At 40.9% G+C, this 1,153,433-nt stretch overlaps 5 protein-coding genes and 1 long non-coding RNA gene across 24 annotated transcripts; 4 read left to right on the top strand and 2 right to left on the bottom strand.

The window, feature by feature from the left end:
• The first annotated feature begins 1,572 nt into the window (after positions 1-1,572).
• Positions 1,573-90,678, top strand: ACTN2 (actinin alpha 2). 14 transcript variants are annotated; one of them, XM_073338211.2, is made up of 22 exons: positions 1,588-1,701; positions 31,870-31,984; positions 34,345-34,464; positions 41,961-42,047; positions 43,024-43,111; positions 44,372-44,450; positions 49,157-49,238; positions 51,477-51,562; positions 54,819-54,911; positions 56,330-56,560; positions 58,029-58,196; positions 58,259-58,262; positions 60,708-60,858; positions 66,690-66,798; positions 67,699-67,839; positions 69,278-69,460; positions 73,571-73,705; positions 74,266-74,445; positions 76,006-76,152; positions 83,915-83,992; positions 86,799-86,957; positions 90,284-90,678. In XM_073338211.2, the coding sequence occupies exons 1-22, from the start codon at positions 1,597-1,599 to the stop codon at positions 90,440-90,442; spliced, it is 2,700 nt and encodes an 899-aa protein (XP_073194312.1). In that variant the 5' UTR covers positions 1,588-1,596; the 3' UTR covers positions 90,443-90,678. The 14 variants fall into 14 exon arrangements, with proteins under 14 accessions (XP_073194321.1, XP_073194309.1, XP_073194312.1 ...); XM_073338209.2 differs by lacking the exon at positions 83,915-83,992 and adding an exon at positions 85,064-85,129; XM_073338207.2 differs by lacking the exon at positions 58,259-58,262 and adding an exon at positions 85,064-85,129 and having other exon boundaries at positions 58,029-58,176.
• LOC140909280 (uncharacterized) lies at positions 89,701-114,880 on the bottom strand. 2 transcript variants are annotated; one of them, XR_012158162.1, is made up of 4 exons: positions 114,535-114,880; positions 112,484-112,575; positions 107,532-107,661; positions 95,901-95,932 (listed from the first exon to the last, which is right to left on the bottom strand). It is a non-coding gene; the product is annotated as an uncharacterized LOC140909280 (long non-coding RNA). The 2 variants fall into 2 exon arrangements; XR_012158161.1 differs by lacking the exons at positions 95,901-95,932; positions 107,532-107,661 and adding an exon at positions 89,701-91,505.
• Positions 98,709-100,274, bottom strand: LOC144930368 (uncharacterized). Its single transcript, XM_078851926.1, has 2 exons — positions 99,817-100,274; positions 98,709-99,229 (listed from the first exon to the last, which is right to left on the bottom strand). Exons 1-2 carry the CDS (start codon positions 100,220-100,222, stop codon positions 98,709-98,711), a joined length of 927 nt encoding a protein of 308 aa, XP_078708052.1. The 5' UTR covers positions 100,223-100,274.
• LOC140908296 (myb/SANT-like DNA-binding domain-containing protein 7) lies at positions 102,430-104,015 on the top strand. Its single transcript, XM_073335255.2, has 2 exons — positions 102,430-103,359; positions 103,948-104,015. The coding sequence occupies exons 1-2, from the start codon at positions 102,777-102,779 to the stop codon at positions 104,013-104,015; spliced, it is 651 nt and encodes a 216-aa protein (XP_073191356.1). The 5' UTR covers positions 102,430-102,776.
• On the top strand, positions 113,998-191,757 carry MTR (5-methyltetrahydrofolate-homocysteine methyltransferase). 5 transcript variants are annotated; one of them, XM_073338202.2, is made up of 33 exons: positions 113,998-114,207; positions 117,993-118,207; positions 121,418-121,507; positions 122,562-122,631; positions 123,647-123,739; positions 123,842-123,948; positions 124,506-124,565; positions 125,361-125,455; positions 142,715-142,815; positions 143,967-144,028; positions 145,436-145,503; positions 146,975-147,054; positions 148,993-149,105; positions 152,985-153,125; positions 153,967-154,152; positions 155,037-155,216; positions 158,078-158,194; positions 158,291-158,431; positions 162,711-162,800; positions 164,737-164,889; positions 165,544-165,651; positions 168,552-168,652; positions 170,348-170,415; positions 172,444-172,564; positions 175,736-175,817; positions 181,693-181,791; positions 182,896-182,971; positions 184,542-184,697; positions 186,042-186,238; positions 187,797-187,997; positions 188,998-189,190; positions 189,990-190,102; positions 190,247-191,757. In XM_073338202.2, exons 1-33 carry the CDS (start codon positions 114,171-114,173, stop codon positions 190,331-190,333), a joined length of 3,801 nt encoding a protein of 1,266 aa, XP_073194303.1. In that variant the 5' UTR covers positions 113,998-114,170; the 3' UTR covers positions 190,334-191,757. The 5 variants fall into 5 exon arrangements, with proteins under 5 accessions (XP_073194303.1, XP_073194305.1, XP_073194304.1 ...); XM_073338204.2 differs by lacking the exon at positions 155,037-155,216; XM_073338203.2 differs by lacking the exon at positions 152,985-153,125.
• Positions 191,758-245,282: 53,525 nt separating this feature from the next.
• Positions 245,283-964,667, top strand: RYR2 (ryanodine receptor 2). Its single transcript, XM_073338199.2, has 104 exons — positions 245,283-245,522; positions 419,322-419,441; positions 452,545-452,649; positions 497,226-497,240; positions 503,337-503,411; positions 504,226-504,304; positions 506,038-506,150; positions 519,754-519,853; positions 523,703-523,799; positions 549,062-549,136; positions 553,983-554,139; positions 566,093-566,257; positions 568,245-568,366; positions 572,930-573,113; positions 574,147-574,282; positions 579,076-579,171; positions 615,427-615,545; positions 615,752-615,885; positions 617,608-617,849; positions 624,963-625,155; positions 627,285-627,501; positions 630,965-631,069; positions 636,444-636,547; positions 642,977-643,060; positions 658,806-658,965; positions 670,135-670,282; positions 677,844-678,052; positions 680,590-680,764; positions 692,563-692,771; positions 694,478-694,830; positions 696,877-696,991; positions 697,827-697,987; positions 699,602-699,761; positions 700,032-700,118; positions 702,461-702,687; positions 705,000-705,801; positions 707,735-707,935; positions 708,984-709,089; positions 712,039-712,182; positions 712,904-713,177; positions 721,438-721,552; positions 722,363-722,495; positions 724,342-724,445; positions 726,476-726,611; positions 727,616-727,802; positions 728,762-728,864; positions 730,773-730,893; positions 736,433-736,602; positions 738,661-738,881; positions 740,648-740,738; positions 747,256-747,396; positions 748,859-749,022; positions 753,075-753,153; positions 753,926-754,015; positions 754,989-755,126; positions 761,604-761,681; positions 765,309-765,384; positions 770,178-770,304; positions 772,281-772,396; positions 777,922-777,986; positions 779,263-779,384; positions 782,619-782,668; positions 792,860-792,920; positions 794,569-794,807; positions 797,189-797,270; positions 801,477-801,607; positions 803,272-803,592; positions 805,342-805,582; positions 812,033-812,120; positions 820,396-820,488; positions 823,377-823,547; positions 825,537-825,596; positions 831,132-831,266; positions 840,235-840,347; positions 841,822-841,918; positions 850,030-850,133; positions 850,870-850,921; positions 851,069-851,122; positions 851,900-851,923; positions 863,611-863,710; positions 865,178-865,257; positions 872,805-872,881; positions 877,415-877,488; positions 890,046-890,126; positions 891,110-891,198; positions 891,889-892,017; positions 894,951-895,055; positions 897,245-897,326; positions 898,823-900,126; positions 901,116-901,183; positions 904,232-904,379; positions 906,901-906,987; positions 907,949-908,167; positions 913,747-913,877; positions 920,773-920,815; positions 922,684-922,817; positions 936,291-936,351; positions 938,405-938,551; positions 943,169-943,303; positions 947,797-947,953; positions 956,858-956,922; positions 958,348-958,448; positions 960,219-960,270; positions 963,361-964,667. Exons 1-104 carry the CDS (start codon positions 245,475-245,477, stop codon positions 963,454-963,456), a joined length of 14,874 nt encoding a protein of 4,957 aa, XP_073194300.1. The 5' UTR covers positions 245,283-245,474; the 3' UTR covers positions 963,457-964,667.
• The last annotated feature ends 188,766 nt before the right edge of the window (positions 964,668-1,153,433 follow it).

The following is a 1,153,433-nucleotide window of genomic DNA, read 5'->3' on the forward strand; positions in this document are numbered from 1 at the left end:
CATCTCAAGGGACACCTACCACTTAATACAGTGGCCGCAAATCTGACCTTGTTTGTTTGGGGGTCAATTTTGCTGAGCATTCTGTCTTTGACAAAAGGCTTTGACAAAGCCCTGGCTGGGATGAGTTAGTTGGGGATGGGTCCTGCTTTGAGCAGGGGGTGGGACTAGATGACTCCTGAGGTCCCTTCCAGCCCTGATCTTCTGTGATCCTGTGGTTTGTAGATGAGGAGAGGTTTGTGTCCAATACAAGCACTAGCACAGGGATGACCTTCCCTGGCAATGCTTGGGTGAGTGTTTAATAATAGACTAGATGAAGAACAAAGTAAACCTGCCTGCCAGTTCCCAAGAGAAATGTTCTCCCTAGGAAAATTAAAATGTTATGACATGGGAAGCATGGGATGTGCTTGTCTGAATTGTGTTTTCATTGTTCACAAGGCACCATAAAGAGAACAAAAAGTTTCCCCACTGAATTTTCCAAAAAACTTTTCCTAAATTATTGCCTTAGCAGTCATTAATTTATAATTCTCTCATTCTAACCAGGGGGGCAGATTCTGCAAACTGCTGAACATCCTCTGCATCCCATTGATTTCAGTGGGAGCTGAGAGTGCTCAGAACTTTGCTAGATCTGGCTTTTTTTCTCTCTGGTTTATATTCCAGTTCTGATATATTTAGTCATTTTGTTTTCTCTTGGTAAATGCTTTTCTATAGTGACTCATGAGAACCTTTTCAAAAAGGGAGATGGGGTGAAGTGAGTCAAGGGCCTTGAAGCTTTGGACCAACAGTAAGTAACATGTTGGTTTTATATGTGTGTGTGTGTGTGTATATAATATATCTTGATTCTGTTTTTTAATTTATAAATTGTAATCAGCTCTCCAAACTACAGATGCATGCACCAAACATAAAAAGATGAAACTTCAACAGTTTCTGAGTGCTATTAAAAGAAAAAAGACAGTAATGCAAATCACAGAAAATGTTCAGAGCCACTGAACAGAGAATGTATACAGAGGTGAATTTCCTTGATTAGACTTCCCTCCTGCAGATAAATCATTGCTCTTCTCTGCACAGTAAATACCTACATGTATTTGTGTAACAGTTTAATAACACTTAATAGCAAATGCAAAATTGCATAGTCTTCTATATACCAACAGATCATTCTGCTTCTGCTGATCAGGCTGAAGGTCTGCCTTGCAACTTGTAAACGAGAGACTGAAAAAGGTGGGGGCTAGTCCAGGCTGCTGAGCCACGTGACACAGTGGGGATAATAAGCAGCAGCAGTGAGCTGGAGCTGGGGCTTCTCTGGAGATTCAGCCACAGGGACCTGCAGCAGCAGCAGAGTGGGAGGGAGGGAAGTGAAGGTCATCACAGTTCAGCTCATACCTGTATCCTGACAGCTTCAACCTGTCCTGCCAGCAAGACTCATCAATATTAACACCCTCTCACCTTGAAAAAAGAAAAAAAGAAAGAAGGAAGCAGGGAAAAAACACCACTGCCTGAAATCAAAGAAAAAAGTAAAAAATAAAAATCAAGTAATAAAAGCCACAGCAAGTGTAGAGTTGAATCTGGTCCTTGAGCAATATGAACCAGATAGAAACAAGTATGCAGTACAGCTATGAATATGAAGATGATGAGTATATGATCCAAGAGGAAGAATGGGATAGGGACATGCTCCTGGACCCAGCATGGGAGAAACAGCAAAGGAAGGTCAGGAAAGAAAATAAACTGTGTGTCTGTCGATGTGTGTCTGTGGAATAATAATCACCGCCTTATTATAACACTTTATCTTGTAGCTGTAAATGAATGTGCACTAGTGAATTCAAGTGCTATAATTTTTGCAAAGGAATCTATGATCAGTTTTACTTTTTATATAAACATTTTTAGCTATGTTGTTATATATAGCTTATGAAATAGTCCTTCACTTTCACTTTTAGAATTCTTATATATAAATGGAGACTGTATATGAAATTAAATGAATATCATGAAAGTTTTTTGATACACTTTGATTCAATATTTTTCATGCTCACATTGGCTGTTGGCAGAGATTTTAACCATTCCTAAAATCACTTTCTGGGCCATATTTTCAAAAAGTGGCCTCTGAATTTGTGTAAATTCACCTGATTGCCTGTAAAAATAAGATAATTGAAAGTGTAAATGAGAAGCTATGCCTGCAATTACCCAAAATGCACTTGCAACTGCATATTTCCAGGAACAAACTGAGAGACCACTTTTGAAATTAAGGTCCTCTGAGTTGACTCGTATTAGAATTTACTGTCAAATCCAGTGGAACAGTCTTGTTAAGAAACTATAGTCTTGGGAAATGTTCAGGCTGAGGTTTAAAAAGTCTCTTTATTTACTGAGTTAGGGACTGAAAGGTACCCAGCTGTCGTCCTACCAACTTACAGGGACAACTCTGTAAACGCCCTGAGCATCCTACTGTGGAGGAAATGCTTCTTACCTTCTGAATTTTGAAAAACAGTTGTACCAGCATAGAGGCTGATGATGCTCGGTTGCTGAGTACAGGTGGTATTTATAATCTTATCAGCAACTTGATTAACAGTTTTGATACTCCACTAGATAATCACTAATACGGCTTCATTAAAACATGACAAAGTAGAAATCACCTAAGCTGTTGCATAAGCAGCACATGGGAAAGGGATGATCACATCCGATGAAGTGAGCTGTAGCTCACGAAAGCTTATGCCAAATAAATTTGTTAGTCTCTAAGGTGCCACAAGTCCTCCTTTTCTTTTTGCAAATACAGACTAACAAGGCTGCTACTCTGAAACCTGTGAAATATTTCTGTTATTTCCTAAAGTAACAGATAATGTTGAAATTTATAGCTGTAAGATCTGGAGTTATGAGGTCATCTGCTAATTGCAGAAATAAAATATGTGGTATCCATCAGGCAATTGGGCCAAATTCTGTCCTTTGCTATGTGTGAAGAGCTCCCATTGAAAATTTCAGTGGAAGTTGCATATGTGTATCTGAAGGTAGAATTCAGCCTATTGAACACCTACCCTCTGTATATAACCTCTTTCTCAATGTAAGAGCAATTAGTTGCTTTTAGCAGGAAACTAAGGGTGAAATCCTGACCATAGGTCAATGAGTCTTTTTTCCCCATTAAATTCAATAGGGCAAGGATTTCACCCTAAATTTCTACTTCTAGCAAAATTGCAAACCTTTCTCCTCCCTTTATTTTTTGTTTTTGTGTGTTTAGTTTTCAGGACCTGGCATGGTAGCATCTGTTCAGATACTACTGTGTGTAGGTAATGTGCACTCTGTGGGATGTCTTGAATACTGGTCTTTATATCTGTTATTTCAATTGTATCCTCTGGACCAGTAATAAAACTACAGCAGTCATCACTTAGATTTATTTTAGTTGGACTTTATTTTTTTATCTGGTGAGCAAGTGATTCTGATGCACTGTAACCTATGTGGCAATTAAAGTATGGAAGGCTTTTCAGTATTAGAAAATTGACGTTGTTCATTTTGTAAAGTATGGTACTTATAGTTTCTCTAAGGACCTAATACAGTTTCTTATGCAGCAAAAAACCACATTGTATAACAACTGCAGTTTTGTACAACAGTTTTGTATTTCCAAGTAGCATCAGGTAGATTTACTTTTCTTGAAAATATTGAATTCATAAGACTGCAGCATCCAGGATAAAATTGATCCTGTGTCCCATTTGAGTCTATGTTCTTGGCAGAGTGGGCAGATGCACAGAATGCTGTGGTAAAGAAGACAAAGTACTGAGGGGTTTTTAATAGTGTGGCAGTTGAATAACTCTTGGACAGTCCAGAAGAGTTTTCCTACAGTGAAAACCAGATATGCAGAGAATCTGGGTTTATTTTTGTTAGCAGTTAATCTGTTGCACATTTTTAACATTTGTTTGGGGTGGTGGAGGGAGTAGGACAGGGAAACGCTCATGTGAATCACAAACTGTGGACTCAGCATTTCTATCTCTTGTTCTATACCAGTTTGATTTTTCACTCCAGTTCGACAATGCTTCCGTGGAAAGTTAGCAGTTTAGAGCACATCAATAGATTAGCTATATTGTGGTTTTGTTTCTTTTCTGCCATGTGCATTTAAAACAAATGCCAAAGTGATGCATACATTTAAAAATGACTAAGAGAGGGCATTCTTATTCCTTGGTTTAGAAAGGAGTCTGATAGTATATTTTCCCCTGGATTAATAATATCTCAGTAGATGGCCTGATGGATCTGAAGTGATCTAAGGGTGTCAAAATCATTTTTTCAGGGTGCTAAAATAAGTTCCGGAAAGTACATTCCCCATTCCCATATTTACTGGAGAAGGCTGTATATGCTTGGGTGGGCACAAAGCTTTGTTCAAATATAATAATGAATAGTGATCTCAGTGCAACCCTGGCAGTTGGCAGCATATATGTTCTATGAGACAATCTTGGAAGAGGACAAAAATAAATGCCACTGTTTCTATTGTTGGCTGCCCTCTCCAGACTTGCCATTTCACTGATATGCATGGTATGAGATCTGTCAACAGATGCTGGTAACACACGATGACGTCCATAGGATTACAATGGATATGACGCTAATTATAACCACAGCTCATAGGGTATTGAGTCTGCAGTAATCCAGGCTCTTGCTGTGGAATTCTTTGTTGCAGAAGTCTCAGTTAAATATGATGTACATTGTACAAAAGGAAGCTGGGGAGTAGCTTTGCTGTATCTGTTGTGAACGTGAACTGCAAATTGAAAGCTTCAGTTGGCGCAAAGTTTCAGAGTAACAGTTTAATCTGTGTAAAAGGACACCACTAAAGTGCAGCAGTTGGCAGTATACAATATTAGATGCTAATGGTGCAAAACATAATTGGGGATTGTAGGGTTTGAATTTCAAACAGAGGTTTGAAAGGATTAAATTATGAGATTATTAGTATGTCTTCATTATGCCGTGTGTAGAGATGCTTCCAATACATGCTGATCAGAAAAGTTCAATTTTTGTGTCTTGTTTTCATCTTCGGGAGAAAGTGAACAGAGTAAATTAGTACTTTGGAAGTTTACTGCTTAATAAAAACACAGTGCTTTGCCATTGTCAATATGCACTTTGCTTGCTTGGTTGTTTAAAAAATATTCTGCAAGTGATGTGGATGTAGACACTTGTTCATTTGAACCTAAAAGGAAGCCATCAAGCACAGTTTATATTGGGCCACTTACTAGTCATGGGAGATAATACCTTTCAGTCACTGCCAAGCTGGGCTGGATATGAACTGAAAGCCATACTTGCTGACAATGGAAAATTTAAAAGCCTAAGATTTCCCTTCTGATTTCTGCTGTTTCAAAACAAAAACCTGATATCTAATACATTTCAATAAAATATTTCAGTAATAATTCAATAGGGAAAAGACTATCAATTTACTTTAGGCAAATTGGGGCAATGGTAAACTCAAGAACTGAAGTCCTGTATTCTTTGCTGCCTGCCCCTTCGGTTTTAATGAATGTCATCTTTACAACTGGCATCTGATCCTGTGACACCGATGGCTGTGGCATTACCAAATGTCTTGAGATTCTGGAGTCAGTCTCAAAGGCTTTTGGAGTATTCTCAGGCTGAGGCTTGGGTGAAAAGACTGAGTATCAGCATGTATGTTGAAGACATTGACGTGAAAGGCATTACATCCCTTGAGCCCAGGTTTCCCCACAAAGGGCATGACATTGATATTTCAGGGTCATCAATTGGATTAAAATTATAGGTGGCTTTTTCAAATAAATTCTGTTGCCTTTTATTATTTGTGTCATATATAGAAACAAGTGCTCTCGAATTTTTAGACATAGGTAGGAAGACAAAGGTCAATCTTTCGGTTCTGTGTTTGTACAGTGCCTAGCCCAGTGGAGTTCTGGTCCTTGACCAGGGCTCATAGGCACTATCACAATGTAAATAATAATTATTAATAAGATTCCTGCCTCAAGAAACCTACAGTCCTAACACTGATGGGGCTGTGTCTTGGTGCTGAGGGTTCAAGGGGTAGTAATTTACAGGGGAAGTATTTTGTTACTCTAGTAAATTTGTTTTCACTTGTACGAAGCTATATCACTATTTCTTCATTTATTCCTTTTTTAGCTAACTTGCTTGTTTGTTTCCCACTAGCGCTCTCTAATGCCAACTACTTAACACTGTGCTTGCAGTCGTCTATTTTTCATTTGTTTAATCCCAGTTAAAATATTTCACATAAAGTGGGATTTTCAAAAGCACACTTTTTGACTTAACTTTTACTCCCCTTGAAATCAATGGTAAAAATGGGTGCATGGCTGTCATTGACCCAGCTGTGCTGTACAGTCCATTTGGGCAAGACCCTTACATCTGTGCAGAGTCCCATTGGAGTCAGTGTGTTTCTGCACGGATGCAGCAGTTCACCCACACAGATCAGAGTGAAGGAGGGGTGCTCTTACGAATAACAGCTTCAAATGTTATGGAAAATTCAATGCTTACCTTTTATCTTAACAAAGCAAGAGTATGCTGTTGAGAATAGTATTTGCAATTCTAAATCGGGGGGGTTGCCACTCAGGGAGGTATATTAAGCTGGCTTTTTAAAATACTGAGGGCATACATTTTTGTCCTGCGATGCCCCTGTAACTCCTATTTAATATTAATGGGAGTTATACATATGAATTGAGAGCAGACTGTAATTCCAAGTATGCAAACCTCTATTGAATAATTAGGTTCATCCATATTATTTTAACCTTTAACATACATGGAATTTAAATACTTAATTTCATATAGTTAAACATTGCTTGTATTACAGCTGATTTCTGGGCCCCAGAGACATTGTTTATTTAAAGGAATATATGGATATGTATTAAATACTATGAGTTAAGATATTCAACATTAGCAAGTCAGGAGATCCAAAAGGTAATCCTACAGCCCCGTTTGCTGTAACCCTGCTTTTAAAATATGTGGTTGTAATTGTTTTCCATTGGGAAAAGTTTCTTTTTCTTCCCTGTATTCTCACTATAAAGACAATATGTCAGAAGGGATTTTGCTCAAACTTAAAAACAAATTATCTTTGACCAGAGACCAAGAATAGATAACTTCTTAAAGGATGAATGTTTTGGAAAAGTTATGAGAGTAGAAAAATGGAATGACCATAATGGACACTGCTTTGGTCACACTGATGATTTTTCATATTGTGTATTAATAGGAGAAATGCTGGTCTTTTCTGCTTTTATTAACCAGATATAAAGATGTATTTGGTTAAAACGCCAAACCTGGCAGAAAGTATATATTGACTTCAGATACATTTAAGTAAGAAAACAGACTGTTTTATTGAATATTCTTATCCTGTGTTTACAGAATTATAATAGTTCATGGGGTAATAAGCTGTTATTGATACTTTATGTATTGGAATTTTTATTATGTTAACCTGTTCAATGTGATATTAAAATACAATGAGTTATAACCTCAAGCCTGTTTTTACTGTATTTTCTGTGTCAAGGAGAACAGAATGCTGCATTCTAGAGACTATCTCAGACGTGGGTGATAAGTGTGTGACTCTGGGGGGCTCGTATGCAGAGCCACCTTTACATCAGTGCCCCTAGTGGGAGTGCAGGGCTGAGAGTGGGATGTCTGTTTTGGCAGTGACAGATAAACAAGAGGACCTGAAATATAGGGAAGAGGGAGAAGTTGCGTGCTGGGAGCCCATCTAGAAATCTTTGTGCTCCTGATCTAGTGGCTACCTAGGCAGATAGATGCATGGAAGCTCATGATTCTTTTGAGTAGAAACATTGCCACCTTTTAAGTAAAGGACAGAAAGATTTATCTGATGCCTAAGTTTTATTTTTAGACAGCTTTTGTCATATAATGATTTATTGCTATGGGTTTTTTTAAACCTTGACATAAAACATTCTTGTTTGTTATTAAAGGAAATCATAAGCCTTTGGGATAAAGAAAAGATCTGAAGGTTGTGGACAGGTGCAATTCACTCTTCAGGATATCTGAACTAAAAGGGAATTTGCAGACTAGGGCAGTGTGTATGCTAGAAATCTTTGTCTCATACCATCCTTTGGAGTACTTCAGGCATGATTGTCTATCGTTGTCCTATAAATTAATAGAAAGTGTACTGGAACAAGATTTCTGGCCTTAGTTATACTATTATAGACAAAGCCAGCACAAGAAGTCTTAATCTTATTTACACTGGTGGTATAAAGGGTTCTTTTAAGGTGGGTTCTTTTAATTTCTGCTTAATTTAAGGCCTTTTTACACTGCTAGAGTAGCACCAAAGGGCCTTAATGTAAACAAGAATAAAATCTCAAAGTATTTATTTAGGCTAAATCCTGTACTCCTCTTGCATGAAAAACTCCTTTTGATTTCACTGGGAAGTATGCACATGTGAAGACTGCCAGAACAGAACAGGCTTGTCAGGAAAAAAACACATTGTTTTGTATCCTACTAAATATCCAATCTTTGGCAATATACAGATTAATTTTTCCTTTATGATGTATTAATTTGGCATGTAAATCCTGTAATTACAGCCTCCATCATACTAGAAAATAAGAAAAGTTTGCATTTTAGAAGTATAGGCACAGAAGACTCTCTTAGGAAAGACTAGTCACCATTATGGACCAAATTATCCATCTAGTTAAACGTGTGCAACTTAATTGAGTTCAGTGGCATTGCACTGATGAACAGGAATTAAGAGAAATTGACTCTATAAATCTGTAGGCAACATCTGTAAATAGTTACAGTAAATTTCACTCCAGAGTCCATGCTGGCTTCCATCAGTGTAGCCTCAGTAGAAATACCCCTCCTTCTTGAAAAGTCTGACAGGGTGAGGAGAAGTTTAAAGTGATGGAAGGCAGCAGCCCCATTCCTCACCTCTGGGATAAAAGAGGTGATCAAGCCTGGGTTGCACACACTGTGGATAAAATAGGAAAAAGAAATTAAATGGGTGCCAGGACTGGTTGGAGATCACTAGGAAAATTAGGAAATGTAGAAATATTACTGTTATACTTAAGGGTGCCCCAGGACACCACTGTTGTTATTTGGAGTATAATAGTATCCACAGATTGTGATAGGCACCTTCCAATTGCAGGTCGACTTTGCATTGAGAGATGGGTAGGCAGACCTGTGCCTGTGCAGAGCCCCATTGAAATAAATGGCTCTATGTATCTGCAGAGGTCTGCTCATGAAGATTCACGGACATATAGTATATGAAGACAATCTCTGCCCCGAAGAGTTTCTAGCAATGTGATACAGACAGCAGGGTCTCCTTATGCCCACATGGAATCCCATTGAATTTAATGGGGCTCTATACAGGCACCTGTAGGGCAGGGCCTAAGTAAACAAGTAGTGTTTGAAGGGTAAGGGAGAGGGATGAAAACACAGTCTTTAAAAATAAATAAATATCAACATTCCCGCTACTTCACTACCTAGCCAATATTAATTGGCAATTTTTTGTCGGCATTACAGTAGATGTGTGTCTCTAGATAAGTGGCTTTACAGACTAACTTAGGGAAGGGATTCCGTTTGTAAGGAGTGCCATGGAGGGAAGTACAAAGACAGTTGTGGGAGATCATATCTCATGTGACCCGCAGAGTCCTAAAATGCAACTCCCAGCCATCCTCTCCCTGTATCCTCTGGGTGAGAACACAGTTGATAAACTGCCAAGTTTTTAATTACTGGTGAATTAAAGCAGCAAAAAGCAAACAATTTATATTTATCAGGTTTATTTATCAACAGGTTCAAGTGAATATCATGGTTGTGTGCATTTAAAAAAAGGAATGATGTGCCTATAATATGAAAATTAGGTGCAGCCGCTGGGCTCGGGGCAAGCATCCAACATGGATCTTAGCATCGCAAACTTTCCGCACCCCGAGGCTAAGTGTTTTTCTCAAGTTGGTCAGGGTTTTCCTCTTTTAAACAGAAGAGAATGTTGATTGTTGAGAAGTTATTATATATTAACTATTTTCTAGTATTATGCCTTATATTGTAGATTCTGATCCTACAAAGGGACCCACAAACAGAGAGCCCTACTCTTGTGCAGCATCCTGCGGAAAGTAGTAGGGCTCCATGTAGGAGTCAGGGCTGTGTACGTGGATTGTTTTGCAGGATTAGGCCCTTAGAGATTGGTTTTAAGTTAAAATCGTAACATGCTGAATTCCTTTTGCTAATGTGACTTGTGTGGAATTGTGTCTGAGAGGAGGACACTGAAGCAGTGGCAGAGTGACCATATTTTGTTAGCGTGTTTGATATTTTATCTAAATATTATCAATAAACTCTACTCTGAGAGAGAAATAAATGAAAATTGTGGCCATATGTACCCAGAATATAAAAGAAAATTAAACAGAGCTTTTATGAAACTATCTCAACCAGCAATATTTCATGGTGGCAGAAGTTTATAGTTCTATTGGGAAATCCTTTTAAAAAACCCAAACAAAACACCATTTTATTTTAAGAAATAAGTGCATCGGTGCAGTACCAATATTTATTCATTTATTTTATTCCTTTCAATTTATAGTCATCCTCTAATCTGAATGTAGCACTTTTGCTTTCTAATGGGCAAATTCTGTATTACACTATGCAGTTCTACTGAATTCATTACAGTGGGACGGAACAACTGGATTTTAAAAATACTCAGTGTCCTTTATAACACAGCTGGCTACATTTAAGCATTCTAGAACTGAACTTGGTTACAGAGGAATATGTTAGATTATTAATTTCTCTGGCATGTATATATGATATACTCCAGAGAGAAGAATTTATATGAAGTAGAATTGCCTAAAATGCTTCCTGATAAGGAACATAACTTTGTGGACATCACAGTCAAGTTAATATTGTTCAAAAATTAATTTTCTGGTTTTTTTAAGTTAATTTAAATATATTGAAAAATATACCTTTTTCATCATAGTTGGTTTCTAGGAAGTATATGCACCTCAGGCTGTTGTAATAAGACACTGGTAATATTTGCATTTGCAAACAGACTTGCATGTATACCAGCTTGGGCCAACCAAGGTTGTTGTTAATGCACTGGAGCTCTCTAAAAGAAAAAGCATTGATGGATTTTAGTATACATCGAACTGAGACCATTGGGCAGAGCCATTCACAATGTCATCAGGCACTGTGCAATGGTCCCTTTTCAGTTTATAAAATCAGGCATGAATTTAAGAAGATTACCTATTCCACATTATTTAACAGGAAAATACAACTGAATGATCACCTTCTGTGACTGTGCTTCTGTTCCTATACAGTAACTTTTCCCTGTGGTACTGGAAGCAACTGTTTTTTAAACTAACTAGGGTGGCGTGATTCTAATAATTCTCAAACTACTGGTGGGAAAGAATTACTGTGTAGGACCCGAGGTTCAGTTGCTGTCAGTGGTGATTTTCCTCTGTTGCTGGGGATGTTGGAACAGGAGAGAGAGCCTGAATAATCAGGTGAAGGAGAGGGAAGGAGAGCAAAATGAAAAGAGAGAGAATTGAGAGGGAGGGAGATTGAAACTAAGGACAGATACCAAACAGCTGAAGGGAGATTAGAAACCAGAGACCAGCCATGCCTGCTGATAGTGTGTGTGGGGAGGGGGGGAGGAGCCGGCTTCAGCAGTTTTACTGATCGTGCTCAGTCTGTATGACCATGCTCAATACAAGCCAAGTACCAAATCTGGAGGGGCATGTGACCCTGCATGCGCCCCACTCCCCATGGGTCACCTCTGCTAGAAACACACACAACCTGAGAAGTGTAAGAAAGAAATGTAGGGATATAATAAGAGACATGGTGGATAGGGCAATATCTTTTATTGAACCAACTTCTCTGTTGGTGAAAGAGACAAGCTTTAGAGCTACACAGAGCTCTTCAGCAGGTCAGGGAAAGGCACTCAGAGTGTCACAGCCAAATACAAGGTAGAACAGATTGTTTAGTATAAGTAGCTAACACATATTTTAAGAGACCATTCAAGGTAAAGTGACCTGTTAACACCTCTCCAGTCATAGGACAAAAAAGTGGGATTAGTGGATTACAAATTGCTGTAATAAAAGACATAAAGCCAGCGTCTTTATTAAGACCATGATTTTTAGTGTCTAGCAAAGTTATGAATTTGAGCACCCAGGCTCGTCTTTTGAAGGTTTTGTGCAGGTTTCCTTTGAGGATGATGACTGATAGATCATTTTGTGATGTGTTCACCCACAGGTGATATGTTTTTTGTCATTTATCATTTTTCTGTTTGAAAAATACCTAGCACTTTCATACTTTTGATCAAATATTTTGCACGCACATAACCGAAAAACAACTGGCGCTAGAAAGACCAAACATTAAATCTAGGTCTTTAAAGATAAAAACCACTGTGCCAACAACTCCATGGTATTGCCCTTGCCCTATAATGCAAATTCATTCTTCCTTTTCCATCAGATTTTTCCTTCCAACCTTTTTAGCTACCATACCACATTACAGAAAAAGATCAAAGATGATAAAGCTTGAATTAGTGGTGAGAAACATTCTTCAGTGTTTATCATTAAAAGAGAAGGTGGAGTGTGAATAGTTCACCCTCCATTGGCTAACTCAAGCAGTTCTTCCAAAAACCCAAACTTTTTAATACTTCAAATTGCAAAGTTACGTAGTAGGCAGAACACTGTCACGAAAATTTCACAACAAAATCTACTTGCTTGCCCATTTTACCATGATAATTGATAATCATTAAAAGAATAATATTTTACTTTAAAAAATTTTTCTCGAGGGTGAGTGGGTAAGTAGAATTTTAGAAAATTACAATAGGAGTTAAAGACTGACAATATTTTTCATAGCTCTATGATAAATCCTTGCTATTGTTTTTGGAGTCACACTTACTAATACCTCTGATTTGGGGCTGTCTACATAGGCAATTTGACCTTGTTGTGGGATTATGTTGTTGTTTATTATTTGTATTACTGTAGCAACTAGAAGCCCTAGGCATGGCCTAGGATCCCATTGTGCTCGGTGCTATATAAACACAGAACAAAAAGACAGTACCTGTCCCAAAGATTTTACCCGTTTTGGTTCTGCCTGTGTAGATGGAACCAAACCATATTTTAGCCACATTACTGAATCGTGTTACAGTCCTATCACTAATGCATTCTAACACAACAGGGGCAACTGGATGTAATTTGATGGCTTGTGTTGCATAGGTGAGAAGGGATCTAATGGTCTCTTGGGCCTTAAAAATCTATTACTCTGACATGATTAGATGACAACTGTGTTAAAATATGATACTTGACATAGTAAATGTCCCACAGTGGTGTGTTTTTATTTGTTTTTTTAAAGAGTAGTACAATATGCTTAAGTCAATGTAAGCTGAGGATACATTAGAGGACAAATGAACAGTTATCCAGAAAACCAGGCCAAATTTCAACCCCATTTTCAGAAATAGCTGCCTAAAAATTAGGCTCTCAGTTCTTGTTTAGGGTCTCGGTTCAGGAAAAGACTTCCACATGTGCTTAAATCCATCCCTACATGGGCCAAGCACATGCCTACAGTTAAGTATGTGTTTAAGTGCTGCCCTGGATGAGGATGCTTTCCTAAACTGGTACCTAAATAAGTGCCCTGATTTTTCAAAAGTATTGAACACCCAGACTCATCAGTTCCCACTGAATTCAATAGGAACTGCAGGCTATGCAGCACTTCTGAAAATCAGGGCACTTATTTAGGAACCTAAACAAGGGTTTAGGAGCCTATCTTTGGGCAAACTTTTTTGAAAATCTTGGTCCCAGCATAGCTTTCTGGTGCTGGAAAGGCTAATAATTTGCACATTTGTATGTGAGACGACAAGGAACTTACTGTTTGTAGAAAACCAATAATCACCTGCATGGCGTGAGCAAAGAAAACATAAATGCTGGTGCAGCTTTGAGGGATTTTTTAAGCTATGGGTCTTTCTTCAGGCTGTGGAAAACCTGTAGGGTCAAATTTCAATCCCATCTGTAGCTAGATAAACTTCAGTGGAGTTACGTCAGGAATCAGTTTGGCCCTATCTATTCTATTTAATGTCTTTATCTACACATATAGTGTATTATACATCTGTCACCAGGGTTTTGGCAAGCTACTAGAATTATTAAAAACAAACAAACAAAACACCATACAAATAGTCTGAAGATTGTACTTCCTGCCTTTGCCTTGTGGCCTGTGTTTCCATGACGCAAAGCGGCCCCATAGTCAAAATGTTTTATGACCAGAAAACATGCACTTTAACAAAGAACTTCTATGTTTACTTGACAAAGGATTTGCTCATTACAAATTCAGCGCTCGCTCTAAAAACAGATGTTCCTGCTCCCTGCATTTGAGCTGTCGCTGTTTATTATTTTTTTTCTATTGATTCTGGTTAGGTTCTTAAGCAAAAACAAGTTAGTTAATACCATTTTGTGTGCATATATAATGATGATATCTATTTATAGTCTCTGAGTAAGATATTTAAAAGCACCTTTGTGGCTTTGGCACACAAGTCCCATTTTCAAAAATGACTTAGGTATTTTAGTCCTATTGAAAGTCAATGGGACTTGGTGGCCGAAATACATTGGTGCTTTTGAAAATTTTACTCTCTGTCTACTTTGTCACAGAGCAATTGTGTTACTGAGGTTAAAAAATAACCAAGCACAATACATTTTAAATGCACCTCCTATATTTATGCCGTTGTATTCTAATAATAATAAAAAAGACAAAACCTTTAAAGTATTAAATCTAAAACGAATATTTTTTTTTATTTCTCAGTCAGCAACTGTGACTCGGCAGAGAAATTAACTTTCACTAGCTGAAGTATATGCTTTGTGTGCTGAGAAATACTGCATTTAATACACACAAGCGGGTTAGGTTACACAGTGAGCTAATGCAGAAGGCTTTTACTTCTGAGAAAGGGACCTCAGTTGAAATCTTGGTTTAGAGAAACTGAATTAGGTAGGCTTGAAATCTGTTATCTAACAGAGTACATATGCATTAATTCACTGTTCAAAAATACTCTGATGTCTGACCATAAATATATCTTCTTATGATCACTTACTAGTAAAAGGATATTAAAACACCAAATGGTCTTCAGATTGCATTGTCTCTTCTGAGTCTCTTCTCACTTTATCGGTGTGGAGGACATGATCTTACACTCGTGAACATTTTAAAAGCATGTTGATAAACTAAATTATGAAAACTTTTCTATCTACCCTATTAGTGGCTGAATCATACACTGGGGGAGGGGGGAGCAGGGGCGTGGCAATGTCACATATAATTAACAAGAAAAGATAGCACTGTGAAGAAAAAGCCTCATAGAAAGCAGGGGAGACAGTTGGAAATCCAGTCTACTAAACCTTGGATTAGCCTACTTCAATTAATCCTACTATCTGGAGGGTATACCCTCCGTTTCACCCACACTATCATTTGGATGTAATTGTTTCCATCACATAACCTTAAATAGCCAAGGATCATTTAAAAATATGTCTGTATGGCATCTTCCAACTTATCTGTATATATATATATATATATATATATATATATATATATATATATATATATATATATATATATACACATCTTCTTACTATATGTTCCATTCTATGCATCCGATGAAGTGAGCTGTAGCCCACGAAAGCTTATGCTCTAATAAATTTGTTAGTCTCTAAGGTGCCACAAGTACTCCTGTTCTTTTTGTAGGGAAAAAAGTCAACCAGCACCTACACTGATGGTTCAGGAGGCAATGAGATGCCGGAAGGAGGGTGTTGGGGATCAGATGCCGCTGTTGATGATGGAAGAGCAGTGAGTGGGCCCTGAGACTGGAAAAGGGAACCAGAAATAAAATTCAGTGATATGAATGTTCATGTGCTGATGATGGGGCATTGGTCATGTTGATTCCCTCTGCTGAACTGACTTGGTGGAGAACTTTATCCAGTGCAGAGGGCATGTGCTCCACCTCAGAGTCCACGTGTGTAATACAGGTGTAGAAGTGCCTCTGCCGAACCATCAGAATAGCTAAGGAGAAGCTTCCTCTGGCACCTCCTCTTTCATCCTGTCTCAATTCTCCCTTTTCTCAATTCTAGAGGCAGTGACAGACATAGCAGAGCTTATGCAGTTTTTTCTACAAGTGGCTTGCCATAGGAGACTGGCCATGCAGCTGGAATAGACCCTACATGTAAGGTGCAGTACACAGAAAACGGAATGACATCTCCTTTCAGTTAGATCTCTACGTTCACACCCTTCATCATCACTCTGCCAAGCTACACATCTTCAATTGCCCCTAGCCCCTTTAACACTGTGTAGTTCCTTTTCTTGGAATAGCCTCCAGCTTGTTGATATCCTTCTGTTATGAAGGTGGCCAGACCTGAATATAATATTCCAGACATGATTTCACTTGAACTGTATAGAGGACCGATTACTTCCCTCCTTTGTGACTTGATGCCTTTGCATAGCAACTCAAAATCTCACTGGATTTGTTTGCTCTCATAGTACATACTATTTTTTGGTCTACCTCGCTATTTCACAGTTTTGCAGGAGTTGAACCTCAAAGGCTTCCCCACATCCTGCTGTTTACTCCAGTGCGGCGTAAATCTGTTTGGGGGCATAGAGATACCTCAGACATCACCATGCTCTACGGTGATCCAAAAAGCACCAGTACACTGTGCTTGCTAAAATATATCTGACACAAAGCTAGGTGACCCTGATAGAAGGAAATGTTTTCTTCAGCAGCACAAATGCCAGATTCTGTCCTTGATCCTGCAAGGTGGTGAGTATTGACTGAGAACTGCTGAGTACCATCAATCCTATTTATATCATTGGGAGTTAAGGGTACAACACCTTGCAGGTTTGGGCCCCCAGATGCATGCATGGTTTCCATTTACTTAAATGGGATTCACATATACAGTCAGAATTTGGCATTGTACTATATGTAAAACAAAGCACTGTAATGTCTTAATTGTTAAATTATTAAATGCTAGAACAACGTGGCTTACTGGAAGAGATCAGTGTGTTAATGAACCTTTGGTCCAAGGGGAAATACAAAATTAACCTTTGTAAGAATAAAAGACATCAAAGGCCGTAGTGTCAAAAACACAGCATTCAAGCCTAGGTATTATAGTTCTGTTCCATCAGTCCTTTTTTCCTATTTCTCTCCTCCCTCTCTCCCCCCCTGCCCAAAATTTTAACCTAATTTAGCAACTTTAGGTCTGGATCTGCTCTTCTCACAAGTTATGTGTGTCAAGCGGTCGTTTTTCACTCAATAGTACTTTCAGCATGAGAACACTTGTAAATTTAATAAATTATCCAGTTTCATTCACTTTTTGTAACATATTTTATATTTACAGAACCAACATTTTTAAGTGGCACAAAAGGGTCCTTAATTTACCTATTTTAGATACTTAAGTGGCCTCTATCACCATGGTATCTGAGGATATCACAATCTTTAATATATTTATCCTCACAGCACTCCAGTGAGGTAAGGAAGTAGTCTATGGATGGGAACTGAGGTATAGAGAGACTAAGAGTATGTCTGCATAACAAAGAAAAACCCGCATCTGGCCCATGCCAGCTGACTCAAGCTGTGGGGCTGTTTCATTGCTGTGTAGACTTCCAGGCTCAGGCTGGAGTCAGAGTTCTGGGACCCTTCCATCCAGGCTCCAACCTGACCCCAGAAGTCTACACAGCAATGAAACAGGTCTGCAGCTTGAGCCCCATGAGCCCGCGTCAGCTGGCACAGACCAGTTTTGGGTTTTTCTTTGCTGTGTAGATGTATCCTCAGGAACTTGCCCGATCCTACAAGAAGTCTGTAGTGTAGTAGGGACTCGAAACCATGGCTCCCAAGTCTCAAGTTAGCACCCTAACCACTGGATCATGCTTCCTTTCTGATCGGTATAGCAATTTAATTTGGGGGCTAATGTATGTGGGAAATTTGTTAGTATTATAGATACTGTATATTGGCATAAGAGATAATATTTATTTAACTGTTATAGTGCTAATGTTATACCCTAAGCAGTTAACACAGATTAAAAGAACAGTCTTCAATACTAAAAAAAAATAAAGATCTTAATATTGTTATGGTGGGAGTCATTGGAGGATGTTGTTACACAAAGTATTACCAGTTTGTTTTCTTGGCACGCAAACAGTGTTCGGTCTTTGAAGATATACATATTGTTGTAAGTTTTGTGATGTATAGTCCTTTTGGGAGAGCTGTTGCCAACAGCTGGAGAGTTTGCTCTCAGCTTTACCTTGTCTAGCTAGAGTCAATTCTTTGTGCAGAGTTGCTTCCTGAGGCAGGGCATTGGTGTTGGATTGAGGTTTCTGAAAGCGGGAATTACCTGTATGCCATTTATGACCAACTCTGTTCAAAGATGATTGTGTATAGTATATGTAAACAAGCTATACTATGAAAATACCCAGACTGATGTCTTCTCCAACAGGAAACCAACCTGCAAGACCCAGAAATCTACTACCAATCAGCAGGGTAGTGACCATATTAAGGAACTGAACTCCCTATTTCAATATTAACAAAAGCCTGGAGATTAATTTGTATACTGGGGATTGGATAGCTCAGGATACTGGAGATATGAAGCCTTTCAGTTTTAGAACACAGTTTCCTGGTGCCCTACGCAGCCGCCTGCTGCCTGCCTGCTGCTCCAGCCCCTGCTTCGCCTCTTTCCCATGGCCCCCAGCCCCGCCCCCACCCCACCCCGCCCCTGCTCTGCCCCAGGCAGATTTTTTTGATATTGCATAAAAGTTGAGAACTCCACTGGTTGTGATGGGTTGCCTCGTTGCCTGCTGCAATCAAACTTGTCTTGTAACAAGGCCTGTGCCATCAGTGGTAATGAAACTTTCTGCATGAGAGAGGGCACTTGGAATATTATACCTGCTGTTCATCTGAAGTTGTAGGTCTCTATGGTGTAATCAGAGAGTCAGATTAACTTGTGAAGGATGCAGTGCCATAGGAATGTGAGCAGCCAATGGACCATCTCTGAGCACCAGGTATGGTTGATGGAGCCAGGATTTCCAGATGACCATGTCTAAACTGCTGCTGTCCATCCTGAGGTGACAAGCAGTCCTGCGCTGCTGCAGCTTTATTTACTAACTCTGAGACCATGTAAATCTATTATTTTTGTTTGCTAGAACAGGGCTTGTTGGTGTGAGAGAGCGAGAGCTAATGAACTATAATGGAGTTGGCACATTGCTTTGGCTCTCACAGCAAAAGCCCCTGTAGAAATTGGTGAAAGGAATGAAATTCTGTACACTGGTCATCTTTTTCAAGCTACGTTGACAGTATGTTGAACTGTATTCTGTGGCCTTACGTGCAAATTCACACGTTTAGGTTGTTGATTTTTACAATAGTAGGACCTATGAAATGCCACTAAGCAGTTCCATCCAGTAGAGGGTAATACTGTACACAAACACGAGACTGCACGTTACAGTAGGAATTTAGGCAGCTGTGTCATTTCTGGGTTTGTTCCCTTGTGTCTCTAGCTGCAGCATCCTTTGTCTCTGGCTGCAGCACCAATCGTCTCGTCTTGCTACAGGTAACCAGGCTGACCATATGGCTTCCTTGTTTTTCATTATTTTATATTTCAAGTTGTAGTATCTATATTATTTAAAATGTTTAATAGTGCTCTAACTGGATGGTATCGCCCTTGTCATCGCAGTGGAGTTTATATTAGGAGTTAATGCTGACAGTTGCAGTATTAACTCTCGCTCCTGCCTTCTTCCAAATCTGAGGCCTGATCCAAAGCCCATTAAGTCAATGGAAAAACACCTATTGCTTTCAATTGGCTTTGGATCAGGGCTTGGAGTAGGGATAGTTTGGAGATCTAGGAGGGGAGCCAGTATCAGTGCGGCTTCCAGAGTTCAGAATGAATCGTGCAGGCTCTTTGCAGGATTTCCCCGTGGATCTATTGGAATATCCACATTTTAATGGTAGTCTTATCCCTTCTACAGTCTCATAGACTTTAAGGTCAGAAGGGACTATCATGATCATCTAGTCTGACTTCCTGCACATTGCACGCCACAGAACCTCACCCACCCATTCCTGTAATAGTCCTGAGACCCTTCCCTCACAAGATGACAATGAGTTGGGAACAGTGTATGCAGTGATCCACATGCAATTTCCCCTGGAACGTCTCTGCCTGATGGGTTTTTACAATGCAACCCTTTTTCTGTTGACTCCACTAAAAGAAATCACTAATGGAACTGTAACAAAATGCTTGATGATCTTCTTGACATTTGCCAGTGTCCAGCCTTGGTGGTGATCTCCTAAAGTTATTCTTAAAGTGATATTTAAATGCTTTAGAATCTTCAGCTTTTTTTTTTTGGCAATAATCAGGCCTGTGAAATGGACATGTAGTCACACAGTGATGGGAGTTGCGTATTTTCCAGGAAACCTTATCCTCACATAGGATTAGACCACCTGCTTTGTAAGGGCTAAAGCCTTCCCTGGCTGTTCTGTGTGCGTAGAATTCCCATTAATGCTATTGGAGCTTACATTGTGTTTACTGAGTGGGGAATGTGCCTCTTTAATTATACACCTCATGAATAATAGGGTTGTGGGAATCAGTGATGAAAAAGACCTTTCAGTTTATGGAGTTGATCTCCTAGTAGGGTGGACTGTTCACTACTAGAAAAGGAGTACTTGTGGCACCTTAGAGACTAACCGATTTATTTGAGCATGAGCTTTTGTGAGCTACAGCTCACTTCATATTTGAGCATAAGCTTTTGTGAGCTACAGCTCACTTCATATCCGATGAAGTGAGCTGTAGCTCACAAAAGCTTATGCTGAAATAAATCGGTTAGTCTCTAAGGTGCCACAAGTACTCCTTTTCTTTTTGCGAATACAGACTAACATGGCTGTTACTCTGAAACCTGTTTACTACTATGATCCAGTGTGGTATCAATTTAATCTCTGATATGATCACTACTGCACTTTCAGACAGAAGAGCTTAGTAGGGCTTTTCCATCTCTGAATTCTAAGACCTTGTGATTCTTTATTTTCTAGTGCCTTTTCTAGTTTTTCTGGTTCTGCAGTTTAAATTACCTCACTGTCAGGAATTTTTCCGTGATATTTAGCCTAGATTTTCCTTTTCTTGATTTCTTTGAATGACTCCTACGTATGGTACATAATCCCTTGAACCATCCCAGATAGTTCACCCACTTCAAATATTTACATCCTTTACATAACCAAATTCAGTTAGCAAGTTGCTGTGCTAAACATTAACATTTCACTTGGCCAGTAGAAGACTTCCTGTCACTCAGTGATTGAATAACATTAAGTTCCTGTAAAAATGACACTTCCAGAAGAGGTAGCATTTAAGGCTCCAGAACTGTAGGTCACCCTAGTTATTTTATGAAATTGTACCAGGTGCATTTTGGCTTTTGTTTTGGGGTGGAAAAAAGGAAAAGGGGTAAAATCCAAACTCGAGTTCAAACAACTGAAAAAAAAAATCGAATCCTTTATTTATTATTTCTAGTTCATACCAACTCAGTTAATGGTGCAGCCATTTCTACACATTTGTAGAAACTCCCCCACACGTCAATTAATAGCCATAAGGGTACATTTAAAACTGAAACTTAAATAAAATGGTGCCAGGCAGTTCCACTGCACTTGCAGCATATTACCACATGGTTGAAAAGGGTTGGTTTATTTTCTGTCATTTATTCCTGGCTCTGCCACTGACCTGCTGTGTGTCTTCGGGCAAATATCTTCACCTCTGTTGTCCCTTTCACCCTTCGTGTGTCTTGTTCAGGTAGCCTGCAAACTCTTTTTCTGAGGCAAGGACCTTCTCTCACTATGTGTTTGTACGGTGCCTGGCACACTAGGGCCTCTAGGTGCTACTGTAGTACAAGCAGCCAACAGTAATAGCTGCTGTTGTTTTACCCAGCAGCAAACGACAGAGCAGCAGAAGCAAGATATTATGTCCAATGATGATACAAGCTGTACTTCGTATCAAATGGTAAAAATAGTGTAGATAGGTCACTTCAGCAACTGCCAAGAGGAAAATGAGAAGTCACAGTAAAGGAAGTTCCAATTTGAAAGGTTTCCTTCCCACAATGGAGAAAATTGTGTCAATTTATGGCAATAAATTCCTCAGTTATTGTAGCTTCCTCTGTGCAGGGCTTCCAGCTGGGTCTCTTTGCTGTTTGCGACTTGTGCAGAAGTCAGTAGAGTGCCTGTTCACAGGGAGGAGTAATATGATCATATTATTCCAACTTAGCAATGACTGCCTATAAAGAGGCTGGTCTTTTTGGCTTTTTGGGCTCTTAATGGAGAGGAGCCTGGATATATTGAGACCTGCTCCTTAAGTCTTGTTCTGGTGGGTATTTGCATTCTGAGGGCTTGCAGCTCCCACTGGCTTCAGCTGGAAGTAGCATAGGTGTTCAGCACCTCTGGAAATCAGTCGCCCTTCTACAGTTCCACTATCACACTTTAAGTCAGTGGGTGACAAAGCGTTTGTTCCAGTGGCCCCTACACTGTGGAACTCTCTTGCTAGTTTAAATATTGTCACTTTGGCTTTTCAGCATTTTTCCTACTGTTTTACACTTCCACAGTTAAAATCAAAAAGGCGAAAAATGCAGACGTCAGCGTTCAATGATATCAACTTGTCTGTGTTTCATCTCCTATATGTTTGCATGGTATTCATTTTACAACATAAATAGTAAGCTATTAAATAATATTACTGCATACTTACCTGGGAAAACAAAATAGAAAATAGTAATATATATGCCATGTGGCTGAGTTAATCTTGCTATACATAAGAGTGAATTGCGATAGCAGAGTATATCAATGATCATTCCAATCCAGTATACTGTCTCTGACAAGGGTGAATACCAGATGCTTCAGAGCAAGATGGAAGAAACCCCAGGGTGGAAAATTATGGAATAACCTGATAAAAAACAGTGAAAACCTGACCTCATTAAATTCAATGGTAGTTTTGCCATTGACTTGAGTGGGAACAGGATTTCCTCCACAGTGTGTTCCTTTTTAACCCATTTTTCCTTCCTCCTCATCCCACATATACACTTGGCCTGGGCTATTGTCTGGCTTGAGACAATTTTCTGCAAGACAGTTTAACAGGGTAACTGCTCTGTTACGAGGGATAAATCTTAGCAGTGAAAAACACTTACTTTTGATTTTTTTTTAAAAGACAGCTTAGAATTTGCAAAATATTATATAGTGCTGCAAAAATTGCTGAGAGTTGTTTCTGAGCTCTTAATGATCTCCTCACTCTAAGCCATAAGACCATTCTACCCCATTTGTGTTTTTTCCATCATCTTGTGCCCCTTGGTGGGGGTCAAGACTTCATTGATAAATAAAATTATTATTACAAATTATTGTGGCAAGCAATCACCACTACATTAAAAAAAACAGACTCCACAGTACGGTATGTCTGACTGTAAACTGAAATGAATCAACACTTTAATTTCTTATTCCATCCTAATTGATAAGAATCCTATTAATTCCCATATACATTTGTTAAAGGAAGCCCAGATCACGTAGTTTGCTGAGTGTACGTGTATGTTTTTTTGAATTTATACTTTAGTAATGAGGTTTTGTTTAGAGCCATGTAAGAGGCTTATAACTAGGAGTAACAGGACCAGAGAGAGAAAATGAGAATTTAAGTTAAATATTAGGGGGGAAGGAGGAATTTCCTAAAAGTGAGATTTCTTAGACTGTTCAATTGTCCTCCAGGGAGAGTGACAGGAACACCATCTTTTGTCACAGCTAGAATGGGTTTAGCAGATACTGTGTAGGGAGTCTTTCTGCACTGGCAGGTGGATGAATCAAGTGACCTAATTGTTTGTGTTTTCTATCTCTGATTTCTACATTCTTACTCAGATATGATAACAGTAATGGGCTAGATTCATCCCTGGGATAATAGTGCAGCTTCATTGACCTGCCTACAATACCTCTGAATTTGGCCCAATGGGTGTGTTGTATCACATCTATGCAACAAGTGTAAGTTGTGCCAATGGGGAAACTGTTCTCTCACTCTTGCTCTGTCTCTCTCTCTCTTTTAAACTAAAAATAATGGTAAAGTTTCTTTGTTACATGCATACAGCTAGCATGCAGATTGTGTTCCAAGCGGAGAGAAAGGCCCTGATGCTGAAGTCCCATGGACACAGGAGTCCATGCTAGCAGGTCGCATTGCAGGATCAGGGCTTACATTTTGAAATATGGATAATAGGCAGAAGCTGGCTGTGCTTCAAAGAGAGACTTCAGTCTCCTCTAGTAGGAATGTTCTGGCTTTCTCTCTGCAGCACTCTTGCCATGTACTCAGAGCACAGTAAAATACCACATATAGCTACAGAGCGAGTCATTGCATCCCATTTAGGCTTGAAGTAATGAACAATCCCAATTGCCACCATTTGAGAGAGCGGGGATATATCAGGATCAGTGCTGTGAAGCAAAATAATTGTCAGTTTTAAGCAGTTGTCCCTTTGAAGTAAATAGCAGGAGTCACCCAAGTGTGTGTATTAACACATAAATGCACATCCTTTTAGGAAACACTGCCAGCTTATATTTTCCACTTCTCTGAAGACCTGAAGATCTAGTTATAAAGATCACTTTATCTGAGCTTGCTCCCCTGTCCCCAGTTCAGTACACTGCAAGGTCCACAAGGCAGTTGTGCTGCGTCACAAAACAGAAATCTAAAGTATTAAGTTTTTTACTCGTGTTGCACTGTGTATATGTATGTGTATTTTGATCTATCATTGCTCGATTGCCATTGAGCACTGTATATTTTTATCTTATGGAATAATCATGGGTAGGGTTAGAAACAAAAAGAAATGATTCAGGAAGGCCAGTAGCTGTTTTGAGAGAGAAAACAAGAACTCTTTTAAAATCAGTTTGAATTTTAAATAGGTGGTGTAATTAGTATAGGAAACATAAAAAAGTTATTGCGACCCATCTTTCTTTGGTTCCATTGAATCAGTCAAAGAGAGCATTAGCCTTTTTGTGAAATGTGAGTACTAGCTAGTGGGAAACCATTGGAATTTCTCAATTAAATATCTCAAACGTTACATCAGGATCAAAGGCTCATAATTACAGTAGTGTTCTCCTTTTATAATTCTGGGGCAGCATCAAAAGAAAGTTAAATTTTTATCAGTACTCTAACATATGCAACATATGTGGGCTTTCCTATTACTGTAGGACCCTTTCTGCCTTCATACATGTTGTTTATTCAATCAGAAATACTATGTCCTTCAATTTGCATCCTTACAAAGGTACACATAGTTTTGGGGAGTTACTTGCACTAGGACTGCAAGTTGGAGTTACCCCAGTGACTGCAAATTCACATGTTCATGGTGATTCAGTTGCCTACGTGAAATCAATTTGGTCTTCTCAGTCCAGTTTTCAGTGAACATATTTTTACATCACAAATGACACAGACAATCCTTTTGGTGGTGATTGCAGAGAGGCCAAGCACTGCCTGCATAAAACCTGAATTACTCTGTCATCCCTCAACATAGGCTTTCCAAATCAGGATTGACACGATTGGTGGTGTGTTTTGGGAAAGTTTCCTACAGGGGTCAGAGAGTAGTTCAAATTCCTTGCCCTTTCGTTCATGGCTCTCTCTGCTTAGAGTGATAACACAGGTTTTCTTCTACTGGTAGCTTTTGTGATGGGCATTTAAAAAAAAAAATTTAGAGTTTGCTTTTTGCAAATAAATTCAAACCCCAAAGGCCAATGCTCCAGGCATTTAATTGCACCTATTTTAGCATATACTATTGCTCTGTGATGTCAGTTCCACCCTGCTCATCATGGCAGTCTGCTACTCTTATATGCTCCCAACAGGTCAGCAGTGAAAATAATTTGCTTTTCCTAATTCTTCCTTTCAATCCCAGAGGATTTAAGATTTGCGGAATATAGTGTTATATGCTGGTTGTGTTTTGATCTCCAGGACCTGAGCTTTTTTGAATTGCTGCTTACTGACTTTTTATAGAGCTATTTGTCAGAGCCGGAGTAATGCCAATTTATGCTCTCAACAAATGGGATCACAATGAGAGAGTGAAAGAATGAGGATTAAACAAGATGTGAACTGTGGAAGGCGTCGCAAGGCTAGGTGTGTAGTGAGTTTTGTTTGGCAACTTCTTATCTGTGGCATTACTGAAGTCAGTAATAGTCTCTCTTTTGACATTAAATGATGTCTATATAGCTGTGTTTAGTTCTAGGCAAACAAGACAGGTTTTTGCAGCCACTGGATTATACAGTCACATGCAGATAGTCTGCTGGAATGTACATGAGCTGTGCTTTCAAGGAGGCACAAGGCAACCGAAATACAGATAACGGCATTTCATGAACAAAGGACTCGCACTGGAAAAAAACGCTGCGATGAGAAGCTGCAGTTGTCTCTTGCTGCACTTGACCAATCAGAACAAACTGAGACCTGGTGTAAGCGGGTGTCATACCATAAAAAGGAATCGTGCTTCAACAGAACTTCGTTTAGCCCACTGTGTAGGTTTTGTGGGTTGTAATCAGATCATTTTTTTAAGTTTACCATTTTTGAGAGACTACAGGTGTGAGTCCATGTCTTATGTTGGTAATTTTCAGTTTGTGGATCAATTTTGATTTAATGTTCAGACATGTAAAAATGTAATAAAAAGGACAGCAAAAATCAGCACAGAAAAGGCTTTGTGGGACAGTCTATAAAAGTGAAGATGAACTGATCCCTTGTCAGTCTGCTCATCTAAAACAGTTTGATTGGGCCAAAGTAGCATCTTTGATTTCTTTATGGAGTAGCAACATCAGCTGCTCAGTATCTTCAAAATCTTTATAAAATGAACAATAACATCAGCAAAAAGAGAAGGTAGGTAGAGCAGAAGAGATGAGAGGGAATGAAGAGGAAGTGTGATCTAGTGGTTAGATCACAGGGCTGAGTGCTAGAACATCTAGCTTCTATGTCTAGCTTTGCCACCGAGTTACTGTGAGCAAGTCATATAACAGCTCTATGGCTCAGTTTATCCATCTGTAAACTTAGTATAATAAAAAGTACCTATCTCTAAGGGCAGGTTTCAGAGTAGCAGCCGTGTTAGTCTGTATTCGCAAAAAGGAAAGGAGTACTTGTGGCACCTTAGAGACTAACCAATTTATTTGAGCATAAGCTTTCATGAACTACAGCTCACTTAATCAGATGCATTCAGTGGAAAATACAGCGAGGAGATTTATATACACACAGAACATGAAAAAAACACCCATTTTTTCATGTTCTGTGTGTATATAAATCTCCTCACTGTATTTTCCACTGAACGCATCTGATGAAGTGAGCTGTAGCTCACAAAAGTTTATGGTCAAATAAATTGGTTAGTCTCTAAGGTGCCGCAAGTACTCCTTTCCTTTTATCTCTAAGGGATGTTTGAATAAGTTAGTTTTCAAACCTCTTTGGGACCCTGCGATGCAACCATATTTTAGAATATTCTGTTGAGGTTCTTATACTGTGCTGATCATTGTGGTATTTAAACACTATGTAAGTACAAAGTAGAGAGGCCAACAGAGAAATTAGAGGTGGGAAATATTTTAATTTGCTTGGTTGATGAACCCAAGTATCAGATTAATCTTTGCTCAACAGCAAAAAAGAAATCAACATAACCCTCAATACAGTCCTGTGTTGAGATGGGTGAGATCACGAAAATAGCACTGTGACCTGTCTGTTCCCAGTTTTGATGGATCTATTTTTACCATCTGCTTGGCTGTTCAGACCTAGCCTAGTCCTGTGTCCCCAAAACAGTTCTGCAAAATACAATAGCATCTGAAAGTAAATGGATAGCCATCATTTTGGTGAGTGTGAAAGGCTCAGACATTTATTGGTTAGCTTTTCTAATGGGTGTGCCGGGTTTCCATGTAACAAGTTTTTGTGCATTTTATCTTTGGGTGCTTTAAGCTGTGTCTTCTACATTACTCTAATATCTCTCTGTCATAGGAGGAGTACTATAATTTCTGGTATTTGCAAATGTGTGCTACTGACCCACGAATACTGATTACACATGCTCAGAGATGCTAGAGGCAGACAAAAGCTGTAACAAGCTAGATTCTGGCAGTATTTGATTATGCCAGGTACCACCATAGGGCTTCATTGTGTGCAACCCTGTGCAGGTTCACATGTGCAGAGAGGGTGCTTTTTATCCTGGGGTTGGGGCCTGGTACAATCTGGTCCTTGCACTCCTGTGGGCTCAAGGACTCGGTGAGGCTAGTACCAAAAAGCAAAGCAAGCCAAAGTGAGAGGGCCCAGGTGGGTATGGGACCGTGGCCTTGCTCCCTCACAAGCAGCATATAGGGCTTCACATAACATGGAGAGCACACAGCACTTTTGTGGAAGGTGAAGCAGTGGCGATCGGGGGTGGGGTGGGGCGGGGGGCACTGTGTCTGAATCTGATAGGACAGCCTTTGACAGCCCTCGTTTGTGTAGTGTAGTACACTGCTCCCAGTGCAGAGCTCTGCCTGAAAGCCATAATATAGCTCTTAAGGCTTGTCAACACTAGCATTTGGGTGTTGCAGCACCCTACCAGGCCTGTAAAACACCTTGTGTCTCTTTCATATGCTGGGTAATAACACCCAAGATTCCATGCTTGTAAAATTCAACTGGCTCTTTATTAAGAGAACTATGTACATAGATGCTACAGCTAACATTCTAGCCATATGCACATAGACTGACTTCCTGGTGCTTTCTCCAGACTCTTCTCCTCTGCAACCTGGGCTCCTTCCTCCAAGTCCATACAAGTTGCTACAATGTTCCCCCCCCAACCCGACACATTTTTCCAACAATGCACAGGCACGCACACCACAGTCCCGTCTGCACTTGCTCAGTGCCAGTCTAGGCACAGTTGCATCCACAGTCATGTTTTTCTGCACTGCTGCCGTGCCACTGTGTGTAGGAACTGCAAATGCTGCAGCTGCAATGGTAAAGTTAGTCCCTGCAGTGCAATTCATATATAGAGTCATAGACTTCAAGGTCAGAAGGGACCATTATGATCATATAGTCTGACCTCCTGCACAAGGCAGGTCACAGAATCTCACCCACCCACTCCTGTAACAAACCCTAACCTATGTCTGAGCTATTGAAGTCCTCAAATCACAGTTTAAAGACTTCAAGGTGCAGAGAATCCTCCAGCAAGTGACCCGTGCCCCACGCTGCAGAGAAAGGCGAAAACCCCCCAGGGCCTCTGCCAATCTGCCCTGGAGGAAAATTCCTTCCCGACCCCAAATATGGCAATCAGCTAAACCCTGAGCATGTGGGCAAGACTCACCAGCCAGACAGCCAGGAAAGAATTCTCTGTAGTAACTCAGATCCCACTCCATCTAACATCCCATCACAGGCCATTGGGAATATTTACTGCTAATAGTCAAAGACCAATTAATTGCCAAAATTAGGCTATCCCATCATACCATCCCCTCCATAAACTTATCAAGCTCAGTCTTGAAGCCAGACAGGTCTTTTGCCCCCACTGCTCCCCTTGGAAGGCTGTTCCAGAACTTCACTCCTCTGATGGTTAGAAACCTTCGTCTAATTTCAAGTCTAAACTTCCTGGTGGCCAGTTTATATCCATTTGTCCTTGTGTCCACATTGGTACTGAGCTTAAATAATTCCTCTCCCTCGCTGGTATTATCCCTCTGATATATTTACAGAGAGCAATCCTATCTCCCCTCAGCCTTCTTTTGGTTAGGCTACACAAGCCAAGCTTTCAGAAGACAGGTTTTCCATTCCTCAGATCATCCTAGTAGCCCTTCTCTGTACCTGTTCCAGTTTGAATTCATCCTTCCTAAACATGGGAGACCAGAACTGCACACAGCCCACAGCCCTGGTTTTGTCACCTCACAAGCCACTTACCTGTTGGCTGCATGCAGGGCTGAAAGCAGCAGAGGCAATTCTTGGCTGCTCTTGGCTCATCCCAGTCACCCCACTCATCCTGACACCTCAAGGGCCACAGTAGCATTCTAGGATGTAAAAATAGAACCGCAACTCAGATTTTATTAAACAATTTTAAACATTCAAATAGGCTTTTTTTTGGTCTCACAGAGAGTCCCCTGAAAATACAAGAACAAACATTAATGATGAGTCAATTCTGCGCCCACAGGCCCAAAATGCAAAAGGCTAGATCTGCCTCCATGGGCTGAATGAAAAGTCTGAAGAGGTATTTTTGTTTGTGCATAATTTACATAAAATTTACATATTTCTAAAGTGGGCATTTGATTGCACAGATCCCCCAAATCCATCACCTCTGCCCCATAGCCATCGCCAGTGATTTCAGTAGCTGGACACAGAAGGGGAGCAGAGTGCCCATTTAATTAGCCATGGAGTAGGAGCTTCAGAGAATCACTGCTTCCTCAAGCCGGGGGAGGAGGAGCGCTCCGGTCTGCTTTTACCACAGGAGGCAGAGAGCTGCGCTCCCACATGTTCTCCTCTCCCCCTTACTTTAACTCCGGACACATCTGTTTCCATACACTCCCTCATTTCTAGGGCCCTACCAAATTTGCGGCCGTGAAAATTGCGTCATGGACTGTGAAATCTAGTCTTTTGTGTACTTCTACCCTGTGCTATACCGATTTCGCGGAGGAGACCAGTGGCTCTCAAACTGGAGGTCCCAGCCAAAAAGGGGGTCAGAAAGTAATTGTAGGGGGGTCTCAGTATTGCTATCCTTACTTCTGCACTGCTCCCTTCAGAGCTGGATGGCCAGAGAGTGGCAGCTGCTGACCAAGGGCCCAGCTCTGAAGGGAGCAGCGCAGAAGTAAGGGTGGCAATACCATACCATGCCACCCTTACTTCTGCGCTGCTGCTGGCAGCGGCTCTGCCTTCAGAGCTGGGTGCTTGGCCAGAGGCCACCGCTCTCCGGCCACCCAGCTGTGAAGGAAGCACCGCTGCCAGCAGCAGCACAGAAGTAAGGGTGGCAGTACCGCAACCCCCCCTACAATAACCTGGTCACCCCCCCACAACCTCCTTTTGGGTCAGGACCCCTATAGTTACAACCTCATTCAAATTTAAATAGCTGAAATCATGAAAATTTACAATTTTTAAAATCCTATGACTGTGAAATGGACTGTAAATATAGTAGGGCCCTACTTGTTTCCCCCAGGGAAGCCACCGGTTTGTCTCCACCCGCTCATCAGCTCTCACTCACCCTGTCCTGCCATGCCACAAGTACCTCAGAGTCTTTTCTTTTCAGCAGCTGCCATGGCTTCACCAGTGGCTGAGTCCCTGCCTCCTCCTTTCTCCCCCCACCCCCCCGCCAAGAGTGCTCCTTCCTCTCAAGTCCTTTCTGACTGGAGCAGGAGGGAGGAGCAGGAGGGAGGGGCTGAGGGAAGGGAGGGTGCTTGCTGAAATGTTGGAAAAGAAAGGAACATTGTTTCAGCCACTGGCCCAACCCACCCTGGTAGCTGTCCAAGGACTGAAACCCCTGCTGAGACCATGCTGAAGGTAGGCTCAACAGCATTTCTCAAAACTGGGGGTTAGTAAGGTCTGGTCTAGGCTGGCGCTGCCTTAGCAATGAGAACTGGACAAAATAATCAGGCTCAGTGGTTTTACAGAGAGAAAGAGAAAAAGAAAGATACTCTTGTTGTATGTTGTCTTTTATGATAAATTTAACCATGAAAACTTCCATCTCTGCACTTGGGTGTTTCACCAAGTTGTGGTCACAATCTGGAAGTTCATACAAGGAGGAAACCAAATTAAAAAAAAATCCATGAAGGATCAGGTCATATTGAAATACAGACGTCGTGCAGATTCTGTAATGACTGTGCATGGCTCATTGTAAAGCTTCCAAGAGACTGGGCTGTATTTCTTTTTCAAAAAGTCTGTGTTTAAAAAGGCATTTTGTTTCTTATCAATATTACTAGAAGTCCCAGGCAGCCTTGACAATCTCATCTGCATTGTTTGCTCACTCAGATGGTTCAGCAGTTGCTTTGAAAGATGCCATGGTGACAAGTATTTTGTTTTCCTTCTGCTGTTATAGACCTTTACAGCTTGGTGCAATTCCCACCTCAGGAAAGCAGGCACACAGATTGAGAACATCGAAGATGACTTCAGGAATGGCCTTAAACTGATGCTCCTCTTGGAAGTCATTTCAGGTTTGTTAGAAACAAAATGTCTAATGCATTTAGTAAACACCACCCCTGACTTTAGAACCTCGTAGAGATTTTGTAGTGCAAAACTATAACAGAAGTTAATCCTCGACCTTGAGGAGGGTTAGGAGCAATCTTGTTTTCCAGTTGCATGGGACAGCAAAACTCCAGTCCAACAAGTGATCTGTTCACTGTCCATTGGAGGAGCTGCTGACCTGTATTTAAGAATCCTGAGCAAATTGATGGACCATTGCATCTGATCTGAGGCTGAAAATAAAAAGTGGTCTCTCACCTCAGTTTCTTTGTAAATATTTTTGAATAGTAAAGGAAATGGATGATTTGTCCACCAAGCACTTACTGCTTTGCTAAATTCCTTTTCTGCCTCCATTCCTCTAGTTCTGAATCCCACTGCACACAATTGGGAATTGTGTGCACATTTGTGTCCCCCTCCTGCATATTCCTACTGGAAATTGTGTACCTGCCTAGTTCCCACAGAACAAAACCAGAAAATGAATAAATAAAAACCTTTGAAATAACCACAGCTTCTTGTTGAACAACCAGATCTGAGATCCTGGTTATCCTTGGACTGGGCAATTAAAAAAAAAAAAGTTTTTTTCTTAGCCTGCCTCAGGGTGTCATCAGTAGGAAAAAAATGAGTGAAATACTCTCTTAAAAGAATGAAAACTGTTAAAGATCGGCAGTGCATGAGTGAGCTTAAAGAGTTACAGATGAATACATTTTAAAATAAAGGTTCTGTGCTTCTGAGCTGATGATGTCCCAAAGCCATACTATGACTGCAGCTGTCTGAACCATTTGGCTTTGGGTGATATCACAAACTGCTGTTGGAGAGACATAAAACCTGCAGGGTCCTTAGGCCCTGCAACTAAGAGTTTACTTTTCCTCTGCATGTGGAGGTCACAAATTTATTTTTTAACAATTTTAGTCAGTTTTTAACCCCTTAGTATGAGTACTCCAAACTTTTTCTTTTCTTTTTTTAATTATTAAGCAAGCTTTTCAAAAGTTGGTGCCTAAAATCAGGCTCAGAAATCCATATTTAGAGACCTTAAATCAGGGGTCGGCAACCTTTCAGAAGTGGTGTGCCGAGTCTTCATTTTATTCACTCTAATTTCATGTTTCGCATGCCAGTAATACATTGTAATGTTTTTAGAAGGTCTCTTTCTATAAGTCTATAATATATAACTAAACTATTGTTCTATGTAAAGTAAATAAGGTTTTTAAAATATTTAAGAAGTTTCATTTAAAATTAAATTAAAATGCAGAGCCCGCCGGACTGGTGGCCAGGACCCAGGCAGTGTGAGTGCCACTGAAAATCAGCTGGTGGGCCACCTTTGGCACACGTGCCATAGGTTGCCTACCCCTGCCTTAAATAATTAGTGGTCTGATCTTCAAAACTTCTGAGCACTGAACAGCTCCTATTGACTTATTTATGCAAACCAGCTAAATCATCTATTTCCTCTGCCATTCAAAGGTGGGGAGCAGTCACCAGCAGACTGTGATTACCTGACGATGCCCCTGTGAAGAGGGATGGTTATGAGGGGCATATTGGATGATAAAGGGAAAGGATCAAGGGAAGGAGCATTTCTAAGTCATGTTTTTTTGTGGAACGCTTTGAATTTGTGTAGGGGGGATTTATTCACATATAGTTACTCTCTTGACCATTTGAGAAGACATAGTCATGCAGCCCTTGGTACCAGACGGTGGCAGCATGGCTCTGACAGTGATGGATGAGGTTGGGATAAGTCCAGAGGTGGCAGGGATGCCCACAGGGTCCTGACGTCTGGGATTTGTTCCCATTTAACCACACCGATTCTCAGATTCTGCATTTTTTCCAGGATACTCCTCTTCCCTCTTGTGCATCTCTGCCAATCCTACTGTCCGACAGCAGCTCTTCAAATGCCATGGGTTTGGGGAGATTTTACACAGAAAGGGATGACATGGCTGTCTGATTTATATGATTTCCTTCCCTTGTAATCAGGAAGGAAAGGATGATGAGCTATGAGGAAGGGCCTGTTCACTTCCTTTTTACTTTCTTTCAACTATAAAGCAGACACTAACAGCACAATAAAATATGAAAAGTGTATCCATTTATATACCTCTTATGTTTGGGCAAACATCAAATTTTATTCAGGTTTCACTGCTGTACCGGAAGATCAAGGTAAGAAACTTCTTTGCTTTTTTGTGGGTTTGTTCAAAGGCACTTGACATTCTTTCAGAAAAATACCTCCAGAATAACTGTTAGCTTTTAGAAAATGTACTGCATACATTCTATCTGAGTTTTCTAGTCACTGGTGTGTCTGTTGCCAGGTGCCTGTAAGAATAATTGCATTCAACTTGTTGTACTACAGGGGAAAGACTACCAAAACCAGACAGAGGAAAAATGCGCTTCCATAAAATTGCTAATGTCAACAAAGCCCTGGATTATATTGCCAGCAAAGGAGTGAAACTTGTGTCAATTGGTGCAGAAGGTATGTGGAAACACTTGACAATAGGCCTTGGTCTATAGGCATACATATCCCAAAGAAGCTAGACAGCAGAGATCAGGGGCCAAATTTGTCCTGGTGCCTCCTTGGCCATGGAAGGCCAAGGCCCCTGATGCATCTTGATGGCTTCTCTGCAGATGTGGGAAGACAAGAATTGGAAAGATTTTGGGTGTGGGGAGATGTGGGTTGTGGAAGGGCTTGATGATTCTAGAATTTGCTTCTCTACATAGTTAGGTTTAATGGTCTATAATTTCTTGGCATTTGCCCATTCCTTTTCTTAAAGATTAGGACAACATTTGGTTCTTTCAGTGCCTTCTTTTATTCCAACATGCTATTAAAAACCAGTAACTTTAGAAATCAGATAGGAGTCTAGAATGTACCTCATACAGCCCTGGGTCTTTGTTTATCTCTTTAGTGAGTATAATGTATAGCGGACTTCTTTTGATAAAATTGCTTGGGAGTTGAGACCTATTCCCAATTGTTACTACGGTGACTGTACACGGTTACTACATTTTTAAGACCAAGGTTCAACATTCTAGATGCAGTTAAAAGAGTGGACAATGGAAAAAGTGGTGGCTGGAGCTGGTTGGATACTGAACCCAAAATGAAGTGGAACTAGATGTGACATGATTATTTTGTTGTTCTGCTCCAAATAGTCACTGTAGTTACATTAAAATACGTGATTGGCTGGTTGGATTTTGAGAAACATAATTTGATGGTTGAAATATGCAGGATCTCACAGCAGATGGGATTTGCCAAATGCAGCTTCCCATGGAGCTTCCCATTCAGCATCTAGACATTACAGTGATTTGTGCTATCTAAATTAGATTGTTTCATGGTTCCCACCCTTGATCTAATTGCCCCATCCCCATGTTTTTATCCTTACTCCAGCCTCCAACCCTTAACCTCAGGGGGCTGAGTGAGAGGGGGAGGGTAACTGGATTAGAGGGAGGAAGGATATTTAGGTAGGAGTGAGTGGGAGAACAACCTTCATGGCTTCAGAGGCAATAGTGCCACTTAGGTGAAGTTTGTGGGGGGCAAATGTTTCCCCTAAGGTTTTTGCACTTGCTCAAAGTTCCATAGGGCCATGTAGCTGGTGGGGGGTGAGCTATGGCCTGACCACTTTTAAGCCATGGTCCTATACTAAATCGGTATGGCTGCTGCTGGAGCATTATTCAGATTTGGTCCAGCCGCCCCTCCATTTATATGGAGGAGCAGCTGGGCCAAATGGTATTGCAACTGGGTATATAGGGAAACTGTTCCTGTACGACAGAGCCCCGGAGAGTCCATCAAGAACTTGACTCATGGTGGCACTGGCTCATACACTATGTGGGTCAGAGACAAGGACACCTGGGGTCCCTGTCGGGGGGGAAGGGAGATAAGCAGGGACTGGAAAGCGGTCCCTGCCAGTGTGTGTGTGTATGTGTGTGTGGGACACTGGAATTCCTCCCCCACCAAAGAAATATCTGAATTGGTGCCACTGTTCACAGGTATAGTTAAGGTTTGGGTTGGTGTTTCAGAGCTGCGGGTGTTCATTTAGTCCGTTATAAACAGGTATCATTTGCCAAATTCAGATCCAGATCTAGGTTCAGATTTCCAGCATCACCAGAGAACAGATGTGTCAAAGCTGAGTTTTTGGTGGACTCTACTCTGACTTAGATTAGACTGAACTGCCTGGGTGCTTACGTGTGTGTGTAGCTGTCTTTAAAATATTGATTTTAATTGTTCGTCTTTGGGTATTTGTGGTTTGCGCAGTCTCTCCCAAAATCAAAGCTAATATCAAAGTGCTGCTTTAATTAATGTTTTGCTGTTCTTCAGCTACTGAATAGAACAAGGAGAGCAAGGCGGACAAACTATGTAGCAGAAATAAAAAAAAAAAGTGCTCCCCCTTCCCCCCTCCGGTATACTTTATACTTGTGCTATTCTGAGAGCAATATTGTATTCTATGGACAGCAGAGGGCATTGAAGAGCCAATTTACATGTGGAAATAGAAATCAAGTGTAAGGCAGACTGTTTGCAGAGCTGGTATAGAAATACTGAACCAACTGGCCAAAATTAGAATTAAAATGGATTAAACAAATGGTCTGGTGAGTAGTGCTTTTCACTGTCACATGGGAATCTTAAATTCACTGGCTGAGGTGAAGAGCTCTGCTGACGGTTGCTTACTCTACCTGATAATATTTTATACATACTGACCAAGATTTTCTAGGTGCTTAATGTTAGGCTCCTAAATCCATAATTAGGCACTTAAAGAAGCCCCCAGGGATCTCTCATTGATTTGTGGGAGCTGCTGGGTGCACAACACTTCTGAAAATCAGGTCACTTATTGAGGTCTCTAAGTATGGACTTAACGCTAGGCTCCTAAGTACCCATTTTTAAAGATATTGGCCCCTGTATATACTGTTTTCCACATGAAGATCTCAAACATGAATGAATGAATGAATTTATCCTTACAAGACCCCTGTGAGGTAAAGTATCAGCCCTGTTTTACAGATGGGAAAACTGAAGCACAGAAAGGTTAATTGGGCCTTAATGTAAATGAGAAGCAGGTCCGGGCTGAGGAGTCAAGAGTTCTAGGTTTCGTTCCCAGCTTTGTCGCAGACTTCTTGTGTAACGTTGGGCAAGTCGCTTAACTTTTGTGCTTCACATTCCTCATCTGTAAAATTGGAGATAATAGTTACAAAGCTTGATTCATTAATGTTTGGAAGCTTTTTAGATTATTGGGTGGAAGGTACAAAAGAAAAGCCAAGTATTATCATTATCATTATTATTTATTATAATAATAATAATAATATAATATTTATTTTGACACAAAGAGGAACATATAAATTAAAACAGGCCAAATGGTGTTTCAGCTGTGGCTACTGGTGGCTATAAATCACCTAATCTTTCATAAACATTTTTGGGATATGTTTTAATTTCCAAAATGTGAAGTCATTGTCTCTACATCTGTTGAGGATCATGTGTAATTTTCTGACACTGAGCAATGAAGAGTCTGTAGTGAACCTAGTGCCACCAACTGTGATTTAAACCAGAGGCCCAGAATAAAGATTAAACCACTAGTCCTGTGCAGCTCTAGTGCAAAATTCTATTTAATGTATTTATGAGTTGTCTCTATTCAGTAAATGTGTGGTGTTCATAGCCCAGGAAATGGCCAATCACTGGTTTTTGTTAGTTTTTTTTGTTTGTTTGTTTTTTGGGTGGGTGTGACCAGGGTCCTTGTGGGGAGCCAGCTCTGGTCACTCAATTAGGGTGACCTGAAAAGAATGGGGCAGCCAAACCCCAAAAAGCTGGTGAATATTCCAATACTTAGATTTACCAAGCCAGCATAAAACAGCTTCTTTATTACCTTACTGGTTACTCAGAAGTCCAAACAATACAGTTCCCTTAAAGTGATCCAGCCTCAGGCCTCCATCTAGGTATCCATGTCAAATATGATGAAAATTTCTGTAAATCTTATTTCATCATGTAAAAGAAAAGGTTCTACCAATCCCAAAGGTTTACCTCCCAGGTTACCACATTACCTCCCAGGTTAATGAAAGTTTCAGACCTTACCGAAATACACACTATAGCAAATTTTTATTAAACTAAACTAAACTTTGTTAAAAAACAAAAGAGAGAGAGTGTGGTTAAAAGATCAATATACATACAGACATGAGTTCAATTCACTGAGGTGCAGATTCATAGCATAGATGGTGAGCTTTGTAGTTGCAAAGAGTTCTTTCAGAAATAGTTCATAGGTTATAGTCCAATGTCCAAATGTCATATTCAGGGCATACCAGCATAACTGGGACCTCAGTCTTGCAACTCAAACGTCCCCTGATGAAGCATACACAGATCGAGATGACAGAATCAGGACCCAAGGATCTTTTATACATTTTCATGTCTTTTGACAAGTTGGGAGTTCAAAAGGTAATTAGCATGACTTTGAAAGAGGTCCATCACCGGTACTTCGCTATACAAATTAACATAAGGCCATTTGCTTGTTCCTCCACCATTCACAGTATATTTCAAAGTGAGATGAATACCGAGATATCATAGAATCATAGAATATCAGGGTCGGAAGGGACCTCAGGAGGTCATCTAGTCCAACCCCCTGCTTAAAGCAGGACCAATCCCCAATTTCTTTCTTTCTTTCTTTCTTTCTTTCTTTTTTTTTGTCCCAGATCTCTAAATGGCCCCCTCAAGGATTGAACTCACAACCCTGGATTTAGCGGTGATAGGATATTCTTTTCACCTCTGAATTATCAGAATACAGCATAGACAGGGACTGCATGGTCCACCCTACTCATACATATGTAAATACACAAAAACACAATCATGTTCTCCCCACGTCTTATGAGGGTTATTTATTTTGCAGGATGTTTTAACGCTTTCTAGCCATGCGTCACAGTGGGTTTAAAGAAAAAAAAAATCAAATAAATTGAAGGTGCTTTTTTTTGTATCCTGGGTTGAATAAACTGAGAAATTGAGGAGACTGGTAGTACAGAAGATCATTAATAGGAAGGACCTCCAAGGAGTTGTTTGTTAGATGAGAAGAAAAAAATTTCAAAAAACAAAGTGGGCTGCTGAATCTGCTGAAAGACAAACAACTAAGTAAAATAGGAAAACAACAAAAAAACATTTTGGGCCTTCAGTCAACCTCCTCCCGCCCCCCAAATTTTTATCCCTTCTCCATCTTCTTCTCCCCAGAATAATTGTGGATGTAGTTTAGCTTATGATGGGTTTTGAGTGAATTGAAAGGTAGGGGCTGCAGTTCTCTCAAAGCAAACAGGCAATGAAAACACAGATATGCATCTGAAGAAGTGAGGTTTTTACCTACGAAAGCTTATGCTCAAATAAATCTGTTAGTCTTTAAGGTGCCACCGGACTCCTTGTTACAGATATGAGAGTTATTCTGGGGATAATATCCCTGATGGCCTGTAGAGGAGGGAGAAAGGAATGAATCAAAGTATGCTTTAATTACTTTCAGCAGTTTAGCAGTTTTGTTCTCCTTGCTTTTTGGTATTTTTTCTATGTATGTCAGATATGTTTTGGCTCTTTCATACAATGTTTTGGCTAAGGAGACTGAGGAACTGACACATCTACTTTATTGCTGACAAATAATTTGAAAGTTCTGTCTGGAGCCCTGGGAACAGCGGGATTGTAGTAGCCAGTCAGAATAGAAAGATTTGTATATTTGTCGTGTAGCTGTTATGAAATAATCACACAGGCCCAGAGCCACAAAATTGTTTATAGGCTCCTGACTTCCATTGGTTTCAATGGAAGTTAGGAGCCTAAATACTTTTGCAGATCTGGGACGCAGCGATTATGCAAATACACTAATTGGCTGACAGTCAGCATGCTCCATGAGTATTGCAATCCAGCTATTGTACAGTTTGAGAAATGACTGTATAGTGATTCGTACATCAACATCCACAACCAATCAAAGTGCAAGGAAATGCGTATGTGAGGAAAAAACAACTGAGATATGCACCAGTTACGATTCAATCGCCTCTGATTGATTAAGAAAGTTCAGTTTTGGTATAATTCATGGTAAACTTCAGGAGGGCCATGATCCTCCAAGGCCTATACAACGGTGGTAGCAGTGGCACATGGAGTCCTGAGAAGAGGGATGTAAATCTTGGAAAAATTAGTTGGAACCCCCTAAGAGTGAAGAGGAAAAATAAAAAAACAGTTATCTTTTTAACACTGATTATTGCACTATAAAAATAAATGTTACAATGAAGGGGCACCAGAACAGGGGAATCTAGGGGCCCACGGCCTCCCCTCTTTTAAAAGTGGGAGGGCGGTGCTCTTTCACTTTTTACTGGCCGCAAGGGCGAGGGACGCGGGGGAGGGGTCGGAGAGGAGTGAGTGGAGGGCGGGGCCTCCAGGAGAAGGGACGGCACAAGGCTGGGGCCTTGGTTCGGGCGCTGGTGATCCCCCCACTATTGAGGACCTTCTGCTGCTCCTGTTACAATGTCACTGTGCTGGGGTTTCCAGTACCTTGGGAGTTACTTCCACAAACTCCATGGAAAGGGGGAGAAAATCCTGATTGGGTTGCAAATAGAATTGGTGTCTTGAATCACTTTCAAACCACAGGGATAAAAAATGCCATTCAAATTACTTATGTGCATGCGGGCATTGTCAGTATATATTTAGAAGAATATGACTTAAAAGATAGCTGAACGTTTATCATTAGTAACACATCAGTGTACATACACAAAGTACTTTTAAAAAAATTCCTTGTAACTTGGCCAAATCAAATTGAATTTTCATCAGACAACCAAAAGGTGCACATGTAACCTATGGCCAAGTGCTCAGCAACAAACAGCTTTCATTGTCCTCAGTGGGTGCTGCTGGCTGTTGACCAGTTTTGAAAATCTGACCCTACCTAAGGACAATGGGTAAAATTTTCAAACCTGTCTAAAACTTAGGAATTGAAGTCCCATTTCCAGAAGGGACTTAGGCACTAGGGTGCCTAAGTCTTATTGAAACATCTATGGAACTTAGGCTCCAAAATGCCAAAGTCATGTTTGAAAATGGAACTTCGGCTCCTAAGTCATTTAGGCACTTAAAGAAATTTACCCCCCTCTCTAAATCAGATTTCAAGTTTGTACACCACTAATGCATGAGAGCTGTTAAAAATTTGCAAAAAATTGTTTGTTCACTTGCTTTGTATTTGAAAACAGCAAGACTGATTTTGCTCAAACTTTAGTGCTTATCTACCTCGATAGCTATTCTGCAATAGCTATTCCTGATTAACTCCATGTGTGGATGCTCTTATTCTGGAGTAAGAGTGCAGAATAAGGCCTTGTCTACACTACTGCAGTAAGTTGACCCAAGTTATGCTACTCCAGTTACGTGAATAACGTAACTGGAGTCGATGTAGCTTAGGTCAACTTACTGCAGTGTCTGCACCGTGCTGCGTTGATGGAAGACGCTCTCCCGTCAACTTACCTTACTCTTTCTGGTGGAGTACTGGAGTTGACTACAGAGCTCTCTGCCATCAATTTAGCGGGTCTTCACTAGACCTGCTAAATTGACACCCTTGCAGCAGCGCCGATCTATGGGTAAGTGTAGACACATGGCCTAAGAGTGTGAACACATGGAGTTACTCGGGAACAGTTAATCCTCTTTAAATTCACACACTAATTTATTCCAGATTAATTGTTAAGTGTAGACAAGCCTTCAGAGAAATATTTTTTCCTTAGGTAGCGACTAAACAGAGAAAAGTCAGTCTGAATGGTGAAAATTTGAGAAAATCAGAATCAATTGAATAAAGCACTTTAGTATGGAAGTGGTGACCTTAGCTGTAAGTAATTTTCAAGCTTAATTAGCCTGAGCAGAACCATGAGCTTGTTGAAAATCCAACTAGAAGAAATTCTGTATAGGTTAAGAATTACGAAACTTGCAGTATAACAGATGTGCAGGATGAAAGTAAGAGGACACATTGCAAACTGTACTTTGTGAATTCTGGTTTCCCTTTTTTACCCTAGAAATTGTTGATGGCAATGTGAAAATGACCCTGGGTATGATATGGACCATCATCCTTCGCTTTGCTATTCAGGACATTTCAGTAGAAGGTAAGAATATACCCCTGGCTATCTTAAAATAGTTAGGGCAAAGCACGTCAATTTGAGTTGACGTTAAAATTAAGTAAAAAATCTATTTTTGTCAGATTACTGGATCACTGTGTAGTGGTACAACATACGATTTACAAGATTGTCTGCCTGAGCTTGCTGATCTGCTAGCTTCCATATGCAATCCAGGCCTGGTCTACACTACAGTGTTAGGTCGAATTCTGCTGTTTCCACACATCAAGCCATAGCTTAATCTTTGCCTCTTCACTGTACACTTTCGCCAGCTCTCTGAACTTCCTGCTTTCTGGAGCAAGCATCCTGTATCTGTCCACTTCTCCACCTCTTTGCAAATCTGATCTGAGTACATATGTTTTTTTCTTTCTCTGTACCTCTTAATTTCTTCTACTGCTTTAGTGTTTTTTTGTTTTGTTTTACTGTCCCTAAGTAATTGTATTCAACTCTGGAAGGTGTCTTGCAGTTTGTATGAAGGACATTTTCACGTGTTGGCTGTACTGTATTGTTGGTCAAATGCCTCTCTACTTAAATCAGTTTTAAATTGTGAAAAGTGTCACTGACAATTCTAGAAACTAATCTCTAGTTTCCACAGGAAGGATGTAATGTATAAGCAGTGGTAGTGCAAGCTTCCCACACTGCCCTGCCAGGAGTGTCATGATAGACCTGGAGGAACCACCTCTAGTGTTGAGATGAAGATCAGTCTCTAGGGTCTATTTAGTCCTTGATTTATGTGTTGAGACTGCCAACAAGGGGGCCAGTTGTGGTGGTGGTGGTGGCAATTTTGTGACATTGACAGCTAACCCCGGGGAAACGAACTGAGACCATCAACATCTATTGCACAGTCCCCCCCCCCCCCCAGCAGATAGTAACAAGTTCCAGCTTGTGAATGTTATTTAAAATAATAGGGAGTAGTCTACCTGAGCTCCTTTTCATTCTTTCTTTTTCTCTCTGATGTCCTTTACAGAGACTTCAGCCAAAGAAGGTCTGCTGCTGTGGTGTCAAAGGAAAACTGCTCCTTACAGAAATGTGAACATTCAGAACTTCCATCTTAGGTAAGATCACATTATTTCAAGGGATAAAATACAAGTGTTTTGCATCAGATTCTGCTCCCAGTTGTGTACATGTAACTAAGAGCATTATTTGGCCCTTAATGTTTAAACTGGTATATACTGGCTCATTCAATGTATGGGAAAAAAAGTTTTTACCGGCAGAACCCTGGCATAAGTTCAAGTTTATATTCAAAGTATAGATTATGCTATCTTCAGTTCTTGGTTTACGGAGTATGTTCCAGACTATTTTATTATTGCATGTATCTTTGGTTAGGGAAAATGTTTTCTTAAAATAATAGATGCTTATATTGTTTGAATTTTACCTTTTGGATGACAGAAGTTTTTATGTGTAACACTTGTATTGAATCTTTATCTGGGAATTGTCTTTGCTTGTACATTTTGAAGTCAGGTTAACAGAACCTCTTAAAGCTTTTAGTATTACAAATGTCTTGTGTAGTATCCAATCCTACAAATTGCTGTACACAAGTTGATCCTTGTGCCCATGCAGAGTCCAATTGGTCCATCAGAATGGAGTATCTTGCAGGATCAGGGCCTATGTCTGTAAATTAGTTTTGACATGATCCCTAAATGGATGTAAGTGATGGCTCCATTATTGTCTCCAGGATCATTGTTATAAGGTCTGATCCTGAGAAGTACTGAGCATCTGAAACTTCCACTGAAGACAGGGGGAAGTGCAGGTGCTCAGCAACATTCAGAATGAGACCCATAATACATAGAAAGTGTTTAAATAAATTAAGCTTTTTTTTCTGCTGCCACTGTATGTTCCGTTGAGAAAAGCCCAGTTGTGGTGTTATAATTGCATGATATAAGTGACATTGAAAAAGACTCTTGGACAAGCATGTTCTGTTAGCCGAATCTTCAGGGGTTCATTTGGCCCTTGATATGCGTGTGACCATAAATATATTTGGAGGGTTATGCACATGCATTGAAAGCAGAACCTGTATCCTTTTGTGTCCTGGAGCATCACAGAAGCTAACCAGTTTCTACTCAGGACGCATTTTACATAACATACACTGTGTAAAGACCCCTGTAGGGCGATCAGGAATATATGGATTATAGAAGAGTGAGTACACAGTCTACTAACAGAACCACACAGTGAGGGTGGACCCATGAGATTTAATTATCTGGATGCAACATGGGCCTTCATGCATATAGCAAAACATTAAGTGAGGGTCAAACTGTCCAATGTAATGATTGTATTAACTTATTTTTCCATTTTATTTTCTATTGTTTGTTGTAAAGCTGGAAAGACGGCCTTGCACTCTGTGCACTTATCCACAGACACCGACCTGATCTTATTGACTACTCCAAGCTAAATAAGGTCATCAGTCTGGGTGCCACAGCATGCTGATCTGCAGTGATCTGGTTCACTTCCTATTTGCTTAGCATGTTTCCTTAAGGATGAGCTGAGAAGTGCTTACTAACTCTGACTGGTTTGCCAGGCTCCTGACAAAACTGATTCTGAGGAAGAAGGACACTCCCTCCTTTTCCTCCCCCCTTCCACCTCCCCCTGCCCCACTTCAGCAGCTAACATTACATACGCTTGGCCTGATTCTCCACTGCTTTGCATCTTGGGAACTCATTTATACCAGTGCAAAGTGGGTGTGAAATCCTAATAGAACCGAATTCCCCCCTCATGCTGGTGGCGGTGTTTACACCCACTTTGCATAGGTGTAAATGTAAGCGCAAAGCAGTAGCGCAGGGGTTCTCAACCTTTTTCTTTCTGAGCCTCCCTCCAACATGCTAGAAAAATTCCACGGCCCACCTGTGCCACAACACCTGTTTTCCTGCATATAAAAGCCAGGGCCAGCGTTAGGGGGGTAGCAAGCAGGGCAATTGCCAGGGGCCCCATGCCACAGGGGGTCCTGCAAAGCTAATTTGCTCTGCCCTTGGGTCTGGGTAATAAATTACCTCTAGCAGGAAATAACAAGACTTACAAATTAAAGTTCACAAAGAAAATATTAATTTCTTGTTACTTTGTTTTTAACAGAATTCCACCAATGTCCCCTACAAGCATAAACCTAATGGTGCCCTAACGTCACTAGGTTACAGACAAGGGGAGTACGTTATTCTCACAATGGGTCTGATCGTAGCAGAACAGAGGGCGCAAATGGGGTCTGACTGTGTTGCTGTTGAAATTGGTGGCTTTACTAGTTTAGAAAGTCTTCAAAAGAAAAAACATTAAAAATCTCATCTATCGGGGTCATGAATAACTATTTTAGGGGGTGTGAGGATGAGGGGCAAGCACATACCTCAGATTTGCCAGATTGTAACAGATGAACAATGCTAGAAAAGAAAGAGGAATAGAGTTGTTTCATCCCAGTTTTGGGGATTTACAGTTAATTTCCTGTGCTCTAAAATGAGAATACAGCTAAAAGTCTCCTTCAGTGCCAGCCAGGGAGAAGACTTCATGGGCATGTGTGCAGTGCTCCAAAAGATCCATGACATGTTTGCGGCTGGCCTGGATCAGCTGGGTTGGACTGCAGGGCTAAAAATTGCAGTGTTAGCCCCGCAACCTGAGCCCTGAGAGCCCAAGTCAATTCATCCAGGCTCTGAGACTTGGTGTAGTGGGTTCTTTATTGGAGTGTAAACATACCCCATCATTGTCTTAACTTGCTAGATGCTACCAAACACTTCTCATTTGTGAAAGAGATTGTTAAGTCATAGATCGGATTCTTCATTCCCTGCTCCCCATAGTAAATAGATTCTACAAAGGAATTGGCTGTTATGGGAAAGCGCTTTGAAGAAAAAAAGAACTAAAATGAAATGATTTATAAAGCTGGTTCTGTTTTATAAGTATTAAAAAGTTATGCTGGGGCCTGCGAGGCACATAATAATAAATAGTCAATCGATTTATAATGCTAACTTAAACTCATAAAGTATTAATCTGAACACTAAGGCATTTGGAAAGTATTAATTTTGAGCTCAGTCCTACTCTTCTTACTTAAGGTGAGTAAGAGGATTTAGCATTTCATCTTACTTTTGGTTAATGATTTTCAACAGCAGTTTGCCCCCCATTTGTTCTTTACACTGCTCCTAAAACAATTCTATCCCAATTACAAATCTAAACCAAAATGTCAAAATTGTCAGCTAGCACCAGCATGGTCTCCAGTTTTACGCACACACCATTTTCTGCACAAACATACCTACTAGGTAAACAGACAACCTGTTTGTGCATTTAAAGGTACTTATGCATAACAGATGCTAACTTTCTGGAAGGCCTGCTGAAACCTTGACCACAGTGTACAAAACTTCCATAGTAAAACCATTTTATTTTTGTGTGTGCGGTGGGAAGATAGAACAGAACTCAAACAAATGTGCCTTGATGAGACTGCCGTGTCAATCATGTGCAGAATGATCGTAACATTGGGCTTTTTTCCTGTCCTGGCTGTGTTTGACTGGCTACTTGTTGGGTGTCTTAACAACTGTCTTGGTGTTTTTTCTTTTGGTATGATATCTGTTTCTCCTGCATGCCTTCTTTTCTTTTCTCATCTATGCATCTTGTGTGGACTTATCGTAGCTGGAAGGATGGCCTTGCTCTCAGTGCCCTTATCCATAGACACAGGCCTGATCTTCTTGACTATGACAAGTTAGATGAGGTATTTCTGTAGCCGCAACAGAGATTTTTAATTACTGTGGTTTGTAGCTTTATTTTATGGTATGGGTGATGGATATCTCCCAGCATCTCAGGCTTCACTATAATTTTAAACAAATCTTCTCCCAAATCTTCAGAGCTTTGATCAATCATTGATTATACAACGAACATACCAGTGGGGGGTGTCTATCACTCATCTATAAGAAAAGTATCTCAAATTAGTCAATAGGTTTCACTTAGATTTAGTCTAGTTTTTATACATATTTCATATCTGTAACATAGTTTTTGTACATGCCATTAACCCATGTTGTATATACATGGTGTTGCATGTACATAAATATATATATCCACAAATAAAGTTCCATAGATTTTAAATATTGGCCAAATTTTAAATGCCTTTTAATTGAAATGATGCAGCTGATATAACCTACTATATGAAATACACTTGATAGTAAAGTTAGAAAATGCAGCTATTGTGTATAATATACAAATGAGCCAAAATCTTTAGGCCAGGCAAAAGCCTTCATAACATATAATTTTTCAAATTGAGTGATGAGTATGATATATATTTGCTCGAAAGAGGTACCACTGGGAACATTACTTACGTTTTGGAAACACATGCATAATATGCAGAAAATTAAATACTTCATACTCAGAAGATGTGTGAAGTACAGACTTCTATGAAACTTGGAATAATCACTGTGAGTTAAATCTCACTATTTTCACTGATGTAACCAAAAAAAAAAAAAAAAGCCCACTTGAGACATCATGACCCTTCTCTAGGATAGCACTTTTATGCCAGCGCAAGACCCGGATGCTGCCTGCAAGGAACAGATCTATCTACTGGGAGAACCTGTGTCTCTTCTACCCAAGACAAGGTCTTCCACCAGTAGTGGCATTTTCAGAAACCAAGACCTCTCACAAAGAGTGTTTTCACCCTAATGTGAAACACTGAGGGTATGTCTCCAAAGTAAAACCTGCAGCACTGAGTCACAGAGGCTGGGTCAATTGACTTGGTCTCACAGGGCTTGGGCAGCAGGGCTAAAAATAGACATTCTTGCTTGGGCTGGAGCCAGGGCTCTGAAACCTGGTGAGGGGGAGGGTCTCAGAGCCCATGCTCCAGCCCATGTGGGAACATCTAGACTGCTATTTTTAGCCCCGCAGTCCGAGCCCCATTAACCCGAGCCAGGTTCTGAGGCTTGGTGCCACCAGTTTTTCTTTGCAGTGTAGGCATACCCTAAGACTCCAATATGAGATATCAGGGCAGCCTAAGGAGCATATTCCCTTGCCTAATTTTGAGACACTAAGCCCAACAGTAATCATCCTCTATAATTTGAGACATTGAACGTATACTTCTGATTTGGGGTTCACTTATTGTTCCCCTTCCTTTTTCTTCAAAAAACAAAAAGGAAACCATTGGCTTGATCCATAGGAGCTATAGGTTCTCAGCACCTCTGAAAGCCATGTTATATGTACATGCACAATAAAAACAAGTCACATCCAAACCAAGATCTAAAGGTGTTACTCATTCTGAACAGTAGCTTAGATTTCAGTAGGTTCCTATGCCTGAAGCGGCTTCTCTGTGCATTTCTGAGACTAGTTGTTCTTGTTTTTCTGTGCTTGTTCATCATTATATGTGAGCTTGACCAGTAGTCAGCTTATGAGCTTGCTAGAATTCACATCTCTGTACTATTCTGCATATATATATGTTGGATTTTCATCATAGTATATGGGTATATTAAATACATAATGTTTGTGTCCCCGCAGAACAAATTAACAATGGATACCTAATCATATCTCATAGCTTATTAATGTTTTCTCTTGAAAAGATAGAAACGCATTATATATATATACACGTGCGTGTGTACACACGCACAGACTCACTCACTCACTCTGTATCAGGGGTTCTCAAACTTCATTGCATTGTGACCCCCTTCTGACAAGAAAAATTACTATATGACCCTAAGAGGAGGGACCAAAGCCTGAACCTGCCTGTGTCCCACCACCCCTGGTGGGTGATGGCAAAGCCCGAGTCCCACCGCCCTGGGCGGGGGATTGGGGGTGGGAAAGCCATAGACGCAGGGCTTCAGCCCAAGGCAGGGGGCCTGTAACCTGAGTTCCAACACTTTGGCCCTGGGCAGTGGGATTCGGGCTTTAGCCCCAGTCCCCAGCAAGTGTAAGCCAGCCCTGGCATCCCCATTAAAAGGGGGTCCTGACCCACTTTGGGGTCCCGACCTACAGTTTGAGAACTGCTGCTCTATATCTATGAGCTCAGCTTTTTGGAAAACACTAATTATGACTCATTTCCAGTGAGGAAAATCTATGTCTTGGATCAGGCGGAATAACCTTCAATATACATACTGTGTATATTTCTTCTTGCTATGAGAAAAATGTCTGGTGTTTAACTGGTTCTCATTTTTGCTTTCATGCAGGATGATCCTCTAAGAAATATTAATCTGGCAATGGAAATTGCAGAAAAACATCTGGATATTCCAAAAATGCTGGATGCAGAAGGTGGGAGCTAAAATTTTATTATGTGCCTTGAATAAGAAGTACGCAGTAAAATCTGTCACCTTGTACATACATTTTTTTTAAGAATGCTTATACGTGAATCACCACAATGATGCCTCTTTATTATGGTTCCTTTTCAAATTATTCCTCCTTTTTTATTTCTTGTGTGCTGGATAATTTCACACTTTTTTGTTTAGTTAAATATTATTTATTATTTGTATTGCAGTAGCACTGAGGGTCCCAATCATAGATCAGGACCCCATTGTGGTAGGAGCTATATAAACAGAACAAAAAGACAGTCTTTGCCCCAAAGAGCTTAAAATCTACCTGTAACACAAGATGGTGCACAGATGTTAACAGTTTAAAAACACATGAACATTGTATACTGCTGAAATCAAGACTTTAAAAAGAGACCTATAGCTAATATAGTCCTTCCCAAATATACAGCTAGTAACATGTGCCACCCATGCTGGAAGCTGAAGTTGAGGAATTACTGTTTAAAAAAACAACAACAAAAAAACCTGTATTTGTATTTTTTCCAAATGATCAGTTTTAATGAGTAGTCCCATATTTGAACCCTTGAAAAAGACTTCAGAGTCTTTCTATAAATAATATGATGTTAAAGTACCTCTTTACTAACTAATGTTCTGTAGTTTGGGCATGCATGGAGACAAAATATGAACATTTGCTACTTTAAATATATTAATTCTGATCTGGTCTCTTGCCAGTTGACTGGTCTCAAAGGGTAGAATGTTCCCAAGCACTCAGTCTTAGCCTGCCTGCTCCCATTGAAATAAATGGCAGTAGAGTTAGTACTGGGTGCTTTTGAAAACCCCACCCAAATAACTCAGTGGTTTCTAGCATTGATTTCATGCTTCAGAATTCATTCTCTCTTTGTTCCTGGAAATCTGAGTCCTGTTTTAAGCAACACCTTGTCCTTCTTACTGTAAACTAAGATGCAAGGTAATTATTTAACACATCTACTATCTCCTTATTCATAGATATGAACGTCCATTACCATTTTTCTTTTTCGTCAGCTTCCTTAAATATTGTATTCCATATCCTGGCGTTTTACACCTTAAAAGAAAAAAGACGCTTTATTAGAGTCATCATTAATATGTGAAATCATCCAAATATGTGCTGTCAGCTTTTATTTCAATTTTCAGATTCTTTTAATGTATCCTTTTCAAAAGTTCGTTCTTAACCCCTGTAAAATAAAAGAAACTGATGCTGAATTATGAAATATATTGGTTCTTATGGTATAAAATCCCACAGCTAACTTTAGAAATTTTATCTGCTTTCCCTGGTCATCTCCCCAACCCTACTCCGGCTGCGTGTGAAATGGGCATTTTTGCATTGGTGCTAATGCCATTCAAAAAGCCTCTTCACTGATAATCAGTATGAAGTGCTTGGTCACTTTCTGTCTTTATCTGTTGCAGAGTGTTAAAGGGACCATCACTGTCAATGTGCCCAAACTTCAGTCATATCCTGTCATTTTAGTTATTTCCTCCCATAATGATGCAAAACCCATCAGCCTTCCAAAATAAGGGGCTGAACTCTGTTATGATTTATGTTGAGGTTAACTGAAAATAGAATCTGGCTCAAAGGCTGCAAAACTGTTAAAAATCAAAGCTTTTCTGAGTGCTAGATTTATTCTGGATCACAGTAGCACATGTATACCTGTTTTGCAGGTTTTGGATACAGATCAATACTCTGATATGTGAGAACGTAGAGCAGGGCAGGCAGAATATAGAGACACTGTTTTAACGTGCTTCACATGCACTTCTACATCCATAACTAAGTTACTAGGCCAAACTCTACTTACATTCACACATAGTTAACTCTGGAGTAAGTCTAGTGACTTAAATGAAGTTACTCTGGATTTATGTAAGTGTAAATGAAAGCAGAATTGATCCCAGGAGGTCTGCATCTGCCAGCCTTCCCCAATAGCTCTTGAAAATTGGGTCTTGTACAAAACAGTGCAATGTGGCAATGCTATTTCTGTACATCCTAGATATTCGGATATTTTTAACATTTCAATTGAGCAATTGATAATTCCTTCATTTATTGATTCCTAAAGTCTGATCAGCATTGATATGAGTGGATGAAAGCAAGAGGAATGACCTTGGTTTTTTTTTTTTTTTTTTTAAATCCTTGCAGCATGTGAGGTGGAATCATCATCAGATGGAAGTATATTGCCATTAGACTATCTGAGCAGTTAACCTTCTTCTTTCTACACAGATGTAGTAAACACTGCCAGCCCTGATGAAAGAGCCATTATGACTTATGTTTCCTGTTACTACCATGCATTTGCGGGTGCTCAGAAGGTGAGGTTGTAAAAGATGGATCAGATCTCACCCTTCACCTTCTGTGGGGTTTTTTTTAGCAGTTTTTCTCTTCTGATCTTTCCCCCCACTAGTTACTAGAGGAGCATCCTAGAGCTGGGCAAGACCTCATTTCCTAATTTTCTCTCTGCACTCCTGTCTCTGTATAGTCAATAGAAGTTTAGCCATTTGTTTGTTCTCCAGAAACATATTTTTCTGTCTCACTATTCTGTATCTTTACTAGTAATATCAAGTAGATCTCAACAGTTGGTTACTGACCTGGATAGCAGACATACTTCCCTCTATTTGAAACCTCTGTGCATTGACTTGAATCAACATTTAAAGAGCAAGATGAAAATAACAAACTCACATGGAAAAAAGAGATCCCAACAGCAGTCATATTATCTCCACCACCATGCCAGAGACCCTGGATATTATTCATGCTGTAAATGTAAAAAATATAGCACAATCTCAGAAAATATACACCAGTTTTGTTTTCAGGATTTTTTTAAGTGTTAGCATTTTAATGTATGTACAAATGCATAGCAGCATAAGACATTTATTATATGTGATGCAGACACAAATATCATATACAGACATCTAGGTAGAAATCTGGAATTGTATCTCAGCAAATATAAGCAAAAAATAATTACTGTAGAATCTCAGATTTCAGAGTAGCCGTGTTAGTCTGTATCAGCAAAAACAATGAGGAGGCCTTGTGGCACCTTAGAGACTAACACATTTATTTGGGCATAAGCTTTCATGGCCTAAAATCCACTTCATCAGATGCATGGAGTGGAACATACACTAGGGAGGTATAAATACACAGCATATGAAAAGATGGGAGTTGCCTTACCAAGTGGGGGGTCAGTGCTAATGAGCTAATTCAATTAAAGTGGAAGTGGGCTATTCTCAACAGTTGACAAGAAGGGGTGGAATCAGTTTTGTAGTGCAAATGAGGCCAATGTGAACAAGGTGGCCCACTTCAAACAGTTGAGTTACAAACACCAGAGTTACAAACTGACTGGTCAATCACACACCTCATTTGCAACTGGAAGTATGCAATCAGACAGCAGAAACAAAAAAATCAAAAATCAAATACTGTACAGTACTGTGTTAAATGTAAACTACTAAAAAATAAAGGGAAATTTAAAAAAAAAAGATTTGACGAGGTAAGGAAACTATTTCTGTGTTTGTTTCATTCCAATTAAGATGGTTAAAAGCAGAATTTTTCTTCTGCATAGTAAAGTTTCAAAGCTGTATTAAGTCACTGTTCAGTTGTAAACTTTTGAAAGAACCACCATAATGATTTGTTCAGAGTTATGACTATTTCAGAGTTACGAACATCCTCCATTCCCAAGGTGTTCGTAACCCTGAGGTTCTACTGTAAAGAGAAACTCAGAATTGGACACAGTTCAAGTGTCACTAATAGGAAAATGCTCACTCTAGGGATACTGATATATAGTATTAAATAGCTAACAGATACTTTTGCAAGCTTGAGCTACTCTTCTGTAGAGAGGTCCTTCCCAGGTTAAAACAGCTAAAATTCCGTGAGTTATGTAGCCTGTCTTTTACATATCTAAGGGCTTGTCTACACTACTGCGTGGGGGTCGATTTAAGATACGCAACTTCAGCTACCTGAATAGCGTAGCTGAAGTCGACGTACTTAAATCTACTTACTGCAGTGTCTTCACTATGGTAAGTCGACAGCTGACGCTCTCCCATCGACTCTGCTTGCACTCCCTGTTCTGGTGGAGTACCAGAGTCGACAGGAGAGCGCTCAGCGGTCGATTTATCGCGTCTATACTAGATGACAGATTTTAAATTGTTAAATTTGAGCCCAATCCTGCAGCCTTTACTGTTGTGAGTAATCCTTATGCATGCAGGTGGTCTCACTGAAGTTAATGGGTTTACTCCTGTGAGTTACAGTGCATGAATAAGGGTGCAAGATCCAGCCTTCTGCAAAGAAAAATAATTTCACTTCATTGTCCTGCAAGACCTCAGTCTGAGTTTCAGCATATTGATTTTTTTTTTCTGTCAGCACCAATAAATCTCACACACAGTTTATTCCAGCTTTGTCTCCAGAGTACAGAGCTGTGGGCCAGCACCTGCTTAGCATACAGAAATCAAGGCAGGGTAACAACCATTTTGTGCTTCTCTTTGTTCAGCCTGTTTTCTACTCCTCTATTTTTTTTTTGTTTTTTTGTTCTTTCCTTTCCTTCCCCCGCTTCCTTCTGTAGATATTGTGAACACTCCCAAACCTGATGAAAGAGCTATCATGACTTATGTTTCCTGCTTCTACCATGCTTTTGCTGGAGCAGAGCAGGTATTAATCAATGGTCCCTTTGAGTTGCTGTGCTTTTTGGTTGGTTGTTTCACATTTCCATGAGATTTTTTCACCTGAATATAGATCTTTGAGGTTTTAATCAACGTTCCCAGGTATTATTTGAATGTGAATGCTTTTTTTAACTAACTTCTAATCTTGATTCAGTTAAAAGCCCTGTAGCAAATTGGATTTTTTTTTTTGGTTCCAAAAGGTATTACCACTGATTTTGAGGGTCCTTAGTGGTTATAAAAGGCTATTTTCAGGAAAAGTAAGTTTAAAGAGACCTTGTTTTGCATATGGACCTCAGGCTGTGTTGATGCACAACTTTCCTTGCAGGAGCAGCTCTCAGGTGCACAATCAGAAAAAATATGCAACATTCAATTGACCCGATTAGAATTACCCCAGATTTACACTTGTATAGAAGAGCAGACTTTGACCAGTTGTGCACATTCTAGCAGTTATAAATGCAAATGACTTGTACAAACTGTGTGAACTGGGCTCTTAATTTGCTTGGGTCTTCTTTTGCATGTTCCTAACAAACCTAATAGATTTCTAGTATGATTTTTTTAACCTAATACCATAACCTGAACAATAGTCTAAGTCACTTTCAAAGTAAAGATTTATTAAATGACCCTGACATTAGTGTGAAACTACCTCCTATATAATAAGGCTTTAACATTTAACAGAATGAATTCTATGTTGATTTATATGCTATGCAGCACACTGAAGTTAGTAGAGTTTTACAGGGAGACTCACTGCAGAATTTGTCCCAATAACTCTGAGAAGGGCGAACTTACATATGAGTCATGAGCACTAACCAACAGTGATAAGAGCAATTTTTATTTTCAGCAGTCACATTCAGCTTACTTAAAGTTTGTATCTGCTTGTGAACATGATGACAGCTATGTCCTGTTTGTTTTCTGTATTTTACAGGCTGAGACTGCAGCTAACAGGATATGTAAAGTGCTTGCTGTGAATCAAGAAAATGAAAAGTTGATGGAAGACTATGAAAGGCTAGCAAGTGAGGTAAAGGCTAGCAAGTGATGATGATAAATTCAGTGCATTATTTACAATGAAAACAGAGCAAAATTAAAGTCACATACAGCTGACAGTCATCTTTATCAGAGGGGAAGGATGGTTCAGTGTTTGGAGCATTCGCTTAGAACTTGGAGGAGCCAGGCTCAATTCCCTGCTCCATTACAGGCTTCCTGAGTGACAACGAACAAGTCACATAGACTCTCTCAGCCTCAGTTCCTCATCTGGAAATTGAGGATAATAGCACAGGGGTGTTGTGAGGACAGACATAGTAGGAATTGTGAGGCACTCAGATATTGCAGTAATGGAGGCCATTTAAGTAATGGAGAGAGAGATCTTTGAGGGTTTATATGTTATAACTGCTTGCACAAATAAGGAATCTTAAATTCACTTACTGTTTTCCATAATTCTAGTTTAAAAAAAGCTTCTTTCCCCTCAGCCAAAAATTGTAACATGATAGATAAATACAAACATACCTTTAAGTGATAAAAATAAGATGTTTAAGTATAAAGTGGTCCATAAGGATTTTATTTCAAATTGAAATATGAGGGTATAAGGTATGAGATATTTCACAGGTAGGCCAGAAAAAGGTATTTTTCAAGGTGTATCATAATGCATCCCTGCATCTGTGGAAGGGCTGAGACTCAGGAGAACAGTGTTTTCAACTCTGCCACATGCTTTGTGTGTGATCTGAGACAAGTCCCTCAGTTCCCCATTTGGAAAAGGGGGATAATGATCCTTTGCTGGATAAATTCAATAATATTGTGAGGCTCTCAGAATCTGCAGTGAAATTACCTACCTAGAAAGAGAAACAGATTAAAACTGTGCCCTGAATTTGGAACATGAACTTTTATCATATAAACCAGTAGTTCTCAAAGCTGGTCTGCCGCTTGTTCAGGGAAAGCCCCTGGCGTGCCGGACCGGTTTGTTTACTTGCCGCGTCTGCAGGTTCGGCCGATCGCGGCTCCCACTGGCTGTGGTTTGTTGCTCCAAGCCAATGGGGGCTGCAGGAAGGGCGGCCAGCACGTCCCTCAGCCCACGCTGCTTCCTGCAGCCCCCATTGGCCTGGATTTTTAAAAGTAGCTGGGGATTTGGGATAACTCAGGTTTTGGGTACTCATCTTGAAATACCTTGAAGGGACCTGATTTTCAAAAAGCCAAGTGCTCAACACCTTCAGAAAATCAGGGCCCTTTAGGATGTCTCAAATTAGGCATAAATTGAGGTAACCAAAATTACTAGTCATTTTTGAAAATCTTGTGCTTAGTTGTCACTAAGTCATTGACTTTGGCAATGACTCTCTTGTTAAAGAAAAGACACTGGAGTCTGTACATTGAGGATTATCGTTTCTTTTTTTTTGGTTCCATTTTCCATTGCTTTGAGTTTTAATTGTTTGTGTCTGTATGTGATAGCTTTTAGAATGGATTCGTCGCACAATCCCTTGGCTGGAAGACAAAACTCCCGAGAAAACAATGCAGGCCATGCAGAAGAAGCTAGAGGACTTCCGAGACTACCGCCGCAAGCACAAGCCTCCCAAAGTCCAGGAAAAATGTCAACTGGAGATCAATTTCAATACCTTGCAGACAAAACTGAGGATCAGCAATAGGCCAGCTTTCATGCCATCAGAAGGGAAAATGGTTTCAGTGAGTAAAATACGGGTCCAGTCTCTTTTCTCCTTTCACCTGAAATGCTCAGTAATATGTGAATAGATGGGATCCAATTACTATTCCAAAACATCTTCACTCATTTCAACTTGCAACATCTAGTTCTCAAGTACCAGCAGTGCTAAATCAACAAGACTTATTTTATTCAGTACTTCATTCTAGGACCATTTCTCCCTACCGGGGGCCCTGTCTCTTTTTAAGGCTGCCTCCACTTCAGTCATTCTTCTCCCGCCATGAGAGTGGGAGACAAATCCCCCTTTTGGAACATGATCAGTACTGCTTTGTTGAAGGAGCTAAATTGTGTGATTCTGTTTGAAGCAAAGCTACCATTGATTTCATTTGGAGTTTTCTTCAATGCAGGACCTCAGAATTTGGCCCAGGATTGGCCCTGGCACAGTTTCAGTACCCTTTTCAGCCTCAGTTTGCAATAGATTGCTTTAATTGAATGGAGCCTTATAATCTGTGAAGACAAACAATAGTTCCTCCAAATTAACTCTCAGCTCTTGATAAGAGTTTTGGAGTTGAGAGCTTTGAGTGTTTTAGGTGTTGAATATAGCCAACAAATGTCTCTACTGTGCTGTAATCTTGTGTTTAAGCTATTCAGGTTTTATAAACAGGCAGTACTGTTAGCTGAAAAATCTATCTGGCTCACAAAATATCATAGAGACTGGCAGCCCTGGCTATAAATGGTGCATTTGCGCATCTGCAAAAGCTCGAAATATTCTGCAAAGACCACACAACAGGAATCAAGCTTTTTTTATTTCTCAGCCTTCTACATAGGCCAGAAAGCTTAGTGACTTTGTGTACCAGCGAAAGTGCACATTGGATTGCTTTTGCTATTAGCTGTTCCATCACGGTCAGCTTCTAAAGACCAAAACATTTTTATTTTGATAGTGGATGCACAAAACAGTACACTTTAAGGATATTCGCAAAAAGAAAAGGAGTACTTGTGGCACCTTAGAGACTAACCCATTTATTTGAGCATGAGCTTTCGTGAGCTACAGCTCACTTCATCGGATGCATACTGTGGCTGTAGCTCATGAAAGCTTATGCTCAAATAAATGGGTTAGTCTCTAAGGTGCCACAAGTACTCCTTTTCTTTTTGCGAATACCGACTAACATGGCTGCTACTCTGAAACCTTTAAGGATATTATAAATCACCTTCACTGAAATTACAAGATATAAAATATGCACGGAGGCAGTGGATAGATAACTGCTTTGCATGGACAATCACATTTTGTACACATTGTTTCCATTTTGCATTCACCTACACACATTTTGTCTGGTGTAGTTTAGGTGACTGTTCCTGAAAAATTTGGACCTAAATTTCCATTTTTGGAGCAAGATTGTAAATTCTTGCAGAGTTCACAAATTTGGGCAAAGTCAGAGGAGATACAGAGTAATGATTAAAATCTCATTCCCTTACTCATCCCCAAATTTCTCACAGGATATTGCTGGTGCTTGGCAGAGACTTGAACAAGCTGAGAAGGGCTATGAAGAGTGGTTGCTGAATGAAATACGAAGACTGGAACGACTTGAACACCTGGCTGAGAAATTTAGACAGAAGGCTTCTACTCATGAAACCTGGGCATATGGTAAGCAGACCTTGCTTAGAGTGTTTCAGGTAAATCTATCCAGCATTTTTGCGAAGATCGCATCATGGTTTTATCTGCATAGCCAGGTCTTGTGACCAACCAGTCAGAGCTCCATTAAATCCAGGAAAGAATCTAGGGAAAAGGCAGATATCAGCAGAGTGTGATTTACTGAACAGCAGCACAGACAAAAGCATCCTTCCACTTTAAGGGTGACACATAAATACAACCAGGATTTGTTCCAGCCAAGTCCCAAAACTAAAGTTATATTAAATGGTGGCTTTCTTTAGCCAAGGTCAACAAGCAACGTCCTACAGTTTAGCTTACCTCCCCAGAATTTCAGGGAGAAGATGGGAATGAAAAACCTGGCTTTCTTTGATGTGGACACAGCAGCGAAATGAGGACAGACACTTGCATGGAATTAAGTGGCAGGCTACAGCTTTTATTAAACTTTAGCACAGGGGAGGGGGTGCTATTGCTAGTCCAACCCCATCATAAGTTAGAACAGCTAGCTGAGGGGCTCCTCTCGCACACAGCACTGCGATAAGGTCTCTTTCAGGACCTTACCACAGTAGAGAATCTATGTAATGCAGCTCTACCCCACCATGCCCCTCACACTCCCACCACAGCCCCTGTGCTGGCCATTTCAAACCAGAGTCCAGCCCATAGTGAGCTTGTTCGAAGCACCCAAATCAGTAAATGGCTGCCAAGTGAATGCCAGAAGTGAAGCTGTGATCATTCTGAAAGCCTCTTTACTGAGCATGTGCTATTCTGACCATGTGTCGTAGCTCTGACATGGGGAAATTACACATGACAGATACAGGAGAATATATAGCAAGAGAAATAATGGTCCCCTGTGGCCTTAAAATCTAGGAAATAGTATGTGGTGAACTGAAGCTGAAGTGGCTGTCTTTGAATTCAGTTGTCTCTCCTAACGATAAGAGTTGCTGATGAGTGAGAGATAATCTTTCAGTTTCCGATTTTATTTGCTTGCTTTTGTAATTTGGAAAGGGTCATAAGGATTTGGCATTTTCAGTTTAAAAACAAAGAGTGTTTGAAAAGACGGCCACATATCTCAGCCTTTATGGAGGTTTTGGGCGTGAGGCCAAAGTGAATAATGGATTGAAGGCAGAATTTCAAAGAAGATAATATATCTTTAACATAACTTACACTGAACATAGTGATCTGATTGCTGGCTACATAAGCCAGGTCTTCACTGGAAAAGGTTTGCCAATATAGCTATGCCAGCCACCCCACCCAGTGCTGGCATAAAATTGCTTTTCGCAATATAATTTATACCACTTCCCTGAGCAAAATAAGATATGCCAGCAAAAGGACTTTTATGTTGGTATACCTTATCTATAGTAGGGCTCAAAAAATTATACCCCTAGCCAACATTGCTATATTGGCAAAAGTTCTGAGTGTGGGTCAGAATTGTGTGAGGTTTGTGAGGGCATAATCATAGTTTTTATTTCCACCCTTTTTTCCCTTGGTGGTTTTTAAAAAAGAAATTAAGCAAAATTATTGGCCTTTTTAGGGGAATGGTTGTGTTTTGCCCCCATTCCTTTCTTCTTTGGTGTCCTTTCCTTACACTCTTTTTTTCCCCCCCTTCTACTCTCCTCCTCTTTCAACAGCAACAAGACCAAAAGTTTCAAAATTCATACACCTCCACAGACAGTGAGAATAAATTGCAGTTCAGTGCTAGCTGTGAAAAAGGCCATTGAAGTGCTTGTCAGTAACTGAAAGATACAGAACCAAAAAACAGAGTTACCAGGCCTGTCTTAAACCATCACAAATAGTGGTTCACTGAGCCAAGAATCGTACCAGCAACCTGGATGTTTCTGCTTTATTACATCTTTGGGTTTATAAATTACATGTTAACGAAGGGCCAGGTTTGAGAATCCTTTTACACAGATTGGGAAGGAGTCACTCACCCAAGTAGTCCCACAGAAGTTAATAACTACTCAGTTAAGTAACTCTTCACCAGTGCAGGTAGGGAGTTGACAATCTGGTCCTATTCTGGAATGAGCCTGAATTACCTTGCTACTTATTCCATGTTATACAACAATGTGTCTGTGTGAAACAGGCTGATTCCCATGTGGAAAAATCCTTTAGAAATGAACAGAAAGTAATCTTTAGACAGGCTCATGAATGATTCCGTGGAACATAATAGAGAATCACATCCCAGTTATAGAATTCTATAGGATTGTTTCAGCAACCTACAGAAAATATCTTAATATGTTTTACAGGTTTATAAAATGATTTATATGTAATATTTATTATTTCACCCTATTAAATTTCATATGACTTTTCCAGTGAGTTGTTAATAAAGGCTTTACACAAGGGGTGAAATCTTAGCCCTATTGAAGTAAATTAATGGGAGTTTTGTCATTGATTTCAGTGGGGCCAGATTTCACACTGGGTGTATGATACTGATCAAAGCACCACAAAACTGGGCCCCAATTTAAATGACTGACTTGAGGGTAATTAATGAATTAGTAATGAATTATTGATATTTTTGTTTTTATTTTCAGGCAAAGAGCAGATCTTACTCCAGAAGGATTATGAATCTGCTTCTCTGACCGAAGTCCGCGCTATGTTGAGGAAACATGAAGCTTTTGAGAGTGACTTGGCTGCCCACCAGGACAGAGTAGAACAGATCGCAGCCATTGCCCAGGAGCTGAAGTATGTTCCATTTAGAGGCATGCAGCTGCTGACATTTAGCTGATAAACTCTTTCCAATGAATTCAATAGTGTCATAGGTACAATGTAAGAATTCCACAGATAGCTTCGTAAGGATATTATCTGAGCTGGTCATTGACACCTTTCCTTTCCTTTTTTTTTTAATTGAACTAAATATAGACATGCAACTGAATACAGTTGTTTGAGGGCAAACATTTCAAAATTGACTTAACAGTAAGCTTTTGTTTCTGTAGATCTGCTGGTGGGTAAATTGTGTATGTGGTGGGGGTGTATGTGGAATTAGTTTACCAGTTCATGTGTTCTGCTACAAGAAGCGAGATGTAAAACCATTCTCATAAAAATTATTTATTTCATTTTACCCACGTGTGTATAATATAGATCAAATATTGCAAGCTGATATTAAAATAATGTCTTACATTTGCATCGCGTCTCCCATCCCACAGTACTTTATATACTTTAAAAACTAATTCCTATTCCTTCTCTGTATAGCATGTGTGTCTCGGTTTGTCTAAGGTGCTTGTCAGGCCCCCATTACCATAGTGTGTGAGGACCTCACAATCTTTAATGTATTTATCCCCACAAGCCGCCCTGTGAGGTGAGGAAGTGTTGTTAGCCTCATTTTACAGAGTGGGAACTGAGGCACACAGAGACTTGCCCAAGGTCACACGGGAAATCTGTGGCAGGGTAGGGACTTGAAACCAAGTCGACCAAGATCAATGCCATAACCACTGGACCAGCACACACACACAGACACACATGCATGTGTGCACACACTCAGAGAGAGAATACAAATTAGTTTAAGGGTCCAGTTCAGCAATACACATAAACACATCCTTAATTTTAAGAGTGTGGATAGTCCCATTGAATTTAATGTTGTTATACTGGAAATCAGTGGTACTACTCCCATGCTTAATAGCATGTGCATTGCTGAATTGCAGTATAAATTTATGACGCTAACAGAAGACAGTGTGGACTAGTGGTTAAAACAGATGTATGTCTGGGAGTCGGGGCATTAAAGCACGGTTCCCAACCCTGTCTCTGACTCTGTGTCACCTGTGGCAAATCTCTGTCTCCACAGACTCCTACCACTGGCCCATGCCAGCCAACTCATGCTTGCTGGGCTGTTTCATTGCTGTGTAGACTTCTGGGCTTGGGCTTCAGCCTGGGCTTTAGAACTCCCCCATCTCGCAGGGTCCTAGAGCCTGGGCTCCAGCCTGAGCCCCGAAAGCCTGAGTCAGCTGGCACGGGCCAGCTCTGGGTGTCTAGTTGCTGTATAGACATACCCTTTATTACCTTTCCATGTTTTAGTTTCTTCATTTCTTTGATGGGTTAAATACCTACTGCAAAAGAATATTGTGCAAACTTTTTTGAAAAGGACTACAACTCAGAAACACCTGGGTCTTAATTCTCCACTAGCTCCAGTTGTGTCTCTGTGATCCTGTACTGCCTGGCCTCAGTCTAGAGCATCTGGGAGTCTACCCTAACGTATGTCTCTGGAGGAGGGACCTTACAGCTTTGCCATGAGCCTTCCATTCTTGTGCGGGGGTAGAGTGTGGCTAGCACAGGCACCAGTTCTATCACCTCATCCAGTGGAAGTCTCCCCTGTTTAGAAACAAATCCAAACAAATCCATCATCAAGTTAGAAATTGCACCTTCTGAAAATGTTTTGCCTACTATTGTTAGCAGTGACACCTAAGATTACTTTAACTGGAAGAGATTAGAGAAAAAGGTCTATTTTTTTTCCAGTTTATTTAAAAGAGAATGTATATATTTGGAGGAAAAAAAGACGAAGTAATTAGTTAGTGCCAAAAAGCATGAAACTTAAAAGGATGCACATATCAGTGAATTCTTCAGTTGATAAAACACTTGCCTTTCTTTTCATCCGAACCTGTATGGTAATAATGACTTTCTATTGTGTAATTGTTTGTAGAGAAGCTCTCAATGGCTCTCTCTAGAGATAATTTCTGAAAATGTCTAACACTGGTTCAGCTCCACCAATATTAGCAGCATTGAGAGCAGAGTGCGGACAGCCTGGCAATTGCCACCATTGTTTTAGACGTGTCATTGATCTCTGCTCAGATCAGGCTAATGAACGCAATGCTTAAAAGGCTGGTTGGCCATCTACACTAGGGCTCCAAACACTTAACATCAATGAAGTTGGACTGGTGTTAGCAAGAAAGTGAGATTTTTGAAATAACATTCTTAATGCAGGCAGGGTTGGTGCTACATCCTCTAAGTCTGTGTTTTGCCAGCTTGAAGGGAACATAGCCAGGTGGTTAGAATGGGGCTGGATGGGAGAGAGAACTCTGCCACTGACTTGCTGTGTCATGTTGGACAAGCTACTTGTGGCTTGATTTTCAGAGGTGATGAATCATAGAACTGTAGGATTGGAAGGGACCTTGAGAGGCTAAGGAGAACAATTTTTGAACACCCTACTGACTTCAGAGGTGCTCTGCATTAACCTCCATGTGCTTACCTGTAAAATGGAGAAATCTCTGCCCAGTTGCTTAGGGGGGTTGTGAGGCTCAATTAGTCTTAAAACCCTTGGAGGACATTGAATGAAGGGTGCTATATATACATGCCAAGTATTAGTAGCTGCAAGCAAATGGGCAGCTTCCTTTGTATATTGATTTCAATAATTTTACCAACAGTTCCTCACAAAATTTTAGAAATTAGAGGTGAAAAGTCCTAGTTCCTCTTGACAGTGATATTTTTTAGGATTGTGTAAAAATTTTCATGCTAAGAAAGGTGCAATTGGAGCCTGAACTAAAGCTCATTGAAATAAATAAGGATCTTTCTCTTGACTTCTTTGGCCATTAGATCAGGCCCTTAAAAAGACCATCATTGACTGTGCTTCAGGTCAGCATGCCCTATATTTTTGGTAGCCATCTCTTGGCTGCCTGCAGTTGCTATTTTGAAGGAGAACAATTGCTGTGTGACCTTGAGCTGCACTGGTTACAGTTCAGTGTCAGCGATGATATTTTCTGCTACAGCAGCTGAGCCCACTAAGAGCATAAAGGTTAAAGTTGTTAAAAGCTTGTTGATTGATGGTGTCTGGATAAAGGATTTGTGTGTGTGTGAGCAGGATCATTCTAGTTTGGAAGCTGTTATGCTGTCACTGTGTGCCAGATTGTGAGACATTGTAAATCTTGGATGGGGCACTATTTAAACCTGGGGAAAAAAATCAGGGATTTCCCATTTAATACACTGTAAATGCTAAAAAGAATTAGACAAAATTGTGCTCTAAGGTGTATACTCATTTATGGTCCTATGCACTAATTCCAAGATTTTCACTAATCAGGATCAAAATTTCTGAATGTATTTTTTAAAATATTTATCTTACCTTGTGTAAAAACTTATATTCAGCCAGGCAAACAGTTATATTAATCTCCAGCATAGATGGACTAGAAAGCCTTTTGCTTCTGCATACCTGGGTTCAAATTGTGTTTATGGGCACAGTTACAAAGACGCCAGCCCTGATCCAGGAATTACTTAAGTACATGCTTAACTTGGCTTCTGTGGAACTACTCGTGCTTAAAGTTAAGCACATGCTTAAATGCTTTGCTGGATCAAAGCTACTGTCAGGTCAAATTTGGCCCATCTGTGAGCCAAAATCGATGAAAGTAAGATTTCATGAAATCTAAAACCAGATTAGGATTAAGAAAAAAAGAAATACCTTTATGACTGTTTTAAATTCTAAAGATCATGGCATTTAAAAAAAACCAAACCATTTCACTGGTGGAATTCTCAACCATGTGCTGCAGCATTGTGTGTGCATGAAAAGCTAAAAGTTAAATTGACTAGAAACTCACTTTAAAAAAAAGAAAAGAAAAGTGAAAGCTACTCTATTTTTACTTATAATGGTGAGAGAATCACAAAAAGTAAACAGCGCAAGTAGTGCAAAAGTAAACTAGGTATTTACATTTCTTTCCTTTTTAATAATGCCTGTAAAATGTGACTTTTTTTTAAAGGAAATTTGTTTCTTAGAAGTTTATGGTGCCAGCTCCTCATGTGAGGTAGATTGGCATAGCTCCACTGAAGTCATTGGAGTCACACTGAGTTATACCAGCTGAGGATCCGGCCTATTATTTTTAAACTGTAGGTACCCTTTTAAAATTAGCATTGATAATCTCATTCTCTTCCCTATTTATCCACATCCAAACATGCAACACAAACTATCTATGCTTAATAAAATAGGATAGCAGGGATATTGCAGGTCATGACTGAGGTATGTTGGCAGAGCTGTTTGGCGAAGTTAGTACAGTATCTCCCAGCACTGACGGGTAGCCAGGACAATTAGTCCCTCACTTTCACAAAAGTGACATGTGCCCTTATCCTAAAAAAATGAGACAACTGGAGATCAATGATCCATTGGGCTAAAAATAAAATTTGCAATAGTCTCAGAGGTGCCACTTGGAAAATCTTCAAAAACACTTTTTATTTATTTAGACTTATGGTGCAAAAAGATACTGATACAGAAGCTCTTGGTGCCCTGACAATTTACTAAACTCACAATCCATGTATGAACATCATCTATCAGTAGGAGTATAACATAAAAAATAATTAACTTGCAGCCAGTACATCAAAACAGCAAAATTATGTCCCATCTCACTCCACCCACAGCCCCATACCCTCAGACCTCCCCAAAAGTGTTATTAATTAGATAGCTTTTACTGCATACTCTGAAGGTCAACAAATCTGGAATGGTCTAGAGCAGAGTGCGGAGCAGTTCCAGAATCAAAGGGCCCTCATGGAGAATGCCTTGCTCCTTTTTATAAATAATGTGTTTAGATGTCATATGGTTTCTCTCTAACCTTTTGCTGATCAGGGAACTTTTATCAAAAAAGCTCTTAGTTTCCAACAGTTCATTGGTTCTTGCTGCAGAGCCACTGAAGAGTCATTCTCTTACACACATACACTCTCTGTGTCTCAATGACTATAAGTATTTATCCACAGTGGAACAGTCATTGGGCCACAGAGAGAGTGAAAATGACCCAGTCATTAGGGCACCTACCTGGTAGGTTGGAGACCCTGGGTCCAATCCCCTTACACCAGTCACTCTTTCATTATTTATCCACAGTGCAACAGCTTCAACAGGAGAGATTGAGGATGCCCCACATCTGAATATCCCATAACTCAGTGGTTAGAACATTCTCCTGAGACATGGGAGTCTCCTGTTCAAATCCTTTTGCCGCCCCCCCCATCTTAGACGAGTGCTCTAACCATTGGGCTAAAATTTACAAGGTGAGCACCACCACCTCAGGCCGGATTTTGAATGGGACCCAATCCAGTAGGCAGCCTCTGAGCATGCCTATCGATCAAGCCCACATGTGGCTTAGGTAGCTGAACATGTCTTTCCTTGAGGTTCATGAATCACTCTGGGTCTTAGTTGGGAGATAGCTATACAGATGCATAGAGGGAGGCTGCAGCGCGCATGCCAAGAAGTGGAAACATAGGTGCTGAGGGAACCTTTACATTGGAAACTTATGTGCCGAGTGAATTTAGAGGACTACGAGGTTCGGCGGGAGTTTTGTAGATCACAGTGGAACCAAAATGGGAATGTAGGCACCTAAATCTGGGGTTTAAGCACCTAGGTACCTCTGTGGATCCCGCCCTTAGTGCCTAGATCCCACACATAATAACACTACACTGCCTAACTGATTGCAAGCTGACTTTTTTAGCAAGAGGAGGAAAAAGAAGAGGAGGCATAGTTACTGAGAGCCAGTGCAACATGTTCACAGGTGCAGAATGTACAGTGTTTTCCTGTCTATTTGTTTAGAAAGCTATAGCTCTTTCTCTTCACTCTTTCCTAGCGAACTGGATTTTTACGATGCTGCAAGTGTCAATGACCGATGCCAGAAGATATGTGACCAATGGGACAAACTGGGAACACTTACGCAGAAAAGGAGAGAGGCTCTGGAGGTAAAATTGATATCAATAAGCAACTCCATTTAAAAAAATGAATCCTTCGGGATTTATAAAGATGTTGTTGCGTGTTAATTCCTGGAATCCAGACTGCAATAACCCTTTCCTCAGCTCTCCATTTCAGTTTGCAATAGAGGTTGAATTGCTCAGTAATAGACTTGATGGTGCTTTGTTTCTTAGAAGTTTATGGTGCAGTTAGAAGTTATAAAGCAGCAGCAGAATGAATTTGGTCACCAACAGGTGACTTGTAATTTCACCCTTTGGGGATTTGATGCATAGCAGTGATATAATTAGGCAGCTCTCTTGTCATATTCCCTACAGCAAAACTCCATTTGAGCAGTAGGCCAGTGTCCAGGCTCTCTGGTGATGGAGGTTCCAAAACAGTGAGATCCAATTTACTAAAAGCCCTAAGATGTGTCTTCATGGCTTCCCATGAGATCAGTGGAAGCCACCTACGTACATCTCTGGGTTCAAATGTGACATGTATATGTTACTGCTCCATTTCAGACACGAAAGAAATGACTAAAGCAGGCCATTCATTTCCAACTGATGCAATTTAATTTGTTCATTTTATAGATCAGATTATCAGAAAATATTTAAAATGCAATAAATGGCAATAAAATCATTTAGGCCCTGATCCTACAAAGTCTTATGCACATACTTAAGTTTACATAAGTTTAACATGAAAATAATTTTAATGTCAGTAGTCTCACTGACTTCAGTGGCATCTTTTAAGATATCTCAGGTTGGGGAGCCAGGAAATGAGGCATCCAAAATCATCAGTCACTTTTGAAAATGTATGCCCAAGGTAACTTGGACACTACTTGTATGTACATAAAATTAGCTTTCACCTTGGTAACAATTAATTTGTTTGTGTGCATTTATTGGACTTAACAGAGGACAGAGAAATTGCTGGAAACAATTGATCAGCTTCACCTGGAGTTTGCCAAGAGAGCTGCTCCATTCAACAACTGGATGGAAGGTGCTATGGAAGACCTACAGGACATGTTTATTGTTCATAGCATAGAGGAAATCCAGGTAAATTGGTAGTATGTTTTTGGTTTGCAATCCTCAGGAAGTCAAGAAAGGGAAGCTTTCCCTCTCACTGAATGGACATTGTCAACATGTGTAGGTGAAAACATATCCTGCCTTTAAGCTATCTTTCTGACAGAGAATGTCCTTTCCCACTCATCTGTGAGCATAAAGTGATAACCTATAAGCAGACATGGCCTTTTAAGGCAACTGGCTGCAGTACTTCTCCCCTTGGAAGGAGTCCTTAGCCAGAGATAAGAAGGCAGGCAAACCATGTGGACAGCAGAACTTGGGAACACGGTGTCTCTTTGCATTTCTCATTATATGGCCCTTGGCAGTTGTTTGGGGCTCTAAGACACTAGCTATGTGGGACTGGTGGCCTTGAGTAGTCACAGTATATGGGATTTGGCCCAGAACAGTCATATCTGACTGCACTAATGTTAACCTAATAATAAAGGCAACGTTGTGGAACCTAACGCTTTACTTCTGTGTCTCATTAAAGGAAAGGCATAATTTACCTTTCCACCCATTTTAAGACCACTTTATATTACCAGATAAGTATACAAGTTTCTTAGTATAAATGAGAATTGGGCTGTTCATTGTGCATAGTTGGCTTGTTGTGAAAGTAATTAAAGGCATTAATTTGTCATTTATTCAGTTGCACTCAACATTAGTGGTACATTTGTGCAGCTGTATTTAAAGGTATGGTCTCAAGTATTTAGGCCCAGATGCTGCATCATGATCTGCTAGGGAAGACCGCTTTGCCTATGCGGAGTCACACTATTTCATTGAGACTCCATATGGACACAGGGCTTCAAGTGAGAGGATTCCAAAGAAGTGTCAGGGCTCTAATTAATTTTTTCTTTTAAACAGGGCAAGGTTAGGGTGAGTAGAAAACTTGTTATGTTTTTTTAAACTTGGTGGGGAAAAGGAAAGGGGATAATAGTCACTTGCAGTATTGGAAACCCAAATAGCACAGTATTGCAAAACATCAAAGGTAGCATGAAAAATGAAGTGAAACTTATCTGTCTGGCTTTACTATTCAGAGTGCGTGAAGTGCAACAAAGTATGACAGTGAAATTAGTTTTTTTCATTTGCATTCTAAATATCATATGTTTTTAGAAACACAGGTAAAGAAACATTTTTCAGAAATGCATCATTTTCATCTTCACAGTGTCTCTTAAATACTTAAAAAACAGCAAAATATGGTCTGCTACCCCAAAGACCACCTTATTGCAAGTTCTGTCTTTTTTGAGGTGATCCTATAGGTGAAATTTTGTCTCCACTGGAATTTTGCCATTGACTTCCATAGGGTCAGGGTTTCATCCCTTGTGTACAATGTATTTGGGGAAGAAATACAATTATTTATATCAGGCCCTCAAGATCATAGAACTGACATTACAACAAAAATCCTCATACTTTCCCCCTTTGTTTCTGATTCCAGAGTTTAATCACTGCCCATGAACAGTTTAAAGCCACTCTGCCAGAGGCAGATGGTGAGAGACAGGCTATCCTGTCGATCCAGAATGAAGTTGAGAAGGTTATTCAGAGTTACAACATCAGAATAAGTGCAAGCAATCCTTACAGCACTGTCACTATGGATGAAATCCGTGCCAAGTGGGATAAGGTATTGTATGGTAAAGGTGAAAATGACATTGCAGGAATAATGTTTTTTTGGTTGTAAGAATAATAAGAACAGAGACCTACACTAACTCTCAAGAAGTTGTCATGAATTACCAAAAAGAAAAAAAAAGTCTAATATCTGGGCTGATCCAACAGCATTCACTCAGGCAAAACTCTCTCTGCAATCAATGGGTAAAAACAGGAACAGCCCCATAATGAAAGGTCTTCCTTAAAAATCTTGGCTAGTTTGGACAGCAGAAAGTATGTCAACATAAAATTAGGCTATTGGCTAGAAGAAGCTTGGTTGTCATTATGGCTGCTGAAGAAAAGAAGCCTACCTATGTATTATGGAGAAACGTAGTACGGACGGATATTGAAAAAAATATATGAGTTACAGCCATATTTAACATTTTAAACAGGTTTCAACTCAATATTTAGTAGGTCAGTGGGGTAACTGATGTAGAACTGCAAGGAAAATTAGTTTTTATTATATAAAATATATTTAAAACGTTTTAAATGTTTTACATGGGATTATATTAATTTTAATTATACAATAGCATTACAGTTCCCTGAATTGCAACTGGGTTCCCCAGTCACGTGACTATATCATTAATGACTGAAGTACACAGGCCAGGGAACCAGTTCTGCTCCCATTGAAGTTAAGTAGGAGTTGGATCAGAATCCAGATCTGCATTGTGGAACTCTCTTTTTAAAAACACACACATTCACACAGAGGACCAATGCACACCACCAAATACACAAACATATAGTGCAAACCACAAGAATGTGATCCCAACAAGTAACAAGAACCAAACTCACAGTTTCACCATAACAACCTTGTAGGGTAGGCAAAGTATCAAGTGCAAGTATCAAGAGTCTACCTTCATGGCTTTGCTTGAATGTAATGTTGTGTGTCAATTACTGTTTAAAGCTAAGTGAGACTAATGGGGAAGTGAATATGCTTAAAATAGCCTGTTTTTTTCCAACAGGAAAAACAGGGTAGTAACTAGACCAGGGTTAAAAAGTCTTAAACTTAAATCTAGCCAGAAATTAGATTTTCTTTTCCTTAGAAGTCAGTCTTTCTGGTCACACTTCCAGCCTGACTGGTTTCAAAATGCTCAAGAGTATGCCCAGAAAGATATTGGAGCAAATAATTAAGCAATCAGTTAGCAAGAACAAATCATAAGTTCATAGATTCATAGATATTAAGGTCAGAAGGGACCATCTAGTCTGACCTCCTGCACAATGCAGGCCACAGAATCTCACCCACCCACTCCTGCGAAAAACCTCTTGCCTATGTCTGAGCTATTGAAGTCCTCATATCATGGTTTAAAGACTTCAAGGAGCAGAGAATCCTCCAGCAAGTGACCCGTGCTCCATGCTTCCAGAAGAAGTGAAAAACTTCCAGGGCCTCTTCCAATCTGCCCTGGAGGAAAATTCCTTCCCAACCCCAAATATGGCGATCAGCTGAACCCTGAGCATATGGGCAAGATTCACCAGCCAGATACTCAGGAAAGAATTCTCTGTAGTAACTCAGATCCCACCCCATCTAGCATTCCATCACAGGCCATTGGGCCTATTTACCATGAATAGTTGAAGATCAATTAATTGCTAAAATTATGTTATCCCATCATACCATCTCCTCCATAAACTTATTGAGTTTAATCTTAAAGCCAGATAGGTCTTTTGCCCCCACGGCTTCCCTTGGAAGGCTATTCCAAAACCTCACTCCTCGGATGGTTAGAAACCCTCATCTAATTTCAAGTCTAAAACTTCCCAATGACCAGTTTATATCCATTTGTTCTTGTGTCCACATTGGTGCTGAGCTTAAATAATTCCTCTCCCTCCCTAGTTTTTATCCCTCTGATATATTTAGAGAGAGCAATCAAACCAACCTCATAGCTTGCTTTTAACAGGGCAAAAAGCCTTGTGGAAGAGGGGAAGCAGTAGATGTGGTATATCTTGACTTTACACTTTTGCTACTGTCTTGCATGACCATCTCATAAATAAACTAGGAAAATACAACCTAGATGGAGCTACTATAAGGTGGGTGCATACCTGGTTGGAAGACCATTCCCAGAGAATAGTTATCAGTGATTCACAGTCAAGCTGGAAGGGCATATCGAGTGGGGTCCCACAGGGATCAGTTTTGGGTCCAGTTCTGTTAAATATCTTTGTCAATTATTTAGATAATGGCAGAGGGAGTACACTTATCAAGTTTGTGGATGATGCCAAACTGGGAGGGGTTGCAAGTACTTTGGAGGATAGGATTAAAATTCAAAATGATCCAGACAAACCGGAGAAATAGCCTGAAGGAAATAGGATGAAATTCAATAAGGACAAATGCAAAGTACTCCACTTTGGAAGGAACAACCAATTGCACACATGCAAAATGGGAAATGACTGCCTAGGAAGGAGCACCGTGGAAAGGGATCTTGGGGTTATAGTGGATCACAAGCTAAATGTGAGTCAGCAGTGTAACACTTGCAAAAAAAAGCAAACATCATTCTGGGAGGTATCTGGAGGAGTGTTGTAAGCAAAACACAAGAAGTAATTCGTCCTCTCTACTCTACACTGAAAAGGCCTCAACTAGAGTATTGTGTCCAATTCTGGGTGCCACATTTCAGGAAAGATGGGGATAAATTGGAAAACGTCCAGAGGAGAAAAACAAAAATGATTAAAGGTCTAGAAAACGTGACCTATGAGGAAAGATTGAAAAAATTTGGTTTAGTGTGGAGAAGAGAAGCGTGAGAGGGGACATGATAAGTTTCCAAGTACACAAAAGGTTGTTACAAGGAGAGGGGGAAAAATTATTCTCCTTAATCTCTGAGGATAGGACAAGAAGCAATGGTCTTATATTGAAACAAGGGTGGTTTAGGTTGGACATTAGGAAAAACCTCCTAACTGTCAGAGTGGTTAAGCATTGGAATAAATTGCCCGGGGAGATGGTTTAAATTAATCACAAGAGCCAGCCAAATATTTAACTTGAAAAATCAATAATTATTTGATTAAATGTTTTAAATTCAGCATTATATTTAGTCATTGAATTAAAGTATATAATAAAATGCCTTGAATTTTAAAAAAAATTACTGATAGCGGTACAAAGGTCCACTTGAAAGAATGAGTAATTTTTCTGTTTTATAAAAGTTTATCTGAAAAATAAGTTAATGTTTTGTCATTAAAACTTTAGAATAACTTGGGTCTGTTTTTCTCGTAAACTTAATAATAATTTAAAAAAAAAAACATTCTCAAACTGACTGTTTTTGTTCTTCTTTCTCGTTTTCCATCTTCCACGAAGACCCCAATTAAACAGAGCATATCTGTTCAGGACAGCACTTACACATGAGCCTACATGCTCTTGTAAACAGGGATGCAACTTAGGCACATGTTTAAATGCTTTCCTGAATTAGGGCCAGAGCGCTTACTACCTTCAGTAGTTTCATTTCCATCTCGAGGGAGTAAACACTAAGCTCAGTAGAAAGTGGCTGCAGGACCGTGCTGTAATATTTTATAACTACAATGAGTTCTTCCAGGGTGTTTGTTGTGGTCTAATGATATGCCTTGCCGGTTAACAGCTAACAACCACCAACACAGATCTTTATTAAACCATAATTGACAACTCCCTGTCATGCTTTATTGATTCATCCTGTTCCGTCCAGGAATAAAATAAAAAATTAGTTTCACTGCAGTGAATTTTCTGTTTCCTCACATGGGTCCACCTCAGTCAGTATTTACCTCATTGGTCAATAATGCTTAATATTCACTAAAAAAGAGAAGTCAGTACCTGTTGTTTCCTTGTACAGCACATCTCTTCCTTTCAATAGTTCTAGTACCTAAAGAACCGTACACAAATTCAAGTAAGAAATACACAATAGGCCACATGTAAACATTAGCTGAAACAGTCAAAAACTTCACAAAGTTTGCTCATGATTGAAAGCAAACAAGCATTTCAGGTAATGAAATAAACCTGCTCGCTAAATAGCTGTAGGGGGTGACCGAGGAAGGGGGAAACCTGAGGTGAGGAAACCATCAATCTATGTGCTACATTATTTTTACACGTATGATCTAATCTTATCTATTCACATCACCCCCCATTTCTTTTGTGCATGGGCAGGTGAAACAACTTGTGCCCGGGAGGGATCAATGTTTGCAGGAGGAGCTAGCCCATCAGCATGCTAATGAACGTCTGCGCCGCCAATTTGCTGCTCAGGCCAATGTCGTTGGGCCATGGATCCAGACCAAGATGGAGGCGAGTATCACTGAGGCATCAAGAGGACGCTGCTGAATAGAACACACATCATTTTTCTCAGAATACTCCCTGCTGTACACACACACAGAACATCAGTGGCTTTCAGTGCCCTGCACCAGCGCTCAAACATTCATGTAACCAAGTCTTTTAAAGAAGGGTTCTAAAATAGTCAGAGCTTATCAAAGCAAATAAAAACCGGTCTAAGAAGATGAAATCATTTTGGAATAGTTTTTTGAGAAGTGAATGGGGACATTAGAGAGGTGATTTTCAAAGGCACACAGAACAGATAGGCACCCAACCACATTAACAGTCCATGGGAGCTGGACCTTCGAAGTCCTCTCCTAGATTATGATTATTAGTTTGGCTGTGTTCTTTCTATGTAAATACCATTGTCTGAATGTTGTCCTGAGATATGAGTGTGCAACAGAGGACGTTCTCTAGTTTGGAGGGAGTTTTGATTGCCACTGATTCTTAGTGTAAAAAGGTTACATTTTCCACGTAAATGTGTGGCAAACTAACAAACCTGGAGTTTAGATTTTTTGTTTCTTTTTGTGTGACAGGAAATTGCCCGCAGCTCTATTGAGTTGACAGGGACCTTGGAGGACCAGATGAATCAACTGAAGCAGCATGAACACAATATCATCAACTACAAAACCAATATTGACAAATTGGAAGGAGACCATCAGCTTATACAAGAAGCCCTGGTGTTTGATAACAAGCACACCAGTTATACTATGGAGGTAGTTATTAATTCAGTTCTGTGCTCTTAGGTTCATGTATCCACTTCCCCCAGTCTGAGGGAGTTCCTAGTTTATTTGCAGCAGAAGATATACATTACTAAGGCTCCATTTGTCTCGGCCATAAATTCCTGTGACAAAACCATGACTTTTGGTCTTTTTTATGAAGCCTATGGTCTTTGTCACCTGATCAGCTGCTCCTGAGAAAGACCCCGGTCCTGGATGGAGCTGATTGCAAGATCAGAGCATAAGACTCCTTTATACATTTTACATTGTGGACTTTCTATATGTTCGTGGAGGGTGGAACATGGATTGTTATATGGGTATGAACTGTTAAATATTATTGTTTTAATTGGAACATAAAAGATTTATTTGACTTTCCTCTTAATTTCCCATGACAAAAAACTGTATTCTTTAAAATATAGTTTGTCACAATTTTTCCTTTTTTTATGTCTGTTGTAGCATTTTTGTCATGATAAAGCCATGTCTTTTCCCACATGTTTGCCATGACAGATTACCAGCCAAGACCCTGGTCCTGTTGACACATATATATAAGTCACTTTACACACAGGAGTAGTCCCATTGAACTAAATGAGACTGCTCACATGTATAAAGTAACTCATGATTTTAAGTGTTCAAAGAGTTGGAGCCCAAGGTGGGAAAGTGACTATAACTGGAAAGCTTGGGAACCATGTTGGGTCAGCCAAATACTGTCCAGAATTAAACTGATGCTCAAAAATACAACAGCTCTTGAATCCAAGTGTTGCCATCTAAGCCAACATCAGACTTCATGGCTAACATGAACACTATGATCAAGAACCAATAGAGGGTATGAACAAGTATCAGTTTAGGAACTAATTTAATATTTTTTGCATGTCTGTTATACATGGGCAGCGGGTGAGCATGCCCTTGGGAGAGGCTAACCCCCAGCCCCTCCCCCGCCGGAGCCCGGAGCACATCTCCCCCCATGGCCACTGGCCCCCCGCCTGCCCTTAGCCCCAGTGCTGGGCAGGCGGCATGGCTGTATCGCATTCTGCCCCAACACTGGGTGGGCGGCACAGCCATATCGCATCCAACCCCAGCGCTGGGCGGGTGGGCAGGCGGTGCGGTTGGAGCACCCCCAGCTCCAGCTCTGTGCAGGCAGGCAGAGTGGTCAGAGTGCCCCCCAGCCCCGGCACTGGGCGTGCAGGTGGCGTGACCGGAGCACCCCCAGCCCCAGCGTTGCCCCAGTCCGGGAGTCTTGTGCACACCACGGCCCTCAGCCTGCCTGCTGCAGCCTCTTGGCCACAGAAGGGAACAGCAGGCAGAAGGGGACCTGGAGGCATAGCATGGGTGGGGCCAAGCCAGGCAGTTTGGGGAGGCACAGCCTCCCCTGCCTACAATACCCACTGCCCATGCTGTTATATTTCTAGTGTACCCATAATCGTAGCACGCAGGAAGTGGCACCAAACAACAATCTATATAAATAATTTCAGATTGTGTTGTTGGTTTCTCTCTCACTGTCTTTTTTATCATGCTAGGTTTTCATTACCAGCCTAAAGAATCCATGTTTTCTCTCCTTAGCATGTCCGCGTTGGATGGGAACTCTTACTGACCACCATTGCCCGAACTATCAATGAGATTGAGACACAGATCCTTACAAGAGATGCCAAGGGTATCACCCAAGAACAAATGAATGAATTCAGAGCATCGTTCAATCACTTTGATAGGGTACAGTACTCCAACTTCTTTCTCATCTAACAGTTCTCCAACAGCAAGTCAGTATAACATTGTTTCCTTGCATTCCAAATATCAGTCTCTCTTTAAAACAAAATAAGATGCACTAAAAAATGGATAATTTTTCTGAAGTAAAAATGCTAAAATAAAAAGAAAAGGAGTACTTGTGGCACCTTAGAGACTAAGAGACTAACCACAAGTACTCCTTTTCTTTTTGCAAATACAGACTAACACGGCTGCTACTCTGAAACCTGTCAAAATAAAAAGAGGAGGCATATTCTCTTAAACTATAGCATTTATTATGCAGATGATTTAAAGATTAATTTCTGCTCTTCAATTTTGCTGTGGAATTAAAATTCAGAGAGATTGACAGCTAATTGAGTGTTTGTAACAACCTGTTAAAATAATGGAGGGGACTGACTGGATATTTTTGTATATGCTACAAAGTGATGTGGTCCCTTACCTTAAAGCAGGGGCCTGTTACATGCTCTCACCTGTAGTTGCTGTCACATATTAAGGCTTGATTTCGCCTGCATTATAACAAAAAGAAAAAAAGGAAAAAATAAATAACTTTTCCCCCTAGAAATATTCTGTTCAAGGAAGCAACTCAGCAGGGGCAGCGATTGTTTTCAAAGAAAATCCTTTTATGCACAGGGATTGTGTGTTTCAGTTCCTTAGTTAGAAATTAATAAAGTAGGAAAGAAAATACCCTTGTGGATGAATGTAACACACTGTACTGGTGATTCTCAGTGCAATCAAAGAAATGAAAGAAGTAATCAAAATGCACATGTAAGAGGTAAATAAAGAGATAGGTATGGATGCAGTAACAAAGCAAAACTATTTAATGCAAACAGTTATTTTCATACATAAGAATAGGGATGTGAGTGACATTCCCAGTTGGAAAACTATATTCACACACAATTTTGCTGTGTAGATGCTCATACAAATCTGTCTTCAAAATCCAATGCAAATCTCAAACACTGAAAATGACTGCTGTAATATAGCACCAGCCTGCTCCCTTCCTCCTTCTCCTCTGGCTTCTTTCTGTCATGAGGCTGTACAGAATTCCTCACTTTCTCCCTCTTACCACCTGGATTCCCTGAAAACTATCCTTGGTTCCAGAGAGCTTCACCCACTCGCAGCCTGACTCTGTCCACCCCATGGCCAATGCTAGCTCCTCCCTTTCATCTCCATCCTGATATTCCATTTCTTAGCTCCCCAGCTCCGAAGTGGCTACATGTATCTAGATTTGTAGCTGATGTGTATTGGATCCTGATAGTCAACATTTGGTATCTGGCACTTCAGACAAAAAGTAGAATTTTCAAATATCTACAATAGAAGCAAGGAGAGGGTAGATCCACAGGAGTCAGTGACAGATGTACTTCATTTTATGGAGACGCTAAGTGTAATTGTAGTGGTGTATAATTCCTCTTTGTATTCACTAAGGACGGAGAAGACAATATCACAGAGACAGAGATACATTTCCCAGGGTGAGAAAAAAGTAACATGCTGAAAGGCTTTCCCAATGCACTGGAGCAGATAATTGAGCAATTAGAGCTATTAAAAGCAGACGGAGCATCAGGCCCAGATAAATTACAACTTACAGTTTAGAAGAATCCATTGTGGGGAAGCAGGAACTCTGTGTAAAGATTTGGGAGCTCCCTAAAGAGCATATGCTTCCCTCACACCGCGTGGAGAAGGTTTGGAAGAGGTATGGTATGTAAGGGATAAAGGTGGCTATGCCATAGTACAACTCACACTGTGTAGCCATTTCCAGCACTTCCATAACTTTTATTGAATCCTTCAGAGCAGGAATGTCCGCTCTGTGCCTTTAACTTTCCATGGAGTGGGTATTGTTGCTAGGTGGTGGCAGCCCAGCAGAATGGACTGTCAAGCTTCTGGTGCTGCAGAAGGCCTAGATATGCACAAGTTAAGATCTATGGCAACTGGCCATGTTCTGATGGACCTGCAGCCTTTCCATGAACTGGCAGAGACACCTCCAGGTCCCAGAGGAAACAGTGCAGCAGAGCTGCAGCATAGAAAAGCCTATATAACAGGGTGTAGGAGAGAGGTGGTGCTTCCACACAATTTTAGGCAGGGTGGAGAGCATATGACCCTAAGAAAGAGGGTAAGGCCGAAGGCCTGGAGAGTAGTTAACATTCTGCAGTGTACAAATATAAGAAAAGGAGGCAAAATTTGAAAACACAGCTACTAAGCCAGGCTTCCTGTGTGCAACAAATAGTGCTAAAAGGGAAGCTGTTTCAAAGCACACTGAGGGCTTGGCTACACTTCCATTTTATAGCGCTCTTATAGTGAAAAATCACCCCCCTGAGCGCAGCAAGTCAGAGCACTTTAAAGTGCTAGTGTAAACAGGCTTCGAGCACTGGGAGCTAATCCCCTCGTGGAGGTGAATTACCAGGAGCGCTGGGAGAGCTCTCTCCCAGCGCTCACGCACGACCACACTCGCACTTCAAAGCGCTGCCGTGGGAGGGCTCCCACAACAGCACTTTGAAGTTTCCAGTGTAGCCATGCCCTAAAGAATTGTTAATGCACAGTAGCAGGGTCCACACAGATAGTTAGGGTGCAGTAGGCTAATTCAGGCTACATTCACACCTCAGCTTGGTGTGAATTAAATGTTAGTGTAGACCAGTCCTAATTAAGGTATAATATAGTGGGCAAATGTGATTCAATCTACACAGACTAGAAGAAGGCAAATCTTTTTCATTAAACAAACACATTTGAAAGACTGAAGCTTCTTTTTCAATTTTACACTTTCCGTTCATCCTCCCAAACTTACACATTCAATGTCAAAGGATAAAATGTATCAACTCTGCTTCAGAGTTTCTTCAAGTACACACAATTATCAGTCCTCTAAACTGGCTGTTTACAGAGGTAAGGCAGATGTGGACTCAGCTATGAAATCTGGAATTGGGGTGAATGAAATTGGATCATCCAAATGTAGTTCTGTAACATGAAAGGCATCACATTTCCCTTATGAAGCAGAGAGCAGAAATGGGTGTAGAGATTTTCAATATAAACATTATGTTCTGAGGTTTGCTGACATATTTTCTTTAGCTTCTAAATCTTTAAAACACATGCATATCTGAAACAGGTACTGCCAGTATTTTCCTTCCCGTTAAGGAAGATTATATAGTATAGAATTGTTAGCTTTATAGCTAATCGACTATTGTTGCTAATCGTGGTACTGAATGGATAAGGTATTTAGAAAAATAAATAGAATTGAAGAGTGCAATTCAGTGATGAACAATCAGCAAGAATCCAAAAACTGAAAACCATTCCTGACCAGTAGACTTTAACTATTTAAACAGGGTCAGTTATGGATGCCTAAGTTCTGGGTTTCCTGGTACTTTTCCAGTTTAAATAAGATCTTAATGTTTAGAACTTTGCATGTGTGTGTGAATATTACAGAGTATTAATGTGCAGAGTCACTAAAAGCTCCATTTTTAATAGTTCATTTTGATCTGCATGAAACTAAACAGTTTATAGACAACTGCCAAGAATGGCTTCAATGAGATATAAATATGAGAGGGGAACTCCTTTTTTTTTCTCCAGGAGAAAAAAAAAAGGGCAAATATTCAAAATCATAATGATCTTACCATTCAAACTCCGTTACTGTTACAGAACCTGAGTCTCCAATCTTGATCTGTTTGAGGAAGGGCATGAGGATGAGGCTCATGTTATTTTAAGCGGCCTCTGTATGTCTTGACTGTTGGAAAGATAAAACTCCATACTATTTAAAATGGAAAGGATGAGATTTTGGCTTGGACTACGGGCCCACACAGGGGAGTTAGGAGGAGTGAGTTACCCCTTTAGACCTCTGCATGGAATAGTTGAGCTTTGGGTCTGGGTGTGCTGGAGTAAGGTGTGCTGCATGCACCTGAAGCAAAGGGGCAGAGAGAGTTTCCGTCTCTCCCCAGTGCATCAACCAGCACAGCTGAACCAAACAGCTGATGTCGTAAATTCCCTTAGCTATAGGCCAAGAGTAAATTATGACCTCCCCTGTAGCAAGGGGGAAGCAGGGAGGAAATTATGTCTCAGACAGGTGTTGTTGTGGCCTGGTACCTCCTGGGGCTCCTGAGAAGGTGCACCACTCCTTGCTCAGGGCTGTGACTAAAGGCACAATCAAGCTCCAAGTATAAATAGGAATCTGCTGCCAAACTGTTATATTCCTTGTACTGCAATAGAAAGGCATAAAGGAGATATGGGGTACAATTTATTTGAAATATAACAAGATTTTTTGGGATGCTCCAAATGGTGTCTAATTGATTTATCATACACAGGTGACATGTGTATGTTGGCAATCAGTGCTTCTCAATCCCTTTATGGTTTCCACATGTAATGCTAAGAACAGAGTCTTTTTTCAGATTCAATATGTTTTAATAAACCCTAATTGCAAAGCATATGATAAAATATCTACTGCAGCTACACCTGCAATATCATAAATATTGAATTGGCTGATTTTCCACGTTAATGTCAGTAAATGTGGGCCATATTCTACTTTTGATTTTTGCGAAACCATTGATTTCAAATGGGAGCTCTGCATGGAAAACAGTAGCAAGGTATGATTGTATATGTTTATCTAACAGTAAAAACAACAGCTCCCTATAAAAGGATTTGCATCAACAAGCTTATGTAGATAAACTAACATTCAGGATACTTTTCAGAGTAACAGCCGTGTTAGTCTGTCTTCGCAAAAAGAAAAGGAGGACTTGTGGCACCTTAGAGACAAACCAATTTATTTGAGCATGAGCTTTCGTGAGCTACAGCTCACGTCATCGGATTTATATAAAGTCTGCTACAGTTTCCACGGCATGCATCCGATGAAGTGAGCTGTAGCTCACGAAAGCTCATGCTCAAATAAATTGGTTCGTCTCTAAGGTGCCACAAGTCCTCCTTTTCTTTTTGCGAATACAGACTAACACGGCTGTTACTCTGAAATTTGTGTGTGTGGTTTTTGGAGGGGGGTGAGGGGGTGAGAAAACCTGGATTTGTGCTGGAAATGGCCCACCTTGATTATCATACACATTTTAAAGAGAGTGGTCACTTTGGATGGGCTATTACCAGCAGGAGAGTGAGTTTGTGGGGGGTGGAGGGTGAGAAAACCTGGATTTGTGCTGGAAATGGCCCAACTTGATGATCACTTTAGATAAGCTATTACCAGCAGGACAGTGGGGTTGGAGGAGGTATTGTTTCATGGTCTCTGTGTGTATATAATGTCTTCTGCAGTTTCCACAGTATGCATCCGATGAAGTGAGCTGTGGCTCACGAAAGCTCATGCGCAAATAAATGGGTTAGTCTCTAAGGTGCCACAAGTCCTCCTGTTCTTTATTCAGGATACTGAAGCACACATTTGAGAATGCATTACTGTGGCTTGGACGTTTGTATTTGTGTAAAGCGGTGTGTAAATTACAGAGGGAAAAGGACAAGTTTCAGGGGGCTAGTAGTGAAACTAGATGGGAAATGTCAGTGTTTTTTTCTGGTTTGGCCAAAAAGGATGAACAAGTAAGGTTATTTTATATCCTTTTAAAACCATAATTAAATGTTTAATGTTGTCCCATAACAAAAGTATAAATAATACAAAGAACTATTTCTCTGTGACTAACCCCTTGCACTTTATTTTAAAACAAAAAGGCAATATAAAGAAATCTGTGACTTAATTGTAAAGTATCTTCATATCCCGTGCAGTTATGGGGCTTTGGTGTATGGCAGAGGCAGAGATGTCTTTCCCGAACCAGGACTGATGCATATTACAAAATTCACTAAGCCTCAGATCCTGCCCCAATACATGGCACAAGCAACTGGGCCGTACACTGGGGAATCCCACTCAGTTGATGAAGTGGATACTGGCTCCTAGACAACCTTCTCCCTGTCCTCTGCAGAAGGAATGATTGATAGATACATGTAGCAGTGGATCCACTAGCCTCACACTTCCCCTCCCTAAGTCTGCCCCCAAACAGCTGCTGCACAGCAACAGCTGGATTGTACACCATGCAGGAATGCATGCACAAATTTTGTCCCCCACCAAACCACGTGTGGTTGAATGGCCCTGTTCCGCCACTGTCCAGATTCTTTATGCTTGCAGAGAGAGGGACAGGAGTTGGCCGTTTATTCCTATTTTTCATATTGTTTTAAGGAACAGGGTGATTTGTGGCCTTATAAATAAATGAGCTCAGCTCCCCTGGTATAACTTGGCCCTGGAGCTGACCTGGGGTGAGTCTGGAGAGTTATGAGCCAGCACTGATTGATGTGCTAAGAGAAATGCTGTGTTAAATTGTTTGAAATATGATTCTGTCCAGCAAATACTAGCCCATAAAATCTGACTGAAATTAAGGGAAGCATTTGCTGGTAATTACTAGTTTCAACAAACCCCACTTGAAATTTTCATCCCGCTTTATCTCTGGTTATTGGCATTGTACTGCTCCTTCTCACAGTGGAGCTGTGGGAGGTTGACAGCAGAGAGAGCCAACATAATTGCCTATTTATCTCCTTTAAAATGTTGGTGGTCAGGAACTGATTATGGCACCAAATTATTTATTTAATTTATAAAATGCACCCAGTACATCTCTTAATAGCATGTACGATTAACAAAATACATAACTATACAAGAGTCAGAAAAAGAAAAGGCTTACCTCCTGCCTTTTAAATTACTCATCAGCTGACCAAGATCCTCTCTCTTGTGTAGAAGTCACAGAAAAAAGTTGGATCTTGATCTGTGACCTAAAGTTGTACAAACTCTGGCTTTGTTAGACCAGTAGGGGAAAAAATTTCCAGATTTTAGGGACAGACCTTAATTGCATGCACCTGAATTAAATCTATAATATGCCTCAACTGGGTCAGGGTTATGAGTGTGGTCTGAACAGGAAGGGAAGAAAACAGTCTGGTTTTGAGAATGCTGGGTGAGTTTGCGGGGTTGGTAATTAAAGAAACAAAACATACTTGGGAAAAAATGAGCAAATTTGATCTGGCGTCACTGGGAGACAATAAATGTGGGATCCCATGGTTCTACTTTTATAATAAATTTTCAGAGCAGATCCTCATCTTAATGGGTCATAAGAAGACAAATGGTTAAAACAAGTTATGTCATTGGTCAGGGTTTTCTTTTTGATCTAGGCCAGGAATTAATGAGTATATAATTATTTTCTCTTTTATCCAAGCAATTCTTACTCAAATTTTTAAGAATATTATCAGATCAAGGGAGAAGAAGCAATCCTAATCCAGTGGGAAAAACAGTTTTGTCTAGGTCAAGTTATCCATTGACTATCTCTCACAAATTGTATGGCGACAGAAAATGAAGGATGAAAATGGTAGAGTACAGAACAAAAATCCCTCTTCAGAGAAAATGCAGAAAAAAGAAAAATGGTATTTGTATAAAAGCAACAGTTCAACACTGTAGTTGGAGTAAAAAAAAAAAAATTATCCCAAAACTCATGAAACCAATAATATACCAATAAACAAGCACACAGTGGATCTGATCCAAAGTTCATTAAAGTCAAATGGGAGTCTTTCAATTGACTTCAATAAGCTATGGATCAAGTCACATAATATCAACAGCTAAGATCTTCTGAAAAAAGTAAACATGAAAATGGATCCTCCTTATTTATATTAGTCAGATTCCATCTTAACAACTCATTATTGATATGACTTTGCAGAGTTCTTTAATAACCAACTAACCCACTTTATGACTTTTCCCTTCTCCTTGCACGTTCTGCATGCATGATCCATGATGTGCTACTAGGACGAATCTGGCGATCTGCAGCCTGATGCATTTAAAGCCTGCCTCATCAGTCTAGGACAGGTTGGAAATGACCTGCAGGTAGAGAAAACTGACGTATTATTATTTTCAAATAGACTTGTATAATACCAGCCTAAAGAAACCTGGGTTTAAACTCAAATGTAGCTGATTTTAAAAATGTTTGCATTTTGCTGCTTTTGTGTGATCCAAGGTAGTCTACTTGGATTCTAATGAGCTGCAGTGGGTCACTGCTGCCTTTCCCATCACACACTCATGTTGCCCATTGTCCCCTGCTCATACTTCCAAGAGCAGGAGCCCTCCCTCTCCCTCAAGGAGGACCCATGACACCAGGATTCTGCACTGGCTATTTGGGTGTTCTTAGTACACATAGACCTTTGCCGACCTCTTCTACCAAGACCCCATTTTAATGTCCACTCTGTGCAATTAGCCATGAATGTTCCACTCACCCCGCTGCTGAAAAAACAGGCGCCTTCCTTTAATAAGAGATCTGCCATTGACCAACTTCTGTTGGATACAAAACAATACACTTTTCCTCCATCAACCCCACTGGCTCATATCTCTATTGTACTCAGAGTCCCATTAGCTAGAGATCAGAGGAGAGAGAATTCTTGAATTCACTTCCCATGTGGCAGCACACAGGCAGTTGGCTCTGGAGTACAGTATTTTCAAAAAGCAAAGATTTCTAGACTGCTAGTCACTAAAAAGTATTGCAATTCCTAATAAACCTTCCAACATTGAAACCGAAAAAGTATGGTGTCTCACAATGAACCAGCCTGCCTTTCCTGACTTTGGCTAGTTCAGTGACAAACTTTTCTCCTTGCCTCTCTCTCCTTTCTGGTTGTGCTCTGTATGTTCATATGTTGTACTCAACCCACCCCTTTTCTGGTATCGTTCTCTGTGGTGTGTCTGTTTCATGTGCGTTATGTGTTAGCTACTTCTTCCTCCTTTAAATTGATGGTGTTCCTCATGACCTGCTTTGGCAATACCTCCAATGAACATCCTCTTGTTCCATGGATCCAATCTTCTGGTGATGCACATTTGTCATCTGTACGAAAATGGTGATGATCTCCTGCCTGTCTTTGATATCTCAAACCTTCCCTCATATATTCCTTATGCTACTTGGATCAATAGAAGAAGAATGGGCTGATGGACCATGATGATTTCAGAGCTTGCTTAATTTCAATGGGTTATGATTTGGTATGAATTTTAAGATACAATGAAATTTGTTTTGCATATCGGTAATCATGCTAACCACGTCAGCATTAAAGGTTACCATAGTTTGAACATATTACTAACAATAATATTTACACTTTGGCTATCAATTCCAATTTTTTCTATACTTTAAAAATGTAAAAAAAACATTAAAAGTAAAAATATACCCCCTGAAGACACCTATTTTATGGTTTGTTGCATTTAGCTTTGATTTATGAAATATATTCCATGAAATGTACATTGTATCAAATAAATATACAATTAAGTTCTTTCAGTTTATAGATCTATAAATTAGCTTTTTGTCTGCATAAAAAAGAATTATTTTGAGGCTTTAATACTCCTAATTCTTGAAAGGAAACTGTAGGGTTGAGATTTATTTATTTAAAATCTCTACATTTTTTCATTCTCTTGTAACTGAAAAAAAATCTTAGGAATAAATGTAATTGTTGCCATGTATTAGGGAGATTTTAATAATTGTTTCTGCCAAATGTAGATACCATAATAACAAAGTGTATGTTAATTGCTAAGAAAAGCCTCAGTCCTGCAAGCTGCTCTGTGTGGGTCAACCCTCTTTAATGTCACTGTGGTACCACACTGATGCAAGGGTCCATCTGTGCAGAGTTAATTTTTATTCATATACTTCAATGGGAGCAAGAACAGATTTAGAAGAGATGATGGTATCAAGTTAATCTTTGAATAGAATAGAGAAACCAGTATGACATTGAGCAGAACTGAACATGCATTGAATGCTTTGCATTAAAGTAACAGCTCAATTTAGGCCCCAAATTTAGATTCTGTTTGGAAAAAAATGTGTGTGTGTGTGGGGGGGGCACTTTCCAAGCTTCATAAGAATCAAAATGTTTTCATTACTTTTGAATATGTTTAACCAGTCCTCTTCAATGTTGTCCCAAATACAACATAACAGCTTTGTTGTGGTAGTGCAGAAAGTGATACTAATTATAAAGAGCAAGTGAAACCTCTGGAGACTAGTTATACTGTACAAAGGAAGAGAAACGGAAAAGATAAACAAACTTGTCACTCCATTTGTAACAAGGGAGACGCTGGTGTATGAATATGTACCATATACCCATGCAGCTTCACTTACCCTGGTCAAGGCCAAGGACTCAGTGCATCTTAAGTTCAGCACATGCTGATTAAGTGCTTTGCTGGACTGAAGCGAGAGTGCTCAGCTCTTTTCAGGACCGAGCCTGTGGTAGCAGAGAAACTTGATAGAGTGCTAAAAACAGAGAGAATATATTTTTTAATAAAGGATTAAGTCAAAACTCTATCATGCCACTATTTTAAAAAAAGATGGAAATTAATGATCCATTATAAATGATTTAGATTTAGTGTAGAAAATATTTCAGGAAGCAGAAAGTTAATTGAAGGGCACATACAATGCTTTTAGGACATTTTCAAAAGTGCCTAAATCCCATTTTCAAGAGTGATGTAGGCACTTTTGCTCCTAAGTCCTATTGACTTTCAGTCACATTTAGGCTCCTAAGTCATTTTTGACAATGAGACTTAGGCTTCTGAGTCACTTAAGTATTTTTATAATTTTTACCCAGAGCCTCTAGTAGTATGTCATAAAGATACATTATGTTGAAATTTGGTTTTACAGTTACTATCTTTTTCTTTCTGAATTTCGTCAAAGGGTGAGGCAGAGTTTGCCCGAATTATGTCCCTGGTTGATCCCAATGGGCAGGGAACCGTCTCTTTCCAGTCCTTCATTGACTTCATGACCAGAGAGACTGCAGACACAGACACGGCTGAGCAAGTCATCGCTTCTTTCAGAATCCTAGCTTCAGATAAGGTCAGTCCTTTTGCTCCTAGCTGTAAGGAATTCCCTGTATTTCAACAGCAGTGTTGTTTAACCTTCCTTTGATGAAAGTCTTGAACAAACTGTCTAGTATATCTAGGGTCTGGTTTTCATTAAGAAGACTAAAGTGCTCACCGTTCATTCTTGTGGTACTGGTTTGTACTTCGACCCAAGCATCTAACAGGAGTGCAAGTGGAATTCAAAGCTGGGTCCTTATTCCTTCACATCACAAAGAACTAACATAACATGTAGATAATGGCACAGAGAGTACACTTATAAAGTTTGTGGATGATACCAAGCTGGAAGGGGGTTGTAAGTGCTTTGGAGAATAGGATTAAAATTCAAAATGACCTGGACAAACTGGAGAAATGGTCTGAAGGAAATAGGATGAAATTCAATAAGAACAAATGCAAAGTACTCCACTTAGGAAGGTTTCAGAGTAGCAGCCGTGTTAGTGACTGCCTTGGAAGGAGCACCATGGAAAGAGATCTGGGGGTCATAGTAGATCACAAAGCTAAATAGGAGTCAACAGTGTAATACTATTGCAATAAAGTGAACGTCATTCAGGGATGTATTACTTAGCAGGAGCATTGTAAGGAAGACACAAGAAGTAATTCTTCTGCTCTACCTCACACTGATAAGGCCTCAGCTGGAGCACTGTGTCCAGTTCTGGGCGCCACATTTCAGGAAAGATGTGGACAAATTGGAGAAAGTCCAGAGAAGAGCAACAAAAATGATTAGAAGTCTAGAAAACATGACCTATGAGGAAAGATTGAAAAAATTGGGTTTGTTTAGTCTGGAAAAGAGAAGACAGAGAGGGGACATGATAACAGTTTAAGTACATAAAAGGTTGTTACAAGGAGGAGGGATAAAAATTGTTTTCATTAACCTCTGAGGATAGAACAAGAAGCAATGGTCATAAATTGAAGCCAGGAGGTTTAGGTTGGATATTAGGAAAAACTTCCTAATTGTCAGGGTGGTTAAGCACTGGAACAAATTGCCTGGGGAGATTGTAGAATCTCCATCATTGGAGATTTTTAAGAACAGGTTAGACAAACACCTGTCAGGGATGGTCTAGTTATTATGTAGTCCTGCCTTGTGTGCAGGGGACTGGACTAGATGACCCACTGAGGTCCCTTCTAGTCCTACACTTCTATGGTTCTCTGATAAGATAAGATGCACTGAATAGTTTTTGCTCAGTGACACAGCTGCATATACAGTGGTCATGCTCTGCTTTCATGCATGTCCATGGAACAGTATTGTTTAAGGGGGTAAAATCCTCTTTATAATCTCTTTTCTGACTTCTGTGGCTTTGCCTGGGTGTGGCTGAGATGAGAATTTTGGCTGAGCAAAATACCATGGGGTGGTATGGAGCTGCCTGTCCCAGGAGAGCTTTGGGAAGCATTATCCTTCCTCCAGACGCTGGGCACACACAGGGAATGAAACTGCTGCACATCTCCCAAGGAAAGCAGAGCATGTTCTCCTCTCCACAGCCAGCTCTGCTGGCCAAGGCAATGCAGGAGTAGGAGTTGAGGAACATGCAATAGAGACGAACAGTGGTTTCATAACTGTTAGCCGATGGCCAAGGATGTTTGGTGAGGTGCCAGCTATGCCCGTTTATACCATCCGTGACTTTAACCGCTAGGACGCACTGTCCCTTCGCGGTGGGCAGCCCGGGCTAGGCTGACGGATGCCCCAATGGCAGCACTAAGAGCCTCTCCACACCCGTGACTTTAACTGCTAGAGCTCAGAGCTCCTTCGCAGCGGGCAGCCAGGATTGACTGACAGGTGCCCCAAGAGTTTGCCCCGTGGAGGCGGCACAACTCAACGCTAGGCTCTTAGTACTCTCACCTAATGGCCAGGCTTTAGAGCCAAAACGGCTGAGGTTCTTTAATTGTGTTGGCTGCTTTACAGTAAACCAGAGAAAACAAGTCAGGCTTATGCATAAATGGTTACCAAAATTTATTAAGCTAGATTCTAATCATGTGGTTACAAAATTGCTAGTGCCTACTTATTTAAATGTAGAGATGTTACACACACAAACAAGTTACAAAACTGAAGCCACAATCCCAAAGAAAGAAAACAAAGTATAGAGCTCTATTTCAAAATATGTGTACACTAAAGATAGGAGATCAGGTGTGGGTGCTTCTTACCCTCCTTGCATCTCTCGATTCCAGCGGTGCCAAGCCAGGATCAGTCACTCAATTCCGCGGAAAGACGAATAAGGGACAAGGCGTAGGGACCCTCTTAGCTGCAGAAGCCTTGGGAGGCTGTCACTTATCTGACCAGCAGATAGATAGTGAAAAGCACTCAAAAATCATGGTGCTGTAGGTCCCCTACTTATACCTCTGTACTCCTTTATTCTCTTTCTCCTTTCTTATGCCAAATTGAGGCTGGTCTGTCGGGGTGACGCCAGCTTTTGCAAGAGTAGTTTACACTTGCAAGGGAGAGAAACAATAAGTTTCAACTACTGGACATTTCTTTTATCAGGGTAAATATTTTCCCACCTAGGATGTTGGTGTGTGTGCATCACGCTATTTAGTAGGGGCTAAGAGCCATGTCTGTCACAGGGCCTCTGCCTGCTGTGAGCTTAATCCTTGTATCTGCTCCCAGAGGCACATTGTAGCAGCACACCTGTGCTTTCACAGCTTCAAAGGCTGTGCTGGAATATATGTTAAGTGCCCTGTTCCTGCTTCCTCCTGTGTTTCCAGCAATGCTGGTCTGGGGGGGGGGGGGGGGGGCTGACTGTCTGGCTACAATAACTCACTCCCCTTTTGGAGTAGTCTGTGACTGTGTCCCAGAGAGTGCTGCCAGCAAGCTGTTCTGTGCTCAGACTAGAACAGGACTGCAATGCCACCAGGCAGACTCAGTCTGGCCCCTGATATTGATTTTGTGATCTCGACTAAGAAGGACTAGACTTTGAATTCCAAACACATTTCAAATAGGAGTTTGTGCTGAAGATCACACTGAGTTCCCAAGAAAGTGAGATTTGAACGTTTTGCTGTTATTTTAAATAATGTCACAGGTATCCAGAGTGGCATTCCTAGGTCATTCTAAATTGAAAGCAGTAATTATTGTAATAAAAATGTTTATCTAAAAACTTATTATAATATTGAAGTCAACAGTATATAACTAAGGCTAGACTTTGACCCTGTCTATTTGCTGAGAGGATTATTCCTACCAGCTCATGGTTGAAGTTACGACTCAGGAGGAGAAATATTCTTGATCTTGCAAAAACAGGCAGGAAGTCCTAGTTTATTAATATTAGTTAAATAATCTGTTCTGTATCTGGGTTTTTTAAAAATAACTTTTTTTTTCAGCCTTATATTCTCGCAGACGAGCTGCGGCGAGAACTGCCTTCTGAACAAGCTCAGTATTGTATCAGAAGAATGCCTACCTACTCTGGTCCAGGTGCCGTTCCTGGAGCTCTGGATTATACCTCATTTTCATCAGCATTGTATGGAGAAAGTGACCTGTAATTCAGGAATTGGTGGTATTCATTGTATGTGCTGGAAAAAACAACTACCCTGATTTCCCAGTTTGCTTCTTGAAAGCTTTGACAAAATGATTAAAAAATTATTTTTACAAATATAGTAGGTACATTCAGTGTCAAATATTAGAAATGCAAATAACTAGCATATATTTCAGTGTGCAGCACTAGTAGGTATCTGCATTGATGGTATTAGTTTATCTGGCCTATATATTATTAAAATGTATTTTAAAGAAAAGGTAAATAACTAATTTTAAAAAAATATATTAAATTTGAGACCTATTCAGATAAAAAAAAATTAAAGCTTGTGAAAATAAAAACTATTCAGACTAACAAAATATTTTGCCATTTTCAAACATTCTTCATCCCATATATGATGCTTTTACTATGTTCATAGAGCTACATGTTAGAAGTCATACTTTTTTCTTTCATATAAAAATATTACTTTACAGATTTTATGGTTTTGTATGCTTCTACTGGTGGAGTTTAAGAAAATAAAAAATGCAACTTTTCAGAGAAGAAAAATACCCATCAAGTAAAATACTTAACCACTAAAATAATCCCAAACTGTATTTTTATATCTTTTAAAGGTGGTTTTCTATTAACACAGAGCTGTAACATCAGAAGCATAATCTTGCAAACTCATAATAATTATTATCTTAATATCTTGTAATAAATCAACAAGCAGTACTTTTCCTTTTAAGCCTTTTACTTTGCAGCTGAGAGAGCACAACTTTCACAATCAGGAAATAGTAAGGAAGCTAATTCATGTAAATTGTATTATTTTGAAACTCTCAGTCATGTCTATTTTGAATAGATTCTTTGTTTCCTACTGTGTGAAACCCAGTTCTTTGTTTTTTTGGTGAACAACCTGCATCATCCCATGTGATGCAAAATCCTATCTGAACTAGCTTGAGTATGGTTGTGTTGCAGTTTTAACTGTATGTCACATACAGAATTCAGATTATAGTTTGTCTTCACTTCTGTTGAATGGCAGTTCTGCTACCATATGCTAGTTTGTTTTATCGGAGTCATGCTTCCATCTTGACAACCTGTAGAGAAATAAAGCAATCACTTTTTTTACTTGAATCCTAACAGACACTGAAAAATGCAATGTAACCAAACAAAACATTCACAAATGGTGAAGTTGTGAACTGTACAATCCAGTGCTACTAAAGCAATGATGTGCCTACTAAATAAACTCTGCTTTTCAAAACTTTATGAAGATTCAGTCATTGAGATTCATCTCGTGTTTCGTCTAAAGAACCAGAAATATTTCTACACATTAAAATAGGTTTAGATTTCTCTATTTGCTTAAAAGAATAAACATTCCATGCATTATCCTAGTGGTCTAAGGCCAGGGCTGAGATTGAATAGAACTGGGTTCTGTTCCCTACTCTCTGCCTTGGGCAAGTTCCTTAACCTCTCTGTACCGTTATTTTTTTCTCACTTATAAAAGGTAGATGACGCTTATCCACTTTGATGAATTGCTTTGAAACCTATAGATGAGAAGCACTACCTAAGTGCTAAGAATGATCATGTCTTTATTTGATTTTAATACTTGGATTAATATGGAATTTCCCCGACTGCTATCCAAATGAATGCTCAGGAGGCTGTACAGCTGAATCCTGTTGAAAAGATTTGTTAAGAGTATATCCCATGTTCACTGTTGTGTGTGAATGAATGTGTGTCTGTAAACCAGTGAGCTTCCAAATTAGGCACAGGCATGGAAACAAAATCTGTTTTACGGAAACAAAGAGTTATACTGAACATTAATGCAAAGGCAGTTCAGTGTGGTTATAACTGGCACTTCCACAAGCTACAAAATTTTTTACATGCAGCTGAGTGCTGCTTCAAAAAGCATGAAATTCTTCCCTATCTTTGAAAGCACTGAAACATTCGTTCTTTCATCTGAATGTTCCACTGATCAGGATAAGCGAGGAACAAAGCCATCAGCACCAGTAGGAAATAGCATTTGTAAAATAATGTTTGATCCATGGAACAAGTCTGTGGTGTCCAAAAAAAACCAGCAAGCAGAACTAGCCTTAAAGCACACAGTAACCTACACAAGAAGAGATTTAATCCCCCATCCAAACCTACCTAAAGATTTTATATTGTACTTGTCATCTGGCTGTTCCTTACACTTAAAAAAAAATTAATATAAAGTTTCCCTCCCTCTCCATATATTTGTTTGTTTGTTTACAGAAACCGAAGTTAAATAATTGAGTTTTGTTCTGAAGGGGGAGAAATTCATGGTCTTTCTGATATTTTCTGGGAGTGAGTTCCGGAGTTGTGGGACAGCCAGTGAGCACGCACTGTCCATTGTGCTCACAAGCATTCGCCTTTGTGCCTGACAATTGCATTGTTCTACTGAACCACTTTGTTTACATTTGGGGCTGGTGGCTGAATTGGCATTTGCTGGCTATGATGCTCTGATTAGATCCATCCCAGACTCCTAGGTGTAATGACCTGCAATATCCTAGAAGTCATGGATCATTATGGCCAAAATGGGGGCAAACATCCTAATGAGTTTTAAGATAGATCTTGTTAAATTTATGAATGGGATTAGGTGACGGGATTGCCTGTGACAGCAGGGGACTGGAGTCAGTGGCCCAGGAGGTCCCTTCCAGTCCTATGTTCCTACATTAAAGTGGGATACGATAGAACAGAACCAGTATTCCAGTCAGTAGTAGGTGCTAGAGGATGTTTTTAACACCCATGGATATTGTGAGTTAGTGAGGAGTCGAGGAAGACTCCAAGGCTGTAGACTGTCTTAACGATTGTAGGGCTGAGTCTCTCGATGGAGGTGATGTTATGGGCATGGCCAGTTATTTGAAGCACATCCCTCTTCCAACAGCATTGCCTCCATTTGTCCTGGTTCATTTTCAGCCAACTATTCTTCAGCCAGGTGCTGACAGCACCCAGGCACTGGGGTATCTAGGAGACCGTAATGTCAGCTTTGTTGTTAACAAAATGCAGAGCTGATGTTGTCTGCCTATCGCCTTTAATAGAGATTCCAAAAGCTCTTGTTTTCTTATTCATTAGTCACAAAAGGGCTGGATCAGAGATGCCAGTAGTAGTTAGTGGCTTCTATTTCAGTTAGAATTTCCAGGACTTCATGCTGTTCCAAACCTTTGGCAGGATCATGCTGTGTTATTGATTACACACTCAGCTTGCTCCTGGTGTCTGCGCAGACCATCCCATGTACAGGTGATGTAATGAAGAAGGGAGACAATTCCTCAGAGCAGTTGATTTCAGATGCTAGGTGGAGGCATTCTGGAATATCACAAAGTTTGTGGTTCGGAATAATTCTGTGGGACACGACTTTGCCGCTGCTACTATGGAATCAACTGTATAAGCATATGCACGTATGAGCTCACTTCCCACGTTGGTGACAATGCTTCTCCATGTATTTTAAAGATCAGCCCTGACAATAAGTGGACTTAATAGATAAGGGACATCCCTAAAGGAAGAAGAGCTCTGTGTGTCTTGAAAACTTGTCTCTCTCACCGGCAGAAGTTGGTCCAATAAAATATATATTTCCTCACCCACCTTGTCTCTCTACTGTCTTTTAAGAATGACCCACAGAAGAACAGATCCCTGTCCAGGCTGCTAGGGGTAATTCATTCTATTCTCCTCTAACCTGTAAGGTAGAGGATCTGTTTTTCTTTTCTTCCCAATCCCATTTTTCTCTCAGCTCAGCCTCCACTGTCTGTTGCCTCCTCACTCTCTTGGTTTACCCCTACCCCAATTGCCTGTCCTACCCAACTTCACATACATGAGGCAGCTTTTGCTTCAAAACAGTTGGAAGTAACAGGAGATAGTGGCCATTAAGGAGTGAAGAAAACCCTCCACACAATCACTACAGCCATTTCTGTGCTCATGAACAATTTTCAAGAAGAGTTTAAAATGAGGAGACCTGGCACATTAAGCTTTAGAACAAGCCAAATGAACTGTATTAGCTCAAAATCTTCATAAAGGAAAGGAAGACTTCTATAAAACACTCTTTCCCAATATACTACTCTATAAGATATAGTCAGGGGTGAAAGTAACTTAAAGGCCTTGCCGGCATGCAGGGCAGCCAGGGTCCTGGGCAAGGTCAGCAGGGCCTTGGGCAGAAGGGGCATGGCTGGGGCCAGACTCCCCCAGCCAGCCCTTCAGCGCTGTCCGGCTCACGCCTCCTGAGGCTCCGGCAGTGATTTAAAGGGCCCAGGGCTCCGGCTGCTGGCAGGAGCCCCGGGCCCTTTTAAATCGCCAGGCCCCGAGGCATCTACCCCTTCTGCCTCGCCCCCCATCAGCAACCCTGCCGGTACGGTGTTTAATGTCGGCCCGTACCAGCTTACTTTTGCCTCTGGATATCATTCAGGATTGCACATCTGTGGAACACAAGGACACAAAGGAAGAAATCAAAATAAGGCCCTGGTCTTGCAAGATGTTCCACACAAGCTGATGCCTTCTTCCCATGCAGAACAGGTTACAGGGTCTGGTCTAAAAACTGCTGATCAGTCAAGGAAAATCATGTTAATTGAGAAGATAGTGTGGTCTAATGTACAAGGCACTGGACTGAGAGTGAGGGGAAACTCCATTCTGAGCCCACAACTGCCACTAACATGCTGTGTGACCGTGGGCAAGTCCCTTCACCTTTCTGTGCCTCTGTTTCCCTCTGCCTTGTCTAGTCATATTGTAAGATGTTCAGGGCAGGTATTGTGAGTCTCTCACTTTGAGTTTGTTTAGTGCCTAGCCCAAAGGGGTTCCAATCTCAGCTGGCTTCTAAATGCTACTGTAGTACAAATGTATAAATAACAAACTGGACCCCAAACAGTGTCAGTGGTGCCAACTCTTGTGATGTTTGCTGTGTTCTTTAAAAAAAATATGCAGCTTCTGGAACCATGGAATTATCAGAGAATTTCAGCTTTCATAAAACACAAAACACACACAAACAACAAACCCAAAATAAGATTCTAGCCTTCATGGTTGCAGAGAAAAGCCTGAAAACATGAAGCCTAAATGCCCACAAAAAAACAATTAAAAAGACAAAAGCAAACAAAATACCCTCATAACTTTTAAGCCAATATTTGTTTGATTTATTATTTTGGAATGCTTGGGGCTGACAAATCAGAACACTTCAGTATTTAATCCAGTTCTTCATGTCCTGTGTCAGAAGCTGCCTAGTAAAATTTATTCTAGTCAATAGAGGGTATTAGTACGTACAAACTAGTCATCAATACATGTTTGATGATTTCTTTTCCTTAAATAGATTTTCCTCAGAAATAGTTACATTTGCCTTTTTTTTTAACAAAATAGTCTCACCTCCACCGATGTTGTTGTTCCTCTCAACAAGAATGTTTGTAAATTCAAAAGACAAATTCCAAGCAGAAAAGAAAATGGAAATCTAGCAGGTTTTAACAAACATCTGTCCTGACTTTCAGTGGTGCTGAGTATTTGTTGCTCCCATTAACTTCATGGATGCTCAGCGCTTCTGAAAATCAGGCAATTAGACCTCATTTTAAAAACTGGGTGTGACAAAGTTAGGCCGGATGGCTGCAGGAAAACAGGTATGTTAGTCCTAGAATGCTAAAGGCCCTTTTTCCTGCAAGCTGGGAAGGGCTTACTTCAGGTCAATTAGGGACATCTGAGTCCAATTAAGGGCTGCCTAAACCTGTTAAAATCTCTCTCCTGCAAGGCTGGAGGTAGCAGGGAGACTGGTTTCTAGTGTGAGATGTTGTGCCCCTTCCCATAGGGAAGACACCCAAAGCCCAGTACCTGTTCTGGGGAAGGACTGACACCCTGGGGCCAGTGACAGGACCACACCTGTCCCAGTGAGGGGGCTAAGGAAAGGTATTTTCCTTTTGTTTTGGTGTGTTATAGACTTATTCCCTTTGTTTGGCAGAGGAGCACTTCTCAGGCCTGCCCTGAGGCCAACCAGAAAAACTCTGAGGGTATGTCTACACTACGAAATTAGGTCGAATTTATAGAAGTCGGTTTTTTTTAAATCGGTTTTATATATTCGAGTGTGTGTGTCCCCACAGAAAATGCTCTAAGTGCATTAAGTGCATTAACTCGGCGGAGCGCTTCCACAGTACCGAGGCAAGCGTTGACTTCCGGAGCGTTGCACTGTGGGTAGCTATCCCACAGTTCCCGCAGTCTCCGCTGCCCATTGGAATTCTGGGTTGATATCCCAATGCCTGATGGGGCTAAAACATTGTCGCGGGTGGTTCTGGGTACATATCGTCAGGACCCCGTTCCCACCCTCCCTCCCCCCGTGAAAGCAAGGGCAGACAATCATTTCGCGCCTTTTTTGTCTGCTGCCAGCCAAAGATGTAAAGGATAGATGGAGTGGGTCAGAACAAGAAATAGACCAGATTTGTTTTGTACTCATTTTCCTCCTCCCCTGTCTAGATCACACTGCAGTCAGTCACAGAGAAGGCGCAGCGAGGTTAATCTAGCCATGTATCAATCAGAGGCCAGGCTAACCTCCTTGTTCCAATAACAACGATAACTTTGGTGCACCATTTCTTATTGGAACCCTCCGTGCAGTCCTGCCTGAAATACTCCTTGATGTACAGGCACACCCTTTGTTGATTTTAGCTCCCTGAAGCCAACCCTGTAAGCCGTGTCGTCAGTCGCCCCTCCCTCCGTCAGAGCAACGGCAGACAATCGTTCCGCGCCTTTTTTCTGTGCGGACGCCATACCAAGGCAAGCATGGAGGCCGCTGAGCTCATTTTGGCAATTAGGAGCACATCAACCACCACACGCATTATCCAGCAGTATATGCAGCACCAGAACATGGCAACGCGATACCGGGCGAGGAGGCGACGTCAGCACGGTCCCGTGAGTGATCAGGACATGGACACAGATTTCTCTGAAAGCATGGGCCCTGCCAATGCATGCATCATGGTGCTAATGGGGCAGGTTCATGCTGTGGAACGCCGATTCTGGGCTCGGGAAACAAGCACAGACTGGTGGGACCCCATAGTGTTGCAGGTCTGGGACGATTCCCAGTGGCTGCGAAACTTTCGCATGCGTAAGGGCACTTTCATGGAACTTTGTGACTTGCTTTCCCCTGCCCTGAAGCGCATGAATACCAGGATGAGAGCAGCCCTCACAGTTGAGAAGCGAGTGGCGATAGCCCTGTGGAAGCTTGCAACGCCAGACAGCTACCGGTCAGTTGGGAATCAATTTGGAGTGGGCAAATCTACTGTGGGGGCTGCTGTGATGCAAGTAGCTCACGCAATCAAAGATCTGCTGATATCAAGGGTAGTGACCCTGGGAAATGTGCAGGTCATAGTGGATGGCTTTGCTGCAATGGGATTCCCTAACTGTGGTGGGGCTATAGACGGAACCCATATCCCTATCTTGGCACCAGAGCACCAAGCCGGCGAGTACATAAACCGCAAGGGGTACTTTTTCGATAGTGCTGCAAGCTCTGGTGGATCACAAGGGACGTTTCACCAACATCAACGTGGGATGGCCGGGAAAGGTGCATGATGCTCGCATCTTCAGGAACTCTGGTCTGTTTCAAAAGCTGCAGGAAGGGACTTTCTTCCCAGACCAGAAAATAACTGTTGGGGATGTTGAAATGCCTATATGTATCCTTGGGGACCCAGCCTACCCCTTAATGCCATGGCTCATGAAGCCGTACACAGGCAGCCTGGACAGTGGTCAGGAGCTGTTCAACTACAGGCTGAGCAAGTGCAGAATGGTGGTAGAATGTGCATTTGGACGTTTAAAGGCGCGCTGGCGCAGTTTACTGACTCGCTTAGACCTCAGCGAAACCAATATTCCCACTGTTATTACTGCTTGCTGTGTGCTCCACAATATCTGTGAGAGTAAGGGGGAGACGTTTATGGCGGGGTGGGAGGCTGAGGCAAATCGCCTAGCTGCTGGTTACGCGCAGCCAGACACCAGGGCGGTTAGAAGAGCTCAGGAGGGCGCGGTACGCATCAGAGAAGCTTTGAAAACCAGTTTCATGACTGGCCAGGCTACAGTGTGAAAGTTCTGTTTGTTTCTCCTTGATGAAACCCCCCGCCCCTTGGTTCACTCTACTTCCCTGTAAGCTAACCACCCTCCCCTCCTCCCTTTAATCACCGCTTGCAGAGGCAATAAAGTCATTGCTGCTTCACAGTCATGCATTCGTTATTCATTCATCACACAAATAGGGAGATGACTACCAAGGTATCCCAGGAGGGGTGGTGGAGGAGGGAAGGAAAATGCCACACAGCACTTTAAGCACAGCACTTTAAAAGTTTACAACTTTAAAATTTATAGAATGGCAGCCTTCTTTTTTTTGGGCAATCCTCTGTTGTGGAGTGGCTGGTTGGCCGGAGGCCCCCCCACCGCGTTCTTGGGCGTCTGGGTGTGGAGGCTATGGAACTTGGGGAGGAGGGCGGTTGGTTACAGAGGGGCAGCAGTGGCAGTCTGTGCTCCAGCTGCCTTTGCTGCAGCTCAACCATACACTGGAGCATTCTGGTTTGGTCCTGCAGCAGCCTCAGCATTGAATCCTGCCTCCTCTCATCACGCTGCCGCCACATTTGAGCTTCAGCCCTGTCTTCAGCCCGCCACTTACTCTCTTCAGCCCGCCACCTCTCCTCCCGGTCATTTTGTGCTTTCCTGCACTCTGACATTATTTGCCTCCACGCATTCGTCTGTGCTCTGTCAGTGTGGGAGGACAGCATGAGCTCGGAGAACATTTCATCGCGAGTGCGTTTTTTTTTCTTTCTAAGCTTCACTAGCCTCTGGGAAGGAGAAGATCCTGTGATCATTGAAACACATGCAGCTGGTGGAGAAAAAAAAAGGGACAGCGGTATTTAAAAAGACACATTTTATAAAACAGTCGCTACACTCTTTCAGGGTAAACCTTGCTGTTAACATTACATACATAGCACATGTGCTTTCGTTACAAGGTCGCATTTTGCCTCCTCCCACCGCGTGACTACCCCCTCAACCTTCCCCCCTCCCTGTGGCTAACAGCGGGGAACATTTCTGTTCAGCCACAGGCAAACAGCCCAGCAGGAATGGGCTATACTGAGTGTCCCTGAAGAAAAGCACCCTATTTCAACCAGGTGACCATGAATTATATCTCACTCTCCTGAGGATAACACAGAGAGAGAAAGAACGGATTTTGGTTGAATGCCAGCAAACATACACTGCAATGCTTTGTTCTACAGTGATTCCCGAGTATGTGTTACTGGCCTGGAGTGATAAAGTGTCCTACCATGAAGGACGAAATAAGGCTGCCCTCCCCAGAAACCTTTTGCAAAGGCTTTAGGACTACATCTAGGAGAACCGCAAATGCCAGGGCAAAGTAATCCTTTCACATGCTTGCTTTTAAACCATGTATAGCATTTTAAAAGGTACACTCACCAGAGGTCCCTTCTCCGCCTGCTGGGTCCAGGAGGCAGCCTTGGGTGGGTTCGGGGGGTACTGGCTCCAGGTCTAGGGTGAGAAACAGTTCCTGGCTGTCGGGAAAACCGGTTTCTCCGCTTGCTTGCTGTGAGCTATCTACAACCTCCTCCTCCCCATCATCTTCTTCGTCCCCAAAACCTGCTTCCGTATTGCCTCCATCTCCATTGAAGGAGTCAAACAACACGGCTGGGGTAGTGGTGGCTGAACCCCCTAAAATGGCATGCAGCTCATCATAGAAGCGGCATGTTTGGGGCTCTGACCCAGAGCGGCTGTTCGCCTCTCTGGTTTTCTGGTAGGCTTGCCTCAGCTCCTTCAGTTTCATGCGGCACTGCTTCGGGTCCCTGTTATGGCCTCTGTCCTTCATGCCCTGGGAGATTTTGACAAAGGTTTTGGCATTTCGAAAACTGGAACGGAGTTCTGATAGCACGGATTCCTCTCCCCAAACAGCGATCAGATCCCGTACCTCCCGTTCGGTCCATGCTGGAGCTCTTTTGCGATTCTGGGACTCCATCATGGTCACCTGTGCTGATGAGCTCTGCATGGTCACCTGCAGCTTGCCACGCTGGCCAAACAGGAAATGAGATTCAAAAGTTCGCGGTTCTTTTCCTGTCTACCTGGCCAGTGCATCTGAGTTGAGAGTGCTGTCCAGAGCGGTCATAATGGAGCACTCTGGGATAGCTCCCGGAGGCCAATACCATCGAATTGTGTCCACAGTACCCCAAATTCGAGCTGGGAACGTCGATTTAAGCGCTAATCCACTTGTCAGGGGTGGAGTAAGGAAATCGATTTTAAGAGCCCTTTAAGTCGAAATAAAGGGCTTCACTGTGTGGACGGGTGCAGGTTTAAATCGATTTAACGTTGCTAAATTCGACCTAAAGTCCTAGTGTAGACCAGGGCTGAGAAACAAACCCCAAAGAGGGAGTACAGACATGTTCCAGAGTGGAGGGGTTGATTTTCCCCAGGCCCAGTCCTTGCCAGAGGAGGGAGCACTAAGTCTGGTGAGATAGAAGGGGTACCTTGCCACACTGGGGTTCAGGCTTCTAACTTCCATTAATTTCAATAGGAGTTAAGTGCCTCAATAACTTTGTGGATCTGGGCTTACATGTCCAATTTTATACCCTATACATACAGATTTGGGCACCTAAATCAGCAGTCGGAATAGGAAGTATTTATCCTCTGTAGACCCGTCATTGAGCTAGAGAGTGAGTGTGAGAACAACTCTGTAGCTCAGTGGTTCGGACACACAACTGGGAAGTAGAAGACCCTGGGTCTAGGCCCCCTGCTCCAATAACCCTTTCAGTATTTATCCACAGTAGACCAGCTTTACCAGGAGAGACTGAGACAGCCCTATGCCAGAATAGCTCAGTGGTAAGAGCAGGCTGGTGAGAGACTGTCTATTCAGATCCGTACTCCCCTTCTGAAAGAGAAGGGGGAATTGAAGCTGGGTCTCCCACATCCCAGGCAAGTGCTCTAAACTCTGGCCTAAAAGGTATGAAGTGGATGCTGGCAGTGGCACTTCCTTCTCTGGCTGTTTTGTGTGGAGTGAGGCAGGCACCTAACTCATTCCCTCACAAAGATGTTTAGGTGCCTAACTTGCCTTACTCCAGGCAACAGGTTCCTGTTCATGGCTCACTAAGATGACATAGGCACCTCCCTGCAGCTGGGACATAGGCACCTATTTCAGAGAGCGGGGAGGGGCTTAGCACATTGGCTAGTTTAGGTGGCTTCCCTCCTAGCATGTTGGCTTTTGTAGTTTCTGTTGTTAGGTGCCTCAGTCTTTCCCCATTTATTGTATAGGGAGCCTAACTCAGGCTTTGTGGATTGCAGTGTTGTTCATGTGATTTTGTAGGTGCCTAAAAGTTAGGCATTGTGACATTTGGTGTTGCAATGCCTAAGTCCCTTTGTAGATCCCACCCAATGTGTTTCTGCCAATGTCAGTCTTGGAATAGAAAATGTTAATGTCTTAGCCATCACAGTTCCATTCATGTCAATTTAATATTTTTCACTTAAAATTATTTTTAATTTAATATTTTATTGTTTCACTTTCACAACTATGAAGACTAAAAATTTTAATTCTTAAATAAAACTGAAATTCTGCACACAGGGCCTATGCTGTGTACAAAGGGCAAGCATAACAATCATTAACAGGGAAAGAATCCATACTCAATAAAACTGTACAAATCACTGCTAACCCGTACAAAACAGTGTGCCAAAATCTGGGGGTCAGAAATCAGATTAGTTTTTTGTTCTTCTCTGAGAACTCAAGCTGTATGTTTTTGAAAGCATTAATAGGGGTGCAATCCTGCAACACTGATGAAATAAAGATTCACATTGTTCTTGCTTGAATAAAGATTACTCATATGAATAAAAGTAGTGGAAATTGAGTCTCATATGAATTAAGATTGATCACACAAGAGATGAAAGTAGTTTTGTAATGGATATAATAGAATTGGCTAATGGATAGGCTCAACTGCTCAAAGTTCACTTTCTAATATATTTGGCTCGATTCCCTACTCTCTTACATCAACATAAGAGAATTAGGCGTATGTACTATGCCTTTAAGCCCTGGTCTACACTAGGACTTTAGGTCGAATTTAGCAGCGTTAAATCGATGTAAACCTGCACCCGTCCACACAGTGAAGCCCTTTATTTCGACTTAAAGGGCTCTTAAAATCGATTTCCTTACTCCACCCCTGACAAGTGGATTAGCGCTTAAATCGACGTTCCCAGCTCGAATTTGGGGTACTGTGGACACAATTCGATGGTATTGGCCTCCAGGAGCTATCCCAGAGTGCTCCATTATGACCGCTCTGGACAGCACTCTCAACTCAGATGCACTGGCCAGGTAGACAGGAAAAGAACCGCAAACTTTTGAATCTCATTTCCTGTTTGGCCAGCGTGGCAAGCTGCAGGTGACCATGCAGAGCTCATCAGCACAGGTGACCATGATGGAGTCCCAGAATTGCAAAAGAGCTCCAGCATGGACCGAACGGGAGGTACGGGATCTGATCGCTGTCTGGGGAGAGGAATCCGTGCTATCAGAACTCCGTTCCAGTTTTCGAAATGCCAAAACCTTTGTCAAAATCTCCCAGGGCATGAAGGACAGAGGCCATAACAGGGACCCGAAGCAGTGCCGCGTGAAACTGAAGGAGCTGAGGCAAGCCTACCAGAAAACCAGAGAGGCGAACAGCCGCTCTGGGTCAGAGCCCCAAACATGCCGCTTCTATGATGAGCTGCATGCCATTTTAGGGGGTTCAGCCACCACTACCCCAGCCGTGTTGTTTGACTCCTTCAATGGAGATGGAGGCAATACGGAAGCAGGTTTTGGGGACGAAGAAGATGATGGGGAGGAGGAGGTTGTAGATAGCTCACAGCAAGCAAGCGGAGAAACCGGTTTTCCCGACAGCCAGGAACTGTTTCTCACCCTAGACCTGGAGCCAGTACCCCCCGAACCCACCCAAGGCTGCCTCCTGGACCCAGCAGGCGGAGAAGGGACCTCTGGTGAGTGTACCTTTTAAAATGCTATACATGGTTTAAAAGCAAGCATGTGAAAGGATTACTTTGCCCTGGCATTTGCGGTTCTCCTAGATGTAGTCCTAAAGCCTTTGCAAAAGGTTTCTGGGGAGGGCAGCCTTATTGCATCCTTCATGGTACGACACTTTACCACTCCAGGCCAGTAACACGTACTCGGGAATCATTGTAGAACAAAGCATTGCAGTGTATGTTTGCTGGCATTCAAACAACATCCGTTCTTTATCTCTCTGTGTTATCCTCAGGAGAGTGAGATATAATTCATGGTCACCTGGTTGAAATAGAGTGCTTTTCTTCAGGGGACACTCAGAGGAGCCCATTCCTGCTGGGCTGTTTGCCTGTGGCTAAACAGAAATGTTCCCCGCTGTTAGCCACAGGGAGGGGGGAAGGTTGAGGGGGTAGTCACGCGGTGGGAGGAGGCAAAATGCGACCTTGTAACGAAAGCACATGTGCTATGTATGTAATGTTAACAGCAAGGTTTACCTTGAAAGAGTGTAGCGACTGTTTTATAAAATGTGTCTTTTTAAATACCGCTGTCCCTTTTTTTTTCTCCACCAGCTGCATGTGTTTCAATGATCACAGGATCTTCTCCTTCCCAGAGGCTAGTGAAGCTTAGAAAGAAATAAAAAAAAACGCACTCGCGATGAAATGTTCTCCGAGCTCATGCTGTCCTCCCACACTGACAGAGCACAGACGAATGCGTGGAGGCAAATAATGTCAGAGTGCAGGAAAGCACAAAATGACCGGGAGGAGAGGTGGCGGGCTGAAGAGAGTAAGTGGCGGGCTGAAGACAGGGCTGAAGCTCAAATGTGGCGGCAGCGTGATGAGAGGAGGCAGGATTCAATGCTGAGGCTGCTGCAGGACCAAACCAGTATGCTCCAGTGTATGGTTGAGCTGCAGCAAAGGCAGCTGGAGCACAGACTGCCACTGCTGCCCCTCTGTAACCAACCGCCCTCCTCCCCAAGTTCCATAGCCTCCACACCCAGACGCCCAAGAACGCGGGGGGGGGGCCTCCGGCCAACCAGCCACTCCACCACAGAGGATTGCCCCAAAAAAAGAAGGCTGTCATTCAATAAATTTTAAAGTTGTAAACTTTTAAAGTGCTGTGCTTAAAGTGCTGTGTGGCATTTTCCTTCCCTCCTCCACCACCCCTCCTGGGCTACCTTGGTAGTCATCCCCCTATTTGTGTGATGAATGAATAAAGAATGCATGAATGTGAAGCAACAATGACTTTATTGCCTCTGCAAGCGGTGATTGAAGGGAGGAGGGGCAGGTGGTTAGCTTACAGGGAAGTAGAGTGAACCAAGGGGTGGGGGGTTTCATCAAGGAGAAACAAACAGAACTTTCACACCGTAGCCTGGCCAGTCATGAAACTGGTTTTCAAAGCTTCTCTGATGCGTGCCGCGCCCTCCTGAGCTCTTCTAACCACCCTGGTGTCTGGCTGCGCGTAACCAGCAGCCAGGCGATTTCCCTCAACCTCCCACCCCGCCATAAACGTCTCCCCCTTACTCTCACAGATATTGTGGAGCACACAGCAAGCAGTAATAACAGTGGGAATATTGGTTTCGCTGAGGTCTAAGCAAGTCCTTAAACTGCGCCAGCGCGCCTTTAAACGTCCAAATGCACATTCTACCACCATTCTGCACTTGTTCAGCCTGTAGTTGAACAGCTCCTGACTACTGTCCAGGCTGCCTGTGTACGGCTTCATGAGCCATGGCATTAAGGGGTAGGCTGGGTCCCCAAGGATACATATAGGCATTTCAACATCCCCAACAGTTATTTTCTGGTCTGGGAGTAAAGTCCCTTCCTGCAGCTTTTGAAACAGACCAGAGTTCCTGAAGATGTGAGCATCATGCACCTTTCCCGGCCATCCCACGTTGATGTTGGTGAAACGTCCCTTGTGATCCACCAGAGCTTGCAACACTATCGAAAAGTACCCCTTGCGGTTTATGTACTTGGTGGCTTGGTGCTCCGGTGCCAAGATAGGGATATGGGTTCCGTCTATAGACCCACCACAGTTAGGGAATCCCATTGCAGCAAAGCCATCCACTATCAGCAGATCTTTGATTGCGTGGGCTACTTGCATCACAGCAGCCCCAACAGTAGATTTGCCCACTCCAAATTGATTTCCAACTGACCGGTAGCTGTCTGGCGTTGCAAGCTTCCACAGGGCTATCGCCACTCGCTTCTCAACTGTGAGGGCTGCTCTCATCTTGGTATTCATGCGCCTCAGGGCAGGGGAAAACAAGTCACAAAGTTCCATGAAAGTGCCCTTACGCATGCGAAAGTTTCGCAGCCACTGGGAATCGTCCCAGACCTGCAACACTATGCGGTCCCACCAGTCTGTGCTTGTTTCCCGAGCCCAGAATCGGCATTCCACAGCATGAACCTGCCCCATTAGCACCATGATGCATGCATTGGCAGGGCCCATGCTTTCAGAGAAATCTGTGTCCATGTCCTGATCACTCACGTGACCGCGCTGACATCGCCTCCTCACCCGGTATCGCGTTGCCATGTTCTGGTGCTGCATATACTGCTGGATAATGCGTGTGGTGTTTAATGTGCTCCTAATTGCCAAAGTGAGCTGAGCGGCCTCCATGCTTGCCTTGGTATGGCGTCCGCACAGAAAAAAGGCACGGAACGATTGTCTGCCGTTGCTCTGACGGAGGAAGAGGCGACTGACGACACGGCTTACAGGGTTGGCTTCAGGGAGCTAAAATCAACAAATGGGGTGCCTGTACATCAAGGAGTATTTCAGGCAGGACTTCACGGAGGGTTCCAATAAGAAATGGTGCACCTAAGTTATCGTTCTTATTGGAACAAGTAGGTTAGCCTGGCCTCTGATTGATACATGTCTAGATTTACCTCGCTGAACCTTCTCTGTGAGTGACTGAAGTGTGACCTAGAGGAATGAGTCCCCTAGACAGGGGAGGAGGCAAATGAGTCCAAAACAAATCTGGTCTATTTCTTGTTTTGACCCACTCCATCTACCTTTTACATCTTTGGCTGGCAGCAGACGGTGCAGAAGGACTGCATGCCATCCACATCTCATGGCTGCTCGGCAGAAGATGGTACAGTACGACTGCTAGCCATCCTCATCTCTTGCCTGCCTGGCAGAAGATGGTACAGTACGACTGCTAGCAGTCCGTATCGCCTGCCCGCTCACCATAAGACAGTTCAATAGGACTGACTGCAGGACTAAAGAGAATGACCTGGTCAAGTCACTCCAAATTTAGTCCCTGCGCCCATGTCTGCCCAGGTGCTCCCGGCCGACGTGGCCAGGAGCACCTCGGACACGACGATGACGGCTACCAGTCGTACTGTACCGTCTGCTGCCACAAGGCAAGGGGTTGCTGCTACTGTGTAGCAATGCCGTACCGCGTCTGCCAGCACCCAGGAGACATAGGGTGACGGTTACCTGAGCGGGCTCCATGCTTGCAGTGGTATGGCGTCTGCACAGGTAACTCAGGAAAAAAGGCGCGAAATGATTGTCTGCCCTTGCTTTCACGGAGGGAGGGAGGGAACGGGGGCCTGACGATATGTACCCAGAACCACCCGCGACAATGTTTTAGCCCCATCAGGCATTGGGATATCAACCCAGAATTCCAATGGGCAGCGGAGACTGCGGGAACTGTGGGATAGCTACCCACAGTGCAACGCTCCGGAAGTCGACTCTAGCCTCGGTACTGTGGAAGCGCTCCGCCGAGTTAATGCACTTAATGCACTTAGAGCATTTTCTGTGGGGACACACACACTCGAATATATAAAACCGATTTCTAAAAAAACGACTTCTATAAATTTGACCTTATTCCGTAGTGTAGACATACCCTAAGAGCAGAGGACACATTAGAGGGAGCTGGACTGGGGCTAAAGAGAACCAGCTGGAAGCAGTCCAGCATCAGCTTCACCAGATATACAGCTAAGAGCGCACGGCTCTCCCTGTTTTAGGTAACTCTATTTTAATTCTAATAAAGTCTTACTTCTAAGAGTCCAGCCTGTGCGGCCTCCTTATGAATCCACAAGACAACACAAAGAGGTGTACTGTAACTCAAAGGAGTTACATTCAGTGTAAAGTAACATGACTAGAGGATCATGCACTCTACCAAACCAAACCAGAAAAGTTTGGGCTTGTCTACACTTACCGGGTGATTGACACGTGGTGCTCGATGCATCTAGTGAAGACCCACTAAATTGACTGCAGATCGCTCTCCCATCGACTCCTGTACTCCACTGGATCGAGAAGAATAATGGGGGTTGACAGGAGAGCATCTCCTGTCAACATCGCATAGTGTGGACCCTGCAGTAGTAGATCTAAGCTATGTTGACTTGAGTTACACTATTCACGTAACTCAAATTGCGTAGTTTAGATCAACTTTTCCCAGTAGTGTAGACAAGGCCTTCGTTCGCTTCAAAGACTGACTTTAAATTTTTTCCTTGTTAAAGCTAAGCTGTTTCTGGAAGGGGAAAAAGCCGAAACCAGGCCCAAACATATTTGAAATACTAGAACTCAAATTGATTTAAATTATTTTAATCCTTTGGTAGCTAAAATACTTATTTGGATTTAAAGTGCCATCTTGATGCAATTAGAAAGAGGTTAGTTTTTCAGTCTCACAAAATTTCCAGTCTCCTGCAGAAACCAGGGTGCTGTGAATGCTGAGAGAGACCTGCACCAATGTTATAAAACCATATGTAGAACAGATACTGATTTAAATAACATTTCCTACTGGTGCTGTATTTGCCCTTCTTTCTATCCCAGTTGACCTTTTGTCCTAAAGATCATGTAAGAAATTATTTCTTTGGAAGTTTATAGAAGGTTGCAGCTTTTTGGGTGCTTACTGGTAGGTGGTAGGGAATATAACAGCTTGTCACAGCGTTAATTAGAGATTGCTGTTGAGTTTGATGGGCATTGGATCAGGCTATTTCTGCTGACTTTGACAGGTATTATGTTGGGACCATAGTATAATTCTGCCTTTGGACTGAGTAGCATGAAAGACATTTTGCATGCACATGTCTGGAGAAAGTGATGTCTGTGGAATCTGCATGTGGTCAGCTGGATGCAGAAGTGAAACAAAGTCAGCCCAAACTGACCATTATTATTTGATGTTGCTGCTATTTCTAGAACTCTGGTGACTGCCTCAATGTCACTAGCTAGAGAATATTTTTTGCTTTATTGAATTATAACTTACATTGGCTCTTAACTTGTATAAACTCTTCAAGACGGAGATAATTTTTTGTTATTTATTTATTTGTATAGTGCCTAGCACAATGGGGCTCTAAGCCATGACTAGGGTCCCTCAGTGCTATCAGAGTGCAAATAATATTGCCCCTCTTGTGCTGAAATATTTCACAATGTTTCACCTGTTTTACAGATTATATACTGATATCCACCCCCCCCCAACTCTGAGATGGGTACATGAGAGCTATTATAAAAAAGTTTTATGGTATTTTTGTACACTAGAGGTTTGTCTGTATGTTAGACCAGGGGTTCTCAAAATTCATTGCACCACGACTCGCTTCTGACAACAAAAATTACTACATGACCCCGCGGGGAATGGACGGGGACTGAAACCTGAGCCTGCCTGAGCCCCGTAGTCCCGGGTGGGGCGGGCCAAAGCCTGCGTGTAGGGAGGCCAAAGGGCTTCAGCCCAAGACAGGGGGCCTGTAAACTGAGCCCTGTTGACCAGGGCTGAAGCCCTTGGGCTTCCGCTTTGGCCCTGGGCAGTGGGGCTCATGATTCGGCCACAGTCCCCAGTAAGTCTAAGCCTGTCCTGGTGACCCCATTAAAATGGGGTTACGACCCACTTTGGAGTCCCGACCCACAGTGTGAGAACTGCTGTGTTAGACAAACCAGAGTGCCATTAATAAACAATTACCAAATATATAACATTACATTTCTTCTTGAATGTATTTAGGTTTCAAAGTCAAACTCTCTAAAGTAGAGACCAGATTTATGGTTGCCTATGCAACCTTCTATTCAGTCCCCTTGTTTGTCCCATCTGTGTACTGGATGAGTGAGGACTCCTATGGTAAAAATAGCATGTAATGATGTAATTAAAGACTGTGTATCCTAATGGATACACATAAGGGGGCAAAATTAGGGTTTCATTTCCCCCCACCAGAGTTGGGAGTCCCATCCCTGCCCTGCCCCCAGAGCGGTTGGGATAGGACAGGACAGTGGGTTTATGTGCAAGATCTGGTGTGAGATAGTCTGGCTCTTCCCTCACTGCTCTAGCAGCTCCCAATTGTTCCCAGTGCAGAGCTGATGCTAGTTTGAAAGCAACAGAAAGGCAATGATCTTTTAATGCTCTAATGTAGTTAAATCTGAACTGAATTTCATGGGACTGAGACTAGGTATTTCTCTAGCTTGAGGCCATCCTCACTGCTGAATTTCAAAGATCTGCTGTAAACAATGGAGATGTTAGAAGTCTTAGCAGAAAAAGTTCCAATAATCCTTTATAATGGAAAGTATAAATATAAGGATAGTTACCAATTACCTCTGTAATATTCAGCAAAAATAAAGAAACCAAGGAATGGAACCCCAGATCCCCTAATCTGTAACAATTAAGAATCTCTTGTCTTGTGCTCAAATACAAATTCAATCCTAATGATAAATGTATATTTAAATTAATTGTAGCTGAACAATATGACACCATATTGCGTGTATGCACCTACATAGGGCTCTCTCAATCTCCCCTGTTGAAGCTGTTCCACTGTGGATAAATAGTGAGAGAGTGATTGAGGACCCTGTCTCTCCCAACTATTTGGGGTGCCCTAACCACTGGAGTACAGAGTCATTCTCATTCACTGTGTCTTTTTGGCCTGATCACTATTCTACTGTGAACAAACACTTAAATGTAGTCCACTGGTTAAGGCATCCATGTGGGAGGTGGGAAACCCAGGGTCCAGTCCCTCTATTACAATCACTTTTTCATTTATCCACAGTGAAACAATTTCAACAGGAGAGACTGAGGAAGCCCTACATCAGAATATCCCACATCTCAGTGGTTAGAGTCCCCTGTTCAAATCCTTTCTTTGCTTCTAGCAAAGAGGTGAGGGGGCGGGGAGGAGGGATTGAACCTGGGTCTCCCACATGCTAGGCAAGTATTCTAATCATCAGGCTAAAAACTGCTCTCCTTGGATTTGGACTAGGATTTGATTTTGTAGGTGACCTCTGAGGCCACCTACCAGATCAGGCCTTGCATGTGACTTGGGTGGATAAATTGAATGCCCATCTTCCCCTGGTTTGTGAATCTGGGACTTAAGGCGATAGGTGTCCAGACACCCACAGTGAGGTGTGTTGTAATAATTGGGCTTAGAAATTTACCCTAATTGTGAGCTCAGCTGTAAAAAGTATGTGAATGTTCATAAAATGTCACAATCACCTATAACAACAAATGTTGATGGGAAAAGGTATGAAAGGGAATCAATAGGCTTCTTTGAATTAGTACAAACAAAGGGGCTTACTGACATAACTCAAGAACTGTGTTAAGATCATGCATTGTAAACAAGAAAATGTGGACTGGAAATTAACGAACCAAAATTGGTGTCCCAGATATTAGACCTAATTGAAGGACAAAATAAAGAGGAGATGGGCTGTTTCACCCACCACTCCCTTTTTGGTCCTTAAAGAGAGAGACTTTCGGGGGGGATTGGCTACTGGGGCAAGTTTCACTGTCATGGCTGCCACTCCTACCATTTCCTGGGATCCTGGACCTTCTTCATTCTAATCTTGAGAGATGTCCTGACGGGACCGGGCCAGAGAGAGGGAGCCAGATGACATTGCCACCTCTACCAGCTAAATCCTGAATACCACTTGGGATGTGAGACTGTCTGTCTCCCTTTCTCTCTCATGTGTCCTTTTTCTTATTACTACCATATTTCTTCACTTGCCTAATAAGAGTCTGGCTTAGCATATTTTGTAACACTGCTGAAAGCCTGTGACCAGAAAGAGGCAACTAAATGCAATACCCTAAACAGCCCATATTTATATGAGTTTACTAGGTCTTGGAGTAGCTGATCAGACTGTGTGCTGGGCCTGTGTTTCTCCAGACAGCAGTGAGGCTACATTTGAGAATCAACACTAGAGACAGAAGTTTCATTTTCTCTCCTTGCTGTTCTTTCCTCTCCCCTCTTGTGTGTGTCTTGCTTTGTCTTCTTAGGAAATGGGATAGCACTTTAACAACAACAGCAGTAACAACAACTCCAGCCCAGATCAACAAATTTCTCTTTTCCCCAAAAGAATGGTTATTAACGTCTTTGATACCATCTAAAAGACAGTCAAAAAGGGGTTTTTTTCCTTCTAAAAACTCTCTCCAGCTAAAGGGAAAGGGCAGAAGGGATGCTGTTAAAAAGGAAGTCTTACTTAATACCTTGCATTTCAAATGCTTGACTGTTTTTCCTTCCTTTCTGTATCTTTAATAAAAGGTTTAAAGGATTTTTAATGGTATGTTTGCCAGGCTGAGGTCACTTTATACTAAACCCTGAACCTTGTTTAAAACTGTTTAATGTTGGATGATGATTGGCTTATGCTAACGCCTTTGGCTCATCTAAATCACTACAACAGAATGCTGTGCACAAACTCGGAGGCAGAAACTTAAGTGCTTACAGAGTTCAGTGAGAGTTTTGTGGATCACAGTGCCTAAATCTGAGGTTTAGGTGCCAAGTACCTTTGTGGATTGGGGCCTGAGTAACTTCCACGCAAAACTAATAGCAATAGCAAAGTGGACTGCCCTCATGGAGTCTTTGGCACTTCTCCTTTATCTGGTTAAAATCTCTGCATAGGGTAGTGTGTGTTTTTAATTTTTGCTCTCTACTGTTATGGTTTTTACAGTTGATTTATTTCAGGGGTTTTATGTTGGTTGGCTTTTTGGGGGTAGATGGAGGTGTCATCTTACCAACGGTTGTGATAAATTCTCCAAAGTGATGAGGTCTTTACTTCAAGAGGGGATGTCTTTTTAAAAGGTATGCTCTAGTTCAATTACCAGTTATAAAGCTTGTTGTAGGAATTACTGAGTAAAATGCTATGGCCTTTGTTTATGCATGAAGTCAGACTACAGATGTATATAATGGTTCCTTCTAGCATAAATCTATTTACCTGATATAATGTATTTTGTGATCTCTTCTGATTCTTCTTTGTGACATACTGTAGCTTCCTCCACCATAGCAGCTTTCATCACGTCAGGGCTCCTAGATTTAATTCACTGTGTAACTTTCATCTGTCTGAAGCATATTTCATTTAGCGGCAAGTTCTAAGGATACACATTCAGGTTTACAATACACTATAACTGTTGAAATCAGCTCCTTGACAATAGCTAAGGTACATAAATAAACTGTAATTTTTTTCAGCCATATCTTGCAATCTTTATTATATTAGACCAGAATCTTTGAGTATGATACGTTAAAGTACCTGTACTAGATGCCATTCACAGAGAAAACTTTGACTTCTCATGTTATTCATTTTAAATGGGCTAATGCGTGTAATATTCCACTTAAGTTACATAACAGAAATATGTGCAAATATTTGTATTAATGGAATTTTTTTCCCTTTCATATATGGAAAGAGTTCATTCTACCTGATGATACATCTTGTTCCTGCTCTCCTCCACTACATTTATAAGGGAAAAACAGATTCTTCATCGGGTTTAATGTAAGCTTTATAAATACTAATATGAGCTAATGACCACATTAGTCTCTGTTCTTTTTAACAAATGTCAATTTTATATTGCTATTTGTCTAGTTATAAGTTTAAATTTCTTACTTGTATATACTAGCATAATTAATTTGTCAAATTGTATTTCTTCACTGTGAATAATCCCTTTTCTTGACTCATGAAGTTGATTTTGTGATACTTATTAGCAGCACTAAGTTATCTGGGTTTCTAGGTCTTTTTTGTCCCACAGAGGGTTTGTAACCAGTGCTGTGTTGGCTAATTACAAATATTTAAGTACCTTAAACCAAAAACTGGCAGTAAGCTTTTGGCATATTGCAAATGTCAGCACACTGGTATATTATAGAACCACGGTTTGTGCTAGCTTCTTGGGGGCCACTTGGATCAGACGGACCTCTCCCAGAGACAGCAGTAATGCAAGAATAGCTCTATCTTGTCAAAGGTGGATCAGCCATTTCAACTGACTTTTTTTTCCCCCCTTTCAGTCTACTGCAGCCTCTCCAGAAGGGTGGAAACAACCAGTGCTGGGAGGGAGGCAGTGGGAAGAACACAAACACCCCTGGCTCTGGGCATCCCAAAGCCTCCGACTGCCAGCCCCTGGGATGGATCATTAGCTAACTACCCTATTGTGTTCATTCCCTCTGAAGCATCTGGCACTGATCCCTGTCAGAAGACAGGCTACGGGGCTAGATGGGCCACTGGTCTGACCCAGCACGGCCATTCTTATATTCCTGTACTTGCCCCCAGCAGCGCAGGATATGCAGGGCTATGGAGCTGGGTCTGTCACAGGACAAAAGGGGAATGAATTCACGGCCCAGTACTCTCTGGTTTTTAGAGGTGGGTCCCTCCCTAGGCCCAGGCCTAGGCCCAGGCCCTGCTGCTCTGAGATCCCGGCGGCAGCTGCCGGCTCATCCCCTCACTGAGGCGCTCCCCCTGCCGCACGGCGGCAACCCCCGCCCAGAGCCGCCGGGCCCGGCTGCTGTGTCACGCGCTCGGGGAGCGGCCCAGGTGGCGGCTCGGGCCCAGGCTCGCTTCCCCGGCCCGGCCCCGCCCCGCCCCGCCCCGCCGCTGCCGGAGGAAGAGGAGCAGCAGCGGGCGGCCCTGCAGCTGCGGCATGTCGCCCGCCGGCTACAAGTTCCCCCAGCGGCCGGGTAACTACGGGGCCGAGCGTGGCGTTCCCCGGCGGCTCCCCTGGGCTTGGGGGGCGGCGCGTGGGACGCGGGGCTGCCTCGCCCTTGGCTCTGCGGGGAGCCGAGCGCCGGGGGCCGCCCGCCCGGGCGGGGGGGCTCTGCGTGTCGCCCTCTGCCAAGACCCTGGGGTCGGGGGGAGCGGCTGCAATCCTCGTGCAACCGGAGAGCAGCGCCTCTGCTGTCCGCCCGGCGAGCGTGCTCGGGCTGCGTGTGCTCCCGGGCTCAGAGGAGCAATTCGCTGCTCTGGGTTTCCCGGCGGGGAGGCTCCTGCCTCATTTTCTCCGTTACCTGGAAAACCGAGGCGCGCTGTCCCGTTTTACCGTGAAATGTATTTGTTCCACCCGCTGATGATCCTCGTGCGTAACTTTTTTTTTTTTTTAAGGAGCGCCTGAAATTTAGAAACCTGCCTCTGACTCATCGGCCTGCCTGTACCTGGCAGGGTCCCGTGCCCCCGGGTTAAACAAACTTTGTAAATGATGCAAGTCGCCCTGCTGGTTAACTCATCCGCTAGTGAGCGGAAACTGGAAATGCCCAGGATTCGGATGATCTTGTATTTGACCTCAAATGCCCATTACCTATTTAAACATAGTTTTTCGGTTGTTAACAGTGTCGATTAGAGTGCCCTGTCTCCCCCCCCGCCATCTCGCTTTCATAGCCCCCTGGCTATAGCAGACAAATGGCTTAGACCCCCCCCCCCCAGGGGTTCGTTGTAACAAAGGTGCATTGTATTTTTGTGCGTGCATTTTGCATGCAGGTAAAGTGGAATTTTCAGCCGGAAATGGTCTCAGAAAAAAGGCCAGGGGTGGCAGATTATCACTAAAGTTTCAAAAACCATATAGGAGATTGAAGAAATGCTCCCCCCCCCCCTTTTTTTTTGTAAAAAAGTTTCATAAATTCGAAACTCATCCATTATTTGGGTGGTGTGGAGGATAGGAGTGATTAGTGGGGTATTTGAACTTTTAGGTTTGGAAGTACTACGCAGATTTTTTTCATCATGTTGGTGAATATGTGAATCCAGTATTGATTGAAATAAAAATAGTACTAGTGGTAGTCACACTACCCACGAACACAGCATTCCCATATAATTTGCTTGTTTTGGTTTTCTCTCTCAACCTTCTTGCTCTTAGCAACTAAGCTATTTCCTGTTTATGTTTGAAGAAGCTTTTTGCAGGTGTCTGTCACAGTGTATCTTGCCTTTTGCTCATTGACTGTACAAAAGCATGTGCTTTTACTTTTTTTTTATATAAAGCAACAGATTATTTTATTCGCCAGTCTTTAAGGCCTGGTACTGTAGGGAGATGCATGTATGTGGACATATACAAAGCTCTGTTGAAGTTGGAAGGACCCTTCCCATAATCATTGCAGAATGAGGGTCCAAATAGACAGTTGCAGTTGATCAGATGGCTAGAGAGACTGTTAATATAGCAGGTTGTTTGTGTGTTTTGTTTTTAACTTTTGTGATCCGGAGAACCATGTTTAGATGATTCAGATGGAAAGAATGTTTTAAAATGTACTCAATTTTTCACTATTTACTGTTAGCTTATTTTTTGCATTTTTCTCAGTGTAGACGTTGAAGTGGTTAGGTCCACTTACTGTTTATTAAGTACACTCGGTGGAGAAAAGTAATTCAGTTTTGTAGAAAGAAAAGGAGTACTAGTGGCACCTTAGAGACTAACCAATTTATTTGAGCATAAGCTTTCATGAGCTACAGCTCACTTCATCGGATGCATTCAGTGGAAAATACAGTGGGGCGATTTATATACACACACAACATGAAAAAATGGGTGTTATCATACACACTGTAAGGAGAGGTTTCAGAGAAACAGCTGTCTTAGTCTGTATTCGCAAAAAGAAAAGGAATACTTGTGGCACCTTAGAGACGAACCAATTTATTTGAGCATAAGCTTTCGTGAGCTACAGCTCACTTCATCGGATGCATGCTGTGGAAAGTGTGGAAGATCTTTTTATATACACACAAAGCATGAAAAAATACCTCCTCCCACCCCACTCTCCTGCTGGTAATAGCTTATCTAAAGTGACCACTCTCCTTACAATGTGTATGATAATCAAGGTGGGCCATTTGCAGCACAAATTCAGGGTTTAACAAGAACGTCTTGGGGGGGGGGGTAGGAAAAAACAAGGGGAAATAGGTTACCTTGTATAATATTTATTTGAGAGTGATCACTTAAGTTGACAGGTTTCAGAGTAACAGCCGTGTTAGTCTGTATTCGCAAAAAGAAAAGGAGTACTTGTGGCACCTTAGAGACTAACCAATTTATTTGAGCATGAGCTGAAGTGAGCTGTAGCTCACGAAAGCTCATGCTCAAATAAATTGGTTAGTCTCTAAGGTGCCACAAGTACTCCTTTTCTTTTCACTTAAGTTGAGCTATCACCAGCGGGGGGAGGATTTCCATATTTCCAAAACTGGTTTCATTCCCATTTACAATAACATTCCCCCCTTTCCCCCGCCAATCAAAATTCTCTGCAAAACGTTATGAAGCCTTGATTCTGAGGTGGGTGGCCTTGGAGACACACATCATGGAGTCCCCAGCAGCTCACCAGGTGGGCAGGTTGGGAGGAAACCAATGGTCTCTCTGCTAAATGATGTGATTTGGCAATCGGCAAATCCTGACAAAAAGTATTTCATCAGAGTTTTTTCTGACCAGCTCTATTAGTTTTTTTTCCTCACACTAGCACAATGCTTGTGGTTTGCTTTCTAACACCACAAGGCAGTGTTTGTGGATCTCTAAAAAATATTATTGATATTCACTTAAAAGTCAGGACACAGTTCTATTCATTTTAAGTTCTGAATCCCCCCTCCCCTCTTTTCTTTCTAAACAAAACCCAAATTTTGGACCTAAGGTCCTTATCCAAAGTGTGTTGAAGTAAATGTGAATCTTTCTGTGGTCTTCAACAATGAGCTTCGGAACAAACCTTAATTGTTTTGTGTTTCTTTTTATGCATGAATGTCTATTGTCCAAGCATCACTAACAACTGTGTTATATTTGTATTTGGGTAGTAGATGAATTCTTCACTGCTAAAGCATGTTTCCTTTGCATAAGGAAACTTTAAAAGGTGTTCACTTAGCCCTGAAAAGAATCAGGCAGCCTTTTTCACTGGAGCACGGTAATTGTCCGATCAAATAAATCTATAACTGAAAATCAAGTTCAGATGAGATACTTGGGTGTGTCCCAGACCTTTACCAAGGAAATAAAGTCTGTAAGGCTGGAGCTGACTCTGTAGTCCTTACTCAGGTGAAACTCCCACTTAGTTCAGTAGGAGTCTTGCTTGTGTAAAGACTGCAGGAGTAGGGCCCTGAGAGACCATGTACAAAGAGAGATACAAAATTTGCAGTGAAAAAGTGCTGATATAATGGAAGGGATAGGTCAACATCTATATGCCTAGTTGCTTATGGAAATGGTTACTTAGGCCCCACTTCTGCAGCTGACTCCATACAGGTGAATCTGCATTTACTCAAGTGAGGCTCCTGCGGCAGGGTTCTGCTCAGACAGATGTAGGGTCAGAGACCTATAACATATTATTTGCTCATGTTAAAATATCACAACTTCAGGTGCAGTACCATAACTGATCATTATTTTATAATAAAATAAATAACTCTTGTTTGAAATTAACTTTGAAAATTCAAGGTACTTATACTTAAAAAATTATGTATTTTGTGGGTGGGGGGAGGGATAAAGGAATTTCAAAGTTTCTTTCTTTTGTTTTAACTGTAATTTTTTTAATAGTGAATACCAAGAAGAGCTTGAAAGATGAAATTGACTCTATTTTGCGGGAGCGGATTATGGTTTTGGATGGAGGCATGGGGACCATGATCCAGCAGCATGCACTATCAGAAGAGGACTTTCGAGGGCAAGAATTTAAGGATCATCCAAAATATCTGAAAGGCAACAATGACCTTTTGAGTATAACTCAGCCTGATATAATCTACAAAATTCACAAGGTATTGAGTCGCTTGACTTCTGAGTGTTCTGATTTTAAAAAAAACCCTGACTCTTCTGAATGATTTCTATGTGCAACCTTAACTGTTAATGGTGTTTTTTTAATTTCTGAATTTCCCTCATCTTCTACTTAATCTTTTTAAGTATACCCTGTATTAGCTGAATCACCCTTGTTCACATGCTTGTTGACCCATCAAAGAATTCTAATAGATTGCTGAGGCATGTTTTTCCTCTACAAAAGCTGCTTTGACACTTCCTCAACAAATCGTGTTGATCTATGTATAGGATAATTCTGTTCTTTACTGCAGTTTCAACCAGTTTGTCTGGTACTCAAATTAGGCTTACCGGCCCATAATTGCTATGTTTGCCTCTGGAGCCTTTTAAAAAATTGATGTCACATTAGTTATCCTCCAGTCATCTGGTACAGAAAGTGATTTAAGTGATAGTTTACATACCATAGTTAGTAGTTCTGCAATTTCATATTTGAATCCCTTCAGAACTCTTGGGTGAGGACCATCTGGTCCTGGTTATTTATTACTGTTTAATTTATCAATTTGTTCTAAAAACCTCTGGCGCTTCAATCTGGGACTGTTCCTCAGATTTGTCGTCTAAGAAGAATGGCTCAGGTTTGGAGATCTCTCCGATCCTCTACAGAGAAGACTGTTACAAGTAATTCATTTAGCTTCTCAATGGCCTTGTCTTCCTTTAGTGCTCCGTTAGCCCGTGTCTTCCAGTGGCCCCACTGATTGTTTAGCAGACTTCCTGCTTCTGATGTTCTTACATTTTTTTTTGCTAGTTGTTCTTCAAATTCTTTTTTGGCCTGCCTAGTTACACTTGACTTGCTAGAATTTATTCTCCTTTTTATTTTCCTTAGTAGGATTTGACTTCCAGTTTTTAAAGGATGTCTTTTTGCATAGTAACTGCTTCTTTTGTTTAGCCATGGTGGCATTTTTTTGGTCCTCTGTTTTTTTTTAATTTGAGCCTCTATTATGGTGTTTTGAAAAAGTTTCCACACAGCTTACAGGCATTTCACTCTTGTGACTGTTTCTTTTAATTTCTGTTTAACTAGCTTCCTCTTTTCTGTGTGGTTCCCCTTCTTGAAGTTAAATGCTACAATTATGATCTTTCTTGGTATTCTCTCTCACCCCCACCCCTGGATGTTAAATTTAATTACATTATGGTTGCTTTACCAAGCAGTTCAGCTATATTCACCCCTTGGACCAGACTCTCTGTGTTCCACTTAGAACTAAATCAAGAATTGCCTTGTCTCTTGTGGGTTCCAGAACTAGCTGCTCCAAGAAGCAGTCATTAATGGTGTCTAGAAATTTTATCTCTGCCATCCAAACTGGAGGTGACATGCACCCAGTCAGTATGGGAATAGTTGAAATCCCCCATTATTACTGAGTTTTATATTTTTATAGCTCTCTTAATCTCCTTGAGCATTTCACAATCACCATTATTTTAATATTTTTACTGTGAAATATTAAAATTTAGTATAAAGAGAGTAATCTAACATTTTACTGTAATCCTCATAATCTTTAAAGAACAAAAATGAAAAAGAAGCTGTGACTTAAATGCCCTATAGAGATTTAAGGGGAAAAAGCTCTATAGCGGTGTCTGCTCAGTGACCCAGTTGTGTCAACCAAACTGGATTGACTTTGAACTTTGGAAATTCTGCAGGCTGGAGCTCCAGAGTTTGTCATCTCCTTCCTCCCAACTAATTCATCTGATGAAGTTTACAGGTGTGGAAAGACCTATGTTTGAGCTCTTCAGAATTCTTGGAGGTTCAAGTATTTATAGAAAATAACCCTAAAACTGCCCCTCCAACTTCCTTAAATTTTAAATATGGTGGACTGGGCACAGAAGCGCCCCGTGCCTTTAAATAGCTTTTACGTGTCCTTCAACTGATAAGTAAGCTCCAACAGGAAGAGATGGTGAGTAGTCTATTTTCAAAAGTCAAAGTGGATTTCCCAGTTCAAGTGCATTGTTACCTACTAATATACTGTGTTCAGTAATGTTCTGTGCCTGATAAAATGACAAGAGCTTGAAGGGTCAAAATTGTTGTCATTTAATAAATGATTTTGGAGGTGAAAGTGAAACTCAAGTGTGTAAAAGATATCATAAATGTCATTGTGCCCTTTGGATCTGCACAACTGTGTGTGTGTGTGTACGTGCGTGTGCCCAGAATAGGGAGTAGAGAGGAGAACTATCAGTTTTCTGTTAGTTAATTTTAAAATTAATATTGTCTTTAACATTAGATATGTTCCTATTCCACCATCTGTTTGATTGAAATTTTATTTGCCTTAATTACCATTAAATTCATTTTTCTTCATTTAGAAAAATCCCAATGGTGTATACTCAATAGTGTAATCACATCAGTACTTTTATGACCCAAATATAAAAATCATCATGTAATTTTCCTTTAGCATTTGAAGTGTGTTCATCTTCTCACGCACCGTTAAGAAAATCCACACAATAGTGAACCCTAATGATATTTGTATTGGAGTAATATTTTGTTTATCTCAGAAACCTTTCTTCATTTCTAAGCCTTTCTGATCAGACCTAATAGGTGAAAGCTTATTATGCTTCAGGAGTGTTGAAATGGAATTACAGTGATTGTTCATTTGCATTTTGCTGAAAAGCCTAACATACAGCTGATTTCCCCCCTTCCTTCAGTGGTGCCAGAATTTCAACCCCAGCCTACAAACATGGTCATAATTTATTAAGGGTACATTTATACATAGTTTATAAAGAGTTAATAACATCTGTTAATTCCATTTTAATAAATGCTTCAGTAGGTTGATTGCAGCCATCTATAACATACGCTACTCATGCCTGTTATGTGTTTATAACATCTATTAGACCTTGATTCTTGATGGTTGTCTAACTTGAAGCATATCAGTGAGATTATTTACACGCTTAAAGTTAAGTTAATCCATCTTGAATTGGAACCTTGATAGTTTATAAAGGGTTAAAAACGATTTATAAATATAACCTTAAACACTAAAACTCTGAGTAACCTCAAATGTGTTTAAACACTATTTCAAAGCAACAGGAGTAAGAACTGTAGGATTTGGTCTTCTGTGAATTGGGAGGCAATTATCCTTTGTCTTCAGCTGAAAATCACAAAATGTTAGAATCCGCTGACTCCCTTCTTTTCCATCCCCTGATCTGAAATCATTAGTTCTCAATTGTTTTTTTTATTGTTGCAGGAATACTTGCTCTCTGGGGCTGATATAATTGAAACAAACACTTTCAGCAGCACCAAAGTTGCACAAGCTGACTATGACCTTGAGCATCTGGTAAGAATTTTAAGCCACTTACATGTTAAGATATTCAAGATTTGTTGTCCCAGCAGCCAATATTAACCTAGTCCCCAGAGACCACAAGATTTATGTTTATTGCTAACTGCACACTGTCTCTGGGCACACAGGTGAGATTGGTTGGGTCTCTGGTGCTCAGCAGAGAAATATCCCATTTACTTATAACACATTTCCATTATTACGGTAATATTAGGATGAAAATTATACTTGTGATAGGACAGTTGTCAATGAAGGCACAGACAGTAATAATTTGTATTGGGCTTCATCAGTTGAGTATTCGCAGAAGAGTCTCATTCTGTGAACAAGAACATTCTGCTTCAGTGCTTCCAGTTTCACAAGATGGTGCCACACTGGAAATGTGTTTTGTCTCTTAACGTTGTATGTATATTTTATTCTTTGGCACAGAGGTCTGTCTTGCTTGCAGTAAGAGTTTTGCTGCAGTGCTTAGAACTCTCTTAAGCTCAGGTTTGTGCTGCCTATCGGTCACATCATTTTAAAATGATATCTCAGCAGATGGCATGACAATACCTGGAAACATGCCATCTAAATCAGAGTTGCTGTTCCCAATAAGCTGCACTTACCTTCATAGGGCCCCTTCCTTCAAGGTGACAACTCCCGCTAACTTCGGTATCTTACAGAACTGGCCATTAGTCCCTTTGCCATCATTTAATTTTACAATATCCGTTTTAGACACAGACGTAGTAGATATGGTATCCGTCATATAATCGCATCACTACAGTTTGCTTTCTGAGATTGATGGAACAAAGCAATTCCCCATGCTGGGGGTATCCCAGAGGTGTGTGTGTGTGGTGGGTTTTTTTATTATTTTTTATTTTTTTAAAGTTTTGCCATAATGCTTTCATGTGTTTGTCTGGCCTATAGTATAGAGCATTTAGAATGCACTGCATGCTGCCACAGAAGAGGGTGACTGACTCTTGTAAGTTTCTTAGTTAGTTTTCTTCATAGAAGAGACATAATGTACAGAATTAGCCTTTTCTGTTAGCACACAGTAATTTGGCTGTCATTGTTCCAGGTTTATCAGTTAAACAAAGTCTCAGCACAGGTGGCCAGAAAAGCAGCTGATGATGTGACCGCTCAGACAGGTGAATGGTGGTTTGTTTGCTTTTTTGTTTTTTTTTTCCTCTTTGTATTCAAACATTCCCTTCTACATGTTCTATCGTCTCATTACAAGCTTTGAAATGTTGTGACTTGGGTTGGTGCAGTTGGTTGCATCTGGGAGCAATGATGCTGCAAATTGGCTTCCAAGAGGAGCCTAATGCATGAGTGACTCATAAGCTATTTAGATATGCAAAATGTTACTCTGGTTCTTTCACAAGGTGCTGAGTGCTTCTTGGGAGTCCACAACTCCCACTGAAATCCACCTTCCATTATTTCACCCAGCATCTGCCAGGAGGTACTCAATAGCTCACAGCATCAGCCCTAAATGGGCAGTCGTTCCTAAAAATGACTTCATCTACATTTCTGTTAGTAGAGACCTACCGATCTAACAAGAACACTTGATAAAGGGATAACGTAATTTAGAAGTCTTCACGTTTTCTCTCTCATTCTAACACCAAGCTGCATTTTCTGTTTATAAACCTGTCATTAGATTGTCCAGACAATACCTCCCTGATTTGGTTCTTTAAAAAAAAAATGTGCCTTAATTTTATATTTTTATTATATTTAAGTGGTTCACTGTTCTTTGTAACTAAATGTAGCGATTTGAATATCTGTTATATTGCACTGCAGTATTTCTTTATGGCGCTGTGCTGTGCATTTAAAAATGATCAGGCAACTTAAAGTACTCTTTGTTGCCTGAAGTTGCCTGATGATTTTTTTTAAATGCACAGCACAGCGCCATAAAGCTTGGACTGAATTGATGGCTTGCAATGGCATTGTTTGTAAATACTGCTGACCCTTATTGGATAGAATCAGAACTACTCAACTATCCAAAGCTAATTTAGATTCTCCTCTATCCCAAGTGGTGGGGACTTGTGCTTTTGGAACAGGACACTCTGAGTTAAATCTACATTGTTGCCATGCTGTCTTAAGCAATGGTTACAATATTATGACTGTAGGTGGCTAGAGTTGATGAGTGACATTTCTTCCCTTGTCTAGAGAGTAGACGATTTGTTGCTGGTGCTATGGGTCCTACAAACAAAACGCTCTCTGTGTCTCCCTCAGTGGAAAGATCAGACTATAGGAACATCAGTAAGTATTTGTAATTTAATTCTATTCTACCTTTTATGATACGTTACAAGAAGATGTCTTTAGATATGAGACAAACCACTTTAAACTAATTTTTATTTACAGCTTTTGATGAGCTGGTTGAAGCATACCAAGAACAAGCCAGAGGACTCTTAGATGGAGGGGTTGATATCTTGTTAGTAGAAACCATATTTGATACAGCCAATGCCAAGGTGAGACTTTTGGGAAAACTTGGAAGTGGTTTGAACCTTTTATTAAATGCCTAAATAAAAAATTCTGGTGTGGGAGCTAAGGCAAGAATTTTCCCTATATATTACTGATCCATCTTATGTTGAAATTCTGTGGAAACTATTGTGGACTAAATGGATTCATATGTAGGGGTTATGCATTGAGAATATATGCAACTGTATGAAACACATTAAATTCACACTCTGGATGTATATAGTAGATGTATGTAACAAACACACAGAGACTTTAAAAGCTTGGTTATCCTACATGCTGTAAATGTGAGTGACGAATAACAGTGTACAAATCTTAGCAAGTGCATTGGTGTGATTTTTTTGGGTCTAAAAGAGCCTCGGGCTGCCTAGCTGCTGGATACCACCACAATATGTGAGAGAACCTAGAGGTTTCTGGGCGTGAAGGAATGCCCTTGAATGTAGTAAATTCTTCCAGAATCTCTAGCAATATTGTATGGTAAGTTTTTTGTGTAAAAGGCTATTCAAGCCTTAACTTGAATTAACTTGTTGTAACCTTTATTTTTAAACAGGCAGCTCTCTTTGCTCTCAAGAAACTGTTTGAGGAAGAGTATGATCCCAGACCAATATTTGTAAGCACAAAACATTTTACTAACTTTAACTAAAATGATCTAATGTTTTTATGTGTGGTTCCCTAACAAGACTGAGGTGGCAGCTCAGCTGGTGATGGCATGGGTCCATTTTTTAAAAACAAAACACACACAGTATAACATGCAAAAAGTCAGTATGTTTTCTAGAATTGCTTTTTTTGTATTGTTATCCTTAGGACAGTGGGAAAACATTACTCTCTGTATTTTATAGGAGAATTTGAGGTCAAAGCATTATTATTTATAAAGCTTCATACTTTCTCATGGCCCTTCACAGATGAGTTTTTGAAAAGAAACTCCGGTACCTTCCCCAGAAAGCTTACAATCTAATGCGTCCAATTCTTCTCTGTATTGTGACTTCAGGGAGATTCCATGTGGGCCCAAGGATCTGCTTGTGCATTGTACAGTGCAGGATTGGGCTTAAATAATAACAAATATAGAAGTTATGGATGGTGAGGGAAGGAGGCGGGCTCTGATTGCAGTTAGGATCCTTAGCTGTTAACATCAACCAACAAACTGTACATCCCAAGAGATTTTATTTATTTATTGAAAATAAAGGTTAGCAAAGTGACCTTCTGAAGCTCTTTGGTCAGAAGTTTCTTTCTACTTGCTAGAACGTTTCGGGAGGTTGCACAGAAAAAAATATTCTGATTTCCTGCATGGGTTGCCTGTCATCACTTGGAACCAAACACTCTTCATCTTGCTTTGGCTTTTGAGAGGGCAGTATTAATAACATATGTTCTTATCCCCACCCCAACCCCAATCCCTTTTGTATTTTAGGTTTCTGGAACTATTGTAGATAAGAGTGGACGCACTCTCTCTGGCCAGACAGGAGAAGCATTTGTCATTAGTGTATCCCACAGTGAGCCACTTTGGTAAGAGAATGTGCTTTCTTGAGTCCATTATTCTAAGACCAGACAGTAATGGTAAGTTTTTTATAAGGCCCCGTCAACAGGAGATTGCTATCTGCAACCATATTTAACCGTGTATGTCGCTAGTATAGTGTAGTTTCCCTGTCCAGTGTAACCAGGAATTATTTTTCCTGAGAACCATGGTGTAGCATACCCCTCTTTTATGAGTCCTTATTACTGTTATGCAGCTTAATAAAGTTCCTGTCCATGGTGATAAGGGAAATGGTGCTAGAATCCTGCAACTAACAACTGGCCATGAGCACAGTAATTTTCAAATGCTAGTGGTGTGGTTCTGAACCCAGTGTAGCCAGGACCTAAGTGAGTCCCATGATATCTGTCTTCAAAAGTAGGCAGAAGGTGAAATAACTGCTTTCTCATGTAGAGAGATGAAGCTGCTTTTCCATTGTCTCTCTGAAGAGAGTCACTTCTCTACCTTCTTCGCCCCTAATAATGTGTGAACTGAGGCCTGATCCACATTGGACTGTGAACCATATTGGAAAATGGAGTTTGACTGATATAGACAAGACCAAACTGTTTTAAAATTAATGTCAGAAGCTGTGCTTGGATTTGAAGCCCAGACTTTCAAATTTACTTTGCAAACAGTTAATATCTGGGGTAGACTGGGCCTAGATAGATTTGGTGAAGGAAACAAATAATAGTTACAAAAAAGGGGGGAAGCAAGTAAAGAAAAGATTCCAGTGTCAGATCATAGGGCCAGGTCATGAGATGTCGTTGCAGCATCCTTTTCCCTGATTTTTTCCAAAATTCCAAATGTTCACTAAATTTTTTTCTCAAAAAGGTGTAATTGTTCTGAAAAACACTTGACACTTCTAGGTGATTATTTAATAAAAATATATTCTTCTCCATGCAAACATAAATGCTAAAAATTTTTTTATATGAAAGCTTAGATTCTGTAAAATTTGGCCGCTGCATAAGACAGAGCCCTGCATGTAACCATGCTTTCCCCTTTTTTCCCCCCATCCTTGTGCTTTTCTGTATTCTTTTCTCCCTGTTTCTCTGGTTACTTTTTTTTAAATCTTTATGTATTTGCCTGTAGTTAGCAAAATTTTCCTGCAGTGTTAAATATTTTCATTTGCTATTAGACATGTACTCGGTGTATGTCGTGACAAGCCATTCTTTGGTTTTTTTACAACAAAATCCCAGTTAAAAATAGTCTGTCATCTCCGTGATGCAGAAGTGTGAGACTGCACTAACATACAATGAACCCAGCTTTTCTGACATGTCGCGCCCCACCCCCCCCTTGAAGAGCCACTTTCCCAGACCAGACTGTGCTGCAGAAGTAACATATGGAGTCGCTTGGAACAGGGTGCTGCTTGATTCGTTCACTATCACAGCATAGAGATCTATGCTTGGCACAGATCTCAGCCTCAGACAAGGTACTCATGACTCTAATGTCTCTAGGGAGGATAGAAGGAGCACTGGAGCAGAAACTAGGACTGTATTAAACAACATTTAATACAGTACTCTGGGCCTGATTCCGATTTATGCTAATGCCACTTTACACTGCCATGGCAGACGAAGCATTAAAATGAGAGTGAGTTACACTTAACCCCACTTTAAGGTCTCTTTACGTTACCAAAGTGGTGTAAATGAGTCTGGCTGTCTGTGTCTAGTTGTGCTCCCTACAGGGAGTACATTATACCTGTTCTTGGACATCTGCACATGCTTTCAGTTTGCTCCTGAACATGATTTGGGATAATGAGTTTGATCTGTAAGTCACTGTTTTGATTTTGATTAAGGATCTTATACACACTCACTCTGTGCACGATCAGCATAGCTGATATTGGCTGAGGAACTGCTGGTTACAGTTCTTACAATTGAGCGTCTGAGGACAGGTGGCAGGGTATTCTCCTTGAACAGCCCTCAGATGTGGGATTAGCTTCCTCCCTTGGTCTGACAGAGTCCTGTTTGTTTGTATGTATGTACTGTGGTCATATCTAGAAGCCACATTCGGGGAAGCAAGGCTCTCATGAGCTAACTGCTTTACACGCAGAGATTTCCTGCCCCAAAGAGCTTTACAACCATTGCCAATGACAAGAGACAACTGGTGGCTACAACAAACAAATGGGGGAAGAGAAGAGATGGCCACAGTAATGGTGCACTGTAACTGCTGCTTATTATACTAACCGCAGTAATTTCACCAAGTTCTGGCCTAAGGTTGTTGGCCTTTGGGGCATGGTGAAAGGGTCATTTAATTTTCTCAGACTTTTTTGCCTGAGACGGGGGAGGGGGCTGATATTGGTTAGGAAGTACAACGTTTTGCCTTTAAATTGGGTAAGCATGCTCCAGGTTTCCAATAGGCGTACTTTCAAAATCAAAACATTACATGGTGCCAGCCTCATGTCAGCTCCTGCTGTGAGAGTAAATCATAGAATATCAAGGTTGGAAGGGACCTCAGGAGGTCATCTAGTCCAACCCCCTGCTCAAAGCAGGACCGATCCCCAATTAAATCATCCCAGCCAGGGCTTTGTCAAGCCTGACCTTAAAAACCTCTAAGGAAGGAGATTCCACCACCTCCCTAGGTAACACATTCCAGTGTTTCACCACCCTCCTAGTGAAAAAGTTTTTCCTAACATCCAACCTAAATCTCCCCCACTGCAACTTGAGACCATTACTCCTTGTTCTGTCATCCACTACCACTGAGAATAGTCTAGATCCATCCTCTTTGGAACCCCCTTTCAGGTAGTTGAAAGCAGCTATCAAATCTCCCCTCATTCTTCTCTTCTCTTCTCAGTTCCCTCAGCCTCTCCTCATAAGTCATGTGTTCCGGTCCCCTAATCATTTTTGTTGCCCTCCACTGGACTCTCTCCAATTTTTCCACATCCTTCTTGTAGTGTGGGGCCCAAAACTGGACACAGTACTCCAGATGAGGCCTCACCAATGCTGAATAGAGGGGAACGATCACATCCCTCGATCTGCTGGCAATGCCCCTACTTATACATCCCAAAATGCCATTGGCCTTCTTGGCAACAAGGGCACACTGTTGACTCATATCCAGCTTCTCGTCCACTGTCACCCCTAGGTCCTTTTCTGCTGCCGAGCCATTCGGTCCCTAGTCTGTAGCGGTGCATTGGATTCTTCCGTCCTAAGTGCAGGACTCTGCACTTGTCCTTGTTGAACCTCATCAGATTTCTTTTGGCCCAATCCTCCAATTTGTCTAGGTCCCTCTGTATCCTATCCCTACCCTCCAGCATATCTACCACTCCTCCCAGTTTAGTGTCTGCAAACTTGCTGAGGGTGCAATCCACACCATCCTCCAGATCATTAATGAAGATATTGAACAAAACCAGCCCCAGGACTGACCCTTGGGGCACTCCGCTTGATACTGGCTGCCAACTAGACATGGAGCCATTGATCACTACCCGTTGAGCCTGACAATCTAGCCAATTTTCTACCCACCTTATAGTGCATTCATCCAGCCCATACTTCTTTAACTTGCTGACAAGAATACTGTGGGAGACTGTGTCAAAAGCTTTGCTAAAGTCAAGGAACACCACGTCCACTGCTTTCCCTTCATCCACAGAGCCAGTTATCTCGTCATAGAGGGCAATTAGATTAGTCAGGCATGACTTGCCCTTGGTGAATCCATGCTGACTGTTCCTGATCACTTTCCTCTCATGTAAGTGCTTCAGGATTGATTCTTGGAGGACCTGCTCCATGATTTTTCCGGGGACTGAGGTGAGGCTGACTGGCCTCTAGTTCCCAGGATCCTCCTCCTTCGCTTTTTTAAAGATGGGCACTACATTAGCCTTTTTCCAGTCGTCCAGGACTTCCCCCGATCGCCATGAGTTTTCAAAGATAATGGCCAATGGCTCTGCAATCAGAGCCGCCAACTCCTTTAGCACTCTCGGGTGCAACGCATCCGGCCCCATGGACTTGTGCATGTCCAGCTTTTCTAAATAGTCCCAAACCACTTCTTTCTTCACAGAGGGCTGGTCACCTCCTCCTCGTGCTGTGCTGCCCAGTGTAGTAGTCTGGGAGCTGACCTTGTTCGTGAAGACAGAGGCAAAAAAAGCATTGAGTACATTAGCTTTTTCCACATCCTCTGTCACTAGGTTGCCTCCCTCATTCAGTAAGGGGCCCACACTTTCCTTGACTGTCGTCTTGTTGCCAGCATACCTGAAGAAACCCTTCTTGTTTCTCTTAACATCGCTTGCTAGCTGCAACTCCAGGTGTGATTTGGCCCTCCTGATTTCATTCCTACATGCCCAAGCAATATTTTTATACTCTTCCCTGGTCATCTGTCCAATCTTCCACTTCTTGTAAGCTTTTTTATATTTAAGATCTGCAAGGATTTCACCGTTAAGCCAAGCTGGTCGCCTGCCATATTTACTATTCTTTCTACACATCGGGATGGTTTGTCTCTGTAACCTCAATAAGGATTCTTTAAAATACAGCCAGCTCTCCTGGACTCCTTTCCCCCTCATGTTATCTTCCCAGGGGATCTTGCCCATCAGTTCCCTGAGGGAGTCAAAATCTGCTTTTCTGAAGTCCAGGGTCCGTATTCTGCTGCTTTCCTTTCCTCCTTGTGTCAGGATCCTGAACTCGACCATCTCATGGTCACTGTCTCCCAGGTTCCCATCCACTTTAGCTTCTGTTAGGGGGCTTATTCCTTCACCCACTTACTTCCCTGGTCCTTCTCACATGAACAGAGAGCAACAATACCCGAAGTCCAAAGGTGCAAACAATTCGATGTTTATTGGGGTGAACTTCCAGCAAGCATGATTCCAGTTTCCTTCCTTAGTGTCCTCCTTCCCAGCTCTGACACCACAGAGCCTTAGACCTGTGTCCCTGTTCCCATTCCTACCCTTAGCCAAACATGATCCCAACTTCCTTACTCCCATTCCCTGTTCCCATTTCCCCCTTTAGCAAAACATGATTCCAATTTTCTTACCCCCATTCCCTGTTCCCATCTCACACACCCCCATGCCCACCCCCACCCACACCCCAGTCACTTCCTCATTGACTACAGATTATATAGTAAAACTTGAGTTCTGCTTAGCTATACCTTAACCAATCATTTTCCTGAAATTTAACTAACCAATCCTAACATATTGTAACATGATTATGTAACCAATTATATCCCACCACCTCAATTAGTTTACACCCAGCAAAATTAATTATACAGCAGACAGGAACAATCACAGAACCAGACAGAGATTATACAGACAAACAATAGCAAAGTGGGAACTACAATGACAAAACAATACAGAAGTGAGGATTTCACATCCCAGCTATTGATAAGTGAGTTCTTGCCAGACAGGATGCTATCAAACTAAGGGTATGTCTACACTACGAAATTAGGTCGAATTTATAGAAGTCGGTTTTTTTGAAATCGGTTTTATATATTCGAGTGTGTGTGTCCCCACAGAAAATGCTCTAAGTGCATTAAGTGCATTAACTCGGCGGAGCGCTTCCACAGTACCGAGGCAAGCGTCGACTTCCGGAGCGTTGCATTGTGGGTAGCTATCCCACAGTTCCCGCAGTCTCCGCTGCCCATTGGAATTCTGGGTTGATATCCCAATGCCTGATGGGGCTAAAACATTGTCGCGGGTGGTTCTGGGTACATATCGTCAGGACCCCGTTCCCACCCTCCCTTCCCCCGTGAAAGCAAGGGCAGACAATTATTTCGCACCTTTTTTCCTGAGTTACCTGTGCAGACGCCATACCACGGCAAGCATGGAGCCCGCTCAGGTAACCGTCACCCTATGTCTCCTGGGTGCTGGCAGACGCGGTACGGCTTTGCTGCACAGTAGCAGCAACCCATTGCCTTCTGGCAGCAGACGGTGCAATACGACTGGTAGTCGTCCTCGTCGTGTCCGAGGTGCTCCTGGCCACGTCGGCTGGGAGCGCCTGGGCAGACATGGGCGCAGGGACTAAATTTGGAGTGACTTGACCAGGTCATTCTCTTTAGTCCTGCAGTCCTATTGAACCGTCTTATGGTGAGCGGGCAGGCGATACGGACTGCTAGCAGTCGTACTGTACCATCTTCTGCCAGGCAGGCAAGAGATGAGGATGGCTAGCAGTCGTATTGTACCATCTTATGCCAGGCAGGCAAGAGATGAAGATGGCTAGCAGTCGTACTGTACCATCTTCTGCCAAGCAGCCATGAGATGTGGATGGCATGCAGTCCTTCTGCACCGTCTGCTGCCAGCCAAAGATGTAAAAGATAGATGGAGTGGGTCAGAACAAGAAATAGACCAGATTTGTTTTGGACTCATTTTCCTCCTCCCCTGTCTAGATCACACTGCAGTCACTCACAGAGAAGGTGCAGCGAGGTAAATCTAGCCATGTATCAATCAGAGGCCAGGCTAACCTCCTTGTTCCAATAACAACGATAACTTAGGTGCACCATTTCTTATTGGAACCCTCCGTGCAGTCCTGCCTGAAATACTCCTTGATGTACAGGCACACCCTTTGTTGATTTTAGCTCCCTGAAGCCAACCCTGTAAGCCGTGTCGTCAGTCGCCCCTCCCTCCGTCAGAGCAACGGCAGACAATCGTTCCGCGCCTTTTTTCTGTGCGGACGCCATACCAAGGCAAGCATGGAGGCCGCTGAGCTCATTTTGGCAATTAGGAGCACATCAACCACCACACGCATTATCCAGCAGTATATGCAGCACCAGAACATGGCAACGCGATACCGGGCGAGGAGGCGACGTCAGCGCGGTCCCGTGAGTGATCAGGACATGGACACAGATTTCTCTGAAAGCATGGGCCCTGCCAATGCATGCATCATGGTGCTAATGGGGCAGGTTCATGCTGTGGAACGCCGATTCTGGGCTCGGGAAACAAGCACAGACTGGTGGGACCGCATAGTGTTGCAGGTCTGGGACGATTCCCAGTGGCTGCGAAACTTTCGCATGCGTAAGGGCACTTTCATGGAACTTTGTGACTTGCTTTCCCCTGCCCTGAAGCGCATGAATACCAGGATGAGAGCAGCCCTCACAGTTGAGAAGCGAGTGGCGATAGCCCTGTGGAAGCTTGCAACGCCAGACAGCTACCGGTCAGTTGGGAATCAATTTGGAGTGGGCAAATCTACTGTGGGGGCTGCTGTGATGCAAGTAGCTCACGCAATCAAAGATCTGCTGATATCAAGGGTAGTGACCCTGGGAAATGTGCAGGTCATAGTGGATGGCTTTGCTGCAATGGGATTCCCTAACTGTGGTGGGGCTATAGACGGAACCCATATCCCTATCTTGGCACCAGAGCACCAAGCCGGCGAGTACATAAACCGCAAGGGGTACTTTTCGATAGTGCTGCAAGCTCTGGTGGATCACAAGGGATGTTTCACCAACATCAATGTGGGATGGCCGGGAAAGGTGCATGACGCTCGCATCTTCAGGAACTCTGGTCTGTTTCAAAAGCTGCAGGAAGGGACTTTCTTCCCAGACCAGAAAATAACTGTTGGGGATGTTGAAATGCCTATATGTATCCTTGGGGACCCAGCCTACCCCTTAATGCCATGGCTCATGAAGCCGTACACAGGCAGCCTGGACAGTGGTCAGGAGCTGTTCAACTAAAGGCTGAGCAAGTGCAGAATGGTGGTAGAATGTGCATTTGGACGTTTAAAGGCGCGCTGGCGCAGTTTACTGACTCGCTTAGACCTCAGCGAAACCAATATTCCCACTGTTATTACTGCTTGCTGTGTGCTCCACAATATCTGTGAGAGTAAGGGGGAGACGTTTATGGCGGGGTGGGAGATTGAGGCAAATCGCCTGGCTGCTGGTTACGCGCAGCCAGACACCAGGGCGGTTAGAAGAGCTCAGGAGGGCGCGGTACGCATCAGAGAAGCTTTGAAAACCAGTTTCATGACTGGCCAGGCTACAGTGTGAAAGTTCTGTTTGTTTCTCCTTGATGAAACCCCCCGCCCCTTGGTTCACTCTACTTCCCTGTAAGCTAACCACCCTCCCCTCCTCCCTTTAATCACCGCTTGCAGAGGCAATAAAGTCATTGCTGCTTCACAGTCATGCATTCGTTATTCATTCATCACACAAATAGGGAGATGACTACCAAGGTATCCCAGGAGGGGTGGTGGAGGAGGGAAGGAAAATGCCACACAGCACTTTAAGCACAGCACTTTAAAAGTTTACAACTTTAAAATTTATTGAATGACAGCCTTCTTTTTTTTGGGCAATCCTCTGTGGTTGAGTGGCTGGTTGGCCGGAGGCCCCCCCACCGCGTTCTTGGGCGTCTGGGTGTGGAGGCTATGGAACTTGGGGAGGAGGGCGGTTGGTTACAGAGGGGCAGCAGTGGCAGTCTCTGCTCCAGCTGCCTTTGCTGCAGCTCAACCATACACTGGAGCATTCTGGTTTGGTCCTGCAGCAGCCTCAGCATTGAATCCTGCCTCCTCTCATCACGCTGCCGCCACATTTGAGCTTCAGCCCGCCACTTACTCTCTTCAGCCCTCCACCTCTCCTCCCGGTCATTTTGTGCTTTCCTGCACTCTGACATTATTTGCCTCCACGCATTCGTCTGTGCTCTGTCAGTGTGGGAGGACAGCATGAGCTCAGAGAACATTTCATCGCGAGTGCGTTTTTTTTTCTTTCTAAGCTTCACTAGCCTCTGGGAAGGAGAAGATCCTGTGATCATTGAAACACATGCAGCTGGTGGAGAAAAAAAAAGGGACAGCGGTATTTAAAAAGACACATTTTATAAAACAGTCGCTACACTCTTTCAGGGTAAACCTTGCTGTTAACATTACATACATAGCACATGTGCTTTCGTTACAAGGTCGCATTTTGCCTCCTCCCACCGCGTGACTACCCCCTCAACCTTCCCCCCTCCCTGTGGCTAACAGCGGGGAACATTTCTGTTCAGCCACAGGCAAACAGCCCAGCAGGAATGGGCTATACTGAGTGTCCCTGAAGAAAAGCACTCTATTTCAACCAGGTGACCATGAATTATATCTCACTCTCCTGAGGATAACACAGAGAGATAAAGAACGGATTTTGGTTGAATGCCAGCAAACATACACTGCAATGCTTTGTTCTACAGTGATTCCCGAGTATGTGTTACTGGCCTGGAGTGATAAAGTGTCCTACCATGAAGGACGAAATAAGGCTGCCCTCCCCAGAAACCTTTTGCAAAGGCTTTAGGACTACATCTAGGAGAACCGCAAATGCCAGGGCAAAGTAATCCTTTCACATGCTTGCTTTTAAACCATGTATAGCATTTTAAAAGGTACACTCACCAGAGGTCCCTTCTCCGCCTGCTGGGTCCAGGAGGCAGCCTTGGGTGGGTTCGGGGGGTACTGGCTCTAGGTCTAGGGTGAGAAACAGTTCCTGGCTGTCGGGAAAACCGGTTTCTCCGCTTGCTTCCTGTGAGCTATCTACAACCTCCTCCTCATCATCATCTTCTTCATCCCCAAAACCTGCTTCCGAATTGCCTCCATCTCCATTGAAGGAGTCAAACAACACGGCTGGGGTAGTGGTGGCTGAACCCCCTAAAATGGCATGCAGCTCATCATAGAAGCGGCATGTTTGGGGCTCTGACCCAGAGCGGCTGTTCGCCTCTCTGGTTTTCTGGTAGGCTTGCCTCAGCTCCTTCAGTTTCACGCGGCACTGCTTCGGGTCCCTGTTATGGCCTCTGTCCTTCATGCCCTGGGAGATTTTGACAAAGGTTTTGGCATTTCGAAAACTGAAACGGAGTTCTGATAGCACGGATTCCTCTCCCCAAACAGCGATCAGATCCCGTACCTCCCGTTCGGTCCATGCTGGAGCTCTTTTGCAATTCTGGGACTCCATCATGGTCACCTGTGCTGATGAGCTCTGCATGGTCACCTGCAGCTTGCCACGCTGGCCAAACAGGAAATGAGATTCAAAAGTTTGCGGTTCTTTTCCTGTCTACCTGGCCAGTGCATCTGAGTTGAGAGTGCTGTCCAGAGCGGTCAGAATGGAGCACTCTGGGATAGCTCCCGGAGGCCAATACCATCGAATTGTGTCCACAGTACCCCAAATTCGAGCTGGGAACGTCGATTTAAGCGCTAATCCACTTGTCAGGAGTGGAGTAAGGAAATCGATTTTAAGAGCCCTTCAAGTCGAAATAAAGGGCTTCACTGTGTGGACGGGTGCAGGTTTAAATCGATTTAACGTTGCTAAATTCGACCTAAAGTCCTAGTGTAGACCAGGGCTTTGTTTCTTTTTACATTTTCTAGGCACTTCCCTTTCTCTGGAGGTGATAGGAATACAATCCTGTCCTGATAGTGCCTAACAGCCCAATAGCACCTTATTTCAATGTGACTAGTTTGGAATATGAGGATGTGACCGGTCGCTTCCCAGCTTATGGCTGCCTCTGCTGCTTAGCCAAAGGCCCTAGCCTAAGAACAGGGCCTCAAACTGTCACAGTAAGAGAAGGCCCTTACACCAGCAGACAGTGATTTTGATTCTTTCTTTTATACCTCTATCACTAGCCAAGTGATAAGAATACACCTAAATTCTTAGAGTACAGGCCTTTGCAGACAGGCCTGAATATCTATATCCTAACAGCTTCCCCTACTAATTCTTCCCGGTTTGTGAGCAGCAGGTCAAGAAGAGCCCTGCCCCTAGTTTGGTTCCTCCAGCACTTGCACCAGGAAATTGTCCCCTACATTTTCCAAAAACTTCCTGGATTGTCTGTGCACTGCTGTATTGCTCTCCCAGCAGATATCGGGGTGATTGAAGTCTCCCATGAGAACCCGGGCGTGCGATCTAGTAGCTTCTGCGAGTTGCCGGAAGAAAGCCTCGTCCTCCTCATCCCCCGGTCCGGTGGTCTATAGCAGACTCCCACCACGACATCACCCTTGTTGCTCACACTTCTAAACTTAATCCAGAGACTCTCAGGTTTTTCTGCAGTTTCATACTTGAGCTTTGAGCAGTCATACTGCTCTCTTACATACAGTGCAACTCCGCCACCTTTTCTGCCCGACCTGTCCTTCCTGAACAGCTTATATCCATCGATGACAGTACTCCAGTCATGGGAGTTATCCCACCAAGTCTCTGTTATTCCAATCACATCATAATTCCTTGACTTTGCCAGGACTTCCAGTTCTCCCTGCTTGTTTCCCAGGCTTTGTGCATTCGTGTATAGGCACTTGAGATAACCCACTGACCGCCCCTCCTTCAGAATGTCTGAAGAAATGGTTTTGGTACCTGATACGTGGTAAATCCAGTGAGAGTGTCAAAATATTTTCATTCATCGATTACGCTACTTGCCGCTAAAATATCTCCCCATTGAGGTGGGGCAAAGAGAGAACGACAGATGAGCCTGTGTTGAGAGAGACAGATGGAGCTGGGATAAGGCAGAGGGAAATGCAGCTGGTTACTAAGAAGAGACAACCTGAAAAAAAACAACAAAAAAACCCCTGAACTGCCAGTTTATAAATCGAACATGACATAAATGCAATTGCATCTACACTGTTATCTACATTTGGCATGGATGGCCTCATTAACTATCCTTATCTTTACTTTGCTTCAGCTATCCTGACTGAGCCCTTCCTTATATCATGAAAATAAATGGTCTTCCCATCTTTGTAATGACACATTTCCTGCTCCATAGTGCATGATGTGTGTGTCTGGGGGTCCATATAAGTGACTTATCTGTGTGTAACCTGTACGTGCTTAAACACAGAAATCAGTGGGGGGTGGTAAAATGATTCCCTTGAAATCTATGGTATATTTAAATAGAATGCTCCAAGCCAAACAGAGTTCAGAAAAGCTATAAAGTTACGTACTTAACTCTTATGCCACAACCTGTTAGAGTAAGGGGAGTTGCATGTTCAATTATGGAAAAATAATTGGACAGTATGCAGATCCCCACTCTCTGGCTATTAGAAGCCAACTGGAGCCCAGGGGTTTGTATACTGCCTGTATAGTTACTTCTCAGTAATCACACAGTCAGCATGCAAATTCTTTTGCTCTGATTCAGTTACCTGCATAATTCCCACCCAGGTACATGTAAGAAACATACAGTAGTTGATTTGACTTCTTTCCTACCCACCCCAGTCCCGAGCTGAGCTGCCCCTGAACTGTGGGAAGTTCCATGGGAGTATAACACTGTACCATCCCTACAGCCCTCTCTGTGGCAGGCTACTTCAGCTGGCTATTGGCCATGGTCTTGTCCCAGCACCCCCCTGTCTCCGTCCCATCCCGTTGGGGTAGCTTTTATCCCTCTTCAGCCACTAGGAGTTGCTGCTGATATGCCTGGTTAGGGGAAGGCTCCTTTCACCTTTATCCCTCAGAAGCAATGTAAGAGCCAGTCAGTTTAGCACTCTGACTTTTTCAATGACAAGGGGTGACTTGGAGTCCATTAGAAGCATGGCTTGTTGTGAATGGGAGATCAGGGAACAAAGTATGTTAAAGGTCTTATTCTGTATGCCTGGAGCATTACCTTGGACATCAGTGTAGGAATGTTGGCTTTATTTGGATTCAGGAGAGGGCCCTAAGAGTGGCACTTGCCTATCTGATGTTGAAAGAAAATGTGTTTGTGCCTCATGCTGGTGAAATTGTTCAAGAAGCTTATGCATGTGAAAGATCTCTGCTGTAATGTCTAAAGGAGCACTCAAGGACGATAAGGCCATTGCAGAGAAACTAAATTAATTCTTTGCATCGGTCTTCATGGCTGAGGATGTGAGGGAGATTTCTAAACTTGAGCCATTCTTTTTGGGTGACAGATCTGAGGAACTGTCCCAGATTGAGGTGTCATTAGAGGAGGTTTTAGAACAAATAGATAAACAATAATAAGTCACCAGGGCCAGATGGTATTCAAGAGTTCTGAAGGAACTCAAATGTGATATTGCAGAACTACTAACTGTGGTTTGTAACCTATCATTTAAATCGGCTTCTGTACCAAATGACTGGAGAATAGTTAATGTGATGCCAATTTTTTTAAAAAGGCTCCAGAGGTGATCCTGGCAATTATAGGTGAGTGAGCCTCACGTCAGTACCAGGCAAACTGTTTGAAACTATAGTAAAGAACAGAATTGTCCAGCTCATAGATGAACATAATTTGTTGGAGGAAGAGTCAACATGGTTTTTGTAAAGGGAAATCCTACCTCACCAATCTACTAGAATTCTTTGAGGGGGTCAATAAGCATGTGGACAAGGGGTATCCAGTTGATATATTGTACTTAGATTTTCAGAAAGCCTTTGACAAGGTCCCTCATCAAAGGCTCTTAGACAAAGTAAGCTGTCATGGGATAAGAGGGAAGGTCCTCCCATGGATGGGTAACTGGTTAAAAGATGGGAAACAAAGGATAGGAATAAATGGTCAGTTTTCATAATGGAGAGAGGTAAATAGTGGTGTCCCCGGGGGTCTGTACTGGGACCAATATTATTCAGCATGTTCATAAATGATCTGGAAAAAGGCTTAAACAGTGAGGTGGCAAAATTTGCAGATGATAAATTTAAATCCAAAGCAGACTGCAAAGAGCTACAAAGGGATCTCATAAAACTGGGTGACTGGGCAACAAAATGGCAGATGAAATTCAATGTTGATAAATGCAAAGTAATGCACATTGGAAAACATCATCCCAACTATACATATAAAAAGATGGGATCTAAATTAGCTGTTACCACTCGAGAGAGATCTTGGAGTCATTGTGGATAGTTCTGAGAACACCCACTCGATGTGCAGCGGCAGTGGAAAAAAAGCAAACAGAATGTTGGGAATCCTTAAGAAAGGGATAGATAAGACAGAAAATATAATGTTGTCTCTATATAAATCCATGATACGCCCACATTTTGAGTACTGCGTGCAGATGTGGTCCCCCTCATCTCAAAAAAGATGTATTGGAAAAGGTTCAGTAAAGGGCAACAAAAATGATTAGGGGTATGGAACAGCTTCCGTATAAGGAGAGATTAAAAAATCTGGGACTTTTCAGCTTGGAAAAGAGACAATTAAGGGGGGATATGATAGAGGTCTATAAAATCATGACTGTTGTGGAGAAAGTGAATATGGAAGTGTTATTTTCTCCTTCTCATAACACAAAAAACTAGCGGTCACCAAATGAAATTAATAGGTAGCATGTTTAAAATGAACATGGGAAGTATTTCTTCACACAACGCACAGTCAACCTGTGGAACTCTTTGCCAGAGGATGTTGTGAAGGCCAAGACTCTAAAAGGGTTAAAAAAAAAAGAACTAAATAAATTCATGGAGGATAGGTCCATAAATGGCTATTAGCCAGGATGAGCAGGGATGGTGTCCCTAGCTTCTCTTTGCCAGAAGCTGGGAATGGCGACAGAGGATGGATCACTTGATTGCCTGTTCTGTTCATTCCCTCTGGGGCACCGAGCATTGGCTACTGTTGGAAGACAGGATACTGGATTGGATGGGTCTTTGGTCTGACCCAGTATGGCCATTCTTACGTTCTTATGTCTAAATCAATGAGGCATAGGATCTATCTGGTGAGTAAATTCAGTTGTACAAGCTTAATGCTGTCACTAGACAACTTAACTGATGCACGCAGTTTCTTCCAAATTTTAAAAATGTTTTAGCAAGGAAAAATGTTTCCAAACTGGATGGGTTGAGGCAGTTCTTTGATCTTTGTCGTCTCCATTTTTTCCTGTAGCAGAAGGCAGTGCCTCTTTCTCATTAAATCCTAGCATTTTGGATCTGCTTGTACTTTCACACCTACAGTGTAGAAAGCAGTAGGCACAAATGTTGCCAGGATATATGGTCACTTTCCAGTTGCACTTTGATTTCAAACCTTGCTTTACCATTCCCAGTGTTGCAGCAGGCTTGTGCCTCAGTACGCTAGTATTCTAGAAGAGCAAAATTAAGATGTTCCCATGGGATGTTGCAAACATAATGAAGCTTTTACATACTTCCCTGAGGAAAGTGGGCGGTACTTACTGTATATACTCATTCATTAGCCCGTTTGTTTATAAGCTGACCCCCCACCCCCAAGATGGATAGGTAAAAACTGCGTGACTCTTTCATAAGCCGACCCTATATTTCAGGGGTTGGCAAACTTTGGCTGCCGGCCCATCAGAGTAAGCCGCAGGTGGGTCGGGACGTTTTGTTTACCTGGAGCATTCACAGGCACAGAGCCCTTCAGCTCCCTGTGGCCACGGTTTGCTGTTACCAGCCAGTGGGAACTTCCCGCAGCTCCCATTGGCTGGGAACGGCGAACCACAGCCACAGGGAACTGAGGGACTCCATGCCTGCAGACGCTCCAGTATTACAATATATTAGATATTCAATTCAATGATTTCATAGAGTTTAAAATCATCAAATTTTGGTGTAGACCTCTTTATAAGCCGACCCCTGCTCTTTGATGCATCACCTTTTTACCAAAAATACTCGGCTTATGAACGAGTATATACAGTAATTGGAGCAGGTTGCTAGATAGCATGAGGAAAGTAATATATATTGTGAGTTCTGCAGGGGTAGCTCTAGCCTCTTCCCAGTGGGAGAGCTGAGGTGGGCTAGACTGAGGTGGGGGGAGCTGCGCTATGCATCTTGTGGGCACACTTTTTTTTTTTTTAACAATATGCACTTAAACGTGTGTTTTATCTGTTATCCTTAAAAGAAGAATAAAAATATATACGGATCGGTTTTAAACTTCATCTGTATCAGCTCACTGGTGCAACATTTATTCACAGAAAATCAACAGGAAAAAACTTAAGCCAATAAATAAACAAACTAATAATAACAATAAACAACTGCAAACTTCTGGGGAAAAATTACTATTTAAAGAATATGAATGGTTAATGACTTTAAATCTGAGCGTGTACTGTCTGAAGGAAATAGGATGAAATTCAATCAGGACAAATGGAAAGTACTCCACTTAGGAAGGAACAATCAGTTGCATGCATGCAAAATGACTGCCTAAGAAGGAGTACAGCGGAAAGGGATCTGAGGGTCATAGTGGACCATAAGCTAAATAAGAGTCAACGGTGTGACGCTGTTGCAAAAAAAGTGAACATGATTCTGGGATGTATTAGCAGGAGTGTTGTAAGAAAGACATGAGAAGTAATTCTTCTGCTCTACGCTGGGCTATTTAGGCCTCAACTGGAGTACTGCATCCAGTTCTGGGCACCATATTTCAGGAAAGATGTGGACAAATTGGAGAAAGTCCAGAGAAGAGCAATAAAAATAATTAAAGGTCTAGAAAACATGACCTGTGAGGGAAGATTGAAAAAATTGTTTGTTTAGTCTGGAAAAGAAGACTGAGAGGGGACATGACGATAGTTTTCAAGAACATAAAAGATTGTTACAAGGAGGAGGAAGAAAAATTGTTGTTCTTAACCTTTGAGGATAGGACAAGAAGCAATGGGCTTAAATTGCAACAAGGGAGGTTTAGGTTGGACATTAGGAAAAACTTCCTAATGGTCAGGGTAGTTAAGCACTGGAATAAATTGCCTAGGGAGGTTGTGGAGATTTTTAAGAGCAGGTTAGACAAACACCTGTCAGGAATGGTCCAGATAATACTTATCCTGCCATGAGTGCAGGGGACTGGACTAGATGACTTCTCCAGGTTCCCTTCCAGTCCTAAGTTTCTGTGATTATATTTTAAATTTAGCCATTTGCACATGGCAAAGTCAGCTATTTGGAAGTTTTGGAGACTCAGAGCTATAATACAACAACTCTCACTGTGGTCAGTCTGGAGCAGGGGACCTCAGTGCTAGAGAGGGTTAATTGAGCCACAGGTACTGTAGGAGGTATCACCCAAAACCTTTGGGTTCTGTCCTTAGCAGCAGCTGGAGGAGGGAATGGGGATGAATGTTGGTTCTCTGCAGCTCCTGAGCCCCAACCAGTTTGCAAACCTTAGTATGGTCTGCCTGGGCCAGAGTACGTGCAGCTGCAGCAGGCACGTGGCAGAGAGCCGCACTCTGTAGATGTGAACCAGGCAGGGAGGCAGTAGGGGAGCCATTTCAGATTTTGGTAGGGGAGGGCAAGTTTAACTGTGGTTTCAGGGGCTACTTAGGCACCTGAAAACTGTTTTTTTTTTTTAAGTAGATAATAACTAAGAAATTAGCTGTCAGGAGCACTGTATCTAATTTCTGTATAAAGAAGTTTTTTATATAATACACGCATCAATCAAAAACACATTTGGTACTTTGTACACTGTCTTACATAGAGAGAGATAAAATCTGCTTCCTTTCTTTAACAGACATGCTGTTATTAGTGGGAGAGTAGTACCATTGTTGCCAGTGTTTCTTTGTTGTGGTGTTTTTGTTTTGGCTTTAAACCAGGAATAAATGCAATTTTTATTTTTTCAGTGTTGGCTTAAACTGTGCATTAGGGGCAGTGGAAATGAGGCCCTTCATTGAAACAATTGGGAAATGTACGACGGCCTACATCATCTGTTATCCCAATGCAGGTGTGTGTTGTGTGCGTGTGTGTACACACAAAGGGAACTAGTCCAGCCTTTCCATACCACTAGAATTAATACACCAGGTAGATAATTTACAGGTCAGTCACAGCGTACACAATGTAGTAGCTCATCATCTTCACTCCATTTTTTTGTTATATTTCAGCACCCCAAAAAAGCTGCTATTGACCTAGAAGCTTGTCTAGTGTGAGTTATTTGATCATTCTCATTAAAGGGTGTATCTCGAAGTTTAATTGAGCAGCTGTACCTATCCACTTCAGTCAGAGCAGTTTCAGGTGAATGGTGGATAATTTAAATCTTTTTGGGGCTCAATCTTGCAACCTTTACTCTTCTGAGTAGTCCCAATGAAGTCATTCAAGCTACTTGTTTTAGTAAGGGCTACTTATGTGAATAAAGTTTGAAGGATCAGGCTCTTTTATTGCCCCAAGCAGCTTTAAGCAAACATTTTCTGTGAAAGAGAAGTAGGGATGGATGGGAAATAAACCTCTGTTACCCAAAACTCCTTTGGTAACACATATGTAAACTGATTTTATTTTCTAGCAGCTCAAGTATCTGATATTCTAGCAGTTTGCTCCAAAACTTTTCTTTATTCTTTTACTATCCAAAATTTTATTTCCCGCTTAGAGACAGGATTTGATGCCTGGAAAAGAAAATAATTACTCTGAAAAGCAAGTAGTTTAAGGCCAGGTCAGACTACTACTCCCAACTCTGTAATTAAGAAAAGACTAATACATTTTTTATTTATTAGAAGTGTAGCAACTGCTCAGTTGAAAGGAAATAATGGCACTTTAACAGCACTCAGTAGCTATAGCAGCATAGGTGTTAGGTTAAAGGAAATAATTCCTTTAAAAACAACCCCCAAAACTTTCTTCCTACCTTACTGCATTCCACTTTCCAACTATTTAGGAAATAAATGTCATGACTACTGTGAGTTAGAAAAACATTTAGAATTTAACATTTTAAAAAAAAATTAGTTGTAATGAGGAATCACAAGTGAAGTCACCTTCAGGAGCAACTAATAACTCATTGAATGATCACAAGTGCAATAAGGCATTTTAGTTCTACATGTGCAGCTGCTTTAAATGTCTCCTCTTTGTGCGGTTTAAGCACATTGTAATACTCTAAAAATATTTCTCAAGGTCTCCCCAATGCCTTTGGAGGTTACGACGAAACCCCTGAAGTGACTGCCAAGCATATAAAGGTAGGGAATATTTCTCATGAATAGGTTTTACCTGTCACAGTAATAGTAACATGGTTGTCTCTGCATTTACTTTATGCGGTCTTACTGTAGCACTTTGTTAATTGGTTCTCAGGCAAGTATCACCTGGGTATTTAGCTGGGGTCTCTTTTGTATGTTAGAAACACCACTTTTCTCCAGCAGTTTGTAACCAGTTTGTTCAATAGTGGCACTTGCTGACTCAGATCAGGAGAAACTTCTGTTTAATGAATTTTGAAACCCTAAGTCATTCTTGCTTTTTTTCCCGCCCATTAAGTAGCAGGAAGGTTGCTTAGCTTGTGAGATCTGCAAGCATTTGCACTCTTTCACTCTCTCACTCCCTCTCTTTTTGGAAATAGCTTACCCTCTTTTGTGATTAACTGTGAACATAAATCTCAGTGGGTGGGTGGGTTTTTTTTTTTTTCCGAGTTTCTGTGCAGGAAACCTGCAGTGGGAAAAGAAGCTCACTTAGGTAACACTAACCTACATTGATGATTTCCAGCCTTTTCCATCCTGGGACAACCCTCCCATCTAACAAAGATCTTATAGAGCAATAAAGGAAGGGCAGGGTGGTTACAACCCCCTGACAATTGATCATGACCCCCAGGTTGAGAAACCCTGGCCTGAGTTGGCAGGCAACACAAATTACAACAGTTGGAAATTTGGTTTCCAAGAGGATTTTCCCACTGATGGAGGAGGAAGCTAGCTACTGACTGTTAACTGTCAAGTAATCAAAATAAAAGTGAATTGAGTTTTGTATATTATCTTGTAATATACAAGTGCTTCAAAACATTTTGTAAAATAGGGAGTTAAGTACTGTGCATGCAAACTGAGCAGCCTTTGTGCACTTGGCACTATCTTGCACAGTCATAGCCATTATAACCACTTTTGGGAGAGGAAGAGTTGTCCAGGACACCGGTTTTTCCATTGATTACTCTGCAAAGTGGTATTTGACCTTTGCTGTCCACCTGAGAATAGCAGAAGGGTGTGGGCTTTAAAGTGTCATCAGGAGGGCAGCATCTGAAGCAATGTGGAACATTTGGCCTTGTGTGTTGATTTACACTCACATTTGCAAATTTGGTCCACAGCTTTTAGGCCAGAGACAAGAGGGTTGCCATACTAGCAGCTGGGAGTGAATAAAGAGGAAGGAATAATAAATGTTACGGGGAAGTAATGATACTGAAAACCAGAGGGGTAAAATTCAATGGACTACTTTGAGTTGGGTTTAATTCAGTAACATTGCTTCATTTCGGTTTTTTTAGGGAGCTTTAGCTTGCTTGATATTTAGAGAATATAGATTTTTTTTTTTTTTTTTACCTTCGTTTTTGTGAATTGCCTGTTGTTGGATGCAGTTATCAACTTGAAACTAAATAGTCTTTTCCTTGCACACAGAGTTTTGCTTTGGATGGTTTGGTCAACATAGTTGGAGGTTGCTGTGGTACCACTCCAGCACATATCGGGTAACTTCACAGGTCATGTTAGTCTATTCAAATGCACAGGAAAGGAAAATGTCCCTGTTCCTCCAAACTGGAGTTCCATGATTTGGGTTAAGACCTCTTCACAAAAAGAATAGAGAACCCACTTGAGATCGAGCTGCTGTAGCCTGTGGGCTAGACAGTGTTGTGCTCCTGCATTAGTAGCCTGTTGTTGCAGGGGCTGGAGGGTGGTAAAAACAAGTGTAATACACCTGGTCCCCTGTCTTGACTAAAACTGTTGCAGAATAAAACCCTGTGTTCTCCTTTTCCTTCCTCTGCTGTGCTGCTCCTATAGCTTTTGTGGGATAATACTACAAAGCTGCTTTAAAGGGAAAAGGAAGAAAGAGACAAAGCCATGGCAAGGATCTGAGAGGGTTAAAATGACAGTCCCATCTGGTCGGGAGAAATGTTTCAGTACAGCCTCACTAGAAATAGTAATTTGGAAGACATCCTTCCTGCATTTATTCCTTCAGTGTTCACAAGAGGCAGACCCCCCTCTCCCACAGGGATAGGGAAAAGCTAACCCTTCTGAGCCATCATTGCTCTGATGCCCTGTGTAAGTGTAGGAGGCATGGCACGTTACCCTTAGTTGATTGTGAAGCCAAGAGAGGGAAGACGGCCATGCTGTCATATTAGTTGTGTTCATCCTGGGTTGCCTCAGGGCCATTAGGAGAAGCATCCCAGCTCAGAGAGTTAGTGAAATCCATCCCTTATTGCTGCTACACAATAATCCATGTTCGAGAAGTCAGGATTTTGGATGGGAACCTCTGGGGCTGAGCAGTAGTGTGGAGAATCTCTCTGTCCACCCATAAGTAAGGCTAAGATTTTTGTTCTGGTTATTTGTAGTAAAAGTCACTGACAGGTCATGGGCAATAAATAAAATTTCATGGAAGCCATGACCTGTCTGTGACTTTTGTTGGTGCAGCTCCATGGTTTCTTCTGCCACCATGGTGGCTGGGAGCTGTGGAGTTCCCCCTCTCCCCCTGCGAGGCTGTTGCCAGAATCCTGAGGAGAGCCACCTGAGGAGTCTGTTGCCCATTGATGTAACCGTGCCGGGGACCCGCTGGCTGCCAGCTCTAGTCCCTTGGCCCCAGGGGCTGAAGCAGAAAATGTCATGGAGGTCTGTGGAAGTCACTGATTTGGTGACCTCCATGACATAAGCGTAGCCTTACCCATAAGTAAATGAGGGGGTGGTGATCTTCCATTTTGTATCTGATAGAAGTCTTTAGCTCCATACACTTACTACAATTTGGATATAACATATTTCTGAAGAACATTTATTTTTGCTTTTGGCTGCACAAAATGAAATGTGTTACCCTTTGGCAGGGCTGAATTACAGAGGAGAGGGGTGTCTCTTTCTAGTACATTTCATTTGAATATTACACAGAGGATTTTGATTTTAATTAAATTATATTCTTAACTCCGGAGCTTTTTCTTGCCTCCTTCTGTTATTCAGGGAGATTGCTGAAGCAGTAAAAACATGTAAACCTCGCATTCCCCCCTCCTTCGTTTCAGAAGGATATATGCTGCTGTCAGGTAAGAGAGAGCATAACAGCTTGAGACTTTCATCTTGTGACATGTACTGAGTTACTGCTCTCTAGAGACCAGAAAGGATGGGTGCGATCCCAACTCCATAGCCAAATACACTGGCTTCTGAAAGTTGTGTATGCAGATCCAAAGTTCACAGCTTGGGCCCATCTCGAGTTACAGCTAAATAATTAGTGAAACTATCAACTTCATAATCAGTAGAAATGTCTCTTAGACCCGACCTACACTGGCCTCAGTCTTGTTTAATAATAGCCTATGTATTTTTCACCAATGGATCTCAAAGCACTTCGCACAAAAGGATAAGTATGCTTATCCCCTTGTGCAAATGGAGAAATTTAGACACAGAGAGGTGAGCTGATGTGCTGCAGGTCATGTGGGAGGTGAGTGGCAGAGCCAGGAATAGAAGCCAGGTCTCCTGATCCTAGGGAAATGCCCCGTTACTGTATCATGCTGCTGGTTCAGGTTTGTAACACCGCTTGACTGGTGCGGATGGAATTAACCCATGGTAAATCTGAATCTAGAATGTGGGTTTTGAACCCAGTTTGCCTCTATACACACCAGCTAGCCAAAACCCTCTATAAGCCTCTGGGCCGGCTCTCTAGCCAGGGGACCATATAACATTCGCAACAGTAGCAAGATTTCAGTCCTGTCTCTTCAGGGTTGGGTTTGATTTCTCCAAACCAAAGCAATTCAGCATACATTAAACAAATTGGGTCTTGGCTTAGGGTCTGCAGGAGGAGCCTAACTGGTCCCTGTAGGTCTTACTCTCAACTGAGCTGCTGCTGCTTGTCCTTTTATCAAAGACCTGCAGGATACTGCCTGATCTCTGGGTTCAGACCCATATCTTGGGATGTAGCTAATTAGTCACAGACAGAGAGCAGACTCTTAAAGGGCCATACCACCTTATGTTTCCTGTGTAATGGGAACCTTGTTTGATATATTTCTTAAATCCAGCTGTAAGGCCAATATACAGTATTTGCGGACAAAAGCTTCTAAATATTTTTTTAATGAATTGGGAAATTTTTAATTAGACAAATTAGCCATTGCCCTTAAGAGTCAGTTAGTAAGTTACTCATCATCCTTGTTGGGCACATTTCCAAAGTGGTAGCAGAAGGATTTAATGTCACAGTATGAAGTCACATGAAGGTATTTGCATGTTTGGAAATAAGCCCTGTCTTCAGCATTATTAATTAATCTTCTTGAGGAATTAATATTATATGCCATTTATCATTATTTTAACTTGTGGTGCTCATAAATTGGGATAGTGTTTTCAAGCTTGGATACAGTTAGTAGCTTAATTTTCAGAGGTGTTGAGCACCTTCTGGTTCCATTGACATGTTTCCATGTAAGCTGCATTTGATCGCTGTCTCTGAAACTCAAGCCAGTTACTCAGGTGCCTAAAGTTAGGCACCTAAGTTTGAAAATTACAGCTAGGGCTGGTTTATTACGTATGGTGTATAGTGCAACTACAAAGTTCTAAGGACCAACCTTGCAGCCATTCCACATGCAAAGCCCCATTGGTGTTGATGGGGAGGGATGTGCCCAGAAGAACTACAAGATCAGGATGCTAGAGATACCTGAGGGTGTGGCTGTGTAGAGTTTCTTTCTTCTAGAGGCTGTCTCCTATCAGCATACTCGTGTGATGGCCCACCTACACCAGTATTTTCTGACCCTTTGTAAAGGAGATACAGCTGCTAGAGCCTGCAATTAAAAATTTTGCTGTTGAAAAAGATTTTGTCCATTGCCATGACAATTTTGCGGACGAAATGATGTATTTCCAGTTTCAGCTTGATAAATTGAGGGATCCACATTCCCACAGATAAACCTGGTCTTATCTCTTGGACTGACAATAAATTGCTTATTCTCTACAATGTTTCCATTTTTTCTCTGCATTTTTACAAATTTTTTCTAAAATGTCTCTTTAAGGTCTTGAGCCCTTCAGGATTGGCCCATACACCAACTTCGTTAACATTGGTGAACGTTGCAATGTGGCAGGATCAAAGAAGTTTGCTAAGCTCATCATGGCAGGCAACTATGAAGTGAGCATCCCATTTAAGTTAGGCTTCTAACACTACTTTTTCTAAACAATTATATGGTTACAGTATTTTTCCATTGCATTGTATTACTAGTTACTTATTAGGTCTACATATAGCCCTCCTCCCACGCCAGCTATAGGAAGGTAAAATCTCCTCTTTAGTTTTCCTGGTTTTTTCTCATTGCTCTTCCTTACTTAGGTTCCTGGCTGAGCATAATAGCTGTTGATGAATCCACAGTTAGGGTTTTGCCAAGTTCTTTGTTAGCTAGTGTTATTGAAAGAGCTGTTTCTCCTTTAATACTAGCTATATAGCCAGGGAGAAAATAGAAAGAAAATAAATATTTATTGATTTGTGCTGTATCTTCAGCAGTCTGGAGCTAGAGATTGAAAGGGGGAGGGGGAGCAGAAGGGGCGGGATGGGGCGGTTTATAGGAAAGGTGCCCAAGAAAAGTTGGTCACTACAACTTAGAACAGTGCCAGCTCAAAATGAAAAGACAGAATGGCAGATCCTCAGCTGGTGTAAATGTCATAGCTCCATTGAGGCAAATGGCAGTATGGTACTTTATACCACCTGAAGATTTGCCCCCAAAGTAAGTTGTTCTATTTCATACCATTGAGATAAGAGCTTTGGTTGGAGTGAGACCTCCTAAAATGTAGCAGCTGAGTCTGGCATGAGATGAGGAAAACTGAACCACAGTTTGTTGGGGCTGCAAGCAATAGAAAGGTGGTTTGGTTCTCTGCCCCCCAGATCAATCAAGTGACAAAAACAAAGCAAACAGACATAAGCATTCAAATAACGGAAGAAGGACTCTAATATTCTCCTCCTAACACACACATTGTTTTGCAGCTTAATAAACAAGAGAACAGCCTCCAATAATGAAGTACATACGGTATGTCTACACGGCTGGCCTGCTCGAGCTTGTGGGGCTCAGACTGTGGAGCTGTTTCATTGCTGTGTAGGCTTCTGGGCTTGGGCTGGAGTCTGAGCTCTGGGACCCTCCCACCCTGAAGTGTTCTAGTGACCAGGCTCCAGCCCGAGCCCAGAAGTCTACACAGCAAAGAAACATCCTCTCAGCCTGAGCCCCGTGAGCCCGAGCCAGCTGGCACAGACCAGCTGCGGGTTTTTCTTTGCTGTGTAGATCTACCGTAAGAGGCTAAGAAGATTTTAGTTTGTGACTTACAGGTCCTTACTGTAGTCCATTCCAGGAGGCTATTTTCCAGTAATCATTTGCAATTAAAATTGATTGTGACCATGTAAAGTTTTCAGTAAAACCCATTGCTAACTGTGTTTAAAATTGAAGGCACTAATAGGCCATTGTGACTAAATCATCACATTTTTGCAGACCAAATGACAACAGCTTTGCAGTACTAATGATTTCTGGGTAGGTATATTCATAGATTCCCAGGCCAGAAGGGACCATCGTGATCATCTAGTCTGACCTCCTGTATAACACAGGTCATAGAACTTCCCCAAAATAATGCCTAGAGAATCTCTCTTTTAGAAAAATATCCAATCTTGGTTTAAAAATTGTCAGTGATGGAGAATCCATCATGACTCTAAATTGTTCTGATAGTTAAAATTTAAGCCTTATTTCCGGTCTGAATTTGTCTAGCTCCAACTTCTAGCCATTGGATTGGTTAGACCTTTCTCTGCTAGATTGAAGAGCCCATTATTATGTATTTGTTCCCCATCTACATACTTACACTGTAATCAAGTCACCCCTTAACCTTCTCTTTTTGTTCAGATAAATAGATTGAGCTCTGAGTCTGTCACTATAAGTCATGTTTTCTATTCCTTTAATTCTTGTGGCTCTCCTCTGAACATTCTCCAGTTTATCAACATCCTTCTTGAACTGTGGACGCCAGAGCAGGACACAGCATTCTAGCAGCATTCACACTCATGCCAAGTATAGAGGTAAAACAACCTCTCTACTCCTTGAGATTCTCCTGTTTTTTGCATCCCCGGATTACATTAGCTCTTTTGGCCACAGCTGATCACACTGACAGCTCATGCTCAGCTGATTATCCACTCTCCCCAAAATCTTTTTCAGTTTCCCTGCTTCTTAGGATAGTCTCTCATCCTGTAAGTATGACCTACGTTCTTTGTTCCCAGATGTATACATTTACATTTAGCTGTGTTGAAATGTATATTGCTTGCTTGCGTCCAGTTTACCAAGTGATCCAAATTGCACTGAATCTGTGACCTGTATTTTTCATTATTTACCACTCCCCAAATTTTTGTGTCATAGAATCATAGGATTGGAAGGGACCTTGGGAGGTCATCTAGCCCAGTCCCCTGCACTCATGGCAGGACTAAGTATTATCTAAACTTTTCCTGACCTGCTCTTAAAAATCTCCAATGATGGCGATTCCACAACCTCCCTAGGCAATTTATTCCAGTGCTTAACCACCCTGGCAGTTAGGAAGTTTTTCCTAATGTCCAACCTAAACCTCTCTTGTTGCAATTTAAGCCCATTGCTTCTTGTCCTATCCTCAGAGGATAAGAACAACAATTTTTCACCCTCCTCCTTGCAATAACCTTTTAAGTACTTGAAAACTGTTAAGTCCCCTGTCAGTCTTCTCTTTTCCAGACTAAGCAAACCCAATTTTTTCAATCTTCTCTCATAGGTCATGTTTTCTAGACCTTTAATCATTTTTGTTGCTCTTTGGACTCTCTCCAATTTGTCCCCATCTTTCCTGAAATGTGGCGCCCAGAACTGGACACAGTACTTGAGTTTAGGCCTAATCAGCGCAGAGTAGAATGGAAGAATTAACTTCTCGTGTCTTGCTTACAACACTCCTGCTAATACATCCCAGAATGATGTTCTCTTTTTTTGTGACAGCATTACACTGTTGACTCATATTTAGCTTGTAGTCCACTATGACCCCCAGATCCCTTTCTGCAGTACTCCTTCCTAGGCAGTCATTTCCCATTTTGTGTGTGTGCAACTGATTTGTTCCTTCCTAAACGGAGTACGCTTCCACTTGCTGGATCTTGAGAGGTATCTTCCACAGTTTCCAAATGGAGGACCTGGTATTCATATGAAACTTAAGCTTGTGTGGAATTTCTTCTGGTCCTCTTTTCTCTGGTGGCCACAGGCTGCCTATTCTCATCTATCTCCAGCAATGTGGAATGCCACTGAGCTCTTGCCTCTGGTGGTTATGAACTGCCAGGACTCCTCACTGACTTTCTCTCCAATTCTTTGGTGGCCAGTTCTATTCTTCTTTGATCCATTCTTCTTTCCCAAACCTGGCTATCTAGGAACTGCTCACCTTCTCCGATTCCCAGGAGCATTTCAACTTGCCCCACCAAACTGCAAATCTTTTCTTCCAGCGCAGTCACCAACTTGCATTTAATGCACAGGAAATCTCTTTTGGCTTCAGGCAGAAAAGAGCATGTGGCCACACCTCCACCACTCTTCCATGTCTGGCCTCCTTAATATTGCATGTAGAGTTGGAAGGAAAGCCTTTCTCACTCCCACTCTTAACTGCCTCTGAAATGCCTCTGTTTGTGGCTCTCAGGTTTGCCTAGCAAGTGACTTTTTATACAAAGTCTGCCGGTGTAGCTTAGCTCAGCTACATCCCTCACCCGTGAGAGCAATTAACCTCTGAGACTTCGGACAGCTGGGCTTCTCAAAGATCCAAGAGTTAGAGCCTCATGACCTTTTACAACACACTGATTGAAGCTCCAAGGATATGTGGGAGGACACCTACTTATGTCGACAAAGGAACCTTTATAAAACTAATCAGAGAAGGAGACGCTCTCATTTTGATAATCTACAACATAGGGTGAATTCAGAGAGCTTTGTTTGGGAAAGTGAAATAATGTCTCCATCATGACTAACTCATTTGTTCCGCTTATTCATTTTAAATCTCTCCATAGGAAGCTCTGAGTGTAGCCAAGGCCCAAGTTGAGATGGGAGCCCAGATTTTGGATATCAATATGGATGATGGAATGCTGGATGGGCCAAGTGCTATGGCCAGATTTTGTAACTTCATTGCTTCAGAACCTGACATTGCTAAGGTTGTACTTGATTCATCCCACAGCACATTCAATCAGATTTCTGTTGATATGTGAATCATATTTTGGTAAAATGTTGATACAGACTGTCATGTTTAGTAAACAGGAAGTGTGTGCATTCAGTTATCCTGCACTAGTTTTGTGATGGGAAAGCCACAGGCAACAGAATTTTGGGTTCTTTCCTTCCCTTTAGAATAGTGTCACATGTGCTAAGTGGCGTGCAGCAGAATGGCCTCCCACAGAAACACAGATTTTAAGCACACTCCTTCTGAGCTGCATTGTCTTTTATTGCCAACTCAAAGGCATGCTGCATTTTTCCTTTGGTTGGCAGAGCAGAATATCAAGTCCTTTTTAAAACCACTATGCACAATATAAACTAGCAGTAGAGTGCTGTGCTTAGCAGTGTTCTCATACGTAAATCTCATCTGTCTGCAGAACAAGGGTCCAGAGTTCACTGTAGATATAGGAAGGTTCTCCCACATGATACTGAAACCTGCTGATGCCAAGGAATTTGGCTTTCTAAAAACCAATACTTGCATGCTGGAAGATAAGCAGGGGAGGAGAGCAGGGAAGAGAGAGATCTCTGTATAATGTGCATGTTATGGAGGCACCATAGCAGCTCTGTATTTAGAGTTGCATTGAGATTTGCACTGAAAGCAAGTATTCTGGGTGCTATTTTGTTGGTAGATTTCTCCTGTTTTTTATTCCTATCCTTAAGCAGGCTTGAAAACCTGATGAATTTTGTGTTTGCTTTTCCAGCCTTTTGTTTAAGTTGGTGGATGGTTCTCAGGGAAAATTTGCTGCTAATTTGCACGTCCCCTCTTTATCTTTCTGCTGGATACAGGTGCCGTTATGCATCGATTCTTCAAATTTCTCTGTGATTGAAGCTGGCTTGAAGTGTTGCCAAGGGAAATGCATTGTGAACAGCATCAGCCTGAAAGAAGGTGAAGATGATTTCCTGGAAAAAGCAAGAAGGATTAAGTTGTATGGGGCAGCTGTGGTGGTCATGGCTTTTGATGAAGTGGGTCAAGTGAGTGTCACTTTCTTATTATGTGACAGATTTCACTTTTTGAGATGACCGGCACCCTATTCCCATAGGAGGAGGAAGAGGTGGTAAAGTGCCGGTGTAGTTAGGGTCAAATACGATTAGAGGCCTATACAATCTTAGTAACACTTTCTTCGTCCCCCGCCCACCCAATCTAGAGACATTTTTGACCTGTTGGCCTGATTGTGTTGAGATAGACTACCCACATGGATATGGTGCTATTTGAAACAACGGGATTGATTGAATTGAATATACCATTCCTATAAGACTGAGAGTGACAGAATCAGACCTGAGCCATATAGAGCAGCCCCGGGCCCCATCATAAGAGGCCAAGGTCTGCCAGTAGTAGCAGCGGTATTGGTGTGCCACAAGGCTATGCCATCTGTACTAAATGACGATTGTGGCAGTGGGGTAGACAGGAATTTTATAGCAGAGATAAAATTTCTGTTTAAATTCTATAGTTCTTTTCCACTTCAGGTTTCTAGTTCAGAAACTGATTGGCATATGGATCAGAGAGAGAACTAAGCTCAGATCTATTTGTGAATTAGTTTTGTTCTTGCCAGAGCTGTCTTAAGTTTTGCTGCAATGCTGGAAATGGGGCCCATACCGGAACCGTGGAGTGTCTCTCTCAATCTAACCTACTTCCTTTCTCTAATGGACTAAACCAAGACCCCTCAGCTCTGAACATGCCTAAACTTGGACTTTATAAACTCAAAATCTCATCTTTTCCCAAGTTCATGGTGTTCGAATTGGTAACTCTGATTCATGAGAGACCTGCCAACTTAGCTCTGGAGCTTTGGTTCCATCCTGTCTCTTGTGTTACACAGCAGAAATGCTTTCTTTTCATACCCCTTCTTTTATTTTTCCAGGCCACAGAAACGGAAACTAAAATTGCAGTGTGCACCAGAGCTTACCACCTCCTTGTGAAGAAAGTGGGCTTCAATCCAAACGATATAATTTTTGACCCCAATATTCTGACCATAGGGACTGGAATGGAAGAACATAACCTGTATGCAATTAACTTCATCAGTGCAGCTAAAACCATAAAAGTGAGGGGTTTTTTGGCTGTTGCTGTTTTTTTGTTTGTTTTTTGTTTTTTTATTATAACTTCATGCAGATCTACTTAAAAAATCCCCAGTGCTTCACAATAATTTACTTCTTAAATTAATAATAGTGGACTACTCCTGTGAACTGCAGTAGTTTCTCAACACTGCTATGCTTCCAATAGGAAACATTATACATTATGTAGTGCTTCCAATTTAGCTCAGTCCATAAACTGTACCATAAATATATTGGTATTAATGAAATGAAGTAACATTCATAAAATGTCAGCGCACTGGCCAAAAGGCCCCTCTCAAGACATGTGAAAGCTGACTTGTTTAATTAAGTTCAATTATTGTGGCTGGATTAGGTCAGGTTTTTGTCTATGCTCTAATGTAAGACTTTCTTTACTTTTTGTTTAGTCACAGTACACCTGTTGGGACACCCAGAAATAAAGGGCATCACTTGTATAAAGGCATGTCACCCATTCTACCGTTATATTTGAGGGGGCAATGTGATGGGTTCTATTTGTTGCCAGCCCTTGCAAACAGATTCTATTTAAGATATTTTCTGGGAGATGAGCAGGCAACACCCTGTCCTATCTCTGTCCAGGATCAGTTGAACTCAGAAAGCCTTTCCAGTCACCAGATGAGATTTTTGGATTCCAAGCTAGCCCAGGGTATTCCTGTGGCATGACTCTAGCGTTGCGTGTTAAGGCACTTTTGGCAGCGGAAGCACTGAGAATGGAGGAGCTCTTCCAGGTCTGGTTGTTACAGGATGTAGAGGTGGATTAGTTGTCCACCTTTCCAGAAGAGGGCTGTCAGCTGCTCCCTAAAAAACACAATTCAAGTTAAGTGTGTGTGTGTATGAAGTGGGGACACAGGCCTGCTGAGAGAAGGCAGGCAGATGCTGGGTATGTAAGTAGCAGGGCAATGATTGATTCCCTTTGGGAAGACAATGATTTGGAGGGTCCTTTATTTCTACACTCCCATAGTCTGAGCTGTTCAGAACCACAGTTGCCCAAAACCTGACCCAGATATTTAACAATCACAAAATAATTCCAAAACCAGGGATAACCTTGGAAGTGTTGGCAATCAACAGATGTGCGTGTTCTGGGCGATGGGTGACTTGCAGGTTTAAACTAGAAAAAATTGTGGATTCTTTGTATTTTGAAGTCTTTAAATTATGATTTGAGGTCTTCAGTAACTCAGTCAGAGGTTAGGGGTCTATTGCAGGAGTGCGTGGATGAGGTTCTGTGGCCTGCAATGTGCAGGAGGTCAGACTAGATGATCATGCTGGTCCCTTCTGGCCTTAGTCTGAGAGTTTCTCAGTTTTAAGGAATTAATGAATTCATCCGTATCAGAGATGCATGGTAATTGCCCCCAAAATGCTATTTGACCCATTAACTTTTTGTCCTAAGTGCTAATCCCATAAACATCAAAGTTCTGATTTCAGGGAACTACAGAGGAGTTCTCTGAGGTAGAGTGGGAAGAGATCTCCATTGCATTCACTACAGTCAGGTGTTGATTGCTAGTAGGGCTTGTTGAGGAGTAGTATGGATGTGACTCACCGTACCTCCGCAAAGCAGTCTATTCACAGATCCACTGGCCATGTCACTATCTTCCTCCTTCTCCTCTAGTAAACTGTGGAAGCCTCCCACAGAGATTTCTCTGCAATGAGCAGAGGAGGCAGAATCCTCCTGCACAGGATGTCTGCTGCTTTTAGCCTCCCTGCTGCAAACCTTCAGCTTTGCAGCTACTTTTGGCCCTAGACCTTGGGCCTTATTAATAGGGCTGCAGGTTTGTCATGGTGGTAAGTGTCATTGATACTGTGGGTTCCCCCCGCCCCCACACCTAGTTGTCTATTACTTTTTATTGTGGACAGGATTTTTCTGTGTGTCTGGGATTTTCTAGGGCAGGAGTAGCAGGGAACCTGGGCCATGGTATGGCCACTTTTCCAGCCACAACCCAGTTTGGGGCAAGCGATCTGGTGGTGCTAGGGCTGGAGTGGGGGCATTGTAGGAAACAGGCCCTGCTTGCATGCTATGACGAGAGCCAACAGACCAGAGGGCAGAGCTGGACCAGCCCCGCAGGATAGGAGCCACCACTGCCGGGTGAGTGTGGGGTGGGCTTGTTCTGCAACGTCTTACCCTCTGGGGGCAGGACTCCACCCACTTTAAATAGTGCTCCTGTGACTTTACGCTCCATTTACCCTCACCTTGTGACTTTTACTAAATTTACCCTGGCTGCTCTGTGAGTTTTGACTAAAAAATGCAGTGACAGCCCTTCTTCTTAATAAAAAAATCTAACAAACAGGATCTAGTTAATATTGGATGACAGATAATTAATTTACAGTTTTTGTTGAGAAAGATAATCTATGAGTTGTTACTATGTTGGATCCCTTTTCTTCCTGGTTTCTTTGCTCAGTTTAAGGAAAAGTGAACATGTTAGTTGTTGTAGAAAGCAGAAGTTGTCAGACTTTCATAGTGTGGAACACATCTTGAGAGAGCAGCTCCCCTCCTGTTTACTATTATGTGGAACACCCCTCCCAGTCATGATCCCATTCATGATAGCCCGTCATCCCTTTGGGAACCACACAAGTTGCTTATGTATTGCTAGGTTGGTTCTTCCTTTTTCTGTTTCCAGCTTCTTCTACAGATATTCAAGTTCTTCTCTGCAAGGAAGAGCCTGGATAACTGTAGAAGCAGTTGGAACCAAGGAGAGGAAGGGAGGCGCTATCATCATATGACTTGCCAACACCGCACAGACCTGGAACAAGTTCTTTGTGGATCATTAGATCCTCTCCAACACCTCTTTAGGAATCATTTCTGTAAAGTTTGACCATGCTGATATTTTGATCCTGTTGCTAGGAAACACTGCCAGGAGCTAAAATAAGTGGAGGCCTTTCCAATCTGTCCTTCTCCTTCCGGGGGATGGAAGCCATTCGAGAAGCAATGCACGGAGTTTTCCTGTATCATGCAATTAAGGTATGATGTGCTTTCCGAGTACATTATTTGTGCTCCACAGATATGTGGTGTGAGGTTTTATGGATATTGCTGATGATCTTTTTTCTGTACTCTCAGTACGGCATGGACATGGGGATAGTGAATGCAGGGAATCTTCCAGTGTATGATGATATTCACAAGGAACTTCTACAGCTGTGTGAGAATCTGATTTGGAATAAAGACCCAGATGCAACAGAGAAGCTTTTACATTATGCCCAGGTAACTTTCAGTGTTATGTCATTGTTAACCTTTTTACAGAACCTAGGCTGTTGCATCTAAGTGCTGACACACCAGGTAAGATTAAAACACACATTTATGTAGCCTCTGACAGGGAGTAGTAGAAGGTGCCCAGTTGGTGTAAGCAGCTCCGTTATTAAAAGCAAATGGGGAAAAAAACTGAACCAAATTGAATACGCTTACATCATGCCCTGAAGGTGCCTACCAAATCAGAGTCCTTCTGACTCCTAAGGAGAGCATGTGGCAAACGTACCTTCTGTTGAGACTGTTTTGCCTCTGGAGCAGAATTTCATATTGCGCTAGGGGCTGGGATCATCCCAGGAAGTGAAGAGGGCTCTTTCTTTTGCAACTCCAGCCCCTACATGTCTTTTTGGAGGACAGAGAGCATTTTGTGTGTGCCTGAAAGGTGATCCGGTGGTAAAGGCATTCTAGTGGGACTCAGATTTGCATTCAGGTGCCAGCTGTGCCAGAGTTCCTGTGTGTTCTTGGACACGTCATTTAATCTCCCTCTCTTTCTCATCTCCCCATCTGTAAAAGGCAGCTAAAACTATCCGACCCCACAGGGGTGTTATGTTAATCGATGCATTTGTGAGAGACTGGTGATAGGGACCATGTAAGTACCTATCTAAAGGAATATGAAAGGTGCCAGATTAACAACCCTATAGACTTAAAGTGAAATTCTGGTCCCATTGAAACTGGTGTCAACCCTCCTGTGGATTTCCAAGTAAGTTACTAGGCACATTGTAGAATAATCGTAAACCAGACTGAAGAGCTATTTCGAATGACTGCAGGCCACACCCCTTATTAAAGATGAGGGGGACTATAGGATGTGTTATTGAAATGCATGGATTGTGTTTGGCCTGTAGGACACAACTATGTCCATGCCTGTATAATAACAAGGGCAGTAAATTTAAAATAAATAACAGGAAAACTTTTTTCTATCCATGTCATCCCTCGTCCTCATAGCACACACTTTATGTAAGACTTAATACTATTACTAAGGTTGTTTTGTACAATGCTTTTATTCTTTTAATACCAGTTGATTTACAAGTTCTTTCCTGGATGTGATGGTAAACTGTGGATATTTATGGTATCTGCAGTTGCAGGGAGGAATAAAAAAACAACTAGAGCATTACAGTGAAATAGAAGAGCCAAAGGGTGTGAAAAATAAAATAGTTTAAAAGCCAGGTTAACAAAGATATTCTGGAACCTAAAAATTCAAATAGATGCTTTGGAAAATCTCACTAAGCACCTACGTGAGTTAGACATCTAAATACCTTTTGTAAATTTGGCCCGAAGTGGTGGTGGTGGAAGAACCAAAGGGGATTATTTTAAACCAGAAATATCTCTGTCCAGTAGGCTAAATGTCTTAATTTATGGTGGTGTCCCTTAATGTTAAAGGGAATTAATAGCCCAGTCAATCCTATTCAACAGCCCTCAAGAGGGACCACGTAAGTGTTTCTGCAAGAGGCAGACTTTGAATGCAAATAGAGCGTGAAAAGCAGTAACATGGTTGGGTAAAGCAGATGAGCTCTTTCTTCTGGTAAATCTTAAGAGCATGGAAAAATACAGTCTCAGTATGTGAATTGTTACTGTATCAGATATTGGACTCTCTACCCAGTTCTCAGGGTAGATGTTTTTATTGCAGAAGTTGGAACAGTCCCATGCTCTTTACCAAAAAGAGAGAATTTATCTATTCAGCACATCCCTAAAACCTGAATGAAAATTTAACATAAAATTCCAGTAGGGGATCTGTAGAAAATCCACAACTGACAGCTTTGAAATGTGGCCTGCACTGGAGATAGGAACTTTGGCTTGGGGGTTTTGTATGGCACTTTCTTAGAGCTTTGTATTGTGCTTCAGTAAAGCTTTTGGGTGAGATCAGTCTTATGCAGGGGAACCATGCAGGACTGTGTGTACTATACCACTAAAGCCCTTCCCTGAGTCTTCAGTGGTATATAAGGCCTTGTGCAGGCCCTGTGCATTGGAATGAATTTCACCCTTCAAAAATGTATTTCATATGTGTGTTTCACTGATTTGGTGTGGCATGTGTAATTGCTTTGATTTCTGCTCTGCAGAGAGTATTTAACTGTTACTGGATGCTGCACCCTGTAAGCCTACATATTTTCTTTATTCCTTCATGTCAACTGTAGAAATCCTTACAGTGCTAACATGCAGTGAGCATGGAAACTGCAACACCAGATCAGACTAAGTCCATCTTTGGTATCCTGCCTCCAACAGCGCTTCAGAGTGAGGCAGCCTCCCTCCACCTCCCCTGCCTGTAGCAATGCACCTTGCCAGTCGTCCAGTGCTGCACACTGGGGGTGTGTAGGGGGGGTGGAGATTTCCTCTTTGTCAGTCCCACCTCCCCTGCGGGATCAGGTTGCACCTGAAACATGAGATTCATTCATCTCTTGCATAGCTGCAATATTCTTAGGGTGAAATCTTGGCTCCATTGAAGTCAATGGGAGTGTTTCCATCCTTAGTGAAGATGGTTTTCCATCCTTTGTGTCCAGAATTATCCTACTGTAAAAATCCATTCATAGTGTGGGCTCCCCCCCCCCCCCCCCGCGCAGCAGCAAATTCTATACATTAATTACATGCTACATAATTGTGAGTAAAATTGATCCCATTACTGAAATGCATGGCCAGAGGCCCAGCACAAGATTATTACTTTTTTTCTCCTTTTTCATCCATCCAACCCCATTTCTCCTTCTACTGTTTAAACTCTCTCTAGTTTACCACTTCCCTTTCAAAAATCTTATCCACCCTGCCTCCCTCTTTTATTTGACTTCTTGTTAATGTCTCTTCTGCCAAGTTTCTCTGTACTGGGGATTTCAGGGTGAGTGATGGCCTCCATGATGTACTCATCCTCTCTGTGCTTGACTCCCATAGCCTTCACCAATCTATAATCATTGTTGCCTGTATCCTGGATCTCATTTACAGCAACATGTGATTTTCTATTCTCCTCTTACTCTGACTTACACTGGCCACTGGTTATTTAAACGTTCTCTTCTCTGTTTCATCCCTCTGCAAATTGGAGTCTCGCTTCCCTCAAGCACCTTTATATCCATATAAATGTGCCATCCTCATCTGGCCTCTCAGTTATCTCTGTTTTTGACCCAGCTACTGTGCTATCTGCAGGGGAAGTTGACACAGAGAGAACACCTGCTTGCTGTGTACATTACAGCTACCACTGTAGGTAACACTGGGGCAGAAAAATGCTTCCAAGTTTCTGGTGTAGACAAGGCATTAAGGAGAACACTTTGGCTCCAGCTGACTTTATTCTTTCTATAGATGAGATCCAATCTAGTTTCCTCTGTGGATCATCCAAAAGGGTTGAGGGCCATTTCATGAAGAGGGTAGAACAAGATCAGAAGGTTTATGGGAGAAGAGAATAAAGTGGTGTAAGGCTTGGTAGCTCTGCAGAAACTTTAAAGTCAGTTGAGCTCAATACAAATACATGGTCCTACCTTTAAAAGGCTGATAATAAACATCCAAAGCAATGGGATGAGACAATCAGAAGTCAATGAAATGTGGGAGTGTTTAGGGCAATTTTTCTCTTTCAAAATGCACCATGGGAACAGTTTGCAGAAAGCAAACTGACTTGAACCAAATGCACTGATGGATGTAATGATCTTCTGTTTCCTCAACCATGTACCTTTCTGGTGGATATTTGTGTATTTAAGAACAAATCCTGCTATGGGACTAAAGCCTGAAATGAGAGAAAGAAAGTGTATGTTGGCTATTTTGTACTGATGAAACTTCCCAGCATGAAATAGTTCTGGATGTCTTTTAATTCAAAAGTAATCCGGAATGTGGCGTAACATAAACTCTACTCCAGCAGAACTGAACTAATGCCAAATTAATTATTTAGGATTTTAAAATGAATTGTGCAGTGGGCTGGCCTGGGATCCATTTAAATTACATTCCGAAGTAGAAACCTAAAGTTGAGTACTTTCAGCATGTCTTATTAGTGGTGGTAGTGTTAAAGTCTTTTTTTTGTGTCTACATCTTCATTACAACATGCTTTTCAGAGGGTGTCAGTTTTATTTATCAGTAGAGCATCAGACGCATAGTGCTTTGTGTACTTGTATAAACAATACTACTTTCAAAGGCCTAAAAACGTTTAGTGTGGGATGTGTGTGAAGTTTTAAATTCTGATTCCTAGAAAAATAAAAGACCAGATTCTGAGGTTATGACTGTGTCCTGTACCCAGTCAAATTCCCACTGACTCCAATTCTCTCTCAATCCATTTTAGACTCATGCCCAAGGAGGAAAGAAAATGGTACAGACTGATGAATGGCGGGATAGCACCGTGGAGGAAAGGCTGGAATACTCACTTGTCAAGGTGAATTTATATAAAGTTACTTTACGTAGTCAAAGTATGCAGATATCATACCTGTGGCCCACCTGCTGTTACCAAGATATAGTCCTTAAGAAGGCCACTGTTGGCTTAAAATTCATAATCTTTCTTGCCTATGTTACTAATAACACAAGTAATTTCAAACAAATAATCATGTTTAGTTTTCACTGCTTAGACTCTTTCACTTGCAATTTACTCAACTAGGTGAATGGGAATTGACTGGTCAGCTTCACTTCTAATGTTCTGTTTCTACTCCATTTCACTTTCCGTTTAAAAAGATGCTGGTATGTTTGGGATGCAAATGCGATGAAGAGCAGCGTTCATGTAATCATAAACTGGTTTCCATTGAAACTCTTTAAAAAGATTTGTTTATGTTGGGAGTTAGCACAAAATATAATTATGTAACTTCATGATTAGTCAGTGTTTGGATAGATGCTTGTTGTAGACAGTTTACTAATTGCATACAAAATAAAGAATAGTGAATTGCATAGAGAAAGTGAATAAGGAAGTGTTATTTACCCCTTCACATAACACAATCTAGGGGTCACCCAATAAATTTAATAGGCAGCAGATTTAAAACCTATACAAGGAAGTATTTCATTCAGTGCACAGTCAATCTGTGGAACTCATTGCTTGGGTATGTTGTGAATGTCAAAAGTATAACTGGGTTAAAAAAAATTAAATAAGTTCATGGAGAATAGGTCTATTAGTAGCTATTAGCCAAGTAGGTTAGCGATGCCACCCCATGCTCTGGGTGTCCCTAAACCTTGGAGAGCCAGAAACTGGGACTGAATGACAGGGGATGGATCACTCTATAAATTGCCCTGTTCATTCCCACTGAAGCATCTGGCACTGGCCACTATCAGAAGACAGAATACTGGTCTAGATGGACCATTGATCTGATCCAGTATGGCAATTCTTATGTTCTTATTACTTCTGGGGGGATTCTGTGTGACTGCACACCCACAGAAAATGCATCCCCACCCTGCAGAATTCCTGTGCTTCCCTGCAGAAAACTGTAGGGAAGCCGGGGGTGGGTGGGTGGGGTGGGGAGGTGGGGGAATGACCCTGGGTGCAGGGTTTTGGGCGGGGGGGGGCACCGAAGATTGCCCCCCTCCAAACAGAGGTGAATCATGGGGGGGACAGACGGGTTTACGTGCCACTGTCCCCCTCCCCGTAGAGTCTCATTGCCCCTGCACCCCCTGCACGAGCCCCTATATATCCAGATCTCCCACTGAGCCACTTTCCCACATATTGCCCCACGCAGAAACGTCTCTGGGACTGAAACGTCTCTGTCTCAGGAAACACCTGGATTCCCACACTCCAAGCCCCACCACACTTGGATTCTGCTGGATTGAGCCTCCCTGCCCATAACTGGCGCAGAGGGGCAGGGCCAGCCCTTGCACTGAGTCAGGGTCAGGTGCAGCCTCACTGCTTTGTGTCTGTACTGGGGGAGGTGCAGGCTTCAGGGTGATCTCCCACCTCAACGTAGTCAGTGGCCTTTGCTCCCCACTGCCTGCTGGAGCCACATTTATTTATTGACAAATACAATTTGCAGAATTTTATAGAATTTTAAAATATTGTGTGCATAATTTTTAATTTTTTTGGCACAGAACTTTTAAGTTTGGCACAGAATTCCCTCAGGCGTATCTTATGCATATTTTAATGAGAGCAAGGCTGTCCAAGAAAAAGTAATTGAAAGATAGTTATGATGCATTCTTGAAGATAAGCAGTCTAAAGTTGATCAATTTTTGATTTTGTGATTTTTTTTAAAAGGACTCTGAAAATTATGGGGAGAACACCGACACGAGCGAACACACACACACACACACACACACATATACACGCACAGAGTGTGTGTGTATATATGTGTGGATTTTTATTTTATTTATATATATAAATTTTGTAAATTTTTTTTCAGGGCATTGAAAAATTCGTCATTGAGGACACAGAAGAGGCAAGATTAAACTATGAAAAATATCCCAGAACTCTGAACATAATTGAAGGGCCCCTGATGAATGGCATGAAAGTTGTTGGTGATCTTTTTGGTGCTGGAAAGATGTTTCTGCCTCAGGTAAAGACTAGAATAATCCCTGTCTCTTGTATTTCCACAAGTTTAGCCTAGCCTCTCTATTATCTATCCAGTTGTTGCTTATAATCAGTGTCCATAAGTGGTTCTATCCAGCTTCCCTTTCCAAAGGAAGTGGAATGTTTAAATGCTAAAAAAGTAGATGTAGCTATTAAGATGATGATGTTTTTTGTTCTTTCATTGCACATGACCCTTCTTTGTAGGTGGGGTTTTGTTGGGTTTTCTGTTTTGTTTCCTTCCCTTTCTTTTCAATTCCCCATCTCTTTTCCATGCTGCTTGGTGGGCACCTCTTTGACCATTGCATTGTAATTTCATCTTTAGTGGATTTTACTTAAGGGCCTGATCCTGAAAAGAGGTGAGCTCCTTCAACTCACATTGAGCTATTTATGTTTGGTGGTTACTAAGCACTTGTCAGGATTGGGCCACACAGCCCTGCTCCTACAGTGAGCTCCAGGCACTCAGTGGGGCTTTGCATGGAGCAGTAGTTGGACAGCATGGAGCTCACCGCAAGAGTGGGATCTGTGTTTGCAAATGTGTATTTTGGTTTGCAGGTTTTCTGTGACTGGTTAGAAAAACAGGCTGTTGAAGGGCTGTAGTTTCTCTGTGTCTGACACTCCTTTCCTCCATTTGTCAATTCAGGTGATAAAGTCTGCTCGAGTTATGAAGAAGGCAGTTGGCCACCTCATTCCCTTCATGGAAAAGGAAAGAGAGGAAAAGAGAGCTAAATCCGTCAGCATTGAAGAAGAGGTAAGTTGTGCTCTCTTGTGCTGTAACTCTGTAAAACTATCTTTCACTGAAGCTGGGCTATAGATCTATATGAATTGTTTGTTTTAAAAACCTGAAATCTAGGCCAGGCACACCTCAGTGTGTGAACTTAGGCGTGGTTCCAAGTGGATCTTGTACGAATTAGGGCTAGGAGTCCAAATCACGTGGCACGCTCAGGCTCCGCATGGCTGTGACCTGAAGCCAAACACCAGAACTTCTGTGGTTGGGTCTGAAATGTCGTATATGTTTTTAGTTTGAACTTCAGAATTTGTGAAATAACGCTGGTAAACTGAAAATGACAAATCCCATATGGCTTTGCCAATTATCGGGGGCCTGGATGCGATGTCAGATCCAAATTCTGCAGCAAGATCTGCTTTCTGCGGTTTGTCAGCAGCAGATGTTGTGGCAAATGGAAACTTCTGCAGCAGCATAATGTAAAAGAATTTTAAAAAATCAGGAGAAATCCAGAGAAATGGTAAACCTAAAATTTGTAAGTTTTCTTGGGCTTTTCCTTAGATGAATACTTTTCAATGGATTTATAGTTTTGTGCTGCGGACATCAAGGCCTCTTGATATAGAATTTATTTTCCATTTGCTATCCATTCTTTACATGGTTATGCCTTTCATGAAATAATGGTTAAACATTTTTTTTTTTTTTAAATGCTGGAAAGAAGGACTTTAATAGAAAAAAATTCCGTATAATTTAACGGGAGAGAGAGAGCATGTCTTTTTTTCTCTTTCTCCTCCCTTAGCCATCTCTCATGGATTTTTCTCTCTCCTGCTGGAGAATGATTTTGCAGACTTTTTTTCCCTTCCCTTCCATTCGCAGCAGCAACATATTCTTTGCTTCTGCTGCTCTCTGTTCCGAACCAACTCCTGTCTATTTTAAGTTGTGTGCACCCTAGTATTCCTCCTTAGGGTGACTGTCTGTATCTGATCCAGTGCCAATAAGAATCTGGACTGGGCCCCGTGTGAGCTTTGTGACCTCTGTGGCATTTGGTGAACTCTGTGTCACCAAAGAGGGAAGCTAACAGAGTTTGAGGGATTTTAAGAAAGAGTCAGCTCCTGCTCAATGTAAGACTGCTGCTCTGATGGGGAAGGTGGGAGAAAAATGAGCAAGACTGAGCAGTCCCTCCTGCAGCGTCTGCTCGGTGAGAGCTATAGAGTCTTCCCCTGGAAATACTGCTCCTGGAGATAGCTGTTGAGCAGGAGGAGAATGCCTTGCAGCCTCCATCTGAAAGCACGTTTGCACACTTGACAGACTTCACTTTTTCATGGTTCCTTCCAGGACCATTTCAGTCACTGAGAGGACAAAAGGTCTGCAACCACAGCCAGTAGCAGAATAAAAAGAGTAATTTGGGTCCGTAGCCATTACTGGAGCACTCCACCTCATTTGCAGCAATCAAAATGACCATGTTTAAATAGAGTACATCTAAAATAAAGTACTTGTCTAGTATAGATTTTATTTCTTCCTTTCCCCTTAATGTCTTTATTTCCTTAGAGCTTTCATCACTGGCTAAGTCTATAGTGGTTACTAGGTCATCATACTTTCATATAGTTTTCCCCCGCCACTCACTTGATTAAATAGATTTTTAAATTTATTTTTATGTATTCCAACAGAAAACGCTCCGCAAAATTCATCACTGTAGTTCCTCTAAGATGTTTCCTAGTGAACCATCATTAGGTGTGGTGTTCTCAAATGCCCTCTCTCCTAAAAGAGAGAAGTACTGTTAAGAGATTAGCCATTTTAGTAAACAGCAATATCCTTGAGGAGCTAAGGATTTGTAGATGATCAGAGATGCAAGCACTTCACAAAAAGACTTATTAGTGAGAGCAGCAGTGATTGCTGAAAGAACACTTCATTAGTAGGCACGCTGAGATTTATGGAGATGCATAATGGAAAGTGTTCTAGCAAGCCCAGAAAAGGCACCGGAGGCTCCAAGGAGGAGATCTGGTGACTGTTCCTGGATCCGTATAGGAGAGAAGATACTCAAAATGTATATTTCTAGTTGTATTTTAATATGCAATATTCTCCCCTCTGCCTGGGCTCTGCTTGATGCAGGGAAGCGGGGAGCCATCATGGAGCCTATGACTGCTCCCTGTCCTGCACCAGTCCAGACATGGAATTATAGCATCCTATGGACTGCTCTAAGGTATGCCACTGACATACGGTTCTTGAGGGAGAATCACTATAGGGGACTCTACTTTTGCCACATCACTGGCAGTGCCCTCTGTGCCAGCATTGGGGGTGCATCTGGCGCTGAAGCTCCCTCGTCTAGGTTTACACCCTTGGTAGGTTCTGATCTTTAAGGGGAATTCTCTGCTGGCCATTGATGTCCCGAATCTGGCCAATTTGTGCAGCTTGAGTCATATAAAATAGCCAGGTTGGACTAGAGAGTCTGGCCCGTTATTACTGAGTTGTAGAAGATTCGAACTCTTTTGGTGTGTGTGAAACTTTACTCCTCAATTCCTTTCCATCCATAATTCACTTCCCTTTCAGTACAACATTCAAATAGATCAAAATTATCCTCGAGGCACAAACGTGCACTTGGTTCTGAGCAGTCGTTCTCCGTTCTAAATATTTTATCTAATTAAACTAGAATATTAGTGCAATTGTTATATTTTAGAGCAGCGGTACTACACAAGTTCAAGTCTGTGTAACCCTGAACAAAATAGGGTTCAGCTCTAAAACAGTTTTACCAGTTAAATCGGTCTCAGAAATCAGTTACTTTTCAGTTAATAATTGTCATTTAATATTGATTTGTGTTGCAGTAGCACTAGGAACCCCACTCGTGGACTAAGACCCCATTATGCTGGGTGCGGTACAAACAAATTGAGCCTTCCTCACAGTTATAAATACTGAGATGTTTGTTCATCTTGCAGGACCCTTACCATGGCACAATAGTGCTAGCTACTGTAAAAGGAGACGTACATGATATTGGCAAGAATATCGTGGGAGTGGTACTAGGCTGCAACAATTTCAGGTAATGAGCTTAGCTGTTTGTCCCTGTTTTCTTTACAGTATAATATTCTCTTCTAAATTATAATAAAAATTGTTGTCAGAAGAAACTAGAATAGGGCAAAAAGCAAGGGGCAGGATTGCTAGTCCTATGAGTTAAAAACAGCAACAAAAAGAACCAGGAAACTGACTTAAACCCACAAGGTTTTAGAAGAAAAATAAACGGGTTACTTTTATGTGCCATTTGCTTTTGAACCTTTAAGGTCCTTTTTTTCAACTTTTTCTTCACAGCCACAAGCCCTTGAAACTTGAAGGTCTTTGAGAAGGTTGATAATTTCTTTTTTTTTAAAATTTAAACTGAGAGGCTCACCTAGCACTGAGGCCCCACCATCAAAATCCAGGGGAAGTACCCACATGACCCAGCTTCCTGCTATCAGTTGCTGGGAAGAAGGAAAAGCGAGGATTTCAGACAGGGTACTGTCCCAGGATACTGCTTGGGGCAGGGACCTGTATTTCATATCAGCCTCTGGCTAATAGGCATCTTATAAATCTAAAATTCTTCCCTTTTCTAGCTACTGGAAAGAAGATTAAACTTCCTTTTTTTTTTTTTTTTTGTCCCTTATGCAGAACATCCTAGCTGTTGCAAGGGGTGTGGAGGTCAGCAGCAAGCAGAGTACTTGGATACTTGGCTCCTCCCTCCCCCTTTGTTTGGCTTCTTTTCCCCATGAATAACTCCTTGTCTGCCAAAGCAGCATGGAACTGACATGATTCTTGTTGCTTTTCCTGCTGCCCACATGGTTGTGAATAGCAGCTTGTGGAACTGACCAGAGGCTTGTCAGCCTTGCTCTACTGCTGCTTTGCACAGTTATGAGCAGTAACAGAGGCACTTGAGTTACCTGTGCAGATTCAGAAAGGTGACACTGTATTGGTTTACTGTAAGTGTGTTTGGAAAGTTATTTACACAGTCATAAGGAATAGAAAGTTAATTTTCTTGTAAAGGAAAACATAAGTTCTACGTAAGTTTATGGTACAGGTTGCCTCAATTGCCCAAAGCAAGTGGATTTTTTGAGCCCTGATGTTAGTTTTTTGTATTTGTTTATTCTGTTCCTCTCTTCACACTTAAAATTTACCACCGTAATGTTTTACCATCAGTAACTTATTGCTTACTACTTTTTAAAAGCCTTCACTACATTAGTGTTTGAACAAAAGTTCAACAAATTTGAACAAAAAAAATGGAAGAATGAGTGAAGTTAAATACTGTCAAAATCATAGTTTAAAATACATTTGTTTGCCACCAAAATTGTTATGTGAAAACAGCACTGCTTTCCATATTATTTGTGTTTAGTTTGTTCACATCTCTTCCCCCTCCATCCCTGTTTATTACATAAATAAAAATAATGTGGAAATTTTTTAAAAAAAAGTCGGACTGTGCAATTTCTCAGTCCTCTCCTCTCCCCAATACTTTATCCTCTGAAATCCGTTCAGGAGCTGAAAGTCCTCCAGGGTCACCAGTATTTCCAGAATAATAAACCTGCAAAAAGGGACCACCTCCCCCTTCCCCCCCACCACCTTTGCCTTCAGATTTCTGTGGTCTTCCTCTATAATACAATGCTGCAGTACTGGACCAGTGGTTTATAATGAAGTGTTTTGATCTTCATTCAGAAATGCTCTGTTTTTGTTAACTTTAGGAAGTCTTGTACCATTACATTTCTTTTTACAGAGTTATCGATTTAGGAGTCATGACTCCGTGTGATAAGATATTGAGAGCTGCTATTGAAAACAAAGCAGGTACAGAGATTTCATTTGTACTTTTCAGCTGTTTGATTTTAAACACATTTGAATTATATTGCTGATGAGGCATACTTCTAAAGTTTGAGAAACTTATGAATAGCATGGCAGTGTAAAGATTTTACCATAGATAAGTAAGAATTTAAGTACTTATTCTTTTTTTATTGTTGTTGCTACTTGTATCTGGTATTTACTTGACACCTTTTATCCAGGAATTTCAAAACACTTGGCAAAATAATACCTATGTGAAATGGTAAATCCTATTATACCCATTGCACAGATGGATAAACTGAGGCTTGGAGAGGTTAAGTGATTTCTCCAATATGTCACAAGTCAGAAAAAGAGTTAGGAATAGAACTCTTGGCCTCTAGAACCATTCTGAACTTGTAAACCAGTGCATGTTAAAACCAGAATTCATCTTTCTAGGACAATAAAGAACTACTTGTCTGGACCAAGTCCCAGTTGCTCTCAAATTATGTGTTGTGGCTTGGAGGATGTGAACTATGCAGGAATACAGATGGGGGTTTGAAAGCACCAGTATGGTAGATGAGGGTCCCCAAGGGCTGTGTGTATAGTAATCCAACTCCTTATGCCTTTTTGAAAGGGCGCACTCACCACTAGTGTGTCCTCTCATGGCTAGGCATGGTGTAGCAGGTTCTGTCACCTCTAAAGCTCCCGGCCAACAATCACTTTGGCCTGGTGGTGCTCTCTTTTCCTGGAACTCAGCCCTCTGCCCAGGTCATGATTTAAGTCCACCTCTTCCATGGTAACAAGAAGTGCAGCAAACCAAAGTCCAAAACCTTGTATCAGGTCCTCAGCCCTAACTCTGGGCCCTCTGGTCCTCACATCTTTCTCTCAGGGGCTTCACTCCACCTTCTCCAGTGGCTGGTAAGGGAACCTAGGCCCTCTCACTCCTCTGGGTTCCAGCCCAGGGTCCTGTAGCGAACAGACAAGGTCTGTCTATTCAAATCCAACCCTGCTCCCTCTCTGGGCTTCTTCCAACCATAGCCTTTTATTGAGGCCTTATTCTCACACTCTTCTCTAAGGGCCAGGGATTTGCAGGACTCTCCCCTGGAATCTCCCAATCAAATTCCAAAGTAAAAGTACAAAAGAAAAGCCCACTTCTGCCGCCTTTGAGCTTGTTCGTTCATCCCTCTCTGGTGCTCTGTTTTGTTCCTCAGCTGAGCACTTTCCAGACTTTCTCCTTGGAAGTATAGGTTCTGCACTTTTATCAGAGCTCACCACTGGAGCGTGCTTCACCCTGGTGGCTGCTCCATGTGTCTCCTGGCCTCTTGACAGACTTTTCTACTTAATGGAGGATCCCAGGGCCAAATCTCACTTTGGTCTCTCTCCTCACAACTGCTCTAGTCCCAGAAAGTGACTGCAGAGTTCCTGCCTCTCCTCCCTGCAGTGCCTTTCTGCTCCAGATGCTCTGCCTTTAAACTATAACCTCTCAGCTGGGACTCATCTTTAACTGAGCCTGTTCCACACTCCAGCTACAGCCAGGCCTCTCAGGCCCACAGTAACTCTTTCAGTGTGTGTGTGCGGTATACACCCCATCACAGCCTTATTTAAATTTTGAGACTGTGGTACTTTGACCAAAATTTGAAGTGGTTTCTGCCATCTGGTTCTTCCATCTTGAATGCCTAACTTGAGATACCTTAGGTCTCAAGGTGGTTGGGAGATGCCACTGGTGGGCACCTCCCAACTCCATCTGGAGTCAATGGGAGCTGCGTATACTCAATACTCTGAGAACGAGGCCCAATATGTCTAAAGTTGGGCAATCAAAATCATTTGCCTCTTCTGAAAATTTTGTATCTTCCAGTTAGGTCAAAACTACCACCCAGTGCTTCTGAAATACTATCTTTTATTAATAACTGCTGTGTTTTTACAGTACACTTTCTCTCTTTGGTGTCTGAAGCACAAAGCTGATTTTAAAATTTTTCATCTGTAGCTAAACTTCGTATTGTGCAATACTACTTTCCTAAGTAAATTTTTTTTAACCCATTTTTGTTTAATCTGTAATAGATATAATTGGCCTGTCTGGTCTGATCACACCTTCTTTGGATGAAATGATTTTTGTTGCCAAGGAAATGGAGAGATTAGAGATCAAGATTCCTTTGTTGATTGGAGGAGCAACTACATCTAAGTAAGAAAGATATTTTGAGGATATTTTTAAAATACCATCAAATATAAGATTTTTTTTTTTTAACAATACATAGAAGGGTAACTCTTCTCTCCGCCATGTACTGCTGCTGTTATAATTTTCATCTCGAGGAACCCAAAACTCTTTTACCACCATGGACCAGATCCCCACCCTCACAACACCTTCATGGAAGGAGCTGAGCAATTTGGCTCTGATCCAGCAAAGCACTTCTGAGTGTACTTAACTTTAATCGTATCATGATGATGCTGTCATCATCATCATGGCAAGTCCCTTTGCAGATCAGTCACCATGCAGATTCACCTTTAGCTAGGCTTTAAGCAGATGATGATTCCATTGACTTCAGTGGGCTTGTTGACATGCTTAAAGTTTAAGCCTATTTTTAAGTGCTTTGCTGGATCAGGATCAGTGTGTGCAGCAGCTTGGGGATTGAACTCCGGGTCCCCTTGAAGCAGGCTAAGAAAGACACATTCTGGCCACTTGCACACATGCCACTAAATACTGAATTTGGTAGTCTGTTTTGGGACTGTGATCTCATTCTCTTGCATACATTAAAATGAAATGGTGTTACTGTTACGATTTTCTAAAAAACAATGTTGACACCTGACATCTAATATTAACCTTCTCAATAGATGTAAGCAGGTGACAACTCTGGAGATGGCAGAGGTCAGTTCTTGACCCTGTGGAAGCATTAGTATTGCTTCTTTCTTTACCAGCAGCTTGTGCATATTCTGATCAGTGGTCCCATTAGTCCTGGACCAAGTGGCCTTGGCAAGATGGTTCAGTAACATTACAGGAACTGACTAGATTAAGAAGACCATTGTGATGTAAACTTTAAAATACAGCAACCTTTAAATCTATGAAATAACCTTTTTACTTGCATGGGTCTCATTCATTGCCTATAATGTTGAGATTTCAAATATTGAGACTTTCAGCCAAGCAATTTTGTCCTAATTAGTGGAGGGCTACCTGCCTCCAACCCTAAATGTTAGTCATTTGTGGGTCCCAATGCACAGTCATTTTGAAACAGCCTTGCACAGTTCATTCATATGAAGATGAAGTAAACTACAAGGATGTAAGCTTCATTTCAGATTTTGGAGAGTAATTTACATATGTACAGTTTGTTATACGTTGTAGTTTTGTGTATATGCAGGTGTGCAGACACAGACTACAATGCATGTAAAATGTATGTGGACTTTTAAATCAAAGGCACGTGCTTCATCACAGATTTTGGAGAATGAGGCATTTTCTTTATTACTCTTCAAAGTAAGATAACACATTTACTTTTACATTCAGACAAATACACTTCAAAGGCTGTTTATGAAGAGCCATCTGCACTCACCCTGTGGAGTCCAAGTTGCACCCATTCTAGTTCCTTTCCATAGATGAATGTCAATATTACAAACACAGTCATTGCTTGGGTGTGGGGAAAATAAGTTTTGCTGAGGGAGAAGGGGATGCATAGATCCACAGACAGGATATACATAGTTGGGCGTCTTTATTTTGAGAAGCACATACTTCCATTATTACTAAAATGTCTCTTAGTAATTGCAAACATAGTGGCAATGTATTACACTTGATGATTTTATGAAAGATAATTTTAAAAATATTAAAAAGATGCATTCTCACTGTATAACGGTGCCATGTATCTGTCCATTCAGGTTTTTTCCCACCTTTGCATATTAAAATAAAGGTCGGGAGAGGTTTGGACCTTAAGCAAATATTATTCCTTGATGACTGAAATCCCAGACATGGTTATCAAAAGAAACCAAACTAAGATCCAAAAGAGGTAGCTTTCACAATTTATACTGCAGAGTTATCAGTAATACATACATCACCCACCTTGTGTCTCTCTTATCCTGGGACCAGCAGTACTACAACATTACTGCATATAAAGATTAATATGACAACTCATATTATGGGCTATATTTTTTACATTGCATTGTTAAATGCACAACTCAAGACTTCAGCACGGAGAATTGAAGGTGCAAAAATGTGGAATTATTTTCACTTTATTTACACAAGGCTAGTGCCCAAACCACTGACCCATCCTTTTGCCCTTTGTTCTCCTGTTTTGGTGTGCAATACATTTTGCACATCTACATGTTACAATTATGTGTGTAATTCATTTTTTAATTACTGCAGTACTGGACACAACTGTCAAAACTAAGTACCACAGGTAGCCAAGTGTGCAGTTTGGTGGTACTGGAAGCAAGAGTTTAAGGGTGTTGGAAGCCCTAGAGCAGTTGCAAGCAAGATATGATGTGTGAGTGTGTGAGAGAGAGACCATGTCTCCCTCTAGTGACTGGTCCTAGCAAGGACCTTGCTCAGACAGCTTGCCTAATGTGCGCATTACAAAGTTCCTCCTTCAGTTCAGGTGAGTGGGTGCTTGTGCTTTTGGTTCTAACGGCTGTGGGTTTGTTACATGTACCTACAATAGAATGCCTTATGTACTGTCAATCTCAGTACATCAGTTGTCTGTGTTAGCGGAACACTGTTAAAGGACAAGAGGCCTACTTAAACAGAAAAAAGAAAAGGAGTACTTGTGGCACCTTAGAGACTAACCAATTTATTTGAGCATAAACTTTCGAAAGCTTATGCTCAAATAAATTGGTTAGCCTCTAAGGTGCCACAAGTCCTCTTTTTCTTTTTGTGGATACAGACTAACACTGCTGCTACTCTGAAACCTACTTAAACAGAAGTACTTGTAAGATGTACGGAAGGAACTATAATATTTTTTTCTAGTGGATTTAGCCTTAAACGTCAACCTCATGGGGTATTATGAGGCTCAATTAATTGATGAGCACAATTCTGTTCTGTATTGCAACCTTTTGAAAGTCAATGAGGTTGTGTAGGGGAAGCTGGCACAGAATTTGGTTCAATATTTGTAAAGAATTTTGATACCCTTGGAAAGTGCCATTATACATATAAATTATATCTGTGTTTTTATTGATCAATTTACAGCACATGAATGGATTAATTTCATCTTCTGTTCTAGTTGTAAATTTACGATTTCATTGTCTGCCAGAAGAAATCTTGGCTTTTTAAAGTCTTTATAAAAAGCACAACCTTGAAAGTGTCTCGGTGCATCATGGTTTTGAAAAGACTTGTACCTTGGTTTGCAACACTTACTTTTGTTCTGTTTTCCCATTTCAGAACACATACAGCTGTGAAAATTGCCCCACGGTACAGCGCACCGGTCATTCATGTCCTTGATGCATCCAAGAGTGTGGTGGTTGTAAGTTCTGGATCGCGGTTCTCCCGCTCAGACACACCCACCCCACCCCTTCCCATAGTGCTGTATATTTTATATGAAGTGGCCTGATCCTGCAAGTTCACCTGTGGGTAAAAGTCACCCTGTTCATTGGGCCAGATCAAGGCCTGTGCACTAGTGAAATCCCACTGAAGCCTATTTTGAGAGCCTAAGTGGGAATGAAGAGGTGCCTAAGTCTTGAGCCGGCCCTTAGCAAAGGGTGCATGTGCAGACCAACCATTCAGGTCCCTTTGGTTAGCTTTTAACTTTTAAGAATGTCACCAATAAGCCTCTTCCTGCTTTTTAAAAGCTAACTCCTACAGACCGGGTCTGCCTGGTAGTACTCATCATGACACTGTCACCAAGAGGAGGGAAACCCATGGTCAGGGATACCCCCTATCTTCTACGCTGGGTTGAGTTCATTGCCAAGCAGGGTTGTTTTCAGAGTGTGTCAGCGAGTGAAGCAGTGCTTCAGGTTTTTGTCAGGCCAGTTCATGAGCTGGACATCAGGCAACTTCCGCTTGGAAGTAACATTCCACATTATGAGGGTGTGGCCAATATATGGATGAAATGAAGGATTAAAAAGTTATTCCATAGGAACTCACCGGTTTATCAGTTGGAATCATCTCTCACATTGAGAGCTGGCCCCATGGTGATACGAAGTAAGATTTGTTCCCTAGACCCAGCACTGCTGTACATTGTTGAAGCTGGTCATCACCTTAAGGCATATTGTTTTAATCCATATCAATTGCCAGTATAATATCTACATAAATAAACACAATGCACACAAGGAAATCCAAATGTGATGAAAAATAAATATCTGCAACTCCCCCACACTGTCACTCTATCAGATTTGTATGGTGTTATGCTGCTTTTGAATGCAAAAAGCAGTCATGGACAAAATTAAATATTTTAAGAACAGAAAAATATCGTAGTGCTACTATGTAAGTCCATGGCATGCCCACACCTGGAATACCATGTGCTGTTTTGGTGACCCCGTCTCAAAGAAGATATATTAGAATTGGAAGAAGTACAAAGAAGGGCAACAAAAACGGTTAGATGTATGGAACAGCTTCTATATAAGGAGAGATTAAAAAGACTGGCACTGCTCATCTTGGAGAAGAGATGACTGGAGCACAGGGGATATGATAGGTCTATACAGTTGTGAATTTGTGGAGAAAGTATATAGGGAATTATTATTTACCCCTTCACACGAACCAGGGGTCACCCAATGAAATTAATAGGCAGCAGGTTTAAAACTAACATAAGGAACTATTTCTTTGCACAATGCAATCAACCTGTGGAGCTCATTGGTAGGGGATGCTGTGAAGGCCAAAAGTATAACGGTTAAAACAAGAATTAAGTAAGTTCATGGAGGATAGGTCCATCAGTGACTATTAGCCAGGGTGGTCAGGGTCACAACCCATACTGGACACAGAAAAAGCCCTAGGAGTCTGTTTATGAAGGAAGGGGTTCACCCAGAGGAGTTGTGGAGAAGAAAACCTGTGGAAGGCGGAGTAGAAAGAAACAGAGGGAAAGAGTAGTGAGTGGGTGTCTGTAAACTTCTGACTGCTAGAATCTGTGTCTGGACAACAGGGGATGGATCATTTGATAAATTGCTCTGTTCTGTTCTGTTCATTCCCTCTGAACCATGTGGTCCTGTCCACTGTTAGAAGACAGGATACTGGGTTAGGTGGACCATTGGTCTGACCGAGTATGGCCGTTCTTATGTTCACATGTAAATTGTGATATGAATCATAGAAATCTCAAATTACATGCTTTTGCTCGTAAATATATTATCCTGGGGTTGGCTTATGCTTTTTTCAAACTTCGTTTCTTCACATTGAGTAATTTCTTTTTGGGAAACACCTACAGTACTGTATCTTATAGATCTGCCCCCTTGACTCCATAAAAATATCATTTTCGTACTCCACGATGGATGCGTAAAAGCAAAGTATACGTTAACTTTATGGACTCTCTGTTTTTTCAGTAAGCCAGAAGTTTGAAGAAGCTTTGAGAATTTCAAATGTTAAGTCTTAGTTTTAAAACGATCATGTCGTCTAGAGTTCATGTTAAGTGATGAGTTTTTTCCTAACATGTTCTGTCATTAAAGACTGCATGCTTTAAATTTTAAAGGAAAGTAAAGACTTAAAGTACTGCCATTGAAAATGACTGATGATAGAGAAGACAGTTGCTCAAAGGACCTAATAATCTCCTCCTGGGGTAAAGGAAATAAAAACCTTGAGGATGGGGGGGGGGGGGAGGAGTGTCATCATTTCTCTTCCATATCCTCCAAACCTCAGGGAAACTTCTCTGTAGGCCTCAGGATCTACTTTTGGGAAGGGGATCTGCCAAGTGTTGGCAGAGACAGAGGACAGCTGCACTTCGTGGTGGTGTTTCTCCTGTCCCTTTCCCACAGAGATTTCCCCACTGGAGTTAATGCTGATGGGGGTCTGCATTATCTTACTGGATTCCCTCTTCTGAAACACCCTCTGATGGGATATTCCCAGGGGAAGCAGCTCCTGGCATCAAAGATAAACCCTGTGCCTCTGCAGTGCCTTTATGTGTATGTCCCTGGACTAAAGCAGATCCAATGAGACATAAGGTTTCTGTGCATCAGTGTCCCTGCCTGTTCTGTGGGAAGAAAATGCTTGTTATGGACAAAATCCGAGCAGCATTGTGAAAAAAGTTTCTTTAATATACTGTTGAATTGCCTGAGTTTGGGGTTGCAGCTGAGAACTGAAAAAAGATGCTAACACAGACCCCAATCTCCTAATTGCAGTTTGCTCACTTGAGATGTTCTTACGATTTCCTGATTGACTTTGGCTGACTTGTTTCTCAATTACTATGATTGTCTAGCCCATTATATTTAACTGCCCGTTTCCACAACTACAGTGACATAAGGAATCATTTAAGAGACCTTGATTATAATTCAAGGCATTTTGCAGTGACAAGCTATTGAATTGGGTGAGGCTAGTTGCTGATTCATTGTCTTCTGTTCTGTAACTATTCTAGAAGATAGCAGTGTGGTGCTAAGATGGATGCTGGTGCATTCAAACTGCCGACCAAGGGAGTTATGGGGTATGTGCTGTTCCTCAGAACAGGAAAATTGCTCATAGAAAAGAATGTGGAATCCTCTGGCTGAGCCTTGGCCTGGTTCCTGGGCCTGCTCAGAGTCTGTTAGCAGTCTCCTCCTCTCAGCACTTTCCTTGGCCAGGCTGAACTCTCATACTGTCGTACAGGCATTGTGTCTTTTTGGTAACATGGACAAAAAAGAACATGTCCTAATCATGTTAAGGACTCAAGGAGCCACATCCTAACTCCAGTAGATACACAGTCAAAACATGCTTTATAACACCCACTTCTTTCTTTCCTTCCTATCTCCAGCAAATTGACCCTGTATGAGGTGAGGTTCATTCACTTCTTGGCCATCCCCTTGTGGCTGGATCTGGGGATCGCTCTCGTCTGGTCCGGCACCCACTTCTGTCAGTCACTCTGTCTCGACAGTGGTCTCTCCTCCCGTACTTCACAGCAGTCCCTCTTCATGACTCAGTCCTCTGGCAAGGTCAATGTGTAGTCTTCCCCTTCTGTGGTATCAGAGTTCCTCCAGACCAACAGTCTGTGCACCGTCCCAGGCAGTGCTTTGTGCCAATTCCCAGACTGTGCCACTTCCCCAGAGGTTGGTAGGGGAAGCTGGACCCATCTACTACTCCACATTGCAGCCCAGGGACCCTGTCAGCAGCCACCAAGGTCTACGCAGTCTCAACACTCGCTGCTCTTTCCCTCTGTTTCTTCCTACTCTGCTTTCCACAGGGTTTCTTCCCCACAACTCCTTTGGTTGAACCCCTTCCATCAGGGCTAGGCTCCCAGGGCTTTTCCTATATCCAGAGAGTGAATGCAGACCCTCTCCCTCAAGCCCTCTTCTGTTCTCAACTCCCTGGCTTTATACAAGCCCAGCCTGCTCCTGCCTTAGCTAGACCGCATCTTCTGTTAATGCATGTCATTGAAGCCTGACTCTCCCCTTCCCCGCCAGCCACCCCCCAGTGCGGCCTATATGGTTAATGGGACCCTTCTGAGGCCCTTAACCGCTTCAAGGCTGGTGTGGGATGAACTCGCTATCACACAGTGCCTCTGCCCTCTCCCCACATGCATACTGTGCCTTCTCTCCCTGTACCCTCCCCAACAAATGTGTGTTGTGCATCCTCCAGTTTCTTTGCAGGCATCTTTCCTCATTGGGGAGAGAAAGGATTGGGTCTCTTTTCTTATCCTCTGAGCCTCCCTGGGTGGCTGTCACTCTGTCAGATGCTGCCCTTCTCATCTGGCGGTGAAGACAGTGGGTTACAGCACCCCTTGCCACCTCCCCATAGTGCGGTTTAACTCAATCTTTACTCCGTGTATGAAGTATTGGCCATTTTAAATTGGTTCCTTTCCCTTATGCTAGCCATTAACTAATGACTAACATTTAGCTAATTCCTGGGATGATGCTATCTGGGCATTAACTAATGTCCTGGGCTTTATTTTGACTTTATAGTAGGGGGTGGCTGCTGGCAAATGGGGACATATCTAGAATCATGCCTGCAGGGAGTCCCCACCCCGTCCTTCCATCTGCAAGTGGTTTCCAACAGCTCTTTCAGGCCAGGAACAAAAGGGGTGCAGGTAGTGGGGAGCAAAGCACGAGTAGGGTTGGTCCCATCTGAGGGAGTCTTGACAGCAAGGGAGAGGGAGGCAGGGTGAATCAGACTCTGTGCCTTTATGGGGATTGTTTCTTTCGGCACTCTCAGAAAGGCCAGAGAGCTGACAATGGATGACAATGGCGGGGCTAGAGGTATAGCCTGGCTGCACCAGTCAGTGTTAGTTTGAAGTATTGTTTTAATATGTTTGACTTAGTCTCTCATCTACAATATGATGATTTACTAGCTCACTGGTACGTTAGTGATGGGATTGGGCTCTTCATTATCATCCTGATCTAGATAAGAACTGTCACAGTTCAGGGCAACCGCACCTGTATTCCCCCTCGGAGCTCCACCAAAGGCACCTGCTCTAGGCTCCTGGCTCCTTACCCATCACCTCTCTTGATCACACACCCATGTCTCCCTTCCCTCCTGACTGTGACTGCCAGCAGTCACAAGTTATCACACAGCTCTTTCCCAAAAAAACATTTATTCTTAAGGTGGAAGCATTACAGGGAAAACATTAAAACAACAAAAGACTCTACAGACATGCTAATAAGCTTACCCCAGAGATCACCCCAACTCCAACAAGGGCTCTGGCAGGGAGTCAGGCCTTCAAACCCCATAAAGGGGGTTTTCTGTGGTTACAAGTTCATAATACCCATGAATAGGTCAGTATTTCCTTAATTCAGCTTGAGCCTTTGATGTTGAGACTTCAGGAACAGAAAGTAAGCAGACGGTGGTCCCCTCCTCAGGCTATAGCTTCCCACAACTGGGGTTTTGCATAAATGGAGGTGGGTAATTTGTATTCACCTTTCAGTAGAGATTCCCCAGGCAAACCATTTGACACTGTTTGTCCCAAAAGTCCATTCTTGTCCGGCACATTGTTCAGTATAGTTCTTTGAAGTTCATAACGCTTCCCAGGGTTCACATCCTGTCCCCTCCCAGAGAGAGGTTATGTACAACCCTGGTCCACAATAATACACAACCCATTAATTTAATATACTGGGCCCCAAATGTACTAAAACTTAATTCAATAAGGCCTCCCAAAGATATTTTAGGAAATTGCTATGTCAGTCACAAGACCCACAGAAGCTACAATATGAAAGGCTGATGACTCACTTTGAAGTTCAAACTTGTCCATGCTGCAGCAGCTTTCCTACTGCTAAAACTCCCTTTTACTTTCTCAGTGCTCTCAGCTACTAGATGAAAACCTGAAAGATGATTTCTTTGAAGAAATAATAGAGGAGTATGAAGATATTAGACAGGACCACTATGAGTCTCTCAAGGTAAATAAAACTGCATTGTGTATTATATAAATTCTTTCCCTTCTAAAATGACCAGGGATGAGTATAAAAATATTGCTCGGGCATGCAGGAGTGAAATCAGGAAGGCCAATTCACACCTGGAGTTGCAGCTAGCAAGAGATGTTAAGAGTAACAAGAAGAGTTTCTTCAGGTATGTTGGTAACAAGAAGAAAGTCAAGGAGAGTGTAGGCCCCTTACTGAATGAGGGAGGCAACCTAGTGACAGAGGATGTGGAAAAAGCTAATGTACTCAATGCTTCTTGTGCCTCTGCACGGTAATTGAGATGAAGGCCTGGACAAGAGTTTTAGCTCTCTGGACAGAAAGCCACTGTTGAGTTTTATAAATGTTGGGAGAGAGAAAATTGATTTGGAGACAAACTGACTATGAGGGATGAGAGTATGGAATGCACTAAAGACAACTCCTAGGTCCTCTGTCTGAGAAGGCAGACAAAGAAGCATTCTCGAAGGTCAACCAGCTCTGACTTTGGCCTCTTTGCAAGTGAAGTTGATTTCAAAACTTAGGGTCCTCTGCTGGGAGCACCTTGCTTAAAGTTTCCCATAATTGCACTACCACTGGTGCAGCAACTCCTGGAACTATCGTGTAGACCAGGGGTGAATTCCTGACCCCATTGAAGTCAATGGCAAAATTTGTATGGACTTCACTGGGCCAGGATTTCATCCTGTGTACCGGGAACCACTGGTGGTCTTTATGGCTGTCGTCTAGACTTGCTCTGAGCAAGGTTAGACAACAGAGATAAAATGCAGCACCTTCCTATGCATCTGTACTCTTTTTTTTTTTTTTAAACTAATAAAGGAACTTAAATTTATGTGGGGAAATTAATGCTTGATAATCTTATAGGCTAAATCAACTAGAAATGTCTGTCAGTTAAGAGTAGTACAGTAAATTGATGAGCTCATTGTAAAGTACGTTTTATTTTAGTCTTACCAAGGTACTTGCTAGATGATGAGGATACATCTGAGGACAGATTTAATTTCAACGAAATCATTTCAGACTGTAACAAGGCCATTGAAGTTACTTTGCTCAAAGCTGAGAGGTTGTATAAATGTATCTTTTATTTCCATACAGGAAAGAAGATATTTGTCATTAGAGCAAGCTAGGAGAAAAGGTTTCCATAATGACTGGCTGTCAGACTATAAACCTGGTCAGTTTGCTTCTTTTTTTTTTTTTTTTTAATTGAATGCTTAATACTTGATAACCTCACTGGATATAGCTGTGTGGTTCCTGTCAGAGGGAGCATCATGACTTGAAAATAAATTGGTATCTGTTGAATTTGAAGGGATTGTTGTTGCACAAATGGGAGATCAGTGGCCTAAAATGAAGTGTTTTCTTTCTCTTGCTTGCAGATGTTTGGTCCCATTACATTTATTTTTGTTTCTTCTGATTTCCAACTTGTGAAAAACATAGCCATTTAAATATTTTATTTTTTTTATACATTGCCAAAAAGTGAGTGTTGTACATCATTTTAAAACCAAAGATCCATTATAGTACATACAATCAAATCATAAAAATGTAGGACTGGAAGGTACCTCAATATGTCATCCTGTCCAGTGCCCTACACTCAAGGCAGGACTAAGTAATAACTGGACCATTCTTGACAGGTGTTTGTCTAACCTGTTCTTAAAAACCTCCAATGCTGGAAATTCCACAGCTTCTCTAGGTATGCACTCAGTAGTGCCTACTTTCACAGAGCCAAAATGCAGCACTCAGTTTCTAGTAACTAATCTTTATAAAGGTCCCTACTAAGGTATCAGAGAAGGTGGGAAGGTGCAAATGCTGGACCAATAGCTACACCATACCACTGCACATGTACCTTCACCATCTCCATCCTAGTGGATGTGTGGGAGTTGCAAAAGCTCCCGTAGCTTCCCGACTAGCTGTTGTGTGGAACTCCACAGCATACAATGCTGGTGAACTGGGCTGTGTCTGAGTAGAAGAGTTGTATATAAAGCATCAATATAGAAAGCATTTAGTGGAAGGTTGTCTATGCATCTGCCCACTTCTGACATATTCTAAGCCCTATGATCAACAAAATAACTTCATGAGTCCAACACAATTAAGTACCAATCAATATTGATTTGGATAAACTAATGAAGGAACTTTAAATTTCATATGTCAAGACTAATGCCTGAGAATCTTCTAGGCTGGTGTATCAGATAATAGTGATGTTATAGTTAGATTTACTTCAGTTTATTGTGACAGTCTTCATCAGGATGACCACTTTAAATACTTCATTGTGGCGCACACATGCTGATAACGGTTCAAAAGCATTGGGAACGAGAAAACTAAGTTATAAATGGTAGTGATGATTTTTGTTTCCTTGCTGTATTGTGTACGGTAGGACCTTAGAGTTATGAACCCCTCAGGAATGGAGTTTATTCATAGCTCTGAAATGTTTGTAACTCTGAACAAAACATTATGGTTGTTCTTCCAAAAGATTACCAACTGAACATTTGACTTAATACAGCTGTGAAACTTTACGATGCAGAAGAAAAATGCTATTTTACCTTTAGTTTTTTTAGTAGTTTATGTTTAACACAGTACTGTATTTGCTTTTATTTTTCTCTCTGTTGCTGCCTAATTGCATATTTCCAGTTCCAAATGAGGTGTGTGTGGTTGACTGGTCAGCTCGTAACTCTTAAGTTCTACTGTCTGTAAAAGATTCAGCAATATGTGGTATTTCCCTAATGACAAACTACTTTAAAATCCTACAGTTAAACCTAAATTCTTTGGCACTCAAGTCTTTGAAGATTATAACCTGGACAGGCTGGTGGAATACATTGACTGGAAGCCTTTTTTTGATGTCTGGCAACTTCGGGGCAAATATCCCAACCGAGGATTTCCTAAAATTTTTAATGATAAAGCAGTGGGTGAGTATTGAAATAGCATTTCTTGTATGAAGGCAATGCAGACAGATCAGTTATTTAAAATATATACGGTATTCTGATTGTTCACAAATACACATGAGCAACTTCAATTGAATTAGAAAGTATTTTAATAAAATGTTGGTACAAAAGATTAATAATGAAAAGTGAGTGGGAAATATTTAGGCCCCAACTGTAAAGAGTTCGCTTGTATGTCAAAACAAAGGAAAATATTTTGATGAAGAAAATTAGAGGGCTTGATATGTCTATATTCATTGTTGGATGACATCACTAGAAGCCCTGGGTCCCATTATGTATAATCTGAAAAGTACTTTTAAAAGAAGACCATTGGAACATATGTAATAAAGCTGCAATTGTATCCAAACCTCTAAAAATTAGTGTTCTTTCTACTATGCTATATTTAGAGCCCTGCAAATCTGTAGATATCTGCTTTATATCGGTGGATATCTGCTTTATATCGGCGGATATCTGTATCCGCACATGCGGATAGCTGTGGACCATGTTTGTGGATCACAGATGGGATGCGGATACAAATTTGGTATCCACACAGGGCTCTGACTATATTGGGAAGCCAGATAATTTGGTATGTAACGTACATGAAGTATGTAATATACAGTAGCAGAGTTTGTAAATAGCTCCCAATTTCACTGGAACCAAGGAATGGATACTATCGACGAGAGGATGGTTTATGTCAAGTGTTCTCAAACTGGGTTGTGAGCTGTCCGCCTCCACCCCAAACACCGCTTTCCATCCAGCGTTTCTAATGGTGTTAAATATATTTTTAAAAGTGTTTTTAATTTATAAGGGGGGTCGCACTCAGAGTCTTGCTATGTGAAAGGGGTCACCAGTACAAAAGTTTGAGAACTACTGGTTTATGTGGTCTTGTATGTTTGGATAAGAAGACACACTTGGGCTCACTCTTTTAAAGCAGTATGGCATGGTTACCGGTAACAGTTTACAGCACAGTGTCTGTGAGGTGTTTGGGTTTAAGGGGGTCCCAACCACAATCTGATTTCTGGGGTATTTTAGGTACTTTCATGTACAGTCTGCCCACCTCACTTATTCTGCTCCACCTTTTTTACTGTACTAGAATTCTGCTGGCTGAAGTATTTGTGCAGAAGGTGTACTGTTACAACTGTGTAACCATGACCGCACTGACACCTTCTCTGTTAGCAACAGCTAAAATGCTACAGTAGTAACCAATAAGAAAAATGACTGAGGAAATAGCAGCAGGATTATCCAGAAAGTGTATTTATTTAAAAAGTGGGGAGGGGGAAGCTGGAAAGCTGGTTAAAGTTATGTCTTTTTTTTTTTTTTTTTTTTTAATAGGAGAAGAAGCTAAAAGAGTTTATAATGATGCTCAAACCCTACTAAAAACTTTGATTAGCCAAAAGAAATTGCAAGCCAGGGGCCTGGTTGGGTTCTGGCCAGCGCAGAGTGTTCAAGATGATATTCATTTATACGCAACAGAAGAAGCATTGCAATCTTCAGAACCAATAGCTAAATTTTACGGTTTAAGGCAACAGGTAGGAAGATGGAGTATTTGCTGACCTACTATAAAGTTCTTTTGCGTTGGCTTGTGAAGTTGGAACAAAGGGATTATGTTAAAATTCATGCTGAAAATGAAGTTAGCTATAATCTGAGAGCAAGCTACAAAGGAAGAGTCATCTCCTGATCCCCTTTCTGCCTTTTTCAAAAATTATTATTAATTAATAACATAAGATCTGTGAATGGTGAAACAGTGTATTACAGAACACTCCTTAGATTTCATCTTTTCAGATTCATTTTCTGTTTTTTCTTCTAATATTTTAGCAGCCATAAAGCACCATTGTGCATCTATGGTGCTGCATAACTTCATAATCAAGACCCTGTGTACCCGACCTAAATTTTGCACCAAGATCCTCCATCGAACTGGAAATTCTATGGGAGCTTAATTTATACTAAAAATGAGATTTTTTGAATGAATTAAGTCTGAACATTAATAATGTCTTTCCTGCAGTTATCTGCAGTCTTTATTTTTGTTTAATTCTCACCTGGGGAAGCAGTTCAGAATAAACACATTTATTAGCCATTTCTGTTAACAGATTAGTAGCAAAATAGTTAATTATTGACATTTTAAATGGTCATCTTTCGGTTTGCATTAACACCCCATTCAGGTGAATGGAGAAGTTTGGATTTCTCAGAGTTACTGTTTCAAGCTATCCCAGGAAAATAATGTTGGTTCAGTTTATGCTTAGTTCATATTTTCAGAGTTACCTGTATGATCTTTAGAAACCGAATTAAAAAAAATATGAAAACTGAATTTCTGGAGCACAGTTTTGTGTACAGGTGTGGATTCTGTGAGACATGCGGCGGGATTTTGTCAAAGATAACAGCATTGTTAGATGATCACTGTCAGTTTACAAACCACATTTCCATCTGAAATTTTTTTTACTGCTGTTGTTACAAGAAAACCTTAAGATTACTAGAACTGAGAGAGATTAGGGGGGAAAGTTCCCCAACCCCCCCACGCTTTGTTTTGTGTGTTTGACAGCATTTTTTTTTTTTATAGCCTGTTTTACTAATCCTCTTATTCGGTCTGACAGTTTCCTCTGTTCGTGTCAAACAGTGTTAAAGATGGAAAAGGCCTCTCCATTGACCTGCTGTATCCCCCAGTGGCCAGTGTTATATTGTTCCTTATTAATTTGCTAGTCGCAAAAAATCAAGGTCAAAATTCTCTTCAGCTCTGCCTGACATCTCTTCCTTCCCATAGCCTGTCCTCCTTTAATGTGCGGACAATACCAGTATCTGATTTGTGGAACAACCGCACAGAACTGAAGGGAGAGCGTTGTCTCTGATTCAGACCAGACAGAAGGCATCATGCATCTAGGCCTGGCCTATAGTACTTGCTTCCTGATATTGATAAGAATATCTTGTATCTAGAAGTCCTTCTGGTTTAAAAACAACTTCTCTCCTGTTGAGGGAAAATAGATGGACCCATTTCTAGGCCTGCCTGAGCAATGTGCTTTTTTTAAAAAAAAAAAAAAACAACACACCCCGAGTTTTCTTTGTTGATGCAACTTTTGTTGTTCTTTTTAATTTTAGGCCGAAAAAGACTCCTCCTGCACAGACCCATATTACTGCCTCTCTGATTTTATAGCCCCCGGGGATTCTGGTGTTCGTGACTATTTAGGCCTGTTCGCTGTGGCCTGCTTCGGGGTAGACAAGCTGTGCAAGGAATATGAGAAACAGTGTGATGACTACAACAGCATAATGGTGAAAGCACTGGGAGATCGTATAGCAGAGGTAACAAATTTTATTACAGATTGGACGGCCGCTTATACTTCCCTTGAACTCTCCACTGGGCTCACTTGACAGCCACCTCTTCACCTTCTTAGATAAAAGTGGGTGTTGTGTGACACAGTGCGTCCTGTTCATTAAATCTGAAATGGAAGATTTCTTGCCACTGAATGTGTCTTGAGGAGAGAGAGGATAGTCAGCATGAGCAACAAGGGAATCTGAGACTCAGTGCAGCTTTCCAGACTTTTTTCCATCATGAGAGAGTTTTAGGGTCAAGTCTCAAAAAAAGCAAGTAGCTTTAAACAGGTTGTAAACTGGGCCTCTTTTTTAAAAGTATCTCTAACTCCCTCAGATAATTTTTTGGACCCTAAAATGACCTAATAGTTCTACCATTGGATACAAATGCAGGGATTCCATTGGCTTTAATGGTAACCGCACAAGTATATCCAAAAGAAGAATTTGACCCACTATGTCTAAGAACTTCTCTACAGTGGGTGTTTGTCCTGATTCCAGTCATGTGCCAGATTCTGGTGCAAACTTCTAGTGAAAACAAGGAAAGCTGGAATTTGCATCAGTCGAACTTCTCCAGTTTCAAACAGAGCTAAGCTCTTCTGACACAAGTAGCAGCTTTGTGTGTCTGTACTAGAAGTCTGTGATGGTGCAGCTACGCCACTGGCTCGAACCAGGGCAAATGGTACAGGGTAGGCAAGGTCTAAACATCTTCTCTACAGCTCGGCCCTGTATTGTCATCCGGTTACCAGCCATCTCCTTCCCATCTCCAGTACACAGGCTTGTCAAGCACCACCAAAAAAACCCAGGATTGGTGAAAGAAGTGCTTTGTGTGTGTTTCAGTAGAATCAGTTTGCTTGTATGATGCTTATTTACCCATGGTGAGAGTCCCTACAAAGAAGTAAATGAAATCTGACCATGTCATTTCTGGCCTGGACTAAATTGCTGCTGTTGGCAATCTCTGCAAATTAAAAGAATACTTACTCTTTGTTCCCAGGCATTTGCAGAGGAGCTCCATGAAAGGGTCCGAAAAGAATTCTGGGCTTATTGCAACAGTGAACAGTTGGATATTTCAGACTTGCGCAGGATCAGATATGATGGAATCCGTCCAGCTCCTGGGTACCCGAGCCAGCCCGACCACACTGAAAAACTCACCATGTGGAAACTTGCAAACATTGAGGAGGCAACAGGTCCCTGCAACCTTTTTTATTTCCCCTTTATAAGGGGAAACCTGAATAAGGAGTTAAAACTCTGTGACAAAGTGTTCAATGCAGAGCTGCATAAAAACAAAAATCAAAACAATTAATTACAGTTGGAAAATCTCTTTCCCCTCTCCTCCCCCACTCCTCCTGCCCCTGTTCCTTTGCTGCAGCCAGGGGGTTTTTTTTTATGGAACAGTGTCATCTTAGTGTGTTCTTGTGTATTAGAGAATTTTGTAGGAGAATCTAGTTTGCATTTAAAAAAACATTTCTAATGTCCTTATGGCCGCAAGCAAACCTTCCAAAGGTGAACAGAGTGTAGATCAATGTAGTGCTGTGTTCCTCAGTCTGCAGAGAGCCTCAAACAGGACCTCTTAGAAAGTGTGAACTGCCCTGTTCCTCTCGTGTTGCTGTTTTAAAGGTCAGCTATTTCACTGCTAATCCCAAACTACCTTCCTAGGTGCCAAAAACCCCTAATGCTCCCTTCCCAGATGCCAAAATGTCTAGTTTATCCCTGAGAACTTCTACATTGCAGACCTGCATTGCTGATACAAAAATATGCAGCATATTGAAAACAGAAAATGTAGTGCCCAAGGAAAATTTTTTGTTTAATAAAAATAACACAAGGAATATTGAACTACTGTTTATTTATCTGTTTAGTTCATTAAAAATCTGCATTTTTGAATTTGCCTAATGTTGTCACAGAATTTTCAGTTTGCCAAACAGTACATCTCCCGAACTTACGCCTGTTACTATCAGTTACTAAACAAAATGTTGTTTTTTCTTTCAGGTATTCAGTTAACTGAATCACTAGCAATGACACCTGCCTCCGCAGTTTCAGGTCTCTACTTCTCCAACCCCAAATCCAAATACTTTGCTGTTGGTAAAATATGTAAGGATCAGGTAACTTGAATTCCATGATCTAGTTGAGCTTCAAATAAACTGATTGAATAGTTGAAACAAGCAGTTTTCTGAGTATTTTGGAAACACTGAATCATGGAGACTTACTAATCAATGTGTTAAAATCTTTCTCCGGTTTCTTTGCAGGTTGAAGATTATGCCCTGAGGAAAAACTTGCCAGTGGCTGAGGTTGAGAAATGGCTGGGGCCCATCCTGGCATATGATTCGGAATAACTGTTTGTGGGATGGCAGGGGAAAGTCTCTGCCTTGCTCTTTCCCATTTCTTCTCCAGAAACAGAACAGAGCTGGACTTAGAATCTTGTCGTTTGCATCTATTGACAGAACCTCTCAGTGGGCTTTGGAGGCTGTTCACTTTGTAGTATCACCTGCTGACACACAAAAAAAACCCCACCACATATTTGTCTAATTCTTTGTTAATTTTTGGCAAAGTAGTTGAAATCTTCTACAGACCTCACAATCATAATTGTGCATTTCTGTGCCCAAATACTATAACTGGGCTAGATGTAGAGATCACAGGGTTTTCTTTTCCATTGTGGAGGTTTTGAGAACTGGCTCACACCTTAATAATCTTGGGACAAACGTTTGCACTGAAGCAAATGACTGGGTAAAATAATGCGGAATTTTGTTTCTGGTCTTTAAATGGTGTGTGTATCAGCAAGTCAAAAGACACGGACATTGAATAAAAGAATTCCTCATAAGTAATGGGGAGGTTATTTAGTGGGTAGGGAACAACCTGGGATCTATTCTCCCCCCTCACTGTACCGATGCTTCTCCTGTATTCAGGAGAACACCAGACCCCATGCTCGTATAGCAATCTTGCTATATCAGAAAGAAGGTTGTATCACTAAGGCTATTTTGATTATTTTTGTTGTTGTAACCACCAAAGATATGTGGTGGTCTGAAACAATCCCAGTTGAAACAATCCCAGTAATGCTGTATTATCCTAAAGAATTAAATAGTGTGACTGAGCACAGAATTGAAAGCCTGGAATACTCCAAGCTCTGACAGGTCTTCTCTGGCTTTGGGCAAACCATGCTATCTCTCTGACTCTCACTGTCTGTAGTGGTAAAATGGGGATAATATTTCCTACCTCACTGGTATGTATTGTGAAATTTACTTTGCAGATGAAAAGAGCTACTGACTTTAATATGTTACTTGCAGGTAAGTCTTTGGGTGCCTGAATATTCAAGCTGTGGTTGCAATACCTTTGCTTACTGATAATGAAGAAAAGGCCTTTGGAAATATCTGCTATGTGTTTTCATACAATTACTACTTTTTAAGCAAAAACGTGTTGGAAAAACTGTTACATGACAAAACTTTTGCATCAAATTACTGTGCTTAGTCATCTGATCTGAATGTAAGCAATAGATAATGCTACAAGTTTAGTCTCTAAATATTTAATTTTGAATAAATTCACTGTTTATAAATGTTTTTTTAATAATCTCTGCAGTAGGGACTAGTCTAGCTCAGAGCTATGTATTTAATAACTTTTAGGAAACACTGAGGAGAAAGTCCTGCTTTCTAAGTCTGGTATCTGTCAAAAACAATGATCTGTGTTGTAAAGAGACCCCCCCCTTCTAAGTATATTGTTAGTAATCAATTGGTATTTAAATATTGCCTTACAATATTAACCTTCATCTGACTTTTGAAATGTACTAAAAAAAATGCATATATGACTCCTTTAACAATAAATATTACTCTATGGGTAGTCGCAAAAAGAAAAGGAGTACTTGTGGCACCTTAAAGACTAACCAATTTATTTGAGCTTAAGCTTTTGTGAGCTACAGTTCACTTCATTGGCATCCAATGAAGTGAGCTGTAGCTCACGAAAGCTTAAGCTCAAATAAATTGGTTAGTCTCTAAGGTGCCACAAGTACTCCTTTTCTTTTTGCGAATACAGACTAACATGGCTGTTACTCTGAAACCTGTCTATGGGTAGTGCTATCCTTGTCAAACCTCAGTTTAAAGTAGATCATTGACATAAAATATGCAATAAAATCTGACCTACTTTGTAGTTAATATACACTTTGCCCTATGATTCTGTGTTTAAGTCTTTGGATGGGATTTTCCCAAGCACGAAAGTGAGTTTGCTCTGAACTCATTTAAGTGCTTTGGAAAATTCCCCACTTAATCACCTAGAGATTATTTTTGTAAATAGAAACTACATAGAGCAAGAGACTGAAAGGCTTGATTCTCATTCACACTCGGGTCCCTTCACAATGCGAGGCCCCTGTACACTGCCACAGTGACATCAGAGGGCTTTAGTACAAATGAAAATCCAGTCCTAAAATGTCTCTCTTTCCCTATGAAAGTTAATCTTTAATGGCTGGAATCTTTAATTTTTCTGGCTCAGAATTTATAGTTGGGCCTTTTCTAGGTGCTAATAACTGGCATATCTTTTTTCCCCCCCTTGCTGGTAGATGGAAGAAGAAGGCCAGATTCTGATCTTGCTTGTATTGGCACATCTCCAAAGTAACTGCATTGAAGTCAGTAGGATTACTCTGGAGTTATGTTGGTATAAATGAGATCAGAATCTGGCTCCTACATCTTGATCTTCCACTGATAACAGTAACACAACTACCAGTAACTTCAGTGGAAGCAGGATCAGGCTGACTACTCTGAGTGTTACAAGAAAATGAAAAGATATAGTGGATATGACAATGTTGTGTTGGTACTTACCACTAGGAAATCCCAAGAGCCCAACCTTCAAAGGCTCATGCAAGTGCTTTGTCCATAAAAATGTACACAGAGTCATCGCTCCCACAAAAATCTCCATTTCCACATGCAACGTGTAATTTTGCATGTATAAAAGCCAGTTAGGCAGAGATTCATTTTTTCATGTGTAAATAGGGTTTAGAGGGGTAATGAGTGCTAATACATTTCTGTGGGCTCACGAACTGTGGCCTCCTTTAAAAGCTTGGTCCTAAATGTCAGTTGACTTAACTGATGAGACACAAATTTGATCCCTTTTCTGACTCTAATTTGATCCCTTCAAAAGAATCACAGCAGGTTCTGAGAGAAAAGACCGTCCTTTGGATAGTTTTACCTTGTGAGCAAATCGATGATTTTTTAAAAGCAAACTTTGTTTACTTTCCTTGGGGATTCCTTTTATTAAAAAGACGTTAAGTTCAAATATGAAAGGAATATACTGCTTTGAAATTTGAGACAGCGGTGGTTAAAGTTGTCTCCTAAGTCTTTCCTGAAAACATTGTCCTTTTTCAGATCTCTCAAGATGGGACTTGAAATCTGCTCTCCCTGGTGCTTTATTTTAACTTGAAGGCAGGGCTTTAATTTTTAATCATTTAGCCATTTCCTCTTCCCTGCTGCACACACAGTTGGGCCTGCCACAGAGGCCATTCCTCTACCAAATTTCAAGTCTCCGCTCTAAAGCATTGGATGTTAGAACTTCAAAGAAAAGGTCGCCAGAATTTTTTAAACATTTCAGAAGAATGTTTTTTTCCTTAGCCATGTTCTCAGAAAGAGTGGAACCATTTTAGCTGAAAATTTTCAAAGTAACTCAGTCTATTGCAGTTTGGCAAAGTTATAAGCTATTGAAAACAGGATCTTATAATGGGAAGGAACAGGTAACCTTAATAATAGGCAGTACTACTAACTCTGCCTATAATGGTGCTGTTCTCGGGTGCTTATCTGACCCTCAATGTGATTTTTGTATTTAATTTCCTGAACTGTTTTGTATGGTTGGGTTGGATAAGAGGAGTTATGACTACTATTAATTAGAATTGCGTTCAGTATAAAAGTTTATTACACAGTAGTAAGATGGAGTACACATCTTAATAAAGAGTGACCATAGTTAATGTACAGTTTAGTAACATGGAGTTTAATTCCACAATAATGTTAAATTATGCAGTTTAACAAAATACAGTAACAAGCCTTAAGGATGCTGAGCACCAGAGTAAAATCCACCATTTAACCTTTGCTGTTTGTGCAAAGTAAGCAGTGTTACAAAACCACTCTCAGCCATTTCAGGATGATTGTTTTTAGAGTTAGTCATGAAGGCCTCAGTTCATGTTAGTGTCATTGTCAAGGCTTATAGACACAAAATCGAGCCTGCTCCCACACTTACCCATTTGCTAAGTCAATGCAGCATCTTGTGAGTACTTTTGTAAACAAATGCCTCAGATCTTTTATGCAGCAAAACACTTAAGTATGTGCTTAATTCCTATTGAAGTCAGTTGGATTTAAGCATATGCCTAAAGTTAATCATATATTTAAATGCTTTGTTGCATTGCAACTTCAATCTGTTGGCCCTTTTAACTAAATGGGGGCACATACTAATGCTAATGCACATACTGGATCTAATGCTGCCCAGACGTACGCACTTTACAGCCATGAGTAGTCAGATTCAATTCTGGTGACAGCATCTCCGTTCTGTATAAGGCATGGATTGTACCCTGATTGGTCGACCTCAAAGATTTCTGAAAGTGAAACTAGTCAATGGGCTGCCTAAATAATTAAATAAAGTAAGCATCACAGCTTGAGCATATCAGTTTCCACAAGCTCAGACCCTTGGAACAGGAGGAGAGATCTAGAACTGTATCTCTGGCTGGCAGTTGAAGACCCCTCCTACTGTTTAGAGCCAAGATTTATCACAAATACGTGCCTGCTGTCTCTTTCTTTGAGGCTCCCATTGGAAGTGCATAGTGATTCCAGCAGTCTACAGCTGCAATACTGCCTTAAACTGACATTTTTAATGTCTTGAGAGACCATCCATTGTGACCTCAAACTGAACTGGAGAATTTAGTGTGCATTAGTTTGATAAGTAACCAACACTTTTAAACGTATCTCTTTACACAGATGATTGGATTATTCTAAGATGAAAATTTCTCAAGTTATAAAAAGATGGTGAAATCTGTTTTGAACTACATCGTGTCATGTGTAAAGTATAAATGTTGGTTCATTCTGAAAAGGTGAATTTGTGGCTGATAGATTCCTTCTGCATTTCTGTACCCTGACCTTGTGAGAACAAACGTTCGGATGTTTCTGTAGATTAGCAAAGTGGTTTTTCAGAAAGCAGACAGATGAAAAGCTGCATTGGACAGGCAAAGGACTAATTTAACAAACTGCTCTTTAGAGATATGTTGGTAAAATTTATACTTGATTTATTGCCATAAATCATGCTGTTTTTTAAACACATGCCTCAATCTTGTCTGTGCTCAGCTGGTTTGATTTCAGAAAATAAGTGCTCCTGAGATGCAGTGCTTCTCAAATACAATACAAACAGCAACCCCCACTCTTCACCCAATCAGGAGTTTATAATTTACTGTTCTGCAGTGGCTTTCAATTAAGTTTTGGCTTTTTCTGATAGTCTCTCTAAACAGACAGTTCCAGTTAGATGAATATGAAGAATAGACATATTCTTCTTTGAGTGCTTGCTCATGTCCATTCCATATTAGGGGTGTGTGCTTGCCACATGCACCAGCGCTGGAAGTTTTTCCCTGGGCGGTATCCGTAGGGGACTGGCTCTGGTGCCCTCTGGAGTGGCACCTGCATGGCGCAGTATAAGGGTCGCCACTGGCTTCCCCCCCCCACCCTCAGTTCCTTCTTTCCGCCAGTGATGATGCTGGAACGTCTGCTGCTTCGGCTAGCATTGATTCCTTCTCTTTTCTTGCAAACTTTGAAATCCTGTAAACTAATTATATGTAATTAGTAGTTTTCTTAGTTACCCTTAGTAGTAGTTCTCAAACACTTTGTTAGTCCCAAATGGGACGCAGGAGAGGGTTGGGGTATGCCTCTGTCCCCAGGCTTTAAGCCCTGCGATCGCTGCAAATGGCCTATGCCCGTCAGCAATCCACATACCCAGCTGCCTAAGGTGCTTAGGCATCTAATGAGGTATTTGCAAGTCCTTCAAACCTAGTACAAAGGAAGAGCGCGATATCCTTCAAGCAGCTCAGTAGTTCCTGATGCTCCCTGTGCCATCCTCACCTGCAGGGAAAACATGGGAAAACCCACGTTGGGACCTATGCGTGTCCCCGCATCAGTGGTACCATTCATCATAGAGAGGGATGTCCTGCCAGCGTTCGCCCGCCCACAGCCATCATGCCTCAGGATGGGAGAGGCAGGATCAGCGGAGCCCTCTTTGGTCCCCACACTGGGGGCACTGATTGAGGGACTTAAGGTATACCTCGCCAGTAGATTGGCACAGATCCTCTGAGGCATGTGTCACTCGGCAAGAACTCCAGGATCGGTCCTGACCATCTTCAAGGACCTGGTACCGATCGGGCACCAAAGACCGCCGATCGCCAGGCCGTCATTGCCCATCTTCAAAATGAAGGTCGCCCTACTCAGGACGATCCTCCCAGCAACTGGCTCATAGTTACTCCCAGTCCCATTCAACATCCCGATACTGGTTGAATAGCATGAGGCGTGGATTGCCAGGTATCCAACGCAGATCCACCGAACACCATCGGTCCCCGAGAGCCTGACCAAGGCAGTCTCACTCGGACAGGTTGGCTTTGAGATGCAGTGACTGGCACTGGTTGGACAAGAGCCACCGCTCAGCCCGATCCTGGTCGCCCAGGACCAACCACTCTGCTGGTAACTCCAGCTCACAGCGAGGTTCCCTGACTGAGGGACAAGCCCCGGTACCGACGTTGCTGACTACATTACCAAAACATGTCCCATGGCCCCAAAAGCAGTGGCCAGTGCCATGGTACCCGTGGAACCCTGGGGGGTTCACCCAGCCTTCCCAGGCTGCCTGATCAGTGTCGGGAGCCTCGTAGAGGCCAGCGGTCTCAGTATCCTGTCCCACTCCGGTGTTGGAGACTTTGGGGGGTAAGATCCCACAGGTCCAGGAGGACCCAGGGGAGCAAGCTGCTGGACCACGAGTGGACGTGGAGGTTCCCATAGCACCGGTACTGTCACCAGAGGAGGCTATCACAGGGCCCCCTCGCCCAGTTCCTCAGGATGATGCCAAAGTGCATCAGGAACTTTTGAAGAGGGTCGCTTCTAACCTGGGGCTTCAGGCAGAGGAATTGGAAGAGCCCTCAGAGATTCTGTTTGATGTCCTCTGCTCCTGGGCTCCTGCCAGGGTGGTTCTACCCCTTCATGAAGGGGTTTCTCAGATCACTAATGCCCTGTGGCAGATCCCCTCTTCCCTGGCCCTTATCTCTAAAAGGACTGTGAAGGCAAGTACTTCTTGCTATCCAAAGGGCATGAGTACTTATACTCCCACCCAGCCCCCAATTCCCTTGTGGTCGAGGCAGTTAACCACAAGGAAAGGCAAGGACAACCCAAAAATAAAGACTCGAGGAGGCTGAATCTTTTGGGATGAAAGGTTTATTCATCTTCCAGCCTTCAGCTGAGAGTGACCAACCACCAAGCCCTCCTTGGATGATATGACTTCAATATGTGGCAAGCCATGGCCAAGTTCGAAGGGTCACTCCCTGAAGCTTCCAAGAAGGAGTTCCGAGCGATCCTTGATGAGGGCACGACTGTGGCCAGGGCGGCCCTCGAGGCAATGGTGGACACTGCTGCCCACACATGGCTTCTGCTATCTCCATGCGGCGAGCCTCTTGGCTGCTCCTCTCTGGGTTAAATCTGAAATTTCATGGTGGTGTAATTGTAAGGGTCCTCACCCAAAAAGGAGTTGTGTGTGTGTGGGGGGGGTGGTTTGCAAGGTTATTGTAGGGGGTTGCGATACTGCTACGCTTACGTTTGCACTGCTGGTGGTGGTGGCACTGCCTTCAGAGATGGGTGGCTAGAGAACGGCAGCTGCTGCGGGCCAGGAGCCCAGCTCCGAAGGCAGAGCCACTGACAGTAGCGCAGAAGTAAGGATGGCATAGTATGGTATTGCCACCCTTACTTCTGCGCTGCTGCCTTCAGAACAGCTGCCACCCAGCTCTGAAGGCAGCATAGAAGTAAGAGTGGCAATACCACAACCCCCGTAAAATAATCTTGCGAACCCCCCACCACCTTTTGTGCCAGGACCCCATTTGGGAAACCCTGGGAAATCTGTATAGTATAGGGTAAGAGCACACAAGACCAGATTTCACGGGGGGAGACCAGATTTCATGGTCCATGACGCATTTTTCATGACCATGAATTTGGTATGGCCCTCTTTATGACCCAAGTACAATTCTAAGTATTATGATTATCAGTTAGCTTTAATCTGCCCTTCCCCATATAAAACTCCCAAAGAAAGACGACGACACGCTGGTTGTTGGCTTGCGAATTCACCATTGATTTTGTTCCTTTCACTCAGTTTATTTAATCTCTTTAGGTTCTGGCCAGAGGCGTGCCCAAGGGGTGTGGGGGCAAGCAGAGGCATACCCCGCCAATAATCAGTGGGGACACAGAACTTCTCCAGCTCCGGGGCCATGGCAGGGAGAGCGAGCTCCTCCAGCCCCCCTGGGCCACGGCGAGATCACAGAACATGCCCCTTCCAAAGTGGTCAAATTTTTTTTATTCCTGCTCACGCCCCTGGTTCTGGCATATGCTAAATACACAACCAAGATATCCAAGTGCAACTACTATAGAGAGCTTTTGTCCCTTTTGGAATTCTTGGGGTCCCAGCAGATCTCTAGCTTGTAAAGAATGCTGCTCTAAAAAGCTTGGTAAAAGTATTCAATGCTTTGTATTTTCCCAATACTTCTAATCCCTTCTCATGTGGTGGAGGTAGAGGCTAGGCACAGGTTTCACACTTACTTCACACGTAGTTGGGGATTGGTCCTGCTTTGAGCAGGGGGTTGGACTAGATGACCTCCTGAGGTCCCTTCCAACCCTGATATTCTATGATTCTATGATTAAAAGAAGCAGTATGCTTTGGGTCTAGATAATAGAAGTCTGAGTCTTTAATTATAAACCTCCATTCCTTTGGCTGGCTGTAGTTACTGTCTAACTGTTCTTTTAACATAGTCCTCACTGTGCTCTGAATGAAAGGATATCTGGTTTGCCTACCTGAGACCCTGAATCTTGAATACTGCCAGCAGCTAGTGTCACAACTGCCAAACATGCCTACAGGAGTAGAGACAAAGATATAAGGGCAAAATCTAGAAAGAAAACGCTGATTATTTTGACTTCAAAGCAAATATACGTCCTATCAACTGTTTGTTTCTATGTCAGTTTCAAGATAAATTATTTAGTCCTCAGGTGTCAGACAAGAAGTTCCAAGAATCTTGCTTTGCAATTACTATGAGCTTCCCCATTCTACCAGCCATCAGTACTGACTACATCCCTCAGACAGCTATCAACCTGAATACATTAAAGGCTGAATTGAGAGAGATAAATCTAAAGAACAAAGGCCCAGATTCACAAATCCATTTAGGCTCCTAACTTCAATTCATTTTAATAGAAGTTAGGAGCCTAAATAGCTTTATGGATCTGGGCCAAAGCCCATAATGAGGCCTAGAAATGACATCAGAAGGAGACTCTCACATTCTTGCTCACAGTGGATTTTATCACTAGTAATGAAAAGAGATCAATACAGTTCCTTTTCCCCCCTCTGTAAGTGATATTTTTCATTTCTTGTTCTAAACTATTGTGTAATATTGCTATGTACTGTTAACAGATGCGCCATTCTATCTCAGGGGTGTTTACACTTCAGTGGGAATGTGATTCTTATGTATGTAAGATTGAGACAGAGCTGACCAAATAATTCACAATTATTTACTTTAATTTATTCATCGGTGAAATATTGATGGTACTTTTTTTTAAATTAACTCTATAGAGTGCATAAATGATCACCAAATTCAAATACAGAAAGGAGGCATGAAAATGACAAACACAAATTCACCTAAAAATCTGAGCAAATCTTTCAGAGTACTCACCCAGTCCTATCATTCTATTCTTTTTCAAAGAAAAAAGGAGTTAAGTGTACTGGAGTTACAGTGCCTTGGTTATCTAGAAATTATTCAATAAGTATTTGAATGATCATTTATGACCAGACATATGAAACCTTTTACTTAAGATTGCAGATGCTAGTGTAATACTAAACAGCAGACACCTACGCATTTTTCTTGCCAGAGGAATGATTATTGACATGACATAAAATTGTAGCGGTCCTTCTTGTGTGGTACATTTTTGTTGAATAATCCATTAACATTAGCTATTATACCTGTATGGCCTTGCTGGACACAAAACATAGCTTAACACCTCTAATTTCTTTAAAGGCATGATAATTAGTAATAACCCAGTAGTAGCAAAAACATGTCTGAGCATAAAATGTCTCCTACAGTTCAAAAGACTAAAGCTACCAGTCATCGTTCACATAAGCAAACCAGATGTATGTCAAGATGCATACAAACATTTACAGTGCTATGATAACTGGGCAGCATTAAAAAAGAAAAACTTTAATTTTTATGTGTAGTTTGGGGTACAATGCGGTAGCTTTGAACATAACAGCACAGAAGGGGAATGAGTTGATGGAAGCTGTTGGCTAATCAGAAGGCAGCTGCTATTAGAATAGCAGCTTAGAAAAAATAGGCTTTTGTAGTTTGATAACCCCATAGTTGCTTAGTACAGTCAATATTGCTTGGATAATAGGGTGTGTCTGCTTAACGTAGACAGCCAGGATGGAACTTATTTCATAAATATCTGTTTAACATGCATGCCATTTTATAAGCAAACCTTTGTGCTTTGTAAGAGAGATGGCAGAATAATTAATGACAATGCTCTTTCAAAGTGAATGCTGCTCAGCATAAATATTCTTTCACATGCATAGAGAAAATGGATTTTAAACTTTAAAGTGCATAGCTTTTACATGCTATGCCCTTTGTGCATAGATAATACAGTTTGTAAATCTTTACATGCTTTATTAGGATTTTATCCTTCACTATAGTTCCTACATGGTCTGTAAAACATCAGAGAGTACCCGCTTCTGTTATAACAGAAATTTTGTTAATTAGGATGATTTGTTGTTCCACTGAGGTGTGGATTAAATTCTACTAAGTCTGATTGTATGAAAGATCCTAATACCGTATAAATAAGGGATTCATGGGAGTTATTCACAAGGGGACAATAATTTAGCTTGGTTGACATCTTAATCATCGAGGTTCTTATTGAACAGTTTTTATCCTCTTTCCATTTAAAATGTTTTTTTACTTGGAAGAAACTTCCAATTTTTTCTGTACCTAGGTGCTTTATTTTTGCACTTCTTAGATTTGCAGTGAGCATTACAAAACCCATGTGAGTCTATAGGATTACTCCAGCCTCTGTAAAGTACCCCCCATTTTCCCAGGGCGGTCCTGGGGGTAGGACAAGCAAATTTCCTGCCCCTGGCCTTTCTTAGCGCCTTCATAATAGCCTCAAAGTAGGGATCTTCCCCGCCAAAAATGGGGGCATTAGTCATCAGGAGCAGGAATCCTAAGGAGGGGTTCTTCCTTGGGCGCACCCCAATCTAACAGTGCCCCCCATCTCATTCACTGGGGTCCTCCTTCCCCCAGAAAGTTGGATTATGAAAGTTCAACTGCAGGAAAGATCATGTTAGGTTTTAGGGGTGATCCCTGCACTGGGGACCATTGTACTGGAGGGGAGGTGGAATACTACAGTAGATCCAGGGAGAGGCAATATGTGACATTTGCAGTCCCCCACAGGATTGGGTCCCCCCTTTTCTTGCCCTCCTTACAGGTGAGCCTACCCCTCACCCTTCACCACGCCAAAATCCAGGTGGTTAAAATTAAGAAATATATGGTTCTGATGCCTCACATTGGAAATGGAAGAGGGGAAATACACTTTCCCATTGCATAAAAGTCACTTTGCTTGAGAGTGAAACAAAAGATAATGTTCTTCTCTTCAATACCTGCATCTTATTTGTTTGTTTTACTGTTTGGCATGGACAGGAATTAGCTGTCCACTAGAGACTGAATCGTATTTTTTCCATTCCTTGTAATGGCCTGTTGCTTTGATTTGTTTTTAGGATAGTAGAAGTGAGAGGTGATCTCTCTGTGACTGCTTCTTTGTGATGAATTATGGCTATGCATCTTCTCACTGTTTTCCCATAAAGAGCTTTCTCGGGTTGCCCAAATTGGCCACTGTTTCCATAGGCTTGTGAGGGATAAGTCCTTTTTGTAAGTATGATAAAATACCTAACTAGTAATGGTCAGTGAAAGCAGACAGAAAGGAAGGTCCTCTGAGGTAACTAACAATGTCAGTGTAAAGGAAATCTTTAGTGTAATATCAAAAATATCCTAGGCTCAAGATCCTGCTCCCATGAAGGCAATAGCAGCAGGAACGGGTTGCTAATTTGTCTAACTACATAGAAGAATAAATCACTAAAATGTTTCTAAAATTGTCTAAAATAAAATAAAAATGAATAATTACCAATCAGTTTGGAAGGCGTTTGTTTCCTACACGGTGGAATTGAAAGAATTGGCTTCAGCATTTGTAAGTGTTATGCCCTATCTGATGCTCATCATGCTATCTTACAAACAGTAAAATTAGAAATGTCAGGAAAACTGTAAAGGCACTGGAAATTGGGAAGCATTGGAGTTATAAATTAAGATCTATAATTGAAAAGAAAATGGCTGATTTTAAATCAAATGCTAAATTAAACAATTTAGAATTGATTTAAATCGCTTTCTAATGGTGCTGCTGTGTCTCAATCCTACTGTACTTCGAATTACATTGAATCCTTGCTTTGAAGTGTCATCTAAATGGCATCTCCTCCTGAGCAAGAACAGACCCATTCACTAAATATGCATACTGAAATTAGAGATGGATACTGAACCAAAACCCTGAATTGGAACAACCCAAACAAGTTCAGATCTGGATCTAAACTTTGTGGCCCAGGCCCCTCGCTAAACTAAAACAGGTATAAGTGTTCCTAAGAACTGTGGTGCATATTCCTTTCTAAAATACGAAAGCAGGTAAGTGTCATAGTTAAGGTTGCGAAGCATTTTCCCCAAGTCCGCAGACTCTGGGAAAACAAGGCTGTCTCGCTCGTTTGCGCTCAGTTTGCCTTGAGTATATAGAGTCTGCCAAGGCTTCTCCTCAGGCTGTCTTAACTTCTCTCTCTTTCCTCATTGGTCCTTCTGGTCAGGTGCCAGCTAGGTTATTTGAACTGCTTTTAACCCTGTACTGGTAAGGCAATCTAGTACAGCTGCCAAGGAGGGATTTTATGCTACTGAATGGGCTGGCATACATAAAGGTTGCTACCCTTCCCCCTATATTCATGACAGTGTCCATCCTCTTACTTAGGTGGGTGATTATGTCTTTGAGCAGTATGACCTCCCTGTAATGAGGGTTCAGGTCGGCCCTTTTGGTCTCTTGGTATTCTGCTCTTCTAGTGAGAGTAACTACCCTGTATTGAGGGTACAAGTCACGTGGCTGCAGCTTATGAGGGATATTGAGCGTATTAGAACCCTGAGTGATTTAATTTAGGGTAAGGTCTTTGCTGTGTTGCCCTTCTGGCATTATGCCCTGTTGGCAGTCTAGTCAGCATGATAATCCTGTAATAAGGGTGCATGTCACAAGCCTCTCTCTCTTTTATGGGACAGATTGAGGCATTTGGTACCTTGAGCTATGTGGCCTGCCTGTAATTCAGGAGAAACTGCCCTTTAGGCTCTTGGCATTAGGCCCCTGTAGCTGGTTAATTGGAACGGACCGCCCTGTAATTGATGTGCAGGTTGAATCCCTCTCGTTTAGAAGGGATTAGGGCTATTTTAGTGCCATTGGTACTGATACCTGCCTGTAATTTGGGTTTAGGTCTCTGCCCTTTTGGCATTGTGGCCCATTGGCAGTCTAGCCAGTGTGACCACCCTGTAACTGGGGTGTAGGCCCCATCTCTCCTGAGAGCCAGTTTTGTACCATGGCCCATGTGACCCCCTCTGTAACCAGAGTTCAGATCTCTTCCCTTTTGTCTCTTGCAATTATGCTCTTTTCTTCAGCTAGTTTGAGTGACTACCCTATAATTAGGCTAAGAGTTGCTATCCTCTTTCTTAGGCAGGGAACATATCTTTGAGCTGTGAGACCGCCCTGTGAACAGGGCTCAGGTTGACCCTTTTGGCCTTTTTATGATGCCCTTGTGGCTGGCTAGTGAGAGCGACTACCCTGTAATAAGGCTGTAAGTCACGTGGCCCTGGCTCATGGGGGATATTGTGTGCTTTAGAACCCTGAGCAGTGTGGCCTCCCTGTAATGAGGCTCAGGTCTCTGTGGGCGATCTAGTCAGCGTGGAAACCCTATAATTAGGGTGCATGTCACAAGCCTCTCTCTTTTATGGGACGTATTGGGGCACTTGCTACCTCTACCAGCGTGACCTTCCTGTAGTTGAGGGAAAGGTCTCTGCCCCCCTCTCACTTGGCATTAATGCACCATAAGTTGGCAAATTTGACTGACCACCCTGTAACTCAGGGTCTAGGTTGTATCCCTTCTTGATCTATGTGAGGGATTAGAAGCATTTTAGTAATTTGGGCAGGATGACCTCCCTGTAACTAGGGATCGAGTCCCCACCCTTTAGTCTCTTAACATGCTACTGTGACTGCTGGTCACTGCTGTAAGTAGGGTACAAGTTTAATCAATCACTATTTGTTGTGCGCCTGAGAAACTCTGTCCAGAGTCCCGGCCCATCACCCTCCCTTCCCAGCTTGCCTGGAATTCTGCAGCCAAGCCTCATGGCTTCTACCCGCCTCACTGCTGGAGATGAGACATTCTGCAGCAGTTGCTGGTAAATTCCAAAAGAGAGGTTTCTTTGGCAGTTTTGGAATTCTGTACTTTTGAGGTTAAGTACATGCTGAGAGAAGAGAGTAATTGGACATCCCCATAATTATGAGGTGTTTCCAACATAAATTATACCATAATCTCACATAGTGAATTAAATTTAAACTGAATTCTTTAATCACGTTTCTAGAGCAATGTTAAATATTCCTTTTGTACCACATAATAAATATTGTTGTAGAAAACTTTTTTTTTGTTCTCTTCAGGTTTATAACCATGTCCATCACCCAATCATCTAAATTCATTGGAAGGATAAAGTCAACAAAGTGACTAGCATCTCTCTCCTATTAAATGCAGTTAAATGCAGAAGTATATAACAAACTGAATTTTAATTTATTAGTTGTATTAAAAGAAAATTGTTGATGAACCACAACACCAATGATTGAACAGTTTCCTGCTGCATCCTTTCACTGTTTCTATAACTCCTTTAGCAACATGAGGGAACACTGATAATACATCTTATCTAACAGCATGTATGGTCTCCCAAGAAAAGGTCTTAGTAGTCAGCCTAGAAAGTATGCTTTGTGCATCATATGTTCACATTCCAGTAAAAAAGCAAGACAGGGCTTTTGGGTTTAATTTATGAAACTTTACCTTTTATAATTCCTTCATAGCCATTTTAATATTTTTATTTAGGAATCTGGGATTATTAGTACGTAATCATTTTCACATTCTTAGTCTGTCTACAGCGAGTTGTTCAAAATTCAAGAACCATTTGGAAAGGATATAAGAAAGAACCGAGATGCCTGTGGTCACCCTAAAAAGGCCCCTGAAGAACCTATTTACACTTTATTTACACATTATTTACACCTCTCCCTTCTCTCAACCCTTAAGAAAACCCTCTTTTAATACCTGAACAGTGTCCGTTATGTGATGTAGAATTGAACTAAATTTCTACCTATTTTGAGTTGCTGCCCAATTACAAATAGTCAAAAGAACTGAAGAATTTCCATCTAAATGTTGATTTCAACTTCATAAGTTACAAAATATCTCAAATGTGTTTTTACCTGCTTTTAGATTAAACAAATAATCATTGTTAGAAAATGTGTTCTGAATACTTGATTTAAAACATTAGTTGCCCAACTCTATAATGTGTGCTTCTGTTTTTGCTAACAGGTTACTCACTATGTATAGAGGAATAATTGGGACTCCATGAAGCAAAAACCTTAAATACAATGGTGTATGATCATAGTTTACTATTCCTGATAAAATACTATTTCCGACTAGGAGTGCAAAGATGTAACTGGAAGGAATGTATGTATTTGTATTACACACAAAAAAAACTCTGAGATAGTTTAAAGTTGCAAGGTTTGTTAATGCTTACTCCAGGTAACGCCTCAAGTAATTTAAAGCTCCCTATCATACTTGTAAAAAGAAGCAAACAAAACTAAATGTTTGTTTGGAAATTAGTAGGTAGGGTATCCCCATATTTTGCAACTTTCAAGTACCTACTCTGCTTCAACTGTCACACCAACCAAATTACACTGCATATTCAATTTGCCCCCATTGTGTTAGGGTACTTTTTGATAGTTGAGCATATTGATATAAGTGGCAGTAGTGATATTTATCTGTTTTGTTTTTTTTATAGTGTATTAAATGAAAGCCATGGGATGATGATGTGGAAGGTTTATTTAGGAATTTCTGTCAAATGTTAGCTATCAATACTGTTAGTGTAGAAGTGCAGTTTTGTGATTACCATTTTTGAAGTCTGGTATGAAAAAGGAGTGTGACTTGTTGAAAATTTATAGATGGTTTTGTATGTGTATATTATTAGATGTAGTTTAGAGGGCAAGCTGAGGTGGTTTGTGGGGTGCTGTTTGGATGGTGTGAAAGTTAACATAAGGTATGTGTTTGAAAGTGGCAAAGTTTTAATTTTAAGATAAATAGGGAGCCGGGCTTACTCACTCTTCCTCTTGACTAATTCCAAAGTGGGATGAAGAGGACTCTGCAGAATTTATATTCACAGGGATCTTCAAGAGTTGAGCATCTCCACAGACCCCTGAGCACTTTAGGGATCCCCTGAAGCTTTAAAAAGCTCAGAATGTAATAACTGCAGAAAACAGTTCAGTCTATTAAGTGTTGAACAGAGATCTGTAATAAAAGATTCTTCACTTTTGTAATTCTATTCTGTACTGAAAATATTTTGCTAAAATCACCACTTTGTGATAAGAATTTGTGAAATGATTTAACAAGGTTTGATTATTGCTGCTTGATAAAACTTTAAATATTCCATGTTAAGATCTTAGGTTTAACTTCAGCTGTCATAACCATCTTGCTTTATTTTACTTTCTGTAACTTTTTATCTATTAATGTCATTTACTTAATAAAGTTTATTGGAATCCAGAGACAGAGTACATTGAGACTAATCCTGATTTTATAAAGTTGCTATGATTTCCTTTAATTTAATTTTGCTTTTTATTTCTTATTTTTATGTCCTTTGGAATTAGCTGACCTGTAATGGTGCACAAGTTTCATTTTTCTCTTGCTCTCTCTGATCACTTTTTTGCGTGTGTGCGCACGCGCGCAGACTGCAGTGGGATTTGAAACGAGGATGCAGAGCATACCACCACATTGATGTACACAATTTTTCTTGAGTTTCCGAGGTTCACACGAGTGGGACTTTCTTTGGTCCCTGCATGTCACTTTATTTACTGTCCACAGGCCTCTAGTCAGCTGTAGGTTTTCCACTCTTGTGGATCTCCTGAGTTCTGCAGAAGCAGAGACCTGCACATTTGTTATGCAAGGCCCCAATGTTTTATATTGTAAGAGTGGCATAAAACAGGTGAGGACCCTCTAATTTTCTGCAGCTTTCTAGCACAGGAAAATTCAAAAGTAGTTAAGTAAATTAAATATGGGGTCTAATACTACATTAATCTGCACTTAATGTTCAGAAATTAATTTATTTTATGGTATTACATTTTCAATACACTTCAGGTTTTTGTACATAAATGAGAAACTGCATGTGGGTAAGACAGCCGGAGAAAAAAGTGTTAAGTATCATACTTCGTTCTGATGCTGTGATCAAAATTTTAATTAATTGTCCACCAAGAAAGTTGTTTTCCCTTTGCCATTTGATAATTCCTTTATATTGCACCAGATGCTTTTTATTCTATTGAAATACATGGGGATGTGTTAGGGTGGCACTTCTGTTTTACTACTCTACTCCTATGACCTAATATTCAAATATAAGCAATTTGGAAAGCACATAATTTAATACTACATAATAGATCATCCACCTGCTGTATGGAAAGCAGAAACTGAAGGAAGAGAGGTAGGATTAAAGGGAAAAAAACAATTTTACCCAACACAATTTGACAGAGGACACAGATGGAAAATTTATACGCACACTGACTGATTTGCATGGAGAGAAAGAGGTCTGAAGCAACTTCATCTTCCCAGTGAAGTTGAATCAGTGTGAATCTCAATACTTACAGCTTCTTAATAGGTCTGCTGTCAGCAGTTTATGTTTATGGACTGGTGTGGTGTTGGGTAATAGAATGTCTTAGGTACCCACTATTACCAAATTTTGCAAGTGAGGGGTTAGAGACTATCTCATGATGAAGGGGGAAGCTGCAGCTTTGAAATTTGCTAGAGTTGGGGGGATGGGGGAGGGCCGGGAAAGAGCGTCTCTGCTTGGCTGCTTGTACCCTTGGGCTGAGAAACCAATCAGAGCTACAGGAAGAGCTCTCTGCCCTCCCCCCCCTACCCCCAAACCCAAAGCCATTCTCTCAGGAGAGAAGGAGCTAAAGATCTCAGAGTATAGGGTGTCTTCCCTCACTCCCTATGAGTAATGGAACAACTCCCTGCTCTTCTTCTGTTGCGCCAAGCCAAGGAGAAGGGGTGGACTGGCCCATGAACAGCATGAAAGGGGAGACCCTGCCACCCACCCAAGGCCTGGAAGGAGGGGGATGAAACAGCCCCAGGAGGAGCAGAGATGAGGCTGAGGTGGCAGTGTTCAGTTGATGGTGCTAGGACTTCCAGAGAGCACAGCCCTTGGAATTTTAGATTGCTAACACTAGTTAAAGTTTAAAAACACACCTTTTTTTACTCCCCAAATATAGACAGATGCCATGTCTCTCTGTCTGTCTCTGTCTGTCTCTCTCTCTCTCTCTCTCTCTCCAAGTGATGCCAAAGTGGGAAAAGAGAGAGGCTGCTCTGTGAGAACTAACTAAAATCTGTCTCTGCCCCTCTTCCTCCCACTCTTCTCTCCCACCTTCCAGGGTTTTATTCAGTTTTTCTTCATCACTTCCTCAATCATTTATCATTCCTGCTAACCTGAGTTCATGTATCACATACTCACATTTTGGACAGTAGAGTAGAAAGTATCCTATGCTCCAGTCTCTCAGTGATTTCGTAGTTACATCTCTAATTGGACTGTGGTTTTGGTTTCCCAGATTTTTCTAGTTCATGGTCCCTGCTCTTATTTGGTGAGAGTCAGGTTGAGTTTTGGGCTCTTCAATCTAGCAGAGAAAGGTACAACATGATCCAGTGACTGGAAGTTGAAGCTAGACAGATGCAGACTAGAAATAAGGCTACATTTGACATAGAGAAAGTAATTAACCATTGAAACAATTTACCAAGGGTCATGGTGGATTCTCCATCCCTGACAACTTAATACAATCTTGAGTTTAAAATTTATTTTACTTAAAGATATGTGCTTGGAGTTATTTTCAGCTTGTATTATAGAGGAAGTCAGACTAGGTGATTGCAATGGTCCTTTTGGCCTGGGAATTTATGAAGAGAGAGATCTAGCCAGACAAACAATGGGAAACAATTTTGTGGATATTTCAACATGTCAACTTTGTTTCCATGTCACAGAAGTCAAAATGGATCAGTTGTCGTCCTCCTTGAGGTTGGGTGCTAGCTAAGTTGAGGAGGTAAGTGCGCCACCGACAGCATAGCCAATGGGTGGATGAAGAACTGGCTAAAACAACACGAATAAATAGGTCCCAACTCCTTGTGTGCTCCTCGGTACGCTCTACAATGTTGGTGGGGAGTTCAGTCGACAGGAGGCTGTTAAGAATCTCAGGGACCAGAAAAAGATTGCCCTCTCAGTGTGCACCTATAACTGCAGGACACTGACAAGAGATGATTTGCTCAACCATCTAATGGAGGAGAAGGCAAGGACAGCCTGTGACATCCTTGGTCTCTGCGAAACATAACCAAGAAAGGAGATGAAAGTGAAGTGGAGAAATGAAAGTACTACCATGTTGGGAAAAGGAGAAGGTGCAAGGACCGTTGGAGGAATCAGCTTCATCAACAAGGAATGGTCTTCAAAAATCATCTCCTACAAATTCAAGTCATTATGCATTGGAGTGCTACACCTCCATCTGAACAAGAACACCACCCTCAATATTATTAAGATCCCACAAGCACAAGCAAAGATGATGATGTGGAAGAATGTATCAGGAGCTTGAGGAAAACCTTGCTCAAAAATCCACGTATATGATCATGATGGGAGATTTCAATGCTAAACTTGGAAGTGGGAAAGGAGGTGAAAAGTTCATTGGAAGGTATGGTATCAGCGAATGGAATTCACAAGGTGAGTGACTGGCAACTCTGGCAGAGATGAAATAAATGTTTATTGGTAACACCTGGTTTAAGAAGGCCAAGAGGAAGTGAACATGGATTGTGCTCAATGCGAAGAACATAATATAGTCAATCTCATTCTTGATCAATAAGCGGCACATTGTACAAGACATCCCAATAGTACCATCATTTAACACCGGTAGTGACTATCGCTTGCTCAGAGCATGGCTCAACTTCATCGAAAAGGTGGAGAAGAAAGCGCTACAGATGGCAAATCAGAGACAGCTGCCAAAAATATTCGATAAGGCAATCTTGAAAGCAAACATTTCTAAGGAAGACTGGAGTCTTATAGATAACTGCAATGAGGATGATAAAAACTTCACTGATAAATTGAGGCAATGTGTGAAATTATCTGAGAAAGAAAAACCAAAACGAGCAAAGGGAAGAATCTCCAAGGAAATGTGGAACTTGCTAGAGAAGCAGAGGAATGTGAAACAAAATGATGGTGAAAAACTTGAGTACTCCTGCCTCTGCAAGTTGATAAAAAGAAGACGACTAAAGGAGGACTTTGAGAAATACCGAAATGAAAGGCTCTTAAAGATGGCTGAAGATCGCAGACGCCTCAAAAAATGCAAGAGGGAATTGACGTTGTACAGGTCAACAATAATGGTGCTGAAGAACAGGGATGGAAAACCAGTAGTTGACAGAACAGGGATGGAAGTGATCTGCAAAGATTTCAAGCCAAACTGTTCGCGTCTCAGATATATGTCCCTGTACCAACACTTCAACAGACCAATGACGTACTTTCAGTCCTCGTCAGTGAAGTTTGACATGCAGTTCACCAAATTAAGGAAGGAAAAGTCCCAGGTAGAGATGGGCAATCGAAATAAGAGCTGGAAGCCAAGACTTCTGGGAAACCCTTGCTCAGAGGTTTAGCAGTTACTTGGAAATGCAGAAGATACCATCTAGCTGGAAGGAGTCTAACACCATCCTGCTGTACAAGAAGGGCAATTGTGAAGATCTAAAGAATGGAAATATGCCTGCTCTCACATGTCTACAAGCTATTCACTAAAATAATAACAAATTGACTCTCTGCGTCTGGACAAGCAACAGCTGAGGGGGCAGGCAGGTTTTCAAAGTAATTTCAGCACAATGGACCATATTTTCACTATAAACCAGCTATTGGAACACACAAGGGAACACAAATTCCCTTTAGGTATTGCCTTCATCAACTATGGAAAAAGGGTTCAAAGTGTAGAGATCAATGCAGTGTTGAAAGCTCTTGCAGAGCAGAACATCGACACAAACTATATCAAACCATTAAAAGAAGCAAATTCTGACTGCGCTACAGATATAACTTTATTTGATACCTCCCTTCGCATCCCAGTTAAGAAAGGTGTGAAACAAGGAGACGTGTATAGGGGGGTAGCTGTGTTAGTCTGTATCCACAAAAACAACAAGGAGTCCGGTGGCACCTTAAAGACTAAGATTTATTTGGGCATAAGCTTTTGTGGGTAAAAAACTCAAAACTCTTCACAGCCTGCCTTGAATTGGTAATGAGGCGGATGAATTGGAAGGGTGGAATCAACGTCAACGGAGAGCAGTTAAACCATCTCAGATTCATGGATGATATTGTGTTGATCGCCAAAAATACTGTTAAGCTACAGAAAATGTTGTGAGAACTCAACACAAAAAGCAGTCAAGTCGGACTGAAAATTAACTGTTCCAAAATTAAATGTATGTGGTCTGATACCTTGCCAAAAGCCCAAATAACAATCAAAGGAGAACAAATAGAATGGGGGAGGTCTAGGCTGCATATTAGGAAAAACTATTTCACTAGGAGGGTGGTGAAGCACTGGAATAGGTTACCTAGGGAGGTGGTGGAAACGCCATCCTTAGAGGTTTTTAAGACCCGGCTTTCCAAAGCCCTGGCTGGGATGATTTAGTTGGGATTGATCCTGTTTTGAGCAGGGGGGGTGGACTAGATGCCCTCCTGCAGTCTCTTCCAACTCTGATACTCTGATTCTATGATTAATATGTCTATTTGGGCCAAGAAATTAACATGTGCCACGATCAGGAGGGTGAACTCTCACGAAGAAAGAAAGCAGGTTGGTGTGCATTGAGTTCTATCAAGGATGTCCTCCAAGGAAAAATCAACAAGGCAACGCACGCCAGTCTCTTCAACTCAGCAGTACTGCCAGCAAAGTTGTACAGCAGCAAAACATGGGTGCTGATGAAGACAGAGAAGCAGCAACTGTCTGTCATGGAGAGGGTGATGGAAAGAAGAATTCAGGGAATTTCAATCCGTGACTGAGTCCCTAATGAAGTGATCAGACAGCGGAGTGGAGTTCAGGATGTCGTCATTGACAGCAGGCATAGTAAAATGCAATTGGGCCTGGCATATAGCGAGGCTCACTGACAATCGATGGACTGCAGCTGTCGCTGAGTGGTACGCACGGGAACTGAAATGACCACTCGGCCAACCTCCAAAGAGATGGGAAGATTTTATGGTGAAAAGACATGGCCGCACATGGAGAAGGAAGGCCAGGTTATGAAAAGAATGGAAGATGTGTTGTGATTGGTGCAATCTATACGAGGGCTGAAGGACTGATCTATCAAGGTGATTATCAAAATTGTTTTAATTTCATTTACCAACAGTCCAGTTTTCCCTCAAGAAAACAAACTTGTCAGTAACCATATTTATGATAAAATATTATGGAAAATTTATGAACAGCCGGTCTAATGTTGACAATTTTTATGAAAATGTTTTTTGAAATTTTTCATACAAAATTTTTTCGTTGGAAAAATGGCCTTTTTGCCCCAAATCAGCACCACTCAGTGACTATGACAGATCCCTATGACATGCAAATACTTTGGAATTACAAGGTGTTGTATCAGCAGGAGGAACAGTCTACATTTTATAGAAAAGCAAACTTAGATCCAAAATGGATGGATTGCCCATTAAGGTCCTGATTGGGGCTGATTCTTATTTACATTAGGGCATCTTTATGCTGCTCCGGCAGTGTAAAGAAAACTTAAAGTAGGCTCAAACTTACACTTCCAAAGTGGTGTTAAACAGTCTTTGAGAATCAGACCATATACCTCTATACACTGAGATTTTATTTTACAACAGAGGCTATCACACTTCTTAATGTTAAAAAGAATGTCATTTTGACTCCTCCTCTGTCATTGATGATGGCACACTGCATGAGTAAACAATTGGGGTTTTTTAATATTTAAAACCTGTTTTTAATATTTAAATACAAGTTAGGTTTATTAAAATTAATTGCCAATTAAATTTGAAATTGGCAATGTATATTAAGGTCTAAACTTTTTTAAAAAGTATTTAATGATTTTAATAAGTATTAAGCAATATCTGTTTGCTGCCACAGTGTTAAAGAAAGTAAGCCACTGAAAGGTTGGAAGTCATTGACTAAGTACCTGGAATGAGAGTTTGAAGTGCTAAACAAGGTGGTGGGTTTTTTGTTTGTTTTAAACAACTGTGGCATCTCTGCAGGTTCAGAGAAAATATTCTCTTCAGTTTATTCAACTAGTTCATTTGAAATTAAGAAATCAGTTAGGAGCTGGTTTCAGAGGAACAGCCGTGTTAGTCTGTATTCGCAAAAAGAAAAGGAGTACTTGTGGCACCTTAGAGACTAACCAATTTATTTGAGCATGAGCTTTCGTGAGCTACAGCTCACTTCATCAGATGTTTACCGTGGAAACTGCAGCAGACTTTATATACACACAGAAATCATGAAACAATACCTCCTCCCACCCCACTGTCCTGCTGGTAATAGCTTATCTAAAGTGATCAACAGGTGGGCCATTTCCAGCACAAATCCAGGTTTTCTCACCCTCCACCCCCCCACACAAATTCACTCTCCTGCTGGTGCTAGCCCATCCAAAGTGACAACTCTTTACATAATCAAGTCGGGCTATTTCCTGCATAGATCAAGGTTTTCTCACATCCCCCCCACCCCCATACACACACAAACTCACTCTCCTGCTGGTAATAGCTCATCTAAACTGACCATTCTCCAGGTTTAAATCCAAGTTAAACCAGAACATCTGGGGGGGGGGGGTAGGAAAAAACAAGAGGAAACAGGCTACCTTGCATAATGACTTAGCCACTCCCAGTCTCTATTTAAGCCTAAATTAATAGTATCCAATTTGCAAATGAATTCCAATTCAGCAGTTTCTCGCTGGAGTCTGGATTTGAAGTTTTTTTGTTTTAAGATAGCGACCTTCATGTCTGTGATTGCGTGACCAGAGAGATTGAAGTGTTCTCCGACTGGTTTATGAATGTTATAATTCTTGACATCTGATTTGTGTCCATTTATTCTTTTACGTAGAGACTGTCCAGTTTGACCAATGTACATGGCAGAGGGGCATTGCTGGCACATGATGGCATAGATCACATTGGTGGATGTGCAGGTGAACGAGCCTCTGATAGTGTGGCTGATGTTATTAGGCCCTGTGATGGTGTCCCCTGAATAGATATGTGGGCACAATTGGCAACGGGCTTTGTTGCAAGGATAAGTTCCTGGGTTAGTGGTTCTGTTGTGTGGTATGTGGTTGTTGGTGAGTATTTGCTTCAGGTTGCGGGGCTGTCTGTAGGCAAGGACTGGCCTGTCTCCCAAGACTTGTGAGAGTGTTGGGTCATCCTTTAGGATAGGTTGTAGATCCTTAATAATGCGTTGGAGGGGTTTTAGTTGGTGGCTGAAGGTGACGGCTAGTGGCGTTCTGTTATTTTCTTTGTTAGGCCTGTCCTGTAGTAGGTAACTTCTGGGAACTCTTCTGGCTCTATCAATCTGTTTCTTTACTTCTGCAGGTGGGTATTGTAGTTGTAAGAAAGCTTGACAGAGATCTTGTAGGTGTTTGTCTCTGTCTGAGGGGTTGGAGCAAATGCGGTTGTATCGCAGAGCTTGGCTGTAGACGATGGATCGTGTGGTGTGGTCAGGGTGAAAGCTGGAGGCATGCAGGTAGGAATAGCGGTCAGTAGGTTTACGGTATAGGGTGGTGTTTATGTGGCCATTGTTTATTAGCACTGTAGTGTCCAGGAAGTGGATCTCTTGTGTGGACTGGACCAGGCTGAGGTTGGTGGTGGGATGGAAATTGTTGAAATCATGGTGGAATTCCTCAAGGGCTTCTTTTCCATGGGTCCAGATGATGAAGATGTCATCAATATAGCGCAAGTAGAGTAGGGGCTTTAGGGGACGAGAGTTGAGGAAGCGTTGTTCTAAATCAGCCATAAAAATGTTGGCATACTGTGGGGCCATGCGGGTACCCATAGCAGTGCCGCTGATCTGAAGGTATACATTGTCCCCAAATGTGAAATAGTTATGGGTAAGGACAAAGTCACAAAGTTCAGCCACCAGGTTAGCCGTGACATTATCGGGGATAGTGTTCTTGACGGCTTGTAGTCCATCTTTGTGTGGAATGTTGGTGTAGAGGGCTTCTACATCCATAGTAGCCAGGATGGTGTTATCAGGAAGATCACCGATGGATTGAAGTTTCCTCAGGAAGTCAGTGGTGTCTCGAAGGTAGCTGGGAGTGCTGGTAGCGTAGGGCCTGAGGAGGGAGTCTACATAGCCAGACAATCCTGCTGTCAGGGTGCCAATGCCTGAGATGATGGGGCGCCCAGGATTTCCAGGTTTATGGATCTTGGGTAGTAGATAGAATATCCCAGGTCGGGGTTCCAGGGGTGTGTCTGTGCGGATTTGATCTTGTGCTTTTTCAGGAAGTTTCTTGAGCAAATGCTGTAGTTGCTTTTGGTAACTCTCAGTGGGATCATAGGGTAATGGCTTGTAGAAACTGGTGTTGGAGAGCTGCCGAGCAGCCTCTTGTTCATATTCCGACCTATTCATGATGACAACAGCACCTCCTTTGTCAGCCTTTTTGATTATGATGTCAGAGTTGTTTCTGAGGCTGTGGATGGCATTGCGTTCCGCATGGCTGAGGTTATGGGGCAAGTGATGCTGCTTTTCCACAATTTCAGCCCGTGCACGTCGGCGGAAGCACTCTATGTAGAAGTCCAGTCTGCTGTTTCGACCTTCAGGAGGAGTCCATCTAGAATCCCTCTTTCTGTAGTGTTGGCAGGGAGACCTCTGTGGATTAGTATGTTGTTCAGAGGTATTTTGGAAATATTCCTTGAGACGGAGACATCGAAAATAGGATTCTAGGTCACCACAGAACTGTATCATGTTCGTGGGGGTGGAGGGGCAGAAGGAGAGGCCCCGAGATAGAACAGCTGCTTCTGCTGGGCTGAGAGTATAGTTGGATAGGTTAACAATATTGCTAGGTGGGGTGAGGGAACCATTGCTGTGGCCCCTTGTAGCATGTAGTAGTTTAGAAAGTTTAGTGTCTTTTTTCTTTTGTAGAGAAGCAAAGTGTGCGTTGTAAATGGCTTGTCTAGTTTTAGTAAAATCCAGCCACGAGGAAGTTTGTGTGGAAGGTTGGTTCTTTATGAGAGTATCCATTTTTGAGAGCTCATTCTTAATCTTTCCCTGTTTGCTGTAGAGGATCTTGATCAGGTGATTCCGCAGTTTCTTTGAGAGCGTGAGGCACAAGCTGTCAGCATAGTCTGTGTGGTATGTAGATTGTAATGGATTTTTGACCTTCAGTCCTTTTGGTACGATGTCCATCTGTTTGCATTTGGAAAGGAAGATGATGTCTGTCTGTATCTGTACAAGTTTCTTCATGCAGTTGATAGATTTCCACTCCATACGGCTAAATGCAGTGCCTTGCATAATGACAGGTTTCAGAGGAACAGCCGTGTTAGTCTGTATTCGCAAAAAGAAAAGGAGTACTTGTGGCACCTTAGAGACTAACCAATTTATTTGAGCATGAGCTTTCGTGAGCTACAGCTCACTTCATCAGATGTTTACCGTGGAAACTGCAGCAGACTTTATATACACACAGAAATCATGAAACAATACCTCCTCCCACCCCACTGTCCTGCTGGTAATAGCTTATCTAAAGTGATCAACAGGTGGGCCATTTCCAGCACAAATCCAGGTTTTCTCACCCTCCACCCCCCCACACAAATTCACTCTCCTGCTGGTGCTAGCCCATCCAAAGTGACAACTCTTTACATAATCAAGTCGGGCTATTTCCTGCATAGATCAAGGTTTTCTCACATCCCCCCCACCCCCATACACACACAAACTCACTCTCCTGCTGGTAATAGCTCATCTAAACTGACCATTCTCCAGGTTTAAATCCAAGTTAAACCAGAACATCTGGGGGGGGGGTAGGAAAAAACAAGAGGAAACAGGCTACCTTGCATAATGACTTAGCCACAGTTAGGAGCTGAAAAAGCAGAAAAGCTTGTTTTCATCTTCCAATCTAGGAATAAAAACAGACTATGAGAGGATGAGATCTACTAGTTCTAAAAATTGTGATGGACACTGTAACCTGAACAATCAGTTCAATACACGAACTACAGATAATGTGGCCTTTATTTAATAAGTCAGTTTTAAATGCAAAATGTTGTGATGAGAAAAAAAGGTGGTAACAAGCACATTTAAGGTAGTTTTTAAAAAACTAAAAATGAATGCTCTTTGTTTTTATTGAATTTTTATTTTTTATCCAAATAGAGATTGACACAAATTACAAGTAAAAAATTCATCTAGTAAATAAGAAATGCATCATTCACCATTTTAACATAAAAATATAAAAAAGTAAGTATCTGAATAAATGTAAATTAAGCTACATAATTTCTTAATTTGTTGCTGCTATATTTACACACATTTTAGTGCAGTGCTTCTCAAACATTTGTAGTGGTGACCCCTTTCACATAGCAAGTCTCTGACTGTGACACCCCTTATAAATTAAAAACAGTTTTTTGTATATTTAACACTATTATAAGTGCTGCAGGCAAAGCAGGGTTTGGGGTGGAGGCTGACAGCTCATGACCCCCCAATGTAATAACCTTGTGACTTCCTGAGGGGTCCAACCCCCAGTTTGAGAACCCCTGTTTTAGTGTAAAGGCTATGCAGTAGTTTGTGTGCAGAATACACCCTATATCCCACATAAGAGACTTTTGACATGTTCTGCTTTGATTTTGGAAACTTAAATTCAGTCTAGGCCTGTTGGAAGTTCTTAACCTCTGTGAAAAGACAGTATCATTCCATAATTCCATTAGGAATTTCTCCAAGCAGAGCAGTAACTGTAATGTTACTAGACAAACTGCTCAATAAAGAACATTGGGGGGAAATTTTTTAGTTTCACAAAATATTGTAATTTAAGGCAGTGATAACATGTGATGGAAACTTTGTATGATTTAAAAAAGCAACAAAATTATTACTGTTTATTTTAACAAACACTTTTAAATGTTTTGAAAAGTTACAACAAAAAAATAAGAAAGGCAAAGATTTTCCAAAACCGCATTATGCCTGATGTTTGTTTATAATTTATTTTAATCCTATAATTTAAAAATATTATTTCTAATTTTGGGATTACAAATGTCTCTTATTGTGCTTTGTCCATGGCTGGGTTGTAAATTACCTTGCTTGGAATATTTCAACAAGGTAAGTGTTTCCATAAAGGAAAATTCTGTCATGCTTATTTTTGATAATTTAATTCTTGCACGGTGCCTTCTCTCACTCTTTTAAATTCACCTTCATATGCTGTCCATGTAGTTGCTCCAGAAAAGACCCTGCTCATAAAATTCCTTGATACCATCAAGGCCATGCTCAGGAGGGAAGTTGGAAACTGTTTGAACAAGGCTACAATTATGATCTGAGAAAAAATATATTTAACATCATGGGTTTATTATTGAGATTTTAATACACTCTTTTGTGTAAGTCCAGATACCCTGTGTCTTGTTTAACAGGCTCAAGCAGTGCAGAACTAATTAGTTGACATCAGAGTAATGTATAAAGTTCTTTGGTAGTTTATAAAGATGACGTGAGCTACCTGAACAGAAACCTTAGGTCTGATGATCTAATTCTGGGAACTAAGCAGGCATGACTGAGGGTGAGTGTGATAGGATCTCTGAGGTGCAACCTCAAACTGTGGGACCAGTGTCCCCTAAACTCTCCACCGTTGGCTGTCTCACAATGCTTTGCCAGTGACAAGAAGCAAACCCTCCACGTGCAGTTATCACTCAGCCACCAGTATACAGAGAGACAGCCAGTTAAATTGCATGAAGACACTCATGAACTATACAAATGGAGACACCAGCAAATCCCCCCCAGCCACAGCATTGCACCCCAGAACTGTACCGTCTTTCATTGCTCAACAACACCTGTTGAACAATGCAAGCTCATTAATTAGGTTGCTACTTCGTCAAAGGGTAGTGGACGTGCACCAGCCTTTGTAATCTGAGCAGATCCCCCCAGGCACTTTAGACACACTCACTGAAAAGATGATATATTCAAATAAGTTTATTAACTACAGAAAGATTTTAAGTGATTATAAGTGGTAGGCAAAAAGTCAGAGATAGTTACGCAAGAAAATAAAAAGTAAACATGCCTTCTAAATCCTAACCTCTATTAGATTAAGCAAGATTTGGATCAAACAGCTTTTCTCACCCCACTGGATGATGCAGGCAGGTTACAGTTTTTAATACACCAGCTGAATTTCCCTCTTAGCCTGGAACCAATCTCCTCAGTTCTAAGTCTTTGTCTTCCCATCACTATTGTTGCCTTCAGCATAAGTGGGGGAGGAGAGAGGTGGTCTCATGATGCCACTGTCCTTTATTTTATACGTTAATTTATGTCCCAGGGAAGATGCTGGCCCAGACGTTTTTTGGTGGGCCCTGCTGAGTCACAGAGTTGAGCAATTCCCATTATCTGGTGCTTGCACAACTGTCTCTTACAGAATTGTAAGTCTCTTGTTTACATTTCCCTTGCTGGTCAATGGTCGCTTCATGTCCGTTCGGGTGTGGGGCACCTTCTTTGTTGCCACTGGAGAGCTAGCTGTGGGCGTCTCCCAGACACACAACATATTTCAATATGAACCATATAGCAGAATATCATAATTCCATATATAATGATGATACACACATTGTGACAGAACAATGAATTTCAGCAGATCATAACCTTTCATATGATACCTTGCAAGGCATGCCTTGTATGAAATATCACAACCATTACCAGTTAGAAATATGAGGGTTACAGGGTGCTACTTTGAGGTACAACACATCACATTCGCTTGTATTTTGTTTGCCTTGTCTATTTAGATTGCCAGCTCTTCAAGGAAGGGACTGTGTTTTATCTATGTTCACCTTTTAGTGTATTTTGGGGAATTCACTGATCACCCATTGCAAATTTGCTTTTTTCAGATGGCTTTTTTCAAAGGGCAGGTGGAGTAGTGTTATGTCATGCCAGTACAGTATGGGGAGGAGAGAGGAAGGACAAGAAGTTTCTCTTTTCTCTAAGTCTTAGGCTCAGCAGTCTTCAAAAACTTCTGGGCAGGATTCCTATTTAGCATTCAAGAGAGCGCTAGGTGGAGGGATGTGGCTGCCATATCTGAGCAGGTGTCATTTGCCCTGAGCTAGCCAACACACCTGTTTTTCTTCACAATGTGGATACCAGGAGTTTAGCTCTAACTGGGAGAGGCTGCCGTGTGCTGCAAACTCTGCAATTTCTAAAGAGAGAGGGCCAAAATGTGGCCATGTGTAAGAAGGTGCAAATCCTTTGACTTCAATGGAGGAACAGTCTTTTGACAATGATGGATTTGACCTAAGGTTTCTATCTATGGCCCAGCTCCTGCTTCATTGGTACTGAGACACTTTGAACTTTTCATAGTTATTTAACAAGGTAAAATGGGAGCATAAAATACCATCTGATCTATTAAATCCCATCAACCTGACACATGTAAAATATCAGCTTTGTTAACATAAAGAAGAAAATCAGATGCCATAGATGGAAGGTTAACAGGCTCCAGCTGGTTAAATCATTAAGTGCTGCCACTGACTAGCAACTGGGAAGATGAATACAGTGAAAGGAAAGATACAAAATGTTGTCATTAACTTTAGGGTTCACTAGAGAAGAGCAAAAACTAAGCTGAAAAATATCAGCTGCAGTCAAAGACTTCACTGTCTCATGGGCATTGCTGTGTTCTACTCACAGCCCAAAGCTAATCAGGTTCTGACTCCTTGAGTTTACCCTTCAGCATGAAGAGGAAAATCATACTCTGCTAGAAAGGAACCTACACTCCATCTGACGGGCTACAGAAGACTTGTATAATCACCAGCACCCAAGAGCAGTGGAGGATTAATAATTCTGCTGCCCGTAGGCCCTGAAATAATTGCCGCCCCCACCCCCAGCAGCTACCCGCCCCAGCTCACCTCTGTTCTGCCTCCTCCCCTGAGAGGGCCCCTGGGTCCTGCTTCTCCCCGCTCCCTGCCAGTGCTTGGGCGGGAAACAGGTTCATGAAGGAGGAGGGAAGAGGGGGAATGGGGTGTGCTCAAGAGAGGAGGCGGGGCCGGTGCAGGGATTTGGGGAAGGGGACCAATAGGGGCAGGGAGGGGGCGGGAAAGGGGCGCAGGGAAGGGGGCAGAGGCCACGAACCAGTGCTGGGGGAAGTAAATTTGCTGCCTCTGCAATTTTGCTGCCCTAGGCCTTGTTGGCCTAGGCGTTAATATGCCTCTGCCCAAGAGGTTACCTCCCTTCTTAGTTCTCACTCAGGTGTAAAGGCTGGACTAAGAAGGCAGGGTTGGAGGCCTAAACACCCAACTGAGCACACAGATGAAACCTAGGAAACTTTGCAAAAAGTTACCTAGAAAATAGTGAATACAGAAGGCTTCTGGCAAGAGTGCTCCACGCAGTTCCCAGAGGGCTAGATTATAACTTAAGTTATGTGTTTGTTTTCTTTTTGATTTTGTTTGTGTAAACCCCCTTTTCTTTGCTGAAATCATCATAAGTGATTACAATAACGTATGTACAATTTATGAACTCCTGAGGGATTTTAAAGAAAATTGCTGTATCCTTGAATACTCAGTGAATATTGAATCAGCTATCTGCTACCAGGGCTGATGTCAAGCATCTCCCAGACCTGGATCAATGAAGAGTGCTTAACCTGAATTCCATTCAAATGGGAGCACCTTAGAATAATGGGATGTTTGCAGCCTAGGGAAAACCAGTTTGCCCCAACTTGTCTGCAGTGGGTGGGTTGGAGCAATGGAAATTTCCCAGCAGGAGAACGAAAACTGAGGTATTAGAACTGGTTCTTAAAAACTCAAGCTGGGAAATTCAGGAAATATAAAGTGGCAAGCTATCTGAGCTGGGGAATCTTTTGACTGCCTGATCAGCTCAAGCTGCAGAGAGCTTGCTGCAGAAGAGAATCTATGATCAGGAAGAGAAGACTGAGTCAGAGGAGTGATGTCTGGGGGACCCTGGGACTCCTGAAAGGCCCGGCATGGTGAGGATAAGAGAGGGACAGTTTTTGCATGCAGGGTTTGTTGTTTTAGCATGGATCTGTAAGTCTCTATGCCTTCTCTATGAATAAAGTGTATGTGTTTAAGAAGGTTTCAGAGTAACAGCCGTGTTAGTCTGTATTCGCAAAAAGAAAAGGAGTACTTGTGGCACCTTAGAGACTAACCAATTTATCTGAGCATAAGAGCTGTAGCTCACGAAAGCTTATGCTCAAATAAATTGGTTAGTCTCTAAGGTGCCACAAGTACTCCTTTTCTTTTTGTGTTTAAGAAGTTACTTTGTACAGTCTCTGAGTGCATTTCTGTTCCTGTCGTATTCTGGAAGGTTTAAACCCTAAATCTGACTGCCCAAGTGGCTGGAGCTCTGGGGAGTTTTGCTTAGTCTACTGGGGAGACTTGGAGGGGGATGGGTTCAGGACTGGGCTTGAATGATGAGATCCCACTTCCAAGAAGGTGTACCAGACAGGCAGTCTGCATCCCAAGAGTAAACCTGAGAGACCAGGACCAGACAGAGTCATTCTCAGTGGACTAAGCACTCAGAATCCTGTAGTTGAATCCAATTTGGAGAGTGTCAGTTCCACCCATTAAAGCCCTGTCTCCACCACACATATAACCAGATTGGGAACATGGTTCCGACAGGACTGTCCCCAAATCATGTTACAAATATGGTTCCAATTTGTAGTGGAGATAGGACCTTTAACATGTTTTGTAACCTGATTAAATGGTCTGTTCTAACTACAATTTGTGACAGTGTAAAATTAACCATGCTTCAGAGAACCAAAGATGGATTTATAATTTGCAGACCTTTGATCTAAAAAGAGGAGGCAAACTGCTTGGTGCCCTGCTGTTTCTTTGGAAAGTGGCTGCTCAGAACTTGAGGAGAGAGCAATATCAGCCCGTGTCACAATCTGGATTTGAACTTCCTCAAACTTTGAACTTGCTCAAAGGCTATTGTTTTGTACCATTACAGAGGCTGGGGTCAAGCACACAGATTTATTGAGGATCTTGAACATGTCAGTAAAATAGTGGATAAAGGGAAAACAATTGACATAATTCATTTAGACTTCCCAAAGGCCTTTGGCAAGGTCCCTCACAAGAAGTAGCTAAAGAAACTATGTAATCATGAGTAAGAGGCAAAATATTGTCATGGATCAAAAACTGGCTAGGAGACAGAAATCAAGGATTAAGATTAAATGCCAATTTTCATCATGACAAAAAGGGTTATAGTTGGTTGCCTCTACCATATGTGACACTGTGTTGTTTAATACTTATGAATGGTCTAGAAAGGGTGTGTGTAATATAGTAGAAAAATTTGCAGATGACAAAATCATTTAGGTTAGTTAGGATCAGAGGGGACTTGAGGAACTTCAGAGAAACCTAAATAAGCTATGCAAATGGGCAACATGATGGCAAATGAAATTCAGTGTTGATAAATGCAAAGTAAATTGCATTTGAGGCAAATACCTAAACTCTTCATACACCTTACATAGCTCTAAATTAACAGTCTCATCTCAGGAAAGGGATCTGACTGCGGTCCAAAAGGCAAACAAGATTATTAGGATGCATAAGGAATGAGACTATAAATAAGATGGAAAATATTATCTCATTATATAACTGAATAGTGTGCCCTCAACTGGACTACTGTGAAGTGATCCCATCTCAGAAAGGATGCAGAACTAAAGGAGATTCAGATGAGGGCATAAAAATGATTAGGGGACTGGAAAAAGTCTCATATGAAGAGAGATTGAAAAGAGTGAAATTATTTATCTGAGAAAGGAGACAAATAAGAGGGGACACAATAGACAAACGTAAAATAATGAATGGTAGATTAAGAATTCCTGTTCTTCTTGTCTCATGCAACAAGAACAAGGGGGACATTCAATAACATTAAAAGGTGCCAAATTCTAAACCCTTAAAAAGAAATATTCTCCTACACAATGCAAAGTTAGATTGTGGAACTCATTGCCACAAGAAGTCATTGAGGTCAAGGACGAAGGATTAAAAAAGGGATCTTTATATAGATAACAAGGATATCCAGAATTGTTATAACTAATGATAAACATTTTGGAAGGGATATTAAACCTCCTATTTCAGTGCTTAAACCAATCTCTAACTATTAGAAACCAGGATGTGACCTAATATGGGTTAGGGAGGAGGAGGAAATTGATTACCTCACATCTGCCTACTGTGGGATTCTTATACCTTCCTCTGAAGCATCTGGGGCTGGCCACTGACAGAGGCAGGCTATTGGACTAGTTGGGACTAAGTTCTAATCCAGTCTGGCAATTCCTGTGTTGCTAAGACCTTTCCCAGTTTTCTGGGACTTCTAGAGTGTGAAGCGGTAGGATTTGGCTTTAGGACCATCTGTACTTCCTCCCCCCACCCCCAGTACTTCTTGTTGTTAGGTAAACATTCACTTTCAGGCCAAGTACCAGAGGTGAAGTGTATATTATTAATTTTAGAGGATGAAAGCGCAATTAATAAAACGTTAACATATTTGTGGCATATAGTTTCCTCAGAAGCCTTCAGAAAAGAGGTTTCTATTTAATTGCAGAAAGGACTGAAATATAGTAACTATAAATATGATGTTCCAGTAAGAGTGCCTGAAGTTCTGACAGAGCTGTTTGCTTTCCTGCAGTGCTTGATATTGGACTCCAATTAAGGAATTAGCCTAAGGACAATCACTTATATTAGTCACTATTTTTCCAATAGCTTAATCTATTTGCCTTTTGGTTCTATAGTTTTGTTTAATGCTTTAAGTTATTTTAAAACATTACTGAAAGAAGCAATAATATTCAGATTATTTATTAATTCTATGTCATTGTCCAGATACTGTATCTATAATAATAATAATTTAGAGCTCTATTTCAACGGGAATGAAATCTCTGTGACTTTTGTTGTGTTATCTCTGTGGGGCTTTTACTACGTTATTGCTGCAAAGCTTAATCATAATTTAGGAGTCATTTTTTCCCCTGTATTACTCCAGCAGTGTTTAGATTCACAACTTTTAGTGTCAAGTGGAAATTAAAGCTCACATATGCCTTTAGAAAGAAGGTAACCGACAGCAAGGTTATCAGAATGACTTGGACAAAAAATGCAATTTAGGTTTTGGAATCAATCTAATTATAAAAAAAAGTAAATCATCTGTTTAATTGTTTGAAATATAATAAAAATAAAAATAATTAACAATGAAACTTGGGGAGCTACCTTCTTATTTGTCTAGTGAATTAGTTGTGATAAAATAAATAGCGGAATGCTTTATTTTTTCATGCAAATATTTTGAGAATGTCTGGCTGTTTTTCACGCGGATATCTGTATTGGCACACAGACAGTTATTTGTGTCCACACAGGGTATTTGTTGCTTGCTCCTCTGATATTTGTCATCCAGGAAGCAGAAACAATCCCATGTGACTTAGGTAAACACCACAATAACAAATAATGAATAACCTAAGACAGAATACAAATGAATAATCCTCAAAATTGTGCCTGAAATATTTTTGTATAACATATCTGAATAACTATGAATATCAAATACATTAGTAAAACAGTCTATTTGCAGATCACTTTCTAACTGAAAAAAGGCTAAATTAAAATCTGTTTGCTCTGAATAGTTTGCCCAGTTCCAGTGACAATTTTGCGCTTGTCATCACTATAGGTATTAAAATGAGTGAGATATTTGCATGGTAAATAATGATGGATCCAAAATCTAAATTTCAGTTCTCCACACTCCACTCACCTAGTGCTCTAAGGTTTGTGGGGTGTTTGGATCACAGGCAGTGACGGATTAGCCACTGGGCCCATGCCCAGGGGCCCCAACCAACTGGGGGGCCCCCGGCTTCCACCACCTGGCAGATGTGGGGGTAAGCCCCTGCAGCACCCTCACTCCCAGCAGAAACTATGGGATGGGGGAAGCCCCCCACCCGCCGCAACCCCTGACCCCAGCAGAAGCTGTGGAACAGGGGAAGCCCCCTCAGTGATCCCCTGACCTTGTCCCTGGCAGATGCTGTGGGGCAGCAGGGGAAGCCCCAGCACCCAGACCCCTGCTGCGGCCCTGGGAATGGAGGAGCTCTCACTCCCCACTACAGCCCTGGGATTGTGGCGTGGGGACAGAGCTTCTCCGGTGTTAGGGCCACGGTGCGGGGGAGGCAGAAAGGAGCAAACGGGTTGTGGGGTGGGCAGACTGGGTGGGGACCCTGGGTGGAACAGGGTGAGGCCCCAGGGGAAGGCGCAGAAAGGGGTGGGGCTGTGAGCGGGGCCGGAGGTGGAAGGGGTGGAACAGGGGCGGGACTGCAGGCAGAAGGGATGGGGAGGAGCTCCTCCACTTGTCATGGCCCAGGGCCCCAGGAAACCTTAAGTGCTCTCTGATCACAGGCTTCGGGTTCAGGCTCATTTGTAGGATCAAACAGGAAACTAGGCTGGCAAACTTTTGTAAAGAAGCAATATCTGGCATTAGCAAATGTGTATTTAAAAAGACAATAGATTTAGATTTATGTAAACATTGGTCAGGTTTCAAAACATTCAAAAAGGGTCCTAAAATAGGTTATACCTACTCTTAGTCTCCCATTCTGCCTTCTGCTCACGGCTGATGTCAGCCATTGCCCTCAGTGTTGGTATGCTCAGAGACAGCACCATCATGATGTATGAGTATTCAGAATGGTTTGGTGCTGAGACGGTCAGCAGAAATTTTTGCAAAGGACAGTGGAGTTATAACTAGCAACATGATGGCATATTTGACGTATTTCACATTCTTCTGTTTCAGGGTTCAATCAAAAGGAGGAGCAGGGCCGTCCCTAGGGGGTGTGGGGCCTGGGGTAGAAGTGACATCACTTCTGGGACCAACTGTGTGGGGGTGGGTAGGGAAGGCTGGGGGAGGTGGTGCCAGGTGTGTCTTTGCCCACACTCTACACCCTCAGGGCCCCGCTTCGGCGGTGCCCTCCTTCCTGGGCCTGGGGAGCTGCGGCGGCACCGTGCCCTCTCGCTCCAGGGCATGCGCTCCCCCTTGGGCAGGGCTGGGGGGTAGCCTCCCCCAATCAGCGGTTCACCCTTTGCCCATGCAGCGCTGGCCCGTGGGATCCCCAAAGCATGGGGTCCGGCCCCAATTCACCGTCCCCTAGGGATGGCTCTGAGGAGGAGATGGAGGTAAAGTTAGGGTACATGTACACAGCCTGCGGCAGTGAGCCTCCTCGACAGGGCTGGCAGACTTGGGCTGGCAGGGCTCATGTTAACACTCTAAAAATAGCTCTGTCAATAGACAGTGCTTTGAAGTTGCAGCTTGGCCTACGAAGACCACCCCACACCCTGGGCGCCAGAGCCTGAGCTTCAGCCTAAGCCACAACTCAAAGAACAGAGTACACAGCTATTTTTAGAGCACTATGCGAGCCCCACAAGCCCAAGTTTGTCCACTCATGTTGGGAAGCTCGCTGCCGTGGGTGGTGTAGAGGTACCCTAAATGGCCCAAATTCTCGATTTCAGCTGAACTACACTTGGCATAGGCACAAGATGGGACCAAAACTGGCTTTAAGCCACCTTTGTGCTTTTCTTATTGTAGTGCTCACTCCTGGTGTAAGTTAGGTTATGTCCACACTGCAATTAAAAACCTGTGGCTGGCCTGATCCAGCTGATTTGGGCTTTCAGGGCTTGGGCTAAGGGGCTGTTTAAATGCAGTGCAGATGTCTGGGCTTAAAACTCGCCCCCCCCCCGTCCTTGCCAAGTTAATTAACTGAAGCGATAGTGGGGGGTTACCATGGAGATGGGGTACTGAGTTTGGAGGGGGAATACGTAGGAAAGATGCAAACAGTTAGATTACAGAGAGAGAAACAGAAGCTCTTCATCTTCATTTTAATGGGATAAGTGTATTGACACCTAGTATAATTTAGGGGTTAAGACTAGTAATTACGGATATTTTAAGTGGTGCAAAATTGAAGTGTTTTATGGAGCAGGGTGTGTTTATTCCCAATTCCACTACCTTTTGGTTCTTGTCTTATTTTACCCCAAAGTTTTATGTGTTCCTCTAGTGATCATTGAATGGCTCCCATGCTTGTTTCCACACCTTCTCTTCCTAGGACTGGAGAGTACTTCCTGACTCAGCATGCCATGCCTCCTCCCTTCTCAAACCCCACTTCTTCAAAGAGGTGGATAAACCTTTGCCTTTGATAGATGGAAAAAATTATTATTATTTGACATTAAAAAAAAACAGAAAAAAGTCACTCCCTTTAGGACACGCGCACTAGCCTCCTAAATGACGGCACAATCACAGTGTCCTTCTTCTTGCCTATGTGTGATCTTCTGTTTGTTCTCATCATAATTCAGATGCAAACTCTTTGGAGTAAGGGCATCTATGTATAATCTGTATTACATTCTGACGCTAGACACAGCTCTGCAGCTCTTCATTAGAAGCAAGGCCCCATGTGCTAACTGCACCTCAGTTCAGAAGCAAAGCCCTCTGTTTCTGCTACACTCCAGTATGGCAGACTGGCAATGAAGCAACAGCTTCAGGTAGATTCCAGAAGGAAGACTTTTATTGAACTTAATATAAAAATGTATAATGTAATCAGTACAGTGGCACTTATTTATTCTGATGTATCAGAGTCATTTTATTTCAGTCTGCCACTCAGTTTTCAATGTGCCAATGTGTGTGGGTATTGACAATGCACATCTTCACTGTAGAAATTATCATGGCAAGATGAAGGCAATGGGGATAGTGAGGATTCTGTCACCTGGGGAGGCATGGCATGTGGTTTGGGATTATGTGACAGCACATTAACTGAATATTCCTGCTGAAATGATCAGCAGTGAAGTAGTTAACAATGTTGAGGTTTATATTATCATCATTAGACTTCAGAATCAACCAGTCACTTTGATAATTGGAGCAGTTTACACCTGTCTCAGACTTACTGTTTTGGTTGCCTGAAGGTGGGATAAGCCAACAGTGCATCAGCTTAAGCTTGATTCACATTCAGAGGACTTGATTCCCTATGGTTATAAAATTGGAATGATGCAGTGGTAAATCAGTTCCAGAAGTTTTCTTTGCAACCATAAGAAATCTAAATATACCAGCTATTTAAAATGAAAGTTTCAGTTTTATAGAACAGTTGTGCACCACAGAATTGAAGAATACCCAAAAAAAAGCCCAGATTTTTTTAAACAGTCAATATTCTTTGAAGCTAGCTATTTTTTTTAACTTGAGGAAGAAGATGTCTGTTAGTATTGTCAAGTGAGCTGTAGCTCATGAAAGCTTATGCTCTAATAAATTTGTTAGTCTCTAAGGTGCCACAAGTCCTCCTTTTCTTTTTTTGTTAGTATTGTGTGTGTTCAGAAATCATTGTCAGCTAATAGTGAAGTTCTTTTAAAACTAAATGTAACAAGCTGAACTCCAGAGTAGCCAGTCACTGTCAAATTTGGTGTGTACACAGGGGAAAAAATATTAAATCACTCTTAGGCTTGTGGCTAATGTGAGAGGAGAACTTCCCTCATTTTTCCACAATGCGTAAGTAACTGAAACTAACAGTTTAAAGAGAAATACCATGTCAACCTTCCCTAAAATATTGCCAGCACAACACTATAATAGTAAGTAACTAAAAAATCACAATAAAGAACCTAAGCACTGACTTTAGAGAAACAACTGCAAAAGGACAGCTGCTTTCTATTGTTCTAATGGGCTTAGCAACACCATGATCTCTCTAAATGATTTAATATAAAATTACATCATGTACAGTCATAGATTTATAATCTAGCAAATCTTGCACAACTAAAACTCGTATTGATTGCAATGGGAAATTCTGGGTACCATAAGGAATGCATTATCAAGCCTAGAGGATGTATGAAACAGTTTAGAAAGATAACATTTTAAGACAGTGTTAAACATAAAATAAAAATCATCTGGGGATCAGCTTTCACATTTATGTATCTTCTGTGTAATCCATCTAACATTTTTAGCCTAAAATGGTGATCACAGTCAGCAACAAACTACTTTCAAAGAGACCCATTGAAGTCTATGGCAAAACTCCCACTCATTTAAATTTCAACCAACACTCATTATTTCAGCTTCTCCAGACAATTTTTTGAATATTGACAAAGGCATCTCCCAGAGAGTCTGTAAAAAAAGTAAATTTCAACCAACTGCATGAAGAATATTTTTGTAAATGGTCAAACCAATTGCAGGCTGGCTACTCCAGCTGACTTCCACTGGGCCATATTTTGGACAGAAATGAAGTTTTACTGGCTTTATGTGGCACTTAGATACTATGGCATAGGTAGAATGGAAACCAGATTGATTCATAAAAATCACAGGTTGAATTCTTCCCAATTTCTTTTCTAGACCTAGCAATTGATTTGCTTGGGTGTAATAGAAGTAGAATTTGGTCCGTGTCTAGGAACTGAAGGATACAATCATTCAGAGTACACCAGGATTATTAAAAATATAGCTGCTTATTGAAAACATCAAAGACCTGATTCTGATCTCACTTACAAAAATTGTATGCCATTGCAACTCCTTAGACTTTAAAGAAATTACTCCTGATTTTCACCAACTGTTAGGGAAATTGGAATCAGCTCCCAAGACTGAATTATAATGATTTTCCCAAACAAACAGGAATGTGACTTGAATTTAAAGGTAAGTAAAGTGAGTGGAACAAAGACACATGCATGTGACAATAAAGTTGCCCATGAGGATTCAGGGTATTGTTTTAGTAAGTTATATAAATCTCCTAGCAGAGCATAAACCCACAGACGCAAGGATATTCGGAGTTAAGGCTGAAATTTCACCTTTAGCATTCCACTTTTAATGTATATTGTATATGCATTAAGAAATAGGGCATCTAAAAATAAACTATTTTTTTCAGAGCCTAGAACTCAAAGGCATCTGGGGGTTTTAACAGAAAACAACTTTAAAAAAATCTAAAAGGGCAACATAAACTCCAAAGCTAAAAGAATGTAGGAAAAAAGAATCTCATTCTCCCTTCATGCCAATTAATATTGCCACACACTGACACTGAAAAGGGAAATGAAAAGCTTTGAGCTTTGCTCTGAAGAACACCTTGTGGTTTCTATATAGGGGGAAAGAAATGCCATCCACCTGCCTCAGTGGGTGGGGGAACTCGATGGGACTGGAGGTGAAAGGGGAAAGTCCTAGCAGCCAGGTAGCTCCCACCCCCTTGAAGTCTCTGGCAACCATTGGCCAGCTGGAGGGGAGGAAGCTGATTGGCCAGCATTCCCCAGCTCCCAGGATTTAACTTGGAATGGGGCCAAGTGAAGCTTCTTTTGGCTCCATTCCAGCAGCCCCACCAAAATTAGGAATGGGACTCTGGGCTGACAGATGCTGTGAGTCTAGCCAATTGCCTTTTGGGGGGTCGAGAAAGATTTTTTTCTGCCAGGAGCTAATTGGCAGAAGACTTGGGAGTTTTTTGCCTTCCTCACAGCACCTTCAAGCCACAGAATGTTAAGTAGGAACGTGCTTGGTACCTAACTGAGGTACTTGGGTTGAGAGGGATAGCTCAGTGGTTTGAGCATTAGCCTGCTAAACCCAGGGTTGTGAGTTCAATCCCTGAGGGGGCCATTTGGGATCTGGGGCAAAAATTGGGGATTGGTCCTGCTTTGAGCAGGGGGTTGGACTAGATGACCTCCTGAGGTCCCTTCCAACCCTGATATTCTATGATTCTATGAAAATTGTTAATTCATCACAATTTGCAGCTGGTTTCCAGTGTGCTTAAAAGGAAAAAATGAATAGTTCCCAGAGGTAAAAGACCTGGAATTTTGGTGATGGACCTTGGGCTCACAGGATAGGATGAGATCTTGTGGTCTTTGTGGGTCAAGGGCTCCAGCCTTTTGCACCCTCTGTCCTTCTGTGGTGGGTGGGTAGGGTGGTAGAACTCAGAGTGAGCTGAGTTTTGGAGGGTAGGCTGAGGAGAACCAACCCCAAGTTACATGGTAGGACCCTCACATTGGAGCCAATTGAATGCTGATGTAGCCTTTTTAAAAAAACTGAATTGATTGATAGCCCTGTGATAAACTATAATGTCCGTACAGCTCCTGTGCAGCCATAGTTTCAGATCAATAGTGTGAAAGTTACCCTTTAAGATTCTCTTAGACTGGGAGACTCTTAGGAGCACACGAAGAACAAATACAGTGACCACAACCACAGTTACAAATAAAAAATCTTGTTTGTATTATAAGTTATGCTCATATACACATCTACACAACCTGAGAGAGCCCAAGTAATAGCCAATGCCACATTCATACTCACATACCCAAAGATGTTACAGAGTCTCTCAACAGGTGGTCATCAATAAAGGGGTGGTTCCTGCTGGGATCTTCCCTATGACGTCTTTCCTCAGGGTATTCCCACTTTAGCCCCACCAGGGAACCTCTTTTATATTTTTGTTCTTACGAGGCCTAACATGTTATGCATATGCATAAGAGCAGTATTTTCGCCAAAACTTGAAACTAGGGAGTGCATTCAAATTTACAGGGGTGGTGGGTGAGGGCCAAGGGATGAGACCATGAGGGCAAAGGTGGCGTGTATGGCCCTATAGTAAAAACTGGAAAATGTCTCATGCCAATTTTATTAGATTTAACTCATGTTTTAAAGGCATCACACGAATTATATTTGGCTACTCAAGCCTTCTATGAAGCACTACATCTATATCCTTCTTGGTTTCTTGTTGTAATTTTGCACAACTCTGTTAATGAACTTCTCGAATGCAGTGCATTCATTTTTGGTGGCTTCTCATGTGCATTGTAATTCCAGTCCTTCTACAGATATGCACATTACTTCAGTCCCATGATCAGGCAGAAGGTGATTTCTTTCAGAACATAAAATTTTATTCAATGATGAAAAAGAATGCTCAGCTGTTGCTGTCATGACTGGGAGTAGCAAAATATGAATTCCTACTTCTTTCATCACAGGAAACATAGCACAAAGATCGGGTCGAGCCACTAGTGATGATAAAAAAGAAGTTGAAGTCAAATCTTCATTCATTTGTCATATGACATTCCACTTTGTGTTCAGATTCTCGATTCTTCCTGGTCACACAGCAGCCCCATTGCTGGTAGTGACTCATTCTATTCAACTGTTTGCGTTTTATAAGACAGGCATCTGTAAAAGCTACGTAGAGATTGAGTAGAATCCAGAAGTTGCTGTTGTAGATTTGTAAAAATCAAGTCTGTGTACTCTTTCAGCTGGTTAAACAAACACTTCTTTCCTCTTCACTTAAGGATTCAATATAACTGTCTTCATTAGTCAAGTTCTGGATTGAAGTCTTAGCTTCTCCCATTCCCTTTTCAATGGATATCTCTCTGACTGATCCAAGTTTAGCTTAAATTGCTGGACAAAGATCTACTACTGTTGTAGCAGATGCCTGGATGGCATTGTTTAATGACCCAAGTGGTTTCAGCAGTAGACTTACAAGACAGAGAATGGTGATTGTCTTCTCTGAATGTAGTAGGAAAAGTAGTTCACCAGCCTATTTAGATCTGTCCCATCTTGGTAGATACTTTCCAAAGCCAGTAATAACGGTTGGAGTAATTTTAAGACAAGAGCGCAGAATTGCTCATGAGAAAACCAGACAGTTTTTCCAGGTTGGACTAATTTGAACTTCAGTCCCAGAGCATCTTCTATTTTTTCCAAGATGTTCAGTCTTTTTGGACTCTTGCTGAAAAAAAAGAGTATAATGACGACATTAAATTTGTGGCTTTTTAAATGTTTTTTGAACATTCTGCAGCTCATACTTGTGCTAGGTGAGTAGATCATAGAATCGTGGAAGGGATCTTGAGAGGTCTTCTAGTCCAGTGCCCTGCACTTAAGGCAGGACTAAGTATTATCTAGACCATCCCTGACAGGCATAGGTGCCAACTTCTGCTCACGCCGGTGGGGGCTCAACCCCCCTCTTCCCTCAGCCCCACCCCGACTCCACCCCTGCCCTGCCCCCTTCTGCCCCCATTCCAAACCCTTCCCCAAAGTCCCCATTGCAACCCTGCCCCTATTCTGACTCCTTCCCCAAATCTCTGTTCCTCTCCCACCTCCTCCACACTGGGAGGGAGGCAGAGAAGTTGGGATGCGGCATGCTCAGGGGAGGGGGAGGAGGCGGAGGCGAGCTGGACCGTGGGGGAGTGGAGGGGAGCTTGGCTGCCGGTGGGTGCAGAGCACCCACTAATTTTTCCCCGTGTGTGCTTCAGCCCTGGAGCACCCATGAAGTAGGTGTGAAGTAGGCTCTTAAAATCTCTGCTCTTAAAAACCTCCATTGATGGAGATTCCACAATCTCCCTAGGCAATTTATTCCAGTGCTTAAATACCCTAGTAGTTAGGAAGTTTTTCCTAATGTCCAATCTAAACTTCCCTTGCTGCAATTTACATCTATTGCTTCTTGTCTTATCCTCAGAGATTAACAAGAACAATTTTTCTCCCTCTTCCTTGTAACAACCTTTTATGTACTTGAAAATTGTTATCATATCTCCCTTCAGTCTTCTCTTCTCCAGTCTAAACAAACCCAATTTTTTCAATCTTCTCTCATAGGTCATGTTTTCTAGACCTTTAATAATTTGTTGCTCTTCTCTGGACTTTCTTCCAATTTGTCCACATCTTTCCTGAAATGTGGTGCCCAGAACTGGACACAATACTCCAGTTGAGGCCTCGTAAGCATGGAGTAGAGCAGAAGAATTACTTCTTGTGTCTTGCTTACAATACTCCTGCTAATACATCCCAGAATGATATTTGCCTTTTTTGCAACAGCATTACATTGTTGACTCATATTTAGCTTGTGATCCATGATGACCCTAGATCCCTTTTTGCAGTACTCCTTGCTAGGCAGTCATTTTCCATTTGTATATATGCAATTGATTGTTCCTTCCTAAGTGGAGTACTTTGCATTTGTCCTTATTGAATTTCATCCTATTTCCTTCTGACCATTTCTCTAGTTTGTCCAGATCATTTTGAATTTTAATCCTATCCTCAAAAGCACTTACAACCCCTCTCAGTTTGGTATTGTCCACTAACTTTATAAGTGTACTCGCTATACCACACCTACCACTTCCCATCCCCCCATCCACAAGGCTTGTTACCCTATCAAAGAAAGCTAATAGGCTCGTTTGAAACACTTTGTTCTTGACAAATCCATGCTGACTGTTACTTATCACCTTATTATCTTCTAGGTATTTGCAAATTGATTGCTTAATCATCTGCTCCATTATCTTTTTGGGTATTGAAGTTAAAATGGCCTCTGGAGTGTGTATAGGAGAGATTAGAGTTACAATTTTCTCAAAGCAAAGCTTGCACTCCACAATGTCTAGAGAAGTTTTCAGCTCCATTAAATGTTTGGTGTCCAATTTATAAGCATTTAACTCTTCTAAAATGTGGGTTGTCACAGATCATAGAATCATAGAATATCAGGGTTGGAAGGGACCTCAGGAGGTCATCTAGTCCAACCCCCTGCTCAAAGCAGGACCAATCCCCAATTAAATCATCCCAGCCAGGGCTTTGTCAAGCCTGACCTTAAAAACTTCTAAGGAAGGAGATTCTACCACCTCCCTAGGTAACGCATCCAGTGTTTCACCACCCTCCTAGTGAAAAAGTTTTCCCTAATATCCAACCTAAACCTCCCCCACTGCAACTTGAGACCATTACTCCTTGTCCTGTCCTCTTCTACCACTGAGAATAATCTAGAACCATCCTCTCTGGAACCACCTCTCAGGTAGTTGAAAGCAGCTATCAAATCCCCCCTCATTCTTCTCTTCTGCAGACTAAACAATCCCAGTTCCCTCAGCCTCTCCTCCTAAGTCATGTGTTCCAGACCCCTAATCATTTTTGTTGCTCTTCGCTGGACTCTCTCCAATTTATCCACATCCTTCTTGTAGTGCGGGGCCCAAAACTGGACACAGTACTCCAGATGAGGCCTCACCAATGTTGAATAGAGGGGAACGATCACGTCCCTCGATCAGCTCGCTATGCCCCTACTTATACATCCCAAAATGCCATTGGCCTTCTTGGCAACAAGGGCACACTGCTGACTCATATCCAGCTTCTTGTCCACTATCACCCTTAGGTCCTTTTCCGCAGAACTGCTGCCTAGCCATTCGGTCCCTAGTCTGCAGCTGTGCATTGGGTTCTTCCGTCCTAAGTGCAGGACCCTGCACTTAACCTTATTGAACCTCATCAGATTTCTTTTGGCCCAATCCTCCAATTTGTCTAGGTCCCTCTGTATCCTATCCCTGCCCTCCAGCGTATCTACCACTCCTCCTAGTTTAGTATCATCCGCAAATTTTCTGAGAGTGCAATCCACACCATCCTCCAGATCATTTATGAAGATATTGAACAAAACCGGCCCCAGGACCGACCCCTGGGGCACTCCACTTGACACCGGCTGCCAACTAGACATGGAGCCATTGATCACTACCCGTTGAGCCTGACAATCTAGCCAACTTTCTACCCACCTTATAGTGCATTTATCCAGCCCATACTTCTTTAACTTGCTGACAAGAATACTGTGTTTCAGAGTAACAGCCGTGTTAGTCTGTATTCGCAAAAAGAAAAGGAGTACTTGTGGCACCTTAGAGACTAACCAATTTATTTGAGCATGAGCTTTCGTGAGCATCCGATGAAGTGAGCTGTAGCTCATGAAAGCTCATGCTCAAATAAATTGGTTAGTCTCTAAGGTGCCACAAGTACTCCTTTTCTTTTTAAGAATACTGTGGGAGACCGTGTCAAAAGCTTTGCTAAAGTCAAGAAACAATACATCCACTGCTTTCCCTTCATCCACAGAACCAGTAAACTCATCATAGAAGGCAATTCAATTAGTCAGGCATGACCTTCCCTTGGAGAATCCATGCTGACTGTTCCTGATCACTTTCCTCTCATGTAAGTGCTTCAACCAGAACCAGTGTCCAACTTTAGGGTTAATAAGTGGCAATGCACTTAACATTGGCCTCCAGTTTGTAGTGTGTGGTATCTCTTGCTTAAAGTATGATGCAACAGTCAAGTTGGTTCACATAAACTGTGTTATATCTCCAGCATTCTTCACAGCCTCATTAAGTACTTCTAAAACTGGCTTTGACAATGACTGGCTTATAAGGCTTTCTGAATGTCGATGCAGTCTGGAGGCTTGGTGTTTTGCAGCCTTTTCACGTAGTTTGTCAGCATTGGCTTTGCTGATTGGACTGGCACACCAAGTTCCTCCAGTTTTACCAATCGCGGCAGTGGGAAACTTTCCTTCTTCGTAAGCTTTTTGCAAGAGGTGCACCAGTAGTCGTCTTTTGTAACTTCAGTAAATGGGAAAAGTTTGACTGACAAACATCAGGAATTGCCTTAGTTTGTGGAAACGCTGGTTCTTCAGTAGGTAGTTGTATTTGTGCTTTGGGATGTTTGGATGTAGATACACCACTTGAACCTTCAGATGACATGTTGGTTCTTGGTATGTTCTTCATCTTGGTTGGTATGACCACTGGGGTGTGTGTGATGGGAGAGTTTGTGGTTTGTGTAGGGCTGCATGAAGGTTCCAAACCTCCTTTTCCTTATGCATACTTCCCCACCCCATAAATTTTGGGGTGCTTCACATTTCATAGGGTGTTTTCTTAGTTCCCTTTTTTCTTATTAGTGTCTTATTAACATTTATGTACACATTCCCATGGTAACCTGCGGTCAGAACAGAACTTCCCGTGATGTTACGATCAGGTGTCTTGTGAGCTAGATGGGTACATTGCAGTCTATTTTTCTGTAACATCATCTATTGGCATTTCCTTTGTAGTAATCTTCTGGGTTTATTGGCATAGGGCCAGTCTTAGGTCACCCTCTCATTAAGACAGCAGCCTAATGTGGCTAAGCTGAAATATTATAGGTCTTAGCCTGTAGGCCTTGAATTATGGCTTTACATTTTATATACCTAACACAGACTTGTCACTCCTAACTATTTGTCCTAACTATACCTCTATAATCCTATCCTACTTATTCATCACACATTGATTCTATATGACATAAAATATGAATTAATCACAACAATAACACAATTAAATTATAAAAATGAACGAAGTGGCTACACTGGTACAGGATGGTATGGGTGATGGGGGGGATGGCACCTCCCCCTGTGTTTACCATTCGTGTGTCTGTCCTCATTTCAGCAGTCTATCCACATCAATTGTAGAGTTTCAGGCACTGCCTCAGGTGCACTCCACATTATACCTTGCAACAGACTCACCAGCTTCATTTGTCACAATAGGAAGCAGGATCCCTCTAACCCACTGCTACACATTGTACAACACATAGTACTGGGAGATATTGCCTGTAATTAGGCATACTACAGTGGGCTAAGAGTGCATTTTCAATCTTGATTCTGTACTACTTTGCTTTTGTGTGAGTTAAAGTCTTTAAACCACGATCTGGGGACTTCAATAGCTCAGACATAGGTGAGAGGTTTTTCGCAGGAGTGGGTGGGTGAAATTCTGTGGCCTGCACTGTGCAGGAGGTCAGACTAGATGATCATAAGGTCCCTTCTGACCTTAGTATCTATGAATCTATCTACGAACATCAGAATCCCCATAAAAAAAGAAAAGAACCTCACTTTTATTTTTTTGAGATGATAACATACAAAAGTAAATATACTTGTGTGTATGTGTCGTATATCTGGAGCCTTGCACCTGTACATATAACATTTAAACAATAGTGTAATATTATTATATAGTGCTTTACATTTTCATGATGCTGTACAAACACACTAACAAAACAAAAATGCAATACATTATTAAATCTGACTAGGTAAACAGGCATATTACTTTGTTTGCTCTAGGTACCTAATCATCCCCAGTCTTTAACCGTTGCTAATCTGAAATGAAATCCTATTTTAAATTTATTTGGAAAAGAGTTTGATCCTCTCATTCTATTCCCTAGTCACCATTTGTCCACAGGACAAAAGAGTCAGGGTCTGATTTTGATCTTACTGGCACAGATTTTATACTCCATTGACTTCTGATTTGTAATGGTGTAAGTGGGTGGAAAAACAATCCCTCACTGTCTTACACAATTCATCTTAACTGGTTCTCTGCTCAGGGTTTATCAGAACTGTTGTCAGCCAGCTCTGAGGTATGTTGACAGAGCAGTGTGAGAAGGTCTGGACTGTGTCTGTTTGTACTGTCTCATGCATACTAGTACTGTTTGATTCCTTACCTTTAAGAACATGAAATTAATATAGGTGTAAACACACAGAACTCAAAAAAAAAAAATCAGTGGTTCTGTACTGTGATAGCCATTGTAGCATAAGCATTTTTCAGGCTTGTATTAGTTTCAATAGTAAAGATGGATGTATTTTTGGTTGTATCAGAATTATTTAGATTGGATAATTTTATAACTCTGTCCTCAAGTTATTTTACCCTTTTGCTGAGAGAAAAAGAAAATATTTATATTTTATTTTGTGCATATAGTAGATTATGCCACTAGAGACAGGAAGTGAAGAAAAACTTGTGAATTTCTTATAGGCTGTATTGTCAACAGGGTCTGCACAATGCCTTTGACCAATACTGTAGGCAGAAACTCTGTGGTGGCTCCCCTGCACTGGGACATTTGTTTTAGAGAGATAGACATATCTATGCCCGTACTCAAAAGACTTATGTTAATATAATATTAAGGTTATGAGTTCATATGCTCAAAATCCAGGAAATGAAAATGTTACGGTTCTCACAGTAATGTTAACTTGGCCACATTGCACATTTAACAACATACACTAACAGTATAATGGGTCTCTACACTGATGTATCTCAACAGAGACACTGTTGCTTGGGTGCTGAGGTCTTGGATGTTCAGCACACCAAGCAGCAGCTGTTCAGTGCGAGCAAGGGCCTGTCTTTCACGCATTGGCGTACCAAGGGCTCTCTATAGTTCTGCTGTCTCAGTGTATCAAGGTAGCAGCATCAGGAAGCATTTCATACACTGATGCTCCTTTTCTCACTCAAGTTGTGGAAGAAGGGGAAGTGTTGCAGCTGAATTGCTTCAGGAGTAAAGGTAGCAACTCTATTCCTGAGCCACTTTCTCCTTTTAGGAAACTTGATGTGATTTGGCAAAGGAAAGTTTCAGGTGGAGAGACCTGACTTCCTACCACATTCAGCTTTTAAACAATGATATGTATTAATGTTGGTGATGCATGTTCATGTCTGAATGTAGGAGGGGAATAGGGTGGCATGGTCATGATTGGGAATGTTGGGTGAGAGAGAAACATATTTTGGAATGGGCTATGGGGGAAAACATTAAGAATAGGGCTGTGAAGGGACCAGTTGGGGGGGTGGTGATGTGGATCATATATGGGGAGGCAAAATCAGGGCTCTGAGGCAGGACATGGGGAAGAGTGCTGCTGTGTGGGGGTCTAGTAGGAGGAACAGAGCTATATATGACAAACAGATTATAAGACCTCCATTTTGATAGCTGCCCAATGTGAGTAACTATCAGCACTGACATAGACTAGAGCTGGTCAGGAAATTACTTTTCCTATGAAAAAGTTTTACTAAAAGGAATTCCCTCCTCCCCCACTTTTGTTGAATTTTTAAAAATCTTTTGGATTTTTGTAAAAACAAAACAAAACCCCAAAACAAAAAACCCACAAACGTCCAAAACTGATAATTTTTTTCTGTTTTTTTTTTTAATAAACAAAAACTGTTTTGAGGTGCCAACAAGAAAAAAAATGGTATTCAGGTTTTTGGTTTTTCAATTAAAATCCATTTTTTTTATAAACTCCATTTTCAGATAAAAAATTATATTTTTGTTACGCCATTTTCCATGGAAAAAATGTTTTGATGGAAACTTGTCAATTAAACTTGTAATGACATTGGAGACATAAAATCAAAACACAACAAACTTTTAAAAAAGCCACCCCCATAAACATTAAAAGTCAGGAACTCACTACTTAACTCCTCATCCCAACCTTGCAACTGACAGCCAGGATTTTGCTTTTGCTACATCACCTCACCTTCACCCACCATCTATAAATACCAGTGTTGTCACTCTCTTGATTTCATCACCACTAATGGGCTTTTTGGGCTTCTGCTGGAGCCAGTCTGGGGATGACATGAGAAACTCCAGCCTTCAGAGATCTTTAGTTCTGCCCAGAAGCTTTTTTGGCTCTCTTTCTCCCTCCTTTCTGGCTGCTTTTCCCTCTTCCCTACCTCTTGGGGATGGGCATCCAATCAGAATAAAAGGTGGATTCTCTGTAACTTGAAGTCTTTTAAATCAAGATTTGAGGACTCTAGTAACTCAGACAGAGGTTATGGGCCTATTAGGGGAGTGGGTGGGTGAGGTTCTGTGGCTTGCGATGTGCGGGAAGGCTGACCAAACGCTGATGATAGTCTTTTCTGGTCTTAAAATTTATGAGTCTATGAGGGCTGCTCCAGGAGACAGATGGAGCTCTCTACCCCATAGGAGCTAACAGAAGTTTTAGGCTAGGGTAGAGGGAGCAGCCAACACTGTTCTCACAGGACAGAAGTGTGGAGTTGAAGAGACCCTGCAGCTGATTCCCTTCATTTCTTGGAGATGGGGATAAAGAGCACCTGGAACTGCCCCCCCAGCAAGGTCTGGGATGGCAGTGTGTCAAGAGCCCCTGGAGCTGCTCCCCATGCACACCAGGGAGAGCAGGACTGAAGCACCTTGACAGCTGTAGGAGGAACACACATGTGTGGGTGTGTTCCAGCTCCACACATAACATGCAGCCTTACTGACACCCACAAATGTCAATTACTAACAAAGTTTGGTATTGCATGTGTGTTTTTTTCCCATTACCTCACCTAAATAGCACTGCTACAGACATTACAGTAACTTCCTAACACGATCACAAGTTATTTCCACTTAGCAAATAATTCCCTCTCTTAATCTTCCAACACAACACAATTGACTAAAACCTTACACAATACACACTAATCTCCTGCTTCAACACAACACCAGTGCAACATTTTAAACAATTTGAAAACAATTCTAACCTTTCTACTCAGTTGGAGTCAAAGGTGGCAAATTTTGTGAAGAGAGGAGGGGTGTGTGTGTGTATGTGTGAGAGAGGGGAAATAATATGGAGAAGACAAAACTATGGTGGTTGAGGACTTTAGTGATTTCAGGGTTTTTTATGTTTGTGTTGATGATATACTGTATGCACTTGAGCAGCCTTAATAAGTTTTTGTTTTGGGTACATATGTTATACACATATGCAGTGTATTTGTGTGTGTGTGTGTACAGTGCTGCTTTGTGAATGATTCATGAAACAGTATTTTCAATTACAGTTAATCTTTCTTTCCCCACAGTTATTCAGAAAAATCTTTGCTATTAGCTACTGTCATAAATATAAAGGGAAGGGTAAACCCCTTTGAAATCCCTCCTGGCCAGGGGAAAGCTCCTCTCACCTGTAAAGGGTTAAGAAGCTAAAGGTAACCTCGCTGGCACCTGACCAAAATGACCAATGAGGAGACAAGATACTTTCAAAAGCTGGGAGGAGGGAGAGAAACAAAGGGTCTGTGTCTGTCTGTAGTCGTCTTGGCCAGGGATAGACCAGGAATGGAGTCTTAGAACTTTTAGTAAGTAATCTAGCTAGGTATGTGTTAGATTATGATTTCGTTAAATGGCTGAGAAAAGAATTGTGCTGAATAGAATAACTATTTCTGTCTGTGTATCTTTTTTGTAACTTAAGGTTTTGCCTAGAGGGGTTCTCTATGTTTTTGAATCTAATTACCCTGTAAGATATATACCATCCTGATTTTACAGGGGGGATTTCTTTATTTCTATTTACTTCTATTTTTTATTAAAAGTCTTCTTGTAAAACACTGAATGCTTTTTCATTGTTCTCAGATCCAAGGGTTTGGGTTTGTGGTCACCTATGCAAATTGGTGAGGCTTTTTATCCAACATTTCCCAGGAAAGGGGGGGGTGCAAGTGTTGGGAGGATTGTTCATTGTTCTTAAGATCCAAGGGTCTGGGTCTGTAGTCACCTAGACAAATTGGTGAGGCTTTTTACCAAACCTTGTCCAGGAAGTGGGGTGCAAGGTTTTGGGAAGTATTTTGGGGGGAAGGACGCGTCCAAACAGCTCTTCCCCAGTAACCAGTATTAGTTTGGTGGTGGTAGCGGCCATTCCAAGGATAACGGGGGTAATATTTTGTACCTTGGGAAAGTTTTGACCTAAGCTGGTAAAGATAAGCTTAGGAGGTTTTTCATGCAGGTCCCCACATCTGTACCCTAGAGTTCAGAGTGGGGGAGGAACCTTGACAGCTACTTTGTACATTTCCTGATGATGTTTTGCTGAAAATTATACAAAACATTTCAGCCTTTTGATGGTTCTGTGAGCTGTTTATATAATTTCCATTTTTTTCTTATCGTGCTCTTCTCACATGTGCCGTAAGTGTAGCACTTTCCCCATTAGCTGCTCACCTTAAAAGATACAAAGGAAAGTTGTATATGTACTACAATCTAGCCATGGCCCTAATCCTGGAAATATTTACACATGAGAAGAACTTTACAAACATGGGTAGTCCCATTGAGTTCAATATGGCTGTTTATGTGTATATTTGGAGGATTGGGTCCTTAGTCAACGGCCCCAATTACAATATAGTTAAAACAGAAGACCCGGTTGCAATATGGTTAAAATTTGTAGCAAGGAAATCTAATCATATTTTTATCATTAGTCTAAAGTGTGTTTAAAAAATCATTTCAATTCAGTGCATGTGCATGAAGTGTGATTTGCAAAAACTCAAAACTCATCTGAATCACAAGCCACCTCTATTAAATGAGTACTTCTTGACCAATTTCAACTTTCCACAGTGAGAGCAGTTTTGTACCTAGAGCTGTTTCAAAAAAGTTCAAAAGAATTTTTAAAAAAATTAAAACAATAGGGAAAATGTATTTTTTGACTATCCTCCTACTCTAATGCCTAAAGAATTTTTTGATCATAATTATAAAAAAAATTGTCAATCAGAGATGAAGACTAAAAAATATCAGCATGAAAGTTTCTTAAAGTTATGAAACAACTGAAAACAGGAGGTTAGAATGGAAACTCAACTATAGTGGTCACTAGTCCCACAACCCCTAAGCCTACACACACAAAAGACCCTCCATTTTCTGTGCATGTTATACGTACAGAAAAATATGTAAACCTTATGTAAATACGCATGCACGGGTCCCAGTTGCTAAAGTAGCCACTATTTCCGGGTGCTTCAGTTTTGGGTGTGCAACTTGAGACAGGCAGGGCCTAATGTTTCAGAGGCTCCTAAATGGAGCTGTGGGTTTTCAGCACCTTTGCAAATCGGGTCCCTGCGGGGGAGGTCGGGGAGTTCCGAAGTGGGGCGCCCACAGCTAGTGGCCATTTGAAAACGCTGCCCACCGTCTGCAGCACGCCCCCCCCCCCCCCCCGCCCCGCAACGTCCAGTGTGGTACACCAGCAGTGTGACACTGTCTGTGGGCCCGGTGTGCAGCCACAGGCTATCTGTCGAGTAGCCAGTAAGGGGCGCTGGGCCGCAGGTTTGCGTTGCAGAGGGAGCCGGCTGCGGATCACCTGCAGCAGCGGGGGAGCCGAGCAGCTCCGCCCTCCCCCCCCCCCCCCCCCCCAGCAGTGAATCACATCCCTCCTCTTCCAGGCACTGGCACTGAGGAGATCGGGCAGCGCCGTCAACCCGCTGCGGAGAGAGAGCGAGACCGGCACAGCGGGGCTGGGGCTGCTGGCTCCGGGGCGCTCCCACTTCCCCCAGTCCGGCGCGGGGCCGCGCGTGAGCTTCTCCCCCCCCCCCCCCCGCTGCAGCCCCGCCAGCCCGGGCACCGCCGCCGGGCGAGAGGGGGAGCCATGGCCGAAGGGGGCGAGGGCGAGGACGAGATACAGTTCCTGCGAACTGTAAGCACCGCGCGCTCCGGGGAGCTGTGGGGCGCGCGGGGGAGGGGGATAGGTGTGGTGGTGGGGGGGGGCAGCCAAGGGGGAGCGTGCGCCTTGCACTGGTTTGAGGGGGGCTCCCTGAGCCGTGCCTATGCGGGGGCCGAGGGGTGCCTGGCGCGCGTGGGAAGGGTGGGGAAGAACCTGGCATGCCCGGAGCTGGGGGGGACTGGGGGGAGCTTGTGTCCTGCAAGCGTCGTGCCTATGCGGGGGCTGAGGGGGAGCTTGAGCCTTGTGTCCACGGTGCTGGGGAAGCCCCACTCCCCGGGGGGAGTTGAGGGAGGGGGGGGGCTGGGAGAGCCTTGCCGGGAATTCCCCTTCTGCCCCATCTCTCGCCGGCTCTCCCAGGCGCGCACACGCGCCGCGGCAGAAAACCAGAACGCGTCGCCGTGCACCGAGCGGTGTCGGGGTGCATGTGTGTGGGGGCAGCGGAGGGCTCGCTCCGGGGAGCCGCGGCCCGCCTTGCGTGGTGGTTGGAAGGAGAGAAGTGTTGGGGCTGGGCTGGGTGGCTGGCCGGGTGCCTGCGTGGGAATGCAGCGCGAGGGAGCAGCCATGGCTCTCAGCTGTGCGTTAGCGATGCGGTGACAATTAAAAGTAACGTGCGCGGTGGCTTTGGCTCGCCTGTGGTTACTCCTGGATTGACCCCCGAGGCAGGGCAGGCTCTTGCTAGCGGACAATTGGAGAATGAGTGGTGCCGGGCAAGGCAGCATCACAGGCTCGGCAGCAACACCGTTTCCCCCAAGTATCTTTCAGCGCTCCCCTTCCACCCTCTGACTTGTTCTGTACACTGCAGATACTAACCAAGCAGCAGTGCTCAGCCTCACAGCTGCAACTGTAGTGCCTATTGCAAAAACAAAATGAAAAGCAAAAACACCCCCTGCTCACAAAAAACCCCAACAACTGCAGGCATTATCATCACTGAAGGTGGATTAGTACTTACATCTTTTCACAAACATCTTTTTTTTCTTCTTTTGCTTTTTAAATGCAGTACATTTTAAAGTGCCCAAGCATTTCTTCCCTCAGTTTGGCTCTGTATTATGAGTGCTGATTATGCTCATTTTGGACTATTTCTCATCAGCCACTGCCTTTATTCACCTCATGCACCATCTCCCAAGTGCTATTTATACAGGAAGTCCTAGCAAGTTTTACAAATAGGTGTTTTTGAATATTGCTATACACAAATATTTAGGTAGTTTTGAGAGCAGTGTAGACTTTGCATATGTGGAGACATTGAAACTGTATGGTGTAGCTTAAACTTCATTTTTCTTTTTATTTAGCACAGTCACATTTTGAAAACATTTTTGATTTGTGACAAGTAATGAGAAAAAGGTGCGTGGGAAAAAAGGAGAAACAACTCAAGTAGCTGGTATATGGCAGAGCATGTTTGTATCATTTTTCAACATTGTGAAGGCTGGTTTGGATAATTCTCTTATTACATTGTCTGCTTCAAACTGGATTCATTAAAGGAATAATCTACTCTAAATATTTTTTGAATCCATCAAAACATCCGGTCTTGTTGCGAGTACAATTGTTATGCAATGTTGAAAAAGGGAACACAAAACTGTCCACTTTTTTTCTTGTTAATATTATGTGGCATGTACTGCAGTCCTGGCAAATAGATTTGAGTTTGCTTTTCAGCTTTCTCTGAAAGAAGATATGGCTTCACAGTCTGTGAGAGTTTGGTTGTTGTTTCCTGGTGCTAAAATTGGTACAAATATTTTGGAAGAGCTGTGCACTTACAGGTTTACTGCAGGTTTAAATGTTAAGTTTAGCTCATGGAGGTGTTATCTGAAATGCTAAATGGGGAAACTGAAGCAATGTGCATGCTAATGTCACACTATGTACATATAGGGTAATGTTAAAAACTACAGACCCTGACAGGAGCAGCTCATTACGTAAAAGAACTCTTCTGATAACGGATGTCCTGCTGTCAATAAAGAGGCAATCCTAGCCTGGGATTATCCTTTAAAAATTCTTAGAATGTTGGCCTGGTAAGAAAATGACCTTGAAGAAGGTGGCAATTTGGAGAAGTGGGAAGTTTTTTGATGGAGGGATTTAGACATACAGATAAAAAGGGCATTAGACATTTCCTTTTTTTGTGAAGTTTTGAATTACCAATCTAAAATTGTTTCTATATGGTGACCTGCCTTAATCCTCAACCTACCCCTTTCCCTCCCCTGTACACTTGCGCTGGGAACATTTGTATGAAAAGAGATGGAAAACTCATTTGTTTTTTAAATATTAAACAGGCTTCACCCTAATGTCTTAGTTAATTGTTTGCAATTTTTGACTAACCTCCCAGGGCTCAATATTTCATTTGTAATACTTTCTACATGGCATTGATAAAATATTTAGTTTGCAAACTGAATATTTCCTGATAATGAATGCAATTTGGGTGTCTTTATTTTTAATCAATTGGTTATTAGGGATAGAGGGGTGTATTAATAGTTTGGTAGATAAAACATACCATGAAGGACCTAGTTTGTGATCCTCTGTAAAATGCTTTTCTGTGTTCAGGTAATTCCATAGCGGATAATAATCTATAAACCCCACTACACTTCAGTTAGCATTCTTTGCACACTGCTGTATACAATCACTGCTGCATTTTTAAAAGTCACTTTTTAGATGAAATTGGAAAGGTTCTGCAGCATAAATGAAGTTTTGCATTGGAATGTCAGTATCATATGTTAGACATTTTATATTTAAAGAGAGAAAATTGGGGTTTTAGTCTTTACAAGTACAGTTTTCCCATTGATTTTTTTTAAAAACTATTTTTTTACATTCAACTAAATGTAAATTGAGTTTGTGTGTGTCCCCTATATTGGTCTATATTTTTGTGTTCCTTTCCTCTCTAGTCTCTCCTACTTCGTCTAATCTCCCTGTTTTTCTTTGTTTGCTACCTCTTCTTTGGACAAGATGGCTGCATGCATGGCTCCCTGCAAAACTTCTGCTGGTGTGGATTCTTGATTCCTTTTGCAACAAGTCTGATACATCCCATTTAGAGAGGAGAATGTAACCTTTTATTGCCTTGAGTCGCTGGAAGAGCAATGCTAAAATTGCTTTAGAATCCTTGAGACATGGACTAGAATGCTGCTTCTGTATCATTAGGCTAGTCCTCAGGGAAATGTTTTTTAGCCCTATGAATTTCACACCTCAGCATGGACGGTGTTCAGACTCATAACTTTGTTTAACATTCCATTTGGTAATAATCTTATAGTAGATATATAATTTTCAGCCAGAAACAAACTCCTCTTTTCTGGCTCCCCTCATCAAATGCATGCATGCAGTTGGGAGGGACTCGGGGGGAGCTTGTGCCCCGCATGGATTTGATGGGAGGGGGGAGAGCCCCCATCTGTATTAATCCTTGTTAATGTTAAGAAACAAAAGAACATGCATAGTACAAAATAAACATCCACATGTCAGTCTCTACATTCAAGAATATAAACTGTTTATAGCTCATAACAGTTAGAAATAACATGAAATTCTTTACCAGAATGTATAATTTGTCTGAAATAAAAGCAATTCAGACTTCCAGGGAAGAAGAACAGGAAATCTTTTCATATTAACAATCAGACTCCTTCCATAATACATATGTGAAAAGGCTGATCTTCTTGGTACAAACCTGGACTAGAGTTGCCAGTTTTGGTTGGAGGTATTCCTGGAGGTTTTATCACATGACAAGCTTTAATTAAAGATTAATCTTTAATTCCTGGAGACTCCAGGACACTCCTGGAGGGTTGACAACCCTAACCTGGACTCTCTAAAACCATCATAGGAAAGACCTATGGAACAGAGCTATAAACTATCACTGGAACCAAGCTAATCTTAAACTTTCAAGAGGGCGCTAGGTAACTGTATCCTTTGTATTGGATAAAGATGCTTTCAGGCTTTCCAACGCCATCACCTCCTGAATTTGATTTAACCTGTGATGTAAACGAAGTTTGGGAGCAATCATATGTCTAAAGTAGGGGGTAATTATGTTGTAATTTAAATGTGCCCAAGGAGCCTCCCCAAAAGCAATAGGGATGACTTTGGTGGGATATCAATTTCTGTAGCATTTTTTAAAGTTTGAGCTAGATTCTTCTTTCAGATATTTGTAACAGGACACAATTACAACACATGGAAACAAAACCAGCAGTGCTGCAACCCCTCTCAACAGGCTGCAAGGCAGCTAAGATCAATATGCTTGTAATAACGGTGATACCTAAAAGAAAAAGATAACAACCCGAGCAAATCTCCTTTCTCAAGATCAAACGGAATCATCTCTTTGAAGAATTGCAGGGTTATGAACTTAGTGAGGGCATTTGTGCCACAATGTTTAAGCCGTAACATCTCTTTTCCTTCCAAGCACGTGCCCGGGGTGGATAATGGCATAGCGGATGGCCTGTCTTGTTTTCAGTTCAACAGATTGCGGAGGGCTTGTACCAGGCAGGAGCTAGTGACAAACTTGAGTAGATCCTGCTGGTGCTATGGAACCTTGGCATATCAGATTGGCGGTGGCATGCAGATCCTTGGCTCTGGGTACATGGCTCAGCTATGAAGAAAGTTGTAAAAAGTTCTTCCAATTTCAGGATCTGGAATGCTGGTCACTTATATGGCCCATCAGGAAGGGGTGGGTGCTGCAGTACATGGCATTTGCAACCCAGTTGTAGGAGTCCTCAATGATCCTTGCATAGTGCAAGGGGCAACTGAGTTCATTTGGGAGAATGGGGGTTCACCTATCAAACTTGGTGTGGGGGGGCAGGTCATGTTTTGGGCTGCTATACAAAAGGCTATTGGAAGATGTTTGTTCTGACTGGGTTGTGGGGGAGGTGGCCAAGGTAATTGCTGGCACCTCCTTGTGGCGGATGTCCAGTGCAAGTACTCCATAGGGAAGGCATCCAGTGACCGGATAAATGGCCTGGTAAAGGACTTAAAAAGGAGGTGCTGGTTAAAGGAATGGAACAGTGGGGGGTTTGGGGTTCCTATGGTTGGAACGGCAGGGAGCCAACCCCCTTTTCTTATAGCCCACCTTATAGCTATGAGTTGGGGGTGGATGGTAAGGTCCCGGCAATGGATTTTTCTGGAGGGACCGGGATGGAAAAATGAGGGGAAGATGGTGGAAGCCCCCTGGGTAATTACAGAATAAATAGGGGGTTACCTACATTGTACATGTTTATCTGCCAGGTAGTACCAGACATCTAATAATGAAGTTGCGGCCTGATTAAATCCATATCAAGTGTCTCCTGTCCTTCTTTCGGTATAGTTGGTCAATGGAATCTGTGTGTTCCACTCAGTGTTCCACTTTTTACTTAGCCTTTCTTCATTTTGTTGAAAGGGTAATTAGAAATGAAGTAGTATGTTTGTCTTTTAAAAAAAATAAATCTGTTGCTTCTCATTTCCCACCTGAATTTATAGTTCTCCAGTATAGCTCTCAATCTGCCAGTGCCAAAATGTGAAATAGGCCCTTAAAAAGTGTGACAGGGATGCAAAATCAGAGATACAGTTTAAAAAGTACTTCAACAGGAAGAGTGAAATTATGCAGGATTCACTTTTTAAGCATGAATAAAGTACTTTATTACTTCACTGTCAAAATTTAACAATTTGTAACATCATGACAGTAGGAGACCACTAGGTTTTCTGTGGATTTAAGTTTGAGTCTAAATGAGTGCCATGCCCAGTAACATTTGAGGGCTACAAGACCAAGTATTTCAAGATCACATTGGCCTCTATTCAGGAAAGCATTCCTTTCCAGGACAGCAATTAAATGAGATTTAAAGTGAAGCACATACTTAAGTTATGTACTAAAGTGCTGTCCTGAATTGAGGTCTTTCTTTCACAGTAACCACTGTGGAAATACAGGGAAGATAAACAACAGGAGCTGATGCGATCTTCAAGATCTTGTCTTCATGCAAATTGTTACAGATAATAAAAAGGAAAATAAACATGAGCTGAATTTCTTCTAGGTGTATCCTAGAGTGGAAAGCAGTAGTACTGCATTATTTTTCTATAGTGCTTTTCATATACCAGGTATCTTCAAGTGGTTTATGATGATGACTTAGATTCTGGTCGTTGCAGTGACCATGTGTAAAAACACAGCCACATATATACACTCAGCAAACCTTTCAAAAACAGCCTTGGGTGTTCGAACCAGTTTTATTGAGAGAGTACATTGAACAGAACACTCTTGTCAATTTTTAAAAGGTACCATTTATGACTCACAATATGTGACTCCTGGATATTCACCGGAGACTGTTATGAAGGATCACAGATCAGCATCTCATAAAAGGGATGGAATGGCTAGCATTGCAATGTATCCACCTTCCTCCTTCCAATACTGCACTGCAGTGTCAGCACTGAATATGAGCTCAGATTCTGATTTGGAATTGAGCTGAGTGGACTATAGGTAGTGAACAACTTATCCAACAAATTTAGCCCTCTTTTGTTTGTGAACTATATGCAAAAAATACCTTGATTTCTTACAAACTGGTTCAAGTATTTGAACACTTGATGTGAACATTGGAATATTCTTACTGGACCATACCAGTGATCAATCTACTTCACTGCCTTATGTGTCAGAGTTGCCTTTATCAGCTGCTTCAAAGAGAGGTTCAAGAAAGTTGCTTTCCAATCCTCATCAGTTAGTTGACTAATGTCCTGAGGCATGAGGATTTCTATTCCTTTTAATATATAAATATATTTTAAAATCTGCCATGTATGGAGTTCATTGTTGGATCAAGGGCTTGGGTGGGGCTTCTCACAGGAGTTAAAAGCTATAGGATTTAAAAGAACTCTACTAGCTTGTAAATTAGTCGGTTTCAAAATATGAGTTTAATACAGTTTCAGTGTTACATCTGCTTATGAGTTCCCCTGCCAAGTGTTGTGGTTTTACACAGTCACCTATCATTTTTTTTAAAAGTTGGTTTTCTCACCGCTGTTGCTGTATGAAAGGTACACACAAAGGTCCTGATTCAGAAAAGTACTTAAGGTGCTTTTTTGCATAAGGATAGATTTAAGCATATGCTTAAGTGCTTTTCTGAATCAGGACCAAAGAGGGGAAACTGACTAGATGGGGAAACATTGAAAATGACTCTACACAAAGTGATGTCAAATGTACAAGTAAAATAAACTAAAAACTACAGATTTTTTTTCTATAATTTTTCAGTTACAGGTGTTACTTGTTACAATAGTAGGTTAAACAATGTCAGGCAGGAAATGTAAGTTTATGGTGTTCCTTTCAAATTACTTCTAAAATATTGCTTGAATTTCCTGAATTGACTAAGTCATTTGGGGTTTGGATTTGGTTTTGTGAGGGGTGTCTGAGAGTGTTTGGGGGAGAGGGGGATGGCATCTTTGCAATCACTCAAAACTGGACCTTGTTATAATTTCTAATAAAAATGGACTGATTCAAATTGGATTTTTTGTCCATTGTTTCAATATTGTTAATGAGTGAGCAGTTTTCGCTAAGCTTTAAAATTAATTCATCCTAATGAAATGTGTGAGAGGAGTTCAGATTTGTCTTGGTGTGACTTTGTTTCAGTTTGACTGGCTGGTGATGAAACAAGTCGGTAGTGTTCTTCCTGCAGTGTGCAATTGTGCCTCTCTAAATCTTACTTTGCTGATTTGTACACAAAACCAGCCATCTGTCTCCATTTCACTCAGCAAATATTTAATAGCAGATGCTGTAATGAGGTCTCATATTATGAAGATCCATTAACTTCCACAAAAATACACCATGGTATATTTATTAGTCTATTATGAGGTATTGACATAAATCATTAACATTAACCTACACTATGAACAAAATACACCTTGTGATATAGTGTCACTGCTTTTAATGTTTGTTTTGCTTACTAATTTGTAAAATATATTAAGTTGCAGTGGGTCTTACAGTCAGCATGAGTTAGTGACGTTCTATTATATGTATTAAGAGTAAACTTTGGTTAAGTTGAAGTCAATGGCAAAACTCTTATTGACTTCAGTAGAGCTAGGATTTCAACCTAAGACTCTTGTTTGCAGGCAGAATGCCTAGAAATGTACTCACAGTACTTATTATTCTATAAATATAATCTCAATTCTGGCAAATCCAATAAACATACCATGGAAAGACCCCAAATCTGCCAATATGGATTGATGAGATTTCTTTTATGGCTTATCTGATGAATCCCTTAGTGCAGCAGTTCTGGGAAAATTAAGCTGTATATGTTTTCAGAGATGGATTTCCCTTTCACTGGTAAAGTGGAAGTAAAAACAGAGCAATTTTATTTGTGTTTTGAAAAGTTAAGAGGTTGATCCTGTACCATCAAAGTCAATGGGAATTTTGCTGTTGACTACAATGTAAGAAAGATCAGACCCTTAAATCTTGTCCGGAGGTAATAAATAACTTTTTGGGGTGATATTTTGCAGACTTGGTTTCTGTGCAGAGGACAATGTTTTTAAGCATGAGGAAAAAGGTCAGGGCCACTTTTCAGAATGAGTGGAATGGAAATAAAAAATCACAAGTATTGGAGTGGTTAAGCCATGAATTGGTTTCCTTGTACTTCCAGTACTGATGCATCTGTGCCGCTGTAAGATCTCTCATGTAGCTTCTGGGTGCTGATGTGAGAGGACTCTCCCATCAATATAATTAAACCACCCCCAATGAGCACTGGTTGCTATGTCGGCAGGGGAAGCTCTCCTGCCAACATAGCGCTGTGCACACTGCCACTTATGCTGGCAAAACTTATAGTGGTCAGGGGATGTGTTTTTTCACACCCCTGAGTGACATAAGTTTTGCCGACATAAGTGGTAGTGTAGACATGGCCTTGGTGTCTACCTTTTGAGGAACAGAATGGGGTGGAAAGAAAAGAGAGGCACTGACACTACTCATTTTCTTAAATTTTTAGGGTGGGGGTGGGGGGATGGAGCTGTACAAGGAAATTAGCTCATAGCTGATCTTTTAAAAGTACTCACCAAGGTAAGGGCTTTTCTACACTACAAAGTTAGTCAATGTAAGGTAGCTTATGTCAACCTAACTATGGAGGCGTACATACTACAATGCTCCTTCCGCTGCTCTAATTCACCTGCTACACCAAGCTAATAAAACCCCCTGGACAAGAGGCATAGTGCTTAGGATGATGTAGTTAGAGCGACACAGTCTCAGTGTGGACACTGTGTCGCTTGCATCGACCTATGTGGCCTTCAGAAGGTGTTGCACAATGCCCACCATGACCGCTCTGGTCACTGTTTTGAACTCTTCTGCCTTGTAGCCAGGTACACAGATATGTGTTCTTTTCCTTTTAAAGCCCCAGGAAGTTTTGAAATTGCTCTTCCTGTTTGCTCGGAGTGGAGGACTAACAAAACTACTGTCCAGCTGAGCATGCCAGCTCCATGCAGAAAACTCACTCCTGCCTGGAGTGCACCAGAGGTGGTGGATCTCCTGGGTCTGTGGGGAGAGGAGGCTGTGCAATTACAGCTCCACTGCAGCCGCAGAAACGATATCTGTGGCCAGATCGCTCGGGGCATGGAGAAAAAGGGCTATTACAGGGACACATGGCAGAGCCATGTAAAAAATCAAGGAGCTTAGGCAGGTATACTGGAAGGCAAGAAAGGCAAATAGTCGCTCTAGTTCGTGGAGCCACAGACATGCTGCTTCTAAAAGGAGCTGCACAGCATCATCGGTGGTGACTCCATCTCCACTGCCAAGAGCCCCATGGATACTTCAGGGGGTGAGGGGGGACTGGAGTCCCTAGCCACTGGAGTGAACCCTGAGGATGACATGCTGGATGAGGAAATGGAAGCAGAACAGGAGGGGGGGCAGACAACAGGGAGATCTGGTGGTGTGGGGAGCCAGGACCTCCTTTCGATTCCAGAGCCATCTAGCCACTCCCAGCAGTCCAGCTGTGCTGAGCCTAATGCAGGGGTGGGAACCTCTGGTAAGTACTCAGTTTGCTTCAATACTGCAGGGACGCATCTGTTCACGTACTGCTTTTTTAATCAGGCTTGAAGAGATAGTGAAATAACCAGTATGGGTACAGTTGCTATTTGTTTCTCATTCCCCTGTACAGCTAGGCAGAGGGGGCCTCCAGAAAAGTTTGTTTATGCGCACTGGGATGTCACGTGAATCCTCCATAGAAAGTTCCTAGGAAACTTTCTTGGAGGTAATCTTTAGTCCTCTGCTGAAGGTCTCTTGGGAAGCCTGTCTTGTTTCTTCCTCCATGGTAGGACACTTTCCCGCGCCATTTGGCAATTACTTCAGCAGACACTATTGCAGCACACAGGCTAGCAGCATTTGGACCAAGTCTGCAGCCACACTCATGCAGAAGTGCTCCCTTGCAGTCTTGATTACCCTCACGAGTGAGATACTAGCTACAGTTACCACTGGCCCAGGAAAACAGTGCTAGTATTCAGTACAATAATCCAGTGCAATCCCCCCGCCCCATGTCCCAATTTATCCCCAGTGCCAGTATTTAATACAATAGCCCTATGTGCTTGTACTGATAATCCAGTGCTACCCCCACCTCTGATTTGTCCCAATTCATCCCCTTCTCCCCCTCCCCCGATGGGCCATACTTACCACGGCTGAGGCTACCACTGTACTCTGACTTTCAAGGGAAAGTGAGAAAGTTGTTCTTGTAATTTGTTTGGATCCAGTGTTGGAAGTGCACTGACAATAGGACCTCTGTCCATTGTTTCTTTAGCAGCTGCAGATGTGGCCTTGAAGGTCTCTTCACGCACACTGGCGGAGCGGCTCGGCTAGATCAGGAGAAGAAAGAAGAGGTCTAAGGAAGACATGTTCCAGGAGGTGCTGCAATCAATGAGAAAATGTGGAGGGATACTGAGGAAAGGAAGCAGGGCCAGGGCCAGATGATAATGTTGCTCAGGGAGCAAACAGACATGTTGCAGCCGCTGACTGAATTTCAGGCTGAACACATCTGTGCTCACCTCCTCTTGCAGCCCATAGAGAACTGCATTTCAGGACCTCCCGACAACCTTCCCCCATTCCACATATCCTCTGTGGCTGCAGCAGTACCCCAGGCACTCCACCCCATAGGAGATCATGCACAATGACAGCAGGACAGACACCCCGCTGTGAGAGCCTCATTGGCATATGTGCTTGAGAATTCAGTGTCCCTTCCCCTTTAAAGATACTTTTGCTTGTGTGTATGACATTTACCTCAGCATGACATTGGTATGTTTGGATGGGTGTGGAATAAAAATCAATTTATGGAACGTGACTGAATCTTTATTATTCTCCAACACATGGTAACAGCTGCTGACATTAACAGACAGTGGCAATAGGTGCATTTGCATTGTTACAGTAGTGCACACACAGCAATCATTACAAGGTTCATACCACGGTGGAAAAAACTAGTGTCAGACTCAACATATTACAGCAACACATATTACTGTGGCTCATCATTAAAATGCTCCTTCAAAGACTCTCTGATCTGAATAGCTCCCCTTTGAGCCCCTCTAATAGCCCTGGTATCTAGCTGCTCAAAATCAGCAGACAACCATTCAATTTTCACGTGTCACCTCTGGGGAAACTTCTCCCACTTTGCTTCACAGATGCTATGAAGTGCACAGCAGGCAGCTATGCCCAGGGGGATATTGCCATCACTGAGGTCTCGCCTGCTGAGGAGACAGCACCGGTGACCCTTAAGTTACCAAAGGCACATTCAGCAGTCATTCTGCAGCTACTGAGCCTGTTGTTAAAGCGCTCCTGCTGAGCCAGTCATGAGCCATGGGAGCAAGGGATAGGCTGGGTCTCTCAGGATCACTGTTGGCATTTCCACATCCCCAATGGTAATCCTCTGGTCTGGAAAGAAAGCCCCCTGCTTGCAGCTTTCTGTACAGGCCTGTGTTCCTAAAGATGTGTGCATCATGCACCTTCCCTAACCAGCCCATGTTGATATCGGTGAAATGACCCTGGTGATCCACCAGTGCTTGCAATACCATAGAAAAGTAATCCTTTCTGTTTGATGTACTCCATCACAGAAGAACATAAGAATGGCCATACTGGGTCAGACCAAAGGTCCATCCAGCCCAGTATCCTGTCTACCGACAGTGGCCAACGCCAGGTGCCCCAGAGGGAGTGAACCTAACAGGTAATGATCTAGTGATCTCTCTCCTGCCATCCATCTCCACCCTCTGACAAACAGAAGCAAGGGACACCATTCCTTACCCATCCTGGCTAATAGCCATTAATGGACATAACCTCCATGAATTTATCTAGTTCTCTTTTAAACCCTGTTATAGTCCTAGCCTTCACAACCTCCTCAGGAGTTCCACAGGTTGACTGTGCGCTGAGTGAAGAAGAACTTCCTTTTATTTGTTTTAAACCTGCTACCCATTAATTTAATTTGGTGGCCCCGAGTTCTTATATTATGGGAACAAGTAAATAACTTTTCCTTGTTCACTTTCTCCACCCCACTCATGATTTTATATACCTCTATCGTATCCCCCTTAGTCTCCTCTTTTCCAAGCTGAAAAGTCCTAGCCTCTTTAATCTCTTCTCATATGGGACCCGTTCCAAACCCCTAATCATTTTAGTTGCCCTTTTCTGAACCTTTTCTAATGCCAGTACATCTTTTTTGTGATGAGGGGACCACATCTGAATGCAGTATTCAAGATGTGGGGGTACCATGGATTTATATAAGGGCAATAAGATATTCTCCGTCTTATTCTCTATCCCTTTTTTAATGATTCCTAACATCCCATTCGCTTTTTTGACTGCCACTGCACACTGCGTGGATGTCTTCAGAGAACTATCCACGATGACTCCAAGATCTTTCTCCTGATTAGTTGTAGCTAAATTAGCCCCCATCATATTGTATGTATAGTTGGGGTTATTTTTTTCCAATGTGCATTACTTTACATTTATCCACATTAATTTTCATTTGCCATTTTGTTGCCCAATCACTTAGTTTTGTGAGATCTTTTTGAAGTTCTTCACAGTCTGCTTTGGTCTTAACTATCTTGAGCAGTTTAGTATCATCTGCAAACTTTGCCACCTCACTGTTTACCCCTTTCTCCAGATCATTTATGAATAAGTTGAATAGGATTGGTCCTAGGACTGACCCTTGGGGAACATCACTAGTTACCCCTCTCCATTCTGAAAATTTACCATTTATTCCTACCCTTTGTTCCCTGTCTCTTAACCAGTTCTCAATCCATGAAAGGATCTTCCCTCTTATCCCAGGGAAACTTAATTTACGTAAGAGCCTTTGGTGAGGGACCTTGTCAAAGGCTTTCTGGAAATCTAAGTACACTATGTCCACTGGATCCCCCTTGTCCACATGTTTGTTGACCCCCTCAAAGAACGCTAATAGATTAGTAAGACATGATCTCCCTTTACAGAAACCATGTTGACTTTTGCGCAACAATTTGTGTTCTTCTATGTGTCTGACAATTTTATTCTTTACTGTTGTTTCCACTAATTTGCCCGGTACTGACGTTAGACTTACCGGTCTGTAATTACCAAGATCACCTCTAGAGCCCTTCTTAAATATTGGCGTTACATTAGTTATCTTCCAGTCATTGGGTACAGTAGCTGATTTAAAGGACAGGTTACAAACCATAGTTAATAGTTCCGCAGTTTCACATTTGAGTTCTTTCAGAACTCGTGGGTGGATGCCATCTGGTCCCGGTGACTTGTTACTGTTAAGTTTCTCAATTAATTCCAAAACCTCCTCTAGTGACACTTCAATCCGTGACAGTTCCTCAGATTTGTCACCTATAAAAGACTGCTCAGGTTTGGGAATCTCCCTAACATCCTCAGCCATGAAGACTGAAGCAAAGAATTCATTTAGTTTCTCTGCAATGACTTTATCATCTTTAAGTGCTCCTTTTGTAGCTCATAGACTCATAGATATTAAGGTCAGAAGGGACCATTATGATCATCTAGTTCGACCTCCTGCACAATGCAGGCCACAGAATCTCACCCACCCACTCCTGCAATAAACCTCTCACCTATGTCTGAGCTATTGAAATCCTCAAATCATGGTTTAAAGACTTCAAAGTGCAGAGAATCCTCCAGCAAGTGACCCGTGCCCCATGCTACAGAGGAAGGCGAAAAACCTCCAGGGCCTCTTCCAATCTGCCCTGGCGGAAAATTCCTTCCCGACCCCAAATATAGCGATCAGCTGAACCCTGAGCATGTGGGCAAGTCACCAGCCAGATACTACAGAAAATTCTTTCCTGGGTAACTCAGATCCCACCCCATCTAACATCCCATCACAGGCCATTTGGCCTATTTACCATGAATAGTTAAAGATCAATTAATTGCCAAAATCATGTTATCCCATCATACCATCTCCTCCATAAACTCATCAAGTTTAATCTTGAAGCCAGATAGGTCTTTTGCCTCCACTGCTTCCCTTGGAAGGCTATTCCAAAACTTCACTCCTCTGGTGGTTAGAAACCTTTGTCTAATTTCAAGTCTAAACTTCCTGATGGCCAGTTTATATCCATTTGTTCTTGTGTCCACATTGGTACTGAGCTTAAATAATTCCTCTCCCTCTCCGGTATTTATCCCTCTGATGTATTTATAGAGAGCAATCATATCTCCCCTCAACCTTCTTTTGGTTAGGCTAAACAAGCCAAGCTCCTTGAGGCTCCTTTCATAAGACAGGTTTTCCATTCCTCGAATCATCCTAGTAGCCTTTCTCTGTACCTGTTCCAGTTTGAATTCATCCTTGTTAAACATGGGAGACCAGAACTGCACACAGTATTCCAGATGAGGTCTCACCAGTGCCTTGTATAACGGTACTAACACCTCCTTATCTCTACTGGAAATATATCGCCTGATGCATCCCAAGACCGCATTAGCTTTTTTCACGGCCATATCACACTGGCAGCTCATAGTCATCCTGTGGTCAACCAATATTCCAAGGTCGTCCTCCTCCTCCGTTATTTCTAATTGATGCGTCCCCAGCTTATAACTAAAATTCTTGTTATTAATCCCTAAATGCATAACCTTACACTTCTCACTATTAAATTTCATCCTATTACTATTACTCCAGTTTACACGGTCATCCAGATCCTCCTGTATGATATCCTGGTCCTTCTCTAAATTGGCAATACCTCCCAGCTTTGTATCATCTGCAGACTTTATTAGCACATTCCCACTTTTTGTGCCGAGGTCATTAATAAAAAGATTAAATTAGATTGGTCCCAAAACCGATTCCTGAGGAACTCCGCTGGTAACCTCCCTCCAGCGTGTCAGTTCACCTTTCAGTATGACCCGCTATACTCTCCCCTTTAACCAATTCCTCATCCACCTTTCAGTTTTCATATTGATCCCCATCTTTTCCAATTTAACTGATAATTCCCCATGTGGCACCGTATCAAACACCTTACTGAAATCTAGGTAAATTAGATCCACTAAATATCCTTTGTCTAAAAAATCTGTTACTTTCTCAAAGAAGGAGATCAGGTTGATTTGGCACGATCTACCTTTTGTAAAACCATGTTGTATTTTGTCCCATTTACCATTGACCTCAATGTCCTTAACTACTTTCTCCTTCAAAATTTTTTCTCGATCGTCCAGGGGCCCCACTGGTTGTTTAGCAGGCTTCCTGCTTCTGACGTACTTAAAAAACGTTTTGTTATTACTTTTGAATTTTTGTCTAGCTGTTCTTCAAACTCCTTTTTGGCTTTTCATATTACATTTTTACATTTAATTTGGCAGTGTTTATGCTCCTTTCTATTTACCTCACTAGGATTTGACTTCCACTTTTTAAAAGATGCCTTTTTATCTCTCACTGCTTCTTTTACACGGTTGTTAAGCCACGGTGGCTCATTTTTAGTTCTTTTACTGTGTTTTTTAATTTGGGGTATACATTTAAGTTGAGCCTCTATTATGGTGTCTTTGAAAAGTGCCCATGCAGCTTACAGGGATTTCACTCTAGTCACTGTACTTTTTAATTTCTGTTTAACTAACCTCCTCATTTTTGCATAGTTACCCTTTCTGAAATTAAATGCCACAGTGTTGGGCTGTTGAGGTGTTCCAACCACAGGAATCTTAAATGTTATTAAATCATGCTCACTATTTCCAAACGGTCCTGTTACAGTTACCTCTTGGACCAGATCCTGCACTCCACGCAGGACTAGATCGAGAGTTGCCTCTCCCCTTGTGGGTCCTGTACCAGCTGCTCCAAGAAGCAGTCATTTAAAGTATCGAGAAATTTTGTCTCTGCATTTCGTCCTGGGGTGACATGTACCTAGTCAATATGGAGATAATTGAAATCCCCCACTACTATTGAGTTTTTTATTTTGATAGCCTCTCTAATCTCCCTTAGCATTTCATCATCACTGTCACTGTCCTGGTCGTTGATAATAGATCCTTACTGTTATATTCTTATTAGAGCATGGAATTACTATCCATAGAGATAGTATTACTACCACAAGGTGGTCTGGGGCCAAAATAGGGATATGCATGCCATCTATCGCCACACCACAGTTAGGGAACCCCATTGCTGCAAAGCCATCCACTAATTCATGTACATTGCCCAGAGTCACAGTTCTTTGTAGCAGGAGGCGATTAATGTCCCTGTACACATGCATCACAGCACCCCCCCAGCTGATTTCCCAACTCCAAACTGATGTGCAACTAATTGGTAGCAGTCTGGTGTTGCGAGCTTTCACACTGCGATCGCCACTCGCTTCTCCGCTCCCAGTGCAGCTCTCTTACACAGGTGGGCAGGGGTGAGCTTTGCATACAGTTCCAGGAAGGTGGCTTTGCACATCTGAAAATTCTGCAGTCCATACCTGCATAACTATGCGATCCCACCACTCAGCGCTTGTTTCTCAAGCCGAAAACTGACGGTCCACCATGTGCAGCTGCTCCGTGAGATTGCTCAGCAATCTTGAATTGTTTCTTTCCATGGCACAGAGCAAGGGAGACACCAAGGCATCATCATCAGACTCGTAGCTCATAAAATACTACAGGATCAGGTGTGTTGTGTTCATAATGCTCACCACAGTACTGGAAAGCAGTGAAGGATCCAGGCTTTCTGACAGAGTTGGTGAGCGCGCAGGTTATAGAGGGTTGTTGAAAAGTGGCGCAAAATAGGAAGCCCATAGAATGAGGGGATGGAGAAAACTGCATCATGGGATGCTGAAACTGCCCCCAGGAGGCTTTGCAAACCCTTCCCAATACCCCCTCCGGCAGATGGTGGCGAGTTGCGTAGTGGGATAGCTACCCTTGGTACACCGTTCTCTATGTTGATGCAAGAGCTGCTGCTACTGTGGACGCACTCCACTGACACAAGGAGCATAGTGTGGACATGCAACAGTGGTTTAATTACAGCGGTGGCTGTATGTCGACCTAACTTAAGTCGACATAACTCTGTAGTGTAGTAATGGCCTCACTGAGCTATTTGACTGTTTCCTGGAGCACTGAGGGGGGAAGCTAAATAGTCCAGAAGCCCTGATTAGTATATATCTTTTCAAAGAACACGTCTATATTACAAACATACAGATTTCATATAGGTCTAGCTTTTCTCCTTAAGTCATGTGGATATCTGCGTGTACCTGTTAGAAGGCATTAATATCCTTGTAAATCTCTCATGAAATCTTGAAAGAATATTCAGACATCATTTCTGAGTGAGAAAGAGAATATGAAAAATATGGAGTTCATAGCTATGATCATTCCTGAAAAATATCAAACTAAAAAAAAAGTTAGTAAAAGGGTTGGAAAAAGTAAAAGCCACTGAAGATTTTCAGTCTTGACATCTTGCAAGTTCCTTTTATGATTTTGTCAAAACTTAAGAAAAGCCCTGTGATCAGATGTAATGAATAAAATCATAAATCTTCAAGGGAATTGGTCTGGGTTTGGTGAAGAAGTAGGGCTGAAAATTGAGTTTAGTATGTGAAGTTAGTTTCTCCATCATTCAAACAGTCTGAAAAAGCCTGTGCTAAATCTTCCTTCATTGTAGACAAAGGGAAAAGGATTACTTTCACTTCCCAAACTAACTGTGCTCAGTAAATTCTCTCATTAGTTGTGTGAGAATAGACTCATGTAGCTTTTGTGTTTGTCTTAACATTGTTGCTATCTCTGGTCTCTATTCTGCCCTTACTTATGAGACCTATAGTAAGTTCATGTAAACTTAAACATTTAAGCCACATCGGGGTGTTTCAGCAGTATACTTCACGTGACAGCAGTATTTGACTGCTTTCAAAATGGAATGCCTGTTGCCTGATGAGATGTATACATCATAGAAATGGATCAAAGAATAGGCAAGAGGGGGTTAGCTGCCCAAACTGAAATTTTTACAGTAATTTAGATTAATTGCCTTAAAATTGCCATCATAACAAAATAGAGCTATTGCAGTATTCTCTAGCTGTAGGGAATACCACAGTGATGATATCAAGAACACAAGTGGAACATTTTTATGGGAAGTCACTGTCTGTGTGTCTTAACAGAAAAAAATGATGACTACCCAAAAAATAGTGTAGGCCAACAGTGATTCAAAGCAGCTTTGGTAGTAGTGTAATTTTATATATTTGTTTTATAAAACCACTGGTAATCTTGAATGCCGGTAAGTTGATAATTATATAATAATTCATTTATTTTGATATCTCTTGCTTTTCCTTATGTTAGAGAGAAAAGGTGGGTGAGGTGTTGTCATTTTCACTATTATATAATAGTGTTAAAATTTCTTCTTGGGTAAAGTAAATAGATTTTTCAAATATGCTGCTAAAGTGAGAGAGCTTAATGATATGGTTCTTTCACATTATTGAAATAAAGATATAATATAATCTTGTTAATTCACACTAAGACTGAGGCATCTATTGTGAATTGGAGACTTGAATGGCAGTGCTGGTTGCTCAACCCTTCTCAAAATCAGGGCACTTTTTAGTGCCTAAATATGCATTTAGGTTCATAATTTTTGGCAACCAAACTTGAAATAAGCAAAGAGTAACTAGGATAATGCACTGCAAAATGTACCATGTCCTTTTATTTTGACAATTATAGATTTTCTTTTTATTTAATATACTGTAGTAGATTTTTATAAAGCTAACAAAGCCTTAGTAATATTAGATCTCAGAACAGCATCTACTATCCAATATTTAATGAAAAGTGGGAAGAGACTTCCAGTTTTGTGCTCTGAATTAGTGTTTGCTAAAGCCAGTGGTTACTACATTGTAACATTTAAAATATTGTAATTATTTCCTGTTAGAAGTATGGAGATACTGCCATGTGTTAGATACCACAGTGTGGTAACAGCTGACATTATAATGGTGACCACTCAAGAAATGTGTATTAGTGAGTTTCTGATGTGTAGAATATTTTTTGTAGTATCATGACACAACTGTTTGTTCATATTCTAAATACTGTGAGGTCATGGAAAGCGGTAAGTGGTCAGGTGATTACAGACACTTCTGTTTTCATGATAGTTCATTATAGTTCAGCTTTTCAGAAGACATCATGTTAATAGATGCAGCACAAAAGCATGGGCCCCAACCTTCACTCGTCTAATGTGAGAAAAGGACGCAAAATTGGTCAGATCTTGACCGTCAGAATTACTGCAGGAGAAGAAAGTGAGGAGAGCTGGTTCAGCCCTTCTCTCTGACTCAATGGAAGCCCCTCCAGAGGATTCACTGTAAAGTCTGGGCTCTGTGTATAATGGGGGCATCCATGCTTGGGTGAAACCCTTCTCTCAGGTGATCTGACTGTGCGAAACTGCATAAGATTGGCATTAATTTCTGTGTGAGTTTAACAAGGGGCTTGCCAAGGGATAATGCTGGCCAAAGACCTTATACACATGGTTAATATGGAAGAATGGAAGAAATTAGAAAGGTGTACAAAGAATAATGCCAGACTGTGAATGGACTATGTAACCAACATGGTAAACACTGGATTGATATGATCCTCAATAACTATGAACACTGTGGCAGTATTAATAAACATTAGCATAAAACTGAGAATAATTAATGGATTTGTGTGCTGCATGTTCATGTACTAGTTAAAAATCAATATAATTAATAGTGCAACTGGAAAGAACAGGCTGGACACAAGATAATCAAACCTCTTGATATGGGCACGAGGAATTTGTCTCTGAAGCAGTCCGAGATAAGGCGCTTAGTTACTATGGTGATAGGGGCCATTTAAATACCTAGATAGATGAATGTGTCCTCTTGGTCCGACCACAATCCTGAGGACATTCCAGTTTTTTTCTTTGCAGCTTGTTTTTATTTATAGGAAGAAGAATAAAAATGGCTGTAAATTATGTGACTGAATATTCATTGTATGAATATATATCTAAATATGTATCGATAGTAAAGTGAACCTGATAGTACTTGTACATGGACCTAAACCACTCGTATATGCATTTACTCACCAATTAATTTTGTGGAATGTATCAAAAAAGACTGACCACTCTCCCCTCTGTTGGAGCAGCAGATAAATACTGTAATTCATTATATCTGATCCAGGCTTTAATGTGCAATAGGGATGACTCTGGAGACACACAAAATATTTCTATCAGCATCGTAAGTAGTACAATAGCCCTTAATCTCGGAAACTGGGATTCAAATTCTTTTAAGGTCACATATTAAATAAATCCTAGTTTAACCTTTATCCCTAATTGACATTTTCCACAGTAAAGATATTGCTAGTGACGTGGCACACGCTGGTCCATCGACGAGCTCTCCAACAGACATGCTGTATAACCACAATATTTTAAAGCAGAGCTGAAGTTGTACACCATATGATTATCTAGCATAACAGTAGAATGAGAGAGATCTAGCACTATTAATAAAAAGCCTGATGGAGAACAAAGAACCTGCCAGTTACATCAAGAGAAGTGTTATTGCCAGGAAATTAAAAGTAGCACATAGTGGCATTCATAGAGTGTGCCTGCTTAAACACAGGATCCAGAGTACAACACCATCACAGACGTGTGAATGTATGTATGTGCTCATGAGAAGCCCAGAATTGGAATAGTAAGGATAACATGGATCAGAGTTGAGATGCATTTATACACTGGTGTGTGGAAGTCTGCATAACACCTTCCCCACACTATGCTTGTCTTTAGCTTGCATGGTTAATCCTGGGAAATGCTTGTGAGCAATATATTGATATAAAACGGGGAAAAAAGTTGATGTTACATTTATCACTTGAATTTACTGCATATGACTGGTGGCCACATTGGCAAAAACTGAAAATTCCCTAAATACTGTAGGCATTCACCCAGTACAGTGTAATAGCTCTGAGAAGCAGTCTGCTGAATTAATGGTTTGCTAACTACATGGCTCTGAGTTGGTCTTTGCGTGTTAGATGATCCATTGTGTCAGGAATCTCAGCTTTACTAACTCCCTAATCACTTTTTAAATCTGAGCCAGTGAATCTTACGCATTTTCAAAAAGTCATTATGTATTATATACAGAACCATTACAGATTATTTGGTAAATAAGTAGAAACAGCTAAAGATTGAAAAGAGAAAAGGCTGTAAATCAAGTTGTCAACACAGAATTGTTCTTTATAGTATATATTGAATAAAGATTATTTTTTTAAATTAAAAACAACAACAAAAACCCTGCCAACCTATTAGTAATTAATATTAGGAGTCTGACAAAAAGAAAACAGTTAAGACATTTAGAGCTAATGCCTTTTCACTTGTACATACCTCTAATATAACTCCTGTAATTTTTTCTTTAGTATGGGAGTGATGCTGAAAACCTTTAATCACAGAAGTAGCCCCATTTAAATCAGTAGATTTAATTCTGCAGCGTGGTGTCCTTGAGGCTACACCTACATGTCCAATTCACCATGCTAATGGTGAATGGTGCCCCATTCAGGAAGGACATTATATTTGTACTGGGAGATCTGTGATAGCTTCTAGTTCATTTCTAGGTGCTTTTCAGGGTGTTGGCTTTCATCCACTGAACACTAAATGGTTTAGTTCCTGTTACCTGAGAGAATGCCTCTTCCTGTGAGTTGGTACAGTCATTGAGATAAAATGAGGTGCTCATCTTAGGTTTGGTTTATGCTAGGAAATTAGGTCAGTATAACTATGTGTGAAAAAACCATACCCCTGAGTGGCATAGAACTGTTCCCCTTTGTAGACAGCGCTGAGTCAATGGGAGAACTCTCCCATCAGTAGAGCTACAGCCTCTCAGAGGGGCGATACTCACTTGTGTTGATGGGAGAAGCCCTCCCTAGGCGCAGGTAACATCTTCCCTGAAGCAGTGCAGGGGAACATCTGCAGCAGAGCAGTTGTGCCGCTGCAGTGTTTTAAGCGTTGTGAGGCCTGCCCTTAGAGTTCCCTGGGTTAGGGTCTGATCCTGCGCTCATTCGAGGCTATGGAAAAACTCTGATGGACTTTAATGGCGCAGGATCAAGCCCTTAATGGACTGGTGCCTGGGCATTTTCAGTGACGGGGCTTTTTATAAGAGGTTGATATTATTAAGTTTGGAATTACCTTTTCCTGCCCTCCACGTGTTGGTCTTATAGAGCTTGAGTCTCCAGAGTATGCTGCAAAGCTGATCAGTTACCCCTAGCTCTTCAGAAGGGAGATGGTTAGCAGGGGGATACTTGTTGATAGTCTTGATTATGCGTAATGCTGGTGGATTAATGTGGGTAATAAAGAGTCTTTAATTTCTTGTTGATTCATTTTGTAAGATTTTTAACATTTTTGTTTGTTTTGTGTCTGGAATGTAGAGGTAGGCAGCACTCGTAAATATTTGAAAGCATGAATAAAGATTACTCACACAAGTAAGGATATGCAGGATCAGGTGTAAGAATACTGTGGAGTTGTGGAATACGATATGCAAATTGAAATGCTTAACAGAGCCATCAGCTATACATGATTGAACTGGAGACTTCAAACAATATAATTATTTGGGTGGAAATCTGATTCTTCTCTGCACTAGTCATAAGAAACCTAAAACATACAGATTTTATAACATAAATCTGAAGAGGCATTTGAAAAGTGTGAGTTAATTTTATGGATGAACTCAAATGTGTACATATCCTTGGACTTTTTGGAAGTTTGGAAGCAGTTTGGTTTTCTCTCTTCCCTTTGTAAATTGGTTAGATTCAGTAAGAAAAACACGCCAGTGGCATTCAGCAAGGTCTCTTGCTCATGCATTTGTACTCATAACGGTAAAAAAAAAAAAAATTACATCCCGTAGACTGGGAGAAGATTATTGAAATTCTCCCCCACAAACAGAAGTCTCCATCATGCTTTAAATTGGCTATTGGCTAGTTAATATGTGGCAGGTAATTTTTTCTAGTCCTGTTTCCTTAATTTCCCTCCCCATCTCCACCTTGTCTATGGAAAAGAGAAAGCGAGTATCCACTGCACACTTTGGTAGTCCCAAGGAACACTCAGTTTTAATTCAGAGGTAGGTGGGGTGAGGGGAGACACTGTGTCCTACCAGGTGAACTTTCCCTTCTTCTGGAATGGTGTAGTATGCTGCCTGGCTTTCTCCTGAATGAAAAGTTGGCTTGAATGAAAAGCGTATGGGGCCATCAGAAGTTTAGTCACAAGTGGAAGTAGGGAAATGATGTCTTTGGAGAGGAAGGAGAAAAATGGGTAGGTGGCATGGGGAGAATTAGACTGTACAGTGTAAAAATTAATGTATGTATTATTTGAGTAAACCACATCTGAATTTAGGAAGTAAATGGTTTATTGGCATAGGAGGCTGTTTTATTTTAGATTGACGTTCTAACATCAACTCTAATCCACTGAAATTTCTAGGCAGATGTCATTTCAAGATACAGTATCAATCTGCAAAGTTGGTATTTTTTATTGAGCACAGTATAGCAAAGGACCTTTTGGTTTATCAGAAAATATGAATTATTCTTTCCCCCCCGGAAATCCTGATTGAAGCCCTGGCTTGTGGTTTTGGGGCCTGCTAGAATTTCCACTGAAGTCAATGGGAGTCTGTCCATTGGCTTCAATGGAAATTGAATAAGGCTCTTTAAGATAAATTTATTTGTTAGTCTTGACTGATGGAATCACTCAGTATTTCAATGATCACAAAGACACCATTAGGGGTGTCAATTAGTCTATTGTTAGTATATCCATATAGTAGTAGTCCAGAATATCTAACACATTTATTGGTTTTCCTCTTCCCTATGAACTCTTTATGGGTCCATTAGTGAAGCAAAATTGGAAATGTTCATTTTTTATTTTCTGAATTATTTATGTCTCTTACGTTACAATGTCTTTCTGTTTCATTTGGTAGTTCTAGAACTTCTAAGAAAAACACAGGTAAAAAATCTTCACTTTCAAACTAAGAGCCTGTCATAAATATAAAGGGAAGGGTAAACCCCTTTAAAATCCCTCCTGGCCAGAGGAAAACTCCTCTCACCTGTAAAGGGTTAAGAAGCTAAAGGTAACCTCGCTTACCTTTACCAGGAGACAAGATACTTTCAAAAGCTGGGAGGAGGAAGAGAAACAAAGGGTCTCTGTCTGTCTATATGCTGCTTTTGTCGGGGATAGACCAGGAATGGAGTCTTAGAACTTTTAATAAGTAATCTAGCTAGGTATGTGTTAGATTATGATTTCTTTAAATGGTTGAGAAAAGAATTGTGCTGAATAGAATAACTATTTCTGTCTCTGTATCTTTTTTGTACCTTAAGGTTTTGCCTAGAGGGATTCTCTATGTTTTGAATCTAATTACCCTGTAAGGTATCTACCATCCTGATCTTACAGAGGGGATTTCTTTACTTCTATTTACTCCTATTTCTATTAAAAGTCTTCTTGTAAGAAAACTGAATGCTTTTTCATTGTTCTAAGATCCAACGGTTTGGGTCTGTGGTCACCTATGCAAATTGGTGAGGCTTTTTATCCAACATTTCCCAGGAAAGGGGAGGTGCAAGTGTTGGGAGGATTGTTCATTGTTCTCAAGATCCAAGGGTCTGGGTCTGTAGTCACCTAGGCAAATTGGTGAGGCTTTTTACCAAACCTTGTCCAGGAAGTGGGGTGCAAGGTTTTGGGAAGTATTTGGGGGGAAAAACGTTTCCAAATAGCTCTTCCCCAGTAACCAGTATTAGTTTGGTGGTGGTAGCGGCCAATCCAAGGACAAAGGGTGGAATATTTTGTACCTTGGGGAAGTTTTGACCTAAGCTGGTAGAGATAAGCTTAGGAGGTTTTTCATGCAGGTCCCCACATCTGTACCCTAGCGTTCAGAGTGGGGGAGGAACCTTGACAGAGCCACATTCAGTAGTTGCCCCTCATACTGGGTAAATTCACCTCACTACGGAGGGCTAACGCAAAGCTTTATGAACAATTTGTGCTGGCCCTCTGCATAGGAGTGACATTCACCCACTCTGAGAACTTCTTAAGTTAGAAGTTCAAGTGTTCCTAAAACTCTAATCCTGTAAAGTAATCCAATTAATACTGTACGTTAGAAATTGTTAGAACTTGGAAGGTTGATTTATTTTCTGCCTATGGCATTCACATTCTTGTTCACATAAGAAAGCCATGCTGTACTTTTTGATTTACTTATGGAGTAAGTAAACATGGATCAATATAAACAATAAAGCAGAGGGTTTATTTAGGTGGCAAGTGTAGGAGTTTGAAAGTTAATAAAATGACGTATCTTTATGTACGTGTGCGATTTTTTGTTGGTGAGTGGCTTTTTTTATGGTGATTTGTCTGTTACAGAATTACAGGTTGACAATTGGAACCACATCTAGAGCTTGGGAAGCACACATTGCTGCAGTAAGTTCTTATCCAAAAGTTATGGCTAGATATTAGTAGCTGTATTGTTTCACAATGATTTATTTTATTGGGGAGGAGTGGGAGAATGAACAGCTGTGAGGCTGAAATGGATTTATAACAGCATTATACTCCTTGAAATAGAATCATCTGCCACAGAAAACCATCAAATGCCTTTGGAAATTTCTAGTTGGATATTTTTCTTACTGACTGAGAAGAGGAGAAGAGATAATTTAACAAAAATGTAGAAGACAAGCGGGTTTATGTAACACATTGTTGAATACACTGTAGGGGAATATTTCGTTCGCAAAAGGCTAGGAAAAAAATATTGATGATACCATGTGATTGTTGGCCATAGACCTGTAACTGATTCTGTTTTACAAAGTCATAGTGCACATTGGTTGCAAGTAAAACACTGGTTTCAGAGTAACAGCTGTGTTAATCTGTATTCACAAAAAGAAAAGGAGTACTTGTGGCACCTTAGAGACTAACCAATTTATTTGAGCATAAGCTTTCGTGAGCTCCGATGAAGTGAGCTGTAGCTCACGAAAGCTTATGCTCAAATAAATTGGTTAGTCTCTAAGGTGCCACAAGTAAAACACTGGCTCTTCACCTCATGGCTTAAATTCTACCAGCAGTCCTAACTGAAATTAATTGATTGTTTGACTAGATATTAAACTACCATCTACTCTGTATTCATGAAGCATTACCTATGACCCAGTTTGATAGTCTCTGTGAGAGATTTAGGGTACAGTTTTATTTACTTATGAATTGGAGGTGATCCTTCAAAGGAGTTTAAAGCTGCCCTTGATTATAACACACATATCCTCTTGATGCCAATTAGAGCTGCAAACCATCTCGGGCCCATTATGGTCACTGAGGATGCTAAGGTTCTGATCCTGTTCCCACTTAAGTTAATTGTAGAACTCCCATTGACTTAACGGAGGCATAACCAGTCCCTAAAAGTACAAAGCACTGAATGTTGTACTGCAGCTATCTACAATGAACTTAGCCTAAATGCATACAACAGGAGAGGCCCATTTTCTGTACTCTCGGTCCGTTAACCTTTACAAATATTAATATTTACCCTGAGCAAGCAACTAAAAAGATAGTCCTCAGCTTTGCACAGGTAGTTTCAAAGATCTATATTGCACTGATAAAGGTTTCTTAAAAAAATCTTTAAGTTATTTCTTGGATGTTTGAACTTGCCACTAAGTACTTGGGTCTTAATAGACTGCCGGTGTAAGATTATGTAGCACACCCCTTCTGATAATTGTTCTCTTTTCTGGGAAGGATTAGGAATCTCCCTAAAGAACTGGATTGTCTCTATTTGTATGCTGAAATACTGTTCTTCTATAAGAACATTTGTTTTAACTGTATACTTTTAAAATGGCCCAAATAATTTGTATCATGTTATCTGCGCCATCCACAGGGTACCCCAGTTACCATTAACTGGGACAGAGGTTATCAGCTGTATGATTCAGTATTATGAAAGTTACTCAAGTGTTACTTTAGACCCCAAATTCTTTTTCACCATGAAAAAAGCAATCTTTTTTCTCAGAGATAAATAAGCTTTTTTTCATTAAGGAGAATTACGACTTCTTATCAGCTTCATAAATACACACATTACATTTAATTTTTTATCGTAACAGAGGAAGTTCATTTTGGTTGTATCTGAAATTCGGAGATTGGTTTTGTATCATTGCTGTTATTTTTAGATCAGGGCATTTATTTTGAGTACTATAGAAAACATCAGTTCTGCTTTCAAAATAAGACATTTTGCTCAGGCAGGACTTGATTCGAAAGGTGCTGAGCACTTCTGTGTGGTATTAAGTGTCTTTGGTCATGTCTACTCGAGCGAGCTTACAGTGGCACAGAAGAGCTCTCCCATCGACATAATTAAACCATTGTAATGAGCAGTGGTAGCTATGTTGGGGGAAGACGCTCTCCTGATGACATAGTGCTGTGCGCACTACCATTTATGCCAGCAAAACTCATGTCGCTCGGGTGTGTTTTTTTCACATCCCTGAGCGACATACGTTTTGCCGATATAAGTGGTAGTGTAGACATGGTTTTATGTCAACTCAGTGGGCGTTGAAGGCACTGGAGCTGTACTGCTGATCCCTAGAATGGTTGATTAGAATTCAGGGGTTCTCACAACAAATTTTCTGGTGGCCTCAGAGTGCGGCCACCAACTCTTATTGGTGACCGCACTGACACTTTTGTTCTAAAACACTTAGTTAACTTTAGGAAAAGCAAATAAGTATGCACATATACAAGCGGTGGGCAAACTAAGGCCCGTGGGCCGAATCCGGTCCATCAGGGATTTGTATCCGGCCCATGGGCCTCGCACCGCTTCCAGAATCATTGTAGGAGGCTCTTCGTATACTAGTTATTACTGAAGGTAGGCTGACTGACAGCTGTTCGCTTGTATGTGTATGAGTAAAGATAAAGAAGGCCCTGCCTGGAATACTGAATGTTATTTTTGCCAGGGTGGCAGTGTGATCAAATGGATAAGGCAATGGAGTCAGGAGAGCTGGGTTCTATTTTCAGGAAAATGTATTCTCTACTCAAAAGAAAAGGAGTATTTGTGGCACCTTAGAGACTAACCAATTTATTTGAGCATGAGCTTTCGTGAGCTACAGCTCACTTCATCGGATGCATACCGTGGAAACTGCAGCAGATATTATATACACACAGAGATCATGAAACAATACCTCCTCCAGTTTCCACGGTATGCATCCGATGAAGTGAGCTGTAGCTCACGAAAGCTCATGCTCAGATAAATTGGTTAGTCTCTAAGGTGCCACAAGTACTCCTTTTCTTTTTGCGAATACAGACTAACACGGCTGTTACTCTGAAACCTACTCAAAAGAGTAAATGTTGTAAATCTGGGGAGGATGCACTGTATTTTTCATACATAACAGAAGTTGAATCTCTGCTTTAAGTGCAAAAAAGGGAATTCAACCTTAACTATGGAGTTGCAAACAGCACCTCCAGAACTTCTGGCTCTGGCACGAAAATGCAGTGTGCCCTAGTCAGATCACTGTAATCTTTGCATGCTGTTTTTTCCAACTATAAAATAGGAATGAAAATCTTGCTTGGAGATTGATAGACACAAATGTTATGTAAGAACTAGGCGTTGATTACTAGTTATTTTTGTTTTCCTGCTAGTTTTTGACCACTGCTGTGCACTAAGCAAGTGTTTTAATTAAATTGGCTACAGTGAAGCCTGGGTCTATTTTCTCAGTGACTACAGTTAATTTTAGAAACCATCAACAAGTGTGAATGGTTCATATTATTCCTTCCATTGTGCAATGCTGCATTTATCGACACTGATACACTAGGAGGAGAAACTGAAGGAACATCTACACTGGGATAAAAGCCCTGCAGCGTGACCACGGCTGGCCCAGATCAGCTGACTTGGGCTCTCCGGGCTCGGGTTCCAGGGCTAAAAATTGCCATGTAGATGTTTGGGCTCTGGCTGGACCCTGAACTCTGGGACCCTCCATCCTTGCAGGGTCCCAGAGCTCAGGCTCCAGACCGAGCCTGAATGTCTACACAGTAATTTTTCAGCCCAGGAGCCCGAGTCAGCTGACCCAGGCCAGCCATGGGTTTTTAATCCCCGTGTAGACATACCCTGAGAGGACTGAAGAGGGGATACTGTTGATGAAATGTGGGAGAGGGAAAGATATAATACTTAACAGCATTTCCAATCTATAAGAATATGGTATGGGACTAAATGAACTTTCCCCAAAAAAGAAATTAAAATGAGGTTCTACTCTGATAAGTGGCTTTCGTGAGCATAATAAGGGTTTTTAGTTTTTTAATTAGACTATATGACAAGGCAGCTAAGAGTGAGATGGATTCCTCTGGTACCATCAGTGGAATTATTCAATAAATTAAAATTACTGACATCCGAACAAACCCACAATAGGGAATGGGATTGCATTGGTGTTACTGAGAGCATAAACTGAAGACAATGGAGTTGCCCTTGTAGGAATGATGGTGTAAAGAGGCCTCCAGAGACCCTGGTTATTGTTAATGACGCACAAGAAGGAAAAAACTCATTTTGATGTTTGGATTATAGATTGGATTTGCAGGGCTGGCAGTTAAGAAAAAAAATGCATTTTTAGTTATGAAATGGGCACATCTGACCTAGAGCCATTGAGAGGCAATAAACATGTGTCATAAATATAAAGGGAAGGGTAAACACCTTTAAATCCCTCCTGGCCAGAGGAAAAACCCTTTCACCTGTAAAGGGTTAAGAAGCTAAGATAACCTCACTGGCACCTGACCAAAATGACCAGTGAGGATACAAGATACTTTCAAAGCTGGTGGGGGGGAGGAACAAAGGGTCCTCTCAGTCTGTGTGATGCTTTTGCCGGGACCAGAGCAGGAATGCAGGTCAGAACTCCTGTAAAGAGTCAGTAAGCAATCTAGTTAGATATGTATTAGATTCTGTTATGTTTAAATGGCTGATAAAATAAGTTTTGCTGAATGGGATGTATATTCCTGTTTTTGGGTCTTTTTGTAACTTAAGATTTTGCCTAGAGGGATTCTCTATGTTTTGAATCTGATTACCCTGTAAGGTATTTACCATCCTGATTTTACAAAGGTGATTCTTTTACTTTTTCTGTAATTAAAATTCTTCTTTTAAGAACCTGATTACTTTTTTCATTGTTCTTAAGATCCAAAAGTTTGGATCTGTGTTCACCTATGCAAATTGGTGAGGATTTTTATCAAGCCTTTCCTAGGAAAGGGGGTGTAGTGCTTGGGGGAATATTTTGGGGGCAGACGTTTCCAAGTGGGTGCTTCCCCTGTTCTTTGTGTAACACTTTGGTGGTGGCAGCTTTTAACCTAAGCTGGTAAGAATAAGCTTAGGGGGTCTTTCATGCAGGTCCCCACATCTGTACCCTAGAGTTCAGAGTGGGGAAGGAACCTTGACAACATGGAATCCAGGATGTCATTTTTCAGAGAGTCAGTTTTTGGAATAAACCTTCACATTAAAGTCTTGGGGCTAGCAAATACAATCCAAAGGTTAAACTTGACGTATTTTGAAAAGGTCATAACATAAAGTACATATTTTTTTTAAAATGGGGTGTGTGTGAGGGAGGTCATAATGAAAATACCAATTGACCGTTAGTGGCTCTATTATGGTGATTTTAGATATTCTAGAATCAATAGCATAACAGATTTAAAATAGATTCTCTAAGAATTGGAATGATTCCTTTAACATTTGGTGAAGCAGCAACTACCACTGAAGAAATTCTGTTTGCAGAAATTGGTTAGCTTTTCTATTTTAGATTATTGCATTTTAGCAGAGTATGTAAATTATTATAACTTGTACACTACTTTGAATTCAAGAAGAGTAAACATATAGGGATAATATCCAATGGCTGCTATTGAGGGCACGAGGGAAAAAGGTTCATAGAAGTGAAATTTGTCTTATGTGATACTTTTTAGATTGTGTTATGTATAGAACTCTTGTGACTAGCAGAGAACTCTGTTCTTTGCACTGGAAACAAAATGAATTTGGTGGTTACTACTGCAGGCAAAGGTCAGTCTGCATAAAGAAATTGTTATAAAATTTGGAAGCCTGCAGACAGCTTTGATTTAAGAATAAAAGGAGAAATGTACCAGTCCCTCTGGCTAAGAAGTGACTAGGGTCCTTAGGTGAAATGTTTCACTTGAAATTTACAAAGCTGAAGTTTCCTCCACTGTATGAAATTTTCCCCTAGTAACAAATGATGTGCTGTTGTATGATGAGCTACAGCAGAGTGATGCCGAACCTAGTTAATGAGAAACTAAAAATTTCCCCACATGTTGGGCCTGCTCCTGCACTCCATACCGAACCAAAACTCCCACTGAAGTCCAATGTTAGTTTTTTCTGAATAAGGGTCAGGCCGCAGAACTGTCAGTACAGTTAGAGCAGGGATCACGCGGCCGATCGCAGCTCCCACTGGCAGTGGTTCGCCGTTCCAGGCCAATGGGGGCTGTGGGAAGTGGCAGCCAGCACATCCCTCAGCGAACCGCGGCCAGTGGGAGCTGCAATCGGCCAAACCTGCAGATGCTGCAGGTAAACTGTCTCGGCCCACCAGCGGATTTCCCTGACGTGCCGCATGCCAAAGGTTGCCAATCCTTGAGTTAGAGCAATGATACAGTGTTTACAGTAAGTAAACTTTTGTTTATTTTTATCTCAAGCAGGTTTCAGATGTGCAAACTGTGTAGAATGTGTGTGCCAAAGTGAACTGACAACTGGGAGCAGATTTCACACGTTTGGGGGTGACGAACCAGAGAGAAGAAGTCCAGGTGTTTGGTAGTTAAGAACTTGGGGAGATGGACTTTGCGGGGGCTAAGGACTGGATGAGGCAATGGAGTCAGGAGAGCTGGGTTCTATTTTCAGGAAAATGTATTCTCTACTCAAAAGAGTAAATGTTGTAAATCTGGGGAGGATGCACTGTATTTTTCATACATAACAGAAGTTGAATCTCTGCTTTAAGTGCAAAAAAGGGAATTCAACCTTAACTATGGAGTTGCAAACAGCACCTCCAGAACTTCTGGCTCTGGCACGACAATGCAGTGTGCCCTAGTCAGATCACTGTAATCTTTGCATACTGTTTTTTCCATCTATAAAACAGGAATTGTTTGAGGTCACACCGCAAGAACTAGGCGGGTGGAAGCCAGGGTGGGTCCTTATGCTTGTAGGCTGGCACCTGGTGTCAGAGAGCTGAATCACAGCAGCATATCATTAAGACACTGAAAGTTATGAGGCTGGTGGTGACAGAACCCCTTACTGGTCTGGATGATTCCTAAAGAATTGTGTGTGAGGCGGGGGGCGTTATTTATCATTAAATGTTTGTACTTCTTGCTTACATCCTCCAACATGACGCATTACTTTTATTGCCAGTAATAATATCATTTTAAACAAAGCAGCAATTTATATAGAAGAAAAATTGGCAAAAAACACTCATGCCGGGAAAGGGCTTGGCCTATATGTTAGTTTATCTATACTTATTCAGTATCCATCATTACCATTTATTCAAAATATAGCTAATACTTCTTAATCTCGTCATTGTCACTCCTTCATTTTTATACCTCAAGGTTATAAATTGGTATATGTCTATTATCTTCCCCCTTCATCTATTAGGAGGCAGGGAGAGGAGGTTTGGAGAGCACACTATGATTCTTTAATGTCAACATTACTTATCTTCTGCAAACACAAGTTTGTCAGGGGATTTTTACATTACTCTAAGTCCAGAAACCTTATATTTGTATATTGCCAAATCTCGTCATTTTTTTTCTGCTACCAATTTTGAGGTGCTTTGCTTTTTGGGCCTTGGTATTTAGTGGTTTTTAATGGTACCCCAACAGTATGGAGCTGCAAATACTTAATTTAAAACAATAAAATGCATATTAATGTCTTGTATTCATGACATTTCTGAATAAAAACAAAAGAACTGGGAAACAGAAGATTCACTTCAGGAAGCCACAGTTTTATAAAAATTAAAAAAAAAAATTAAGAGAAAAATTGCTAAAACTGATCTAAAAGGATGGCTATTATGGCTTTATAGTTTATGAAATGTACATCTACAATACAGAGGGAAATGTTTGGCCTCTGATTGCTGAGTGGTGGCAGGAGCATGTAGATCCTCAAGTAGTATCATAGTTCAACAAAATTATTTGATTAAAAATCAAGGGAAATTTGTGAGCTAATTGATACATTCATATTCAAGTTTTAAGTGTTGGTGAGTGGGATGCAGAACGGCTCTAATCGCATGCTGAAGAATCTGAAGATGGCATCTCCATGGAAATACATGGATGCACATGCCATGTACTATTTAACTAGAAACTGAGGAGTTGTCTGATTATCTGGGGTAAGGGAAATATTTGCAGATGGAACATCCTGAGTTGCCTAATAATGATTGGATTTATTAGTCCTAAGAATACCTAAGAGAATAAAAATGGGAGAAATTCCCAGAAGATGTTTCCAAGGTGATCTAAGATGTTTTTTGGGCAATAAGTAAATTCTGGAATAGTTTTCTTGTATATGCCTAAAGTATTTTTGTTTCATGTTTCATAATAGTTCATGAACTGTTTTATTATCCCCTATGTTTCCTGTGTATGTATTTCAAGGTAGCCTATAATTTTTATGTTAGACTAAAGATGAACTTGTTTATTCCTTCTTCCTGCTTGTGTATCTGTATTCCATAAATATATGGAACACCAATTTAAGGAGGCTGGGAAGCAGTCTGCCCCGACCACTCTCAAAACATACTACCATAACACCTGCGAGTATCTCATCTAATCAATTCCCTCCCATCACAGGGGCCTCGAGCATTGGTAGCAACTTGGTCTTTCCTGTTCTCTGCCTGTGGCGCACAACAGTTTAGTCTCCTGAGGACTGAAATGCTTTAGTCTAACTAAAATTATTGGGCTCTGTGTAGGGGTTATTCGTGAAATTTAATGATTTATGATAAAGAGGAGATCAAACTAGATGATCTAAATGTCCTATCTGGCCTTTAAACTCTACGAAATCTATAATCTGTAAGCATTACAGAGGGATCAAGGAAACAAACCTTCCCCCTGAAGAAGTAGTCAAATGAAATACAAGATATTTGGTGAGAGCATAATTAAATCTGAGTTTTGACTCTAAAAGTCAAACACCAAATTCCCTTGTTATGATCAGATTCTGGGTCTCTAGGACAGTAACTCCCTTAATATATCATCCATATTGTGGATGATTTTGGATGAAATATTTCCAGTATCAATAATGAATTCCTATAATGTGATCATTCTGTTAGCAATGGGTAATCTATGAAACAGAGTAAATGTAGTGTGTTTGCTACATGTGGTTTTTTCATCTTTTTTGAGCAGTGGAAAATAAGGAAAGGTTAGAGCAATGTATTAATAAAATCTTACAATGCATTGTGGTAGAGTAGTGTAACGTACAGATGACCCTCATATCTTTGAAACTTCAGTAACAGAGGTGTTCCTGCTGGGTTAAGGCATTTGAAATTGAATTTCTCTTTGCCACTTGGAGGCCACCTTCATTAAATTTCAGATGGATCAAGACTCTTTAATTGTGTTGAAATACAGTGATAGAATGCTTTCCCAAAAGTCTCCTTTCATCTCTTCCTCTTCCCCGCCCCAGCATAATCAATATCCAGGAATTTAATTGGATTTTACTAGGCTGAAATAAAACCAAAAGGCACTGCAATAGGCCGCTTTATTCACTGTCAGAAATAACACTGATGTTATCACCCAGCGTATCTGATCCAGCTGAAATGTGAACTACCTCCTGTACATTTCTGAGTCAAGAAAAAGCAACCAAAACCGCTCTGAGGGATGTTGGCTGCCATACTACCAGGTCTGTAATTTACGATGTTTCTAACGAGAGCAAAAATACCATATTAAGGTGGAATCTGAAGAATAAACCCCAACAGGGATGTTTCTCATCTTAAAGTAGCCATTCTATGCAGCACGTTTAATATGCAAGAGCGCACTTGCAGATGTCTCGTACTTAAATGTGTTATGTAAGGTTACCCAACTGTTAGTTCACTGCAGATCCCATAAAAACAGTAACAAAAAACTGTATTCCAGCTAATTGCAGTTATTGGTCATGTGTATGTATGGGGGGCTGTAGAATTAAGCAGCTGACTAATATTAGAGGTTTATTTTTCTTGCAGTCCCTAAGAAGATACAAATTAATGAGCTATAAAATGATTAAATTATAATTATAGACAGGCTAAGTAGGAACACGGCTTCTGCTTAACACCAAGGTTACAGGGATAACTTTCTCAGAGGATGTATAAACATAGAGCAGGCTGGGGCAATTGTCTGAGAGTCCCAAAAGGAGGAGCACTCCTCGTGTAGGTCTTCCACTGTTATAAAGGCAGTATGGTTATCATTATTCATAAGCCTTCTGTACAGTCTGTCATTAATACCTGTGATAATATAAACAGTGTTGCTTTTTATCTTTGAATTGCAGCTTTTACAATTTTACAATATAATTTTTTATGGAAAGTGCCCCATCTCCCTCTTTGAGTAGAACTGCTTGAACAATGTTAGATATTTGCAAATAACATTGAAGTCATTGCTTGTTCCGTAGACTTTGCAAAGGAATTATTTTTAGCTTTATTCAAAATAATTTCTAGAAACCTTTCAGTTTTGAAAATTTCAGTTTAGTTCTGTATGTATTGTCTCTGCAGTTTCACCCACCCCGCTCACCTTCCCCTTGTCTTTGGAAATTGTTCTTTTATCAAAAGTCTGAAGTTTTGCAGAAGGACCCGAGGAATTTAGGGACCTCTGGTCCTTTTATAGGCTTAGGTCCAAATATTTCAATTTGGAAGTGGGCCTCAATGGGCACTACTTTCTAGAAGATTCCTGAATCTTTGCAGCACCAGTATGCATACTTTGACTGTGCTTATGCAAAGAGAATACACTTTCTAGTCTATATAGGTTTTTATACTGTGCTCATCACCGTAATAGCTGAGCACCTTCCAATAGTACATTAAGCAACATGACGACATATGTGTCATGTGGTGTTTGTTCTCTCATCCTCTGCTCAGTGAAAAAAGCATGGGCTGTGGAGTGTCTTGTTTTGGTAGAGGTGTTTGGTTTTTTTTATAAATATACATGTGTTTCTAGTGGAGAAGGCAAGGTCAAAGAAATGCACCTTACACTTGGAGTGGAAAGTGGGGAGGTTTTTGATGGTCCTTAGTTCTTGTGGGCATTCATTCCATATTGGAGAACTACAGTTCCTGGTGCATAACCTTTCTATCTCATTAAGCCAGAGAAATAGCATTACCTAGGCATATTGTTCCTTTCTTACCATTTTGGTATCCTTTTAATTTGGGAAATCTGACTCCTAATAAATCATCCCAGTATTAGTGTATTTCTCATGAAGAACTATATTCAATGACGAAAAACAAATTTATCAGAATGTCAGGTTAAAAATATTTATATTAAACAATTTACTGTACAAATGTTGTTTAATAATCCAAGGTATTAGTAAGGAAAGAATTTTAAAAAGCTAATTTATTTTTCGAGTTTTATGGTGTGGGTTCCCTTTTTGTACTACATAAAGGTGTGTGAACAATGAAAATAGACTGTTAGTTTTGGGTCTAGTCAGTTTTACAGTATATAGGGGCTAATTAGACTGCTCCAGTATATAACATCATAGTCATATAGTTTGACCAGAAGGGACCACCAGATGATCTAATCTGACTGCCTGTACATCACAGGCCACTAACCACCATCCAGCCACCCCCACACTGCCACAGCCCATGCTGCTTTATCAGAATTAGACTAAAGTATTACAGCCCTCAGGAGACTAAACTGTTCTGGGCCATAGGCGGAGGTGCCCAATGCTGAGGCTCCTGCAAGGGCAGGGAATTGATTAAGTGAGAAATATCCAGATAATCCTACCAAATGACCTGAGCCCCTACTGCAGAGGAAGATGAACCTCTCCCCAGGTCACTGCCAATCTGACCTGGGGAAAAATTGACTACACTGTTGTGGGACAGATAATCCTACCAAGTGAGACACCCACTGGAGAGATTTTAAAGAAGAGAGAGAAAACACAGGAGCTGTTTTTTGGGGGAAGTTGTGCAATGCACATGAGAACATCTGTAAGTAGGGAGATATGCTATAGGGATATGAGTAGCGAGCAGTTTTGAGCTCCTTACGGACTGAGATGAAGGCCCCTAATTCCCACCTCTCCACAGAAAAACCCTGAATGCTTTGGGATCCAGTGAAATGTTTACATTTTCAGTTTTGCCAGCCCCAAACATTCAAAAATCATGGGCCAGGCTTGAAAAATCATGACATTTTAAAAAGGCAAATATGGGGATTTTCTTATTTGCACCTTTGCTCTACTTGTAAAATGGGGATAACAACATGCATCTCACAGGGTGGTTGTAAGATTTAATTAACTAAATGTTGTAAAGCACTTTGAAATGCTGAGCTAGCAGTGACAAATTATTACTGTTCATTAAACTATATTATTAGTTACCACAATTGTCTTACTGATTGATGAAGTACAGTCAGCTTGACATTGGGCGTTCTTAAAAGTTGAGCACCCAAATGACCTAGGAACTTTGATCACTCTTTTTTAGTTGAAAGGTAAAGTATAAATTACTGGTGTGTGACTTTCTCAACCCTATCGGTAAAATAAATCATCTTATAGAGTAAATCATTGTAAATACGGATTCTAGCAGAAACTCGATCACTGCCTGATTTGTTAGAAACTCTTATCACGTCACTTGACTGCATCCTCTGCTCTTGCACTGATGTTATTCTTGTCTGCCTATTTGTCATTTGTCACAAAATGGCCCCCTGGGAATCCTCTCCGGCCTTAAGTACAGACCACACCCATTTCAGGTCTCCTTCACCAGCCTGTGCTTTATTATTTTGTTCCAGAAGGCTACAACCTGTAGTGCTATTAAAATTCCATACCTAACTTTCCCATTTGATTCTAGGAAAGGGAGCAGTGCCTGCCTCTGCTTTCTCTCAATTTACCTGCTACCAGCTGCTTCGGTTGCCACCCCCTCTAATTAGCCCCTTAGCTGCATCTCCACTTGTTAACTCATCTTCAAGTTAGGTCCCAATTAAGCTATAATGGTGGGGATTTGAGTGATAGGGTACTGAGTCAGCTCATGACTCAGCATACCCTGTTACATCTTCTTCTTACACAAGCATATTCCTACCTTCCTCCATGCTGTCCCTTACATATTGAATGCCCTTCCTGAAGTGATCAGAAAAGCCCCTTCCTTCTCCTCTGGATAATGATAATTCAAGAAATCATAGTCTGAAATGTGGTATGAGTATAAGGATCAGTGTTACTCAAGTCTTCTGAGCTTATGGGAAGTACACAGCATGACTTGGCAATAGATAGTTCAAGTACTCAAATAAAACATTGCTAAATTGCTAGGTTGCGTGACTTGGCAAGGGATAGTTCAACTACTCAGATAAAACGACAATCTTTAGCTGTATTATTTTGTTGCTGGTATGCCCCTCCCTGGGGGAAGTAGCAGTTATGTATTTTAGTGTTGCATTGCATGTTCTATTATTGTGACATGTGATAGAGCGCTAGGAGCCTAGAGCTGACCTGGCACTCTGGTCACTAATGTACTAGTTGTTTTCCCCTGAAGTGGTCTTACTTGGGAGATGAGTGCTTAATGGCTTAATTGGGCAGAGGCTGATGAGCTAATGAGAACTATCAACCTATCAGGTGGAAACAGTTAAAGGAGAGGAATTAAGTACAAGGGGAGGAGGTTGGCAGGGGGTAGGAGCCCCAGGATCTAGAGATCTTACCCTGTCCCTTCCCAAAGAGGTGGCTAAGGGGGAAGTTTATGTCCACTTGTATGTTGCTGCACCAGGGTACCGCTGTACTGATAAACTGGTAGAGGGGATCTAATAAATAACACATTGGTGTTTGTAAACTCAAAATTATCCAGCCTGTTTGTGGTGGTCCAAAGTAGCCCTGTCACATGACATTAATAGTTCAGTTACTTACTAAAGCATTGTTCTGAGCATAGCAAAGTACGAGCTGGATAAGAATTCAAACAGGTGTGCTTAGCCATAGGACCCCAAGGCTTATCTATGGCAACTTTGATAAAAGCCTTTGGGCTCCAAGGAGTCAAATCTGTGAGGTGCTGAACATCTTCTGGCAAGTGCTCAACACCTAGAGCTCCCACTGATTTTCATGGGAGCTGAGGGCACTCAGCACCTTGTGAGAGGTGGATCCTAAATACATAGCAGCTGCCAGAAACCTAAAATTGTATATGCCTTCAGCTTTTGAACCTAGCTCCCATCATCAATTGAGCAGGCTGTCTGGTAACGTTTGTGGTCTCTGCCTTTTTTTTTTAGTTCTTTATGTAAAGGTAACACAACTAAAGGTAGCCCTTCAACTACAAAACATCAGAAACTTAGCTCTGGGACATAGATTCAGGCTAGAAGGGACCATTGTGATCATCTGGTCTGCTCTCCTGCATAGAGTTTCACCTAGTGATTCCTGGACTAGAGGGCATTATTCTTCCCTACTATGTAAGGATCTGATCAAATATCCATTGACTTCAGTGGGTGGTGTTTGAAGTCGTAAGTGAACTTTATCAAGCCCAATAACTTGTGGTTAAACTAGGGCAAGTGTCTTAGACTAGACATCCAATCTCTATTAGAATATTCCAAGTAAAGATGAATCGACCATTTCCCTTGATAACGTGTCCCAAAGATTGATTGTCCTCAGGGTTAAAATGTTGCATCCTATTTCCACTTTGACTTTTTTCCCAACTTCATCTTCCAGCCATCAGGTGTTGTTACAGCGATACATTATCAAAAATATATTTAGAATGGTCCATAACTATACACAAGGTAAGTGCCAGCAGTCCTATCTCAGATTTTAATTTGCATATTAGCTCATGCAAGCTTCAGTTTCATCAGGTCTGTTTATTGATGAATCCACTCTAATACTACATGCAATACCACAGGTTACCTTGCAACAGATTCAGTCAAGTTCAGCATGGGTAGTTCTAGACTCTCAACCTGTTTTTCAATTAATATTTTCTGCCTTTGTATTTTGTGCTAGAGCCAGATTCTCCTTTCCATCCATCTACATGTTTAATTCATTCATAAATCACTCTTATGGGCCCTACCAATGGTAAAATTATTGTACTTTTTAGGGTTTGGCCACACAAACAAAATGAGTTCATGGCAAGCTGGGGTATGAATCTACCCCACACTAGTCCGCTACCCACTATCTGTGTAGACACAGCTGCAGTGAGTTAACAGTTCGTTAATTCAATTTGAGGTAGTCCTCTCTGAAATGGGACTAATCAGAGTACATTAATGAACTGTTAATATGCATCAGCAAAGTTCACACTAGAGTTAGGCCTTGTCTACACTATAACTTATGCCAGCAAAACTTATGTCGCTCAGGGGTGTGAAATAAACAACCCCCCTGAGCGACATGAGTTTCACTGGCATAAGTGGTTGTGTGCACAGCGCTATGTCGGCGGGAGACCTTCACCCTATAGCTACCATCACTTGCTGGGGGTGATTTAATTATGTCGGCGGGAGAGCTCTTTCCCATCGCCATAAAGCGGCTACACGAGCGATCTTATAGCGGCTCAAGTGCATTGGTACGGCTGTGCTGCTGTAAGATCTCTAGTGTAGACATAGCCTTAGGACAGGTCTACACTGGCAGAGTTACATCGCTGGCAGTTGCAGTGCCACTCAGAGAGCGCCAAAGGAAAGCCACTGTTGTGTGTTCACACTGACAGCTGCCTGCGCAAGAGCGTGTTTACACTTGTGGCACTTGCAGCGCTATTCGAAGTGGTGCTCTCTGGGCAGCTATCCCACAGAGCACCTCTTTCTCTTCTTCTGCTAAGACTTATGGGAAAGTGGAGGGAGTCATGTCCACTTGGCCTTCCATAATGTTTAAGAGCTGCTCCGCGGCTTCTTGACTTTACTTCTTGACTTGTTTCTTGACTTTAGCAAAGCTTTTGACACGGTCTCCCATAGTATTCTTGTCAGCAAGTTAAGGAAGTATGGGCTGGATGAATGCACTATAAGGTGGGTAGAAAGCTGGCTAGATTGTCGGGCTCAACGGGTAGTGATCAATGGCTCCATGTCTAGTTGGCAGCCGGTATCAAGTGGAGTGCCCCAAGGGTCGGTCCTGGGGCCGGTTTTGTTCAATATCTTCATAAATGATCTGGAGGATGGTGTGGATTGCACTCTCAGCAAATTTGCGGATGATACTAAACTGGGAGGAGTGGTAGATACGCTGGAGGGCAGGGATAGGATACAGAAGGACCTAGACAAATTGGAGGATTGGGCCAAAAGAAATCTGATGAGGTTCAATAAGGATAAGTGCAGGGTCCTGCACTTAGGACGGAAGAATCCAATGCACAGCTACAGACTAGGGACTGAATGGCTAGGCAGCAGTTCTGCGGAAAAGGACCTAGGGGTGACAGTGGACGAGAAGCTGGATATGAGTCAGCAGTGTGCCCTTGTTGCCAAGAAGGCCAATGGCATTTTGGGATGTATAAGTTGGGGCATAGCGAGCAGATCGAGGGACGTGATCGTTCCCCTCTATTCGACATTGGTGAGGCCTCATCTGGAGTACTGTGTCCAGTTTTGGGCCCCACACTACAAGAAGGATGTGGATAAATTGGAGAGAGTCCAGCGAAGGGCAACAAAAATGATTAGGGGTCTAGAACACATGAGTTCTGAGGAGAGGCTGAGGGAGCTGGGATTGTTTAGCCTGCAGAAGAGAAGAATGAGGGGGGATTTGATAGCTGCTTTCAACTACCTGAAAAGGGGGTTCCAAAGAGGATGGCTCTAGACTGTTCTCAATGGTAGCAGATGACAGAACGAGGAGTAATGGTCTCAAGTTGCAGTGGGGGAGGTTTAGATTGGATATTAGGAAAAACTTTTTCACTAAGAGGGTGGTGAAACACTGGACTGCGTTACCTAGGGAGGTGGTAGAATCTCCTTCCTTAGAGGTTTTTAAGGTCAGGCTTGACAAAGCCCTGGCTGGGATGATTTAACTGGGAATTGGTCCTGCTTCGAGCAGGGGGTTGGACTAGATGACCTTCAGGGGTCCCTTCCAACCCTGATATTCTATGATTCTATGATTCTATGATTCTTTCTGGTGTGCCACGTTCTCCTTTCAGTCCCTCTTCTCACTATCCTGCCACTCCTTCAATTCCTGTTTCTCAGTGGCGGAGTGCATCATAACCTCATGGAGAAAGTCCTCCTTAGTTCTTCTTGGCCGCTTTCTAATTCTGTGCAGCTGTTCTGCTGCCAATAACAAAGAGGGAGGTTGGGCTCCCAAGGTCATCTCTGTGAAGTTTAAATGCAACATTTTACAGAAGCAGTATTGTTTGCAACACACAGAACACTGATTCAGTGATTTAAAACTCGCAGAAGCTACTAGATCGCACGCCCTGCTTCTCATGGGTGACTGTAATTTTCCTGATATCTGCTGGGAGAGCAATACAGCGGTGCATAGACAATCCAGGAAGTTTTTGGAAAGCGTAGGGGACAATTTCCTGGTGCAAGTGCTAGAGGAGCCAACTAGGGGGGAGCTTTTCTTGACCTGCTGCTCACAAACCGGGAAGAATTAGTGGGGGAAGCAAAAGTGGATGGGAATCTGGGAGGCAGTGACCCTGAATTGGTTGAGTTCAGGATCCTGACACAGGGAAGAAAGGTAAGCAGCAGGATACGGACCCTGGACTTCAGGAAAGCAGACTTCGACTCCCTCAGAGAACGGATGGGTAGGATCCCCTGGGGGACTAACATGAAGGGGAAAGGAGTCCAGAAGAGCTGGCTGTATTTCAAGGAATCCCTGTTGAGGTTACAGGGACAAACCATCCCGATGTGTCGAAAGAATAGTAAATATGGCAGGCGACCAGCTTGGCTTAACTGTGAAATCCTAGTGGATCTTAAACATAAAAAAGAAGCTTACAAGAAGTGGAAGGTTGGACATATGACCAGGGAAGAGTATAAAAATATTGCTCGGGCATGTAGGAATGAAATCAGGAGGGCCAAATCGCACCTGGAGCTGCAGCTAGCAAGAAATGTCAAGAGTAACAAGAAGGGTTTCTTCAGGTATGTTGGCAACAAGAAGAAAGCCAAGGAAAGTGTGGGCCCCTTAATGAATGAGGGAGGCAACCTAGTGACAGAGGATGTGGAAAAAGCTAATGTACTCAATGCTTTTTTTGCCTCTGTCTTTACGAACAAGGTCAGCTCCCAGACTGCTGCGCTGGGCATCACAACACGGGGAATAGATGGCCAGCCCTCTGTGGAGAAAGAGGTGGTTAGGGACTATTTAGAAAAGCTGGACGTGCACAAGTCCATGGGGACGGACGAGTTGCATCCGAGAGTGCTAAAGGAATTGGCGGCTGTGATTGCAGAGTCACTGGCCATTATCTTTGAAAACTCGTGGCGAACGGGGGAAGTCCCAGATGACTGGAAAAAGGCTAATGTAGTGCCAATCTTTAAAAAAGGGAAGAAGGAGAATCGTGGGAACTACAGGCCAGTCAGCCTCACCTCAGTCCCCGGAAAAATCATGGAGCAGGTCCTCAAAGAATCAATCCTGAAGCACTTACATGAGAGGAAAGTGATCAGGAACAGTCAGCATGGATTCACCAAGGGAAGGTCATGCCTGACTAATCTAATTGCCTTCTATGATGAGATTACTGGTTCTGTGGATGAAGGGAAAGCAGTGGTTGTATTGTTTCTTGACTTTAGCAAAGCTTTTGACACGGTCCCCCACAGTATTCTTGTCAGCAAGTTAAAGAAGTATGGGCTGGATGAATGCACTTTAAGGTGGGTAGAAAGTTGGCTAGATTGTCGGGCTCAACGGGTAGTGATCAATGGCTCCATGTCTAGTTGGCAGCTGGTGTCAAGTGGAGTGCCCCAGGGGTAGGTCCTGGGGCCGGTTTTGTTCAATATCTTCAATAATGATCTGGAGGATAGTGTGGATTGCACTCTCAGCAAATTTGCGGATGATACTAAACTGGGAGGAGTGGTAGATACGCTGGAGGGCAGGGATAGGATACAGAAGGACCTAGACAAATTGGAGGATTGGGCCAAAAGAAATCTGATGAGGTTCAATAAGGATAAGTGCAGGGTCCTGCACTTAGGACAGAAGAACCCAATGCACAGCTACAGACTAGGGACCGAATGGCTAGGCAGCAGTTCTGCGGAAAAGGACCTAGGGGTGACAGTGGACGAGAAGCTGGATATGAGTCAGCAGTGTGCCCTTGTTGCCAAGAAGGCCAATGGCATTTTGGGATGTATAAGTAGGGGCATAGCAAGCAGATCGAGGGACGTGATCGTCCCGCTCTATTCGACATTGGTGAGGCCTCATCTGGAGTACTGTGTCCAGTTTTGGGCCCCACACTACAAGAAGGATGTGGATAAATTGGAGAGAGTCCAGCGAAGGGCAACAAAAATGATTAGGGATCTGGAACACATGAGTTCTGAGGAGAGGCTGAGGGAACTGGGATTGTTTAGCCTGCAGAAGAGAAGAATGAGGGGGGATTTGATAGCTGCTTTCAAGTACCTGAGAGGTGGTTCCAGAGAGGATGGTTCTAGACTATTCTCAGTGGTAGAAGAGGACAGGACAAGGAGTAATGGTCTCAAGTTGCAGTGGGGGAGGTTTAGGTTGGATATTAGGAAAAACTTTTTCACTAAGAGGGTGGTGAAACACTGGACTGCGTTACCTAGGGAGGTGGTAGAATCTCCTTCCTTAGAAGTTTTTAAGGTCAGGCTTGACAAAGCCCTGGCTGGGATGATTTAATTGGGGATTGGTCCTGCTTTGAGCAGGGGGTTGGACTAGATGACCTCCTGAGGTCCCTTCCAACCCTGATATTCTATGATTCTATGATTGAAAACACAGCCAGTACTCACACACCTGTCACTAACTGTCTGACCCCAGGCAAGCACACATGAGCTACAGGACTTCCAAAATGGTGGGTAGCTGCAGGGGCAGGGTGAATCCCTCTTTCCAGACCCTGCTGTACACTGGGCATGTGGCTCTTGGGGAGAGCCAGCATTATATGGGGGGGCCCTGATAATTATTCCTGTCCCCACACTTTCCACAGGATGTGATTATTATGGAAGATATCTAGGCACTGAGGGTGAGCAGGGAATCAAGGGAGAGTCTTCTCCAAGCCTGCAGCTTCCACCCTGGCCCCTATGCGGCGCGCCTGTGTGCAGCAGTGGTCTTCCCTACCCCCCGTGACCGCACAGTGGCACAGGAAAGTTACCGTTAATGGGGCAAGAAAGAAAGCAGCTCTGCCGAGGAACCTGCGGCAGCGGGTTGCCCAGTATCTCCACAAGAGTTTCCTGGAGATCTCTGAGGGAGATTCCCGTGAAGTGAGGGAGTCAATCAACAGTCTGTTCTGCTGCTCAGACTAGGCATGCGGTGGGAGACAAGCCTGCTTTCTGCAACCCTCCTGCCCACAACAACTCGCTTCAGCGATTCCCAAAATCAAATCCATTTACCAGAGGCCTCTTCTCCTGTTTGCGCTTTGCCAACATCCGACTGCTGTGATTGGCTAGCCTTCTCTGGGGTAGAAAAGAGCTCCTGGCTGCATGCATCTCTGACCTCCGGGTCGTCCTCTGCCTCTGGGTCCCCCTCCACCTCTTTATCCAAGATCTCCTCCTCCTCCACTCTCGACTGGCACGCGAGCCAATGAAGTATCTACAGGGGCCTTTGCAGTGGCGGTAGGGTTGCCACCAAGTATTGCGTCCAGCTCTTTGTAGAACTGGCAGCTCATGGGCGCAGCACCGGAGCAGCGGTTTGCCTCCCGCGCCTTGTGGTAGGCGTTCTGCAGCTCCTTCACTTTGACCCTGCACTGCAGTGTGTCCCGGTCATGGCCCCTTTCTATCATACATTGTGAAATCTGTCCATATGTATCATCATTCCTACGGCTGGAGCGCAGCTAGGACTGGACAGCCTCCTCTCCCCAAATGCCAATGAGGTCCAGCAGCTCGGCATTGCTCCAGGCGGGGGATCACCTGGTGCATGGAGCAGGCATGGCCACGTGGAAAGATGCACTGAAACTACTGCATGTATCACCGAGCAAACAGGAAGGGGACTTTCAAATTTGCAAAGGAATTTATGGGGTGGGGATGACGATTGGTCACCTGAGGGCAGGGCAGTAGAGTTCAAACTGATGACCAGAGAGGCGAGAACAGGCATTGTGGGACACCTCCCGGAGCCCAGTCTACACTGGCACCGCAGCACTGTACCCCCAGCGCAGAAAGCTGTACCCCTCTCGTTGGGGTGGTATTTTTACAGCGCTGCACTGAGTGGCGTGGCAGTGCGTACACCTCAGGAGTTACAGCGCAGAAAGCTGCTTTACTGCGCAGAAACTTGCCAGTGTAGACAGGGCCTTAGTTAGCAGCAGGCTAGTGCAGGGTAAATTCATTCCCCTGCTTTCTGCAGGCTAATTATTTGTGTAGACAATCCCTTAGTCTGCTTTATTCAGGTCTTTTCAGAGTGTATCTTATTGCCTGTTTTCTTTTTGGGTTTCCTCCATTTTATTCTTTCCGTTAATTTATTTCCAGTACTGGTTTTTGATGTATAATCTACCTATTTTAGTAGTTTAATTGATGGCAAATGTCAGATTACTGACTCCTCATTGCTTTGTTGAGTCAAACCATGTGGTAGAGGTATAGTTGTTTCAGTTTGTGATTCATGTCTCTTGGTTAGGATTCCAGTGCAATCAGAGGTGGCCATAATTATCTTTTGATGTATTTAACTAGGAACTAGTATCAGATATATTTCCTCACTTAATTGATATTGTACCAACTTTTCAATGTATATGTATTAACATATATGTAGCTGCATGTGTGTGTGTGTTTACAAACACACAAACTTGGGTTACTTAGTATATTAGAAAATAAAGCTTTTGACATAAAAATGATTGATTTATATTTTATTTTGCTTAAGTGATCAAATTTCAATTCACTTTTGTATTATGATTTTGCAAAAGATAGAGACAAAAAAGTCTATTATTGATAGCTGCATCTACAGATCAATGCCATTAAAATCATACTGTGTGATGTCATAGCATTTATCATTTCTAGTTATATTATAGACATGTCACTTTGTTGACTGTTGGAGTACCAAATAGAGAATGGAAGGTGTTCTGATGGAGTTTGCCTCATGCTGTATGTTTGGGGTTATTGCTAAAGGTCTTGAAACTTGTCTGTCTGTATGAAACCAAAATTATAATACATTGGAGTCTTGGTCTTCTCTTGTAGCTTACCTAATAATCATACCTAATCTATTTCAACCTGAAGATACCCAGAGAACATTACAAACTATATGTGTGGGTAAAGAGGGAGAATATAGATAGATACCATATGTATGTATATACGTGTACGCACACCCACTCTGGGCCAAATTTAAAAAATGCACATGCATTTGAACATGGAACTTGCATGTGCAATTATTTTGACTAGGCATGCAAATCAAATAAAGTATCTGTGTGTATAATGGACAATTCAGGATATTTGTGTGCACAAATGTCTGATTTATGAGTGAAATTTTGGTAACTGCATTCACTTTTCTACGTGCATTTATTTTTGAAACCTATAACCATCAGCCAGAGCATATCATACTTATTTCATCTTAATTTTGTGGTTTCTTGCATTTTACTAAGTCATCAGTGTGATTAATTGGGTTTATAGGCACACTGCCAACATTGTTTGATAGTTCTGGGCACTGCTGATACAGTAATGGAGATAAAAGCAGCAATGTTGATGTAAAGAAAGCCCTGTTCTGTTACTTATACACTTTAAAAACAACAAGAAATGTACAGACAATTTCAAATTTAAAAAAACTAAATTGGTGTAATAACCTTGTACTACATCTCAAAATGTGACTGGTCCTTTTTCACTTCATCACTTGTTAGATTATTCATACTTACCTGCTGCCTGTGGCTTGTTTGTTTGTTTTTCTTGCTGTACTGAGTTTGCCTGCTAAAACATAAAATTGCTACTTTAAGTTTGAAAAGTTTCCTGTGTGTTTAACGGTGTTTGATTGTAGGAGTAGTGATGTATTTGTCAAGTGATTTCTCTTTGCTCAGAATGATGATACACACTTTGACTAGGAAAACAAAGACTCACCTCTCTACAGTAGGGGGAGATCCTTTGTTTGCTTAATTGAAACCGTGTTGTCTAGTGGTCTTGTACCGTTAACAGTGGATTTTAGTGAATGAAGTATCCAACACAGCTTAGACTTCCTCCTGGCTGGGTTCAATAAAGATCTGGCCCGTAGCCAGCTCTGGATTCAGGTCTTCATTTTCAGGACTATTGCTTTAGGGACACCAGCTCTGGTGTTGCCGCAAGCCGGCAGTAAAAACTATTTTTGACATGCTGTATAACTCTGTTGCTCTTTCCAAATATGGGCTGCAATATTGTTAAAACACTGAGTGTGAGATCCTGGCTCTATTGAAGTCAATGGGAATTTTGCCATCAACTTTGGCGGGGCCAGTATTTCTCCCCACGTGATTTACAAACAATAAACCCAAGACACTGGGTTTGTCTGCCATATTTATGCACATCAGAGCCCCTTTGCTCTGCCTCCATGCTCTATTCTTTGGGCATGATGTTGACATATACTTTGTCTGAGAACAGGAGTTTTCCCTTTTAGAATAGCCCACCTGCTTACAAGAAAGAAACAAGTGGATGCAACAGACAGACGTGGTATTGTTCAAAGATGCGTGCACATCAGAGTGATTTTTAGAGCTACCACAAATGACACAATTCCTTTAAGAATATCAAGCTAGCTGTCATTGCGGCCCCATACTACTACTATCTCGTACAATTATATATATATATATTAGTTTGGTTGCCACTGATATATATATTCGTTTGGATGCCACTGATAGCTTAGTGACACTGTGAGAGAATTGCTCTGCTCCTTTTGTCAATACAAGTAATTATCTGTCTAAAGAAATAATTTTTTTCTGGCTGGTTACTGTCTGACTGTAGGCCCGTGAAGAATGATAAACTGAAGAGATTAAGAGGAGAATTTTGTACCAGGCTAAGAATCTTTTTCAATCACTAGTTCTGGGCTGCTAAGACTTCAAATGTGCTTATCTGTCAAAACAAACAAACAAAACACATCTGTTCCAATTTTTGGGTGAATCCCCAAATTCTCTATTGCAAACTGTTTTGTTTTCAATTACTGTGATAGGCCCATCACTTTCATTCTCTTTTTATTGGCATATCTGATCATTTAGCTTTGCACTTACTTCAACACAAATTAAAATGCCGCTGCCACATCCAGTCAGATTGCAAGCACTAACTGAGATTATGCAGCAATTTATTTCAAATTCAAATAAAAAAATTAATACTCAAGTGATATTATGAATGATGTACATTTGGTTTGAAATATAGAGTTGATCATTCAAAACAGCACCACTCTGCCTTGATCCCCGCAACTTCGAAAGTTGTTATTAATTCCCAGTTGTCAGCCATCAGCTATGCCAGATTCCAAATCTACTATATCAACAAGAAAAGTAAAGGGTTTTCCATCCTGCACAAATCTGATGCATGATAATGCTTGCTCAATTACAGAAGTGTCAGTGGATCCATCAACACGTACAGTAATAAATGTAGCTTTCTGTGTGCATTTCTGAGACCTTGTCTACCCTACAAGTTACTTAGGTATAATTTACGTCGCTCAGGGGTGTGGATTATTCACACCCCTGAGCAACGTAAGTTACATCGACCTAAGTGTCGGTGTGGAAAGCGCTGTGTTGGCAGGAGAGCTTTTCCTGCTGATGTAGCTACCGCCTCTTGTGGATGCAGGAGTTATTAAGCTGACAGAAGAGCTCTCTCCCATCAGCTGAGAGCATCTTCACCACAAGTGGTGCAAATGCACTGCTGTAAGTGCTTTAGTGTAGATGTAGCCTGGGACACTTCCCTAAGAAATTTTGCAAGTTCCTTCTTCATTCTGTGAGTGTCAAATGTAGGTTGAGCCAAAATTATGGCCATGTTAAAGACCAAGCACTTTTTATATAAATGTATTTAAAACAGTATATAAATCAAGAATTGAGTTGCAAATTAAACTTCCTGCTCCTGACAGCAGCAGCAAAATTTGCAACTGAAAGATTTAAACAAAATATTAGAGAGAAACTACCTCTCTTCAAAAATCAAATAAAATTGTTTCACAGCAGCAATAATCGAGTAGCTCAGTTTACTATGAAGCCTACTTTGGCTTGGTTGGCAAATTAAATTATCTCTTGCCTCTCTGGGAAATATTACTGTCTTTGGACTGCCTAATTCCAGCCTAGAGCTTGTAAATTTTACTTTCCTTTTAAAAATCGAATCAGACCAAACTGTCTCTTACCTAGCTGCTGCTACGCTTGGTGTATATCACTCTCTCTATGTGCAGGGGTGCTGGAACTAAGGGTACTGGGGGTGTGGCAGCACCCCTTGGCTTGAAGTGGTTTCCATCATATACCGGATCTACAGTTCTGTTCAATGACTTTCAGCACCCCCACTATAAAAATTGTTCCAACACCACTGTCTATGTCTTGATGGTTAGGACACTGGGCTCTTGCGGGAGAGACTCAAGTTTGAGCCTACGCTCTGCCAGGTTGAGAGCAGGGGTTTTTTTTAATCACAGATCACTCTGAATCAGGCAGAGCAGAGATTTGAACCTGGGTCTCCAATATCCTAGGCCATAAGGTCTCTCCAACCCTCCCCAGTTGCATTTTGTCCAAAACATTCCATCCAGCTCTCCTTAGAACTATCTGTCTGTAGCTGTAAAGCCCAGTCCAATCCATGCTTCTGATTAGAGCACTAATAGCCTAAGCAACACAATAAAACTGCCTCTGCAGCCTTAATTTGGCCCCTTTTTGTGTACCAGGATAATTACATGATCACATGCTCTTTTGTGCACAGGATGGACCTGCTCTGTGGGTGCATCAAGGTTGTATAGTGAAGGAGGCTGTTTCCTGTAGGGCCCCTGTTTCATTTGTTGCTGAACATGGAAGTTGTGTAGGGCATGAGCCACGGGGCTGCAGGAAGAGAAAGGATGGTCTCATGATTAGTGCAGATGAATGCTGCCCTGGAGAATTTGAGTATGTGACTGTTTCTTCCACAGTGTTCCTATGTGATGCTGGACAAGTCACTTTAACCAGACTTTTCACAGGTGTTCACTAATTGTATATCCTCGTTTTCTGAGTGCCCCACTTGAGATGATGGGGCCTGATTTGCAGAAGTGCTGAGCACTCACAGCTGCAAATGAAGTCAGTGGGAGCTGTGCTTTGAACATATTAAATACTACATAATACCAAGTATTCTGTGAAAAATCAGGCCTGTGGCATTCTCAAATTGGACACCTAAAATTATCGGACACATTTATATCTCTGTAATTTTTCTGTGTGCCTTATTTACCCATCTGTAAAATGAGAATAAGACTACGACTTTATCTCATATGACAGTTTTAAAGAAATTCTTTAATGTTTATGAAGCACAGAGATACTACATGATAAGAACAATAGAAAAACACATGAGGATATTAGCAAGTCTGTCTTCAGGGTTTGAATGGTGTATAGTAAATAAGATACAGAACCATGCATGGAACAATGAGGATGAAAGAAAATACTGAAAGGGGGCTTACTTCATGAGCCCCTTATCTATACCAGAGGTGGGCAAACTTTTTGTCCCAAGGGCCACATCTGGGTATGGAAATTGTATGGTGGGCCATGAATGCTCACAAAATTGGGGGTTGAGGTGTGGGAGTGGGTGAGGGCTCCAGCTGGAGGTGCGGGCTCTTGGGTGGGGCCAGATATGAGGAGTTCAGGATGCAGGAGAGGTCTCCGGGCTGGGGCAGGGGGCTTGGGTGTGTGTGGGGGGGGCTCCAACTGGGGGTGCGGGCTCTGAGATGGGGCTGGGGATGAGGGGTTGGGAGTGCAGGAGGGTGCTCCGGGCTGGGCCCGAGGGGTTTGGAGGGCGGGAAGGGGGTTGGGGCATGGGAGAGGGTCGGGGTGCAGGCTCCGGGCAGCGCTTACCTCAAGCAGCTCCTGGAAGCAGCGGCATGTTCCCTCTCTGGCTGCTATGCGGAGGCATGACCAGGTGGCTCTGCGTGCTGCCCCGTCCACAGGCACTGACCCTGCAGCTCCCATTGGCTGCAGTTCCCTGCCAATGGGAGCTGTGGGGGCGGCGCTTGGGGTGGGGGCAGCGTATGGAGCCCCCTGGCTTCCCCTATGTGTAGAAGCCAGAGTGGGGACAGGCTGTTGATTCCGGGAGCCGTGTGGAGCCCTGGCACACCTGGAGCGGGGCAAGCCCCAGAAGGGCTGGATGTGGCTCCCAGGCCGTAGTTTGCCTACCCTAATCTATACTGTGCATTGAATGAGGTCAGGGTCTTGTGGAAAAAAGAATACATACTTATGTAGCTAAAGGCTGCATCATAATTCATGTGCACAGGAGGGCTGAATTAAAGTTGCTCTGCCTGTAATATTGCTATTTCCTTGCATGGGTCTGATGAACTACAGCTGTAAGGAACGCAAAGGGCAGGTCTACCCTTAATACACTGCATCAGTACAGCTGTGCCACTCTAGTGCTTAAATGAAGATGCTCTTACACTGATGGGAGAGTGTCTCCCATTGGTGTAATTAATCCACCTCCCAGAGAGGTGTTAGCTATGTTGATGAGAGAAGCTCTTCTGTTGACATAGCACTGTCTATAGGGGTCACTAAGGGGTATAGATTTCTTACATCCCTGAGCAGCATAATTATAGCAGTATAGGTCTGTAGTGTAGACCGAGTCTGAGTCTTTCAGAGCAGTCAGGGAAGTATTCTTACATGTGGTGCAGCAGTAGCTGAGCTATAATTGTAAAACGTATTACTGTGTAAATTCTACACAGAATTTTCTACACAGCACCCCTGCACATAGAGAGTGATATAAAAGTAATGAGACTTGAGTATAAGATAGCACATTGTATCTATTACTGTTTTGCAGACTAGTGCAGTGTGTGTGTGTGTTTTTTAAAGTAAGAGAGAAAGAATGGCCGAAAAGAGCATACATCTCTGGGGATTATATGAGCAGCACATCTTACAATGCATGCTGCTGAGTTTCTCTTGCTGGCTTGTGTGTGTGCTGAACTAACCGTGGGCAGGATTTCCATATCTGCGTTTATGCCAAAATGATTAGGACTGAACCTTCTGTAACCCGCTGTTCCCATATAATTCTCTGTGGGCTTTAAGCAGCCACGCACATTATGTGCGGAGTAAGGAGGGGCCATGCTTCTGGTGCAAGAGGCTTCTTGTGGGAACCACTGAGCCAGCTCCTCCAACTCTTAAATTCCTCACTTCTTTCAGGAATCTGTAGCGCAGGGGGTATTCTGGGTATGGGTCAGGAGTGGACAGGGCCCTCTTACACCCTGGTTATTCTGCACTTCTAAAGTGCCCATTGTGGCAATAGTCTACTGAGCCATACTTCACAACCCCAGATTAAGGGCAGAACTAGTTGTCTTCCCACTGTCCCTGTACCAGCTTCAGTGCTGAAACAGTGACGAATCACGGCCTATATGCCTTCTCTTCTTCCTTTGTGCACTCCATGGGCTAGCTACTGTCTGGCACTATTGACTGAGGATCTGTCTCTATGTGCTTTTTATCAGCCATGTGCCTTATTCTGCCTGTTGAACTGAAGACAGGCTTCCTAGCCATTTATTTATAGTGAATAACTTATAACTGCATAGAGCCTGAGATTAACATTGTGTGAGGAAATAGAAAATGTACTGAAACTGCATCTTCAAATATATTTAGGAGTAGGAAATACAATAGCATTGATTCTCCATGGCCTTTCACCTTGTATAGTCATTTACGCCTATAAAAATGAGTATAGAACACTGCCACTCTGATTTGGCAGTGTTTCTACTCACTTTGGACAAGCGTAAATGAAAATACAAGGTACAAAACTGCAAGGTAGCAGGAATCAAGTATTGTGTCTTGTTTATATGTATGAACAGGGCCAGATTAAGTTTATGAGGGGCCTAAGCTAATGTGAGGGAAGGGCCTAAGTATGAATTACGTATTGCAAAAAAAATGATGAAGTCATCAAACATTTATCTACATACATATTTACATATTATTTATGTATGCAAATTTAACAAGTTTATTCTACTCTCAGGACACTCAATTCTTCAAACAGATACTTCTGAGTAAGAGGTAGGACGAGGGATGCCACACTGTCCTTCTCTTAGGCCTCCTTCCTCCCAGGTAGTGGAGTGCTCATCTGTAGGAGGATGAACACTGCAACGTTCCTGATCCTGCTCACCTCTTTCCACCTTGTTTTTCTGCCCTCAGCTCTCCACATGACACAGTGCAAAGCCAAGAGCTGCAGGTGTTTCCCCCAAGCTATGGACTCTACACCACATACCCTTTTGTTATGTAAAAGAAAACCACTCAGGTGTAAAATCCACTGAACAGAGGAAGTAGTAGTGGGAAAATTACATTGGGTGGCATTGTATTTTATGCTGTCTTGCTCTGAAAGCTGCCTCCCAGTGTTGCACTGGCTGAGGACAATGAATTACTGTTTTCACATTGAACCCAAATATTATTTGTGGGATGATACCCAGTTTGTGTAGTTAGTCTCCAGTGATCACCACATCAGGCCATTCTGTCACTGAGCTCTTCCACAATTAGAATAATAGAATAGAATCATAGGACTGGAATGGACCTCAAGAGGTGATTTAGTCTGGTCCCCTGAACTCATGGCAGGACTAAGTATTATCTATTCTTGAATGTGTGGTCAGCAGCTCTGTCATAAGGTTTTTTAAGCACGAGTTCTGTGTGCACCAGCCCCCTATGGTTTGCATTTGTTTCTTTTTAAGCTATCTGTAAGAAAAAGGTAACAGCTGGACGTGACTCAGATCTTTAGATGCTTGCCCAGTCATAATATTTATCACTTCTGCACTATGTTAACTCTTCAAAATCACTATGCAAACATTAAACAAACTTAATCTAAACCCTTTCATCTTTTGAATGGAGTTGACAAAACAGACCTATTCTCTGTTGTGTTCTCTGCCCCCAACCAAGGCTGCTGTAGTGACACCCTTGTTACATCAGGTCTGGTGTTTGATTAAGGTTGGTGTAGTATGAAAGGAGAGCTTCCTGTTTTGCATGTGTAATTCAAGCAGACCTTGCTTATTTTTTCCCCTTAAAGTGTTCAGAGTTTAGGGGAGGAAAGTGAATGAGATTCTGCTTATACTAGGTGGGAAAAAGCAGAAGGGACCAAAATCTATTCTTGTGCAAAAATCTGTTCTCCCTGAAGTCAATAAGGCTATACAGGTGTAACTGTCAGCAGGAATTGGCCTGTGTTCTCATTTCCTTCTTGAATCACACACATTCCATGCTTACCCAACATTTTCCATTTATTTAGCTTTAAGTTTTTGGGATGAAACTCAAAAGAAATTAAATGTGAAGTACTTTTATGATGGATTGAACTGCTAGAGAACCAGCAAATGGACAGAACCTGCCTTTAGCCTGTTCATCCAGTCTTTCTATCATAGCCTGCTAAGAAGTGGATTTAAAATCCTTGAGGGAGAGGGGAGGGAGAAACCTGCAACATTGTGTGTTGAGCTTCCTCCAGTGCTTTTGCAACCCTTAAAAGTACAAAGATGCTTTGGCCTGTGGAACTAGGCTGAGCATAAGGAAAGAACTTGGTTGCCTGTGCATCCCAGTACACAAAAAGACATCAAAGAAAAAAAATGGATTTTTTTGATTTTTAGTACAGTTCAATACAGTATTGAACACAGTACATCATAAATATTGAAGCCCCTCGACGGAAGGTACTGTAAAAGTTAAAGTACTGGTATCCAGAATGGGATGTTTTGTTTTGTTTTTCCTACAAATGTGTAGGAACTCGTTCCTTATACATGGAAGGGGCAGTAGTTCTGGATGGAGCTGGATTGAGTGTGTGCAGATTCTGTGCAAGCTGCCCACCCTACCGCTCTGGTACTGCCTCTTTCCCCTGCCAGCCCCTTGCCCTGCCCCCCCGCCCTCAGGCACTCACCAGTTGTCCAGAAGTGGAACACAGCACACATATAATATGATGGCTCCAGGAGGCAGTGTCCTGGAGCTGCCTACCAGCCTCAGCGGAGGAAAGGGACAGAGGGAGCCTCTTCCCTCCCTGACAGCTAAGCAGAGGTCTGGAGAAATCAGGGGTGGGGAGAGCGGTGGGGCGGGAGGGGGAAGCCTGCGCAAACTACACCCACAGCTGGCACCAGTGTCCGGTCACCAGTGTTAACTGCATACCTGGCAGTGTGTTCATGCAGCGCGGGGAGATGCAGAAAGGAGAGAGCAGAAGCCGCAAACTGCTGACTGAGCTCCTTCCAAGCCACAGTGGGCTGCTTTGCCTTTCCTGCTGGCAGGAGCGCTTCAACGGGACTGCATGAGCAAGCTTGCCCTCCCTCACCCAGCCCTGGCCGCACCCCCTGCCTGACCAGTGGGGCCTTAAAATAGGAGGGCCTAAGGCTATAGCCTTATTTGACTAATGGTTAATTCGGCCCTATGTATGACTACATTTTGCTTTCACAGTGGTAGTATATTTTAACATACCTCCTAAATGAATGTATAAGCATATTATAATCTGGAGTTTAATAACATAGGAATTGCCATATTGGATCAGACTGGTGGTATATCTAGTCCAGAATTTGGAGAGAATGCTTGAGAGGAAAGTGTTAGAATTCCCATGCTGGATAATTATAGAATAACTTGCCCATCAGGGAAGCCTTTTCCTAACCCTCTCAATCAGTGGTTGGTTTTTGTCCCTCTTCTTTTAAAAAAATAAAAAAATCCTATCTAATATACCTGTGTATGTTCTCAGATGTCGCACACCTTTATGGACCAACCAGAGTGTGTTATACTTCTTACTTCAGATCCATATTATGCATCACAGAACTGTGCAATTCCTTCTTACATTTTTATAAGAAATTTTTGTTGTGTTCTCTCCTAGATAATACAGTGAAGTAACTAAATAAAGTGAACATTTCAAATTTGTTAGTAACTGACATTTTTATACATAAAATGATCAGTTTTATATCTGTCACAGATAAAAAAAACCCTACATACAGTATATAGATGGGTTTTACCTGCAAAGCATTCAATTTAGAGTTCTGTGTTTTCCCTGCAATAGTTGATTACATGACTCCATGACTAAATAAACCCTATCTGGCACCATAATCTCTCTCTCTCTGTCAAATCTCCCTTCTCCAAATGTCTTATGGACATTTCACCAAGGATGTTCCATCACCCTCTCAAACTCAGTCTGTACAAATCTTGTCCTTTTTCCTTCTATCCTCTCTCCACCTCTGCCCTTCTCTGTGATCTTTGACAGCTGTACCATTCGCCCTGTTTCTCACCATCATCTTTGAGTCTGTGTTCCTCACATATATGAACTCTCCTCAAATCATATTTCTTTCCTTTATAATTTCTCTAGAATCTATTCTTTCTTCATTATTTCTGATACCAATAACTGTGTCTACCCTTTGTCATCTGTTGCCTTGGTTACGCTGGACTTCTCCATTGTGGCAGGTCCTGTCTATCCCTCTGTCTCCAGGTTGATCTCTGCACCATTTCCATTAGCAGAACTGATTTTTCTTATCTATTTCCCTTGTCATGTTAGACCTTAAGCTCTTAAGACAGGATATTTATTTTTTCCCCTATATCAAGTACTCACTTTCTCTCTCATATAAATATTGAATATTTAGAAATTATAATGAATGCCTGAAATAGTATGTATTTACTGCATCACTGAATTCTTCAGATATATGTGGCTCATTCATAGTTAAAGTCCAGTCTGTTTTTTTAAAAATAAATTATACAGTGGTAGCACCTAGAGGTGCCGGTCAGGGATCAGTATCCCATTGTGGTAGGTGCTGTACAAACTAATAAAACAAACATTTGTGCTAGATGTGCAGTGGTTGTATTTATTATAGCTAGGATATTCAACCAAAAATCAGACATACACTTCTTGTTCCTCCATTTTGTTTATTGTTGCATCCAATAATTGTCACATATGTTAAATGGTCAACTTGGACGTTGAATCTTTGACTGCGTGGCTCTATGTTTTCCTTAATACCACCCATAGGGCTACTTTCATATTGCATGTAAATTGTATGTTTTACTTTGAAATACATATTTTTCTACAAAATGTAACATTCTTCTTTACAATGTTAGAAAATCACATTTCAGAGTGAGAAAGCTGGCTGTAAAATCATCCAAAAGAGTCACAAGTGTCAATAATTAACTGTCATTATGTTTTTTTAAACTCTGAACCATTAGGACGCTGGATTCCAAATGTCTGGTGTCCTCTCAAAGCACCTGTACCATAAATTAATAAATGCAGTTGGGATGGGTCTTGTGAGTGTTGGAGCTGGGGCAAACCCTGCAAAATAAAACCAAGGAGTCTCTGATACCCATGCTACTTATGAAGCTACAATCCTGTTGCCGGCACAGAGTGCCCGAGGCAAGCAACGGCTGGGTTCTTTGCCCGGTGTGCGTCACGCCAATGACCACAACAGGGTGGAGAAGCAGAGAGATTTATTTGGAGCTCCAAATAGGGTGCAGGGAGACTAAGCTGTCTCAAATCCTGCAGCAGTGCAGCAGATTCCAGTATACATTTTATACCTTTTCCTACTTCACTACACAAGCTTATGCAACCAATTACCTGTTGCCCCGTACAATACCGTAGTCAATCAGCTAAAGCAGCCAGTTGTGTTTTTCCTCAGGAACATTGCCTGAGTCTTGCCTTATTTGGTCCTATTTGTTACTGGTTTTCACTAAACATTTCTGCCTTATCTATCTGTTTCCCAGGCCGAAGCTGGCCTTGGCTGGCAAGCCGTGTGCAAACCTGTCTGTTTGTTTGCTAGCTTCCTCAGAGTTATGCAGGATCACAGAGGGTTCAAGGACCAAAGGGGCCTTGGTTTATCCGGGCCTAGAACAGGAGGGCTTCCTCGACACTCGTGGTCTTCCACCCTCCCGAGTTACCTAGTGTAGTGCCCAGTGTCCCCAACAATCCCACACTGATATGTATCCCCATTGGGAAGGATTAACATACTATAAATCATACAGTTTCCCTCCCATAGTTGTTATTCTAGGCATTGCAGCATATTTAAATGTAAGAACACCCTTGGTGAAAATATTACAGTGGAATATTCTACCACAAAGAAGCTAAATAGCCTCCTCATATGCTTTTACTGATTCCTCACTGCTCTGCGAGAGGCATGAAATGCTGCCATCGCTGCTGCTGGTAACATAGTGTTTCATAACACTGGAGGACTGTAAATGCTTAGTGGCTGAGCAGATACTGTTTTATAATGTGCTTACACTGAAATGGCTGTATAGGAACTGAGGGTTGAGGGAAATCTGAAGCAGATCTCATTACATTTTGCCTGGCACCTTATTATTAATAGACCACATTTGCATGCTGCCCTGTACTTGCAGCAATATCACTGTTCACATCCTTTCCAAACTTGTGTAGCAACACCAAATAAAAGCTTTGTCCCAAAGGACTTTGTATGAGAGGACTAAGGATTGGTTGCTGTGACAGAGTGTGGGAAACTAACCAGGTGAGCCCAGGGCCGGATTTAGCACCTGGGGTGCTGAGCTTGGGGGACGCCAGGCTCGAGGTGCTGTTTTTGTTGTTAGCGACAAAAGGGAAAATAGAATTTGTTTGAAGTAAAATGTTTCCAGTATTCTGTATGTGGATTCATTTTTCACTAACCTCCTAGAATGTTCTGGACCTTTGTAGCATGTCATGGAACCTTCCTGGCTTTCTGAGAACTACATTTTCCTCGAACCTCCTAGAATGTTGTCAGCCATGCCCACGTGAGTATATAAGGGGCAGGGCATGCCAGTCAATCAGTGAGATATAAGAACAAAGTGAAACCCCAGCTTCAATATTGTGAACCTTGTTTTATTGTGTAATTGTGAAAGTGTACTTGTGTTTTAAGACTTCAAGAGTATAAGTAGCGACTAGTAAAGGACATATTTAATGAGACAGCGGAGATATCTATCGAACCCCATCAACACAACAGTATAAAAGAAATAGAATCATAGAAGATTAGGGTTGGAAGAGACCTCAGGAGGTCATCTAGTCCAACCCCCTGCTCAAAGCAGGACCAACACAAACTAAATCATCCCAGCCAGGGCTTTGTCAAGCTGGGCCTTAAAAACCTCGAAGGATGGAGATTCCACCACCTCCCTAGGTAACCCATTCCAGTGCTTCACCACTCTCCTAGTGAAATAGTGTTTCCTAATATCCAACCTAGACCTCCCCCACTATAACTTTGTATTGCTCCTTGTTCTGTCATCTGCCACCACTGAGAACAGCCTAGCTCCATCCTCTTTGGAACCCTACTTCAGGTAGTTGAAGGCTGCTATCAAATCCCCCCTCACTTTTCTCTTCTGCAGACTAAACAAGCCCAGTTCCCTCAGCCTCTCCTCATAAATCATGTGCCCCAGCCCCCTAATCATTTTCGTTACCCTCCGCTGGACTCTCTCCAATTTGTTCACATCCTTTCTGTAGTGGGGGCCCCAAAACTGGACACGGTACTCCAGGTGTGGCCTCACCAGTGCCGAATAGAGGGGAATAACCACTTCCCTCGATCTGCTGGTAATGTTCCTACTAATACAGGCCAATATGCCGTTAGCCTTCTTGGCAACAAGGGCACACTGCTGACTCATATCTAGCTTCTCATCCACTGTAATCCCCAGGTCCTTTTCTGCAGAACTGCCGCTTAGCCAGTCGGTCCCCAGCCTGTAGCGGTGCATGGGATTCTTCCATCCTAAGTGCAGGACTCTGCGCTTCTCCTTATTGAACCTCATAAGATTTCTTTTGGCCCAATCCTCCAATTTGTTTAGGTCAGTCTGGACCTTATTCCTACCCTCCAGCGTATCTACCTCTTCCCCCAGCTTAGTGTCACCTGTGAACTTGCTGAAGGTGCAATCCATCCCATCATCCAGGTCATTAATAAAGATGTTGAACAAAACAGGCCCCAGGACTGACCCCTGGGGCCCTCCGCTTGATACTGGCTGCCAACTAGACATTGAGTCATTGATCACTACCTGCTGAGCCCGACAATCTAGCCAGCTTTCTATCTACCTTATAGTCCCATCCAACCCATACTTTTTTAACTTGCTGGCAAGAATACTGTGGGAGACCGTATCAGAAGCTTTGCTAAAGTCAAGATATATCATGTCCACTGCTTTCCCCGTATCCACGGAGCTAGTTATCCCATCACAGAAGGTAATCAGGTTGGTCAGGCATGACTTGCCCTTGGTGAATCCATGTTGATGGTTCCTGGTCACCTTCCTCTGCTCCAAGTGCTTCAAAATGGTTTCCTTAAGGACCTGCTCCATGATTTTTCCAGGGACTGAAGTGAGGATGACCGGTCTGCAGTTCCCCGCATTCTCCTTTTTCCCTTTTTTAAAGAGGGGCACTATATTTGCCTTTTTCCAATCGTCCGGAACCTCCTCTGGTCACCATGAGTTTTCAAAGAGAATGGCCGATGGCTCTGCAATCACATCAGCCGATTCCCTCAGCACCCTCGGATGCATTAGATCTGGACCCATGGCCTTGTGCACATCCAGCTTGTCTAAATACTGCTTAACCTGTTCTTTCACCACTGAGGGCTGCTCACCTCCTCCCCATACTGTGTTGCCCAGGACAGCAGTGTGGGAGCTGACCTTGTCTGACACGTAAATACTGTTACTTCTTTTGCCATGCTTAACACTTAATGTTTGATGATTTTCTGAGGTGGAACATAGACTTTTACTCTCCCTAATACTGTCTGTTTTTCCCCATAGAAAATAAAAAATGGCCCCAAAGAAGCTTTCAGGGGCTCAGTATAGGAAGCGACAATTTCAACTGAAATCTCGGTTGCAGCAAGGGACAAATTTGATGGGAAAGTATTTGAAACAGAACAACATAGACTGGGCTTTAGGCAGTAGTGATCATCCCAGTGCAGAAGAAATTGAGGAGCGAAGCATAAATTCAGTTATTTCATTTCAGTTATTCTTAAAATTAAAAAAATTTGTATAAGGTTAGAGGAAACAATTTTTTTATTTGCTTATATCTGGCATGAATAAATACAGATTTACAGATCCTAGCATGCAAATTTATCATCTTATATGACAGGGATTAATCATGCATGCAAATCATACATCAAAGTCATGAAATGGGCTAATAAAAATAAGGTATTCAAAAGTTTAACAAATGGAGGGGGGTGCCTCATCTGGAGAGCCTTTTGGTCTAGGGTGGGCCAGCACTCTGATCACTTAGGCACCAATCAGTTCCCCTGGAGAAGGGTGAATGGGGATATGTAGCTGATCAGGCTGAGAAGGCTGATGAACGAATTAGCCATTCCTTGAGAGATAAAAAAGAAGACAAAGGAAGGATGAGGGGGAGGAGCTGGGCTAGCTGAGTCAGGAGAGGTCTGAAAGGTCAAGGAAGAGAGACATCTGTTCCTGGCTCGGTACGAAAGGGCAGGAAATAGTGTTAATACTTTGCAGCGTGAGACTATATCGGTGTTTCGAATATAAATAAATTCACGCGAAGTTGCTGGACAGAGTCTGAGATGGGGCATCAGAGGATAGGAGTGGAGTGTACCCTGTTACAGTTGCAAATAAGAAGATATTTACTGGTATTTGAGATCATTTGGAAGCTATAAACAACAAACAGTTACTGACTTATTGCTCAATATGAATAATATCATAATCATTTATATATGACACCAATTTATCTGGTCATAACAATCTATTTTCAGCTATGGTAAATAAGGGAATTCTCCCTAAATTTTCACTCATACTTGCCCCTGCCTGTTAAAAAGTTGGGGTAAATATGGCATTTAATTCCTTTGATCTATTGTATACATTTTTTTATGCTAGGCTTTGGTCAGTTAAATTATTATTTTTTTTGGTGATTCGTATGTAGGGTGACTTACACAGATTTCTAAAACTTATTATTAGTTGTAATGATAGCTGGGTAAATAGATGGGAATTATGGGAAATCACAATCTATAAAAATTGTGCACAATTTTTATAAGCTTTGCTATGAAAATTATTATATAGCTGCCAATACATTTGACATTTAGAAGTTGAGGCAGTAATGGTTTCACAGCAAGCTTTGGGAAGTGAGAAATCACATCAGCTATTTTAATGGGAGTCTGCTTTGTTATAGTTAATATTGGGAGCAGTATGAGGTAGAGGATATAAGATGTAAATGGCACTTAGTGTTCTGAACCATTCCAAGAATACTGCAAAATGATTTTTCGGATTTTCTGGTAGGTTGAATTATGATTTTGTCAATGTAATATGTTACTGTTTCACCTTTGGTTGTATTTGTCAAAAGCAGTAGAGTAACTTGGGTTGGACTGACTTCTCACTGGTATATGTTTTCAAAGAAATTTGTTATGACTAATTCACCAGCAGGAGGAGTCTAGGTAGATATCTTTTGCTTCTCTTTCCTAGTGTTGTCTCAAAGTTCAGGAATTCCCAAATAATGATGTTTTCTCACTTTCCCCATTATTTGGGACCTGTGGAAACCTATAGCAAAATATGGATGGATATCTTTTGAGTTTTAAAAGTCCTACAAAACATCTGACAAGTGCTACAGCTGCTACTGGCAGGATTTATTATTAGATTGTGGCCTGCTCCTCCACAGGTATGCAAGGTATCCTCCTTCTGCAGCTCTGTAGCAGTCAGGCACAGTTATAGCCCCTGTACACCCCCTGTGCAGCTCCTAGAGTGAAAGACACACCAAAAGAGGTAGGGAGGATGTTGGGCCATGGAGAAGCTACAACCCCTGAAGTGGCGTGGCAGTGGGAGTGTTTCCCCGGCATGCTGGGAAACTGCAGAAAGATTTCTGCTTTCTCTAGGGGGAACTCCTCCCTGAGCTTCCTTTTGGGGTGGTACACTTCAGTGTACAGCCTTACACTGTGGGTGACTTATGTATGACTGAACTGTCAATTAGTACTGAATTCTTAAAAGTGAGTGAAAAGCCTTCCTGGAATAACACATTTAAGTATGTCCTGTCTCTTTAAAAAAAAATTCAGATTTCATTTCTAAATTGGGCTGGATCCTGCAGTCCTAGCATGCACAATGCCTTCTGAAGTCAGTGGGAACTCCCTCTCACCCACCCCAAACTACAGAGAAATGTAATTTTAGTCTTTCTAGTGAATGGTTATATTTTGAATGCAAGAATTGTGTAGGAATGTTTAATTCTTTACAATTTTGATATATTTTCTTTTGATAGATGAAATAGCCTGTTTCCTACTTTGTTTACATTGTCTAACCTTGCACATATTCTAATAAAATAAAACAGGTTTGGTCTGCCATGCATTCACACTAAAAATTCCCAGTTACATTAGTGGGAGATACAAGCCACCTTAATAGACAGTGTTCTTTGTCTTGTTAGAGAAACAGTGTTTGGGGTTATTGTTTGATTGGGAAAAACTATACAGCATTATAAGTATAAACAATGTCAGCTTTTTAAAACAAATGTGAACTGGGACCTCTCAAGTGGTACTAAATCTTTTAATATATCCTAAATGCTAGCAAGTCAGAGTTGCTTAAATGGGGGTTCTTTGAATGTGAGGGGCAGGAGGAGAAAGAGGATACTTGATTTCTATTTGCATTTGTAAGTTAAGTGAAGTAAAGACAACCTGTACTGAAAAATCCTTGAACAACCTTTTCTATAGTTTTTGACACATTCTAGAAAATGTAATAAATAACTATACTTCTGCTATGGAATTCTGCTGGTATACAATGATTCAAAAAGCCTATAGAAAGATTTGTTTATTAAATTCTGTTTTTTAAAAGTAATTTCTATAGACCCTTATTACTTTTCTATAATCCCTATTGGTACATTCCCTATTAAATTCTGTTGAACTTTCTATAATAGGTTCTGGTTATTAGGTTGGCAAGCAGTAGTGTACTAAAGTGTCCTATGGAGATATCTGGGTTCACTTCTAGTCCAGGCTCTCATTCCTTGGATTGGAGTAATGATGATATGATCACCACAGGGAGAAGATAGGTATTTATCTTATGTCCTCCTACAGTGACTCCTTGGGGTAATTAAGGGCTGAGTATTGACAAGTTTTGAATGGAGCCTCTTTTCCCTTGTCCAGAAGAATGGTGAATATAGCTTTAAGGACAGGCTGTGGTGTGAATGGAGAAAATGGGGCAATCTTGATTCTGACAGGGACATAGAAGCTCTCTCATGTCTACATTATTACTGTCTCAGTGGTTTTAGAGTGTAATGAAATTTCTTAATTTTGATTAGCATTTGAATAGCCCTTCTTCTACCATGGTGTGGAAGGGTTGAGTGAAAATTCAAACAGGTCTAGGCTTCCAGAGATTTCTTTTATAAAAGGCTATATTACAAGATACCCTCGTTGGATAGCTTCTGAATAATTATCTGTAACAAAGCAGTCTTTCTGAGGCTATTATTGGAAACAATATTACATGGTTCGTTTGCTAGTTTCGGTTTGTTAATGACAGATGAATTAGGAAAAGGACAAGCACAGATGAAACCTTCTAATCATTGTTTCAGCTGGCCATAGTAATTTTTCAGAGCACTTTAATGATTCTGTTAGTTTAAAGGTATGTAAATACATTACATCCACAACACATTCCCACATACTTGGGAAATAAAAAGTGCCTTCTAATCTACTAATATCAGATTCTCTGTATTTAGTAACTCAGATTATAAAGTACAAGGAGGTATTCTTGTGTAATCATGGTAAATCTTTATCAAATTAAATGTAGTTTGAAATGTGACAGTGCATTTATATGCCTTCTGTTGAGTTCAGTAATTAGACTCATGGTGAGTATGATTCATCCTTTCCAAATGCCTCCTGAAAAAGTTCTTCTTTTTGGTGTTCAAAGCACATTTGCTTTGATATTTTGAAATCAGTGAGGAAGATGAACAGTACCTACATATATAACACACGCACAAATGCCTTTTGAGATCAATAAATTCTGCCTGAGTGAATAAACAAAAACTGTGCGCATATGTGCACATGAGACACATAACTAGCATAGGTAGTAGGTGACAAGATAGAATCATAGAATATCATAAGATAGAGCGCCGCCCCCTCCGAATCTCTCTTTGCATTGTTATTTTCTGAGCCTCATTGCTGCCTGTGCACCTTTCCACTTGGGTGGCAAAGTCCTGTGTCCGCTGGTGGCAGGGCGAGGAATGGGATTGGGCAAGACTTCACTGGGGGGAGTGGGCCACCTGCACACTGGATTCCCAACAGGTTGAGCGAAATTCCTGAGTCCTGGGAGGGCTGAAATTTGCAAAGTTGCTGGTTGCAGCAGGCTCTGCTGTGCAGGAAGGCTCAGCAGCCAGATCTAGAGTGGGCCTCAGGCCAGGGAAGAAAAGCTATGGCATTTGTTGAGCCCCAGCAGAGGAGCAGGAGAGGCCTGTCTGAGTGAAGAATTGGGGTCTCCCGGGTGGAGGAGATGATAGTGGTGTGGAGCAGAGATTAGCGTCCCCACACTGGGGATCAGGATGAGGCTCGCAGGGAAGAGGAGAGATCCTGAAGGGATTAGGGGGTGAAGGGTAGTCCTGAGGAGGGAGAAGATCCTCAGGTGATTATGGGGGGAGCAGAGAGTCCTGGTGGGAGGGGGAGAGGAAGTCCTGAGGCTCCTGCACTAGGACCAGGAAGGGAGTGGGGAGGGGTGTTCTGCATCCAGATGTGCTCATCAAGTAACTTTGTGACAGGCACCTCCAAATCTGAGTGGTGAGAGCCAATTGACTGAAATGCAGAACTGGGATCAGCCCTGAAGGACAGGAGCCTCTGTTGCGGGATGAGTGCAGGGCAAGCACAGTCCCTCTCCCTCCACCAAAAATATCTTCACCAGCTGCCTGTGACAACTGGTGATGTGAGTGAGGACTACACAATCATGTGCTGCAACCAGTCAGTAACTCACTAAATAGTAGTAATAATAAAAAAGGAAGCATTTATCCTATGTCAGAGGATTGCTTCTGGACCCACCGATACTACTCCTTAATCAGCCATAAGGGTCTCAGATGAGCATGGCTAATCCCGCTATGTCACAAAGGACTTAAACAAAGAGCCATCTCCCCTAGCAGCAGCGCATGCTCAGAGCAAGGCATATTTAACTTCTAATTTTCTTAATCTAATTAAAAAAATTAGATAAAATTTAAGAGTAAACTAATAAAATCAACAGTGAACATTACATTTTACAAATGCTTTCAATGTTAACAACCTAACAACCATCATTGAGTGGTAAAAGTTATTTTTTTCTGCTCTAATATAACTCTTTTCTGTATAGTGTCCCTCTAATAAATCTTCATTGGGAGCATATTTGCTCTAGCTAATTTCAGTACTAGTTTGAATTTATCTGCAATGCAGAAGTTGGCATCAGCTTCAGACAATTTCATTGCTTTTCCACTAGTTCACAGAAAGGGAAGAGAGATCACTACATTCTTACTGTTATTGGTTCTTAGCTTCTGACTATGAGACTTCACTTACCTTTAAGTGGTAATTACTTATTATTGGTCTTATAATTACATAGATTATATAAAATAACACGAGATGATGTGGCTACAGATGATTTTTTTCCTAAGTACAGTTTAGGCAACAAATCTTTTACATAAAGGTCATGGAAACCTACAAAAGGGGATAGTTGTGGGGGGGGGAAGCAAATAGGATCTTTATTTGGCTTTGAAAGCATTACTGAATATTTGATGAAACAGACTGCTGCAGATCTCTGCAGTACAGTTCTAGTTGAATCCCTGCTGGCAGTTATGAGTAGGCTGTGCTTTCTGGGGATTGCAGTGGTTGAATCTCCCACATCACTCCTGGGGGTGGGAAGCATAAACACCAGTGAAAAGAAATCCATCTTTCAGAGTGTAGACCCTTTCAATATTCAGGCATTCCTTCTCCAAAGTAGTGCAAGACAAACTTCTGCCTCTTCATTAGATGTTTTAATCGCCTTCTATGTTGATTCAGAATAAATAGCTCAGTATAGCGGTATAACTCAAATGTAACAGAACCCCACTTCATGTCTCTATTGGAACATAAAGGAGTAAACTCTGCAGTGTAACATTGTTACACAAGGGTCTCTGCTGTTTGGAATAATTTAATGCTATGAAGGACTTGACAGCATTGCCCTCCTCCCACTCTCTTCTCCATAGCAGGCAGATAAGCTGTGGAAGAGATTTAACTCCTGTTATCTGTAAAGAAGGAAATAAGGTTTGTATGGTTTAGGAAACATTAGAAAGAAGTTTAAGAACTCAGAGGACTCTGATAATCTTTATTTTAACCTTTTAAATTGTGCATAACGTTAATTAGGTGCATTAGGGCAGGGAAACCTCCCTTTAGTACAACAGTTATTTAGAGAGGATTTAGATTTTATCTTGTGAATAATGTTTGTATTTAGTCAGCTGTTTTGACAAGTTGATGTGCTGTAGTGATTTACTGTCCTGTTAACCTTCTGAAGTATGTCTTCTGATGGCACTGGGATGGGGCGTGTGTCCTGCACTGGTATTTAAGGGGTTAAAGAAGGCCTGGGGAGGCTGCGCAGGGAAGTGGCCAATAGGAGGGGCGCTGTGAGGAGCAGCCAATCCAGGCCCAGCAGCCCATATAAGAAGAGTTGCAGGGCCAGAGCAGGATCAGTAGCTGCTGGGGGCTCAAGGAGAGAAGACTATGTCCTTAGTAGGCTACAACCCTTTAGTACCTTGGACAGAGCAGTGCAGGCCGGGATCTGGGGAGTAGAGAAGGAGCTCCAGAGGACAGCTGGGACTGAGTAGGGTGCTCTGGCCTCAGGGACGTGGCTCAGGAAAGTGCAGCGATAGTCGAGGCAAAGGAACGTAGTACAGTAACTCCTCACTTAAAGTCGTCCCAGTTAATGTTGTTTTGTTGTTATGTTGCTGATCAATTAGGGAACATGCTCTTTTAAAGTTGTGCAATGCTCCCTTATAATGTCGTTTGGCAGCGGCCTGCTTTGTCCACTGCTTGCAGGAAGAGCAGCCCGTTGCAGCTAGCTAGTGGGGCTTGGAACCAGGATGGACCGGCAGCCCCCCATCAGCTCCCCACTCCCCTAAGGTCCCTGTGTGGCAGCCGCCCAGCAGGCTATCAGTTGCGGCGGTTCAGCTGTCCCTCCCCCCACTGCCATGTGCTGCTTCTGCCCTCTGCCTTGGAGCTGCTCCCAGGAGCCTCCTGCTTGCTGTGCGGGTGTGGGGGGAGGGAAGAGGAGAGCTAATGTTAGGGTGTCCCCCTGCTCACCCAATCTTCCATAGAGCAGAGGAGACACACGACAAGGCTCAAGATGGAGGGAGCTTTCTGACAGCAGCTGCCTTCTCAGCTTGCTGATCTGCTTAACAGGGCAGTATACTTAGCGTGGGGTCAGCGTACGTAAAGGGGCAATGCACATCTCTCTCACACACACACGGTTTATGTCTCTGTCTGCCATGCTGTCTCCCCTCCCTCCATTCTTGCTGCCCTGTAGAGCGTGAGGCTACATTAACAACGAGTTAACCCTTGAGCGCTCAGCCAATTGCTAGTTCATCATTTAGCAGTAAGGCATTCCCTGGGAAACATCCCACCCTCTGACTCCACCACCTCAACCAAGCTTCACAATCATCATCGCTGTGTACAGTATTAAATTGTTTGTTTAAAACTTATACTCTGTGTGTGTTTGTGTGTGTGTGTATATATATATATATATATATATATATATATATATATAGTCTTTTCTCTGGTGAAAAAATTTCTCTGGAACCTAATTCTTATGGGGAAATTGGATTCGCTTAACATCATTTCTCTTAAAGTCGCATTTCCAGGAACATAACTACAACATTAAGTGAGGAGTTACTGTAGGTGACTGTGGTACAGATGGCTAGAGCCCTGCATGGATACAAATTTATACCCATGGATGCGGATATCCACTGATATAAATCGGTATTGGCAGAACCGTAGGGCTCTCCCAGGGTCCACAGCGGTGAAAGGAGCAGAACATGGGGCTGCCGCTTCCAGGAGCCAGCGCCACATGCTGGCAGCCCCACCCCCAGCCTTGCCTCTTCCACACAGCTGTCTGCATCTCCTGTCTGGGGGCATGCATGCCGCTTGAACACAAGAGCACGACCAGGGACAGCTACAGGCGAGCCTTGTGTCCGCCCCAGTGGGCAGGCTGGGGGCGGTACAGCAATGCTGGAGGAGCTGCCGGCCCTGGCTCCTAGGAGCGGCAGCCCCATATTCAGCTCCTTTTGCTGCTGCAGTTCCTGGGAGAGCCCTGCGGACTGTGATTTATATCCGCGGATATCCACATTCATGGATATAAATTTGTATTTGCGCAGGGCTCTACAGATGGCCCCTGGGCCAGTACCTGGAGCAGTGGGTGGGCCCAGGTCCTCCCCCCAGCCACTGGGTGGTGTCTAAGGGAGTGGAAGAGGTCAACTAGACAGCAGGGTCTAGAAAGACTGTGATTCCCCGGAAGGGGAGTGTCATAAATATAAAGGGAAGGGTAAACCCCTTTAAAATCCCTCCTGGCCAGACCTAAAATCTTCTTACCTGTAAAGGGTTAAGAAGCTAAAGGTAACCTCGCTGGCACCTGACCAAAATGACCAATGAGGAGACAAGATACTTTCAAAAGCTGGGAGGAGGGAGAAAAACAAAGGGTCTGTGTCTGTCTGTATGCTGCTTTTGCCGGGGACAGAACAGGAATGGAGTCTTGGAACTTTTAGTAAGTAATCTAGCTAGATATGTGTTAGATTATGATTTCTTTAAATGGCTGAGAAAAGACTGTGCTGAATAGAATGACTATTCCTGTCTGTGTGTCTTTTTTGTAACTTAAGGTTTTGCCTAGAGGGATTCTCTATGTTTTGAATCTAATTACCCTGTAAGGTATCTACCATCCTGATTTTACAGAGGTGATTCCTTTACTTCTATTAAAAGTCTTGTAAGAAAACTGAATGCTTTTTCATTGTTCTCAGATCCAAGGGTTTGGGTCTGTGGTCACCTATGCAAATTGGTGAGGATTTTTACCAAACCTTCCCCAGGAAGTGGGAAGTGGGGAAGGATTTTGGAGGGAAAGACGTGTCCAAACCACGTTTCCCAATAAACCCAGATAAAGTTTGGTGGTGGCAGTGGAAATCCAAGGGTAAAATAATTTTGTACCTTGGGGAAGTTTTAACCTAAGCTGGTAAAAGTAAGCTTAGGAGGATTTCATGCAGGTCCCTACATCTGTACCCTAGAGTTCAGAGTGGGGAAGGAACCTTGACATGGAGGACTTAAGTGACCTGTCCAGGGGGCCAAGCCACGAGGAGAGAGCTGCAGATATGGGAGTGAGTGAAGCCACGGATCGAATCAAGATGTGGGGAAAAGAAACTGTGGAAGGAGGGCCTCTAGCTCGAGCTAATCCTCAAAATGATGAGGGGGAGACACCAGACGGTGACTGGTGCACTGCGTGGCAGCACAAACAATGAATTAGGTGTTGGACTAAGTGATGTAGCCAATCCATCATAGCAGCATCATCCGGAGATGTCAGGTGCATCCATCCACCATCAAGATGATAAAGAGGACAGTCCATAACCAGATGGTGTGGTGTTTATTCTTGAGCTCCATAGTGGCAGGATGGGAAGCGCAAGAAGCCCCAAAGGTAAAGATGTAAGTTAATCTCCTCCTGTGACTACAATGTTGTAATGAAGAAGGATCTTTTGATTCACATGTGTGTTCTGAGGGGCATGCGAGAGTTGATCTGGGATGAGACTAGGGGATGCAGATATGAGTTGACTATCTGCCAAGAAGTGCACCATCGATCCAAAATATAGTCCTGCACTGCCTGTTGCCACTGTTCCTTAGAAAGGTCGTGTCTGATGCACTGTCTGAGAAGCACAACTATTTCAGAAAATGGGTGTCTTGATATGAATCAGCATTTTTGATGTGACTTTGAGATGAAATTGTAAAGTAGACTGTCTTGATAGTTGGCTACACACAGTCATGTGGCCTTCCTGCCTAATTGCTGGGGCAGCAATGTCTGCCAGGACCAGAAGGTTGGAAACTGGAGTTGTCTGGGTCGCACCAGTGATGATACAAAGGGCAGAGTTGATCGCTGACTCCAACTTGCCACATTGACAACTGGAGACCCAGGGTGCCATGCAGTATTTGGCAAGTGCAACAATTAGGGCATTGGTAGATATGGTTGCAGTGCTACTTCCCCCCTCCCCCCCGCCCCCATGAGTTGCCAGCAAGCCTGTGGAGGAGTGCAACTTACGACTGGATTTTGGTGCATGTCTTCTCGATAGTTTGTCAAAAAGACAGAGGGCATAAATAAGGAGGGTATGGTTCAGAAATGTTTGGCTTATTGTTCAGAAGGCCCTGCAGCTGTCGATGAGCTAACAGGTTGGCAAGATGTCAGTGTCTTCAGCATGTTTAATTTAAGTCCCCACTTCGTAAAGTGTTATGTCAAGGTCAGATAACAGGCAGGATTCCAGCTCTTCAGAGCTTCTAGCTATTGCCAGGCAGATGTCATCAGTGTACACGAACCTAGTTGCCAAGGTGGGTGGCAGGTCAGCTGTGTATATATATGCTAAAGAGCTTTGGGATGAGTACAGATTCCTGTGGAAGTCCATTGTTCATTCAATGTGGGAGACTTGAACCATCTCCACACTTGATGACCACTGTTCTGTTAGAAGTAATTTTCATAATAAAATCTACAAGTTTCTTGTTTGGGAACGTCAAGTATAATTTTAGAACTAGTCTATGGTGCCAATTGTAAGGTGTAAGAAAGCGGGACCCAAACTTCCATTGTTGATGCACAGGGGATTTTGTACAGAGGGGTGGTTAGAAGGGGCACAGGGATAGAAAAAAAGGGAGAAGTAGAGAAAACCATATGGAGACAACCAAGGAAATGCAGAGTGGAGTCGGGGCAAGAAAGAAAAGGGGCACAGAGACTGGAGGGTAAAAGTAGGGTTAAAGAAGGGAAGACAGAAAGATGGGGAAGAGATGGTGAGAGGAAAGCCTGTTCTTGGGAGAGAAGAGAAATATAAAGTGAAGCAGGAGGGATCAGAAGGGAGAGGTGGTAGATGAAGATGAGGCGGGGACAGAAGAGAAGTGAAGGTGAGGGGGAGAGTGGAGAGAAACAAGGGGAAAGAGGGAAAGAAGAGGTAGGAAAAAAATAGAGAAAAGGTATTCAGAGAAAAAAGAATAGAGACAGTCCAACTTGCCAGAAACAGCATTGTCTGTCATTGTGATATGAGATACTTTCCCCAAGAGTGGTTTAAATCAGGGGATCCCCAAATATGGGCTGTGGGCCGCGACACAGTCCTGGGTGATTCAGGGGGGCAAGTTGTAACTGCATCCTCCGGTCAAGCTCTTAGTAAATCTTTAAAGCCACGTGACTCATGTAAACTTGTTCAGTTTTTATACAAAATTGTGTTTTTCCTGTTTGAACACCACATTTGGCTCTCAACGTTTTTTAAAATGTAATTTTACTAAAACTGTTTGGTTTCAAAGATCTTGAAGCAATTCTTTGACTGGATGTTGCTAGGGGTTTCTATCATTCAATTGTATACCTTAAAACGAAAAGGAAACTTACATTGTTTATTTACAGCATTATTGTTTATATGTATGTAATAAATAATTTCCTCAAGAAGTATTAATAGTGGGCCTTATGCGTATTGCAGCTGCACAGGTGGGGCTCAGGGAAGAAAAGTTTGGGAACCCCTGGTCTAATTCCATACCTCTCATCCTGTCCAACTGTGCACTTCTCTTGAAAGTGATAGAGGGGACTCTCAAGAACTGCAAGTGAAAATTCAGGTGCCTCATTACTTATAAACGAAGCAAACAGACAAAATTCCTGTGTTTGCTGACCACAATATCATCAGAAAAATAAACCATGCTATTAAGAATTAGGGCTGAAGATTTAATTGTGGTTTCAGTGCTACAAAATGCACTTAGCATATCAGCTGATAAACTCAAAGTATTGTGCTGTACTGTGTTTAGATGACACTATCAATTGTATTTATGTCTGCACATACCAATGTATGAAATTATACATGTAGGTAGGAAATTATATTGATTTACATTTATTCTTTCTGTGATTACTTGAAAATGTGCACTTTTATAAAGTTTTATGAGTTTAGGGGAGGGGAAAGGTTTCCCATTTTGATTTTGGAGGTTGACATAAGCTGATTTAGTTGGGGATTGGTCCTGCTTTGAGCAGGGGGTTGGACTAGATGACCTCCTGAAGTCTCTTCCAACCCTGATATTGTATGATTCTATGCAGCAGAAATTCTGTAGCAGTCATCATTTTAACCAATAATGAAACATGAATACTTTAAAAAAATTTGGTAACTAAATAACTTTTTAAATAAAAGGAGAAAAATATATAACAGCAATGTTCATGCTTCAAGATGTATAGGACCAGAAAGGGATATAACTTTAAAACTTGTTATAGCAAACATCCTGTTTCAAGCTATGTTTGTTTTCAAAATGATTTTTTTTTAATGGCAGAATTTATTGTTAGTCTAACAATAAAGTTTGGGATACAGGCACACTCTGAATGTACTTTCCTGCTCCATAATTTCCCATTATACTGATTTTTAAATACTTTTTGATTCTCATTTAGCTTGTGCTTCCAGATCTAGATGAAGACAGAAGTCTGCTCTTTTAAAAATAGAAGTACCATAACAACCAATTCACTAACAGTTCCCGAAACAGAGAGAGACTAAGCCATTAAGAAAACATTCAGATTTTGATCTTCCATGAGATAGTGGAAAGGAGATTGAGTGAGTGAAAAATTATTTTTAAAATTTTGTGAAACATCTTTAATATTCTAAAGCAAATAAATTTGAGTTAATTGTGAAACTCCAATCTCCATCCCACTGTGCCTAGTTATTGCAGCATATACTGTACCTTACCTGTACTGTGCATTGTCCAGAGGCATGCTATACATTTTAGTGCGTGACAAAAAAGTATATAAGGATAGATTAACTTTGTTCCCCATCCCATTATTCTGCAAACCAAGAAAATTAAAGAACCCATTAATAATAGATGGCATTCCACCAATGTAATAAAATCCAGATGCCATCTCAAGTATGATGGATCTCAATATGCTAACGTTCTTGAATTTAGACCCATTTGCTGCTTTTGCAGCTGACAGAATCATGAGAAATATCAGACAGTTATACAGTGTGGTTAGTTTATTCATTGAAATGAGAGGCTTAGGGTCTAATTATATATAATTGAAATCAGTGTAAATGTTGCTATTGAGTTCAATGGGAGCAGGATTGGACCCTTAGTGAAAATTTTCTTCTAATTAATTTGCTGCACATGTGGAATAGTCACATTTTAAAATGTCTCAAATCTGTGCCTAATTATTTTTTCCCCACAATATCCATTCAACTGATATTAGCACAATGTGCTGGGATATTGGGAAACTTGCGGAGCACGTTGAATATATTTACTCTTAAGTGCCTGTTCAAGTTAATGTTCTATAACTCACCCTCCTTCTCTCTTCATCTCTCTCATATTCTTTTGTCTTTTAAGAAACTGAAAAGTAGAGGCCTTGATTTGGATCTCAATTATTCTGTTTTATGCCAGTTTCACTTACTGTTTAATGGAATTATTCCTGACCCACTCCAGTGTAAGTGGAATCAGAATCAGATCTTTTGTTTTTCAACTGTCAGCTACCTAAAAAAACAAAAAATGCTGGCCAAACCAATTTTTATTCAGATTTTACAAAGACATTTCCCTTTTTATGTTGAGAAAACTCTCTGGCACTTTCAACCTGGAACTAATCACGTGTGTGAAGTTATAAATCCTTTAAAATGGGGATTTTTAAATGGAGAGACTGAAAGTGGCTTGGCTTTAGTATCACAAATGTGACACTTTTATCGGGTAGTAGAGTTGGTGAGAAGCAGGTTTACTCAGAAAGTTAATCAACAATCCCCTTACAAAATATTTTCACTATCCAGTTATGGCCTGGCCATTTCAATGATCAGCATCAAATTTCCATTGAAGTTAATGGGAATTCTGAACATAAAATAGTGGCATAAAATAGAGGAAAATCCCTGAAAAATCCAAAACTACCAGATTGTTGTCCGTCAGATTTCTCTGTTACAATGTCTACAAAATATTGACAGTGTCTAGGCAGTTGGTAGGCTGTGGCTGCTAATTATTAATTATTATTATTATCATTATCATCATCACGCCCATAACCGCATTGGTCATTGGGGCACCATCACTGATGAGCAATCAATCGTCTCCACCCCTGACGATTGTGTGTGTCAGTGCTTACCAAACGTTATTAATTGTCTCCTTTCTCCCTTCTCTTCCTCATTTGCTTGTTTATCACCATATGTCTCTTGTCATATGCTACTACGGTAAGCTGTTTGGGGCCGGGACTGTCTTTTGTACAATACATCAGTGTACATGGCGCAGCACAATGGAGCCTTGATCCCTGACTGAGGTCTCTAGGTGCTTTGGCAATACAAATAAAATAATAATAATATTACATGATAAAAGAGCACACATTGTGTTTCTAGCATATAAACAACCATGGCCTTTTTATCACAAAATGTGTGTTTTTATGTGAATAAGAGAAGCATCTGAAGTATCACAAGCTAGGAGGGAAATTACAGTGACTATCAAACTTTATTCTTCAGGTTATAAATTTATCACCAGATAGGGTCAGGAAGAATTCCTTCGTTTTCTTATCACACACACATGGTAGAATAATATTGTACAGTTCTCGGGCCAGGTATATTATGATGGTATTTGCCTTCCAGAGAAACATTCAACATAACCAGGTTAATGGACTACACAACCTTTCAGCTTTTCCCTGAATGTCATTTCATTCATTCTTCTGGTACAAAATGTACCAGACTAATGTCTACCTTTTTTTCTTTATTTTTTTTATCTAATTTTATAGTTTTTGCTGTACAAAAATGCAGAACTGTGTAAAGCCATATTAACATTAGTAAAAACAATAATAGACATGGGTGATACAAGTTTTCTTTTCTAATATTAATTTTTGCATCCTATTTCCCAGCTTTATTACAGACTACTCCCTATTCTAGACATTTTAATTTAAATAGCTACTTTTAAAATTACATTTCTGTTTTGGCCAGTCATGAGTTCAGAGGTAGAGTTAACATGTATGAACATTTAAATCTTGCTGATAAGCAATGTAGCCTGTGAACCAGCAGATTTGGTAATTAGCTATACAGCCTATTTTTAAAAAAAATCTACCGTTCTGGGTTCACTAGCCAGTACTAAATTGACATTCTTTGTAACTTCAGTAATATAGAAAGACTTAAGGACATTTCAGAGGTCAAAACTAGTTACGTACAGAAGGAGAGTTAATACGAATAATATGCCCTGAAGGTCATACAGTACTAAAGCTCTTAGTAAACCAGTAGTTTTACTTAGTAAATACTGAGAGGTCAGTAAACCAGTAGTTAAAATCCCTCTGATTGCTTCAATCACCTGCCACCTCTTCTTGTAACTTTTTCTTGTGTATTTCTCTGCCTTTAATATTTTGGACCAATTTTGTGATTACTACAGCCAACATATAGTCTCGGCCTAGTAAGATACACTGTGCTATATCTATATAAAACCTGCTAAACTTCTTCCTGTTGTGCTTGTCAACCTCTGTGGAACCATCGGGGAAGTGCAGGCTGCTGCCTTTATAGCTTACAAGAACGCTCAGAAATAGGAAAAATGGATGATCTGTTAGTTATTGCTTTGCTTGTACATGAAATCACCAAGGAGGATAGAGTGAGCTTCTGAAGGGGCAGTTGTTTTGAATTTCACGATTGAATAAATATAGGGATAAGCCAGGTCTTCGATAAATCTTTAGATTGTTTTAAACTATATACTTTTTTTTTTTGTTAAGCACTGACAGCATGTTCAACATAGCACAAAACTAGAGGAAGATTCAACCCCTGCCTCAACAAATATCTAAGTGCTTAATCAGCACTTCTTAATTTCACAAGTTCTGCTATAAAATGCTATTTCTATGACAAAAAGGAGGACTTGTGGCACCTTAGAGACTAACCAATTTATTTGAGCATAAGCTTTTGTGAGCTACAGCTCACTTCATCGGATCCGATGAAGTGAGTTGTAGCTCACGAAAGCTTATGCTCAAATAAATTGGTTAGTCTCTAAGGTGCCACTAGTCCTCCTGTTCTTTTTGCAAATACAGACTAACACGGCTGCTACTCTGAAACCTATTTCTATGAAGACACTGGTAAAAGCAGAAGTAATAGTGTACAGTAAGTGGAATAAATGCCATAGCTCTTTATGCTCCCCTATTGCAGAAAAACACACGGGCACAGGAAGAAGACTCTTAAAACTGCAGGGAGAAAGATTATTGGTTGCACGAAGAGACAGAATTGCATGGCTTTTAGTGCTGAGTCTGAAGGTTCACAGGGAACCCAATCCCAAGCTCACATCCATACAGAATGCCTGTCTCACCTTGCTACTTCCTTTCTCCTTTCTCCCCTGGCAGCATGTCTCACCTGAGCATTGCTGCCATTGGTTTCCCTGCTGTGCTTGAACAGTTTCTCTCCCCCATTTCCCCAAAGCGAGTAGAAAGCACAAAGCATCAGTAACTTCTTTAAGGATTTATGCCAGTTTTTAGTGGCATTCATTCCATGTAGAGGCTTGTCCCTGGCTCCTCCCCATATCAGTCATATTGTTCTCAAATTCAGTAGAGCCACAGCTGAGTGGTGGTTGCGGAAGAACAACTTTTAATAGGGAAAGGGAGTGAGTTGCTTAGGTGCCACTCCTCTCATTCTGCAAGTTGCACTGCCTGTTTGCTATTCCTTTAATCCCTTCCAGGCTTTGCAAAGGAGGGGTGACACTGGTCCCATGCTAACCAAGGTGGCATACTTTGTCCTCTGATGTCCATAAGGGGCTCCAATTGAAGTCAATGGGAGGTGTATGTGCATATTAATTTAAACTTGCCTCTTAGCAAGCAGTCTCTTTTGAACCGAGGTAGATTTCTGTCAGTGACAGAGTGGTCTGATTTGGCAATTGGCTCTGTTGCAGGGGTTGTGAGGCTTCTCTGTATTCTTTTGATAGTGAGTGACTGTATCTTATTGAGACTAGTAGTCATTTTGACCTAATTTATACACATTAACTTATGTCTGAAGCTCTTTGGGGCAGGAAGTGTGTTTTTACTTTTCTATAAAGTTCCTAACATCCTGTGGGATGCCCTGAATAATACATATAATGGTTTCTCTTTTACTGTCTGTCTCGTGCAAGACAGACACAAAAGCATGAATGCTAAAGAATTGCAAGTTGTTTTGAAAATGACTATGGGGCACCCCCAGCCACTGACATAAGTATGTACTTTTGGACTGAAGTATGATTGAATATCCGGTGTCTTCTATGTGGTTTTATTTTTGGCCGAATGTGTAATCAAAAGTTAAGTGGCCATTTGGTTTTTATATCATTTCCAACCGACTTTATACAACAAGTTGAAGAAGTGCAAATCAATTTTATAGTTTACAATGTGTTCCCTGAATAAATAACTTTTTAGATAGCATATTAATAAAGAACCTCATGATAATGGGTTGAGGAGTATGATTTATTTCATGAGAAATCATCTGCACTTTAAGGTAAATTCACATTTAGCATCAAATTATTTTAAATACCCTTTAGTTTTGGATGCCCCAGTTCCTGAGTGTCCAACTTGACACTCAGTGTCTTCTTTTCAGATGTGCTTAGTACCCACAGCTCCCAGTAACTTCAGCTGTGGTTGTTGATACTCAGCACCTCTAAAATTCAGGGCCTAGGTTTCTCAAGGTACCGAAAATTAGAGATTCCTTTTGAAAATTTGGACCTTAACGGTTAAAACATCCTAACGATTTATTTCATGGGTTTGATTTTACATGAGTGAAATTAATTACCAGTAATAATTACTATTACTTTACTTCTTAGGGAAATTTGTTGGGCAATCCTTTTAAACACAGCAGACATTGCAAATGCAGTTGCATAGAAGGGAGTTTACTGGATTCCCTGCCCCTCTTCAAACATGTAATTCAAAATACTGTAACCATATAATTTCAAAGAGTTAGTCACATCCTTAGCATTCATATATAATATCATTATGTATAACCTAAATTATGCCTAATTCAAGATGACATGTAATTCAATTAACTTTCTGTAATTTCAATTTCAATTTTTTTTTTAAATTTTCTTTATTGTATGAGAGGCATCTTGTATTCCTACAGAAATTTAATTCTGTTCTTTTCTATTGGTGGAGAACAGATTTTAAGATTTTTTTTTTTTAGGCCGAAATTTCCAAAAATAAGCATCTAAAGTTAGGCTCTTAAAACCATATTTAGATATCTGCCTAATTTTCAAAAACTACTGAACAATCCAGAGGTCAAAAAGAGCTATAAAATACACTGTAAGAGATGCACTTAGATCTGTTGCACAGATCTATCTTTAAATTAATATTTACTTTAACAATTTTGGGTCCAGATTCAGGAAAGTATTTAAGATCTAACTCAGGTCTCATGTAAATCAATGGGATTTAAGTATATGCTTGAATTTAAATCATGCTTCAGTGCTTTCCTGGACAGGGATGGATTTAAGCATGTGCTTAAATGCTCTCCTGAATCCGGGCCTTAACAGAAAAATATCTCATGGTAATGAGAAAATAATATCTTTACAAAGGCTACAAGATACTTCATTTGTGATGTAAAGTATGATTAAGCAATAGGCAACTGTAAGGCTTAGTGGATATACACCCCTATTGATCAATGTACAATATGGCTGGAAAAATATACTCAAGTGATTCCAATTTGATCACACCCAAATTATGTCATTGTAGGCTTTCAAAAGTGGAATGGTGACAGACTAATTACAGCCTTCCTTTCTCTTAATATAATGAAGCCATTAATGAGCTTCGATCTTCAAACTTCTGTTTTTTCAGCTTGCATCTGTGCCAAATGGCATTGTACAGCTTGTCAGAGATAGAACAGTTAATTTCTATTAGCTTCTGAAACCACATAAAAGCCCAGAAAACAATACCAGTTGGAGGCACACTCATTTCCAGTGATGTATTACTTCATCCAGCCTTAGGTTTAAAATAATAACATAAAATCACTATCTGGCCATTATCTCTTTTCAGTAATATGCTGCCTTTTGAAATCCCATCATAAAATTATTTATGGATTATTTGCAGAATCCTTCCCCCTCTTTACGCCAGGTTTTGGTAAAGATAATGGCAGGCAGAAACATGACAACACTCTTTAAATGTCTTCATGCAACACTGCTTTTATCCTGTAAAATAATCTTATCACTCTTAGGAATGACACATAGCAGACTAAATTATGAGCAGGCATTTCTGAGGGAGTAGGCAGGTGTGTGTGTGTTAGGCTATGGGTGATAAAATACCTAACAGATCAACCAGAGGTGTGAATTGAGGACTGTTCCTTTCTGATTGTTTGGGTGAGGAAGAAAATACAAAACAGTGAGTAACATTTTTTTAAATTAGAAAACATCAGCTTCCAACTTGGAAACGTTTTCATTTCTGTTTCTTCTCTTTTGGTATGATAAATATTCTCTTTCAAGCAACCTCCATAGGCAGAAAACAATCTGTCAGAAAGGCATAATAATATACATTTTCACATGTTTCTGGGTGTTTCTTTTAAAACACAACTCTGAATACATCACAGTGCCTCCTCATGTCCCAGCGTGGCCAGTTGGCTGGGGAAAAAGTGAGGTACCCATATGTTCCCCAGCCTGCAGAGTCCCCTGTTACTTTGCTGGCCTTACCAAAGAGAATTGGTGGGCAATTGCTGCTCTTTCATGCTCCCATGTGGGGTCCCGTGTCGTTACCCCTCATGTTTAAAAGCAGCTAAGGCCTTTGGGAGGTTTAGGAGGAGAGATGGATTGCAGAGCTGGTGACACTCAGCTCTGCCTCCACTCTGACCGGCCAGAGCAGTCATTAAAATCAATGTGTTTGGATGAGATTAGTGCAGGGATGAAAACTAGCAGGGCATAATTCAGTCTGGATAAGACTGAGGTGGTGATGGTTGGTTGAAGGATGCAACGAGAAGCAACAATATACATAATATCAGCTCCTCCAAGTGAGGTTATGTTTGCTGTGGGGTAGGTCTTGTCTACACTACCGTGGTAAGTCGACCTAAGTTACGTTACTCATATTACGTGAATAACATAACTGGAGTTGACGTAGCTCAGGTCGACTTACCACGGTGTCTGCACCGCACTGCATTGGTGGGAGACGTTCTCCCGTCGACTTACCTTACTCCTCTCATTCTAGTGGAGTACTGGAGTCAACGGAAGAGTGCTCTGTGATCGATTTAGCAGGTCTTCATGAGACCTGCTAAATTGACCCCCCGCTGCATTGATCTCAGCAGCATTGATCTCCGGTAAGTGTAGACATGGCCCTAGTTGGGAATCTGGTTAGACTTCAAGCCGTTATTAGACGATTAGGTAGTAGCAATAGCTGGATTTATTTTTTTCATCTTCATATGGCAAAACAAATTAGGATGATTTCTTCCAGGTGTGGATCTTGCAGCTGTCATCCATGCTTTCATCACCTCAATATTCAATATTTTTATTCAGTTCAGTTTTTTATTAGTGACTGTTGTCCTATTTATTAAAGTAGGAGTGCACTAGTGAAATTTGCTGGTGGTACAAAGGTAGGAGGCATCATCAATACAGAGGAGGATTGGAATAGTGTACAGGAAGAATTGGATGGCCTTGAAAATTGGAGGGACAAATGTGATGAAATTCCTTAGTATAAAGTGTAGGGTCATGCACTTAGGGTCTAATAGTAAGAATTTCTGCTACAGTCTGGGGGCCATCAGTTGGAAGTGACAGAGGAGGAGAAAGACATGGATGTGTGGGTCAGTCACAGGATGTCTGAGCCACCAATGTGATGTGGCTGTGAAAAAGGTAAATGCAATCTTAGGATGTATCAGATGAGGTTTTTCCAGTAGAGATAGAGGGGAATTAATGCCATTGTACAAGGCACTGATAAGACCTCATTTGTAATGCTGTGTACAATTCAGGTCACCCATTTTCAAGAAAGATGAATTCAAACTAGAAAAGATGCAGAGATGATCAGGGGAGTAGAGGACGTATTTTACAAGAGGAAACTAGAGGAGCTTGGCTTGCTTAGACTAACCAAACAAAGGCTGAGCAGGGGATATGACTACTGCCTATAGAAGATACATTGTGGAGTAAACACCAGGGAGGGTGAAGGACTATTTAAACTAAACAATAATGTTGACACAAGAACAGTTGGGTATAAATTGGCCATGAACACATTCAGGCTAGAAATTAGAAGGTTTCTAATCATCAGAGGAGTGGAGTTCTGGAACAGCCTCCCAATAGGAGTTGTGGGGAGCAAACAACTTAATTTGTTTTCAGCATGAGCTGGGCAAATTTAAGTTGGATTGTATAATAGGGTTGCTTATGATCGGGGATTCTAGAAATCTGTTTGCCACGGAAAAACACAGATTTTGTGTTTTTTACAGAGAATCTTTAGTTTTTACATTTTGTGAAAAAATAAAAATATATACAGTGGAACCCTGATTATCTGATCTAAGTGGGACTGGGGCCAGATCATCAAACATTTGGGTAATCAGGAGAATGATTGGGGCTCTGGCTGTCAGCTTAAAAATTGTAACTATATCAATAAAACATTGTGTTCAACTGATAGCTGTATATATTGTGGTCAGGGAAATGAAAGTTCAGCATTTCATTTTAGTTGCGGAAAACTGTGGATTTTTATGGTTTTTTTAATCAGAGATTTTTTTTTTTTACCACGGGAAAACTAGGATCCCTGCTTATGATTGTGGGGGGAGGGTGTGGCAGCTGTGGGGGTCTCTTTTGGTTTATATCTTATGTTTCATGTTTCAGGGCTTCAACAGACCACTTGCAGGGGTCAGGAAGGGTTCTCTCCACCCACTCTCAATGTATTCTGGAGCTGTTCGATCTTCCTCTGAAGTATAAGAGGTGGCCACAGCTGGAAATGGGACACTGGATGAGAAGGGCCAGTGCTCTGAGGTGGTACCAAGCAGTCTCTCTTTCAGGTGCTTGGCTGGATGGTTCTTAATCACATGCTCAGGGTGTAACTGATTGCTGTATGTGGGGTTGGGAAAGAATTTTTCCTCCAGGTCAGATTGGCAGTAACCTTGGGGATTTTTTCACCTTCTTCTGGAGGCAAATATCTGGGTATATCTCACTGCAGGCATATTATCTGGGTACATCTCACTTAATCACTTCCCAGCCATTGCAAGGGCCTCAGATATAGGTTCACCTAGGTCTCTGCTATTCTTTCCCTGGGGTACACAGTAGTCTAATCTCCTGTGGGCTATAATAGATTCATAGATTCATAGATATTAAGATCAGAAGGGACCATTATGATCATCTAGTCTGACCTCCTGCACAATGCAGGCCACAGAATCTCACCCACCACTCCTGTGATAAACCTATGTCTGAGCTATTGAAGTCCTCAAATCATGGTTTAAAGACTTCAAGGTGCAGAGAATCCTCCAGCAAGTGACCCGTGCCCCATGCTACAGAGGAAGGCGAAAAACCCCCAGGGCCTCTTCCAATCTGCCCTGGAGGAAAATTCCTTCCCAACCCCAAATATGGCGATCAGCTAAACCCTGAGCATACGGGCAAGATTCACCAGCCAGATACCCAGGAAAGAATTCTCTGTAGTAACTCAGATCCCACTCCATCTAACATCCCATCGCAGGCCATTGGACCTATTTACCATGAATAGTTAAAGATCAATTAATTGCCAAAATCATGTTATTCCATCATACCATCTCCTCCATAAACTTATCGAGTTTAATCTTGAACCCAGATAGGTCTTTTGCCCCCACTGCTTCCCTTGGAAGGCTATTCCAAAACTTCACTCCTCTGATGGTTAGAAACCTTCGTCTAATTTCAAGTCTAAACTTCCCAATCGCCAGTTTATATCCATTTGTTCTTGTGTCCACACTGGTACTGAGCTTAAATAATTCCTCTCCCTCTCCGGTATAATACTTTGGTCTAATTGTAGTTTTTGGGTTTTGTGTGTGGGTACTGGGTGGTGGTATTGCTCAGGAGGTCAGACTAGAGGATATGGTGTTACATTCTGGCCTTAAACTCTGACTCAGAATAGGACTACTGCAATGCACTCTACATGGGCTACAGCTTACCTGTAGCTGAAGCCGGTGCAGAATTTGGTGGTCCACTTGTTATGTGCTGTATACCTTCTGTGAATGCATCAGACTTGTGTTTAATGGGGAACATTGTAAAACAAAAAAATCCAAACCCAAAGACAATCAAACAAACCCACCCCCATACAAACCTCCAATCTAAAGTTCCATTTCTTAACTAAACAGATCTATAACCTGCTTGCTGATACTTATATCAGCCATTTAGAAATACCTAAATATTTATGAGAGACAATATCTTTTATTGTACCAACTTCTGTTGGTGAGAGAGACAAGCTTTTAAGCTATCTAGAGAAAAGAACAAATGTAGATAGCATTTGAGTCTCATCAGGAGCTTGCTATCCCAGAGTGACTCTTGTAATTTTTCCCTGTAATTATGCAGTGCAGTGGTTTAGAAAAATGTTGAATTTGTTCATTCATATTCTAGCCTATCAAAAACCCATATATGACACAACAGTATATACTGTAATTGTGTGGCATATTCATGATCACAAAAGAATATTTCCTTTGGGAGTCCCAAAGAACTCAGAATTTTGCATACAAGCTTCCATTAGGAGTAAAATTATAGTGTGACAATATTTACCATCTAATGAAAGTAGGAGTTCTAAAATGGAAAGGGCTCCTGGACAATTCCAGGCTCTCAAACAGCAGACTTATTATAGTTTATCTGCATTTGCTGGGGGGAACATTATCTGAGTTGTTAACTGAACTTTGCTTGAGATGGTAAGTGTTAGGAGTCAGAATGACTAAATGATAAGGAATCTGTAACACCAAGAAAAGTTGCAAACAAATGGTTTGTGTTAACAATGTTTCTGAATTTTTTTTAGACCATCACTATCATTACAATAAGCCCCAAAGTTGAACTAAAAACTCCTTATCCTATTGTGAACCACAAAATATATCATAGTGACACAAAAGACTCAAAATAGCAAATGGCAAGTGTTTCAAACTCAGTTCGTGATTCAGACCTTGATTATAGTGCTTTTAGCCTTTGTGTGAGAGAACATGGAAAGAGGTATAGGAGTAGATTAATAATAATTATTCTATTTTTTCCCAATATCTTTAGAACTGTATTAACTTGTTGATATTTTTGTCTGAAAATGACATTTTTCTGTCAGTCAGTGGGATCATGGACACGATTTTGAAGATAAATTTAGAATTAATTTAGTTGCTATTTTTAGTAATTTTCCATAGTCTATAATGTTGACTTAGGTCTTCGGACCAATGCACTGCATCAATAATATGTATGATATAACTTTACTGGTAGTGCAATGGAAATTCACTACAGATTCCCTATAGAGTTACATGGGGTTGCTCATGTACTTTAGGGTTGAGACAAGCTGCTGCATTGAGGGTCAGCCAGACAAAGGAAGTAAGATCAGAAGATAGGGAAAAAAATCCTGTTATGTCCCCAAATAATATACAAATGTATAAAACAGTCCAACAGTAAGGTCCATACAGTATAATCTCAAACATCTCTCAGCGTGCCTCAAATTTACCTCTAAACCACATGAAATCTTATTTCCTTTTATTCTGATAAATCTACAAGAGAAATATTACTGGCAAATCTTTGCCTCAAATCTGTCTGCTTTTGCTAGCATAGACTATAGTGGAGGCTTCTGGCACTGGTAAATCCACTGGGCAGAGAGGCTGTGAGAGTGGAAAGCAGCTGCGACCTCCCCTCTGCTTGGGAGACTAGGGAACTAGTAGAAAAATAGTGATGGCTGGGGAGGTGCATGTCTTCAGCGAAGCCCCTGGGCAGACTTTGCCAGTGGAATTCCTGTGAAACTTGGATTTTATCTTAAAGCTGCTCAACCCTAGTAGAAGTCCCAAAATAGAGCAAACAGCTGCCATGCCACCTGTTCTCCCTTTTGGGGCATAAGGGTCCATCTTGGGCACAGGGAGGCACAATGACACCTCTTTTCACCAATTTCTGTGAAGCTACCCAGCTGAATGATGTAACTTAAGTTTATAATATATTAGGTCTGCTAAAATAAACTATTCCTACATCATTGAAAGTTTCCCATATTATTTATTGCAGTAACTCAGGAATTTTGCCCTATGTTAAGGTTTTGCTGGGCTGAAAGGCTTGATTGCATATAGTAACAAATTGCCACTTGTTAGCTAGGTTCCTCATAGTCTATTTGAAGGACTTTCATCTGTAGCAGGGTCTGACCTTCTTTATTATTCTCAGACAAATAGAATTTGTGTCCAGCAGACTATGACCTTTCCAACGATTTCTAAGAAAAAAGAGAACCCCTCAACAAAACCTCTCTGCTCCTTTAATTCAGTGTAGAACCAGCTCCCTCTACTTGCTCTGTGTTGACTTAAGCTATATATGAGTTAAGAACACTTCATTTCAAAAGAGAAGTCTAGCCACGTATACAGCATTCCCGTGTGAAATTTGGAATGTATGGAGTCTCCAAAGACCACATATCTTATCTTATCTTATCTTACCTTATCTTATCTTATCTCTCTCTCTATCTACAAGTGGCAAAGAATTGCCCTTGAAAGCTGCAAAATTTACCACTAGGGGTGTGTGTGTGTTTGTGTTTTCTGGTATATGAGAAATCATTTTCACATATTTTTACTTAACAGTTTTGTTTTATTTAACAGTTTTATATTCCACACAAAATAGTGTAGGTCCAGGAGTTGCACTGGCAAAGACATTTGCAAATTATTAGCTTACTAATTTTTTTCTGCAGAGAAGGCTGCTTAATTTTTTTGAGTGGACTAAAGTAATAGAAAAGAGCTGAATAAACTCATCTTACATCTTGTTCCTACCTCCAGTTGGTCATTCTTTGTATTACAGTAGTGGCTTGAAATCACAACAAAGATCGGGGTTCCATTATGCTAGGCACTCTATGGAGTGAGACAATCTCTACTTTGAAGAGCTTAAAATCTAAATAGGCAAGACAGACAAAGGGTGGAAAGGGAAGGAAACAGGCTCAGAGAGAAGGCGGCCCAGATGCTCAAAGGTGTTTGAAATCAATGGGAGTTAGGTGTCTCAATACCTTTGTTGATCTGGGCTGGAGTGATTTGATCAAGGTCACACAGTAGGTCAGTGGCAGAGTGTGGAATACAACCTCCCGAGTCCCAGTCCACTGCCCTATGCATAAGATCATGCTGCTTCTCACTCCCCAGGAGAGACTCCTTCCAACTCTCTAGTCTTCACCTCATCCCCCAATGTAGATCAAAAGAGATCTTCCACCCCAGAAGGTGGCACGCCCCACCCTCCTGACATCTGTGGCCACTTCACTTACCAGTACAGGCCCTGTGCTGGTTTCTTGCTGCCTCTGATCTCATGTGCTGCAGCAGTTATCTTCTCCTTTGCTGCTTCCCTGTCTGAGGAAGGAGGTGAGAATTGCCATTTGAGGGAGGAGAGGAGAGGAGGTAGGTTGTGTTGATACTGCCTCCAGTCCCAAGAGTCCCCCTGATACAGCCTTGTCTCCCTGTAACCAGAACTTTACCCCTTTCCCTCACAGTATTCCCAGAGCTGGGCTTCTGATATCTGATGAAGCCAGTACACAGATAAACTATGAGCTTTATGAAGTTGTTAATGTAGATGGCTTTGTTTAACTTAAGCCACGTGCATGGGAAGGGGGAAAGGGAATCAATATTAGTTAAATGAAAAAGGACAATTAGATTTTGTTTTAAAAATTCCATCTTCTAAGAAGATATTATAAACAATGGAGAATAAAAGACAAGATGACATAGATAAGTCTTAAAATAATAGGAGATAGTAAGCCTGTTTTTTAAGAAAATGCACAAGCACCAGCACTGTGGATGTCTATTAAAAAGTATATGGAACTGGGGTGTGTGTCAAATAAATGTATAACATTATACAATGCCATAGGATCAAGGGTTGCATCTAACCTATTTGGGACAGGGAACTGTCTTTTCAAGAACTGCTATAAAAATACAGAGATGATAATCTAATGATGTATCTTTTAATTGATGTTTCTACTTTGCTTAAAGGTTAAGCAAGAAGGCAGCCAATGTGCCCCACTTTTATAGTAAATTACAGTTCTCTGGAAATTGTTATACAGTCTGCCTAGAGTGCCCTTGCTATATGTATCATAAAACATTTCCAACAAAGACACTTGTGTAGCCATATGGACTTGTGCTGTGCATTTTATCACAAACAGGCTAAAGTGGAAACAACCCTGGTTGTAATTTCATTTCGGTTATTGGCAAGTTGTTTCCTCAACTCCAGTTAACGTTAACAGGTCTGTGTAACTACAGCATTGCCAGTGAAAATTTAGCACTTGGGGAATTGTCGTCCACCCCAGCTCCCCCAAAATATTATGTTTCAACAGTTTCCAGAGACCAGTTAAGTGCATAGATAAACTTCCTTACCCCAACTTAAAAAAACTGAATGATCAGATCTTCCAGCCAGAAGTTTACTAACTTTAATGCAAAATATTAGAAAGGGTTTTGGCTCAGTATGATATGACAGTGTGGTGCATAAAGAGGTGGATACAGGTGAAGTTGTAAAGCTGCAAGGTGACTTGAGAATTATACATTTACTCCCCAACTAAGGTGACCTTGGATTTGTTTCCTTATTGTACAATTGGAAGAATAAGTATTTTCTCCATATTTGGATTCAGCAATAAGTTGCGACTGTGTAAATTACTAAGCTTAACAGGCCAAAAAGCAATTTATCCATCCCGTGGTCCAATAAGTGCTTGTGTACCCACGACAAAGACATACTCTGAGAAATGCCCTGATTCCTCAGAAGAAGATGCAGAAATTCTGGAAGAAGGACTCCAAGAAAGAAGAGGACAGCTGGGGGAGCCAGTTATGCTGAGTACAGTCATTAGAAGATGTAGATTGTAGTCATAGAGGAATAGAACTATATCAGTAACTGGGTCTATGAGGATTGAGAGAACCAAGTGGTTACTTGCCTAGTGTGGGAGAAGGTATCAGATATCACAGGAAAGTTAGGCAGCCTTGTAAAAAATACAGGGGAGGCATCTACAGTCATGGTACATTCTAGCATCTCTTTGTCACTAAATCTAGCATCTAATTTCTCTTTCCCACATTTCATAGTGTGTCATTCATTTCACAGATTGGAGTGCTACAAAAAAGGCTCACATTTAGGCCAACAGTGATATCCTGAGGTGCGCTACCCATTTTATGTCTGAGTGCTAACTTAAGAAGATAGTACAACAAGGGGAAAAACTCAACTTAATTGGAAAATATATAAGCTTCTATATTGCAGTTACACTATTTTTGTTTTAAAAAACCCTCATTGAGAAGTGGAGCCAGATGGGATTACAGTTGGGGAATTTGCATTTTCATTATACTTCTGTCTGTGACTCGCTATAGACCAGGAGCAAAGGCACCAACAGAGTGCAGTATATCAGCCCTCCAACCGTCTCTTGATGGCTTGGTGGCTTGATGCTTATGAGAATTTGGGTGTGTGGTAAAGACCATGACACTGTCAGAGAGTGGTGATGGAAAGAGAGATGGGTAGTGAGAGGGGGCAGATACTCAAGGGCATAGGAGACCCTAGGGAAAGACAAGAGATTGCATGGCTAAGGTGAAGGAGGAGGAGACCCAAGGACTAGGGGGAAGGGGACACTTAGGAAGGAGGAGGAATCTCAAGGTGGGTGGGAGACTGGAGGGAATGATCATGTTAGGGTAGATTCCCACCGCAGGGGCCATAGAAAAGTGAGATGCAGGTAGGAAAAGAAAGATTCAGATGTGCGGGGGAGAAGAAGCTGTAGACCAAAAAGGTGTTGAGAAGGCAGTCTTGAGGGAGGAAGAGATGTGGAAGGTTCAGAGAGACAATGGATTGCGAAGTAGGAACAAAGGGAAGGGCTGAGGGGGATAAAGTTCAGCCCCATGGAAGAAGGGGAGCAAGAGGGTAAGGATAACATATTGGGGAAGAAAGTGAGGGGGTGGACAACACTGTTGGGGGGCGGGGAGACGGAAAATAATGAAAGACAATAGAGAATAAAAGGAAAGCTGGTGCTGAAAGGGTAGGAAGAGAGACTCAGGGAGAAGAAGAAGCCTGAATAAAATGAGAGAAAACAATTGTGTGGGGGAAAGAGAGAAGGATGGTGAGAAACTGAAGAGAAATGGAAGGAGGTAAAAGCTGTCTCTTCATATTTTTTTTAAGTTAGGGCCATTTTATTTGCTGTTCCTATATTTTTATTGTATTTCCCTGCTAAACTTCCAAATTTCTTTCAAAGTTTGGGATGGCTCTTTTGAGCATTTGTTATGTGAATATTGTTGTCTGTCTATTTTGGATGTTATGGTAAAATAGGTGCTGTTCATTTGTTCTCTCTCACCATGCTCTCAATGACCTCAGCCAGCGTCCTTGCATTGCTGTTTGGGGAGGACAGTTGCTGTTCCCTCATCTTTGATTCTCTGGCCCAAGGCATTACTCTACTTATACCTCTGCAAAGGCAGGGTGGCTGATGAAAATGGAAATCAGAGGTGGAAGTAAAACTCAGAGCTAGTCAGAGGTGGGAGCTGGGGAGACAGAATAATCATCATCCCAGAATATTGTAAGAACTGAAGAACTGGCACATGAAATTGCAAGTTCAGTAGCAAAGATTTTTAAGAACTCTACCAAGTGGGCGGTGGGCTCCTGTGACAAAAGACTAGCACGTGTAGTACCTATACTTAAGAAAGCCGGGGTAAATGAACTGGACAACTACAGACCTGTTAGTCTGACCTTAGTAGCATGCAAGGCTTTAGAACAAAATTTTAAGGAAAGAATAATAAAAAACATGGAAGTAAATGGAAAATGGGATACAATGCAACATGGGTTTACCAAAGATAGGTCATGCTAGACTAACCTGATATCTTTCTTTAATAAGTTATTTTTAGATAGATTAGATCTATCACATTTCTCTATCTAAACTTTGGTAAAGCATTAGATATTGTACCACATGAGAAATCATTACTTAAGAAGGACAATATGGGGATCAGTACAAGAATTGAAAGGTGGGTAATTCTAATACCCATTTTAACAATAGTAACACACAGGTGAGCCAGACTGATTCCAGCTATGTATTTGGCAGTGTTCAGTTGAGACAGGGGGATCTTGGCCTGAGCTAGCACTTGGTCTGCCCAAGTCACATGTAGGTCCACTGTTGGTATTACGTTTTGGCGACATTCTGTTTTAAGATTAATCACTGTAGTTGCGCCAGTTTGATGCAAGTGGGCAGGCATATGTATTATCTTTCATTTAGTTGCTGTTTCTCTTTTTTAAAGGTAGTTGCTGCTAGGGTTGTCTAGAGATTAAAAAAATTAATTGCGTGATTAATCGCTCTGTTAAACAATAAGAGAATACCATTTATTTAAATATTTTTGGATGTTTTCTACATTTTCAAATATATTGATTTCAATTACAACACAGAATACAAAGTGTACAGCACTCACTTTATATTTATTTTTGATTACAAATATTTGTACTGTAAACACCAAAAGAAATAGTATTTTTCAATTCACCTAATACAATTACTGTAGTGCAGTCTCTTTATCATGAAAGTTGAACTTAGAAATGTAGAATTATGTCCAAAAAAATAATTGCATTCAAAAATAAAACAGCGTAAAACTTTAAAGCCTACGTGTCCTCTCAGTCCTATGTCTTGTTCAGTCTATCACTTAGACAAAAAAGTTTGTTTACATTTGCGGGAGATAATGCTGCCCGCTTCTAGTTTACAATGTCACCTGAAAGTGAGAACAGGCGTTCTCATGGCACTGTTGTAGCCGGTGTCGCAAGATATTTATGTACCAGATGTGGTAAAGATTCATATGTCCTTACATGGTTCTACAACCATTCCAGAGGATATGCGTCCATGCTGATCCTCGATAACGATCCAAAGCATGCGGACTGACGCATGTTCATTTTCATCATCTGAGTCAGATGTCACCAGTAGAAGGTTGATTTTCTTTTTTGTTGGTTCAGGTTCTGTAATTTCCACACCAGAGTGTTGCTCTTTTATGACTTCTGAAAGCCTGCTCCACACCTCAACCCTCTCAGATTTTGGAACATACTTCAGATTTTTAAACCTTGGGTCCAGTGTTGTATCTTTCTTTAGAAACCTCACATTGGTACCTTCTTTGCGTTTTGTCAAGTCTGCAGTGAAAGTGTCCTTAAAATGAACAACACTTGCTGGGTCATCAACCAAGACTGCTATAACATGAAATATATGGCAGAATGTGGGTAAAACAGAGAAGGAGACATACAATTCTCCCACCGAGGAGTTCAGTCATAAATTTAATTAATGCATTATTTTTTTAATGAGCATCTTCAGCATGGAAGCATGTCCTCTGGAATGGTGGCCAAAGCATGAAGGGGGATATGAATGTTTAGCATATCTGGCATGTAAATACATTGCAATGCTGGCTACAAAAGTGCCATGCGAACGCCTGTTCTCATAGTCAGATGAGATTGTAAATAAAAAGCAGGTAGCATTATCTCCCGTAAATGTAAACAAACTTGTTTGTCTTAGCGATTGGCTGAACAAGAAGTAGGACTGAGTGGACTAGTAGGCTCTGAAGTTTTACATTGTTTTGGTTTTGAGTGCAGCTATGTAACAAAAAAAAATCTACATTTGTAAGTTTCACTTTCACGATAGACATTGCACTACAGTACTTATATGAGCTGAATTGAAAAATACTATTTTATTTATCATTTTTACAGTGCAAATATTTGTAATAAAAATGATAATATAAAGTGAGCACTGAACACTTTGTATTCTGTGTTGTAATTGAAATCAATATATTTGAAAATGTAGAAAAATATCCACAAATATTTAATAAAATTCAGTTGGTATTCTATTGTTTAACAGTGCGATTAAAACTGCAATTAATCGCAATTAATTTTTTTTAGTTAATCACATGAGTTAACTGCGATTAATCAACAGTCCTAGTTGCTGCTTTTAGTCATGAAGTTGTAGAGGGACTTGATTCTGCACCTCCAGTCATGTTCAATTTATCACTATGCTCAAGATGATAGCTTTAATTATTTTCTCCTTTGTCACAGACCAGTGTGTGAATGCTCTCTCTGGCACACATTTAATCTCACAGCCAAAATAAATTGAAATTTTTAGTAGAAAAGTACAGTAATGTGCTTGCACAGAGAATTACATGAATATATCATTTTTAGTAATTGTCTTGCCTGATTAAAAAACAACCCCGAATTGCTATATATGTATTTATTTATATAATATTTCCATAGCATACATTTTATATATAAAATGTGTATGTATATATGTTATAGAAATATTAGTTATGGATATCAATATGGAATTTTTTTTCCAAACTGGATCAGTCTTCAATTGTTCTGTTCTTTCCTCTCTCTCTTAGGATGGAATTTATGCTTTGCAGAGATCTAGCACAAGTTATCTGTACCACCCATTTTGAAGAGTGAAGTTTTACTTAACTGGTGCATAGACCCCGAATTTCACCCAGAAGATAATTGTTGAGCAGTTGCTCATTAGTCCTGGGGAACTCTTGTGCAGGGTTCTGTTTTGTCACATCTTCTGCACTCCATGGGGCTACTGGAGGGAGATAGTGAGGAAGTATGGCCAGATGTACTATCTGTTCTTTTTCATTTTCTGATATAATCTGGATGGTAAAGTGTGTTTGCTTTCCTAGTGGCTCAACAAAACGGGGACTTGGGTGAAGACAAGATGGTTGAAGATCAAACCTTGTAAGATGGACTTAATGCTGGTTGGTTGGGGGAAAGATCTAGAGTGAATGGTACTGGAAAGAACAGAGAAGTTGTCCTCCACTGGTGAGGCTTAATCTTTGCCAGGAAGGTATCTGGGAATCTTAGATAGCCCTCACTGCATATTCCTTTAATCTCTAGTTCAGGATTTCTCAACCTTTTCCATATTGTGACCGTCCCTTCTGTCTATCTGGGACTCCATCCCGTTTAGCAATGTGAGAAGGACAGAATAGTTGCAACCATTGATATGTATTTGTGACTTCCCTGGGGTTGTGACCTCCAGGTTGAAAAACTGTTCTAGATCATGAGGGCTCTCTTGAAAGCAGCACCTCTTTCTACTGTAGACTTCTAAGTGCTTTAGGAAACCTGCATCTGCTGGTTGCTGGCTTCCTAAAGAATATCTCTATGCTATGCACACATTACTGGAATTTCATAGGGCTGTAATAGGCACAATAGGAAGCTTGCAGTAGAACTGCTGCATCACATGGAGTTCTAAAAGCCCATGTGTAACTTTTGGGCAAGTTAGGAAGTCCATCTCCAGCTGCAGTGGACTTCCTGAGCTCTGTAAAAGTTGATATGCTGAGTTGACTCCGAGTATAACTTTGGCTCTATTGACTGCTTTTTAATAAGTGAAAAAAATTCCACCAAGAAAAACCTCCCAATAGTCAAAGGTACAAGTCCTTGCCAGTACATTCAGACTGAAAAAATCAAGTCGTTTCAAGTAGTAAGATCAACTCTTAGTTAAAAAAACTTCCTAAATTCCTTGTGTGATTTGCTTTAAAGGCTGTAGAAAAAAATTATCCTAGCATATGATCCTGCTGGTCAGTAAACAAATGATAATCAGACACCCCTGCTGCTTGGGTGCTGCAGTTTTGTGAGGCAGATGTGGGGACTGGAGCAGGAAGGACATCCATTCTATGGAGCACTGGTCCCTGAGAAACCCATAAGAATTATGTATAGCAAACTGACCCTGTCAGCACTAACTTCTGTGGATATCAAACCTTCTTGGGAGCAAGGGTCATAGAGCCCAGGCTGCTGCCCAAGTGGGAATGTTTACACTGCTATTTTTAGCCTCATAGCGCGAACCCCACTAGCTGGAGTCAGTTGACCCAGGTGCTAAGACTTGCTGCTGTTGGTTTGTTTTGCAATGTAGATGTACCAGTTGTGATGCAGAGCCCGTGGAGGCAGGGGATGATTGCCAAAAAAAAATAATGCAGAGTAGTTTGCCGTCCTTACGGATATTCTAAAATCCATGGAGAAATCCAGTAGATTATGGCCCTCAGATTCCTCCTTTATCTCTTCGAACAGAGGCAAAGGATTAAATAAGGACACAGAGATTCTATAGTCCTTTAAATCCTTGTGTACCTTTGGTAGGTCAGAAGTTTGGTAAGTGTTGACTTGGTTCAGTACACTATGTATCTTTGCCTCAACTGCTTCATAGTTTGGCTTTAAGATTCTGGAATTATGGTATTTCTTTTAATTATTTGAAAAAGTAGATTTTGGATGATGGTCCTCTAGAGCATTTAGTATCCATAGGAAAATCCTGTGTAAACCAGTTTGGACATGGATATAGAAATCAAGATGCATCAAGAAAAAATATTGCTACCAAACAATGCCTTTAAAATATTAAACTGAGTTTGTAGACATACTAGTGAAGAGGAAAGGAGGAGGGAGGAACAGACTGTGAAGTACTGTAATAAGTGTCACTTTACTGTACAAAGTTAAATCAAGAGTAAACCATGTTTGTCACTTAATTATTTTGTTACAAATCAGTTGAGTGATGTGCTTTATTCTACATGGCCACACAAGCTGTATCATCAGCATTATGTCCAAGAGCTTCATATTAGAGTTTAAACATATTGGAATCAGAGTATCTGAGGTTATTAATTTTCTTGAACAGATGAATTGTCAAGTTGAAGCTAAAAAAAGTTCTTTTGTCTTGTGGCATTTTCAAATGAGTTTGATTGATTCGCAACTGGTTACTTAAATCTGAGTTTTTGCCAGATTTGTATAAAATGGGTTATATTATATAAGATCATCAAAATTTTCCCGACAGAGACGTTGTCACTCAGTAACTTTGGTATAACATCTTTCTACAAAACAAGGCTCCTCCTCCATATCAAAACTGAGGAATTACATTGGAGTGAGTCCTAGTGATGGACTGCAAAAAATGTTAATTGAGCTATCAGTTTGTTGGCAAAAGCAGATAACTAAATCTGACCTCTCTTCTGAGCCTGCTAACAAGGGTGCTAATTAACAAGTGGTAACATTGTTTTACTCACTACGCAGCTGGGCATGCACAGTTGTCTAGCTCAGTGGTTCTCAAACTTATTTTTCCACGGACCACTTGAAAATTGCTGATGTTCTCGGCAGACCACTTAATGATCTTTCCAAATGTTGTTTGTACCGTTAGCTAACTATTGTAAAGCGCTTTGGATAAAAGTGCTACATAAAAAAACTTAATAATAATTAATGTTTTTATGTTCTACAAATAAAAGCACACAACTCATATTTTAATATCAGTACCTTTCTAATACCTTTCTAATGCAATGGATGTGCCCTCTCTCCCCTGCTGCGGCAGCCCCTAGGGAGGGGGAGTCTCTCCTTCTCTCTTTCACCACAGCAGCCCCCGAGCTGGGGCTGGGAAGGATGGCTGTCCCTCCCTGGCAGCCACAGCCCTGGAGCTGGGGAAGGTCACCTCTTTCTCTGGCCGCTGCAGCCCTGCACATCCCAAATTGCCCCCACCCCTATTCTCATCCCACTGCCCCCTCCCACCTACCCTGTATTCCCCCTACGGGCACCACCTCACCTTGCAGTGTGTCTTTTCCAGGATCCAGGCACTTAATTAGCGGCTCCACTAAGAGGTTTGAGAGCCTCTGGTCTAGCTGATTTATCCTTCTGAACTTACACAAAAATTCCTGAGGTGGAATATATGGGCTCTTTTTCAGCACACAGCAACACTACTCAACATTTTTAGTGAAGTGACTGAAGAATAATATGATATCCTATTGAATTTGCAGGGCAAATCTAGGTAAACTGAATGCAGTTACTCAAGTGGCATTTTGTACCCTGACAAAAGGTACCTTGAGATTGTTCTGATCACAAGTGGTTAGGCTCTCTGTTTTGTTTCAGTTAAAAAAATGACACTCCAACACGCCTGGGGCATTGGGTCAGTATTGATTCAGAGAGAACAGTGCCACTCACTGACTTGTCAATGCCACCTCTAGCACCAGTGTGGGTTTTTCCCCCAATCAAAGGTCTCCAATTAGTGAGCAGGGATACCCTGTGAGATTGGGAAAAGATCACAGCTCAAGGTTGCACATTTAGTATGAATACATCATGTGTTCGGTCCTCCCTAAGGTGAATTCTGGTGTTTTGAAATCACCATACTAAGATTGTAGCAGAGCAAAGCATTTCTGTGTTGTGACGCCATGAAAAACATTAACTTTAAGCTCCTTTCCTTCTTTCAATATTGTCCAGAAAGGGATTAAGATGTACAACCTTGTCTTTAGGTTATTTTCATAATCTTTTCTAGATTAAATAAAAAGGGAGGGGATGAGAGAGAGAAACACAGTACATCAACATGGAGGAGAGTATTAGGCCAGAACATGTAGGTGTGATTAAAAGAGCAGATGCTACAATGGCAAAAGGAAAGCAGCAGGCTTTTATTCTTTTTTCCTTATGGATTTAACTCCTTGGGTTACTGTATAGTGTGTGCATCAACTACTGTTTTCATCACTGTTTGTTTTGTGTCGATTAATAATGGATACTAAAAGTCTTCTTTTTCAAGACTGCTTTGTTTAGCATTCTGCCCCATATATGGAAAATCATCTTGATGTGTCTGGGTAGACAGGTTTTAAGAAATTTCTGTAAACTCATGTTTAATGGATACATTTCACTGATGAATGGATTTTCAAGATTGCAATAAAAAAATCACATGAAAGAATTTCATCTGGAGAAAAGAGACAAGATTATATGAGTTAGAGCTACCTTACATAAAACAGACAAGAAAAACCCTGTCCAATATATTAAAATAACCCCTAAAAAGCCTGTATGTTGTTCACATATCAGACAATCAATTTACAGGGGACAGAACTGTTATTGGTCACTGTCAGAGCCAGCCTTACAGGTGGGCAATGTGGGTGACTGCTCAGGGCGCCATGGTGTATGTGTCATGGTCAAGAGGCCGCAAAAGGGCCATGCCCACCCACGAGGTGGGGGGAAGGGACAAAGGGGGCGGCGGGGCGGGAGCCAGGTGCTCACACGCATCCCCTCTCCGCCCTCCTAGCAGCATGACACCTGCAGCACCGCTGCTGATTTGCCTGCTGCTCTGTCCGCTGAGCAGCCACCGGCTGTGCAGGGAGAAATACTTACAGGGCATCAAAGAAAGTTCGCCCAGGGTGCCATTTTCCCTAAGGCTGGCCTGGTCACTGTGACACAGACACCCTGTTGCAGAGTGTCCCCCGTTTTTTGCAAACATCCCTCATCTCAGACCTACCAAACTTACCTCCCAGGATATTTATCCATAAAGAGTAACATGTACGGTATTTACAGAAAGCTTACAACTTGTCAAGATTCATAGGATGGGTAATATTTATGGAATAATGTATTTATATTGAAAGTATACTTTATGGACTTGGAGTAGAAATTAGTCACCAGGCGATAATGTGTCTCAGTGATGGCCCATTTGGCCAAGAGGGATTGGTCACCCTGCCTTTTTGGGCTGGTGAGGCAATGCAAGGCTCAAGTATTACCTTTGTGCAATATTAAGGCTTTGAATGGGAAACTATCAGAGGGAACATTCAAAACCACTTAAAGGTAAAAAAGAAACTTCGCAAGACAGGGGTTATAACAAGGTATCACCCTTTTGGCTAAACCATTCCATATGGGCCAGGATTCCAGGACTTCTGCTTCCCCCTGGTGTTCTCCTTTTCCCTCTGAGTCAGCCCAGAGAATGACTGCAAGCATCCACCCAGCAGCCCCCATTCTGCCCTTTCTTTCTGGTCTTATACTAGTCCCACCTCTGCTGCTCAGCTGGGCTCCTCTCCCAATCAGAGATCGCCTATCAAGCCTAACTCTCCCTCAGGTGTGGCCTCTCTGGTTATTTAACCCCTTCTGAGCCACAGCTACCCTTTCTGGGCTAGTGTGGGAGTGAACACCCCATTGCAGGCACCCAGATTGTAGGCTACACTGTGTTATTTATTATTTATATTATTGTAGTGCCTTGGAGCCCAGTCAAGGACCAGGAATCTACTCTGCGTAGTCCTGTACAGCTCATAGAACAAAGTGAGCTTACAATCTCAGTATAAGACAAGAGACAACAGATGGATACAGACAGACAGGGGAGTATAAGGAAGCAGAGACAATATTAGTAGCCACAAGTGTCAGTAGCCAAAGGTTGGAGGTTGGGAATTGTGGCAAGAATTTTGCTTGTATATAACCCCTTTCACCCAATGTTTTAAAAGCATTTTAGAAAAGTGGATAAGCATTATCCCTGTTTCACAGATGGGCAGCTGAGCAGGTTTAGGGATAGACCTGTGCAGGAGCTGGAGTTTCCATCCTGCATTTCTGAAAAAATATTCATGCTGAATTGGAACAAAAAACTGGATATGCTAGGTGGGGTAGTCACAGAGTTGGGGAGCCTGGGAAGCCCTGGCTCCCAGACTCCCCACCAGGTAGGCTGCTGGGAAGCCAGGGAACCGGGCAGCCTGAGGAGTCTTGAGAGCCATGGAAAATTTCAGTTTTGCTGAAACTGCGTTTTCCATCAGGAAATTCCCAGCCAGAATTAGGTGTGGGCCTTGACAGCTAGATGTTTATCCTAGGGCTTTGGCTGCTGCATTGGTGCTTGTCTTTGTTGTTCTCAATTTGTGCATCACAATAGATCAGTGGTTCCCAAATGTTTTACTGTGGTGATCCACCAACTGTGTTCTGTCTTTTTTAAGGGCACACCATTACCCCTGCTCCTGCTTCCCTCCTCCCCTTTGCAGCCTTACATCTCCCTGCTTGGCTTCCCCCCACCCAACCCCTTTGCTGTCACTCTCCCAGCCCTTCCCCCTTCTGCAGCCCTAGTTGCTTTGTCTTTCCTTGTGGCTGGGCCCCGGTGAGGTGCTCACTACTAGGTTGCTGACCACCACTTGCTGTTTCTGAGTGCTTCCTCTGTCCTGCTGCTGCGCATCGGAAGTGAGAGTGCAAGGGGATCACCTTTGCACATGTGACCCACCTAGACCCTTCCCCCAGTCCATTGGTGTGTTGGGACCCACCGTTTGGGAAACACTCCAGTATGTCCACAGTATGGTATATGTTGAAAAAATTGTTTGGTAAAACTGCTTTTTTGCTATCCTCCGTTGGTTTTATTGCTACTTGATCCTTCCAACCCTCCTCATCTCATTTCTCTGTTTCTTCCTCCTCTTGGGAAAAGATCTTTCTTTTGTTTGTACCATGCCAAGTATAAAGTCGCCCTGATCCTTGATCAGAGTTCCTATGTATCAATGGAATAAAATTCAATAATAAAATAATAATAATAACAGTAAAAGTATTTTTCTTTAAAAATATTTCAGATGCCTGCACTGATTCATAGATTCATAGATGTTTAGGTCAGAAGGGACCATTATGATCATCTAGTCTGACCTCCTGCACAACGCAGGCCACAGAATTTCACCCACCACTCCTGCAAAAAAACCTCTCACCTATGTCTATTGAAGTCCTCAAATCGTGGTTTAAAGACTTCAAGGAGCAGAGAATCCTCCAGCAACTGACCCGTGCCCCATGCTACAGAGGAAGGCAAAAAACCTCCAGGACCTCTTCCAATCTGCCCTGGAGGAAAATTCCTTCTTGACCCCAAATATGGCGATCAGCTAAACCCTGAGCATATGGGCAAGATTCATCAGCCAGATACTACAGAAAATTCTTTCCTGGGTAACTCAGATCCCACCCCATCTAATATCCCATCACAGGCCATTGGGCCTATTTACCATGAATATTTAATTACCACTGAGGAATAAGTACATAGAAAAGTGTTTTTTTTTTAAAGCTCTTCAAATTACAAATGTGGGAAGACTTTAAAAATAGAAACATTTTCTTCAAGGCAGCATAAATCAAAAGGAACATCATATTTTGTAGAAGCTTGTTAAAGAAATTTCTCTTTGGCTTGATAGAGAAATTTCAGCCTGTGTGTCAGTGTTTTAACTTAAGAGTGAAAACAAGAGTTTAACTGAAATGACCTTCATTAGGGTGTCAATTCTGTGACCCTCTGCATATTGTGTGTATTTAGGGTGCATACCCATGTTGCAGTCCTGGTGCTGCCAGGATTCCTAAAACTTTATACAATGATTATTGAGTTAATGGTTTTTAGTTGCTGTCCTGAATACCTTGCTTTGTGTTTTCTAATTCATTTTTGGCCAGCATTTGAACCTGTGTTTAGAGACTCAGCAATAATTGGAACTGACAAAATAAACTGCTTTTAAATAAAAAGGATGGAAAAAAGTATCGATACTGCAGGCATTAAATCTTACTTGGCAGCACAATGAGAAAATGACACATTTTTCAGAAACACTTGGTGACAACCCTTAAGTTTCATTTACGATTGTATATCAGGTGAAAATGGCTACTTTTATCCATTGCTTGAAGAGCACTGGAAAGTGCAGGCTGTAAATATTTTAAAAAGGATATTCCTGGCAATGTTTATTTAATTGGTGTTTAAAAATATTTGAATAATTTTTTCAACTAACTTCAGGAGTGGGTGCGAGAGAATGACTAAATGTTATATTTAATTGTTGTCTGATAATGTTCTTTTTGATATGTATGTTATCAGTTTATTATATTCTATCTTGACAGTTTATAAGGACCATTATCTATTCAGCCGTCTTTTGGTGTGCATGGGAGAGGAAATGTGTATGAAATGAATTTATGTGAATAAGGATCATATTCCATACTTTTTCTCTTGGCACATCAAATGTACCTAGCTGCCACAAAGCATGCAATAAATACATAAAAAAACAACTTTCTCTTTATCTCAGTATTTTTTATCATTCCATTAATCATATGGAGTTATGACCTCCATAGCATTAAATAAAAATCCTTTTGGCACGGATAGAAAACTACACACCATAAATAAACTACATTCCAAAAAGAGCTGATTAGGAGGCACAGCTAGATATGTTCAATACCATGAAATGGCTGCAGAACTTTGGTACAAAATCCCACATTTAACAAAGAAGTCATAGGGAAAGCCTTATACCTCTACACTACAATTTACTAAACAATAACCGGAGATAGATTTTGTCCCAATGCCCTCTTCAGCTATCTGAAGGTGATGGGGAAAAGGGGACCTGGCACTAAAAGTCCGGTTACCATGGGCAGGGAGTTGCCTGGCTCTGAAGAATCCCAAGGCAGCATGCATGCACTGGCTCAAGCGGACCCTTGGAGGAGCACGGTTTGCAGGGCTGCAGCATAGGGCAGGGGCCCATGGCAAGCAGGGTAAGGGGCTCCCAGTCTGCATGGAACAGTCCCTGGGAGGGAAGTCAACATGAGCTTCCACACCAGCCAGCACTTCCCCCAGCTGGGGTCTCAGGCAGCTCCAATGTGGGAAGGGCTCGAGCAGTCGGGGAAGGAGGCTGCTGGGCAGGCAGCGCAGAGGGAGGCAGGAGGCTGCTGTGCAGGAGGGCCACGTTCTAGCTTGTCAGCGGGACTGGCTGCTCTTGTGCAGCTGCAGCGCTCTTCTGACCTGCACTCCCAGGTGGCCTGCTGGAGTGGGGCTTTGCAAGTCCCTTGGGGCTGCTCATGCTGGAGTTGAGAGGAGAAAGCGGTGAGTGAACGGGGGCAGGGCCTCGAGAGAAGAGATGGGGCAGGGCCTTGGGAAAGAAGTAGGGGCAGGGGTGGGGCCTCAAGAGAAGAAGTATGGCAGGGTGGGGCCTCAGAGGGAAGAGGCGGGGCAGAGCGTCCGGTTTTTAGAAATTAGAAAGTTGGCAGCCCTTGTGTTCATCCACAGGTGGTAGGTGTTTTTGTCTTTTATGATTTTCCTGGGCAAGTTCATTTGAAGGCATGGTGATTGGTTTCACCTACATAGTTGTTATTGGGTCATTTAATGCACGGGATGAGGTATACCACATGGAGTGATTACAGGCATGTGCAGGATCACTGGATCTTGAAGGGTGTGTTGATGATCGTAGCAGTGGAGACTTGTCTGCAGGTTTTGTATCTCGTTCTGGCAGGGTCTGGTGCTGCTTTGAGTTGGTGTGTCCTGGTCTGTGGGGAGCTTGCTTCTGCTGGTGAGCTTGGAGAGATTGGGGGGTTGTTTGAAGGCCAGAAGTGGGGGTTCAGGAAAGATTTCTTTCAGGATGCCCATCGAGTATCACAACATGTGGTATACATTGTGGTGCACTAAATGCCCCAATAACTACATGGGTGAAACCAGACAATCACTCTGTTCTTGAATGATGTCACACAGGAAAACATTAAAAGACAAAAACACCATATCACCTGTGGGTGAACACTTGTCACAAAGTGATCATTCTGTATCTGACCTATCAGTCCTCATCCTCAAAGGAAACCTGCACAACACTTTCAAAAGATGAGCCTTGAACCTTGAATTCATTACGCTGCTAGACACGAAAAATGATGGACTGAATAGAGACACTGGATTTGTGGTTTATTACAACAATCTGTAATCCACTAACTGCCCCCCCCTCCCCCTTTTTTGTCTTATAACTGCAGAGGTGTTAATGGGCCACTCTTTCTTGAATGGTCCCTGACAATATGAACTAACTACTTCCACTAAACAATCTGTTCCATCTTGCATTTTAGCTGTGACACTTCTTAGCATATGCACAATGTGCCTCAGGTGGTATGTGACCAGGATTCATCATCAAATTTGGTCCACTGGTTGGATCATTAATTTCCTCAGCCTGGGCTGTGTACTGACGGGGAGTGCAACATGAATGCTGATCCATTCCCCCTAGCTGTGATGCTGGGAGTATCTTTCCCAGACCAGAAGAAGAGCCCTCTGTAGCTTGAAAGCTTGCCTCTCACCAACAGAAGTTGGTCCAATAAAGACATTACCTCACCCTCCTTGTCTCTCTAATTCCTGGGACCGACACAGCTGCAACTACACTGCATACTTGATTCTTCTAAGAAATTTTCAGTGAGGTGTGGTCAAGAACATGAGAGAGAGGGCCTTGCAGAGCCTCATTAGAACTATTCTAAAACCAGAATAAAACCTTTTATTAGATCAGAAAGTGTGTGTGTGTGTGTGTGTGTGTGAGAGAGAGAGAGAGGTTAAAGCTTGGGAGAGTTGGCGTGTATTCTCAGCTATGCATCATACTTTCAGTATGACCTTGGGTGAGTTGTTTACTCTTCTGTGCCTCAGTTTCTTTTCTATAAAATATAGAATTCATCTACTTTCTAGGGGAGATGTGAAGCTGAATACATCTTTAGATAACTCTTTATGAACCTCAGATGGAAGTCACTATATTAAAAAATAGAGAGCACTCTAAGAAGATATATAATATTCCAAATAGGTAATAATAAGTCATCATAACCTGATGGCTAAGTGGGTTTGAACTACTTGAGCTTTGAGATTTGAACCACTTGAGCTGCCCTAGATGTGGAAGTCTGTATCCATCAGATGATTCATAGCCCTTAAATCATTTCCCCAATAGCTTTTGCTTTTGCCTTTTGAATTTCACCTTAGCAGCTGTGATAAGAACAAAGTTTACAGGGACTTTGTAAATAAGGATATGATGCTACTTGTTTAATTCTCTGGAATCTCTTTAGTTTCTGACAATAGAAAGAACACTTCCAAATGGCAAATTCACTTTTAATGACTCTGGTGATTTTGAATATTTTAACAAACACAAACAAAATTAATCCCCAAATGGTATAAAATGGTATAGCTGAGTCAATGAAGACTTCATAAATCCACCCTATTTAAAAATGGGAGAGAATATAAGTTCTAAATAAATGATTTGATTAATTTTTCCTCAGGACAGCTCTTGTTTTTGAAGATAAAATGTACAGAGGGGGGAAAAACCCTTCTCACCATGAATAAAATATCTGCTTTGTAGCTTAGCTTAATTTAGCTAATGAGAAGGTATTTTAAAATAGTTTTTCACCCACAGAGGTCCTTATCATTTTATTTTCTGTTAAATGATCAGTGTAAATGTATGGTTTTACAAAGTTGTTAGCAATATAAACCATATTCGAAACAGATGTAAAGGAAGCATATCCATTTCCTCTCTGAAATATGAGACACCTACCTCCCTCATCACCAGACTGTAATAAGTATTGACTATAGCACTAGACAGGAAACATTATGTAGTGTGAAGTGAATATATGCTTTTCACAAAGACAATACATTGAGATTGCCAAAACTTTACCCAATTGAGGGCCACATTGTAACCTGCCAGGAGTCTTAAGGTGACAACACCTTTAATAAAATACAGTGGTTGTTGCTGCACAGCAATTAAACATTCCAGCTTAAAACACTACGGTTTTGATCCTTGTGCTCATTAATTAAAGATAAGGGTGGCTGTTGGCTACATTATAGAACTGCTGCTCTTTGTTCCTTTCTCATGTCCCTTCAGGTACCTGTTAATTCTCTCCAAATATTGAAAACATTATTTATAAATACCTATATTCACTCTATTTTATAGGGTTTTTATATTGAACCCTTCACTGTGGGTATCTGAGTTATATCCTGCCCACTCCTCAACAAGTGCAAAGGACTCTGAAATTCCAGAATCAGTGAGCTTTTTTTGTGGAAAGGAACAAGGCAGGATTTAAGGACTCAATATAGGAAGTCTTCACTGCCTATGTGGCGTGAAAGTCTGCTCGGTAGGAGCTCTCAGTGCCTCAGCATGCTTTCGGGATAGATGGGCCTCCGGAAAATGATAGCCATGTTGGTGGAAGTGTGACTTTGTTGATCCACCCCCCATACTCCTGCACAGGTGGGAAGTGCTGTACTAGCTTGGGTAACGTCTGCAGCTGAAATAATGTCCGTGGAGTGTATCTGCTGCCCTTCTGTGGCCTGGCAGGAAGGATTCCCAGGCCCATGGTAGTCTCCAGAGCACAGCCACGCCACTTAAGCTGGTATGGTACCTTCATATGCAGGACTAATTGGGGCACCAATTTTTTTTTTTTTTTTTTGCAAGAAGAGTCTGCTTTCCATGGATTTTTTTTTTTTTGAAAAAACAAATGCCTGACAAGCAAAATGTTTTGATTTGTTCAGTTTGATTTGAATAGCCTGCTGTGATGTCTCTTGGGAGTTTAGTTCAGTTTCTTCATGTCCCCATTCTCCTCTAAGTGTTGGGCTACCCAGGCAGATACATCACGGTGAGGGGAGATTGTGGTAGATCAGGTGAGATGTAGTCTGACCAGGCAAACTAGCTCATAGAGGAGAATGGGAGCATGAGGCACCTGAGCAACTGCTTCCCTGAGGTGCCATTGCAGCATTTCCAAAGATCAGGCACAAGGAGTCAGATTTTAAAAAGAGCTCTGCTCCTAGTTTTTGCACTTAGATAAGAGCCAGTTGTAATGTATGGTCTTGCCCCTTTAAGAGCTGAAGCTGGCCAACCCTGCATAATTCTCTGCCTGCCTCACCTGGAATGGGGTATGGGTTTAATTAGTGATATCAGCTGGGAACTGAGTAGAGGATTTCTCTATAAAGAGTAGCGGTGGCGGGGTGCTTAGAAAGACACAGTATGAAGCTGGAATAAGATTTCAGCTAATGCAGGGAGTAGTTGTTGAGAGTGGTCAGGCTCTGGTAGAGGATCCTGAGTGTTCAGGAAAAAGATCCCAGGTAGCAAAACCCTACTGGGAAAGATAGTGAGTATTACCTTTTTGAAGATCTGTGAACTTTATTGTGGAATTGATTTTGTTATTTTAATGAATCTATCCCAAAGAAGGGGTGTGGTTGGGTCAGAGAAGAGGTGTTTAGTAGGTTGATAGAACGATCCTATGGTTGAAAAAGGAAACTGAGGCAGGGTGCCTGCAGAGTGACCTCAGGTCATGAGGGGGTGCTTGGAAGGTGATTGGTTTGTTTTCAACCAGCTTTTCAGAAGGGCTTGATGTCTAGCAGCTTCTATTGTGACAGATTTTCAAAAGAATTGAGCACCCTTGGTTACATAATTTGCTGACCTGTTCTGGAAATCTGGCCATGTATTTTGGTGCATCAGGGGAAGCTGAGCTCTTCTGAAAAATCTGGCCCCAACTGTGTGTGTAGAACCCTTCTAAAATCCTGGTCCCAAAATCAAGGCACTCAAAAACAGTGCATACATTCAAAAATGTTAACCTTAGTATAGAAACATTTTTTTAAAATGATCACTTGAGTTATGAACACAATTAACAGTAAAAATAACTATTTAGAGAGTTTCTTTCATAACCTGAACAGTAACTCAAACATAAAATTGAATACACTTGAAGTTTTCAGTCCACTTCTGTAAAAAGGACCTATTCTTGCCACCCTTCCTTACCTGAGTAAAAGCTGCAGGATTTGGTCCCTTGTCTTCACAACAGTTTTCAGTACCAATTTTAATACCACTATGCATAATCAATGCTCAGGGCAAAGCGTTGAAAGCTGCAATCAAACTGGTTTTCTTTTTTAAAATGCTGTTGGTATCTTAGCATTTGCTGTAGTATGGACAGGACATATGCTTTATGAACTAGAAGCCTAGCTTACTTGGAAGCATATTGTCAAATCATTGTGCATTTTTAATACCCAATTTAAATCATGAGCTTGTCAGCTCTTGTGATATAGTTTCAAAAGAGTGAGATTTTGAAAACAAAGTAATTTAACATGAATCTCAACTCACAGATCTATCTATGTGAGAAATCAACTTCCTGTTAAATTTCACATGATCTTGCACATGTGATCTCCCCATGCCTTCCTTCTCTCCTCCCAATTATGATATTCTGTTCCATGTTTAAGAGTAACTTAAACTATCCTTGGAGCTTGTCTAAACGCATCCGATGAAGTGAGCTGTAGCTCACAAAAGCTTATGCTCAAATAAATTGGTTAGTCTCTAAGGTGCCACAAGTACTCCTTTTCTTTTTACAAAACATTTTAACTATAGTGATAGGTTATCTTATAATGTAGTATGGAGGCAGACATACTGTTATTAAGGTGCTTATAGCACTACAACTTTCTTCTGTAAGGGAATTAAGATAACTGCATTATCACTTTGGGGTTGTAATGCTTTAATAATTTCAGTAGAACTTCACATCTTATTGGTACAAAAACCCTGTGTTGCTGAGGCCTTACTGAATCAGGACATCTGCAAAGTCAACAAACATTCTAATCGCAGATCCTCTTAATCAGGGCTCTCCAGTTGCTTCATCCCTACCTACATCTGTCCTTGTCCCCATGGTGAAGACATACCCTATGAAAGGATACTGATAGCTACAGCACCATAGCTATGCTGGCATAACCCCATAGTTTAGACACAGCCTACAGCAACAGCTGGGGATTTCCTGTCAGTGTAGGAACCCCACCTCCCTGAATGACAAGTTGAAAGAAGCCTTCATCTCTGAACCTAGCATGTCTACACGAGGGCTTAGGCTGGCACAGCTGTGTTGCTCAGGTGTGTGGATTTTTCATGCTCCTGGCTGACACAGCTGTGTGAATGTAAATTTAAGTGTAGACCAGGCTCTGATCTTGCAAAGAAACAGGTGTTTAACTTTACACCCTGACTTCAGTGGGGCTGTTTCACAGGATCATGTAACTCCCCTCTAACCTCTTATTCCAATCTGTCATTTTATGATTCCTAGTTTGTACACTTCTTCCACAAGCACCTCTGGTTCCTCCCCTCCCCCCGCTCTCTTAGACATAAAATCTCTACCTCATTCTGATTAGCTTAACTGCTACCCTTTCTTCATTCAACAGCTTTCATTTATGCTCACAAGGTGTGAGTCATAACTTTTATTTAACCCCCCGTCAACGCTTTATTGAGCCATCAAGATAATGCTTATGCCTAAAAGTGTGTGCCTAAAAGAAGGCCAGGGCTTTATAAAGCAGTGACCAAGCGACCAGGGAGCTTTGTGATCAGGGACCGCTAACAGGGAGTTTCGAGAGGGAGTTCTCCAGGTGAAGGAGGAGCAAATACGAGACCCTTGGGGTAAGCGGCTGTCTGTAGTATGTGTTTGTGTTTCGGGGGTTACTTGCTGTGTGCTGAGCTTGTTTGTTTTGTTTGTTTGAAGGACCGTGTGCTGTGGCCAGCAGTTGGAAGCTGTGAGCTTCTAAACAAGGTTTGAACTCTAGAAGCCTCTGTTCATTGGCTGAGCCTTAGTCAGGGGGAGGGCTATCAAGAAGGCCGGGGCTTTATAAAGCAGTGAGCAAGCAACCAGGGACCACTAACAGGGAGTTTTGAGAGGGAGTTTAGAAGGGGAGTGGGAAAGGGGCAAGGTACACTTGCCCTTCTTTAAAACCTTTAAACTATAATCAAAATGTCTTGATTTAAAAAAAACCCTATCATTAACCTAGGTAGCTGTAGGAGAAAATGCAGGCAGAAGCCCAGCAGCAGAATGGGGGCTATTCTGTTTATTGCACTCAGTGTAGCATGTAGGATTACCTGCCCTGTGGGCGGGTGGCGTATGTGTGCATTTGGTGCAAGAAGCTCCTGGCCCTCAGAGACTGTGTACAGGCTTTGGAGGCCAGGGTGGCAGAACTGGAGGAGCTAAGGGAGGCAGAAAGGTGTGTTGCTGAGGCTTTCTGGGACACTGTAGATTTGTCCCACTTCCGGTCAGACAGCCCCTGCGCTGTTAAGGAGGATGAAAGGCCCAGACAAGGAGAGCAGTCAACGGGAACAGAGGGAAATCTTCCTATAGCTCGGACCCTCCTTCCAGACGATGTTGGGGTATCCTCTCGCACTGAGGTTACCTCTCCGGGGGAGGGAACTCCAGTCATTAGGAAAAGGCAGGTGTTTGTAATGGGAGATTCAATTATTAGAAACCTAGATAGCTGGGTTTGTGATGACAGGGAGAACCATATGGTGACTTGCCTGCCTGGTGCGAAGGTTGCGGATCTCTCGAGGCATCTAGATAGACTTATGTGTAGTGCTGGGGAGGAGCTGGTGGTCGTGGTACGTGTAGGTACCAATGACATAGGGAAGGGTAGGAGAGATGTCCTGGAGGCCAAATTTAGGCTGCTAGGAAAGAGACTGAAATCCAGGACCTCTATGGTGGCATTCTCAGAAATGCTTCCAGTTCCATGTGCAGGGCCAGGTAGACAGGCAGAGCTTTAGTCTCTCAATGCGTGGATGAGACGATGGTGCAGAGAGGAGGGGTTTAGATTTATTAGGAACTGGGGAAACTTTTGGGTGGGGGAGCCTATAAAGGAAGGATGGGCTCCACCTAAACCAGAGTGGATCCAGACGGCTGGCACTTAACATTAAAAAGGTTGCAGAGCAGTTTTTAAACTAAGAGATACGGGAAAGCCAATTGCTGCAGAGGCGCATGTGGATCGGACAGAGACTTCTCTTAGAGGAGAGTCCATTGATAGAGATTCTCTAGGGTTTAGTCAGGAGGAGGGGATGAAAGAGGATAAAGTATGGGCCAGATCAGTTGAGAAACATTCATGTAAAGAATCTGACACGTCAGAAAAGGGCAGACAAATAAATAGTGACAAGTTTTTAAAGTGCTTGTACACAAATGCTAAAAGTCTAAATAATAAGATGGGTGAACTAGAGTGCCTCGTCTTAAAGGAGGATATTGATATAATAGACATCACAGAAACCTGGTGGAGTGAGGACAATCAATGGGACACAATCATTTCGGAGTACAAAATGTATCGGAATGACAGAACAGGTCGTGCGGGGGGGGGGGGGGGGAAGGGGGGAGGGAGAGTGGCCCTATATGTGAAAGAAAATGTAGAATCAAATGAAATAAAAATCTTAAATGAATCCACATGTTCCATAGAATCTCTATGGATAGTAATTCTGTGCTCTAATAAGAATATAACAGTAGGGATCTATTATCAACCACCTGACCAGGACAGTGATAGTGATGATGAAATGCTAAGGGAGATTAGAGAGGCTATCAAAATAAAAAACTCAGTAATAGTGGAGTATTTCAGTTATCCCCATATTGACTGGGTACATGTCATCTCAGAACAAAATTCAGAGACAAAATTTCTTGATACTTTAAATGACTGCTTCTTGGAGCAGCTGGTACAGAAACCCACAAGGGGAGAGGCAACTCTCGATCTAGTCCTGCGTGGAGTGCAGGATCTGGTCCAAGAGGTAACTGTAACAGGACCGCTTGAAAATAGTGACCATGATTTAATAACATTTAACATTCCTGTGGTTGGAAGAACACCTCAACAGCCCAACACTGTGGCATTTAATTTAAGAAAGGGGAACCATGCAAAAATGAGGAGGTTAGTTAAACAGAAATTAAAAAGTACAGTGACTAGAGTGAAATCCCTGTAAGCTGCATGGGCACTTTTCAAAGACACCATAATAGAGGCTCAACTTAAATGTATACCCCAAATTAAAAAACACAGTAAAAGAACTAAAAATGAGCCACCGTGGCTTAACAACCGTGTAAAAGAAGCAGTGAGAGATAAAAAGGCATCTTTTAAAAAGTGGAAGTCAAATCCTAGTGAGGTAAATAGAAAGGAGCATAAACACTGCCAAATTAAATGTAAAAATGTAATATGAAAAGCCAAAAAGGAGTTTGAAGAACAGCTAGCCAAAAACTCAAAAGGTAATAAAATGTTTTTTAAGTACGTCAGAAGCAGGAAGCCGGCTAAACAACTAGTGGGGCCCCTGGATGATTGAGATACAAAAGGAGCACTTAAAGATGATAAAGTCATCGCAGAGAAACTAAATGAATTCTTTGCTTCAGTCTTCATGGCTGAGGATGTTAGGGAGATTCCCAAAACAGAGCTGTCTTTTGTAGGTGACAAATATGAGGAATTGTCACAGATTTAAGTGTCACTAGAGGAGGTTTTGGAATTAACTGAGAAACTTAACAGTAACAAGTCACTGGGGCCAGATGGCATTCACCCCACGAGTTCTGAAAGAACTCAAGTATGAAATTGCGGAACTATTAACTATGGTTTGTAACCTGTCCTTTAAATCAGCTACTGTACCCAATGACTGGAAGACAGCTAATGTAACGCCAATATTTAAGAAGGACTCTAGAGGTGATCCTGGCAATTACAGACCAGTAAGTCTAACGTCAGTACCGGGCAAATTAGTGGAAACAATAGGAAAGAATAAAATTGTCAGACACATAGAAGAACATAAATTGTTGTGCAAAAGTCAACATGGTTTCTGTAAAGGGAGATCATGTCTTATTAATCTATTAGCGTTCTTTGAGGGGGTCAACAAACATGTGGACAAGGGGATCTAGTGGACATAGTGTACTTAGATTTCCAGAAAGCCTTTGATAAGGTCCCTCACCAAAGGCTCTTATGTAAATTAAGTTGCCATGGGATAAGAGGGAAGATCCTTTCATGGATTGAGAACTGTGAAGAACTTCAAAAAGATCTCACAAAACTAAGTGATTGGGCAACAAAATGGCAAATGAAATGTAATGTGGATAAATGTAAAGTAATGCACATTGGAAAAAAATAACCCCAACTATACATACAATATGTTGGGGGCTAATTTAGCTAAAATTAATCAGGAGAAAGATCTTGGAGTCATCGTGGATAGTTCTCTGAAGACATCTGCGCAGTGTGCAGCGGCAGTCAAAAAAGCGAATGGGATGTTAGGAATCATTAAAAAGGGGATAGAGAATAAGACTGAGAATATCTTATTGCCCTTATATAAATCCATGGTACGCCCACATCTTGAATACTGCATTCAGATGTGGTCCCCTCATCACAAAAAAGATGTACAGTACTGGCATTAGAAAAGGTTCAGAAAAGGGCAACTAAAATGATTAGGGTCCCATATGAGGAGAGATTTAAGAGACGAGGACTTTTCAGCTTGGAAAAGAGGAGACTGAGGGGGGATATGATAGAGGTATATGAACATGTGTGGTGTGGAGAAAGTGAACAAGGAAAAGTTATTTACTTGTTCCCATAATATAAGAACTCGGGGCCACCAAATGAAATTAATGGGTAGCAGGTTTAAAACAAATAAAAGGAAGTTCTTCACTCAGCGCACAGTCAACCTGTGGAACTCCTTGCCTGAGGAGGTTGTGAAGGCTAGGACTATAACAGGATTTAAATGAGAACTGGATACATTCATGGAGGTTAAGTCCATTAATGGCTATTAGCCAGGATGGGTAAGGAATGGTGTCCCTTGCTTCTGTTTGTCAGAGGGTGGAGATGGATGGCAGGAGAGAGATCATTAGATCATTACCTGTTAGGTTCACTCCCTCTGGGGCATCTGACATTGGTCACAGTCGGTAGACAGGATACTGGGCTGGATGGACCTTTGGTCTGACCCAGTATGGCCATTCTTATGTTCTTGTGTGTGCTTGTTACTGCTGCTCTTCACTCTGTAGCCTCCCTACCATTTGTTACTGACACGCATTGCATTGTACCTAAAAACTAGATTGCACGCTCTTTGTGCAGCGATGTCTTTCTATTTTGTTCTGAAGAAAGGGCTACTAAATTCTTTATTTTTATGGTGCTCAGAGGTGTGCGAAGCCCTAACTTCTTATGGGATATCTTTGCTTGGGGATTATGTAGCCGAGGTGTAGTCACACTGTATCTTGGAATACCTTCTGTGTGACACAATGGTGCACTCCGATAACTGTTCTTTCCAAGTTATAGGGTTGATTCTGCAACATACACTTTAATTTTGCAAGTAGTCCTGTTGGCTTCAAGGGCCTGATCCAAAATCCACTGTAGCTTAGAGGAGTCTTTTCACTGGCTTTGGTTCAGGCCTCAAGTGAGTGCAGGATGGTTTGCAGGACCAGACACCTACTGCATTTTACTAATAAATCTAGGTGCTTCATGGTCACCTCAGAAGACATTTACACCATACAACTGTGTGTGGAGTGTAAAAAACCAGCAGAAAAAACTTACTGTATATCCTTTAAGTCTACTAAGTTGCCGGTGACTGACAAACTAAATGCAGTAATGACATGTGAGTGACATGATGTTTTATTTGCTGCCAATGTGTAACTCTGTTTGCCAGGAAATGTCTTATCACAATCCATGTCATGAATAAAGCTATTCAGATTAATACTGAAATGTCTTTAGTAGCTGTATCGCAATAAGAGCCACAGCTTTATTCAGGTAGATTATTAATGCAGTAAGTATAAATGTGTGTTTATTGCAGAAGCTCCCCATATCCCTGTTCGCCTATGAAAAGAAATAAGGAAAGCTTCCCTCCACTCCAGTTTGCTTTATACAGTGTATTGTGATTGAAGCCAAGGCCTGCAGCAAGTGCTCAGCATCTGAATGTACTTGTCAAATGGCTGCAGCGATAATAGGCTGCGGATGATGCAGCCTGCATCTTTAGGTCTCCAGAGAGCCCTGTGCTGATAAGGCAAGCTTTGTTCCACTGCGGCATTCCAAAGAGTAAAGACAGCAGCAGTGGGCAGGCTTACGGCTTTGATGAGGGTAGGGAGAAGCAGTGTGTGTAAAAGCTCGTTGGTCCACCAGTAAACTGTCTGTGATTTGAGCATGGTTTCAATGCATGTTGCCAGTATAAGGAAATAAGGGATATTATTTTGCCTGCTTTGTTTTCTGTAACTCTGATCAAGATTCAGTGGACAGAATGCCACGCAAACCTTGTAATCTCAGCGCTGCTTTGCAGGTTTATAAAATATTTGTTGTGGTGAAATTGCCTATTTTGCTGTGTATTTTAGAAATTTACGCTATCTCACTGATCTGGAAAGGTGCCAGGGGACTTAAGGAGGGAGTGGGAGTTGTAGCTACGAGTTCCTCTTTAATTTTTTTATACTTCTCTAGATATACACTGATGAACACAGTGTTAACAATAACTAATATTTATACAAGCTGTTTTTAAAAAGTCATTTACAGTTTTTTTTAAATAGCTTTAAGTTCAGTTATACCAATTTGGCTTAATACTCTTTCCTCACCGTGAATTAGCAACATTAGTTAACATGGAGTACTTGTGGCACCTTAGAGACTAACAAATTTATTTGAGCATAAGCTTTCGTGAGCTACAGCTCACTTCTGAGCTGTAGCTCACGAAAGCTTATGCTCAAATAAATTTGTTAGTCTCTAAGGTGCCACAAGTACTCCTTTTCTTTTTGCGAATACAGACTAACACGGCTGTTACTCTGAAACCTGTCATTAGTTAACATGACTCTCAGGGCTGGTGGGTGCTGTGTTGCTGCAGAGTTACCCGACTTGATGATGAAACTCAGGGTATGTCTAAACTGCAAACGAAGATGTGACTATAGCATGGGTTGGCATAGCTGTGTTATCTTTTATCTAGCTAGCACGGGAAACAATAACAGTGTAGATATGGTGGCACAGGCCAGTGATCTCAGAGTCCCTGGAGATATGGAGAGGAGAGTGTTAAATGGATCCATTTTCTTGTTTTTTTTCCTCACTTTCAATTGAATGTACCACTAATTCTGACTGGGAGCAAAGAAGTTAAAGCAAAAGGCTGATATTTTCATATGACAATGGTAAAGAATCACTGTGAAGAGTTCCTTTCTTCTAATATTGAACGAGAAACTTTATTAGAATAAGGAAAAGGTATTATCACTGCAGTTATTTATTTGTCTCGGTTTCATTGCAGAGCTTGTCTGTATTCTTCTCTAGTGCCCTTTCTGCTACAGATGGAAAAGAAACTGGAATGAGGACATATTCACAATATTGATAATGTTGCCCCTCTGCTAAGCAGAATCAGATTTTGGAGCCTCACAGGGCCGTTCACGGCTTTGGAGCAAAAATAGATGTGTGCATGGTGTAAACAAACAAACTGGGCTACAAAAATTACCAAAGTCAGAGGCAACGCAATGGAGGGGGTCATGTGGGTCATGTGCCCTGCCCAGATTGGCTGTTTGACTTGTGCTGAGCATGCTCAATAACACTGCTGGAGCTGGCAGCCCTCACTCTGCCTCCTCCACTATCTCTGACCTGAGTCCTGTTTTCTGAAGCAGGGATGGTAAAAACAGCACACAAATAATTAGTTTCCTTTGGTAGAGACCTTGGGCCCAGCAATTCTGCCCTGTCCCTAAGCAAGCAGCAGCTCTCTTCCTGTGGCTCTCACAGACTCTCAGCCAAAAATTGACTATTTGAAGCTTAACACCCAGGTATGTCTACACTTAGAGCTGGGTGTGTAAATTCCAGGTGGAGGAGATGTACTCGAGTTAGCTCTGAGCTGGCACACTAAATAAAGTGTAGCCCATCTTGCCACTTGCACTGCCAGGACTGTCAGCCCCAAGTATGTGCCTATGGCCTGGGCACTCTATTTGTAGCACGCTAGCTTGAAATCATGTGTCCTCAATTTGGGAATAACACTCCCCCAGCTCCAACTGTAGACGTAACCTCACACTATCTTTGCGAGAATTTCTCATGGGTAGTTAAACTGTGTGTTTAAACTCACAACCCTTGCTCCAGCCCTACTTCCATTCTCTGAAGATGTGTGTGGTTATCAGGATTCCTTTGGTGTAACTCTTGTTCAATGCACAGGAAGCTCTTGGTGGGTGGGTGGGGAGTGGTGGTGTTGGATTTTTTTTTAATGTCAGACAAAGGAGATTGCTTTAACCCACATCTTACTTTTTAATGACTCTCTGATAAACACCTGTGTAAGCCACCAAGACCTCTTTCATAACGATATACTAATATGGCAATGGATCCAACATACTGGAGAGCCAGTGTTGGGAGAACAGCCATCTAACCTATCCAGGAATACATGCCACACGCTGGGCACTACATCACAAATACATCTGTGTGACAGGAAGGAAGAATTTCTAGTAGCCACTTAATGCTTTTTACCCTTAGAGACTTGTGCCTATAGCGTGGTCAAACTCTGTGAAACATTATTAGCTAACATCAGAATCTGAGATAATCAGTTGCGAGGTCAAATGGAGGGAGAGGTAAGAAAACAAGTTGGTGTGTCTTCCACTCCCCTTTAGTGACTGACCTTTAAAAAGGGAGGAAGGGTGGAATTTCCCCCCTTCTTGCAAATGCTAAGAGAAAGAACTGGTATTGCTTTACTGTTCTTGTAGAAAGCATTAATCTAACATGCTTAGTTTGTAAATGCGTTGCTAGAAAATTAACTGATCATCCATGGGGAAAAAAACAGAAGTAAAATATTAATGTTTCTGCTGCAAAAATAAGAAAACAAGTAAAAACGAGCTAGATTTGCTTCCTTGCCTCACGATACTGTGAGTATTTATTTAGTTTTATTAGCAGAGCTGGATCATACAAATTATACCTAAGAAAAAGATGTTGTACCAACCTGGAGCTTTCAGAGATGCACCTCACTGCAAAAAAAAAAAACCTATTAAAAGGAATTGTGCTGGTTGACCATGCAAGAGAAACACAATGATTTTCTTAAATGAAGCCTAATAAAAACTGTCAGTAATACCTATAAAACTCTTTGCAGAAAAGTCCACTGCCTCTGTTTTCCATGTTGGCCTTTTGAATTGTGTCCAGTTGTGCTTCCATCATAACAGTGGAATAATTTTCTTCAGAGACTCTGAATACTGAGATGATTTAACCTTAAGAATAGAATTTATGATAAAGTATTCAGCTTTAATTTCTAGATATACAGCATTCACATTGACTTTTTAAAATTGTGTAATGTTGAGTACCTTGGGCTAAATTCTGCTCTTAGTTGCTCTGGCGCAAATCCAGAGCAACTTCAATAAGTCAAGGGGTTATTACTTTGGATTTATATTGGGATAACTAAGGACAGAATTTAGCTCATGTCCTGAAAAAAAAAATTAATGCAAATGTTCAGTCTTATTAAATTGGTGGCATATTATTGCATCAATTTAGAAAAAAATCTGGTACCTGACCATGCAGTGTAATAATACTATTTCAAATGAAAAGATGGTTTCTTTGGTACCCTTTTTCCGTAACTTAAGTACCTATGTGATGACAATCTATTTTTCAAACTCACTCAACAACTTTATAGTGACTGTTCCACATTTCAACAAGAGAAACTATATGCCTGTCCAAAACAGAAAAGTGAGCTACAAAGCAGGTTTGTTCTTAGTTGAAACACTGTGTGTGGAGCTGGTAAATTAACATAATGGAGAGGATGAATGACTGGTACAACCGAAACATATTTGTATAGCCACATAGGTGCAGGGAGTGTACAGCTTATAAACCCATTATTCCAAGTCAATGACATAGCAAAAGACACAATTTAGCAATGTTGGACACAGTGTCACTTCTGTAATCTAGCCGGTGCTATAGTATAGTGGTGCTTGCAGCTGAATAACTGGATTAGAGTTCCATTTAGATATCCATTTCATGAAGGGGGATCATAGTTCACTGAGCTGGTTGAAATGACAGAAGAAAAGATTCTAGCTGATTTGTGGAAAAAAGTTATAACCCTTCACCTTTAAATATGACTGCAGCATTTCACTGAAGATGTGGTGTTAGTGTACCTTACTAGATGATGGTGAGAGACAGAAAAATATCATTAGGGTCATATCTGGCTTTTTGCAAACTAAAATTAAGGCAGATATGCAAAGACCAATAATCATCAATGGGGAACATTTTCAAAATGTAGTTTTTAAAAAAGAAGCAGATGCAGGATTTGACAATCCCTGTACATAGAATTTTATTTAACATTGGCCACACAATCTGTATGAAGTGTTAAGAAAACTTTTATGTTTATGTTAGATCAAAGGTGGGATGTGTGTGTAAGAAGCAGTGCGATCAGCAGTCACTTCAAATTATACAACAAATTGAATGTCACAAATGTTATCAGTTTTACAGAAACTTAACTGATTTCTGGAAAACAGCTCAAATATTGAGCTGAATTGGGATGTAATTTGAGTTATTAATTGAGACCCTGTTGTATTACTCTTCTTTGTACTATAAAACAAGTGATATGTTAATCCTAATGGACTACAGCATAATTAGAGATGGCACAGCAAGTTTGGGAGTGTTTGAAATATGGTCTTGGTCTAAATTATCTGATTGAGTCACAGATTTCAAGGTCAGAAGGCACTGTTGTGATCACCTACTCTGACCTTCCCCTTAGCACAGGTCATAGAACTGCACTTACTGCTCCAAGTGCTAAAAAAACAACCTCTTACTTTTATAGCAGACAGAACCAAAAACTCTGATGCACACACCTATGAATTTTGGAGTGTTTTATGCCATGTTACATGGCTTAGTGCTTTACATTCTGAATACATTTTCCTGATGATATCTTCCCCAATTTATAATAAGAAAAATCTGTGCAGAAAGATTTTGTATTTAAAAGCTGCTAACAAATACGATTTTTTGGGGAAAAAATTTACCTGCTGGATCATGAATTCTGGCTGATTATCTGCATCTCCTCTCTCAGAGAGGAGATGTTTGACTTAAAAACAAAAGTCAAAGATCTCTTTCCCTCTTTTTGGAATGTTTCTAAGATACAACTAAAATATCTAAAGAGCTTACTTTTATCAAGCCAAAATTCTTCTTTAAGATATCTTAAACTCAGTTGTGTAAGTTTTCTGTAACTAAACAAAATTAGTGACTAAAAAGTGTTCAGCTGTTCCCTGCAAAGGTATCACTATTTAAAGAATTTCTAAAAGAAAGCAGTGCAGTTGTTAGCTACCGTGTTATCTATTCCATTGGTAGAAATATTGGTTCCAAAACTTGTAGCTCATAATTCTAGTACTTACACTAAGAAATCCTGATTTACTGAATTTCGTAAATCAGAGGAACTTGTTCACCATTTAAAAGTCCTATTCTTCATCAGATTAGCAGTATGCTAACATTTTTATGGCTGACTTAGAACAACGCTTCCTCAGCTCTCGTCCCCTAGTGCCCCTACTCTGTTTGCACTATGTTGATGGCATCTTCATCATCTGGACCCATGGGAAGGATGCCCTTAAGGAATTCCATCCAGATTTCAACAATTTCCACCACACCATCAACCTCAGCCTGGACCATTCCACACAAGAACAAGTGCAGAGTCCTGCACTTAGGACGGAAGAATCCCATGCATTGCTACAGACTAGGGACCGAGTGGCTAGGCAACAGTTCTGCAGAAAAGGATCTAGGGGTTATAGTGGACGAGAAGCTGGGTATGAGTCAACAGTGTGCCCTTGTTGCCAAGAAGGCCAATGGCATTTTGGGCTGTATAAGTAGGAGCATTGCCAGCAGATCGAGGGACATGATCAGTCTTCTCTATTTGGCATTGGTGAGGCCTCATCTGGAGTACTGTGTCCAGTTTTGAGCCCCATACTACACGAAGGATATGGAAAAAATGGAAAGAGTCCAGCGGAGGGCAAAAAAAATGATTAGGGGGCTGGAGCACATGACTTATGAGGAGAGGCTGAGGGAACTGGGCTTATTTAGTCTGCAGAAGAGAAGAATGAGGGGGGATTTGATAGCTGCTTTGAACTACCTGAAAGGGGGTTCCAAAGAGGATGGATCTAGACTGTTGGATGGATCCATGAGGCTCACTAACAAAAGCTGTAGCGTATAATGTGTTCTTTCAGTATGTGCTTAAGTGTGTTGTTTCAACAATAGATCTGCAGCAGACTATGAAGAAAGGCATAATCTTTTTTTGGGTGGGATTTTCCAAAGTGCGTAGTTGATTTAGGAGCACAAATTCAAGTTCTTTGGCTGCTTATGTACTGATACTAGGCTTTGGGGCTTTGGTTAAGATTTAGAGGAGGAAGGATAGGGAAAGAATAATGTTCTCAGCCATCTGTTCTGGGAAATAACATTCCATTGCAGTAATCACAGTACAGGGAGGGTGAGGGAGGCCAAATGTCAGACCCAGAATCAGGGTATCTAGCCAGGAATTAGAGATGAAGAGCAGAGTCCGCCTGAAGTAAGGAACAAGTGCAGGGTCTGTTGTAGCAACAGGCTGGTTACTGCCAGGTTGTACAGCAAGCTTCCTGGAACACTTTCCATGCTCAGATAGTATTCCTGGACCAATTGGAGGTCATGGAGATATAGGGGAGTAGTGCCAAATAGGTCTTCTATGGAAGGCACTTCCTGTGGTGCTTAATCCCCAAGGTTTATAAGACATTGATCACAGCTCTGCTATAGCTGTCAGGTTGTGGCGTGGAAGCATTGGTCACCTGTGGCCCTGCAGAACTGGATTCTAGTTCTCTGGATCTTTACATGTTGAATCAAGCTCTCAGCCACTTATAAGTGCTTAGATATATATTTGCTCCAGAAGAGGAAGAAGCTAATCTTGATAAAATGTATTTGTTACTCATTAATTAACTGCTGACTGTGTGCAATCGTAATTAGTCAGATAATGTCTACAGAGTCTTGAACATATGAAGTGCTGTGTAAATGCAAGTATTTTTTTCTTTTCTTTAGAAGCCCCTTTATTGGATAGAAATATATGTTATATAAGGTCTATTCCAGATCTTAATGGAAGATAAGTGGAGTTTTTCCACTTTTTTTCAGTTGGACCAGGATGTTAGTTTTAAGAAGATGTAATTTTAACTAAATTAAATTCTAGAAAGTTAAATCTTATTAAACTGTAACTGAAAAAGGAAGTGGTGTTGCTGCTCTTAACTTGATAACTAATACAAACAATAAAATACACTTACATTCATGTAGAGCCTTCTACTTCAGTTCAATATTCATTAAAATGTAAACACTGATGTTAATAATTTTGAGTTAGCAAGTACACACTTCTCTTTAAGTACTATTTACATGCTAAACCGGAACTGTTAAGTATAGCAATTTTAAGTTATTTCTCCTGCCCTTGGAAAAAAATCAGTCATAATGTATTTAAGTTGGGAGTGGGGGGGGGGGGCGAGAGAGGGAAGTATCTCCCCTTTCTCTTTAATTCTCAACTCAAAGCTAAATGGTTTTTATTCAGAGTTCATTTTAGGTCAGACCAAGTATGTAAAATTTACCCCAAAGAGTACTTTTTTAAAAGTTGTGTTTAGAAAAAGATTTAGATGGAAACTGATGTGCATTCTTTACAACAGTAGCTGCCATGTGACAAGTGCAGTATACAATATTAAGCATCACAAGAGTGTGGCCTGCTTTGGAGAGTAACCAGGCAGCCATTGAGTGCCAGAAATACTGCGGTTCAGACTCTCCTACAATGGCTAAACTAGGCACTGACAAGGAGAATCCACAGTGGGTTCAGCTGAACTGGTGCTGAAAGCTATCTCATTACAAATCCAGATAGGCAATAAGCCATTTGGTAATATCTCAGTAACTGGAGGTTATCTTAATAACAATTAATAAAAAATAATGCTGGTAGAAAATTTAGTTAAAGGGACAAGGTTAAAACCTATGTTTGTAGGTTTCATTTACTATCCTTTTGGGGATCTCAGCTAGACTTCTTTTTGTCAGTATGTCATAGCATCTGGACGCTTACAGAGCGAGCAAACAGTGCTTTGATACACAGAGCTCTTTTTATGAAACTGTAGGCCTGGTTTTTGGAAGTGTCAAGCATGTTCAGCTATAAGTGCACAAAACATCTGAAAATCAGACCATACCTTTGTCTCTGTTTTTCTTGATCTAAAGTAAAAAGCAATAGTCTGCCTTCAATCTGAATGACTGTGATATCAGCTTATTGAAAAAACAAATATAAAGTCTCCATGAGAACAGTGTTTTTTATGGTTATGGTGACTCTATGGTAGTTTACATTTTGAGTGGAAAAAAGGAGTAAAAGGAGTAGTAGTTATGACTTCTCTATCTAACAGTAGCCACTGGATACTGACAACTGCTGTGTTACAGGGGTGTGATAACCTTTTGTGATCCTCACCCATGCCAGGAAATTATCAGCACTCCTGCGTGTCTTGCCCTTATAAGAATAATAGTTCTGTAGCTACATGCATCACACAAGCTTGATTTTTTCTTTTACATATTTGAAGAATAAAAGTAAAGATACTGAGTGTTTGAAAAATCACATACTGCACTCCTGTATCTTGTTAAATCTTTCAGTGGAAAGTCCCAAGTTATTAAAAACAGGGGATGGGTATACAAGTGTTCATTTATCTGAACCCTCTAACATGCATTCTCTGCATTTATTTCTGTACATGATTATCTGAATCTTGTATTGTACATTGAAATAAGGACATACTTTGTATTTAGTCCAGTATAAGGACATTCAGTGTTTTCTTTCACTATTAGAAAAAAGCAAACAAGGAATTCAATTATAAAATCTCTGTTAATACAACATTATAGTTGAATTTAGTGACACAAAAGTCAAGCCATTTTAAAGTTAGGCAGGTTTTGAATTTAACCCTATAACTCTATCAGAATCAATGGAGTTATACCAGGGATGAGTTTGACTCATAATTTCTATAGCAGGCATACCTCTTACATTGCCCATGTAATTAAAGAAAAAGAATTTATGCAAGCTATTTATTCTCTTATCATAAAAACAGTATTATACGTACAAATAGAATGAGTTGCAGCTGATGCAAATCTGTAATTTCAAACTTACTTTATGCTTAAATTTTCACCAATAATGCATTAATTAATTTAGAGCATGGTTTTGGGAATACTGCCATTGACTTTGTAGATTTGGTCCCTCTGTTTTTTGCATTGACCACATTACTATATTTGCACTATAAACAGTGTAGCTACAACTACATGTTTTACTGCATCACCTATATTAAGGAGTGAGATTGGCAATGGAGATACACAACTGGGCTTTAAAGCTCTTTGATATTCACTTGAGTCTTTGTAAGGAAAGATTTGACTCTCTCTCTTCCAGTTTGTAGTTTGCCAAGTTTAGAGTAAATTGAAAAAGCTACTTCCTAGAGCAAAATTGAAAAATACAGTATTTGCTGCATATTAATAACAGAATACTGAAACTTAATGGATTTTTCATGACCAGTTGGCTAATGACTGTGATAGTCTTGTGAGAAAAAGAAAAAGAGTACTTGTGGCACCTTAGAGACTAACCAATTTATTTGAGCATGAGCTTTCGTGAGCTAAGAAAAGGAGTACTTGTGGCACCTTAGAGACTAACCAATTTATTTGAGTATGAGCTTTCGTGAGCTACAGCTTAGCTCACGAAAGCTCATGCTCAAATAAATTGGTTAGTCTCTAAGGTGCCACAAGTACTCCTTTTCTTTTTGCAAAGACAGACTAACATGGCTGTTACTCTGAAACCAGTCTTGTGACAAGAATTCTAAGACTTTTGATAGTGTGGATCACACTTCAACCGTTTGTCCTGTGGGGGCATCTCTTCTCCCATTTGCAACTGGGTGGATCACCTCCCTTCCCTTGCATAATCCCATCCTAGTCGACTGGCAACTACAGTAGTTCCTCTCATAGGAAACTCACATTAGGAAAATATTTGTATTTAGCCATCTTCTAGTGGGATTTAACAAGTAGAAACCAGGAGAGTAGCACCACAGGGCAACCAACTCTCCGTGTTATGGCTGTGAAGGAGGTGGGGGAGGGAGAGGGAGACAAAGTCTGGGGGAGAGCCAAAATGATCTGTGCCCAGATTTTTTTGCTGATAAAAAAAAAAACTATAAAAAAGGATACTTGTAGGATGAAGTATATGATTTATTGATCATGAATATAGAAGTAATACAAGTTAATGCCACAAAATTATTGTAGTTGACTCTCCTTGGTTTAAAACAGATAGCTTTGATACAGGCAAGCTGAACACACTGAGAAGATACTTGCCCCTAAGGAAAAATATGTAATGATTGTCAGAGGCTCTTGAAATAAGCATTATGGGCAGTAATTGTTTGTTCATTCCTTCTCCCACCCATCTCTCAGCTTGCCATCATCTCTACAGAATTTGCTAATTTCTTCTGCTACAGAACTTTACCAGCTGGCAATAACTACCAGTTCCATCCTTTCTCCCCCCCAATACCTCGATTCTCTTCTATTCCTTACCTAGATCTCCAGTGTCCCCCCAGCTCTCACCAAAGCTGACCATAACCATACCATCTCTTCTACAAAGAGAACCACCTCAACTCCGCTTATGAAGTTTTTCCACTCCAGCTGTGCATGTTGTTATCTTCAGAGTATTTTCCAACTGTATTGCATTTGGTATTTTTGATTTTTTTATTATATGTATTTGTACTATAAGTAACTTTTCACATCCCAGGGTGGATAAAAATCAATTATTTTTTTAAAAAATCAGATTTTTTAAAATTTAAACCTGATTTTTTATAAAATGCTTTTTTCCTCAAAAGTCGTATCTACAGATACATTACAGCTCAAAGATATCTCATCATGGAATAGGGATTATAAATTCTAATTCTATAGCATGAGACAATATATTCAGGAAATGTTTAAGAAAAGTTTTTTTAAATGAGTTCCAATAGTTCATGGATTAAGGGACGCAATCTTATGGGGTTCCAGGGGCTTCTGAATAGATTCTTTAGGTTAATCTTTCTATCTACACAATGGGACTCAGTGCTCAGTCTAGAAGATACCACCAGAGATGCTTTGTTTTGCAGGTCTCAAACTGTGGATTTGTGTCTCCAGAGATAACATGCTTGTTAACAGCAAAAATGTTCTTAAATAAATAATATATAGAGGTGAGAAATAACAGACCTCAACCCTATTGTGCCTCTGCAAACTTGTGTACACAGAATCAATCCCTTACCTCTCTAAAAGTGCAAAGTTTCAAAAAATTCAATGAATAGAAGATTGTTGGGGGCAGAATAGATCTGGACAAGGAGAAGAAGTCTGGAGATAAATGTGAGAAGGGTGGGACAGGCAGTAGAAACAAAAGTGAAACTATTTGAGCAGCATATTCAAGAAGTCTTGAGGTCTTTCTGAGTGTAGCCTTCAGTGATTTGATTCTGCCATTCTCTCATAGAAGGGAAAACCTATAATAGCAGCAGGCCGTAAAAGAGACACAGTATGGGAATATTTTAATACAGTTCCTCTACCTGTGGGTAAGACAGGCATGCATGCAAAATGCAAACAGTGCAACAAAGAAATGCAAGCCCTGGTTGTCCGAATGAAACATCATGAGAAGCGTGCCTTCTCAGGAGGAAGCTGCGTTGAAGATGATAAATGGAACATGTCTGATCTTGCAGAATCTTCAGGTTGGTAAACTTCTTTATTTCATACTTCTTTCTTCAGGACTGCCAGTCTTCCTTCTGGACTATTCTTGACTTCTCATGGTTGAGCAAAAAATATAGTTGCTACTCTATGGCAGGGGTGGCCAACCTGAGCCTGAGAAGGAGCCAGAATTTACCAATGTACATTGCCAAAGAGCCACAATAATACGTCAGCAGCCCCCCATCAGCTCCAGCCCTCAGCGCCTCCCGCCTGCTGGCAGCCCCACCAGTCAGCACCTCCCGCTTGCCGCAGTCAGCTGTTTCACATGCGCAGGAGGCTCCGGGGAAGGGGCAGGGGTCTTGGGGGAAGGGATGGAGTGGGGGAAGTGCCTGGGGCAGAACAGGGGGTTGAGCAGTGAGCACCACCTGGCACACTGGAAAGTTAGCATCTGTTGCTCCAGCCCTGGAGTCAGCGCCTATGCAAGGAGCCGCATATTAACCTCTGAAGAGCGCCATGCGGCTCTGGAGCCACAGTTGGCCACCCCTGCACTATGGTACTATCCTTTTAGATGCAGTTGTGATACAAAATAAATAGCTGAAATAGGCAGATCTTCCTTTTACAATTTCACCTTTAAAGTAGTACTGAGTATCAGTGAAGGCAATGAGTAATACTAAATGAGCAGTATGGTAATAATTAAATAACTGCATTGACTTATTTTGTTTAGGAGAATCCATCGACAACATACAGGACTCTGAAGACTATCCACCTTCAAGATCACCATCATTTTCTATAGTTTCAGAGTTATCTTCCAATTATAGTGAGTCAGTCACATCATGTATGTCACATAGCCACAGTATATCACCTGTAGCAAAAAGAAAAAAAAAACATCTCCATCATCCAGAAACAACCATAGATAAGTTTGTGATAAGAACCAGCAGATTACACAAAGAGGTAATTGATGAAAAAATTGCTTGGTTTGTTTATGCAACAAAGTCTCCTTTCCATGTGATTGAGAACCCAGTCTTCATTAACATGGTTCAGTCATTAAGACCAGGATACAGTCCACCCAACAGAGCAGATGTCACAGGCAAATTGCTGGATAAAGTGTATATGAAAGAAATTGACCAGTGTGCAAAAGGTCTAGAGGGTGAAATTGTGAACCTGAATCTCGATGGAGCAATGTCAACAATGATCCTGTTGTACGTGCTTGTGTGACAACAGAAGAAGAGAATGTCTTCCTTACAGAAACAATTGATACATCAGGAAATGCGCACACACAGCAAATACTTACAAAAAGTAGCAATAAAAGCTATAACTAACTGTGGTGGAAAAAAATTCAAATGTTTAGTATGGAGTCACAGACAATGCTGCAAATGTATCCAGGATGAGAAGAAATGATTTAGAAGAGAGTGAAGAGAGTCCCAGGCTAATAACATACGGTTGCAGTGCTCACTTGATGCACCTCCTAGCCAGAGACTTCAGTGTTCCAGAAATAAAGGCTAATATTGTTGAAATTGCAAAATACTTCCGTAACAACCACTTTGCAGCAGCTGCTCTGAAAAAAGTGGGAGGAACCAAGCTAACTCTCCCACAAGACGTGTGATGGAACTCAGTAGTGGACTGTTTTGAGCACTGTCTCAAGAACTGGCCTAATCTGATGACAGTTTGTGAACAAAATCATGAAAAAATAGGAGGCACTGTCACAGACAGAGTTCTCAACGTTGGGCTTAAGAGAAATGTTGAACACATGCTGGGTACCCTGAAGCCTATTTCTGTAGCCTTGAAGAAAATGCAGGGAAATAGCTGTTTTGTTACTGATGCTGTTGAAATTTGGAAGGAACTGAGTGAGATCTTAAAAAGAGAAACATGCAATGAACAGAGTTAAATTACAAGCATTAAAAAAACAAATGGAACAAGCACTATCTCCAGCTCATTTTCTTGCAAATATTCTCAGTACTTGGTACCAGGGTCAAACCATAACTGCTGAAGAAGGGGAGTTGGCTTTGACATGGACATCCAGCAATCATCCCCCCATAATGCCAACTATAATAAACTTCAGAGCTAAGGGTGAACCATTCAAGAAATACATGTTTGCTGATGTTTTAAAGGAAGTCACACCAGCGAACTGGTGGAAGTCACTTAAGCGCTTGGATTCAGAGACTGTTGAAGTGATAATCTCACTTTTAACATCAGTAGCTTCTTCTGCCAGTGTAGAAAGAATATTTTCTTCCTTTGGACTAATTCATTCCAAATTGAGAAATCATTTGGGTCCTGAAAAAGCAGGAAAGCTTGTTTTTCTTTCTCAGATTATGAACAAACAGGAAAATGAAGGTGAAGATGATGGCGTTAGCTGCAGAAGCCAATATTTTAAGTTTCTCATGTTGACCTGGCTGACAGTCAATTTTTAAAAAAATCTCATTTAACTATTTTAGTTAAAAACAGTTTTAACAAAAACAACCCTGATTTTAAAAAACTTGAATGTTTAACTAAATTCAAAAATTCATATGCTCGTTTTGTTATGTTTGCTGTTGAAGAAAAAAATCCAGAATACATAATGTTGTTGTTCTATTAAATAAAACAATTTAAATGTCTGTCTGGTGATGTTCTCCACCTAATACAGCATGGCAAGAAAATCCTCCAAATATTAATGATAGTTCACCTCCCAATGACTTCATAAATATCTGCTTCAGCTACCTTTGGTAAATGAAATAACCAAACAATCAATCATTTTCTGATATAGCTGTAAAACTAATCTGAAAAGTTTTCAAAATATATTTAAAAATGTATAGTGTGTACCTTCTAAAAATGAAACCTACATCTATCTCTGAGTAGTGAAGAATATGTATGAAGATTATAACCAACGAGAATGCACTTTTATGTAGAAATCCATGATTAAATCGAGTCTTCCTGACTAGGGATTTAAAACAAATCCACCGTCATATCCCCATTGAACTGTTGCCATAATTGTCCTTGATTTATTTGTGTAGGCAATACATTGTTCACTTACACAGGAGAGAAGAAATTGTACTGCTTGTGGTATGCAGGAGGTCAGACTAAATGTTCGTAATGCTGTATACTTTCTTCTATGAACCTATGATTTGTAAACCTGTATTTTGAGTAGCCAAGAGACTGGTACATTTGGCTTTGAAGGAGCACTGTGATTTACTTGTCAAGAATGTAGCGATATCATTTCGCACACATGCTCAGGATGAATTTAACTCTTTATCATAAGAAGAAAACATTCCTAGAAGCACAACACAGGTGTATGGAGGTGGGGTGGGAGAAGTATCTGGTCAATATCTCATATTTGGTCAGGTTCCAAACTAAAAATAAGCATTTGACTGTAAAGTATTTTTAGTACAAAAAGTTTTTACTTCAAAAACACATACAGTGAATAATTTCCTAAAACGATGTGCTAACCGTCTAAAAGCCTGATGGAAAAGGTCTTCTGTCTACATCATAGCCTGGTGCCAAAGCTGTGTTACTAAAAAGCCTGTATTCTTGCTGTGTGCCTCCATATCCTGGTGATTCAAGTCAGATTGAAAACAAAATATGATGTCTACAATTTCTAAAGATGCTTTGTATCTTGGAGGGGTGGGGGCAAATATTGAATTCCTTACTCAGTTTCTATTTGGGTCCTGAATGCAACAAAACTCCTACTGACATCAACACATGATTTACTGGTATAAAGACAGAGTAGAAACTGAGTACAGTTTTCAGGATTTGGATCTTGGCGGTTAAAATGGAAGGGAACAAAAACAGTAAAATCAAAGCCTTCATCTGGGAGGGAAAAAATAGTATGAATTTTCCTAAGTAGGTCCTTTCCCTCTATATTCCAACTAGCTTTGTTCTGTCTGCCAAATTTAGGCTCTTTCTGTCTCCCACTCCCATTCTCTCCTCCCCTCTTTTAGACATGATTCCATTGTTTCTACTACACCAGCTTTCTGCCAGAGTCTCCCCCTTTTTTCCTCCTCTCTGATTCCTCATCTCTTTATTTACAATAATCTAGTGGGCTAAGCATGAGGAAGTGGTTGGAGCACTAGCCTATGGCTTGGGAGATGCAAGCTAGATTCCCTGCTCCACCATAGACTTCTTATGACCTTGGGCAAGTCACTTTAGGGCATGTCTAAACTGCGGTGATCAATCCACCGGGGGTTGATTTAGTGGGTCTATTGAAGACCTGCTAAATCGACCACTGATCACTCTCCCGTTGACTCCAGTACTCCACTGGAACGACAAGCATAAAGTAAGTCAACAGGAGAGTTTCTCCCATCGACCCAGTGTGGTGTAGACACTGCCATAAATCTGCCTAAGCTACTTCGACTCCAGCTATGTTATTCACATAGCTGGAGTTGCGTAATTTAGGTTGACTTAACCCCATAGTGTAGACTTGCCCATCTCTCTGTGCTTTAGTTCCCATCTGTAAAATGGGGATAATTGCACTTTCCTTCCTCACAGGGATCTTGTAAAGATAAATATTGTAAGGTGTCCATATACTATGAAGATGAGTGCCACTGCAATACCTAAGCTAGATGGATAGCATGGGGCTAGGATTCCTTTTCCTAACAGATTTCTCTTGTTTTTCAGTTCTTTGAAAGTGACTCTTTAAATAGCTTGTCTGAATTAAATGGTGCCAAAAGTCATATTTGTCATTGATGTGCAGTGAAGTAAGTCATGTTGGACAAAATTTTCAAGAGTAGCTTCCGATTTGTGTGCTCAATTAGACACACCTAGGACCTGATTTCAGAGGTGTGGAGTACCTACAGCAACTGATTTCATTTTGCTATTGTCTCTGAAAGTAAGGTTTGAAGTGTCTAACGTGGGGCACTCAATAAGGGAGGCACCTAAATCACAGGTCACTTTTGCAAATGTTAGCCTTAATTTTTCTCTTCCACGTCTTCATCTCTGAAATGGCTAAAATGTATCTTCTTTACAGGGTTGTTGTAAGGCATAACTGATTTGTCTGTGCATTTCCATGTAAGTATCAAGTGTTTTGTTAAGGACTGGCTTTGAATAGAAAAGAATAATTAGAAATCAGAGTTGTTGGTTTTTTGAACTTGTTTGCATAACAGCCTGGCCCAATAGTACAAAAACGTTTCCTTCAACTTAAAAACAGCAACAACAACAACAAAAAAAACACGTTACTGATATCTATTCTAGTGTATTCATGTGCTGTTGAGTACAGTTCTGTACCTCATTTACCCATTATTAGTGGTGTTAAATATGTACTAATATCCTTTAGAGATATAGTATAACGTTTGCTACATCAACACAAATCCTTTCCAGATTAAAACTCTGAATTATACTTTACCAGATAGCAGCAGCCTCATTTCAGTTTTCTTCATAATATGTCTTAGGAGAAATAGCTCAGAAAGCTCTCTACATCCAGTATTGAAGTAAAACGCATAATTTATTAATTGAGAAACAACTCTATGCTTTGTAATAGAATTTTTTAGCTTATTTGTATGCCTACAGCATGTCAATAGCCAAGAAGGACAGAGATTGTGGTGTGTTGCCTTTTATTTAGGTGCTGCTTTTAATTAGACTAATAGTTGTTTTCCATTTAACACTCTGCTGTGGTCTGCCTATCTCCTGCATATTAATTGACAAAGTGTCTTGTGCAAGATCATAACATTTAAAAACAAATTGGTTATATTGCATCTAGATTTCCCCCCTACGTTTGTTTAAATTCACATTGGTGCCATACAGTCATACATATCACATTTGACTTTATTAACATTTTCTTTCCCCCACTCATTTAAATAGTGCCCACAGTAACTTTAAAAAAATTAAGTAAACAAATATACTGCAGTAATTCCTCTTTAGACTATAGTGCAGTATTTATACATAATGTAAAGGTTTATTTTCAAAGGCATCCATTGTACAGAATTGGAAAAATGTGCATAATTAGGCGAGAGTAGCTTCAGAAAATGTGGCGATTAGAGGCTTATGCAACCCTTATTGCTACATATGAGAGATTCACGGATTTGCCTAGGACAAGAGAGAACCCAGAATTCCTATGTAAATGTAATCCAGTCATGTCTGCTTCAAAAGCTCCATGTTTAGTTCAGGCAGCTATTCGGTATAAACTGAGACAATGTCAGGAGAGCATTTCTTGAGGAAGATGCTTTTCACCAACATGAGTGATGCTAGAAGCCATGTCAAGCATGTTAAGAAAATCAAACCTTTGTCAAGAAGACCAAATAGAAAGAACCCCAGAAAAGGAGGAAGTGGAGCATTCAGAGAGCTTAAAAGCTTTGTAGCTAGCTTGTGATATGAGGGGGAAAATTAAATAAAATATTTTAAATCTGTAGTAATAAACCGATGGTATAAGGTATGTCTGGAAAAATGTAGGTCTCTCCCTTCAACATTCACATTGATTGGTTTGATACACTGTTTATTTCTATGAAATGTGATTTAAAATATAATTTTTAAAGGTATTATTTCTCTGGGAAGTAAACCAGCACCAGATTGAACGGAGTTGTTAGGTTTTCCACACACTGCCATTTTTATCCCATCCCAGGGATCTGAATCTGTTTTGATTTGTATCTGAAATCTCTACATACCGGAGGATCTAGTTTGAGTGGTTATCTTCAAAACTTCCTTCCCAGTACATAAAAAATAGTGACTCTGTAGTGCTATCACAACTTTTGTATTCTGAGTCTATCCTGTATCCTCAGGCTTATAGAACGTCTCTGCAGCATCAGCCAAGTGCCCCTAGACCTTGAAAATAGCATTTTCATTAAAATTGCAGAGAAATTCCTCTGGCTTCTTAATTGTAGAATATTAAATATTAAGGCAAAAATTGTTACTTACATGTAATTAAGATACAAATCTCAGAACATTAGCAATTAAAAGCTGGTTCATATTGTAGTTATGAATTTGTAAATTTTTTGTTTCATCCTGAGTATTCCAAAGGTCTTCTGTCTTAAGCTTCCCCTACACTTATTCTAGGACACTTTTTCCCCCCCTCCCCTTCTCCTTTGGGGGCGGGGCGCAGGTGTAAACCATATGGGAGGAAATATAATTTTAAATTGTGGACATGGGCTCAGGAAACATAGATTTAATTCCTGACTCTGCCATAGGCTTCCTATATGACTCTTCTCAAGTCACTTAATCTCTTCATGCTTCATTTCCCCACCTGGGAATGGAGATAATTTCTTGCCTCACAGGTGTGTGTTGAGGATAAATTCATTCACTAACACAGAGGCAATCAGATAATATGGTGACTGGGGCCATATCAGAAGCTAGATAAATCAGGAACCCATCTGTCTCTGAGGCAGTGGTATTCACTTTAGACCAGGGGTCTCAAACTCCATTTACCTTAGGGCCAGTGCCAGTCCTCAAATCCTCCCAGCGGGCCAATAATGTTACTGAAGTTGGTGTTTAGAAAAGAAAACGTTTATATTGTATTTTTTATTTTGAACTTCTTAGAAATAATAAAACTGGGATACAACTTTATACAATTCTTCACCTGCCAGAGATTTTAGTGTGTGCCAGACACCTGGCAATGCTTCAGTTTGTTGATGTTTGGCCTCAGTGACTGAGCAGTTGAAACCGTCAGGATTGCAGCAAGGTGTGCATCAGATAGTTGTTTGGTATTTTGACTTGTTTATATTCATTGTGAAAAGAAATGACGCTGACTCCATGGCTGACTCTGCCTGGCAACTAATGATGCTGCCTCCATGGCTGATTCTGCCCAGTGACCAGTGATGGTATCTCCTTCCCTCTCCCCCAGCCAATGGGAGCTGGGGAGTGGAGGGGGGGAGCCTGCAGCAGACATTGCTGGCAGTGTCTGCCTGCGTCTCTCCTCCATGGGCCGCAGTGGGGAGGTTCTTGGGCCACAGATGGCCTGCGGGCTGGGACTTTGAGACCCCTTCTTTAGACAAAAGGAGGATCAACATCTTCCTGGAGATCCATGCTAATGCTGGTCAACTCTATAAACATAATCTCCTGTAAATGTTGCTATTTCTCTAGAGCCCAAGGTATATGGACTTTGGTATCATATTCTGCTTCTGCTGTTTGGTGAGCAATAAGATCATTGATTTATTGCAAATCTAGGGCAGTTTGCAGAAAGCCACCAGACCAGCTAGGGAAAATAATTTCTGATGGAAACAGATGACGAAAAACAGTGATGCCTATTATGAAATGAGAGTTTGTTTTACAACAGCTGAGCTATTTCCTTCCCTCATATGAGCAGTAGAGACTTACTTAGTCTCACCTTTTTACTGATTCACCAAACTGATAGTTATCACTAGACAAACCCACCCCATTTCTAAGCCAAGATTTACTAACAACTGCTGTGATCAGGTTTCACTATTGAAATTTAATTAGTCTTAGAAAATATTGAACATTTATTTGTATACTAAGAAATATCTGATATTGCATTATCCTTGATTTTATTTTGATTGTTTCTTTCTTTCTTTTGCTGACTAAGTAAATGAGTTGACAATGGGTCTCCTAGTCTTTAGTGTGCTCAGACAATCTATCTAGAGAGCATGCAGAGACTAGAGCTGCATGTACTGGAGAGAGCATCTGCTCTCACAAGGGACTGCCATCTTTGAAGAGCAGTAGGAACAAAGTACTAGCTGAACTTTGCAGCTGATCAGCATTGGCAAGTGTCTCTTGTCATACCATTATGTCATACCATTATATAATTAATATATATTTGAGAGAGAGAGTGAAACTGACTGACTCTCACTGGTAACTTCCTTGTGTCAGCTACAGCAGTTCCTTACACATGGAAAAGTTTTATGTTAGGGAAGTATTTATGTATTTTTAGTTGTATTTAATAAGTATTTCTGAAAATTTTAAACCTATACCCTACTTCTGCTTTCAATTTTATCTCCGTCTCTCATCTGTTCTGTTCCTTGGGGTTGCTCTAACTTACATTCTTATGGCTGTTTGAGGTAGAGTTCTGTTTTCTAAATCTATCCGTCTCACTGATTTCAGCATAGTATTTAATGCTTTTGTTAGTGGGAATAACTGTGTATTTTGCTTAATTTCACTATTACAGTATTTAATTTAGAAAGATGTATTTATGTTAAAACTGAGACACTTTTCCCTTAAGTGGGAAGATTCCTGAGAGTATGGGGGGAGAGTCTCTTAGAAGGTAGTTAATTTCAGCCTAACCATCCATTAGTGGTCAGGTCTAAAGGGAGGAAATATGACTTGGGGAAAAATATGTATCTTTTATACTTAGGTCAGAAGTAAAGGATTTGGTTATAAGTTTATAGTCATTTTCTAGATTGTGTTCATTTTGACACATGATGGTGAAGTGAGACTAGAGCAGTAAAGGGAATTCAAATTGAAACTTGGGGAAAATAATTTTACTCTCCTTTTTTTAATGCATCTGGACATATCCTAGGACTGTTGTTTTCTGAAAACTCTCAAATTTCTTTTTGCAGATGGCCAATATTTCAGTTAATTAAATTAAGTTCTACATTTTGACCACAAATAGTTTTAATAAATTTCAACATACCTATACTCCAAGATTTTTAAAATCTAGGAGAAATGTGAGTCAGATGAAAATATTATTTCACCAGGTTTAATGCTTAGAAATTATAGTCAGTATTTGAAATCTACCTCTGGGATGTCATGCCATACACAATGTTTGCCGCCAATATGGTTGTACCAGACCCTGAACTTCGACTCAAAGCATGCTATTCAAATGTTTTTGCTAGATTTAAAGAAAATAAATTGAAATATAGTTTGCCATGTTACTGAAAAGGCACATTATATTTAGTCTGAAAGTCTTAAAATTTAAATTTAGTGTAGTTAAGGGCACCATGATTTAAGGACACAAATTCCATTGATATCATGTCTTACAAAGGTGAGTAAGTATCCCTATTATACAGATGGGAAAACAGGCACAGTGACTTGCCCAAGGACACACAACAGGCCAGTGGTAGTGCTTTGACCAGAACCCAGCACTCCTGACTCATTGTCCTGTGCCCTATCTGCTGGGCCTCTTTAAATGGCTAGAAGTAGGCTTTAAAGCTAACCCTCTTCTTCTGTCTTTGAGCCAGGCAATGACATTTCATGAAAACCAAAACATTCTGGAGCAAGAACACAGGAGAACGCATTGGGTGGGGTTCTAGTAGCCATGTGGTGCCAAACTGTACCCCCATTACAACCTGCACCCCATATAATAACCCAGTTGTGGGTCTTTGTCTCCTTCTAGCAGATGGATCACATAAAGAAGTTTGAGTCTGCTACTGCCTTTCAATGAATGGATCTGGTCCTTTAGCTCAGGCAAGAGAGTCTCATGCACTTAGATGCAGAGGTGCAGGGCTCGTTCCCCACGGATGACCCAGCCATGGGGGTTGTTGCACAATGGTACCTTCTTGAGAGCCTCAGCCTGGTGGGTATCTGTGCTTTTATACCACTTGCCTTTTAACTTTACATCCAACACCTTGTAGATCTGCAGGTGACTAAACCTTTATTGTCTTACCTCCTATAGTGTTGAACTTGTTTTCCATTAATAATCTGCCTCACCTCATTCTTCTGTGCTTATAAAAGACCACTAAACGTACTTCATTTTCAGGGTGTAGGTTCGGATTTAGCCACTGCTAGCCTCCCTGTTTGACTCTTCTCCTTTCCCCATCATTTTGTCTTGTTAGTATTGTACTGAATTTTTAGACTGTGTTCTATGATATTTTTGTTTTGCCCTTATACAAATAATACTGAAGTGGGTGAGGTATTTGTGGTTGTTTGCATTTCTACTATGTGGAGATCTGAGTGCTTCCACTAGGGTGAGGGCTGGAAGAGGTGCTGCTATATTAAACACAACTATTATGATTAGATGTCGTTGTCATGTTCTGGGCTCCAATCCAGACCAAAGGAGGGGTTGTGTCACTGCCTAGTAACATCGTATGCAAGGGTGACCCCAAACACACTCCCAGTTTCCCCCAAAGCTATTTGCCCTGAAGTGTTCAGCCCTCTCCTGCAACACTCCAAGAAATACTAGAGTTCATTTGTTCCTTTAAAGAGACAAAAGCACATTACAGCTTATTAACTTAACTGGGGTAAATACACCCTTCCCTTCAAGAACAGCACTGAGTTATTCGTTGTAAAAAAACAAGTTTATTAACAAAAGGATGTAGGTTAAGTGATGTCTATTAGAAAGAATAATGCTAGAAAAGGTTACAAACAAACAAAAATAAAAATATACTTTTTAATGGTTAAGGCTTAACTCTATAAGCTACAACCTTGGTTCAGAGTAGCTTTCTTCCCAGTCTTTTTCTTTCCAGAGACTTCAGCCCATCTTTTTCAGCTTGCAAGAGCTCTGGCCCCTTGTCCATTCAGCGATGGATGCCAAGATGGCTTCTTCTCTCTCCTTCTCTTCCCAGACTCAGGCCAAGTCTACACTACAGACCTATATTGTTATAACTATGTTGCTCAGGGGTGTGGAAAAGGTGGGGGAGTAGCACTGTATGTAAGGGAGCAGTATGACTGCTCAGAGCTCCGGTATGAAACTGCAGAAAAACCTGAGTGTCTCTGGATTAAGTTTAGAAGTGAGAGCAACAAGAGTGATGTAGTGGTGGGAGTCTGCTATAGACCACCGGACCAGGGGGATGAGGTGGATGAGGCTTTCTTCTGGCAACTCGCAGAAGCTACTAGATCGCACAACCTGGTTCTCATGGGCGACTTCAATCATCCTGATATCTGCTGGGAGAGCACTACAGCGGTGCACAGACAATCAATGAAGTTTTTGGAAAATGTAGGGGACAATTTCCTGGTGCAAGGGCTGGAGGAGCCAACTAGGGGGAGAGCTTTTCTTGACCTGCTGCTCACAAACTGGGAAGAATTAGTAGGGGAAGCAAAAGTGGATGGGAATCTGGGAGGCAGTGACCATGAGCTGGTCGAGTTCAGGATCCTGACACAGGGAAGAAAGGTAAGCAGCAGAATATGGACCCTGGACTTCAGGAAAGCAGACTTCGACTCCCTCAGGGAACTGATGGGCAGGATCCCCTGGGGGAATAACATGAGGGGGAAAGGAGTCCAGGAGAGCTGGCTGTATTTCAAAGAATCCCTATTGAGGTTACAGGGACAAACCATCCCGATGTGTCGAAAGAATAGTAAATATGGCAGGCGACCAGCTTGGGTTAACGGTGAAATCCTTGCGGATCTTAAACATAAAAAAGAAGCTTACAAGAAGTGGAAGATTGGACAAATGACCAGGGAAGAGTATAAAAATGTTGCTCGGGCATGTAGGAATGAAATCAGGAGGGACAAATCGCACCTGGAGCTGCAGCTAGCAAGAGATGTTAAGAGTAACAAGAAGGGTTTCTTCAGGTATGTTGGCAACAGGAAGAAAGCGAAGGAAAGTTTGGGCCCCTTACTGAATGAGGGAGGCAGCCTAGTGACAGAGGATGTGGAAAAAGCTAATGTACTCAATGCTTTTTTTGCCTCTCTTTACGAACAAGGTCAGCTCCAAGACTGCTGCACTGTGCAGCACAGCATGGGGAGGAGGTGACCAGCCCTCTGTGGAGAAAGCAGTGGTTAGGGACTATTTAGAAAAGCTGGATGTGCACAAGTCCATGGGGCCGGATGCATTGCATCCGAGAGTGCTAAAGGAGTTGGCGGCTGTGATTGCAGAGCCATTGGCCATTATCTTTGAAAACTCATGGTGATCGGGGGAAGTCCCGGACGACTGGAAAAAGGCTAATGTAGTGCCCATCTTTAAAAAAGGGAAGAAGGAGGATCCTGGGAACTACAGGCCAGTCAGCCTCACCTCAGTCCCTGGAAAAGTCATGGAGCAGGTCCTCAAGGAATCAATCCTGAAGCACTTAGATGAGAAGAAAGTGATCAGGAACAGTCAGCATGGATTCACCAAGGGAAGGTCATGCCTGACTAATCTAATTGCCTTCTATGATGAGATTACTGTTCTGTGGATGAAGGGAAAGCAGTGGATGTATTGTTTCTTGACTTTAGCAAAGCTTTTGACGGTCTCCCACAGTATCTTGTCAGCAAGTTAAAGAAGTATGGGCTGGATGAATGCACTATAAGGTGGGTAGAAAGTTGGCTAGATTGTCGGGCTCAACGGGTAGTGATCAATGGCTCCATGTGTAGTTGGCAGCCGGTATCAAGTGGAGTGCCCCAAGGGTCAGTCCTGGGGCCGGTTTTGTTCAATATCTTCATAAATGATCTGGAGGCTGGTGTGGATTGCACTCAGCAAATTTGCGGATGATACTAAACTAGGAGGAGTGGTAGATACGGTGGCAGGTAGAGATAGGATACAGAGGGACCTAGACAAATTGGAGGATTGGGCCAAAAGAAATCTGATGAGGTTCAACAAGGGTAAGTGCAGGGTCCTGCACTTAGGACGGAAGAATCCAATGCACCGCTACAGACTAGGGACCGAATGGCTAGGCAGCAGTTCTGCGGAAAAGGACCTAGGGGTGACAGTGGACGAGAAGCTGGATATGATTCAACAATGTGCCCTTGTAGCCAAGAAGGCCAATGGCATTTTGGGATGTATAAGTAGGGGCATAGTGAGCAGATCGAGGGACGTGATCGTTCCCCTCTATTCGACATTGGTGAGGCCTCATCTGGAGTACTGTGTCCAGTTTTGGGCCCCGCACTTCAAGAAGGATGTGGAAAAATTGGAGAGAGTCCAGCGAAGGGCAACAAAGATGATTAGGGGTCTGGAACACATGACTTATGAGGAGAGGCTTAAGGAACTGGGATTGTTTAGTCTGCAAAAGAGAAGAATGAGGGGGGATTTGATAGCTGCTTTCAAGTACCTGAGAGGTGGTTCCAGAGAGGATGGTTCTAGACTATTCTCAGTGGTAGAAGAGGACAGGACAAGGAGTAATGGTCTCAAGTTGCAGTGGGGGAGGTTTAGGTTGGATATTAGGGAAAAACTTTTTCACTAAGAGGGTGGTGAAACACTGGAATGCATTACCTAGGGAGGTGGTAGAATCTCCTTCCTTATAAGTTTTTAAGGTCAGGCTTGACAAAGCCCTGGCTGGGATGATTTAATTGGGGATTGTTCCTGCTTTGAAAGGGGGTTGGACTAGATGACCTTCAGGGGTCCCTTCCAACCCTGATATTCTATGATTCTATGCAGTTACACTGACCTAACCCCCCAGTAGACAGCACTGTCTACAAGAGAGCTTCTCCCATTGACATGGCTACCTTCTCCTGGGGAGGTGGATTAACTACACTGATGGGGAGGCTCTCCCATTGGCTGAGGAGTGTCTTCACTTAAGTCTTACAGGAGCATATCTGCATCAGTGCAGCTGTGCTGATGCAGCACGTTAAGTTTAGAACCATACTCTATGTTTTGTCCTCAGACTCAAGATGACCTTGTGCTGTTCTTCTCTTCCTGTGGATTTTCCATCCTCCTGTTGATTTGTATGTAAATAGAGCTTCCACGGCTTTTGGTCACACCTTGCTTAATTTAATTAGGGACAGGTAGATAGTTGTCTTCCCTCCTGTCCGGAGGAAAACCTGTTTGTTTCTGTGTTTGGTCAGAGACTTTAAGGCATAATATCTGTGAATGTTCATTTTTTCTCATAGCGTTAATACATACATTTCACAATTATATTATTCACCAGTGTCATTTAATTTTCCAATGATATATTAAAAGAAACATTTTAGATACAGATCTTGACACCAATGAGTAGGGATACATTGGTCAAGCCATCTGAAACTCAGTGCTAGATATCAAGAACCCCCGTGCTCTCTGGCTTTGGGATCCTCTTTGGGTCACATTTCCCACTTTACAAAGCTGCAGGTGCCACTAGCTGACCGGAGGCAACAGGTCAGAGTCCTCTTTCCTGGAGAGGGTGTTCACCACCAGATTTAGTTTCCCCTTTATGTAGAAGAAACCTGTATTGTCTCCTTAGACTGTTTACAGTCTCCAGGACATATTGGAGAGTATCCTTAATTTCACCTACAGAGTTGTTACAAACCTTTCACAGTGACATTAATGACCAGTGTGATAGTTTTCAAATGATATATTACATGTCACCTTTTTAAATAATGACACTACTGTGTGTAGTGTAGTGAGAGTGTCAGGCCTGTTGCTGAGAGAGTAGTGAACCACAGATGGGCTTTTGTCAGTTGTGTCTTATGATCACAAAAAATATGATTATATATCTTTTTGTCTTGTACAGCACCAAACATACTGTCTGCCCTTAAAATCAGTAATCCATAAAAACCTTATGACATTACCATGATTTCTCCTTCTGTACCCATGGAGAAGAGTATTGAAAAGGAGGGGGGAAAAAAACCTCACTCCAAATCATAATTACTTATACTAAACCTAATTCTTTGCATGCCAAGCTAGTACTGATGTGTGTTCCTGCTTAAACCTCAGCATCTCTCCTCTGAGGTGTCACATTTACCAATAGATTATTCAGGAAAGTTATCAGGGCCATTGATTTTTTGTGAAGAATGAATAAATTACATTTCTATGATATACTTCTAACACTACTTGCTTGATACCTCACAAACTTAATGCTCAATTGCTGTAGCTTCTTTACTTCTATGAATTTGATATTTTCTTGTTTTGTAGCTGACTAAAATGTGTTGGACAACAAATTCTGTCACGTGTATTCTCACACTGTTCCTTTTTTCTGAATTGCTTCTATCACTTTCACCTTGTGTATTTTCACTATTATAGTTCTTTGGCATTTTTATCCTTTTGGCATTTTGTCCTGCTATCTTAATCTGTATTGATCTGATCTTCCTTACAGAGATTCTTAAAAACATCTGGTAACCCTGACTAGAAGGAATCTGTGGGTTTCAGACACTCTTACCTCTTAGGTAGGCTTATGATATGTACATTTTGTATTCCATTCCAGTTAATTTCCTCTCTATCTCCTGCCTCTTCCTCAGCATCTCCATATCCCTCTTTTGTTGATCTTCACTGTATCCTTGGGTTTGCCTGATATCTTTAGCTTATTGGTATACATCTGATGTGTGCTTATAGCTCTGGGTGCTAACTTATCTACTCAGCAGGGTGTTGCTGCAAAACTTCAGAAAGCAAGGGCCACTGCATCTTATTGCACAAAATAGTCCTCATCCTCTACAATGGGCTGCGTGTTCCCATCCTTCTCCCCTAGGGGGAAGGCATTTTTTTCACCTTTTGTAATCATCTTTTTGTTTTACTGTCGGGTGTTGATTTTTTTTTTTAAATTTGGGTCTATTTCCCCTCCTCCCCATGTTAGTAAATCAAGTTTCTAGAAATGTTCTTTATTTTTCTTCTACTGGCCCAGTTTTAGTCTGGACTGGAGTATATAAAGGAAGCTTTGGACTAAGGCAGGGGTAGATGTAGCAAAAGACGCATCTCTCTGTAGCGTCCCTTCTTAGGGTTCCCCAGTCACTGCTATCCCTGTGACCACTTCACCTTGGATGTAGGTGTGGGTGAGTACCTGCAAAGGAACCATTTGGGAACAGATGGCGATTGGAGATTGTTGTGAGTGGCAGATGCCGCAAGAGGTGGATTAGGAGGCTGCAGGAGAGACGACTGTTTCAGCATAGTATGCCCGTTAATTCTATAAACTTTAGCCCAGTCCTCGTGTGTGGCCTTATGGAGTGGAGCAGTCAAACAGGAGGCTCAGAGTGGGTTTGATGCTCTTAAAATGTTTATATTTGTGTGTGTGTGAATTTAGTGTTCATGAAAGGAATGTGGTTGAGAGCCCTTGAGATGCAAGTTCCTCTGTGTATGCACAGAACAGGTATGAAAAAGAAATGGGAAGTGTTTGTGCCAGATTCACCATGATGCCCCTGCCTGCCACGAGCCTCAAACCTGACCTGTAGTGGCCATCTCTAGGGATGTCAGGATAGTTGAGTTTCAATGCTAATTCAGTCCATGGCACCTCTACTGGGACTGCCAGCATGGTTAGACAGTTGTAGTGATGTTCTGTGATGTGAATAGCTCACCAGACTCCTTGTTACGTAGCCACAGAATAGAAGAGCTATCAGATTGCAAATGTAAGTGACCCATGCTACTGATCTGGTTTAGATTGAAATCCACCACCTACAGGTAAACCCTTAGCTAGCCAGTCCTCCCAAAATAATCTATATTCTAAACACCTTCTGTTTGGATCAGACAGAGATACATTATTACTAGGGTGGTGGTTGCAATAGTTATTGCATTCTGGAGTCGCAGGCAGGTCAGTGACATGCTGGGGCAGAGGCATGTCTTTACGGATGAAATTGAAACAAGGCCATGGCTTTGTTTGTTACGAAAAGGGTCTCTTTGGGACATTCTAGAATTCTTAAGACAGGTGTGCAGTGCTAGATGTTAGCAAATTAACTGGCAATGTGGGGCTTGTATCTTTGCAGTTTTTCACTCGGTGCAGGAGAGCATCTAGTTTTCCAAGTTGATCTTACTTGATCTTTCTCTCTCCAGATAGGTACAAGGAAAGAGCACATCACTTTAGTTTTTAAGTATACATTTATTTTATATATAGAAAAGGCAGAGGACAAAGTTTTCAGTGCTGACTGCTTAAAGTTAGGCTGCCAAATTCATATTCAGGCACGTAAAATATAAATTATTCTGGGGGTGTGGGTGGTTTCTCCGGCGTGGAATTGAGCAGCCCCAGATCCTTTTTACTTCAAAAGAATTATTGGGTGTCCATTGTGAGGCCACTTACATTTAGATGACTAGATATGGATTTAGAATACTCGCATTAGGCACTCAGGTTTGAAAAGTTTTTGGCCAGGATCTCTGTCTGTTAGAACAAAGAATTTATACCCTGTGTTCTCCTCAGAATACTTAGAGCTCTATCCTTGCAACTACATGCACAACATGCAAGGATCTCCTACTCCAATGTGAGGGTGAACAGAGGCTATGTATGTCCATGTCGATTAAGCAATATGGTGTTTCTCTGCACAGAGTAGAAGTGGTAGAACTTTGTGAACCAGCTTTCCTTAGTCTTAAAGTGGGCATATGTGGGTAGAATAAGGGCATTCCATGATGTCAGATGGGAAAGAGGTCTCAAGTGGGGTTCCACAGGGATCAGTTCTGTGTCTGGTGTGACTGAACATCTTTATTGGTGACCTGGATGTAGGAATAGAAAGCATACTAATCAAATTTGCAGATGACAAAGCTAGGAGGGGTTGCAAACACTTTGGAGGAGAGAGCTAACATTCAGAGGGATTTTGATAAATTGGAGAACTAGGCTATAGACAATGAAATTCAACAAAGACAAATGTAAGGTGCTACATTTAGGGAAGAAAAACCGAATGCACAAATACAGAATGCAGAATAACTGGCTTGGCAGCAGCACTGCTTAGAAGGATCTGGGAGTTGTGGTGGATCACAACCTCAATGTGTGTCGTCAATGTGATGCTGTTGTGCCAAAAAAAAAAAAGCCAATGCAATTGTGGGTTGATTTAACAGAGGCATAGCATACAAATCACGGGAGGTGATAGTACCACTCTGCTCAGTGCTGGTTAGGTTTCAGTTGGAGTACTGTATCCACTTTTGGTCACTGCTGTAGAAAGGATGTAGAGAAACTGGAAAGGATCCAGAGGAGAGGACAAAGATAATCAAAGGGATGGAATGCAAGCTTGTATGAGCGAAGGCTGAAGGAACTGGGTGTGGGTTGTTTATTTTATTTATTTTTAAAAAGAGATGATTAAGGCAGGACGTTATAGCTGCCATAAAAAAGATGGAGGTAGAATGGCTCTCTCTTGCAGGGGGAGCAGGACCAGCGGCAATGGGTTCAAACTATATCATAGATTTATATTAAATCTCAGGAAAAAAAACTTTTTAACTGTAAGAACAGTAGAACTATGGAACAGACTGCCTAAGCAGTTCATGGAATCTACTTCACTGGAGGTCTTAGAGGCTGGGTAGCCATCTGTCTTGGATGGTTGACACACAAGAAATCCTGCATCTTGGCTGGGGTTTAGACTACATGATCCTTGCAGTCCCTTCTAATCCTATGGTTCTATGTCTAAAAGACATCACCTGTTTCTCTCATCTTCTAGGCAAAAAAAGCAACTTGGTAGCCATGCAGCAGTATGCTTGCTGATGAGTCATGTCTCCTCTGTCCCTGGTTTTTTATATTCATGTTGTAGTTTATGCTTATATTCAAAACACAGCATCTGCGCTGTGTAGGATCAAGCCCACAGTGGTGTTATACCACCAAACATTCTCATTCATTTTGCTCTCTTTTTCAGGGTTTATTTGCCTGCTTGAATGAAAGTAAAAGAAAGGGAATGCAAGGGGAACATCTCTTTAGAAATATATTCAGATAGGGTTGTGGCAGCTATTTGACTGTGGCCAGGCTTTGTGTGTCCTCCTTGATTTTCAGAAAGTAAGCCAGATTGAATGTTGGTCAGTACTAACATGGGATACCTCTATGGAACAGCAGCTGCTGTAATAACAGGTGTAGGTGATTCACTAGATCAAGATCTTTGCTTTTGAGTAAGTCCTTAGCAAGTGCCTTAGCATAGAGCTTGGGGGGATGGGAGGGTACTGTGCTGTTAGTACTGCTACCTTTTGGAGAAGCCATGAAACACAAATCATGACAATGTGTGAGGATACAGGGTCCACTGGTATTTTGAAAGAGTAGAGGCTGTAGATCCTGAGTCCTTGTTTAATTTCAAGTCATGTGTTTACATCCTGCCTGCCTAAATTCCCCCTCAAGGAACAACTGGAGAAGGTTTCATTCCTTCTCCTAAAAAAAGCTGAGTTCCACTCTGAAGTGGTTATATTTCACTAGTGGATGAAGTCATGCCTCAATCTACTTTGTATGAATAGATCATTGGACTAAAAAGGTACATAAACTTAAAGTGTTATTACTAACATTAGCTCCAGTCTTGCAATTGGATGTAGGGGGTGGATTCAGTGGAGCTCTGAACAGTTGTAGGGGTCTGCCAACACAGATCCAGTTGCAGAATTGTGGTTGTTTGTTACTTAACATAGTTCTGTTCTAATAACTTTCTGAACGCTTGTTTGTAAAGTGCATGGAAAGGAAAAGTGCCGTGTAAGTGCTTATTAGTACTACTTTGCTTCACTTTTGCATAAGCCTAAAACGTAGCCACTTTGCTAGAAACTCATGGACTCAAGAGCCCTCATACTGATGTTGGTTTTGTGGAGGTGTGGAGCTGGCACTGGGGGCAGGGACAGCGTGCGGAGCTTCCCAGGAGCAGGAGCAATAAAGGGCTGTAGGAACATAACGGTCGCTTCCTGGAGCTGCGCGAACCCAATTGGACTTCTGGCAACCCGGCGAGCTGTGCTTTCAGCTCCAGGGGCACTGACGCTTGGGTCTTCTGGCCTGGAGTGCGGAGACTTGCCGCAGCACAGATTAAATGAAGCAGCAGGTCAGAGCCAGGCTATAGGTTCCCCACTCCTAAGGTAGAGACTGAAAGAGATACAATTCAGAGATCTGAATAGAGATACAATTACATACTGCAAATAGCGAACATGTAGACCACACTGCTTTATCAAGCAGGCAAACAGCTCACTTAATATAGGACTACATTTTGTGGGTGCACAGTTAATGGAGGAAGTAAGGAGCTGCCTGCTCCCTGTATTTCACCTCCATCAGGTCTGGGCAGCCTTGCACTGGAGTCCTCTGTGCTCCATGATAACGTCTGAGATTACATGGTGCCCCAAGAGATGGGTGGACAGTAGGGGAGTTGCCTCCCCTTATGTTGCCCATGTACTTGTTGTAGTATTTTGTGCAGTCCCTCATGCACAAGAGAGCTCCAGGAAGCATTTTCCTTCTTAGGGGAGAATGTCTTGGTGGCTGGTCCATGGAAGCACTTAACTCAGAGCAGCGCCTACAACCTGCCATAGAAAACAGAAATGGTGAGAGGGCCTCCTGCCTCATTTACATCTGCAAATTAAAAAGTCCAGTTTGTTTTCAGACTTTAAAGAACCCCATTCCACAATTTAAAAATACATGCTAAATAAAAACTTAGCAATAATGAAAAATGGAAAAACAATCACACAAAGGCATTTTCTGTATCTAATTATAAAAAAGGATTCAGTAGACGGGCTAAGCATGTAGGAAAGTGTGACAAAAGATAACTGCAGCCAGAAATGAACCCTTTCTAGTTCTTGAGACCCAGATGAGGAATGAATTTATTTAGCCTGGAGGCCAATGTTCTCGGTATAATGTTAGCATTAGAGCTGGTTGAATAGTTTGTCAAAACATTTTTTCAATGGAAAATTACTTTTCTCCCACAAAAATGGAAATCTTTACACAAATATTAATCTTCTTTGAAAATATACATATTTGTGTTTGAAAAACAAAGCCTGAACAGTGAAAAATATTGGGTTTTTTTGGGCAACTACCCAAATATTTTTAGCTTTTTTTTAAAAAAAAAAAAAACTTGAAAAAATTTAAAGAAAATGCAAATGAATTTTTTGTTCATCAAAACTTAATGAGGGAAAAACTATTTTGTGATCTGCTCTAATTAATATCTGATTTAGGTCTTCACAAGTGAGAGTTTTTATGTGGTCTACTGCTGTATAAGATGAGCTGTAGTTGATGCATGGTAACTAGCAGCCCCATATCAATCTCACATTTGGTACCTGACACATTCTGGTGATGTCACACATTCATCTGGGCTGTCGGGTGGCTGCTGGAAGCCACCAGGAGCCACTGTTTTATTTACTGAGCAAGCAGCCAGGTGGTCTCTTTGCCTCTGCTTCTCCAGCTGGAGCCAAGCATGAGAAGGAGCAGGTGGCATCAGCAGCAAAAGTGTATGGGAGAGGCAGAGAGCCAGAGGAGGAGTGCAAAGAGGGATGACCTGATCGAAGCAATGAGCTAGGGAAATGATCACTGCAGCAGCATTCTGAATGGATGTGAGGAGGGCACAATTATATTTGTCAAGGCCAGAGAAGAGGATGCAATAATCAAAACTCTAGATGGTGAGAGCTTGGATGAAAATTTTAGGTAGGTGGATGGAGAGGAAAGCCCGTGCGTATCTTAAAGATGTTACGCAGGAAGAATCTGCAAGATTTAAACATAGCGTGAAGGTGAAGATATAGGGAGAGGGCAGTCAGAACTAGTGCACAGGTTAGACATGAGCGAGAGGTAGGATGGTGGTGGTGTCCATAGGGAGCTGGGAGAGCTTGGGTTTAAGAGCTCTGTTTTGGCTATTTTGACCTTAAATTGACAGCTGGACATTCATGGTAAGATATCAGAAAGACGAGCCAAGATTTTTAGTTTGGCCTGAAGTTTGGCTTAAAGGAGGAGTAGAGGGATAGATCTGTGAATCACCACCTTTAGAGATGATAGCTGAATTTGTGGCTATATGCAAATTATTTACAATAAACCAATTACTTAATCAAATGTACGTAAAATGTTCCGTGGAGCAGCACAAAAGTCGGTAGCTCCATAGACACTGTATTTTGCAGCTACTACATACACAGTGTTAATCATGTCGTGAAAAGGGTGCTCAACACTTGCATGTTTGGGTCCTACACTCAGTATTAATTGGCATTATCTAACTAGCAAAGAGGCTAATTTTTTAATCTTTGCTTTCTTATACCCATCTGGGCCCGAGGGATTTGTTGTCTTTTTGAGTTATTACCTCCTTCAGTACAATTAGGTGCACCTCTAATTTAAATAGATACTTAGCTCAGTTTTCTGAAAATAGTTGGTGTTTATCATCTTTACTTCTTTTTCTTGTGACAAAGATGTACTCGTGCTTTTGAACATTATTAGCTCAGAGGAGGGTGGAAGGGGCTAACCTGTTAAGAGACTAGGCTGGACAAGAAGGAAGTGGGATGAGCTATGCAGGGCTTTGGTGACAAGGACATGAAGGTTGAATTTTATGTGGTGGTGAAGGGGAAATATTAAAAGAATGATTTGGTTAGATCAGTTGGAAAGGTAGATCTTTCTTTAAAGAAAATCTTTTGCTGATGGAGAAGACACACGTAGGTGTAAATATTTACATATACAAATACAGCATGTCTTCAGAATCCAAGTACATGACAGATACAAGAGAACCAAATATAATGTTATGAGTGGCTGGGATCCCTCACTGAAAAACTAGGAAAGCATTATATAAATCTCTTTATTTAAAAATAAAGAAGAAAAATAGTCAAAATACAAGAAGTTACTACTAACAGTTTAAGATGGCTTATTAATTTGTGACAAAATCGTGATTCTATGAATCACATGAGAATTTTTTTTCCCCATGAGACCAAGATTTTACTATACTTTCTTACAACTGGGTCTGTGTAACAGAACCCATGTGCCAGTGTGGATTCAACTGATGCCAATTGAGCGCCATGTGGGCAAAGGCGTCCAGCTGCATAGAAACAATTACCAGAGGCAGTTACTTGTGCTCCTCACTGAGGGTGAAATCCTGGCCCCACTGATGTCCACAGGAGTCTTTCCAATTTCCAAGTAGCCACAGGCTGCTGGCGGAAGTAAAGTATGAACTTACTTAACCTCTCACCCAAAAGAATTAAAATCAGCTTCTCCATTTAAAAACCAACACCATGTTTGTCCGCAAAAAACATTTATCTCCAGGAGCTGCAGGTAACTCTTCCCTGATCTTTAATACAGTACAAAAACTCTGTTAGTAGAGTCACTTTGTTAATTTAAGCAAAAAATCAACACTGCTTGCAACTAAACAGCTTCCAGTTACTAAACTCCATTTCCCAAAAGGCCACAAGACTAAAGTCAAAAGTTCACATAGCTCCATCAGATATTGCAAACCCCAGCATTTGGGCTATGCTTTCATTATAAAGGGATCTCTGGCTCCAGCCTGCAAAGAGGACACTGAAGATAAGTAGCTCTTGGCTCTCACTGACTATGCTGCTATGCTTTTGGAGACTGCAGCCTTTATGTAATATATGTTCGTTCAATACCTAATACAATGGGGTGCACCCTGGTTGTGGCCATTAGGTGTTGCTGCAATATGTGTTAAATAATAATAATTACAAATAGCCACCAGTAAGACCAGATAACTTTGTAACAAATATAAATATTATACAGTCCTCTCTGAGCAGTATAATACAGCACTTATTGTATAACCATCTTCTTTACTTTACCTTTACCCTCCCCCCCAAGTATTTTTTTGGTAAAGATATTTGACTGTCTCTTTTTCTTAGTATACTTTGTGTGTGCTGGTGTTACCCATCAGCAGTGCTTGCACTACTATGCTTTAATTGACACTTTGGGAAAACAAAGTAATATGTTTATTAATAAACAATTAGTTAGGTGGTGTACAGGCTTCATGCCAAAAAGTATATCAATGCTTTGATGGATTCTCATAAGTGTGTCAATGTGTAACTGGTGCTTCATGTACCATTAGTCAACAAGCATCAAAATAGATTTTAAGATTTTTAGTTTTATGTTTGATTTCCTTCCCTATCCCCTTTCATTTTTAATGCTGCTGAATGGAACTAATTGGAAGCCTAGCTCAATGCAGGGAAGCTGGAATAGATGTAGTCACCTGAACGGATTTTCGGTGCTTCTGAAAATAAATGAAAAAATCATTTTCTTATAATATTTTCAATTAAAGGTGTTTTTGCTAGGACTTATTTCTGTGATTGTGCTGAAGGCAGTTCCCCTAATCAATCTGGCCCAGATCCTTCAGTCATGACCCAGGACTGATCCTGCCAGGTGCTGAGTGTTCCGTACAGTATGATGAATCCTGTCTCTTCCCTTTGAAGTAACATCTTGCACAGGTCCTTAGCACCTTATAGGGACTGGGCATAGGCAGCAATATCTTAATTTACATATTTCTAGAGAAGAAAATAAAAAATAGAGCAAATGAGCACTGCAGCCCAATTATGTTTAGAACTTTAAATTTTGCATTTCCTGACTTTTTTTTGTAATTTTTACCTTTGCGTGCTTAACGTTGCAGTTGTTGGTTTTTAGTTTCCTAGGTGGTTCCTTCCTCCCCCCCCCCCCCCCCAAAAAAAAAGCAGATGGGTTTAGAAATAGAAGAAATTAAAACTCTTTTTGGCTTGCACATTTTACTAGCTTATGTGGCTTTATTGGACTGGAGCAGGGCTGCTTGCTGTCTTATGGAGCACAGAAGTCCATCAGCTTTACCAGAGGTGTGTACATTTCTTGAATCAACCATGTGAGATGAGCATCTCTGCACGTGAATGTTTTTTATGGGATATATGTTCAATATTTACATTTTAAACTATTATAACTTAGTGAATCAAAGCAAAGCGTTTTTTGTTTTTGGCTTTTTTGTTTTTTTGTTTCAAGCCAAGCAAAAACACTAATCCTGTGAGGATTAGTTCCACACCAAATTTCAAATCTCAAACTTCAACTGTTTTCACTGCAGCCCTTTCCATGCACATGTGAATTTAGATTATTTTCTTAAAATGAGAGAATATGTATTTTTTACTTTCATGGAACTCAAAAAGGGCTGAAGGAATTTTAATAAAATGTTCCAAAAAAGTTAATCTTTGAGTAGACATGCAGCATGGATATTATAGCTCAAATTGTTAATTATTTGGGAAGTTGTAAGCATGTGAATACTGTGTATTTGCGTCCTTAACTGTAGTAGTCGCTGCCTATGATATGTATGTCCTAATCATCCAGAGGATTACTGTGGAAATGGGGACATGAGCTAGGAGGAACCTGTTATGATATCCGTGAGGTGAGGGTACAAAATGACTATGGGGATCCTCAAAAAGAAAAGGAGTACTTGTGGCATTGAAATAGAGGGTATTGAGCATCTTCCAAGAGCAAGTTCCTCCTGAGCACAACATTTATTTCATTTGCCAATAAACTGTCCTACTCTGTTCTGATTGGTTTTAAAATTATTCACTTTAAGTAGAATTTGTCTACAAGATACCCACAACAGGTATCTAATTAGTAATGTGTAGTTGCACTGCTAAGATCACAAGTAACTACTTGTAGTAGCGGTTGATCTTGCTCCCATTTAAGTCAATCACTAAACCCCCATTGGTTTTAGTGTTAAAAAATCAAGCCTTTAGTGTGTCTGTCTTTAGTGTGTCTGTGGCTTCGAGGACAGGACTAGATTATAGTCCTGTCCTCGAAGCCCCTAAACCACTGTACTGTCTAAATTGTTTATCCTTGTGGTGATTTTGATTGTAGGTAAATATTAATCTTAAAGAAGGATAAAATCCAGTAGTTTGGTTACTAACTTAATATTCACCTTTAATGTCTATTTCCATACCTCTTTCAGAGATTTGTGTTACGTTTCCCTGCTATGGGCATTGTTGATCAAGTTTTTTAATTGTTTCTTGGCCTGACCTCTCCAGTGTTATTTCTGAGGTATTGAGACTATTGATTATTCATTACTGCTGTCATGTCTTGATTCTCAGCTGTGTTGGGGCTTCTCTGATTTAAATTGGTTTGACTCCTGCATATTATAGTATCTTGAGTGATAATGCCCTAAAAGGGCTGCCTTCTCTCGGTGCAGCAAAGTGCAAGCTTGAGATTTGGCTCCTACTTGTTTTTTACTGCCTTTGTAGATTTTGCTGTAAGAATGTGCATTACAATGAACATACCAAGACTAATTGATACTGCGATAGATGCTGTGCACAATGCAGTATAATGTGCAAGCCAAGTTCAGGTGTAAAATGTTGACCTTTTCCCAATATTGCGTGCAATATATACACCTTTACCTTCCAAAGTGGGTTGTTTTATATCTCTGGTATTAAGATCTCTGCGTTGTTGGAAAAGGGTTATGAGACTCTCTAGGTAACCATAAATTCTGCTAAAATATATGGCAACAGATGGGAAAGGGCAAACTTTTTATGTCTAATTGCTGCTGAAGTAGCATTATTGGTGAATGGAGGCCTAGTAAAACCAGAAACATTGAATTATAGCTTCAATTCTCAGGAGTGGTCTTGCATTGAAATATATATGTAAACGTCTTGCACTATCTCTGGCCATTATGCTGTAATGTGAACAATATGTTCTACCCCTTTAGAAATGTCCAAAGTTTTTGTTATAATAAACACATTTCTCTGTGACGTTGCTGTGACTGTGATCGATTTCTTAATGTCCCTATGTCTTATACCTTAAGTCTGAACAGAAAAACTGTTCAGATACTGAAATTTTAGTACTAACCTAAATTGTGGTATAATAGTCTCTATATTAAGCCATTACCAAAAAAAAGTCCAGTTGGCCTAGCAGCATGCCATTAGTCTGTTACTATTGTCTGAAGAAGCTGGCAAGCGCTGTGGAGCTCCTACAGCCCTCCAGGAATGTGCATTTTCTCTCCCCTGTCTTCACCGCCTCTCTACTACATTTTTAAATTGCCTTGAGGAATATCTTGGGGCATGTCAATGCTACAGTGGCACAGCTACAACTGTGTTGCTGTAGCACTGTAGTGTAGACTGGTTTTATGTCAATAGAAGGGGGTTTTTGTGTTGATATTGGTAATCCACTTCTCTGAGGCGGTAGCTAGGTTGACAGCATTATTCTGGCAGCCTAGCTGCATCTATACCAGAGTTAGATTAACCTAAGTAAGTCATATAGGGAGTGAAATTTTTTAACAGCCTTGAGAGATGTTGCTAGGTTGACCTAAGTTTTAGGTGTGGACTAGGCCTTAGAGATGGTTCATCAGTTAGCCCAGTTCCTGGCTCTAAATTCCTGTTACTACTTCCCTCTTAACATGATGTCCACAGCAGCTGTCTGTAGATAAAGGAAGAAATGGGGTAGAGTGCAAAGCCTCCGGTATAAAAGGCCAAATTCTGAAGTCATGATAGGGGATGCAGGGATCTTTGGGTTATAGGTAGAACTGGGATAACTGTTCAGCAGTTTAATCTGAATACACAGTGGTTCACTTGGGCCAGCTTCAAGCGAGTTTGCCAGACTGGTCCCTCAATCTTAATTATCTGTTCCTTGGCTAAGGTAATGGGCAATAATGGAACATAAAAGCTCTTTATGGAAGAGATGTGATATTTTCCATCATTCACAACATACCTAATTTCAATAGCTACTCAAATTTTGCATAAGGTTCCTTTAAAGCTGACTGTTAACATGAATTTATGATGTATTAGTATTTATATTGGAGGGATCCCATTACAAGTGCTATTTAATGAAGTCTTGAAACCATTTTGGGAAGAATCTAAGTAGGTTGCCATTTTACCACTGAGACATTAAGATGTTAAAGGACTTTCCTCAAGTAATGCAGTGAACCAGTAGGAAAGTTAAGAATGAAACTCCACTGTCATTCCCTTTTATATCCGATAATTGGGAAGCAATGAGGTTAACATTTGCTGTAAATTAACACAATAATTCACACTTCTGTTGTCAAGTGTTTGAATATGATCACAGGCCTCAGTCCTTTACAAGCAAAACCTTTGTGCATGTGTTTAACTTCAGTGGGATTATTTGCATAGTTTAAATAACACGTGCATAAGTATTTGCAGGATCAGAGCCATGTATCGTTCCTACTTCTGAACGTTTAACGTTACAACAGTTGGTTTGCATGAAAGAATGAAACAGTCACTGCAAACTAATCTTGTGAAGAGGAAGGCACGCTAGTGTTTGTTCAGTGTCCGATTTGGACTAGCTACAATTTTTTTTTTCAAACTAAGCACTATACTTTACAATTTTTTAATCTTTAGTAAGATACAGCTGTTCAGGCATCAAGAGTATTTGGGAAAGCTAGAAAAAATATTCATGTAGCTATATTTAATAGAAAGCCTACACTTTAAATTTATCCTGGACTAATGTTGTCTCACCTGTGATTAAACCATTATTCTGAATCTACTTTTCCTGGTTAAAATGTTAATTCAGTTTTCACTGGCATCTCTTACATCTAATAAATGTACCAGTGCAATCAAAGCAAGCAGGGCAGCAGATAGCTGCCTCCGGAAAATGGTTGATTCATATGTTTTAATCTTAGTAGTGATTTAATTTTTACTTTTAGTAAAACAGAGAAGCAGCTGTCTACTTCAGCAGTTCTCACCATGAGAACTTCCTAGGGACTATCTCCTTGAATGAGAATCCTTTAAGCTTGTTTAAGTGAAGCTTAACATTCTACTTGTGCCACAATGACATTCTTAGTGCCATGGTGGTCAGAGCACAAATGAAATGATGACAAAATTTCCCTTCCTTGTGTAATACTGAAAATAAGTTGAGACCAACATGTTAACATGCCCGCATTTGATACTTAACATTTCTGATTATGATTGGTCCGGACTTGACCTTTGCCTGATATATTTTTTTTTTATTTTAGAGCATTGGAAAGTTCACTTTGCAATCATTTATAAGACTATTGCAAAGCTTTTTCTAGTGTCTGTGTGTTATTTTTGAGGGAGGGTGGAAAGTGAAGTGCATCATATCCTGTAAATATTGTCAGAAGAAGAAAATATGTTAAAATACATGATTGATAAGGTTTGATTTTTGTGCTTTTACCTAACTATGCAAGTGAAGAGATTTCCAATGCAATTATAGTAAAAATAAATGACAGATATCTTGGTGTTTTGGGTACCTACTAGTAACAATTTTCCATTCCCTGGCTCATTTATGATAGCCACTGCGTTTTTGTCCTGGGGAAGAAGTAGAAAACATTGTCCGAACATTACATCATATTCACAAGCTTGAAAGATTTGTGCATTTCTATACCTTCTTTTTTTTTTCTTTTCTCAGCTTCTGCTTTCCTGCCTGCATACTGCACCTGACTAGAAGTTGCAAAGGGTTATTGTGGGTGTGAGCACCTCATATTAAGAAACTGTTTTACTATGTAGCTGAAGGCCCCTTAATTTTTCTTGGTTAGCATTTGCCGCAATATGCAGCATGCTAGTGGAGTCTCTCAGTTTTCTGTGAAGCATTCAGCTCTGCAGTAATTCTATGAAGGACTACAGAGAAATGATTAAAAATTAAAAGTATCCTGCAGGGAGGGGTAAAAAATCTTTTAGTAACTCATACATTTTTATTATTTTACAAGATTGCTTTAACACAGAATGCACTGGGATCTGCTTATTAAATGTTCTGTTAATAACTGGACATACACAGTATATAATAATCTAGTCTTCTACTGCTGCCTGCTTTGTTTTCTTATGTAGATCTGAGCAGACCAGCATATAATGTTAGTGGCTTGAATATTTTAATCTTGAATTGTTTTTTTTATTAACTAACATTCTTTCATAGATTGAAAAATAAAACTTGAACAGAAAATATTCAGACATTATACAGTTGTATTTCATTTCTAGTTGACGATGGTTTTTTTTGGCATTCTTAAGTGTCAACATGGCAGTAACCCAGTTGCAGCACTTTTTGAAACACAGATTCCCTGACACATAGAAAACCATGGCCTCGTGCACTCCCTGACAAGCTGGACCTAAATTCAGCAGAGATCCTGAACTTTGACAGAATGAACATTCTGTCGCAGCTTAATTAAATAAGAAAATTTTAAAACACCATATGTGAAAATGAATAAAGCAGTCAAAATAGTAATCCCTGTGTTTTTTATATTAAATGTTTGTACTTTATTTTGTGATACAGATTTTTTTTTTTGACAGCGCACAACTGCATCATAGAAGTTGCCAGGGAGTAAGCTGGACATTCTGGTAGCTGGGTACAGCGCAGTTGGGGGCATTGGTGTGGTATTTAGGGATTATAGCCCATTAACTGGATACATCTGCCACAATGGTAAAATACTTACAAATGCAGTTCACACCTCTCATGGGTACTGGTTTTTAGGCTATACAGACAACTTTTTTTTTTTTACTTGGCTCATACTGAAATCATCTTCACAACCACTATGACTAGCAACATTTTGGTTTTAAACTGAAAGCTTAGATTCTGGAGCACATGGCTGTGGGAAAGGGTGGAATAAAGTGGATTCCCTCGTAAATTCAACAGCTGCAGGGCACACAGAACCTTGCTACAATCTATAACCTATATTTTTTTTTCTTGTAGCAGGAATCACTCAAAGGAACGCAATAAGATTAACATTATTTGTTTAAACAAGTTGCCTTACCTTTGTTACAAGTAACACATCTGATTATTAAACCTGAAAATTTTAAATATACTATCTATGCTGTTTTAATTTCTCTTCGCTTGGCCTCTGGAAATAGACTAGTATTTTTAGTTCCTTTATAGTCTGACAAATTTCACTTTGAGATTCTCATGCATTAATAGAGTTGCCAATGCTTAGGGCTTCTGATTTTCATTTCTAATTGATAAATACCAATAAAACATCCTGTTTTGTTTTTTTTTAAATTGGTGTTTTATCCAATAAACACCAGAAATGGTTCCATGTATCCAAGGGCTTGTCTGCACAGAGCAGTACTGCAGACTATAGAGGTGTGATTTCTAAAGGGCACTAAAATGTTGTGCAGTAATTGGTCCATGTAGACCTTGCTGGTACGTGCTAAAGATTCCCCAGTGTGCTTTAACATGGTGCTGTTTGAAACAATACTACGTTTAAGTGCACTAGGGAGCATTACAAAGACATTACTCACTACAGTATGGTAATGGAGTATATACTGTAAGGAGTAATGTATGTTGTTACACTACTCATTACAATATACAAAGAAAGCCCTGAATACCCCTAATTTTTGGATATCTACATAGAATTTAAAAATTGCTAAAAATACCCCTCCAAATTAAGTTAATAAACCCACAAAACCAGAAGCCCTAAAATGCTTCACGGAAATAATGTGTGTGTGCGCGTGTACAGTGCTTTTATCAGTAAATCTCAAATAGCAGATTTAATATCAACAATATGGTATTTAAGATGGACGGGCTGCATGTCCACATTGATCCACAGGTTGGCCTGTCTCCACATCGATGTGGAAAGATGGGGAGAAGAGGTATTAAATGTGTTTCTCTAAATGTTCCATGAGATATTAGTTCTAACTATCTTAAATCTACAATTTAGCCAACAAGCTTAATTTCTTGCTGTAATATCCAGCTTATTGTGAGTCACATATCTGAATCCCAACAGGTACAAGTTGGCAGAGATATAAATGTTTGTCAGCCTTTATGGCCACTCAAACTGTGGTTATAATTCCAGGTAAAGTGCTTCATGCAGCACAAGGAAATGTTTCACACTGTTTACTCCTTTCTTTTTGTACTGTGCTGTGTTATTGCTGCGGTTAGGATATCCTAGGAGCCCCAACTGAGATCAGAGCCCCACTGTGCGAGGCACCAGCAAACACATAGTAAGAGACAGCCCCTGTCTCACGAGAGTGTACGGTCTCAGCAGAAAAGGGAGGAGAAACATAAGTACAGGGAGGTGATTTGCCCAATGTTACATGGCTGGTCAGTGGGAGAGCTGGAAACAGAACCTCCTGGCTTGGTCCAGTGACTTAACCAGTAGACCTCTGCTGTATAGTGTGTGGTTATTTTCCTGATAGCTGGATTCTTGGGCTTGTGTTTTTGGTTATGAAGTTTTCAAACCAGGATTTTAAGACATCATAATCTTTGTTCCATTGATTAGTGGGGTGTGTGTGTGTGTGTTTGTGTGAAATCATCTGATTGGAGGTGGGTTTGGCCTGGAAACTGTTCGTTTTAATGGTTTATCTCTTTCAATTGTTCTCATGGTGGAAATGCTTAAGAACTGTGTTGTCAGAGTTGAGATTGCTCAAGGGTTTGTAATAGGGCAGACTTTTCAGGTTACCATTTCAAATCCAGACCAGGAAGGTAGTGAGGGAAAGCTGTTAAAAATTGATGGCCTTTTTGTGGCCTTTCAACCTGGCTGGAAATTGAATCGTTGACATGCCTAGGAGAATTATTCATGTATGGCTGTCATGACCTTTTCATATGTAATCTTTTTGTTAATTTCTGGAGGAGGGAATGGACTGCATGTCAAAGATAGTAACAGGAAATTGAGGAAACCAGCCAAAGAAACTTTCCAAAGGAACTAGAGTACAAGAAGGAAATGTTTCAGAGTAACAGCCGTGTTAGTCTGTATTCGCAAAAAGAAAAGGAGTACTTGTGGCACCTTAGAGACTAACCAGTTTATTTGAGCATAAGAAGGAAATAGTCATCAAAGGTACAGTGGCTTTCTCATAGCAAGGAGAAGGCCTCTGATGAGAAATGGATGAACTGGAGCAGTTCATTTCATTAAATAAGGCAGTTTCAGATTGAAAGAAGGATAAATATATTGACAGTGCAGTACAGTGCTGAAAACAGATGGACACTAGAATGAGACTTGGTTTACAGTTACATTTTTTTTATATTGGCATAAAACCCCACATCGCTGTCCGACATAGCTATGCCAACAAAACCCCAGTGTAGCTGCAGCTATGCCAACAGAGTGCTTCTGTTGACCTAGCTAATGTTGTTCTGCATGGTAGTGTTCCCACACTGGCAGAAAAATGCCTTCAGTCGGTTTAAATGAGTCTCCATGAGATGGCTACGCTGGCATAGGTTCTGAAGTGTAGACAGAGCTCTTATCTTTAATTTCACTCTAAGAAATGAGAGCATGCACTACAGTGAATGAGTGTCTCAGAGGGAAAGGTTTATTTAAGGGATTTAAAAACTGTTCTAGTTGTTTGCATTCAAAATAATCCCAGTTTTTAATCTAAAGGACCGGTCTCCGTAGTAACATTATTTATTTCCTAACATACAGCTGAATATCTACACAGAAACTTTCTAACAAGCTTTATTATAGAAGTAGAATTGCAACCATTGCTAATACCTGATCCTCTGGTTTCAGTCTGATAGTACTTCAGTGGAGGGGGAGCAAGACTTGTTGCTTGTCAACACATTGGGAAAATATGTTCTACGGGGATATGATTTCTAAATGGCATTAACATGTTGTGTATTGGTCCATGTACCCCTGCTGGTGCACACTAGCGTGCTTTAAAATAGTACTGTTTCACCCAGCACTGTGTTAAAGGGCCCCAGCAGGGTCTACATGGGCTAATTGATTTTTGGTGCACACTAACATGTTGTGCATTACACACCTGTGCAGCACATTATCTTACCAGGTAGATAAGCCCTTAGGCTAGTGTGTCAAATTAATTCCTCGTGTAAACAACCGAGTTCTCCACTGAAGTCTTGAGCAGAGTTACACTAGTGATGAATTTGACCCAGTGTGTTTTGAGAAGGGCTGTTCAGTAGCTGAAATCAATCCTGCAGCTGGTTTCATGTATAAATTGATAAATATGTTTTATAGAAAATATCTTCCACCACATCTGTCAACAAAGTTAGATAATAGGGTTGCCATTGTTAACAATGATTGTAGACAGATATAATAATTGTCATTAGAAACTGACAACTGAACTTGACGTTTTCAAGCTTGAGGGCCACAAAGATAGTGGAAAAGTAATAACATTTTCATTTGGGATGACTCATTTATCATTTCCAAGAATATTTATATTAGGAATCCATCAAGAACTTGCACACACAAGCTCATTGTATCCTGAAACCAAATCTGAGATTGATTCATATTGACTCAATATGATAGTCTCTGGAGGAAACTGTGTAACATGACTATAGTCATATGCAGAAATCTGTTTTCAGTTTGCCATGCACCATTAGTGTCACTAGAGAATTGTAGATTTGTAAGAATCCACAGTTGAAGGTTATAGTGGTGATTGAAGAGCAATGCTGTCAGTTTTAACTCAGTGATACAAGGTGGGTTAGGTAATATCTTTTACTGGACCAGCTTCTGTTGGTGAGAGAGACAAGCTTTTGAGCTTACACAGAGCTTTTCTTCAGATCTGGGAAACATACTCTAATTGTCACAGCTAAATACAAGGTGGAACAGATTGTTTAGCGTAAATAGTTAAACCATATTTCAAGGGACAATTCAGGTGAACTGGCCCATTAACATTCCTCTGGGGAAAAGAAAGGGCAGGGGGACGCAGCTGTGGTGGCAGCATTAGTGGGTTATAGATTGTTGTAATAAGCCATAAATCCAGTGTGCCTATGCAAGCCATGATTTTTAGAGTCTAGCAAAGTTATGAACTTAAGCTCCCAGGCTTATCTTTTTGAAAGCACTGTGCAGGTTTTCTTTGAGGATGAGTATTGATAGGTCGGATACAGTGATTGAGTTGTGAAAAGTGTTCTCCCACAACTGATGTGGTGTGTTAGGGTTTTTTTTTTTTAAAATCATTTCCTTGTATGAGTTCATTCAAGAGCATAGTGATTGGTTTCATCCACATAGTTGTTGGCGTATTGAGCGCATTTGATAAGGTATACCACCTGTTGTGGTGAGCATGTCAGACCCATGGATCTGGAAAGTGTGTCTGTGGGGAGCATTGATCATTTGTAGCAGTGGAGAGAAGTCTGCAGGTTTTGCATCTGGTCTGGCAGGGTCTGACACTGAACTCAGTGTGATTCAGAAGAAAGCACTCTGCTGATCACAGAGAGTAATCTTCTTGTTACCCAAATGTGCTGAACCACTTGCTCAGTTTTACTCAGTTCTGTGCTGTGCTGAAGCCTACTAAGGTTATCTTCTTTTTGCTCTGGCAGCTCTAGAATCTGTCTGCTGACATGAGTTAGAACTCGCACTTTGTGCTATGTCAATATACCATGCTTAGATAAACTCTCTGCTCTGCCCATGTAATGTTGCTCTGTTCAAGAGGTGCACAAAGGTTTTCTACCTTATACTCAGGGCTTGTTGTTTGGTAGGCCCAGTGTGTCCTTGCTCTGGCACAAAAAGGTTTTATACCATGCAGTAACTACGAATCTAAATGTCCTGAGATACAATTTCTCTACTGCCAAATAAATCTGGTATTGTGGATCAGCATGATACAGTTGTAAACTTATAAAGTAAGAAGATGACTAAATTAGAGAAAGCAATTTGGGAAAGGGAGTGGAACCAACTGGTTTATGCTGCTGCTAGAGGCTGTATCGATTACTGCAACAAAACCACCATCTACTACGGTAGTGTTGCCGGCACCCAGTGCCGAGAGGCTGAACAACAGCTTGAGTGGTTCGTTACCCGGTGTGCTACACCCAATAATCACAACGGGGTGGAGAAGCAGAAAAGTTTATTTGAAGCTTCAAATAGGTACAGGGAGATTTGAATCTCAAATCCTGTACACAGAGCAGGAAGTTACACAGGCTTTTATACATCCCTTTTCCCAGCATACTTATCCAATAGCAAGCTGCCCCAAGTATCCATATAGCCAGCCAATCCAGTTCCCAGCTAGTTCCCTGGTTCTCTGTATCATTTGTTAAACTATACATAAAGCTGCTTTATTCAGCATTGTTCTTCCATATCTGCCCTGTGTGGCCTTGCTTAGTTTCAGGCAGTCTGACTCTGCAACATATTGTTGCAGATTCTCAGCAGAACTGCTGTGTGTGCCTCCAGGCGGGGGGGCCAAGGACACTTGGGCCTAGTACGCAGAGCTGCTGCAGTGCCTCCAGGCAGGAGGGGGGGCCAAGGACACCTGGGCCTAGTGCGAGGGGGCTTCATCAACACTCGTGGTCTTCCATCCCCTCGAGTTACCTAGTGGCCATGCCCCAGTGTCCCCAACAGTAGTCTTCACAATTTCATTTGTACTCCAGGTGATTTCCTGTCCTGCGGGATGATTTCTGAGGAAGACTATCTAATGCCTATGAAAATGACTCTTTGTACAGGACAAGACAAATTATTAAAGAATCAACACTGTATATATCCTGAGTAGGCCAGTGACAGCTTCTTTTTCTAGCTCTAACATTTCCAACATCTCTAGGATTGTTTTCCCTCAGGATAGTGCAGGCACTAATATTTACTGTGTAAATGGAATTTTACTATTAGTATTAATTATACGCAGTCTTGTGTTGCTAAAGGGGAGGAGGGTGGGCTTGTGGCTAAAGCACAAGCCTAGTAGTCAGAAAATCTGGGTTCTTCTCTTGCTTCTGCCACAGACTTCCTTTGCCTTCTTTGCAAGTCACTTAATCTTTTCATGGAATAATACCTACCTCCCCTGGGTGGTGTTAGGCTAACTCAATATTTGTAAAGCATAAATTATTCTAAAATTTTGTTAGGCAGAAAACAAGTGTGCAGTTGTCTTGATTTCTGTTGTAATACCTTAATTTAAAACAAATGTGTGAACTCCTTCGTCATTCATTGCACACTGTCTAGCTGCAGAATGATACACAGTTCTGCAGAAATAATGGTATGTGATTAAAAGTTGCACTGTGGGCGTGATTCTCTGCCTATTGAAATCAATGGAAAGATTCCATTGACTACAGTACTAACTGGATCAAGCCCTGTATGCATAAATATGAAGGGGCAGAACTAAATCAGCATGTGCAGCCATAACTTTTGACATTTTCAGGCATTAGGTGCTTAATTTTGCAGATTTAATAGTCTCCAAGTATTTTATATGGTATTTTCAGAATAAAGTAGTACCATGATGGAACATGAGCAAGACCATAGTTAAAGTTGCATCAGATTTTTCATTTTGATGTGGTTTGTATTGGATAACATGAATACCACATCAGCATGTCATAATTACATCAAACCACTTCTTAAATCTTTAAAGTAATATTGCATGTTTATTTACTATATCCTCCTTGCGGCTGTTAAATCCTGTAAAATATTGAAGCATCTGGAAAAGTAGTAGTCAAGTTTTTCAGATATTTTATTCAATGTACTGCTATATATATTTCCTGTAAATAACTGTTTACTTGCAACAAATTTCTAGATTGTCTATCATCAACTTTTCATGCAAAAACCTTAGTAGTAGTAGAAGCTACAGTATTTTGTTTCTCTTGCATAGTTAAAGCAACAAACTTGGAGCTAATAATCAGAAGGGGTTGGACATATGGAAGAAAAGTTTATATTACATTTTGTAGAAGCAGAGTAAATCCTCAGAGGGATTGTAATTTATACAGTATAACATTGTTTCAGAGTAACAGCCGTGTTAGTCTGTATTTGCAAAAAGAAAAGGAGTACTTGTGGCACCTTAGAGACTAACCAATTTATTTGAGCATGAGCTTTCGTGAGCTACAGCTCACTTCATGGGATGCATACCGTGGAAACTGCAGCAGACTTTATATATACACAGAGAATATGAAACAATACCTCCTCCCACCCTACTGTCCTGCTGGTAATAGCTTATCTAAAGTGATCATCAGGTTGGGCCATTTCCAGCACAAATCCAGGTTTTCTCACCCTCCACCCCCCCACACAAATTCACTCTCCTGCTGGTGATAGCCCATCCAAAGTGACAACTCTTTACACAATGTGCATGATAATCAAGTTGGGCCATTTCCTGCACAAATCCAGGTTCTCTCACCCCCTCACCCCCCTCCCAAAAACCAAAAGGGGGGTGAGGGGGTGAGAGAACCTGGATTTGTGCAGGAAATGGCCCAACTTGATTATCATGCACATTGTGTAAAGAGTTGTCACTTTGGATGGGCTATCACCAGCAGGAGAGTGAATTTGTGTGTGGGGGGGTGGAGGGTGAGAACCTGGATTTGTGCTGGAAATGGCCCAACCTGATGATCACTTTAGATAAGCTATTACCAGCAGGACAGTAGGGTGGGAGGAGGTATTGTTTCATATTCTCTGTGTATATATAAAGTCTGCTGCAGTTTCCACGGTATGCATCCGATGAAGTGAGCTGTAGCTCACGAAAGCTCATGCTCAAATAAATTGGTTAGTCTCTAAGGTGCCACAAGTACTCCTTTTCTTTTTACAGTATAACATTATTTCCCTTATCTATCTTTTCCAGGGTAACTTTGTATAGGAAGAAACAATTGGATACCCTTCATTTTTATCTTAACTGAACTATTCTGATGAACAAATGGAATAGTCATTAGGCACTCTGAAAATATGTATTAATGATGTTGGGTTTTCACATTTGAAATGTAGCTACTTTAATCTGACAAGCATGTAATTTAAAGGATTTTCAGGAAATGTCATATGCAGTGTATATGACATGCATTTTTTTCTCTCTCTTCCTCACCCTACCAATTCAATAGTTAGTTGTTCTCTTTCAGTTAAAAGGGTTCAGACTGAAAATAATCTGCAAAAGAGGAAGTGTGGCAATAACTATTGCTTTGAGCCCAATCAAGTGTCCTGGGTTTGAAGTTTTTCAGTGGTTAGATGCTTGTGAGACTCAGATTCTACTAAAGATATTCTTATTTTAAAGCAGACTTGCAAACAGACTGTGTGATGTTTTAATCAACTCTCTCCATTAGGCCGTAGCACAGAGAAGGACAAAAATGATGGAAAGAAGATTGTACAGATGAGTAGTAGAATTGAGGTGGGTGGGCAAATAGCATGCAGGAAGGAGAAAGACAGACTGACAGAGAGAAAGGAAGGGTGCAATAATAGAGAGAGCTAGTAAATTCCAAAGAAAATAGTTGGGACAAGAAACATTGGCTTAGCAAGGAAATTTATTAATCATAGGCCAGGCCTAAACTAAAAAAATTAAGTCAACCCAGCTGCACAACTTGGGGTTTGGAAAAACAGCTGCATTTCACTTAAGAGCAGACTGCATTTTACTTGTGTAGTGAACACTTCCTCCACATTCCTTCCTTCTCAGGAGGTTGATGTGAAGCTTAATTAATGTATGGAAAATGCTTTGAGATCCATGGGTGAAATGTGCTATTCAAGTGCATATTATTTTAAAATCTGAGACACATCTGGATGGATCACTGACACTGTTTCAATGCTAAATGATCGGCACTGTATTTGGTAAGCTCTGTAGAGTCTAGCCACTATGAAATGAATGTCAGTCCATGAATGATGAGAAAGGCAAAGGGCATGGTTGATAAACATTTTGAAAAGTATAATGCTTAAAGTTCAATGCAGAATTAAAAATGAGACAGGATTGTTCAAAAACTATTACCAAACGGTGTGTCAGAAATACACGGAATGCAAATGTCCTGGTCCCTCCCCCACTGCTGATAGAGCATTTATGAAAGGTAATAGAGGGGCAGAAATAAAGTTGGGTATGTGTGTAGACTAAGCCTATTTGAACAATGATCTGTGGGAATTCAGTCAGCCAGCTGTAATCCTTTAAATAGTTGTAATATACTGAGGAGGTTAAGGATTAGTCAAGTCCAGGGCTTAAATTCTTAGAGTATTTCCTGGAGCCACCCCGTGCCCCCAACATGCTATAAAAACTCCAGGGGTTTGAAAATAATTACCAGAGTTCCGCTCTGGACAGCTCAAGGACTGGGCAAGTCTGACTACTCACATAGTGTTACTTTTCATGGCCTTAAAGGGGCAAAACCAAAATAGTATGATTATTTCAAAGAAATCATTCATGCTCAGCTGTGACTTAAAAATGATCAATAATAGAAATGATCTGATGATAAAAGATAGCATGCCAACGCTTTAAAATGTGCCATCAGCCACCCTTTACATGAAATGTGTGCCACTCATTCAAGTAATCAGGAGAGACTAGGTTGGAGAACAGAGATTATCTGAGCGCTGCAGAAGAAATAAAGATCTATTATAGGCCTATGCTAGTTGTCTGTGGATATTTGCTACCCACAGAAAACAGTTTCTTCTCTTAACCTGGCCCTCTGGTGTGTCTCTTTGGGCATGTAGTTTGCCATGTCTTGTGCTGTGAACTGGCAAACTTTTTCTTTTTAGGACTCTTTTTAAATAGTATTGTATGGATACTGGGTTCTTTTCCTCTGCTGAATCATTTAGTTGCTGGTATAGTTCCACCAAGTAGAAACAATTTATTAAGTAATCAAGTAGCTTATAATGAACAGCTATATTGCATATTAAGATCCTACTCGTGATGACCCATGGCTTTATTGCTCTGGTTTTTTTTTTTTTTTTTTTAGTAAATGTGTGTGGTATGCTGGGAGATTTGTGTTGAGTTGTGGTATGGGGTAGTTCTGGGAGACGTGGTGAGTTATGTAGGTGGTTAATGCAGGGTGTATGCTGCAGTGAGGGATTACTGTGTGTGCTGGTTGTGTTTTGTGTCTGGGGTTTTTGTGTGTTTTGTGCAAGTGGGGAAGGAAGGTGGGCTGTGTTGATTTGTGTGTGCTGGGGCTGGTTGGTTATGTTGTCTGGAGTTGTGCTGAGAGATTTATGCAGGTGGTGAGTGAGGAGGGTGTGCTATGGAGAGGGTCTCTCTGTGTTTGTAGATGTCTGTGCTGATTGTTGTGTGGGGTTGGTTTTTGAAGAACTGTGGCAGTTGGGCAAAGATAGACACCGTCTCTCCAGTCTTCCTCTACAGTCAATGAAAGTGTTGCATGCAAATTAGCTGTAGAGTATGAGTGGTGATTGTGAGAGTCACCGTTGATATCACAATGGTCTAGGACTCTTGGCATGACATAGCTATGTCTTACTGAAGCTGTACATTGCATGGGTGTAATTCCTAGTCAAAATGGCTGAGAAATTAAAAATTGGATGGCAACAGACCACAAAACTCAGTGATGATTCAACACCGTGACATTCTGAATAGAGAGCTCTCAACCATGCTTGTAGCTGCTTCCCTTGCTTCTCAGTGACTCAGACATGTTAGACTTCAGGGTGACACACAGAGTGACACTACTGAAATCTTATTATTTAGATTACTTGTTGCTATTGGCTCAATAGTAGTCCTGGCTTTTTCAGAGTTGGATATTTAAACGAGTGACTTTGTGGGATACACAGTATCTATCCATTTTTCAAAAATGCAGCTTGAAGAATACAGCTTGAAGAAGGTTATTTTAAGGAACACGCTCAAAAATGAGCAATCCAGTTATAGTCCAGAACAATGCAAGAAGTTATTGGAATGTCACACTGTTGGATAATCAGCTGTAGCATCCTCTCCATCCTCTTTGGGACTGTGTTGTTGTTTGCCGTAATGCAAAGCAGGATATCTTTCCGTTGGCAGAGACATTATAATTTAATGATTTATTTAGGTACTGGCTGACATTCGAGGTCTAGTGTGGATAAGTAGATTAGCCTGCAACCTTCTCATGACTCTAAAATGAGAACTTGTGGGTGGGTACTGCATTACCTTTAGCAAGGATACAAATTCTTTGTGAGCTTGGGAGGAAAAATGATTTGTGGTTAAGACTGTGATGAAGGATACTAGAGATTTGGATACAATTCCTATTATCCCACAGATTCTGTGTGACCTGGGGTAGGTGATTCAATCTGTGTAAATCATTTCCCTTGCGTAAAATGGAGATAACAATACTTCCCAACATCACTGGGGGTATTGTGAACTTTAGGACAGATTCTCTCCAGGAGGAGAGAGGACATGGGGCATTCAAATGACTGTGGACAACTTAGAGGGTGTACGAGGTATTTAGAATTATTGAATTCTTTAAATGTTTTTAAGGTGTTTTTGTCAACTACTGTTGACTGTACCAAAGGACTTTAAGCAGAAAATCAGGAGGGTAGGAGAGAAGTGATTAGGAGTAGGAATATCTAATAATATGTGATTACCTAACTTTTAGAAGGATGCAATTATACCCATCTGAGACATAAAGTGCTTTTATCAATTTGAACCTGACAGGTGACTGACAGCTAAAATTGTGATGTCAGAAAACCTCTCCAACATAATGGATGGGGTGTAAAAGTGCTCAGAAGGTTAAAGAAGGAATGGAACCAGTTTGGGAAACTTCCTAATTAAAGATTTAAGAATATTTGAAAAGTACATTAAGTGCCCATTAAATAGTTAGGATAAGGCATACTTCAGTCCTCTTTACATGAGGGCTGAGAGGAAATTAGAAATAGGTCTCATTGTCCAGTCAGGGTTTGGGGGGCACAATCCAGTGTGGAGGTGTCTCCACTTGCCCGGCAACCCTGGGTGCCTTACAATGCCTTGCTACTGTAGCTCCCAGCCTGGGATGCACACAATCAGCAAGAAGCTTGCAGGTCATACCCTGAGGCTATGTTTATCCAGCAAAGAAAAACCACATGGCTTGCCTGTGCCAGCTGACTGGCTTGTGGGGATGGGGCTGTTTCATTACTGTGCAGCCTTCTGGACTAGGGCTGGAGCCTGAGTTCAGGGACCTTCCCACCCTGCAGGGTCCTAGAGCCTGGACTCCAGTCTGAGTTTAGAACCTACACATCAATGAAAAGCCACGCAGTCCAAGTCCTGTGAGCCTGAGCTGACTGACCGGCATGGGCCAGCTGTAAGTTTTTCTTTGCTGTGTAGACACACCCTGAGTGTCTATGTGCTTAGACAGCCCTGGTTCAGCAGCTCTGGCCCCAGCAGCCTGTCTACATCCCCACAGCCCCATTCTGGCTCCCACCAGCCTTGGTTACAACCAATAAGCAGGGGTGCTGGAACTAAGGGTTCTGGGGGTGCTGCCGCACTGCTTGACTTGAAGTGGTTTCCATCATATACAGGGTTTAGTTTTCTTCAATGGCTCTTAGCACCCCCACTACACAAATTGTTCCAATGCCATTGCCAATAAGATGAATCCAACACACTCCCGGTCCCAAATTTCTCCATAACTGTGTGCCCTGAAGTGTCCACTTCGGAGAAATATTTGTTGCTCCTGTAAAGAGACATTCACATCACACTTTTTAACTCAACTGGGGTAAACAGTTTCAAACACAAAACTGGGTCTGTTTATAGTAAAATAAAACAAACCTATTAACAACAGGACATAAGTTAAGTGATACTAAGTAAAAGGAATAAACTTAGAAAGGGTTACAAGCAAACAAAAGTGAAAACCTGCATCTAAAAGTCTAAAACTTAATTTACCAACATGTAGGCTTTGTTCAAGATAGTTTCTCTTTCCAGCCACGGCTGACTTTCCATCTGTCAGGAGTTTCCACAAAAGTACAAGGTGCTGGCGTCTGTCACTTTGCATTAATTGCTTGCACCTACATTACACAATTGTATTAATAATCAGTGAGTTATGAGCTTTTCAATGACATGACACCTTTTAGATACAGGTTATAACAATAGTGAGTTGGGGTACACTGGGCTGGTCATGCAAGCTGAAACTTATTGCTAGATATCAGGGTGGTGCCCAATCCTTTTGCCCTGAGGCTGTTCTGAATGTCACAAGGTCTTTTTGTAGTGACTTTATAACAACTACAATTAAGGAAATTCTATATTTTAACACCTATGGTTATAGAAATATGTTAATGGGAGAACATACCCTGATCTATAAATAGGTGTGAAAAATGCACTGATACTCAGAAAATGGTCTACTTAAAGTTCTAAAGTCTATAGAAAAAGAATGGGATTTTTTTTCTGAGTCCAATTCTGCAGTGCAGTGATGGTGCAAATATGTCAGACTCCTCTAAACATACAGCCAACAAAAGCAGAAGATTGAATTCAGGGTATTACTGTTTAGATGCTTTTCTAGTGGCATGCACAAGAATGAAAATTAACTCAAATGAGCATTATAATTAACTAAATCTGACTCTGATTTACTCTGACAAAGACATCAAATGTTTTGGACAATATGGATATGTGAGTTCCATCAAGCCCAAGCTGCTAACTAAAATGAGAGGCTCAACCACTCCATGATTATACAGCATGTATTTCAAATTTATACATATGTGTACATTGCAAAACATGTCTGATTCACATTCTAGTCAGTGAAAATCTCATGGTAACCTATTAAGTCATAGGAAGTACATTTGGAAGGAGCTATTCAAACTTTTATTTATTTATTTTATTTTTATCTTATTTTTAAGATAGCATACTTTGTTTTTGAGCTACAAATTTAAGGGCAACGGGCCGTATGTTCCACTGCACAAGATAGCAAAATCAGAGAAAATCTGTATAAAATGGGTTAAGGGAGTGTGTGGTGGGGTGTGTCAGCTACACTGTATGCTTTCTCCTACCTTGTAACTATCAGCATCTCCTCCACACCAACATGTATTCTGGGCTGTATACCAGTAATGGGGGCATGGCCAGGTGGAAGTAGCAGTAGTCTGGAAATGTGGTGCTGCGTGTCAGGGAACTGCATTTCTGAAGCCAAAGAACCCTTTTAGTTATTGCTGCTTTAAGCAAATAATAATGATAGATGGCGTGCAAATGCAATACTTTTTTCATACTCTATCTCCAAGCGCTATGCAAAGGTGGATTGTCATTGCTAGCTCCGTTATACAGAGTGGTACAGAGATTCAGAGAGATTAAATTATTTGCACAAAGAAAGATCACGAATCAATGACAGAGCTGGGAAGAGAACTTGCACTTCCTCACTTCCCTGTCTCTGGTGTAGCCACAAGGCTACGCTGCCACTCTGCTTTGCACACCCTATTGGCAGGGTCATTGCAGGCAGTGGGGTGAACCAATGGCAACTGGTAACGGTGGTTGCTGTTCTAGTGGGGTTTGGATTGGTTAGGGGAAGGGGACAGGAAAAGGTTCTATGAATGTGTTCTTTGGAGAAAGAGAGGACTTAAGTTTCCAGACTGGTAACAACAAAAATTAACATTCAAGTTTTTATTTTAATATTCTAAAACTAAGGCTTTATTAGAAATGATTTTTTTTGCCTCTCAATGAACAAAGCAGCTCTGAAGTACTGAAAGTTGGTGTACAAGAGGCCCATGTGGATAGATACAGGGTATAAGAAGAGTTCACCCAGAGGAGAGGTACTAGTTTCTAGATACTTGATCGCCCAGCTCTTTTATGTGTGAAGTTAATGTACTGCTGTACTGAGGCTTTATTTATTTTTGGGCAGTAATATATTTCAGCAAATTCTTGAATTTTCAGTGCCAAGCAGTCATGTAAAATGCATTAGTAACAGGTCCTGGAATCCACAGACTGATGCTAAGGATGAAAAGTCCCTTGGTTCACATAGTATATACAACCTTCCTTTGCATAGGAGTAAAAAATGGTGAGCAGAGTAGATAAGAATTTTCATTTTTCCCACCCCAGTTCTGCTCTCTTTGTGAGTTCAATAGACATTTAAGTGACTCTTCCCCAGGTGTTATTACATGGTTACATTCAGGTATATTATATAGTTAATTAAAATTATCTTGTAAGCAGCACATGTCTAGCTACAAAGAGCCATTGAATGTAAGTAAAGAGATTCTTGGGTCAATAAAATATTTCACAGAAGTGGTTGAGATGCATAGCATTTCCTGGGAATTAACACTACTTAACTTTACCATACCCCATTATCTCCAGCAACTTGAAGCTCAATCATTTATCGTGAAAATGCTTGGTCTACATATAGGACATAGAAGAAATGTAGCAGCTTGTGTGTGTGTTTAATTAAGAACTGCACTGATGACCATAAAAATGAGTTTCATACTTACAGGTTCCTACCTGCTTCTGGTTGCATTGATCAACCTACATTTTTGTTAGGTAATATTTTGTGCACCTGATGTTAAGTGCAACCTTTTCATAGTCACCTGAATGACATTTATTCTGGAAAAACTGTTTGTTTTTCCATTGTTTCATTTGTTTCATAAGTCAGAGTCAGCAAAGTGTTTAGTGTTTATTACATTACATTAGTACATTATTTTTGTTGTGATGCATTTCTTAAAAAGAAATGTGGTGTTAGAATATAAACACATTGTAGCAATGTTTTACTGCGACATCTAAGGCCCCAAAACTGGAAAGGGAGCCATCTGAAAGACTTTGGGAACAGATTCCTTTGCAGGATTGGGGTCTAAATTAGGATCTGTGAAAGTCAAGGGCAACATTTCCTTTGACTACAGTAATAGTAGGATTAGGGGCCCCAATCATTGTTGTGTCTATCCTTGAAACAAAAATCAATATTAATAGATGAGATGTTCATTATAATTCAAAACAAACAAAACAACATGCATCTTAGCGCATTATTGTGGTGATTCCCTCTGAATCATCCAAATTTTCCCTTCCGGGAATGAAAGCTACCCTGGGATTTACTTCTATTGCTGTTTGTGGCTGATTACTTCTGATGTTTAGCTATGCCTTTGTAAATGCTTCCCAAAGTCCTATAGGATCGAAACCATAACCATGTTCAATTTTTGTCTGTTTTTTGTAGGATGATGAAGTGGTTCTGCAATGCACTGCAACTGTTCACAAGGAGCAACAGAAACTGTGCCTTGCGGCAGAAGGATTTGGCAACAGGCTCTGTTTTTTGGAATCCACTTCAAATTCTAAGGTATAGCAAGCTGTCTGAATGTAGCGCTGTTTGTAATGTCATTAACAAGGGGAAAATTTCTTGTTGGTACAATATTGCTTGCTGTGACATATAGTAAACAAGTTATCTAAAGGCATGGGCAAGTCAAATAAATCTCCAGATACCATAATGAAGGTTTTAATCCCTCATGACACTTGCAGGCTGAATCCTTTGTCACTTACAGGCTGGATGACTGCAATATACTGGGGGGCTGGTCTTTGAAGCTCATCTTAGGATTTTGCTCCTTACTGCCAGTTCACTAGTGTGCTATTTTGGTGTGCTACAGAGCAAATTTAGTGCAGTGCAAAGATGCATTTCTTTAGTGTGGCATTGAGGCTGTTGCCAGAGGATATTTATCCCACCAGTGGGTATATGTGATAAAAGTAAGGGTTTATTTTGTGCTGTTTGCTTTGGGATAATTGTTTGTTTGAATCTCTCTAATGTGACAAGATACACAATCCTGGTGCAAATATCAAATTGTATCCAACCTACATAATGGTTTTCTATAATATAGCATGGTAATGATAAGAAGATTTTTTTTTTTCAATGAAGGTTGCTGTTCAACAAATGAGTGTTCACACACTGAGATTCAGTTCTGCGTTCATAAACTTGGCTATCTCTCACTGAAATCAAAAAGCCATTTCTAAGGGAGGAAATTAGACAGCTGTTTGTGTTAACTGATATTTATTGATATTAAGTAGCCACGTGTTTCTATTTTTATAAATATTTTTTCTCCAGATCAGTTATAAATGTTTGGTGAGCGAATTAAATATATGAAAAGCATCTAGAAAGTAAGATCTCCAGAAGGGATCAGTATTGAGGTTGTTTAAAAAAAACCCCAAAACTTAGCCTACCAACTTCCATAGCATCACTTTATCATTAAATACATTATCTCTCATACGTTGCAGAGTAATGCTTTATTTTCCATGTCTCATCATTTTGACTGTATTATTCATCATCATAAAATTTTTATTAGAATGTTAATGATTCATTATAATAGCAATGATCTGGATGAATTCATTCATGCTGTTCCATTTTAAGTGAGTCTTTTTAATTATAAAAATACTTCAGGATAGAAGGAACTGCAGTATTAGCTGCCTCTAAGGCCAGAAAGTCTAGTTTATTTAATGAGTGAATTATCATTCAATAATTTTGGATAGTAAACATCCAATCTCATATAAAATGTTCATGACTGTGAAGAGAATTATAAATTTCAAAGCAGTTCTAATTCTTCAGTACCATCTTTTCCAGGTGCCTGATAAGTCACCATATACTCTGTTAGCTCTGTAAGAGTTGCGGGGGAAGGGGAGAAGACTAAAGGCCGTCATTGTTTTTAATTTTTCAAAGGCGTACAAGTCTTAAAATGAGCCCATCTGAAGAAATGAAGCATTGAGAGAGTCAGAGAATTATGAGACCAGCAACACAAAGCTGACTGGAGAAAGAGAAAATGAGAGAGGCATTATGGGCAGGCAAAAACATTATCTCTACAATACTTAAGTATGTGTTGTTATTTAGGCAAGAGCATTTAAAAGGGTTTTGTGGATATTGTAGACTGTCTTTGTTCTGTTTGTACAGCACCCAGCCCAATGGGGTCCTGGTCCATGACTGGCGTCCCTAGACACTACGGTAATATAGATAATAATAATAACCTTTTGAGAGGCCAGACAAGGTAGATTATAAAAAAAAAAAATCAGTTAGAAGTCAACTATCAGTAAATGTAAATCAGTCTTGCCAGATCTCATCTATAGGTGTGTAATAGTTCAAGTGAAAAATGTTTACAGCTACCTTTTATTCTCAGTCCAAGTCAGCACAGACATTTGTGTCCTTGAACAAATGTTGGGGAGTGTCCAGACTAGCCTTTGCCAATAAATTTGAAAACATGGTAACTCCCTCAATCAAATAACGTGAGGTAAACACCCTAGTCAAGACAAGCCCTCAGTTGCTCAAGGTTCACGTTATTGTCACTCATGTCATACTCTAGTTCTCCAACAACTCTTCAGAGTTTTACAGGAGACACACAAACACACAAAAAACCCCTTAGGGTACACAAGTCTTGAATTTTTACTCAACAAGCAAGGAGAAAATGGAAAAACTTCCAATCCTACTTTGTTGCTTCTTTGTGACACCTAAGGCACAAACCTATTTTTTTCTTTTGCAGGTGAATTCAATTTTAAGTAGCTTTCATGATGTTAGAGCTTGTAGAAATTTTTCTAAATTTTGGCAAAAAAAGTTCACTTTTTGGGGGTGAAGGGCATTTTTAACCAGCTCTATTCCTTGTGTGGAAAACCCAGACCTTAGTTAGGCTTTATAGAACTAAAGGGACATTTAATCCATTTCTGTAGCCAATAGGATCTGTTTCTTTGTTTTGAAGACCAGGTCATTATTTGTATATACAAATCTCACTGATATGGAAAAAATGTTATGCTTTCTAAAGTGAATCATTCTTCTTAAGATCTAAATGCATGGTACTGGAGTAGTCCTTTCCAATATTAGCCCTCCAAAAATATTTTTCATCCCACATGTGGAACTTGTTTCCCCTGTCCCAAACACAACCTTACAGTAGTCTGGAGTTCAGGATTGGGAATATGCAGCCCTCCACTATTGTTGGGTTTGAGTTTTGATATTTTGTGAACCACCAGGGCCAGAAATGGCAGCTTTGTCACTAGAGAGTTAAGAATCCCTCTTTTCTAATAGCATAAGGGATTTTTTCCCTCTTGCTGACAGACCTTAAACATCATGACGTTATAATAGTTCTTCTATAAATCAGATATCTCTTTTTAGCGTTTTCTAAAATGTACTGTTTATAATTTTTCTATCCCTCTGAACCCTCTGCAATTTGGACTCATGGAACTAAGATATCCTGGCTTTATAAATAGTGAGGATATTTAAAAATAGTCTCAAAGATTTTAAAAAGCTACAAAAACATTCTAAAGTTAGGTTTCAGAGAAGCAGCCAAGTTAGTCTGTATCCGCAAAAAGAACAGGAGTACTTGTGGCACCTTAGAGACTAACCAATTTATTTGAGCATAAGCTTTCGTGAGCTACAGCTCACTTCATCGGCTGCATGCAGCGGAAAATACAATAGGGAGATTTTATATACACAGAGAACATGAAACAGTGGGTGTTACCACACACACTGTAATGAGAGTGATTAGGTAAGGTGAGCTATTACCAGCAGGACAGAGAAGAAGAAGAAGAAAAAACCAACCTTTAGTGATAATCAAGATGGGCCATTTCCAGCAGTTGACAAGAACGTGTGAGGAACAGTAGGGAGAAAAATAAACATGGGGAAATAGTTTTACTTTGTGTAATGACACATCCACTCCCAGTCTTTATTCAAGCCTAATTTAATGGTGTCCAGTTTGCAAATTAGTTCCAGTTCAGCAGTCTCTCATTGGAGTCTGTTTTTGAAGTCTTTTTGTTGTAATATTGTGACTTTTAGGTCTGTAATCAAGTGACCAGAGAGATTGAAGTGCTCAAATAAATTTGTTATTCTAAAGTTAGGTTTTTATTTTTGTAAAACATCATAAACAAAGTAGGATGATATGGAGTGAAGGTTCTATTGGCCCTTATTTGGGGTAACGTTGTTTGGGGTAGCCCCCCTCATGGTGATTCCACTAATTCAGTCATCCCAAAGTATTTAGTGAGATTCCAGAATTTTTTCTTCTTGTTGATTCGTTAATTTGGTGGGGGATAGTGAGTGAGAGTCTCCTTAGTTTTTTCTTTGGTTTAGTTGATAGCTTGGGGGTCTGAGTGTTTATCAGACTCTGAGGACATTGGGCCTGATCCAGTACCCATTGAAGTAAATGGGAGATTTGCCATTGATTTCAAAGGGAGCTGGGTCAGTCGCAAAGGGCCTGGTCTTGCTCCCACTGAAACCAGTAACAGAGGTGGAATTGATTTCCTTGGGAGCAGGCCCAGGCCCGGAGTGAGTATTTCCTTCTCGTTACTACTTGTTTGCTTTTAGGTGTGCTATGCATGATGGGAGGGTGAGGGAGCTCCCTCTCCCAGTGGTGGTGGTATAATTATTTTATACTGTGGGAGTGCTCAGTCACTACCCCTAAGACAGGATTCAATGATGGGTGTAATGAATTACTGAATGGGGACTGTCTACTAATCAGTTTATACATTGTGTTGTACAGTGGGGCCCTGGTCTTTGTTGGACCCTAGATACTACTGTAATAAACCTAAAAATAAGAGGAGAGAGGATAAGAGGTAATAATAAAAGTATCATGCTGTTTTCTGCTCTGGCCGCCTTCTCTTTTCTCAGTCGTATCCTTTTGCATGTTTCACTTCTTCTATGGAGCTCATAAACACAGCCACTAACCCATTAATATACTGTTCTCCTCTGTAGGGGGTGGTGGGTAGCTGTGCTGCCCCAGGAGGAGCTCCAGAAAAGATCTCTCCCTCAGACAAGTTAAGTTCCTTTGGAGCTTCTGTCTTGTGCTGGGAGGAGGGGAAGAGTAAGAATTATTGGCCCTGTAGTAGATGTAGCATACTCTCTTCTCATCTTATTTCCAGCTTATTCTATTCTGTTGGGTCCTCACCTGCGCACTTCCAGTTGTTCATTAAGTGATTTGACTATCTGTCACTGGACTAACATCTTGTGGCACGCACAAGGGGATAGAAACCATGTGTCTGCTTACACTCCAACTTACCTCACTCGTTCATGGGGAGCTAACAGGTGCATAACCATTGTTGTCCTCTCAGACTGAGGCTCATAATCTGGGTAAACCTGGCACAGCTGGACAGGGTCTGCAGTGGAGGTCTTATTCCTTACTTCCCTGCAGTGTTGTGCCAAGTCACAAGCGTGGCCTAAGTAAACTAGCATACAATGAAAATATTGCCGTTATGAGACACAAAAGCCAGAGTCTAAGTTGTGCCTGCAGATTATTTTATTTGCAAATAAGTACTGTAATAGCACTTGAGAGCACAAATATACAGATGCAAACAAGGAAGTTGGGCCAACATGTAACTCATTTTCTGTCTGAAATGGATGTGTGCATGCTCAGTAATCTATTTTTTGCGTATGTACATGTATTTTACTGGCACTTTTTAAGGATGACCTAATGTGTATTTGATATGCTGCTTTTCAGCAAACTGAAGCAATGCCCTTTTTGTATTTTCATTGGACAAGCTGCATACGCTGTGAATGTTTTTGCACTGGTTGTCCTGTTTGTGTTCACAGGTATCCAAATTCAGCCTTCTAGTGCATATTCCTTAAGGTAGAATACACCCTTATGCAGTAGAACCACGTTGAGAGTTATGAATTATTCATATAAAGGGAATAAATGGTGCTGTATGTTCTCTGAACTTTACAGTAGAACCTCACTACTAATTAAACCACTAATTTGCAAACTCAGGAATTATCACAGAATGAAGAAATAAATGGTGATCTTACTTCATGTGTCAGCAAAGCTTGAAGAGTGGAGTTATACAAATGTTAAGAGGAAGTCTGAATATCAGCTTCTTGGATGACCTCTATCCCCTTTCACCACCGTCTCCATCTGTTGCTTTTGCCACTTAATACTCTGAACATTTTATGGCAACTTAAATTGTTTTGTTAATTTCTAGGAAAGTGGCCTAAGTTTGTGGAATAAATTAAAAGTTGAAGTGGAGCAAATAGGTCTGTTAATAATGCAAAGGGAAAATATTTCAACAAATTCAGTGCATGCTGGTGTTCTGCATTTCATCTACCATCAATGGTAGAAATGCAGGGAGGAAGAGGGGTTGATTATAAAGGTTTCAGAAGCAATTACTGAGTTGTCAGACAAAAGTCACATATTTGGGAAAATATTTGGTGTTATGGGGTGGGCTTCTCCATATTTTTGTTTCCATATTGGGAGCTTATAGAGTGCAGAAGGACGGTACTAAATAGAAACACTGTGGGTATATCTTTTTTTATTTAAGGCAATATAAAAGTCAGTTTATAACTAGGTTTAGCCCTTAAAATGCTTTTGTCAGAGCATTTAGTTTGAAAAATGCTTCATTTTTCAGGCGGCTAAAGTAGACATCATAGAAGCTGATCATTTGTTCTTAGGGAGCATAGTATTTAAAGTTCCTGAATATGTATAGTAAAATTTAGGATCTTAATTATAAATTTGTTCATATTATTGCAGTAACTGGAGTTGTCTGTCTTAGCCGTTTGCTCTTTGAGCTGAGAGTCGATGTCAGATGACTGTCCTAGTTTCTGGAATGAGTGGGATTGATGCTGTGCATTTTTTTTTGTTGCATAATGTTAACTAATTAGGTGTAATGATGGCTTTGTTAGAAGACAAAGCTTTAACTGGGGGCAGACTTTTAAAAAAAACCTTATTCTCACAATGCGAGGGCCACATCCTGCCCGTGAATTCATATGCATGACTCCCATGGTAGCTGGGGGAGCTGCACAGGTGTCTATCATGTAAAGCATACCTTGCACTTATCAGTGATCTACCATAGTTTCGGAAAATCAAGGACCACCTTTAGGTTTCACTAAGCAGGAACTGAATGAACAGAGGCGTATTGGGGCTGATTTCTGGTTACAGAAATAGTGTTTCATGTAGCGTTGTTTTACCAACCATGCATGCTTTCTGAAATAACATTAAGGATTGCAGGGGAAGGAGACTGGCAAAAAAAAAAACTCCTCCTTTTGGAGGGGTATTGCTCTGGTGCCTTGCGTTACATGAATAATCACTCCATAATGTCCACAAGAGCTACATACGTAGTCTTAGCAAGCAATGAATGGGAAATGTCCCTTTATTCATCCAAGGATTTAATCTTCTATCAGTTGCACATGAACTGATTCACAGTAGGTTTTTCTTTTTTCTTTTCTACGGGCCAGCTAGCTCACTATCCCACTACTATTTTAGTCTCTGACTTCCACTAATTTTTGAGTTTCTTTTTCAGCTCATCATATAACTTGTTAGCCGTGATAGGTGTTCAGTGAATTATGTTTTGAGTAGGAGGAATTTGCTGTACTTGTCTGATTTGAAAAGCAGCTATTGATGATTATGTTGTTCCTGCCCCAGCTAATCATTAGGAAAGATCTGTGCTCTTTCAGCTCAGTCATGTTGTAGTGGTCCATGACTGGATGCATACACAGACATTACATTTGTCTGCTAAACTGCACTCATGCTTCCTGGGGAATAGATCTCTTGACTTTTGGCATCTATAATTTGAAGTAAAGCTGTTAGCTTGCTATAGGGTTAGTGCTCTTAGTCTTTATATAACCAGCTACTGAAGGGCAGCAAGCACAAATGCGGGCCCACCCTACAGGCTAGAGGCAGCAGGAAATAAACCAGGCAAAGAAAAGGAAAACTTCTTTTCTGGCAACTCCCTCTATTTCACCATAGTCTCCCAATTATGTCTCTCTTGATCCCTACCCTTTTGCCCATTGAGAGTGTCAAATTGTACTCTGTCCCAGCTGCAGAATGCAGTCTGCCTCCCACCCTTTAATTAGGGTTGCCAGAAGGCAACCTTGTCGGTTTTTTGACCAGAATGCCCGGTCGAAAAGGGACGCTGGAGGCTCCGGCCAGTGGTGAGGGGATGAGGAGGGGGTCTGCAGCAGCTCTCTCTGTGGAGCTGGAGTGAGTGGGGGAGGAGCTGTGGGGAAAGGGGGCTGGGCAAGGGTGTTCGGTTTTCTGAAATTAGAAAGTTGGCAACCCTACCTTTAATCCCATCCCTGAGTCCACTGGGACCCCTGCTGCATGGCTGATTGGGACACTGCTTAATCCAAGGAGTTTGGTTTTTAGTTTATAGGGGATGGGGAAGTGTTCTAAAGCTTTACCATTGGTTAATTACAATTCCTGTCCTGTTAAAAGTAAATTGTTTATGCAACTAGAGCTTATGATGGGTGCATAGAAAATCAATATAATAAAGGGCATCATGCAGTGAAGGCACATTCTAGCTGATTAAAATTATTTGAAGATCACCACTAAAGACTCTTCCCAGAATGTCCCAGGTTTGCCACTATTTTAGCTTTTTTTCCCGCTTCACAAAACAGCGAGTAAGATACTTTCTAGTTCAACAAACAGTTGTTAGCCTGTAAGAAACTGGAGATGTTGGTGGAAACAGAGAAGCATAGTAGGTTCTAGTAGTAATACAAAACCAAATGGTACTCTTTAATCTACTCCATTTATACAGTGCACAAGCTTTCTAGCAGTGGGGTAGGTATGAGGAAATTTTACAGAAAGCTCAGGGATAATATTAATCCGTCGTGTTTGGCAAGTGAACTCGCCACATTGCTTGATCCTGCTCTTTTTGGACCCAGTCGTGTTACATGTGTTGAGCTCCTGCTACTCCCACCAACTTCAGCAGGAGCCAGAACTCCGCACCTCCTGGAACTGGGCTCTTCATTGGAGAGGATAATTTACTTTCAACTATGTATAAAGATCACGCTACATCTAAATGCCACTTGCAAGAAGTTTGTGTATCAAAAAATGGCTTTTCAAAAGTTTCCCTTTGCTAGATGCAGACAATTCAGTCAATCTCTTGAGGTAGTGTATATGAAGCTAATATGTCTTTCAATAAATGAACAATCAAGCAGCAGGTTATGTGAAATTGTTCAGTTTCTCCCCCCAACCCAGCATATAAATAGGCATTGGAGCAGGAGGACTGAGGGACCATGGGTCTCCTAACCCCGCCCCTTCCCTCCCCCCCATGAGTGCTCTACCCATGAACCTATAAAATTGTTCTCCTTCTGGCCCAATAATTTTTTATAGTGGAACAGCTTCACAAAGAGAGACTGATGCATCCCCGTTTCAGACTATCTCATAGTCCAATGGTTGGGGGACTCTTCTGAGAGGTGGGAGAGCCCCTGCTCAAATCCTTTCTCCCTATCAGACAGAGTGGGGTTGGGAGAATTGAACCTGGGCCTCCCACATCCGAGGTGAATGGTCTAACCACTGAGCTAAAAGTTATAAGGAAGGCACTGCCACATCCTTCTCTTCTGGCATTGCTTGCAAGAAATGGCTTAGGTGCCTAAGCTGCCTGACTGTAGGAGAAGGCTTCTGGACTGTGGGTCCCAAGCAGAAATAGGTGCTGTCCTGCAGCCCAGACTTATATAACTATTGCTGTGAGAGCGGTGCGGGGCTTAGGAGACACCCCCTCTCAGCAGCATCTTTCATTGGCTAGCATAGGGAGCTCCCCACCTGGCATGTATGCTCTTGTGGATCCCTTTTTCTTCGGTGCTTATCTTTTTCTCCATGTATTATATAGAGGTCTATGTGCCAAACTCTGGCTTTATGGATCTCATTGTTCTTCTAGTGATTTTCTAGGCACCTAAAATTAGGCGTTGTGATGCTCTGCATTGCAGTGCCTAAGTCCCTTTGTGGATTTGGGCCATAACACATAAAGGAGATGAAACTCTGCACAGGGCTACTCAAAACACAATATGAACACAATTTTTGTTCACAATCGTCCCCACTGGGCACACTGATAAAGCATAGGTAAACTGCGAGTTAGTGTTATTTCAAACACTGAGCAACGCTTACAGGCATGGAATGCCAAACTGAATCAATTATACAGTGAAGTGGTATTCCTTTGGATTGTATGCAGTCTTGTAGCCATGTTGGTCCCAGGTTATTGGGTGGGTGAGATAATATCTTTTATTGGCCCAGCTTCTGTTGGTGAGGGAGACAAGCTTTTGAGCTTATACAGAGGTCATCAAAAATCTGGGTAGACCTAAAGAAGACCTCTGTGTAAGGTTGAAAGCTTGTCTCTCTCACCAACAGAAGTTGGGCCAACAAAAGATGTTACCTCAACAAACTTCTCCAATATTCCTTAGGATTATAACATATACCTCTTAAGCAATGCAAGCCACAATGGGCCAGATCATCAGCTTATGTAAAATGGCATCGGAACTATGCAGTTTTAGATCAACTGAGGATTTGGCCTAGTACTTATAGAGATGATAAAGTTATGTCTATAGCACAATCCATAGCAGGTTATCAAATTGTTTAAAAAATATTAATTAAATATTAATCATTTCTGTGAAAGAGGTATTATTTATGCCCATGTCCATTTTATAGATGAGAAAACTGAGCGGCTAATTGATTTTCCCAAGATCACACAGAAAATCTGACAAAGGCAGGCATGGAATCTCAGATTTCCTAGCCCCACTCCTGTTTAAAAAAAACAAAACCATAAACCAGAAAAACATTTACACAGTTGAGTAAGATATGACCTAGACTCAGAGATAGTAATCACTCATCTTATGGTGGACACAACTAAATGGATAAACTTACACTATTGTTACAGCTGTTTCCTGGATAGCCTGAATGCCCCTATTTCAGTAGTCGCTAATAAAGGGATTCCAGCTACAGTCTGTATTGCAACAATTTGGTGATTCCTATGATGATCATAATTTATGCTGAAGGCACTGTTAACTTTAAAGGAAGTTCAGAAGGAATCTAATTATCATAACATACAGAGCAACTAAATGTGAAGTTGGGAAGGTTTCTTCTTCCTCATTCTACAGATGGGAGTTCCCAGCAGCTGAACTTTGCTCCCCGTGCAGCAGATCAGCTGGAAGTGAGAGTACATTGCTACAGGATGGATCCTGGTGCTTGGCTGTAATATCTAGCCTTTATTTGAGAGGCTAAATATTAATTTTTAACTTTAGATTTAGCAGCACAAAATAAGAATTAGTATACAACCTACTTCTTGCTTAAGCCTTTATTCATTTTATTTTATTGTATTTTATTTCTATTCCTATAGTTCCTAAGAACCCCAGTCATTAACTTGAACTCCATTGTGCTAGGCACCGTACAAACACAAAACAAAAAAGACTCCCTACCCCAAAGAGCTTACAATCTAAGTACAAAACAAGTGACTATAGATAGAGGCAGGCGGGGGAATACAAGAGAAAAATGAGAAAATATTGTGGAAGGGTCTAAGTAGAGTGAACAATGTAGTGGCAGCAGATGCCATGTTCACAATTATTTATTGATTTTTTTGGGGGGATGGATTTACGTAGGAGGGAAAAAGAATAGACAAGGAGAGGGAGGTGATGGGGAGAGGGAAATGAAGAAAGTAAGAGGGGCAGGTGTGGAATGAAACTGAGGTGAAGAGACTGTGAGGGAGAGGAAAGGGGAGAGTTGGAGCAAACAGCCTATCAGCACAGGGCAGAGAAAGTCAGAGAACACTGTCCAGTTTTGCCTGGAATGTCCAAAGGTTCCTGCTTTGGCTGGAGTCTCTGACTGGCTGCTCTCTGGAAGAGCTTACCTTGTTACCTTGTTAGTCAATAGCATACATGTGTTTAAGTTTGAGGCTTATCTATAAATGCCACTATTGTTTTTTTTTTCAATTTAAAAAAAATGGAGAAACAAAGTGTACACTCAGCAAGGAATGGGAATTCCTTTTCAGAGCCCAACCACTTATCCTATTACTTCAAAATATTATGTTGCTATCGGTCAGTTCATATGGAATTTTCAAGGGCATATTTTTCAAAAGAATCTTCTCTATTACTCAGTAATAATCCTTTAAGGTTCAGATTATGGAGATCATAATTTCCATATCAGAGAGAAATTCAGGCATTGTATCCTGGCATTGATAACAAGGTATATGAACAAGATAGGATAAAGAATTACATAGGGGACTGAGAGTAAGGTTTTGTGCAGCCAAGTACTCGGAATATTGCATGCCTTAACCAATGCTGAATTTCACTGAATGGTGTAACGTTGTGCTTGAAGCAGAAGCAATTACAGGAATCTTTTGGAACGCTACTATAGAAGAGCCTCCCAAGTGAGGTGTTGGAAACACTGCGACCTTAAAAGATTGTGTAACACATTAAAAACTGGACAAAACCAGAAAATCTAATGTAGGGAGCCAACCTGACTGTGACAGGGAGAATAGACTAGACCTAATAGGCTTTTTCTTTATCTCTAGTAATTCACAACATATAATTTTCTTTGATTCACTCCCACCACCCATTGTTGAAGTGTCTGGACAGTTTGATATATTTTAAATTATCTGCAAAATTTTGCGTAACTGTTTGCATGCAGACCACTGGAACTGTAAATATTGCAATCAAATAGACAATTTCTCATCTGTTAATTTATGTAATAAATATAACTAACCAACCACCACAGAATATAACACAAGTTGCATATTTGATTGTGATACTTTTAATTTGAAGTTACTCTTTGGTTAGTTGCATAAGTCATCCAGTCAGGGGGAAAAATATGTAATTTATGTAATTAACCAGTATTACATGAATTGTGAATTTTCAGTATAATCTACAATTTGTAGTTTATTTTTTGCAAATATTTGAGTGTTCATGATTTCAAAAAAATATGCTTTTTCCAAAATATTTCTGGTAACATGGCACGATGATGCACAAATTGAATGGACTAGAGGAGATCTAGAGAACTCAGATTTTGGCAAAACTTGAAAGGTTCACAAATACTGTCAAATGAAAATTCACTGTCCAATCTGAATAAATATTTATGGGAAATTGTTCTATTTGTTTAGCTCTGCTATTGTTTATACATCTATGGATCTGTTCAGTCAAAATGAAAATCAGTTATGATGCTAGAGAATCTTGACTGAGATACTGCCATGAAAATAGAAATCTGGTGTAACAAAGTCAATTGCCAAATCTGACAATCCATACAACCGCATAACTGGATTAGCGAGTATTTGCCTAGTTTCTGGAATCCACTTGTTTTACGTTCCTGTTGTGTCGTCATTCTCCTGTTAGAAATAGTTGTTTGTTGTTTCATTATAGTTTGTGATGTTCTGCTTTAACCAAGTTAATCTGTTTAACAATGGCAGGGAGTCTTTCACATCCTGTTCAAAACAGAGCCTTTGCAAATCCAGTTGGATTTTTTTTTTTTTTGTCTTTTAGTACAAAAGCACCAAGTCTTGGGAAAAGGTGCAGTGGGACAGGCAATAGATGATTTGACTGTGCATAGTGCAAGTAACTGTAGGAACATTCTGAGCTTTTTATAGACAAAAGACATTTTCCTCCCAGCTCTGTGACAGCTGTTTGGTGAAAGTAACAAAATAGTGGCTGCTGGCTCTAAGTACAGTACCACTGTAGTCCTGCTTATTATTTTATTTTGTTATAGAACTGCTAATGAAAAGTTGCAGTGACATATTCTATGAAGTTCTCACTGTAGGGCTCAGAAATTTTAATTTTCTCTCGGTTGCTTAAAGCAGAATACATTTTAATACACGTACAGTAGTTATAAAAACACTTTTACATTTTAATTATGCTGATAATGTAGCTGAAAATCCTAGATCCTCGAATCACTGACAGATTTATAATATTGTATATTTTAAACTCAGAACACACGAAATTACAAGTGTTTAATTTACAGTAGGCCCTTGAAAGCTGTTACTTTTATGTTTAATTTGTTCATGTAGCCATGGTAAAACTGAGATTACTGCTTAGCACTGAATACTTTTAAAGCACTACAAAACATGGGGTTAAATCTTGTTCACCTGACTTGTGTGAATAGTCCCAAGCCAATGGAACTACTTGCATGAATCAGATGGCCTATGAATCAGTACATTCTCCCAATATGCCTCTGAGATTGTCTTCATTTTACATGTAAAATGAAGACAGTTTTTTCCATTCCAAAAACTTTTACATTTGCTTATACCATTCTGAAACTTTCATCTTTTCAGCTGAAATTTTCCAGATTCTGCGTTTTGCCCAAAGACTATATTTCTTCCTGCCCTGCCGCTCCTGCCCCCCGGCTCCTCAAAGTTTGAACAAAAAACATTTGGCTTGTTTTGACAGCAAAGGGAATGAATAAAGTATACTTTTGCCACCAAAAAAAAGGAAAAAGGAAAAAAAGGGTTGTGACCATATTTTGGACAGTGCAGGCTTCTCGGAGGTTTGGGGTAGAGATCTAAAATTGGGCAGGGAGAGCTCTCCTTAAGTTGGAAAGATGTTTCACTGCTCCAGTGAACATTGGCCTTGATTTGGCTGAGTGAGGAGGATATACAATTTAGTAATAAATGCAAGCTGTTTTTAAATAACAATATCCCAACTGTGGTGGAGAGGGGCTGAAATACACAAGCGAAAATATAATATTTTTTAGGGTTCACAAAGTTAATAAATAGCTGTCTCACTGAGGACAAATATGCCTTCAAAAATTAAGGATCCTGATGAAAAAATAGTATGATTATATAACTAAAGACTATTTGAGTCTACCACCAGCATGATTATTTAAAGTGGGCTTTTTATCTGTGTAGGTGTATATAGATTTTAAAATCTATATAGGCACACATGATGTGCACGACACACAAACCACACTGGCACCTCCACCGTTCTTGCCCTACAGAATTGTCATCTCTACCTCATCTGTAAAATAGGAATAATGCTTAACTGCCTCTAGAAAACCATTTTGAAATCTATAGCTTCAATGCACTATATCTTGACTTTAATAAAGCTTTTGATACTGTCTTGCATGAACTTCTCATAAACTTGGGAAAGGCAACCTAGATGGAGCTACTATAAAGTTTGCGCAAAACTGGTTGGAAAACCATTCCCAGAGAGTAATCATCAGTGATTCACAGTCATGCTGCAAGGGCATAATGAGTGGGGTCCCGCAGGGATCAGTTCTGGGTCCGGGTCTGTTCAATATCTTCATCAATGATTTAGATACTGGCATAGAGAGTACACTTATAAAGTTTGTGGATGATACTGAGCTGGGAGGGGTTGCAAGTGCTTTGGAGGATAGGATTAAAATTCAAAATGATCTGGAAAAAGTGGAGAAATGGTCTGAAGTAAATAGGATGAAATTCAATAATGACAAATGCAAAGTACTCCATTTAGGAAGGAATGATCAGTTGCACACATACAAAATAGGAAATGACTGCCTAGGAAGGAGTACTGCGGAAAGGGATCTGAGGGTCATAGTGGACCACAAGCTAAATATGAGTCAACAGTGTAACGCTGCTGCAAAAAAAGCGAACATCCTTCTGGGATGTATTAGCAGGAGTGTTGTAAGCAAGACACAAGAAGTAGTTCTTCCACTCTACTCCACACTGATTAGACCTCAACTGGAGTACTGTGTCCAGTTCTGGGTGCCACATTTCAGGAAAAATGTGGAAAAATTGGAGAGAGTCCAGAGAAGAGCAGTAAAAATGATTAAAGGTCTAGAAAACATGACCTGTGAGGAAATATTGAAAAAAATGGGTTTGTTTAGTCTGGAGAAGAGAAGACTGAGAGGGGACATAAGTTTTCAAGTATGTAAAAGGTTGTTACAAGGAGGAGGAAGAAAAATTGTTTTTCTTAATCTTTGAGGATAGGACAAAAAGCAATGGGCTTAAACTGTAGCAAGGGCAGTTTAGGTTGATCATTAGGGAAAACTTCCTGTCGGGTTGGTTAAGCACTGGAATAAATTGCCTGGGGAATATCCATCATTGGAGATTTTCAAGAGCAGGTTAGACAAACAACTGTCAGGAATGGTCTTGATAATACTTAGTCCTGCCATGAGTGCAGGGGGCTGGACTAATGACCTCCTTGAGGTCCCTTCCAGTTCTATGATTGTATATAAATGCCAAATACTATTTTTTTCTCCTGATTGATAGTTCAGGCTAGTCTTTTCTCTCATCTCTTATCTTTGTAGTGTCTTGGGTCTTCTCCAAAGCTTCCAAATTTCAGTTATAGGCTGAAGTGAGTTTCATAGTCCTTTCTGTCTGAGCCCTGGTTTTGCACACTGATTGGGTGGCTATGTGCATAGCCTTAGAATGCCCAAATTAAATTAATCACGTGTAACCTGGAGGACATTGGAGCTGCTGAGCTTTAGGTTCTTCAAATGTATGTGTGGATATGAAATTCACAGCAAGTCAGTCCTACTGAGATTAATTTGTCACTAAAAGGAATGGCAGGGTGTAATGTCACAATAGTATGGTGATGCCCGTACTGATAGCTACTATCTAATCTTTCCTGCCCAAATGATCAGTTTGACTTAGCAACAGGCTTTAATATTTTACTAATAAATAAAATCTCATAAACAAATTGAGTGTTCGTGGAAGGTCTTGGATGAGTCCCTCTTCAGGTTATAGTCCCCAGCCTAACAGCAGTAATGAAAGCTTTCCCCATCCATGTATCCTAGCCCTCTACTGAAGGGAAGATGTTTAGGGGTGAGAGGCTAGTTCAGACTTCAAGCTGTTAGATCTCTTTGCTGATGTGAAAAAAAAAAAAAAGGGACAGTCTGTGATTACCTTCCCACTAGGACCACCTTACGTTACATGTGACCAAAGAACCATAAGAAACGATGACTTTGAATCTTTACGAACTTGGGCCAGCTTTGATCTGTGCTCCCATACAAATCCTATGAGCCATCCACCCCAATCTGAATGTCTCTTAATGGTAGCAAAGGTTGGAAAAACTTCAGTATTTCTTGGTATTCTTCTAAGTTACGACTCAACTGTGGAACGTTTGCGACCAGAAATAAATGAGGCAATTATTCTGGGAGATGTTAATCAAAATTAATGATAACCACATAAATTATCAAAACCCATTTAAAATTAACTAGGCTATGATTAATTTAATGTCTAAGCTGTGGATTGATCATTAGCAAAGAGCAAAGCCAAATTGTTATAATATCAAGGTCTGTAATATTTTGACTGCTAGAGCAGAAGTATAGTATAAAAAGAAGAGAACGATTGGGTACATAACTTACGTGAAAAGTATTGTATGAGGTTTTCTAAAACAAAATATTATACTTTCTGAAATGTGAACTATGAAAGAGATTGCCTATAAAATCATTTAAATATCCATTAGACAAGTATGAATAATGGGAAAGTGCTGCAATGTAGATTTTCTCTCTCAGCAAATTTATAGAAATGCTGTTCCTGTTCCTTCCATGGACTCTGGAAGAATGGCTAATGGTCAGTAAGCTTGGATTCCTTTGAAAGCCTCAGTCCTGCCTGAAATTAGCTCTGTAGCAAATTGATATATGGTTGGGACGGGGGTAATGGTATTGACCATTTAAAATTTACTTTCCATGAGCAAATTACTGTCCTGCATCTGGAAGCCTGGAGTGGGCAATGTGTATCACTGAAGCTGAGTCTTAACTCTGACTCAGCATGAAGCCCTTTAAGTGCTCTCATAACAACTTTTACTTCCCAAGGATGATGCCATCCCAAAGCTAGCTTGATAGATGGTAGCATAGCAATGAGCCGTGGTAGAGTGCATTAGCTGGATATTGCTGCATGCCTTGGTTGCATGTGTGGTGTGAGAGGGAAAGCCAAATGCAATCAGAGATGTGCATCAGTAGCACTTCAATACTAATATGCATGCCTCCTGACGGATCTGATCACTACTGGAACAATGGCTCATTAATTAAACTTTTACTTAAAAATTTTGGATGACTTTTTTGCACTGTATACTTCAGTGAGAAATAGTTCCCTTTAGAGACATAAGAGAGAACCGTCCCAGCTATTTTGAATATGTATTTTAATTTTTTCTATTTTTGATCTTTTTTTTAGATTGCCCTAGAGTATCTGTACCTTCCTGTCCTCAACACCAGTAATCAAATGCTCAACTTGTGTGTACATGCTGTGTGGGTGTATATATAGGCACATAAATCCTGCTGCTGCTTTCAAAACTGAACCACATTCCTAGTCCTTGTACCATGTGTCTTACAACAACAACAAAAAGACAATGGTTAGGCAAAATTCTACACTCAGATACATGTACCCAATCCTGTCACTTTTTTTAAAAAGGCAACTAAATCTGCATAACTAACTAAAGACAGAATTCACCCTTACGGGACAGATTTTGCTCTGTTACAGTAGTGTAAATTTAGAGCTTGACTTCATCTGTTTTGTGGAGTTATCTGGAACCACCCACTGAGACAGTGGAATCAACTCCAGATTTGCAGCTGAGATCAGAATCGAGCTCCAAGCATTTACAAATTCTTCATGTAAGATTGCAGCAGCAGCAACAGAGGGAACCAGATTTCACCATTCAAGATACTTTATGGCTTGCAACAAGAGATTGCTCCTGTATCATAGGGAAGACAAAAGGTGCCTGACTTTTGAAATACTTCTGAGACTAAATACTAACTAAATAGCTAAAGTTTACAGCATTACACCTGGTGTATTTACCACCAGCCTGAATCCAAACACTGGAGACTGTAGGGAATAGCCACTGTTTTTTGTTTCTAAATGGCAGTTGTAGAAACTTTGGACAGAGTAAATAACATGGGATGCTGAGAGCACTAAAGAGAAGGGAAGACATAACCAACCCTGTATGATGAGAGAGAATCTGATATGATATATGCACAGTAAGTGACACTTGGGATGTTGGACATGCATTTGTAAGCCAGCATGTACATCCATGCACATGCAGTTCAGTTTTAAGGCTGAAGAGGTGACTAGAATTCCTGGACTAATCTATGACTGCCTTGGCTTTGCTTCTCCTAGGTGACCAAGAACACTGAATCATGGAGCTTCTCCTCAGAGTGCACATGGGTGTGCGGTCCTTCCACGGGATGGCTGTTGGCCACCCACCCAATTTAGGCTTTGTACCCTTAGTAACTGTAGCCATCTATCCCACAAGCTGTCACCCCACTGTTAAACTTCAAGTAAATTGGCAGAAGGCCATCCTCTACAACAATACCTCTTTTTAAAATGAGATCTTTGCTTTGCTTTTCTGCTCTCCAGCTGCCTCTATCCCACTGAAAAGCCTTCTCCCCAGCAGCAAACCAGACAGTGCTTCCACAGTGCAGACAGATCCTGCTCAGTCTCTAGTACACTCAGCTCCACAGTGCTGCTGAGATCTGTTCTTGCTCTGCTTGCCAGCCCAAGGGCACCCTGCTCTCGGGTTATTGGGGCGGTCCTCCCGCCCTTCCATCTGCTTTCCTTCCCTTTAGCCAGCTTGCCTCTGTGAGCTTTGTTCCCTGACTTTTTTCCCTTCCACATGTAATATATTAAGACCAGACAAGGACAAGTACATCTCTATCAAGTTTAGTTGGAAATGCACCTGCTTGCAACAAGTCTGATCTTGGCCAAAGGTGATAGAAAGTTTTTTGCTTTGACTTTCAGCAATGAGGTCCCAGCTGTTCTCTGTTGGAAGTTGGTGATACTGAGAAGGCCAAACCAACTAATCAGAATGAGGGTTAGGACTGTCTGTATCTTCCGCTGTACCTTAATCTTTGGGGATTTTTCCTTCAGTGGACCAGTTTATGCACTTTAATTTTCAACATCTTGGGACAAAAAAAATCTGTTCTGCTTTTGTTTAGCACATTTGATTATAAAAATCTGTTTCAGTTGAGTTGCTGTGTAGTTTATAGATTGGTATGAAGTGACTTTTCTCCATTCATGAGGAAGTTGCTGAGTTTCGTCTGTCCATATATACTGAGCTGAAAACGCTGCTTGGTAATTTTTTTATCCTACTGTGCTTCTCCCCAACTGTGAAAGACTGAGTGTAAAAGTCAGCACAAAGTAACTAAAAATAAAAAGGGCCTAAAGAATGTTGTAATAGATAAAACAATTTTTTATGCTTGTAACTTAAAATCAGCTAAACAAATTTCCTTCAAGCTTAAGGCTAGATTCTCCTTTCCATACAGTGGATCTCTATCTCAACTCACCTTGCAGGAATGAATCTCTCACTGATGTCAATAGGAAATTTGTACCTGTGCAGAAAGCAGAAAATTGGAATAAAAATCCATTTTGTATATTTGAGAGGAGAATGGTGCATATTAAAGTATGCTTTTCTGTTTAGTCGAGGAAAAGCAAGAGAAATTTCAACTCCAAAAAGGTAATTTAAAGGGAAGTTAAGGCACAGATAATAGAGGATTGCTAGTGTGGCACTGTAATAAACCACCAAAATACATTTCTTAAATGTATTTTGGTGGTTTATTAAGACATCTGTCCCCCCCAAACCCAGGAAAAGACACTGTATAGTGCGGTTCTTAGATTGATGTTGATTTTAAAAAAGTGAATGGAAATTGAAAGAATGGATCAGAGCCATAAATATTCATTTAGACTCCTTAAAATCCCGTGATTAACTCAGTTGTTCATAATGGCTCTTGTGGACCATTTATAGTCTTCCTTATTAAGACTTCTTAGGTGGGCAGTAGAGACTGAAATGATTCCATCCATGTTTCAAGCAGCAAAACAGATCTAGTGTAACAAACAAAACTAATTCATCACCATGGAAACAAAATAGATAATTTGCTTGTGCTATATCAAAAATTAATTTCCTAAAAGTTCTAAAGTGCTGCCTCTGCAAATGAAAGTGATTAAATTTATTACCGTAATAAATAAAAGTATTGATATGTTTTCCAAAAAATATTTGTTTTTTTGCTTACATTTCAAATACAGAGTACTCCATTGTAAAACCTAATTTGAAATGTGCTGTTATGGTCATATCATTTGAGAATTTAAAATAAAAAAGCTGGCACAAAAGCTTTCAATTTTCTTTTACATAAAAATATACTCCACACGCTATTTCTAATTACCAACAACAGTTACTTAGTAAAACTTTTAAAAATAATAATATAAAGGCATAATTAGTCACGTGGAAAACCTCCATCTTGAGAATCTGATCAAGAGACTGCCACACTGATTTTTCAGATAATAAATAAAATTTGTGTGCTAACTTGAGATGACAAGACAAAAAAAGGGGGAGGCAAGAAAAAAAGAAACACCACAGCAATGCAATGACTCCTAAATGATCATATATATTGGCTTCTCTGTACTTAACTCTGATTTGCACGTGTAGTAGCTTGCTGCAAAATGATGCAGTGTTTCTGTTTTGCCATTGAGAAAAACACATGTTATGAAATGGAAATGTTTGTCAAAGGCAGGAGCCATTAAATACTGAGGAAAACTCAAGAAGCAGGCCAATCAAATCATATTGTCTAAATGAAGCAAAATGCAATGGCCCTATTCTCATTTGCATTATGGCCATTTTACACAGCTCTCAAACATTCTTCTGGCCTGTTGCAGGATATTGTTTTTCAGTTAATTTCTTGCTATTATAGTATTTTTAAGTGTTTCCTTTTACTATATGAGGTTTGACATTGACAGAAATGTAATTTTTGTTGATGGTTTAGGTATTTTGAACTGATTTATTTGATTAAAAACAAGCAAGGTTACATTATGATCATCATGCCAACACTGAACCAGGGTACAAGTGTTGAATGTATAAGAAATAACTGAAAGCATTACAAAACGAAACAGGACTCAGACATTCAATGTGACTTTTGTATCCATAAGCAAGATCTTATATTTCCTGCAACAGGGATCTACACACCTAACTTCTGCGGCAAGGCCAAGTTTCAGTGGCTCTCAGATGTGGCAGACTGCTAATTATGTGGCAGATGCAAGTTACTGAGGAGCTAATACTTTTTAAAAATTAAAGTGAGCTGTATTTTTACAAAAAATTTGAATTGCTCAGATGAGATTCACATAATACAGTAGAATCCATTTGATCAGTGTACAGTTAAACAAGATGTTTGTTAACTTGTATATGTGCCTGTGAACCACTGTATGGGATTCTATTTTTGATTAATTGGCATGGGGTTGTCCTAATTACTTGCAAAATTAGTACATTTGTACTTATGGTGATTTACTACAAGATATTGTCCATTTGAGTTTTCCCTCATTGGCAGTTCCTATTGCTATCATGGTTGCCAGGCAGACTGACCCGAGTTTGTCTAATAAGGTTAAAATGTTGGACGTGTGAATCCCCAGCCATGTCACTGTTATCTACTGCTAAGAGTTTTAACATTTCAGAGACCAAACCGGGAGACATAATCACCAAAGGGAAATCATTGTGTCTCAGTGGCTCACCAGTGTTAAAACTTCACCACCATTGGGAAGGACGGGGAAAAATATTAGAAGAAAATACACCTTACCTGTGGCTTTAACAGGCAAAGATGCCAAAGGTGCAGGTTTTCAAGACCCATCTAGAAATGAGGAAGTAACAACAACAAAAACTACAGTAAAGGCTTAGGAGCTGCCTACAAATGTGCGGAAAAACAATGTCTTACTAATGTGACCATGCCATTGGAAACAGACTGTATGTGACTTTTAAAGGAAACTATCAGGAGAAAACTGTGTCAACAAACTGAACGTTTCCACTGCCCACCCTGATTCAATTCTTGTCACGAGGTAGCAGCTGATGCTCACCATCTGGAATTTAGACAAGGAGATGATTTCAGTCTTTTTTACTGTCATGCTAACCTGTCTGGGAATGAAAGAGTGATTTCTGGTGATAAATTGAGACAAACTACTGCACTGCTTGTTCCAGGACAGTTATATTTTTCTCTGTGCATACCTTTTGCTAATTCATCGATGGTTGGATTTTTCTACTGCTAGATGTTTTAGGAGGGGATTCTGCAGTAGAAAATGTGGAAAACTGGGAAACAAAGATGCTTTGTTAGTTGACAACTGTAGTGTCAACTCAAAGGAAAGATTCAAACATCCACTTATTTGTCTTTTCTCCACTTAACTCTACAAGTTTCTTTCAGTGATCTGAAATGAATAGGAAATCTGTAGAGCACAAATCTAATGTCAAAATAATCCAGACACTTCATGAAGTCTGAGATGGGACGCAGAGAACATGGATCCTTCTAAAACCTGGGACACTCTCCTTCTTAAGGCTGATATGCTTCAGGGTGATTTAGATCTGGATAGGGCTTTGAAATTACAGTCCTCACACTTCAGGATATTCCTTCCCATTATGGATGTAGAGGAACCACATCAGAGATATGATAAAGAGATGAAGCAATATCATGCTAATTGAAGGCTGATTGAGACTGACATTGGACCATCACAACTGGAACAACTGATTTCAACAATAGGCATGCTAACTAGTCTCCAAATGGTAACAAGACACCTGTGAGTGTGTGGTGTTCTAGTCTGTGAGAACAGCTACAGAAAACTGAGATGGTAATCAGCTAGGTAGCTACTGAAGCATGGAAACAAAACAGTCTAAGGGCATCTTTAGGTATGAGCTACATAGGCATCTGACTTATGGTATTTCATTTCTGAGGAGACAGCACAGAAAACTGTGTGGTCATCCAGTCATTAGGCTATTACTAATCGCCGCCCTGCACTTAAGCAGGGAGGAGTTTAGCTGGCTGGCCGGGAGAAGAAGGCAATGCTTTCTGGCTTGGGGGAGGAGGGGATACGTAAAGCTGCTGAAAGAGTAGTCAGCGTTGTGGATGACTCATCACCTAGGAATGAGGGGTTTAAAGAGGTCATCTGGGCCTGGCCACTCCCCTCTTCACTCAAATAGGCTGGGCAGCAAATTAGGTCACAAATATGCCAGGTATTTAGCTATATCTGCTGTGGGCTAGCTAGCCCCACTAAGGGGGGATGGGAAGGAATTTTTCCCTTACCACCATATTGGCCAGGTGCAGTGGGGAATTTTTCCGCCTTCCTCGGTGTTTGTTCTACAATGCTTAACCTTCAACATCTGTTTTTCTTCCAAGCACGTGCCAGGCATGAATAATGGCATAGCAGACGCCTTGTCTCATTTCCAGTTTCACAGATTTCATGAGCTTCCAACAAGGGATAGCGGTGAACCCAGCACATGCCACGGGCTCTCTGGAACCTTGGAATGTGATGTGGTCAGTGGAATGCAGATTTTTGGCTCCAGCTTACAAGTTGTTTCCTTTTTCTTTTAAGGATTCTTGTCTATTCAAGGATCCGGAGGATGAGTCACCTATGAGGCCCTCTGTGGAGGGCGGTTGTTGCAGAACCGGGTCAAGGACAATGCAGCTGCTGGTGCCCCTCAACAATCACACATGGGACAATGGGTCCTTTATCCTCAGAAGGGCTGCTAGGCAAAAGGCCATTTGGAGATTTCTGGGAATGCAGGTGGGTGTGGGGAGGAGGCAGCCAAGCTAATGGCTGGTGCCTCCTTATGGTGGATGTTCAGTGCAGGTACTCCATAAATTAAGGCACAAAAGAATGAAAAAATGGCTTGGAAAAGGAATTAAGGAGAGGTGCTTGGTAATAGAGCAAGCCGGGGGCAGTTGGGGACTCCTGTGATTGGTACAGCACGGAGCCAACCCCCCCATCATTATAGTCCACCTTAACCCCTCCTATGATGGGCTGTGGTCGATAAGGTCCTGGCAAGGGAATTGCTGGAGGTACCTGGATGAAAAGGTTGGGGGGGAGCTGGTGAAAGCCCCCCCTCCCCCTGAATTGGTAAGGTCCCGGCAGTGACTCTGCTGGAGGGACATAAATTTTGCACCTGCACTGCACATATTTTAGCCGCTGGGTTAGTCCTAGACATCTGTCTAATAATAAAGTTGCAGCCTGATTAAACCCATATCTAATGTTTCCTGTCATTCTTTCGGCATAGCCAGACAAACCACCATCTTCTGACTGAGAGTATTTAATAAATCTGATAGATGTATCTATGGTATCCAGATTTTACTTATTTCTAATGATACCCAATGGGTTTCTCTCAAATCATCCTCCTTCTAATTCAGTGTATGCACACTGATATGGTCCATACTTACCCCATTCCTTTATTGGTAACTTAAATAACAAATTTTAAACCTGAACCTGTGCTGCTTCTTGAACTTGCTTTTTCTCAGGTTGCTGTGTTAAGGACTCCTCTAACCCTGCTCTTAGCTCCTTCTGCCACAGAGAGACACTCCAACATTTTATATTTCTGGATTTATATCTATTATATTGTTTTCTGCTGACTCCCATGGCAGCCAGAGTGGTGTGTTTTTTACGCACAGTCTGAGTGCGTTATAACAGGTCTGAGTCTAGAGAGAGCTATGCACCTGTATACAGGATCCTAGAAACTGACTGCCCCTTACATGGTAACATCTGAGTGCCTTATATATCCACTAGTCCTCCTGAATCTGATTTCTAGAGTATTTGGAAGCTGGAGGGACCCAAATGAATGATGTTTTGAGGGGGCTGACTTGGTTGTTAGGAGAAGCTAAGCCGGAAACAATGGAATGAAAGACATCACATCCTCTGTTGGCTTAGGGCACCAAAGAACCTAGCACTGGCTCCAGCAAGCTCTTTAAGCGCCAATATTGCAAAATCTCTTTAAATTACATCACAAATTTTTAAAAAGTCATTTTCATTTCATAAACTTAAGAGAGAAATGGTTCGTTGTCTTGGTTGTGATGAATACAGGTGAGCTGACACCATGGGAGTGCTTACACCATGGGAGTGACCATTCTGTTGGGGAAGCCCCTTGGTTTCAGCCTTTATGTACAAAGCATACCCATTACATTTACACCTATTACACAGTTTTAGTAGGGATGGAACCATTAATCATCAGATAATCCATGGGATAAATGCTGGCTGAGGAACAGTTTTGGCTTGCTATTCCCTGTTCGCTTTGACTTTTAAAAGTTGATATGGTCTATATCTTAGTCTCTTTTTTTAAAAAAAAAAGAAAGAAAAAGAAAAAACCACACACACATACACATACAAGGGGCTTTTCCACTAGCAGTTTTCAAAAAAGGCAGAATAAGTAGGACTGAAAAAAGAGATTTTTGGCTCTGGAAGTTTGAGCAGGTTTGGAAGTGGGTAATTCATTCCAATTCTGTCAGTCTACTCCCATGAACAGGGGTACAGATGTTCTGCTTAAACCCTCATTCCCACTGTTCCACCTCAATTCTCAAAGTTAGGCACCAAAATGGCCTAGTTTTTCAGAGGTGCTGGGCAGCAATGGTACCTATTAATGTCAGTGCAAGATGTGGATGCTCAGCAATTTTGTAAATCAGGTCACTTGATAAGGAACCTAACTTTAGGTACCTGAGTTTGAACATTTTAGACCTGTGTAAACATCAAGTCAGTTCCCCTTAGCAACTAAGATTGGAAGTGGAGGGATGTCACAGCAAAAGCAATGTCATGGGCTCCATCAGAGGAACCAGGGAATTTGCTGATAACTTATAACAGAGAGAAAGCAGAAGAGACACAACCGTCTTTACAGCTGAAGATGATGGTGCTTCCGTTTTACACACACATTCATGAGACATTGAGGTCAGCATTGTTTGTGCAAGTAGATCATAACCCCCTTCATATGAAAAGATACATAGTTTTTTTTCTTTACTGAATGAACAGCAGAATAATCATACCAAGGGACAGCTTTGAGTCCATGGCCTTCATTGCCAGCCTAGGCTAGTGTGGCTGTTGGCATTATTTTAAATTAAATTAATTTAAAATTGACAGAGCCTGTCCTGAATATGTGCCTATTTTCTTCCAGGATTGTTTCTGTGATGAGTCAGAATTAGAATTAGAGATCCTGAAATAATATGGAAAAAATCCACCCATTGTCTTTTATTCATGATCAGTAATGCTAAAGCCTCGTTCAATAGGCTTCTAATAAAGGGAATGGTTGCTTAACTGGCATATCAGGCTGCCCATGGAGGTATGCCAGTGAAGCACATTTTACTACACAAATATTAACATGGAGTGTTTTAGTACAGAGATACTGTGGCAATAAGCATAGTAAAATGCCCAGAGAGGTTATTATACAAAGAGTTCTAGAATGTAGGTAATTATCTCTAAACAAACCAACTATTGTAGTAAATATTAAAGACAGTTATACAATATTTCCTTATGTTGAATAGAGTTGAATGAGTTAAAATATATGAATTTGGTTAACATTACTGACCTCGAGATTCACATATCATAATCAATGATGCAAAGTTTAATAGTTATTCCGATATAGTTTATTTTTCATTCCCCTATCCCTACTGCATCTTTTGAAATTTAATATATTGCTGGTCTGATAATTGGAAAACCTACTTGTTTAAGTTTTTATATGCATGTTAGTGTATGATTATGACTGGGTTTTCCAGACAACTTTTCTATAATATAGATGGTACATAATCAAACAAGAACTAACAAAGAAAATCTAGTCCTTTAAAAATACTTCAGATGGAAACAGATAAAGCATTACTTGCTGCTCTTGAAGTCATCAGCCATATTTCATGTTAAAGGCCATTATTCGCACATTATCCAATTCTGAAAATGTACGTGAAATAACCTTCAAATAAACTGATATGAATACAACCATTACTTTAGCAGATTTTACAGTGATGTTGTTATACCAATAAAATAAAAACCAGCAGGATCTTATTAAAGCGGAAAAGGCAAAATGCCACATTTATTGTGAATACAGAAAGAATCATAGTATGCAGTTAGTTATAGCTATAACATTCCATTCAATTTCATATTTATATTCACACATTCATTCATACACTCACACACACAGGTTCTGCAAAGTTGTTATCATAGTTACCAGCCTTAGAGTTGCTCATGCCAAGCCACTGGCCAGGTGGCCTGGACATGAGGAGGGAGCAGGCCCTTGTCAGATGCTCATCTGATGCTCCTGGAAGTTGGTTTGCAGAATCAGACCCCAAAGTTCTCACTTTCTAGAGTCCATTTTTATAGGAATTTCTTCCTATGCCAGTCTATGGGAATTGCTTCATCATGCTGTTGCTGAATCAATCAGCAGATGGCACATTCCTGATGGCTCCATGCTGCCAGATGTTATCTTGTTCTTTGGTTCTCCCATTCTTGAGGCTGTTGGGTGGATTCCAGTCTGCCCTCCGGGGGTCCTCTAGTTATTTCCACTTGACGTCTTCATCAGCCGATGGACACTGGATTCTTAGGCTGGCACCTCCCTGATCATTTAGTTATTATCCGCACCAAGCATCCATCCACATACATCCTCTATCTCTGTTTTAATCACAATTGTTAACAAAGCGAGATGAATACAACAAAAGGGTGGGGAGTTTCTGGGTGCTGTTTCTGTTGGTACAGAGTATTGCTTTGAGTCTCTCTCTGTGTGAGGAGTTGTTGTTACAAAGAACTGCTTTGAGAACAGACTCTGTCTTAGAATGTACTAACACAATTAGCAGCTTGCAAGTTTCACACAGAGAGGGAGAGAAACAGTACCAAAAACCAAGAGATGTCTTAGTTTAAATTCCAGGATATTACTAATTAAGGGGAATCAAACTCATTTGTGATTTTGATACAGAAGTACTTTTAATATGATCCAACAATATTTGACTTCTAGCTTGAATGCAGAGGTAATAATTGCTAGTGTCGGTAGCAATTATCCTCCATGGAACTTAGAAATAATTCAATGTTACTATTAAGCTGTTGTAAATTTTCAACTGGTCACTGGTGTTTGTGACTTTGTGTGGCACCGCAGGGATGAGTTGGTGGGTAGTGATGGTTTTGTAGCAAAATGTTCCTAATATAACTCTAAATTTGCTCATTTAGTGCCTGATGCACAGCCTACTGAAGCCAGTATCAAGACTCCCATTGACTTCTGTGGCCTGTGAATTGGGCCCTTATGTCATAAGGGCCTCATCCTGTGAGTTGAGAGTCCCAATTCGCATGGAAGGCAATGAGTGTGGCTACACTGCAGCTAGGAAATGCAATTCCCAGTGCAGGTAGATGTGAAAAAGTGAGGATAACAAGAGGAAAGTTTTTTGTAAGAGTTGATGATAAAGTAAAAAGAGAGGTTTGAAAACAATTAACCTGATTTTTATTTATTGGAAAACAAGCAGTAAAAAGAGTAGTGTACCAGGTCCAGAATAGCTGACTTCTGAGCACAGTGGAATAGACGTTTGTTTGAACTTTTATTTGACCATGGCTGCGAGGGTTTGGTGGGGGGATTGGAATGTTACAGGCAGCTCAATTCTCTGAGACTAAATTAGAATGGAAAACTTCAAGTGTTTACCAAGTGGACCTCTTAGCAGTGAATAACCTCTTTTACATTTGAGCCCTCAGTTCTCTCACCGTGTAGTTGGGATAACCATTCTTCTCCATGTCACAGGTGCATTGTAAGGACAAACTAAAGTTTTGTGTGGTGCTTTAATACTATGACAAAATAGGCCATATTAATGTCTAGGAAGCTATTGAGAAACCATAGTAAGGAGAGTGGTAATGAAACTTATACATACTTAGGCTTTTTTTGATGTTGGAAGTTTGACTGAATGTGTGTTTTTAATATATGCCATGGACCAGGGTGATGGCACGTTTTTACTTTAAATTATTTTTATACTTCTAAGAAAACAAGAAAACATTTGCTCAACTTTGAGTTTCTTAGCGTAGGGTAATACTTTAAAATGCAAGCAATATTTTGATTCATAGATTCCAAGGCAGAAGGGAAAACCGTGATCATCTGCTCTGACCTCCAGTATAACACAGGCCATTGAACTTCCCCAAAATAATTTCTAGAGCAGTTCGTTTATGAAACATCTAATATTGATTTAAAAATTGCCAGTGATAGGTGATCTACCATGTCTCTTGCTAAATTGCTTTTAGTTTATTTAAATAAAATCCTGGAGGGTAATGAAATGTGTATTGGTTATAAAACAGAGTAGGATTGCTTTAAACTTTGGGATAATAAGTAACATTTTATGAGCTCTTAATGAGTATTGTGTATTACAGATACACTAACATTTTTTTCATAGAGGGAATGATACTTGAGGAAAATGAATTTGCAAACATCTAACTTTTATATTTAAGGGTTTATTTTTTTTAAAAAGTCCATGAATTTTCAGTGAACACAGTCTTGTAATGCAAAATATATATGATGTAAAATAGATCTACAATACTCAGTAAAATGTTCCTGAAACTAAATTATACAACTAATATATGAAGAAAAGAGCAAGAACAAAGGAAAAGAGAGGTGCTGGATACACGAAGGAAAGGTGTAGGAGTATGAGTAGAAGTACGTTGATTAACATAAGAAAAGTCCTCACATGCAATGAGATTCTACTTTCTTAGCTTGTAATTTAGGCATTACTGTTTCATACACAGTCGTTCTGCTTAATTTTGTGATCCATTTTTATGCTGGGCTGTGAACCTGATTTTTTCAATGTCAACTTTTTGCAATAATACAAGCTTGTATTATCTGTATTCTATACTTCTTAGATAAGCTTAGACTGTGACAAAGCATGCAAGTTCTGTATGTGCCAAGAAATGCTTTCTTAGCCTTGACAATCACTGTTTCCTCACTAAAGGGAATCCACCCTGACCTGGACAGTGGCACAGAGACAGGTTCAGGCGACTAGTGCCCTAAGAAATGAAGAGTATTATCCACAAAGCAACCTGGGTGCCCTATTCTGGAGTTCAGATGCCTAACTTCCCATCTTCAGCACCACTACAATCCACAAAACTCTCACATGGCAGCCACCTGGCCTCCTAGGTGCCTAAACTCACTTGGCACTTAACTTTCCACTGTAAAAGTACCTTAGGTGTTAGAATGTTTCCACTGGGGTATGTGAATTGCTGTCCCACTCTAGGTGTCTGAATGCCTGTCTCCGGCCTGAGCCCCGGAGCAATTCACACACTGGAGAAAGACAAGCATTCGGCTGCCTAAGTCACATGCGGGGCCCATCCTGGGAGGCAGCCTCTGAACACTAGTCCCAGATTGGGTGCAGTTCAAAATTTACCTGGAGGTGGAGGTTGTGATGGTGCCTGCCTTATAACTTGCAGCCCAGTGGTGTGCCAGCCTCTGGACTACAGAGTTATTCTCTCACATTCCTTCTGTCTCTCTCTGGCCAGATAAACTATTTAAGTGTATATGCACAGTGGAATAGTCATCAGGCCAGAGAGAGATACATCGCAATGCTAAGCCCTTTGTGGATTCCACCCGAACCTCTGCTCCCTTGGAAAGTCTGAGATGGACAACTAAATTCCCTGGTCCATGAGAGTGAGTGGGTAGAATAAAAAGAAATCAACTGGATTACTTCCTGAAACTGATACAATTAAGGAAAGGTGAGCCTCGTTATCTAATCAGGAGTTTATAAAAAGGACTGGTGCCTTCTCAGAGTAGGAGATAAAATACCTTCAGAGTAAAATGGGGTGTGGATATAAATGTGCTTAGTTTTTAAAAACAGTGTTCATAGAATCATAGAACTGGAAGGGACCTTGAGAGGTCATCTGGTGTTGCATGTATCTAGTCACACAATTATAAATATATGTGGCTTTTTTACCTTCTGTTTGTATTAATCATTCCCTGGCAACACACAAGTAGAGGTTATCAGAGTTGTGTGGGCCACTGTATTTCAGCTGAACAAGAGCAATACAGAAGTAACACATTCAGTGCAGGTCTACACTACCACTTAAGTTGATCTAACTTACGTCCCTCGGGGTGTGAAAAAGCCCTCCTCCCCCGCCCCCAGTGACACAAGTTTTGTGCTGTCCTCACTGGCACTACATCACGCTTCTCGCCGAAGTGGAGTAGTTATGCCGACAGGAGAGCGCTCTCTCATTGACATACCACATCTTCACCAGAAGTGCCACAGTGGTTCTGCTACATCGGTGCAGCTGTGCTGAGATAATGCTGTAGTATAGACTTTCCCTCAGACAGGATGTTCTCTCCCTGTGACAGATTCTTGTTATTTGGGAAAGTTCACAGGATGGTCCAGGGCTTTACATATAGGTTCTTATTCCCCAATTTATGGGATCAGGATCATGGACACAAACCGGAAATGACAGGTATTTGGTGACTTTTACTCTTGCCATTTTAATCTAGTATAGATTGATAATATCTTTATTTTGCAATGGGACATCACCAACACATGTCTATAAGTTTCTAGTTGAGTCAGATTCTCACTATCGTAGTCCTGAATCTCTTATGCCAAGCTTCCTACATATTTGCAAATATTTGCAAATGTTCCTGAATGGTTTTTTAAAATGGAAATAGAGAAGGTGTGTTGGTCTGCCTTTTTAAATGCATATTTGCAATATTTTTAAAGCTTCTTAGAATATTGAAGAGTTAGTTAATTACATCCTGTATCGATCATATTTACCCAAATGGTATCTACATGGAATACACAAGCCAAAAACTCGTGTTTTTTCTCTTTCCTCTAATTCTTAATTAACCAACTAGAGTAGGTCCAAAAATAGGAAATTTTTCCCCATGAATGTTTTGTGAAAAATATGTTCCTGCTTTTCACTGGAAAATTGAGTTTCCCAATCTCTCTTAATAAGTATCCATTAATTAATAAATGTATTACTTATTTTAATTATTCATATAGCCATATTTAGAGATCCCAGTCAGCACTGGAGGCTCATCATGCTAGGTGCCATACAAACACAGCGTGAAAGCAGAGTCCCTGTGCTGAGGATACTACAGTATTATGAAGACAGTTGGAAGTTCCTCATAGTAATCATAGTAGAAGTGGGTCTGAAGGGAGGGATTTGAAAGAAGGTAGTGGCTTTATAAGCTAGTTTGGGGTGAGTGCCTAGCACAATGGGGTTCTGCCCCAGGACTAGAGCTCCAAGGTGCTATGGTAATGTTAATAAATAATGTTCCATGCGTAAAGGGTTGCTTAGAAGAAAGTACAGTAGTGCCTGTGAGAAGAAAAAACCCGAGTGGAGTGAGGTAGGGATTTCAGGGAGGCCAGAGAGAAAGAGGTTGCAGTAGTCAAGACAGTAGATAAGGAACCTAATTTATGTGTAGGGTACCTTTATGAGCAAATATGTTTAAAAAAATAAATAAAACCCCAGCATTACCATAAGCAGTAAATAAAGCCAGTATTTATGAAGATGTGCAAAGCAAGAACACCTGAAATCTGCAAAACTGCATTTAGACTTGTATCTGCCTATATTATAGATTGCTACTGATCTGTTTTATCTGTCCAGCTTGTGATATTAAAGATTGCATCATAGTGCATGCACACTAGGGAGGAAAGGTAAGGAATGTAGGTTTGGTTGCCACCATCTTGGCTGATATATTGAGTATTGAACCAAGGACCTCTAGCTCTAAATGCATGAGTCGCTACAGCGTGAGCTGGTAACAGACCCATATCCTCTGTGGATCAGGAACATAACACACACTGACTCAGTAGGGGTTGCACAGGCAACCTTGGCTTTGTCGTTTCCTGATTGTTGAGTGTTTAACTTTGCAACCTTAATGTTTCAGTGTAGCTCTGTTTGGAATATTGTACAATATATAAACCGCTTTTAAGATAAAATAGATCTGTGTATACACACCTCTTTAGAAATTGTGTAATAATCGCTCTGTTTTCTGTGTTCGTGCTTTAGAAGTAGATCCGTTCAGATTCAATGAGACAGTAAGAGTGCAACGGAAGCTTTGGGAAGCGATTTTATAGCAACCTTTGGCTGATGGCAACCACATCATTAACGTAATCTTGTATTCTTTCTTCAATTAGAATGTTCCACCGGATCTCTCCATTTGTACTTTTGTGCTGGAACAATCCTTGTCAGTGCGAGCTCTTCAAGAAATGCTGGCTAACACTGAGGAGAAAGCAGAAGGGGTAAGTAATCCAACCTAGACTTTTTTGATCAACTGGAGATATATAACATTTCTTCCACAGTACTAACACGATGACTTCCTTTTTGTGTAGTTTTAGTCTCATTCTTCAGTACAGTAAGGGCCTCATCCTGAGGAATGCTGAGCACTTGCAACTTCCATTGAAGTCAATGAGTTGTGGGAGTTCAGCACCTCTTAAGATGAGGCCCTAAATTAGTGAGCTGACTGTAGGATTTGCGAAATTATGATTAAGGGTGGCTTAGGGAAAATGCATTCTTACTATCACTATAACAAAATAATCATAGTTTAGACACATAATTAAATCATGGCTTAAGAAGAATTAAGGCTCCTATCCAAATGCAGGGCTATGTGCCTGTAGAGCATCCTAGTGGCATATAAACACCACTGTATCAAATCAAAATACTCAGTAATATTAAAATGCAGAATCAGGCATGTTTTTAATTCTTTTAAAAAGATGACACTATTCTATGTGGCTTGAGCAAAAATGTCCACTAGTTCAGATTTAAAATTGAAGATGTCATATTAATCAGAGGTGTTAGATGAATACGGAAATTAGGCATCCTTGTATTCATGAGTGATGAAGGAAATAGCAACTCTGAGTAGCAAATAACTGTCTACAAATAAATCATAATAGTATGATTAATTTTGTGTATACAGGATAGTTCATTTACCTTACAGTCACATAATTTAGGATTGCACACATACTTTGCATGGACTGTATCCTGAATGCTGCTTGCAATTGAGGAAGAGTGGCAAGGGAAGAGTGGCTGTAGCACGGGAGTAACATACAGAGACAAAACAGTGGAAGGGATTAATAGCAAATCTGTCACTCAAGATAGCTGGCAGGAGAAAAACAGACCCCCTGGAAGCTCTGAGAATGCCTGGGAGAAAGGAAGCTCCAAACTAATATGCTGTAGTCAGTCCCAGAAAATGTCAGGCATTGAGCCTAAAAAATGATAGTTGGGATATGAAATCCAGGAACATTCCCATGCATGCTTCAGAGCATGTGGTGTCTCTGAGCATTTGTTCCGAGGACTAACTGCAACAGCAGTACACAGAGTAGTATGTTTGAGATCTGCGCGTAATTACATACTTACAGGCTGGGATTGCTCTTTCTGGAATTTGCAAGTACTGCAACTAATAGCAAGCAAATCCATGGAGAAAGCATACACCAGGAGTGCAAGCACGTACTGCAATCATCCACCAAAAAAGCATGAGCTGTCAACACTGCCCCCGCCCTCGGAAAAAAACCCCCAAAACTGTGCAATTGCAAATGACGTCCAGCGATGTTGCAATGGAACTGTAGTGATGGCAATATGTCCACAACAATATTTGAGCATAAGTCTCTAAGGTGCCACAAGTCCTCCTGTTCTTTTTGCTGATACAGACTAACACGGCTGCTACTCTGAAACCTGACAATATTTGAGGAACTCAGTTGTTGTGTTCCTGTGACTTCTCATTCTGCCCCCAGTAAGGATAGGTCTGGGCCAACAATAGCAGGAGCACCATTGGGGTGAATCCAAGAGGGATCCAGAGCTGCGGCACATGGCGGAAGGGAGCATGTGCATGTTGTACCACGCTGAGGAAAAAATAAGATTCGCTTCTCTATTCTGGTTTCAGAAGGGCCACAACAGAACACTAGAAGGGACTGTTTTTAAGTCCAGTATTAAACATTTTTCTTTTGCTCTTAATCTTCGTATTTTTACAATGTTTTGTTCTATTGGCAAACTTTCTGTCTAGCCATAATTTTTTTAGTTGTAAGTTGCAGTCACAGGGCAAGCTGGCCTTTTGAAGGAGCACTTGTGATTAGTTTATCTCTCAGTCCAGAAGTACATTGAGAACAAAAGATTAGGAATCCAGCCTGATGAGCAACAGAAGGCAAGCCGAGGAACAGTCCATGAGAGTTCAAGTCTTCTGGGAAGAGGGAAGGTTACTGGCAACTCCCCAGAGTGCCTAGGCAGAGCATCTGAGAGACACTCACAAAGAATGGGAAGGCTTGTTCAGGAGATCCAGGGTCAATGAGGACCTGGGGAGGGATTCGCTATATCAGTGAGTTGGAAAGGCTTGGTTGGAGCTGATTGCCATGGGGGGCATCCCCACAAAAATGGCGGCTTAAGAAATACCAGGCAGTTGTGTTGGGAAGGAACTGCTGAGCCCAGCAAGGGCCTGAAAGACTGTCGAGTCTGGGAAAGATGAGCCTGATCTGAGATGACACTGATCTATTTTAATAAACCAGAACCTCAAGAAGGGAATGTACTTGAATGAAATACAAGTCTATGTGCCATTACTAGGGACCCCAAAAAGGAGAAAGGGGCTGACTGAGACTGGATTAGGCAAGGCTTTGCTATGGTGACACATGTTGTATTGCGGTTGGTTATGAAATGTAGTTAGCATTTCAGTATCCCCACTTCTGATACAGGTAAGAAAAACATCAGCAATACATCATCTTCAAAAAAAGGGCCTGATTCTGGATTCCTTACACATGAAAAATGCCATTGACTTTAGCTGCAGATTTGAGTGCGCAAAGAATTCCAGATCAGGTGTAAGGCTTGTCCAGATATTGTAAGAAGTCCATCGTCCTTATTGAGAATTGTGTACCTTCGGCAGAGATCAGTGTGTGGGATTTACACAAAGTAAGGCTGAAATCAGATATTGCTGTTCATAAATAACCTAGCTCTTTTAGGAGCAGATTCCTATGTGTTAAGGTTGTTGACAGTCGGGGTACCTCCTTCAAACGCTCAGCCATGAAGAATAATAGGGACAATTCTTTACAGCCCTTTTAAATATCCTGCTTAGTTCTTGCCCCCAATATTTTGAGACTTTGAAATCTACAGGTTGATTATTTATTATATTTTCATGGTGGTCATTTTTGTAAAAAACACTTTGCCTTTATTTCCAGTAAGCAGTATTCCTTTTTTATTTTTTATTTTTTTAAAATAACATCAAAAACCAAAGTGTTAAAAGGAGTTCATTCTGCCTTTTCTAAGCCATACATATTTATATATTTAGTTACACATAAAAATACATTAAAGTAACACTATTAAGGTTGCAATGAAAAGCAGGCAAAAGTTAGAAAATGCCAGAATTAAATTTGCCTGTGCAACCTTAATTTAGCTCCCATCTGCATGTGCATTAAGATACAGTCTCCTTAATATCTGGGGGGGAAAAAAATCTTATGCCATTGTCATATAGCATAATATCAACTATTAAAGCATAACAGCTGTATACAATGGAAAAATAAGTAAAACACAAAGTATTTTTTACTTGAAAATTTCACTACGAAATTTAGCAATGAAGACCACTTGACAGGAAACAGTAAATGAAATTCTACAAAATTTTATTGTTTGTTTAAAACTATAACATACATATCCCTAGAGCCACATAATCGAAGACAATGAGAAACTCAAATATTTATGTGGAATGAAGACTGGGAAGATGTGGCAGTCTATTAAATGTACTTCAAGTTCACTCTCATTATGTCTCATTCAGAAGATACTAAGCAGATTCTGTGTGGACTCCTGAGTATTAGTATAAGGTCATCTTAATATATCATGACAGAGATTTTGCAACATCATTCTAATTTATCTCATCATTAGCCAATGATCTTGTACAAAATATATAAATATATACACGTGTGTCTGTGTGTGTGTGTACACTACTTGTTCTCTACAAATGGCACCCCAGCCCCCAAAAGCCCTCCTACATTTCCACTAGTAACCGTGATTCTCTAATAAAGTCAAAAAAATGAAATATAAGGCAGGAGTGCTGGTCATGAGGAAACCCACCCCAAAGCCAACTAGCCCCATCATAAAGAATATACAGGGACCTGTCCTGTTCCCTCTCCATGATTACAGCACCTGCCAGATCTCAACCAATGCAGCTGATCTGACTCAGAAGTCACTTGCAAACCCAAACCTGACCACATCCTGCTGTGGAGAATTCTGTTCAATTTTTTCTGATAAGAATAGCAAATCCATGACAGACTTTCATGCCCTGACGTGCACGCATGCACGCGCACACTCTCTCTCTCTCTCACACACACACTCCTACCCTCCTTCCCATGTTGTCAGAACTAGGTCCTGTTCAGCGGGTGGGTATACCAGAACTGTTGAAATAAGCCTGCCTCAGAGCAGGGACTCTCCCATTCTATTTGCACTCTACGTATCCTAAGAAAATGGATTCTGATTGGTGCCTCAGTCTAGACACTACTGTTTTACAAAAACAAGAAAAAATGACCGGGGCCAGGGCTCCACCTTGCAGGCCAAAGTGAGAAGAGAATGCATCATACCGTTGTGACAGACATAGCTAATGTTACTATCAAAGAAAATACTCCTGGCCTGAATCACTTTTATGAATATCTGTGATGGACAGACATTACCTGTATAGTACATACTGATCTTTCTCTCTCACACATTCACATAAAAAGATACTGGCAAGTTGTACGTCAGTTACATTTTGTATACTTTGGTTAGACTTGTTTTGGGGGGCGTTTAATATATAACTCTAAGGTACTAGCTTAGCGAGCCTCATGTAGGTGAATCATAAATACAGAGGAGTAGAAGAAATATTATAGGACAAAGGAGAGCAAATGACTTGTATCATGGTATAATTGGGTTTGTTTCAGGGAACACAACACAAAGGACAAATGTAACTTAATTCAGCCACGAGAGAAGCAGGATTTTGTTCTAGCTAGCATAAAGGCTGTATTTCTGCTCATGTTCAATTATGGTAAATTATCGTTTGTTGCCAGGTTAATTTAATTTTGTGTATCACTGTTTATTCATCAGATATTTATTTGATCTTTCTTTAAAATAATAAATACATTGTAGTAGAATGAAAGATGAAACTAGCTGCTTGTCAAATAAATTTGTCAGTAGCCAGTGTCTTTTTGTGAAAGCAAAAAAAAAAAAAATCCTTTAAAAAATGAATCATACTTTAAAAAGCATGTTTCAAACAAAGATCTCAAAATTCCTTATAATGAATAAAATCTTCACATCTGTGTGATGTAGATCCCCTCTCCCCACCTTTACATATGGGGAAACTGAAGCCCCATTGATTTCTACTAGCACCATTAACACACACATGGTTAATATTATTGTTCCAAAGAAAAAGATGAAAAGTTATGTAGCAAAATTTGCAGATGACACAGAGTTTGTCATGACTAGAAAAGATTATGAAGAACTGAAGAAGGCCCTAACTAGCCTACACAGTTGGGAACACTGTGACAGGTGAAATCCAATGTAGGTTAGGTTGACAAGGATGATTAGAGTCATGGAAAAAGTTCTACACAGAGAGGACTATATAGAGTAAAAATGACACTATTAAGAGGACATGTGATTATTATAATAGGGGCAGGTACCAACATCTATTAAGGTTACCCAACACTTCACATTATAAGACCCTGTTTGCAGATGCTTATAACTTTGCTAAACTTTACCTCTTAGGTTGAAATTTTCCATATGGGTATCTGCCTCAGGCTGAATTCTGTTTTTGAAAATTTCAGCCATTTCTGACAAGGCTAGAAAAAAATGTGTTTTCCACATAAAAAAAATTGGGTGGGCTTTTTATTTGAAAAGCTCTATCGCTCCTGTGTATTGGAACAGGGACTTGAAACTTGGTGGGTGTGGCCTTTCTTTTCACTGCCTGGGACTGAGCAGGGCTTTTCCTGCAACTGCATCTTTGGCTTGATGATGAACAGGTCAGGTCCATATCTTGGTTCTGAATCTGAGAGCAGGGAAACTCTCTCCTTTACTCTGATCCTTGTGCTGGGTCCAGACGACATGGAGGAGGAAGTTGCCTGATTCAAATGCAATGAGGACAAAAGCTGGACCTGTGGGAGATGTGAAGGGAGCACATTGGGACAGGAAGTCTGCAGAGTGAAGGGGAGAGCAGGAACTGGCATTGGAGTCTGGCAGGAGAGTGTGAAGTGGGAAACAGGAACTGGTAGTTGGGATGGAGGGAGTCTGAGACTGGCTGGCAAGGAAACTAGGAGCCAGGCAGGAGACTGGGACTGGCTCACCAAGAAGACTTGGACTGAGAACAAGTGTAGCGGGGGAGGAAGGTTAGGAGGAAGGAGAGATTTGATGAGAAACCAGGGTGTGGGGAAAAGAACTGAGATTGACTGGACAAAGAGAATGGGACAAGGAGCTGGGTGGGGCAGACACAGATTGGGTGAGGAGCTCTGCAAGGGAGATTGGGACTAGAGAATGTGAGTAGTAGTGTTGACTGGAGACTGGGGTGGGGCGGAGGGAGAGAAAGACAAATTGGATAAAAAACTGGGATTAGCTGGGCAAGGAGACTGAGGACAAGGAGCTGGAAGATTGGGGGTGAACTAAAATGACTGAACAAGAGACTGGCAGGGAGACTGGGACTGGGAAGGGGAAGCTGGAAGGGTGAGACTGGGACCAGGATGAGAGAACTGAGAAGTGGAAACTGAGACTGGCTAGGTGAGGAGAATGGGATTGGGCCAAGGAGCCAGTGGTTGGGACAAGACAGAACTGGGACAGCGACATATTGTGGGGGATAGGCCAGAATGGGATCACACTTGGGTGGAAGGAGCAAGAGACTGTGTCCATGAGAGAGTGCTCCTCTCCAGAGCTTGCATTTGCCTGACTGGAGACTTGTAGAGGTGCTGAGTTAACAGCTGCTACTGAAGTCAGTGGGAGCTGTGCTTTGAACATATAAAGTGCTATATAATGCTGAGTACTCTGAAAAATCAGGTTGTTGGTGTCTGAAATTGGGCACACAAAATTAGAAGAAATCTTTGACCTTAATCTCTCTGGCCTGGATACACAAAAGGACTTAGATGCTGTGATGCAACGCATTGCAATACTTAATCTTTAGGCACCTGGAAAATCACTGGAACAACACTGCAATCCACAAAGCCTAGTTCAGCACCTAGGCTCCCTACAATGAGGGGGTGGGGCGGGGGGAAGATGCCTTAGAAGACGATCAACAAAAGCCAGCACATTAGCAGAAGGCCACTTACACCAGCGAATGGGAGATGCTGACCAATGGGGTTTGTCCTAAGTTCTGCCCTTCTCACCGGAGACAGGCACGTAAATGTGGGGTGCAGTGGTTTGTGCACTCGTCTGGGATGTGGGGGACCCATGTTCCAATCTCCCCCTACCTTGCCTCTTTCTGCCCCTGCCCTGCCTGCTCCCCTGAGCATGCCTCGTCCCTGCTCGTCTCCCTCCCTCTCAGCATCTTGTGCATGCTGCTGAACAGGTGTTACGCAACATGCAGGAGGCACTGGGAGGGAGGGGGAGGAGTTGATCAGCATGGCTGTGGGCGGGAGGTGCTGTGGGTGGTGGGGGAGCTTGGTTGCTGATGAGTGCTAAGCACCTGCTAATTTTTTTCTGGAGCACCCATGGAGTCGGCACCTATGCTCCTTCCCTCCAGTCTGGTAGGTGGAGAATGGGCGGGGGGGGAGGGGGGGAGTGTGTGAGGGGCTCTGTGAGTCAAACTTTAACTGTAAAAGAGCCGCATACGGCTCGTCAGTTGTAGTTTGGCAGAGAGGCTTTCTCTCTCTGGCTCAATGACTCTTTGGACACCTAAGTATCTGTGTGAATTTGGGCTTTGGGGCCTCAGTTCCCCATTTGTACAGCTGGGAGACTACAAGCCCCTTGTTGTACAATGGTGTTGTAAAAATAAATTTCATTAATATTTTGAATCACTCTGATACTATAGTAATGAGCACCATAGAAAAGTCCATGAGGAAATTCATGTCTTCGGAGCAGGGGTTTGAATAGTTAAAGTAAATAAGACATGGAGTCATACATTAAACAATGGGGAGAAAACAAAATATTGAGTAGCTTGCTCACTAAGTGAGCACTATCCATCTTGTGCACTGAATGTGGAAGAGGCCTGTGGAAAATATAGTGTATGCTCATGTAATTTAAGAAGTACCATAATGCATATGCATTAGTGAGTCAAATTAAGGTTGTATAGGCAGCTTTAATTCTGGCATTTCCTAACTTTTGACAGTTTGATTTTACAACTTTAATGTTTTTAATGCATTTTTAGTGTAGGAATTGGGCATATAATTCCTATAATACATAAAAATACATTAAAAGGACATTAAGGACACTCCATGATGGGAAACAAAAAGAGCTTGTGAGGGACTTAAGGCAGGTCACTCCAACTAAAGACAAGCTTTGGGGGGAGGGGGGAGGGAGCCTAGGCTATGTTGGTATAGGCATGTCCAGCAGAGATCAGAGAGTTATATTGCTAGGATTGCTCTTGCAATGATTGTGGATGGAGTTGCCCAACAGCGAGACCAAAAGCTCAGTATGTGGACTAAATATTGGCAGATCTTGGAGAGAACAATCTGCATGACAGCCTGGCATATGATCATGAGTTTTGGAAGAAGGCTATAAAAGTTGCCGATCCTGAACAGGGAAGTGACAAGAAAGAAGAAGAGAACTTAGCAGATAGCTAAATATTTATTTTTGAGAATATAAGAACCAAATATTTATAAGCTTAGGGGAAAATGTTTGACAATAATATAAGTAAATATGCAGTTAAAATATAAACAGATCAGTTATAATATGCACACTTGCTATAATTTTGTGATACCTGCAGCTATTGGCTGTTAGCTTTACAAAGTATTACTTCACACTAACCTTGTGCAAGGAACTTATGCAGTTTGTCCAGAACTTGTAATTGAATTAGTATAGCTTACCCCCTATTGGTTGTGGCCCACTGGAGGATGCCACACCAGTTATATAAGAACTCTGCGCGTGCCAGCCAGCATCCGCTCAACGCAACAGCTGCCTGGGACCTCATCCGTTAGGTGCTGTGTGGTATTCTTGGAATACAGCCAGTTGCTGTCTCAGCTGCACCTGAGTCTGCTGTGTGTATAGTTATGTGTGTGAGAAAGGGTCTGGTATGGTGAACAGAAGGGAGGAGAATCTGGGAAGGGATGAAGTCCATCCCTGCACAGCTTGTTAGGGTCTGACAGAGTATCTGAAAGACCTGTGAGGTTTCCAGGCGGTTGTCACTGAGCAGCTCTGAAGTGTTATTAAAAGCCTAAGGATGGAAGACATGCTGCAATCGCACACGCAAACTTGTAATATAAACAGCAGATCTGCAGCTTCCACTTGCAACATGAAATTTGAAGCCACACTAGCTTCACCTTTGATTAAATCTACAATATCTTAAATGAAATGACAGGACCAATGAGAACATATGTTCTACTCTACTTAACAACTGTTTGTGTGGTCAGATAACATCCTTTGATGTGTGGCTATTCTTTAATAATCAATTTTTTTTATTTTGTTTGGGAAATACTAGAGAGCTATCCACTTTTTTTCATTTGACCCAATAAAAGAATAAACACAAAACCCTGCAAGACAGGAGTGGATGCTCTATTGTTTAAATGCTTTATTATTCTACTCTTGACACTTCCCTATTCCATATCTAAGGGTAGGTAGGAAGTAGGGAAGGATGAAGGATAATATTTTTAATCTTCACAACCAGAATGACTTTCTAATTCTTTTTTTAATTTAATTGGCTAAATATGTGTGTGTGGAGAGAGAGATAGGGTTGCCAGTTTTGGTTGGATGTATCCCTGGAAGCTTCATCACATGGCAATCTTTAATTCCTGGAGACTCCAGTGCAATCCTGGAGGGTTGGCAACCCTTTAAAAGTGTGTGTGGAAGGGTATATTTTTTGGAGGGGCATTAAAGAAGGGAGAAGGGTTTAAAATCTATATGCAAACCTTTAAAAATGATTCTGATAAGAAAACCCGAAACAATCATCTTAGAATCATTGAATGGTAGGATGTGGTGGATATTTTAGGACCCTGCAAAATCTGGCCTTTAGAGTGCCTGAAATAATAGCAGTCCCACTATAGGCTTAGTGGTAAGAATTTTCCTCTGTGCTGATGTTGATACAAAATTTCCTTTGATGTTACTACCAACAGTGGGTACAGTTAAAAAGTTTTTATTCTTAGAAAACAGGTATTCCCTGAGTGTATAATGGGAATAACAAATGTAGCTCTCCCCGAGGCGCGGTTTAAGACTCTGCCCTTCTCTCTCCTGGAAGCTTGGTATCACCAATATTAGGAGCAGCTTCTCCCTTCTCCTCTCATGGGTTGGATCCTGTGTTCTTTTTTGGCTCCTAATGCCTCTATCTAAGATGACTCCTCACAGTGCCATGCAGAGGGTGTTGTCCCTTGAGAAAATCAATACAACTAGCTGGCAAGGAGCGTAAAGCCCAGTACACAAGGGATAAATAAAATACATTAACAAAAGCTCCAGCAAAAGTATGAAAATAGCTCTCTTGCTTTATCTTCACCTTGGGGTGGGGCAGGGTCCTCTCCTAACCCCTACCAGGCTTGCTGGCTCCCTGATCTGGAGTCCTGTGTGGGTCTCGGCTGGCTCACAGTAGCCAGTGCCAGGTCAGATCTTTCTCTGGGGATGCTGGTCGCTGCATCGTGGGAACTGCCCAATCTGTGCAGCTAGATCTCATGGCAGTGCAAGAACTCCCTTTGTGGTGAGTGGGAGTTCAGTAATGACTCACTGAGCTGTGGTGTCACTCTCAGCTTCCAAACTCAAAACTGAAACTAAATCTGTTGTCTCTCTAAGTCAGGCTGTCCTTGGGCTGGGGGGCAGTAAAGTCCTGTCATTGGGTCAATGGACTGCTTGTCCAGATCACCCCATGGAGAAACTTCACTGTTGGCCTCAGAAAGCATTTCTAGATCCCTTCTGTCCTCATCCCTCTGTCCACAAATGCCAGGCTCTTGTAGCCCTTGTAGTTGTAGTCTTTTGGTAGGGCCCCCTAGAGGCTCAGTCTGGCAATTCACACACCTTTCAAATGGTGGAGATACTGTATTCTAGTGAGGAAAATTAATCCTCCCCTGTACATAGTACTCTGTATTTCTGTAGCACCTTTCTTGGTGTTATCTCTGTCTTTTATAAATGAGGAAAGTGAGGGACAGATGGGTTAAGAAACATGTCCAAGGCCACAAAAACTTTGGCAGAGTCATGAATAGAACCCAGCTTTCCTGTCTCCCATTTCTGTGCTTCAGCAGCCAGTATGGACTTTCTCCTGATTTAAGACCTTTGTCCTGGAATTGGATTTTTGTGGACAGACCATTATGCTTGTGCAGAGCCTCATTCAAGTCAGTGGGGTTGTGCTTGGGCCCACTCGCACAGATCTGATTGCAGGGAGCCTAAAACCCACAGTGTTATGTTAATAGATCAATTTATTTGTAAGGATGGACAAATCAGTCAGGCTGAAATAAGATTGAACCTCAACCTTCTCCCAAAACTCCAAACTGAAGCTTTTTAGAGGCTAGAAAAGTCTGGATACTGTCCCTAAATTATTTTGGTTTCTTTTAGGTCCTTATCAGAACCAAGTTTTTTAGTTTGCCCATCACTGCTTTTTGATTCACAGCAGTGCACAAAGTGTTCTGTTGGAGCACTGTTTCCAAATCTGGTGGTGTGAGCACAGAGAGGGCAGCACCTGGAAACCAGCTGGAGGGAAAGAGGAGAAAGGAGGAGGATAGCTTCCTGGCCCAAGTGCCACTTTGCTTCCCTTTGCAAACATGCTACCACAGCTGCAGGTAAAGTGACACAGCCCCTTGAAAGGTGCCCATGATCTCATTATTCTCCCACTGCGGCCACTTAAGGCAGCCAATCGTAGGAGCAGCTCATATGTTGAGAGCTAGGGTACTTCTACACTAGAAATGCATCAGTGGGTTCTTCCACTGGTGTAGTAAATTCACCTCTCTGAGAGGCTTTAGCTAGGTTGACAGAAGAATTCTACACTGCGGCTTAGGTTAGGTTAGCTTATCTATGTTGCACAGGGCATGATGTTTTTCACAGCCCTCAGCAATGTCATTAGGTCAAATTAACTTTGTTCTGTTGACCAGCCCTTAGAGGCTCAGGCAACAGCATGCTGACCTATGCTTTCTGTTCTTCCAGCTGAGCTGAGTTCAAATGGGGCCCAACCTCATGACGGCTACCACTTTCCACAGTATACTGTGGGGGAACAGAGAAAGGGCATTACAAGAGAAAAAGGAAGCCAGATAAAGAGCAATTCTTTTTGTAAAGGAAGTTAAATAAACAAAAAAGGACAGAACAGGACGAGAGGGAGAAAATGGACAGGAAAAAAGGTGGTGCTACCATAACCATGCAAGAGGATGTTGTGAGGAGACAAGGGAGTAATCTGTCTGCCAACCTCCCACAAGTGCATGAGGTGTCTAAGTCGAAAACGCTGTTGGTTGCCCAGATCTATTTTTGTTGCTTGCTAAATCCTAGCAATATTTCATATTGCTGAGTAAGTTTGTCTGCTTTACTCAAAAGGGCCCAATCTTGCAAGGTCTTGAATGCTCTGACTCCCATTGAAATCACCATCTTGCAAGTTCAGGCCTTAAAAAAAAAACAAAGTTCAGAAAATAAACTTAATGAGCTGCTGATCTTTTAATTTCTATTATTATTAGGGGTGTATTTCATATTCAGCACTTAATGTGATGAGTCTAAACTGCGTTCTCGGCACAAATTTTTTGGTGGCCTCAGAATACGGCCACCAACTCTTGCTGGTGGCCGCTCACACACTTTTTTCCTAAAATGCTTAATTAGCTTTAGGAAAACCAAATAAGTATGCATGTATACATGCCCAAATCATTGTAATTTATTTATTGCTAGCTAATAAATCTATTATGTAAAGTGCTATCAACAAACATACACGTATCACTTTTCACAGCAGACTTACTCAGCCCTGGCAACCCTGGGGACAAATTAAGTCCTGGATGGAGGCCTGGGGAAGCAGTAGGGGACTAGAGCCTGAATCCCTGCTGCCACAACCCAAAGCCTCATGGCCAGAGGATGGGACTCCGGGATGGAGCCCAAAGCTGTGTGGCCAGAGTCTGGGGACTGCTGCTGTGCGGCCAGAGCCTGGGGCTGGAGCCCAAAGCCCTGTAGCCAGAGCCTGCCTCCTCTCCACCCCAGGGCTGAAGCCTGGGCCCCACTGCCCCTGGGAAGGTGGGGAACTCACCGGCTGCCTGCACCTACAGCATTGTGCCCCAGGTGTCTCTAGAGGAGGTCTGGGCCCAACCCCTGCCGGTGGCTCCAGTAATCAACACCAAGTTGGTGCATCCAGGAGCAACAGGGAGGGGGAGAATACAGCCTAGATGTGCATACGTAAAAGGAAAAACTGGTGGTGGGAAGTGGAAGGAATGGTTTTGTTTGGGATTTTTATTTTGGCAGTTAAGTTACCATCTACGCTTTGGGCAACGTGTAGCATACAGACACTACACATCTAACTAGCATGGGTATAAATAGCAGTGTATATGGAGTGACATTGCATAGGTGAGTAGAGTATAGACATGCTAGAACCTTAGGCTTTATACCCTGCACTGCTCTCTATACATCCAACTAGTGTTCCCCATGTGTACATTGCTGTTTTTAGCAGTTTAGCATCCTGGTGCCTCCCCACTGGAAGGAAAGGCTCCAGCTGTGGAGAAAAGGCTCTGGCAGGGGGAAGGAAGTGGGGAAAGGTTCTGCCAGCTCTCCCCTGCCAGAACCTTTCCCTGTCCCAGGTATCTACAGCCTGCTTTTCATTGCGGCATGTAGCTGTATATACCCTATGTGCTGCCACCACCAGTGTAGACAAGGTATATGTATGTGTGTCTGTGCAGGGGTTTGTGTGTGTGCGTGCACACTTGTCTGTAGCTCAAACCCCTGCTCCTTGCCATCCATACCACAGTGCACAGCACACACCATATTGTGGACTTTGTGTGGGGAAATGTACACACAAGAAACACTCTGTGCCTGTCAGGCCCCCTGTTTACCACTGTTGTCTGAAACCCCAGTGACTTTTCACACATGTTGTTAGATTTAAACCAAATCTTCTTTATAAAAATTATCCTCTAACAAAAGACTCTTTTGTACAATAGGTAAAGTTGCACTCTGTCACCTAGACTCTTCAGAAGGGAAGGGGGAGCAGCATTCACAATCTAAAAATAATCACTTTCCAGTTGATATAATATCTCTTTCTCAATAAGGCAGAAGAAATGTCTGTTGTCATATACTGGAGCACTTAGGAAAGCATTAGGGTTCTCTTTCTAGCAACGGATCTTCTGTGTAATGTGTCTTTTTTTAAATTTGCCACAAACCACTTTGAAATGGTTTCGTATTTAAATCTAAAACCTCTAAACCCTTTGTTAACATGGGATGCAAACCTCCTGAGGATTTGGAGATTACAAACATTAACCAGTGCTTTATGCAATAGGAACAATTTCCCAAATGCCTTATCTTATGTCTTTTTGCCATATTTAAAGCAGTTTTAGATTTTTGATTCATGACCAACTCTCCTAGCTGTAAAAGTGGGTTTTTATGAGTTGAACTTTCAGCCCTTTTGCCTCCCAATTCAGAACAGATTTTACGGTTCCATCAATTTAAGTAGTACTGGTTTCTTCCTGGTTTATTAGATTTCTCCAGTTTAAGTCAAATTGAGAGGTGATATGTAAGATGGTGTAAGTTAGATATAAAAGAGTCTAAAGGCAGGTAATTTACTTGTGAGGAGCCAGGATATGTCATAGGTTCAGAATGGGGGTAGCCTATTTCAGCCCACAAAATTATACACCTCCTCTTAGAGGCTTTTCTTGCTACTTCCTTCCTCTGGACCATTGGACTGAATTAAACCAATTTAGACTCCTGTACACTGTCTCACTGGACAAATTCAGAAGGGATATGGTAAGGGAGAGTAAGTTACACTTTAGTAAATGGATGAGGTATAAGGGAGGCTAAAACGGTGTAACATACACACTGATGGATCCGACCAAGACTCCCTTAGACTCATCTCTGAATTGGTCTTATGATTTGATATACTGACAACAGAGGAGCTATCATGAAAGAGCTGCCTGACTAACTGTCCCTTGAGGGTTAAGGTTAAGCGTTAAGGTTGCCTGTCACCTTCAGTAATATGACCATTTTTTCAGTTGCTTATAATTTTTATCCAAAGCATTTATCCAAGCCTTGTATGTGTCACAGGCAGAACTTGTTTGGAAAATCATTAGTCAGAACGGTTCTGCTGTTCCTGAGAATGAGGCTAGGGAAGAACACAATGTTTTGTTCATGTTAAAGAATTTGGATAACCTTTTATTTGAAAATAACAAGTACTCTTCTGCTTTGGAGCAGAAGCTTGCCATTTGGCCAGGGGGATGGCCATTGTGTCAAGGCTGTGACTTTTTCCATCCCATTAAAAATCTGCCCAAGTTTCACTACGTTGTAAGCTTTTGAAAAATTGTAGTATGCAAATGATCAGTAGCAACTTCTTTTAGCAGCTATTTTCCCTGGTGATTCTGTCCTCACTGAACATCCCCCAGTGCAGGGCTGAGCAGGACTTTCCTTGCAGTTGTAGCTCTGGACTGCTGTGGGCCAAGCCAAAGTCGGACACAGGAACTGAGAGCAGGGAAACTGTCTCTCCTATGCTGTCTGTGTCACCCCTGCTGGGTTGGGTAATGTGGAGGAAGAAGCTTCCTGATTTCAAAGGATAGAGGACTGGTATATTTTGGGGGTCAACCTAAACCAGTGAGAGGTGGTTACCTATTGCTCTGGAACCCTGAGTGCCTTAAAATGCTCTGTGGCTGTAGTTGTCTGTCTGCCGATGCTCCCAGCCAGTATATGAGCTTGCACGGAGTGTGTCTGTTGAGCACCCCTCTGTCCTCTGTCATTGGGATGCTCTTACAGTCAAGACCTTGATCTGCAAGGGCAGTTGATTAGGATAAACAGCCTGAGGGGAGTAAAACTAGGACCTGAGTCTGGTAGGAGGGAGTGGGGACTGAGTCTGGTACTGGCAAGCAGGGGGAGAGGCTGGACAAGTGTGGGACTGATGAGGCAAATGGGGTAGACTGAGATTGGATGAGGAGTTGGGATTGAAACTAGGACTGGCTGGGTAGGTAGCCTGGGATTGAGGATCAATGGGATGGGGTAGGAGGTCAGGAGAGAGGGGAGACCGATCTAATGAGGAGGTGGGATGTGGGATAAAACTGGAACTGGCTCGGCAAAGAAACTGGGACAAGAAAATGGTGGAGGGAGAGAGACCGTGCTTGGATGAGGAACCTCAGGAAGGAGTCTGAAATTGGGAACTAAAGGGGACAGGGAATGTGGCAAGGTGGGAGACTAGAGGCAAGGTGGGGAGAGACAGACAGATCAGATGAGGAGTACGGGGGGTGGGAGGACTGAGTGACTTGGAAAGGAGACTGGAACTGGGATGAAAAGCCTGAGGAGTGGAGACTAGGACTGGCTAGGTGAGGAGAATGGGACTGGGAAGAAATGGGGTAAATAGGCAGAAGCATTTGTGCTCACTAGAACCCACTTTCTTTTAAAGCCTAGAACCCAAGATCTCTTGAGTCTCATCATTACTCTTGTCAGCAGAGAAAAAATACTACATGATTCTGTAATTAGAATGTATTGTAATGCACATGCACAAGGGGGAAAACTTTAATCTGGCAGTTCCTAACTTCTGAGAGCTTAATTTTGCAACCTTAATAATGTTCTTTTAAGCAGGATTTTTGCATGTAATTAACTGGTGATGCAAATAAAATTTGAACTAACCGTGGATGAAATCCTCTTTCTTAAATGGATGAAAGGACCTGTTGAACCAAAATACATGTCCATGCAGACACTAGAATGGTGAACATAGTATGGAAATCAAACTGACTAGGACAAATACATGCAATTTGTATTGTGCTTGTGTCCAAAGAACCTTAGAACGTTTTGTTTGACTTCCCCATATGAACAAGATTGACACATTAGCCACCAACTGGGCATCTTTTTCTCTTTTTAAACATTTCTGCCTAAGCTGCTTCAGTGTCTTTGTGCTGCGAGAGGTGTGCTACATTTTGGCTGAGACTTGCACAGATAGACCTGGCCATTTGTGGAACTTTTCATGGAACATTCTACTAAATTCCAACTGAGGCAGATCAAAACCACGCATCTAAATTTCTCCTTAAATTTCAGCTGGATACGGTATTCAGTTCATATTCTAAACTCTTATTTTGTGTTGCTAGGTAGAGATAATCAGCTGCTGCTGTCCACTGCCAGAGGTGACTGCATAGACATAGACCAGTGGTTTTCAGTCTTAAACAAATAAATCAAAGTGTGCTACCAGTTAGTCACACCTTTCTAACTGTAAAAGGTTCTGCTTACTGTCATTGGATGACCTGAACCTGTTTATATTGGACACAACCACTGACTTCAGAGTTCAGTGGTGAACAATGTAACTTTGAATTCCTTTTGTATCAAACACAATCGTTCTGTCTGTATGACAAGTGAGAAACTAAGTTTCCCTTGTTTCGTTTAAATTTTGCTTTCCTAATTTCATCCCATTATTTTTGGTTATACCTTTTGTAACATTCCCCTCCCCCCCCTCCGCCTCCACCTCTCAAGTGGAATTGATAGCTCTTGGATATTGATACATGGTAACTGTTATTGATAACAGTTCTTAACATAGAGCTGAGTAGAATAGCAGAGTCAGGGTCTGCTCTCTGGATCCAAGATCAGAATTTTCCCCCCCGATAGCAACAGTTTCCAGTCTCCAGGATGCCATTGTTTTGTTCTATAAAAAGCATGATGATTTTGTAGTAAACTATGCTAATCAAATTGTCATCTTTTTTCATGCCCAAAAGATATTGTGTATCAGAGCTCTGAAAGCAGGGCATTAAACTATAGTCTCTGGACTATATGAGAAGCTAACCAACCATAGAATAAACTCATGTAGTAACTTTTAATACGGTGTCCTAATTGTAATGTGTGAGCATATCTTCACCCTTTTTGATATTGAGAGTAATATTGGCAGACTCTTCTTGCACGTTCTTTAATCCATGTCAGGTCTTATTAACAGAATGTCAGAGTCAGATTGCCCACAGTGTACATGGACATGCATATGAAATATAACCCATTTTCCTACCATGGGAGAGGACTGAAATTTTAATTTCACAGATTTCACTCCAACTCCTAGATCATTTAGTTTTTTCAGGCAAATGCTGTATATGGCCACCGCTCATTTAAAACTGTGTCCCAACCTAATTGTATTATGAGCCTATTAACTCCTAGCTAATCATCCAGTCATGGCTAATTAATCACTTCTCCTGGTTGTCCTGTTTAAGACTTGTTTTTCACACCACTGAACAGGAAACTATTATCTGATTTTATTTTCAGGGTAGCCTGTGTACAAAGGGCAAAATCTGACCCACTTCCTCGGTCACTTAAGGCTCAGTAGGAAGTCGAGTCAGTTGGATTCCTCTGTGTCTGTTTGGGGAGGGGTGCAAAGATGTGAGGAAAGCCTATGTGAACTCCCTGTATGCAGCGAAACACAGTTAAATGACTTTCTATGCCTTTGTGATAAATGAAGTGTGTGTGTGGCAGGGGTGGGTGGGGGGTAGCTCCCTTTGATGGACACCCAGCCAGTTAGCTGAAAAATCCCTCTTGGTAGCTGTTCTCTACTTGCTTTACCTGTAAAAGATTAAAAAGTCCCCCAGGTAAAGAAAAAAAAAAGTGGGCACCTGACCAAAAGAGCCAATGGGAAGGCTAGAACTTTTTAAAATCGGGAACGAAACTTTCCCTTTGTCTGTTGTTCTCTCTCGGCTGAAGAGACGGGCAGCAGGAACACTGTTTAAAGTTTGAACCAGATATGAAAACCATCAGATCATATCGAGAACTAATTTTAACAACCCAAATATATAAGTAAATTAGGAATGTTTAGGAAGACATGATTAGGTTTATTTCTGTTTATTTTTTAAGGCTTGCGGACTCCTCTGTGCTAACCTCAGATTCTTTTATTTGCTTGTAACCTTTAAGCTAACCACCAAGAAAGCTATTTTGGGTGCTTAATTTTTGGAATCGCTCTTTTAAAATCTTGCAAAAGACTAAGTTCCAGATGTATTTTCTTCCTTTTTGTTTTTAATAAAATTTATCTTTAAGAACAGGATGGGATTTTTGGTGTCCTAGGAGGTTTGTGCATGTTGTTTGATTAGCTGCTAGCAGCAGCTAATTTCCTTTGTTTTTTTTCTCAGCTCTTCCCTGGATGGGGGTGTGAAAGGGCTTGAGGGTGCCCCACAGGGAGGAATTCCCAAGTGCTTCTTCCTGGGTTCAGGGTTTTTTTTTTTTGGGCATTTGGGTGGTGGCAGCATTTACCAAGCCAAGTTCAGAGAAAAGCTGTAACCTTGGGAGTTTAATACAAGCCTGGATTGACAAGTATTAATTTTTAACATCCTTGCAGGCCCCCCCACCTTCTACACTCAAAATGACAGAGTGGGGATTCAGCCTTGACAGTCTTAGAATGGAGGAAAATGATTGGTTTGGGAAGGAGTCCAAGTATAGCTGATAATTTTATGAATATTTCAGATCTGTCTGCTAACCCTTGTCTCCACCCCAGACTTTAGGGGGTCATGTCTTAGGGATGTGACAGTCCTGCTACTGCAGCAAGGGGAAGGAGGTTAGATCTGTTACCCCAGATCTCTGCCCAACTCTACTTGGGCCACCACAAATAGCCTGCTTGCTTTGGTGACTGTCTATGATTTAAATTTAAATCCATCTTTTTTTCACAAATGTGTTCTGTTTTGTTTTGTTTTTTTTAAAGCCACTCATTTCGTAATCAAGTCTAAAGGGCACATGTTTAGTGCCGTATGCCAGGATTTAGCCTCATTACTCCCACTAATGGTAACAATCTATGTGATCAAATCCCAGTATAGCAGCTCAGTGCTGTGTTTGTCTAGCTCTCTAAACTTTAAATAATGGCTATGCCTGTATGCTCTTTTTCACGTAAAGACCTGGATGTTTTGTCTGAAATGTACTTTGTCACTTTCACTGTGTAGAAGTCTGCTCTTTTGCATCTCTTCATAATTGTCTTAGCAAGAATGATTTTGTAGAGGAGACTTCTGAGGGGTTGGTTGAGCAGTGAGAGGAATAGACTTTCCCCTCTATTTTCTTTTAATAACACCCTCCCCCCCCCGCAAAATAATGAATATGAAGACTTAATTTGCAGTGTGCAGTACCCAGTTGCCAAAGTTGCTGTGTTCCGCTGAAAACAGTGGAGGATAGGAGTAGGTTGGATTTATATCTGCTCTCCATTCTTCCTTGTGGTAATGTCCACAGTTCTGTTACCATGGGTACTTCAGCCTGGGGGACAGAACCAGACCTTTCAGTCATTAGCAGCAGGGGAAAGGCCCACCTCATGAAGTTCCCTCCAGTTTTTAATGCCATCACAACAGCTTGAAGTTCAGCCAGCCCTTCCTGCTGCAGAACTTTTCTCAGAGAAATTCTGTTCAAATCTTAGACTAACAAATTTGGTGTCGGTCTGATTCAAATCTGTGGGGAGATTGTCTTCTCAGTTCTGCTTCCTGTTGTGAAGTGTTTGAAGAGGCTGATGCCCTGTCGAGGGGTGAGCTGGGCCGAGGAAAGAAAGACAGAAGCAAAAGCAAGGGTCTGCATATCCTGCTTCCCCCTGACTAATTGAGTGTCTTGCTGGGGAGCTCAGCTGGTTCGGTGGGCAAAGTTTTCCCTCATAGCCCAGTCTGGGTGGGGTTGCCTTGGCTTTCTTCCCTTGGGAAGGAAAGGAAGTGGGTGGGATTGGAAAGATGCTGGCTCTGGGCCAAGGAGCTCCTTCCTTTCTCCATGAGGGGAGTAAAGCCAGAAGGGCAGCACACCAGATGGAAGATCTCCCTGTAGCCTGGATCAGCTACCACACCTCGAACTGCGGTGCTCAGCTGCGCTTCATTTCCCTGCACACCATGGGGAGAGGGCACATGATATAGCACAGATGTTGCCAACATTAGAAAGAGCAATAATGGGCCTCTGCACTAGTCCAAATGTAACTGGTATTGCTACCCAACATAAATATGGCTGTTTTCCCTGGTCAGGGTTTTTGCATATCTAAGCAGGGGAGAGCTTTACCTTAAAGAGTGGACTCTTCATGATGTAGGCCCTTCATGGGCAGCTGAGGACAGGCAGGCATTACCTCAGCCCCCTTCTTCAAGTGGTATCAGGCCAGCAATAAACAAACAAATATGAACTGTCATCTAACACTGCAAGTGCCCCCATATGCTTTCACAAGGAACACTAATATGGGTGGACAGGACAGTGATACATAGCTGGGTGCAGAGGGAAAAAAGTGGCATTCAAACCTGTTTCATGCAGGTATATGGGGTTTGGTTTCTAGCTAGTGATGTACTGGGAAACATTATGGCAAGCTGAGGCTATTTAGAGTCAGAAAAGTTGACATACAATCCTGACTTCTGCAAGATACCGTAGAAAGGAATACAGTCGTATGGCAGACTGAAGCATTCCAATGAAGTGCAACAAGAAAAAAATACCTCTTTTCAAGTCATAGCTAGAACAAGTGCAGCGCTAATAGCTCTGAGGCAATAGAGGGCAGCTGTCAGAATCAGACTTCAGATTGAAGTCTGGGAACAAAAAGAGCTACCTATAGCTTTGATCAAATGACGGTAAGAATCATTAGGAAAGGGATAGATAAGAAGACAGAAAATATCATATTGCCTCTATATAAATATGATATGCCCACATCTTGAATACTGTGTGCAGATCTGGTCGCCCCATCTCAAAAAATATATTTTAGAATTGGAAAAGGTTCAGAAAAGGGCAACGAAAATGCTTGGGGGTATGGAACAGCTTCCATATGAGGAGAAATTAATAAGACTGGGACTTTTCAGCTTGGAAAAGAGATGACTAAGGGGAGAGAGATAGAGACGTATAAAATCATAACTGGTGTGGAGAAAGTAAATAAGGAAGTGTTACTTTCTCTTTCTCATAACAGAAGAACTAGAGGTCACCCAATGAAATTAATAGGCAGCAGGTTTGTGGAACTCTTTGCCAGAGGATGTTGTGAAGGCCAAGACTATAACAGGGTTCAAAAAAAGAACTAGATAAGTTCATGGAGGATCGGTCCATCAATGGCTATTAGCCAGGATGGGCAGGGATGGTGTCCCTAGCCTCTAGAGGTTTGCCAGAAGCTGGGAATGGGCACCGGGGGTGGATCACTTGATTTCCTGTTCTGTTCATTCCCCCTGAAGCACCTGGCATTGGCCACTGTTGGAAGATGGGATACTGGGCGAGATGGACCAGTATGGCCATTCTTACATTCTTATGTCCAAGGAGGGTAGGTACCCTGTGAAACTGTGGAAGAATTACAGGAACAGTGTTACCCCATTCCCTGTCTCAGCAACCTATGGAGGGGGTTTTATTCATGACACGAATAAAATCATCCATCATCTACTTTAGATCAGAATATTACAACCCACTCTGCATCCTATTTCTACCCTCAGAATTGGGGACAAACAGAGCAGGGCCCTCTCTGAAACAGCTAAATAAATTCTCCCTGGAGGCTTACCTTCAAAGCATTCCCATGTCACCATTCTCAGACAATTATTTTTGTTTTTCAGATGGATGGGAGCCTTCCTTTTCTCCCACCCCGAGCTTTGATTATTGCCATTTGATCTTACATGTGCTCCTGGGGTATCCAGGAACGTGGTAGCAAGAAATATTAGCATTAGGGAAGAAGAAAATTCATCTATCTCTTCCGAGACAATTTTTTCTGAACAGAATTCAGTACAGAGACAAAGCTGAAACACACATACACAGTGATATAGTTCTTGGATTCAGGATGAACACTCACATGGTGCCAGAGAAATCAATCCTAGGCCTGGGCTGAGGATGAATGCTATCAGGTACCAGATCCCATCTCAGAAGAATGTTAACAGAAGATAAAGATGGCCATAAAGGAAAACAAGTAGCATCACAGAAACAGAAAATCAATTCTTATTGGAGCCTGTTGAGACTTCTGATATCACTCACAGGCATGCTTCAATATTCTAGAGTTCAGATGAGTTCTGTCCAATAATTCGAGGTCACGCCTTTGCATCCCACCCTATCTCATTCATTAGAAGAGATCCAGGTCTAGTTGTATACTCTGTACTCTCTCACCCGGTGAATGCAGAGAATCAATTTTTTTAAGGGATCTTCCCAATTCATGTCAGGGAATGGATACCAAAAAGAGAGAGAACACAACATCCACCAGCTAGAGCACAATAATACATTGACGTCTTGAAGCAATATCCTTTCTAGAGATAACAGACCTGTGTAGGTCATGGCAGTCAACATGTCTGATTGAGTTTTCATAAATCACTAGGAAGAATGTGATCAGCCTTACCTCTGAGAGAGAAGTTCCATCGTGGGTGGAGCAAAGTTTTCCTCTCTGAATGTGCACTTCTCACTGAGGAGGAGATGAACACCACAACTTAAATTGTAGAAAATTGGATTAGCAGAGTGACTCCTACACCCAGAAATATCTCACTCATGGTAAGTCAGTTTGGTGGGCTGGTTCTTGATTGGTTTGCATCTGGAAACAATAAAGTGCCCTGTTGTTTCCCTGTTTCAAGACCTGGGAGGTGAAATGGAGAATGACCTCTTGCAAAATGGGCAAGGTCCCTGTTACATGTCTTTTCACCTTTTCCACTGCTACTCACAGCAATACAAAAGATAGGAATGAGACAGTAGCAGTGATACTGTTTATGCCTTTCTGGCTGAAGAGACTATGGCTTTCAGGCTTGATTAACTTAGAATTGAAACTTTGGATTTCACAGCGGTCTGCTGTCACATAACCTGTCCTTCATCTGAGACCTGACAGATTTAAAATGAATACTTGGGTGATATGATGATTTCTTTCATGGACTCCAATAGAGATGCCAAGAAATAGAACTTATTCCATTGGTTGGTGCAAAGTCCACAGCTAACTACCATGTTAAACCAGTGAAACAGCCTTAAGTTCCTTCAGGAGAGCTTTATTGTGCTTGTACAAGTGTGTGCAAGCAAAAGGTGACTGCTCTGTAGTATGTTGTCAGTATGGTCATAAAAAGAAAATATTGTACGAATCCTAATATTATATGCTTCATGGGAGTATCAACCTTATTCCAACTACAGCTGTGTAGAAAAACATATATTTTCCTTGTTGGCAGTTGTGAAAAAAAAATCACTTGGGATGAACTGAAAATGAATTTTTTTAAACTCTTTGGTAAATTGAAAATTATTTTTGGGTTGATGAAATATTTTATTTTGACAAAATTGAAAAGTTTTGTTTCAATTTTAATTTTTAATGGTTTTGATTTTTTCATGAGAAACAGACATTTTGAAATAAAAAGTCACTTTGAACTGAAAAATCAAAATGTTTCATTTAAAAAATGTTGAATTTTTTTTATCAAAACAGTTCAGCAAAACTGACTCATGCTCAACGTTAGTGTTGCTGAATCTGTATTTTCCACTGACAATTTTTTTTTGTACAAAAAATGTTATCCAGCTCTAATTCCAACCCCACAAAGTAATAGAATATAACCCTGGACCTCATTCTGCTCTTTATAGCACTACACATATTGAATTCCTGCAGGAGGTGGTCATATACCCCTGTCTTTAGAGTAGGCCTCTTAAAGGTGATTATCTCCAATCAGATGAGTTTATTTTTAATTTGCAAATTGGAGTGTTCTCTAGTGGACTAGTACTGTACTTCTAATTCAGATAGTCCTCATAACTGTAATAGCATTCATTCCCTACATAAATTCAAGAAATATTCCTTTGTCAGTTAAGCATTAAAATCCAGTCCTTAGGAGCAGCAACAATCTCTGGGCAAAGTACTCTTGTCTCCTGTTTTGGGATCTGCTAGCTGGCCACATCTACATAAGTTCATCAAATTTTGCATAGTGGTCATCCAGTCTTAGTTAATGCTATTTTCTTTCTTTTGGCAAAAGTTGTAATATAAACATTAGAGTCTATGCCACACTACTTATATTGCCTTCCATATTTCGTTGGGAATTTGTTGTCCTGCGTAATAAATAATGGTAGAGGAAAATGTCAATATTTACAGGCCAGATTTTTAAAAATTAGGATCCTAAGGCAGTACTGAGGCATTTACATAATGGGCTTGATTTTTGAAAAGTACTGCGCCTCCAGCAACTTCCCTTGACAGCACCAGCATTAGAAATATGGCAGCATTAGTGTAGAATGGCTGCTGGTGTGTTTATCACCATGCTGTGAAAAATATATTGCTATATCTACAGTAGAGTGATTTCATGACCCTATTGAAGTCAATAGGAGTTTGACCATTGACTTCATCAAGACCAGGATTTCACCCCAGCATTCTTACTATTTACAACAAGAGTGAGAGGCTCTCCTAGAATAATGAGTGTATGTAATATAGTTTTAGTGATGATTTTGCCTGAGTAAGGACTAAAGGCTGCAGGATTTGGCCATAGTTAAGAATGAAGGGTTTCCAATGGAAGGATGTGTATTCTTACACTAGATTAAGGGTCATTCCCTCAAAGATAGGTGCAAGGGGTGCATCCACAAAATTGCCCATGCGCCATTATGCTTGCAAAGCCTGATATACATAATGTGTACAACTCAAACAATTCCACTCATAGACCAATCTGTACAGGTCCTTTTTGCATGTTCAAAAGCCTGCAAGTACTTGCAAAGGTAGGGTTTTGAGAGCGCCAATACATGGGTACAATGTGTACTGCAGCCTCTGAGAACGTGGTCTAAAATTAAGCTTGACTCTTGAAACTGTAAAATGTTTTTGCTGTCTGCTAAAACAAATAGACAAGTCAGCAATAAGGAGGCAATTGATTAATACAAGTAATAATGCAGCTTGAGCTTTAAGTGGATTCACAGCCTTCCCAAAAACAATTCTGGCTGCCTAATTCACTTAAGTAAATTTTGGGTTAGCAGAAAAACTTCCAGAAGAACCATGGCAACATGATATAGCTTTAATTAATTTAGCTCTCTCTTGCATCAACTTCCCATCTGATTGTGAAGCAAAATAGCACATACGTACAATTTCAGCATAAGGGATGTCAAGAAAACAAGATGATGAATGGCAAACTCTCAAGTGAAATTAACCTGACTACTCCTTTTCATCTAGTAAGATATCTTTTGTCTTATTGCTTTTTTTGGCTTTAGGTATTACCTGTTTTGTTTTTTTTTTGTACAGCATGGTCGTTATTTCTTATTCATCTTAATTTATTTAAAAACATAGGAAGCTTAATTTTGAAAGGATTTCTCTAATATTGACTGCAGTAGATAACGAACTCAGGGTTCAGGTAACACATATTATCGACAATTGTTAGAATTGTCATAATGGATCTCAGTCCAAACAGTCAAAATCCCAGAAAACTAAGAACGAATGACAAATTGAAAGTTGTATAACAGTTTCTCTTCTCCATTAGTGGAATGTGGTAGTGTTGGAAATCCAAAACTCTCTATTAACTGAAATGATATATCATCAAAAAAGAGAAAACATTTGATTTTTATTGAACAGTTTTTATAATAAAACCTACATTTGGGGCCTGAGCGATCATTATATTATAGGGATTCCTCAGGTAATAAGGAACTGAAACATTTTTGTTTGAAATTACTCATATTTTGCACTAAAGCATTCAGTGAAAATTTATGAAGAACTACTACAGTGGTCTTCGTTAACAAAAGATCAGCAGCATTAGTTAGGAGTAAAACATTAGGGCATATGATTTACTGTATTGCAGTATTTTTTATTCTAAATATAAGGAAATACAGAGCTATTTTTTTTAGTGGCAGCCAGTGTATTTCAGTAGACAGTCCTTTGTCTTTCTGAAACTTTATAGAGAGGGCCCAAACATTTTCCCAGGTGATAATTTTTAAATTAATTACCGTATTAAACATTGAAACTGATTGACTCAGTTTTTTTCCCCCTTACAAAAGTATAAAATGACATTTTGGTGTTTTGTTTTCTACTGTTTTGCACGTAATGTCCATTGATGTTGGGCGTTATATGTTCCAGGTGACGTTGCTGCAGAGATTAGGGTTGCTATACCCTCACCTCATATTAGTTTTCTATCTAATAGCACCCCCTTAAAATGAAAAACATTGGAGGGAAGCCATTATACCCTCTGAAGCAAAATGTGTACTGTTGTGGCTGCGCGCACAGAGGGGAGAACAGGCAGATTCTTTAGTGTAGTACAGTACAGTACATATTGGAAGCCTGTGGCGTACTTCAGAATACAGTTAGATTTGTGTTCTAGAATGTAGTATTGAATTAATTCGACTCCAAATGTGTGTTAATCTTGTAGTTAATTATCGGACTTCATGGTCGATATTTTAGGCTTTCAAAATTTGAAGTACTTTGCAGAAATTAATATTCAGAAAAACATAGCTGTTGGCATGTGGGGGAGGAGGGGAAGTAAATGGGCAGTGGCTTCTTACTTATCATCCCTGTTAGAGATTTCTGAAAATTTGAAACTGTGGTTCACTATATTCAAAGATATAGATGACTGATTTTTTGCTTTTTTCTTTCTACAGCTAGTTGATGTGGAAAAATGGGTATGTGCTTCTGTCTTTTATTTGCTTGATCAAAAAAATTCCATATTTGCCATTAATTCTTATGTCTGTTTTTGGTATCCTGTGTGTGTCATAACACTTGAACTTGCAGGGCTCAAAAGAGAGGCTATTACACCAGGCAGGGTCTAGTGATTTCTGAATCATTTTTCCATCAAAAATCACACACAGAAAGGATTTTTGTTATTTTTTCTTTTGTAATTATAACTTCTCTTGTAGTATTAAGCCCTATAAAATTCTGACTGTTGCCTTACAATTTTGAGCCTTGCTATCTAATGTTTTAACTCCATCCTGTAAAACCTTACTGTCTTTCCAATGCACACATTGTAATTTTGCAATGCATGGCAATAAGATAATTGTTAATACTGATAAATAATAGTGTCATTTTATGCAGCTCCAAATTCTGTGTGTGATGAATATTTTAAAATGGTGAACAGCTGCTACAGAATATATAAATATAAATGGTTTATAGATGTTATGGGAAAAATCTCTCAGCACAAATGTTTTATTTTGTGTTCCAGACATAAGTTCTTACTAAATGTAATGTATTGAACTATTTCAAGCCAGCAGGGTCAAACTTTCAAAAAGTGGCCTTCAACACTAGTGTGTAATCCATGCTTACAAAATGTGTTTCTCTGTCCCTTCTCCCCCTCTAATGGCTGGACCACATATGAGTTTGAATCTGATAAAGCCTTTGAGCTATAAGACTTGGATCTTTTAGTTCAGGCAGTTGAAGGTCATGCTTTTGATCAGATGTCCTAGGTCCTATCCCTGCTGCTGGTGTCCGAGCCAGGGCATCACAAGTGGCAGCCTGTATTAGGATTTGAGATGCAGGTCTCTGTGCAAACGTGATATAATTTCCATATTAAAAATCCATTTGCACAAATAGGTTTTTCCTGTGTAATTATCCTATGTAATTTCTATCATCTGCTCACCTAGGGGTGAAGGTGCTTATGCACATGCAAATGGAAAGAAGGTAGAGGCCTTTTTGAAAATTTGGCCCAGAAAGTCTAAAGACCTTCATGATTCATCAGTCCTTAATTTTATCTGCAAATAATCTGGAACATCTGTGGCATCCTGTTCCTGTATGTAAATGGGAAGAACAGCAGTTCTATAGTTACACTTTTTATTAAGGTTCCATTTATAGAGGACTAATACATATTTAATAGCTGGTTAATAAATATTAATTCAACAGTTATAGATTGTTACAGTCTAATTGTAAGTGTTTGCTTAATATAAGAGTAGCGGAACAATTTTTATGTGAGAGGATCTCAAATGCTTTATAAAGCATTAGTGAACTAAGTGTTGATAGGGAATGGAGTGTATTTTTAAACAGTGAGGGCCAAATGCTCCTCTCAGGTTAGCCCATGTGACTCCATTGTTTTTATTGGCATTGCATCAGTGTAATTGAGAGGTAACTTGGGCCATGACCAAAGTCATGTTCTTATTAGTTGATTGGAATCTCTTAGTGATGTCACAACTTTGCACCAACTTCCGGCATTGTTTTTCTGGCATAGTAGTAAATAGAAAAGCTTTTTTCAGCGTAAAATACATTTTGGGATTTGGGATAAATACATTGTTTGTAATATGCCACACCAGGATATACCGTATTAAGGTGTAGAAGCACCTGTCCTTGTCAGGGACGGATGAACGTATAGGCAAACGAGGCATGTGGCTCAGACACAAATTCTTGGGGGAATGGGGGGTGGCAACACGCATCATACTCACTGTGACTGGGTTAGCTATGGTATGGATCTATTGGGACTGGCAGCTCATCCTGCTGCTGCTCAGGGTGCTGCTCACTGTGATGGATGGGCAGCTGATCCTGTAGTTCTGCAATCCAGTGCACCAGGTCATAACACCACTCAGTCAGATTTGGCTTGGCTGCCCCTCCAGCATGGTGAGCACTGCCCTGAGCAGCAGCAGGATGAGAAGCTGGTTCCAGAAAATCTGCAGCCTGGCCATGGTGGGTGTACTTGCATGGCTGTTTGTTGTTAGCCATAAGAAAGTAGGGGCCTAGAACTCAGTGACAGGTTAATCTGGCCCTGGTCCTTGTGCTTTACAAAGCAGTTGAGATGTGAATTGGAAGCCTAATAATGTACATTCTGACACTGTTTACTGCTTAATCAAAATAATAATTTTGGTTTATTCTTGAAGATACTTATCCAATTATAAGAATAAGCCGGATATCCGAACATTCTCCGTATTTCTGCTTTGGAGAAAAGTTTAATTCAAGTTGCTAAGTCCTGTTTTTCATAACATCAGAAATCTTGGGCTGGATCCTAATTGTGCCAAGCATGTGTAGCTGGGATGGGAAAGATGACTCTAAGCTACCTTATATCTCCCAGGATACTGGGACTGAACTGACCCCTGGTGAAAGTTAGATTAGTCACAGTTCTTAACTCAGTGCACCCATGTCTTGACCATCTCTGCTAAAGCCCAGTTTGGAATGCTTCCTGTCTGGAGGGTGTGGAGTAGGTGGTATAAAGCCAGCTGTGCTAGCTTTAAATCATTGTGAAATTCCTCTAGCTTTTGGAAAATCCCCAACTTTAGGGTAATTTGAAGTGGCTTTTGCACTGCTGGAGGTTGCTAAGAGGACTTAACCAAGGCTGGGCATCTGGCCTTCAGTATGTTTTTTGGTACATATTCTTTGGATTAGAGCTTGGTAAATAACTGATTATTTTTTTTTGCTTGGTTCCAAAAAAATCTAAGGAAAACTTGTTTTCTCTATGTCTCCATGAGTATTGATTGTCATGCATAGTGGCAATTCATAATCTTTCATAATGACAATGAATAGTCATGGGGCTAGAATGAGAGAATTACTTTACAGCGTAGTGGTTAAGTAGTCACCTAGGATTTGGGAGATCTATGTTCAGATCCCTGCTCCACTGATCTGTTGATGCTATTCCACTTCACAAAAACAAGAGACCCATACTATAACCCACCAGTTTAGGGCACTCTCCTGCAATGTGAGCGACTCAAGTCCAAATCCCTTTTCCACATCAGGCAGAGGAGGGAATTGAACCTGGGTGAATGCTCTAACCACTGGGGTAAAAATTGTAAGGGATCAATTGCATCTGAATCCCAAAAAATGTTTTGGAGTTGAAACTATTTGGCCAATTCAACTGGAACTACATTTTTTTGGCAAATAAATTATTTGTCCAAAAATTTTCACCCAGCTCTACATTGGATTAATTCAGTTAATATTAAAGGAACATAGCAACTTGAAAATTGCATAAGAAATGTGCAACTATTTGCTAGACAGTAGCAGAAAGCTGTTCAATATACTGAATACGTGATCATTGAGGCTGGATCCCTTGCCTCATTCCATATATCCATTCACAGACAGTTTCACAGGAAATTGAAATTCCATTCAGCTTCCTTATGCATGAACAAATCATATAGAATGCAGAGAGATAATTTACTTGTTCGAAAATTCCACTCTTTTTATTTATGCAGGTGTGCACCAGTAGATAGTTGTTGTTGTTGTAAAACATAAACCAGTGCACATGAGTGAATTTTTTTAAACTATTTCTGCTCTGCCAAATATGTATGATTTTATCGGATCGCTGAAAGTCATATCTGCAATCTAGAAACTGTGGGGCTGATCCAAAGCCCATGGAAGTCTTTCCATTGTCTTAAGTGGGCTTTTGATCAGAGAAAGGTTTTCAGTGGCCCTGATCAGAGAAACAGGAATATGCTTAAATGCTTTGCTGGATCAGGGTCTATGTAGCTGCAAAATGTTATCTTTCCATCACCATCCTCTGAGGCACTAAGAGCATCTCATAAAAAGTTCAGAAAGATTAGTAACACAAAAGCCTCTTTTTTCCCCATACTCCTTCATGTTTGAAAACAGCTCAACTATTTTTGGTGAAACTTTCAGGAAAAAAATAACTGAGAACAAGTGTACCAAATTTCAACTAAAAAGATGCACTTTTGAGAAAGTTAAAAGAAACTGGAAATGCCCTTTTCAGAATGGAAATGCTTGGGCTATCTTAATATAGGGGTTGCTATGCATTCCACCAGTAATAATGCGAATGAAAATGCAAGCTATCAAAAAAAAATTGAATGTGTAAATCCAGGGAATAGAGAGTCTAAAAGGATTTTTTTTGCATGATTTATCTTTCCTCTTAGAACATAAGAATGGTCATACTGGGTCAGATCAATGGTTCATCTAGCCCAGTATCCTGTCTTCCGACAGTGGCCAATGCTAGATGCTTCAGAGAGAATGAACAGAACAGGGCAATTTTTAGTGATTCAGGCCCTGTCATCCAGTCCCAGCTTTTGGCAGTTGGAGGTTTAGGGACACACAGACCATGGGATTGTGTCCCTGACAATCTTGGCTAATAGCCATTGATAGATCTATCCTCCATGAACTTATCTAATTTTTTTAACCCAGTTATACTTTTGGAGTTTACAAAAGACAGGCTTCTGTGTAATTGTGGACAGCAGATCAAGTGGTGGGGCCCCAAGACCTTGCCACCAATACAAGACAGCACTGCAGGGTCCAACTGCTTGAAAAATATCACTTTCATACTTGAATATGTAGGAACTTTATTTTCCTGGTATGTTTTCTTTAAGATGAAGGAAGTATAAATACTGACAGGAAAAGATGAAAGAAAATCATATATTCTTCTTCAAGTGATAGTCCCTATTTGGATTCCCAAGGTGGATGCACATGTGTGCCATGCACTGGAGTCAGAACACTTTTGTCGTAGTGTCCATTCACCCACATTTGTGTCATGCGTTGTCTGTGTGCTTACATCCAAGGCTGTAAGAGGCCGTACGGGTCAACGCCGCTCCAGTCCCCTCTTATTGCTGCATAGCCAGAGTCAGAACCCCTGTTCTTTGGTGTTCTTAGCTTGCTAAAAGAGCTGATTGCCTACTTTTTTCCCCTTGTATATAGGGTTTATAGTGGTATTAGTTGCATATAGTGTCTGATCGACTCAGCTAGTTAGGCTCCCCCATCGGACTTCTTCCCCCATCAGGGAGCTCCCCCCGCTCCCAGGGGTCAGTTGGATACAAAAACTGTACTTCGTGCCTGCGTTCCTTCTCTGTGAGTGACGAGGACCAATGGTGCCTTTTCTGCCTCGGCAAAGCCCACCTTGCTTCTGGCTGCACCATCTGCCAGTTGTTCCAACCCAGGACACAAGAAGCTAGAGAACTTCGCCTCCGGAGGTTTCTAGTGGAGTAGGCTATGCGCCCATGTGTGCAGTTAGATGTGGGACTGGTGGGTTTGTCAGAACGGCATCCATCGCTGCCAGTGAGTGCCCCTCTATCTTCCTAACAGGCCCTGGAGCCATCGGTATTGCCATAGCCTATGAAGCCACACTGTGAACGTAAGAAGCAGTGACGTGAACATCAGGGCAGCTCCTCCATAGGGACCGCTCCACAGCACAGTGTTGCCTCCACAAGCCGAGCCAGGTTGGGTGAAAAGTCACGCACCAATCCAGCTGCTCCAACTCCCAAGCAGCCCTGGACCGAGCACAAGGCGAAGCACCGATGTGATCCGTCAGTGCTGCTGCCAGCCTTGCTCACCAGTCTGGTACTGCCATCACTGTCGACGCTGCCGGGCCCCTCTGGACTGTCGTGTGTGGTTCCCCATACGTCCGGCCACCTGGAATAGCTGATGCCTCCTGAGGAGCTTCTGCTCCCATACCCTGGTTCCCCACTGCTCTCCAATACCCCAGGCACCTCACTCCTGCCTTCTCCGGTGGATGAACTTCTCCTGCTCCTTGCTGACTGGCACCCTTCTTCCGCCCGCTTTGCACCACCAGCACTCTCAGCTCCTCCCCTGCCAGACCATCCTCAGAGTCGGAGTGCTTCTCAGAGCTGGATCCCTCCTTTCCCCCTACTCAGTGTTGCAGACCAGATCCCAGGCACCGACTGCGCTATCCATTGGCATCCGGCCCTACTGCTGAGCCATGGTTCCACTATCCCTGTGGCTTGCTGACACCGGTGGTCTTTATGCTTCACCCTACTGGCCTCCCTAGGACCTGTATCGGGACCATGGGGTTCCGCCAGTGACATCTTACCGACCATCCCCTGTCCACACCATGCCCTCTTCAGTTTATGACAACCCTGGGGAAGACCTAGCGCAGTCAGTACCATTGGTGCTATCGGTCCCTACCATAGCCTTGTTGTCAACGGATGAGGCACTGATTCCACCCTTCCTCTCTCCTCCTTATAACCAGCAAAAATACTACAACCTGCTTCAGCAAGTAGTTGCGGCCATTGGCCTCATGGTATAATAGATCCAGGACCCACAAAACCAGCTCCTGGATATTCTGCCACTGCCGGGACCCTCCCAGATGGCCCTCCCTGTCTATGAGGCCATTCTGCAACTAGTGCCGTCGGTTTGGCATACACCAGCCGCCTGTAGCCCTATTCTTAAACATGCAGAAAGGTATTTTTGTCCCGTCTCAGGGCACACACTTCCTTTTCCCCCACTCACCCACTCCCCAAATCACTGATAGTTCATGCGGCGATCGAATGCACTTGCCAGCAACACCTCAAGTCCACTCCTCCAGACAGGGCAGTAAAAAAGCTGGACCTTTTAGGCAGGAAAGTTTATTCTTCTGTGGGACTCCTGCTCTGTATCACCAACTATCAGGTCCTGTTGGTGAAATATGACTTTCTCACCTACTGCAAGCTTTCGGAGTTTCAGGCTCTTTTACCACCAGACAAGCAGTGAGACTTCCAGATGCTGCTGGACAAAGACAGATTGGTTGCCAAGCTGAGCCTCTAAGTAGCTGTGGATGTCGCTGACAATGCATCATGCTCTCTGGTGTATTCGGAGACTCCTGGCTCCAATCGTCTGGGTTCTCTAAGGAGGTCCAGACCACGCATGAGGACCTCCCCTTTTATAACCATAAACTTTTCAGTGATTAGACAGATGATTCCCTACCCTGACTGAAGGATTCTTGTGCCACGCTGTGGTTGCTCGGCATTTATACCCCATCTCATGGGCAGCAGAGGTCGTCCTTTTGCCTATGCCCCACACCCTCTATCCTCCCTACTTTCAAAGACAGCAGGAGCCATCCCACCATCACCAGTGTGCTCAGTGGTCTTGCTACTCCACCGCTACCACCTCCGCTCCATCAACCCTCCTGCAACATCAATCTAAGCAGCGGATTTGACTCCTCCATCGAGAACCGAGAAACTGTTCCTATCCCTTTCATGGGGCTCCAGGTCATCTTTGGGGGCTGTCTTGCCCTCTTTGCCCACAATTGGGGCATGAACACTATGGACCGCAGGGTGTTCCACATCATTCACCGGGGGTGCTCTATAGAATTCTTCTTTCCCCCCTCGCTGCCCTCTCCATGGTGGCTGTGGAGGTCCCTCCCATGGATTTCTCCTCCGAGAGGAAGCAGACATCCTTCTCTGGAAGGGTGCCATAGAACTAGTCCCCCTGTGTTACCAGGGCCATGGCTTTTATTCACCATATTTCCTTATTCTGAAAAAGGGAGGTGGCCGCTGTCTGATCCTGGACCTCTGGTTAGTCAACAGGTTCATACGAAAACTCACGTTCTGGATGGTCATGCTCCCCCTCGTAATCCCCTCCCTCTCCCAGGGAGCCTGGTTTGTGGCTCTCAATTTGAAAGATGCGTATTTCCACATCAACATTCACCCAGCTCACTGGAGATTTGTCTGTTTCAATGTTGGTGACACCCACTGTCGGTTTCTTGTGCTCCCCTTTGGTATCGCCACCGCTCCCTGGGTATTCACAAAAGTCTTCACCATCATTGCAGTCCACATGTGGTGCCTTGGCCACTCCGTGTTTCCCTACCTGGATGACTGGCTCCTAATTGTGATGACATGCAACCAACTCCTCTCAGCTGTCTGGGCCCTTTGGGCATTTGTATCAACAAGGAAAAATCAGTCCTCATACCTACTCAGTGGATCACCTTTATTGGGACCTACCTGGACACTCTCGTGATCTGGGCTTTCTCCCCGGTGGACTGATTTGCAACTCTCACTTCTTTCATTATGGACTTACGCTGCAGTCCGCACACCTATGTCCATCAATGTCTTTCCATCCTTGGCCACATGGCAGCCTGCACCCCCATAATGCCCTATGCCTGCCTCCACATGCACTGTCTCCAACTATGGCTCAAGTTGATGTACAAACTGCAGACAGACCTTTTGGACAGGCCCGTCCTGCTCCCCCAGATTGTCCTGGCCTCCCTCAGGTGGTGTACCAACCTGTGCAAGGTCCTGGTCAGCACTCTGTTTACATCTCCCAGCCCCCATGCTAATTTCACCACAGACTCCTGCCTTACTGGTTGGGGTGCCCACCTGGATGGTCATACAGTCCAAGGCCTCTGGCACCAAGAGAGGCCAGGATGCACATTAATGTCCTGGAATTGAGAACTGCCTGTCTTGTCTGTCAGGCATTCCTCCCATTCATGTTACCCAACAACGTGGTAGCAGTTGTCTATATCAACAAGCAAGGTGGCTCCAGGTCTTCTTCTCTATGTGCAGAAGCTGTCCAACTCTTTTTCAAAATTGCTCAGCACCCAATAGCTCTGATTGAAAGCAATGGTAACATTTTAGCTCTTCAGAAAATTTGACCCTCATATGTCCAGGTGTGATTTTTTTTTTAAATCCATGTGGATAATCCTCATCAAAATGTTTCCTTTACATAACCTTCAGAAAGCAAGAGATATTTTTCTTAAATGCTAAAATGCTGAAGAGTAGGTGCTTTATCCTGCACCCAGTGAAGTCAATGACAAAATTCCCTTTGACTTCAGTGGTGTACACTTGTGCCCTAAATATTTAAGGAAAAATCAAATTGATGAACCTTTTCTGCTGAAATCAAATACTAGCCTTTTTCTCTCCCTCAAATGAGTTCTGTTTGTTTCAGCCCACATGTACATTGGTGATAAGGCTATTCTTCATATTGGTATGCAAGTAAATCTTTTACAGTGAGAGAGGAACACATTTTAGATATTTTGTAAAACACTTACTTTCAAATCCCACATGGAGCTTGGTTAGGTAACAGAGAATCTGGATTGAGAGGAACAGAAAATGAGTTGAACAGAATAAAACAGAAGAGCTGGCCTCTAGGAAATACAGTTTGGAGATGAGCAGAAAAAAGAAACTGGGGGTGTTTCAGAGGTTAAAATGGCAGCGAGGAACTAAGCTTCAGCAAAGCATAGCAAAGGGTACAGTACATCTGCAATATCATTTAAAAGTAATTAGTTGCATAGCTTAGGAGGCCTAATTACCACAGTTTCAAATGTTTTTAACAAGTCATCTGAGAATGTGAATGTTCTGTGAGAATTTTCTTGTGTGCACTGTATCACTGAGTACATCTATAGAAGTATAGATATTTTATGTTATTATGGGTAGAACCATGTTAAGAATGTTCCAGAACAAATACAAAGACATGGCCCTTTCCTTGAAGAACTTACATTCTTATTTTGGACATCACCTGAAATATATGGAGGACAAATGGAGGAAGAACAAGGGTCTCAGCTATGTCACCACATGGTCAGCCAATTTAGGCATATACACATCTTGATGACTTAAGTGAAAATTGAGAGAAGGATGGAAGAGAGAACCACATGAGGCTCAAATAAAGAGTTATACTAAAAGTTGTCTTTAATATGGAATTACTGTTTTACAGACCAGGGCCTAAAGGCATAATTTAATCCAGAACTGAAAGTCCTGCATAAAAAATAATTATTTTAAATTAATCTAAGAGTATTATGGATTATGTGATTTGATGAAGCTCTTTACTTTTGAGATTGTAGCTCAGTTCCATTTAAGGGAAATAAATGTGGTGATTGCCTAAATGCACTTCTCTCTCCAAGGCTGAATTGATGTGAGGTCTGAATTTTTGTATGCACCAGTAGAAATATCTTTCTAATATTCTATTATGAATCCTTTCCCCTTTACTATTCAACATCATGCTGTAGAACTGTTGTCCATGCATCACCAGTGGACTGCAGAAAACTCTGTTGCCATTGGATTGCCTATTTCTTTTTATTCCCAGCAGCTAAACCACAATAAAACCAAGCTAAAAATACACCAAAGACATTCCTGATATTAGGTTTTCATGTAAGCAATAACTATAGCTGTCAGAGGCATGTTACGATAAAGAATAAAAGGGGTATTGTAAGGAAACACTCTCTGTACTAAAATGTGGTCTAAACTATGAAAATGGCAACTACTTCAGTAGATAATATCAAATAATGTTTTACATTATATCGCCCCTTTCATCCATCAGGGGAACGCAGAGCACTTTGTAAACTACATACACAGGACTCACTTCACCTAGCACCAAAAAATCAGGCACAATGGGGGTAAAAATGCTCCAGACAGCTGCAAAGCTGCGTGTTTGCTTCACAGAGGGGCAGCAGAAGCAGAAGAGTCTGTACACTTCCTATAATCCCCAGAGAGAAACTTGCATAGCATTTCCCTTACACTCTCTGTGGGAAGGTCAGTACTGTGTTAGGTCAGTGGCCAGTGGTTCAGTATGCTGCACCCATCTAGTGGGCCAAATCCATATTAGAGGGAGAATAAGGACCAACTCTCTGATTTGTGTTAGTTGTTGTTGTTCAGCAGCACAGACCGCCTGGTCAAATAAATTTGTTAGTTTCTAAGGTGCCACAAGTACTCCTTTTCTTTTTGTGAATACAGATGAACCTGGCTGCTACTCTGAAACCTGTCATTATGCAAGGCACTGAATTTAGCCATATGGAATGGAAATCTATCAACTTCATGAAAAAACTCGTACAGATACAGACAGACATCATCTTACTTTCCAAATGCAAACAGATGGACATCATACCAAAAGGACTGAAGGTAAAAAATCCATTACAATCTACATACCACACAGACTATGCTGACAGCTTGTGCCACACGCTCTCAAAGAAACTGCGGAACCACCTGATCAACATCCTCTACAGCAAACAGGGAAAGATTAAGAATGAGCTCTCAAAACTGGATACTCTCATAAAAAACCAACCTTCCACACAAACTTCCTCGTGGCTGGACTTTACAAAAACTAGACAAGCCATTTACAACACACACTTTGCCTCTCTACAAAAGAAAAACTATCTAAACTACTACATGCCACAAGGGGCCACAACAGTGGTTCCCTTAACCCACCCAGCAATATTGTTAATCTATCCAGCTATACTCTTAGCCTAGCAGAAGAATCTGTCCTATCTCGGGGCCTCTCCTTCTGCCCCTCCACCCCCATGAACATGATACAGTTCCGTGGTGACCTAAGATCCTATTTTCGACGTCTCCAACTCAAGCAATGTTTCCATCACACCTCTGAACAACATACCAACTCACAGAGACTTTCCTACCAAGACTACAAAAAGAAGGATTCTGGGTGGACTCCTCCTGAAGGTCGAAAGAACAGACTGGACATCTACATAGAGTGCTTCCGTTGACGTGCACAGGCTGAAATTGTGGAAAAGCAGCATCACTTGCCCATTAACCTCATCCGTGTGGATGAACACAATGCCATCCACAGCCTCAGAAACAACTCTGACATCATAATCAAACAGGCTGACAAAGGAGGTGCTGTTGTCATTATGAATATGAACAAGAGGCTGCTCGGCAGCTCTCCAACACCACTTTCTACAAGCCATTACCCTCTGATCCCACTGAGGGGTACCAAAAGAAACTACAGCATTTGCTCAAGAAACTCCCTGAAAAAGCACAAGAACAAATCCACACAGACACACCACTGGAACCCTGACCTGGGGTATTCTATCTGCTACCCAAAATCCATAAACCTGGAAATCCTGAACGCCCCATCATCTCAGGCATTGGCATCCTGACAGCAGGATTGTCTGGCTATGTAGACTCCCTCCTCAGGCTCTTCGCTACCAGCACTCCCAGCTATCTTCGAGACACCACTGACTTCCTGAGGAAACTACAATCAATTGGTGATCTTCCTGAAAACACCATCCTGGCCACTATGGATGTAAAGCCCTCTACACCAACATTCCACACAAAGATGGACTACAAGCCATCAGGAACAGTATCCCCGATAATGTCATGGCAAACCTGGTGGCTGAACTTTGTGACTTTGTCCTCACCCATAACTATTTCACATTTGGGGATAATGTATACCTTCAAATCAGCAGCACTGCTATGGTATCCGCATGGCCCCACAGTATGCCAACATTTTTATGGCTGACTTAGAACAACGCTTCCTCAGCTCTCGTCCCCTAATGCCCCTACTCTATTGCACTACATTGGTGACATCTTCATCATCTGGACCCATGGAAAAGAAGCCCTTGAGGAATTCCACCATGATTTCAACAATTTCCATCCCACCATCAACCTCAGCCTGGACCAGTCCATGCAAGAGATCCACTTCCTGGACACTATGGTGCTAATAAGCAATGGTCACATAAACACCACCCTATACCGGAAACCTACTGACCGTTATACTTACCTACATGCCTCCAGCTTCCATCCAGGAAACACCACACGATCCATTGTCTACAGCCAAGCTCTACGATACAACTGCATTTGCTCCAACCCCTCAGACAGCGACAAACACCTACAAGATTTCTATCAAGCATTCTTACAACTACAATACCCACCTGCTGAAGTGAAGAAACAGATTGACAGAGCCAGAAGAGTACCCAGAAGTTACCTACTACAGGACAGGCCCAACAAAGATAATAACAAAACACCACTAGCCATCACCTTCAGCCCCCAACTAAAACCTCTCCAACGCATCATCAAGGATCTACAGCCTATCCTGAAGGACGACCCATCACTCTCACAGATCTTGGGAGACAGGCCAGTCCTTGCTTACAGACAGCCCCCCAGCCTGAAGCAAATACTCATCAGCAACCACACACCACACAACAGAACCACTAACCTAGGAGCCTATCCTTGCAACAAAGCCTGTTGCCAACGGTGTCCACATATCTATTCAGAGGACACCATCATAGGGCCTAATCACATCAGCCACACTATCAGAGGCTTGTTCACCTGTACATCTACCAATGTGATATATGCCATCATGTGCCAGCGATGCCCCTCTGCCATGTACATTGGTCAAACTGGACAGTCTCTACATAAAAGAATAAATGGACACAAATCAGACCTCAAGAATTATAACATTCAAAAACCAGTCGGAGAACACTTCAGTCTCTTTGATCACTCAATTACAGACCTAAAAGTTGCAATTCTTCAACAAAAAGACTTGAAAAACAGACTCCCAATGAGAGACTGCTGAATTGGAATTAATTTGCAAACTGGATACAGTTCACTTAGGCTTGAATAAAGACTGGGAGTGGATGGGTCATTACACAAAGTAAAACTATTTCCCATGTTTATTTCCCCTCTCCCCCCCCAACTGTTCCTCAGATGTTCTTGTCAACTGCTGGAAATGGCCCACCTTGATTATCACTACAAAAGGTTTCTCACCCCTCCCCCCCCGCTCTCCTGCTGGTAATAGGTCACCTTAAGTGATCACTCTCATTACAGTGTGTATGGTAACACCCATTGTTTCATGTTCTCTAGATATATAAATCTCCCCACTGTATTTTCCACTGAATGTTTCCAATGAAGTGAGCTATAGCTCACGAAAGCTTATGCTCAAATAAATTGGTTAGTCTCTAAGGTGCCACAAGTACTCCTTTTCTTTTTGTGAATACAGACTAACACGGCAGCTACTCTGAAACCTGTACTTAGGCTTTGATTCTCTTCCCAGGATTTGGCCCCAAGAGATTAAATACCATTTGCGGTTGAATGTAGGGAATTCAGGCTGGCAGATTGGGATTATCCAAACTGGAATCAGGTTAGGATACTTCATCTCTTTCAAGTGGTCAGGACCTTGGTATGATATTGTATCTGGAAAAACATCCTTCTTCTACCAAGCAGCACATCTATGGAAATCCATATGTGCAAAACTTCAGAGAAAAAACAAAACGTGTTAAATGTTCAAAATATTTTAATTTGTATTGAGAACTACAGTTCAATGCCTTATGAGTCGGTCTCAATGTAAAGATGAATAAAAAAAGAATTGTGTAGCACCATTGGATAGAGGGAGGCATTTGAACAATGATCTGTTTTTTTATAGACCAATAGATTGTATTATAAATTACAGTCACAACTATAGCCATCTTCTTAGTAAACTGGTTACTAGATGAAATACCAGTTGAGTGTGTTCTAAACTATAACACCTCGTGATGAACTCTAATGATGAATCTAGGGGGAAAATACTGGCTTCATTGAAGTCAATGGTAAACTCCCATTGACTTCAGTGGGGCTGGGTTTTCACCTAAAGTCTTTAATACTCATTGTAGAAATATCTCAGAACTCAAAGTATCATCAGAACTGAATCTGTCTTCTGGTCCATGCCTCTAAATATTAGGAGAACCTACAATGCATCCTGAAATTTCAGAATGTAATAAAATATTATTTTGTGCCTTAATGGCTAAAATGCAGGGTGACCAGATGTCCCATTTTTAAAGGGACAGTTCCATTTTTGGGGACTTTTTCTTATATAGGCGCCTGTTACTCCCCACCCCTGTCCCTTTTTTTCACAGTTGTTTCTGGTAACCCTACTAAAATGAAAATCAATAACTTCTCAGACCTTTAATGCCTGTAATATAGAGCTTATTGTTGTGGCATCCTTAAAATTGATTTTGTATGTACTGTTTGTTATTGTAATGGACTTGGAAACATATAGTCATTTTTCATAGGTTTATGTGACTAAACATGTTTGGGCAAACTATGATCTCAATTACACTATTGCAACTTCACTGACAGGCCAGTGGAGTTGCATGTAACTTAGAAAAAACTTTTCCCTACTGTTAATTCTCTTCTTTCGTTTTGCTTTTTAGTTATGGGTGATGTTATTTTACTCATTGTTTTAATATCTGTTCCCCTGTTAGATTTCATGCCTTTATAAATCTATATTATGTATTTTTTAAAACTTCAATATAATCATGTCTTTAAGCAATATCTCTCAAGGTCAGTATTCAAGTCCTTGTTTAGGATGGCATTAAGATATCTCATAGTATAACTCTGTGTAGTTAATTTCCAAAGATAAATTCAGGATTATTTTTCCTAGCCAAGAGCCCTGTGTTTGCCTCCACTGTGAGGCATGGAGAGGGACAAATATAATGGAGCAGAAGAGTGTCCCCACTTCTAGCTTTCCGCCCCTGAGCTCAGAATACACGGAGTAGTGCCTCCAACGTATGCCCCCCCCCCCACCCGCCACATTCCTGGGAGTCCATCAAAGCCATCTGCTGATATTTCAGTAGCGTGGGAGCTCTGTGTCTCAGTGTAGGGAGATGTTGCGATAGCTGTGGAACTGTTATACATTGCACGCTTCCCTTTCTGAATGGCAGATTTTTTTTCAGCGGTGTTTTAATCCTGTTGAAAGTCAGCATTCTCCTTTTGCAGTGAATGAGAGATAGGAGATGTAGTTTGAAGACACTTTTTTTTTTTAAAAGAACCTTCTCTCACCAGGTAGTGGCAGATGTATCTAGAATGCTCTAGTTCTGTTCAATAAGTAGTGGTACCAATTTGTGGGGTGTGTCCGGAGGTTCCCCCTAAGGCTTGCACTGTACAGCTGTGCCCCTTACAAGCAGGCACTGTGTGCAGATAGGTGCCTGCCATGCAGAGTTGCCCCTCCAGTACTACTGATTGGGGGAAAGCTCTTGAGGGCTATCCTCCCTCTGGTTATTTCTGGTGCACATGGCGTGTAGTAGTGTGTGTGGCCAGTGGGGCTGTCTTTAGAAAAGGCACAGAAGTGATCCTAGGGATTATAAACTAATAAACCTTACTTCAGTACCATGCAAACTGGCTGAAACAATAACTAGAGTTATACAATACCCAGACAAACATGATATGATAGAGACAAAAGAGTACAGCTTCTATCAAGAAAAATTGTCTCTATAATCTTCTAGAATTCCTTGATCATGTCAACAAAGGTGAACCAAGTGGTAAATTTAATTTGGGTTTTAAAAAAAAAAGAGAAAGAAAAAAGACCATAACAACCAACCTTTGATAAAGGCATTCTCAAGAGTCTTTTAAGGAATCTCTAAGGAGTCCTGGGATAAGAAATAAAGGTACTGTAAATGATTGGAAACTGGCTAAGAGACAGAAAACAAGGTTCTGTACTTGGACTGACGTTTAATATATTTGTTAATTACCTAAAGAAGGGTCTGAGCAAGGATAGCACAACATTTGTGGATAACAGTTACGTAGGTGAGTGACAAGCAGAGAACTGAGGTTCTTGAGGGACTTAGTAGGAAAGGGCAACATGATGGCAGATGAAATTAAATGTTGACAAAGCTAGGTAAAGCACACTGGGAGGAATAATTTGAACTAGTTTTACCTCTTACTGGGTGATGGTGTAGCCATGTTGGTCCCAGGTTACTAGAGAGACAAGTGGGGTGAGATAATCTTTTATTGGACCAAATTCTGTTGGTGACAGAGACAAGCTGTCAAGCTACACAGAGCTCTTCTTCGGGTCTGGAAAAATGACTCAGAGTATCACAGCTAAGTACAAGATGGAACAATAGTTTAGCATAAGTAATTACCACGTATTCTAACTATGTAGAACTAGAAGAATTCTTCCGCCAACTTAATTCATATATGAGTTATTTGAAAACTATATTATGCATTTCCATAATTCTTTGGCATCATAGTGCATATGGCATTTGGAGTTATTCTTTAGAGTTAATATGCAAGAAATATCAGTAGCAATTATGTTTTCTTAGTTTACTATGTACATGCTATTTATAACATGGTCACTGCTATCAGTTGTGTTGCTGTCTGGATCACTGCATTTTGAATGTGGAAACCTGCAGTGAAGTTAGAAGGCATTTGCAGAGCACATTATTAAAATATTTCAACTGTGACTCCTGTGTTCACTGCACTCCATTTTAATTTATACAATAAAAACTATTTAGTCTGATGTATGCTTTAATATGAGACTAAAATTGAGGAAATTATTGTACAGAATTTATGAAGAATTGTTTTGAGCAGATGTGCTTTCTAGCATATACTGTAATTGTATAGTAATTGTTGTGGTAAATTCTGCTTTTAAATATTATTTTACTTCAGTGCATCTTGTTGACTATTTTAAGGAAAACACAACACATTTTTAAGTGACTGAAAGCAAATATTCATTTTATGTTTTCTCTTTTTCTCCCCCGGCCCCATGGCTCTGCAGAAATTTATGATGAAGGTAAGCAAGCTAAAAAATTAGTATTGTACTTTGTATGACTTTTGACTATTCCATTTAATTAATTATTTATCTCTTATTTTTTAAAGTAAATATCAAACTTTCACCAGATTTTTACTTCTTGGACTTCTGAAAGCTTTGGATTTAGAAACCACACTAACTTAGTTTAAGGCTTTTTTTATGATCATGGATGGGCGGAGGTAGGCACTCTGGACTGTGTAGGGCAATAATATTTGAAGGCATAACTTTAACAGTGGCAGATAAACTTTTTCTTAAGAACTGTTTTAAAATATTTAAAGCAATTCTCTAAAGAGGTGAAAAACTTTCCCAACCTTTGCTAAACTGTATTTTAATGATTTTGAAAAGATAACATTTGATACATATTTAATAGCTTTTATATATTTGTTGTCTCTATTCTTTCTTTGTATCACCTCTTTTTATGGTTGGCCAATTTCTGCGATTTCCAATTAGTTGTTACGCGGTCAATGGGATTGGCGTCATACAGGGTTTGGCACATAATAATACATCTTGTGGCAATAAACAGATAAATGTCCCAGTAAAAAAAATAATGGAACATATTGAAAACAGGTGCAACGCATTCTGCTTCTGCTGTATCTGGAATGCTGCCATGATGGTTTAATACGTCAGCTGGGATGGCTGAGCTCTTCTATGGCAATGGCATCTCCACCCCCAAGTCATCTGAATAAACACATTCCTGGATATGGTGCCCTAATTCTGGAAACTCTTTTACTTAGGGCATAAGGAAGTGCTAGGTAAATTTCAAAAGGTTTTGAAAAGTTCACATGAACCCTGAAAGGTTTAGTTTTTATTCAGTGATTTATCCAAAATGTGGTGTTTGTCTATTTTCTGCCCTTTCCTCTAAATAGTAATCTCTTTCTCCAATGTATCTGACTACCAATGTATTTATTGGTTTATATTCTCTGAAAGAAGTGAAATTCTTTTAAACTGAATAAAGGTAGAATAATTCAATATGTTGTAAACCCACAACCTGGGTTTGGGATTACAGCACGCAACCTTCCATTCCTGTGTCTGCTGCTCTAGCCTATGGGCTGGAATAATGTCTCCACCCTGTATCTGTATAATTACTGATCCTTTCTCATGGTACACCGCTTGCTTGCCCCATTATCACCATCCAAATTGTCACTGTAGAACCAGAACTGCCATTAGTGCCTTTGAAAATCTCCTCCTTTTAGACTGATTCTCTAAATCTATAGGTGGAGCATAGATAAGCTAAGCATGGAAAGCTTCCCCCCATGAATATTTTTTTTGTGTTTGTTGTTTTTATTAATAGCCTCCATTCTCTCTGTAACATGAAATAGTACTTTTATAGTCTCTATTTGTATTATTTTGCTAATGAGCTGAACGTTCTGAGTCTGAATGGAGTAAAACTGGGCAAATCAGTGACCTGAAGGTTAAAGAGCAAGATCCCACCAAACTTGGATTTACAAGAATTGTGTAATGTTGTCATTGCAGTAGCTCTTACAGCATTAAAGTGTCCTCCATTCACCTCTCTGTATGGAGAAAAAGGAATTAAAGCAACTACAACTACAATTCCTACAATAAAATCATATATATTTGGTGGAATGACTAGCTTTACCCAGCATCAACACTTGACAGGTATCAAGAACTTGACATTAAAAAAAGAGTAGTCAACAATGTTCTTGTGCATAATTCCCTATTTACTGTATTTGTCATGTGGCAGTTTTTAAGCCCATTTTAGCATTTTAAGCCTATGATAGTAATAAATTATCTGCAGCCTTGAGGGCCCAATTTGCTCTGGGAAATAATGCAGTGCCTCAGGTTTTTATGCGAGGAATACTACATTTTAATACAACATCAATACATATTGTTTTAAAGATTACAAGCATTGGATTAAAAACATTAGAGTAGTTGCCATTAAAAGAAAATCGACATTTGGAACAGTTACCACTGTATCTTGTAGTCTTTGCTTTAGAAGACATTGCTGAAGAAATCAAAGGAGGGTATTACCACTCTCTCTGTATTTAATAACTGCTCTTACTGAAAATAAAAGTTTACGTGTTATACAGTGGTCAGCCAAACATCGGTAGCATTTTTGGTTTTTTCCATATTTCGTGTAGATCATGGGGCCCATATTTTAGAAGGTTCTAATATGGAACAGTTGATTATTATTTTAATCAACTTTAACTCCTGTTAGAGCTTCACAACAATTTTTCCTTACAATTCCAATCATTGCACTTACATTTACCATAATTCCCTTCTCATGAGGTACCCATCATAAAATTAGTTTTTGCAGCTGCAAAAAAGCTGTTAACTTGTTCTTAAAAACTCAGAGTCTTTTTAGTGAATAATTCTTCATTACAATGCACTTTAGCTCTTGCTTTCTTTTCACACATTCAGCAGTTGTGGGATGTTGTTAATTGCTGGCTTTGGTGACTGGAACTGCTTAAATTTTTATATATTAAAGGAGATGCAATTAGGACTTCTGTTCAGTTATTCAAGCATTACAGTTCTGTGGTCATGCTCCAAAGAGTATCAGAAGTTACTGCGATTTATTCTACATAGAAAATTGCACTGATATCTTCATTTGGGTAAGAGCAGTCATACATTTACACATGCGTGTCTCCCACCAGTAGATCCATGAGTTAACTTCATATAGTTCTTCCTCTTTTTTTGTTGTTTTTGTTTTTTACTGGCACAGTTCTACATCACTAGTTAAATTGAGGTAGTGGCAATATGGTCTTGTACTTACACTGATGTAGTAACACCGGAGCAAGAAGTCCTCCCATTCCTATCCAACACCACACCACTCAATGAAGAATTGACCTGTGTGGAACCAGGAACTCCTCAATGGCATCAATACTCCGGTTATCCTCTGGCAAGTCTATCTGCCTTTGGAATCATCACCTGTATAAAAGGATTGGCTTTCCTATCTAACAATGGATATGAGATACAGATGACACTAAACTGGGAGGAGTAGTAGATACTCCTGAGGGTAGGAATAGGATACAGAGGGACTTAGACAAATTAGAGGATTGGGCCGAAAGAAATCTGATGAGGTTCAACAAGGACAAGTGCAGAGTCCTACACTTAGGATGAAAGAATCCCATGCACTGCTACAGACTAGGGACCGAGTGGCTGGGCAGCAGTTCTGCGGAAAAGGACCTAGGGGTTACAGTGGACGAGAAGCTGGCTATGAGTCAACAGTGTGCCCTTGTTGCCAAGAAGGCTAACAACATTTTTGGATGTATAAGTAGAAGCATTGCCTGCAGATTGAGGGACGTGATCATTCCCCTCTATTCAGCATTGGTGAGGCTTCATCTGGAGTATTGTGTCCAGTTTTGGGCCCCACACTACAAGAAGGATGTGGAAAAATTGGAAAGAGTCCAGTGGAGGGCAACAAAAATGATTAGGGGGCTGGAGCACATGGCTTATGAGGAGAGGCTGAGGGAACTGGGCCTATTTTGTCTGCAGAAGAGAAGAATGAGGGGGGATTTGATAGCTGCTTTGAACTACCTGAAAGGGGGTTCCAAAGAGGATGGATCTAGACTGTTCTCAGTGGTAGCAGATGACAGAACAAGGAGTAATGGTCTCAAGTTGCAGTGGGGGAGGTTTAGGTTGGATATTAGGAAAAACTTTTTCACTAAGAGGGTGGTGAAGCACTGGAATGGGTTACCTATGGAGGTAAGCCCCGACTGGGATGATTTAATTGGGGATTGGTCCTGCTTTGAGCAGGACTAGATGACCTCCTGTGGTCCCTTCTAACCCTGTTATTCTATGATTCTATGAGAACTGCATTCCTCTGTCCGTCATCCACATGCGCAGTGAAGAGTTTGGACTGGGGCAGACAACAGATGCCTTCTAGGATACAATGGAGGAGGTTATGTGTGTTTGATCTCTACTCCTTCAATTCCCTTAGATGCCAGTCATATTGTGCACTATGGTGTGAAACTTCCCATCTAGCAGTGAGCCTGCAGGCAGTTCAGGGGTCCGGGGAATAAGAACACCATTCTATACTACACTAACATCGGTTCAGTGTGCTGCTATGTGGGACACAGGTGTTGCAGCATGCACTGGTGTAAGCCTAACTGTGGGAGTGCTTTCCACCAAAATATCTGTATTGATTTCACTGAAGTGATGGAATTTATATCAGTGCAACTTCTATATATAGGCAAGGCTATGGAGTAGAAAAAACACAGGTGTGACATCCTTAAAGTACCAACCATCCAATCATCATGTGGCTTTGGACAATTAGTGTCTCCAGCTAGGTTTTTATATATAATAATTAAGACTTTGTGTTTGTGAGAGAAACCATGACTTGGGGTTTATTGCAATAAGAATTCACAGTCTTTGATGTCCCAAACAACACGTTTACTGAGTGAGAATCTTCCATGAATTTTTACAAATGTACCTCTATATATGCCCAGTTTATTTTATTGAAAATAAAGGATACTCTGACAAAAGCCAAAAACTTGATATTAAGTACATGCCATGATCCATGGATCGTCCTTAAAAACACTAAAATTATTACTTTTGAGTTGTATGTCCTTACAAACTGTCTGCCTTCATGATAGAATGTTTGATTGTGGTAGGTAAAACTTAGGAGAAGCAAAACTGTTATTTGAGGAAAAATTGAGAGTTGTCACCATGGCAATTCAGTGAGATTGAGCTTCAGCATTGCTATCAAACTGCCAGTGAGATAATGGCGTCTTGTTGCTGCCAATTCATTTTTTAGCTGGGTACAGTACACTTTTTTTAATCTGAAGCTCCAGTCAATTAAGAGCTCACTCCACCTTGATGGAAGAGAAATTGGAAATGCTGTGGATTAGAAAATAAAAACTTGGGCTTTCAAATGGGAGTACTCTTACATCAAAGTCTAACATTGGTTACATCTTTATATAAAGCCATTGTAGCTATAGACTTAAAACATATTTACATGTGGATGATACGTAATGTACAGGAAGCTGTGAAAATAAATGTGCACTGTAATGAAGTCCACTCTATTAAAAAGTGACTCGTGCTGTAACAAAAATTATTAGTTTTTGTTGGCAGGCAGTGAGTATTCTGATTATATATAAAACAAAACATCTCAGTGTTGTAAAAAATTGCTTACCTGCAGTGTCTTTGTGTTAACATTGATTTTATTACTTGGCTAGTTTCATTTTCATCAAGACAATGTGCACTCATGTTGGCATTTTCAAGAGTATCATTCCCAGTTTTGGATGTCCAACTTGAAATGCCTTGGGCCTGATTTCTGAACGTTCTGACCCTTCACAGATCCTGTTGACTTGCAACAAGTGGTTTCTCAGGATGGGCATGAAAAATTGGGCAATTTTGAGCATTTTGGCTTTAATGTCCTGTCAGACAATGCAAGCTGTCTGATATCACTTGGACACCGGGAGGCAAACATCTGCGAATTTGGACATCCCTGAATGCAGTCGAAGAAGTGTGATGATAGTGCTTGGGAAATGGGGGACAATATTTCAGGAATCTGGGCTGGAGGGGGCTTGACAGGACCTGTTGATCTGTGGCTACACAGATGCACTGGCCATTCCCATATGGAAGGTAACACAACACACATCAAAGTTACATCACTCCTGAGGCCTGAAGAGTGGCTTCACTTCCATTTTCAGCCTAAGGGGAAAGATTTTTATCTCCCCGAAGACCTCTACAAAGAACATCTGTACTGAGTTTTATGGCTGGATGCAAAATCCATAATTTGCCCATATCAGTCAGATAAGAACATGTGATATGAAATGACAGTTTAATTCAGGAATCACTTGTCCAAGTCTTTTCTGAAAAGTCTCCAACTGAAGTAATATATTCTGATTAAAATTTCACTATGGTAAGAAGCAGCAAAGGTTTCGTGACTGGATTACACAGCTAAAGAGAACACATTGGCAATATTAACTACTGTCAAATCATCGAACTTCATCTGTATCAAAAAATTAATTTAACTAGCAGGGGGCAGATACCTTTGTGGTTTGAGGGTGTTGAATGGAAATAAAAGGAAATGTTACCTGGAAACCAATTATGTTTGGTAAAAGGGTCTAATTTTAATCTAACCTGCCCATCAACCACTTTTCTTTATCTGTACAGACTGCACAAGGTGGTGGTCATCGAACGCTTCTCTATGGACATGCAATATTGCTGCGCCATTCCTACAGTGGCATGGTATGTATGAATTTTACCTTGATGTGTAGATGTTGATGCCAGTGTTGGTATCTATTTTCTGTCAGTATATGGTAGCTACAAGTGATAACACTCAATCTATTGCCATTTAAAATTATCCTGTGAATTATTCACACGAGAGAAGTGTTTCTCCCACTGAACATATGGAGACAAAATGGTTTAGGAGACTGGTCTTTAGGAGAAAGAGTCTTTCAATTGTAGATTCTCTTTTGAAATCCAGCCCATGTTGATACAGACCAAAATAATTAATATCTGATCCCTGTCTGTTGACCTATGTTAAATGGGTTCATGATTTCTCATTTCCTTTCCCAATGGGATAGTTGTTCACATTACATAACCTACAGTATTGCCACAACTGCCATCTGGTTGACAATTTGAACACAGGCCAGAGATTGAATGTACAAGGAGACAGAACCTTGCATATATTTCAGACAGAAATCTTGCCATTTTCAATCCCTTTCTGGAGCTTCCAGGTTCAAAGCTTCCTAAAAGACCCATCAAAATCTTAGAAATTAGACTCCAGTGGAAATCATTCTGTTCTTGCCAGCATTGCTCTCCCTGTTTTTCACTGAAAAGCTGACATAGACGAAGACTGACGACATTATTTCAGAACATTAATCTTAGCTCAAGTGCTGTTCTCATTAACAGGCAGTTAAAATCCTGGTGCTTTAAAATAGAGTGGTTAGGATTGTTCAAGAAGTGATATAAAGTTCTGTAATAGCTGGCTGATGGCTTGTAACAGAATAAGAATCAGGCACGAGAAAAACTACTGATACATGTTATTTTTTTCCGGTAGTATCTCTGCTGCCTCTCCACCTCACGGTCTTCGATGGATAAATTGGCATTTGATGTGGGATTGCAAGAAGACACAACAGGTGAAATTATCTCTTAAGGAACCCCATGCCACTGAGGATTCCTTTTGTTTAATCATTAGATTAAATTAATATAAATGCAAACTACTTTAAAAAGGTGTGATTACAAAGTTAAAGGTGCAGAAGTTAAGATTCTTACAACGTTACCATGGCCATATTCCACATATGCAATATTTTATATTCCATTTTTTTCATACTGAATATGTAGTTTAATGTGTCTTTTTAGGCTATAAAATGCATGCCATAGGATATTAAGGATATGGCACATGCCCAAGTTATTGTTGCGGTAAAATCCTTGTGCATTTTTTAATTTTAATTCTACATCATTAATGTTGCAGTAATGTAGGTGGTTTGGCTTTTCCTTGATTCTTTCTTTCTTTTTCTTTTTTTCTTTTTTTTTTTAATATTAAAGAGGGAGAGAGAGAAATCACCTCTGCTTACTAAAGTTAGGTGAGGGGTACAGATGAGTTTTCTCCTTTGCTGCTGCTGTTGACTGGAGACAATTTCCTACAAGGCTCACAGGGCTACAAAATTGTTTAATTAGTAAGATTTTATAATATATATTTGAAAAGGAACAATTTTTTTCCAAAAGCTGAAAACGGGCTTCATTATGGAAACTAATTTGCAAACAAATTAACAAATACTCTTGTTATGAGTGAAAGCTACATGTACAGTGCCTTCTAGTGGAGTTAGAACAAAGAATTGACTATAGTCGTAGTAAAAGTAAACATTGTTAAATTAGCAGGTTAATTTTTGATAATCTCTTTTGCGTCCTCATTGGTGGATTTCCCCTCAATATCTGTGCCCTCGTTCTCAGAGGAGAATTTCTTTTTCCCCATCCTTACTCAAAACCTTGTGACATAGTGACCAGGAAAGTCTCTTAGTGAAAGAAGACTGGTTTGCATTTTCTAAAGAGTTTAGAATTTAGTCCTATCTTGTCATCACAGATCATGACCAACACATGTGAGTTGTTCCTACACTCTGTTGGCTGAGCACGTATCCTCTTCAATATTCCCATCTCTGCTAGGGAAGGATATAAGCCTCTGAGCCATAACTGATTTTTTTTTTTTTATGGGTAATGCAGGAGCGATAACTCAAGGACAGCTTGTTCTGTCCTTAGCCAGTCAAAACTCCCATCGACTTTGGGTAGGCCAGCACTGCATCAGGGAGTGAGCCTCTGAGCCTGGGTCCACAGACTTGTGCTCGTGGGGCTAGTGCTCTATAACTAGCTGTGTAGACGGTGCTTTGATATTGAGACTTGGGTTGAAGCTTGGACTCTCAGGCCTGGGGGTGGGGATGGGAAAGGTGGATGGGGGGGTGTTGCCCAAGTGAGTAAAAGCGAGGTCAGGACATCAGGGCTCAGACCTTTTGAATCATTAAAAATAAACCATTTGAACTTGTATTTAGGTTAAGAAATACGTTCAAATATAACAGGTTTTAATATCTCTATAACTCAGTCTCCTAGGATGGGGGAAAGGAAATATTGCCCATATTTTACAGATGATAACTAAAATCAGAGAGATTGACTACCCCTAGTGATTTAGCTGATGAATATACTGTCATGAATCATATTTCTGGAAGGTATGTCAAACAAAGTGTTAACTATATACAAGGTATTAAAGTACATATGGACATTAATAAGGAATTTTTAAAAAATCCAAATAAAACTGAAGAAATAAGAATAATCCCAAGCATTTCCTTTCTAATGTCTCTTTCATTAACCCATGACAACAAAGGTGAAGCCTGCTGGTGGACCATACATCCTGCCTCCAAACAGCGATCAGAGGGAGAAAAAGTGCGTGTTGGAGATGACCTCATCTTAGTTAGTATATCTTCCGAAAGATACTTAGTAAGTGCTACAGTAAGAATATGTAGATTGTGCTTGTCTTATAGAAATGATGTTCCAGAAAATGACAAGGAAATTAATAAAGCTAGTGCTCTACAGTTTGATTTGCAATTTTTTCTCTAAAGTATAGATTAAATAATACAATCTCAGTGTTTGATAAGATATAAATAGCTGTTAATATTGCTTGAGCATAAGAGCTAACACGGATATCATTACATAAACCAAAATTTCATAGGTCTGGAAGTAGTGACATTGGTATATAGGATAATGATATTGATATTACTGGTTCTTGCATAAATTTACTAATTGTATGAAAATGAAATAGTAATTATGGATTCATACTATAGAAGATCCTAACATAACTGTGGAATTGTATACTAGATCTGAGATTAATAGCCTTTTCATATATGAAATAAAACTGTATATCAGAATTAAAAAAAAATCTACCTGCATAAGGTTAAGGTTGTAAAACAAACTGGTCAATGAATCAATAATCATTTAAAAACAGATAATGAGTCTAAACTCATCTAATTGTGAAGGGAATAATCTTACATCATTACAATAGTAATCTAACTCCTCTTTTCTTTCTCAGGCCTTGAATTTCAGTGCTTTTTTAGTTTGTTTGTATCACAAGTACCATTTGTAATTTGTGAAATTCATTGTTAATTGTATTTTAAAGAAAAAGTTGGAAATATATCAAGATATAGTCCATCTATGATTTAAATAAGATATGATTAAGACTGAGAAAAGTGTAGATTTTAAAAAAGTACATAAGCAAAAAAGTGTGTTTTTACCTATAGTCTATAAGTAACCTCTTTGGGGCTATTACAACCTACTTGGCCATATATATATTTTGGTAAACAAGATAATTTAGAGTAATTTTTTTTCATCACACCCATTTATTGGTGTTCTGTGTAAATCTTTTTGACTGTATCATCCCATCTTGCGTAGTATAGGGCAGAAAGAGAGCACACTACATCCTAAAATACAAGAGAATTATTGTGTTGTAATTCTGCCATCTTGGCTATTTGTTGGGGGTAGGTGGAAGGGATGGAAAGCAATGCATATAGATTGCTTACTATCTACTACGTCAGAAGTGAGCATAATCTTCCATATAAGAGGGTGGTCAATGCCAGATCTCTTTTGCCAAAGACTGCTTTCTATTTGCAGTGTAAAAAGTGAGTGTGGAGAATTAATAACTTTACCAGCAGTAATAAAGTATGTGACACACTTTCTCGGCTGAACAGTCTTGTCCCAAATCCAAGGAAGAACTACTGCATTGTTAGGGAGGCATTATGGTCCAGTAGGTGGAGCAATGGGCTGTAAATCAAGAGACCTGAGTTCTAGTTCTGCCTTTTTTTTTTTTTGCTGAGGTGTTGTGACACCTAGAGCAAGTCTCTTCCCTGCTCTGACCAGGGAATGCATGTGGTGGCGGGGCAGGGTCACTCTCTCCCTGCAGGTTTCAGAGTAACAGCCGTGTTAGTCTGTATTCGCAAAAAGAAAAGGAGTACTTGTGGCACCTTAGAGACTAACCAATTTATTTGAGCATGAGCTTTCGTGAGCTACAGCTCACTTCATCGGATGCATACCATGGAAACTGCAGCAGACTTTATATACACACAGAGATCATGAAACAATACCTCCTCCCACCCCACTGTCCTGCTGGTAATAGCTTATCTAAAGTGATCATCAAGTTGGGCCATTTCCAGCACAAAGGTTTTCCCACCCTCCACCCCGCCGCACACAAACGCACTCTCCTGCTGGTAATAGCCCATCCAAAGTGACAACTCTCTACACAATGTGCATGATAATCAAGGTGGGCCATTTCCTGCACAAATCCAGGTTCTCTCACCCCCTCACCCCCCTCCAAAAAACACACACACAAACTCACTATCCTGCTGGTAATAGCTCATCCAAAGTGACCACTCTCCCTACAATGTTCATGATAATCAAGGTGGGCCATTTCCAGCACAAATCCAGGTTTTCTCACCCCCCCACCCCCATCCGCACACAAACTCACTCTCCTGCTGGTAATACCTGGACATGGCCCACCTTGATTACCATGCACGTTGTAGGGAGAGTGGTCAGTTTGGATGAGCTATTACCAGCAGGAGAGTGAGTTTGTGTGTGTATGGGGGTGGGGGTGAGAAAACCTGGATTTGTGCTGGAAATGGCCCATCTTGATTATCATGCACATTGTAGGGAGAGTGGTCACTTTGGATGAGCTATTACCAACAGGAGAGTGAGTTTGTGTGTGTGTTTTTTGGAGGGAGGTGAGGGGGTGAGAGAACCTGGATTTGTGCTGGAAATGGCCCAACTTGATGATCACTTTAGATAAGCTATTACCAGCAGGACAGTGGGGTGGGAGGAGGTATTGTTTCATGGTCTGTGTGTGTACATAATGTCTTCTGCAGTTTCCACAGTATGCATTCGATGAAGTGAGCTGTAGCTCACGAAAGCTCATGCTCAAATAAATTGGTTAGTCTCTAAGGTGCCACAAGTCCTCCCTTCTCTCCTTTGCTGCTTGGCTTGTACTGATCATGCTCAGTAACACTGCTGAAGCTGCTGCCCTCACTCCACGCCACCACCTCCCCCCACTATCGGCAGGCACGGGTCGCATCTCTTTTAAAGTGATTTGACGTACTGATTTAAAAACATTCCATAAAAGCAAAGTGTTGTTATAGTATCTGCACTGGGCTGTGACCACTTCCTTTCAGGGACAGTATGACTCTGCCCAACCCAGTCAGTGTAGATCAAAATGATGTTCTCTTATAAATGTTGCTGGCCATTAGATTGGACCCATAACCAGTCTGTATTCCCTGTTGGGGCAACAGAGTTCTGTAAACATGTCTAAATGTTGCCAGGATGTACCACCATCTAATGTGTATTTTTAAAAACTGCTGCTTCACTGATGTGTGCCAAATATGTGTGGTTGATAGCAGAGCTCACCACTGCTAGCTTTCAAATATGCCAATCTTTTAACATTCAATTAACACTTTGTGTATTTCAAGTTAATAAGGATCTGGATAACAATGAATTGTTAGTCTTTTAAACATCCCTCAGAACAAACTCCATAGATATGAAAATGAAGTACAAGAGGAATGATGAAGATAAAATGAGAATTAGTAGCAATGAGGTCAGTGATGCTCAGGCTGAGTAATGTGTTAGAAAAGTACAGAAAGTTAATTTAAAAACTTGAAAACTGCAGTTATTTCAGTGCAGAGATGTTCAATACAGTGTAATAATTTCTACATCATAAGAGACACATAGTTACTGTACTGAGTATAATGCGGGTCTGCAACTGTATTATGCAAATCTAAGAAGTCTTGAGATTTGCTTCTCTTTCACATCCAAGATGACAATGACTTAAAATACAGGAAACTAATACTTTGATCTCTTTAGTAATGGAAGCTTCTTCCTGAAAATGTTTCCGCATTGCTGACTGACTGGGGGCAGGGAGAGGTTCCTTTCAAAAAAATATGTATCTTGATTTGGAAGATTTTCTAATACAGTGCAGCTGACCTCTGTCACCCTCCCAGGACAAAGGAACAGCTGCTTGTGAAATAGGAAAGGTACTCACTCTAAATCTTTATTTATGCCATAAAAGGGTCTTGAATACAAGAACCATTATGCAATCAGAGCCTGCAATCAGAGAGTGCAAGGGAATAACCAAAGTTGTTACAGGTGGGGTTTGAAGTGCAGCCTATTATTAAGCTTGCCCTACAGTTCTGATGATGAGACCCTCTTTTTACTTGCTTATGATTTGGCTAAACTTTAACAGTTTGGTCTGAAAATTTCAGCCCAAGTGATTCAGTCATTTGTGGAAATGCGGATGGAAGAATACATAGTTTTTCCCATGTATTCGGAGCAGGTTTTGAATAGCTTTTAGTAAATAAGTCCTGGAGCCACACACTGAATAATTAGAATAAAACAATTAAATTAAATAAATAAAATTGAATAGCTGCTGATTAAGTGAACACCATCCATCCTATGCACTGAACAAAGCAGGGTTTATATGAAAAATATAATATGTGATCATGTAATTAGACTGTATGTGTTGGATAAAGGTTGCACAGGCAACCTCATTTCTGGTATTTCCTAATTTTTGAGTGTTTGACCGTACAACCTTAATAGTGTTCCTTTTTAAGATAGGCTTTTTTATGTAATCATAATTAATTATGATAAAAATTTGGAAGGGATATTAAACTGTCAAACTATTAGAGATTAGGCTGATACCTAACATGGGGGACAGATTATCTCACATCTGCCTACTGAGGCATTCTTTCTCCTTCCTCTGAACATAAGAACGGGCATACTGGGTCAGACCAAAGGTCCATCTAGCCCAGTATCCTGTCTTCCAACCGTGGCCAATGCCAGATGCCCCAGAGTGAATGAACAGAACAGGTAATCATCAAGTGGTCATCCCCTGTTGCCCATTCCCAGCTTCTGGCAAACAGAGGCTAGGGACATCATCCCTGCCAATCCTGGCTAATAGCCATTGATGGACCCGTCTTCCATGAACTTATTTTTTGAACCCTGATATAGTCTTGGCCTTCACAACATCCTCTAGCAAGGAGTTCCACAGGTTGACTGTGAAAAGTGTGAAAAAATACTCACTTTTGTTTGTTTTAAACCTGCTGCCTATTAAAGCATCTGGAAATAGCCACTATCATGATGCAAGACTAGTTGGACCTTGGACCTTGTGTCTGATGTAGAGTGGCATTTCCTATATTTATATATTTCCTAGACTCAGGCTACAACCTCCCCCCCACCCACCTCTGACATTCCCTACTGTAGATGGGGGAGGCTGGAAAGGGGTAGTGTATATCTAGCAGTCCCAGCTCTACAACAGCTAAGGACTTACCATGGCCCCAGGGGTCCCTGGCTGGCTGTTTATGCTACCTTTCTGGCTGCTTTGCTCCATCAGATGGATGTAAAGGGACTGGGGTTTAGCAAAGTGTTCAATCCTACTAAAATTTATTGGGTTTTGCCTAATTTTGGGTCAAAATCTGGAATTTTCAGTTCTTTTCCCAGAATGCAAGGGGCTGGTTCTTCCCCCCGCCCACACTCCCCCCCCCCACCGCAAAACAAAACAAAACCAAAAAACCTCTACTCAGGTTTGCTCAAAAGGTTCAGAGATCTTTTGGTGATCCTGGGTTCCATTTCATTTTTGTATACAAACCTGTCAAGTTTTTAGCTGTGTTATGAAAACTTTACTCAGCTACAATATTAGGGATTTTACTTTCCCTCCCTGTTCCTCTCTTCCTTCTTGTAAGCAAATATAGTTTCTAAATGCTCTTTTGACAGCATCCACCGTTGTCAGTATCATGTATGTCCGCTGACTTGGACAAAACAAGTTGAATCAGAAGTGAAGTTATACGTGCCAAATTAGCAGGGTGGGTGCTGTTCAGTGATTTTTGTTTGTGAAGGCACTAAGCCGGTTTTCTCCCTTATGCTTTTTTTGAAGACTGCTTACTTTAAAATAATCTTAAAATCAAATGTTCTTCCCTCCCGCAGTATAAAGAACAGAAAGCATGAGGCTAACTAGCTGTAAATACAGTTATGTGAACTTTGATTCCATGCCTGGCATAAAAATGGCCATACCACGGTTATTTTACATCACATTCCCTTTGCCCGATCCCAGTCTCTATAAGGAGAACTAAGCAAAATTGTGAAGACATCCTTTCTATTCCATTGAATTCCCTCTCAGAGGCACAGCTTTTGTGAGGCAGGTCCTTTCAAGACATGATTTGGAACCTACTGGTATTGCTTGGTTGGCTGGCAAGGGTCAATACTCTGAGAAATAAAAAATGTCCCTCTCTCCCATGGCTGACAGGGTCAATACTCATTTAGAGCCATATTCTGGATGCTGCTGCGGAGTTGCATGGAGTTGGGGAGAAAGAGGGTACCTGGAGGGCAAGAGTCAGCTACTTGGTTCTCTAAGCCAGAGGTTCCACAACATTTTTTGCCAAGCCCTCCATCAGAGATGCGTGTCCCATGCATGCCCCCCTCTTTCTAAGGGGGGGACTCACCCTGTGCAGCTGCAGAAGTCTTTTGCTCCCTGTAGCAGTTGGGCAGTCTCAGTTGCTGGGACCCGGCTCCTTGCCTGTCTCGCTCCCCACCTGTGCAGCGGAAGCTAATGGGGCTGTGCTGAAGGGCTGGGGTCAGCAGGGGGCTCTCTCTTCCAGAGGATGAGTACTTCTGGGGTGTAGCTTTCAGCTCCCCACTCAGTGTCCCCACCAGCCTCCCAGCAGAGGAAGGTAACTGCAGTGGTGGGGGAGTAAGACGGTCAGGGAGCCTGGTCCAAGCAGCTAAGACTGACTGCATAGAGCCTCGCCAAACAGAGCTCCCTCTTGACTCTGGCTGTTCAGTGTGACCCTGTCAGGTCCTTATACCCCCTGGTAATCTCATTGTGCAACACCAGGGTTGCGTGCCCCCCTCCCAACCCCCCCGTTGCTCTAAGCAAAGAGAAGAAAAGGGCAAGGGTGATAGCCCCACTGGAGGGTCTAACATGCTCCAAAGAAGCTGGAGCAAATCTGTGACCTCCATTTCCTACACTAGCTGATACGGAGCCTGCTTCAATGATGTTGCCATTGCTGGTGTCATGTAGAGTCCTGAAGCACCCTAGGAGGCATTGTTTGCAGGCAGAATATTTCCAGACACTGCTACTGGTGTGGTGCCCCCCTGAACCCTTTTCTCTCCTTCAGTGCAGCAGTGGCTTTAATAGCTGCAGTATAATCTTTAACATACACTTCTCAAGTTGCACCAGAAAGGAAGCCTTTTTTGCTACTTGGGAAGGGCTGAGAAATTTAAAGAGCACATAATTATCAGCTACCACTAGATGAGATATCAGCACTGACATGGCTTAGCTGTAAGGAAGCCTCCAGCAGGCTTTTTGTTTTCTTCTTATTTTGGTCTGTGCACACCAGCACATTCTTCAGTACAGAAACATTAAGTACATTTAAGTATTTAAGTATGTTTTTCCTTGAGTGAAGGAAATGTGTGAATTGAAATATATTGCCTGTTTCCAGAGTGCACTCTGTATTTCTCTCGTGTCAGCATTTGTGCATGCCTTGAGTGCTGAATTTAAAATAAAATGAGCTAGTCATTTGGAGCTATTGTTTTCTGGATGTAATTGTGATACTAGAGGCATGGCTTGAAGGTTCGTGCAGAGATTCCTTCTCATGTTTAAGCATTTCAGTAAATCAGAATGCACAAGATTCTGCAGTGAACACCAATGAACAGAGCTGTGATTGTGAGAGATTGTTTTCCTTTAGGCCAATATATATTATGTTAAATGAGGCTACAAATTATTGGAGAACCTGCTGTGCTAGAGGAGATTTCAGTTTTTCAGAAATCATAGATAGGCTGCAGAGTTTACATATATTTATAAAATATTGTGCTTTCCTTTGATTTAAACACTATGACTGACTAACAGCTGTTTTTGGGTCTGATTCCTTTCCTGTTGGAGGGGGTGCAGCTAGCAACTAAGGTTGCCTGATGCTGTCCATTACAAGACACTATTTTCAGTTGCTGCTTAGTTTGCCAAAGAATTTGGGCTGAAATTTTCCGTGATGGGTGTCTGCCTCAGTCGGATTTTTTTTTTTTTTTTTAATTTCAGTGAAAATGGTCCAGCTGTTTCTCAGAATGAGATTAGGGCAAAAGTATGTAGTTTTGCCCATCTTGAAAAAGGTCCTACAGCTAGTTCACTGTAAGGATGTACCTTCTGCCATCTCTGCGAAAATCAGCCCAAATGTATCCAAATTATCAGCCCCTGAAAATGTTTTCACATATTCAGTAGAGACATCTTAAAGTCTGACTGATTCATTTTCCAAAGATTTGTCTGTACTGAGCATGCTCCATTCTGAAGCTGCAAGGGCTGAGCAGAACTTCACCTGCATTTGCTCCACCTGGCTCGTGGCAGCAGGGGCTGTGGTGCCAGGTGCAGGAACTGAGAGCTGGGAGACTCTCTCTCTTCCGCTGTCATTTTCTCCTTGATGGCTCTCAGGCAGCAAGGAGAAAACATCCCTCAGCGGAGTGATGAGGGAATTGCAATGTGGGAGACTGGGACAAAGGTGGACAGGAGAGTGGGACAAGAGTAGGGTGGGTGGTGTGGGGGGGCTGGGATGAAATGGTGTCGTTGGGGGTATTGGACCCTGGAGAGAAATAGGGAGGGTGGAGAAACTGGGACAAGGACAGCCTGGAGGACATGGGGCAGGAAAGGGACAGACTAGTGGAAGAGCATGGGTTTTCCTCAGAACCTGGAATAGAATTTAGGAATCCTAAGTTCAACATTCCTCTCCTGTCTGTCCATAACTGTAAAACCCACTGGCAAAATGTATGCCTCTTCTTCCTGTATTGGCAGTCCATACAGTGGTGACAACCTGCTACTGCTCTGTTACTTGTTATGTCAAGTGCCAGAGGCCTCTGCTCTGCATCTAAACCTTCTAACCCTGATGATCAGTGTGGGAGTCAGTATGGTTCCATAGGGTGGAATTTCTGAGGTTTTTTTTCAGTTTGCTTTTTTAAAAACAGCATGATATAATCTTTAATTACATGGTCACATTCTGTTTTTTTCACTGGACCATTCAGTGCACTCAGTGGATGGTGCTAACGGGGTGAGTCAAGTTGGATAGTTAATGAGGCTGTTGTCTGTAGGATCTGTGTTTCATTTGTTAAGAAGTTGAAAGGTGTGCAGTGAATGAGGCAGGGTACTGCAAGAAGATAAAAGAAGGTTTCATAGGTAAGGCAGTCGAATGCTTCCCAGGAGAACTGGATTCTCTCTCTGCCACACATTTCCTATGTGATACTGGGCAAGTCACTAAAATGAAATTTTTCACAGGTGGCCACTAAACATATGTTGCTAATTTTCTGGGTACCCAACTTGAGATACCTTTGGTCTGCAGAAGTTCTAAGCAATGACAGCTGCGAATGAAGTCAACGGGAGATGGGCGGTGAAATAAAATGCTATAAAATACTAGGTTCTCTGAAAAATCAGACCATATTCACGTGTTTGTACAGTGCTTATCACAGTGGGGTTCTGGTCCATGACTACGGCTCCTAGCAGTGGCAGACTAGCCAATGGGCCCACAGGGCCTGTGCTCAGGAGCCCCGGCCAATTGCGGGGGTCCCAGAAAAATGGGCATTGCGCTCCCAGCAGACAAGTGCCGGGGTGGGGCAAACCCCTATGCCCTAACAATGCTGCACTCCCTGGCAGCAGTGCTGGGTGGGTGGAGCGGGAGAAGTGGCAACCCGGTCCCGTGCAGAAGCGTGGGGCAGCAGGGGAAGCTGCGGGCCTGGGATTGGAGGAGCTCTGGCTCTGTGCTGCAGCTGCGGTCCCAGGGCCCTGGCAGTGGAGACAGAACTTCTCCGGTCTTGGGCTGCAGTAGGGCAGGGGGGAGAAAGGAGCAAATGGGGGACACGGTTGGAGGGGACAGAATGGGGTGGAACGGGGAGGGGCCGTTGGGGAAAGGGGCAGAATGATGTGCAGTTGTGGCAGGCTACAGGCGGAAGAGGTGGAATGGGGGGCAAGCCTGCAGGTGGAAGGTATGCTGAGGGCCCCTTCCCCCCCACTTGCTCTGGTCCAGGGCCCCACGAAACAGTAATCCACCTCTGACTCCTAGGCATTACGGTAATACAGATTAATAATAATGAATAGCCTCTGTGCTTCAGTCACCCATCTCTAAAATGGAAATAATTATTCCATCTTTCCTTGCAGGGGTGTTGGAAAGATAAATTTATTAATGTTGGTGAAGCATTCAGGTGATTCAGTGATGAGCAGTATAGAAAAGCCCATAAAGAAATTAATAATTCTGTATTCAGAGCAGGATTTGAATAGTGCACAGTATGCGACACATGGAGCCACACACTGAACAATGAAGAGAAAAGAAAATATAAAGTACCTGCTCATTCAGTGAGAACAAACCATCCTATGCACTGAATGAGGCAGGTGTCCTGTGGAAAAAGCATAACTAGGAGATAGCATTCTATTCACATTAATGCTTGTTACCTGATTCATCTCAATGAGCTGGGAGCTCAGTAGGCAGATTTGCAATGCTTGTATTATGTCATAGCAGTAAGATATGTACTCAGAGAGACCAGGCAGGAAACAGAAAGATGGGATGACATACCACCATTATGCTGTTGGTAGTTGACATTCTATTATTTTACAAAAAGAAAAGGAGTACTTGTGGCACCTTAGAGACTAACCAATTTATTTGAGCATGAGCTTTCGTGAGCTACAGCTGTAGCTCACGAAAGCTCATGCTCAAATAAATTGGTTAGTCTCTAAGGTGCCACAAGTACTCCTTTTCTTTTTGCGAATACAGACTAACACGGCTGTTACTCTGAAATCTATTATTTTAGTGATTACCTGTTGTAGACTGTCTCCCAGCAATCTGAATGTATGTCAGATATAATAAAAAAAAATGAAGGCCCATGTTAAAGTCACTGGTGTCAAGAATCTGCCATTGCTCCTCAGGTCTGATCTAGGTAACTTAGTTTAGGATTTTCTAAAGCACTCATTACTTTGGTTACTGTTACAGTCCAATAATTTAAAATACACTTCTGATAACTGTCTAAATGTTACTGTATGTGAACAGTTGTTAATTTGGTAAAGTAAATAATAATAATTAAAAATCGAAGTTCTTATTTACCGGACAGTTCTCAGTAGCTTCTCTGTAGTCTTTACAGTACATCAGAAGTCCCCAAATACCTATTAATGGAACTGATTCTGACTATGTAGCGTGCCGGCTTTGTAGGATTATTGCAAGTTACATCTTTTAATAGTAGAATGTCTGAGACAACAAAAGATATCTTCACACTACTTAGAAAAACAGCAAAAACAGATAAGGCAACAGACTTAAAAGATAGCCATGTGATGGTTGCTGATTGGGCACATAAAGAACTGAAACTGAGAAGGAGGGTTATCAAGGATCTACAATCCATCTCTCTCACAAATCTTGGGAGACAGGCCAGTCCTTGCCTACAGACAGCCCCCCAACCTGAAGCAAATACTCACCAGCAACCACACACCATACAACAGAACCACTAACCTAGGAACCTATCCTTGCAACAAAGCCCGTTGCCAACTGTGTCCACATATCTATTCAGGGGACGCCATCACAGGGCCTAATCACATCAGCCACACTATCAGAGGCTTGTTCACCTGCGCATCTACCAATGTGATATATGCCATCATGTGCCAGCAATGCCCCTCTGCCATGTACATTGGTCAGACTGGACAGTCTCTATGTAAAAGAATAAATGGACACAAATCAGATGTCAAGAATATAACATTCATAAAACAGTCGGAGAACACTTCAGTCTCTCTGGTCACTTGATTACAGACCTAAAAGTCGCAATATTACAACAAAAAGACTTCAAAAACAGACTCCAATGAGAGACTGCTGAATTGGAATTAATTTGCAAACTGGATACAATTAACTTAGGCTTGAATAGAGACAGGGAGTGGATGGGTCATTGCACAAAGTAAAACTATTTCCCCATGTTTATTTTCTCCCCTCCCCCACCCCCCACTGTTCCTCAGACGTTTCTGTTAACTGCTGGAAATGGCCCACCTTGATTATCACTACAAAAGGTTTTCTCCCCCCTCCCTCCCTGCTCTCCTGCTGGTAATAGCTTATCTTAAGTGATCACTCTCCTTACAGTGTGTATGATAACACCCATTTTTTCATGTTCTCTGTGTATATAAATCTCCTCACTGTATTTTCCACTGAATGCATCCAGTGAAGTAGCTCACGAAAGCTTATGCTCAAATAAATTGGTTAGTCTGTAAGGTGCCACAAGAACTCCTTTTCTTTTTGCGAATACAGACTAACACGGCTGCTACTCTGAAACCTGAGAAGGAGGGCAATGTATTAGGCACTCACTCCAAGATAGTAGAGAGTACATTAGCAAAGCAGATTACACATTAAAAAAAAAGGGAGACATATGTAGTGACAAAATTAAAAAGGCCAAGGCACAAAATGAGATTAAACTAGCTAGAGACATAAAGGATAACAAGAAAATATTCTACAAATACATAAGAAACAAAAGGAAGACCAAGGACAGCATATGCCTGTTACTCAATATGGGGGAGGGGGTGGGAACAATGACAGAAAATGTGGAAATGGCAGAAGTGCTAAAAGATTTCTTTGTTTTTGGATCTCACCAGAAAGGTTAGTAGAAACTGTTTTTTGTTCCAAAGCACCAAGAACCTTTATGTTCTGCAGAATCACTTATATGACTTCCTTTCTAATGCAAATAGAGACTTGTTATGGGTTTAGTCTAGTGCTGCCTCCGCTACTCCCTGGAAACAGTGACTAGGTATGTCATTATTCACTCAGTTGTTTCAGAGGGTATTTTCCTCCCTTTTCTGCCTACTTCTCCTCCACATAGATATTTTCTCCTCTATAATGGCTCAATATAACCTGGACCTTACTTGGATCAGGGAGAACCTGTATCTGCATCATACTTCTGGTGAACTTGGTGATTGGTGCAGCAGATATAGATTGGCATGGTGAATGCAGTTTAGACATACATTTAATTCATGAGATGTAAATCCTGACGCATATCTCCTCCCCCCATCCCCAAGTGCATTGAGAAGCACGGAGGATGAATAAACCAGTGCCAAATTTAGAAAATCTATAATCTGTTCCCAGATTGAAATGAATAGGCAACCACTGAGTCTAAACACTCAGAGGAGATGTTAGTAGTGGTGAAAGAGGCAATGAATTGGCACCAGACTTTCTGCTTCCCTCCGAGGAAGAAGTCATAAACAATCTCTATTCTAGTATAGCCAACCTATAAATGATAACAAGTGTAAATTCCAGTGATGTTGTATATTGAGTAGGGCTAAACCACCTTTCATTTTCAGGTGTCAGAAAATCATCAGATGGATTCATGGTCCAGGATACTGCTAAATAAAATTACAAGAGACTTTTGAATAACTTGAAAAATAATTTTGGGAATATCAAAGGGGAAGTGATATAAAATAGGGGCAGATTTCCATTTTGATAAGACTAATCTTTCCTACCCAGGATGTTTTCTCCTTGCTTTTAGTTAAGATCAGCTAACTTTATGGCAGACTTCGCCATTTCTGTGGTGTTTAGATGGATTATCTCTTTCTCTCTAATGTGGACTATGCCTGGGGCACTCGCACCTCTACCAATCTATCCTAGATTATTGTAATTCTCCCCTCATTGGATTTCTCTTGTATCTGCCATGTATGGGGTGTGGCTTCCCTGACCTGCTTGACCCTACATAAAAACCATAATGTTACAGGACAGGAGCAGATGCTTGTATGTTGTGAACTGAGGACCTAGATACATATTGCTGGGCTTCATATGTAGAGATAAAATTTAATGAATCAGGATTGGATTATATAACAATTTTGGATGGTTCAGAGGATTTATTTTTCATTTGTAGCTACTGTACATGTGTCCCTGTGATAGAATGTACTGAATATGTAAGCCTGGCCTGTGAAAGTCAAGGGAGACTATTCCTGTGTGTGAATACTGAATGAATGTTTCCATGTGATTTAATTAAAATCTGATAGGAATTTTTAAAATCTGTAATAAATATCTAATTTCTCTCCTTTGTGTAGCATCTGTCTTTTGGCAATGGTAGCTTACATGTTGATGCAGCCTTCCAGCAAACACTCTGGAGTGTAGCCCCAATCAGTTCAGGAAGTGAAGTAGCCCAAGGTAAGATTGACTTGATTTTAGTTATTAGAGTCCCCCGGACTGTGAATTAAATAATCCCCCTCAAAAAATCTGCCAATGATTAGTGTACTGTAGCAATGGGGTTTCCCTTGCATGAACATTTGATCTCTAAAATGGATGTAAAAAAATATGTTCCAAAAACAAAGAATAAAAACTGTGCTGAAGTGTATAATAATGATTTTCTACACACTTATTTCTGAGGAATGAAAAAAATGAACTAAATGTTTTTATCCTAAAGTCACATTTATGTTGAAAATAAATGATAGAGTACTTTACAGTCCAAATTTAAAATTACTCTCTCATATCAATCTTAAGGTTGCAATATATATAGTGACCCCTATGTTTAGGTTACCAAACAATTTCTATATATGTGTGTAGCCCACACTAACACAGTGATGCTGTTTGTCCACCTCTAATAGTTAGAGCACATTTAGAGGATTATGAGTTTGCTACTGCTTCCAGCTAAGGGCCTTGTTCTTTAACTCAGGCAGCAGATGTTCATGCTTTTAAATCCAAAGGGCCTGGGTTCATTCCCTGCATCTGTCTTGAAGGACGAGCCTAGGACTTGCTGGGCAAGGAGAATGGGACTGCTTGTGTGAGGAGAATGGGACTGAGACGGGCCATGGATGAGGAAGAGCCAGGAATGGGACAGGCTGTAGAATGGGTCTGTTATATTTAGGGTCTAGAAAGAATTTTTATTCAACTGTTGAAGTGAAATTTGGGCAAAGGATTCCTGAATTTCAACACCATGACACGTTAGTACATCTGTGGAAGGAGGCAGAGGAGAAAGAGGGATCCTTCTTACAAAATAATCTCTTGTGGCAGAAAACTCAATAATTTGTAATTCTGTAGAAAGTTAATTTTGTCATTTACTTTTATAAATACTGTACTGACAGTCCTTTTAGCAAACTCACAGACATACTTACTTTCCCAATCTACTGCAGGGTGTATTTTGTTTTTTAAAAAATAAACAGAACAAAATAACACCCACCAGTTTAAATTTTTTTAACTGACAGATTTTTCTGGAAGATATTTCTGCTGGTTTTGTTCTGATTTGATTAACACTGTCATTAACACCAATTATCTTCATTTTCCTTGTTCTGTGAGGGTAACAGAGCCATTTTACACATTCAGAGCTTGAATAAAATGGTGTCTGCCTACAGTGAATTGTTAGGCAATTATCAGTGCATAGTCTAGCATGACTGAAAAGTAGTAGCAGATGAGGTGTTCATACCCACAGACAATCATGTGAAAATGATGCCAGTTTTGCATTTTTGTATCAGAGCATTTGATTGAAACTCAAGTCAATACAATTTTTCCTTTTTGTCCCTTTTATAGGTATAGGCATTTAACTACCTAATTTGACTTAATTTTTGGGAGCAGCATTTTCCCTTGCATAGGTGATCATCTGGGTAACGTCAGAAACAATTACTATTAGTAGTGAAGACTTTATTACAGCAAAGCCTACAATCACTACTGTAATTAAGTCTATGTCCTTTGTGAAGGAAGGGTGATCTTGAAGTTAAAGCACTGATTTTGTGTATGACCCTGGACAAATCACCTTGGTCTCTGTGCCTTATTTTATCTATAATTAAAATATGGATAATTGTTATCCCAGAGTGCAAGGTGACATTCATTTAATTAGTGTCTATTAAATGCTTTGACATCGTTGAATGCAAACTGCAAAGTTATTGGTTCTAGGTATACGTAATTCCAGAGAACACCTGTTCTGGATCAAAATTTTCCATTCTCTTAAAAAAAAACTGTTATAACTTTAGCTCTTTGTTTTACATTAGTTTGTAGAAACAAGAAGACATTTGTGTCAGATTTTTGAAACATTTCAGTAACATAACAATGGCTTTTATTTAAGTAAAAATGTACATAAGTCCATTATGTGAAATAGGAATTTGTAGCCAACTTAAATGAATTTGTTACTTTGTAAAACTTGGTTGCACTATTTTTCACAAACCTGTGTTAAGGAATCAGCAAACGTAAGTTGCTTAGTGGAAGTGGGTCTTTAACTACAAGTCAAACAAGACTGTACTGTAAATTGCATGGGGGCAGTTTACAAAGAGTTTCTTTGGGCAGTGTTTTGCCTTTTGAAGATGGGCATACGTCTGAATACACATATCTGTATTAACCCCAATATCGATCCATATCACAAAATTAAAATGTGTCTGGTAATGACTCCGAAGGAATCATAATAAGCTATCATATCAAAATCCTTTACCTACAAATCAAAAGTTCACTTCTGAAAACTCCCCAAATAAATTTGTACTATCTCAAAATAAAAGAGAAGAAAGCCAAATGCTAATCCAATATTGAATCATAAATGTAGGCACTGAATTTGCTCAAGAGCATATAGGGTTGAAAGGGTTTTTTCTTAGTATATACTTAGATTTCAAATATTCATAAATGTGCTACTTTTAACATTTATATTTGAAATTCTGTACACTGTAATTGCTTTGCAATATGGCTAAAGTATCTATAGCAGTCACAGCCTTTCTTGTTATAAGATTATATAACTATTTCCTTTCTAGCATCCTATTTTCACATGTTCATAACTTTCTGAAATGAATACTTTTCAGGCTGAATTTTTTCCAGGCTTGTTTTGTACCCAAAGATAAATGCTTTTTCAAAAAGTTGAACAAAAGTATATCGAGAATAACTGTTTTTGAGTATGAGGAGGGTGGGACATTCTCCCCCGCTCCTACTTTCAAAAAACAAAACAAAAATCAATTTTTTTCCTGTTAAGGAAAACGCTCCCATCGCCTGCATCTACCTGTTCAGCTGTCTGTTGAATGAATGAATGAATGAATGAATGAAAAACCTGGGAGAAAAACAAATGGGTTATGAACATATGAGTGCATCAAATACATATGAAGAATGGTTCGCAAAGGGGCAAATTGAGTCCCCAGTGCCTAGGCTGAGGATCTTGGCAGGACATTGGGAAGACCTGTGCAAGAGGAGGCGAGGAATTCACATACCCCTGTCACATAGTGGCAGTAGAACCGCTCTGTGGAGGCTACTCCTGGAGCATGGCCATGCAAAGAGCTTGGCACTGCTGCGCTGGAGATGCAAGCACCCAGTCCTGCTCCCTCTCTCATGAAAGAGCGGGCACTAGTGCTGCACCCAGGGAGATAAAGGCAGGATTGGCTCCATAATGTGGCTAAATCTATTTCTATCCAAGGACAAAATATCTGATACAAAGATTTTATACCAGTAGGATGCCAATGGCAATTTTACTTTCCTTTTTGCTACTATAGTAAAACCAAGGCAATTAAGCCCTCAAATCATGTACAGATGCAGATCCTGATATAAATCCATACTAGCAAGGAGAAATTCATGGTTAGGCACTGAATTTATTACATTTTGGCAACACTAGTATAGCTTTTCAGGGTAATAAAATCTCATTGAATTGAATTGGAAATTGACTGAATCTCTGTCCTCTTAGCTCATCCTATTATAGGAAGGCATTGTGAGGCTATCATAACATTCAGTCAGTTTTTAGTACCACATGCACAAAGAAAATGGGGCTGAAGGAAAAGGTTCTAATTTCCTGATGTTCTTACTTTTACTTTTGAGATTTAAGTGAGTTCATTAGGGATTTATTACTACTGTCTTCAATTTCACATGTGCTGTGTACCATGCACACTTGTGTGTGCTTGCAGGTCCCAGATCTGTATATGCACCCATGGTATGGATATGGGGAACAATTGGAGACTGTTCTGAGGCCAGCCACCAAGTGAGCTTTTTACATTGTTTGAACATGTTTTTTGTGGTTCAGCTCAGACCAATATCCATGACTTTCTCTTCTTCCTTTCATTCAAGGATATTTGATAGGAGGTGATGTGCTGAGGCTATTGCATGGTCACATGGATGAATGCCTGACTGTTCCTTCAGGGGAACATGGAGAAGAACAGCGAAGGTAGGACTTGAAGACTAAAACACATACAAGAGTAACAAGCTTTATTGAATTAATTTTGACTGTCACTGATATTGCAATATTTCAGCATGTTAGACTGATACAGCCATCGCTTATCCTAAGGAGAGATCCCATTGAGATTAACTCTTGGTATGAAACTTACAGCCTACTCTGGAGTTCCCTTTTTCAGTTTCATTAACCTTACTTCCTTTTCAGTTGCAAAAGAAATAAACTCTATTGGAAGTGGACTTAATCTAGGAACATCAAGCAGGTCAACTGAAATCAGAAGAAAACGGAAACAGATTTAATTTAAAAAGTTAGCAACTTTTAAATTAATGACTTGAGTAACCTTTTTGCTTGTGTCCTTAGCCAAAAACCAAATCTGGGAGCATAAATGCCAAGAAACCTTCACACCCACTGTGCTAGCAACTGACCTGTTGCGATGGACAGAATGGCAGGATTAACTATGTTCTCTTCTTATGATTGATTTGATTCCTTAATGTCCACAAAGACCTGTAGGCAAACTTCATCAGTTTTTTCACTACTGATCCATTCTGTAGCATACACACTACCTCAGGAGGTGATATAGCAAGATCTTACAAGCTGGGGGGCATAGGTATTTCTTTGATGGGAGCCTCTGAAGGAAATCTAGAATGCAGCTGGAATTTGTAATGGTAGTTCAGTGTGTGAGTCTGTCTTTTGAATCATTACATTTCACCACTACCTCAGCATGGTGATAAGGAACAGTATTTGGGGAGTTGCTGTGTCTCAGATGAGTAGTCAGATGGATGACTCAAATGGGAGGTAAAATAAGAATTCTTTACTTTTGAGGTGTTATTGAACTATAAATTAATAGTATGGTCTGTCACTCCAAAATGTAGTTTTTATGTTGTATGAAAATGTGATTTTTCGCACTGATTTATCAGGACAGATTATTTCTTCAGTTGAATTGGCTGAATGATTATAGAAACTAGTACATGGAGGAGAAGATACTTGTATATAACTCCTGAAATATTTTAATAATTGTTTGATTTCTAAGCAGTCAAAGTAAATTGTTATCTCAAGACAGTAAATTACTTTGTTTGTAACCTACCAGTTTGTTTGTAGGGTAGCCATTTTGCTAGATATGCCCCAGAGCTCCCTGGATTATGTTTTGCTTCATTCTTGCTTATAGCATTGCAGATTTAAGGTTTTGCCTTGCATGTCTGCTTTTCTGGGTTCTCTCTCCTGCCTCTTAAACACAATAAATAAGTCAAAGATTTTTTTTAAAGAAAAGGGTGACTGAAGGTAGGCTTCTGAGCTCAGATTCAGGTGGCTAAATACTGGCTTGTGAGTCTAGTTTCAGGCACTATAGCAGGGCAGATAACTGGTTTTTTTTTGGTTTGCTGGCAAGTTTGAAAAGTTGGGAAAAAAAGTGAAGACGTAAAAAAAACAAACGGTTTACATAATCTATTAATGCAAGCAGAGGCGTTATAGAGAGAAGCAGGCCAGGATAGGATATACACTTATACAGATGTGAAAAGCTGCTTAGATATAGGAAAATAGGAACAGCATATAATCAAAAGAATTATTTTTCTCTTAGTGTTTCAAAAATATTTCTCCCCATATTCCTTGTGATTCACTAATTTCCATATTAGGCTTGCTCATAAAACAAATCTTTTCCCTTCCAAGTTGTCTTCTAAGACAGCTAAAAGAAATTAGATAGCCCTTGCTGGGTAAAACTTTTTTTTTTTAGGCTAATGAAAAGAATTACAGTGGTCGCACTTAAGTCCGTTCCCCCCCAATATTACTAGTTCCAGTGGTATTCCCCATTTAAAGTTTTTGGAATATCTCTTGAACCCTAGAATGGTTTCAAAATGGAGACATTTTTTTGAAGTGTGACCATTGCATGTATTAGATTTAGATACTATATAATAGGCCCATATGGTGAAGCATTTATTGTTGCTTCCCCCCAGGAAGTGCTACTGTGAATAGACTGAGAAGTAGGGGGAGGATCTTGAATATTGCCCGTCCACCTTTTTGTGTAAATCCTGCAAAGCTTCCTTTAACTGCAGTGAGATAACACATAAGGGCTTGCAGCATCAAGTACTGATTTAATGAGCTTTAAATTAAACACAAATTAAAGAAGAAAATAGGGCTGTACCTTTACGATAGGGAATTATATTTCTTCTTAAACTTAATATACAACATAAAAAATCCCATACATTAAAAGAAGCGTAAGGGTGCAAAGTCCAGCATTCCGAAATTAGGAAACACAGTAACATGTCTCACATTTTTCTCCTCTTGACATATTCACAAACTTAGCTACTGCATAAAATCTTTTTTATATCTTATTGTGGACTAGTACTCCCCGCCCCCGGTCTCTGACAGGAGGATGCACTCATCTCTGGGAGATTTTTGTGGAGCCTAATTTCAGTTGTTAGAAATGTATGCATACTTTATATCTGACATGTGGCATTTGGCTACTGACAGGGCTACACCCAGAAAGGTCTGGGCAATTTTGGTGGGTGGTAAACTTGTAGGATTCACTATTTGCCTTGTAGAATTAATTATTTGCCCTGTCCTTATTTCTCATGCATTTAATCAACGTAGATCAGGGATACTGAGACTTCAGTGGTTCAAGAACCAAATTAGCAATCAGCATTACCCAAAAGAGCCACAGTAGTGTGAATTCATTCTCTGTCTCTCTCTCACACACACATACACTCTCTCTCTCTCTCTCTCTCTCTCACACACACAGCAAAATGACTCACCTAGTATTATTATTTTGTCAAATACAATTGGTTGACAACATAGTAAAAGCATCCCGATTGGTTAATAACTTAAACTGGTTAATAATTAAATCACAGTGTTTTAATATCATGTGTTGCAAAGAGCTGCAGGAGACACATTAAAGAACCACTTGCAACTCATGAGTCTGAGTATCACTGCCTTAGATATAGGACATTTTGTACACAATGTATGTACTAAAGTTGTGCTATATTTGGAGGTATGTTTATTCTGCATCATCTGTGCTGGTAACTTTTGGAATTGTCTGAAGGCAGGCTTTAATCATAAAGCTAGAATTGTGTTTTGTTTCAGTAAGTCTTCAAAGACCAGTTCTACCTTTCAAAATGACAGCTTAAAAATTGCATTGCAGGATCCTATACCCATTCTGACTCACTGATTTCTGAATCAGATTTGCTCAGTTAGTGAATAAAAAGATATTTTTCTCCTAAACCTTTTTCTCAAATACTCAAAAGATTAGATAGCCCTAAAATACCAACTTTATTGGATTTTGTTGCCTGGCATCAGATGTCTATAATGAATAAATCATTTAAGTATGATGGTTTCTGTACCAGACAGCTTTGTTTTAACAGTTTATTTTTGTGTTATGTTTTCCAGTGCATGTTAAATTTATTTGAATTTGCATGTGGGTAGGTAGGTTGAGTAGGTTTCTAAAGGTTACTAAAATCAATAATAATACAAGCATTGTGTGCAACATGTGACCCTCTCTCAAACCCTTACACTCCTTATACTCCAATGTAATATGATTGGAATTTGGCTGTATTGTTTGTGGTGATATATGTCCCTTATTAAAAATTGTTTAAAACTATTTAAAAATGTGTGTAGGTTGTTGAAAAGTACAGATGTGAAGAAGGGAAGAAAGTCTGAAAGCTCATTTAAGTGTTCTGACAATATTCATTAATTTAGAAAAAAAATCAATGCAGTAAAGTAAGATAGAGTTTTTGGGAGCAGTGCCTTTGCCACAAATGCCAGGTGGAACGACTGCTCGTAAAAGAGGCTTCACTAGCCTTTATAATGTATTCATAGGAGACAGACTAGTCTGCCTCAATACATGCAAATGAGGGAGCAGTTTTAAGCAGGTTCATCTTGAACTTGTAGATACCTAACCCATCGAGTAATTAATGACTAGTTGGAGGGTAGAATGGAGGGTGGGAGGTGGGGAGGATGGAAAAAGTTGTTTGTGATGATACTTTAGTTCAAGTGGTAGAATACTGTGGTGTTTTAGAGGCAACAGTATTATTTTTCATAGATATTGTGATTTGACCTGACAGGGAGCTGAGCACTCCAACCCTGACCCAGCAAGAGCACTTAAAATGGGGCTTCACACATACTTAATCTAAGCATGTGTTGGGTTGAGGTCAGAGGGTACAGAACATAGTGGGATGGTGCCCTAAAGCTGTATTTTACTATTCTGCCCCCCCCCAATCTATATGCATATTAAGCAAGGCTGTGTATAATCTGTAGCAAGCGAGATCTGAAGTATGTAGTGTTGATTTTTGTAGCACTCCAATGAGGCAGGCTGGAAATTCTACAGCAGCTTCAGGGTAAATAAAAAAAAAAAATTTTTTTTAATAGAATTATATAGGAGAAGGAATAATACATTCAGTTCAAAAGTCCTTGTTTTTCTCAAGTTATTAAATTCATTGTTTCATGCTGCCCCCTAATTTTCAGATTTCAGTAGACATGACTCGTAACTGAATTATAGAAATTGCTAAAGGTTAAAGTGGAGGTTTTGGTAGCTAACTGAAACCCTCAGAATCCCGCGATGCCCACTGGCAGAGGGCCCACTATAATGTAACTCATATAAGGCCTGACACCCTCTCTACCCCCAACACGTTGTTGTAATATATATCCAAAAGGTATCTTGTAAACTGGTGATGGGCTGGTTAGGAATATCATAGCATGATATATGTGCGGGTTGTATATAAAGAGTTATGTATGTGTGCCGGGAATATGTTCTTAAAATGTGTTTTGGAGGCAGTGCATAAATCAAGTCTGCCATAGACAAAGGAATGTGGATTTACCTGTCTGACGAGCTTGGATACAGGCTGAGGTAAAAGTACATTTACATAGAAGGTTAACAAAGCCATCAAGGTAATAAGTGGCAGAGGAAACCAGTGAGCACATCGGGGGACAGAGTGCACATCCCAGGAAGTCTTTCTGGCTCTTTAGACAGAGACAAAGACAGTAGTCTTTGGAAAATATAAGGGAGAGGAAAAGGACATTCTAGTTATCCATCACTTTGGGGACCTAGGGTACAGCACCCTCTGGTTCAGTTGGTGAAAAGTGAAAGTTGGATCCTCTGGCCTAGAGGGCTAGTGATGCTGGTAACTTGATGTAAGTGAGAAAACTGCTTAGGCAATGATTGCAACATGTTAAAATTTAAGTTTTAGTCATTAGAAACCATGTTCTGTTTTTGTTTGTAAACAAATCTGTTTCTTTTTCTTATTATCACTTAAGTCTCTGTTCTTTATTAATAAACATATTCTTAGTTTTACTATAAACCATCTCAGTGCTGTTATTTAGTAAAGAGTAAGTCCGAAGCTAACAGACTGGTGTGTGCTCTGTCTGTGTGGAGGCAGCAAACTTAATAATTTCTGTGAGTGCGCAGTAAGAAGGACTAGACACTGCAGAGAGGTGTGTCTGAAGAATTTGGGAATTGGGGTTCACTCCATGTTATCTGAAGGGCAAGATATAGACTGTCAGAATCTCAAGAAGTTTGCTGGTGAGGTGTACTGACTGGTGTGGCAGGGATCTGGGGACACAGTCTAATTTCCAGCACAATTCACTCTTGCTGAGACAGAAAGGTAACACAATGGCTTATGGTTCTGGGTTCCTGATGAGAGCTTCACAGTAAGAGACGGAGGTTTTTGGCATGGGGTAGGAAAATGCATCTCCTCTTTCATTCTCCTTGTGAGCTGGATTGGAAGAGACTATATTTTTTTGGCAGGACTTGAACTCCTAGTTCCACACTTGAGCACCCTTGACAGCAACTAGCTTTCTCCCAATCTCCCACCTCAGTATTGGCCTCTGCATTCAGCAACGATGAATAAGATATTAGCTGAATTTGTCTGCTTAAATGATCAGAAGTACAATAGTCAATAATACTGATGTTACATTTCCATCACTAGGTATCATCGTTAACACCTGAGGAGAATGAGAGATAGTTTATACCTTTCACAGTTGCCTGCCTGTAGACAAGTCAGACATCACTGCATTGGTTACACTCAGTTCACGTTTGGAAGGTTTTCTTCACAAAATATATTATTGCATACTCAAAGGAGTTACACTGGTGTAACAGATTTATAGGGTGGAGAGTCAGGACTGTAACATTTGTAATATGAAAGCTTAGATTCTGTGTTCATTTTTGTGGCTGGGGACAGATTCTGCAGCCAGTTGCAAGACTGTGCATTTGTCATGAAGTTTACAGATGCACTAATAGTAAGCAAATAGATTATATTGTTGTTTGGGAGGTGGGTGGGGAAGGAGGTTAAAGCTGTTGTTTTTTTTTAAAAAATAAGTTAATTTAGACACAACTATTTTCTGGTCTGTTTTTGAAGCTAGCTTACCCTGATGACAAAACACAAAAATGTGGTGTGTGCCATAAAATAAATGAAAAAGTGAATGTTGGGATTGTTCATAGTTTCCAAGGTGAGAAGGGACCATTGTGGGATCTAGTCTGATCTCCTGTGTAACACAGGCCATAGAACTTCCCCGTAATAATTCCTAGAGCATGTAAATTAGAAAAACATCCAATTGATTTAAAAATTGTCAGCAATGGAGACCCCACCATGACTGTTGGTAAGTTGTTCCCATGGTTAATTCTTCTCACTCTTGACAATTTCCTGCTTATTTCCAGTCTGAATGTGTCTAGCTTCAACTTCCAGCCATTGGATCATGTTATACCTTTCTCTGCTAGACTGAAGAGCCCATTACATAGGCGCTGACTCTGGGGGTGCTCCAGGGCTAGAGTTTTTGTTTTAAGGATTCCCATGAATTTCAAATTTCTGCCTACACCCATGTGAAGTTTTATCCTTAACCAAAATGGCTGCCACCTTTCATTATAGGTCAGTGTGACTGAAATCAACAAGATGGCTGTCAACTGATGTTGTTTCTAATGTGGCTGAAATGAGGCTGTGACATGTGAGGGCCAGACAAGACACAAGAGAATGTGGAGGAGCAGGGATTAAGACTATGTGGGCAGCAGGGAGTTGGGATGTTAGGAAACTATGAGGTATCAAGGGAATGTGGGGGGCAGATTGAAAGGAATGCAGGGTGTGACATTCTATACCTTGGGGGAACATCCTGGAACCCCCATAGTCCTCATTTTTATATAATTGGGATCTTACGTATACAGCATGCCTTGTAAGGAATCAGGGGAAAGATTATGACCTGCTGAAAGTCATTTCTCTATCCATATATATATATATTGCATTAATTAATTAATGCGTATGAAGTTATGAGAATTGTGCTGTATGGTCATTAAAACATGCTGTAAGTTGGGGAATCAGCCAGACATTTGCTCCCCAAAGGCAACAGCAAGGAAAGTAGCCAACACCCAGGTGGGGTATCAATCAACCCATCGACAACCATTGTCTAGCAAGGGAGCTACGATGCAATGTCTCACCTGTATGAGGCCACACCTTGCTCATCCTTGCTTGGGGAGACTTAGCAATGCCCCCAGACATGCCTAGACTTTTGTTTTCCGAGCATGTGGTCTGAAGCATAAAACAAACAGAGCAGACACATACTAGGCCCTTCTCCTGCCCCCACCTACGCTGCAAGCAACCAAGACACTGAGAGGAAGACAAGACTCCAATACAGGAGACTGGCCCAGGTTTAAGGAACAAACCTGTATATTAAGGACTGTGATATCCAATGGGGTGAGAAAAACTGCTTAATCTAATTGTTACCCAGTCTAATAGGGTTGAGAGTTTAGACTGCGTGGTTATATTTTATTTCTTTTGGTAATTAACTCTGACTTTTTGCCTATCACTTAAAATCTACCTTTTAATGGTAATACATTTTTATCTTTACCAGTGAGTTTGTACGAAGTGCCCATCTTGAGCAGTGCAAGACGGTATATTCCTGAGGTACAGTGCTGGGAGCTGGGGTTGATTTGGCTCTGGTGCCTTTCTCTTTGTGATTCATGAACTGTTGGGGGCAAGTGAATATAAGAGGCAGGTGGGAGACAGCAGACTGTGGGAGGGACGATATGAGTAGGACAGCTACCTATCCTCTTTATTTAGTGAGGGATACAGAGGAATAGAGTGGTAGCTCTTCACATCCAGGATGATGGTAAGTGGAGTCCCTTCTGAGTAGAGCACAGGGAGGCCTGCAGTTTGGGCATCTACTTAAAGTTAAATTTTGAACCTGAGATGATCACACACAAGTGAGGCATGGCTGGCTTTTCCATGAATCCAAATGAATCCAAAAGTAAGCAGAAAAAAATAGAGTAGCTATTACTAATTATGGTGTTGAGCACCTTAAGTCACAGCTGAAAAAACCCAGCATCTTGTAAGAGTAGCTCAGCACCTTGCAGGATGTTGCCTTAATGGGACCTGGACATCAGTGATTTTACGATTCAAAGAATTGTGTGTTTAAAAACCCCAAAATATATTAAATAATAAGATACAACAAGGCTAGCTGGTTTCCACAAAAGACGAATGCATCATTGATATGAAATTAATTGAAGGAAAGCAAAATATTAAAATTATACAAACTGATCTCATTTATAAAAGTCAGTGGGATCAAGATGTCACAGTAGCTACCAGCAGTCTATTCCCAAGAAAAACCTCAGAGAGCTTTACCAAATATACTTTGATGTATTATTTTCTCTTAAAACTTGAAAAGAATATTGCTTTGGAATAAAACCTGTTCCTCTAATATTCTTTATAACTGCAAAGGCTGAAGGCAGCATGTCCAGTTAAAAATCATACAGTTTAAAAGCACATTTCTTCATCTCTGTGTTAGTGATAATTCCTTTGATTATTACAATAGGAACACATTTTAATATCAGATATATTATATTTGGGGCAGGGGAGGGATAGCTCAGTGGTTTGAGCATTGGCCTGCTAAACGCAGGGTTGTGAGTTCAATCCTTGAGGGGGCCATTTAGGGATCTGGGGCAAAAATTGGGGATTGGTCCCGCTTTGAGCAGGGGGTTGGACTAGGTGACCTCCTGAGGTCCCGTCCGACCCTGATATTCTATGATATAGACTCATAGCCTTTATGGCCAGAAGGGACTATCATGAGCATATAGTGTGACCTCCTGAACATTCCAGCTCACAGAACCTCACCCACCCACTCTTGTAATAGGCCCATCACCTGTGGCTGAGTTACTGAAGTCCTCAAATCATGATTTGAAGTCTTCAAGTTACAGAGAATTCACCATTTACACTAGTTTAAACTTTTTACTTGTTTATGCTGAAATACTTTTGCATTTCTCTAACTTTGGACAATGAAAATTAATTAGTTTCTCTTTATTTAAGACCCACTTCTAGTTGTTTTCACTTTTAGTTTCTCATGCATAAGCATAATGATAGAGTAAATAGGGTTGCCAACTGTCTAATTGCGCAAACCCAAACACCCTTGTCCCACTCCCTTCCCTGAGGCCCCATCCCTGCTCACTCTATCCCCCCTCCTGCCGTCGCTCGCTCTCCCCCGCACACACTCACTTTCACCGGGCTGGGGTAGGGGGCTGGGAGGGGGTGCAGGCTCTGGGCTGGGGAGTGGGGCTGAGGGGTTTGGAGTGTGGGAGGGGGCTCCAGGCTGAGCCTGGGGCAGGGGGCTGGGGTGCAGGATAGGGTGCGGACTCTTGGAGGGAGTTTGGGTACAGGAGGGGGCTCAGGAGTGGGGCAGGGGGTTGGGGTGTGAGCTCTGAGAGGGAGTTTGGGGGCAGGAGGGGCTCAGGGCTGGGCAGGAGGTTGGGGTACAGGTGGGGGTTTGGGGTGTGGACTCCAACTGGGTGTCACTTACCTTGGGCAGCTCCCAGAAGCAGCCGGCATGTCCGGCTCCTAGGCTCAGGGTTGGCCAGGTGGCTCTGTGCACTGCCTCTGCCTGCAGGCAACGCCCTTTGCAGCTCCCGTTGGCTGTGGTTCCTGATCGATGGGAGCTGTGGAATTGGAACTCGGTTGGGGGGGGAGGGCAGCACGCCAACCGGACTTTTAGCGGTCTATTAAAATCTCCCAGATTGGTTTCAGTAGCCACTGGGAGATTAATTCTGATTCCGGGAGACTCCCAGCCAATCCAGGAGGGTTGGCAACTCTAATAGTAGAATGAAAATATATATTTATATTTAAAGTGCTTTCATTCCATTTTTAAAATGTATTTCCAGAAATATTTCTATGGGACGTAAGTTTTGTGAAATATTGATTTTACAAAACCTGAACTTTGGATCATATTTGACCCACCAGTGCATAGATTACAATTCTTTTCAAGGCCTCTGCATTCTGAAGACAAATAGTCCCAGGAAACACACTCTTAAATGCCCTTTACTTTTTCCATTCTTATTTCATCCCATTTCCTTGCATGGCCCATGTTTTACTTTAGACCCACTTTGCTATCTGCTACTTATTCCCCTTTCCTTAGCAGAATGTTTGGGCAGATGTCTGGTTTTGCATCCAAGATATTTCACATATTCATAATTTTACGGTGGAACTTATGCAGCTTGCAACAAAATAGGCCATTCCCTGAATGCAATTTGTTGAAGTGTGCAACTTGCAATAATTTCAACTGTTTTCTCTGATTTATTTCCCTCCCCGGCCATGTGCATTTCCCCCCCACTGTTATAGGTATGATTTTCTCTGACTTTCTTTGCCTTTATCCCTAGGGAGTATTACAGTGTGTAACAGAAACATATTGTACTGTAGCAGTATTTGAGGCTCAGAATCTACTGTGAATATGTACTGATGGAAATAAAGAAGAAAAAGAATGGGTGAGATCCTGGTTCCAATGAAGTCAATGAGAGTTTTGCCATTGACTTGAACAGGGCCATGATTTCATGCATTCTTTTTTGTGCAGTCAGCATACAGAAAATGACCTTTTCACCTGCTGTCTAATTCAAGTCATCAGCATGATCTAAATATGATGTTAAGAATCTGCTGTGGCTAAATGGTTTCCTTACCAGCGTTTTTGAAAAAATTATAAACTCAAGTAATGGCTAGAGAATCCCTTCTTATCTTCTTCCTCTTTAAATTTGAGTAATTTGTTAACAATGTTTCTGAATCCTGTTTTTGGAGAACTGTCTGTAGCTCACGAAAGCTCATGCTCAAATAAATTGGTTAGTCTCTAAGGTGCCACAAGTACTCCTTTTCTTTTTGTCTGACACAGAAGCTTTAAAACATTGTTTGGATTCCAAGCAGCTTGAAATGGTCCCTGCATTGTGTTTTGTGTCTTCTCTTGAAATTGTAGCACTGCATTTTTTCTTTATTTGTTGATTATAATTTTGAGGATTTATTTATGAATTCATAACATCCAGGGCATATCTAAAATTATTGTAATTAGGGGGCAAGTTGGTGTCTGGAGCAGACATGCACTGAATTGCTTGTGAGAAATTACATAGAATTGTTTTTTAATTAAACAGCTGAAAGCAAGATGCTGTGTTAATACTAAATTAAGGATGTACAGCTTTTTATTTATTTTTTTTTTTTTGAGAGTCAGGAAATACACATGTGTAAGATTCCTCCAGCAATGTTACTCAACCACATAACAGATGTTGCTATTTTTCTTGTTAACTGTACAACTTAATTATTTAATTTTATGTTTTTGAAGGTGTGTGATAAAATACACATGATGCGCAATGCGGCCAAGTTAGTGTTGTTGTAGAAATTTTAAATTTTGTGTTTCCTGAGTCTCTTGTTTTGGAACTTTGCATGAATGTAAATGTGGATTTTTTGTATTTGTCCTTTTTAAAAACAAGCAAACCTTATACCACAAGTGTATGTTGAAATTGCTCTTGTTTGTTAGTATGTAAAGATATTTCCAGTTAGATTCTGACGTTGGGTTCTCATTATGATTGTATCATTATTTGTGTAGAGCCCAATGAAAAACCCAGCTAGGAACTCTGTTAACCTAGCGTAATAAACAGTTCCTGCCCCAATTTAGGTAAAACAGACACAACATCAAGAAACAAGATAGAATGCACATGCAGAAGGAAGTGAGTTACAGTTTTCAAACATTGTGTTAGAGCCACAGTTATTTTTTCCAGGGGTAGAGCTTGGTTGATTTCTTCATTGTTTTCAAAATCTTTAGTTGGAATTTTGTTAAATTGGGATTATGTAAATAGAAGAAAAAGGAAGAGAGAAGGGACAGAGGAAAGCAAGAGGACATTCAGCAGGGAAGGAAGGTGGGGAGCATGGAGAACCTGTGGAGTAAGTCTGAGCTGATGGGATTATAGGGGAGGGAGCAACAGGGAAGCAAATATCCACTCAGCACATGGAAATGTCCTGAGTCAGAACTGTGGAAATGTGGCTTGATGTGACATCACTGTTCCGCAATCCCTGCTTCTTGCCTTTGCTCCTGCTGGCTTGAGTTTCTGTAGCCCTGTGGGCTGGTTCTTCCTTGGAATTTCTTTGTTTGAGCCCACATGGCTAGGAGTAGCAGGGGGGAAGGTGCTGCCTGGGTCTTAGTATCTCCAGCGTAGGGGGGAATCAATCCTGTATAGTTCTGGGAGTTCCCAGGGGAAGGAGTAAACCTGGCTGTGCTTCATATCCTCTTCATGCTTTTGAATCTCCTAAGGCTATTGCTTATGTTTGCCCCTGCTGGCTAAAGAGTCTGTGTGGCTCTTGGGGCTGGCTCCTCCTTCCCTGGAATTCCTTTCTATCTTAGGCTACATGGCTAGAGATAAAGAGGGATGCCTAAGGGCTGCGGAGAAAGAGGATGAATTCCAACCTGGCTCCTGTTCTGCTTTGGCTGCAGACAGTGTTTTCTGCAAGATTTGGTTAACAAAATAACGTATCTAATTACATTATGCTGGCTGTATAGTTGCAGTGGGAAAAAATAGAAATTTACATTGTTTCAAAGGATTATTTGACATTTTCAGTGTATTGCAGAATGCAGGAAGAATTTAGAGGCCTTAAAACTGGGGGAATGCATAACTTTTTCACACCTGCTGACATAGTGTTTCATGCCTTTAACATAGTGTGCATACTATGTTGTGGCAAATTGTTGGGAGACTTTTGGTTTGTGAGTCTTTCACTGAAAAGTAACAAATAGTTACAAATAGTCCTGCCTGAAAACTGTACCAAGAATCAGCAGGAGAGCAGCAGCCCCTGTGCTGGCCCAGCCTTTTAGTACTAAGGCAAAAGGGACGTATAAAAGGGTATGGGAGTTAATTAGGCTCTGCTAACATTTTAGCAGTTGCTCCATGAGCACATTCATATGTGACTCCTCAGTTAGTTATCTTTATGTATTTTTACATTTTTTCCTCTCAAATCAAGCAAGGGCACAACTGAGTATTCGGACTATTTATCTGCACAATTTCAACTGTCAAGCATCAGGTCTGTGCGCAATAACCACGTCGTAAAATAAAAGTGTGAAGTATTTATTTTTCATCTTTTCCAGACTGTATTAACTCCCCTCTTCCCATCTGGATGAGCACGTTTTCTTCAATTATGTCTATCTTAGGTACTTCTATGATCTTCAGTAATGTAATACAAGTTCTTTATCTTCACAATACCTCACATGAGGTAGGGAAGTAGTATTTTCCCCACTTTGTAAATAGGAAGGAAATAAAAGTTTGCAAACTTAGCTATAGCGTTCACTTGCCTCTGAAGCTGTAGTACTTTCCTGATTTATGTTTCTGACATTCCATGTCAGATGAGTTTGATGGAAGTTACAAAATATGAAGTAATATCCAGTAAGAGAAAAAAAGGAAAACAAGGAAGGAAATGGGAAGAAATAGGAGGAAAGAAAGAGAGCAGATTTCTACCTTTTCATCCTAAAGCACAACAAAAGCAGGGAGAATATTTAATCTTGTCTGTGGGTTTCTGGGCACTTCCCATCTGTCAAATCTGTACCTCTAAAAGCATTATTAGATGAGATGGAATCATCTATAATGCTGTAGACTCTTTTTTGTGTGTATGTCTTTGTATATTTAGAAAATGAGAGGCTGCTCAACTGAAAAATTACAGGACTTGGAAATGATATTGGCTGCTGCAGAAGAGTCAGTCAAGTCCACACCAGCTTCTCTGTTAATAACTGTTATTAGAAATAAAGATTTTGGTGCAGTAATAGGTGCTCTGAGTAAACCCTTTTGAGCTGCACGTGAAGGGCCTTGGAGCTTCTGATGTTGCTGATTGTGTTGCATGGAACTTGAGGATGTTCTGTCTACATATGTGATGTGGCTAAAATAATTTCTAGTTGTGTAGTGAACATCCATAGGGCACCGAGTTTTTAAAGGAAAAACGAATGTCACATCAAATATCATCAAGAAAATTCATTTATTTTGAACATTTCTGCTGGGCTAGAGAAGAATATCAAGGAAAATATAGGGGGGAAAGGTCCATTGTGGATAAGACACTGTCATTTATTTAAGCTTTGAGAAATGAAGAAACATTTAGAATCATCTAATTTGTCTGCTGCACATAGAATGCTGGGTCTTTCCTGGGGGGCTCAGGAATACAGTTGGAGTGGACAAATAATCTAATAGAAACTTTGACAGTAGGAATGGAATGTGGCAGCAAAATAGTAACTATTTTTCTCTATGGTTTTAGTTGGGACAGAGTGGCCGAAGGGTAGAAAAATATGTATTATGAGAATTAGAGAATACATATTTCCTCTGACATGGCTCACGATCCTGATGAGATGTCAAAGGCTATCCTGTCTAAAAGCAGAAATCATATGAATTAAAGTTCATATGGCTTTATTACATTCTGCTTAGGAGTGAAGAGAGATAAGGAGTGTCAGAAATTTTGAGTCCTGATCATGTTGTGCATAAGTTTTATAGCTTCTTTCTTTGCACTGTATTTGTCAAATTTAATCTATCTGGATTCTTGTATGGGGTCCATCTCTTTGGTGTTTAAAATTATATGCCCAGCATATACTGATCAATGCTGTTATAAACAATGCTGTTATAAGGCCCAAAGTATTTAAACATTCACATGTCTTTGTCATAGTAATAATGTATATTAGTTGCACTGTGTGTGTTTGTGTGTGTGTGTGTGTGTATATATATATATAGAGAGAGAGAGAGAATGCATTAAGCACATAATATTAATAACAGTTATATAGCCCAAATTGGCCTTTATCTTTTATAATTCTTTTCTCTTGTGCTAACTATGCCATAATACCCTGTGTTAGCTGAAGTAAGTTTTGGCTTAAGTAGATAGGAAAACTGTCAGGATCAGCATATAAATGTGTTCTCCTAGCAACAGGTAGGGAGTTTCTTTCACAGGCCAGTAGTGGAATGTCCCAAAGGGAAAGGACAAGATATATGATTGTTCTACCCTGTTACAAACAAAGGATGTACTTTCATGCACCAATACCTGGAATGCTAGTATGCAAAACAGAGATAAGGAAAGGAACTGAACAACAAGTTAAGGAGCTGTGAGGAACTGATGGCTTGCCTTTTAGTGTCATGTAAAAAGATGTGTAATTGATAAAATTATCCTATAAATACTGTACTAATGTATAAATAATGTACTAATGTATGGGATACAAGATACAAGAGCAAAACAAAATGAATGGGCATTGAAGTTCATCATGTGCATTGTTAGTTCCATGAGTTTTTTTTTTTTTTTAATTTTGAATAAGCATTTTTTAATCTTTTTGTTAGCATTTCTTTCATGGTTTAGGATTTGTAGGAAAAAGCGTGTTTTATGGCAGGACTTCGAGGAGGGAGAGTGATCTCTGGTGGAGGGGAGCGTGTGCTAGAGGGATCAGCCACATGGGACAGTGCATGGAGATCAGTGGAAGGACATGAAGTGAGTAATTATGTATGTGGCTTCAGCAGAGTGAAAAAGGGAGCAGAAAGAGGAGAGGGGGGTGAGGATGAGGAGTTTGAATTTGATGCAGGAGACAAAGAAAGAAGCAAGTGAAAAGATTCAAAGGGGCTGGATGTGGTCATCAATTTCTCTTGGGGTGAATATAAAGGCTTTTTGTTTGCATCAACAGGAAAATATTGATTGAGTGAAGGACAAAGTTAACTTATAGCTCTCTAAGGACAATTGATCTTGATAGGAAGCCAATAAATGAATCAGTAAATCGATTAATTCAAAATCGATTTGACAGCGATATCACAGCATGTGAACACTGATAGCTTTTGGGGGAGGGTAGCTCAATGGTTTGAGCATTGGCCTGCTAAACCCAGGGTTGTGAGTTCAATCCTTGAGGGGGCCATTTAGGGATCTGGGGCAAAAATTGGGGATTGGTCCTGCTTTGAGCAGAGGGTTGGACTAGATGACCTCCTGAGGTCCCTTCCAACCCTGATATTCTATAATTGCTTATTCAGAAATATGGAAATCTCTCCACTGTGACCTCGAATTTCAAAATCATAACTGCTTTTTCTTCAAAACTAAAATTCTGAAAGGGACACTATGCTATAGGTCTTGGGTGGGGGAACAAAGAAAACAAAAACCCACCCAAAAATTATCTGTCTTTTGATTGGTAAGTAATCACTTTTCCTGTAGTCTGTCTGTGAAATCAGAGAAATACTCTTGCATATATTGTCTCAGGAAGGAAAGAATTAAGAGAGAAATTCCCTCCTATACTTGTCTTTTGTCAGTCCAACAAGGACTGATAGTAAAGTTAAAAGCAGTCAGCAAAGTTGAGAACACTTAATATAGTACTGGACTGAGAAACAGAAAGGACTTACATAGAGGGCTTCAGCCCTACAATAACTATATTATTATTATTATTTTAATTGTTTTTCCCATCTTTGAATTTTGGGATCCAGTCTACAGCAGCATTATTGGTGAGATGGGTCACCATGCTGGATTCTCCAGCTCCTCTTTAGGTCCCAATTCTAAGGTGCTTATTATAAAAAATCACTGACTCATCACAAGACCATGATCATCATAATGAGCTAGAATTGTTACTCTTTGTAACGATAATAATTACCCTCTGAAAAGAATGAGCAGCTGTCTTTTATTACTAAGAAATATAAAATGGAATGCCAGTCCAGCACAGGGCACTGGGGACGGAGTTTGATTTCAGTGGGGCTCTGTGCTGTGAGGTTTACCCATACAGTTCTCAGTGTAGGATTAGGACCTAAAATATTACAGATGACAAGTAATTTACTATTCTGACGGTTATATGCATTTTTAAAGTATCCTGCACCATGGGATTCTTCCACAAATGTCATATTATATAACACATGCCCCTGGGAGGGATCATGGATCTCCTGACTTCTACACAGGATCTCATTGGAGGGGTCAGGCTTCGGTTTGTCAGGAGCCTAAATTATCCAGTAGGAAAATTACTGTATTAAGAGTTGTATTAGGCTCAGCCTAATTTATTGGAAACTGGTTCAACAGCTCTGCCTCCCCTCCTTTTGAGGAGTACCTGGAATTCTCTAGTCTAAAGTGTTCTAGGTCCTGGTCAGTTAAGGATTTGCAAATGAGGTTTAGGACTTTCTGCTAGACTCAGAACTGGATAGGCAGTGTATGAAGTAAAGAAACTCATATTCAAAGTGGCTGAACAGAGATTAGATCCTGTTGATACATTGTATAGTCAATTGCTTGATCACACTTTGGTTTGGTATGAAATATATTTAAAAGACCAAATAACCAATGCCATTCAGGTTTATTGCTAAAAGTCAATAATACTATAGTATAGGAAGAAAGGTTCAATAAGATACCAGTTTTTGGGAAGCAGTCTCATTCAGTGTTGTTAAATTCACCTTATACAGAAGGTGTGCTCCTGAAGTTATACCCCTAAAGCTGTTGTTGGTTTTTTTTAGTCAATGTGTTTACAGGTAAAAATGCATTGTGTGTGTCATCTGAAACTAGAAACTTTCCACTTTGTTTTTCTGGTATGTCAAGGTTCCTCCCCCACTCTGAACTCTAGGGTACAGATGTTGACATGGTACCATGGTGTTACCCTTATCTCTGTGTTCTGCACACATGCATTCCAAGTACCAAGGGGATGAAGGCACCCCCTTGGTTTGTACCAGCATAGAACACTCATGAATCTTCTCCTTTGCATTTGGGACATTCCAGTACTGGCCTGTGAAAGTAACTCCTTACCTGTTTCTATAGTAAACACCCATATGTTGTGATCCTGATTTACTTTTTCAGCTAATGCAAGGTGTTGTGGCATATGTAGCATAAGTGAACAGAATTATAGAGAGACATAAGCCAATTTAGGTTATGTAGCTGCTAGAAATGTTATATAGATATATAAAATTCACACCACATATATTAATATACCTATCTTAGCCTAGCATATATGGGTCAACAATCCAAAAAGGCAAATTATTTGTTACAGGTAATGGAACCTATATCAGTCTCTTTCAACTGTAAACATTTTCTTAGATATAGCATTAATAACTTCACAAATATGCACTGTACCCAGAAAAGGTTGATATCTGACACAAGGAAAGGAATATTTATGACTAAGGCTTGAGCTCCCAAAATTCACACTGACAAGTGACAATTTCTTTGATTTTTTAAAACCCCCCATAATCTTAAAGGTAACAATGTTGCATTATATATTCACTCAGAAGGACCCCAAGCTCTTCACACACTTTACCAGTGGATTCATAAACTAAACACAGAACAACTTGGTCCATCACTTAAGCGTGTAGCCACCTGTGTGTGAAATACAACGGCTATCTGAGTACATAGAAAACACGCAGCAGGTTTGAGCAGGATATGAAGAGACTATCTTATATAATTGGCTTTTAAGTGTAACTTTGAATGTCATCATCTGAACTAGAATTGTGCCAGGACACCAACTTTATTAGACAGTTACAATAAACCCATGTTAGTCTTAAATAAAATGACTGCCAATTCAAACTGAGATAAATAATCTCCTGTTGGGGTTTGGACTAGATGACCTCCTGAGGTCCCTTCCGACTCTGAGCTTCTGTGATCAGAAGTGTGGTAGAGAGCACAGTGTGGGCTTTCCTTCCACTTTCTAGTGCTCCAGAACAGAGGCAGTCGGTGTCTGCGCTGTCTCACTCCCAGAAGAAAAGGAGCAGCTATTGCCACAGGCAGTGCTCCATGCCCCAGAGGGTGAAATGAGGTTACAGCCATAGTTCCAACCTCCCTGTGCAGCAGAACTTCCGTGTTGGGAGGATACAAGCTATTTTTTCCCTCAAAAGTATAGCAAAGCTCATAGGTGAGCCTACCTCCTCCAATGTCTCCAGAGTCATTACATCTGGTCTTGATCTTTGGAGGCATAAAACCTCCAGCCACCTTTACGTAGGCAGTATGCCATCCCCTAGGGACCCCAGTATGGTTCTTTTTCTAAGAACTATAACTAAGCCCTTGAAGTTTATTTTATTTATTAATCCATTTATAATCCATGCAAAGCACCATGCTGTTATGCATATAAAACTAAAAGAAAATTGTTAATTAAAAATATGAAATAAAAAGGAAAGCTGTTTAGATAAGATCTTAACATTTTTGACACTGAGAAATAAAAAGAAAAGCTGTTAACATTTGTGACATCTAGATTTGTTTCAAATCATTTGGTTGTACTTCATTATCTCCTCACAGTATAATTTAATATTTGCTTTTTATTGAATCAGGTACATTTCAACAATATCAAAATGGAATAGATTATCTCATTTAGTGCCCTGCATTGCAGTTAGTGAATTTAATTGGTGTGGCTGCTGTGTCCCCACACTGCTCTGCAATATTGTAATAAGAATATGAATTGGCTCATGGTTCTCTGGGGGAAGTTGGTATACAGTAATCTATTTTTAACCCATGTAATTAATTCATTATTGTAATTGGATGTTCAGTTGTCTTGCTGCCTTTTTGAGATTTACCAATTGTCATGAAGTGCAAACTCCTGCTGTACATCTCACAAAGGTAAGCACAAGTGTGTTAGGAATCAGCAAGTGGGAACATGATTAATTCTGGTTAGCCCCTACTTTCGTGTCCCAGTAATGTCACTTACAGCCAAGAATTGTGCAGTGTGGAGCCAAGAATTGTTCAGAGAGCTGAAGAACAGAGGAAAGGATGAGCTGTCCTTGGTGCTGTAGTTACAGTATGTGAACTCCAAGGAATTAGTGAGCAAATTAGCAAGTTCTAGGCCCTAGTGACTTTGTATTAGAAGGAATTAAATAGATTAATGTCATGATCAAGAAGAACTGGTTGTGTTAGGCTTAATAAACAGCCATAGGTCAGACAAAAGACAGCTTCATTATAGTGTGTAGTATTGTTGTAGCTGTGTTGGTCCCAGGATATTAGAGAGAGAAGGTGAGTGAGATATCTGTTATTGGACCAACTTCTGTTGGTGAGAGAGAGACGCTTTCAAGCTTGCACAGAGCTCTTCTTCAGGTCTTCCTAGAGCTCTGTGTAAGCTTGAAAGCTTGTCTCTCTCACCAACATAAGTCGGTTCAATAAAAGATATTACCTCACCCACCTTGTCTCTCTAGCTTCGTTATACAGACTAACTGAACAAGCTAAAGATTTGTAGTAAAGATGAACGTCAGACTCTTGAGGACTCTGAGTTTATTACAACTATGTTCTCTTGAAATAAAAATGCCTAATGGCATGGGTCTGTAAGCTTAGAAAAAATATTTAAAGGGTGTATTGGAAAAAGGAAAGGAAAATGGCAGGAGTGTTTTATGGAGCGCCTCACTGGGGAAGAGGAATGTATTTTGTGGCCCTGACTATACTCTCTTTCTCCTCTTTTAGGGAGAGGAGCCTGGCTTGTTGTGTGGGCTCTTGCCCCCTCTTCATTTTCTGTTGCCATTATATTTGTCTGTATTTATCAGATTATGAATAATATAAACTATTGCAGGATTTGTTTCTCTGTACTGCTCTTCACTTAGTAATTTGAATCTTTATTGCACTTAACAACGTATATTTTTGTTTTCTCCATTATTCCAGTGTGAATCTGAAATAACTCCTTTGTATCCAAAGGAATTATTACAGATTTGCACAGGTGTAACGGAAAGCAGTGAGTGTTTTATCTCAGTAATGTCACCTGCTGTTAAGGGTTACTGTAAAAACTCTGGGTCTCCTTCAGTAAGGATTAAAATGTAATGAAACACAGTTCATTTGGACTCTGAACTGCTGTAAGTACTAGATAAATGGTAGTAATGGGGTACATCAAATGGAACAACAGTGAAAGCCACTTTGATATAAAGTAAATTCTAATAATTATTTTCTGGGGATGGAAGAAGGTAACAAATGAAGATTAGACTTCATGTTAACGCACACACATCTGTTATTTGTCTAACATTCTAAGTTTCAAGCCAAATTCTGCCTATCTGTGTAACCTTGTTGATTTCCGCAAGGTTGCACTGATGTAACTGAAGATAGTAGCTTCTTAGTTTTATATATGCTACAATTTGTTTAAGAAAAGCTAAATCTACTTTGGAAGAAATAAAATTTGTTTGTTTGGCCACAGATTTCACTCTGCCTTTCTTTGAAACCAAACAGCAGTGTGATGAGGAGTTTACCCCACACATGCTGTGAAAGTATTAATATGGATCTGAGAGGCCAATTAATCTGCCTGTTGCACCTGGAATGTGGGCCTAGCCTAATTAGAAACAAAGTCCAGCTAGGGGAAATCAGGGCTTGTTTCCCTAAAGAGCTGGGTGAGCCCAGTTGGGAGGAGGAAAGTTGGAGGTGAGGGAGTTCACTTTCACTCTCTCTGAAGAACTGCCTGGAAGTCTGAGGAAGAAAAAGGGGAGAAGACCAGACAGGTTTCTCTAGGGGCTAGCTGGAAGCCCAGTTGGAGCCTCCCTGAATACATGACTATGGGGAGAAGTGGTCCAGCCCCTGAATGATGTGGTGGATTGAGAGACAGAAGAACAGTCTAAAGCAACAGAGGCATGCCTGCAATGAGGTGGCTGGCTGCTGAGTCCAGCCATGCTGACGGTTTAGATTTTGTATATATTACTTGAGTACTTTGATAAAGGACTCTTGGACCCAGAAGGGGTAGAACTCTGTAAAGTAGTCTGGCTGGAGGGACAGGGCACTCCTATGGCTGGAGTAGGCCAAAGGACAGTCTGGCAGGGAGGGGGAAAATTGAGGCAGAGCTGCCACAACACCACATCTGATCATAATGGGGTGGGTTGGGGTAGCAACTTGCTGCAGACAGTTATGAAGTGAGGGAGACTGACTGTAGAATTTCAGTGAGTCCTCTGCCACAGCTGAGAAGGTAGTGGCATCCCTGCTCCTCTCTGTTGACTGGGAGTTAGGGGTGACAGCCACCACATCTACAAGGTAATTTTCTTAGATGATACGAGGGTTGGATAGGACCTGTTCTTCTTGTGCCTAGACTAGTGGGGACTTTATTTTACATTAGCTCTGTCTACTCCTCACTCTCACACGCCAAACAAATACCCTCCTAATTCCCAGATATAGGGCTTTGAGTGTTCATTATTGTACATATAGCATGCCACCCTTTCTCTTGAATAAATTGACTGGCCATGGAGCAAGTATTCCTGGCTTTGGGAGATTTTTGTGTGTGCTTTCTTTAGAAGTTCACATTGGGCAGAGAAATTATATTTCTAATGTTAAAAAAATAAACTTTCATTATTTGGCTAATCTGTTATTTACTTTTGTCTGTGCCTATCCTGTAGCTTTCTCTTCTTAAATGCAGATGGTGCCCTGAGGGTAGCTCTCTTTGTATTATGGAGTTACTCATTCTTTCAGGGTAGAAGCACTTTCAGGGTAGAAGCACTCAGTTTCACTTTGCAGTCCTGCAAAGCATTATTCATAGAAAAGCTACAGCACAAAGAGAGATTACTCCATGGTACCATATTCATTCATAGAAAATGGGTGAGAATGTGCTAGAAACTATTTTCCAGTAAGAGGCTGCTAAATACTGTATTTACATTTCCCAGTTTTTTCCCTGTAGCCTGCTTTCCTCTCCCATTAGCCTCCAAATTCCTCCCAGGTGAGCATTCCAGGACTCATCCTTCCCGTTAGTGGGGCAGCCAGTGGCTTTAGGCCCTTAGGATATCTGAATGATCTTGAGGACAAAAGAGGATGTAGGTTGACATAAAACAAATCAGTTCAACCATAAAGAACCCATTCTTTCAGTTTCACTCCATGTATTTCTAAAGGTATTTTAAATTACACTGGTCTGGGATTCATTATATATTCCATCCTGGATCATTGCCAAACAAATACCTGTAGAGTATGAGATTAGTGCCATATTTCAGGCTTTCCAACATTAGAAATAATTTTGTCTCCTGCAGGTTTCAGGATATCACACAGAGTTCACTGAGTTCACACACATTTTAATGGCCTTCTAACTGCTAGAACAAGCCTTTATACTATTTGAAAGAAAGAATTCCAACCACATATAGCATCAGTCTTGAATTTTGGTATTTTGTGAAATGTCAGCTAATTTTATAGGGAAATAAGCAAAAGGCTAATTAAGAATTTTATGATTTTAAACAGTGTGTGGCTGCTTATGTGTTGTTTAGTAGAGCCTCTGTTGTGGTAGGCCATGTACAAAAAAAGAACAAAACATGAAATCATGGTACCTGACTTGGAGCACAGGTTTTCAGAATGTTTATTGTGCTCTTGAGGGTTGATTTCAATAAAAGTTTAAGATTTAACTGGCACTGTTGTTCCCTCTGCAGAGACGTCTGAGAGCTTGTTGGAGGCCCCTCATGCTGTTGCTGATAAGCTATTCCTGCAACAGACCCAGGAAATTAAATATAGAAAATATTAGACTTGATGGTGAGAAACCAGCACAGGGTTTTATCCAGTGCAAATGTTTTCCAGGCCTTACACCTTTTCCAGGCATTACATCAGGACTCATGATCAGTGATATTACTTTGATGTAATATTGTTTTTTCATGCAGTATGAAAGTATTAAGCCAACCACAGCTGTATGAAAAATGCCACGTACTGACATAGGCAAACCTCTGAATATATAAGTTCAGATACAATATGGCAAAAGTTTCTTTTGCTTGTCATCTGGTTCATAATATTTAAGAAGCAATCTGCCTTGACATAAATGAGCTTTAATTCTTTTTAACACCTACAGTTGATAAAGAAAAAAGCTTTTAGGATGATCCAAATTATTAAAATAATTGATATGTTCTCATAAATGGAACAGTGTTAAAAGGATCAGTGTCAATCTGTACTTGGGGGGAGGGGATGGGGGAAGAAAAGGAGCCCCTGCCAGAAATCAAGGCCAGATCTCAACTTGTGCATATTGTCAAAGATCTATTAAAGTCAATAGAACTCTGACTGTATATGCCAGCTGAAAGGCTGGCCATGACTACTTAAAAATATCATCCCAGTCCTTACTCAGGCAAACCATCCACTAATTACAATGTAAATAGTCAATGGGAGTTTTGCTTGAGTAAGAACTCGCAAGATCAGGTCCATTGTTTGGCTCATCAGCAATGCCATCCTAACATATTGTGTAGATCATACTAACAGACGAACAAGCAAATGGTTAAAAGCCTATTTCTAATTTAGCTAAAATCCCATTTTTAAAAAAACAAACAAAAAGCCTGGTGTGAAATCCTGGCCCTACTGAAGTCAACAGAACTCTTTGACCTTGAGAGGGCCAGGATTTTACCCCCAATGTTAAGGAACTGCCCATACACCTTTTCTTGAGGTAGATGCGCACAGAGAGGAGACTGACTGTGCATGGATCTTGGAAGGAGTTATCTGGGTCAGTGATTTTTATTTGAATTTACACAAAGCATATTTTGCTTCTATTTTGAGTTACTTTTTTCTCACATAATTTGAAACCTCATTCATCTAGGATGTCAATAATGTGGCTCCCTCTGTTTAACTTGTTTCCCCAACATTTTAGCTTTATCTTTTAGCCCTGGATTAATATTTTAACATTTGCTCCTCTTATGCTTTATTTGCCTCCCGTTGACGCGTTGGAGTTGGAATTAGTCCTTCCTTATCTTCAAATAAGTATTTTGGCACATTTGTAACTTCTTGTGTTATTCTGTTGTTTTTAATGAGAAATTCGAACACCACCATCTTACTTCTGGTTTTGAAATATCTATTTTAGTGTTGAGTTTTGCTATTCAATGTTTTAATCTTCAGATTATATATTTTTTCCCCTGGCAAATTGATCCTTAGAAACACTGAGGTTTACATTTTTGAATGTGGTATAAATGTGATAGTGGAAAGAAATGTTTGATAAAATTATGCATTTTAAAAACAAAATAATGTATATGAACAAGTGGATCAGAACATTTAAGGGACAAGTTATTTTTGAGTTTGATAACCATAATTGTTAAATAACAGTTAACTGGATTGTCTTGGACCTTGAAATTAAAAATCCTCAATTAACCGAACAAATTGAAAGTTAAAGACGAGATATCAGAATTTTCATCTCAGAACGTTGCTTTGTTTGATTTACAGAACTGTCCATTATGAAGGTGGTGCTGTGTCGATTCATGCTCGTTCCCTTTGGCGACTAGAGACTCTAAGAGTTGCGTAAGTAACAATATGCAAAGAAAAAATATATACAATATAATCAAACTCGATCAGCTGTATGACTTCAGTCAGAGTAGGGTCAGTCTCTAAGTCAGTAGCACAGTAGGTAAAAACTAGAAGCAAACATGAAAGCCCTGAGTCAGCAAGGTACTTAAGCGTGTACTTAACTTCAAGCACATGAATAGTTCCACTGTCTTCACTGGGACTACTTGTGCTTAAAGATAGGTGTGTGCTTAAATATGTTGCTGAATCACATCCAGGTTCGATTATTCTGTTTTAATTTCAAATATTTGTGGTTTTATTTTCCCTTTTCCAGTCATTTATGGTTATGGACAGCTCCTGCATGGTGGTCATATTCCAATAAGATTTTATGTTACTATGCTTTGTCCCCATAAATTTCTGATGCATTTTAAAAAGCCCCAAATAAACCGAAAAACTCGCACAAAAGTATGATGTAAAGTTGGATTGCTTGCTGGGAATTGTGTCTTATTTAGCTGTGACTGTAATATACAAGCATGCCTTAAAGTTTCACTCACAAGTATGCAGTTATGATAAAATGTGAAGTGACAAATTATCATTTTAGAGACTAAATGACAATAGCTGTGGGGAAATGTTACACTCTAATGATGTTGTTTAATCTGTGCATGCCATTTAAAGGGATGATGTTAAAAGACGTTGAATATATATATAAGGGGAATGGAAGGATTTCCCTCCACTCCCCTTTAGTTGCTTTTGGACTAAATTGTGCTTGAGCAACAGCAATGAAACCATGAGAGAATCGCTGCCTTTTTGTTTCCCAAACCTTTCTCTTCACATGTTTCAGGGTAGTATTTTACCATCAGTGTGTACCACCTGGCAAATAATGGAACAGGAACAGTGAGTTATGTTACAATTTGATAGTCTTATGGCATAACTGACAGGCAATGTGTACAGACTGCAGGTTTAGAGAACTTGTCAGAAGAATCTGCAATACAAGTCAGCCCTGACAGGAGTAATCTTTCTTTACAAGGAACATGACTGTTACTATCAAAATGTTAAACTTTTTTTTTTTGGGTGGGACACAATTATTGCCAAATTTCAGATGTATTATTTTGTTACCAAAGGTGTCATCTTATAACTTTCCAGCTGGTGCTAAGTAGACAAATTTATGTGCATCAGTGATTAGAAATAAATTTTGAATGTATCGAATTGGACACATGATTTGTGACAAATCAGTCTAATCTGTATATATGTTTGTTATTACTACTATACAACACTATATTGTGCAACATTTACATGTTTAACAAATAAAGACTAAAATCTGTTTCCTGTCCTGAAAATCTCTCTATCAATGACTCAGACCTGCAAACACCACAATAAGTAGTGCTGATTAGTGAGAGTAAACCCAACATTTTACATTCTAGGACTCCAATCTTGTAGAGATTTATGCACATACCTAGCTTTATCCCATAGAAGTCATGAGGCTACTTAGATTAATGTCTTTCCAGGCTTGGACTGTAAGATTTTTTTTTTTGCGGGGGCAAGGCTTGCTCTAGTAAGTATTATACTACACGGTTTTGTGTGCAGATATGGTCACAGAGTTTCCTGGTACATTAGATGGAGTAACATAATATGCATGTGCATTCTTACACATTCTTGAAACTTTCGGAAAGGTTACTTGAATCTGGGAGTTTTTATGATTCAACACAGAGGAAATATACAACAGCCCAGATTTATGCGTGTTTTCGCTAATATAAACCCTGGCACAGGCACCTGGATATTGAAAGTCCAGTAGGGAGGGAGGTTGTGACAACAGAAAGTGGACTCAGTATTTCCTCTGAGAAGAGAATAGGAGAGGAAGGCTTGGACAGAGCAAAAAGATAGGGTTTAGGCAAAGAATTATCAGAGGGGGAAGGATAGCACGGGCTATGACTAGAAAAGGAAAGATCAAGTGGTGGATGGAAATGAGAGAAAGGCCTAAGTAATTGCAAGGAAAATACATTGGAATTGGAATAGCTTAGTGTTCCTTTTATGGAACCTAGAGCTCTTGAAAGATCTTGTTTTATGCTATTCATCTTTTCTTTAGAAGAATATTTCTTAATAAGATTGGTTCTAAGACTATTATTGCTGTTGGTTCATAAATCAACACCCCCTCTTTTTTACAATTGTGCAAGCCCTGTCACCAACGCATCACTGTTCCCCGGTCCTACTTCCTTTTCCCAATTTTTCTTTTTTCTTAAAATCACTGTCTTTCCTCCTCTCCACCCACTACAACCTGGAACTTGTGCTCTGGCTGTCCAGCTTCCTCCCCCAGACTATGCTGATGGGATTTTCCATACAATTTTTTCCATACAATTTCCATTCTTGTTTTTGAATTCTCTTCACTAGCACAGAACCCCCTGAAGCATTGCACAGCTTTGATTCCGTAGCCAGTCTCAATGTAAATTCACACCAGACTGTTAGGAATCTTTTGTACAGAGCAGCTGGTGGTAGCGTTTATCATTGTTTTGCTCACAGTAGTCTGTGGGCTTGAGTCTGTTATGCTAAAGCGCTTTTATGCCATTCTGGCTGTGCAGAGGGGGCCTTTAAGTGGTCAGAAACAGCCTGCTCAGAATATTCACTACCCAGAAAGCTTCCTCAGTGGTTAGAGCTAGTGTAAGGGCAGTGCGCGCTCTGCTGCCATCTCTCAAGGGCAAATTGGAAGTGTGGTTGGGGTGCATTACACTTCAGCTATTCTCTTCTTCCTATAGTCCATAATGGCCATGTGAAGCAGTGTAAGTTAGAGCAGCCCTAGTCTGCTCTAAGGTAGGCTCCTGCATGGCTCCATAATGAGGAACGCAGAGATTTTCAGCCACTTTTGCCTTCCCTGGCCCAAGTGCTGCAACGTGATCACTGAGACTCAGGCCCTGGGTCTTTATATGGTTGAATGATGGAATCTTCATGCCAGCTGACAGTAGTATGTATTGGATGTGTTTTGGTAGTGGGTGCTCACCTTGCCATATAAAAGACTTAATGGGGGGGAATGCATTTATGAGATATAAATCCTCCTTCCCTCCCCACCTAAAAATCCCACAGCAGAGTTCAACATTTTTACTGTCATTTAAAAAAAAAAAAAGAGTAGGCAACAGAAATAAACCCTGTCTCTCTAGTGTGTTTTAAAACAACCAAGAACCTCCCCAATTCTTTAAGAAAATGGAAGCCAAGAGGTTACTTATATTGTGAAAATGGCTGCCAAATGTGTTTTCAGGATTTACACAGACAGTATACCTAGCACTTATGAAGAGGTGCTTAAACAAATGGATATTTTTATTGCACAGATAATAGTCTAAATCTGTTACACTGGTCTACAGTGATAATGACGTATGTGATGTGCCTTGAATAGGACCTAGGCTAGTGTACAGATGCATATGAAACACATACAGGGAAAAACTTTTAATTTGTTTCGGAATTTAATTTGTTTTGGAATGTGCTTGGGCTCATTCTAAAAGTACATAAGAATTTATATAAAAACAAAAAGGGGCAATGCAAGCTTCTGATATGTGGGATAATTTAGATTTAGTTGAAATAGAATATCTGTAGGTTCACCAATACCAGTCAGTGATATTTGACCCATAAATGATGAGTTTGAGCTGTTTCAAACAAAATGGAATATTCTTTATTTGTATTGTGATAGTACCTAGGAGCCCCAGTCATGGACCAGGACCCCATTGTGCTAGGCACTGTACAAACACAGAACAAAAGAATGGTCCCTTCCCTCCCAAGCGTCCACTCTAAGTAAAGTTTGAGAGGTCCTATGAGAGAAAGCTGATGGAGGAGTACCTCGACACATTTGGAGTACAGCCAGGAGATTAGTACAGGAGGCTCAGTCTGAAGCAGGGAGTTGGAACCCTGCTCTTTCTGTGCCTCAATTTGAAGTCCACTGTGAGTGGAACTCCAGGGTGGGAGCATCCCTTCTTCTTTCCCTTTATCTCCTGCAGAATGTGAAGCATATGGGCAGGCTCTTGTTGATTGGTTTTATAATCATTTTGTGAGCACTGTATCTGAGGGCACAGACAGCTGAGCAGAGGAGTGATCTGGGAAGCTCAGTGAACTTAGCTACAAGTGGATAAAATGTTGAAGTGAGGACCTGGTTGGTCTTGGCTCATACTTTGGAGCTGAGATCTCCTCTCCTGGATGCAATAGGGTATCTGTAAAATCCTCTAGTTACTGAAATCCATCTGTGAATTATTTCTGTTTTTCTGTCAGTAAGCAGCCATTTCTGCAACATCTGAATTTTTTTTTTTGTAACGAAAGGGGACTAAACTTCCTCTCAAATATCCCACTGACAGCTTCCTTTCATTATACCTGAGAGGACTTCTCTTGAGCTATGGCAGAGTGGCTCGGGAGAGGCACTGTATATGCAGGTTTCAAGCCATTCGGATGGTATTTCCTTTTGTCAGTGCAGAAAATACAGCTCAGAGAAGTAATCTTTTCCACCAGTGAAAAGATTAAAAAAAAAAAAAAAGAACCTGTTAAACTGTACTGATGGTGTTCTTGGTTCTAGTCAAAGCCTCCTGTCTCCACTTCTTTGGGACTGGAAAAAGTCATAATTCATTTACCTTTTTCTTTTGTCATAATACTTTTTATTAACAGGTTAATTTAAACATGAGTTTATTGTACCTCTTGGAGTGATACCGCGTCAGATAGCCAAAAACATTGTAGCTTTTTCTGTTAATACTGTACTATGACGGGTGGACTTTGACATTCTGTGCCAATGATTTTGCAACTAATCTGAATAATAATGAATCTTTAAATATGTTTGTTTGGTCTAGAACATTAAATTTTAAACATTTTGTTTAAGAATCCTTCTTTGAACTTGCTTTATTAGGTGGAGTGGAAGCCACATTAGATGGGGACAGCTATTCAGACTAAGACATATAACAACAGGGAAATATTTAAGCCTCATGGATGACAAGAGTCTTCTTCTTACGGACAAAGAGAAAGCTGACGTGAAATCTACAGCATTTTGTTTTCGGTCTTCCAAGGTACAAAACAAATGCAGCATTAATGTGCCTGGCAATGTTTGATTTCTCTTTTAATGAGCATTCAAATACATTTAGGGAAAAAATAGAGAAATGAATGAAGTGAAGGTGCTACCAAACATTCAATTGCGTTTTTATCCCTGTGGGCCTCTTCTATTATCTGCTTCTGTATTCAAGCTTTCAGTTAGCCCAGACTCAATGCTGCACCTTAGGCTTTCTATGAACTGAATTACGTTTGTCCGTTCCTTGTGGCATTTATACATCTTCCACTATATGGCTTAGCTGAATCCTTCCTATTTTTCTACCTTTTCACTATAAATAAGGAAATTCAGAATAGTAGAATTAATTCCAAAAAGCTATATTACATTATTTCCCTTGGGTAGTGCTGCTTGGTGGTTTTGTTACTCTGTTTACCCACTTATGAAAAATCTCCAGGTGTCTCTAACAATTTTTCTGGGAACTTCCGTAGTTCTTTCACTGTTTTTACTTCGTTTGGTGAGATGAGAGGCAGTTACATGATTGTTTCTTTTAAATTAAATGAAGAAATCCGTTTTATTGAATTAAACGATTTATCTGTGAATCTAATGTACATTTAGGTTAGCTGAAATTATGTATTCAGCATTTTCGTTTAAAATTTTTTGTAGGTACTTCAAATTAGGGAAGTGTACATTTTTTGTGTAGTGAGTGAACAGTTTAAAATGTGCTGTGATTCAATTTGTGTTTGCAGTTGCAGCCTAATATCAGTGAAAATTTTCGTTTTCCAAAATTAGTACTTTTGTTAGTTTATCCTTTACAATGTTTGCTTTTTGTTACAAATTTTAACAATTGTATTAACATTTCTGTGGGAATTTTCCTTAGACATTGTATAGTTTCTTCCATTGTACACTAAGGGTCATAAACAATAATTAGGCACCTGAAATTGGGTATATATTTTTTGTGTAATCTGGTGTTGGGGATTTTTGGTGGCTAGATCTGGTGGCTATAGTTTGGGTGCTCAGACAATGGCTTTCTCTCTCCCAATTAGAAAAACATAGTGAAAAAGAGCACTGTGACAGTAGAATCCTCAGACATGGCAGGAAAAACAGTGAAATCCTGTTTATACAGAATTCTTAGGGGAATGCTCTAAAGCTTCAGATACATGATGATGATTTGGGTGGAGGGGAAGCTAGCTTGTGGGCTTTGAAAAAGTTACACTCTGGTTTGAGATCCTCCTCTCTGCTCTTGCCCCTTTTTGCCACTCTAGACATTTTACCCAGAGAAAGGGGTCCTGTGGTCTGATCCTGTATTCCTTACACGGGCAGAAATTCCATTTAATTTAGTAGAAGATGCACCTGTGTGAAGGCTTCAGCCTAGGAAATGCTTCACGTGTCTTGATTCGTTAAAGTACTCTGCTTGTTGAGGCATTTTAATCTTTGAGTTTCTAAGAATTACAACATCCAATTTCTTGAGATCTACTTCCTTTATTTTTAATCCAAGTGTTCAGTAAGCTTGCATCAGTTGTTATGAATGCAGTGTTTAAAGTAGTGGTAGTTAGTAGTGGTTTTTAAGCTATTATTTGAGAGGCAACCCAACTTCTAGAATCTTTGGAGGCCTCAGGCCAAAAGTTTTGATAATCTGTTATGTTAAAGAGGAGTATTTATCATTATTACCATTACTGAAGGGCAAGACTGTGGCCCAGCTTATGTGCTGGCTGAAGAGACCAGTGGGGGCTTAACATGTTCTCTTGTGCTTGTGTTGACTATTACTGCTTTCTGGCAGCAGGGGGAAATTGGCTCCTCATATTTTACATCCCTCCCACTTCATGTAGGTGTGGGGGAAGGAGTCGTAACTAGGAAAAATCTGGAATCTGTCTCTCTAATTATAGTGGCACACTGGGGAGGATATGCTGCAGCTGGTATAGACCTGGCACAATTTACTCCTTCACAGGAGCAGTAGGGTGAACACAAGGCAATTGTGACTCCCCTAGTCAGTCTCCTTCTGGGGCTGCTTCAGGGACAGCCCAACAACCTGCTGGAAAAGTCACATTGGGAGATGACCTCTGACTTGATGTTAATTTTGTGATCGTCAAAATCCATTTTAACTATAGACTGTGGAAGAGCTTGGGGAAAGACCATAGGATGTCTGCACTTAATTGCTGAAAATGAATTCATTACACTTAGTTTGCAACTCAGAATTTGTTAAATTAGTGTCATGTTTTGCTGTGAAATAGAGTTGTCAGGCCTCAGATTTAGCAGTGAGGGAAAAATTAACCCAAAGTTTCTTGCTCGATGGTATCAAACTTAAGTGTGGTCAAATCATAGCTATCCCAGAATGAGTTCTTTAGAGGAGGGAAGTCTGGAGTCTCTTTCCCCTGAATTGGAGAAAGCAGCTGAAATTTTGCTGTGTGCTCATGAGCCTGTAATACTAGTCAGCTCAGAAGGAATGTATCTGAGTAGGGCATGGCCTTGACTACCTCTACAGTGACGAACATCAGCAGGAGGAATATGTCAAGAGAGCCAACTACATTTTTCCTACGGGGGCAGCAAGTCCTGTTCACCCTCATTCCAGTGCTTCTTTGGTTATAATGCCTCCTTCCACGACCTCAGAGGTACACACCAGCACCTCTGTAGGCAATAACTAACTGCAGGTGCAATTGAGAAAGCACTGTTATGGCTTGTGTCATGAATTGAACACAGTATGTATTGTGGGGCTATTTACAGTTTAGATATCAGGATCCGGTTTTGACTGGCAGAAGGAACTGAAAAAAAAAAATCAGAATATTCTCTCGTATTAATGTTCTTTAAACATCTTTGCAAAATAAAGAAATGTGATGCCCAAAACTTCATCACACATTAAATAGTTAGAATTTTAATTTGAAAATTGATATTGTGAGCAACAAACAGCATTTTCACGTGGGAAGGATTATTTTCTGAAAGTCAGGTTTTTGACCAATTATATATTTCAGTAAGAATGATCATTGTTAAATAAAACAGAACTAAAATGCATTCGGTTTTTAAGATAGTTTATTTCTTCTTTTAAATTTACAACCATTTCTCCTCCTCCTACACCGGGGCCACCAATATATGTGAGAAACTTCCAAACCACTTAGTTCTGATCCATATGTAAAGTTCACAGGCATTCAGATCAGTGGATTTGTTTTATGCCCATTTCTGTTATATACTGTATCTAAATTTTTGTCAGTTCCCTCTCTTTCTTTCTTTAATATTTCTCACAAACAATTGTTTGAGGTCAGTAATTAAAACCAATACTGATGCAGAATTCAGTATTCGTCAACTCTTTTATATGTAGCTGTTTATGGGCTGCTGAATGCCATAACTGCATCCTTTAATGTAGCTTGGGAATACACAACTATACTCTACTAACAGAGGATTACAGATTCAAGATTAATGGGAATTTCTCCTATTTCTTGTGTGAGGTTGGTCAATATAGTAGCTTTTTCACCAGCTTGTGGAAGCTGTGGAATGGACATAGTCAAAGGGATAATCTCAAGTTGTCAGAGAGGGCACATTTTAAATAGTTTGTCCTGAGGTTTTAAAAATTCCTTTAAATAAATAAAGAATAAGTTTGGGCCTTTTTCTGCTCACTGTTGTGTTTTATAAGGATCATTGGAGGGTCCTGGGAGCAACATACCTAGGGCCACCCCTCCTTACATTTGTGTGCACATGCTGGCCTGAAGTGTGTTCAATTTCAGCTTTGCCGCTGTCACTGGTAAATGCTCTTGCAGAGCCTGGGGAGGACCATTCATGTGAGAGTTCTACATGAGGGTAGGACACCTGACCAGTGACAAATCAGGGAAGCTAACTATATACATAGTCACAAGACAAACAAACTGGGGAAAAAAAGAGATTTTCTATTTGAGTTGTGGTAATCTTCAGTGGTGCTTGCTATAATAGCAAGAACAAATTTTTCAGCTGGAAATTTGATTTAGAAGTTGACTGGGGCTTTATAAGGGTTTTTCCCCCCAATCACAGCTCAAAAGAGAAATTAAAACTTCTATCCACTAGAGTGCAAACTGAAGATGTAGCTAAAGAATGCTGTAATTGAAAATCTGCCATGGGAGAGAATAGGGAAATATACCATCTGTCTATATCTAGATGCTGGAGGAGATGTTCTTCTGGCTGCTGTTTTAAATTCCCCAGCTCTTTTAGGAGTCAGGTGCTTGTTTCTAAACAGACTTGATAAATCAGAAGGAGTTCCGTGGTTTCTTAGTTAAATTGCTGGGTTGTTGGCTGTAGCTACACAGCTTCTTACATCCAAGGACTGGGTCTTAAACTCTGTCTTGTCAAATGCCATGTCCAAATGTGTAAGTGCCTCCATCAAAATGTGTAAAACAATGATCAACCTGTAGTAATGAACTGAACTATTGAGTAAGGACTCGGGTATTAATGTAAAACATAAGTTTAATATAATTTTTTTCTCTTGAAATAATTTAAGCAAACAATTCTAATTGTCAATCAGGCTGATAGAATGTAGAGGTTATTGCCCTATAGCACACAGCTGTCTAGGATTACTTCTAGCATTTTCTATAGAAGAATAAAAAACTAATTCATGTAAATGCCATTTTTTAATCCAATAATTGATCATATAAAGTAGATTTATTTTGATATGCTGATTTTAAAATTGCTGCATTCCTAACCCATTGAAAATTCTTTAGGGGTTACTTAGGCACAGAACACTGAGTACTTGGAATCCCGAGAAGTGCTTGAAATATCCTCCTCAGGACATGCTAAACAAAATACAGATGCTGCAGCAGATAACCCTCATTTCAGGGAGGCTAAACACATACATAAAGGAGAATTGTAGTGGGATTCAGATTCTTGAAATGCATGGGGGAACTAAAATACATTTGGATGATCAGAAGTTTGGTTACTCCACAGTCAATAGAACACTGGAGACATGTTGGCAGGTTCTTAGTAAAGGAGGTTTGAACAGTCTCATATGCCCTGTTTCTGCAAACTGTTCCATGTGGATGTCCTTTTGGCTTCTGGGAGCAGAGTCTGCCAGAGTGGAACTATTTGCAGGATTGCAGCCCTAAGTAAGTAAGCAAAACTGCCATAAAAATATGCCTTTTGCAGTAGTTTAAATGTGTGGGGTTTGTATATTGTAAATAAGACTTTAGCATTTTCTTTTTGTGTAGTGGAAAAATATCATTACATAATAAATATTCAGCTTTATCATGTTTCTTCTTTCTATACAAAAGTCTCTTCTTTTCTCCCACTAACTTTTAAACAACACCCCCTGATTTTTGAGGGGGCTGAAATATGTCAATTTTAATAAAATGCTGCATTATGATACACTTGTGAGTATTACGCATCCAGTCTGACTCTTTTTAAAAGAGCTCAGGAAATCCATTAAAATGTCACTTGAAAACACAAGTCATACTGTAGCTTTCTATTCATTGACATCTGATAGAATGTCAACGTCAAAGGAATGCCACAAAAATTACGGGAAGGGGATGATGATAAAGGGTAAAATTCCAAGAGCAAAACTTAATTATGTGAATCTTTAGTATGCATATTGCACAGGCACTATATAGAAATATTGAAGTAAAAACACACTTTCAAGTCTAAGTAGATTGAATCATGCACATTCAACACTGATATTAAGATACAGTTATGTTACATTAGCCTTTAAAAGTACAAGGTGGTATGCACAGAAAAAGACCTGTATTTATGATGATTTCCTTTTGGGGAGAGCTGTTCACCAGGCTCAATTTTGGAAGATTCTGTTAGAATTGTTCAAACTAAAATTGTCCAGTTAAGATAGGTTTATGGTTGCTTTACTACACTGGAGTGGAGCATACCAGTGAATTCGGTTCTTTGTATTCTGATTTAATGAATGGAGTGTGAAGAATTCTGAACTTTAGCGTGCTTTAGAAGTTGGTGTGCTGACAATGTCACAAGTAAAAAGAAAAGGAGTACTTGTGGCACCTTACAGACTAAGGTGCCACAAGTACTCCTTTTCTTTTTGCAAATACAGACTAACACGGCTGTTACTCTGAAAAATGTCACAAGTGTGATTTCAGTACGGTGGAGATATAACTATGCAGAGCTCTTGCTTTATAAATATAATAAAGTTAATCACACTGGGGAAAATGTCCAGTTGGGGGGAGGGGGGAAAGAGGGAAATAGCATGTGATCATGTAATTAAGGGCTGTAGCATTACAGATAAAGTGGCATGGGGTCCTTCATAATGTGGAGATTGTCCAGCAGGCATCATATCACTACCAAATCATAGTGTGATAATTTCAACCTTTTCTCTGACAGCGATGAGGTGGTTTATATTAGATCATATGATGAGTCCTCTGAACCTGTTTAAACTGTCTGCGTATGTATTACCAGGAAGGCATCATCCTGCTCTGACTTTCCCTGGAGCACCCTGCAGTTTCCTCTTACCCTCATGTGCAGCCCAGCATACAACTGCCTCCTCTCTGCCATGCTACTTCCACTTTCCCCTATACCCATGCCTCCTCTCACATCTCCTCCTTTCCAGTTTCCCATCTACCACAGTCCATCCTTCACTCCCTAGCTTTCCTAGCCTCTATATTCTTCACACGTCATCATGCTGTCTATAGAATTCAAAATACTATAAAATTGATATAGGCATGACCTATATGGGGCAATAGCTGATGGTCCCGGAGTGCCTTGTAACACTGATAACAATTATGGAAAGAGTTAAGCTGAATGTGTTTCAGTTCATTCTAAACAAAAACTTGACTTGTTTGTTAGTTGCCAAGGAAAGTTCTTTGGATTGAGGTGGGGACTGAGATCGTGCTTTTCACATTGTCAGCATGCAACCTTACACAGTAAGTGAATGATGTTAACCATTGTTGTAGCTTCCACTCCACCTCAGATATGTTCTAGCCGTGTCTTTATTCTCTATAACAGTTGATATTTGTTAAAGAAAGTACTGAATATTTTAATTTAAACTTTCCTTTCCCTTTCCATATATATCATGTTAAGATGATACTTTACAGAGTACATTTATTAATACACATTTTGAATTAACAAAACAATGCAGTGAGTATTATAATACCCTATGTTAGTAGGGACAAATGTAAATATATTTTTTCTACCATAGTTACCCATGTTCAGTGGAGCCCTGTCCTCTTTATAATACTGATTTTATCTGTTTCTGGACATCAGAACCTGAGATGGCCACTCTTTCAAATTGTGGTTTTGTTAGACGTTTTCCACCTTTTGTCCACAGGAGAGAGACAAAAACTTCCTATGCTTAAAGTTTGTAGTAAAGTCTTAGAGAAGCCAAACTGAAAAAGACAATCTTAGACTGTGGAAGTACATGGATAAATGCCTCTAGTTAAAAAAGACTAGTGCTTTTTGGCAATTCAGAAGCTTGAAATCAGCTTTTCATTTGTTCAAGTAACAGTGGGACCTAATGTGGTGATTACTGCATCAGTATTTGCACACAACTTGCTACCTTGCCTGCTGTGTGGAGAAAGGGGTTTCCAATGCCAGAACTTGCACCTTTAAAGCCTTACACCCTTACATTCCAAGGGGGTGCATCAGGGCTGCAAAGCTGACCAACACCACCTTTTTACAGCAGGTTCTGACCTTGTTTCCCCCTCATCCCCACCGCCATAAAGCACTACTGCCTTCCTCCAGCAAGCCTGAACAAAGGCCACCCTGCTTACAGTGCATGGCAGTCATTTGTTCAAGTAACAATGGGACCTAATGTGGTGATTCTTGCATCAGTATTTGCACACAGCTTCCTATTATAAAAGCTTTCACATTTTTACATTTTTGTTATCTCCACATATTTGTATTACATTTTAAAATAATGTAATGTAATACAACACTAAGAGACATGATATGAACAAATAATATATCTAAAGCAAATATCCATGAATTAATTATGAGCTAAAAGTATATTCTACAATCAGTATCAGATGCATGAACAAGTCAACTATTACAATATATCAAATAATTGGCTGGAGGAAGAAAAGAATTTAAATCACCCCAGGAATTCAAACAGAGCAAGATTAAAATCTGCATCAAAAGCAATTTAATGAAGTGAATCAATGAATATATTTTCTTAGGATGCCTAATGTTACCAAACTTAAGTTTAAGAATTCTCTGTGAACAATAATTTAGAACTTTTTTCAAGTGCTTCAGAATGCATTTATAATTTTTGTAGGAGGTAGAAATCCAGTCATATTTGTGAACAAAAACTTTCTGATGATACTCATGACTACTCCATTTACGTAAGCAATGCATTGCAAATCCCTCACTAACTCGGAGATTGTGTTTCTCTTTAATTCAAGACAAATATCCCTTGACAGCCTTCACTATCAAGCCGCGTCCCCAGACTGCTGCGGTTGCTATGCTAGAACCATTCTAGTCATTCCCAAAGCATTGGTGTGAAAGGGTGGAACAGCCAAGAGAAGGTTAACAGCTACCAGCCTGTCACATGACTCTGCAGGGGACTGAAGGAAGGGGCATGCCCTCTTTGTAGCTGAGCAGGGGTAGGGAAAGACCTTTGGAGACTGCAGCTGGTGTTGGTCAGGGGAATCGCTTTGTTTTGTGTTACTTCACGTTTTTGTGTTTAAATAATACATTGTGCCCACCAGCTGACACTTGGTGGAGAATACATACAAACAGTTACTATAGCCGGAAGACAGAAATAGGTAGGGAGGCCCTGTTGAAATGGCTGGGGAAATGATGTCAGCCACTGTAGTAGCTGCAGCAGCTCTTGGTCCAGAAGCAACAACACAACAAGCACAAGCAGCAACAGTAGTCTCAATGGCAGCAGCAGCGGTTTCTGCTCTAACTGCTGGATCAGGATGGCTGGAACTCTCAGATGAGGGTGATGCCTTGGTTACTTCTGTATCGGGGAGGATTTCTTCACTAAGATGGGGCTGGAGGAGAACCCCGAGGCCTCCCTGGAGATCTTTGAACAGGGGGCAGGTGCCCACCAATAGCCCTAAGATGTGTGGGCCATCAAAAGAAACCCTGTCCTTGACAGGGAAGGCTCAGACTGCACATGGTGCTATGGAGGGGACCTCCCCAAAGGCCTATCGAGCATTGAATGCAGGCATGTGGACTATTTGGGACCAGCAAAGAAGGATATTTTTGCTAGTTATGATTGGAAGAATTTGTCCCAGACTCTTGGCTTTGAGCAGAGGCTCAACAGTTATGGGATTTCTGTTCTTGCTGGTTAAAGCCCGAGGTATGTTCCCCACAGAAAACTGTAGAGATGGTGGTGCAGGAGAAGTTTTGTCATATGCTACCAGGTAACCTGCCTGGAGGAGGCAGCATACCTTATTGAGAAATTCCTTAAGGCAGAACTGGACTGTGGGACTATTCAGAGACCTTTTGAAACAGGCTCCTTCCTTGAGACTGAGGCTAGCAGTGGCTGGGGCTATGAGAGAATAGCCAGAGATAACAAAACTGCGACTGGAAGGGCTCCCACTGGGCTGCAGGGCCTGCTTACAATCCGCCAGGTCAAGACCGCAGCAGACCCTGGCTCAGGGCAGGGGCTGGAGATGAGGGACCAGTGGTATGTAACCTATCAGTTAAATCAGCCTCTGTAAGATTATTGGAGGGTAGCTAATGTAATGCTGATTTTTTAAAAAAAGGCTTCAGAGGCAGTCCTGGCAATTTCAGGCCAGTAAGCCTAACTTTGGCACTAGGCAAATTGGTTGAAACTGTAGTAAAGAGCAGAATTATCAGACACACAGATGAACACGATATGTTGGGGAAGAATCAACACATCTTTTGTAAAGGGAATTCATTCCTCACCAATGTATTAGAATTCTTTGAGGGAATCATCAAGCATGTGGACAAGGGTGATCCAACTGATATAATGTACTTGGACTTTCAGAAAGCCTTTGACAAGCACCAAAGGCTTTTAAGCAAAGTAAGCAAACCCAGGGTAAGAGGGAAGGTCCTCCCATGGATCAGTGACTGGTTAAAGACAGAAAACAAAGGGTGGGAAAAAGTGATCAGTTTTCACAATGGAGAGAGGGAAATAGTGGGATCCTCAAGGATCTGTACTTGGACCTGGCTGTTTAACATCTTTGTAAAAGATCTGGAAAAAGGGGAAACAGTGAGGTGATAAAGTTTGCAGATGCAAAATTATTCAAGATGGTTAAGTCCAGAGCTGCCTGCAAAGACTTACAAAAGGGATTTCACAAAACTGGGTGACAGCAGCAAAGTGGCAGGTGAAATTCAATATTAAGTACAAAGAAATACACATTGGAAAACATAATCCTAATGATATAAACAAAATGATAGGGTTTATATTAGCTGTTAGCATTCGAGATCTTGGAATTGTTGTGCATAATTCTCTGAAGACATCCGCTCAATGGGCAGCGGCAGTAAAAAAAACCAAAAAACAAAAAACTAATAATGTTAGGAGCCATTAGGAAAGGGATAGATAAGACAGAATATGTCATAATGTTACTCCATAAATCCACGGTTTGGGCACACTTCAAATAGGCAACCGGAACTGCATGCAGTATCTCAAAAAAGATGTATTAGAATTGGGAAAGGTACAGAGGAGGACATCAAAAATGATTAGACATTGAAAAGATCAACTTAGAAAAGAGGGGACTAAGGGGGAGAGGGGATATGATAGGTCTATAAAATCATGAATGGTGTGGAGAAAATGAGTATGGAAGTGTTATTTACCCCTTCACAGGGATCACCCAAAGAAATTAATAGGCAGTGGGCTTAAAAGGAGGTAGTTCTTCACATGGTGCTATTAGCCCGTGGAACTTGTTGCCATGCAATGTTGTGAAGGCCAGAAGCATAAGTGGGGTCAAAAAAGTATTAGACACTTTCATGAAGGACAGGTTCATAGAATCATAGAATCATAGAATATCAGGGTTGGAAGGGACCCCAGAAGGTCATCTAGTCCAACCCCCTGCTCGAAGCAGGACCAATTCCCAGTTAAATCATCCCAGCCAGGGTTTTGTCAAGCCTGACCTTAAAAAACTCTAAGGAAGGAGATTCTACCACTTCCCTAGGTAACGCATTCCAGTGTTTCACCACCCTCTTAGTGAAAAAGTTTTTCCTAATATCCAATCTAAACCTCCCCCACTGCAACTTGAGACCATTACTCCTCGTTCTGTCATCTGCTACCATTGAGAACAGTCTAGAGCCATCCTCTTTGGAACCCCCTTTCAGGTAGTTGAAAGCAGCTATCAAATCCCCCCTCATTCTTCTCTTCTGCAGGCTAAACAATCCCCGTTCATCATTGGCTATTAGCTGAGATGGTCACGGATGCAACTGGGTGCCCATAAACCTCCACCCGCCGGAAGCTGGGAGTGGATGAAAGGGGATGGGTCACTGGAAATTGCCGTGTTCTGAAGCGTCGGGCATTGGCCACTCTCAGAAGACAGATGCTGGGCTGGATGGACCGTTGGTCTGACCCAGTATGCCTGTTATGTCTCGTGTTTTCAGACACATAGTTGTATACTGGAGCAGACTTTCTTGTTTTCTTTACCTGAACTACTTTGAGATCTGTCGTACTGGTGTTGCTTGTGCAGAACTCCTGCTAATTGAAGATTGAGTAGGATGAGCAGAATTTGTACCTCTGAGGAATGCTCTGCAGAGAGCATAGGCTAGTAAAACTGAAATCTGATTAACCAATATAAGGTCTGATTCTCCATTTTGTTTATACCATTTTATGCTAGCTCACTGGGATTAAACTGACTGGAAAATCAGATCATAGAATATAAAATATGTTCTTCAATAATGTTCACCTGGATTTTGTACAGAGAAGATCTCTCTCTCTCTCTCTTCATTCAAGTATTTGGCTGACAAGCTAGTGGTTTTTATTGCTTCCCCCTTTATTAATCATTTTGGCAATGAGGGAATACAACAATGTCTACAGTGTTCTTACAGTTCCTTCAACCAATGAAAATAACATCCAGCATTCAATGTTTGTTGCTGTGTTTATTGATTAATTGGGCTTGCACCTTTTTTCACTTTAGGAAAAATTGGATATAGGGATGAGAAAAGAGGTTGATGGAATGGGAGCATCTGAAATAAAGTATGGTGACTCAGTATGCTACATACAACATGCAGACACAGGCCTGTGGCTCACGTACCAGTCTGTGGATGCAAAGTCTGTAAGAATGGGATCTGTGCAACGCAAGGTAAGACCGTGAGTAAGGATACATTTCATTCACTCACAACTGTGTGCGACATGGGAAAAATTGAAGAAAATCAAAGGCTGCTGTTAATTTCTACATCTTCAATATTTTAAGCCTTCCTTTCTATCAAATATTAGGGGTTGTCTTCTAATAAATATAAATATAAAAATAAAATAAAAGTGTGGTCTTAACTTAGGTTAAAATAGCAGTGAAGACAGAGCAGTTTGGCTCCCCTAAGGACTTTTAACTCGAGCTGCTAACCCGTGTTGAAAGTCAAGTCGCTGTGCCTTCACTGTTTTAACCTGAGTAAGCTCCGTAGGGTTAGCTAACCAGAGTTAAGACACATCATTTCTTGCAATGGAGATGTATCCTAAAGCCTTGAAAATCAAGATGGCAGCCTGCATCAATTCCTTAAGTTAAAAACTAAATCCAACTACTCTTGTTAGTCTACAGCTGTTAGCTTACAAATGTTCTTGAATTTGATAGTGCTCAAAGGAAAGCTGTTTGGCTCATTGCAGGAAAGAACCATATAACCGTCTGAGAATGCTAACAGTACCATGTAGAATTCTGTTCTCCAGTGGTCTATAGTTGTGTTGAGAAAGCACTTAAACTGAACATCTGTGCTTTCAGGTGTGGGCAATGTTCTGAAAATATTGCCTTTTGTGCAGAAATTTTTGATTCTTATTTTCAGTCCAGAGGTGTATTTTTTCCCCTGAAATATGATGATTCTATTTGTGGTTATCGGAGCATTGAAAAGGAGGGGAAAAGGTGCTTTTCACTCTTGAGCCATGTTTCAGATGCTATATTTGCACATTTTTTTTATTTTTAAATTTCTAACATGGCATGACATTAATTCTTAATGAAGAAAATGCCTGAGATAAAATAAACCCTGTGTTCACTGTGAATGTTTGTCTGAAATATCAATTTATTTGAATGAGTTCATCGGATAAATGCACCAGCAGTTTGCCTTTCTGTGTTTAAATTTATCTTTCAATATTTAACAAGTAAGGTGGCAACAACAACAATGTAATATTATGATTAAGATTTTACACTCTCACACACTCAGGAAATTTGAAGTTATAATTTGCACAGCAACTTGGACATGATCCAAAATGCATTGAACTCAATAGAAAGACTACTACTGAAATCAGTGGGCACTGGATTAGGCCTACAACAGCCAAGTAATGGGAAACCATAACTTTGATTTTTTATTCTTGTGCATGGAAAATGTTAAGCACAACAGTGCATTGAAGTTGTTTTCTCATATGATCAACATAAACACAGCTCTGTTAAGAAAAGTGTTTGCTTTATGTATGTTGTTAGTATGTACAACATTTTTTTACATGAAAAGTATCCCCAAACATTTACGGTAGAACATAGGTGGTGTTTAAGAATATGTTAACTGACATCGTTTAATACACTAGGTTTAATATCTTTAAAAACATAATAGCTAGTCATGATGTCATGATCAAATCTAGGCTTTTCTCTAGTGATCCAGGGTGTACTAAGAAAGAGGGCCAGTAAAAGGGTTGGCATCCAGGGTCAGCCATTTCTGGACGTGGCTGAATTTTAGAAGGTTTTATGTGCAGGTGGATAAGGGGAAAGAGCCAATGTTCAGCATAGTTCTTATGTTTCCCATTCCTAATATATTCCCATATATTTACTTTCCTATGGAGGTAAAGCCATATATATTTTGATATGACCTTAATGTGGAAAACACTGACTTCTGATGGCTTTGTAGATAAGCCTTTCAGAAGTGGTAGTACTAAAATTGTCATGGAACTGGACATGCTTTAAGTAATACCAGGGTATAACTGGATACCAGGCACTAAATTACAGGCTAATCTGATTTTGATTAACTTTGGTTTCTCTGTGTGTATTTTTGTATTTACTCCACCCCTCCCCTCACACTACATATTTTACAAATAAGGAACATGGAACTTCCTTCTGTTTTTCTTTGCAATAGCTGGTCTTTGTCTCTGTCTTGCAGGCTATAATGCACCATGAAGGCCACATGGATGATGGTTTGACCTTGTCCAGATCTCAGCATGAAGAATCCCATACAGCACGAGTCATCCGTAGTACAGTCTTCCTTTTCAACAGGTTTATAAGGTATGTTTTACTGTGGACCTTTTCTGTTGTCCTTTTCCTTTCCCATGTCCCACCCCAAATGATCATTGACATCACGGTGAGCAATTTAGCTTTGCAAAAAAAAAAATAGACCAATATTTGCAATAATAGGCCTTGTAATTCTTTATCAACAATAAGCAAAGGGGAATCTGCAGAAGAATTACTGTCCATTTATTTTCTCCATTTCTAATCTTCCCTTCTCCAACCTTGATATAAATTTATAAACATTAACGTTGACATTAAGATTCAAACTAAACATAAAAGAAAAATTTCATCTGCCAGAATTTGTGAGGCTATCAAGCAGGCCATGAGGTGCTTTATTTTCTAACTACAGTTAAAATTGATGCTTTTGCCAGGAAAAATGAAAGAATAGTGTTGTTGCATAAAATAGTAGCAGTACAGTACAATAACTGTTGTAGATGGGCACCAATTATTGCAATCATCCTTCCTGCTTAGAGCTTTTTATGATTTTGTTTATTTGTTCTGATTGTGGGTAATAAAATACTGAGTGTGACTGCATTTTGGCTGATATGTTTTATATTATTCTTATTGCCTTATGACCAAACTAAGTGATTTTTAGTCAACACTAAAGAGTGAAGTCATAAGCTTGCTGTTAGCTAAACCATGGCCTTCAAAATCGTTTTGTGAAGACACGAAAGAAAAATAAAAAAATCAGTTTATTATCATATATATTTGGTGGCACAAAATATAAGTTTTATTCAACTATACCACTAGCTCAAGGCCACTCTATGGATAGTTTGCCAGGTGTCCAGACTGCCTTATGCTGGTTAAAAATAAAGCTGGAACAAGCAAAGCACTTTCGTCTTCAGACCTTGGGTTGTGGGCATGAATGTACATTCCTTCATGGTATATTCGCATCTGCTAGTGTCCTTAGCAGGCTATGCCAGGATCACACTAGAGCCATGTCCTCATCTGCATTGCAAGATATCTGCCTTCGCTACCTCGTTACCTATGGGCTCCTTATATAGTTATGCAAGGTTAAGCAGGATATAGCCCTTTCCATCACACTACTTAATTGGAGATGTCATTTTTCAAATTCAAAAATCTTTAATTTAATTCCATTGCTTTTCTCCTCCTCCTTGTCTTGCTTGCCTTGCTGTATCATTTTACTTTGCAAACTTAGGCCCAGTTCCAGTAATGCTCTTAAGTAATGCTTAAATTTACCTTCACAGTAGCTCCAGAAGAAGTCAAAGGACCTACTCATGTGAAAATTAATCGTGACCTTGAGTGCGTTGCTAGATCAGGGGTTAAGTTCTTACTCTTTGCTGTATTGTGAAATTTCAAACCTGGACAAATATGGATTTACAAATAAAACCTTTTGAGTTTTTTGGAAATGTATGAGAGATTGTGCAAAAACATTTTAGAACTTTTTGGGAAAATTTTTTCAGAGAACATATCCCTCTCCCTCCTCCATCCTAAAATAATCCAAGAATTGGAATTCTAGAACCATTAGAATTGTCATGATTTCTGACATCTCCACCTACCATTTATATCTTTTAAAAAGATTTTATTTTTATTTCTTCGTAATCTCAATATTTTGCTGTAAATGTTTTCTTCTGAAAAACCTGAATCTTCCTCCTTCCCATCACACCATTAGATCATTATTTTACCGAGTTTTCTCTTTCCACTGTGCTCCCTTTGTTTGCTTTTTTGTCTTTTATGTTGTTATTTGTTTCTCTAATATCTTGGAGTGTATATAAATTGTTTTATCAATTAATATTTTGGCCTGCTGAGAATGAGAGAATTGTAGGCAACTCAGCATAGTAAACTTTCCCACTCTGAACCCTCTCTTAAATGGCACTGGTAAGAGCCTAATTCCTGAACCTCTTTGTTAACCCAATAGCTCACAAAAGGACATTCTTGTATTGTTTCTGACTGTAGCTGGAAGTAGCAAAATAATGAGTGAGTCTCATGCTACTCCCTTCCCAAAGCCAAAAGAGAGCTGAGATATTGGTTTCAAGTGTGTCTGGCCTGGATCCATGTTCACCCATAATATATAGATATGCTAATTTATTGAAAACGTAAATCTCCATTTACTCATGATGTGACAGACAGAAGTGCCTGCTAGAAGAGTTGCCTATTATGTGACATTCGAAATAAAGAATGTAGAGTAAAGCCCTTGATAGTTTCTTTTTTGTGAAGGCTCTCTTAGAAGCTCCTAAGAATGCTATACAGGAAAAAGTGAGAGAAAAAGTATTGTTATGGTAACAATTTAAAAAATGTAGGTAACGCTGAAGAAGAGAAATTATGTAGAAGTACAATGGCATCCATATTTCTATTCTAACAACCCAGTTTTAGCATGATGTTATTCTAAGAAGCACAAATTGAATTAGATCGTATTTCAAAGCATTATTTACGAATTTCTTTGAAGGAGCATGTTTCTTAGATTTCTTTTGGAAATAATTATGAGAATTCACCATTTTTGTGTATGTTGACATACTTTATTGTACTGTGAGTAAATTGATTGTGTGCTATTTATTGAGATTTTATTTTTGTAGCTTGGTTCTTTCTAGCTCACCCAGGTAAGTAAAACCATAAATTACTGTTTTGTCTGAAAATACTGTCGTGTATTGACTTTGAATAAGAGGTTGCAAAAAGGATAAAGAACTATGATAGTTATTTCTGCCTGAGAGTTTCACATTGTAAAATAAATCATATCGTAGACCCCAACAAGTTGCTTAAAGATGTCCCCCATCTTTGACCCTATGAGCAATCCCGTTGACTTCAGTGGCACTGCTCACATGCTGAAAGTTGGGTACATTCTGAAGAATCTTGCTGACTCGAGGCCTGGGACCTCAACAGTTGGTGACCTTAATAGAAAGATTATTGCATAGGGCCCAATCCTGCTCCTGCTGAAGTCAGTTGCAAAGCTCACTTCAAAGGAAGGAGGGGCAGGGCCATAATAAGTGTTAGTTATGTTTTTGAGTTATTTTCTGTAACTGAGATCCTTCTTTCTTCATTGGTAACTATTCCTCCTGCTCCTACAGTGATTCCTTCAGAATGTTTTCTAGTTCTAGCTCTTCATTTAGTGTGTAAGTGACCTTCAAGTTGCAGTGGGGGAGGTTTAGATTGGATATTAGGAAAAACTTTTTCACTAAGAGGGTGGTGAAACACTGGAATGCGTTACCTAGGGAGGTGGTTGAATCTCCTTCCTTAGAGGTTTTTAAGGTCAGGCTTGACAAAGCCCTGGCTGGGATGATTTAACTGGGAATTGGTCCTGCTTTGAGCAGGGGGTTGGACTAGATGACCTTCTGGGGTCCCTTCCAACCCTGATATTCTATGATTCTATGATTCTATGATTGTCATAAATATAAAGGGAAGGGTAAACCCCTTTGAAATCCCTCCTGGCCAGGGGAAATCTCCTCTCACCTGTAAAGGGTTAAGAAGCTAAAGGTAACCTCGCTGGCACCTGACCAAAATGACCAATGAGGAGACAAGATACTTTCAAAAGCTGGGAGGAGAGAGAGAAACAAAGGGTCTGTGTGTCTGTCTATATGCTGGTTTTCTGCCGGGGATAGACCAGGAATGGAGTCTTAGAACTTTTAGTAAGTAATCTAGCTAGGTACGTGTTAGATTATGACTTCTTTAAATGGCTGAGAAAAGAACTGTGCTGAATAGAATAACTATTTCTGTCTGTGTATCTTTTTTGTAACTTAAGGTTTTGCCTAGAGGGGTTCTCTCTGTTTTTTAATCTAATTACCCTGTAAGATATCTACCATCCTGATTTTACAGGGGGGATTTCTTTATTTCTATTTACTTCTATTTTTATTAAAAGTCTTCTTGTAAGAAACTGAATGCTTTTTCATTGTTCTCAGATCCAAGGGTTTGGGTCTGTGGTCACCTATGCAAATTGGTGAGGCTTTTTATCCAACATTTCCCAGGAAAGGGGGGGTGCAAGTGTTGGGAGGATTGTTCATTGTTCTTAAGATCCAAGGGTCTGGGTCTGTAGTCACCTAGGCAAATTGGTGAGGCTTTTTACCAAACCTTGTCCAGGAAGTGGGGTGCAAGGTTTTGGGAAGTATTTGGGGGGGAAAGACGCGTCCAAACAGCTCTTCCCTAGTAACCAGTATTAGTTTGGTGGTGGTAGCGGCCAATCCAAGGACGACGGGTGGAATATTTTGTACCTTGGGGAAGTTTTGACCTAAGCTGGTAAAGATAAGCTTAGGAGGTTTTTCATGCAGGTCCCCACATCTGTACCCTGGAGTTCAGAGTGGGGGAGGAACCTTGACAGACCTGATAACACAGAAACACTCTGAGCAGGTGTAAAAGTTGTGTTTCCTTTGTTTTGTCCATGGTATTTCCTTCATCACTCCAAATATGAAGCTGAATGGAACTGATATAAGTCTCCTTTACCAATTCTCTTTTCGCAATGCATTTGACTTATTGTTGGCGAGGAGGAAGCATTGAGAGGACAGTCTTAGAGCAGAGAACTCAGGTCTGATTTTAAAGCAGTGAAGAGAAAAAAAGACAATGACAAATCAATTCATTTTCAAAACTTAGAGAAGTGTTTGAAACTCACTTTAGGGGCCTTGATGCTCTCAGCAAGAAAGTGAAGTCTTCCACAGTTGACTTTCCCATTGAGTCAGTCAGTCTGAGCCTTCAGGACTTGATCGGCTACTTCCACCTGCCAGATGAACATTTAGAACATGAAGACAAACAGAACAGGCTAAGAGCACTGAAGAATCGACAAAATCTCTTCCAGGAAGAGGTAACATTTTTTCTTTACATTGTTACTGTACTTCCCACTTTGTGTACGCCTGTAGGGTTTTTACCTGATTTGACCTAACAATAACGTTATAGGTAGCTGGGTGTCTTGTGGGAAACCCAGGTTTAGGAGTAACCATAGAGCTCAGTATGGTAGAGGGGACACTTTCAATTATGAAAATAGCTTTTGGGAGGACATTTTGATATTAAACTATCTGCACTAATAGCATCATTTTGAAAATCTAATTTCTTTTTGTGAGTTTCATGGATGATTCATGTAACTGGCAACCTGTAATGCTGAGCCTAGTTTTAGTAAATTTCTGTTGCAGTACATCAATTGTCAGAATCCAATCTGATAAATCATTTCAGTAATTTTTTAAAATTTATTTTAATTTTGAGATGGCTGCACATCTGATACTAGTTTTGCTTATGTGGGATATCCATTAGTTTTTTTCGGGTCTGCTCCTGCCTGTGATCTGTACTTATTTGGATTTTTTGGAGGGGAAATTAAAGGTTTTATTTCCTTTCCCTTTTTAAAAAAAATACAATTTTCTGAACATCAGAATTACTAAGGTGCCATTCAGGATCCCTGAATTATGATCTTATGTTCTCCCCTCAAATGTAATTAGTAATTACTGTCATAAAAGACTCATTAGCTCCCTCTCTTTGTACTGGATTATGCCCTGATGCAGCAAGGTACTTAAGCACGTGCCTTAGTTTAAGCATGAGAGTTATCCCATTTACTTCAGTGGTGCCACTAGTAATTGATCTTGGAACTCAGGTATTTAATTTCACTTTGGAAGACTCATAGAGCAAATATGCTAGTAACAAAGCACTGTAAAATATTATTCAGCATTTTCCTTAATAACTTCCCCCAGAGATAGCTGGCTGCATCTGCTACATATCTACTTTGTGTTTTACATTTATTTTTCTTTTTTGTCATGTATCTTTTTTTCTTGTCGTCTTTTAATCTACATTGACATCTTTGTACTGAAGAGAGATTTTCTTCTCTGAAAACCTGAACTTTTTATTTCTAGGGTATGATCAACCTTGTCCTTGAATGCATTGATCGCTTGCACGTGTACAGCAGTGCAGCCCATTTTGCTGACGTAGCTGGGAAGGAAGCAGGAGAGACTTGGAAATCTATTCTAAATTCTTTGTATGAATTACTAGGTAAGACATATTATGGTTGTCTGGGATTTTTTGACAGCAAACTAATCTATTCAGGTGAAATGGAAATCTGAAACCAAAGACCACTGAAATTATCTAGGGACTATATTGGAGAAGACCTTCCATTTCAGTGAGTGTGGAAGAGTAGTTATGAATAAAATGAAGTGAGTATGCCTTGATTAAAGTAAATGGATATCTTGACAAATCCATGATTTTTGCATTTGTATCTTGCACATTGTTGGAAAAAAATATTTATATTGTAGTGTTGCCTAGAGGTCTCAGTCAACATTGTCAGGTTCTGTATAAACACGCATAAAGGCACAGTCTCTGAGTGGGGAGTGCTGTTTTCTGGATGATGTAAAACTAAGATCTTGACTACCTGTGGTCATTAAAGTTCCCATTACCTTCTTTGTAAGGGTTTTGGTGTCCTGGCCAAATTTTCATTTATGTGGTAGCCTTCTGTTTCCTGAACATTTCTCCCAATAATTTCAATTGGATACAGTATTCTTCACTTTCTGTTCTGTTACTATATGCTGCTCCTGTTGACTGATTTTCATCCCAGAGGTGGCTGCTCTTCAGTTGTGGGCAAAATGACTATATAAAAATAAATCCTTCACTTCTAAACCAATGGAATAAACTTAAAAATCAACATAATAAACTGCATTTATTTTGCTATATTTTCCTGCCTCACCCATACTCTGCCAAAACTAATTGAACATTTCTTACCTTGTGAGCAGCTTTCAAATAGATGCCATTTTCTTCAAATAAAACAGACAAAATCTGCCACAGGAATGTTCCATTCTTTCCCTCACAGTGTGGATCAGATAAAAGCAGAGATTTTGCTACATGAAATCATGTTGCATTATATGTAGACTAGCACTGGAGGGGGATGTTGCACACACTTTGCCAGTGGGTTTCAGATATTTGCTGACCACAAAGGAATGGTGAGACTCGGGAATCTTGGGTCTCATTCAGGCTCCAGAGGGGAGTGTTCTCTAGTGGGCACAGACCTTTCTGCCCATTTTCCCCCACAACTCCCCAAATCATCCCTTCCAACTTGCCCCAGTCCTGTCTCTTCCCCACCCGACTCCTCATTACAGTCCCATTTTCCTCACCTCACCAGTCCCAGTCACTACTGAGGCATATGGGAGGTTTTGGAGGTGGAGATTAGGTGGGAAACTTCAGAGGATGAGGGGGAAAAGGAGCAAAAAGAGGAGGTGGATCACAGTAGTTCTGATCAATCTTTTTGCAGAAAGCTGGTGGGATATTGTGTGGAGAGGGAAGAGGTGTCTGAAAGGCTTTTAAGGGGAGGGAGCTGAAGGCTGTGAATAGGCAGCCAAGCTTGTGGGGATGAGAGTCAGTGCTGCTGTTTGAATTAACAAGAGAGAGTACAAAGTTGTAGTGGATGGAAGCCTGCATAGCATCTTGACTTTATTCAGAGGCATTTGGCATCAAGTCTAAAAGGAATTGGATGTTGGGAATAAATGGAAAGCATTTTGTGGTGTAAAATAGAGAGCGGCAAATGCATCTTGGGAGGTGGGGAGAGTACTGAATCAATAGTGGAGAAGTGGAGGCTGGGAGAGGCAGAGCAGTCACAGATACCAATGGACTGATGGTCACAGAAGAGCCAGGTGAGGGCAGTGGACAGAGGGAAAATATGAAATACAGAAGGAGGAAGTGGATAGTGTTCAGAGAAAAGGAACTCTACTATTGAGTGATCAGAGAAGGAGCGCTCTTTAATGAAGACAAGGTGAAGTGAGTGGCCATTCTGGTAAGTGGGGGAGTTGATCCAGGGCTAAAAGTTGAATGAGGAGAAAAGGGTGGGGGAACAAAAGTCTATCAGGTTGGACAGAAAATCAACATTAGGTCACTGAGAATGTGGGTGAGTGGTAGATGGTGATGAGGGAATGAGAGAGCATCAGGTGTCAAAATAGGGTATATGGTGGCAATATCGGAGAAACCAGATCTATCACTAATAAATGAATGGAGTGGCTACTAGATATATTTGCATTTATGTTTTTCTTTGTATTACTTGTAGTGTGTGCTCATCAAGTAGCTCTTTGGAATACTTAATCCCAGTGGCCATTCGGTGGTTTTTCATTAGTTTTCCTCTTGTAATTGTTTGTCTGCAGCGATAGTGAACTTTTCTGCAAAGGAGTCACAGCATGGACAGTGCCTCCTGTATCCATGCTCAAAATTTTGGCTTCAGCTGTAGCTGACTCAATCTGAGTAGCAATGGTTATTGCTTTTTCTAGTGTAAGTTGTGGTTCTAGAAGTAAGTGTTCCCTTACAGGAAGCATGGTTGTTTTCTCAATGAGGTGGTCTCTAATCATCTCATCTGCCATATTCCCAAAGTCACAAGTTACAATCAGACTCCTCAGGGAAGCAACACGCTGGTGAAATCTGTAGCGATTAGCTACTACATTCACTTTTGACACAAAAAAGTTCTTTAATGCTATGAGTGCAGTCTCATATTTATCATCTGCAAGGGGAAAAGTGTAAAATATACGCTGCCCTTCTGCTCCAAGGCAGTGGATTAGCAGAGCACACTTTCTTACTTCAGAAATCTCTGTAGCACTGATTGCAAGCAGATAAGTCTCAAACATATGGATCCAGGCATTAAAAGCAATTGGAGGCTCACCCGGGCTTTGTAGAAAGGGTGCAGGTGGGTTCAGAGGCAGAAGATCCCTTCCTCGTCGCCAAAATGTTATAGCAACCAGGCAAGGTACTAACAAACGTCAACAGGACTTTATTTTTAAAGTGGAAATCTCTTACCAAGCTGCTGCTGCACCCTCGGTAGCTCTCACTCCGCCTCCTCAACTTCCCCTCCTCCTTCCTGCTTCCTGTCCTTTCAGACTCCCAACAGCCAGTGCTCCCAGTTCTAATAATTACAAGCAGCATCTAAACACTACAGTAACATTAAAAATGCTATGGCTCAGAAACTCTCTGAAAAATGAAATGTGTAATCAAAATGCTTGATAGCCTATTAAATATACTAGCTCAAAACATGGTCTTATAATTCATTGTTACAAAGAATGACCCTTTTAAGAAAAAAGAATATTTAAATGAGTTAGCTTCTATGTAGAATGTGAGCGTTTGTAATTTTGATGAATTTTATATCTCAAATGTGTGATTTTAGGAATGCACCTCTTCTATATCACTTCTGCCATAATAGGCCATTAGGAATTCTCTGTGCTTTGTGATTAGTTGTGCTGGTTACCTGAACAGTACTAAAATTATCTACAGCTACAGCTGAATGCCTCTAAATGAAGCTTTAGTGGTACTGTTCTCTGATCACCATTTCCCACTCAGAGTGTGGTTCTACAGGAACAGAGAAAGATGATTTGCCACAGACCATTAGGTTTTCAGCCTCTCTTCCCCTGCTTCCCTAAAACCACTCTGTCAACTCACTGGTTTAGTGATGTAAAGGATTAGCATTCATACCCTGGCCTTTCATGTCTGCAGCAGACCCAGCTTCAAATCATACTGAGGCCACAATTCTAAGGGTGTAAATGCATTTCCTAATGGCATTGAATCAATATCTCAAAACCATAGCGCAATATAACATAACTAATAACCAAACGATATTACTTAGCCCTCATAGAGTGCTTTTCATCTGTAGCTCACAAAGTGTTTTAGGAAGTTATGCAAGTATTATTAGCCCTTTTAACTGATGGGGAAACTGAGGTATAGGGTGATTCGGAGACTGCCCAAAGTCACACAGTGAATCAGTGGCAAAGCCAGGTACAGACCTGGTCTCCTTAGCCCTTGAAATATACACAGTCTCCCAATGTGATCAGCAATCTCTCTTGACGAGAATGGCAGGGGAAGTTTCTGGTTAAGATTGATGCTTTGGTAGAGCTGCATGTGAAGCTTGCATAAGAACAGCAGTTTGCACTGTTCCACACTCTAGATGGAATTGTTAGTCCCTGGTAGGTTTTTTTCCCCCCTGGGAAGAAGGTGAGGTTCTTCAAGTCCTGAAATTGTCACTGTGTACTCCTCTCCACATTTACTTCTCACCATCTGTAATTCCATTTCTGTCCAAGGATGAACTTTGCCCAGGGTTTTTTTTTTTTTTTGGATGACTTTAACACTACTTGTGATAACACTGTAAATGCTTCTTTTAAACTATCTTAAGACATGATGTTTTGAAGAGTGAAGCCTTGTTACCATCAGAGACCTCTTCTGGTCTCCTTAATTTAGAGATAAGTGATGGTAGCATAATTCTTCCATTTAGAATTTATGTAGAAGTTCCTTTGTTCCCGATCAAATTTTTTTAATATCGTACCTTTATAGTACTGTGAAGTACAAATCCCATAAGGGCAGAAAGTTTGACAAACATTTCCTGAACATAAAATTCATTGTCATCTTTTTTCTTTTTCTTTCTTGAACATACTTATTTTGCCAGTACAAGGTAAATCCTACTGTCCCCTTAGGTTTGTGTGTTCCCCCTCCTCCTTTCCAATACCCTCCTGCTCCTCCAACAGTAATGCTATGTAGGATTTGTTCAGAAATACCAATGGACTTACTTTTTGTTCCTTCAAAATGGACTACTTTGATATTCAAGAAGGGATCTAGGAAGATGACTGTTGGCTTTAGATAAATTTTTTTTACAGTGATGGGCAATTTGATGATGACAAAATCCTACAAATTTTATTATTCAATAGAATCATTTGCCAAGTTGTTTTGCATCTGGTTGGTTGGATCACGGTTCATCACAGGAATTATGGGGTTTCTGTTAATGAGAATTGGACACATTTATTAACTTTTTTTTTCTGTTTTTCTTCTTTTAATAGCGGCACTTATTAGGGGGAATCGTAAAAACTGTGCTCAGTTTTCTGGATCTCTTGACTGGTTGATCAGCAGATTGGAAAGATTGGAAGCCTCCTCTGGTATGTTTTTCAGTATTGTATTTCCTTTTTCATCCCTCCCAGTTTCTTCTTCAAAAATTTATAAAGAAATGATCAAGCACTCATTCAGTCATACTGTTCTGAATTTTTTGTGCGGATGGGATAATAGATTGGAGTGGGGAAAGCAAGATTTGACCCACAACTTTCATTGGTTATCATTGTAGTTCTAGGTATACTTTTGATACTCTTTTAATGTTTACTACGGTATAGTGATAAAAACTAGGTCAATCTAGAGATCTATGGAAAGCAATGAATTAGGGTTGTTGGTTTTTTTCCTTTTTCTTTCATTTCTATTGTGAATAACATTTGAATTTGGTCTCATCCTTGGTTACCTTTTTATATTATCACCACCATTTTCCAATTGAGGCAAACAGGACCTCAGCCCAAACTGTGAAGTTCACAATTTTATTTTTTCTGGGTTGTCTCTTTCACCAATAGAGTCTATAATTCCCTTCACGTCAAAGTCTATTTTTGTTCTAATAAGTCTATCAAACTATAATGGTAGATATCTTAAATTTATATAGTGTATGTTGTTCTCAAGAACCACGGGGTGTGTGCATCTGTAATATAGGCACAATTAGGTAACTGTATTTGATAAGTGAGAATATGATTGCCAAAGTCAGAAGCCTATTCCTGTTGAAAGGTGCTATTGGATTTTTAATGGGTGATTAAGACTTTTTTTTCTACAGTTCATGCAGAAGATTATCTTCCTGTCAACAATTGCCCTCAGCATGATATGTATGCATTGGTTTTATAATGATATGAGGAAAGGTGCCACCTTGTGAATCATTAACATGATTTTTGTAGTCCCTGAATTTCCCTTGAAGGTTTCCCAGCTAATCACTGTTCAGGCTCAACCTTGCCTAGTTATGAGATTTTTTTATAAGCTTACAGTGTTCTAGAGTCTTTCATGCTTTGTATGATACAAACTTTTGTTGCTGGACTGGCTCAGATAGGAAGTACTCCCCAGGTTTATGTGCCTAAAGTCTCTCTTCAAACAACTCAAATACACTAGTGAATTTATTTCACTGTGGAAAGTAATGCAGGAGGCATTCTCTTCATATCTAAAATAAATTCAGTGGAACCTTATGGAAAGTAGCTTCCTTCTGAAGAGGTACTATCACTGATATGCAAAATACAGAAGCAGGATTGCTCACATGAATAGTCCCCAAACAGCATATCCTGCCAGCAAATCTTTGTGTTGGCTTTAAGGTAGGACTTTTAGTGTACAATACCTTCTAAGTTCATTGGTAGATTGGTTTCTCAAATAATACGTGTGGTTGTCAGAAGGCTCTAACTATTGGTTATGTTTTTTTCCTCATAAAGTACATTTGCCTGTTTTGAAACTCTGGTTTTGGTTATTGGGAATATTACTTTTATCAGCATATTTAAAGCCAGAACGAAGTTTTATTTTAAATGTGATACTGAAGAATTCTTATTTTTGTATTTTAATGATTTGGTTTTATATCTCCAAAAGATCTTGGCAATGCAAAATCTGGTAGTATTATGTAAATTGCAACAGTGCTGGTATTGGTCAGATTATCCATGTCATTTGGGTGATGGAGGGGGAAGGGAAAGAGTTTACCAAAGCACTTTATAAAGTGGCTGATAATTCAATGAGTATGGGTGCAGAATGCTACCATGAAAGATGGCCCTCAAGTAAGTTTGTCGAAAAGGAGTAGGTCTTTGTTATACTGTTTATTTCAACATTTAAGGCTGCTGATTGCTTTTCAAAATAACAAAATAATAATAATTAAAGCATTAATAAAAAGTCTAACTCTTCTCCAACCACTGAATCCCTCATGCATTTAAGAATTATCTTTAAGCACCTATGTCTTAAATTGAGTTTGCTTTGCTCAAATCCTTTCGGGTGAAGCTTACCCCAGTCCAGAGAGACAGTGTAAAAGCCCAAGAGGGACTTAAGTGGTGCATATGTCTGTTGTGATTGGATCCAGCCATTTGCTCCCATCTGCATCTAATACCCCCTGGGTCTGGGAAATGACTGATCACTGTTCCTAGCTCTAGGGGTGTCTCATGCATGCTCTCAAGTACTTCAGCAGTAGGAGCCCACAGTCTGACTCTGGAACCAGTGCCACAGCTCCCCAGAGCCCCAGTTGCTTAGATACATTCTTCAGAGTCCACTCATTGTGGGAGCTCTGGTTTCCTAGTTATGCTCTTCATGGACACTGTGGCAGTAAAGCAAGGAATTACAGGCTAAGCAAAGGAATTTCTTATACACACACTTCTCCCTTGAAAAGCACAATCGAGTTCCAGATGTATGGAAAACAATGAACTGCTGAATGCAATCCTCCTGAGTGTCCTTCCCAGCCTTCTTAGCCTGATTGTCTTCTGGTGGTGAAATAACTCAGGGCTTCTGGGCAGAGCATTGTTCGGTCAGTGGTTCTGCTGGTAGCAAATCCATTGTTCCACTAGGGTAGGCACATTCAGTGTTGATAGCTCTTGATTGCTCTGTCACAGCTTCCCCTGTATAGTCTTTCCATAATATGTTAAATTTCCACTTAAAAATAAATGCTCAAAGCGACATTAAAGCTTATATTCAACGTGGAGGTTGAAATGTAACATGGCATTCACAGAACCAAACTGGAATTAATAAATTGACAAAGACATAGGCGATATTGTAAGTATTAACCACTGAGATTATCTTGGATACATACATTTTCCACTTCTTCCCTTTTCTGTTTCTGATCATTTTTCCACCCCTCACAGTTAGCCTTGTACAAGGTGAACAGGAAGGAGCATGGGTGGGTCAGAAATTGCCTGGCTTATACCTAGACTCTTTAATAGTATCTCAGTTATTCCCCATATAATTACCTAATTTCCTTACTATCTTGATTAGACCCTGTGCCAGATGCCCAGCACATCTTGATGTCTGGGGTGACCAACTGGCACTTTCTCTAGAGAAGCTAATAATGATGGACCCAGGCACCTTTGATTGCTGAATTGTACTTCCAAGGATCCCTGCTTCTACCTCCTCTGGAAGTAATAAACTAAGCATGGGATTCACATTATCATTAATGTTACTCTGCCGGCTCAACATACTTTTGTTTTTAACTTACCAACATTCAAGGTAATTCTTTTAAAACTTTAGAACAGAGGTTTTCAAACTGCAGGTGGTGTGGAATGTATTCTGGAGAAGTGGAGGGGTGAGAGAAGCCGCTCTGCCTGCAGAACTCCATGGCCACAGAGTGGCGGCTGCTGGCTGGGCACCCAGCTCTGAAACCAGTGCCACCACCAACAGCAGTGGAGAAGTAAGGGTGGCATGGTACGGTGTTGGCATTGAAGGTAGCTCCGCTGCCAGCAGCAGAGAGGTAAAGGTGGTAATGCCATCCATTGCTGCTGGCGGTGGCACTGCCTTCAGAGCTGGGTGCTCAGCCAGCAGCCGCCACTCTTCACTCTGCCTTCAGGGCTAGGCAGCTCTATATGTACTTGTGTGGCAGGGGTCGGGGCAGAAATTATTACAAACACAAAGAAGTAAGGCACGATCAAATACATTTGAGAACCACCGCCTTCGAACATACAAAACTAGGAAATTGATTGAGTAGTACCGTGGATTGTACTGAAAAGGAATAGTTGTGCGGAATAATAAATAATTGGCATTTAGGATGCTCAGCAGTACTCTTCTGCTTAGCTATGCATATTCAACATGACCTTAATATTTCTAGAACTCCATTAAGTCAAAACAAAATTTCTGTTGGCCTGGGTGGCTTGATGAGAGATACAGTAAATATTTTAAGGCATTTTATTTTATAGCTCTGAAGTGCACATCCCTGGGAATCTGGGCACCACTTGAAAGATATTTATTTATTTTACCAAAGTGTCTCACTTCCCACTAGTTTAAAACAGTCAATTTGCTTATTTATTACAAAACTCTTGTTTTTTAAAATTTGATAGTGTGATTTATTTATTTTTTTTTTGCCCGTTTCCACCTCCTTCATTTTGATCCAGTAGAAAATATACCGGTGACAAATTTTCTAGCATTAGAGAATCTCTTGCATCCCAAGCCAGAAACCAGGGTTGTATTTCTATAAATTAAAATGCTAATTTAAGGGCTGTTAATCCAGTTCTTTTTTTTAATTTGTTGATGTAATAGTTATATTTTTTTCTGTTCTAAATAAATTTTTTTCATTCTTTTAAAAATTATCTTTGTCAAACTGAGAATGTACCAGTATGATGTCACACAGGCAGTTAGGTAGATTGTAATCAAATCTTGACTTAACAGCTATAAATTGGGATCCAGGGAGGAGTGGCTGGGTCTAGACATTTGAGATTGATTTTTGACTGTTTCCCAAGAACACTTTCCATGCTGACAGTCACATTACTGATGTGAAGGCGAAGTAATATGATGACTATTACAGGTAATATTGCAAAGAAAAATGACCATAACCTTTTAGCCTGTTGTTCTTTCCCCCGCTTTCAATGTAGTGGGTTAAATAAAGTATTTATGGGAAGAAAAGAGGACTACTATGACACCTGTCTTGTACACTTCATGCAAATTAATTCCATACCTCTTAGATTTGCTCAAAATTCCATGTGCAATGCAGAACAAAAATGTGTATACCTTTATTGTTTTGGTTAAAGATTGCCAGGCAATGAGTTCTTTTGGTGAATAACTTGCAAACTGGGGGTGAGTCATAAGACAGAGAGGAAGAGCTGAGAAACAGGTGAGCTGAGGAAAAAATATAAAAGGGATATCAATATAACCGTTCTTTCTTTTCCCATTTTTCATGAGCTATTTTTCAAGAGTGTAGATAATTTAACAATCTAGCAGAGAATAGCACAGTTTTATTTAACTTCTCTGTTCTCTGCCAAAATAATTTGTCTTGCAAATTTCAGCTTTAACTAAAAAGGAAAAATGGATATAAACAAATTTTAAAAGAAGCAACATCAGGGGCACACGCACATCTGATATGAATTTAGTGCATAGGGGTTTTTTATTGCCTTGAGGCTTTTGAACATAGTAGACTCTTCTGTCACTACTTGCATAGTCTGCACAAATTTCTTTTCACCACCAATTCACAAGCCTCACCAGGAGCAAAAGCCATTAATCCTTTACGAAGGAAAGAAAGACATGCATTTGCTATGTAGCTTTTGGTGAATTGTTTAGAAACTTGAATGCTTTAAATGGATATGATTGATAGGCTTATCCTGACTGACTTACTGCGTCCTAGATAGAGCTGGCTGAAATTTTTCATGAAATACTGGTCTTTGATGATAAATGGCCATTTTTCCAGATTTTCAGATTTTTTGATGAAAAATCTCCACTTTTTACCTTTCCCACTCATCTATCTATTCAGCTGCACAATGGAAAGAGGGGAAAATAAAAGAGGGGGCACAAGGGACAGAAAGAGGATGGGGAAACAATAACAGAAAACAAACTGAAAGTTGAAAAAATCAATTTAAGTTTTTTTGGCTTTGTATTTTAATTGGAGAATTCAAAAAAAATAATTAAAATTGTCAAGAAAACTTGTTTTAAATATGATTGAAACATACCTGTATTTAACCAGCCCTAGTCCTACGAAGAGCTCATCTCTTCTGGGCATGCTGGAGCCCGGGGATTCAGAGGTTGCGTGGGACTTCCTCTGTAATTGCTGCTTCCAGCGACTGTGGGTGGCTGTTGCACTGTCCTGGAACAGAGAGTAGAGAGACTCCCTCTTCTACTCCTTAATGCTTCCCATGCTGGTGCCCCTGCAGTGAAGAGGAAGAGTGACTAATATGGAGAGGGGACACAAGAGTTGGATTTGGGGGAGCATAGGGAGTAGATTGGGACAAGCATTTGGATGGGTGACAAATTGTGAGTTGGTGGGCAGGGGATGAAGGTCTGGGAGCTGGTGGGGTGGAATGGGGAAGACTGGCTTGGCAAAGAGACTGGGAACCAATGGATGGAGAGGCTGAGTTTAAATGAGGAACTGGGAGTATTGGGGAGTCTGGACCTTGCTGGGCAAGGAGAGCGGGACAAGGAGCCTGGCTGTGGAAGACTCAAGCAGGGGTGAAGACTAACATTTCATGCGGGGAGATGAGACTGGCTGGACAAAGAGACTGGGAATGGGATGAGGAGATGGAGTGACTGGAGGTACGATGGGCAGAAGAGGTCAGGCTTGGGGAGAATAGGTGCAGAAAGGTCTGTGACCACGAGAGTATTCTCCTCTCCAGAACTGAAAGGAAGCCTAATTCTCACCATTCCTCTGTTATCAGCAAATAGTTGTGAAAGCCAAGGGCAAAGTGTGTGTACCCCACAAGCTTCTATTGCTATCAGTCACTCCATTAGCTCCCATGGCAGAGGGCTATGCTATAGAGCTAAAGGTTCCCACTCTGCTGATGATCAATCAGCACAATTCCATTAGCTTTAATGTTTTTCTCAGTTTGCTTTCAGCTTGCCTATTACACTAGCTACACAAATCTTTGTTAAAAGAACATTAAAGTTGCAAAGTAAAAAATACAAATGTTAGGAAATACCAGTTTTGGGGAAAAAAATAGTACGTGACCATATAATTAAAGACTGTATCATAACGCATATACACAAGAGGGCCAAATTACAGCTGTACAGGCAATCTTAATTCTAGAATTTCCTAACATTTGGTTGTCTGACATTGCAACATTAACAGTCTTAACTTTTTCTATTAACGCTTATTTGGTGTAATATGGATAACAACATCACCATTACATAACATAACTTAAAATGTATAAGGTATATTATATTAACCTTATAAAAGGCATAAGCCAACCAACAACTGTTTTTCTGCTGGGGGGAAAAACTTTTCTTGTAGTCAGGTTATTATATAATAGTCTAGTATTGGATTTCTTGCACTTTCTCTTCTGAAACATCTGATTCTAGCCACTGTCATTGACAACCACTGTATCAGGAACCGTCATGGTCCAGAGGGTTCGTTAGCACTTGTAAGCTCCAACCTGCCACCCAGTGACCTGCTAGTTGTTGTCAGAATAGGAACTGAACTCCACAGAGGACCCCAGTCCTGGAATCCGATTGGCAGAATGCTGGGGGTCCTGATTGGTTGGCAGCTTATATAAAAACCCAGCACAGGAACAGGAATATGTACATGCAGCTAGGTTGTTCCTGCTTTGGACTGCTTCCCCTGAGATACCTGCTCCTACTGGCTGCTGCTGATCTCCTGGTAACTTGACCCTCACTGACACCTGCCCTTGATTTGCCCTCTGGCCTGTCTCAGACTGTGATTTCCTGGAAACCTGACCAGCGGCTTTGGAACAATTTGTATAGTGGGGGTTTGAAAGTCACTGAACAAAACTGTAACCTTTGTATATGGTTGAAATCTCTTCAAGCCAGAGGTGTGGCAGCACCCCTGAACCTAACCCTGTCTGACTCCTGACGCCAGCTCCGGCCAGTAGGTCAGACCATTCATGTCCTGGTTGTGACACACTGGTCTGATAAAATATGGCAATTCCTGTGTTCTTCAGTGTGTTCTTCATTATTTTTTCACAATGAGTATGGACATAATGGCATTTACAGTAATATAATGCAGCACTCTGAGAGTTGACCATTAGTAGTGGGATCAGCAATAACTTTTAGGTATTGAGTCTCTGGGAGGGAGGGGCTTAAGACTTCTGGGTTGGAGCAGAAGGGTAATGGAACTGAACAACATTCAGTGTACTGGTTTCAGAGTAGCAGCCGTGTTAGTGTGTATTCGCAAAAAGAAAAGGAGTACTTAGTCTCTAAGGTGCCACAAGTACTCCTTTTCATTCAGGGTACTGTGATTGTCATGTCATGATTTCAGTTTGCCCTGCTTACTTGTTCACAAATCTGTGGTTATATGGAACTGCACTTGTCATCAAGGTGTGCCACTTTTTTCACACAAATCTACATGTGGTTCTGGTATTTTTGTGCGTTAATCTTCAACATATTGAAGTCAGGAGCTTTAAGAACAGAAGAGGTTTAGAGTAATCACAGCAATAATAATAATAACAGTGACTTGATTGCATTTTTGAATGTTTGATTTGAGTCATATTTCATCCCTTGTTGTTGTGTCATTTGGTTGTTACACTGTTTCTCTCTGGGATACAAGGCAACTGGATCTTATTTGTCCCAATACTGGGGTGCCAGCCATTTCAGGGGGCTCCAACATAATGTATAGAATGCATACTACCGCTATTTGTGATGCCAGCAACACTGCTCTGTGAACTGGCAGCAGCATAATCAGCCACCTTTCACTTGCATCATTCATTGATTCTAAATGTCTTGTGAGAAGACTGATAAGAATTCTAACCTGCTGCTGCTTCCTCTCCAGCAATAGTTTTTTTTATGCTTCTCCCATATGCCAATATATACTTGTCAGTTGACATAATAAAGCAGAAGTGCCACCAGGGGGCATTGGTGCCCGCCCTCGGTGCCCTGAATGTTGCACAACGCTGACCAGATGTATCAGAATCATAGAAATTGGAAAAGTTACCTCGTGCTGTGTTTTCAGTGTCACAGGCACATTTTTGTTCTCTTCAGCCTTTTTCTGTGGTATTCCTGTGTCAAAACAGCATATTTCCATTGCTGAATGGCCCTCCTTAATGCTATAGTCATGGATCATCACTTCGTATAAGTTGTTACATTTGTTGCCTCAGTCATCTTCAAAGGATCAGCAGCAGCCGTGGAGGCAGACATATCCCTAGGCAACTGATTTGTCAGTTTCCCCCCTAGTTTTGTAATAAGAAACACACACATATCCCTGTCCCTCACTACTACTCTCTTTCCCTGAGACGCCAAGGGAAAATGTTCAGTCAATGTCAGGGCAAGCACTGCTCTCACCATAGGAACAGGGATCAGCTGTCACAACTGTTTACCGAGTAGTGACATGTCTCAGCAGGGGGTGATTACAACTGATATGAATGATTCTACAAGGACGCTTCCACCATTTTACGGGGTATTCTGACAGTATATGCCAATGTTTAGAAGTCTGATTCTCTTTAGTGAGGGAAGTGGAGTTGTCACTTTGGGACCTTGAGCCATGCAGGTCTCCTCATGCAGTGACGTCTAATACTGCCTTTGATGAGGAGCTTACAAAAGAGGGGACTCCTGGTGCAAGACAGCAGACACCTGTGTTAAAATCACCTCTTTGGCTCTGCCATTTAGCATCACCTTTTAAAAATAAATAGAAATAGCCTTGATTTCCCACAATCCAGTTGAGGAATTTCATCAGTTTCGTATGGAATTTTTTACTTAGATGGAATTCTTCATTGTGAAAAATTTCTACCGGAACTGAAGGGAGGTGGCTTATGCCTTCATGATTGTGGAATTGTGGGGGCTGGTTTGGCCGACAGTGGACACCCAGTACTCCTATGGGGTGCGTGGCAGTGAGGAAATACTAAGGTGTTAAGACCACCTCTGCCAAGCTTGAGTTGGTCCACTCCCTCCTCTGGCCTAGCCCAGATCTTCCCATCCCTCGTACCTGGGGCTTCTGCAGAGGGCACCAAAGACACTGATGGGAGCTGCTGGTGCTGAAGTTAGGATGTGGATTCTTTAACCTCTTGAATCCCATGCTAAGGATGGGATACAGTAATGGAGGGAAAACAGCACAATAAAGATAAGGGATTTAAAAAAGGCAGACTTTTAGCAAACTTGGGGAGTTGGTAGGTGAGATCCCATGGGAAACAAGTCTAAAGGGAAAACAGTTCAAGAGAGTTGTCTCTTTGAAAAACTGCTATTATTAAGGGCACAAGAGCAAACTATCCCACTGTGTAGGAAAGACAGGAAGTATGGTAAGAGACCACCCTGGATTAACCAGGAAATCTTCAATTATCTGAAACTCAAAAAAGGGTACCACAAAAAGTGGAAACTAGGTCAAATTGCAAAGGATAAATATAAAGAAATAACATAAGTATGTAGAAACAAAATAAGAAAGGCCAAGGCATAAAATGAGATTAAACTAGCTAGAGACATAAAGTGTAACAAGAAAACATTCTACAAATACTTTAGAAGCAAGAGGAAGGACAGGGTAGGCCCGTTACTCGGTGGTGGTGGAACAATAACAGAAAATGTGGAAATGGCAGAAGTGCTAAATAACTTTTTTGTTTGTTTCCACCAAGGAGTTTAGTAGCAATTGGGCTTCTACCATAGTGAATGCCAGTGGAAATGAGATAGGATCAGAGGCTAAAATAGGGAAAGAACAAGTTAAAAATTACTTAGACAAGTTAGATGTCTTAAAGCTCACGAAAGCTTATGCTCAAACAAATTTGTTAGTCTCTAAGGTACTGCAAGTACTCCTTTTCTTTCTAAAGTCTCCAGGGCCAGATGGAAATACATTCTAGAATACTCAAGGAGCTGATCAAGGAGATATGAGCCATTAGCGATTATCTTAAAAAAGTCCTGGAAGGTGGGAGAAACTCCAGAAAATTGTAAGAGGGCAAATATAGTGCTAATCTATAAAAAGGGAAATAACTTGCGGAATTACAGACCAGTCAGCTTTTAACTTCAGTGCCCAGAAAGGAAATGAAGCAAATAATGAAGCCATCAATTTGCAAACACCTAGCCCTGGTCTACAATACAAATTTAGGTCTAATGTAGCAGCGTTAGATCAATTTAACCCTGCACCCATCCACACGACGAAGCCATTTTTGTTGACTTAGAGGGTTCTGAAAAGTGATTTCTGTACTCCTCCCTGATGAGGGGATTAGCGCTGAAATTAACATCGCCAGGTCGAATTTGGGGTAGTGTGGACGCAATTCGATGGCATTGGCCTCAGGGAGTTATCCCAGAGTGCTCCATTGTGAGTGCTCTGGATAGCACTTTCAACTCAGATGCACTAGCCAGGTACACAGGAAAAACCCTGGGAAATGAAATTCAAAAGTTCCTGTTAGGCCAGCGTGGTGAGCTCATCAGCTTAGGTGACCATGCTTTCCCAGAATCGTCAAAGAGCTCCAGCATGGACCCAACGGGAGGTACTGGATCTGATCCCTGTATGGGGAGACGAATCCATGCTATCAGAACTCTGTTCCAAAAGACTAAATGCCAATATATTTGCCAAAATCTCCAAGGGCATGATGGACAGAGACAGAGACAGTAACAGGGACCTGCAGCAGTGCCACATGAAAATTAAGGAGCTCAGGCAAGCCTACCAAAAAACCAAAGAGGCAAATGGCCGCTCCGGGTCAGTGCCCCAAACATGCTGCTTCTATGATGAGCTGCATGCAATTCTAGGGAGCGCCCCTACTACTACCCCACCGCTGTCCTTGGACATCTGCAAGGGGGGAGTCTCATGCAACAGGCATGAAGATTTTGGGGATGAGGAAGAAGATGATGGTGAGGATGAGGATAGCACACAGCAGGCAAACGGAGAAACCATTCTCCCCGACAGCCAGGAACTGTGTATCACCCTGGAGCCAATACTCTCCCAACCCTCCCAAGGCGGACTCCCGGACCATGAAGCCGGAGAAGGCACCTTTGGTGAGTGTACCTTTGTAAATATAATACATGGTTTAAAAGCAAGCGTGTTTAATGATTCATTTGCCCTGAAGATTTGGGATGCATTCGTGGCCAGCACAGCTCCTCCTGTTAAATGGCCAACCCCATGGGTGCTTGGTATGGGAAGGGAGGGCTCTGCTGTTTGAAACCATTCGCACATGTTATGAAGACTGAAGAAGCTGAAAGAGTGTGGCTTACCATGGCTGCCTGCAAGTTGAGTTCTGTTGCCCGGCCCTGCGTGTGTGATCTCTCACACCAAACCGGCAGGCCCTCAATATAAGAGGCAAAATGTGACCTTGTACCGAAAGCACATGTGCTATGTAATGTTAACAGCTTGGTTCACAGTGAAAGAATCTACCCATTGTTCTCTAAAACATGTCTATTCAAATACTACTCTCCCTTCTTTTCCTCCCACAGCTACAAATGTTTCAGTGCTCCCCCTATCATCTCCGTCCCAGAGGCTAATAAAGAGGTGAAAAAAGATAAGAATATAAGAGGGCGAAAAAAGTGCACTCACGATGAAATGTTCTCTGAGCTCATGCAGTCCTCCTGCACTGAAAGAACTCAGCACAATGCATGAAGGCAAACAATGGCAGAGTCCAGGAAAGCAGAAAATGAATGCAAGAACAGGAGGGACGAGCAATATGAGAGGTGGTGGCAGCGCGATGAGAGGAGGCAGGAAGCAATGCTGAGGCTACTGGGGAATCAAACTGATATGCTCCGGCATCTGGTGGAGCTGCAGGAAAGGCAGCAGGAGCACAGACCATTGCTGCAGCCCCTGTGTAACCGCCCGCCCTCCTCCCCAAGTTCCATAGCCTCCTCACCCAGATGCCCAAGAACGCGGTGGTGGGGGGGCTCTGGGCCCCCAACCACTCCACCCCAGAGGACTGCCCAAGCAACAGAAGGCTGGCATTCAATAAGTTTTGAAGTGCAGTGTGGCCTTGTCCTTCCTTCCTCCCCTCATCCCCCACCCAACCCAGTGCTTCCCTCCTCCCCCACCCCTCCCAGGCTACCTTGGCAGTTATCCCTCTATTTGTGTGATGAATTAATAAAGAATGCATGATTTTGAAACAACAGTGACTTTATTGCCTCTGCAAGCGGTGATCGAAGGCGGGAGGGCGGTTGACTTACAGGGAAGTAGAGTGAACCAAGGGGGCAGGTTTTCATCAAGGAGAGAAACAAACAAAACTGTCACACCGTAGCCTGGCCAGTCATGAAACTGGTATTCAAAGCTTCTCTGATGCGCAGTGCGCCCTGCTGTGCTCTTCTAATCACCCTGGTGTCTGGCTGCGCGTAATCAGTGGCCAGGCGATTTGCCTGAACCTTCCACTCCACCATAAATGTCTCCCCCTTACTCTCACAGATATTGTGGAGCACACAGCAAGCAGCAATAACAATGGGAATATTGGTTTTGCTGAGGTCTAACTGAGTCAGTAAACTGCGCCACCGTGCTTTTAAATGCCCAAATGCACAGTCTATCACCATTCTGCACTTGCTCAGCCTATAGTTGAACAGCTCCTTACTACTGTCCAGGGTGCCTGTGTATGGCTTCATGAGCCAGGGCATTAAGGGGTAGGCTGGGTCCCCAAGGATAACTGTAGGCATTTCAACATCCCCAACAGTTATTTTCTGGTCTGGGAAGTAAGTCCCTTCCAGCAGCTGTTGAAACAGACTAGAGTTCCTGAAGATGCGAGCATCATGAACCTTTCCCGGCCATCCCACGTTGATGTTGGTGAAACGTCCCTTGTGATCCACCAGTGCTTGCAGCACCATTGAAAAGTACCCTTTTTGGTTTACGTACTGGCTGCCCTGGTGGTCCGGTCCCAAGATAGGGATATGTATTCCAATGTATTCTATTGCCCCACCACAGTTAGGGAATCCCATTGCAGCAAAGCCATCCACTATGACCTGCACATTTCCCAGAGTCACTACCCTTGATAGCAGCAGCTCAGTGATTGTGCTGGCTACTTGGATCACAGCAGCCCACTCCAAATTGATTACCTACTGACCGGTAGCTGTCTGGCGTTGCAAGCTTCCAGAGGACTATCGCCACTCGCGTCTGAACTGTGAGGGCTGCTCTCATCTTGGTATTCTTGCGCTTCAGTGCAGGGGAAAGCAAGTCACAAAGTTCCATGAAGGTGCCCTTACGCATGCAAAAGTTTCGCAGCCACTTGGAATCATCCCAGACCTACAATACTATGCGGTCCCACCAGTCAGTGCTTGTTTCCCAGTCCCAGAATCAGCGTTCCAGGGCATGAGCCTGCCCCATTGCCACCAGGATGTCCAAATTGCCGGGTCCTGTACTTTGAGAGAAGTCTGTGTCCATGTCCTCATCACTCTCATCACCGCGCTGCCGTCACCTGCTTTTGCAGGTTCTGGTTCTGCACATACTTCAGGATAATGCGCAAGGTGTTTACAATACTCATAACGGCCATGGTGATCTGAGCGGGCTCCATGCTTGCTGTGGTATGGCGTCTGCAGGAGAGCAGAGTTGCAGCAGAAGCGGTGGCTGACGACAGATGCCACGAGAATAGATATTTATAGAGAATGACGAGAGGACCTGCGAGGTGAATTCAAGAGAGCAGGAGAGCAGAGTTGCAGAGGAAGCAGTGGAGGATGATGGTTAGCACTGCGCACATTTCCCGAGGAAGAACACACGTACCTGGGAGCCCATGGCAGACAACATGGAGAAATTCGCTATTGAGACAATAGCAGCAGAGCAGAGTTGCAGCGGAAGTAGTGTATGACAACAGTTAGCAGTCCTACTGCACCGTCTGCTGTCGGCAACACCCAGGACACAACAGCGGCGGTGTTGGCGAGCTGAGCTGAGCGGACTGCACACTTGCCGTGGTATGGCATCTGCGCGGAAAAAAGGCATGAAACGATTGTCTGCCATTACTTTCATGGAGGGAGGGGCGACTGACGACATGTACCCAAAACCACCTGTAACAATTTTCTGCGGGTATTGGGAGCTTAACCCAGAATTCCAGTGGGCGGCGAAGACTGCGGGAACTGTGGGATAGCTACAGATAAGTCGATGCTAGCCATGGTAGTGAGGATGCACTCTGCTGACATAATGCGCTTAGTGTGTACATACGCAATTGACTGTATAAAATCAATTTCTAAAAATCGACTTCTATAAAATATTGACCTAATTTTGTAGTGTAGACATACCCCTAAAAGATAATAAGGTGATAAGTAGCAGTCAGCATGGATTTGTCAAGAACAAATTATGTCAAATCAACCTAGTAGCTTTCTTTGAGAGGACAATAAGCCTTGTAGATGGGGGAGAAGTGGTAGATGTGGTATATCTTGGCTTTAGTAAGGATTTTGATATTGTCTCGCATGACCTTCTCATAAACAAACTAGGGAAATACAACCTAGATGGAGCTACTATAAGGTGGGTGCAAAACTGGTTGGAAAACCATTCCCAGAGAATAGTTATTAGTGATTCATAGTCAAGTTGGAAGGGCACATGAAGGGCAGGGATCAGTTCTGGGTCCGGTTCTGTTCGATATCTTCATCAATGATTTAAATAATGGCATAGAGAGTACATGTATAAAGTTTGCGAACAAAACCAAGCTGGGTGGGGGTTGTAAGTGCTTTGGAGGATAGGATTAAAATTCAAAATGATCTGGACAAACTGGAGAACTGGTCTGAAGTAAATAGGATGAAATTCAATCAGGACAAATGCAAAGTACTCCACATAGGAAGGAGTGATCAGTTGCACACATTCAAAACGGGAAATGATGCCTAGGAAGGAATACTGCAGAAAGGGATCTGCGGGTCATAGTGGGACACAAGCTAAATATGACTGAACAGTGTAACACTTGGAAAAAAGCAAGCATCCTTCTGGGATGTATTAGCAGGAATGTTGTAAGCAAGACACAAGAAGCAATTCTCCTACTTTACTCCACTCAACTGGAGTATTGTGTCCAGTTCTGGGTGCCACATTTCAGAAAAGAGGTAGACAAATTGGAGAAAGTCCAGGGAAGATCAACAAAAGTGATTAAAGGTCTAGAAAATATGACCTGTGACAGAAGATTGAACAAATTGGGTTTGTTTAGTCTGGAGAAGAGAAGACCCAGGGGACATAACAGTTTTTAAGTACATAAAAGGTTACAAGGAGGAGGGAGGAAAAATTGTTCTTGGTAACTTCTGAGGATAGGACAAGAAGGAATGGGGTTAAATTGTAGCAAGGGTCGTTTAGGCTGGCATTAAGAAAAACTTGCTAACTGTCAGGGTGGTTAAGCACTGAAATAAATTGCCTTGGGAGGTTGTGGAATTTCCATCTTTGGAGATTTTTAAGAGCAGGTTAGACAAACACCTGTCAGGAATGGTCTAGATCAGTGGTTCTCAAACTAGGGGCGCCGCTTGTTCAGGGAAAGCCCCTAGTGGGCTGAGCCGGTTTGTTTACCTGTCGCGTCTGTGGGTTCGGCCGATTGCAGCTCCCACTGGCTGCGGTTCGCCGTTCCAGGCCAATGGGGGCTGCAGAAAGCAGTGTGGGCTGAGGGACCTGCTGGCCACCTTTCCCCCGGCCCCCATTGGCCTGGAGCGGTGAAGTACAGCCAGTGGGAGCCACGATCGGCCAAACCTGCGGACACAGCAGGTAAACAAACCTGCCCAGCCCGCCAGGGGCTTTCCGTGAACAAGTGACACCTAGTTTGAGAACCACTGGTCTAGATAATACTTAGTCCTCCCATGAATACAGGGGACTGGACTAGTTGACCTCTCAAGGTCCCTGTCAAGGTTCCTCCCCCACTCTGAACTCTAGGGTACAGATGTGGGGACCTGCATGAAAAACCTCCTAAGCTTATCTTTACCAGCTTAGGTCAAAACTTCCCCAAGGTACAAAATATTACACCCGTTATCCTTGGACTGGCCGCTACCACCACCAAACTAATACTGGTTACTGGGGAAGAGCTGTTTGGACGCGTCCTTCCCCCCAAAATACTTCCCAAAACCTTGCACCCCACTTCCTGGACAAGGTTTGGTAAAAAGCCTCACCAATTTGCCTAGGTGACTACAGACCCAGACCCTTGGATCTCAAGAACAATGAACAATCCTCCCAACACTTGCACCCCCCCTTTCCTGGGAAATGTTGGATAAAAAGCCTCACCAATTTGCATAGGTGACCACAGACCCAAACCCTTGGATCTGAGAACAATGAAAAAGCATTCAGTGTTTTACAAGAAGACTTTTAATAAAAAATAGAAGTAAATAGAAATAAAGAAATCCCCCCTGTAAAATCAGGATGGTAGATATCTTACAGGGTAATTAGATTCAAAAACATAGAGAACCCCTCTAGGCAAAACCTTAAGTTACAAAAAAGATACACAGACAGAAATAGTTATTCTATTCAGCACAATTCTTTTCTCAGCCATTTAAAGAAAGCATAATCTAACACATACCTAGCTAGATTACTTACTAAAGTTCTAAGACTCCATTCCTGGTCTATCCCCGGCCAAGACGACTACAGACAGACACAGACCCTTTGTTTCTCTCCCTCCTCCCAGCTTTTGAAAGTATCTTGTCTCCTCATTGGTCATTTTGGTCAGGTGCCAGTGAGGTTACCGTTAGCTTCTTAACCCTTTACAGGTGAGAGGAGCTTTCCCCTGGCCAGGAGGGATTTCAAAGGGGTTTACCCTTCCCTTTATATTTATGACACGCCCCCCAAATCTCAGCTAGGGTGAAACACTGGCTGGGATTTCTTCCTGGAGCTCTAGGAAAAACAGAGTTAATAAGACACATGCATCTCTAAATATACTACCAAGTACATAAAGACTAACAATATTTTCCACATCTCAAGGACGATTTTAACCAGTTGATTCTGGGAAACTTTCACGGGAGAGTGCATCAGCCACTTTGTTAGAAGCTCCTGAGATGTGTTGGATGTCGAAATCAAAATCTTGGAGAGCTAAACTCCACCGAAGAAGTTTTTTGTTAGTTTCCTTGATGGTGTGAAGCCACTTCAGTGCAGCATGGTCGGTTTGCAGGTGGAAACGCCGTCCCCAAACATATGGGCGTAGCTTTTCCAGAGCGTAGACAATGGCGTAACATTCTTTTTCAGTGACTGACCAGTTGCTTTCCCTCTCAGACAGTTTTTTGCTGAGAAACACTACAGGGTGGAATTCTTGATCAGGTCCTTTCTGCATTAAAACTGCTCCCACACCACGCTCGGACGCATCTGTGGTTACTAGGAACGGTTTGTCAAAGTCTGGGGCCCTTAGTACAGGGTCAGACATGAGTGTTGCTTGAAGCTTGTTAAAGGCCTTCTGACACTTTCCGGTCCACTGAACAGCATTTGGCTGTTTCTTTTTGGTTAGGTCTGTCAGTGGGGCAGCGATTTGGCTGTAGTGCGGTACAAATCGTCTGTAATAACCGGCCAAGCCTAAGAAGGATTGAACCTGTTTCTTTGACTTTGGGACAGGCCACTTTTGGATAGCATCCACTTTGGCCTGTAGGGGGCTGATAGTTCCTTGACCCACCTGGTGTCCAAGGTAAGTCACTCTGTTTAGGCCTATTTGACACTTCTTAGCCTTAACAGTTAGTCCTGCCTCCCTTATGCGCTCAAGGACTTTTTGTAGATGTTCCAGGTGGTCTGCCCAGGAATCCGAAAATATGGCCACGTCGTCAAGGTAGGCGACTGCATATTCTCCTAATCCTGCTAGGAGACCATCTACAAGTCTTTGGAAAGTGGCGGGTGCATTTCGCAGCCCGAAAGGGAGTACATTAAATTCATACAGCCTGAGATGTGTGATGAAGGCTGAACTTTCCTTGGCAGATTCATCTAGCGGTACCTGCCAGTACCCCTTGGTTAAGTCCAAGGTAGAGATGAACTGGGCCCGTCCCAGTTTCTCTAATAGTTCATCTGTGCGTGGCATTGGATAGTTGTCTGGGCGAGTTACAGCATTTAGCTTACGGTAGTCCACGCAAAAACGTATTTCCCCATCTGGTTTGGGAACTAGAACCACTGGAGATGCCCATGCACTTTCAGAGGGGCGGATTACACCCATCTGTAACATATCCTGGATCTCCCGTTCTATAGCAGTTTTAGCTTGAGGAGACACCCGGTAAGGTTGGACCCTAATTGGGTGAGCATTACCTGTGTCAATGGAGTGGTATGCCCGTTCAGTCAGTCCTGGGGTGGCTGAGAACGTTGGCCCGTAGCTAGTGCACAGCTCCTGGATCTGCTGTCGCTGCATACGCCCAAGGGTCATGGAGAGGTTCACCTCTTCCACACCACCAGCACATTTCCCTTCGTAGTAGACACCTTCAGGCCACTCAGCGTCGTCTCCTCCCTGGGCTGTAAACTGACAAACCTTTAATTCTCTGGAATAAAAGGACTTTAGAGAATTAATATGGTACACCTTAGGCTTTCGGTTGGAGGTGGGGAATGCTATGAGATAATTAACAGCTCCCAGGCGCTCCTGGACCATGAGTGGCCCTTCCCACGATGCTTCCATTTTATGGGCCTGGAGCGCCTTTAAGACCATGACCTGGTCTCCTACTTTGAAGGAACGCTCTCTGGCATGTTTATCATACCAGGCTTTTTGCTCTTTTTGAGCATCCTGTAAGTTTTCTCTAGCAAGGGCTAAAGAGGTTCGGAGGGTGTTTTGTAGGTTGGTTACAAAGTCCAGAATGTTAGTTCCTGGAGAAGGTGTAAATCCCTCCCATTGCTGCTTCACCAACTGCAATGGCCCCTTAACCTCACGGCCATATACAAGTTCAAATGGGGAAAACCCTAAACTGGGATGTGGTACAGCTCTGTAGGCAAAGAGCAACTGCTGCAACACTAGGTCCCAATCATTGGAGTGCTCATTTACGAATTTACGTATCATGGCCCCCAAAGTTCCATTAAACTTCTCCACCATGCCATTTGTTTGATGATGGTAAGGAGTGGCAACCAAGTGATTTACCCCATGAGCTTCCCAAAGGTTTTTCATAGTTCCTGCCAGGAAATTAGTCCCTGCATCTGTGAGGATGTCGGAGGGCCAACCTACCCTGGCAAAAATGTCTGCTAGTGCCTGGCACACACTTTTAGCCCTGGTGTTGCTTAGATCTACTGCTTCCGGCCATTGGGTGGCAAAATCCATGAAAGTCAGTATGTACTGCTTTCCTCTGGGTGTCTTTTTCGGAAAAGGACCCAGAATATCCACAGCTACTCGCTGAAATGGAACTTCAATGATGGGGAGTGGTTGTGGAGGGGCTTTGACCTGGTCTTGGGGTTTTCCCACTCTTTGGCACACCTCACAAGACTGGACATAGGTAGAAACATCCTTGCCCATTCCCTCCCAGTGGAATGACCCCCCCCCAAACGGTCTTTGGTCCTGTTCACCCCAGCATGGCCACTAGGGTGATCGTGGGCTAAGCTCAAGAGCTTGGCCCGGTATTTAGTTGGAACTACCAACTGTCTCTGAGGATGCCAGTCTTCCTGGTGTCCACCAGAAAGAGTTTCCTTGTATAAAAGTCCTCTTTCTACAACAAACCTGGATCGATTAGAAGAGCTGAGAGGCAGTGGGTTGCTCCGTGCCACCGTCCAAGCTCTCTGGAGGCTTTCATCTGCTTCCTGTTCGGTCTGGAACTGTTCCCTTGATGCTGGAGACATCAGTTCCTCATGGGATTGTGGACCTAGGCTTGGGCCCTCTGGAAGCGATATAGGGGATGGAGCTGTTTCTGTTGACTGTAAACCGCTCTCCGCTGGTGCACTATGTTGGGATTCAGGCTCCGGCTGAGCCTCTTGTGTAGGGTTATCGGCTGCTGCCAGTTCAGGTTCGGTGGGGCCCTCTGGTTTTGAGGTTGCAAGTACTGGATTCAGTGCTGGCACGGGGTCTGGTGTTGGTTGTTCGGCTGGTTCCGGTTCTGGGACTGGTTCCGTCTGGGTCTCTGGGACTGGATCCACTACTGCTGTTGCAGACATTGGCCTGGGGTCTGGGTCCCTCACCTCTGACCGGGTCCTGATAAAAGTTTCCGGAACAGAGCTAGGCCTCACGGCTTGTTTAGCCTGGCTGCGGGTGACCGTTCCCACCCTCTTGGCCTGCTTCACGTGATTGGCCAAGTCTTCCCCCAACAGCATGGGGATGGGATAGTCATCATAGACTGCAAAAGTCCACATTCCTGACCAGCCCTTGTACTGGACAGGCAACTTGGCTGTAGGCAATTTGAAAGAGTTGGACTTGAAGGGTTGAATCGTCACTTGGATCTCTGGGTTGATTAAATTGGGGTCCACTAAGGAAGCATGGATAGCTGACACTTGTGCTCCGGTGTCCCTCCACGCGGTGACCTTCTTCCCGCCCACACTCACAGTTTCCCTCCGCTCCAAGGGTATCTGGGAGGTATCTGGGCCTGTGGACCTCTGGTGTGATTCCGGTGCAATGAACTGTAATCTGTTGGGGTTCTTGGGGCAGGTGGCCTTTACATGCCCCAGCTCGTTACATTTAAAACATCGTCCAGCTGACGGGTCACTGGGGCGAGGAGGGTTGCTGGAGAACGGGGTGGTGGGACGATAAGGGGTCTGGAGGGTTCTTTGGGAGGTAGGTGGGGCTTTGGGCGGCCCCCGGTAATAGGGTGTGGTCTGGGGTGGTCCCTTCTGGTCTCCGCTCCAACTGCGACTAGTTTTCTTCTTCTCTGCCACCTCCACCCATCTGGCTCCAATCTCTCCTGCCTCAATTACAGTTTTGGGTTTCCCATCTAGGATGTATCTTTCTATTTCCTCAGGAACACCCTCCATTGTTCCATTTGCATTAGGAAGGGCAAATTTACTGGAGATTCAACACTTGCTCCTGATATCCAGGCATCCCAATGTTTCACAATGTGGTAGGCATGTCGGGTAAATGACATGTCTGGTTTCCACCTTAGGGCTCTGAACCTCTGACGAGACTGCTCGGGTGTTATCCCCATTCTGACTCTCGCCTTGGATTTAAACAGTTCATACTTGTTCATGTGTTCTTTAGGCATTTCAGCTGCCACCTCAGCTAAGGGTCCACTGAGCTGCGGCCTCAGCTCTACCATGTATTGGTCAGTAGAGATGTTGTACCCAAGGCAGGCCCTTTCGAAGTTTTCTAAGAAGGCCTCAGTATCATCACCTGCCTTGTAGGTGGGGAACTTTCTGGGATGGGAAGTGGTACCTGGAGAAGGATTGCTAGGGTTTGTTGGTATATTCTGCTGGGCCTTTATCCTCTCCATCTCCTCCACATGCTTCCTCTCTTTTTCCTTCTCCTCCTCCACATGCTTCCTCTCTTTTTCCTTCTCCTTCTCCACATGCTTCCTCTCTTTTTCCTTCTCCTCCTCCACACGCTTCCTTGCCTCCATTTCCCTCTTGTGGGCAGCCTCCTGTACCTCCTTCTCCAGCTGCATGAGTTCTATCTGTCTTTCATGTTCCCTTTGTTTTTCCTCAGCCTGAAATTTGGCTAATTCCAGCTGTAGTCGAGCTGAGGATTTGGTCATTCTAACCTCTCTGTTTTTAACTAACTTTACACCCGAGGTTTAGAAATAAACAAACAAAACGTGGCTGTAAAATTTTGCTGTGCTGCAATAGAATACCTATTCTCTGATAGTGATTGTCAGCCTACAGAAAAAGACAATTCCCTTGTCTCTGCTCTGGGCCCAAATTAAAGCAAAAAACCTCCAACTGCTTGGAAACCTGCTTACCCAGCCCAAAGAAAAAGCAAATGGGTAGAACACACACCCCCTATTTACTTTTAGGAAGAAAAGAAAAAAAAACCTCTGGGTTGGAAGACTGTGAATTTCCCTGCAGGAGTTAAGTACCCTGCCTCCAGGCAAAGAAAACGTGCAATTCACAAGATAATCCCCTTTTGTCTCTGCTTGGCCACAAAGCAGAGAGAAACCAAGCTGCTTTCAGTTTCAAAGCTGCTTTCTGGACTTCCTAAAAATTCCTTTTTAAAATCTGTATTTCTAGTTCAAAAAATCTCAACTGGATCTCAAAATGATTTCAGGTTAATCCCACCACTGTGCCACCATGTCAAGGTTCCTCCCCCACTCTGAACTCTAGGGTACAGATGTGGGGACCTGCATGAAAAACCTCCTAAGCTTATCTTTACCAGCTTAGGTCAAAACTTCCCCAAGGTACAAAATATTATACCCGTTATCCTTGGACTGGCCGCTACCACCACCAAACTAATACTGGTTACTGGGGAAGAGCTGTTTGGACGCGTCCTTCCCCCCAAAATACTTCCCAAAACCTTGCACCCCACTTCCTGGACAAGGTTTGGTAAAAAGCCTCACCAATTTGCCTAGGTGACTACAGACCCAGACCCTTGGATCTCAAGAACAATGAACAATCCTCCCAACACTTGCACTCCCCCTTTCCTGGGAAATGTTGGATAAAAAGCCTCACCAATTTGCATAGGTGACCACAGACCCAAACCCTTGGATCTGAGAACAATGAAAAAGCATTCAGTGTTTTACAAGAAGACTTTTAATAAAAAATAGAAGTAAATAGAAATAAAGAAATCCCCCCTGTAAAATCAGGATGGTAGATATCTTACAGGGTAATTAGATTCAAAAACATAGAGAACCCCTCTAGGCAAAACCTTAAGTTACAAAAAAGATACACAGACAGAAATAGTTATTCTATTCAGCACAATTCTTTTCTCAGCCATTTAAAGAAAGCATAATCTAACACATACCTAGCTAGATTACTTACTAAAGTTCTAAGACTCCATTCCTGGTCTATCCCCGGCCAAGACGACTACAGACAGACACAGACCCTTTGTTTCTCTCTCTCCTCCCAGCTTTTGAAAGTATCTTGTCTCCTCATTGGTCATTTTGGTCAGGTGCCAGCGAGGTTACCTTTAGCTTCTTAACCCTTTACAGGTGAGAGGAGCTTTCCCCTGGCCAGGAGGGATTTCAAAGGGGTTTACCCTTCCCTTTATATTTATGACAGTCCCCTCGAGTCCTACAGTTCTGTGATTCTATGATTCACAGTGCCATTTTTGTTCAGGGCTCCTTTGTGCTAGACACTTTATAGACATAGCAAAATACAGTCCCTAACAGCTCTAATCTAAATCTACTTGTATTGGTCACACTGCACCCTGAAAACAGCTGTCTCAAAATATTGAAAACAACTTTTTCAGGGGTTATTTCCAGTAATGGACAGTGGAGATATCCTCATGGAAAAAATAAGACTTTTTATATCATCATCACTCCATTTTAGGGTTAAAATATCATAAGAACCACTGACCTTGCTGGGAATGTGCATTTCTGATTTCGGGGTGTCAGGTTTGCCCCTACTTCGAATAATTTTTAAAATAATTCTTACCTATTTTCCAGGGCACCAATGCTGACTCTCTCTCTATCACGTGCATCCCTGCACAGAGCCCCACTTTGACGGTTCCTGCTCCCAACAAGTCAGTTCCTTCCCACTCTTACTTCTATTCTCTCTTTCTCCACAGAGATGATGTCAATTCTGGCAGGAGATCTGAAGGTGCAGCATGGTGGGGGGAGCACAAATGCTAATATACACCTGTCTCCATCCACACCTGCCTGCTGCCCCCACAGCAGTGCTGATTTCACCTAGCCCCTATATGGCTGGGCTCCTGGCTCCTCGTGGCACTCCTCTTTAATGCAGCTGGGGATTTGAGGCAGCAACTGTATATGGAGCTAAGGTTGCACTGAGGTCTCTGTGCTGCTGCCTGGGCTTTCCCAGCGTTGATGCCTTAGTGCATGCACAGGCAGCTCCCCATAGCACTGATGCCTAGTAGAGGGCTGCTGCAGTTAAGGGCTGGGGAACGTCACTGGTGCTGGCAGTACTGGAAGAACATGGAAGAACATGGGTGCTTTCATATAAGGAAGAAAAGGTCCTTTACATGTAGATGTTGCAGCGCAAGATGGAAGTTGTTGGCATTATTTTGGGGCTACCTACTGGGTTGGTTCTTTCAGCTCCTTGCTTTCATGAACACTTGAGTCTGAGAGAGTTGAAAAGAAAATCAGTCGCTTAAAAACTGACAGAGCCACTTTCAAGATCCCTTATTGTCACAACCTAGAAATTGCGTAGAGTTTGAGTACCGATTTATTTGTTCTTTTGAAAGCTTTTTTGAATAGTCGACAATGCAATAATTTTATAATAGATTGTTTCACATTTTATGTAACATACTGGGATTATGATATTCAGAAACAGTTTAGGATTTTGGGTGCCTAGACTTTTTTGCGGGGAGGTGGGTCCAATTTGAATCCCACTGAAAAAGGTCCCCATTCCCTTGTAATACCTAAAACACAATCATTGGATGTCATCAATGGACACCTGTCTCTCACAGGCATCCTACCTAGTAACACACCAGATTTGGCTCAGGACAGGACACCAGGAGACACACAATGCATTTGGTGGCTGTTTCGCTGTCCGAAAGACAGTATGAGAATTAACCTAACAACTTGAATCCCCTTAAAGGGACCTGAGTATATGATACTTATCAGGTTCCCTTTAATTTATCTCAAGTTGGGCACTATCCAACCATCACGTTTTTGTGATCCAAAATCACTAGTCACTTTTGAAAATTTAACTTTGAAAATTCATTTTTATGATAATGTAGTAAGGGATCATATGTGTATTTTATAAGTTGTAAAGGAGTCTTTATTAAAAAGTTGGCTGTTCAATTCTTTTGCATAACGAGGCTCATTCTATTGAGGAGCTTAATAGAGGCTGGAAAGATTTTTGAAATCTTTGTTGTTAAAATGTTAACTTTTGTGCTTTTATGATCTTGGAACTAGTGATAAGCACTGTATAAAAGTTTAGGGGTGAGATTTTCAGAAACACCTAATAGACTTTCAGTGGGACTTGTGCTCCTAAATCACTTAGGTGCTTTTGAAAATCCCACCTTCAATCAATCAATCTAATGCATCCAGCTTCTGTGCTAGGTCACAGAAGTCTTGAAGATTGTTATTTGTGGTACAAGAGTTCAGATTCAGGTTGTTCTGAATCAGTCTTATGAAAAGTAGGTCACTTTAGTACTGGCCGCCTGATTCCAGCATGATCTGCAAATTCACTCGTACGTTTGAGTTTTCCAGAATAACATCTAGGGCTCAATTCTGCAAGTTACCAAGAGCTCTGGCCTCTGAAACAATTAAGCATTTGCTTAATTTTAAGCATGTTAATATTGATTGAAATTAAGAGGACTTTTATGCTTAACTTTAAGCTTTGTGTTTTTTGGATTGGTGCCAGAAAGTATACATACCACATGCTTTGCAGTGATATGTATACAAAATGAATAAATGATTCTTGAAATTACATCTTTTAACCAAAGTATAATGACATGATGTATTCCCCTAAAATAATCAATTTTTCTAAAGTGCCACTTGTAAAGGAAAAATAGTAATTTTTCTTGGCCAGATTGAAATTTAATTCAGCTTTACTATGGAAATTTTCTAAATTTTGTCTCCGGAGTGAATGTTTTCTTGAATTTCTTCCAGTGAAAATAAGGACTTGAAGATGTGTATGGTTCTAAGCAGAACATCCATTTCTTCAGTGATGCCTTTCAGTGAGAGTAGTTAGGATACAAAGTGCCATTTCTAAGACCATAGATGGTAATCTGTTAATATTCCCATTATAAGTACCACTACATGAAATGATAGCATGAAACCATTTGGGACCATAATAAGTACATTTCCAGTGATTCTCTGATGTATTCTCACTCACCAAATTGAAGCTTAGGCTGTTTTCAGCACTCCTGTCTGAATCCCAACTGCATTACAAAGGAGATTTCAGAAGGAAGAAGCTATTTGAGGTCAATTATATTTGAGTGTAGACTCTCTGTTCTTCAAGTAAACCACTTTGAAGATATGTCAGGGGAATGTGGTCATTTCTGCCAGGAAATCAGGCAAGCTTTCTAAAATAGAATTGTCTATTCTCTCTGCTGCCAGACAGTTTGGTTATAATAACAGTAACACTTAAAACACCACAACACCTTACTTGGCAAAAGAGTCTCAGAAAAGAGAGTCTAAAACCGGAATAATTTGTCTAAACTCTGGAGTTTAAATAGAATGAGGATCCAGTTTTAGATCACCCCTTGTTTTGGTTTTGATTGGGGGGGTGGGGAAGAGTATTTCTTGAGATTTTGCAGAGCCAAGATTAGCCTGGCTTGGTTTAGTTCTACATTTCATTCTCCTTATTAAGAATGACTTACACTTTGGGCAAAATTGTGCTTGCTTACTTATGTGCATACTTGCATGGAAGACAATAAATGTATTCATGTGAATCAGATTAACAGAATTTGATCCTATCTCTTATAATAAGTAACAGTAACTTTTTGAAAATCTTTCAACATATAAAATATTTTAAATTTATTTTATTCTTATTCTAATTAGCAATGGTTTGTAAATATCTGTAAATCACAAGCAGGTACCATCATGTTTTAGAAAGCTAGGAAGCCTTAATGTTAGCTATCTCCAGATTTAAGATATTTATGTGAAGTAGATCATTCTCAAATCTCTCACTTAGAATCCTAATTGGCCTTTGGGTTTTGAGCTGAAAATCTTATTAAAGATAAACCATTTAGATTCTTTCTTCTCACTTTAAAAAATGATATAAAAGTCATTTTAAAACTCCCATATATAATTTATATTCCCTTGGGCTTACTGGATATAGTTTGCAGAGTCAAGTAGATATGAGGTAGAATTTGGTTGGAATACAAGTAATCAAAATCTTTAAGACTGAAAAGAAGTTAACTTAACTTTCAGAGCAATATTTATCTGTAAATAAGAGACTTCATGTGAGATGTGGAGTGCGTGGATCTGTGTGTCCTACAGCAGGGGTTCTCAAGCTTGTTTCATAGCGTCCCCCTTCTTTGTGTCTGTAGTGGTTTACGCCTTCGCCTGCTCCCCCAGGCTCCCGGCCAGCAGCTCCCGCTCTCTGGCTGTCCAGCTCCGAAGGCAGAGGGGAGAGCGACAGCTGCCAGCTGGGTGCCCAGCTCCGAAGGCAGTGCTGTTTCTAGCGGCAGTGGAGAAGTCTGGGTGGTAATACCGTACCATGCCACCCTTACTCCTCTGCTGCTGTTGGTTGCAGTGCTGCCTTCAGAGTGGGATGCCCAGCCAGCAGCCCGCTGCTCTCTGGCCACCTAACTCAGAATGCTTTATGATTTCACAGCCTTCTGCTAAGGAAGGTGACCAGCTAAAACGAAACACAGCATCTGATATCTGAAGTGACCTTATTGTGCATACAAAATAGCTAACCCACCAAAAAACCCCAGAAAAACATAAAAACCCCTCTTAATAAAGGACATGATCTGTACATATAGGGTATAGCCGGCCTGGAAAACCAAATTTGTAGTCTCCTGATCATACTTCTAAAATTTATAGAAAAGTGGAAAAACAGAAATTCCAACTGTCATGCTGTCTGAAGGGGTTCATGATCATGAGTGCCAACTTCAGGGAAGACTGTCAAAATCACAGCAGACACCCCAAACTGGTGTTGCATTCTATAATTAGATTTCACCAACCCTGTAACAAATGTGAACTCCTGGATCGCTGTAACAGTCCTACCATGGAGTCACAGACTGTCTCCTTGGGCACTCCAGTGATAAATGGTCACTTACACCAAAAATCACAAAATATTCAGGTCGCTCCCAGTCACTTACCCTGGATCAGTCTGTACCTTTGATTTCATACCAAAGACAATGCTGGTAGCCAATCCTATAGTACACTAATTAAGGATTTATTAACTAGGAAAAAGAAATGTTATTTTCAGTTTAAAGCGGGCAACATCTATGCACAAATGAGTTCAGTCTGTGGTTCCAAAAGGTGACAGAGATATGTAATCTGCCAGAATTGAATGTCTTTTTAGGGCTAACCCAGGTTGACCCCATGAATCTCTGCTTTTTGTTTCTTAGCTCCAGCCCCTGTAAGAGTTCAAACAGCAAAGAGATGAAAAATCTTCATGTTAGCTATCTTTATTTCCCCCTTCCAGAACTCAAACTCCTGGGATGTGCTTTCTTGCACATAGCACCGTCATGGGTGTAAGAGGGCCATTCTACCAGCCTTTGAATGGCGATGTTCCACAATGGTTCATCTGGTCTTGATAGTTCTTCTGGATGGGGAGGGGAACCATTTTTTCTGACTCTGTTCACAAATTTCAGAACAGGCATTTTTACAATGATGAAGAAAAACCATATAGCACTGGATATAGACATTACATGTAAGATTAATGCATGCAGCAACTTACAAGCATCTTATAGAGTCTAAACACTGAATATATTCTTACAAGTTCAACACCGATCCTGAACAACATGAACATACAGGTGAGCTGGTCTGGCTTCCAGCTATGAATTTGTCAGTGCTTAGCTGATGCCTACAGCCTTGGCAAGAGCTGGCACTTCAACCATAAGGACTGGCACCATAAGCTGGCACGTTCAACCATAAGGACTCTCCTCCCTTGTAGTTGGCAGCAGGGTTTGAATTGAGGCAGTTTTGATCCTCAGTACAGACCCCTAACCCTTGAGCTAAGGAATTGTTTTGCCTTCTGTGTGGAACACTCCAAGCAGGGCCGTTTCTAGGGGCGGGTGAGCAGGACATGCCTACTTCCAGGAGGCACCATACTTCTATGTCGCTTGGGTTTTTTGTTTTTATTATTATATTTTGCTTGCCCACTTGTGGAGGGGAGGAAGGACAACTCCTGACTCTCAATACTATCCATGTCTGTTAGGTTAACTTTGCATATTGGAGACATGTTGATCAGTTATTTGGATTTTCTCCCTTCACTGAAGTGAACTAGAATGCTATCCTGCTTCCAGTGAGAGCAAATCAATGTTCAAGGAAGCAAATCAGTAAGAAAAGATTGAATACTTACAAATGTAATATACATTTAAAACTCTCATATAACAGCCTCCATTGGGTTTTCCATCATGCAGTGACAACAGTGCAATGGTTATTCATACCAGTGTGAAAATAAAAACAATTCAGTTTAGTTTCTTAATTCTTTGAAAACAAGGTCCCTGTCCCAAAGACTGGTAGGTTCCACAGATGAGTGCCCCTCCTGACATACCTCCCCACCCCTTTTTACTGAGGAGGCTTACACTTCTGCAGGCTACATACATGTGAGTCTAAAATGGTGAGAGAGAGACTGCCCACAGTATTTTAGAGCTTTATAAAAAAACACAAACCCTTAAATTCCATCTGTGGAATGCAGATTATTGAGCTTTGGTGTCATGTGCTTATGAAGACATACACTGCTTAATAAACTAGCCTTCATATTCTGTCCCATCTTTAGTTTGAAGAGTGTCTTAAATGGAAAAATTCTAAACTAAAAACAGTCCTGTTGTATCCAAAATAATGCTTCTAGCAAAATTCCATTAGATGTCAATTAGCCCTAGAAGAGAGTGTTTCTGCTAGGAGTGTGGACTGGTGATTAGAGAGCAAGACTGAGAGGCGGCAGTTCCTAGTGCCTTTACTCACTCTGCTAGTGATTTGCTTTGTATGATGGGGAGGTCACGTAACTGTTCTGTGCCTCAGTTTCCCCATGATAATACTTATTTACCTGCCATTTGGGAGTGTTGTGTAGCTTAATTCATTAATGTTTCTAAAACTTTTTCAGATTCTTGAATGCTGTAGAATTGGAAACTGATTATAAAAGTCAAACATATATGTAAAAAAATTATGTAGGATACAAATTAGATTAAAAATTAAACCAGGCCTGAAGAAAGCAGAAACCAGTACTGGGAGACCGTTCTTATTTTTGTCCTGATCTGGAGTTCTTTATTGAAGCAAAATTAAAAGATGAGAATTTGTGTGAGTAAAAAGGTGTTTGGGATTGGACCTCTTTAGCACTGAGACATCACAGAAGAAACAGAGTGGAAAATGCAAATATTCTGTCTCTTCGATGCATAAATTAAAACAAGTGTAGTGTCTCACTGTCTGGAATAAACTTCAGCTGATATTAACTAATCCTTCTAAAAATTTAAAGAAACAGTAGCATACTGGATAAACTTGTAAAGTGCAAACTGAAAATCTGTTAATCTTCTAAATGTTGATCTCCAGAAAACAGCAGAGATTAGTTTTTGAGTAAGTAAGGGAGAAATAATTTTTAAAGACACGTATGAAAAACAATTATTTTTATTCTAGGTATCTCAAATTTCATACACTAGGGATCACTGCATCTGACTGAAATTATCTGCTAGTCTTCAAACTTCTTTCTCCACTTCATGTTGACCCATTAAAATAGAATCTCCTGCCAGAATTGATAATTAAAACCCTCCACATCCCACTGTTGTTTGTGTGGATGAAAAGATCATGTAAAAGTAGAAACATCCTTGGTTTCAAATCTCTGTTAGATAGAGTTGTTGGTGTGATACTTTGTGTGTTTCCATTGTTTCTGTTAGAGGAACTCATATCAGTAAACACATTCTTCTTGACTGGATCACTGTTAGGCAGCTCCAAGGAGAGAGGGACAGGCCCATTTTGTTTTACCATGAACAAATAGGCATATTTCAATCAATGTGTGATCAAGTTACACATTCAGAAGATGTTGTCCAAGAACGCAGGGCACTTGTCCATGGGAGGATATGGCTGCCGGGAGAGCATCTGCATCTGTAGGGTTTTTTCTGTGTTTGATACCCAGGGCTCGGTTGCTACAGTGATAATGTGTGATAGATAGAGAGGTGGCTGGTTGGTCTGGAAATGGAGTCGAGGAGATAATACTTGCTTATTCAACATCATTTACTTCTTCAACATAGGCTTTTTTTACTGTATTAAAAACAAACAAAAATCTTTGAAAATAAACCCAAAATATTGTGATTGAATCCATAATCCTAGTGTTGTTCTATCACACAAGCCTGGAAATTCAAAAGTTATGGTTGCCATAGTAACCATAACTTAGTAACACTGGATCTCATGACATGTGGAGTACTGTTGGATTACTGTTCATGGCCATGCTGTTAAATGTACGCTACAGTGAGGCAGTGAGATGTGACTGAACTAACACTGTGTTGGAATGTGCTGACTTCTGTGCATTGAAATTTCAGGCCTAATATTGCACCGACTAGGACTCCATTCTACGAGGAGTGGTTGCCCTTGGCCCTAAGATTTACCCTCCTCTATTCAGTGAGCTTGGCTGGCTGTTCAGCATTACTATGGACTTGATCCAGTTCTCAGTGAAGTCCTTGAAAATCCCAGTGACAATTATTAGCTCACATTTTATTGGGGAATAAAACTAATCTGGGCTTTCAATATCAAATGAATTGAAATTGGCTGTTGTGCCATACATTGCTACAGACAGAGCAGCCCTGGCTCATAGAGGATAAGTAGGTGGAGGTAGGAGTCTGAAGAAGCCAGAAAAACCTTTAAATTTTTTTTTTTTTAATAAAAGGTATCCCTAATCCTTTCTTTGCAATTGTTTTATCTTTCTACTAGCATTTATTTTTCATAGGATGATACATTGCACAACCTACACACCTTCCCCCAATAAAACTAATGTAAAATGTTTTTGTTTTATTTTAAAATTAAAACTAGCATTCTTACTAAAAGCAATAAACCACACCAGGAGTTAGATACCGATGAATTTCTCTGGAGGTTTTGGGCCTTCCATTTTATGTGTCACAAAGAAGCATGTATCACTAGTCTACCAATACATGCCTGTTGTGGCTTATTCCTACAGTAAAGCTACTAATGGCATTAAGTTATTTAGCTTTGACAATACAAATATACTAGAGAAGTTATTTGCAACTCCTCTAGAAGGGAACTTTATGGTATTTTTATAGAGACCATAGATTACTTTATCATAAAGGATTCCTGAATTATGCTTATAATATTATTCCATATTTCTTTCATACATTAAGAAGTTAGTTAGTTAATGCAAGTGGGTTCATTTTAAGGCCACTTGAAAGATACTAACTACTTTTAATTCTTTCCATGCCTGCTGTATTTCAATTTTTCTTCTTTTTGTTTTATTTTCAGAAACACTGATTACTTTGCATAATGTGGCATTTCATAAACGCTATAATGATGTGTTTTCTTCAGATATTTGTTATTTTTTGTTTTGTTAGGTAGTTTAGAATATTTTTAGATTCGTTGAGTCCCCACAAACAGCTTATTGCATGCCAGACTATGTTCTGTTGTTCCTCAGATTGTCCACCAAAGCATTTATTTTTCTCATTAAAAGATGTCAGCATGTTGTGTTAAATTTGTTTTGCTCTCTCCATCCTTACTGGAGGGTTGGTGTAATAGCCTTGGTTTAGATTGCTTCTTTTCTCTCATCTGGGTGTTCTGTTCCTCACAACAGCAACAAAATTCACATCAATAAATCAGAGTAAACCTTTTGTCACTTGAAGAATACTTCTTATGTGTGTCCAAATAGTGTTTTTTATTGTGAGTAAATTGGAACTCAATAATAAAAACATGTTCGTAAAGTCATAGAAGCATGCTTTCTACACCCCTCTGGCAAACGCTTGCCGAGTTTTGACAGAAACTTGTTCTAGATTTTATATGTTGAGGACAGTTGTTTCCTCATGCTGTAGTCTTCAGTGTCACGGTCACATGCTATAATTTCTTCTTTAGTTAGGGCCTGATCCTAGGCCCACTGCAGTCAGTGTTAAAAATCTCATTGACTTGCGTGGGATTTGTTTCATACCCTCAGTGTGCATGACAGATGTAGTGTAATGGATGCGGCAGATGACCAGTATTTATATTTATCCTTACTCTTCAGTAAGTGTCCTCTAACTCATTCACTACACACTGTCCATCCTGTGCACTGAGGACCCTCACTGAGGGGTGAGGAGTTCTGATTGGTGGAAGTGATGTTATTTTTGCTTTTCTTTGTTCTAGCTTCTGAGAAGAGTGAGAGTGTATCTCTGCCCTTTTAGCTGCAGGGAGGAGTGGTGGCAGGATTTCCCCTTCCGACTGACACACTAGCAAATGGGAATATTCTTCATTTCTAGTTTTTGTGAGGTCAGCAAATACATCCTCCATTCCTATCTGCAAGAACATGAGGGATTTCTGTCCTCTTCCTCTCTGACGCTTGGTGTGATGGGTGCTCTTGTTTCTGAGGTAGTAGTTGATCTTTTATTCCTCCCTTCACTCCGTGTACTAACAGGAAAGATGTGACATCTCTTATGCAGCTGGGTCTTACAGAGAAGTATTGGGTGGTGCTTCCTTCCATAGCAGAGTGGGAATAGATGCTGTGGTGTTACCACTGCCCGCTTCCAGGAAAAGAGAGCATGTATCTCACTCAGAGAGACAGGGTGTGATCTTGGAGACAAGGGATGGGGGAGAGGCAGAAGGTCACAAGAGGCATGACATGACAGGATTAACACTAGACCTTGTGTAACTGCTAAGCTCAATACTGCTTCTCAGCCCTCCTTTTCAATCCTGTGACTTGTTTCTTCAGGAGGCAGCAACAGCAGCAGTTGATAGCAATTAACTGCATGCATGATGCTTATGGCTGCCAAATTTGGAGGCCCCCTGAAGCAATGGTGCCTGGACCCAGTACACATGGGATCCTGTCTTACTGCACATTGTAGGGATTTAAGTCTAATGATTCTTAATGGCAATGACTGCTGCTTTATTGGGATGGTAATTACGTTTAATTGGGAGGCTACAGGTGATTTAGTGGTTCTTAGTTCTTTGTGTGTCTCAATTTCATCCTGATTCTATTTGTTTGCTTCTTAAACAACAGCAGTTTTCAATCCCTGCTTAGCTGTGATATACACAGAGCGTATGAAGTGCTTAAAAAAAAAAGAGTACTTGTGGCACCTTAGAGACTAACAAATTTATTTGAGCATCAGCTTTTGTGAGCTACAGCTCACTTCATCGGATGCATTCAGTGGAATTTCCACTGTATTTCCCGCTGCATGAATCCGATGTCGTGAGCAGTAGCTCACGAAAACTTATGCTCAAATAAATTTGATAGTCTCTAAGGTGCCATAAGTACTCCTTTTCTTTTTACAGATATAGATTAACACGGCTGCTACTCTGAAGTGCTTCAGGATGTCTTGCTCCGGCTGCGAGAACGTTCCCTCCAAAACAGTGACATACACCGGGTCACTGTGTTAGGAATCTCACATCTGCCCCTCCTCCAGCATTGGGCAGGATTCAAAGTTTCAGTTTTGGTGCATTGTTAGTGTGACTGAATTTTTTTTTACATATTTCAGACAATATTATGCTGTGGGAAAATATAAACACAAACACACACACACACAGTGTGTGTGTTATGTCTGAAGTACATACGTAGGGTGAAATCTTGAGCCTTTTGAAGTTGGTGGGAGTTTTGCCATTGACTTCAGTGGGGCCAGGAATTCTCTCATATTTTGCTTGTGAACAATAATTATCAAATGTATCTGCAGAGATCAAAGTGAATTGTAATATACTACTCTTCTGTTAACCTTGTCCCTAAATCCACTTGTTCTGCTAAGCCTATCAGTAACAATATCAACATGATATTCTTTTATTTTATTTGTTCACTGTATACTGTTGAAGGCAGCAATTTTAAAACTTTGTCGATTGCTGGGCAAATGCAATGTGCAGTGATGCCCATGTGTAGTTATCTATATAATAAGATTACTGGGATGTCACTCTCTGTGTCACTCTGAAGCCTAAACTGTCTAAATCAGTGTGAAGTGATGGAAGCTGCTACAAGCATGGTTGAGAGCTTTCAGTCTGTTACTGTCCAATTTTTTAATTTCTCAGTCACTTTGACTTTATGAATTACTGTAGCTGTACATCACACAGGTATAAAGTATGTATCTGTGCCATGCCGAGAGTTTTAGACCTTTGTGATATTGGAGGTGGCTCAACCGATTATTACCCTTACTTAACGTGCATGCAGCAATTTTATTGGTTATATGAGGGTGACTGGACAGACAGTGGATTACCCATCTCCTGTTTTGGTCAATGGGCCTGAAGCCAGCAAGTGGCTGCTGTTTCCCTACAGTTTATCCACATGGGGGAATGAGGCTGCCCTTAATGAGGTTGGCTGCCTCCTCCCATTGTTTTCAATGCGACTGAAGCCATCCCCACACACACAATGGCTGCCACACTATCATTGATGTACTACACAGGGAATGTGAGGAGAAGTAGAGACTCTGTGAAAGGTGAATGGGGATAATGGGGTGCTGGGGAGGACCAGGAGTCTGATGATGTTTCAGGGGAATGGGGTGCTGTGTTGTTTGGGGACAAGAGAGAGGCTAAGCTGGGCACAGAGGATAGTGGTGGGGATGGGAGATGGAGGGGGTAGAACAACAGCTCCCCCAGCCTGGGTGTAGTGGTTGGTAAGGGGGGTCCCCTCCAAGCAGCCAGGGGAAGGCAGTGTTGTAGTGTTGCCAGCTCTCACAAACTGATCACAAGTTCCAGGATTTTAGGGATGACTCAAGAAGCTTCCCTGTGCCCACAGTCTTCAGGAGGGGTCATGTTGGCAGCACTCTGTTCTAGAGCCCTGGGGCTGAGGATGCAGACCTGCCCTGCCACTGAGCCCTGCCTTCATGTAATGCCCTATAGGAGAGAGAGGGTCCAGGGGCAGCATGATGTGGTTGGAGGAGGGGGAATTTGGGAAGTGGTGCTACTGGGACCTGGGCAGAGGAGAAACCCCAGAGCAGTTGGAGAGTGGGGGAGTCAGGGAAATGGTGCTTCGGGTACAAAGAACTAGAACAGAGGTTGGTATGTTTGAGTTAGGTGAAGTGCACTGAAGTTGTCACATGCACGTTATTAAATTGCAATTTTTACATGTTTTGCATTCATATGCTTGTTGCCTAATATTTTTGTCCAGGAGTCACATGACTCTACAGATTTCATGGGGGCAATAGCACAGACTTTCAGCTAGTGAGATTATATAATCAATACATGATTACTATTTTTTACCTTCTCAGGAATTCTGGAGGTTTTGCACTGTGTGTTGGTGGAAAGTCCAGAAGCTCTAAACATTATTAAGGAAGGACATATTAAATCGATTATCTGTCTTTTGGACAAACATGGAAGAAACCATAAGGTATGTAAGATATTTCTCTGAATAAAGGAACTGCACTGAATAAGAAAAGCAGGTTATCTGTAAAAGTGAAATTCCAAATGGTAAAATGTGTATCTCATTCGAAGGGATGGGGTATCAATACAGTTCCCTTCAGTAGTCCATGCTGATTCTTAATGTTCTAATATGAAAAGTAAATTACAGTGAAAAGAACTTAATTTCTTTTATAGGTTTTAGATGTCTTGTGCTCTCTCTGTGTATGCCATGGAGTCGCTGTGCGGTCTAATCAACATCTAATCTGTGACAATCTCCTACCAGGAAGAGATCTCCTCCTACAGACACGCCTTGTGAACCATGTGAGCAGGTAAAAGAAAAATATTTACTTAAATATAGATCAGCAAAGCAAAAGGAATCTGAGTTCTTGTGCTAAGACGATATCTGCAGTCATTAAGAGAAAAATCTATTTAACCATAGCACAGGAATCACCTCTGTGAATCTTTCTAAAGACAATGCGTTAACTGGCATATTGTGGCTTTGATAAATTATATCCATAAGAATCTGAACAGGAACTATAGCCAGCTGTCGTAAGTAAAAGCAAACCTAAACTTAATTATGGGGCAGTGTTGCAGTAGTTAGAGAACCGGACAGCTCTAAATGGCTCCCTGATACACCCCCATTCCTACACTGAGCATATGTTTATGCAGGAGAGAATTTGACCTTTCAAGTGAAGGGTCCTATACCAGCAAATAAGTCATTTAATCATTGAGTGGGAGGAAAAACGTAAATATAAAAATGTGAATGATAACAATGTGATAACAAAAAGAAAAGGAGTACTTGTGGCACCTTAGAGACTAACCAATTTATTTGAGCATAAGCTTTCGTGAGCTACAGCTCACTTCATCGGATGCATTCAGTGAAATTTTTTATGCTCAAATAAATTGGTTAGTCTCTAAGGTGCCACAAGTACTCCTTTTCTTTTTGAGAATACAGACTAACATGGCTGCTACTCTGAAATGTGATAACAGACTTTTTAAAAGTCTTTTAAAATCAAGATTGGATACCTTCCTTAAAAAACAAAACAAAACCACAGGCTCTAGCTCAAACAGAATTTATGGACTTGTGAAATTGTTGGGTGAAGTTCTATGGCCTGTGTTACACAGAAGGTCACACTAGATGATCACAATGATCCCTTCTGGCCTTAAAATCTATGAATGAACTTCTGTACCTCATTTTAGTGATCTATATTGCTAATTTGCACGAATGGCTGGTATACCATTATGAATTATTGGATTTACAAATTGGTGAATAAGTGAACATTTATTTTACAAATTTATTGTAGTTTTAGTTATAACATTTCACAGTAAAGTGTTCTGTAGTACATTTTATAAGTGTAATAAAGTCCTAGTACTGCAGAATGAGACCATTCTACAGTATCTACTCACTATACTTTTTCTGTTGGTGCGGGAAGAGGCTGTCATTGTGTGTGCAAATTTGAAGGTGTGCAATGTGAATTAGTAAAGTTGTACAGTAGAACCTTAAAATTACAAACACCAAAGTTACGAACTGACTGGCCAACCACACACCTCAGCTGGACCCGGAAGTATGCAATCAGGCAGCAGCAGAAACAAATGAAAACGAATAAAAAAAATTAAGGGAAAGGGAACTGTTTTGGTGCTTGGTTCATTTAAATTAAGATGGTTAAAAGCAGCATTTTTCTTCTGCATAGTACAGTTTTTCAAAGCTATATTAACTCAATGTTCAGTTGTAAACTTGAAAGAACAACCATAAGATTTACAAACAACCACTATTCCCAAGATTCTACTGTACTTAAAAGTGCACAGTATTATTACAGGTGTTTGATTAGTAGTGCTGGTTTAATTGCTGAAAATTACAATTTTGATTGAACTGTATGGGAAGCTTTTCCACCAGAAATTTTGAAGAACTTTCATTTTGTTCTTCACTTCTAATGAAACAAGACATACATTCAATAAGTGGTAAACACAAATTGAGAAAAAGAAATCTAACTACTGTAACATGTTCTTCTAATCTGTTTTTATGGCTACCCATTTTCCCCCTTTGTTTTAAGCATGAGACCCAATATCTTCCTTGGGATCGGCGAAGGCTCCGCCCAATACAGAAAATGGTACTATGAGCTTATGGTGGACTATGTGGAGCCCTTTGTGACAGCAGAAGCTACTCATCTTCGAGTGGGCTGGGCTTCAACAGAGGGCTATTCACCCTACCCTGGGGGAGGTGAAGAATGGGGTGGAAATGGTGTTGGCGATGACCTGTACTCTTATGGATTTGATGGTCTTCATCTGTGGTCAGGTAAAGCATTTTTAATTTTTTGATAAAGGGATGTGGGACAGCCATTTCCAGTAAGTCTGTGGTATCTAGCAGCATCAAAATAAATCATGTATGTAGATGACATGGGGAGTAGGTGGCCAGCCCTCTGTGGAGAAAGAGCTGGTTAGGGACTATTTAGAAAAGCTGGACGTGCACAAATCCATGGGGCCGGACGAGTTGCATCCGAAAGTGATAAAGGAATTGGCGGCTGTGATTGCAGAGCCATTGGCCATTATCTTTGAAAACTCGTGGCGAATGGGGGAAGTCCCAGATGACTGGAAAAAGGCTAATGTAGTGCCCATCTTTAAAAAAGGGAAGAAGGAGGATCCTGGGAACTACAGGCCAGTCAGCCTCACCTCAGTCCCCGGAAAAGTCATGGAGCAGGTCCTCAAGGAATCAATCCTGAAGCACTTACATGAGAGGAAAGTGATCAGGAACAGTCAGCATGGATTCACCAAGGGAAGGTCATGCCTGACTAATCTAATCGCCTTCTATGATGAGATTACTGGTTCAGTGGATGAAGGGAAAGCAGTGGATGTATTGTTTCTTGACGTTAGCAAAGCTTTTGACACGGTCTCCCACAGCATTCTTGTCAGCAAGTTAAAGAAGTACGGGCTGGATGAATGCACTATAAGGTGGGTAGAAAGTTGGCTAGATTGTCAGGCTCAACGGGTAGTGATCAATGGCTCCATGTCTAGTTGGCAGCCGGTGTCAAGTGGAGTGCCCCAGGGGTCGGTCCTGGGGCTGATTTTGTTCAATATCTGCATAAATGATCTGGAGGATGGTGTGGATTGCACTCTCAGCAAATTTGTGGATGATACTAAACTGGGAGGAGTGGTTGATACGCTGGAGGGCAGGGATAGGATACAGAGGGACCTAGAGAAATTGGAGGATTGGGCCAAAAGAAATCTGATGAGGTTCAATAAGGATAAGTGCAGGGTCCTGCACTTAGGACGGAAGAACCCAATGCACAGCTACAGACTAGAGACCGAATGGCTCGGCAGCAGTTCTGCGGAAAAGGACCTAGGGGTGACAGTGGACGAGAAGCTGGATATGAGTCAACAGTGTGCCCTTGTTGCCAAGAAGGCCAGTGGCATTTTGGGATGTATAAGTAGGGGCATAGCGAGCAGATCGAGGGACGTGATCGTTCCCCTCTATTCGACATTGGTGAGGCCTCATCTGGAATACTGTGTCCAGTTTTGGGCCCCACACTACAAGAAGGATGTGGATAAATTGGAGAGAGTCCAGTGAAGGGCAACAAAAATGATTAGGGGTCTGGAACACATGAGTTATGAGGAGAGGCTGAGGGAATTGGGATTATTTAGTCTACGGAAGAGAAGAATGAGGGGGGATTTGATAGCTGCTTTCAACTACCTGAAAGGGGGTTCCAAAGAGGATGGCTCTAGACTGTTCTCAGTGGTAGCAGATGACTGAACAAGGAGTAATGGTCTCAAGTTGCAGTGGGGGAGGTTTAGGTTGGATATTAGGAAAAACTTCTTCACTAGGAGGGTGGTGAAACACTGGACTGCGTTACCTAGGGAGGTGGTAGAATCTCCTTCCTTAGAAGTTTTTAAGGTCAGGCTTGACAAAGCCCTGGCTGGGATGATTTAATTGGGGATTGTTCCTGCTTTGAGCAAGGGGTTGGACTAGATGACCTCCTGAGGTCCCTTCCAACCCTGATATTCTATGATTCTATGAATGCTAGGGCATTTGGGGTAAAATGCAGAATCAGAGTTCCATTCTGGGTTTTTTTAAGTTGACTACTTTCATCTAAAAGACAGTTGAATTCAAAACAATGCAATTTATAGATGGAATCATAATCTGGTTCCACCCAAGGCTTTTTTTTTTTTAACAGTGCATTCCAAAGCTTTGCTTTAAAACTTCAAAGGTACAGAAAATGAAGTCTGACAAGCATTCTCACAGTGGTAGACTGGATTTCTAATCCCTCTGTGATATTATAAAACCAACATGAGATATTTAGGCCATATCAATTTGGGGTGGGGTGGGGGTTCTTTGATATACTCATTTTAGTTCAAATGTTTAGAAATTCTTAAAGCCAGACAATGGGGACTTACGTAAGCATACTGGCCTATCCATTCTGTGTATGTGATGCATATTGAGTTTGTTTGAATATGTAGTAAGGAAACTTTTGTGTCATACATTTTAAAAGTACTTCTCTGTGTTTCTGTTCAGATAGAAGGGAATGCATTGATGGTGGGGTTTTCAAAGCCACCCAGGTGATTTGGACATAATCCTTAAGCAGCTTCGAAAAATCTCAGTGTAAATGTGTAAACCACTCCTGTAGATGCTATTACAGGACATGTTCTGAGAAGTTTAGATGCTGGATATTAAGTATGTATGCATGTGATGTGTGTGAATGGGTTATCTTAATAGAATACAATATATGATATTCACCAGGTAGGGAAGATGGAAGAAACAGAGACTATTTAGCAGTGATATAAATATTTTAGTTGCATAAATTTAGATTGACTGCATGTCTCATGAATGTTTGTGTGTTTAGACTGGAAATCCAATCATAAAAGTGTCACTGGCCCAGGATAGAATTAATCTGAAATCATAGTTTTTACCCTTACATGAGAGAAGTATTGTGTGCTAACTGTAGGAGAGGCACTGGATATACTATTGGAATTAATCAGTTTTGTTTTTTCTTTTGCAAAAACCTTATTCTATTGCTGACTGAGGCCACTGTGGTGATATCAAGTATCACAGAGAAAAATATGTTCTCCATATTTGTCATAAACTTATGCCAAGAAAGCCTATGCATAGCACAGTATCCATATATTTCTATTCTCTGACACTGTCTCCCTTTTTTCCTCATCTGTGCTGATCATGTGCATCCCCTGAGCTGAGGTTTGTTTGTTTTTTAAACCTCTATCCCTGGCATGTCTTCCTTCTGAGTCTCCTGCAAACTGAATAAGTTTGCCAGTTGGAGCTCTTGTCCCAGTGACTTAGACTGGTGAACTAAAGAAGTCTTGCTAGATGGAGAAGGTACCTTCTCCTCCACAGAACTATGAGTTTTTAATTCTCTGTTTAGCTGGGGTTGAAATTAGAGCTGTGTGATTGTGAAGAATTGGACCTTATAGGTCACTGTACGTTGGAAATGAAAGGGATGTTTGTGTCGTCGAGGTGTGTGTGAGAGCATTTGGATATTCTGATCTGGTAAGGCGTGTAAATTGAGGTTGGTCTGGATGTTAGTTGTCCCAACTGATGTTTTTTAAGTGTTGAATTGATAGGATATGCACTTGAGCATTAATTGAACTCTAAGGGTCTGCCTACATAGTACCAAAAACAACCCCCCTCACCGTGGCAGTGAGTCTTGGAGTCTGGATCAATTGACTCAAACTCCTGTTGTGGGGCTAAAAATAGCCGTGTAGATGTTTGGGCTTGGTTTGGAGCCTGAGACCTCCTCAGCTTCAAAGGAATCATAATGAAATATCTCAGAGACGCAGCAGCATGGGAGCTCTGGGATGGGCAGGAGGTACTGTAGGTAAGAGAATACTTTAGAAGCCAGAAACTACTTAAATATAAAATGAATGGAGCGGGGGAGAGTGGTTTTGTTTTTTGAGAGAAAACAGTAGAAATTTTCTCTCTCAAGAGTGCTCTTGTACTTTGTTCCTCTTCCAGGATTCCAGTAATCTCATTTTCATTTAAGGTTGCTGTTGCATTTCCAGAGTGAAATGTAACATAATGTCCTTGAGCTGTTTTTGTCCCAGCAGGGGTAACATACAGTATGTATTTTTTGTCCATGATAAATTGCACTCAAATATCTGGTAACATATTAAGCTGTTGCTTCTTAGTGCTGATCCTGGAAAGGTCAGGGAAGAAATGCCAGTTACCATAAAACAAGACAGAGGAGAAATTATTTTTCCAATTTACATATAAGATTTACTTATGATTATGATTGTTACTATTTAATACATGGAGAAAGACTTGCAGCTGATCCTGTGACTTGTGCCTCTGCTGAGTAGAGGAAGATAACAGAGGTCAGTTTTGATTTTAAAAAAAGTAGGTTTGTACGTTCATATTTTTATTTTCCATTTTTGCTGAGAAAATTTCCAGGATTAGAAGCAATTATTCTTTTTATTGAATAAAAAGAAGATCCAATTAACAGTCACTTATATTTTTCGTTTCTATGAGAAAAATTAAAATGACCAGTCTCAAGTAATTTCATGCCACAACAAATAGCCTGATCAGAGCCATCACGTAAAGTAATTAACTGACTCTCCACCGCATGCTCCAATAGAAAATCCCCCCTCAAGCTACTCAGCCTCCACATGCCTGGGAAAAGTGATGGAGTTTGAACATCAAACAAGATTCTGGAGAGTAGAATTTTCAAAACACATAAGGCAGCAGGTATGGACACCTGACTCCAGGAAAATGGAAGGCCATGACATACAATGATTAAACCTGGACTTTTTATCCAGGTCTTTAGAGTCTGTATTGGAAATGATTCCTCAGAGCTCAGCCGGGGATGATCTGTGAATCTAAACTGCACAACCAACATCTCAAATGACCTAATATTATCTAAAGCTAAGTTAAAATTGTCTCGATCACAACTGCTCTTACAAAAAAGGAAGGTTTTTTGTTTTTTGTTTGTTAAGACAGCGTAAAGTTTTTGGGGCATGGAGCAAAGGTCCCTATACCCACAGTTTGCCACCAAAAGGAAGGAAAAGAGACATCTGGGGACCACACAACCTATTGTAATCTCAGTGTTGCAAGGTGATGGGTGCTCATGAGGTCCTAGTGAGCACTGTTTTCCCAGGAGGTTCCTGAAGCTCATTGGCACAGAAAGGGCTTATCTTCTTTTTGATAAAGAATTCAGTCTGTTCAGCATAAGTCTTTCACTGTAAAGCATTTTCTCCATTCCTCAAGTTATTTTTGTGGCTCTTTTTTGCACCTTATCGAATTTTCAACCTTATTTTTACAGGGAGGACCTGAGAACTGGCAGTGCAAGTGGGGCGGTCCGGTCCGCCACACCAGCAAGATATTTATAGCTGGTACGGCGTACCGGAAAGACAAGGGCCCCATGCCGGCAGGTCCTCTGGCACAGCTGTATTGCCCCCAGCCCTCCCACGCAGCGTGTCCTCTCCTGAACCACAGGGCTCTCCCAAGAACCGCAGTGGGGAAAAGAGCAGAAAGTTGGGCTAAGAGGTGGCCCCACGCCAGGAGCTCCTCACGCTGGCAGCTGTACCGCCCCCAGTCCCACCCCCGGCCCTGTCTTCTGGGAGGGCTGCTGTACAGACAGAGGAGACCCTGCATGGAAGGGTTGGGTGGTACAGCCGCACCGGAGGAGCTGCAGGCGTGGGGCCTCAAGTTCTGCTCCTTTCGCACTGTGGTTCTGAAGTCTCTAGTGCAGTGGGAGGGAGGAGGACAGGGACCCACCTCTCCCTAGGGTAAGGGAGGGTGGATCATGGGGAGGGGACAGGGAGAGCGTGGAGGCATCAGGCTGGGGGTCGGGTGGGGAGGAATCATGTGGAGAGTCACGTGAGGAGGTCACGTGCCTCCCATTTTCTGCTGCCCCCCACCCGGTAAGAAATGGATTACATTTGCACCACTAATGAGAACTGTATGTAGTATTCTAATATCTGTTTTACCAATGAAGCATACTGAGATCAAATCACCTTTCTGCTATTGCTTACTACTCAGTTTATGTAACTAAGGGTCACATTAGCCCTTTTTGACACCATAAGTGGCTAATACAGTTTAACTGTAGGGTTCTGTACTTAATATGCACTCTGCTTTGCCCGACGTATTCCAAAAATTATAGGTCTCATTTTTAAAATCCATTTCCAGAGGTTTTTCACTTGCATATTTCTTCCCATATCTCATGTTATAGATAAACAAAATGCCAGAAGTGTGTTATATCTTACCTCCAATTTCTTCTGTAGATGATTCTTCTTGGAGATCAGGAATTTTATATGTAATACAATGAGATGTGTTATTTAAATGGGTGCAGGGGAAGAGAATGATACAGTCTAGGGTTAATTGAAATCAGAGCAAAGTAACAGACACCTCTATGGTGAAAAAGTATTTACAAATCTTCATTATTTCTGTTTTAGAGCTTGATTATGATACCTTTTATTTACGCTGAGTAGTACAGTACTCCACAGAGTAAACAAGCGTACCACAGTCTGGCCCTTAATAATGATACTTCCTGATTTTACATCTTCAAATCACTTTACAAAGAACAAATTTATGTTTATCTTGGATGATGAGACATATTATAGATTAGCATTTTGATATATTTTACTCCACACTATATCATGGGCTCGTTGATGATAGAAGAGAAGATCTAATTTTATTTTTATGATTAAGATATTCAGCACTCCTCATACGTTGTACAGAATTTGATAACTGAAACAAAAGTCAAAATAATACACATTTCTAACGCAAACGTGTGACATGCATTGTTAGTTTAATCTTCAATTAATGTTCTGGGGAGTTGGGTTCGTTGAGTGTATACATTAAACTATATTTACATAGAATATAAAAGGAAGGAATTTTTGACACAAGCTCCTGTTGTGATTGTGGGGTTTGGATGCTCAGTAGTGATATGAAGGACTTTTGTTTCCAACCTCCCTGGCAACAAGCACCAAAAGTCTGAAATACTGATCTTCTATTGGTCAGTGGCTCAGAAGCATCCCTAGAGAGCCCAGGTAAGATCCTGGCCAGCTAATGTAGGCATTTTTTAAATAAGGTGTATTTTTTTCTCCTTCAGGTTTTAATCCACTTTTTGGAATTTGGAATTGTGGTGTAAATGGGGGTAAAATTTCAGTTTTATGAGTTTTTTTGAGCCTCAAAATAGGACCATTATTTATTTCCAGATGCATTAAGCACAAATGTGCAATAATTAAAATAATATTTGCAGATGCCAGTGAGTGCATATCTGCACTTTATTACAAGTTTACTATTAATTCTTTGATAATCTAGTATTGATATCTCTGAATCCAGGCACATGTACTCCATCTGTTTACCTCATTATTTTTTTTTTTAAGTAAAATTTTTAGGTTTTAGTGAAACCTTTTCTATGTGACTCTCTAAAGTTGTTCTAAATGTATTTCCTTTTCTCCATAGGCTGTATTGCACGGACAGTGAATTCTCCCAATCCTCATCTGTTAAGAACGGATGATGTCATCAGCTGCTGTTTGGATCTGAGTGCCCCAAGCATCTCATTCCGGATAAATGGTCAACCAGTTCAAGGGATGTTTGAGAATTTCAACATAGATGGCCTCTTCTTTCCAGTTGTCAGCTTTGCTGCAGGAATAAAGTTAGCATCCATTGTAGTTTTTCCTGTTTTCAGTGAACATGTCCAATTATTCCCCTGCTACCATCCCCCTCATTTCCCTTTCTGACATCTGCCTTCTTGGCATGTTGCCTGTTCCATAAAGGTGGAGTGAGGTAAGAGCTGAAAGGAGTCCTGAAGGGATAGTGCACCTGGCATTTGTCAGCATGCGAACATGTTCAGGTAGTTCACTAATATACTCCACTTAGGATTTAACAACATCTTCTGTCTCCTTTCTTAGCTGCCAGCACAACATACATTGCTAACATTCGGTGCCAGGCCAGCCTTTAAGCCAAACTAAAAGAAAAACATCCATTTATGTACATGAATTTTTCTGATTTCTGCAATGTAAAAAAATGTACTTTCCATAATGCACCAATGGCAGTGTAGTCTCTGTTAGTTGAAGATACACAAGCACAATTGGTCAGTTCTGTCTGCTGATTAGGTGCACTCTGGGATTTCTTGCTAAAGCTAAACTCTCATAGCATCGTCTACCAGTAAAATGTTCTAACTAAAACTAAAAGCTGGCTCTTTTGGGACCTGGAAAAGAGCTCTGTGTAAGCTCGAAAGCTTGTGTCTCTACAACTGAAGTTGGTCCAATAAAAAGATATTACCTCATCTACCTTGTCTCTCCAGTAAAATGTTCTAGCACCTATAATCTGGCCTCAGTTACACATGCTCATGTCACTTCCTGGCTGTACTACAGCAATGCTATCTTCCTGCATATGCAGCTGTGGGCCCCCAAGGACCATCAACTAGCACAGAATGCAGTAGCTTGTTTCTTCAGCAACACAGGCTACTGCTAGGACATTTAACCTGTATTCTGCTCACAGTGCAGTTTTCCAATAGAATAACAACTGAGATTCAAGGTCTTGGTCCTCTAATTCAAGGGTGCTCAATGGTTTGGGCTCATGCTACCGAAAAGATTGCTTCACATTTTGGGATCCAGAGTACCGTCTGCAGGCCTGTTGCCCAGGCACAATGGAACCACATGCTGCAAGGCTAAATCTAATCTATGCAGGCCCAAAGCTTTGCTGGTAGCTGCTCCAAGACTGTGGGACAAACTCCTACAGGAATTAACCATCATCAATCATACCTTTCATTCTAAATGCAAAGTGTACTTTTTCCACATTACTTCTGCTAATATATACATATAATACAATGTACATATAACAAATTATATTAAAAAAATCCTCCCCACATAATTTCACCTTGAGGAGAAGGAGAAAGAAAGAAAGAACCATATGTGAATGATATTAGTCAAATAGCTCAATGGACTTCTGGAAGGTGTTGAGATACTACTGGGATGAGGGCCATATAAGAACCAGAATAGAATAAAATTCAAATACACAACGTTCTCCTGTGGTGTAACTCTACTGAAGCCATTATAGTTACACTAGGGATTAATTGACTTTTTTTTTTGGTATCTTCCAAATCACACTGCACCAAGATGAATTTCTCAGTTTTGTATCACTAATTTATGCTCATCTCTGTACTCAGAGAGCCTTGCAGTGGCAAAAGTGATAGGCATCATTGTACAGCTACAGAACATGGAAATGTGGAAAACTTGTACTGTTGAAAGTAAAATGAGTTTTTTTTGTGTCATGTTCTGAAGGTTTCACATGCTATTGGAGAGAGTATGGAATGATTTTCCATTGAGTTTTTGGGTCTCATTTTTCAAATCTCCCAAACTTCAGGGATGTCAGAGGGAAAGGTTCTGGGCCTAGTTTTAGCTCTGATTGGCAATCTGTCTGTCTCCAGGGTTGTGGCCAAACTTTGGATGCTTGGAAGGTTATTGACTTCTAGGCATCTTTAGCAAGCTGGTGTTCTCTCACTTTCTTCTCCATTATCCTCCATCTCTCTAAAACTCTTGAATAAAAGGTGGAGATTAGCTCGTGGAGTGGCTAAATCTCTTCTAGTTATGCACCTGTTCCTTCTTCATTCCTTCTTTCTCCCCACAATCCCCAGTGCTAATTACCAGGTTACATTTGAGAGGAAAATGTTTAATATGGTGAAGAAGTTGCAGGTTTTAGGTTGCCATTGAGGGCAAAAGACTAACCACAGATTTGTACTGGAGGTGTTATGATTGCATAAATTGCTGCTGTTGTTTACAGGGTACGTTTTCTGCTTGGAGGCCGCCATGGAGAATTCAAATTCCTGCCTCCACTTGGGTATGCACCTTGCTTTGAAGCTGTTCTACCAAAAGAGAAGCTAAAAGTAGAACATAGCCGAGAATACAAACAGGATCACCAATGTACAAGAGACCTATTGGGTCCAACCATCTCTTTATCCCAAGCAGCCTTCACACCAGTTCCCGTGGATACTAGCCAGGTAAGGGAACTAAACACCACAGTCTTTCTCAACTATAGACATTGCAGGCTCAGGTTAGCTTCATGTTTGAGCTTGCAACTTGTTTCAAACATGTGGGTTTCCTTTCTGTGCTGATTTGGTACATTTTATTGCTAACCATTGAGAATACTGGGACATGCAAAGCACAATAAAGAACTTGTTGCTACCTTTTAGAAATTTTATTTATTTCATATTCATGAGCCTTAGGACATCACATGTTGTTTTATCCTTGGAGTGAAACTAGATTAAAACAGAGTGACCTTTGAAGTAGTGGTAACTGTGGGGATGATACAAGTATTTTATTATGGAACTTTTTATTGATACAATGTTTTAAAGGTGAAGGCTTGTGATCATGTTAGGTGCACTGGGCCACGTTTAACCCTGTTTTATTTACTGAGGTTGCCATGTGACTGAGAGCAGAGTTTGGCTCATTATGCACAGAAAATGGTATAAATTAAACTTGCATTATCCTTGTGCTTTATTGAATATCGGTATTTATTATGGAGAAATAGAAAAGTTGACAAATGAAGGCTAACATTAAAGAGAAATGTGCTTCTAGCTCCAGCTATGACAACAGATAGCAAGTAGTCTGTTTAATTGGGTTGATCCTTAGAGAGGCAACTGACGCATCCCCAGAATGCCGGCCATTGCTACACTTCTGGAATGGTGTGGGCCCGCCCCCACTGGCATGACCTCCCACACACCAGGCATGTGAGGTCGCACCAGTGGGGATGGAGCAAAATGGCATTCTCCACGGTACCACCAGGCAGGGACAAACCTTTCCAAAAACAGGACTGGCTTAAAACTGGATGAATGGCCTGCCTGTTGATCCTGCTCCCACTGAAATGAATGGAAATATTGCCATTGGCTTCAGTGTATACAGGATCAGGCCCTAAATGTTCACTTTTAGTGAACTTTCAGCCATAAAATGGTTGAACAAGAAAGAACAAATCCTCCTGTGAAACAGACAGCACATGTCCAGCTATGTAATATGCAGCTTTTAAGGTAGACTAAGGCTGAGGCATACATGTTTTGACAGTGCTCTTTTATACAGTAATGACTCTGAGACAGCTTGCTGGAGATTTGTATGTTTAATAAATATAACTCTTCTGTTTTGTGGGTCCTGTCATGTAATAGTGGTGAGTAATGTAATATCAGGTTTGTTAATAATTTAGCACTATGTTCCAGGAGTCTGTTTTTTGCAGGAGAGTGGAACTGATTTCGGGGAGAGCTAGGGTGATTTGTATTCCTGATTTCCCTTACAGGGCTTTTTTTACCCAGTCCCCTCCCAATCCTACTCTTTCTTCAAAGTTGGCCCCAAAAGATTGATCTTCTGCAGGTTTGTTTGGCAGCACCTCTGCTTCATCTCACCGATATAGTGGAGTGGTTTCAGCGGCAAATTCTTTTTCTCATGCATCCCCGCATCAGGCTCCTGGATCAGTGCCACTCTTGCTCTGACTTTTGCCAGTTACGCTCATAACTGCCTCCTAGCTCCCCTTTGTGCACTGAGTAGGGAAGCAGCAGCAAGGTGGATCAGCCGAAGGGAGGACAAATCAAAATTGCCTGCTAATCACAAAACTGAAGGGGACCCTTCCCCTGCAACGCAATCCCGATTCTTGGAAGGAAGCCCAATGGCAGATTTTCTTCCTTCCTGCCCCTGACCTTTCCTAGTCTTGGCTAACATTAACATTGGCGTTCTGGGGATAATTTAAGGACAGGCCATGGAACTTTGTAAGGGCTCCACCATTTATAGCATTACCCTGTAAAATAGTGTGTTTGGTGTGAAAGGGTGGCTGCTTTTGTTCCCTCGTAGTATTTCCTAGTGCACCCCTGAACAACAGACCAGGACATTCATTAGCAGCTTATACTAAAATTATCAGCAGTAAAATAGTCAACAGTATTCACGCTAATAGCATCATCGTTAGGGTTCAGTGTTAACATCTAAATGCGATGGGGGGAAAATGTAAATTCCAACCCCCAGACTACCATTGCCTCTATTTTACAGGAACAAAAGATATCCTAAGAATTCAGTCTCCAAAAAAAGTAGCTTGTTTTTGCAAAACTACATGGGAGAAGAAAGCCCTTCGAGAAATAGTACCAATGATTATATAGCATATTGAATCTGTAATTGTTTTCTCTAGATTCAGTACCCATTTGAAGCTAGTGGGTAATGTGGGATATATTTTGTGAGCACAACTTACCTACACATTTATTTAGATTCTTATAAGGCCACCATTAGAATAGTGTATAAGCTCTGGAAGAGAGTGAAAATGCATTGTACATATTGATACAACACTTCCCATCAAGACACTTACATTGTGTGTGTGACCTTACTGGTTCTTTCCTACTCAGTGTAGAGAGGGGAGCTAGCAGGCAGGTATGAGAGCAACGTGACTGGAGTTGAGGACAGAAACTTGCACAAAGCTCACTGAATAACATTGGGGAGAGGTGACATTTTGGTCAAGAGCAAGTCACTGCTTTTATGAAAAGTGAAGGCTGACCTATTTTCATGATCTTTAATGTGTTGCGGGAGTCAGAGACTCCCCAAAATTCTGCCTAAAAATTCAGTTTTTCCTTTCCATTCCGTACATTTGTAGACAAACTGTTGAATTTTTAAGTTTGTGTTGGCAAAATGACAAAGTGCTTTTCTAGGAAAACGTTGGTAAACTTTTAGACTCCAATTCTGTCTCCAGTGCACTCACTGTCTTAGGAACTGCACTGTGTACTGGGGAGTTTCGTGGGGGATACTGGGGAATCTTTCCTTCTCCCCAGGCGCCATGTGCTCTACTTATCACCAAAACATCAGAACCTCTCTGTCTGCTGGGGGAGAGATAGCTCAGTGGTTTGAGCATTGGTCTGCTAAACCCAGGGTTGTGAGTTCAATCCTTGAGGGGGCCATTTAGGGATCTGGGGCAAAAATTGGTGATTGGTCCCGCTTTGAGCAGGCGGTTGGACTAGATGACCTCCTGAGGTCCCTTCCAACCCTGATATTCTATGATTCTGAGGCAGGCTGGGGCTCCTGCACCAATGGAGGAGTCTGTAGTATTTATATTCCCTTAAACAATTGTTATGGAAAGCATTTTGCTGAAAAATGGACATTTGTGTTAGTGTTTTATCAGGTAACTGAAGAAATACTGTCAGTTTGGACAGCTTCTAGATATTTTGGAGGAATTTTTTTTCCATGTTGTGTCTACATCTCTTTCTCCGTTTCCCCTTTCTGGCCCATCTTTAGAGCCATAAAATACTCAGAAATGCACAGATTAACATGTATCTGTTGAAAGAGCACTTGAAAAACATATGAATTTCATTATGGTTGGCTTGAGAGATCTCTAATTTAGTCTAACTGACTATTTACATTAACAGTGTTGGTTATGAGAGTACAGTAGCTGGATTGCACAGTAGTACAATTTATCTGTAATAGGCTCTGTCTCTCTTCTGTCTTTAGATTGTATTGCCTCCTCACCTGGAAAGAATTAGAGAAAAATTAGCGGAGAACATCCATGAACTCTGGGTTATGAATAAAATTGAACTTGGCTGGCAATATGGCCCAGTAAGTACCTTTTTAAATTTCACATTCTGTTAATTATTTTCTTCTTGTACTGTGTGGTGACACCACTCTGATCATACTGGATTTTCTCCATTGCTAAAACGGGGTAGATTTTAACCTTCTCCCCAATAGTTGGAAACCAACAGTATTCATATAGCCAAAAAGCAAAGCTATTGGGCCAAATCCTGGTGTCCATTAAGGCTGCTTTATGGTGAGTTTTAAAGTCGGTCTAACTGGCGAGGTGTGGATTCCCAGGCTGGTGTAGAAACAGCACAGCTGGCTCTTCTTTTTCAACTTGCACTTGGACAGGAGACCGTCAGAGGAAAAGAGTTGCAAGTGGAGCACCACATCTGTCTTGGCTGCAAAACAGTTTTTGGGGGGCAGTGCAGTGCAATGTAAAGCAGCCGTAAGGCTCCTGTAACATGTCAGGGGCATGCTGTCATTATCTCCCCCACCATGGGTGTGCACTATCTTCCCTCCCCGATAGAAGTGGAAATCATGGTCATGGAGTCAATGAAGTAAAGATCAGGATTAACTCTTGGATGGACTTCTGTTGGTAAACTCACTGGGTTGCCAAGGGAATAAGCCATACAGAACCGGTGCTCCTCAGCATGCCTTGCCTCCCTTGATCAACAAGCACCTGCTAGAGTCCCAGTCTGAGTGTTCATGGAAAAAAATAATTCTGTGGACTCTCAAGGAAAGAGAGTTGCCAGGAAATCTCCAACTGTCCCTCAACCCCTTATGTGAGTTATATTCTTTTTGTGCCTATGTTAAACTATGATTTTATTGTTTATGTATTTCCCTAAACACACTAGGAAAATACAACCTAGATGGAGATACTATAAGGTGGATGCATAACTGGTTGGAAAATTGTTCCCAGAGAGTAGTTATCAGTGGTTTACAGTCGAGCTGGAAGGACATATTGAGTGGGGTCCCACAGAGATCAGTTCTGTGTCTGGTTCTGTTCAATATCTTCATCAATGATTTAGATAATGGCATACAGAGCACACTTATAAAGTTTGCGGACAATACCAAGCTGGGAGAGGTTGCAAGTACTTAGGAGGATAGGATTAAAATTCAAAATGATCTGGACAAACTGGAGAAATGGTCTGAAGTAAATAGAATGAAATTCAATAAGGACAAATGCAAAATACTCCACTTCGGAGGGAACAATCAGTTGCACACATACAAAATGGGAAAGGACTGCCCAGGAAGGAGTACAGTGGAAAGGGATCTGAGGGTCATAGTGGATCATAAGCTAAATATGAGTTAACAGTGTAACACTGTTGCAGAAAAAAAAAAAGGCAAACATCATTCTAGGATGTATGAGCAGGAGTGTTGTAAGCAAGACACAATAAGTAGTTATTCTGCTGTAATCCACGCTGATTAGGTCTCAATTGGAGTATTGTGCCCAGTTCTGGGCGTCACATTTCAGGAAAGATGTGGACAAATTGGAGAAAGTCCAGAGGAGAGCAACATATTCAAAATGCAAAAGTTGTTGTTTTCAAAAAGAAAAAAATACATACAACCTACAAACATACTTTGAACACACAATCTTATTATCAAATAATGTTTACAGTTTGTAGAGCAGAAGAATCTTACAGTACTATTTTGATTTTACTTCAAGTTTAGAGTGTGGGGGGAAGAAGCTGTGATCCAAGACTAAGTAAATTCAATTCATGACTGAAGCGTGGATTTTCATTGGACCCCGCATTGAGTCCTTTTCCCATGTGGATCTCTATATACCGTGAGCAAATTCTGAAATTGAAAGCTTTCAAAATACATTTAAAAAGCGCATCCAATTCTTATCTCAATGTTCTCTATCTCAGACTGTACAAATCAGTTTCCAATGATTTTGCTCCATGTGGGAGTGGGTAAATCTTTCCATTGTCTGGCCAAAGAACATTATGTAATCCATCTAACCTGAAGAAATATTCCATGTAGATTCTGTTCATGTTAAAAATCAATAAATAACCTGTTGTACTCAGTTCAGCTTGATAACCATTATCACGGAGTTTGACAGAAAAAATGAAAAGGAACGATGACTAAAGATATTTTGAGGGTGTTGTGATATGAAAAAGCTATGGTAAGTAAATACCATGGCAAATGGTGTCCAGTTCATTTACTGATACATAGGAGATAGTGAGCTGATACTTTCCATATATAAGACAGAGAGAGTCTGATGAGAGAACAAATTTCTTGTTAGCAGTACCACATCTGCGAAAGAACACAAAGTTTTAAAAAAAAATCTGTAGTATTTCATTCTGCGTTTGGACTTATTGTTATGATGTTTCTGCTTTTTTTCATTAAGAAACTTAAATAAAAATTGAAGGGAAAAGCTCCTGGATTTGATGCAACATGCTGGGCCAGGCAATCACTTTAAATATAGTAGATGACTTTTTTCTGAGGTCCAAAAAACTTATTTGGCAGCACCTTCATGCCAACACAACTATTACAGACTTTCTTATTTTTTAACTGTGACTGCAAATTCAGCATTTTAGAAGAACAGATCAGGCTAAGAGTTGGGAACTAATTGTACATGGTTTGCTATCTGTACTTCATTGAGGGCCTTTCTTTTCTTGGAACAAGTAAACAAAAACCTATTTATAGCTTTAAGTAAAAAAAATCCAGTTTAAATAATAATACAAATGTTCTATTTGTGTGTCTATATATATCTTCTTACTCTTCTTACTGTATTTTCCACTGCATGCATCCGATGAAGTGGGTTTTAGGCCACAAAAGCTTATGCTCAAATAAATTGGTTAGTCTCTAAGGTGCCACAAGTACTCCTTTTCTTTTTGCGAATACAGACTAACACGGCTGCTACTCTGAAATATAAATATTGTTTTTTAATAGCAATAGTGTAATACTTCGCTTTTGCAGCAAAAAGATCTGAGTGATTTAAAATCATTAATGAAGTTATCTTCACAACAGCCCCATGTGGTAAGTATTACGATCCTAATTTTATAGATTTGAAATAACCTTGAGGCACAAAGAGATAAATGATCTGATCACGATCCCATGGAAGTCAGGGTAATTGTACCACTGGTATCAAGGGAGCAGAATACATCTTTGAGATCAGGCTCCTACGTGCTTGTGGCAGTCTAAATACACAAAATATTATGAATATCACAATAACCAATCCACTGCATTTTCTCATTCCCTGGGGGGGAAATAGTAAATTAAAAATGTGTATTAAAATAATACGAAGGACTTCTTGTTGGGTAAAATATCATATAGTGACATTCTTTTGTTATTTAACAAGGCTCCTGCATAACTGAGGGCTAAATTTTCATTCTCTGTCAAAACACCTGAGTGAACTGACTTCATATGAGGATCTATTCTGAGATAATGGGATGCTCCTACTTCTCAACCTGAAACCAGTGGGTAGAGCAGTGGCAGATCCACTGTGTGGAGGTTACTGCAGCTGTCAGACTGTAGGGTAGCTGCATCTCATTATACGCCTCGGTTCAACTTTTGGCCAGTTGAGTTGTATAGTTGCAGGAAGCACTGGCACATGTCCCTTTCCCTACCTTAGTTTACCTATGGCCATTTAACAAACGCTGACATGACCAAATGGAAAATGTTAATCAAGATGCTGCTTCTCAGAGTCTCAAAATTTAAATGACCCAAACGAAAGAAAGTTACTAAGGACCAGACTGTGCTTCCTGGGTATCTGCACACAGAAGGGATCCTCTGCATGGGAATCCCACAACTTCCATATGGAACAAAGAGTTCAGCCATCTACCTCTAAGGTACCACCCCTAATCTAGATCCTACAGAAGTGCACAAGGATTGGTAGTTTGGGATGGAGCCAGAAGGATGCACGTTCTCCATCTCTTTCAGTCCCTACACATATGCATGGGAAAGGGTTGCATCTGTATTGTTTTTCATGAAGCCCTGCAAAGATGGCTGCAACCAAGGGAATCACTGGTAGTGTGGATCCAATGAAGCCATGCTAACAGGGATTGAAAGGGGTTGAATTGTTGCAAGGACACAGGGCCTTAGAATGAAAGGCACCTGGCCCTCCCAAGGATCTGTTGGGTTTAGGAGTAGGTATTGCAGCTTTTTCCAGCAGGTGCAGGGGCAGTAGAGAGGAGAAGAATCCTCAACTTGTGTTCAGGGATTTTTTTCCCCAGAGCTCTCCCCCCTGAATGTTTCTGCAGAACTGGTGACCTAAATTTTCATGTTTACTATGCCATTTTCAGAGACTGGCATCTGTCAAGAAGCAAAGTTAATTCAAGTTTCAACAACAAACTTGTATGAGTGCCAAAGAAAAAAATATACATCCATTTCCCCCTGCATTCTAGCCCTCTATTGAAAAACTTTTGAACTAAATTTGTTGAGTTAAAAGTACTTTCAGTTCAGCAATTATTGTACTTTTCACTTACACAGCACCTTTTAGCTAATAATTGCAAAGCAAAGTTTAATTACTCAAGCCTTGAAACATCCCTGTGAAGTATTATAATCTTTTTATGGATGGTGTAATTGAGACCACAGTGGTTATTGCTTTCTCACTTCAGTGGCAAAGCTAGAAATAATACTCATGACATCTGTCACCCTGTCTATTGTTCTAACTCTTAGGCTCCACTCCCTGATTGAGGCTGATGTCAGAATGAAGCTAAGAATGGAAAGTTTCAGCCTGAAAGGAATATTTTTGGCAAAGCTATGACTGGATGAAATGAAAAGGTTTTGAAAATGACTCCCTTCTTGACTCTACCTCCCATTAATAAGAGTACATTATTTATGCCAATTTTGTATGTGTGCTTTACAGTTTCTGTCTGCTGGTATCCTGCTGGCCATCTTTGAGTCATTTTCTGAAACACATTATTGCCTGAATTAAGAGAAGGGGAGGTTTAGCCTTAACTGAATATCATTGTTATTTTTTTCTGTATTATGCACATCAGTTGAGCCATGTAAGTCCCATACACAAATTTGCACAAACTACTCTGAGAATGGGAACAGACAGTCCCTAAATGATATTTGAACTGACTTTTTATGATGCAGTCTGTCAAATTATGCTGAGTTCTATGCAATCCTTAATGTCTTGGTTATCTTTGAATAATATTTTTAAGTCTATTTCAGTATGTTTGTCTCAGTGTGTACCTGTTGTGAACTACTGAATAATATGTACTGATGCTCATGTTTAAAATGTATTACATTTTGGATTTGTCTTATTTACTGAGAGCCAAATTTTGCCAATCTTCCTTAATGATTAATGTTTTATGTTCTGAAATTGGGGCTATTTTTGGATCAAAGAAATACCCTGTTTCAGTAGGGCTGACGATCAGTTCCAAGTTTTGAGGGTCTTTTTTTTTTTTAATCATTACTATGGTTCTTAAGGCACATTTAAACTCTCTCCGTTATTGTCTTGCAGGTTAGAGATGACAACAAAAGACAACACCCGTGCTTGGTAGAGTTTTCAAAGTTGCCAGAGCAGGAACGAAATTATAATTTACAAATGTCACTTGAGACGCTGAAGTAAGTTTCTACCATCTACAGTCTTACAGCAAGTTTTTTTCATGCAACTAAGCAGCTGTGGTGTCATAAATTCTAATCCAATCAATGAAGTTTGTTTATCTGTAGGGTAGTAATACAGAAACGACAAACTACTGTATATTGATGAATAATAGACTTGAGACTAGAAAAGGCCATACTAGCTAAACAAACTGTGGTACTGAAAGTCCATTTCTCAGTCTCCAGGGAATTTGAAACTCTCCAAGGTATTATAACAATAATTATCTCCCTGCCTCAAAGCAACTTCCTATTAGTACTGACTAGCACTGCCTGCTTTGGTATGTTTGAGATTGTCACACCAACACAATGACAGTTTGATAATGATGAAAGGACAAGGAGAGCCATTTTCCCCTGGGACAGAAGGTGTGAGAAGTGGGTCCAAAGTGTACCTCACAGAAGTAGGAGGAACCCTTTATTTTTAACGTTGTTTAGTTCTCATTCTTTAGGCACAGTTTTACAATAAACAGTGATTTGTGGTCATGAGAAGCTGGATAAGACTTACTTCAGCATACTTTATCTGGATGGTTGCCACCACCTCCGACCTGCCGATGAGCACATACATGTGTGAATTTTACAGACCCTCCCAACTTGGAATGCTAGAGTATTTCAGCTGGTCACTATTGCTCATCCTCCATCTGCAGTGTGATGCTGCCACTATATTAATAAGAGACTTTCTTGAAAATTCTCTCCTTACCTGTAATAAAAACGTCAAAACTAGGATGTGTATCGGTTTTCCCTATCTCTCTTCTCTGCAGTCTGTTAATTTGTTTTCCAGTTTAAATATATGGCCTTTTTTGTAACCTTAATTTAGAAAAGAGATGACCCTGCAGAATCAACATACATTTTAAGTGGCACTTTGATGGAAATGTTCCTACTTTCCTCTAAGAAAAATATGCTGTGTATATTGAGAGTATGACTCAGTGTATACCCATGGAGTGTAGGTGCAAAGAACTTTTAGGGGGCTTGAAGCATCCTCCCCAGAACACGTTTTGGAAATACCAGATACTTGGTTAAAATAAATTGCTCTTCAGATACATTTCTATGAGCACTGGTGAAAAATTGTTTCTGGCAAGAATGTTTTGGCTGTATCCACTTATAAGGTGAACTCCATCCAATGCAGGAAAATCAGCCCAACTTTCTGTTCAGCTAAGTGGCAACATTTCAAGAACAGCTCATGGGATTCTCAATCAGTACAGCACTGTCATTTTCCAAGATAATCTCTGTCCAGTTTGTGAAACTCCAAAAGTGATGCCATCAATTTTGCCTTCAGTCTCAGGGCCAGATTAATTGTTGGATTTATAGAACCATGACATAAACATAGGAAGCCACAGTCTCTCATAACATTTAATGTATACTAATAATATCCCATTGAATACCCATCATGGCTTTTATGGGGTCCTGACATTTTTACAGTCCCAGGTCCTCATAGCCTTCTAATCTGACCTGGGAAAAAACATAAGTCATTTTGTGTATGTATAATATGAAATTAGTTGTTTTGTATAGTGATATTTTTATTACTCATAATATATAGAATCTGCTAGTTAAGTGAATGGAGGGCCACTGTATAGCAGCTTGCCCACCCTGCCGCTTTAATAATGCATCTGATTATAGTCCTGCAAGAGCCTTACTTTTGTAATACTGGACCTTTCTTAAGCACACACTGTTAGTTGTGTTGTATTATGGTGACTTTGTCATGTAGAAATTTATCCACTAGGAACTAGAATGAGAGTGTCAGACTCTTTTTCATTTCTGCTAGTCTACACGAGGGGAAGAATAGTGCATTAATCCACTCTTAATGTCCCCTGTAGTGATTTGAATCTGAAGGTACTTTCAGTGTAGCTTGAATAGTCCTTTAACTGAGGTTTTAAATCTATTAGTACTCAACTTCAATGGGGGGGGGGGGGGAGAAAGAGGGAAAGGAAGCATCTTTTTTTTTTAAAGCTTCTTATAACCCTTTACACAACAATGTCATAGTCTTCACATTTTGTATTAGAGTGTTCGTTCAAAACTTGAAAGCGCTGTCTCGAGGTTTGAGGAATAGCTCTGCACTTTAATTAATTTTGTGGTTGTTGACAGTTTTCTGCCAGCCTTACTAGATCAGAGATGCAGAAATCAAAAAAGACTTGAATCATATCATCTGCCACATCTTTTCTTCTTGTTATGCTTCTATTTCAGTATTTTTGGTAGTATTATGGTACACCTTCACAAATATGAAGTATAAAAATAATATAAACTGTAAAATGTCAAAATTCAAGAATGAGTTGTCACTGAAAATGGTTTAATATTAAAATATGTTTATTTGGTTTTCATGCTATACCATATACCTTAGTCTGTGAGAGGTCCAAGTGATTTCAGTGGGTCTATGTGAATTGTAAATTTAAGGGTGATTATAATCTGACTCAAGGCCCCAGTTTCCCCTTCCTCCACTTGTGGCTCCCTGATTCAGTGCCAGTTGGTCTGGATGCAAATTAGAGCAGGAAGGCTACTGCTATAATTTACTCTGCTTGTGTAAGCTCTCTTATACCAGGGAGGATTTGGTGTAGCAGAACTCAATTTCCCCATTCCACCTCTGTTAGCGGGGGTTCTTTTAATCCAAAGCTCTTGGTAACTTTTACTGTGTGCGAAGTGGTGTCAGGAAATAAGGGAGACACGGCCGTCCGACCGATAGATGGCTGGCACAAACAGGACAACACAAGAGTGTTTTCATTTAAAGCTAAACTTTACTTAGTCTCAAGCATTTACACACATCCGCAACAGGTTAGTAAAACACCCCAAACCCTAGATAATTACTGAAGCTGAGTGTGGCCTTCGAGTGGCACCGTGACAGGCTTCCCGCTGGCCAAACTTCCGTCTGTCAGTGGGGACCCCAAGATGCATCCAGAGGGAGCGTCCCAGAAGAAACCCTTCTGAGAAGTGCAGCTACCTCAAACTTTTCCCCCTTAGTAATACAATGACATATCCCTTAAAGAAAACTTGCTAAGCAAGCAGTTTTTAAAGGTCCAGCAAGAGGGTTTTTTTTGATCATCAATTTAACCACATATGTTTTGTTTTTTCCAATGTGTCCATGCCTAGGGGCCCTGACAAACATTCCCGGGGGCACATATAGACAGACTTCCTATTTTTCTAAAATACATATATCAGCAATTTTAACATTCTTAGCAGGAAGGACGTGGGGTCAAGCCGCCTTGTCTGTGGCACCTGAACCCCCCTGCCCTCCTGCCTTGGTTACATTAAGGCTGCATGGCCAATTTACGACCTGCTGACTTGGCTACTTTTAATTATAAGCAGTAGTGGTTCAGTGCTTCCTGCTGACTTGGCTACTGTTAGCAATAAGCAATGGTGGTTTCAGGCATTTTACTGATTTGCCAAAATCTTCCCGTACACCTTCTTCCCACAACACACCTCCCCTCCCCTTACATTGGTGATGGTTGGGAGAGCTGGCATAGGAGGTCGATACACTGTTAGCTGTAAGCTAGCAGATGCTCCCTATGGGCATTCTCCAATGGGAATCTCCAGCTGGTGGCTTTAGTGAAATGGAGAATCTGGGTCTTAGTGTCTAGTCTTACCCTGGATAGGAGAAAGTGATGTGATTAAAGGGTTGAGCCTCTTGTCTAATATACACATTTATACTCTATGAAATACTGTATTGGTGATTGACAAGTAAGTCTTCAGCTATCAAAGAGTTATTTGTGCAATGTCAGAATATTTTTGCACATGCAAGTTGGAGGCAATGTAGAAGACTGAGCCCCTTGTCCTGGATTAAATTTCTGTTTTCTGAGGGTCAGTGGTATAACTCAGTTCATCATCTAGTCTTGTATTGTGCATCAACAATTGAAAATAGTGTTAATAAGTTCTATTTCAGAGCTTATTTTTTCTTTTTGATACTAAAAACAAATACGAATTTATGGGACTGAGCATAAGTTTTAAAAAATAGACCAACAAACATAATTCCTTATTGAAAAATAATCAATAGAAAATTTGGGTTCATAATAGATAACAATACTATTTATTTTTCATACAGTAGAAAAAATAAGATTTAAGAATCAGTTGAAGCATATGATCCATCTGCAAGGAGAAATAAATATGGTATTGCATAACACCCTGAGCAGCAGTATGCACCGGAAAGTAAAATCAAGAAAGAATGGTATAACTAGAATCAGCCCAAATCAAACCTTCCATCCCCAGCCCTTTGAGTGATGGGAAAATTGGGATCTTAATCCCGATTTCATATCTCTTGGGTCTCTCTTTTAATCAGTCTGAGCCAAAGTTATGGATAAAAACACCCTCAAATTCGGGGAAAGTTCTAATCTGGGTCCAAACTTGAGGACTTATACACTTCTGTAGTTTTAAGAGAACTAAAACATATCCAGCCATCTTACTAACAGCAAATTTGTAACTCTGACACTGGAAAAATTAGGGTCTGACACTTACCCCTCTAATATCAGCTAAAATATTTTCTAGCACAGATAAGCCCACTAGTTGCCAATTAAAATATCTGAAGTCTGTCTTCCTAAAAGAATCACATTTTAAAGATGACAGGTGACATTTTCTGATGTTTTTCCTTTCATATCATCTTAGAAATGAACACAGCCTAAAAAGATGTTAACTGAGAGCAGTGATCCCACTAGTAAATTGTCAGTACTTAAAAGGGAGATGTTCCTGCCCTCAGACTGCGTGATAAAAGTCAATAAAATATATCTATCTGAACTTTTACAGCATATTATAATGTAAAACAACAGTCATTCAGTCTATCACAAACATGATGGTCTTTCCTCAGTTGATAGCTTTAGGCTAACAATAACAACAAGAAAATGTAATCACAGTTTTTGGCAAACCAGAACAAAAACTGTGGTCCCTTAGATTGTACGCATTGTCCTCACAAGGCAACATATGATCATTTGTAGGCCTGTGGATTTGAATAACCTGTCTGTTCAGCCTGTGATAGAGGACTGTAAAATGCTTCAGTAGAGGTTCGATTACATCAGATAAAATGGTCATGGCGTAGGACAGTGTTGTCCAGCCTTTTCAGGTTGATGACCGTTTATTCAAAGAAAAAAAATTCAGGACTCCTTTAAATTTACTATAAAAGTAATTATAAAAATGTATCAGTGATAAACCTGTATAATTCACTTGTGTGTAGATTTTGAGAGATGGATGGAGAATATTTAATCTTGAAGGATAAAGGCGTGTGGAAAGTAGGCAGAGTAGTGAAGGTTTCATTTTTTTAGATCGTACTAAAAATTTCAATGACTCATGACCCCTCCGATTTCCTTCTGTGATACCTTTGGGGGTTGTATTCATTGGCTGAGTAAAAACTTGTGTATGTTATATAACATGCCGTTGCAGAAGTTTATTTGGTTCCATGCTGAAAAAAGTGTAGTGGTGTTGTTTCAAAACAATAGCATTTAAAAATCAAACATTTTCTAAAGAAATAAACTGAATGCACCTTCCTAGAATTTCTGATCTTTGACTCCTGCCAGTATTTCATCCTTTGATATGACAAGGGTGCCACCTTTTTTTTAAAAAGCCAAAATGGGAGTCCCACTTAAAGAAAGAAAGTTAAAAGTAGAGTATCAGTACGCTGTTTGGCTTGGCCAGAGTCTGAGATCACTGCAGAGGTAGTATGCTCTGTCTCTTCGGGAAAGGAACACCTTGTTTCATTCGTCCACCAAGTTCTCTGGCATATCAAAGGAGCAGTATTGACACTACCTGGAGTAAACAACCTATCGTCCTCCTTTTCGGAAGTGAAGTCAGTGTTTCATGGACTCCTTGATTATGAGTTGGGAGAAAATAAGAGTTGCTAATTGTCTCAAGACATCAGGAAATACAAAAAGAATGACAGTTTATAGTCATGATTTTTAGATGGTATATTGAAAAAATTCAGAAGGCTATACCAATCTATTCAGAGTCAATTTACAGCTGTGCGTATTATATTTATATTGTATTTAACTCAAAAGAGAGTATTTAGTATCTGCTCTGCTTACCTGAGGAGCCTTTTCTGGAATGTGTATGGAAACAGAAATGTACTTGACCAATATAATTTTTTACTTTTAATAAACATTTTGGGGGGGGAGGGAGGGGAGGAGTTTTTCATCCAACTATCTTAGTCACATGTATTTGAAACTTTTACCCATGACAGCTCCTTTGTAATAACAAGTCTGATCTAACATTTTAAATAGGCTACTTAGAAGTATCCTAATAAAGTTTTCCAACAGTATACAGAAGTGTGTAACACACACCTCAAAAGAAGTGCGGTAAGAATCTTTACATAAAAAAGGAATTTTATGTTGTAGTTCTTGTAGGCCTAATTTGACATAAGGGTCCTGTTCTGTATATCTGATAACAGAAACCAATATATAAAAGTGACAGTTTATCACTGGTTTTGCCTTCCAGAACCCTGTTGGCATTAGGTTGTCATGTAGGAATTGCTGATGAATATGCTGAAGAAAAAGTGAAAAAACTGAAACTTCCTAAGAAGTAAGTCAAAATTCAAACACATCCTTTTTATTTTGTTTTATTGTTTAATGAGGGAAGAAGAGTTGAGGAGACTGAGTTCTAATAAGTGTGTGTGGAAGAAAGGTAGGGAGGGAAGAGGGAGAAGAGAAAACACTAACTGTAGCCCACAGGAGTCAGCATGTAGTGACATTTTGACTGTGATCTTCAGCTTTTTGGGTTGGAAATGTATTACGGACCTCCTTCATCTACTTTGATTTTGTATTTGGTACCCAGAAAATAAGTGAATAAAACATGGGTCCACGCATACCATTGCACTGCATGTACGTCATGCATGTTCATATTACCAACTATCATCACAAGACTTTCTTTGGGTCTTGTGCTCCTAACTCATTAGGTGTTTTTCAAAATCCCCTCATATACATACATATTCAGTAAAAGCTTTTTTTATCCAGGATGTTGGGGGAATGTGGGGTGCTGGTAAGTGAAAAATTCCGGTTAACTAAGAGGCAAGGAGTTTGGGTGTGGGGGCGTGGTGCGGGGTGCTGGATCCGGGGGATGCTCACTTTGGCTGGTTCCCCACAAGTGGCAACCTGTCCCTGCTGTTCCTAGGTGGAGGTGCAGTTAGGCGGCTCTGCGCGCTGCCGCCACCCTGCCCCGAGTGCTGGCTCCGCAGCTCCCATTGGCTCTTGCGGGTGGAGGCTAACTGTGTCTCCGCCTAGGAACAGCAGGGACAGGTTGCTGCTTGTGGGGAGCCGCCTGAGGGGAGCACCCTCAGATCTGGCACCCCAACCCCCCCCGCACCCCAACCTCCTGCCCCGAGCTCCTTCCTGCACCCAAACTCTGTCCCAGAGCGCACGCACTGCACACCCCCCACCCATGCCCCAGCCCCGCACACCCTCCCGCACGCTGAACCCCTCGTGGCTGTTCCTCCGCCTAGGAGCAGCAGGGACATGTCGCTGCTTCTGGGGAGCCATGCGGAGCCAGGTATGTTTTTTATTCTTGTTTTCTGGAGTCAAGAAAAAAAATTTAAGGGGATGAAGGACTATAATTTCTAACTCAAAAAGATGATCAAAGTTAGAATGTCACTACCCGCTGACTCCTGTGGGCTACAGCTAGTTTCTTTGCAAGAATAAAGAAAGGAAAATAAGGAATTGGATAAACTTCCCCAAACTCTTCTTCATTAATGGCATTCTGAAAAAGGGAGAGTTAAGACTAACTAAGGTGCATATTCAATATCTAGGTAACAGGAAATCATACTTGGTAATACAAGAACTATGCCACTCTATCCATGACAATGTTCAGAGTTTTTGAATTCCATTGGACTGGAGATCATAACTTCATTGCCTCTGAAAAAATCAGAGGTCCCAACAAATGACCCTTTAAATTGAGATGTGGGCAGAAAAAAAAACTAAAGAAAATTAATAGTAAAATAATATTACTGTGACAATTCCTGTTGACATCAAGATACAGTTGTGTCTGACTAAGAACTCAGTAAGGACTTCAGGATTAGGAGCTAGCTATGTTGGTGTTAGGTTGGACTACATTCTGTATCAGGTTTATTTTGGGCCTTCTGAAGGAATCTTGAATTAATCTGACCATCATTTTAATTTACCTGCTACAACACTTGAGAATGATAACAGTTGCGATAGAGATACGGTTTCTGTACCCAACTAGCAGAATTCATTGAAACTCTGCCAAAACATTAGGAGCTACTAGTAAGCAACAAGGATTTCTGTAAAGTGGAAGAAGAGGTCACTGCTGTATTATGATGGCTTGAATGAATAAGGATCAATTCATATGTGCCTAGACTTACTGGCATCCCTTCTGGTAGAAAATACAGATGAGCGAATTCTTCTGTCAGTTATAACCATGCAATCACAATGAAGTCAGTGGTCTTCCCCAATGAACTCAATTTAACCCTCAGGGTGGTACATTGGTTTTATAGCGCACAATCACGTAGCCATTCAACATGCAGAACTCCCATGATTTCAGTGGCTACAGGATGAGTAGATCAGGTTAATAGCATGATCACTTACAAAAGCTTGTAAGGAATTGCCACTTGTTATGGGCCACTAGGCACTCAAAATGTTCCAACTTCATGCAAAATACATGAAATGAGTTGCTACTCTGGATTGATCTGACTAGTTGAGAAATGTAATACATAATTGGGGTTCACTGAGCATATGAGGATGGAAAATGGCCAATGAAACATGGTTAGATACAAAAGTAATATCTGGTGAAGTTGTGGTGATTCTGAAATGTGTGCAAATCTATATAAAACTCAATGATACACTGAGACTTGAGCCATGTTGGAAAAATCATGTTACCATAGCTAGAATGGCTGGATTAAGATTATCCAGATTGATAGAAAGATTCATTCACCTGTTCTGGATTCTTTTAAAAGTTTTATGATTACTGCAGCAACACAATTTTAACATGAAGGTGCCATGCCACAAAGACACCAGATGAAGCCAACAGGTGTCAGCACGTGGTGACATTCTGACTGTGTTCTTCTGCTTTTTGTATTGGAACAATGACATTTCTTTTATATTCCTTTTAATTTTGTTTCTGGAGTCCAAAAAATAAATGTGTAAAACATGGACCCAATTCCCACGACTTCAAATATTAATTCTGGACAAGTATAGTCACGCTACAAAGACAATACTAAACCCACTCCATCTACTCTCTCGCAATATGGACCCACTTTGTCACTGGGAAACAATGGCCACCACAACAGAAAGCTTGTGGCCTATCACAGGAAATATTACATATGCTCTGCTCTGTGATGCTGTCAGAGCTTGGCTGCACTTGTAAACTCAGTTTTGGTAGACTTTTGTTAAATCTGTACTGTTTTCCAGATGTAAGGTCCTTTTATCCAGTCAAGAAATAGTGTAACTGTAATGACCAGGAAGCTATCCACCTGCAATATTTTGATATACAATTTGTCTGCTAGTTTTTGTGAATAAAGTTTATGTGGAAGCAGGATTAGTGCAGTCCTACAGCAACAATAATGTGATTTTAATAAAGCTCTCTTCTATGTAGTGGAATACTAGCATTTTTGTAGACTCTGCTTGGCTGGCTCAGTCATCTTTCTAACAATGGTGTGGTCACACCATGTGGAGTAAAAAAGCCAGTTTGACTACTTTTTTCTATAAAATAATACTATAGTGCAGTGGTCCCCAACTGGTAGGTCGTGTTCAACTGGTCGATCCCAGAGCCTCTGACAGTCAATTGCAGTTTCTGGCTGCTAAAAGTCCAGTTGCACAGCAGAGCTAAGGCAGGCTCCCTGCCTGCCCTGTCCCCACGCCACTGCCAGAAGTGGCCAGCACGCCTCTGTGGCCCCCGGTGGCGGTGGGGGGTTAGGGGTCTCTGCCTGCTGCTCCTGCCTGCAAGCACCATTCCTGAAGCTCCCGTTGGCCAGGAATGGGGAACTGTGGAGTGGTGAGGGGTCAGGGCAGGTAGGCAGCCTGCCTTAGCCCCACTGCGCCACTGCTTGGGAGCTGCCCGATGTAAGCGCTCCCCAGCGGGAGCCCGCACCCCTACCCTAGCCCAGAGCCCCCTCCCAGAACTAGCACCCTGTACCCCCACCTGCACCCCAACACTCTGCCCCAGCCCAGAGTCCCCTCCTTCACACAAACTCTCTCCTAGACTCCTCACCCTGCATCTCCTTCTGCACCTCAACCCCCCGCACCAGGATCAGGCTGGAGCCCTGTCTTGGTTCCTCCGCCACTCTGAACTCTAGGGTACAGATGTGGGGACCTGCATGAAAACCTCCTAAGCTTATCTTTACCAGCTTAGGTCAAAACTTCCCCAAGGTACAAAATATTCCACCCTTTGTCCTTGGATTGGCCACTACCACCACCAAACTAATACTGGTTACTGGGGAAGAACTGTTTGGACACGTCTTTCCCCCCAAAATACTTCCCAAAACCTTGCACCCCACTTCTTGGACAAGGTTTGGTAAAAAGCCTCACCAATTTGCCTAGGTGACTACAGACCCAGACCCTTGGATCTTAAGAACAATGAACAATCCTCCCAACACTTGCACCCCCCCTTTCCTGGGAAATGTTGGATAAAAAGCCTCACCAATTTGCATAGGTGACCACAGACCCAAATCCTTGGATCTGAGAACAATGAAAAAGCATTCAGTTTTCTTACAAGAAGACTTTTAATAAAAATAGAAGTAAATAGAAATAAAAAAATCCCCCCTGTAAAATCAGGATGGTAGATACCTTACAGGGTAATTAGATTCAAAACATAGAGAACCCCTCTAGGCAAAACCTTAAGTTACAAAAAAGATACACAGACAGAAATAGTTATTCTATTCAGCACAGTTCTTTTCTCAGCCATTTAAAGAAGTCATAATCTAACACGTACCTAGCTAGATTACTTACTAAAAGTTCTAAGACTCCATTCCTGGTCTATCCCCAGCAAAGACAGAATATAGACAGACACACAGACCCTTTGTTTCTCTCCCTCCTCCCAGCTTTTGAAAGTATCTTGTCTCCTCATTGGTCATTTTGGTCAGGTGCCAGAGAGGTTACCTTTAGCTTCTTAATCCTTTACCGGTGAGAGGAGCTTTCACCTGGCCAGGAGGGATTTCAAAGGGGTTTATCCTTCCCTTTATATTTATGACAAGCCCTCTCCCACACTCCGAACCCCTTGGCCCCAGCCCAGAGCCTGCAGCCCTTCTGAGCCCCAACCCTGTGCCCCAGCCTGGTGAAAGTGAGTGAGGGTGGGGGAGAGTGAGTGACGGAGGGAAGGAGGGCGAGGCCTCAGGGAAGGGGCAGGGCTTTCAGGAAGGGGCGGGGTAGATCCTGGGTTGCACTTAAATTCAAGGTGTAATCTTGTGCGTAAAAAGGTTGGAGACCACTGCTGTAGTCACAGTGTAATTGATTGCATGACAGCTAGAAGTTTGGGGACATTTTCTTTCATCTGTATCACAACTTTCACATGCAGCCTAAGCTAATACCTTCCATTCATGCTACAGTATTTAAGGGTTTTGACCTTACCTGTGCAAAACTTCCCTTGATTTCAATGGGAGATCTGTTTAAAGGTTTGTCTAGACATGTAAATTAATCTGGAATAAGGTTGGGTGTAAATTTAAAGTGGATTAAATATTCTTGATTCACTCTGTGAAGACACCCTTATTGTAGGACATGTGCATTATTCAGAATTAGTTTAACTCAGAAAGTGGAATTAGGGATTAAAGCATCTAGTTAATCAGCAATAGCTTTGTAGTTAATCAGTAGTTAACATGTAGTTAATCAGTAATAGCTATTCTGGAATAACTCCTCATATAGACAGACCCTTAGATGTGCAAAATTAGATTGAAAGAAATGACAAATGATTCAGAATTTGGATCAGTTGGGCCAAGTCCTGCATAGAATCATAGAATATTAGGGTTGGAAGAGACCTCAGGAGGTCATCTAGTCCAATGCCCTGCTCAAAGCAGGACCAACACCAACTAAATCATCCCAGCTAGGGGTTTGTCAAGCCAGGCCTTAAAAATCTCTAAGGCTGGAGATTCGACAGCCTCCCTAGGTAACCCATTCCAGTACTTCACCACCCTCCTAGTGAAATAGTGTTTCCTAATATCCAACCTAGACCTACCGCACTGTAATTTGAGACCATTGCTTCTTGTTCTGTCATCGGCCACCACTTGAGAAGAGCCTAGCTCCATCCTCTTTGGAACCCCCTTTCAGGTAGTTGAAGGCTGCTATCAAATCCCTCCCCCCACTCTTCTCTTCTGCAGACTAAATAACCCCAGTTCCCTCATCCTCTCCTCGTAAGCCATGTGCCCCAGCCCCCTAATCATTTTTGTTGCCCTCTGCTGGACTCTCCAATTTGTCCACATCCCTTCTGTAGTGAGGGGACCAAAACTGGACACGGTACTCCAGATGTGGCCTCACCAGTGCCGAATAGAAGGGAATAACCACTTCGCTCGATCTGCTGGCAATGTTCCTACTAATACAGGCCAGTATCCCATTGGCTTTCTTGGCAACAAGGGCACACTGCTGACTCATCTCCAGCTTCTTGTCTACTGTAATCCCTAGGTCCTTTTCTGCAGAACTACTGCTTAGCCTGTCGGTCCCCAGCCTGTAGCAGTGCATGGGATTCTTCCTTCCTAAGTGCAGGACTCTGCACTTGTCCTTGTTGAACCTCATAAAATTTCTTTTGGCCCAATCCTCCAATTTTTCTAGGTCACTCTGGACCCTGTCCCTACCCTCCAGTGTATCTACCTCTTCCCCCAGCTTAGTGTCATCTGTGAACTTGCTGAGGGTGCAATTCATCCCATCATCCAGATCATTAATAAGATGTTGAACAAAACTGGCCCCAGGACCGACCCCTGGGGTCCTCCGCTTGATACTGGCTGCCAACTAGACATCAAGCCATTGATCATTACCCTTTGAGCCTGACATTTGTGAGTAGTCTCACTAAAGTCATGTGCATGAGTGTGAGGTGAACAGGTAAACTACCCATGGAATCCTTTAGGCCCTTTTTAATATTGCTTATGTCACTTTTATGTCACTCTTTCTTCAGTTCTTCACTCTCATTTTAATCTTTTAAAATGCTTCCAGCATCTCATACATATGCCTTCCAAAATGGAGTTTCCTGGACAGTGTAATGTATGCATCCTAAATATCCATCTCTTCATTTGTACATAACTGTTCATTGTATTATTTTCCAAACTATTTCTTCATCTGTAAGACTAATATGTAAAGATTTTAGTAAAACTATTCTTAAAAATAATTGGGACAAAATAAAGTTGCATATTATGAGGATATATGTCTAATGTAAATCTTTACATCTCAGCTAAAGATGTCATGTCACTGGTGAACTAACAGTCTCCTCTCCAGACCACACAAGGCATATTACTGTGTATTTTCTCCTTAAAAGGTTCTGTGTTCTCAACTAAAACTTTTTAAGATGGTCCATTTGACATTTTGACTGAAATCTTTATGGTTCCAATCCTGTGAAATGCCAAAGTGTCCTTACTTTCCATTGAATTAACTGGGAGTTGACAATACTCAGCACCTTGTAGGACAGATCTCTAAGTGGGAAACTGTCAGGATTGCTTGTTATTTCACAGGGAACCTTCTCCTAGTTATAAATTTCTCTGTGTGCTTGCAAGCTTGAAAATGTTATTTCAAAATTAAGGGACTAGATTCTACCCTTAGATTAAAAAAAAAAAATTACCATTAACTTCACTGGCGACTGTCCAGGCAGAGAGTTTTCTGGTATATTTGTTGTATGTTGATCAAGAAAACATCTGAGAGAGTCATGATGCAAAACACAAACCAACCAGTTGATTAGATCTTATTTTGTAAAACAAAGGTAGCTCAAATAAAAAACTTCTAACACTGGGTCAAACTCTCCCCTTAGGTACACATTTAACATTTCTGTAGAGAGGATTATCAGAAATTGTGTTCATTTACACCTCTGGAAGCTCACTGGCTCAGTAGGGTTACACAATGAGATTGAGAGCAGAAATAGTTCCAGTAAGACTTGTGTGCATGTATCTGAATATAATCTGGCCCATTTTAAATGGTTGTTTTGTTGTACTATTCATTTGTACCTCAACAGTCTTCTGGTTTTAGGTTTCTTAGCTTACTTCACGAATAGGCTCATTCCAATAGATCAGTGGTACAGTATTATTAATGTTAACTTGGCTTCTGTAACTGTTTTGGATACCGAGATGTACGATTAGTGTAACATTTTGTGCATTTGGCTACTAATGACAAAAATATCATGATTCCCCTGTGAGGCTCAAAGAAGAATAAACTCAAGTAGTTACTTTAATATTGTTTTTTGTTCATTTTGTTTTTCATATTTAACTATTTTAAACTTAATTCTTTTTCACATGCTTCTGTCTCATAATGATTCTGGACAGGAGGGTGGTAGTGTTTCACATTATGATCAATGTAGGTTGAGTAGATACTCAGTGTACATTCTCATGGGTGGTAATCTATGCTTGAAGGTGGATGGATGCTCACAGAATAGTCACCCTGCCAGAATGGCCAAACTCAAGTCAAAAGAAAATTATAATAATTGGATATGCTGTAGTGATTTTTCTGTTAGCTCCTTGAACTCTCACAACAGTTTGTGGTGTAACAGGTTTTATTGTAACTTGTTTGTTTATCTTTGGGGTATTTTTCCTATCTTATCTTTCAGGATCAAACTTGCCTTCAGTTATGGCCATGGTGTGCATGGTTGTTTTGTTGAAAGAGCAATTTTGCCACCATTTGGAGAGATACACGCCTCCTATTTTATTCTCTCTCTAATTCTGAAGTCACAACATGCTGTCTAGTTACTCCACTGTGTGTTTCTAAGAGTATGTCTTCACTACCCACCGGATCGGTGGGCAGCGATTGATCCAGCGGGGGTTGATCTATTGCGTCTAGTCTAGATGCAATAAATTGACCCCTGAGCGCTCTCCCATTGACTCCCGTACTCCAGTTCGGCGAGAGGCGCAGGCAGAGTTGACGGCGGAGTGGCAGCAGTCGACTCGCCGCGGTGAAGACACCACGGTAAGTCGATCTATGTACGTCAACTTCAGCTATGTTATTCACTTAGCTGAAGTTGCGTAACTTAGATTGAACCCCCCCGCCCCCCCTCAGTAGAGCTTTGTAGAGTTAAAGGTAACAGAAATGGGAAGAGTTGTCTTATGGCCAAAGCACAAGACTTGGGAGCCAAGAGGGGTGGGTTCTATTGCTGGTGCTGTCATAGAATTCCTGTGTGACCCTGAGCAAGTTACTTAGGGCCTTTTTCAGAGAGATGTAACAAACAAGTTGCAATAAAACCTGTTACACCACAAGAAGCTCCCGCTGACTTCATTTTGAGATGGGTGTGGTCAAACCACTCTGTAAACCAGGTACTTAATTCTATATGCTTTGTAAAACTGCTTAAATACCTCTCGATGGTGTTGTGAGCTTAATTCATTAATGTTTATAAGCCACTTTTGAGTCCCTTTAATGGAAGGTGCTGCACAAGTCAGAGGTGTAATTAAAGAATGTATTGTTGTGCTAGAGGATATTGATGGCTGCCAGCAAGCATGTCTTTGGTCTGTGGGCAATCACATACCTCACTGAAACTGGTGGGTGTGCTAGCCACCATTCAAAGAAACAAATAAGGTCTTTTATGGAGTAAGAATCTCCATATGGAGTAGGATAGGTGAAATAGTAGAAATCATGCAGAAAGTGCTGGGCCACATGGGAAGAACCAACTGAGAGAAAACAGGAGGGGTTTCCCTGGGACATATTGCAGTCACAGTGGCTGGGATAATGATTAGTGGAGATGGGTGTGTGTGTGTGTGTGTGTGTGTGTTTTTCAGAAACAGAAAGCAAAGGGGAAGCAAGCGGACACCAAGAGAAGCAGTGTGAGTGTGGCTGTGTGAGGAAGCTAACAGAGGGGACTTCTTTTGGGCAGAATGCTCACTGAAGAGGCAGGCTTGGAAATTGCAAGCAAGGAAAATGCCTCCTGTTTGTTCTTATTGGATTCAGGAAAACAGGACTTTATATATGTTCTTTGTAAATAAACAGGACTGCACCAAAGAACCACCTGACTTGTATAATAAATTTCTCCTCCTAATGGAAAGATTCCATCAAGGCCCCAAATATTGACTACCCACTTGGGAAAAGGGGAAAACTGTTGTTCTTTTATGTAATTAGTGCAATTCAAATACAGGCACATAACACAAAACTGCATGTATATCTGGGGGCAGATTTTAGACATTAGTGAGGTAGATCCATACTATCTTTGACTTTGCTCCATGGTTTTCATTTTAAAATATCCATTTGCTCTCTGGCCTGAGCTCCTGGAGTTGGTTTAAAACCCACATGACAAATCCTGTGCTCAGTGAAAACATTTACATCCCATTAAAATCAGTTTGAGGGCCAGAATTTGGATCCCATGTTTTCTGACTTTCCCACTCTGATGTCATTATTGGAGGGCGGTATCAGTAATGGCATACCGATGCAGCTGATATTCTCACTTTTAAGTGATATGTAGATAATTTATGCTCTTTTATGAAACATTAAAGAGCTTCTATTCTTTCATATAGAGCTAGTGTAACCACAAGATCTTTAATAGATCTTACAAATATCTGTGCAGTTATTTTTACCTTATGCGAGTTGAGTATCTATTTTCTGAGTAATTACAGAAAACTGTGAGAAACGTATGATCAGCCACCTCTTTTTCTTGATGAAAGAAAATTGCCATTTGTCCTACTCAGTCTTCTGTAGTCAAGTACTGCATTTTCAAATACTTTGGGGAGCCCCCGCAGAGCACTGCTTGGCGAATCTGTTTTCCCAAATGCCTGCTTATTCATCAAGTCCAATCTGGTAGATGGTAGTGGCAGGAGATCTGGGAGGGTCCATGAGTCCCCATCTCTGGAGATGCTGGAAGGCAAAAGGTGGCATGACATTTGGGATTTAGTGTCTCTTAGGAAAAGAGCAGAAGATGTACCTGGGCAAGCGGTGATGCAATGACATGAATATTATTTATGCTGGCATTTAGTGAAAAAGTGACAAATATTCCTGAAGACTTATTTTGAACATTCATTTTTAGTGCAACACAGGTTCTTTAAATACTACTCACTGAGAATAATTTTGTCATTTGTTTTCCTAAAAAGTGGGTAAACCTATAAAATATATAAATTATACACACTATTAAATATGTAGACTATTTAACTATCTCAGATACTATAAATGATTGCTACAATTTTCCTTAACCATGTTGTCATAACTGAGACTTCATTGTTGAGACACACAATGAGGGGAAAATGCCTGGTCCTCTACAAGACCAGGACAAATTGAAAGGAAAGACAAAAGGAACTATATTTGAAAATTCACTCCCTTGTCAGCTTCTAAAGACATGCTCACAACAAAACACATTCTTAATATTTCTCTGTGCAGTCAACTGAGATTTTCCCATTTTGTTGTGAGGTGCTTGAATAGCAGATTTAGAAATGGAGTTTACAGCTAACATCCCCTGAACTTGGTCATAAATTGCATATGTTTCCCTTATATCATTTGCAATGTAGTGACTTTTCAGCTCCATTTAACTTGATTCGTGCTAAAGCTGTAGGTACAACTCAAAGGAGAAAACTGGTGTCATGTTTAGTTACACAGATTTTTTTTTCACTGACATGCACAGCATTTTTTCATAGGCACAATCAACAACATTTATGTTTTTCTGAGAAAATAAACAGAATACTATCTCATTTTTTGTATGACTAAAGACAGATTAAATAGAAATTAATTTTAAAATATACTACTAGTCATATCTTGCACTTATGATGTGTGTGTCACATACTTTATGTCAGAAAATAAGTATAAAATATAAAAATACAGTAGAAAAACACAAAAGCTCTTTGTCATTTAATTGTATGTAGTCGTCTACCATTGCATTAATCTTTTCTGAGAAGAAATTTAGCTTTAGAAGACCATAAGAACAGCTGTACTGTGTCAAATGAAAGGTTCATCTAGCCCAGTATTCTGTCTTCCGACAGTGGCCAATGCCAGGTGCCCCAGAGGGAATGAACTGAACAGATAATCATCAAGAGATCCAGCCCCTGTCACCCATTCCCAGTTTCTGGCAAACAGAGGCTAGGGACACCATCCCTCTCCATCCTGGCTAATAGCCATTGATGGACCTATCCTCCATGAATTTATCTAGTTCTTTTTTTAACCTTGTTCTAGTCTTGGCTTCACAACATCCTCTGGCAAAGAGTTCCACAGGTTGACTGTGTGCTGTGTGAAAAAAATACTTCCTTTTGTTTGTTTTAAATCTGCTGCCTATTAATTTCATTCGGTGACCCCTAGTTCTAGGGTTATGAAAAGGAGTAAATAACACTTCCCTATTTACTTTCTCTACACCAGTCATGATTCTATAAACCTCTATCATATCCCCCCTTAGTCGTCTCTTTTCCAAGCTGAAAAATCCCAGTCTTATTAATCTCTCCTCATATGGCAGCCATTCCATACCCCTTAATCATTTTTGTTGCCCTTTTCTGAACCATTTCCATTATTCCAATATATATTTTTTGAGATGGACGACCACATCTGCAGGCAGTATTCAAGAGGTGGGTGTACCATGGATTTATATAGAGGCAATATGATATTTTCTGTCTTCTTATCTATCTCTTTCTTAATGATTCCCAACACTGTTTGCTTTTTTGACTGCCACTGCACATTGAGCGGATTTTTCAGAGAACAATCCACGACTCCAAGATCTCTTTCTTGAGTGGTAACAGCCAATTTAGACCCTATCATTTTTTATGTATAGTTGGGATTATGTTTTCCAGTGTGCGTTACTTTGAATGTATCAACATTGAATTTCATCTGCCATTTTGTTGTCCAGTCACCTAGTTTTGAGAGATCCGTTTGTAGCTCTTCACAGTCTGCCTGAGACTTAACTATCTTGAATAGTTTTGTATCATCTGCAGATTTTGCCACCTCACTGATTCCCCCAAACAGGAGTGTTAAAATGCTGTGTAGTAAGTCATGCTGAGAAGATGATTTGTGTGTAGAACAATTAAATGTTAGCCTATAAATTGATCTCATGAATACAAATTGATTGACAGAAGCCAGGAATTAGATATAATTGTTACAGTTGCCAGACAAAGCTAATTAATTAACAAACTAAATCAATTTTGGTAACTGTTGAGGCTACATAAATTACATATGAGAATGTGTTGCTGATAAGTTATTTAGAAGTATTTTTATAGTTGGACAGAAAACAGATTGGGACATTTTGCATTTTACATTTACCATCATCACGATGCTGTTTATGCCTCTGATAAATTAGTTCAGATTGTGTGATGTCTTCATTACAAACCTCCGTTTCCAATTAATATTCCAGCAATCATGCTGAACTTACCCTTCCTCTGAGCTCCTATTTGTCATGATTATTTGAAAAAATAAGACTTCAGTTGACTATAGCAAGATTAAAGGAGGGTCAAAAAGGGAAGATGGAGGGAAAATAGAGTAGGGCTTATACAATTTAAAATAGTTGCAAAGTTTAAAACATATTTTAATTCCAGTCTATTGTTTTACAGCATTTACAAGCACAGTTTAGAAAAGCATCTACAGATCATGGGCAATAAATTGAACAAGAAATTATTTTCAGAATAACTATTAGTATGTGGGTTTAAGAGACTTCGTTAGACTGTAGGCTTCTTCCCTTTATGTCCCCAGTTGTTACTTAAGTGAACTATGCAGTAGGTACCTCACAAGGGTATTATGAAGCTTAATTAATGTTGCAAAGCACTTTAGGATCTATGGATAAAAAAGATGAGTTAATATTGTATTCTCATTCTCTAGTCAAGGGAGATACAAGAAAATATCCGGATTAGTTAAACTCTCTGAATTCAGTGTTTTTATTGTTTTCCCATGTCAGTTGGCAGCTCTTTAATGTGTATAATTTATGTGAAACCAGAACTGTGTTTTCCGACAGACCAACATGCCTTTGTGACCAAAATGGTACATGTTTTATCTGCGCTCATGGCGAAAAAAATCTGTTAATCAGCCTGTTTTATCTCTCTGTTTAACTGGCTGTTCAGTTTAACAGACTCCTTATGAAAGAAAGTCTTAACAAAATAATAAGCTGATCCACTTCTGCTGAGCTGCATCTTATTAAACGGTTTACCACATACAGGTGGACTGAACGACAGGCAGCAGTAGTGGAGAGCAAGTGACTGTACTGATAGAACCTTATCCAACCCACCAGTGAGAATATTCACAGAAAATAAAAATGTAGAATGAAGACTCAGTTTCAGCTCTTTTATATCTGTTGGCAGATCTAAAGAGCTATGAGTTACATGACAGGTAAAAAAAAAAAAGCAGCAACAGCTTATTAATGTTGGGTAAGTCATTTATTCTGAACTCTAACCATCAGCATAGCAGTATTTCAATGTACTTAAAAAAAAATCCATCTATATTAACTAGCTGCTTTTTTAAGACACGAGTTCCAAAATTACTGTATGAGATTTTCCTAGCACTATTTCAGTGATTTGCATAACGCTTTATTAATGCTTTGATTAAGCATTAAGGGCACAGTAAAAACCATCTGGAATAACCATCACTGAAAATTGATTTCTTGTGCTGTATCAGCAGAAGTGAACTAAAGATTAAAACAAAGATGTGGTGTTGTTCTGTTTGGCCCTTTGAAGGTCTGATTACTGTAGAATTCAAATTAAATACATGCTATGATACCTGTTTTTGCATAGAGGTCTGTTATACTTTGCTATCAGAAATCACATTTAAAGGCTTTTAAGAAAGACATAAATGAGTGAACATAGCTCATCTTGTGAAGATAACAGTTTACAGGGAGAGGCCCGCCATTCAATTCTCCCTATAGATAGTGTCTCTGGTACAAACAAGATAAAAGACACAGGACTAAAAGTTAGGAGTTCTGGATTCTATTACCACGTCTACAATAAACTTATTTTTGACACTGATCAAGTAGTAGGGACAAATAATTTCTTGTACCTTTTTTCTTTTACTGAAAATACATGTGATTTCACCTCTAATTCCTCCTCCCCCCCCACTTCTTGGCAATAGGTCTTCATAGTTTGATTAAATTAATTATTTGGGTTTTTTTTAGCATTCATAATTTTCTGCATCATTTGTAGTCTCTGTAAGGTGGACACTTCAGTCCAGTGAAATAGTCTATTCAACAGTTTGATGATCTCCTCCTAGCAATGGTCAGTGAAATCACAACTAATACAACCAATACAATTTCTGTCACCTCTTCAGCCCTGTAGCCAGATTGACCAGTGTCAAGGAAATGTCAAGAAACTTTTATATTTGCCTGTCATAGGCTTTCGATGACCTTCCCTAAAAATGATAGACTGTTAGCCAGGTTGTGAACATCATGAGTTGGTTTCTTGAGCATGGGCCTCACAATACTACTTTGAATGCTATTGGAATCCTGCCCCCACATAGGGAAACATTGACAGAGTGGGAAATGCACACAAATAATGCTAATGGGGAAACAATAAAATGATAACATGGAACTCTTCAAGGTTCATTACATTCCCCGTTTTCAGCGCTCTACTTGCAGTGCTTCCTATTCAAGTCATAGGAAGTTGAGTGCTGGAGGGATAGTCTAGTGGCTAAGGTATTACACTGGGCCAGGAGAGTCCAGAGTTCAGTTACATGCTTAGCTATAGACTTCCTGTGTGTCTTTGGGGAAGCCACTTAATCTGTACAGTGCCTCAGTTCTTCATCTGTAAAACAAGGATATCCTTCCTTACCTCCCAGGATGAAGATATCTATTCATGATTGTGAGGTGCTTAGATACTGTGATCGGGCGTGGGGGTGGTGCATATAGTAGATTCATAGATACTAAGGTCAGAAGGGACCATTATGATCATCTAGTCAACCTCCATAGATATCAGCTTTAATCTCTGCATTGCTTTAAGCATGTGAAGAAATGCCAGAATAAGTATATTAAAGCTTTTTTGGACTTCGGTAATTCTGAGTCACTTACACATCCAATAACACATGTTACTGCCTAATGAAATGGACTTCTTCAGTCACTCTAGATATCGTTAAATAGAAACCAAAGCTAAATTTCTGTGCATTATTTCCATGCATTATTCTTATAACCTAGATCTTATCTGGATTATTAATATTTGTATTTCTGTGGTTTTATCAGTGGATGCAGTAGTTTTCCTATGTAATATCTGTTAGTGTTTTCTCAGTGAAATATGTGATTTTTTTTTTAAATCACGAATTGCAAATTCTACATTGTTTGACAGTTACCAGTTATCAAGTGGATACAAGCCTGCTCCTATGGATCTGAGCTTTATCAAGTTGACCCCCTCTCAAGAAGCCATGGTGGATAAACTAGCAGAGAATGCTCATAATGTGTGGGCAAGGGACCGTATCAGGCAGGGTTGGACATATGGTATCCAGCAGGTAAGAGCAAACTTGGACACTTGAAAGTTCAGCCACATATTGAGGTATTGTACAATTGAATTTGGGATATGAGGTTAGAGGAAACCACTGACAGAATGTTAGCCTCTCAGTCAAGAGGGCAAACTATTGGCATCTGGGTTTCTGTTGTTAATAAGTATAGCTAAGCTTGCCAGCAATAAATGATTTACTCTCTACACATAGAGTACTCTCTATGAAAGCCATAATGAAATGTGTGGTGTGTCTTTGCATTCTCTGGACAGCTACCTTGGGGGAAGGGATATGGCATTTCTTTGTGTGTTGTCTAAAGCATACAGATTAAGTCTTGGGCTCCCCTCTGCCTCTGAAATGCTGTCCTCTGAGCCCTTAAGGAAGTGTAGGCAATGATTTACAGTAGGAAAATAATTTACATACCCTCATCCGGGAGACTACATTTTTCTCTTTGTCCACTGAACAGCTAAAGCCCCCAAGTAGCAACAGTGTAAACTTCTACTAATTACCCTACAATATGCATCATATCTGGTCTAGCAGACCACCGTTAAGGGTGGGAGGGTAATTCAGTCTCCATGGCCCATCCAAATTTTTGCTCCTTCATTGAGGCTAGCAACCTGGGTTTCAAGTGCCAGTTCTGGTGCTGAGTTTTTTTCTATGTGTCAGGAGTGAATAAAAATAAAGCATGGCGGATTGTTAGCAGCAAAACTCAAGATCTCTAGTTGTTCTAGACAAAGATAAATAAATATAAAAATCCCATAGATGTACAATGTAATCTATTGCGGTAACTATTAACGGTTAACCACTGTATCAGTTTTCTATTGTGGACCACATCCACCAACCCTGTAGTGATTATTTGTGAATTCAAACTAGGACAGGTATGTTCACTTTTGCCAAAGAATGTACAGTAGCATTTCACAGTGAAACTATAGAAAAATCCACCCTCTGGGAAAAAGTTTGAGTTTTCATGGATTTGTGCTGGGGGGTAAAAAGACATTCTGAAAAGAAAAACAGCATTTTGCAGGAACCACAACTGTTTTCTGCCTGCAAAATCTGCATTTTGGTTTTGTTAAGAATTCAAGTTATACAGTGCAGTTCGGTACATCTTGAATTTTGTTTGACATGCAAGAACAAAACTAATTCTGTGTGCAATGCTTTCCTGTCAGTAAACAACCTGCTGTTTTTACAGTTTTATTTAAGTGAATCACTTAATTTTATTCATCACATTTGACAGACTGTTTATGTTGAAGAAATATGCCACATATCATTTCCAGCACCCTCAATTAGTGTATCTTCATTTTGGGGCTTTGCAAGTCATTGTATAAACCTATCTTCCATATTTGGGTCTAAGCAGCTTGCAAACTAACAACAAATATATTTGTTTACATTTGGATGTTTTTAATATGGGCTCTGATATCCTTTGTGTAGACATTCAGAGCCATCTTCAGCATTGGTGAAATTCCATCATGTACTTTACATTCACAGATGCAGTGTTAATGCAGACATTTTCAAGTGCCTTTATGTTTCCGATAGAGAGTTGGTCTAATAGACTCTTAGAGAAATAGTTCCCTACATTGCCATATAGGAGAAGTGGACACATGTATTTTCTATCCACAATTTCACATGTTGATTTTGTGAAGGCAGTGCATTCATTGCCTGGAATGAAGGAATGCTTCCTAATGCTCAACTGCAACATCACTGGCAAATTAAAGAATGCTATCAGTGATTTCCAGGTTGCAACCCATAATTTCATCTACTTTCAGAAGCCAAATGGTTGCAGTTCGTGGCCTTGAATTGAGAGGATTTAAAGTCCGTGAAAAATGGGGGTATTCTTATAGCTTTGGTAGAATCACTGGAAGCTTTGCTTTGCCTAAAATCAAATCTAGTAATGCATATACAATGGACCAGTTAATAACAAGTTAAGAACACAGTAGATCAAAAATGTGTGTTTATATTTGCTAATTAACACAGTGGTTTAAACTGTAATGTATTAGCAAAATATAGACAATCCAAGGTAAATTCGGTGTAAAGGTTGAGGTTCCTTAGGTCCTGAGAGCAATTTAGCTTACTTTGTACATCTGAATTTCTGTAGAATGACTAATTTTGCCAACTTTATTACAATAAACTTTGCCACCAAATTATATACTCTTTGAATTACTGAGATACTTAGTGATAAAGGAAGTAAGTGAGGCCAGCTAAGAATTTCTTAAATGTTATCAGGTTGGGTTGGAGAGGAGAGGAAAGAGGCAGAGCAGGAATGGGTGGTAGATACAGTTTCTCTGCATTATTCAGATTATTCATATGTACAGGGTCTCTGTGTGTTTCTTTTTGTGTGCCTGTGTGTAGATATGGAAGGCTCCACTTTGTAAAGAATAGATGTGGTATGGCACTTATTCCTCATAAGTAGAACTGACTGGAGTATGACAATTTCATTTAGCAGCAACTTTTGACATTTCAAAAATCGTTTTTGTTCCAGATTGGAACAAAAACAAAACCTTCTCATTTCGTTCTGTCATACACATAACATAGCTGCTAATGCATATCTGTGCTAATATGTGCTTCTGCTTAGCTTCCACACTGGGTTATACCATGGGCTACATTTTGTCATCTCGTCATGTTACTGTGACATGTTACAGTACTGCATAAGGTAATGTGATGGTTTGCTATACAGTATTATACATAGTGAGATCAAATAGTTCTGTGAAATAGTCTGCTGGGGAAGGAAACTCATTGCTTGGTGAGATTTGAAAGTTGATTGAACCAATCATTAGAAAATATATCATAGTGAACAATTGTGCTGGGTGATGGACTAAATTATATAGTAGGTCTTTTCTATATCTAATTTCTAAAATTCTGTGATTCTAAAACTGCTACAAATTAAAGGGATACTGTCAAGTAGTTTACGTTCCAAATATAACCTATTTTTATTATTATAATGTGGAGGGGAAATGCCCTCCAGATTCTACATATCGTCTCCTCACTCCACCACTGCTTACAAGGACATTTTTAACAAATGATAGCTGCTGTTTATGCATGACTGTACCCAGTATTTTTGTTGTGCTGCTGCAGAGCCAACCAGCCAGCCAGCAGAGGGAGCACAAGTTAAATAATAAATCCTGTTCCCAGAACTATGCTGACATCAATGCTGACACTGATCACAAACAAGTAAGTACTGTAAATAAGTCAGAGCCACATTAGCTTGTGCTTCATAAATAAGGCAGGAGGCACAAACAAGTGTTTATGAAATGAAAAAGGACACAACAAGTAGGAAAAATATAATTTTGTTATCTTATGGAAGGGTAGTGAATATCAATGGTACGTGAAAAACAAATGTGTGTGTATATATATATAGATATAAATAAAATAGGAAAATACTTGACAGTGTCCCTTTAAGGAAGAACATGTTTGCTCTCAGACGGATCATTTTCTCTGAACTGAGGGAGATGAATGTGACCTGAATAGGTAAGGCAAACGGGACGAAATATATCTCTGGTAAACTCAGTAATTAGGATTGTACTATGGGTCATTTTATCCTTATCTGTCGATGGTGTTTGGCCTAGGATATGTCATAATTCATTGTCCCAAATGTCTTTAAGTACTTCACCATCTCTCTAACTTCAAACCATATTTGTGATCAAACTGATTAAAAATAAGTTTTCAGCTTGGAAGGGGGCATTTATGTCTAAATCCTGCTGAAAAAATGGGGTTTACATTATTGCAAACTCTTGTACTTTTGTCCCTAATCTTGCAATATTTGGTGCTTTTCATAACTCTGGAGTCAGATGAATATTGAAGATCTTCAATTTTCATTTAAAAAAAAAGAGTAGGTTTCTAGCCCTCGTTGCAGAGATTAGATGGAAAACATGTATCCTAATGGTTTAAAGATCAGAGAGCAAAAGAACTCAAAATACATTATTTTTAAAATCTCATGATAATTAAGCCAGTCTGATGGTGTGTTGGGGACTGACTCATGATTATCAAACGCTTGGGGTTTGTAATATTGGGTTCTCTCTGCTGGAGTTGGAGGGTGGGAGACAGAATCCATCCTGCAAAGCCCTGAGCTATGCTTGAAGGGTATATCTACACTGCAATTAGACACTTGGGCTTGCAGGGCTCGGTCTCAGACTCAGGGGCTGTTTAACTGCAGTGTAGATGTTTCAACTCAGGCTGCAGCCCAAGCCCTAGAACCCTCCCCCCTCATAGGATCCTAGAGCTCAGGCTCCAGCCCAAGCCAGAACATTTGTACCACAATTAAACAGACCCCTACCCTGAGCCCTGTGAGCCTGAGTCAGCTGGCACAGGCCAACCAGGGGCTTTTAATTGCAGTGTAAACATACTCTAGGTCAACTATAACAGTCTCCACAGTTGTTACTCTCTCCCGCTTCATGCTCCACATAGTTTAGCCACATACTTATGGGTATACTTGCTATAGCCTGACCCTTCTCCAGTCCACCAGACCTCTAAGACCTCTCTCTGCACTGGCACAAATGGATGTTCATGATGTAGAGCTGTGTAGCGTGGTTGGGGCTGCTGATAGCTCCTGCGTTGGCTCTTTGTAGCTTGACACCCTTGTGGAGCAGTACTACACTAGTTCTGCTCCCTTTTTGGACCTCTGGGCCTACCAGTGGGGCAGGGGGAGTGTAAGCAGCCTATTTGCCTCTTTAAAGAGCAAGAGGCCTGGGGCTCACCAGCCCTGTTCACTCAGTCCCACCTGTGCCATAATTAGCTGCCTACCAGCCTAAGGGGACTGGATTATTTGGGGTCAGATGACAGCCTGAAACATCTGGGCCTCATGAAGGGGCTGAGAAAACTCAGCTCAATTTGAAGAAGGAACCATAGGGAGTAGGGTCTGGAAGCACTCCAGTGAAGTAGTCTGGGAGTCAGTGCTCTATCTTAGAGCCAGAGACAACTCAAAGGTAACCTAGAAGGAACTGGGAACTGACCCCAGAGGGTGGGCTGAAGGGGAGCCCAAGCAGGGCAGAAGAACCTTTTATTTCTTTGGGATTTTTATTTGGACTTTTGTTACCCATGTATGGGATTAAACTCAGAGTGACCCTGCCAGAAGGCTTAAGCCATGGGAATTCCAGAGAAAGAGAAAACTCTGGTGAGGGGAAACTGAGGCAGGGAACATCTGCAGCCCCATGCGTGGCAACTGGGTGGGGGGAAGGGCTACAGGGCAGGCATGCCTATGACAAGTAGGAAATAGGCCATATTGATGTTATGATTAGAGACACTGGGTTCAGCTATATACACTATGTTGTACATGCAGCTTTTTTTTTTTTAAGTGTGACCTCAAAGACAGTAGAAATGGTACATTACTTCATCTAATAACTTTGCAGCAAGGCATCCTTTTCATTCTTCAGTCTGGTTATGTTCTGTTGCAGAAGGACCCAGACATTGAAGCCACTACTTCACAAAAATGAGAGTGCTAGAAAACCGTTATTAAAAAGCAGTTTTCATGAAATAAATTCTTGTTACCTTATGTAGACAGGATGTTTTTTTTTAAAGTTGTTATGAAGCATAGGTTACCATGTCCCTGTGTATTGTAGGAAAAATTACCCATGGTAGACAACAGGTGTCACTGTGGGTTCGCATGAAGACAGGGTCAAACAATTTTCAGTCACATATATAAAATATTCTAAACCATTGTTTGATCTGGAGTTGGCCAACCCTGTGCTGGTCTGACCAAACTTCCCTCCTGTTGAGACGAGAAGGGGGAAGTGATCAGAACGCATGGGTGAATGAAACATAGACACGGGGAAGGAAAAAACCTCCAACTCAAAATTTTTCACTTACTTTTCTTTCAAACGTGAAAATTGATTTTGCTGTATTAAAGTATACAGAGGTCTGTCTTTTAAAAATTATTGGCATTACATGACTATTTTACATTTTCATTATTTATCCTGCCATTATTTATACTGCTGTATATCAACCCCGAAGACTGCTAAACAGCAATGTGTCCTGTTTGTGGCACAGGGCATTGAAAAGGCAGAAAAGCTAATCCGTTCCTTGGAATAGGAATATCCAGTCCTCCTGCCCTTGCGGTGTTCAGATATCTTGGCGATGAGGGGAGGGACTGGTACCGAGACACACACAATTCTAGTGCTGTGACACCACAAGAGGAACAGAGCCAGTCACTGGCTTCTACCGGGGGAAAAATGATGCAGCTGATACTTCACATATCTTTTAAAAATACAAACACATTCACACCCCTTTTCTGCTGTTTTGTTAGATCAGTAAGATGTTCTGTAAGGGCCAAATTCTGTCATAAGATTACGATATAAAACAGTAGATTCATGTTAGTAAGAGAAGAAAAAGTGGGAACTCTCAGAAGTGGAATGAATTGTCCAGATAGCATCGTAAAAAGACAGATCTTTTGCCATATCTTGGAAGTGTAAAGTGGTATTTGAAGGTCAAACATGACAACGGTGGGCAATATATATAGGAATTATGTGGATAAACAAATTTCAGAACCAAGACACCATAGTAATTATGATGACACCATACATTTTGGGCAAACTAGAATATTTCTCAAAAAGAAAAGGAGTACTTGTGGCACCTTAGAGACTAACCAATTTATCTGAGCCTAAGCTTTCGTGAGCTACAGCTCACTTCATCGGATGCATACCGTGGAAACTGCAGAAGACATAGTGGAGTGTAGGACACATGTATTACTCTGAACCAGAAAGCTTATTTGTATTGTGCAAATAAACTACTCAGTTTTCATTCCATGTGCTGTGCACAGGCCTAAGGTGCCATGGTTGCGATAGAACTGCAGACAATCATGCCAATGGTGATTAGCATAGAAACTGCGCAGACACCATTTGTGCCACAGGCAGGACACCTGGGAGAAGCTCTTGTATAATCATGTCACAGTAATTGAGTGCAGGTTCAAGGTACTATTCTGTGTGAACCCCTGGGGTAAATTTGTAACTGGGTTATATACCTTCTGAGGAACTGTGTGTCTTTGGATCATATGTGGAGAAATGTATTTCCTGAGTGGGATCATTTATTCCAGTACTTCTCTTCTATAGGACTAATATTGCCTGCTAAAGGACTATTAGTGGGGATGTTACTCAAGATATCTGGGAGCAGGATCCTATTTATGCAATACCTGAATTCAATCATACCACATTTTGCCATTGTCTCCTGCAAGTCCCATGCCACAATTTACAAATACTAGTGATGAGTAAGGGGAGAGGCTTAATAGGTGGACTGCTATAGCAGCTATCCTACTGCTTACACTTGCAGTTAGTCAAAATCATTGGCTTTCCTTCTTGTGTTCTTCAACAGGGATGAGGTTATTGAAAGAGCAGGGTCTTCAGTAGGGAGCTAAACTCAAGATTCATAGATTCCAAGGCTAGAAAGGACCACTGTGATCATCTCCTGAGTAATACAGGCCATAGAACTTCCCCAAATAATTCCCAAGGAATATCTTAAAAAAAAATCCTATCTTGATTTAAAAATGGTCAGTTATGGAGAATCCACCATGACCATTGGTAAATTGTTCCAATGGTGAAAAATGTTTAAAATGTGTGTTATTTCCAGTCTGAATTTGTTTAGCTTCAGCTTCCAGTTATTGGATCGTATTATACCTTTCTCTGACATAATGAAGAGCCCAATATTAAATATTTCTTCCACGTATAGGTACCTACAGACTGTAATCAAGTCACCCATTAACCTTCTCTTTTTTAAGCTAAACAGATTGAGCTCCTTGAGTCTATCACTATAAGGAATAGTTTTTAATCATTCTCATGGCTCTTCTCTGAACCCTTTCCAATTTACCAACATCTTTCTTGAATTGTGGGTATCAGAACTGGAAACAATATTCCAATTGCAATTGCACCAGTGCCAAATAGAGAGGTATTACATAGAACTTTATTGGAATAGCTCCTTTGATATTGAATAGAATCCACTTTCAAGAGAATTTTTCTTAAATTCAGTGATAGAAGGTGACTACTAATCATTTTTTGATCCATTTGTTGTCAGCATCCATGGCTATGAGAACGAAATAATTAGGTCCCCTCTAATAGATATATATAAATGGAATAGATATATATAAATACCTGATGTTCTAAATCACTTAACTTGTGACCATGTCAGTTGCTTATCCATGTCTTTCCGATATTCCTCCTATTACATGCTTTCTGTGGTTGTGCCTTTTATTTCCTCTTCTTTGAGAAGCGCTGTAATGTGTGTCTAGTTGTCTGTCTTCTCCTTAAACCACTTAGCTGATGACCTGCACTTCTGTTGAACTCCACAGCAGTGTCCGAGTACAACAGTGCATAGGTTCATTAAATCTAATTGCATACCATACTCGTAAGTTGTTCCATTGAAAGCTGCATTATTGCATGTCATTACAGAAGAGGTTTAGTAGGGGATTATATAGGAAAATAGCACTTTGTTGTTGATTTACCTCTAAAGTGCACAACTCTGACTTTGAGATTCCTTTTGGATCTTTTAAATAGTTGCTTTCCTTACAGCTGCTTGTGCGAACTGGCTGTTTAACAGTGTTATTCTGTGCTGCTATGGACAATGTTCTACAGATGCTTCTGCAGCCTCACTCCTTCACATACTATCTTTTATGTGGCATTTCTCATACAAGTCTCTCTATATATGATGTGGCCCTCACTAAATCACTTATCCATTCTGTGTGCCTGCCACATACCTATAGCATGCATGTATGCACATATACACCTTACTATCGCTTTCTACTGTGAAGGGTTGATAGGCCTGATCCTTTTGTTTCTAATAGTAGTTTTAACAGCCTTTTAGATGGCCCACATTGTTCTTATTTGTATGCATTTCTTTGGGCCATCCCTTCTACCTATTTCCTGGTAGCTGTCCCTGGTATGGAGCATTGTTTGCCTGATACGAGCCTTTAGAACCTGCATTTCCACTATATATGCTCAAACATGTTAATTCATGTCCTCCTATATCTCTCTGTTCCATTCCCAGCATATATTTGCAGGTACTTTTCTAGTCCCCATGCTTTTTTCCTTAAGCAATCCAGAATTCAGGTGTAAATTACTAATGTTGTGTTTGATAGAATGATAGCTTCCAAAGCTGAAAAAACTAACTATATGTAAAAGTTAACAAATGTTATTTAACTCAAACCATTTGTAGTAGTGTTGACAAGATATTTAAGGGTTTCCCTGAAGAAAACCTACTTGTCATTTAAATTATTTAAAAAGTAAGTAATTACTAGAAAACCTCTGCACGTAATGCAGTCCTCCAATGGAGAATCAGACTTTCAAATCTGGAAGATTCTAGAAAAAAAATTCACAGGTTAGACCAAATTTTCCCTTCTCTGTCCCAGCAATCTTTATATTATAAAGCAGTAACTTGTCCTTAGGAGAGTAAGAAGGATTGAATTTATATATAAATTGAAAATGAACGTAAAGGTTTTGGAGGTGCCATGTTCTGCAACACTCATCTACCAAATGATGTGTCTACAGAAGAGTAGAAGTCACCCTCAAAATGGTTTGAGAATGTGTGGCTAGAGAGCCACAAAAGGGCTCTTTATAGTTCGTAATAAAAAACATGATCTCTACACCAACAGTGTCACTGCTCCTCCAAATGAGTGACCTGTAACATTCTTGGGGAGAGCAGCACCTCACCTTTTGTGTGTCTGCTACATATTCTGTTATCCCCTTGGTGGCCCATTTAACATCCAGGTTATATAATTTTTATGCTGTGGCTTGTCCTAGAAAGAAAATCCACAGGAAAGATCAAATTTCCCTTTTGCATTGGGAACGAATTGAGCCTTTCGACATGCAAAAAACACATTTTAGTACACTTTAAGTATCTAGTTACCAGGGTGCTACTAAATCAGATCGCTAGATATGTCATAGCTAATGAAGGAAAACAGCCACAAGTATTTGTACTACCAAAACGTATCTGCTGTTTGAGGATGCAGAAATGTGTGTGTGTGTGTTCAGGAACAAAGCTGAAAAATTCTGAATCAGAACCATAATAGAATAAAATACTAAGACAATATTTTGTGATATTTTCATTTTCACAATTGTTGGTATCTCCCATTAGTAGAAAGTTCCCAATATCTTTGCTTTTTGTTCCTATACAATAGTCAACTTATTATGGCAGATTTAACCTCTATTTTTTTTTAAAAATTAATATCTACACAATTAGTAAGGATATGGAGAGATCTATTGCACTGCTTCTGCCACTGCCAATAGACTCTCAAGTGCAAAAGTGAAAACATAGAAAGGCAAATTATAATACTCACTAGAATTGTCATAATGTATACTAAATAGACTATATAATCAACATTTGCAATTGAAATGACCTTTGCAAAGGAAAAAAAATAACTTTATGTTAAAAACAAACTTTAACTCACTTAATAGCTTCATTCCGCTGGGAGCAGAGAGCTGTGTTTGTTTATCTTATGTTATGCTAAAAAAATTCCACACTAGAGCATCACACTGAGGGAAGGGCATTTACACTTGGATTCTTACTAGAACTGTAAAATCCAATACTTTCTTTGGAAAAATATATGCCTTGAGTATTTCACATTAGAAGCAGCCGTTGTTTTACATTTTGGTGTTGTGGCAGTTTTGTTTTTCTACATAAAGATAAGAATCTTGAGACTGATGATCCTGCTTCCATTCAAATGAATGGCAAACCAGCCATTCACTTTGGGTAGTGTAACATTGGTGCTATTATTTATCAAGTATTTATATCATGTTGGCTCTTAGGAGTTCCAGTCATGGACTAGGACACCATTGTGCTAGTTGCTGTACAAATAGAAGAAAAACATGATCCCCATTCCAAAGAGAGTGCAAAATCTTAGATAGTAAACAATTCATTTCTGTTCTTGATTTTCACACTTAGTGTTGCATGAACATATTTCCATTAAATTATTTGGTGGAAAATGAAAGAAAATTTACGCCATGCCATTAAATATCAATATTTGGGAATAACTTGCTTCTTTTGAATTCAGTGTCCGTGTAGATTTCAAGAACTTCAGTTTCCTCTGCAAGATGCTTGTTGTATGTGTGGTGTTATGCAAGTCTTCATTTCACTTTGTGCAAATCATATTTTTTAAACTGAAGCTACTGTACATTTTATCTGTCCTTACAATTTTATTTGTAAGAAAAATGTTTCATTTTAGCTTGGTCTCTCTGAAACTGCAATGATTTTTAATAACTTATCCTTATGTAGGATGTGAAGAATCGAAGAAACCCCCGCCTTGTCCCATATGCCCTTCTGGATGATCGTACCAAGAAGTCAAACAAAGATAGCCTCCGGGAGGCCGTCCGCACCCTTCTTGGCTATGGTTACAACCTGGAGGCTCCTGATCAAGATCACGGTATTTAATTTAATTTTTTTACTCTCAAGAATCCATGTAATGTTACAGTAGGTATTGGTAATGACGGAGGCATATCTATTTGTTGTTAAGTTTATTATGTTTTTTTTTAGCCCTATTGAACTGTTTCGTGAGGCATTGCAGGGCTGCTGAGGATGACCAAATCCACTAGCTTCAAGCTGTGCCCATCTCTCATTGATGAACAAGCACAATGTCTATTCCAAATCAGGAAAGTGTTCCACGTTCAAGTCACTTGCTAGCAGCACATCTATTGCCAAGGAAAATTGCCTTAAGCTTCATTTCTTAGAGGTGGCATGAGTTATTGTCTTCCAGCTCTGGTCTGCCTGATGACCCTGCATTCAGTCCGTGTCTTGTTTTCCTGAGATGGGAATGGGTACCCAGAAAGGCTCTGTCCCTAAAAACACCTCAGCATGTAGGGACTCCGCTAAGTCTTCCCAGGCCATTGGGTTATGCTAATCAATCTTCTGAGTCCTTCAGCCTTATGGTAGTGTTCCACAAGAACTGGTGTCTGAATCAAGCATTGCCTCAACCTCTACATCAAGCTTTCACAACAGAGCCATTGAAGAACTGAGTAAAAGAACTCCGTGTAAACTGAGTAAGGACCTCAGAATTTGGTGAATTTGCTTGGTTGTAGTCAGATTCAGAACCAATTTACACATACTGTATGTAAGAAATTTAATAATGTAATTCCCAATACTGCAAAGGATCCTTTAGTGTGGACCTGAATGAATGTGACTGTAGACAACTTTGTTTTATTCTTACACATCAGTTTAACTTAGTTTGTGTGAAATCATTGGCTCTGAAATACTTTTCTCTAAAAGCTGAGGATTTGTTTACTTTCTTAGTGTATGGGCATAACTTTTCTTAAGGCTGCAGTACTGGATGTTACGCATGCGTGTTCAAGAAAGAATGAACCTTTATATTCTTTCAACTACTTTTAAGCAAGTAGCAAGCGAGCTGTTGTCCAGTGTTTCATCCTGGTTTAATGTCCAGTGCAAGAACTAATCTCAAAGACAAGAAAATAGGTGACAAATTCTTGTAAACTGTGACTCTAGTGACACCATTTTTATAATAGTTTTTAGATGATTGCTCTAATAGTAGGGAGCCGTTAGAAAGGACTTCTGATCAATTTGTGAGTGCCCTTATTTGAAAGATGGTCACTTTCCCAGTCAGTTTAAATTTACAGATAATGAACAGACTGTGCAGTGTTGCTCATGAGTATTCTAATCACAGAACATCTAGAGTGTGGAAGATACTTCCTGCATCATTTCCTTAGTTGGCATTTGATACCTACTGGAGATAACCTGCCACTCAGAGGAGATGTTATTTTATCATTGCTTCTTAAAAGAAATCAGCTGTATAAAGAAATAAAATAGATAATGGCTGCAGGGAAAAAACATTATGGGAAAAAATCAGAAATTATAAACTGGATATACGCAGAGAAAATATGTTTTAGGGCAGCTTTCATAATTATGTATTATAAAGCTTGCTCTAGGATACATGGCTTTGGAAATAAACTGACAGGTTTGAGTATGCATGTTGGTGCTTGGGTGTTCTCTTCTGTGTGCTTCGGTGATAGTTAAGAAGATGTCCCTAACTTCATCAGAACATAAGTACATAATGAAATCATTAAGGCAATATGCCCGTACCACTTTGAGATTACCCCTAAATGGCTGGCGTCTGAAATGTGCTGTTAGTCCATTTTAGACAGCAAACTAAGGACTGAGAGTTGCTGTGTGTACCGTACAGCACTGTCCCACTAGCCATGCTCATTAAATAACAGATGGTAAATTCAACAGAATGGCTCTCACTACACTTAAACATTTAAGTCTGCATATGTTTTAATTAATGATACTCTCAGCTATCCGGTAGATTGCATCAGGGCCCAAAGCTAATTATTTTTCAAGATGTGTGGCCTGTGTTTCTATGGTAGAATTGTAGAATGAAACTCATAAGTCTCAGTTATTAACTTCTCAATAATATTAAAAAGAGTTTTCTGTGTTTACAATAATCCTGAAGGAAAGAATAATGAAAAGAAAGCATTATTTAAACCCAATTTATAAGATTTAAATATTCAGAACCCTATTTTAGGTGCTGATTTAAATAGGTGTATGCCAGAAATCTTGAGAGCAGAAATGGTAATGCCCAAGAAAAATTGCCTGATTACCTCCATTGTTCTCCTCTGAGAATTCAGAGAGAAACTGCTTTGAGGTTTCTCCTTGACTGGCATTGCAGAGGAAGCTTAACAGGGTGTCGTGATGGGAAAGTGGGTGAGTACATATGAGGCTACCAAGAAGAAAGAATGGTCATTACCCCCAGGAACACACACAAAATATTCCTATTCTTAGTAAGAATAAAATTTGCAAGAGGGTGGGGGTATAAAGCTAATGTGAGGAAGAGTATGGATGCGTATAAAAATTATTTTGCAATTAATATATGAGCCTGCTGGGATGGAGAAAATTATGCAAAATACCTTCATATTCACTAGGTTTTTCTAGGAATATGCTAAATGAAGTGAAATAAGGTAATTTTATATTGAATTCACTTTATCAATATCCTTCTATTTTATTTATTTAGAATACATTATGCTTGAGAGAACATGAACCAATGCTTGTGTATATCGATTGTCTAAATGCTGGATATTGCATCCTCTGTAGTGTAGTGTGGAGATTTATACTGCCACGGAGGACTCTTCTGTGGTGTATGTTGGGGTATGGAGTCCCCTTCTTGGGGTTTACTTTGCAATTGTTACACACACACACACTCACAGTTCACACGCACAAATACCACACGTCTGAGATGCTTTTAGCCCTAACGTTCATGAATAAGTGTCGCAGAAGTGGGTCCTGTTTTTTAGTTATTTTATTATGTTTGTACTAAATTGGATGTTTCTAGTTGCATACTACTTAGCTTTTATGCCAATGTATTACATGCTGAATTTAGTGCCTAGACTTAATAAAATTTGAATAATAATATTAAATAAATGCAAATAAAGAATAAACCTTCATTTTTCTAAGTAATATGTTCAAGGTATTTGAAAAGCTTGTGGCGGGGTATTTTTATTCTTTTTTAGAATATGACAATACTATGAATTGATAGAGTTAAACTGCTCTATTATATATATGTGTTACATAATATGATTGTTTTGCAGAATTGTTGCTTTCTCCGGTTTTCTTGTCTGACATAGGATGTTTTCCTTTGGAACATTGTGGGAAGCCCCTCTTCGTCATTCAAATTCTGTATTGTGTATTGTAAAAGGATTTAGAGATCTCTAGTGGTTTTCTGGTTTTTGGTTCATGATTTTTTTTTTAAGCCTTGGTTAACCAAATGGAGTATCTTCAGCTGTGTCCTTATTAATTGTTATTTATTGCTTCCAGTAGCACCCCAAATGTTCTAGATGCTGTACAAACATCATAAGAAGATACAGAGCTATTTGGCATCTAAAAATACAGTGAATCAGACAAAGTGTAGGGGCAATGGGTGAAACATACAAGTTGTTGGGTGATGTTTAGTTGTTTTTTTTAATTAGATATATACACTATTCCCAACTTCTGTTCAACCTTGCTATTAGTAGTCAGCTAATTTCTTGTAGAGTTATGACACCGGGGGTTTTCAGGAGGCATTTGATGTTGCAAGGGCAGTGGGTATGTAGAGCAGCAAGGATAGAAAATGCAATTTATAAACAGCTGTGAGGAAGAAAGCTCGGGGCAGTTTTGCTGAGGCTGGCATCACTGGCAGGGTGGAGAAGAGGGGATGGAAGGCAGGAAAAGAGACAAGAACAGATAAGTACAGAGGAGACAGTTACATAGAATCTTCAAGGCTCGAACAAGAAGCTGGGACTTAAGGTAGTGGAGGGATTGGAGAGGTGAAATGGGGAGTGGGTTGTTGACATGGTCAAAGCAGCAGGCAAGAAAGGTGATTTTAGCAGCTATTTCTTGTACAGACTGAAGGGAAGCAGTGGAGCTAACAGGAAGATCAGAGATGAGAAGGATGTTACAGTAATCAAGATGAGCGAGTCCCTGAATAAGCGTTTTAGCTGTATGTAGAAGAATGAATTCTAGAAATCTTATGGAGAAAGAAGTAGCAGGATCCAGACATAGTCTGGATATGCAGGAGAAGGGAAACAGAAGAATCAAAGGATGAGCCCCAGGTTGTGGGCCTGACTGACTGGTAAGATGATGACATTGTCTATAATGACAGAGAATATGGGAATTGGGAAGGCAATAAGGGGCCTTCTCCTTCTTCTTGTGCCTTGTAGTCCTTTACAGCTTTGTAAAATGTGATCATTGCCATTTACACCCACTTTGCACAAGGGTGACTGTGTTAAGTTTAAGTTGACAATGAGACATTTGGAAGGAAGTGTCAGAAACAGATAAAATGCAGGACTGAATGGGGGAAGATAAGTTAGGAATAGTGAGAGTTTGCAAGTAATCAGTTTAGAGGTGGTAGTTGAAGCTGTGTAAGAGGATGAAAGAGAGGTTGTAAAGTGAGAAAAGGAGGCAGCCAACATGAGAGCCCTTTGGGTACATCGTTTTGTGGGTTCTCCTCCTCTGTATCTCTTTCCATGGATCAGCCAGAGAGATAGGAAGAGGACAGGATAAGATGTCAAGAAGGTATGAGAAGTATCATAGAGATCAAGAAAGTTCTGGGTGAAGTAGAAACCTTGAGACATTTTCTAGAAGAGGGCATTAGAAAACTTTGTGAGCGCAGTTTCGTTGGAGTGAGGAGGACAGAAGCGAAGTTGGAGAGGATAAGGCAATGGTTGTAGGTTGCATGCTCAATAAGGTTAGAGCTGAGGGGAAGAAGGGAGTGGTGGCATAATGGGAGAGAGAGACAAAATCAATGGCTGGCTTTTTTTGTCTGTGGAGGAAACCATAATATACTTACATTCTGAGGAGATGGAGCCAGAGAAGAGTTGGCGGTTGAGGAGGAAGGAAGAGGAGTGCATGAAAGCAGGAGGCCAGGACAGGTATCGGCTCAGGAGAGTAGTGGAGTGGGTCAGAGGCTAGAGATAAAGTGTGAAACCTCAGTGTCAGTTGTAAGGGAAAAAGAGGAGAGAATAATAGATTTATTCATGCACTTCAAAGTGACACATGCACATTCTTTCGTTTTTAAAATCTAAATACATTTTATTTACTGACTTAGATTATTTTTTAAACCCATGCATTTCCCAACCACTCCACAGTTCTCTGGTGCATTAGGAACTGCAATAGTTCACTTATGCCATGTACCACTAATCTTTCTGTGGAGTTTACATCTGTTGTGATCAAGATACATGACACACTGTTTGCATAATAATGTCAGTGGTAAGAGTAAGATTAATGTGTCCGTCTACTGGAGATTTTTTAAATAGTGTTTCATGCTGAGCCCCTCTTGAGTGAATTGTTATGTAGCCATAGTAGTCTTGAAGGAAAAGTATGTTAAGGCAGAAAATGTGATACTTTTATCCTGTAACCTTTTAGCCTGTAAACTTGTGTGTTGTTCTTTACCTGTTGCAGTCAGGGCAACTGTTTAATAGGACACAATATCTATACAACAGTTTAGGATGGTGTCATGGTTCCTTCCCCACTCTGAACTCTAGGGTACAGATGTGGGGACCTGCATGAAAACCCCCTAAGCTTATTTTTACCAGCTTAGGTTAAAACTTCCCCAAGGTACAAACTAATTTACCTTTCGCTCTTGGACTTTTTATTGGACTTTACAAGCGTCTTAACAAATACATAACAGGGAAAGAGCCTGCTTGGAAACGTCTTTTCCCCCAAAATATCCCCCCAAACCCTACACCCCCTTTCCTGGGGAAGGCTTGATAAAAATCCTCACCAATTTGCATAGGTGAACACAGACCCAAACCCTTGGATCTTAAGAACAATGGAAAAGCAATCAGGTTCGTAAAAGAAGAATTTTAATTGAAGAAAAAGTAAATGAATCACCTCTGTAAAATCAGGGTGGTAAATACAGGGTATGCAGATTCAAAACATAGAGAATCCATCTAGGCAAAACCTCAAGTTACAAAAAGACACAAAAACAGGAATATACATTCCATTCAGCATGACTTATTTTATCAGCCATTTAAGCAAAACACAATCTAACGCATATCTAACTAGATTACTTACTAAGTTCTAAGACTCCATTCCTTTCCTGTTCCTGGCAAAAGCCTCACACAGACAGAGAGAACCTTTGTTTCTCCCCTCCTCCAGCTTTGAAAGTATCTTGTCTCCTCATTGGTCATTTTGGTCAGGTGCCAGCGAGGTTATCCTAGCTTCTTAACCCTTTACAGGTGAAAGGGTTTTTTCCTCTGGCCAGCAGGGATTTTAAAGGTGTTTACCCTTCCCTTTATATATATGACAGATGGGAAGTGAATAAGGATAGTCTATTCAATTGAAAACGTATATGTTATTTCAGTGTTCAGCAATATTTTCTAAATACCTCTTTGGGTCTGATTTCAAGCATCATAAAAACATTGATTTTTCTTTTATCCTTGAACAGTTTACAGCCTTGAGCTCTGTGTATTCACAAAAGCTTGTCTCTCCCACCAATAGAAGTAGGTCTAATAAAAGATATGACCTCACCCACTTAACCTCAGATGAGTCAGTTTTATTATAATAAGAAATGCCAGTTATTTGTCCTACACTGTATTTTAAAGGGCATCTGTTTTTTCAAACCCTCTGCCCTTTCTCCTTGTGATATTTTTTCTAATGCAGAAATGTGGTCATCTGGTGCGTTAGAGACTCATGCAGATAAATGTATCCTTTCCTTCTGCCCACTCCTCCCACTGCAGAAAAAGGATGCTAAAATAACATGGTCCAAGTACCCTTAGCTATGCACATATAACTGTGGGTAGGACTCATTACAGTAAATAAATATTTGTACAGCAGTGTTACACTGAGAGATTTAAGAAGCTCTATCTAATTAACATATCAAATATCAGATTAAGTACCAACTAGGGAAGAAGATTTCTGATAGTAGAGGACTCTAATTTAGCAAGGAGTGTCGTAATAAGATCCAAAGACTGGGTGTTGAAGTTAGAAAAATTCAGACTGAAAATAAAGCACTTTTTTTTCACAGTGAGGTGTAATTACTCTTTGGAACAATTTATCTAGGGATGTAGTGTAAACTCCATCTCTTGAAGTCTTTAAATCGAGATGGGATGTCTTTCAAAAATATATGATCTATCTCAACCATACAATATGGGCTTGAAGTAGGAATATTGAGTAAAAATTCTGTAGTCTGTGTTATGAAGGAGGCCAGAGTAAATGTTCATAGTTAACCTTCTGGCCTTTAAAATCTGAGTCTCTGATATTTTCATGTGCATTACCAATCATTGGTACCACTAGGTCACTGGATTAACTGAGCTTTCAGGGCTTCAATTCTTGGCTATACAGCATCATGACTTATGGTAAATCATTGCTAAATCCCATTATCTACTTCCTAATATTTTTCTATAAGGTTGAGAGGTATGGATACTATACAGTAATCTCCGTTTATTTTCATTGCTTTCATTTTGTTATCAGATAAACATAAGGGCCCTTTTTTCCCCCTGCAGCTACAAGGTCAGACATGTGCACTGGGATAATGGAAAGGTTCCGGATATTCCGCACTGAGAAGACTTACGCAGTAAAGGCTGGAAAATGGTACTTTGAGTTTGAGGCTGTCACTGCAGGAGACATGAGAGTTGGCTGGACCAGGCCAGGCTGCCAGCCAGACCAGGAACTTGGCTCAGATGAGCAAGCTTTTGTCTTTGATGGCTTCAAGGTTTGTATAGTTTGTTTTGGTGGGATTGATTGTAAGTAGTGACAGTAAGTTGTTAACAAAAATCACTTATTTTTTCTTCCTATTCTAGTTGTTTCAGCTTAATGCCCTTCTGTGCCTTAGCTTTTGTTTCAGTGTTTGAAAATATTAAGAATCCTCTTTAGGGTCTGGGTGAAATGAAAGGTAAAATAATATTTTAGAATGTAGAACCGTATTACTTGGCAAAAATACAGTAAGAGCACTTGGCACTTCCATAGCTCTTTTCGTTTGAAAATCTCAAAATGCTGTACAAAATTGGGTGTGTATTTGAGGCACAGAGCACTTAAGTAACTTACCCTAAATCAAGTCATTGGGAGAGCTGAGATTAGAACCCATTTCTCCTGAATCCTAGTGCAGTGATCTCCCGATAGGAAATAGCTATAGGAAAGAGAATGTGATTTTCATTGTCAGCAGTAATTCCATTGGACTGAATTTGGTTAAGAATATAGGAATGTAAAAGTTATGAAAATGAAGACTAAATTTTAATGGAAATTTCTGATAGTATTTAGCACAAATTAAGTATGAGAAAGCAGGTAGTTCTAGCTCCAACTTCAGTATGAAAGAAACAATGAAAGACTGAAATCTAGTTGTATGGGTAATATGTAGATAAGCATAACATTTTTTTATGCCACTGGTTTTTGATCCTTCACAAGAGTCAAATGACTCATTAAAGTGTGGCAGTAAAACATCATTTTAGTGTGAAGGCATGTGAAATCTCTGCCATGATAACAGTTGCTATCTAGACTAGTGGTGACTCATGTCTTAGTACAAAAATGCATATTAACTGCATTTTGTGTCTGGAGTTGGAATACAGTTATGTTGTTGTTATAATACTTGACAGAAGTTAGCATTACTCTTCACAAACTCAATTTCAGAACTGCAGATTGTCAAGCAAGCCTACTTCAGCCCTATTTTATTGTTGTTACTGCATTTCTATTTGACAGTGTTGTATGATACAAATTGAGATGCCTTAACATTGAACTGAAAAGTCAGAATTTTTTAAATGACTGATCAAATTAAATAACCATTCACAGTGTCCTATCATTAGCAGAGGATGAGCACTGAATATATTTGAAAATGATAACAATAAAAAGCTGAGAATCAATTGTCCTGCTAAATCCTGAGTTGGGACCTTGATGTTTTCCTTGCAACTGTGTAAGATCACTAACACCTAAAGCAGCAGTGAGAATGCTACTCCCTGCCTTCTTTTAGATATAAACCATGTCATCAGTCAAGTTTTCCAAGCTAATACAATCTCAGGTAAAAACTCCTTCAGTCTATTTGTAAGCCAATATTGGGATTTTAGTAATACTTTTTGTTTTGCTAAGATTAATGAAATGGACATTATCCCCCTTCTTAGTTGTATTTCCTGCAAGAAGCACATTTTACCTTTGCTGTGTGTTCTATTCCAGTTCCCATCTGATTTCCAGGTGCTGTATAAGGTGTTGGTTTTGACTGATACATTTCTTAAGGACTTTAGCTGTGACTATCTTTTAAGAATGGCTCTATCCTCTTGTACCACAGAAGTTGAGATCAGCTGAGGTGCTAGAATTAACAGATTCCAGTTTATTTGGGAGGCTGTTTACAGGAGGGATTTTAGATGAAGGTTCGGCAGTTCTGGAATTCACTCCCCCCTTGGTCAAAGAGAGCTTGAGATTGTTGACTTTCAGGGCATGCCGCAAGTCTCATGTGTTCTCCCAGGCTTTTGAGGAATGGGAGTAAGGGATGGAAACTTAGTCCTGATAGAATGGGTGTGTTAGGAAGAGGTACATTGATAGTGGGGTTTTTTTGTGTAAATTTTCTAAGAATTTGTATGTATTTATTTAGATTCTGCTCTCATGCAAACTCCACAACAGGCATCCATCCAAACCTGCAATATTTATTCCTCTAGAGGTCAGTCATGCAAGGTGCTGAGCCACTCTTTGAGGTAATGAATGCCCTCAACTACTTCTATAGAAACAAGTGGGAACTGAGGGTGCTCATCACTTCCAAGAATTGCTCAGCACCAAGAATTGCTCAGCATGTTCAGGCCGATAGAGAGCATGGCAAGCATGTTGCATAAATCTAAATAAATTCATCAAGAATAACATATTTTTGAAGATTGCTTGGAAGCATAAAATTTAAAAAATACTATAAAGCAGCTATTTAACTTTGCAATTGAGACCATATTATTTTCATGACAGACCTTTTGTAGATCTTCCAAATAAAAATAAAATATGCTCTTACATGTGTTACTAATATGCTGAAATATCAATTTAACTCATCTATTCACTGGGCCTCATTTTACAATGCTGATGTTCGGAGAGCTTCAACAAAATTAATTGTAGGATTGCCACTCTCAAAGTATAATTGTGATACTCATGAGCATTGTTTCAGAATGAGTTGCTGTAAAAGTATTAATTCTAGTGCTGTGTTAATTGAGGGGGATGATTATTAGTCATATCACTGAGGGGGAGGGAAATACTCTCATTGTTTTTATCCTTCTCTGAAATCCTTTTCAGGCCCAGCGGTGGCACCAGGGTAATGAGCATTTTGGCCGCTCTTGGCTGGCAGGGGATGTTGTGGGATGTATGGTTGACATGAACGAGCACACCATGATGTTCACCCTGAATGGTGAAATCCTGCTCGATGACTCAGGTTCAGAGCTTGCATTCAAGGACTTCGAGGTTGGTGATGGTAAGTGGTTGCACGCTTTGTGCTGTTAACTTGCTTTTGTTGCTAGATTGTGCCTATTGTGGGTTGACATCCTTTTAACATGCTCTTTGTGGGTGTACAAGCAGATGAGAATGCAGCTTTGTCACATGTGCACAGCATAGTTTGGCAGAAAAATACTTGTTACTTGGCATTGCTTTACAGTAACTTTGCTTTCTCTCGTTTAGCTGAGAACTGCATAGGGCAAAAGGGTGAACATCAGTGGAAATAGAATAGTAATTACTGTATGATGCTGATCTTGAGCACTAGTGATTTCAGTTAGAGCAGCTTGGTTCATCATTTTGTTACAGTACTGAGGCACTTCTTCAGAACTGGTAGCTCACGAAAGCTTATGCTCAAATAAATTGGTTAGTCTCTAAGGTGCCACAAGTCCTCCTTTTCTTTTTTCTCCTGATAAAGAAGTTTTATGTGTTTCTGTTTCCCTTCAAACCAGGCTTACGTGTACCTCTCTTTCCCCCATCACCTAATTGGGCTTATGTGCACCCACTTCCCATCCCTGGGGTTTGTATGCATAAACTTTCATTTACAATATAAATAATGGTTAAAAAATATCCTAATGCCAATATAACATAGAAACAAAACAAACACCACATACCCATTGCATCGCATCATGGCAAAAGATTTTGTAATAAACTGTGTGTTTTGGGAGAAGCCAATCAACAATGAAAGGTACAACTGCTAAAGAAAACTTTCAGTCACATCTAAAGCTTGAGTAAGTAAATAAATAAACATTTCAGTCTGTCCTGAAGGGCAACAAATCTAATCCGTTTTGTACAAAGGGCAGGAATAGGTTCCAAAATTGTGGGCCACTCCTGCAGAAAGCTGCACCTTTTCTTGTATACGAAGAAATCTACACTTCAAGTACCGCCATTCACTGCAGCTATGGCAATACCGTTCGGGCATTCTTGTATAAGACAGCTCTCAAATAGGCATGTCTTGTGCCATTATACTGTTGTACCGCAGGTAAACAGTGCATCTTGCTGTCCCATTTCTAGGCAATTGGCTGCAGACTGTTAGTACTCCCATAAGTAATCAAACCACTGTTGGGTGTAACAATATTTGCACTTGGGGGGGGGGGTTGTTTCTGAGGTTTATCTTCAGGCCCTCAAAAGAAAAATGAAGGTAAATTAAATGTTGGTGCAAAGAAGATGAGCTCTGATTTTGATTTTTACAATGAAAAGTTTTTCCATTGACTTTGGTGGGCTTTGGATTAGGCCTAATTCTCAAGTTTGCTTCAGTGACAGGGATGTAGAATTAAGAATTGATTTTAATAGCTACAGTTGCAGAACCACTGTAGGGCTGCAAATGTCTGATAAAAGTGTTTCTGAATAATTTAGTGTGGTGCTCAGAAAAATGCACACACCCACAAACAAAAATTAAAGTGCTAGATGGAATTTTAAATCTCTCAGACTTGACAGGTCCCTGTTAATGGAGATTTGTGTTTGTTCACTGCATATTTTGAAAGTTTGTATTCTGTTTTTCTGAATGATTATATATTGGTAAATAATCTCTAAATGGCTTGCTAGAAACATGATTGTATTGCCCAGTAGAATTTCACCCTCAAAATATTCAATGTAGAACACAAAGTTGCTTCATTCTGTCTGCATTTGCAGTATTATGTGACGCAATTTGTGCTTCCAGTTTCAAAAAGGCATTGAAACAACTCTGAGAGATGTTTCTGCAGACATACAAGAGACAATGGGCTTCCTCAAGCCTTGCCTGATATTAATTATTTATAGAGCACTGAGTGTGATCCCATTGTAATAGAAACATATATAGAAGAGAGAGTCCTTATCCTGTTCACAAGTTCCTCTCCACATTGTCATCAAAGTGTTGTGGAGCAGTTCACAGAGTGCAGAAGGTGTCTAATCAAAAGACCGGTTAACCACTGGGAGTCTTTCCATTCACTTGAGTTGGCTTTGAATCAAATCCTCTTTCTATGACTTCCCTGCTGCCTGTCCCATATTCATGTCATGGGACAGTGGTTTTCCTTTTTGGGCCTTGTCCCCGTGCTACACAATGCTGAATATAACAGCACTTTTCTGGGGTCATGAAAATAAATTCTTATTTCTCTCAATTAAAAAAAAGCTTCAGTTTTCTAGTCTGCTATAGTGAGCATTAATCCCCACTGTAAATATTTTCTGTGCCATATTCACAGAGTGTAAGTAAGTTGATGTAATTGAGCAATAGCACATTGTTGCATGTGCATTTGTCAGTTGAAATGGCATGTGTCTCTACATGCTAAGGACGCTTACATTGACTGATGAGCACACATCTCTTAGAGTATGTTACTGTGCTTTCAAAATTATAGCTTTTAATAACAGGTTACATTGTACTTTCTTTGGCCTCTATTTTAGTAGGATGTAGAGTTAGTAGAACTGATGCAAGTTAAATGACTACTCCTGCATCAGCTTTCCCAGCTCTGCCATAAGGAAAGGAAGTGCTCATTTTTGTCAGTGCTGCCCTAGAGCTGCTCCTGGTTTCATTTACATTCCCCACTCGAAGATGTGGTGAGTGTGAGTAGAAGACTCCTGCTTCCACCTACTAGTGTACACAATTCTGTGAACTTCGCAGCCCTTATTACTGAACAAAGTCTTACAGCTGTAACTCAGGCTATGTCTACACTACCGTGGAAAGTTGACCTATGTTACGCAACTCCAGCTACGTGAATAATGTAGCTGGAGTTGGCGTACCTTAGGTCGAGTTACAGCAGGGTCTACACTGTGGGGAGTCAATGGGAGAAAATCTCCTGTTGACTTACCTTACTCTTCTCGTTGGGGGTAGAGTACAGGGGTCGACTGGAGAGTGATCTGCTGTTAGTTTGGCAGGTCTTCACTAGACCCACTAAAAAGACCACTGGTGGATCGATCTCAGTGTCCATTCCTGCTGTAGTGTAGACCTACCCTCAAAAAGCAGGCAAGAATGATCTCTTCCACCCCCCACCGCAAGCATTGAACTGATAGGGTAATTGAGAGGTTAACAGTGGCCAGTACTGGATGCTTCAGAGGGAAATTTTGACTGATCCATCCCCTTTTGTCCACTCCCAGCTTCAGGCAGTTGGAGACTTAGGTTGCTGCAGAATGAAGCTTTTCACTTCAGGAAAAAGATGACGATTTGTCAGAGCCATCTGCCCTGCTTTAGAGGACACAGCCTACTTATAAGCCAGTGCTAGTGTTATAGCATATTTACAAACAGGGAAAAAGGAACATGGCTCTCTGCCAAGTTACCAATCAGGTTCACAGGCCCCTATTTTAGGGTCTGCTGCCAACAAGAAGAGTTCCACAGAATTGTGGCAGAACTGAGATATCATTCTTGTCAGTAGTAAACATAACTATTAAATGATAATTGCACATTTATATATGTAGGTGCAAGAGAGATTTCATGCAGGAGGCATGGTGTATTCATGCATTATAATTCTGAATATTCAGCCAGGTAAATAGTATGATTCAAATTCCGTCCCCAGTTACACCAATGCAACTTCAGAGTATGATTTTCATGTCTGCACTGTATATGTGGCAAAAAGGTTACAAGTTGCACCCCGTCTTCTCCAAAAGAGTATAAATTACACAGAAATTATGCTGCCCTTATCCTTTTGCAGTGAGCAAAGGGTGGCATCATGTGGTTCACCTTGGATGTGGAAAAAGTGGATGGAGTTGTAGTCAGGATCAAACCCCTTATTCAATATGCATCTGCCAGAAGCAACCTGCAGGAGAGGGGAGAGGCAAATCCTACCCTGTCTCATGCCCTGTGCAACTGCATCTACTTTGGTGTGGTTGCATTGCATGTAAGTCAAGGCAGGATTTAACCTGTGGAGCAAATTAATGCTGCCACAGGCATCTTCAACCATTTTCACTCAATTTATGAGGCACCACAGCAAATACTGGTCCACTGTGGGGTATTTGGGGGATTTTGGCTAATGCAGAATGAGTTGGTGATTAATCTGGTGCCTGTGGAACTGGGCTGATGATACAGAATTCTCATCTGCATGTCACACTGACTGGTTACTGAGTTAATGAGAACCTTCTGCATTTAGCCAATTGATGTCAAGTGAAAAATTTTCCTGGGTAAGGATTTAGTTCAAAATTCATTGCAACGTAGGCTGCGTAGTGAGATATGCGTAACTTAAAGACAACTTACAGATGTAAAAAGAAAAGGAGGACTTGTGGCACCTTAGAGACTAACCAATTTATTAGAGCATAAGCTTTCGTGAGCTACAGCTCACTTCTTCAGATGCATATCGTGGAAACTGCAGCAGGCTTTATATATACACAGAGAATATGAAACAATACCTATTCCCACCCCACTGTCCTGCTGGTAATAGCTTATCTAAAGTGATTTCCAGCACAAATCCAGGTTTTCTCACCCTCCACCCCCCCACACAAATTCACTCTCCTGCTGGTGATAGCCCATCCAAAGTGATAACTCTTTACACAATGTGCATGACAATTAAGCTGGGCTATTTCCTGCATAAATCCAGGTTCTCACATCCCCCCCACCCCCATACACACACAAACTCACTCTCCTGCTGGTAACAGCTCATCCAAACTGACCACTCTTCAAGTTAAAATCCAAGTTAAACCAGAACATCTGGGGGGGGGGGTAGGAAAAAACAAGAGGAAACAGGCTACCTTGCATAATGACTTAGCCACTCCAAGTCTCTATTTAAGCCTAAATTAATAGTATCCAATTTGCAAATGAATTCCAATTCAGCAGTTTCTCGCTGGAGTCTGGATTTGAAGTTTTTTTGTTTTAAGATAGCGACCTTCATGTCTGTGATCGCGTGACCAGAGAGATTGAAGTGTTCTCCGACTGGTTTATGAATGTTATAATTCTTGACATCTGATTTGTGTCACTTTAGATAAGCTATTACCAGCAGGACAGTGGGGTGGGAATAGGTATTGTTTCATATTCTCTGTGTATATATAAAGCCTGCTGCAGTTTCCACGATATGCATCTGAAGAAGTGAGCTGTAGCTCACGAAAGCTTATGCTCTAATAAATTGGTTAGTCTCTAAGGTGCCACAAGTCCTCCTTTTCTTTTTGCGAATACAGACTAACACGGCTGTTACTCTGAAACCTGTCATTATGCAAGGCACTGCATTTAGCCGTATGGAGTGGAAATCTATCAACTGCATGAAAAAACTTGTACAGATACAGACAGACATCATCTTCCTTTCCAAATGCAAACAGATGGACATCGTACCAAAAGGACTGAAGGTAAAAAATCCATTACAATCTACATACCACACAGACTATGCTGACAGCTTATGCCACACGCTCTCAAAGAAACTGCGGAATCACCTGATCAACATCCTCTACAGCAAACAGGGAAAGATTAAGAATGAGCTCTCAAAAATGGATACTCTCATAAAAAACCAACCTTCCACACAAACTTCCTCGTGGCTGGATTTTACTAAAACTAGACAAGCCATTTACAACGCACACTTTGCTTCTCTACAAAAGAAAAAGGACACTAAACTTTCTAAACTACTACATGCTACAAGGGGCCACAGCAATGGTTCCCTCAACCCACCTAGCAATATTGTTAACCTATCCAACTATACTCTCAGCCCAGCAGAAGGAGCTGTTCTATCTCGGGGCCTCTCCTTCTGCCCCTCCACCCCCACGAACATGATACAGTTCTGTGGTGACCTAGAATCCTATTTTCGACGTCTCCGACTCAAGGAATATTTCCAAAATACCTCTGAACAGCATACTAATCCACAGAGGTCTCCCAACCAACACTACAGAAAGAGGGATTCTAGGTGGACTCCTCCTGAAGGTCGAAACAGCAGACTGGACTTCTACATAGAGTGCTTCCGCCGACGTGCACGGGCTGAAATTGTGGAAAAGCAGCATCACTTGCCCCATAACCTCAGCCATGCGGAACGCAATGCCATCCACAGCCTCAGAAACAACTCTGACATCATAATCAAAAAGGCTGACAAAGGAGGTGCTGTTGTCGTCATGAATAGGTCGGAATATGAACAAGAGGCTGCTCGGCAGCTCTCCAACACGAGTTTCTACAAGCCATTACCCTCTGATCCCACTGAGAGTTACCAAAAGCAACTACAGCATTTGCTCAAGAAACTTCCTGAAAAAGCACAAGATCAAATCCGCACAGACACACCCCTGGAACCCCGACCTGGGACATTCTATCTACTACCCAAGATCCATAAACCTGGAAATCCTGGGCGCCCCATCATCTCAGGCATTGGCACCCTGACAGCAGGATTGTCTGGCTATGTAGACTCCCTCCTCAGGCCCTACGCTACCAGCACTCCCAGCTACCTTCGAGACACCACTGACTTCCTGAGGAAACTACAATCCATCGGTGATCTTCCTGATAACACCATCCTGGCCACTATGGATGTAGAAGCCCTCTACACCAACATTCCACACAAAGATGGACTACAAGCCGTCAAGAACACTATCCCCGATAATGTCACGGCTAACCTGGTGGCTGAACTTTGTGACTTTGTCCTTACCCATAACTACTTCACATTTGGGGACAATGTATACCTTCAGATCAGCGGCACTGCTATGGGTACCCGCATGGCCCCACAGTATGCCAACATTTTTATGGCTGATTTAGAACAACGCTTCCTCAGCTCTCGTCCCCTAAAGCCCCTACTCTACTTGCGCTATATTGATGACATCTTCATCATCTGGACCCATGGAAAAGAAGCCCTTGAGGAATTCCACCATGATTTCAACAATTTCCATCCCACCACCAACCTCAGCCTGGTCCAGTCCACACAAGAGATCCACTTCCTGGACACTACAGTGCTAATAAACAATGGTCACATAAACACCACCCTATACCGGAAACCTACTGACCGCTATTCCTACCTGCATGCCTCCAGCTTTCACCCTGACCACACCACACGATCCATCGTCTACAGCCAAGCTCTGCGATACAACCGCATTTGCTCCAACCCCTCAGACAGAGACAAACACCTACAAGATCTCTGTCAAGCTTTCTTACAACTACAATACCCACCTGCAGAAGTAAAGAAACAGATTGATAGAGCCAGAAGAGTTCCCAGAAGTTACCTACTACAGGACAGGCCTAACAAAGAAAATAACAGAACGCCACTAGCCGTCACCTTCAGCCCCCAACTAAAACCCCTCCAACGCATTATTAAGGATCTACAACCTATCCTAAAGGATGACCCAACACTCTCACAAATCTTGGGAGACAGGCCAGTCCTTGCCTACAGACAGCCCCGCAACCTGAAGCAAATACTCACCAACAACCACATACCACACAACAGAACCACTAACCCAGGAACTTATCCTTGCAACAAAGCCCGTTGCCAACTGTGCCCACATATCTATTCAGGGGACACCATCACAGGGCCTAATAACATCAGCCACACTATCAGAGGCTCGTTCACCTGCACATCCACCAATATGATATATGCCATCATGTGCCAGCAATGCCCCTCTGCCATGTACATTGGTCAAACTGGACAGTCTCTACGTAAAAGAATAAATGGACACAAATCAGATGTCAAGAATTATAACATTCATAAACCAGTCGGAGAACACTTCAATCTCTCTGGTCACGCGATCACAGACATGAAGGTCGCTATCTTAAAACAAAAAAACTTCAAATCCAGACTCCAGCGAGAAACTGCTGAATTGGAATTCATTTGCAAATTGGATACTATTAATTTAGGCTTAAATAGAGACTTGGAGTGGCTAAGTCATTATGCAAGGTAGCCTGTTTCCTCTTGTTTTTTCCTACCCCCCCCCCCAGATGTTCTGGTTTAACTTGGATTTTAACTTGAAGAGTGGTCAGTTTGGATGAGCTGTTACCAGCAGGAGAGTGAGTTTGTGTGTGTATGGGGGTGGGGGGGATGTGAGAACCTGGATTTATGCAGGAAATAGCCCAGCTTAATTGTCATGCACATTGTGTAAAGAGTTATCACTTTGGATGGGCTATCACCAGCAGGAGAGTGAATCTGTGTGGGGGGGTGGAGGGTGAGAAAACCTGGATTTGTGCTGGAAATCACTTTAGATAAGCTATTACCAGCAGGACAGTGGGGTGGGAATAGGTATTGTTTCATATTCTCTGTGTATATATAAAGCCTGCTGCAGTTTCCACGATATGCATCTGAAGAAGTGAGCTGTAGCTCACGAAAGCTTATGCTCTAATAAATTGGTTAGTCTCTAAGGTGCCACAAGTCCTCCTTTTCTTTTTGCGAATACAGACTAACACGGCTGTTACTCTGAAACCTTACAGATGTATTTATTGTACTAAGGTATCTCTGAAAAACAGGTGTCTGCTAAGGTTATGATTCCTATTCATTTTACCAAGTTAGTGAATGTGTGATGAGAAGCAACTGTGTACTATATTTCTAATAATGTGTGCCTCTGTGAGAATGCTACTCCAGATCTGACAGACATGCATGCATGCATGTAGTAGAATTAATAATGTATGTGTGTCATCTTGTACACCACTCATTTCCCTTTCTTGTTAGGGGCGATGAGATGCAGGACTGCATTTTCATTATATACTCAGCTTCTACACTCCTACTGTTTTCCTGCCTGCTTCTGCTCATCACAGCAACTGCCACTACCTGTATTATGCATAACTAAGCTCTTTCATTTATGAGCTGATTGCTGTAGTAAGGGACTATCTCATCTGAGTTGGATCTCCAATAGCTGTAGATACAGAATTTGGTAAAAATATTGCCACTTCCTTACATGAAACATTGACCCTTGCTAAAACCCACCTTAACTAGCTGCTCTTATATTGCAAACTCTCATGAATTTGATGTAGATGGCATTTGATTCTTCCACTTTCCTGTTTTTGAGTAAATTTTGGAGCTCTTTTTTACATGTTCACTTTTTTTTCTTCAGAGTGGATGACAGGGACTTCTTAGAAATTTCATTCTAAATATATATTTTTTCCTTTATGAGACAAAATCCTATCTACATCAAAGAAATACACCTACAGTTTCTTAAATGCTTCATCTGTACTGTCACTAATAACTTCAATAGCATTCTGACTGTTCCAAAACTCCTCATACAAACATGGCATGCACTCATAGTTTTCAATCTATAATGCTATTTAAAAAAAATGAAATCAGGTTTTGTGTGGAATATTGTATGTTGTTTCCAGAGTCATTTGCATCAAGGTGTATGTTATATCAATGCTACTTAAAGACTTCTTTATATTGAGGATGGTGCAGGGCTGTACTGCTCCACTGAGAGCTGCAGGAGACATTGAGTCACTGAGACACATCACTTCCTCCAGTGCCTGTTTCCTTAGAGTGCCTGGGGAGGAGAATCCTGACACCACTCTTTACAAGCATGTTGTTGTGGAGTGTGGGGCCGGGCTATAATACCACCCACTCTGGAAAGATTAATGCTGCTGTGCGGTACCTACTTTTGTACTGTCTTTGTGCTCCCTTAGCACAAGAATTGCAGTTGTGCTTTCCCCTTTTGCAAGGGGAGAAATGGGAAGGGAGGCTTTTTGTTCCTTCTTCCTCTTGAATGCCTGCTCAGCGCTGGGCAGTTCTACCCAAGAGTGACTGACCTTCATATGTTGACCTTCATGCTGAAGAACTCTCAAAGTGCTTTACATCAATAAGAAACAGGGGTAAAGGGAGACAAGGTGTTAGGCAGGCAGGCATGTGCTGTAAGTCTGATAAACTTATATCTAGATGGGTTTCTCCTGCCATATATAAAGTGGAAACTTGCAAGTGATGAGTTGCATTACAGAGGTCCATGCTGTCTTCTCTGAACACCCTTCCTGTAACTACACTAACTGCTGCCCCCAGGGACAATTGCTCCCAAGAACAACTCTTCTTGAGTGATGCATCAAGATTTGTCATCCTACTGCAGACAGAGCTGTGATTTTTGGCTTTGCCTAAAAACATTTGCAATCATTCATGGTTCGTTGAACTGTGCAGCGTGCATGTTACCTTCCCTGTAAGTTAAACTGCAAGGCAAATATTAATTTAAATATATATTGATTTATGCAAATGTAACTCCTCTTGTTATAAATTGTTTAATATGATTTTTCCCATTTAGTTCTCATATTCTGCTGAGAAATGGTTTGTATAATATTTTAACAATAGATATTTAATAGATTTGCAATAAAAAGTAGTCATAAATCACAGTGACTGAGCAATCTCATTATCTGTGTATGAAACTGATGTCTCATTACTAAGAGCCTGGCCACAAAGATAGAAGTTCAGATATTAATCTTACCGACTAGAGTCTACGGCTTGTAGTTTCTGGCCTTATGTTTATTGTGCTTAACATACATGTAAATGACAGTGAATCTCTTTTATCTGTAATGAAATATTCGGAGGAAGTTTTGAAGTCTGGAAGTTAATGCAGAACAGCATTAACCACTGTGGCTTTTGGCTGTGACATTCTTCTACTTGTGTATGCAGAGCATGTCATGAATGGAGGCTCTGCTCCTTCCCACCCTGCATAGCCCCTAATTTCAGGGGCCCCAAAGAATGGGAAGATCCAGCTGCTCTGCCTGTTGACCATTACCATTTCTCCTTCCCAATTTCATTAGATTCTACTCACCTCTACCAGCGTAATGGAGTGGAGCATCCAGATTTACATTTCTTGGGGGGCAATACGGGAATTACCTTTTTGACACTTTTATTAAACTTAATAGATTATTTTTTTTAGCAGAGAGGTCAAATAAGTTTTCAATAGTATTGTTAGATGAAAGGGGAACAAGAAGGATGAACAGGAGAAAGAAAATACATTTTCTTCATTTTCTAAAATAACAGACTGAACCTAACAACCAGAGATGTCTTAATGTAATTTTTGAAGTGGTGCATAGGTCTTGTGTTTACTCAGCACAGGAGTGAATTTCATTCTTTAATGAATAGGGTCTTCTCTTAGATGTGAAGTACCAAGAGACCAATCTTGTTCTCGCGTTGTGCCCCAAACTTGCACCTGATGCTACACAAGGACAACCCCATCCATCAACTTCACGGAAGTTACAGTACAATATTGCCTACCCTAAGCATTCATAAGTCATGAATCTGACCCCAAAATATCATAAGATTGGTACAAAAATAATGAGATTTAAAGAAATAAATGTGGGTTCTTTTTATTTGCCCGTCTGGTTTTCAAACCTTTAGGTTACCTTTGGGCCATGTTTTCAAGTTCTTCTCTGCAGCCATTGGGGCCAGAAACATTTTTTTTAAAGGAAAGGTGAGGTTCTTGTTTTAAAAAAAAAACGAAAACCCCCAGAACTCTGAGCTGAAGCTTGATGAGCAAAATCAAATGCTGTAAGTCTTGTAAAATCATGAGCGCTGGCAGCACTGGTCATCAGCAGAGAATTTGGCCTTATGTTCAATATGGCAATCACTGTCTGATATTTCTGAACAGTGAATTATCTGGTATGTGATATTATTTCTTGCTGCATCTCCTTTTAGAGAGGCTTGTATACAGAACAATAACAGAGATGTGCTGCTTGCTGATTCCTGGAAGGTAGACTACTATGCCCTAATACAGGAGTTTGAACTTTTTGGGTTTCATGCATTTTTATCCCAAACCATTTCTGGCTGTGTTATGTCAAGAAAACACTTCTGTAATATATGGGATGCATAAATTCTTTCTTTCTTTCTTTCTTTCTTTCTTTCTTTCTTTCTTTCTTTCTTTCTTTCTTTCTTTCTTTCTTTCTTTCTTTCTTTCTTTCTTTCTTTCTTTCTTTCTTTCTTTCTTTCTTTCTTTCTTTCTTTCTTTCTTTCTTTCTTTCTTTCTTTCTTTCTATAGGATTTATACCTGTGTGCAGCCTGGGCTTGTCTCAAGTGGGAAGAATGAACTTTGGCAAAGATGTCAGCTCACTGAAATATTTTACTATCTGTGGCTTACAAGAAGGCTATGAACCCTTTGCTGTTAATACAAACAGAGACATTACCATGTGGCTGAGCAAGAGACTCCCTCAGTTTTTCCCAGTGCCACCAAACCATGAACACGTTGAGGTTTGTGTTCTACATTAAGGTTTCCTGTTAATTTTTCACAAATTTGTTTTAATTAAATGAACTCTACAGTTAACTTGCTGCTTTTGCTATTTCAGCCTTCCCTTTGAATATGGATATCAGTGTTGGCATCTGACATGCACTTACTCACCCTGGTAAACTATGATTGTAGCTCAATGAGAACATGATGATGAATTCTGTCAGCCAATGAGTGATCTCTTGGAAGAGCATGAATGTATTAGACTCCTAAATAATAAAATAATATGTTAAGCTTGCCAAGTTGAGCTGTCAAAAGCCTGAAAGTTCCAGAGTTAAGGTTGCTTGTGCAACCTTAATGCTACCCCTTTGCATGAGTACATCATGAAACAATCTTGAATTATATTGTTTTTAACTTAGATTCCTACTTCATTCAATAGTGTAGATCAGATAGTGCTCCATGGGTGAGGTAAATTTTTAATACTTGCTTTTATCTTGTTGTCCCATAAGTTTTATACTGCACTCTATACAAACTCCACACTGAATGAGACAAGGCTTCTACCCAAAAAAAAAAAAGTCAAAGATTATGAGTAATATTTTCACAGGCACCTAAGTGACTTAAGCTCAGTTTTTAGAGGTATGTAGACCTTTCTCTAATCAGCACTGCGACTCCTAAATATCATTTTTAAAAGTGACACAGGCTCTTTGGAGTCTCTCATTGACTTTTAATGAGCCTTAGGCTCCTAAGTCTCATTTTCAAAAGGGACTTAGGTTCCTAAGTCAGCTGAGCAAAGGAACACCTAAACACTTTTAAAAATCTGGGTCTTAGGGTACTAAATGACTTAGGTTCTTTTGAAAATATTACCCTGTATCATAAGGCATATGCACAAGGGAGCAGAGTTAAGACTGCCTTGGTAACCGTCATCTCTGGTATTTTCCTAACTTCTGTGACCTCACCTTTGCGATCTTAATAGTATTTCTCTCTCTCTCTCTCTCAAAATATGGACTGTAATATATAAAGACACTTCAGAGTTGTACATGTACTGTTGCTGACTGTCCTCCACAGGCATTTAAATACAGGAACCGAAATTCCGGTCACCTTTTTATGCTCTCGTGCACAAATTCAATGTAATACTCTAAATTCACGAATTCAATGGAAATTGTTACTCAATTTATATATGGACCCATGTGCATAGACAATAGGCCGTTTGCAGATTGTTTGTTTTATCCAATAACAAAAATCTGTACAAATGCATACGTTTTCAAAATACATATAACTCTACACAATTGCGATCAGTTTTTACCAGACCACATGAAAGCCATATTTGAATGAAATAGAAACTCTGTCCCTATTGAAGTATATCAGGAAGCATAGGTAAAAAGAAATATTGTTCTTTCTCTTATATCTGTGCCTTGTGTTTGAGTTATTATGGATCATACTGGCCAAGGTTGGATTACTATTGCAAAAAATAGTGGGGATAGTCTTTGACTGTATATCCAGTTTATCAGTGCTAAAAGGAAGCAATTCCATTCACTTGTCAATGGATTTACCTGCTCTTGCTGCTATAGGGCATGCTGATGTTTAATTAAATGTCTAGGCCATATTGTAACATGTAATCATTTTGTAACTCTAAATACTTTAAATATATTATGCTAAAAATCAAACTGGAACATTTGGGAGGAGGCGAAGAAGACATTTACTTTTATAATAGATGAGCTTTTATATTTGATAGGTGATGAGAATAGATGGCACCGTAGACAGCTCCCCCTGTTTGAAGGTCACACAGAAGTCCTTTGGCTCACAGAACAGCAAAATAGGCATCATGTTTTTTCGCTTGAGCATGCCAATTGAGTGTGCAGAAGTATTCTCCAAAACATCAGCAGGAGGGTTGCCAGGCACTGGTCTTTTTGGCCCAAAAAGCGACTTGGAGGATTATGATGCTGATTCTGATTTTGAGGTTCTGATGAAGACAGCTCATGGTCACCTAGTGCCTGATCGGGCAGAAAAAGAAAAAGAAGCTACAAAACAAGAGTTCAATAACCACAAGGATTACACTCAAGAGAAACCTTCACGTCTTAAACAAAGGTCAGTAACATATTTGATCTGTTTTTGTCATAATACGGTGGGTAGGGTTTGCTTTAAACATTACTAGAAAATTCATTTTAAATCCCTCTCCATATCACCAGTAAAAGTTTTCTGTGGAGAGTTTGTAAAGTTGTGGTTAGTGCTAAACTGACAGTCAGGACTCCTTGGTTCTATTCCCAGCACCGCCACTGAATCATTGTGTAACAATAAGCATATCATTTAACCTCCCTGTACCTCACTTTCATCATCTGTTAAATAGAAGAAACAGAAATCTATAAAAGAAGCCTTCCTCTAAGGGTATTGTGAGGCTAAATGCAGTCTTTTGACATTCTCCGATGAAAGGCACTCTAAAAGTGCCAGAGGGTTTTTTCTGATCCTGTCAAAACTAGGAAATACTGGAAATTTCATCAGAAAATGATGCTTATAAGACTTCCAGCAAAGGCCAAAGATATTTAGATAAGCTTTGGTGAACATCTGAACTTTCATGGTCTTTCCCCATGCCCCAATTACGTGAGGCAAGAATATTCACTATGTTATATCTTTATCGTTTTCAGAGGTAATCAAACAAACCCTCCCCTTCCCCATCTGATCCATGAGATACACATACCTAACTTAGTAACTGTCCAGACATATTACTGAAACCTTCATCCTTCCATTCCCTCTGTACTTTTGCTCGCCCCCTAGCTTGTTGTGTTATGTTAAATTGTAAAGTTTTAGAATAGGGGCAGTGGATAAAATTTTCAAAAGCTCCATACTGACTTAGGAGCCTAAGTCCATTTTTATAAATGACATAAGTACTTAAGAGACAAACACTCATTTCAAGTCAATGGAACTTAGGCTCCTAAATGACTTTTGAGAATAGGATTTTGTTGTACCAATAAAATAAAAACCAGCAGGATCTTATTAAAGGGAAAAAGGCAAAACACCACATTTATTGTGAATACAGAAAGAATCATAGTAAGCAGTTAGTTATAGTTATAACATTCCATTCAATCTCATATTTAGTCACACATTCATTCATACAAACACACACACACACAGGTTCTGCAAGGTTGTTATCATAGTTACCAGCCTTAGAGTTGCTCATGCCAAGCCACTGGCCAGGTGGCCTGGACATGAGGAGGGAGCAGGGCCTTGTCAGATGCTCATCTGATGCTCCTGGAAGTTGGTTTGCAGAATCAGACCCCAAAGTTCTCACTTTTTAGAGTCTATTTTTATAGGAATTTCTTCCTATGCCAGTCTATGGGAATTGCTTCATCATGCTGTTGCTGAATCAATCAGCAGATAGCACATTCCTGACGGCTCCAAGATGTTATCTTGTTCTTTGGTTCTCCCATTCTTGAGGCTGTTGGGTGGATTCCAGTCTGCCCTCCGGGTGGGGTCCTCTGGTTATTTCCACTTGACACCTTCTTCAGCCGATGGACACTGGATTCTTAGGCTGGCACCTCCCTGATCATTCAGTTATTATCCACACCAAGCATCCATCCACATACATCCTCTATCTCTATTTTAATCACAATTGTTAATACAACAAAAGGGTGGGGAGTCTCTGGGTGCTGTTTCTGTTGTTAGAGTATTGCTTTGAGTCTCTCTCTCTTGTGAATTGCTTTGAGAACAGACTCTGTCTTAGAATGTACTAACACAGTTAGCAGCTTGCAAGTTTCACACATAGAGGGAGAGAAACAGTACCAAAAACCAAGAGACCTCTTAATTAGTAATACCCTGGAATTTAAACTCTGGGGAATCAAACTCATTTGTGATTTTAATACAGAACTTCTTTAATATGATCCAACAATTTAAGCTTCTAAATCACTTAGGCAAGTTTGAAAATTTTACCCTGTGTCTTCTGTAAAGCACTTATTCTACCCATACCTGATGTAAACAATAAATAACAATCTGGACCCAACTACTAAATCTTTTAGGGTAATTTATATTTGCGGAATTCCTGTGTGTGTGTGTGCGTGTGCGTGTTTGTGTGTATTGATTTGCTCAGAATTGATATAGGTTGTGATTTTACTCCGTCCTCAGTACTTTGCTGTATTACAGGTTTATGCTCAGAAGGACAAAGCCAGATTACAGCACAAGCCACTCGGCACGGCTCACAGAGGATGTTCTGGCAGATGACAGAGATGACTATGATTACTTGATGCATACTTCTACGGTATGGCAACGCAGTGTTCATATTTTTGCTGTTTGCTTTTCTAACAATTGCTTACTTTTGCTAGTAGGAGTCACAGTGAACACATTCAATTTTTCTCCCTTTTATTTCCAGGCCATATTTTTTATGCACTTTTCTGCAGTAGTACTGTGTAACAAAACTTGAGATCACCACACTCATTCCATTTTGACCTGCCTCCTACTTAGCCCCAAATCCCAAACAACTCCTATTTGAAGAGACTTAACTTAGCTTGGATCTGTGCTTAAAAGAACTTCCATGGGCAACAGAACAAAGGCAGAATATGGCCCTATTTTGAAACAGCTAGTCAAGCCCAGAGCTACTCAAACATAGAGAGTTAGAGTCAACAACTAAATACATGATCCTGATTCAGAGTATGAAATGTGGAAGTCCCATTGAAAGTAATGGGAGTTTTGTGCATGGATCAGTGACAGGCTCAGCCCCTTAAATCTGCTCAGTTTACTGTGTTTCCAGAGTTTGCAGGCATAATAATGCACCTGTATGTCTATTAATCCTCTACTACTGTAATGTGAACATACCGCCAATGTTTCTGCATGCATTTTTTTTATCCTCTTGTCTTTCAGTTTAAATCAGACCGCTTTTTTGAAGAACATGTCCGTGCAAAGCAATCATCGTTCTTCCATTGCTCTAGTAATGAATTACTCTCAAACAAGACTATATCTGTTCACAAAAGCTGATTCATCCCAGTTAGATTGTGAAAAATAAACTACGAGATTTTAAAACAACAAATTAATTCTGAATCAAAATTATAACATACACCAGATATTAACGCCATGCGATATTGTTAATTTATTGACAGTACTATTACTCAGTGAGAATATTTCCTGGGCAAGAACCTGCTAATGTCTGGGTGGGCTGGATTACATCTGACTTCCATCAATATGACATGACCTTTGACTTGGACAGAGTACGCACCGTTACAGTGACACTAGGGGATGAAAAAGGAAAGGTTCATGAGAGGTTGGTTCCAATTATTTTTCTTTTTAATTGAATTGTTTTATACTTGGTATGTTTTTAAACATCTAGCACCTGGTATAAAATGGGAATTACAGAGGAGAATCAGGCTTGTAAATGTTGAGGGGTCAACCAATGAAATTAATAGGGAGCAGGAACAAATAAAAGGAAGTACTTTTTCGCACAATGCACAGTCAATCTGTGGAACTCATTGCCAGGGGATGCTGTGAAGGCCAAAAGTAAAACTGGGTTCAAAAAAGAATTAGATAAATTCATGGAGGATAAGTCCATCAATGGCTATTAGCCAAGATGGTCAGAGATGCAACCCCATGCTCTGGATGTCTTTAGCCTGTGACTGCCAGAAGCTGAGAGTGGATGACAGGGGATGGGTCACTTGATGATTACCTGTTCTGGTCATTCCCTCTGAAGCACCTGGCATTGGCCACTGTCAAAAGACAGGATACTGGGCTAGAGCAGTGGTTCTCAAATGGGGTATGCAGAGGTCTTCCAGGGCATATATTAACTCATTTAGATATTTGCCTAGTATTACATTAAGTTACACAGAAAGCACTACTGAAGTCAGTACAGCTTAAAATTTCATACAATTACTTGTTAATACTGCGCTATGTACTGAAATGTAAGTACAACGTTTATATTCCAATTGATTTATTTTATAATTATATGATAAAAAGGAGAAAGTAAACAATTTTTCAGTAATAGTGTGCTGTGACCCTTCTGTATTTTTATGTCTGATTTTGTAAGCAAGTAGTTTTTAGGTGAGGGGAAACTTGGGGATACGCAAGACAAATCAGACTCCTGAAAGGGGTACAGTTGTCGGAAAAGGTTTAGAACCACTGGATGGACCAATGATCTGACCCAGTATAGCTGCTGTTATGTTTTTGTTTGGAAACGTGAAGTCAAGATCCATGGATGTAGTACCATGTTATTGAAAGTAAAATAACTGATGACAGGTAAAGGTGCAGTAAAGTTTCATCACTAATATAATTTACCTGTTTATATCTCCACTGCGAAGAATACGTGAAATAATTGCCTGATCAAAATTATGTATATTGAAAAATAGAAGCAGTACCGCCTTTGTGTGCCATTTCAGTCATTCAGGCCCCGAGCCTGCAAAATCTTCAGTCTGCAAAGTCAAGTGAGAACAGTCTCTTGTTAGAATTGTGGTACGTCCTGCTTCTAGTCAGGCCAGAATTAGGCTGGCTGTTCTTATGCTTTCACGGCATTTCTGCTTATGGTGCAGGTCAGAATCTGTAAGTTCAGGGATGCATAAAAATAAATGATTTAAAATGTTAACTCCTGGAATCTCTTTTGTCTGGTTCATGTAAAGGTTTGGGCTGGTTCTTGTTTTGTCAGAAATAATTCTTCCATCTTTACGGAACTTTGGAAAATCCATGGTGTGAAATTCTGGCTTCATTGCCATCGGTGGGAGTTTTGCTATGAATAAGGCCAGGATTTCAACCATGACGTTAATACAACATTCCAGTTTCAGCAGTAGCCTGATGGTTGCAACAGTGTAATTTAATTTGAATAAACAGACTACAACTCTACCTTCCCATACAAGCTCACCTGCTAGCCACAAATGTATCTCTTGAAATTCAGTATCAAACGCAGCAACTGCTATATGGTGTGCGCTGGAGAGAGCATGAGCCCTGGACAAGGACGCAACAACAATGGACTAGAGATTGGTTGCGTGGTCGATGCTGCCAGTGGTCTGCTAACCTTCACTGCTAATGGCAAGGAACTGAGCACCTATTATCAGGTATATATTTATTTGGTTTTGTCACCTCATCCAGATGAGAAAAGCTAGTAGATTGAATTTTACTAGCCTTATTTATTAATAGAAATGAAAGGAAAAGACATTGCCTCTGATGCGATTGTAATCTTCTCTCTCTTCTGAACCCCAATTATGATCTTCTAGAGTTTCACGAAGTAGTTTGTACCTACAAGCAGTTGACACAAGTGATAGGTTTCCTAGCATTGATGGTGTTTTCCTATCTTGTGTCACTGTGTATTTCTGTTTGTGATTTAGGTTGAACCAAGTACTAAGTTATTTCCTGCAGTATTTGCACAAGCTACAAGCCCCAATGTTTTCCAGTTTGAGTTGGGAAGGATAAAGGTAAATAAGACCACACTTATTCGTTTCTCTATAAGTTTAATTGTTATATCAGATAATATCCAGTTGTTGCTATTTTGTTGAATTCAGTATGTTCCCGGTGTTAGGGATATTTTTGTTTGTGCAATTGTTTAGTATGGCATTTTGTAAGGCACATATTTTGGTTCTTGCCTGCAAGTAGGCTTGGAAATTTGATCTTATGGCACAGAATAAAACAATTTTGTTAAGGTTGCATCTGAGAACTTAAATATTTCCAAACTGTAAATACAATATTTATTTCTTATGCTTGTCACCCTTCATGCTGTATGTCATGCAATGAATAAAAATGACTAGATCAATTTTAAAGTATGCACTATTTATTCATTAGATCATATCATGTCTTCTCTGAAGCCATCACATCTATGGTATGAACATGTAAGGTAGTCACAGCTAAAATGAATGCGAACATTGTGGAGGAATCTCACCCTTTTGTGAAAAGATTCTAAAATCACACGTTCCTGCAGTGCGAATGTGTGAGGTACTATTCACATTGTGAAAGGGACTATATGCTCATTTTATCGGTCACTACTGCAAATTTAGTCAATTTCTATAACGCTCATATTTCACTCCCCGAGCCTGGTTATATTTTGTCATTCTGTAGCAAAGAACAATTACGATAGTTATATACAGATTTGTATCACAAAAGTTACTGTGTGTATTAGCTGAATTTAATGATTTGGGATATTTAGTGCTGGATTGAGGCCATGTCTACACTTACAAGCTTACAGTGGCACAGCTGTACCGCTGTAAGAGCGCTCGTGTAGATGCATTATGCTGATGGGAGGGAGCTCTCCCATCGACATAATAAAACCAGCTCAACAATCTATGTCGGTGCAAGAGCATTTTTTCACACCCCAGAGCGACAAAAATTTTGCCAGCATAAGTGTTAGTGTAGACATGGCCTGAGTCTCCAGGCTTACTGTGCAGCAGTGTGTTGCTGTGCCTTCTCAGGAGGAGCATCAGGAACAATTGTGGCTTCGAGAGGCACGATTCTTCTTCCATCTTTTCTCTTGTTGCAGGGAGTAATTTCATAAAATACCGTTGGCGATGTAGCATACTCCATATCTGTCCGCACAGCCAGCTACTCTAACTGTTGTAATGCTTGCTGTGCAAACTAAGGACTCATCCACTCCATGTCCATTCCCTTCCTATAGGCTTGTCGCTGGATGTATAGGTTGGGCAGCCCCTGCTATCTCTCCTGTCCCCTGCTCAGAGGCACGATCTGGGTATGTCCTTGCTGGCTGGACATGGACAGGGGGTAGTAGAGGCCTTACTGCCCTGTGTATCTATAGAGGACCAGAGCCGAATCTAGTCTTCAGTGCCTATTTTTCTGAAGCTCAAAATGCCTTTATTAAGACCTTGGTTTGGCTTTAACAATCAGCAACAAGTCTTGAGAAGTGATTTTTTGCTATAGAAGAGAGTGGCAAGCCTTCTGGAGAAGGGACTGCCACTTATGTGCTTTTACAGCCCAAGGGGGCCCTGATCCTAACTGAGGCCTCTTGGTCCTATCGCAATATAAACAATCAGTATTGGTAGTATAAATAATATCAAAATGATAGAATTCAAATGTACACTTGTGTAGGTAAAAATGGTGAGAATTTTCATTTTTAAATATATCCAATGCACTGATGTCTGTTTTAGCTCAGAGTCAATTTATATGTATGGGATACTGTGTAGTCTCATGAAAAGGGTTGCAGCCCAGAAGAACTAACACAGACTTTTTAAGGTTCCATGGAAGCCTTTAAATCCTATTCTTCATGCTGAAATTAGCTTCTTCTGAATTAGGAGGAGAACATAATAACTTGTGATGGTGGAGATGGGGGTACAATTTTTGGTTTAAATACCAGGGCAAACCCTTACTCTTACAAATAGGGCCATGGGATCATTAATGTCCATACAGAAGAGATTGGGCTTCAGTTTTCAAGGATTCACCCAAACTGCTTGCTTCTAGCGAACTTGAATTGCACAGAACTTGAACTCTGTCTCAGAGGAATGAAAGACTGAGGTTTCAGCGGGCGTAAGGATTACTGGATTTCATATCTCTGGTTTCAGGGCAGCTAGATATTAAACCTCTATGACATCCCTTTAGGCAAGTTCTATTTAGTGTTTTATATTTTGCTTTGAGAACCACCAGTCCCCAGCCTGTTTTGGGAGCTGCATAAAATGCGACATTCCTACCATACTATGCTTGTTTCATTGCATTGATTTCATATCTGTTTGTAGCACATTTGTCTTGTGTATTATCATACACTGCATTGTCCTATAGTGATTATAAAACTAACTGTCTCTTCTCTTGCTGTCTCCAGAATGTAATGCCATTGTCTGCTGGCTTGTTCAAAAGCGAGCATAAAAACCCAGTCCCTCAATGCCCTCCCCGTCTCCATGTCCAGTTTTTGACCCATGTGCTGTGGAGCAGAATGCCAAACCACTTTCTGAAGGTTGATATCTCACGGGTCAGTGAACGTCAAGGCTGGATGGTACAGTGCTTGGATCCTTTGCAGTTCATGTCTCTCCATATCCCAGAAGAAAACAGGTTGGCTTTGTTTGTATGTATAAACTGAATGAGAGTAGGTGTGGGTTTTATAAGGTCAGACAAGTAGCAAGAAAATAGTCTGCTAGACAGTCAGTTCCCTTTCTCTCTTGCATTTGTATAATATATATAAATACAAATAATATATTCTGACATAGAAAGGAATCCCTTCTTGTGGGCCCCAATTAAATTCAATTAGTGAATTATTAACTGGGTCACATAAATATAATCACTGGTTTTAATAAACTGTTTCTAGTCATGTTCAACAACAAGAGATCTCTTGAATTAAAGACACGTTGCCAATTAGCATTTATGACAGATTTGGGTTTCTTCTCCTCAGGGAGAAGCACATGCTTCTGTGGACGCCAGAACTACATGGAGATGTAGACAAGGCATACCTGATTTTGTTTTGTATATTATTTTGCTGAGAGGGGAAATATGTACAAAGCTGCTGGTAAATTTTGAAACTAATCCTTACAAAGCATTAGATAGGTCAGAAGGGAGGGAGCCTCAGTTGTAGCTTGTGTGTGTACAAAGTTTTTCAGTGCTTTTTTTTTGTAGTCTAGTAATTTATTTGGATTTTTGTGTTAGCAATAATCAAACAACTGATATGCTGTGTGCTTTAAGGCTCATCAAAACTCAATTTCGGTAGAACAAATGGACTGTTTTGATTATCTTCAGATATATTATCTTCAAACCTATGCATGAAATATGTGGAGAGTGAGAATTAGTGCATTGTGGTCCGTAGTAAAAAACCAAAATATCGTGTGCAGCTTGAGTATATTTGTTAAAAAATATTGTGGGGCAAATTCTGCTACTTCTCCCAGGGCTATGAGGGGCCTCAGGGGAAGTGGAACGGACTTGGTTCCACAGCACAGGAAGCAGGTCTGGAGCTGGTGAGGCGCAGCCACCCCCCGGTGTGCTGGAGAGGCTAGCTCAGATACCATAGAATCATAGACTATCAGGGCTGGAAGGGACCTCTGGAGGTCATCTAGTCCAACCCCCTGCTCAAAGCAGGACCGACCCCCAGTTAAATCATCCCAGCCAGCGCTTTGTCAAGCCTGACCTTAAAAACCTCTAAGTAAGGATATTCTACCACCTCCCTAGGCAACGCATTCCAGTGTTTCACCACCCTCCTAGTGTAAAAGTTTTTCCTAATATCCAACCTAAATCTCCCCCACTGCAACTTGAGACCATTACTCCTTGTTCTGTCATCTGCTACCACTGAGAACAGTCTAGAGCCCTTTGGAACCCCCTTTCAGGTAGTTGAAAGTACCAATCAAGTCTGAGGACAGGGGCATGCTGGCCGCAGAGCAGGGTGTCTCTTTTTGCCCCTGTGATATCTCCTTGTGCATGCCTGACACTTTGGTCTTGGCACTGAGAGAAGGATTTAGGCCTAAAAGTGATTAGCTTGTATTATGATCTAATCTCACTTTTAAAAATGTACAGATGAGAGCAAGAGGTATTCATGAACTAGATTGTTTTGAAATCTCCATTGCTGTTGTGTTTCAAACCTGAAAGACTTTGCAGGATTGTTACTCAACTCCAATGCATATAGGTTTTATTTGCTTTTTTTTAAAAAAAGGAAATTGAAAGCAAAAATCTACATTTATGTTATGAAAAACCCCAAAATTATTTTTTGTAAAAGTAAGCTTTTACAAAACTTGTGACCAATAGAAGCATTTCCATGATTTTATTAATGTTAAATTCTAAAGGAAACATTTAAATAAAACCTCAAAACAAGTGTAATACATCCCCCCCACAATATTTGTGACCCAAATATTGCAGCATTGTGCTAATCTACAAGAACCTGAAAGTGAAATTGCCTAGAATATTACATTAATGATGATGAGAAACCAAAAGTGAAAGTGAGTAGTCTATTTTCATTGTCCAGCCTGAAATGAAAACTAAATAAGTAGCATGAATAGTGAAAATTTAGTTTGAATGTTGTCTTTATGTTCTCAATTATCTAATTTTTTTTTCTAATCTAAATCTAAAGGGAAATTTGTTTTAAATAATTCTGCCTGATCCTGCTCCCACTGAAGACGATTGGAGTTTTTTGAAGTGATAGTTTTTATACAGTCTAAACAATTTCAAGGCTTGGCTCATGATTTTTAAGCCGTCTGTTGTCTATAAAATTGCAAATTTAAATACCTGAAAGTTAGGAATTCAAAAATTCAAGGTCCAGAGCAATGGCTAATTTGCCCATATTGCACAATTGTAGAATTCTGAATAACTTTCTTGCTTTTTGAGTCCTATGTTCCTAGCTACTGCACTGATATGGAACTTCCTCTATTTTCCCTTCTTCTCTACAGGTCTATAGATATTTTAGAACTGACAGAACAGGAAGAATTGCTGAAATTTCACTATCATACCCTCCGATTGTATTCAGCTGTTTGTGCTCTAGGGAACAACCGGGTGGCACATGCTATGTGCAGCCATGTGGATGAATCTCAGCTTCTGTATGGCATTGAGAATAAGTATATGCCAGGCTTGCTTCGCACAGGCTATTACGACTTACTCATTGACATCCACCTCAACACCTATGCCACGGCCAGGTTAATGATGAATAATGAATTTATTGTTCCGATGACAGATGAGACCAAGAGCATTACTCTGTTTCCTGATGAGAACAAAAAACATGGCCTCCCTGGTATAGGACTCAGCACCTCACTACGACCTAGAATCCAGTTCTCGTCTCCCAGTTTTGTAAGCATTAGCAGTGAGTGCTATCAATTTAGTCCTGAATTTCCTCTGGATATCTTAAAGGCCAAAACTATAGAGATGCTGACTGAGGCTGTTCAAGAGGGCAACCTCCATGTCAGAGATCCAGTAGGGGGTACGACAGAGTTTCTATTTGTCCCTCTCATCAAGCTTTTTTACACTCTGCTAATCATGGGAGTCTTCCATAATGGGGATCTGAAACACATCTTGCAGCTGATTGAGCCCAGCGTTTTCAAGGAAGGCATGAGCCAGGAGGATGAGAGTGAAGTGCCAGAGAAGGAGATGAGTACAGAGGAGCTAAAGCCAGAAAGAGGAGAGGAAGAAGTCAAAGGGGGGCGGGTGCTGACGGAAGGCCTTCTTCAAATGAAACTTCCTGAACCAGTAAAATTACAGGTAATGACTGAGACAGTATCAGTGGCTGTTTGTATATTTCAGACTTCCTTCTTCCTTTCATTCAAATATTTCAAGGAACACAGCAGTCTTGAAGCATATTTCAAGCCATGCACTCTTTTTTGCAGGCACACGTGCATCTGTAGTGCATTTTTACATTGTGTTTTAAAAATATAATCGCTATTAATGATATAATTTTGCATTATCCTCTTTATTGCCCTATGATAACAGTAGCCTTGGTGGACGTTGTGAGACCTGTTTCGAACCAAATCTGACATAAATAAAACATAATTAGGTCAGAAATATCTTCTGAATTAAAAAAAAAATAAAATTGTCGTTTTATAAATTTAGAAGTAGCGACTTATATATAATGTATTACATTTTCCCTTCAACTTTCTTTGGAGAATTGTGGCTATTAGTAGATAACCAAGTGAGAGCAGCTTCTAAGAGCTATTTTCTTCCTGGCTGTTACATAGTTGAGCAGTGACTGGCCTGGAGGCGGGGTGGTTAGGCATAAGGAGACCGAAAAGGGACATCGGAGAGGTTGAGCTGAGGGCTTGTCTACATGGAGCTTATTCAGGAACAGTCAGGTATTTGGCCATTTTTGGTGCCTCCTAGGAGCGACTAAGCCAAGAAAAAAGGGCTGGTCAATCAACAGAGCAGAGGGAAAAAAACAACCAACCAAATAACAACAACAACAAAAGGCTGAACCGGCACTGGCATAGTAGCAGACATAGTCATTCTGCCTCTGCATGCCCAGAAGCTGTGGGAGTCATTTTGTCAGTTTAGGCAGAAGGCCTCCCATTGTTGCCCTGAAGCCGTGTGACTGTGCAATACCCCTTTCTATAAGGAATCTTAAATGGCACAATGTAGTTTCTAGGATGAAATTCACCCCTGAGCAGAGAGACAGACAAGGCCTAGGTACCACTTAAATCCCTGGAAGCCATCAAATTAGATTAATTGGGATAAAAGTGGTGCATAGGCTTTGTTCTGGGTGACCTCACCTTTAATGAATAAGAGATGGATGTGATTATTTTATAAAGAAAGATAAAGGAATTAATAGAATCATAGAATATCCGGGTTGGAAAGGACCTCAGGAGGTCATCTAGTCCAACCCCCTGCTCAAAGCAGGACCAATCCCCACTTTTTGCCCCAGATCCCTAAATGGCCCCCTCAAGGATTGAACTCACAACCCTGGGTTTAGCAGGCCAATGCTCAAACCACTGAGCTATCTCACTTGCACAGGTGCACACACTCTCTCAAAACAAAAAAACTAGAGGGCTGATGAAACATTTAACCAAATACATTCAGATACATTTCTGTTTTTTATAAGTTGTACTCTCTCATTTGAGCTGCCCTGTGGTTATTAGTTGGGCCTAAGGGAGATCTTTACTGGTAGTAAACTGTGGAGTTAAATTGCTAATAAAATGGTATTATTTTAGCCATCAGCCTAGCAACAACTTTTATCATCTGGTCAGAATTAATTTCTAAAAGGAACTAATTTAATAGGGCATTCTGCAGCTTCCATGTACAAATGCAAAAGATGACCCACTGGAAATAGAGACTAAGAGCACTAAGGGCCCAAACAGCCATTTAGTGCACGGCAGGCCGGTGCATTGTAGATTCACACCTCAGCTTGCTGTGCACTAAATTGCTATATAGACAAGGTCTAAATCTATATTATTATCTTTTCACTCTAGCTCAATTCCCATGTCCTTGTATATGTTTCTGAGGCAGATAGATCTCCTGCAGATGGCAATTTATAAGCCCCAATACTAACTCAAGCATGGCTGTATCGCAGCTTACTGTCAATTCATCTGATAACAGGTTCTGCCTTATCACTTGAAGTCTACAGTACCCACACTCAGTTATATGTTAACAGAATATTTTAAAAGTTTGTCTACTTTTTGTTGCCCTCTTTCTGATATTTTCTCAGATGTGTTACCTACTCCAGTACCTCTGTGACTGCCAGATACGTCACCGGATAGAAGCCATTGTAGCATTTTCTGATGATTTTGTGTTTAAGCTTCAAGAGAATCAGCGATTCCGATACAATGAAGTTATGCAGGCCTTAAACATGTCTGCCGCACTGACAGCAAGAAAAACAAGAGAGTTTCGGTCTCCACCTCAAGAGCAGGTACCACTTAAAATGGGCAGTTATTCTTTTTTCCAGACTGTGAGCGTGGCAGAAAAGCCAAAGCAGGGAAGTAGGATCCCAGCCCAGTCAGAGTGCTGTGTCCTAACATTCAAATTTTCATTCGGTTCTCACCCTTTTCTATGCTGGTAAATCAAGTATTTAAACATACATGATGTACAACTTCAGTGCAGTCAAGGATAGGTCATGTTTAACATTGTCAGTCAGCCGGTTGTGGTGAACCCTAAGGTCCACACTAGGGCTAATCATGACATGACACCACGGGATGTTAGTCTTTATCTACACTGAGTAATATGTTGTGTTCATTCATATGTATTAGCGTTGTATAGTGCTGTGTAATTTCCCAGTGTAGACAAGCTTTTAGAGTACAGCCTTGTCATGCTCTTCTGTCTATGTATACAATGGCATTATAGGAAAGTAGACAGTTCTCAGATGAGATTCTGCAGTAATAATAAAACTTAGCATAGACATACATTTCTGGATTTCAGAATGCTTTACAAACATTCATTTATTAAACTTTACAACACCCTTTTTAACCTATTTTAAACATAGAGAAACTGATATTCAGAGAGATTAAGTGATTTGACCAAGGTGACACAGCTAATTAGTGGCAGAGTTGGAAACGGAACCCAGGAGTCCTGATCCTATCCTGTGCTCTAGCCGTCAGTTCACACTGATGCTCATTTTATTACCTTTTTTACCTACTCTACTTAAATGCCTGATTTTTTTCCTCTTCAGAAATCATAGTTCCTCTGGTATTTGTGTAGTTCAGTTTACCTAAAAGATTTCTATAATAGAAAAAAATGTTTTAAAATTTGTTATCTGCACATATTTATGGAGATAATGTGCAAAAAGAAATGCAGTATTTGCGGATTAACTGTAAACCTTGTGGATACTTTATTGGTCTTCTAAGTACATATTTGGATTCCAGGCATCCTTGGCTTTCCGTATTCCCTTCTAGCCTACTGCAAAGTGTTCAAAAAGATGCTCCCAAAGCTTTAAACTTTCTTTTGTATTCTTTCTTTTTAAGATTAACATGCTTCTGAATTTTAAGGATGATAAAAGTGATTGTCCTTGCTCTGAAGAAATTAGAGATCAACTCTTGGAGTTCCATGAGGACTTAATGACACATTGTGGTAAACCCTATTTTGGAATGTTCTTGTCTCTGAAACTGTATTAGCCAGATTCAATAACTTCAGCAAAACCAAGCTACCCATTAAATTATGTCAGCAACAGGTAGCTAGATAATACACAAGGGGGTGTGGATTCCTCAGTCATTATAATACAAGTGCACCCTCTCATCTGATCAGAATAGAAGAAAACACGTTACATTTTAGTCGACAAGAGGAAATTTCATTCCTCCCACACAAGCTCCAAATAAATGGAACTTGTGTGGTACTCCTCAGAGGTTAGTGAATGAAATCTAGCTCCTGTGGGTATTGGGAAGCTCTATAGCTCTTCAGTAATAATCTGGGGCTAGAATAGCAGCTGTTGCTCCTCTTTTCCCCCAGTACCATAGGTAAACTGCTCCCATTCACCAATAGGTGAATTTCACTCTATCAAAATAACTGTGGTCCTATTAACCACAATAACAGCTGTTCCAGTTCTCCAAAGGCAAATGAAAATGAAAAATGAACATGCTAAAAAAACATTATAGTTCACTTTGAGGCTGGGGGTTTTGTTGAAGACAGACAGAGAAAATGGTGCTTAAGCTCAGTCCAAATATTTTTGTTACAATAATTACATGAAATGCAACAGTCTCTTTAGTGTCGAAATGTTGACCATTGTAAGAAAATAAAGTAAATGCCAAGAAACCAAAACAAAATAATTTTTCAAATGTTAAACACGCATCTGTGGACACTGCAGATCCAGTGAAGAGGTTCCTTCCATTTAAATTTTGCTTCAGTCTCCTAGAGACTGATAAGACAAAGCTGTGGTTAATCACCACTTCTCTATTTAAAATTATTCATGCCGCCTTCTTCTGTAAATCACCTGTAGAAAACAGGAAAAATTAGCTGCTCAGTTTGTAAAAGGAGCCAGCAGTTGACAAGCAGCAGAGGGAGGTGGCAGTTGAGCTGCTTCACATTTAAATTCTCCCTCCTCCCCTCCCACATGGAGAAAGCTGCAGCTGAGTCATGTGATTATTATTTTTTTCCTAACTCAGGCCCTGATCCTGGAAGGGACTCTGCTACTCAGGGCTTCGTACTTGTCTAGAACCCAATTGATTTTTTTGCCTTGAGTTTCTTCCAGAATTGGGTCTTTAACAGGAGGGACCTTCAAGGACTCTTGTTGTTGTTATGACATTTCAAATTAAATATTCCAATTTTAAATGGAAAAGAAAAGCTACAAAAAACCGAAAGACCTAGACAGAAGCCAATGAGAAGAGGGATTATAGTAGGGCAGAGTACATAGATTTATGTAGTCAAAAGGAAACAAACACAGATTATGCAACTCTTGGTTGTAGATAACTGGCTACTGATGACTGTCAACCAATCATAATTTGGGAATTCATATGTTGTGTATTGGTTAAGAAATAATCATTCTGATATTCTGCAAATCAGACACATGGAACTGGCATTTTTGCATCAATAACTGTAGGAGTGTTTCTGTACTCTAACTGGATTAGATAATTCAGTTACATTATTGTTAATTACTTAAATTAAAAGGAATTTCCACCAATCAGATTGCGATTTCCTTACAAACCAGTTTATAATTCTTAAAATATGTGATTATTGATGACTAGGGCTCCATGTCTGTCCATGACTTTCCGTGGCCTCCGTGACTTCTGCAGCAGCCAGTGTGGCTGACCCCAGGGCTGCCAAAGGAGCTGGCCCAGAGGCCAGCTGCCCAGACAGCCCCATGGATAGATGCACCGGCCGCTGCTCGGTGGCCCCCGGCAGCTGGCCCGGGGGACCTCCCGAACATCGGCCGATATGGCTGGCACCGGGGACCACCTGAGCAGTGGTCTGGGGGGCGGCCGAAGCAGCCGCTGCTCAGCAGTCCCCGGCAGCTGGTGCTGCTGGCCCCGTGGACATCTTGAGCAGGAGCCAGTGGGGCTGGCCCCAGGGGCCCCTCAGAGAAGCAGCCTCCCAGGGGCTCCCCAGAGCAGTAGCCCCCAGCTAAGATTTAGTCAGGGGTATTTATAGTACAAATCATGGACAGGTGACTTTTACTAAAAAATACCCATGTCTTAATTGTAGTCTTATCAATGACTTATGCATTAACATTTTCCTTAGGGTGAAAAGCAAGAAAACAGAGAATAGATCGCATCCCACAAAGGGATTAATGGAAAAAAGGCAAATATATTTTAAAAACAACCCAACTTCTTTTTCAAAAATACCAAAGGAGCAAGCAGAATGATCTAATGTGAGGTAGAATCCTGCTGTAAAAGTGACCATCATATTTTTTAAAAGTTGAATAATTCTGAATTTGAAAAAAAATACTGAATGTCATTTTTACTTTGAACTCATATAGTCATGACACTTTAATATTAGTTATCATCCTGGACCAAACCCTTAGGTTTCAGTTACATTATTTTAGATGAAACCATAAAAATGAAGAACAAATCTTGCATCAAATCAACATATTTTGCATTTTCACACCTTCTTTTTCCTTATAGCTGCCTATCACATGTGCCATGATATAATGAATGGAGTTACTTGCTCATACCTACTCATTGAAAAATGAATTAACAGCCATGCCAATGCCCTCATTTCTATAATGCCTTTCCACTGAGGATCTCAAAATACAAACCTCAGTCAAGCATCACTAAATCCCCTGGAATGCAGGTATTATCCCATTTTGCACATGGGGAAACTAAGGCACGCACAGGCTAAGAGACTGACCCACAGTCACACACTGACTAAATGACAGCAGCAGACAGGATTCCCAGCTCCCAGTCCTCTACTCTAACCTTTAAACTGGTATAACTTTTGAAGCAGTACTATATATGTATTTGTTTGTGGGACACTTAGCTAACAGAGCAGAACAAAATCAGTTTGGTATATTTTCACATTTGGACACTGAGCACAGCTGTCATCTATTCAACTGTATTTTTTTAGCCATTTAATATTTGTTGCTTTCAGGAATTGAATTAGATGAAGATGGAGCCCTGGATGGAAACAGTGATTTAACCATTAGAGGTCGCCTGATGTACCTAGTAGAAAAAGTCACATATTTAAAGAAGAAACAAAATGAGAAACCAGCTGATAATGATGCTAAGAAGCCCTGTAAGTAAAATTAAAGTCCAGTGTAGTCCTGCTCTGAAGGGGAAGGGGGTGGAAAGTTCTGGCATCTCCGTATATGTTATGTGTCATAGGAAGTTAGATTTTAAGGGAAGCTTCTGTGTGTACCTTTAAGCTTATGGCTCTGACTCAAAGCAGGCTTAACTGAAGTTTTTGGAGTGTACAATATTGGTTTTTCAATGGGATCTTTGCTTCAACCCAATTATTGTCTGAAATGTCAGCCAAAACACTTACTTTTTTTAAAATAAGATATGTATCACTGTATCCTAAATTAATAGTCCAATACACAGGAGCTGACAATGGTGATACTACCATATAAATAATAATAATAAAATAATAATAAAAACTCATGCTTTCAAAACTCATGGAAAAAGTATCTGGAAGTGGAGCTGGCCACTGCTGTAAAGTCACTCTCCAGTGAGGATCCAGTACATCTTCGTGCTCTTTTACACTGTCATATGTGGAAGTGATATCTATTATTTTAAAGCTAGCTTCTTGCAGCAAAATATTACTGCTTGTTTTCCCTATAATGGCATATTTTTCTCTTGACACAATGTATTACATTGTACCTCAGCCTGTTAAGAAAACAAAATTTTTTTTTCTTGATTGTGCTAATTCTAATATGCTGCATAATGCATTCAAAGAGACTGTTATTAGAAACATGAGAAATTAATTCTGATTTTTTTCATTCTTCATTCTTTTTTAGCCACTCTTCAGCAATTGATTTCAGAGACCATGGTACGCTGGGCTCAGGAGTCAATAATAGAGGATCCGGAGTTAGTGAGGGCCATGTTTGTATTGCTGCATCGCCAGTATGATGGTATCGGTGGTCTGGTTCGAAGCTTACCGAAGACCTACACCATAAATGGTGTATCAGTGGAAGATACAATCAACCTCTTGGCATCCCTGGGCCAGATCCGTTCCTTGCTTAGCGTCAGAATGGGCAAGGAGGAAGAGAAGCTTATGATTCGTGGATTAGGGTAAATCACTGGAGTACAGTAACATTTGATTGACAGATCTCTTACTTTCCAATTATTTGTCTCATTGTTATCACTTGGGTTAAGCATATTGTTTGACTGTAAATATGATTTCTGTGGTTTAAGGAGGCTAAAAGGGAAGTTTTGGGTTGAAATAGATAGGAGCTTCAGTAGTTCTAAGATCTAGGCTTTGAAGCATTGTTAATAAAGATGTCTTTTGAATAGTAGTAAACTGCACTATAAGGTCTTATCTTTTTGGAAAATTCATAGAGGGGAGAAGCAAAAGTGAAGAGCATTACAGTTCTACAGTAATATATCAGTCCTATTTGAAACACTGTAACTTCACTTTAAAGGATACAATCAGGTTCAGCATTTAGACCTTTCTATAAATTGAATGGATAGAGGCTGCATATTCATATAAGTAGCCCTGCCATCAGTAAAGATCACCCTGGGACTTTCAACACCAAAGCCAGAGGTTTCATCCACTTGAGTTTAAGGAGAATACATTTATTTGTGAGATGTTAATGGGCTTTGGCGTTGCTGAAACCAGCTACCAAAAGAGTGATGATTGCACTCAGACCAGTTTATTCCATAAATCTTCTAACTGTCAGCACAAATTCATGTTTCTGAGTTCACTAAAAGGGAAAAATTGGATTTTCCACTTCCGTTTTTTACTATTGCTTGAGGCAGTGTTTTTTCTCCTCTTGAAGCAGCATAGCCCTGAATGCTATGTAACAGCCATTAGTTGTCTAGGAGAACAAGAAAGAAGTTTTTACCCAGCCTTAATCCCCACACCGATTCCTCTACCACTCCCGTAGCTTGCCCACTATTAGACCTTACACCTAGTAGAGCACACCTAGAATGCACATCCCTTTTTTATGTCCCCCTCATGTTGACTGTGGACCCAGAGCATTGTCAGTCCTGGTTAAATAACCCCAACTTTATGTATGAAGTTGCACCATTGTTTTGACAAATTGGGAACATTTTAGTTCCTCAAAAATGCCTTTGGTGGTAACTAGTGAAATATATTTGACTTTTCAGTAGCAATTACACTCTGTACACATCTCTTAACTCTGATTCTGCATGATGAGTTGAGCATGCTCTGTACCTCACAGGAAGTGCTGGTCAGCTTGCCTCTTACATTTTCTCTCTTTTTATGTGGATTCAAGCATTATATATTTGGTGACATTATTTTATTGCAATGTACTTTTATGAGCAGCAGTGAGATTCCCTCCAGAGTATGACTGTCAGTAGATAAGTATGGTCAAAAATGATCTTAAATTAATGAGATAGCATCTGTCTACTTGAATTAGAACTTCCCTACATTTTCTTCCATTTGTAATTCTGTGTAGGTCTAATTATACTTGTATTTCATTATTCATATATATTTAATCATTTAATTCTCAAAATGTAGTTAGTGCTATTTTAATTATTTGAATTACCAAGTAAGCCACTAAAACTCTGACCTTTTCCCTGTAGGTAAACGATTAATAACCATAGGGAGTCCTCAGATCTAGTCCCCTCTGCCGTAAGAGAAACATGTGAGTTCTCAGGCCCAGGTACTGGAACTTGTAGGTATCATAAAAGCCACAGATCCAGGCACCTGTCTGCTCCAAGCAGACCTCCAGATCCAAGAAAGGTTGGAACTGGGGGATGCCTTAACTCATTGTCAGGGATCTGTTTGTCATTTTTGCTCCCTTTACCCTGGCAGTTCTCCTGTATCCATATGTAGTCCTGGTTCTGAACAGGACCTCGTGGAGGCAGCATTCCATGATCTATATTTGTTGTGGAGATCTGATACTTTGCCCATCTGATATGAGATTCTGGTATGAGCAGGCCATGATCTCCTCTGACTCCTCCACCTACCTTTGATTGAGGAGTCTCTTATGAGGGCGTATAGGTCTGCCCTTGGTGATCCCACCTCAAATGAAATCAGCTCAGTTTTGAACTCTTATATTTTTGAAATGTTGTGTCCGCCTTGTCTCAACCTCTTCAGAAAAGTTCTATCCACAAAAAAGTTCTATCTACAAGTTTAAGCCCATGACATATCTGATGTATTAGTATAATTTTATCAAAACTTGGAATATACATTTTCAAATTGCCCTAAACATTTTTTCTATGTATCATCTTATATCTATTCTTAAATCCACACACACTGCTAAGATAGCCCTTAAGTGATCTATGCACATGGGAAACAGCTCAAAGTACCTTGTCTTAACAGTTCAAGAGGTAACTGTAGGGCCATGTACATAGCACCTCTGTGGGATTGATAAATGGCTAGTCTCTAACTAAATTATGCAGTTGAAACCAGAGATTATAGTTTAATTGATTCACAAAGTCAAACACTTGCAGAGTCCGTAATAGCTGCTCAGTGAAAAGAAAGCAATGTATCAATTATTGTAAGTGCAGTGACCAATTACATTCTATCTCAAATATGAGGCAGATATATCATAGCTAGATGTTTAAAAGGAATAAGGAAAACAATTCCATTCTTATTATGTTCCACCAGTAAAGAAGATACAAATATGTCTCTGTTGCCTCTAGCCATTCCTGTATCCAGGGAGTACAGCGAGCAGTAAAATAGCTTTTGACCATCTGAGAGCTCAGACCAAGATATTTGGCTTAATGAAAAGGCTGATGGTTTTTAATCTTTGCTCAAGCCTCACTGTCATTCTCATAAGTGTGTCAAGTCTTGTGAGGGATGCAGACTTCTACATAGATTGCTTCCGTCGATGCACACGGACTGAAATTGTGGAAAAGCAGCATCACTTGCCCCATAATCTCAGCCGTGCTGAACACAATGCCATCAACAGCCTCAGGAACAACTCTGACATTATAATCAAAAAGGCTGACAAAGGAGGTGCTGTTGTTATTATGAATAAGTTGGAATATAAACAAGAGGCTGCTAGGCAGCTCACTAACTCCACATTCTACAAGTCATTATCCTCTGATACCACTGAGGATTACCAAAAGAAACTACACCATCTGCTCAAGAAACTCCCTGAAAAAGCACAGGAACAGATCTGTGCAGACACATGCCTAGAACCTGGACCAGGGGTATTCTATTTGCTACCCAAGATCCATAAACATGGAAATCCTGGACGCCCCATCATCTCAGGCATTGGCACCCTGACAGCAGGATTGTCTGGCTATGTGGACTCTCTCCTCAGGCCCTACGCTACCAGCACTCCCAGCTATCTTCGAGACACCACTGACTTCCTGAGGAAACTACAATCCATCGGTGATCTTCCAGAGAACACTATCCTAGCCACTATGGATGTAGAAGCCCTCTACACCAACATTCCACACAAAGATGGACTACAAGCTATCAGGAACAGTATCCCCGATAATGTCACAGCTGACCTGGTGGCTGACCTTTGTGACCTTGTCCTCACCCATAACTATTTCACGTTTGGGGACAACATATACCTTCAAGTCAGCGGCACTGCTATGGGTACCCACACGGCCCCACAGTATGCCAACATTTTTATGGCTGACTTAGAACAACACTTCCTTAGCTCTCGTCTCCTAACTCTACTTGCGCTACATTGATGACATCTTCATCATCTGGACCCATGGAAAAGAAGCCCTTGAGGAATTCCACCATGATTTCAACAATTTCCATCCCACCATCAACCTCAGGCTAGACCAGTCCACACAAGCGGTCCATTTCCTGGACACTATGGTGCTAATAAGCAATGGTCACATAAACACCACCCTATACCGGAAACCTACTGACCGCTATACTTAGCTACATGCTTCCAGCTTCCATCCAGGACACACCACATGATCCATTGTCTACAGCCAAGCTCTAAAATACAACCACATTTGCTCCAATCCCTCAGACAGAGACAAACACCTACAAGATCTGTATCAAGCATTCTTAAAACTACAATACCCACCTGCTGAAGTGAAAAAACAGATTGACAGAGCCAGAAGAGTACCCAGAAGTCACCTACTACAGGACAGGCCCAACAAAGAAAATAACAGAATGCCACAAGCTGTCACCTTCAGCCCCCAACTAAAACCTCTCCAGCACATCATCACAGATTTACAACCTATCCTGAAAAATAATCCCTCACTCTCACAGATCTTGGGAGACAGACCAGTCCTCACTTACAGACAGCCCCCACAACCTGAAGCAAATACTCTCCAGCAACCACATACTACACAACAAAAACACTAACCCAGGAATCTATCCTTGCAACAAAGCCCGATGCCAACTCTGTCCATATATTTATTCAAGTGACACCATCATAGGACCTAATCACATTATCCACGCCATCAGGGGCTCGTTCACCTGCACATCTACCAGTGTGATATATGCCATCCTGTGCCAGCAATGCCCCTCTGCCATGTACATTGGCCAAACTGGACAGTCTCTATGCAAAAGAATAAATGGACACAAATCTGACATCAGGAATCATAACATTCAAAATCTGGTAGGAGAACACTTCAACCTCTCTGGCCACTCAGTAAAAGATTTAAGGGTGGTAATTTTGCAACAGAAAAGCTTCAAAAGCAGACTCCAGTGAGAAACTGCTGAGCTTGAATTAATATGCAAACTAGCTACCATTAACTTGGGTTTGAATTGAGACTCGGAGTGGCTGGGTCATTACACATATTGAATCTATTTCCCTAAAGTTAAGTATCCTCACACTTTCTTATCAACTGTCTAAATGGGCCATCTTGATTATCAGTACAAAAGTTTTTTTCTCCTGCTGATAATAGCTCATCTTAACTAATTAGCCTCTCACAGTTTGTATGGCAACTTCCAACTTATCTGTAATGTGTATATATATCTATCTATCTTCTTACTATATGTTCCATTCTATGCATCCGATGAAGTGGGCTCTAGCCCATGAAAGCTTACGCTCTAATAAATTTGTTAGTCTCTAAGGTGCCACAAGTACTCCTGTTCTTTTAGTGTCAACTATCCGTCTCTTCCAGTGGATAAATGGGAGCACTGCTCAATCACATTTAAAGGCACAATTTTCTTTTTCATCATAATAAAGAGACGGGATGGGTGAGATAATATCTTCTATTGGATCAACTTATGTTGGTGAAAGGGACAAGCTTCTGAGCTACACAGAGCTCTTCTTCAGGTCTTTTTCATCACAGTGTTATTTCAGAGATACAGCAGATAAGCTAATACAGCAGAGTCTTTCAGTTGTCACACTTTATAATATGCTCAGTAATTATGCCAAGTATTGTAAGAGTTATGCTTTCAAAGAGTCTTTGTCCTTGATACCACTGGCCCATCCTTGAAGTGTCTTACATGTCCAGGACGGCTCAGTTCCCAACGAAGGAGGAAAATCTAAGCCATGGTGTGGTGTAGAGATAGAAGAGTTTATGGCTATTCAGAGTAGTAAGCAATTAAGGCTCTTGAACACAGCCAAAGCAGCCTGCCTGTGGCCTCCCTGAAAGATTTGATTTGCCCCTCTTTTTTAAAAAGGTCATGGCCCATGGCACACAGAGTAGATGCCAGGCACGTAGTGGCACGTAGCAGGAGCAGCTTTCCTGGGTTGAGATTCCTGGTACAGATCCCATAGCAACTTTGACCTGAAGGCTTGTCTGGGGAACAGGCAGAGAGGGCACCTAAGTCATTAGGGGCTAATAGAGTTAAGCACTATTAGTAATGACACAGCTGCCAACTACACTACAGAGATTGTGTAGTGTGGCTGATGCATCTGGTTTTTAGATTTTAGTGTTCATGTTTTCAAGCTTTTCTTCACAACCATTTTTTAACTAAAGCTGAGTTACATAATCACATAATTCCAGGAGCAGAAGCTAAAAGAAGAACAGCAAATATCACAAGACTCACAATATTAGCAGGAGAATTAACAATACTGTTGCTTCATTTATAATTATCTAGTCATTTTTCCTCTGACCTGAGGCACATTGCTTTCATATTTATTTCTACGTTGTATATAATTTGTAGGCTTGCTACAGCTTTTAAATTGTAATTACTTTAAAAAATATTCATGTTTATTAGACATCTCTATCTTTATGTAAAATAATGTTGACACCATAATTTTCAAAACTGGTGCTCATGTTTAAAGCTGCATTGCTGAAGTGCACTAGAAAGGAAAGAATGTTCTCTTGAGCAGTAGTTCACTTAAGTTAACATTTATTGGAAAACCAGTAAAGTTCTTATGATTATTGTTCTTTATGTGGCTAATACTTGATGACAGGAGGATAACTGGAACTAAAGACATGTCTACACTGCCCTGAAGTTGGGGCTGTTGGGGTGTGAATAGCACTGTAACTCCCGTGTGTGGCTACTGCAGGCATGAACTAAAGGTTTCCTATTTTGCATCAGTGTAGTCCTGTTGGAAGAGAACTACATTAATGTGAACTAGGAACCTTTTTGTTCATGCCTGCAGCAGCCATACAGGGATGTTACAGCACAGTACTTTGGTGTGTACTGCTATTCACACCTCTGTAGTCCAAACTGTGTGGCGGTGTAGACATGTCGTAAATTCTCTTTCCTATCCAGACTCTAAATTCTTTTCTGATCTTGATAGGAGATTCCACAGGCAAACGTCTAAGGCTTGGAGATGTAACTGGCACATTTCTATGGTACAAGTACTGTTAGTGCTGTTATTTGGGGCAATGTTTGCAAATGTGCATTCTGTTACTGGAAAAAAAAATTCCTTCACTTCTGTCCTGTATAGTACAATCTTTTAATTAGACAGAATGAATCTTAGAAACTCTGACTGCAGAATAATTGTTATTTAATGGATAATTGAAGCTTCCATTGTCACATCACTTCGGGTTCCATTTTCCATTCTGTACTCAGGCTGAGATCACGATGACTTCAGTGGGAGTAAGGACTGAAGGACTGGGCTTAGACTGGTTAATTTATTAATATCATTTACCCACGGCTCCTGTTTTGCGGCATTGTTTTCCTCTTTGTGGAAATCTTATTGCTATTCTGTGAGATAACTGTATTTGGTTTTTATTCCACTATGACTGTTGTTTATTAAAATCTTTTTTTTTAATTAAAAAACATGTCTAGCAGTCTGACCAATTTGTATAGGGGTAATCCAGGATGTTATAATTATGAATTATCATATTGGTTACATCTATGTAAATTATGTAGTATACAGTACTAACCAATATTTATGTGGCATGAAAATAAATTAGAGTAAATATCAGATTTAGGCTTTAGTTATTAAAAAAAAAAAAAGAAGAGGGTGACACTATGGGGTGGGAATGTCAGGGAAATGTTAGATTCACCGATTTCAAGGCCAGCAGGGACCATTATGATGATATAGTTTGACCTCCTACATAATATAGGCCATGGAACCTCACTCAATAATTCCTACTTCAAGCCCATAACTTCTGTCTGAGCTAAAGCATATCTTTTACACAGACATCCAGTGTTTAAATCAAGACTTCAAGTGATGAAGAATCCACAATGTCCTTGGTCATGACCCTCTAACCTTATGGATGTCCTAAAACCATGAGGAAATGCTACTAATTCTGGGGCCTTTGTGAAAGGTGCTAGACCTTGGCACGACCCCTTGGGTATCTCCTCCACCCACTCAGAACTAAATGCCTCTCTGCCTGCCCCTTGGCCAATTTCCTTGTGGGTTTTATATGGAATGATGCAGCAGAGAATAGCTCTACTTGTCACCCCCCTCTATGCCATCCAGTCACATTACCCCTCAGCCCATGGACTGTATGGTGTCCAGCACGCAGTCGGAGGCTGGCGGAATGATGCCTCTTTGGCTCTGCTCCCTTCCCTCTGACAGCCCTAGGAGTTTTGTTCTATCAAATTGGTATGTATGTAATTCAGGTGCACTGAATGCACGAACTGTATGAATGTGCTGAAATCCAGCTAACCTGTTAGGAGAGGAAATATCATGCCATCATCATGACGAGGTATTTTCCACTGGATTTGAACTAAGGCCTCTAACTTGACTTATGATCTCTGTATCATGTGGCTTTGCGAACATTCCATGTAGGTAATACACAGTGAAATAAGCATTCAATCCTTTGTGCATTTTCTAGAATTTCATTAAATTACAAGGATTGAAATCAATCAATAAAATTCAATAATTTCTAACACTTAACTTTATTTGTGCCCAGTCCTTCTGTCCCTGTGCAAACACAGGGCGGTATACCTAGGTAAGAACTGCAAGAGCAGGCTTGTTCTTCAGACTGGTAGTTGTGTGAGTATCATGTGACAGAGAAATTAAAATGTGTTCCCTGAACAGTACATTTTAATCCATTTTCTTATTATGTTTCTTTATAGAGACATCATGAATAATAAAGTGTTTTACCAACATCCTAATCTTATGAGGGCTCTAGGAATGCATGAGACTGTCATGGAAGTGATGGTCAATGTACTCGGAGGAGGAGAATCCAAGGTAAAGAATTTCACTGGCAGAAGAGAGGGAATTTAGAATGTGGCCTTTTAAAGCTTTGATTCTGCAAGGTGCTCAGAAACTCATGGAAGTGCTGAGAGCCCTATACTCCCGTTCTTTTCCCATTGGCACAATATAAGGTCAAGTTCTTAGTGAGTAGAATCACCTTTTACTGAAAAAGTTGTATATCTTCTAATTATTATCCTAATAATATTACATTACAAGGATTCCATTTTTGTTTGTGAATTTAGAATAGGATACGAGCAGTACTATATTCTCACGTGGGAAAGGAAGGACAGCCAAAAGCATTTATAACCTACTATGTTTTATAGGTATTGGTTTCAAAGGATTCTTGATCTGCATGGTATGTGGAAAAGATTCTAATATATATAAAAACCAAAAAGGATACTTAGGGATTTCCAAAATGAAGAGTGTTTTAGAGTAAGATTTTTTTTGGAAACATCTGATTAGAGATGGCTGTAACATCAGGCTCTGCATCTGAGCTTTCCTATATTTCAGTGTTTGAATCTAGGGTTTAGGTGTGAATCCAGTTCTCTTTCTTGTTAAGGCCACAATCTGTGCAACTAAACTTAATGAACCATGCACTTGCCCAGAGTCCCGTTGATTTCAATGGGATCTGCCCTTGGAAGATCATTTTGCGGGATTGGTACCTACCTAATTGTGTTTACATACACACACATACACACACAAAAAAAATATGTGAAGACAAATATGTAAAAGGACCCAGCATATGATGATTTTTTGGTGATTTTTAGACATTTTTGCAACTCTAACTTAGTCTTGTTTGTCTAGGAAATCACGTTTCCTAAGATGGTGGCAAATTGCTGTCGTTTTCTATGTTATTTCTGCCGCATCAGCAGGCAGAATCAAAAGGCTATGTTTGATCATCTTAGTTACTTATTGGAAAACAGCAGTGTTGGACTTGGTGAGTAGTAACATAAAATGTATCCTAAATTGTGTGTAAAATACAGTTTTAAATGTTTTAATTGATTTATAAGTTATGAACAAACAGAAAAACAGTACAAAAACCTTCAAACTCCATGTTTAAAACACAACATTCTGCTTGGTAGCATGATTTTATTTTTTTAAACTTGAAGTTTCTATATTATTAAATGTGAAAAAGACCTTATGCAATTGTATTATTTAATGCAGAAAACCCCATAAACAAACAACCGCCCACCCTACATGAATTCAAAATTATGGACACAATTTCAGCAAAAATATCATTTCATGCCTTTGGGTTGGATTGCACCTTGTAATTACCCCCTTCCCTCCTCCCCATGTAAAGGGCAGAGTCTATTTGTGCTGCTCTAGGAGCTGAAGATCTTTAACAGAACAGTTTAACTGTAAGAGTCACTGGTCAATGCCTGCTTCCCCCTTTCTACAGGGATTTTCCTGGGACAGCTTTTCTCCCTACCCACACAGGCCAAGACGCTCTGGGTTGTATAGGGAAGAGGCAGAGCCAAGAGCCTGCCCACCTGTACAAGGAGGGTGGGAGAGTAGCTGGTGCTTGTTCACTTACATGGGTGTGGTAGGCAGTTCACAACTGAATCCTAATGTAAGGTTTTCGTGCTAACATTATCTTGTCCACGATGCTTATGCTGAGGCTCAGAAATGGCACAGAAATGTGAAATGCCACTTTTGTTTTATTTTACTGCTTTTCTTCTGGACTACATAGTTGTATCTGATTATTTTGATGCTCAAAAATTTAGTTACCAAATTTTTCATGTTTAACATATTTTTACATGTCAGAAGCATAGCCCAAAAGTATGTTTAGAGTGAAAACAGTTAAATTGTGTTTGTACTGGACTTAGTCAATGTTACTGTGAGACCTTTTGCTAATATTATGTTAACATTGGGGGGGTTTCATTTAATTTCCATTTTTTTTAAGAAAAGGGAAAAAAAACCTTTTATTTTAAATCTGAAAAATATTTCCCAATTATCCATAACTCAAACCATGTCTAAATGGATTTTCTTTAAACTTCCCACTCACCCTCCCCTCTAAAACAATAATCATCTTCCACCTGAAATGAAGCATTTGTATTTGTAGACTAAAAAGATAATTTTGCATAAAGTTCTCATTGAATGAAAACACAAGGTTACAAGGGGACTTGATATGGGCCTCACACTTGGAAATTTCAGCACCATGAACGCTTATATTATAGTGTTAATAATGGTATTGGTAAAAAAAAATAGTTAAGTGGTATCTGTGTAATAAAATTCTGGGATTGTCCCTGGAGTGCGTCTAGAATGTCTGTTTGTCAGTATGAAGTGATAAAAACAGCTACAAGCATTGTTGAAAGCCCCTCATGGCAACACACTTGCTTCATTCCCCATACATATAACCCTCCCAGCAAAACGCAACCACCCACAAAACAACACAACCAGCATACACAAACAGGCAAATACATAGAACAGGCATGCATAGCCCCTCCCTGCAGGCACAGCTGAGAGCCCTTTTTGTTTAGAATATCACCAGGTTCAGTCATCACTGGGGTTCGTGGTCTGTTAGCATCACATTTTTGAGTTGTCAGCCATCTCTTGTTTTTTTTCTTCACACATGATATTACAAATTATACACATACAACTGCATGGACTTTCAGCTACTAGTTGGTTATTAATGCCCAAACCTCAGATGTTTGCCCCATGGTTTATTATAACTTTAATGGTAAATATATTTGTCCTCTGGATACGTTTGTATTTTTATAAGCTATTGCATCTTTATTATTTTTTATTTAAATTACTAACTTTGGCAACTGTTTTATTAACAGCTTCCCCTTCTATGCGAGGATCAACCCCTCTAGATGTTGCAGCAGCATCTGTGATGGATAACAATGAACTTGCACTAGCTTTAAGGGAGCCTGACCTGGAGAAGGTTAATGATAGTATTTTTCTAGCATTTTCCCAGGGTGTGTGTAGGTACATAAAATATGAATCAACAAGCATCTATAACTACAAGTAATGGATTACCTGAAGTCATATATTTCTTGGACATGTGATACTTCTGTTTGTATTATCTATGCTAGGCTTTCGAACATTTTCAATCTGAAAACTTTACATTTACTCAGTGGAAAAATTTTATGATGTAGCAGTAGTGCAGTAGGACCTAGAGACCCCAGTCTTGGTGCAGACCAGATTGTCTTAGGCCAAGTACAAAAATACAGTCCCTGTCCCAAAGAGCTTCATTTTAAAGTATGAGACAAAAGATAACACATGTGGGGATGCACAAAGTAGCAATTATGATTAACCTAATAAGCAACCATTACAGCACTACAGCTGCCTAGCCGCTGTCAAGTGTTTTGTAGGCATCACAACAGAAGTGAGTTTTAAGGAGGTACTGGGACTTAATCTACACTTAAAAGTTTTACCAGCATAGTTATTATGTTGGATAAGGGAGTGATTTTTTTGCTGACATAGCTAATCAGTAAAAGCTGCAGTGTAGTCTCCATGCATCTGAAGAAGTGGGGTTTTTACCCATGAAAGCTTATGCCCAAATAAATCTGTTAGTCTTTAACGTGCCACTGGACTCCTCATTGTTTTCATGTAGGCATAGTTATATTGACATAAAAGTGCTTATGCTTGTTCCCCAAATTGGCATAAGCTGTAAGAGTATAAGCAATTTTATACTGATATAACAGTGTCTGCGCTGGGAGGGTTTTGTTGGTTCAGGTGTTCTGGTGTAGTCAAACTGGCAAAATTTTCTACGATAGATCTTCCCATGAAGAAGAAAATGTTAAGGGCTTTGCAGATTTTTTTGGGGCATTCCTCTCATGTGTGAGAGCAGCCTGAGAGTAAGTGCAAATGTGTTTAAAGGAAGATTCAACTAGTGGTCATTAAAGGTTGGTGATAAAGCAGAGAGGACATCTCAGTATCATAAAATGTAGAATGGCGCTAAGTTCTGAAGGGCCATACAAGTGTAGACAGGTAATTTGTGCTTGATGTGGAGAAGGAGGGGGACTAGTGGAGAGAAGTAGGAGGGTGAGATAACTGGAACTCCAAGTCAGGAGGATGATCTTTGCAGCAGCATCAATGGATTTAAGAAGGGCAAGATGGCATTTTCCAAGGTTAACAAGGAGGTGATTGCAGTAGTCAAGACCTGAGATGAAGAAAGTTTGGATGGGAGTTTTATCTGCACTTACAGAAAGGCTGGATCTTAGAGATGTTCAGGAAGAAGCAGGATGACTTAGGTGTAGCCTGGATTTGTGGGTCTAGAGGAATGGCCAAATCAAAGATGACACCCATGTGACAGGACTGTGTCTCAGGGATGATGGAATTGTTGTCGATGGTGAGTGAGAAATGAGGAAGTGGGAAGAGGCCAGGTTGGGGGACAGGAGGGAAATGAGAGCCCATTTTGGGGTACATTGAATTTAAGTTGATGCCTGGATATCGGTAAGAAGATGTCCAAAAAAACAACAGGCCAAGAGTTTAGTTTGGACAGAAGGAGATTGGTTAGAATGGAAGAGCATATCTGAAAGGTGTCAGGATAAAGAGACTAGTTGTAAACTTATTTTTGAATAAGGATAGAGTGTGAAGCGAGAACAGGAGGGAACTAAGAATAGAGTCATTTGGGACACTCGCTGAAAGTTGGAGCAGAAATGAGAAGTGCTGAACAAAGTGCTGAAGGAATGATGAGAGAAGAAGGAAGAGAAGAGAGAGGACAAGATTTCATGATGTAGATCATGTTTGGTAGATGATGGTTGAGGATGATGATGATGATGATGAAGTACTAGTCCTTAGATTTGGCCAAGTGGAGGTCATTCGAGACTTTAGTTAGAGCCATTTCAGTGGAGCTTAGAGGGTGGAAGCCAGATTGGAGGGAGTTTGAGTAAACTACCTTTTAAAAACAGTAACTTTCTCCTTTTCAACAATAAATGTTTGTCTTTTTTCATCTTACCTTATTTTTAGGTAGTTCGCTATTTGGCTGGATGTGGTTTGCAAAGCTGCCCTTTGCTGGTTTTTAAGGGATATCCAGACATTGGATGGAATCCAGTTGAAGGAGAGCGGTATCTGGATTTTCTTCGCTTTGCAGTTTTTTGCAATGGTACTGTTCTGTAATGTTTAAATAATTGTATATGTAAAATTTGTCATTGAGGGCTTGTCTACATGGTGATCTATTGCACAGAAAGCTGAGGTCTGACTCTACAGCGCTCTAGCTTGCCATGCACTAAGTTGCTATGTGGACTGCTATAGCACACTAAATTTTCTGTAGTGCATAGCAGCAGGATCCGCACAGCCTCTTAGTACACAGCAGATTGGAGCACTCTAGGTTCATGCCCCAGCTTGCTGGGCACTAAATCGCCATACAGACAGGCACTTAAATTACAGATACAGTCAAAGGTCATGACATAACGAACAAAGTAAACTTATATGGCTCAGGAAGCCTATATAAGATCTGGTTTAAGTGTTTAACTGGTGCAATGATTCTTGCACTAGCCCTCTGGCACTGGTACGAATTTTACCATAGGTGAATGGCATATGTGTTAGTCACTTTTTGGACCATAACTTAATTTAAAATTCAGTGAAATAAATATTCTGTTACTGTATACTTAACTTTCATTGCAATAATCATCAGAAGTTGTGTGCTTGTGTGTGTGTAATATAAAATTCAGCTTCATCCTATTGGTCTAATAGCTTATAACCATGCTACTAGATTTGTTGAGTTTCATTTATAAATCTTTTAGCTATATGCTGATGAAATTCACACAAGGTCTAACACTTTCCGTCTCTTTGATTTCACAATATCAAGTAAGTGTTAATCATATGAAATTTCTGAAGGCAGAATTGAACAACAGAAGAGTGAAAGAATTTAAATATGTAAACACTAATCTTCTTTGCTTCTTTCTATTGGCATTACACAATTTCATACATCTGATTTTTTTTTAAGAACAGCTGAATAAAGTTGAATTTTGTCTTTCATATTTAAGTCCAATCTGCCTTGTACTGATGCATATGTAATGTGTATTCATCACCCACCCTATATCAGATCATATCTCGGATGTACACTGAATGGATCCATTTACCAATATTTTTTCTGTATGATGCTAGGAGAGAGTGTTGAAGAGAATGCTAATGTTGTGGTCAGGCTACTTATTCGTCGTCCTGAGTGCTTTGGTCCAGCATTGAGAGGGGAAGGAGGTAACGGGTTACTTGCTGCCATGGAGGAAGCAATAAAAATATCAGAAGATTCTACTAGAGATGGACCTTCCCCAAGTAATGGATCCAGTAAAACTCTGTAGGTGCAATGGGGCTGTTCAGTTTACCTACACCTTTTGTTTTATAATCCTATTTATGGAATTCAGTATTTCTTTTTACCATATTTTTAAAATATTATCACATAATCTGACGATGTGGGGCAGGAAATATTCTCTCCTCTTCCGAAAATTCCACTGGGTGTGCATCTTCAGCCAAGTGAGGCCCCTGCAACTGTCCCTGAACTCACAAATGTCAGTCTGGATGACTATTTTCAAGATGCACAGCATCTTTAGGATTCCTTCTTGCTCCTATCAGTCAGGTGTAGATAGGAACCAGTCTCCTGTTGTGGAGTTAGGGAGAGACTGCATGTAGCTTGTGCTTCCCCTGTTGTTCTTCTCAAACACCATATGGCTGGATGGAGTCTTAGGGTATGTCTGCCTTGGAGTTAGACACCCACAGCTGTCCCATGATAGCTGATATGGGTTCGTGGGGCTCAGGCTAAGGGGCTGCTTAAATGCAGTATAGCCGTTTGGGCTCAGACTGCAGCCCAAGCTCTGGGACCCTCCCATTTCTCAGGGTCCTAGAGCCAGGGATCCAGCCCAAGCCTCAACATGACTGCCTTAGATATTTTCAGGTTAAAAAAAATGCCTCTTTACTCCACAAACACAGATTCTCTTTCTTAGTTACTTTACTCTTGCTGCAATGCTGCCCCTATTGAAAGAGGAGTGCTTGAAATTGGATTACATAGCTTGCACAGTAGAAAACGAAAGGTTAAAAAGTAAGAATGGAAATGTCAGTATGATCACTGAGGACCAAATTCTGCTCTCAATTGCTTCAGTATAAATCCAGAATAACTTCTCTGAGGGTGATGGAGTCTCACTGGATTTTAACCAGTGTAAGTGTGAGCTGACTTTGGCTCCAACTTTGTGCTGATTTCATAGCTGATGAAAAACTCTTGTTTTTTTTGTATTTTGTTTCCTGTCACAAATCAATAAAAAGTGAGATGGAAGAAGAAGATGACACTATCCACATGGGAAATGCCATCATGACCTTTTACGCTGCTTTGATTGACCTGTTAGGACGTTGTGCCCCTGAAATGCATGTAAGTTTTTTGTCTCTGCAAGTACAGCTATTTTCTTACTGATAGTCTGGTGTTTTAGTTCATTGGCCTTTTCACTGCAATACATGTTATCCCTTAGTATTGAAACAATGTTATGCCAGTATAATATTTAAATGTGCAGATGTGATTTAAATAAACTGTATGTGGGATCATTTTGATATTAGTTAAATCCAATGTCCAGTTGCCAGTTTCTTAAGGATTTCCATGTAACCTGTGCAGAGGCAAAATTCTGCCTTCAGAATCTGTGTGGCACATCTGAGCTCCAGTAATTTTCCCTTATTACATGTGCAGAACTTCCAATGGGTGTACCAGTATGTATGGGCTTGTAGGGAAAGCAGAGAATCATCAGTCAAGATATACCACATGGCTCTAAGATCACCATTTTGCCCGAATACACGAGAAGGTTTAGTCAAAGAAAAATGTTGGAGAACCCCTGAATCTTCCCTGTTTTGTCTCTCACTGAAACCTATTGTGCATTTCTGCAGTCGCTAACAGGAACAAAGCAAAATGTCAGGTTGCCTCCTTTCCTACGAGGAGACTGAAAATATCCCATAAAGTTGCCTGAAGCATCAAAGAGATACTCTTGAACTAAGTTCTCCCATGTGGTAGTGAGACTATCCAGACCAAACTGCCCTCTTTTTTCACAGCTGTAAACTATTTCTTAAACAACAAGCAGTATTTTTTTACTCGCATTACATACACTTGAACTCACATCACTCACATATAAAAGAAAGTAAAAATGATGTTGCCATCCATTAAAACATGAACAATCAATTCCACTCCCAAAGATAGACTGTGGTATTCCACCATGATCTTTGTACTGTATTAGCATCACCTAGGGATACTAGTCAATGATCAGGGTCCTTTGTGCTAGGAGCTATACAGATATATGATAAACAGACAGACCCCACCCCGGAGAGTTTACAGTCTAGGCCCCAGTCCTGCAAAGGCTTATGCATATGCTTAACTTGATGCATGTCAGTGGTCTCACCAAATTTATTAGGGCTACTCCCATATTTAAATATGTATGTAATTTTTTTCATTACTGGGGCCTGGGTTATGACTAGATGCAACAAGTGGATGAGGCAAACTGACAAGTGGGAGTGGGAAGTATAAGGTAGGAACCACTTGTGCTCATTGAAGTTCAAACTATGGCCTCATTTCTCTAAATAACACTGTCTTGCACAGGTTCCCCCAAATGTCAGGTTTATACAGGGTTAGGCATCCTCAAAAACTGGAAGTATCTATATTATAAATTCTCTGTATGTGTTTTTGTGTTGTTTTGTTTGAAGAATAAACATTATTTTGACTAAAAAAGGAATACTTGTGGCACCTTAGAGACTAACAAATTTATTTGAGCATAAAATAAAAGCTCACGAAAGCTTATGCTCAAATAAATTTGTTAGTCTCTAAGGTGCCACAAGTACTCCTTTTCTTTTTGCGGATACAGACTAACATGGCTGCTACTCTGAAACCTGTCATTATTTTGACTAGTTTTCATAAACCCATGGTCACCCTGAAGGAGCCGTAAGCTAACTAAGATAGTGAAGCTGATGATGATAGAATAGCTGAACTCATCAGCATCTCATGGATTTTCTTTCACCAAGCCTACTACACGTTGACACCCTGCCCTCTTCCCAGGGGTCTCAGCATTTCACCATGAAAATGTAGTCATTCTACATTAATAATAAAACCTTTATAGCACTAAGTCCCACAAATTTGCATCTGGGTAAAAAAAAATGAAATATATATTGAGTGAAATGTGTATGTTTTTTTATCATTGGCTCAGCACTCATTCTTGTAAATGTGTACTTCTGAAGGTTTCTAGAGTATGCAGGCAAATATAGTTACAGGGAAAAAAATGTTAATTTTTTGTTACTCTTCCATTAGCTAATCCATGCTGGCAAAGGGGAAGCCATTAGGATCAGGTCAATTCTGCGGTCTTTGATTCCCCTGGAAGATCTGGTGGGTGTAATTAGCATTCCTTTCCACATGCCAACAATAGCTAAAGGTAAGATGATTGCAGTGCATTTCTTTCTCCCGCGTCAACTCATTCTTTTGAATTTTGCTATTAATATGTGAATATTTATATCCATATTTCCCACACTGGGGAATTTAATTATTCATGATGTGAACTAGAAAAGTCATACCACTTTCTTTGATTTTCTAGATAGTGATTCTATGTCCATTTTTAAATCAGTGGCAAAACCTCCACTGATTTCAGTGGGATCGTCATTGGGTCTACAATGGCCATCAGATCTCCTAACAATGGTAGACAAAGTGGGAATTTTAAAGGTGCACAGGAGGGAAAGTAGAGAAGGCTAATTACTGGGAATAGAACAAGATAAGTTTCATGAAGGATCACCTTCTAAGCGCCCTCTGTTTTAAGGAACTAGTTTAATGTATCCTTTAGGTTTCCAGTGCAATTTATTCAGCAAGCAAAATTAGCTGGCTTCTTGTGGTAACACTTAAGACAGGTTCCATTGTTCATATCTGGCTTTTATTAAAAAGTCTATCTGATTTTTTTAATTTAAACCGTTCCATTTAATATACCATGAACATTATTTATTGTTTTCATTCTTGGCAAATAAAACACAACATTTCTGTATTTTCAGAATATATTGACGCTCAGAGAATGGAACAAGCCCCTCACTTTTTACTATAGAGCCCTACTTTTATCACAATGCCACAACATTACCATTTCTGAATCTATAATAGCACTGGGAGCACCTTCTTTCCTGAAGTATGTGCACTGGGCACAAGTATCAAAAGGCTGTTCATGCTCCTCCATGTTTCTGTTGCTGGAGGGGAAGGGTGACAGTACAGCTGTGATGCTGACACCAGAAACTGGAGCTTGATCCCCACTTTAGCACATACTATTTACTTTTAGCACATTCTGTTTGCTTTTTAAGGAATTTTTTTTTGTTTTAAGCCTTTAAGATGCTGTTCTTTTTTGGTAGGTTTCAGATAAAGTTTTTTTCTTTTTTTCTGGAAAATACTAACAAATAGATATGAAGAACCCCTTAAGACCTTTTTTAAAATAATCCCACTGTGATGGAGTGTGCTGCTCCTTTAAAGGAAAAGCTAGAGCATAGGACCCTGACAGCCTGGGGTGTAATCAAGGAGGAACTGCCCTGCCCTAGGGTGAGGCTGCGTTAAACAGCATTCAGCAGAAAGCTTAACTGAGCCTGGGAGGGTCGGGGGACAAGGAGCCCTGCAGGTTGCAGTGGGTGGTGGTTTCTCTGACAGACTAACCACACCAAAGTCAGATTTTGTTTTGTCAACTTCAACATTTGGGAGTTCTGAACTAGGGTGCTGAGGTGAGAACCTTACAAACCGTTTATTGTGACGGCTCCTGTCCAGAAAGCTTGTTAGAAGGGACATGCTATTTTGTTAGTGTGTGTTGGATTGTCCTTGCCCTGGGCTGTTGAAGTGAATTTATTGCTGTCCCAATCAGGGGAAATTAAGGTGTGGCACATCGGCAGCTCCACAATGGGAACATAGGGACAATCCATGTCTTTATACCCACAAACATATTTTCTCTATTTTTCTACAAAAATTTTTTAAAAATCCAACTCGCCGTCTCTTTTCCTGAGAGACTGGTAATCTAACCCCTAGTTCTGGCACCACAATCTTGTTGTTTGTTCTTTATCTCCAGCAGAACTTATAGTATGCCTACACTGGAGCTGGAAGGTAAGTTAAAATTCTAACATACCCACATTAGCTCTGATTGAGGTACCACATTAAAAATAGAAGTGTAGTCACAGAGGTGAGAGGGACTAGCTGCCCCAAGTATGTACTCAGATCAGATTGTACTTGAGGTGACTAGTCCCTCCCATGGCTCATGTACAGTGGCTACACTTCTATTTTTAGTGTGCCAGCTTGATCTGAGCTAGTGCCGGTATATCTCCTCAAACTGGAATTTACACCTTCCAGCTCTAGTTTAGATGTACACTGTGATCCTGATCCTGCAACTAACTCCTCCTGGGCATAGCCCTGCACCCACATATGGGCCCAACATAGAATCATAGAAGATTAGGGCTGGAAGAGACCTCAGGAGGTCATCTAGTCCAACCCCCTGCTCAAAGCAAGACCAACCCCAACTAAATCATCCCAGCCAGGGCTTTGTCAAGCCAGGCCTTAAAAACCTCTAAGGATGGAGATTTCACCACCTCCCTAGGTAACCCATTCCAGTGCTTCACCACCCTCCTAGTGAAATAGTGTTTCCTAATATCCAACCTAGACCTCCCCCACTGCAACATTGTTCCTTGTTTTGTCATCTGTCAAACTGAGAACAGCCAAGCTCCCTCCTCTTTGGAACGCCCCCCCTTTCAGGTAATTGAAGGTTGCTATCAAATCCCCCCTCATTCTTCTCTTCTTCTGACTAAATAAGCCCAGTTTCCTCAGCCTCTCCTCATAAATCATGTGCTCCAGCCTCGTAATCATTTTTGTTGCCCTCTGCTGGACTCTCTCCAATCTGTCCACATCCTTTCTGTGGTGGGGGGCCCAAAACTGGAACCAATACTCCAGATGTGGCCTCACCAGTGCCAAATAGAGGGGAATAATCCCTTCCCTCGATCTACAGGCAATGCTCCTACTAATGCAGCCCAGTATGCTGTTAGCCTTCTGGCAACAAGGGCACACCATTGACTCATATCCGCTTCTTGTCCACTGAAATCCCCAGGTCCTTTTCTGCAGAACTGCTGCTTAGCCAGTCAGTCCCCAGCCTGTAGCAGTGCATGGGATTCTTCTGTCCTAAGTGCAGGACTCTGCACTTGTCCTTGTTGAACCTCATCAGATTTCTTTGGGCCCAATACTCCAATTTGTCTAGGTCACTCTGGACCCTATCCCTGCCTTCCAGTGTATCTAGCTCTCCCCCCAGCTTAGTGTCAGCCACGAACTTGCAGAGAGTGAAATCCGTCCCATCATCCAGATCATTAATGAAGATGTTGAACAAAACCGGCTCCAAGATCACTGCCTCTTGAGCCCGACAATCTAGCCAGCTTTCTATCCACCTTATAGTCCATTCATCTAACCCATACTTCTTTAACTTGCTGGCAAGAGTACTGTGGGAGACTGTATCAAAAGCTTTGTTAAAGTCAAGGTATATCACATCCATTGCTTTCCCCATATCCACAGAGTCAGTTATCCCATCACAGAAGGCAATCTGGATGGTCAGGCATGACTTGCCCTTGGTGACTCCATGTTGACTGTTCCTGATCACCTTCCTCTCCTCCAAGTGCTTCAAAATGGATTCCTTGAGGACCTGCTCCATGACTTTTCCAAGGACTGCAGTGAGGGTGACTGGTCTACAGTTCCCCGGATTCTCCTTCTTCCCTTTTTTAAAGATGGGCACTATATTTGCCTTTTTCCAATTGTCCAGGACCTCCCCCGATTGCCACGAGTTTTCAGAGATAATGGCCAATGACTTTGCAATCACGTCAGCCAACTCCCTCAGCACCCTCAGATGCATTAGATCTGGCCCCATGGACTTCTGCATGTCCAGCTTTACTAAATAGTCCTTAACCTATTCTTTCACCAGTGAGGGCTGCTTACCTCCTCCCCATACTGTGCTGCCCAATGCAGCAGTCTGAGAGCTGACCTTGTCTGTGAAGACCGTGGCAATAAAAAGCATTGAGTATTTCAGCTTTTTCCACATCATCTGTCACTAGGTTGCCTCCCTCATTCAGCAAAGGTCCCACACTTTACCTGACCACCACCTTGTTGCTAACATACCTGTAGAAACCCTTCTTGTTACCCGTCACATCCTTGCTAACTGCAATTCCAGTTGTCCTTTGACCTTCCTGATTACACCCCTGCTGCTCAACCAATATTTTTATACTCCTCCCTAGTCATCTGCCCACGTTTTCACTTCTTGTAAGCTTCCTTTTTGTGTTTAAGCTCACCGAAGATTTCTCTGTGAAGCCAAGCTGGTCGCCTACCATATTTGCTATTCTTTCTGCACATTGGAATGGTTTGTTCCTGCGACCCTCCATAAGGCTTCTTTAAAATATAGCCAGCTCTCCTGGACTCCTTTCCCCCTCATATTAGCTTCCCAGGGGATCCTGCCCATCAGTTCCCTGAGGGAGTCAAAGCCTGCTTGTCTAAAATCCAGGGTCCGTATTCTGCTGCTCTCCTTTCTTCCTTTTGTCAGGATCCTGAACTCAACCATCTCATGCTCACTGCTGCACAGGTAGCCACACACTTCACCTCCCCTACCAATTCTTCCCTGTTTGTAAGCAGCAGGTCAAGAGGAGCATGTCCCCTAGTTGTTTCCTCCAGCACTCTCCAAAAATGTATTGCTCTCCCAGCAGATATCAGGTTGATTGAAGTCCCCCATGAGAACCAGGGCCTGTTATCTGGAAACTGCTGTTAGTTGTCTGAAGAAAGCTTCGTCTACCTCATCCTCCTGGTCTGGTGGTCTATAGCAGATGCCCACCACGACATCACCCTTGTTTCTCTTGTCTCTAAACTTAACCCAAAGGCTCTCAAGAGGCTTTTCTCCAGTTTCATACTTGAGCTCTGAGCAATCATACTGCTCTCTTACATACAGTTACTCCTCCTCCTCCTTTTCTCCCCGGCCTGTCCTTCCTGAACAGTTTATACCCATCCAGCGCTCCAGTCATGTGAGCTACCCCACCAAGTCTCTGTTGTTCCAGTCACACCAGAGACCCAATAAATTCAATGGGACTCCAAGTCAGCCCACATAGGGCTCATGGCAGGAGCAGGGTCAGCCCCATGTTGCTGGCATTTAGTAGAATTATCACTGCATTTGCAGGCATGGATGCAGCTTGGTTCAGTGCAGCACTTACAGCACAAGAATATCCTGATTCTAATACAGTGTTATAAACACAGCAATGCTAATTTACCTTACAAATAAGAACATATTATAGACAGAAGTTATAACTAAACAGCACTCTATAAAATACAGGAATAAAAAGAATTATTTGGAAAGAAAATATCAAAAGGATTAGCATTTCTGTTATGTTTTCAAACATAACTATACAGATCCTTTACTACCAGCATCTTGATTGTGTCATCAAAGGATAGTTTTCATGTATAAACTTCCTAAAGCTCAAAAAATAGCTCTGAATTTCCATCACCTTTTAAGATCTTCTAGTAAATGGTCCTTTTTGAGATTTTTTTCTTGTAATCTCTTGTTCTCATTTCCTTTGTTAATGAACCTGCCTTTCAGGTATTCTCACCAGTGCTGCATTCCAGGGATATACAAGTCAGAATCATTTTGCCGCTCACTTTTCATTGGACCTTTTTAGTGAACACTATATATTACAGGGTATTTTTCTTATGCTACATAAGAGAGTCAGGTAGCGTGACTGCTTTGACACCCAGAGTATGAATGAGACCACATACTTATACTATAAGGTTTACCTGGATTTAGGTTGCCATACGCATTTTATTCAGTCAAGCTATGAACTGGTTGCCTTTGTGTAACATAAACATGTGGAAAATGTTCGGATATTAACAGATACTCAATACCCTTACCTATGCAGAATAATCCTTTTTATTGAAGCCTTATTGCTTCCTTTTAGATGGTACTGTGGTGGAACCTGACATGTCAGCGGGGTTTTGCCCAGATCACAAGGCAGCCATGGTTTTGTTCCTTGACAGAGTCTATGGAATTGAGGACCAGGATTTCCTTCTACATCTCCTTGAAGTTGGCTTTCTGCCAGATCTCCGTGCCGCTGCTTCCTTAGACACGGTAAAGATTTAAATTCTTTGATTTGTCAGTTCCCTCAGCTTGTCAAGCACTTCACAAAATGACATTCTTCTCTTTCAAGGTGGCCTCTGTCCATTCCCACTTGCTAGATGCATCCCATGGTGCTGCTGACCTTTGAGAACATTTTAAAAAACAGCAAAGATGCATATTCTCCAGAAATTATGCTTGTTTTATAGAGCCTTCACACCTCAAGCCCAGGGCCCCAGCCCGCAGAGGCCCAGTGTCTTTCCCAGCAAAGAAACTTTCAGAGCCGGAGTCCTGGATCTAAAATCAGATCAGGTGCCTGTGGATATAACTAAGGGCCTCTCCCTAGGGAACAGAAATAAAAGATTTCTTTTCCAGAATTCTGTGATCTGGGTCTGCCTCTTACCTCTCGAACTCTCTTGACCTTGTCCTATTTCTGCTTTGGAATCACCCGTCTCCTATTTTCAGACGTCTGTCCCTTGTAATTTTTCCTATATGACCAGAAGGAAAAAAGGGAGTCTGAGGGCTGAGACTTGGGCTTCAAGATTCCAGATGGAAGGTGGCAAAAAAGTCTGAAGAGAAGTGAGCATTAATACCAGTGGCACAGAATTTTTGCCCTTTTTTGAAGGATAAGGAATAAAATCCATATTATTCTTGGCTGTGTTTGTTCTGCAAGGCTAAAAGGGAAAATATTTGTCATTAATCAGTAAGTTATAACTCTCTACATCCGAAGCAGATACTTTGAACGAGAAGGTACTATATGTTAGTAGTCTCATTTCAGGAACTTTAAACTTGTTTTTTAAACAGATCATCATTCTATAGTTACAGAAAACAGATCATATACAATTGTGCTGGCAACAGGAAGAGCGCACCCTAGAGCAGAGGTATCAGAAACATAGTCCACTGGATGTATATTTGATATGATCAGATTTTGTAGAGTTTAAGTTTTTATTAAAAAAAAAAGTTTCTAGTCCTCAGAGTAATGGGAAAAGAACTTGCAAACGTGAATGAAGTATAAACAAGTGCATTTTTGTGAAGAAACAAGGCAAGCTGCTTTTGACTTAAATGCCAGACAAGTCACTATTGGATGGTTTGGAGCTGTAGGGCCCAGGTTTATTATGAACACCAAGAACATCAATTCCAAGAAGTGAACCTTTCCAGGAATTTTGACTTCATAGGATGCTTGAGTTTTGCAGAAGGAATCAAGGCAATTGGAAAATGCATAACCTCAACTTTGATTGTTCAGTGCCTCAATTGCCTTTATTTTCCAGAAGGTTTCAAAGCTCAACATTACCAGAGATGTGAATACCCAGAGGTGATACTTTAAACACACTGCCTTGTGTGTTTAAAAGAGAGAGAATGGACTTGAAACAAAACCTTCTATTGTACCTCAATATGTGGTGTGTTCAAAATCTAAAGATGCATCTGAATTTTGTAAGCAACTCTAGTCTTCCTAATGGCTGACCCTAAACCCCTTGTCAAATGGTTCATGAACTTTAGACAGTTCAAAATAATTTCTGCAGCTTGAGCCCACCTATATATATAATATCTGTGTATCTGTATATCATACAGTTTATAAGTTGAATAATGATTAACATTTTGTAGATCCCCATTTTTGCCAACTCTCTATAGCATGTTTTTTTCAGGGAAAAAATAGTATATATAATTGAATTTTTTTAAATATTTTTTTTTTCATTTTTTTTCATCTGGAAAAATCTCTACATATCAAGTGACATGTTTGGAAAGTAACAAGTGACTGAATATAGGAGGTTAGAATGGAGTGTGCATGCTGTAGGATGTATATTGTCTGTCTCTCCGTGTACTAAGTCTCATTGCTTATCCAATTTTCACCTTCTTCTTTGACATTTTCCACAAAATAATTATAGTATATTTGAAAAATTAGTGTGTAATTGTATCATACATGGCATGTAGGGAGGAGAGTTTTCCCTTTGTGCCTTTGAAAATTAATTCCTTTTATATCTACTATATAAGCAAAAGCTGAAAAATGTAGTTATTTTCCTTTGTAACAATATTTATCAAACAAGTCTCATTGTTTGGGTTTAATTTGTTTCGTAGGCTGCTCTGAGTGCTACAGACATGGCCTTGGCTCTGAATCGATACCTTTGTACTGCAGTCTTGCCTTTGTTGACCAGATGTGCTCCTCTTTTTGCTGGCACAGAGCACCATGCCTCCCTCATAGATTCCTTATTACATACTGTGTACAGACTCTCCAAGGGCTGCTCTCTTACCAAAGCTCAGCGGGATTCCATTGAAGAATGTTTACTCTCTATTTGTGGGTAAGCGAATATACCAGACTCCATAGAAAGATGAGTTGCTATACTGAGATGTGATGTATACGAGAGCACGAAGGCAGATTAGCTAACTACATATCACCTTTTATCAGTAGCATGGTTATGGATTTTATTGAATACACTGTCACCCTTTAGAGACTGTATTTTTCCATTTTGCTGAAGTCTGGGAAAGATGTATTAAATAAATATATACTTGACGATATTCATGTTGCACAGTTGGTAATTACATGTAGATTTTTCAGTTATTGTTCTATTAACAGACTCTTCTCAATTAACCTCAGTAAGAAAACCAAAAGAATGCACTGTATTGGGGACAAAAGTCTATATAAATAGGGAATTATGAACATAATAGAGTATTATTTTTAAGAACATTTTTAACATTGCAAACTGATAATACCATGTTGTGATTTATTATAGAAGGTTATATTGCTTGCTGAAGCTATTCAGTTATCAGTTACATTTTAAATCCTAGCTGATCTTTAATTACATAGTAGTTCATGATCAGCACACTCTCCAACCTATCAGTTGTGTTAGTGTCACCTTCTTTCCATCTTGGAATGTTTGCCTATGTTCTCCCTTCTCAATCTAGCAGCCCAAGTGCAAAATTTTCAAAAGTGCCCAGGTCTCATTTTCAAAATGTGCAAGCATTCAGGAACCTAAGTCCCACTGAAAGAAATTCAGGGCAAATAAAAGCAGTGTACTGAATTCTTTATGCCATATATTATAGAATCATAGACATATAGGGTTGGAAGGGACCATGAGAGATCATCTAGACCATCCCCCGTGCTGTGGCGGGACCAATTATACTTAGACAATCCCTGACAGATGTTTGTCTGATCTGTTTTTAAAAACCTTCAGTGATGGGGATTCCACAACACTCCTTGGTAACCTATTCTGGTACTTAACTAACCTTATAGTTGGAAAGATTTTTCTAATATGTAACGTAAATCTCTCTTGATGCATATAAATCCAATTACAACTTATCCTACTGTCTAATAGCCCTTAACATATTTGAAGGCTGTTATCTGGTCCCCCCTCGGTTGTCTTTTTCTCAAGACTAAACATGCTCGGTTTTTTTAACCTTTTCTCAAAGGTCATTTTTCCTAAACCTTAGTTCAATGTAGTTAATAATAATATTTTAATCTTGATAATGTCAATATCATATATGTTCATGGTTTGCTGTTATTGAGAGACTTTTTATATGTATATTCTCTGCCTAATATAGAGTGGCATATAGATAAATCCCTGTTGTTTGTTCTCTTTCCAGCTGATGCCCAATACTCTTTGGGCCCTAATATAGTACATCCACAGTGTCAAAACTTAGTTTATATGGCTTCTTCAATGCAAGAATACAATACAAAAGATTATTCTTATGTGCTTTTTTTATGTGTTACAGTATGCACGGTGATAATCAAATACAGTATCAGAATATTACATTTTCTGGTTCGCCTGTCCTTCTCTTCTCTATTTTAGAGCTTGTGTTTTCACAGTTTTTTTTATATGGTTCACACTGGAAGTAGCATATTCTGGAAGTTTTGTTTAGTATGCATCTGTTATTGTTTGCTCTTCATTTCCTTCCCACGCATTTTTAATCTGCTGTGTCAATTACATCACTTTCAGATATTCCTAAATCCATAAGGAGTAGGACAATTGGCACAGATCCTTGGAGTGTGTGGTTACTTTAATGGGTTGTCTATTTATTGCATAAAAGCTACTTGTATGCTTTGTTGAAACTGTCTGTCTACCTGCAGCCAATTGAGGCCTTCCATGATGCAACACTTGCTAAGGAGATTAGTGTTTGATGTTCCTCTATTAAACGAGCAAACAAAGATGCCTCTGAAGGTATGTGTGGTTTACCGTAAAGTATATTTTAATTTTCTTCTATACAATGTACTATTTCTTGTATGTTGCCTTGCCTCCATCCTGTAGATGAGACAATATCATGTTATCTCTCTAGCAGGAAGCAAGGAGAAAAAGTATTCTTTGTGACAGCCTCTAACGCTCACTTCTGATCAGTCCACACGGAAGCATAGAGTTCATGCCTCATCTCTGACTCCTCTTCCAATTCTGTCCTTTCTTCAAGCCCTTGTGTCAAGGTTCCTTCTCCACTCTGAACTCTAGGGTTCAGATGTGGGGACCCGCATGAAAGACCTCCTAAGTTTATTCTTACCAGCTTAGGTTAAAAACTTCCCCAAGGTACAAACTTTGCCTTGTCCTTTCACAGTATGCTGCCACCATCAAGCGTTAAACAAAGAACAAGGAAAGAGCCCACGTGGCGACGTCTTCCCCCAGAATATCCCCCCAAGCCCTACACCCCCTTTCCTGGGGAAGGCTGGATGATAATCCTCACCAATTGGTACAGGTGAACACAGACCCAAACCCTTGGATTTTAAGAACAATGAAAAATCAATCAGATTCTTAAAAGAAGAATTTTAATTAAAGAAAATGTAAAAGAATCACCTCTGTAAAATCAGGATGTTAAATGCTTTACAGGGTAATCAGATTCAAAACATAGAGAATCCCTCTAGGCAAAACCTTAAATTACAAAAAGACTCAAAAACAGAAATATACGTTCCCTCCAGCACAGCTTATTTTACAAGCCATTAAACAAAAGAAAATCGAACACATTTTCGAGCTAGATTACTTACGAACTTTACAGGAGTTGTAAGGCTGCATTCCCGATCTGTTCCTGGCAAAAGCATCACACAGACAGACCAAACCTTTTGTACCCCCCGCACCAGATTTGCAAGAATCTTGTCTCCTCATTGGCCATTTTGGGTCAGGTGCCAGCGGGGTTACCTTAGTTTCTTAACCCTTTACAGGTGAAAGGATTTTGTTTCTGGCCAGGAGGGATTTTATAGCATTGTATACAGAAAGGTGGTTACCCTTCCCTTTATATTTATGACACCTTGTAAAAAAGAAACAAGATGGAGAGAGGGTAAGAGAGAGATGATTCCAAGGCATAAATAGAACAAAGGTCATGTAAATTTCTGGGTGTCTCCCCAGGATCTCCAGCTTGGGTTCTTGTGTTAGTCTCTCTCCTACCAGAAAACTGATTCATTTTCTTTGTATGCAGTGTTGTAGCTGTGTTGGTCCAAGGATATTAGAGAGACGAAGCTGAGTGAGGTAATATCTTTTATTGAACCAACTTCAGTTGGCGAGAGAGACTAGCTTTTGAACTTACACAGAGCTCTTCTTCAGGTCTGGGAAAGGAACTCAGAGTGTCACCACTAAATACAAGATTGAGCTGATAGTTTACCATAAGTATCTAGTACATACTCTAAGGGAGACCATTCAAGGTGAAGTGGCCTGTTAACACCCCTGTAGTCATAGGACAAAAAGGGAGGTTAGTGGGTTATAGAATTTTGTAATAAGCCATAAATCGAGTGTCTTGTTTAAGACCGTGAATTTTAGTGTCTAGCAAAGTTATGAATTTTGAGCTCCCGGGCTCATTTTCTGGAAGTGTTGTGCAGGTTTCCTTTGAGGATGAGGCCTGATAGTGGGCTACTCTGGGACGTCTGAGGAATCCAGATCTTTTTCCTACCATTCAGGTTGTCTTCGGGCTCCAAAGGTTTTATCGTCTCCTGTTGATACTGGTTGCGGCTCTGTTCCATGAAGGCATACACTTATATCCTTACTTAGACAAGATCCCCAACACAGAGTCCTCAGAGTAAAGCCTTAGTGTGCCAAGAGCTGAATCATTCACCACTGTATATGCTACCGCTTTTTAGTGAACTATGAAAAATCGCTTCTGATGATTTCCCAACACAGCTTTCGGCAAGGCATTCAGCTATTCTCCTTTTATTTTGCCTTTTCTCCCTCCTTTTATAAGAAGCAGGTCATACTTAATTTCATCTGTCACCTCTCTTGGGTAGAGACTTGTGCCTCTCTCCCTCCTGACTGGGGGTTTTCCAGGCTGCAGAGTTTCTTGCCTGCACTGTGGTATCTTCAGCTAGCCAGAGTGCATGGAAGGCCAGTGTCTGCGTTTTGCTTTCTCTCCGGAGGTTATGAACAATGTGATTGCCCTCAATTACAAGGAACCACACAGCTTGTTATAAGCAAGCAGGTTTATTCTTAAGGTGAAAGCATTACAGAGAAAAAGTATTAAAAACAATATAAAAACCTACATGTATTCTAAAAGCTTACCAGAGATCACCCCAGCTCCAAGCTTGGGCTCTGGTAGGTGTCAGTCCTTCAAAACCCATAGCTGGATTGTCCCAGTGGTTACAAGTTCATGACTGTCTCAGAACCTGCACATGGGTTGGGCAGAGCAGCCATTTCTTTTTACAGCTCAGGCCTTTGATCTTGGTCTTCAGTAATAGATCAGCAGCACACAGGGCATAGCCCCAAAAGACTGGGTTTTTGCATAACTGGAGTTGAGGGATTTGCCATTCACCTCCCCCTAAATATTCCCCAGGAAAACCACGTAATGCTTTTTGTTCCAAAAAGTCCATTCTTGTCTGGCACATTGTTTAATGTGGTCCTTTGAACCCCCAGTTCTCACATCTGTCACATCTCCCTCCTCAAGAGGTTACATACAGTCTCGCCCCACAATACCACTAATTCATTCATTTAATACAATGGACGCTATAGGTATTTAAACTTAATTCAATAAGGATATGGCAGGAAATTGTCAGATCTGTCACAGCTATGATTCAACAGGTGTGATGAAGAATTAGGTGATTCCCATTACATATCTTGGTCTTTGTTTAGTTATGAAAATAGTTACAACATTGTGTTCTCTTTTTAAATCCATGGGAGCAGTACACCTGGACTTCAGATATATAGTTACATTTTTGGTTGGAGTCAAAATCCTCCTTTCGTCTGTTCTCTACAGGACTTTCTGAAGATTTTAGGGAGTTATAACTTTGAATTTAGTATCTCTATTATAATGTACTATGAACATTTTAAGTTTTGTGTCTCGTGACTTGTTCTGACTTATGAGAAGATGAAGGTCCAGTGCCTTGTATACTGGCTGTAATTCAGAATATTTTGTTTGTTTACTTGAGTCATCTATCTATGGAACTTTTTCTCTCTCTGCAGGATTGTTGAAATAGATGAACAAAAAAATCTAGCTTAATATTTTTTTCTTTTATTCCCTGGAACTCTCCAGTAAAGAGATAACGGTATATCTGTTGTTTAACTTCCATGCCAACAACTGCTCTTTAGATATTCTAAAGAGTCCTCCACTTTAGTGACAATACATCATGTTAGGGGATTATTCCTTCACCCGCTTACTTCCCTGGTCCTTCTCGCATGAACAGAGAACAACAATACCCGAAGTCCAAAGGTGCAAACAATTCGATATTTATTAGGGTCAACTTCCAGCAAGCATGATTCCAGTTTCCTTCCTTAGTGTCCCCCTTCCCAGCTCTGAGACCACAGAGCCTTACCTGTGTCCCTGTGTCCCTGTTCCCATGTCCCCCCCTTAGCAAAACATGATTCCAATTTTCCCACTCCCATTCCCTGTTCCCATTTCCCCCCCTTTACTTCCTGATTAACTACAGAGTATATAGTAAAACTTGAGTTCTGCTTAGCTTTACCTTAACCAATCATTTTCCTGAAATTTAACTAACCAATCCTAACATATTGTAACATGATTATTTAACCAATTATATCCCACCACCTTAATTAGTTTACACCCAGCAAAATTAATTATACAGCAGACAGAAACAATCACAGAACCAGACAGAGATTATACAGACAAACAATAGGGAAATGGGGACTACGGTGACAGAACAACAAAGAAATGAGGATTTCACATCCCAGCTATTGATAAGTGAGTTCTTGCCAGACAGGATGCTATCAAACTAAGTTTCCTTTTACATCTTCTAGGCACTTCCCTTTCTCTGGAGGCGATAGGCATTATCAGGACAGGATTGTATTCCTAACAGCCCAATAGCACCTTATTTCAACGTGATTAGTTTGGAATGTGAGGATGTGACCGTTCGCTTCTCAGCTTATGGCTGCCTCTGCTGCTTAGCCAAAGATCTTAGCCTAAGAACAGGGCCTCAGACTGTCACAGTAAGAGAAGGACCTTACACTGGCAGACAGTGATTTTGATTCTTTCTTTTATACCTCTATAATTCGCTAAGTGATAAGAACACACCTAAATTCTTAGAGTATAGGCCTTTACAGACAGGCCTGAATATCTATATCCTAACACATCATGAGTGACGTTATTTTGAAGCTATAATAATCTCAAGATTCCAGCCCAGAAGACTAAAATAGAATGAAAATAGGAACCAAGAGCTTTCCAAAAGGTGTATTCCAGACACAATGGAATCATGCTTTTATAATGCAGCCCCCTGATGTTCTGTTATTGCTTTTAAGAGTCTGACTCAGCAACTTTTGCAGTGCTGACAAAAATTTTACTTTATAGCTGCTGGCCTCCTGGTGAAAGCAATTTCAAAATATCAAGAATTCACTTTTGTTGTCTTTCACAAAAGTTTCATAGAGCGTACGTTCTCAGCCTGGGGGTTATGATCCTCAGGGTGGGGCAAACAGGTCCAAGGGACTCTGACCACCCTTCCTTTTCATTTATAGCCAGATGGAAAGGGGGATCCTGAAACTCTTTGCTGGTGTAAGATAGGGTCATGGTATTGAAAAGGTTAAGAACTTCTGTCATAGAACAATGCTATCAATATGCCTTCAGGATGATAAATGGTATGCTGCTCTCAACATAAATAACTTCTTTAGATTTAAGACTGCCCCAGGATTTCTGAGAGAGAAATATTGTATAGAAAGTAAATTATGTGCAGAAATAAAATAATCTCCAGCAGTCTGTTTTCAACTTTTACAATCAATGTTAAAGTTAAAAGCAAAAATTGTCATGTTTCAAGGAGTTTATTTCTTTGAGCGCCTTTAATTTTCAGTTTTTAAGTGAATCATGAAGGATTAAAATTATTTATCCTTTTTATAGCATCTTTCATCTAAATTCTTAGAGCACTTTATCTCAATTAAGTTTAAGAATGCGCCTTTGAGATACACGAGGTGTAAGTATTATTTATACCTGTTTCACAGGTGGGTAAACTCAGTGCCTGAGAGGTGAACGGATTGGACAAAGATCACAAAATGCTCACTGTTCCTCAGCCTCAGAGGTGGGAAGGACGAGCAGGGAGGAAAATAAATCCCTTGGCCCCTTTAAAGATTTCCCCCTTGTTTCTTCCCCTCCTCATGGGAACCCAGTCTCTTTGTGGACTTGAGGACAGGAAGGGGGGGACGTTTTGGGTCAGAAGGGGGCAACATAAACTTATTAGCCACTGTGCACCCAAGGGGGAGCTTATAAACCCTTCCCCCTCTCCAGGGCACCATTCTGTGCCCATTTCTGCCAGTTGGAATTAGAGGAGGACCAGGTTTTTGGGCCTTGCTGTGAGCATCATACTAGATGTATTTTGGGGTTGGGATGGAATTTTTCCCTTAGTGCCAAATTGGTGTGGGCAATGTAGGGTTTTTTTCAGTTTCCTCTCAGCAGGCGAGGGAGCTGGTGGAAAGAGGTTAGGTTTTTAAATTCATTTTGTCACAATTTTGCAGGTGTCCAGTGCAAATGTTTGTTCACTAGACAGTCTGGTTCCCTGAAAAACTAGAATTTGAAGCAGATTAGGAGAAGGCAGCTCCTAAAGAAGGTGGAGAATGGGGATGGGGCTCCTAATGTCCGGTACAGTAAGGAGACAACCCCTTCTTCCCTATCCACTTATCCTTCATACAAGGGGATGCTGGAATCAGGCAGAAGAGAGGGGTTGGGGGTTTACAGAAGCCTTCTACCAAATTGTACGGATTACAGAAGGAAGGATGACCTGCACTGGATGAGTTATTGCTGGATAGTTCCAAGATGTATTGCTTAATAATTTTGCTGCCTAGTTAAATCACATTCCTGATGTCTTGTGTTTTCTTCCTGCAGCAGTCATTGTAGAGTCCAGAATAAAATGCAGGATGCAAACACTCTGGGTGATATCTTGGCTTTATTGAAGTCTGTTGGAACTTTGCCATTGACTTCAATAGGGTGAGGACCTCACCTTCTTTCCTATGCTTAAGCACTAGACCACAGATGTTACAACAAGTGCCATCTAAGGTTAAGCAGTAACATTAATCTGAAATCTAAAAGAATTACAGAATATTAAGAATTGGAAAACTGTAAAATGCTTAGCCACTGTTTTTAAATTGTAATTATTATTAATAATTTTCCTTATTGGATTGTAAAGGCAAACAGTATATTAGAACATGAACTTCTTGAATGAATTGAGAGACTGTTCTAGTGTGTAATTATTGTGTGGATCGAATAGTGTTTGAAAGTCAAGATAGATAAACACAATCAATTATGTTATATATTTTGGATGCTTTCAAAATATTTGTGTTCTAGTTGCTGACAAATCATTACGAAAGATGCTGGAAGTATTATTGCCTGCCAAGTGGGTGGGGCAACTTTGGTGCTGCATCAGAAGAAGAACTTCATTTATCCAGAAAGTTGTTCTGGGGTATCTTTGATGCCCTGTCTCAAAAGGTAATTTTTATGTAGTTCTCCATGATCACAACATACGCTGATCATTTCTATTCAAAGTATTTATTTCAACTGAATTAATTACATCAAAATTATGTAATTACATTATAAATTCTTCTGCATCAATTAAGAAAAATACATGCACAACAGATTATGCGGCAAACATCGAATGTGCTAAAGCTATATGTGTTTTTAATACTATTTAATCAAATCGCTAATAATAGTGTACACTTATAAGATCCTCAAAATGCTTAAGTTTAACAATTTGTCAAGGAATATGCTGCTTCCATGATAAATATAATCATTTTAAAAAATAAAATGGTATCCATGCAATCCTGTAGGGGTCCAATCCTGTATACCCTTACATTTTATTTGTCTTTTTGTTTATATGACTTCTTATTACTGTACAGTAAAAGAGAGCCCTTCCAATGATCTTACCTTGACAATCTTTAAAAACACACCGATACACAGACCCATCTGTTACCACAGGTGAAATCAATTCATGCAGCAACAGCATTAATATAACAAATGTTAATTCACTTCTTCACCAAATTCCCACCAGAGTCCTACACCACCTCTATTCAGTCCTCCCCATCACCTATCTCATCACAGGTAAGGAGGAAAAATGGGCCTTTTAGTGTGTCCTGAAGGTTAACAACCTCTGGCTGTTGTAGTCTAAGAAGGGAAGCATACTTAATCCTTGCTTACACAGTAGGACCTTTTAGTTCCATGCACCCACTCACTGTAATAAGGACTACTTATACGAGTATGAGTTTGTAGGATCAGGCCCTATATTATACACTATAGTAGCGCTAATGAAATGTATCTAGAAGTTAAGTTTAATTTGTGATAAGTACCATCATATTATCTCTTCAGGACTTGTTTCCTCCTTGGAAGAAAAACTATTGATAATTTAATAAATTTAAATCATGCAAATGTTTATTACAGCTGTTTTTTCATGATCATTTAAAAATTTTAAACATGAGCTCAACTATCTTTGAAATATCATCTATACCTTTGCTGAACAAGACTTAGATAATGCATTTGGACATTATATAGTGTTTTTTTCCCCCAGCCTGATGAGGATTTCACCATGATGGGAAGCCATTTGGTATAGAAAATCCAGGTTCTTGGACAAGTGTTGGATATTCCTTTGCTTTACTCTGTTCTGGCACCCTGTGCGGGACCAGTCCGGCTCCCACCAAAGTGAATAATCGTTTTTCCATTCGACTTCAATGAAAGCAGGATTTGGTCCTAAGTCCAGCTTCAGTATTCAGTCGTATTTCAGTGTAGTTGAGACGTCAGTTTTTTATTTTCAGAACTGAGAGTCTGTTTCACATTGAGTAAAAAAGTTGTTCCATTACAATTTGGCTTCATGTATGGCTATAATGTTGAGTCAATTTCAGCAATAACAGAAATAATCTCCATTCACCACTGTGTCTTTTTATCCCATGTTTCTTCACAGAAGTATGAACAGGAACTGTTCAAACTGGCTTTGCCCTGCCTGAGTGCAGTTGCAGGAGCTTTACCCCCAGACTACATGGAATCCAATTATGTCAGTATGATGGAAAAACAGGCTTCAATGGATTCAGATGGGAACTTTAACCCACAACCTGTTGATACCTCAAAGTATGAACTTTTTCTGTTGCAGCTCATTTTTACCATGAACAGTTTAAGCCTGTAATTGAAATATGGTAGTAAAGAAAACACATAAGTGCATGCCCATCTTGAATTACCATCCTTAAGATAGAATGGGGGTCTTGTTTGGTTGTAAAACATGAAAGCCACAAGTGGTTCACTATATATTCCTTGGACACCTTACCACAAATGAGATAAATTTTCAGCATGGCAATTAAACTACCTGAACCCATTCGTTCTCAGAAGCACCTAGCACACTTTTGGGAGTTGTAAAAGTAATTAATAGTTAACAGGAGCCAAGTGCTAAATTCCTGTGACTGCCACTTCAATATTACTCTGCAAAATGTGGTGGTGATTGTACATTGATGTAATGCCTTTTTATCCAGAAGGATTCCAAGCTACAGCCCACGTTCTGGCTGTTTTGCACAGGTGTGCCAAGATGGGGAGTGGCCAGAAGGAGCGCTCTCTTTAGCTTGCCACATCTTTGCAATGGGCAGCCAGAATCCCACTGTTTGTGTCCTATGAGTGCAAGAGCCAGCGATTTTATACACCCAAAGTGCACAAAGCCCAAATGGATTTAATATCCTGGATGTGACCATAGCCCCATACTTCTGCACACACAATGATGATAAAAATTTGACAGAAATAAGACCACCACGCTACTTCTTCAACAAGATTACTTGTAGGCATGGCTTCGCAAGTGCCCTTATAGACATTCTGTCTATCTCAGCACTCAACAGGCAGAATACCTCAAAGAGCTGCCACTGGTGCACTGGGCTTATGCACACACACGCCCATAATGTGACGATGGCTGCAAAAGCCACAATCTAGCCCTGAATAGAGGAATCATGTTGCCCACCACTAAAGTACAATCACCTCTGAAGTGTAATGTGCTAAGTGTCTAACTACATAACAGTCCTACACAACCATTTAGGACATGAAATGAAGATTACTTTATCCAGTTGATATTGCTGGAGTGAATTTTAGGTAGACAGAATATAAATAACCAAATAATTAGAGTTTGCCCAACTCTCTGGTGGCCACACTCCTGGCTGTGAAAAAGTGTTGTTATGGGACTTTCAAGGACAATAATTTGTCAAGACTGGTTTTTAACCTCTTTCAAAAGACATCATCTGAAGTATCACAGTTTCCCCTTAGCGCCATACTAAGGCATTGGTGAGGTATTGGTTCAAAGAGAAAGTACTGCCTTACCAATATCACCTCCGTCATGAGCTGTTTACCTGCCAGTCCCCCATCTAAGTACTAACCAGGCCTGACCCCGTTTAGAAGTGATTATAGGTGATATGGCTGCAGGCTGTAATTTGTTCAATTTGTGACTTCATGCAGAGTACTGTATTGCGCCCCCTAAACCCCCCCCAAGCCCCCTGCTGAGCACACATGATGAATCTTTTGTGGCTTCTTCCTACTTCATACCTCGATAAATTTTTGCACAGTACTACACTAATTGTTAACTACTTGGAATAATTACTGTTGTACATCTCTCTTTTCTCTGATCCTATGACAAAGGATTAAAGGACAGACGCTCCTTGCTTCCCAGTAGATGGCACTATAACATTGTCTATCCCTTAATCCGCTGTCATAGAATGGGAGAAGAGGGTACTATGACAAACAATTATCAGTAAGCAATTTTCCTTTTCTGGAGCACAGGTGTAGGAGACTGCTTTATATGATAAATTGTTCATTAGAAAATGTTCTGTAGCAGTGGTCTCCAACCTTTTTACACCCAAGATCACTTTTTGAATGTAAGGGCAACCCAGGATCTACGCTGCCCCTTCCCTGAGGTCCTGCCCCTTCCTTAAAGCCCCACCCCACTAACTCTGTTCCCCACCCCACCCCCCCGTCACTCACTCACTTGGCTCAGGTAGGGTTTGGGAGGGCGTGCTGGCTCTGGCCTGGAGCGAAGGGATTCGCAGTGTGGGAGGGGACTCTGGGTTGAGCCTGGGGCCGGAGATTGGGGTGCAGGAGGGAGCTCTGGGCTGGAGCAGAGTGTTGGGGTGCAGGAGGGGGTACAGGGTGCTGGTTCTGGGAGGGGGGGGTCAGGGCTGGGGCAGAGTGTTTGGATGCAGGAGGGGGTGGGGGTGCTGACTCTGGGAGGGGGGTCAGGGCTGGGGTTGAGGTGCAGGAGTGGGTTTGGGGTGCAGGAGGGGGTATGGGTTGCTGGCTCCGGGAGGGGGCTCAGGGCTGGGGTTTGGGGTAGCACTTATCTCTAAAGCAGGCTCCCTGCCTACCCTGGCCCCCCCGCTCCTGGAAGGGGCCAACGTGCCTCTGTGGTCCCGGGGGGGGCGGGCGGCACATGGCTCCGCATGCTGCCCCCCTCTGCAAGAGCCCTGCCCTCTGCCCACAGGGCTGCACTGGCTGCTTCCGGGAGCAGTGTGGGGGCAGGGCAGGCAGGGAGCCTGTCTTAGTGGCAGCCCCGAGATCGGGATCGACCGGTTGGTGACCACTGTACTGTAGTATTTGTTTTTGTTTGAAAGAAAAGTATTACTGCTCTTTCTGTAGTGGTAAATCAATCTCAACTTCAGTACCCTCTTGCGCACCTGAAAGATGGCTAGTTTATTTGCATATTGATTTTTTTATTTTTCATATTGAATGGCTTTTAGGCGTTCAATGGGATCTGAAATTTGTACCTTTTTGAGTGGCTATAAACTGCAGTATTTCAACTATATAATGAAATTTGCAGGTTTATAATTGCTTTAACAAGAAGTGGTTGACAGTGAATTTATATTATGTATATAATATGCACTGTATTTCTGGAAAATAGGAACTGAAATATATGTTAAAACACAAATAAGTTGATGTTAATAATCTAAATCCATATCAGAAAACTTCAGCACATTTTGTACGTCATTACACGCATACATTTTAATGCCAGAAGGGACTATTGTGATCATCTAATCTGACCTCTTGCACATCTCAAGCCACAGAATCTCCCGCACCCACTCCTGTAATAGAGACATAACCTGTGGCTGAGTTACTGAAGTCCTCAAATCATGATGTAAAGACTTCAGGTTACAGAGAATCCACATTTACTCTAGTTTAAACCTGTAAGTGACCCATGCTGCAGAGGAAGGTGAAAAACTCTCAGGGTCTCTGCCAACATGGCCTAGGGGAAAATTCTTTCTCACTCCAAATATGGCAATTAGTTGGACCCTGCGCACATTGACAAGACTTACCAGTCAGACACCTGGGAAAGAATTCCCTGTAGTAACTCAGAGCCCTCCCCATCTAGTGTGCCATCTCCAGCCATTGAGGATATTTCCTACTAGCAGTCGCTGATGGTCCACACACCATTGTTAGGCAGTCTCATCATACCATCCCCTCCATAAACTTATCAAGCTCAGTCTCAAAGCCAGTTAGGTTTATTGCCCCACTGCTCCCCTTCGAAGGCTGTTCCAGAATGTCACTCCTTTGTTGGTTAGAAACCTTCATCTAATTTCAAGCCTAAACTTGTTGCTGGCCAGTTTATTGCCCTTTGTTCTTGTATCAACATTGGCACTTACCTTAAATAACTTCTCTCCTTCCCTGGCATTTATCTGTCTGATGTATTTATACACAGCAATCATATTTCCCCCCAGTCTTCTGTTGGTTAGGCTAAACAGGCCAAACTCTTTGAGTTTCCTCTCTTAAGATAGGTTTTCCATTCCTTGGATCATTCTAGTAGCCCTTCTCTGCACCTGTTTCAGTTTGAATTTATTTTTCTTAAACATGGGATATCAGAATTGCACACAGTATTCCAGATGAGGTTTCATCAGTGCCTTGTATAATGGTCCTAACATTTTTCTATATCTACTGGATGCAACCGATGAAGTGAGCTGTAGCTCACGAAAGCTTATGCTCAAATAAATTTTGTTAGTCTCTAAGGTGCCACAAGTCCTCCTTTTCTGTATGGGGAATGCAGCACAACAGTACACTCTAACTGGCAGTATATAGTGCTCTATAATTTTTCAGAAATTTTCTTTAAAAGAACCCTTTCAAATTATAACATATATAATGTATTGAAATTTGTTTTTTTTCTTTTTCAGTATTACAATTCCTGAAAAGCTAGAATATTTCATTAACAAATATGCAGAACATTCTCATGATAAATGGTCAATGGAAAAGGTAACATTATATTATTTTCTTAATATTCTGAGGTGCATTCAGAATATTAACGCTCTACCTATATTTTCTGAGGATTCTACTTAAGTTTTTACTCAAGTTTTTGGGGTTGTTGTAGCATTACATTAGTGATGTCTGGCTAAGACTGTATCATCATTTTTATCTTGAGTTGCTTTTTTCAAGAGTTCTATAGCTGCACTCATCTGGTCAGAACTTGGACATACCAGCATTTTGTTTGTGTGTGTGTGTGTGTGTGTGTGTTTGTTTTGAGAAAAATGTAATTGGTAGATTTTTAAGTAGTTTTGTTACTTCACACTTTAAGTTTTATTTTTTCAAAAGACATTTTATATCTCTGTAAAAACCACAGGCTTGGTGTTAAAATCTGCTGTCTGCCTCAAAGAGTGTTGTCCCTATTCATAGAGACACCCTGGCAGAATAGTAAATAAGAAAGTATATTCAAATGTATTTACTTTAAGATAACATAAATGTTGTGATAAAATAACAAAAGTCTGGACATTCAGAAGTAAAAATGACATTGGACCTAACTGATTCCACTGTGTTTGTGTGTGTGTGCGTGCACGCAGGGGGGGAGGGCAGGAGGTTAGGTTGTGAGGGAGTGGTGGGGAAGGGAGCAAAAGATTTAGACTTGAATAAGAAAATAGTCTTACAGACGCATTATGCCAATTCTTTTTTATAAGTAAATAAATATAAGATTTCTGATTATTCTTTCTTCATATTCTCACTGCTTTTTCCTTTCTTCCTTCACTTTTTTCAGTTTGCAAATGGATGGATGTATGGTGAAACATATTCTGAGTCTTCCAAGGTGCAGCCATTAATGAAACAATATAAATTATTATCAGAAAAGGTGAGGAATTTGTTCATTCTTCATTACACAGATGTTTCTAAACATTTGTTTCTCTATCTTTGGTAAGAGGCAACTGGCTGTTTGTGAAATTTGGCATTTTGTCTTTGTCTTCACTGACACAAAGATGTTTTTGTTTGTTTTTTTGTTTTGTTTTACACAGCAAGATAGCTAATGTGGTTGTTACCTCACTGTACAATCCTAAATGGAGACAAAACACTTGTAGTTTTTATTGCGAGGTAGCTAGGTGAGGTCAGCACTGTAGCCCCCAATCATGGTTGACCTCACTGAGTTTATCTTGTGTTAAAACTAAAGTGTCTTGTCTCCACTTTGTTTTTACAATGTGATAGCAAACCTCACCCTGTCCCCAACCCCCTGCCCACTCCCACTCCCACACCCACACCCAAACTCTGCTGGTGCGGGGGGTGCGGGTGGGGAGAGCACGTAGCCAGGTTGTCGGCCCCACTAACCCCCTCCTCCAGCACCAGCGGAGGTCCCCGAACACCCAGGCCACCCTCACCCAGCACCCATGATGCCCCCAGGCAGCCCTCCGCAAGTTTTAGTCAGGGGTATATAGTAAAAGTCATGGACAGGTCATGGGCCGTGAATTTTTGTTTACTGCCCGTGACCTGTCCGTGACTGTTACTAAAAATACCAGTGACTAAAACGTAGCCTTACTCATCCGTGATACTGAAAAAGTGCATGTATCACATGTCCATATGATTTGGTTTGCATAAGTGGTTCAGGAATAAATAGTTGCCCTTACTGTTTCTCTTAATTGGCCTTCTTATCCATGCACAGACTGCTTCTTTGCTGTTTCTATCCCACAGCAGGCTGTTTGCAATTTGTCTCAATGGATGTAAATTTGCAGTGCTACACAACAGGGCAGAGGGCTAGTAATAGTGCATTAGATTTTATTCCATTCAGTTATACAATCATCAAGATAGTCAGTCACTCCCATGTGTACTTACCCTAGGAAAAAGAAATTTATCGGTGGCCAATCAAAGAATCTTTGAAAACCATGCTAGCTTGGGGATGGCGGATTGAAAGGACAAGGGAAGGAGATAGTATGGCCCTTTATAATCGGACACGTCGCATATCTCAGACAAGTCAGGTGAGTACTGTGACAGGCTTCAAGCCATTTTATTAAAGACTATGTTCTGATATTGTGTGTGTCTCTGTCTTTTTACCGGAATGGTGTATTTAAAATGCAAGTGTCAAAATCTGCTTGAGATGTTCTTGAGCTTCCCCCATGTGTCTTTATTATAGCACTCACTTGAAGGTAAAGTTCACATGTCTATTAACGTCTTATTTCACATGCTCAAAACTTCATGAAAACTCTCCTTTTCAGTTGTAATGTTCCCTTTTTGGCCATAGCCCAAACATAAAAATCTAAGCAAAATCTGTTACCACGCTTCCAAATTGTGCCAGGGTGAAAAAATGCTTGTGGTTTTAAAAAAAGGAAAAAAAACCTTTGTGTAAACAAAAAATACATCTCAAAGAGACTGAATTAACAAGCTGAAAATGTCCAGTTTGTTAGATCTCCCAATAGAGTAGTTCCCACATAATTTGGTATTAAACATTTTTTTTAAATTGAGATTGAAAAATTTATGTAATTTTTGAAATTTTTCACTTTGCTTAGGGTCAATTATGATGCTATTTATGATGATAATGTAATGCAAAGTAAGGCACACTGGAAAACATAGTCACAGCTACACATACAAAATGATAGGGTCTTCATGTGCTGTTACCACTCAAGAAAGATATCTTGAAGTCACGGTGGATAGTTCTCTCAAAACATCTTCTCAGTGTGCAGTAACAATCAAAAAAGGTAAAAATGTTAGGAATGTTAGGAAAGGGATAGATAATCAGACAGAAAATATCATAATGCCACTATATACATCCATGGTACGCCCACACTTTGAATACTTATCTCAAAATAGCTATATTAGAATTGGAAAAGTACAGAGAAGGGCAACAAAGATGATGAGTGGCATGAAGCAGCTTTCATATGAGGACAGATTAAAAAGGCTGGGATTGTTCAGCTTCAAAAAGAGATGACGAGGGGGGGATATGACTGAGGTCTATAAAATAATGACTGGTGTGGAGAAAGTGAATAGGGAAATGTTAATTCTTTCACATAATACAAGAACTAAGGGTCACCTAATGAAAATAATAGCAGGTTTAAAACAAACATAAGGAAGTACTTCTTCACATAATGCAGAGTTAACCTGTGGAGCATGTTGCCGAAAGAATAACTGTGCTAAAAAACAATTAGGTAAGTTCATAGAGGATAGGTCCATCAGTGGTTATTAGCTAAGATGATCAGGGATGCAACCTCATGTTCTGGGTGTCCTCTGACTGCTAGAAGCTGCGACTGGATGGCTCACTCAATAATTGCCTTGTTCTGTTCATTCCCTCTGAAGTATCTGGCACTGTCCACTGTCAGAAGATACTGGGCTAGATTGATTATTGGTCTGACCCAGTGTGGCCATTTTTATGTACAGCGCTGTTTGAACTGTTGTAATTAGGAAAACATTATTTTGTATCAGAGAGAAATGAAGGAATATGTTTACATTCTGTTGTTCATAGGAGTTGTGTGCATAATTCTAAGTACACTGCCCTAAAAGATATTCTTAAGGATAAACAGGAGGCATTTTTCAAAGGGGTCCATTGACTCTCCAGTACATACATATAAATATTTTCAGAAGATGTGTCATTATGAAGACTGTTGGTATTTTAGACCAAATCACATAAATGGCTGTCTTTTTTTTTAACTCTCATGTTTGAAAATCTGAGCCAGTGCTGCCATGAGGCAAAGTTATCTAACTTCTGTGACAGGGTCGGGCCAGATGGCTATAGGAGAGTACTAGAGGGCAGATATATTAGCCCCAGGCTAAGTAGGTCCCTTTTCCCTGAGTAAGGTAACAGGGAAGGTTCCAGAACAATCAGGAACCTTCTGGAGACAATTAAGACAGGCTGATTAGAACACCTGCAGCCAATCAACAAGCTGCTAGAATCAATTAAGGCAGGCTAATCAGGGCACCTGGGTTTTAAAAAGGAACTCACTTCAGTTTGTGGTGTGCGTGTGAGGAGCTGGAAGCAAGAGGCACTAGGAGCTGAGTGAGAGCACGCGGACTGTTGGAGGACTGAGGTGTACAAACATTATCAGACACCAGGAGGAAGGTCCCATGATGAGGATAAAGAAGGTGTTGGGAGGAGGCCATGGGGAAGTAGCCCAGGGAGTTGTAGCTGTCGCACAGCTGTTCCAGGAGGCACTATAGACAGCTCCATTCCACAGGGCCCTGGGCTGGAACCCGGAGTAGAGGGCGGGCCCGGGTTCCCCCCAAATTCTCCCAACTCCTGATCAGACATAGGAGGAGTCGACCTGGACTGTGGGTTCAGAAAAACGGCCAAGCTGAGGGCTGCCGTGAAGCTCCAAGGCGAGCAAATCCGCCAATAAGCGCAAGACCCACCAAGGTAGAGCAGGAACTTTGTCACACTTCGTAAAGCACATCTTTTAAAAATCAGTGAGGAATATGGGGAAATCTGCCTAGTGGTAATAATGCCATTGTCAAATAACAGTATGTAGATTATGGGAAGGAAAAGAGAATAGATAAATGGTCATGGTCAAATGAGGGAACCTGCCTCAATTAACCAGCTTCCTTTTGTCCTTCAAGTTATCCACACAAATGGCAAACTTAAGCTGTAACTTTGTTTTGTTGTACCAGTGGGTTAAACTTTAAATAGAATTTGTAAATTTAAAAATCATGCCTCTTTCTGGAAATATTGTTATCTCTCAGAGGTACAAGTAACAACTAAATTGTCTGCAACTGTAAACAAATCTGAAATATACATTAATTTTTATTCTATGTACGTTGTGACAGCACTTTAGCTTTGCAAAAAAAAAAGGAGTACTAGTGGCACCTTAGAGACTAACCAATTTATTTGAGCATAAGCTTTCATGAGCTACAGCTCACTTCATCGGATGCATTCAGTGGAAAATACAGTTGGGAGATTTATATACACACAGAACATGAAACAATGGGTGTTATCATACACACTGTAAGGAGAGTGATCACTTAAGATGAGCTATTACCAGCAGGAGAGCGGGGGGGAGAAAACCTTTTGTAGTGATAATCAAGCTGGGTCATTTCCAGCAGTTAACAGGAACATCCAAGGAGCAGTGGGGAGTGGAGGAAATAAACATGGGGAAATAGTTCTACTTTGTGTAATGACACATCCACTCCCAGTCTCTATTTAAGCCTAAGTTAATTGTATCCAGTTTGCAAATTAATTCCAATTCAGCAGTCTCTCATTGGAGTCTGTTTTTGAAGTCTTTTTGTTGTAATATTGCGACCTTTAGGTCTGAAATCGAGTGACCAGAGAGATTGAAGTGTTGTCCGACTGGTTTACGAATGTTATAATTCTTGACAACTGATTTGTGTCCATTTATTCTTTTACGTAGAGACTGTCCAGTTTGACCAATGTACATGGCAGAGGGGCATTGCTGGCACGTGATGGCATATATCACATTGGTAGATGTGCAGGTGAACGAGCCTCCGATAGTGTGACTGATGTGATTAGGCTCTATGATGGTGTCCCCTGAATAGATATGTGGACACAGTTGGCAACGGGCTTTGTTGCAAGGATAGGTTCCTGGGTTAGTGTTTTTGTTGTATGGTATGTGGTAGCTGGTGAGTATTTGCTTCAGGTTGGGGGGCTGTCTGTAGGCAAGGACTGGCCTGTCTCCCAAGATTTGTGAGAGTGATGGGTCGTCCTTCAGGATAGGTTGTAGATCCTTGATGATGCGTTGGACAGGTTTTAGTTGGGGGCTGAAGGTGATGGCTAGTGGCGTTCTGTTATTATCTTTGTTGGGCCTGTCCTGTAGTAGGTGACTTCTGGGTACTCTTCTGGCTCTGTCAGTTTGTTTCTTCACTTCAGCAGGTGGGTATTGTAGTTGTAAGAATGCTTGATAGCGATCTTGTAGGTGTTTGTCTCTGTCTGAGGGGTTGGAGCAAATGCGGTTGTATCGTAGAGCTTGGCTGTAGACGATGGATCGTGTGGTGTGGTCTGGGTGAAAGCTGGAGGCATGTAGGTAGGAATAGAGGTCAGTAGGTTTCCGGTATAGGGTGGTGTTTATGTGACCATCGCTTATTAGCACCGTAGTGTCCAGGGAGTGGATCTCTTGTGTGGACTGGTCCAGGCTGAGGTTGATGGTGGGATGGAAATTGTTGAAATCATGGTCGAATTCCTCAAGGGCTTCTTTTCCATGGGTCCAGATGATGATGATATCATCAATGTAGCGCAAGTAGAGTAGGGGTATTAGGGGACGAGAGCTGAGGAAGTGTTGTTCTAAGTCAGCCATAAAAATATTAGCATACTGTGGGGCCATGTGGGTACCCATAGCAGTGCCACTGATTTGAAGGTATACATTGTCCCCAAATGTGAAATAGTTATGGGTGAAGACAAAGTCACAAAGTTCAGCCACCAGATTTGCCATGACATTATCGGGGATACTGTTCCTGACGGCTTGTAGTCCATCTTTGTGTGGAATGTTGGGATAGAAGGCTTCTACATCCATGGTGGCCAGGATGGTGTTTTCAGGAAGATCACCGATGGATTGTAGTTTCCTCAGGAAGTCAGTGGTGTCTCAAAGATAGCTGGGAGTACTGGTAGCGTAGGGCCTGACGAGGGAGTCTGCATAGCCAGACAATTAATTTCCCCCCCTGAAACTGTCTGCCTCTTGTGGCAGAAGAGGTATTTTCCCTAGTTCCCCATGCTGCCAAAATATTTTCAGGGGCATCTTAGGCTGCTGAAGCTGCCATTTTAAGAAGCAGTCTTTTGTCTTTAAGCTGTCAGTATGTCCCAGGTGCTCCTTCTTTCTGATGATGTAGGGAATGTGGGAGGAGGCATCCTCTAAATGTGCCACAGAAGAGTCTCGGGGACAGCCAAAACTAAAATTAAAAATAATTTTAAAAGAAAGACCAGTATTGATGATCTCAGTTTTACTCTCACTTAAAAAAAGACATGTGGCCTGCAACACTGCTAGATGACATTGACTTGGATATATTAGTAAAATACAAACTATTTTCATACTTCTGCCTTTCTTTGATGTATTAATTTTGCCTGATCAAACAGAAAAGCATGTGGCAGAAAGTAGGAGCCTTGCTCTGTGTTGCCTTACCCTATGAATAGTCATTTACATCATCACAAGAGATGTGGTAGCATTTTACACTCACATTGCCCTAATTTTACATGGAAGTAATGGTCTTTTCAGAATAAAAAATGCTGTCCTAGAATACAAGTCTGAGAGAAAATATCATGGCCTTTTGACACATTGTTGAATTCATCCAGATTTTGAAGTCCATTTCTAAAGTCATGCTTGGGTAATCAGAGAGAACTCAGTTCTGTTTAAACATACTGCTTAAGCATTTAGCCTTTGTCATTATGAAATGTTACTATGGATTCAGTATTTTGTCAATACAAAAGGTTATAGAAAAGACAATATAGCTTCAATTCAATATAGCTTCAATACCAATTTTTACATACAGGCTAGGCTCCTTGTCAGCTTTGTAAGTGCTAATCACAGCTTCCGTGAAGGGTTGTGATATAAATGTGTCCTTTTGTCTCCCCCCTCAATACTGGCCACTGAGTGCCAGGCTAGTTCTTGGGGTATATTAGCATACCCTAAAGGCTGCTGTAATTTACACTGACTAGTGGAGGCTCAGAGGAGCTTATATGGTTGCCAGGGATTGCCAAGACATAAGACATCCTAGCCACACCTCCTGCGCCAGCCGTTGTATTCTGAAGATGTCCTCCAGGACATCCTATGACAAAGGGGAGAGATTTTTGCCTGATTGTGACCTTTCTCTGGAAATAGTTACAATGCAGACATTGCCAGTTATCTGACTAATCTGCGTTCTTAAATCTACCCCTGGTTCCAGTTAATCTGTTCCATTTTTAGTATTATTGCTGTTAGGCAAAAAAAGAAAACTCATGTAACTCTAATGTAACGCTCTCTGTTTTTCCGCCAATGGATATGTAAGTGCTCCTTTCTACCTCAAGTTTGTTTTTTCTTTAGCTGTTCGATTGCCTCAAATATCTAGGTGACATAAATCTATTAGGACCTAGTATTTGTAATACTATGCTTATATGGTTGCCAGGGATTGCCAAGACATAAGACATCCTAGCCACACCTCCTGCGCCAGCCGTTGTATTCTGAAGATGTCCTCCAGGACATCCTATGACAAAGGGGAGAGATTTTTGCCTGATTGTGACCTTTCTCTGGAAATAGTTACAATGCAGACATTGCCAGTTATCTGACTAATCTGCATTCTTAAATCTACCCCTGGTTCCAGTTAATCTGTTCCATTTTTAGTATTATTGCTGTTAGGCAAAAAAAGAAAACTCATGTAACTCTAATGTAATGCTCTCTGTTTTTCCGCCAATGGATATGTAAGTGCTCCTTTCTACCTCAAGTTTGTTTTTTCTTTAGCTGTTCGATTGCCTCAAATATCTAGGTGACATAAATCTATTAGGACCTAGTATTTGTAATACTTCATTGCTTTTTTGCACATCTGTCATTCAGGTGTCTGTAGATGCTGCCCATGGTTACACCCCTCGAGCTATCGACATGAGCAATGTTACCCTCTCCAGAGATCTGCATGTAAGTCTTATTGTAGTTAGTGCTTTTGTATTTTCTTTTTTACTTAAATTTTCTTTTTTCTTTACTTAAATTTTTGTGGATTTATGTAAAACAAAAGTTCAGTGTCCTGTAGTTTTAGTCAGTTCAAAAGGCACTGTTAAGGCTGAAAACCTAACGTTTTATATAGGGAACAATTGACCCTGGAAGCCCCTGTGTGCAGAGAATCTGATGATTTTAATGGGAGTTCCGCACACAAAGGCTTACAGGATCAGTCTTTAATTTTTATGTGTAGCTATTAGCAAAGTTCATGGTATGATGTTTTTCAAAATAAATGCCTCGCCTACTCTTCTTTCTAAAATAAATAAATGCCAGGTCATGAGTCAGCCTTATGAAAAACCACCTTGTATTTATGAAGAAGGAAAAAGAGAAATTAACTGGGGGCATGATTTTAAATTTTAATCTTTCAGCAGATTTATAATCAGGAGCCAGTAAAAATAAAATAACTTTTGAAGTGATAAATAAATGGACAATGGTGTTTTAAAAGTATTTATTTTTTCCAGAAATATTATCAGCTGTGGTTGATTTACAGACCTATACCAATGCGTCCACTACTATTAAGAACTACCAAGTCAGTATTGTTTATCATCTGATAAATCAGGATGGCCACCACACACAGTTCCCTTAGAAATAACTTCCTGCAAGTATCATATCCAGATTAGTCACCAGGTTGATTACTTGAAGTCAGGTACCAAGAACAAGGTGCTCTAGTTTTTTCCATTGTGAAATGAAATTTAAGACTCTTTGCCCAGCAATTCTAATAACAAAATGAAAGTTTTGAAACACTGTAGAAATGGAAAAGAGAAGGTGGTACTTAGCACATTCACAATCTCAGCATCCCTCTTTCTCTGTGCCTAACTTAAACCTCTTGTGTATCTTTGATACAACGGGAGATGCAGAAATTTATGTAAGTTTCATAACAAGTATTGACAGTGGAGTATTTATTGGTATTAAAATATATGATTTGTTGCTATTTCATTTTTTCTGATTTTCCCCTTTAATTACATGCCATTACTTCTAATTAATATCCCCTGTGACTCCTCTAAGCATTTTCTCTCCTGCTCTGGAGTTTACTGAACACAAGTCAGATGCACAGCACTTGTAGATGATTATCATCTCTCCTTTGGCTGTTATGTGGTCAGTCTACACATAATTAGGTTTTCGTCTGTAGTTTAGTTATATCCCTTTGGCTTATTCATGATGTTTATTACTATTCTCTGAGTTTCCTGTGTATTTCTGGCATTGAGATGCATTATACAGAGTTGTGTGGAGTGGCACTATTACCTGGTCTCTGGTTTTTTGTTTTTTGTTTTTTTTGCGTATGCAATCCTAAAATATCACTTAGTGGATAAACTATTGTACTGCAGAGTTCTAATAGATCTAATTTCAGGTCTACTACCAATCCTAGCTGTCTCTTGGCATTTCTGCTTTCCAAGTTCAATATCTTTGTCACTTCGAATATTTATGTTTTAGCTTATTTTTCCCCAAAGTCTCAGGCTAAATTTTCTCAGGTTAAATATTATTTTGTTGTTTCCAGTCTCTATTTCTAACCACTGTAGATTTCTGTGTATCTTTCCCTGGAGTTTGCAATTTCTCCCAATTAAGTATCCTTGCTATATTTTAACTAGTAAGCCATTAAACTTCCAAATACTTACTAAAGATGGTGAATAAAATTGAGTCACACTAGTTCCTGCAGCATTCCACTGGGGACTTACTCCATTATTATAACTATGCTTATCACTTATACAGGACTTCACATATTCAAAAAGCCATACAAGCATTAGTTAACCCTCACAATACTTCTGGGATGTGGATAAGCATTTATCACAGTATTACAGATTGGGAAACTTAAAGCAGAGGAGCTAAGTGATTTACCCATGGCCAAACTGCAAATAACTGGCATTAGAACTAGAACTGAATTTAGAATTCAGGACTTTGTGAATACCAATCCCATACTCATGATTTTACATCACACTATCTGCCATTTGTCACTGATAATTTCCCTTTGTTTACAGCCCTCCAGTGAGTTAGAAGTCAATACTGACCGTCCTTATGATCGAGAGTAACTGGTTTCACCAGTTATGTTTGAAGCTAGCTTTCGGTTAGAAGCCTACTTTTGTTCCGCAATCAATAACATCACCAGAACTAAGCAAATTTAACTAAAATTTCATTTGCATCATTATGTCAGGTTACAATTTCTCTTGTAATTTTCAAGCGCATGAGCAATGCATTTGTGAGAGATAAGGGGAAATATGAGGTGTGATTCATTTTGGTGTAACTTGAGGTTTTAATGTATCTTAAGTAAGAGCTTAGCCTACATACTCCAACTTTGACTTAAGTTGGTAGCTTTTGGAAAGGCAACTGCTTTGACAGTAGTAAAAAGTGGGTGTTTGGATTTTTTGAATTGTTAAATTAAATATATATAAATAATGTGTTTTGTCCTATGAAGGTGCTCTACTATACCCATCTTTTCCTAGAGATTGTCTTAGTATGCAGACACGTTATGGCCAAAATTTGCATCTAAATCCATAGATAGTCCCCTAAATGAGTGGACTGGTTTTCATATATTCTGGGCAACGAAACATTGCATTGAAGGCAATAGGAACTGTGCACCAGGTCTACATATCATAGCCCAAAAGGAATGTTACAAACTGCTCTTTCCCCTAGAGCAATTCAGTTAAGTTTGAGAGACCTGGGTAGGTTTTAACTATTTACTGAAAACCACAATAGAATCCAAATGAATGCTCCTAAGCTACAATACAGCCATTAAAGTAAGTAAGCTGGGCAAGGCGTACTAGATGCTGGCAGACAAAACTTCCTCTCTGTTCAAAGTCTGTTACCTCTCAACACATAGAAGCACTTAACCCCACCCCATCTCTCTCAAGTTATACACATGGCTTATAGGTCACTTGCCGAGCCTGCCCAGACAGCCTCATAATAGCTCCCTCTACTGGTGAGAAATGAGGAACCTAAACATGTATTACAACGTTAATCAAGACATACTAAAACTGTGATGAGATGAACATTAAAACAAGAAGGACAAATTTGCCTCACCCCAGGGATACAGGAGCATCTAAGGGTACAGCCCATATGGGAGCTCTCCAGTCCCCTACAGGAATGAGAAGTGAAATTGTGATTGTGGCAGCAGATCCACAATTACCTGGATCCAGTGAATACAAACACCCATGTAAGGGGTGCAAAGTCATTGCTGACACACTACAGACTAAGTACTGGAGCAGCAGGAACATAGGGAGAGAGCTTCTCTGTGCCTACTTGCAGCTTGGGGATGGATTCCATTCCCCCGCCTGATGTAGTATTTCATACAAAACTGGTTTCTTTGGCTTTTGTGCAAGGTTGAGGGAGAAGTTCAGTGCAGAATAAATAACTGTATTGGGTTTAGCTGTTGAGTTCCAGATTTGTCAGCTTGACTGATCAATAAAAATGATAGTTTGCAAGTGAACATTTAAATGTAATTTTATATATTATCTACATTACAATGCCATTGCAAGATCTTGATATTAAATATAAACTGTAAAATTACCTTTCTTTGAGATTTATAACATTAATCATTAACTTCTCCATTTTCTTAAGGCAATGGCTGAGATGATGGCTGAAAACTACCATAACATATGGGCAAAGAAAAAGAAAATGGAACTGGAAGCAAAAGGTAATCATCTCTGGTTTTTTGCTTGTTTGTTTTTTGGGGGTTTTTTGAGGTGTTTTAAGTTCAGAGTGACTCAACTTAGGTTATGTGTTTATGATGCAGTATTAAGAAAGGTCAAATTAAAAAAGAAATTAAACCATTTATTTAAACTTGACCTGAAAAATCAGACATCGAGACAGAACAATTGTTCAAAATTTTCAAATTACTTTATTATCATGATCATTATTATTTTTGAACATCCAGAAACATGTTAGACACTTCATGGAAATACAGAATGAGACATCCATACCCAGAGAATTAGACTAATTCAATAAGGAAAAAGAGAGGGCAAGAGCTTGTTTAACTAAGACTTGTAAACATCTTGATGGTTGTGTTGCATTTGGTTTCTTTTATTTATTTTATTTCCCTTGTGATACCAGACTCTTGGTCACAGGAATTAGACTTCATTCATACTATTCTACATATTGCCAAGTTATCCAGCAATGTATTAATCAAGAATTATATTAATTACAGATTAAATTGACAAACGTGATTAAACCTAGATTAGTTCCTTGGCTTTACAAGGAAAATAGTGTACTCTGTCTAATCTCTTATGGTCCAGATGGTAAATATTACTATACACGATAGTTGTTACCTGTTATGTTTTCTTCCGTGTTAAAGAAAGTTAAGGTTTTTATTTTTTTTTTTTTGCGCCTTAATGCTAACATTTTATTCTGTAGATGTTATAATTGTTTAATTGCTACATGGAAAAAAATAGTGATGGCATTGTACATTTCACTGACTGGAATTTAGGTTTTTTTTCTCATCAAAAGATGTCAAGGCAAAGAGCTAATATGGAAATTGTTTTTTTTCCTTTTTATCTCAGTTTCTATTTACGGTACAGTGGTAGCTAGTGTTTTAATGATGGCTTGACACCACTATTCACGTATTTAAACTAGAGCTCTATAGATATTGGCTGACTGCACTGTGTTAATCATATGCAATCCTACGGACTCAAATGGAGTTGCATGGGTATGACTGAAGGCAGAATTTTGAAACCGTTGTCAGTGAATGTGTAAATGAAGCCTTAGTATTACTGAGCAGTAAGGCCTTATCTGGGTGACCTTGTGTTGGATAAATAAGAGAATGAATTTCCATATCTTACATTATGTTTCCCCTCATTTCAGTTTCTTTGTGATTTTTTTAAAATAAAATTTATCTAACCTAAATAGCCAGTTTGGGGGGAGGGGATTTGGACTTTTGAAGAATGTTGCAGGATGATTAGACATTTGGAACGGGGAGGTGTATTTGACACCTGAAAAGGCAGAGGTGTTGCTGCTGTGTACTCATTAACTAAGGGGATTTACAGGCAAGGAAGGCAGCATAAAGAGGGGTGTGTTTTTATTGAAAACCTTGCAGGGAGTTATGATGAATGATAGAGAGGGTATGTGCTACTTGGTAAGAAGTGTGGATTGGTTTGGCAGGTGAAAAATGGTTACAATTTTCCAATATATTTGCCATTTTGTGATATAGTGAATATATCTGTTTTCCCACAGATGAAAATGGCAGACTAATAATTTAGCTGTCTGATACAGGTCATGTATATACATAAGGTTATGTTATCTTGTATGTTTTTTTTAAGATCTTTTTGCAGAAAGATCTTTCAAATTATGATCCTCTGCTGTCACCTAATGGTCAGGTACATTCAGTACAATAATATTCTTTATAGAGTTCTCGCCTTGTACATGTGGATCTTTTCACTGTCTTTAATTATGAAATATGAGTCTTTTTGATGTGTGGGCATATTTATGTGGGTTACTATTTCACAGAGGGAAAATGCATGATTCCAGAAAGCTGTAGTTTTCTGGTTTTCCTGGGAGGCTTTAAAATGTTAATTTTGTAGAGCATTTTATCCAGTGAGATTCCCCATGCATTGCATACAGAATATGTAGCATCTCATTCAAGGTAGAGCAATTTAAATCATTGATTGGAAAAATAATTTAAATTAGATAGAGACTTTATAAACCTAATTCAAATGTGTGCTATTGCAATTGTAGATATAAATTCATAGTCAACTAAATCATAAATGCTGGAAATTTTTGAAAATTTCCCTACCTTGAATATTATAAAACTGATATAGGAAACAAAAATGTTGAAAGTGAAGGCGCTGACACTGCAACCACTTAGGCTAGTACAAAACTTTACTCACATGAGTAGTCCCACTCACTACAGTGCAGCTGCATATGTTGCCAAACTTTAAGCATGTTCATAAGTGTTGCAGCAACAGGGGCCAAAACTGTATTTTCATCAAAAGTTTTTGTCTTAGTGACACAAAATCTTGGCCACTTCTAAACAAAATTGATAACTTGTGAAAAGTTATCAATACTTTCAGCATGTTAAGTTTTTGTGAACTTTTTTATACACAGTTCAAAATTTTCAAAAATAAAGGAAAGATCCTGTGCTTCAGTACATGGTACAGTACGGTTTATACTTGGTGAGGATCTGCCCCCAGGAGTCTAAAATTAGGCTTCTAAGCTTATATTTAGGTACCTAAGGGTGAGCTTTTCAAAAACACCTAAGTGACTTAGATACACAAGTGCCATTGACTTCAAACTGCAAACCTTGATGGAACTTGGTCAAAGAATTTCATTTTTCATGACTTGTGGCAGTTCAATATATAGAAAGGTAGTGCTGGATGTAAATTTGGTATGGTATATTTTCTTATTAATTTCGTGTTTGAGTTGTTTTTGCAATAAGGGTGGTAATGAAGCTTGGTTTTTTTAGTATAAATAAGCATTTTAAATGTGAAACTTAAGTAAAAAGTTTGTATGAAATCTACAAACAATTAAGAAACTAATAATAAATTACAAAACTTCCATTTTAGAAATTTGACTCTGTAAATGGTAAGAAAGTAAAAATAAAAATAGCAACATGTAAATGAAACTCCTATAAATATGAGTAACCATTACTCACGTGAGGTGTCCCATTTGCTTCTCTGGAGATACTCATATGAATAAGAACCACTCACGTGGCTAAGGGTTTACAAGATTGGGGCCTTAGATATAAAGGTTGAACCCTGCTCTGTTGAAGTCAATGGGAGTTTTGCCATTGACTGCAGTGCTGCCAGGATTTCACCCAGTATCTATAATTGATATTCATGCAGTCAGCTGTATAATGAATGTTGACACTTTTTCGTCAGACAATACAGTTTTATATTTTATTAAACATTTTTCACGTATGCACATCTCCCTCAAATGCACAAGCTTTTCTTACTAATGAAAAACTCGGTTGTTTTGCTTTCTTATGATTTACATTGGATTTGGATGTCTATTTATTTTGTATGTGTTTTTCATGTCTGTCTAAAGGAATAGCATTGAGAACTCAGCAGCATGTGTGAAACATGACACGAAAACCAAAAATACCTGACATTAATTTAGTATCTGCACCCATTTGTTTTAATGGAGAAAACATAGATTTGTCTGCCAGGATTTCATTTTTCATGCATTTTAAAGACCTTACTCAGACCTCCTGAAAAATTCTAAAGAATCTCCTTTTTGAAAACATCTCTTCTTATGTGTAGTGTTTTCTGAATTGGATTTGCTTCCTTGCTGTTATATTTTCATTAGAGACTTGCTGTGGTAGCAAAATACTTACCTGAAGTTATCATTTTTTGTGACGTCATAGTAATTTCCGCAGTAATTAATTGTGGGCTGTTAAAGAATAGTGACTTTGGGTGAGAAATAAGAACTGAGAGCCAATGAATTCTTAAGTCCAAAGAAAAACTCAAAGATAATGTTTTTATGTAAATATGCACACTGGTAGTTGTAATAATTATCTTATGGATTTATACTCATGAAAAACTGACTGTATGTGCAACCAGTGAGAAATTATAAAGCCATATTTTTCTGGAAAATTTTAAATTTTATTTCCTTAATTATCTTTTTTTCTCTCTCCACCACAAAAAGCTGGTCAGAGTGATCAGTTGTCTGAATTATCCCTGAATATCATGCTTTGCACATTTTTCCATGTAGTATTGACTTTTGTATTACTATAAAATAGATCCACATCACAATTTGATATTTATCTCGATACACTTTTATTTTGCTAAAAATGTGAGCCCTTTGTTATTACCACTGTATTTATAAAAAGCAAAGAACTCTGCTTCTCAAAGGGGCAAATTTTGGTCCCCCTGGAAGTTTCTGCCAGTGACTTCAGTATGACTAGCCAATGACACACAGTATTTAGCAGCAGTGTTTTTGAATTATACTATTTATATACTAATTATACTATAGTGAGCTCTTAAAGATAACTACAGCTGATCATGTTGGACATTTTCTTTGGAAAGAGGAGAAAAAAGCAAAAATGTAAAATCTAACCAGACACAAGTTTTAGCAGTGAGGGAGTGGTGATGTGCTGTGAAGCGTAACCACTGGCATAATGTGAAGTCATAATTGTAACTTTTTAAGTGCTTTTTCCCTACTAGAATTTTTTTTTATCAAGGATGTTGATGCTTCTTTCTACCATGAGGTTTGCAGGTCTTGGGAACATTTGACTAAGTTACAAATATGTATGTAGTCAGGTCTATAAATATACTTCAGATGTATATTCAGATACTCCGTGTGGGAAAACAATGTGCTTAGTGAAACAAAAAAGTAAATTATTGGTACTTTAGAGTAAAGAGGAACCTATCATGTATTTTACTAGTTGTTAGAGTGACCTACAAAGCACTGCATGTTGTCACAGGCTTGTTACAAACAAGGACGTGCCATCTAACCACATGTTTCTAACTACTTTGTCATTTTCTTGACATTTTGTAGTAGGAGGAGGCAACCACCCTCTGCTGGTTCCCTATGACACGCTGACAGCCAAAGAAAAAGCCAAAGACCGAGAGAAAGCACAGGATATTTTCAAGTTTCTACAGATCAATGGATATGTTGTCTCCAGGTAAATTCACATCCAATACAGAATTTGCTTCACAGCAGATAATTAACCCTCCTTAATATCTTGTTTAATATAAAAGGATCTAAAGGAGTGTTAAGCTTAAGGGTTTTTTTAAGATAATGAGGGAACAAATCTGCTTGGCCCTTACATGAGTACCTGGTAAGGGCAGGGTGGGGAAACAGAAACTTTCCCCAACCTAGCTTACAGAGCCCAGGCCGAATTCTAATCCCTGTATACTGGGGAATTCTGGGAGGTATTCTATGTCAGTTATTCAGTGCTCCTCAGAAAGCTCCCCTGTATCTGAGTACTGTCAGCTCCATTGGGTTCCCCTGCTCCATCTCCTGCTTTCTACTCTATATCCCACACTTAGGGGAGGACTCCCAGCCCCTTCCACTGCCCTGGGGATGCTGAGAGACTGTCTTATCCAGAGGGTGAGGGGAAACAGGCCTCAAGCCTACAATTTCCTCCCTGCCCCAGTACCAAGGAATTGTTTCTGCCCACCTCAGCTGGCCAGGACTCTATTTCCCTCTAGGAAAGCCTGGCTAGATCCCTCTGTGGCTTAGAGGTAGCCTGTGAATTGACCTCCTGCTTCTGCCAGGTTGTCTCCACTCATCCCCAGCTGCTGCTGCTGATCTTCTACCTCTTGCCTCAGGGCTGGCCTCTGCTCCAGCTGCCACTGCTGCTGCCCAGTCCCTAACTCGTGGAGTGGGGTGTCCTGCCTCTTCTTCTCCCGGGGGCATGTGGAAGTCAGAATTGTCCCTAGCTGCTACATCTGTGAGCTCTCCTGCAGTTTGTCATTCCAGACATTGCTCCATTTTGCTCAGCTGCTGTTTGTTCTGCAGAAATAGCAGTCTCTGGAGGCCCAAGAAGGCTTTACATAGAGGTGGGGTTGGCTGAGAGAGCCAGTCACCTCCCCTCATCTCCCCTGGATGAGAGGCAGAATAATCTCTCACCCTCCTTGAGGCACATTCCTATGTGCATTTTGAGGCATGAAGAAACTTAGCTCCAGTATGTCGGCATGAGCTCTCTCTTTTCCTTTCTAGGAGTTAGCCATTTCCTGCTGATCCAACCAAACTTCTCTCCATTGAGATGGGGAGAGGCATTTAAAATTCAAACTACATTGTAGTTGAATATATGGTACTTTAGATAAAATTTACTGCTATATTGTAGTTATCAATCATTGGGAAGTAGTCGTATACTGTATAGGATTGTCAAAGGTAAAACAATTCAAAATTGGGTGCCCCAGATTGGGAATCACAATTCAGTAAGAGGCCCTGATCCTCAGATGTCCTATTCACTTAACTCCCTCTGAAAATTAAGGGTGTTATTTAGCTATCTGAATCATAGGGTTAGAAGATACCACAAGAGTCATCTAGTCTAACTCTCTGCGTACATGCAGGATTTGTTGTGTCTAAACCATCCAAGATATAAATGTGTGTGTGGGTGTCTAACCTCAGACATCCAGTTATGGACATTTTAGCCTATGAGTTTAACTTAAAAGAGTGAACTGCTGACAAAAATTTAGTGCCATTTTGGCAAAAATTCAATGAGAAAGATTAAATAAAACTTGAGTTTTGATGCACTGTTATTACTGAATGTTTTTTCTGTGAATATGAATATTTTGATAGCTTCAAAATTACTCATCTTGGAGGGGTCAAAGCTTAGGAAACAATGTAAGACAGTAACACATAACTGAGAAAGAAGCTTAAAATGTGGGAGCAATATCTTCAGCAAAACCGTTTTTCCATAAGCCTTATTTGAGGAATCTGTATTTTTGTGTAACTGGCTAAAGTATAAGTAAAGGTATAAAAAAGACAAATTTGTGTGACAGAAGAAAATTTGGCTCCAAATAAGAAATGTTTCTTATCCTAACAGACAGTTGAGAAGTACCAGAGTAGGTAGCTTTGGACTATTTAGTGAATTAAGACTGCATTGAGTCATCCTTCAGTGTGTGGGAAATTATTTATTTCTTATTTCAGAGGATTAAAGGACCTGGAGTTAGACACACCTTCCATTGAGAAACGATTCGCTTACAGTTTCCTTCAGCAGCTGATAAGATACGTGGATGAAGCCCATCAGTACATTCTGGAGTTTGGTATAGTACCTACTTACGTTTTTACTAAATATTTTAACTGATGAAATTTGCATTGAAAAAATTAAAAACAAATGTATAGTTTCCAAAAATATCCTTTTCTTAGAGTGTATGGTCTTTTTCTGAAGGACATTAATTATGTTTTTTGGAAGGTGTCAGTACAATGGCTATAATAGAACTTAGCATAGTAGACTGATTTAACATCTTATCTGTGGGATAGCCCTTTCAGACTTCATCTAGTCACTCCTGAGGTATAGGTTTGAGACAAAAGGCTTTCAGCCTACCCATATGATAACTTAAATCCTTTGAATCATATCATCTTTAAGATTTGTAATATTACTATCAACAGTAGTAGTAGTAATATAACATTAATGAATATATCATTATCCAGAGTCTCAGAGAGCTAGAGCTGAAGTGAGGAATACAAACTATGTCTCCTGACTCTGCATATAAAGCAGTGAGAAAACTGCAATTTTTGCTCTGTGGTGATAATCTATATTCTGCATATTTGTGTGCAGCAGGTGGCCACAAACCAACCCCTTCAGATCGATGAATTCAAACCTATAATTTTCTTATTCTCTGGAACCTTCCATCATATTCTGGAACATCTTACTTACAATTCTGTATGACTCCAGCTGCCTACTGAACCTGGTGACCCCATCTTCCTGGGACACCAGCTGGCCACTCCCTCAAAAAAAACCTCGGCAGTATCATGTTTGCAGATGAGGAAATAGCCTGTCCACTCCTAGTTCTCAGAGGGTAACAGTAGAAGTAAACCTTCCTCTCTGATGGTGCTACACTAAGCTTCAGAGCTAATTACCCCCTAGTTTATACTTTTAAATAAATAAATAAATATAGACGTCCTTTCCATAAAATATAAATACAAATATCAACTCCACCATAATTCAACATCACTTCTAAATCATGTAATCCCCAATCAGCAAACCAGACAAAATAAAAATGAAACCTGCCTCTCTCCTCATCAGTTCTCCTCCCTCACAAACCCCCCCCCCCCTTTTTCAAAAGCTTAGAAAAAATGAGCTCTTTCATGTGCCCTGCAGGCCATTCAATTCAGGCTATACCAAGAGCATGTAGGGAGGAGTGAACTCCAAAGCTATGGGTTCCTCACAGAGAACCAGCATCCACCTCTCATCTACACCAATGAGACTTTGGTTCAAGTGGCTCTGCTGTTCTCATCTGTGGAGTAAGGCAAGGGGAGAGAAGTGGTGTCTGTGGTCGGTAAGTCCAAAGCCAAGCTGGGGGTCACAGCCAGATGTCAGGAGGTCATGACTCCCCTGCACCTTCCATCTTGCTAAACGTGAGAGGAATCCCAGCTAGGTGAGGGGGAGGCTCTGGGGAGTGGGGAAAGGCCCAGTATAGAAAAGGTTGTGAACCACATTCCTGAGTTATTTACAGTTTTACACATGAAAATCAATATTTTACACTCTACTCAAAACCCCACAGGCAACTAGTGTAGCTCATGGAAGTTCGGATTCCTTGTGCTTATGCCAATGTATTCCATTAAACAAGTAAGCCACCACACTCGTGGCTAGATTCAGTTTCCACATGGTGTTAGTGTTCCAATTCAAGATTTCTCTAGTAACCACAAAGGACATAATGGGGCTTCACTTCCTAGTGTTGACTGTGAGGGAACCTCTGAGGATTTGCTAGCTACAGTATTGCACTATTTCTTCAGGGCTTTGCTTGCTTTACAGAGCCATGCCATACCTGACCGAGTTTGGCCAGTTTCTCTCCTTTCCATAATTACCTTGGAGATTAGGGAGGTGTATCGGCCCTATTTAGCAGTCATAGAACCCAGGGAAGATTCATGTGGGAGGCAATGGGAGAGGGAGGAGACATCAGGGCCTCATTAAAGACACCAGTAGAGAGTTCTCGGACTTGACTAGAGGGAATCAACTATTGGTGAGAGGGAGGGAGGGCTGGCCAGCTGGGATGAAGAACTTCCAATTTCCATTCAATGTAAACTCCCTTCTCCTTAATTCACAAAACACTGTGACTCTCTAACCCCGATTTATTCCAAGTCGGTCAAGGTTCACTATCATCTGCTTTTAAAGGAGCAAATCAAACCAGGCACCTGCGCTGCCATGTAAATCCTACTGGCAGTGGAACATGTGCACAGTGGCTTCTGAAACGTCCATGAGCATATGAAAGGAATGTCCTTTCTCCCCCTCATCCCACCCCAAGCATTTTCTGAGGCTGAACACAAGGCTTGAATGTTCAGCCCTGCATACATAACCCCAGAAATGTCATAAAAAGTGAGCTCAGCTCAGCATGCCTTTCCAGCAAGATGGAGTTATGCCAACAGGAGAATAAAGATTTGACATCATTTAGGTAGAAAAAGAATTCATGCCAGTTTTTGCCCAATGTAAGTGAAAGATGCACAGTGCATAAATAGTGACAGATTAGAGATGCACCTCTAAAGAATACATTTCCATGAGTAGACAAGTAGAGAGAAGGAAATTTAATTTATGATGGGTAGTCTGGCATTGAGATTTAGGCTTTGTCTACACACAATTTGGGCTATATGAGTGTGAACTGCAGTGAACACTAGTGTGCTGTGTAGTAACTCCCCTGTGTGGACAATGTAGGCACAAACCTAGTTCATGATAATGTAGTCCTATTTAAACAGCACTAAGTTAATGCAAACTTGGTACCTTTTAGTCTGCCCATAGAGTCCACACAGAGGAGTTACAGTGCCGCAGGCTAGTGCACATTGCAATTCAGGCCCCCCGCAGTCTGAACTGTGGGGCTATATAGCCCTTAGAAACAGATCAGTCTGCTGATTTCCCATTGATTTCACTTTACCCATTTAGTTAACTGGGTGAATTTGATCCTAGATAGAGGTTTCTGCACAAGTCTGTAGAGTGGGAGGGTGGAACAAGTTCCCCTGGTTTTGGGACGTCTATTCAGGAAAGCACATGTTGTATCCTCTTGTAGTGCATCCACTCTGCACTCCCCTTGCTCACAGGAGCTCTAGGGCTATCTACCTATCTAGATTAGGCACTTCAGTGGCCCCCATTACCATCGTAGATGAGTCCTTCACTGTCTTTAGCATTATTTTCACAACATGCCGGTAGGTAGACCCCATTTTACAGATGGGGAACGGAGAGATTAAATGATTTGCCCAAGGTCACCCAGGAAGTCTGTGGCAGAGTAGAGAATTGAACCCAGGTCTCCCATGTCCCAGGTTAGTGCCCAGTCATCCACCCTCTTTGCATGAGCATTTTTCTTCAAATTTCCTGTCATTGACATACCACTAGAACACGTCCATCGGGGTAGTAACTGCTAGCATTTTAACTAGGGTGACCAGATGTCCCGTTTTTATAGGGACAGTCCCGTTTTTTGGGACTTTTTCTTATATAGGCGCCTATTACCCCCCACCCCATGTCCCATTTTTTCACAGTTGCTATCTGGTCACCCTAATTTTAACTGCTGTGTTGTCTTAACTATGGTTAAAGTAGTCCTGGAGGCAGTGGCGGATTAATGATTTTGCCGCCCCTAGGCCCAGAAATAATTGCTGCCCCCCCCAGCTCACTTCCGCTCCGATTCCGCCTCTGCCTCTTCCCCTGAGCTCGCCCCCAGGTCCTGCTTCTCCCCGCTCCCTGCCAGTGCTTGTGCGCGAAACAGCTTCGCGAAGGAGGGGGGAAGGGGGGAACGTGGCGCACTCAGGAGAGGAGGCAGGGCCAGGGCGGGGATTTGGGGAAGGGGACCATTAGGGACAGGGAGGGGGTGGGGAATGAGGGCGGAGAAGGGGTGGAGTTGGGGCGGGGCTGGGGGCGGAGGGCGCGAACCGGCACCGGGGGAAGCAGCCTCTGGCTGCTATTATAAATTTGCCGCCCCTGCAAATTTGCCGCCCTAGGCCTAGGCCTTGTTGGCCTAGGCGTTAATACGCCGCTGCCTGGAGGACACAGTGGTTTAAAATACCAGAGGGCCCCAAGTACCTTGTCTACACTAGTGCTCCCATAATTTCTTCTCTCAGCTTATCTACACCACACTGTTTGGGGGAATCAGATGAAAAATGCCTAATTAGATAAGGTCTGGGAGGAATTGTGCTTCCACTGGGACAGTGAAGCTCTTCAATGCTCCCTATACAGGACAGATCCTATAAGATGCATTCCAACCGTGAATATGCGTGAAAGAGCACACTAATAAACTTTAAAAAAGGATGCAGTTCGTTCATATAACTTCTTACATTATCACAGGTTTTACTCCTGGTGCATGTAATTTGCCACACTGGTTGGACAATATCAAAGCCCCGGTTAAATTTTTTCAACCTTCTGGACTGTTAAAGTGAGGAAGACTCTTACCTGCTCAGAGCCATCTAAAACAGCATGTGTTTTATTCTGTGCAATGAACAGTTGTTGCTCATTTGATCACGGTAAATGTTTCAAACTCCTTGAAAAAAAGAATGATTTATTTCCCTTCCTCTTCGCAAAACAAATGGGGTGGAAAAAGTTACAGGTTTTTTGCTTCACTTGGACATGTGTCTAACACTAATTGCTTATCAGGATTTTGCAGATTGCAACAGATGTGTTTATCAAATGGTATCTGAGTTTCATTGTAGTGTGGCAAGTGAAGTAAGTTTACTCTCCAGTGAGTACTTCTTAATTAATTGCATTCTTTAGACAGAAAATTCTTAACCATGCAATCAAAATCCAATAGTTTTGTAAAATATGGGGGAAAGCTGGTTTAATCATAATCTTTGTAGTTCATATATATAATTACTCTTTTGAGGTATTGAGCTTCCCTAATCTAACTTTAATTCTTTCTGTGGAATTCAGTTATGTGATTTGAGAGAGAGAGATTTTTCTCTCCTTTATTCTTTTATTTCTTAGGTTTTTTTTCTGTGCTTACACTCAGTATGCATCATACTGAGCACTGCTACTGAACAAGAGAACCACAACAGCAGGCCACGAGAACTGAGTGCTAGATCTGTGATTGAAACACAGAGTCAAATTTCCTTTCCTGCTACTCTTGTCCTAGACACAGCCTTTCCACAGAAAAAGTCATGAAGTGGCTCCCAAGACAGGCTTTTATAATGGGGAAAAAGTTGGCTACATCAAGTAGGGGCCCCAAATTCTGGATGGGCTTTTTTGTATCAAATGAAGTAAATTAAAAGCTACTCTGATTTCTTTTTTTGTTACTTTTAGCTTTATTTATATATGTTAGCAAGGTCTTTATAGGACGTTACCAGCTTTTTCAAAAATAAGAACATTGAGCCAGATTCTTGACTAGACATAGCTCCACTGGCTTCCAGGGTGCTACACTGATATACACCACCAGAGGTTTTGGCTCCTTATTTTTACCCCCCTTTTATAATGTATCTTATATCGGATGAAGCAGTCTTAAAATACATATGTAACTAATATATGTTATCTGAAGCATATTAAAACCTAGCCCTAAAGAAGAGAAGCAAATTACTTCCTCTGAAGTGTGCATATTTAAAGTATAGAATAGCATGTAATTTTATTTATTCAGTATGCATCTTAAACTCTTCCTACTCACAGATGGTGGCAGCAGAGGCAAAGGAGAACAGTTCCCTTATGAGCAAGAAATCAAGTTCTTTGCCAAAGTAGAGTATATCTTTGCTTATCCCTTTTCAGTGCAGAAACTGCTTGTTAAGAAACATGTTTGTTCTTGTTATATTTGCATTGGTCTACATTAAATGTGTATTGAATTTTATTGTTATATTGTTGACAAATGAAAAGCTACACAGCTTGAGCAGACTATCACATGAAATATATCTATGAAAAAAATTACCTTTTTCTCCTTAAATTCCCTTTATCTTCTTTCTTTACAGTATACAGCATATCATGCTAGGTATTCATAAGCTCCCCACGTTCTCCCTGTACTGGTTTCGCCCAGTTATGAAGGAGGGTAGACTGTGTCTCTATTATATAATCTTTAGACAGTTAATGTGAGCTATACTTGGAGAAAATACAACTAGATATTTCCCAATGTCACCTTCCTGCTTTCTTTCCTTGTTTTAAAACTATCTTGATGTCTGGTTGTGCCAAAAAGGATTTATCTTTTATACATTAGGAAATTCTGCTTACACCTTTGGCACTCATAAGCTTGCCTGGTGTGTGCATATTCAAGGTGCCTTTTCAATCCATTAATGAATAAGCAGACAGGTGTTGCAACATTCTCTGACCCTGATTCCCTAGCAGTAAATTATAGTCTTTGTACTATAAAGTGCTGTCACAAAATATATCACCATCTGCAGTTTCATCCACTGGGGAACTCATGTTGCTTTTTCCTTTCAAAATTATTCTCAAATGAAATAAGGTTTGGAATTTTTTATTTTTATTTTTTTGAATCCATGCCTGGTGATGGATCAGCCATAGGCACTGAACAGTATGCTCTGTTCATGGGTTAAACTCCATTTGGTGGCATGGGAGGTTTTTGCAGGAGAAGGGGGAATGATGGGAAAAGATGTTCGTTGGGGAGAACAGTTAGTTTTGCTGGAGACTGAGTTTTGCAGGGAGCTGCTCTCAGGCTGGCTGCTGTTTTGATTAGATTTTTTTTAAGCTATGTCAAAGGCATCTGGAGTAATAATAGATATATTTTATTAGAAATATAAATAAATAACCTTTCCCCCTTCATATCCCTCCTAAAAATCCAGGAGGAAAGTAGAAATTCACTTTAGTTCATGTTTTTGGTTGACATCCTAAATACTTGTTTAAAAAGAAGGGGAATTTAAGGATAAACAGAATTTAAAGAGAAAAAAAATGTTACACGTTAAGAAATCCCTCTTGCCATGAAACTGTGATGTGAAATGAATATTATGAACTAGAGCACAAGAAGCCCTGAGTTGACCGTGCCTGTTTTTCTCTGATGTATTTCAGGTTGTGCTCCCTTTAATTGATCAGTATTTCAAAAATCATCGGCTGTATTTCCTATCTGCAGCAAGCAGGCCTCTGAGCAGCGGGGGACATGCCTCTAACAAGGAGAAAGAAATGGTGACAAGGTACAAATAAATAAAGAACAATAGTTGATGTGTAGGCAGGTTTTAGCTTAGTTAGGGGAGGTAAAGTAGCCTTATGGAAACACAAGTGATCTAATGTTTTTCATTTTCTTTCTTGTATTAAGATGATTCATTGATGTTAGAAGGGAGAATTCACACACACAAAAGTCTGTGTGTGTTTCAGACTCTGAATCCAATGCTACTTTTAAAAAGCAGTGGTTGTTATTCAGGTGGACAGGAATCTAAATTTACTCATGTACAGTACAGACAAGTACTAAGACTGTGCAAAAATTGCTGTTCATGCAAAATTTCACAAATACTTTCAAGAACAAAATTTAACCATGGCAGATTGTGAGAACATATTCTCACCCTGCTCTGAGAAGAGTCAAGATGTTCTGTGTATAATTTGACTCACATCTTTTCTGGGACTTTCTTAATAATAGTAACACAACATAAGTCTCAGCCCAACCCTTCTCCCGAAGCTTGTCTCTTCTTAGGCTTTACCTACAGATACCTGTTTGTCTTATGTAAACTCCTGCTAAATTGTCACTTCCACCTCCTCTAAACCAGAGGTCCCCAAACTGTGGGGCGCACACCCCTTAGGGGGCATGGAGGAATATCAGGGGGATGTGGCAGGCCCATGCCAGCCCCTACAGGGGGCAGGGAGGTAGCGCCACTAGCCCCTCCCAGCTCTGCTCTGGTCCCGCCCCCACCTGTGTCCCTGGCTCCCAGCCCTGTGCCTGACCCCATCTCCAGACTCAGTGTGGCTCTGCTCCCATCACCTCGCTAGCTCTCAACCTCAGCCACTAGCTGCGGCTCAGTTCCTGGCCCAGGGCTGGGGCCGAGGCCAAGGCTGGGGTGAGCTGGGAGTGGAGCTGCACCTGGCTGCAGTCCCCTTACCTCTGTCCACTGCCCCCCACCCCAGGGTGTGGACGGGGTGAGGGTGGGTGTGACCCTCAAAAGTTTGGGGACTGCTGCTCTAAACTAAAGGTGGAATTAAAAAAGCCACACCAGTCACAATGAGTCAGCAGGAATCAGTCAGCATATTTAGCCACCATCTTGGCTGATGCCGGAGAACGGACTGGGGCTCTCCAGAGCTGCAAGCATGAGCTGCTACAGTTTGAGCCAAAGTTCACTAGGTAGGGCTTTCACAGACTGATGTTCTCTGCAGATCAGCACACACACCCCAGTAGGTGACCCAGATACGGAGGGCTGACGTGTTTACATGAGGGCTATTCTCTGGTAGCCTTATTGAACATGACTCATAATAGTTGGCATATTAGAGCAAACTAATGGCCCACTTATTCTGACATCTTGTTTCTAACATTGCTTTGTCTGGAGTCCTTCAAGGAATTTAAAAGACACCGTAACACATCTGACCAACCATCTATTACTAGCCTGCAAAATTAATTCTTGATGATGAATGTTCAAGGGCTATAGGAACTCCATCTTACAGTCCTCTGCCATGAACCATCCTACTAGCTGTTCAAAGATTTCAGGGGCCTTGAGAAAGGCAAGGTAAAACTCAAGAGGGAAGGTTTAATTTCAGTATTGAACTTAGGAAGGGGTATGAGATTCACCAAAGCTGTTTTTTATTTCTTAATTGTTTTCAGTTTCCTTTGGACCCTGGCTTCATGTAGGTTTTTCCCAGGATGGAAAGACAGTTTGTCTTTTGAAATACCCAACAAAACCTACGTTTTCTTTTTGGCAGTAAAGTAGATGAGTTTTGAATTGATAATGGCAATGTAGTGATTGTATAGGCAAATCCAACAACCACTTAGTGCTCAGCAAACACACACGGCCTTGGACATTAAATCTTGATGTGTTAATTGGGTGAATGTGGGCCAAGACACTGAGGTTATCCCCAGCATTTTATATAAAGTACCATGGAATTATTAACTTCTACCTTATTAGTGACCAGAGTCTGATGGCATGGACTTTGATTTAATGTCTTCTCTGTTAAGACCAGCCTACTTAGCAAGACAGCCCCTCTTAGTACTGCAATTTTGTAGGATCGATTCTGGATATGAGCCCAAGTATCAGGCCCTTGGCTTTGTTGCCAGCTGGGTCATACTAGGCATGCTAGACATGCTTCATGAGCTCAATTCCAGCCTCAACTATGTGAGCACAGCTTCTACTCAAGTCGATGAGTGTTGTGCTCATACACTGGCAGGAGGAATAGATTGACCTCTATTTAATGTGTTACTTTTTAAATCAAAACGAATTATATATGATAAGATACTTTTGAAAAACTATTCATAGTGGACTAGATGGGTCAGGGGCTGGATAATGGGACATATAGTGTCTTTCACTTTGACATCAGAGGTTGGAATTAGGCCCAGGATGCTGGTGGCCAAAGTAAAATGAGATGATATTCTTAATACAGTTTCTAATGGACTAAGGTCCTTGCCACAGAAAATGACACCACAGTAGACACCAACATACACCCGGAGTGATGTTCTCCTAAAAGATGCAAAGGATTGAACTGGGCCATGAAGAGTGAACTACTCTCTCTGTGGAGATGGAGATGAAGGTTGAGTCGATGGTTGGGGGGCAGTGTGGGGAAGCTTGCACTGCTGTTCCCTTTTCTATGAATAAACATAAAACTTTATTACCCATTGCTCTCAACTGGGCACCATTCATCAGTGCTAAAATTAATTTAAACATGTTAAACAAAACCAGTGGTCATATTTTGTTTGATTTAACCACTTAAACTATTGTTTATTTAGTTCTAATCTTAAATCATTTAAGTTAAATGTTTTAATGGACAAGATTTCATTTTAATTATTTAATCTATTAAATATGATGAGATCCAAATTGGACTAATTAAACATTTACCATCAGACATTTCTATTAATCTGATTTCCTTACATTTCCCCTGCAAATTTTCAAAGATATTTTGAATAGCCCACTGACTGCATTTTAGTTTGTAACACTTCAATGATTATTTCCTTGTGGTTTTTCATAAAACGTTCATATAGAACGCTTTTATATTACTTAGCTTTGCTTTCAGTTTTTTGTTTCTTTAATTAGAATATGTGCTTATTTAACCATGTTTGTTAAGGATATGCACTTTAAATCTCTTTCTTTAGTACTCTCAGTCCCACATTCTGCTCAGAGAATTTCTGCGTGACATCATGTTGCTTTTTCCTGCTCATATATCAGCTGTTATTTTTCTTTCTTCTCCCTTTTTTTTCTTTTTTCCCCTTCTTCTCTTTATTTTTCTTTTGTCTTCAGCCTGTTCTGCAAACTTGGAGTTCTTGTCAGGCATAGGATTTCACTGTTTGGTAAGGAGACCGTTGACAAATACTAGCATGGCCATCACTTGGTTTACTTTGCCATTTTTACGCTGTGTTATGTACTGCCTTGTTGCATGTTGCATGGCTGAATGCATGGTCTTCATGGGCTACTAATGATCCTTTAGGTTGTTAGATCACAGCAGTTTTTAGATGGACAAAAGAGCTTTTGTAGTAATAAAAAAAAGTGTGTGTAAATCTGATTAAGAGGAGATCGATTCTCAGGCTCATTGTCCTACCAAGGAACAGAATTCAAACAAGATCATTATAAAAGTATTTGCTGCTGTATACCTATTCAGTACTGGCCTGCTAAAGTCGAAACAGATTAGCATTTGCACATTTTTTTTATCTCTGAAAGTCACTAAAGCAAAGTCTGTTGTGGGCTGAAATGCTTAACTGATATTCCGTGGAATTCTTCCATTCTCCCAAATGTGCTTAACTCTAGATCTGCATGTCTATCATGTTTCAGACATCACTTGACTATAAAAGTGGTCGGGTGAGTCCTTAATTTCTGCCTGGTGAAAATCACTTCATTGTCTATTCTACACCCATGGTACAATCATTCACTCTCTGCAGTCTTTTCTAACGTCATGCTGATAGAAGGCTAGCTGAAAATCTGTCCCTATGTACGTATCTTCTATAATGGGAGCAGTGAGGACTTCAGCATCCATCATTATCCATTTGGATAATTATCTGGATGATTCCAATTTGATTAAAAAATACAGTTCTTAACCCAGTTCCCATATATTCCTTTCTATTTGAAGGGAAAATATCTGTTTGCTGCCGCACTGTGATATTCCAAAAGTTTATAAACCCTTCTTGTAATCAGTAAAATGAAAAAAAAATGGAAATTAGCTTGGCATCATGTTTTGAAGTTTCAGACTTCTGGGATAAGCAAAGTGGACACAGTTCACCTGTTAATCATTTTACAAAACCATGAGAGAAATGAAATTACTTACATCTAGCAAGAGATGTTAAGAGTAACAAGAAGGGTTTCTTCAGGTATGTTGGCAACAAGAAGAAAATCAAGGAAAGTGTGGGCCCCTTACTGAATGAGGGAGGCAACCTAGTGACAGAGGATGTGGAAAAAGCTAATGTACTCAATGCTTTTTTCGCCTCTGTCTTCACGAATGAGGTCAGCTCCCTGACTATTGCACTGGGCAGCACAGCATGGGGAGGAGGTGACCAGCCCTCTGTGGAGAAAGAAGTGGTTCGGGACTATTTAGAAAAGCTGGATGTGCGCAAGTCCATGGGGCCGGATGCGTTGCATCCGAGAGTGCTAAAGGAGTTGGCGGATGTGATTGCAGAGCCATTGTCCATTATCTTTGAAAACTCATGGCGATAGGGGGAAGTCCCGGACGACTGGAAAAAGGCTAATGTAGTGCCCATCTTTAAAAAAGGGAAGGATCCTGGGAACTACAGGCCAGTCAGCCTCACCTCAGTCCCTGGAAAAATCATGGAGCAGGTCCTCAAGGAATCAATTCTGAAGCACTTAGATGAGAGGAAAGTGACCAGGAACAGTCAGCATGGATTCACCAAGGGCAAGTCATGCCTGACTAATCTAATTGCCTTCTATGACGAGATAACTGGTTCAGTGGATGAAGGGAAAACAGTGGATGTGGTGTTCCTCGACTTTAGCAAAGCTTTTGACACAGTCTCCCACAGTATTCTTGTCAGCAAGTTAAAGAAGTATGGGCTGGATGAATGCACTATAAGTTGGGTAGAAAATTGGCTAGATTCTCAGGCTCAACGGGTAGTGATCAATGGCTCCAAGTCTAGTTGGCAGCCAGTATCAAGCGGAGTGCCCCAAGGGTTGGTCCTGGGGCTGGTTTTATTCAATATTTTCATTAATGATCTGGAGGATGGTGTGGATTGCACCCTCAGCAAGTTTGCAGACGACACTAAACTGGGAGGAGTGGTAGATACGCTGGAGAGTAGGGATAAGATACAGAGGGACCTAGACAAATTGAAGGATTGGACCAAAAGAAATCTGATGAGGTTCAACAAGGACAAGTGCAGAGTTCTGCACTTAGGATGGAAGAATCCAATGCACCGCTACAGAATAGGGACCGAATGGCTCGGCAGCAGTTCTGCAGAAAAGGACCTAGGGGTGACAGTGGACGAGAAGCTGGATATGAGTCAACAGCGTGCCCTTGTAGCCAAGAAGGCCAATGGCATTTTGGGATGTATAAGTAGGGGTATTGCCAGCAGATCGAGGGATGTGATTTTTCCCCTCTATTCGACATTGGTGAGGCCTCATCTGGAGTACTGTGTCCAGTTTTGGGCCCCACACTACAAGAAGGATGTGGAAAAATTGGAGAGAGTCCAGCGGAGGGCAACAAAAATGATTAGGGGACTGGAACACATGACTTACGAGGAGAGGCTGAGGGAACTGGGATTGTTTAGTCTGTGGAAGAGAAGAATGAGGGGGGATTTGATAGCTGCTTTCAACTACCTGAAAGGTGGTTCCAAAGAGGATGGATCTAGACTATTCTCAGTGGTAGAAGAGGACAGGACAAGGAGTAATGGTCTCAAGTTGCAGTGGGGGAGGTTTAGGTTGGATATTAGGAAAAACTTTTCCACTAGGAGGGTGGTGAAGCACTGGAATGCGTTACCTAGGGAGGTGGTGGAATATCCTTCCTTAGAAGTTTTTAAGGTCAGGCTTGACAAAGCCCTGGCTGGGAGGATTTAATTGGGGGTCGGTCCTGCTTTGAGCAGGGGGTTGGACTAGATGACCTCCAACCCTGATATTCTATGATTCTATGCCCAAAATGTGAGAGATTGTTTCATCTTTTTGTGGCGTAATGTCAGTAAAGTGTAAAGTGTGTCACACCACTGCTCTTCATGTATGGTAGGCTGCTTTTCCACAGAATGTTACAACCTCTGTTGGTTTATTTTGGTGCTTACCAAGACAGTCACAGTTAGCATGATTTGACAGATTGTCCAGCTTAGTATTCTATTATTTTACATTTTGGGGAAATATTTTCAGGAGTAGTCTTTCATGGATTAATCTCTTGGATTATTTTTGTAGGATTGATAATGGGCAAACTGTAAAAACTGAGATTGTGAACTTCATATAAGGTCTGTGATGCTAGACGGAAGACAGTTTGCATTGTACATCCCAGCCCAACCAGCCTCCATTTGTGGATTGTGTGGAGAGGGCTTTGCTGGATCTATGTGATGGAGGGTATAGGTGCCACAGAAACAGCTGAGCCTAACTACTGTGGGTGCATCTTCATTAGGAAAAACAGTTGGTTCTTAATCTGCGTTAGCTAACATATGGTAAATACCACAAAGTAAAATCCTCATGACTATATAGGGCAGTTTGTAGTTTTCATGTGTATTAGCAGGTTGAAATAAAGACTGGAGGAGCCTAGAGTTTCACCTGGAACTGCTAACACACGAGAAAACGACAAACTGCCTTCTCTTCACTAGAATTTATGTTAGCTAACTTAATTTAAGAACTCACGTTTTTTTCTAGTGAAGACAAGACCTGTCTGGAAGAGGAAGAGCTCCACATGCAGATCTAGAATATAGTCAGGTCCTAGGAATTTACTTTGCTTCTTATGTGTTTTGGAATGTGTGTTTGAATGAACAAAACAAGCTTAATTGTAGCCTCAGTATGGGACTTGCTACTAGCTGGATATTAACTACATGTACTGTAGTGGTGTCCCTGAACCTCCAACTGCTAGAAGCTGGGACTGGACAGCAGGGAATGGAGCACTAGATAAATTACCCTGTTCTGTTCACTCCCTTCAAAGCATCTGGCACCAAGCACTGTCTGAAAACAAGATACTGGGCTAGATGGACCATTGGTCTGACCCAGTATGTCCGTTCTTATGAGTGGTATGGGATCTGTACACTACTCCCAAAGATAGATTAGCATATTGTGTATAGTAAAAGGAAAGACATTTGTAAAAGCTGTGTTGCCTTAATTTTGAGGAGTGCGCCACACAAAATCAGAAGCTAAGCATGATTGTTTGCCATACAGAAGAACCTGAAGTGTGTTAACCACACTGGATTACTGTGACTGGGTGCCTGGATGGACCACACTGAGAATGCCAGACTCAGGGCAGACTGCAAGAAATAGGACAGACAATCCCCCAAACTGGTATTTTATGCTATAATTAGACCTACCAAAGAGCTTCTGCAGTAGCACACTGGTTAACAAAAAGCCAAACACAGTCCCCTTTAGGCATTCCAGCCCTTGGCTCCCATCTAGACAGTCTAGTGTAATAAAGTGATAGGTTCCTGAAAACCCTATTAATCATACTTAAAGTTCTACCAATCCCAAAGGATCAGGCACTTACCCTCAGGCCAAAATGTACTTCAGATCTTACCCAAATAGCCCACTGGCGGCCAATCCTTTGTAAACTAACTAAAGACTTATTAATAAAAGAAAAGAAGGGAGTTATTAAATGGTTAAGGAATCATATACATACAAGTGATTTTCAGTGTTCATATAACATCACTGCTGTGATCCTGATCCATCTGCTGGCTTGCAAAAGTCTCTTTGGAATTATCCTAAAAGGTTAGAATCCAAATGCAGCTTAGATATAGAGTCTGCTAGAGTCTTTCCATGCCTTTTCCAGAGTATTCCATGTAACTACTTGGAAGATCTCAGTCCCACAGATTAAACTTTCCATGTTCAAAGTTTAGCTGACTAAAGATGAAAGGATCAGGCAGCTGAAGCAGGTTTTTCAAGTGCTTTGAGCACAACATGTGACTGAGGTTTCTTCTTTGTTGAGAGCACACTGTCCCATCACTTTGAAGTTAACATTCTATTTACGGTGCATACACAGGTAATCTAGTTATACTGATTAATGTAAGGTGAATGCCGATCATAGATTATATCCTGGATAAATAAGATGAAGACAATATATGTAATATTGTTAATTTCATGCAGTGTCTCACATCTTTGATCTTAAAGTCTACTGAACACAGTTGCACACACAATGTAAAAACAATTGAGACATGAAAGGAATAAGCATCTACAAGCTAATTGGGTTACATTGTTAAACTTCTTTCAGGATACAGGTAAACACAGACTTAGCATCTACCCTTGATTTCTATTACTGCAAATGAATGGGTTAATGATTGCTGGTCTAATACATCTCTTTGAAATTCACATACAAGTGAATTGTCCTGATTAGGGTGACCAGAAGTCCTGATTTTTATAGGGACAGTCCCAATTTTGGGGGCTTTTTCTTATATAGGCACCTATTATCCCCCACCTCCTGTCCCGATTTTTTATACTTGCTATCTGGTCACCCTAATCCTGATACAATTGTAATGCCTCATTAAGTTGTTATGGGTCATACACAGGTTGGCTGGTCTGCCAGTGTCACAATTACTAGTATTTTTGTTAAGGTTATTCTTCAGCATGGACTTCTTATATGCTGATTATTGGATAACTGAGATTTAACAAGGATAATTTACTGTTTGAGAGCTGTATTTGTGCACTCAGGAGAGTACGTTTATGCACTTTCATTATTATTAATGGGTTGAATTTTCCACAAATTATTTGCAGTGGAATGAGCCTTTGAAATTATATTTTCCTCATTTAAAATTTTTTTTTCTATGAATAGTTTAATTTACTTTTCAATATTGTTTAACTCTGGTATGAGATGCTTTCTCTTTATTTTCAGAGCTATCAGTGTATCAGCCCAATTCTTTATTCTCACTATTGATGACAAAGTGACATACAGTCTGAAACAAATGTTAGCCATGCTGCTAACTGACCAGATTTATCCCATTCACTTTCATGAACAGAGAGGATATTACTCAGGAGGAAAACTCTGTGGTGTTTTAAGGGGGAGGGGATGCTGTTTCTGCCTGATTGTTTGCTCCTTCCTGGGAACCTGCACAAATCCCTCCATTAAGGCATCCTGGAGATGAGTATCCATGGGATTTTGAGTGCAGGGTGTTAACACTGAATTTAATCACTAACATCAGTTCCTGAAGTATCTAGGATTTTTTCCTCAAGGTCTCCCATCCAAGTGCTGATTAAACCCAATCATTTTGCTTATGAAATCTGTTGTGATTGTAGCCCAGGGTTGAACAATCATTCAGATACCCAGTGATCACACTAACTTCTAGGATGCTTTTAGCCTGAACTCTTTAAGTGAAAATGTTTTTGCACTTGCAATTTTTATTGTTCCTTTAGCAGTTACTTAAGTATGCAGTTCCTTTAAGGTCTAGTGGTTTCTTAGCTTTGATTTACTGTACCCTGTTGTTTTAAAGTGTTTTATAATGGAAAGGCTATGTTATGGATTAGAAGAATGTGTTCTGCATTAGGCTCTAGTACCGTGCTCTGGCTACAGGTCTGTTTGGGCAGACCTGCCACAGTTGTGTTACTGCTGTAGAACTTTGTGTTGCATCAGTAGAATTCACTTAATTAGAAACTCCTAATTTCAGGTATTTGTAACTCATTTAAAAAAATCATGGTGATCTGAAATTTGATATGTGGTCTCAGCCTAGAAGCAAAATAGCCTCCCAACATTTTGAAATAAAAAAAGATTGGTCTGGTCTTTATTAATTTAGTGGCATATATACATAAATTAAAAGCGAGGGCACCCCAATTGCTTTTTGTGCTTATATGTGTTGAAAACAGAGTGGAAAAAACTAAATGCTCTAAGTCTAAAGAAATGCAAAGCCCAGAATTCTCACTGTCCCTGCTCCTATGTTTGAGAAGCAAATAGTGCTGTGAAGATGTTGGGCCAAATTCACCAATGTAAGTAAGAGCATAATTTTTCCTGACATACCTAGGGCAGACAATCCAGGAGGAAAGGAGCATACATGCTAATCCACAAAGTTCTCTCATGTATAATGGGTCTCCCAATTACTGGCAGTAGTTTTACTATAACTTTGAGTGTAATAAGTACTGAGTTATTTTGAATACTTTTCTCCAAATTAGGTCCAAACAAAACATATATGTGAAGTTCAAAAATGTTTAGTTTGCTTTTTACAGTGTTAGCAATTCAATTTTCCTTAGCTACATCCAGAATCAGAACCTGGGCTTTGAAAATACCTCATGAAAGTTTCTTCTCACAATGTTTCCAGGCAAAACAAAATAAGGAAGTACTGGAAATCTCATAATGGACCTCATTCTTGTAAAATTTCCAGGCACATTTCCAGACCAAAGGGGTTCAGATAAGCATCTGAACTTCGGATGCTTTTCCAAATATCTCAAATATTTGAAGTTAAAAAGTCGGTAGACATTGGTGATGCTATGGTCTATTTGGGAAAGCATAGTTGTGGAGGAAGGCCGTACCCTTCAGTTGCTGCTGTGCTAATTTACATGAGGAAGGTTATAGGAGTGGATGTCAATACGGATCTTGTGATTTTTAGTTCTCTCCACAATTGCTAAGCTTTCTTTAAAAAAAAAAAAGTCACCCCTTTCTGTTGCAAAAATATAGCTATCATAGACTATGTCTACACTAGATGTCTTTCTCAAAAATATATGGCCCCACAAGTAATAGGAACAGTGGAAGTGCTAGTGTAGACAGATCATCAGTGTTGTAACCACTGTTGTCTTCTAAACATGTTTAATACATGTTGGGCAGAGGTTTCCAAATGAATTGTGATTATATAACAATAACTAAATGAAGAGTAGTGAATTAAGGTTGGTTTTTCTACCTAAGTCCCAGTTCCCGCAAAGACTTGTGCACGTGAATGGTCCTGCTGAAGCTAAATTAATCCTGTTAATACACTTTTTTCAGGCAGGGCCTTAATTTAGAATTTTTGGAATTTTTAAACTTTCTTTAATTTCTTAATCTTTTAATATTACTTCAGTGTAAGTCTGATATGTCCCAGTGAAGTTTTTTCCTATTTTTACTATCAGAAAGAAAGCACACGCACACAACTTCTGGGGGGGTAGTCTTAAAAATTGGCTTGTTTTCAGCATGTTTAGACTATAGTAGACTCCACCCTACTGACCCTCACTATAGAGACTAGCTGACCCTGGCAAAGCACAGGACTCTTGCTGTGAATGTAAATAAGAGAATGTATCAACCAGTTCCTGCTGTGAGATTATGAGTAAGGCTACAATTTTTTTCACGGTTATTTTTAGTAAACATCATGACCAGGTCACGGGCAATAAACAAAAATTCATGGAGCCCATGACTTGTCCATTACTTTACTACAAATAAATGGGGGGCAGGGCTAGGTAGGGGGAAGGAGTGGAGTCCCATGTGGGGGGACTGACAGGCCAAGCCCCCCACCATATGGCCACAGCAGAGGGCACAGCCATGGGGGGCGCACAGCCCCTGCTCCAGAGCTGGCCCAGCTGTGGGACAGAGGTGAGTGACTCCCACTGCAGCCCCCACCAAGCCCCAGCATGGGGGCACATGACACTGGGAAGCCGCAAGGGGCACGTGCACCCCAAGCTGCAACCCCTGGCGAAAGCTGTGGGGCTAGGGTACACTGCTATGGCTGCAGCCCCGCCAGCCTGGGATGCCGTGGGACCAGGGCATGTGTCCCTTACCAAGTCCGGGATGCTGTGGGGCTGGGGTGGGTGCATGGACCCAGCTGCAGCTACCGATGGAAGCTGCAGGGCTGGGGCGCATGGCCTGGCTGCAGCTGCTGGCAGAAGCCCTGGGGCTGGGGTGCACGGCCCCAGCTGCAGCCCTGCCAAGCCTGGGACACCATGGGGCCGGGGCCTGCAGCCCGCGCCAAGTCCAGGACGCCGTGGGGATGGAGTGCACAGCCTGGCTGCAGCCACTGGTGGAAGCCCTGGGGCAGGCCCAGCTGCAGTCCGCCCAAGCCTGGGATATTGTGGGGCTGGGGCGCACAGCCCCGGGACGCCGTGGGGCTGGGGCGCATGGCCCATACCAAGCCTGTGCCAAGCCCGGGACGCCACGGGGCTGTGGTGCACGGCCTGGCTGCCGCCCCCACAAGCCCGGGACACCACAGGCCTGTGGCCCATGGCCCCCGCCAAGCCCAGGACATATTGGGGCTGGGGAGCACCAAGCCCCAGACATGTGGAAGTTGTGGGTCTCGGGCTCCGGCTACAGTCCCTGGCCCCTGCTGCAGCCCCCCGGAGGAAGCAGCAGGGCTGGGGCTTGCAGGGTCTTGGTTCCAGCCAGCCCCAGTTGCAGGGCAGGGGCGCACAGTCCCCACTCTTTCTCCTGAAGCCCTAGAAGTCACAGAGGTCCAGTAAAGTCATGGATCTTTGTGATCTCTGTGAGTAAATCGTAGCCTTAATTATGAGTAATGTAAAGAAGCCCTCCCAAATGCCACCATTGCATCTAGTTCTCTATGGTCTGCCTTTTGAAAATCTCTATTTCACTGAAAAACATCATTTTTCATTGTAGGTACAAATCAATGTTTAAAAACATACTACTACTCAATTGTTGGTTCCTGAAGACCAAGTAATTTTAGAAGTGTAGAAAGGAAAGAGAGAGAGAAATCCATCTTTGTAAACAGGTGGGGGAATTAACTCTAAAACAGTGAAATAATATATATGGATCATGTATGTATGGCCAAATTCTGCCCTGTGTGTTAACTAATGAGACTCCTTATTTTAGTGGATGATATCCATTTATGCCAATGTCTGAATTTGTGCTTGATACTTCATCATAAGAAAGTTTATTATAGAGCATTAGGTGGAGAACTGCAAGAGTTGTGAGAAGTATTTGTGTTGCTTTTCAGGAAGATATATCTGATTTCAAAGATCCCGTAGTAGATCACTTCAGCTTAGCTGCTATGTTCAGGGTCTAACATCTTTGTCATCTTATATGAATGCTTGTTTCTTGTATCAGTGAGGCAGCACCAAACTGAGAGCATTAGATAACCTTTGTTACCTGAGAGAAAGAAAATGAATGCTCAGATAAACTGGAATCAATTAAAGTGAAATTTTCAACAACTTAAATGAAATACAAATAGTACACTGCAGCTCTAATTAACATCACATCTAAGTGCTTCATGAGTGCCTCAGATGTTTGAGGGAGAGATGCTTTGAGTGCCTCAGCTATTTGATCAGAAATGCTTTATTGTCTGTGTAAATAAAGTTAATGCAACAAACTGCATGTTTTTAACTTGACTGTTAAAATCACGCAGAAGCTGAATTGTGCCCCTGCTGTGTCATTTACTGCTTCTTTGAAAATGACAAAAGTTAACAAAAATAGGAATGCTTTAATGCAAACTCATTTTAATTGGTGGATCATTTTGCTTCCTGTTTAGGAAATGATGCAACATCAATAGTCAACTGTCTTCATATACTTGGCCAGACTTTGGATGCAAGGTAATGCTGAATACATTTTCTAAAGTATACAAAAATCACTTAAAACTGAATAGCACATGTACAGTAGAATTGGGGGGCTGATTATCCGTACATGGCCACAGAATTTCTAAAATAAAAAAGGGTTGTCCTGCTGAAATAGTTCCTATACTGAATGTTGTTTCTTTATTGTTCTTGATAACCCAAGGGTTTGATAAGAGAACATAGAGCTTTTCATCTCTAGCTCACTGTTCCAACTCCAGGCCAGTTCAGTAGTGACCAAAAACTGCTGGCTGTTCATGGGTTTTGTCTCGAGTGAATAAGTGTCTCAAAAACTGTCATAACTATTGGAAATAAATTACTGTTTTGCTTACAACCTCATGATCAGAGAAGTCAAGAATTGAATTGGCATAGAGTGAGGCATGCTTTCACTCTTTGAGTATGTTTTTACTGCTGAGCTAACTCGGGTGATTATTTGAGATTTGCCCTTAACCTGTCCAAACACAAACATTCTGACCTGAGTTTAGTGGTGTTTTCAGCCCAGGCTAGCTGACTCAGCTGGGTCTATAGGCTAAAGTGTGGCTGTTGCATTTGTTCAAGCCAGTAAAGTGCCCACTCAACCACTCAAGTGCTGATAGTCCTCAGATGCCCTCCTCACAGTTCCCCCTGACATGTCCAGAAGCACAGACAAGTTCTCCCACAATTCACTAGGTAGAAGAATCACAGAGCAGCTCACACCAGCGCTAAGAACCATGGCATGTGCCCCCCCAGAAGGCCTGGTGACACATGGGTGAGTGCAGTAGCAGTGAGGATATAGTGAGTTGAGTATGGCTTTGCAGTATGGCTGCCCACACTTAGGCTAGGTTAACTCAGGTGCCAGTCACCCAAGTTAACTCTTCAGTGAAGGCATACCCATAGAAAGGTCCCTCCAGGTCAGGATTGAGGCACTTTTATATAGCTGTATATGGAAGCTTGCATTGCTGCCACCCATGCAGTACATATTCTGTGAATAAAAGAGGTTACTTTAGTCTCCTGGCCTGTCAATCTAGCGTTTTTCACCTGGGCTGAGTTCTCTCACACAATCACAATGAATACTCTGTGAAATTGTACTTTGCTATGAATAGAGGACCCCTACAGTCAACTCAGCTAGCCTTGTGTTTCTGTTTGAGGACAGTGACACTGAATTACAATATTGCATACAAGTGATTGTAGTTATATGACCAACATGTTCATGTTGCTCTTTTTCTACTACAGATTTTAACTGTGGCTTTCAGAAAACCCATTCTGATTTTTAAAATTGCTGAAGCAAAATCTGGCTATGGGTAGCATTTTGGCTTGCAGCTTCAAACAACCATAAGCTTTCTATTTTGATGATTTAGCAGGCTTCCTCATTCCTTGTTCTTATGAAGCATTTAAGCCCTTTCCTTAAGAAGCCGAGTCAATGTAAAATGAATTGAAATCCCTTCTGGTCTGCAGAGTGACACTCTGACACTGCTTTTCAATTGGAACATGCTTGCTTGAATTGCTTTCTTGTGGGAAAGAAGATTTTACCCAATAGGAAGGTTTTCCCAAGATCTTGTGTGTCTTTTTTTTATATCAGTCAGGAATAGACTTTGTTTTGTGCTTTCTCTAACAGAATATGATCTTTAATTCTTTTATATGTAATGCACAGGACTGTGATGAAGACTGGTCTGGAGTCTGTTAAAATGGCATTGAGAGCATTTTTGGATAATGCCGCAGAAGATCTGGAGAAGACAATGGAAAATCTTAAGCAAGGCCAGTTTACACACACAAGAAATCAGCCAAAAGGAGTGACACAAATCATTAACTACACCACAGTGGCTCTCCTTCCAGTGCTCTCTTCATTATTTGAACACATTGGACAGCATCAATTTGGAGAAGACATAATATGTATGTATTATTTAGAAATGCCAGACAGCTAATGATCTTTCTTGTTTTGTACTGAGGGTTATTACAGATTGGCTTCTAATATATGGGGACAAATCCTGACAAAACTCTGCCAAAATGTTCACTGATTTAAATGAGAATTTGTCTTAAGCTTAGAATAAGGTATGCAGGTTTTATCTCATTGTGTACAAATTTGGGAAGGCGTGTGGATTTGTGGTTAGAAGATAGGATTAGAAATCTGGATTATATTTCTGGCTCTGCCATAGACTTGCTATGTGATCTGGCATAAATCACGGAGTCTCACTCTGCAGCAGTTTATCCATCTGTAAAATGGGAATAATAATATTTATCACACAGGCGTGTTGCAAACTTAATTTTTGTATAGAACTTTGAAGTTCTCTGATGATATCTGTTGTAATGCAACCTCATTCATTCAAACTTTTCAAGCAAGGTTATGTCACCTGACTTTAGCTGCAAACATGACCTTCTTTCAGTTGATGGGGTGTCAAATGGGTGCATGAGGCAGAACAGGAGGAACTGCTGAAGACATCTGCAAGGGTCTGATGTGGGGAGGTACTTCTGAAGCTCCATTTCTGTGGAGTGTAGGAGCACAGTTGATGTAGAACGTACATTTTGTAAATCATCTCATTTTGGAGAGACTAAAGCTGTTTTCTCACAGTGCCTCTTACAGTCCACAAAGCAGAGTTTCAATCTTGTACTGTTTAGAAGCCCCATGGGAATTCTAATAGCCAGCTCCCCTTCTATTGTGGGCAGCAATTCTTCTCTTTCAACAATTCTCCATTTCTGAGCTGGCCAGCTTCAAGGAAGGAGTCCACTCAGGGAGGATCTAGAAAAAGATCAGACTCAGTCATCTGCATTTTCTATGCCTGAGAAAATATAAAATAGCTCTGTGGAAAATGGTTTTCTGATATTTATAATTTGACTGGGTGATGCTATACTATAATTTTTATTTCTTTATAAATGATGGCTGAAGACATTTAATTTCAGTGTCTAATTAACATAATCCAAAACTTAAAAGCTGTGGGACTATACCTATAGAATATCAGGTATACTCCTACTCCTTTTTGTTTTCTGATCCCGATAGAATTTCATCAGTAGCCTCTGATACTTTATTACTTACAAGATTTTAATCACCTATTCTATCTGATTGTTATTCAGTTATTATAAACCCACTAATAGTATGAATTGTTGGTTAATTTAAACTGTGCTTACCTATTTTATGTAATGCACACAAGCACCACTTCTCTTCACATTGTGTTTTAGGAATAACAGCCATTTCGCTGTGGAGGAGATAGCCCTCCTTGTCATCCCAGTTTGTGTATTTTTTCCCTCAGTTGGGCAGTTACTTCTTAATGCTGGGCAGTTTTATCTGTTGTTAATAAATTTTGAAAAAGTGTTTTATTCAGATATGACAGTTATTGGCTTTAGAAGAGAGTCTCTGGAGTGGCTCGTAAGTGGGAGGAGTTAGCTAGAATGTCAGCCCAGCCAATCAAAAATATCTGCCTCTGCCTCATACTGTGTGAGGGACTGAAAAACCATCTCTACTGTTTTACTCTCCAATTTGATCAATTCAGTTTTTTACAGCTGCACATAGAAAAACAGTGTTGGTCTTTACACTAGAATGCATAATATGATGATTGTTATTCCTGAAAACAAGCAATGAACAGAAAAGTTGTTTTGGGGATCAGGTGTTTTGGTTCCCTTGCCTGACTAATGAATACATCATTTAGATGCTATTTACCTGTAGCTTTGTCTAAAAATAAGATACTATCATTAATCATTAACTGTAATTTACAAAATTAAAAATCTGTTCCGCAAGAGTATTTTTCTACTGTTGTATATTTTACAAAGCATAATGCATTCTTAAATTGGTTAGTTCTCTGATTATATTTTCCTTTTACTCATTTAACACTTTAGATAGTTGCTGTGAGAATTCCCTGCTTTTAAAGCACTGCTAGCAATTGGAAAAGATTCAGTACACTGTAGTGCATAGATTATTTAATAAATCAAGTCTCAGCTTCTATAACTATGCATTATCCTAACAAAGATGGTTTGCCATTTTTCACAGCAAAATAGAGAGCGTTTATGGTACATTAAATATGATATTGTTCTCAGTATATGCTTTCTATTGAATTAAGTGGCATTTTTTCATAAAAAGCTATGTCAGCATCTGGCCATAGGACTACTTTTTGGATTTACACAGTGATTTCTATAGTTGGTGTTTGGTAGCTTGAACTCATTAGTATGCAGGTTGTCAAGTTAAATATAATTAGATTGTCTCTATATTTTAAACCCACTGTGTAGACTAAAATGGAATGCATTAAAACCTTTTTTTTTACTTCTTCCTTGTCTGTTTCCCTTAGTGGAAGATGTTCAGGTCTCTTGTTACAGAATATTGGCCAGCTTGTACTCTCTAGGAACCAGCAAGAGTATCTATGTGGAGCGGTAAGATGAAAAATCATGTACATAATTGGAATCTTCATATACACACTTAATCGTATAAGTAGTCACCACATGTGTTCTTTGTTAGAATGTTTTCTCAGGTGGAAGCTTTAATAAAGCACAAAAAGGAGTGTAGAGAGAAGTTGTGGGTGAGAGCAGGGCAAAATCAAGTACCCCTAATAGAAAAGAGAATTGTGATAATAATAAGAATACTGGATTTAGTATAATAAAATTTAAATATTCGCATATAACTATGTAAAAAGATAGTCTTCAATTAAAACCGAAGAGATTCTTATTCTAAAATATATTTCATGCTTGCATTGGGACTGCAGGATCTGACTTTTTTTGTATAATACAAGCAGTATACAAGTATAATTACAAGGAGAACTTAGAGAATTTTATGAGTTCTAGAAGGGGAAAACGCAAATTTTCATTTCAATTATTGTTATAATTGTTCCTTGTAGATTGATTAACTTCACTGTACTTTATGGTTATCCCTCATTTATCTTTGTTCGTGACTGATGTTAAAAACTTACCTTTGTTCTACAGAAATGTGGTGTTTTTACATTTTGTAAATAAAATGTTATCTATTCGTTTTGCAGTTTCATTCTAATGGGTAAGACGCCCAGTCAGAATTACTGAATTTTGTTCATTCATGATTCTATTAACAAATCAAATGAAAAAATCATAATGCATCAAAAATGTATTTCTTGCATTTGTACTTCAAGTAGAGGTGGATCTGAGCTATACAATTCAAGACTCTTGAATCAGGTCTGGAAGGACTCATTCTCAAAAAATCACTGTTGAAAACAATCAGTGATTCTACAGAATCAGTCAGATAGGCCATAAAGCAAGGCAGAGAGAGAACTTTATTCATAACCGTGTGTACTTTCATCAAAACACTAATTAAACTTTACAACACTCTGCAACATCCCAGCAGGTTTAATTATCTACAGAATGGGTGGGCAAACTTGTTGGGCTGAGGGCCACATCTGGGTGGGGAAATTGTATGCAGGGCTGGGGCAGGGGGTTGGGGTGCGGAAGGGAGTGCGGGGTGTGGGGGGAAGTGTGGTGTGCAGGAACGGGCTCAGGGTAAGGGATTGGGGCAGAGGAGGGGTGCAGGACGGGTGCAGGATTTTACAGGGGGCTCAGGGCAGGGAGTTGGGAGGCGGGATGCAGGAGGGGTTTGGGCTCTGGCCTGGCGCCGCTTACCTAAAGCAGCTCCGGGGTGGCAGCGGCATGCACCACGGCCAGGACAGGCTCCCTGCCTGCCTGCCTTGGCCCCACGCCACGCCCTCTGCCTGCCCCCGGACCGCAGGGACATGGTGCCGGCCGCTTCTGAGAGCGGCACGGGGCCTGCGGCACGACGGGGGGCAATCCTGCGGGCCGGATCCAAAGCCCTGAGGGGCCGGATCTGGCCCTCGGCCTTAGTTTGCACACCCTGATCTGCAGTCTGCCGGGGGGGAAACTGACAAATAGGAGAGATCAAGTGACTTGCTCAAGGTCACAGCAAAGCAGTAGCAGACCCAGAATAGCACTGAGGAGTGTAATGACCACTTCCTTGCCAGGGTGTCTGTTTCTCTACCCCTTTCCATTAAATCTCATAGCTTGTATACGGGTAGGGTTGCCAACTTTCAAATCGCACAAAACCAAACACCTGTACCTCGCCCCTGCCCTTCTCTGAGACCCCACCCATGCCTCCTCCTTCTCCAAGGCCCTGTCCCCACTCACTCCATCCCCCTTCCCTCCGTTGCTCGCTCTCCCACACCCTTACTCACTTTCACTGGACTAGGGCAAGGTGTGGGAGGGGGTGCGGGCTCCAGCTGGGGGGGGGTGATCTGGGATGGGACCGGGGATGAGGGGTTTGAGGTCCAGGACAGGGCTCAGTACTGGGGCAGAGGTTTGCAATGTGAGAGGCAGTGCAGGGTGTGGGCTCTGGGAGGGATTTAGGGTGCAGGAGGGGGTTATGATATAGGGCAGGGGGTTGGAGTGTGGGAAGGGGTCCTGACCTGGGCATAGGAGCAGCAAGGCAGCTGTGCATGGTGCATGCTGCCCACACCCACAGGTGCCGCCCCTGCAGCTCCTATTGGCCATGGTTCTTCACCAATGGGATCTGAGGAGCCAGCACTCGGGGCGGTGGCAGTGCGTGGAGCTTCCTTGATTGCCCCTGCGCCTAGGGGCTGCAGGGACATGTTGGCCGCTTCCGGTAGCCACGTGGAGCCAGGGCAGGCAGGGAGCCTGCCTTAGTCCCGCTGCGCTGCTGACTGGAATTTTAACGGCCAAGTCAGCGGTGCTGACCAGAGCCTGCAGGGTCCCTTTTCGACTGGGTATTCCGTTCGAAAACCGGACTCCTGGCAACCAATTTGGGAGTCAGAATGTAAGGTTGCAACAAGTCAATTAAAGTCAAGTCAAATAAGTTGCATTGTTTCAGCTATCAAAATTCAGGGATTCTGTACTATGTAAACTTGTTTCTTTTACAAACCACTGCATCCTGGTAAAAGGGCTCTGATTTGCATGATGACCGACATTATTTCTCAGTAGCCCTTAGTCTGGAAATCTCTGTACTCTATCAAAGAGCCATTATTATCCAATAAGAGTGGAAGGATGTGTAACTCCAGAGAGACATACATAGTCACTGTACTCCAAATGGCTACTGCCTTCAGAACTGCTATCTATCTATAACACTGTGCTCATAACAAACATGGCCACCTCAGCCTTTGACCTCACCCCCACTTGTCACCCCATCTAATCACAAATAGAATTAAGTTTAAAAATAATTACTCTCCAATGCGAAATAAAAATATATGCAATTATATGTGAATGCTTTCTAAGTGGCTTATATTTTACATATTGGTCTTATATGAAATTATATATTGACTCATACAAGAGCTATTGTGAAAGTGAAGTGGCCTCTTTCATCTATTATAGTCCACAAGCATCAATGCATATAGAAAGCGAATAGCATGCTATCTTACAGATATATGTGAAACATGTTCTTTTCATGAGGACATAATGTGGGTCAGGGAGGAAATCAGGAGGGTAAATAGCTATGAGAGTGGAGTTAGATATGATGGAGTCAGAAGCTGAAGTTCCTGTGTTTATTGTGGGTATTATGGATTGGGAATTCAATGGCAGTCTGTTACAGCAGAAATTCCAGGTTTCTCCTTTCTCCTAAGTCAGAAAGGAAGGCAGGATTTTGACAAAACTGCAGAATTTCTGTGACTTCTAGGAATCTCCTCAAGTTCTCCAGTTTGATTCTTACTTCCTCGTGCATGTTTTAGTCCAAAAGAAATTAGAAATGGCTTGTTCATCTCTTGATACTAAGCCATCTTTATTTAAAGCTGCCCACAAGCTTTTCAGAATGGTACAACACCTGATAGTCATTTTGACAGTCACGTACTACAATAAAATTGACTTGCCTGTGGGATCTAATGTACCCTTTACATCAATGGTTCTCAAAGCCGGTCCGCCAGTTGTGCAGGGAAAGCCCCTGGCGGGCCGGGCTGGTTTGTTTACCTGCCACGTCCTCAGGTTCGGCCGATTGTGGCTCCCACTGGCCGCGGTTTGCAGCTCCAAGCCAATGGGGGCTGCGGGAAGCGGTGCTGGCCGAGGCATGTGCTGGCATGCCCTTCCCGCAGCCCCCATTGGCCTGGAGCAGTGAACCGCGGTCAGTGGGAGCCGCAATCAACCGAACGTGAGGACGCGGCAGGTAAACAAACCCGCCAGGGGCTTTTCCTGAACAAGTGGCGGTCCGACTTTGAGAACCACTGATTTAGATATAATGATGGTAACATTTGGCCTCTTGATCCATCAGTTCATTCAGTAGCTTTCGGTCAATAGGAGACACTGTTTAGTCAGTATTATCTGAAATTGAGAGGAAATAATAGGATTACTATCGTTATTGTTATTGTACTAGTGCTGTGTTTTCCTTGTATGCTCCTTGGTAGCTCTCGGCAAATATAAGTAGGCCCAGCTTTGACATTTTATATATAACATTTTATTTGTGTAATGGCAGAAAGTTGATGTTCTCTGATATCTGTTAAATGGATTTTTCTGTTACTGTGTTAGTAGTAATAACCATGTAGCAGATTCTCTCTTTGAGAAGACTATAGTTTATAATAAAAGTAAGGATGATACTGAACTAGCTCTGAGTATATTCAGAAAAAAATATGTGTGTATAAATAACAATGAGCATTTGTGAATTCACAGGCAGCGCTCAGCCTTAGGAGAATGTTTGGCTGCTTTTGCTGGTGCCTTCCCTGTGGCCTTTTTGGAAACTCATCTGAACAAACATAATACCTACTCTATCTACAACACCAAGTCTTCAAGAGACAGAGCAGGTACATCCAGACCCTCGCAGGCAGGCATTTTAACATCTGGATTTCACACACAATTGTGGTTGTCTTACTCACTGCATATTTACATGCATTTTCTATTACAACAATCCTGCCTTTCATTTACTGATCTGTTTATATTCATTTGCTAGATGGTAGGTTAAATCTTGCAAAACTCAATTTTTTCATTCCTTTTTGAGCTGCCCAGTGTTGCATATGGAGATATTATTATTATTTTGGAATTAACTTGCCAAACTAGTTCCTCCTCATTCTGATCACGTTGATACATTGCAACACAGAAGCTATTTGTATTGTATATAAATAAGTGGTTTTATATAAGGTTTATTTTATATGGCAAATCAGGTAGAGATTTTAATACTGCCTACTATCATGTAATAAAATGGCATATCCTAATGAACAGTTTTATTTCCTCATCTCTCATTTTCAGCCTCAACTCTTACTTCCATCTCTGGGACTTACCCGTATCTTTAATTGGGACTAAATATTTTGATACACTGTATGCCCTTAACAAGTAAATACTTAGGATAGCATGACATAAATTGTTTGCTATGGTGTATTCTGTATTTTAAGTGTAGGAAATACCACAGCAAAGGCAAATATAAATAAGTAAACATTTGTTAATGTAAAGGAGTACTTGTGGCACCTTAGAGACTAACCAATTTATTAGAGCATAAGCTTTCGTGAGCTAATTGGTTAGTTTCTAAGGTGCCACAAGTACTCCTTTTCTTTTTGCGAATACAGACTAACACGGCTGTTACTCTGAAATTTGTTAATGTAGAGCCCCCTTCAGAGGGCTATTTAATAAAAACATAATTGGGGAATTAAAGCTGTGCCTTATGCTGTTCCTATTGCAAATATTTTAGAGGTTCTGTTGATTAACTTGTATTATTTCAAACTACCATGGGTGAAATTAAAAACTGGACAGCTACCTTTCATAGTAGTAGAATATAGTTTTATTTTGTTATTTCTCATTCTAAATATAATGCATACTACAAATATTGCAAAATGAAAAACACTATGCTATAGTATACAACAATTACTTAATGGCATCTTATGTATAACTTCAGCCATTCAATTTTAAAAGAAGAGCAACTGATTCATTCTTCTATAGAGCTACAGTAGTCTATCTGGCAAATGTCAGTGTCTACATTAATAGGTAATATGTTCTGGTAATTTTAGTACATCCACACTAGCCTATACTATCTCTTGTGGAAAGAAATATCCTTTTATTAATAGTAATAATAATAATTTGAATATACTTTTACTGAGGATTTCAGAATGCTTTCCAAACTTCAATTAAGCAAGCATTAATGCAGCTCTGTGAACAAATATGTGTGATGTATTCAGTATTAAAATGAGACGTAGCCTGATTTTGAAAAACAGCCCAGAGTATAGGCAGATACAAACAGTTTGGCTCCAACTTCAGTACTGGCACTAATCTTACTACACAAGTTGACACTTCCATTGAAGCTAATGTATAACTCTCTACTCAGTTCCATAAAAGCACTCTTTCTTTGTATCGCAAGCTTTATCTGCCAGATGGACATGCTGTGAAAGAGAAAATAAAAGTAGAATGGAAAAACATTTGGATATAAATATTTTATATGTGTTTTCTCTTTGTGATACATTTTATTTTTATTATTTTCTAGCTCTCAATTTGCCAATCAGTGTAGAAGAGGTTTGTCCAAAAATTCCTTCCCTGGAGAAGTTAATGGAAGAAATTGTGGAATTGGCAGAGTCTGGTATCCGTTACACACAAATGCCACATATAATGGAAGTGATATTGCCTATGCTGTGTAGCTACATGTCACACTGGTGGGAACATGGACCAGAAAACAATCCCGACAAGGCTGAAATGTGCTGCACAGCCTTGACCTCAGAGCACATGAACACTCTGTTGGGTAACATACTGAAAATCATCTATAACAACCTGGGTATTGATGAGGGAGCCTGGATGAAGAGATTAGCAGGTAAGATTTAAAGATATGAATAATTTGGGTCTGATTCTTCTGTCTCTTACATCAGTTCACATTGATGTCAATAGATTTACTGTATATTTACCCCACTTGAAGTTGGAGGAGAATCAAGCCCATATTCTACAGGCTCTTTGAATAATATAAAGTCTAATTAAATGAGACAATAAAACAGCAGTTCTTTGAAAGAGAGATACTATATCTTAAACTAATTGGTATATATCATGTTGAACTTCATAATAAGCCATGGCCATCACTGCATTGTAATATGCCATTTACTGAACTAAAAGAATTATATTTGTGCCACCATTTATCTATACGTACAGAAGGCAGTTGCGTGCTATTACAAAATCTGGTTCTTGAAGTGTTGTCATTAGGCTTTATGACTAACACCCTATCGCCATTCCACAGGGTCTGTTCTGTGCCCCAGTTTCTAATTAGTTCCTTGGGAGTATGACCCCTTTAGTGTGCTTGGGCCCCAAGGATGCACACAGTTCCACAGAGGCAGGCCTGTGGCCTCCAAGAATCCAGAACTGAGCCTTCAGGCACCCACAAACTGTATCTGTCTCTATGGTTCCCTGCAGCGAGTCCAGCCAAAGCCAGACTCCTGCAGAAGGCTTGTGCTGTGCCCCTTCAGGGTGCAATGCTCTTAGTGATTATTTGCAGCGAGTCCAGGCAGCCTTTTCCAAACAAAGCAACAATTTATTTATCACCTGATGTACAGAATCTGGAAATCCTTAGGTTAGGGTAGAGAGGCAAAGGTTAAGAGTTCAGCATGGCCAATGCTAGGCCAGGACTCCCTTGAGCCATGCTGCCATCAAAGCTATCTAGGCTCTCTCTCAGTCTCAGTTCCTAGTCCCATGTGTGTGTGTTCCTGTGTCTCCCCAAAGGCCAGCTCTTAACCCAGCCACCTGACTCCTTTCCCCTTTGTTCTCCAGCTGGAGCCTTTGCTCTGCTTCTCCGTGCAGAGATATGGGAGGGAATCTCCTTCTTCTTGGCTGTTGGTTGCTAAATGTGAATGTCTTGGCCATTGGGGTTCCCATTCTCTTTATGGATCCTCCATTGATATGGGTTGGTTTCAGCCAATCCTTTAATGACCCATTCATATCACCCTAACAGTTGCATGACTCAACACCTCATATCCTCTGTTTTGCCCCATGGACAGCTTTTTACACTCCATGCATAGCAATGCAAAGCACAAGGAAACTGAGGCACTCATAGGAATCATAAAAATATTATCAGAATTTCCACTTCAGCACACACTCCTTTGAGATGGGAGCTCACTTTTAGGCTTTTTTTTTTTTTTTTTTTTTTAAAGAAAGATGATACTACATTGGGTCTTATTCAGAATCACAAAGGTGAAAGGCTGAAAACACAGTTGATTTGTTGATTTGTCACCCTGTAAAACTTTCTCTTCTCCCTGGAAAAGTCACTTTTGCCCTCTGATTCAATTTCACATGAGTTTTCAATGCTTACTGTCTTCTTTCTGTTGTTTTTGATGCTTATGTTTTTGTTAACATCCAGGACTGGAACCCCATTTTGATAGTCACTGTAAAACAACATAGGCAAACATGTTCCCTGCCGCAAATGGCCTCACTGAAGTCCGTGCAGAGCTCCCATTGACTTTAAATGGGACCAGGATTTCACCCTAGTTCTTTAAAATAAAATACACGATAAAAAAGGTAAAGGTTTTAGATTACGCTTTGTGGTCAAGTGTTTATTATAGTATTGATTTGCCTTAAATAGTGTTTTCCCAGCCTATCATAAGCAAAGTGAAGCCCCAGCTCTTAAAGACCCACTTCCTGCCACTGATGGATAAGTTGAAGAAAAAAGCAGCAATGGTTGTATCAGATGAAGACCATCTAAGAGCAGAAGGCAGAGGTGACATGTCTGAGGCTGAACTGCTTATCCTAGATGAGTTCACCATTTTGGCACGGGACCTCTATGCCTTCTACCCTTTGTTGATTAGATTTGTGGACTATAACAGGTACGTGAAAAGAAAAAATTTAGTGAATCCTTTCAAAACCTAGTTATGTTTCTTGATACTTCATTTTGTGTCTTAATTATGTTCTACACTCAATTTAAATAACTTTTCTTCACACAATCAATTTTAAAGTGAAATTAATGGTACCTTATTACAGACTTAATTCAATTTTAGGGAAGGGATTTGGAGCAAAATCACAAAAAATAATTTCCCATTGCATTTTACCTGGTGACATAGACCCAGGCCAGTTGGGTACAGCAGAGTAGCAGAAGGCAGATATACTGGCCATTGGATTAACTGTTTTCTGTTCCCTGATGACCAGAGCAGGGGCTGCTCCAGGCTAATGAGAACACCTGACTCCAATTAACATACAAAGAGTCAGGTCAGGCCATTAAGCTAATGTGACCACCTAACTCCAATTAAGGCCCCTCTGATACTACAAAAGGGCTCACTCCAGTCAGGCAGAGGAGAGCCAGGGAGCCAGATGAGAGGAAGTGCGGCTGAAGGGCTGGTTAATGAAGACACCCTCAAGTCATTGGTGAGGGAGCCCTAAGGTAAGGGTGAAGAAGGGAGAAGCAGGAGAGCTGTGGGGAAGTGGCCCAGAGAAATTTGACAACTCTGGCAGTGAAAGGTTGGCTGCCAACAGCTGCTACCATTAGGGTCCCTGGACTGGAACCCGGAGTAGATGGCAGGCCCGGGTTCCCCGCAACCCACCATTACAGAACCACCTCCTGGGAGCGGGATACAGGCCCCTGTCAGGACAGGAGGCTAAACTGTTTTGGTATAAGGCCGTAGGAGCAACAGAGACTGTGGAAATTCTCTCACCAACCTACTTGCTGGCTTATGATGAAATGGGCTCAGTAGACTATATCCCTGGCCCTAGAGAGAGAAGGGCTACATGGAGGGTTGCAGTGAGCCTCTGAAGCTAGCATAAACCGCCTGGAAGCGCGGGATGCACGGGGACAAGGTCGGAGTTCTGTCACAACTGGTGTTAGTAGTGGGATTGTGATTGTTCACAGCATGGCGGAACAAAGAGATTTTTTAAAAAAAAGTGTACTAGGGTTTTTGGTTTGGGGTTTTTGTTTGTACCACAATGGAGGAGGTGGTGAGAGCGCTGGTGCAAGCCACGGCGGCCCAGCAGGAGGCAACCTGGGCTCAGGCAATGGCACAACAGGAGTCCATGAGGCTACAGCAGGAAACCAACCAATTATTAATGAGCCAGGCAACCCAATATCGAGCCCTCCTGCGCGAGATAATGGACCAGCTCAAGATCCTCGCCACCCAGGCCTGGGGGTCCAATGGGACCCAAACCCTGAGGGCAACCGGTTGTTTGCCAAAGATGACAGCAGAGGATGATGTAGAGGCATATCTCCTCTCATTTGAAAGGTCTGCTCAGCATGAGGCCTGGCCCCAGGAGCAGTGGGCCAGCATTTTCACCCCTTTTTTGTGCAGAGAGGCCCAGAAGGCCTACTTTGATCTGCCCACCGAGGACACCGCTGACTATTCCCGGGTGAGGGCAGAGATCCTAGCACGATCGGGGTGACAGCAGCGGTATGGGCCCAGAGGTTCCAGGAGTGGAAATACAGGGAGAATAAACCTCCGAGGTCCCAACTATTCAACCTCATACACTTCGCTCGGAAGTGGCTATGGCCCAAGGCATGCAGCCCAGAGGAGATTTTGGAGATTTTGGTAATGGACCATTACATGCAGGGACTGCCGCCAGATCTCCGCAAATGGGTATGCCAGAATGATCCATCCACCTACGACGAAATGATCACATTGGTGAAAAGATGGATGACAGACAGGGAGTTGACCCAACTCCCCAAGGAAGGCCCTCACGAAGCAAACACTTGACCCTGACCCTGGCGGGTCGGGTAGCCAAATCCCCAGGGAGTCCTAGGTGGAAAAAGAGGGGGACCAAAAACAAGCCGGGAACCCAGAAGGAAGGAAAAGCCCTGAGTGGGGGGGACCCTGGGAATAAACCCCTAACTCACGTGATAGGGGAGTGACTAGAAGTAATTATAAGTGTTACAGGTGCTGGAAGTTGGGGCACATAGCGGCCCAGTGCCCCAATGTCTAGAGTCCATGCAGTGTAACCTGGGGGATGGGTTAGACCCATGCAGCCTACTCAATATTGTAGGGGTTGCAGTCACCCCACATAAATATACAAGGCAGGTAAAGTTGAATGGGGTAGAAACTATGGCACTCGTAGACTCGGGGAGTGCTATCACCCTAATTTCTGGTAAATTAGTGAAGCACAGCCAGTTAATGTAGGGTAAGCATACGGGGGTAACCCATGTCCATGGGACTGTTAGTTGCTACCCCATCATACCAGTGAAAATTGAAATTCAGGGAAATGTCACTGGGGTAAAAGCAGGGGTAGTCCCAAACTTCCCGTACCCCGTGCTCATAGGTAGAGATTTCCCCAGGTTTGGAAACTTGCTCCCACAGGAGGAATTGGAGGGAGAGGAGCTCCCCGAACTTCAGGAGGCTTCTGCGGCAGAATGTCACCTCCCATTTTTTGTGGAAATTTCCCAGGAGCTATTCCCTGTCCCGTGGAAAGGCAGGAAGACCAAGAGAGAAAGAAGGGCGGCCAAGGCTTTGGGTACCCAAATCCTGATACAAAGACAGAGGGCCGCCTCTGTAGGCAGACGTACACGGGCAACCGAAGGGGAGGGTCCCGAGATGGAGGAGGGGTCAGAGACCGCTTCCAACCCCAACCTCATGGAGCCAGCCAAGAGGGCAGAGACACATCCCTCGGAGTGCGGGCTGATAAGCCCTGGGAGAGAGACTTTTGGACGGGACCAGGTGGAAGACCCAAGGTACGAGAACACCAGGAAGGAGGTGGCTGAGATAGATGGGGTACCTATAGAGGGAAAGGCCCGGGGGCCAGGGCCTTATTTTGTGATCAAGAGGAATCTCCTATACCGGGTCGTGGAAATGCAGGAGCAAGAGGTACACCAGCTCCTTGTACCCCAGAAACACCAGAAGGCAATATTAAGCGTCGCTCACAGTCACTTTTTGGAGGGTACCTGGGAGTGGAGAAAACCCAGGGGAGAATCTTACAGAAGTTCTTCTGGCCAGGGGTACATGAAGCATCTGGCGGTACTGTGCCTCTTGCCCCGAATGTCAACTGCACAGCCCTTGTCCACATCTAAGAGCTCCTCTGGTACCCCTGCCGATCATCGAAGTTCCGTTTGAGCGGATCACCATGGATCTTGTGGGGCCGCTAGAGAAAACGAACAGAAGTCACCAGTATGTGCTTGTCATCCTAGACTATGCAACCAGCTACCCAGAAGCTGTCCCCTTATGAAACACAGCTTCCAAGAGCATTGACAAAGAATTAGTGGCAGTCTTTGCCCGGGTAGGGCTACCAAAAGAAATCCTCACAGACCAGGGAACACCATTCATGTCCAAGTTGATGAAGGACCTCTGTTCCCTGCTACATGTCCAGACCCTGCAGACCTCAGTTTACCATCCACAAACCGATGGTCTGGTGGAAAGATTTAACCGGACCCTCAAGGCCATGATAAGAAAGGTGGTAAGCAAGGATGGGAAAGATTGGGACAACCTACTACTGTACCTCATGTTCGCCATCCATGAGGTCCCCCAAGCTTCCACTGGATTCCATAATGCAACCTCTGAGGCATCCTGGACATAGCCAAGGAAATTTGGGAGAAGGAACCAGGTGAGGGGAAGAACGTAATAGATCATGTGCTACGGATGAGGGACCGGATAGCCCGGGTCACTCCCATAGTGAGGGAGCACCTAGAGAAGGACCAAGAGGCCCAGAGAACCTACTACAACCGTCAAGCCAAGGTTCATCAGTTTCAACCTGGTGGCTGAGTAATGGTACTGGTACCTATGGCCGAAAATAAGCTGTTGGCTGAGTGGCAAGGGCCCTATGAAATAGTTGAACCCGGAGGGGAAGTAAATTACAAGGTGTGACAACCGGGACGTTGAAAACTAGAGCAGATATACCACGTCAGCCTTCTGAAACCCTGGCATGCGCGAGAGGCATGCACAGTAGTTTGAGAAGAGCTGGACCCAAAAATCCTGAACAGGTGAGGGTGTCTTCTGATCTAACGACAGCCCAGAAGAAAGAGATAACTGAGATGATCACCCAATATCAAGATGTATTCTCAGCAAAGCCGGGTCGCACAACCGGGACATATCACCACATCATCACAAACCCTGGGGCCGGAGTAACTATGAGGCCCTACCAGGTGCCAGCAGCCAAAAGGGAGGAAATAATAGTGGAAGTCAGGAAAATGCTGGAGATGGGGATCATAGAAGAATCCCACAGTCCGTGGTCCGGCCCAATAGTGTTGGTGCCCAAACCTGATGGCACCACGAGGTTCTGCAACGACTTCCGTCGACTAAACGAGATATCCCAGTTTGATGCCTACCTTATACCCCACATACATGAACTAGCGGACCATCTGGGGAATGCCGAGTACTTGGCAACCCTAGACTTGACTAAGAGGTACTGGCAGATTCCCCTAGCCGAAGATGCAAAGGAAAAGAGGGCGTTTTCTACACCAGAGGGTCTCTTCCAATATACAGTCCTCTCTTTTGGACTACATGGGGCCCCAGCTACCTTTCAGCGCCTCATGGACAAGTTATTATGCCCCCATGCCAGTTATGCTGCGTCCTACTTGGATGATGTGATTCATACCCCAGACTGGGAGACCCACTTGGAAAAAGTGGGGGCAGTCCTTGATACCTTCAGGCAAGCTGGCCTTACGGTGAACCGTGTTAAGTGCACCGTAGGGTTCACGGGGGCCAAATACCTTGGCTACGTGGTAGGAAAAGGTCTGGTAAAACCCCAACTGAATAAGTTAGAGGCCATCCAAAATTGACCACGGCTGAGTCATCAGAAGCAGGTCCGAACATTCCTGGGGTGGTGGGGATTTACCGGTATTTCATCCACCATTTTGCCACAAGGGCAAGTCCCTTAACGGACTTAGTGAAGGCCCGTGGTCCTGATCCAGTCAGATGGTCCGATGCAGCGGAGAAGGCATCCGCGGACCTATGGACTGCCCTCTGCAGTAACCCAGTATTGATAGCCCCAGATTTCACCAAGGAATTCATCCTACAGACAGTTGCATCCGAGGTGGGGTTAGGGGCCGTCCTGTCGCAGATGGTTGGGGAAGAGGAACACCCAATTCTCTACCTCAGTAGGAAACTCCTTCCGAGGGAACAAAAATACGCAGTGGTAGAGAGAGAGAGTGCCTGGCCGTAAAATGGGCCATGGAAACGTTGCGTTATTACCTGCTGGGGCGCTGATTTATCCTTGTGACCGACCATGCCCCTCTTCAATGGATGCAATGGAACAAGGAAAGGAACACAAGGGTAACCAGGTGGTTCTTATCCCTCCAACCTTTCCAGTTACGCATACAGCACAGAGCAGGGAGTCGCTATGGCAACGCCGATGGCTTATCATGCATACGCTATCTGGCATCCCACGCTGCCCAACCCCTTGGTGTTGAGCAGGGGGGAGGGATATGTGATAGACCCAGGGCAGTTGGGTACAGCAGAGTAGCAGAAGGCAGATATACTAGCCATTGGATTAATGGTTTTCTGTTCCCTGAGTGCCCAGAGCAGGGGCTGCTCCAGGCTAATGAGAACACCTGACTCCGATTAACCTACAAAGAGTCAGGTCAGGCCATTAAGCTAATGTGACCACCTAACTCTAATTAAGGCCCCTCTAATACTATAAAAGGGCTCACTCCAGTCAGGCAGAGGAGAACCAGGGAGCCAGATGAGAGGAAGTGAGGCTGGTTAATGAAGACACCCTCAAGTCATAGGTAAGGGTGAAGAAGGGAGAAACAGGAGAGCGGTGGGGAAGTGGCCCAGGGAAATGTAGCAACTCTGGCAGTGAAAGGTTGGCTGCCAACAGCTGCTACCATTAGGGTCCCTGGGCTGGAACCCGGAGTAGATGGCAGGCCCGGGTTCCCCCCAACCCACCACTACAGAACTACCTCCTGGGAGGGGGATACAGGCCCCTGTCAGGACAGGAGGCTAAACTGTTTTGGTATAAGGCCGTAGGAGCAACAGAGACTCTGGGAATTCTCTCACCAACCTACTTGCTGGTTTATGATGAAAAGGGCTCAGTAGACTGTATCCCTGGCCCTAGAGAGAGAAGGGCTACATGGAGGGTTGCAGTGAGCTTCTGAAGCTAGCCTAAACCGCCTGGAAGTGTGGGACCCACGGGGACAAGGTCGGAGCCTGCCACATTGATATTATGGGAAAACTGTATTCAGATGTTGAAGTAGGGCATCAAAAGACCACTTTAGCATAAATTAAAACACATGCACATAACGTTCTGCTTTTTTCCTGGTGATGTCGTATAAAAATTGATTTCAAAGCGAAATGTTAAAATTGCGTTATCCAAGCCAGAAAGGATCAACGCCAAGTTTTTTTTTTTTCCTTCTTGTTATCTAATTTTAGGGCAAAATGGCTGAAAGAACCCAACTCAGAAGCAGAGGAATTGTTCCGCATGGTGGCTGAAGTATTCATTTATTGGTCAAAATCCCATGTAAGTAAATTTTTACACTTTCTATTTTACTGTGGTTTTCTTGGCAGATAGGTCAGTTATTTAACTAACAGCAATGTCCATCCTTTGAGAAGGAGGTGCAAGTTGTGTGTTACCCCCTGCCCACGTCAATTTCCTTTTTCTTTTTTTTCTTTAACGGTATTCCAATTGCTTTAACCATATGACACAAAAAGGATAGATATATAGTGCAATGCAATATAGCTCTACTGATGCAAATCAGTTTATTGGATCATACAGCTGGGTGCGTCGTTCAAGCAAAACTGGTTGTGGGGGGAAGTATCATGGGATAATTTGTAACAATCCCACAATATGTGGGGAAGCTGGTTCTGATTGCCTGACTTGAGGTTTCCTTTTGCAACGTTCCAAGATAGACTCAAATGCAATTTATCCTCCTTACTTATAAATCACCATTGACACATTTTTTTCTGGCCGTGAGGATGGATCATACTTTCTCTGTTGAGGCTGGCATTATTGTCTCCCCATTAATCAGATAGCAGTGCTTCATCATGAGGAGTTTGCCATCCTCTTTTTCTTGTAAGATGCTAAACGTGTCATCCCTTGTAGCCAGTCTGTTCCACTTGAGAGCTGCAAGGGCTATGAGTAGTCCTAATTTGGGTCTCCGGTTTGCCACCAGTAATAATGATCTTTGAATGGTTGCATGGAAAAACGTACTCAATGATGGAGAGGAGTCTGTGGACAAGGAGTCTGTTAATTTCCTGCCACTCCTGAAGTTCTGTGAAGTTGAAGAAATACAGTCGTGTCTTGTAGTTCTGACAATATGTATTTCTTCACGAGAACTCATATTTCTTTCATAAGGCTCCTGTACAGATGGTCATTACTGAGTTCTTGCCACCAGCCTTATATTTTTATTCCCCCCCAAACTCCCTTCTTTGTCTGAATATGTAGCTAATCAATCAGTTTAAATTGATGTAACTCACCAGAAAATGATAAAATCTACCCACCACAGCTGGATATCCAGCCTCCTTCAATCTATAGGCATGGTTATGATACAATGTATGTAACCGAAGAAACCTCGATGAGACTGGCACACATGAAATCCAGAAGTTCTTTGAAGAGAGTGTGTAACTTTACTTCCACTGACTTAACACTGCATTGCAGATTTCTGTTTCTTTAACAGAGTTTAAAGGAAAGCATTTCACTTATTTTGCCATTTCAGTAACTGCTCTGTATGAGAAGGTGTCTGACTGAAGTCAATGGGAGTTCTGTGCACAGAGCAGACAGACAAATAGCTCAGCATGTTTTAAATCAGGGTTCTGCTTTAAAAAGTCACTGTAAAAGACGTCCTGGCATTCCATGTTTGCCTCTTGGGGTATGTCTGCACTGCAGCTAGACACTCGCAGCTGGCCTGTGTCAGCTGAGTTGGGCTTGCAGGGCTCAGGCTGCAGGGCTGTTTAATTGCTGTGTAGGTGTTTGGGCTCAGCTGGAGCTTGGGCTCTAGGGCCCTGTAAGGTGGGAGGATTCCAGAGCTCAGGCTGCAGCTTGAGCTGGAACGTCTACACTGCAATTAAACAGCCCTGCAGCCCAAGCCATGTAAGCCCGAGCCAGCTGGCACAGACCAGCCATGGGTGCCTAATTGCAGTATAAACATATCTTTGGTGACTTCTAGCTGAAGTTTGCTAAATTGCAAGTTAGGAGATTTCCTCTTAATGCCATTCCTGCAAAACTTGTCCTGGGATCTCAACCTGGGTTTTTTCTGGCTTGTACACCAGCAACAAAGATTGTGCATTAAGAATTAAGCTATGGACTTCACTGATTATACGTGCTTTAGAATAGAATGCAGCTCACGATGTGTGCAAGAGTAAAAAGCAGTAAAACTACTAACAGAAAACTGCCAATAAGATGAGACTGAACACTCACAGGGAATAGGTGAGCGAAGAAGTGTTATCTTTACATAAATTGCTTTTACTACTATAACCACAGACCAGCAAGTCTGAGTGATAGTATTGTAGCATTTCTGTACTTAGAAGTATTTTACCTAACATTATCTATGAAGCCCACCAGGCACAACCTAACTACCTGTTCAACAATTAGGTGCTGATTCAGTAAAACATATAAGTATGTTAATAACTTTAAGCATGCCAGTTAAAAGGGATTGCTCACATGCTTAAATTTACACACATATTTAAGTGCTTTGCTGGATCAGGATTTTAGATAGTGGTACTCGAGTGATGTTCACTGTAGAAAAACCTAAGATAGACAGAATTACCAATATGATAATATCTAGGCAATTATTTTTTATCTAATTGTGATGCAGTTTGCATTTTATGCCATTTCACTATGCAAATGTGAGGAAACAATCATTTATCTAATATAATTAATATTTGAAATGGAAACTGGATAAGTTTACGCTTTATTATAATCTGTCAGAGTTTTCAAATGCAAAGACTTTTGATTGAATTTAGAAAGTTTGTTTGCCTGTAGGTAAGCAGTGGAGTTCAGCAAAGTCATTGTCATCAGTAATTGATTTTATGCCTTGGAGGTTTGCGTCAAAGTTTAGCTAGGTTAGCTTATTATTTTGTTATGTGGAAAATCATTTAAGGTGTGCAAACTGAACAGCATATTTTGTAAAATCTTTTTATTGTCAATGACAATATTTGATGTAAAACAAACGAAAATAGCTAAGGTAAAATATATAGAAGTTTTGTTGTAGTATTTTATAGTGCTTAATCAAGTGTACGTGATTTTTTTTCAATATGAACACTTTCTAATATTTTAATTCAAGACGTGTAATTACTAGAATTGGTTGGGAAATTTTCAATGAAAACATTTTTTGTTGGAAAATGCCAATTTGTAAAAACTGAAACTTTTCACAAAGATGCGAGTTCTGAATCAAGAAGAAGGGACTTGAACCTGGGTGTCTCATATTTCGGGGGATCAGTCTAATGAGACAATTCAATTAACAGTAGGATACCAAGGGAGGAAAAATCACTTTTGTGGTGGTAATGAGAGTGGCCTATTTCAAACAGTTGACAAGAAGGTGTGAGTAACAGTAGTGGGAAATTAGTATGGGGGAAATTAGGTTTAGGTTTTGTAATGATCCAATGACCAGCACTCCCAGCTATCTTTGAGACACCACTGACTTCCTGAGGAAACTACAGTCCTTTGGTGATCTTCCAGAAAATACCATCCTAGCCACTATGGATGTAGAAACTCTCTACACAAACATCCCATACAAAGATGGACTACAAGCTGTCAGGAATAGCATTACCAATACTATCATGGCAAACCTGGTGGCTGAACTTTGTGACTTTGTCCTCACCCACAACTATTTCAGATTTGGGGACAATTTATACCTTCAAGTTAGCGGGACTTCTATGGGTACCCGCATGGCCCCACAGTATACCTACATTTTTATGGCTGATTTAGGAGACGAGAGCTGAGGAAGCGTTGTTCTAACACCCCTACTCTACTTGTGCTACACTGATGACATCTTCATCATCTGGACCCATGGGAAGGAGGCCCTTGAGGAATTCCACCAGGATGTCAACAATTTCCACCGCACCATCAACCTCAGCCTGGACCAGTCCACACAAGAGATCCACTTCCTAGACACTACAGTGCTAATAAACTATGGTCACATAAACACCACCCTATACCGGAAACCTACTGACCGCTATACTTACCTACATGCCTCCCGCTTTCATCCAGACCACACCACACGATCCATTGTCTACAGCCAAGCTCTAAGATACAATCGCATTTGCTCCAATCCCTCCAACAGAGACAAACACCTACAGGATCTCTATCAAGCATTCTTAAAACTATAGTACCCACCTGCTGAAGTGAAGAAACAGATTGACAGAGCCCAGAAGTCACCTACTACAAGACAGGCCCAACAAAGAAAGTAACAGAACGCCACTAGCCGTTACCTGCAGCCCCCAACTAAAACCTCTCCAGCGCATCATGAAGGATGTACAACTTATCCTGAAGGACGATCCCTCACTCTCACAGACCTTTGGAGACAGGCCAGTACTCGCTTACAGATAGCCCCCCAACCTGAAGCAAATGCTCACCAGCAACCACACAACAAAAACACCAGCCCAGGAACCAAGCCCTGCAACAAACCCCAGTGCCAACTCTGTCCACATATCTATTCAAGGGACACCTTCATAGGACCTAACCACATCAGTCACACCATCAGGGGCTCGTTCCCCTTCACATCTATGAATGTGATATATGCCATCATGTGCCAGCAATGCCCCTCTGCCATGTACATTGGCCAAACCGGACAGTCTCTACACAAAAGAATAAATAGACACAAATCTGACATCAGGAATTGTAACATTCAAAAAACCAATAGGAGAACACTTGAATCTCCCTGGTCACTCATAACAGACCTAAAAGTGCAGAACTGGAATTAATTTGCAAACTGGACACCATCAAATTAGGCCTGAATAAAGACTGGGAGTGGTTGGGTCATTACAAAAGCTAAACCTAATTTCCCGCATACTAATTTCCCCCTACCGTTACTCACACCTTCTTGTCAACTGTTTGAAATGGGCCACTCTCATTATCACTACAAAAGTGATTTTTCCTCCCTTGTTATCTTACTGTTAATTGAATTGTCCCGTTAGACTGACCTCCCACTTGGTAAGGCAACTCCCATCCTTTCATGTGCTGTGTATTTATACCTGCTACTGTATTTTCCACTCCATGCATCTGATGAAGTGGGTTCTAGCCCATGAAAGCTTATGCCCAAATAAATTTGTTAGTCTCTAAGGTGCCACAAGGACTCCTCAATCTTTTTGCTGTTACAGACTAACACAGCTACCACTCTGAAACCTGTCATATTTCAGGGTTGTGCCATAATCAATCGGCTGTCTTTCTTGCTCTGTTTTTCCAAAGGGTCTTGGTGTTGTCCTGTTGTAGAACAAAAGCAAATGTTGAAACCTGAAACATTTTCACAAAATACTCCTGTTTTCCAGCCAGCCCTAGTAATGACATTGTATTTTTAGATCTTTCTACAATATTCCTATCTATATATTTCAAATATGTCATATAATTAGAGCTCAGAGAATAAAGAGAACAATTTTGTGAATACTCTCACAAACTTTAAAATGAATTTGCTTTGGCGGTGCTTGCATCCATTTTTGTGCTCACTTCCTTTGAATGTTTGAGTGATCAATTTTCACACTCATGAATGCTCACAGAGTGAATTTGGAAGCTTACATACTCTAGCATTCACACTAATAGTGGTCTATACTATATGAGATTGCCTCCCTGTCGTACAAAATAGTATCCAGTGTTCCAAATATCCCTCACTAGAGCCATAGCACAGAGTTAATTAAATAAGTTAGATAAAGATCTGATGGCAACCTTCATAGATTGGACCATGTGTACACATGCATTTATTTAGTGACATTGAATTATAGTTCAGTAAACACAATGACTGTGTGTGAATGTCACAAGACAAAATTTAATTTAATTTCTGCACTCGGGTTATATATTTTACAGTAATCGGACTTTTTTAAGCAGGATGTCTGGAGCCAAACTTACTGTTGGCAAGAGTAGAAAGTGCTTAGTTATCTAAAACTCCTTAATCCTGTTTATTTGCTGCCTCTCTATCAACTGATACCTCTACAGGAGATTAAAAGACAACTTGGCTTCCTTAAACCTTCTTCCAAATTATAAAAATTACACTAGTTCAGCCAGAGGACAGAAGTAAAACCATGTGGTTTATATCAGGGGTTCTCAACCTTTTTCTCTCTGTGGCTCCCCGCAACACGCTATGAAAACTCCAGGGCCCAGTGGGAGTGGGAGGGCCTTGGGGCAGGGGCCTTGGGCATAGGCATAGTTTGACTTCTGTTTTGAGAGGACAGGGGCCAGCAAGGCTCAAGTCCCTTCTGCATGGCTGGGTTCAGAGAGGGAGCGCCACCTCCACCCCCGACTCACGTCATCAGGCCACCCAGCCTGTCTGGGTTGCGGGGAGACACAACCAAAAATTATCACTCAAAGGTGGGAGGGCTCAGCTCAGAAAGTCTGAAAACAGCTTAGGGTGCAGGGATGGGGTAGCTAGGAGCTGTGTGCAGGCACGGGGGTAGCACGCCGTGCAGAGAGTGGGTACCTAGGAGTTGTGTGCACATGGGGTATCTGTGGGCTAAGTTTCCTGTAAGCTGTGCGGCCGCACAGCAGCCTATTTAGCTCTGTGCAGGCACGCAGGGAACCCACCCGGGAACCTGGTGGGGTAGGGGCGCCCTTCCCCTGGCCCCAACTCACCCTGTGGCCCGGAGCAGCCCGGACCCAGCCGTGGCCAGGTCAGCATGGCCCAGGCCGGCCCCAGGCGCAGCTGGAGCAGCCCGGTCCCAGGCATGGCCCAGGTGGCCCTCCCCCAGCCCAGACCTGGTGGGGCCAGGGGAGGGACACCTATCCTGCAGCCCCAGCCCCAGAGCTCCCACAATGGGGACAGGCACCTCTACCCCGGCACCTCTCCCCCACAGCCCAGATGATGCTGTGGGGAGAGAGCACTGGGGGAAGTCCTCTCTCCCCACAATAGCCCTGGAGCACCCTCCTGTACCCCAAATCCCTTATTCCCAGCCCCACACCAGAGCCTGCACCCCCAGCTGGAGCCCTCACCCCCTGCACCCAACCCTCTGCCCCAGCCCTGAGCCCCTCATCCCTGACCCCCTGCAGGGCCTGCACCCCCAGCCAGAGCCCTCACACCCCTGCACCCCAACTCTCTGCCCCAGCCCTGAGCCTCCTCCCACAAGAACCCCTAGGTCCCACCCCCACCACATGAATTTTGTTATGTGTACCAATATGAAGGTGATGTGTCACACATCACCTTCATTTTGGTGCACATAACAAAATTCATTCTGTACATGAGTGGGAACAATTAGAGGGAACACTGGCTGTGGGTGCAGGGAGGAGGTAGGTAGGTGCTGTGTGCGGGCAGGGGGGTAGTTCAGGGGGCAGGGAGTAGAGTAGCTAGGGGCTGTGTGCAAGGAGGGCTCCCTTGCGGTCCTTGTTCCCAGAAGGGTCTGCCAGCCTCGGAGCCGGGTCTCCCCATCTGGGTGGCTCTTACCGCCTGCCTCTGCAGGAGCAAAGGGGGCTGAGAGCTGAGGAGCAGCTTCAACCCGGGGCACCAGGAGGAGAGAAGGGAATGCTGCCACGCCCTGCTCCATAGCACCAACCAGAGCAGCAACTGTCCTGCACTGCCCAGCTCCGGCTTCCCGCCTCCAAGCTGGCCAGGGAGCAAGGAGACGAGATGGTGCAGGGGAGGTGTGGAGCTGCCACCGGGACTGCCTTGCTCTTGCACTGCAGTTGGGGGGAGGGGGGCACAATGCCCTCCATGTCTCCAACTCTGCCCATGGGCTCAGGGCTTCTTCCCCACAGGGAGCACCAGGGCTCGGGGATTCAGCCCCGCACCTCCCGGCTTCAGCCCTGCAGGGGCGCCGGGTATCAGGCTCTGGGTTTCAGCTGCGGGGCCCTGCGGCCCCCTTGAAAGGACTCCTGGACCCCGGTTGAGAACCGCTGGTTTATGTGATTCATCACAACTAACAGCTGGAATTTCAAATATCCACAGTGGGCTGTTGTTCACAATGAAAAGTCCATTTAAAAAAACAACAACTGATAAACATAATTTGTCAGTTCAAGAAGCTGGTAATGACAGTCTTATTGCGTATGTTAAAAGGGTAAGTTTAAGTTCAATGAGTCAGGTTATTGGAAATATTGTTTGCTCAGATGTAAATGTTAATATCGCGTTGGAAATTTATATTCCCTTAGGTGTTAGAGAAAAAAATATTGAAATTAAAGCTCACTTCAGATATAAAAATGCTCACTTCATTTATACAAATTAATTATGTTGCACAATCATATTCTTTTATACAACAATAGTTTCTGAAGAGCTTTCTAAGCACTGTGGCTAAAATTTCAATCATATCTTTTGATATCATTCGCTCCTGGTAATTCTTTGCCTTCCTTCTCTTTTCCCTAATAGATTTTCAAAGCTGCACCAGACCCTTCCGAGAATAAAAATACATCTCTTTCATTTAAATCAGGGGATATCTGTTTGTAGATCCACTTTATGTTCAGAGTGGATAAAAATCTGAGATTTGTCCAATATAAATAATGCCAGAATTTAGCATATTCTTGAGAATCTGTTAAAAACATAGAGACTGTAACTTTGTGGAATCTACAGAGTTCCAGTGAACCCATATTTATTATTCAAGACTTGTATGGACAGATTTCTCACATGTAATAAGTGCTTTTAACTGAGATCTCCTGTGTAACATTTCAGAATTTCAAAAGGGAAGAGCAGAATTTTGTGGTACAGAATGAAATCAACAACATGTCTTTCCTTATTACTGACACCAAATCCAAGATGTCTAAGGTACAATGAGCTGCAAAGTTTAAATATTGTTATCCCGTCTTGCTTTCTCTCCTCTTAGTGTTTTAGCTTTGTAGGTTGTAACGGCAAGTCTCCGCATTTATAATCCCTTAAATTCAATGTTCCTGTGAAATTTCAGGGTCCTGCCATTTATGATGGTCCCTCCAGTAGTGCTGAAAATTCACTGTGCTGCTGCTACTTGCTTTGGCTAGGGTGGATAGAAATATCAGGTGTGCTTAAAGGCCATGCGATTATTATATCACTGGCTGCACATATCACAGTAGTTGATCTATCTTCTTTACTGGTGTTGGACCTGATCCTTAATTGTTTTGCACTCCAATGTCCTAGTCCACAGGAGTTTTGGGTAGGCTAACAATGCAGGATCTGGCCTCTGGTGCATGATGGGATGCAATTATGCCTACTACCGTGGGCAAAGTGTGTGTGCATGTCTTCCATTTCTAGAGTTATTCCCCACTATAATTACAGGGAATATCTGTAGTTACCAGGATGAAGGTAAGAGAGAGCAGGCATTTCAGCTGGCTACAGCTTGGAGCAGCCAGACTCGGTGGGGGGAGGGGAGAGAGGGAGATTTAGAAAGATGGTATAATGCCTCCTTATCTTCCCCAACTCTTGAGTCCTGTGCTGAGCAGAACTCAGCGAGACATAATCCCTCATCCTTAAAGGAATAAGCAAATCACTAACTAGGAGGATCAGGAATAGAGATTTTTCTGGGGCCAGTCCAAGGCTGTAGAATGAACTTCCCCAAACTTCCCAGCTTTCTGGTCCAAGTGCAAGGTTTACTACTTTGATGTGGTCCTCAATAACAAACATGTATAGCACAGTAGACATTTTTTTTTTTTAAATTAACACCCCTCCCCATCCAATAAAACCTCACATAATTTTCCCCTGGGAGAGAAAATATGGGGAAGACAGAACGTCACATATGACAACTGCTAGTCACATCATTTAATGCACTTCTGCAAGGTGCTGAGATACAACGGTGAAGAGGGCTGCATCAGAACCTGAACAGAGAATCAAAACAATTTTTTTAACTTAACTTTTCATTTAACTTCCCCTTTCCTCCCTGTGTTCCTATGCCTCTTAGTGATCCTCCTTCATCTTCTCTCCTCACTCAATCAGATAAAATGTCCAAATACCCTGTCTTCTCTGGGGAAATGCTGATAGTGTACCCATGTGCATCTACTGGCGTGGGTCAGTCAGATCTCCTTGGACACACAGTCAATATATTTTAAAACCCAGTTCCTGTTTCCAGGATATTTTACATACTCTGTTCTCTTGTCTCCCATTAGCAGTATGTGTTAATTCCCCTTAATTAATAAGGTAGAAATATTAGACAGTTATTGTCTAATTGTTAAGTATAACTCTACAGTTTTATCATGTATTCTATAGTTTTTGTTTTATTACAGAAAAATGTAGTGTATGTGAACAAGTTTTCCCAGAAATTGTGTCAAATTCTGATCTCAGTTGCACCCATGCCACCCCATTGACTACACTGGGGTCAAACATGTAAATGTGAATGGGTTCTCTCAGTTACAGCACAGTTAAATTGCTATGGAAGTGTCAGAAGTTTCTAAATGTACCAGTGTACTCTGAGTACATGAAACTGGATGCACAGCTTTTCATCTGTCAACCCTGATTCAGACAAGGCATTATTATGATGAAACTATATTTTATTCTCCATTTCCTTTTTAGTCACTTAAATAAGTGTCACTTCAAAGGATTCTTTTTGCAAAAGCTGCATATCAACTAGTAAACATTGAATTTAATTAATCAGTTTGTATTTTTCACATATATATGTCAAACATTTCATACAATAGCTTATTTTTCACCCATTAGCTTATTTTTTCATGTATCCCTTTATGTGTGTTTGTCTTCAAACAGGAGAAAACTATTGAATGTCATCTTTTGAAATGCACATGATTCTTTGAAATTCCAGACAGCTAAACAATCCAACTTCTATGACCTATTAATTTCACATGGCCTTGCTGTTTCCTACATGGCAAAATCTCATCAAACAAAAGCCAATGAGAACTCCACTTTTTGATGTATAATTAAAATAATACTCAGTATTTACATAACACTTTACATAATCAAAGCATGAAATGAATGTTAATGAATTCATTTTGAAAACACCCCCGTGGTGAGGAAGGCCACCTTCCTGGTCTCCTTTACACTGACGTAAACCGAAGTAAGGCCTTTGAGACAGCATGTAAACTGGTGGCAGAACTGGCACTGGAATGTCTGATTCTCAATACTGTGTTCAGTCCAGAAGACAATGCTGTGTTTTATAAAGAAATGTTCTTATGGTTTTTAGTGTTCAGCTCAGAAAATTCTGCTGCAGATACTTCAATTTTTTCCATGGTTCCAGACAACACTTTTTTCCATGGTTCCAGACAACACTTTTGTTTACTGTCACCACTTTTTCAGCCAGAACTCAGTGGTTCCTATGGTAAACTATGGTGATTCCCCCAGAAAAGGTAGCGGTATTTAAACAGCAACAACAAAAACAGAGAAGGCAGGACTCAGAGACTGGAAATTGGAAATGACACATGTTTGCAAAGAGGAAAGACATAAAAGGACTATTGACAAGTGTGTCTACTGAAGAACAGTGTCCATTCACATATAGGAAGGGAAATAAGTGTGTGGGATCAAGTAAAAAGACAGTTGTTCTAGAAAATATTCATGTTTATGAAGTATTTGAGTGAAACACAGGGCAGTGTGGCATAGTGAGCAATATCTTTGGATGAGGATGGAACTGGATAGATGGTAATGAAATTGTCAGAACTAGGCAACAGTAGAAAAATGTAAATTAAAATGTCATTGCAGATGTAAATATTTAATAATAATAAAATATTTGTTATATGCTCTAGGCAGCTCTTTCTGATCAGGAGAGAAAGAAAATGAAGCGAAAAGGGGACCGGTATTCTGTGCAGACATCTCTCATTGTAGCAGCACTGAAGAGATTACTACCTATTGGTCTAAATATTTGTGCACCCAGAGACCAAGAGTTAATTGCACTGGCCAAAAACAGATTCAGCATGGTAGGTCCTCTTCATGTGTTTTTTTTCTTCTAGATCTGGGGCAGTGGAGAAGTGACATTACACTGTTCCTCTAACAGAGTTCTGTGAGATTTCCCTGCTTTTCCTTGTTTTAATCCTCTCTATCCTCAGGACCTGACCCCAATGCCCATTGAGTCTTTTGATTGACCACAGTGGGGTTTGGATCAGACCCTAATGATCATGCTTAAAAGGATTAGATGGAACTCAATTTAGAGGACTATCAAAACATTCCAGAATTGATTGGTAAGAAATGTGAGACGTTCTCAAACTCTTTTCTTGGGGCTGAGTGTTCTGTCTTTGCAACCCTGCAGACAAGAGAGTAAGAAATTATGACTACAATTAAATGCAAAGCATTAAAACCTGTTTTTTATTATTTAAATGTTGATTTGTGGACATAATTGTAAGGATTCCCAGTGATAACTGAGTAGTGTACTCTCTTATGTAAAAAATTACCATGGATGACCACCATGGTTATTCATTTACACCTCTTAATTTTATTTTGATTTGCTGAAAAAAATGTTTTTTTGGATATGTTGCTTTGTGTAAGTGTATTTTTTTCTAGCTAAGCCTTGGAATGGGCAAAGATTAAACTACTTTTTTTGGTTCAATTATAACAAAGTTATTTCTGTTTGATTTTTTTTTTATGAAAAATTGCCAGTAATAGATATTAACAAACTTTGGTTAGTTAGAAATACAGATAGAAACTATAAATATACTAACATAACTGATTCCCAAATACAGTACTACTTTCACCACTCCCAATTGGTTACATAGTTTTATATTGGCCTAGAGGTTTCACTGTCATACAGATGGTACTTTTAGGAATGATTCCACAGTCAAGTAGCTTTGTTTGACAGTATGATCACAATTGAGTGCAGCTGCAATGCTTTTATGTCATAGAAGCATATATGACCTTCAGACAGCTATACTGTTTTAAAATGACCGGTTTTTGATGAGGGGAAGGGAACTCAAGTCTGAGAAGACCGTCCTTCTCTGTTTAGTGGTGAGTGGGCAACAAAGAATTCCATATGGTACCATTCATTACACTGATTTGGGCAAAGGGTTCCAGACTGTATTTATGATGATGATTTTAATGCAAATGATCGTTCAACGGGCTGAATGACTATAGGTAGCTATAAATATAACTGCAGATATAAATGATGGAATCTAGACCTACTCCCGGAGAGCTAAAATGGGGTTAGCCATACCCAGATACCTAAGAGGTAGGCCCCGGGAGCCTTCAGTTGCACTTGGTGCAGAGTCCAGACACAAGCCTGGTCTTGCTACTCCTAGTGTATAAGAATTAAGAGGAGAGGGGACCAATGTGGACAGTGGTGCTAGACACCCCAAAGAGAGTAGGGACAAGGAGGGTCCAATGCCTCTCCTTCCTCCACACTGACAAAAACAGCTTCGTCTGTGCAGATGCAAAGAAAGCATACACCAGTGAAAGGATGTATGTAGGGGCCACTTTATGCTCTTGCTTTCCAAATACTTGCAGTTATTGTACCAGTTTCCAGCACAATATGTTCAGGAACTGCAGCTGGTATGCAGCTCTCTTTAAGTCATTACCTACATTAGAGAAGGATAAAAGTCATAATCTTGCCCAGTGTTTGAATAAGACATCATCAGAATAATACTTTGCATTTATACAGTGCTTTTCCTCTGAGGATATCAAAGTACTTGATATGAATAATTCTTAACCCTCAATACATGCCCGCTGGATAGGCAGATATTGTTATCCCCAGTGTACAGTTTGTTAAACTGAGGTACATAGCGGCTGTCAGCTGTCTAGGTCAGCACAGTTGAGTTGGGAATAGAATCCTGAAGTTCTGAGGCCTATCTTAATCCCAAGAGAATGCTCCTTAACATGGTATGCATAGCCTATGACGTCCCTGTTTAACACAAGTAATTGCTTTATTTCAGTGAATGTTCTGTATGATGTATGTGATACAATGTATTTTTCCTTCACAGAAAGACACTGAAGATGAAGTTAGGGATATTATCCACAGTAATCTTCATCTGCAGGGCAAGGTAATTTAAATGCAATATTTAAGTATGCTCTTTTTCTTTTTTCATAAAACTAACAGAAACCCTTCAGTTGTTCAAGACCAGCCAATGTGTATTTAGAATACCCTTTCTCTAGGCTGTCAAGTGTCTCAGCTTCATCTGATGTTGCCTACACGTTACTCCTAATTTATGCACCCAAAAATCCAGCTATTTGCTCAGAGAGTATTTGTAAATGTTCTGCCAGAAATTCAGATTATTTGGTAGCTGCTACATTTATATTAACAGTATGTATCTGATATATAATAATGCATGGCCCTTTAGGGTGAATCTCTTATTTCATCACACTGACACCTTAAATCACCGGCTTTCTACCCTTTTTGATTTGCGGACCCCTAAAACATTTTGAATGAGGGTGCGGACCCCTTTGTAAATCTTAGACATAATCTGCAGACCCCCAGGATCCCACTGCCTTAAATGATGCAGTGTAGAGCAATGTGATATGCTCAGAGTGGATAGCAATGTGACAATTGAGATTGAAAAAGCTCTTCTATTTGTAATCTGCCATCCCGTACCTGGGTTGGAATCTGCAGAATGCTGAGGCCTCTTTATGACATTTTGGGTTATAAAGAAAGCAGAACCAGCCCTTTTGGAGTACTCCCAGTATAAGGGAGTTCCCCGGTTGGTAAAGTGTTGCCACAATGACACTACACTGCCCCTGCTTTGCAGCCCTGGAATAGAGGGTGTGATAGAAAAAGGGAAGTGTGGCTAGAGCGCATTGGCCCAGGAGAAGCTACAAACTGACACAAAGTACGGTAGACTTGAGATGCTCTAATTTTTTCCAGGGCTGGAGGCTCAAATTTGATTTAAACTCACTTTTGCCTCCCTCCCCAAGGAACAGCAGATTTGGCTCAATGAGTCGAAGTGTTTAGTTTTTTAACATTTTTGTGAAATGATTGGAATGAATTTTCAAACGCATGAATGTGACTTATTAGCCAGAATCTCATTTTCGAAGTAATTTAGGCACCTAAGAAAAAAGTCAAGAGCCCAGGGATTTGGGAGCCTAGGTCTCATTTTTAAAACAGCTTTGTGTTTAGGAGCCTAAATCCCATTGAAAGTCAATGGGATTTAGGCATTTATGTACCAAAATAATGTAAGAAGCTTGTCTTATTGAAAGCTGTGATAAATAAAGTGGGGGATAGCTCCCTTTGATGGACACCCAGCCAGCCAATTAGCTGTAAAATCCCTCTTGGTAGCTGTTCTTTACTTGCTTTACCTGTAAAGGGTTAAAAAGTCCCCCAGGTAAAGAAAAAAAAGTGGGCACCTGACCAAAAGAGCCAGTGGGAAGGCTTGAACTTTTTAAGATGGGGAAAGAAACTTTCCCTTTGTCTGTTGTTCTCTGGGCTGAAGGGACACAGAGCAGCAATGCTGTGTAAGGTTTGAACCAGGTATGAAAAAGTAACTTCCATACCTAGAAGAAATAATTTGGATAGGGAATGTTTAGTTAGACGCTATCAGGTTTATTTCTTATTTTGGCTTGTGGATATCCTCTGTGCTAAACCCTGATGCTTTTGTTTGCTTGTAACCTTTAAGCTGTACCCCCAAGAAAGCTAGTTTGAGTGCTTAATTTTTGGAATTGCTCTTTTAAAATCCAGGAAAAGCCTAAGTTCCAGATGTATTTTTTTCTTTTTGTTTTTAATAAAATTTACCTTTTTTAAGAACAGGATGGGATTTTTGGTGTCCTAAGAGGTTTGTGCATATTGTTTGATTAGCTGGTAGCCCCAGCTAATTTCCTTTGTTTTCTTTCTCAGCTCTTCCCTGGGGGGGAGGAGGGGTGAAAGGGCTTGAGGGTACCCCACAGGGAGGAATTCCCAAGTGCTCCTTACTGGGTTCAAAGGGTTTTTTTTTTTTGCATTTGGACGGTGGTAGTGTTTATCAAGCCAAGGTCAGAGAGAAGCTGTAACCCTGGGAGTGTAATATAAGCCTGGAGTGGCAAGTATTAATTTTTAGAATCCTTGCGGACCCCCACCTTCTGCACTTGGAGTGACAGAATGGGGATTCAGCCTTGACAAAAGCCTGTGGGACTTAAGAACCTAAATAGGTATGTCACTTTTGAAAATGGGAGCTAGGCTCCTAAATCACTTAAGTGAGTATGAAATTACCATAGATCTTCTTGATAATATTCTTACATTGTCCTGTGTTGTTTGTATAGCACTGAAGTGTAATGATGTAAGATTTATGGATGGTGGGAATACTGGGAATCTCACAAGACTAAGGTGTATATCTTAGTATGATTTAAAAACACACCAAATTTTAAGGTCCAATATCTTGTTGACTCTGTAGGACTAGACACTGAAAGCTTATACCATTTGAGACAGGAGATTCCCAGTTTCCCCAGAGGTAGCAGTACCGTCTTCTGAGCCGGAAAGTGCCTAAGATAATGGCCCTTTTAGATATGGAAAAGCTATTTAACTTTGAGGAGCAAAGAGGAATATGCAATCTAAGAAGGCAATGAAAAAGGGAGTTGTGGAGATCTTTGGTAAAACTCATGCAAAATGGCTGTTAAATAAACGACCTGGCAGATTTCAAATTGGCATGTTTATTACATAATTTTATGCATAAAGTTGAGCAGCGTTTTTTCCCTAATGAGAAGAGGTATTTCTATCCTGACATTTTCAATCCATTCTATGATTTTCCCAGTTCTAAGTGTTGTTCATTTCATGCTGATTTCTAGCTCTGAGTCTAAATAAATAAATAAATAAATAAAGATGTGTGTTCAATTTCCAGTTAATTTCTTCTGGGTTTTATTTTGTATGCCCCCATTAAGATGTTTGCATTCATGATTGACTTAAGGTAATGACACTTGCTAATACCTTGACCTCAGCCTATGCTTTCACTCAAGAAACTTCCTTTTCTTAGTGTGAAGTCTGCTGCTGTTTAGCATACTGTGTCCTGTGTTTGAAACCCATTGAAAGAAAATGATTTCTTGATTTCTCCTATTAATGAAATCCAAGCTTGTCTTGGTGATAAAGGCTAGAGTAACCTCAGTGAATCTAAAGTAAAAGAATAGATTTTCCATTGACAAACTCTCCAGGGATGTGCTTTTCTTTTCCTATTTGCAAAATGGTTTTGAGGATGAGGAGGAGAGTTTGGATTAGAACAATAGTGTTTGCTCACCATAATGAATAAAGTTTATCCTAAATCAATATGCATCTCTCATCACTAGACAGTGGAAACTATATTTTCAAACTGTTCCTTTAAACTGCATGTAAAAAACGTGTAGTTACAATTGTAACTTCATATTAAATACAAGACCCTAATTTTCAAAACTTGTTCTTCTTAAACACTTTTGTGCCTCATAGCCTTAAAGAACTTTCTTTCTGAAACCAATAAACTCTGTCAAATTTTAAAAGGAGATTTTAGTTTAAAATGTATGATTCCTTTGCATTAATTAACACTTCTAAAATATTATATTTGAATGACTTGCCCTGATATTAATTACACTAAAGCATATTTACAATTTTCAAAATGAGCAGAACTATCTGTGTAGGTAATTTCATGTTTCTCTGAGTTTATTAACCTTCGGTTATGCTAAGGCTTCAGGTATCCCTGACACCTTCAAAAAATCTTGTTTCTATTGTAATAGAGAATGGCAGATTACTTGTTTTTCTCATGGAATTGCCTGTTTTTCTTTCTCAACCTAGATCCACATGTGAGAAACATAGGCCTAATGATCCAGGATCTCTTATGTTAGGACTTATTTCTATTTTTGGGAAGCTGCTTTTCTCAACTGACTCTCATTCCTTGTGGGAAGGCTAGTTTTCTTGCTTGCAGAAAGTTCCTCCACAACAGCAGCATTATTTTCTTAATAAATGTTTTATAGTGTTGCCCAAATGGTATTACTTACACTTCTCACTTGATACCATATTCTGTGCAATAAATCTCCTAATGCTTAAATGTAATTTTCTGTTTGTTTTATTTCACTTTGTTAGTTTGCATTGGTTGAGGACCTTCTTAGATAAATTGTCTCTTTTGTTTTATATGTTGCATTGTCAATATCATTCATTCGTCTTCCCCTGTCCTCACTGTTTCTGCCTTCCCTTTCCTTGCATGCCTGCATGCTATTACTCAGTACCAAGCCTTTCTTTCAAGAAACTGCTGACAAGACTCATCATCATTTTGACATGGATGAAGATCCAGTCACGAAAGTCTTACTCCAAGCATGCTAACTCGATCCTTGAAATATCAATCATTTGTGTCCATAGAAAACTACCTAAACAAAAGAGCTTGCTTGAAAGCAGCGGGCCCTCAATTCAAAAGACCACTCTGCCTGCAATTAATAAGTCTTTGGTGGACTATTCAGTCATGATGATCCAATCATATGCTCACACAAAGACTGTGGTGGATGTGACTGCTGTTAAGAAATGCAAAAACCTAAAGGTAGATTCTAGGATATAATCAATTATTACTGAGCAAACCTATAAGTTTATAATAATTTGAGCACATTTATAGCGCTTTTCATCCATACATCATAAAAAGTGTTGTAAAGGTGAGTAAGCATTATTATCCCCATTTTAGGCATAGACAAATAAAGTGGCTTGCCCAAAGTGACACACAGTTGATGGCAGAGCCAGCAATAGAACCCAGGTTCATAACTCTCAGTAAAATCTGTTATCAGATGTACCAGGCTGCCTTGCTATCACCAATGTCACTTACACAAAAATTAGTGATAGCTGTGTGTGTGAAGTGTTTCAAGCATCAATGTTTATTAGCACAAATACTGGGGTGACAAAAGAACTAAAGTGAGATTGCTAATTTTGGTGTAAAATTGCAAATCATTGAAATGCAGAAAACTACTTATTTCCCTTAAAATTACATCTAAAATAGAAACAAATACTGAAAAGAACACTTTTGCTTTGTACATCAGGCTACATTTTTTAATCTTTTAATCTTTTTAATTTTACTACTGTCATGTTAGAAATTTGCCATTAACGATAAAAGGTAAAATTCAAGAAAACAAAAGCAAGTCAAAAATCTTTAATCTTGTTCATTGCTAATGTGCAAAGACTATAAATAAAGTCATAATGAAAAGCAGTATAGTTGGAAGTGCTAAGCAGTGCCAAATGCAGCAGCATAGTCAGTACTCTTTGATTTGATGTTGAGACAAACGTATAAAAGTTTCTCTACAACGTAGTATTTTGCTGTACATCCCATATAAACAATGCTTATCACCTTTTCTGCTGGTGGTGATTTGTTCCTAATGACTGGGCATCCTCCTTGGTATATTATCTCTTTAGACCCCTTTAAGTGTTCAAGAAACTTTCAGCAAATCAGTAGCCAAGTAGTTCTATTTGCATACATTGTCCCATTGCTTTACAAGGAACAGTGCCACATTACAGCAGTACCGGCTGCTACAGTTAGACACTCAAAAGGAAAGGTTTAGCAAAAGAAAAAGACCTTCTGTTGTCTTAGAAGCAGTGTTAATAATACTTCATAAACTGTTTGACCCTTGTGTTTGGAGTACTTTGTTTAGATTATGTGTGAAATATCTTGTTCTTGCAGCTCGAGGATCCTGCCATTAGGTGGCAGATGGCCCTTTACAAAGATTTACCAAACAGGACCGAAGATACTTCAGATCCAGAGAAGACCGTGGAAAGAGTTCTGCATATAGCTAATGTACTTTTCCACCTGGAACAGGTTAGATTTTTTTCAGTCCTATAACATCCTACTTTAAAAAGCAGATGATGGGAAGTATTTGCAATCACAGGTAATGTTTCACACTCTTAACTGTGGGTTAAAGAAAGCATCCTCTGCTTAGACCAGAGGATCTCAAATGTTTTCATAGTATGAACCATCTCTTAACAGACAGATTAGCTTCTGGCAATCTTCATCCTTTGTGATCACATAAATTCCTTGCAGCACCTCCAGCAATTGTTTGCCTGGAAAAGTATTATTAGGAAAGTGTATTTTTAACTCTTTTAGTGCGTTTTAGCTGGCACTATCGGACCAGCCATCTGTCTATTCACCACCAAAAAATGCTCCACAGACTTCTAATGGTCTGTGGACCATGATTTGATAAACATTATGTTAAATAACAAAATATGGAAGTTTCTCAAGATCAGTACATTTTTCATTTTGTTCCCATTAGTATTTCCTGGACCCAGTAGATTTTCTACATAGAAGGATACTTAATCTCAAACTGCCCAAACCTCTGGTAACAAGCTGTGTATTAATATGAAGTTTGGCTATTCAGATTATCAATAGATTTCTTGTCCTGTTGTAATCTTAAAGAACTAATTACTGTAAACTGTTTTTTCAAATAGCTTTTAAAAGAGATACCCTGTTGATAAAGTATCTGTTATAACTTTCAAAATCCAGGTGAGGGCTGCTGGTAAAATGAATCTGAGTAAATATATGTACATTTAAAAATAATTAAATTTCCTGTGAAATACAATAAACTCTTGATTATCCAAACTGCTTGGCAACACAAGCTATGTTCTGATAATAATTCCACAAACTGTTACTCAATAAACAGGAGTTAGATTCACTCTTGCTGGTACAGAAATGAGTACAGACTACATTGTTCAGTGCCAGTTTGGCCTGCTGCACTCCAGTGGGGATTCAAATGAGAATGTCTGCTGGGGTCTGCATTGAAGCCCACTGGCAAAGTGCCTAGGGGATATGTTTAGTGAGTGCATTCCCCTTATGCCCTTACTGTAGTACCTCCCATTTTGGGGGCTTCCTTAAGTTATGTACGTATCCTTTCTCCCTCTACCACTTTTTGCCACTTGTATCTCTGGGTGAGTTTGGCCCAGAAAGCCCATAAAATGGGGGTATATGCTGGACAGATGTACAATTCAGTGACCCTAGATCATAACTTCAAATGATGGGACATGGAAGAATAAAAGGTGTCTGAGACCTCAATGCTAGTAGATGGTTTTGTGGATAATTTACACTATACATAGTTTTTGGTCAGCGAAGGAAGCCTCCCTTTGGGCTGTATGCTTCCAGTTTATAATATGGAAGACTTTACACTTAGAGTTTAAAATATGAGTTTGAATAGTGAATGAGTTTAAAGGTTTACCTACTGATTTATTTTTTATTATTTGCATTGCTTTAGTGCTGAGGGAACCCAACAGAGATTGGGGCCCATTGTAGATTCCAAGGCCAGAACGGACTGTTGTGATCATCTAGTCTGACCTCCTGTATAGCATAGGCCAAAGAATTTCCCCAAAATAATTCCTAGAGCAGATTTTTTAGAAAAACATCCAATCTTGATTTAAAAATTGTCAGAGGTGGAGAATCCACCGTGATCCTTGGTAAATTGTTCCAGTGGTTAATTGCTCTCACCAAGAGACATTTATGCCTTACTTCCAGTCTGAATTTATCTATCTTCAACTTCCAGCCATTGGGTCATGTTATATCTTTAGAGGTATGTTTGTGAAATATTATAATTTAGAGAGGCTCCCTCAGAAGGGGCAGTATTATGAATATAGGAATTTTGAAATGTGCCCTGGAAGCAGGGGGTTGAGAACAAAGGGTAACTGTGTACAGTAGTTCAATATGGATGCGCTTTAGGTTTTAATAAAAGTTTTATTCCTTACTCATTCACTGGTTTGTTATTTAATGAATCCCAGGATCCTTACAATACCTTTCTCTGCTAGACTGAAGAGCTCATTATTATATATTTGTTCCCCATGTAGATATTTATTGACTGTAATGACTATAAGGCATGTTTTCTAATCCTTTAATTATTCTCGTGGCTCTTTGAACCCTCTCCAATTTTTCAACATCCTTCTTGAATTGTGGGCATCAGAACTGGACACACTATTCCAGCAGTGGTCACATCAGCACCAAATACAGAGGTAAAATAACCTTTGTACTCCTCCTTGAGACTCCCCTGTTTATGCATCCCAGGATTGCATTAGCTCTTTTGGCCACAGCATCCCACTGGGAGCTCATGTTCAGCTGATTATCCACCATGACCCCCAAATCTTTTTGAGAGTCTCTGCTTCCCAGGATAGAGTCCTCCATTCTGTAAGTATGGTGTATATTTTTTTGGTCATAGATGCATAGTTTTACATTTAGCTATATTAAAACGCATAGTGTTTGCTTGTGCCCAGTTTTTCAAGCACTCTTAAGTCACTCTGAATCAGTGACTATCTTCTTCATTATTTACCACTCCTGTAATTTTTGTGTCATCTACAAACTTTCAGTGATGATTTTATGTTTTCTTCCAGGCCATGGATAAAAATATTAAATAGCATAGGGCCAAGAACCAATCCTTGTGGGACCCCACTGGAAACACACCTTCTTGATGGTGATTCCCCATTTACGGTTATATTTTGAGACCTATCAGTTAGCCAGTTTTTAATCCATTTGATGTGTGTCATGTTAATTTTACATGATTGTTTTTTAATCAACATGTGTGTTACTAAGTCACATGCCTTACAGAAGTCTAAGTATATTACATCAACATTATTATCTTTATCAATCAAACTTGTAACTTCATAAAAAAAATCAAGTCAGTTTAACATGACTATTTGCCATAGACCATGTTAATTTGCATTAATTACATAACCCTCCTTTAATTCTTTATTACTCGAGTTCTGTATCAGCTGCTCCATTATCTTGCCCAGGGTCTTGCCCTGGCCTATAATTACCTGGGTCATCCTGGTTACCCTTTTTAAAAATTGGCACAACATTAGCTTACTTCCAGTCTTCTGGAACTTCCTCAGTGCTCCAAACCATATTGAAAGTCAGCATTGACGGTCCAGTGATCTCCTCAGTCAGCTCTTTTAAAACTCTTGGATGCAAGTTATCTGGACCTGCTTATTAAAAATGGCTAACTTTAATAGCTTCTGTTTATCGTTGTCTGGAGGTAGTAGTGGGATGCAAATGGTGTCGTCATCATCATCATCATATGATGAGAATATCATCTCTTTCCCAAATACGGATCAGAAATATTTATTGAACACTTCTGTCTTTTCTGCATTATTATTGATAATTCTATCATTTCCATCTAGTAATAGACCAATACCATTGTCAGGATTCTTTTAGTTCCTAAAATATCTTGAAAACTCCTTCTTACTGTCCTTAACTCTGCAGGCTGTAGAGTTCTTCTTGTGTCACTTGGCTTCCCCTGTCAGTTTTTCACAAATTGTGAGAAGCACTGTACAAAACACAGGTAAGAGACTATTTCATCCCTGAAGAGATAGCAGTCTAAGTAGACAAGAGGAAAGGAATATACCATACAAGCAGAATGAACAATGATGATTAACAAATGTAATGTTCGCTAAAAAAGGAGGCGAAGGAAAGGAGAAGGTACATGGAAGTGAGGTGTAAAGGGACTAGGAGAAAAGAGGAGAGCCAGGGAAGAAGGAGGGCAGATGTAGTGAGGCTAAAGTGAGGAGGCTGTAAGTGAAGGAGTTGTACATAACAGCCACTTGGGGAAAAGGATGTCCAGAGTGAAAACTGAAATAATCAATCAGGCACTGATGAGGTCATCAGGGTCCAAAGGTCCCTGCTGCAGCTGCTTTTCTCTGCTCCTGCTGGCCAGGTTTCTGGGAGGCCCCTCTCAGGAGGTTCTTTCTTCTGCAAGCTCCCATGACTGGTGGGAAGGAGTGAGACCACATTGGTTTTGTTGTCCCAGAACTGGGTATCTCCCTGCAGTTTTGCGTCTGGGTCCTGAGATAACCTTGGTAAATCCAGCTGGGTCTCAGCTCCCCTCTTTTCCCATAGGGCAGCTGTACCACCTGCAGCTGCTTGCGTCTGTTCCTGATGGCTGAGTTTCTGGGAGTACTCTCCCAGCAGTTTCTTTCTTTGCTGAACTCGTGGCTGCAGAAGGGGTGGGATCTCACAGCTCCCTGAAAGGGCAGGAAGAGCTTCTCTCCTGCAAGTTGATAGATTTTATGCTAAATTTCAGAAGTTAGGTAGTGTTACAGATTCATCTGAAATTCCTTCCCAAGAGCATGACAATATTTCATCTTCAGCAGCCCACGAACCCCAACAGTTTGTCCAAGTCATCATGCACAATCTGGCAGGTCCTTCTTTACGAATTAGATGTTGAAAAATCATTTGAGTGTACTACACAAAAATCCACATCGTGTTTTGTTTTGCTTCTACAATAGGTCAAGCTGCATACAGGGAAACCATGTCTAAATAGCAGTCTGACTGCATCAGTCACTGCAGTTTTCTCACAGGCCTGAAACTAGTGGGTATGTTAACGCGCGCACAAAAGTGGCAGAGTTGGTAGCTAGCCTCAGATCTGTTTCTGTCCAGGAGATTTACAGGTAAACCACATAGAGTTCTCTATATAGTTACAAAGAATTATTGCTTGGATAGCATCGTGGCCTGAATTCTGGTTCCGGAAGTACGTCAGCTCTTTCAGATCATACCCTGCTAATGCATTTTTAGGATGCTTCTGTGATTAGTCATTAGCTGGAGAAGAGTGCAGTAGCACCACCAGGGAGGAGGAAACTGCTCCTTCCCAGGGAGGAAGCTGGCTCCTGGTACTTCTGAGAATAGGACAAGAAGAAAAAAACTTTAATTGTAGCAAAGACAGTTTAGGTTGGGCATTAGAAAAAACTTCCTAACTGTAAGAGTAGGTAAGCACTGGAACAAATTGCTTAGGGAGGTTGTGGCATTTCCATCATTAAAGGTTTATAAAAACAGGTTAGACAAACGCATGTCAGTGATGGTTTAGATGAGTGGTTCTCAAAGACGGTCTGCCGCTTGTTCAGGGAAAGCTCCTGGTGGGCCGGACCGGTTTGTTTACCTGCCGCGTCCGCAGGTTTGGCCGATCGCGGCTCCCACTGGCTGCGGTTCGCCGCTCCAGGCCAGTGGGGGCTGCGGAAAGGGCGGCCAGCACGTTCCTTGGCATGCACCGCTTCCCACCCCCCTCCATTGGTCTGGAGCAGCGAACCGCGGTCAGTGGGAGCCGTGATCGGCCGAACCTGCGGACGCAGTAGGTAAACAAACCAATCCAGCCCACCAGGGGCTTTCCCTGAACAAGTGGCGGACCGGCTTTGCGAACCACTGGTTTAGATAATACTTAGTCCTCACTTAGTGCAAGGGACTGGACTAGATGAGCTGTTGAGGTCCCTTCCAGTCCTACATTTCTATGATTCTATGATCTTTTACATCTGTTAAGAAGTGTTTTATAATTCTCATCATTAAAATCCTCTGATCTTGTTATTTTTTCTGTTAGTGATATATTTCTTAAGTTGACATGCAATTAAAATATGTCTGTTTCTGGTTTCAGTTTTATTATTATTATGTTTAATAGCAACATATATTAGGGCACTACTTGCATTTTTTTTAGATCCCAGGAATAGGGTTATATTAGAAAAAATACCTTTGAAAAAAGGAAAAATACCTGTAATATTTGTTCTCAGAAGTTATTGTAGTTATTATACTGGGTGCCAATTTACTCACCCATTTCACCCATCTATTTTCCCTGCAGTGTTGGTGATATTTATCATTACTTTCCTCAGAAAATGAGTTGACTATTAAAGGCATTTGGGACCATAGCTGTTCCTCAGTAGATACTACTTTTTGATGAGGCAGTGTAGTAGCTTTAAAATTAGAACTAGGAGAGTATTCAGTAGCTTTATTCTGAAAAATTGGACCCAAGGGTGGGAATCTTTTATAGTAACTTATCTCCTGAGATCAGAGAGGCAGCTATTAGAAACAACTACTGGTAATAGTAATTTTCTTTATTACAATGTAATTCAAAATGATGAGTTGTGATGAGTTATCTTGGTGACTTCTCATGAAAGTTTGGGAATTTTCAGCATTTCAAATTTAACCACAATAACTTTCCCTCTTTGTTTCAATAATATTTTAAAATTTTTTCAGCAAACGTAATCACAGACATTTGGTTTTCTTCAAGTTCTTGTCTTCTTCCTGTGTTTAGCTGAGTTGATTGTACCCTTGGAGATTGAGCGGCATGTGCAAAGTCACACAATTCACCATTGGGATCTGCCCACCTTAGAATCCAACCAGTATTTATATTCTCTTGTTTTCTAGTATTATGCTTTATATTATAAGTTCATGTGACCTTTTTTTATTAACATTGTAATAGATAATAAACTATAGCCCACATTCTCTAGTGAGGTCAAGCTGTGCATGGTATAGGACCCAAGAGGGACTTTTATATCTGTCCAGTCTTGACGTGGACTGGGGGTTCACTGAAGTCTCACTGTTCCTGACTGAGGCAATAGGAGTAACTGAAAATTCTAAATACGGACTCTTCACGCATTTTTCATTCACTGGATTATATTTGAGAATCTATTTCCCCCACTTAATTTACCATGCTCCGCTTAAAGTAGATATAAGTGGTAAGCTTCTCTGGTCCACTGAATGTACATTGCACAGCTCAGTCTGTACAACGTTGACTGGAACTGGCCAAAAACGTCTAGCAATGAATTCTCTCTGTTCAGGAGTTTGGTTTCATGATGCACATTAGTTAGATTTAGTATCTGTATCCATTTATGGCCTGATCCTGCAAACACTCTACTAATCAATGTGAATTCTGGTCCCACTTCAGCAAATTACTCAGGGCTTATCTACACAAACAATTAATTCATGGCCAGCTGGGGTGTGAACCTGCCTCACACTAGCTTGCTGTGGACTAACTGTCCACATGAACCCTGCTGATGCCTTTTAACAATCTGTTAATTCACTTTGATCTAGTTCTCTTTGAAACAGAAGATCAAAGCACACTAACAAACAGTTGTATTAGCAGGGTCTATGTAGACATTCCATGACAGGCTAGTGCATGGTAGATTCGTACTGCAACTTGCCAGGAACTAAATGTTTGTGTACATAAGCCCTTAAGCACAGCCTAACTTTAAACAAGTGAATAGTCCGATGGATGTCAAGAGACTAAGGAACCTTGCTGAATTGGGATTCTCTGTTACTTTAAATTTTTCTAACACTCCTACACTAAAGTAACTGTAAAACCCAAATCACATCCTGTTTTGGATCCACTGAGATCATTATTTGAGACTCTCTCTCCTTCACACCAGTAGCTGCCCTTTACCATTCAGCCCTAAAAGAAATCTGTGTATTTTTTTAAACTGATCAGTCTGCATACATCCCTGCTCTTATTTTCTAATGCATTTCTCTTTAAATTCATATTATGTTTCATTGTATGGCCTTGTGTATTTTATTCTCTTTATGTATTTCATATACATTTGCTTCCCTCATTTAAATGGGTAGTTCCATTTCTTTAATCTTGTGTGAAAAATATTAGCCATGGGAGCAATCAGTTCCATTAATTTTTATGGTACTTCGTTATAGCCCAGCAAATCCCAGTGCTTTCCAGATGTCATTATGCAGAAAGCTTTGCCTATTGCATCTGCAGGGAGGTGCCATCAGGTTTTTTTTCTTTCGTGCATGTCTAATTTTTTCTATTTTTCTTACTTCCAGCAATCTTCTAAAATGCGCCAGAGATTTTTCTGTTTGGGAAGTATAGAGAGTTTTATTGTAGTTTGTAAATATATTATTAATGAGTTTCACATTGGGGTGTGCTTGGCTGAGTATTAATAGCTCTGATGGCTTCATTTTGTTTTGTGGTTCTCAGTATGAATGCAACAGAGTGATTTGTTTCATACCCTTTCTCATAACAACTTTGGTTCACTTTACTCATTCTTTTGGAAGGGGCTGTGGCCTTTAATCTGTCTTTCACTGAGATTAATTCTTCTCCACTGTGCTGTGGATGCCCTGTGATTTCTTTGCCTGTTAAATTAAGTGATTCCATTCACAGCTGCTAGGTGTGTTGTTTGTGAGTTTTATTTATTTTGAATGGGTCACTAAACTAATAAAATACTGTTTAATAACTGCTTTCCCTAAATTCAGTTTTGTATCCTTAAAAATGTTCTCATTGTCATGCATTTCAAAGTACTATAGTTTCCTTTATTATGCATGAGAGCATCAAACCTTTCATTAAGGTGACATTTAACTTCCATTGTCCTTTTTGATGATGTGAGGAGGTAGGGAAACTGAATACACTGGCGCACAGTCAAACAGCATGATGACTCTGTCTGAATTGGTGGTCCATGGGAAAAAAAATAGATTCTTGAGTAAGAATTACATAGTTTTGAGTAGAATAAAATAATTGTTTTAGGAGAAAATGTTAACTGATATGTCACAAAGAAAGCTATGTTAATTTCCAGCATTCACAGGCACAACTGAGGTGTTTTAGGTCACCCTATGTTCATCCTGACCATTCATGCTTAAGGAAGGGGATACAGGGTTATTGGGATCGATAGATAAGTTCATTACTTGTCAATGCCAGCCACAGCAAGTGTAGTTAGAGGAGTATAAACAGAGACATTTTAAACATAAGTAAAAGTAATTTCTTTTTCATTGAATTCCAGTATTACATGAGAGATGGCCTCAGTGACATACTAATCTCTAGTTCAAATGGCCTAGGGTTAGGGTAAGAATAAAGGAGGAAAATAATGCAGAGTCCAGACGGGACATTGAATCATGTCGGTCACATAATATTTGTCTGGTCACTTGAATAATGTGTAGAAAACATTTTTGCCAGTTACTTTCTGTTATCTGTTCTCTGACTGTGCCCCGGTTAGTTTTTTATTAAAAGTCAGTCAAGGAAAAGAAGCATTGTTTACTTTTCATTGTGTAATTTGTCTACCAGGTTGAGCATCCTCAGAGGTCCAAAAAGGCAGTGTGGCACAAACTGCTGTCCAAACAGAGAAAAAGAGCAGTAGTGGCCTGCTTTAGAATGGCTCCATTGTATAATCTGCCAAGGTAAGAATGAAGTGGCAAGCTTCAAACAAAGGAAAATACACATACCAAGGTTCTATAATGTTGCTTTCTGTTTTTATCTCCGAAATGAAAATTTACAATGATTTATTACATTCTTGTCATACGTCTTTTGAAAAGAGCTGCTAAAAGTGCTAAGTGAAAAAAAGCTGATCATGATTTTCCCTTCTCTGTGAACCCTTCTGTTACATTCCTCTGGGTATAAATTTCTTTCCTATTGGTCTGCTTTTACACCCAAATGCAATGATCGAGCTCATGGCCCAAACGCAGGATTGTGTACCCTACTCCTCCTTGTGTAGCAGAAGTTCAGAATCCATGACTCGAGAAATCTCAGTGGCTGTGGAGGAAGGATTTTCCCCTAGACACATTGTTGTTTGGCCGAGTCCAGCTAAAAGTATTTCTAGAATGTGTGTGTCCATTGTACAGCATGCTACCACTGCCAAGAAATCAGTTGGCCTCTTGCCAAGCTCAGTCAGGAAAAGGGAATTCTGTATCAAGCACAAAAGCAATGACAATTGCAGAGGCTGAGTCTGTGGTTCCGCCCCAGGGAAGGTGGCAATGGTTTGGGCTGTCACATTGGGTTGATTCTGGCCTTATGTACCTGCTTCTAAAAGGAAACTACTGTTAGATATAGGGGCTGAGATACCTTTGCCACTAATTTATTCTTACTTTTTAAAAGTGGTTCAGTGGGCTTCTGCATATGTGCATACTGGACTTGTATATTTTTGTTAATTCTGTTTCATTCTTCATTCACCCCAAACATTTGAAAATGATTGCTGAAATGAATGAGGGGATTCATAAGATTATTCTGTTGGGTATACGCCGTTGATTCAATTATAAACACAAAAAGTTTGTTTTTGCTTATTATCTTGCAAGTATCTCTGAAATAAAAACATGGTGCGAAATTCACTTTACTCTGCATTGATTTAATTTTACTTAGTTTGGAATAAATTAATTTATGATTTTGAATATGCAAGTTTAATCGTGAAAATTAAAAATACAGTTAGTTGGCCACCAGTCCAAACAAAAAGTCATCCATGGCTGCTGGTCCCAGCAGTATAGTGTTAAATGAAAATTTTACAGTCAAGATGAAACACACTAATGGAATCCCACAAGATCATCGTTGCTGAAAGGATTGCATTTCTCTATTACTATTTTTAATTGCTTCAAAAGATACTTGAATGATTAGATCTCGGAATAATTTATTGAAATTCTGATGCTAGTTTGTGTAGATGTTTTTAATGCCAGACACTTTTGAACAGGGGACATCATTGAAAATTCTAGGGCAGTCTTAATTAAACAAAGGGATATTTTTTGACAGGTCTTACCAGGAAATATTACCCCCCCTGTGCAAGTGGTTGTTGTACTAGCTGCACAATTCTCTGAATAAGATGAATTTATATTGAGCAAAGCTTCTTTTGATAGATTAATAGTTTTGTTTTAAATATGCTTTTTTTAGGCACCGAGCTGTCAATCTCTTTCTTCAAGGTTACGAAAAGTCTTGGATTGAAACAGAAGAGCATTACTTTGAAGATAAACTGATAGAAGATTTAGCAGTATGTTCTGGGTGCAGGGATAATGGGATTGTAGATTATATTTATTGATAATCATGTGTAATGAACAGACAGGAATTTAAGGGAAAAGAACAAAATATAAAACCAGGGTATTAGGATTGGCCCCGACCAGACCTTGCCTTAGGAGCACCCACAGAAGTTGCTTAGGTAAAGGAAATCTATTAGGGAGGGAGAGCTTGAGCCCTGCAGAAAAGGCCATGGTTCCTACTCCAAACCCGTCAGATCCTGGGAGCCATCGGCAAATAGGCTCTGTATTCTTGTCCACTGCTGAGCCTCTTCCCACTCTGTAGGGCCTGGGTGAAGGGCACCAGTCCTGAGGAGATGGCTCAGCCCCATCTTTCACACTGAGGGCCCAATGCAGTGCACACTGAAGTCAGGTATGAGTCGTAACATTTTGTGAAGGGTCCCCTCTATATACACAAAGGTAAGGGAGGAAAACTGAGCTGCTATTATTAAGAAATAAAATGTTTAATTTAATTTTAACTGTTTTGAGTTTATGCTGAGAGAGACTGTGAACTGTTTTGAAAGCAGACAAAGATTGAAACAGAAGAGGGAATACGATCAGTAAATTGCCAAACTGTAAATGAGATTTCTACTAGTAGTAGGCAGGAAAATTGTTTTTTGCCTAAGTTTTAAAAACTAGTTAGTTTTGTTGAAGTCAGTTTTCTGTAGATCCCTTTTTGTGCAATGCATTACATTGTCAGCGTAAAATAAAATGTTCCTGATTAGGTTAGAATTGCAATTCACTGGACAGTGGTTATAAAAACAAGAAAATATTTAACAATGTTCTTGCTTGTCTACAATAATTGTTTACAACAGGCTATTTAAAAATAATCAGTTCAGAATCTAGCTTTCAGCAACTTTATAACAACAAATTAAATTTCTCCACTTTTTGTAATATAGTCATAAGATAACATACAGTTGAAAAGCATATTTTAACAATGATTTTTGTAGATATTGTCTTTAATAGCTTTGAGCAATTCCGAAGATTTCTGAAGATTATCCAGAATTTGAGAAACAGAATATTGCAGAAGTATTGTTAAAAAGAGAAATGAATAGAATAATATAATAAGATATTAACCCCAAAAAAGCCTTAATTTATTACGTGATTAACTGTGATTTTGTGAGGATTAGACAGCCAGTCTATTCAGAGTCTAAACACATATAACCTCCTGTGCTCAAGTATCACAAATTTAACACTTTAATGTCAGGCATTTCTCTTTCCCTATTTTTTTTTATTGGTAGGATCTATTGTGGTTATGAGAAGCTGGAAAATGACATAAACTAAAGAAAAGGAGTACTTATGACACCTTTGAGACTAACAGATTTATTTGAGCATAAGCTTTTGTGAGCTACAGCTCTCTAATGCATCCAATGAAGTGAGTTGTAGCTCACAAAAGCGGATTTAAACTTGGAGAGTGGTCAGTTTGGATGAGCTATTACCAGCAGGAGAGTGAGTTTGTGTGTGTATGGGGGTGGAGGGGATGTGAGAAAACCTGGATTTGTGCTGGAAATGGCCCACCTTAATTATGCACATTGTAGGGAGAATGGTCACTTTGGATGAGCTATTACCAGCAGGATAGTGAGTTTGTGTGTGTGGTTTTTGGGAGGGGGGTGAGGGGGTGAGAGAACCTGGATTTGTGCAGGAAATGGCCCAACTTGATTATCATGCACATTGTGTAAAGAGTTGTCACTTTGGATGGGCTATCACCAGCAGGAGAGTGAATTTGTGTGGGGGGGTGGAGGGTGAGAAAACCTGGATTTGTGCTGGAAATGGCCCACCTGATGATCACTTTAGATAAGCTATTACCAGCAGGACAGTGGGGTGGGAGGAGGTATTTTTTCATATTCTCTGTGTATAAATAAAGTCTGCTGCAGTTTCCACGGCATGCATCCGATGAAGTGAGCTGTAGCTCACGAAAGCTCATGCTCAAATAAATTGGTTAGTCTCTAAGGTGCCACAAGTACTCCTTTTCTTTTTGCGAATACAGACTAACACGGCTGTTACTCTGAAACCTGTCAAATAAATTTGTTAGTCTCGAAGGTGCCACAAGTCCTCCTTTTCTTTTTGCGGATACAGACTAACATGGCTGGTATTCTGAAACCTGTCATAAACTAAAGAGTAGAAGATGTTAGAGTGATTAGAACATAATTAGACCCTTCTCCATGCATAACTGGTCCTTGCTTCCTCCACCTATGCATAATGTTGGGCCTTTTCTCCCTTGTGTGTATAGTGTTCCGTGACTTGACTGTCTATTTTGGCCTCATGCTGTTAGTTATATTCCCTAGACAGATGAGAGCACAGAAGAGTTTGAAAAAATCTTTTTATTACAGACATAACTCTTAATAAATTCACATACACAAAGAGGGTAATGCATTTAATAGCAGCTAGTGCCTCTTTAAAATGATTACAAATGGAAACCTCTAGAAAGAACACTTAAGGAATTGTTCCTGATCTTTGGAAGTAAACAATGGATAAATTATTGTAGTTGTTTTTCGCAATACACACAGCCTAACTGCAGACTGCTCAACTTCTGAACTACTGAACATGCTGTGCCCTGACATCCACTGTTCCTGCAAAATCTTTAAAACTCAAATCCACTTATGTGCAACTAACCTTGCATCCAGGAGAGAGCACAGAAGCACATCTTCTTGGGTGGGGGAGGGGGCTCCTGCTGCAACATTCATTCACTGACCAAGAGAAAGACTGGAAATAGACACCCCCTGGTGATATTTATTTCATGTACGAGTTTATTTCTATGATATCCACCCCCATGTATTTTCAAAAATTAAAAAAGCAGGGCAAAATGGCCTGGAGAATAGAAGGGGAAAGAAAAAATAACTGTAAGGGCTTGGAAAAAGAAAACACAAAATGTTCATAGATGAATTAACCAAAATATATAACAGAAAGTCTTTACACTCACCCTTGCTGTCAGAACTACTTTGTGACCCCAGAGACATTCCCCAAAATTGCAAGAAGTGACAGTTTTGTGGCAGCAGTGTGTGGGTGTGTATGCAGACATCTGGTACAGTAACTAACTTAAAATAACATGAAAGGCTCTCTCTTCACTATCTAGCCACCTTTCCTCCTCATCTCAGCATGATATGTGTGTATGTTCTGGGAAGATCAAAATAAACTCTGTGCCAGCAGATGGCTAGAAGGCTCACACCAGTATGCCTTTTGGGGAACACAAAGCAGATTGGCTCCTGCAGTGCCCTTTAATAGAGGGCAGCATGCATTCCATCCATGCCAGCTCCTTTCTGCTGGCTGGTGTAGGAGGAGGAAGGAACTGCTGAAGTTAGCACCGTAAATTACAATACAGTCTCCCAATCTTAGAAGCTCCTTGCAGGCTCAGGCACCCTGTTCACATGCAGAAGGCCAACCAAGGGTGTCAGACACTTGCTATAAAAACCAAAGTAATCTGGAAAATTTCTCATGAAAGGAAATCAGTATTTCTACTTTATTTCCTCCAATAATAGAAATGGAATTCACCTTTTCTTGCCCCTTATTCCCTGGCTTCTTAAAATTCCACGGATGGGCCAACATTTTGCTGTTCAAATTGTGATTATTCCAGTCTGACAGAGTTGCCACAACTGCTAAACCCAAAAGAAAAGCACAGCCCTACATTGAAAGGATGACACTAGCAATTTGGCCACAGCTGCATTTTCTCCTCTTGTGAATGTTTCAACATTGTCACATTTTAATGTATGAGGTAATGATATCAGCATCAGTACATTTCAGGGTGCCGCTCCCTTCACAAAGAGAAGGACAATGTTGGTTTCAGCCTGAAGTCTCTCACCAGGGTCACGCTGTAGCAAGGAAAAGTTTACTTTTATTGAAAAGTATCACAAAAATAAATTATGAGATTTTGAATTTATTTTTTAACATTTTGACTGTGGTGCCCTACTACAAATGGGGGTTTATCTGAAATTAAATCAGATGGCATACCATGCCCTCCTTTTTTTAATTTACTGTTACAAAAAACACTGTTCCTATATTTAATAAAAAGACACAGATCATATATGTACCTGTGTTTATATGGATACACTAGATATTATATGACTTCTGGCAATAAACTATGTTGAGGAACTATTACTGAGTGCAGTTATTTAACAGGAATGATACTGAATCAATTAATGTTAGTGTAACTCAACTTATATTATGTGGCACTTCAATATTTAGAAACACTATAATTTACAATGTTCCCAATTAATTTTTTCATAGATTCATACGTTTCAAGGCCAGAAAGGACCACTGTGAACATCTAGTCTGAAGTCCTATATAACACAGGCCATAGAACTTCCCTAAAATAATGCCTAGAGTATTTGTTTTGCCCACTTTTGTTAAGTTTGTACAGGTAGTGAATTTTAGATTTAAATAAATATAAATCAAAACTTTATTAATTAATACATTGAAAATTAAGAACCCTTGCATTCCAGAAACACCAGAAAATCCATTTGTTCTTGTTGCCATGCTACAGTATAATAATGCAATGAATTCCACTTAACACAGTCATTGGTAAATTTGATCCTACATTTAATTTGTAGTAGGCCTTTGAAATCCAATATCGTGGATTAAAAAATGAATATAACTTCCATTCTTTAGCTTGATCAGTTTTTATAACTTTAGGCAGGTATTTTGGATGATGAAATCATGGGTTATAGAAAGTTGTCATTTAATTAAAGAGAATAAAGTGCCACTATGATGATCAAATATGACTGCAGTTATAATTTGCATTATTCAGACATAATTATCTATTGTAAGCACTGATTTGTATTGTTAAACGTTTGTGCACACTCCTGGTCCTGGATAATAACAATGGTGACTTATTTCACTGAAAATGGGCTAATTTAAAGGCATTATGAGACAGGCACTGCCATATTTGACGAGGTAGGAACCAAACCCACATCCAGTAAGTACTTGGTACAGTTGAATGGGGGGCGAGTTGTGAATGAGCCATTTGTAGCTCACTGATAATTGGCCCAGTTCAATACTGATCCAATCACTCACACAATTTAGAGCAGTATTTGGTCTGCTCTAAACTACACCTGCTAGCTATTGCCCAAATGACTGGTAAACTAGCTGGGGATAACAGGAATGCAGCAGCACCCTAGCCACAACCTCAATACCAGAAGGGCTAGAAGTGGATAGCCTAGAAGCCATCTCTGTGCCATACGAGAATGGAATCCACAGCTAGCCGTCAAAGCTGGCTTTCCAGCTCCTCTGCGAAGAGACTGGAGCAGATCAGATAATCTCACCCATGATCTTTTAATATTTCAATTTACTCATCTGTAAAACGAATAATGAGGATGACAAAGAAGCAGTGAGGATACGTTTATGAATGCGCATAAGTACTTTGAGTTTCTTGGAGTGAAAATTGACAATTGTTGTTTGTGAATTTAATATGGTGTCCTTTTTCAGGCTTAGCTGCCTTTTCCTGACAGGGTGATTTCCTTAGTCCTTATAATGGAAAGTCACCTGGTATTTTGCCTGAGTAAGATCTTCAGGAACAAATTCACAAAGCAGTTTAGATCTTACATCTCTCTTCCTTTTAGAAAAATAGAATTATCTGTGGGAATTTACAAAGTGTACTCTCTTTTTAAAAGCAATTTGGTGAAGTGAAGACTTATACTGCGTGTTCATCTTTTTAATAAAGTTATAGAAAATATAGCTACTAGTAACTCACTATATTATTATATGAGAAAAATCTCTCTGAGTGAAATTCACCTTTGTGTGTAGGACCAGCACCTATTTTGAGGTCTTAAGTGGTCTCAAGTGATCCTTAAGCTCTTGCTGAAATTCTGCATAGGTGAATTTCAGCTTTAATTTGTAAGTATGGGAAAGTCCCCATTTTCTTTGAAAAGTCAAAAGTGAACAACTGATTCCTTGTGAGTAACTATGAAATACTTTCTAATTACATTTAAATTGCTTATGTATCCTGTGTGTTCTTTGTGACTAAAGACATTTTAAAACTGGATCAGTGTTTGTTTTAAAAATAAGAATGGTTACTATTCCTTATTCCCCAACTGAATTCATGCTTCACAGTCAGAAAGAGAGGATTATACATTTATCGAAGGAATAAGGATTTGAAACCATTAGGAAAGAGATAATAAGACAGAAAATATCATAATCATATGATATCATAATGCCATTATATAAATCTACACCTTAAATATGTGTGCAGTTCTGATTGCCCCATCTCAGAATACAATATTAGAATTTGAAAAGGTACAGAGAAGGACAATAAAAACATTTAAGGATATGAAACTGCTTCCGTGTGAGGAGAAAGTAAACAGATTGGGACTATTCAGCTTGAAAAGAGACACAACTAAGGGTGGATATGATAGAGGTCTATAAATTCATGAATGGTGTGGAGAAAGTGAATAAGGAAGTGTTATTTACTACTTCACATAACACAAGAACCAGGATAACCCAATGAAATTAATAAGCAGCAGGTTTAAAACAAGCAAAAAGAAGTACTTCTTCACACATTGTACAGTCAACCTGTGGAACTCATTTCTGGGGATGTTGTAAAAGCCAAAAGTATAATGGGGTTCAAAAAAGATTTACATAAGTTCTTATAAATCTCAGGAGTAGATTAATTATCAGCAGATACCCTCAATAATAAAGACCAAAGGAAGGGAAATGTGAAAGTGTTCATATATAATCAAAGTTGTTTAAAATAGAATTTGCTCTATTCTGCCCCAATGTGCTACTCACTTCTCTTTGACTTCAATGGGAGTTGCACGGGTATATCTCAGAGTAAAATAGGGTTCCAGTGTATTTTCCTTGAGGATTTCTTTCCTGAAGTTTAAAGCAGGGATTCCCAAACTTTTTCATAATGTGTGCCACTTAACAGAGAGACAATCTTTTGAACACTAATCTCCTTGCAATCATCATATGGCCAACCCCCTCCTATTGTGATCAAATAACATGCCTGTGGCAACAATTGTTGACTTGGAATATTAATCTCAGCTATGCATTGGGCATATTTTTATCTGTAATTTAATGTATTTGAGCAGGTGGAAACAAGGAGGATCCAGCACTATGTGCTTAGGCAGTTCTCCTTGAACCACCACCAAGTGTTCTCTGGAACACTGATGGTCAACATATTACAGTTTTGGGGACCCCTGGTTTGCAGACTGAAACTATCTGAAGTACTATGCTGGCAAATTGAAAGTTGGCTTTCTACTAATTCATGGAGGGCCATAAAACCAGGTTAAATATTATGCTTTGAAGATACTTTCAAATCCAAACCTTCAGGGGCTGCTCTGGTAACTGCCACTTTATTAATAATTGTTAAAAGAAAAGTCAGCCCTAGAGGAGTGTAAACCTAAAAGAAAAAATTACCAACCAGACAAAGATGCCCTTTTCTAAGCATGTAAAAACTTGGGCCAATGTAGAGCTTTAAAGCGAGGAGAAGAAAAATCTACATTAACAGTAAGAATGTGGACTAGTCAAAGAATCCACCATTGCCAACTTGAAGAGTGTTATTGGTAGACATGAAATCACCCATCTTAAAATGATGGGGAGGCCTGCAAGTTTGGGTTACAGCCCCTCCCCCACTGCACAATGCATCAGGCTCTTTAGGGAGCAAGAAGCAGCATGGTTGGCAGGTCACAATAATCACCATAAAGTAGTAGGAACAAGGAAAAATTCTTCACTCTGCTGAGGCAGGCGGTTACAGTAAGGTAGAGCAGATAGTTAGTGCCTTGTCAGCCTTAGGGTGGTAGCCCATACTGTGTTCAGGCTACCCCCCAACTTAATCCTGAAAACAGCAGTGGCAGGGTTTGGGGTGGTATCCAGGAAAGGGGGGGGGTAGCTTTTATGAGGAATGGGGTGATCCAGGGCTGTGGACTTTCATGGTTTGAGTGTGTTCAGGATCCTAGCCTACCCGTTCCCAAAGGTACTCCATGGAGCTGGACTTTTAAATCCTCGCTATCTAGGACAGGTTCAGTTCATGTATTCAAAGAGCCCAAATGATATGTATTATTATAGTATATCTAATACGACTTTCACAGTCTGACAGATTTCACAACAAATAACTTAGAATGCACATATTTTTTTCTATTCCAATTTTCTTTCTCCACAGAAACCTGGAGCGGAGCCACCAGAGGAGGATGAAGGCATTAAAAGAGTTGATCCGCTGCATCAGCTTATTCTGCTTTTCAGTCGAACAGCCTTAACTGAAAAATGGTAATGTTGGTGTTAGGGGCTGTGAAATTTTTGCAAAATTTCTAGCTGCTTCCATTTTTTAAATTGCATCTCTTTGCCATGCAATATGTCACATATTCAAAGTGCTAAGCAAGCACTGACAGATTTGCATGTGACCGCACATGTGAGACCTGATTCTTTATTATATTGCCAGAGAGGCCTTACCATAACTGAGAAGCGGGTACATAGAATTTTCTGCAAACAAACAGATATGCCTACAAATGTCAATGTCACATTTATGGTTGTTGTTGAAAATCTGTCCCATGGTGTCTTCAGTAATGTCTGTATTCCACATTGAAAGGGATACCCACAGCTTGAAAATTATGTTATCTGAAAATGCTGGATTTACAATATAGCTAGAAGTAACTCCTCACAATCCTACAACTAAAGAAGTTAGAAAAAAATTGTGTTTTCAGTTTGTTCAGCTCTATTTGTGTAGTCAATTTCACTGTTCAGCCTGTATTAGTTTATTAGTTCATTCTTTTCCTGAAAAGACCCTTATAATTAACAAGAGAGTAGAAATACCCTTATAAAAAATTAAAGGAGGTTAAAAACAAAAATCAGGACACCCTATTTAAAAGGTGTGCTCTTGGAAACTAGAATTATTTAAAAATGTTCAATTTTCTGGTCCTCTTCTGAATATTTGAGGTTTTCAATTGTTTATGGAGATGCTGTATTACATTGATGGTTACAGTGTTTCTTCCCTTCTATTCCCTAGCAAACTGGAGGAAGATTACTTGTATATGGCATATGCTGACATTATGGCAAAGGTAACTTTTTCCCCATCTTTTGCATTTACCTTTTAATAAGAGAATGTAAGGGAGATTGAAAGAGTTTTGGTGTATATCAAGCTGTGGCCATGTTTTTTTTTTAAAGCAAACTTTATTTGTGAATGTTTTGTTTTTACATGGTCTCAGAGCTGTCATGATGAAGAGGATGATGATGGTGAAGAAGAAGTGAAGAGTTTTGAAGTAAGTTTGAAGTCCTCTTTTTTGTTTCTTGTTTCATATTATACATTATTCCATAGCTTCTAACTGACATTTATGTTTCTTGCTTCATGGCTTCCTGCAACTTATTATGTAAATGAACTGCATGTCACAAGATGGATTAACAAATATGAGTAATCAGATTCATAGTAGTAAAACAGAAAGAGAAAAGATAGTGTTACATAATTATATACATACAAGCACACACACACATTTTATATATATATATATATATATATATAAAATTGATGAGTGAACCTTAAAAGAGTCCATTTGGACAAACATGTAACAGTTCAATTGCTATCCTGAACCACAAATCATTCTGAAACTCTGATGAGAACTGTCTGACAAGATTTTCAATGGTGACTGAGTTTGGATGGGTAAGAAATATTGAAAGAATAGTGTTTATTGCAATAATATCATATATATAGAAGCAGTAATTAGTACATTATTTGCATCTCTGTTTATAGAGCAATGACTGTTAAGAAAAGGTCAATATTTATCCACAGGTAGCATGTTATTTCCGATGTTTAGAATAGGAAATAACTGCACTAACTCAGACACTACTCTACGTTTACTGTAGATTAATGTTGACTTTGTAATCGTGATTACTATATGAGGGGGCACATGGTCTTGTGACTAAAGCACAGAAATGAGAGACAGGAGATCTGCATATGTGTTTGATCAATCACTTATCTGCAAAATATTTCTGGATATTTTTTCTTACTGCTATTTCACTTCTTGTCCTCACCCTTCCTTAAGGTCACAGGATCACAACGCAGCAAGGTAAAAAAAAAAAAAAAAGTGTGTGTATTTGTCTGGGTCTAATTTTGTGACTTTTAGCTTTTAGATCCAACATCTTGGATAAGTTCATGTAAAAGGTCTAAAATATTTCTAACTATTTTCAGCTTTCGCATAACTTATCTTCACAGCACCCTTCATTTTGAACAAAAATGTATTCATCTTAAAACTTCAAGGATTGATTAATATGAAACTTTTTGACCCCATTAAATACAAAAAACATTTTTCCCTTCTAGGGAAAATGGAATGACCTTTGACTTATTTTTTATTTTTTTCATATTATCTTAATATTCTTGCCAATGGTACTTTTAAAAAAATGATTGCTGGCATTATTCCAAGAAATGTCAGTTTCCTTCTTTTCCAGTTATCACTCTTTAATTTCTATAGTTGAAACTGTTCTTCTTCAGATCGGAAGGGAATACTGTCATACTTTTGCTTTCTTTTAACAAGCCAACTTTGTGTGGCATCATATTAATCCAGGATTCCTCCAACAAAGTCGTCGTTCCAATGGTCACAGCCTAATATCAAGTGTGTTACCTTTTCTGCAATTTAAATTCTTTGGAGTGAATTGACACTTTTTCCGAATTCTCCACTAATTGAAAGATCTAAATATAGAATTGTAGATTAAGTGACTGTTGGTCATTTAATCTAAAATATTTGTAACATGTTCAATGAAAATGGTTGGTGGTTGTTATCTTTCATTATGGGGCACCAGGTAGAAACTCTATAGTTAGGGTTTCAATCTAAAATGAGCTTAAAACGGGGCATTTATTTCTGTTTTTCTCAAAAAGTGTGTAGCCAGGTGGTGTGCAACTTCACATAGAGTTAGTTTTTATGCTCATTGAATTTCCTACATAGGCTTTGTATGATTTCTCTTCATACATTTTTAACAGAAGACTTTGTATTTCAGCTCCAGCTGAAGTTTTTGCTTGGCAGTCTTACTTTTCATTGTTGACTGAAATCTGTTTAAAAAAACTTTGTCTATCTACAAAAAACTTGCTAGATTGGTGTGTCCAGGGTAGATCTAGAGTAAGAGGTAATTTGATTGTTGGATTTAGGGCCATTTTTAATTGCTGTTTTCCTGATAACTTCAAGTTTATGCACGGTGCATACAAATCTGATGATTGATTGGGACTAGGAATGCACATGACTGATGGTTGGGCTCCTGGCAGCAGGCACAGGACTCCAGCCACATGATGGGACTGAGAGCACATACAACCTGCTCCATCGGGAGTTATGTTTTTCTGTCAGATTTTATCTTACAAAAGAGGGAGTTTTTTGTGCAGCTGCTAATACATGAAAGTTTATTCATAGGTGCTGACAGATAAAATATACTCCATGATCAGCTGCATTTCTTCCTCCCACAAGTCTGCACGCTTTTGTCTAATCACCACTAAATAAAGCATTAAAAAAGCCTAGGAAACTAATACACAAAAAACATTGTGTGGAAGCAGGTGCAGTTGATACACCTACAGCATGCATGACACAAACCCACAAAAGCAAGGAAACAATAAATTCTAAAATACCCACACTCCTTTCCTGCAGGACAAGAGGAAATGTTAAGGCTTAGAAATACAGTTGTCTGATTAGGATCCCAATATTGAATGTCGTCCACTGATTCCATGTTCTGTGGGTCTGGAAAAATAGTGACAGTACAATGTGGTTGATGTTCAACTCTCTGCAATTCCTTCTCAATCAGAACCTCAGAAGGGTCATTCTTTGACAGAGCTTTAAGTCAAGGGACATGGTCAGCCCATGTCCTGTGCAGTTTACTCTTGCTTTTTGGCATGAATAATCTATATTGGGGCCTCTGTATGAGCAGCACACAGGTCAGAATATAAACCCGCTCTAATGATGTTCAGGCCTTAGTAAGTGTCTGTCTGCACCCCAGTGCAATATTGGCATGCAGACTTCTTGCATTTGCTCCCTTGGAATTTATTTTTCATTAGTAAGATTTCGTTAATAGAATGTGAGTGATTTTTGGCCAACAGAGTAAGATGCAGAAAACTTGCCTGTTAAGGGCTGTAAAAAGGTGGGGAACTAATAGCCAAATTCTGCCTTCCCATGTTGCATGATGAACTTCCATCTACTTCAATGTGAGCCCAGTATGTATATCTGGAGGAGAATTTGTTTCACTTGTTGATTATCTTGATAGCTGAAGGAGACATTATCCTGAGACTTTTGTATGGCATTTTAAGAAGAGGTTCTCTCTCAAATTTATTTTATGTAACTAAGGTTCGTCCCATTGAAATGATCCACACATTGAATTTGATTTCTTGCCAGAGGCTTTGTATATAGAAATTAAGGTACTTAGACACCCCCAGTTGTCACTTCTATTATCTAGTCAATTTTATTTTTCTAAAATCTCTCATTTTGGTTCAGTGATTTATTCATCAGTTTTACACACATTCTAGGTACAGCCCTATTACAAATAAAGTCTGCACACACTTTATAGAGTCAAACTCGCCAAATCCCAGGGACTTGACTTTATCAACAAAGAAACTAATATCAACATAACACAAATTCCAGCTCAAGGTTCCCCTCTATGTTTAGGTGTTTCAAGGTTTTTTTCTGATGGACCTCTTTATACCAAATTCTAGAGTGAAATGGATCTGTGCAAACAACCAATATTTCCTTGAAGAAAATATAGTGTGGCAAATTTGTAATTTGTTGCAAGAGATTTGAATTTCTGAGCAAAGTTGTGTTCACTGACAGAAATGGTGAAATGTCACCCTACAAATCCTATATAAATCTAGAGCCAAAAATCTGCTACTAAATATTCACATCTTCTCTTACGGTCAAAGGGAGAATGCAGAATTTGCCATTCTGAGTCTGCATGAAACGTTTTTGAAGAGACAAATGGATACATTTGTTGCATAGCTTTATGCACAGCTTAATCCTTAAGTTGTTCTGAACGAAGGACCCCATACTGGCACTTAGAAAAAAACTCCTGTAGCCAATGGATATTTTGCCTGTATAACAAATGCAAGATCAAGCTGACAAAAAAGACCAAAAGTTTTACTCTGTCATAGCCCAATCCCCTGACCCTAGCAACATGCTGGTGGGGGTGGTGCGGGGGCGAAGGAGTACTAGAGGAGGAGATCCTTTTGTCATAGGCTAGACAGCATTAGTGGAGCTACTCCAAAGCTGATACTGAGGCCTGTTGTTGTTGCTGTTTGTCTGCTGCATGTTGTCTGGAGCAACAGATAGTGAATATGCAAAATTCACCAATCCTGACCACCTCATGTCACTGAGTGAGGGGACATGGAGTGATCCCCTGTGAAGCTGGGCTGCATGGGGCATTGGTGGTTCAAACCTTCTATATGGGCTCTCAAATCCTATACTGCAGCACTTAGGAACCAAACTGGTTCTGGCTAAGCCCTCAGTGGTCAAAGAGAAGAGGACAATTTTGCCCCTCCATGATGGTGCAAACAAACATGCCACGATAATCAAGTGATGAGTTTGGTAACTTCCTTATTTGTCCCCTAATTATTTTTAACAGAGTAGTTACGTAATTATCTTACTGAGCATATCCCAACTTGCTGAGCGTCTCCCAGCCTGGAAGGAGAGTTTGAGATATTAACCATTTCAAATTACCGCGGACTCAGATGTGCTAAATAGGTTCCCAACTTGGATTGTAAAAATCTTTTAATTTCACTGGACTGTTTTAATAATACAGATGCAAAAAACATAATTTGCAACTATTTCAAAGATGTCACTCTCCCCTTCCACCCCATGGTGTAAACAAAGAGATTAATTGAAATAATGTATAACTCTATAGGTTATTTAAAGGAATTTATCTTTTCAGTATTTTAGGAAAAAAATATTGGAACACAGAAGACATAGCTTTGCAAGCTTGCTAGCCAAGTGTGTTTCTTTTCAGAGCATGCTTGTAATCTTGTACATTCCTATCTATTTGAATAGGAATGAGTGTTTTGAGTGATCTCATTTGACCAACACTGCAAGTATAACACTGCTACAACATTGCAAACCAGTATATGGATGCAGGAAACATGAAACAAAACAATATCAATGTAAGTCTATGGGGATGAGGTTGCAATGGCATGGCAATGCTAATGTCAAAATGAAAGCAATAAAGATGTTGAGGCAAGTCTACGTGGAGACAATTCAGTCCCATTTTGCTGTAATAAGTGTGCAGTGGCAGTCTTAACTCTGAATTTCTTTGTTCCTGTAGATTTTTACCTCTGCTTTAATGCTCACTGAATTCAGAGTAGTATTTTGTTTAATATTATGTTGTCTTTGTTAAATTACAAGTATCTACACACACACACTATATATATATATATGTGTGTGTGTGTGTGTGTGTGTATATATATATATAATATAGATGTAACATCGTGCAATAAAAATGTTTTCCGTTTAACTGTTCAAAATCCAGAAATGCAAACAATTAGATTGATTATGCAACCCTAATTCCGCCCTCAGGTGCATTCCTATACAACCTATAAATACATGGTCACATACTATTTCTCAAAATCTAACTATATAATATCATATAAAAATTTTCTATCAATGCATTTATTGTGGGATAGGATCAACAGAGCCAATGACACTAGTAACACACTAAGTACTGCTGGTTGATGCTTGTCAACACACATCTTAAAAACATATAACTTTTTAACACACAATAATTGGCACTGTAGTATCTTTCCTTTCTCTACTATATACAAAGAAGTATTATCTTTCTTCTGCTATTTTAGGTGCAAAATTTAAAAATTCAGGAGTAGAAAGTTCAACCCAATTTTCTTCCTTTTTCAAAATATCCTATGACCGAATCTTATTTTTCATTTTCTCCCTTCTCATCTCCTTGCAACTACCACAGATTAAGACCCAGGAAATCAAGCACGTAGGCATTCTCAGCACGCCTGGTAAAAGTAGCCATAAATGGCTTGACTAGCCACGTTTTCACTGTATCATTAATATTTGTTGAGTATCAGCATGTGTGGCAAAAAATAGAAAGGAAGACCTGGTTGTGCTCCAAGAAGCTTATAAGAATGGTCTTAGTAACCTTAAAGAGTTTTCTCCACTTTACACATATAACTCTATCTTTCCTTGCCATATACATACGGTCCTGATAACTGAATTGTTCACAAATCATATGTGTACAGTACCCAATCCCCTACCACATTTATACTGTATACAGTGCACCAGATCAAACTAAAAATCCCAAAGGAACATCTTCAAAGTTTGAGGCAGTCACCGACCCACAAATAATGCATGTACCAATATTTTGAAACTTGCATGTTTAGTGACATTCCCCACACCCCGCAGTTCTATCAAGATTTTGACATCATGGAGCGGTTGCCAATAATTTGTCTTTCTGGGGAGAAAAGATGGAAAGAATTTAAACAGAAGAAACAAAGTATAAAAAAGAGAGCTTTGCAAGTAGAGGAGAAAATCATTTTTTATAATTGCAGAGAATTTTTTTATTATGAATTTTGCTTTCAAGATGAATCTACTGTACTTTAATGATACATGTACCTGCCTGTAGGTGCTAATTAGATAGTTTCTGAATTTGCTTTTACCTCCCTCATTCTCATTCTTTGTCATCTGTGCTTTGAAAAATTCCTTTTGTGTTATGTTATTTTGTATAATGCTAGCAGGACTCCAGTGTAGAAAAGATGTTTCAACTCAGCTGGGTATTATCCCAGTAATGCACTTTTAACCAGAAGAAAAGCTAAATCTGGTGGAACCAGACTTCCAGCAGCAAGAGATTGCAATACTTAAATTATTTTTGTCAAGCAGAATGGGAAAAGTTTATTTTATCTCACACATGCGTGCACACACACACTTCTGAAGCCTACATTTTAAGCTTTGAGTAGTCACTGTGTTACAGTCCATTTACTTTCCCTATGTATATTTCAACATGTGTAATTTAGGATTAAAAACAGACTTACTCCAGAGAACATAATGTAGAATGAAGTAAATTTAAAGGTTTAACATAAAGACTTTTTTAAGACCCCATGCATAGCAACCCCTGACATAAATGAACATTTTGCTTGTGTAAGAACTGCAATGGGGTTTATTCTCTGCGTTAGCTTGTCTACACCATACAAGATGGGGGAGACCTTTACTGCTGTAGGACAGAGGAGATCTTGGAAAGCAGATAACTGAGGATAAATTAAAGGAGATATGATCATTGCAGAATGAGCTTAAAGTAACTGTTTCTTTTCCTTTTTATCTTCTCTCAGGTTATTCTGTTTTAATCTTCATTTATGTATTTCAGTTATTTCAGACTTTCAGAACATGTTCATAACTTTTTATATAAGTATTATAGATTTATTGGTACTTAGCTCCTGCTACTATAACAAAATCCCTAGTTGGCTATCTCTAGGACTTGAAGCTAGGCCTCTGGATCTAATAGCACAAGTGTCAACTGCTTGAGCTAACGGGCCAGATCCATGACCTCAAAGGCAGTAGTACTCCATGAGTAGTAGACTCAAACCATCCTATGCGAGATAGCTACTAGAAAGAGACAAAGAGCCATGCTGTGTTAGTATATAATATTCCAGAGCTCCACTCTTGTCAGTTCCTGCTCACGCGTAATATCACCTGGCTCCCTACAGTACCTTCCTGCTTGAATATTTCAAGTTAAAATTTTACCACACCCATGTTAGCCAAATATGAAAGTTTGGTCCAAATTAATCCCAGGTATGACCCCAGCTCTTTGATTGAAAGACCTATGAGGCTTTATAGATTTACTTACAAAAAAAACTGCATCAAATCCAATTTGCTCTTCAGTCCCTTGATAACAACTACAAAGAATTAGGCTTAAGCAGTCATAGAATCATAGAATATCAGGGTTGGAAGGGACCTCAGGGCCAAGCTCCCATTTTTGTCCCAGATCCCTAAACAGCCCCCTAAAGGATTGAACTTACAACCTTGGGTTTAGCAGGCCAATGTTCAAACCACTGAGCTATCCCTCCCCCCATAGAACTACTAAAAAATAAATTACACTTTATGCAGAGAGAGAAGCGTAAGTATATCTTCCTGTCAGGTTCACTCAACTACACTATCATTTAAAATGAATGTCTTATGCCTCCTGAAGAAAGTAAAATTGTAAAGCCCTTAGAAACCCACAAGTTGCTGTAAACAACATAACATCTATCACAGTCTTTCCTCTCAGATAATAGGTAAGTAACCAGAGAAATTATGGAATTTTTCAAGACCATTTGTCAGTATGCAGTGCTGGTGGCTTGAAAGAAGACTACTGAAAATGGGAAAGTTAATAAACCATGAACTAGGAATTTCAGTCACATCTGTGGTCCTTGGAAAAGAGACTGAGACCAAAATGAAATGAAAATAGAATCCAGACCTCTTACCTTGGGTCTGCTGATTGCACAGATTCCGGAGGCGCTTATCCTACAATGACCAATACCACTACTAAGAGGGAAAGTCAAATAAAAGTAACATTCTTGGTAATAGTCTCCCATTCTAATAATTCTGGTCAATCTCCTTTTCAGCAGGGACCTAGAACTCATACTCTAAAACCAGCCTGTCCCAAAGCATTTGCAGGTAGCCGCTTTTCTTACAGACTAATCGCATGTGCCACATCCTAATTTTGAAATCTTTGACAACAGTGGCCTTTAAACAAGACTCCTTTCTTCTAGCATCCAACTCAGTGAATAAAAATATAGTTCCTCCATTAGGAATCCAAAATCACTAGCTACGTCACAAAAGAGCAAACTCCTCTTGATATTGTTTGAAGTGTAGACCTACGTGAAGAAAACTGCTTGCACTAAGCAATAGAACACTTGGATTATCTTAGTCTTCTGAATATCTATAGTCCACAGTACAAGAAAGAAACAAGCCAAGCACGCAATACAAAGAAATGAGCAAGTAACATCATAAATCTTGGTCATATGCTTACCCACAAAAAATATTTATAAGCATGTAAACTTTAGACAATACAAATGGTCTTCCTGTAGTGGAGAGTTGGTGGTTAACATTAAAAATGTCAACATTTCTCAGCAATTACAAACCTGTAATATTTTGATGTACTGTAATTATTACATATTCTAAGATATATTATACTTTTATCTATCAGATACCACTGTAGCATAACCATAAGTAAATTAATTTTTAGTTGTGATACAAATACTGGGCAGATTTAGCATCTGCCTTTGCCATGTGGTTGCTTTTTACCTATTAAAATTTTGAGAATAAAACAGAAAAAATGTCTAAGTTTTGAACAGACTCTACTTCTGATGAAGATAATGACGAAGAAGACTCCTAGCTCATGCACAGCTTTGCTGGGGAAAGCCTTCAGGGTGAAAATCCACATATGTACTGTCAAGGTTCCTCCCCCACTCTGAACTCTAGGGTACAGATGTGGGGACCTGCATGAAAAACCTCCTAAGCTTATCTTTACCAGCTTAGGTCAAAACTTCCCCAAGGTACAAAATATTACACCCGTTATCCTTGGACTGGCCGCTACCACCACCAAACTAATACTGGTTACTGGGGAAGAGCTGTTTGGACACGTCCTTCCCCCCAAAATACTTCCCAAAACCTTGCACTCCACTTCCTGGACAAGGTTTGGTAAAAAGCCTCACCAATTTGCCTAGGTGACTACAGACCCAGACCCTTGGATCTTAAGAACAATGAACAATCCTCCCAACACTTGCACCCCCCCTTTCCTGGGAAATGTTGGATAAAAAGCCTCACCAATTTGCATAGGTGACCACAGACCCAAACCCTTGGATCTGAGAACAATGAAAAAGCATTCAGTTTTTTACAAGAAGACTTTTAATAAAAAATAGAAGTAAATAGAAATAAAGAAATCCCCCCTGTAAAATCAGGATGGTAGATATCTTACAGGGTAATTAGATTCAAAAACATAGAGAACCCCTCTAGGCAAAACCTTAAGTTACAAAACAGATACACAGACAGAAATAGTTATTCTATTCAGCACAATTCTTTTCTCAGCCATTTAAAGAAATCATAATCTAACACATACCTAGCTAGATTACTTACTAAAAGTTCTAAGACTCCATTCCTGGTCTATCCCCAGCCAAGAGCAGCATACAGACAGACCCAGACCCTTTGTTTCTCTCCCTCCTCCCAGCTTTTGAAAGTATCTTGTCTCCTCATTGGTCATTTTGGTCAGGTGCCAGCGAGGTTACCTTTAGCTTCTTAACCCTTTACAGGTGAAAGGAGCTTTCCCCTGGCCAGGAGGGATTTCAAAGGGGTTTACCCTTCCCTTTATATTTATGACATGTACACTTCTCAGTGTTCATATTCATTTATATGATATAAATTAAGATCACACAAGAAATAACTGATTTTTTTTAGTGTCAGAGTTTTAAAAATATCCTCTCTGTGAAATGTTTAATTTTTTTATTATCCCAAACTTTTCTTTTAGCATGATTTTTTGTGTGTGGTTGTGATGGTGTGATGAATGAGGTCAAATTAATTCACTAAGCTAACACCTTCTCAAGATTCCTTCAGATCAGCTTGAGTGAACACAATTAAATACAACTGCCAGCCTTATAGCTGCCTCAGTAGTAGCAACTGTATCTAGGAATGTGGACACCTCAGAGAAGTGATAATACTTGAACAGGACACCTAGTGGTCTGGCATATTTTTGTACTCCTGGCAGGTTGCCTTCTCTCCTGAGCCCATGTACACACTTGCTCCTTCATTTTTTAGAGAAAGGTGCACCAGAAAATATAGCCAGACTGAGAGGGGAAATGTGAGTTTTAGAAGCTCTTATCCAAGGACTGGTCGTCTTCATATCTTGTTTTTGCTGAACCACTCTGCCATTGGCAACTATCTATATGTCTGAGTTTCCCAGAGCGGGATACAAAAACCCATGAAGTTCCTTTCTCTCCAACCTGGTTTTAAACCCTTTTGACCAGGCATCTTCTCGCCTCTCTTTTGTTGTGCAACTGCAGGCGTCATACTTACCCATTCTCTTGGTCTGTAGATGATGGAGGTAGAGCTCCATGTTACTGTGCTTTCCTCATCCGGCTACCAACGAAAGGTCCTTTCATAATAAACCTAGGACTGAAGACAAAAGTAAATAAGTGACTCTTGCAATGGAAGAGAGAGAAAAGATTGTTGGGTCTAAAAATAAACAAAGGAAAATGTAAAGAAAAATCAAATGTTAATCGATTTTCCATGACCTCTGAAGCAGATGAAAATATTTTGTTGCAGCTGTATTGAAACTGTGTTGTAATGATTATTTGGTTTTGTATAATGATTATTTGGTTGTGTGTACGTGTATGGTTTTGTTCTGTTTTTTAATTCACAGGAAGAGGTTTAAACATGAAGGCAAACCTTTCAGACGTTAGCATGGCTGCACATGAAGCAAAGCTGCCATATTTCTTTTTCTTTTCTGTGCCTCCATTTCGACTTATTACATAATTTAAGGGAAAAGTTTAACCACAGGAGCTCTAACTGTAGTATGAAAAAAAAAACTTGATGAATTTTGTTTCCGCAGCACGATATTATCAAAGATTTAAGAAACAAATTTGCCAGCCCCAGCGAGAACTCTCTGGTAACAGCATAAATGTCTGTGTTGGTTTGCTTTTGATTTTAAAGTTTCTTTTTTCATTCATTTGAACCCATTTTATTTTTTACCTCTTTTTAGTTTTTATTTTTCATGGTCTGTATCTAGCAAGCCTTCATTTTTTAAACCTCTTCCATCTTCCAGTGTCTATTTTCTGTACTTTGGATGGAAAGTTTATGGCAGCAAAGCTGTCACTCTGGCTACTTCTGCTGCAGCTGTTCCTGCTCTTAGGTCATATGTGTTTTGGCCGTTGTGTTTTTGGGCATGATACTAATTGATGGTGTCATGCCCCATTGACTACGCTTTTCTACCACGCCATCCGATGGACTCGTAGTCATAGGGCTCTATGCAACTTCCATTTTGCAACTTACACTGCTTAGTCATTTTCAATTCTCCAGCAACCTTCAGTTATCCTTGTGAAAGCTCATACCCACCTGGAATTAGCTGTGCCTCTATGTTTTCTCTTTATGTTTTCAGTAGTTTAAATAATGAAGAGCAAACTTCAGCCATTGCTCAAGCAGCACCATGCAGTATTGTTTGTTGCCACCACAGAATGCAAAATATAAAGGCACAATGTATTCTGTCTTATATCCTTTTGGGATATGTTGTGGGTTAGGGAAATCTATCTCGTATTATAAGTCAGCATCTTACTTGAAATATACAACTCTGCCTATTATTCTTTCTTGAACAAATTTTCCCAGATGAATGAAGCTCCTGATGAAGCTATTCTATCATTCAGGGACAACTTGCACATCAAGAGCCATGTGCTGAGCAGTATCAAGTTATGGTCATGCTGTAGAAGATTATTAAGAGAGTATAAAGTGTTGCACAAAACATAGCACAGAAGTGCAAGTTTGATACATGCAGTACATATATACTGTGAATATGGGCTTTGAACTAACCAAATGATTTACAATTGAGAGAACTCCTTCCCGATAAACAAAGGACTAAAAGGATAAAAAGAAAAACACAGAGGGAAATATTGAACATGTTAAATATTTGTTCAGTAGCATTGTGTGTGCGTTGAATAGGTCTATGATGTTGCATTAGAGCCCATATACTAAGAGATAACAAAATATCTTTGGCGAGCTGATGGTCATTGAAGTCCTCAACTTAAATGATTGGAATTTCTGTTCAGGAAAAAGAAATGGAAAAACAGAAGCTTCTGTACCAGCAAGCAAGACTGCATGATCGGGGTGCTGCAGAGATGGTGCTTCAAACAATCAGCGCCAGCAAAGGTAAAGACCTACCGCTTATGTACATATACAATCTTTGGGATTATTTTTTGAAGATTTGTTGGCTCTAGAACTTGCTCCTTGTAATTATTGGTGGCTACACCTTAAATTAGGTTCATTTTCAAATAAATACCCCAAATTTAGGTGATGATTAGAAGTTGATTCTGCAAAAGTTTGCTGAAAAACAATCACAAGAAATTTTCTTGTGGTATTTTTGTATTCCTGGCCCTGGCTGGAGCCCAGATGATGTAGAAATGAGTGAAAGATGGTGGGGAGGTCATTGATGTGCACTGGGAATGTGTAATGACAAAGTGAGGCTCCAGAATTACTGGGATTTATATGTCTGTGCACTTAGCACAGGCTCTGATTTTTTTCTGAACAAGTTCACCCATGCCAATTTATAATCAGTTCATCCCCTGCCTCGTCGATATCCTTTCACTGTATATTGCTAAGAAGTATAACTTTTTAGGCTTCTGTTCATCGGGCCTACGGGTGCAGTTTGGGAGGGAGTAGGGGGGTGTTGCCCAGCCCTAAAACAGCAAGCCTCAGGCAGGTGCGGAATTTGCCCTTCCATGCATGGCCCTATTGGCTGACTGGAGCTGTCTCACCAAATATAGAAGTCAAACTACACCTATGATTAGGCCCCTTCTTTCACCAATCATTTCTCCTTGTCATCTACCTTTCTGTGCTGTGTCTACTGCACTATTACTTAAACAACTCTCTCCTTCATAAGCAAAACTAACCAACTTTCCTCTAGCTACTATATTTAAATTCTTCACCGCACAGTTAGTCCTTGAGGAAGTGTCAAAGTTTTGTCTATGTGGGCATACAGTAAGAAGGCATTGTTAAACTGAAAAGGCAGTTTTAAATTATGCATCCAACCTCAGAACCAGCTGCTCAAGGCTGTCATGACTGAAGAGTAATTTATATTCTTTGATGACAATTCTTCATGTCTTTCATCTTTTTCTTTCCTTTTTAATACAGTCTTTATCTATGTATTCTTAGAGAGTATGAGATGCACCTATGCGCTACATCTATGCAGCTGTGCCACTATTGCATGTCTGGTGAAGATGCGTTATGCTAATGGGAGAGAGCTCTCCCGTTGGCATAATTACTCTACCTCAGCAAGAGGAGGAGAGCATCTCTCGCGACATAGTGCTGTCTACACCGGCACTTAGGTTGGTGTAACTTGCGTTGCTCAGGGAGGTGGCTTTTTCACACCCCTGAGCGACAAAAGTTATATCGACAAGCAGTACTGTAGATCTGGCCTAAATCACACAGTAGATATGGTGAAGGAAAAATGTGTGTGTCTGTTTTACAAGAGAGATTATTTAAATGATCCTCTCCTGTAAACTTCCATGTAAATCACTCCATGCTGTGCACATCCTAAGGCAGGGTAAGTTAGAATAGGTTGGTTGGTTGGTTGGTGTTTTAAATATGAACTTAAAATAATGGTTTAATATTTTCAAGGTGAGATGGGGCCCATGGTTGCAGCCACCTTAAAGCTTGGGATTGCCATCTTAAATGGAGGAAATTCTACAGTTCAACAGGTAAACTGTTTGAGGGTAAACCATTCCATTCTATCCAATCTATTCCATGTAGGTTCTTAATAGACATTTGTCACTGTAGTATCTGAATGCCTTCCAGTAGCACATTACGTGATGTGACTAACATTGGTCATGTGTTATGTGTTCTGCCTTCCTCTCCCGAGGGGAGAACTATGCAGTGGAGTTTCTTGTTTTGGTGGGTTTTTTTTTTATTGTTTTTTAAATATACGTGTTGCTATGTGTTTATGTGAAAGCAGAAAAGGTCAAAGAAATGGAGATAACATTTGGAATGGAAGACAGTTAGGTTTGTGATGGTCCTTAGCTCCTGGGGAGTTAACACCAAAGTCTCAGACTGGCTCCCTTAGGCAGTTTTATCCCACTCGCAGATGAGCTTTACCTTTATTATATGTAACCCTTCTGCCCGTCAGAGTTGGCAGCAACAAGGGCCGGGTTCAATATCTAGGGGATCCATTCCAATAACACAATGCAAACCGGCTCGAGCCCCCACCCAGTGACCTGGGACAAATATATACCACCCCCGCTGGGTGCCTCCAAGAGGCAATACTTCCCCTCTCGCAAGCACATAGTCTGAGTGTAGCAAAAAGTCTTTTAATAACAGAGAGAAACAATGTGGCCTTATGTTGGGGAAACACCACCAACAGGATTCGTAACACAACCCATGAGCAAAAAACCCACCCCAAGCAAATTGGGGCATGCCCTTTCCCTTTGGTTCTTGAGTCCAGCAACCCCAAATCACCCAAAGACACAAAAGTCCAATGCCCCAAAAGTCTCTGTCCCTGGTCAGGGCAGCCCCAGAGTTCAAAAGTTAATCTACAGAGCTTTACCTCCCAACCTGGGTGGAGATGGGGACGGAGGTAAGAGGCACCTTACATGATCTGAAGCTGACCGCCCCACAGCTCCATAGGCCTTCGCTCCGCTCGCCGCCCCACGAACTGCTTCGCTCAGCTCCGCTCTGCGGCCCACAAGCAGCTCCCACCGTCCTATGAACTGCTCCACCAGCCTGTCCACGAGGCACTCCAGCCGTCCCGCAAACGGCTCTGCAATATATCTTTAGGCTCCCCCACTACTTAACACAACGTTCAGTGATTTCAGCTCTTAGTCAGTTCAGCTCTTTGGTGAATTCAGCTTGTAGTAGGGGAGCCTCAGTGCTGGTGCACTATTAGCCCAAAGTGAGCTCAGCAGCATGTAACTAGACTTCTAATGAAATAAAAATTAGCTCTGATATTCCACAGTGGAGAGAGGAGGAAGTGCAATTAGCATGTAAGGCCCTCACCAAGGGGCCCATGCCACCAAGTATTAATACTTGTCCCCAGCCTCTCTCAATTCACAGAGTTTTGGAACCCATGACCCTTGCCTAGCGAGTGCTACTTAGTTGATGGTGAGTCCCTCCATCATAACAAAAGGCCAAGTACAGTTCCAAGCACAGTTCCCATAATCAGGGTAATAACAATTTATTCTTCCTGCCCCAATAACAAAGACACTGGGGATCCCACAGTAGCCAAAGTGACCATTTGGGCAGCTATGGCCTCATTCTAGGTGGGGTGGGTGTGCCTATGCAAATGAGATCAGCCCCTGAAGTTCTTTTCCACAACTTGCCACACCTCACCACCAGATGTCAGGGTGGAGCTCATCCTGACTCTGCTTACATATACAAAGTTTCATTGTGCCAGAGGAGTGTAGCTGTCAACCACAGTCTTCATCCCAGATCTTTAGGTAGTCTTAGATATCCTGGTCCGAGGCCATGGAGCACCCTGAAGATGGGACCAAGACCTTGAACCTGATTTGAAATTCTACAGAAGGCAGCGTAGACAGTGGAAGGTGGGTTTGATGGGCCTTGGTAGCCAGTGTTGCTGAGGAAATGTTCTGTACTAGTTAAAGTTTCCTAAACACAAAAGGTGTCATTCCCAAATACATCACATTGCTGTAATCCAACCAAGCAGTGATGAGAGTGTGAATAACTGAGGCCATGTTACTGTCCGCCAGGATGGCACAGTCTCTTCTGGTCAACTAAAGGAGGTAGAAAGTGTTACTTGTGGATGCTGTTATGCGAGACTCTGGCATCGGTGAGGAATCCAAGTGCACTGCTAAACTATAGATTAAATTGTCCAGTTGTGGATGTGGGCCTTCATCTAATGGAGACTGTGCAGTGGCTGCATGCTATTCAAAATGCTTTTGTCTGTCCACTAGCATTACCTCTGTCTTCCTCAGATTCTGCTTCAACCTGCTATTCTTCCTCCATGATCTGAGCTAGTTCAAGCACTGGGCCACTGTGGTAGTGATGGAGTGGTCATATATGGTGAAAGATAGGAGGATCTGGTATCATGGGGTAGCTGTGTTAGTCTGTATCCACAAAAACAACAAGGAGTCCAGTGGGACCTTCAAGACTAACAGATTTATTTGGGCATAAGCTTTCGTGGGTAAAAAACCCCACTTCTTCAGATGCATGGAGTGAAAATTACAGATGCAGGCATTATTATACTGACACATGAAGAGAAGGGAGTTACCTCACAAGTGGAGAACCAGCGCTGACAGGGCCAATACAATCGCTCCCAATAATTGATGAAGAGGTGTCGATTCCAGGAGAGGTAAAGTTGCTTTTGTAGTGAGCCAGCCACTCCCAGTCCCAATTCAAGCCTAAATTAATGGTGTTAAATTTGTAAATGAATTTTAGTTCTGCAGTTTCTCTTTGAAGTCTGTTTCTGAAGTCTTTTTTGTTCAAGTATGGCTAGTTTTAAATCTGTTATAGAATGTCCAGGAAGATTGAAGTGTTCTCCGACTGGCTTTTGTATGTTACCATTCCTGATGTCTGTTTTGTGTCCATTTATTCTTTTACATAGAGACTGTCCGGTTTGGCCAATGTACATGGCAGAGGGGCATGGCTGGCACATGGTCGCATATATCACATTGGTAGATATGCAAGTGAATGAGTCCCTGATGGTGTGACTGATGTGGTTGGGTCGTCTGATGGTGTCGCTAGAGTAGATATGGTGACAGAGTAGGCAACAAGGTTAGTTACAGGGATTGGTTCCTGGGTTAGTGTTTCTGTGGTGTGGTGTGTAGTTGCTAGTGAGTATTTGCTTCAGGTTGGGGGGCTGTCTGTAAGTGAAGACTGGCCTGCCTCCCAAGGTCTGTGAGAGTGAGGGATCATTTTCCAGGTTAGGTTGTAGATCGTTGATGATGTGCTGGAGAGGTTTTAGCTGGGGACTGTATGTGATGGCCAGTGATGTTCTGTTGTTTTTCCTGTTGGGCCTGTCCTGTAGTAGGTGATTTCTGGGTACCTGTCTCGATCTGTTAATCTGTTTCCTCACTTCCCCAGGTGGGTATTATAGTTTTAAGAATGCTTGATAAAGATCTTGTAGGTGTTTGTCTCTGTCTGAGGGATTGGAGCAAATTCAGTTGTATCTTAGGGCTTGGCTGTAGACAATGGATCGTGTGGTGTGTCCTGGATGGAAGCTGGAGGCATGTAGGTATGTATAATGGTCAGTAGGTTTCCGGTATAGGGTGGTGTTTATGTGACCATCACTTATTTGCATTGTAGTGTCCAGGAAGTGGATCTCTTGTGTGGATTGGTCCAGGCTGAGGTTGATGGTGGTGTGGAAATTGTTGAAATCCAGGTGGAATTCTTCAAGAGCCTCCTTCCCATGGGTCCATATGATGAAGAGGAGGGGCACTAGGGGACGAGAGCTGAGGAAGAGTTGTTCTAAGTCAGCCATAAAAATGTTGGCATACTGTGGGGCCATGCGGGTACCCATAGCAGTGCCGCTGACTTGAAGGTATAAGTTGTCCCCAAATCTGAAATGATTGTGCGTGAGGACAAAGTCAGAAAGCTCAGCTGCCAGGTGTGCCGTGGCCTCATCAGGGATACTGTTCTTGACAGTTCGTAGTCCATCCTCATGAGGAATATTGGTGTAAAGAGCTTCTACATCCATGGTGGCCAGGATGGTGTTTTCAGGAAGCTCACCAATGCATTGTAGTTTCCTCAGGAGGTCGGTGGTGTCTCAAAGATAGCTAGGAGTGCTGGTAGCCTAGGATCTGAGGAGAGAGTCCAAATAGCCAGATAATCCTGTTGTAAGAGTGCCAATGCCTGAGATGATGGGGCGTCCAGGATTTCCAGGTTCATGGATCATTGATAGCAGATCGAATACACCTGGTTGTGGTTCGGGAGGGGGGGGATGTCCATGTAGATTTGTTCCTGTGCTATAGCAGGGAGTTTCTTGAGCAGATGGCGTAGTTTCTTTTGGTATTCCTCAGTGGGATCGGAGGATAGTGTCCTGTAGAATGTGGTGTTGGAGAGTTGCCTGGCAGCCTCCTGTTCATAATCCGACCTGTTGATTATGGCTACAGCACCTCCTAGGGATAGATAGGGGGATCTGTATGTCATCTCCATTTTGCAGATACTTGAGTCCATGTCAACTGATGAGTTCACCTAGTGGCTTCATGTAGATGTTAAAAAGGACCAGAGAGAATGAGAATATTGATCCTTGTGGGACTCTACAAGAGAGGGGGTCTAGTAATGGAGGTGTAGTGTCCCATAACTACTCATTGGATGTGTCCCTTCATGAAGGACTGAAGACATTTATTACCCTGGATCCCTACAACCCCTTCTCAGCCAAGGAAGTGTTATCTGATGATTGACAGTGTCAAACTCTGCAGAGACGTCCTGAAGGATGATAATGGATGTCTGCGCTGTATCCATTGATAGCAGAAGATCATCCATCATTGCTGTTCAAGCAATCTTAGTTCCATGTCATGGCCTGAATCCAGAATGTGCTGGGTCTAGAATATTAGCTTCAATTAGATGAGCTTGTAGTTTGGCTTTGGCTAGCTTCTCTCATTATTTGCTCGAGAACTGGAGCTTTGGCACTAGGTAGTATTTGCTCTTCCTTTCCCCTTCAGTCACAGGCACCTACCTGCTGCCTCCTTGAAATCACAGACTGGCAAGTTCCTTACTCCCTCAGCTGCAGCTTTCCCCTGTTTGGGCCCCTGCTCCGGAGGTGGGGAGGAGGTCTGGATGCTGCTCCGGAGGTGGGGAAGAGGTCTGAGCTGGAAGTGCTCAGTATATTCTATACTCTTTGTGTCTAAAGTTCTTTAGCCCTAAAAGGGATTGAATAGGAAGCCTGTGAGCATGGGTCAGTCTGAGTACTGCCCTATAATTACATCTAGACAAACTGTGTTACAACAACATTAAGGTTGCAGAATCAAGCACCCAGAAGTTAATTAAATGCCAGAGTTAAGGTTGCCTGTGCAAAAAACCTACCTTAAAAACATAACCGTTTCATCCTAGGGAACCATATTGTCCCCCCAACATGGATCCTTGGCAGGGTTCAGAACCACAGCAGAGCCCTCTACCACTTGAGCTAACAGAGTAACTTGTAGGATAACTGTTTGTTATCCTCTGTGTGGACCTGCCACTAGTGAGGTTTGGAGACACACACTTTGATAGTGGGGGTGGCACTAACCAGTCTACACGTAGTAGCTGTGAGAGGATGGAGCATGCGCAGTCCAGACAAAATTGACATGATTTAGATAGCATCCTATAATAAGTTTCTACTTAGCAAATGCTTATAATTTGGTCAAATTTGGTCGAATTTTTGTATGGATGGCAAAACACACATCCCTGATACCTCTGTGACCCTGCTGCCAAATTTCAAGTCCCTGCTCCCAAGAATGAAGATGTAGTGGCTTCTCAAAGAAACAGCAGTAAGATATTTTTAAGCCTACCTCATTCTCTGAGATGCTGAACTCTTCTAGTTTGGTGAAGTTATAAGCAACCAAAACCAGGGACTGATAAAGGAAAGTGTTTGGCAACCTTAACTAGAGGTAGTGTTTCCTGCACCACCTATAATAAATCTTCTGAACAATAATAGGTCAGCAAAGGGTCGTGTGATGAATCTGCTGATGCTCTTCTGGCTCCTCAGTGGAGAGTGGTAGTGTTTCAAGAAAGGGTAGAGGACAGTAGTGTAGCAGGGGGAAGGATGGTTTGAGAGATGTGGACAGTGATCAAGGCAACTGTTCTTGGTGATAGCTCAGGGTGACTGAGCTGGGATTTTCAGGGTTGCCTGTGTGTGATTGGGTCTATCTGATTTTAGCAGTAACAAGACACAGTGTAGATAAAAACATATTTGTACGTGAAAATTACCAGTCTTCGCTTTTCCTCCAGAAACGTATGTCCTGTACTGCCCAGCCCTCTCCTGGACAATACAAATACTGTGTTTTAAGTCTGTTATTTCTTAAGATAAAAATATGCCAACTTGTTATTTCAAATAGTTCTGCAGACACTTCAATTTAAACACACTGGATTAATAACAAGTTTTTATTACCTACAAAGAGAGAGATTTGAAGTGAATACAAATAATGAGGCATAAAAGTCAGAAATGGTTACAAGAGAAATAAAAACAAATAAAGAAATAAAGACAAAATGCAACTAGTATCTAACTTAACAAACTATGGTAAATTCAAAGCAAAGTTTTTCTCACTACATGCTCTCGACAGTCTTACTGGCCAAACTTCTTGAGCCAGGACCCCTTTTTCAGTTTGATGGCTGCTTCTTTTGTCCTGTCTTGTGTAGTAAATCGATGGACAGAGAAAGGGGGGGTCCCTTGGAGGCATTTATATCCTTTTTATAGAGGAGGTCCCTCTCTTACAAAACATTTCAAGCTGAGATTCAGGAATCTACATGTAAGGATATCTCCTGCTGGTTTTCTCACCCGCTTGAACTCCCTTTGTCTCCCTTCCTGCATGCATGCTTAATGGTCTGGTTACTGCTTAAATGCAAATTAAGCAGAGCATACATTCTTTTGTTTGAGACTGACTTGTTTGCCAATCTCAGTTTGGAACATATGTAAATAACATCATACAGGGAAATCTTGTAACTTCACATACAATGTTGCCATACACATTTTATCAGGACAATATTGACCAGCAGATTGTGAGACCTCAAATGATACCTTACAAGACATACCTTGTACAAAGATTATAATAATAGGGTGTGGACAGAGGGATACATTCTGTCACAGTTATTTAATCTGAATTTGTAACACTGCAATATCATTCCATGGAAATTATTTTTTCATATTGGTAATTCTATCTAAACTGTCATCACCAAAACGTCAGAGAACCTTCCAAATGCCTTTAAAAAGAAATAACAATTTCTCCTTCTTTCTTCCTTTCCAGCTTGTTAAAGAAATAGATTAAGTTATAGTTTGTGTGTGTGCATGTGTAGAATGAACTAGCAGAAAGCTAAGTCAAAGATTAAAGTTTGCATTTAGTTCTGAATGTGCTGAGGTTAGTGAGTGTTGTTATTTCCTATAATTCCTTTAAAAGTGTCCATGTCATGGTGGCAGCCTCCTCTGGAAGGTTTGGTCAGTAACAAAATATCCTCATGACTTGTGGTACCAAGGTTTTAGTCAATTGGTCTGTTTTATCTAATTTATAAATGCCATCAGAATTATTTCACGACTGCCTAATTGGCATAGAATAACAGATACCCAATGATTTAACATTTATACTATGTGGTTTGTTTGCTGTAGAAAATGCTCGACTATCTCAAGGACAAAAAGGATGTGGGCTTCTTTCAGAGCCTTGCTGGTCTTATGCAGTCATGTAGGTAAGACAATATCTATTATAATACATCTATTATTTTGTATCTAGATTCTTTTCTACAGGATTTGTAACATCAGTAGGATGTTGGAAGAATTACCTGGTGAGACAGGAAGGAGCACATGCACACACATAGACACACACAAAATTGTTTTCCTTTCATATTCCTAGGGTTTCAAAACAATAATAATTAATTTAATGTATAAACCACTAACTCAAAGCAATATCCGGGTCTTTATAAATAATAACTGAAAAAATTAAACCAAGCTGGGCTAAGCACCCAGAGAACCCTCCCAGCTAAACAGCAACTGGGCCAAAAAATAAAATACAAATACAAAAACGTTTTTGTGGGAGAGAAAAGGAACATGAAATGACCACAGAGAGAAAAGCCTTTCCTATAAGCCTGGAATGTAGCCATAGTGATCAGGAACAGTCAACATGGATTCACCAAGGGCAAGTCATGCCTGACCAACCTGATTGCCTTCTGTGATGACATAACGGGCTCTGTGGATATGGGGAAAGTGGTGGACGTGATATATCTTGACTTTAGCAAAGCTTTTGATACAATCTCCCACAGTATTCTTGCCAGCAAGTTAAAAAAGTATGGATTGGATGAATGGACTATAAGGTGGATAGAAAGCTGGCTAACGGGTAGTGATCAATGGCTCGATGTCTAGTTGGCAGCTGGTATCAAGCAGAGTACGCCAGGGGTTAGTCCTGGGGCCGGTTTTGTTCAACTTCTTCATTAATGATTTGGATGATGGGATGGATTGCACCCTCAGCAAGTTCATGGGTGACACTAAGCTGCGGGGAAAGGTAGATACGCTGGAGGGTAGGGATAGGGTCCAGAGTGACCTAGACAAATTGGAGGACTGGGCCAAAAGAAATCTGATGAGGTTCAACAAGGACAAGTGCAGAGTCCTGCACTTAGGATGGAAGAATCCCATGCACCGCTACAGGCTGGGGATCAACTGGCTAAGTGGCAGTTCTGCAGAAAAGGACCTGGGGATTACAGTGGACGAGAAGCTGGATATGAGTCAACATGTGCCCTTGTTGCCAAGAAGGCTAACGGCATATTGGGCTGCATTAGTAGGAGCATTGCCAGCAGATCAAGGGAAGTGATTATTCTCCTCTATTTGGCACTGGTGAGGCCACATCTGGAGTATTGCATCCAGTTTTGGGCTCCCCACTACAGAAAGGAGATGGACAAATTGGAGAAAGTCCAGCAGAGGGCAAAGAAAATGATTAGGGGGCTGGGGCACATGACTTATGAGGAGAGGCTGAGGAAACTGGGGTTATTTAGTCTGCAGAAGAGAAGAGTGAGGGAGGATTTGATAGCAGCCTTCAACTACCTGAAGGGGGGTTCCAGAGAGGATGGAGCTAGGCTGTTCTCAGTGGTGGTTGATGACAGAACAAGGAGCAGTGGTCTCAAGTTGCAGTGGGGGAGGTCTAGGTTGGATATTAGGAAAAAACTATTTCACTAGGAATGTGGTGAAGCATTGGAATGGGTGGTGGAATTTTGATCCTTAGAGATTTTTAAGGCCCAGGGCTTGACAAAGCCCTGGCTGGGATGATTTAGTTGGGGTTGGTCCTGCTTTGAGCAGGGGGTTGGACTAGATGACCTCCTGAGGTCTCTTCCAACCCTAATCTTCTATGATGCTATGATAGTGGGACTGTCCTGGGGCTATGCTTATCTCCAGCTTTCAGGCAGGATTATGTAAATCATTGTCTTTTTGAATATTTGTACCCCACTTCTGAGTCCCTGTGACTAATTACACAGCTACTCACCTTGCCAGCTGCCATGACTTATTCCTTGATTTCAGTGTACCCAATTCTGCCACCCTTACAACAAATAGTACCTTATTTTCTGAGTTGTCCCATTGATGTTTACAGGCTGTTAAACCATTTGGAAATGTCTGCTCACCATTTCCCACTCACATTTGCAGTCTAGGGATATTGGATTTTTGGATGTTTTGTGCAAAGAGTGCACTGCACATGGGGCCTGTGATGTGAATTGGACTCCATTTAATTTGGGGGTGAAATTTAAAGTGGTGGTTCTAACATATAAATGACATATGATTTGGGTCTTGTCTACCTTAGCCACAACCTCTCTCCTCACATGATATGACATTTGTGATTGACTGATGTGTCCAAGATAATAGCCTGCAGAGTTAGTGGTAAGGCATTCTCATTGAGGGGTCCTTGACTCTGGAACTCATCTACTCCCATCCTCCAACAGAGCCCAGATTTGAATAACTTCAAGGAACTCTACAAGGGTCATTTCCTCAAGAATTCCAGGGAGGCCTCTGTGTGGGGAGGGAGTTAATAGAATTTTGGAAGGTGGGGAAGGGAACTGAGTCATCTGATTTGGAGTGGACAGGAGGACATTCTATGGTCTTTTTGCAGGTTCGTGTTTCTGAATGTGTTTGTAATAAGCATGCAGTGCATAAATAAATACAATAATTGTATAAAGACACTTGCACAGAAAGTTAAAATTGAGCCCAAGTCACTGTTACATTATGACTGCTATGTTCCAGGCTGGTGAAAAACATCCCTAATCCTGTTTTATCTGGCTGCTGGAAGATTCTCTTTTGCACAATCTGCTGCATGACAGATGTCCTAGGGCTTGGACTAACTACTATATTATTTTTTTCTTCCTGAAAATAAATAGCAGTTTAAGTATTTTTTCATTAAAAGTAGAATATTTTGGAATGATAACAATGGTTATGAAGTTTTGGAAAAATATAAAGATCAGTTTGGCAAAGAAAAAAATAAAATATGAAGTGTTCGTCAGAAAGTTACAACCCATCTGGGATTGCAGATCATCACCTTTGTTATGTTATCCAAAGAACAAAATAGCTGTCACAATGAGAATCCCTGCAGCAAGGTAGATGAGCCATCAACAAAGTATACAGATTTATGATAAATGGAGCTGTATAATTTCTTCTCTGTGTGGCTCATAGGAGAGCAGGTTGTAAAGTAGGGCACAATGAACTAAACGCAGGAAAGGCAGGAGATGGAGCCATTATGGCATGAACTCTCTCTTCCCCAAACCTATAGAATTCCATGGCACTTTTTGCACCCTGAGGGCAATGATGGAGCTGGTGAAAAGCTTCTCTACCTTGAATGTTTCCTTCCGGTCTCTACAGATTAACGAGTGGAAATCCACATGATAGTAAATACTTCCAAAAACACCATAACTAACCCTAGAGACCCCTTTGGCTATGTCTATTTTGCAGAAGATGGTGGGGTGGGGGTGCCAGTAGTAACGCAGCTCCCTCGGGAGTTTGCTGCTTGGGATTAAGCAGCCTAGAGAATAGAGGTTGTCAGCAAAACAGGCGTCTTTCCCCAACCCAGTGAAAAATATTTAATTCAAAGTTATTTGAAAATGTTCATTCAAAATGTTTAGATTTTTCCTAGGAAAATTCAAAATGAAATTATATTTTTTTCTTTCTATTCATATTGATTTCCCCCCCAACAGAAACAAAATGCAAACTTGTTTAATTTCCCATCAATAATAAGAAAAATTCTGTAGCAAATTACATTTTCTCCACCAAAATAAAACAAACAAAAAAAACATTGATGGAAAAATATTTCAGTAAAAAAAAAAATCTAATTATCTCTACCATAACAATGTAGAGATGTTGGCCTGCTGTGCTGATGCCATCTGGATTTCAAAGTACATCCGCATGGTACTACAGACCTTTAAACATCTTAGTAAACCAAAATAAATTGAAAATGTAAAAATACATTGGGTGAAATGAAGGGAATCGTGCTTTATGGCTGGGGGGGGGGGGAGAGGTTGAAAACTGCTGCAAAAGCCCCGAGGAATGCAGGGTTTAAAAGGGGCAGCTCTGCGCTTCAAGTCTCCCTTTTACATGGAGCAGGCTGAAGCAGGAGGGCACACAACACTTCAGCATGTCTCAGCCGCATGGCTCCATGTAGAACAGAATAGTAAGAAAAAGGGGGAAGCTCCCCAGTAATTATGGCATAAACCTGCACTGTACAGTTTTATCTGCCGGGTAGTCCCAGACATCCCATAATAAAGTTGGGGTCTGATTAAATCCATATAAAATGTTTCCTGTCCTCCTTTCGGTGTGGCAAGACAGTGACCTGTGTGGGCTTACACAACTATGTAATTTCCCAGTAGATAATGGAGGACTATGTGTACACCCAAATAATAATGTATTATTTTTATGACGTGAGATATGTACATAATATACATATACTTTCTTTTTCAGTAAATCATAATGAGCTGCATTCTGCTATCATTTCCACAGTAAATCCAGTGTAATTTAATTGACTTACTGGAATTTCTCCAAATGTGCAACCATGTAACTGAATTTGGCCCATTGTTAAAGAATGGCGTACCTGGCTTTAGTGACATTACATTTCAGTTATCTCCTAAACTCTATTTCCCATCTTCCAGCTAAGATGATAATTATATTTCTAAGTTTAATTCCATAATTTTGAAAATCAACAAGATACAATTTTGGATTTGTCAAAGAATCTAAATGCTATATTGTTTTTCTCATTGCAGCGTTCTTGACCTAAATGCATTTGAACGCCAAAACAAAGCAGAGGGCCTTGGCATGGTAACAGAAGAGGGATCAGGTACTATCATCTTATGAAAATAACCTTTTTCTTTTTACTGTTCTTCATCAAAGCTGTATAGTCAAGGACCCTTGTAAATCTGCACCAAGATATTTAAGCGTGAAGTTGAGATATTATTTCTTCAGATAGTTTATAATTTAACTGGCCTACTTTAGACTGTACTAGACAATAAAAGATCAGTAGAGCACGTTTGAGAGTGAGGGAATGTCTCAGAGGAATGCAGGATAACATTTTGAAGTAGCAAAGAAAATATTATGAATAAATTTGAAAGGAGATTCCAATCACAAACAGCAGTGTTTATGTCAAACAGCTTCGAAATCGCTAACCAGTTTCAGCATAAAATAAAATGAAGGGCTCCCAACTGATTTATTAAATTATCTCCGGTAGAATGAAAAATAGACAATTTAGCAAGGAATACATTAAATATCAGAGGTCCGAGGAACAGTAGCTGCTGTTTGGAAGACATTGGTTGTGAAAGTTTCTGTTTTACAGTGTAATTTGTCTTTTTGGGAAATATTCTGATATTTTATGTTTACTTCTGATTTTGAAACAGTTCGGGTTTTCTACCTTCTGTGTGGTCAGTTCATTGCTAGTTTCTTTCTTTTGTCACATAATGTGTTCTGTCATCCGATTAGTGTGGTTGTCTGGAACCAATAGGGTAATTTTTTTATGTGCTAATAGTGCTACCAAAGCGCATTTTCTCTATTCCCAATTACATTCTTCATTCATAATATTTTGTGTGTGTTTAAATCCTACAACTAGCTAATCCTGTTACATGGTTTTATTCTTAAAAACAAGGGAAAAAAAAGCTTGACTGTATATTCATTATTGTATTTTGGAGGTCGTAATTCATACCTGCTTCACTGCGTATGTCTTTGGCTACTGTGCCTGTAGCTGTTTTACATGACATATTTCTTGGTTGTTCAAATGCTTGCATCACATTGTTTAATTTGACTGAATGCCTTTAAGACAGATCACAAGTACTTTTCTAAAATTATTTTCTCTTGCATCCAAAGTGCTCCCATAGCTTAATAAATTGTAGGTCATATCCTCCTTGCCTGACTCATTTGAGTAATCTCATTAAAGTCAATTTACATGAATAAACTTTGACCCCGTGACTCTGCATTCCCGAAGTGCTGTCTGTCTTGTAAGGCATAGGCTGGTTTGACCATTGCTTTCATGTTTCTCTGCAAATTATTCTCCAGAATGTTTGGACATTCTGGGCATAAGTTCCATTAATATATATATTTTGAAATTATTATTATTAATTTTGGCTTTTGAAATGGGTTTTTTGATACAGGATCATTTTTCTTTTAATCATCTACCAAAGTTATTAGAAATTACAAATTTGGCATGCAACTATAAACTACCCTTTGACAACTGCATAAGTGACTCTTCTCATATCAAGGTATTTTCATGCTTCCTCATCTGAGAATTTTTTGGTTTGTTTGTTTGTATTTGCTCTTTCTCTTTAGTGCAGAACTAATTTGCCAGAACCAATACTGAGTATGTTTTGTATCTGCTAAAATCAAATTCTCAACTTTTTTTTTCTTTTTTCCTGTTTTCTTTTCTTTTAACTAAATGTCCTGTCCTCCCTTCCTCAGTCATCACTCATGAGCGTGGTAATTATTAAAACAAGCTGCCTTTTATTTATTTTTTCCTGTTGTTAGCTTTGTGTCAGCACTGTACAGCTCCTGAACACCATGAGTTTTTTTTTTTGTTCCTATGAGGCTTTTAAACAAGTGGATTCTTTTCTATTATTATAATTGTGTACTCCAAACTCTTCCGTTTTTATGCCAACTTTCCCCACTTCTTTGTTCTTCCTCCCTTTCTCAGGATTTGCACAGTAACTGGCACACTAGATGTAAGAGCAGCAAGCTTTTTTTTTAATTTATTTGATTTATTTTTCTGTTTGGTTGTTGTTTTTTTTAGTGGGCCCAGTATTTGCAATGGTTGGATGTTTTTTTAAAAAAGTATATATCTGTATATATAAACCCTTGTGCTGTAATCCTCCTGTAGTATTTTTGTTGTGCATTTAATGTGGCTTTATCGCTGCATTGATTTTGTGCAATCACAGGAAATCAGTGGTGGATCCAGAGAGGGCTGGAGGTTGGGATAGAAAGGAGATGTTGGCTGTCACTGGCTAGGTTTACACTATGCAGTCAGAATTCATTTTCTACTACAGTACTTGCCAAAGTAGCTGATAGTTTAAAAACAAAACAAAAAACACCTCTGCTATTTCTTTTCAGGGTTATATCAGGATGTTACCAGTTATTCCTGATAATTTGCCACTTTGAGAGCTTTTTCATACAACAGAGAAAATGTGTATCCCTTAGAGGCAAGGAGTAACAGTAATTCATCTGTCACTGAGCACGCTCACTTTAATTCACTGAATGTGAGTTATAGGCAGCCCAATGCCACTGGTATTAATGCCTGATAGCATTATGAAAGCCCAGCCATTGTGTCTGGAGGAGAAATGATAGATTCTGCTGTGAATGATTGCTAGACATTCTATATTTTATGGGGTAGCTGAGCTCTCATAACTGCTAGCAATCCTACAAATACCCATCTAAAAAGTCCTTCCAAGACAGCACCAAGGTTTAGACTGGGTGACCCAGGGAGAATATATTTTTTCCATTCCGTTTTACAGGACAGATACTTACTCCAAGATTCAGAAGCATGTGGTTGATTGTTAGGGGAATGGAGTGAGGTCCAGAGTACATACTATAATCGTACATACTATAACCTGTTCCTTACGACTTCTACATTTGATGCACGCATTTTTCAGTGAGTTGTTAACTTGTTATTACTGACTATGAGCCTGAATCAGTTTTCACTCCAGTCAGTTCTAAAAACTCCTGTTGACTTCAATGGGAGTAGGCTTTGACCTCTAGCTAGCGGTGGTGTTCTGTAAAACTCGATTTCTTTTCCCATCTCCACATTGGCATTAGCAGAAAATCCTGCAGTGAGTTAAGATGGATGTAAGATTTATTGCCCTTTTCCAACTCTTCTCTTTGTGCTATCGCCACCTAAGCTCCTTGTCCTGATTCCTCTTTCACTAGTACCACCTTCCTGTACAAAATCCTGGAACCCCCACTGGTAAAAACACTGACGGTTCTTCAGCAAATGTGTTTCTTACTTGTTTTTGTGGTGTACTTAATGTTGTATCTTTCTGTATGTATATTTGTTTTGATTGTCATGTTTGTTTTACAAAAAAAGGTTCAGAATCAAAGTCGCACAAATGTTCATTATCCCATCTGATGGTTTTCCATTTTTCATTTAATTCTCTCTGTCTATACTGTCTCACCATGATCATGATAACCTTGAAAGTGCAATTTTTCTCTCCTCCCAAAGCCCTTTCTTTAGTTAACAGATAATGGAATGCATTTGCTTAATCTACACTTGCATTATCTTTCTATTGTTGGGCACTCTTCTCGTACAGGATTTTTTTTTTCTTTTAACAAGACTTCACAAAGAAACTTGAATATGTTCTTGGGTCAGAATGATTTTTCCTAAACCTGATTCACAATTAGCTGGTGAGGAAACTTCTGTAAAACTTACTTGCCATTTGAAACACATACCCTCCTATATGACTGGCGTGGTTTGCCTAAAATCATTATTGTTGTTTGTGATGTATGGTTAAATAGATCAAACTTACAATGCAGCAAGGAAAAGAGAGTTTGGGTCAGGCTACTGGAGTTCTGCTTTAGCCAAATACAATATCCCTGAAATACTAATCACTTTGAAATCTGTTGATATTAACAACAATAATACTCTTGACACCTTTTATTTGAAAACTTTAAATGGCTTTACAAACAATTAAGCCCCACAAACCCCTCTAAAATAGGTAACCATAATTATACCCATTTTATAGATGGATAAATAAAACAGTGAAATTAAGTGGTTTCCCCAAGATGACATAGCAAGTCATTTACCCAAGTTGGGAAAAGAACCCAGAAATTCTGACATCCACTTTCTTCCTTTAACCATCAGACTGTGCAGCTATCCTGTTAAGAGTTTCAATAGAAGATTGATTAGCAGTCTCCTTAAAAACATAGACTTACTACAATTATCTGAGATTGATTTTATTTTAATTGGAGTTATTATTCATATTCTTCATTTAATACAATCTCTACAACCTACTAAATAGTAGTATGTTTGAAAAAAATACTAAGATTTAGAAGAACTTCTTTACTAATTGAAAATAGATTTTTAGACCCATTTTTCATTTCATTAAACCTTTTGTGAATCTTGCCCTTTGTTAGAGGAATATTGTAATTGCATTTGACTGATCTCACTTGAGAGACAGCTTTAAAATACTGCCATGTAATTTTAAATTACAAAGGATAACAATACTTTATTTCTGATGCCTGACAATATTTGTCATGTGCTACAGTGTCACCTTTGGTTCAAGGCCAGTTGATTTTTATCTTCAGAAGACTCTCAAATTTCCACAACAGCATTTCTATAGAAAGGACACTTAAACAGTAGTTGAGGGCTTCACAGGCAAAACTCTACTTGTTTTCTCAGCCGTATTGAATAATCCATTCATTTTTAAACTATAAAATGGAATGAGGTTTAGAGAGATGCATAAAACTATTGTTAAAATTGTTAACTTTTAGAATGGTGTTCTTTAAGAACATAAGAATGGCTGTACAGAGTCAGACCAATGGTCCACGTAGCCCAGTATCCTGCCTTCCTACGGTGGCCAATACCAGGTGTTTCAGAGGGAGTGAACAGAACAGGTGATCATCAAGTAATCCATCCCCTGTCGCCAGTTCCCAGCTTCTGAAAAACAAAGGCCAAGGACTCTTCAGAGCATGGTTTTGCATCCCTGCCCATCCTGCCTAATAGCCATTGATGGACCTAACCTCCATGAACTTAAAGTTTTAAACTAGTGCTTTTAAAAATCCTTTTATAGTCTTGATCTTCACAGCATCCTCAGGAAAAGAGTTCCAGGGGTTGAAAGCATTGTGTGAAGAAATACATCCTTTTGTTTGTTTTAAACCTGCTGCTTATTAATTTCATATGATGACCCCTAGTTCTTGTGTTATGAGAAGGAAGAAATAACATTTCCTTATTTGCTTTCTCCACACCAGTAATGATTTTATAGACCTCTATCATATTTCCCCCTTAGTCGTCCCTTTTCCAAGCTGAAAAGTCCCAGCCTTATTAATCTCTCCTTATATGGAAGCTGTCCCATACCCCTAATATTTTTGTTGCCCTTTTCTGAACCTTTTCCAATTCCAGTGTATCTTTTTTTTAAATGGGGTGACCACTTCTGCACACAGTGTTCAAGATGTGGGCATATCATGGATTTATAGAGAGCCAATATGATATTTTCTATGTTATTATCTATCCCTTTCCTAATGATTCACAACACTGTTAGCTTTTTTGACTGCCACTGCACCTTGAGTGGATATTTTCAGAGAACTATCCACAATGACTCCAAGATCTCTTTCTTGAGTGGTAACAGGTAATTTAGACCCCATCATTTTTTATGTATAGTTGGGATTATGTTTTCCAATGTGCATTAATTTGCAGTTATAAAGCTGAATTTCTTTTGCCATTTTGTTGCCAGTTACCCAATTTGGTGAGGTCCCTTTGTAACTCTTTGCAGTCTGCTTTGGACTTAGCTACCTTGAGTAGTTTTGTATCATCTGAAAATGTTGCCACCTCACTGTTTATCCCTTTTTCCAGATCATTTATGACTATGTTGGATAGGACTGGTCCCAGTACAGGCCTCTGAGGGACACCACTATTTACTTTTCTTCATTCTGAAAACTGACCATTTATTCCTACCCTTTGTTCCCTTATCTTGTAACCAATCACTGATCCATGAGAGGACCTTCCCTCTTATCCCATGACAGCTTACTTTGCTTAAGAGACTTTGGTGAGGGACTTTGTCAAAGGCTTTCTGAAAATCTAAGTACCCTATATCAACTGGATCACCCTTGTCTACATGCTTGTTGATCCTGTGAAAGTATTCTAGTAGATTGGTGAGGCATGACTTCCCTTTACAGAAAACATGTTGACTTTTCCCCAACAAATCATGTTCATCTATGTGTCTGTTCTTTACTATAGTTTCAAACTATTTGCCTGGTATTGTAGTCAGGCTTACCGGCCTGTAACTGCCAGGATCACCTCTGGAGCCTTTTTTAAAAATTGGCATCACATTAGCTATCCTCCAGTCATCTGGTACAAAAGCTAATTTAAATGGTATGTTACATACCACAATTAGTAGTTCTGCAATTTCACATTTGAGTTCCTTCAGAACTATTGGGTGAATACCATCTGGTCCTGGTGACTTATTATTGTTTAATTTATCATTTTTTTCCAAAACCACCTCTAATGACACCTCAATCTGGGACAGTTCCTCAGATTTTTCACCTAAAAAGAATGGCTCAGCTTCAGGAATCTCCCTCACACCCTCAGCCATGAAGACCGATGCAAATAATTCCTTTAGTTTCTTTGCAATGGCCTAATCTTCCTTGAGTGCTCCTTTAGCATCTTGATCGTCCAGTGGCCCCACTAGTTGTTTAACAGACTTCCTGCTTCTGATGTTCTTTAAAAAATAAATTGCTGTTACTTTTTGAGTTTTTGTCTAGCTGTTCTTCAGATTCTTTTTTGACCTTCCTAATTATAGTTTTACACTTCACTTGCCAGAGTTTATGGTCCGTTCTGTTTTCCTCAATAGGATTTAACTTCCACTTTTTAAAAGATACCTTTAAATACAATTTGCAAAGTATCTAATATTATAATCTGCTGACATCTTTTAAACAGATATTGTAAATTTGAAAATCAATTTTGAATCAATTCAAATCAAAACCAAATCAATTCAAAAACAAAATTTTTTATCTGTTTTGTGAATGACATGTAAATTATAAAAAGGAAATTGTTTTAATATCAAAATTTATTTTTTCTTTTTATGTTGTTAGGTGCTTTTTTAATTTCTCCCCAGTTGAACAATTGTAGTTAGTTTCTAGCCAATTTTATTGTGATAGTCTTATATACCAGTACAGTGCTGGAATCTTTGGGGGAAAAACACTGCAGGGAAATGTTGATTAATAAAGTGTGTAGTGTTCCGTTGGATTTTTTTAATGTAATGGAATTATTTCTGTTTGTCTTAGGTTCTTAAAAAGCTTATTTTTATAAAATCTAAATATTATGGGAAATGTGACCTGATTGTTGTCCCTTTAAAGATTAGCCTTTCACCAATCTGCATGACTGGCATACATTCCATTTCATAACACAGATAGAATAAAATACAGAAGAGCTGTTAAAAATCAATAATAGTACAAATTAGTTAAATAGGCCCCAGTCCTGCAAAAACATACTCATTCTCTTAACTTTAAGCATTTTTTAATGCCATTGAGCCTGATTATTACACTGAGGTCCATTCGTACTCCTTTAGCAGTTAACTTTAAGCATGTGCTTAAGTTTTTGCAGGACATGACCTCGTGTTAGTGGCAGTCACATACATCTTGAAATTAAATTCATATCAGCAATATTTATAAGCTGTTGAAGCTGATAAGGAAGTGTTCTGAATCGGTGTATTTCCTGCTAGCATTACTGCATCCTGTTACTTGGGAGAGTTGCCTGCTTCAGCCTGTGCTGTAGCAATCCTTTCCATCTTCTCATCTCACTAGCAGAGTTTCCAACTATGAGGGCCCTGCACTTCTGTTTACACGAATACTAGTTTGCTTGGGCTAGCAGAGGTAGTTGTGCGTGGCTCAGTGGAGGGGGGGGGGGGGAGTAGGTTACTTTATCTGGTTTGAGCTCTTGAATGATCTGTTTCCTATGAGATTTATTGTAACTGTGGGGCAATAAAGAGACAATGACAGACATGTGGCACTGGTAACTCAGCCAAACAACTTCTGAATCTTTTAGTGGAAATAAATTAACTGGTGTTACTATGGCAGATCTTTGTTGTTTGACAATTGTGCATTCATCAAAATTGGGCCTTTGTGCCTTTTAGAATGGTAAATATTTTTAATATATAATGTCCCACAGATTTATTTAACTATTAGTAGCAGTGGGGATTTCAAAATGGGGGGTATGAAAGAATTAATGAACTGAGAATCAAACACTTTCAAGGAGATACATATGCTTGTTACATTCAATCTTATTTTTATTTTACTGCAGACGTTGCTTCTGTTTGTATACATCATATTATCAGACTCGCAACTGCACACACTGTAGGCATAAAGCCATTCATGTGTGTAACCATACCATTTATGTGCAACATGGGCAATGGCAGCATTTTAACCAAATAGTTACATGTTTAAGCAAATGTACTATAGTATATACATCACATCAATTGCAGCTTACCTAAGCAGTGACTCACCTCCCTAAGTCATGCTATATGCAATATGTATATTTGTAAGTACACTATATGTATAAATGTTTGTGTGTGGAGGCATGAATTTGTGTATGTGACGCCAAAAGTGGCTAGCTTAGATTTTAAGCAAAGAAATGGATCTGAATTCCAGAGGTGTCACTTGTAGTCTCCAAAGAGACACCTCTCTGTAGTTATTAAATAATGTTTTTATCCTGAAAAAATGCTGATGTTACCAGCATTTCTTTCTGAGTCAGATTATGGTCTGTTTTTTTAGTGCCAAGGATTTGTCATTCTAAAAGAGAGTCAGATATTTTACTGGTTAGAAGAATTTGATCTCTGTAATCAGTACAGGCATACTGCTCAAAACTGCTTGTGATTAACATTGAAACATGTATATCATTTGTTTTTAAAAAGGAATCTATGGGTCTGATTCACCACTGCCTTTGTTCTTTGTGATGGGGGGCATACAACACTACCTTTCTGACTTGGTAGAATTTTGTGTATGATTTGTACTCATTTTACACAGATGTAAATACATTTTCCATGAGGTACTGTGAATGATCAGATCCAATATATTAGAAGGAGGGAGGATAAAACTGAAACAGTAAAACCTCAAAAGACAGTCTTTCTGAATACACATTATCTCAATGAAAACCCACTTATAGTAACCCAAATTATGAAACCTTCTGTATAGAGACATTGAATGAAAGACCCAAATGCTTTGCAGTGTGCAAATTGCAATTTCTTTTACAGCAAACTGATTCTTATAGTGAAGTTGATGTGTCAGGAAATGATTTCATTATAAAGGAATATTGCTATCATTTAATTCAAGGCTTTCCTGTCCCTCCCCACCTTCCCTGAATGTCTCCAAAACCTGAGAAGGGGAAAAGAAAGAAAAGCAAAAGTGAAGAGGTACTAAGAGGGAGGTGAAATGGTAGAAGAGGAAATGAAAATAAATATTTTCAGCCAGTTTAAAGGACATTATCAAAAGATTTATATTTTTAAAGTCCTCCTCAACCATTCCTCTTACTTTGGACTTTCCCTCTCACCATAGTCAAAGTGATGCTGAAGTTTTTAATAGCACCAAACTTGTATCTAGTGTTGTTTTTATGTATTTTATTAATATATATTTTTAATATTCAGTACACACACACACACACAACCACTTAAAAGTCAGGCCTGGGACACTCAGTATTGCCAGGTTATAAGCACTATGGTCTCGCTAAGCATATGCTTTTAAGTGCTTTGCTGAAATAGGGACTTAAGTACGTGCTCTGTTCAAGCACGAATATTCCATTAAAATTCATGTCTGGAGTGCTCAGCACCTTGTATTATCAAAGTCAATATGAATATTAATTGTTTTTGAGAAACTTTTTGAGTGAGAAATGAAAGTGAGAAACCAGTGCAGTTAAGTGCTGTTGAAAGCTCCTACCAAGCTTTGTACAGTAGTTTGTTTAGAAAAGCCACTGTTTTTTCTTGTGACTGTACTTCTTTAACATTCACACCTCATTTAGGCCATAATTCAGGAAAGCATGCTGAAGTGTTCATGTGCTTAAATATTTAAATATTTTCCTCAGTTGAGGTCCTAATTTTGCAGCGTCTACTGAACTTATTGTTCATGTCACTTTTTATTATGCCCTTCCCCCACCGCCCACCTTTTCCAAGTGAAAGTGGTCAGTTAGCCCACATGGCAGAGTTAAATTTCACTTAGAAGAAAAAGAAAATATCCACCTGGCAAACTTTTTTTTTAAAGGTGCGTGTGGGGTGGGCTACATAAAATACATGTGAAATATTGCTCTATTAAAAAAAGTTATATTGAACCTATCTTTAACTGTAAGAGTAATATAAATAAATTTTACTGGAATTATTATAAATTATTAATGCAGGTAGGTTTTTTTTTTAAATATTTCCTTAATAGTCTTGATCTGTGTTCTTTGTTTATGCCAAACTGCCACTGAAGTCTGAGAGATTTGGATAGTCAAGGAATGTGTGGTTAGGCCTTTTGTAGGCTTGATCCTGGAAACACTTATGTATGATTAATTTTCCTTAAATGTGTTGTCCCCTTGAAGTCATTGAAGTCTCACGTGAGTAAAGTTACATGCATATGTTTTTGCAGGCTCAGGTTCCATAGAGATAATTGAGATTCTGCAAAAGTAATACTCGATCCTGCAAGGTTCTGAGCATTCTGGCCCCAATCCAGCAAAGCACTTAAGCACATACTTAATATTAAAACATGAGGAATCCAACTGAGTTATAAAAATAAAATGCTCAATATTGCAAGATGCTGAACATTCCAAGTCCAGCAAAGTGTTTAAGCATCTTGCAGAATTGAGCTCATATATAGTACTGTTGATTAATATACTACTTGTATGCACAGGAGCCTCTTTTAGTCTTTTGTGTTTTGTTATTTAATTAGTTGAACGGATTTTCAATCTTGTACAGTTGAAAAGCTATATATCTGGTATTAATGTCTGACCCAGAGACAAATTGTGTTAAACATCATCTGTAGTACTTGATTCATTGTCAGGGAGAGGACTATGCATTTTTTTTTCTTTTTGCCATTTCAGTGAGAATGCAGCAAGAATTAGGGGGAGGAAAAAAAGATATTTTAAGTCTCCCTATGTTTGCCGCATTTTTATATACACCTGGTGATACTTGGTTTGGTCACCAAATATTGTGTCTTGCTGGCCAACAGGGAAAAGAGTGAAATGATTTTATATACTTCTTTTAATGTTCACATTAGTTTTCAAAATGGTTTTGCTTCCTAACCCTACCATTATACTGAAGCCTCTCACTTTGAAAGTCACAGACTGCGGACTGGTAAGTCCATTGGCTATTTGTAATTGTAATCATTCATAATTTTTATGTACAGTAAGCATCCAATCATATTCCTGTTTATACATTATATATGCATATATATTATCTCTCTAATTCAAGCACTCCCAGTCTGGGAGAAGTTTTATATTTTTGTTTAACTCTCATTATTTCTTTTATTCACCAACTGAAAAGGATAATGTTCTTAATATCACATTGGATTTAAAAGTTCAGGTACCAGTCCAAAATGCCTCCTATTTTTAAGAAAACTTTCAGAATTAATATACTGTACTTTTTCAATTTACTTGCATTTTTGTCTTTTATTTTTATGCCATCATCTACAAGTAACAAATGATTGCACATTAAAATTCTCTATATTTAAAAAAAAGTTGTTTCCATTTTTGCCAAGAAACCATTTGTCCCCAAAATATTTGTATAAAGCCCTAATAATGAAATCATTTGCCTTTAATACTCCAGTGTAGTTTTGCTTGCTATTATGTCTTCCCTCTGTGCGAATTTATCAAGCTTCCAGTTCTACTTTGTTAATCCCTGATCTTTCCTAGAGCCACTAATGCTTCCCCTTTTCTCATTTAAACTTCCAGGTTGACTCTCTGTACTGATACAATTAATTGAATGGATACCATGTTAGTGTACCAGATTTTCTTCAGCAATTCTGAAGATCTTTTACAGCTCTAGACACCTGGATAACCGCTGTCTATAGAAAAACTAGGCTGTAGGGCCAAGTTCTGCAAGAGTCCTTAAGGACACGCTGAAGTCCATCCCTATTCAGAAAAAACACTTAAGCACATACTTAGTGCTTTGGTTAACCAGAACTAAGGGAATTTGGTGGCTAGTGTCCCCTGGCTTTCAATGAGAATTGGTTGCCTAACTCTTTTAGACTCATTTGAAAATCCCAGGTTAAGTGTTTTCTGAGAACATAAATGTCTATAAAGTTGTTGGCTTAGTTTGCTTTTAAAAATATATTTTTAGAGGTCTTCTTTTCTGCAATACTTGATTAATTTTTCAGGCTTTTCAATATTTATCAAACATTGGAACAAAGTAAATCCAGTATTAAGCTTTGTACATGATGCAGACTTCATGCCAACAAAAATAAAAGAAGAGTGTAAAAGATGGATTTTTTCTAAAATGTTGCCAAGCCCATGCTGCTGCATTTTTTAGAGAGAAATTTGTGTCTTGAAATGTAAATGTTCTTTTCTTATGGAAGAGAAATAGCATCTATCTGCCAGCCACATGCCATGCTTCAGATAGAATAGTGGCTATAAATTGCATTTTATATGTTTGTTAATGGTGACTTTAGATTAAATATGGAGATTTGGTAAGGGAAGTGGGGAGCTAGTTGACAGTCTGTGATAATTTGTACCTCCATCTGGGCTTTCCACAGGAGAAAAGGTAATGCAGGATGACGAATTCACCTGTGACCTCTTCCGATTCCTCCAGTTGCTTTGTGAAGGACACAGTTCAGGTTTGTGGGCAGGCTGCCAGTCAGCTGAGCCAAGGTGATGGTAACCAGGGATAAAAGCTCATCAGTGCTGAAGGCTTGGCAAGTTTTAAGGAAATATTATGAAAGGTTCCTGAGTAGCTGAACTGTACATGAAAGAAAAATATTTATGTGGAGTTAAAATGTCAAGTTTCCTTGTTCATTTAAACATTGGGAGAAAAAAAATGGCTCACAAAATGATAAAACTCCTGGAGCATGAACTATGTGAAAGGTAAATTAAATAGAAAATGAAGTTTACTCTAGTTTTAGCTTCTGATCACTAAATGGGAGGAAAGTCTTAAAGGAGGGCTTTGCAGCAAACATATTGTACTTTGGCATGCAAAGTATTTTTAGAGTTCTGGTTCTCACTGAAGGTGGTTAGGGGGCTTAAATGTCATCCCAGGAGCATATGGGAGATCTTCATTGAAGGAGGAACAATAGTTTTTCATATATAACATAAGGAAATACTAGCAATTTCTTTTAAAGTATTTTTAATATTAGTTCACTTACTCATATACTTTGTGGTATTATAAAAAAAGATTCCAGTTTATAGCTGTCAAACATATTCATATCATTGTCATCAGTAATGGCATAAGATTTAATTCAGATTTCATTTAGACTAGTGTAAATTGGGAATAATTCTAGTGACGTTAATGTAGTGACATCAGTGTAAAGTTGATATAAGTGAGATCAAAGTCAGACTTATAATATGTTCACAGGAGAAACCAGATATTAGAACTTGTAAACTGTTACTTGATCTCCTCAATAAGATGGTACCATTCAGGCAGATGTAAACGATTCAGTGAATTAAAATATGGATTTAAACAGGAAAGTTACTTAGAAGATGTTTCAATCCTTTAAAGTAGGCTTTGACCAATGGATTGTACCAGAATTTATTTTAATAAATAATTCTGAAAATATTTGAGATTTAAATAAATGTTAATTTGAACTCATCCTCTCATTTTTAGATTTTCAGAATTATTTGAGAACTCAAACTGGTAACAACACAACTGTCAATATTATCATCTCCACTGTGGATTACTTACTGAGAGTTCAGGTAAACCATCTTACATACTAATTGCAAATAAATACAGGTAGCTGTATTTTAGCATTTTTGTTGTTGCTTCTAAAAATTCCAGTATGTGGAAAATCAACCTTTTTTCAGTTGTTGTTGCTGTTGTCAGTATTACTGTGTGTCCTTGCAAGTTCTTTAGAGGCTCGGTGGTAATAACAATAAACCTTTTTATGTTTTGGAGCTCATTTTGATGAAGTTTCAGCTGACATTCTTTAAGGGAGATGGAAAGAAGAATTCTATGCACAAAGAATATTCAGTTCCTTGATTTAGCTAGCTGGCAGGCAGACAGTATAAAGTCACATTGTTCACATGAACAGCACACAGCACTGTGTTAATGATTTAGTCAGTTTAAGGGCCCATATGTGTATGTAAAACTTGAAATAAACAAAAAGACCAGGTAATCTAGACAAAAGTTAGATTTTGAAGGGATTTTTTGTTTTGTTTTGTTTTGTTTTTCCCTGTGGGTTTCACTGGAGATGAGAGAGAAAATGCATTATGTTGATGATACCTAAAATGTCTGAGATTATTTTAAATCCATATGAATAAATGGATTTTTTTTTGCTCACAACGAAGTTTGCTTTTAAAGTTTACTTTATGAAAATGCTGATGAACACAGGAGTGGCAGTTTGAATATCTGACCTACATGTGTTGTTTCTTACATCTGTTTTATAGGAATCAATTAGTGATTTCTACTGGTATTATTCTGGGAAGGATGTTATTGATGAGCAAGGACAACGTAATTTCTCCAAAGCAATTCAAGTTGCAAAACAGGTCTTCAATACTCTCACAGAGTATATTCAGGTAAACTGCTCATTGCATGAAATTAGTAAGAAATAATGTTTTGAAATATGTGTAGTAGCCATTTGTTATTTTTTTGCAAACTAAGAATCTAGCAGATTCCCAGGTATCATTGAATTATCTCCTCTTTTGCTAACCAAGACTTCTTGTGTCCCAGTATGTAGCCAGTTGTGTCCTTTTCTTTCCAACAGGAACCTTGCCATTATAATTTGTTTTGCACCTCAAGACTGGACTACTGCAATGTATCATACTATGTTCTTCACGTTTGCTTTATCTGAAAAGTAAAACTAATGTAGAATGTGGCTGTGTGCTTAGTAAGTGGAATATCATGGCATATTCAGTCAGTGCTCTGGCTTCTTGTCAGTTTGATTATAAAGCTCTGAATACACTGCTTGAGAAAACTCTTTCCCCATGACATATTGCCACATTTCAGATCTGCAGAGACTTGCCTGACCTGGACCCTCTTTGCAATAAACAAGAAGAAACTGCTGGCAGGATGTAATGAGCACCATAAAAAAGTTCTAGAAGAAATTAATAATTCTGTACTGAGTGCAGGGCTTGGAAGGGGTGCAACAAAATATGGAGCGCCACATTGAAGGATAAGAAAAAAATGGAATAGCTGTCTCCATGCCATGGATGGAGAACCATCCATTCTGTGCACTGACTAAGGCAAGGGGTCTCATAGACTTTAAGGCCAGAAGGGACCGTCATGTTCATCTAGTCTGACCTCCTGCCCATTGCAGGCAACAGAAGCTCACCCATCCACTCTTGTAAAAGACCCATTACCTCTGTGAGTTCCTGTATTCCTCAAATCTTGATTTAAAGACTTCAAGTTACAAGGAACCCACCATTTACACTAGTTTAAACCTGCAAGTGATCCATGCCCCATGCTGCAGAGGAGGGGGAAAAAAAACCTGGTCTCTGCCAGTCTGGCCTGGAGGAAAATTCCTTTCGGACCCATATACGGTGATCAGTTAGATCCTGAGCACGTGGACAAGCTCCGCAGCCAGACATCTGGAAAATAATTTTCTGTAGTAACTTAGAGCCCTTCCAGTCTAGTGTCCCATCACCAATCATTGTAGGTCTTTGCTACTAGCAGTTGCAGATCGGCTACATCCACTCCATAAACTTATCAAGTTCAGTCTTGAAGCCAGTTAGGTTTTTTGTCCCACTACTCCCCTTGGAAGCTCGGTCCTATGGAAAAACTTGAATTCTGTCATTTCCTAACTTTTGAGTACTTGACTTTGCAATCTTCATAACGTTATTTAATGTAGTTTTTCTTTTCTATGTAACTAGCTAGAATTTTTAAAGAAAAAAATGGCAATCAAATTCTCCTAGGTTTAATTTTAATGTACCCTTTATTGTTCTCTTAAAAAAGGATGTGTGATAAATGTTAGTGGAAAGTGTTAGGTTCACTGCCATTCATCCTATACTATATTGGATCCTCTATCCATGTACAGAACTTCTTTCCCCATAAGTGGGCACTCTATGTGCAGATTGAGGTCCCATATAATTCATTTATTTCTTAGTGAATGTCACTACCAGTATGCTACAATATACTAGTCTTTTCCCATGTAAAATAATCGAGTGAGAAATGCTGCTTATGACAATATGAAGTGATTTAAAATAATTTGGGGCCTTTTTGCTGATTACACAATATTTTCATTATGGAAGTTGAGGTTCAACTGTCAGGAGAGTGTTTAAAACTACACTATATGAAATCATGGCAATTATATTAATCAATGAAAGGATCATTTTGATAAGCCAAAAAGTAGCTTTATCTGATAACTATTTTTGAGAAATTATCCCAAAAATTAATGCTTAAAAGATAGGGACAGACTCTGATCACATTATATGTCAGGAGTAATTCCATTGAAACTAAATGGACTTACAGGACTATGAAACCTATATGAGTGAAGATTCAGGCCCCTAATCATTGTAATTTCTCTTGGGAAGGATTTATTTAAAGACTGAGCATACAGACTATACTTTTTTATTCACATTCAAATCTTCATTATGGAAATCTGTATTATTTTAGACTTCATAGGAGTGAATTGTGAAAGTACTAGCTTGAATAAGTATTAGCAGAGGCTGGTGATATGCAAATGTATACACACAGCTCTAACAGATTTGGCCCGCTACACCCAAACTATTCTGTTCACGGTGTTAATAAATATCTTATTCATTGTCCTTTGAAATATCATCTGATTTTTGTAAAAATATTATTATAGCATTGTAACACCAGACAATGTTTTACAACAGGTGAAACTTGCTGAACAAAAAACAAGAGGCCTGATTCAACTCTTCTTAAAATAATTTTACCAGAACCTTATCATTGTTACTCCTGATTTACAAAAAGAAAAGGAGTACTTGTGGCACCTTAGAGACTAACCAATTTATTTGAGCATGAGCTTTCATGAGCTACAGCTCACTTCAGCTGTAGCTCACGAAAGCTTATGCTCAAATAAATTGGTTAGTCTCTAAGGTGCCACAAGTACTCCTTTTCTTTTTGCGAATACAGACTAACACGGCTGTTACTCTGAAACCTGTCCTGATTTACATTTGCTTAAGTAGAGGAGAATTAGACTAAACATCTGTGCCCCTCATGAGATTCCAATTTAAAGGTGCAAACTGGTACTCTTCCGTGAATATTGAGATCCATTTTTTGTGGCTCCCTTTTTACACAGAACTTTGAAAATGTGGCTTTAGTTGCCTTAAAGCAAAGGAAGTGGTAGGGATATTCTACAGTAATTGTTATCAAATGAAATTGTCATTCCATTTATGTTTCCACTTTCCTTAACAGTTCCTAAAATGCTTGTGTAGCAGCTCTCAGCTGGTCATATTTTAGGTAACCTGATTCTAATTTTATCCTAATGTTTGATGTAATTCTCTTGCATATAAACCCTGTTCTCCTTTTCTTGTCATCTGCATGGTAGGGTCCATGTACAGGGAACCAGCAGAGTCTGGCACACAGCAGGCTGTGGGACGCAGTGGTTGGTTTTCTTCATGTGTTTGCCCACATGCAGATGAAACTATCTCAGGTATCATGTACTTTTTTTTCTTATTTTTTAGTTACTAACTTTTTACAATACATTAGCTGAATTGTTGATCGAACAAATTATTTTCATATTAAGAGAGCGTGACCAGAACAACAATGCAAGGGAATATAGAAGAATTGAGACAGCATAGGCTATGAACCAGTGGGAGAGAAACTTGGCCAAGTGATTACAGAATGACACAGCAACTCCTATGATCCAACCCATTCTTCAGACACCAACTTCCTCTGTAACTTTGGGCATGTCACTCTGTGTCTCAATTTCCCCATCTGTAAAGCAGAGTCATACATACCTTCTTACCTGTCTCGGGGGGTGTGGTGGAATATTTGAAAAATAATTTGATGTACTCAGATTAAAGGTGCCCAACAAGTGGGAAATGTTTTTTTATTGTTGTTATCATTATTTTTAATCTCTGTTGTTACTTTTATAATATTTAAAGTTATAGAGCTCTGAAGACCAAGATTTTGGCTATTTTTATTATTATTTTAGATTCTGATATGATTCAAGAATCCAGTCTTTGCATGTACCACAGAGATGAAAGTTGGGATTTAGTGTCGAGTGAAGGTTGATTTCTTAGTTCTGCTGAACTTCTTAGTGCTATAGACATTCTTCGTCTTCATGAATAGGCATATTCTCACAGCAGGTGGCACTGTAATGAGTGCAGCCTTTCCTAAATGATAAAGAGGAGACGCGTACAAAAATAGAGGTGTACCAAAAGCCTACACATATTGTCATGGTTACCAAAATATACTTATTTTAAGAATGAAAAAGTAGGCTTGTTCCACAGCGTGTGGAAAGTCTGTGGCCAAGCCAGGAGTAAAATCCTCTTGGGTCCCAGTGCAGTGCTTTAAGTATGAGAAGACATCCTTTTCTCTTATTAAAAGTTTCTGCTTTCTGCTTTATTCACTGTTCATCCTTTGCACTGAATGATGCAGGACTCCTATGGTAAAAAAAAAAAATGTGATCATGTTATGTCATAGCCATGAGGCTTTGCTTAATAATAGGGCGAGGGAAGTTTATAGAATTATTAATATTAGTTGCTAGATTAGACCTGATGGTTTCCTCTTAGTCTACGGGACAGTGGCAATGTCTTTTTCCCATTTGGAGCTCAAGCTCTTGGGGACTGGGAGCATGTTCAGTATCTCAGTATAGTTGACATATTGAGAGATCTTTGAGGCTTTGAACATGCCTAATGCAGATGGGATGCTCAGGTATTTTCATAGCAAAGTTTTAATAAATTCCTCGGAACAAGTGTAAATACTGATTTTCAGAGTCTTTCATAAATTGACTAAATCTGGGTGGATTTCATTGGGGTTGGCAAATGGTACCTCTTTGGTGTACCTCATAGAGGCTGGCCCTAGAGCTCTTCCAAGAATGGTTGGAAATAGATTTGAACGTCAGCAAAACTACTCATTTTCCCTAACTTTGTAGTCGGAAGCCACTGAACTTTTTATGGTGAAATATATGCATGAGGCACAGAACAAACATGGGGAAATTTCAGATGAAATCGTTAAAGATTGTCAAAGTTCTATGTAATTGAAGTTTAATAACTTTGTTTTACTTCTTATAAAATGTTCCCAACTATGACTGATCTGTCACTTTTTTGGTCTTATTTGAGCTCTTTGTAACTCAATGCTATTGCTGTCATGACACTTTTCTTACGGCCATGTGGGTGGGAACCTGATCATCCCAACACTAACATCAGTTTAGCAAACATAAAGTATTATATAGGCATCATCTCTTCAACTCCAACACAGCTGCATACTATCAGAAAAGCTTTTCTTTTCTTTATTCTCCATAGTAGCTCAACTTGCACTATGGCTGTATTAAATTGCTGTTTCTTCTAAACATATAAGAGTGTGTGTATGTGTTTTGCTACTATATGAGAGTAAATAGTTGGATAAATGTGTTTTCCTTTTATTTTCAGATCTGACATAAAGGGCCAAATACACTAATGGCCTCTCAGCTTCTCAGTCTGATTTTCCCTAAATGAAACCTACATGTGCACACACAAACACTAGTTCAAGTTGGCAGTTGTGTGTGTAAAATACCTGTTTTACAAGGACAAGTTTCTATTTGTGCAAAATATGTGCATGCAAGATCAGAGGCTGGGTTGAGGTTGTTAAAAATATTGGCCCAAAATAGTCTTATTTACAATGGATTCATGTTTGCAGGATTCCAGTCAAATTGAATTACTGAAAGAGTTAATGGATCTTCAGAAGGATATGGTGGTCATGTTGTTGTCTATGCTGGAAGGTAATTTTAATTTATTTTAAAAGTTTATTTTGCAAGTATTATAACTGTTTCTTTTCCTCTGCATATTTTTTTCACAGCAAAACCAATGTCTCTTCCTTTTTTAGTATTTTAATGTTCATTAGTTTATTATCAGAAGAGTTGTTGATCTTTAACGGCTCATGGGAATTATGATAACTCTAATTTACATGGTGAGTAATAATGTATAAATTAATTAAATCAGTGTTAATTATGCACATGCCAGCTCAGTTTGAATCATTACGAAGATTTACTTATTTCCATGTGTTTGGCTTCTGTTTTGGTTCAAATGAGATGCTATTTGCTGGTGAAGCTAGAATCCAAGGTTCTTGCTACAGAAGGAAGCTTCACTATTTATCAGTTGTTTTATTTACTGTGTGTTAGCAACTTCAGTGTGCTGCATTTAACATCACACTTTTTTTGTATTGACAATTACCATAACCATGAAAGAATGGGCTTTGAATTCACCTGGGTAGGTCTATCATGGCTCTGGGGGATTGTCCTGTTTAACATTTGCAAAAGCTACTATTGCACCTCAACTTCACGCAGTAGCATACAGCCATTGTAAAATATGGCTTTATTTATTGATTTGCAGTGGCCACTGGGACCTTCAGTCAAGGACCAGGACCACATTGTGCTAGGCATTGAATGAACAAAGATCGTCCCAAAGATACCTATTTTCTCCCTCAGAACCAGAAAGCCTAATCTCCACAGCATATCTAAGCTCGTCAGAGGAATGGCAAGAAAAGTCTTAATGTCACTCCTAAATTCCATCTCCCATTCAGCACTCTACTAAATGTGAAAGAAGTCTTTGATGTATACATACTGACATTTATCTCCTTCTTTCAAAAGCAGTGCTTATACTTACTTCTGTTATTGCATCTCTGTAGAATCATAGAAGTGTAGGACTGGAAGGGACTTCGAATGGTCATCTAATCCAGTCCCCTGCACTCAAGGCAGGACTAAGTAATAACTAGACCATTCCTGAGAGGTGTTTGTCTAACCTGCTCTTAAAAACCTCCAATAACGGAGATTCCACAACCTCCTTAGGCAATTTATCCCCGTGCTTATCTGCCTGACAGGAAGTTTTCCCTAATGTCCAACCTAATTTTGCCTTGCTACAATTTAAGCACATTGCTTCTTTTCCTGTTCTCAGAGGCAAACAAGAACAATTTTTTCACCCTCCTCCCTGTAACAACCTTTTATGTACTTGAAATCTGTCATTATGGCCCCCTCAGTCTTCACTTCTTCAGACTAAACAAACCCAGTTTTTTCAATCTTTCCGCATAGATCTTGATTTGGTATAGTATTTTTAAATTATAACCTGTATAGTTATACACTGAAGACTTGCATGCAACCAGATCATTTAGTAATTTGTAAATCTTACCATGTGATGATTTCAGTAATCATTATTAAATGCTTTTATTTGCCAAAATGTTCATTGTCACCAATGACTGGTTATTGCATGTTGCCACCTTTAGGTAATGTTGTGAATGGAACTATTGGCAAGCAGATGGTTGATATGCTAGTGGAGTCTTCCAACAACGTGGAGATGATTCTGAAGTTTTTTGATATGTTCTTAAAGTTGAAGGATTTAACTTCATCTGATGCATTCAAGGAATATGACCCTGATGGTAAGGGTATAATTTCAAAGAGGGACTTTCAGAAGGCCATGGAAAGCCATAAGCACTACACCCAGTCTGAAACTGAGTTTCTACTATCTTGCGCTGAGACAGATGAGAATGAGACTCTGGATTATGAGGAATTTGTGAAACGGTTCCATGAACCTGCCAAAGACATTGGTTTCAATGTTGCTGTTCTCCTGACCAACCTTTCAGAGCACATGCGCCATGATACCCGGTTACAGACTTTTCTTGAGCTAGCAGAGAGCGTTCTGAATTATTTTCAGCCCTTCCTTGGACGCATAGAAATCATGGGTAGTGCAAAGCGCATTGAGCGAGTTTACTTTGAAATAAGTGAGTCAAGTCGAACTCAGTGGGAGAAACCTCAGGTTAAAGAGTCAAAGAGGCAGTTTATCTTTGATGTAGTAAATGAAGGAGGAGAGAAGGAAAAGATGGAACTTTTTGTTAATTTCTGTGAGGATACCATCTTTGAAATGCAGCTAGCTGCCCAGATCTCTGAGTCAGATTTGAATGAGAGGTCCACAAATAAAGAAGAGAATGAAAAAGATAAGCCTGAGGAACAGGACCCTAGAATGGGCTTCTTCTCCCTTGTGACTGTCAAATCAGCCTTGGTAGCCCTCAAGTATAATATAATGACTCTTACAAAAATGCTCAGCATGAAGAGTCTAAAGAAGCAGATGAAGAAAATGAAGAAAATGACCATGAAGGACATGTTCATGGCTTTATTTTCTTCCTACTGGAGCATCTTGATGGGCTTACTGCATTTCACCTGTAGTGTTTTCCGAGGCTTCTTTCGCATCATGTACAGTTTGCTACTCGGAGGAAGCTTGGTAGAAGGGGCTAAGAAGATCAAGGTAGCTGAACTTTTAGCCAATATGCCAGATCCCACTCAGGATGAGGTACGTGGCGAAGGGGAAGAGGGAGAGAGGAAACCCACAGAAGCTGCATTGCCAGCAGAAGATCTGACTGATCTGACAGCTTTATCAGATGATGGTGACCTACTCTCAGACATATTTGGCTTGGATTTGAAAAGAGAAGGAGGCCAGTATAAGCTGATTCCTCATAATCCAAATGCTGGTCTGAGTGATTTGTTGAGCACACCTTCCTTACTTCCATTACCTGAGATGCAGGAAAAAATTCAGGTAACAAACTATATTTTTATCCACCGTGTTTCAGTCTGTTCTGTGTGGATCAGAAATAAAACTTACAGCTATGTTTGTGTGATTTTAGTTTTTTTCTTAAGTGTGGCATGCTTTTTAAAGAAGAACAGTGAATTACCAAAGTTTAGTCTTTCTGGGATCACGAGCTTGAAGCTGCTCAGACTAGTCAATGTTATTTGGTTTGCTTTTAAATTCAAAATTCAGTGTGTCTTTTGTAAATGCAAAAGGAAATGTCATTTTCCCTCACTGTAGCGTTGGTTAATAAAAAATGCCTTGATGTTCAGCAGTATGACGGTTGCCTTTTAGCCATGTTTTGGAGGCTGCATACCGTATAATGCTGCTTAGACTTTGTAGATGGGGTTGTTTGTGTTGGTAAGGGGAAGAGCTCAACCTGGGGCACACTTCTGTTTTGTCTTGTGTTCCTAAAGTTCATGCTTCAGGGTTTCATCAAGGTATTCTAGGAGGGTTTTGTTTCAATCTCCTTCCTCTGAAGCATCAGGAATGGAGATGGGACATTGGACATGGAGGGCACAGAGCATTCTCTTTCTCAGGTGCATGACTGGTTGGTTCTTGCTCATGTGCTCAGGGTCTCACAGATCAGCATACATGGGGTTGGTAAGGAATTGTTCCCCAGGTCATATTGGCAGTGACCTGGGGGACTTTTCACCTTCCTCTGCAGCCTGTGGGTACAGGTCACTTGCCAGGATTATCTGGGTATCACTTAATCATTTCCCTGCCATTGCAGGGCTTGGATCAATGGTACATGTCAGCCCTTCCTAGTCTCTTCCTGTTTCACCTACCAATTTAGTATCCTGTAGGTTGTAATACTTGGATCTCAGTTTGATTGTTGGGTTCAGTGTGCGGTGATAAGTGGTGTTGGTGGCCTGTGATATAGAGGAGGTCAGACCAGATGATCTAATGGTTCCTTCTGGCCTTAAACTCTATGACATTTTTTATCTGACTCATTCAAGGAGCAGAAAGTGAATGAAGGTGAAAAGGAGGAGAAAGAAGAAACTAAATCGGAACCTGAAAAAGCAGAGTAGGTATAACCCTAGATCTTGCTCCTAAGAACTGTAGTTTGTTTTTCTGAGAAGTCAGTTTTCTTTACAGGTAGTCCCTTGCTACTTCATTTCTGTGTCATAGAGACATCTCACATGTCTGAATGTAGGTTTCCTTTCACACATCATCCTCGCTGGCAAAGGAGCCCCTCACAGTCCCAATGCAGTGAAACCAGCATAAAATTGATGCCATTATGGTGGTTTTATGCCTTTCTTTATTCCAGTCCATCCTTCCCAGTCCTGTTTCCGACTGTGATCACTGTATTTATGTGACACCTGGGATAGCAGTCAGCTTTCTCTATAGTGCTGCTCTATGATCAGTCTTTTAATGACTAGAATTTACACTACACTACATCTGCTGTGGTGAGGACTCCAGGGTGCAGAGAAAGCAGCAGGATAGTACCATAACATAATATAGTCTCACACTACCTCCCTCCCTTCCCCAAGAGAGTTAAGAGTGTAACTTTCACTGTATGTCCAAGCCAGGGCTGGGCTGCTTGAACAGACAAATTCACTTGGAACTAAGTTCTCCTGTGTTCAAGGCCCCATGTACTCCACATAAAACTGAACCTAATGTCTAGTTCAACAACCCCAGCTTCTGTAGCATTCTGGTGCAGAAATTCCACAGGCGCATTTATCAGAGGGGTAGCTGTGTTAGTCTGTATCCACAAAAACAATGAGGAGTCTGGTGGCATCTTAAAAGACTAACAGATTTATTTGGGCGTAAGCTTTCATGGGTAAAAGTGGGTTTTTTACCCACAAAAGCTTATGCCCAAATAAATCTGTAAGTCTTTAAGGTGCCACCGGACTCATAGTTACAGGAGCATTTGAATTTAAAACTAGAAGGCTAAATATGTAAGTAGCCCCGCGTGCATTTGTTTGTGATACTGAATGCAATTGATTGTATGCTGTTCCAAAGATTTCACTTTTCAATCTTCCACACATGTCATCACACACACCAAGGGGAACCCTGGAGGTTTTGGCAGAGAATAGTTAGGGCCTTTGGCATTTGAGCAGGTTTGGGAGGCAGAGTGGGATTGTGGGACAAAAGCGAACATGCCTGAAATTTAATAGTTATTTTTAAGGTTCAGAGTTAAAACCCCTTTAAGATGGAAGAGGGAGTTTATCACTCCTAGAACTATTGTTCCAGGCTATCTGCTGATTAAGGAAGAAAATGCTTTGATTTACATTCAGCTCTAGAGCTGTGCCAGAACCAGAATTCCTGTCCTATGAAAAATGTCACATTTCCAAATGTTTTTCCTTTTGACTTGGAATTAAAATTTGAAAATGAAAATTTTCTATTGGATGTAAACTATGGTGCCAGGCAGCCCAACTACCAGATGGGCACCCCAGGGAGCCGACTAGCTGGTAAGCCCAGGAAGCCGGGCAGCTGAGGGAGCCATCACCAGACAGGCTGCCCAGTGTGCTGGGAGGCTGGGGACCCAAGCAGTCTGCCTGCCGACCCTCCAGTCAGCTTGTAGGCAGGCAGAGAGGAAACCAGACGGGCTGGTCAACCTGCTTGCCTGACTGGTTTCCATCAAAAGGTTTGACAGAGTCAAAATGTTTCCACAACATATATTGATTCCATAAAATCAGAATTTTCCAATGGAGAAAAAGATTCCATCAGAAAATGTTTGACCAGCATTATTTAGTCCATATCTAAAGTTTTCTTGGCAAACACAGTGGCTAGAAGCATTAAACATACAGACAGAACCACATAAGTTCCAGAGAACAATTTTATAGTAAGGTGTACGGTCTTTGGCAAAGTCTTTGGGTACAGGTTCACCTAATGAACTGTGTGCAGCTGCTAGGTATGTAAACCAGGGTGATTTTGATTTTACAAACCTTGTCAGTCCAATATTGTTTTGGCTTTAGCAAAATTCTGTGTGGGCATGGCTCACTGCAGGATCACAGTTCAGTGCTCTTAAATTTTTATGCAGCACAAACTTTGTCAGTTTTCTTCAAATGTGCTACTCAGCCTTTCTCTTTGCTTTTGTTTTTCTAAATTAGTGCAACACTGTTTTAGGTCCCAAATTAGTAATAGAATGAAGGACTGAGTTAAAAATCAAATAAATGTAATGGAATACAAAATACAGTGTTTGGTTTTAACTGGTAACATAGAGTGAAACTACATCCCATAGTTCAGGATTCCTCGTTTTCCTTAGTATAGCTGATACATGACAAACACCTGAAATTGCAACAATCAATTCTTGTTCCTTCCTCCATTTGAGTAAGTGCTTGTGGTATCCATGACTGTTGGAGAGGAAATACAGAATCCTAAACTCAAGACTTGGTTCGTAAATAGAGGAGGAAATGCTTTTCAGTTATTCTGTTTCAAAACATAAATGTATTGTAAGTTTTAAGTCAACTATATTATGTTATGGTGCTATCCTGCTGCTTTCTCTGCACCCTGGAGTCCTCACCACAGCAGATGTGATGTAGTGCTGAGGGTAGAAGAGAGCCACCCAAAGTGCATTACAGAGCTTAGTTCTATTGGTACTAACTACAATAATATGGAGTGGGGCTTGGGAATAGGAAGGGTGGAGCAGATGGATCCATAATTACCTGGATTCACCAGTCAAATATCCTCATTTAAGAGAGGCTACTGTAATGCAGTGGCTGCAGTATCACCCACAGAACATTTTTGCCGTTTCTTTGTGGCCTGAGAGGGAGAATTCCTCTTCATTTCACGTCTTCTTCCCTGCACGAATCATGGCGACTGTGGCTTCATGAGGGGACAGGATTTCCCCCTTACTGTGGTGGGACTGTAAACAGGAGTCAGTAATGTGTCCGTGGTAAAAATGTTGATGTCCATGGTAATTTTTCAAAAAATTGAATGACTGAATGACATAATCCCCCCTTCCCCCAATGTCCGTCACTAAGTATGGGCATTTTGTCACGTGTCCGTTGCACAACATGGTGGTGCCAACCCCTGACTGTAAACATCTGGGTGGGGAAAAAGTTTATAATAGATCTCTAGTCATCTTCAGTGACTCAGCACACATTATGAGCTCATTTTTTTTTCTCAGGGGAGAAGATGGAGAAAAGGAAGAAAAAGCCAAAGAAGACAAAGGGAAACAGAAGCTGAGACAGCTTCATGCACACAGATATGGAGAACCAGAAGTCCAGGAATCAGCCTTCTGGAAGAAAATCATAGCATACCAGCAGAAACTTCTTGTAAGATGTTATCTACATTGGACTGAGTACTTGCATGTTAGCCAATTATGTGTACCGGGAACTTGTTACAAAGGACTGCAGAAAGTGTCTGTGCATCTGAGAAAGCTGTAGCAACCTTCACTCACTCTCTGTCCTCAACCCACCCCCAAAAAAGGCATAAAAACAAAATGACAGTGAAAATACCAATGTGCTAGGCAAAATTATATATTTTTTTTGAAAAACATTAATGGCCTTCTTCAAAGCTGCGTGTAATGTGTGCCTTTAAATATGCGTGTACAGTCTTCATAACCACAAAACCATTCTTTTTTTTTTCCCCACAAGCTGTTAGTTGTATATGCAGTTACCCAATTTGTGAATGCAAATGTGGGGGTTTGTGGCTGGGAATGGATGCACATGTATTTTGTATTTTTAGGGGGTGGAAGAATTATATGCAATCTTGAAAATTATTTGCCACAAATGTTCATAGCTGCATTGCAGCTGTGAAGTCCTATTAGTAAGCAGCACAAGTCTGCTGTGTGGGTAATTAACCATTGGAGCAGTTTTCCAAGGATCATGGTGGACTCTCCATCACTGGCAATTTCTAAATCAAGATTTTTTTTTAAAGATATACTGACGTTCAAAAGGAATTGTTCGGGGGAAGTTCTGTGGCTGATGTTATGCAACAGGTCAAACTAGATCAGGAATCAGCAACCTATGGCCCACGGCCTGCCAGGTTAAGCCCCCTGGTGGGCCGGGCTGGTTTGTTTACCTGCCGCGTCTGCAGGTTAGGTCGATTGCGGCTCCCACTGGCCACAGTTCGCCGCTCCAGGCCAATGGCGGCTGCGGGAAGCCGTGCAGGCCGAGGGATGTACTGGCCACCACTTCCCACAGCCTTGGAATCTATGAAGGGGAAAATTAGAGTGGAGAGATCTCAGAACTCAGAGCAAAATTTGATGAGTTCAGAAGCATGGCAGTATCCTCTCTCACAGGTAAATTATATTTGTCTCTCAGGCTCCGGCACTATTCAGAGGCTTTGCTCAATATCTGAAAGGCACAAGGTTGAAGAAACTTGGTCTCAGACCTGTGGTAGTGGCTAGAGAGCCTTTCCATGACAACTACCACAAGGTATATCAGGTTTCCTCTGCTCTCTCCCAGCCACCCATGGATCCAAGCAACTCTCTAATCCATTAGCTCTGCACCTGCCTGCATGACAACTCGACCACACATATTCCTGTAAAAAGAGCTACTGCTGAGGCCATAGTGTTCAAGGGTCTTCAGGGTCACCTTTCACTGCCTTTCTGCTTTCTAGCCCCTAGGGCAGTGATAGACAATTTCCCTTGTATGTGAGACCTTTCACAGCAGCACATGGGACTGCAGAATTTTACCTTTACTGAGAGAGAGATAGAAATTTATGAGGCATGTGACAAACCAATTTAAAGAATTTTTGAAAACCCAGTACTTCATATAAAATTTCCTATCTAGATTTAAATCTGTGTAAAAGAGATGTCGTACATTTTGCATGAAATATTTACTTTTTTAAATCTGTCTTGAAAGCCCATATTTATGGAAAATAAGACTAATTAAAGGAACATATTTCTCAAATAATACAGTTCCCCCCCCATTTAAATACATATTTATGCCATCTTGTAAATTGTAATGCATTCACAAAAGGGGGTGGAGAGTTACGGTTACACATCCAGCCTTATCTTCAACATTCCCTGATTTTTTGAGTGATTCACTTTGCAACTATAGCATTCTTTTATTGTATTTTTTTATATACGTGTAGAGAGAGATAAGAGCAGCAACTATGGATGTTTTAAAAATTAGCCATTGGAAAGATCCAAAAGATTTAGTTAGGTTACAAGTTTAGCTGCACATCTGAAACTTACCTGAACTGTTCAAACCACGTCAGGCTACAGACTTTATGGGAGCAGGATTTCCATGGGATTTCCCATATTTCCACTTTCAATCCTGTTGCAGTTGGAACTAGAAAGTACAGTGGCCTTACAACATAATTTCAAGACCAAGTTATCCAAGCTTTTCACTCCTCACAAGGTCTAAGATTTGGTTCCAAATTCAGCTGGGTTTTATGATTCTCCCACTCTAATTGAAAACCTTGGTAAACATGCAATTTTTGGAGGGGATTGTGGGAAGAGGTGTTCTTCTGAGGGTTTTTAACAGTAAAACTCTGCAAGTTTTCTAGATTTGGATACTTTGAATAATTTTTATAACATAAGGTTCTTAGAAGTAATTTTTATGAGTTCATCAAAGTTGACTAAATCGATATATAAAAAGAAAAGGAGTACTAGTGGCACCTTAGAGACTAACCAACTTATTTGAGTATAAGCTTTCGTGAGCTACAGCTCACCGATGAAGTGAGCTGTAGCTCACAAAAGCTTATGCTTAAATAAGTTGGTTAGTCTCTAAGGTGCCACTAGTACTCCTTTTCTTTTCGCAAATACAGACTAACACAGCTGCTACTCTGAAACTCTATATATAAAATAATTTATAGATAAACTGTATTTTTTATTTTTATTTTCAGAACTATTTTGCTCGCAATTTTTATAACATGAGGATGTTGGCATTGTTTGTTGCTTTTGCCATCAACTTCATCCTGCTCTTCTATAAGGTAAATTTGTTGTATTATTACTAATCAACCCTTGTGCTGCATAATTACATGAATTTGAAAAATATGGGAGACTGCGTAGCCAAATTAACACACTAACTTCCAATTAAAACTAGCCAAAGAATGCATAGCCTAGTGGATTAAGGGTCGACTTAATATTTCAAATGTGTTGAGTGCTTATCTTGTTAAAGTGATACCTCTATTAAAATTTCTGTTAATATTTTTTCCATCAGTACAATTCTAAACAATCAGAGAATCTTATATAAAACATGCCACACATACCAAAAATCTATATGTCTGACCTCTCCACACAGAGACAAGGCAGGAAAGGGTTAACGATTTAAATACTCAAATTAAATAAGGCACAAGGCTACTTAGAGCCTACTGGGCCTGCACACTGAGGGTCTTCACCTTCCTCATCACAGAAGACCATCTCAGAGCACAGCCCCTCTTGGCCCGCACACTAGACCTTGCCCCAGTTGGTCTGCATAGTTCAGAGACTGCACAAAGAGAGGGAGTGCAATTTGTGGAGGGAGTGCATAAATCAGTCCTTCAAAAGGTAGTTAGATAATGCTGCTCCAGGCTATATTCGCTTTTCCACTGATGACTCTCTCCTGTCCCTGGAAGCTGCCATACCTAGACGAGTCCCTGGCAGAGCCATGCTATCAGGGATTCAGATCAGGGTTGGTCAGAACATGGCCTCTCATGGATCCCAAGTGATCCGTCAAGTTCGGGGCAGCTCTTCTATGGTGAGGGAATGGCAAAACCAGTCATCCCAGTGGAATAAAGTGGAGGGATCTCTGAGGTATTTCTAGAGGAGATTTTGTCACAAAAAAAGGTTCCCTTCCCCCCATTTACATCACCCTTGGTTTGTCTCTTGTGATTTATAGTACCTAGCCTGTAGAAATGCAAAACTCCTGTCAAATGAAATAGTTGTCCCACTGACTTTGAGTGATTTGAACAGGTCTCCACCTCTGCTGTGATAGAAGAAAAGGAAGTTCTTGTGGTAAATGCTGAGGAAGACTCCAAGTTAAACAGCCTGGAAAGTGGCTCCCATAGGATCATCGCTGTGCACTATGTCCTTGAAGAAAGCAGTGGCTATATGGAACCCACACTGCGGATTTTGGCTATCCTACACACAGTCATCTCCTTTTTCTGCATCATTGGATATTACTGTTTGAAAGTAAGAGGTCGAGGAATTTAACACTGTTTGTTTTTGTAGGCCTCTTTGCTCCTTTCTATTGAGTGATGTGCAGTGGAACAAAATCACAGAAATTTTGCACAAACAGGGTGGGGACCCCCATGAAGAGCCACTATGTTGCTGGCCTCCCCTATAAATAAGTTATGCATGTGATGAACCTCACAAGAATTCAGAAAGTGAGGCCTGTCATTTGAGGGAGGTGCAATCCCTCCGTATGGCATGTTCTCATAGGCTCAACACATGGCCATTTGCCATGTACATTAATCCAGCCCTGTTCTGACTGAGGTGCCACCTGTGGCTTTCAAATACAAGTAGAGGGGGATACATGTGACCAGAGGAGGATGGATTACAATGGCAGCATTGCATGTCAGCCGGCTGTGCTGCACAAGAAGCGTATATTGCCAAGGGTGTGTGGTAGTTGGACTAGAGTTTCTGACTGATCAAGGCCTTCCTATTGTCCCTTTTACACCTCTGCCAGTCTTGTTTTATCAGGAGTGGAATGCAACAGATCAGCAGCTCCACTCAAAGGAGGCACATGAATAGCATTTCTCTTTGCACAGGTTTTTATGCTGCAGGAAATTATTTGGCTTCTAGTTATTTTTCCATCTTATCTTTAATCGGTTACCTTTTCTTTGCCAAAGAGACAGGATCTGCTTTGCAAGTGAAGGCAAATGGTTACTAGGTGGCAGATTTCCTTATGCACTTTAAATACTTCCACAACATCAATACATAGTGAAACGCATTTTCCATGATTGGGTGTCAGGTGGCAAACACAGTACCATCTCCACGTCCTGCCTTTTGAGATATGGCTTTCTTTTTTCTGTGTGAGTTTTATGGAATGTCTCTCAAAAATAATTTTTTATGTTTATCCTCTTGGTAGACATGAATTAAAAAACTATTAAAGTAACTGTTTGCCATGATGATTTCCAACAGTTCCTGATGCCCTGAATGGAAGACATTGTCCTTAAAAGGAGCAGTTCTAGTCTCGGCCTGTGGCCGCTGTAGACACACATTGCTTTTAAAAAAAAAATCCATCTCAACTGTATTGCTTTTTATATGTGTGCAAGATTTGTGTCTGGAAATTGCTGTTAAAATGGGAGTGAGTAAAATCCATTAAACACTTTTTATGAAGCTGTCTTCAAATAATATTTGAACTACAGTTATTATATCGAATGTAATATCCACCCTATTATCAGGCAATATAGTTTTAATTGTTATCATTCCAATATAATGCTGTCCAGCTGTAGGGAATGGTTTAGGTGAAGAGTCACTGATGTGGGGTGGATAAATAAAAGGTGAATTTGGGGAAATTCAGAAATAATGCTGAGAATCACTTTTCAAAATAAAAGTTCAATAAAACAGCCCTCCGTATGTAATTAATGCTTTAGTGCAACCAGAATGTAGTTTTCTGAGGAAAGTCCATTCAAATGGAACTTAAAGATCTTCCAGCCGCATCCAGTCCCAATGGGAGGCACTTCTCTTGAATGTCACCCAGCTCATTAGAGAAAGTTCTGTTCTAGGGAAGGCCTCCAGAGCAGGGCCAGCCCAAAAAATTTTGGCACCTGAGTCGGGGAGCTCAAATGATGCCCCCATGCCCCTTCGCTTGGGCCAAAACTTTGAAAGGTCTCAATTCTGCCTTCTTCCTGTTCTACTCCTCTTATGGTACTGCTCTGCTACCTCCCTCAATAAAGGAGAACTAAGAACTTAAAATGCCTTGTTCAAAAATTTTAAGTAACACTTAACTTTCAAATGCCTGAACAGCAAATGTAACTTTTCTTGTCTACATAGTAAACACTGGTGTTTTTATCTGTTTGAATAATCAAAGTGGTGCTTTCCGTGCCTTCTTGGTTGCAAAGATTTGAACTGCTTCCTGCTGAAGGTCCACAGTCTGGGCCAGCTCATGCTCTATTGAGATGGTTGCAAGGCCGACCAGCCTTTCCTGTGTCATTGTGGAGTGTAGATGTGTTTTTATTAACTTCAACTTGGAGAAGCTGCGTTCTCCAACGATAACTGTTACAGGAAGCGTTAGAAGTATGCACAGAGCAACAAAACCATTTGGAAAGAGGGTGGTCATCTTATTTGTACACATATATTCCAGAATAGCCTTTGGAGTTGGTCCTGCTGAAATGTATCTTGAAAGGGCTTTCAGTTCATCACCTAAATCACTCGCATCAATATCACGCATGTCATCATGTGTCAACACTGTCTCTAGTGCCCTGCCTTGCTGGTGTAGGTCTTCTTCAGGTATAGTGAGGAATTTTGGAATATCATACAACATCCCAAATGTATTGTTGTGTTCCTTGAGTTCCATGAAATGTTCAACTGACTGTATTGCACAATCTAGCACCTGATTAAAGAATTCTACTTTGAATTGTTGTTTAGGGTCTCTTATGGGATTATCCTGTGCCTCATAATCAAAATTTCTTCTTCAGTGACTCTTGTATTCTTGAATGGGTGGGAAAATAGCTTCAGTGTGAAGTTCCTGTACCATTTTCTGTGCACTCTTCAGAACTTTTTGAAATCCCTCATTTGACCGGTAAGACTGTAGGTGTGACTTTGCTTTGTCCAGTTGCTCCAGATATATGTATAGGTCAACACCTTGGAGTCTCTTGCTTACAACATTTATTTCAAATAGTATGTCATGCCACACATAAATTTGAAGTTATGTATGTTTCTGGTGATTCCATTTCCGTGTGCTATTATTCTCCAACGAACAGTTCCTGTCATAGCATTATCCTCCATAATGGCAACTATGGCATCATCTATCTTCCCTATCTGCTGTTTGATAGGCTTTATCGCCTCCACTCAACGTTCCCATTGTGTGGCACTCAGTGGTTTCAGTGTCAGAGAGGATGTTCCCAGATGTTCAAAATTTGCCATCGATGAGTTGATGCAGAGAAAAATACATAGATGCTTTGAATTACATTAAAAAATTCAGCAGCCTCACTAGAAACTGATGCTGCATCACTGTCCATTAGGTTCTATGAATGAGAACTGCATGGGACAAAAAAAGCTCGAGGTTTTAACTCTCAGATCCATGTCTGTATTCCTCTGTTCTTTCCTCTCATGTTGGCAGCATTATCGTAGCCCTGACCTCTCTCATGTCAGCTCTCGCAATTCCCATATCTTCCAGCTTTTTAAGAAGCACATTTGTCATACCAGCTCCTGGTATGACATCATCAATGTCAATACATTCTAGAAAATGCTCTCTGACAGTCACCATTGCAGGGACATTTTCACTAGGTTCTGTTGTTGTTACAAAACGCACCATTAAAGTCATTTGTTCCATATGGCTGATGGCAGGTGTGCAGTTCAGAATAACAGAGTAATACCTTGCTGACTTCAGATCTGCCACAATCTTCTGTTTGACTTTTGTTGCCAGTAACTGTATGATCTCATTTTGAATTGTTTTTCCAAGGTAGTGGTGTGTGTACATTTTTTGGCTTGTCACTCTTCTTAGATGCTCCTGGAGTATAGCATCAAACTCAGCCATCAGCTCCACAATTTTAAGGAAGTTTCCATTGTTTGGCATATATAGCTGATCTGAAGTGCCACGCAGTGCTAGGTTTTGGGTAGCAAGCATTCTAACAATGGCAGTGAGCCTTTTCAGAATATTTTGCCAGTAAAGAGACTATGATGCAATCTTCTCTTGATGCTGATCATCTGTGGTGGTCTTTAACCTTAGTCTCATCTCAAGCTCTTTCCACCTATGGAATGCTCTCTGGTGATTTGTTGCCTTCTCATGGCATGCCAGATTTCTAGATAGATTTTTCCAGTCCTTTGTTCCTGTAGAACCCAATGTGGCTGGAATACTAGACTGGAAGAGTTTGCAACAAAAACAGTATGCAGCATTCTGGGTTTTTGAGTACATAAGCCATGGCCTCTCCACTTTGTCACCATTGGAGATTTCAGGCCAGTAATGTGTTGGATGGAAACTGCTATTTTCATTGTCTTTGGGGAACATGAAGTTTTTCACTTGCTGTGGCCCATGCAGTACAAGGAAGTCCGTCAGGCTACTGATCAAGTGGGTCCACAGTCCTGGACCATTGAGACTTAAGGAACTAAACTCTGCAGCAGCTGTTTCTTGCACCTCCGCCACAGTCTTCTCTGATCTACACTTTTCTTCAGGAATGTGCATGGTTACATCCATCTGAGATGGAGATATGGATGCTGCAGTAGCTGCCAGCTCACCTGCAGTCTGACTAACTGGAAGATCAGGCATCTCCTCACCACTCACATCCTCACTGGGGCCGGAAGGCTCACCGTGAACATGTGTGTCTATGTATCTCAGGAGAGCTCCTTCCTGCTTAGATAGAAAACCTTCCTTTGCTTTCTTTCTTTTTCTGAATGCTGCCCCAGAGGGGTGTTTTCTTCTTTCACTCATGACTGCTGTTCTGTGCCAGCTATAGTGGCTCTCAACACTCAATTGAAGGGGACATATAAGTAGGCTGGTAGCAGGGCCCGAGTGAGGGAAGATATCAGTGTCTTAAGGGCCTAACTGGCTCCTACTGTGTCAGTTGACTGCCTGTTCTCCTCAAGTGGGTTCAGGGAAGCAGCAGGAAACAGGAAGCTCCCTGAGAAGCTGGTGTTAATCAGTCCAGGCTCCCGGGGGTACTAGAGAGGTACATAAGAGGCTCCTCCTCCTCTCTCTCCCTGCGGCTCCTGCTGCTTTCTGTTATTCCTCTCACCTTTTCTCCTGCCTGCCTGTTATGTCTCTTGTGCCCTCCTTCCTCCGGCACAGCACTGCACCATCTCTGTGCATCTGGAGCAGAGAGAATACATATGCACCAGCAGCAGACACAATTGTCTACACTCTGGGTCCTAGTGGTGCCCCCCGACACCCCACAGTCTGGCACCTGAGGTGGCCGCCTCAGTTCACCTCATGATAAGGCCAACCCTGCTCCAGAGCCTTGCAGTCCAGATCCTCAGGGGCAGGCAAAGTTCACCGAGCACAACTCAAGGAGGTGGTGTGCAAAAGTAGTTTAACAATGTCTTTTGCATTACTTTCATCCCAGTGCAGCTGTTTCCCCTGCTGTGTCTTAAGAGCAGCCTCAGGACTACTTTAATTCATGCCAATCTTTAACAGCCGCAGGTGCCGTAATGCAACCCCAGATGAGCCTGACATAGGAGCATGCCCAATATGCTCACTTTTTAGCCATGTCCCTTTTCACCCTGCTATGCTGACAGCAGGGAAGGTATGTGATCTACAAACCCTTATATTGGCTCTGTGCCACTGTAGGAGCCCCCTTGCATTTGTCTGAGCCTTCCTGAGGCCACAGTATTGAAACAGTGCAGTGCAAAGTCATTGTATGGCACGAAAGGGTCTGGGCCTCATTCATCTATACATACTCAGGTTACTGGCATTAGTCAAATACTTGACTGTTTGAAAGACTACCGTAGGTTATGTGCAGTATGTAATTTTTCCTTCTGATTGCTGGTTTAGCTTATTCAATCTGTGCATGCAATTTTTATGAGCTGCTAGCTGTTCTTAAAAGATAGTAGCTCCCAGAGCTGTCATTGATTTTGAACTAATTTTTAATATGTTTATTTTTCTACTGCAGGTTCCCCTGGTTATTTTTAAGCGTGAAAAGGAAGTTGCAAGGAAATTGGAATTTGATGGGCTGTACATTACAGAACAGCCTTCAGAAGATGATATTAAAGGGCAGTGGGACAGACTCGTCATCAACACACAGTGAGTGTTTTTACTTTAGCTTTTAGAGCTGTGTACAGAATTTTCTGGAATACACACATTGTATATAGCTAGCTCTCAAGTTTTGCAGAAGAGGACGATGGCAATGGGGTTTAGGCTTCCAGCAAAATAATCTAATAGACTGTAAGCATCTGTAGGAATTGTTGTAGATCATGATTATTAATCTGTGTTCTGAGGGCCTGAATCTGAAATGACTTTTGTCCTGCAAAAAAAACAAGGCACAATAAAGTTCACGTTGGTGAGTGTTATATTTACTAACAAGTGTGACTGCAATAGATACTGGGTGAACTGCACTTTGGAACCCTTTAGACTGCCTTGAGTGTACCCCTCAGGTGACAGGCCCAGGTTCCTGCACCTCATTCTGGGAAGAACCACATGGTCCAGCCACTCTGGGACTGGGTCTCTGGACATCAATCCTAATTGTGTTGATGTGACAAGCCAAACTCAATTTGGCACCTGTAAGCCCTTTCGCTCTGGGGACCTGTGATCAGTCAAGTTGACTAAAGCAACTCAGAAACAATGTCTTCCAAACAAAGTATTATTTATTCATTCCCCCAAAGGTACAAAGCATGCATAACAAAGTGTAGAACCAATAAATGGCATGGGTATTACACATCAATCTTTCCTTGCCAGATTTTTGTAAACTCCCTTCACCCAGCTAATCCCCCTCTCTTGCTAGGAGAAACAGACTGTCCTGCTCCCAGCAGGCTTTCTCTATCTCCCTGTGTTCCCTTGCCAGCCTGTCAGCTGTCACTGACACTCCCAGGGCCGTCTCTGGCCACTCATTAACCTCCCACCCTTGTCTAGGCCTCGGTGGCTTAGTGGGTTTTTTTTGACCTCTCTCTTCTTGACCTTGGCAAAACAACTATGTCATCGGGGCTGAGGTGTCACCTCTTCACAGCTATAAAACTGGCTATTCTGAGTGCTCTATCGTAGTTTTCTCTTTCCCACTTGGTTGCTTTAACAACCCCTTTTTAGCTAATTCTATAACAAGTAACTCATCGTAAACATATACACAGAGGGAGGTGCCATATTCATGAAACATAAAAGTTATTTCCCAGTTCATCACCGTTGTGCTAACACTGTACCAGGACACAAAACAGTAGAAAAATATTGGGCAAAAACATGCACACAAAATAAAGCTTCTTCAGGTTGGGAAAAAATCCTTAAATTTGACACACACAATGAAGCTAGCTAAAGTCTGCCTTCAGAATGTACTGTACTGCTGTGCAGAGTAAGAAGAGTGAGAAATAGAAACAGATGTTGCTTTCTCAGAATACTTGATTTTCTTGTTATGTTTTTTGAAAAGATAATTAAATGGTTTTAACATAGCAACTTTATTTGCATTGTTTAACTGAATAAGAATAACACTTGAAGACATATACAGTATCTGGAAAACTCAGATATAATAAAATTGTTCAGACATTATTAAAAAGCTACAGAGCTTCCTCTGCTGTGGCCTGCCTCTCTCCAGAACTGAAGAGTAGTTTCTGGCTCTTGTTAGGTTACAGAGTGTTCTATAGTCTGCAGGTCAAGAATGAAAGAAAATAAAAGAAAGGAAGTGGTAGGGAGATACAAGAAAGGGAAAAATATATAAAAGCAGGGAAGAGTGAAGAGAAGAGGTGAGCAAAGGGAAAAATACATTTAAAAAGGGTCCAGAAAGAGGATGACATGGGGGGAAAGGGAAGATAACAGGAAAAAGGAATTGAGAGATATGAAAATAGAAAGATGAATGGTGGTAAACAGAAAGTTAGATACAGTGATGTATCTATTTGTAGTGTGCTGATCATTGTGATACGTAGCCATCAATGGAAGAATTAAAATTCCCTTTGTCATCCAAGTAGGACTCTCTTCTCTGTTCCTTTGTGGGTTTGTTGTGTTATTTTTTTTCAGAGAGAAAGAGAGAGCTTACCTGTTAGTTTATTGCTACCTTTATTGAGGGGAAGGTCTTAGCAAAGAAAGGGCAGTTCTTGAGGTGGTTGGGCCCCTTGTTTCATTATGGGCTTTGAAAATGAGAGCCAAATACTTAAAATGAAATGGGAGCCATGTGCAGCACACAGGGACTTGAAGTAATATATTCCTGTGTGTCATCTCACTCAGAGGACAGGCATTTGAAAATAATACTTAGTCCTGCCTTGAGTGCAGGGGACTGGACTAGATGACCTCTCGAGGTCTCTTCCAGTTCTATGACTCTATGATTCTGCTATGTAGAACTTATTACAGTAATCCAGCATGGAAGTAACACAGACATAGATCAATAACAGAGTCTTCAGTCTTCTTGCTTGTAAGAGGTGGAAAAGTGTTTCTGTCCACTGCTGCAACTAGTCATCTAAGTGGATGAGGAAGACAAAGTTAGTGGGTAGGTGAAATTATTTCAAAGATCTAGCAGAGGCTCATGGCTGTGACAGCCCCCTCAGTTGAGAACACTAGTCCAAGTACTGTGGTGTAAATGCTCAGATGTTAAGGCACACTTAACCTAGTTTTACACCAGAATTACTCCAAATTGATAAAGAGGCTGGGAACTTGTTTTTATACCACCAGTTAAGAAGAAAACGAAGCCCACTCCTGGTTAACTTGATCACAGAGATCACCCCCTGGGCTAACTCAAAGTTGCAGTGCTGCAATACCTGTTTCCTGGGGCTGTCGGAAGCTGCATTGACATGGCAATTAGTCCAAAATACAGCTTTCTGTCTCCTAAGCATAAAAGTAACTGAGAAAATGTCATGCTAGTGCTCTTCCTAATATGCTGGTTTCCCCATTGAGTATCAGGTCCAGTTCAAGATCTTATTAATAAATTGTGAGGCCAGAGGTGATCATTGTGATCATCTAGTTTGACCTCCTGCATAACACAGGCCAAGGACTTCCTTGAATTTATTTATTTCTGTTTAAAGACTTGCTTGTCTTTTAGAAAAAAACTCCAGTCTTGATTTAAAATTTCCAGTGGAGGATCCACCACAACCCTAATGGGTTGTCCCAAACCTTGTTAAAATTCTGTGCCTTATTTTGAGTCTGAATTTGCCTAGCTTCAGCGTCCAGCTATAAGATCATTTTATATCTCTGTCTGCTAGATTGAAGAGTCCTCTATTATCAAATTACTATTCCCCGTGTAGGTACTTATAAGATACGTCTACAGTGCAATAAAAGATCTGTGGCATGGCTGTGTCTGGCCTGCGTCAGCTGACTTGAGCTCACGGGGCTCAGACTCAGAGGCTATAAAATTGCAGTGTAGACATTTGACCTTGGGCTGGAGCCTGGGCTCTGAGACCCTTCCCCCCTCGTGGGGTTTCAGCACCTGGGCTCCAACCTGAGTCCAAATGTCTACACTACAGTTTTCTAGCTTTACAGCCTGACTCTGTGAGCCCAAGTCAGCTGACCTGGCTCTGAAACTCAGTGCTGCCGATTATTTAATTTTTTTTATCACAAAGTAGACACACCCATAGACTGTGATGGAGTCAACTCAGAACCATCTCTTTGCTAAACTAAATAGATTGATTTCTTCTACTTTTTCACTATAAGACGTGTTTTCCAAATCTTTACTGATTTGTGGCTTTTCACTGAACTCCCATAATCTTTCAGCTTCCTTCTTGAACTGTGAACACCAAAATTGGACAGTGTTCCAGTTGCAGTTCAACCAGTGCCAAATGCAGAAGTAATATTATCTTTCTATTCCTAATTGATATCCCCCTGTTTATACATCCAAGAATTATATTAGCCGTTTTGGCCACATCATCACTCTAGGAGCTCATGTTCAGCTGATTATCCACCATAAGCCTGAAGTCTTTTTCACAGTCATTGCTTCCCATGATAGAGCCCCCATCCTGTAAGTAGAGCTTGCAGGCTTTGTTCCTAGAGGTATGACTTTACCTTTGACCATATTTAAATGCATATCGTTTATTTGCACTGAGCTTACCTGACAGTCCAGATTCTCTGAGTTAGTGACCTGTCTTCTTCATTATTTATGACTCCCCCAATCCTTGTGTCATTTTCAGACTTTATCAGTGATAATTTTGTGTTTTATTCCAGGTCATTGATAAAAATGTTAAATAGCACAGGGTCAAGAACCAGTCCCATCTTGGATTGGCATTGATTCTGTCACCCTCCTTTAATCCTGTACTAATCAAGTTCCATATTAGCCATTCCAGTATTTTGCCTGGAATTGATATCAGACTGACAGGTCTATAATTACCTGCTTACCCTTTTTAAATATCGGCACAACATTAGCTTTCCTACAATCCTTTGGAACTTCCTCAGTGTACAAAGACTCATTGAAAATGACCATTAGCAGTCCAGAGAGCTCTTCAGCCAGTTATTCTAAACCTGTTGGATGCAAGCTATCTGGTTCTGCTGACATAAAAATGTCTAACATTGGTAGCTGCTGTTTAGTATCCTCCTGTGTTACCATTGGAATGGAAAGTATTTCGTCATCATCATCTTATGGTCTGAATACATAATCTGGCTTTTTCCCAAACACAAATCAGAAATATTTATTCAAAACATCTGACTTTTTTAATAATATTATTGACAATTCAACCATTTCCATAGAGCAATGGATCAGTATCATTGTTAGGCTCATTTTTGTTCCTAATATACTTAAACTTCTTATTTTTCTTGCTCTGAACATAAGAACATAAGAATGGCCATACTGAGTCAGACCAAAGGTCCTTCTAGCCCAGTATCATGTCTTCCAACAGTGGCCAATGCCAGGTGCCCCAGAAGGAATGAACAGAACAGGTAATCATCAAGTGATCAATCCCCTGTCACCCATTCCCAGCTTTTGATGGTCATTGATTTCTCTGTGTCTTTTTCCTTCCCTTATCAATTTTCTACAATTGCTAGCTTCTAATTTATATCCGTTGCTATCAGTTTACCCCTTTTCCCATTTGTTATATATTGTTTTATTTTCTTATAGTTACTTTCCTTAGTTCTCATCTTTAAGTCTCTTGTGGGGGAAGGATAAACTGCCTAATGGATCACCTCTCCCTCTCCCATTCAACAAATATTGCCATCAGCAGGTACACTGAAGTTGCTGGTATCCAAAACAAGGCTAATCTGATCTAGATACCAGTAATTTTCAGAGAAAAAGTCTAACTGTGAAACTTCCTACTTCAGGTTGACCTTTCTTCCTTCAGAGCATTGCACTCTCATCATTTAACCCAACTCTATCATGAACCAAATTACTTTCCACTCCCAGTAGATTTCCACCCAAAAGAAAAGACATCACATGGCATACAACATCATCAGCAGGTTAGGTGAGCATGCAGCCCTGCACAGTGAATGCTGAAGCTTAAATTCTTGTATTTGTCACCTAGATACTACAGTAATTGACCCTATAAATGCATGTATACATAGACAGACAGAGAACTGAATTGAATATTAATCAAAAATTGCCCACTGATTGACAAGGTGATGTGCTGAGGCCCTAGATTGAGGGGACAGTTATGATTTCTGCTAGATTTACAAAGTGCATTCCTCTTCTGACTTGTATCCTGAATTAGAAGTGATCCATGACATTTGTGGTGACAAAAATTTCTGTTCCAGATGAAGCAGATGCATTTAGTGTAGCTGTGTTTCATTTACATGTGAAGGATGTCCTTCACTCCTGTTCCCACAGACCATCACTGGCAGAAATCTTGTGGCCATACTTACTTCCTCCACTACAAATTCATTCCCTCCTCTCAGTTCTGCCATCTTCCTAGCTAAACAACTCTACTTCTTCAACTTAATTGAATTACATGTCCACAATCCCAGCCACCTTTTTGCTACCTTAGTCTCCTCAGACCCTCCCCTCCGCCACTTCTCTCTCTTCACTGGTTTCTTTCAGGATATCTTAGTTGATGTCTAGCCATGGACAACAGCACTCCTCGTCTGTCACCCCAGCCCATAACCTGGGCATAATCTTTGATTTGGACCTCTCTTTAGGTCCTCACATCCAGGATGTCTGCATCTTGTTGATTCTTTCTGCATAACATATGTAAGATATGGCTTTTCTTATCCATTTACGCAACTGAAACTCTTGTTCAAGCTTTCATCTCACATCTCAGTATTTGCAACAGCCTTTTCTCTGGACTTGACAAATGCAGTCTTGCCCCGCTTATATATGATTTGGCAAGGATAATTCTCTTGTGCTGTTGCATTGGCCATGTCACCCTTCTCTTTGAATCCCTCTACTGGCTCCCCCTTCTCTATCACATCAAAGAGAAGCTGCTGGTCCTCACTTTTAAGACTCTTTACCATCAGTCCTTTACATTCCTGTCATCTGTCATTCAATACTGAAATGTCAGTTCCCGCTCTAATCAGACCTCTATTTCCCACTTTTTAAATTTTGAAACAAGCAACTTTGTCCTTTCTCTCATGCTGCCCCTCATGCTTAGGAGAAGATCCTCCTGCCCCCATAAACATCTGCAAAGCTATCTTTTTGTTCAGTGTTTGTACAGTGCCTGATCCATGACTGGCGTGCTATGGTAGTACAAATAATAGATAAAAATAATTATGATGATAAGTGAGCCCATAGCATATCGCAGTGTTCTCTAATGGCTTAATGTGGATGTTGATGGGGAAAGATCAAGCCTTATAAACTCTACACATTAGACAGGGCGAATGCCACCATCATTTTTATGGCAACATTTTAATTGCCAGCTAGGTACGCTCTGTATTTGATTTAGGTTAACCCTGCAGATATAGGAATTCTACATCACCTTCCAACAATGTTTCTGGAGCCCCTACATAGGAGAACTTAACTGCCTTCAACAGGAATTGCCTGTCTGTGGATTGCAAGACCAGACCAATGTGTGTGTATTTTCTCTCTCTTGTTATTTTTTTATACTTCTCGGTCCACTAATAATCCTCCAAAGTATATTTTCTCCTCTGTCTTTTTCAGATCTTTTCCTAACAACTATTGGGACAAGTTTGTTAAAAGAAAGGTAATGCTTTATATTGTTTTTCATTAGGCTTTATTATTTATTTTCATTTTTTTTAAGTTTATTGGAATTTTGTGCTGATTTTTGTTGTAATAGAAGATGGTACATTTCTCTAATATATATATATATATATATATATATATATAAATGCTTATGCACTGTAGATTACAGTGTCTACCATTCTACACTATTTTAAATTTCTTACCCACTTTGTATATGTAGTTACACATTTTTTGCATACAGGTTGGGCAATTAATTTAGAAAATGTGTTCCACATAATTTACAGATCATGATGGTCCCTTACGACCTTAGTCTATAAGTCGATGAGTCTATTTGCCTTTTTAAATAAAAATCAGAAATGTAAGATGCGTGTGAAATTTTGTATGTGTGTATATTACATACACGCAACCGTATGTTTTGTGTGTGTGTACATACATATCTACCTATTTATAGATTATCCATCAACAAAGATAGATAATATTAAGGAGTTGTGATAGCTGCTTAAATATGGACATTGATGCTAATTTCTTATAAATATTACTGTCAGCCACTTCTCCAGTTCCCACCAAAAAACCCTGATCTTCCTGATAATTTTATAGATCACAATATCCTCACAGGAAAAAAATCTTTCTAAGGAGTTTGATAAAGATCAAAAAAGGAGTCTTAAAGTTGTTGGATCAGTTTCATGTCTGTCACACAGGCTTCATGATGGTGTGACTCCACTGATTTCAGAGAAATAATGTTTTTTATTGAAAATTTATCAGAAATTGACTTTTAAAATATTTCTCACTTTTTTGGCTTGTAATAATTATTACCTTGGCTAAAAAATTATGTTTTGTTAGCCTTGCTGAGGAAGATGCCATTTGTACATTTGAAGGTTGTTGGGAGATAGATAGATAGCAAAAGTCTGCACTATAGTTGTCTGGGAAGGCTAATCAGGGGCTCATAAATGAAAATGTATTAAAAAGTAGCCAATGGAAAGCTGAGGGGAAAAAGAAAGGATTATGTTTTCAATCAGATTGTAGAATGCCTGGTTTAGTATGCTGGGGTAGAGAAATACTCTGAACAGACGTGTCTTAAAGAGGCAAAATGTGGTGTTAAGGAAGGGTTCTTTGTTTCACACACTTTTCTGCTCCCCAGGATACTGCCTTAATCACAATCATGCAGAGCTGTTTTTATGCATGAACAAAAAAAAAGACCTTAAAATGTACAAAAAATATCCACCAAGGTCTAAACCACAAATTATTAGGACACTATACAATACTATTTCTTATTCAGTTATGTGCCTGTAGTCTGTAGTTTTTTCCTTTGGGTATATTTTTGTAAAGGTTAAAAATAAGTAAATCCTGTGCGATAAGAGTGAGAAATAAAGTATTCGGAAGTGATGGGGAGCTGGTTACATCCCGTAATTGTTCATGTCCAGCTATTTTAATATTTGCAGCTATTTTGTGAAAGGGGCAGAATCTATGTGAGCATAGACGTAATAATATTTTTGGGTGTTAGCTGGATTTCACTGAAACTCATTTTCAACTGTAAGTCCTGTTAATGAGGTTTTTTGTTTGATACATGTGTATGTATAATACATATTTTGTACACATTATTAAAAGTATATTAAATGTGTTTATATAATTAAACATTAGAGCTGATTGAAAAAATTGTGAACATTTGTGCAAAAATTATTGTCCCCTTTTTGGTTGAAAAAATTATAAATTAATTGTTTTTGCAACCAGCTGTATAAGCATATTTAGAGTAACTTATTTTAAGATGGAAACAATTATATCTAGTTTAATAAGATGTAAAAAAAAATAATAATGAAAACATTACCATGCTCCCACCCAACTGATTGTATTGAACATTCCTCTAATCTTTAGGTTATGGATAAATATGGGGAGTTCTATGGCCGGGACAGAATCAGTGAGTTACTAGGAATGGACAAGGCTGCTCTGGATTTTAGCGATGCCCGAGAAAAAAAGAAACCAAAGAAAGATAGCTCCTTATCTGCTGTGTAAGTACTTCCTTCTGTTTTTGTGTATAAATTAAAACCAATGATTTGAATTTTGTTATTTAGCTTTGAATGTTGTGGCTGTGCTTCATAGGTGCTGACTCCGTGGGTGCTGTGGGACTGGAGCACCCAGGGAAAAAAATAGCAGGTTCTCAGCACCCGCCACCCACAGCTGTTCAGCGCTGCCCCCAATCAGCTGTTTGGCGGCTCAGGGAGGACAGCAGGTGGATGGGGGCCTCGAGAGGTGGGGGCAGAGCGAGAGCGGGGTCGAGGGACGAGGCTTCAGGCGGAGGGAGGTGGAGCACTCCGAAGGAAAATGAGTCTGCACCTATGCTGTACTTATTCTGTACATGATAAATGTTCTTGATTTTATGATTTAGTGAATGTCATGGACAAACAGAAGTTAGAGAGATACGGTAGACAGAGAAGTCATAGGACAGCAAATTATTTTAGAGCTGTGGATTTATTTTGTTATATTAGTGTTTGAATGCATAATATTGCCATTATTTTAATAAGACCTAATGACAGCCGTGCTGGAAGTTTTATTATCTTCGTTTGATGGTTCCATGCAATATTAATCAGCCAGAAAAAATGGACACTGTGGTACACCATACATTCCAATTTTAAAAACAAGTGAAAAGAAATTACGTGTGGTTAATGCCATGAATCCTGTATAATTTAGAAAATTAGATGTGTAGTCTTAGAAACTTTACTTCATTTGTTTTATGCAATGTAGTTGTAGCCGTGTCAGTCCCAGGATGTTAGAGAGACAAGGTGGGTAAGGTAATATATTGGACCATCTTCTGTTGATGAGAGAGACAAGCTTTTGAGCCACACAGAGCTCTTCTTCCGGTCTGGGAAAGGAACTCCCAGCATACCAGCAAAATGCAAGGTGGAATGAATTGTTTAGCAGAAGTAGTTAGCACATATTGTAAGGGACCATTCAAGGTAGAGTGGCCTGTTAACACCTCTGGAGTCATAGGACAAAGAGGGGATTAGTGAGGTTACAGATTGTTATCTTGGTCTGTGGGGATCTTGCTTCTGATGATGAGCTTGGAGAAGTTGGACACAGTACTCCAGACGAGGCCTCACCAATGTCGAATAGAGGGGAACAATCACGTCCCTCGATCTGCTGGCAATGCCCCTACCTATACATCCCAAAATGCCATTGACCTTCTTGGCAACAAGGGCACACCGTTGACTCATATCCAGCTTCTCGTTCACTGTAACCCCTATGTCCTTTTCTGCAGAACTGCTGCCGAGCCATTCGGTCCCTAGTCTGTAGCAGTGCATGGGATTCTTCCGTCCTAAGTGCAGGACTCTGCATTTGTCCTTGTTGAACCTCATCAGATTTCTTTTGGCCCAATCCTCTAATTTGTCTAGGGCTCTCTGTATCCGATCCCTACCCTCCAGTGTATTTCTCCTCCCAGTTTAGTGTCATCTGCAAACTTGCTGAGGGTGCAATCCACACCATCCTCCAGATCGTTTATGAAGATATTGAACAAAACCGGCCTGAGGACCGACCCTTGGGGCACTCCACTTGATACCGGCTGCCAACTAGACATGGAGCCATTGATCACTACCCGTTGAGCGAGACAATCTAGCCAACTTTCTATCCACCTTATAATCCATTCATCCAGCCCATACTTCTTAAACTTTTATTATCAGTAAAGACCAGAGATTCCATTCTCTGGATAACACATTTATTTGAGCATAAGCTTTCGTGAGCTACAGCTCACTTCATCGGATGCTGTAGCTCATGAAAGCTTATGCTCAAATAAATTTGTTAGTCTCTAAGGTGCCACAAGCACTCCTTTTCTTTTTGTGAATACAGATCTACACGGCTGCTACTCTGAAACCTGTCATTCTCTGGATGTATGTGGAGCATTGCTGTTCTGCCTTCAGAGAACAAAACCCTTTAGGAAAAACCTAGACTGTTCATGGACTAGCAGAGCAAAGAATATCAACATGGATTTCAGGCTGTATCTTGCTGTATCTAGTTACCACTTATAGAAACAGAGGAATATAAGATTGGAAGGGACTCCAATAAGTCATCTAGTCCAGTCCCTTTCCAGTGAGGCAGGACTAATATTATCTAGACCGTGCCTGGCAGGTGTTTGTCTAACCCAGTGGTGCCGAAACTGTGGGGAGGAAAGGGGAGGTGGGATAGGCCCCTGCCCCTCCTCTTTCACCTGAGGCCCTGCCCCCCAACCAGGCCAGAAGGAAAGAGCCCCGAGTGGTGGAGAAATGGCCTGAGGGCTGCTCTTGGGCCCCGCAGCCAGGCCAGGTGAAGGGTCCGGGGCACCCCACAGTGCCCCAGGCTCCAGCTTCTGGCCTGGCCAGAGGGTGGAGCCTCAGAGGCCTCAGAGCAGCAGCCAGGCCAAGGTAAGAGCAGCCCAGGGGACCTGGGCCACTGTGGGGTGTCCCAAACCCTCCACCTGCTCTGAGTGGTGCATCCCAGGGGGAGGGTGGGTGGGACATGGGCCTGGGGATGCTTTTGGGCCGCCTGCCCAAGTTGGGTGGATGGTCCAGGGCTCCCCACAGTGGCCCGGGACCCCTGGGTTTCTCTTACCTCGCCCGGCTTCTGGCCTGATGGGGGGTAGGGCCACGGGGGAACAGGTGGGGCCACAAAAGCGGTGGGGCCTCATGCACCCTCCATTTTTATGAAGGATATGGGGCTCCTGATTTAACCTGTTTTTATAAACCTGCCATGACGGAGATTCCACAGCCTCCCTATGTAATTTGTTCTAGTGCTTAATTACCCATATAGTTAGAAAGTTTTTTCTAATGTCTAGCCTAAATCTCCCTTGCAGCAATTTAAGCCTATTCCTTCTTGTACTGTTCTCAGAGGTTAAGGAGAACAATTTATCACCCTGATCTTTATAACAACCTCTTACGTACTTGAAGACTTTTATCATGTTCTCCCCTCAGTCTTCTCTTCTCCAGACTAAACAAACCAAGTTTTTTCAATCTTTTCTCATAGGTCATGTTTTCTCAACCTTTAATCATTTTTATTGCTCTCCTCTGGAATTTGTCCTGTTTGTCCACATCTTTGCTGAAGTGTGGTGCTGAGAACAGAACACAATATTCCAGCTGAGGCCTTATCAGTGCTCGGTAGGGTGGATGAATTTCTTCTTGTGTTTTTCTTATAACACTCCTGCCAATACATCCCAGAGGATTGCTTTTTTTTTGCAATGGTATTACATTGTTGACCTACCTTTGGTTTCTGATCCACTATAACCCCCAGGTTCTCTTCGGTAGTACTCTTCCCTTGGCAATCATTTCTCATTTTCTGTTTGTGCAATTGATTTTTCCTGTAACCTATCACTTACATCAGCTTTTGTACCAGGTGACTGGGGAATAACTAGTGTGATGCCAATTTTAAAAAAGGTTTCAGAGGTGATCCCGGCAGTTACAGGAGGTAAGCCCAAATTCAGTATCAGGCAAATCGGTTGAAACCATAGTAAAGAACAGCTATCCAACATATAGATGAACACGATTTGTCGGGGAACAGTCAACGTGGCTTTTGTAAAAGGAAATCATGCCTCACCAATCTATTAAAATTCTTTGAGGGGTCAACAAACACGTGGAAAAAGGTGATCCAGTGGCTACAGTGTACTTAGACTTCCAGAAAGCCTTTGACAAGGTCCCTTACTATAGGCTCTTAGGGAAAATAAGCAGTCATGGGATAAGAAGGAAAGACCTCTCATGGATCAATAACTGGTTAAATGATAGGAAACAAAGAGTAGGAATAAATAGCCAGTTTTCAGAATGGAGAGAGATAAATAGTGGTGTCCCCAGGGGTCTGTACTAGGCCCACTGCTGTTCAACATATTCATAAGTGATCTGGAAGAAGGGGTAAACAGTGAGGTGGCAAATTTTGCAGACAATACAAACTTATTCAAGATAGTTAAATCCAAAGCACACTGCGAAGCATTACAAAGGTAACTGGGCAACAAAATGGCAAATGAAATTCAATATTGATAAATGAAAAGTAATACACATTGGAAAACATAATCCCAACTATACATACAAATGATGGGGTTTAAATTAACTGTCACCACTCAAGAAAGAGATTGGAGTCATTGTGGATAGTTCTCTGAAAACATCTACTCAGTGTGCAGTGGCAGTCAAAAACCTAACAGAATGTTAGGAGCCATTAGGAAAGGGATAGAAGTAAGACAGAAAATATCATATTGCCTCTATATACTTCTATGGTGCACCCACATCTTGAATACTATGTGGAGATCCTGTTGCCGCATCTCCAAAATGAGATATTGCAATTGGAAAAGGTACAGAGAAGGACAACAAAAATCATTCGCGGTATGGAACAGCTTCCTTATGAGGAGAGATTAAAAAGACTGGGACTTTTCAGCTTGGAATAAGGGGGTCTATGAAGTCTTAACTGGTGTGGAGAAAGTGAAAGAAAATGTTATTTACTCCTTCACATAACAGAAGAATAGGGGTCATTCAATGAAATTAGTAGGCAGCAGGTTTAAAATAAACAAAAGAAAGTACTTCACTCAATGCACAGTTAACGTGTGGAACTCTTTGCCAGGAGATGTTGTGAAGATCAAAACTATAACAGGGTTTGAAAAAGAACAAGATAAGTTCATGAAGGATAAGTCTATCAATGTGTATTAGTCAGGATGGGCAGGGATGCAACACTATACTCTGAGTGTCCCTAGCCTCTGTTTGCCAGAAGCTGGTAGTGGACAACAGGATGGATCACTTGATGATTTCCTGTTATGTTCATTCCCTCTGAAGCATTTGGCATTGGCCACTGTCAGAAGACAGGATACTGGGCTAGATGGACCATTGGTCTGACCCAGTATGGCTGTTCTTATGTTTTCTTAGTTTAGACAAAAAATGTGTCTTTACTGAATTTCATCCTATTTATTTCAGACCATTTCTGCAGTTTGTCAAGATCATTTTGAATTCTAATCCTGTCTTCCAAAGTGCTTGCAATCCCTCCCAACTTTATTTCATCCACAAACTTTATAAATGTACCCTATATGCCTTTATCCAAATCATTTATGAAGATATTGCATAGAACCAGACCCACAACCGATTTTCGCAGGACTCCACGTGCCCTTCCATCTTGACTGTGAACCGTTGATAACCATTGAGTACTGTTTTCTAACCAGTTGTGTACCCACCTTATCGTAGGTTCATCTAGGCTATATTTCTCTAGTTTATTAATGGGAAGGTCATGTGAGACAGTAGCAAAAGCCTTACTAAAGTTGATATATATCACATCTACTGCTTCTCCCCATCACAAGGCTTGGTATCTTTTCAGAGAAGGATATTAGGCTCAGAGATCTCTCAAGCTCAGAGATCTCTTCAGCCAGTTCTTAAATGTTCTAGGTTGTATTTCATCTGGCCCTGCCAACTTGAAGATATCTAAACTTGTCTGAGTAATTTTGAAGTTGTTCTTTCCTTATTTGAGCCTACCCATTTACATGCATGTTTGCTGTGTTAGTTGTCCAATCACTACTAACCTTTTTGGGGAAAACTGAAAAAAAAGACATTTAACACTTCGGACATTGCTGTGTTTTCTCTTTTTGCCTTTCCCTCCTCATTGAGTAATGGGTCTACCTGTCCTTGGTCTTTCTCTTGTTTCTAATGTATTTGTAAAATGCTTTCTTGTTACTCTTTATGTTCCTAGCTAGTTTAATCTCATTGCGTGCCTTGGCCTTTCTAATTTTGTCCCTACATACTTGTGTTGGTTTTTTTTAAATTCATATCAGTTTTATTTATATGTAAACCACCACCAACATGCTTTCCACTGAACAGAAAATGACTGCACCTGTGAAAAAAGTTAATGTATATGCCTTGCTGATTGAAAATGGCTCTTCACAGTTTTGATTTGGACAGCATTCTAGGAAAATGTTAAAAGTTGAAAAGTTTTTTTTAACTTGATAGTTATTCTTCAATTGGTGCTTCCCTGTAGGTGCTTTGAACAGTTTTTATTTATGCACATTAAGATGTTTCAGGCTGAAAAGTTCAGAGTTATAATTCCAATTAACATTACAGCATCAGTAGACCTCCTGAGGAGGAAAAAAAATGTAGTATTTGGAAAAGAAAAACCTTTTGCATGTAGTAGCTGAATGAAATGGACCTTTAAAGAAACTCTGATTATACTGGTGCTTTTGAAGGTGATGGAGAAATAGCACAGGTGGTTGCCAAACATAGTGCAGGCAAGTTCTGTACAACTGTTATGGCACGACTCTGCAAGTTCATCAGTACTATGACCTGTGACATCCCAGCTATTGCAGACTTGGCTCTCTGTTGCCATAGTGGTTTTGTGTTCCATAGTGTTTAGGCAAATGTTCACTTGAAACTAAGGTAAAAGCGCCAGACTTAACTTTTTTCTTAATGGAGTTGTAGATTTGTGCATGTGTTGATCTGAAGAAGTGAAGTTTTTACCCACAAAAGCTTATACTCAAATAAATCTGTTAGTTTTTAAGGTGCCACCGGACTCCTTGTTGTTTTTGTGGATACAGACTAACATGGCTACCCCCTGATACTTCAGTTATACATTGTGTCTTAGAAATCCTGCAACTATTTTAAAGCAGTTAATCGTTCAGGTGATATTTGCATACTGGCCACCAATATAAGCATTATGAAAATTTTAAAAATTCACCATCACAACCAGTCTTAGTTTCTACTTTTCTGCATTTGAGAGGATTTTAGAACTATTTTCTCCATCATTTCATAATGCCATTTCACTCTTTAATTATGGAAATTATTAGATAATGTGGTGGCAATGGTTCTTAGAAAAGCAAAGTTCTGGAGAAGAACTAGTTCTTAATCTGTTTTATAAAATATAAGGTGTTTTAATTGTTACCATAACAAAAGTGTAGAAGTGCAGGAATGAAAGACTGGGAACAACCAAATATGTTCCCAAATGTACATATGTCAAGGTTCCTCCCCCACTCTGAACTCTAGGGTACAGATGTGGGGACCTGCATGAAAACCTCCTAAGCTTACTTTCACCAGTTTAGGTTAAAACTTCCCCAAGGTACAAATTAATTTTATCCTTTGTCCCTGGATCTCCACTGCCACCACCAAACTCTAACTGGGTTTACTGGGAAACGTAGTTTGGACACGTCTTTCCCCCAAAAATCCTCCCAACCCTTGCACCCCACTTCCTGGGGAAGGTTTGGTAAAAATCCTCAGTAATTTGCATAAGTGACAAAAGACCCAAACCCTTGCATCTGAGAACAATGAAAAAGCATTCAGTTTTCTTACAAGAAGACTTTTAATAGAAGTAAAGAAATCCCCTCTGTAAAATCAGGATGGTAGATACCTTACAGGGTAATTAGATTCAAAACATAGAGAATCCCTCTAGGCAAAACCTTAAGTTACAAAAAAGACACACAGACAGGAATAGTCATTCTATTCAGCACAGTTCTTTTCTCAGCCATTTAAAGAAATCATAATCTAACACATACCTAGCTAGATTACTTACTAAAGTTCTAAGACTCCATTCCTGGTCTATTTCCGGCAAAAGCAGCATACAGACAGACACAGACCCTTTGTTTCTCTCCCTCCTCCCAGCTTTTGAAAGTATCTTGTCTCCTCATTGGTCATTTTGGTCAGGTGCCAACGAGGTTACCTTTAGCTTCTTAACCCTTTACAGGTGAGAGGATTTTTCCTCTGGCCAGGAGGGATTTTAAAGGGGTTTACCCTTCCCTTTATATTTATGACAACATGCAACCATTAAGCACAAATAGGTCACCCCTAACACAAACCAAAAAGAGTAACCACCCTAATCCAGAACCCAAAAAGCTCTAATGACTTTCCAAGTCGGTAGCGGACAGAAAGATCTTACTTGGTCTCCACTTAGTCTTTCTCCCATGCACCTCAAGAAGGTGACTGCGTTTTCTTCTCCTCATGAAAAGTCTCTAGTATCTGTTAATCCAGTGATACATCCAAGGCAGGAAGAGTAGACGGACACAAGACTTGAAGCAATGGAAGTTTTTACTGCCGTTACTTTTCTTATCCTCCGAAACTGGGTCTTCATACAATACCAGATCCTCCGGGATTCAAGAGAATGCCTCTTGACCTGCCAACGCCCAAATGTGGGGTGCAGTTTGCAAAAGAAGACCCAAAATGAGAGAAACCAAATTATTCACTCAATAAACTAAAATGCTGTAGGATTCGTTTATGTAGTGTAAATAATGCTTTTGTAACCTCTGTTGCTTGATTCTTTACTTTTGATTTTAAAAAAATGTCAACATGAAAAGTGAGAGGACACCATTTTTTTCTGAAATAGAGGTAACTTTGGGACTAAAATGAGGGGCATTTTGAGAGGTGTACTCACTAAGTGCATGTCTACACTTCCCCCTGGAATGGTCGATCCAGCAGGGGTCGATTTATCGCATCTAGTGAAGACATGATTGATCGACCGCTGAGCGCTCTCCCATCGACTCGGTACTCCACTGAGGCAAGAGGCACAGGTGGAGTTGACAGGGGTGTGTCAGCAGTTGACTCACTGCAGTGAAGACACCCTGGTAAGTAGATCTAAGTACGTCGACTTCAGCTATGTTATTCACATAGCTGAAGTTGCATAATTTAGATCAATCCCTCCAACCCCCAGTGTAGACCAGGCCTAAGTTATCAGAAGCATCCAGTTCTGAATGGTGCTTCTAGGGTCTGCATAATCCCCTCCTTTAGGACTGGTTCAGTTCTCCTGACCTTTAGGATTCACACAGTAGGTTTCCTATGTTCTAACTGGGCAACAGCTCCTTTTCGTTAAGTATATCTGCAGAGCCTCAATTTTTACCTTGGCCTCACGAATGAGTGCATGTCCTCTGTGGGTGCATGCCCATGCAGAAAAATAAGGGGGATGTAAGGAGCTGCTTACTCCCTTATTCAGGCTGCCCATCTTGCCACTAGGCTCCTACTTCCACTCCTGCAGAGTTTGACAGGGAGTGGGTGGGGCTTTGTACAGCTGAACTGATGCAAAATGGAATGAGTGGAAAGTGGAATGGCACAGCTTACTCCACCCCATGCCACCTCCTGCCCCAAGCAAGAGAAAAGCAGGGAATGATTAAGAATTTGTATCTCAGTCCAGTTTGTGCCCTGCTCCTGCTCAACTAAATGCTGCCCCTTAATTGGGCTAGATTGTAAGGTTAAAATCCAACCCAAAGTGACTGGGATTGAAAAGAGTTTATCTTTACCATATTGAGCTCCTGGTATGCCCTTATTTTGACATCTATATCATCAGAGCTTGTTTGGCTCAAAGACTAATCCAAATCCTACACATACCTAGTCTCTATTCAGGAAATTAGATATCAGGATAAACAACACAAGTATTAACTTTTCTGGAAGCAATTATAGACTCTAAAGTGAATTCTGCTTTCCTTCAGCAAGATAACTTGAAAGCTTAAGAAAAGCCATTGTCAAGGCAATAGGGCAACCAGTAGGAATAGTCAGATCTTAAATAACAATATGGGTTCTGATGGCCTTCCTGTATCGTTGTCACCCCTTTTGTGAATCTAAGAATGCAGCTTCTACAGTCAAAGTTAAGTTTCCATTAGTATCCATGGTATATTGTTGTATCATCTTCACTCAGTGAAGAGAGTTATTCCTAAATACATTGTCCTCTGACGGTGGCAGTACCTTTTGGCTCTACTGTTCCCATTTCTTCATCCAGTTTAGGGTCGGAGTGTCACCTTGCAGTTCATGGTCTGGAAACTGCAAGAGACCAGGTTGTATAACAGTTGAACAGCTTTGAACCATAATATTGGCTCTTAGATTTTATATTTCAACTCTGAAAGGAAAACAGATCACATCCCAAAAGACAAACTGCAATATGTTATTTTGATCAGTCAAGATAGGGCCCAGCTCTTCTCCTCTGCAGGGGTCAAGTCTTGTAGTTTTGAAGGATATGTTCTAAACAATGGCACAGATTTAATGGGATTGCTCAGATTTTCACCAGTGTAAATGGCAGCAGAATCTAGCCTAATACCCTTCCATTGTTGCCTCACTGTACTAAGGTTCAGAGTTACAGTGACCAGACAGCAAATGTGAAAAACCGGGATGGGGTGAGGGGTAATAGGAGCCTAGAAAAAGACCCAAAATTGGGACTGTCCCTATAAAATTGGGACATCTGGTCATCCTATGCAGAGTACTCTCTAGCAGTCATCTAGTTGGAGGACTCAAGACCCAAAATAACTCGTCCTCAGAGGAATCTATTATTTCCCTCCAGGTAAAGTCATCTAAAGCTCTCTGTTCCTAGGCCAGTGTCCATGTCAGAAGCACTGTTCAAGGATGCTCTCAAACCCATAGGAGTGCAACAATTGCTTATTCTTTTTGAATGTTAGAGCAACAAATGTGCATTCAAGTCTGACAGACACTGAGATCTCATTAAGTAGTTTGGAGGTGGTCAGATACAAAGACAGCATAATTTTGTTGTCCTGGGGAGAAAAAGTTACATTATACAAAACTTTTCTGACCAAGAGGCCTATCGAACACAATGTGAACTTAGCCAATAATATTCCAAGGGGAACTAGTAACCATGCAAGTTTGTCCTTTTGATTTGTGTCTGCAATAGCATGCCCCATGTAACTTTTATATGATAACATTCTATTAATTTTCTCAACTATATCAAGTGATGTGCAAACTTGAAATAAATAGGGTAAAGAGATGATATGGAAAACAAATTGCTATGGGTATGAAGGTAAGTAACAACACATTCTTTAAAAAACATTAATAACATTTGTATTTTGCATAAAAACGTTAATTTTCACATGATTTAGAGTGCTGTGAACTAGATAATTAGTATACAGGTGGGGAAATTGAATCACAGAGAGGTCAATGAACTTGTTTAAGACCACACACCAAATCAGTAGTAAAATTGGGGTTAGGACACAAATACTTTTAGTCCCCATGTGTGGCCTACTAGGCCATACTTCTTTCTGTGTTAAAACTATTTCTATTTCTGTCAGCAGAGATTGTTTATTAAAAACCCAATGGTGCCATTTCTACTCACAGTGAGCAGTCCTATGGAAATCAATGCGTGTTTGCGTGTGGCAAGAGACTAAATAAGTGTTAATATGGTATATGATTTACTGTATCGTCTGTATCATTTCTGTGGTAAAATTAAATTTATATAGTGAAAAATATGTGTGAGAATGAGTCAAAGGACAAATTTCCCACTAATCCAAACAACCACCACCTTTACAGTTCCTCTGTGTTAAGTAAATTGGCATTGTTATAAGTAAAATCAGCGGAATCACAATTAAATATGTTGCAAGTTCCTTTGGACAGAGAACGTTGTCCTGATTCTGATCACACTCAACATAGGTTTCATATCCTTGTTACTTCATTGACTTCTGTGAAATAACTACTGATTTATACTAGTGCACATAAGATAGAACTTGGTCTTCTGCTTTTTTATTGACCTGTAAATCTCCTTGTAGACTTATGCGCTATATAAATAATAATTACTACTACTTTGAATGGAAGTTCAACTGATTTGATGGCAAAATCTTCTCTGAATGGTTAACACTTAATCAAAGCAGAGAAATTATTTTATTTTTGGTGAATTGTCCTGTCCATGAAATTGAGAATCTAACAAAACCTGCTCTAATCTTGGGAGACCTGGGTTTAAGCCCCGAGTAGATTACATTATGTTAGTGGCCTTAGGTAAAACTCTCACAAGCACCCATTAGAGAACCACTACACAATTTGAGATGACAAGGGTACTACACCTGTCTACACTATATCTAACACTAATAATTGTTGTTTGCTGTTTATTTGAAGGAGCATTTAATTGGCTCATAATTATATGGAGAAGGTGGATAATATTTTAATATAATTATCTACATTATAATTGTCCACAAAGTCCCCAATCAGAATAGGGTCTATTTGTGCTAAACACTTCACAGATAGCTCAAATAATTTCCACTCCATAAAGATAAAGAACCAGAAAGTGGCTCAACATGTAATAGGGCTTAATGCCCAAGCAAGCAGCCATGGTGATGGCTCTTGTTAGGTTCTTGTCTCACCTGCTTACAAAAAATGGTTTATTTGTATTATAAAAAATTTAGCTTTAAGTTTTTGGGGTTGAGAGGAAGAGATTGTTGGAGTAAGAAGTCAGAATCAATCTCAGGGGGAAGAAGGAGAGAAGCATAGTGGTCATGGGTAAGTGATGCTGTGCCACTGAAGGGGTTGAATGGTTGGAGAAGGACAGCATGAGAGGGGATGGATCACTTGATGATTATCTTTTCTGTTCATTCCCTCTGAAGCACCTGGCAGGATACTGGGCTAGATGGACCCAGTATGGCCGTTCTTATGAAAACGGCCGGTAACAGGTAGCAATACAGCAAATGAGTAAATACTGTAGAGTGGATATACAATATTTTTTACTGGTAATAGAATGCTAACTGTAATTGAAAATTCCTTGGAAATAATTTTACTAAAATACTAACAGGTGTAGATTTCTGAATGAATATTTCATTTTTATCTATGAATATCCCTAATTTTAAATCTCTCATGTGTGTCTGTTTTAACACAATCATTACTGCAGTAGAACCCAAGGTGTGTTGGGAGCTCTCCAAACACAGAAGACTTATTCCCTGTTTTATGGAGTGTAAAGACTAAAAAGGACAAAGACAGACAATGAGTGAGGGGAAAGGGATGCAACATACAAGTATAGACTGGATTCTGACTTAGCCTTTAATGGGTGTGTAGTGGTAAAGAAGGAAGTAAAGAATCTTCTATGCTCTTCTAATGACTGGACAGAATGACAACCCTGGCACTCAAATGTAGAAACTGTTGCCTAATTCCTTCCCTTATAGCATCGGTTGCCTTAAGAGACCAGGGAAGTTGTAGAGAGTAATGGGAAGCTGAGCTGGCCAGTGGAACTGGCTGGTCTGGTTGAGAAGCTACATGCTGCAGCCCATAAAGTGGAGTGTAACAGTTTGTGTGATGCCCCTGTGTACTGGGGAACTCCGAGTGGCATTCTGCCTCTCTGAGATAGTTTCTGTTATGCTGCTTTGGCTGGCATGGAGTTCCACACTGCCCCCAGTGCAGGGCTATGCCAGAATGGCACAATCTAATCCACAGTCAGAGAGTTGCCATTCATTTTGTTGCTGCTGCTGTTGTTAAACATACTAAATTTGCTCTCCTCCATGATTAAACCCTCTCATCTTCCTCTCTCACAAATTTCCCAGCTTCATTTGTAGTATCCTAATACCCCTTTCTTTCAATAGCCCTCATCCCTGGTTTCAGTAGGACAAAGACACATGAGATCTGTTTATATAAACATTTTCCTGCTAACGTTTCAGATAGGAACATCCCACAATAACAGCATGTTCTCTATATGAATTCTACTATTCCTTTCAACTTTAGGAGAAACAGGACAATTGTAGCTTATTATACCTACAGGATAATGCACTTACAGTAGAATGGATGCTGTGTGATTTCTCACTGAACTTTTATATGCATCTGCTTTTTTTGCAGGCTAAATTCCATTGACGTAAAGTATCAGATGTGGAAATTAGGAGTTGTTTTCACTGATAATGTAAGTTCATTTTACTACATGTATAATAAAATAAAACAGAGTTCTAAGCATGAGAAATTGGTTGAAATGTATGAATCTGATTACTTCTGTATGCTACTGATAACAATTTACTAATCTGATAAGGGAGGTAATTTTGCTTTTTAACCCTGACCTGTGAACTTGGACAGGAAGCCAAACTCCTGTCTCAGTTATACAGGTAAAAATCTGCAGAAACTTCCTTGACTTCAGTAGAGTTCAGCTGGGTCTTTCTCTGATTTGTTTTTGTGCACCTCAGTTGTGCACAGAAACTTGCAACAATTTGTGTGTGGTATTTTGTAAAAATTAGAAAAGAGTGAATCTGAACTATTTTAGTGTGGGTATCAACTTTAATCACAATTTCTCATGCCAGGCTTAGATCTATTTCCATTTTATATGTGGAGCCACTGAGAATTACTAGAACAAGTACAGATAGCGATAGTTGATTTCAGTGGAGTTACTCTCGATTTACACTGGTATATCTGGAAGTAGAAGAATATGGCACAGAATGTGATTTATTAACTCTACTCTTCTTCATTTCCATGTTAAAAAAATATCCAACCTATCAAATGATATCCTGTCACAGGATGAGCTTGACCTTTGAGGGTTAGGACTCAGCCTCCCCCATCCCAGGCCTAGTTCACCTCCCCAGATAAAGGGAATGCATGCAAAGGATGGAGAACTGGTGACTGAGAAGCAGGCCTGCTGAGCCTGAGTTTGGGGTGGGAGCTTACTGGGAAAGGGCAGGTGGCAGTTCTCCTGCTTTCCCAGGCTTAGGGACCTGCAGGGAACAAGAGACCGCTGAGGTCGGAGGGGTGCATAGGACTGTGAGCCTGAAGGGAGAACTATAAGCAAGAGGAAACTCTGATTGAGGACTGTAAAGACTTTTGAGTCTAGAGGGAGGGTTATATGGAAGCTAAAGTCCATCATAAATTGAAAGGACTAAATGAGCCCAGAGAAGAGGTCTGGAAGGTTTAGAGTATTATTTTATAGTAATAAACCACACCTAGAAGGGGAGCAGTACTGTGAAAAAAACAGATGTGGTGATTGGTTTGATGTGAAATTGAAGGTAAACCAAAGCAGTGACATGACCAGTGCTGGATTGGATGTAAGCCCGCCTACGCATCCATTTTCTTGTATATTTCTCATACTTTTTCTTACCTCTTTTGCCAACTATGAAAGATATTTCTTCCCTCAGCTTCTATCTACTTCTCTTGCTGAATGCTGGGTGAAATTATAATCCTGACCATTTGAGAGCAAAATGCTATAATATCATATATAGTTGGGTTGTGGAGTCGTAAGCTCTTATTCCGTTATAAATATCTGCAACAACAGCATTCAGAATAAAAAATAAAACCCTGACAAACCTGAACTTATTTTATAAATATCCATGTGTTTTCAAGCCTGATCTAAGGTTTGTCCTTCTTTAATAGCAGAGATCCAAACATTAAAGCTTTGTAGGAAGTGATTTTCCTGTCCCAAATTGGGATGAAAAGTAAAAATCTCAAAATTTTTGCACACTGAAAATCCATAAATAAATAAATGGTTCAGGTCAATTCAAACTTTTTGTTTCTATAATTCAAAATATTTCATTTCTGTTTCAACCATTTTTAATTTTTCTGTATTTTATTTACTATAATTTGTTTGCATTTCTGAACGAAAAGTAATTTGGAATCAGAAGAACAATTTTTTTGGTTGGAGAATGTTGAAACTAAATGTAAGGAGAATTTTGAAATTCACTTCAAAAAATTTTCAAGTTGAAAATTTTGTAAAAACTTACTCTTCTTCTGAATAGGTTTGAGTTTTGACAAATTGGCATTTTTGACAAAAAATATTTTGTCATCAAACTCCTAACCAGCTCTAGCAAGCATCACTATAGTAAACCACCATACCTGAATACCCAACAGAAAGGCAAGTTTGAGCTCTAATATAATTCTCTCTTTTACTTTGTGACTAAGGTAAGACTGGTTATTACTCAAGGCTGTAGATTTCATTTCCTGTTTTCCTAATGCAATTCTCTCTCTTTTTTTCCTAATAGTCTTTCCTTTACCTAGCCTGGTATATGACTATGTCAATCCTTGGCCATTACAACAACTTTTTCTTTGCTGCTCATCTCCTTGACATTGCAATGGGATTCAAGACACTACGAACTATTCTGTCATCAGTAACCCATAATGGCAAACAGGTATCAAGCTTCATCTCCCTCTCCCTTTTTTGCTGAAGGAATGCTCAGTTAGGTTCATCCCGTGGCTGAATTCAAACTGACTGGGGAAAACTTTTCTCAAGGATTGAAAGGAGAAATGTTCTTTAATTGCAGTTTAGTCTTGTATTGATGAGGAAGCTGGGCTGGAGGATAATCATGATGTCTGAAGTTATATTTCAGACATATATTAAAGAAAATAACCAAGTTTTACTGTCAATTTAGTTCTGTTATAGCAGCACTCTTGCTATGATCCTTGGCTTCTAGTATATTGAAAGTCTAACAAGAGCAAAAGGCCCACACAAGTACTTACTTCAGGGAAAATACAGGTCATCCTCTGTGGGTGCAGACACCCTCCTAGCAACTCACCTGATGCAGTTCTGATATACAAGGAGGGATAGGAAAGGGTTTGGGAGCTTTCTCTGCAATGTCATCTTGTGTACAACCATGCTAGGGGTGAGGCAGAGAGGGGGCCAGAGGATCTGCTGCTACATGGATCCTTCCATTATGCCTCTCTGTGCAGAGGGTGTGTTAGAACTCTAGTGGTTACTACAGTCGGAGCTGTATAAATAGCCATAGACTGGCAATGTATTTAGTTGGTAGCCTTCTTTTCCTCCCCAGCCATGGATATATCCAGCTCCGAGCTAAATTAAACAGGTTGGGGGACTGGGCTGAAATTTTGTACCTTAATGCAGAGTTTAAGCATGGCTTATTCTTTACATATGACCCTTTGAGCTTGGGTTAATTTCACCTACAATGCACATCAGGATTAAAGATCCTGATAGATTAGTCACTGGGTTTTTTTAAAATTTTTGTTGACAAAACACAACACTGTTCAAGTTGGCTACGCGTGATTTTGACCACAGCAATGTAAACCACAAAAACAGCATTCCATGATTTTGCTGTTAGTAACTCATCAGCTGGCAGACTGCATTTTGCATCACAAAAATTTCAATTTAAACTATATCTATCTGGCTCCAGTTTAATTGTTGAGTGATTTATAGAAATGGACTACTATGCTTTATTTTAAGCAAATTAATGCAATCTGAATGTAAGTCTTTAGCAGGCTCCTCATCTGTGTGAATGAGTGTGATGTGAGTAGCTATTAGATGCAAGGTGAATCCTGCCTTCAGCTAGGTTGTCCATATCACCAATTTTACAGGCACTGTTTATAGTCTAAATTATGCAGTGAGGCAGCCCCTCATATTTAAAGGCAGGAGACAGTCCTGCTTATTCACACACATTGATAAGCTATTCATCAGGTTTCTTATCTAAAAAAGGGATTTTCAAACCCTATGGGGCTCACAAAGTCTGTCTGTAGAACTAAATATTTTGAGAGGGAAGCAATAGGGTTCTTGGGATGTTGGGAGGGGAGGTTCATTATTAGAATTAGGTTCAGAATTAGGGGGTTGGAGAACACTGACCTGGAAATGCTGCTTTAATTGGGAAATGATGGATAAAATTCAAATACTGCTAATCAGAGACTGTATTTACACAATATTGGATTATAGTAAAGTGATATTACAGACTGAACTGAGAATATTTCCTTGTTTTATATGAAATTGTCAGATTAAAAATTTATTTTCCAGTTGAGGAAAACCCAGGACTTCCCTCTCAATAGTTTTATGGGATACATAGTGAAAAATCACTTTTTTTCTGCCTCTCATCTCAGATTTGTTGTTCTAGGAAACTTGTGGGGCAAAACTATCTATTTGCCTGATCTATGTACAGTTATGTAGGCCCCATGTGTGCAAAGTTCTATTTGCTTGAAACTTGAAGGAAATATAAGGGAATATGTTTTAAGGCAAAGGAAAGAGTGGCCACCCTAAGTCTCTGCTTTGTCTTTCTGGAGTCCCTCAAATATTTGTAGGACAGTGGATTGTCCCCATTGTGTTTCCATTCCATGATCTGTGCAGGGGATGGTTAACACTCTCAGTAGCCACTACAACTTCATTTAAATGTGTTTCAACAAATGTTTAAACAAGTGTTTTAATCTATTTTTCATAGCAGCTACAGTGGCTGCTGGGAGTTGAAATCTGTCCCTGACAGATGGCTATCCAGTAGAACACTTTGAAGCAACTCTCCAAAAGGACAAGTTATTTACTGTAATGTTTGAACAAGTGCCTAGAGCACTGGAGAAGAGCTTTTTAAAAATTTAACTAAATAAATGAGTTTGGTTTGTATAGTAGAAAATGTGAGTCTCACACAGGTATACAAGCCAACCTACTGCAGCCTTTGCTCTTAGAATAATAAAATAGAGTGTGAGCATGAATAAAATGAAATTACCCTATACTTTAGCTTCTGGTGGGGAGCTTATAATTGCGTTACTATTATATTGCAGCACTTTAGGCCCTGATAATGAGGTCAAATCTGTGTGGGCAAAAGAGTGCTCATACAGCTACTACTGAAGGGCTGAGGTCTTAAAGTTATGTCCTGGAAAGTAACAACCCCTACAGGCTCATGGACATACATTGTACATACCTCTGCTATAATATCACCATAGATAACATTAAGTTTCTGGTTTTTTAAAATAGATGGGACAGGACAGCCACAGAGATGTGGCATGTAAGATAGGAAAGTGAATGCAAGTGACTGATATCCCTTGCTATGATTTAAGAAAGGCCCCATCCCAGTTAGATAGTGAGTATCACTAGTGTACACAGAAAGCCAAATTCAGTACTCTGTCAATCCTGTTTAAATCAGGATTAGCCCGGTAACTAGAAGCACATTTGGTCACACAAGATCAATGACCACTCATTGACATGATTACTAGACCTTAAAGTTTAACCTGTTTGAAAAATTGCATGATTCTCTTTGCAGGGCCTAGAAAATTGCTTTTTTAAAAGGTTGCAAACAATGATAATTTATATGTTAGAAAAGCAAACCCTGCTCTGGTTTCAACTTGAGAATTACAAACCAGTGCTAAGTTTTTTCATTTACTGTGACTCATATTTACCAAGGGAAGCACAATATCTATTTGTTTGCCCATTACAATGATGACTAATGATACAGAAAAAGTATTATCTTTTACTTGCCTGTTGTCGTCCCCCCCCACCCCCAAAAAAAATTAGTTGTCCTTGACCAATGGACAGGTAGAATTTTGCAAGGTTGATGCATGCAAGTTTGGAGAGACTTGCAATACTGAGTTACGTTCACTTTAGGTTGGTCAAATTTTAGCGTTCCAGCCACATGTCCTTTTAAATGTCCAGATATGATTGAGCAGATCTGCAGCTTTTACATGAAGCCTTTACAAGTTAAGTACATAGAATGTAAGGTGATATAGTACTTCATAATTCAGATAGTTATGAAAATTATTTGTTAAAATATTCATTCTTTTCAAATATTTGCTGCAGGAAATTGTAATTCACTTCTAACTACTTTTCATCTGGCTCAAGTCAATATTTTAATGCTTTAGCAATTGAGGACTTGGGGGGATTTATTGCCATTTATGAGAGAAGATATTACACTAACATTAATGTGCTGTTTTTTCTAGGATCCCTCAGATATAACTGAAACTGTGTCACTATAAGATTGCCACCAAGCTAGATAGCAAACTTTTTTAATGCCACTTTTCTACACAAACTCCAAGATGCACCAAATTTTGCAAGTCGGGTCTGTGCAATTTGCTTCTGAAGTGTAGTTTTGCATCAAAGTGGAAGTGCATGGAGATGAAATAACACTTTCAAATAGTGGCACTGATTTACAGATTGATCAAAGAATACTCTTAAATCTAATTGGTCAGTAAATCTAAAACTGGTTTTAACTTCTAGAAAAATTTGTCTTCCATTCTAAATCTACATTCATTACAAATTTTGCTCATTTAAAATTTCAAACACAAAAGCGAAGATCTCATATTTTCTACTGTTCCATACAAAATAAGGAAATTAGAATATTCTGGAGACTTTTTCTTATTTTGCAGCACACTTGCTTTGTGACCTTGGGAAAGTTTTCTCTGTCTCAGCTTCCCATTCTATGTAATGGGAATAATACTTAAAATCCATGGATAGGTAGGTAAAAGGCTTACATAATTGATGTTCATAAAATACTTTGAGATCCTTGGATAGAAGCTCAAAGTGAGTATCTGGCAAACTCAAAACATGCTGTATGTACACAGAATTGACTTACAACCGTTTTAATTTCCCAGACATTTGGTATTTAATTTAATAATTGTTGCATTGGAATGTACTTGTGACCTGCACTGATACTATAAATAGGAAACAGGAATGTATTTTTTAAGCTTACAGAATAGAAATACCTTCTTTTCTGTCTGTATGTGAGCACATATCGGTATGGATATGAATTTACATTTTTGCTAATTTTTTTTGTTCATTTGCCTCAAAGTTCTAGAAACATTTTAACATTCATGAGCCAATTTAAATGCTCTAACATTGCATAAAATCCACTTATATTTTACTAAAATAAAACAAAAATTCCTTTTTAAAATGCCAGATTGGGGAGGGAGAGAGATGGGGGTAAATAAAGTGAGTTTATCTTCGCCAGTAAATGTAGTTTATTATTTCTCTCTTTTCCCCATCATATAAGAAAATTGCACTGCATGCTTTCATGGTGTTAATACATCCATCATATAATTCTCTCTTCTAGCTTGTGTTAACAGTGGGATTACTGGCAGTGGTAGTCTACTTGTACACAGTAGTGGCATTCAATTTTTTCCGTAAATTCTACAACAAGAGTGAAGATGGAGATATGCCAGATATGAAATGTGATGATATGCTAACAGTAAGTCTGTTTGCTTTTTGCTCATCTTTACTTAAGTTATTATGATATTTCCTGTTCCCCTCCCCTATTTTCATGCAACTGTTCCTGAATAATATCTATAGCCAGAAGGATGGCTGCTCACAACAGGAAGATTATCAGTGAAGCATGAAGGAATAAAAAATGTAATACAAACCTGCAGGAGTTAGAGAACGTGACCACAAATGAAATGAAGATGAAATAATGTGACATTAGTCTTTGATATGATTTATGTGAGACTAAAAAAATCAAACAAAGTCAGAAAGTTGTTTCACTGCATGAGGCTTTCTCAAAAGTTGCATGAAAGGACTTCTGAATGCTGCAGTTTTACAGGCCATACAGACAGTTGTGTGGTTATTGTAAACTGTTACCAATGATTCCCACTAACCTCAATTGGTTGATTGGATGTCTTCCGTTGACATCTCTGTCACTGGAAACTTTCTGGTGCATGTTAGCCTGACAGTTATTTACCAATTGTTTTAAATTGCCATTTGAAAGGGTCTGATAGTGTCAAATTTTGCTGATTCAGAAGACGTTGCCTAGATCATTACAAAATCTAAGGAATGTAATGACTTTCTGATGTATTTTTTACATATTATTTACCTCATTTCCCAATAACCAATACCACATATTTTAAAAATTCTAATAATCAGAAAAAATTTAAAAGAAAATAACATTACTAAAAACCCTTGTAAAAATGCTATGGTATTTTCCACGGGAGTGCACTTTCCTCCTTTGGCCGTGGCTTTGTAAGTCTCAAATTGCTGTGCTGTGAACTATTTGTGAACAAAATAATTATAAGATCATTCCTGTTACTGTATACCGCATTATGGCTCTTGGATTTCTCATGCCTTTTCTTAGCACCTAGTTATTGGTGTTGGTACATTCTACAGGTATTTTATTAAGATGAAGTAGCCTTACACTCTCCACAGGATACTTCTTAAGAACCAATTTCTGCACCCAGTTTCACTGGCTTAAACTATAGTGAAAACTATAGGAACAAAATTGACTTAGTGGAACTAATGCAGAGTTACATCAGTGCAACCCAGAGCATAATTTGACTAGCTGTACAGCAATGACATACAGGGCCAGATTCTTCTATGTTATGCCAGTGTAATCCAGAGTAATCCCACTGATTTCCATGGAGCTACTACTGATTTACAAGAGTGCAAGATCAGAATTTGGCCCACAATACCTGTCAGCTTTCTCTGTGCTTTGAAGTCCATTTGATTTGAAATACATTAGGAATACTCATTAGGAAATGGAAAGGTTTTCTTTTTAGCGTTAGCATGTTTGTAAATTAGCCAGTAGAGAACATCCACTTTCAAGTATAAGTACCATAACCGACAGTGCGATATCTCCTTGGCACTTTTGTAGCTTGACATAATTAATTCCATTTTGAATTTCCAATTGATTTCAGAGAGAAATGAATCGATTGCATTTCAGAATCCTCTGATCCAGTCGGGAGTGGAGGTTGTAGGGATGGGAGGGAGGCAAGGCAAGATGCAATGAATGGACACTTTCTGTATAAAGATAAATCAAAGGAATAAAGATAAACTGCTAATGGGATAGATTGTGGCCTGTGCTACAGGGCCACACTGGGATTCAAGGGGGAATAAGAAACTGCTTGGCCTTCCCAGAACTTGGGTCTAAATGCATAGCAGTAAATGGGGACTGTGGACTTGATGCTCCCTGACCATGTAAGTGGGTGGGGAGAGGTGGAAATGGCTGGAACATTGACGCCACCTCTCCTAATGCACTGGTCAATGCAACTAAACTGGAAGTGCTATGGGGTTGTCCTCTGCAAGTGGAAAGTGCCAGAGGAGAAAGTGGGGATGAAGGAAGGAAACATGACTTTCTCAGGCCTGATGTCTTTACTGCACTGGTCTTTCTTCAGCACCATATGCACCACTTATACAGGGAAGACTGCAAAAACACAATCAAGCCCACTTTATTTCAGTGCTTACAAGTGGAAGACAAATGTGTGAAACTGGTTCCTCAAGTAGCAGTCCATCACAAAAGAAAAATAAATTTCATCCCCATCGTGCCAAAAAAACCCAACAACATAATTCTGGACCTAATACAGTTTATAAGCAGGCAGGGTTTGTTGCCGTTCTACAATAGTATGCCCAAATTGCAAACGTAGCTTCAGATTGGGAAAGCCCTAGTGTTCAAAGGTGTTCCATTTGTCTGAAATACTATGCAGTTGTGCAGTTTGCAGAGTGGCTCCTAGTTTTCTTGCCATATTTGTTGATTGGATCAAATGAAGAATGTTTTTAGGATGTGTGTTGAAGTTACATTTCTAATGATAGCAACATGGAGATGTGATGTGATCCTATTCTGATCATAGTACAAGAGGAGGGGAAAGTGTAAAATAATCCAAAGAGTGAAAAATTCAAAGAGTGAAAAAATTCTGATTTGGAACAGTTTGTATAAGATAGCATGACACATGTAAGCCGATTATTCAGCCCCCCCAAACCAAAAAGCTATCAAAACACACACAATTTTCTCCCTGCGGGGAGGATGAGAAAGAAATTGAACCACATGTGACAGGTGTTAGTGAAATTGTTTAATGCATGACTGGAAGGTGCTCAGATACCAAGGTAACAAAGGTGGTATATGAACCTGAACAAAATAGATTTCTTCCTGCCCCATCCCCTGCAGACTAAAAAAAAATTACAGTAATTGCCCTGAATTGCAGCTTCTTGCACTGCCCTTAATCAGAAAGGGTCAGATTCTGCTATCCTTATGTATGTTGAGGAGGAACTTAGTCTGCATATAGCCCCCAGATCTAAATGTGACTACTCCTGAAGTAAAATAATACTCAGTGGAAGCAATGGTCATGGAATCAGGCATGAAATCCATCTGCTGGAACTTTTGCACACAGCTAGCTATGTTCTTTACCTGCCTATGTGCTTTTGGGACCGCACAGAGCACAATTCCATATACTAATTCTACCACCTGTCACTGTTGCCCCTTCCTCCGGACCAAATGAGTGTGTAACATCTTGATTTGCTTTTCAAAGATGCAGGATTTTAATCCAGATTTCTCATTCTTAAAACTTTCATTTTGTTCTCTTAAAGTATGATTTGTACTCTGAAAAATTCTTATGTAAATGGCACCTTTGGGATTCCGTATTTCTTACATATCACCAATTTGATATCCCATTTAGTCAGTTTACAGATAAAAATGACCACCCCCTCTAAAACTCAACCTGGGCTCTGAAAAGACAAGCTTTCTCTTTCTAACGCAGCCTCATCAGCAGCAATAATGATCCTGCAGGTGACACAGTGCCTTCAGTACCACCTGTACAAGGCTCTGGAAGGTCTTGTGCAAGTATAACTGAGAACATCATTCGCACTGTAGAATCATCATGACTTGTGAAGTTGTGGTCATTCCAGAAAAGAGCCCAGCTTGATCTTAAGATCCCAGAGTGGGTCTGTAGGGTTGGGAGTCAGAAAAAAAATATTTTAACTCTTAAACTGAGCACATTTGATATGAGATCATTGTGATGTGGTAAACAAGACACCCCACATTGCTATTACTAGTCACTCTTCAGAATGGAAGTGCACATTAATTATCTCATGCATCTCTAACACGTCCTCTGAAGAAGGATTCTCAGGAGCTGTTTTTCCTTTGAGGTACTGAAGATGGGGAAAGAATAAAGAAATACAATTTTATTTAAAAGGCAACAGATTACAATAATAGTAATCATTATCATTTTACATTTCAGAGAAACTTTGCAATACGTATTCTCATCTCCACTTTATATCTACAGACACAGAGTCAGACTCTTCGGTATCAAAGGTGGACACAGCAATTCAGTTGCAGAGCCAAAATTAGAATATAGCAGTGCCTGCATTGTCGCCTCATGCTTACTTCACCAGGCCATGCTATGCAAACAATAAGACCATATAACTTACGAGCAATTAGCAGTTTTTTTTCAATCAGGTAAAATTGTTGTAACACTCTTTCCTTTTTGTTTTATGGTGCAATTGGAAAACATGAAATTTTGCATCTTGAATCTCAGCAGCATTTCCAATCTTGCTGTAAAATTACCCCCACCCCCACCCCACCTCCCCCCCAAAAAAGAGGGGAAAAAAGAGAGCCAGCATGGTCTAATAGATAAGGCACTGGACTGAGAATCAGGAAACTGCATTTCTATTCCTAGCTCTGCCATTGACTTGCTGTGTGACCTTGGGCAATTTCATTTCACCTCTCTGTGCCTCTGTTTCCTCTTCCTCTTCTCTAAATAAATAAGAAATTTGCCCTTTCTTTTCCTTACTTATTTAGACTGTAAGCTTTTCAATCCAGGAACAGTCTCTCTGTTTCTACAGGACCTCCCAATGGGATCCCATTCTCAGTTGGGGCTTTTAGGTACTGCTGTCATACAAATACATAATAATAAGTAGCCAAAATCTTGGAGAATGGGTTATTTAAATGGTTATGTGTTCTTTCATTTTCTCATTTTTTTCCAGTGCTACATGTTTCATATGTATGTTGGAGTGCGTGCGGGCGGAGGCATTGGTGATGAAATTGAGGATCCAGCAGGAGATGAATATGAGATCTATCGGATCATCTTTGACATTACTTTCTTCTTCTTTGTAATTGTCATTCTGCTAGCCATCATACAAGGTATGTGTTCATACTCTGTGGCCACAGGGAAGTGATATTTGAAACCACTGGAATCTTAGTGCCACAGTCATCCCTCCACATACATGATGTTAATGAGAACTAAAAGACCAACATTTCACCAAAGAGGGGTGATAATGGCTAGGTAGGATGTTTTCCTCAACTCCACATAACCCCAGGAGTGAGGACAGGGCAAGGAGAGGGGGATTCAGAGGAAAAACTGTTTGATGTGTGTGATAACCTGGGGTACAACCTCGAATTGTGGGACTGCTGTGCCCACTTAAATCTCCAGTCTGGCCTGTCTCTCATGATATTTTGCTAGTGACAAACAGCAAATCCCTCCAGAGGCTGTAATCACTCAGTCAACAAAATGCAGGGACAGACCCAGCTAAATTGCATGAATGCCCTTTAAGCCACTCATGAACCATACACAGGGAAACACCAGAAAATCCCCCACACTTCCCAGCCTTGCACTCTCGAAATGTACCATCTTACACTGCTCAAGATCTTCTCTTGAACAATGTAAGCTCATTAATTAGTTTGCCATTTCATGAAAAGATAGTGGACATGCACCAGCCTTTGTAATCTGAGCAGATTCACCAAACACTTAAGACAAACTCACTGAAAAATAAAAAAATATTAAAATAAGTTTATTAACTACAGAAAGATAGATTTTAAGTGATTATCAGTGTTAAGCATAGAGGCCAGAGTTGATTACATAAGAAATAAAAGTAAAATCACAGTCTAAATTCTAAACTTTGTCGGACTAAGAAAGATTTGAATCAAGCAGTTTTTCTCACCCCACTAGACACTATAAGCAGTTCACAGTTCTTAATTCACAGACTGAATTCCTTGCTCAGCCTGGAGCCAATCTCCCCAGTTCAAAGTCTTTTCTTTCAAATGTTCTTTTTGTCTTCAGAGTAGGTGGGGGAAGAGAGAGGCCCGGGGCTGATGTCACAATCTCCAATTTATAACCCCCAATCAATGTAAATGGAAATATACTGTCTAAAACATGGAGTCAGGGATCATGTGTTCTAGATACCCTGCTGAGACACTGGGCCTGCATTGTCTACGTGGTTCAGGAGGGGTTCACTGGGAGAGTGGATTCTTTATAATGGGCCTTCAATACATGACTGGCTAGTCCTAATGTTAATCTGTCTTGGAGATGTTAGTTGTTCCTTTGTTGCCACTTGAAGGCTAGTTGTAGGCATCTCCCAGACTCACAATATATTTCAATAACAACCATATAGCAAACTTCATAATTTCACATACCATGGTAGTACATACAATTCAATAGGATAGTAATATTCAATGGATCATGACTTCTCAAATGATACCTCACAAGGCATAGTTTGGACAAAACATACCATAGTCACATAGCCGTGGTGAATATGTAGGTACAGGGTGTCATTTTGAGGTACAATCACAATGGGACATGCTTCTCTTTAAGTCTGTGGCAAGTTACAGTGCTTTAATCACAATGCATTATTGCCACTAAGAGCAATACTAGCTCCTCCATCGTGGCTTTTCTCTTCAGAGAATGGGGCCACACATCCAAGATGGGTGTACCGCATATCACTGCCACAGATATGAAGGAGGAGATGCATGTAGGCAGGATCCTGTAGTGCAAAAGACTACTGACTCTTGAGGTTCTCTCCAGTATAGCTTGACCTCCAATCCATTTTGGCCCTTATCCCTTCTGGATCCGTTCCATGAGTTGTCCCACTTTCAAGGCACTCATATACTAGCACAGTGAGTGCAGTACAGAAGTTCAATACAACAGAAGAGAAGATATGGAGGAGCAGCAGAGGCAATAGTTCTGCCCTCCTTCTATGTGCCTTTTGAAGAACAAAGGGGAGTGTTTGGCCCATAGTAAACAAGCCTTTCAATCTTTTTCCAATGAAGACAGAGTCTCTCCCGTAAAAGGAATACAAAATCAAGGCTTTTAATATCCAATACTTGTTTTTTGTCAAATTTTCAGTAAGAATCCTATCACTTACATTCTTTGAGTAGATGCAACTGTGTATTCTGCTTAGGCATGGGTGCACCCAGTGCACCGGAGCTGGAGAAATTTGCCCAGCAGTATCTGTATTGGCAGTGCTAGCCCTCCCCTGGCCATATAAGGGCAGTGCCCTCTGACCCATTCAATAAGTTTCTTCTTACTACCCATGGCTAGATTTGGAGCTCTTTGCAGTGTCTTCACCTCAGATTTTTGTTCTCCATTTCTGAGAACTTTTTCTTTGGTTAAATTTCATGTTAGTACAAGTTTTAGTTAGAGTAGTTAGCTGCCCTGTGATGCGCCGTCAGCCGGGTTCAAGCATTGTCCATCGTGGGAGGGAACCATCTCCAATAGTGATCCCCATGCAAGCTATTTATTGTGTCTCAGTGAAGAAAACATTAGAGAGTTTCAGAGTAGCAGCTGTGTTAGTCTGTATTCGCAAAAAGAAAAGGAGTACTTGTGGCACCTTAGAGACTAACCAATTTATTTGAGCATAAGCTTTCGTGAGCCACAGCTCACTTCATCGGATGCATACTGTGGAAAGTACAGAAAATCTTTTTATACACACAAACCATGAAAAAATGGGTGTTTACCACTACAAAAGGTTTTCTCTCTTCCCCACCCCACTTTCCTGCTGGTAATAGCTTATCTAAAGCTAATATAATCATATTATATAATATAATCATATATCTAAGCTATTAGAGAGTTATGATCCATCTGCAAGTCATTCACAAAAAGGACTCTGGTGGCGAGAGACTTGCAGCTGAATTGGCACCTGGTAGAGCAGACCGTGAAGACTGCTTCAGCTCTGAGACCTTCATCTTTTTATCTGATAAGTGGTCACTTTTGGATCTGACAAGCGATTCCATTCCGTGTTCGGGCTCTGGCACTTCCCTCAAGAGGAAGAGAGGTCATTCACTCTCCTTTGGTACAGTGAGGAAGGGGTCTGATAAAATGAACTGGGATCATTCCAGGGCTTGGGGAGACTCCTCCTCATTTCCTAAGAGGAGTGATGACCTGCACCATACTCCCTCTGGCATGTGGAATGGAGCAGGTCTATCCAACTTCTCCCTGGTATTGGACTGAAATCAGTGAGAGCCTGTACCATCAACTCTGGTTTCGGCCATGGGGCATCTGTTGAGTGCAGTATCCATGATGTTGATACTAGCAGTGACTGTTTCCATGCGAGCAGCATACTGGGTGGCATCAGACCTGCTTTGCTCTCAATCCCAGACTCTCCACTGATTCATGAGCGCTCTGGTGCCATCACTTCTACTGCCTCATCCTCTGTTGTGCTCTTGGCATCTCCTGGCTGTGTCACAGAGCTGCCCAGGCCTCAGATCGTTTAATGGAGGCCAACACTGGGCCTGGCACTGAAGGCCCTGTAGACACTGATGCATACTTCAGCACCATCATTGTCTTGGTGGCAGATCCCTTCATTGAACTTCATACCAACTTAGCCTCAGTACCAAATGGGAGTGTGTCTCATTCAATACCACCCGTGCTGATCCTCAGTTCCTCTTCATTCCCAATGCTGGTCCCATATTAGGACTCGAATACCACAGACATCTGGGTCCTAAGCGCCATCAGGTTGGGATATGCCATATAGTTCCTCTCCATCCCTCCTCCCCACCCCGTAATCCATCCTTCTTCAGGGACACCTCTCAGAAGACACTGGTCCTCAAGCAGGTCCAGTCTCTTCTGGTGCATGGAGCTGTAGAACAGATCCCCCTACAGCATCGGGGACAGAGATTCTAGTCCTGATGTTTCCTGATCCCCAAGCCCAAAGGAGGGTTGAGACCTATCCTTGACCTCCATGATCTCTACAAATGCATCAGATATGTGAGATTCTGTGTGGTTACCCTATCAACTATCTTCCCTGCCTTAAATCATAATGACTGGTTTGCTGTTCTAGACCTTCTGAATGCTTATTTCCATGTAGCAATTCTTCTGAGTCACAGGAGGTTTCTCCAGTTTGTCATGGCAAACTGTCATTGTAAGTACACCACGCTCCCTTTTGGTCTGTCCTCTACTCCCTGGATTTTTATTAAATACATGATTGTAGTGACAACATATCTCAGGAAGAGGGCATTCATATCTTCCCACATATGAACTATTAATTCCTGAGAGCAGGTCCAGGGAAGAAATCCTCTCTCATGTTCGCTTCATGCTACATTTTCTTGATTGTCTATGTTTCATCCTAAACAATGGGTAATTAACATTGGTTCCAACTCAAAGAATTGAGTTCTTTGGGACCCTGGTAGACTCTGCAAGTTCAAGAGCATTTCTGCTGACTGACTAATTCTACACTATTTGCCACCTATGTCTGAAACTGCAGTCTCAACCCTCAACCTCAGCCCATGCATGCCTGAGGTTACTAGGTCATCTGGTTGCATGCACACAGGTAGTCCAATTTGCCAGAATGCACTTTCACTCTCTTCAAATGTGGCTGAAGTTGGTCTATCATCTGAATCGTCATCGCTTGGACAGACTAGTCTGACTTGATCCAGGATCGGCAGATGTCTTATGATAGTGGGTGGTTCAGGGCAATGTGTGCCAGGGCATTCCCTTCGCTTGGTCCCCAATGACCAAGACTGTTGTCACCAATGCCTCCTTAATACGTTGGGGAGTTCATCTTGGAAAGTTCAAGGGCAGTGGTCACAACAGGAAGCTTTTCGGCATATCTATGTCCTGGAACTTCATGCCATCTGCAATGTCCTGGAGCTACATGCCATCTACAGGCTCTTCAAGATCTCATCAGGGACTGGGTGGTGCACATCCTTGCCAACAATACCACTGCAATGTATTATGTGACAAGACGGGGGGAGAACACTCCAACATGCTGTGTCAGGAGGTCATCAAACTCTGGCAGTTTTTCACTGAGGAAACATTACTCCCGTTGCTGACCACTTACCTGGGATCACCCGGCAGATCACCTAGGCAGAGATTTCTCACTGAAGCGCAAATGGTCTCTGAACCCCAGCATCAGGTGGTTCGTTTTTGCAGTTTGGGGCATTCTGACAATCTACCTGTTTGCCACAAGAAACAATAAGAAATGCTAGCTCTTTTGCTCCTGAGGGGGTTTCAGTCTGGGCTCCTTGACCAATATTTTTCACCTGAGCTGGGAATCAGCACCCCTATATACTTTTTCTTCAATCCTGATCATCCCATGGGTCATTCTCAAGATGAAATTGGACCACACCAAGCTCTTTATCATTGCTCTAGCATGACCGAGACAATATTGCATCATTAGTTTAGCCTCCTATATCCCTTCTTTCCAACCTCCGGACTCTGCAGCACAGTCAGATTTTGCACCCAATGCTCAGCTCCCTGCATCTCACAGAGTGGATGCTGCATGGTTAACGAGGAGGAAGAACTATCTTCAGAGCAGTCAGGCAAGTCTTGCTAACTAGTAAGAAGCCCTCCACCAGAGTGACCTATTCAGCCAATTGGAAGCGGTTTTTGGTATGATCATGAGCCTAGGGAGTTGAACTGAAGTTGGATTGTATCCAGGAAACCTTGGAGTACCTGTTACATCTTCAGTCTTCTGGTCTTGCACTTAGTTCATTGAGAGCCCACCTGGCAGCAATTTCAGTGTTTTATCTGTCAATCCATGGGAAGTCAGTGTTTCCAAACCCCATGGCAGTGAGATTCTTGAAAGGAATCACTTGTCTCTACCCACTATTTAAAGAATGATTCCTTTGCATGGGGCCTTAATACTGTCTTAGCGGCCCTTATGAGACCTCCTGTCAAGCCTTTGGCAACTTCTTCTTTCTCCCTTTGTGTCAGAAAACTGCCTTCCTTGTAGCGATAACGTCTGCAAGGAGGGTGCGTGAGTTGCAGGCTTTGACAATGGAGCACCCTTACATGCAGTTTTCTAAAGACAAAGTAACCCTGATGCTGCATCCTAAGTTTTCATCCAAGGTGGTTTCCCAGTTTCAGTTGAACCGAGCTTATATTTACCAGTGTTCGTCCCTAAGCCCCATTCAGCCCCAGAGGAACAACATCTCACACACGGGATGTCAGGCGATATTTAGCTTTTTATCTGGGTAAAACCAAACATTTCTGTTTCTCATCTCATTTGTTTCATATGCAGACTGAATGAAGGGTCACATAGTTTCTTCACAGATGAGCTCCAGGTGGATACATTCTTGTTTCCTGACAACATACGAAGTAGCCCAGACTATGTCTACTCATTCCACAAGAGCCCAGGGAATATCAATGGCATTTCAATATTGGACATTTGCAGGGCTGCCACTTGGTCTTCTGTATGTACTTTTAAAAGCCACTGTGCCATTACTGCTGCATCCAGATCAGATGGAAACTTTGGGAAGGCAGTCCTGCAGCCCTTGTTAAAAGAGAATCAGAGCCCCACCTCCTACAAGTAGTGTGTGTAAATTACCTAACTGGAATTACATGGCTGCATCTGCTTGAAGAAGAAAAAAAGGCTACCTACTTGTAACTGTTGTTTTTCAAGATGTGGCACAGACATGTATTCCACAATCCACCTTCTATCCCCTCTGCATCGGAGTCTGTAGTTCTGACGTTTAGTGTGAAGGAATTGAGAGGGTCAGGCCACTCATATGGCCAGACGAAGGGCTAAGGGGACAGGTCATGAGTGCCAGGCAAAGTTCTCTGGCTCTGCTGCACTGGGTGTGCACACACCTAAGTAGAATACACATCTGCATCACATCTTGGAGAACAGCAGTTATGGGTAGGTAACTGTTTTTTCACCATTGTCTCTTGTGAAGGCTAAGCTTACCTTTTAAAAAAGCAATATCAGATGGGAAGAGATGAACATGCGTGCCTGTTAGAATGAACGTACTGAGATCATTAGTTGAAGGATTTGCCATACAACCAAAATAGTTGGGTTCTGGGAGGCGGGATGTTGCAATTAAGGCTACATAGTATAGTGCTATCTGTCATTTTGTCAGGTTGATTTGCTCATACATGTTGGACAATTCTTTGCCTGAGGGCATTCTCCAATGGGAAATTCCCCGTTTCCATCTTGTCGGCTCTTTTGTTCATTGTTTACATGAGGCCTTTGGAAAGGTTAGTGAGGAGGCATAGGTTGCAATGTCTTCAGTGTGCTGATGACATGTAGCTTTATATCTCCATTTAAACTGTCCCAGATGGAGATGTCATTGCCTTATTCATTATTTGAGAGAGAATAGGGTGTAGATTGAGACTCAGCTGGAAACCTGTACCCCATGATCTGCACTGGCTGACTGTTGGTTACTGGATTTTAAGATGGTTGGTTTTGACCTATAAGCCCAAAGTGGCCTGCGACCTACCTACCTCAGAGACTTTCTTTCTCCAAGTGGCAAACTATCCCAAGGTAGTCAGTGGAGATGCCCGAGCATAAGCCCAATCATTATAAGAGAGGAGGTGGCTGACAGGGCTCTGGATCTTTGGAATTTGCTTTCCCTCAAGTCCATAACAACCTGAATTTGTCAGCCTTCAGAGCACTCTGCAAGACCCACTTTTCCTTTTTTGCCGTGAGGAGATGGAGGGTTGGGTAGAGCTAGTTGTGATGCTTTGGTACTCTGGAGACTTTATTTATTTTTTATTGTATTTATGCTGATGCTGGGGTATTGTTCTAGGAGATTTAAAAGATTTTTGTTTGTTTACAATGTGTCTATGCAATCAAGGTGTGATTGCAGCTTGTGTAGGCATACCCATGCTAATTTTAACCTAGCTGGTTCAGGCTAAAAGTACCAGAGAAGGTGTGGTGGTGCAAAATTGTCAAGGATGCCCAGAGAATTGGAGAGGATATTCTTTTATTATAGTTCCAGTTTGTAAAAATTCAAATCAACAAATACATCCTTTTGGAGTAACACAAGCCAAGACTTTGATGGTTTCACTGCTTTTATAAATAATGATCTTCGATTGCCTTGTACCAGCTAACATTTAGTTAGATGATGAGTTTTGCTCTGAGAGGATACTTCCCAGTTTCTTATAGGTGTGTTTAGATAAGGGTTCTCAGCTGTGTGGCAAATTGTTTACAATTCTGATGTGTTGCCTCAAGGATTCAAGCAAACTTTTGTTTTTAAATGGCATTTGTAAAAAACAGAATTCCATGTTCTGATATCCTCAAGCAGTGTATCTCCTGCTGTTTGCTTTTCCAGTTTGGTTTCCCTGTTTGTGACTAACTGAATATATGTTGACAGGTCTTAACTGTAAAACCTGAGCCTAATTCTTATCTCACTTTCACAAATTGTACAGCAGGAAACTCCATTAACTTAAGTGGCATTGGTCTGATTTATTCCAGTGCAAGTGAGGGAAGAATCGGGCCCTTTGTATTTATAATATAGGCCTCTGACCCTAGGATTTTTTTCCCTTTCTGTTTCTCTAAGACATGGCCCATTACTTCTTCGGAGCTCTGTTAATGGAATTCCATTACTAAGCGACAAGCATAGTGAGCGCAGGAGCTGCAGGATGCACATAGCCCCTGGCCATCTCTCATATTTGGTATTCATATAATAAAGCTATGAACTCTGCTAAGTATATAGTAGTATCCTTAGTGGGTTTAGTGGGGTTTTTTTTAATAAAGACTCCATGACCCTACAAATGTGTGTCTACCTTTTACCTACTCTATAAAAGAAAAGGCTAGGGCTGTACATATAAAACAGGAATCCACTTGTCCCATAGCACCCAATTAAAAAGTATTTTACAAAATCTCTGCCAGCCTAGTTGAAGGGACTCATTTCCTTTTTGTGTAGTCAGCTTTGTTTCACATATTTAGACACTAGAGTGATTTTCAAAATATATGAAGGTTTCTGCTACTTCAGGAGACAACTTCCCATTTGATCTTTCTCCGTCCGAGCTCAACCTTGGTTTCCACGGGTATGCACATTTCGCCATATTGTACTCTTGAATGTTAAGTATCATTTTTATTTAAACACCAGGTTTAATTATTGATGCTTTTGGAGAATTAAGAGACCAACAAGAACAAGTTAAAGAAGACATGGAGGTAAGAAATTATAAGCTCCTAGTTGCTGCACCATAGCATACTTAAATAAAGTGCTGGTTGCTGGAATGTCCATTCGTTATCCAAATGCAGAGAGTAATTTTAAACTGACAGGAAAGTATGCAGTATGCAAAGGGTTCGGTATCAAACAGCATGCTGGCCAAGATTCTGCCCTCCGTTACACCTAAGGGAAACTATACTGAAGTCACACAAATAAAACTGAGAGTCTGGTCTGCTGAGATGACTTTCCATGGCTGACTTTTCGACGGATTGACTTTTCAAATATGGACTTAGAGCAAAGATATTACTATATCATATACAAGCCTACATAAACAATTCTGTAGCATTCAGTAGAAGAGTCTTAGTACCATTCCTTTTAATCAATGTGCTCTGCTAACAGCCAGGTTACAGAATAGTGTTCACTGTTGCCCATTTCTGACTGTGAAAGGGGTACAGTAGAGAGAGAGATCTTTGACTGCACTTTGGCACTACTAGTTAGAATCACACAGGACACAGTCACAGTTCATCAAAACTGATATTCTGCTCTGGACAAATTTAGACCTATTTGTCCACTACCTGCAATTTCAGTTGGCTCTTTGGTACGTCTGGCTCTTTATAGGTGATAAACTAACAAAACTAACCAAAACCCTTACCAATTTATTTTCATGTGTCTTTTTATGTTAATGCTAAGGATTTTATTTTATTTTAACTTTGTCAGCTGTGCCTGAATAGAACAAAACTAACCTCAGTGGTTGGTGAAGGCCTTTTGAGTTTAGCTTGGAGGTTCCCAATGTTCAGCATTAATGAAACCAGGTTACGAACCATAGGACTGGAAGCGGTCACCTTGTCCAGTCCCCTGTTATGGTTAATCTCACTTGTGTATTTTCTTTGGATATCCTAAGTGAAAGTATTCTGTTCCTGCAGAGTTCCCATTTTCTTGTTAAAATCTGACTGTCAGAGTCCAGAAGGGTATCAGGTACCTGCTGTGTTCTGTAATCTCAACTGAGGGTGTATTCAGTTTCAGCTGGGTAAACATAACTGCCTTTGAGGTAAAGATTGCTGTGGACTACAGTGACTCTTATATTCGTTTAGGTAGCCTGGAGAGAATAAGAAGGAAAAATTGCTTTTCAGCCTTGATTAATTCATGCCATCCTTTCTCCCAATCTATTCCCATTCAGTTGTTGATGCCAAAGATTTTTTACCAAACATCAAGAAGTGATTGTGACAGCAATTACATTTCTGTTCATGTGCTTGGCTGAGGCTCAGGCTGAGTCCTTAAAGCAAAAGTCTTTATTAAGCACACATTATACTTCATGTTTCAGAATTTCCAAATAAATTGTTGTGTGCTTATTGGGTATTTTTTCCAAAGAAGCTAGCACTCTTATAGAGCGTTTCAACAACGTGTATATTTTCTGGATTTTTTTTTAGACCAAATGCTTTGTCTGTGGGATAGGCAATGACTACTTTGACACAGTGCCCCATGGCTTTGAAACACACACCCTGCAGGAGCACAACTTGGCCAATTATCTGTAAGTACAGAACTACGAACTCTTCGATAACTCATTACTTCCATCAGCCCTTGCAACTAACTAATCAGTCCCACAAAATAAGGGAGAAAGACCACTGTATAGATTTTATATGCACTCATGCTGTATGAGTGAACAAGAGAGATACAGAGAAAGATTCCTTTCCATTTTTCTCATTGTGATAGGAAATGCCAGTTTAAAGGTTGCCTGTGCAACCTTAATTCAGCCCCACTATGCATATGTATTATGATGCAGTCTTTAATTGCATGATTGCACAGTATTTATTCCATGGGCCCTCTATCTCATTCAGTGCACAGGATGAGCCCTGCTCTGGGAATGAATTAGCACTGTGTAGTGAAAGAAACTGTTACTTGTTGCAGAAACTGGAAGGTGTATAGCAAATGAAGCAGGGAACAGCTAGAATAAACAGGACAGCCTCACAGTTAAGGCAGGGAATGCAGCCCTGGAGAACTGGATTCTATCACTGTCTATGCTATAGAGTTCCTGTGTGGTGCTAATCAAGCCATTTGAACTAATTTTTTCACAAGTGGTCACTAATTGTGTATTGTTGATTATCTGGATGCAGAGGCACCAACTTCTCCTCTGCCCGGAGGGTGCTTGTCCCTGCCCCTGGCTGCCCCTGCACCACTCTCGCCCCGGCCCAATTCCACCCGCTTCCCACAAGTCCCTGCCCCACCTTTTTACCGCCTCCTCCCCCTAGCGTGCCGCATCCCCACTCCCCCTCCCTCCTGGAAAGTCCTAAGCGCTGCCAAACAGCTGTTAGGCAGTGGGCGGGAAGTGCTGGGAGAGGGAGGAGCAGGGATGCGGTGTGCTTGGAGAAGGAGGGGGTGGGGGCGGGGGGAGCTTGGCTGCCGGTGGGGGCAGAACACCCGCTAAGTTTTCCCTGTGAGTGCTCCAGCCCCGCAGCACCCACAGAGTCGGCGCCTATGTCTGGATACCCAACTTGAGACAGAAGTGCTTGGTTCTTACAGCTGCAACTAAAGTCAATGGAAGCTGCATTTAAATATATAAAGTTCTATCTAATGCTAAGTACTCTGAAAAATCAGGTCCTAGGTACCTCAAATTGGGCACCCAAAATTAGTGGTCGTGCTTTGTTTATATTTTAGAGAGAGAGATGTCATGTCTAGAGAAATGGATTTAATATAAAAATGAGATCATCAACTTGTGTGTAAATATGCCAAAGCATCAAGCCTAGAGTATTAATAAAACCACAGGGTTATATTCTGCTGTCAGATTTTTATCTGTATTGACTAGTTTGAACCACAAGGTCTAATAAAGCACCCTCTTTAATAAACTGTTTAATAAACTGATTCTGAAACCCTTAATCATCTTGAATAATGCTTGACTATTCACCAGCATAAGTGTGTACAGTAAGGCCCTAATTCCCTGGTCTGGGACAAGAAAATGCAGTAATAATTTTCATATTAGAAGCATTGGGAAAGCTTCATCTAAGCATCATAACTGCTGTATGGTTATAGTAAACCAAACCTGAATCTCTTACTCTTTTGAGGGTCATCCATTATTAATTGTAATCAGCTTGTAAAAATGAATGATGAGTGAACCTCAGAAGTGTTGAGATTGTATGTGGTTTAATACATATCTAAAATTCTAAATGGCATGCGTATATTGTATATCCATTAACAGAATTATTCTTATTCTATAAAATATAATGGTAAACATCCATCTGTATTTGACCTTGGTTTTCTGATCTTTCCCTGTGCTTGTTTCTGATGAAAATACCTTTGTCTGTAGATTTTTTCTGATGTATCTCATTAACAAAGATGAAACAGAGCATACAGGGCAGGTAAGTGAGCACTGTTTACTCCAGTACTATTTAAAACGTGCTAGTGATAAAAGTCAGGAATGTTCACTATGGCACAACTAGATGAGAATTCTTACCAATCGTGTGAAGCTCTCCCTGTGGAACAAGTGACCTCATTCAAAACGTTCCTTAAAACTCATTTATTTTGGCCAGAGTTTCATTGTTAACCTCCTCTTCAGCACCTTTGCACCTGTTCTGGTACCCTTAAAACTTTTCTCCCCAAAATAAGCAGGAAAGAAAAATTGCAACTAACAAGATACGTACATCCCATTAAAATAACGAGTCACTAGACTTTTTCCTATTGACTATCTTCCTTGCTTCCTTTGTTATTGTTATTACTTACTTGGTCATTTGTAATTTATATTGTATTCTTTTCAAAGCCAGGACAGTGCCATCCTTCTCTGTAAAATACCATTGTCTCTCATGGTATTGTATAAGCAATATTGAAAGCTGGTGATTTCCATAAGAGACAGGCTTATTAGACATAAGGACAATCATAGTGAGGCTGGCACCTTTTAATGAGGATAACAAACTGGATTCTAACTTTTAGATTGGAATAAGCATTCACAAATTTGGCAAGGGAAGGATAATTTGCTCATCATGTACAATGTGTAACAGTGTGTCCATTAATGACACACAACCCAGATACACATGAAATTCAGGCAGGTGACATTCATTTAAGAGAAGAACAAATAAAACTAAAGCTTCTTAAATTTCACAACATTTTATCCAAAATGAAATTCTAACCACTTGCTCAGCTCAGCCTATTAGTCCCTATGCTCACTTTCTGTCTCCCCAACCTGGAGAGCAAGGAGGCAGGACTGTGGATCCATTCCCTTCCCCCCTAACACCACCATGCAGAATAGGGCTGGCTCACCCAAGGAACAATCCAGCACAGGGGCCGTGCAGAGACACTGTACACTGCTGCACACCACCTCCAAATCACTCTTGAACAGATGAGAATGGCGGACTCTCGTTTATTTTTTGTTAATTTCAGTGGACTCTGCAGGGGCTTTAGATGGCACAGCCATGGATGGTGAGCAGATACACCATACCAGAGGGATGTGGCCAGAGAGAATGTCCTCTGAGGCGAGTGTACTCAGAGCCTCCTCCTACTTCTCTTTTTGGGAAGTGTATCATAGGTTCTCCCACAGTGCTGACCAGCTGCACTACTGTGAGGTGGAGCCCTGCCTATGCCCTCTTTGGGTTGTCTTCCTATCCAGCTACATACCTATAAAGCTCACCTCACTGTAGTAGTCATGCATGTATTATTCCTCACAACACCCCTGTTACGTGAAACACTGTTGGCACTAATGCTTCCTTGCGTTCAAAATCGACAAACATTGTGACATGGGTTGCATCTTGCACAGGTGCACATGATGAGAAGAGACTTTCCTCGCCCTCGTTCCTTTTACACCTCCACAAGGGCAACCAAAATTAAGCCATATTTTTGGCAAGGATGCTTGTTAGGCCTGCTTCACAGGCCACATTTTCCTTTTTTGAATGCGCATCTATGTGCATGAATTGTATAAACTGGAATGTAAAGATCTGCTTTCTATACAAACATTCACATTTTGAGTCCAGATGTAGGTGCCTACATGCTTTTTTGGGTGCAGATAAAAGGTAAACCCTTTGGAAGATGAAGCCCCAAAGATTTATTTTACCAAGATTTTTTTTTTCTTGCCTTCACTGCTCTTCGAAATGTTCTTCCAAACCTTTTGACACTTCCTGAAGCCTCTTGTAGCTACAATTGTCAACAGGAAAAAAGTGTGCCAGACATGCTCAGACAGCTGAAATTCCCACTGAGAGCTGTGTAAGAGTGATCGGTAAAGTGGTTGGTAGTTGCAGGTCCTACACACACACAGATTGCTGTCAGAGCAACAAATTGCAGTACACCACAGGGATACAGCACATTTTTGCTCTGTTTGTTCAAGCTGTTCTCTTTGAAATCTGACAAATATACTGAACTACTATTATCATGTTCTGTCTATATACAGCCTGTCAGTCTTGACTGGGTGCACATTTTATAAACTTGTTTTACTATTTCTGAATATGTGTTTTGTCCTTGGACAATGACATGTTAAACTAGACTAGGATGTTTACCTCTGTTTTGTAAATTGATAATATTTGTTATGGAAAAATACTGCTGCATTGTTTGATCATCATTGTTTGATGTTACATATTGTGTGTTTTGACCCACTGTATACACTGAGTCCAGACAGTGACTACCAATAATCACTCCAGTCTGGTTAGTTATACGATGCTTTCATTTAGAGGTGGGGAATGAGAGAGGCCTCTGAGCTATCTAATCAACTGAATCCTCCTGGCTCTGGTATTTGCTACAATAAAATGCTATCTTGTTTTGTTTTTACTGTATTATTCGAAAGTTGAAGAGTCACCCTTAAAATGTGGAATACACCAGATTCAATGAATGTAGGGAAATATTTGGCATAAGCGCTATACATCAGGACAAGACTAGAGCCCTTGGACAGTGAACTATATGTTAAAACAGGTGGGGATAAAACCTATAGTTAGGGGGAACTGCTCCCATTTATGGATTCTACCAGAAACTGATATCGTTAAAGCCATTGTATTATTTTATACATTGTACACAGGCATGTTGGAAATGCTGATGTAGAAATTCAGCTGGGGTTCCGTTAAGGATCATTAAAACACTAATCCTTAGCTACAGTTTGGTATTGCAGGCAACTGTATTTGAGCTTCAAGTTGCTCCTGGACATAAAAGAGCAAAACTAATTGTTTTGTCTCTATTTTTTATTTCACCAGAAAGGTCAAAATTCTTGAGCTCTTCAAGAGTCTCTTTAAACTACTCCCTAGCCTAACATATATGTGTTTCTATAATACTTTCATCCAGGAGATAGAAATCCAAAAGCCTAAACTAAAATGAACTCAGTTGTTACTGTGTTCCATCACATGTAGGTTCAAATACAGCAGATCAATTTTGAATTGAATCAGAAAATTTAGAGCAGCGTGTAGACTTTTTTGAAAGATGGGTGGCTAATGTACTCTCACTGAATCAGATTAATTATTTAAATCTCCTGTGTCTTGCAGGAATCCTATGTATGGAAAATGTATCAAGAACGGTGCTGGGAGTTTTTCCCTGCTGGTGACTGCTTCCGAAAACAGTATGAAGACCAGCTCAACTAAATACGAATGAGGATCACCACTGAAAATATGTCCATCCATTTCCCAGCTCTTTAGGGAATAACTGATTTCTCGATTCTCCAAAGCTGTGTGCTTTTTGGAGCACCAAAGCTGTGTTTCTGATTACCTGACTTTGCTGGGTTTTTTTTCCTGTTTATTTGCTTTGAGAACAATGGAGCAAAGAACAAAGAAAACTTAAAACAGCAACTCATGGGGGGGAAAAACATACACCCACACATAAATCCACATACATAACATGCACGCACACAAAGAGGCAATTATTTTATGAGACTGCCAGATGAATCCCTTGACTCTGAGAATACACGTGGGATAATGTGGTAGTGACATTTATTCAATCTATTTATTTCATCATCCTGGAAGAAACTATATAGTTCACAAAGCACTGTAAAGGATTGTTTTGGACACTAAGTTGTGGGGAAATAGTGCCTTACTATATGTGGGTTGAGCTATGCAGAAGATGAGTGCATGACGACATCTTATCTTTTCTTTGTGCCCTCCCTTTCTTCCCAGTTAATATTTATTTTGTGTTTTGGTGAGGTTGTGGGGGGCGGGGTTTGACTGTGCACACCTTTTTAATAAGACAGTGGCGTGTCTCAGGACAAGAGTAGGTTATTCTCATCAAGCTAAATTCACATTTACCTTCCTCTTTTGCTCTTGCTCTTATTTTGGTAATGCTCTGATGCAACACTGCAACTTTATGAAATCTTTGTATGAAAACAGAAAGTCTGAAAAACACTTTAAAAAGAAATATTTCATTGCATGTTTATTATGCAAGTTTAAAACCAAGAAACAAAAACAACAACCTTCAAAAGCAAGTTGATCAACATGAGAAAAACAATCACAATAATCATACTCATAGTAATAAAGTGTTGTGGGCTTTATTGTACATTTGGAACCAGTGTCATCAGCCAACAATGTATATGTTATGAACTTAACGGTAGTTTTGGTTTAATTTCTTTTTCTCTTTCTTTCATTTTTGCCACCTGTGATCAATAGTGGAGTTAAAGATTTTCTTGTTAGATCATTTTTTAAAATCAAAGCTGAAGCAATATCCATTCAGGGAGTCCATCAGGTCCATCATGAAGCACCAATGATGTGTACATCAGTCCATTTTGAGTCCTTTTCAATTGTAATGACAGTCTTTACAAATAAAAAGAGAAATTCAGAATGGAAGCAAGGTGGTTTTGCTAACATTTGAGCCTTTTCTTATTGAGTTTGCTAGTTAACACCAGATTTAACAATCAGGATCACTCTGCCATCTTTCTGCTGAAATTACTGTTCTCCTGTGCTTTGTGGTGATCCCACTTTGCATCTTTTTCACTCCTAGCCCACAACTTCATCCGGTCATAAAGGCAAATTAGTATCTTCACTAGCACTCAGTTGTAGCTAAGAGAAATGGGAAGTAATTGGTATGAATATGATGTTGAAAAGAAGCCACAAAAAACATATTTCAATCCCTCCCAACCTTCAGGACTGTTCAGATGTAAGCTTTCAGTTCAGCTGACTAGAAATACAGGTGTCATTTTGAAATGTGGATGCAGAGCAGGGTTCAGATTTCAAATACCCTAACATTCCGGGGCTCTTCGAACCCAGGATTTTGGTTTATAATTATGATTATAAAAATAGGAAACAGCTGCCAGGAATTGATTTGTTTTCTTATTCACTGTCCTCCTGAGATGTTAGCAGAAGAGGTTTTCCTTCTCACATATGTACATGTAATGGTTTGTTATAGATTTTGCTCCTGAGAGCCAGGCTGATGGTGTTGACTTAGTTTTAAAGATCAATGAAGTACTTGTTTCAAAAACTAAATTCAGAAGGAAGAATATGGACTTTGCAGACAGATTATATGAATAGAAGAGGGATATCTCCTTAATCTCGACCTTCCACATCAGAAAGCTGCTGCTGCATTCTCTACTGTTTGAGCCCAAGTCTCTGTAGCACCCAATGTGTGTGAAACCAGGTTAAAGTACAATGGGCCAATCTTTGGTGGTGGGACAGATCCAGCATATACTCATAGAATGTCAGGCTTGGAAGGGACCTCAGGAGGTCATCTAGTCCAACCACCTGCTCAAAGCAGGACCAATCCCCAATTTTTGTCCCAGATCACTAAATGGCCCCTGCAAGGATTGAACTCACAACCCTGGGTTTAGCAGGCCAATGCTCAAACCACTGAGCTATCCTTCCCCCTGCTTAACATTTCATTATATACATCTGCACCTACTGAGTAAATCTGCCCAGCCACCCACCCCCCATTCACAGGGACATATGCCTCCTCCCAGCTGATAACAGGTTCATTCACATGAGCAAGATTTGGCTGGCATTGTTGGAAGTGGGTGGAGGTATGCTTCATGGAGTGACTGTGGAACATGGGTGTGAATGTCTTCTACTTTGCATCCCCTGCTCCCTCCACTGAGATACAAGCCCACACTTTGCTACAGGGACCTGGATTCGGTATTCAAAACATAAAATTCATAAGAAAACTCCAAAAAGTTGAAAATGGAAACACATGTAATGAGAGTGTTATGTTTTTCTTATTAAATTGTGAATTTTCAGTAACTCACTCTAATTCTAATGGTGATATTCAGTTCTTCAAATATGAAATCCTTCAAACAAATCTGTCAGATACTGAAAAGGGAGGAAAGCTATTCAAGTACTGCATTTTGGATTCATGCAAAAAGGATGGGAAATCTTTAAATGTTATAGCTTTTAACAAACTATTTCTCACTGATTAAACTGATTTCCTGAGATTTTTGTTGGCAAGCTTCTGAAATGAGATGTTGTAAAAAAGGAATTCAGCATAACTAATAGCTTATTCACATGACAGCTGCCAAATTCAGCAGAGAATTAACTCTTTTGCAACTGTCTGGAAAGAATTAAACATTAAAATGAAGTCAGAAATGTGGCATGGGAGAAAGCTACTTCCAGTCTGAAGTACAAGGCTATGTGACAATGCACCCGTTGAAAAAGCATTATTGTATTATGTCCAAGAATTCAATTACAGTACTTATCTAATGTAGCATTAGATATTTTAAGGTCCAATTACATTTGTAAGTACATACATTAATATTTGCATTTTTATGTTTCAGCCCTTACCTTGTGGTTAAGGTTTGAACAAGTTATACAAAATATTTCAAGACTAGCTCGTTATAAGAAGGTATGTGGACAAATTGGAGAGAGTCCAGCGGAGGGCAACAAAAATGATTAGGGGGCTGGGCACATGACTTACGAGGAGAGGCTGAGGGAACTGGGGTTATTTAGTCTGCAGAGTGAGGGGGGACTGAGAAGAGTGAGGGGGGATTTGATAGCAGCCTTCAACTACCTGAAGGGGGATTCCGAAGAGGATGGAGCTTGGCTGTTCTCAGCGGTGGCAGATGACAGAAAAAGAAGCAATGGTCTCAAGTTGCAGTGGGGGAGGTCTAGGTTGAATATAAGGAAACACTGTTTCACTAGGAGAGTGGTGAAGCACTGGAATGGGTTACCTAGGGAGGTGGCGGAATCTCCATCCTTAGAGGTTTTTAAGGCCCGGCTTGACAAAGCTCTGGCTGCGATGATTTAATTGGGGATTGGTCCTGCTTTGAGCAGGGGGTTGGACTAGATGACCCCCTGAGGTCTCTTCCAACCCTAATCTTCTTTGATTCTATAAGATGTTGGAAGGGATTTCCTGCTTTGTGGTCAGGATTCAGGAACCTTAGGAGGCCCCCATCTATGTTGTACCTGTGATCACTGTAGCACCTTTCACAAGCACTAGCAGTCTCTTTTTATCAATCACGAACATCCATCTGTCATTTTATTAGTAATTTTGACATGAGAGAATCACAGAAAGAACAAATAGAGGCCACTTAGTCCTTTAAGGCTGATGCTCTCACCCTCTGTATTTTACAAGTTTGATCCCTATATATTTCCCTTTCATGTCTTGTCTAAGCCATTTTTCAAGAGCTGCAGGTATGGTGCATTGTGAACCACCATCAAGTTACTCTTACTAATGTAGCATTTTCTTTGTCTTTAATAATTTTTTCATTTTTCATCTCCAGGCCAGTGGTATAACTGCTACGATCCTCTGAGACTGTGATTAATTCCCTTCATTTACAGTATTACCTTGAAATATTTCTTGGCTGTGATAATTTTCCAGTCCTTAGATATATTATAGTCTAGAAAACAAAGATAAGAATTTCCTTCTTTCTTAACTAACCAAATGTAGTATCAGTTTAATATCTGGTACAACCTCAATTAAGAGACAGTAGCCGGCATTTCAGAAAGCAGGGGTAGATTTGTTTGCTGACTGTCTGTTCTGTGTCTAATTTTAATTATCATAAATGTAGCTCCTTCAGTCTCTCCTCATATGTCTCCATCTCTTATCCTTGTTTGTTTTTTGATTCCCTCTGTATTTTCCTTAGTTCTCCTACAGTCTTCCGAAAAAGTTGCGGGCAAGGCTGCATACAATATTTCACATGGAGCCACACCAGGCTAATAGAGTATCACTCATATTTCTTACTTTACATGTAATCATTTACAAATACATCCAAGAATAATACTGGCTTTTCACAATAGCTTTGCACTAAAAGCTCATATTTAATTTGCTGTCTCCTCCCTATGGCTTTCTTTCTACATCTTTCTATGTAGTCCCTGTGATATTTTAATGGTATCTCTGCAATTTATCTGTTCTTTCTGGTTGTCTTTATGGGGGTTTTTTTGTATGGAATCTTGTTTCAGGCAAAAAAGACATGACTGACATAAGTGGACAAAGGAACTTTCTCCACCAATGCTGAAGTTCTCCGGGAGCCAAATTTCATGTATCTATTGTGCAAATGGAGGCCAGGAGTCTGCACAGTGTGGAACTTAGCACCATAACAGTTTCCTGCATACCAGTACAACCAGGCGTGGATCTACAATGACATGGTCTTGGAGCTATATCATCAGGTATTGGATGGGAAGATCTGGGCCAAAATACACTTGACATATCAGCCTTTAAATTTCCTGAAAGTAAAAAGAACAAACAAAACCAAATTGGACCTAACTAATCCCTTGTGTAAATCCTCCTCACTTAACTGAAAGATGTAATTGTCTGCTGACATGACACCTTCTTTGAGTACTGTCCCTATGGGTGCTCTACAGCAGGTGTGCCTACCCCTCAAGAGGCGCATGTTCACCTGAAGTGGAGCACCCCTAGGGATACATCTCTAAGAACTGCAATTTCTGCACAAGGTGAGTAACCTCTTCTTTTCTGCCTTTATATGTTTCCAAAGCAAATTTGTGTAAGGTAAATTACTGCATATAATACAGTAGAACCTCAGAGTTACAAACACCAGAGTTACGAACTGACCAGTCAACCACACACCTCATTTGGAACCGGAAGTACACAATCAGGCAGCAGCAGAGACAGTACTGTGTGTTAAACATAAACTTCTGAAAAAAGGAAAGGAGCATTTTACTTCTGCATAGTAAAGTTTCAAAGCTGTATTAAGTCAGAGTCCAGACTTTTGAAAGAACAGCCATAAAGTTTCGTTCAGAGTTACGAACAACCTCCATTCCCGAGATGTTCCTAACTCTGAGCTTCTACTAAATACTCAAAGTGAATATTGCAGTTATCTGAATCTAAGTGCATCTCTGTTTGGAATACATTAAATGGGAGGTGAGTTTAAGAACAGTTTAAAAGAAGGTAAATAAATAGGGCTGAATCATGTAGTATGAAGTTTATATTGAATGAAAAATTCTGAATAAAAGACTTATTTTTTCACATTGCTAGCAGAATGGGATTGCAGCAGTATGACTCAAATGAATTGGTTGTTGGAAAAATTAGAAGAACAAGGGGCAGAGTGGAAACATGGAAAATGTTGAGTTAGCAGAATAAATAGAAGATGTTAATATGAGAAATAATCATTGTGAAATAGACATTTCCTTGGTATGTTGGGAATCACAGGTACAGTCTAAAACACTGACCCTGCAATAAGCTCTGCCACTGATCCATTTGCTGGTTTTTTCCTCAAAATGTTTCATTGTGAAGACCACAAGAAGGGCTACACCATAACAAGTTCAGATTTAACATTCTGCTCTTGGGCCTCAGTTTTGCAATGATCTCCATATGAGTTGACCAGGCCAGGGAAGACTGGAAGTGGAGACCATGGATGCAGGGCAGGAGGCTGGAGCCCTAAGCTGGGGCAGAGAGGAAGCTGCTCCCTTCTCCACTCTGGGAGCCTGTAACGGGGCACAGACTCACCCAGCGGCACCTCCTGCTGGCTGTCTGGGAATTAGCTCTTTTTACCAGCTCCAGAGCACCCTCTGCCAGTGTCTTGCCATCGCTGGCCCCTGTGTCCCTCCTGGACCCCAGTGTCCTTTTACCTAGGGTGCTGCCACTCTAGGCAATACCCCACAGATCTTGGTCTCCCCTCCCTGGGGGAACCCCAGCCACCCCCACCTCGCCTCAGCCTATGGGCTACTGCCAGTCACCATCTAGCCCCCTTTCACTGGGGCTGACTGCAGTCTGTATAAGCCAGTCATCATAGGCAAGGGGGGTTTGGACCTGCTGCCTCTGCCTACCTTTGGGCTTCCCTGTTGCAACCCCAGTACCCTGTCTTAGGCCATCTGCCAGGCTGGTAGCCTGGGGCTTTTCCAGTCTGGAGCCTCCAAGCCCTGCTTCACCTCAGGTACCCTAGTACACTCCCCAGCAGCCAGGCCCTTCTTCCTCCACAGCTAGAGGAGACTCTGTCTGCTCCTGGCCCACTGCCCTCTTATAAGGGCCAGCTGGGCCCTGATTAGGGCAGTTATGGCCTGATTGGGGCATGGCCCCCAGCTGAGGCTGCTTCTCTCAATCAGCCCCGCTTTTCCTTCCCTGCCACAGCCCTCTCCCCGGGCAGTTTTAAGGCAGGAGTGGGTGACCACCCCGCTACAGAACCCCAGCTCTGGATGCTGTACAAGCAGGAAAAAAAGTGCATGCCCCAAATAGCTTATAATCTAAGTATGAAACGAGAGACAGCAGAAATTATATAGACAGACAGGGATGTACAAGTGAACAATGAAACAGTACTGACTAGCATGATAGGCAGCCTCAGCACACCAAGAGCCTAACCACTGTTAAAATATTTGTAAGCATTATGGCAAAGGATAGCAAACCACTGATCTTAGAAAGGCTGGTGGCTTGGCATGAGCCTTTGATGGTGAGGTGGGATCCTTTTAATTAGCTCTTTTCCCAGCCTTGTTTCTATTTCCTCTAAAAGAATCACCATGGCTTCTTGGAACAGCTTATAGCTGGGATAGGACAAAGAGGAAGCTGATTGGAGGAGCGCCAGCAACTGTCTAAAGGGGACTCTTATAAACCCACAGCCTGGGTGATAGGCGTATCATACAGACACAAGCCTGCTTTCTGCAACTCTCCTGCCCCCAAAAACTCACTTCAGTGATTCCCAAAATCAAAGCCACTTCCCAGGGACCTACTCTCCTGTTTGCGCTTTGCCAAGCTCCGACAGCTGTGACTGGCTAGCCTTCTCTGGGATAGAAAAGAGCTCCTGGCTGCATGCATCTCTGACCTCCGGGTCGTCCTCTGCCTCTGGGTCCCCCTTCACATCCTCATTCAAGATTTCCTCCTCCTGGCTCGGTCCACTCTTGACTGACACACAAGCCACTGAAGTATCCACAGTGGCCTTCTCAGTGGAGGTGGGGTTGCCACCGAGTATCGCGTCCAGCTCTTTGTAGAACTGGCAGCTCATGGGCACAGCACCAGACTGGTGGTTTGCCTCCTGCGCCTTGTGGTAGGCGTTCTGCAGCTCCTTCACTTTGACCCTGCACTGCAGTGTGTCCCGATCATGGCCCCTTTCTGTCATGCATCGTGAAATCTGTCCGTAGGTATCATAATTTCTATGGCTGCAGCGCAGCTAGGACTGGACAGCCTCCTCCCCCCAAATGCTGATGCGGTCCAGCAGCTCGGCATTGCTCCAGGCGGGGGATTGGCTGGTGCGTGGAGCAGGCATGGCCACCTGGAAATATGCCCTGAGACCACTGCATGAGTCACCGAGCAAACAGGAAGGGGACTTTCAAAATTCCCAAGGAATTTAAGGGGCGGGCTCATGGTTGGTCACCTGAGGGCAGGGCAGTAGAGTGCAAACCGATGACCAGAGAGGCGAGAACAGGCATTGTGGGACACCTCCCGGAGGCCAATCCCAGCGCCTCTCGTCGAGAGAGGTTTTTTTTTTTACAGTGCTGCAACTGTGCAGTTTCTGTGCACTAAGTGGTGTGTCAGTATATTCACCTCAGAAGTTACAGCGCAGAAAGCTGCTTTACTGCGCAGAAACTTGCCAGTGTAGACAAGGCTTTAGTGTCTTTTCCCACTGGAAAATATGCATATTGATTTTTCTCCTGTTTCCAGGGGTTAAATATAAATGTACCACTTCATGAAAATAATTGATGGGTTTTGTACAGTTCCTCACTAGGTGATTGCTTCATCCATCTTTGACTTCTATGGAAGTACTTTTAATTTACATCATTGGTCCAGTCTACCCAGGCATGAAATCCACACATTCAAATTTGAGTCAGAAAATCCCTAATGCAGTCAAGCATGATCACAGTACTTAACAAATATTGATATTGTTGTGCTGTTGTGTACCCTTATGAATTTTTTCAGCAGTTTTTTCTGTATAGCATTCTTAAACAACAACAATAGAAAACAAAGATTAAAGTATCTGTAGTGGAAATACGGGCATGTAAAAGGAAAATGACTTGATTGTTGAAAGCTGTCCAGAGATGTCTTGCACATATTACAGATAAGTAGGCATTGCATTGTAAGGTAGCTAATTTCAATTTTGTGTGTTTATAAAATATCATTACTGTAAAACACATAGTGGAGTTAGGTAACATCCATTAATATCAAACTCACTGGTGTGTTCTGGTAAAATGAATATCTGAGAGAATGTTCTCAAAAGGTCACCTCTATTTTAGCTCTTGCATAGTTTATTTAAGGAAGAGAAGAATTATGGTAAGAAGCTTGAAATTATTATAAATCTTCCATCAAATACCATCCTAGAAAATATATGCCATGGATATGCTTAAAATGGATAGGTGCATGATCTATTCTAGTATCACTGGGGAGATCATTTGCAGTAATTATGAAGAAGGTGGTATCTCTTGTTATGAACCAGATTAATGAACACACTTATTTTTTACACCTGTAGTCTCTGTAGTCCCACACTAAATTGAAATGGCATAGTTAAGTACTGCTGTCTTTTACGAGGACATCTAATGCAGCTGCTATTCTGTGCTGTGGTAATGGACATCAGTCAGATAGAATGCTGCCAGCTATGAAGGAATGTTTTCCCTCCCCTCTTCAATGCAAGAGAAAGGATGACAATAGATTATTTGTATTTGTTTTTTGTCTATTACCTGGCAACAGACTACAAATTACTAAAATATTTGCAAGCACTTCCTGAGCAAAAAAGAAGGCTACATTTATCACATGATCCTTTTTCTGACAATTTGCTCATTGTTGACAACAAGCCATATTCTTCCTCAGTATAAATCCATTGACTCCATTTCACCAACTCTGTTAAATCAATGAAGGGAGAAAATTTACTAATAACGAGGAAAAATACTGAAGTTGCGATGGGAAACATAGCAGGCACCACTGTAGTAGTAGGAAATAGATTCTGACTTCCTTCATTGCAGCTGACAAGATTTCCAACACTAATACTTAACGACAGGAAAGAGTTAGTTTCTAGGCATCTCTAGCACGTGTTACAGTGAGTGGCCTAATATATATGATATGCCTACTGAGAATAGTTTTTAAGTCGTTCGTGTGTTATCTGAAAATGTTTATGGCCCACAACAGTTACTATTAAATTATGCCTTAATTCCAAATTATTTTTGTTACAGTGTATGTAGAAAGATTGCTGACCTTGACATAATTTATTCACCCTCCTTAAACTGGGGTCACATGACATATAACATGCTTAGTTTTCTTGCTGTGGAGCCCACAAAACTTTAAAATATAAGAATTTACAATGTCCTTCACAGAGCTCCCAAAAATCACTCTGCTATTTAGGATAACTGATCTAGTGGAATGATCATGCAATGGGAAGTCCAGAGACCAAAGTTCATAGATTCCAAGAGTCCAAGGCAGAATGGGCCATTGTGTGATCGTCTAGTCTGATTTCCTGTATAACACAGACCATAGAACTTCCCCAAAATAATTCCCAGCGCAAACCTCTGATATAAAACACCTAATCTTGATTTAAAGATTGCCAGTGATGGAGAATCTACCATGACCCTTGATAAATTGTTCTAATGATTAATTACACTCACTGGTAACACATGAATGCCTTATTTTCTGTCCAAATTTGACTAGCTTCCACTTCCAGACATTGGATCATGTTATAACTTTCTCTGCTAAATTGAAGAGCCATTATCATTTTTACCCCATGTAGGCAATTATAGACCCTAGAGTTATCCTTCTCTTTGTTAAGCTAAATAGATTGACCTCATTAAGACTATCACTATAAGGCAATGGTTTTCAACCTGTGGTCCGCGGACACTGGTGGTCCACAAACTATGTCTAAGGGGCCCACGAAAGGTGACTATGAAAATAAAGTTTTAGAACCCAGAAAAGGCATTCCATTTTTCTGATCAATCAAAAGTATGTGAATACCACCACCTACAGGTCAAAATAGAGAAGTGTTGTTGTTACCATAAAAACAACAAGGAGTCTGGTGGCACCTTAAAGACTAACAGATTTATTTGGGCATAAGCTTTCGTGGGTAAAACACCACTTCTGGTGCCCTTTGTCACTGCATCAAATGGCATGCTGAGCACATGCAGTGTTTATAGTTGAATTCTATTCAGTCAGTCCAAAGGGGTCCCACCTCCATTAGAAATGTTTTAGGGGTCTGCAAATGAAAAAAGGTTGAAAACCACAGCTATAAGGCATGTTTTCTAACCCTTTAATCATTCTTGTGGCTCATCCCTGAACCCTGTGCAATTTATCAACATCCTTTTTGAAAGTTCTGTTTCTCACTCTACCATTGACATTCTGTGGACTTTGGCAAGTCACAAGCAGTCTGCTTCAGTTATCACATGTGTAAAATATTAACCCAGCTCCCTACAGTTCTTTGACAACTATGATGGAAGATGCCAGAGAAGTCTAAAATATTATGACAATAAAGCGATGAGCAAGTCCTCTTAGATTTTTACCTCCCTTTCTGTATCAATCTTAGAAAGGTATTCTCCTTTATTCTTTACTATCACCAGGCACATAGTCTGATTTATGCTTTCCAATGATCCACACTTCTGCGTTCCTGCAGAAGGAGGTTTGCTGCAATACTTTGAAACAACTATACAAAAAAGTCAAAACAAAACACCAAAAATTCCTGATTAGTTAAGACAAAATATTTCAAAGATGTAATTTTTTTAAACTGACCACTTTGTTATTATTTCTAAAAGCAAAAACTGAATCAGAAGAACAGGAGCCTGTATACAGAGACCCTCTGATTTCCCCTAGAGAGTCACAAGCTATTATGACTAATATCCCAATAGATGGAAATCATGCTTTTTTTGTGTCTCTGCATTTTGACCTTTCTATCTGATCCTTCGCATGTAAATGATGTGCAAATCTGGGCTAATTAGAGAATTCCCTGTGCTGTGTGATCATACAGAACCAGTAAGTAGGGAAATTGTGATCCCTAACTCATGGTTTAATTAGTTTTATATGTATGAGTCAATATTCTGTGAAGAGATGGATTGTGATTAGCCTTTGCAGAGAAATGCAGGGGACATCTAAGACACCTTCTAACCCTGGACAACCTGGAATTGGAGTATGACTACACCAAGCTTTTTACATTGAGATAATTGATTACCAATTAGCTTGAGGTAATTAACATGCTTGTAAAGGCATGTGTATACTCCCCACACATTTGATCCAGGCTGTATGCTTTTTTTATTATTATTTTTTTAACAGTAGGCCTCAAACTGCCTAAAATAGTCTTGTGAAGACAAGTCCTTAGAAGGCCAATCTCAATAATAGTCTTTGTAAGTCATGGATCAATGTTTTGCTTCTCGGGGAGAAATGCTTGAGAGGAATTCCTTCTCTTGTTACCCCATACCAAAGGGTCAGGTCCAGAGCCATTGACAAACCATGAAACTGTGGAAAGACACCTACTGTACCTAGCCATTCTGCAGTTATGCAGTAACTAGAACAGAGGTGGGCAGACTACAGCCCGCGGGCCACGTCTGGCCTGTGGGCCTGTCCTCACCGGCCCCTGAGCTCCCTGCCGGGGAGGCTAGCCCTCGGCCCCTCCCCCGCTGTCTCAGCTTGCTGCACTGCCGGTGCTCTGGCCTGCTGGGCAGCGTGGCTGCGAGCTCCTGCTGCTCTGAGTGGCATGGTAAAGGGGGCAGGGAGTGGGGGGGTTGGATGGGGCAGAGGTTCTGGGGGAGACAATCAGGGGATGGGAAATGGGGGGGTTGGATGGGCGTGGAAGTCCTGGGGGGCCTGTCAGGGGGTAGGGGGTGTGGATAGGGGTGGGGTCCCAGGAGGGGGCGGTCAGGGGACAAGGAGTGGGGGGGAGGGTTGGATGGATGGAGGGTTCTGAGGGGGGCAGTCAGGGGGCGGGAAGTGAGAGGGGGCGGATAGCGGCGGGGGGGCAGGCTGTTTGGGGAGGCACAGCCTACCGTACCCTGCCCACCATACAGTGTCGTACCGCGATGTGGCCCTCAGGCCAGAAACTTTGCCCACCCCTGAACTAGAACCTACCATATGTATACAAACACCTGTCAAAGGCAGATCACGCATCTAGGAAGGCAATACTGTTTCTTTGAGTAGTGTCCATATGGGTGCTTCAGTTGATGTACACAGGCGCCTTTGATGGGAGATTTTTGATAGCAGTGCCTGTTCAGCCTGCACACACACACACACTCTAGACTTCCCCTTGCACTGCACCAAGAATATACAGAACTGCGCAGGCTAACCGCACTCAGTTCCTTCTCAACTGCCCTGTGGTGTGACATGGAGCATCCAGCATGTGCATGTCAACCTTAGACTGTAGCTTAGACCTTAGCCTTTAGGATTCTTTAGTTTTAGTTTAGTTCAGTTACTTAGTTTCCCTTTACTTTACAGTTTTATAGTTCTATTTGGTTTCGGGGTTTTATTCTGTTAAACAACCATTTTCCCCCTTCCTGATAGGGGCTTCTCCTTGGGATGGATAGTTGCTGTGGTATGCTCAGATCCTCGGGATTCAAGCACTGCCTCATCTGCCAGCATTCTACCTGGTCAGTGATGGACATGCCTTCTGAATCCACTGCCTGGGAGACAAACCCACACCATTCAAGTGCAAGAACTGCTTGTCCTTTAAGAGCAGATCCAGGAAAAACAAGGAGATTAAAACTGAAGCTACTTATGATGGAGCCCTCCCTTCAACCAGCCTTGGATCCAGGTCCAGATGCTCCCCTGTGCATCAGCCTTCATGTGAGCACATTGCCCTGTCAACTGCTGTATCCTGTTTGCCTAGATCTTCCTGGGATTAGGACATGGAGGGTACTGGCAAAGCACCCAGCAAGAGGAGTTCCAGAGCTCCTCCCATACAACCTGCTTCAAAAAATCTCAGCCACTACAGAAATGGACTGTTTTGGAAAAATGGTACCACTGAAGTTCTGGACTTCTCTGCTCCCTGGAGCTCATTGAAGAATTCAAGCTCTTCAAAGAACCATGGTACCAAGCATACTTCAGTACTAGGGCTCTGATCAGGATTGAATCAGCAGAGACTCTAAACTCTCTGCATTGTTAAACTTTGTACCATGTCCAGAGCAATCCGTGCTACCCTCAGGACCTAAACAGGTGTCCCCAACTACTACACTGGTACTTCTGAAGGTGTCAACATCCTTGGTACAAATGCCATCTACTAGGTTGGTACCACCAAATCAAATGCCATCTTCAATACCACCAATGACTGCTTTGATGCCCCATTCAATCACTGAGATCTTATATTTCCTTGGTACCTGCTAGTTCTCCGGTACCTTCTGAACCAGGCAGACAACCATCTCTACCTCCACTGTTTGCTTCTCCTTTGGCCTTTGCTAAGGACTCCTCCTCAGATTCCCAGATTTTTGTGCAGGGGGATCTCCTACTTAGCAGCACAGGGCCTGCTCTCTCTCTCCTGCCACTCCTAAGGCAAGACAATCTTGTGTCACTTCTCATTCAATAAGCAACACTGGATGCCCTCTCCTCCACATTTTCTTTGTACTGGAGATCTCCCCTCAAGATTCAGTACAAAGAAGTCATGCGCAGTGGCCACAGGCTAATCCTACAGCCTATGTCTTCTGAGATGGAGCAGCCAGAGGAGCAGCAGCAGCTTAGAAAGGGAGTTGCCACACCATTGCAAGCTGCTTGGATGGAGGAGTTAGTGAGGACAGACTCCTTTGATGACTTTGACCTCCTTCTAGACAGATTCACTAAAGACCTGTCTGCAGAAATTGCATGGGGGGGGGAGAAATCAGGAGAACACACTGACTTCTTACAGAACCCATGCATCCAGCTATAACAATTACAGCAGGGAAGCTGGGAGAAGAAATACCAATTGCTGGTACGATCTGGCAGCAGCATCCAGGATTCAGAAGCCATACCAGTCAAACTGCTGTAAGGCTATGAGAGAGATCCTGGACAGGCTCTCATCCTAGTGTACTATCCCATCCAAGAACCGCCTCTTGTACTTTAGTGGTGTGTTTGACTATGTAGTCCAGGATGCCTTCATCCTCTGTCCCAGCTTAGCTATGAAGGGGGCCTGGAAGAAATCTTTACATCACAGGAAATAATGACCAGACTTATGAAGACAAAAAACACAGCCCCAAGGAAAGATGGCATTCACTACGACTTCCTGAAAAAACAAGATCCAGGTTGCCTGGTTCTAACTGCCATTTTCATCAAGTGCAAACACTTCTGTCACACTCCCAGCTCCTGGAAGAAGCTCTCTCTGCTCCACCATGTACAAACTGTATGCCAGCTGCATTGGGGCTAGGATTATAGACTGGTCAATGAATGGAAGGGCCATCAGCTCCATCAAGAAGGACAACATGTCTTGTGAAGACTGTTGGAAACACAACTTTGTCCTTCAAACTGCCATTGAGATGGCCAGGAGGGCATGGAAGCAATGTGCCATAACATGGCTCGATCTGGCTAATTGTTTTGGATCCATGTCCCACCAGCACATTTTTGCCATGCTCTGAGTGTATGGGAGCCAGTTCTGTTTTGTATTCTTAAGAGGAAACCTTACATATTGAACCCAGCTTTTGTTGCTGCCTACACCATCTGGTAGAAGGGTTACAATTATTTTTTTAAAGCTTGATTTGTTTCAAGGTTTATTTGTTTTGGCCAGTTGGATTTTTTTGGGTGGAAGGCAGTGTCAACGATGTGTCCGTCTTACGTTGGATACACCTTTTTGAGAGAGAAGGTTTTGTAGAGTTTCCTAAAGACAGTCAGACTCTGGATTCACTTGATTTCCTTGGGAAACTTGTTCCATAGACATAGTATGCTCTTTGTCCTTTACAAAAACATCCTACTGGTTATTTCATGCTTACATGAATGGAAAATTGCTCTTGCCCTGCAGGAGCCCTGAATAGCAATGAGTTCCTGTAAAAAAAGCACTCCTGTACTGCAGGAATTTTTAAGACTACAGGACTATAAAACAATGTCAAGAGTGCCTGAGTGACTTAGGAATCTAAGGCCAATTGAAAGTCAACAGGACTTAGGCTCCTGAGTCATTTTAAGTGCTTTCAAAAATTTTACCAAAAGTCATTTTTTGGATCCTCAGCAAAACATCACCAGTATAGGAATCACCTATGACTTTCATGGCTGAAATGTTAAGGAAATGAAATCTCCACCAAAGCTATGAAGGAAAAAAGACTTGCTTATTCTCATCAGGTAATTTATCATTGTAACCTTTTCATATGAGAGAGACAAAGCAAATGAAGTGATATCTTATATTGGACCAACTTCTGTTGGTGTAAGGATAAATTTTTCAAGCTTCACAGAGCTCTTCTTCGGGTCCGAAGAAGGAAATCAGCTAAATGCAAGGTGGGACAGATTGTTATGCATAAGGGGTTCACACGCTTTGCAGGATACCACTGAAGTGGGCAATTTACATGATTTTTCACATGAGACAGCCGCAGCTGAAGTTTATACTGCGGTTTCTTGCTGTCTCAAAAGGGATTCTAGCTATGCCTTTGCTGGCACCCTTTGAAAGGTGAAGAAACAGAATGTTATTATGTAACACATTTGCCAAACAATCTATAGTTCTTTTGTTATCTTCTGTCATTTGTCAAGACCTTTAACTTTGTGCTTTCCCAGGAAATGTCCCATGATCCATCACTTCCAATCTCATCATAGCCCTTTCAATAGTTATATCTGAAATGGACAACCAGCTGAAATGGTAAATAAATAATTTAAGTAATGCAAATTGTGAGTATCTCAAGTTATGGTACATTACAGAGAACCTCATCAGTCAATGATATTGCATAATACAATTAAAAGGCACTAGCATGAATAAAATTCCTAAGGAAGGAGAGGCTTTATGTAGTACAGGGGATAATCTTCAAAACTCTAATAAATTGGTATAGTCTTAAATCATAAGATTACAGAACCAAATTCTGATTTTCCACTGGTTTGATATCAGTGTAACTCCATTTATTGCTCTGGAGTTACTCATTATTTACACTGGCATGAGATCAGAATCAAGACCATATCTTTCCATAAAGTTAAATTGGACTTTAAATGACTTGTGCACATATAAATGATAGGAATATAGATAAATAGGAATGAATTTGCTAATTTCTCCCCTCTGTTACAATTATGCAATTTTCAGTGGGAGTTGCAAGGGTATAAACAAGGGTAGAATTTTGAATACAGTTTAAATTATTTTTTCCAAAACACTACAACATACACATTTGCAGAAAGAATAAATTCCACACAAAAGTCCAGAGAAGCAGAATTAACTAAGTTCATTTCAGGGATCAGCACTCAGCCTGGGATTTTCTTCCAGCTCCCTGTGCCCATGAGAGGTGGAAAGATTTGGAAGGTAGAGTTCAAAGTGGTCTTCAATTTAGACTTATGTTTTTCCTTTACGCTATATCTGAGCTGTCAGTGAGTCAGCTATTGTTTGTTTTTCAGATCACTTTCTCCACTAATGGAAGAGGAGTTATTCTAGTGTTCAGTGAGTGCTGCTAAATGCACACATTGTTTCTCTATATAGTATTACTCTTTTTCTTCTTAGTCTTCTTTTCTTAAACTTTGCACAAAAGGTCAAACAATTAAAAAAAAAGAGGATGATGGAAAGGTATCCTCCTTTGGTGTTAATTCACTGATTGTCATGTTGTTTTCGTTCTGCAATCATGAACTTCAAGTGTTCACATTATAAGAAAAGTGTCTCTAAAGGAGGATGGTAAGACTTCACTTGGTCACAAAGATAAATAGATAGTCAATAAAACATAACAATACACAAACAAATCATAATCTGTGAAGGAAAGAAAATCAATAATTATGATAACATCTTTTTGGGAAAAAGAAAATGACTTTAGCAAATGCATATTTAATGACTTAGATAAGATAATTAGACATCTTCTACAGAACTGAAGGCAGTCACAACCGAGAGATCAAAGCTCATTTATAAAGTAATTAAGGCTCTAAAATTTAATTGCTGCCTTAAGGAAAACACTTTAAAATAAAGGCTTTGTATCAAGCTTTTAGAATTCTCTTTCTCTAAGCAGCATAGGATCCACCCATCATACTAATCTGATCCTGCAAAATGGGACTGGAAATCTGATGAGAACAGATTTTCTTGCAAGCTTTCTGGTACCAGCTGTTTTCGTTAGCAAGGTATATCATGAACTCCATTCTTGTTGGGAAATTTCAGTGCCACTTCTGATTTTGGATGAAATAAGGAAGTGCAAAAGCTGAACTGTACCTCATCTGATCTGTGCAGAGAGGAGTACTCAACTTTTTCTGTACCACTGTCATCCCCACTATCCTGATCCAACTGAGGCCCGTCACAGTGTTTGAGGCTTTGCATAGTGAAAGAGAGAAAAATGAGCAGTGCCAGTGGGTTAGACAGAGAAAAAAGAACATTGCCCCCTTCCTGGCCTAATAGATACCGAGGCCAGATTAGTTTATCTGCAGAGTTTCCCCACTTGGAACTCTAGGGGCTGAAGTAGCCAGGGTGAATCCATGGTAGAGCCTCGGTGCTAGGTACATGCAGGGCTGGTAAGACAGGCAAACAAGTGCAGAGGTGGAGACCTTCTACGGATCTGCCAAGTTTTAAGGCAGGGCTATGACTTTTACCATGTAGAAAGAGATGTGGGGAACATTCCCTCTCTCCCCTGACAGGGCAATGTTGGGTTTCTCCATTAGGAAATCCTTGCAGAGACTTCCTACTAACTGCTTCCTCTCTTGAGTTTCAACATGGGAAGGAATGATGTGAGCCAGAGATTCCAATCTATGAAGAGTGTATTCCCAGCTTTGGGGATGATTGGGGCCATATAAATATGAACAGCTTTTATAGTTACGAGTGGACATCCTGTAGCCTTTTAGCCTCATCAGCTGATTTTAGTTTGATAACTACTCCAGTATCAGTACGACAACCATAAAAAACTACTTCTTAGTAAAAAGAACAAATACCATAAAGTCACCAGGTACCTAATATTCCTATTTAAAGAAAAAAACACTGGGGGTATGGTTCAGTTCTTCATTTGAGCCAGATCTGTGTTACTATCAATGCAGAGATTATTATACGGAGATCACCTTTAAAAAGAGAGTGAGTTAAACATCAGTGGTCTCTACATACATGCTTAATGAGATGCCTGAAACACAAATATGCTACTTATTATGTTAAAAGATACGAGCGGAAAGGCTGGTGGTATAGGCACTGCCCTAGGACTCAGAAGATCTGGATTCTGTTCCTTGATTTTACACATGCTTCCCGTGGTAGCTCAGGTAGTTCACTTATCCTAGGTCTCTCCATTCTTCATCTGTAAAAAGGAGATAATGACAATTTTGTGCTGTGAGGATACATTCTTTAATATTTAGGAGGCACTCATATTCTACCCTGATGGATGCCATGTAAGTACCAACAGCCAAATTCTGCCACCCTTACTCTCACTGAGTATATCTGATTATACAATAAGATACTCAATGTGAGTGAGGTGGCAGAATCTGGCCCCAAATAGGGGCATGATTGCTCAGCAAACAGCCTATCCTTCTGCTATGTCAGAAAGAGAGAGTTTCCAAAATAATGTTGGACTCTTGCAGATCATACTGGAGTGTCATGGATCTGATGATGTTTTTACATTTACATAACACGTTGTGGTTCATCCTAAAGTGCTTTCAATATAACAGATCATACACTGCCTCTAACACCCTTCTTCTAGGGGGTGAAAGATGGCAATTGCATAACAGTGCTTAGCAATTTAAAAAAATCAGTGAAGGATGAGAAGTAAAGAATACTGTATGCTATTGCCACTGCAGGGGGGAATTTTGGTAAATGGCAGGATAGAATAAAGAATTGGATAAAACCCCAACAACACTGACTTGGAGCCTTGAGCTGGTTCATTTCTGAATTGCTTGACTTAGAATATAAGAATCCCTTTGGCTGATATTCTGGCCTGCATCAGACTGGGGTAATGCAACCTGACACCCTGCTACTAATGTATTTTTCAATTCCCCTTTTAACCCTTCACTTATTTTTTTCATTCTGTAACGTATTGTGGGAGAGGCGATAAGAGTTGAAAAAGTGAGACAGGAGGTGTGGAAGGACAATAAAACATAAGGATGATGGGAAAAGAGTTCAAGATGGAAAGAAATCAGAGATGAATGGAAATAGAGAAGGGATAGAAATAAGCAAAACACACCATTCTTTGAAATTTTTATACATAATCACACAAGCCCCAATTCAGCAAAGCTCTTAACTACATGCTTAAGTGCATTGCTACTCAGCAAGAACTTAAGCACTTTAAGTTAAGCATATGCTTAAATGCTTTGTTGAAGCAGGGTCATGATGAAGATTTTAGTTTTTTTCTTTTAATAATATACCTCTTGAACAACCACTTCTGCTTTCTGTGGGATAAGTGTTCTCCCCTAGTTAACTTCAGTGCTGACATCTCCTGAAACCCTCTGTATGCTCATCATTATATTTTCAGTCTTTAGGGACACAAGATTTACCTGTTGAAATTACAAGCCATGTGTGATGTGACAACTGTATTTACACCTGAAGTAACAGTTTCCACAGTATGCATCCGATGAAGTGAGCTGTAGCTCATGAAAGCTTATGCTCAAATAAATTGGTTAGTCTCTAAGGTGCCACAAGTACTCCTTTTCTTTTTGCGAATACAGACTAACACAGCTGTTACTCTGAAACCAGTTTCAAACCAATTTGTTTGTGAAGCCCATAAGAGTTATCATTCTACAATAACATCAGTTTCACATGAGTCTGTAATATGAAGCCTATCTAGAGCTTTATGGAAGATTACATCTCAACATGTGTGAAAACCTGGCTATATGTGATTGTTGTTATCTGTATCCTTGCAGTTTAGGTTACTATACAACATTTACCATTTTTCTCTTGATTTTTTTTTTTATTAAAATTTCCTTCTACTGCATACAAGCGCCGTCTACTGCCAAGAGATTTTATTGGTTACTGCTTCTTGGCTTTCAACATGTTAAAACAAGCTTGACCATATTGTTAAATGACTCTGTTAGCTCTCTAAGTCATATTAGGATCCAGATCAAAATTGCCGCTCCTTGTTTTAAGAGCCCTCAGTGGACTTCTACCAGTTTCCTTTGCAGGATCTCTTTTCCCCTTCCGGTTCCATCCCATTTTCTAAAACACCACCCTCCTTTCTGTCATGTCATATAATTTTACTACTTTTGCTGAGAGAGCCTTCTCCTCTGCAATTTCTGCCATCTAAAAAAGCCTTCCTTTGCTTTTTTGCAACATTGACTGCCAACCTCTTTTCAAATCCCATCTGAAAACAACTACATCTCCTTTGTCTATACTTCTTATTGCCGTTCTTTCATTGCTATGAATTATTTATACCATGTATTTAACACTGTATTTTGGGATATTGTTTGTATAGATACTATAAAAATAAATTGTATTAAATTGTATTTTACTTCATTGCCAAAAGTCAACATCTTTTAATTAAGATGTGGAGACATTAAAGTCTCCTAACAGCAAAAACATAAAAGAAAAAATATGTGCTACTGATAGCCAGTATAATGCATATTGGACAAAGTAGAAGAGAATAATTAAAAACAAATAGCTCACCTCCCTCCCCAGTACAATATTAATTCCAGCAAGTACTGCAGTCTGAATGTTATCAGGTACTTTCAGCTGCAATAAACATGGAGCATCAGTAGACTATGGTATAGCCTTGCCACTCTATTAATGTTAGCTGTATGCGGAGTGTCTTATCCAACATTTTCCACTTAAACCTTAAAATGTAAGCCAATTAAACCTATTTACATTTATAGGAATCCTTGCCACGCTTCAGAAAAAAGCACAAGAAGAGAAAAGAACAAACAAGTCGTAATTTACCTACTTGTACTTAGACAGCTCCTTTCATGGTTCATTTAACTCCCAAATATTGAAGGTTATGCAGTATAATTCTGATGTAATTCACTGTTCATTGAAAATGTTCTGGGAAAGTCTCCAAAAGGGTTGAAGTAGAATAGATTTGGTCTCCTTTCTGTATGGAATTGAGATACTAATTCTTAGTGGGGAAAGTTCTAATAATAAGTTCAAACTGGGAGCACTGCCTGAAGTCAATTTCATGTGCACTTTCCTGTCATCACATCTGCGATCTGAAATCCCCATTTCACAATACTAGGTGGCTGTGACAGAATGCATGAGTGCAAGCTTGTCTCCAGTGAATGAGAATTCAGCTTCCTCATACTCTAGAACGGGTACTCAAAGAAATGGCAGTAAAAGTGGATGCTAGGACTATAGAAGTTCACCCAGCTACCCCTTTTTGAGCCCAATACCTTGTTTGACTAAAGCACATCTTCTGGTCTTGATTTGAAGACATCAAGACATGGAGAATCCACTGCTTCCCTTGGCAGTTTGTTCCAGTGGTTAATCACCCTCACTTGTAAAAATCTGTGCCTTATTTCCAATTTGAATGTGTCTGGTTTTACCTTTTAATCATTGTTTCTTGTTATATTTTTCTCTGCTAGATTAAAGAGCCTTTTAGTACCTAGTAGTTTCTGCCTTTGAAGGCACTTATACACTGTAATCAAGCCACCTCTGAATCATCTCTTTGATAAGCTAGACAGATGTTGCTCTTTCAGTCTCTCACCATAAGGCATTTTCTCCATGTCTCAAATAATTTGTGTGACTCTTCTCTGCATCCACTCCAATTTTTCAACATCCATTAAAAGTAATATAATGAAAGTAAAATAAAAAATAAAGACATAAAAACTGGACACAGTATTCCATTATTGCTCATAATGCCATTACAGGGGGAAAAATCACCTCCTTATTCCTACTTTCTACTTCTCTGTTCATACATCCAAGGTTCATGTTAACTTTTCTACAACATTGAACTGGGAGCTCATGTTGAGTTGTTTGTCCATTAGGACACCTAAATCCTTTTCAGAGTCATTGCTTTCCAGGATACAGTCCCCCCCATGCTGTTGTATGCCCTGCATTCTTTGTACCTTGATGTTTGACCTTGCATTTTGCTTGAATGGGCCCAGGTTACCAAGAGATCCAGACTGTTCTGTCTGTGACTGCCCTGTCATCCTCATTATTTATCACTCCACCAATGTTTGGGTTATCCACAGATTTTATCAGCAGTGATTTTATATTTACTTACAGCTCATTGATACAAATATTGAAGAGCATCTGGCATAGTACCAATCCTTGCAGAAACCACTAGAAACACTCCAATTCAATCATGATTCCCCATTGACAGCTACTTTTTGAGATCTATCAGTTAGTTACCAAGTTATTAATCCATTTAACATGGTTTGTTGACACCATCTAGTGCTATCTTTTTTTAATAAGGATGTGGTTTGTGCCAATTCAAATGCCTTCAAAAGCCGATTGCATCTGTGCAGCTACCTTTACCAACTAAACTTGTAAGCTCCTCAAAAAATGAAATCAGGTTTGCTTGCAATGACCTATTTTCTATAAAATCATGTTGATCAGCACCAATTATATTCGTATCCTTCAATTTCTTTATTAGTTGAGGCCCATATTAGCTTTTCCATTATTTTGCCATGGATTGAGGTCAGTTGCTCCAGCTCACCCCGCTTGTCCTTTTTGAATACCGACATAATATAAGAACTCTTTTGGTTTGAAATGAAAGCCATTTTTATGACTTGCTCAACCTACATTTTGATCTTCTGGGAAATTAACATTTTGTTTATTAGATTTACACATAATACGTTCTTTGAACTTCAGTAAGTCCCCACTAGGTTTAATCTTGGACTATTTCATATTGATAGTTTGCAATCTGGTATATCTAGAGCAGCACATTATGACTCCAGGGAGCTTATTCTTGACACTACAGTTGACTTGTGTGACATTAGATAAGTCCCTTAAATATCTCTTTGTGCCTGTTTTCTCTGTATATAAAACAAACTAACACTTATGTGCCTTCCTGGGGCACTGGCCCTGCAGACTGACAGCCTACTAAAAAATTGAAAAGTACAGTACACAGGAAACAAATCCTAACAGTTACAGCATTTTGTATACCAAATCCCCAGTGGTAGACAATCTGCAAGAAAGGGGGCGTATCAGCAGCATGCATCAGTGACCACTGCTTTGATGGGAGCCCAGAGTTGGACAATATAGACCAGAAAATGTATGGGGCTGGCTTGGGAGGGAGCACCCAAATGTTGGCTGGAGGATGCACTTAGTTTCCTGGGGAGACCAGAAAATGCTTTGTAACTGCCTTGGTAGAAACTGGGGAGAGGAAAGTAGCACAAATGCCATGTGTTTTGTCACACTACAAGAGGTGCAGTTGTTCCTACTAGTGCAGGAGTGAATGTATCCCAAGAAATGCCTGTATCACGAGGTAATAGTAATAAGATAATTACTTCTACTGGGAGACAGCAGGTGTCTGTGAGGTGGGAAAAAATTCTCTGTTCTGCACTGAGAGGGAAATGGATTCACTGGTCTTGATAACACTGGGAGAAATCTATTGATGCAGGACAGTTACTAACACGAACTCTGCTCACCTGCCCTTTGAGCATGCTGGTGAGGGGTTCATGGGATATGCTGTCTAGCACTGACTTTATTCATCCTATAACCGAGTCCCCTGCCGTTCTTCTCCCGGATGGTGAGAGAGCCTGACTGCACCCAGTTATTTGCTTTGGGTGGCACCCCAGTTCCTTACCTACTGGCAAAGTGGCCCTGCCCTTTGTGGGCCTTCTTACGTCTCTCTGGATGGGGTGATCAAAAGGAAAGGCACAAACCGCAATGCATTCAACTTCTTCCCAGGACCCCTCAAAAGTGTGTGTGTGTGCGTGGGGAAGTTCACAGTGCTGCCAACAATACAGTGCCTGCATAGTGTGTTTTGAAATATCTCCCTGCTAGGCTGCTGAGTCAGGCTTAATCTGTCTGGCTCACCCTGGGAGCTCGCTGTAATCTCCGTAGGGTCCAGCTGAAGGTCTCCGGGCTCAGAGTTCCGCCCGTGGCTTCAGGAGTCACTCCTGCAGCTTGCTGCTTAGGGCGATCACTGCCACGCACCCCTTCGTGCTGACTGCAGTTTCCTTCCTATCATACATGATTGATAGGGCCTGCTCCGCTCCCAGGACCCCTCTGGCACCTTCTTCATCCATGCGGATGTGGCATACACCCCATCACACACCTGGCTTAAGTGCTCAGAGGTTTTGTGAGACTTCATTTCTCTCGTTCGGGCTGGGAGAGGAAGAGCCCCCAAGCGGAGAGAGCAGTGCTTAATAGTTTCTCCTCCCTCGTCTCGCTCAGCTAACCTGTCACTCATAACTGCCATGCAATCTTTGGGCATCAGCATTCCATCTGACAGCTCCCCACAACAACCTGCACCCACTGCCCTGGAATCTTTGGGCATCAGCATTCCATCCGAAAGCCCCCCTCCCTCTCCCTTTCAGAACGCCCCAAGCTCCCTTTAAGCAAAAGGGAGAATTTCATCCACCCCCTTGGCGCCTTTTTTTCTCTTCAATCTTATTCCTCGTTTTCCTTTACTCTCCCTCCTTCCTACCCACACTTATTGGCTGTGAATGAAGGATGATGGAGGTTCAGTGTAAGGGTAAGGCAATATCACTGACCTTAATGAAATGTACTTAACCCCTCCCATTGCCCCTGCACATCAGCTTAGGAAGTTACACTTGCAAGGGGACATACTTGAATAAAGGAGACTGCTTGTGTACTCATTTAGCATAGGAGACTCCCACCAAAGAAAATGGCTTGATGCCTCATCTCTGTGTTTGGAGGACTTTTTTTGTAATGACTTCTAGATGTTCTGATCCCTAGCAACTTCGTTAACATGGAATGAGAACTTAATTTGGAGCTTTTCAAGTTGCTTCAAAGGGATTGATTATTCGATTTAAAAATTATATTCTGAATGGCCACAATTCCTCTATTCCTTTGATGACACTTTATCTTTAAAGGAGCTGGTTCTTTCATTTATCTGTTATTGTCCCTCCTTTGAATTCCTCTCGAGTGCAATTTGACATTTAGAATGTACTTTTTTACTTGTTTAATTTCTCCTTCAGTTTTGCATATCCACCTTGCATTTCCATTCAAATTCTTACCTGTTTATTAGCACTCTGGTTTTGGTTTGTTTGGTTGGTTGTTGATTGGTAGCACAAGATGAGTTCTATGTTGTTGTGCGGTAGCCAGTTCAGGAGAGACATTACTTTTTGGTGGGTAGAGCACAGAGCTGGGAGGCATGCATCCTGAGTTCTGCTCCTGACACAACCACGGATTTGTGTGAGGTAAGCCGTATAACGTCTTTGTTGCTAAATTTCCCCATTAGTAAATCAAGAATAAAAATACCTACCTTATAGAAAGTCTGTAAGTATAAATTTGTTAATGTTTGCACAGTGCTTAAAAACTGTAACCACATTTAATACAAAAAGGCTCAGGACTCATCAAGGGTCATTCATGACCCAACAGGCAGCTGCAGCGAAGTACAGTTGAATATTAGGATAAACATTACTTTACTTCCATAGAAAAAAATTGATTACTTTTTACACCTTACCCACCAAATACATCTGAAATGATGACCTCAAGGTTAGTGCATTGATATTTTGGGCTGTAATATTTAAATTGATAGGATCATGAGAAGCACAGTACTGGAAAGGACACTTACGGCTTGATATTCAGAAATGGCCTGTGTTTTGTAAGTTTATGTTGTGTTATTTTATGTCTGCAATTCATTTGGAGTTCAGATTATATTGTTGTGGCTGCTTTAAAAATCAGGATGAAATCTGATGACAATTGCAGGTTGAGATTTTTCCTCATGCTTCTAATAGCAGCAGCGAGATCTTGCAGCTGTGCCTGCCCAGTTTCCAGGCAGCCTATGAGCACAGCTGAGCCATAGCAGGGCGACCTGATTGACCACTCCACCTGCTTGGTGCTGCTCTGAATCCTAACAGCAACATACCTGTGGCTGCTCAATGCACATGCCCGCAGCTGCAATCTCTCCTGTGCCTGTCTTACTTCTGACATTACCAGTGCCTCAGTCAGTCCAACCTTGCTTCACTTTTCCAGCTCGGACCCCGGGCTTTGGTTCCTGACTCAGATTCCTAGGCCTTGGCTCTGGTTCTGACTACCAATTCCTGACTCCTACTCCAACTGTTAGGCATGAGCACCCACATACCGGTTACTGACATCTAGGGCCTCTGACCCCTGAGCTAAAACTCTCTACACAAGTTCAGGCTTTGGAAATGCAGATTTAACATTTGATCTGTGCCCATTTCTAAATTTAAAATCTTGAATTAATATGTAATAAATCTGTGGAGTTGCAAAAGCCAAAATGTTTTACTGAAGACCCATACACTACTGCATTTAATGCAATCGGACACAGTCGTGCGACAAATGAAATCAGGAGGTAATGACACAGATGATGGAGATTGGTTGGCACTGCAGTTTAAACAGTTATTTTTATGATTCACCACCACTTTAGGTAAATGTGTAATAAATATAAATTGATGACAGGCAGCCTCTCCAGCTTGTGCCCATTAAGAGTTCATTAAAAAGTAGAAGGAATTGTTTTCTACACATACATTGCCCATACTGGTGGAGAAGATGAGCATGTATTACCTCTGGTAAATGAGGACGAAGATAGGAGAATGTCACATTAATATATAATCTAAACAGCTCAGTCATCTAGCAATCCAAGGAACATTAAAGAATGCAGTTAAGGGATTTTGATAACAGCAGTGTATAATTACCTGCCTTTCCTTTCCAGTTGTTGCCAAGTGAAACAATACTGTGATCTGAGATTTGCTGTTTGTAATGTTGAGAAGTATTGTGATCAATGATGTACTTTTTAAAGACACAAAATTAGACAACTAATCAGCAAGGAATTAATTACAGGAAATTAGTAAAAACAAATAAAAAAGAAGGTATGTGTGTGAGAGAGGAAAGGGGGAGTAAGCATCAGTGATAAATATTAGGATTCCCTTTGTGGCTTTTACCATACCCAGAGAGTTAATCTCTTAGGATAAGCTCCTAACCATCAATATCCCCAAACCTTCCACATTACCATTTGCACTAACTGGCCCCTTTGGCAGCAATCAGAGCAGAAAACTGGGTTGCCTCAGCATAGAGACTAAACTGTCCTTTCAGTCGCAAAATGGCCCTCACGTACAGACTGGAGGCACACTAGGTAATGTGGGGTAACTTGTATAATTGCTGCTCTGGCTGTACTACTTTGAAAACTTGACTTCAGTCTCTAGGGACCTGTCTCCATTCGAAAGGGTTTGCTGGTATACCTATGCCAGAAAACACTCCCTACATTACCCCTCCCCCGCCCAATGAAGACACAACATATATCTTTAAAAACATTTCTTTTAGCTGGTATAATTTATACCAAACCACAAATGAAATAAGCTATATCAGCAAAAGAACTCTATTTGCTGATATAACTGCATCTACATGGGGGCTTTTTTCTGGTATAAAAGTGTCATAAAAGATCACACCCTTATGTGGCATTATTGTATCAGCAAAAGTTTCTTGTGTAGGCCTGGCTAAATCTATAAAACCAGCACTTCCAGTTGGGTCTTGTGGATCCTCCCTCACAAGAGGGGGCAAATCTTTGGTGGGCTCCGCCCACTGCCTTCTAGAATTCAAATAGACCAGCATGTTCAGAAGCACTAAACATTCAAACTTTTAGAAAACTTCTCTGCCCATACGTTGGCTTTAATTTCAGATAGAGCTAATAGAAATAATGAAAATCTGTTTTAGGGAAAAAATTCAAGTTTTTTGTTTTGAAATTTTCAAAATGGACATCTCTTTTCCCCAAAATGTTTCACAATTTTATGGTATTTAAAAGCTTTATTGAATGTTACTGAACTTTTTACAAATTGTATTTGACTGAGGACTAGTGCTCAGTAAATGAAACATTTTGAAACCCTTTTTTGATAAATATTTTGAAAGAGATGTAAAAATTAGTACTTTTTTTTGGTGAAAATGAAATCTTTTTGACAATCATGACAAACTTTTGGGAAAGATTTTGTTGCCAGGGGCATTTTTTGATGAAAAACATTTTTAAAACAAAGTTTGACCCGCTCCAATATTGAAAAGCTGAGTGGGGAGTTCCTGATGGTTTCAAATATGAATAATTCCTCTTTCAGAAAAGTTTCCCTTTTCTTTATCACATACTGTCATTACCTTTCTGATGTATGTAAACCAATGTGAAAAATAAACAGAGAGTTTTAGAGACATCCTAGTGTAAGCAATCACCATGCTTAATGACATACGACTATAGAAGAGAATTGAGTCCTAGAATGTGCTGAATAGCCCTTATTTAACTCCCTCTTCTTCCCCCAATTTTCCTCAATCTGGAGAGAGGGAATGATACATTCACAGGATGAAATCCTAGCATGCTGAAGTCAAGGGCGCTTTGTGATCGACTTCAATGGTCCAAATTTCATTCATTAATTTTAGCTTTTGAAATTCCACCACAAGCTTAAACTTAAAGGGGAAATAGTCTCATTTAATGTAAAATGTCATAACTCCATTGAATTGAACAGAGATAACTTATACCCACTGAGGATCTGCCCCATGGAACAATAAAGTACACTGTCATAAATATAAAGGGAAGGGTAATCACCTTTCAAATCCCTCCTGGCCAGAGGAAAAATCCTTTCACCTGTAAAGGGTTAAGAAGCTAAAGGTAACCTCGCTGGCACCTGACCAAAATGACCAATGAGGAGACAAGATACTTTCAAAAGCTGGGAGGAGGGAGAAAAACAAGGGGTCTGTGTCTGTCTGGGTGGTGCTTTTGCCGGGGACAGAACAGGAATGGAGTCTTAGAATTTAGTAAGTAATCTAGCTAGATATGCGTTAGATTATGATTTCTTTAAATGGCTGAGAAAATAGCTGTGCTGAATAGAATGAATATTTCTGTCTGTGTGTCTTTTTTGTAACTTAAGGTTTTGCCTAGAGGGATTCTCTATGTTTTGAATCTAATTACCCTGTAAGGTATTTACCATCCTGATTTTACAGAGGTGATTCTTTTTACTGTTTCTTCTATTAAAATGTTTCTTTTCAAGAACTGAATGGTTTTTCATTGTTCTTAAGATCCAAGGATTTGGGTCTGTGGTCACCTATACAAATTGGTGAGGATTTTTACCAAACCTTCCCCAGGAAGTGGGGTGCAAGGGTTGGGAGGATTTTGGGGGGAAAGACATTTCCAAACGACGCTTTCCTAATAAAAATAAACCCAGATAAATGTTTGGTGGTGGCAGTGGAAGTCCAAGGGAAAGGGTAAGATAGTTTGTACCTTGGGGAAGTTTTAACCTAAGCTGGTAAAAGTAAGCTTGGTGGGTTTTCATGCAGGTCCCCACATCTGTACCCTAGAGTTCAGAGTGGGGAAGGAACCTTGGCTTACATGTAGAATCAGAGCCACATGTTTTTCATAAGGCAGCAAGGAACTCAGGAAAAAAGAGCAAATAAAGGTTAGAAGAGACCAGCTGGCTCAGGTGATTAGCAACTGACTCTCATTGCCTTTCAGCTGTGGACAGACGGCTTGAAGCCAGACCTGTGTATGGAAGCTTGCATAGTTATTGCCAATGCTGTACCTGTACTATACAGTGGATGAACAGAAGATGTCAGTCTCCATTCATGCCTTTCATTAGCACTACATTCATTTAGAAATATTTAAAATAAAATAAACACAGAAACTGATTTTTTAAAATATCTTCAATGGTTTGGCAAGAGGAAGAAAGTAGAGACCACAGCAATGGAATTTTTCAACAGCATTGCACCCAAGGGCTGTGCACTGGGAAGTAAACTAGAGCACATATGTTAGCATTCATTTTACTGAGAGAAAATGTCTCACAATTCCTCCTGACTTTTTTCTTTATTGCATGTTACCAATGATATTAGCTATATTAATATCTTACTAAAGTAATTTTGCCAAGGTGAATGGCAGCTCCACTGTGGTGGCTGACAATTAATGATAGGACAAGACTTAACACAGACAAAGCATATTACTAGTAGCAAAAGATTCCATGTAATGCTGCTTGGGAATTATGTCCATCAGAAAAAAATTATGATGGGCAATATATAAAACCACATGCGATTCTTCTAAACCCCCTAGTGATGCTTGACTCTTGGGTTTCATAATCTTACTAATCACTGCAGTCATCCCTTGACATATCCTCTGATCTATGAACAAGCAGTAATATTATCAAAAAGAAAAGGAGTACTTGTGGCACCTTAGAGACTAACCAATTTATTTGAGCATAAGCTTTCGTGAGCTACAGCTCACTTCATCGGATGCATACTGTGGAAAGTATAGAAGATCATTTTATACACACAAAGCATGAAAAAATGGGTGTTTACCACTACAAAAGGATTTCTCTCCCCCCACCCCACTCTCCTGCTGGTAATAGCTTATCTAAAGTGATCACTCTCTTTACAATGTGTATGATAATCAAGGTGGGCCATTTCCAGCACAAATCCAGGGTTTAACAAGAACGTCTGGGCGGGGGGGGGGGTAGGAAAAAACAAGGGGAAATAGGTTACCTTGCATAATGACTTAGCCACTCCCAGTCTCTATTCAAGCCTAAGTTAACTGTATCCAATTTGAAAATGAATTCCAATTCAACAGTTTCCCGCTGGAGTCTGGATTTGAAGTTTTTTTGTTGTAATATCGCAACTTTCATGTCTGTAATTGTGTGACCAGAGTGATTGAAGTGTTCTCTGACTGGTTTATGAATGTTATAATTCTTGACATCTGATTTGTGTCCATTTATTCTTTTACGTAGAGACCGTCCAGTTTGACCAATGTACATGGCAGAGGGGCATTGCTGGCACATGATGGCATATATCACATTGGTGGATGTGCAGGTGAACGAGCCTCTGATAGTGTGGCTGATGTTATTAGGCCCTGTGATGGTGTCCCCTGAATAGATATGTGGGCACAGTTGGCAACGGGCTTTGTTGCAAGGACCGGTTCCTGGGTTAGTGGTTCTGTTGTGTGGTATGTGTTTGCTGGTGAGTATTTGCTTCAGGTTGGGGGGCTGTCTGTAGGCAAGGACTGGCCTGTCTCCCAAGATTTGTGAGAGTGTTGGGTCATCCTTCAGGATAGGTTGTAGATCCTTAATAATGCGTTCGAGGGGTTTTAGTTGGGGGCTGAAGGTGACAGCTAGTGGCGTTCTCTTATTTTCTTTGTTAGGCCTGTCCTGTGGTAGGTGACTTCTGGGAACTCTTCTGGCTCTATCAATCTGTTTCTTCACTTCCGCAGGTGGGTATTGTAGTTGTAAGAATGCTTGATAGAGATCTTGTAGGTGTTTGTCTCTGTCTGAGGGGTTGGAGCAAATGCGGTTGTATCGCAGAGCTTGGCTGTAGACAATGGATCGTGTGGTGTGGTCAGGGTGAAAGCTGGAGGCATGTAGGTAGGAATAGTGGTCAGTAGGTTTCCGATATAGGGTGGTGTTTATGTGACCATCGTTTATTAGCACTGTAGTGTCCAGGAAGTGGATGTCTTGTGTGGACTGGACCAGGCTGAGGTTGATGGTGGGATGGAAACTGTTGAAATCATGGTGGAATTCCTCAAGGGCTTCTTTTCCATGGGTCCAGATGATGAAGATGTCATCAATATAGCGCAAGTAGAGTAGGGGCGTTAGGGGACGAGAGCTGAAGCGTTGTTCTAAGTCAGCCATAAAAATGTTGTCATACTGTGGGGTCATGCAGGTACCCATAGCAGTGCCGCTGATTTGAAGGTATACATTATCCCCAAATGTAAAATAGTTATGGGGTAAGGACAAAGTCACAAAGTTTAGCCACCAGGTTAGCCGTGACATTATCGGGGATAGTGTTCTTGACGGCTTGTAGTCCATCTTTGTGTGGAACGTTGGTGTAGAGGGCTTCTACATCCATAGTGGCCAGGATGGTGTTATCAGGAAGATCACCGATGGATTGTAGTTTCCTCAGGAAGTCAGTGGTGTCTCAAAGGTAGCTGGGAGTGCTGGTAGCATAGGGCCTGAGGAGGGAGTCTACATAGCCAGACAGTCCTGCTGTCAAAACATGCAGGGCCTTTGATAACCTTCAGCATGATGCATATTGTGCTGTGAGACAAACATCTATTGCCACACGTGGAATAATTTGATCGTGTTGCAGCCTGAGTCTCTGAGAATCTCAATGGCTTTTAATTCAGTTAAAGTGGAAAAACATCAGACTAGTGCTACCTGTGATACAGAATGAGGCAATGGGCTGCAAGTGGCTCTATGAGCTCATATTAGTGTCTGAAATGTCATTTGCATTTTCCTTTGCTGTATAAGTACTGTATAGTGGTCTCCCTTTGCCAACAGCTAACACAAAGTGGTAGGAGGTACTACATTATTTCCCTATAGTTAGAATAGGCAAATGTAGGCTTCAAATGGCAATCACACTGATTACTGATTAACTGTTTTGTCATTCCTTTTAGTCACTGAAGATGGTGTTGCTGTCCTTAGCTCCCTCTGCTAAAAGGCTACTCCTGTCTGTTGAATTCAGGCTGGAAACTGATTTATACTTGCCAAATGAGCCAGCAGTTTATTTGCATGAGGTGGTACCACACCTTGTTACATACTGCAGCAAAACATAATCCTGTCACTCTTTTAAAGGTGGGAAAACTGGTTTGAATAATAAAATAATGACCTGTAGAAATATTTGCCCAGCCCTTAAAATGACCCACATGTGAATCTCTAAAGTTACTCAAATTTGAACTTACTTTTTCTGTTCTTCTGCACTCGTTTTGGCTGAAATACAATCTGAGACTATTATAGTTTCAACCTAACAAACAGGGACTTCTAGAAATCTTAAGATGAATAAATTTTTGGAGCAAGAATTCAGGCTGATTTTCTGCCATGACTGTTCTGCATTTTTTCTTTTCTGGAAGGGGGAGGGATTAGTCATATGCTCAACTCAGAACAAAACAAAATGAAGCTAGGCCATGCCCCAAAGAGTTTACAGTCATCGGTCCTGGTCCTCAGTGGGGCTGAGATTCTTCAGCTTCAAGTGAAGCCATCAGCAAGGTGTGAGAAACAGGTGGGAACACTTTCTTGGGGCTGCACTCAGCAGGAGTGCTGCCTGGAATAGTTTGTGTGAAATATTATCGTTATTAACTATTGGAAGGTAAACTAGGAATTCTAAACTCATGAGTTAAAAACATTAATAAAGGGAGTATTTGGAAGTAAATAATTATAGTTAATGTTAATAATTTGGATCTTACATTCTTGGAGTAGGGACTAAAACCCAGGTGTCCCCTCCCCTCCCTGCAGTGAGTGTCCCAGGTACCATGCTACAGAGTCATTCCTATTTGTTCTTTCTCTGGCCCAATGACTATTCAGGTATGCTATCCAAAGTGGAGCAGCTTCAACAGGAGAGACCAAGAGGCACCCACCTTAGAATATAGACTTGTGGTTAGGGCACTCTTCTGAGAGCAGAATGAACTGGATTCAAGTCCTTGCTCTAGATTGTGGATCTGAACATTGGTCTCCTGTATTCTAGGTGAATGCCCTAAACACTGGGCTATTGGCTATAACAGGGGGTGCCTCCGCCTCCATTTTGTGAATGGTGCCTAAATCCCCTTGTGAATCTGTTCCCCCCACCCCCACATACACACACACTAAATGTAATGTTTTGGAGCTGTTAAAACATTTAGGCATTTCCACTTTTTTGTTGTTTGGGCCAAATTCAAAATGTCGACCTGAATCTTCATCATTCAGTGAAAAAGAGTTTTAGTTGGAAAATTTTGCCCAGCTCAAATTACAATTTGTCGATCACTATGGTATCTAAAAGCTTTGCACTCGGTTTTGTTTTTAAATAAGGATTTATATTCTATCTCTTTGTTCCATACAATTTAGCTGACAACCTTAGATGTTACAAGTTTGAGTCCTGGTGCTTTTCTTCGCCTTTACAAGAAGCTTCTCTACCCATCTCATGACTTCTTGACTTCAACAACCTCATTTTAAATTCTAGAGGCATATAATCCTGTGGTCTTTTCCTCCCAGACTCCCAAATTATTTTTAATGCCTATATTATAATTTGTGTAGTGTGAACCTGAATTTTATGTCATCCTTCACTTGAAGCAGGGAGCAGCTTTACATGTGGGAATCCTTCAATAATCATGTTGATTCTTTTTTAAATTAATCTGGGCATTATAATTTAAGATCTGAGGGCAAACGTATTACTTAATGGCTCTGAATCAAGCCCCCTGATTAAAGATGCCTAGAGAAGATTAATGATTGGAGTGAATATATGACCTTATGGAACCTTATAAAACTACTCTGAAAATTTTAATGCAGTTCTAATAAATAGTAATTATTCTTTGCTATCAAATGGGTGATTCCACCTAAGTGACAGGCTCACTTGCATTATAATTGATGCTGTTTTTTATTAAGTTGATTAAAAATATAATTGGATATATGATGAAGCATATGAGGAAGTCATCACTAGGTGATATGTCAGGCTCATAAAGACAATTACATTTTATTATAATAATAATTTCCACTGAGCCTTTTATGTGAGGATATCAAATCACTTTACAATGCTGAGTAAGTCTATATTATTAACCCCCTTTTTAGAGAGAAAATAAGAGACAGAGAGTGAGCCAGATTTTCAAAGATATTTAGGCACCTGGAGATGCAGATAGCCAACCAGTGGGATTTTCAAAAGTGCTTAAGCATGTTAAGCACCTAACTCCCATTGAAAGCAATAGAAATATCCTCATTGATTTCAATAGGGGTTGTATTGGATGCTAAGTCAATGGCAAGGCAAGAACAGAATCCTGTCTTGACTTCCTTGTCCGGGCAATAGCATGAGTATTCAAGAATCTTATTTCCAGATCTTGGTCTAAATTGAATCGTTATAATGTGGCACACAAATCTGGATGCCAAAAGTGTTTGAACTTTCATAAAGTTGAGAGTATTCAGATTTAGCCACTATGAAAAGAGATTACTTTTATGAGCTTCAATTCCAATCTACAGCCAGGATTTTGGCTTTGATGGATCTATCCAAAGAATGAATGGTGACTAAAATCTGCATCTCTAAGGAAAAGAAAGGAACTATCCTCTCTAGGGGCCTAATCACCTCTCTTAGTGTGTGGAAGCTCCAGCTGAATGAAATTCACTCCTGTGTGAAGGTCCAGCATAGCACAAAGCCTAAGTAGTGCTTAAGAGAACTGATCAGAAAATATTTCCTCCCTCCTGAGAAGTTTAACAAAAACAAAAGTTTGTTTTCTTTGACCATTTTCTTTAAAAGTTTTCATGTTGTTGCTGAAAAACTGGAAACCCGAAAACAGAAAATGTTCAGCTGAAAACCATATTTGTGGCTGAATTTTTTTGATTGTTAAAAACTGCAATAATTGATTATTGCCTGAAAATTCAGTTTTTAGGTGTTTGGTTTTTCAATGAAAAACCAAAATATGTTATCAGAAACTGATGTTTCCAGTAGAAATTTCCTTTTAGACAAAAAAAGGTGTTTTTCATTGGATAAACATTTGAAATGAAACATTTTGACCAGCTACCACTTAAGTCCTTATAGAGGAATTTGATTAGTACATAAGTCTTCCTTGAATTCTCTGCACTGGGATATTAATAGAGCCCACTATGAGTATGCTTGCACACATATCTGAATTATGCTTTTATCTTATGGTTATGATCACATTTGACATACAGTAGACTTCAGAAACTGACTTACACTTGCCAGATATTGCTTATGCTTTCAACATAGATTTTCCCCCCTCAATGTAGATGAGTGGACCAAATTATGGAAAAAATAAGGTCTTACAATGTATGAGAAATACAGCTTATAAGTACAGTATAATTTTCTGAATCAATATTATACAGTAGTTGAGCTTTGGTAATTAAGTTTCCACTATTTTTATTTGCTTCTGTTCTTCTTTTTAAAATGTCTATAACGATCTGCAAACTTCAGGCTCTACATAGTTATTCAGAATCCAAGAAGAGTCAATGTTTGTCAAATGTACGAATCAGCTGGTGTCTTTAAACTTGATTATAGTCATCTCTTCTCTTCAGTGATTTTTCTCCTCTTGTACACCCTGACGGGCATTTCATGTTACAAAACAAATCAACAAATAATCTACAATAAGAGCTGGACATAATATGATTTAGACACACATTCTCTGACTTGGTTTATAAATAAAAATGTAACTGCTGATTTCTGGTTTCATGGGTGTAGGTAATATATAGTGGGCCTGATTCTGCTCCCGTAGAAGTCAAATTGAGTTTTAGTGGAAGATATGTGATAGAAAGAAGTGAGGACATTAGTTTCCTTTTAAATAAGGGGAGAGAGGAATCTAGATTATTTGGTGGTATTCAGGATATCAGAAATGGTGTATCAGATTACAAAAATTGTGCACACAGATTAGGGGAGCCCTTTTCAAAAATTGAGGCCAGTACTGTCATATAAAGGCTCAATTTATCTTAAAGGTTTATTTTTCTTGTTCTTAGCATCAAGGTTTCCCAGAAGGCGCAAGTAGTCAAGAAAGACCATCTTGTGGTGGAGCAGGAGTATTTCTGCTGCATTTAGGCAGGATTCATGGATCCGGTGTAAATTGTAGTCTGACATGTCATTATATTGATCCAGCAGCCCCCTCCCAATGTGTGGTTAAAGGAAAGGAAACCACTAGTGAGGCTACTTCAGCTCTGATGATGGATTGGTCACTGTGAAAGAGCTGCGCTGATATTCAGTGGCCTGGTGGAGGATTTCTTCTTCCTTCTCCGTGGAGGAACTCTCCAGTTATACCTGGCTGCTCAAACTGGGTGAAATTCACCTCCTGCAGAAGTGCAAGGCCTATGCCTCAGTTAAGGTTATGTCTACACTAGGAGCTAGGGATCTGATTCCCCCGCTGAGATACACATGCTCGCTCTAGCTCTCATTGAGCTAGGGTGAGTATATACGCTGGTAGTGGCAGCGGAGGCATGTCTAAGCCATACCATGTACAAACCTGCCTGAAACTGGTGGATACACACTCAGCCCAGCACAACCATGCCTTGCTGCCGTGCTACTGCAGCTACACTACTATTTATACCTGTGCTAGTTCTTGAGCAACATGAGTAGATGTACACAAGCAGGGAATCATACCCCTACTGTAGGCATAACCTAAATCCCACCTGAGGGTTTAAACTGAGGATTTAAATAGGGTTTAAGTGGGCTGTTTGCTGGCCCTCTGCCTGATGTGCGATCCTGCAGGGCTAGAATCTGGTACCATGGCAGAGGGGGAAGGGTTCTGGGCCACTGATGCCTCCACATCACCACAGGAGGTTTAAGCTAAACTCCTGCAGGAGGACCCCGTGAGGCTGGGCTCATCAGGAAGTACCGCCCAACAGGACCTGAGTGGGAGCTCCTCACAGCCCACTGATTAGCTGGCACCAATATTTAAGCCAGGAAGCCATGATGGGGAGCTGTCTGAGCAACAGCACAGACTGCCTGTCTATGTCTGCTTCACACCCTGCATGTAAGAGACTTCAGACTCAGTCGTCCATCCCTGCCTGCCTCCTGCTGACTACCTCTTTGTTTACCCTCCGGCCTATCTCAGACTCTGGCCTTCTGGTACCTGACCTGGCCCAACTTCCACTCTGACCACTAGGTCTGACTGCCCACATCCTGGTTGTGACATATGGGGTGAATTTCACTCACTGTGGGCCAATATGAGCTGAACTGCAGTGAAACTGGTGTCCTAAAATAAGACATTTTTAAAATAGTTGGTATAGGTTGAATAGAAAGTGAAAGTTTGACAATCATTGTTAATATAGCTTGGTTTTAATTTCCATGTAAATTAGTTTTAGTACAACCCTAAGGTGCTGTGATGGGGAGTCCACCCTCCCACCAGTTAACCTTATGAGCTGCACCTGGAAGAGAGTCAGGGACTGATGAAGTCTAATTGATGCTGCTGCCAAGCTGGGCAGGAGCAAGCTGAGCTTGTATAAAGCCAGGAAGAGGCTGCAGGGAGAGTGTCTGAAGTTGGTTTTTGGGCACAGAGAGGTGGGTAGGAGGAAACCAAGGGGTGAGCAAAAGTCCTGGATCCTGTTGGAAGGCGTTTACCCAGAGAAGTTGCGGGGAAGAAAGCCTATGTAAAGCAGAGTAGGAAGAAGCCCAGGGAAAGAGCAGTGAGGATTGAGATCATGTAGACCTTGGCTGGAAACCAGAGTAGCAGGTGGGCCTGGGTACCCCTGCCAGCCACTACAAAAGTGGCATAGACTTGGAATTGGCAGGCATAGCAGACTGCCTGATACAGCATCCAGAAGTTTGTCTGGAGGAGCTTTGATACTCTGGAAAGAGGGGATTAATCAGTGACTTGGCTGGAGGGCTGAGCCACAGAGAGCACCCCAAGTCCTGAAAAGTGAGAAGGGCTGTGGGATGAGTGAGCGATGGAGGATGGCACTAGACCGGATGAGAGCTGATCCACAGATCCAGCCCCACAGGGGCCCCCCAGTGGTGAGTGACCCCCCATTACAGGTGCGCGCACACAAAGTGATGGATGGAGTGTGGGAATTTAGATTCAAGGAAATCCCAGAACATCTTTAAGTAATGGTATCCCATGAGAAAGAGGTAAGAAATTAAACAGATTTTCCACTGCAATTTGTTGACAAAATGCAAATGATCTCTGAGCACCAAAGGAAGCAAAGAAGAACTATTCAGAGATGGAATTAAAAAGGAAGTGAAAAGTGGACTGAGCATAATAGATGCTCTACTCTTTCAGGTATACAGACTCGTTCACTTGGACACATTTCAGCACCTGCCTTGTCCAAGTGGCGCTGTATTGTTCTGTTCCATATGGTAGCAAAGGCAAAGAAACACAGTGGGCTGTTCATTAACCTCATTTGGCATGGCAACCACAGCCCAAGATGCTGCTGAATGAGTGATTCATACACTGGCAAAATGGAGGTCATGAAGCACTGCTTCACTGGCTTCATTACACTTCTTTGTAATCATATACATTTATTTAGAAGAATCTGATGGCATGGAGCACATTCCTGGTGCCTACATTTGAAAGCTTCACAGACATTATAATAAAACACCTGTTAGAATGCAAATCATTTTTGTAAAGCAGCAATCAATCTCTATAAATTTCCCATTGGCTCAAATTGTCACTGCTATTTAATAATTTATTGTAAATATTCACAATACTGGTTTAATTCCTTAGACATTCATGTACAGGTGGAGAGCACAGCCATTGGCAAGACAAGAACATAATTTGGAGATGTACATCTAGGTCCCTATTTTCCAAAAGAAATAAGCAGCTTTCTTTGCTTAAATGGAATATAAAAAGATACTCATGTTTTTCTATATTAAACTTTGCATTTTGCAACAGCTGGTGAGTGACATGCATTGAATTTCAGCAGTCAGGTGAGAGGAGTCAGGCTGTTGGAAGGTATGGTCCAATTTGCATGCAATTTTATGTGTAAGGTTATTTTGACTCTAATCACAATACTTGGCACTCAACTAGCCTTTCATTTGTAGATTTAAAAGCACTTTATAAAATGGGTAAGTATCTTATCTTCACTTCATACTTGGAAAAACTAAGGTGATGAAGGGTAAGAGATTTGCCCAAGGTAACACAATAAAAGAGTTGGAGAGTCAAGGATAAAAATCAAGTTATCCTTCTGTGACACTAAGTGCCCCTGTATTCACACCCTACACACTATTATAATAATTCTTGCCCATTTTCACCTGATAACTAATAACTCAATGATAATTAATATTCTTTCATGATGTATGTATGTGATGTGTATTAAGAGTTATGAATATATGCTGGAATTATCAATAAGGTGTGTGTAAATCAAGTATGTCAGGGGGAGTTGTTAAATAGGTCTATCTTAGACAAAGGAATGTGTCTTTGATTCTCTGACCTGCCCAATATTCAGGCAAAGACAATGAAGGTCTGTATTTACATATAAGCAGAAACAGGACTATCAAGACAGCAAGGGAAGGAGATGACAGGAAGTAGAACAATTTGCCTTTCAGCAAACAAGTGGGGGAAGAAAAAACATGGAGCTTTCTTCACCACCAGACTCCATGTCTCCTTCGTCACAGTTTGAATGAACTTGACTTTAAGGGGTAAACCTCAGAAGAATCCATTTCAAAGGTTTACTGGTCTATGAAGATGGGGGCCGAACTTCAAGTGATAAGCAATTGAATCAAATGATCGTATATAATATTGTTGTATTATAAGAGTGCATAAGTGAGGTTTTTTTTTTACTGAAAGCTAATGACAACAGGTAATTAATATAGTGAAATGTATGGATTAACATTCTATAATGAATTCTGGATACTCATTGATATTAGGCTGTACAGTCCGCCCAGACAGTAAGAGATGTCACGGCTATCTTCTTGTCTTTTACGTAAAATAAGCATGGTGGAATCAGGAAAAAACTGGAAGCCCCATTTGCATAGAAATCATACAGGAAGATGGGAAACCCACAAGAAGGGAAGAAATGCGTGAGGCCATCCTGCCTCTTGAAACAAGTTCATTGAACATTGGAAGGTATAAACTAGGACAGAAGCAATCTTTGGCATCCTTCAGTAGATAGACACAAGGTTCAGAGCCCTTGCCTTCAGTTCCCAGAGACATCAACCCCTTCTTGGTTGAATATAGGTGAGAGACCTGCTTAGGCAAAGATTGTACCTTACTAGATTAAGTTTTAGAATTCTAGAAGTGTATTTTGTTTTGTTGTAACTCTTTGTATCTTCATTCCTTATACTTGAACTCATTTAATCCTATGTAAGTTTTGTTAATAAATTTATTTCATTTTTACCAATTCTGTGTTTGAAGGGAATTCTGTATTTACTCCCAGTCAAGTTAATAAACTGTGATGTGGCTTTTATATCTTTACAGGAGCAACACACCTTATTTCTCTGAGCTGTCCAGGAAAGGGCTGGACCCTTCAGGGCACACAGTTCTGGGGAAATTTGGGACTGGGAGTGTGTTGGGGTCATCTTGATGGTTGTAACCCAGGCTGGTGGGAGCCAGATGGTGACTGGTGTGTTGCTGGCAGGCTGCTGGGTTAGAGCTGCTGAATCAGGGCTGCAACTATATACAGATTCAGGGTGTGACCTGCATGTCTGTAGGCTGGTTATGAGTAGCCCATTTTGGGAGCTACAACAGCAAAGCATTGTGAGGCACCCAAGGTTACAGGGCAGATGTTGTCATCCCCTCAGTGGTCTGGATTGCACCCTAGAATGTGACACCTTCCTGATCCATCTGAATACCCTACATTTCTTTTACACTTTGCTCCTATAATGACAATGTTATTGTTGTGTAAAGTATAAAGCCTATTTAAATAAGTGTGTGTGTGTGTATTTATTTTCCAAGATAGATGTATCAAAACACACCACCATGCACATTGTAACTCAGACATGGGATCAAACTGAGCTCTGACTACAACCACCTGGAGGTCAATAAGATCACATGGGATATACATCAAAATAAACATGGGGTTTGTATCAGAAGAACTGATGAGTGCAGTAGTACCATATATCCATACATTGGATTCTTGGCTGTCATAAAAGACCCACGGTGAAATCTCTGCAAACTTAGGTCTAAAGTATACCTCACCAGGTCACTAGATGGAGCAACTGTGTTTTGGTCGAGGGCAAATGCAACTCTTGTGTGGTTAAGCTTTGTTTTATTTGTGGCACATTAGTTGGATATAATTATGTTAACATAAAATGGTTTAGGATTTAGTTCTTTATCCCTCTGTCTGTTTAAAAGTTTGTCTTTGTCAAGGTTCCTCCCCCACTCTGAACTCTAGGGTACAGATGTGGGGACCTGCATGAAAACCTCCTAAGCTTACTTTCACCAGCTTAGGTTAAAACTTCCCCAAGGTACAAATTAATTTTATCCCTTGTCCCTGGATCTCCACTGGCACCACCAAACTCTAACTGAGTTTACTGGGAAACGTAGTTTGGACACGTCTTTCCCCCCAAAATCCTCCCAACCCTTGCACCCCACTTCCTGGGGAAGGTTTTGTAAAAATCCTCACCAATTTGCATAGGTGACCACAGACCCAAACCCTTGCATCTGAGAACAATGAAAAAGCATTCAGTTTTCTTACAAGAAGAATTTTAATAGAAGTAAAGAAATCCCCTCTGTAAAATCAGGATGGTAGATACCTTACAGGGTAATTAGATTCAAAACATAGAGAATCCCTCTAGGCAAAACCTTAAGTTACAAAAAAGACACACAGACAGGAATATTCATTCTATTCAGCACAGTTCTTTTCTCAGCCATTTAAAGAAATCATAATCTAACACATACCTAGCTAGATTACTTACTAAAAGTTCTAAGACTCCATTCCTGTTCTATCCCCGGCAAAAGCATCACCCAGACAGACACAGACCCTTTGTTTCTCTCCCTCCTCCCAGCTTTTGAAAGTATCTTGTCTCCTCATTGGTCATTTTGGTCAGGTGCCAGCGAGGTTACCTTTAGCTTCTTAACCCTTTACAGGTGAGAGGATTTTTTCCTGTGGCCAGGAGGGATTTTAAAGGGGTTTACCCTTCCCTTTAGATTTATGACAGTCTTACATAAGTATAAACAAGAAGAGAACATTTACTATCTATGATATCGGAAAGTGAAACCAGAGCATGAACCAATAAGAAGATTTGAAAAGGAATGATTAACAACACATAACCAGAAACTAAGTCTAGTAAGCAAAATCCAAGAGAGGCGAAGAGCAGAGTCCATTATGCACAGCTTTCAGATTCTCAATTACTGTATTTGGCAAGTAAGTATTATGACAATAGATGCCCTAGACACACCCAGGATCGAGTTGTTTACAAGCTAATCAGAATAATTGCCTGTGTACCCCTCATTTACATACAGAGGGTAAAACTTTTGGAGCTGAGAAGAACTGCAGGATTCAGGAACTGGAGAACTCTAGGCATGCTAAGTCCAGAAACTTGGGAGTACTAAAAACTGGAAGATTCTAGATACAGAGTGGCGACTACAAAGAAAACTAAGGAAACTTATGAAAAGCTGGAAATGTAAAGATGGGACCGTATTATAAACTTAGACTGACTGCAGTTGCTTTGATTAAGCGGTAATATATCTTCGTCATATTTCTTTGAGAGGATCAAGGAATGAGTTTCATGTCTGCTAGAAGTCTCTTGTCAATTCTTTCTTATGTGCACTCTGTATTCAAGCTAGTTTATGAATAAGGGTGATCCAGGTCTTGTCGGGTTTGGGATTGTTTGGTGTCTGACTTCTAAAGCTCAGTGACGCTCTTCAGTCTTTCCTCACAAAGCCAAATTTAGATATTTTCTTAAATGAGTTCATCTATATTGTAGATTGGTGTGAATGGGTTTACTCACAGCTGGCATCTACTTTTGGCCAGGCATGTCATAGGCTCTCTCTCCCCACTGGGTGTCTCTTGCCAACGGTCACTCTGACTGTGTGATGACCAGCCTCTTCCTGTGACTTGGCTCTCCAGCCAGTTCATTTTAAAGACTCTCCCCTTTCAGAATAATCCACAAACATAAAAGCAAGGGGAATTAACACAAATAAACTGTGTGACACATGGCTAGAAAGGGTTAAACATCCTGCAAAATAAATAACCCTCAAAAGACATGTGGGGAGATAATGTTTGTGTTTCTGTGTATTTACATATGTATGAGTAGGGTGGACAATGGAATCAACAGTCACTGTCTATGCTGTATTCTGATAATTTAGGGATCAAAGAAGATCCTAGCATTTAAATGAATTGTAAACATGGGATATCTCAGTATTCATCTCTCTTTGAAATGTACTGTGAATGGTGGAGGAAAAAGCAAACTGCCTTATGTTAATTCGTATAGCTAAGTACTGGTGATAGACCTCCTTCAAAGTCATTCTAATTATCTTTTGTTCCCTGAGAAACGCCAACTTGTTAAAAGACATGAAATTGTATAAAGGATCCTTGGGTCCTGATTCTGTCATCTCAGATCTGTTTATGCTTCATCAGGGGAAGTTTGAGTCACTAGACTGAGGTCCCAGTTATGCTGGTATGCCCTGAATATGAGATTTGGACACTGGACTATAAACTATGTACTATTTCTGAAAGAACTCTTTGCAACTACGAAGTTCACCATCTCTGCTATGAATCTGCACCCCAATGAATTGAACTCATGTCTGTATGTACAATGATCTTTTAACCATACTCTCTCTCTTGTTTTTTTAATAAATTTTAGTTCAGTTAATAAGAATTGGCTGTAGCATGTATCTGAGTAAGATCTGAAACATTCATTAATTTGGGAGGTAATGTGTCTGATCCCTTGGGATTGGTAGAACCTTTTCTTTTATACAGGGGTGAAAGTAACTTAAAGGATTTACCGGTACTCCGGACTCCTGATGAGGGGGCGGGGCCTCAACCGGAAGAGGCGGGGCCTTTAAATCCCCAGGCACTTTAAATCAGGATTTAAAGGGCCTGGGGCTAGGGCTGTGGGAGCAGCAGCTGGGAGCCCCTGGCCTTTTAAATCATCTTCTGAGCTCCCAGCTGCAGAGGCAACTGAGAGCCCTGGGATTTGGGGGTGATTTAAAGGGGTCTATTTAAAGGGCCTGGGGCCACCGCTACCGCCCCAGCCCTTTAACTTGCCACTGGAGCCCCACTGCCACTACCCCAGGGCTCTGGCAACAAGGCTCTGGGGACAATTTAAAGGGCCCAGGCCAGATTAACTTTTTGTGGGCCTGGCGCCAAACATATTTGAGGGCCCCCCTGGGGAAAGAAGAGGCCAGGGCCAAGAGCGCAGTGAGGCATGGGGGGAGAATTAGTTCCTGCTGACTGGAGCAAGGCAGGGGCTGGGGACAAAAACACAGTGGGGCAGGAGCTAGAGTTGGCCATGGAGCAAGGGAGGGGCTGGGGGTAAACTGCAAGGGCAGCAGGGCTGGGGAGGGGATAAACAGGATCCCCCCCACACCCCTGCCCACACAGAGCGGGTACCTACCTTCTCCCTGGTTCTAGCCCATTCTCTTTGTCTCTCTCTGCACCAAGCTGAGGGTGGGGGTGCACTGAGAACAGGGCTGGGGATGCAGGGTCTGGGAGGGAGTTAGGGTGCAGAAGCAGGCTGGGGGTTGGGGTGCAGGATCTGTCCAGGAGCTAGAATGAGGGAGGGGGCTCAGGGTTGGGACAGGAGGTTGGGGTGTGGAGCGCCTACCTGGGGCAGCTCCCATTCGGTGCAAGGGGTGCAGGTGGGTATGTGGGGTGGGGACGTTGCAGGAGCTCCCGTTTGGTGCTCAGGGTGGGGGTGGGGATGTGGGGGGGTGCAGGAGTCAGGGCAGAGGGCTGGGGGTGTGGCTGGGGTCGTGGACGTGTGAGGGGGGTGCAGGAGTCAGGGCAGAGGGCTGCGGGTGTGGACTGGGGTCGCTCCCAGCTCCCTGCCCTGAGCGGCTCACAGCAGGGGGCTGGAGGGGGTATACCCTGATTCCCGCCCTTCCCCAAGGCCCCGCCCCCACCTTTCACACTAGAGCTTTTTACAGTGGATAGAAGAAAGAGATTTACTGCTTTTGATAGCATATTTTATTATGCAGATAAGCTTTTAAAACTCCCGTTTCCCTTACTGAGAAGTTCAATATGTCACAGAAGATGGGGGAAAACAAACAATACAATAGTAGAAAAATGAAGATAACATCATAAGACTCCCAGAAATCAGTCAGTTCCTTGGCTTTCACTACTAAATATGCAAACTTCATATTAAGTTAAGGCTTTTAGATTCCACTTCAGGAGTAAGGCAGTGTGGAGAGGCACCACCCTTGGAGGAGCATTGGGAAAGAAAGAGGTGTGTCCCTGTTTATATTTCCTCCACTGCTTACCTCTTGCATTTTTCAAATGCAGCTTATTTCCCTTAGTTTTGGACTTTAACATCTCTGCTGGTTGACATGTGGAGACGCCACAACCTTCCTATCCAATTGCTGCAATATGGACATATTCGATGTGCAGCCCCTGTTTTAAGACCCTTACCTCCACTTGGTGCTGCAATTTAGATAGCCCTAATATGTCCATACTCATCTGGATGGCCATATTGGGTATGTCTATACTGCAATTAAACACTCGTGGCTGGCCTGCATCCGCTGACTTGGTCTCATGGAGCTTGGGCTATGTGGCTCTTTAACTGTGGTGTAGACATTTGGGGAAGGACCAGAGCCTGGGATCTGAGAGCTAACCCCATCACAGGGTCCCAGAGGCCAGGCTCCAAACTGAGTCTGAGTCTGAACCTTGCATAGCCCATGAAACACCACGAGAGATACCATTTATACATGTATTGACAATGGTGGAGGTAGATATGTTTTTGATTATTCGATGGTGATTTCCTGTACACAGGGTGGACTATGGTGCATTATTATCTGCTTGGTGAGCCCCTGACAAGTCTCACAATCCTGCAGTGATGTGAACAATATAGGGATGCCCATAACGGCAGGTGAAGAGACAATTAAAAAAATCTGAATAATTTGTGGGCCATCAAACATCCTTATGTGTCTTTTGGATGAAACATACAACTTGTTCACATTAGGTAATTAAAAATATTAATGCTTTTTTTTTATTGTAGGAATAGAAGTATGAACACTGGTGTCCTGCCAAATTCCAATCTGGGTAATTGTGTTTCCCTAAAGACCTTGTATTTCAGGCCCTTATGCAAGAAGGGAACCTATTCAGGACAGCATTTCTGTTCTGTTCTATGCAGGTGCTTATATCATGCTCATCACTCTAATATCTGAGAGCCTTCCAGTAGTGTATTAAACAACATGACTACCTATTTGTCATTCTCATGGAGCTGTTAATTATCTCATAGCATTCCCCACCTCCAACCGAAAGCCTAAGGTGTACCATATTAATTCTCTAAAGCCCTTTTATTCCAGAGAATTAAAGGTTTGTCAGTTTACAGCCCAGGGAGGAGATGACGCTGAGTGGCCTGAAGGTGTCTACTACGAAGTGAAAAGTGTGGGTGGCGTGGAAGAGGTGATCCTCTCCATGACCCTTGGGTGTATGCAGTGACAGCAGATCAAGGAGCTGTGCTCTAGCTACGTGTCGACGTTCTCAGCCACCCCAGGACTGATTGAATGGGCATACCACTTCATTGACACAGGTAATGCTTACCCAATTAAAGTCCAACCTTACCGGGTGTCTCCTCAAGCTAAAACTGCTATAGAATGGGAGATCCAAGATATGGTACAGATGGGTGTAATCCGCCCCTCTGGCAGTGCATGGGCATCTCCAGTAGTTCTAGTTCCCAAACCAGATGGGGAAATACGTTTTTGCGTGGACTACCGTAAACTAAATGCTGTAACTCGCCCAGACAACTATCCAATGCCATGCACAGATGAACTATTAGAGAAACTGGGATGGGCCCAGTTCATCTCTACCTTGGACTTAACCAAGGGGTACTGGCAGGTACCGCTAGATGAATCCGCCAAGGAAAGGTCAGCCTTCACCACACATCTCGGGCTGTATGAATTTAATGTACTCCCTTTTGGGCTGCGAAATGCACCCGCCACCTTCCAAAGACTTGTAGATGGTCTCCTAGCGGGATTAGGAGAATATGCAGTCACCTACCTTGACAATGTGGCCATATTTTTGGATTTCTGGGCAGAACATCTACAAAAAGTCTTTGAGCGCATAAGGGAGGCAGGACTAACTGTTAAGGCTAAAAAGTGTCAAATAGGCCTAAACAGAGTGACTTACCTTGGACACCAGGTGGGTCAAGGAACTATCAGCCCCCTACAGGCCAAAGTGGATACTATCCAAAAGTGGCCTGTCCTAAGGTCAAAGAAACAGGTTCAATCCTTCTTAGGCTTGGCCGGTCATTACAGACGATTTGTACCGCAATACAGCCAAATCGCCGCCCCACTGACAGACCTAACCAAAAAGAAACAGCCAAATGCCGTTCAGTGGACCAAAAAGTGTCAGAAGACCTTTAACCAGCTTAAAGCGACACTCATGTCTGACCCTGTACTAAGGGCCCCAGACTTTGACAATCCGTTCCTAGTAACCACAGATGCGTCCGAGCGTGGTGTGGGAGCAGTTTTAATGCAGAAAGGACCAGATCAAGAATTCCACCCTGTAGTGTTTCTCAGCAAAAAACTGTCTGAGAGGGAAAGCAACTTGTCAGTCAGTGAAAAAGAATGTTACGCCATTGTCTACGCTCTGGAAAAGCTACGCCCATATGTTTAGGGACGGCGTTTCCACCTGCAAACCGACCATGCCGCACTACAGTGGCTTCATATCGCCACGGGAAATAACAAAAAACTTATTCGGTGGAGTTTATCTCTCCAAGATTTTGATTTCGACATCCAACACATCTCAGGAGCTTCTAACAAAGTGGCTGATGCACTCTCCCATGAAAGTTTCCCAGAATCAACTGGTTAAAATGTCCTTGAGGTGGAAAATATTGTTAGTCTTTATGTACTTGGTAGTATATTTAGAGGTGCATGTGTCTTATTAACTCTGTTTTTTCTTAGAGCTCCAGGAAGAAATCCCAGCCAGTGTTTCACCCTAGCTCTGATTTGGGGGGCGTGTCATAAATATAAAGGGAAGGGTGAACCCCTTTAAAATCCCTCCTGGCCAGAGGAAAAATCCTCTCACCTGTAAAGGGTTAAGAAGCTAGGATAACCTCGCTGGCACCTGACCAAAATGACCAATGAGGAGACAAGATACTTTCAAAAACTAGGGGAGGAAAAAACAAAGGGTCTGTCTGTGTGATGCTTTTGCCGGGGACAGAACAGGAATGGAGTCTTAGAATTTAGTAAGCAATCTAGCTAGGTATACTTTAGATTATGATTTCTTTAAATGGCCGAGAAAATAAGCTGTGCTGAATAGAATGAATATTCCTGTCCGTGTGTCTTTTTGTAACTTAAGGTTTTGCCTAGAGAGATTCTCTATGTTTTGAATCTAATTACCCTGTAAGGTATTTACCATCCTGATTTTACAGAGGTGATTATTTTTACTGTTTCTTCTATTAAAATGTTTCTTTTCAAGAACTGAATGCTTTTTTCATTGTTCTAAGATCCAAGGGTTTGGGTCTGTGCTCACCTATGCAAATTGGTGAGGATTTTTACCAAACCTTCCCCAGAAAGTGGGGTGCAAGGGTTGGGAGGATTTTGGGGGGAAAGACGTTTCCAAACAACGTTTTCCCAATAAACTCAGATAAACGTTTGGTGGTGGCAGTGGAAGTCCAAGGGCAAAGGGTAAAATAGTTTGTACCTTGGGGAAGTTTTAACCTAAGCTGGTAAAAGTAAGCTTGGGGGGTTTTCATGCAGGTCCCTATATCTGTACCCTAGAGTTCAGAGTGGGAAAGGAACCTTGACAGTCATGTATTGATTGTTCGCTCCTCTGGTCCCCATGGGTGAAGCATGTGCGGTGGAATGTCTTGTTTTAGTAGGGTGTTTATATACTCTTCCTCTATGGTTATGTTAGAGATGTCAAGGTCAAAAAAAATGCACCTTGCACCTGGAGCTGAAAGATGGTGAGATTTGTGATGGTCCTTAGTTTCTGGGGGAATTCATTCCACAATCATAGACCAGCCCCTGAGAAAATTCTGTCTCCTGCCCAGAGGGGCATAAACACATGCTTCACTCTACACCCTCACCCCACCAACTAATCCTAGCCATACAATACAACCCAGTACATCAACACCAGCCACAGCACTCCCACCCTTTTCAAAAGCATGTTATCATCATGCTTTTCTCTCCCCTCTTTCTGAGTAACTTTTATATGGTGCACATTTTCATGAATTTGATGTTGGCTCCTGGTATGTGTGTGATCCTAAGTTTTGCCAACTCAGACTGTCAAATAGATTTTTGAGAGTTTTATTGCCAGTAAGACAATTCTGAAAAAATGTTTTAAAGCTTCATTCTCATTTATTCTGAAGTCTCTTTACACAGTTCTGGCAGTGTGAATTGGATGTAAATTACCCCCTGTAAGGCCCCTTTATATTGTCAAATAAGAATCAGACTTCTCCTGTCTGTCTTTCTGCAAATGAAATTCTAAATGTATTAAGGTTTGTAGTTCTCTGCGATGCATTGAGGGTATTTCATACCAAGAAAATTAATCATCACATGAAAATATTTTTTTTATTCTTCCCTTTCAAATATTCTTGAACTAAAAAAAAAAGATGGATGTTTTTCATTTAATAATCGGATAATTTGATATCACATTGTTATGTATTTTATCAGCTGGAGAGTTAGAGTCCAGCTTCAGCAATGTTTTCCCAATATTAATCCATTATTTTGGAATGCAAAATGGTTTGTTACGGTCCCTATAATAATGATACTTGTGCGGTTCGGTCGTTCATCATCAGTGCTTTGCTGTAAATCACAGAGTTGTGCTGCAAACTCTTTCTAGTGGGTAATTGCCCCATCAGCACTTTTTTTTTCAGTTGAAAAGTAACGGTTGCCGGCTGAATAAATCAATGATGATCACAGAAAGGATTTTTAAAAACCTTATGCGAGTGCATGCCAGTTATTTTCATTTTATTAGACGAGTAATAGTAATTTGCAGTACTACCATGTTTGAATGACACAACTTCCCTTACTTTTAGGTCTCAAACAATTTGGAGCCCAGTTCTAAAGTCCTTAGGTAAAATTCAGGTCAGAAAGTTGAGTGTCAGCTATGCAACTGGAACTCTGTGGGTGGACCCTTTAGACTGCATTAAGCTCCATATAAGTCATCCTCCTCATCTTCCTTGGTCTATCCTCTGCTTTAGATGCAGTTGGATCATCCTCTCCTTATTGACATCTTGTCTTCACAGGGTTTTGGAAGACTGTCCTCTTGATTTATCTCTTCTCTTTTTGATTATTCCCATTTCCTTCTTCCTCCACTCTCTTCCACTCTCTGTAGTTGTACCCAGGATCTGTCCTTGGTCCTTTGCTCATCCTCTTCTCCACCTTGTCTCTGGCAATCTCATTAGCACATGGGGCTTCAGCTATGTCTTCTATGCTGATGAATCACAAATTGATCTCTCCAGCACTGAGCTGTCTACTTGCATCTAACCCTGTATCTTAGTGTGTCTCTCTGGTATCCCCTCTTGCATGCTTTGTTATCAACTTTTGTTTTACATGGGCAGACCAGATCCTCCCCAGCCTCCTCCTCCTCCTCTCTTTATTACTGTTGACAACACCACTAATTTCCCTATCACTGTCTTACGCCAGTCTTCTGGGAGTTACCTTTGGCTCCTCCCTATTCCTGGCTCCACACATCCAGGCCATATCTAAATCCTGCTACCTTTTCCCCCTCAAGATCTCCAGAGTCCATCTTCTTTTCCCCCATCCTCACAGCCAAATCTCATTTATCTCATTTAGGCCCTCATCATATTCTTTATATCATCTGCTATTACAACATCTTGCTCCCCTGCCTCCCACACATACCCTTTGTCCCCTTAAGTCCATTCTAATTGTAACTACTAAAGTAATTTTCCTTGCTCATCAGTTTGATTATTTAAATCCATCCAATGACTCTATCCACATCGTATCAGAACTTCTTTGCCCACAGGCTCAAAAGGTGGTTCGACATTATGAAGCTGAGTACCACAGCACATAACTTTTAGCTGTCTGGAAAATCACTGTGATTCACAAATCCTGGGTTTGGAACCTAAGTCTCTATACAATGAATGGGAAGAGATAGGAACCTTATACTGAGATTCACAAAAAGCAGCATGCTAGGTGGGGAGCCAATGGGAGACACTGATGAAAGGGCTGTGTGCTAAGACCCACCTGTCTAATGAATATAGATGCCTATCTCGGCTTGTGAGTCACAGTCAGGAGCCCTCTTTAGAGTTCGGTGCCTATGCTGTTCTGCAGCAAGCTGGAAGAAGTGGTGCTGGTGGTGTCCACCTTAAAACTTTTAGCCCAGAGGTCAGAGCATTTGCCTGGGTTGTGGGAGACCAAGCTTCAATTTCTGTCCCATCCAAAGTCAGGGAGAGGATTTGAACAGGGCTCTTCCAATTCTCAGGGGAATGTAATAAATGGATGTGGGGCTTGTTGAGGCTTTTGCACTGTGAATAAACAATGAAAGAGTGATTGGAGCAGGGGAGACTAGACCCAGGGTCTCCTACCTCCCAGTGGGTGCCTGAATCACTGGACTGCAGAGTCATTCTCTCTCTCTGAATGAATGACTATTTAAGTATTTTTTTCCACAGTGGAATAGTCATTGGGCCAGAGTGGGAGGGAGTGAGAATAAATGGCTCTGTAGTCCAATAGTTTGGGCACCTCTGAGCATGCCTACTGGATCAGGCCCCACAGCCACTTAGGCAACCAAATGCCTGGTTTGTGAATCACTCCGGGGTTCTGGTAGGAGATAGGCACCTGAGTGCTTAGAGGGAGACTGCAATGTGCGTGTCTTAGAAGCAGAAATATAGGCACTGAGGGACCTTTTACTCCAAAAACTTAGGTGCTAGGTGAATTAAGGCTCCTACAGATGTTAGGCTTGAGTTTTGTGGTTTGCAATGGAGCCAAAACTGGGACTCAGGTACCTTAGTCTGGGATTGAGGCACCTAAATACCTTTGTGGATCCAGACACTTGTCACTGTCTTCAAAACGCTAAATGACTCTGTTCTCCCTATTTATCTTTCTTGAGTTTTGTGCAGCCCCCATTTCCATCCCCTCTGTTCCATTGTTGTTCCCTGAGTTTATCTACAAGGCCCCTAATCTGTCCACCTTTAACCCCCTCTTGTTTTTGCTATGCTGTTTACAGTGAATCACGTTGACTTGTATGTACAATGACAACTATTTTACCTCAACCTGTGTCTGCTTGTCTATCTGTCCTTTATACTGTGAACTCATCAGAATAGGGATCATCCCTTCTTGAATGTTTAAAAAATGCCTGGCACATAGTGAATGCTACAATTACATAAAAATACCACTACGTTTGTATCTCTATTCTTTGTGGTACTGCTGGAAATGAAACTGATGATAAGCTGGCTCAACGAGTGACGACATTTCCAAGATGTTCTGGCTTACAGAAAGTGTAGTCTGCCTCTGCACTGTAGGAAAGAAGTTTCCTTTATCTGTTTGTTGAGTATTAAGAGCTTTGGCAGTATCCAGGATTTGGATAAGGTATCTTAGGGTCTTAGTGGATTAGTCTGCTAAATTGTTTTGACAGGCATCCTGGTATAATTTGCCTTCTTATTTCTTGTTCTAAATATGTGGAATTCCAGGTCACTAATTTGTGTGTTTTCTTGCTCTTGCTGGTGCATCTGATCCCGTTTGTACTCCAGCTGCTGTCTTCTGGCCTGTAGTGTCACTGATGTCCCTAGAACACCTGAGCCTCTTTGTTTTTATTTCCACCTGCTGCTTGCCAGTGTTGTTTCACTCCGGAAAGCTTTCCTGCTGTCAGTATCAGTAGAAGCTGTGATCAAAGCTGTAGGATGTGAGTTAGTGCTCTTGTAGTAAGTGGAGAGACACAAGAAAACAAACAGGTTACGGAGCTCTAGGGACATAGATAGAAAAAGATCAAGGCATAATAGAGACTGAGGATAAATGTCTGTCAGAACCAAATGTTTGGGCATAATGGTGGATTTGGTGGGTCTTGCTTTCTGGTCCTTCTTCAGTTTTCATATGATAGTCAACACCCCTCTGGGTAGTTACTGGGAAGTTATCATTTTTAAATGAGAGAGGAAGAAACTACTAGAAAAACTAAGTGAAGCTGTCAAACTGCTCAAAGGGAAAGGATTTTAAATAAAGCTTTTAAGGGTGCTTTGATTCATTAGTTTCCTCAGGCCAGAGTGTTGTTCTCCATGAATGTGAATGGGAGTTTTGAGCAATGGAAGCAGGATCAGCCCTTTTCTGGCATGATATTCCTCACTTCCCTATAGGTCAGCAAGGCAGTTGTCCTTTCTCCTTGAAGTTTATTCAGCCCAATTATTATTTTATAATTAGGAAGCATCCTCAAGATTTCATTACACTAGGGATTACTATTATTCTGTGTTTAAGGTATTTTTTTCCAAGTTTAATATTATTTCCTATTGAAGTTAAAGCTGATATCTCTAGTAGTACTTCCATCTCTATAGAAGTGCCCTTTATATACAATTATTCTACTGCATCTAGAAATCTGCCCGGAGAGATTGGTGAGCATGCCAGGTTTGATTCAATTTCCTGATGATTAACCAAGCCCGAGATAAACAGGAATAGATATTTCTCTCAGCCCACCTTCAGTGGCGGAGACTGACACTGTGGAATGTTTTGCCTCTGACTAAAACTCCTGAAGTGAAATATGTACCACGCTGAGGAAGAAATCTTAACATTCCTGAGTGTGTCTTAACTCATCCATACAAACCTGCAGCATTTTAATAGACTGAAGAAAATTAATGGAAGATATTTCATCTTAACAGTGGCCCAAATTCTTACTCATTTTTATTCATATTTTACTCAGGCAAAGGTCACATTCATTTCAACAGAGTCTGCTTGAGTAAGGAGTGGGTGAAAACTGAGTAAAGGCTTCAGGATTTGTTCTATTTGCTTTAACTTGATTATGAAATGGGATTGGGGAAGGGGGGGAGGGACATGTATCCAAGAAAGAATTCCCCAAAGCAGAAATACATTATTTAACAACAAATTGCTTTGGCTAATTAACATATTTAAAGTATTATGCTACTGTATTATCGAGTTAAGGACTGTTTACAGATAAAAACATAAGGATTAAATTAATAAAGTATGACACAAAGAAAGAATGTCAAAATGTCATATAATTCTCTCTTATTTCTGTGCTACAGGTATATGGCTTGCAGTCCTGTCCTCTTTTAGTCATTTGTTGACTCTTTCAAAATAAAAATAAAATAAAAAAACCCTTGCACTGCATTACAATTTTTTTTTCTATAATAGGGCTTCTACTGCCAAAATGGAATGGGGATGGAATGGAGCTGGGTTGGGGGTGGAGTAGAACGATTGATTCACCATGTAGCTCATGAAAGTCTGTGTCCTTGTATTTTAAATCTCAACTTAGGGGTGGGGCTTTGATAAAATTCAGACTGAAGCAAAATTCTGGATCTACATACCCTGAATTTTGGGTAAATTTGGGTGGAAATTTGGATTTGAATATTTTGATGTGAACCCATCTTGAGATAAAATAATAATCCCCCCTCTTGACTCAATCAGAATCTGAATGGAACTTTTGTCTATTGTTTGAAAAAAAGTTATTTTTCCTTTTTATTATATTTTACAGTTTGGAAATTCTGTATTTCCTGGAAGAAGTATCAAAACATTGCAAGGAAATCTCTTCTCAAAATATTCAGTCCAGTTCTGCAGATCTAATGAGTTCAAATGGTTTAGATGAGGTAAAGATAAACATCCCCAAACATTTTGATATTTATCTGAACTTTCTGATATTCACCCTGTTATATGGTACTGAGCTAGCCCTGGGAATTTTCCCTCAGTATTTGGTTGGCTGGTTCTTGCTCACATGATTAAGGGTCAAACTGATCTTCATATATGGGGTAGAGAAGGAATTTTCTCTCAGGTCAGATTAGCTGTGACCTTGGGGTTTTTTTTTTGTTTTTTTTTACCTTTCTCTGCAGTGTGGGGTGCTTGCCAGGATAGGCTCTCTTTCAATTAATCCAGGGATCGGCAATCTTTGGCATGCAGCTAGTCAGAGAAATCTGCTGGCAGGCCAGGACAGTTTGTTTACCTGCAGTGTCCACAGGTTTGGCTGATCACAAGTCCCACTGACTGCAGTTCACCGTTCCAGGCCAATGGGGGCTGCGGGAAGTGGCATGGGCCGAGGGAAGCGGCCGAACCTGCAGATGCTGCAGGTAAACAAACCATCCCGGCCCGAAGGCCAGTGGGTTGAGAACCACTGCTGCAATGATAGGAATTGGGATAGGCAGAAGGACATTCTGTGACTGCTAGAACCACCAATTGTAAATGTTAGCAGTTTTTAGCTTGTGATCATTTTGAAAGAGCATCATTGTTTTTACTAGTATGTTGACTAATGGTCTGCAAATGATGTTTGATTAACTCTTAACTTTGCAACACAATCAGTGGAAAGTTGCTATTCTCCTGATGCACTTCTTCAGCTGCAAAACTTTTAAGTGAATTGGTCTTTTATTGTAAACAAATTACTCAACACTCCTGGTGTATTACCACACTGACAGATAAACAGATGTGGCATGCTATCAGAGGAGGCTAATTTGAGGTTCCATTATTCTCCTATCCACAATGACAATTAGCTTAGCCTAGTAGAAATGTGTGACTGAGAAATGTTTAGTTTTAAAACCGGCTGCTTGGGTATGGGGCCTCAGGAGCATATGTAAATCTTGATGATCTAATCAATAACACTGCTTTCATTTCTTTCTTTCTTTTTTATTCCTGTTGCTGTTACTTAGATGGCTTGTGTGATTTATGTAGGTCTTCTAGTGCTGATGCAATTTAATTTTGCTGCAGCCTGCCTCAAGGTCGTAGTTTTAGAAAAACTGTGAGGAGAATGGGGTGACAAGAAGAAGCCATTCTTCTTCATATGCCATTCCTTGTGTTTATAAACTATTCTGTCCTGTCCCCTTCATTTCAGAGGGACCTGGACTCCAACCCTGTATCCAGATCTATTTAATACGCATTACCGTAGTATCTGAACACCTCACAAACGCACCAAATGCCAGAATTAATCTAACAAGTGGGCTAGATTTCTCCTTAGGAGGTAGCTGAACGTTGGATTTTTTTAAAATTGTGTGTGTGTTTGTATGGCTCCTCTTCCTCGTAGTTTCTCTCACTGATTATATTGTAGGAAAGCTTAAAGAAGTGTGTTTTACACTTAATTTGGAAAGTAATAAAATCTATGGTTATTCTCATTTCCTCTGGAAGGGAAGTCCATACTTTTGGGCCAGCAGTCTACAAACCCTCTCATGGTGCTGAGGGTTGAATTATTCTGTGCTGAAACATGGCTGAAGAGGAAGCTTGTGATCTCAAGGTGAAATGGTAGATTTGGTAGATTTTGGTAGATGGGCCAATGCCAAAGATAGCCTTAAAAAAGAGTACTAAGACCTTGAAATTGACCTGGTTTTCTGTGGGGAGCCAGCGTAGTAAGCAGAGTGGCTTCTACCTCTTATAGTGCTTTGTTTAACAGAGATTTCTTGCTGAAAGAAGTGAGACAACTATCAATCCAAGATATAAGAATGACTATACTGGATCAGACCAGTCGTCCATCTAGCCCAGTATCCTGCCTTCTGACAGTGGCTGGTGCCAGATGCTTCAGAGGAAACAAACAGAACAGTGCAATTATTGAGTGATCTGTTGTCCAGACCCACCTTCTGGCAGTCAGAGGCTTAGGGACACCCAGAGCATGGTTTTGCATTCCTGCCCATCCTGACTATTAGCCATTGATGGACCTATCGTCCATGAACTTATCTAGTTCCTTTTTGAACCTGGTTATAGTCTTGGCCTTCACAACATCCCCTGGCAATGAGTTTCACAAGCTGACTGTGTGATATATGAAGAAGTACTTCCCTATGTTTTTTAAACCTGTTTATTAATTTCATTGGGTGACCCCGGGTTCTTGTGTTATGTGAAAGGGTAAATAACACTTTTTCTCTACTCTGTTCATGATTTTATAGACCTCTATGATATTCCCCTTTAGTCATCTCTTTTTTCTTACCTGAACAATCCCAGTTTTTTAATCTTTCCTCATATGGAATCTGTTCTATACCCCTAATAATGTTTTTTGCCCTGCTTTGTACTTTGTCCAATTCTAATGCAGTATTCAAGATGTGGGCTTATATGGATTTATATATTAATAATGATTTTTTTGTCTTATTACCTATCCCTTTCCTAATGCTTCCTAACATTCTGTTGGTTTTTCAACTGCTGCCTACAAATTGAATAGATATATTCAGAGGACTATTCATAATGACTTCAAGATCTCTTTCTTGAGTGGTAACAGCTAACTTAGGCCCTATCATTTTGTATGTATAGTTGGGGTTATATTTTCCAGTGTGCATTATTTAACACTTATCAAGATTGAATTTAATCTGTCATTTTGTTGCCCAGTCACCCAGTTTTGTGAGGTCCCTTTGTAACTCTTTGCAGTCAGCTTTGGACTGAATTATCTTGAGTATTTTTTTATTGTCCGCAAACTTTGCCACCTCACTGTGTACTCCTTTTTCCAGATCATTTATGAATATATTGAACAGCGTTGGTCAGAGTACAAATTCTCGAGGGATCCTTCTGTTTATCTGTCTCTGCTGTGAAAACTGACCATTTATTCATACCCTTTGTTTCCTATCTTTTAACCAGGATAGCCTCTGGAGGCTTTTTCTAAAATAGGCATTACATTAGCTGCCCTCCAGTCATCTGGTACAGAGACTGATTTAAGTGATAGGTTACATACCACAGTTAGTAGTTTTGCAATTTCATATCTGAGTTCCTTCGGAACTCTTGGGAGATTACCATATGGTTCTGGAGACTTTTTATTGTTTAATTTATCAGTTTGTTCCAAAACCACCTCATTATCAGTGGCCACGGTTAAGGCTGGGAGTGACTGTGGTGATGTTATGTGGCTGTTTGGTGAGCAAGTGCTGATGTACCATACAGAGTATGTGAATCTTTTTGTTTAGCCTTTTAGGCATATAGAGATTTAATGGTTTCTTTATTGGATTTTGACGGTTTGTGTCAATGTTAATTGCATGCGAGCCACCTTATTATTTAACTTATTTAACTAAGTTCATGGTGTGGTAATAGAATAGCAAGCAAACACATATAACAACAAGGCTTTTAGTTTCGTTTTCTTTCTCTGCTTTTTGAGACTATTCAGACAGAAAAAAATCACTGCCAGATTTATGCACTCAGACTCAAAGATTGCACAGGATAGTGAAAAGAAACACACTATGGTCCAGATACAAAGCCCATTGAATTCAATGAGAGTCTTTCTACTAACTCCAGCAGACTTTGCACCAGGCCTTAAGGTTTTGTCTGACTTAGTCTGTTTCTTCAACTATGCCAGTGGCATACTGGTTCAGATAAGGGGATCTGATTGAGAAGTTGGCAATCTGAGCTTGGTGACAGACTTTGAAATCTATCTCCACAGAAACTTGCTTGCAGCAGACGTTGACACATCAGTGTCACACCATTTGATTAACATGGGTGCTTCATTCTGAGAAGCATGGAATCACTGTTTACTGGATTGATTCTCAGAGGAGATGGTGGCCTCATGATAGATTATACAGTCCCCCTACCGTTAGAGTGAGTGTTCTGCACGTCAGTCAGCTGGAAACAATGATTGATGACACCTGCTTCTTCTCCTCTTCAGCCCCGCTCTAGTAAGAATATCAAACCAGCAAAGCCCAAGTGTTATTGCACAGCTGAGCTAGTTTGGGGTCCTACACCTGAATCAGTCATCTCCTTAAATTTGGAGTGCTTAATAGCATATCAGTGAGGTTAATAAATTGGGACACTTAGCAGAGCAATTCCATGCAAAATCTAATAGTGAGAGTGTCATCATCATGAGATGAAAACAAAACATTGTTCTGACTGGAATTCCTAACAATAAATCTCATTAAAATCAAATTGCTCACAACCCATAATCTCACACGTGTAATGCAAAAGAGACTACATATAACCATAATGGGTAGGGCTGAATAAAACCTCCTTCACATTCCCCATAAGAGTAACAGGTTGAAGCTTCCCAGTAGAACTATTTGCTGCTTTGAACCTAGACAGCAGGACTCACCTTTTGGCGACTGTCCAGTCTGTACCAGCAGGTCGACTATGAGGGGGAACAGGGCATACCCCGATGGAGGATAGACAGCAGTGCCTGGTCTCTCAGGGAAAGCAGCTGGAGAGTCACCATGCTGTGTACTATAAAGGATCTAGCCCCATGATGTCCAGGTCACAGAAGAGTGGCAAAAGCTAGCTCTTTGTCTCTAAGAGCACCTTGATTTAATTCACTATGTTGAAGAGGAGTGAAAGGAGAGAGGGCAGGGAGTCAAATACAAAGAAATTGTATGTTAAAATCAATGTTTTATCTCATAAATGTGTCCAGAATCAATCCTCCCACTGACAGCTGAGTGAGAGAGAAATATATCTGTCCCTGAGTTGGTAGACATTCACAATTAAATTCCATTTTTGGGGAATGTGTATGATTCTGTAAATCACTGAGTGACAGGTTCTATTTGAAACTGGCATTTGTATAGAAATTATAAATTACCAGTAATTTAGAACAGTCTAAGAGGATAATTTCTTTTAAGGCATAAGCATAGGGAGGCAGAGGTAAATTTGAGCTGTCGGTCTTAAATCTGTATTACCTGATGTAGCGAGGAGGCGTGGCCTTTCTCAGAGGCAGATGCAGAGGGGAGGCCACAAGTCGCCTGGTGGGTGGAACCAAGACGGCCATGCTTCCACGCTGGAAGCAGAGGGGTGGAACTCAGTTGAGCGAGGGAGCTGCCAAAGGAGGCAAATGCTTCTTCCCCGCTGTTGGAGTGGGATGCCAAGGAGAACTGCTGCCGCCCCGAGGACCTGCATGAGCCCTCCAGAGAACCGTGCCACTCCTGACGCTGAGGGGCTGTCACTGCTATCCTTGGTGGTGTATCCAGGGGAGACTGAGGAGAAGCCTAGATGCAGGTACACCTGAGGGGGAGAATAGGAAGCAGCCCAAGGGAATCAGACTACCGTCTGGCTGTGGTGCCACCAGAAACATGGTAAGTGTGTTGCAGGTGGATTCCCTGCTGACCAAGTGTCAGACCACTCTGCCACTGTTAGGGCTCTGGGCCGGGACATGGTGGAGTTGGGTGCGTCTGTGTCCCCCTACCCCTCCACACCACCCCTGGAGTGGCAGTACTTCCCCTCCATAGGCCAGGAGGCCTCCTCTCCTCAGTCACCTCTGCCTGAGACTGGGCTTGTTGCTCATCCCTGCCTGACTGCAGGCCAGAGCCCTGACTGTTGCCTCCCACTACCTGAAAGCTGGGCATATAAACTACTACAGCTCTATCTGACTGCAGGCCAGAGCCCTGACTGTTTGCTGCCCTGCCCTGCTTGAAGGCTGGGGCCCGTTGCGTACTGCTAATTCCCCTTTCCTTTGTTTGTGAGAAGTACTCTAGCAGACCAGACTACGAGGAGGCACGGTCTACACCTCAGTACTGACTGCTTCATTTCTCAGCCTTCACTTTGTACTGAGACAAATCTGTGCCTGGAGTTGAAACAGCAGTAGTGCAGCATTATTGTGATATGCAGGATTGCCAGCTAGAGCTGTTTGGGTACTTTTAGACTAAGTTTTTGTTGTTGTTGGAAAATGCTGATTTGTCAAAACCAAAACTTCTTTCAGGTCCAGGATGGAATTTCTAGAGAAAGAGAGGCCAAAATAGCTTATAACCCAGTCGTAAGGCCACTCACCTGGAATGTGGGACATACCTGGAATCCCACAATATTTTTCTAAAGTGACTTAGATATTTAGGGCTACATTGTCAAAGGTGTTTAGATTCTTGAAGGTGCAGATATGTGACAGTGGAATTTTCAAATAATCCATCAATGATCCTAATGAGAGTTAATGCCTAACCTTACATAAGCCCTTTTGAAAATCCTGCTAGGTGCTTATCTGCATATTTACATGCCTAAATGCCTTTGAAAATCTAGCCCTTGGGAGTAAAGTGACCATATGTCGTGTTTTGGCAAGGACAGTCCGCTGTTTAAGATCTGTCCTGGATGTCATGACATTTTGGCAAAACTGGGCATTTGTCCTATTTGCTCTTGCCCTATGGAGGTGCAGAGGAACGTTCAAGCAAGAGCAAATGGGACAGATGCCCAGTTTTGCCAAAAAAAGTTGTGACATCCCTGCAGTGCTTAATGTGTAATGAGCGACGTGCTGGGGCTAAGCCCTAGGACAAATTGAGCACTGTCTGGGTGGCCGGAGAGCAGCGGCTGCTGGTGCTGGGGCTCGGGCCAGTGGCTACACCAGGCAACTCATATTCTCTTAGTGCAGAGAGGTGAGCAGAGGGCAGGGGATGAGGGAAATAGAAGCAGAGTGGGTCAGGGAGAGGGACAGAGAGGAGGGGATGGGGAAACCTTCTAGGGCAGAAGGGTCTATATACACCCTGGGTTTCCTGTTTTCAGTGTAGGGAAATATGGTCATGCTACTTAGGATGCTAAGTCCCATTGACAGTTAATGAGTTAAGCTCTTAAGGGTCAAAGTCTTTCTTGAAAATGGGACTTAAGAACATAAATCACTTAGTGCTAGATCCACACAAAAACATAGCTCTTTAACTGCCACCTGAGGTGCCTAAATCCAACATTTAGGAACCACTGACAACATAAAAACCTCCACTTAGTTACCAGCTAACTCAGTCGGTGACTACATTTCCTCTGTGAAAATCTCTTAGGTGCCTATGTTTCTGCCAGTGAACATGTGCACAGATCATAGAATATCAGGGTTGGAAGGGACCTCAGGAGGTCATCTAGTCCAACCCCCTGCTCAAAGCAGGACCAAGCCCCAATTTTTGCCCCAGATCCCAAATGGCCCCCTCAAGGATTGAACTCACAACCCTGGGTTTAGCAGGCCAATGCTCAAACCACTGAGCTATCCCCACCCCCAACTAGATGTTTTAGTCTAATGTTTAATTAAAGATGAATTAGATTAAGAGGACTGGATCCCGGCTCTCCCCATTAGGTGCGGAAAGAGTAGGTTATAGAGTCATTGTCACTCTCTCTCCAACCCGTGCATGTTTAAATATTTATACAAAGTGGAACAGGAGAGATTGAGAGCCTGGTTAGGGTACTTTCATGGGACGAGAAGAGACCCTAGTACAGATCCCTTCTCCACACTGGGCAGAGATGATAACTGAACCTGGGTGTCTCATATCCCACATGAGTGCTCTAACCACTAGGCTAAAAGTTAAAAAGGGGAGGAGGGTATGGACACCACCACCTCCTCCTCCACCTTTTTTTTTTTTGGCCAAAAACCAGCCTAGGGATTTATGAGTTTGAATCCCAAGTGGAAAGTCTGACCTGGGCTTAGGTGCCCAAGTCCCTTTGAGGGACAGGACTTAGGACCCACCCTTCTCCTTGACATTTCCTACTGGCTAGCTTACGTGGCTCCCTGCCCAGTGTGCTGGCTTTTGTGGATCCCATTGTTAGGTGACTCTCCTTATGCATTGTATAGGGAGGTTGGGTGCCTAATTGACCCAACCTAACTGGCACGTCAAAGTGCATAGCAAAGTCTAAGTCCCTTTGTGGTCTAGTTCTTAGGCACTTTTCAAAATGCTTTATGTAAAGGAAATGTCTCTCAGATCAGTGGAAAGATTTGAAGCGTGACTTAGCAAAAACTTTCATTGTGAAAGCATTAACCTCACTAAAGATCAATGTCGTTAATAGACAGTAACATTTCTTTATTGTATTAGTTATTTTTAAAATATTACATAAATAAATACTAATGAATCAAAGGCTTAAAAAGTACCCTGTTACTAAACTATAAACAATAAAGAACAACAAAAGGAAAAATAATCTCATCAATTTTCATATCGTTCCTGATTCTGATCTTGCTTATGCAGATGAAAATGAGTTTTAACTCCACTGAAATTAATGGAGTTACAATCCCAGGTCTTCAGCTGGTGTAAATCAGCGTAGGTCCATTAAAATAAATGATGCTACATCAATTTGCACTGCTTGAAGTTTACACCTACACTATGGTAAAACCAGTATCAGTGAGGTCAGAATCAAGCCAATTATGTCTCAAAAGAAAAATGAGCAATGCAAGTATAACAACAACAAATAATACCACATTTCTTTTTAAGACTTAAATTAAGCATAAGCAGGGTTTGACTCTCCTTTTAACTACAGTTAATCGTGGATAATCCATTATAAGAATTTTATCAACACTCAAGAATTCAAAAGCTGTGACTGATTCTTTTCTCTTAATGTTCTACCTTTTCTGTTTAGGAGAAATTGCAGACAGTGGCTTGCTGTCCAAGTATCAAGTCTGAAATACATAGGGCCTGATTTTGATTTCAGTTACAAAATCCAGGGTTACCTTCACTAAAGGCAGTGAAGGTGCACTGCTATTAATCCAGTGCAAGTGAGACCCAGATCAGGACCCTCGATTCCATGGAACCAATTTTAACTCCTGCTGTTTATCCTCACAAAGTGATTAAACTGAGTTCCATGCAGGTCACTGTGTGGTAGTGGTGGTGCTGGGGTCTCCAGGTTGAGACCGTCCGAACTTACATGGGTATTAGTGATCCTACAGCTCATTAGTGAGCTCTGAGGGCATGTGGAGGGGCCCAAAAAGCAGCACAGAAGGACAGGCCCTTCATTTAGTTGCACTTGTGGGATTTCCTTAGAGATTATTGCACACGTATAATTAGTCGTGCTTTCTTCTCTTGAAATGTCCTTACAAATCTCTTCCCCAGAAGGGAAGATTTCTGAATGGAATTTCTGCAGCTTCAAAAACTATTGACATTTTTTCTCGTTGTTACACCACCCATAGTTTTTTCACAAGAAGGGATGATTTAGTCCCTGAATATTAAATTATATCGAGAGAAGATTTGCAATTTTTATTTCTTTAAGCAGAGCTCAGCAGAGGAAGAAAAAAACCCAGCAACCCAAGGCAGCCATCTAGTGCTTATTATTTATGAATTTAGATTTATAACAAGAACACCTCTCCATTTGCTCTAGGCACCCTTGACATAATTTACAATACAATCATCAAAATATACCATTCATTGCTGCTCCAGCAATTCCATCTAATCCAACCATCAGAAACCTGGCATATTTAAGAGTGAAACAATCCCCTCTCTACCATTACTAACCGCTCTCATATTTCTCTTGCCTCTTCAAAATCTTAGGGAGAGAAGATGGGCTTTGCAGTTTACCTTTAAGATCAATAAACTGGGGCTATTTCAGACTACACGATACTGCCCAACCCCATCCCATTTTCAGAGATGGAATCAAGGCACTGCACAGCCATATGGTCACTCAGAGCCAAGGCATTGGAGATGATATAAATACCAAGGCTGATTGATTGATTGCTTCCAGGGGACAGTTACTACAAATAGCACTGATACTGCTCTAACTTGTGCCAGGGGCTAGAATGGCCCACAGGTATCATCCAGGGTCAGAAAGAAAGGGGGCAGAAAGTCACCTGTGCTCTTCCATCACTTCAGGTTTGCCAAATTTAGGTCAGAGGCTCAGGATCTGATGATCTAGCCCATGGAACCAACCTCTGCTCTCATTCTCACTGGTGTTGATGTCAGTGGGGTTGCAATGGTGTAATGGAAACAGAATTTGGAACTGTGGGCTATATTTTAGTCTCAGTTGCACCCACAGCGCTCTCAGAGGTCAATAGGGATGCACAGGTGAAGGTAACAAAGAACAAATTTGTCCATCAGGGCCTCAATCTACAATTCTTGCACACTCAAAATTTCTGTTAACTTCAGTAGGAAAAAAATGTAGGTTTTTGTCCCTAGTGTAAATAAATAAATAAAAAAGGACTCAAGCCTAGAACCACTGTTGCCTAAAGTGTGCTCCTGATACCCCAGTGCCTGGATCTGGTATTTAGCTCCGATATTTGTCAAACACCACATGGCTCTGCCATGTAAACAAGAACTTTCATCAGTAAGCATTTTCGTATGGGAAGACCATCTTTGTCTCTCCCTTTGGGTGATCTATAATTCAGGAGAAGATGGTGGCTGATGATAGTAATCTGTCACTAGGAAAGCTTCCTGTGGGAGTGAAGTAAATTCCATCATTAAAAATCATAGGGCCGCTGTGTATAAACACTGTAGTTATAAAATTGATGAAGCTTTAGTGCAGAAGAAGAATTGTACAAAACACTTTATCTTGTGTTTTTCCACACAGAATAATATCTGTGCTAGGCAAAGGGCTTTTGGATAACAATTTGTATTTTCCAATCACTGTGCTGTAAATTATAACATATTGTGAAGTACTGAACATTTAATAAATCTTTAGCTTTAAATGCCATTGATATAATAAGCACAGAGCAATGATCTACAAAATACATAACTTGTCAGCATGTGCAGGGCGAAGCATAATATTTGAACAGTCCCTTTAGCATTTTTAGTTTTCTGTTAAACAGATAAAATTCAATAAAACCACCCACCCCCTTAATGATGTCATTTATTTCACACAACTTCCTATTATAGGTGTGTGACCACAAGAGCACCCCAATGCCAATTGGCACACTGTTGTCATGATATATACTCAAAAGGTGGCATTTAATATATTGCTGGAAAACTAATAACTCACTGATCATTAATATTCTTGTATGATGTATGTACGGTAAACCCAGAAAGGACTTTATAGACATGTGCTGGAAATATGTTCTTAAAATGTGTCTGACAGACAGTGCCTAAGCCATGCCAAATACATTCCAGAAAAGGAATGTGGTGGTTCCCCCTGCTTAAATGCATCACTGATGTAAATTAAACTAGGTGTGACCAAAGAAAAGCACATTTACATGCAATGTAAACAAAGCCATCAGGAGAGCAAGTGAGGAAAGTAATGTTGATGTGGGAGGGAGGGAAGAAGTGGAGACAGCACCTACAGGAAGCCTGTCTGCCTCTTGAAGCAGGAGCAATGAACTAGGAAAGATATAAGGAGAGAGGAAAAGCCATTTTGGCATCCTTCACCTGTGGAAACAAAGGAACTGAGCATCTGAGCTCTGTGAAGGGTCTTGGCTGGAGAGTCTGGTCAGCCATGCTGGAAAAGATACTTGGTGAAAAACACTTCTTTGAATAAGAGACTCTAGTTTGTTAAATCAGGTTTTAGTCTTAGAAGCATATTTTAACTTTTGTTTGCTTGTAACCCTTTCTATCTTTATTTCTTTTACTTGGTATCGCTTAAATGTATGACTTTTTGTTTATGAAACTTGTTTTACTCTTGATTAAAACTGAGTGTTTGTCAATCCCCCCCACACTCAAAGTAATTAGTTGCTGGGTTCTGTCTCTCTAAGGGAGCAGTGAATTTAATAACTTCTGTAAGTGTTCTGCTAGAGGGCTGGACACTACACAGCAGATGGTTTTGGGGACATTTGGGACTGAGAGGGTGTTGGGATCATCCTGCAAACAATTATTGGGTGGTGGAAGCCCAGGAGTGACCTGCATGCTTGTATGCTAGCTGTTGGTGTCAAGGCTGTGAGCCACTGAAGCGTGGTATTTCAGGCACCCAGAGGTGCAGGGCAGGCAGTGACACAATCCCTTACTGATCTGGGCTGTGACACAAACATGATCTGCAACTTGCACATTGAAATGAATTGAAATAATTCTAGGCATTCATTCCTCTGCACTATATTCTTCTTCTTTATTATTTGTGTTATTGTAGCACCTCAGAGCCCCAGTCCTTGACCAGGACTCCATTGTGCTAGGTTCTGCACAAACACAGAATAAAAAGATGATCCCTGCCCCCAAAGAGTTATAAACTGTTTAACTTTGTCCAAATGTAATAAGAGTGGAAGCTTCTATATTAAGGAACAGAAAGAAAGGCAAGGAAAACAGCCCATGATGGGCCCGATTCTTCCTTTATTTACATCTGTTTTATGCTAGTGTAACTCCATGAGCTCCAATAGTTACTCCACAGTCACACTGTTGTGAGTGAGATGAGAATCAGACTCTAGGAAGAAACTAGAGACCAAAAAGGAAAAGAAAAGAAATCAGATTGAACAATGAGAATTCTCAGTGTTGCCTGTCAAGATCATAGTACTGTTCAGCAAGGTAAGTATGCACACGCCTAACTTTAAACACTTGAGTAGACTTCAGTGGGACTTCACAAGGACTTAAATGTCTTGATGAATCAGGGATTATATTATGTCAAGTAACTGCCATACTTTGCCATTTGCAATCCTATTAATATTTATGGGTGATGTCTCATGTCAGGAAACAATATTGTTTATCATCTCATAAAAAGAGATATGTGCTCATTCTTTTCTATCAGGCCTATTGTGGTTGTAGGGGTTGAGCAGGGGTTGCACAGGTTTCTTCAGAGCTGTACAAACAGGATTTTTTCCCCACTTCTTCCAGACTACCAAGATACTTCACACTAAACACAGAAAGATAATAGAATATCACTTTGAGATCATATATAAATTATCCTGAACCACCTTATCTTGTGGATCTAGTGTTTGGTTTTAAATCTTCACATTTGTGGAGTTGTTCTTTAACTTATGCTGCCCCAGCTATTCTGGATGGCACCTGCCAGTCACTGAATCACTGCTTCTCTTCAAGTTTCAGAGTAACAGCCGTGTTAGTCTGTATTCGCAAAAAGAAAAGGAGTACTTGTGGCACCTTAGAGACTAACCAATTTATTTGAGCATGAGCTTTCGTGAGCTACAGCTCACTTCATCAGATGTATGCCGTGGAAACTGCAGCAGACTTTATATATACACAGAGAATATGAAAAAATACCTCCTCCCACCCCATTGTCCAGCTGGTAATAGCTTATCTAAAGTGATCATCAGGTGGGCCATTTCCAGCACAAATCCAGGTTTTCTCACCCTCCACCCCCCCACACAAATTCACTCTCTCACTTTAGATAAGCTATTACCAGCTGGACAATGGGGTGGGAGGAGGTATTTTTTCATATTCTCTGTGTATATATAAAGTCTGCTGCAGTTTCCACGGCATACATCTGATGAAGTGAGCTGTAGCTCACGAAAGCTCATGCTCAAATAAATTGGTTAGTCTCTAAGGTGCCACAAGTACTCCTTTTCTTTTTGCTTCTCTTCAAATTGACTTGAATTTTTTTTTTTAACTTTGGCTTTATTCTCTCTTTTTCTCTCAGGTTTTTAGTAGACTGAAGCTTTTCAAGATCACCCACCTATATATCTCTCTCAAATTCGTCCTCTACTGTATTTTTCCCTTCAGTTTTATTTATTTATTCAACTCTTATTTGAATGAGTTTCCTGTTACTTGTCATACAGTTCCACAGTGTTCTTCAGATTTTTGCTTTGCCTACCTATTCATACATCCTGGTTGTCTCCGCTTTCTAATTCACTGCTCGACACTGAGCTGATGGTTTTAAGTTTCTGTTCACTCTCATGCCAGATTTCCTTTTCAGATCTAGCATCAATTTCTGACATAGTCGCTTTTGCTATTTTCAGTCATTAACAGAGGCTGCTCTAGCTATAGGCAAACTAAGCAGCTGTCCATGACAGCAGGTTTCTGAGGATGGCAGTTTTCTGGGACTTTAGACCTGCGCCTTTAGGGCTGCCAATAGGTTGATCTATCTTGTGACCCCTATACCCAGCCTGTTGTCTGGGGCTGGTCTCCTGTTTTTGAGGCCCTTCAGCCTGGGCACAGGCTCCCTCCAGAGTTGATATTGGGAGCTTTTACCCCTCTCTGGGCAGCATTATAGTTGCTGAAGTATTGAGCAGGGGTTGCACTGGGAATGACTGATGCCCATCACCACCCTATTGGGGCTCAGCCTGGCTTGCGGGAACCAGCTCAGAGCCAGGTGAGAGCCTCAGGTGCCCTGGCTTTCTCTACCCCTCACACCAGTTCAGCTTTCCACCTTGGTTCACTCCACGGTGGTGGGAGATGAGGCTGGTGGGGCTGCCTGAGAGAAAGAGTGGTCACCAACCAGCTGGGGCCCCAAGGAGCAGGAAGTGGCTACCAGCCAGGCTTTTGGGGAAAATGCTACTGCCCCTCCCCAGCTGCTCTCTGCCCCCAGCATAGATAAGATGGTGGTTGTGTATGTGGCACAAGTGTCAAGCAACTCAGGCCTGCTCCTGGGTCCTGGCTGCAGCCATCAGCACCAGCTTCTGGCATGAGACAGGCATAGAATCAGGTCTGCCGATGGGGAGGGGGGCAATTGCCATGGGGCCGAGGCGATTTAAAAGGGCCTGGGGGCCCCAGCCACCACTGGCAGTGCAGCAGGGCTAAGGCAGGCTTCCTGCCCGCCCCAGCTCCGCACCGCTTCCGGAAGCGGCCAGCATGTCCCTACGGCCCCTGGGTAGGGGGTCTCTGAACACTGCCCCCGCCCTGAGCCCCGACTCTGCAGCTCCCATTGGCTGGGAACTGCGGCCAAAGGGAGCTGCGGGGGTGATACCAGTGGGCAGCGGCACGCAGAGACCCTCTGGGCCCCCTGCCTAGGACCTGCTGCCACAGGGGTGTGCCGGTCGCTTTCGGGAGCTTTTCTGAGATAAGCACCGACCCTCTGACCCCCTTCTGCACTGCAACCCTTTGCACCAGCCTCCCTCCCAGAGCCTGCACCCCCTCCCGCACCCAATCTCCCTCCCAGAGCATGCACCCCCTCCCGCACATCAACCCCCTGCCCCAGCCTGGTGAAAGTGAGTGAGGGTGGGGTAGAGTGAGCGATGGAGGGAGGGGGGATGGAGTGAGCAAGGGGTGGGGCCTTGGAGAAGGGGCGGGACAGGGGCATGGTCTAACTGAGAGAGTGGGGCAAAGGTCTTTGGGTTTGCGTGATTAGACAGTTGGCAACCTTACCAGACAGGCATGTGGAAGCCCTGGCCATGCCGGAAAAGCTTGCTGGGCACTAGCCAGCACAGGCTCAGCACTGCCCAAATGTGAGGTGGACCACGGGTGCGGCTTGTGCGTGCATGGGGGGCCCATTGACTGTTCTGCCCTGGGGCCCGGAGTCGTTGTCAGCACGCCTGCATAGAATCATAGGACTGGAAGGGACCTTGAGAGATCATCTAGTCCAGTCCTCTGCAGTCATGGCAGGTCTAAGTATTATCTAGACCATTCCTGACAGATGTTTGTCTAACCTGTTCTTAAAAAATCTCCAATGATGGAGATTGCACAACCTCCCGAGGCAATTTATTCTAGTGCTTAACCACCCTGACAGAAAGTTTTTCCTAACGTCCAACCTAAACCTCCCTTGCTGCAATTTAAGCCCATTACTTCTTGTCCTATCCTCAGAGGTTAAGCCAATCAATTCTTCTCCCTCCTCCTTGTAACAACCTTTTATGTACTTGAAAACTGTTATCATGTCCCCTCTCAGTCTTTTTTTTTTCAGACTACCTTAACTCAGTTTTTTCAATCTTCTGTCATAGGTCATGTTTTAATCATTTTTGTTGCTCTTCTCTGGACTTTATCCAATTTGTCCACATCTTTCCTGAAATGTGGTACCCAGAACTGGACACAATACTCCACCTGAGGCCTAATTAGCGCAGAGCACACAGAAGAATTACTTCTTGTGTCTTGCTTACAACACTCCTGCTAATACATCCCAGAAGGATGTTCTCTTTTTTTGCAACAGCGTTATACTATTCACTCATATTTAACTTGTGGTCCATTATGACCCACAGATCCCTTTCCACAGTAATCCTTCCTAGGCAGTCATTTCCCATTTTGTATGTGTGCAATTGATTGTTCCTTCCTAAATGGAGTACTTAGCTAGGGCGGGTAGGAAGCCTTCTTTAGCCCCGCTGCATTGCCAGTGGCAGCTGGGGCCCCCAGGCCCTTTTAAATCGCCTCGGCCCCATGGCAATTGCCCTCCTCCCCATCGGTGGGCCTGATTCTATGCCTGTCTCATGCCAGAAGCTGGTGCTGACGGCCGCAGTCAGGACCCAGGAGCAGGCCTGAGTTGCTTGACACTTGTGCCACACACACAGCCACCATCTTATCTATGCTGGGGGCAGAGAGCAGCTGGGGAGGGGCAGTAGCATTTTCCCCAAAAGCCTGGCTGGTAGCCACTTCCTGCTCCTTGGGGCCCCAGCTGGTTGGTGACCACTCTCTCTCAGGCAGCCCCACCAGCCTCATCTCCCACCGCCATGGAGTGAACCAAGGTGGAAAGCTGAACTGGTGTGAGGGGTAGAGAAAGCCAGGGCACCTGAGGCTCTCACCTGGCTCTGAGCTGGTTCCCGCAAGCCAGGCTGAGCCCCAATAGGGCGATGATGGGCATCAGTCATTCCCAGTGCAACCCCTGCTCAATACTTCAGCAACTATAATGCTGCCCAGAGTGGGGTAAAAGCCCCCAATATCAACTCTGGAGGGAGCCTGTGCCCAGGCTGAGAGGCCTCAAAAGCAGGAGACCAGCCCCAGACAACAGGCTGGGTATAGGGGTCACAAGATAGATCAACCTATTGGCAGCCCTAAAGGCGCAAGTCTACAGTCCCAGAAAACTGCCATCCTCAGAAATCGTATTGAACTTCATCCTATTTTCTTCAGACCATTTCTCTAGTTTGTCCAGATCATTTTGAATTTTAATCCTATCCTCCAAAGCACTTGCAACCCCTCCCAGCTTGGTGTAGTCCACACACTTTATAAATGTACTTTCTGTGCCATTCTCTAAATCATTGCTGAAGATATTGAACAGAACCGGACCCAGAACCGATCCGTGTGCGACCCCACTCATTATGTCCTTCCAGCATGACTGTGAACCACTGATAACTACTCTCTGAAAATGGTTTTGCACCCACCTTATAGTAGCTCCATGTAGGTTGCATTTCACATTTCAGCCACGAGCCCAGCGACCTGCCTGGCTTCATGTTGGTGCTCATGCCGCTCCGCATCTGGCCCTTGCAAGCCCTGCTGCCTGGACAGGCCTCAGACCCTGCCCCAGCTCCTAGTTCCACCCTGACCTGCAACTGCAGCCGCTGCTTCAATTCCACTGTGTCTGGGCTCTGGAGGCGCTGCCACTAGCCTGGCTATCAGCAAGGAGCTCACCTGGAAAGGTGCAGTAAGGTGGACTGGGAGGTGTGGGTCTTGCTGAGGACTAGGCCAGGAGCAGGGGGCAGAATAGGGGCAAATAGTGGTGCAGAGGCTGATATGTGAGGCTGAACTGGGGGAGTCAGGTGCAAAGCCATGCCAGAAGTATGGGGGCTGAGGTGGATCGAACCCCACTCTTCCACTGGGAAGGAGCCTGCCCCTGTGTTAGGGGGATCAGCAACCCCAGCCTGGGTGGCTTTATGCAAGGTGAGGGGGTCTGCCCTGCCCATTAAATGGGCCTGACAGATTGGGAGCTGCCCCTTGCCCGTGCCCAAGACCTGCTGGGTTGAGCTGAGTGCCTCCAGAGGAAGGAACTATTGCTGTCAAGGGGTGCTGACCTGGGGAGTGCTCCCATCTCGAGCTCTGGGCATCTTGTGCCAACCCTTCTGGAAAGGGTTATTGAGAAGGGCAAAAACAACTGGGGGATTGCCAAGTCAGGGTGTGGGTCTCAGCAGCTTGCAAGGCCTAGTGCTGAGGCCCAGGGGACTTTCATCCTGGCCTGGCTCAGCGCACCTGGGTTTCAGACTGTTCCCACTCCAGAGGGAGCGGGGAGTCTGTCACCAGGGCCCAGTGCCCTCTGCCGCCCCAGGACCCGTTCTGTCCTGTCAGCCTCCAAACATCTGCACTTGGTTTGGGGGTGTGTGTGTGTGTGTGGGGGGGGGGGAGCAGCAGCAGCAGAAGTGCTGGGGTCTGTCGTTTACTTCTGTAGGCGTAGGGGGAGATGGCACACTGAAATTTTGCCTAGGGCGGCAGATTGTCTTAAGTAGCCTCTGACTATTAGTTTAAACTTTATCTTATTATAAGCCTATTTTCCAACAGTGTCTCCATTATTTGTATAGAAAACATTACATTATATTGTTGGCTTTTATATTAGGCAAATCCAGGCTCATGGTGAATAATGACCATAACAGACAAACGGCAGATTGTGAGTTTTAGACAGTTTAAACACATCTCCTGAATTTTAATAAGTACATGATCAAAATTGTTTTGAAAATATAGTTTACTGATCTGGTCATCTTTCATTCAGAGCTCATCTACTGTGTGAATGTGTGTTAAGGGGTGCTTTTAAAATTCAGTCACTTGAGTCAACTATCCGCTGCACTAATAAAGGTTAATAGACTTCAGGCCAGCGAAATGCAGTTTCACAGACTTAAATAAAAGCCTTTCAGCCTATCATGAGGATTGATGTTGCCCATTAGTTGTGGTTTCTCTGTTTAATGCCTATCCTCCAATTCATGGCAGGAGTTGACCCACAGTCCAATACCTACAATAGCTTGTTCCAACTTAAATATTCTTCTCCACTAAAGGTAGTCCACATCAAAACAAAAGACTGGCATGATGTTCCCCTCTCAATATTGGTTGCAGTGGCCAATTCCTTAATTGCATTGGTGTCATATAGCACAGTGTGTACATTTCCATTCTGGTTGTTCTGGTTTGGTTTCCTAGGAATTTGGATGGAGTGTGCCACACACATACCTCATTTACTGATTTATGTGAAGAAAAAAGCACTACTAATTAAGTTCTCTGTTACTCTCAGGTTTTAGCAACACTCTTATTTAAGGAATAATACACGATAACGACTACAATTTTTGGAAGATTATAGCACACCTTGGATGGTGTTCACTAACGTATGAAGTTAAGAGGTCTATTTCATCAAAAATAGTTGTTCTGTCTGCACTTTATTGTGTTTTATTCACAATTAATCTGATTCACTTCCTTTCTAATTCTACAGACTTCCATGGAATGAGACTAGGATGAAGTAGGCCCATTGTGTGGGGGGAAAATTGTAAATTATTAACGCAATAAAACAGCAAAAACCATGCTGTAACTAATGTGTTCTGCTTTGTGAGGTTATGCAGTTGACTATTGCTGCTGGGTTTTTATTAATTAAAATCCTCCTGCAGTCAGTGATCAAAGATAAAACATGTGACTATGTTGTTTGATTGCTCTATTTAAAATTCAGCATCTGCTTCAGCTTTGCTCAATACCATTTCCTTTTTTATGTTTGTCCAACTACAAAAATTGCATTAAATACACCTTAGCTTGGTAACTATGCCAGCCTTTTTGAAGTACAGTTTTGCCACTCAGGGTGGAGTCAGCTGATAGAAAGGGATTCCCCAAAGGCCTGAAATGAGGTGCACACAGAAGCTCTGATGTTGTGGTAGAGGTCAAATTCAATGTGAATATGATGGGGTGTATAAATCCCACATTGAGCAGACAAGCATTAATGAACCGCTCTGGGATCAAGCAGCCCTGCCCCTCCTCTTCCCTTCCCCCCCCCCACACACCTGCAAGATGTGTCAGGCCTGGAGAGAAATTGTAAAAGAGAAAAGCCCAGTTCAACTGGTGGCGGATCTGGTAGGAGAGCAGATTTTCAGTCCCCAGCTCCTAAAGAGATCCTGGATGAGGGCAGGAGCTGTTCAAGTGACCCCTTTCAAGAGAAAGAAGGGCCTGAGGCTGAACCATTACTTTGGGACTATTACTAGAGATTTGCCAGCGGGCATTGAATGGGGCTATAGGATACCATAGGCTTTCTGAATGAAGAAAGTCCTACCATGCTATGTGTGTTCATTTCTGTTTGGTTTTGCTTCTGATCTTTGATAACCCCGGAAAGGGTAGACTTTAACAGATTTAGTCAGAGGGCTGTCTCCCATAACTGGGACCTGTGCTCTTGGCCACCTGGAGATTGAAGACTGAAGGCTGGGTGAGCTCAGAATGCTGTCACACCCTTTGGGGGCACCCTAGGGGAACCAACCGCATGACAGTGACCTTTTACAATTTCAAGACACGATCAAATCCAGGACTCCACATAATACTGCCCCTATGTTCTATTCACTGTTATGTGAAGATTATACCTGCATGGGTACTATTTGAAGGCCATGATCATATTTTGAATTGAGCTAGATCATATGTTTCTGGAGACTTGACTGCTTATAGTCAGGGATACAGCAGAAAGAAGCTGGCAGATGGGAATATGGTAACAGAGCAGAGTTGCTAGGTGTAAGGAAGACTCTCACAGACAGTGAGTGGAAGAGTAACAGAGTATCTGATTGTTCATTTATCATGGACAGACTATTTCTTAGGTAGGAAAATACAGAAGAAACAAGTCATGAAGCAACAAATTGCTGATTTGAACAAATAAATTGAAGAATGAGTGTGCACAGTAAAATTCAGCTTGATTTGCTGAGATGAGCTTGAAATACCTTGATTGTTTTAGAACCACTGTAATAGAAACGGAAGCCCAAAATAAAAACTTGTCAAATAAAACTGGGAAGTAGTAGAATGTGGATGCAGCGTTTGTTCCAGGTCGTTGCTAACAAGAGGTAAAGGAACTGAAAGCAGGTTTTGAAATGGCTTGGGTCAAAATGGAAAAGTGAACCTTCTTCTGATAAAACTTTTGAAAAGTTGAACACCTGAGTTACAAGTGACCTCTAGCTCCTACAACAGTGGATGCCAGCCAAGCCCTATTTCAGGCTGCTTTAAGTTACGCTAGGAGGTCAGGCTGGTACACAGCCAGCTCAGAAGTAGTGGGCTGCCATGAGTGTTCCTCAGCAATAGCTGAGAATCTGGGCCAGGTTTTCTTCAAGAAATTAAAAAAAAAATCTCATAATGTATAGTTTGCTGCGTTGAAGAAACTGTGGCCCACAGAAGGCATTACACTTCAGCTACTTTAGGGAAGAAAACAGAATGGTTTAATAGACTGAGCTCATTTTGTGTCAAGAAGTCACTTAACTTGCTTTCCCATTTGCCTCAGTTTCCTCTTGTGACTATACTTCAGTGGTCAGCAAACTGATTTCTGAACACAGGATGTAGACTGTACAAGCAGTAAGGTAAGTAATTTAAGATCCCCTTGCGTGAAAGGTTGTCGTCATCATCATCATGGAGGAAGCATCGCCTCACAAACGTTATGAATAAGAGAAAATACATATTTTTTCTTCTAACAGGAACACCTCTGAGAGTGACACTTAAGTTATTACAGTAGGACAGCCTTTTGCTTATTTATGCTCAACCCCTTCATTTAACTGTCAACTGCTGTCCACTATGATGAGAAATCTATTTATAAAACAGTGGCTATTGAAGTCAATGGGAATCTTTCCGCTGGCTTAGTTGGGCTTTGGATCACTCCCTAAGTCAGGGGTGGGAAAAATTTTTGGGCCGAGGGCCACATCTGGGTGGGGAAATTGTCTGCAGGACCGGGGCATGGGGCTGGGGTGTGGGAGGGAGTGCGGGGTGTGTGTGGGGGGTGCGGTATACAGGAATAGCTCAGGGCAAGGGATTGGGGCAGAGGAGGGGTGCGGGGTGTATGAGGGGCTCAGGGAAGGGGGTTGGGGTGCAGGAGGGATGCGGAGTGCAGGAGGGGGCTCAGGGCAGAGGTGCAAGAGAGGTGCAGGAGAGGTGCGGGGTGTGGCAGGGGGCTCAGAGCAGGGGGTTGGGGTGCATGGGGGTGCAGGGTACAGCAGGGGGCTCAGGGAAGGGGTTTGAGGTGGAGGAAGGGTACAGGGTGTTGCAGGAGGCTCAGGGCAGGGAGCTGGGGTGCACGGGGTGCTATGCTTCAACTTCTGTGCTTGCCATGTGCAGTTTCATTGGTATTTGCTCATGTTTGCCTGACAGTGGGAAAAAGCATCAGGCCTGATGGTATCAAAGGAAATATAAAGACATTCTATAGGTGATCAAGCTCTGTATTGCCCACATAACTCTAAAACTCTGCTCTAGTTGTTATTTGGAAATTAAATACTCTCTGTAGGCCAGATTATTCATAGATATTTAGGTCAGAAGGGACCATTATGATCATCTAGTCTGATCTCCTGCACTACGCAGGCCACATAATTTCACCCACCACTCCTGCAAAAAACCTCTCATCTATGTCTGAGCTATTGAAGTCCTCAAATCGTGGTTTAAAGACTTCAAGGAGCAGAGAATCCTCCAGCGAGTGACCTGTGCCCCATGCTACAGAGGAAGGTGAAAAACCTCCAAGGCCTCTTCCAATCTGCCCTGGAGGAAAATTCCTTCCTGACCCCAAATATGGCGATCAGCTAAACCCTGAGCATACGGGCAAGATTCACCAGCCAGATACTACAGAAAATTCTTTCCTGGGTAACTCAAATCCCACCCCATCTAATATCCCATCACAGGCCATTGGACCTATTTACCATGAATATTTAATTACCAAAACCATGTTATCCCATCATACCATCTCCTCCATAAACGTATCAAGTTTAATCTTAAAGCCAGATAGATCTTTTGCCCCCACTGCTTCCCTGAATTACTGAATTCATAGATTCTTTTCTGATCAGACTTAGCTCTTTTTCTCAATCTCTGTATATTTATTTTATGTTCAGTAGCTTAAAAATATTGCAAAAACTTAGAATATTTGAAATGATTACACCTCAAATTGGTGCTGATCTAGCAAAGCACTTAAGAGCACGTTTTAACTGTAATTATGAGACATGAATGAGACTGCACATGTTTGTTGGAAAGTCCTCCGTGGCACCTCTGATCTCTTCACATCTGAAGCAAATGAACTTCACCCAAAGATGTTGTGAAAAGTCAAAACCAGGAGTCTGGACTGTTGAGTCTGTCACAAGACAGGCATTGACTAAGCTTGTTCTTGCCAGCTGGTATGCCACCTTGCAGTGATATCAGGGTTCCTTAGGGGAATTGCCCAAAATGGGTGCCTTGAGCTGAGACTGTAGCTCAGTGAATTAAACACATCTTTAGACATGTGACATATCTTTCACTTTCAGGAGCAGGTTCTGCAGGGCAGCATGTCACCTGATATCAGGAGGGGCAATATTGGATAGGATCAGCAGCCAGGACAGGTTGGTTGATCTCATGGTACCTGTTGTTATATGTACTGTTTCATTCAGCTGAATATCTACTAGTCCTGTGTGAAAAGAACTGAGCCGTACTAGCTACAAAATAGCAGAAGGCAAGCCCAGACTTTCTTAGAGTATGTTGACCCTTGTAGCTAGAGGTCTAATTCTCAACTACAAGGAGACATAACCATGCTAGCTCTCATTGAGCTAAAAGTAGAATGTAGCAGCATCAGCTATGGAATGGGCTGGCCACGCCGAGAGTCTCTAACTGACACATGCTTGGGATGGCTAATCTGTCGTGTTGCTGCGGCTACGTTCTATCTGGAAAACACTAGTTCGATTAGAACTAGCTCAAGTATGTCTCCTCGAGCTGGGAATCACACCCTGAGTTCCAAGTGTAAATGCATCCTTAATGTCTACACATTGGTTCCCCAGATAGAACCAGCTGATTTGCTGATCAGGTTATTTTTTGGTCTTTTATTTTCAGCAAGGTCTTGGTAAGGTGTTCCTTAAAAGTAAAGATACGGTCCAGGGTAACACCTAGATACACAGACTTTGGGTCCTGATCCAGCTTGTGTTCATTCCGGAAGATATTGAGCTGTTTATTTGCTTTTCTGTGGTATAGATGAAAGCAGCTGGAAACTGTCTTTTTGGTAGTAGGTTTAAGTCTACATGTTTTACGACAGTGAATACAATAGCCATCCCTTTTTCATTTCAGAATTCAGAACCTCGTCAAGGTAACTAATATTCTGGTCTTGTACTGCCAGACAGATGTCACCTGAATCGGTAAAATGTTCGGCAATGGTGTTGGGAAGGATATTTGTGAAGAGGTTAAGAAGTGTCAGCGCTAGAACTGAGCCTCCAGTAGACCATCGTTTTCGGACTTCTAGGAGCTGTTTTTCTGTCCAAGTAAAACTTGGAACTGGCAGCCTATCACCAATGGTTCCACAACAAGAACCCACTTCAATAGCTTCAAAGATAATTTTTACAGCAGGTCTGTGTGCCTGACTGTATCTTATTTAGCAGTAACATCTAGGACTAGTGTGCACATCTTCTGTCTGGTCTGGAAACCATTCTTGGTGGTGGTAGTGAGGGCAATTCTCTGAAGGAAAAGCCTTTCAAGTGATGTGTACAGGCATCTTGAGTCATTGAGTAAGGGTCCTGGATTAAGAGCTGGTGAAGAGAAAGGAAAAAATGTTGGAATAAATGGTCAGTTTTTAAATATAGATTAGGGTGACCAGATGTCCGATTTTATAGGGACGGTCCTGCTTTTGGGGGCTCTTTCTTATATAGGCACCTATTACTCCGTCCCGATTTTTTAACACTTGCTATCTGGTCACCCTACCATAGAAGCAGGTTAATAGTGTACAAGAACTTTTTCAGTACAAGAACTAGGGCACAACTAATGAAATTAATGGGCAACAAATTTAAACCTGATCCAAGGAAATGCTTTTTTACATGATACAAAATTTACCTGCAAAAATCATTGCTACATATCATAAAGGCCAAGAGTTTAATAACATTTTAAAAGATTAGTCTTTGTGGTGGAAAAGAATATTATTACGATTGCATTACCTAGATATAAAAATGTATTTATCAATCCTCATGCTTCAAGAGATAAAGTATCAATTACTCTGGGTTAGGAAGTGCTTTCTGCCATAGGCAAGCTGCTACAGACTGAATGTTATGGCAGTTCACACCTTCTGAAACATGTTGTTTATATATCTATTATGGTAGAACCCAAATTGGGGCCCACTGGAAACTCCTTTATGCTAGGAGATGTACAAATCATAGGTAGACGTGAACACTGCTCTGAAAATCATTGTTAAAGACAAGACACTGGTTTAAATGAACCACTAGTTTGATCTATCCTGGCAAGTCTTCTGTTAATAAATTCATAGCTCCAAAATGAGGTAGTCACCATTATTGACACAATGATCAATTTCACAGCATTGGAAATGGCGTTCACATCAGCTCACCTATCACAAATGCTAACACCTGCCTTCAAAGATGTATGTAAATTCTCATTCAGCCATCTCTTTTGGAACGCTACACTCTCTATAACAGATTCATTCCCCTTAGAATTCATCGATACACTTACCTAATTATTTGCTGTTAATGGACTATTGGTGTGATTTCAGGGATCAGCTGTGACATAAAGGAAATTATTAGTTGAACTGACCTATTCAGTAAGACCATTTTAAATGATTTAGAGGAGAGAAAAGTTAAAATCTTGGTCCTCCTGCAAAGGCAGGGATTACTGTAGTCATTGCCAACAGTTAAACCCAAAGTTTGTGTGTAAAATGGCTAACATTAACCTTTATTTTTTAAAAAACTGGCCTTTGCAAAGAGATAGTGTTATCTTACTTTGTAGTTAGTGTAAGGAATACCTAGAGATTAAAGCACAGGGAACTTCCTTTTCTCTCCCTGGCTTGGGTAAATTGCACTCGTGCACAGCTTACTGTCCTCTATAGCTGGTATAATGAGTGCTTCCCCTCCAGCTTCAACCTATTTTAACCACTGAGACAACATATTACTATAATAATGTTAATCACTTGCAAAGCCTCATTGCTCCCTTCATTTTCTTCCCTCCATCTCATCTTCAAGTCTTTCTTTGCTGTCATCTGTGCCCCAAAAGACCTCTATGCCTCAAATGACCGCCTTAACATAACGCTCCAGTTATTCACGCTCTCTTCACATAAGAATCTCTGGGTGAAATTCTGATCCCACTGAATTCAATGACAGAACTCCCTATGTCTTCTCTTAAGACAAATGCTAAGGGCTTGTCTACACTTGAAATACTATAGCTGCAGCTGCTCAGCTGCAGTGCTTCAATGTAGACACTACCTGTGCTGACAGGAGAGGTTCTTCCAATGGTGTAGGTAATCCACCTCCCCAGGAGATGGTATCTAGGTTGACAGAAGAATTCTTCTGTTAACCTAATGCGGTCTACACAGGGACTTAGATCAACTACGTAGCTCAGGGGTGTGCATTTTTCACACCCCTGGTGAGCATAGTTAAACTGACATAATTTTTTAGGGTAGACCAGGCCTGACTCACATAAACATAATTCTGTCACCACTCCCATGTATCTGTCAAAAGTCGAAGTTATCACCATCCTTCGGTTTCTGTGATTCTTTTGATCCAGCTTTGTGTTTTAAATTGCAGGCTCCTGGAGGCAGGGTCATAACTTGTGCAATGCTCCTTCCCCACTCACCAATGCATTAGAGCAACTCAGAGCCAAGTATCCAGGCTGTGCTCTGCTGCTCAGGATTTGAGTTTAAGTAGTATGGGAAGTTTTAGCTTGGAGCCTCTGAACTGGAATTAATTTCATCCACAGCAAACTTGGATAGGGTGAAATTTTGTTTATAGAGAAGTAAAATGAGAATCTGGAATTATTTTAGGGCATGGCAATATGCAGATTACAATTCTGGTTATACTTGTTTCCACTTATAATGAAATTGTTCTGTGAATATACGTGTAAGAGGATTTTCAAGAAGTACCTTGCACCAGAGGTGTGGAAAGCATTTTAAAACAGTTAAGAAGACAATCCCTGCCTTGAAAAGAATACAACGTAACTCAAACTAACACAGTACAAATGACAAAGAATCACAGGCAAGAGATGATGTAGGGTCAGAATTATTGAGGAGACCTATCTACTGAACATTTTCTATAAAGTACATTTACAAAAGTACAATATCTACATGAAGGTGACATAGATCCCTTTACTGACATGCTGAAGTTGGTTCTTGGAGTATCTAGTGTAAATATTAATGTAGGGCCCAATCCTGTAATATTTACTCAGGCTAAACTGTCTTTACAAATTGCCCTGAATTTGAATTCCCTCCTTATTTACTGTTATATTGATACATTGAGTCTCCTAAATTAAGGAAGAAGGCTGAACTGCGTGGCTGCCATGGGGGTTTTGGGAAAGCAGAGAAAAGCGGGGTGGGAGGGCTCAGCTGGTCACCAATAAGTATTTCTCCAGCTAGAGGGGCTGCAGTAGGAGCACAGCTGCCAACTGCACTCCTCACACAGCTGAAGCTATAACTTTCACACATCCTCTCCAAACAAAACCAGGATCCAGAAAGGGGTGGGACCGATGATATCTAAGCCTTGGGGCTATTAATGCTCCCTCACACTACCTCTCCCACGCGCAACCCTGCTATGAAGCACAGGCTGCAACTGCTGCCATGGGGGAGCAGACAAGGCTCACAACTAGTAGTGCTTTGCAAATCCCTCAGACTGAAGGGGCAACTTGTGGACCAGGGCCAAGGTGGTTTGGGTGGGCAGAGATGTGATCCAGGTCATTTGTGAAGAGAGAAAATTCCTTGGGGGAGGAAGAAGACTTATGGGTTTGTAGGAGTGAAGGCCAGGAGGGAGCATGGTTAGAGGCCCTTTGCCACTCATATAAATGCCCGCTATGCTCTGTGGGCTGTAAAGGGAACCCAAACCGGTATCAGTTCATTGCTGCCACTGCACAACTCAGTATGTGAAGCTCTCCTTTCTCAGCAGTTGTGTTCCTAACTGCTCTTCTGTTCCATCTTCTGGCATAGTTCCACCTGTGTCACAGATACTCATCGTGAACAAGAGGGCTGTGCATGCCAACCTGGGTGGCAGTGGTGGCCACAAGCAGAATGCTTCTCATTTGAAGGAGATATCTACTTTTAACGTTATCTATTACATTTTCCTCTGAGATTTGTTTCTCAGGGGGGCCTGCCTGCTTTAGAGAAATAAAAACAATTATAGCCATGGAGAGAGAGAAAGAGCCACATTTTCAAAACTGGCTTTTAATTCTGATTGCCTGAAATTTTGGGTGTTCACATGAAATAGGCATCAAAAGTTTGGTCATAGTTAATAAGGGTATTGATTTATTAGCACTGTCACTGGTCGAGAGGGTACTCATTTATTAGAACTTATTCAAAATTTTCTGGATACAGGTTTGTTTTTACTGAAAATAATGGGATGTTGATGACAGATTTTTTTTCACAGAATTTTTCAAAGAAATCTAGAAATGAAAAATTTCAAGATATATGCATTGTTTTGCAAAATGTTCAAAATTGTGGGGAAAATCCCACTTTCTGTGTCTTTTTACTTTTTAAAATATTTTTGTAGTGGGGAGAAAGGGGGAAAATTAAAAATAAAAATGAAATCAGGGGATTTTCCCCACCAAAATTTCATGAAAAGTTTCATGAAAAATTTTGAACAAAATGGACAAAAATATATTTAAAAATGACACATAATGTGAAGAAATTGGAAGATGACTGTAATATTTAATGAATATTATATGTTCTGTTTGTTATGGTGTTTGCTACAGGATTACTAGGGGTTAATTCAGACCTGGATATTTTTTGAATATCTGGCAAGTAACCACACAATGGCTATAGATAACCCAAGCAGCAGTGCTCAAAAGACAATACAGGTTTTAGTGTCTTTGAAGTTTAACCCCTGTCCATGCTGGTTCCAGCAATCTGCATGGCACAAGGTGGTGGCATTTGGGTCATTCCAGGTAGGAAAACTGAAACAAAGAGCATTGAAACAGATAAAGACTGTTCCCAAGGACCTGGGAGAGGGACTTGGTTGGGGTGCTACCAGGAGAGGCAGAAGGTCCCTAAAAGTGGGGGGGGCACCGGTGCCTGAACTATGGCCCCACCCCCAGTGCCATCCCTTCCCCCTGATGCCCCACCCCTGTGCCACCCCTGGGTATTACTTGAGGGGAGCAGAGTGACACAGAGACACAGGCCCTGCTGAATGGATCCTAAGGAGCTAGACCTGCCTATGTTTATAGGGAAATGCTAAGCTTTAGGTAGGAGAAGCATATTGCCTAGTATGTTAAAACCCTGTTTCTTGTTATGCTTTGTTCCTACTGCTAAGATTAAATAATACTTTATTTTGTAAAAGCAACGAGTCTTTGTGGCACCTTAGAGACTAACAAATTTATTTGGGCATAAGCTTTTGTGGGCTATAACCCACTTTATCAGATGCATGGAGTGGAAAATACAGTAGACAGTATATATATTACAGCACATGAAAAGATGGGAGTTGCCTTACCGAGTGTGGGGGTCAGTGATAATGAGACCAATTCAATCATGGTAGATGTGGCCCATTCTCAACAGTTGACAAGAAGGTGTGAGTATCAACAGAGGGAAAATTATTTTTTGTAGTGACCCACCCACTCCCAGTCTTTATTCAGGCTTAATTTGATGGTGTCAAGTTTGCAAATTAATTCCAGTTCTGCAGTTTCTCGTTGAAGTCTGTTTTTGAAGTTTTTTGTTGAAGAATTGCCACTTTTAAGTGTGCTATTGAGTGTCCAGGGACATTGAAATGCTCTCCTACTGGTTTTACAGTTCTTGATGTCTGATTTGTGTCCATTTATTTGTTTGCATAGAGACTGTCCAGTTTGTCCAATGTACATGGTAGAGGGGCATTGCTGGCACATGATGGCGTATATCACATTGGTAGATGTGCAGGTGACTCAGAAGCTGCTCAAAGTTACCCTAGGCTCACTAGACAAGGGAAGTCACGCAGGGGCAGCCAAATCCTATTGGGCCTGTTGATTTACCATGGTTGGTAAACAGGAGTGTTGTAACCTAGGGACTCAATATAAGAAAGTGGGAACATAGTGAGATTCCACATCAGGGCAGGTGAAAGTCAGAGCCTGATATCTTAGGAGGGTGCACTTCAAGACAGAGATGGGTCGAAGGTGCAGTCAAGCCTGTTACTCACACGCATTTTTTTGACCAGCTAAAGCCATTACCATGTGGTTTAGAGTATGACATACATTTAGAAAATTAAAACAAGCAAAATGATGTATAAATACCTAAACTGATATGTAATTTTAATGGTCAGAGTGGCTCTTTTAAAAAATTATGAATGAAAGAGCCTGGATCATGAATCTGGATCAACAGCTAAAAAACTCAAAAAATATTGTTCCTTTCTGGGTTTAAATCAGATCCTTAACATACTTAAATCTGGTTTAACTATGTTACCTTTAACTATGGAGGAAAAAACCCCCACAAAAGAACAAAGAGAAAGGGGTGGCATGACAGAACTGAATTCACAAAATTGACCACAAATGCAATTTCAAAACTGTTGCCGACTGTTTACACATGACAGACTTTTAAACATGCAGAGCAGTTACTTGACTGGAGCTGTTACACTCATGTAAATATATTATGGCAGGCTTTTTGAAACATGCATTATTCAATAGTCTAGAGCTTCTGCTTTGCATCAGGGTAGACCTTTTTTTTTAAAAAAAACTCTTCAATATAGAAAACATAATGGATATCAGCTGAAATCTTGTATTTAGTATCTTATCAGACTCTAACATAGAGCCATCACTACAATTGTGGTTTTGCACAATAAATGTGACTGCTGCATACACAGTAAACTGTTTAAAACACTAATAAAGTGGCTTGGCAATTTAAAAAAGTTTAAATTATGTCATCAGTTACATGCACGCAAATATACTGACATAAATAGTATTGCCAAGGTATAACTGAGTCTAATTTGAATCTCTTTATTGCACTGGGTGTCTGAAACAACATATTTAAAAATAAAAACATTTTAATGTGAGCTATGATTGCAACTACAGTAGTAGGCATCAAGTTTAATTCCTTCCTTTTCATACATGCATTACAAATTGTCAAGCGGAATTTTGGTCAAATATGATGCAAATTAATACAGACCCCGTTGGAGACCTTGTACACTAAGAAAAAATGACTTGGAAACAATATCTAAGTGAATGAGCCAAATCTGCAGCTGGTGTAAATTGGCATAGCACCAGGGAAGCCAATGGAGCTACATCATTTCACAACAACTGAGCAGGCTCTGGATCCGTAATTAACTCTTTGAAACTGAGTTTTTAATAAAATGAAATCCACTACCCAAATGGAGGCAAATCTGAAAATGCTTGATTAGAGACAGGCTGCACCCACCTATTAAAAACTTACAGGAGAACGAAGTCCAGTATGGAGGAAATCAGACAGGTTCCCCTGCATTGTTTCATTAGAATGGGCATGGTTTTTTTAGACCCGGGATCCATGGGTGCTGTCTGACTTAAATAAGTTGATGTGTAAGTTGATGTTACAAAATATAAGGAATATTGCTTTATGAGATCCTGTTAGGATGATGCCCAGTCACAAAACCCACGGTATCCAACTTTTTTATTAAATGTCAATCATATACTTTCATTTCAAAATCTAGACTGTGAAACAGCAACTGCCTCTGAGTCAAGTCATGTATTTAATTTGCTAACAATATTTGTTTGAGTACTAAGAAATCATCCCGATATATCATATTTGATGCTGCCAAGCAGGTATTATAAACTCCCTGATGTCTGGCAGATCTGCAAATAATGAATCATTACAAAACAGAGTCCTGCTTGAAACAGCATTTTTAAGATCCAGAGGTATAATTGCATACATCAATTTTAAAAGAAAAATCTATTATCTAAATGCTTACTCTAAGGCTGGTTTTCCTTCATTTCAAAAGTATTAAAGTTTGAAATTAAATAAATCAATATTTTTGTAAAACAGGTATATTCATAGAATAGGTTAACTCTATATTTTTCTGCACTGAGTCATATAGTGGCAGTAATAAAGGTGTTAATAATAGTGGGCATAATTCAATTTATGAACCTAATGGAACATTTAAAATAAAGTCCTACTTTTCTCATAGTAGTTAAAGATTCACACTTTTGCCATGAATAGATTACTGGTCCAATTCTGCCCTCAGTTATCTTAATGAAATGGCAAGTGAAGTTGATGGGAATTAACTCCCATCTAACGGAAGGCAGAACAGGGTCCTAATGTATTAAACCATATTCATAGCAACATGACCTCCAGGTGAAGTATTTCCTGTAAATTAATGAGTGGCTGGGAAAAGGGCTCTTTACTTTACCTCGGCACATAAACATCTCTAGATGTTCATTAAGTTCCACAAATCGCCATGCTACTTTCTTATTAAGGGCACAACCGTGATCCCCTTGAAGTCAATGTCAAAACTTTCACTGATTTCAATAGGTTGGTCCCAGTGAATGTGTTCAATCATGCAGTCAGTACAATTTGGCTCGTTTGAATAAGCTCTTGAAATGCTCTTTGTCACTTAGTTGCAGTCAGGTAAGAGTTTTACACTTTGTGCATGTCAAATGAGAAGCCCTTATCAGTGCCAGTAGTACCAGCCTTTGGGCCTATCAGATCCTCAAAGATTTAGGTGCCCAACCCCATTGATTTCAAGATACCAGTCATCCAGTGAGCTCTACAAAGGAGCAAGTGTCCTAGAACTGGTTCAATTTAGTTAAAATGTGTGTGTGTGTGGGAAATGAAATATGATCTGAAGTCTTAATCCTTCAGTTCATTTCAGGCAGACGCAGTGGTTGACTTTCTATAAAGTGGGGCAGTGACTTGCAAGATCAAAACCTTAAATCTTTAAACAAATCACGTTAGTAGTATTTGATATGTTACTTGATAAGTATACACCATAAACAAATATGATCACATTCTAATTACTGCTGAATATTTCTATTGACACTGGGCCAAATTCTCATCTCATTTAAAGGGATGGACCAATATGAATTCAGGGAATCACTGAGTTTCTCAGAACCTTTTGAAGGCAGGGGGGTTGTGCCAGGGTAACTGAGAGGATGGGAGCCCATAGCACTCTGGCTATCCACCAATCTTAGTGGTCAAAGAATACTTGTCAGTAAAAGGGAAATTTAGTATGATATTAAACTATATTCTATTTTGGGAGAAGCAGAAAATTTCATTTCATCTAACTAATTTTTTAAATGTGAAATAGTTTCTTTCTAAAGAGACAAAAACACCAATAACAACTTAAACTAAGCTGGGGAGAGAGTTTGTGAATGGGGTGAGAGAAGAGGCAGTTGGAAAGGAAGTATCTGAGATCAGGTAAATGTTCTGGAATAGAAAGGGCTGAGCTTTTAGTATGTCTGAATACTGAAAGAGTTTGGGGGACCTAGAGAGGAAATAAGGATATTTGTTCCTTTAGACAAAGCTGATAGCTACCAAAGACATTAACAGAAATCTTCTGGATCTACAATTTTATGGCTTAATTCCCTTGGATTTTGGACTATAGTATTCTGATTATTTTAAGTAGTTTGTCATTCCTGTCATCAGTTATATGGAATTGTTGGCAATCCTCTTCTTTGCATTCCTAGCTTGTGAAGTTGAATATGATGTACATAAGTGCACTTTATCAAGCATATTATTAAGTGCAATGTTTTACATTTTAAGGTGACACCATTCATCTTATTTTAGCATTTCTGGACTCTAAATGTATAATGGTTTCCAGTTGCTGCACATATCCCATTTCTCCAATAAGCTGATGTTGCATTCTTCTCCTGAATCACAACAAACTAAATGGCTCAGCCTTCACATTTGGAAAACGGTTATTTAAATGACTTTCTGAAATGTTGCTTTGTGACAGTGAATGTAGTGGTTAGACAGCATTGGCTAAATACAGGCTTCACTAAGTTTGGGGGGGAAATCCAGAGAGTATCGTTATGCTGTTGACAGGTTTCAGAGTAGCAACCGTGTTAGTCTGTATTCGCAAAAAGACAAGGAGTACTTGTGGCACCTTAGAGACTAACCCATTTATTTGAGCACAAGCTTTCGTAAGCTACAGCTCACTTCATCGGATGCCACAAGTACTCCTTTTCTTTTTGCGAATACAGACTAACACGGCTGCTACTCTAAAACCTGTCATTATGCAAGGCACTAAATTTAGCCGTATGGAGTGGAAACCTATAAACTTCATGAGGAATGCATCCGATGAAGTGAGCTGTAGCTCACGAAAGCTTATGCTCAAATAAATTGGTTAGTCTCTAAGGTGCCACAAGTCCTCCTTTTTGTTATGCTGTTGCTATTCTGACCTGTTTGGAAAATAAATTAATTAAACACTCTCTAGGTTCCTCAGTGGGGCTTAACTATCTGCATACAGTTAAGCACATGCTTAAGTGATTTACTGAACAGGGAAAGCCTTACGTATAGCTGAATTGGAGCCTATACTATTTCTGCTACAAATGCTTTCTTCCTCTTATCTATCTATGCCCATCCTAATCATGCAACACATTTAGCCTGTTTTCTGAAATTCTTCAGGATTGATGAAAACCTTTTGCAAGGACAAAGTTGGATAACAGCTGGAGGCAGATTGTTTAGGGAACTGAGATTAAAGTTGGCCAAGACACTAGATAATGAATGGATGTAATCTATGAGATACTATGGGCCAGGCTTATTAAAATCCCCCACATAGGCACTGATTTGATAAACATCTTTGTGGGGATATTTCACACATTATATTAAAATGCTGTTCATGAAAAATGAATATTACAGTGTCTTTTTGGGCAGAGTGAAACAATCTGCTCGTCTTAATAATTAAAGTGAATCAAAATACCATTTTCCCCCCAGAACAGAAAATTAAGAACATGACAGTACTACCACATTTTACCTCTCTCCCTCTACATACAACATATCTACCTTTCCCTCCCCAAATGTAATTTATAATGATGGAAAAGATTCTGGTCCTTTGGTAAAGAAGGATCTGTATTTGCTGAAGAGTTGAAAAGATTTGAAAAGTTGAAAAGATTGCTTTTCTCTGGTAGAGCTTATCTTATGATTTGTTTTCTCAATAGAAGCTCAGAAGAAGAAGAGGTATAATGCTTACAATTGTGTTCAGAGGTATTGGGGTGGGAATGTTTGGGGAAATGGAATTTAATGCTTGACTGGCAGCACTAAAAACTTACATCTTCCTTTATCAAAATAACAGGTAAAGCCCAGGCAGCAGCAGTGCAAGCTGTATTACTTGGACCTAAAAAGGTCATCACGCTGTGGGCATGACAGGATACCTCAGTTTCCATGTCGATTCATTCATTTGCCATCTCTGTCCAGGCAGACAACTTTGATGGTGTTTTTTTTGCAATGTGTACATCTGCCCAGTGGAAGGAACTGGCCTGAGACCAGGAGAGGATTTGGCCTGGGTAGCTGATCTGTCACTTGAGCTTGTGCCTGCTCACTAAATGTCTGCTGTCCTATCTGTGCCATCCATGCTCTTGTCTCTTTAGACTTTCTGTTTTAACACAGGCAGGCTCTGGATCTTTTCCTCCCCATCCTGGTCCCTCTGTCTTTGGGACAGGGTGGTGGCTTTCCCCCTTTTGAAGGGCAGGTACTTCAAAGGGAGGTAGCCACTGTACCCTATGGGCAGATTTAACAGGCAGTGTGACGGGAAAAGGCTGTAACTGCTAATTTATGGCCAGAATATTAGATTTTTCTCAATTAGCCCTATTTGCGATTCTGTGTTGCTATTGTTGCCCTTTTGACCTGAGTAGTTAGCCAAAATTCAGGGCCTTGCAGGGTTGTTTCCATTAGGATGAAATCTTGGTGATATGAGTCAGGTATATTCTAATTAACTTGGTCCTTCTGTTGGGAGAAGCACCCAGCAGAAAGGTTACAAAGATAATGAATATGATTTTTAATGTTAGCTAAGATAGTAATAAAATTCTATTGCAATTCATAACTCTTGGAAATATTATACATTTAGGTATTAGCAATGAAAAGCTTCAGCTTATTTTCTGTTGTGAAAAATGTATGTAAATATTAATATTTTCTGATCCCCTCCCCCTTCACATAGAGAGTTTACAGCAGGTAAAATGGTTTTGGTGCTATTTCTTTCTTTGCAACACCCTTTCATAGCTAATTATCTTAAAAAAATCAATATTATAATTGGTGGGCAAAAGGCATCCAAAGTGTTACTCCATTGCAGCCAGTAGCTACCCAGGGATAAATTTGGCCTGTTCACTTTATTTTAGTTATACTGGGTTTTTCTCCTCATCTCCAAGACACAGTACCGTTTTATATATTTGTGAAAATTTTCTCCCGTTATTTTTTTCTCAACTTTTGGTTTCAAGCTATATGGCTACATTTCTCCCTACCGGCATAAATATTACATTTAACTTTTTCCTTGCCACGTAAACATAGAACACCTACCCACCTATAAAGTATCAGCCACCATGTGTCTCACTGAATGATCACCCCAGGTCTTCATGTTTCACTGAGATTTTGTGACCTGCTGTAGAAACTGTTAAAGACAAATGTTGACACCTCTGAACGCATACTCTTCTGGCACTCCAGAAGCTGCTTAAATAAAACGTTATTAGTATGGAACTGGGTTTCTTTCCATATTATTCACTAGTGCTGCTTATTTTCTTCAGGGTAAACAGGAAGAACATGCTTCTTAGTATCATAACAATTTTTTTTGGATGATGGATGCACTTTCAGTATTTTGGAACAGAAGTGATAGAGAGTGCCTCCAGACAGAGATATCTGTTTAAAAATTACTTTTGATATAAAACCCATTAATTTACCATTGCTCCCGACCTAGCCAAGTCCATAATCATCTATTTTATTTCGCACATCTCTATATATCACAAAGACACTATTATTCCTCCAAGAGGAAATAGTATCTTGTTTTATAGTGTGGAAGCGAGAAATGTTATTTCCACTATGTTTAGCATTTTTACAGCTCAAAAAGACTTTACAGGATAAAAAACCTCCCAAGTATCATTTTCTTACAATCAAAAATGTACACTGACTTTTTTAAATTATCAAACAAAATTTTTAACTGCTTATTGGGGAACGATTGTCAGGACTCAGGCCTGCAGCAGAGCAAGTCTCTGGGTGAGGGAATGAGCACAGCTGGCTTGTAGCAGACTGCCTGGTTGGCAACACTGCCTGATTGGTGGGAAGAGTCAGCAGACCAGCTTTTAAGCCCAGCAGCAGGAGTAGTTCAGTGGCTGCTCAAAGCATTTGACCACAGCTGAGATAGCTCCTGCCCTGGAGCCAACCCTGCTCCAGCCTTGCCCCTGACTTGCCTGCTCCAGCTTTGACTCTCAGCTCCAATTCCTGATGTCTGACTTTGGCTCTGCCCCTTGGCTCTGGCATCTGGCCTCTGACTCTGTTTCTGACCATTGACTGTGATTCCTGGCTACTGATTCCTGCTCCAGTCACTAGCTACGACCACCCACATCCTGGTCTCTGACAACAATTAGTTGTTTTAATTTATTCTTTTCTTATGCACAAAATCAACCATCAATTGACTTTTTTTAACATGATGATGGCATCACTTTTTCTTCATAAACTATGGTGGGGGAAAAGAATACAAGTGTAAACACAAGAAGAAAAAATTAATATTCACCCTCCTCTATAAGGCAAAATGTTTATAACTTTAGAGACCTTGGTGTCTTTCTAGTTCTTGAGGATGACACATGTCATATGAATTCACTGAAAAAAGCATAATTTCAGGACTCTTTCAGTTCACAACTTGAAATTTTTTATCTAATTTACATAGAAATTACAGAATGGGAAGGACTACAATTGCAATTGTGTTTTTTAGTGCAGATACCCCAGACGAAGTCAAACCGTATGTGGTTATGTAGTCCTGTAGGAACCTCAGTCAAAACTTTCCCTCTCTATCTCTTAGAGCGGGTGAAAAGCTGAATTTATTCAGGGGTGTAACTGCATTCCTTGCACTCTAAAAACTCCCTCAGATTTCAGGCTTCTCAAGTCATGGTCATAAAGCTCTTTGTGATGAAAAATGATGTGCAGCTGTAAAATATGAGTGGTAGTTAAGAGTCTCACTAGGTGAAAAGAAAAGGAGTACTTGTGGCACCTTAGAGACTAACCAATTTATTTGAGCATAAGCTTTCGTGAGCTACAGCTCACTTCATCGGATGCATACCGTGGAAACTGCAGCAGACTTCATATATACACAGAGAATATGAAACAATACCTCCTCCCACCCCACTGTCCTGCTGGTAATAGCTTATCTAAAGTGATCATCAGGTGGGCCATTTCCAGCACAAATCCAGGTTTTCTCACCCTTCACCCCCCCACACAAATTCACTCTCCTGCTGGTGATAGCCCATCCAAAGTGACAACTCTTTACACAATGTGCATGACAATCAAGTTGGGCTATTTCCTGCACAAATCCAGGTTTTCTCACATCCCCCCACCCCCATACACACACAAACTCACTCTCCTGCTGGTAATAGCTCATCCAAACTGACCACTCTTCAAGTTTAAATCCAAGTTAACTAGGTGAAGAACAAGATAATTTTTTTCAGTAAATTTACTGTCAGCCACATATTTTTAACTGGTTTACTAAGATAAAAGTAGCAAATTCTGAGTTACAACGATAGCAATGTAGGCTTTATGGTGCATGATAACTAAAGTAGTAGGTTAGACCAGCTGTCTTAAATGGATCAGCAGGTTTTGATATAAGTGTGTAGTGTGCTATATGTGGAGCATATATAATCTGTCTCTAGGCGCGTGTGTAATTCTATATTTGTGGGAAAGAGGGCAACTCTTTTTTATGGCAGGGTTTTTCTAAATGGTGGCTTTTTGAAACTGCTCAGTGGTTTAGAATATTAGAATTAGCTCTGGAGCAGATTGATTGATGGGCAGAAGAAAACATAGTCAAAGGTGCATAATAAATACAGTTTATCACATGGCTGCGCAGTTTATTCCATGGATACCCTAGCCAATTTTATGGTGCATATACAACAAATATATCATCTTACACATATATTATTTTCACACAAGACATCAGTTCTGGATTATGTTGCCGCAGGAGGCCATCAAATCAAATACTTGAGCTTGATTTGAAAAAATGACTGAGTAATTTTATTAACAGCAACATTATCCAGAGAAACATAAGGGAAATCAAATCCCATGCTTCAGGCGTAAGCTGAGGAGTCAGAAAAGAATCTCACTCTGGCAATCTAACATGCTGATTAGGTGAATTATGTGGGGCGGTAGTTAATAAACTTTTGTTGTTTTATCTAATCCGGTGTGTTCAAGTTGACTCCATTTGGATTTTCCCTTAAAGAAATAATGGACTTAATTATTTGTACTGCCCAGGAGAGTACTGGGCAGTACAGGATATACTTTTCTGGGGGGAAATCTGGGACTGGAAGTGTGTTTAAGGCTGGTAAGAGCCAAGGTATGACTGGCTGGCTACAGCACACATACAGACAAAGTTGGGATTGACTTACATGCTGGAAGCTGTTTGAGAGCAGTCCAGGTTGGAAGCTACAACAGCAAGGCACTGTGAAGGGCACCCCAGGTTACAGGGTAGGGGTGACACTCCTTACTCAGTCTGGTTTGTACACTCGTATGTCACAACAGGTTAGAAGTGTATGGGAGCTATTTATAGGGGTGGAGACTGTCACTAAAAATGGTGACTGTGGTGTGTAGGGGTCAATGTGTGTGAGAAGATATCTTAATTGGGCATTTCTTGCTTTTTTAGAGGTTAGTATTGGTGGGTGTTTCCTTAAGCAACCTTAACTGTTTTATACCTGCTTTTTGCTTGTAGGAATTTACATATAGCATGTGTATGTGTGTGGAATATGAAACTTAAATCCATTATGACTTGGGTTTGCAATCAACACTTTTAAATTAAGATTCCCCTTTCTGCTACAGAGGCAGAATATTCTGAGATCACATGTAGCTTTCTATAGAAGAGATTTACATTGAGCGCTCTCAGTATTGAAGACCTTACTTTTGTTCTTTCTTGTTCTCTATATTAAATAAAGTTTGAAAGTACATGCCTGATTATTGCATTTGGGAAAAACACAGAAATATGAAAAATGTCTTACTTTTAGGCTTCTGATCTATGGGAAAAAATTCCCTTTCCATTTCTGTATAGCAAATCCCATCTAATGTTTTGCTCCATCTATGCATGGGACTTAATGGCATCATTAAATGTTTAGTTGGTCGCTAAAATATTAAATAGATTAACTGCCATGATAGTAGCTCACTGTACAAATTGTAAAAGTATTGAAGGGTTGCAGTTCTTAAATTTTGGAAATGTAATGGTGCTATACTTTTGTGGATAGATATTTTTCTTCTCTTTTGCTAGAAGTGCTAATATCTTGCTTTGGGTAAAATTTTCAGAATCTCCTGAGACTCTTAGATGCTTCTGAAAACTTTCCTCTTTGTCTCAAAAGCTGTACAGATCTAGTTATTGAATGAGATTCTAGCCATTTGTATGAATTACTACTGAGGAATTTGAGCTGAAGTATTAAGCATAGACACAAGAGGCTTAATTCTTCATTGCCTTGCAGCTTGTGTAGCTACTTACAGCAGTGCTGTCAGTCTTGTATGGCAGCGATTTATACCCACATAGTTTACATAGTTGTGACTGTACAAGGTGAAAACCAGTAGAAAATCAGACCCTTTAATGGCAGATCTAAAGAAGCCCACAAAACCTTTTCAGACTAATAGCTGTGAAGCCGTCCCCTCCCTCCATACTCATCAACTGTCATCTAGGCTCTGTGAACTGTAATGAAGATAAAGGGGATAACCTGAGATAATATAAAAACAATGATGAGAAACTCAATAAAATGCATAGAAGAAAACCTTTTCAACAAAGTTCAAATGATCATCCAGGATCCTGGTGTTGTAGTGAGTTTACCATTCAGAGATGGCCAATAATGTTTAAATCTTTTTAGAAATGCTAAGGCTAAAGTTCTGGCCTCAATGATCATGTTGAAATTAAGACATTCTGCAAAAGGAAATGTAAAAGACAAAAGGTTACTGCAGTACAAAAAGCGAGATCTTGCATCTATATTGTTATCTGTAGATTATATTACTTCTAAGCAGTGAACATTTTGTTTCCTGATTTTTAATAAAATAAAACAAGGCCCAGATTGTATCCTTCTGGAGATACGCCCACAGGAGGAGAAAAGAAACTGCAAGGTTCATCTCACAGAAATTTTCCTGCAAGTCAACCCTGCAGAGGAGTAGGTTGGGGGTCTGTTTCCTTACCCTATTGATCCCCAGGAAGAAGGGCAGCTCAATTCTGCAAAGGCTCTATTTAGTTAAATTATTTTTGATACTTCTTAACACTCATCCTTAGCCTTGGTAGCTTTACACTATTTCTAAACTAGCTATCACACTTTTAATTAACCACCCATGCAAATAACCAAATGGACTCAGCAAAATAAAATAACTGCAAAGTTATTGAAACCTTCTTTGTCTCTGGGAAAACTCAACCTCGTAAATGAGTGGAAGCAACATAACTTTACCAAGCTACCAACCACCTGGAACTGTTTCTATAGCTGCACCATCTAGCTATAATATTTTGAAACCCCTCCTGATGATGCTGATGATCAGAGTCAGCACAAGAGTTCCCCCGTAGATGTTGTAGCTATCTTTCCTGTTGCTCCTTTCACTCAGGTCATCACTGATACTTAGGGGTGGTCCACACTGGGAACTTACATTGGCATAGCTATGTCTTCATACCCCTGAGAGATGTAGCTATACCGACCGAGGCTGATGAACGAATTCTTCCATCGACCTAGCTACCCCCTCTAGATGAGGTGTATTATTTATGCTGATGGGAGACCCTACTCCTATCAGCATAGGTAGTGCCGCAGTGCTTCTGTAGCATTTCAAGTGTAGACAAGTACTTTGTGAACGAAGAGAGCAAAGCCAGGGAAAAGGGTATTTAGGAGCTACGGTTCTGATGCCGAAAGATTATAAAATGCTACCAGACCACTGATAGAACAGCCAACCAGCCTAAACAGTATCCTCCCTCAGAGCCGTCTGGAATTCCCAGGATAGCCCCTGCATAACTGATCATTGGCACCTTCCTGTTTTCCTCTTCTCCACTCCTCCTTCTCCGCATACCTGCTGAGCCTCTTCCTGTGCACAATATTTTTCTCAGAGATGGGTCCAAATGTGCAAATGCGGTAATGCCAATTTAAGAAGCATTCATTTCGGATGTGCTTACATTGCAATCCCAGGGGTGTGACTGCAGCTTGTGTAGACAGACGTGAGCTAACTATCTAGCTATCTCGGGTACCAGTAAGAATGAAGCTGCACTAGTACAGGCTCAATGCGGGTGGGCCACTCAGGTAACTAACCAGGCTTCCAGATGGGTTTGTACAGCCTATGTTGCCATGGCTTCACTGCTGAGTCCAGTACTTGAGCCAGGTAGATTAAAGTTAGTTTGCTTATTTGTACATGAACTGCAATCATACCTCCTATTGCAATGTAGACCCATAGATATCTGCTATCTAAGTAAGGGTGACTTCTGTGAGGATCTGTTCTGCCACCCCACCCCCCCAGAAAGCTCTGCAGAACTCTGACCCTGGGGATTGCCAGCAGAAGGGGCTTTGCAAGGTTATGGGAGGGCATGAGGAATGATGACACTGAAGTAGAACCTCTCTTCTACTTTTGCAGCCCCAGCAAGATCTACCTGAGTGGCCTCCCTTACTTTCAAGGAAATAGAAGGGAATGAGTTAAGCTCAAAATTTTATAGGGAGACTTTCATATTGAAATAATCTTGCTACAAGAGAATATCATTATAGAAAGTCATTTCCTCAGAGCAGTCATTGTTTCTATTCTTTTTGCTACTATGTCAGATGTTCAAGTTTTTAATAACTTTCTCCTTCACAGCCCAGCTGCCTCTTCTGCATGATCCTTCAATGAATATCATCATTCTGCATTTGTGAGATCATGTGTTGGTACAGTTGTGAATACGACGTGATCAGTTCAGCTTTATGATTAGAGCAGGAGTTGTTTTATATATTTTTTTCCTCATAGTGACAAGTTAATAGTCAGAATGTTTCATGGACATGTCTCATCCAATTGACTCTCTAATGGACTAGGGTCCCTCACATTTATGTTCACATAACATTCCTGTGAAGCTGCACCAATTGCTTCCATGGAAGATTAATAACGTTTAAATACAGATATAAATTTAATAAAATGTAATGCTTTTGGGGCTTCCTTACATGTGATTTAGCAGCTGGACATTGAGGAGCCAGCTTGCCAGGGACCACAAGCAAGTGCTCCCGCAGGCACACAACTTGAGACCCACTGCATTTGAGTGCTTCTGAAACTCAGTGGTGTATTGAAAAGGGAACTCAATAAGGGCAGGAGTTTGTTAACCACAGTTTTTGGAGCACTGACCATGCTTGTCTTTAAACTTGTAGCTACTGGTAAGGCGAAGTGTCACCACAAGAGTGTAGCACCCTGCAGTGAGGTCACTTAGTGCTTTTAATGGGAATTGAACCTGAGCAAGATGCATCTCTTTGCTCTGGCTTTCAAATAACAAGGAAATCCTGGGAACTCAGTAAACTGGCCATGTCTTTCTTTAAAGCTGTGGCCTGCAGGGGAGTGTGGTATGTCTACTCTTCTTACCTGGAAAAAATGTTAATTGACACAGCTTTAAGCCATGTAATGTGCGAGCAGATACGTGGTGATACCTGCCCTATGAATGTGTGCAACAAAGATAGCCTTAATGCATAATTTAAAGCTTTTATACATTATATCTGGTTTTCTGCAGTCAACAAAAACTATAGGGTTTAGCAGTGCCTTTTCCACAATCTTTGTAAAGATTTGGTGAATATTTTGATGTTTTATAGTTTATTACTATTAATTATTATTATATATGTTTATTTTGTGGTTAGATACCCCGTCATGGACCAGGATCCCATTATGCTAGTCTGTGGCACTTTACAAACAGAGAACAGAAAGAGGGTCCGTTCCCCAAAGAACTTCCAATATTGCCTTCATAATTCAGTAACATTTTGAGAGAGGTTAGCTGCTGTTACTTATTACAGAAGTAGGATTGCATTTAATAACATTCCTTTCTATAGATTTAAGATAATCTTCCTTAAATTTCTCGTAAACACTCAATCGTATGTATATCATTACTTAAAAAATAAATCTGAGTGGAAAAAAACCCATTCCTTTCTGGAGTTTAGTTTATGTGCCTCAGAAATGCATGGAGATGAGTGCACTTGGGTCTTTTTCATCTTACTTTACACAAGATAGTGATAGATGTTCATATTCATGAACTGAATTGATAAATGGCTGGGCAAAAATTGATGGTAAAGGGTCTCATGTCAACAAAATGGGATTATTATCATAAGTTGTTATTTCAACATTTTTGAGATTGGTTCCTTCAAACTTAAGGCAACAGAGGTTTGTAGTGAATCTATTGCTGCCAGCAGGCAAAATGTATCTGTAGACACTAGGTGCTTTGGAAAGAAGACACTTTTCATCTCTCTCTAATACTTAGCTCTTATGTAGCACTTTTTATCCATACATGTGTAAACACTTTACACAGGAGGTTGCTATCATTATTCCCATTTTACAGGTGGGGAAATTGAAGCACAGGAAGTAGAAGTGTTTGTCATTCTGCAAACTGGTAGCAGACTTGGACTAGAACCCAGGTGCTCTAAAGCTCAGGCCAGTGTGATGCACTGCCTCTAAGTGGTTTTTAGAGGTAAGTAGTGATATCCCCATTTCTTCAGATGGGGAAACTGAACACAGAGAAGTTAAATGAAATGGTCACACAGTGATTCAGTGGCAGAGTCAGGAACAGAACCTAGTTCAGTTGTAGGGCAGGGCCCAATCCACGGGACTATGCTGCATTCCACCCAAAGCAAGCTCCTCCCACCTGCTGATGTTTGTTCACCATGTGGGAATGGCACGGGGAAGGAGTGGCCCTGTAATGGGAGCAGCTGGAAAACATTAAAATAATAAAGCTTGCTAGATAAGCTCCTATTTGTGATGTCTCCCTCTTGGAACAGGAAGGGTTAAAACAGCTCAGATCCGCTTAGCTCAATATCAAATAGACTTAATTGATGAGGACAATAAATACTTGAGAGATTAATGGGCCATTAGCAGCCAACACTTCAGCTCTTTGTTTAAAAGTGAGGGTAATTTGTCTTTAAATTCAATGGTGTTTTCTTTAATGTTTGAGAACAGCCCTAGACAGGGAGAATGATGCACTTACCCTACTCACAGAGCTTTGGGCCACCAGCTCCAGTGGCCTGGATTAAGAACAAGCAAAATACATCATAGTCCCTCGCTACTGAAAAAAGGGCCAAACACACACCTGTGGGTCAAAATATCCTAACCTAAGACTGTCTGCACTCTGATATCTTCCACCTACAGAATCTCCCTGCTGTGTTCAAGGTTATACCTAAAATTGAAAGTATCGGCTTTCCAGCACTAGAAAGATCTGTGGAGACATAAATATGTGCACAAGCAGAGAACCAGATTCCACCCCCCACCTTTAGCTCAGCAAACGACAGCAGTGTGACTGACCCTACAATATTGAATTTAGAGCCTGATTCTCAAATGGGACTGAGCTCCACTTGCTAAGAGGGCATGCTTTTCCAGCAGCCAGGGATTACTAGAATACAGTTCCTCTTTCCGTGAACCTTACATATTCAGCTCTCCAAACAAACATTATATGTACACAGGAATGCCAGCAACAATGGCTGTTGAGCAGAAATGCATCTATTCTCCCATCCCACTCAACATACAGGAAAATAACATTCAACTCCTGGTGCCATCATCCAAAACAGTGAATTTTGCCTTCACTTCAAAAATTAAGTCCAAATGAAAACATCATTTCCTTATTTTGGCAACACTAGTCTCCAGACAAGCAGATCAAACAATTCTACCCCTCTCTGCTTAAGCTACTATGCCCACATATGAAATCCCAATATGAAAGGCAATAGGAGAAATAAATCAAAACCAGCAACAAGCTAGACTGTAAGGAACTGAGACATGACCAGACTACTTCACGCTGATGAACTGCACAAAGCTAAGGCAGATTCTTACCAAGCATAGAATCAGTGAAGAAGAAGAAACTGGGGGCTTGTCTACAAGGGGGTCTCAGAAAAGTTCATCCAAATTAATTAAAGATGTGAATTTAAAGTGTATTGGTTAACCACATTAAATCCCTGTGTGGCTGCTCTTATTCAGAATTAAAGTGGCCTTAATTTGGTTTGTCTGAAGTCACTTACAATCAAAGTAAACTGAATAAAGGCAATTTTAATTGTGAATAAGGTCATGGCTACACTCGGTTGACATATATTACGTCAGCATAAGCCACCACAGTCAATGTATCATTCATGCACATGCATACTTGGCTCCTTATGTTGACACTGAGCATACTCAACAGGAATGCTTGTGTTGATGCACAGTGCAGTGCACCATAGGTAGGTATCCCAATGTGCATCTTGCCATGGTCTGATGTGCTGTCTTTCAGGAAATTGTGGCAATGCATGGTGGGCCAGAAACTAATTGCACAGGGGGTGATTGGGAGCCAGGGGAGAGTTCCCATTATGCAACATTCTCCATCCCATAATGTCATCTACATCCCATTATTTTGTGCTTTAAAAAAAAAATCCGCTAAACCGCGCCTCGTTTCTTGATGCCTGCCTTCTCTGACAGAAGCATGGAGCCCTCATGGCCTTACACTACTGTCATGAGCATTGCAAACCCAGGATGAACAATTTGCTGGTTGCTGCAGAGCTGCAAGAAGAACTGTAGTAGCAGCAGGGGCCATGATGATTTGGTGGAGGGCAGATTGCTGTGGGACACAGTGAAAACCAATTCAAGATTGTTGATGGCATTCGTGCTGGGGCAACGGATTCTTCCTAAAAGTGTGGTGGTGGTGGTGGCTACGCGGCCCCATTCCCCGGCCAAGCCAGGAGCTGGGCTGCGGAGCCTGAGCCCCTCCACCTGCCTCCACATGCTGCGGAGTACATCAACAGAAAGGCTATTTTTCTATGGTTATGCAAGTGTTGGTTGATCACCAGGGAAGCTTCACTAACATTAATGTTGTCTGGTCGGGGACAGTGCATGACATTTGTATATTTAAGAACAAAAGCCTGTTCAGAAAGCTGCAAGCATGGATATTCTTTTGTGACTGGAAGATTCCCACTGATGATATTGAAATGCCAATAGTGATCTTGGGGGAACCAGCTTATCTCTTGCTCCCCTCGCCCCTGAAGCCATATAACAGCCACCTCAACAGCACAAAGGAAAGATCCAACTACTGGCTCATCAGGTGCAGAATATTTACAGTTGAATGTGCTTTTGGTAGATTGAAGGGATGTCGGCATTGCTTACTCACAAGTTTGGATCTCAGTGAGAAAAATATCCCAATGGTTATAGCTGCCTGTTGAGTCCTGCATAATATCTGTGAAGCAAAAGGGGGGAGAAGTTGCCACCCAGGTGGATCAGCTCTTTGCTGAGTTTGAACAGCCAGATGCATGGGCTATTAGAATAGTGAACGTGGAGCTGTGTGGCTGAGGGATGCCTTGGAAGAACACTTTGCCAGTCAAACACAGAAATGTGATGTGGCTGTTAGAAATTATGCATATTTATGATAACACTGTTTGTTACTGTACCTATTAATTTTGCGGTGCTTCCTGTACCTTTGTAATTATTACACTGTGTTTGTCCTTGATTGTTTGAGTTCTGTTGCCCTGAGCAATAACAAATAGTGGCTGCTTTCAGTAGCACTAGGCATTCTGTAGCATATGTTGTGATTAATTATTTTCCAAAAAATATAACTTTATTACGTACTGTGACAGGGTTGGGCCAGATGGCTATAGGAGAATAATAGAAGGCAGATGTATTAGCCCCAGGCTAAGTAGGTCCCTTTTCCCTGGGTCAGGTAACAGGGAAGGTTCCAGAACAATCAGGAACCTTCTGAAGACAATTAAGACAGGCTGATTAGAACACCTGCAGCCAATCAACAAGCTGCTAGAATCAATTAAGGCAGGCTAATCAGGGCACCTGGGTTTTAAAAAGGAGCTCACTTCAGTTTGTGGTGTGTGTGTGAGAAGCTGGGAGCAAGAGGCACTAGGAGCTGAGAGTGAGAATGTGGACTACTGGAGGACTGAGGTGTACAAGCATTATCAGACACCAGGAGGAAGGTCCCATGGTGAGGATAAAGAAGGTGTTGGGAGGAATCATAGAATCATAGAATCATAGAATATCAGGGTTGGAAGGGACCCCAGAAGGTCATCTAGTCCAACCCCCTGCTCAAAGCAGGACCAATTCCCAGTTAAATCATCCCAGCCAGGGCTTTGTCAAGCCTGACCTTAAAAACCTCTAAGGAAGGAGATTCTACCACCTCCCTAGGTAACGCATTCCAGTGTTTCACCACCCTCTTAGTGAAAAAGTTTTTCCTAATATCCAATCTAAACCTCCCCCACTGCAACTTGAGACCATTACTCCTCGTTCTGTCATCTGCTACCATTGAGAACAGTCTAGAGCCATCCTCTTTGGAACCCCCTTTCAGGTAGTTGAAAGCAGCTATCAAATCCCCCCTCATTCTTCTCTTCTGCAGGCTAAACAATCCCAGCTCCCTCAGCCTCTCCTCATAACTCATGTGTTCCAGACCCCTAATCATTTTTGTTGCCCTTCGCTGGACTCTCTCCAATTTATCCACATCCTTCTTGAAGTGTGGGGCCCAAAACTGCACACAGTACTCCAGATGAGGCCTCACCAATGTCGAATAGAGGGGAACGATCACGTCCCTCGATCTGCTCACTATGCCCCTACTTATACATCCCAAAATGCCATTGGCCTTCTTGGCAACAAGGGCACACTGCTGACTCATATCCAGCTTCTCGTCCACTGTCACCCCTAGGTCCTTTTCTGCAGAACTGCTGCCTAGCCATTCGGTCCCTAGTCTGTAGCTGTGCATTCGGTTCTTCCGTCCTAAGTGCAGGACCCTGCACTTATCCTTATTGAACCTCATCAGATTCCTTTTGGCCCAATCTTCCAATTGGTCTAGGTCCTTCTGTATCCTATCCCTCCCCTCCAGCGTATCTACCACTCCTCCCAGTTTAGTATCATCCGCAAATTTGCTGAGAGTGCAATCCACACCATCCTCCAGATCATTTATGAAGATATTGAATAAAACCGGCCCCAGGACCGACCCTTGGGGCACTCCACTTGATACCGGCTGCCAACTAGACATGGAGCCATTGATCACTACCCGTTGAGCCCGACAATTTAGCCAGCTTTCTACCCACCTTATAGTGCATTCATCCAGCCCATACTTCCTTAACTTGCTGACAAGAATACTATGGGAGACCGTGTCAAAAGCTTTGCTAAAGTCAAGAAACAATACATCCACTGCTTTCCCTTCATCCACAGAACCAGTAATCTCATCATAAAAGGCGATTAGATTAGTCAGGCATGACCTTCCCTTGGTGAATCCATGCTGGCTGTTCCTGATCACTTTCCTCTCATGCAAGTGCTTCAGGATTGATTCTTTGAGGACCTGCTCCATGATTTTTCCAGGGACTGAGGTGAGGCTGACTGGCCTGTAGTTCCCAGGATCTTCCTTCTTCCCTTTTTTAAAGATTGGCACTACATTAGCCTTTTTCCAGTCATCCGGGACTTCCCCGGTTCGCCACGAGTTTTCAAAGATAATGGCCAGTGGCTCTGCAATCACAGCCGCCAATTCCTTCAGCACTCTCGGATGCAACTCGTCCGGCCCCATGGACTTGTGCACGTCCAGCTTTTCTAAATAGTCCCTAACCGCCTCTATCTCCACAGAGGGCTGGCCATCTCTTCCGCATTTTGTGATGCCCAGCGCAGCAGTCTGGGAGCTGACCTTGTTAGTGAAAACAGAGGCAAAAAAAGCATTGAGTACATTAGCTTTTTCCACATCCTCTGTCACTAGGTTGCCTCCCTCATTCAGTAAGGGGCCCACACATTCCTTGGCTTTCTTCTTGTTGCCAACATACCTGAAGAAACCCTTCTTGTTACTCTTGACATCTCTGGCTAGCTGCAGCTCCAGGTGCGATTTGGCCCTCCTGATAACATTCCTACATGCCCAAGCAATATTTTTATACTCTTCCCTGGTCATATGTCCAACCTTCCACTTCTTGTAAGCTTCTTTTTTATGTTTAAGATCCGCTAGGATTTCACCATTAAGCCAAGTTGGTCGCCTGCCATATTTACTATTCTTTCGACTCATCGGGATGGTTTGTCCCTGTAACCTCAACAGGGATTCCTTGAAATACAGCCAGCTCTCCTGGACTCCTTTCCCCTTCAAGTTAGTCCCCCAGGGGATCCTGGCCATCCGTTCCCTGAGGGAGTCGAAGTCTGCTTTCCTGAAGTCCAGGGTCCGTATCCTGCTGCTTACCTTTGTTCCCTGCGTCAGGATCCTGAACTCAACCAACTCATGGTCACTGCCTCCCAGATTCCCATCCACTTTTGCTTCCCCCACTAATTCTACCCGGTTTGTGAGCAGCAGGTCAAGAAAAGCACCCCCCCTAGTTGGCTCCTCTAGCACTTGCGCCAGGAAATTGTCCCCTACGCTTTCCAAAAACTTCCTGGATTGTCTATGCACCGCTGTATTGCTCTCCCAGCAGATATCAGGAAAATTAAAGTCACCCATGAGAATCAGGGCATGCGATCTAGTAGCTTCCGTGAGCTGCCGGAAGAAAGCCTCATCCACCTCATCCCCCTGGTCCGGTGGTCGATAGCAGACTCCCACCACTACATCACTCTTGTTGCACACACTTCTAAACTTAATCCAGAGACACTCAGGTTTTTCTGCAGTTTCGTACCGGAGCTCTGAGCAGTCATACTGCTCCCTTACATACAGTGCTACTCCCCCACTTTTTCTGCCCTGCCTGTCCTTCCTGAACAGTTTATAACCATCCATGACAGTACTCCAGTCATATGAGTTATCCCACCAAGTCTCTGTTATTCCTATCACGTCATAGTTCCTTGACATCACCAGGACCTCCAGTTCTCCCTGCTTGTTTCCAAGGCTTTGTGCATTTGTATATAAGCACTTGAGATAACCTGTTGATCGCCCCTCATTGCCAGTATGAGGCCGGAGCCCTCCCCTCACAGACATTCCTGCCTGTGCTTCCTCCCGGTATCCCGCTTTCCCACTTACCTCAGGGCTTTGGTCTCCTTCCCCCGGTGAACCTAGTTTAAAGCCCTCCTCACTAGGTTAGCCAGCCTGCTGGCAAAGATGCTCTTCCCTCTCTTCGTAAGATGGAGCCCGTCTCTACCCAGCACTCCTCCTTCATGGAACACCATCCCATGGTCAAAGAAACCAAAGCCTTCTCTCCGACACCATCTGCGTAGCCATTCGTTGACTTCCACGATTCGACGCTCCCTACCTAGGCCTTTTCCTTCCACGGGGAGGATGGACGAGAACACCACTTGCGCCTCCAACTCCTTTATTCTTCTTCCTAGAGCCACATAGTCCGCAGTGATCCGCTCAAGGTCATTCTTGGCAGTATCATTGGTGCCCACGTGGAGAAGCAGGAAGGGGTAGCGATCCGAGGGCTTGATGAGTCTCGGCAGTCTCTCCGTCACATCACGAATCTTAGCCCCTGGCAAGCAGCAGACTTCTCGGTTTTCCCGGTCAGGGCGGCAGATAGATGACTCAGTCCCCCGGAGGAGAGAGTCCCCGACCACCACCACCCGCCTTCTCCTCTTGGGGGTGGTGGTCGTGGAACCCCCAACCTCAGGACAGCGCATCTCATGCCTTCCAACCAGCGGAGTCTCCTTCTGCTTTCTCGCCCCAGACATATCATCTGGTCCACTCTCCGCAACGATACCTGTGGAGAGAACATGAAAGCGGTTAGTTACCTGTGTCTGTGTTACTGGAACCCGGACATTCCGCTTACCTCTTCTGGAGGTCACATGTTGCCAAGCTTCTTCACTGGTCTCTTGGCTCCTCTGTGCAACCTGCTCTATATCTGTAGAGCTTTGTGCCCCTAGAAGCCTATCCTGAGTTTCGTCCAGGAAATCCTCAGTTTCCCGTATGCAACGCAGGGTTGTTATCTGTTGCTCCAGACCTTCAATCTTCTCTTCCAATATGGAGACCAGCTTGCACTTTGTACAGACAAAGTCGCTTCTGTCCTGTGGAAGAAAGACAAACATGGCACATCCAGTGCAGGTCACAACAGCTGAACCCCCCCCTTCCATATCACCTTCCTACTATGAGCTTCCTCAGAGCAGTTTGCAAGACGTAAGCCTCACTGGGCTCCCTCCAGGCGAACTCCCAGGCAAACTCCTGCTGTGTGCTGCTCTGCTGTCCCCGCTGCTCAGCTGGTTCTCCGCCGCTCAGCTGGTTCGCGAAGCTCTGGCTATTTTTAAACGGCCAGGCTTCCCTGTCGCAAACAAACAGACACCCTACTGCCCGCCCCCTGCAGGCTAGCAGCCAATCAGACAGGCTATGGGGAAGTAGCCCAGGGAGTTGTAGCTGTCGCACAGCTGTTCCAGGAGGCACTATAGACAGCTCCATTCCACAGGGCCCTGGGCTGGAACCCGGAGTAGAGGGCAGGCCCGGGTTTCCCCCAAATTCTCCCAACTCCTGATCAGACACAGGAGGAGTTGACCTGGACTGTGGGTTCAGAAAAATGGCCAAGCTGAGGGCTGCCGTGAAGCTCCAAGGTGAGCAAATCCACCAATAAGCGCAAGACCCGCCAAGGTAGAGCAGGAACTTTGTCACAATACCAAAACCAGTGCATGGAAACTCTGTACAATTAAAAAATAATACAATACAAACTTCTGAAATAAATTAACAGAACTTAACAATGGCAAAGAATATTGATGTCCATTTTGGCTACACATACAGTGACTGTAGCTCTCAGGGAACAGTGTATGTAAAACTGTGGCTGTCCTTACTGCTCACGGCATGGAATGGTAGGGGTAGGGATAGGGAAGTGGCTCCTGATGTCATGTGGAATGTTGGGGGTGTGTAGGAAGGTGCTAAAATGGAGTTCTCCACTGACTGCAAAGCGACGCAAGCACATGCTTGTTGAACCAGTAGGTCCACAAGAGTCTGCAGCATGTGTGTTTGCTGCCAGAGAAGCCCCATTATATCCTGGTGCATTTCCTTCTCCTTTTCCTGCTGAGACTCCTAGGCCTTCTCCTGTCTGCGCTTTCTTTCTCCATAGCATCTAAAATATTCTCTTCACAGTCTGAAGCAGTGCTGGCTTGCAGAATCTCAGAAAAGATATCCTCCCATGTCCTCTTTGCGACTCTGGCAGACCAGGTCCCACCTCATGCCAAGGCCCCTAGGCCTCACTGAACACTGACAAATACATAGCTGGAAACCAGTCTAACGCACCTTTGGGTTAGTATTGATAGCTATCTGAGTCATAAGAAGGGGTTTATTTTTTAGACTTTATGAAATGCTTAAAAGTTGTTGCATGCATTAATCTCACTTATAATATCTGTATCCTATGTTATAAGATAATATGTTAAGTATTTTCTCTGTAACTATAAAACTATAGTGTTTACTCTGAAAGTGGAAATGCCCACAGTCAAGAGAAAAGCATTACCAAGTGTGACATACTAGTTCACCACAAGGGGTGTCATCTCCTGACCAACAAAAGAAAGTCTACAGACATCAGACAAGCTATTGTGGAACATCAGTTGACCAAAGACTTTGTTGATTTCTCCCCCCATGCCCATGAAGAGGAGACATGCAAAAATGCTCCGCTGGTCCCATCAGTTTGAACTCCTGACCAGAAGGAACTTTATCCCTATGTTGCTTGAACTCTTGGGGCAAAGATTTCTCAGCGTAAGCAAGGGATCCCCAGCTATTCAGCTTGGGCTAGCCCAAAAGCCATATAAAACTTGCCTATTATAGCAGCTACTATCAACTTTTGTAGTCTAAAACACTGTCACTTTTTTGTTTACCAGTTTTAACCTTGTAAATAAAACATTTCTTTTTCCTAGTTAATAAACCTTTAGTTAGTTTATTATAGGATTAGCTACAAGTGTTATCTTTGGTAAGAGATCTAGGGTCCCCTTTGTGACGTGCCCCCCATAAGGCTTTATGGAAATATGCTTATGAGTGTATATATGACATAACTAGAATATGTTTTATGCTACATATGCCATGTAACATATCTCTGTAAAGGTTATGATCTACTGAATCTATTAATCCTATTTGTATATATGTATCCTTTTTGTATTCAAAGTTATGGATATTGGCTGTGTACTGGCTTGATTTTTAAGTAGCCTCTGTAAAGCATTTGGTCAGCTTCTTGAGAAAGGAATGTGCAAATTAAGTGCCCAGTCAAGAGGCACTTAACACACAATGGATCTTGGAATGTTCCAATCCACATAAGAAGTCTACTTGAGGATGTTCAAGGTAGCATGCAACCCATGGCTGCTACCTGTAAGTTCTGAGTCATGCATGGACATGTGACTGGCCCATGTGACTCTAAAACTCCATACTGTAGCTGGGATTCTACACAGGGGGCGTGGGGGTGTCCACCCACCAGACAAAGTCTATTTAAACCCTGGGGAGAGGAGACCCCCTCCATTTTGTCTTCAGCTGCCTTAAGAGAGAGCCTCTCCACCTCCAAGGATACCTGAAAGAAACTGGAACAAAGGACAGTAACTACAGGGGGTGTGAGTGATTGCTGGACCCAGACTAGAAGGAGACTAGTCTGTAAAAGGAAGCTTACTGTAATTCCTCTCAGTATGAGGCTTTATAGGTATTCAGTTTTCTTAGACATAGACTTGCGTGTTCTATTTTATTTTGCTTGGTAATTCACTTTATTCTGTCTGTTACTACTTGGAACCACTTAATCCTACCTTCTGTATTTAATAAAATCACCTTTTACTTATTAATTAACTCAGAGTATGTATTAATACCTGGGTGGGGGGCAAACAGTTGTGCATATCAGTGTTATAGAGGGTGAACAATTTATGTGTTTACACTGTACAAGCTTTATATAGGGTAAAGCGGATTTATTTGGGGTTTGGATCCCAGTGGAAGTTGGGCATCTGAGTGTTAAAGACAGGAACACTTCTTAAGTTGCTTTGAGTTAAGTCTGCAGCTTTGGGGCACATGCTTCAGACCCCAGGTCTGTGTTGGAGCAGACTGGTTTGTCTCGTGCCACAAGACAGGGTGCTGGAGTCTCAAGCTGGCAGGGAAAGTGGGGGCAGACGTAGTCTTGGCACATCAGTTGGCAGCCCCCAGTGGGGTTCTGTGATCCAACCCATCACAGACTTGACCTGGGGTAAGTGACTGGTCTTTTGGGACTAGAAGTAACCTAAGTATTGATGAGATTTTTGGTGTAAGGGACCATCTTTCACAAAGGTAGGCTTGCCTGGGTGGCAAGATAAACCAGAGTACTGAAGGAGACTGTCTATGACTCCTTGTTAAGGCTGCTGTAGTGCTTGAGGAGTTAACAATCATTGTTTGTTGGTGAAATCTAAGTAAAGAACTCACAGCCAGTTTGTGGTTTGTGCTCTGTTTCTTGACAGTCTGCCCTGAGTTTGGCACTCCTGGTTGTGAGCCACACCAGACGGCTTGTCACTCTTCTTTCTCCTCCTTATCTGGCTCAGGCATTCCACAGGTGTGGAGGGGAGACCCCTTCCAAGCCACAACAGAAGCAGCTACAGATAAAACACACAGAGATATCATAAGTATAGTTGGAAAGTAAAGAGAAAGTTAAGTTTTAGAACTCCCTTCTCTTACTCCCCTAAAGTTTTAAACAAGACATGCTTATTGACACTACAGCTTCAAAGTGCCTGTCCACAGTACTGCTCTCCATTCCAAGTCTTCGTGAGTATGGTCCAACAGCGGTGGAGGAGAAGGGAGGGAATCATTTAATTGCACGAAACAATACAATTTTGGTCCCTATTTCCATGACAATGAATGCAGGGCAATGGCCCTGAGTACAGGCACTATTTTCCACACGCAGTGGTGATGTTAGCTGATATTTTGCTCCTGAGGGTAACAAAGGCACAGAAAGCAGAGTGGCTGCTGGTGTCCTGAAGCTGCCCAGGCCTGTATGCCTCTAGCTTATTTATAGTAATGGTTCCTGACGAAGTCATCACACAATGGTGTGGGAAAGTGTCCTACTGTGGAGGAAGAAATAAGGCAGCCATCCTTAGAAAGCTTCAGGAGAGGATTGCTGAGTACCTCCAGAGAGTTTCATTGAGATCTCTCAGAAGGATTCAAGGGCCATCCCCTGTACATACATACCCCCACCCCATCTAACTATAGAGGGGAATGAAAAGCAGATGCCAACTCTACCTCTGTTTGTTGTACTGCTACTTTTTCTAGTATGAGTAAATTAATGAAAAGTTGCTACCTGGGTCCTGCTATGTTGGGTCAGGCTCCATCAGTACATGTAAACATTGCAATGGGAAATGCATTTACACACTTACCAGAGGTTCCTTCTCCTGCATCGGACTTGCCCATGCTCAGCTTCCAGAACTGACTAGACTGCAGAGGAGTCTTGAAGAGGTCCTGGCTCATGGCAAAGCTGGATGCCCTGGTGTCATGTCTCCCATTTTCCTCCCATCCTGTGGGATGATGGTGAGGTCTCCACCAACCATGGTATGCAGCTTGGGAAAGTGGCAGGTCTGTGGCTCAGCACCAGATCAACTATAGGCCTCCCTGGCCTTCTGGTACACCTGCCACAGTTCCTTTGCTTTCATGCGGCTCTGCTGCTGATCCCTGTCATGCCTCTTTGCCTGCCTCTGCTCGCAGATAGTCACATTTCTACGATTGTCCCTTAGCAGCCTGTACCTATACAGCTTCTTCTTCCTGCAAGCCCAGGAGATCCAATACCTCGTGTCTACTCCAGGCAATAGGGCGTCTGGAGCGTGAAGCTGACATGGTTTGCTGGGTAGTTGTTCACAATAAGGGAGGGCTGTGAGGCTTGCTCACCAAGCTGAGCAATCAGAAAAAGGCATTTCAAAAATACTTTGGGCTTTAAATGGGGATGTGTGACTTCCAGTCTCCATAAACCCTGTGCAGTGGAGTTCACAATTGTGACCAGAGTGGTCAATGTCCGGGATTGTGTGACAGCTGCTGGAGGATTGTTAGGGTCAACATAGGTCATGCAGTGTCTACACTTGCACTGCATCAATCTCAATTTGCTGACCATGGCTCAATGCCACTTGGAGACTTGGTGTCACTATAATGGGGCACTTACATCGGTGGAGACAAATTTGAGTTTAAACACATGCCAAACTGGGTCAATGCAAAGTGAATTCACTTTGTAGTGTAGACCAGGCCTAAAAATGTCCACATGGGGCTTAATGCGGTTTACCTAACCCACTTTAAATTTCTACCATTAGTTAATTTGGTAAACTTTTCTGAATTACTCATGTAGACAAGCCCGCAGAGACAAAAAACACAGTTCAAACCCAGAAAACATGATTATGCCACCAATGTGGTTGAAAAAGAGAGAGACTTTATACTCCAATGTCAGCAAGGAGAGGGAATGTGAGAAAAGGGTTTTTTTTTTAAATGATCAGGAATGATAAAAGACTTTACTTCAGAAAGTGATGTGCCTAGCCACAGGGTAAGAGAGATGTCTGCAATGGCATCCCACTATGGAGCAACCTCTCGCTCAATCAGGAATGGACAGCAATGAGAAATAAATACAGGGGCTTTAACTTCAAACACACTGTGAAGGTCTCACTGTTTGGGCAGATAGCTAATGGTTCTGTCGCTTTCTTACACCATGGTAATGCTGATGCAATGTGTTATACCAGGAGAGTACCACTGAATTGCATTCAACCTAGCTGGGAATATGTGTAGTGTATATTTCTGAGAGAACCACACACAAGTTCTTAAAAAGAAATTCTAATGTGGTTAGAGTGGAGTTAGAAGAGGCAGATTTCTGTCACTGGGGGAATGTGTAGGTGTATATGATGAGCAATCTGGCAGGCAGAGATGCTGTCTGCTGGAGCTCTAAAAGTAACATAAATTCTGAGTAAGTTGTGCAAAGTGTTTTTAGGGAACTGTGTGAAAATTTTTAAAAATCAATCCCTAAAGTTAGGCACCAGAATCCATACTTTGTTCAATGGTGATACAATTAATTAATTAATTATTATAAATAATTTGGCCACCTAAATAAGTGGCTTGATTTTCAAAGGCAGCTTGAGCTTCCTCAACTCCCATTGTCTCCAATAGACTGTAGGTTTTGGGTCCTGGCCCCTGAAGCTTCCAACATAGCTTCTTCTTTGAGGAATGCTGGTAAGTGGGATAAGAACCAGTCACACTGACTCTATGCCAACTGGGGACTCTCTCACACCACAGGAATCCCCATGTAGGGCGATCGCCTTTGCAGTACTAGAGCAGAGCATTGGATTGGCACATGAAGTGCGAGAACTCTATATTGAGTAATTAGGATGTAAATGCAAAAATGAGTTCATGCCTCCTATTTCTTTCGGTGCTGCTCAGATTTGGTAAGCACAACTATATTGTGAATATAGTGGGCCAGATCTTCAGCAGCTGGAAAACAGTGTAACACCATTTACTTCAATGGAGCTATTTGATTAAGACCAGCTGAGGATCAGCCCTACAGTTTCTTCTTTAAGGGATTTTATGTTGCTGACTTTCTTGAGGTAAAACTAAACTCTCTTTTTTTTTCAGCATGTGACTTTTTAAAAAAACAATACTCCCTGTAGCCATGGCATATTAATATATTCAAAGAGTGACTTCTAGCTGGGACAGGCTTAAAGGAGCTCCTGGTGGACTTAGCTGGGGGAGGATTCCTTTTGGCTCATTTAATAGAACTCCTGCTCATGAGATTATGAAGGTCCCAGGTTGAGTTTGTCACCAGTAATGTTTATTCCAGCCACTGGTTGGGGAACGGAGACTCCACTAATTAAATCTGTTCTAATGCCCAGGAGACACAATGGGTTTCCTTTGTATTTGTAAGCTAGACCTTTTTGTTGAGAGACAGAGATTAATATTTCTTTTACCCACATCTGGTCATGTGTGCAGTATCTTGCATGGCCTTTTAGGATAGTGCAGGCCTCTCTCTGTGGTGTACCCAGTTTGGGGGGAGTGGGTGGGACCAGTGCTAATTCTTAGGCGGGCAGAACAAAGATTTTAGCTCCTTTGTCCTCCCTCTTTCTGCAAAGCTGAGTAAGGGCCAGACATAAACTGGCACTGGCCCTAAGGAAGGGGGCCCAGATCTACAAAGGGGCAGCACTCCGCATTGCAATGCCTAACTTTTTGGTGCTTTCACAATCACTGGAATCTTCAAAGCCCAAGTTAGGCTCCCTATTTGATGCCTGGGGAGAAATAGGTGCCTAAGAATAGGATCCACAAAAGCCAGCCAGCTATACAGGGAGCTGCCTAATATAGATGATGGAAGATGCTGATGAGAAGGGTGTGTCCTATATCTGCCTCACTCACAGAGTTAGGCAGGCTATTGGGAAGTGCTTGCCTGCTTGCAATTCACTGCCGGAAACCCTTTTCTGGAGTCAGGTGGCTTAAGCACCTAGGCTTTGCTTGCAAGAAATGCCAGATGAGGAGAAAGTGGTGGTATCAATGCCTCCCTTGTAACTTTTATCCCAGTAGTTAGCGCATTCACCTGAAATGTGGGAGACCAGGTTTCAATTCCCCCTTCTGTCTGATGGGGAGAAAGGATTTAAACAGTGGTCTCCCACCTCTCAGTACAAAGTTGTAACCACTGAGCTATGGGATATTCTGATGTGGGGCTCCCTCAGTCACTCCTGCTGAAGCTGTTCCACTTTGGATTCAATATTTAAATAGTAAAGGGGGCCAGAAAGAGAGAGTTTATGGGAATGACTCTGTCCTGGTGGGTAGGGCACTTGCCTGGGAAGAAGGAAACCTGCATTCCAGTCCCCCTGTGCAAATGTTTATTTAATTATTTATCCAAAGTGGAACAGCTTCAGCAGGAGAGACGAGGGAGAGTTTAGGCACGTGCAGGGCTAGGCAGCAGCTAAATGGTGGTTTTATGGGTCAGAATGTTGCCTTAAATCTGGGATTTAGGTGCAGAAATCCCTCTGTGGCTCTGGGTTGCAGTGTTGGCTTCTCTGCCTTTACTTCTTTGTTCCACAATTTCTAAATCCCTTCCCCCTGGCAAATCCCTGAGGGTTGTGTTATCTGATTTGGAGTGCGGAAACCAGATGTCAAGCAAGAGGTCTCTGCAGAAGTGACAAAATTTGTTCAAAGAAAAGGAGGACTTGTGGCACCTTAGAGACTAACCAATTTATTTGAGCATGAGCTTTCGTGAGCTACAGTCCTCCTTTTCTTTTTGCGAATACAGACTAACACGGCTGTTACTCTGAAACGTGTCAAAACGTGTTCAGTTTTTAAAATGTGATTCTTCAACAACTTCAGTAAGCTTGGTCCATCTGTGTTTTGGGAGCTGACTTAAAGGCTTGATTGTCCTCTAATTTACACCCATGGAAATGTAGAGTAGCTCCTCTGCAGTCAATTGAGTTATGCTGGTGTGAAATCAGAATTAGATTTGAATGACAGATTAAAATGTGGCCCTCGAGCCTGACTTAGTTTGTGGCTAAAGCAACTTTTTGCCCCATTGTATCACTGAGAGATCATCAGGACTCTGCCAATACCCTTCTGTTTGCCTCTCATGTCTTAAGGATATTAAGTACATTTTGTAATATTTAACCGCAGGAAGCCTCAACCTTTATAGCTATTTCTAAGAAAAAGGACGGGGTTGTGTGTTTTTTTTTAATCAAACGTCTATCAAGTATAAATCTCTGCTCAGTCTATCTAAATTAATATCTTGATGCCTTTTAGGACGTTTCTGCAACAGCTTGATAACAAAATCTCTCACCTAGAAGAAATCTGATAAAAACATATGAACTAGCCGGAGCTTCATTTATTGCCATCAGAATCTTTAGGAAGACATGATGGCTGCAACTTGGCAGCCTTCACACGAGACTCTTCTCGATGTAACTGCTTGGGCTTGATTGGTTTATTTGGCGTAGCTGTTACCTCATACAGTCAGAGCCACTCTCAATTAGTTTCAGAGGAACAGCCGTGTTAGTCTGTATTCGCAAAAAGAAAAGGAGTACTTGTGGCACCTTAGAGACTAACCAATTTATTTGAGCATGAGCTTTCGTGAGCTACAGCTCACTTCATCAGATGTTTACCGTGGAAACTGCAGCAGACTTTATATACACACAGAAATCATGAAACAATACCTCCTCCCACCCCACTGTCCTGCTGGTAATAGCTTATCTAAAGTGATCAACAGGTGGGCCATTTCCAGCACAAAGAGGGTGAGAAAACCTGGATTTGTGCTGGAAATGGCCCACCTGTTGATCACTTTAGATAAGCTATTACCAGCAGGACAGTGGGGTGGGAGGAGGTATTGTTTCATGATTTCTGTGTGTATATAAAGTCTGCTGCAGTTTCCACGGTAAACATCTGATGAAGTGAGCTGTAGCTCACGAAAGCTCATGCTCAAATAAATTGGTTAGTCTCTAAGGTGCCACAAGTACTCCTACTCTCAATTAGTGTAATTCATCCCCATCCTACCTCTTTCTCATTCTTATAAGCACAGTCAGATTGCAGTGGACACCCTCATTATACAGCCAATGGCGGCACAAGTGAAGCTTAATCAAGTAGTTTCCAGGTGTCACTCCTCATCATTTGGAACTTCCAAATAGCACAACCTTGAAATCTGATTGGATTAATTGTCTTTCTCCCCTCCCCCACAGAGGAAGATTACTCCTTTTTTTTTCCTTTTATTTTCATCTCATCCTCATCTTTAAAGGTCAGAGTAATGTGTTCTTCTGTCTCAGGAGGTCTAGATGTGGCATTTTCCAAAGTCCTAAAATGTTGCTCTTGAATCTCTCTCCTAGGGGGTCTCATTGCGTTGGGGATATTAAAAAATGCAAAAGTGAGTTAGTAAAATATTAAACTTCATTAAATTCCGATTCACTGGCCCACAGTGAAACCACATAAGTGGTAGATTTTCACTTCTGTCAGCTTTCACGGAAATTCCACCAGGAGATTAGTTGAACAGGATTTGTTTGCTGCTGTTTGTGAAATAAATTTATTGAGAGTATTGGAAAAATTGGTGTTTAATTACTTGGTGTGACAGGGTCAGGTCAGATGGCTACAGAAGAGTGATCGAAGGCAGATATATTAGTCCCAGATTAAGTAGATCCCTCTTCCCTGGGTAAGGGGACAGTAAGGGGCAGTTCCAGAACAAGCAGGAACCTGCTGGAATCAGTTAAGGCAGGTAGGCTAATTAGGACACCTGGAGCCAATTAAGAAGAAGCTGCTTGAATCAATTAGGACAGGTTGGCTAATCAGGGCACCTGGGTTTAAAAAAGACCTCCCTTCAGTTAGGGAGAGGTGCGTAAGGAGCTGGGAGTGAGAGGACATCCTGCTGGAGGACTGAGGAGTACAAGCGTTATCAGACACCCAGGGGAAGGTCCTGTGGTGAGGATAAAGAAGGTTTTGGGAGGAGGCCATGGGGAAGTAGCCCAGGGAGTTACAGCTGTCACACAGCTGTTCCAGGAGGCACTGTAGACAGCTACAATCCAGAGGGCCCTGGGCTGGAACCTGGAGCAGAGGGTGGGCCTGGGTTCTCCCCAAACCTCCCAATTCCTGATCAGACACTGGAGAAGATGACCTGGACTGTGGGTTCTGCCACAGGGGAAGTCTCTGGGTTGTTCCCTGACCCACATGGTGGTTCAGCAGAGACTATTCTTCTCCTTTTCCCCATGCTGGCCAGTGATGAGATTATCTGAGTGAACGGCAGATTTGAGCCATGAAAGCGGCCAGACTGAGAGCCGCTGTGAATCTCTGAGGCAAGCAAATCTGCCAATAAGCGCAGGACCCACCAAGGTAGAGGAGGAACTTTGTCACATTGGAGATTTGAGGCATACACATTTTTAAAAATGTGTTTTAAAATATGCATTTCAGTATGGCTAGTGCAAGTTTGTACATCTAGGAATCAAGAATGCAGGCCATACTTATAGGATCCTGGGAAGCAGTGACTCTGAAAAAGACTTGGAAGTCATGGTTGATAATCAGCTGAACATGAGCAACCCGTGTGACTTGGTGCCCCAAAGGATTATGCAATCTTTGGATGTATAAACAGTGGATTATTTGAGTAGGGAAGTTACATTACCTCTGTGTTTTGGTACTGTTACAACTGCTACTTGAATACTGTGTCCAGTTCTGTGTCCACAACTCAACTGGAAACAGTTCAGAGCCTGTGTTATGTAGGAGATTACACTAAACCATCAAAATCATCCCTTTGGGCCTTAAAAACAATGAATCTGTGAATGAAAAATAGTTGTCTCCAGGAAACATAAACTATATACATTTGTCTAGTGAGATTTTAATATGTCTGTCTGGGGCAGAGGAGATGTTTATTTTATAGTGTCATTAACTGTACCTAACCTTTTTCGGGGGGGGGATGGATGCTGCTAAGTCCATGGGCCAGAACCCTGGGTTTGGGTGAACAGTGCCTGGTGCAGGTTCTAGGATGGAGAGGGAAAGGTGTCTTTAGGTTGCTTTTCCACATTCTTGATCCTTGGGCCAATGAGGTGGCTGAACTGAATCCCAAGAATAATTTAGAGCAGCCTAAGTGCTGCTCTAATTTACATTATCTAGAGTGTTCCCTTAGGGACTCCTCTGTGGGCTGGGAATAGGCAGAGTGCTGTGTGCTCTGGCTTCACCCCTGCTACTACACCCCTGCTTGCCTCAGCATGCTTCTGATTGGGTCACATATCGCTGGCTAAGTCAGTTTTATGCTATCCAGGGATTCTGTTTGCATGAACTTTGTTAGGGGAGCTCTCCAAATTCACAAAGGAGATGGAACCAGGATCTGATCTCACATCCCTTCCTTTACCCGCTTAAAGTAAAGCAAAGTCCTGTTCTTTCAAAAAGCTACCTGAACTGTTCTGTCAAGTCTGGCGGTAGAAAGAGGCACAGCAGTGATACTCCGACAGGAAGCAAGAACTTGCCAACTTCAAAACATGTTGAGAGTAGGTACAGCAGTAGCTGAATGAGGCTAAAAGAAAAATCCATTGCTACTCTGTGAAAGATACTGAGCTGTGATGGCTCACTGTGCTCCTTTCAACAAAGCTTAGAGCCATGTTTTAAGACAAAATAAAAGAAATTAATCTTTCCTATAGTGCTTCAGTGAGGCTGACACAGTGCTCGAAATATGATGAATGAAGTCTCTGTCCTTTAAGTGGTCTCTCATGGAAAGGTTGGCACCACTCATTGCTATTTTCTAGTTAGGTGGGGGAATATTTGGAAGATATCTGAATATTTGCAGATATCTGAGGGTGAAATCAGTCAGGGAGGGCCAGGTCCTACAAGGTGCCCTTGAAGTCTGTGGTACTTGGGACAGAAGGTTACTTTGGCAATCCAGCACCAAAATAGCACTTTGGAATTATCTATTTATTCTTGGAAATTCTTTATGGATTTCAATTTAATTAACCCTGTGTTGAATGTTTGGGGTTTAGACCCCAAATCCAAGCCCTCCTTTTTGAAGTGTGGATACGAGAACTGGACACAGTATTCCAGTAGATGTCACACTAATACAATATTCAGAGTTTGGAGGGCATGTTGGATGAGGAAAATGCAGGATTTCCCAAAAGAAGGATGCCCAGATAATCAGCCCTGTTCTCATCTGAGTGCAAGGACTGAACACGTATGGAGAATGTGTGACTTTGTCACCAGCCAAGATATCAAAAAGACAAAAAGGTGAAATCTCATAAGGTCAAAATATTTTGTTTTGACTACATTATTTGGATCTCTGTGTTATGTTATCATTTATAAGACAGAAGAGTTGTTGGCAATCAGTGGGTGGGGGTGGTTTGTGGGGTGTCGGTTGGAGTGACAGAGGGGACAAGGTGCTGTTGGTTGAAGGAGTGCAGTGTAGAGAGGGATGGAGAGAGTGGTTGCTGCCGAGTGAGGAGATGGAAGGAGTCTCAGAGTGGTGAATTACAACTGGATATAGGTTGCATCTGCTCATAGGCGTCGACTTCATAGGTGCTCCAGGACTGGAGCACCCACCGAAAAAAATAGTGGATGCTCAGCACCCACTAGCCACAGCTGTTTGGTATCTTGGGGAGGGCGGAGAGTGGCGGGCAGGTGGAGCATGGGGGAAGTGGGCAGAGTGGGGGTGGGAAGAGGTGGGGGTAGGGTGGGACCTCTGGGCAGTGCGGAGTTGGAGCACCCCTGGGGAAAACTGGAAGTCTGTGCCTATGCATTTGCTCCTCATTTCCTGCACCCAGGGAATTGTTGCTTTAAACTGTTTTGCAGCTGGCTGATGCTGTGAGCAGCTAGTCCATGCTGCCATTTTCATGTGGTCATGAAGTATCTTCTTCCTCAGTTGTACATGGTGCGGGAGTAAGGAGAGAGAAGCTGCTGGCAACCTGGTAGGACACGTGTAAACTAATTATGGGTCAAATGTCTACTATAAAATAAAGTGTCCCAATTTAACCTTTACTTGCAACAGTCCTGAATGGGATTTCCACAAAGCACTATTTACCTCAGCCACACTTCTGCTGAGGACACATGCACTGATCATTGTTATATTCCAAAGGAGGGAAGACTACCTTGTAAATTACAAACACGACTGGCAGTGGGGTGATCTGAAGTTTGTTCCTGCCTGTCTCAGAGTGCCATATAGCCCTGGACAAGTCACCAAAACTCCGTGCCTGAGTTTTCCCTTCTGTAAAAGGGAGAGATAGTTCCCTACCTCAAAGAAATGTGATAAATATGTTTGAAAAATACACAGATACTACTAGATGTGTTCTGAGGTTGTTTGCTGGACCAAGCCCTGTTGGCAAGATAGGATGGAAATGTTCTTTTAAAAGAAAGGAGTGATATTTGGAAATGTTCTAAGTAAATTCAGCTTGTCCTTCAGTTCAATACCCAGAGGATGAACATGCTTGGAGTATCCAGAAGGCTAGGTGAGTCGAATCAGTGAATGTTCAGAACACTTTTGTGAATTCATTTCTACATTACATGAATAAACTATGAATGCATAGTACAAAAAACTTCTAGCCTTGGTTACCAAATGGTTCCGGCTTCTCATTGTGTGCAATGTGCTAATAAGGAGAATGAGAAATGATGGTTGGGGTAACAGGTTCTTACATTTCCTGAGTGTAAAACTTTTCTTTCGTTTTTCTATGCAAGGTTTTATTGAAACAACATGTAGACTGACCTTCAGAAAGCTTTAACTGAAAGTAAGCACTGAACCTGATTAGACCTCTTATTTGGGGTGGGCCTTGGTTATTATTTGAGTATACATCAAATATAAAATACTGTCTGGAATTAATCATGACCTGTAAAGATACACTAGCTATTTCTAATATTTTTATGATTTCTCCCAGAGAGATTTTCACTGAGTTGTTTGAAAGGCAGCTTTTAACTTCAGCCTTCAAAAGTTTTTTTTTATGCCAAGTGTTAGCATTTCTTCTGAGACACTATCTGATGCTAATGCAACAAAACCTATTTTAGAAAAATAATATGTTTTGGAAGAAGGTTGACTGTAAACCTTGCAAGAAACTTGTGAAATTTCTTATCTGTAGCACACCAATCTGTCATGGCTGGGCTAGACTGCTGTACTGGTAATTTGCTTAGGTAAAATATAGCCATCTTGGGGGCACCAGTGGGGAAGGCGGATGAATGGGCTTGTGGTTCAGGTGCTGGCCTGGCCTGGCCTGACCTGGGATGGGACACAGGAGATCTGAGTTCACCACTAGGCTCTTGCACAGATTTCCCATGTGATATTGTGCAAGTCACTTTGGCCCACATTCTCAAAAGAAATCAGTGGTCATTAGATGCCCAAATATCTCAGAGGATACAACCTTAGGCTTGAATTCTGATGTACTCCAAATGTCACTTTGCACTGCTCAGGCAGTGGAAAGCAGTTGTAAAGTGGGTGTAAATGTAATTTACTCCCCCATTAAAGCCACTTTCCATTTCCAGAGTGGTGGAAAAGAAGGGCCTTGGTGTCCATGATAATCTGGGCCTATGTCTCACTGATAAACCCCATTCTGTAAATTTGGGAAAATAATGATCCCTTTTCTTCTACCCTTTGTTTCTCTTTTCTCTTTAGGTTTTTAGGGGGTTTTTTGGCATGAGTATGTAGAGTGCCTAGAACAATGGGGACTGATCTCAGATTGGGTCTCTGATGCTACTGTAGAACAAACAGAAAATGTCAATGAGTAAACAACATTAAGGTTCAGCTACTGTTTTTTAGAATAATCCAGAAAGATATATGTATATCACAATTAAAGCTATTAATTTCATAGGTTTATGCAATTTATTTCACAGTGCTCTGGACAGGAAATCCTCTGATGACCTATAATTATTATGTAATACTTAAAAAAAAATAGTGCATGCTAGGTACACAGGCAATGGACAAACAACTTTTGAGGGGTGCATATAACTTTCAGTAGTCATCCCTATGGATGATAAGGATACTTGACTACAGAATATACCTTTCAACTCAGCTCTAATACAGCCCTTCCTTTTGTTATCTTATCACTTTTGCATTCTTCAGGTAAGTCTAATTACAAAAGAAATTTATGGACAAAGAATGCTTAACAACAAATTGCCTTTGTGTGTGTGTGTCTGTCTGTCTCTCTCCCCTTAATAATGCCTCTCCACATGCAGGAGCATTACTATTAGTGATGCCTAGAGCAAACAAAATCAGGGAAGCTGTGGAGTTCTGTTTGAGGCAAGAAAAATAGTAATAGGAGAGTCTGGGACTGGCAACTTTTGAAATTCCAAGTGTGTGTTTTTGTGTTTTTAGGAATCTGAGACCAAAATATTATGGAAAAATCCAAAATAAAACCAGGAATTTTACTTGCTACTTATTTGTAATATTTAATCTGAGTTGCCAGTGCCATATTATGTTCTGTTAAAGGGATAATGCCAACTCTCTGTAATCACATGGTGGTATTTAGAATGCTCTAAATTCTGTTGTTGCTAGTAGCGCCTCAGTTTATTATACCTGAAAGAGGTTAGGAGTGTGATGAACTGGGGAATTTGTCTGTACAATTTGTGAATTCTGTATGAGATTATGAACTCGGTATATATCTTTACCAAGCTGCATACTCTATTTTGGAAGTGCAGTCTTTTGTTTCCTGTTTTCTTTTCACCTGCATGTTGGACTAAAATTGCAACAGTGTTAGTGGCAAAGGCTTAATAGTAGAGCATTTTTAAATCATGATGGTCCTCTATTCAAAAAGGAAACACCCTAGACAAAAGGCTAGCTTCTGCCCAGAGGAACTGGTTTCTCAGTGCTCACTTAGCAATGAAGTCACCTCCTAGAACTCTGTGGTCACCTGTTGAGGCTGACAAGGGATACACCTGACTGAGTGATTGGACAGTTATAAAAGGGCAGAAGCTTCTCTATTTTCTCCTTTGGACATTTTCTACCGTGTTAAGATGAGGTAAGATGCTACAGGAGCTGGATGAACCATGGCTGGGGGAAACAATCCTCCCTACCTAAACACAGAGAAGGGTGAGCTACAGTGAAGGGAAATGCACAAGGGTTTATTATTTTTTGTATGGGTCTGTGTGATTAAGTAACAAGCAAAGAATGTGTTAGTCTCTGTGGAAAGTGTCTCTCTGTGTGTTATATGCTAAAACTCCCATATGCCCCTTGAAAGAGTTGAACTGAATCCAGAAGGCTCACTCTTTCAGTTGGATTCTGGGGAAGGTTTTTTTTTTAAGCTACTAGGGTACTTTGGGGGTGAACGCTGATCCTGGGGTCCCAATGCCAGTTGGATGAGGGTCTCCATTTCCATGATGGGGTAGCTGATTGGGTATTGGTGCCCAGGAAATATGCCAGAGAGGCCAAGGGAGGAAACAGTGCTGCAGTCTCCTGAGACCAATGGAAGCTTAAAACACTTGTGAATCCAGAGGCTTGCATTTCCCCTCACAGCCATCAGAGGTGGTGACCAGCAGGGGGAGCCCAATCCAATTTGTGATAAGGAGACGTTATTTTCTCAGTTTGTTTACCTGGTGTATCTGATAGCACTTTGTGCATAGTCACTTTTGCCTTCCCCCTCCCACAGGGTCCTTGGGTAGGCATTGCCTCCCTCAGTGCCACTCCATAAATATCTGACACTGCAGGGAGCAGTCTGGGATTCCTCTTCTGGAGGAGCAATGGGCTTTGGGTAAGCACAGAGCCATGGCTGATGAGGAATCCTGTGCCCTCTGGTTATGTGCCCTGCTCCATGGCAAGCTGAGGCAGGATGTAGAGCTGTGGCCAGGCTCCATGCACACAGGGAGAATGAGTAAGGATTTGGACCAATAAGAGTGTTTCACTGTAACATGGTTGGTTGGAAAATCGTATCCATGCCTTAAGATATATAGAATTCAAGCCATAGCACCTTTTTGAGGTTGAAAATAGCTTGATCCAATCAAAATAAAGTGGAAAGAGAAATTTTAATAGCTAAACTGCGTAGATCTTTGCGGTCTTTGTCCAAGTCCTTGAGATGTCTACATTATGCTCAGTGTTTCCTGTATCTGTTCTGTTATCTTGTTAGGTCCCACTACGTCGACTGCCCTTGGTGAAGAAGCTTACGCCCTATTTTCATGTATGTCTCTGTCATAAGAATAAATTTTATCCGTGAAGTAGCTTCTCTGTTCTCTTCACCACTCCACATCAGTCTCCTTAAAGTAGCAATGAACTCATTTGAACTAAAAATCAGAAGTGCTCATATTCCTGTTCTAGTGATACATCGAGTGGCCACATCATCCTCCCTAAGAAAGAATTCTTGATAACCTGATTAAGATAAAAGTCAAGGACTGATAAAAGACAACAAAAAGTTTCAATCCTTTGGTAGTATTCCCTTCTAAGCATGAAAGAAACCAAAGGAACTGGCATTCCAATAGTTCTAGAATGCATCAGATTAAGGGAGACCAGCTGTAGGTTGAAAAATCTGTTTCTTTGAGAGCTATCAGCGCCTGCAGGTTCAAAGTCACTGGAATTACAATGGTAATATCAGTGCACTAGCCATTTTTTTAACAGGTTTAGCAACAAAGCATATAAAACCAACTGCTGATTATTATTTTATAAAGAAAGCAATTGCAGCTGTTGAGACTAAAATCAGGTCCAGGCTACAAGAGTAGGATCCAGACTTTGAATCCTTCAAAATGAAGGGGTGTGTGAATCTTGGATTTAGTTTACCATATTTTAGAGATAGAGCCTAGCTGCAAAATTCAGATCTGGATCCAGGTGTGGATTCCAAATACCCCCCAAAGTTTGGGGATATTCAGATTTTGGTTTATATCCTGCTCCAGCTGTGTGTAAAGGAACAGTTCATCACAACCAACATATGGTGGTTTGTTGCAATAAAAATAAGTCACTGTTGGTAATGTACTAAAAAGATTATGTATAAGGTGCCATAGTGTACAATAAATTCTAAAGCAGAACAATAATTTTTTTCTTTGTTGCCATGACACATTTGCTGTTGGAGAGTATGTCTTCTGATGAAAAGACTTCACTGGAGAGACCAGCTTGATTACTTTGCAAGGAGATATAGTTGCTCTTCGGGCAATGTAATGCCCCATCTTCACAAGGCTTTCAAGTGAGTTTATCCGCTATGCTTATGCACAGTTTAAATTTTGTTGTGGCTAAATCAGTTTCTAACAGAATTTGGCTGGCCAGGCTGAATGGGATTAAACCTTCCTAGAACACATTTTCTGTCTGCACTAGAGAATTTGGGTATTAAAAACTGCCATTGTAATTCAATGGTATGCCTGTAACACACGACATATAAACTCACAAAACTACCACCAATAGTACAAAGTGGGTCTATGATTTTACGCCAAATGTTTGCCACAGGAAAGAAAATGAAAACAAGCCATTGTGCTAGAGCAGTAATGGCTAAGTGTACTGTTTTGAAGCCCTGTGCTAGCAGGCACATTATTGATGAAACACACTTTATGGAAATATTTTGAGACTTCTTTCTCAGAGATGTGCCTGAATCAAAATTCCCAATTTGAATACTTCAAAAGCATGACATTTTTGAAATTCACTCTTATATTTTGCAGGCTTGAGCACCTCTGTAGACTTTGCAGTTTAATCTACTGACCTTTGTATCTACTGTACAATTTAATGCAATGATTCTTTAAAGAAATCCTCAGGAAGATATTAAATGGTTGATCAAATTCCCACTGAAGTCAATGGGAATCTTTCCATTGAATTCAATGAGCACTGAATCAGGACTTAAAAGAATTAAACAATGTAAAACAGAATGCACCCACAGCGTTAACTTTCTTCTTTGCTTAGGTGCCCTTTTATGCTATATAATAGATTGCTCATTGTTGAAACATCTGAGAGGGTGACATAATAGATAGAGAGTTTTTTTAATTGATTGGGATTTTATTTGAAAAAAAATGGACTGTTAAATATACATTTGTATATGATTTGGTGACCTGAATTTCCTGTATCAATTGCTGAATTGTAAAAGAAGTGAACACATGAAAAGAGTAGTCCAAAGCATTTTTATAACCAAAGGGTACTCAGTGAGCTCTGAAATTACCACGGTTTCCTCTGGTTATTGATTTGGAGAGTGAATAACCTTTTTTTTCCCCAAGTGCAAGTTGGATGCATTTTTTGTGCATAGGATTTCATTTTTAAAGAATGGTAATAAAGTGATGAGAGTGAGCAGAAAAATCTTAATAATGCTTCTGTGTTTAGGATTTCTGCCACTGTATTATTTCAACACCCCTAGAGCTGCATTCCTTCATTCAAAGAAAAATGTTAATGCCAAACCAGATAAGATCCAAATGTTTTTTGATGGAGGCTGTGCTCAAAATGTAAGTTCTCAGCAAAACCTGTGGGAAAGATCAACTTTTTCCTTTTATTTTATTTTATTTTATTTTATTTTAAAGTTTTGTGATAATATGAGTAAATACTGCTCAACAGAAGGAAGACAAGCAGAGGAAATGTATTAAAATAGGAACTGAAATTAAGAATTTTCTTGGTCAGTTATTGTAAGAAATTGATTAAATGTACACCTAGCAGACTAGTAAAAGTATTTCATTTTGTACTAAATTGTTCATTGTGAGTGATAAAAAAGAATATAAATATAAATAATATAAAACAGTCAATGTTTCCCAAAGACAAAGTGAACCCAGAAACTGGACACATACTGACATTCATTTGCCAATTTAGTTTGAAGGCAAGATTTGTGGAATTTGGGTTGGATTACATTTCTTAGACAGATGACATATAGCAGATGTTACCTAGTATCCAACTTCTTCTGCCTCCTTGACTAAGGGATTAAGAGCTAGCTTTGTGTTTTGAATTATTTATTATGGCAAAAGCCAGGTCGCTATGCAGAGTTTTACTATGGAGACATGAACTTGGCTTTATATTTGTTTCTGTGTGTGCTGTTCTTGTCCTTATCTGCTTCTCTAATAAAATCTGTAAAATGGTTTTATTCATATTAACTTTGCCATCTTGCATAAACAAGAATAATGGATGGGATAACAACTGTACAGTTGTAAGGGTAACATAATATAATTACTGTAATTATGCTGTAATTGCACTGAGCTTATTGGACCAAATATTCTGTCAGTGTAAATTGGTTTATTGTCTTAAAAGGAACGCTACCAGTTTACATCTGTAGAGAGTTTGGTCCATTAAATGAAACCTGTATATTGACTTTTTTGTTTCAGGATACTGTACTAAGGACACATGTCAAACAGTGTAACTTCAGAGTAATTACAATGTAACATATTAACTAGGATTCCAAACTAAGTTATTCAGTCATATAATCTCCTGCTAATATGAATTAGTGGAAATTACAAATATCCCAAGGCATAACAACTGTATAATTATGTTGTAATAGTAGTGTGTCATAAACTACAGTGTGATTGCAATCAGAACCATCATTGTAAGTCTAAAAGTCAAAATAGGGAAAAAAAAGTTATATAAAGAAATAGCACTATTAGTCTTAGGAGCATAGACTGTGGCAAAGGCTATTCTTTCACGCCACATTGGGCATGGACCCAGGATTTGTTTCTGCTCAGAGAATCATTTTTGTTTTCTCAAGTGTGAAATGGAAGAAACTTTATTGACAAGAAAGGCAGCATCTCCTAGAAGGAAGTTCAACATATTGCGGGGGGGGGGGGAGGAGGAGAGGAAACATACATGAACTAAAGACTGTACTGTGCAACTTTGGCGATTGGTCCTGCTTTGAGCAGGGGGTTGGACTAGATGACTTCTTGAGGTCCCTTCCAACCCTGGTACTCTATGATAACTACTTTTTTTTATTTTTGGGGGGGAGGGATAGCTCAGTGGTTTGAGCATTGGCCTGCTAAACCCAGGGTTGTGAGTTCAATCCTTGAGGGGGCCATTTAGGGATCTGGGGAAAAAATTGGGGATTGGTCCTGCTTTGAGCAGGCGGTTAGACTAGATGACCACCTGAGGTCCCTTCCAACCCTGATATTCTATGATTCTTTGCACTCCATTTATTTTATTGATAATAAAGTTGTTGCCAAAGTTGTTGCCTCAGTGTTGCCAGTTCTGGATGATTTATTGAGAGCCTTGTGATATCTGATGCTTTATGTAAAGCCCCAACTCCTGGAATCTTGTGATTAGATCAGAATCTCATAATTTTTTGTAAGTTTCTCATGTTTGAGGAGACTGCATATATGACCCAAATTGCACCTTAAAGGCTCAGCAGGCAAATCAAAAGAACTCAACATTTATTACTTTTTGAAAATCACATGATTTTTAGTCCATTCTCCTGGGTTTTGTGGGAGCCTGACTCATGATTTTTGAACATCCAGTGTGGGTGATACTGGCACTTCCTCCCACTGACTTCTGTGAGGCTGCTTGTATGAGTAAATGTCACAAAGTGAGTAAAAGGGCCACATTCTAGCTCCAAATATTTCAAGGTGTGTACATTTTTTTCTTTAAGAGTTGGGTCTGAAATTAGAAACTGCTTCAGATAGGTTCTCTGCTTGAGTATTACCCAGTGCGTGAGCCGTCTAGAAAAGGGAGAAGGAGCAGCTTTATCTGGTCAGGAAAGCTGAATAGCATAATATGCTGAATTTTACTCCCTTTAAGGAAAAACCCTTGAAGCAACTGATATTTTCATGACTTTCCCTGTTTATGTGAGAGCAATGCAGAGGCATTGTGCTCAGTCTGAGGGGGAGGGGAACCTTTCATCACTCAACAGTGGCTTCTCTGCCTGTCTTGGCATCATTATCAAACTTGGGGCTGCCTGTGAGATGCCTTCAGATGTCCCAAACTGCACTGTAAGTGGCCATGTTTATATATTTATATAAAAACCTCAATCATCCTGTAATGACAGGTCTCCCTGATTTACTGGAAAAAACTCTCTTGTCACTGTCCAAAATAGCCCTAGTTCTCCAAACACTTTTTGCCAAGCGATTTCTCAAAGCAGTCGGAATGCCAGCAGAAATGACCACTTGAAGCTTTCTTCTGTGTAAGTGAATCTGGCAATGGCATGGAATTAAAACACCCCAGGGAAACTTTGGGAGGGATTGTGACTCCTTTTGCCTTCTTTTCCCCTGGACGCTGTCATTAAGATGAGATGTAATCTGGCCTGTTATGAAAATCAGTCTCTTGTGGGTATTCACATGCTGTTATTATAATAAATTAATGCATGAAGAAGAACACCTCCTTATTCTACAGATCTTCTCCCCATTGGTAGTCCAGGTACTATCTGTTCCACTCTACTGACAAAAACAAATGTGTATCACTTCTGCAGCCCTGAAGAGTCAGTACAGCTATAGGAGAGGGAGCTGGATTGCATCCAACCTCTTGCACAGCCAAAGGAATTGTGACCTCACCCCCAGAGTGCAGAACTATTATTATTGGTGCCCATGTACCAGCCAGAAATGCCAGTGCCTGACTTTCATATGCCCGAGTGTGACTTTGCAGGGCTGACAGTTACAAAAAATCACAATTTTATTCAAAACTGAAGAAATCAGCTATGGAAGCTGCTGAGAGAAATTATTTATGCAACCCCACATTATGGCCGTACTCTGAAGAATGACTGTAATATGTCACTTTAAATGGATAGTGCAGTTGTACTCGGTGCATGGTAGGTCTTAGACAAGTCTTTGAGTTGTATTCAATTTGGAGATATACACTGACATTTTGCATTGGTTTTAGTAAGGTCATACCAGTGCAGAGGAGAACTATACTCAATTTATGTGGCTTAATTCATTACGGCTTAATATGGGTTGGTTTTAACTTAATTGAGCATTAATCAGACAAGGTTTCTACCCATTCTGAAATTATATCTTAAGCATTATGGTGACATGGTGGTGAGTCACAATTCAGAATCACAGCAAGGTGTTACTCCATATTTACACAAAATGTTGTAATATCATGCTCTGATACTATGTCACGACATGAAGACCCAAATATGGCAACATTATTTGACTTGAGAATCCCAAAGACTAAACTCATACAAGACCTCTGAACTCTTAAAGGAAGCATTAGATTTAAACCATGCCATAGTAATATGTTAGAGAGAAGCAGGGGAGAGTCGTAGGAAAGACTTCATGACTTAAGGAGGACAAGGATGTTGGTTTCCCCGATCATGAAAGTTTAAAATGAGCTGGTTATACAGATCAGGAAGTAAAAGTTATAGGGACAGGCTGAGAATTTGTGGGAATACATTGACAGGGATGACAGATAATTAGGGATTTAATACTGATACTCCCTCCAGAGTAAGAGAGCCTGTTTCAAGTTGTAAATGTCTGAATATGGAAGCTAATGAGCTACCCACATCCAGAAATGTACTGAAATACAAAATCCCTGAACAATTTATAAGTCCAATCAGTTCAGATTGTCAGAGGAATTTGTAAAAAGATGATGAAAATCTTCACATAGAAGGAAAAGATTATGCAAGTGTTCAAACGGAACTGAAATAAAACTCCTAGATATGACACAATACAGAGAGGATAAAGGATTGAAAGGGCAGTTTTCCAAGTGAGAAGAAAACTTTAGGCCCTGATCCTTACCAGCAGCTTTTGACCATATTTGTACTATCCCAGTCTGGACTGGCTGTGCACTGCATGAACTATTTAAAGCAGCTAATTTGTCCCATCACCAGAAGAAGACTGTGGATCAGCAAGAGGAAGAACACATCAGGATGTGGAGAAATAAGTCAAAATCTAAGAAGACCGTAGAGTGGTTTCATTTAGTTTCTCTTCTCTTCTCTTCTCTGTTCTTGTTAAAATGGAAAACTATGGGAAACAAGCATAATGACATCTAGATTTCATATATAAACAATCTGGTTAATGAAGCTTGTGCATCCCTGAATGCATGCAATGCCGTGTCCTAATGGTGATTCAGAGACCTCAAGATGTGATGCTGTTTTAGGTTGAGCTTTTCAGGTCATCCTGATAGCCTACACATGACAAATAGAAAACGTAACATCTCACATGGAAAGTAGATACCAATTTGTGATTTACATGGGATAAATAATTTAAAACTCTTCTAGTCATAAAACTTGCCGAGTAAATCCTCCTAATATAGCTAATCTTTATTACAAGGATTTGAATATTAGAGCAGATCTACATTACAGAATTACTCTGGTATAACTGCAGTGCTCAGGGGTGTGAAAAATCCCCACCCTTGTGTGATGTATTATACCAACCTAAGCACCGGTGTAGGCAGCACTATATCAGAGGGAGAACTTCTCCCGCAAACGTAGCTATTGCCTCTCATGGAGATGGATTAACTATGCCGATAGAAGAGCCTGTCTTCATTAAAGCACTACAGTGGCACAGCACAGCTGCATCAATGAAGCATTTCAAGTGTACATCTGCTCCTAGGCTCTGTTTCCATTCCCTTAACTAGCAGGGACTAGTATGTTACCGCTGATTTGTGCTATTGTCGTGGTACAAAATAGCTGTAAACCAAGTTTAACTCCTCAGTAAAGCTGGGTTTAAAGCTGTTTCACATTGACGCAGTAGAACAAAGCAATTGAAATGTCCCAGAAAATCTGGCCCAATGGGGGTCAAACTGGTATAAAATAAACATAGGTGAGATCAGAATCAGGCTCAAACTATTTAATTTACAACAGGGGTAGCTCAGCTGACAGAACAAATAAAATAATTGTTCTATAGGCCCATATTCTAACCTGGGATAATCACTTCTAACTACTGGGGAATGGGTAACGCACACAAAAGTCACGATGACTTTAAGGTCTGCTAGGTGTTTACGTCGAAACAAACAGTCTTCAAGCTTAACAAATGTTATATCAAATGAACACAAACTGCTGCTGGCAAAAATAGACCCATCTGTCTGAATTATAGCCTAGAAGCATTAAGAAATTCATGATATTAGACTAGTATTTGAATCAAGAAAAAAGGCTTTTCAATAAAGATGTGAAAAATTGTCAGGTACCTTGCTTAGACATACTCAGAGGATTCTGTGTTGTATACAATTCAAACTGATCAAGAGAAAACTCTAAATATTCCATCTAAATAAATTGTGCACAGTACATCAATAAGAGGTCTTTATGATTTTGCATTGGAAATCATCATTACACAAACACAACTGAAAAAAAAAAAAGCCCTAGAGGAGGTTTGAGAATAATTAAATACTTTCCTAAATTGAATTATATATTCCTTTTTTTTAAATTAAAGCCTTTCACAAGAAGTTTTCTTTGAGATGAGATTTTAACTATGGTACATGAAATAATGTCAAAACATAGTGCTGAACACTTGTTTCTAGTCTCTCGTGTGAATTGCCACCAAATGAGCAAATGAATAAAGTTGGTTATTCAGCTTTTTCTGGTGTCAGAGTCACAAAATCTCTGTGCCAATAAATAAATAAATAAAATAAATCTATTTGGCTACATTAATTTACTGAGCTTCAGACAACACTGCTTCCAATCATATTTTGTTCTGAAATTAAACTACATTCACCACTATCAGATTAAAAGACCCAAGCCGCAGTGTGTGTGTGTGTGTGCATACATGTTCACAGAAGGCTAAATTAAATAATTTTGTCTAACTTGCCTTTCAAGTGTTTTAATGTTAACTCTCACATGGACTGAAAATTTAGATTGCATCTGTGAAAGGGGTGAAACCATAGTGCAAAGGACATGTGACTTGGATACTGTGGGACAGATTCTCAGCGGCTGTAGATTGGCATACCTTCATTGACTTCGGTACAGCTATGCCTACTGACACCAGCTGGAAATCTGGTCCAGTGATTTCAGTGGAGGTGCAATTGCTTACACCAGCTCTGAATTTGTCCCATTGACTTATTTGCATTGACATGGGTGTAACTGAAGGTAGAATTTGGCCATCAGAGTACAATATATTTATATATATACTGTATAATGTAACTGAAACATTTTGAATGTTGTTTTTCTATACTATAGGTAAAGTATTTTAGAAGTATATATATTATGATTAAGGCCCTACTTCATTTGCGATATTGCAGAAATTGTGGCTCCTGAAATATTAGGCTTCCACTACAATTTTGATTTTAATTAGCTTATATGGCAGAGGTTACAATTTTGCATATGCAATTCGCACTGCATTAACATTCAATGCCTGTAAAAGGCTAAAGTGACTGGACTCAATTTCTATAGCCGTTGTGTTAAGACTTTTAGTCTTCTGAAATTTATATTGTACCCATCACTTTTTTTCCGCAAATGAATGTAATATAGTTGCAGCAAAATGTCTGGTTATGAAAAAAATTAGCAGGCATAACATAATACTTGAGTGTTTATATTGTTCCTTCATTTCTTTCTTAAACAAAATAGGTCTACTCTAGCTTTTCCAAATTACCACTATTAATAAAGCTCCATTATTACATTTCTGCAATTTTCCATGTCTTGTCCACAACTCACCCGCAATTATTTGAAGATCATCCCGCAATCCAAGTAGATCCTTAATTATGATACATCAAAAGTCAGCTTAGCATCTATTTATCCTGCACTGAAATGAATGTCAAATATGGTACCAGTCAACAAGCTTCTGATCTTTTGTTAAACCACCTCTTCAGGGTTAAAAATTATGACTGTTGGATGGCCCTAAATGTTAAGAAATTCTCAGAGTGCAGAGGAATAAATGGTGAAGAAGCATAGGACCTAGAGGAGCAGATGCTATGTCCCATCACCTACACTTGACCACAAAAAGAGGTGGAGAGAGCCAGTCAATCATCTCCCAGAAGACCTGCTATGCAAGGGGAGGACTGGGGTGGATGACACCCCCACAAACCAACATTTGCCAGATGAGGTAAGGCAAGAAGCACATCACTCTAGTCTCAGACAGAACCTGTTGTTGGAGTGGCAGATCTTCAGGGGCAGGAGTAGTGAGATTGTAGAAGGGAGGGTATGTGGAAGTTGGCAACTTGGGCCCAGTTGAGAGACTTAGAATGTTCCTAATAATTTGGGCCAACTTTGGAAAAGCATCTGCGCTTTTGGATGTTTATCTAAACTGAACCTTCAAGCCGTGTGAGGTCCACCCATCACTACTCTGATTCATTTTCACCTTACCTCTCACCATAGTTAGAAATCTCAGGGATTCTGGGACACACTGATAGAATTATTGCTGGACTCTGAAATTCTCAATTAGTGAGGCAATTAGGAGAAGTTCTGAAACTGTTGGGGGTAGGGGAAAGGGACATGTTAGCAGGGATGATTTTCTATGGAAGCCTTGTGGGCCTAGCAAAATGTTTTGACATAGGAAGCAGTTTAGGATGCCAAGGCATTTCACAGAGACACACTGTGAAACGCACAACAAGATTTGGGTTTCCAAATTCTGATTCTGCAGAACTTCATGGCCTAACCATGCCAAATTAGATCCCAAACTTCCTGAGGTGCATTGATACCTAAAGTATATTATACTTAAGACAAATAAACACATGGTGAAATCCTGATGTCAGTGAGGCCGAAGACTTCACCCACAATGTGATTCAGTTTAAATTTATGTTACACACACACACACACACACACACACACACACACATTGTGTTAAAAGGTAAGATTTTCAAAAGCACCCAGTGTTGGTGTAACTGCTCCAACAGAAGTTAATGGCAAAATGCCTACTGATTTCAGTGAGTACAGAGTTAGAACATTTATGAAAATATTGTCCAAAAATAAATTGATTTTAAGGACCAGAAGAGAGCTAAGCAAATTAAAAAAGACTATATGAATTGGCCGAGGTATAGTAAACTTCAGTGTCATTTGGGCAACTAGATTTCACTTACTAGTTCATTCTCATTCTCACTGGGTAGATGGACTAGAAGCAGAATGGACTGTACTAGCTCAGCCTATGGATAGCAGGGGGTACTTTATATCACCACTTGACATAAACTGGCTTTATTAAAGGGGGCTTGGTACAGAATTATTGGATGGGGAAAGGAGTGAGAAAGAAAAGTAACACTAGGAGTCTCTGAATGGGAGACACCAACTTTAGGCCAGTGTTGGAGGGGGGTCAGCCATAAAGATTACTACCCTTTAACGGAGGGAGTGAAGAATTAGAGTGGCAAGCAGTGGAAGGAAGGGGGAGATACAGCAAATGGGTTAGAAGTGGGAAGAGATCGATAGCTAGAGGTCTTGATAAGCGTCTGTACTTTGGGGGACTTATCCATACTGAATCTCCTATCCGCTTCAACATTAGTTCCTCATTCCTTGTGTTTCAGTTGCTATACAGAAATATTTTTATCATGCACAAGAATTCTGTTGGGTGAGAAAGAGCGAATGCAGTGTTCCCAATTAGAAGTTCTTCTTTTGGTTGTTTCCTCTTTTATATTTCTTAGAAGAGTACGCCTGTACTAGCTCCATAGATTAAGCTATCTCAAATTTCACCTTTGTTTCTTTTCCCTTTTCTATATTTTAAAATTATTTCATTTCCTGCAGCAAAAACCTTTTCTTTGAACTGGCTTCTCTTTAATCACAGGACTCTGTATTCAGGAAACATTCCAAGGTGGAAGGTTTTATAATTAACATTCTCCAAGCTGCTGATGTTTTTTTCTCCAAATCCATCTACCAAAAGAAAAGAAAATATCAAAGCTTTCGTTATGAAAAATAACGAGCACTCCCAAATTTCCCATTCCCTTAAATAACATTTTAGGACTCTCATCCTAAAAATGTAGGAGCTGGAGTCCTTTGAAATGTTGTTTGTGTACTGGAATAAGTACAGTTATTTGAAATCATTTGCTTTTTATGAGTTGTAGGTCTAATTGTAAATTACATCTGCTGGAATCAGATAGCATAGGATTCAGAACTGTCATATCAGGCAATTCACATACTTAATGAATAATAAATCCCAGGACTCACTGATGGAAAAGTCCTATATCAAGTCCATCCCACTGCCAAAGCAGGTTTGTTCCCTGCAGTATATTTTCTAGTGTTTTGCCTAGTAAAATATAGCGTGTAAACCACTTTGGGATGATATGTAGCCCTAGTTCCTGACTCTCTGGTCCTTAAAGCTCCTATAACACTTGTAGCGGTGGTAGGGGAGTTACATATATTTATCATGCCATGAGTACCGCACATTTGAACATGTGATAATGAAGGGAGCATGGCTTTGCAAGTGGGAAGTGTCATGTATTTGTTATTGTTTGTATTGCAGTAATACCAAAAGGCTTCATTCAGGGTTGGGGCCCAACATACTAGGTGCTGGACAAACACTGCTGAGCCACCTAACTGTTACATCCGTTTTCTCTATATTGTTTCTTTAATCCTCCAAGGACTCTACAGACAGAGACCCTGTTTTTATTTAGCTTAGTGTAGATTGTCTCAGAGGAGGCAGGCATTGGATATGCCCTTTTATTTTTCTTCTTTTGTACTTTGCATGTCTCATAATTTAAAAAAGTCATTCTGACTATAAAAGAATTGCTGTGCTTTTTAAATGTAGAGCATTCTGGCCCCCATCCAGTGGAGCATTTAGGCACCTGCTTAATTTTCAGAATGCAAACTGCTCCATTGTGGGATTACTCATGTGATTAAACACTCCCATGTTTTTAAGTGTTTTGCTGGGTTGGATCACAGTGCTTAGCACCTTGCAGGATCAAAAACTTTGTGGGTTTCTCAAAAAATATGATAAAATAAAAATAATCCCACTAGTTTTGGAAAAACTCTCTAGAACATGTCTGAACATGTCAACACATTCTATGTACAGAATACATGATGGGGGGTATGATGTTTCTAAGAGCACTTGTTTGTGAAGACATGCATCACTCATTGCATCACTTATTGGACTTCCCACAGGGCAGGGATGGCACAAATCCAAATTTATGCTGATAAAACCTTTATACCACACCACATAATCATATATTTCATATATTATGTAGTGTGTTTGTATATGTACGCACACATGTGTATAAAATATATGACTGATATATAGTATGTACAATAAGTAAAGTATGTCAAAGTATTAGGAGCTGTTTGTCTGAAATATGCAAAATAAATCTAGATCACTACTTTTATCACTAGTTTGCAATATTACATAGATCTCCAATTTATGCTCATATCTGGTTTAAGAGCACAAGTTATTTTCACAGCAAACGTATAATGTAACTGTTTTCTCAGCAAGTACGCTTTTGTAAATAACCTGTTTCCTTCCACTCACATCTGAACCATTTTTCATGCTACTCTTACAGTTTGGAAAAATACTCTCATTTTATGTTCCAAGCAATCACCATGTGTTCTTTCACATCTCTTCTTAGAACTCAGTGCTTTTGTTCAGTTATTCCTTACTGATCTCCTCCCCATCACTGTCCAATTTAATTGTTGTGTCTGATCAATGACATTGTATTAGGTCCTGTGCGAGTAAGGGAGGCAGAAACTGCCCGATCGTGAAGACTGATTAACAAACTAGAGATTTTCAGACCATATGTAAATAAATGAAAATCTGTGGTTTAATAAGTTTAACGTTTCTAAAGCATCTAGGTGACATAAGAGCCCAAATTACATTGAAAATCAAGTTAGGCTCCTAAGTTACTCAGGTGCTTTAGATAATCTTACCTATACACATTAAATATTATGCAGCCTTCTTTTCTATTCAGGGGCTGATCTCTGAAGGTCAATGTAATGAGGCAATTTCATGCTGTGAAAGCAGGTGTAAGACAAGGTTACTAAAGAATACAGAACAAATATCTATCTGGGTTCTTATATTGGTGCCTGTCATTGTGTTCTCTAGGCACTTTCCAAATATTTAAAAAAGACAGCAATAACACCCCGTCCTTCCTTCCACAGCCAGGAGTAAATACTTGAACAGAATTAAAATTCTGTTGGTTTTCTGGGGTTTGTGTGTGTGTGTTTGTATGTGACAGAGAGAGAGAAAGTAGTCAGGGCTCAAATTTTCATAAACTATTTGCTAGAGCCCCAGGACTTGGGGCTTTAGCTCCGCAGAGGGCACCAGGGCTGAAGCCCTGCAAGCTTCAGCTGAATGTAAGCCCTGAAAGTAGTACTTATTGTGAGAACATTAGTTTGAAGAAATGAATTTTGCATTAGTTTTGAATATGGTAAGTCTTATGGCAATTCTTACCTCGTCTGGTAGCAAGTTCTACCAGATTCTGTATTTAATATGGAGCCAATGCATAGGGAGGAGCATCAGAATGATGTTTTCACAGCAATTTTTGCCTGTGACTACTGTGGGTCTGCTTTAAAATTTTCAGCTTGTTTGACATATTACCCATTCTACTAGTACTTTTGGTACTAGTGGGGAATACCTCTCAAGAAGGTAACAATTTTCAAAGTGGATGGAACTTTTAAGGTGCAACTACTGTAGATGAGCTGCTGCATTTTGTACCAGCTGGTGTGGGCCATCCGTCCTAGGTATACTAAGCTGCAGGATATCAAGTCTTGATGTCATAAATTGCGTGGATCTCCATGGCCAGATCTGTGTCCAACCAGAGACAGTGCCATCATTTGGCTGATCATAGATGGCTGTAGGCATTTTTTGTTGATATGGCTATTTGGGCATTTAGTAACACTGAGGAGTCCAATAAGATCTCAGGACTGCAGACTGACAAGCTGAGGGCAGATGGGCATTTAAGAGAGGAAGTGGGCTCTTCAAAGCAGGGTCCTCTTCCCACCAACATCTCCTCAGTCTTTCCTGGATCCAGCTTTAGCCAGCTGATCTTCATCCATGTGCTGATCGATACTAGGCACCAGAAACCTAAGAGATGGTGCTCGTTACAGTCAACATAAAGGAGACATAAAACTGGGTGTCATCCAGGAACGACTGGCACTTTTGTCTGCTATTGTCCCACAAGTTTCCCCAATGGCTTAATAAAGATCTTGAAAACTGAGATTGGTGGGATTCTGCGAGGCCTGGCTTTGTTTACTTTTAGAAATTGTAAGAGGCTCAGGTAGGAAGGTGATGAGCTTGGTATAAATGTCTAGATAGATATCCTTCAATCAGCAAACTTCAAGAGGTTACTTCAGTCTTCTTTATCCATGTTAGAATCCTTTTCTGAAGCTCAATTCACATCATGTCATCAGGAGCCCGGGGATTCTCTCCAGTTTATTCAGTGCTGCTCTATTTACAGGAGACTTCAGGCTGAATTTCAGATGATTTTTAGCAACAAGCATTCCCCAGAGAATACAGCAGGGATCTCTGTCATTATTTTAAACTGAAGTGGCCATGTCAGGAACCATCTCTTGGACTGACTGATTACAGAAGAGATAGTAGCATATGTCATGTACACCAGGGTTAGCATTAATTTTAAAAATGATTTAAACTGCATGTACTCATCTTTCACTGTAGCATCCTGTATAAATGAAGGGTATACTCTCCCATCAGCTTTTACCTCCTCTTCAAAATATCCATTGATTTCCTCTAGATTCTTCTCCCTGTATAAAAGAAAACACACATCCTTTTGGAAACCTATGTGAAATAAGTTGGTGAACCTACTTCAGGTCCTCATGGATAAGTGTTCATCATGAAACTTCCATTGCATTGGTATCCTCCTCAGCAGAGAAGCCAATGGGCCATGGGGAGAGACCTGTCTTTTATCTGGAACTGGGGAGACACTGAGGCATAGAGATTTCCACACAATTCCAAAATTTCTTAAAATTCCAACTGTCCTGCAGAGGATTTTCTGTAGGGTGTATTCCACTGATCAACACTGAGTACATATGAAAAAGAATATCCCTTCTTGTAGGGCCAGAATTGGAGTATGGAGAAGCGTGCGAGGAATACACAGTTCAGGGAAGTGTGTGCTCTTACTGAACTTGATGTATTTTTTGGTAGTTAAAATGAAGATTTCAATCTCTAGGGATATCCATATGGCAACCTTCTTGAGTCCTAAGAAAACTATTTCTGATTTTCAAATGCTCTCAGCAGGGGCTAGAAAAGAATCCATTGTTTCCATTTGCATCCATGATTGACTGTAAAAATTAACGAGTGCTGCTGATTGAGAGTCAAATCGTATGGCCACATTTTCAATACTGCATGCAGTTTGGTTGCCTCATTTTTTAAAAAAAAATAGAATTTGAAAATGTCAAAAGAAGAGCAACAAAAATGACTAGGAGTATGGAACAACTTCCATATGAGGAAAGATTTAAAAGATTGGGACTGTTCAGCTTACAAAAGAGATGACAAGGTGGGGGAGAGAGATATGACAGAGATATAATAGAGGGAGATATGATAACATTTTGAATGGGTGTGGAGAAAGTGCATAAGGAAGTGTTATTTAACTCTTCACATAACACAAGAACCAGGGGTCACCCAATGAAAATACTACTCAGCAGGTTTATAACAAACAAAAGGAAGCATTTCTTTACACAACACACAGTCAACCTGTCAAACTTATTGCCATGGGATGTTGTAAAGTGGTTGACACGTTGCTGCATGAGGCATCTCCATGTGGCTACATCTGGGGATTAGCTCTCTCCCAGTTTGCACCACCCCCCATCAATTGCTCACCCTGTGTTGTCCCTCCTTCCTTCTTCCTGATTCGGCCCTCCGGCTGGTCAGTATAGTCCTCCCGTTTGAGTGTATCAAAGACCTCCTGACCAAATGTCCATACATCAGCAACCAAGGTCTACACAGTCTCAACCATTTGCTGCTCTTTCTCTGGGCTTCTTCCTACTCTGCCTTCCACAGGCTTTCTTCCCTGCAATGCCTCTGCCAAACTCCTTCCATCAGGGACAGGTTCCCAGGGCATTTGCTCCCCTGGGGTTTCCTCCTACCTACCTCTCTGTGCCCAGAGAGCAGCTGCAGACACTTTACCTGGAGCCCCTTTCTTTTTTCCTTTTTTCTCATTTTTATGGCAAAGCAGATTTGACTGGATAGTCTATAGGCTCCACCAGCTTCAATAATTAGCAGTTTATATCCTCTCGCTCTGCCCTATATCTTTCAGATAATGTAACAAGCCCTTTTTAATACCTCATTTCCCCAATGTTTTTACTGAATAACACAATGTATTTTTTTACCTTAGACATTTAAATTCCTTAGAAAGCTTTCCCCTTGCTTTATCAAAGCCCTCACACACCTATAAAAAGTGATCAATTGTTTCTTCCACGTTACAGGGTGTACATAGTCTAGCGTTGTGTCTATTTATTAGACAATGATTTTTTAAGCCACAATGGGCAGATACTACTCTAAACCAAAGCACTTCATCCTTCCTATCCAGACCCTGAAGTATGTCATTATCCTCAACGGTAGGGCACAACTGAAAAAAAATCTTCTTTCTCTTCTTTCATTAATCCTCCTTTTTTGTCAGTCCTATTTTACATTTTTCGGTACTTGACTTCTGAATTCCTCTTTACCCAGGGTATTTCTGTGAAAACCCTTCCAATGATGTTTTTAGTTGCTTTGACCACTGTTTCATTCCTTGTTATCCCAATATGCTCTGGGATCCAAGCTAATGCTACATGTGTCCCTATCAGTACTAACTCTGTTATTAGAAATATCATTTGATTGATTAAATAACTTCTGCATACTGAGATAGCAATAAAAAAGGGTATCAGGCCTGAGATTAAATCTAAAAAAATGGCCCATGCTGCTGTGGGTATATCCCAGATCCAATTTAATGGTAGCATTATTGCTACAAGTTTGGCTGCCATGACAGAAACAGAATCAGATATTCTTTTAGATGTACTAATTCCCAGTGTTGGTATACAATATGTCATAACTACCTCTTCTGTTTTTTTTTTCTTTTTTGGATCCATTGGTCTATATTTGTTTGGTCCTTTCATCATTGCAGTTCCCATTAACTCTGGTTCAGAAAGTAAGGTTCAGTAGTTTTATTTGTAGTGTAACTGGCATTTCACTAGCAGCTATTTGTAGACATACAGGTGTTGTAATAAATGCACCATATGCAATTTGTAGTGCCTGGGCTTGTATTAAATCTAATTTTTTATGTTCTGATTTTGATGCTGACCCAAAGGCTTGGCATCCATAGTCAATAACTGGTCTGATTAAGGCTCTGTATACTATCAGCCGTTTTTACATATCTGCCCCTCACCCCTGTTAGTCTCGGCAAGGCTTTTATGCAGGTTAATCCTTCCTGAACATTTATCTTTAATGTAATTTATACGATCTTTCCAAAGTAATTTAGTATCAGATATTACTCCTAAGAATTTAAACCCTTTATCTATATCTATTTGTTCTCCATATAGATACAATTTGCATTTCTTTGTAACTCCCCTTTTTGTAAAGACCCTATCCTTTGGATTTAGCAATGGAGAGCTTGAAACCCCATGCACTTCCCCAGTCAGAGGTCTCCCCTAACACTTTGTTGATTTTCCTTTCTGCCACTCAGTATTCCTACTCTGAACCCACAGATTACAGTCACCTGGGAATTAGAAAAAAGAAAAGGAGTACTTGTGGCACCTTAGAGACTAACCAATTTATTTGAGCATGAGCTTTCGTGAGCTACAGCTCACTTCATCGGATGCATACTGTGGAAACTGCAGAAGACATTATATACACACAGAGACCATGAAACAATACCTCCTCCCACACCACTGTTTCATGGTCTCTGTGTGTATATAATGTCTTCTGCAGTTTCCACGGTATGCATCGATGAAGTGAGCTGTAGCTCACGAAAGCTCATGCTCAAATAAATTGGTTAGTCTCTAAGGTGCCACAAGTACTCCTTTTCTTTTTGCGAATACAGACTAACACGGCTGTTACTCTGAAACCTGGGAATTAGAGTGATACCTAACTGATTTGGTTTGGAAGATCATTTACCATAATATTAAATAGGGTCAGGATGGTAGCACTTCCCTGTGGTGTACCATTTTTAATATTATATATATTCAGCATAGCTTTCCCAACTCTCACTTGCATGTTCTTTTACACAAAAATTCTCCAATCCATCCATACATTCTTCCCCTTTCCCTAGTCCACTTACTTTGTACAACAAGCCGTCCCTCCAGAACATGTCATATGCCCTTTCAATACCTAGAATGGTAGTTAGCATGAAATCTTTGTGACTCCTACTTTTTTGCATTTCTGTTTCTAATTTAATAATGTGGTCAATGGTGTACTGTGAAAGGACAACCTCACCCTGGTATGTAGAAGGCCAATGAGCTCCTCTGGGCCTGTTCTAAGCTAATGAGATACACCTGCAAGGCTGGTTCAGCCTGGAGGGGGAGGAGATTAAAGGGGGGAATTTACCATAGGACAGGGTGGTGAATAGGAAGAAGCTTACTTTGCCTAGGGACTGCTGTCAACAGAGGGAGTCCATCCAAGGAAGAGACTGCCATGAGACGCACTGCTCCCGAAACTGCCCTGACTGACAGTAAAACTAGCTTTTGCTAGAACTCCTGCTTTCTCAGCAGAACTTCCTACTATGTTGTCATTCCCAAGAAGAGGTAGGACTTGACTACCGTTAGTTTAAATTTCCATCATTCTTTTAATTTGCGTATATATTTCTGATGTTTTGGTATCTTTATTTATCTACTCACAGTACTTTCTCCAACACTCTCTCTCTCATTTTTTAAAAAATTCTTTGTTATTCCATACTACTTTTATACTCCATTATATCTTTGGCATTCATTGCATTTTTTGCTTTTTTTATAGGCTTTGTTCCTTTTTCTAATTGCCATGTTGTACTCCTCATCCACCATGGAAGTGAGTTTTTTAGTTTTGAGGTACTTCAACATCTTAAGTATGGCTACAGTAGCTACTGCTATTAATCCCATTATTCCATTATCACTGAAATTTTCCATGTCATCACATGATTATTCACAAATTCAGTACATTAATTTGTAAATAGCTCCCAGGTGGCTTCCTTGAAATTCCAGGTGGGTAATTTTCCATTACCTTATTGCCCTTGAAAAGTAATAAGTCTAGAGAAATGATCACTCCCCATTCCTTCTTCCTTATATATGTTCCAGCTGCATTCACTTGCAACATCTGCTGTTACAATTCCCCAGTCTAAGCAGGAAAAAAACCCTGCTGCATTCGATCTAGTCGGAGTGCCATCGTTTGAAACCACTACATTTGTTTTGTAAGCATGCACCATTTTAATCAGTTGTCTTACTTCACCACAATTTATTCTGGTTTGGTCACCACATATAATATATGGTCTTTTAGCATTCTTTATTATTTCTTGTAGCTCTGAGCTCTCAGTTCCCACATGGATTGTAGATATTATAAATTCTTAAAGAAATATTTCTCTTCATTGGGAACTCAACAGCATTATATCCTAGGCTTATGTCTTCATGCTCTACTGTTACGTAGTTCAGTCTTACCCTTATGAAAGTACAAATGCCTCCTCTTCTTCCTAGTTGTCAGTCTTGCCTAGAGGCAATGTGCCCTGGAATTTTAAAAGCAAGCTTTTCAATCAACCATGTTTCCTGGATACATATAACATCTGATTTTAGTTTTCATTTCCAAGATATTTTCTTTTAGTTCTTGACCATGTTCTATCAAACTGTGCACATTCCAGCAAAACATTGTGATTCCCATACTAGTCATATTTCACCATTAACCTCATTAAAATTTGCATGAATACAGTTCATTGACAAATTGCTAACATACAAGTATTTTTCCACTGCCCTTGATATCATTTTCATTTTTTTCCCATTTGTGATGTACAATTTATCACTGCTCTCCTAAATGCAATAAACCTTTTTTCCACCACTAATATATTATTGCCTATTCCTTCCACCGTATTTATCATAATCTTTACAGAATGAGAATCTGTCTGCAGTTCCATTTTTTTCTGTGCTGATTTTCTCATCCTTCTCTGCCTAATACTTTGAGAGTCGCCTTACAGCTTCCGCATAATATCTGTTAACAATGTTTGTCTTTTATATCTCTTTAGCTTGTCTTTCTGCAGTACATTCTGTATGCTGGACGATGATTACCATCACAGTTACTACATTTGACCTCTGTCCCTTCTGTACAATTTTCAGAGGGACGCTCTCCCTCACATTTACTGCATCTTGTTTTCCCTTTGCAAGCAGAAGCTACGTGCCCATACAGTTGGCACTTGTAACACCTTATGGGATAGGGGATATATGGCATAGTTCTGAACATCTGACACCCTAGTGTTTGTTTCTCAGGTAGAGTCCCTCTCTTAAATGTAATCAGCACTGGTGCTGATGGCTTGCTTTCTCCTCCTCGTTTAGTTAGTTGCTTACCTGCTATCACTTTATTTTCCTCCTATCCTTTTGGTTATCTCATCATTGTTCCGTTCTAACAGCACCCCAAAGACTTCTCCCTTCATTTCCCTATGGTAGCTGGCAACTTATTTTAATTTGTCCTAGTGTTTTAGTTTTTTTAGCAGTTTATCAGCTTGTTCTTTGTTTTTACATTCAACTATAAGATTTCCACCTTGCAGCTTCATGGCTCTTACTATATCCCCTATGCTTTTTTAATCCAGTCTGCTATTTTCATAGGGTTAACATCACTTAATCGTGTTACTTTGACTAGTGATCTTACAATTATAACATTTTGGTTTATTTCCTTCTTTGGCTTTGCTTTTTTGCTGATATCATCATTTGAAGGTCAGAAAATCCTCCATTTTCACTCCAGCTTACCCCACCCAGCCCTTTCTGGGACAAATTTGTTGGCTTTATACCTCAGCTTCTTGCCCAGCTGGACTTCATCTTCAATTAGGGTTTAGCAGTGACGCCTGTAAGGTTAATTGACCCTTTCTGAGCCACCTTAATCCCTTCAGTGCTGATTTCTGGTGAACACCCACCCCATCATAGATGTTGTGAAGGCCAAAAGTGTAAGTAGGTTCAGAAAAAAATCAATAAGTCCATAGAAGATAGTTCCATCCATGGCTATTTGGCAAGATGGACAGGGATCCAAGTCCATGCTCTGGGTGTCCCTAAACTTCTGACTGCCAGAAGCTGGGACTGAATGGCAGGGAATGGATCACTCAAAATTGCTTTGTTCTGTTCATTCCCTCTGAAGCATCTGGCATGACCACTGTCAGAGGCAGGATACTGGGTGAGATGGACTATTGGTCTGACCCAGCTGGCTACGTTTAGAACCTATAAGAACATAAGATAACACAGGGGGCTTGGAAAGAGACTATCAGAAGTTCTAGGTTGCTTGTTTAAATCCATCTTGCAATGGTAGTGACCAAAATTTATTACCACACGAGTACCATTTTGGTGCCTTATATGGAGTGAGTTGGGGACCCAACGTTTGTTTGAGTAGTTATTCCCATCACAGAACTGCAGCTATGACTGGCATAACTCAGTGCTACTGTCACACATAGCTGTGAGGAATTATTCTAACCCTGCAGATTGTGTCTTTTGGGTCCAGGATGAAAGATATTGGTAGATCATTTGAGGGAGACTTGTTTTGCGGCTGCCCATGCTGTATAGATTCTGTAGATAATTTCCGTGTCTCTCAATCTGGGAATTTTTAAACCAATGCTAAGAATTTTCTTGTAAACATTGCTCATAAACACATTTGGGTGGTACATGAAATCTATGTAAAATAACAAGACCCTTAGATGAGACTTCTTAAATAGTGTGTGTGTTTGTGAGAGAGTTCACCCCTGGCAGAGTATGTTGAAAGCAGGTTAGGTCAATTTTTCGGTGTGAATCATACTGTAGGGTGAATAATTCTTGTACCACTTAAATCCCCCAGGAAGCATTTTGATAGATATGTGTGTTTTTGACATCTTAGCATTTTCTTTCTTGAGGCTATGCTGCAAGAACACATTTAACATTCTATACTGTACATTCAGAAAGAGCATCTGTGATTCCCATCGACCACTGCAAACTTTATTTCTGAAAGCTTGGCACAAATGTTCGCTTCATGTCACAAACAGCTGAGGCAGCCCTGTGAAATGACAACCATCTGGAGCTTGCTGGGTTTTGCAAAGTTACTGCCTTGATGCCTTCTTCCTTGAGAATTTCAGTCAGTCATCTTTTCTTGTTGTTAGTTAAGCTGAGTAACAACGGTAGCAGTCTGCTTTCCTTTCTCTCCCCTGCCCCCCGTATTTTTGAATTTCCCTGGAAGTTGTTGCGTCCCTTCATGCTTCTGATGCCAACTTGTGTCATAAATACTCTATATAGTGCCCAGGAGCCAGCTGATTTTTTTTCTTTTTGAAATTAACCAGCAGAGCCTGAATTACTACAGAAGCACAACGGATGGCACAGTTATAGGGCCAGATTCCCCATGGCCTTGCAACCACCATTGTTTACATCTGTGCAAAGTGGGTATAAAATGCTAATAATCACAATGATAGTGTGTGATACATGCTTTGCACAGGGATAAGGGAACTCAGAAGGTGCAAGGCAATTGGTAATCAGGTCTCTATCTCATGTATAGGACACAACTCCATTGACAGACCACAAATGGTTTCTGCTTTACCCATCTGACAAACATGATTTAGTAGCATACAGTTCTCTGTGTGGTTTCACATTGTTAATATGAACAGTACAACATTCATTGGCCTTAGAGATACTTCTCAGTACATACATGCTTACATCTATTATTGGACTGCTATCAAGGAGACTTGATCTGGATATCAATATTCTGTCATGCCCATATTTTTAGCATCCATGACTCTCAAACAACATTTACAACTCCAGTCTGACACGAGACACCCCCTTTTTTTAATGGTTTGTTAGAAATAGGGGTTTTAAAAACTGAAATTGTAATGAAATTGTAATTGAAATGTTTGCATGATAGTTTAAAAAAGTCAATGAAAATAAGTGCTCTCTACGTGGAGACTGAAACATTCACCTGCGGCTCCAGGGTGCTTGAGTGAGTGCTTGAGAACTGGAAAGGGAGGAAACAAAAAGGGGGAGGAGTCGTTTAGCAAGGCTTAGAGGGGCATAACTTGGAGTACTGAGATGAAATGCACACAAGCAAAGTTTAGGCTAACTATTCCTGATGGTGGGAGTCTGGTAGGCTGTGGAATAATCTCTCAGGTGAGTAAGAGGCAGCACCATTGCTGGAGACATTAAAATGAGACTACCAAATATATAGGCTCAGATGGCTCCTGTTAGGTACATGCACTTGCAGGATCTCCTAGAGCTCCAGGAACTATTCAGGAGAACCAGTGCAGGATCTGAAGCACCAGGCTGATATATTTGTGGAAGCTTGTGATGCTTACCAGTTGGGTTAATACATTTTAAATTAATTGGATATTTTCATTACCAGGTAGTGTGCATTGGAATAGTGAAGCCTGAAGGTGACAACCATGGACCTCCATGGCCAGATCCTTCTCTGTCAGGTGAGTTTATAGCCTCCCGTCCTGCCATATGGAAGAAGGCATTTATAGCAACTATAGACATCTTGGTTACAGTAGCAGTGAAGGATCTAGAAGGGCCCGTAGAGTGTGCTCAGTTTTGATAGCAGGTGGGCATATCCCCTCAATATAATGGCTCCTGCAGTGCAGGGTGAGAGTGGCTGCATGCATACACGTTTTGAAAGGGTGCAGCAGACAATCCTCCCTGTGTGGGAGCAGCTGTACTTTCCTCACCCACTCCTCCCCACCAGCTATTGTTATTGTGGGTGCTAGATTTGGGCACTCCTTGAATACAAGGAATGCAGTTGTACCTGCCTTTATGCAGCAGCAGAGTTTGGGGAAAGGAGGCTACTTTTGTCTCTTTGTTACATGCTAGCTCATAGTGTAGAGAGCCTTTGGACTACAGGGTACACAAGATGAGTGGTCCTCAGATTTCGGCACACAGGTGTGATCAGGTTGTCTGAGGGTGGTTATTGTTTGTTAAAGTCTCTATACTAAGGTCTCTTTTTACATTTCTAGAACAGTGTAAAGGAACCTTAATGCAAATGGGAACCAGGCTCTTTAGTCTTTTTAAAATTGGCTCATGAAATCAAACCTTGCACAGTCTCACAAGAAGATATTCTTGTGAAGTCCTGAAGTCATGTTTAATTCAGATAGCTACAATCATTGTAAGTAGACTACACTAATGAAAATTACAAAGCTGGTATTTGACTTCAAGGAGGGAAGAACTGGACTGATGCTGAGTCCTGTTGAAAATCTTATCCTAGATTTTTATAACTATTAGTAACACAGGAAATGAAACCTTCTCTGTCAGTCTTTCTGTCCATCCAAAATATGGGATTTTTCATAATAGCAGTGCACCATTACACTTTCTCAAATTGGAACAGGGCACAACCATTTAATGCTTGCAAATTTAGTAGATTGCAAAACAAATGTATACTCTCTTTGCCAAAGAGTAAATTGTATGCAACAGGGATACCTGAGCGCATTCTACAGGGAGGTCTTGCAGCTGCCTCAAAGGCATAATTCACTTATACACTGAGTATAATTTGAACAAAACCCCAGCATTTCATGCTTTGGATTTTTTTTTATTCATGCCTTTACAAAGGTTGAATATTGAAAACTGAATGTCATGCACATATTTGGAATAACAGTCAAATAACATGTAACCATTATTAGTAATAATAACATTGATTATGATCTAAGAGGTCCCAAACATGATCAGAACCCCATGGTATGCAATATGTCCAACTGTAGGAACACACAATAAGAGCAGTCCCTGCCATGAAGAGCTTTAAATGTAAATTGACTAGACAGAAAGTGTTGGAGAAGGAGAAGATTATCATCCCCATTTTACTGATGGGTAATTAAAGCCCAGAAAAATGAATGTCTTGATGTTCAAAGGTGCATATACCCAAAACCCCAGTTAAATTCACTGCAAGCTGTGAAAATCAGGTCCTAAGTGACTTGCCCAAGGTCACATGGAGTTTGTGGCAGAGCTGAGAATTGAGTCCAAGCACTGTGTGTTCAACCACAAACTCATCCTCCATTTCTCTTCAGCATTTTTATCTATTGGCCTCAAAATTACCACAATGCATAAGCAACACTATTCCCATTTTACAGTCAAAGAAACTGGCCACAGGAAGTATAATGGCCTGATTTCCCACTGCTCCTTTTAAAATCAACTTGCTACAATTAAAATCAGGCCATAAGCAATCGACCCACCGTCACATAACAAATCAGTGTCAAAAGTGGAGACAGAATCAGTTCTCCTGATTACCATTCCATGGTTCTCCTTCCCATCACCATCCCTTTCCCCCCATCACTTCTTTAAAAGGGATAAAAGAAAATGGGGAAAATTTCACTTTTCCCTACTGGAAAGTGCAGGTGGGTGGAGGGTGGGAGGGGGAGGGGGAGAAGTTTCTCCAAATTCTCTCTCCTTTTGCAACCTTTTCTAGTGAAAAGGGGGGAGGGGAGTAAGAGGGTTTGTTACCCCCCTCAAAAAAAGTCCTGAGAATTTTTCATTTGAAATTTCTTTAAAAAAAAACCCACTAAAAAGTGTGGTGTTGCCAAAACCTCATTTTTGGATGAAAGTCTTACATTGCATCCCCCCCCACCTTTCCCCCCCAAAAAAGTATGACCTGCTCTAGCTGCATGCTGTCATATGTGTGAAAGATCATGGTTCTCTTCCCTAATTTCCCCCCTCTTCCCCCCAGTGCGACTGGCTGCTGGCAATTACCATGTTATTGCTGACAGAAGTCAAGCTCTTCTGTGCCCTGGATGTGAGGTATCAGTGGTGTTGGGATTCTTAAGAAAAATGTTCACCTGTGGCCCCAAAGTGCCACACTTTTCAGTGAATGGCAGAGTTTTCTCTTTGGTTCTGCCTCCACTATTTCTGTTCTATGGTGTTCAGATAGCCACGTTCGCACACTGTGTACTAAGCATTGTTCTTGCCTTCTAGGGACCAAATATTGCTATGGAGTTGTTGGTCCAAAAAGCAGAACCACCATTGCTATGGTTCTGCTGGGCAAATGAGGGAAAGACCATAGAAGTTGACTTCCCTTGAACTGAGACCTCTGCTTCTTTTGAAACCAAGCCCTATCTCATTCTGAAAAGGAGTATCTTAATTAGAAACAGTAGCCACACCCTCTTAGGCCTCCAGCCAGTAGAGAGCCAGGCTGTCTACTGGTGAGGGGCAGCTTTGTGTGCACTGATAGAACCTGAAGTACTAATCGTAAGAGGTTTTTGCAAAAAATACAGGCTCACAAAATACTTCTGAGTAAATACCAAGCTTCCTGCTCAAACCTATCATCTCAGACTGCTCGTACCTCAGCCAAGGCATGATATTTGGGACATGACCAAGCATACTCTGCAGTCATGCCTGCGTGGGAGAAAAGGAGTGTGACTGCCAGAGCTAATTTAAATTTCTCTTTTAGTTCAAGTAATTGAGCTGCTACTTGTGCAGATGAAGTCTCAGTTCAAGTCTCAGTGTAAACAGATGCTTTACAACTGTTATAGCACATAGTCTGGTTTAAAAATTTCTCCTCGCTCATTCTGTATCTCCTCCTTCAATATGAAAATCTCTTGTTTGATATTTTTGTGGTTTGTAGCCGTGGTCATAAACATTTCAGAGGGTTGTGGGGTGGTTTTTATTTTGTTTTGACACATTTCTTTATGTGGGCTTAGGATAACATTTTGTAAAGTCCCTATATGAAGTCAATGGGACGAAGATGCTTAATTGTCCAAGTCACTTTTAAATATGGGACTTAGACTTCTACGTCATTTAGACATTTTGGAAAATGTCTCTTTTTGCCAGTTAGCAAATGTTTCTGGATGAGCTTTCTTATTAGGAAATGTATTTATCTAGGATAATCAGCTAAGAATGGAGCATGGTGATTCCAGGGAGATTCTTCCTTTCTTTTAGTAAGATTTTACCATTAACTGAGGCATAAGGTGAATAAGTGATTCACCCAAGTGACACAATGAGTCAGTAATTCAGCTCAAGTTAGAAGTTCAACCTGTATCTTCCTACCAAACATTTCCTTTAATTTACAAAGTAGCATGGCTCACTTTAACTCCACAAGTGTCAGAAGCCATCCTGACATGTTTCACAGACTCTGCCTGATTAAAGAGGCTTGAGAATATTCAGAGCACTCCTGATCAAGGTTTGTTAAAATTGAAACAAAATAAAAATCTGTGTTGCATTTTTTAGAGATTTGCAGTGGCACTTGATGGCAAAGTCCTGAAGCATGGAATCTATGAAATTCTGGCTCAAAGTGTGGGTGCGTGGGCGGAAGGTTTCTTCCACTGTTAGTTTGATAATTTTTAAATTAAAGAATTAACAAAAAATGCCTCAATTGAGTTCTGTCACTGAGAGTCTATTCATGCAGGTCCCTTGTGTCCTGCAGGGGGGAGCTTCCTGCTGGGGAGAATAATGTAGTGAAATAAAAATTCCCTCCAGATCTCCAAGGAACTTGAAAATGGACTTTGTCATTTTCAGTGTTGCCATATTCCATGAATTTATCACAAGTCTCATGATATTTGGTGTTTTGGTTAAAGGCCCCGCTCCTGGAGGCATGTACTAAATGCTGAGAGCTTTCCTTCTTTCTTTCTTTCTTTCTAGTAAGTTTCTAGCCCTCTTAGCTGCAGAGATGTGACAGGTTATACAAACCCTGTTATGGTAAGGAAGGGGTTAAGCAGCAGCTCTAAGTCCAAGTGGCCCTACCCTGACCACACCTGCAAAGCTTGGAGGAGGAGCTTGAAAGGAGAACAGGCCAGCACAATAGAGGAGCAGATAGTGGGGATGAACTGACCTACATGCTGAACTCTTGGGAAGGACCACTGCAAGAGGTCCTGCTGCCTGAGGCTTTGGTTGCAGACACCTTACCAAACCTTTAGGGGAGAAACTCGTAACAGTCAGGTCTGAGACTTTATCTTTGATTTCAGTTATTAGGTCATTACTTTGCCTGTTGGAAAAGAGGGGACTGGAGGCAAAGTGATCCAGGGGTTGTATATAGGCTTACCAATATTGGTTGGATGTATTCCTGGAGAGTTCATCACATGGCATAATCTTGAAAGATTCATCTTTAATTCCTGGAGGCTCCAGGCCAATCCTGGAGGGTTGGCAACCATAGCTGTATAACACTTTTGGGCACAGGCCTTAGCTGCATACCACTGGCCCCTGAATTGGAACTTGGTGGAGAGGGCAGGCCTGGGTTTTTCTGCTAACCCCCAGGGAATGCAAAGAAAGCATAAACCCCACCCTTAATGGGAGAATCTGGGCGAGGGAAGACACAGATGGCTCATCACCTAACCAACAGGGCTACCCTATTATGGAACTTGCTATATTACTGAAAGTGGTGGACAGAAAGGCATGGCTTAGCCAGAGGATGGGGCTCAAGGAGGCAAACCACTGCAGGGTCATGGCAGTTGCCACCGGGGAGGTGCTGAAAAGTGGCCCTGCTGTGTCTGACCACAAGGGGGCATTGTGAGGAGTAGCCTCCTTTACCAGGGAATAACCTGAAAATATGACCTCTAAAAGCTCAAAATCAGAATGCAATAAAAAGAACCCACCAAATCACTGGTTTAAAAATCATGAGAATTTAAAAGAAACAACCTCACTTTTTTTGAGGCTTGACTCAGATTTATGAATGTGTGGGGTTAGCAGTACCTTTTTCCCCCTCTCCCCCGCCCCCTCCAGCAGTGGATACTTTTCTTTACATAATTCTAGTTGATATTTATATAAGGTTTGGAGACCCAGGACTTACTGATGGCTCTGGTGAGGGTGAGACTCGCCCCACCCCAGTAGAGGTGTCTGGAGGCATTCAAGAGAATTCACCACTGTGCTGAAGCACTTTTCTTCTTTTGCTAAGGCCAGGTCTGCACCCACCCAAACTTTTTTGTTGGTATAATAATGTTGGGGTGTGACTTCGTTCGGGCTCTTTTGTGACCTTTCTGTACCAGCAAACGCACTAGTGTCGGCACAGTTATAATGGCATAAAAGTATTTTTGCCAGTATAGTTTATTTTGCTCACTGGATTTTTTTGCCCTTTGAAGCTGCATCTACACAAGGAGAGAGTGTTGGTATAGCTATGCTGGCAAACCCTTTTAGTGTTGACCGGGCCAAAGTCATTATCTTTAGTGACAGAAGCAAAAGCTAGGACTGTAACGGCTAGGACTGTCGGGGGAGAGGGAGAAAGAGCTAGAAATACAATGCACTCTGGTGACTTCTCTAAGCATTTTTGTGGAATCTGTCACTGTTGCAATACCACCAATGCAGTTTGCTTCACCCATGTTAGCAATGGTGGGAGGGCTAATGTGGACAGAGCACAGTCATATTTACTACCCTAGACCTGTGTAGATGCTGTCTGTACTGTGGGGGCTATCACTATGTGCTTGTGCCTAAATTGTCTTGTTCTGTTTTATATTAAAATGTAATTGTTGATTTCTAGAATGGTGCTGATCATAATTCCATTCTTAAATCATCCTGATGTAATACAGTGGCCTGTTGTAGGGACTGGGAACCATTATATAATCTTGCATATGTACAGGTTTTTTAAAGCAGTATAGATTAGTGCAAAATATGAAATGCAAAAGTATTCAAATCTCCCCCCGCCCCAATTTTATGCACTAGCATAAGTAATCATTTTTAGGAGAAAATTTTGGAATTATTTGAAAAAAAATGTTGAAGAAAATTTTGGAAGTAAAACCACTTTTAAAAATGAACCTGTTTTCAAGTGAGGATTGCTTCATGGTTGCTTCATGGTTGGGGGCATTTTACATTTTACATGTGTTTAACAATCAGGGTGAGGAAATTAAGGATAATGTAGAACGATGGTGCAAAATTGCCCGAGAAATAAAAATGTTGTCTCTCACACATTTTTACAACAGGAGGATTGAGAGAGACATGAATGTTCCATTTTGTGAGCTTTTGTCACAGTCTTCCATAAAAAACCTCTCAAAATAATGCAATGTAAAACAAATTCAGTCATTTAAATCCTAGTAGGAAAAACTGCTCCCATTACAATTTCGAATGATGCTGATAGTGATTGTGTATCTTCCTTTGATTTGATTGTGGTTCTTCAATTTCACTGAAAGTGTGTTGTTTTCTCCTGTTACCCATGGGTGACTGACATTATTGGCAGTAGCTGCTACATTCTATCACATCAGTGCCTATTATGGGAGTGTTTAATACATAGATTTTAAACACTATGCTATAATAACTTGAATGAATAACCTTAGGGTGTATCCTGACAATGCCTACTTGGGGAGTCCTTAGACTGCAGCATGGTACACCATAATGGTTCCTTGGGTGCAGTTAGCGTATATTATGGTAATGTGAACCTGGGGATTCTTTAATTGACTGATCCAGGGGAGCAGTTACTTGGCATATTAAGATACAATTGTTGATTATGCCTGCGTTTTATGCACAGTTCCACATTCACAATGGAATTAAGCCAGGGAGTTTAACCATTCCAACTCTGATGTCCTAGCAGCACTCAGTGGAGCTGAGTTGCTGGGTCACTATGCTACTTAAAGAGTATGTTTGTTCTCTGGGTCTACCTCCTTTCTTTTTCTTCCTGTCTGTCTCTTCCTCTCTCACTTTTTCTTCTTTTTTCTCTACTCTTAGGGACAGCACCAGACAAATATGTGATTTCCCCCCCCCCGCTCCTTTCTCTTTCCTAGCTGGTATTCCATATCCATGATCCATCCACTCCTGTGTCTTCCTTACCTTAACATAATTTGTCAGCCCTTCCTGATCCTTGGTGTGTCTTAATACCTTCTTTCTATTATCCCTGCTAACTGCTTTTCCAAGCCCCCCAGGGGATCAGATCCTTTCCCCTCCTTTCTCTCACTATTCACCGACTTCCCAATGCCTGGTGTGTTGGAGTCTTTCCGCTGCCTTTCTGGATCTCTAGAACATCTGACTGTGATTACGTCCTTTCCCTTGCATCAGATTCTCCCCCCGCCTTCTCTAGCTGTCCTCTTGGCCCTTAGATTTTGACAAGGTCTAATACTATTGAATGAAAAATTTCCTTTTTTCAGAGACAAATACTTTAAAAAAATGTTTGTCTTTAGAAAATTTCCATTCCTTCCCCCCATGGCTCCCCTCCTCCTCTCTCTCCCCTTTTCCTTTTTTATAGTGACAAAATAGAAAATGGGGGAAGGGGAGGGAGAGGTTAAAAGGAAAAACGGAGGACCTTTTGTGAAAATGTTCAAAATCAGTTCTTTGAGAACACTTTCAAATAGAAACTTTCAGAGTTTTCACAAACTTTTTTTAAATTTTTGACTATTGCTATTTAGTTTCTTCAGCCCTTTCCTCTGTCCCTCTAGTTTCCTGGTGCATCCATTCTCTTCCCCTCCCTGCTGCCAAGTCTTACTGATCCCCCAGTAAGTCATATCCCCTAAGATACCGGGAAATGTGATGGATGTTCTGGCAATTAGAGCAGATGAGTTAAAAAGAGAGTTAACACATCCCTAACCTTTCAGGAGTTCATCTTCTTATATCTTCAAGCAGTATTTTTTATGACCAAGTTATACATGTCCGCTATAAATCTCCATTTTAAGGCATTTAGCAGCTGACAGATAACAGAAGAAGCTAATTTTTCCTTCATAGAGCTAAGGCATTGAGCCTACGTTTGTTTTCTCTCATTCTCCTGATTTTCCATTTACTCGACTTCTTCAGACTCTCTTCTCCAGACTTTGAGTGGAGGAATAGGAAAATGACTGATCATCTACAAATAATCTGAAAAGTGAGGGGGGAAATGTGCACAAACAAACTCAGTGTAAACTCAGCGAGTGGACATCCAGTACATGGATGCGTCAAGTGCCATGCTTTACCTGTTAAACCACTGCCACATATGGCTTCAGGTGGCAACCACAGGAATCAGGTAGGGTGTAGCTGAAAACCAGTGTTTTGAATTTGAGGAGGATCTGCCACTTTTACCCTTTTATTGAGGTTTTTCAGTCCTTTCATGGCTTGATCATTTTAGCTAGCTTTACACACACTGAGCATTTTGTGCTGTCTGTCAAACCTTTTCTAAAATCAGGACACATTCTAACTCCAGTTTCTGTAAAAGTTCATTCTCTCCTCTGGGCTGGACTTCTTGGCTGTACTACATCTCCTGTGATGCACCATGGTGTCTTCACTGTCCAAGTTGAGGGTCGGGTGACTGGTGCATCATGGGAAATATAGTTCAGCCAAGGAGTTGTGACTGAATGGAGAAATGAAAGCAAGGAGCACCTGAACCATAACTCCCATAAGGTACTACAGCTCCATAAGCAGATGCAGTTTAATCATGAACTGACCGGAAACAAATATTTTGATTTAGTTCAACAAAGCAAAATGAAAGGTTTCTATCCAAGAGTGTTGAAATGTTTTGTTTTGATAAAACAGAATGTTTTGACATTTCTGAATAAAAATTATTTGAAACTTTTTGTTCTGTGAAAATAATTGATATTTTGACTTTTCATAACTGTTTTGAATGAAAACAATCGTTGAAATATCAGAATTTCTCCTGGGATGAAAATTTTGACTTTTGCTCATCTCTAGTCAGGTTTCCTGACTCCCAGTCTGGTTTTTCTGTCCAAGAGTATATTCTCCATTCTCCTCACTCAGCTTTACATCAAGCCTGTCATGGATGATCTTCTGTTTCCAGTCCCAGGCTAACTGAAATCAAAGCACCTTAGGCAGCATATTTTAGCATCCATTTGCAGCCAAATATTCTATATTCCCCTATAATATCTTATAACCTCATTTTATTATTCAGTGTGTGATTCTGGCACCATGTGGAGGTTTATAACAAAACTGGGATATATATAAATGTAAGCCCTTTGTTGTGCAACAGGGGAGACCCAAAAAGCAAAGGAAACTGACTAACCACCTGTACAGGGGATAAAGCAAATCTGGTACATAGCACTATCAATTTCATAAAGTAAGCAAATGGATAAATAAAGAAAATATTTTCTTCTGAAAGTAAATTTAGCTGGAACTTGTAACAATAGTATGTAAAAAGTCATCAGAGAGAGGTGTGTATTTTTTGAAGTTGTGTCCCTTTAATAACTAGTAACAAATTATTACCAAGAAGCGCACTGTCAAAGGGTGAGCTGACTCTTCAAGGGGTTCAGGGTCAGCCATAGCTGTCACAGGTTTTGCTTACCTCTGCACATGGGGAGGAGGGAAAATGAGTACCAGAGTCAGGTCACAGGAGGATCATGTGACAAAAACCAGGCATACTGGGAGACATAAGCCACACTCCCTTCCATTTCATCACCGAAGCACTTTTGGCTCTATCCAGTACCTGACCCGAGGTTATGGCCTTTTGAGAAATTATTACTGCAAATATCAACAAATCCAAGCTGACTGGTAGACCAAAAAGCTTAAACCAATGTAGTTGTTACATTTCCCTGATACAAAGAACTTTCCTTAAAAAAATCTCCATTTAAAAGAAAGGGGCCACATCCTCAGCTGGTGTAAAGCAATGGTATAAACTGTAGCATTTACCTCAGCTGAGACTCTGACCCAAAGCCTAGATGTACTAAAGCATAAAGAAAATATAGAGGGCATTCTTCTGTACGGCTGACCTGGTTAATCTGGAAAAAAGATTTATGCATATCAGAAGAGGTGCACAAACACAGAGATGAGAAGAATCACAACAGTCATGATGCCTAAATTAAAACCTAGTAAGAAAAGGGGCTTATTTTTTATCATATCTAGTTTTATGTCTGAGCGTGCTAAATCTGGTCACTAGTAATATAGTGACAAAAAATTAAGGGCCGCATTCACTGGCACACTCCAGTTTCTTTTGCCACTCCAGAGATGCAAGCAACCATGAGCTTATTTAAATGCTTACACTGGATTAATGATTGGCTTGTGGCATAAAGCAGACAGAATGCAATTGTGAATCAGGTCCTATATTTTAGTTTACAATAAATATGAATTTGCTTTTGTCCTTGAAAGCAGTTCAAGTCATTGGGGAAAAAAACAACAACTACTAAAATTTACTTAATTGGGAACTTCTGTGCTTTAATCTGCACTATGGATCTTTTCTAGCATACTTTCTGCTCTCCAGCTCACTGTGCAATTTCTATTGACATGGATACACAGAATGCTGGGAGGGAAGTGCCAAAACAAGCACTAGGGGTGTGCATGAATCTGAAGGGAAACATTTAATCCACATTTTGTAATCCAGAACCAGATAGTACAGTGAAGGGATCAAATTAGCTGTTCTAACAAATGAGCAAACTCTTAATGGGTCCAGGTATGTAAGTCTGGAACATGGCCCATTGATGTTTTGGGAAATAGGGTTAATCAAGGATAAGGTTTTTTCCTCTTAAAATTCAATAAATTAATCTATAGAGATTTAAGATGTGTGTGTGTGTGTGTGTGAGAGAGAGAGAGAGAGAGAGAGAGGCAGAGCACCCTCATTGGATAGGGCAGTAGGCTGGAAGATGCTGTGTGACTTGGGCAGGTCACTTCCCCTCCCACCCATTGTCTGCCATGTCTATTAAATTGTAAACTTTTCGGTGCAGGGACTATCCCTCAGTGTTTTTTTGAACAGTGCCAAGTGACAATGGGGATTTTGACATGGCAGGGCTTCTCCCCATGCCTAGTCTCCTTTTAACTGAGTTTATTGTCCAACTATACGCATATAACAGACAAAATACAGTTCCTGAGCTCACCCTTTGTGAGCTCCTAGGGCTTGTCTATAATACAAAATTAAGTTGACTTAAGTTAAGTTGACATAAAGCCACCGCAGTCATGAAATTGGTAATTCACATCCACACTTGCTCCTTCTGTCCATGGTATGCATCCTCATGAAGAGCACTTCCACTGACTGAAGTGGAGCATTGTGGGACCCGAACAGCTGGAGCTGACAGCCTCAGCCCTGCCTGTGGCTCACAGCTGGCTTCCCTGATGCTGACAGTCGCTCCAGTGCTGACAGATAGAGCTGTCTGACAGGCATGATTTCAGCGGAGTCCCCACACCCTGCCCTGGCACTGACACCAGGCACCGGGTGAGCACCGCACCCCGCTGACAGCTCGGGCTATCAGTGCTGGGGTGGGGGAGGAGGACTCCAGCTGTCAGCCTCATTCGGCCAACAGCTGAGGTAAATAATGCAGTGTCTGCCTGGACACTGTGTTGCCCTAACTACATGGACATATTTCAGAGTAACAGCCATGTTAGTCTGTATTCGCAAAAAGAAAAGGAGTACTTGTGGCACCTTAGAGACTAACCAATTTATTTGAGCATAAGCTTTCGTGAGCTACAGCTCACTTCATCGGATGCATACTGTGGAAAGTGTAGAAGATCTTCTTATACACACAAAGCATGAAAAATACCTCCCCCCACCCCACTCTCCTGCTGGTAATAGCTTATCTAAAGTGATCACTCTCCTTACAATGTGTATGATAATCAAGTTGGGCCATTTCCAGCACAAATCCAGGGTTTAACAAGAGCGTCTGGGGGGGGGTAAGAAAAATCAAGGGGAAATAGGTTACCTTGCATAATGACTTAGCCACTCCCAGTCTCTATTCAAGCCTAAGTTAACTGTATCCAATTTGCAAATGAATTCCAATTCAACAGTTTCTCGCTGGAGTCTGGATTTGAAGTTTTTTTATTGTAATATTGCAACTTTCATGTTTTTAATCGCGTGACCAGAGAGATTGAAGTGTTCTCCAACTGGTTTATGAATGTTATAATTCTTGATATCTGATTTGTGTCCATTTATTCTTTTACGTAGAGACATGCCTACATGCCTCCAGCTTTCACCCTGACCACACCACATGATCCATCATCTACAGCCAAGCTCTGCGATGCAACCGCATTTGCTCCAACCCCTCAGACAGAGACAAACACCTACAAGATCTCTATCAAGCATTCTTACAACTACAATACCCACCTGCGAAAGTGAAGAAACAGATTGATAGAGCCAGAAGAGTTCCCAGAAGTCACCTACTACACGACAGGCCTAACAAAGAAAATAACAGAATGCCACTAGCTGTCACCTTCAGCCCCCAACTAAAACCCCTCCAACGCATTATTAAGGATCTACAACCTATCCTGAAGGATGACCCAACACTCTCACAAATCTTGGGAGACAGGCCAGTCCTTGCCTACAGACAGCCCCCCAACCTGAAGCAAATACACACCAGAAACCACATACCACACAACAGAACCACTAACCCAGGAACCTATCCTTGCAACAAAGCCCGTTGCCAACTGTGCCCACATATCTATTCAGGGGACACCATCACAGGGCCTAATAACATCAGCCACGCTATCAGAGGCTCGTTCACCTGCACATCCACCAATGTGATATATGCCATCATGTGCCAGCAGTGCCCCTCTGCCATGTACCTTGGTCAAACTGGACAGTCTCTACATAAAAGAATATTTATTAAAAAGGTATTTTTTCATGCTTTGTGTGTATAAAGATGCAAATGAGGTTGCATCGCAGAGCTTGGCTGTAGACGATGGATCATGTGGTGTGGTCAGGGTGAAAGCTGGAGGCATGTAGGCATGTCTCTACGTAAAAGAATAAATGGACACAAATCAGATATCAAGAATTATAACATTCATAAACCAGTCGGAGAACACTTCAATCTCTCTGGTCACGCGATTAAAGACATGAAAGTTGCAATATTGCAACAAAAAAACTTCAAATCCAGACTCCAGCGGGAAACTGTTGAATTGGAATTCATTTGCAAATTGGATACAGTTAACTTAGGCTTGAATAGAGACTGGGAGTGGCTAAGTCATTATGCAAGGTAACATATTTCTCCTTGTTTTTTCCTACCCCCCTCCCCCTCAGACGTTCTTGTTAAACCCTGGATTTGTGCTGGAAATGGCCCACCTTGATTATCATGCACATTGTAAGAAGAATGGTCACTTTAGATAAGCTATTACCAGGAGGAGAGTGGGTTTGTGTGTGTGTTTGTGGGGGGGGGGATGAGAAAACCTGGATTTGTGCTGGAAATGGCCCACCTTGATTATCATGCACATTGTAAGGAGAGTGATCACTTTAGATAAGCTATTAGCAGCAGGAGAGTGGGGTGGGAGGAGGTATTTTTTCATGCTTTGTGTGTATAAAAAGATCTTCTACACTTTCCACAGTATGCATCCGATGAAGTGAGCTGTAGCTCACAAAAGCTTATGCTCAAATAAATTGGTTAGTCTCTAAGGTGCCACAAGTACTCCTTTTCTTTTTACATGGACATAAGCGCTACACCTCTCGTGGCGAAGGAGTTATGTTGGTGTAGCAGGCCACTTACTTCAGCAGAAGCAGTATTGAAGTGTAGACACTGACATAATTAAGTTAACATAAGCTGCATTACATCAACTTAACTCTGTAGTGTAGACCAAGCCCTAGAGTTTCACAGCCTCCTCTCCCAGGGATCTCTAGTAGTCCTGTTTCTTGCAGTTTCCCTTCTCAGCCACCTTCTTTCTCATAGCTAGTTCTGTTTCCCTTCTGGAACACCAGCCCCAGGGCTACCTCCCTGAGCACATAGCCCTTTGTTCCAGGGACCCAACACCAGAATTAACTCCACTCTGCTGTGGTTCTTCTCCCAAGACACAGCCTGCCCCTCACAGGCCTGTATAACCTAAATTCAGCCACCTTCTGCATGTGCATTGTGACAGTCTTGAATTACATGATCTCATGCAATTTTTTTCCTCGGGACCCCTGTCTCAATAAGTGAAAGCCTAGTTATTAAAACTAATGGAAATTTTCCGTCAGAACGCTTATCTGTTGGAAAATGCTGATTTGCTGAGATTGAAATGTTGCACAGGAGTGTGTTGAGTTTGACAAAATTACAATGAAACTCTTGACTGGTTCCCTGCTGGTTTGCCTTCCTGGCTCCTCAGCAGCCCAGACTTCCAGGCTCTTGGCTCCTTGACTCCTGACTCCAGGGCAGCTTGCCAGGCAAACTGCGTAGGAGGCAGGGTTCCTAGGAATTCCAAGGTTCATGGCTCCTCAACCTTTGTTCCCAGGTTTCACAAGCTGCCCAGCTCCCTGCCTGGTGGGCTGTCAAGGCTTTGAGCAACTTGGGGAGCTTTGGAAACATTTTGAAATGGTTGAAACATAATGTTCTTTTGACTTTTTCTAAACAAGATTTCAGAATTTCGGGGTCCATAGGAAATTTTGAAATTTCAGTTTTTGTTCTGGTTTGGGATGAAGGATGTTTTAAGGTTTCAGAATTTCCCCTGGAATGGGAATTTCACTTTCCAGCTGTCTCTAGTGCTATTCAATATTTCTTTTTAGCCTCCTCATTTGGTGTGTGGCTCCAGCCCTTATTTAACACCCTACGCTGAATACAGAATTATTTATTTCCTCCTGGGCATTTCTATGGTGATCCTTACTTTCGTGTCTGACTTCTTCAGACACTAATTAATTGATCTTCACAGCAGCTCAGTGAGTTTATGTTGTGCTATTTATCCCCAATTTTCAGCTGGGGAATGGAGACACAGAGAGATTAAAGCTAAAGTTGTCAAAGGCATCCACTAATTTTGAGTGCCCAACTTCAGACACTGTAGACCTAATTTTTTAGAGGGTTCTACATTTCTATAGCATTTTATTTGTTCGAAGTACAGCTCCTGCTGACTTCAGTTGCATTTGTGAACCCTCAGCATTTCTGCAAATCTAGCCCCAGATGTCTCACGATAATCAGAAAATAAAGAATAGGCAATTAGTGGCCAACTGAACATTTTGACTTATGTGACTTGCCTGCTATCACTCAACAGTTCTGTGGCCCAGGCAGGGATAAAATTCCAGGGTCGTATTCAACTTCCTTCACCACAAGACTATCCTTTCTCTTCCTTCAGTTCAATGACACATTTGCTGCATGCTTCCCAACTCCTGGAACAAATGAGACAGGGGTCCTATAGACAGCAGTCTCTTTCACTATGCAACCTGATTCATCCCAGGGCTGGTTCATCCTGTGCACTAAATGAGGCAGGGGTCCTGTGGAGAAAATGTGTGAGCATGTAATAAACTGTATGCTAATGCCCAGGCAGCTTTACTTCTGGAGTTTCCCAGCTTCGAACCTTAACATTCTTTTAGCATAGTTTTTGGATGTAATTTCATATTTTTTTTTAAAAAGTAAGATGAAAAACGTAACTTTTATCATGTGGAACCATATTGACAGCCATTGTGGGTCATCAGATGGGTTGAGAACTTTAGGTCCACGGCACAGATCTCTACCATTTTAGCTAACTGAGTAAGTGGTAGCAATAGTTCAGTGTTATCCTTTATCTAGATCAGCCAGCAGAGGGGGATGAGACTCTCACTTTGTGGCTTTCATAGCTATTTGCTGACAACAGAGGGATGTTAAGACTCAGAACTCCTGGGTTCAATTCCAGGTTTGGGAGCGGAGTGTGCTTTTGTGGTATAGACCATTCTACCTCTGTGCCCCAATTCCAGCTCCTAACGTCTTTTGTTCTTACTCACCCCCCTATTTTCTGGCTCTACCTCCCTATTCTCCACCCCCACACACGCACTTCACCCCAGTGCATATCCACTCCATTTATCACCTTTCTGTATTAAAATTAGATGCTTCCTAATTAGATGGTTCCTAATTAGATGCTTCCTCCTTCTCCTTGCTGCTTGGATGCCAGCCAGGGTGAGCACTGAAAGCACTCAGGATTCTCAGTTCTGGTGCCCAGAGGCAGAGTGCAGCCCTGCAGCTGGGAGGAATTATTCCATGGAAAGTCCTGCTCAGTTCCTGCAGCCTTAGCATGAAGCATGTATGGATCACTTGCTATGTATGGAGGGCAGGTGCACAGTCTGGTCTGCAGGTAGGAGCTGTGAAGGAGTGGAGCATTTTCATTGCAGACTGACTCTTCAGAGAATTTACCTGCCAAGTTCTATCAAGTCTTTACCAAGCATGTGCAAACTGAAATTGTTCGGAGACTTATAACTTTGTGAAATATGGGTGCATTTCCACAATGGCACCCCTGTGCCAAACTTCAGAACCCTGCTTCAAAGCTGGGAGGCACTGGGGTTGCTCAGTGAAACAGTTGGAAGGTTTTTAGATGAGGGGTAAACAGCATATTTTCTCTAACCTTTCTCAGAAATGGCTGAACTATGTTAGCTGAAACTTTCCCCCAAAAATTCAGCCTTAAGCAGACTGCCCAGCATGCAAAGTTTCAGTCTGAATAGCTAAAATGTGACACAGTTTTATAAGCACTGAAAACGGGCTTATAATGAAGTGTCAGGAAAGCTTAACTATAAGTAATGTTACCAGCTCTGCCTATAATAAATAAACTCTGAATCCATGATTGCAGTAAAGGAAAAACACCTTGGCAAAATGGTAATGATACTCCTAAAAACAGCTGAGCAGTTGCTAGACTTGTTCTCATGTTTAGGAGAATTTTGTATTCTGGCATCTACACAGCATTGGACAGATTATTAATTGTAATGAAACATATTTACAAATAGACTAAGCCCAAAATTTAGATGTTGCGGATTATTTGTTGCTGTGTTTCAAGCTGTCTCAAATGTATTAGAAATTTTAAAAGTGATACCTTTGCATTTTGGCTATGAGCAATCCCAGGAGTGTTTGCAACATCTTCCTACTACTGAGCACCAAGAGGCAAAATAGACTACAAAGGGATTGTAGAAAAACCTCCTGCACTAGTTTGGTTTAATTGTTCTCGTGGCGTGAAATGTAAATAGCAAACAAACAGAATAAACTGTGAAAAGTAAACCATTTAAAAATTTCCTACTAATTGATAAGCCAAAATACTATTTGTAACAGGTAAAAAAATGCCAGTTTTTTCTTTATCAATGTATGGGGCAAGTTTTTCAGCTCCTCTGAAGTCCCCTTTTTACTTCAGGGGATTTAAAGCTACCTTAAATCAACAGTTGAAGATTTCTTCTAGCATAGCAGAAACTTCAGATAGCTGACAAGCCCTCCCAGATGCCTCTGATGTATCAGGGCTGTGAGGAGGTGGGGTCAGGTTGAGATGCATTCTGGTGATCTGGGCCAGCAGAGTGGTTCCTTGGGAGCCTTTTTCTGGGACCCAAGAGACCTCAGCCTAAAGTTCTACTACCACAGGGTGTGCCAAGAGCTGCTCTGGTGCACGTGGTCATCTAGCCTATGATTATTAACCAAACAATGGACCACATTCAGCTCTTGTACTGATGTAATTGTGGTGTGGTGTGACCCCCGCATTGAATACATTCGGAGGCAGATTCACCAGTATACTCTAGCTACTGTGCATCACTCGTATGAACAGAAAAGCCGTAAACCCATCTCATCTAGCCAGTTAAATTGCATTTATTTATTGATTGTATAATATTGTAGCACTTAGAGGACCCATTCCAAGATCCTAGCTCTACTGTGCTAGCAGCTATACAAACACACTTTGTGTCACTGGGACAACACAGAACAGACACAAATAGCCAGAGATTGATACATGGTCAATGGAATCACTTTAAATTTTCACCTGTGTGAGATCAGAATTTGGACCAGGAACATATTTAATCAAGTTTGAGCAAGTGGAAATACAGTATTTTTGTTACAAACTGTGACCAAATCCTACTTGAATAAAGATTCATATGGGCTATAGTTCCAAGGGCAAGGGGAAGGCAGCACAAGGACTATCCATCACATCAGAGCCACTTAGGATCTTAGTGTAGGACATTAGTTTATAGACCTCATGCTGAGACTTTGCACAAGTGTGAATTTAACCCATAGGTGACTTTACCCATGAATAATCTCACAGAAGTCATAGGGACATTGGACTGGAAGGGACCTTTTGGGGCATCAAGTCCAGTCCCCTGTGATTGTAGGCAAACCTATCATACAACCCTGTTCATTGTGTGATGTGAATAAGATAAGCAGGATTTGGTTATATTTACTCTTGTTGAAAGCTAAAGAAACAGAATGAAATTAATGTTGATACTGTTAATGATAGCCACACACTGTAGGATTATTTATTTTTCAACTTTTAAAGCAATTAGCCTGATAAGTATGCCAAAGGCTGCTGATATGCTTAGTAGCGTAGATGTTTCTCCTTTGTCCATGACTCAAGAAGAACCTTCAGCAGAGCAACCTCTTGGACTCTGCCCCAACTAAATGTGAAGCCCCGCTTGGGTGGGCCAGCACAATTGCCAAGATCAGGAACTGCTAGATTTTATTCACCATTACTTTCTATCTGACATCCTAAAAAGGTGAGATTAGAGAAGGGTCAGGAAATAGCAATTGTTAATTATGTGTTTTTTGAGAAACAGTCTGACTATTGCATGCTGTGGGGTCACTAGGAGAGTCCCTTTGAGGGAGGTATTTATACTCCCAGGTTGCATTGAGGTTCTTCACTCGATTTTACCAGCCATTCAGGGTAAAGATCTAGCTTGAATGGGATAAGTGATATCCCAAATTATGGCTTGTGTCTGGGCCAAGTTTTGATTAATTATAATTATTTTTCAGAGGTCATCATGTAATTGGGGACACAGAACAGAATGAACCAGGACTGGTGAAGTCATTTCAGATGTTGTTAATCATTCCAGTAGTAAAGTACAATGACAGCTCTTCACAGCAGGATGCATTTGGATCTGAGGTGGGTTGAAGGCAAACTGGGCTGACTGCAAATATTTGGAATAGCTCAGCCGATAATGATTCTGTGGCTCTTACTGAGGAAGAGAGGAAGGAATATTTGGAGATTGTTCTTTTTCTTCTGCTATTTTCAATCCTTTGCATAGGATTTTCTATAAAATTGGAGGCCCCAACCTATTCTGTTAATGAAACTGTAGGGCTCAGTAAGATTGGGGAAAACCACAACGTGTGAATGAGGCTTTTTTCACCTAGAAATGTAAAAGTAAATTTGGTACATCATTCGTAAATAGATATGACTCAGGGACTCCATTTCCAAAGGCTAAAGTAAACCAAGTCTCAGGACATAAGGTGACTGAAAAGGTAGAGTGTGTGGCTTGTAGAAAGGGCAAGAGAGATAAGCTGTTTCTGATTCAGTCACATGACAGCCCAGAGGGAGGGAATCTTTTAGCTCTCAACACAAAGGCTTGCGGAATCTGCCAAGAAATTAAATGCTGCTACAGAAAGAATATCTTTCTTTCACAAGTTGAAATCCAAGTTCTCTGATAACCACCTGCACCCTCTGTGTGGCTTGGGAATATGACCCAGCTGTATAAACATATTTAGGGCCAAATTCTGAATTCAGCTGGAGATGTTCTATTGGCGTTATTCCCATTTACATTGTCATAACTGAGAGCAGAATTTTGCCCTCCAGAATTTGTAATCTTCTTTCTATTGGACAGAGTGAGTGTCTATATCTTTTGCAGTCTCCAAATAACCAAACAAAAACTTTATTAATAATAATAGTATGACAAAAATGAACCCAGTGCATGGTGATCACACAGCTTGAAGTTATCTGATTTTAAACCTGCTGGGCTATATTCTGCTTTCAGTTGTACTGGTGTAAACTGGGAATTACTCCTGATTTATTCCAATGTAAATGAGAGCAGAATCTGGCCCACTAGAATCCTGGCATTTGATTTGCCATTGCCCTGCACCTTGTGTAGTCATTTATACATGTGCAAAGTAGATATAAAGGTCTACTTAATCAGCATGAAAGCATTTAACACTCCTTCACTTTTGCTCTGGTGTAGATGCCAACTCAAGCAGGGTTTTTTTTTTTTTATCATGACTGGCTTCAGGTGCTTTAATTGGCTTCAGGTGCTTTAATTAATTTATAGCAAACTTTCTTCCCTCTACAGGAAAGAAGGCTCCCTTCTAACACTCTCCTGCTGCCTCTGGCCAAGCTGTATCACAAAATATCTATCTATCTATCTATCTATCTATCTATCTATCTATCTATCTATCTATCTATCTATCTATCTATCTATCTATCTATCTATCTATGTTCCATTCTGTGCATCTGATGAAGTGGGCTGTAGCCCATGAAAGCTTATGCTCAAATAAGTGTGTTTGTCTCTAAGGTGCCACAAGTACTCCTGTTCTTTTTCTAACACGGATGCTACTCTGAAACCTGTCATTATGCAAGGCACTGAATTTAGCCATATGGAATGGAAATCCATCAACTTCATGAAAAAACTCGTACAGATACAGACGGACATCGTCTTCCTTTTCAAATGCAAACAGATGGACATCATACCCAAAGGACTAAAGGTGAAAAATCCATTACAATCTACATATCACACAGACTATGCTGAGAGATTGTGCCACACACTCTCAAAGAAACTGCGAAACCACCTGATCAACATCCTCTACAGCAAACAGGGAAAGATTAAGAATGAGCTCTCAAAACTGGATTCTCTCATAAAAAGCCAACCTTCCACACAAACTTCCTCGTGGATAGATTTTACAAAAACTAGACAAGCCATTTACAACACAAACTTTGCTTCTCCTCAAAGGAAAAAGGACACTAAACTATCTAAACTGCTACATGCCACAAGCAGTCACAACAGTAGTTCCCTTAACCCACCCAGCAATATTGTTAATCTTTCCAGCTATTCTCTTAGGCTGGCAGAAAAGTCTGTCATTTCTTGGGGCCTCTCCTTTTGTCCCTCCAGGCCCACAAACATGATACAGTTCTATGGTGACCTAGAATCCTACTTTCGATGTCTCCGACTCAAAGAATATTTCCAACACGCCTCTGAACAACATACTAACCCACAGAATCCTTCCTACCAACACTACAAAAAGAAGGATTCTGCGTGGACTCCTCCTGAAGGTCGAAACAACAGACTGGACTTCTACAGATTGCTTCTGTCGACATGCACAGGCTGAAATTGTGGAAAAGCAACATCACTTGCCCCATAACCTCAGCCATGCTGAACACAACGCCATCCACAGCCTCAGGAACAACTCTGACATCCTAATAAAAAAGGTTGACAAAGGAGGTGCTGTCGTCATCATAAATAAGTTGGAATATGAACAAGAGGCTGCTAAGCAGCTCTCTAACTCCACATTCTACAGACCATTATCCTCTGATGCCACTGAGGATTACCAAAAGAAACTATACCATTTGCTCAAGAAACTCCCTGAAAAAGCACAGGAACAGATCTGTGCAGATACATGCCTAGAACCCCGACCAGGGGTATTCTATCTGCTTCCCAAGATCCATAAACCTGGAAATCCTGGGCGCCCCATCATCTCAGGAATTGGCACCCTGACAGCAGGGTAGACTCTATGTAGACTCCCTCCTCAGGCCCTACGCCACCAGCACTCCTAGCTATCTTCGAGACACCACTGACTTCCTGAGGAAACTACAATCCATCGGTGATCTTCCAGAAAACACCATCCTGGACACTATGGATGTGGAAGCCCTCTACACCAACATTCCACACACAGATGGACTACAAGCCATCAGGAACAGTATACCTGATAATGTCATGGCAAACCTGGTGGCTGACCTTTGTGACTTTGTCCTCACCCACAACTATTTCACATTTGGGGACAACTTACACCTTCAAGTCAGCGGCACTGCTATGGGTACCCACATGGCCCCACAGTATGCCAACATTTTTATGGCTGACTTAGAAAAACGCTTCCTTAGCTCTTGTCCCTTAACACCCCTACTCTACTTGTGCTACATTGATGACATCTTCATCATCTGGACCCATGGAAAAGAAGCCCTTGAGGAATTCCACCATGATTTCAACAATTTCCATCCCACCATCAACCTCAGCCTGGACCAGTCCACACAAGAGATCCACTTCCTGGACTCTACAGTGCTCAATAAGTGATGGTCACATAAACACCACCCTATACCGGAAACCTACTGACCGATATACTTACCTACATGCCTCCAGCTTTTATACAGGACACACCACATGATCCATTGTCTACAGCCAAGCTCTACGATACAACCGCATTTGCTCCAATCCCTCAGACAGAGACAAACACCTACAAGATCTCTATCAAGCATTCTTACAACTACAATACTCACCTGCTGAAGTGAAAAAACAAATTGATAGAGCCAGAAGAGTACCCAGAAGTCACCTACTACAGGACAGGCTCAACAAAGAAAATAACAGAACCCCACTAGCTGTCACCTTCAGCCCCCAACTAAAACCTCTCCAGCGCATCATCACAGATTTACAACCTATCCTGAAAAATGACCCCTCACTCTCACAGATCTTGGGAGACAGACCAGTCCTTGCTTACAGACAGCCCTCCCCAACCTGAAGCAAATATTCACCAGCAACCAGACACCATGCAACAAAACACTAACCCAGGAACCCATCCTTGCAGCAAAGCCCGATGCCAACTCTGTCCACATATTTATTCAAGTGACACCATCATAGGACATAATCACATTAGCCACGCCATCAAGGGCTCGTTCATCTGCACATCTACCAATGTGATATATGCCATCCTGTGCCAGCAATGCCCCTCTGCCATGTACATTGGCCAAACTGGACAGTCTCTACGCAAAAGAATAAATGGACACAAATCTGGCTTCAGGAATCATAACATTCAAAAACCAATAGGAGAACACTTCAACCTCTCTGGCACTCAGTAAAAGATTTATTAGTGGAAATTTTGCAACAGAAAAGCTTCAAAAACAGACTCCAACGAGAAACTGCTGAGTTTGAATTAATATGAAAACTAGATACCATTAACTTGCATTTGAACAGAGACTGGGAGTGGCTGGGTCATTACCCATATTGAATCTATTTCCTTAGGTGAAGTATCCTCACACCTTCTTGTCAACTGTCTAAATGAGCCATCTTGATTATTACTACAAAAGTTTTTTTCTCCTGCTGATAATAGCTCATCTTAACTAATTAGCCTTTCACAGTTTGTATGCCAACTTATCTGTGTGTGTGTCAGTGTAATATAATATATCTTCTTACTATATGTTCCATTCTGTGCATGATGAAGTGGGCTGTAGCCTGCGGAAGCTTATGCTCTAATAAATTTGTTAGTCTCTAAGGTGCCAAAAGTACTCCTGTTCTTTTTGTGGATGCGCTTTAGCCAAACATAGATTATTGGGCTCAATACAGGGGTAGAAATTCTATGGGTCAGACTAGATGATCTTCTGGCCTCTGGTCTCTCCTGGCCTTACAATTTATGAAAATGCTTATATAGATCCCTTTCCAATAAGTATCCTAGTGCAGGGGTGGGCAAACTTTTTGGCCCGAGGGCCACACCGGGGTTGCACAACTGTATGGAGGGCCAGGTAGGGAAGGCTGTGCCTCCCCAAACAGCCTGGCCCCCACCCCCATCTACTCCCTCCCACTTCCCGCACCCCTCAGAACCCCTGACCCATCCAACCCCCCCCACTCCTTGACCCCAACTGCCCTCCCGGGACTCCACCCCCATCCAACCCTCCCTGCTCCCCATCCCCTGACTGCCCCCCCGGAACTCCACCCCATCCAACCGCCCTTGCTCCCTGTCTGCCCCCTGTTACCCCCTCTCCCCGTCCCTTTACCATACCGGAGCCAGCCACGCTACCGCACTGCCCAGCAGGAGCGGTGGGCCAGAGTGCTGGTGGCACAGTGCACTGAGGCTGTGGGGGAGGAGGAACAGTGGGGGAGGGGCTGGGGGCTAGTGATTGTAAATTCCTATTGTGCGTCATCTTCTTCTAGACTTGGTCCCATCTATATATGGTCGGCAATTTGAGTTTTCTCCATTACAGTATGTCTTGAAGCTGTTTCTTGGAAACTCTGCAGGTTGTCATATCCTTTTGTATGACATCCATCCATCTAATTTTGGGTCTTCAAACCATTCTCTTACACTCCCCTCCAAGTTTAACATCCTGTATCCCATATATTCTTCTGATCTTCTCTTCACGTGCCCAATCCATCTAAGCCTGGATTCCCTCAGTTTTTGTATAGTTGGTACCACCTTCACACTTTCCCTAATTCGTTCACTCCAAACATGATCTATCCCTGTAACTCCAAGCATCCATCTTAAATTTTTATTTTCCCTGTATTCAAGATGTCCTCCTGTCTCTTCCTGGGTACCCAACATTTGAAGCCATACAAAGGTTCAGACCTATTGTACATATACTGTTCTTTTTAATGTTCTTTTTATTGTACATATACTGTTCTTTTTTAATTTTTGTAAAATGAATTGGCAACATTAAATTATATTTGTATTTATAACCAAGACCAAACATATGCAAATTTGTAGTATGATGGTGGTCTTTCTTTTCATTTGGGGGATATTAAAATTGTTGAGGCAAATAGAATTTCATAGAATCCAAAACCAGAAGGGGCCACTGTGATCATCTAATCTGACTTCCTGTAAAGAACTTCCCGGGATTAATTCCTGTTTGAACTAGAGCATATTTAAAAAAAACCCACCCAAAAACCCATCTAATCTTGATTTTACAATTACCAGTGATGGAGACTCTGCCTCATTTCTTAGAAAATTGTTCCAGTGGTTAATTACCCTCACTGTTAATAATTTATGCCTTATTTCCAATCTGAATTTATTTTGCTTCAGTATCCAGCCATTGGATCTTGTTATAGAGGCATGATTTTGGCCCCATGTGTATTAGAGCAACTTGTGTCATTCATTGTCTTATTGTTACTCTGGAGAGTTATCTGTTACTGTGTGGAGAAGACCCCTTTCCTAGGATGCTGTGAATATGCAATGTGTATTTTTTCATGGTCTGTGTGTATATAAATCTCCTCACTGTATTTTCCACTTTATGCATCCGATGAAGTGAGCTGTAGCTCACGAAAGCTTATGCGCAAATAAATTGATTAGTCTCTAAGGTGCCACAAGTCCTCCTTTTCTTTTTGCGGATACAGACTAACACGGCTGCTACTCTGAAACCTGCAATGTTGATGTGAGAGATGCTCACCGGATGCTTCAAAGGCCTTGTCTACACGTTTCACATTGTTTAGAATACATGTAGCTATATGCAGCAGTAAAAGGCAGGTTGCGAACATGCTCATTGCCATGTGTAGTTACATATGGCAGTGAAAGGCTCTGGCGGGGGGAAGGCATAGGAAGAAGGCTCCTGCAGCTCCCCACTGCTGGAGTCTTTCCATACTACCTCCCCTCGAAGTGTTTCATTGGGCAGGGAAAGGCTCTCACAGACTCGAGGCAGTGAGACACGGAAGAGCTAAAAGTAGCAGTGTAGATATGGGAGGTGTGTGTAGAGAGCCATCTTCTAGGCCTTAGGGCACACACCCTCACCTAGGCAGTGGCTTACCATCTCCACTGCTATTTATACCTGTGTTAGCTGGGTGAGCAATGTCTTTACTCTGCACACTGCTGCACAAACCTACCCTTAAAGGTGCCAAACAATAACTCACATGCGGAACAATGCTGTAGTGTCACATATTCTCCACAAACAAACAAAAGTTAGCTGTTCTCATTATGAAGTGTATCTTGCTTTTTTTATGTTTCTCTTTCCATCTGTCTTTCTCTTGCCTCCCCCCCCCATTCCATGACAATAAATGGGCTTCTGAAAATATTTTCCAGTGTTTTGGGTTCTAATTTGACCCATTTTGTTCTTAATTTTAAATGTTCATTCAACTGGATATGAAAAAGCTATTTTTTTTAAAGTTGATTAAAGCCTCAGAGTTGCTTCAGCATTTAATCAACCACAGCAGCTGCTGATTGCTTTGTTTCCTACAAAGCCACACAGATTAGCACTCAATTGCAAAGTTAACTATGGTATAGTACATGCCTTATAAAATACACATTTATCACAGGAGGATTTTAAACCAAGACAGCCCTTTTGCATTCAACGTTTTTGCTCTTTTTTCCCATTGAAATTTGATTAATTATTTTCATTTTAGAATTATAGCTCCTTATCATGGTGGGTGAAGCATCGCATATAAAACAGGAAAGGATCATGCCTTTAACTTCATGGGGTTAGAACTCTTTAATTTGTTTTTTGGCTCCCTTGGATAAACAATTGCTCTCTTTTCTTTGCGTTGTAACAGGTTTCAGAGTAGCAGCCATGCTAGTCTGTATTCGCAAAAAGAAAAGGAGGACTTGCGGCACCTTTAGAGACTAACACATTCATTTGAGCATAAGCTTTAGTTGTCTATTTAAACTAAATGCTGCACTTGCCATTTATTTACTCTTTCCTGTAAAGCTGTAAAGCTTAATTTTTGAACATGAATGCTGACTGCATGAAAACCAAGCTGGAACGGAGGTGGCAGTATGGGTATGATAGTAGTGAATCATAGAATCATAGAATATCAGGGTTGGAAGGGACCTCAGGGGTCATCTAGTCCAACCCCCTGCTCAAAGCAGGACCAATCCCCATCTAAATCATCCCAGCCAGGGCTTTGTCAAGCCTGACCTTAAAAATATCTAAGGAAGGAGATTTCACCACCTTACTGAGTTAACATAAATCAATTATGTAGGCACTTTGTCAGGGATCATGTGTTAGGATAAGGTCAATGTATCCCATATATATCCTACAGATTTTCTGTGATTGTGAAGGTGCAGGGGAAAACCTCCTCAGCGTCTATAAATATTTCTGTACTAGTGTGAAAACGGTCTTTGATTCCACAAACAGTGTCAGTTTTAAGTCAAAACAGCAGGTGGGCATTGTAATCTTCCTTAGCTGCCCATTCTCATTAATTAGGAGCCCTTTCAAGAGGGCCCCTGTAATAAATGAAGGGGTGAGGGGTAGCTCCCTTTTATGAACATGCAGCTAGCAGCTATAAAAACCTTCTTAGTAGCTGTTCTCTAATTGCTTTACCTGTTAAGGGTTAAAAAGTCTCACTACTATGCACAGGTAAAAGGAAGTGAGTAGGCCAATGGGAAGGCTAGAACTTTTTAAAATTGAAACAAGACTCCCCTTTTGTTTGTCTGTCTGTTGTGCTCCGGGGGGGAGAGGCAGACAGGGTAGAACTACGTTGTAAGAATCTTGGGCCAGGTATGAAACAATTATCGGTATTGTACCTAAAAACTACTCATTTGTAACCCCAGATATTCAAGTAGATCAGGAAATGTCTAAGAAGACAGAATTAGGTTTATCTCTTTTTATTTCTTTATGGACTTTGTGGACTCCTCTGTGCTAACCCCATGTGCTTTTGGTTTTTTTGTAACCTTTAAGCGGGACCTCAAGAGAGCATTCTTGGTGCTTAATCCTTGTAGTTACTCTTTTAAAATCTAGCAAATGCCTGAGCTTCCAAATGTATTTTTTCTTTTTTAAAATAAAATTTACATTTTTTTAAGAAGAGGATGGGATTTCTATGTCTTAAGAGGTTGTGCGCATGTTTTTTTAGTTACCTGATGAAAAGAGCTGATTGCTTTTCTTTCTCCTTTCTCAGCTCTTCCCAGGGGTGGGGGTGGGGAGGTGAAAGGGCTTGAGGGTACCCCACAGGAAGGAATTCCCAAGTGAGCCTTCCTGGTCTCTCAAAGGGGTTCTGCACTTGGTTGGTGGCAGCATCTACCAAGCCAAGGTCAGAGAAAAGCTGTACCTTGGGAATTTAATACAAGCCTGGAGTAGCAAATATTAATTTTTAGAGTCCTTGTGGGCCCCCACCTTCTGCACTCAAAGTGCCAGAGTGGGGAATCAGCCTGTCAGCCCCTCAGTCTTCTGCTTTGACTGTGTGGGTACTAAGTGAAGGGTGGAGATCTCCCTGAAGACCTGCTGCTGAGTGAGTTCATATTAAATTTGCTGAAGAGAATGGTTATCTATTTCCCTAAAGTTAAGTATCCTCACACCTTCTTGTCAATTGTCTAAATGGGCCATCTTGATTATCACTACAAAAGTTTTTTTCTCCTGCTGATAATAGCTCATCTTAATTAATTAGTCTCTTACTCCACTTTTTCATGTTCTCTGTATGTATATATATATATATCTTCTTACTATATGTTCCATTCTATGCATCTGATGAAGCTGTAGCTCACGAAAGCTTATGCTCAAATAAATCTGTTAGTCTCTAAGGTGCCACAAGTACTCCTGTTCTTTTTGAGGATACAGACTAACACAGCTGCAACTCTGAAACCAGTTATTATTGCTAGCTAATGAGCTCAGTGTGATCGGATTATTCAATTTAAGAATGACTGTTTGCCAATCCTTGCCTTACGGTCTGCTAGTGTGAGGTTAATAGCAATCCCTGAGATTTTTGGTTATGCTCTAGCTTTCCCTGTTTTAGGAAACTGAGTAGAGCTTGAGGAGGAGGACCAATTGACTCATCTTCCAGTGAAAATCTAGTGCTCCATCTTGGAAGGAGGACACAGCCACTACTACAGCAGCAGGGTTCTGTCCTTCCTGAAGTGAGGGAGAGTTCATTCTCTCTTGGCCTACTTTCCTATAATCCCTTAAAGGCAGCCCCTACAAGCGCATCCACCCATTTTTCACCAAAGCTGACTATCTCTAATGGGTTCTGAATAGGGTTGTCTGATCCTCAGACCTAAGGGCTGGAGGTGGTATGTAGTTGAGAGGGAGGACAGAATCCAATGTGAACCCCAATGTAAGGGGTTAAAGTCAAGATTGCAGAGATGCTAAGGACTTTGGCCCACTGAGGGCAAAGGACTCCATGGAGTCCATGCCCAAGAGGAGAAGGTTTGGATTTCTTTTGTTTGGATCTTTATTTACCCCAAAAGGAAGGACTTTTGAGTTTGGCCTGAAAGCTATACTACCCAAGAAAAAGAGAAACTCAAGCACAGCAAGATGGGGAAACTGGGGAATAGGCCATTCCCAGTGAGGAGATAAGACACTGTGAAAGGTCCTACAACCCTTTTTATTTTCCTGTGGCTTCATGATCTTTTACAAGTTCATCCAATATCTCTGAGGAGTTGCAGATAAGCCATTTCTTTTCTCCTGACTTCTTTGGGTGGTGGCCAGCTGACCCATTTCCCCCAACACTCCCATTTTATCCCCTACCTTAGATCCACTTTGGAATTTCCTTCTTACCAAAAACAGCAAACAGGAATGAAATACTGCTGTTCCCACTATTGACACTGGCCCTATAACTCTGGGGGGTGGCAGATGCCCCAGTATACACTGGGCAGCATTTCCTTTCAACCCCTGATTCGCACTTTCAAGCTTCAAACACTTCTATTGCATCTACCTTCACGTAATTGTATTATCAATCACCGTGTATCAGAGAAACCTGGTCCTGACCTTGCTCTTATTGACTCCAGTAGACCCCAGATTTATGCTAGTATAAATGAGAGCAAGATCAATCCCAACAGATAATCTTAATTGTGTGTATAGTTCAAGCATTTATCTAATTTTGTATCTGCATGTACACATATAGTCCTTACTGTGCGGTGCTGTATGTTTAATTTTTCACTATAGAAACTTCAGGGAAACAAATTTTAAAAGGCAACTGAAAAGACCGCTTTTTTTCAGTTGTCCTTGTGTTTTTGAAAAGGGTTCTTTGCTTAGCAAAGAAGAAACCTGTGCAACACAGCAGAGTTGAATGTTAAAGGGCCGTTTGCTTACTGTGACATGTTTTCCTTGAAAAAAGAAAAGAAGGACTTGTGGCACCTTAGAGACTAACACATTTGTCAGTCTCTCAGGTGCCACAAGTACTCCTTTTCTTTTTGCGGACACCGACTAACACGGCTGCTACTCGGAAACATGTTTTCCTCGCTGACTCTTAACTATGTGATTAGTGGCACTTAAGACTCTCAACAGGGAGAGCTAACAGAGAAAGTTCGGGGAAGCTTCAGGTCAGACCTCTGAAAAATAGAAAAAATGTGAATTAATTAGGGTAACTTGCCTAATTTGCATTTGTGTTTTTGTCAAATAAAAAAGTAACTCACTTTCTTTGCTGAAGATAAGAAAAAGAATGTGTAGGAGTGTGACAGAGTAATGACTTGTACTATGTTTCCATAGTTCTGTTGAAGATGGAATATAGGGCAAAAAGACAGAGAATGTTTAATAAGAGACAAAGGAGAGATAAAAGTTAAAACTCAAGCCAAGTAAGTTTCTGTTGACAAACACTTACAAACAACTATTCACACCGGAAAGCTTCCTCTTAAAAATAAAAAAATAGAGCACATCCCATGAAAGGTAACACATTGAAAGCAAAGATTTTTATATAATGTGTTGTAATTAAGCCTTGGTACTGCTTGACACTAGATATTGAGGCCAAGTGTGTATTAAGCTTCGAAGAAAAGAATTAGGCCCCTTACTTAATTAAGGAATAGCCACAGTTACATTATATTGCATTAAAAAAATGACAAAATAAAACCTGTAAGTATAGAAGGGTATCCCTCATTTTTCAAGGCATAAACCAAATGCTAATTTATGAAGGCTAGGAAGAAACAGCTCTATGGACAGGTTATTCTATATTTGTTCAAGACAAGGTTTCCTTGCATCTTCTTCTGAAGTATCTGGTACTATCCACTGTCTGAGAGGGGATCACTGACATCTGTTTTGTCCTCAGTCAACAAAACATGCTTGCTGTCCATGAGGCATAGAAGACTGACGAAGGCTAGAGCACATTTTTTGGGGTGGGTTTTTTTCTTTTCTTTTTTTCAATTAAAAAAAAATGGAGCAAACCATCCAGGTGATGGAGCTGATTTTTTAAAAGGTGAAGTATTTAAGCCATTCGTAGCTGAGCATCCTAAGTGGTTTGTAGTTCTACTGGGATTATGAGATGAGGTTATAACCATCACAAAATGAATCCCTTTTCTTGTGTCACTGAGTGTTAAGAGAACAGAAAAAGTAACCTATTCTTGTTACAATCTGAAATGATAAATTCTGGGGTTCCCTGCTGATACCATTTAAACATTGTACTATAAGTTGTATTGATTTATAGATATATTGCAGTAGGGTTGAGAGGAAGCTTGTGAATGATCACCCCTTTCTGCCAGTATCAGATTTTGGTTTCTGTGGAAGTGAGTTTTCTGGTGGTTCTAGCCATTTATAGATTGCAGACGATATTTGTGTCCACAGCGACATCTAACACATTTTCACACAATGAAACAAATACCTGCAAGATGAGATAATGATGAGAAAATGTGGCTATCAGAGCCAAGCCCCTTCTTAAATCATTTGATTTATTTTATTTTTCTTAAAAGTGCTAATGAGAGAAGCGGAAACAAGATGATCTAATTGGACTTTTTCCATCTTTGAGTTAAATACAGACTTCTCTAACCCTGGGGTGTGAGAATACCTCCAATATCTTACTAATTAACATTATCATATTATAATTTGAGTACTTGAAAACAAATGACTTACTATATTTCTGTTACTAAAAGTTCATTGTTCTTATGACTTTTCTCTCTTGACTGCTCACCTCCCATCCATATTCTGACACCAACAGTTTTGTAGGTTGCAGGGTGCAGATGCTTAAGTGTTACGTTGTGAGTGTTCCACTTCACACGTTTTTTTGCTTCATATCATTTGGCAGGATTGGTGAAATAATAGACTATTTATGATCAGATTATTTTCTAAGTAGCTGTTTACACTAATGATGTGTTTTTATATATAAAATCATTGTCTTTTTTGCCACTGGGGTTAATCATAGAAGGCATAAATAGTATTGGAAGAATGGCTACCCATTGCTGTGTTACACAGAGTGTTTAAAATAAGAAAAGGATCCTTATGAAAAATATCCTCTCCACTCCCAAAGATAAAAGAAGTGTGAGGGACTCCATTGGGTAAGACCATCTCCCCTTTTCCAGTAAAAAGCTGTCTGATTGTTCATATAGTTTCTTTTGCTTAAGCAGTAAAGCCTTATAACTAGACTTGTTAGGATTTGATTCCAGTCAATAAACATAGATTTCAGCTGATACACTAAAATCAACCAAAAAAAAATCGGTAACCGTCAGTGCGCCTGCAGGGAGCGGGTGTCACCAGCCCCACAGCAGTGCAGGGAGCCCTCTGCAGCCCTACTGTCACAGGAGAGAGGGAAGGAGGGAGCAGGTCCATGACAGTAGGCTGCAGAGGGCTCCCTGCACTGCTGCAGGCCTGGTGGCACCTGATCCCTGTAGGTACAAGTTATGGGGAAGGCTGCGGTCCTGGCAGGGCAGAGCAGAGCAGAGACTCCTGGCTAGGACTGCAAGGAAACGAGTAGCCCCTTGCCATGGAGGAAGGCATCTTGCTGCTTAACGGCTGCTGCCCAGAGACAGCGTGCAAACCCCAGTTGGCAAGTGAGCAAGCAGGTGCGTGACAGCAGGACTTAGGGTGACCAGATATAGCAAGTGTGAAAAATCAGGAAAAAATTTTTGGGGGTGGGGAAAGAGCTATAGTTGCCTATATAAGACAATGCCGCTAATATCGGGACGGTCCTGATAATATTGGGACATTTTGTCACCCTAGCGAAACTGCAGAGTGCTCCCTGCATAGCTGCAGGGCCAGTGACACCCAGACCCTGAAGGCGCAAGGTGTGGTGGGGGCATGGTGAGGATGAACCCCCAGCAGCTGGGTAGGTCACCCTGCTGCTGAATGGCTCCTGTGGCAGTGCAGGGAGCCCTCTGCAGTCCCACTATCAGGGACCTGCTCTCTCGCTCATTAGCTAAGAGTGCCAGAATCCTCTGCTCTGCCCAGCCAGGACAGCAGCCTTCCTCTCACCTTCTGCCTGCAGGGATCAGATGTCATTGCCCCCCCCCCAGCTGTGCAGGGAGCCCTGTGAAGCTCCACTCACTCACCAGCCAGGAACTCTTCAGAAGCACCCCATGGCCAGGGGCTTGTTCTCCTCTCCTCCTTGCAGCCATGGTGGGAGACTCTGCTCTACCAGGCCAAGACTGCAGCCTGCCTTGCACCTTGTGCCTGGCTTTCTTGGGCTCCTCAGCCATGCAGTGAGCCCCCCTGCAGCTCTGGTGTCAGAGCTGTCCGAACCGCAACCTTACTTCCCTATAATTTCCAGCAACTGGAAAATAAGTTAAAAATAGAAAAATCTTAAAAATAAAAATCAATATTAATTGTTGCAATAAGAAAAGAAATCAAGTTCTGCCAAGCCTATTTATAACCCAGGGCCACCCAGAGGGGTGTGGGGGGGCAAGTGGGGCAATTTGTCCCGGGCCTCACAGGGGCCCCCACGAGAGTTTTTGGTGGCACTTTGGGGGCGGGTCCTTCAGTGCCGCAGAACACACCTGAAGTGAAGGACCCGCCACTGAAGACCTGCCACCGCTTCTGCTTAAGTACCTCTTCCAGCTGAAGTAAATACATTGTATGTCTGCATGCTTATCATCATTACTGGAGAAGCAGTGTGTGCTTTGGTTATCTACAGAGAACAGTAGCATGAGTTATATTCTAGTAATTCTTGTCTGAGTTTACACCAGATTCAGTTTATCGACCCACAAAAATATATTTGCTTTAAACCACGACAAGAAGTCCAAGATTACAATAGACTGTATACATGATACAGTCATTTATTCTGTTGATCGTAGATTTAGTTTCTTTTAGCAGTGATTCTGAAGCAAGCTCTTTTTTAAAGCCTTTAAACAGAAAGGTGATTTATTTCCAAATACAGTAGGGAGCTTTTGTTCTAACAGTTGGTGACAATTCATATTCCAAAATAGGAAATTATTAACTTTAAGGACTTAAGCGTCAGTTACTCTTTTTGATGCCAGGAGCTAACCCAAGTGCATCTGTGCAGATGTAGTAGTGGATCAAATGGTCACAAAGTTCATGACAGTCGCACGAGCTCATCTACAAAAATAAGGTGTCCATGTGTTCCCATACCTAGATGACTGGTTGATCAGAGGTCAGTCTGAGGCTCAAGTCCTACCCAGCATATGAACTGTCCTGTCAACGTTTGACACGCTGGGGCTCCCAGTAAATCGAGACAAATCAATCCTAAAACTGATACAGACAATAGAATTAATCGGGGGCAGTCTTAGACTTCATGAAGGCCAAGGCATTTCTACCAGTTTTGTCATCTCTAGACTGGTGGGTGGACCCTCTGAAAGTTTGAGTGGGGGGGTTCCCTTTCTCCTCCTGCTACCAACCCTCACTCTAGACCCTGACACATCCGCTCCAGGCTGGGGTCCCTGCAGACTCAAGGTCTTTGGTCATCTTAAGATTCTAGAGATTCATATAAATGTCAGGGAGTTAAGAGTGGTACATCTGGCCTCCTTGGCATTCCTCCCCCACATAGTGGGGGAATTTTTTTTAATTCTGACAGACAATTCGGCAACCATGTTTTACATAAACAAACAAGGAGGGGCACAGTTGAATCAACTTTTGCCAGGAGGCAGTTCGCAATTGGGACTTCTGTATAGCTGACTCAGTGAATCTCAGAACTGCTTACTTTCCAGGAAATAGAACACATTAGTGGTTAAGCTGAGCAGATCCTTCTCTGATCACCATGAGTTGTCACTATGCCCAGACACAGCCAGGTTCATGTTCCAACTCTGGGGGACTCCCCAGGTGGGCTTGTTTGCAATAAGGACCAACAGAAAATGTCATTGGTTCTGTTTCCGGGGATGGCTCAGCCCAGACTCACTGACCGATGCCTGTTTCCTATCCTGGAAGAAATCCCTCCTGTATGCTTTCCCTCCGATTCCTTTATTTTCTGGAGTTGTCTTCAAGGTGAAACAATACAATGCTCACCTCATTCTTATAGCGCCGCCACGGCCTCATCAACACTCATATTCGACCCTGCTATCCTGTTTGGTCGAACCTCCCCTGTCGCCCCCATTGGATCCAGATGTAATTTCCCAGGAACAGGGGTGCCTGTTCCATCCCAACCTCTGAGCTCTCCGTCTGACAGCATGGATGCTTCATGGCTGTCAGCCTTTGAAAAGTCCTGTTTGAAGGACTATAACAGGGCCTCCTTGGTCCTGCTTCTGTCTCAGTCGACAAACCACGCAGCAACCCTTGTGCTGGTTCAACACCCTGTGCAGTTTGTTTATAATTGAGTCCAACCAACTTCACAACATACCTCATGCCTTTACAAGCAGGGGGAAAAGAGCAATCTCTCTCTCTCTCTCTCCTCACTGCCTGCTTTCCCCCTTTTCACTCCCTTCCTGTGCCTATTTGTGGGCTCTTCCCCATCCACAAATTAGGCACAGGTCTGCCTCGTCAGCTCCAATCTACTATGCCTGATTGAAGCTGCTGTGAACAGAGTGCTGACTCAGGGTTTCATAGTTAGCACTCTGTCACAAGAACATTCAGAAAGTGCTTCTAAATAGTAGAAAACCCTCAACTAGGAATACTTACCTGACTAAGTGGAAGCGCTTCTCCATCTGGTCTTGTAGGAAAGGTGTATCCCCAAAGTGGGCACCCTTGGACCTCATGCTGGACTTTCTTCTAGATCTAAAACAGAGTTTGGCCATTCGATCTATAAGGATGGATCTCATGGCTATTTCAGTCTTCCACGTGTTGGGGGATAATAGATCTCTTTTTTCAAATCCCATTGCCACCCGATTCCTAAAGGGCTTAGTCAGATTATACCCTTATGTATGAGACCCCTTCCTCCTTGGGATCTGAATTTAGTCCTAGCAAAATTGATGGGGCCTAGTTTCGAGCCTCTGGCATCTTGCATTCCCCTTCACCTTTCCATGAAGGAAACATTTCTAGTGGTAGTTATCTCAGCCAGAAGCATAGGCCGGTTGAGAGTTCTGCTATCCGAGCCCCCTACATAGTTTTCTATGAGGATAAAGTTTATCTCCACTCACATCCAAAATTTCTCATGAAAGTAGTCTCTAATTTTCATGTTAATCAAGCAATCTACTTCCCACACTCTTTCAGAAATACCATGAGCACAGAGAGGAGGAAAATCTTCACTCATTGGATGTGAGAGAGGCTTTAGCTTTTTACTTGAATTGGACTAAATCTTTTAGATCTTCTATGCAGTTGTTTGTAGTGTTTGTAGACAGTGCTAAGGGCCCACCAGTTTCCGCTCAGAGACTCTCATCCTGGATCTCTTCATGTATTTGTTTATGCTACCATCTGGCTAATATAACCCTACCAGTTAGAACATTTTATCAGAGCACAGGTATCTTCTGCAGCTTTCTTGGTGCAAGCGCCTATCACAGACACTTGGTCTTCAGTCTACACTTTTGCTTCATGTAATACTACTTCCCATCAGTCCAGAGATGATGCCAGTTTTGGATGGGTTGTCCTACAATCTCCACTCAGATAGTCTGCGAACCCACCTCCATACGTGTTTACTTGTAAGTCACCTACAATGGAATAGACATGTGCAGCACAGCTCAAAGAACAACAGTTATAGAAAGCGTGGTAACCATTTTATATTGCAGTATTTAGAGAGAGAAAAGAGGGTGGCGGGGGTCATTATTTCCTAAATCAACAAAGGATGTTTGTTCTGGAGACGAGCCAAATTCAGCAAGTTTATGGAACGGAAATTTAGATTCAGGCACTGTAGATGAACAAATACCATGCCAGCTCTGAAAAGACAGGGTGTTAAATAGTTCTGTTACTCCTCCAATAGATTTTAACTACATTGCAAGCTTGATCAGTTAGGAGTAATCTAATATCCCATACAAGCTTTTAAAGACATTCCAGCAGCTAAGTGTGTGAAATGATAAACTTGCTGTAACTTTAAATAAACATGCAAAAAGCAATATTTTAAGTACCCACTGAGACACACACACATCAAATGATGGTCAGAAACTGAAGCTTAAAATGGTATGGGAATCATTTTTTTTCTTAAAGAGCATTTCACTCATCTGCTTCATGAGCCAGCATTCCTGGTGTAAACATTTTGCAGTAATAAAAATGAAGTAAAACCAGACCTGTGGGATGCTACTAAATTTGGGCCTGATCCAAAGCCAATCGAAGTCAGTGGAAAGATTCCCATTTACTTCAATTGGCTTTGTAATCAGCTTCAAAGTGATAAAGGCCTGTGAAAACTGTTTCCACATGAGTATAACTTTCAGTATCGCCAGTGTCTGATTAGACTGACTTAATGTTTTTATTAAATCTCCAGACTTGAGCTTAGAAATTCTGACCCTTTATCCCAATTAATGGATTCTAGGGGAAACCAAAGAAATCTTTCTGTGTATTACCTTTTTCTCGGGCTCATGAAAGGCTCAATCCTGTTACCATTGAACTTTTTGAGGGACACAGTACTGCCACCCTTATTCACTGTGAGTAGTACCTTGCTCTGAGTAGAGCCCATTGAAATCATTAGAACTTATAGCTGTCTCATGATCATGAGAGATTTGAGGCCAGATTCTGGCCCCTAGTATCGCCCCTTTGCACAACTCTGGTGGTATAAAGAGGCCATAACTTGTCTTAACCAACCAGCTGAGTATGTACCTGTTAGGATATAGATATTCAGGCCTGCCTATAAAGGCCTATAAGAATGTAGGTATGTGTTTATCATTTAGCTACTAATAGAGGTATACAAGAAAGAATCTGTGAAAGGGCTTTCTCTCACTATGACAGTCTGAGGCCCTGTCTTAGGCCAATGCCCTTGGCTAAGCAGCAGAGGCAGCCATAAGCTGGGAAAAAGAAAAGGAGTACTTGTGGCACCTTAGAGACTAACCAATTTATTTGAGCATAAGCTTTCGTGAGCTACAGCTCACTTCATCGGATGTAGCTCACGAAAGCTTATGCTCAAATAAATTGGTTAGTCTCTAAGGTGCCACAAGTCCTCCTTTTCTTTTTGCGAATACAGACTAACACGGCTGTTACTCTATAAGCTGGGAAGCATACGGTCACATCCTCACATTCCAAACTAGTCAATATTGGGCTGTTAGGAAGGTGATCTGATCTATCACCTCCAGAGAAAGGGAAGAGCCTAGAAGATGTAAAAGGAAATTTAGGTTGATAGTTTTCTGTCTGGTAAGAACTCACTTATAAATAGACACAGCTGGGAAACCCTTATGTCTTTATAGATGTAGTTGTGAAATCCTCACTTCTGTATTGTTTTGTCATTATAGTTCCCACTTTGCTATTATTTATTTGCATGCTCCCTGTCTGGTTCTGTGATTGTTTCTGTCTGCTGTATAATTCATTTTGCTGGGTGTAAACTAATTAAGGTGGTGGGATATAATTGGTTAGCTAATCATGTTACAATATGTTAGGATTGGTTAGGTAAATTTCAGTAGAATGATTGGTTAAGGTACAGCTAAGAATATTACTATATAAATTAGGGGCAAACAGGACGTAAGTTGGGATTCGAAAATAAGGAAAAAGGAACTTGGATTTAAGCTTGCTGGAAGTTCACTCCAATAAACATTGAATTGTTTGCACCTTTGGACTTCGGGTATTGTTGCTCTCTGTTCATGCGAGAAGGACCAGGGAAGTGGGAGAGTGAAGGAATAAGCTCTCTAACAGTACCCAGTACAGGCAAGTTCTCCAAGAGGTGTAAAGCTAATAGAGGCTACTCTATGCCACTTCCTCCTACCTTTGCATTGAAGTTGGCATGTTGGGGGCATGGCCAGGGAATTGAATAGAGCTAGAATGCTGCTGTCCTCTGGTGATCACTGGCTGCTGAAAGATCCCTTGTGGAGGCTGTTACCAGCCAGTACAGATTGGTGAAGCCCTTGTGTTGCTCCATTTGAGCAAGGAGACAAAGCAGCTGACAGACAATCCCTAGATCATGATGCAGACAATGTACCTCCTTTGTTCCTGCCTTCCTGGGGTCCTGCGCTAAGCAGACCTCAGCCTGACCCAAGGATCAAGCACCTAGAAGTTCAGATGTTTAGCCACAGTTACTCAAGCCCCTCTGTAGTCTGCAAATTGCATAGGCCATGGAGCTGGTCAGGAAACTATTATTTTCCTCCCCATGAAAATCCAAAATGACCAAAATCTTTTTTTTTCTTTGAAATTTCAGGTTTTCATTAACCTCCTCCATCCCCCAGGAACCAAAGATTTGTTTTTTCTGAAAAGAGAATTTTTCCCGGTTATTTTATTTTTTTTTAAAGTCCCTTTCTGTTGAAAGGCACTTGTGACAGAAAATTTTTTATTGGCACTAATGGGCAATCTTGTGATATTTCTGTGACTTCTTACTCCAGTCATGCTGGAAATACAGCGTAAATAGCCTTCCTTCCACTCTTGATCAGAACTGGAGTACTTGTGGCACCTTAGAGACTAACCAATTTATTTGAGCATGAGCTTTCGTGAGCTACAGCTCACTTCATCTGGGAGCTGTAGCTCACGAAAGCTCATGCTCAAATAAATTGGTTAGTCTCTAAGGTGCCACAAGTACTCCTTTTCTTTTTGCGAATACAGACTAACACGGCTGTTACTCTGAAACTTGATCAGAACTGCAAAATGAAAAGTTTTAAAATAGTCACAGCTCTTGCACCAAATGCAGTTTGAGAGCAGGGAGGAGGTCAGGGTTGGTTCTTATTTTCTCTAAACTGGTTGGCACATCAATGATTAGTACCCAAAATAGGTTTATAAGTCATAGAATAAATAATACTCTGTAAAATAAATATTTATAAAGTGACTGAATAATATTTATAAAGCAGCTCAGTATAAAACTTTTTAAATTCTAACTGGATGCATTAAAAATGATTGACCATTACAATTCAATTGCTGTAAATGTCTTCAAACTGTGTGTAGTTAATTTCCTATGCCTTTCAATAGGCAGCAGAGACTAATTGTTATAATTTAAGTTTCAGGGTTGTCAGTGGCTTTTCAAACCACCTCTAGTTTAATGCTCCGGCAAAGTTCACAAAGATCATAGATGAATGTAAGCTTTTATAGACACTCTACAATTCTTTATATGGTGTATTTAACATCTCAAAGCTGTTCTCCACAGAGGACAAATTAAATTAAGTACAGTTTAGAGCAATTCAGTAGATGCATCACTGGTGCATAACTTTGGTATTGTATAGAATTATGTTTAAAGTCCCATCATCCCCCACATACCTGTGCTCTACTACCAAGTGGAAGGTGTTCAGATAGGAAGGACTTCCTTATTTAATGGTGAGGACTGAAAAGGAATTCAAACTTGCTTGGTGCATCCATTCTATCACCCTTGTACCTTGCACTCTTGAGCAGAAAGGAGGAATATAGGAGGAACTTGAACTTAATTCTCGGTGCAGAATATGGCTCCTAGTATTTAAACTTACCTGCTCCCATCCACAGCCTCCAGTCATACTTGCATTGGAACGCAAGAGCTTTGCATTCTCTGCCATGCGCCATGCAAAGGCATGCAGGATGTAGGCCACAGAGAGTAAGGTTACCTTTGATCTTGAATTGTGAACAAAAAATATCTATAATGCCAGTGATGATGTGAGGCACAGAAAGGAAAACACCTGAGTTCCAGATCTCAAGCTGAGTTTCTGCAACAGCAGTTAAGAGAAATATTTTTATTTATTTATGTTTTACTTATAAACTGAACAAATACCAGGTGGAGTTACTGGAGGTATAAGCAGGGAATCCCA

Source organism: Lepidochelys kempii, chromosome 3, assembly GCF_965140285.1.
Source record: "Lepidochelys kempii isolate rLepKem1 chromosome 3, rLepKem1.hap1, whole genome shotgun sequence".
NCBI classification, from domain to species: Eukaryota; Metazoa; Chordata; order Testudines; family Cheloniidae; genus Lepidochelys; species Lepidochelys kempii.

Bases quoted from the DNA above. Each gene is read 5' to 3' on its own strand.
- ACTN2 (XM_073338207.2), top strand. From the start codon at position 1,597: ATGCAGTACAGCTATGAATATGAAGATGATGAGTATATGATCCAAGAG. The intron at 31,985-34,344 runs GTTTGTTAGAAA...GTTGTACTACAG, and splicing joins CCTCTTGGAAGTCATTTCAG to GGGAAAGACTACCAAAACCA. The intron at 54,912-56,329 runs GTAAAGGCTAGC...TGTATGTGATAG, and splicing joins ATGAAAGGCTAGCAAGTGAG to CTTTTAGAATGGATTCGTCG.
- LOC144930368 (XM_078851926.1), bottom strand. From the start codon at position 100,222: ATGAAGGACAGAGGCCATAACAGGGACCCGAAGCAGTGCCGCATGAAA. The intron at 99,230-99,816 runs GTGAGTGTACCT...TTTCTCCACCAG, and splicing joins AGGCGGAGAAGGGACCTCTG to CTGCATGTGTTTCAATGATC.
- LOC140908296 (XM_073335255.2), top strand. From the start codon at position 102,777: ATGCAGAGCTCATCAGCACAGGTGACCATGATGGAGTCCCAGAATTGC. The intron at 103,360-103,947 runs GTGAGTGTACCT...TTTCTCCACCAG, and splicing joins AGGCGGAGAAGGGACCTCTG to CTGCATGTGTTTCAATGATC.
- MTR (XM_073338202.2), top strand. From the start codon at position 114,171: ATGTCGCCCGCCGGCTACAAGTTCCCCCAGCGGCCGG. The intron at 144,029-145,435 runs GTAGGGAATATT...CCTTGCACACAG, and splicing joins TGACTGCCAAGCATATAAAG to AGTTTTGCTTTGGATGGTTT. The intron at 189,191-189,989 runs GTCCCTGCAACC...TTTTTCTTTCAG, and splicing joins AAACATTGAGGAGGCAACAG to GTATTCAGTTAACTGAATCA.
- RYR2 (XM_073338199.2), top strand. From the start codon at position 245,475: ATGGCCGAAGGGGGCGAGGGCGAGGACGAGATACAGTTCCTGCGAACT. The intron at 566,258-568,244 runs GTAAGACCGTGA...TCTGTCTTGCAG, and splicing joins TGGGATCTGTGCAACGCAAG to GCTATAATGCACCATGAAGG. The intron at 726,612-727,615 runs GTACTGTTCTGT...GTATGATGCTAG, and splicing joins CTTTGCAGTTTTTTGCAATG to GAGAGAGTGTTGAAGAGAAT.